Here is a 1,153,433-nt window from a genome sequence, read left to right on the forward strand (position 1 = left end):
ATGTTTTAGTCAAATTCTCATGTTTTGCGGTTTTTGAACACAAAAATAAGGTTTTTCGACAATTTTTCAGGTTAACTGACGATTATACACATAATTTCGGTTTTTCTACAATTTTTGAGGTTTTATGACGTTTTTACACACTAAGCATGGTTTTTCAAAGAATTTCTAAGTTTAACGACGTTTTACGATGTTTTATACAATTTCTCATGTTTTGCGGTATTTAAACACAAAAATAAGGTTTTTCGACAATTTTTCAGGTGAAATGACGATTGTAAACATAATGTCGGTTTTTCTACAATTTTTGAGGTAAAACGACGATTTAACACATTATTTCGGTTTTCATACAACTTTCGAGGTTTTATGACGTTTTTACACATTTAGCATGGTTATTCAATGAATTTCTGTGTTTATCGACGTTTTACGATGTTTTTGACAAATTCTCGAGTTTTGCGGCAGTTTGACACAAAGAGAAGATTTTTTGACAATTTTTCAGGTAAACCGACGATAATACACATAATTTCGGTTTTCATTCAACTTTTGAGGTTTAATGACGTTTTGACACAATTTGCATGTTTTTTCAATAAAATTCTGTGTTTTACGACGTTTTACGATGTTTTACACAATTTCTCATGTTTTGCGGTATTTTAACACAAAAATAAGGTTTTTCGACAATTTTTCAAGAAAAACGACGATCAAACACATTATTTCGGTTTTCATACAAATTTTGAGGTTTTATGACGTTTTTACACATTTTGCATGTTTTTTCAATGAATTTCTGTGTTTTACGACGTTTTACTATGTTTTACACAATTTCTCATGTTTTGAGGTATTTAAACACGAAAATTAGGCTTTTCGACAATTTTTCAGGTGAAACGACGATTAAACACATCATTTCGGTTTTCATACAACTTTTGAGGTTTTATGACGTTTTCACACATTTTGCATGGTTTTTCAATAAATTTCTGTGTTTTACGACGATTTACGATATTTCAGACAAATTCTCATGTTTTGCGGCAGTTTAACACAAAAATAAGGTTTTTTGGAAAATTTTTCAGAAAAAACGACGATTATACACATAATTACGGTTTTTCTACAATTTTTGAGGTTTTATGACGTTTTTACACATAAAGAATGGTTTTTCAAAGAATTTCTGTGTTTTACGACGTTTTACGATGTTTTATACAATATTTCATGTTTTGCGGTATTTGAACAAAAAAATAATGTTTTTCGACAATTTTTCAGGTTAAACGACGATTAAACACAAAATATCGGTTTTCATACAATTTTTGAGGCTTAATGACGTTTTCACACATTTTGCATGGTTTTTCAATGAATTTTTTGCTTTACGACGTTTTACGATGTTTGAGAAAATTTCTCACGTTTTGCGGTATTTCAAGACAAAAATTAGGTTTTTCGACAATTTTTGAGGTGAAACGACGATTAAACACATAATTTCGGTTTTTCTACAATTTTTGAGGATGAACGACGATTAAACACATTATTTCATCTTTCATACAACTTTTGAGGTTTTATGACGTTTTCACACATTTTTCATGGTTTTTCAATAAATTTCTGTGTTTTACGACGATTTATGTTTTAGACAAATTTTCATGTTTTGCGGTATTTTAACACAAAAATAAGTTTTTTCGACAATTTTTCAAGTAAATCGACGGTAAAACGAAAAATTTCTGTTTTCATACAATTTTTGAGGTTTTATGACGTTTTTACACATTAAGCTCTGTGTGTGAATTTTTGTGTTTTACGACGTTTTACGATGTTTTACACAATTTCTCATGTTTTGCGGTATTTTAACACAAAAATTAGGTTTTTCGACAATTTTTCAAGTAAAACGACGATCAAACACATTATTTCGGTTTTCATACAAATTTTGAGGTTTTATGGCGTGTTTACACATTTTGCATGTTTTTTCAATGAATTTCTGTGTTTTACGATGTTTTAAATAATTTCTCATGTTTTGGGGTATTTAAACACAAAAATGAGGTTTTTCGACAATTTTTCAGGTGAAACGACGATTGTACACATAATTTCGGTTTTTCTACAATTTTTGAGGTAAAACGACGAATAAACACATCATTTCGGTTTTCATACAACTTTTGAGGTTTTATGACGTTTTCACACATTTTGCATGGTTTTTCAATAAATTTCTGTGTTTTACGACGATTTACGATATTTAAGACAAATTCACATGTTTTGCGGTATTTAAACACAAAAAAAAGGTTTTTCGACAATTTTTCAGGTTAAACGACGATTAAACACAAAATTTCGGTTTTCATACAAATTTTGAGGTTTTATGACGTTTTCACACATTTTGCATGGTTTTTCAATAAATTTCTGTGTTTTACGACGATTTACGATGTTTGAGACAAATTCTCATGTTTTGCGGTATTTAAATACAAAAATAAGGTTTTTCGACAATTTTTCAAGTAAAACGACGATCAAACACATTATTTCATTTTTCATACAAATTTTGAGGTTTTATGACGTTTTTACACATTTTGCATGTTTTTTCAATGAATTTCTGTGTTTTACGACGTTTTACGATGTTTTTAACAATTTCTCATGTTTTGAGGTATTTAAACACAAAAATGAGGTTTTTCGACAATTTTTCAGGTGAAACGACGATTGTACACATAATTTCGGTTTTTCTACAATTTTTGAGGTAAAACGACGAATAAACACATCATTTCGGTTTTCATACAACTTTTGAGGTTTTATGACGTTTTCACACATTTTGCATGGTTTTTCAATAAATTTCTGTGTTTCACGACGATTTACGATATTTAAGACAAATTCTCATGTTTTGCGGCAGTTTAACACAAAATTAAGGTTTTTCGACAATTTTTCAGGTTAAACGACGATTATACACATCATTTCGTTTTTTTCTACAATTTTTGAGATAAAACGACGAATAAACACATAATTTCGGTTTTCATACAACTTTCGAGGTTTTATGACGTTTTTACACATTTAGCATGGTTATTCAATGAATTTCTGTGTTTATCGACGTTTTACGATGTTTTTGACAAATTCTCGAGTTTTGCGGCAGTTTGACACAAAAAGAAGATTTTTTGACAATTTTTCAGGTAAACCGACGATAATACACATAATTTCGGTTTTCATTCAATTTTTGAGGTTAAATGACGTTTTGACACAATTTGCATGTTTTTTCAATAAAATTCTGTGTTTTACGACGTTTTACGATGTTTTACACAATTTCTCATGTTTTGCGGTATTTTAACACAAAAATAAGGTTTTTCGACAATTTTTCAAGAAAAACGACGATCAAAAACATTATTTCGGTTTTCATACAAATTTTGAGGTTTTATGACGTTTTTACACATTTTGCATGTTTTTTCAATGAATTTCTGTGTTTTACGACGTTTTACTATGTTTTACACAATTTCTCATGTTTTGAGGTATTTAAACACGAAAATTAGGCTTTTCGACAATTTTTCAGGTGAAACGACGATTAAACACATCATTTCGGTTTTCATACAACTTTTGAGGTTTTATGACGTTTTCACACATTTTGCATGGTTTTTCAATAAATTTCTGTGTTTTACGACGATTTACGATATTTCAGACAAATTCTCATGTTTTGCGGCAGTTTAACACAAAAATAAGGTTTTTTGGAAAATTTTTCAGAAAAAACGACGATTATACACATAATTACGGTTTTTCTACAATTTTTGAGGTTTTATGACGTTTTTACACATAAAGCATGGTTTTTCAAAGAATTTCTGTGTTTTACGACGTTTTACGATGTTTTATACAATATTTCATGTTTTGCGGCAGTTTAACACAAAAATAAGGTTTTCCGACAAGTTTTCAGGTTAAACGACGATTATACAGATCATTTCGTTTTTTTCTACAATTTTTGAGGTTTAATGACGTTTTTACACATAAAGCATGGTTTTTCAATGAATTTCTGTGTTTTACGACGTTTTACGATGTTTTTGACAATTTCTCACGTTTTGCGGTATTTCAAGACAAAACTTAGGTTTTTCGACAATTTTTCAGGTGAAACGACGATTATACACATAATTTCGGTTTTCATACAACTTTTGAGGTTTTATGACGTTTTCACACATTTCGCATGATTTTTAAATAAATTTCTGTGTTTTACGACGATTTACGATGTTTTAGACAATTAATCATGTTTTGCGGTATTTAAACCCAAACATAAGGTTTTTCGACAATTTTTTAGGTAAAACGACGATAATACACATTATTTCGGTTTTTCTACAATTTTTGAGGTTAAACGACAATAAAACACATTATTTCGGTTTTCATACAACTTTTGAGGTTTTATGACGTTTTTACACATTTAGCATGGTTTTTCAATGAATTTCTGTGTTTTACGACGATTTACGATGTTTTAAACAATCTCATGTTTTGAGGTATTTAAACACAAAAATGAGGTTTTTCGACAATTTTTCAGGTGAAACGACGATTGTACACATAATTTCGGTTTTTCTACAATTTTTGAGGTAAAACGACGAATAAACACATCATTTCGGTTTTCATACAACTTTTGAGGTTTTATGACGTTTTCACAAATTTCGCATGATTTTTAAATAAATTTCTGTGTTTTACGACGATTTACGATGTTTTAGACAATTAATCATGTTTTGCGGTATTTAAACCCAAACATAAGGTTTTTCGACATTTTTTTAGGTAAAACGACGATAATACACATTATTTCGGTTTTTCTACAATTTTTGAGGTTAAACGACAATCAAACACATTATTTCGGTTTTCATACAACTTTTGAGGTTTTATGACGTTTTTACACATTTAGCATGGTTTTTCAATGAATTTCTGTGTTTTACGACGATTTACGATGTTTTAAACAATCTCATGTTTTGAGGTATTTAAACACAAAAATGAGGTTTTTCGACAATTTTTCAGGTGAAACGACGATTGTACACATAATTTCGGTTTTTTTATAATTTTTGAGGTGAAACGACGAATAAACACATCATTTCGGTTTTCATACAACTTTTGAGGTTTTATGACGTTTTTACACTTTGCATGGTTTATCTATGAATTTTTGTGTTTTACGACGATCTTCGATGTTTTAGTCAAATTCTCATGTTTTGCGGCAGTTTAACACTCAAATAAGGTTTTTCGACAATTTTTCAAGTAAAAAGACGATTAAACACATTATATCGGTTTTCATACAACTTTTGAGGTTTTATGAGGTTTTTACACATTTTGCATGTTTTTTCAATGAATTTCTGTGTTTTACGACGTTTTACGATGTTTTGAACAATTTCTCATGTTTTGAGGTATTTAAACACAAAAATGAGGTTTTTCGACAATTTTTCAGGTTAAACGACGAATAAACACATCATTTCGGTTTTCATACAACTTTTGAGGTTTTATGACGTTTGTACACTTTGCATTGTTTATCTATGAATTTTTGTGTTTTACGACGATCTTCGATGTTTTAGTCAAATTCTCATGTTTTGCGGTTTTTGAACACAAAAATAAGGTTTTTCGACAATTTTTCAGGTTAACTGACGATTATACACATAATTTCAGCTTTTCTACAATTTTTGAGGTTTTATGACGTTTTTACACACTAAGCATGGTTTTTCAAAGAATTTCTAAGTTTTACGACGTTTTACGATGTTTTATACAATTTCTCATGTTTTGCGGTATTTAAACACAAAAATAAGGTTTTTCGACAATTTTTCAGGTGAAATGACGATTGTAAACATAATGTCGGTTTTTCTACAATTTTTGAGGTAAAACGACGATTTAACACATTATTTCGGTTTTCATACAACTTTCGAGGTTTTATGACGTTTTTACACATTTAGCATGGTTATTCAATGAATTTCTGTGTTTATCGACGTTTTACGATGTTTTTGACAAATTCTCGAGTTTTGCGGCAGTTTGACACAAAAAGAAGATTTTTTGACAATTTTTCAGGTAAACCGACGATAATACACATAATTTCGGTTTCCATTCAACTTTTGAGGTTTAATGACGTTTTGACACAATTTGCATGTTTTTTCAATAAAATTCTGTGTTTTACGACGTTTTACGATGTTTTACACAATTTCTCATGTTTTGCGGTATTTTAACACAAAAATAAGGTTTTTCGACAATTTTTCAAGAAAAACGACGATCAAACACATTATTTCGGTTTTCATACAAATTTTGAGGTTTTATGACGTTTTTACACATTTTGCATGTTTTTTCAATGAATTTCTGTGTTTTACGACGTTTTACTATGTTTTACACAATTTCTCATGTTTTGAGGTATTTAAACACGAAAATTAGGCTTTTCGACAATTTTTCAGGTGAAACGACGATTAAACACATCATTTCGGTTTTCATACAACTTTTGAGGTTTTATGACGTTTTCACACATTTTGCATGGTTTTTCAATAAATTTCTGTGTTTTACGACGATTTACGATATTTCAGACAAATTCTCATGTTTTGCGGCAGTTTAACACAAAAATAAGGTTTTTTGGAAAATTTTTCAGAAAAAACGACGATTATACACATAATTACGGTTTTTCTACAATTTTTGAGGTTTTATGACGTTTTTACACATAAAGCATGGTTTTTCAAAGAATTTCTGTGTTTTACGACGTTTTACGATGTTTTATACAATATTTCATGTTTTGCGGTATTCGAACAAAAAAATAATGTTTTTCGACAATTTTTCAGGTTAAACGACGATTAAACACAAAATATCGGTTTTCATACAATTTTTGAGGTTTTATGACGTTTTTACACATTTTGCATGTTTTTTCAATGAATTTCTGTGTTTTACGACGTTTTACTATGTTTTACACAATTTCTCATGCTTTGAGGTATTTAAACACGAAAATTAGGCTTTTCGACAATTTTTCAGGTGAAACGACGATTAAACACATTATTTCGGTTTTCATACAACTTTCGAGGTTTTATGACGTTTTCACACATTTTGCATGGTTTTTCAATGAATTTTTTGCTTTACGACGTTTTACGATGTTTGAGAAAATTTCTCACGTTTTGCGGTATTTCAAGACAAAAATTAGGTTTTTCGACAATTTTTGAGGTGAAACGACGATTAAACACATAATTTCGGTTTTTCTACAATTTTTGAGGATGAACGACGATTAAACACATTATTTCATCTTTCATACAACTTTTGAGGTTTTATGACGTTTTCACACATTTTTCATGGTTTTTCAATAAATTTCTGTGTTTTACGACGATTTAAGATGTTTTAGACAAATTTTCATGTTTTGCGGTATTTTAACACAAAAATAAGTTTTTTCGACAATTTTTCAAGTAAATCGACGGTAAAACGAAAAATTTCTGTTTTCATACAATTTTTGAGGTTTTATGACGTTTTTACACATTAAGCTCTGTGTGTGAATTTTTGTGTTTTACGACGTTTTACGATGTTTTACACAATTTCTCATGTTTTGCGGTATTTTAACACAAAAATAAGGTTTTTCGACAATTTTTCAAGTAAAACGACGATCAAACACATTATTTCGGTTTTCATACAAATTTTGAGGTTTTATGGCGTGTTTACACATTTTGCATGTTTTTTCAATGAATTTCTGTGTTTTACGATGTTTTAAATAATTTCTCATGTTTTGGGGTATTAAAACACAAAAATGAGGTTTTTCGACAATTTTTCAGGTGAAACGACGATTGTACAGATAATTTCGGTTTTTCTACAATTTTTGAGGTAAAACGACGAATAAACACATCATTTCGGTTTTCATACAACTTTTGAGGTTTTATGACGTTTTCACACATTTTGCATGGTTTTTCAATAAATTTCTGTGTTTTACGACGATTTACGATATTTAAGACAAATTCACATGTTTTGCGGTATTTAAACACAAAAAAAAGGTTTTTCGACAATTTTTCAGGTTAAACGACGATTAAACACAAAATTTCGGTTTTCATACAAATTTTGAGGTTTTATGACGTTTTCACACATTTTGCATGGTTTTTCAATAAATTTCTGTGTTTTACGACGATTTACGATGTTTGAGACAAATTCTCATGTTTTGCGGTATTTAAATACAAAAATAAGGTTTTTCGACAATTTTTCAAGTAAAACGACGATCAAACACATTATTTCATTTTTCATACAAATTTTGAGGTTTTATGACGTTTTTACACATTTTGCATGTTTTTTCAATGAATTTCTGTGTTTTACGACGTTTTACGATGTTTTAAACGATTTCTCATGTTTTGAGGTATTTAAACACAAAAATGAGGTTTTTCGAAAATTTTTCAGGTGAAACGACGATTGTACACATAATTTCGGTTTTTCTACAATTTTTGAGGTAAAACGACGAATAAACACATCATTTCGGTTTTCATACAACTTTTGAGGTTTTATGACGTTTTCACACATTTTGCATGGTTTTTCAATAAATTTCTGTGTTTCACGACGATTTACGATATTTAAGACAAATTCTCATGTTTTGCGGCAGTTTAACACAAAATTAAGGTTTTTCGACAATTTTTCAGGTTAAACGACGATAAAACACAAAATTTCGGTTTTCGTACAACTTTTGAGTTTTGATGACGTTTTCACACATTTTGCATGGTTTTTCAATAAATTCCTGTGTTTTTACGATTTACGATGTTTAAGACAAATTCACATGTTTTGCGGTATTTAAACACAAATAAAAGGTTTTTCGACAATTTTTCAGGTTAAACGACGATTAAACACAAAATTTCGGTTTTCATACAACTTGTGAGGTTTTATGACGTTTTCACACATTTTGCATGGTTTTTCAATGAAATTTTGTGTTTTACGAAGTTTTACGATGTTTTAAACAAATTCTCATGTTTTGCGGTATTTAAACACAAAAATAAGGTTTTTCGACAATTTTTCAGGTGAAACCACGATTGTACACATAATTTCGGTATTTCTACAATTTTTGAGGTAAAACGACGAATAAACACATTATTTCGGTTTTCATACAACTTTTGAGGTTTTATGACGTTTTCACACATTTTGCATGGTTTTTCAATGAAATTTTGTGTTTTACGACGTTTTACGATGTTTTAAACAAATTCCCATCTTTTGCGGTATTTAAACACAAAAATAAGGTTTTTCGACAATTTTTCAGGTGAAACCACGATTGTACACATAATTTCGGTGTTTCTACAATTTTTGAGGTAAAACGACGAATAAGACATTATTTCGGTTTTCATACAACTTTTGAGGTTTTATGACGATTTCACACATTTTGCATGGTTTTTCAATAAATTTCTGTGTTTTACGACGTTTAACGATGTTTTAGACAATTTCTCATGTTTTGCGGTATTTAAACACAAAAAATAAGGTTTTCGAAAAATTTTTCAGGTAAAACGACGATTAAACACAAAATTTCGGTTTTCATACAACTTGTGAGGTTTTATGACGTTTTCACACATTTTGCATGGTTTTTCAATGAATTTTTGTGTTTTACGACGTTTTACGATGTTTTAAACAATTTCTCATGTTTTGCGGTATTTAAACACAAAAATAAGGTTTTTCGACAATTTTTCAGGTGAAACTACGATTATAAACAAAATTTCGGTTTTTTTACAATTTTTGAGGTAAAACGACGATTAAACACATAATTTCGGTTTTCATACAACTTTTGAGGTGTTATGACGTTTTCACACATTTTGCATGGTTTTTCAATAAATTCCTGTGTTTTTACGATTTACGATGTTTAAGACAAATTCACATGTTTTGCGGTATTTAAACACAAATAAAAGGTTTTTCGACAATTTTTCAGGTTAAACGACGATTAAACACATAATTTCGGTTTTCATACAACTTTTGAGGTTTTATGACTATTTCACACATTTTGCATGGTTTTTCAATAAATTTCTGTGTTTTACGACGTTTAACGATGTTTTAGACAATTTCTCATGTTTTGCGGTATTTAAACACAAAAAATAAGGTTTTCGAAAAATTTTTCAGGTAAAACGACGATTAAACACAAAATTTCGGTTTTCATACAACTTGTGAGGTTTTATGACGTTTTCACACATTTTACATGGTTTTTCAATGAATTTTTGTGTTTTACGACGTTTTACGATGTTTTAAACAATTTCTCATGTTTTGCGGTATTTAAACACAAAAATAAGGTTTTTCGACAATTTTTCAGGTGAAACCACGATTGTACACATAATTTCGGTATTTCTACAATTTTTGAGGTTAAACGACGAATAAACACATTATTTCGGTTTTCATACAACTTTTGAGGTTTTATGACGTTTTCACACATTTTGCATGGTTTTTCAATAAATTCCTGTGTTTTACGACGATTTACGATGTTTTAGACAATTTTTCATGTTTTGCGGCAATTGAACATAAAAATAAGGTTTTTCGACAATTTTTCAGGTGAAACGACGATTTTAAACATAATTTCGGTTTTTCTACAATTTTTTAGGTTTTATCACGTTTTTACACATGAAGCATTGTTTTTCAATGAATTTCTGTGTTTTACGACGTTTTACGATGTTTTTGACAATTTCTCATGTTTTGCGGTATTTTAACACAAAAATAAGGTTTTACGACAATTTTTCAGGTGAAACGACGATTATACACATAATTTCGGTTTTTCTACAATTTTTGAGGTAAACCGACGATTTAACACATAATTTCGGTTTGTATACAACTTTTGAGGTTTTATGACGTTTTCACACATTTTGCATGGTTTTTCTTTGAATTTCTGTGTTTAACGACGTTGTACGATGTCAGACAATTTTTCATGTTTTGTGGTATTTAAACACAAAAATTAGGTTTTTTGACAATGTTTCAGGTAAAATGACGATTAAACACATAATTTCGGTTTTTATACATTTTTTAGGTTTTATGACGTTTTCACACATTTTGCATGGTTTTTCGGTAAATTTCTGTGTTTTACGACGATTTACGATGTTTTAGACAAATTCTCATGTTTTGCGGCAGTTAAACACAAAAATAAGGTTTTTCGACAATTTTTCAGGTTAACCGACGATTAAACACATAATTTCGGTTTTTCTACAATTTTTGAGGTTTAATGACGTTTTTACACATTTAGCATGGATTTTCAATGAATTTCTGTGTGTTACGACGTTTTACGATGTTTTAGACAATTTCTCATGTTTTGCGGTATTTGAACACAAAAAATAGTTTTTTCGACAATTTTTCAGGTAAAACGACGATTAAACACATAATTTCGGTTTTCATAAATTTTTTGAGGTTTTATGACGTTTTCACACATTTTGCATGGTTTTTCAATAAATTTCTGTGTTTTACGACGATTTACGATGTTTTAGACAATTTTTCATATTTTACAACAATTCAACAAAAAAATTCGGTTTTGCAACCATTTTCATGTTTTACTACAATTGAACACATAAATAAGGTTTTTCTACAATTTTTCAGGTTTAACGACCATTATACACATTAATTCGGTTTTCCAACAATTTTTCAGGTTTATTGACGTTTTTACACAATTTGCAGGCTTTTTCAATAATTTTCAGTGTTTTCCGATGATTTACGATGTTTTCGACAATTTTTCATGTTTTACCACAATTTAACAGATAAATAAGGTTTTTGATCAATTTTTAATCGACGGTAATACACAAAAATTCTGTTTTGCAACAATTTTTGAGGTTTTATGACCTTTTTACACATTTTGAATAGTTTTTCAATAATTTTCAGTGTTTTACGACAATTTACGATGTTTTCGACAATTTAACACCAAAAATTCAGTTTTGCAACCTTTTTCATGTTTTACTACCATTGAACATATTAATAAGGTTTTTCTACATTTTTTCAGGTTTAACTACGATTATTCACATAAATTCGGTTTTTTAAATCGTCTTTCGGTTTTCGTTTTTTTTTTTAATCGGTCACACGTTGTGACCGATAACACAAAAATAAGATTTTTCGACAATTTTTTAAGTAAAACGACGATTAAACACCAAATTTCGGTTTTCATACAACTTTTGAGGTTTTATGACGTTTTCACACATTTTGCAAGGTTTTTCAATAAGCGCCTGTGTTTTACGACGATTAACGATGTTTTAGACAAATTCTCATGTTTTGCGGCAGTTTAACACAAAAATAATGTTTTTCGACAATTTTTCAGGTTAAACGCCGATTATACACATAATTTCGTTTTTTCTACAATTTTTGAGGTTTAATGACGTTTTTACACATTTTGCATGGTTTTTCAATAATCTTCAGTGTTTTACGACGATTAACGATATTTCATGTTTTACTACAATTTAACATAAAAATAAGGTTTTTCTAAAATAATTTTTAGTATTTCAATTCGATTTAACGCATTTATCTTGTTTTTCTATAATTTTTATTTTTTATTGACGATTTGACATATTTTGCATGGTTTGTTAATAATGTTTGGTGTTATACGACGATTAAACACATTTTTAATAGTTTTTCTATATTTTCCAGGGTTTAAAAATGATTTAACATTTTTATAATGTAACAATTTACAATTTAACACTTAATTTAATTATTTTTTTTTCTTTTTGTTATTTTCAGTGTTTTACAACGATTTGTCACATTTTTATGGTTTAATAATGATTTAAATTTTTAGTGTTAAACGCCGACTAGACAATATATTTATGGTTTTTCTGTAATTTTCAGTGTTTTACGACGATTTGACATTTTTTAAGTATTAAACGACGACTAAACAATTTTTTATGGTTTTCTGTATTTTTTAGTGTTTTACGACAATTTTGGACTTTTTTAAGGTTTTTCAGTAATTTTTGGTGTTATACGACGATTAAACACATTTTCAATGTTTTTTCCGTATTTTTAGCGTTTAAAGACGATTTTACCTATTTATAAGGTTTATACATAATTTTTAAGTCATACGACGATTAAAAAAATTTCATGGTTTTTCTGTAATTATCCTTGTTTTACGACGTTTTGACACATTTTAAGTGTTAAACGCCGACTCAACAATATTTTTATTGTTTTTCTGTAATTTTCCTTTTTTTACCACGTTTTGACACATTTTAAGTGTTAAACGCCGACTAAACAATATGTTTATTGTTTTTCTGTAATTTTTCTTGTTTTACGACGTTTTGACACATTTTAAGTGTTAAACGCCGACTAAACAATATGTTTATTGTTTTTCTGTAATTTTCAGTGTTTTACGACGATTTGAGACATTTGAAGCATTAAATGACGATTGTTGATGATTTTTTGTATTTTTCGGTGTTTTCTGACTATTTGAGACATTTTTAAGGATTTTCATGAGTCGTGTTTACCAGTTCTCTGTGTTTGACGGCTTACTTTGACGGCGGCGCGGCGTACAGATAAGATTTATTTATTGTTACCTTTTCGTATTCATTATTTTTGTTTGTGTTATTGGTTTGCGACGAAGTTGCGTGTTATTATTATTTCTATCATTTATTATTTCTAAAATAATAATTATTGTTTAATTTTTTTTTAATTTGTTGAAATGGAGGAAGATGAAAATCGACCTCCGGACCCTGAGCCCATTTCTAATATTGTAGACGACTACGATACTGATGATACCCAGACTTCTGTAACCATTCCTTCACGAAAACGACGTCCTCCGCTTTGTCTTAATGTACCTCCTAAAATTAAATCTCTTTCACAATCAAACGAAGCCCCAATCTCTCATGGAAGTTATAATGATACCATTCCTCCAGAAGCAAAAGCCATTGAGCTTATGTATTCTATTTCATCTTCAGCTCCATTTATTGTCAATGTCCAAAGGACTGAACAGGGGAAAATAATTCATCCCTGGATTTTGGTAAATTTATTTTTAGCTCAAAACTCAATAACCTCGGTATTATAAATGGATCAATAAAACCGGAAGGTCGATACAAACTATCCATAGAATTTAAATCAGCCACATTAGCTAATGATTTTGTTAAAGAAATAGGTTCTCTTTCAAATAATAAATTTAAATCTTTCATACCTACATTCAATTTAACCAGAATGGGCAGAGTAAGAGGTATCCCAACCGATCTATCAGAAACAGAAATAGTAGATGCTCTTAATGACTCTCAATTAACTCCAAAAGTTTTAAAAGCACGTCGTTTGAATTTCAAGGATACTTCCACCGGCACCACTATATGGAAACCTTCCCAATCCGTTGTTATTACTTTCGAAGGTCAAACATTACCATCCCGTGTATTTATTTATTATAACGCTCTTCCCGTTGAAACATACAGATTCCCGACTATTCAATGTTTCAACTGTTGCCGTTTTGGCCATTCAAAACCTATTTGTCGTTCCCCTCCTCGTTGCTTCCATTGCGGAGAGGATCATCCCTTTGAACAGTGTCAAAATACAACGAATAACCCTATTTGTATTAATTGTAAGGGCAACCATACTGCTGTTAGTGTGGCCTGTCCAGAGTTATCTAGACAGAGAAATATCAAACAGTCAATGGCTGCAGACAATATTTCCTACTTTCAGGCCTCTAAATTATTCCCTCCTACAAAAAAATCTTTTGCAGAGATAACGTCTAACGCTTCTCTCTTTCATTTTTCTTCCCCTAAATCCCCTCTATCATTTTCCCACAAAGAAACAATTTTCAAACCGATAAAATCTAATCCAAAATTTATTCCTTCTTTCGATAAAAAACAACATAATGAACTTTTACTTAACCCGAATGGGAATAATAAATCCCAGGCTCCCAATGGGACTGCCTTAAAAAACTGTTCCACTTCCGATATCTTCCCTAAAGTCACGATTGAAAATTCTTCTTTTATTCAAACTTTAATTACCCTATTAATTACGATCCTTTCAAATAACAATAAAGTACCGTCCAACGCTGCCGATTATATGAAATCTTTACTCTCTAGCCTTCCCGATGTATCCGCAAATGAGCAAAATACTTCAATGGAATAGTAGAAGTCTATTCGCCAACAAAATTGATCTTGTACAGTTACTTGATGAACATAATATTTCAGTTGCTGCCATCTCCGAAACGTGGTTAAAACCCTCATACCAATTTAATATTCCTGGATATCATTGTCTAAGACATGATAGACTGGATGGCAAAGGTGGCACTGCTCTTATTATACATAATTCTATCCCTTTTAAACAAATTATTTTCCACACTCTCTCCAATAATTTTCAGATATTAGCTGCTGTTATATCTGATATTACATTACTATCAATATATATCCCTCCCTCTACAATTTTTGTTGAAAACGAATGGTCAACATTTATATCCCAGATTCGTCCCCCGTATATGATACTTGGGGACTTCAATGCTCATTCTCCTTCTTGGGGCAGTGAGTTAACAAACCGTTCTGGCCATAATCTATTAGATTTTATGGATACCTATAATTTATGTATACTAAATGATGGATCTCCAACTCGTTTCACTGCCCCTCAACATCGGAAAAGTGCAGTCGATTTATCTCTTTGCTCATCTTCGGTGATTCCCATATGTTCTTGGAACATTCTTAAAGATCCCCTTTCCAGTGACCATTTTCCTATAATAATTACCTTCCACCATCTATCTTCCACGCATTCCTTTTCGATAAACAATAGTTTTAAATTTAAAACGAAAGACGCGAATTGGAGAATTTTTGAAGTGAAACTTCTTTAGCCGCGTAATGAATTTTCGGGGACGTAGTAAAACCGAGTCAGGATCGAAACGAAAATGCGAGTACCCCCACCACCGATTAAAGTTCATTTGATCTAGTCAAAGTTTTGAAGTAACATATAAATGCTTCTTAGCTCATCTTGACAACTGGCGTTGGTGGTGTAATGGTCAGCATAGTTCCCTTCCAAGCAGTTGATCCGAGTTCGATTCTCGGCCATCGCACATTATTTTTTTGTTTTTAACGCCTTTTTCATTCAATATCTTATTTTTTAGTAGGTCAGAACATTTTTTTTTATAAATCGTTATTTGATAATTAATATTTTTAAACGAGATTTGCAGATATTAATTAAAATTACATATTTGATAATTAATATTTTTAAACGAGATTTGCCGATATTAATTAAAATTACATTAATTAATTTTTAATCATTAAAAGTTATTTTGATTAATTGCCTTTTAAAAGAAAATAATATTGCAAAATAATAAAAACACTTATCTCACTGTGATAAAACATTACTCCGCTAGAGCGCGCTTTGCGTTATTGTGTTGGATTAAAATTATTATCTAATCCGTATATTATGATAATTGTATTACATTTATTTAATTAATTTATTTATTTTGATAATATGTAATAATTTACAGAAAAAAAAATTAAAACTATCTCAAAGTTTTGAAGTAACATATAAATGCTTCTTAGCTCATCCCGACAACTGGCGTTGGTGGTGTAATGGTCAGCATAGTTCCCTTCCAAGCAGTTGATCCGAGTTCGATTCTCGGCCATCGCACATTATTTTTTTGTTTTTAACGCCTTTTTCATTCAATATCTTATTTTTTAGTAGATCAGAACATTTTTTAAAAGAAAATAATATTGCAAAATAATAAAAACACTTATCTCACTGTGATAAAACATTACTCCGCTAGAGCGCGCTTTGCGTTATTGTGTTGGATTAAAATTATTATCTAATCCGTATATTATGATAATTGTATTACATTTATTTAATTAATTTATTTATTTTGATAATATGTAATAATTTACAGAAAAAAAAATTAAAACTATCTCCCTCTGATAAAATATCCGTTCGCTAGAGCGCACTACGCGATCTTGTGTGGGATTCTATTTCTGTACATTGTACATTATTTTTAAAAATATATTATATTTTGGGTGTGATGTAGGTAACATTATAAAACATAACAAGCTCTCATATTTTCAGAACCTACATAATATAATCAATTTATGCGGCTTTGCTTACAGTTGGTGCTCAGCGTGGTTGGCTTTCAATCAGTTAAGCGAGGTTCGATTCTCGGCTGTGGCATTTTTGAAGTGAAACCTTGTTGAGGTGGGGGAGCCGCTCACGAACGTTCTCTCTCTTTTCTTCTTTCCTCTCTCTCAGACACCAGCGAACTGCGCCACGCCAAGCATCAGCTGAAACTAGAAGTTTCACTTCTGTCTTGCGTAGGCTTGACACACCCACTTTTTTTTTCTTCAGAATTAGACTCCATTGTTCAAGCATCTAAGTCTTCCCTTGTCAACACTAGTTTACAATGTGAATTATTTCCTAACATGATAATAAAAGCTGCAGAAAAAACACTTAAAAAACGTAATGTTAACATTAAGATAAAACATTCCACCCCATGGTGGGATGAAGAATGCACTAGTGTCGTTAAATCCAGAAGAGAAGCAATTTCCATTTTCCGTAAATGTATGTCTTTCGAAAATTACCTTTCTGTGAAACGCGCCCAGGCAGAAGCGAAACGCGTTTTGAAAAACAAAAAGCGGTCTGGATGGCGAAAATTCTGTGAACGCTTGTCTCCTGAATCTCCCCAGTCATCCGTATGGTCCAATTTAAAAAAAATTCGGTTCGTCATATACTCCGCAGCGTTCTAAACATATTCCAGAAGAAATTATTATAGGTTTTGCTGATAAGATAGCTCCTCCGTCAGTTGCCAGATGTGAGGAAATGCCTTCCTTTATTTCTTATCCATCTCACTCTAGCTGGCTGGACTCTCCTTTCTCAAAAAGTGAATTAAATCGAGTAATCAATTCCCTTCCAGACTCTTCTCCTGGCCCTGATGGAATCTTATATAGTTTCATTAAAGCATTCTCAGACATGTCGGTTGAATATTTTTTATCCCTAATTAATTACATGTTCGAAACGGGATTTATTCCGGAAGTCTGGAAAGTTCAAAAAATCCTTCCGATTTTAAAACCTGGCAAAAATCCATCTGAAATCTTATCCTATCGTCCTATTGCTCTTTCGTCATGTTTAATGAAAGTAGCAGAACACTTGATAAAGAACAGATTGGAATGGTTTGTTGAAAATCACAGAATTATCTCTCCTAATCAATATGGCTTCCGGAAAAAGAAATCAACCATAGATAATTTAAGTGTGTTAACAACAGACATCCGTATATCTCAGTCCCTTAATTCTTGCACTCTGACCACATTTCTTGATCTTTCGTCAGCTTACGACGATGTATTAATTAACATTTTGAAAGAAAAATTAATTAAAATAAAAATTCCCTTAAAACTAGTTCAATTTATTATTAATTTACTAACAGACAGATCCATTATTATCCACTTTTCCTCAAAAACTATAAATCGCAAACTATGGAAGGGGTTGCCTCAGGGGTCCGTAATCAGTCCATTATTATTTAATATATATAAGTGATTTAGACAGTGTAATTCCTTCATCTATCAAGCGACTTTATTTTGCTGATGATTTCCTGATTTGAATCACACAAAAATCTATCGCGCGCTGCGAAGGAATTGAATTTGGCTTTACATAATATTAAAGTTTGGTTGTTGACAAATGGGATGAATTTAGCTACGTCTAAAACCAAAGTAGTAGCTTTTACGCGCAAAAGAAAAATACCCCCCTTTTCTGTCTGCTTTGATAATGTCCCTCTTCAAATCGTTAAGCAAATTAAATTTCTTGGACTACTTTTGGATCATAAACTTTCCTGGCTCCCACATATTCAGAACATTTCGGCTAAGTGTGAAAAGGGGCTAAATATTATGCGAGCTGTTTCCAGAGTGTGGTGGGGATCTCATCCTACTACTCTTAAATTAATGTATGGTGCTCTAGTGCGAAGCCATTTGGATTATGGAACATTTCTTTTTGATCCTCTTACTAAATATTTGGACAAAAAACTTGAAAGAATTCAGTCCAAAGCGCTCAGAATAATTATTGGAGCGATGAAATCTTCTCCAATTAATTCTCTCCAGGTAGAATGTGTTGATCCCCCCTTAATTTTAAGGAGACAATTCCTAGCTGATAAATATATTTTTAAATCTTTTTCTATATCGCGTCACCCTTTAGAACAAAGCCTTGATTATTTGTTCAATTACTTAAATAACGAAAAAAGATCGACAGATATAAATCGACTTCCTCTTCTTCTAAAAAGTTTTCTTTCATTCAAATCTCTGTCTTCTTCCCTCCAAAATCTACAAAAAGATCCTATCCTTCCTATTTTCACCATCCCATTTGATTCTATCAATTATATCCCCAACGTTATAACTTCAGACTTCCGAACTGATATTTTAACCTCATCTAATCAAAATGTTGAGGAAAAATTTAAAAACATTACATCTTCTAAGTTTCCAGAATTTTCACTCATTTACACAGATGGTTCTAAGTCTGATAACAAAGATTGTGGAGCTGCGGTACACATTCCCGAATTCGATTTAGATTTGTGTTATAAATTGCCTAAAGAAATTTGTATATTTACTGCAGAATGCTTCGCAATTGAACAAGCTTTGAGTCAAATCCAGCTTTTCAATATTCGACGAGCCTTACTGTGCACTGACTCACTAAGCGCAGTGTTGAAAATTTCCTCAAATATCCATAAACCAGAAGACTATATTATTTATAATATCAGAAAAACCCTTAAATCTTTAAATGAATTAAATTTCGAGACAATATTGGTTTGGGTCCCTGGCCATTTGGGAATTGAGGGTAACGAGAAAGCCGATTCTCTAGCTAAACTTGGAACAATTTCTGGCTCTAATCCTTTAGATTTTAGAATTCCTATCTCTGACGTCATCCCAATTCTTAAATCCAATATGATCCGCTCCTGGGAAGAAAATTGGACTAATACGAAAACCCGAACTGGTGCTTTTTATGCTGGAATACAAAATCATATTCCAAGTAAACCTTGGTTCCACGGCAAGAAAAAATCCAAAAGATTTATATCCTGTATCTCGAGAATGAGAATTGGTCATTGCTCCATTGCATCCCATTTGTTTAAAATCCGGGTCCTAGATAGTCCACTCTGCCAGTGCGGCATGGAAAATGAGACTCTTGATCACGTTTTCTTTAATTGTAAAAATCATTCATCCTTCAAAGGCATTTATCGTTTACTTATAAAAATCACCCACCAATCTCCCCTTAGTATTCCTTATTTACTTTCTCTCAACAATTCTCGCATTTTCTCAGTTCTATACAAGTTCATAGACTTGAATGACTTCAATATTTGAGATTTCCTATTCCCGTATAGATTTCCCATAAAATTATAACCATCTCCCTTAACTTTAATGGCACATAGCACTCTCTTTAGGGTGAATTGCCTAATACAAAAAAAAAAAGGATTTTCATTGGTTTTAAGTGTTATACGACGATTAAACACATTTTTCATGGTTTTTCTGTATTTTCCAGGGTTTAAAGATGATTTAACACATTTATAAGGTTTTAGATGTTTTTCTGTTATTGTCAGTATTTAAAGACGATTTGACACATTTTTATGGTTTTATAATGATTTTTAGTATTAAACGCCAACTAAACAGTATTTTTATGGTTTTTCTGTAATTTTCAGAGTTTTACGACGTTTTCACTGATTTTCATAATATTTTTTTGTGTTATACGATGTTTAAACAATTTTTTAAGGTTTTTCTGAAATTTTCAGTTTTTCACGACGATTTGACACTGAAAATAATTTACTCGTAAGTTATATAAAAAATAAATGTATTTATTATAATAGTATCATATATGATATACGTAATATAAAAAGATGTTTAAAAAAAAAATTGTTAAAAGTTGTATCTACAGAAAAAAACTAATACCAAAAATACCAATGCTGTGATTTTTTTTTTATTTGCTATAATATTTTACATTTCATAGTACAATCCAGTAATGTTGTAATTATCCATATCGAATTTAAATAATAGTAGGTACTCAATATTCACAAAATAACAACACTAAAATAAGAATAACTTTTAACTAATATTGTCAATAAACAACCCAACACGGAGAGCTCCGGTATACTTGTTATCGCAACAAAGATAAGTAAGTTGAGTAAGAAAGTACGGCTTTTGTGCGTGCGGCAAATGGTTTAGTTGCAAGTGATTTTTCAAATTGCGATATCTTCTGGATATTGGTTTGAATCAAATGTTGTAATGGGCAATTTCAATCAACTGGAGTTCAATTAAATGCTCGATATAACTAACATACTTAATTGGATAAGAATTAATATTTTATTGGTCCAAATAACACATAATATATGTAAAAGATAAAAATGATTATTTTTGGTTATCCTTAGGAGATAGAAATACACCATTGTCAACTTTTCTGTATGCCTATTTAAGACATACAATTTCTTATTACATTCTTTTGTTGTATCTTTTACGGTTTAGCCAGCGCTAGCAATGTAAGAGCCCGAAATATATATTTTTGGCTTGATTACAGAACATGTATTTTATACTATATTATAAAAAACAAATTTGAAACTTTTTTCCACTTTTTCATTATAATATATTATATTATAATGGAATTCCACCATGAATTGTCAGTTTCAAAAATAGAAATATCAAAATTTATTGTATACCATTTAGAGATTTGTAATCCAGTATTTTAATTATTTAATTGGAAGTGATTTTTATTGTCGCTTTTTAATATGTGAAGACAGAGATTTTTCAAACATTAAGGAACTTCGGTCAGCGCATTTACTTTTTAATATTTCTTCTGTTGTTGGTGATTTAGAAAAAAGTTATAATCTAGCTGTGGATATGAATAACTTAATGTACGTTTTAGGTTTAGTGTTTCTTTTGTCTCCTGTAATGCTACGTATACATGCGCGAGCCGAACTCAAACTCAAACTCAACTTATGGGAAAAGAACTAAGCGATCGCAAAAGGCGTTTGCAGTTGCTTTGTTCCTTTCCCGTAATTCGAGGCTCGGTTCGCAAATGTATACGTACCATAATATAAGACACGCGTGGTGGTCAGTTATATTTGTTTTCCATACAGTAGATTTTTAGTTTTTTTATGTCGTTTAGATGTACTCGTACATTGTACCAGATGTGGTCTAAGCATAATGGTGTTTGGTTATGTATTTCTCGAGTATAGTTAATACAGGATTTAAAGTTGAGGTGCGTCATCATGTTTATAAAGCTGTTTTCAATTGTGATTTGTTGATATATTGGTGTTAAAATCCCAACAGACAATAGTATTTTTATTTATTCATTTATTTAGGTATTGATTCATTTATAAATTGGTTATGTTTGATTTATGAGTTCGATATATTGTTATGATATCCATATAATTTACTTCTAAATTTAACGTCGATTTTTAAACAATTGATAGTTTGCATATAGATTTCTTCACTATAAATAACTTCACAATCGTATATGCGTAAATATAATAATACCACTGTTTTTCTAAATTGATGTTGTTGTTGCAATCTTTATAGTTTGGCAGTGCATTTGTACGTTGGTTGTTGTTACAATGAGTTTCTATTAAAACTATGTGGGCCATAAATGTAGACAATACATTTATAAGAAATTCTTAACTAACTTCATTATTTAATTTCCCTCGAAAACTTGGTACAATATCAATATTATGTGTCAACAGACTTCAATTCTTCCCTCTTCCCCTACCGCGGCTCCTTCTCCTACCCTTCATAACACAACACCCCGTCTAGTTCAGGCTTTCCGGGCCTTTGCACTTCTTTTGCTACTTTTACACTTACAAATACCAAAACTATGTTCTTAGTTCCTTCATATAATAAATATCACAGACAAACACACTTTAAGATTATTTCATTAATTTATTATATTATTTGCTTTGGCAGGTATTCGGTTAACACAAAATAATTCTGTGGTGATTTAGTAGTTGTACTGAAGTCTCCGGCTCTGCCATCGGATGAAGGTCGGGAAATCTTTCTTTTTGGCGAGTGGTGTCATGATAATAGTCTGTACAAAATTGGAAAGAATGAGGAAAGTAATTTTAATAAAATAACTCATATTTTAGTATAGTTTTGTTGTTATACTGATACAGTCTTTCAAATTGATCACAAAATGTCATGGACGAAATCCGTCAAGTAGGTATCGGCAAAACAGCTCGAGGGAGACTGAGGAAGATTAGCGAAAACGAACATTTATGATATATTTATAAAAATACTTAGTTACCTACCTATTGCTTCAGCATGAAAATTATTTTATTAATCCGATGAAAATGAATTAATTTCAACAATAATTTAAAATGAAGCATTGCGAATTGAATAATTTTTTAAACATAATTAAAACTCCTTTATCCCAAAAGCATTATTTATTGTCAAAAGTCACATATTATTTGGGTGAGGGTACCTTCCTTATACGGCAAATGCTGTAATTAAGTATAAAATATTTATGTTTTCATTATTTTATTGATTTTAGATTTCATCTCTCTCTCCCTGGGACGTTATCAACATGTTATTACATAGTAATAGTAAGTCATTTGAGATTCTCTGAAAATTATAGTATGTTCTATTTTCTATGGTCCGCTTCCAAAAGCGAAACAAAATAATATACTATTATTTATCACAATACGTATGTTAGAGGCGCGGCGTGTACTCATAATAAATGTAATTGTACATTTTGTGGTCAATTTTAATTCATTAATCGTTATATTAAACTATCACTCAAATCAAAAATAATGCAAAGATAATAATAGGAAACTATACTATATAAATAATGGTGTTGCCATATCTCACCGGTTTCGACCTAACATTTTCTCTCTCGGGTGGACTATTCGGAGACACCATTTCCCGGTTAGGGTGTTCAGAGTGTTCTGATCGTCCGGTATGTTCTCTCTGTAAATAATTTGTTCTATCCAAGATGGCGTTTTGATTATCAATTGGTTCCTCCACAGTTTCTAGTTTTTCAAAAAAATCCTTATCACGTGCGTCAGTTCGTCGCTTTAATGATTGTGATCCATCAACTAAATTATCTTGTGTAGAATCAGGTTTGCTTAAATCAATTGTTTCCTTATCATTAGATTCCTTTTGATCAAAAATATCTTTCTCGACATAATTTGCTGTTTCCATACTGACAGACATACTCCCAGATGAATCTGTTGAATCAATACTTAGAGACTGATCGGAATTTGAACTATCCGGCATATTGTTTTGCTCTTCAATGTGATGCGCCATTTCAAATGCACTGTTCTGACTTGAATCTGGAGAATAAACTTCGGTTGTTAGGTTGTTAAAAGTTTTTGATCCGAAGGTACGAGTATTATTGATTCTCTCAACAGATAGTGATGGATCAAATAATTGGTTTTCTTCTGCAGCAGTTACTTTGTCGTGATAAGGTAATGATTGAGTTTTCGATAATTCAGGTTGTCGAGCATTCATCCATTCTGCTTGCTTAGCGGGTTCATTTTGCGTTTGAGAAACAAGTGTTAGGTCATATATTAAATTAATTTCCTTAGCGCGATCATCTTGCTGTCGGTCAATCATCGATTCTGCTTGTTTAGCAGGTTCATCTTGCATTTGAGAAACTGGTGTAAGGTTGTGCATTAAATTAATTTCTTTAACTACGTCTTGTTTGTCATAATTATTTGGTTCACCTAATGCAGTGTTCTGCCGCCCAGATGCGTCGCGGTATTCAGAAGATAATTTATCCAAGTCGCCTACCTGCTTCAGAGTTTGCGGCGCTACGAATATGCTTGAGGTGCCAAGTATTTGCCGACCATTTATAAATCGTGCATTCTCCATATGGCCATCGTTTTGAATAATTTCATAATTCCCTGAATATTCCATCTGTGCGCCATATTGGCCATGGTCTTTGTAATCAATTAATTTAGTCTGAATTAGTTTTGGCTTCTTTCCAAATTGATTATATTGGGCTGGTTGAAGTTTTTGCGGTGATACAAAACTATTAAACAATTTTGACGGTCTTTTTCCGTTGTGTATTATTTCTGACTCGCCAATTTTCTGTGGCTTGTTAAATATGTAAGGCAATGCAGTCGGATTTTGTTCTTCGTAAATTTCTTTTGACTTGCCTGCATTTTGCGCCACAAAAAATTGGTCAGGCATTACAGTCGGTCGATTAATATAAACTTTTTTTGGTGGGCTAATATTTCCGGGGAACCATATCGAGTCATTAACCAGTGGTTTTTTGTGGAAATAGGTGGAGTTTTCAATCGGTTTTTTTTTAGAGGGTATATTTTTGAAATCTCTGGAAAAATATGGTCGTTCAAATCGGTTTGGCCTGTCAATTGGCTTTTGGGCACTATACATATATTTCGGCAGGTCAAGATTTTCAGAATTTTTGTTTTTATACTGACCATTCAGTGTTAGTAATTGGTCGGAAATTATATGTAACTCCCCAGAATTCTGTTGCAGGTTAAATGGTCTAGCAAATGGTCGGTTAAGAAGACTGGAGTCATCTCTCTGTGGCTGAATGAAATTGTAAGGATTTTTATTCAGCCTTTCAGGGTCACCAAATAAAATTCCTAACTGACCATGATCCTGTAACACTTGTGAGTTGGGCCATGGATTTTCTCCAACTACTGTTGATTGACCATAATCAACTGGTATGGCAAATTCATTATTTATCCCCAACTGACCAACATTTTGTGGGGTTTTATCATTTTCGCTTCTCACGGGAAACGAGAATGCAGAATATATTCCATAGTTATCATTAACAATGTCATAATTACCCATCGGTCTTTGACCACCAAATTCTTTTGCTGACTGGCTAAATTTCTGTGGTTTTTGGAAAGCATTGGGACTACCATTTGGTCTTTTTCCACCAAATTGTCTGTCTAGATGACCAAATTTTGAAAAATCGTTTTGTTCGTGGGGTCTAGGCCCTTTATTGCCCCATGTGCTCGATGGGTCAAGTTTTTCTTGCATAAAATATTGCTGAGGCTCTTCATTCGGAGTTTTAAATTGGCTTAATGGATAATTTTGAATCTGTAACTGGTCAACGATTTGTGTCTGATAAAACTCGTTAGGTGCGCTACTGGGTATTTCCCTGTTTTTCAACTCATCGGGGTTTTGTAATGGTTTATAATTTCCTCCAAAAAATAATGAATTCGAGAGTTCAGGATTCGAGGTTTCAGGAATATTAAGCATTTGAACCTCATGTTGGATTTGTGGCTGTTCCGGAAACTGTGGCGTATATATTGTTTGGTGTCCGCCAGAAGACATCATAGGCTGACCGTTTGGCTTTTGAAAACCGTGTGTTATTCCTGGCTGACCAAAGTATTTAGGCTCATAAAAAGAGTTGGATATTTCTGGGAGAATATTTTTCACCTCAGTCGGTTCACTTTGTTCATCTAAAAACATATCTGTGGGTGATGGTAGGTGGCCATATATTTCTGTTTCTAATTTGGGAAACGGCCTGCCAAATGCACCATACGGTCTTTCAGTACTGTATGGTACTTGCTCATAAAATGAGTTGTGCCCGATGGGAGCTTGCGGTCTGTTTTCATTATTTTCCAAGTCATACTGACTGTCGACACTTGATGTGACATAAACATTACTGGGTTTGTAAGGCTTATTTACTGACCCATTGAACGAGATTGGTCTTGCGGATTGTTTTTGTGGCCTTTTAGTCGGTCTGTACATATCAAGAATTTGTAACGTTAAATTTGGACTCCCCGGTTTATATATAAAATGGTTTTTTCCTTTTCCAGTAGATTCTTGGTATAATTTAGATTGCTTCTGTAAATCAGATGGGTGGTTTATAATTTCAGAATTTTCTGGAATGTACAAATCACTGTGCCCGCTAGGTCTTTTTTCTAGATTCAATGGACCTAAGGTAACGTCGTATTTGATAGAATTTTGTAAATCTGGGGGGAAATTGACAGTGGTTTCATCAATGTGTTGTGTATTATCGAGGTAATTTGGTCTACTTGGAGGTATATTTGTTTCTATAACATGTGTTTGTTTTACCCCTGTAGGTGAAATGAATGCAACATCTGGAGTACCAAATACCTTTAATTCACCAAGATTACCGGTACTACTAGATTGACCACCAATTGGTGGGGAACCGATGTCATAAAAACTATTTTCAAATCCAAGCATTTGTGGAAACGCTGAGAGGCTAGAAGTTTGCGAATTCTGTGGATGGATGATGATAACTTGAGGCGCGGCTGTACTTTTCGGTGATGAAGGATTTTCAAGACGTACAGGATTTAAAGCATCCAAAAATATGATAATTGGAGGCGGTAGTGTAGACTTTAACGCACATTCTCCATTGAGCAAATCGAGTTTTTCCTGCAACCAGGACAACCTGTTTGTCCTGTCAATGATCGTTGTCAAGGTGCTACTAAGTTGGAAAGGAGAGCAAACTTCATTGCAAGAAAAGTCCCGCATCGACCCATCAGAAGTCCAATACAGACATCTCTCGCATTCAGTAGATTCTTTTCTCTGATTTTTCGCTTTTTTTGAATCTCTCGCAATGTTTCCGCAAACCTGTTTGCAGTAATTAAGCCTTTCCGAGGATCTGAAGTCGCAAGATTCGCAAGAAGGGTTGTTCATATCTCTTTGGCTTATGCAATCGATGCATTTCTCACTTTTCCTAGAGTTTTCTAAAACGCAATTAGCGCATTCTATATTATCCATAGACGTCATCACTATGTTGCTTTCCTTTAGAGAAGGGCCTTTAAGTTGTTCTATTGACGCGTCATAAATCCTTTCGACCACACTTTCTTGTTGCTTGGTTAGGCGGGCATTATTTGAGTCAAAGACGGACTGAAATAATAAAAAACTAATTAAAATAATCACAGTATGTTTGAACTAAATTTTACTAAAAGTTTCCTTTTTATTTCCACACATTATTTATTATAATTATTAAGGCTTATGATAAGCAAGCTATTTATTATTTACGGTTCTACGCTCCCAAATCTGTTAGTTCCAAATTGATATTAGTTTTATTTCCGATTTAAATTCGCTTGTATTTATTATTATCTTTTACCCGTGGCTTCGCTCACGTGGTATTTACGGAGAAATTACTGTATAAAGAATTTTTCCACGGGACTGAAATGTTTTTTCTCAGTCCTGCAGCTATCCCTTTGCAAAAAATCACGTCAATCGTTGCCCCGTTGCGCGACGTGAAAGAATGACAAACAAACAAACACACTTTTCACTTGTATAATAGTAATAAGTATTAACTGTAACAGAACTAGAGAAGCCTTAAAATCACTGCGCCTTTATTGTATTTCTAATGTTGTACTATTAACTATAGCAGATTTGTTTTGTGGCACCTTTATGCTATATAGCGTTTATTGAAATTTGAAATAATAAAAAACACCACGTCAAATCAGCACGTACGTTTTTCTCACATTAAGCGCCCTCTATCTCTCAAGAAGCGCCCACCTGACACATTATTCATTTCCACTAAATAAAACTATCGGGTTTTTAAAGAACTTTCATTTTTAAAAGCTGGATTATTAGTTTCATAATTTATGTGACATATTTAACTTTTTAGTGTGTTTTTAAGCATAAAATCCTGAAATACCTCGCAATCCGAAGATGAAATAATAATGCAAAGGAAGTGTATTATGTGAAACAAATGCCACATTCTGAATAAAACGTAACCGCTTACTACCAATACTGTGGATTATTCCAACTAAAATGATATATTTCGAAGAACACGACGCACATCGTAAATAGTTATATTTTCAAGAGTGCCTATTGTTTTTATAAATGCGAATGCACTTAAATATGTTTATGGCCGATTTATTGTAAAAGTGGAGCGTTCCTAATAAATAATGCTTTGGAATATTATATCGACGGCGTTAAACTGGTTTCATCTAATACAGATTCAATAACAGTGAAAAAATATCTAAAGTCCGAAAAAATTATATCTGGAACTTTCGATGGTGGCAAAGATTATCTATAATTCTATATAATATACAATATTGGTCCCTATTCTTTTTTTAATCTTGCTAAAATAGTAATTATTGCTAATAGTCATTTTTAGGTGTTTAAATTTTTTTAAATAATAACTCTACTCATTTAGATTACTGTCCGGTGTTTATCACCCGTAACCATGTATAATTATGATAATTGAATAATGAATACACTTAAGTATCTTCACATGTTTAAGGCTTTGTGACAGCGAGAATAGTAAACACTATTTTAACGTTTACAACAGTCAGTGTATTAGAACGTAATCTCGGAGTAATAATAATCGGGGAGTACAATACTGGAAGATCCTCAAGTCATGGACGGTTGCATGTCATGGACGGTTGCCACACGCCCGACGCACGCCCATCTACGCAAGTGAACGTATGTCTGTCGGTATAAAAGAGACAGGCATATCTGAGTGAGACAGCATGACCGAGACGCATAAAAAGGCATGTATGTTGTAACTCGTACTCTTTTCAATATCAAGCTCTTATATTGTTCACTTGTACCAATACTTGTAGCTACCTGAATTAAAACGCATAGTAACGGAGAACCCACATGCTTTTATTAAGAAGAAATCTGGATGACCGGCACGGAAGAACATTACATTAGATACCTCTACCACATTTTTCTAGCGTCGTATTTGTGAAAAATCTAATATGTGCTTTCGCTAAGTCCGAGACGGTCAACTGAATGTTATTTATACTAGAGTCCTAAAGGCTTGTTTGCTTTCACTGGCCACAAACGATACAACCTGTGGTTGTGTCTTGTCTATTCGTTGTTGTCATCTTATTTCGATTCTCGGTATCTATCCTGTATCTATATGAAATGGGAATATGATGGGATCATTTTGATAACTGATTTTTATAACATTATTAATTTATTATTTCGTAGATTATTTTGTTGATGAAAACAGTATTTGGAGGAGACTTACAATCTTCTCCGTAATATAGTGGTGTAAACAATTTAATGGGGACTATAAATAAATAAAATAATGAATCGAAAACTGTCGAATCGATGAAAATTATTTTTGTAAATGTGGACTTAGAACACGCTAATTCTGACTGTAAAAGTGAACTTAGAACACGCTAATTCTGAATATAAAAGTGGACTTAGAACATGCTAATTCTGAATCGAAGAAGACGAATTTAGATTTTTTGTGTTTTTGAATACAAGTAATTTAGTTTATTTTAACGATTATATTATAAGTGGCTTTCATCCGTGGCGAATTCGGGAAAACCTTTAATCAGCGAACGTTAACAATGAAAATTAATCCCTGAAAAAAATGTTTTAAATGTATATCAATATTATAGTTAATAATGCGGGTAGGTAACGATAAAACAATATTGCAATAATAATAAAATAATTTATTAAAAAGGTATCGTGAGGTAAAATAATCTAAAAAATTATTCCCATGGTACAAACTTATATTTTTCATTATTATGGCAAAACCAAGCGCCTCACTTTGTCTTTTAAAATTTGTTATTCGCTTTCAAATCGGTGCACTTTCGAAGCTCGAAGAAAAAACGAAGTAACTCAATATTTACCTGTTTACATTTTTATCATCAAACATACTAATTTCAGCTGTTTGTGCTGTTCGTTAGGCCAGCGTGAAATTGGTTCAATTATCTCAAATTTCGTTTGTCGTTTTCAAATTGGAACAGATTTTGTGAACAATTCAGACGGGCTATAATTAAATAGGTGCCTACTTATAATATAATACTTTAACGGAAAATTATTTTAATTGTCATTTTCAAAGTTGGAGTTAGTTTAAAATCTTACTTTTAATTCTATTTTGTTTTGTTTTGATAATTATTAATAACTAGCGCAGACCCGAAAAATCACGGGATACATTAATTGTAGGATTTGTGAAGCTGAAAGTGTTTATAAAAATATATATTTGCCTCAAAATTATTGCCCAAAAGAATAAATTTACCTTAAAATGTTAGTAAACTTGAAAAATTACGACCTGTATCAAACTAATTATTAATTAATAAAACAATGTTGGTGGTACCTACTTATCTTACTTATCGCTTCTCTGATGTGATTTCTGTGAATTTAAGATTATTGAACTTGAATAATTTACGATTGCACCCATGCACCGACAACCTAAATTAGTATGTTTGATGATTAGGTATCCTAATAAATGGACAATTTCAGGAATACAAGAAACGCCTTTTTATGTAATTATCTTACTTGCAATAGTAAAAAAAGTTCAAAATTGATAAATTGACCTACGGCTTAAAAGGTTGTGCGTCACTGGTCTAGTTGAAAGAAAGACATTCACAATCAAAAATGTATTGACGAATTTTTTCACTTCGCTCCCCATTTTTTTAACATTGTCCGAGAATCTGCTTACCTTTTTCTAAAATTTTTTTATTATTGCAACGATATTTTTTGAAGTAATGTAGTGTACCAGAAGCCGAGGAATATAACCTAAAATATTATGAATAGTGTATCTGTTGCCAGCATTTACAGTCGATGTCACTGACTAAGTGTCCAGTACACGTAGATATATAAATCAAATACTTTTTTTTGTCAGTTATAGATCAAATATACACGGTGTCCGGAAACTCGTAGTACAAGCGGGAAACTGGTGAATCTACATCACATTTGGAGTCGATTTTGTGGTATAATTTTTTTTTATTTGAGCTTTTGTTTTCGATTAAACCGAGTCAGAAGTTGATGTTTTTTTGATCAAATTCTTATAAATTATTACTGAAGATCAGAGTACCCAACTAATTAAAACTATTTAAAAGTAAAACAAATAAAGAAACCCGGATTTTTAGCATTATTTTGAAATCACCCTTCATTTAATCCGGTGTAATCATAAAATATTTCTGCTCTGCAGGGTTAAAACATCTGTTTTTCTAATATTCATACCTATCTCTGACATATTCGCAAAATATAGCTTTCTCTAGTATGTTGGGTTCTACTAACATATGAAAGAAAGAGACGCACGATAGTTTTCAAAAAGTGAACAGTATTCTAAGCAGATGTCCTATTTCTGTTAAACCGTAAGTAGGTCAGTGTTGATTTATAGGTCGCCGCAGGTCGCCCTGTGCGGTTTATTTATGGGATTGTTTATACATTGTTTACATTGCATTTTGTTTTAAGAAGTTTTATATTGATACTTTAAAATTAATCATCGATGCCTTCGACGTGTTTGAAAACAGTTGTACGTTTTTAATGTTTTGATTTCGAGACTTATCATCGATGCCTTCGACGAGGTAAAAATTAACTCCGACATGATTCAAATAGTGCAATAATCAATCATCAGACGGACCCAACTGTGCTTGGAAGTTAACGGAGAACATTTAAAATATTTTTTGTGACGTGTTTGTGTTTTGAATTGCAGATCGGAACATCGCTACATATTGTGAGTACCTATGCTGATAATAATTCCTATCCGTTGCGTCGGCGTCTCAGATCGAATGATGAAAAAATTTTAACCCTGAAATAGTCGAAAAAAAAAATTTTTTTTTTTTTTTTGTTGGAAATGCTCAAATCAAAAAACTTTATGTTTATTTGGGTTCCCCATGTGGTGTAGATTCTCCAGTTTCCCGCTTGCACTATGAGTTTCCGGACACCGTGTATATGTGTATGGCTTCGACAAATTAATAATTACAAACCTAAATAAATATTTTATTTAATACTCGACAAAATTATATTTAATTTATCTATTTTAATTATAATTTAGAAAGAAAGAAAATATTTTAAATTAAATTAAGTTTTTTCTTATTCCAACAATTCTCAACGTCGCTTGAATAATAATTAGTTGTGTTCAAGTTTTACTAAAGTTTAAATGTAACGCAAGGTAATGTTTCAACATTATTATATACCCCGGGCCGTATTTAAGATATGTAGAGGCTGAACCTATCGTGCGGGCTTTACTGTGAGGGTAATCCATTAACCTCAGTATAACGTGGGGTTCACCAATTAAAAAAAATATTACCCTGCTATAATCACATTTCAGAGCAATTTTCTGAGTAAAGAACTAAAAAGAAACAGGCTTTATGTCGTCTTTGGGTATGCTGTGTAGAAGGAATTTTTAAGAAAAAAAAACAGAAGAAGTTCTGGGAACGAATGTAAAAAAGAAAAAGGTATGGGGGATGGTAGGAATCTAGTGATCACTGTGGACAGGAGTGATAGACGTATGATCTATCCTTCCCGCTGCGGCGCAAAAGAGATAGTCCATAGCAAAGCAGCCTTTCCCGAGTTAACCACCCAAGACGACCCTCACCTACAGGAAGACATCGCAGCACGCCCATTACAACCAGCACTTCATCTCGCCTAAAATAAACTATTAAACCTTAATAGTTTATGGATAGCAGTTGCATCCGGACAAGGACAATCACCGGGACGATATACTCTAATCACAATCCCTGAAACGACATATCAACACGTACCCTTCTACGGCTACTTGGAGAAGACCATTAATAAACAAACGAACATTTAGATGAACTTAAAACAACACGCGGCCACACGCACAGCAATCCCAAAACAAAGGATCGATTTAAGAAAGACCACGTGTTCCACGTGCACTGGTACAATAACCCCATTATCGGAATGACACATTGACACTTTGACACGCAGCCCGAAAATAGGAAGATGACGCCCCACTCCACCGCACCAGCATGGACTATATAAACCCCAACTCCAGCTTCCAGACCACTCTATTCCGTGTATCGAATCCAAGAACTTGCTTGTCGTATTGTTCACTTAATAGTTTCCTTTTGAAATTGTACTTACATATTTTAAGTTGTATTGTTTAAATTAATTAATAAAGGATAAATCATCCACAAGTTATATTCCTTTTTTTTAACACTAAGAAGACAACAAAAGTTAACTGGCGCCCAGTACGTGGGTCATTTCGAAGAAGCTGTTAAACTTGGCCGTAGCCAGGACTTCTTAGATATTCTTTAATATCTCGACGCGAAGAGGACCACACACCAAACAAATTCGTTAACTAGGCAATGAAGATCATCGCATCAATACTTCTGTGAGTACATTTTTCAATTGATCGTCTATCCCATACGTACGATAGATCCCTTCCCTTCCTTATCCAAAAGGTTAGAGAGAAAACTATTTTTTTTTTAATTAAAAGTCACTTCGTATATTTCTAATTTATTAAAATGGCACAGCCAAATGAGAGGCCCGCTCCCCAATACTCGGAATCGATATTGGAGTACAGTGGCTCTCCCCAAGATATTAATTTATTTATAAAATCAGCCAGGGGGTATATTACTCGAAACGGCAATACGCCAAATAATGTTGAGAAAATAATCTCAAGATTACGTGGGAAAGCACTTCACGTAATTCTCATGAGCGATCATGATAACAATATTGAAACAATATTAGAAACATTGAAAAATGAATGTGGGGACAATAAGTCTGTGACGTTATTACAAACAGAATTGATAAACTTCAACCGCGGTCAGAAGGATTTCTCCTCAACGATCCATGAGATCAACCAAATTCTCTTTTCGATTAAAATTAAAATTTCCGATCAATATGGAGGGCCTAGTGCCCACATATTGATGGAACCATACAAAGATACGGCTCGAAATACTTTATTAAACCTCATGCCAACGCACATTAAATGCGCAAACTTAACAAAAAATTATGATGCCCTGTGCACAGAAATAAGGATGTTGGAGGCCCATGGCGAGCTCCACCAGCGGTCTAAACAAAATCTTGTGTTTCCACAAGCAGGACCATCTAATTTTATGCGGCCAGGACAACAATCAAATAAACCTTTTACTCCGCAAACGCAAAGCTCGTTCAAACCACATAATAATTTTAATCACAATAACTATAATAATAAACCGTGGCATAATAATAACCAGACGCATAATAATAAGTTCGGACAAAACCGCCCGTGGCACGGAAATAACAACAACAATTTTAATACGCACCAGACACGTGCCGGTGATGTCAGTATGAGAACGGCCCCAATGTCCCGACCTCCTAAAGGCCCGGTCATCGACCTCGGCAACGGACGTACGGCGCAGGAGCTATTCTATACCGACAGCAATGATCAGGAACGGCCGGATTTTTGGGAAGACCAAGAATCTCCCCGAGAAACCTAATCCACCTGAATCATATCAATAATGGCCTACCATATATAGTAGCGCCATTAAATATGAAAATTCTGATTGATACGGGAAACTCCAAATCATTCATGACTAAAAATGTATATAATAGATTGTTTCGTGACTGTAGATATATAAATGAAGAGTTTACTGTACAAACAGCGCACTCTACGACCGCCCATAGAGGTACAGTCGTGACGCCATTTTGGAGAAAAGTATTCGGCAATAATAATGCTGAAATGCGTTTTTATATTTTTGACTTTTCCCATAAATACGATGTGTTAATGGGAATAGATATGTTAAAATTAATGAATGCAACATTAATTTTAAACAACTCAAATAATATTTTAAAAACTCCAACCAAACAAGTTCAGTTGTTCCATGTAATGGATATGAGTAAACTCGATGAGTTATTGGAGAAAAATAGGGATTTATTCTCTGAAGAACTGGTAGTTAATTGCTCACCTCATGTAAAACATGAAATAAAATTACTTAAAGAAGAGCCCGTGTATCAACGCGCTTATCGATTACCGTACGAACAGAGGCTTGAAGTTGAAAGACAAGTCGCTCAACTTCTGAAGGATGGAATCATCCGACCAAGCGATTCGCCTTGGGCAAGCCCTGTCCACATCGTCGAGAAAAAACTCGACCAATCGGGTATAAAAAAGTGGAGGATGGTCATAGACTATCGGAAACTCAACGAACAGACACGTAGTGACAAGTTTCCGCTCCCAAACATCGAAGACATTTTTTCACAGTTACATGGTAATAAATACTTTTCAACTTTAGATCTGACAAGTGGGTACCACCAGATCAAAATGTCCGATCAAGACATAGAAAAGACAGCATTCACTATTCCTAATCAACAATACGAATTTGTTAGAATGCCATTCGGATTAAAAAATGCTCCTGCTTCATTTCAGCGTATGATGAATAATGTATTACGTAAATACATAGGGAAAATATGTTTGGTATATTTAGATGACGTTATAGTATATGCCAACGACGAAGAAGAACACCTCAGGCGCTTAGAAATAGTTTTCAACGCCCTGCGGGAAGCAAATTTAAAAATAAATATCAATAAATGTGAATTTGTCAAGGAAGAAATTAAATTCTTAGGCCATATTCTTAATGGTGATGGACTGCAACCTGATCCCGCAAAACTTGATGCTATAAGAAAATTTCCCTTACCAAAGACAGTCAGGGATATAAAATCTTTTCTAGGACTAATCGGTTACTACCGTAAATTCGCCCCAAATTTAAGCAGAGTGACGAAACCACTCACAGAATGTACCCGAAAAAACGTAAAAATAAATAACCAAGACGAAAAGTTTTTAAATGCATTTAGGCTATGTAAAGAATTACTGATGAATGCCCCAATATTAAAATATCCCGACTTTAACGAAGAATTCACTGTAACCACAGATGCAAGTAACATTGCTCTGGGGGCTGTGTTGAGCCAAAAATCTCAACCTATTGCCTATATTTCTAGGACACTGTCGAAAACGGAAACCAAGTATAATACGACGGAAAAAGAATTGCTTGGTATACTATGGTCCCTCCAGCAATTCCGTCCGTATATTTATGGTAAACATTTTATTATAGAAACGGATCATCAACCGTTAGTATGGTTAACCAAATTGAAAGAACCCAATGCTAAACTTACTAGGTGGAGACTTAAACTCCAAGAATATGATTATACAATTAGACATAAGCGAGGTTGTAATAATCATGTAGCCGACGCACTTTCAAGGGTCGAAATTCATTATAGTGAGGACGGTGAGGAGCACGATTCATTACGAGTAGAAGCCACCTCGGGTGCCCAGAGTGTCACTGACACCGTGCATAGCAATGTGGATGACCATGAGGGTGGAATCCCAATTCGTAACGAACACCCACCCCCGCGTATGAATAGGATTTTTATCGAATTAAGCGATATTGAGAAGAATAGTTTAAGAGCTAAAGAAAAAGGTACGGACCTTGTATGGTGCATTCCTTTAGCAAATGCGGAAGCGGTATTTTTAAAATTGATTAAAACATGTTTAGATAAGGATAAATACGCAGTAATTATAAATAATGATAGACTATATGAGTGTTTAAGCGAATGCTATAGAAAAAATATTGATAAGAACTCGTTAAAATTAATACGTTTCACAAATGTTAAGATTGAACCCATAAATTTAGAAGAACAAAAAGAAGTAATTCGTTCGACGCATATCGAGAACCAACGTCATATGGGCCTAGATGCCTTACTTAGTAAAATAAAACGGACGCACTATTTCAATAACATGCGGACCAAAATAAAAGATTTTTTAAAAACATGTATAATATGTCAAAACTCTAAATACGAAAGACACCCAAAGTCTGCCCCATTAGAGGCTACCGTTACCCCCAATTGTCCAATGGAAATATGGCAGATTGATACTTACCATTTCGGACGTCAAAAATTCTTAACCATTGTAGATAGATTCTCTAAATGGGCATCTTGTACTTTAATCACTGTCGACAACAATGTCGCCATATGTGAAATACTTGTTAAAATATTTTCGTTAATCGGTATACCGAAAGAAATACATTTAGATCGTGAAACCACGTTCACGTCCACTACGACACGAGAGTTATTAGAAACGTACAATATTAAAACACATGTGACTACTACTGGTCATTCACAATCAAAAGCTGATATAGAACGCTTTCACTCCACTCTGACAGAAATATTGAGATTAATACGCACGGCAATACCGAACGTAACATCCGAAACCCAAATTAATTTAGCCTTGAATGCTTATAATAATAACATACATGGTGTAACTAAACATACACCAAACGAGGTACACTTTTGTCATGGGAACAGAGTACCACAACCTAATGGTGTGATTACCCAAAGCTACGTAGCCGACCACGCAAATCAATGTAAAGAACTCAAAAAATTGATACATGATTTACAGCATAAAACAAAAAATAAAACACGCGAACGAGTAAACAAAACACGTACGCAGCAAGAAATGTCCGTGGGACAACAGATACTTATAAAGGTTACCGCACGGGGTAAACATAAAAATAAATTTAAAGGACCGTTCACTATTACTAAAATACTACCACATAATGTACTTGAATATAAAAGTCTGAGAGGCCTAACAACAATTCACAAAGACAGTGTTAAATTGTTTCAGGCTGACGGCCATGACGCAAGCGCTACGGATCCGCCAATTAGCAGACAATGAGCACTTCATCGTCGCGCCCCTGGGAAATGCACGAGCCGTCGAAGGACAGTGGCACGTCATTCATACCCTAGATTTATCTAAACTAATTGAACAATCGCAACAACTAGGAATTAATTACGATAAACTTATAAAATGTAACAATGTAACCTTACCACACGTAGGATTAGAACGTTTGAAATATTTAATAGATCATAATAATCAGATAATTGATAATTTAGTTATAAATTGGAATAAAAGAGGCCTAATAAACGGACTCGGTTCAATAATTAAAGGAATTACGGGAAACTTAGATGATAATGATTTGGATAAATTAGTGCAACGAATTGAAACTAACCAAAATATAAATGAAAAGAGAATCTCGTTGAGTTCAAGAACATTGGAGGATTATTACGGCAAACTAAAACATAATCAATTGGTACTTTGGTCTCAAATGCCATTATGAAGATAAAACAGACTTGTTGATTGATTACACATTTGATTTATCAGACGGAAACTATTACCGAGTTAATAACTAGAATTACGGAAGCTATCACGTTTGCCTCTCATGGAATGTACCACCCTAGCATTATAAAACCGAAGGTATTTATGGAATCTATTTCACATGGAAATCCTGAACAACTACCTTCTAAACATTTTGATATTATTCAACGCTTTTTGCAAGTTAAATTCGTTAAAGTTAAACAAACTTTACACTTTATTCTCTCTCTAACTTTAGTAGAACGCACCGTTTATATGTATAACGAAATAATTCCCATCATTTCCAAAACTAACAATAAATGTTTCCAACCCCACCTCCTACCGAGACGATTATTGAGAGATAGAAAGCAGATGTATAATGCACACAAGTGCCAAGTTATTACAGACAGCCTCAGCATATGCAACAAGGAACTCAACTCTATTGATGACTGCACAACCACCGTACTAGAAAACCACAGCGAACAAAACTGTAGTCTACGCCAGATTATATGTCCAGAAGAATATACACATGTCATTGGAGATAATATGATGTACCTGTTTCGCAACGAACCAACAGCATTACAAGCACAATGCCCTCAACACCAACAAAATATAGTAATTTCCAAATCTGTACTTGTAACAAATGACGAGTGCAGTATACAAGGCAAAACCTTCACTATGGGAAGAATCGTTAACCAAGAAACATTACTCATCACATATTCAAAGGAAGAATTACATGTACTAAAACTACCCATCCTACATGTAGATGAAATACAAGAACCACGCAGAGAATTCGATATCCCTACCACCACGACGGGATTTGAAGGAACTATACACATCACACTTACCAGCTGCTTGATAATTACGGCCATCGGATATATCCTTTGGAGAAGATATAAACCCTTCACAGTGCGAAGGAGTTTCAATTTTAGGGGGGGAGAGTTAACCACCCAAGACGACCCTCACCTACAGGAAGACATCGCAGCACGCCCATTACAACCAGCACTTCATCTCGCCTAAAATAAACTATTAAACCTTAATAGTTTATGGATAGCAGTTGCATCCGGACAAGGACAATCACCGGGACGATATACTCTAATCACAATCCCTGAAACGACATATCAACACGTACCCTTCTACGGCTACTTGGAGAAGACCATTAATAAACAAACGAACATTTAGATGAACTTAAAACAACACGCGGCCACACGCGCAGCAATCCCAAAACAAAGGATCGATTTAAGAAAGACCACGTGTTCCACGTGCACTGGTACAATAACCCCATTATCGGAATGACACATTGACACTTTGACACGCAGCCCGAAAATAGGAAGATGACGCCCCACTCCACCGCACCAGCATGGACTATATAAACCCCAACTCCAGCTTCCAGACCACTCTATTCCGTGTATCGAATCCAAGCACTTGCTTGTCGTATTGTTCACTTAATAGTTTCCTTTTGAAATTGTACTTACATATTTTAAGTTGTATTGTTTAAATTAATTAATAAAGGATAAATCATCCACAAGTTATATTCCTTTTTTTTAACACTAAGAAGACAACAAAAGTTAACTCCCGATACGAAATACCAAGCAGCTGGCGGGCAGGCGCATCCGGAACACACATCACTCGATGAACCCGGGCACCCCTGCTAAATCACTAAACGTAGCTCACCACTAGGGGTGACCTGTGGCAGAGGTGTTTGTTATACAATAAATTGTTCCCAGGGAGGCGGTACCCAAACCCGCCTCTGAAATTTAATATATATAAGCAATCGATTTATGCCGCCGTTCTTAACTCCTCAGGCTTCGGCCATACTTTGACAGAAGGTTATATAGATACAGCGAGTTGTTCCCAAAAGCGAACAAATTAGCCTGAAGGGTTAATAGTTGGTTGTGTCATGGTAGCTCTCCAAGAAGTTGGTCGGTGTTCGACTTCAATATAAAGCGTGGTGTTATCTTTTTCTAGCACCGTTTAATCACATGGGATACGGCGACGGTAAGAGAGATACAGCGAGTTGTTCCAAAAGCGAAAAAATTAGCCTGAAGGGTAAATAGTTGGAGGTGTCACGGTAGTTCTCCAAGTAGTAGCTCTCCAAGCAATATATAATATGATTTTTTTTTATATATTATGTGCTACTTATAAAAAAATTATCAAAAACTTTTACCAATTATGAACTAATGTTACAATATAATATTATTCGCATGATTTGTTCACAGTCAAAAAAAAATCTGTCAAAACTAAAGCCTCTTGAAACCATAGATACAATAATTTACCGCTAACAAACAAAAGAAACTGATTCTACATAATATTACGTGTTTTTAAAATTCAAGTAATTCGAATTTTAGCTTGGCTTTTTTTAAATTTTAATTTTACTTATTACGAAGCTTACGAAGAAAATACTTGGTGGTGTGACAATATTATTTATTTTTTTCTTTCCTTTATTCGTAAAATATATTTGTATACAGTTTTTTACATCCTTTTCGACTACCACACTAGTCACACGTCCGTATTATGGTAGTCGAAAGTTCATTAAATGAAAACACACACTTTTAATGGTTTCGCTTAGCTCAAGCTTCGTCGGGGCGTACATTATATCTACTAATTATAATTAAATACAGACACATAATACAATTAAATTGATATACTCACAGAAAGAGATACAAATAGAAAAGAGGGAGACAACTTTATATAGGAAAGGCGAATCAGTTTCAGCGGGGGTAAAGGGAACAAATTTATTTATAAAAAAATTATATTATATTAACAGTTCATTTTCATAATTATCTATCAATATTACTTACGTGCGTTGCAAAAAGCTATGCTTGTGTGTATATGGGTAGAGGGGTGCTTTTTATTTAGTTTTTATTACTGTTGTTGTTTTCCACGTGTAATTTTTGAAAATAAATAAAAATATTTAATTTAAAGTTTTTTTTATATCGTCTCCATCTTTTCTATTTTTATCTCAGTCCGTTCACAAATAAGTTTTCTTCCGCATTTTTATTTGTATCTCTTTTAGTAATTTTATTTATTATCATATGTATATGTATATACTACAATATATAATATATTGTAGTATATTATATATGTATAACGTGTCTATAATCAGTTGATAATATTATATTGTATGCCTACGTATCTACCACTTCCTTTACTTTTTCAGTAACTTGTCGTCGTTCCCGAGCATGACTACAGATCGCCAATGGAAAAAACAGCAGTTAAAAATGACTAAGTTTTGTTAATTTATTCGATGTTTTTGTAATTTAGCGATCTGCAGTAGTGCTCGGCAACGATAACAAATTATCAGCAAATGCTATCGGTCGGTCGTGCTAGATACCTTTGTTGGTTGTACCGATTCATTCAAAATATTTATATTATATAATTTAAAAAATAATTTTTGGTTTTATTGATTTTTTGGAAAAAAAATCAGTGAATAAAAATTTTTACAACATTAAAAAATCTACAAACTTCACATAACAAAATCAAAAACACAAATCTACAATCTTCACATAACGAAATCAAAAAGACAAATCTACAATCTACAAACTTCACATAACGAAATTACAAAGATAAATGTTGTTATAAAAATTTTCCCCTACCATTTTCCAATCAATTTTCCTGGTATTAAAATTTCCAAGCTTTAGATAACATCATAAACATTTTTTAAAAAATTCCCGACTTATTTTTCGACCATTTTTGCCATAGGATTTTATTTCAGAAAAAAAAATCTAGGATCAAAAACCCAACGTGAAAACTTTTATACTTCGAATAACGAAAAAAATCTAAAGATCTAACCAATTGTCGCGTTTATTATAATTGAAAATAAAAACCTACCTTACGTGTGAACCCAACTTCTTGTGCGACGATATTCCTGTAACGGTTTTTTTCCCGGTTACTTTGCTGCCACTGGATCGCCCGATATTATTTTTTTTACAAGAAACAGGCAATTTTTTGTAAAAATTCTTTTTGTTTTTTTTTTAAATCGAAAATTTAAGCCAACGCTACGAAAAAAATATTTATCTTAAATGTTTTAGCTTTTATAAAATATGTAAATGGTAATATTGAAATTTTAAAGCTCTCGAACAGATTTGGTTAAAAATTGCTATAGGGGTGGTTAGGGGGCAGAAACTCGAATTTTCTGTCAATAATATAATAATAATAAATATCTTTATTGTGACAAATTTTCAAACTATAACTATAGAACTACATGAAAGACTGTTTTGTGTACATTGGTTTATAAATTAGATGAGTATATAATTTTATCAACGAAAAGTAATAAATAAACAGTAGGTAAAAGAAATGTAAATAATAGAAATGTTAATATACATTTTGAGTTCTGATTGGCAGTTAAGTTCTTAGAACGGGAGATTTTTCCTAATTAGAAATTAGTTTTCATTTTTCCAGTCAATTAATTACAAACGAACGAATTTATACGACTTTCACATATTACATAGGACTTCACAAATTTAATGTTTTTTATTTGGATATACAAATTAATAGGTACCTACGTAGGGTTGCCAGATGTCTGGTTTTGGACCGGACAGTACGGTTTTTTGAACGGCTGTCCGGTCTAAAAAATAGAATAACAATAGAATGTCCGGTTTTTTTGAAAACCCGCGACATATATACCTCACGAGATAATTTACAGAGCAAAAGCCGTGAGCGATCCTGGCGGGTGGTAGCAAGACTTGCTCAAATCTGTTAAAAATGGTACAATATGTGTTCAGTTTTCCCGTCTCTAATGCCTTCGTAGAAAGAGTTTTTAGTGTAAAGGGTAATGTATGGACTGACGAAAGACATCGACTAGGTGAGAATACCCTAAAAATTGAATTAAGTGTTGTCTTCAATTTAAATTTATTTATTTATTCATTTATTTTTTCATGTACTCCATAAAACGGTTATACACCAATATATCATGGAGAAGATAACAAATTAAAAGGTTTACACAGGCAGTTTTACTATTTTGTGACATGTGTTATAAGATAGTTACTGAATTGTCTGTAGGTGACATTGAAAATGTCAATGGCTAATGCAGAATCGTTAAGCAGTTGAGTCGCTCTGTTTATTGGCGCGTTCTGATAGGCAGAAGTCCTCGCTTTCGGAGCATATAAGAGTGCATGGGATCTCCCTCGAGTATAATTGTTAGGGACATAAAAATTAACCTCTTGCAACATAGGCGGATTGTGTATTGTACCAGAGATTAACTAAAAAAGTGTTTGCCTAAAAATATTTTTCTGCGGGCTTCTAATGTATTGAAATCGAGCATTCCTGTTAAGAACAAGGATGGATACAGGAATGGATAGTATGTATATTCCCTCATATACAGGTAACGCATAAACCTTTTTTGTACTTTTTCTATTTCTAAGATATGGTTTTGTTCAGAAGGGGCCCAAATAATGGAGCTGTATTCCAGGATGCTACGGACAAGTGCTTCATATGTTCTCCGTATTGCAATTCCATTAGTAAATGATCTCGCATTACGAAGAACAAATCCAAGCATTTTGTTGGCGCGGGAGACAATGTCAGATATGTGGGATTTGAAAGAGAGATTTGCTTCGAAGATCACCGAATCAACGAATCTCGTTTTTGCGTGTTAATATGTTTTTATTAATGTGATATGGGAATAGAAATGTATCTTTGGATCTTGTAAATGTAACTAAACTGCATTTCTGGATGCTGAAGGGTAATTTATTTAATTCCGACCATTTGACGAGAGAATCGAGATCATTCTGCAGAAGAATGGAATCGATACAACTTTTGATAGCTTTAAAAAGTTTGATATCGTCAGCAAAGAGGAGATATTTTGAGCGGTTAATGGTCTTGCCTATATCATTAATGAATAAAAGAAAGAGGAGGGGTCCTAGATTCGATCCCTGGGGAATCCCGGAGTTAGTTTTGTATTCGTAAGAGAACTGGTGTCCGTAACTGACATACTGACGACGATTGTGTAAGTAGCTAGCTACGAAAGCGAGAAAATCCTGAGGGAATCCGATGTCACTAAATTTAATCAGTAAAATATCATGGTCGACTGTATCAAATGCTTTTTCGAAGTCTGTATAAATCACATCGACATGTAAAAAAATTTCAAACGATTTATTTATATAGGTGGTGAGATTCATAAGGTTTGTTGAGGGTGATAGAGTGAGGCAAAATCCATGCTGATTCTCGGTGAGTGTATGTTTTGTTTTATTATATATTTGTGAGTAAATTATGGTTTCTAAAAGTTTTGCGGGTGCTGATAAGACAGCTACAGGTCTGTAATTATCGATTGCCGATTTTTTGCCTTTTTTGTGTATAGGCGTGACTTTTGTTAGTTTCCACATTTCAGGGAAGGTATTATTACGAAGTGAAAGGTTAAAAATGTGCTTTAGAGGTTGAATTAAATGTTTTGAGTGTCTTTTGACTATGATGGGTGGTATAAAATCTGGACCGACAGAGTATTTAGGTTTTAGCTTGTGAAAAGCGGCAACAATGTCATCATCGTTTATTTCGTGAATTTGAACAGGTAAAGCATTGTGTAACGAAGAAACTATAGAGGAAATATCAAGTTTGGGAATATTGTCGCTGAATACTGATTGAAAATAATCTGCGAAACCTTCTGCGATTTCAGAATATCCATTGTATTGATTTTCATTAAAGTTCATGTGATTAAGTTTGTCACAGCCGCGGCGTTTATCGTTCGTGTAAGACCAAAATCGAGAGGGGTCTGTTATAATACTATTCTCTGCTTCACGTGTAAAGTCAGTGTAGGCCTTACCAATTAACTGCTTGATTAATTTTCGTGATTATTTAAAGTTTGTTAAGGCATGTTCGGATTTTGTTTTTTTCCAAAGATGGTGCATTTTATTTTTCTTTCGTATGTGATGAATGATCTCTTCAGTAAACCATTTTGGATATTGTTCATCATCTCCGAGCATACGTGTGGATCTTTTCTTTAAGCATAAGTCAAAAATATTATTGAGCTGCTTATAAAACATTTCAGTAGCTAGGTTTACATCGAGGCAATCATAATGATTCCAGTTATGTTGTTCTAAGGCATTTCTAAGTGTTTGATCTGAGTTTTCGTTGAAAATCCAACCCATTTTTATGTCCGGGGGCAATATGTCTGATTTTTCTTGGGTTTTTGTTATGTACTCGAGTGTGAATGATGGTGAAGGGTGATTAAGGTTTTCTTTGACAAGTGGAGAATCATGGCGACGGACAACAGCATTTTTGGAATGTATGTTGCTTAATACTTAGTCTAACATGCGTGCATTTATGTTATAAACAGTGTTTACTTGTGTCAAATCATAAAAAGAACAAAAATAATCGTAAACATCACTCGGGTTCTTCGCTGACGAAAATTTAAAATCACCGAAGATAATAATATTTTTAGATTGTAGTTTTGCACTTTCACTAATGATTTTCTCGTAAAATAATTTATATTGTTCCGATTTTGTATTTGGAGGAAAGTATAATATATATATATATGATGACATTCCTGTGTGATACTTTCACCCACAAGTCTTCACCTTGGGTTTCCATGTATTCCAGTCTTTCAGCGTATGAGTGGCTGTCAGCTCGGAGGGCCAGGAGTCTCCCTCCTCCGCGACTGCCTTTATCCTTCCTATATACGTGGTATAGATTTCCGAATAGCTCGGCGGAATACGTGCCCGAAGTTAGCCACGTTTCAATAAGAGCAACCAAAAGTGGTTTCTGACACATTACATTGGTCATAAAATCTAAAATTTTATTATTTAAACTTCTGACGTTTTGGTAGATTCCACTAATATTGGTTTTCGTGCGTGTTGGTGTCCGCCATCTTGGTTTTGGGTCGTGGCCTCAGAAATGACCATTCGTTGAAGGCCACGTTTTCAGGCCGATCATGGGGTCCAGGAAAAAATGGAAACTATTTTCCGGAATTCCTATTTTGAAAGAGGCATACTTCTCATGTCTCGTAACGAGTTTCTCTACCGTAAATTCTAGATCGGGCTTCTTCTTTTTTTAGAAATGAGGTTGTTTGATCAACCGTAGTTGCCCGGTGGAACATGAATGCATGTAAGTGCAGATTTTTTGCGATGGCCACCAAGTTTTCATCCGCAAATCCTGTCTCTTTAGAAATTGGGCGAGGCCGTGTTCGTTTGCCGTCGACGACGGCATCACTGTATGATTTTACAGATGTGGTAGTCTGTTCAGACGTCGGGGAAAGTATCGATGATGGTTAATTACGAGATGGCGCTGCAGTAGACGTGGAGGTGTTATCTTCCTCGGATGCATGTTTTTTAGCGCTGGATCTTGTAGTCATTCTGCGCGCAAATAGTATCTGAGGGCCGCTTGTAGGCGCTACAGTGATTACTGGAGTACTGGATGGATAGGTGCGGCGGGCTAGACGGCACTGAATTTAAAGACACAATTTCAGGAATAAACGATTATTAAAAGCAGTAGTGTAGTAGTAGTAGCATCTAGTGCCAAATATGTTAAAAGGTGATTTTATGCTTACCAATAGTAATAATAAAGTTTTAAGTGTTTCATTGTGTTCACCCCCAGAAATTTTCGGTAATTTTCTCTGATTGTTTTGTCCAAAATCAAAGGGACTTATCTAAGGATCCTTCGATTTGAGATTTTTAAACCGTTTTAAACAATTTAAAAAGTTTTGCTAGATAAAACTGTTACAATCTCTAAATGGACAGCCTCAGTAGCAAGACAAACATAAATGCGATTTGATTAGAGGGGCTCTCTTCAGAGCTCCACTTTTAATTTGGAGAGGACCCGCGTAGTCTAAACCGGTTACAAAGAAAGGCCTGCTGGGGGTGATTCAGTCCATAGGCAAGTTACCCATAATTTGCTGGCTTACGACGCACAGTGGGGCCGAACCCCCAAAACGTGGCGGAAACCCCGAAACGACGTTTAATTCAAACAAAACTCATCACTCAGGGGTTTTTGAGGTCGCTGATTACGAATTTGAAGTTAAAAATTATCCAAACACAATGGTGGATCCAATATAGCAACGAGACGCATGAAAACCCGAAAATATATAGACAGTAGGAGATCAATAATTACAACAATTAACATACTGAAAACGTCATTGTTTATTAAACTAAATAACAGAATATCAGTAGAAAATATATCGAAGCATTGTTGTCTTAAAATTCAAAACTTAATCTGATTAACCCTATGCCCTATCCGAATCAGTATCGCTCTCGAAGTCCTCAGAGTCAGAATCCACATCAGAGTCTTCCGTGTTCAGTCGTGGTGCGATTTGAATTTCAGGAGAAAGTAATAATCCTATTGCCTCCTTTGATAAACTTTTCATTTTCTTCTGTGGCAGTTTTCTGATGCTGGAGATGTATGGATCGGAAGTTACCAGAAGCCGCTTGAAAACGTCTTCCATTGTTTTTACTCGCGAACACTTTCTGGAAAAGTCTTCGCGATATCTTTTAATATCCTTGTTCCTCGCTTCCTGTGCTTCTTCGGATAACTGACCGATTGGTAGCAATGCGTGAGCTACAATTTGTGGACCGTGAATCAATAACTTATGCACCGAAGTAGGCATATAATACCATGGATACAGCTCAACGAATTTCCTCGCAGTTGTCAGCGTATAATTATGGAACTTATCAGAATTGATTTCATGTCCACTCGAAATGACTTGTAAGATGACGTGAAACCGTTCTATCAAATCTATGTCCAATGATGTTATGAGAGCAGATGTCTTCGAATTTTCAAAAAAGCGTCGAGCTGTATTTCCATCATTGGTATTTCCGTAACCAGGTTTCGGACGATCGACAATAAGTCCCAGTTTTGATCTGAATCCCTTTTGAATGATTTTCTTGCGCGTGTCTACCATCTCTTTTTCTTCGGCACTGCGTGCTTGCCATTTTTTTAAGCCAAGTTTATACGACAAATGCAAGCAGCATTCAAAAAACCTTATCCAAGCATGTAATATTGAAAGTCCAAACTTCAGATTCTCTTCTTTGACTTCTTTTTGCAAAACAGCATCGATGTTATTGAAATCTTTGCTAGTACTTCCACATAAATAGCATCGTTGCGTAGAGTTTATGGATGCGACTGCGTTGCATACTTTGCCATCGATCATTGTGAACGCCATATTGTACGAAACCGAGATTTCTTTCCCATATATTATATTCTCAAAGGGAACAAGTGACTTTATCTGCTCTTCAATATATTGCACCTCACTGACCGTAGATTCTGCACTTTCGTGCAAAAATTGTAGTCTCAGTGGTCTACAAAATCGAGGAGACGATGGTCTAGGATTCTTCCAAATCACGACTACTGCCTCTGATTTTGGATCCACAGAAATGAGTTGTAAGGGTACTACCGATGTAAAAAATACATTCGCATCTGATACGCGTTCATCCTCAAATGTTTGTTTATATTCACTTTGTCCTGAACTTCCGTCACAACCCCATTTGAAAATGAATTTCATGTGGCTAACATTCGCTTGATCCAAACTGCGAATGATATCTTCTTGGCATAGTAAAATACGGTCGGTTGTATGATCCAATAAAGCTTGTAGCTGAACTTCAGCCATGCTTTCTGTAATGGTGATAGCAGTATTAGGTGGATAGCAACGTTTTTTCGCTTCTGCCAATTTCTTGTATGAAGGATACAGCTTGCAGTTATTCTCATTACTTGTTATTCTCAATCCCTGATATTGATTCTTTGTGAATTTGTACTCAATATATAACGAAAGTGCGGCTTCGGAGGACAAAGTTTTCTCGCTTGTCGCGGTCAATTGGAAAGCCTGTCGATACTTCAAAGCTCTCGATGGACTTGTCATTGTTATTTCATAAAGAACCTTTGAAGCATCCAATTTACCTGCAGAGCGCAGGCTCATTTGAGTAGCATAAGCTAACTCTTGTGGCGTCTGAGTTTCGCGAACTGATTGGGTTCTTTCGCGTTTCGACCTCTTGCTCAATAATTCAAAATCCCCAGAAGGACGACCACTGCACGTACTAGTCGATGGCAGATCACAGTCAGCTTGATAATTGCCACTAACAATAGGTGCCGGAAATGAAACGGATGCATTCAGCCATTCATTATTCCGTTTCAAAAGGGATTCTCTGTCCTGTTAGCTTTTTGCCACCTTGTTCTCATTTGATTAAACAATATAGAAAGCGAGACTCTCATGTCCTCAGGTACCTGCAACGGTCGATCAATTTTTCCGGAAAGTTGTTCCTCCAGAAAAGGGATTATTTCAGGTAGGCCATCATTCAACCGGTGTTTAACGATGTTGAATATTTCTTGCCGAGTGAATTTCACACACTCTTCATCCGAATCTGTATGAAAAATATTACTTTAGCATTAGCAACAAATTAATTACAGAAAAATAATCAAATATCGTAAGCGTGCTGCATGGGAAAAATAGTTCTGAAGCCTGCCGCACCGCGCGCTACATCGACCGCGGTGCACCGCCATGTTGTGATACGTTATTTGGGACGCACACGCTCGAAGAAAAATTCATTATACAAGAGAATAGGCAGATTTAGGCAGCTGATTTTTGTCAATTCCATCAGATAATTGCTTATTCTATAGTCTGGGAGTTGTAATTCCGCATGATATTGCAAAAAATGCTAATTTTGCTCTAGTTGAAAATACAAGTACAGAAAATCATGCTATTTTTGTACAAGCGTCGAAATATGTGTAATATAAATAGGATAACCATTAGATTTAAAACTTATTAGTATATGAATATTTTCTACATACCTGAGGCAATCGTTTCCATTTTGTAGAATTGTAATTCTTTACGTCACTACTTAATTATGAACTCACTAATCGAGGGTAAATTTGACTAGTTTCGACAGCGACACGTGTGCTCTTGACAAAGGTCAACTTCGAACTGAAATGGTTTGACAGATCCCGAAGGTAGGGACCTATCCGTTCGGAGTGAGATGCACGAACCCTTCCCCCACCCGCTTCATTCCTTGAAATACCCCGAATCGAACATTCATTTTTCGGGGTTTCCGCCACGTTTTGGCGATTTGGCCCCACTGTGCGACGGGGCGGTATCTAAAACATATTTTACAGTTATGTAATATTCGTTTTACTGTGTTTTTACCGAATATCGGCAAAAAAAATTACCTTATTTAGGCTAGTTTCGCTTGTGTTCCTGTCTATTTTCAAAGCCTGAACGAAAATGACAAGATAATAAAAAATAAATGCTATTTTCGGTAGAATTTTGTTTCATTTTGGAGGTAAACGAACTTTTGGAGATTTCATGATAATTTTTCACATCTCTTCATCTCTTGTGGGTATTTTAAAACATAGCATTGGCAACCCTGGTTAACTTCGACATGTGAATAGATGAAAATGTTTTAACACCGATAAATTGTTTATGGATGCATTTTTGCACTTTGGTTCAATACAAAAAAACATTTACAAAAGCTCTTAAAAGATATTTCCTTAGCAGTTTCATTAATGACTAACACAACCTTTCTCTGGTACTCCATAATAACATCTGCGTTTATTTATTTTAATGTGTTTTATTTATTTGCCTTGTCTTTTCTAATGTTGTCTTTCCTGAAATGAGTTTTATAAACTCATTGGGAATAATACATTATTACTTTGTTATCATTATGTAATGTATTATCTTGGCCACGGCCCGAAATTACCGGCCGAGCGGCGGTAAAAGGAGCGGCGGGGCGCCGCCATCGCGTCCCAACACGGCTCCCGATTACGAGAATCGAAGAGAAAGCGGTACCCGTGGGAGCGTGGGGCCACTGTCCGCGTCCTATAAAACGGGCACAAAGCCCTTAGAAAGACAGATGTCCAGAAACCATCACCAGCTCTACAAATCTCTCTCTGCTCTGCCTTCTACCGCGCTCCGACTTCTGCTTCTGCTCGCCTTCTTTTACTCTGATTCCCGCCTCATCCTGGACCACGGACTTGCCTACTCCTTCGGACCAGACCCAGGATCAGCAACAAGAACTAGCGACAAGCGATTGGACCAGCTCTACAGCGGCTTCAGAGACTGCCTCGTTCTCCTCCCCCACGCCACTGAAGGACGATATCTCACGCCTCCGCGGATTGGGACCTCCGGCCCTTTCACAGTCTTGTGTATCTTACTCTGTCTGATACATAACTCAATATATATTTATTTAAGTTAGAAGGTCATAATTTATAAAAAGTAGACTGGAGTTCCGTATTGCTCCACTGTTGGCGACATGATTCCTATTCCGTATTGTGCAACCTCGGCCTGGCTCTGGGAACTGAGGAGCTCGAGTACTGGGGAACTGCGGAAAATGGGAATCTAGAGAACTGGGGGAAACTAGAAAACTATGGAATTGGTCAAATGGATACAGGACGGGGCTATGGATGTGGTAATCCCGTTGCTAAAGAAACACTCGTGGTGTGAATTTTCAATGCCAGGTCGATACCTTTACCCCACGCGATGGAAATTTTCTTTACCGACACCGGTTTTGTCGATCCTCAGTCGACTTTCTGGGATTTCTGCAGTAAGAAAATGTAGTTTTATTTTATTTAGGAAACAAAAAGTCGTGCTATTTAGCATAAACAGTAATTATTCATATGTAGTAGACCAATAAAGTTCAATTAAGTTTAGTAATATAAGTTTAACGTAATGACAAAGTCCAATGAACGTCCGGCCGGTAACCAGACAAAATCCAACTGTGACAAAACAGAACACTTTTGAAAAATGATATGAAAAGTGATAATAGTGACAAAACTAGGTGAGGTTAAATTGGTTTTTTTATCAGTTTATATCATTTTCAAATGTGTTTTGTTTTGTCACTGTTCGGTTTTGTCATGGAACCGTCCAGTCAGTAGTTTTAAGAATGGTTCAACTTAGCCCGTCGTCCCATGGGTCGGTAAAAGTAAGGAGAGGGCAAGGAATTGACATAAACCTTAAGGCCCATTGCAGGAAAGTTCCACAATGGCTGTGCTGCAGACCGTAGCGAACTTTACTTTTTTTTTGCGTAGGGTCTTACAGCACTCGGTTTATGTCGATTCCTTTTCGTACTGTGGGACAGCGAGCTTACTGTTGTACCGTTTCACTCTCGGATTATGATAGCGGGAGACTAGCAACTGTTGCTCTGGCAAGAACTTTACCCAAGTAAGTCGTAATTTTACTGTTATACATTATGGTGTCAGGCTTTAGGCGGGTTTAACTGAGGATGCCAGTCCTGTCAGTCAGGGTTCTTGCGCGGTAGCTGTGAGTCTGCATCGCCCAGGCTCTCTAACACCCCGTGTGAAAGAAAAGGGGAAGAAGATGAACTACTTAAACATAATTAGTCATGTTTTTACACCTTCAAATTATCGTCTTATAACCAGAACTTCGATTTTAACGGCACCTAATAAATACTAATGCAGGAGAAACAAATTTAAACATGCGACTAAACTGAAATAGCAAAAAAAACTTCTTAAATACTTTAATAAAATTCTATTGAACTCGTTATGTTTTTCAATTGGTCGAAGAATAATAAAATTATTGGTAACCAGATCATTTCAATAAATTATAATTCGAGCGTGAAATAAACGCACGGTTTTCAATCAAATCAACTCCACAAGTTGAGATGGAAATCATTCTAACAAAAATATTGGGATTATGATAAAAAATATTTATAGTGACGTTATGGAATAAAATCTATCAAATATGTACACATAATATAATGATATCCACTGGGTATAATTAAACGAGATCATTACTAGTATTATTTACCCTACTAGTACTGGAATTCCATATATAATAAAGGAGCGATCCGCCCCGGCTTCGCACGGGTGCAATGTACTAATTTGGCGTCAGAAATGTCCGAGTGATTTATACACATGAACTATGTGTCGGTGCATCAATCTTGAGATTATTTGTATCAAAACGACGCTACACAAGTAATATTATATCGATTACAGTGTTCGCCTACAGGCGCCATTTCGCTCAGGGCCGGGCATGTTTGTTGATATATGCCAAAATTGCTGTATATAGTGTATTTAATATATATTATTACTAATAATTTCGCAGTAAACATTGTCATCATTTCATCAGCACGTGTACCTCTCGTCGCAACCGGTAAGATTTGAAAAAATTCACCTGAGAACAAAATTGTACATCTACCCATAGGTGAGTTTTGTACATCTACCCATAGGTAAGTTTTGTACATCTACCCATAGGTGAGTTTTGCTGCGCAAATCACGCATTGTTATGTCTAATGCTTCCACGGGAGTCTTGTTCGACATAGTAGCTTCATCCCAAACTATTAATTAGCAGTAGTCACGCATCAATTGTCCAGTATTGCTCAGTTTGGAAATACTAAAAACACTGTTAGTATCATCAATAGCATTTTTGGCATCCTTACAAAAGTGCCATTTTAACAGTAGATCTGACATTCAAATCAAATCAAAAATTATTTATTGTAAAATAAAAATTACAAAAGGTGTAGCTTATGGGTAGACCCCATTTCTTCTAGCTAACCACATTTATTTAATTACAATTTTTATATAATATTATTTGTTTTATTATAATAATGACAATGTTTATACAGATAAAATAACAATATACCAATGAAAAAATACAAATATATATTCCAATAAAAATAGGCGTTTCATTTACGTGAGGTATTCGAAAAAAGAGTCGATCGCCGCCACCGGCAGGTCAACAACAGTTTCCTCGTGGTTTGTGCCGCGTCCAACGTAGTACCAAAGTCTTTGTGCCCCGTCTCCATGTTCCGCAGGGCATGTGATTTAGTGTAAAACAATAAAGTGCCATACAAACAATTAACAAGTGAAACCAAACTAAATCGACCGCGCGGCCCACCGCGCGGCGGCCGTGCCACAAAACAGTTTTAAAGTGAAATTTTCAAAGGAATTATTATTGTTACATGTTTTTTATTATTTCCATAAGTGAGTCATCAGACAAAGTTTAAATTTCTAGTTGCTACATGAATCATTATTCTTCTTTAAAAGTGAAATAAACAACAATTCAATATAATGGAAGAGACAATGGCCGACCTGAGGAATCTCAACCCATCCAGGGAGACTCTCATCGAGTACCTCAATTCAATGCCAAATACAAGGGTTACACAAACTACTTACTCGCAAAAAGACCCCCGCTCCACCGCCAACTCGTCAATCTACCAAAATAATGCAGACGACTTCAACATCGGGGACGTAGCTTCCCTCTTCCCGTCCCAGGCCTCGCCCGTCACCACCCAGGAGGATTACGAACAGGATCCAAACTTCCCGCCGCCACCCTGGATCACTCCCTACGGGAAAACAAATAACAAAAGGAGGAAGGCAAACTCCCCTCGCCCCATCTCTCCCGTCGCATCCGTTTCTCAAAACCGTTTTGAGGCCCTCGCACCCCCAGCCTCAACGACTAGCGACACGATCACGACTGCAGGCTCAAAGACCACAGACTCAGACCCCACCGCCGCTGCCGCCCCGAAAGTTTTCAAGGCAAAAATCCCTCCAATCATCATCAGAACCACTACCAACTGGAACTCGATGCGCCAAAAACTTCAGGCAGCCGGTGTGAAAGTCGCCAACTCGAAGGCAATCCCTACAGGCTACGTTCTAAACACAGAAGACTCCACAAGCTTTCGCACAGCCACCCGCCTCCTCGAAGAATCCCAAGTGCCCTTCCACACTTTCCAACTCTATGAAGACAAGACGACGAAAGCAGTCCTGCGCGGGATACCCCCGTCTACCTCCACGGAGGAAATAAAAGAGGAGCTAGAAGAGCTCAACCTCCCTGTCATCAGCGTCACCCGCATGCGCTCAGGACCCAACAGAGTTGCGGCCCCCTTGGTCCTCGTTCAGTTAAACCACGGCGAAGCTGGACGAAAAATATTCGAGCTGGAAACACTCTTCCAGCTACGCATCAAGGTGGAATACCTAAACCCGAAAGCCGCCCCCTCCCAGTGCCACCGCTGCCAGCTTTTCGGGCACTCCGCGAGGGGCTGTCACCTGCCCCCCCGCTGCGTTAAGTGCCCCGAAAATCACCTTTCAGCCACCTGCTCCCACAAGCGGGAGGACGGTGACGCCACTTGCACAAACTGCGGCGGACCCCACCCCGCCAACTACCAGGGCTGCCCAAAGCGCCCCGCACCCTCCACCCGCCACGCTCGCCGACCTGAGGTAAACCCACAAGTCACCTTTACATCCAAGCCCACAAACCCCTCCATCTCCTACGCCCAGTCCATGAACCCGCCCCCCACCCGCAACCCATCAGGTTCTTCCAACACCCCCCCCCCCCAATAAACTCAGCACCCTTTTCATTTACAGATTTCCTTAAAAAATTAAACTTACAAAAAATCGGCGAACTCCTCGCCGACCTCTTACCAAAATTTCTCTCAGCTCAAAATCCATCAGATTATATCAGTATACTGCTCTCTGCAGCCCCCCAGATTATTGCCCTTTTTTCAAATTAAATTATGGCTAACACCACCACCCAGCCCCACGCGCTCCGTTTGGCATTCTGGAATGCCAATGGTTTCGACAAAAACCTGCTCGAAGCTCGCCTATTCACCAACACACACAAATTAGACATACTACTCATAAACGAAACACACTTCACAGCCGCACAAGCACCAAAAATCGCCAACTTCACACTGTACAAAAATGACCGGTTACACTCACGAGGTGGTGGCACAGCCATCTACGTGAACAATAAAATCACACACCAACACAATACTACACCTACCCTCTCTACACTAGAGAGCACCTCCATTACCATCTTCACAAAATCTTCCGGTCCATTAAGAATCAACTCAATATACAACCCTCCCCAAAAAGAAATTGATCCTAAAGACCTCGAGTTGCTTCTTGATGGCCCAACCCCTACTATTCTAGCCGGGGACTTCAACTCGAAGCACTCAGACTGGAATAGTAGGCGCACCAACAAAAACGGAAGAATCCTTCACAAATTCGCCGCTTCCCATCCCGATCTAGTAGTCGCCGGCCCCGTGACTCCCACACATTTCCCGTCACACGGCCACACCCCAGACGTACTAGATATCACCCTCATACACAAATCATCCTGGGCGTACAGCATACAAACCATTAACGAACTCTCCTCCGACCACAACCCCGTGCTGTTAACCCTACATAAATTCACCAACCCCCCCCCCCCCCCCTCAAAAGCCAAACAAAAAACTGATTGGACGGCCTTTATGCAGAAAGTGGACGAAAACATCACTATAAAATCAAACATTAATAGCACCGACGAACTTGACTCTGCGGTTGACAATCTAGCCCTCAAAATACGCACCGCCATAAATGACGCATCCAAACCTTTACCCGTACGCCTCCCCTACAGCCCGACCGACGACTTACCAAAAGACATAGCCAACCTTATCTCCAACAAAAACTTTCTCAAACGACGCTTCACTAGAACTCCAGACCCTAGAATAAAGACTGCCATTAATAGACTACAAAAACAAATTAGACAAAGACTCTCCGAAAACACAAACTTATCCTGGAACAAAAAAATACAAGAAATTAACCCAAAGGACGGCTCCCTCTGGCGCTTATCAAGACAACTCAAATCTACACCGACCCCAAACCACCCAATACACGGTGAAAACGGACTAGTTTTTGACGCACTCGACAAAGCCGAATCTTTCGCAGACAGTTTAGAAAAACAGTTTAGCCCCAGTTACAAACACGCAGATCCCGACCACATCGCCGACGTCAACCGCAACGTAAGCCACATTTTTGACACCCTCCCCCCTGACAACATCCACTTCACTACCCCGGCCGAGGTACGCAGCGCCATAAAAGGCCGCAAAAACAAAAAAGCCCCCGGCCCGGATGAAATCACAAACTTCGCTCTTAAAGCCCTCCCCCAAAAAGGCATCCTAGCCATAGTCAACCTTATTAATACAGCTTTCAGACTGCGCTATTTCCCCAAAAGTTGGAAACACGCGCACGTCATAGTACTCCCCAAACCGGGCAAAGATCCACTTTTCTGCGAAAACCACCGTCCAATCAGCCTCCTCTCCAACATTGGGAAAATTTATGAAAAAATCCTCCTCACTAGGCTCATCAAGCACATTAACGAAAAATCCACACTACCCGACGAACAGCACGGGTTCAGAGCCCAGCACTCAACCCTCCACCAACTACTACGGGTCACCGAGCAAGTCATCGGTGGCTTCAACTCCAATAGATCTACAGGCGCCATTTTCCTGGATATAGCCAAAGCCTTCGATAAAGTATGGATAAACGGCCTACTACTCAAACTCCACCAAACAGATATAGATCCCCAACTGCTTGGTGTATTAAAATCATTTCTTCGGCACCGCACTTTTCAAGTGCGATACCGCGATGCAATCTCATCCCCACGTTTCATGACAGCAGGAGTACCCCAAGGCTCCTTGCTGTCCCCCACCCTCTTCAACATTTACACTCATGATATCCCCCTCCCGGACAACCCAAACTCAAAAGTAATGCTCTACGCCGACGATTCAACCCTCATGGTTACCCACGGTTCGCCCAGGATGGTTACACATCGCCTTCAGCAAGACGTAAACAGACTCCAAGAGTGGTATGACCGCTGGCGCATAGACGTCAATCCCTCAAAGAGCGTAGCCGTCTACTTCTCCAGAAGTGGACGAACTACAGCTCAGCGAGGGACCATCACGATGTACGGCCAAGTCATACCATGGCAAAAGACCGCCAAATATCTTGGAGTCACACTAGACAGGAGATTAACTTGGTCACCCCACATCAAAAACACATTAACAAAAGCCCGGCAAACCGCCGGCGCTTTATCACCACTACTACACAAAAACTCAAAAACCTCACTATCCAATAAACTCCTCATATACAAATCCCAAATCCGCCCCATCATTACCTACGCTAGCCCTATATGGGCCAGCGGAAACACAAAGCGACTCGAGCAATTCCAGAATGCCTCACTCAGACGGTACACCAAAAGCCCTTGGTTCGTACGTAACAGCATAATTAATAAAGGCTCGAATATCCCCCCACTCCGCAAACACATGGTGGATTTAGCCATACCATTTTATAAAAAATTAACCTCCCATCCGAACCCTAGCATCTCGTGCCTAGGTAAACCTAGCCCTTACGAAAACCCTTCCTACCCCCACCCAGTATCCATCATCTACCCACCCTAATGCTGGCTCTAAAAAAAGAACATTCAAGTACAACCGATACAAAAAATATAGTATTCGATTAGTTAAATCCTAAACTAATACCGACAAAAAATTCAGTCGAAAATACAAAAAATATAGTATAAAATACAAAAAATCATAGTATTTTAAAGCCCCCAAGTTGTCAAGGCAGCCCAAGCATTAGGGCAGAAAAAAACCATCCCCCAGGTGACTTACCCTCAGGTCGCGAGACATAGTCCTTGATTGGACTGCACCTCGCAAAAGTGTGACAATATGATATAGACGTGAGGTATTCACTCAACGTGTAGTGACATTTATTAACAAGGAAAGTGTTTAGTAACGATTTGAATTTGTGTGTATCTTGTATTTGTTTAATGTTATGTGGAAGGTTGTTATATACTTTAATGGCCATGTAGTATGGTCCTTTTTGGAATATTGTTTTGTTTGCTTTTGGTATTAGGAAGTTTTCTGTGAGCCTTGTAGCATATTTATGTGTTGAGTTTTTTAGTGGGAACTTGTCTGTAGATGATCGCACTAACATGCATAACTCCATTATATATATGTCTGTGACTGTCAAAATTTTCAGATTTTTAAACATAGGTCTACATGAATCTAAACGATCAGAGTTTGTAATTTTTCTTATGCATCTCTTTTGTATGATGAAAACATCTTTAGCGTTTACCGAGTTTCCCCAAAAAATAATACCGTATTTTATTATTGAATATACATAACCATAGTATGCGGTTATTACTGATTCGGTGTTTAATATTTTTCTCAAGGTACCCAGAACATAAAAAAAACTACTGATTTTTGCTACAATTTTTGAGACATGTTCTTTCCAGTTTATGTTTATATCTAATTCTATTCCCAGTAGTGAACAGGTTTGGGAAGGTTCGATAATATTATTATTAATGTTTACATTTATATTTATAGGTGTAGCTTGCACTGGACAAAATTTTAAAATTTGGGTTTTGTTTGTGTTGAGTGATAGATGTTGCGATAACAGCCAGTTTGATATTAATTAGCAAGTCTCGTTAACTTGTTTGTTAAATTCGTCAGCGTCTCCATTACATTCAAACAACAAAGCGGTGTCATCAGCAAACATTGAACATTCTGTGCCAGCAATTATTGGAAGTTCGTTTATATAGATAGAGAAGAGGAGAGGCCCAAGAATGCTTCCTTGTGGCACACCCTTGTTTATTGTTCTCCATTTGGATTCTACCATGTACTGGACCATTTTTTCATTGATATTTGAAATTTGAACTTTCTGCTGACGATTTTTTAAGTACGATTCAAACCATTTTAATGCTAAACCTCTAATACCCACCTGTTCAAGTTTAATTAGAAGAAGCTCATGATCAACATTGTTGAATGCTTTTGAGAGGTCGAGAAAGATACCTACAGTTTTTTTACTAATATTAATATTTTCTCGAATTTTGTTCAAAAAATTAAATACTGCCTGTGTTGTTGAACGGCCTTTACGGAATCCAAATTGTTGTGGACATATTATCTCTAAGTTTTCGAGAAAGTTATAAATGCGATTGTACATGGCTCTTTCAAATATTTTTGAAAAGTTTGGTAATAAGGATATCGGTCTGTAGTTTGAGATTTCCTGTTTAGGACCCTTCTTATACAAAGGTACAATAATAGATTGTTTTAATTGTTCTGGGAAGGTTCCTGATTCAAAAGATTTGTTAATTAATATTTCCAACGGGTAACTTAACGCTTCTGCACATGCTTTTATAATTTTTATAGGGATTTTGTCAGTGCCGACACTGCTTTTATTTTTCAGTTTTACGATGATTTTAATAATTTCCTCCCTGTTTACAGGCTTTATAAAGAATGATCGCGACTGTTTGTTTTTGACTGTTTTGGCAGATTGTGGATGCAGAGATGTATTTTGTGGTGGTGCAAAGAAAATGTTAAATTCATTTGCAATGTAAATATCCGATGACTGAATGATCCGATGACGGTAAATAAGGCGCTTCCAACAGAAAAAAATAATCTGAAGAGCCCTGTTAATCAGACATCGGAAACCACGAATGATTGGAGACAAATTACCTACAAAAAAAGAAAAAACTCACGTATTTTAATAAAAGGAAAAAACGAGAGCTCCGGGTTAAAAGTGCTTCCAAAACAGAGGTACATAGTTGCCTCCCGATTCGATCCGGAAACAACTACCGATGAAATAAATGGTTTATTGATCTCCCACAATATAAATTGTAAAATAGATAAATTTCTGGCAAAATCAGGCGAGTTTGCAACTTTTAAAATTGGAATAAACAGCGAAAAATTCTCAGAAATTATCAAGGAGGAAATTTGGCCACCAGGTATCATAGTCCGAAACTTTATTTTTAAAAAACCGATCTCCACGCTGAACAGAGAAGATAAAACTTCTAAAAATGGATCCACATAAAAATGTAAATTTTCTACGGATCGCATCTCAGAACTGTAGGTCGATTCGACGGACAAAGCATTTTATACAAGATTTATGCGAAACTAATGATATAATACTACTCCAGGAAACATGGGTTCTACCAACAGAAACAAACATATTTTCAAAAATTCATCCCCAATTTTCAGGATATGGAACTTCAGCCGTAAATCTAGCTGATAGCCCTTTAATTGGACGACCTTATGGTGGGGTCGCAATCCTATGGCGGGATTCTCTTTCTGTCGACATAGTGGAATGCTCTGAGCCAAGACTGGCGGCAATACAACTAACTGTAAACAGTGGCAAAATATTAATTTTTTCAGTTTATATGCCGACAAATAAACCCGAAAATCTCGAGGAATTCACAAATTGCATGAGTAAGGTAAACGCAATAATCAATGAAAGAAATTCGACGAGTGCCATTATTTTAGGCGATTTCAATGCAGATCCCAAAAGTTTGTTTGGCCGAGAACTAGAAATTTTTTGCAAAGAGTTTTGCTACGTCTGTGCCGATATCAAGTTGATGAACTGTAATACTTTTACATATGTGAGTAATGCCCATAGTACCACAAGCTGGCTAGATCACTGTGTCGTCACAAAAGCTCTGGAAAACGCTATAGCTAGCGTAGATGTCCAATATGATGCAGTGTGGTCTGACCACTTGCCAATGCTAATAAATCTCAACCTTCAATTTTTACCAGCCTTTGTGGAATCGTGCAATGATAATATGATTGATCCTTCTAGATGGAATCCAAAATCGAATGTTGAAATAACAAAATATACTGAAACTATTAACAGCAAACTTCTAAACATAATTCAAGATTTCGACCAATCAGACCTTGATATAAAATCAGCGGCACAATCAAATGAAAATCAAATAAATTCCTTGTATAAAAATGTTGTAGATGCACTGCGAAGTGCTGCCTCTACCACATTTAATAACACGAGCCGAAAAAATAGAAACATTCCGGGATGGAATCATTTGGTTGCAGCCAAATATGCAGCATCGAGACGCGCCTTTCTTTCATGGCTCGAGGCCGGAAAACCACTCTCAGGGCCAGTTGCCGAAGACAGGAAGAAGTACCGAACGATTTTCAAAGTAGCTCTGAAAAAATGCCAACAAAGAGAAATCCAACAGCGAATGGATGGTATTGCCACCTCACTAATAAATAAAGATTTCTATAAATTTTGGCAAAAAACCTCTTCAGAATTGAAAACCAATATGAAAACTCCTCTTTGTGTGAATGGAGTAAGAGGAAAGGAAAATATTGCCAATGAATTTCGTAACTTCCTCTCCATGGCAGGTGAAGAAGTAGCGGAAAAATCTCTGAATGTAAATTTTACTTTGAAAACCGAAGGTAATATTACCACTAATAGCATTACTCCACATATGGTAGAAAGAGCTGTAAGAGAAATGGCTACAGGAAAAGCCACAGGACATGACTCAATAGCTCTTGAGCACATCAAGTATGCTGGGCCAGCGATTCATGTTATCCTAGCAAAACTATTTTCAAATATTATGCGTCATAGGTACATCCCGAACGAAATGACAAAAACGGTAATTATACCCATAATTAAATCAACAAAACTTGATCCATCCATTATCAATAACTACCGACCGATTTCACTCTCGACCGCCCTGGCAAGAATATTTGAAAAAATTTTATCGACGGTCGTAACAGAACATCTGACGACAGAGGATAACCAGTTCGGATTTAAATCTGCACTGTCAACATCTATGGCAATATATTCCTTAAAAGAAACCATTAGCTACTATAAACAAAGAAAAACGCCAATTTATACCTGTTTTCTAGATCTAAGCAAAGCGTTTGATCGTGTTTGTCACAATAAACTCTGGGAAAAACTCAGGAAAAGAGCAGTTTCAGAAGATATAATAGCGATTCTTTCAATTTGGCACACGCAGCAAGAAAATGTGGTGAAATGGTCCGGCGAGTTTTCCAACCCATTTTATCTGAAAAGTGGCGTAAGGCAAGGAGGAAGCATGTCTCCAGCACTGTTTAATATATATACTGATGAACTAATTCAAAGACTTAATAACAGTAAGACAGGTTGCCATGTTCAAGGAGTATGTGTAAACAATATTAACTACGCAGATGATATGGTTCTTCTAGCACCGTCACTTAGCGCATTGATAAAACTACTCCAAATATGTGAAGATTTTGCAAAAAATCATAACCTTGTATATAATACATCCAAATCAATAGTTATGGTTTTCAAATGCAAAAACGAAAACATGCTAACACCTTCAGTATGGCTAGATGGAAGGAAAATGGATGTTAGTCGTAGCGTCAAATACCTGGGACATATTATCACAGACGACCTGAAAGACATCGAGGATATGGAAAGGCAAAGAAGAGCGATATCCGTTAGAGCAGGTATGCTGTCAAGGCGTTTTTATCTCTGCAGTACAAATGTGAAAAAGATACTTTTCAATGTCTTTTGCACTTCGCTGTATACGTCAGAGCTGTGGGTGGATTACACTTCATCCCAATGGCATAAGATAAAAGTTGCTTACAATAATGCATATCGCCAGCTATTCTGCCTACCGAGATACTGCAGCGCCACGGAAATGTTCCTGGAGGGACGAGTACACTCTTTCAGAGCGCTTCTCCGCCATCACATGGGAAGCTTATGGCGCAGACTACGCCAATCTAATAACAAAATCATCGCTGCCATGGTTGCCTGGATGGAGTCCCCTCTGATGGCCCTCTGGAGACGGGAGATGGGCAAATATCCCCCATAAACGGCTGTTCACGATCATTTTTGTGTTTATATAATATCTTTTTTCACTTAAATTCCGCTTTTTTGTGCCTATCGGAATCACCTATGTTATTACCAACCTTAATATTATTTTTATTACTTATTATGTACCTATATTATTTCAAATATGGAATGTATTGCATTGCACTACCCCTGCATACATTCTGGAATAAATTCTTATTATTATTATTATTATTTAATGTTTTTTGGTTCTGATACCAGGTTATCATTTATTATTAAGACAGATTTTTGGTTTACTTTTAGAATTTGAATTATTTGAGTTCTCTTTTATTATGTTCCACGATGTTTTGGTTTTATTTTGCGCGTTTTGAATTCGTTTACTATTGTAAATCCGTTTAGCTACCTGTTTTACTTTACTGAGAATTTTTTTTATTGTTTGTAATTGTTTATAATTGTGAGGTCATTTGTGTTTTTTTGTTTCATGTACAGATGTCTTTTTTGTCTAATAGATATCTTAATACCAGTCGTTACCCAATTTATTTGCGTTTTTGGGGATATTTATACTGTTTAAAGGGGAAACAAAGCTTCATACCATTATTTATTTCATTAATGAAGTATTCGTAGCTGTCATTAATGGATTCAAAGGATTTCAGTGGTTACCAACATATACACGATAAGTAATTGTTAAAAATGTTAGTGTTTTCTGTGTTAAATAATTGTTTTTTTGTATACCATATATATATTTTGTATTTGGTTTATATTATATTCTGTTTTTACGTGCATTAACTATGCCATATGATCTGATACAACTAATTCTGTGACTTCCCATGTGTAAGAGCTTTTTGATATATTTGTACCTATATGATCAATTATACTTTTTTTATTTCCTTGTATAGAGTAGATTTATCAATAATCAAGCGTATGTTGTGAGATTTTAGTGTGTTTTTGAGTGAATCTGCGTTTTTGTTCTAGTAGCTTGTATCAATATTTAAGTCACCGCAGATTTGTTTTTTGTTGTTTTTGCAAATTTTGTTTAGTAAAAGTTCAATTTGTTCAAAAAAAATATTAATATCAGAGTCATTATAGTAAACTGTACAAATTATCATTTTAAGTTTTGGAATTTCAATACCAACACATTCAAATACAAATTCTTTAGTTATTTGTTTAACAAATTCTAGTTCTTTAAATACAATGTTTTCGTTTAAGTAAATGGAGTCACCTCCATGAATATGACTCTCTCGACAAAAAATTGAACCTAATTTATAACCATTAAAATTAATAGATGTCGTTTCATCCTTTTGTAACCAGTGTTCGCTAACACAAAGTACATACACACCGTATGGTGTAAACCATAGTGCGAACAATAAAACTTGTAAAAGTAAAATAAATAAACGGGTAGCGCTCAAAGTAATCAAAAATGGTGCAGTGAAAAAAATGCAAAAAATATCTCGCTAAAGACAGTGAATCAATCAAGTGCAACGTCTGTAGTGGAACATTCCATAAATTATGTACAAACAACGCCAGTGTCGGTAAGGAATTTATTTGCGAAATCTGTGATACACAACGAGCGATAAACGTGAACGCAGGTGATAACGCAGCCGTGAACATACGAGCCGAGGGCAGCGAGTCACAAGGTTCAAACCAAGAAAATATCCCAGAAATGAAGAATATTCTGAATGAAATAAATAAAAAAATTAGCATTATGTACAGTATGAAAAAAGATATGGAGACCCTCACACAGTCTACTGAATTTCTATCCAAAAAATACGACGAGCTAATATCGCTACACTTGGAATTGGGTAAAAAACTAAAAGAAAACGAAAACAAACTTAATGAAGTTATAAACAAAAATACATACCTAGAAAAATGTAACAAAGCACTGGAATATAGGATTCAAGAGATTGAACAAGCAGAAAAAAACTGTAATATTGAATTGTTTGGTCTGGAAATTAAAGAAAATGAAAACATTGAATTACCCATTAAAAAAATTGCGGAAAAACTAAACACCAATTACGACAACATTGAAAAAATTTGGAGACTGCCGAATAGAACAGACTCCAAACCGGCTAATGTAATAGTGAAGTTCTTACGTCAAAAATACCGAGACGAGTGGTAACAAAAAAAGAAAATCATACTGACAAACAATGATATATACGAAAATGGAAATAATGGCCGAATTTACATCAACGAAAATCTCACTAAAGAAAAAAAGACCTCCTGTACATCACAAAACAAAAAATGAAAACAAAATTTAAATATATATGGGTTCAAAATGCAAAAATATTAGTAAGAAGTGAAGGTGAAGGCAAAATCATCCACATAAAAAATGAGAGTGATATAAACAGATATATTTAACAATAAAATAAAAACACCTTTTGACTCGGAACACTTATTTTATCTGTTGTAAATTCACGTCATGGAAGATTCAACACTATTTCAAACTCATAAATTTATCAAATGCTATAATTTGGATAGCTGGATAAATGATACAAAGATCGAAATGAAGTTTGTGGCTATTCACCTAAATATAAGATCACTAAAAAATAATTTTAATTCATTTATTGCACAAATTAATGACGTTCTGCAGTTTATTGACGTAATCTTTCTAACGGAAATAAATACTAAAAACGAAACAATATCTATGTTCAATATTCCAAACTTCATCGCGATTGCAAATACTCGAGAAAAAAGAAGAGGAGGAGGACTTATCATGTATTTAAAAAACCATCATACTTTTAAGGAAACAAACATTTCTTTTAAAAGCTGCGAGACAATCTGCGGAGAAATAACCACCGTTTGTCAAGATATCATAAAAATACTTGCAGTATATCGTCCGCCGAGCAGCAACAAGAATATATATCTGAAGGAACTAAAGCAAATATTACAAATGACCTCATCTGATTCAAATTACTTGTACTGTGGTGACATTAACTTGAACTTATTGGATACCAAAAATAGTGTAATTACAGAATATCAAAATCTACTCAGTGAAAATGGTTTAGAAAGTGTAATATTAGATGTGACCCGGGATGAAATATTAAACGGTAAAAATGTTTATTCATGTATCGACCATATTGCAATACGTAACCGTTATAACACTGTATTTTCATGTATTGTAACTAACAAAATATCCGACCATTATATAACAGGAGTAGCAATCGGTAAAGAGGTACTTACAAAGGATTTAAATAAAAAAAGGGAAATCATTGATAGTAAATTGGTATATTCTAAATTAAAACTAGTAAATTGGGGAAAACTATTACAAACTGAATGTCCCTCAGAACTGTACTATACTTTGAAAAATATATTTGATAATATTTATTCGTCCTCGAAGAAAGAAATATCATTTGAAAATAATCTTAGGCACAGCGATCCGTGGGTTACTGAAGAAATTAAGAACATGATTAAAAAAAGAGATTATCTTTACCGAAAATGTAAGAATAGCCAAAATAACCCGGTATTTTTAGAATATACTCGATATAGAAACAAAACAAACAAACATATTAATATTACTAAAAACGCATTCCACAAAAATGTAATAAATAGCTTAAACGGAAACCCGAGGAAACTCTGGGACGAAATAAACAACCTAATAGGAAAACCTAAACAAAATTTAGATAAAATAATCCTTCAACATATGGGAAATCAAGGAGACACAAATTTTTTATGCGATAAATTTGCTACAACATTCGTAAATGAAATAAAAGACATAAGACACAATTTTACCACAAAATTCTTAGATCGTAACATGTATAAGTTGTATACACAACTCCTGCTATTATGTCAATGAGATTTAGACCTGTAACAGAAAAAGATATAAAAAAATAATCAATGATATGGATGTTAAAAAGTCAGAAGGCAACGACCAAATAAGAATTAAAGACCTGAAGTTAATTGCTGATAATATAATTCCAATCCTTACTAAATTAATTAACCTTTGTGTAAATAAAAGCATCATGCCTGACGAACTTAAAACATCCATCATCAGACCTATTTATAAATCAGGAAATCACAAAGATTTCACAAACTATCGACCAATTGCGATTCTCTCGTGTATTGGTAAAATTATTGAAAGAGCTATCTTAAACCAAATACAATTTTTTATAGAAAAAAACAGAATCATAAATCCCATACAGTACGGATTTCAAAAAGAAAAAAGTACTACACAATTACTTTCTAATTTCACTGACCATATAAATTGTCATTTAAATGAAAAATATTACGTTGGTATAATTTTTATAGACTTTAAAAAGGCCTTCGACACATTGGACCATCAAACATTACTAAAGGCAATGGAAGAATGTGGTATTAGAGGTCCTTTAAATAAAATGTTTAAAAATTATCTGTTAAATAGAAAAATTAAAGTTAAAATTGATGGAATTTTCAGTGATGAAATGTTAACAGACACTGGAGTAGCAACAGGGTCGATATCGTGACCTACGTGTTATATAATGCAAGTAAACAGTTTACCTAACGTAATAAAACGTTGTAAATGTTACATGTTTGCAGATGATACTTGCATCATATGTGCTGACAGAAATCTACAGAAAATTGAGGAATTTTTACAAACAGACCTAAATAACATAATTAAATGGTCCCACGACAATGGAATTATTATTAACGCAAAAAAAAAAACAAAATATATGCTTATACACTCTCCATATGCAAGTTGTCAGGATAAAGAACTGCATATAAAAAGTCATTCATACGATTGTTTTCACACAAAAACCAATCTCTGCCATGTAAATGCCCAAACATAGAAAAAGTTTACCAATATACGAGGCATATCCAGAAAGTAAGTGTACTGAATTTTTGTAGGTTACAATTTTCTTTATTGAAACATAAAAATTACATGGTTACCGAATTACATACGTAAGCTATTTTTCGACATAGTCGCCATTCCTCTCAATGCAGGTGGTGAAGCGGGGTATCAACTTTTTGATGCCTTCCTCGAAGTAGTTTCCCGCCAACCCCTTCGTCCACTTCTCCACCTCCCCCTTTACCTCCTCGTCTGTTGAAAACCTTTTTCCACCCATGTTAAGCTTCAGGGAGGTAAAGAGATAAAAATCTGAAGGTGCTAGGTCAGGGAAATGCGCGGGGTGGTTTAGGACATCCCATTTAAACGAAGCAAGCAGTTCCTTCGTTGCGTTGGCCGTGTGTGGTCTGGCATTGTCGTGCAGCATGCTGACTCCCTTTGTCAGATGGTCTGGTCAAATCACATTGAAAATGTATGTAATAGATTAAGATCCATATTAGGGAAAATTTATCACCTAAAAAACTTTGTTAATAAAAATATATTATACTGTATATATAATGCATTAGCGGAATCAATTATAGGATACGGAGTAAATAGTTCCGGATTAACGTATAAAACGTACTTAAATAAAATAGAACAATTACAAATCCGTTTCCTTAAATTGATATCAGGCAAAAAAAATACAATTATGTGAAGGCGATTATAAAAAAATGTTTTCTTTGTGTAATGTGCTCTCTATACATAGTAGGATAGATTACCAACTAACGCTAGATGATTCTGGAATACAGAATTCAAAAAACCTGTAAACCATAACTACCCTACTAGGTATAGAGAAGCACAAATGTTTATTATTAAAATATCGCAAAATGTATACGGAGATAGAACAAAAAGACATAAAATTCCGGAATTGTTTAACTCATTACCAGAAGATATTAAAAATGAGACATGTCATTCAAAAATAAAAACGAAAATTAGATCGTTCTACCTCCGTCAAACATAAAAACAATAATTAATATTGTGGTACCAAGATATCAAATTGAAATCAAATATTAGCTAATAAATAGAAAAAGTGAGAGATTTCTTACAATTAAACTGATTGATCAGTTTTGTAAGATCTAAGTAAGAGAAAATAATGTACAAATAAAAAAAACTGAATAAACACATAAAAAAACATCGATATTTTTTTCATATGGAATATTTTCTAATTCTAAGATTTTATTTCGAATGCATTGTACGTTTTGATGCATTATATTGAAGGTGGATTTGATGTCGTCAAGTTTAGGAGTACGAGTATTATTCATAAAAAAGTAGTTTGTTGTTCCGGGTAAGGTGAGTTCCTGTCATCTCGGGTTTGTGTAGGAATGGATGAATGAATATATTTTGGGTTTTTTTCTGATGGATGTGGGTGCTCAAAATTGTAGACTGATATTTTATTGATCTCATTTTTTATATGCGCCCTTGTTAAGCTCATAATTTTAATTATTGTATGATTATTCATTTTTTCATAAAAAAATGGGCCGGGTAAATTTACAAAAATTTTTCAATTCGAAGATGTGAGATGTAATCTCAGAATTCAGTTTATAGATGTTTAAATAGTTGTTTTTAGTAAGTGGATGTATTAGGACATTAGTATGGGCTAGTTGTCGTAGGGTGTAGTACAAGTTGCTTAGAAAGTTTTTAGGGGATATCTCATTTTCTCCGGCTATTAAAATTACAAAATCATTTTTGTTTAAATTCTTACTTTCTCTTATGATGTTTGCCGTGTACCAGTCTTGTGTTGCCCCAGGGTATATATAGCTGGAACAATCTATATCTTTAAAGTTTTTTTCCAGATTTCTTCTTATTTGGTGGCCTGCTTCTTCTCCAAAGATCCGTATTTTTATTTCTTTCCATTGAAGTTGTGCTGTTTTAATTCTGCGATGTGTGATGTCCTGTGCCGGAAGAGGTGTTTTAATTTCTTTAATTTGGCTATTAATATTGGTGAGAAGCAATTTGCTTTTAAATTCTTCACTTTTTTTTCTGCCATGTTTACGAGAAGCGACTTGTTTTCATTCATTACATTTTTTACTTCAATAATATTTTGGGTAAAGTTTTTTATTAGTGGTCGTTATATTTTTAATTCGCCCTTCATTTCATTATTTTCAGCCACTAAGTGGGCAATAATGTCGAATAGTTTATCCATGCTTTCGTTTATTTTTTCTTTTAGAATGATTTTTCCTTTCCCTTCCGTTATTATTTTTTTAATATTATTTATGGTAAGTCTTGAGTTTTTCAGGGCATTATTTACCTCGTTTGCTTCTATCATTGTGGACGTTTTCTTCATTTTCTCTTTTATGGTGCTGCCACACGCAAAGCTCACATCAACAGATAATATAAAGCACAATAGCGCTCGCCATACAATCCCATACAGACCCGACACACGTAAAAAGATAACGCGCTATAAGTGTGGTTCTGAACTTCGCTAACCGAATTTATTTTACGTAACCGCTCCCGACGCGATATTTGAAAAGTTATGCGTCCCCCTCTCCGCCGTAAAAAGGAGAGGGGGTCATTTTAATTGCGGAGCTACCGACTAGGTTCCGTGTTCCCTTTGACAGCCATGACATAAGCAGCCTAATAATGCATTTCTTATTTATTATGTTAGCTCATATCGTCATGTGTGCTAGTAAATTTAGAAACATAAAAAAAAAACTTTATTTGCCAAACATACTTAACATATATTTAAAATATAATCAATATTTGAATTTGAAGTAAACAAATTTTCGCCCTTTCAAAATTAATCATATTTTTAACTCAGCATGTTTATATGGTAATATCATTCGGTTTTTTGATAAAGTTGGACGGCCTGATACCTACATAGAGAAGCTTCTAGTTTGTTCGTTTGTTGATTGCTCTCGTCAGCTCTCGTGCTCTCTTCTCGTTCCCTGCCCTGGTGTTGGTCCTTGCCGCCTTTGCCTTCAACATTTTTGGAAATCGACTTGAGCTTATTTTACAATAATTTATTATATGTCGCTTTCGTCGATCGGCGTGCGAACTGCGAATTTCCTGATTCGACGTAGAGGTTATGTCAGGTTATGTGAAAATGCGCTATTTACGCGCAGATTGTTTAAAATCTAAAAAGTTTATAAATAGCATTTATAATTATATAGTTGGCGGCATCATCATCTGAGGATGAGCTGTCCAACAGATCCAGCAATAGGCGACAAGTATCATCCATTTCGAAAACGTGCTCAAGCTGTCAGTAAGTAAAGTTGTCACTTTGACAGATGAAATTATGTTCCTCGGCCGCTCTCGAATTCAACTGACCCCCTCTCCTACCATAGGAAGAAATATTTGATAGCGTCGTGTGTCGGTAGAAAAGATGATGCGCTGTACATTAACTTTTGATGTGAGCTTTGCGTGTGGCAGCAGCTTTATCCTCCGAATCTGAATAAGGATCCTCCTCGTGTTGATTTGGAGGATTTTGTAAACGGGTCCTCATTTTTCGATTTAGGTGTTTTATTACCTTTTTCCATTTTCAAAGATTATTCAACAGAATTTGATATTGTATGCACTTATTGCCCTCTATTGAACAATAGCGGTAAATGATATATTCTTAATTGATGATGAATAACATGAATATGAACATGAATATGAATAACATGTTGAATTGGATTGAATCATCGGTACAATATTGTATTTGTATAGGGTTGCCATCCGTCCGGGTTTCCCCGGATTTGTCCTAGTTTAGAAGGCGTCCGGGGAGCGTCCGGGCGGGGTTTCATTTGTTGTCCGGGTTTAAAAAAATAAAGTCTTGGGCCGCCCGCCACACACGGACTGTGCCGCGACGAACCAACTCGTTAAGGTGCCTGTAAAGGTGCCTGTAAACGATCAAATTTGTTTGTCAAATTTACGTGTTTGTCAAATTATTTGAACGTCTGCGGCCTTGTTTGATGTGCTTGTCAAACAAACTACGTGTTTCACGTGTTTGTCAGAAATTCTGATTGACGGAAAGTTTGAACGATATTTGACAACATGTTTGAACGTTTGCGGGGGTGTTTATCAAACAAACGTCAGTTTCGTGTTGCCATCACTATGGAGAGTGCTGCGTCATCGAATGTTATAAGTGAAAGAGACTTTTTATTACATTTTATATCCATATATCGCGATCTGCCGCAACTGTGGAAAGTAAAATGCAGGGACTATATGGACAAGAATAAAAGAAACATAGGAATAAAAACAATAACGGATTTATTAAAAGTATTTCGCGCCAATATTACGGAAGAAGACGTGAAAAAAAAAATCAGAACAATCAAAAACAATTCAGACCGGATACAATAAACGTCAAAAGACAATTCCCGGCGAAAGCTGTAAATAAATGAACTAATATTTGACAAACTTCATTTGAACGTTTGCGGCCTTGCCAGGCCTTGCTCATCAAACACGTGACGAGCAAACGTAAAATTTGACAAACAAATTTGATCGTTTACAGGCACCTTAAACGATCAAATTTGTTTGTCAAATTTACGTGTTTGTCAAATTATTTGAACGTCTGCGGCCTTGTTTGATGTGCTTGTCAAACAAACTACGTGTTTGACGTGTTTGTCAGAAATTCTGATTGACGGAAAGTTTGAACGATATTTGACAACATGTTTGAACGTTTGCGGGGGTGTTTATCAAACAAACGTCAGTTTCGTGTTGCCATCACTATGGAGAGTGCTGCGTCATCGAATGTTATAAGTGAAAGAGACTTTTTATTACATTTTATATCCATATATCGCGATCTGCCGCAACTGTGGAAAGTAAAATGCAGGGACTATATGGACAAGAATAAAAGAAACATAGGAATAAAAACAATAACGGATTTATTAAAAGTATTTCGCGCCAATATTACGGAAGAAGACGTGAAAAAAATATATATTGGTATATTTAGCTCTTAATTTTAGCCATTCTCTAGACCAGTGCTCCGCAACCTTTTCTCACCTAAGACACACTAAAATTGTTTCTAGAATTCCGCGGCACACCAAAAGCTAAAATATATAGGTATTAAATTGATACAATTTTTTGTTTGTTTTTTTATTTGAAAAATATACATACATATAACTATAACATATTTATTAATTTTTATAAAATAACAATAAATTAATGTGATACCTGCTTGTTTGAATGAACACAAAAGTTTTATATTCGGATCAATTTTTGACAACACGACTTTTAAGCATGACCGCTTATCATTTTTAATTAATACAAACGTTGAAAGACTTTGCTCACATAAATATGTCGTTGAAAATGGAAGTAGTGTTAAGATTGCTTTGTCAAAAATGCGAGGATATTCGTATAGGATAACGTAAATCTAGAAAACTTCTAATGGAACTTCGGAGAAGTGAAGTTTTAAAGTCATGTCATTATTTAAATCTGTAAATTCCTCTCGAATTATATAAAGGCAGTGCTTCCGTAAAATTTATTGCATTGGTTGCAAAAGGATTTCGAATGCAATCGTATTGTTCCGTATTAATGGAATAAAAATACAGATCAAATTTCCGCTGAAGCATTATTAAATGTTGTTGGGCCAGATCCACAATTGATTGTTTGTTTTCAATTGTACTTTGGTTGGTCTTTTGGTACATTTCAAAACATCCTTTTTGCAACTCTTTTTGGCAAAGATCGAGTTTTTTTTTCAACCCTTGTAATTTGTTGGAGCTCGTCAATAGTCAAATGTTCGAATATATCAGCGATGTATACAAATTTAATCAATCAGTAATCATCATAGAGGCGCTGATATAGTTCGTGCATATTTTGATTTAAAAGAAACTCACACACCTCGTGACGAAGCTCAAACAATCTAGCCAAAATTTTGCCTCGGGATAGCCAACGAATTGCAGTATAAAACAATAGGGATTCAAATTCGGCTCCCATTTCAGCATAGAATATTCCAAAGATTCTACATTTTGAAAAAAGAGAAAATATTATGAAAAATAATTTGTCATTGGGTATTAAATACATAATAAGATATTGTAAAATGTCAAATACATTGAATTTGACCGCGGCACACCTGTGTCCGGCTCGCGGCACACCAGTGTGCCACGGCACACCGGTTGCGGAGCACTGCTCTAGACCAACACCTTCTTTTTTTTCTTTTTAAGACACAGAGCTAATGTCAACGCAAGAAATGCTTTGTCCGCATCCGTCATTTTTAATAACACAAAATATTTCGCTATTCACCCCACTTCAGACCGGATACAATAAACGTCAAAAGACAATTCCCGGCGAAAGCTGTAAATAAATGAACTAATATTTGACAAACTTCATTTGAACGTTTGCGGCCTTGCTCATCAAACACGTGACGAGCAAACGTTAAATTTGACAAACAAATTTGATCGTTTACAGGCACCTTTAAATTCACCGTCCCCCCGCACCTCCCCATCGCAGTTGTACGGTGTTCACTTTGACTTCGCCGCCCGCGCAGTCGCACTTCGCACTCCGCAGTGACAGTGGCAGTGTACACGTGGTAAGTAAATGAGATTTTTATTACATATCGTGGTTTTAATTCTGTACAGTAGTGTGACACTGCTCATCTTAATATTCTGAATCCTATCCACACTTCAATTATAAATGTGAAAGTAACTCTGTCTGTTTGTAACCTTTTTACGCGAACATATTGGGCTGAAATTTGGCATAAATAATGTTTGTATCCCAGGGAAGGACATAGACTACTTTTTTCAAAAATAATCATGGAGGGGTGAAAATATGGTCAAAATGCGGTATCATTTTGCTTTTTGAAATGTTTACAGAGATTCTTGCTTAGAGTTTTCGATTATTTTTACAGATTTTCAAGTATGCTAAGTCGCGGGCACCAGCTAGTCTGTAGTAGTTATAATTTAACCCCATGTTTAGAAACTCTCTAGTAACTATATTTTTACTTTTTTTTCTTTTCAGATTAGATACCAAAATGCCTAAGCGAAAATGCTCATTTAACAGTGATTTGCAAACTAAGTTCCCAATGTTAAAAAAAGGAAAATATGACTGGGAAGCGTTTTGTACCATTTGTTCCACGATTATTTCAATCGCCAACAAAGGTGTTACAGACATAAATGAGCATTTAAATACCCAGAAACACAAAACAAATTTGAAAAATCAAGCAAGTACTTCAAATATACCAACATATTTTGTGAGATCGACATCGGCGGAGGACCTCCTTATTCCAGCAGCGGAAGGCGCACTCGTCTATCATACAGTAAGCCATCACATGTCTTTCAATTCATTAGACTGCACTTGTGCTCTTAACCGCGAAATATTTTCGGGGTCAGATACTGCAAAAAAAGTTACATGCAATCGAACAAAAGCAGCTGCTATAGCCACCGGAGTGCTAAGCCCTTTGTCTGTTGAAGAACGGAAGAGTGATTTACAAAATGTACCATTCATCAGCGTGGCTACTGATGCTAGTAATCACGGAAGCACAAAATTATTCCCGTTGATTATTCAATATTTTGATGTAAAAAAAACGGAATCACTACAAAGGTGCTCGAAATAGAAATCACGAAGAATGAGACATCTGACACAATCACTGAACTGATAATAACACAGCTTCGCCAGCATGACCTCTTGACTAAATGTATTGCTTTTGCTGGAGATAATTGCAATACAAACTTCGGTGGAATAGAACGAAATGGAACCAACAATGTTTTCCACAAGCTGAAAGAAAATCTAAACCCAAACATGGTTGGTGTGGGATGCTCTGCCCATGTCATTAACAACGCAGTGCACCATGGATGTGATTTACTGCCAGTAGACGTGGAATCCATCATCTTAAAAATTTATAATTTTTTCGCCACTTATACAGTACGAACCGAAGCTCTTAAAGAATTCTGTGAAACAGCTGAGGTCGAATATAAACAGCTTCTGTATCATTCCAAGACGCGTTGGCTAAGCCTGTTTCCAGCTGTCGAGCGACTCCTGAAGCTTTACCGTCCATTAAAAGATTATTTTGAAAGCATAGAAAGGCCACCTGTTTTAATTAAACAGTTTTTTGAAAATCCTCTCTCGGAGGCATACTTATTTCTCATACACTCAATTATGCACACCGTTCACTCAAAAATACAGAAATTAGAGAAAAGTGATAATTCAGTCCTTGAAACCAGAAGCATACTTGCATCCATAACAAAAAGCTTAGATGACCGAATTAAGGAAAGTTTCGTGCCGTTGAATGTTCAGAGTATTATAAATAAAGATGAAAACACGAAACAAGAGTTTATAAAATGCTTGCATGACTTCTACAAGGAAATCAAAACGTACATTGAAGAATGGATGCAACCGTTAAAACAATTTGAGAAATTTGACTGGATGTTTTTGCCAAAAATTAATAACAACACAGAATGGACTCTTATTCAAGACACTGTTCTTTATTTAAAAGACAAAAACATAGATATTGACGACGCAAAATTATTTGACGAGTGGGTGAATTTAAAGGCTTTTAGTCAAAACCTAACTGAACAAGATAAGCTTTTAAATTCAAATCAACTTTGGGTACAATTTTTTAAAACACCAAATGCGAATTTATATTCGGAATTGCTGAACATTGCACAGTATTTTTTTTGCATTCCGGCTCATAATGCCAACGTGGAGAGAATATTCTCATTAATTTCACAACAATGGACAAAAGAAAGAAATTTACTAAACGTAGAAACAATCTCGTCAGTAATTAAAATTAAATTCAATTTCCAAGAATACAGCTGTATTGATTTTTATAAATTCCTTTTAAAAAGGGAAGATATTCTAAAAGCTATCGGAAAGAGTGATAAATACAAAAAAACTGAAAAGTAAAAAGGCAAGAGGCTGAGGAAAAATCTTTAATAGCTAGATAATCAAATAATGTACTTACAAGTGCTATAATTTCTATTCATTTTTGTAGTTAAAGTTATGATTGTTTTTATTACGTTAAAATACGTATAATTTTTATTTTTATTTTTTACTATTTCATAGATTTCTTGAAATTACAATTGCTATGTTTTTTTTACAACCATACTAGGCTAATGCCCGTGTTAATGTAATATGGCTGTTGATTAAAATTTAAGGTGATATAAATGAGAATAGTTTTGGATATTTTATGTTTTAAAAAATTAATAATGTAACTTACATTCCAGTAAGTCTAAACTTTAAAAAGGGTCAGTTTTGTTGCTTAAGATTTAAGAAGACTGAATTTAGTTCATATTATGTTAAGAGGTATTTTGTTGTGTAAATGGCTGCTGATACAAATTTAAAGAAGATAATTATTATTCAGTTAAATGAGTTACCTCAAAAATTGTAAGACTGAATACTAAAATGGTCTCAGTATTTTTAAGATTTTTGTTTAAAAATTTAATTGAATTTTGTTAAGTTTAATATTTTAATAAGGTTTAGTTTTTATAACAGAGTATATTAATAATTTTTGTTTTATTTGAATGAAAAAATTCTAACTGATTATGAAAACAATGTGTAACAAACTGTAATAAGATTCTGTTTTGTTAGGTACATTTAAAATGATGATAAAAGATGACAAAATTCAATTTTAAGGTCTGAAAATAAATAAAAAAGTGATTTATGACATTTTAAACTGTTTTTATTACACTGACTGTGTTTAAAAAAACCTGTTGACATGTCCGGGTTATGGGCTCTAAAATCCGGGGTTTTCACGCCTCTTGTCCGGGTTGCCAAATTTTAGAGATGGCAACCCTATATTTGTATGCCTTTCTCGAAAGAATTAAGTCTTTAAACGAACAAAACTATTGATTCATATTCATATTGCGTATATACGGGCGCAAACAAATGATTTGTCTTAATATTGTAAAGCAATACCTTGCAAAAGCGTATTTAAACAAAATTAATTAATTAACGCCATCTGTGAACACGTAGAATACAACGAGCGTTGCGTTTAATCTTAAATGTCAAAAAATCACAGTGATTTCAATTTTTAAAGTTAATTAATTAATTTTGTTTAAATACGCTTTTGCAAGGTATTGCTTTACAGTATTAAGACAAATTATTTGTTTGCGCCTTACAAAATACCCTATTACCATAGACATATGAATATTAGTAGACCTGCCCTAAGTGATTAAAAGCGTATTATCCCCACTCCCCATACCGGTTCCATTGAGCCGGCTGGGCTCGCATATGGCCTCAAGTGAAATTTGAAAACGTGACGTCATCATTCTTGTGCGAACTATGGTCGAGGCATCATCGGTTCATTTTACGAAATAAAACGGCAAAATGTTGACTTGTGATATGAAAACTTGTAAAAATAGATGTGAAAAAGAGAATAAACCCAATTGTCGTATTACATTCCATAAGTAAGCATTATTTTACTTTATTTTAAGCTTATTCACACCGTATTATATGGATCAGTTTTAGAAACATATACTATCACATCTCAATGTAGCGATTCTCAAGTGTGCTCATCGTTGTTTACTGGGGTAAGTAAATTATGAGACATTTGTAAAAGTGTCTTAACTAAATACTCTGAAACTAACTACGACTCTGAAAATAGAAGCTGCCTTACTTTGCCGAATTTGGACTTCGCAAATTAGTTCATAACGTGGCGAGTAATTTGCGCTCCCATGTAGAAATGTCTATTCATTCAAAAGCAGATTTTACTTTTAAGAACTAAATGGTGATATTATAATGCGAGATGCCTATTTACTGTCAGATTGATTTATTGACGAATCACAGTCAGCCTTACTCCCTTCGTTCTTCAACAGTTGATTTTACCCCTCGCCATTAGCTTCTCGTCTATTAATTCCTATGTCTGTGCCTATTACGAATCAACAAAAATAATTGAATTTGTGGCCATCATATTACAAAATATCGTAATATTGTAGAAACAAAAAAAACTTTTAATGCCCGCTGAAGGGGTCATATATATATATGTATTAAACAAATAAATCCTATATTTTAAAAGAATAAAAAAATCAGTATGTACCACCTACTATGTAGGTACCTACCTAATACTGGAAGTATCATTATAATTATTTGTAATTGTCTTTCACCTATATTTCTAATGCCCTTTGAACCATCTTCATGCTTTGACTTATTATTATCTCCCATTCTTACTTTTATATTATTATTGTCTTCGCTCCTCATTTATATATGCTCTCCTTTCACTGTCATCTCTGTTTATAAAACTTATTCGTGTAATTAATATGTTGTTAATGGACTATTTGTCCGTAAATAAATAAATAAATAAATAAAACTAATGACACGAATAAAATACCGATGAGTAAATAACAAACAAAAAACTTTAAATGACCGGTTAAGGTAAAGAATGAATTTCGAAGTCAATATGCTAATATGCACAGAGTTGTGGATATTGCCACCATTTCACTGGAGTTGGACATAATATTATTAATATTATAGGGCATTTGATTATACCCTAAAGAAAGAAAACGGAAGTGGTGACATCTGGCGATCGATTCTTTTAACTAAATATATTTACTTTCAGGTTTATGTGTCTTAAAGCTTTTACTTTATAAACACAGATGGCGACGCTTGGCTTGAAACCTAAAATACATTACAGTTTTTATTATTTGGTGTCAGAATAAAAAAATATCAATAAAATTAGATGAAATTACGTACATTTTAAACTGCACTACAGGAATAAAAACCAACTCACGGTAAATGATATGTAAAAAATATTATTACGTTGTCAATAGAGTTTGAATTATAGTTATATTCATAAAAGAATTAACAAATAATATGAATATATAGTGTTTTTCTAAATTGAGTACAGATTTCTTTTGCTAACTATTTAATTTATTTGTGTACCCGCGACCTCCGCATTTTTAGTCGAGAGCCTTGCCCCTCGACAACGGAGGCCGTCAGATTGACCGACCGTTGTTATTGGTCGATAAAATAATGATCGGAAACAATCTATCAATATGTTTTGGAATGTTTTTTTAATATTAGTAAGGGGATGACAGATTACGCCACACGCATCAAATTGTTTTATATAACTGCATTTCGCCCTCCATATAATCCCATAGAGACCTATCACATCTGACAAATGATGTGTTATAATTAGTGTGAGCGTGGCAACGATGATGCGCCGTGATTTGCTGGCCACCATCTGGCGGCCACATTATGCTACAACCTATTCTGCCGGAGAGGGGGTCAGATCAATCATAATTATAATTATATGGTTTATTTTTATGTTGATAAATTTTCTTTAACGATTTATAATGTCCCATTTTCGATTTGCCGCCTAAACGACATGACCGTTTTTAATGCGTAGACTTGAGGCTTTAGGCTTTATACGATAATTTCAAAACATATTTTTTTCATTGGTGCTGCCGGCAGTTTCAAGTGATATTTTTAAAAACTGGTGGTGATGTCAAAACGTCGTGAAATAATTTTAAAATTCTCTGTAAAAAAATATTGTAAGATGCTTAATTATTTGATAACTTTATTCATCTAAATATTCTATTTTTCTGCATTCTTTATATATATAATAATATTAATTAGTTTTCGTTCTTACTCACTAAATTATTATTATGATGGCAACACTAACCGGAAATCGTGTTCTACGCTCTACCGAAAAACATAACCAACTTCTCTTTCCCGTCAGTTGTCGAGACGTGAACATTTATACGCCGGCATCTCCACACGTTTCGTGTCATCTACGACTTAAAAGTAAGTATTTCGAAGAAACAGTGACGCAAATAACCAAAATAGTTACTGCATTGTCGAGATACACAATATTTGCGACGGAATATTCTTAAATTCGCGGATTACTTGTTCAGTTCTCCCAGATGTCGTGAGATTGTGAAATCCAGTAATTTAATGTGATATGTATTTTTAATAGTGAAGTCAGAGTAACATATTTGAACCGCGCAGTTTATAATATTCACACAAATGACCAGTATCGCAATTCAACCATGAAATCTCGCTCCAAAGTTTTACCGCCACATTGTTGGCGGGAGTTGACGGTCAGCTAGAAGAGATGTCAGATTTTGACGGAAGTTTATGTTTACAGAATGCGTTACGTGGCCGCCTACTTGCTTGCCGTGCTGGGAGGGAAGGCAGCTCCTGCCTCCGGAGACATTGAGAAGATCCTCAGTTCCGTTGGTATCGAAGCCGATGCCGAGAAGCTGAAGAAGGTCATCGCTGAGCTCGCCGGCAAGGACGTCGAGGAACTCATCGTCAAGGGTACGTACACATGGAAGTTACATATAAAATTTTAGTCTTAATTATTTTCAAACATGCTTATAATGGATTTGTGTCAAAGTTGTATTGTTTTTCTATGGCTACATCATTATATAGGTAATGTCGATTGCAATCTTTTTAAAGTGTAACTCTAGCCAGTATGAGTCTTAAACCTACTTTAAATTGTCTGAAATCTTTGATTTTTCTTGTATAGTCGTTCTATATAGAACAGTAGTTTTCATGATGATCCACATTTATACCATCTTTCGGCTGAGTGACAGTGCTGAGAACATTTGTTTCTGATGATTTCCTTCCGCACAAGTCACTCATCGTTTACAAAATGACCACCACTAACTGTATGTCATGTTCTTTCAGGACGTGAGAAGCTGTCTTCCATGCCCACCGGTGGTGGAGCCGTGGCTGCGTCAGCAGCTGCCCCCGCAGCTGCCGCAGCCCCGAAGAAGGAAGGTAATTCTATCTGGGAATATTAATTTCATTCACATTGTTCTCACGACTTTGTTGATGTATTAGGACTTGCTAACTTTGCATCAGTTTGATTTTGGCTACAGTGCCAAAATAATAAAACCATGTGATTGTTTTATTTTCAATATACATATGTACTAATTTATGCCTTTTGTGGTGTTGAATCAACTCTTGATTTGTTTTTATATTATTCCAATCTGACTCAGAAATACATTTATTTGTCTTTGCTGAAAATAAGAAACGCATATTATCTCTGAAAATGTTATTTATTAAGTAACGTGATGATTTATCTTATACCATCTTTCGACTGAAATATCTTGATGATATACTATATTCTGAAGTTCTAAAAGTCACCAATAAACAAGTGAACGAACCTGTTGCCGTGTAACTAATATATGTTTGTTTCCACTTTCCAGAAGCCAAGAAGGAAGAGGAGAAGGATGAAGATGAGTCTGATGACGATATGGGCTTCGGTCTCTTCGATTAAAGATGTCGCCACATCCAAACCTGACATTCTAAACTATGGCATTTTGTTATGCAAACTATTTCTATGAAATAAATTTTGTATAATTTTTACCATACTTACTGTATTTGATTTTTTGATCCGCTCGTGTGATGATAATCCCTGTTAACCCATCGGAATGTGCGCATACTTGAAGGATTCTCACTTTGAACAAATTATAATTACTCGAGTACGTGGGAGGAATTTTAGCATCCTCAAAATAGTGATGATGTGTAAGAAATGCAGTTTTCCCAAATAAAAAAGCAACTAATAACAATATGAATTCACAATAATTGTATACTTTCACGTACATGCAGAAAAAGATTTGGAAAAATTACCAAATAAATTTAATAATACAGATTAGGACTTTAGTTAATTTATTGGCCCTACAGATGACTCAATTTGGTTGAACGGTTTTATCAATCTGGTAAAGTTGAACTGTGAGGAGATGCACAATAAAGGGGAGTGGCTATCAAGTTAAATCGTTTTACTGCCAGAGCATCCAACCAAATTAGATCGTCTACAGCAGTCATACTCAACCTGCGGCCCGCCGAGCTATTTTGTTCGGCCCTCAATACATTTAATATCAGGAACATTTACAAAATCTGGCATTCTATATCACGTTAATTTGAGATTAATTGCGACTTTGATGTACAGACATTGAAACCCGAAGAGGATAGTATAAGTATAATATACTATCTATATAATATTACTGCACACGCTAGATCTCTAAAAAACAAATATTTGACAGACAAATATGCGCGCAAATAATTTTCAAACAGTTCCAAAGCTAAATGGTTATCAGTGTTACTACCAAGGAAAATTTTTTGCGGCTAGAAATTTTCGACAATGGAATTCCGTAGCTACCCCCCCCCCCATGGATCTCGAAAAATTGTTGTGGGGAATTACACATGATGTTTTTGGCTGTGCGGAATTTTTTTTCAGCGAAGTTCTGAAACAACCCCCCCTCCCATGGATTTCAAATATTTTGTGGGGAGCACTCATTTTGAACTTTTATCGTGGGGAATTATTATTTTACAGAAATTCTCTAACAACCCCCCCCCCCATGGATTCGAATAATAAAATGGGGAATCAAGCTCACACCGTTTTGGCAACACTGACCAGTAGCGGCCCGCGTAGCTTTACAAACATATGAATGTGGCCCGCAGAAGAAAAAGGTTGAGTATCACTGGTCTACAGTGAGATGGAGTGGTTGAACCAACTTTGCTCCATCTTCCTAGGGAGCTGTTATGCATTGTTTATGAGTGTATATTTTACGAACAAAAACAAGATGTCACGGGCGTGACTAATGAACATGAAATTTCGACCTTAAATATGGATTTAACTTGCTTGTAGGATACTACAAGCACGTATTTGAGTGCTAGAGAGGCCAGTAACGCAGCTATTTATGGTAAGTATATATTTGCAAACGTGAACCGAGCCACGAATTACGGAAAAGAAACAAAGCAACTGCAAACGGCGTTTTGCGCGTTCCTTTCCCTTAAGTTGAGGTTCAGTTCGGCTCGCATATGTATATGTAGCATTATATCGTTTTGGAGCAGCTCACATGTATTTTAGGATGCAAACAATCGGTTAAAACTGAAAAGCTAAATTTTTTTAGTAGCATGATTGAATTATTTTTTTATTCTATTAACCAGTTTTCGCCCACATATAACTTTTTAATAGTTGACCCTACTATACATTTATTTTTCTTAACACACTTCAGTGGGGAAAGTTAGTTTTACCCGTTCGGTCGATTGATGCTCGGCGGGAAGGGTAGTTCTACCTTTGCGCCGGCCTCATTTCAATGGCAGAAAAGACAGAATTATTCTATCTTTTTATATGAATATTATATACCAATCTCTTTGTAAAGGTCCCAACTATATGTACATAATTATCGAATAGTAATGCAAGACTTCTTTTTATATTTCTTTCGTTTTCATCGGTATTTCTACAATAGGATAGTATATTATTTAGATAACATATTTCGTTATTGTAATAATTCAATTTCTGGAATGAGGGTTTTTATGACCGTGAAACCCGATTTGAATCTCTATCTCTGTTCCGCCCCACTCAACTCCTATATGTGCAAGCAAGCGAGGGATGTCATCTTATTTAAAGAAAGCAGGTATGGGTAAATACCGATAGGTGGACAGTAATAAAAATATTACAAGGTTAATTGAGTTGCATTTCAAATAAAATTCGATTTTCGTTTAGAACTTTTATAGCTTGGGTATGCTAGTTGAGTAGTATGAGATACTACATGGAAATTTAAAACAGATTAAAGAAATTCGCGCGGGACCTTTGTTAGCGCCAGCGCAAAAAATACCCGCCAAAAACATGTTAATAGTAACGCAATGCAAAAAATGTAATCCAAAATTTTAGTTTTTTTTATGTATAAATAATATTTTTATATACTGTAGTAGGAGGGTGCTGAGTGCGTTCCCCAGAGGAGCAACTGACAAATTGAACCAACCGTTGCCCGCAAACTCATCTGTACCCAACCATAGGCGGCCCGTGACTGAAATTGCCAGCAGTGCATGTCACTTTTAAAATGTAGGTGGGGTAAATTAATAAATGGGGGTACCTACTGCAATTCATTCTATCTACTAAGTATATTATCAATTATTTTACAAATATATTATATTTGTAAAATAATTGATTAAATAATACTGCTACGTCGGCGTTTCCAAAATCATCTTGAATGTAAAGGACACACAATTTATCATTGAAAATATAGGGCAACTGTTTAAATTCACCGCGCACTAGTTCTAACACTGCTGTACATTAGTATTTCTAAGCAAATACGTTCCAGACCCATTGGATTATGCACGATCAAAGTGATCCAAAATTCAAAACCTGTCAATCCACTTCGATAATGCACGGAATGAGATATATATCTGCACTGCTCTAACACGTGATTTGGGTTAAGAGTGTAATCTGTCTCGCTCATATCACCGTTTCAGCTAGGTCGGGCTGTCACGATACCGCCCGATGCTGTTTCAGTAGCATGATAAAACATGACTACGACTGGAGCGTACTTTTGTACATCGATGACTGGGGCACAGGTGTCTTTGTAAGTTGTTATATGAAGACAGAAGACAAGCAGTGCAATCCACAGATGTACGTACCAAGGAACCGACTTTGTACGCAACTCTCAACGGTTCAATCAAGCAAATTGAGTGGTCTGTAGGGGGTTTTACTGTATACAGTGTGGTCTGTTTCTGCGTAGCTTCAAAGTACTTCACATTATAAAAGTTAGGTAAGGAAGCGTAGTGCACTGTGTTGGATCCTCTTAATAACTCCATTGCATGCCAGGACACGGGTAGGTAATTTAATAACATTACATTGTTCTTAAAGCATTATTTTGAATTTCAAAAACAAAATAGGAAGATGTCACTTCTCTGACAACTGAATTGAATCATGTTTGGTTTTCAAAAATGTCTGCGAAAAAGAAAGAAACTCCAGCCGCCGCGGTCAAGCCAGCAACTGAAAATGCTAAAATCAAACAACCTTCTGTTGGAATTGTAATCGCCAAAGAAGACATGTTCCCAGAGGAACTAAATAAGCATTTGCTATACCAAATAACGGTTGGTTTATTAAATTTTTTTCATTTTTGGTTAGATAAAATAATGAAACATTCCCGGGTTACGAATAACCTGACAATATTTGTAAATATTCTACTACCACCACAATAAGCGGAAAATGTTGCTTGTGTTGTGATGGAGGACTTAGTCAGCCGAGGAATTGAACACACCACGCCTGAGTGGGACCCAAACGCAATGCCAACTCAGCCACCGACTGAATCATGAGGTTATACCTGCTTGTTCCCAATGACGTTATATATACAGGGTGTTATTGTCTTTAACAAGTGATTCCTGACATTATTTGAAGTAAAAAATATAAAAGAAATCTTGGTCTCCGGTGACGTTTTTCAGATTTTTTTTCAACAAAAAAAAAAAAATCAGTATTGAACAATTAGGGTCGGGCGGTTACTCGGAGAAGTGACCGTGACGACAAGTGGAAGAATTCTTTTTTGTTTACAAACAATCAAAATTTTGAAGAAAAAAAAGTTAAAGGGTTTATAAAAAGTATTTTAAAAAAAATCAGGTTTTTTTTTTAATATTTTATTCAAAGTTTATACATTTCTCAGTTAAAATATAAATAAGAACGAAATAAGCAGTTCAAAATCACGACCGATCTCAACTGCAGGCAAATTCAAACTGAGTAAAATACATGGCTAACTTTCACGAGCATTACTCGTGTTAGCTAAAAATAGAACGCTGCAAGTCGAAACCGGCAAGCGTCGATCGGGCTTGCAGAAATTGGAACGCATTTAGCGCGCGAGCGTGACTCGTTTAAAGCATCAAGCGGTTAAAGAAGTCACCGGAGACCAAAATTTAATTCACATTTTTTACTCCACGTAATGTCAGAAATCACTGGTTAAACTAAGCCAAGTACGTCCCTTAACACCGTGTATAGATGCGCTATAGAAATCTTTTTTTTTATTTTTTTTATATTTACTCCACACAGGAGGCCCTGAAGAAAATAATTTCCCTCAGGGCCTATGTCATCTTTGGGGATGCTGTGTGGAGGGTCTTTTTGTGGAGAGGAAGGAGTGAACATGGGTCTTGAAGAGTCCCATGTTGTACGAGGGAGGAAACACAGAGGCCGGCAGTTCGTTCCACAGCCGAGCTGTTGAACTTAAGAACGAATCGTAGAAGCGACCCGTTCTCATGTGACAAATGTCAACTGTGTACAAATGTTGGGCGCGCGTTTGGCGTGTATCCCGACTACGCACCGGTGCCGAAGGGATCAATGACGCTAGTTCCTCAGAGCATCTTCCATTGTAATACCGATAGAACAAGGACAGCATACCTACCTGACGCCTGTGCTCTAAAGATTGCAGTCCGTTTGTTAAGATTGGGGAATCTATCAAACGGACCGCCCGTTTCTGCACAGAGTCAAGGGTTTTTTTCAGGTATTTAGGGGCTCCGGACCAGAGATGGCTGCCAAATTCGACAGTAGGGCGCACTTGCGATTTGTACAAGGTCAGCAGTTGTGTACTATTAAAGTATCTGCGGGCCCTGTACAGTACGCCCAGCTTCTGAGAGGCCAAATTTACTCTGGCTTCGATGGAGCCCCCGTACCTGAGCTGGTCACTTATAGTTACACCAAGCATATCAATGGAAGGCCTGTTCGGAAGATTGCTTCCGTAGAAGGAGACTAGATTATCATTTGGATCCCTTTTAGACGTAATCAGACAGGATTGGGTTAACATTAAATTCAACGAGATTATTTTTACCCCAGGAGGAAATACTTTCGAGATAACCGTCCATTCTCTGCTTCAAAGCCCTCCGAGCCGTTGGAGTTTGTGTGCCCTTTGGGGGCTTGTCAAACAAAAAGCTATCATGAACTGTTCTGTCATCCGCGTAGCAATGAATCGGTGCACATGTCAAAAGGTCATTGATGTGCAACAAAAACAAAGTCGGAGACAGAACCGATCCCTGTGGGACGCCAGCATTTATGGAGTGCGAGGAAGAGGTGAAACCGTCAGCAACCGCCTGAATCGACCTATCCCTTAAAAAGTCAGCAATCCACGTACACAGGGATGCGGGAAGTCCGTAAGAAGGCAATTTGTTGACAAGTCCTCGGTGCCAGACCCGGTCAAAGGCCTTGGATATGTCTATTGCGACCGTTTGGGTCTCACCGTGACATTCCAGGCACCGCCCCCAAACATGCGTCACATACGCGAGAAGATCACCGCACCAGCGGTTCCGCCGGAATCCGTATTGACGGTCGTTGATAATTTTGTTCTTCTCGAGGTATGTGAGCAGTTTGTCGTTGATCACACGTTCCATCACTTTGGACAGAACTGATGTGATCGCTATGGGGCGGTAGTTGGCCGGGTTGAAATTGAAAATTGAAAAACTGAAATCTCAAAATAACAAGCAAAAAGTATGTCAATTGTAGTGCTTTCGATTTCGTTGTTTTAGTAATAAACTGTCATGCGTTGTGTGCTACCTTACACACAGTACTTAAATTGTCTTTAAAAAGTTCAAAATGCCCTTGTGTGTGATTAGAAAGTGTTTAATTACTCTGCAAACACTAGAAAATGCAATTGAATACTATTTCATTTGTAAATAGATGCAAATTACTTATGTTTTCCAATTATTATAAAGCATCAGTTGTTTCCGCCCAAAGATTTTATGCGTCATAGGAAATGCAAGGCCGACTAGAGTAGAGGTCTGGGCACGCAACAGTTACGACTGCTGAGTAACAACGAGTCTCAACAAGAATCGCCGTCATTTGCAAACTGTCATTGCTCTGTTATGGCACGGCACTGGCTTGATCACTTGACACCCCAAAATTCGTTTTAATACGAAACCGCCTCTCGGTCCTATTGATTATTTAGTTCATACACATATATTTTTTTAATGTGTCTTTGTCATACATGAAAAACGTTTGAATGAAGAATTTACTGGAAACTGGTTTTTCTTACTTACCACCAGAGATGTGCTTTATTTCAAATAAATCCATTTCAAATGGAAATGCAAAATGCAAAATGGGTATTTTGCACAGACATAGGAATTAATAGACAAGAAGATAATGGCGAGAGGTAAAATCAACTGTTGAAGAACGAAGGGGGTTAAGCTGACTGTGATTCGTCAATAAATCAATCTGACAGTAAATAAGAATCTCGCATTATAATATCACCATTTAGTTCTTAAAACTAAAATCTGCCTTTGAATGAATAGACATTTTTACATGGGAGCGCAAATTACTCGCCACGTTATGAACTAATTTGCGAAGTCCAAATTCGGCAAAGTAAATTTCTTCTGTTTGCAGAGTCGTAGTTAGTTTCAGAGTATTTAGTTAAGACACTTTTACAAATGTTTAATAATTTACTTACCCCAGTAAACAACGATGAGCACACTTGAGAATCGCTACATTGTGATGTGATAGTATATGTTTCTAAAACTGATCCATATAATACGGTGTGAATAAGCTTAAAATAAAGTAAAATAATGCTTACTTATGGAATGTAATACGACAATTGGGTTTATTCTCTTTTTCACATCTATTTTTACAAGTTTTCATATCACAAGTCAACATTTTGCCGTGTTATTTCGTAAAATGAACCGATGATGCCTCGACCATAGTTCGCACAAGAATGATGACGTCACGTTTTCAAATTTCACTTGGGGCCATACGCGAGCCCAGCCGGCTCCAATGGAACCGGTATGGGGAGTGGGGATAATACGCTTTTAATCACTTAGGGCAGGTCTACTAATATTCATATGTCTATGGTATTTTGCATTTTAAATTCTTTTCTAAAAACCATTTTGCATTTTAAATTCTTTTCTAAAAACCATTTTGCATTTTGCATTTTAAATGCTTTTCTCAATGCATTTTCCATTTTAAATGCTTTTTTGCAACATTCTTCCCACTATCTCCACTCATCTTTTTTTCATAAGCCCCAAATATAATAAAAATACAAAATATAATAAATATAAAATAATACCCCATAATACCCTTTTCTACATTGATAGATGCAATACCAATTCCAATCAAAATGAATTTATGCAAAGGACATGTAACTACTATAATAATAAATTTGCAAATATAGACACTCGTGCTGACATATTCACTGCTAGTTACTATCAATACAGAATTTCATTGTATCACATTCTAACTCATATTCACAACTGTTAAATTGATTGTACCTAATATTTTAATATTACTTGCGTGGCAACTTTTCCTTATCCCTCTCCTCCCCTTTCCCGTTCCAACCTAAGTATATTTAAGTATAGTTATAATCATTTTTATTTATTGCTGTTTATGGTAGGCATATTATAGGTTTATCGTTTGTTGAATTTACATTCGTATTATTATTTTTCTTATTTGCTGCTTTATTCTGTTTTTTTTTTTCTATTTTTATTAAATATTCTAGTTTACAGGTTATTTTTATGTTTCTGAATATCTATCTGTGAACATTAATAATTGGTCTGTTTTTTTGTTATCCTCTTATGTACGAGGCGTATCCAGAAAGTAAGTGTACTGAATTTTTGTAGGTTACAAATCTTTTTATTGAAACAAAAAAATTACATGGTTACCGTAGTACATATGTAAGCTATTTTTAGACATAGTCGCCATTCCTCTCAATGCAGGTGGTGAAGCGGGGTATCAATTTTTGATGGCTTCCTCGAAGAAGTTTCCCGCCAACCCCTTCGTCCACTTCTCCACCTCCTCCTTTACCTCCTCGTCGGTTGAAAACCTTTTTCCACCCATGTACAGCTTCACGGAGGTAAAGAGATAATAATCTGAAGGTGCTAGGTTAAGGGAATGCGCGGGGTGGTTCAGGATATCCCATTTAAACGAAGCAAGCAGTTCCTTCGTGGCGTTGGCCGTGTGTGGTCTGGCATTGTCGTGCAGCAGGCTGACTCCCCTTGTAAGCATGCCTCTCCTCTTGTTATGAATCGCCTTCCGCAATTCTTTTAGGGTCTCACAGTATCTTGCAGAGTTGATGGTCTCCACTTGAGGCAGATATTCAATCAAAATTATGCCTTGACAGTCCCAAATCACGGATGCCACGATTTTCTTGGCTGAAATTGTGATTTTGAACTTTTTGGTGGAGGGTGAAGAGGTGAGAACCGTTTTTAAACTCGCGATACCACTTGTACACACTCGTACAATTCATAGCTTTATCACCATATGCAGTTTTAACCTCATTATAAACCTCAAACGGAGGTTTTTCCTTCCAAACGAGATAACGGATGACGCCGCGTATTTCGCATTTGGCGGGAGATTGGATTGACATTTTTCACGAAACGTGTTGTCGCGTTGACACTTCTCAACGTACTGACCTTGAACAGGTCTCGTTGCGGAGGGGAAGAGTCAGGCTAAACGTAAGTGTAGCCAACATATCGAAAATAAAATTCATTCGGTCGTGAGAGCCTCAGTACACTTACTTTCTGGATATGCCTCGTATATTGTATTACTAAGACTGTTTATGTTCCTCAAATAAATAAATATCAGTCGGTCCTCAACCTCGCTAAGAGAGATAATTTACATTTGTCAAGATGCTCCCTCGTAGGAGCCCTGGCAATTGAGTGATACCATTACAAAAAATACTGATTCAAATACTGAACAAGGGGCCATGACGCTATAATATTAAATGTTAGATATCAGTTTCTATGTTTTTACGTTGGCAACATTAGTCCCGCGCAAATTTGTTGTGATTTCATAATCTGTAGTTGTGGTGTTTTTGGATTTACCATCATGTAATTAATATGTTTGTTTTACATTGATGTCCATTATTAAATGACAAAATTGTTTAAAAATTCTATAATTATTTTAATTGTTTGACCTGAGTAACCATTTTCATTTTCAATGCATTTTTATAATAGGTATTTTGCATTTTGCATTTGAAATGCTTTTCTAAAAACCATTTTGCATTTTCAAATGGAAAAGTTTGGACCCATTTCCATTTTGCATTTCAAATGGTTTTGGGTACCCATTTTGCACATCTCTGCTTACCACATTATTTTATTTTGTTAGAATACCAATTTTAGATGTGTTGTAATATCATTATTGCTAGTTCCTAATAATTTTGGTCTGGTTTTTCTGGTCGTAAAAGTAAGATTATTTAATTAATAAAATATTAAACATTTCAATTTATAGTCGCTAACATCAGAAAATGGGGATTTGAGGAATTTTATTAAACAAAGAGATGAGAAAATTGTGGAGCTTTCAAAAACAATTAGTGGACTACAGGACAACATAAAGGATGTAATATCTTCCGGCGGGCCGAGCGTTTCTGCCAAATCTGCGGGCATCATCAGCTCTAAAATAACTGAACTGTGTAAACATAATCGCCATCTGGTGGCAGAATTAGAATCAACCAAAACTAAATGCGCAATGTTAGAAAGAAAGATTATCGAACAAGAGAATAAAACATTGGAATCAACTGAAAGCAATATTCTGGAAGAAGATAAGATTGTAGTCATGCCGAGTTATGATGAACTGAAAGATTTGAAGGATAAATTAGCCAATGCAACAAAGAAGTTGTTTGATAGTCGCAATAAACAGGAACTGATGAAGGTTGAACTCTTGCTAGCTAATAAGTGTTTGCAGAATGAAATTGGACCAGGATTTACGAGCATACAAAAGTTAGCGGTAGAACCAATCGGTTTCAAAGGCAGAGCAGAAGACATAATAATAATGAAGAATAAAATATCAGAACTGGAAGAAAAATTATATGGAAAGAATAAGAATATACTTGCTGAAATAAAAAAAGAAAACACAATCCAGGTTTGTCTTGTATGTATTATTATTTCCATACATAAAACGGTAGCAGAAGTCTGGGATGCCGAGGAAGACATGGCACGATCAAGTGAATCAGATACTTGAGTGGGGCCATGTCAACAGTCAGAATAATAGAAGAGTATGAATGTGAATGAGGCAAGGAGTGTGTGCCAAGACCGAGTGGACCGGCATGATGGTTAGTTAGTTAGTTTTTAAAACACAAATCATAGTGGTAAAATAATCAGTACTCTGTTTTTGTATAAGGTAATTCGGGATATTGAAGCTAGGAGAAGACTCCAAATAGAAAAGACCGCCAAGGATTTGGAAGTATTACAAGCTGAACATGGAGAACTCAAAAAGAAGATGGAAGGAGGAATTGCACGCATCAGAAACCTGACCTGCGAGGGAGTGTCTTTGCGCCAAACTATTCAAAACCTCACCGACAAGAGTGCGCACGATGATAAGATTAAGGAAGAATTAATAGTAAGAACTTTCCATCTTTTTTAAATGGATTAAAAAACACACTTTTGTATCAGTTTCCATAACCATTGTTCTTTGCAGTTACAGCAAAAAGCCGTAGAAAAACAGTACCAAGAGCTTTTGAAAGAAGTAACAGTGGCTAACGAGGACCTCAGGACTTCACAATTTAATATTGCGGAAGATTTAAAGAATGAAAAGTTCAGAGTTAGCGCTCTGACTGACAAACTCGAAGACAGGAATAAAAAAATTGATCATTTGAATAGTCAACTCACCAACGTTATCGAGAGTTCTTTACAAAAAGTTTACTTTACACCTTTACAGATAGCGGCAGATAAAGAAATTAAAACATTAGCTGAGTTGCTGGATAAAACAAATAAAAGACTGGATGAAGAAAGGCGAAAGTTTATGGATCTAGAAAAAAGATTCCTAAAAATGAAGGGCAATAAAATGACAACTAAAAAACATGCAGAATTGGAAATAATGGAAATGAAAGAGTTAAAATTTTCCAGACGGAAAACCAGATCGGTGACATCCGTCGGAATTGAAAGAACCGCGACCATTCAATATACATTGAACACTGTGAAACCAGTTGTGAATAGTGAAAACGCTGGCAGTGTTTGCCCTGAAAACTGCAAACGTTATGAAATTGAAACTCTGAAAAACAAGCTAGAAATTGGCGAAGAGCAGGTAAAGTTCTTGGAGAGACAGCTGAAGATGATCGAAGACGAGAGAGCGGCAGATTTTGAGTCCATCGATGAGATGATAGTGAACTCTAAAAGAGTTTTTGCCGACGCTTTGAAGAAGTTCCAGGAATCTAGATAAGTTATTTTTTCAAAGTGTGATTCAATGTGCTGTAATAAATTCTTCTGAAAATTTATGGAGCATTTTGTTTATGAACATTCTTTATGTAGTTCTTATTAACATTCATGGTTGTGTAGTTCTTATTTGTCCATTTTTCGGGAAGGATGAAATTCCGTTTTGACAGCCTATTAAAAATAAATGGTGATTTTCTTCAGTCACTATTGATTTTGCTGCAATTACAGTTGAAACCACTGAGCTTATTATGTGATCAGTTTATTGTAGGAATAAACTGATCACAATTCATATAAGGTAAAATCTTACTGGACTTATATCATCAATAATTGGCACTCCGGATGATTTCTGCGCATGAATTTGCAGCAATGATATGCTTTTTTTATTTCATATTATCTATATCTGTCTGTTTGTGCAGATAGAGAAACGAGATGTGTGTTTTTGTAATTTTGACGAGTATAAATGCACATTCATTTAATGAACACAACATGATAATGTACATTAAAAAATGAAATGAAACAAAACAAATTAATGAAAAATATTAATTTTATAACAGTTTTCACACGTTCTAATACTGGCAAACTGCCGCCACCCTGGCATATTTATAAACAACATATTTTTAAATATAACAATAAATATTTATTAGTTATAGTCAAGCTTAAAATAATACTGCCAACAATACAAAAATACTATGAATTACACACCGGGCTTTTACACCTGCAATGCATTTAAAAAAAATACAACTAATAACAATAGATTTATTACAAACCCTTCAAAATCAAAATAGAAAATATCCATCTTTTTATTCTTTTATTCTAAATTTCCTTAAAAACCCATCAATACTGAATTGTTTAGGAATGGTTGATCGGATAACATTCATTATTAATTTTGTTCAACACAAAATTGCAATTCTTTTTCATTTACTGATATGAAGTTTTTTTTTTTTTAAATAAAAGTAAGTTATGAATCCTGAGATTTATAAAAGGGACCTTTTCTCTTAGCGTAAGTTAGGTTGAAAAGGGAGTAAGTCTGTCAGCCACTGTGAGCATCAAAACCAGCCGGTCTGAATGCTAGCCAAGCTTCCTACCCAGCGAGCTATCGACCACCTCTCATCAACCACCCAACCAAATGTTATGTAAGCAAATAATTTGTTTATAATATGTTTGAACAAATACATAAATAATTCTTATAATATTGTGAAAATAAAATATGTACATAATATAACCAATATGAAATATATATTTTTTTTAAAGTACCATGTACATAATTATTGTGATGTATTACGCCGTGTTGCGCTACTTCCTTCTTTAGCCAGCGTTTTGGACTGCGTTAGATTGTGTGCATCAGAGCTGATGTGTAATTCTTATTAATCACGATAATACTTTTGGCTGTGAAAATATCTACTATGTACACACTTTCTATTACTGGAATTTGTGATGCAAAAGTTATCGACGCTAAAATAAATTAATTCTAAATCATGGAATTCTACAAATAATTTTTTAAACACATAAATAGGTATTACATAATACATTATGTTAAAAACATTTTTTTTAACACAGAAAAAAAAACAGATTTTAACTTTTATAAATTTCACATTTTCGGCTTTCAAACGTAATTATTTGTGCCGACCAACAAGAACTATTATTTTATTTTATATACATAAAAATAACCAGCAATAACTGTTTAAAATTTTTAATAAAATTATGTTAAATTTAAATAAAAATAATATTAATACCTAGATAATACAATAGTACTAAGTTAGGGGTGTTTCACAAAAATTTATATGTAACATTGTCATCAAATGGTCAATCAGTGTCATTTTTGATTTTTTTAACATTCAAACGTTGATTCCAGGTCTGTTTCAGCTTTCGATCAAATTATTATCAGCTAACAATTATGATTGGCCATTTGATGATATTTTATAAGTTACATTTGTGTGAAACTCCCCAATCTAACTGTTGACCAACAGGTAGCCCCGGCCTGGTGTAGGAGTAGAGCAGATGGAGGTTAGGTTAGTTAAGTAGGGAGTCATCGTTCTCGGGTTTGACGGCCTCCATGGAGTGCACAGTGAGTTCGTGGCGGTTGCGGTGGTCGGACCGGAAGAAGTTTTTACTGCATATTTTACACGGATATTTTCTTATTTTCTCATGCACTTTCATATGTTGCCTAAGGTCACTGGAAAAAAGGAAACCTTATTAAAAACTAACAAATTGTATTCAGCTTTACAACAACATTTGTTAGTTATAATTAATTTAAAGACAGGGACTTTTATTCAGTAGTCAAAGTAAAAAATAACAATAATAAACAATAAACTGTTACTATATAAATAATACACTCGCTGGAAAGGCGACACAACGCATTATCTCCGACTATTTTCGAAGGGCAAACATTTTCTAGGTACTTTTCAACCTCGCTGAAAGGGACAACACATCTCGCAATCAGCATCAGGTATTGTGAGCCCAGGGTTTGATATGGATTGGATATGGTTCAAGGCCGTGCGTCCGCTTATATAGGCCATCTGTGATACATCATTCAGTAGGTAGCGGGGAGCTGATTAGTTGCGTAACCAATAGGAGATCTACCACGTCCTCCCTTCGTCGACAAGGATGCCTTATTAGGTGTGAGAGAGAAAGTAATCGGGCTCACGCGGTTTTGTCTTCTTACAGCTTTTTATTTTTACTTTATTATACATTGAAGTTTTTTAATGAGGCAAGGGTTCCCAACCAGTTAATCGCGAATCTAAATCATTACGATTGTGAACATTGAAAATAATACCTAATATATTCCATATTTCCATAGAATTTACAGTTTCTCATCACTTTTAAATATGAATGATAAAGATGTCTAAAAACTAATAATATCTAATAATAAACTATAAATTGCAAATTACGAAAGTATTTGGTTTTGTAAATATTTTGAGTATTTCTCAAAATAAATGTACGTTACGAAAATGTAGTTACGAAATAGTGTTACGAAATAGTCATAAGACGTAACTAAATAGTAAACATAAGGCTTGTTTACACAATGGCAAATTTTATTTTACTTTTTTTATTATTTATTCAATTTAATTAGTTGTCGTCTTTTTTAAATGTAAGTAATTATTCTTTACTTTTTTATTTATTGTACATACTACAAACATACATAAACTCACGACCCAAATATTTGTATTTTGTTATACCAAAGGGGTTTAAAAAAAACAAGGGAGTATAAATAAATGTTTTTTAATCAAATTATCAGCTCCCAAATTGAAGTACCTAACACAATATTCAACAAATCTTAAGAAATTAAAGAACAGGCACTGTTTAAACTATTAAAAATTTAATAACATACAATTATTTAGTTTGAATCACTATCCATTAGCGTTTTATAAATTTCTTCCTCATCTTTATAATAATTGAAATCTTTCCGAGACACATTTGGTCAGTTTTTCAGTCTTTGGTTTATCACTCCGCTTTGGCGCATGAATATAGTCATTTAGTGATAGAGATTTAGAGATAAGGCCCTTACAAACCACTTTCTTTTTTGTATGTATATTTTCCAGTTTTTCGTTTTTAAGATATTCACTACACATGGTTTATCTTTGATTTTGTTAGAATCTTCATTTTCACTATTCATATTTTCAATATCAGTGTTATTTTCTATGGCATTATTATTTCCTATTATAACATCTCCGATTTATTATATAATCCAGTTACGATGGGAATAGCATCATTATTAGTCTTAGTTTGTTTATGCAATAATATTTTCAGAATATTCACTTGCCTTTTCATCCGATTACAGCACTGTCTTAAATTCTTATTTCGACTTTTTAATCGAGTATTTTCTTCAGTCAGCTTTTGTAGTCTTTCCTTTAGGATTTTTTTATTATTTTTTCTACGTTCAAATGTATTATTGTCTTGTGTCGTAGGATTAGCCTTTTTCTTTCTTTCAGCTCTTTTATCATTGGCTTGTCTCCACTTTGCCCGTAGCTCTTCTTTTTCTTCTTCTGTAAGAATTTATTTTTTTATTTTTGATATTTTCTATAACTTTTGTTAAATGCTTAATTCGGATTTCCTTATATTTATTTGTATTTTCCTTTTTCAGTCTTTCTCTGTAAGCGTTTTGCTTTTTGGCATTGGTTTTTGGGGGCATTCCTAAAAAAAAATTATGCTGTAGTTATGGTTTTATCAGAGTAAATAAAAATAAATTTATATTTAAATAAGCTTTTATAAAAAACTTAAGGCACTTATAAATATTGTATAGAGCGCCTGTAGAACGGATAGTGTGTATGAGTGCCTCAAGCTTATTTAAAATAAAACCAGTATTGGACGGCTCAGCTTGATCTTCAAGTACTTGTCATTATGTATAATGCCATATAATCGCGATGATAAAACATACAAGTCCGACGACACCTGCTCTGCCATTGACCATCAGGAATTTCCAGTGCATCCTATGTATTACAACCTACCTACTTTCCAGCGCCATCAACAGATCTGCTCTATGGTATAATAATATTTATTTTTTTCCTATTATATCTAAATACATATGTATATTTGTGCATTGTGCATAATATATTACATTATTACTAAACTTACATAAGACTTTCATAAAAATGCTAGACACACTTACAATATACTTACTTTTCTTAATCACATTGTAACTGTGTACACTCAGCTTTACATTGAACTTTTTCGTTACGTTACGAAATTCATAACAAACGTTACGAAAATGTAATAAGAATTTATGTTATAAAAAGTCAATGGTTTGATAAAATTTAAAAGTGTTAATATGTAAGCTTAGCAATGTTCGTACCGCACATGTAATAAAAAGATGAGTAGAAAAAGACTTTTGAAAAAAGATTTTGTGAAAAAAAGCTAAAATATTTTCTGTTACGAAATAGTGGTCCCACTAAAGAAACACGTTATTACTGATTTTAACAATTAATGTTATGGCGGAGAAGTCAGACCAACAATTAATCAGAAAGAGGCTAGTGTTGCCCATGTTAAATTTTACAAATGGGTTAAAAAATTACGGTGGAAGTACTAATAAAACGTAACTAAAGAGTAGTTACTAAAAAGTAAATGGTGATGTCTCATTTTGTTTTTTGTGCATAAACAGGGTGGCCACAAAAAACGGATTTCAAAATTCCCTGATAATTCCAGGTTTTCCAGGGCAGTTTCTATATTTTTCCCTGATATGTTTTATTTGGTATAAGGACATATCGTTCAAAATGTTATTTTTGAAACACGATTTTCATCTACGCCAGAAAATTAGAACAGATACATAAATAAAGGGAATTCCGTCATCTAAAGCATTTATTATTTCCTTGCACCACAATGATCTATTCAAAACAAAATACACTTATTACAAATTTATGATATTTCGCCTGAAGACAATTTGTGTACAAATGAAAAGACCAGACAAAGATAGACAAATAAACAAAAGTAAGTACAGTAGAACCCCGATAATTCTAAAAAAAAACACGTAATTCGAAATTTTCGCCAAAAAAATTTCGGCAGAAATTTTTTTTTATACAAAATTTTTTTTAATTCGAAATTCGTTAATTCGTAATGGATAAAATATGGGAAAGGATAAAATATGGGATGTGCAAGGTGCTTTTATGAGTGGAAGGGGGTGCATGGACCAGATCTTCTCATTGCGTATGCTCACCGAGAAGTTTCTGGCAAAAAACCAGAAACTTTTCTGTGCCTTTGTAGATATACAAAAAGCATACGACCAAGTCGACAGGAAAAAGCTATGGAAGGTGTTGTCCGAGTATGGAGTGAATGCGAATCTGACTCAGGCAATTGCGTCTCTATATGAGCGAAGCGTTGCATGTGTTAAGGTAAACGGTGGTTTTACGGGGTGGTTTGATATCACAAAAGGTGTTAAACAAGGCTGCGTAATGTCACCGTGGTTATTCAATCTATGGATAATTGTATGCAAGAATTGAAAGAGGTGGGATTGGGCGCGAATTTGAGTAATCTGAAAGTATGTTGCCTGTTGTATGCTGATGATGCGGTGCTGATTGCTAATAGTATTGATGATCTGCAGTCTCTCGTGTCTAGGATGAACGAAGTATGCGTGAAGAATGAGTTAATGATGTAAGTAAGTTAGTCTAAAGTAGTGGTGTTTGAAAGAGAAAGTACGAAAACAGTGTGCGATATAGCTGTGAATGAGGAATACTTGGAGCAGGTGGATGAATTTGTGTATTTAGGAAGCATGTTTACGAGAGATGGGAAGGCTGACAGAGATATTGAAAGAAGAGTAAATGCAGGTAACTCCATTAATGGAGGACTGAACGCAGTTGGCGCTAACAAAAAATTGTCCAAAGAAGCGAAGTTAGCAGTCCACAATAGAGTGCTGGTACCTACCCTGATGTATGGAAGTGAGGCATGGAACTGGCAAAGAAAGGATGAAAGTAGATTGAATGCTGTTGAAATGAGATCACTGAGGCGTATGTGTGGTAAAACCATGTATGATTGTGTGAGGAATGTGGATATCCGCAAAGAGTGCAAGGCTGATGTAAGCGTAATGAGTAAGATTAAGAAAGGGACGCTTAGATGGTTTGGGCATGTAGAGCGAATGAGCGAAGAAAGGAGTGTAAGGAGAATATACGATGCAAGTGTGAATGGTAGCAGAAGTCGGGGACGCCCGAGGAAGACATGGCACGACCAAGTGAATCAGATACTTGAGTCGGGCCATGTCAAGAGTCAGAACAATAGAAGAGGATGTATGAGACGATGTATGAATGTGAATGAGGCAAGGAGTGTATGCCAAGACAGAGTTGTTTGGCGGTCCGTCCTCTCTGCCTACCCCTGCGGGGGAAAGGCGTGATGGTTAGTTAGTTAGTTAGAAATTTATTTTGGTCCGCGCACAAAAATTTGCGAAAATAAATCATTATATTTCGTAAATCTGAATCTAAAAGTCAGCCGTGGCGGTATAACGCCGAAAAATGTATTTTTACGTGGTTATACATCGTCCTAATTAGTATTATTATTTTGTAAATCTGAATCGATTTACACTGGAATGTTGTATTTTTTCAAATTTATTTCGAATATCCGAGTTTGAAGGGCCGAGAAAATACGTTTTACGCGGATATATGTCGTAGTTTTACGAGTTTACACCAAATATCTGTATTTAAAGGGTCGGCCGCGACGAAACTCGGCCACGAAATTTGGATTTACGCGTAAATGTATCGTATATTTACGAATTTATTTCGAATATTTGAATTTAAATTGCCCGCTGCGACTGAAATCGGCCGCGAAATCTCGATTTACGCGTAAATATATCGTATTTTTACGAATTTATTTCGAATATCTGAATTTTAAAGGGCCCGCCGCGACGGAAATCGGACGCGAAATTTCAATTTACGCCGAAATATATCGTATTTTTACTAACTTTACTTCGAATATCCGAGTTAAAAAATACGGCGCGACGGAAATCACTCCGAAATATGACATATTTTTACGAATTTACTTCAAATATCTGAACTAAAACGCCGGCCGCGACGAAAAACTGCCGAAAAAATTCGATTTACGCGGAAATATTTCATATTTTTACGAATTTACATCAAATATCTTAATTTAAAGGGTCGGCCGCGACGGAAATCGGCCCCGCATTCTCGATTTACACGGAAATATATCGTATTCGACGGAAATCGGCCGCGCATTCTCGATTTAGACGGAAATATATCGTATTTTTGCGAATTTATTTCGAATATCTGCATTTAAAGAGCCGGCCGCGACGGAATACGGCCGCGAATTCTCGTTTAACGCGGAAATATATCGTATTTTTACGAATTTAAATTCAGATATTTGAAATAAAGGGCCGGCCGCGACGGATATTACCACGAAATCTCGATTTACGCGGAAATATATCGTATGTTTACGAATATCTCAATTTAAAGGGTAGGCCGCGACCGAAATCGGCAGCGAAATCTCGATTTACGCGTAAATATCTAGCATTTTTACGAATTTATTGCGAATATCTGAATTTAAAGGGCCCGCCGCTACGGTAATCGGCCGCGAAAATAAAGAAATAATTGGTATTAATACGAATTTACAGCTAAAATACCACCCGGATTTGAAGAGGCGGCCGAGAAAATCGATTTTCGGCGTATTTTTTTTCATAAAAATATGAATTACGTGGGAATTCGTTAATTCGAAATTTGATTTTTGATGTCCCGTGGATTTCGAATTAACGAGGTTCTACTGTATTGACACTTTGTAAAAATGTTGGTAATGATGATCTTTAAATTTTAGTACGACCGTACTGGGTGTCCGACCCTTTTGACACTTTGTTGTAACTTTGCTAGCTTTTTCTTTACAGATTTCGCACCTACATAGTATGGGGGAAAAACCAAAGCGGGTGGTTTACGACATGATTGTATTGCAAGGGCTATTTACGAAAATAATAATAAAAAAATACCTACTTATCTAGTTTGTCTTTGTCGGCATATCTTTTGTTACACACGCCGCAAGTAAAAGTAATAAAACACAACTTTGGGACTTCACAAATCATAAATAACGAATTTCGTTTTATTTTTGGAATTCCCTGATATTTTAAGAATATTTTGAAATTCCCTGACATTTCCCTGATAATTCCCGGTTCGGTAAAATTCCCTGATAATTCCCGGTTTTCCCGGTTTTCCAGGTCTGTGGCCACCCTGATAAATTATTAATTTATTATGAAACCCCATAGAAAATTACCTTTTTACAGAAACTACATTTAATTAAGACCCTAAAACTTACAAAAAATCACATATTATAACGTTATTATCGCATTTTATGAAGTATAAACAAATGAGGTGGGTAGGGTGGCAATTTTATTTTGTATGGAAGGTAAAAATCGATATTTAATCTTTTGCACGCGGCCGTATCAACTGTTGTTACGGCAAAAAGTCTATACTCACACGCGGCCGTATCAACAGTTGATACGGAAACTTTGACGGCCGATATTCCAGCGCTCTTTCGTCATAAATGTATTTCTTGCTCGCTTGGACATTCGTAGAACTATCACGATGCTGACATCTACAAGTATTTCTCAAAAATAAAATTGTATTTCATAAAAAAAGATCCATAATCAAGTGCGCCTCTTCGCGCCTTTGAGTGCTTTAGTTCACAATTTTGTCACCGGATGGCGTTAGTACTAGTATGTTATCTGCGCTTGCGCGCGCCGAGTTGATTTGTGGAATCTGCGCCGATAACATTCTGTGTTCTGCTGTAATATTGAATTATTACGAAAAATTCAAATTAATTTGTTCACTTCAGAAATCAATTTTTTTTTTGATTTCTTGTGTTTCGTCTAGCAAATTCAATTTTACTGTATCCACGAGTGACCATATTGTGCCGATTGCGCGTATTTTTTAACATTTTACTGTGTTACAAAACTGAGTTATTGACTTTACTATATACTTTATTATTTTAAATATATTTTGTTATATATATATATTAGTTATATATTACTAAAGTGCGTGTTATTTTCGTGTTTTATATACTATTTCAAAATTTATTAGGAAACGTTCACAAGTTTTTAGTTTTTTTAATTCATTTGATTTTTCGGATAAAAAATGGCCCATAGTTTGGAAGATGATGAAATTGAAAATATATTGAACGTTTTGGATTCTGATTATGAAATGTCCGAAGATGAATTTGAACCTTCGGAACTTTCAGATACAGAAACTCAAGCGAATGAGTCTGTAAGTGAAGAAGTGCTACACTCCTGGGTGTCTGGACCTCATATTCCAATAGTACACGAATTTGATGATTTTCAATCCGGCGTTTCTGTACAACTTAAAGAAAATTCAACAATGGCGGTTATTATGCAACTAGTTGAGAAATATAAACAAGAGATTTCTCAAATACCAGAGCCTAATACATCAGCCCACCTCAACCCGTTTCGGGTTTTGCCTAAATATGCCGCTAAGCATATGGCCGAATTGATTCCATCAACTGGCAAAATAAAAAAACCGCGTAGACGATGTCGTGTATGCCGATTGAAAAATAAAAAAATGCAGTTAACGAGATACGTATGTAAAGAATGTGGTGTGTCTTTATGTATCGAACCCTGTTTTAAAGTTTACCATAGTTCCAAAAAATGTGACAGACAGAGATTCCTCTAAAGTGCTTAAAAAACAATATTTATTAAGTGATATAAAATTTATGTGTTATTTTTAAGTGTTGAGTTTAGAAAAGAGTTTGAGAAAAAGTTTTCAGAACTAAAAATGATAAGTGATCATGGTGTCCCACTTATGTCTATCAACGCAGTGGCCTAATTACACACACGGCGAGTGAATGGCGGGACCACATTCAAAAGATACGGTACGTCTTTGTATGAAATTTTATGTTTTTGTTTTTATAAACATCTAAGAGTGTTGACACACGAGGATTTGTTTTCATATTGTGGAGAATAATCTGTTCTGTATATATAGTCCAATAAATAATGCCAGAATGCTATAATTTGACATTTAATTGCGTGCATAGGTATTTGAAAATATGTACCGCGTACGGGTATAGATAAAACGGAGCAAATTAACGCGTTCAAAAGGTTAAAAAAAAATTAAAATATTTGCGAATTGATACGATTGTAATGTTTATTTTTCGATATTTTAAAGCCTAATATTTATTCTACAAAATGGTGCATATTTTTTTTGTATGATTAATTAAAAACATGTGAAATTTTTGAACTGTTTGTAGGCACACTTTATTTTTCCAAAATGTACACTTTTTTTGAGAAATACTCTAATAATATTTTGTCTTTTAAATGAAGAACTAAAAATCGACAGCAAAAAGTCTTAAAAGGTTTTTAATAGAAGTCAATCTCAATGAAAATGAAGATGCAAAGTTTGGGAAACCTTGACATATGTATAACATCTTCCACTCTGGGAAATCACCTGTGTTGGTTAAGTTTACGAATAGATGCGTATAATGATCAAAATAGCTTATTCAAACATCGCTGTTCTAGCCATAGCTAGTTAACAACTTTTCGATCGATTAATCTCAGGCTCCAATCAGCTAAGCGATTTGCTCAGTAACGCTCGATTCGCCTGTTTCCAAACATCTTTACCGTTGAAAATGTTAAGTGACCCCGCCTACTTTCACAGACAATAAAATGACGTCAAAGTAAAAACTTTCCAATATTGTTTTAAACAAATGTGTGTAATATGTTAAAAATAAAGCGTTAGCTTGACTTTAAGGCCCCGTAGTAAGCGTTCAAAGATGGTTTGAAAGGGAGATATGTAAATACGAATGTTAGAGGGAGCGCTCTAATAATAAAAAACAGTAATAATTAAGCAAAAGTATTTAATAAAACACAACTCGTTTGAAATAGAGCAAAAATCTCTCGACAAATGCTTTAATTGCATTTAACCCCTCCGACTTTTCGCGAACTTGAAGCTAAGATGTCTTTACCGAAATGTCAATTTCACGAAAACGTTGTGTTATTACCGCCTCACAATCAAAGCTCTATAAATGAAACATTACTGAACGGAGCCGAATAGTAAAAACTGTTTTAGAAAGGTTACAAAATAGGCTTTCAAATTGTTGTATCATAAATAAATATTAACATTTGTAAATATTTAAATTTAGAATGGAAACATGAAAAAATTGTAAAAATGACTCACCTGTAATGTTTTATGTAAAAACGATACTAAAATCACGGATAATGTAAAAAAAAAACACTTATTTCATCGTACAAATGTACAATAAACAATTCTGTCACTTCACTTTTTGACCATTTCATACAAAATATATTTTTAAAAAAATAATTAAACTTGCGAGGCGGGTCGGCACGTCAAACGGCTTTCTTGGCGTCGTTTTACGATTTGGCGGGTAAAATTTGCTTCCACTGAGTAGGTCTTTTTACGGGTTTCTATGGATAACGTTGAATAGAGATGTGAAGCTTCATTCAATACGAATATTCTACTTTTTGTTTTAGGGATGTCACTAGAAGAATAACGGAGTTATGACGATTTTTGTGGAAACACACGCGTTGACGTGTAAACACGCTTATTGTACTTGACTGCTATCGTTATTTTATCGTGTATATCTGCTTACGTTGCTGACCGGTTAAATATACACTGTGAATTTTTTCATTCCTATAACATATTAAATAACAGAACAAAACGGTTTGGCGGCAAATTTGAAGGAAGACTCGTGGAGCAAAATTTGGTTAGATATTAACGGTGGCAGTTCGTCTGAAAGGTACGTTATATAACTTATATAATATTGTGTCTTCTTCAAATTTAAATATGATTAACAACCTGATAATATTGATGGTTTGGGTACGTAGAAAGGAGTGTGAGGAGAATATATTTTGATGAGAATATGAATGGTAGAAGTCAGAGACGCCCGAGGAAGACATGGCACGATCAAGTAAACCAGATACTTGAGTCGGGCCATATCAAGAGTCACTATATGATATATGAATGTAAATGAGGCAAGTAGTGTGTGCCAAGACCGAGTTGTTTGGCGGTCCTTCATCTCTGCCTAACCTTGCGGTAAAAGGCGTGATGGTTAGTAAAAATCCTTATCTTTTTCACGGCATGAAACGATCATTGAAGTAATCAGCTTTCAGAAGAATTAATGAATGACTCTCTTGTTACGTAACGGGCTAACCCATTATCGAGTTATGTAACCCACATGTATAGTGAGTATATGTGAGGTATTTGTTTGTAATATTTATTTAAAGTAAACAAATCACAGCTGTCCTGTTACCAACTGTAAAGCGCGGGAAGGGGGGGTAGCGGGTTTTAGTTCTAGGATTGGCCGGTCGATTTCAAATGATCCAAAACCAATAATAATGCAGTACGCACACGCCGGCGCAATTTTTCGTTTGTAGCTGAAAAGTACATCTAAAAGTTGAAATTTCAAAAAACGTTAATTCTTTTTTTTTTTTTTTTTTTTTTTTTTTTTTTTTTTTATATATACAATAATATTATTATTGGGTTTATAAAAACAGTTTATTTTTAAACAAGTTCTGCTGTGTAATTATTATTACGCGTGACAGCTGTTTCGCCCTCTGAAGGCATTATCAAACTGTGGGTAGCCCACTTACAGACGATAAATTTATATTATTTCTAGGTAGGTATTTTAATTTCATTTACTGATTTCTTAATTGATTTCTAAGTAAAATATCAAAAATTATTAATGGTTATTACCCCAGCAAAGTTTCCCCAATTAGTGTAATGTTTAAATTTGACTGAATGTCTTTATGTTAGTTATTCCCAAACGATGACTCATAGGGTTATTTTAATAGCATAATTAAGTACTTCATAGTGCACTCATATTTGCATTAGGTTTGAAGATATCTAGTAGGGGTGAACGAATTATATTTGTTTGTTCATTAATTAGAATAGCTTTTGGATTATTAGAGTTTTTGTTAATTTCTAACTGCTCTAAAAGATTCAGTTTACGGCCTTTATTTTGTATGTGTAACGGAGTTGGTTTATTATTATCATTAAGTGAGTGATTTTCATCTAGGAGATGTTTGGCAAATTGAGATTGTATTTTATTATTATTTTTAAAAGATCTTATATGTTCTTTAAACCTAGTGTTAAAGGACCGGCCCGTTTGTCCAACATAAACAGCGTTGCAGAAATCAGTAAATGAAATTAAAATACCTACCTAGAAATAATATAAATTTATCGTCTGTAAGTGGGCTACCCACAGTTTGATAATGCCTTCAGAGGGCGAAACAGCTGTCACGCGTAATAATAATTACACAGCAGAACTTGTTTAAAAATAAACTGTTTTTATAAACCCAATAATAATATTATTGTATATATAAAAAATAAAAAAATAAAATGGAGTTCTACAAATTAAACTTAATAACAATAAATAAAAAAAAAAAAAAAAAAAAAAAAAAAAACGTTAATTCTCTTTTTTACTTCTACCATCATGTAGAATCGCCTCCCGAAGTTACTGCACTTTCACCCCGGACACCCTGTATATAGTAGTTGAGTCCCGACTTTTAGTATTACATTCTAAATCAGTTAGTCAGGTGAAAAGCATAATCTTAAAGAAATGAATAAACAAGTTTAAGCTTGAGAAGTTTACCTTTTAGTTTTGAATGTCTTCTCACACAGATCACACACCAGACCCTTGAAGTCGCTGTGCCTCAGCTTGTGTGTCTTCAGGAGATTTCCTGTCACAAACTTCAGCGGACAGACGTCGCATTCGTAGGGACGTTCTTTTGTATGTATCCTGAAACCAAACCATCAAGCAACGGTTCACTAAACACACTCAACAGATAATCCTTAAAAGTGTGGTCTATATTGCGTCGCCAGTTTACATAAGATCTTTCGACTCCCAGGAACCAGCCAGGCAGCCCAATAAAAAAAAATTATTTGTTCAAAAGAATAAAATTTGTATATACGTAATTGTTTTTTTTACATCAGTTCGACGGCCTCCGTGGTCTAGTAATCCGGAGGTCACAGATTCAAATCCCGGCGCGCGCAAGTAAATTTTATTTGTTTAAATTGTGTTATTTATTCTGAATGGTGGTCTTCACCAGGGAAATACTGAGAGCATCTTCCACTCTGGAACGTGCTACAAGTATAATATATATATTATTTATATACTCTCAATAGCACCCCGGTGTAAGACTCCCATTCAGAATTGAAACGTCGCTTGGAATGGCTTTAGCCATGTTTGGTGACCAGATCTGAATAGCCAGGTACTCCCCACTACCTTCAGCCTCACAACATACCCCAATTGGGGATGCCATAGTTTCGCAGGGAGCAATTGGGACTCTTGTACGGTATTCACATAAAAAAAAACACAGTATGCCCTGAGGAGAATATTTTCCCAGTGTCATCTTTGGGGATGATGTGTGGGGGGTCTTTTGAGGAAATGAAGGAGAGGATATTCTGGGAAGTAAAGAGGGTGTGTCCAGGAGTGACAGATATACATATGAATAATTACCTCATGTGAATTTCCAGCTTATATTTGGTAGAAAACAGCTTTGAGCAATAGTGACATATGAAATCCTTTTCCTTGTGAAGTGCTCTGAAAAACCAAAACGCATGTTTACATCATTTTCCAAGGAGCTCTGCAGCATCATCGGGTAAGGATAGAGAGGTATCGCCTGTTGTGCTAAGAGATATAAGTTATCTCACTTGTGCCTGTAAAGGGCGGCATTCTGCTTGAAGGAAGCTCCGCAGTGGCAGACGAAGGGCCGCGCGTCGTTGTGTATGCTGATGTGGTTCTTCAGCGACTGTTGGCTGGCAAAGGTCTTCAGGCAGATCTCACAGCGGCGGGACCTGTTCTTGCTGTGGATCCACTTGTGCTTGCGCTCCGATGTGCAATCTGCAAATACATGCAACAACTTACTAAAAGATATTCTGATTCTGGTGAGGCCAAGAATTGGCAAAACTGGACTATTTGAGGAAGGCCACAGAACACCGGAAGGGCCACGAAGAAGACAATTAACACCAGAAGAAGGGGAATGCATCTGCTTAGGAAACAAATAATGAATAGGAAGACTCACACTTTTGGCAGAGCTCACAGAAATAGGTCTTGATCCCGAGGTGCTTGTTGACGTGGTCTGTCAGGTCCGCCTTCCGCTTGAAAATCTTGCCGCAGTGTGGACACATCATGTTGGGTGTCTTGATCTTCTTGCCCGCACTCGATGCCCTGAAAACCACAAACAGATACTTTTGTAATATGCTTCGTTTCCACTTTATTATTCAAGCAAGCCTTACTTTGGCTAGATGGCTAAGATTCTCTTTTAAAATGTGAAATCATCATGTTTATTTATTTGAACCTATTTAAAAAATTAAAATCAGGAATGTCTTCTTTAGCTCTTTGCCAATCACTGTTTAATTACGGTATTATCTCTACATAGCTCTTTGCCAATCACTGTTTGATTACGGTATTATCTCTACATAGCTCTTTGCCAATCACTGTTTGATTACGGTATTATCTGTACATAGCTCTTTGCCAATCACTGTTTGATTACGGTATTATCTCTACATAGCTCTTTGCCAATCACTGTTTGATTACGGTATTATCTCTACATAGCTCTTTGCCAATCACTGTTTGATTACGGTATTATCATATCGGGCAGTGCAAATGACAATATCCTAAAAGCACTAATTTAAACCCAAAAAGCCAGAAAAAAAATTATTCAGAAAGTTGCAGTAAGAATTAACACATTTATATTCCATAAACACAAAACACAAGAATAACAACTAACACATGTATTAGATACACTAGAGATCTCATAGTCAAAATATTTGGGTCAAGTAACTACAAATACAAGATTTGGGCAAAAAAGCTTCCTGTACTATATATAGTCAACAATATCACACTCTCATTCAAAAATCACAACAATATTATAACACTTAAATCTCAACTAAAAAGCTGGATACAAAACACAGGGAGATCAGAAATAGAAAATATGTATACTGACACCAAAAACAGATTGAAACCGAAATCACTCAACGATTTTTGACATATTATGGCAAGTTTGCAAAACGACTTAAGCGATCGCTTGCCATAATGTGCCAAATTAACAGAACTCTTAAAAATATGGATCTTAGATGGGTATCTTTTATTGATTTTTCTATTTTTTTCTTTCATTTAAGAATCGTTAATATTGTCTTCAATAATTAAGAAATATGGGATTAACAGTGAAATCTTAGCGCAGGGAGTTTGGTGAACCCATCGCCCAAGGAGTGGAAATACAACCTGCAATAGCCATCCCAAGCTAAGGTGTGAGCTACCGTGCTCAGACTGAATGACCTGAGGAACAGTGTCATGAACGGTGCCTCCGAGAAACAGGGTCGCATCTCGGAGTATTTAGACCTTAACCCAGCACTCGGGGCTCTGCTGGAGTGGACCTTCTATTTCCCTAAATACTCGTGGGACGAAAGTTGGACCATTTGAATACACTCTCTTTCCTCGTGGGGCCTTCAGGGAACCAAGGGGGAGTGGACTCCTCCGTCGTGGGGCCTTCAGGGAACCAAGGAGTGGAGAGGAGAGATGAGGCTCTCTTCCCTCGTGGGGCCTTCAGGGAACCAAGGAGGAGTGGAGAGGAGAGATGAATCCCTCTTTCACGTGGGGCCCTCAGGGAACCAAGGGTGAGTGTACTCTTTCGTTGTGGGGCCTTCTGGGGACCAACATGGAGTGGACTCTTCCCCCATGTGGCCTTCGGGGAATCAAGGAGGATTGGAGAAGAGAGATGAGACCAGGGAAGACACGTTGTGGAACCAGAAGACATAACCACATATCCATGTTAAAAGGAAGAGGTAAAATGGGAGATAGCACAATGGGCCTATCGCCTGAGTGCTCACGGGAACTATACGTAAACCGTCTCCGCTCTATAAATAAATAACGATGAAATCTAGATGGATTCATTGGCTTGCACAATTGCAGTAAGCATTGCTATATTTTCGTATTAATATTTTGAGGAATGATATTGTGTAATTAAATTAAATGGCCAAATCAAAAAGCGAACACCCATCGCTCGAGTGGTTATCATTTTTCCAATACTTTAGTACCCATCTGCATGAAGAAAGTTTGAAAAAAAAAATTGTCATTCAGATAGTGACGTTTCTTTGGACAAATTGGTAAAATTTCTTATTTAAAATCAAAAAATGTTACATAAAATACCTGTGGTTTATAATTATTAAATTAGTATTAAAGTGCCCTCTTACAATTCTTATAATTCGTTTTGATTTATTAAATAAGTTAAAATCAGAAACATTATTTTTTGGATGCGAGGTCTACTGTTCACAGAACTACTAATATACGCTTGCGCAAGTTCAATGGTCCTGAAAGGGTTGTCGTTACAATTAGAGGGAATATTAGCTAAACATTATTTTAGTAATAAATACATAACTAGTTCTTACAGCTTAAGGTGCAGAAAAGCCGCCAGAGAGTCCTTGTCCATGTCATCCAGTGCTGTGTGCTTGTCGAGGTGCATATTCCTCATGTGCCCGGTACTGAAGGCTTCCTGGCACACCGGGCAGGTGAACGGCTTCTCGTTAGTGTGCATCCTGAAATATATTTATGTATTATGTATGCATATGTATATTATGCAAGAGAGTGACGTAAATGAAACACCAGATCAATGGTGTTTCACTGCAGGATCAATATTTAAGTCTAAGGGGCAGTTGTTTCACAGAATTTGATCAAATCATCGAATTTCAAAGTTAATTTTCAAGTGCTGTGAAAGTTCTATTCAAGTTCCGTTAATATTTTAGTTCTGTCCAACAACTGGCCCATAATCAAATAATAAAAAAAAATGAAAATTAACTTTGAAATTTGATGAATTATTGTTCATTTTCTGTTCATTCGTAAGATAAGAGTCCAAATTCAAATTATTGGGTTTTTGACTGACTTTTTTTGGTTACAAAACAAAGGAGGTTAAATAAAAATGAAAGTGAAAAGAAACAAACCTCAAATGAACAGTCAAATTGTATTTCAATTTGAATGTCTTTGAACAGAACTCACAGCTATATTTGTCCGCAGCGTGTTGGGTCCTGAAATAATAGGAGAAACCATAAGAGTCACAGCTCAATAATTATCGTTGATTGAGTAGTATTTATGAAATAAGAGATCACCAATATGTACCTATGTTTGTGCAGAGCCGCACCCTGCTTGAAGGTTGCTCCACACTCTTCACAAGAATACTTCCTCTCGTCCGAGTGTATCTTTATGTGTTGATTGAGGTGACTGGCATTTTGAAAGACTCGTTTACAAATCGGGCACTCCAGATTATTCTTCATTCCTTGATTGAGGGACTTTTTATGAAAGTACCGGTGCCTATATTCATTTTTATAATCTGAAAATTTTACATAATATAATATCATAATTAATAATGATTCGTTGGTAAGGTATAGTGGATAGCTGATATTAGATACACAGTTGACGTGGTGAGTTGTTTTTCTGATTAATTTGTATGTTAAATGGCTCAGTCCGTGGATCAAAGAGTTATTGAGTTTTTATCTAAGCTTTAGATAAGCTTTTTGGCTGTGGACACAGAGTTCAAATGATGGTGACGAGATAGCACCTCCGCCTTTAGGAATTACCAGCTGCATCAGCTGCGTGTCTTCTTTCTGGTATTCAATGATTAATAATTCCTAAATAAAATCCAGGTTACTCACATTTCTGGCAGATTTCACAAAAGTACTTTTCTTGTATATAATCGGGATGGGTCTTCATGTGTTCTTTTAGTTCCAGTTTACGTTTGAAGGTCAGACCGCACTCAGGGCAAATCTTTATTTTTATTTTCAACTTTGGATCTTTCTTTAATTTAAATTTCTTAATACGCAAGCCCATTTGGTTTACTATGTCTGAAACTACAAGACACGCAACATTAATACCATATTCATAAAAATGAAACATAAGATTTGTAGTAAAAATTACCAAGAAAATCAATATAACAACTAACAGAGATAAGTCACAAACTTACTTGGTTCTGCTTTTATTTTCTCCGTTATGGGCTCACTGTCGGCCAGTCTCTCCACCACAAATTCATCCTGATCAATGTCGCAATCAAAGTCTTCCAACGGCATATCAATAGAATGATCATCAAACTCCACCTTTATGAGCTTCTCATCTTTACATTCATCTTCCAAGAAGTCAACTTCACACTTATCCTCCGTTTCGTCCTCCATATTCACTAAGATTTGAGAGTTTATCTGAGCCTTGGGCAGTCCTAGTACCACCGACAAACTCTTGTCCACCGATCTCAGCGTGTTGTAGCTTCTATCACATTTATTGCGGAAGTTGTAAGCTGATTTCAACTCCAAAATGCAGCAGAGACATATTTTGTGAGGAAGACCATCTGACGGTTTAACCTGCAATATAAAATAGAGTTTTAAAATAAAAGAAAACGAATTATTGAGACTTTTAATAAGCTATTCATTTCTCCTTTCATTAGCAAATGTTCCAGCATTTAATAAATTATAATTGTCGGTTTATTTATTCCCCGGCGTAGGATTGAGTCTCCTTTCTGCAAACATTTGGGTATTCCCGTCGCACCCGTTAAGCATATTACAGGCTTTACGGACTGTGCTTTGTTGCACAGTTTATTATTTTTGTTTGTCTTTGGAAGTTGGAGTTGAGATTTAACAAATATAAACTTAGGCGTGGGTACATTGAACTATCAATATTTGTTTAGTTAGCATTTGCTGTATGGCGTACATCAGGACGTGTGACGAGCTAAAAGTGTCGGTGACAGTTGGCGCAAACAGTAATCCTTATATTATGAATTATTATTTTTCCTATCTCCTCTGACGTAAATATTTTTTTCTTGTAGTAATTATGTTGATAAAAAGCGCAACGGTTTCGTAAATATTTACCGTTGGGTCTTGTACTAATTAAGTTGGAACTGTGTTTAGAAGTAAGCGGGGTATGGAAATTTCAACATATTTTTTCTATCTCCCCCAACGTAAATAGTTATTTAGTATAATAATAGAACTAAAACAATAAAAAATAAAAATATTCTTTAAATAATTTGTGTGTATTGAAACAAGCAGAGTATGGAAATTTCACCAAAAGTGTACTAACCGCAAAAGAAGAGCAAGACGATATCATCTCGGAATAAGTGATGCTTTGGTAATTATTATCCATGTCTTCCATTTTACTGAAGATGTGTTCAACGCCTCCCGATCCCAAACAGCATCTACAAGTTCTCTCCATTTTGTTTTATCTACGATTATGTTACACCGTGCATAGTTTATTACTTCCACCGATTAGAATATTTCAACATTCCAAACCAAAACATAGCACCGACTGCATTTAGCAGCAGATTACTATTCCAATTTACAATAATATTTCAGTTGATATATTAACTTCACTAAACAAAATGACATTTTATCGAATATGATATTATTATTCTGTAATAAAACCGAATTAAGCATAAAAAATCATGATTGTGAACGAAATAACTTGGGAAATAATTGGAATCTGATCAACGTCAAATCTATCTGTCACAAATAATCATAGGCAATAATTGTAGTTTTTCTATGAATATTGAGAAACAAAATGTCTATGTTCAGCATAAAAGGGCCCATTCAAATCAAGAACCTAAATTGGCCCAATAAATCGATAACCTTACAATTTCGGACCGATAGGTGTAACCCAAGATTTGTAGAAAATATATTTAGCAATTTTTGTTGTTTGTTTTTGGGGTGTTATGCCGTGTTGCGCTAACTCCTTCTTTATTGGCTAAAGAAGGAGTGAGCGCAACACGGCATAACACCCCAAAAACAAACAACAAAAATGCTTTTGGCCGTGAGAATCTAAAAACTTACCTATATTTAGCAAGGTTGGCTCATACAGGCATTTTTCAGAAAAAAAACATCGGGCTGCTCGCAAGCTCGTGATAGTTGATTTATGCTCGTGACGCAGTAGACTAGTAGGAGTTCGAAAGGAACGATCTCCTTCTCTCTTCACTAGGTATATGATATTATTTTTGGTAAATCATATAATAAGTTAATTTCCTCGCACTTATGTTTGTACACGTGTCAAAATAAAGTCGATAGAATGTTATTTTTTGAGTAAAAATGTATAAAAAGTATATCAAAGGTAGAAAAAGTCGGGGACGCTCGAGGAAGACTGACGCATTATATCTGCACTGAAATGATATACGGAGTCGATTTAAGGTCGATATAGGACCCGTATATCAGTCAGTCCCTATCCTCGCTATGAGAGATATTTATTTATATCAAGTTGCTCCCTGGTAAGAACTCGGGCAAGTACCTACTGATATACGGGGCAATATGTTATTTTCCATGAAGTGGTGAATCATTTAAATTAACTGAATTCAAAGTTACTGTTCTTTATACAAATAAAATGGCGTCATTGCACCTATTATCTTAATTATGTTATGTATTTTTTAACACTAACAGTATGGACGCTCGAGGAAACACATTGCAAGATCAAGTGAAACAAATAATGAATTAATCTTAACAATAATATTATGTATTTCCACCTTTAAAAACTTTCATAACCTGAGCAACGCCGGGTACACGTCAGCTATTAAATATATATTTTTGTATATGTTGGTTTGTAGGTACATACCACTACATACTTTAAATACATCACCATTACATACTTCTAACCATTGTTGAATTTGACAGCATTCTGATCCGGAACCCCAAAATACTTGATTAACCTTGATTTTAGTTGATATTATTGGTTTAGTTGACCTTTTGATTAACTTTTTGACTTTTATTTATTTGATCGCTTTTACAACTAGTTCTCAAGTTTAACAGTTTTGCTATGGAAGGATTTTCGTGTTTGCTCCCTCCTACAACATGGACCTTTTCAAGACGCATTTTACTATTTCGGTATAATTTTGTTGTATTATAATTAAATTGCATTATTCCATTTAGCCGTGATGAAAAGAGTTCTGGCTATTTCGTATGGGGAGGAGAAGGAAATGGTGAAGTGGAAGGCGGAGAGGTACTTAACTCTTCACATATGGTCACCAAACACGGCTAAAGCCATTCAAGCAACGCTTCGATTCCGAATGTTGGTCCTTCACGTCTTTCACCAAGGCGATGTTGAGACTATCTAGATCAAGGCTGCCCAACCTTTTTAACAGTTGGGCCAATTTGACGATTTTGAATCACTGGCGGGCCACTGAATACCTGACGGTTCCTATTTCCATGGGGGGGGGGTTGTTAGAGAATTTCTATAAAACATAATTCCCCACAAAATATTTGAAATCCATGGGGGGGGGGTTGTTACGGAACTTCGCTGAGAAAAAATTCCGCGCACCCAAAAACATCATATGTGATTCCACACAACAATTTTTCGAATTCCATGGGGGGGGGGGGGGTGGCTACAAGATTCATTTCGGACGCAGAAAATATTATATAAAAAACCGGTGTATTTTTGTTTAAAAAGTAAGTTCAAGAGGTTAGATTTTTTCGGCGCTGATTCTTGTTCTGAGTAGCCTAAATAGCGATAAATCGCCTTCGTTGGCAACACTGGTGACCGCGCGCAAGCTGCATTGTTTGTTTTACCGCGGGCCCGCGACACTTTTTCAAATTGGCGGATTGGCGGGTTTTTTGAAAATGGTTCACGCGGGCCACTTATAATTCGTTTGCGGGCCACATTGTGGCCCGCGGGCCTGGGGTTGGGCAGCCTTGATCTAGATCTAGCATCATGTCCGACTCTTTGTATAAATACATTTATTCTAAACACTTTCCCTGTCATATCCTCGTCATGATAGATTGCTAAATGAGACTTACAATTTGAAAATTTGAATGTCTTCAAAGGCAATATGCACAAGGAGCTAATAAATAATCTAATAAATTCTGCACCATCAATGCAAATATTCATGGGAGCCTTTCTTTTTATTCGGAATACGGGTTTAAATAATATATAACATCACCAACGCATTATAAATCAATCATTTTGCAAATGCTTCCATAGTCGCTTGACGCCAGTGGTATTGCTATAAATTCGAACCTCCCAGTGGAAAATGGGATTCTATCTACGTCGCGGTTTTCTAGCCAATCACCCATAAATGAACCACTCACCAATCACCGCTCTACCCCCTCGATGAGCTAACCTTGTTAAGCAGGGTACTCATCTAGCCGTGTAACGTGTAACGTAACTGATACTGTATCAAGTGAGTACGTAGGCGCGAGCCTACTGCGAGCCGCTCGCGGGTGGAGCGCAGTGTGATCGCAGCGAGCCGCCGACGGCGGATTCACTGCGATCACACTGCGAGCACTAAAGGCGGATCCGGGAGCTCGTAGCTGGATACGCGGTTACCGTGGACGAGCCGTACCCACTTGCAGATTGATACAGTATCAGTTACGTTACACGGTGCTACACTCTTGGTGTGTACCCTGCTTTATACGTTTTCTACGAACGTTGGGTGTGACCGGTGGTTTTATACCGATCCATAAAGCCCTACGTTAATACGATATTGACGAAATCCGTCAAAATCGTATATCTCTATGGTCAGTTAGCGATGTTCGCAAACACGATAAAAATATTATGATTATGGTTTATTTATGATTCCGACCAATTCCGATAGTCGGCAGACAAAAGTCGCTGCTTTCAGCGAGTCCCCCGAGGTGAGTGGGTAGCGTGAGGGGGGTATAACTCCGAGAAAAAAGTAGTGATGGGAATGATCGAAATATTTATATAATCGATTTTTTTTAACCGAAACATCAAAAGAATCGAATGATCCATTCGAATGAATCGCTCGGAGTGCGGGAGCAATAGCTACGGACAGGGGCAAAAAATTTTCAGTCGGGGGGGGGGGGGGGGTTAGGATTCGAAAATAGAAACTCGAATATCAAGACTATTCCTATCGTAAAAAAAAAGGTTTGCATATTCCGGTTGTAATTTATTTTCATTAGTATGGCAATATTTTTGGTACGCAGGTACTAGCGAAATTTCAATCACTAATTTTCATTCCTGGCAATGATTCCCTTGTTGTCTGCTAGCAACATTAGTATTATTCCTGTTAGCCACGAATTTCAAATATGTTTTATATAATATTGTAAGCTCCTGCTGAATAGCTACTTAGTGTAGCCAGTAGGTACAAATTCCCATTAATAACATTTATAATGTACCTCTTAATAATAAGATAATAATTATATGCCGTTTTGTTAAAAATAACCTCTAAATCTCATATACGTTGTAGGCGCCTACTAGAATCCAAAACAAACCATTCATTCATTTGTAATTTGTATGCAATTCACAAATTATTATTAAGTAAATAAAGTTATTTTACTACAGAAAGCGTTTCATTTTAATTACTAACTAAGAGACACCGATGTTAATTTCATTCATGTTAATTTCAAATAAATTAAATATATTTGTTCGTAGCATAGGTAGCAGATATAATATGTTTATATGAACGAACACATGTCACTTGATGAGTTTAATATATACTGAATATTTTATACTGCCCGAAGAAGCTACGGTTGTAGTGAAACCCGATCAGCATTAAATATAAAAATAATGTTTGCTAAGTTATTTTATTTTAAATATACACTACCCGAATGTCCCGAATAGATGATACATAACCTAAAAATAACATAGGTAAGTATTAAACCTTCAATTGTGAAAAACTATCACCATGAAAATCTTTTACACATAAACTATACCTACTGGAAACGTAAATCGTCACCTAAAAGTATTAATTCATAATTTACAATTCACACACGAGGTTGATTATAACATCAACATGCTTCAGTAGGCAGCCAACAATGTACTTATAAAATATTTCGTTTGTGTCAAGCAATCTGAGATATTTTGACATCTCGAAATATAACCTCTCGAATGTGAGAATCGATTTGCGTTTTCGAACGAATTCTGACAGTTTGAAAACGATTGTCTCGGATTGAACATTCGAATGATTTCTGACATTTCAGAAGGATTGTCTCGATTCCACTTTCGATGACATTTGAAAACGATTATTTCTGACCGTGCATTCGAATTAATTCTGACCAATCACAACGCTTGGCTGGCATCGATTATTTCTGACCAATCACAGCGACGACTATCGATGACGTTTCAAAACGATTGTCTCGGAGTTGCATTCGAATTAATTCTGACAATGAATCGAGATATTTCGAATGATAAAAAAGATCGAGTAAACCATCGAATTTCATCGATTCCGCCCATCGCTAGAAAAAAGTGGGTCAGAAAAAAAGACACGGTAATCTCTATGGCTGACTTGTGACGTATATTTTCCACAAACCAGTGCGCACTTCATGCATGTTTATAGGCCGCTGTCATTGGCCGATTTTAGGCTAGCCAATGGGGTTGGCTCCGAATGAGAATTATATTGTCTATGGTTACGCCTTTTTTATAGTTTCTATCCTAGTCGATGGTGAGTATGTCGTGTAGTGACGTATATTTTTCAGTTACAGACTTTTATCTATGGCCAACTTTAGGACCCATGGGCTCAGTACGAAAAACCCGAAGATATTGATCTAGTGAGTGGTTCATTTATGGTGGGTGGTGAGTGGTTTATCTATGCCTCAAAGTTGGCGGACATTTATTTATGTTGTCGGATAAGCTGTCAATATGCACGACTTTTTTGGATGATGTCGTTCATTATGCAAAATACCTGGCTAAATAATGAATGGAGGTGAACTAACTAAGCTCTTAGAGTCGAAAGAATTCGTACCTAAGCACGATTCATGGACGATCGAGACGCGATCAATTGATTCCGTTCCGACTTGGAGGAACACAAGTTATTAGTCATAACTCATAAGTCATAACTAAAGACCTCATATACTAATTAATTCACTTTTTAATGTCAAAAAGTACATGCGGACTGTCAATTTAAGGCCAAATTCAAATTTTGCCAAAAGACGGTCTCTCGCGTTAAGACAATTTTAGAGCGAGATAGATATACCCATAGACATATGAATATTAGTAGACCTGCCCTAAGTGATTAAAAGCGTATTATCCCCACTCCCCATACCGGTTCCATTGGAACCGGCTGTGCTGGCGTATGGCCTCAAGTGAAATTTGAAAACGTGACGTCATCATTCTTGTGCGAACTATGGTCGAGGCATCATCGGTTCATTTTACGAAATAACACGGCAAAATGTTGACTTTTACTATGAAAACTTGTAAAAATAGATGTGAAAAAGAGAATAAACCCAATTGTCGTATTACATTCCATATATAAGCATTATTTTACTTTATTTTAAGCATATTCACATCGTATAATATAGATCAGTTTTAGAAACATATCGTCCCTTAGCTTACAACACCGCTCAAGTCGAAAATTGGCGGTTTTCACATTATAATGCCGATAGATAGAGCTGCTCATTGCGCGTCTAACCATTGGTCACATGATATAGATTTCAGTCAATTAGAAGCCTTCATTCAAAAAGTAGTGACAGCGCGCAAGTCGGTTAGCCTCTCAACACCGCACAAGTCGTTAGTCTGTCATACATTTCTCGTAAAAGTACTTCGCGCTCCGTGATTATTATATTTTTTATGTGAGTTTTATCGCTGAAAGGTCTTTGCAAGATGTTTTAATAGAAGATTAAGAGGTTAGCTATATAATACAGTAATGTTTATTGATTATCACATAATATTCATATAGAAAGAAATCATTATTGAATATCTTCATTTACTTAAGCGGTGTTTACTAACCAGCTTTTTTAACTTGGGCGGTGTTTCAAAATGTATTTTATTTCTTTGAGGAAGCTCAATAATTGAAATACACTATGGATGGAGAAGAAATTGATTCATGGAGTTCAGGTGATGATGATGTTTTGCAAGAAATCTAAACTCAGATCATGTGACAACATAACGAACAAAAGCGGCAATATTTATTTGAAAATTTCTGGAAGAACATGAACTGGGAGCAGCAAAGATCATTTATAACTTCTCATGTTAATAAAGTACCAAAGAAAATTACAAAAAATCCAGAAATCATCCAAAAGAACTGATAGTCGAACTTACGTTTTCACGATTGATAATGTACGTCACCAAGTCTGTAAAAAAATGTTCTTGGCCACTCTTGCCATTAAAGATTCGTTTATAAGATATTGGCTGACAAAAACAGACTGTACCATGCCTCCAGATTTGTCTACTTCAACCAGTAACCGCAGAAATCCAGAGAAAATTGAAGACCACAAATATGTTGAAAAGTTTTTAGCAGATCTTCCAAAGATGCCATCGCATTACTGTCGTGCTAAAACATCACGAGAATACTTAGAACCAATTTTCTCGAACATGACACAGCTCTACCACACATATCAAGAGAATTGTGAGTTAGAGGGTAGAGAATGCCTTGGTCGTAAATTATTTGACAAATTATTTTTGAAACTCAATCTGAGCCTATTCTACCCGAAGAAAGATCAATGTAACGATTGTTGCAGTCATAAAACTGGAAACATTACGGATGAAGAATACGCACAAAATTTTTTGAAGAAAGATCGAGCCAGGAGAGAGAAAGATACTGACAAAGATATTGCACAGTCCGGAGCTTGTCATGTATTCACACAGGATGTTGAATCGGTAAAATTGGCTCCGTATCTTCAAGCTAATGCAATTTATTATAAAACTAAATTATGCATCCATAATTTTACATTATACAATTTAACAACTAAAGAAGTAATGTGTTATTGGTTCGATGAGTCAAATAGCACACTTGAAGCCTTTGTTTTTGCTTCATGCTTAGTAGACTATCTAGAGAAAGTTATGAGCCAGAAATTATTGCCTGTGATTTTATATTCCTATGGCTGTTGTGCTCAAAATCGCTATGTTACCTTAAGCAATGCTTTATTACGTTTAGCGATTGAAAAAAATATTGTAATTACTCAAAAGTACCTGGTAAAAGGCCATACCCACATGGAATGTGATTCCGTACACAGTGCAATAGAGTGTAAATTAAAAGGTAAAGAAATTTACCTTCCACAACAATACATGGGTATTACTAAAACCGCTAGGAGTGATCCTATGCCTTACGAAGCTCGTTATTTGGACTATACCTTTTTTACCGACTTTTCGAAAGAATTAATTTATAAATCTATACGGCCTGGTAAAAAAGCAGGTGACCCAGCCGTCACAGATGTACGTATGCTAGAATACAGACCAAATGGCACAATTTGGTATAAAAATGGTTTTGATGACGAGCTTCAGCCGTTACCACATCGTCCCACGCCAATTAACAGCATTAAAAAAATAAATCACCTGCAGAAATTGTATGCAGCTAGAATACCAATTACAAATCGGAAGTATAAAGATTTGCAAGACCTAAAAAGTGTATTACCATCTAGTTGCCACTCTTTTTATGATGACCTTCCGCACAGCAATCGCTAAAGACTGGAGATTTCGAGTATATATTTTTTATTTTTATAATTTTATTACTATTATATCTTGTTTAGTTGGAGTTTATTAAAGACTATGTTTTAAATATTTTCCTGTTAGAATAAAAAATAGTAATAATAATTGCACTTAGGTACGCTGTAAACGTTCGTGTGTCACCAAATAATTTGCAATTGAGCAATTGATCTCAACAATGTTATTCTTAAGATTTAGGTTATAAACACCTATTTATAACGATTGTTAATTATTTTTGAAATATTTCTTGATAAAAACTTTTCTTTGTAAATCATCTTTTAATACCTTATTCCCTAACATTTCCGCAAGCAACACCGCCTAAATCTAATAAAATATCAGTCAACACAGCTCAAGTCATAAAATAAAAGTTAAAATAAAGTAAATTGTCAAAGTAAGTATAAATAATTATTTCTTAACCTCTAACTAGGGTATTTTTTAAGTAATAACAGAAAAAATCCACCGATTTTTTAAAATAAACAGTTTTTTTCGTCTCCTGTAAAGTTGGTAAAAATGACTTATGCGGTGTTGTTAGCTAAGGGACGATATTATACTATCACATCGAGAAACGTCTGGACGCGAAACACAAAGCCGGTTGGTTGCTGGGAAGTAAATTATGAACATTTATAAAAGTGTCTTAACTAAATACTTAAACGAAATATTCGACTCTGAAAATACAACCGAATTTTTTTGCCGAATTTGGACTTCGCAAATTTGTTCATAACGTGGCGAGTAATTTGCGCTCCCATGTAAAAATGTCTATTCATTCAAAAGCAGATTTTAATTTTAAGAAGTAAATGGTGATATTATAATGCGAGATGCCTATTTACTGTCAGATTGATTTATTGACGAATCACAGTCAGCCTTGATTTTACCCCTCGCCATTATCTTCTCGTCTATTAATTCCTATGTCTGTGGATATACCGTATTCATTCCGCTACAAGTCGCTCGCCCTGCACAGCTGGCCGCCATGTCTATAGTCATAATTCTCGGTTCCAGAATTTAACCGAATAAGTTGTTGTACAACGAAGTGAGTAAACATAAAAATGAAAATATATATTTAACATTTTTATTGATATATTTTTTGATGTATTTTATCATCAAAAACATAATTATAAATATACATTTTATTCAAGGTAACATTAGATGTATAAGAACAGTAATACCAAAAATGTATAATGGCAAAGTAATAAGGAGACAATAATAGTAGGTATATTTAAGTTGGATATAAGCTGCCTCACTAATCACCAGCACCAGTTACTAGGCGAACCTGTGTTGAGCCCGAATTTTGAGCTAAATTAATTCGTACGTCTATGGTTTACCAATGCGTACAGCAGGGGTCACCAATTACTTTCATTATGGGTCCGTTATTTTAAAATACATGACCGTTGCGGTCCGGAAGGGAAAAAAAGGGCGCGGCAGTCCGTCATTTGGTGACCCCTGGAATACAGAATGTCCGTTGGTAAAGTGCTCAGCTTCGGGAGGTTCTACATGATGATAGAAGTAAATAAGAAAAATGACATTTTTCGAAATTCCAATGTTTATTTTACGATACAAAAATATTTTTCCATAGAAGGATATTTATTTTACAATAAAAAAATTCAATTTTTTAACCTATCTTAAAACATTGGAAGTTATTTATCTTTTTTATTTGTAAAATCAAATAGAATCACCCCCCGAAGTTAGCACACTTTATAAGAAATGTGTTCTTATAAAACCATTTATTTACTAGTAGGTACCCACAATATGACTGATTGTCCACCGTACAACCGTGTATACTAGATCATGTTGTATGCTTGTACGCCGGCTGTTGATGACACTATTATTTACAACTACCACGCTATTTATGGTTGAATTATATGCTTTTATATATTATTTTACAGTCATAATTATTTTTTTTATTTTTCAATAATGTCTGGGTAAAATATGTTTATGTAAAAATTCTGAAGTTTATTGTTTTGTAAGTCCGTAAATGATTAGTCAAATTGAGGGTTTTTCGAAACGAAATGTGTGCTCGAATTCTTTTATTGATAATTTCGTTTGAAGTAAAATTGAAATTCTGAAAAGCGCTATAACTAGATAATGTATTGATTTATAGGTACTAATTTATAATTGTACGATATTAACTATGTGTGGTATAACACAAAATTTCGATTGAAATTTCTAAAAATCTGTGTATTATAATAATAATAAAATAATACGACATATTATGTTTTTATTATAATAAAAAATAAATACTTTTTCAAAATTTAAAACGTGACCTTAGATTAAACCTCCTGCTTTAGCCAACGTTTCGGACATTACACATCTGCCCTGATGATGGACACTGCATCGCTTTCAGAAACGTTGGCTAAAGAAGGAGGTAGCGCAACACGGCATAATACCCCAAAAACAAATTACTATCAGTCTAGAATTCGATTTAATATTACACATTTTCGGTTGTGTCTGGTAATAATACCCTCTTAATGTTATTACTTCAATTCGGCATTGTCAATTTATTAGTATTTTTAGCCGTCTGACGTTAATTCGCAGATAGATGCGCCAGTATTGACAGCATATTTCGATTTTCGATTGAATCGGTGCAACATCAAGCCCCGTTCTGACAGAGCGATTTTAGTTGAACGCCGTGGTTGAACGACTTTCATTGAACGACAAAAAATGAACAAGATGCTACCCCGTTCTCACAGGTCGAATTTAGTTGATTAAGTCGGACTTGAATGCGAACACTTGAAAGCGAATCGACAAGTGTGAACTGCCTTTCAGCTTTCAAGCGTCATTCAACTCCGACTTGATGAACTAAAATCGCTCTGTGTGAACGGGGTAGTAGTTCCGCCTCTCGATCCGATATTGTAAAGTGTTCGCGTTTTGATGGCCTACGTGGTGGAGGGGTAAGACTCTCGACTAGTAATCCGAAGGTCACGGGTTCTATTCCAGGGCGTGCACATTAAAATTTTATTTCATGAATTTGTGTTATTTCACAATTAATTAAAATCAATTTTTTTATTTTTTTTATTTTTATTAATTATACCCGCTAAACTGCTCAAGCAGTTTGTCAGCAGGTCAGTTTAACATAATATATTATCAAAGCATACAAAAAGCGAGAAATCACAATATTTAAAATATATACAGAAGAATTTAAATAAGAACTTAAATAATCACAAAAACAGAGCCATACATAAAAAAGAAACAATAAAAATAAACTTTTAACTTACTACAATACAAAATAATAAAATACAAAGACAGTCAGTTGTAACACAGGCAAATTACTCATATTCATATGTATATTTATATATATGCATAAGATTATAAACAATATCAGTATAAAAAAGCTTGATCTATTAACCATTTTTTAATTTTATTTTTTAATTCGGGGGTGCAATTTGATTGAATTTTTATGTCTATTGGAATCTTATTAAATATGGTAGGCACAAGATAAGAGAAAGTCCGTTGTCCGTATTTATTTATAATTTTCGGAATGGACATACCTTCATTTCTATTGAATCTTGTGTCATATGCATGATCTACTTTTTCTTTGTATATTGAATCTGACGTTATGTTTTGACATATAATTTTTAACCATAATATTCCTCGAACAGATAATACGTTAACTGACTCATATAATAATTTTATATCTCTTCTTTGTGCATAAATACGTTTGTTTACCAAAAGCTTAGTCATGGAGTTTTGAATTGATTGGATGTAACCTATATTTGTCTTGCAGGAGTTTCCCCATGAGGTTATTCCGTATCTGATTGTAGATTCCGCTAGTGACAAATAGATTATTTTTAACGTACTTATAGGCATAAAATATTTAATTTTGTAAATTCGCCCCGCAATAGCTCGTAGGCGTTTGCATATGTTGCTAACGTGTGTATCCCATTTCATATGCGCATCTACAGTTATCCCCAAATATACATAAGTTTGTACCAGTTCAATGGTTCCACATTTACAGGACTGTGAAGAATTGTGTATACACTCAGATGTATGCGACTTTATTATAGGCGTGATGGAGTATTTGGCATGTGGAGATCGTATATGCATCAATTTAGTCTTTTTGGAATTTATTATTAGGCCGGCATCATGTGACCATTTCTGTAAAGAAAAGAAATCATGCTGCATGAGTTTTATTGCAATAGATAAATCTTCATGCGAAATGACTAGCGCCGTATCATCAGCATAAACGTAATGCTTAACAAAGGTGAAAATTTTATTCATGAGTGAAACAAATATTATGTATAATGTTGGCCCGAGAATTGACCCCTGCGGGACTCCTGTTGACATATATTTAGCTTTGCTGTAAGTTTGAAAGAGTTTAACTTTAATTTGTCGATTGGTTAAATAGTTTTTGAGAAGTTTTAGTAATTTTCCCCTAATTCCTATCGCCTCCAATATCTGTAATAGGTTTTTCGGATCAATAGTATCAAACGCTTTAGAGTTGTCTATGAATAATACAAGAATATGTTTTTTATCATTGAGTTCTTGATTTACGTAATTGGAAAAGTCCTGTAGTAAAATTTCTGTGCTTTTATTTTTTTGAAATCCGTATTGGTTTCGATCAATAATGGAGAAACTTTCTAGGTATTTTATTAAATTTACGGAGATGTATTTTTCTAGAATTTTTTCAATTGCTGGCAATATACTGATAGGTCTATAATTTTCCATTTCAGTGTGCTTTCCCCCTTTGTATATTGGCCTAATAATGCTACATTTAAGCTCATTCGGTATAACTGCTTGAGATAAGATTTTATTAATTAAATGAGTAATTATCGGACATAGAATAGTTATATGTTTTTTAATGTCGAACATTCTAATATTATCAATCCCTGGCGACTTGGAATTATTTAGTTGACTGACTATCCTGCGTATATCTTCACAGGTCGCTCTGGGCAAGTACATGCTATTGGGCAAATCAGCGGGGGCTATGTTGGACGCTTTGTAGTCACATTTGTGTAACATCGAGCTGATACTATTGGTAAACTGCTCAGCGAATCTATTTACAATTATTTCCTCTGTTTGTCCGCTATTATTCAACATGTACTTTGAGATAATTTCATCGCAGTTTGTTTTTGTTTTACGTCCCAATAATTTATTAATTTGATCCCAAGTTTTTTTAGAATTGCTGAAATAGCTTTTAAATGTTTCATTAAAATACGTAGTTTTACTTTTTATGATTAATTTGGAAACAGTATTTCGGGTTGATTTGTATTGTTTTTCGTAGGTTTTATTAGTAGGTGAATTTTTCCATCTTCTGTACATGGAGTCTCTTATTTTAATTTTTTCCAAAATATCATCCGTTATCCATAATTTTATTGCATGTGGTCTTTTTTTGGGTTTTGGATAAAAAGTGATTTTACTTTTTTCATATAGGTCGTTAAAAATGTTTTTGAGTTTATTGTATATGTCAATGCAATTTTCTTCAGCAAGCAGGGCGTTCCAATTAAAACTACGTATGTTTTTATCAATTCGTTTTTGGGATATTATTGAAATACTTTCCCCGCGATGTTTGGTTTTTGTAATTGCGCTACTATACGTGATGTTAAGAGCTGTCGCGAAGTGATCCGCTATAGTAAAATCACAAATACAAGAAGAAAATACGTCAGCTTGTTGCTGCCTGCTGTTGAACCTTATAAAAATGTGATCTATGCATGTGCGTGTAACATTTCCGGCTACTAATGCTTCCCTTGTTACATCGTTGATACACTTTATTAAATGATGGCTAGATAATATGTTTTCGTAAGACATAATAACTGGGTGTAGAGGGTTTAATAAATCTAAATTAACATCTCCAAGAAACAACATATTTTCCATGGGGTTAATAATATTTGATAAGATGTATGAGATTTCATTCAGAAACAATGATTTACTATGATTTGGAGGGCGGTATATTGCTAAAATGTTCATTGTTATATTATTGGGTAAAGTTATGATGCCAAATATACTTTCAAAATATTTTGTTTCTAGTGATTTTTGTAGAAAAGTGATTTCATCTCTAACATAGAGCAGTATACCACCTCCTGTTTTTTTTGTTCTACAATAGTTATAAGCTTTGAAACCAGGAACTTCGTAGAGACAAGTAAGGTCATTTGTAATTGCTGTTTCACATAACATCAAAATATGTATATGTTTCCAGCAGGTATTAAGATAAATGTTAAGAGTGTCCCAGTATTTGTAAATGGACCTTAAGTTCAGTTGTACAATATTTAATTGTTCCTTGTTGCAATCTTTATTATAAATGTGTGTTTTGTCCTCAATCCATTTTTGAAGATCACTGGTTTTGCAAAAATTTACCTCATTGTCCTCCTCAAAATAATAATTATTGTACGCCATAGTCGATCGTAGCAAGGTCCTTTTTCAGTGCAGCTTTGTAGGCCGGGCAGTTGTCCTTGTCTCCAGTCGAGTGCATAGCGGGCTTTCCAAATCTAGTGCACGTAGCGCAGACTGGTTTGGAAGCGGCATTTGGGCAGGATTCGTTGGTGTGGTTCTCTTCAGCACAGTGTCCACATCTAAGAGTGTCTCTGCAGTACTTATATGAGTGTCCTATCATTTGGCACTTAGTACATACGGTTAGTCCAATAAAGTCTCTGACACGGCACACAGTCCAATTGACGAACACCTTCTCCTGTTCCACCAGCAGTTTTCGTATTGTAGCGGGCATCTCATAAACCCGATGACAGGTGGTTCCAGAGCGAGCGCCGGCCAGGTGACTCAGCTTGCAGGTTGATATTATTCCTTCGATGTCTTGTACATTGGGAATACCCGTGAGAGCGATCCTTAAGAATTCCACGTCCGTTAGGTCCCTCGGTACATTAAAAAATATTAGCCTCGGGAGTCGTTTGGTGGGAAGTCGAGCCTTAAGTGTGCCTGAGTTTTCAAAACACGGTGCGTTTAACAACTTTTCTTGTTCACTTGCGGTAGCTGTGTTAAGAAGGACACCTTTATTTCTGATCTTACGTACTCCGGTAATATAAAGTATAATTGCGGCTTGTTCCAGAGTGGAAGATACTCTCAGTATCACCCTGGTGTAAGGCCACCATTCAGAGCTGAGCTTGAAATGGCTTAGGCCATTTTTGGTGACCAGGTCTGAAAAGCCAGTTACTTCTCCACCTTCCTATTCCTCGTCTTCTTCCCCTCCCCACTACCTTAAGCCTTACAACATAACCCAATTGGGGATGACATAGTCTCACTGGCTCCAGACGGTTGGGAGCAGTTGGGGCTCTTGTGCTGTTTCACATATTATAAGTATATTATTATTCAATATTTACCACTGGTCGGGACAACACTCACAAACGCGATCTTTTTCTACAACTTCACTTAACGTTTCTGATTCTCAACTGAAAGCTGCATTTCCTTCACCCAGCCACCTGGACAACTGAATCGGTCCTCCCGCTGCTTGGCTACTCACTGTCGATACTCCAACAGCTGAGCTGAACGCATCTCTGTCAAGACTCAAGAAATAGTGGGGCGTCTCCGTGTGCCAGCCCATATAATCAAATTAACATTCCGCCGCTGATGTCCTGGAACTACCGACTGCCGGCCACCAGTGGCGGATCCAGGGGGGGGGTCGCGGTGGTCATGACTACCTAGGTCCTGGGCCCATCCAGGACCTAGGTGGACCACTAATTAAAATTGTTAAACATAATGTTTTTATATATTCTTTGTCACAATATAAATTTTATTTAAGTACTTTCAATATTTAAGACCCGGCATTTTCAATTTCTACCGATTTTATATCAAGTTTCTCGCTAACTCCTTAAGTCTTGGAGTTCCAAAAAAAATGTTGTTTTTGAAGATAATATCCATACATTTGTTTTGCCGAAACGTTAATTATTTGAAATTCCCTCGATAGAAAAAAATCGCAAAGTAAGCTCCGAAAATTATTAAAAATACGTTTTGTTCTGTTATTTAATATGTTATAAGCACGAAAAAATTCGAGTGTATGTTTAAATGCAACTAAAGACATTGGAGAGAGATTTTTGCTTTATTTCAAATGAGTCGTGTTTCATAAAATATTTTCACAGCAGTCGCTTACGTCTGTTCGTTCCAATCCTTTTAAATATTAGCGCGCTCTCTCTAACATTCTGATTTACATAAGTCCATTTCAAACATTCATCAGTCCCGCGCAGTCGGCAGGCATAGTGGACGTGTGTCAGAATTTTTGGCATCTAAAATTAAGTGATTTACTGTAAATAATATTTAATTTAAAATATTTGAATAGCTTATTTAACGTGAATATTGCATTTTTCGGTTAAATAATATTGTTTTTCAAAATTGAAAAATAATTAACAAACATAAATTAAATGTCCCAAGGCCGCGGCTTGTGTACAAAATTACTATTCGCCAAAAATTCGTTTGCCACAAGGCGATGTAAGCTGATTGTTCTAAAACTGTGAGATTATTTCTTGAATGAATTCCGCAGTCGTTTTTTGCCACTCTGGAAATATTAGAGTAAAACACGTCAGGTATTTAACAAATACTGGTTATTCAGACTTTGCCGAACATTTAATTAATACTAACCATACTTTTGATAAAAATACAGGAGTCAAAATTGTACATAAAAATAAAATAGGAATAGGCCTTAATAATATAGAAGCATTAGAAATAGTAGTAGATTGAGATCAAACGAAACCGGTCGACGTGTATAGCAAAATAAAGTGGTTTAAAACAACAACAAAAAATATTTTGAATAACATATTTAATTAAAATGTATCTATCACGTATACTTTTATAAAATTTACAAATATCTTTATGAAATTCAATTTTTATTTAAAAAAGAAAAAAGTGAAGTAAAGCAAAAAATAGAGTATTAGAAATTATCCTCAAGGGACAACTCTGTATTACAAAACATATTCAACTATTTCAAGTTGTTTTTATAATTTTATACTTTATATTATTTTTTAGATTGCGTCCATTTAGACATATTTAATGCATTGATAACTGTAAAAACCGAGTAAGTTTGTTTTGTATTGGCCATTAAATAATGATGATGTTTTTGTTACGTAACTCCACACAGGATTCAGGTAATTCTGCGTGATTATACAAGTTAAAAATAAAATGTTAATTTTTCGAAATTCCAACGCTTTAAGGTCGATTTCAGGTAAGTAAGTTAATAAACTAAAGGATAAATAAATATTTTTCTATGGAAAAATATTGTTCTATAGGAAAAAACACAATGGATTGTTGACCCTATACGAACTCTATGACAAGTAAAAGTGGTGGGCGTCGCCCATCTACAATTCGAAATGCAGAATGCCGCGTCTTAAGAGGAAGCTACAAGCCAAAAATATGTATATTCTTTGTTTGCCTTATTTCGTGACGAATACACAGGTAATAGGCATTAAAATCGCTTGGAAAAAAAATTAATCAAAGGAAACTGTCACAAATAATTTTACCCATAATATGTTATTTTTTAAAAGTTGATTCATTTGTGCATTCATACATTTTTATTGAATAAATACATTTTTTAGTAGGTTACATTTATATTTTATATGAAGTAAATAATTTTTTAGTTTGAATTCTCCTCAAGAGAAAAGATAAGAAAAGCATCAATTTATATAAAGCATTTTATTTGGTACTCATAATGTAAACAAATTCGTTATAAAGATTAATGGAAAATCACTATTTAGCACTAATTGAGCTTCGCCTTAAGTCTGAGTTCTGTTGATTTTATTTCCGAGTAGAGCCGATTTTCCGTCAGCACATATACGTCGTAATGGGGTAAAATATGGTAGATTGTAGTTCATAATGTTATAATGCAAACTTATTAGATAACTATTTAAAATTATTGTACTGTTTAAATGAATAAATATATAATTACAAAAAGTCTTCTGTTTTACAAGTCCTTAGGAGGAACCTAGAGTTCAAACCCTGTTGATATAAAAAAGCTTAAAACAATTAAAAGTATTTTTTAAATATTTAATTATTTACTTATGTATATACTTTTATAAAAGTATATAAATATGTAATTATTTACTTATGTATATAATTTTATAAAAGTATATACATAAGTTACATTTTAATTTAATGTAAAAAAGATTTAATTAATTAAATCTGTAATATCCTTAGTTTGAGAATTGTAGACGTTTTAAGTCCCGCGCGCGTCCAGTTCAAGTAACTTCGCTAGTATTTGTCCACCGAAATAAAAGTTTATTTATCAAGTACCAAATACCTAACGACCGGCGGACTCCTGTCGACCCTTAATACGTGTTGCCGTTAAATGCACGGCGAATTTGGAGAGTATGTCCAACTTTTGGTAAAATTAATTTTAGTTCTCAATAATATCAACAGATGTAGCAAACGCAAGAAGTGAAATATATAAAATTGCTATCTTAGCGACAATCAAAACCCTATGCGCAGTTGTGAAAACTAAAAAAAGGAGGGTGTTACCCAAATCGCAATTCCAAACAGCGTATGCTGAGGCTTAATTAATTTAATATAATACTTTGTTTGACGGCAAACGCATTATTCGGGAACGAACGCTGCGAAAATTCGAATGTTACCGCGTCACCGCGCACCGCCACCGGCGCGCGCTTCGGCCGCCACCTTTCATATTATTATGACACATTTCGTGTAACCACGTGTGACGCTTGCGCGCGCTTTGTTTCGACTAACGTCTAGCGTCTAGCAAAACCTAACCTCAATCGGAACGACAAAACTTTATTAATAAAGTGTTTACTTTTATTTGTTTACTAAGTTTAAAAAAATAAGTTCCAATATAAGTAATAGTGTTCTTAAAAATTGTTGCTGCAAATTCAATTCATTACAAGAAATGGTAAGTAATCTAATCAGTTTCTTCATTATGCCAGTGTATGTGTGTTTAAACTCAAATGTTATTTGTTAATGTTCTAAGGCTGGGGTTAGACTCGTAAGTTTTTTTCCTGTAAATCGCTCTTGAAGGCGAGTTTGGCCAAATTCCCAATGTAAACGACACCAAAAGTCACTTAACGTAATTTTTTATTCGTTTTAATTATACTCTTTTTGAAATAAATTCAGCATAGGTAGATGCAAGTTATTTATTTTCACCTTTTTTTTTTAAGTATATGTATCCATAAATTGATGTATCTAATGTAGAATATTTTCATTTGAGAAATTAAGGTTGACGAATATAATGCTTAAATTCAGTATTGGTAGATCAGAGTTAATATTTTATAAGAATAATTTTTAAATATATGTAGCTGTGAGCTGTTCCTTGAAAATGTCTAATACTGAGATTTGTTTGCCGGGGTTCGAACCCGCGATATCTATTGTATTTGTTTTAATTATGCTCTTTTAGGATAAATTCAGAATAGCTAGATGCAAGTTATTTATTTTAACCTTTTTTTTAAGTGTATGTATCCATAAATTGATGCATCTATTGTAGAATATATTTAAACCTAGCTGTGAGTTGTTCCATCATCATTTCTAATATTGAGATTGGTTTGTTTCCAAAAAATTTATTTGTAAATAAATTTTACAAAAATTTTAGATGTGGAAATTTGATAAAGTATATGTAAATTTGATAAAAGTACATATACATGTATTCAAAATGACCGACTTTTGCATCTTTATATATAAATTTTTTGATAGATCTAATACGCCTAAATTTTTAATGAGAGAGCTAGGTATAATGCCAGTAGCCGAAATAACGAATGGTAATATTTTTATAGTCTGAGAATGCCAAATTCTTTTTATTTCGTTTCCTAAATCTGTGTATTTTCTAATTTTTTCATTAACAGATTTTTGAATGTTACAGGAATTTGGAATAGCGACATCAATGATATAAGTTATTTTTTTAATTTTGTCATGTAAAACTATATCGGGTCTATTATGACTAATCGTTCGGTCTGTTAGTATAGTTTTATCATAATATATTTTATAAAATTCGTTTTCTAAAAATGAATTTGGTTCGTATTCATAGTATGGTACTATATTACGGCAGTCAATCAAGTTATGTTTAATTACCAAATTTTGGTGAATTATTTTTAAAACTTGATTGTGCCTAAATGTATACTCGGACGGTGCTAATATAGAACATCCAGATATAATATGTTCTATAGTTTCCGGAAATTAAAATGAAATAATAATAAATTAAAATTAATAATTAATAATAAATTAAAATTCAAGCATTAAAATGATTCATCAACAAAAAAAAGATTTTTTTTCAACTTTAGGATTTTTTAAAAAAAAGTCGCACCTTGCGCCACAATATGAAGTATGTCAAAAAAATACAAATAAATAGTAGTATTATCGGCCAACATTATGATTCCAGAGATAGCCTCATTTTTAATGTCAGCGCCATACAAATTTTTCTTAAAAAAAATTATAACTCCTTCATTTGTACACGCAATTGCTTCGTACGACATTTTATAGCATAGTAATGATCAGCAGAATCCATTTATAGCCAAAAAAAATACCCTTGAAAATTCAAGTCTCTATGTCTATGAAAGGCGATTTTCAGCCCACTGTGCGCCGCCCGGGCTTGCGGAGCAAAAGACAATCTTAATGATATACCTAGTGTTACCATATCCAACAATACCTACTTTTTACTTGTATATATTATTATCAAAATTAAATTATAACTTCTTGTAACTGTAACTGACCGGACCTAAGTCCTCCATCACAACACAAGCAAGCATTTTCGGCTTTCTGTGGTGGTGGTAGGAGTTATTGTTGGGTTATTCGTAACCCGGGAATGTTTGTCTTTCTTTAAAAAAAAAAAAAAAAAACTTGACCACGACTACGTGACCCCCCCCCCTGGCGCCAAAGCTGGATCCGCCCTTGCCGGCCACCGCTGCTGGCCACATAAGGCAGGCCAATTCCTGCCGGCTGCCGACTACTGGCAACCGCTGTTAGCCACCCAAGGCTAAGGCTAATTCCGGCTGGCTACTGACTGCTGGCCACCGCTGCTGGCCATCTAAGGCTCTCCAATTCCTGCTGGCCATCGCTGCTGGCCATATTTTTTTTTTTTTTTTTACAGTATTACCGCACAAGAGTCCCAACTGCTCCCGTCTGGAGCCAGTGAGACTATGGCATCCCCAATTGGGGTATGTTGTGAGGCTGAGGTTATTGGGGAGGGGAGGGAGATGGGGAAGAGGAAGGTGGGGAAGTACCTGGCTATTCAGATCTGGTCACCAAACACGGCTAAAGCCATTTCAAGCAACGTTTCAATTCTGAATGGTGGTCTTACACCAGGGCAATACTGAGAGTATCTTCCACTCTGGAACGTGCCGCAAATATACTATATATTATTTTAAATTAATTAATTGTGAAATAACACAAATTAATCAAATAAAATTTATTTGCGCACGCCGGGTTCGAACCCGCGACCTTCGGATCTGTAGTCAAAAGCGTATACCACTAGACCACGCCGGCCGTCAATATATGCTGTACCATCCCTGCTACATCTGCTGTATCATATTGCGCGCTGATCCAATCAACAGATGCACGATGTGCTCCAATTTGAAATCATCACTGAAAGCATTCCGATTGCCTCAGTTTATATTTGTGTATTAAAACACATTAATATTACCTGTAAGAAATAGGGAGTACCTATAAGCTATACCCCTTTGTACGTTCTGTTTACTAGTACAATACATGTTACTTTATATTAATACAATTAAAATGTGAATTTTGATTTGAATCGTCTTTAATTTTATGATGATTTGGATAGAACACCTCAGGGTATTTTACTTAAAACATTATACGGGTCGAGGACTAATGTGTGCCGGTGCTTATTATTTACAGTTTTTTTTTAATATCGGTAATTTCACTTGGGATGAGAACGGTTCTAATGAATATACGAATAATAAAAATGAAAAGGAAAAATATTGGTAGGTGAGAAGTAACAATAACCCTATTCAATTACATCTGACGCGAGGTCACACCCGACACGCCGTAGATTTGGTGCGCTTGGGCGAGCCTTGAAAAATTAAAACTTAAATTAAACTATAGTTGCTCCACATTTAGATTATTGCTCTACTATGTTATATTTGGCCAATGAAGAAAATTTGAACAAACTAGATGTTATACAGAATAGATCTATGAGATGTATACTGGGAAAAGGCAAATACGGAAGCATTAATCAAATGAGAGAGCAGCTAAATTGGCTTCCAATAAAAAAGAGACTGTTATTTAATGTTTTTTTTGTTATTTGTTTTTGGGGTATTATGCCGTGTTGCGCTAACTCCTTCTTTAGCCAACGTTTCGGACAGCATTGCAGTTTCCATCATCAGTTTCCTCTGGAAAAAGATGGAGTGTATAAACTCAGCTGTTCCGGATGTGACAAGGTCTATGTAGGCCAGACAGAGCGGACTATCTCCAAAAGGATTTCAGAACACTTCAGAGCTTGTTAACTCGGGCACCCTGACAAATCGGCAATTGCCGAGCATTTGATTGACACCGGGCATTACTTTGGATTTGTTCCTGAAATCCTGGGGAGACCGAAAACTTATAGAGCACGGCTGATTACGGAGGCCATTGAAATTTATAAAAATCCCGTAAACATTAATAGAGACGATGGAGCTAAGCTTAATAGTTCTTGGTATCCGGTAATTGACGGATACACCAGAGCTTAAACGAAGAAAACCACTTTAAATAAAAAATGATACGTTAATGTTAGCTCAGAGGGTTGGAGCTGGCAACACGGTATCACAACCTCATACATAAGCTCACATTTTAACACAACCTCAAATATCCCCGCTGACCACGAGGACTCCCCGGTCGTGGTACCGCCCGGCGCTCACCAAATTACGCATCGCACCAAGACCGGGACCGTGCGCCTTACGATCCCCGCACCACAGCCCCGCCCCGAGGACCCAAGGACCCGGAGACCATCCACCACCACGGCTTCCACGACGCGCGACGCCACCGAGATGACGGAGCCCGCAGCAGGCCCCTCTTGGGCAGCAGGACCCAGTTCTGCCCCCACGCGCCCCCCGATAGGCCCAGCGTCGGCCTACGAGGCGCCCCCGAGACCGCAGCAGCCGATGGAGACGGCTGCCCCCCAGGATGGAGGCTGGACGAGGCCGTCCAACCCCGTGAAGAGGCCCATGTCCCCACGGGGACCACAACCGCTCCAGTGTGGCAACCGTTTTGAAGAGTTGCCCGAGGTAAGCGAAGGCGCTGGCGCGCCGCGTATAAAGCGTGCCAATACTAATACATCTTTCTCTCTCGCAGGTACCGGCAGGAGAGACCGCGTTCCCCCGGTTGTGATGACCCTGGGGAACATGACACACGCGCAGATCACAGCTGCGGTGCAAGGACATCTGGGGGCTGGTAAGCTCTTCACTTTCAGATACAACAGGGGCGGCACGGCTAACATCTTCGTGCGCACGATGGAGGACCACCGCGCCCTTACCAACGGGCTGCGAGCGGCTTCCACACGTTCACGGCCGAAGCGGAAAAGATGAAAAAGGCCGTCATCAAGGGCCTGCCGCTCGTCGAAGTGGAAGAAATAAAGGCAGATCTGGAATCACAAGGATTCCCAGCAGTGAAGGTGGTCAAGATGACCGCCTCAATTGAGTATCCCCTATACTTAGCACACTTCAATAAGGAAGTCAACATGGGACAGCTGCGTGCGGCCGTCAAATATCTGTGCCACTGCCGCATTCGCCTCCAGAAGCACAGGAGCAACCATTTACAGCACGGCACCCAGTGCTACAGGTGCCAAGACTTCGGGCATGGGTCCCGAAACTGCTCGCACACAGCAAGGTGCGTAAAATGCTTACTGGAGCATGCTTCGGCAGAATGCCCCAAGAAGACAAAAGATGAGCCCGCCGCATGCTGCAACTGCTCAGGCCCGCATCCCGCCAACTACAGAGGCTGCCCCAAGCGGGTAGCGTACGTTGCCTCCATACAGCAGCGACCTGCCAGAAGGGCCCAACGCCCACCGGCAGAACAGAACCCGAGCAGGCCACCTCCTCAGCCGAGGACGGATGGACGCACATGGGCCAACGTAGCCGGAGGCACCGCCCCCGCCCAACAGCAGCGCGAGCCCGTGCCGCCCCCACAGCCCCGCCCCCAGCCCCGCCCACAGCAGGAGCACGTGCGCGCGCCCGACTCCTCAGAGGACAACCTGGATTTGATGGCCCTGCTCCAAGGACTCCTGAGGATGCGATCACAGCTCGCCCGCTGCACAACAAGAGCAGACAAGCTCGTCATCCTGATAGAGCTCCTAGACACCCTCGATGCCTAATACCGAGACGGTGAAAGTCCTCGTATGGAACGCATTTAGCGTGCGCAACAAGACAGACGAACTGCTCGCTTTGGCAGACGAATTACACACCGAGATTATTCTCCTATCAGAATCTCACTTGAATCCAAGCGTACCGCTGAGAGTGCAAGGTTTCGAGATTTATCGTGACGACCGACAAGGAAGATCAGGCGGAGGAACCGCAATATTCGTTCGGCAAATCTATGACGTCCACAAGAATCCCCACTCCGAAGTTGAAGTACGCCGAAGCCACGATTATCGAAGTCACCATAGAGGGTAGAGCGCACACCATCATCTCCGTATACTGCACCCAACGTAACCTAGTGAGAGAAGATCTCAATAAATTGCTCAATCTGGGACCGATTGTTGTGATGGGAGGCGACTTGAACGCCAAACTTAACTATTGGAATAACTACAGAGGAAATGCGAACGGAAATACGCTCTTTACACACATGCAGACAAATACCTATTCGATAATGGCGCCCGACAGACCTACGTACTACTCGCAACTATCTAGATATCCGAGTACACTGGACATAGTACTCGAGAAAAATGTCAAGACAATATCTCCACTGCGCACACTAGACGAACTGTCTTCGGACCACCTGCCCGTGAGCTTTACTATAGGCGGCACAACTTCAAGGACCCCCAAACAGCGCAATTACAAGGATGCGAACTGGGAAGGATTCAAAAAAGAAGTCAACGAACGAATTCATCTCACTTCGGGAACTCTGCGTTCGCCACAAGAAATCGACGCAGCTACAAGCACTCTCACAGAGATTCTTCAAACAGCACAAGATACACACATTCCTCTCAAAGAAATACACCCATACACGATCAAGCTTCCCGAGTACGTTCTATCGCTCATCAAGGAGAAAAATCGCCTGCGACGCATGTTTCACCGCACACGCGACGAATATTTCAAGACAGCGTACAACTGCATGCAGAGGGAAATCAAGACCGAAATCGCAGAACTCAAGCGCGAACTTTGGGACAAAAAAGTCGCATCACTCACGCCGAAGGATAATTCCCTATGGAAAATGGAAAGCGCGCTGCGACATAAAGACTTCACAATCCCCCCGCTACAGAAATTGAACGGCCCCGGGACGGCGCTTTCGCTACAAGAAAAAGCTGAAACACTCGCCGACGGGTTCGAGAGAGCCTACGCCGCTACAGACGGCCTTTCCGACCCGGCTACGGACCGGATCGTAGCTGACTCTCTACGAGACTTGAGGGAAGCAGAGCAGACAAACGCTGAAGATATTCACTTTGCTACGCCAAGCGAGATTGCTGTCACAATCAGGCGATTGAGAACAAACAAGGTGCCGGGAAGCGATCAAATTCACAACATTTTACTCAAACATCTCCCTCAAAAAGCCATCATCTACACAACAAAATTGTTCAATGCCTGCCTCATGACCGGGCATTTCCCCCAGATTTGGAAATCGGCGACCGTGCTGCCTTTCGCAAAGCCGTATAAAGATAGAACGCAGCCGACAAGTTACCGGCCGATTAGCCTATTATCTACGCTGACCAAGGTATTTGAACAAATTATACTCAACAGGCTTGTACCGCACCACGACGACAACAAAACGTTGCCAGACGAGCAGTTCGGCTTCAGAAAGAGGCACTCCACGACCCATCAACTCACCAGAGTAGCGGAATACATCGCAAGAAAATTTAACGAACATCGCTTCGCCGCCGCTGCGCTCATCGACCTAGAGAAGGCATTCGACACCGTATGGATAGACGGGCTCGTGCATAAACTGCACCGCACTAACACGCCCATATACCTAACGAGACTGATACAGGAATACCTAAAGAATAGATCGTTCAGAGTGTTCATAAGGAACGTGCTATCTTCAATGCGTGAGATTCCAAAAGGCGTGCCGCAAGGAAGTTTACTTGGACCATTTCTCTTCATTCTGTTTACCTTCGACATCCCCCGAGACGAGAGATGCAATCTGTCTATCTACGCAGATGACGTCAAACTATACGTTTCCTCGCTGAAAGCGAATATGGCCGCTATTTACCTACAGAGGGCGCTCGACGCGCTCGTAGAATACTACAAAAAATGGCGCCTGAAACTGAACGAGGCGAAAACTGAAGCCATCATGTTCACGAGAAAACGTGTAAACAGAACACCTGACTTTAACATCGAAATGGGAGGACACAGCATAGAATGGAAAGATGAAGTGACATATCTGGGCCTGACCATGGACTCCCGCCTCAACTGGAAATCTCACCAAGCGAAGATGCACACGCGCACGCGACAAGCGATCGGCATGATGAAGCCAATTTTCAATAGACGGAGTCCGCTACTTCCCAAAACCAAACTCCTCGTCTACTACTCGCTCATTCGTCCAGTACTCTCTTATGCGATTCCCGTATGGAGCAGCATCTCACACACAGACCACAAGAATCTACAGACACTTCAAAATCTCTGCATTAAAATCACATACAACACGAGACTCAGAACAAACTTGAAGAGATTACACGAACGAGAACAAATTCCAACTCTATACGAATTCACACACAGACTGACTGAACGCTTTTACAAATCACTCACACTTAGTAAAAATCAACTAATACGAGATATAGGACAATACAATGCTCCGAGCGACCTGACATTCAGATACACACATAGACTACCTAAACACATCCTCATGGACCATGACCACATATGGCACATACCAGAACTAGACGCGGACGAATAGCGAGCAGTAGGTATTTCCTAAACTCCCGACCTTCTTCCCAAATATATAATGTTTATATATCTATTTATATATTTATATAATATTTTATAATTTGTATGTTTATTTTCTATCTTCCCATAAGTATATATTAACATAAAAACAGACACACACACACACATCTCAAAATGCAGGACATCATATACCGATGTCACTGAAGGCCGCATACGTTTCAAGTTGACGTTCGGCCGCTCCTTCCTGGGTAAGGTTTTCTGCGATTTTCCTTACTCCCAACGGCAAATGCGGAAGGATTCCAACAATAGGGCGCAGCCAAAATTTCCCCTTCCCATTCCCAACACAACACAAACAGACACGTATGTAGTATATGGCCGCTGTAGGTCGCCGCTGGTGCTGATGCTGGATGACAATACATGCAATTTAAGTAGGGTTTTTAGGTAACAAATTTTTTCCCTACCGAGAAAATACAAGGCCTCTAAGTCTATAAAAGCCAGGTAATATTTAAATAAACCCATATGAGGTAAAAATTGTGAGGCACATATGACGCCGTTCTATTTGTATAAAGAACATTAACTTTAAATTCAGTAAATTTAAATGATTCACCACTTCATGGAATATAAGAATCTAGAAAATGAAAAAAAAAAAAAAAAACCTCAAATAACACATCTGCCCTGATGATGGACACTGCAATGCTGTCCGAAACGTTGGCTAAAGAAGGAGTTAGCGCAACACGGCATAATACCCCAAAAACAAATAACAAAAATACTTTTGGCCGTGAAAATCTTAAATCATATTTGTTATTTAATGTGTTAATTTTTGTGCATAAAGTCATGAACAACCAAATGCCAAAATATTTTATGGATGAAATTGTTTTTAATAGAGATGTTCATAATTACGAAACCAGAAATGTGAATAGAATTAGATTGCCGTATTTTTTATTTATTTTTTTTATTTTTTTTTATTTTTTTTATTTCATTTAAACGCCCATAGGGCTTTTACATATAATAATGTACATCTTTATTTTTTTAGTTATACATTTTATATAAAAAAAAATACATATAGATTACATATAAAAATGTCAGATTTAGCAAAATATAGGTTACATAAAATATAAGAGTTTAAAAAATTAGGTATGATAGAGTGCAAATAAGTGCGACAAAAAATATAAAATTTGCCAAAATCCTCCAAATCAACGATAATGTTAATAAGAAGGTATAAAATTAGTTGATAACAATAGTTTACAAAGTATGTAAAAATAGTTCGCACATACTCCGTTTAAAGTTGGCCAAGTTCAAATTATTGTCAAATACATTTATATTATTTAAGTATTTGTTACCAAGACTGTGTAAACGTTGTATTGGAGAGTGAAAACTATAGTTGGAATGAGATGTATGTATGTAAAATGTTGATATTTGCCTAGTTGTTCGTGTAGGTATGTGTAGATTTATTAAATGCAGGAGTTCACAACAATCGAATTTAGAGTTCAATAATTTTAATAAAAAGGTTAGGTCGTTTATTTTTCTTCTGTTTTCTAATGTCGGAATATTTAAATGATTCAATAATGACTGGTAATTTATGTGTTCTAAAGGGATGTTAAGTTTAAAATTGACGAAGCGTAGAAATTTTCTTTGAATTCTTTCAACATTATGAATATGTACATTGTAGAAGGGTGACCAAACTATGGAGTTATGTTCTATCAGGCTTCTAACAAGGGATATGTACAATAGTTTTATGATTTGTAAAGATTTAAAGTTTTTAATTGTTCTTAATATAAAACCTAATGTTTTCATACCCTTATTCACAGTTTGTTGAATGTGGGCCGTAAAGTCTAGTTTCTCATCCATTATTATGCCAAGATCTCGCATTTCCTTTACTCTTTCTAAATTTGTTTTATTTATTGAATAGCCAAAAAATTGTGATGTTTTTTTTCTGGAAAAGGTCAAAATTTTGCATTTTTCTACATTTAAATATAAATAGTTTTGTGAACACCACTTATTTAGCATGTCTATATTAGATTGAAGAACTTGACAGTCGTTTAATGAGGTTATTTCTTTATATAATTTAATATCGTCGGCGAATAGCAGTACATTGACATTTTCAAAGCAGTTGACTATGTCATTTATAAAAACAATAAATAAAATTGGGCCAAGATGACTACCTTGCGGTACGCCACTAGTGGCCAAAAATGGTTTAGATAAAAAAGATTTTATTTTAACAAGTAAAGTTCTACCAGATATGTAGCTACTTAACCAGCTTAACATATTTGCTCTGATTCCTATAGCATGAAGTTTTTGGATCAGTACTTTGTGAGACACTTTATCAAAGGCTTTCGAAAAATCAGTATATATACAGTCAACTTGTTTATTTTTAGAAAAAGACTCCAATATATAGTTTTGAAACAGTAGTAAATTTGTTGTAGTTGATCTACCTCTAATGAAGCCATGTTGTTTGTCATTTATTAATTTTGTTAGTGTAGGATATATTTCTTCCAAAACTAAAGATTCAAAGATTTTAGGTAATACAGATTATATGCATATTGGTCGATAGTTTGAAATGTCAGTCTCGTCACCTTTTTTAAATATTGGAATAATATAGGTATACTTTATATGCTTATGTTTTATTTTCTTTATATGCTTATGTTTTTTAATCTCTTTAAGCTCATGTTTTATTTTCTCTTTATGCTTATATTTTATATTATTTATATGCTTATGTTATGTATTATTTATATGCTCATGTTATACATTCGCAACAGATATAAGTACACTTTATTCACTAATAGACACGATACCGATATAATTATAATAACGGAGCGTAATTCTTTTAATTTAATTCTTCATAGTTTTGGCAAGCTTATGGATGTATGTGCTATCAATTGCTCTAAATGAATTAAAATTAATTTTAAATGGATGATTTTATAGCTAGCCAAATATAAAATTTCTACAAAATCCATGAATACGAATGTGCAAGCACAGAGACATGTAATGAATTTTTCCCACACAAATTTAACGGTCTATTCATATTACACCAAAATATTCGTAGTATGTTTCAAAATTTTGATGAATTTATTATTAAAATCAATAATCTAATATTACAACCAGACTGTATAATATTAACAGAGACATTTACAAATGATGAGTCACCAGCCTTTCAACTTCCTAACTATACATACATCCCAACTAAAATAAATATCAATAAAAATAGTGGAATCGCAATATTCGTTCACACCAAATTCAGTATTGTCACGACTTTAGAACACCCAATATTACTGACTAACTGTATTCAAATCGAAATTAAACTCGATAAATATATTTATCACATAATTGCCATTTACAGAACACACGAATCAAATATTTCACATTTTATAACTCAACTGATCTGAACTCAAATATATTACTACCGCTTAAAAATAAAACCTGTTTTATCGCGGGTGATTTTAATATTAACATTAACGAAAAATCAGAAAATATTTTCAAAAATGAGTTCCTAAATTGTATGACTGAATTAGATTTTAAATCATGCATAAACAAAAATACTAGAGAAATGCACGGACAAAAATCGTCTTGCTTAGATCATATTTGGATAAACATAAAATTACAAAACCTATATAAAATCAAAACAATGATTTGGCAAACGAATATTACTGACCACCACACTTGCTTATTATTGTATGATAATGAAATAAAATCACAAATTAAGGCTCCAATTACTATTAAAAAAACCACAAATATTGCCACTTTAGAGAAAAAATTGAAAGCAGAAACTTGGTGTACGATACTACAATCTAACGATGTCGAACAATGCTCAAATATGTTTGAAAAACAAATTATGGATCATATTGAAACCTCCACAACAGAGGTCTCATTATACACAAATTCAAAATTCAGACGTATAAAACCTTGGATCACTTGTGGCCTAATAAAATCTATCAGAGAAAAAGAAAGGCTATATAAAAATACAATTAAAAATCCACACGATGAAAATGCTAAGATAGTTCTCAAAAAATATAGAAATAAATTAACAGCTTTAATTAAAAAAAGTAAAGACGACTACTTTAAAAAAATAATCTCTACTTCAGAAAACAATCTAAAAGTTATTTGGAAAACGGTAAATTATGCAATTGAAAATAAGAAAAAAAATAATTCTATAAAATATTTAAAACATGAAAATAATATCATAGATGTATCCAAAGACCCAAAACTAACAGCAAACATTTTTAATTCTTACTTCTCTAAAGTAGGAAACAATCTCGCTGATAAAATCACTAAATCTGTACACACACCAAAAACTATAACAACTAATACCCAAAAACAAAATACACTATCCACTTTTAAAAAAACTACCGAAACTGAAATACAACTTGTAATAGAAAGCATGAAAGACGGATCCTCTCCAGGTTTTGACCACATTTCTGTGAAAATTCTTAAAGAAATGAAAATGTATCTACTGAAACCACTAAACCACCTTATCAATCTCAGTCTGACTAAAGGCATATTCCCAACAAATTAGAAAAAATCTATAATATCCCCTATCTTTAAAACCGGCGACCCGCAAAATGTTTCAAATTATCGACCGATATCACTAATATCGAATATAGCAAAAATATTTGAAAAGATTGTGAAAAAAAGGGTTGTTGATTTTCTAGAAAACAATAAAATATTACATTCCAATCAATTCGGATTCTTAAAAACAAAAAGCACACAAGATGCAATAGCAAATGTAACATCATTTATATACTCTGCACTTGATGAAGGAAATAAATGCGCAGGAATATTCATAGACCTAAGAAAAGCATTCGATAGTATCTCACACGCAAAGCTTATCAAAAAACTGAAATTAAATAACATCAATGATAAAGCCGTCCAATGGATAGAAAGTTATTTGAACAATCGTGCACAATTTGTTAAAATAAATGACCAAACTAGCGACCAAGAAACATCAAATTTTGGTATCCCACAGGGCACCGTGCTTGGACCAATATTGTTCATTTTGTATGTAAACGACATATTTATTCAACCATTGCATGGCCAAATTATCTCTTACGCTGATGATACAGTCCTTATAATAAAAGAAAAAACTTGGGAAAAAATTAATCTAAAAGCTACAGAAGACATAAATAATCTAAAAATATGGTTTGACAATAACCTCTTGTCGTTAAATAGTGATAAAACATATGTCATTCCTTTCGAAATTAACACTAACATTGTACCTCCAAATCTTCAAATATTCTTACATAATCATTCTCTCGCACAACACGATACTAATCACTGCCAACAAAAATGTTCACTTCTGAAAATAGCGGATAAAATTACATATCTTGGAATAATCATAGATAAAAACCTAAAATGGAAAGATCACATCGACCATACAATAAAAAGAGTTAGGAAGTTAATTCATATATTCTTACGGATACGAAACTTTTTATCAACGAAAAACCTATACTCAATATACTACGCATTAGTACAGTCTATTCTTCAGTATGCCATTATCAGTTGGGGAGCAGCTTACAAAACTAATCTGACCCCCATAGAAATTGTTCAAAAACTAATAATAAAAATTATACTAAAAAAACCTCCAGACTTCCCAACTGACAGCATATTCGAAGAATTCAAAGTTCCAACATTTAAAAACTTATTTATAAAAAATTCAATTATACAAATTATAAAAGAAAAAGATAAATACGCATTTATAACTGAAAATCGTACTAGACTTAAACATGTATTTGTGTGTCCCAAATTAAACACTTCTTTTGCACAACACCATTATACTCACCAAGGAAAATTCTTTTTCAATAACCTACCAATAGAAATCAGAAGCATTAGGAACAAAATTCAATTGTTGAACTCCATCAAAAAGTATTTTAGAGAATGTCACACTAAAAATCTTACTTGTTTTTCTTCTTACTGAATACATATATGTTTACATATTTTAGTTAACGGGTCTGATTGCCATGTGTCTATATTACCTACACATACATATATATTGAAATACATGATTATAGTAAATAGTAATTATAATTATATGAAATGTATTAACTGTATTAACTGCATTGTATTAACTGTACACGTGACTTTATTTGTACATAATATGTGAAATGTTAACTCTTCTTCCATCCACAAGCTAAGGCTTTTAATGGAAGACCAGTAAAATTATAATATAAAAAATGTAACTAACTAAAAAAAAAAATAAAAAAAAAAAAAAAAAAAAATAGCTGGATTTCCAGTAGACGGGAAAATATCCAGAGGATAGTAGGTGGTTAAATAAAATGGTTAGTGGTTTAGACAATACGGAGGAGCACTGTTTTAGGAAAATTGGCGGGATGGTGTCCGGGCCTGCAGACTTGTTTATGTCTAAGGAATTTAATTTTTTTTTGCAAGATTCTTCGGTGATGTAGCAGTCTGTTAAATGTGTGGTTTTTTTGAATGTGTATGAAGGAATATTTTCTTCTAGTGTTTCATCATCATAAACATTTTTAAAGAAGTCAGAAAAAAGATTTACAATGTCTTGCGTATTGTTGGCGTATTTGTCGTCCATGTGCATTTCTGGAGGATAGTCTGTGCTGTCGTTGTTTATTTTTTTAATAAATTTCCAGAGATTGTTCGAGTTTAAGGCTGTGTTCTCGATAGAATTTATATATGTTTTATAACAGATTTTAGAGAGATCTTTGCATTTTTTCCTACTTTCACTGAAATTTGTATAGTCGATTTTCTTCAGAGTTTTTTTGAATTTTTTATAAAGTATTTTTTTTTGTTGTAGTGAGGCATATATTTATATTAGTTCTGATGAGAAGTAAGTTGGATATGTATGTTTTTTAGGAGTAAATAGTGGTACATATGATTTGATAGTGGTGGAGAATATTGAATATAGATTTTCTAAGGAATCGTCAGTATTAACATCAGACAAAAAAGACCAGTCAACATGCGAAAGATGAGAATTTATAGATTCAAAATCTGCTTTTTTGTAGTTGAGAGTTTTTTCAACGGGTTTCGGCTCGACGCCACATATATTTAACTTAATATAAAGAGGGGGGTGATGGTTATCAACAGGTAACAGAGGATCATTACATTTCTCAATGAACAATTTAGGATAATTTGATATTGCTAGATCTAGTAAGCGATCATTTATGTTGTATATAAAGTTATGTTGTAAAAGATTTAAAAAATTTGTCATATCTAAAATCTCACGTGCACGATCATTTTGACTTTCATTAACAATGAAACCACTATCACTTGTTTTCCATTTTAGGTTAGGGAGGTTGTAATCCCCGAGAATAATAATTTTAGAGTTAGGATATTTGTAGAGTAGATTTTCAACGTCTTCGCTGTGGCTTCGATAGTTTCCGGCATCAGATAGTGGCGGTGTGTATAAAGTTGCAATTATTATCTTTTCTACAGTGGTATCAATTTGTACAAATAGTATATGAAGAAATCAAAATTACAGAACTGCCTAATATACAAAAGGACTCAAGATCTATGATGAAATACCTAAAAGTCTGAAGAATGAATGTATTTAAAAATAAATGTTATGTTTGTTGTAAAAATATTTAAAGTTGATATGAAATCAAATATTATCTTATTCATATTAGTTTATATTCAAATGTTGTATAAACTAACTCAATAAATAATTTTAAAAAAAATTTAAATGTCAACCAACTTTAAAAAAATACTAATTGAGTATGACTTCTTCATTGAGTTCCTCAATGTAGATTCATGTCCGATGAAAAGTAGCAAAACAAAATGTTTTCTTAAAAATTTCAACATTGCCTAAACATTTTCTCTGAACCAAGATTATAAAAACACAATTTAAAAATATCAGTTTGGTTAACACTCAAAGAGCCGTCATAAAACTATGAATATGAGCACCTTTTGGTTGGTGGTTTATTGTCACAAATACAACACTATTGTAATAATTGTCAATCTATTCTTTTGTCCAAACACAGGCAGGAAAGTAAACAAACTTGACAGCCGGTCAATATTTTGCTTAAAAATATTCTTTCAAAAATAATGTTGCCAAGGGACCGAACGAGTAGACAGTAATAATATTATTTGAAGATTTTATTACGCAGTTAGGAGACAAGGCCTAAATTAATATTTTAATTAATTTGAATACTTTTATATGTATATGTATATCGGGTAGGTACAGGTACAAACTGAATAAACAAGTTGGAAAACCAATGCCTGGAGTAAATTCATTGAATATATTGCTCACCAATGTCGAGTACTAAAACAATCTTAAAAAAAGATTTCACCTAAAAACCAAAATCTTAAGCAATGGATAACTCAAAACGTTATAAATTGCATTAGAACAATAGAAGAATTACACAGAAAAGTTAAACTAAATCCTAGTGATATTTTTTTACTACTATGTTACAAAAGATACAGAAATATCTGCAAAAATGTAATACGTAATGTGAAAGAAAACTATTATAAGAAGAAAATAGACGATGTAATAACGACTCGCGCAAATTATGGAAGATTTTTAATGAAATTAAAAATGCAAAATCTTCTCTTAATTACAGGACAATAGACAAATTAAAAATTGAAAATACTCAAATCTCATTCACAAAGCATCTGAACAAAGTTCTCAAATACATAAACGAATGTTTCATTAATTCACATTAAGTTACAATTAGCAAAAAAAATCTCACTAACAAATCTGAACAAAGTTATCAAATACATAAACGAATGATTCATTAATTCGCATTAAGTTACAATTAGGAAAGAAAATCTCACTAACAAATCTGAACAAAGTTATCAAATACATAAATGAATGTTTCATTAATGTAGGGTCAAAATTAGCAAAGAAAATCAAACAACAATTAACAAATAGCATTTTACCAGAAGAAAGTGAAAACATCCACCAGATAAAAAAAACTACAATTAACATTGAAATCAGAAACGTGACGATGCCAATAATTATCGGGAAATTATATAATCTCAAATAAAACAATTATAAAATAAACTGAACTTCCCATTGACATACTTGGTCAATCTTTCTATATCTAAAAATGTCTCCCCTTCTTGCCTTAGAAAATCCACAATCATACCCATCAATAAAAATAGAAAAAAATAAAATGATATGATTTCCGACCTAAAAGTCTCTACAGCTCCTTTTCAAAAATATTGGAAACTGTCATGAAAAAGCAAATTGTTAAATTACTGGAACAAAACAAAATATTATCACCATCGCAATATTGCTTTGGGGGAAATCTAAGTACCACTGATGCCATAGAAAATTTAACAAGCATAGGGGATTTTTGTTATTTGTTTTTGGGGTGTTATGCCGTGTTGCGCTAACTCCTTCTTTAGCCAACGTTTCGGACAACATTGCAGTGTCCATCATCAGGGCAGATGTGTTATTTGAGGTTGTGTTAAAATGTGAGCTTATGTATGAGGTTGTGATACCGTATTGCCAGCTCCAACCCTCGGAGCTAACATTAACGTATCATTTTTTTTATTTAAAGTGGTTTTCTTCGTTTAGCTCTGGTGTATCCGTCAATTACCGGATACCAAGAACTATTGAACTTAGCTCCATCGTCTCTATTAATGTTTACGGGATTTTTATGAATTTCAATGGCCTCCGTAATCAGCCGTGCTCTATAAGTTTTGGGTCTCCCCAGGATTTCAGGAACAAATCCAAAGTAATGCCCGGTGTCAATCAAGTGCTCGGCAATTGCCGATTTGTCAGGGTGGCCGAGTTTACAAGCTCTGAAGTATTCTGAAATCCTTTTGGAGATAGTCCGCTCTGTCTGGCCTACATAGACCTTGTCCGCGCCCACCAGCCGAAGACCAACGACTACTACGACTCTTGGGAAGAGTACTCGAGTCCAGCCCGTAATCATGACCATAGGGTCAATGACGCACGGCGACATCACGAAAGAAGTGCAGAGGCACATTGGGAACGCCAACTTCAACTTCCGGTATGCCAAAGGAGGCAAAATCAGCGTTGTGGTGAGCTCAGTAGAAGCCCACAAAAAACTGACAGCAGCCCTACGTGGAGAGGAGAAGCCGTTCCACACCTACACCACAGAAGCGGATAAATTGAAGAAGACCGTCATCAGGGGACTCCCGAAGTTGTCACCAGAGGAGATAATGGAAGACCTTGAGAATCAAGGCTTCCCGGCAAGGACTGTGGTCAAGATGACCACCCCGGGAACAGAATACCCGCTTTACCTGGCACACTTTGGCCAGGAAACAAACATGGGCCACCTGAGAGCCGCAGTGGTCTACCTGTGCCACTGCAGGATTACTTTGAGGAAGTATAGAAGCAACCACCTCCAACACGGAACACAGTGCCACAGATGCCAAAATTTCGGACATGGGTCCAGAAATTGCGCACACGTTGCCCGCTGCGTCAAATGCGAAGGCAGTCACGCCACACCGGAGTGCCCCAAAACCGATCGAGAAGAGCCGGCCGTCTGCTGCAATTGCGGCGGAGCCCATCCCGCAAACTACGGCAAATGCCCCAACAGGGTGGCATACGTAGCTGCTCTCCAGCGCAGACAGGAGAAATCCAACGCCCAGAGGCGCAAAGAGGCAGAGCCCCGGGCACAGAGACCCGCGGCCCGAGTTGACGTCCGGTCCTGGGCGGACGTAGCGGGCCGAAGCAACCACCAGCAACAGGCTCCTGAACAACAGGAACAACGAAGAACCACACCGGAACAACGCCAAGCGCCCAACACCGGATCCTCTGATGACGAGGACATAATGATCCTACTGCAAGGCCTCATCAGGGTACGCGAAAAACTGGCCTCCTGCTCATCCAAGACAGAGAAACTGATTATCCTAATGGAGCTTCTCAAGGAGATCTCACCGTGAAGCTCCATGAGAAAAATGACAGCGACGGCGGAGAAATAGTATCCTTTTTTAATATAACAAAATGTGTTTTTTCTCCCACAGGAATTCTCTCTCAAACTTTTTTGCAGGACCACCGATGCGAAAAGGACGTAGCCAAAACATGAAAAAATGAAATACTTAAATTCAGTAAATCACAAAGTCAAACAGCGTAAAAAGTTCAGAACTTATTGTTTTTCTTTTTCTTGTCATTTGTATGAGGTTTTTTATCCAGTTAAGAATTTTTCCTCATAAAACCTATTAATGTAACATAAATTCAGTCAATTAAATACAACCATCAGATGGTGATAGTAATAAGGCTAATCAGCCGCAGTACTAGTTAGTTAGAAACATGAAGGGTATTGTTATAAGCCCTAGCTAGTTAGAGGATTACGAAAGAATCCATAAAATCAAAAAAAAAAAAAACAACCTCAAATAACACATCTGCCAATGTTGTCCGAAACGTTGGCTAAAGAAGGAGTTAGCGCAACACGGCATAACACCCCAAAAACAAATAACAAAATACTTTTGGCCGTGAAAATCTTAAATCATATTTAAGCATAGGGGACGCCATAGTTTAATGGCAATAGTTTATCCATTCCTATTTTTTAGCTTAGACAGTAATATTTTATGGTCTATTGTGTCAATGGAGATCTATGAATTAAGCCAAACATTTTTTTCCGTCATCTACAAGTACATTTTTTTTTCTTAAGAGCAAACGGTTTTTTCTTAAATATATTCATTATATTTACTGATGTCAGGCAATTGGGAAGGAAATTGTATATGTGTACACCTCGAGGTCGATGTTTCTTATACCACTTTCAGCATTTGCTGAATGTGTGTATAGTTTATAATGTTGTCTTGTGTAGTGTTCATGTACTTGTGATGTTTTTTTTTATAAATATGGTATTTGTGTGTATAAATCCATTTATATTTTGTAGATTGATAAGCATATGTTATTTTCGTACAGTTTTCTGATTCTCTGTAATTTTGTTTCTTGGTATACATTTTTGGTGGTGGTTTCTCGGTTATAATTATCAAGTTTTTTTATAACTTTATTCTGTATTATTTGTAGGTCGTTTAAATATATAATGTATGTGTTTCCTCATATTTCAATTAAATAATTTATATGGGACTGGATTAAACTATTTGGCTTACCAAGGCTTAAGTGGCCGATTTATCCCGCTTAAATTTGCGCCAGGAATGTCGCACAAAGCGAGGATACGGACTGACTGATATACTGGGCCTAATGTTATATTGTGATCTAACTAAGCGCGCTGGCAGACTGGTGCCTGTCGGTTTTATATTATTTATTATTTCCATGCTTGCGTGGCTACTTTTACGAGTTGGTAGTGTGTTTGCGCTCAAATTCGAACACGTACGATGGAAATATTGAAAATTTATTTCGCATTAAGCTATTTGTTATTTCCAACAGAATTAAATTAAAAAAACTACCTCTATGAGAATTTCGGTCGTTTCCCAAAGAGAAACTACATACAAATAAATTAATGTAAGCTCCAAAGACTATCATATTACTGTCTCCGTACTGATAAAATTAAATGTTTATCTTTAAACGTAATATCAATTATTTTTTTATAAGCTTCTTAAAAAAATTAATTGCCCCCTCAAAGCTAAAGATTTTAAGAGAGGAATGAATTTTTATATTTTTTAGCAATAATCGTTTTTTTAATATTTTAATATTAATTTTATTTAAATACTTAATTAAAATTTTAAATATTTTAATTATTTATTTTAATATTTAATTAAATTTTTACATAATATTTTAATATTAATTTTATTTAAATATTTAATTGCATTTTTAAATTTAAAAAAAATTAATAATAACAATATTAGCGAATTTTAAACGAATTTCAAAAAATTGAAAAGGATACGGTCGCATCTGGGACTTGAATACAGGACCTTCGCTTTGCCAACTGCTCTACCAACTGAGCTCTGCCAACATTGCTTTTGTTTAAAATGTACAAGCTATTAGCTAAGTGCACAACCATTTATTTTACAGGCCACTGCCTAGCACCTAGCGGTCAGTAGTAAAACTAGGGCCTATAGATAAAACAGATGTTTTAATTACCAATTGGCTTTTCTTTGACAGTGTTTTGTTTTTTGATTATTAGTTTGTCAGTGTGTGTTGTTTGATTAGGCTATAAAAAGCTTCGCCGAGTGTATTTTTTCACTTCTTCTCTCCAAAAAATAGTAACAGTCAGGAATTATGGTCAACTGACCACCTGTAAAAGTGTTTTGCCCGGGTCGGGAATAAATTTAAACTCGTAACATTAAATAAAGTACAAATGCAGTTTTGTGCAACCAAAACCATGCGTCTGTTATTCTGAAGACTCCATCAAGCCCCAAACTATTCTCAACATGGTCCTTCGAGCCGGATGGATATAATCAGAGGATTTATCGGAAAAATGAACCAGCACCAAACAAAAGGCTTTTGATGGAAAAAAATTGATGCCAATTCCAGAAGAAATTCAGATGAGTAACCTTGTGCCTTCCTATCTTTTTAATCATTTCCAAGTTCAAACAAGCTATGTTTTACTGTGTATTTTGCTAATATAATAATTTGAAAAGAAAAAAACGGCTACCCACAGCATAGATGCAAGTCATTGTGTATTATTATTGCTGGTTTTTTAAGGTTAGGTAGCTCAAACATATTATTTGTAAGAATTTGTCAAGGTACGGCTGGATTTGGTTATTTCATTATTTGTGGTTTCAATTATAATACGATTGCGCAGAAAATATTTTAAAGGGAACATTTTTTTTTTGGTTTTTACGCAATTAAGATGGATAATATGAAATCGCTAATCGCCAAACGAGGAGTTTTAAAAGGGAAACTCACGAGTTTCGGGGATTCAATAAATAGTTTATCGTTAAATGAGATCCAAATTAGGTACGAAAAAATTGAAAACGTATTAAACCAGTTTGAATTAATTCAAGATCAAATAGAATCTCTACCAGATTCTGACGACATCGAGAATAATTCCCAAAGGGAAAGTTTTGAGAATCAATATTATTCGATTTTAGCGAAAGCAAAAGAAATGTTACAATCCGTTGAGCAAAACAAGGTAGCAATAAAACTTCCTAACCTCCAATTAAGGGAATTCAATGGTGATCAAAAAACATGGGTAAACTTCTTAGAGACATTCAAAACACTGGTGCATAATAATCAAACGTTAAATAATGTGCAAAAATTCTATTATCTGCAATCCTGCTTAAAGGGAAATGCAGCGAAAGTGATCGCCAATTTCGAAGTATCAGATTTAAATTACGTGTCAGCCTGGGAATTGTTGCAACAAAGATTTGCAAATTTGCGAACTACCGTTCATAAGCATATACAAGCTTTGTTTCAACTTAAAGAAATGAAACAAGAGGATCCGGTAGCCATGCGCTATTTAATTGATGAGACTAATGTGAACCTAAAGGCTCTGCAAAATTTAGGCTTAAAAATCGATCAATGGGATGCATTAATTATTTATATAGTTTCTAATAAATTAGACGCAATATCGCGAAAGCATTGGGAACAAACAAAATTACAGGAAGAATTACCAACGTTAGGAGAATTTCTCAAGTGTCTAACGTCAAGGGCGCAAGTTTTAGAATTAATGTTACATACAGAATCGAAAAAAAATGTTACCTACCCGAAAACAAATGGCGGCAACAATAACATTCCTAGAAAGGAATCAGTTTTCTTAGCAGCCGCCCACAATAATTGTATATGTTGTCACGATAAAGGACATAAAATTTATTATTGTAAAAAGTTTTTAAAGTTAACTTCAGGAGAGAGAAGCGAAATGATAAAGAGGTGTAGGGCCTGCTTCAAATGTTTGAGGTTAGGGCATACGGCCTCATATTGTAAAATTAATATGCAATGCAAACTATGTGGTAGCGATAGCCACAACACGTTATTGCATAAAGGGAATCACCGGAGTAATGATTCCGATAAAAATGGTGAAGCCCGCCCTGGAGGCGGCGACCATATGGAAACTGAACGAGTTTCAGTGTCCAACCACTCCGCCTTGGTGAAGGCGGAAAAAACTGTGTTATTGTCGACAGCAATCATAGGAGTGTTGGATCGCAATAATGAAATGCATAAAGCAAGGGTATTAATTGATTCAGGAGCCCAATCAAATTTTATGTGCGAAAAGTTCGCAATAAAATTGAATTTGAAGTGTGAAAACATAAACAAACCCGTGTCGGGTATACATAACAACGTGACCCATATAAAGAAACGGGTTGCAATTAAAATGAAATCTTTAAAAACAAATTATAAACAAGATATCACATGTCTAATATTGCAGGAAATAACTACAAATTTACCGCAAGCAACGGTGGCCAGGAAGGATTTCAAGCTTCCGCCGGGATTGGAATTGGCGGATCCAAACTTCAACATAGCAGCACCAATTGATATACTGTTGGGCGCTGAGAGTTTTTGGGAGATCTTGAAGAATGATCGGCTAAGATTGGATACCGGACCTACGCTCCAAAGGACAGAATTAGGATGGATCATCTCGGGCCCGATCAACGCTCACCATAAAAAAAGGCCAGTACCAGAAATCTGTAGTTTATCAATAAATACATTGTCAAATCAAGTTGAAAAATTTTGGAAAATGGAAGAGGTGATGCCTCCAAGTTTTTATAACCACGAGGAGAAGGCTTGTGAAGCCGACTTTGTAGCCACGCACACCCGAGAGAGCGATGGTAGATACGTAGTGAGTTTGCCGCGCCAGCCGTGTGTCAACCAACTTGGTGACTCATTAGGCACAGCGGAAAAAAGATTCAAAGGTTTGGAAAGAAAATTTTTAATGAATCCTGAACTGAAATCTCAGTATGCTCAATTTATGAAAGAATATGAGCAATTAAATCACATGGAGCTATGTGAGAAAACAAAGGACCATTCCTATTTTTTGCCGCATCATGCGGTAATAAAGGAAGCGAGCAGCACTACTAAAGTGCGTGTAGTATTTGACGGATCGGCTAAAACGTCGACCGGTATTTCCCTGAATGATGCATTAATGGTAGGAGCTGTTATTCAAAAAGATTTATACACTCATCTTTTACGTTTTAGGAAACATAGATACGTCATGACGGCGGACATAGAAAAAATGTACCGTCAAATCAACGTACGCCCAGAGGATCGCAGCCTGCAGAAGATTTTATGGCGCGACTCTCCAGAAGAGGAACTCAGGCATTATAAATTGAAGACAATCACCTACGGTTTGGGACCTTCCTCTTTCCTGGCAACTAGATGTCTACGGCAAATCGGTATGGACAATCGCATTAAATTTCCCGTAGCAAGCCAGGTCATAGAAAACGATTTCTACATGGACGATCTGTTGACCAGATAGGACGACTTGGACGCATGCGTCAGGTTGAAGCAACAGGTACATGATATTTTACTGTCCGCCGGAATGACCCTGCGGAAGTGAAGATCGAATATTTCGGAATTGTCATCTGGGTCGGGCCAGGGTGAAATTGCTGGGAAAAGCAATGGTGAACAAATGATCACTAACAATTCCAAAATTGAAAAGATCCTAGGTTTGATCTGGGATAATGAATCAGATTGTTTATCATATGAAATTAAAAGACCGTCAAGTAAGACGGAAAGTAAGCGTCAGATATTGTCGTGCATAGCTTCAACTTTTGACCCATTGGGTCTCCTAGGCCCCATAATAGTGGTGGCCAAATTAATTATGTAGAAATTATGGCAATCAAAAGCAGCATGGGACGACACACTACCTGATGAAATTTTACTACCCTGGAGGGCCTATCTAGGTGAACTATCACAACTAAATGTATTGAAAATCCCGAGGGGAATTAACCACGGAGCGCCAAGGAATATACAATTACACGGTTTCTGCGACGCTTCGGAAAAAGCATATGGAGCCTGCGTTTACGTCGTCTCAACTGATCAAGAGGGTAAGCGACATGCACATCTACTTACTTCTAAGTCTAGAGTAGCACCACTGAAATGTATTTCACTACCCAAGTTGGAACTATGCAGTGCTGTGCTACTAGCCAAACTGATTAGAAATATCAAGTTGGAGCTAAGTATAGAGGAATCGGCCACTCATTACTGGTGCGATTCAACTATAGCATTATGCTGGTTGAAGGGTCAACCAGCTCGGTGGAACACTTTTGTGGCTAACCGGGTAGCGGAAATACAGGATATCAGCGATCCAAACCAGTGGCGACACGTATCATCGGCCGAAAATGCAGCGGATATACTGTCCAGAGGTACCACAGCTGAAAAGTTAGTCAACGCTTCAATTTGGTGGAAGGGACCAAGCTGGTTGACAGAAGAGATCAGCGCTTGGCCACTATCCAAGGTGTCCTGTTTGAATCCCCCTGAGATTAAGAGTAAAAATGTATTACTGGCAGCTAATGTTCAAGAATGGGAGATTTTCGAAAAATTTTCATCGCTAACCAAATTGAAGAGAATTACCGCTTTGGCGTTGAGATTTATAAATAATTGTCGGAATCCTAAAGATAAAATCGGAGGCAATATAACTGTCACCGAACTAGAAGCAGCCTTAAAATGTCTGCTGAAATCATCTCAAGAACATTCCTTTAAAAGAGAATTAAAGGACTTGAAAAATCACAGGATGGTAAACAAAAATAGTAGATTGAAAGCCCTCAATCCTTGTTTATTAGATGGTTTAATTTGTGCAAATGGTAGACTAAAACTAGCTACGTACTTATCACATCAACAAAGGCAACCTGTAATATTATCGCCTACACACAAATTAACCGAATTAATCATAAGACATTATCATTATGTGCATTTACATGCCGGGCCACAAGCGCTGTTAGCAGAAATACGCTTGAAATACTGGCCCATACTAGGAAAAAATACTGTTAAACGAGTCTTACATAACTGTATTATATGTTTTAGATACCAACCTCGAGTTTGCCAGCAGATTATGGGAAACTTACCTGTTTTTTTTTTATTTATTTATTTTTTTTTATTTATTTGGGAAAATCAACAGATTATTTACATATATAAGAATAAACTAAATAATAAAGATAAAATCCAATAACAGATTTTCACTTAAAATTATAATAATAATAAAAAATATTAAAACAAGAAACTAAGGGTTCTGTACCCGTGGCCTGAGAAATTTACAAAAAATACAAAATTGTAAATAATAAATAAAAAATAATAACAGATCTAGGAACACAAATAATATACTAATAACCAGCTAAATTTCAAAAATTTAAATTTAACTGATATACTAATAACCAACTAAAATTCAAAACAAAATGTATTGTAAAATTTCAACACAGCAGCAATCAATAACACTACACAATAGCAATAATAACAATATAATAAATGTATACCTACAACTAAATTGAACACATGAGTATAAATTGGAAGGTAAGTAACTGGAAAGGATTCAAAGCAATAACATGATAACTTCAAGTAGAATATTTAAAATTATTTAATGTTAGTTATTACATATCTTTTAAAGGTTCCTAAATTACTTGAGAATATGTCCATATCATTAAAATTCTTATTAAATATACTACAGGCTCTGAATATAAACGCATTTTGTCTTATATTAGTAGAACATTTATGGAGATGAAAAAGTGATTTTTCTCTAGTTCTAACGCTCGGAACTCTAAAATTAATTTCAGACAGAAGGGGAGAACAATCAATAAAGCCATTGATAATTTTATGGAGATATATTATATCTGCGGAGTCTCTTCTAGTTTTTAATGGCTTAAGTCCATAAAGGTCCATCGAGCTGTTTACGTCAAGGTTTGAATTTAGTTTGATATTTAAATGATGGACAAATTTTCTTTGGATGGCTTCAATGCGATTTATGTAAATATTATATTGAGGATTCCATATGGGAGAAGCGAATTCAAGATGACTGCGAACATAAGAAAAATACAATATTTTAAGTGTTATGATATTATTAAATTCTTTTCCAATACGGAATAAAAATCCTAGCATTCTAAGGGCTTTCTTAACAATCATATCAATATGAGCCTCAAATGTAAGTTTACTGTCAAGTATAACACCTAGATCACGAATTTTTGTAACTTTTTTGAGTAGTTGGCAAGCTATATGATAATTATGGTCAAACTTAATTTTATTTCTAGTGAAGGTAATTACATAACATTTAGAAGTGTTCATGTTGAGACGATTGCGGATACAATAATCATTAAGCCTATTCAGATCTTCTTGTAGTTTAAAGCAGTCAATTATAGAATTAATAGGCAGGAATATTTTCATATCATCAGCGAAAAGTAGAACATTTTCATAATTAAAGCATTTTATAATGTCGTTGATGAAAATTGTAAACAGTAACGGTCCCAGGTGAGATCCTTGGGGCACACCTGAGGGTATATTAAAGAATCTGTTGAAAGAATCACTCCCAGTCGACCATTTACGGTGACGGGGCTTGATTATGCTGGACCTATTGACATGAAGAGTGGAGCGCTGAGGAAGTCTCCACTTATCAAATTGTATCTTTGCATATTTGTTTGTTTTTCTACTAAAGCTGTTCATTTAGAACTTGTAACGGATTTGTCAAGCGATACTTTTTTAAATTGCTTAAAGAGATTTATCGCCCGGCGGGGTCAACCTGAAAAAATATTTTCTGACAATGCAACTAGCTTCAGAGGAGCTTCCAACAAGCTTCAAGAGTTGTATGCCAGTCTAAAGCTGAACAATGACAAAATTCATAGGTTTTTAGCAGATAAAGGTATAGTTTGGAACTTCATTCCTCCTAGGGCGCCAAATCACGGCGGGTTGTGGGAAGCTGCAGTTAAATCTACCAAGTTTCATTTATATAGAATTACCAAGAATAATCCATTACAGTTTGAATTATTATATACCTTACTTTGTCAGATAGAGGCTTGTTTGAACTCCCGTCCTTTAACTTCCTTGTCTGATGACGTCAACGACCTACTCCCCCTCACCCCCAACCACTTCCTTATGGGCACTGAGGCTTTTATCATCCCTGAATTAGACGTCCGCGAGCTACCAGAGAACAGACTAAGCCAATATCAAAAATTAAATGCCTTAATTCAAACTTTCTGGTGTAGATGGAAACGAGATTACCTTGCTGAACTACAAAAACGGACCAAATGGCAAGCCAGCAGCCAAGAAGTCATAAAAAAGGACGATCTGGTCATCTTGAAGGAGGACAATCTGCCTCCTGCATTATGGAGAATGGCGCGCATAACAGCAACTCATCCAGGACCTGATGGCGTAGTGAGGGTGGTTACCCTCAAGACGTCCCAAGGCATTTTTGTGCGACCTATCACAAAAATATGTTTGATGCCAATAGAATCAAACCAGGATCTGCATCTCCAGACCCGGCAAACTACAGACCTTCCCAAGGTCACAGCCTAATGTAACCAGGGCTGAACCGATGCTACCACACAGGACTACTGACCATAGAGCATCGCTGTGGTTGACCAACCTATATCCAGAAGCCACTGGGGCTTCCAGTCAACCAGGACCAGGGGTATTCGCTGCCTACCAGGACAGGGCACCCTTAATATGAGACTCAACCCCCTGAGTTAACATGTACCACCCTTGACAGGATGATCACCACTGGACCGAATGCAGAGTGAACGGTCTACACAGTGCAGTGATTACAGTGTTTTGTGTTCTATTAAAAGAAAAGAGTCAAGTATGAACTCATATAAAAAAAAACAGACTTCAGTTTTTGAACTGCTCTATACGGGAGCTAGAATATTAGTTAATTAAGTGATCTATATGTGTAAATGTTATTAATTTTATGAATTTTTATCAATTTTATGATTTATCAGGTTATGGGTTTATTAATTTTATGGAATAATGTGATTAATTTTATGGATTATGTATTTGTATGAGGTTTATTATATTTTTTTGATTGTTTTAAATTATATTCCCGATCCCTTCAGGTTTAGGTAGTTTTAGTTATAATGAACTATTTTAATATTTGTTGAAAGTTTTTTGTATTGATATCAAAAAAAAACCACCAGTTTTTTTTTTCATCCCGGCGGTGGCAATATGTTTAAAATGTACAAGCTATTAGCTAAGTGCACAACCATTTATTTTACAGGCCACTGCCTAGCACCTAGCGGTCAGTAGTAAAACTAGGGCCTATAGATAAAACAGGTGTTTTAATTACCAATTGGCTTTTCTTTGACAGTGTTTTGTTTTTTGATTATTAGTTTGTCAGTGTGTGTTGTTTGATTAGGCTATAAAAAGTTTCGCCGAGTGTATTTTTTCACTTCTTCTCTCCAAAAAATAGTAACAGTCAGGAATTATGGTCAACTGACCACCTGTAAAAGTGTTTTGCCCGGGTCGGGAATAAATTTAAACTCGTAACATTAAATAAAGTACAAAATGCAGTTTTGTGCAACCAAAACCATGCGTCTGTTATTCTGAAGACTCCATCAAGCCCCAAACTATTCTCAACAGCTTTCATTAAAAAAATTATAAGCTACTTCATATAAACAATATAAAATGACAAGTACGTCGAGGATAAGCTGCAATACAGACGTAAATACATTATGGCCCAGTCAACATTAGTTTCTAACTAGGCAGGGCCTAGGTAGTGACATTAGTTTTTATTATTTTGTACGTAATTTCAAATTGTAAAGGAATCAAAATCATATTATATTGTATGGGTAATATATTAAAGGCGAATAGAGCGCTCGTATTAAATTATCATATGATTTTTAAAAAAAATATCTCCGAATCTGTCTTGCCTAAATCTAATAACCATTTTATCTAGCTATGCTGGCTATGCCCCCAGTTTGCATATCGGGGCCGGTATTATGTGGGTATGCCACCATGGTATTGCCATAAACACCGGCTGTGAAAAACCGCTCAACCACTTGCAGTCTGCCAACGCGCTAAGCGTATTTATTTTTTAGCCTTTTTACAATCAAGTGAATTTGCACGTGTGCAGACATTTTTTTTGGGAAGGTGTAACAATGGAAAATGGGTAAAATACCACGTAATTTTTGTGAGTTTATTTATGTTTCTATATCATGAGCACAGGATATCAACATTATACCTTATATTTATTTAGCCAAAATAATATCTACTAATATCAACGATATAAAGACATTATCTTTGACTAATTTAAATAAATATTATTTCGCCGGACGCCGGCCGGAAATATATCATGCATAAATAAACCATGATTTTGTGACATATAATAAGTTATCTGTGGGAAAGGATTTTGTTTTGTTCAAGTCAAGTCTTCTCGATGTTTTTAGCGACTGATTTTTACCAATAAATTATTGAGAGAGAAATCAAACACAAGTAGTACATAATAATATTATCACTCAATTACATTCAGAATTATCTACTTTTTCTTAATATGTAAAAATGAACACGTTTCACTGTGTTCGTACACGCCAATCTCCGAAACCGCCAAACTGATTTCAATTAAATTTTGTGAATGTGTATGGTTGGTTCCAGCTTTAAATATAGGATAGTTTTGGACCTGATAGGTAGCGCTGTTGTCGAAGTCTAAAACAAATAAAATTTCAACGAAATATTTTTCCAGATATCTCATCCAAAAATACATACAACAACAAAATTTTAACTTCCCTAATGTGAATGTGGTCTCTGGCAATACAACGTCTTATATTATAAAATGAATTCTAAAGGTTTGACTTAAATTCCAACTGGTTTCTAATATCAATATATAAAAAATCAGCCTGCGTATGTTTGTGCTCGCAAAACTCGAAAAGTAGTCAACCAATATCGCTGAAAATTTCAAAGTTTGTTGTTATTAGTTCCAGAAGTGTTTGGAGATGTTTAAGTGGTAGAAGAAGTAAGGGACGCCGGAGGAATACTTAACGCAAAGCTTAATACTAAATCACTATTTTGATTAATCTTTATAACGAATTGGTGTACATTATGAATACCAAAAAATAAGCTTTAGATAAATTGAAGGTTTTCCTATCGCTTCGCTTGAGTAGAATACAAATAAAAAATAAATGACTCAATAAAAAATATAAATGCAATAAACTAAAATTTATTTTTTTCAATAGAAACGTATGAACGCGTAAAGAAAAAACTTTAAAAAATACAGTATTATAATAGCTAAGATTGTCTGTGACAGTTTCAATTGATTAACTTTTTTGCTCTCTTATAAAATTATTTACAAAATAAATAAAAACCAGTTTTTTGCTTGAAATCGAAAGTTTCACAAGATTTTATGCCTATTACCTACGATATAAGGTATACCAAGAATATACGACTCGTTTTTGTGTAAGTCGGCTCGTATGTGGAACGAGCTACCGGCATCTGTTTTTCCTCCCTCCTATAATCCGAGCCTCTTCAAGGCCCGCATTAACAAATCCATTCCTACAGCCCCTACCTTATTCCGCCTCACAACGCCGCCCAACCGGGTGGTGACATAGTTCCCCTGTCTGTACACTGCACAGGCAGGGACACTCTTGTGAGGTGTCACATAAAAAAATAATAAAAAATACACATTTTTGGCTTGTAGCTTCCTCTTAACGCAATATCTCTGCACCTTTGTGAGTAACAACTATAATAATTGGATCATTTCTTTCGTGAAAAATAACATCCTTGACGTTTCATCGTTCATATCAACCTCGATGTCAATTCGGTCATGATTGCAGATTGTTAAATGATGCGATTCAGATTACAACGGTAAAAACCTACGACCTTATTTTTTCCCATTCTCCTTTGCAAGTTTCCGATAATCATTAATTATTAATTCACACACCAGTAAACCAACCAACTAAAGTTTTGTTTGGGTTAAAGTCGTTTGGGTTTAGAGGTTTCTATTATAATATGTCTACCTAGATGAAGTCACCCCTTATGGCCCGGCAGGATCCTCTATTCTCTATAGCAATATCCTCCATAATCGACTATTTGCATAATTTATAATTAGTATTTTTTTTCACTTCTTTTCTGTTTTCATCAAAAAATATTAATGTAGGTTGTCTGTAATGGCCGTTTTACACGACACCTTTTTGCATCCAGTTTGACTAATCGGGATGAAAAAGGGACTTGTTCTATTTTGGTAGTTGGTACCGTTAGAGACGTATTACCGATTTTCGTACATTTAAAGATGGCGGACATTATTTGACGTCTGTCACCGATCACTGTTTTACGAAACATATTCAGTGTTATATTTAAAATATTAGTAAAAATACTACAATATCTATTTATTACTGATTGTGAATGTGTATTACTGTTAAGTATTGTGAATTTCGCGTGTATGTTTGATGATTGACATTTTGTTTCTGCCATTTCTCATTGTTTTACGTCCTGTATTTTATTAATTTTACAATTACATTAAACAAATACATTTAAACGTATCCTCTTAAACGATTTATCTTACTTAGTGCGTACATTTAAATAAATGACTACAGTTTTATAGATTTGTACCACGTTGTTTATTGTATTATAAATATAATCCTGTCTTTGTTGATTGAATTTTGACAAATTCGTATTAGGGTTTTATTTTTGAGCACAGAATGAGTTGGATTAAGAAAGGGACGCTTAGATGGTTTGGGCATGTAGAGCGAATGAACGCGCAAATGTCAATAGTAGAAGAAGTCGAGGACGCCCGAGGTGACCGACTTGTTTGGCGGTCCGTCCTCTCTGCGTACCCCTGCGGGGAAACAGCGCGGTAATTAATAGGTTAGATTTTGAACACTCTGCTAGTTTTCAGAATACCTGTATTATTGTATTACTTACTTCAGTTCAGCAAATTTAATAATTATCTACCAATAAACCTCATTTATACTATATACTGGTTGCTACCATTTGTACTATATACTGGTTCCTACCATTTGTACTATATACTGGTTGCTACCATTTGTACTATATACTGGTTCCTACTATTTGTACTATATACTGGTTGCTACCATTTGTACTATACAGGGTGTATCGGGACGTACCCGACAAACTTTAACCAGCTATTCCTTAGCACATTTGGAGCAAAAAATGTTATGGGCACTTTGCTGTCAGGTAACATTTTTTTTTATAAAAAATGTATCATTCATATTTTCACCACATGTCACCACTGTTTTATCCTTTGTCACAATTTGAAAACCCATCTGGCAATATTTTATTCGAGTTTCGTTGAATAATATACGTACGTGCCTACATTCATCACAACGAAATGGCATGGCACCATTCGTCTCATTTTTAACTATTATTGTTTAGTGTGTATGAAAGAGCGAAGATGCTTTTTGACACACTTGCTAATAACAGCTGTTGAACACGAGAAACAATGCCAATGACAGTGAAGGAGTGTGGATTTTTTATAATTTTTTGTTTTAAATTGAAAAAAAATTTTACCGTACGGCAAAATGCCCATAACATTTTTTACTCCAAATGTGCTAAGGAAAAGCTGGTTAAAGTTTGTCGGGTACGTGCCGATACACCCTGTATACTGGTTGCTACCATTTGTACTATATACTTGTTTCTACCATTTGTACTATATACTGGTTTCTACCATTTGTACTGTATACTGGTTGCCATCATTTGTACTATATACTGGTTTCTACCATTTGTACTATATACTGGTTGCTACCATTTTAATTTCGCACGTTAGTTCCACTCTATGAAATCCCATTTACAATAACATTTCAAAAATTAAAAATAATTATAACAATCTGGTAAAAGTTCTTATTGTTTTACTGATATGATAAATTTTTTTTCGTGGCGCAAAGGAAATTATATTGTCTTACAATTCGTTTAATAATATGTATTGTTATTTTGAAAGTTTTATACACCACCCCTACTTACCTTCTGGAATAAACTATTATTATATTATACATTACCTACCTACCCATCGTGTGTGTAGCAGTGAAATACACTCCACATTAAATTTACTTAAAAACGAGCGATTTGCAAGCAAACTTTACAAAAAGTGTTTCAAAGTTTAATTAATCTGGTGTTTGACGTATCAAGACAATTAGAACTCTGCATCACAGTGAATACTGTATTATATTGTGAATCCTTAATCAAAAATATTCCAGATAAATTGTCCGTAATCAATGACAATCTAAACACGCAGGCGCAAGCATAAGTGTAATCGGTTCGATTCCCCATTGGTTGATAGTGTCGTCATCTCGTTTATCATTGGTTGAAAGTGTTGTCATCATTGCTTAGTGCTCAATTGGTTGTGGCAAACAGGCGCTACTGCAGAATAAAAACAAACCAACGATTTCAACTTGTCATCGCGCCTCTAAATTCGTAAATTAACCAAGTACAATATGAGTAAACAGCGAAAAGTGCAGAAAAAAACAGTGACATCGAGTGACACAGACGAAGATGATGTTTCTTCAAACAAATTAATCAAATATATAGATAAGAAATTTCAAGAAATGAGTGAACTCTTTATTAAATCAATTAAAGAACAATTAAAAAACGAATTAACCGACCTCAAAACATCGATTGACTTCTGCTGTACTAAAATTGACGATTATGAAGCTAAAGTCAAAACCCTTGATTGTGAAATAATAACCTTGAATGAACGTGTAAAGATGTTAGAATTCAAAAACAATCTAAGGGATCAATGGGACAGATCCTGTAACATTGAAATCAGTGGAGTCCCGACCTCAGAAAAAGAGAATCTAAACGATATTATTGGCAATATATCCCAAAAAGTAGGATTCCCCATAAAAAGAGAAGACGTTGATTTCATCCATAGAGTTCGCCAATGACCTAGGTCAAAGGCAACTCCCAAAGTCACACCCACACCTACATCTACGTCCAACATTATTCTACGTCTCCTTCGGCGAGATTACAAGGATGCTTTGCTGACAGCTGCTCAACGCCACCGGACCCTGACTTCAGCAGATAGTGGTCTTCCAGGAGCAGCCATGTGCATATTCCTCAACGACCACCTTCTAACAAGCTACTGATGAAGAAAGCTAGGGAAATTAAAGCTGAAAAATATTATCAATACCTGTGGACAAAAAATTGCAATATATTTATGAGAAAAAGTGACAGCTCTTGTGATATGATGCACTTTTACTGAGATAATACAGGCGGAGACCTCTAGCGGCAGAGTCGAAAAATAAGTAATTACAATCAAATGGATGGGTGGATGAAGCTTTACAGGGTCGAAGGCAGATGTCTCTGTGAGGTAGAGAGATGGACCAATCGTAGGCCTCGATTTAATCTCCCACCAATCAAGAGGATCCAGAGGATGCGGGGCGGCAAGTGGGAGTGGTTTACCGAAGCAGACAAAGGAATGGACTTTGAACCGGGAGGGGCTATCTCGATTTATTACAGGAAAAACGGGAACCTTGGTAGAGGGTAGTGCGATGACGTCATGGGTTTGGAATGCAAGGGTGTGGCGGAAACGGGATCGTAAACCATCGACGAACGAGGGGGACGTGTTTCAAGAAGGGTAAGGGACATAACGCGAAACGAACTGGGGACTGAGAGAAATTGGTAGAATCCTACGTTAAGACGTACCGGGAGTGGAAATCATTGGGGGAGAGGGCAGTTACACGCGTCACTTAAAAGAAAACAACAGAAATAAGGGAAAAACAGGCAAATTACGTAAGAAAAGTGGAAAAAAAAGCAAACATTGAACTTCTATCGTAAGCATGACGTGGAACCGCAAAGAAACAGCGTTGAGGTTACAGGAGAATGATGGCGCGAAGTTAGTTGCGAAAGGGATACCAAGGGAAAAAAGGTTGGCGATGTCAGACACTTGAAAGCGCTGATTTTGAAAAAAAATACGGACATGGTTTTGGGCCATTAGGACGCTAATAACGATCCAACGAGGTGATAAAATTAACCCGCGTCTTATGGAGACGAAAATACATTAAAATTAATGTATAAACAATTAGTGGGGAAATTATGAGAGAGTACGTTCGGGTTTGTTGTGACAGGTGATTAAGGCCTCTGATCAATGCGAGATGAAGTAGGAGAAAAAGACAGGAGATGGGCGTATAGAGGTACCAACCGAGGCGACGCCCAAAATTACAGGGAGGGGTCGCGAAAATCCAGTAATAATTCTTGAAAAAGAAAACTGACCGAAAGAATAGACAGGATATCAAACCGATGCGATCTAGGACGGGGGACAAAAACATAAACGACGATGTAAACTGGGACGTCTTAACTAAAAGCAAGTATCGATGGGAGCCTTAAATAGAAATAATCGAAAAAAAAATAGAATAGCTATATTAGACCGTTTGCAAGGGAAGAGAACTAAATGTTAGAAGTAGGAGACGATCGTACGCGGGAGATTTAACACACTGAGAGGGGGAAACGGACGTGTACACCGTTTGAATTGTCGGGAGGAATTGGTTTGGAAGGTAGAGGGGGAAACGGACGTGTACACCGTTTAAATTGTCGAAGGCATAGGGAAGAAGACTCCAACTCCAACTGGGGCCCTCGGGGAACCAGCGGAGAGGGGGGGACTTAAAGAAGAGACTCACTCCAACAACCACCGCTGAGGAAGACAAGGTAAAGTCCCTGTCAGACGATGTGAAGAAAATTCACATCAGTGGGAAGAAACTCAGTGGGGCTGCGAGGAGAAAACTCAAAAGAGAGAAGCAGGGGCGGCAGGAAGGAAACCGGGAACAACCAGGGACTGTAAAAGTCCGCTGGGGACAACCAGGGACCTCGAAGGCCGGAACCAGGCAAGGCAAACCAGGGACAGACCGGAAGCTAACGGGGACCGCAGAAGGTAACCGGGAGCAACCTGGAACGCCCGGGGAAAAGAAGGCTGGGAAGAGGAGAAGAACCTCACCAGAACCTAAACCCTTGGGGCTTTCACCGGGAAATTCCAGGAAAAAGCCCCGAGGAATTCTCACCTCTGCTACCTATACGGAAGCCGCTGGAAATAAAATTCGAGTGGCTGTAGTACATAGGAACAGAGAGGAAGAATTTACAAAAGAGCAGGAGGCCCTCGTGAGTGAGGCGGCCGCGGATCTGATTTTGAGCATCCCAAAGGGGCAGTTCAAACCCAGATTCGACGAATGCTTCACTCAGAGGGGCGTCCTGAAAATGACCTGCTCCGACAAGGAGTCAGAGACATGGCTGAGGGAGATGGTGCCGACCATACGGAAATGGCAGGGCTGCGACCTGGAGGTGGTGGGGTTGCAGGAACTGCCAAAGTACGTAAAGGTTATGGCAGTAATCCCCGAAAATGGAGCAGTAAGCACCGATAGGTTGCTACAACTGCTGGAGAACCAGACTCCCCGGCTACACACAAAAAAATGGATCGTCCACGACTCGATCAGGGATAAGAACATGTATCGCCTGATCATGAGTGTGGACGAGGAAAGTGTGAAGGTGCTGAGGGAGATGGGGATTACGGCGCATGTCGGGATAAGGAAGGCCACTTTCACGGTGCGCTCTCCTAACACCGAGGAGCGTAAATAGGAGGAATGACTTAAGGATTAGGCAGTAATGGCTAAAAACTTACAGTTCATTCAAATAAACTTGCACCGCAGTCCGGCAGCGACTGCAGTGCTTAGCAGTAGAGTCACTCGGGACAGTGTGGACGTCGCGCTGATCCAAGAACCCTGGACTTATAGGGGGAAGGTCAGAGGACTAAACATGAACCAAGGTCTAATCTATTATAACGAGTCGGGGGACAGACCCAGGGCCTGTATTCTCATCAGAGGGATACCTGGCACACTGCTACCCGAACACTGCAGTAGGGACTTAGTGGCTGTGAAGCTACAGGTCACGCTGGACCAAAGAAGCAGGGAAGTAGTTGTGGCATCAGCATACATGCCCTATGACTCTGTGGAACCACCACCCTCAAGGGAAATAACGAGACTCGTCCAAGACTGCAGGGAGAAGGGTAGGGAACTGATACTCGGAGCAGATGCTAACTCGCACCACACTGTGTGGGGGAGTACGGACATCAACAAACGAGGACAGGACCTCCTGGAATACCTGATGACAGTGAACCTTGAGATTCTTAATAGAGGTAGGGAACCCACCTTCGTTATAAGTAACAGACAGGAGGTGATAGACCTCACCCTAGGAACATTAAGAGTCTCAGGATGGAGAGTATCAGACGAACCATCCCTGTCGGACCACCGACACATACAATTTAAACTAGAGGGAGAAACAAGCAAAACGGGGACCGATACATATAGGAACCCAAAAGCAACTGACTGGACTAGATACTCGGAGGAACTAAATATAGGAATGACAAGATTCCCAGCTAAATACGGCTGCCCCGAAGAAATTGAGGACGCAGTAGAAGTACTGAGGGACTCAATGATAAGGGCATACGAAAATAGCTGCCCTCTGAAGACAAGTACCAGGGACAAAACACCGTGGTGGAGCAGAAGACTGCAGGAGCTACGGAAAATAGTAAGGCAAGCTTTCAACAAGGCCAAAAAGTCAGGAAACTGGGATGCCCACAAGCAATACCAGAAAGAGTACAAGGTGGCAATCCAGAAAGCCAAAACATGCTCCTGGGAGAAATACTGTGGGGAGGTGGAAACCATCCCACAGACTGCAAGAATCCAAAAAATTCTTGCAAAAGACCCAGGGGCAGCAAAAGGCCCATTCAAAAAAGCTGATGGAGGATATACCAACAGTTGGGAGGAGGAGTTGGAGGTACTGCTGGGGAAACATTTTCCCGGCTACAAAAAGTTAGAAGCAGATGATACCGGTCCACCACCAGCCCGAGTTACACGGGAAGGTAAGGACTGGGACACTGCGGCTAAAATAGTTACTCCCTCCAGAGTTAAATGGGCAATCAGAGGGTTTGACCCTTTTAAAAGCGCAGGAGAGGATGGAATCTTTCCGGCACTTCTACAGAGGGGCCTAGATACAATCCTACTTCCGGTGACGAAGATCCTGAGGGCATGCTGTGCCCTCGGATACATCCCCATACCATGGCGGAAGACAAGGGTAGTGTTCATACCCAAACCGGGGAGAGCTGACTACGACCAACCAGGTGCATTCCGCCCAATTAGCCTCACCTCATTTCTTCTGAAGACAATGGAGAGGCTAATGGACAGGCACATAAGGGACGGGGCACTGAAAGAGAAGCCCCTCCACGAGTTACAGTTTGCTTACCAAGCAGGTAAGTCAGTCGACGCGGCACTGCACAGGTTGGTGTACAAACTGGAGCAGGCACAAGCGACTGGGGAACTGGCGGTAGGGCTATTCCTGGATATAGAGGGAGCATTTAACTGCACCACTATTAAATCCATTGATGAAGCGGCAGAAAGACATGGACTCGACAAAACCACCAGAAGGTGGCTGAGGAACATGCTCTCAGGCCGGATACTTACGGTGACAAGGGGTGAGGTAAGCATCAAAGTGCTGGTGACACGAGGGTGTCCACAGGGAGGGGTCTTATCACCCTTGCTGTGGAGCCTGGTGGTGGACAACCTCATCCGGAAACTCAACAACAGGGGCCTATATACGCAAGGGTATGCGGATGACATTGCAACCATAATAAGGTGTTGGGATGCAGACACAACCCGAGGCCTTATACAGTCAACACTGGCAACAGTGGAAGAATGGTGTGAAGAAACAGGACTGTCAGTCAACCCAGACAAGACAGAACTAGTAATCTTTACGCGTAAAAGGAAACTAGAAGGATGGAGCAATCCAACCTTCTATGGAAAGGAATTAGAACCCTCTGACACGGTTAAGTACCTCGGAGTCATCATAGATGCCAAACTGAGCTGGAAAAACCAGGTGGAAACTGTAGGCAGAAAGGCCTGTGCTCTGATGTGGGCAACTAGGCGAATCTGCGGCAGAACGTGGGGTCTCAAACCTAAAATGATGCAATGGCTTTACACAGCCGTTGTAAAACCAAGGATCATGCACGCAGCCCTGGTCTGGTGGAGGAGAACAACACTGAAAACAGTGATGGTCACACTCAATCACATACAGGGACTTGCATGCAGAAGCATCACAGGAGCCATGAGAACCACTCCAATACTAGCCATGGGAGTGCTGCTGAACCTACCCCCACTAAACATAGAAATAGAGGGGACGGCGATGGCGGCAGCCTACAGGTTACATTGCAATGGCCAATGGAGAGGAGAGTTGCCCAGAAACAGTCACACGGAGATAGGAATAAGACTGAGGGCAATTAGTCCGACGGCTGGGATGAAGCAGGACGGCAAACAAGCCGAATACTTCTTCGGACAGCTGTTTAAAGTGACGTACCCCACAAGGGAGGAATGGGACACGGTCCCAGGTCCAAACTCCAAACAGGAACTAATCTGGTTCACAGACGGGTCCAAGATGGAGGAAGGAACAGGGGCCGGGGTCTATCTACAGGGATCTAAGAGGGAACTCAGTATACCTCTAGGAATGCACTGCACTGTGTTTCAAGCTGAGATGAAAGCCATCTTAGTCTGCGCACAGGAGAATATGAGTATCGGGTACAGAAATAAGAACATAAACATATGTTCTGATAGCCAGGCGGCCTTAATGGCACTGGAAAGTAACCGATGCGACTCCAGACTGGTGATGGAATGCAGGACTATCCTAATAGAACTGGCGACCATCAATAAAGTAACCCTGCTCTGGGTACCGGGACATAAAGGTATTGAGGGCAACGAGCGGGCTGACGAACTAGCAAGGAAAGGGGCGAAAGCACCACTTGTGGGATCTGAGCCGGCCGTAGGAGTAGCAGCTTGCCACACCAAACTACATATCAAGAGGTGGATCAAATCCCAACACTGGAAGGAATGGAAGAAGGCACCCGGAATGAGGCAATCTAAAGTACTCATAAACGGACCGGACCCTAACCGAACCAGGCAACTACTCGATATGGACAGAAACTCACTGAGGGAACTGGTAGGACTATTAACGGGACACTGCCATCTCAGGAGACACATGCAACTGTTGGGAGTGGAAAACACCAACATCTGTAGGAAATGTGAAGAGGAGGAAGAGACTCCAATTCACCTATGGTGCCAATGCCCCGCTCTGCTGGGAATAAGGCTCAGATACCTGGGAAGACACAGTGTGGAACCAGAAGACATCGCCACATATCCAATGACAGCCCTGGTGAACTTCATAAAAGGGACCGGGTTACTGGCAAGGGAATGAGGTAAAATGGGAGATAGTACAATGGGCCTATGGCCTAAGTGCTCGCGGGGAACGTAAGTAAACCGCCTCCGACTATAAAAAAAAAAAAAAAAAAAAAAAAACCCGCGTCTTATGGAGACGAAAATACATTAAAATTAATGTATAAACAATTAGTGGGGAAATTATGAGAGAGTACGTTCGGGTTTGTTGTGACAGGTGATTAAGGCCTCTGATCAATGCGAGATGAAGTAGGAGAAAAAGACAGGAGATGGGCGTATAGAGGTACCAACCGAGGCGACGCCCAAAATTACAGGGAGGGGTCGCGAAAATCCAGTAATAATTCTTGAAAAAGAAAACTGACCGAAAGAATAGACAGGATATCAAACCGATGCGATCTAGGACGGGGGACAAAAACATAAACGACGATGTAAACTGGGACGTCTTAACTAAAAGCAAGTATCGATGGGAGCCTTAAATAGAAATAATCGAAAAAAAAATAGAATAGCTATATTAGACCGTTTGCAAGGGAAGAGAACTAAATGTTAGAAGTAGGAGACGATCGTACGCGGGAGATTTAACACACTGAGAGGGGGAAACGGACGTGTACACCGTTTGAATTGTCGGGAGGAATTGGTTTGGAAGGTAGAGGGGGAAACGGACGTGTACACCGTTTAAATTGTCGAAGGCATAGGGAAGAAGATCAAAACTAAGTTCGTGAAAGCGTTAAGGACAAAGCGTATCACACCATGAACGACGGCCATTAAATAAATTGTGCGGACACGGTAGCATTTAAAAATAAAAGGCCGGAATTCACATTACAAAAAGACAGCTCGCACTAGAGCGTAATATAGAAAACGCCGTATGGGAATACGGGACCGCTTCCCAGTCCGCGTCTGATCTTTCTGTCACATGAGACGAATGCCAGGGTGTTAACTTTCTTGAAATGATCAGAATGGCCTAATTAGCATGATGCGACTATGGACTAAATAGAAAAGAACATACGAGTCGATAAAGGTTAGAATAGCATGTATTTGACGTGATTAATGAGGAAACGGGACTATAAAAGGGCTGATTTTAGAAAAAACGAGAAGTCTTTTCGTGAATTTTGACGGAGTTTGAAAATCGCCGGGAGCCGTTCAAACGCGTCGCGCCGCGCCCTAACGTCACTTGGTAACTATTTGTGGACTTAGGAAAATTCTCTAGTCAAAAACGTACAGTTAGATTCAGTGTTTGAAAAAAAATAATATTAGCATCGGACCTTAGAGGATTTTAGAATTTCAAAGAAATAGTTAAACACAGTATTTGGCGTAATAATAAATTAAGGTTGAAAAAATTTAATTAATTTAAATTCAGTGAAAAAAAAGATTAGAAACGACACTACGGTGTCGCGTTATAAGCCGAGTTGTTAATACGAAGCGTTGAAAGGGAGAGGGGAGACGGCTGAAATTCGAGGTTAACGCGATCTTTCGTTGCCAGAAATTTAAACTAGAAAAATGATAATAATAATAATTAAAGATAAAATAATATTAATATCGGATCCAGAGAATTTCGAACTTCGGAGAATTATTTAGATTCAGTGTTCATGACGATTTACGATTTTAAACTAGAAGAATGATAATAATAATAATTAAAGATAGAATAATATTAATATCGGAACCAGAGAATTTAGAACTTCGGGGAATTATTCAGATTCGGTGTTCATGACGATTTACGAATTTAAACTAGAAAAACGATAGAAATAATAATAATACATTTAATGCTGGTATGAAAAGGGAAAAATTTAAATCGCTTACTCGATTAACGTTCGATAAATAATAACCATACCTCGTTATAATGAAATAGTAAGAACCCAAAAATAGCTGAGATTAAAGAAATAAATTCAGGGGAATTATTGATAGGTGGATGAATGCATAAGAACAGGTTGTTTGCCGTCGCTATCCCGGTGGATTAGAGGAGAGGGGCTCAGGTAAGTAAATTGCACGAATATAATATATTTGCAGGACAAAGATGGAGGCTGCTAATCCGGCAGTTATTTTGAAGACGCCAGTTGGGACCGTAATTATGTACGTATTATCAAATAACATATGTATGTGTATGTACGAATGAATGCATAAGCTGATAAAATAAATATCATTTATTCCATGACAAAACAATTACCAATTATTCTATGGACTAGGGTCGTAACCGGAATTTGTCATTATAGTTCATTGTAGGTAAAGTACCTATTTATCGTGGGGACAATTCAAATAAGTGGGTCGACCGAACCGACTTTTGTAACACGATAATACAAAGGAGAAAAAAAAAAATATTCATTTCAAACCGGCTTTAAAATGGATAGGGCATTGACTCGAGTTGTGCTGAAAAACAGGTTGATTTATTAGGGTCTGAAGGGGCAGACGGCCTTGAAGATTAACTGAGACATTAGAAACAGCTGAGTCTGGAATGCGGAGTTGGTTTCGAAAAAAAGATACGGCGGTTGGATGAATGGCTACTTGGGTACTAAAGTCTTGCTTCGAAGTCTACGAACATAGTTAAATTCATTTAACGGGTGGAGCCAAAAATCAGCTAGTGTCTGAGAATAATTGAAGTAATTTTGAGCAGCAATCGAGGGTCTACGAACATAGCTAAATTCATTTAACGGGAGTATCCCAAAATCAGACAGTGCCTGAGGGATAATCGAAGTAAATTTTGAGTTGCGGTTGGAAGTCTACGAACATAGTTAAATTCATTTAACGGGTGGAGCCAAAAATCAGCTAGTGTCTGAGAATAATGGAAGTAATTTTGAGCAGCAATCGAGGGTCTACGAACATAGCTAAATTCATTTAACGGGAGTATCCCAAAATCAGACAGTGCCTGGGGGATAATCGAAGTAAATTTTGAGTTGCGGTTGGAAGTCTACGAACATAGCTAAATTCACTTAACGGGAGGATCCCAAGATCAGGTGGTGCCTGTGGGAAAATTTGAATAAGCAGGGTGGCAGCCAGGAGAAGGGGGAGACTGGGGACATGGCTAAAGGTCATATCTGAGTTGGTGATCTCTATAAATAAAATCATCAAACAAACAAAACCGTAATATATTATGTGTATCGTAATTATTAGCATTTATATTAGTATTTATGTATCAAGCGAACTGGTTGGAATTCACAACTCCTTCTCGGCGATGCTTGGTCTGGGATGTACTGTATAAATAGTACATTGCAGATTATAAAAACAAAACAAAGTAAATTTATATATATTTCTTGATATGTACTGTCTGCAGGGGGGATGTATGTGGTCTGGTAACTATCGGGATGATACACTACGGCTGCATACACGCCCTCTCAGAGGATGGGAACCAGCCTAGGAAACTGCTTTCCACGAAAACCGCAAGTATATTTTTGCATATAGAACGAAACCGGTTCGTACTAAGTAGACGTAATTCTCGGAGGAGTTGGAATCTGGGAGCGTGAGACTCTGTTTGAGATCTGGGCGTAGTATGTGACGACCACAGGAATGATCTACTAGGACACGGTGACTGAGGCACCAACTAGGAGATTGGGTCGAATGATCATGCAAAACTCAGATCGATACGGATCATTTTCACGTTTTGCAGGAGGAAGGAGCCAGATTTTTGCTAGCAAAGTAATATTCCGAGTTCGTCATATATGCAATAACCGAATCGTACTAACACGCTTGAAATTAGTCCCATGTTATCCCATCTAGTAGGAGAGGTCGGCGATCCAGAGGTCCCGGAGGACAAATTATGATTGTAATGTACTAACAAATTATGTTTGACTTTCGTTTTGTGTATTAAGGTTTTATGACAGGACGGGAGGACGGCTTAGATGAACTTCTAAGGAGATCAGATTAGGGAAGGTAGACAGTATGGAGAAAGCGGGGGGTTTAGGTATTTTGATCCAATTTCGATTCGTTAATTTTGAAATTAACAACTCTGACTTCATCCCTGTCCTAAAGAGAACTAGGGGTTACCAAACAAAGTAATTAAAAACCCGATACCATAAAGCAAAAAAAATCACACAACGTTTGGTGGGATTTAATTACAACTAAATACGAGGGAGTTACGTTGAAGGTCGTAACCGGCGTATTAATTAACTAAGTACATTTGTCTTTATATAAATGTATATATATTACTTGAGAACCATGAGTAGCCTTCGTAGCTACCGAAGGGAGAAAGAGTTCTGAGGATATTTTAGTGCCAGTGGCCTAAGGTCACTTAGGTATTACAAAAAAAATTAAATTCAAAGGGTGAAAGGAAGAGTCATCTCAACTGCGGCCAACATGACCAGGAGAATGGACAGGCATACCTAGTGTGGGGAAAGAGTTGTTAATGAAAAAAAAAATAACGAAAAGGAAGTTGGAAAAAATATTACGAAACAGAAAATAAATCACTGATAGCGGTACAAGTCTAGACAAAAGCGACCGGGCTGCGAAAAGTATAAACAAACCATAAATTAAGTTTAGGGCCCAAACATAACAACCATAAGCGTGCGTACCGCTTAAGAAAAAAAATAGGGTTTCGCAATACACAAGGAAAGAATGTTAGGACTTCTTACGAACACTGAAAAATAAATTTTGCAAATTCAAGATAGAAATCGCGCAAATATCATGATAGGGATACGCCTATTAAAAGAAAGACGTTAAAACGTAGATAAGGAATTGTTAGTGTTCAAACGGTAAATCACGGGATATTCGTTAGCATCGCGGCAACAACAATCATTAATAATAATAATAATAATTGGATAATTTGTGGAGCGTCGTTTTTGTGAAAAATCACCTCAAGGGCGCTGTACAATTTATTTCCTAGGATTGCGAGTCGTATCAAAAGAAGATTAGATACATTCATTCGGAATTTAAAATACCTAAATAGAGAGATGGACTATTTAAGAATACGGTCGAAATTCGGATTGATTAGGTATCGTTAAATAGAAATATAACGTGTTTATCGGGGAAGAGCTTCCCATACATATAACTGTGTAAAAATAATTATATATGTGTATAGATATATATGTGTATGTATACATACATATGTATGTCCTGTATACGAAATCTTAATATCACTTATCATCATTTGAAAAAAAGGGAATATATAAATAAATAAATAAGAAAGAAAAAAAAATAGTATTAGAAAGGCAACATACATAAAATAACTAAGTAAATTCATAACATCACTTTGGTTGTCGTATAATAAGGCGGAAGTGTATATCTACATAAACCGGCAACTCAAAAAAAAATAAAAATTTAAAAATGGCCGGAAAACGAAGGGGAACAGCAGAGGCTTTAGTGTCAGCGATCGGAGAAAATGCTGCAGCGGGGACTTCGACGGTGAACATCGAAGATGTGACAACAATAATCCAGGCAGCATTGGGACCGCTCGTTAGTAAGGTGCAAGAACTAGAGGAACAATTGGGAAGGTCGGCAACGGTAGCGGTAGCGGCAGAGGATAGTGCGCTGAAGAACGTTCTGCAGGTAGTGGAAATGCTACCGCAGCAAGAGAGGCCGTCATTTTCGGGAGGGACTCAAAACCCGATTGCCTTCCTAGAGGAGTTGAAAGACTACATGAGAAAGGTCAAACGTACGGATGCGTTGAATGTCGTGAAAGAAAATTTCAAAGGGGAGGCTAAAAGTTGGTTCAAACTGTATGCTAAGAGGTGGCAGACGTTGGAAGAATTCGAGCGGGATTTTCTCGCGAATTATTGGGGAGACATCAAGAAAAACGCCGTACGACGACGTCTTGCAGAAGGTTGCTATGACGCAAAAAGGGGAACGTCAATGCTCGCACATTTCGCTACGTATTGGGAGCTCGCGAAGGCGCTTAAGATCACGGATACGTCCGAGGGGATAGTAAATGAAATAATGCGGCATTTTCCAACGGAGACGCAATCTCTATGGTTTTCGGGTGAAATGGGCGATGAAATTGCGGCGGCCGAGCTACTACGACGATTAGATAACATGGTGTGCGATCCTGAAGAACGTCAACCGCGTAAAAGAGAATACGACGAGAGCAAAAAAATCAATAAATACCGAGAGCGCTATAATGCAATGAAGCGACGTATTCATAATATTGAAAGCGTTAGTGAGGGCGCCGGTTGCAGCAAGTGCATAGATACGCCGCCACCTACAAGGAAAGAATCGATTCCGGAAGCTAGCGGGAAGGAGGTATGCATTGTGAAGCGTCCGGGAAACTACAGCGAGTCGTCTCCGAGGTCCTGAGGAATTCGGCTCAACCAGACGGAGGAGGGACAACCACGCAGACACACAATATTGCGCTAAAAATAATGCTGAATTCAGGGTGGGACATCACTAAAGGACTTGGAAGAAATCAACAAGGAATAACTAAACCAATACAGGCAGAAGGGAGTGAGAGGAGATGTAAGAATGAAGGGTTGAGAAGTAATTCGAATACGTATGTAGGGGCGTGCGTAGATTTATTGCAGCAAACTAGCACAGAATGGGGCAAGTCGGAATTTGAGGCGTGGGAGGGAGACAGCGACGTAAAGAATTTTCATAACATTTTCGAAGACGAGGCTTACGATGAAACGGAAAGGGGTAGCACTTTGCCACAGCTACCGGAAGCCAGGGCATATGTAGGGGACACGGAGGTGCGATGTTTGATAGATACGGGCAGCCAGGTTACATGTATATCGCAGGAGTTTTACGACCACCACTTGTCAGATACAGAACAATACCCAGTTATGCCGGTAGCAGCGATTCAAATAAAGGGTGCTGTGGGCCACAAGAGTCAACGGATTTCTAGGTTAGTGCTGGTGCCTTTACAATTTGGGGACCTTCAAATAAACACGCCGTGTCTAATCATACCGAAATTAATCAGAACAGTCATTCTAGGAATAAATTGGCTAGACGAATATGCGGCGGAGTTTAAGTGTGGGGAAAATAGACATTTTAAAGTCACATCTGGAGGGATTGAAAGAACAATAGGGCTGTCAAACTCCACAATAACGCGGGTAAAGTCGAGCGAAGAGGCCGGCGGAAAACCGTTAAATCACGCAACAAAAAATGTAAACACGGTCGAAAGTGATTTGGGCCAGAATAGCCTTTCAAGTCTTGAAGAAAAAATAACTACATTTGTAGCCGAACTTAGTTTAGACACGCAGGGGAAAGAGGGTTTGCGACAAGTATTAAGCAAACATAAAAAAGTGTTTATCGACCGGCCGGGGCTGACGACATTATACACACATGATATAAAAATGATAGATGAATCACCGTTTGTAAAACGATCGTACCCTGTGCCTTTCGCGTATAGGGACAAAGTCGACAAAAAAATATCCGAATTAGAGGAGCTAGGTATCATTAGCCGTGAGGCGACGCAATTTGCAAGTCCTTTGACGTTCACGATGAAAAAGGATGGAGCCGTCCGGATTCTCCTGGATGCCAGAGAATTGAACAGTCGAATGGTGGGAGAGGTAGAGAAACCGCCGCTAACCTCCGAAATATTACAACGATTTCACGGTGTGAAATACATAACAACATTGGATCTTAATTCAGCGTACTTTCAAATACCGTTAAGTCAAGATAGCCGAAAGTACACCGGATTTGTGTACAACGGGAAATCATTCGTATATAAGGTACTACCACAAGGTCTGAAGACATCGGTAGGGAGCTTTTCGAGAGCTATGGATAAAATATTAGGCCATCAAATGCGGGACTTTTGCGCTAATTACCTAGACGATTTAGTAATATATACATGCGGGGACCGAGACGAGCATTTCGAGCACGTGGGTGCGGTGTTGGAGCGTCTAGAAGCGGCTAATATGACGTGTAAGTTGGAAAAGTGTCAGTTTTTATTTACTGAAGTGCACATGTTAGGGCATATTATTTCGCCATACGGAATTCAAATGGACCCAGGAAAGATAGCTGCCATAAAAAATTTTCCTGCGCCAAAGAAAGTGAAACAGGTTAGAGCATTTTTGGGTCTCTGTAATTACTACCGGAGGTTTGCAAGTAGATACGGAGAAACTACAAGCGTTCTGTGCGACCTACTACAGAAAAATCGAACTTGGAGGTGGACGGATATAGAACAAAGGGCGTTTGAAAACGTGAAGGCGTCTTTTCTAGCTTCAGTAATTTTGCACCACCACGACCCGAGCAGCACGTATTATTTACAGACGGATAGCTCTGGGTTCGCAATTGGAGGGGAACTCTATCAATTGGACCACGATGGAAATCATCACGTCATCGGTTTTATAAGTCGAGCGTTACGAGGCCCCGAGTTAAAATGGACTACTTCAGAGCAGGAGCTGTGGGCAATAATCTATGCACTACATAAATTCGAAACATACCTACGGGGGGTGCGACTAATAATTCGGACCGACCATCAAGCGCTGACCTTTTTAAAAAACTGGAAAATGTACAGCGGCAGAATAACGAGGTGGATCCTTTATTTAAATCAATTTGACTACAAAGTAGAGTACGTGAGAGGGAAGGAAAATATCGGACCTGATATTTTATCTCGGTATTCGCATGAAGCAGTGAACGTACAAGAAGAAAAAGCTGTTTATCCGGAGGTAGCGAGCTTCGCGGTGAAGGGAAAGCGACAGATACGGCGCCACTTCGAGAATATTGTAGAATTACAACATAAAGATGATTTTTTGGGTGAGGTGTTGGGACTCATAAAAGGAAAACAATTCGGGCCGCCAACACGGAGTGTCAGTAGATACCTGAAAAATTATAAGAAAATAGGACGGACTCTGTATTATGCGGCGAGAGGAGATAGAACACTTCTAGCCATACCTCAAGGATTAACCGAAGAATTAATTAGAATGGTGCATTTGGAAATTGGACACGGAGGTGTATTTAAAACGGGATCGGCGATCAAAGACAGGTACTTTTGGCCCGGTATGCACAAACAAATAAAACAAAATGTGCGGGTTTGTCACCTATGTCAAATGGCGAAGCGCGAAATTCGACCAACTGTAGGGCCGGGCAGGTCTATCATTACTCGAGAGGTGGGGGAATTAATCATGGCGGACTTATATGAGCCACTACCGAGAAGTCAAGGAGGGGTACGGTTCATATTGGTAATACAAGATACGTTCAGTAGGCTAATTAGATTATACCGTTTAAGAAAAACTACCACTAGAACCGTTTTAAACTGTGTAGAGAAATTCCATAAGGAAATAAAGATCGCCGCCATTTTAACTGATAACGGGTCAGTATTTTGCTCAAGACAATGGGATCGGACTTTAGAGAACATGGGAATCCGGATATTACATACTTCAGTGCGCAACCCGGGGCCCAACATCACAGAGCGGGTGAACAAAGAGCTAGGTCGCATTTTTCGTATATACTGCCACGAGAGTCACACGACGTGGGGGCACTTTATAAATGATATTGAACAGACATATAACAATACTGTACATTGCTCTACGGGTTTTTCTCCGAACGAGGTGGCCTTTGGGAAGGTTCCAAAATATAGTTTAGACAAATATACGAAGGGATGCAACCGGCCGGCGCGAACAAAGGAAGAGGTACGAGAAGCAGTCCGGAAGAATTTAGTGAAAAATGCGGAGAGACGGCAACATTATTATAATCTAAACAAACGATTAGTGACTTACGAGATAGGCACCTTGGTAAAACTCAAGAAGATTACACAATCAAGTCTACTGAAGAGGCAAATAAAGAAATTCGCATTGTTATATGAAGGGCCGTATGTGATAGCCGCGGTGAGGTATAGTAACACATACACATTGGCGGACCCGATAACCCGAGAGATAAGAGGAGATTACAATGCAATCCATCTGGCAAGATATTACATAGAGAAAGAGGCGCGTAGTCCGGGGGTGATAATCACCGAGATGCACGAATAAATGGAAAAAAAGGGGGAACACCCATCATTCAAGAAAAAAAAAAAATCTTTTGAAAATTTTCTGTTGAGGCCCCAAGCATGCTAGGTAAGGATGCGACAAATTAAGTTCAGTAAGAAAAAAGATTTTAACGTCGGGAGAAAAAAAAATAAAGAGATAAATAAATCCTTAGTTAAGAGAGTTTTAGAGCTATCTAGATGTAGGGAGTTTGTAGGGATACTGTTAAGAAGTTAGTGCGTTTCATTAGGATTAGAGATTATAGAAATTAGAAAAGAAAAATGTTACAATATAGGCAGATCCAGGGGGGAGGAGATGCTCAAGTAAAATTTAGAGGTGGATGGTTATCCGGCTAGGTTTAGAAAAAAAAAAAAAAAAAAAAAAAAAAAATGTGTTACCAATGTAGTGTTTAGAAAGTCTTTTTTTTAGTTTGTGGATTTCAAACGTAGGGTTAAGAAAAGCTGCTGCAACTAGGATTTAGGAGAATTTAACAAAAAAAAGCGGGGCATGATTGAGTGAATGAACGATTAGTTAAGAAAATGAAAAAAAAAAAAAAAAAAAAAAAAAAAAAAAAAAAAAAAAAAAAAAAACAAAGCTGGACTCAACCATGTACACCGATTGTGTGACGGGAGGGCGCGGTTTGTACGAACTAAACATTCATGACAAATTTAAATTCAAAGTAAATGTGTGTGGGAATACACTTATATACCATCAATAGGTTGTACACCAACGCCACCCGTCATCCAAATGGTCAGATAGGAACCGCGAGATTGAATATCAATCTTTTGATTTGAACCATTTGTAAGGGAGATCTCGGTTCAACCAGGTTGGAGATCACCACAACACGCGAGTCGAGGGGCGTGTTCTCAGAAAAAAAAAAAAAAATTTGATTTGCAATGGGAGGAGGGTGTCCCCTTTCATTCATGAGGTCATGAACAAGGTTGCATGGGCCAACAAATAAAATAACGTTAGAATCAACGCGAAAGAAAAAAAAAAAAAGGACATTAAGGTTCAAATTCAGAGATTGCGATCAGTCCAGAGGAATGAGGAGGGGGAACAGGGGAAGAGGGCGTAGGTGAGGACAGGAAAAGGGGATGAGGAGGGGGAACAGGGGAAGTAGGTGAGGACAGGAAAAGGGGATGAGGAGGGGGAACAGGGGAAGAGAGGTGAGAGGGTGTAGGTGAGGACAGGAAAAGGGGATGAGGAGGGGGAACAGGGGAAGTAGGTGAGGACAGGAAAAGGGGATGAGGAGGGGGAACAGGGGAAGAGAGGTGAGAGGGCGTAGATGAGGACAGGAAAGGGGATGAGGAGGGGGAGTTTAGTTTTCTCTAGATGTTGTCCCAGTTTCAGTGTCTACCACGAAAAAAAAAGGGGGAGAGGAGAAAGAAAAAAATAATAGAAAGAAAAAAAAAGAAATTTTTAAGAGAGAGGAAAAATGGTGAGAGGAAAGCGAAAGAAAAGTGGTATACACGGCAAACTGCGACAAGAGGAGGGTGTGATATGATGCACTTTTACTGAGATAATACAGGCGGAGACCTCTAGCGGCAGAGTCGAAAAATAAGTAATTACAATCAAATGGATGGGTGGATGAAGCTTTACAGGGTCGAAAGCAGATGTCTCTGTGAGGTAGAGAGATGGACCAATCGTAGGCCTCGATTTAATCTCCCACCAATCAAGAGGATCCAGAGGATGCGGGGCGGCAAGTGGGAGTGGTTTACCGAAGCAGACAAAGGAATGGACTTTGAACCGGGAGGGGCTATCTCGATTTATTACAGGAAAAACGGGAACCTTGGTAGAGGGTAGTGCGATGACGTCATGGGTTTGGAATGCAAGGGTGTGGCGGAAACGGGATCGTAAACCATCGACGAACGAGGGGGACGTGTTTCAAGAAGGGTAAGGGACATAACGCGAAACGAACTGGGGACTGAGAGAAATTGGTAGAATCCTACGTTAAGACGTACCGGGAGTGGAAATCATTGGGGGAGAGGGCAGTTACACGCGTCACTTAAAAGAAAACAACAGAAATAAGGGAAAAACAGGCAAATTACGTAAGAAAAGTGGAAAAAAAAGCAAACATTGAACTTCTATCGTAAGCATGACGTGGAACCGCAAAGAAACAGCGTTGAGGTTACAGGAGAATGATGGCGCGAAGTTAGTTGCGAAAGGGATACCAAGGGAAAAAAGGTTGGCGATGTCAGACACTTGAAAGCGCTGATTTTGAAAAAAAATACGGACATGGTTTTGGGCCATTAGGACGCTAATAACGATCCAACGAGGTGATAAAATTAACCCGCGTCTTATGGAGACGAAAATACATTAAAATTAATGTATAAACAATTAGTGGGGAAATTATGAGAGAGTACGTTCGGGTTTGTTGTGACAGGTGATTAAGGCCTCTGATCGATGCGAGATGAAGTAGGAGAAAAAGACAGGAGATGGGCGTATAGAGGTACCAACCGAGGCGACGCCCAAAATTACAGGGAGGGGTCGCGAAAATCCAGTAATAATTCTTGAAAAAGAAAACTGACCGAAAGAATAGACAGGATATCAAACCGATGCGATCTAGGACGGGGGACAAAAACATAAACGACGATGTAAACTGGGACGTCTTAACTAAAAGCAAGTATCGATGGGAGCCTTAAATAGAAATAATCGAAAAAAAAATAGAATAGCTATATTAGACCGTTTGCAAGGGAAGAGAACTAAATGTTAGAAGTAGGAGACGATCGTACGCGGGAGATTTAACACACTGAGAGGGGGAAACGGACGTGTACACCGTTTGAATTGTCGGGAGGAATTGGTTTGGAAGGTAGAGGGGGAAACGGACGTGTACACCGTTTAAATTGTCGAAGGCATAGGGAAGAAGATCAAAACTAAGTTCGTGAAAGCGTTAAGGACAAAGCGTATCACACCATGAACGACGGCCATTAAATAAATTGTGCGGACACGGTAGCATTTAAAAATAAAAGGCCGGAATTCACATTACAAAAAGACAGCTCGCACTAGAGCGTAATATAGAAAACGCCGTATGGGAATACGGGACCGCTTCCCAGTCCGCGTCTGATCTTTCTGTCACATGAGACGAATGCCAGGGTGTTAACTTTCTTGAAATGATCAGAATGGCCTAATTAGCATGATGCGACTATGGACTAAATAGAAAAGAACATACGAGTCGATAAAGGTTAGAATAGCATGTATTTGACGTGATTAATGAGGAAACGGGACTATAAAAGGGCTGATTTTAGAAAAAACGAGAAGTCTTTTCGTGAATTTTGACGGAGTTTGAAAATCGCCGGGAGCCGTTCAAACGCGTCGCGCCGCGCCCTAACGTCACTTGGTAACTATTTGTGGACTTAGGAAAATTCTCTAGTCAAAAACGTACAGTTAGATTCAGTGTTTGAAAAAAAATAATATTAGCATCGGACCTTAGAGGATTTTAGAATTTCAAAGAAATAGTTAAACACAGTATTTGGCGTAATAATAAATTAAGGTTGAAAAAATTTAATTAATTTAAATTCAGTGAAAAAAAAGATTAGAAACGACACTACGGTGTCGCGTTATAAGCCGAGTTGTTAATACGAAGCGTTGAAAGGGAGAGGGGAGACGGCTGAAATTCGAGGTTAACGCGATCTTTCGTTGCCAGAAATTTAAACTAGAAAAATGATAATAATAATAATTAAAGATAAAATAATATTAATATCGGATCCAGAGAATTTCGAACTTCGGAGAATTATTTAGATTCAGTGTTCATGACGATTTACGATTTTAAACTAGAAGAATGATAATAATAATAATTAAAGATAGAATAATATTAATATCGGAACCAGAGAATTTAGAACTTCGGGGAATTATTCAGATTCGGTGTTCATGACGATTTACGAATTTAAACTAGAAAAACGATAGAAATAATAATAATACATTTAATGCTGGTATGAAAAGGGAAAAATTTAAATCGCTTACTCGATTAACGTTCGATAAATAATAACCATACCTCGTTATAATGAAATAGTAAGAACCCAAAAATAGCTGAGATTAAAGAAATAAATTCAGGGGAATTATTGATAGGTGGATGAATGCATAAGAACAGGTTGTTTGCCGTCGCTATCCCGGTGGATTAGAGGAGAGGGGCTCAGGTAAGTAAATTGCACGAATATAATATATTTGCAGGACAAAGATGGAGGCTGCTAATCCGGCAGTTATTTTGAAGACGCCAGTTGGGACCGTAATTATGTACGTATTATCAAATAACATATGTATGTGTATGTACGAATGAATGCATAAGCTGATAAAATAAATATCATTTATTCCATGACAAAACAATTACCAATTATTCTATGGACTAGGGTCGTAACCGGAATTTGTCATTATAGTTCATTGTAGGTAAAGTACCTATTTATCGTGGGGACAATTCAAATAAGTGGGTCGACCGAACCGACTTTTGTAACACGATAATACAAAGGAGAAAAAAAAAAATATTCATTTCAAACCGGCTTTAAAATGGATAGGGCATTGACTCGAGTTGTGCTGAAAAACAGGTTGATTTATTAGGGTCTGAAGGGGCAGACGGCCTTGAAGATTAACTGAGACATTAGAAACAGCTGAGTCTGGAATGCGGAGTTGGTTTCGAAAAAAAGATACGGCGGTTGGATGAATGGCTACTTGGGTACTAAAGTCTTGCTTCGAAGTCTACGAACATAGTTAAATTCATTTAACGGGTGGAGCCAAAAATCAGCTAGTGTCTGAGAATAATTGAAGTAATTTTGAGCAGCAATCGAGGGTCTACGAACATAGCTAAATTCATTTAACGGGAGTATCCCAAAATCAGACAGTGCCTGAGGGATAATCGAAGTAAATTTTGAGTTGCGGTTGGAAGTCTACGAACATAGTTAAATTCATTTAACGGGTGGAGCCAAAAATCAGCTAGTGTCTGAGAATAATTGAAGTAATTTTGAGCAGCAATCGAGGGTCTACGAACATAGCTAAATTCATTTAACGGGAGTATCCCAAAATCAGACAGTGCCTGGGGGATAATCGAAGTAAATTTTGAGTTGCGGTTGGAAGTCTACGAACATAGCTAAATTCACTTAACGGGAGGATCCCAAGATCAGGTGGTGCCTGTGGGAAAATTTGAATAAGCAGGGTGGCAGCCAGGAGAAGGGGGAGACTGGGGACATGGCTAAAGGTCATATCTGAGTTGGTGATCTCTATAAATAAAATCATCAAACAAACAAAACCGTAATATATTATGTGTATCGTAATTATTAGCATTTATATTAGTATTTATGTATCAAGCGAACTGGTTGGAATTCACAACTCCTTCTCGGCGATGCTTGGTCTGGGATGTACTGTATAAATAGTACATTGCAGATTATAAAAACAAAACAAAGTAAATTTATATATATTTCTTGATATGTACTGTCTGCAGGGGGGATGTATGTGGTCTGGTAACTATCGGGATGATACACTACGGCTGCATACACGCCCTCTCAGAGGATGGGAACCAGCCTAGGAAACTGCTTTCCACGAAAACCGCAAGTATATTTTTGCATATAGAACGAAACCGGTTCGTACTAAGTAGACGTAATTCTCGGAGGAGTTGGAATCTGGGAGCGTGAGACTCTGTTTGAGATCTGGGCGTAGTATGTGACGACCACAGGAATGATCTACTAGGACACGGTGACTGAGGCACCAACTAGGAGATTGGGTCGAATGATCATGCAAAACTCAGATCGATACGGATCATTTTCACGTTTTGCAGGAGGAAGGAGCCAGATTTTTGCTAGCAAAGTAATATTCCGAGTTCGTCATATATGCAATAACCGAATCGTACTAACACGCTTGAAATTAGTCCCATGTTATCCCATCTAGTAGGAGAGGTCGGCGATCCAGAGGTCCCGGAGGACAAATTATGATTGTAATGTACTAACAAATTATGTTTGACTTTCGTTTTGTGTATTAAGGTTTTATGACAGGACGGGAGGACGGCTTAGATGAACTTCTAAGGAGATCAGATTAGGGAAGGTAGACAGTATGGAGAAAGCGGGGGGTTTAGGTATTTTGATCCAATTTCGATTCGTTAACTTTGAAATTAACAACTCTGACTTCATCCCTGTCCTAAAGAGAACTAGGGGTTACCAAACAAAGTAATTAAAAACCCGATACCATAAAGCAAAAAAAATCACACAACGTTTGGTGGGATTTAATTACAACTAAATACGAGGGAGTTACGTTGAAGGTCGTAACCGGCGTATTAATTAACTAAGTACATTTGTCTTTATATAAATGTATATATATTACTTGAGAACCATGAGTAGCCTTCGTAGCTACCGAAGGGAGAAAGAGTTCTGAGGATATTTTAGTGCCAGTGGCCTAAGGTCACTTAGGTATTACAAAAAAAATTAAATTCAAAGGGTGAAAGGAAGAGTCATCTCACTCTCCTGTCATTCGAATTTCCTCTGACGCAGATATAAGCAAAATAGCATGACTCTCTATAAATACCGTAATAATTTCACTTATATTATTTAAACATAATCTTTTTTCTTTTCATATAGTTTCGCATTTAATATTATTAAGTCACACACAGGACTTAAAACTACACTTCATTTTTTTATATACTAACTGTCAGTAAACAAACTACTTTCAATCAGATTATGGCATGCCATACATCTCGTGAGATATTGAATATGCATCGAACACTTTTTATCTATATGAATCGAATTCACATACTTACTTCATCATACCATTATTTTTATTTTTAGTATGAAAAATGTATTTTTCTGATATTTTATCTGTGTAATACAACATAGCTTCTTTAACTTTATATTATCAAAATGTACGAGGACTGCGCACAAAAACGCATGATTTTCTAAGGGCTGTTCTAAACAATGACTTTGATATTATCTGTATTTCAGAAACTTGGCTTCTCGATAATATTTGTGATCCGGAGATTTTTGACGACAGATATAATGTTTTTAGGCGTGACAGAAACTATAATCTCACAGGTCAAACATTGGGAAGGGGTGTTCTTATTGCTGTCCAGTCCAAATATAATGTTACTCATCAAACTAGCTGGTCCACACTAGAGGCTGAAGATATATGGGTAACTATTATTTCAACTACCTCTAATAAAAATATTAACATTTGCTGCTCTTACCATCCCCATGGTACGAATCATATTAGAAATCTTAAAGCTCACCAAAGTCAATCAAAAGTCCGCTAGTCAGCTAACATTTCTAGACTTATCTGGAATCTAAATTCTGAAAGACAGATGATACCACAAATACCTGTTGACGAAGCCAGCTTTACTGTTATAGACTTTTTATCTCTTTGTGACTTTTTTCAATATAATAACACCTTAATTGTAAATCAACGTATTCTTGACCTAGCCATTAGCAATATGAACTGCTTATTACAACCTTGCATTCCTCCCCTTTTAACCGAAGATTTGCATCACAAATCTTTCAAAATATAAATAAGACTAAAAAACGAACTTTGCTTAGTACATCAACCACGACAAGTCTTATTATTTAATTCAGCTGACTACGTCAAGATTAACGAGTTTTTTGAGCAATTTGACTGGTCGAATATTTTTAGTTCAAGGGGTATGGAAGAAGCAACTGATAAATTCTAAGAAATTATTAATGTAGCTATTGATCACTACGTACCATCAAAAACCATTTATCTGTCTCCCAAATATCCCCCATGGCACACTCCCTACCTAATCAAAATCATCAAAGAAAAGCTAAAGTATCACCGAAAGTTTAAAGATTATTCACACCCCTCAGATTATCATACCTTCCCATTACTCAGGACTCGCCAAAAAATAACAGAAAACGAGTGTTATACTAACTATATAAAGAAAGCCGAGTTAAATATAAGGAAAGATGTGAAATATTTTTGGACTTTCGTGAAATCAAAACATCATCTGAAGTACCTAATAACGTGTATCACAAAAACATTTCCTCAAGTGATGGTCAACGAATTTGCAATCTTTTTAACGATTACTTCCAATCTGTCTTTATCCCCGATAAAACTACTAATAATACTTCCACAAATATTGTTGATACAAGTAATGATGTTACCATAAATTCAATTAATTTTGATTCAATTGATATAACCGCACCATTAGTGTTAAAACATCTCAAAAATGTGGACACAAAAAAGAGTGCCGGTTGTGATAAGTTACACCCAATTTTTATTGTTAATTGTGCTGAAACACTAGTTACTCCTGTAACACTACTATTCCAAAAATCTTTTAAAGAAGGTGTATTTCCTACCATTTGGAAACAAGCTTTTGTTTCACCTGTTTTTAAAAAAGGGGACAAACACAACATTGAAAATTATAGACCTATCTCTAAACTATGTATCTTAATTAAAATTTTGGAAAAAATCGTGTGTAACCAACTTTTTGACTCATTCAAAAATACTATTATTAGCCCCATCAACATGGTTTTTTTCAAGGCAGATCTGTCGATTCGAACCTAGGACAGTTTACTGATTTTGTTCTTAACTCTACGGATAATGGGAAACAGGTAGATTCCATCTACACAGATTTTTCTAAGGCTTTTGACAAAGTAAATCATGACATACTGTTATACAAGCTCTCGAAGATTGGTATATGCGGAAATTTTCTGAGATGGTTCTCTTCATATGTTAAAAATAGAAGTCAAGCTGTTGCTTTAAAAGGTTACATGTCACAAATTATAATTTTTCCCTCAGGGGTACAGCGAGGCTCCCATCTAGGGTCTCTCTTGTTTATTTTATATATAAACGACATGAACCGTGTTATTAGTAATTTTTGTTTCCTATTTTACGCTGATGACATGAAATTATATAAATTACAAGAAGACCTTGGTAAAATTGAGGAATATTGCAAAAACAATCTACTATATCTTAACATAGATAAATGTAATGTTATTACATTTAGACGAAAAAAACATTCAATTTATTATACTTACAAACTAAACCACGTACCCCTACAACGAGTAGAAACAATAAGAGATCTTGGAGTAATACTAGATTCTAAAATGTTATTTAGGGATCATATTGAAAATATTCTAAAAAAAGCTTATAAGCAATTGGGTTTCACTATTCGCATTACAAAGCCTTTTACGGTAGCACACACCTTAATTCTGTTATTTATGTCATATGTACGGTCACAACTAGAATTCGCCTCAGTAATTTGGAATCCTCAATATCAAACATATATTGATCGCATTGAAAATATTCAGAACAAATTTATGAAACACCTATCGTATCGTTTTAGTGACCATCGATTTGTTCCTGTCACTTTATATACACTCAGAAAAATCTCTGATGCATTATTCTTACACAAAATCGTGAACTGTCTTGTTGATTCATCATATCTGTTAGAAAGGATTGCATTTCGTTGCCCCAAGCAAAACACCAGATCGAACGATTTATTTAGAATACCACATTGTAAATCCAAATACGCGCAAAACTCTGTAATAGTACGTATCTGTGAAACTCACAATGCCTCTAGAGATGTAGACATTTTCAACCATAACTTGATATCATATAAAATTCAGCTTAATAAATTAATAAATTAAAATAATTTTATTTTATTCGATTTTTTTGTTGTGAAAATTACATTACTATCACCCGTAGTGAATAGTATCTATAGCTATGCGAAAAGTTGTATTTTTTCTATTTGTTTTTAATTTTATGTATTTCTTTATTATGTTTATTTTTTTGTCGTTTAATATGTTGTGTAGGTAAAAAATACTAAATCAACATTGAACTCAATGGAACTTAATTAGTCTAGAACAGAGGTTCCCAAACTTTTTTGCCCCGTAGACCACTTGCCAAATTTTTTTTTCCGTAGACCCCCTTCCTGCCGAATTTTCCAAAAACTATTAACTCGTTTTAAATCATTTATTTTTTTCGTAAAAAGATTCCCTTCCCTTGCCTGCCCTACAACCGGGTGGCGGTATAGTTGCTCTGTCTTTGCATTGTGCAGACAGGGGCACCCTTGTGAGGTATTACACCAAATGAAAATGGAGTAAGATAAGCAACGGGAATTTCTTTCTGTAGCTGGCCCTTCAGAACTCTCCTTTAAGTTCTTTGTTAGCACTTATTCCGATCAGTTCTTCTTATCACATGATATCCGATTCTTCAACATTCCATTTCCACAGTCAAAATGTCCTCAAACTTAGTTTTGAAGTCTGTGTGAAGTACATTTAAATGTTGAACGTCATTATTACCCTGGACATTTTCAAAAACAAGTTGTGGAACTAGGAATATTCGCGGCTTCCACTGTGCAACTTTTTGCTTGAATATATTAATTCTGACGAGAAAAGGTACGTAGACTCTATTTATATACCCCAATTAACAACTTTACGAAAAAAAACTTCAGTCGATTACACATTTTGGGAAATGAACATGCTAACATCGGCGACATTTATTTCTTAAAATTAGCGCAATATAAATATGCACTCAAAAATTATTTTTCCATAATGTAACTTTATATACGCAATATGGACATGTTGAAATGAAATGATGATATTTCTCATTGTTCTTTTTTTGTTATTTTTGGTTGTGATACACAAAATAATTGTATGTTATTTTTAAGTTTAAAACTATTATTATGTAATGATATTATTTTTTTTACTTTTGTACTCTGTTATATGTTTATTTATAAAAGGCAGTATAGCCGTTTATGTATTTAAAATAAAAAAGTATATAAAAATACAAATATCAAATAAGTAATTTCTCAGTCTATTATATTTGTGTTAGGTGTATTGTGTCATTTATGGAACTCCTAAATGTTGACTTGAGGTAAATGGGGATCCGCTCGTATGTACCCCCATTTGAATCTCGTGGACCCCCAAATTTTTTTCTCGCTAACATAGACCCGCAGCAAGCCGATATGGACCCCTAGGGGTCCATATAGACCACTTTGGGAACCTCTGGTCTAGAACATATGAATGTTTATTATTATAATTTTTTACTGAACGACTGTTTGCTTCCTAAATAAAAAGAAATAAAAATAAAAAAATTATAAAATATATGTGAAAATACTTCTAATTCATTTGAGGGTAATACTAATTCAATTATTACACATTTACTGTAATGATAGTAGTAGATTTAATATTCATAACCCGAGAACGTTTGTCTTTATTAAATAAAAGTTTTTTTTAAATGGATGCAATAAAACATGTCAGTTTCACATAAATATGTACAATGAAATATAATCAGTTGGATTTAAATTCTGTCCGGCAGACCAGATACAGGGGCTACTTATTGCTTTATCAATAAGTACCGATTTAACATAGCGATTATAGCAGGGCTGGCACTCATCGAAAATAAATAAAAACAACATGTACAAAATATTCTGCTCCGGTCTCCACTGGGGGGATCAAAATAAGAAATATGTACTTGGTATTGTTGATTGGTATTTTTAATGTGTATTCACTTAAAACTCATTCACAACGGAGAAAAGGATGGAAGATAATAATCGCCATATCGCTAGCAAGTACCTAATATTGCTGCATAGCAATCTTAAATATTTTCCAATTATCTGGAACAATACTGAAATAATTTAAATCAGACTAAAAAAACTAAAATGTACCTATGCAGTATCCATGGGTTGGTTAAGGTAGGTGTTTAAAGTTAAACTGCATAAGAGTCCCAACTGCTCCCAACCGTCTGAAGCCAGTGAGACTATAGCATCCTTAATTGGGGTATCCTGTGAGGCTGGATGTAGTGGGGCGGGGAAGGAGATGGGGAAGAGTAAAGTGGGAAAATACCTGGCTATTCAGATCTGGTCACCACACACGGCCAAAGCCATTTCAAGCAACGTTTGAATTCTGAATGGTGGTCTTATACCACTCTGGAACGTGCCCCAAATATAATACATATTATTTTAAACTCAAAACATTTTAAGCACTCAGAAATGGGAAACTATAGTCCTATTAGTATCTTGCTTTTTTTAAATATATTTCTTCAAAATTAAACACATACTTCAATAATTTCTGCATAATAGACCAAAAACAATATGGCTTTCAAAAGAAAAAAAAACATAGAAAAATTACTACAGGACTTCTCGAATTATATAAATAATAATGTTATAATTACAAGCAGCCATGTGGCAGCTTCGCGGAACTACCTATCTATTGTCTAAATATATGTACATAAATATTATGCTTAAAAAAGGAATAAATAATGAATTAAACCATAAAGGGCTTGTGTAAGTATTATTTATCGATAATTCCAAAGCGCTTGACACAATTTATCCGCAAAAAGTATTAATAATTTTAGAAGCTAATGGAATCAAAGGAAATCTACTAAATGTGTGTCTAAAAATTGTAGAAAAATGTGTGCTGGTGTCCCTCAGGGGTCAATCTTGGGAAAAAAAAAATTCCTTGCAAAAATATGCAACATATTTATACATATTATATTTGAATCATTAACTTTTATCACATGTTAAACACTTTGTATATGCCATATTTAAAATTATTAAATGTATGCAACAAGACATGACGCAGGCCTAGTCATAAATACAAAAAAAAAACAAATTGGTGCCCATACGATCTCCACATGCCTCAGTTTCGATTACACCTGAAATAATCTCACAACTTTACATGTAATCAAATAATAAAATTGAAATGGGAGATGGATACGTTTATTTGGGAGTGACTGGTAATTTAAATGGGACATTCAAATAAAAAATATTTGTAACAGATTGAGAGCTATTGTGGATAGATTATATAAACTAAAGTGTTTCGTTCCTGTGAATATTTTAAAAATCATTTACCTATCACTCGCATAATCAACTCTACGGTATGGAATAACCACTAGGGTACATTCTTGCAAAACTAGTTTAAATTACCTTCAATCAGTACAACATTCTATGATAAATTACTAGTTCAAAAAATTGGTTGAAAAATATTAATTTACAAGACGTAACATTTCATTGTTGTATCGAAACTTAAATATCTTGCCTGTGCAGGCCTTACTATGGGACAAAATATTGATTCTGCATATATCTGATTCTGAATATAAAAATAAATTGTTACATGAACACAACACTAAGTTCACAAAGAATGAAGGTATTCTTGTTCCAAAATATAGCAATAAATACGGACAGCGAACCCTAGAATATAACGTGCCCAAAATGTTCAACATAAAATGTTGTAAATTCCCAAATATTTGCTGAAACATTTCTCATAAATAGAAATACTATATATTAGTCATCACTATCAATCAGTAGTTGTTATTTATTAGCTTGTAGATTTAGTGTTATTTTGGATTATGTGTACCAATAATAATAATCTCGACCACGGAGGCGAGAACATGACGTTTGTGATTGTGATGTTATTCTAGGGTTTTACGGGTGTGTAATTACAAATTACAACCAAAACAATCATTTATCAATTTTTTACACTAGTCTGTATTTTAGCCTGTCCTGGTTTTGTTTTAAAAGAATTTATTTTCTTTTTAGCGCAACCCTGTTTTAACAGTAGCGATTATTTATTGTCCCAAAGACCGACGGTGTTTATCAGTAATCAGTTTGCTAGTTGATCGGTGTGCTCCTTCCCTTGAGGTCGCGTCTCTTCAGGTCTAACTCTGAAAGCCTGATGAAAGGCTCTGCGATGAATAATTTCGCGATATTTTTGGTGGTCGCAGTATCCCTCGGGCGCATCGAGGGAGCCAACATTAAGAGGGAGGAACTCTTCAAGCTAGATTTAATCCACTTCAATGATTTCCACGCGAGGTCAGTTTACACGATTATAAAATGATATTATTAAAAATGATGAGAACTGTATTATAGTGTAGTAAAATTAAAACAAAATGTAATTTAGTATGAACATATCAATAGTGTTTCAGCGCGCTTTTCACGTGACGTGAAGATGCAAAAATTTGAAATAAGCAACATATTAGTTTTAAAATATTAACGAACACCATATTTTATGACATAATGATGTGGTTTTAAACAAAAATGATTAAGTTGGTAGTTCTTATTCGAAGTATATGATACAGTTAAATATGACCGTAGGGGATAGGGTCGGATTAGCTCAGTGGTGAGAGCAGACACGCGACGTCTCGATGCCTGTCTCTTAGTCGGTATTTTTGTGTGAACCGGAGCGCGAACCGAACCACGAATTATGGAAAAGGAACAAAGAAACGAATTATCATTATTATCCATCCTATGTTATTTTAATTTTATTTAATATTTACAACGGGGTACTGGACCCTTAGTTTGTTGTTATAATTTTTTTGTTTTAAGTAAAAATCTGTCATTAGATATTATTTGTATTGTTTATAAATTTATTATTTAAAGCTATAAAAAATCTGTTGGTTTTCCTAAATAAATAAATTATTATATTATTAATAATGGATAACGGGTCGGGTAATTATGAATATGCGCCCCGGCAAGGGGTTCTATGTTATATCTAGATGCGACCGAATGTTTTATGTTTTTCTGTCTCGCAGTTGTTGCTAATATTATCTTCAACGAATAAAATAGTTTAAGCTCAGAGCGTGGTTCAAATTAAAATTTAAAGTTGACTCTTCTTTAGCTGTGTCAATATTATTTTGACCTCGATGTGTAGGTAGATAGGTATCTACTCTGTCTACCTACTCTGTACGCAACACTAGGCAGATATTTGCTATCATTGCCGAATAGTTGAAATCTTGCGAATTATCAGTGCTCGAATCAAGTACTCGTGCATTCTTATGAATTATATATTTTTATGTATTTTTTAATTGTGATGTAATTAAAATCACAATTTATGACTTTGGAATTAATTATCATCAATCTTAATGGTATTGCTATTTGTTGAGATTGTGGGATAATCAGCTGATTTGTGTCAAATACGATAGCCTCCGTGTTCGCGGGACTCTCGACTAGCAAATCTCAACGTGCACTTGTAAATTTAATTATATTAATTTATGACATTTCATAATTCATTCAAAATAATATATAGTATATTTGCGACTCGTCCCTGAGTGGAAAATCCTCTCAGTATCGACCGCGTATAAATCCGACATTCAGAATTGAAACGTTGCTTGAAATGGCTTTAGCTGTGTTTGGTGACCGCGGGCTTACTCTGTATCTTTCGGGTTAACAAACCTGTAAATTCGTGGTTCAAACTTTCCTTGCCGGTACTGTCAACTGAGTGAACATCATCTTTAATCAATAAAATATCACTAATATACTAAACACAGAATTCAAATTTTAGGTATTTCTCCGCAATACATTTATGTATTAAGTAATAACAAAATATAAATATTTACCGAGTGTACAGCACCGGAGGACGAGAAATTTTTGAACACCGTAAGGGAAGAGTTAATACGCGTTTGTGACGTAGATAACAGGCGGCAGGAAAGTTGTGAAAGATACAGAGTAGGCCCCCATCTGGATAGCCAGGTACTTCCAGACTTTCCTCTCCCCCATCTCTTTCTCCTCCCCCCCCCCCCCCCCCCTACCTTCAGCCTCACAACACAACTCAATTGGAGATGTCATAGTCTCACTGGCTCCGGAGCAGCTTTGAATCGTATGCGGTATTCATATTAAAAAAAATGTATCTAAAAAGTAAATGCATTTGGTTAAATATGGTGTACTTACCCACCTATATTATTCTCGAGATGAACATATTTTCGCATCTATTCAATGGGTTTATTTTTCATTAATTCGAATAGATATTATTAATTGGCTGACGTTGATTTATTATTCAACGAATAAAAGATATAAAGTAATGTAGTGGTAGTGGTAGTACCTAGTTGTAGTGGTGAACCAGTTTCACATTGAACCCTTTCAGAAGTTTGTGAAATAATTTCTGCCGGATAATGTGGTAAGCAATGGCATTATTTAAGACATTCACGTAAGTGTGTATTTTATGCAAACTTACCGACTGTGCCTTTCACTTTACATAGCTGAATCGGATTTATTCTTATTTTGCTCAGGGGGAAAATAAGTGCGATGGTTTTTAATATTGGCAGATATTTTCAATGATATAATTATTGAAAACGCATATAAATGTTTCAAATCAGGATGATATCTAAAAATGCCGCTACCTAAAATGTGACTCCTTTATCAGAAAATCTCTGCAAATTGTAATGTTTAATAAAAATTGATTGAAATTCAAATAAAAGCAAGTCTCACGCAGTTTTCATAGAGGGAGACCTCTCAATAAGGAGAACTTTGAAGTTACACGTTTTCCTTTTAAATTCAATAAATTTATCGATTTTTTTTTAAATTTATCAGAAGCTAAATTTGAACCATCACCAGCATGACCTCATAGAAGGAGATATTACATTTGAACTAATTTTGAGAAAAGAACTATTAGTAATAAATTAAAAAGTAATATGTAGGTAATCCATTTCGAATGTGAGTTTGAGAAGTACAATTAACCGTTTCCCTCCAATAAGCATAAATTAAATGGACAAGTTGTACTGCCTAGACGCGAAATATGTGTTCCGGTTTGCTGGCTTCGTTTTATATTGACGAAAATCAATAAAAGATACAGTTTACTTTATTCGTAGTCCATTATTATATACTGTGTTGACATTATAGTATAATACAAAAGACCTAAACCGTCAGCCTAACTACTAACTACTCACATGACATGTCAGAAGATTTTAACTTAGGTTATTTGCTACTAAAGTTAGTCGTAACGCTTTAATAAAAATATCTACTGAATAATAGGTATGTATACTTGTATATTTAGTATACTTGCTGCACGGTCTGGAGTGGAAGAAACTGTCAGTATCGCCCTGGTGTAAGACCACCATTCAGAATTGAACCGTTGCTTAAAAAGGCTCTAGCGGTGGTTGGTGATCATACCAGAGTTTCCCCATCTCCTTCCCCTCCCAATACCTTCAGCCTCACTATATACCCGAATCATCGGAGGTACCATAATCTCACTGACTCCAGACGGTTTGGAGCTGTGCGGTATTCACATGAAAAAGGTACCTACTTACCTATGGCAAATAGAATTTATTGTAAACTACATGTTTAGTTCAAAGTTATCCATGATGATATATACAAAGAAGAGAATTAACCTGTGTGCCCGCATTCTACAAATTATCTCAAATAGATTACGAGAAGTTTGTTTACGTTGTGTGGGTTACTAGGTTATGTTGGTAGTGGATGTGTAGGTCAGATTGAGTAATGTAGGGGCTTTGAGGTACCGCGTACTTGCATATATGCATATCTTTTAACTTTCAAACTAAATAACTATTTATGAAATGATTTTTCTGATAATAATTAGACGATTTCTGTAGCGCCGTTTTTTGTGAAAAAAGCCCCAAGCGCGCTATTTAAACCATCGAAATATTGGTAAACGATGACTTACTTCTGATTTTTTACGGAGAAAAAGGTGTGAAATATGTGTCAGGATGAACTTCCACTATAACGAACCAGTCAAATAAAAAATATGTACGAGTAATTGTACCATAATTATGGATTGTATAGCGCCAATTCGATAAAGCGCGATGAAAACAAATATTTTCAAGGTAGATTACTCGTCCTAGAATAAGGTTTTTTGTAATAATTTCCATTTATCGTCGCACGTGATTGAAATTAGGTACAAGGTTCCTGCGCCACTACTTCAAGCTTCAAGTCACTGAACAGACAATCTATAGAAATGTGGTTTATACCAATTTTAAATAACACTGAATTCCAGTGTGCATTAAATCTCTAACTCCCGGGAGTCTCACAGGGCCACAGGAAAACCAGGCCAATGAAATTGCTTTTCAGTGCAAGAATACGGTGGGTAAAACTAGAGTCGATTGTGAATATTCCTGTGTACGATGGGTCTAAGCAAAAAATGAGCTTACTTCAACACACTTCTGTCTGTGCATCTCTCCAGTGTTTGTCATGTGGTTGTAGTCAACAAGGTAAGTTGGTATAAATTAGTTAGTGCTTCGTGCTTGGAATTGAAGAAATGGATGGCTGAAAGGAAGTGATAAATTATTGTTGGATTGACCCTAATTACGTAGTTTCTATTGACTTACAGTCAGTAAACAGCAGTGACAATCTGCCAACATAATAACAACATATCTTATGTTGTACAAAAAATATTACAAAAGAAAAGAGTTGTGTTTTAACTAACTAACTAACCTTCACGCCGTTTCCCCGCCAGGGGTAGACAGGACGGACCTCCAAACAACTCGGTCTCGACACACACTCCTTGCCTCATTCACATTCATACATCGTCTCATAAATACTCTTCTATTATTCTGGTTCTTGACATGACTATACTAATCTAACCTAGTCTACCTATAAGTTTTGCATGTACTTGTATCTCTAACTTTATATATCCATCTAGAGTTTATGTTAATTGTATATTTTCTGATGTCACTGTTTATAATTTACTGTATATGGTATATTTTATACCGTTGATATTAAAATAAATAAATGACCCGATTAAAGTATCTGATTCACTTGATCGTGCCATGTCTTCCTCGGGCGTCCCCGACTTCTGCTACCATTAGGGTTGCCAGATGGCCGAGATAAATAAAAACGAACATTTTTTATCAGAGGGTCCCCCCATCGATTTTTTTTGCACGATTTGTCGAAAATCAAAGGGTCCTTTGATAATCATAAACCCATTTGATTTTGGCCAAAACAAACGGAGAAAATTACCGAAAATTTCTGAGGGTGACCAAAATGAAACACTTAAAACTTATTAAATATTAAAACTTATATATATATTATTGCCATTGGTAAGCATAAAATCACTTTTTACGGTATTCACACCTAGTAGATTTCTTTCGTCAGTCCATACATTATCCATTACACTAAAAACTCTTTCCACGAAGGCATTGGAGACGGGAAAACTGCACACATATTGTACCATTTTTAACAGATTTGAGCAAGTCTTGCTACCAACCGCCAGAATCGCTTACGGCTTTTGCTCTGTAAATTATCTCGTGAATGATTTATATATGTAGCGTATTTTCAAAAAACCGGACATTCATTGTCCAGTTTTCCATAATTTGTAGACCGGACAGCCGTTCAAAAAACCGTACTTTCCGGTCCAAAACCGGACATCTGGCAACCCTAGCTACCATTCACATTTATATACCATCACACCTATTTACACCTACCATCACATATAATTAGTGCCACAATATTTTATCTTGTCAGTTTTAATTTTACATACGTAATTACTAACAACAATTGGTTTATCAATTGTATTAAAATATAATAAAAAAAAATTAAATCAGCTAATACGGATAACAAAATAGCATCGACCAAACATGACTACAATAGGTACATGTATGAATGTATAATATGTATAATGCAAAATAGAAACTAATGTAACACTAAAGGAATTAAAACATAAATCTTCAATATGAATCACCGATACATCAAACTATAGGTAACAGTAATAAGTTATAATCAATACAATGTAAGTAGGTACTCAGACGTTGTTCAATAGGAACGAGGTAAGCTAATATTGAACAATGAACAGTACCTACACACATTACAGGTAGGGTTGTCAGTACGTCGCTCTAGTTCGTTTTTGTCCAACAGACCATTTTTGGCGAAATTGAGTTAAGTATGCAGTTGCTCTCCGAAAGCATTTATTTATACAATACAAGTGAAAAAAAAATGTGTGTTTTTAAGATAAGTTTGTCTTAATTCCACCAAAATTAAATCAATATTCCGAACTTTTTTATCCAACACTGTGTCCTACATTCAAATTAAAAACGTGTTTTCTGGGTAATTTTAAAAATTTGGAACGAATTTTACTTAAAAATTATAAATTCACTATTTTAAATCATTTTAATAAGCTTAGAATGAGCTAATTTCATTGTTGTTGTTTGTTTTTGGGGTGTTATGCCGTGTTGCGCTAACTCCTTCTTTAGCCGACGTTTCGGACAGCGTTTCAGTGTCCATCATCAGGGCAGATCCGGTAGATCCGAAGATGACACATCTCGGCCTATGGCCGGGTTCCCACTACGCCAGACCGGCAGATCTGCCGGAAACCGGACAAGAGTGTTCACATTACACCGTAGCCGGAGAGATAATGGGAGGACATCGCTTCAGGATTCGAAAGAAAAGCCAACTTTCCTCACTGTGTTGGAGCAGTAGATGGCAAACATATTAGAATTTTTAAACCAGCCGAGAGTGGTTCTATGTTCTTTAATTACAAGGAATATTATTCTTTTGTATTAATGGAAGTTGTTGATTCAGAGTACCGATTTATTTTTATTAGTGTGGGCTCATATGGCAAGGAATGCGATTCTACTATATTAAAGGATAGTAAATTTAGGCAAAAGATCAATGATGGTACTTTAAATGTACCAAAGCCTAGACCGCTTCATGAAAACTTGCACGAGGAATTACCGTTTATACTAGTTGGCGATGAAGGCTTTGCTTTAACACCTAATCTCCTACGTCCGTATGGAGGTACACATTTGAATACTGATAAAAAGATTTAAATGAGCAGGGCGAACACGTCTACTTTCTTAAAAAAATGCGAGCCGATGACGAGAGGGGAGCCCGGAGCACGGGCGCGGCGAGCGGGGACAGCCGGATACCGGCACAAACTCGTTCACATTACTCCGGTCCGGTGGTTCTACCGGCACTTTCGCAGTGACAAAACGCTCGGTGAAAATGCCGGGCTCGACAAAAATGCCGGACCCGGGATAATGTGAATAGCTACATATAAATTGTACAGCCACTAGCCCTTCCGGCAGTTTTACCGGCCCGGCAGACCTGCCGGTCCGGTATATTGGGAACCAGGCCTATTTCTCCCGATTTTCATATTGGTCTGTTGGACAAAAACGAACTAGAGCGACGAGTAGTTACTATGCGTCCCGTATTTACTTCCCGTACACATCACTCTCATGTCCCGTGTTTATTTCCACAACTTTACTGTACTACAGGCTAAGCTAATATTTATAAAAGGCTGAAATAATGGTTCTTCCTATCCAAATAATATTATACGAGTAGATGAAGCCTGTGTCAGACGACATATTATATAAAGATTATATATAATATGTTGTAGTGTAACACCAAACAATAATTTTCCTCCTTCCTATATCACCTTGACAGCTGACAGCCGCGTGATCGCGGCAGCTCAAATATTTCCCGGTTAACAGATCATGGCACTTAATTTAGGCCACGCCCACACTTATAACATATCTGTCTGGAGAGACATGTATTTGTGGGATTGTAAGGCGAGCGATATCTCTAAATAGTATAAAACAATGTCTCTATCCGCGTATACCTGTTTGTGCGCGTAGTTCTTCTAAACTACGCAACGGATTTTAATAAAGTTTTCGTTATCATGTAGAGAATTTCTTCCGGAAGGTTTATATATAATACACGCATAATATATACTTGTAGAGAGTTCAGAAAAGTCAATGTTTTGAAATCATAAGTCATAAGTAATAGCCATTCATAAGTCCGCGAGCAGCGCCGTCACACGCCAGCTAGTCGTGATATAAACCACGCCTAAGAAAACGCTGTATAGTGTATAGCATCTTGTTTTTGCGCGCTGTTGCTGCGTTTCCTCGTACTTTAACCTCCTTTTAGATTTCATAAAACCTTGCAGTGTCTATTATCAGGACAAATGTCTTGATGGTGATGAAGAGTGTATTTATGTGTGATTTATTTTCCTTGTTGGCAGATCGGATGTTGATCGGGAAAAACAAAATTATCAACAGATTTCACTGATGTATTTGTATGAATTATTATACATTTATACATATATATAATTTTAAAGTGAGGTGTTTAAAGCGGAAAACCCCGCGAAGTCTGTCAAATAATCAACGGAAAATTGTGATTATGTAGCACAATTGTTAGTATTGTAGTTAGGTTTAGTAGTACATATTTCAATAATGTAATTTGGGTACCTAATTAAGACACTAGTATTGCCTACTCGATTCATTTAATTCGTGTGGGTATTCAATAACCCACTACACTTATTTAACCCCAGCAAGGACGAGAATAAATCATTCCCCATAGTCCAAAGTTTTGCTTATTTTTGCATTCGTTCATCACTAGGTTGGTAACAGGTTGGGAACATTATAGTGATTTGTTTTTGGGGTATTATTCCGTGTTGCGCTAACTCCTTCTTTAGCCAACGTTTCGGACAGCATTGCAGTGTTCATCATCAGGGCAGATGTGTCAATACCCCAAAAACAAATCACTATAATACTTTTGGCCGTGAAAAACTCAAATCATACAGGTTGGGAACTGGTTGGGAACAGTTTGGGAACCTTGTTGAACAAATTGCACATTATGTCATATCATATCTACTATTTGTCGCTTTTCGCTTAACGCCGGGAGCTTCAGCTAATATTTAAGTAAATAAGACCAGCATAATAGAAATACTTATTTTTTTGTATTAAAAAGAAAGACGAACATTCAGCGGTTACTAATAACCTGGCAATATTCGAAAATCTCCTACCAACACCACAGTAAGCGAAAAATGTTGCTTGTGTTGTGTTGTGATAATCTGTAAAAAATATTTGAAAATAATGGAATTTTTTTCAGTAAGTACTTAATCTTAATTATAAAAACATGTTTTTTAGTGCATCAATAAACTCAAACGTTCATAAAAAATTATAAAAACCTATAAAATATGATTTTATTATTAATAATACAACCATAAATCACTTAAATAACACCATTTCCGTGTTTCAGAAACATTTGTCTAGAGAAGGATTGTAAAAATTTTCATGATAAAATATCAAACAGTTTTCTCATAAACAGCCCATGTCCGCAAAAACAATTGCCCAACACGTGTAGATTGAGTATTGACCCGATCATTCACTATGTCATCGGCAATAGATAATTATTTACGTAATCGTAACATTATTCATATAGAATTTCACAAAACGATTAATAAATAAAGATAAAGTACGTGTTGTTATAAACGTAGGTAGCTATTGTTCGATGTTGCTTCCCTCGTAGACTTAGGCTGCCAGTACGTGCAAAAATGATAAGATACAAATAATACATTTTAATTCTCGGATAATGAGATAAATATTTGTATAGGAATTATCTACTTCCTAATTAATAATAAGTTTAATTGGTACTATCTAGGAATGTATCTTTCTTTGTTGATTAAAAATAACGAACACACTATTTCAAAGATAAGAAAGAGCTCCGCAATAAAAAATAAATTAAACAATCAACCTGTAATAAAACAAGTTTTTTTTACTATGATAAAACTATTAAAAATGGGTTGAAGTGGGTTAATTTCCGCTTCCAAGATTTGCATTCATTCTTACCGAAAACAAAAGTAAAATTCAAATAGATGTTCAAAAATTGAAAATCAATGTTATATTGAGGTATTAATTATAATGCGGAAATTATATTTGTACGTTCGTTTATTAGATCATGCCATGAAATGAGCGAACTCCGGATTAATAAATAAATAAATATAGGTAATTTACTGCGGAGAAGGGAAGCCAATATTTTATGATGGCTCAATAAGATTCATATCAACATAACACAATGAGGCAGCTGCATTAACTAAGGTATGGATACATCAATGGGCAGTGCCTAGTAGTACAAGTGCATAGGGTGGCAAACTTTATGTTGTGGCTTTTCTTTACGTTCTGGTTTTAAAGACTAGGTATTTGATTTCCATATTTTACAATACACCTAACTTGCTGGTCTTCTTGAATCGGGAGGTCACCTGTAATACTTGCTCAGTCTAATGGGTCAATCGTCTCCCTCTGCTTCTCCCACCTTCCACTTTGCCATTGAGTCCACTTTGAGCTTTTCCAGGATCAAGATCTCCGATTGACTGGCCTGATCCTCCACTCCTCACGATCCAGCATTGCATAGAGATAGATAGCCTCGGACACTGATGTTCCGGTCACCTGTTATACTTGCTAAATCTAATGTGTCAATCGGCTTCCTCTGCTTTTCCCACCTTCCACTCTGCCATTGAGTCCACTTTGAGCTTCTCCAGGATCAAGATCTCAGTTTGACGAGCAGCGTGTACAAATCCAAAGCATCTTAGGATACGATTTAGGCAAACTGTTTTCGATACCTACCTCTTCCAGAATGGATTAGTTTGTGCGCCTGGCTGACTATAGAGACTTAAACATCTTACTTCAGCACCACATTTCAAAGGCATCCTACCCGTTTATTGCTGGTAATAATAAACATAATTAAATCATTATAAATTTAGATTCGAGGAGACCAGCACTAGCTCGACGAAATGCAGCCCACCCGCACCATGCATCGGAGGCCTGCCTCGCCTCTTCACCGGCATCAAGCAGCTTCGGGCGCAGCACCCCGACTCCGTGGTGCTCAACGCGGGGGACTCCTTCCAGGGCACGCTGTGGTACAACCTGCTGCGCTGGAATGTCACTCAGTACTTCATGAACATGCTGCCCTTGGATGCTCACGTAAGATAAATCAAACAATATCCTATATTATAACTACATACACTGAAAGAAATGTTTAGGTCCGATTTACCAAATTTTCAGTAATTATCTACTAAACAGTTTAGTTGCTGTGGTGACTGCCGAACTTTTAGCTACTGTTTGCTAAACAGCAGTTTATTTATGACAGCTTAACGATTCAGATATTCTAGCTAAACTAATCGGTTGAGACAGCTTTCTGTGTTTAGCTGTGTTACCTAAACTGTATTTATGACAGCTTAACGATTCAGATATTCTAGCTAAACTAATCGGTTGAGACAGCTCTCTAACTTTCTGTGTTTAGTTGTGTTACCTAAACTGTATTTATGACAGCTTAACGATTCAGGTATTCTAGCTAAACTAATCGGTTGAGACAGCTTTGTGTTTATTTGTGTTACCTAAACTAAAAATTATATACCTAAACCATTTTGTAGTGTTCGGTTAGAAAAACTTAACTGTTTAGATGTAGTAACCTTATTATTTAGTTAATATTACAAAATGGTTAGGTTGATTAACTAAACTTCGGTTGGAATAGCCCTACCGATATAGGTGTCTTAGCTCTATACTGCTAGCTAGCTTTAGGTACTGTAGCTTAGCTTTTTGGTTAGATTATCTATATTAAATAGGAAATGCAGCTTTGCAGTTTAGCTGAAAACAATACAGGGTGTAAATGTAACCACCATCAACTCGAAGGATTATACCCATAATTCAGAATCATGGGTTAAATACTTTGAGTTGCAGGTAGTTTATTACAACCCTTTTGAGAGATGAAACCTAAATAAATAAATATTATGTTTTGTAAGACTAGAAAGTACTTATTAAAAACCTCATTCATATAAAAGTTATTTTGTTAAGAATCGTCTTTCAAAATATTGTTTCCAGCTACCAGCAAAGCCTCAAAAAAGAAAACACGTTTGATCATACACACATTTATATTATAATTTTTTATTATAATTTTTTTTAAATATAGTAAAAGATGTTTGTGTCCTGATTTGGCAAATTCTTTTCGGCGCTGCCTGTATGTGTCTAGTAATTTACCTTTAGCAGCAATTGTTTGGGCAGGCCCAAAACACACATACCTATGGGGTGAAATATACAGCTGCGCTTTCTTTATTAAAGATTTTGGTGATTTGAAAAGCAAATTCATAAAATCTCTTGCTTGTAATGGATCTATCTGGATTACCCTGCAATTCCTTACTTATAATAGTACTGCACAGTCTGGCAGAATTGTCCAACAGACCCTTTGACTCAAACTGCATTAAAAGTGCTTGCCCTTCATTGATTGATAGGAGATGATTGCGTAAGTCCTAGAAAACAAAATTAAATTGCATATTAGATTACATAACTAATAACCACTTCTATAATCATCATAATATCAGTCACAGGGCGGCTATTCTACGCTGCCACTACTAAAATACATATATCGGAATGTATAAAACAATTAACCTAAGTTACTTAGGTATCTGAAACTTACTAAAATTATTTAACTTACATTCGAAATTTGCTCTTCAAAAGCTTCTTGCGTTATTCTTTGTGATTTGTTTTTATTTTCCAACAAGGAAATGTCATTTTCAACGAAGTCATCGTGTTGATAATATATGGGCGTTGTTTGTTTGGAAGTGATGGTATATCTTCAATCTGAAACAAAAAGCGGGTATGTACACAAAGGGGAAAGAAAGGGTGAAGGGGTCAAGCTTTGTTTTTATCCCTTTGGAATTGCTTGACCCCCCCGGCAGTCGATTTATTCATTAATTACAGGAATTATTATTTTAAATACTATTATTTTTGTATCAAAATCGCGTCCGGTACAACTATTTCCAAATGGTTAGCCAAAAAAGGCCTAGGTATACAATATGTCATCATTACTGCTTTTAAAAACTTACACTTATGACAGGTGGATTAATAACATCCTTGAGCGCATTAATGTGTGCTGTAGGCAGTGCCCGGTGCCCTACAGTCGGAATCAATTCTTTAATATCATCTTGAGATATTATCAGGAGTGTTTTCGAGTCTATGGCTTGAGTCTGAAATAAAGAAAAAAAACGACGAGAAAATACAAAAATTTTCAAAACAAGAAAATAAAAATTTAATTTTCAAAGGAATGAAAATTATTCATTAAAAAAATGTTTATTTATACAACAGCAGATACCGAACACCCTGTAGCATGAATTAAGCGGAGATAAAATAGTTTTAATAATGAAATTATTTCATTTATATGAAAATTTCAAATGTAAACATTAGCAATGGGTGGTCACCCTGTATTTAAAAAAAACATATCCCTCCCAAAAAAAATCAACGGAATTCAATGTTCAAAATGTTATGTCCGAATTAATAATTTGCAATACACATTTATTAAAATTAAACATAACCTGCTATGATTGACACATCCATCGGTACGATTTCAAAGCTAGTTCTAATCTTGGTTGTAGCGTCCACACGCACTCTTCAAACTACATAATAAATACAAATCTTCTAAATCTATTGCGTAGGTACTTGAGTCATGGAATAATGAAGGTGCCAGTTTCTAAATCAAATAGAATGGATATTATCATAATATATAATATCATAGTTCCATGATCTAAATTCTAAATCAATAAAAAAATGAAAAAAGAAAACTCACCTTTAAATGTTTTTATGTAAGCCTCCAGATTCCAAGAAATTAAATAATCTTCCACGGTTTTGTCTGCCATTATCACTAGGAACTAGGAACAGCGGTTAACTTAAATTCAATTCAATTCAAAAATAAATTCGCAACGCGCGCAACGAACGTCAATTCACGTATGGTGCGAACGCCGAACTGTGGCGACATTGTGGCGATCTGAGAACTGCGTAAATAAACACCTGCGTTGACCGCTAGCGACAACAAAAAGATCAACCAAAGTTCGGCAGATTTAACTAAAGTTTTGTTGAACTTTGCTCAAGTTTGTGCAAAGCAACTAATTTTTATGTAAAAATACCAAATTTAGATATTCCAACCTCAGTTTTGCTAGTTGAAAAAAACATTTAACCAAACTAGATGTTTAGTTAAATTTAGCTAAATACTTTGGGAAGTAACACATAAACTTAAGTTACTAAAGTGAAATAGGTTTAGTAAATTACTTTAGCTTGATTAGTGCAGTGAGTTATTATCTCAAACACAAACGATTGTAATTAATCATAAAAACATTTTCAATTTCTTGCACTGTGTTGTTGCGCGACGCGACGTGAAGGTACGCCCTATATTGTCTTCAACCGGCGTCTAGCCGCTCGTTCACGACTAAACCCGCTACTCGCTACCTGATTCTCGCTACTCTCCACTAGGATAATTAATTATTAATTTGATCAATTTACAAACATTATGTCTTCAACAAGATCTGCAATGGAACATCAAAAAATCGTGGACTCGCTCACGGACTACATTGATCGAAAACTAGGTGAGTTGAAATCACAAATGTTTTCAAAATTCGAGACTGAATTAGCCGATTTAAAAAAAGCTATCCAATTTTTAAGCGAATAATACGATGAAATCATAGAAGAAAAAAAAAATATATATATTATAGGCAAAGAAGAAAAATTTCAAATACATCTGGTTCAAAAACGGAAAATTACTAGCTCGTAAATATGAAGACTCGCGCATAATTGAAATAAAAAATCACTATGACCTGCAACATGAAATGGTGTAAACAAAGCATCGTTTCTATACCCATCTACAATATAATATGTACAGCAAAATGGACGATTTCCTAAGCACGCAACTAGAAAACAGCATCAAAATCAACGAATTCAAGAGTCTAAGTGCAAAAGAGTGCAACGAAATCATCACTGATAGTTTCTGCGGTATAGAAATACTTCATCAATACACGGATCCTTCAAAAAAATTTAGAAGAATTTATTCTCAATTTAAATAATCACAAGTAAAGCCGGGCATTATAGTGTTAACGGAAACGTATACAAATATTGACTGTCCGCATAATAATTTATATGATTACACTTAAATACAAACAAACCTAAACATTAGTAAAAACAGCGTTATCGCAAAATTCACTAATAACAAATATAACAACATTGTATCAAATATTAGAACACATTGTAGATTTAACTAACTGCATAGAAATTCAACTCAACCACAATAAAATTAATTATTTTTTAATAGCAATCTATGGAACTCGTGGATCCAACGCCAAATTATTTATATAACAAATACGACAAATAATATCAAAATTCAAAAACAAAACTTGCTTAATCACCGGGGATTTCAATATCAACATTAACAAAAATATAGATAATACTCTTAAACATAATTATTTTGAATTGTGTGACAGAAAACAATTTTAAATCATGTATAAATGAAAATACGCGGGAAATTTAAGGTCAGAAACCATCTTGCATAGAATATTTTTGGACAAATATTAACATTAAAGATCTCCATAAAATAAAAACCGTTGTCTGGAAAAATAACATTACCGACCATCACACGTGTATATTTTTGTATGAGGATGAAAAAAACACAGGCAAAAAAACAAATCGTATACCAAATTAAATCTGCAGAAATTAATTGATAACTTGAAAACTGAAAATTGGCAGCCTGTAATCAATAGTGAAGAGGTTGAAATATGTTCAAAGAACTTTGAAAACATTTTATCCACTCATATAGAAAAATCTAAAACTGAAATTCCAAATCGTAATCTGGCAAAAAATAAATTCTTGAAACCGTGGATCACTCAGGGTCTATTAAATTCAATAAGAGAAAAAAAATAAACTTTTCTAACAAACAATTAATTTCCCAAACAACGTAGAATTAGATAGTAATTACAAAAGTATAAAAATAAATTGACGCGAATAATCAAAATCAGTAAAGACGACTACTACAAACATAAAATAATAAGCTGTGAAAACAACCCTAAAATAATCTGGCAAACAATCAACTGTGCAATAGAAAACAATAAACAAAAACAGTCAATTAATGAAAATAATGTAATAATAAATGCCAAAGAAAACCCAAAAAAATCTGCCAATGTTTTCAACTCATTTTTCGCAAAAGTGGGACAAAACCTAGCCAAAAAAATTAATGTTACAAAAAGGTCGAATAAACAACCAATTATAGAAAATATACAAAATCAAAACTCACTGCCCAAATTTAAAATGATCAGCGAAGTAGATATTTTAAACATCATTGAAAATATGAAAAGAGGCTCGTCTCCAGGTTATGACAATATAACAGTACAAATTTTAAAATCTATTAAAAACCATGTGATAAAACCATTAACTCACCTACTTAATATAAGTCTCAAAAATGGAATATTTCCGTCTAATTATAAGAAAACCATTATTTCACCTATATTTAAAAGTGAATACCCAAAATGTTACAAATTATCGACCAATTTCCCTCATTTCAAATATTTGAAAAAATTGTAAAATCTCAACCAATGGAATTTGTTGAAAACAACAAAATACTTCACAACAACCAATACGGATTCCGAAAAGCGCGAGGCACACATCTCGCATATACGAAAGCCTAGACGTGAGCAAAAAATATGCTGGTATTTTCATAGATCTGAGAAAAGCTTTCGATAGTATATCCCACACAAAACTTATGGAAAAAATATGATCTGAACATTAAAAATAATGTAGCAAATTGGATAAAAAGCTACCTAAATAATCGCCCTCAAGATGTCAAAATAAACAATGTATATAGCAATGAAGATACATCTAATTATGGAATACCACAAGGTACGGTACTGGGTACAATATTATTCATCTTATATGTAAACGGGATATTTTCTCAAACACTTCAAGGTAATATAACCTCATCATTGAAAGTGACAATACATGGGAATTAGTAAAACTAAAAGCAACAGAAGACATAAACACTATTAAATACTGGTTTGACATAAACTTACTATCTCTAAATAGCGAAAAAACTCACGTTATACCATTTGCAATAAAATCAAATGACGTTCCACAAAATTTTGACATAATTATACACGACAACTTTAAAAAAATTTCAAATAAAATTAAATACTTAGGAATAATAATAGACAAAAACCTAAACTGGAAAGATCAAATCAACCAAACCGTCAACAAAACAAGAAAATTATTTTATATATTTTTTAAAATTCGAAATTTTCTCTCATTGGAAATTCTAACATCAGTCTAACACGCTTTAGTACAATCAAATCTCCAATACGCTGTAACCAGCTGGGGAGCTGCATACAAACAAATCTACTCCCTGTTGAAATTGAACAACGTATGATTATAAAAATAATATTGAAAAAACCAAGAGATTAATTATCCAACACACCTAATTTTTGTAGAATTTAAAGTATTAAAATTTAATGATCTTGTTCAAAAAAACATAATAACTCAAATAATAAACATCATTACATATATCTAGGGAAAAAATACTTCAACAGCATACACGAAAATATCAGAACAATAGAAAACGATAAACACCTACTAAAAACAATTAAAGAGAAGTTCAATGTAAAAATGAAACTATCTTCAAGGACGGGTTGTTTCGGAGAACTTGAACAATTCTTCAAATTTCAAAGTTAATTTTCAAGTTCTGTGAAAGACATTTTTAAGTTCTGTTTTATTTCAGTTCTGTCAAGCAACTAGCCTATAATGATATAATAACAGAATTTGAATAGGACTTTCACAGAACCCGTTAATGAACATTGAAATTTGATGAATTGTTCAAATTCTCCGAAACAACCCGTCCTTAATTAATTATAAATTTTAATATTCATAATTAAAAACACTAAATATTCTTAATCTTGATGCTCACCACTCTTTTAGACACAAGCGCCAGCTTCTATAGAAGAGGAACATTAAAAAATCAAAAGCAGTGAAAACTAATTGTATGAATTATTTTAGAAAAAAAAAATAGAATCCGATCAAAATAAATAATCAGAATAGGTCGTTGTTAGATTTTCTCTATTATTCTATATAGCTACAAAAGTTAACACTGCAGATGAATCCTCTGAAATATGGGTAAATAGGTGTATCCTCAAAATATCCTTGATACTGCACAGGGTAACAGTTCAGTAGCTCTTTTTCAAATGGCTAAAAATTCTGATATTGTGCCAGATCTAAAAATAAGAAAAACTCGATGTTGTTCTAATGAGGAGCAACATAGATTGCCCAATTGATGATCTATTGGTAGTAGATTCAAAGAATATGTGGTCAATTTGATAAAATTCCATTGCTAATGGATACTAATAAAACTAATACTACTAGATGAATTCCCCGGCGTTGCTCGGGTTTCACTCATTCTTTCAAAGTTTTTCATAATTTCATGTAGACACCTTTCTCTTGTTGTGAAGGTCAAGTGCGCAAAATATCATCAACCTCGGAATAAAACTGTAGATTTGCAAACAAATCAATTCCACACTACCCGTATCAAAGGTATTGTTTAGAATAAACCGACTAAGTAAGTCTTAAATTTTGTATGTGAACAGACCCTTGGTAACCACGAGTTCGATAACGGCATCAGCGGCTTGGTGCCCTACTTGCAAAACCTGAAGGCCAAGATGCTGGACTGCAATATAGATGACTCGCTGGAGCCGACAATCCAGGGCCTGTACCAGGAGAGTCTTGTCATCGAGAGGAAGGGCAGGAAGATCGGCATCATCGGAGTTATACTTCAAACCACTAACGTGAGTCACACATTATCCTATTCACCATCCCTTGGGTTGCAGAATCTTGATTGCTTTCTTCGGTTAGACACCCTAGGTGCCCCCACCCCCTTAAATTGCAATACTTTGTTGGCCTTGGAACCACACGGAGAAAAATGGAGACGCTTAGTATGGAGGCGGCTTTAATCTGGTTTCTCCTAAAAATAATTCTATACCTCGGAGACATTGTATATCTTCATGATAATAGGAGAATAATTGAAATTAATGAAGACCACTATCCGTGTTTGGTTGTGTCTGAACGAATGTAGTCAAAATACCATTTCCTGCTCTTCTGCAATGATATAAGGCCTACATTTTCCGTTTTCAGCTGTTGGCAAATACTGAAAAGCTGAAGTTCACAGACGAGATAACGGCCGTAAAGCGGGTGGCGGAGAAACTGACTCAGGAAGGAGTGGACATCATCATTGTCTTATCTCACTGTGGAGTGGATGTTGACAGGTTAGCAATATTAAAAAAAAAATATTGAGATTTTGGGTTCTGATATTTGTCTGTGAATCTCGATGAACGCTTTATGTTTTTTTCTGTCTTTTTTCATGTTCATTCTTTTGCCAAAAACATCTAAAACTGGGAGGTGAGATGTGCATAGTACAGCTAGAAAATCTATTGATGTTTTGATGTATCATTTGATCGGTGAAATTCTGCCTTGTAATCATTAGATTTTTATTCTACCTAATCATTTGAAGGGCGAAACGGATGACTGGTAAAAAATATGAAAAAAGCAAACACCTTGAGGATTGTAGATACTAAAAATAGTAGGTATACATAATATGGATATGAACGAAAATACACATTTTAATATTAAAAATCGATTTTGCTTGCGTGATATTGAGTTGTCGTGTTGATTTAAAGTGTCGATCATTAACGAATAGAGTGCAAAATAATTTGAGTAAGAACGTTCTTGGATATAAACTGCCGAAATCAGATTTTTAAAAGGAGTGGCAGGAGTCACAAAAGGAGATTGAGTGAGAAAATCGATGATCCGAGATACCTAAGCCTAGCATCGAGCCCCTGCTACTATTCACAGAAAATTCGTAGATGAGGTGTCTTAGATATGTACTAAGGATGCTAGAAAACCGACTTCTGCACAGATTCCAGAAGAAATATATCCAATTAGTCGCCAACGATAAAGTTGGAGAAAGCATATCTGCAAGGAGAGAGCCTGCTGGGCCTACAATGAACGAGACCGCTGAAGTACCCCAGAAAAGGAACGCCTGGAGGCGCCTTGTTGAAGAGACAGTGGGAAGAGGATGCTGATGATATGGCATTGTGCAGGTGTACCTACATACCGTTGCCACAGGCTCTGGCCAATAATAAACGATTGGTCTGTTTGTAGGCTTATCGCTGCCGGTGCCGGACCCAACATCGATGTCATAGTCGGTGGACACACACACACACTGCTTTACCCTACAGGGGAGACGCCTCCTAATGGTGTAGCCTTAGACGACTATCCCATTGCGGTGAACCAGTCGTCTGGCACTACTGTAAGTACCCATTTTCTTCAGCCTGCTAGAGTATACACTAGAACAGATGTTTGGAACAGATATTGCAAAGTCTTGCGCGTCTTGCGCGTCTTCCGCGCCTTGCTCATCTCGCACGTCTTGCGCATCTTGCGTATACGTACCATGGGTGGAGGATATCTATGATACTGAATTTAGAACCAAATGTCTTGGTACTCTTTTACTTACTCGCCCACATAAAAGTGTTCTCTAATCCAAATACTTGGAACACCCGTAAAGTTTTCGACGTTCGAAGTACATACTAAGTACCTACGTCTATTTGGAAGATTCTGAGTGTTCAAATATCGCACAGACTAGAGTTATCGTAAAATTGTGTTTTTGAGTGCTTAATAATATTTTATTTAAATGTTAATTTTTTTAAATGGGATCATTTCGTAGTGTTGCGTTTAGTATGGCGTGGAATCATTTTCTTTACAAGGTTGAATATGGTGCTGAATATATTTATGTAACCACGAGGGTATTTCTTTTACTATCTTCACACCTGTATCCTTGATCCTGCGGAAAATAATTTCTCTCGTGAGGGGCCCTGGCCTATGTCATCTTTGGGGATGCTGTGTGGACTAATTAGTGTTATTTCACAATTTATTAATTGGAAATTTTATACAGCACGTTCCAGAGTGAGATACTCTAAGTATCTCCCTGGTGTAAGAACCCCATTCAGAATTGAAACGTTGCTTGAAATGGGTTTATCCGAGTTTAGTAACCAGATCTGAATAACCAGATACTTCCCCTCCCCACTACCTTTATAACGGGGATATTAGGTACAAGGCACTTTGTCGCCAATGAACCATGTTTTGAGGTAACAAAGTGTAGAAATAAAAAGAAAGGGAAAACGATTCCAAGATTACAATATTTATTCCTACAACTTTAGATAACATGAGAACTCTTTAAATCAATAGTTAATATCTCAGGGGTGTGCATCATCCGAAGGATTGAAATGCAACGGTTGGAAATTTTATAATTTACATTGAGAGTTTGACAATAAGGTTGATTACATTAAAATTTAACTGACCTGATAAACGTAAAAGGGCGCCAAGCAGTGCAATTCAGCATTGCTAAAATTTAATTAGTAGAGCGTTGGATGACCAAGGTGAAATTAACTAACTGCGACGTCATCGTAGCTCGTAAAATATGTCGACACATGTGGTGGTTCGAGTCTTCCCCGCGTCACAACGTCCCGGAACCGCAGCCTGTTGAATACTGAATTCGGCCGCGTTGGTGAGTTCGCGACCCAGTCTCTCGTTGTGCCGAAGTTGCCCTACGGCAAACAGCCGTAAATCAGTGATGGGAACTGATTGCTGTTATAGCTCTGTAGCGGGCTAGATATAACTGCTACACCTTCAGCCTTAGAAGATACCCCTATTGGGGATCCCATTGTCTCACAGTTTCCAGACTCAGATACAGGGAGCAGTTGGGACTCTTGGACTGTATTCACATAAAACATTAATAAACCTTCCAAAATCAAAATTTTCTTATCACTTATTTATCATTCCTATACCTATTCCCAAATATTTGTCCAGCCAGGCGCCTGTACACTGAGCACACGTCTGTTCGCAGTATTTGGTATGGGCGACGTGCACGCCAGGTAGGTAAGTAGGTACAAGCGCGAAATACTAAGGAACGGGTAATTGGAATAAGTATTTATTCTTACTTGTACTAGTTGTTCCAAGTATCGACGAGCTAGTACGACTCGCCTCTACAGCCTGCCTGTCCCTCCGGTCGAAGGGACCTATTGTTAAAACTAGTACATGGAAAAGCTTTGGCAAAACGAAGAATTCCACAACCACATATTATTAAAGGCAAAACAATTATATTAGCATTATTGGGTCAAATCCGTTTTAATCACATTGTAGTTTTTGCAGCTGCGAAATGTAAACAAATAGAGTTGAAGTCTGACCAAATTCTCAATACGCTATTATTCTTTTAACAAAATTAGTTTTCACTGCGGCAAATACCGAAATAAACCCTTTTGTCCATAAAAATATATCGGCTTTTGTTGGTGTTAATTTTTTTATGAAAAATAAAATCAAAGAATCGTCAAAAATGATCAATTTTTTTAATTACAAAATTCTTTTCGCTTTTGTTGAACTCGTTTGGTAAAACTATGACGTATAAAAGTTTAGTTTTAAAGGAAAAGCCTGAAATAATCTAATCTTTTTAAATCTTCTTTGCCCTTTTTATGCTAAAAATAGTTAACCCGAGTTGCGAGCTGCAGTTCCCCACTGGAAATAAGACATGGTAGGTAGTTTATCATTTTATGTAGCTGTTTACACAATGTTATTTTCGTCTATTTCTCTTCATGGAAAATACATGGAAGAGAAAAGATATTTCTTATCCAGATGTCTTCAATGAGAACAATAATTTAAAACCTACAGGGGATTTTGAAAGTCCAGTTTAGTCGCAAATTGACTAGTAATTCGAAGGTCGCGGGTTCAAATCCCGGCGTGAGTAAGTCAATTTTATTTGATGACTTGTGTTATTCATTTAAAATAATATACTCGCATAGTACTTCATATAGCGGCACGTTCCAGAGCGAAAGTTACTCTCATTATCGCCCCAGTGTAAGACCACCATTCGAAATTGAAACGTTGCTTGAAATGGCTTTAGCCGTGTTTGTTGACCAGACATGAATAGCCAAGTACTCACTCACTGGCTCCAGTCGGTTGGGATCAATTGGGACTCTTGTGCGGAATTCACAATAAAAATAAAAATAAACCAAAATAATTTTCCCTCTGGGCGTATGTGCACAAACGGGTGGTCCGTTTGATAGCTTTACTGATTTTGACAAATGGATTGCAGTCATTAGAACATTCGAAGGTTGAACATGGAAAATGCTGTTCATTTTCAGTGTAAAATGCTTTAGAACTTTATTTCTAATAACACGTTTTGAAGGCGATTTCATCATCTTTCAAAAACAGTTATTAGCTTTCGGATACGTTCAGAAATATCGCGTCTATTTGGATTTTATTGAGAAGCGGAAATACACAAATTCTCCGAATGAAATTGAACGGTCCATATAACGGGCTGAAGGGTTAAAAGTTGTGCGAATTTTGTTTTTAAAAATTATGATATTTTTCCCTAAAGTACGGCACTGGTTTTGTCCCAACTTTTCCGCCTCCTAGTTATAACATATGAAGGACTGGTTCTTTCACAGAATTTAAACAAATCAGAAAATTTTTAAAGTTAAAATTCAATTCGGTGAAAAATTTATTCAGGTTTTATTATTATTCCGTCATGGGCTGGTTGTTTCACAGTACTTGGATAATTTAATAACAGAACTTGAATGGTACTTTCATAGAACTTGAATATTAACTTTGAAATTTGATGAATTGTAATTCTGTGAAACAACCTGTCCTAAGAGAAGTATTAGAGAAGTGAATTTGGTCCAACTCGATTACGCGCTATCGCAACTTGTGAAAAATAAAATGCGACGACACAGGCCCTTTTGTTCAAAACTCATTTGTTGTTAACAATTCCCTCTTTCCTAGAAAATAAGGAAATATTACAGTGTTTGCATGTACAAGTAGTGATGAAATTATTTTTTAACGTTTTTAGGTTCTGATAGTCCAAGCATCAGCCTATACAATATACTTTTTTGATGTTTTTAGGTTCTGATAGTCCAAGCATCAGCCTATACAAAATACTTTTCTTGATGTTTTTAGGTTCTGATAGTCCAAGCATCAGCCTATACAATATACTTTTTTGATGTTTTTAGGTTCTGATAGTCCAAGCATCAGCCTATACAAAATACTTTTTTTGATGTTTTTAGGTTCTGATAGTCCAAGCATCAGCCTATACAAAATACTTTTTTTGATGTTTTTACGTTCTGATAGTCCAAGCATCAGCCTATACAAAATACTTTTTTGATGTTTTTAGGTTCTGATAGTCCAAGCATCAGCCTATACAAAATACTTTTCTTGATGTTTTTAGGTTCTGATAGTCCAAGCATCAGCCTATACAAAATACCTTGGATATCTAGAAATCTTCTTTGATTCGAATGGAAAAGTTGACAACTGGAACGGAAGACCTGTTTACCTCGACGCATCCATCGAGCAAGGTATGGCACTACGAGTATTAGTGCTAACAAATTATTAATGTAACAATTATTTTTAGAAAACGACATTTTATTTAAATACTGAAGACAATATTAGTGATTTTTTCAAACGAAAATCTGAAACAGAAAAATCAGAAAAGGAAACGGTCACATCTGGGACTCGAACCCAGGACCCTTGTCTTTCCGGGACAATGCTCTACCAACTGCGCTAATGGGACCCTATCCTATTCGGTCACTTTTAACTGTATCAAACTTCGAATAAGAACTACCAACGTTGTCTTCATTTTTTCACCGCACATTTTTATTGGCAACTATCTTTATATATGATCGCAAGATTCAACCCGAACTAAATGCAATCCTAGACAGCGTCTTATAGATAAACCTATCTTATTGTTTTTATTTTTAATGTGCGACATCTATTGACTTTTTCTGCAAGTCTAGAAAATGAATTATTATTTTTCGGAATAACTTATTGAGTAAAACCTCAAATTATAATATTTAAATACTGAAGACAATATAAGTGATTTTTTCAAACGAAAATCTGAAACAGAAAAATCAGAAAAGGAAACGGTCACATCTGGGACTCGAACCCAGGACCCTTGTCTTTCCGGGACAATGCTCTACCAACTGCAATAAGATAGGTTTATCTATAAGACGCTGTCTAGGATTGCATTTAGTTCGGGTTGAATCTTGCGATCATATATAAAGATAGTTGCCAATAAAAATGTGCGGTGAAAAAATGAAGACAACGTTGGTAGTTCTTATTCGAAGTTTGATACAGTTAAAAGTGACCGAATAGGATAGGGTCCCATTAGCGCAGTTGGTAGAGCATTGTCCCGGAAAGACAAGGGTCCTGGGTTCGAGTCCCAGATGTGACCGTTTCCTTTTCTGATTTTTCTGTTTCAGATTTTCGTTTGAAAAAATCACTAATATTGTCTTCAGTATTTAAATATTATAATTTGAGGTTTTACTCAATAAGTTATTCCGAAAAATAATAACGACATTTTAACTGAGTTTTACACATTCTAAAACTTGTTGAATCAATTGCATACATAATTATTTTGTCCTATACATTTTTGTTAAATTAAAATTATTCTTGTACCCATTTAATATGGTGTATCATAATAAGTAATTCTATTTTAGATAAAGAAATTGTGAATCTGATGGAACCATACAAGGCACAAGTGGACGCTTTGGGGAAAAGGGTTTTGGGAACAACCAACGTCTTACTGGACAAAGGCCAATGCTACTCGGGCGAGTGCAATATCGGAAACTTCATCACTGACGCATTCATCGATCATGTAACTTTAAATTTTTATACCAATTTAAAAACATAATTTTTATAAAATTAGATTTCGGTTCTTTCAGACTTTCAGCTACAGCAACAAGGGGGAGGGAATTTGAGACTTCATACGAGTAATAACCGAAAAGCATAATGCCAAATACTATTTTTTCTACCAAAAGGTCGAAGAAACCATCTCAACAATTTGTTTAATTCCAGCTCGTGAAGGATGCTGAAGCAGGTTATTGGGCATACGCAGCTGCCTGCGTCATCGGTCAAGGGGGAATCAGGACTAATATTGAGATTGGAAGTGAGTCTTTTGAATATAGGAGTACCCTATGACATTCACATGCTGACCTGGGACCTCTACTTACCACCAGTGGCGACTCGTGGCTTTTGGATTTTGTGTAATATTAGAGTGCTAATATTTCAAAAAATGGCATTATTTAAGTTGTTGTAGCTGAAACCGTCTTTGTATGAAGATTTTCAGGAAGACTGCTGTGAACGGCCAAACTGAAATTTCCTGAAAATCTTCATTCAAAAAATCGAATATTCGAAAAAAAATCTTTGCACTGAACAACATCAATAAAGTCGAATTTTTCAAACTTAGCACTCTATCACATTCAAAAGTCACGAGCCGCCACTGTTTACCACTTCTTATTATTTACATCACATGTTGGAAATGATATTGTTGTATGCTGTACGTAGGTACTATTTTCTTTTCATCCAACCCAATACTGAGGCCGACGGGGAGGGGGAGGTTTAAACTCCCTAAACCCCCCTTATATACGCCCTGGCGTGTACCTATTACTCGTAGTAGTTTAATAGTAATTTAATTTCGACTAAAAAGAGATATCTCACATCGTGACGTGTTTGTTTCAGCAATAACCTATGAAGACCTCGTTATCGCCCAACCGTTCAACAACATCTTGCAGACGTTTGACATTAAGGGGAAGCACATCCTGGAGGCCTTGGAGCATGGCACGAGCGACTCGCTCAGCAAGGACTTGTTCATGGGCCAGTACATGGTCCAGGTCTCAGGTACCTACCCTAAACCATATAATTACTATCGAAATAATTGAGATAATAGCCAGCTTGTAAAAATATACCGGAATATAATATACACATAGCACATAGCACACTATAGCAAATTGAAGATCTGTAATTCCCAAAACTCCCATACGTATATTTCGAAAATTCCGAAACTGCACACGAATTATACAGCTTTTGATGAACTTGTAAAGAGGACTGTAGACACAAAAATTTAACGATAATGATGTTTGGTGGAATTTGGTGAAAGTTAATGCAGGATACGAACAAAGGAATGGGAGGAAAAGAATAACCTACCCAGAGGACATTTGCTGGAGGAGTTTGGGCACACAAAACAATCTTAACAGTTACACCTTTAACTGGAACACTATTACTCAATGATAATCTAGAGCGCGGTAGTTACCTTGAGGTAATTGGCACGAAACTAGCTTCGAAGACAATCCCTTTCTTAAATAAAAGTGATGGTTAGGAAAGGTAGATACCTACTATAGAAAGGGCCATGACAGTAGGAACCAAACATATTCTGAATTCTAAGATATATTGATATTCTTTCAGGTCTGAAGGTCGTGTACAATGTGACGAGGCCCATCGGGAACAGGGTTGTGTCGGCAACCATCAGGTGCGACAAATGCGCCCTCCCAGCCACCTACTCCCCCATAGAGCCGGAAACCAAATACCGCCTAGCCGCCCCTGACTTCCTGGGCAATGGAGGAGATGGTTTCGATGTAAATACATTTCATAATATCATCCAACCATTAAATATAGAAAACACACACGAACTAAAGATTACTGGCGCAACTGGGACTCAAACTCAGGACCTCCAGTTATCCAGGAATCTGCTCAAACAACCTTCAGGCCAGCCGTGTTTCTACATTTGTTTTTTCTTTTAATTCAAAATGCTGTAATGTTTATACAGGGTATTAAGGGACGTACTTGACTTACTTTAACCAGAGATTCCGAACATTATTTGGAGTAAAAAATGTTTGTGAAATTTTGGTCTCCGCTGACTTTTTTTGAAAACTTCCGATTTTTTTTTTAAAAACAAATTTTCAAAAAATTCTTCTACATGTCGACACTGGTCACTTATCCGAGTTACCGCCTAACCCCTCACTTCGACCCTACATGTCCAATTGCTACTACTATTAATAAAACCAAATATTAATTTACAAATTTTACTCCGAATAATGTCAGGAGTCAGTGGTTAAAGTCAGTCAAGTTAGTAAGTCCCTTAACACCCTGTATAACTATACTATAGTGCAGGTAAATATTTCTAAACTTTCTGAGCCTAAACGAAAACTTTTATTAAATGTGATATTTTTGTTAAACAGATGTTTGCGGACAACCGTGAGAATATTAAAAACTGGGGAGTTGACATTGACATCCTTGAGGCATATATTGCGAAGGAATCTCCCATCAACGCGGGACTTGAAGACAGAATAACAGTTCTAACATAAACAATAAATTGTTTTACAATGTAGATATTATATAAAATAATTATCTAGGTATAGTCGTATATTTCTTCCAATGTCCTAAGGTTCACGTGTAAATATTGAATTCGAACAGAAGATTTAGACTAATGGTTTTTATGGATAATGTATTAATAACCCTTTTCTATCCCATCTCCTAATACCTTGTGATACAGTGGGAACCACCTATTTGAGTGTAACATTTAAATTTCGCATTTATACCAAATTGATATACAAATTCACGTTCGCTCTCTTTTTTAATTTGAAACGATGGCCTAGAACACCCTTAAAGGGTGAAAGCCAGAAACAATCAGGAAGCATAAACATATATATATATATTTTTTTTACCCTTTAAGGGTGATCTAGGCCATCGTTTCAACTTTAAAAAGAGAGGAAACGTGAATTAGTATATCAATTTGGTTTAAATGCGCAAATTTAAAAATTACGTGGAAGATTGGAGTCAAATTCAGACTTGAAGAGATGAGATGTTGAATGGAGGGGAGGCAATTTTATATAAGGCTTAATAGAAATATGTTTTCCTTCTCTAATATTTAGAGAAGGAAAACCAAAAAATATGTAATCTAACGTTCCCACGTCATACCACAGAATATGCAATCTGGGGAGTTAAGTATGTGAATTTAAAAAAAAAATTGATGAGAAGGAATGGAACAATATCCAATTCTCGTTCGAATAAGTGAGGAAATTTAGTTTTTGGAGTAATGGGGGAGTTGTTTAAAATGTGCCAATACTCTGACCAAACATTGCGGGATCTATCGTCGAGGATGGAAAAAATGCCGGATAGGGGAATGTGGTATACTAGGGTAACAATAGGGTTGGATGCTCCTTGTTGTACCAAGGAATCCTCAATATCATTACCCACAATCCCAACGTGTACAGGAAACCAAATCAGAGTTGACTGGAGGCTATCAGCACTCGAATAAGGCATACAAATTTATCATCGGGGTGAAGAAGAGGATTGGATTTACCTAAGTTTTTGGAGGAAGCTGAGATAGTCAGAGAGAACAAGTGAATGTTCAAAATTATTTTCGTTTATATTTTAGAGATTCAATTATTGCAATTCCCTCGGCTGAAAATATTGAAATTAGGTTTGAAATTGATTGAAATATTCGGTAAGACAAGAGATTCTTGGTTCAATTCCTAGTTGTGACCGTTATCTTTTTATTTATCAGTGGCTTGTACTGTTTAATGTTCCGTTTAGATTTATTAGTATTATCTTCTTCTTCAATTCTGTGATTAGAATTATTGTAGTAAACATTAATAACTATACCACGGTTATGAGAGTCTGGAGATTTGGAGCATCAGTATATGAAAAAGAGGAGTTGGGCGATTTAAATGAAATAATGTCATTGAACATATTATTGACAGTACAGGACGGAAGATTCGAACAGCTTTTAAGGATACCGATCCCTTCTAAAATTGTTGGGGATAGGGTGACAAGTAACTATATTTTAATTTGTGTAAGGGTAGAAGATCATTTTGAATAATTTGAATATCGGAGAGAGACCGAAATTTTTAAACTTTTATAAACTTAGTATTTGGCTTTTCCATCAGTCTGCCTATGGCGGATGATGTCGCTGATTTAAGAGTTCACTGCCTCAGACCAGTGTTTTCCGGGATACATGGTTCAGAGATGTAACGTAGGGGCATTTCATTGCTTGATTTAAACATCATCCAGCACAATTTGTACTGGATTCTTTCAGGGCACTTGAGTCAGTGAAGGTTACGAAGTGGGTTCTGAAATGTGCGAATATTCAGATACCCTGGTTATGAGCCATGCGCCTTCATTAAAATCTGATTGAAGTTTGTCAAATTGATATTTTGGAAGGCTGGCATAAATACCGTTGCAGTAATCGAGACGTGAGACTACGTAGAGTTGATTAGTAGTTGTTGCCTCTGTAGGAAGGTTTCTTCGGACTGACTTGAGTTGTCTTAGGTGAAAGAAACCGGTGCTTACAGTCCTATTTATTTGACTTTTACGAAAAGTCCGAATCTAAATTGAAACCGAGAAGTAGAAATAGAAATAGGTGAATCGTCTATGAAATGTTAACGTTTGTTTGTGGCCGCTCAGAGAAACTAAGTCTTAGATGGATTTAGCTTCAGTTTGTTTGAAGACATCCAACGAGTTATTGCTTCTAGACATTCAGTTATACGGATCTTGAGACTATTGATTTCGTTTGAAATAAAAATAAACTTGATGATAGTGAGCGTAGCAGTGAGACAAGAGACCAATTGACTAGATTATTTTGGCGACATCATTTTTAAAAAGGATGAAGAGCAGTGGAACCAAAACGAATCCCTTGGGTACCACTAAAGAAAGTGTTGCGAAGTTAGACAGCTTATTTCAAACCCTCACGGCTTGTAAGCGATTGGATAGATAGGATGCCAGCCAATTTTGATGTCAGAATTCAAACCAAATGATCTGATGATACTTTTTTTTCGCATTTATGAATATATTATAAATATTGGAATATCATTTAAGCTTCCAATCAAATGTTAAGCCCAATAATTTAACTTCAGAGGCGTTGGCCATTGGAGAGGTTTTAAATGAAATTTGAACGGGCGGATTTGAATTCTTATGACGGTTCATGATCCATGTGCACAAAGGGTATCTCTGGCTTCATTAAGATATTAGCTAGCGGGTGGGATGTTTTTGGATGAAAGGAAGAAAGTAGAACGAACTCAATAACTTTTACTTGCGGGGTACGTATTGTAAGTGTATATATTATAAAATAAGCATGGCCCTGATCCTGTGGAGCAATCCGCTCCGGGCGCCGAGTTACTAGGGCGGCAAAACGCTTATAAAAAATCTAACACCTAACAGTCCTAACACATGTTAATGTTAATGCCCATTGTCTGGAATTAAATATATCCAAATGCTTCATCGTACGCTTTACTAGAAACAAAAACATATTTATACACGAATACTCAATTAATCATCAACCTTTATCTACCAAATCAGAAATTAAGGACCTTGGGGTTATACTTGATAGAAAACTGAATTTCAATAAACATATTGACCACGTAGTCACTAACGCATCTTCTATGCTGGGTTTCATAATCCGTTCCTGTAAACAATTCAAAGACATTGCTACTTTCAAAACACTGTATTTCTCATACGCTCGTAGTATCCTTGAATACGCATCTCAAGTGTGGAACCCAGGCTATGCAATACATAAAAATAGAATTGAAAGTGTTCAAAATAGATTTTTAAGGTACCTTAATTTCCGCTCTTTTCGATCTCATATCAGTAATGAAGACTCTGCAAAGTTCTTCAATATACAGACGTTAACTTTCCGAAGAAATGTAGCAGATTCGGTAATGTTATTCAAAATTACACACAATTTAATCGATAGTCCTGATCTTCTTCAACGCCTATTATTCCATGTTCCCAATCGCAACAGCAGACAGTCGCTTACTTTTAATCTCCCTCATTGTAAGACAAATTCCAAACAAAACTCATTTATCTACAGATCCACACACTTTTTTAACTTAAATTATAATCATATTGACATATTTAACTCGACTTTACGCGACATAAAACAAAAACTCAATAATCAACAAAACTCAAACTAGAAGTTCAATTCCTATATATTCCCGTCCTTTGCCTCTTAATCCTTATCCTATATTTCCCCCTCCCCCCCCACCCTCCTTTATTTTAATATTTTTAATATTTCCTAACTAAACAAGAAATTAATTTAAGAGAACATCTCTATGCCATTGTACACCATTGTAACACCATTAACTATTCATCAGTGGAAAGTTCATAATTGGCATAATTCATAATATTATTATTGTATCATTATATAATTAAAGATTTGCTGTCAACTTTTCCAAATAAATAAATAAATAAACACATCGCCCTTGAGATTATTTTTCAAATAAACGGCGCTACCCAAAAATACAAATCATCCGAATATTATTGATTGCAATGGTCACCTCTACTTGTTTTGAGAAGGGGCGCCGAAATTTTACTCGCGCCAGGCGCCGTTTGGCTCAGGGCCGGCCCTGACAGTAAGGGAGATAATACATCGCCTTGGGGTAGACCCATCCAAATATATCTACTTTGAGTAGTAATATCTGGTAGCTCAATGATTTTTTTTCTATCAAGAAATACGTTAATAATAGATTGGACAAACATGGGGGCTAGGCCGAGGCCTAAAAGTTTAATTTTCAGGATTGGGATGGAAACATTGTCAAAGGCGCCTTCTATGTCTGTAAAGACTGCAAGACATACTTCCTGGTTAGAAATGGATTAATTAATTTGATGATGGCAAGGGTATCTTGAGTAGATTTTTTTTCTTAAATCAAAACTGAGATGGAGAGAGAAGCTGTTTACTCTCGACAAAAAATTCTGTGAATGAGGGTGGATGAAAGAGCGATTGGCGATTGGCCTGTAGATGGATCCAGAATTGGGTGATTTGTTTGATTTTAGGATTGGGATGATTATCAAAGAACTCCAGTCTTCGGGCATTAATGCCAGTCTGGAAGATTTTATTTAAGATGCTTAAAAAGTGGTTTAGAACATTATCTTTACTATTTTTAGGATTGGGATGATTATGGAGAACTCCAGTCTTCGGGCCAGTCTGGAAGATTTTATTTAAGATGCTTAAGAAGTGGTTTAGAACATTATCTCTACTATTTTTTTTTTATTATGCTGTAAGGCAGGGGTCACCAAATGGCGGACCGCAGTCCGGATCCGGACCGCCGACCTATTTTAAGAAAATTGAGAATGTCGTCGAAATCCTAAGTAAAATTTATTCACTGTCTCCCGGTGATGAATGGAGCAATGAAGCTGCAAATATTTTCGGGAGTTATTTCATCAAAATTAGGTAGAGAAGCTGGGGTAATTTTGTCCAATAAGAAAATATCTAGAAAAAGTGACTGAAGATCAGGGGGAGAAGAGTCATCAAGGCCCACTACACTTTTTATGAGCAGAAGACAGAAAAAATTTGGTTTTTGGATTAGTTTTGCAAGAAGCAAAATAATTTCTAGGCTAACATCATCTTCTACATCTTCATCCTCTTCCTCCATATTTTCTAGGCTAACGTCATCTTCTTCATCATTTAATGTAGAAGGCAAAGATGACGGTGCAATCGCGACCATCAGTTTAAGCGCTTCACTCGAAAATGCTTTTTTCTTGGTTTGACTCTTGGGTCTAATGGAGCTTAAATAAGGATCGGAGCTTAGCAACAATCTATTAATAATGTCTCTATTACAGGCTTCTCTAGAAAAAATTCTTGCAAAATTAAGCCTATATTGTCTAAAATGTTTATTTCGGGCCTCAGCCGCCTCTTCTGATAATTGACCAATTGGTAAAATTGCATGGCTTATAACTTGGGACCCATGAACTAAAACTTTGTGAATTGTAGGTGACATAGGGTGCCATCCATATAATTCTACATACAATTTTGCAGTTTTGTTGGCATAGGTAGCAAACTTTTCGGTATCTATGCTAATTCCACTAGAAATCACTTCAAGGATTGTTCTGAATCGCTTGATGAGTTCTAAATTGATACTGGTTATTTGAGAAGATGTATCAGGGTCAGCAAAAAATCTTCGTGCTGTATTGCCATCATTAGTATTTCCAAATCCTGCTTTAGGCACGTCTACGAGCAGTCCCATTCGTTCTCTGAAATCTTTTTGCACTCTTTCTTTCGTCTCTTTGACAGTTTTTTTTTGTTCTGGTGTACGTGCCTGCCATTTCTTTAGGGGGATTTTATAGGCGAGGTGGAGAAGGGACTCAAAAAATCGTTTTCTGGCGTGGAGAACAGATAGTCCAAACTGCAAAGCTTCGACATTTACTTCTTGTACTTCCTTCAGCTTATTAAAATCTTTTGAAGTCTGTCCACAAATATAGCATCGCATAGTTGAAGATGTGTCAGTAGTAGCATTGCATACCTTGCCATCAACCATTGTAAATAGTAGCTTATGATTTATTTTCACCAATCCACTGGAAGGTATATATATTTCTGTTTGTGACAATTTTTTTTAATTGGTGATTAACATAAGCTATCTCCTCCTTGGTGATATATTTGGATTCACTTATAAATCTTATCCGAATCGGTCTACAGAATCAAACTGAAGATGGCGTCGGATTTTGCCAAATTAATTTCGTTTCGCCATTTACATTTACATTCAGTCGCAGAGGTACGAGGGAACTTTGAAATATATTAGCTATCTGAGCTATTTTGAAATCTCTGCTTAAACTGCGACTGCTGTGATCCATCACATCCCCATTTTGATATAAGTTCCAAGTTTTCTTTTTCATCGTTTCTTAATAACTCTATTACCTCCGCAAGGTACTTATATAGGCGAGATGCCGTATGATCCAGTAAACCTTGAACATGAATTTCCATACACGTTTCAGTCACACGTATTGTTTCTTCCTTGGGGTAACTGTCCTTTTTTGCTTTTTGGATTAATGAGTAACATGGGTAGATACTCTTATTAGCATTATAAATTATTTCCCATTGCCTCCTCGTAAAGTCGCCTTCTACAAATATTGCCAATGCCTCTTGTGGTGTGTGCTTTTTCACATTTATTTGATTTTGGGATAGAGAATAAGATTTGAGAATTTTTGATGCTCTTGTTGGCGTTGCTACAAACTCTTTTATCAATACTGAGGCATCAGTATTTCCAATAATGCGTTGACTGACTCCAGCTGCATAAACAAATTCTTCAGGAGGTATTTGCTTCCGTATCTCACTGGTTTTTCGTCGCTTACTACGCTCACTTAAGTTTTCATAAGATTTTGTTGGCCGACCCGTTTTAGGTCTACTTTCCTCGTTGAACTTTTCCAACTGAATAGAAGATGTGAGCCATGTATCATTTTTACGTAAAAAGCGCTCTTTATTCCGACCTGCTGCTTCCCATCTTTGCTTAAATTCAGTCTTAAAATATCTCAGGCTGCGACTCAAAATAAATCTTTTATCCTCAGGGCACTGGGTTATTTCAACTAACTTTGTTTCCAAAAACACTAACATTTCTTTAATTTTATTTGCTTTGCAGGCACACATTATGTCAAGTAGAGCTCTTCTACTAAAATTAATGGTTGATCCAATATTATCTGAAAATAAAAAATAAAATTCATTAAAGCGAAATTTACCCAAATTCTACTTTACCACTTTCAAATGATCGAAAACAAAAATGGTGCAAATATAAGCAGAATTTTTTTTTGTATTCATTAGAGAATATCCTAGTAAACATATTAATCATAAAATAAAAGTTTGACAAGCCTCGACACATAATCAAAAACGTGATTATCTTAATATTTTAATACAATTCTTTTAATGTTTTCGGTTAATTTTGCTTAATTTTTTAAAACACTCTAATTCTACATAAAGTAGAAAATTGGCATGATAAAATATTCTACGTACCTTCTACTTCCATATTTGTAATACTTTTTTTCCACAATTTAGCACACCAAATCACAACTGCGACTACAAAATAATGAAAATAACGAATGCCGAGAACAAAGACGTGCAGTCTGCACAACGACTGGGTTCCGACTGACTGCGCGAGAAAGGACGGCTAACTGAGTAACTAATGTATCACTCATTCATTGACCCGGTTATTAAGCTACAAAAAAGAGCGACTAATCGGTTTTTATTTAACTTCGTAAAATCGACTTTTAACCGGAGTTTTAATGAAAATACTCCTATGTGCGACGTAAGTGAAGCAGCCGTGCACAAACATATGCGACGCGCGGCCCTGGTGTATTGGACAGATCTGTGGTTGAATTTGCCCTAGCAAATCTCTAAAATAAAGTGGGAATCTTAACGACATAAGTGATGAAGTCGTGTAATATTCTAGAAAATCGATATTTCGAAATGAAATTTCAAAATTTAAATATTTTAGGATAACGAATGGGGTAGGCCCCGAATGAGAATGATATTGTCTATGGTCGCGCCTTTTTTGAGTTTCCTCTATCCTCGTCGATGGTGTATGTGACGTAAACGCTTCACACGCAGGGGCGTATAACTCTCGCATAACCTTGTAACCCTGATGGGAGGAGTTATCCTCAACCCAAATTCTTATAGACAAAGCTGTTGTGGCTGAAAGCTCAGATCTCATTGGCTCAGAGCAAAAATTGTATCTTGATCTCTCGCTCTCTACCGTAGCGACTCGTGTAACAGAAAGAGAAGCTAATGGGACTGGGACACGGTCAAGCGGCTTGATCGCAAGCACGTAGTTTATTGTCTATGGCACTTTGTGACGAGCATTTTGACCGTGTACCGAAGCTGGCTTGCAAGCATTGCGCAATTCTACGTGCTTGCGGCGGGGCTTGATGCGAATTTATATTTTTGTGGGAATAGACAAACGACAATAGACAAATAAATATCACGTATCATAAACTATGATATAAATTGAATAAAATTGTTATAAAATAGGTACTTAGTTATTGTTTTTGTGTTCAATTTGTAGAAATCCATCTAATTTAAAAATTCTGGAAGTATTTTAGTATTTTTTAATAATTATGACAGCGGTTTTCAAGGTCATTAATAATCAAACTGTAGAATAAATAATTTTCTGAATTTTCAATGGAGAAAACATATTTTTTGTATGAATACCGCACAAGATATTCATACAAAAAATAGCTGTAGCCTGTAATACACTTTGCAAATGCTCATGGGTAAAGCGGTACCTTAACTTGTACCATTCTTGACACCAAATTCGTTTCTTTTTATTATTTTATTCAAACATAAAGCTAAAGTAAGAGCCAAGAACGCTTTGTCTTTGACAGATTCCATTTTGCCGCGAGTCACGAAATGACAGGAAGGCATAGAAGTACATATACATAGACCACCACGAAATCACAGGAAGGCGTGGCCATGCTTGACGGAGAGGCTTGATGCGGGCTGTCAAGCCGCTAAGCATAGACAATAATAGACAACAATAGACAACAATAGACAAAAAAACTACGTGCTTGCGATCAAGCCGCTTGACCGTGTCCCAGTCCCTTATGCATGTGTTAAGCTCCGATAAAAAAATAACGGTAATTTCCAAGACGCCATTTCGCAGATTGAAGTCAGTTGAAGGTTTTAGCGTAAATATTTTGAATTTTCTTTCACCCATCTAAAAATAATGTTGCGTGCTAGAATTCTTCAAGGTGATAAATTAATGCCGTGTTGTGTTAAAGGTTGCTCAAACGGATTCGATAATCCAGTGCTAGGAAGAAGCAGCAAGAAATACGTTTGTTTGTGTGTGCCATTTCGCGATTGAAATAAAAAATACGGTACTTTTGGGATTAAAAAATAATGCGTTGCCAACGCTTAATCTTCCAATCATCATAAAATATCCGGTCTATCTCCACCAATTGAAAGAAGGACCCGATCCCGTTGTTAAATACAATTACTAACCTCTCGTTCTTTGATACAATGTTCATAATTCCTGAATGTACTTCATTGGCTAATAATTTGATTAATTTTCCTTTTCAGACCTATTCGTATTCCGACGCGATCTTATACCACGTATTAGGAGACTAAAATTGCTAAACAAAGCCACGATTACATCAAACAAGTTCATTTAAACCTCTCCAGAATTACATCATGTAAGTACCAGTATTTTCAATGATGTTTGCTGACGACAAAGCTGTGAAAATTATATGAAACCCTTGCAGGAGAACTTGAATAACTTCTAGTGCTATTTTGTGTATATATTCTTGTATTTTTGTGCAAGGTCAAATTAAATCCTATTAAGTTGTTGCAGTAAGACAGAAATCCTGGGTTCGATTCCTAGTTGAGACTGTTACTTTGTATTTTTTGTGTCTTGTTCTGTTTCATGTTTTGTTTAGATATATTAGTTTTATCTTCTACTTCAAAGATAAATCAATGCTCAATACATCGGTTGTACTGACCCTGTTTTGTATTACTGTCCATTGTCTTTTTGAAAATAAAAAATATTTTGATGTGTGCATAGCTGTGGGTTTTTTTTATTTTCCTTTTCCTGCATTCCAGTATTTTTTATTATATAATTTTTTTGGGCTAGTGAATGAACGATGTTAGCTGGGTGCAGGTATATTGTCTATGTTTGCTCTTTTTTTAAATGACCTTGAGATTTCTTTATGGTCCACCATATATTTACCTGTCTGGACCAAACGACCGTTTTATCTGTGGTCGTCTGTGGTTAAGGGGGTGACAAAATGGCGCCATACAAAAAGCCCGAAGATATCGATCTAGAGAGTGGTTTATTTATGTTCACACGCATGCCAAATGTTGGCATATAAATATATGGTGATATAGTTGACCAGGAGCATATAACTCCGGTCTGGCTTTGAAACCAATTTGAAACCGACACTTTCTAATAGAGAAAATATTGTTGCTGAAAGTTCAGATCTCAGGCTTTACTCCGTTCACACAAAGCGATTTTAGTTGATCAAGTCGGAGTTGAATGACACTTAATGAAAGCCAATCGCAAGTGTGAACAGAGTTGATCAAGTTTTTAGTTGAACGATGAAAGTTGAAAGCCCGTCTACTTTTGTTGTTCAAGTATGAGTTATATGTTTCAAGTCGCTTGCTATTTTTAGTTCCCTGCAGTCGAAAGTAGACGTTAGACGTCCCTACTGAGTGATTTATTTATGCGTATCTACCTACCATCATGGCATCTACTTCAATGAAAAATGTATTAAGTGGTCGGATGATATGATGTTTAGATTTATGGATCTATACCAAAGCCATCCTTATCTTTGGGATCAGAAGCAAGAAGTTTACAAAAATAAGAATGCCCGTAACATATATTTTTTTTAAATGTTACTGTAACTTAGTAGTTATTATTATTATATTATACGTCTCTGAATGTTTTAAAAAATTATTATTTTTTATCTTCATAACAAATTTTAGGGCATCAATTATTGCAACGAACACTTCTTTTATAAACAATGTTATCGTATTTTTTGGAATTATCAGTGTTTATAAGCCAGACTTAAAAAACAATCCCCCGTTGCCAGGTATCTTAGCGTAATTTATAACTTAGTTTTTGCCGGGACAGCAAAATTTTAAGAACAGATAAAAATTTCAGAATTCATCTGTCGTATATAATCTTAAATCATATTTTATAATCATGTTTTGCAAATTTTTGTCAGTATTCTTTGTTTTTTTTTTTAATTTATTCAAATTTCTTGTTCCTTTCATAAAAAAATTCAAATTTCAAATCATTTTGGGTTTTTTCGTCTCAGATTAACAAGGTTCACTGACAAAGTTTCCTCTTGAGAAAATTAGCTGTATAAGTTCATTTTCTCAGTCAGATGAACTTTGCCTTTAATAACTTTTCGATATTGTTCTGCTTCAAGAACATTTTTATTTTAAAAATGGTTTTTTGGGGTAAATAATAAATTGCTGAACGCAATTTTAAATGGCCTTGAGTTTCTATACCTTGTCTGTCTTTACCGCTCCGTCAGCTATATCTCTGGTTTTACAAACTTTTTCCGTACAAAAACCCCAAATATATCGATCTATGACAGCAGCATGACAGCAGCTGTCAATGCAACATCAGGTTAAATTAGGATCTAACCAGATCTGACGATTTTGACGTTTGGTTTGAAATGGATTATTTTAACATTCAACTGATACTGCGCAGTAATATTTAAAAAAATAGCAAAAATGTTTTTTAATAAATATTTGCGTTCATCCACAAAACTTTCCACTAAAAACATATTTCCCTTTCTTTATAGTGAGAGGTTATATAATTTCTTATCATTTGTTCCAAAATATAAACCTGTAGATGATTCTGATTGCGAAAAATTGCAGGAGTTTCTATTGCAGTGTCGGAAAATTACAGTCGTAACTGGAGCTGGCATTTCCACTGAATCAGGTAAGGTTATTCTCATAGTGAACATTAAAACCAGTAAAAATAAACCGGAATTATTTCAATAATCCGCTAACAGAATTTGTATAATGTAGTAGGAATAGAGGGAAAGAGATACAGGGACGTTACTTATCTATTCAGGCGTCTCACGAAAAGTCTTCCGGATGATGTGTTTTTTTTTATGCTAAAACACAATAAAACTTCTCTTTTTCACCTTTGATTAAATTAATTTTCAATGCCATATTACTAGAATAGGTAATTTATGGAGAAACATTTATGCAATACGAAAATTTTGGGCCTTTGGCGTTAGTATGTTTTATTTTATTTTTTATGTGACACCTCACAAGAGCGCCTCTCACTATACAGTGTAAAGGCAGGGGAGCTATGTCGCCACCCGGTTGGGCAGCGTTGTGAGGTGCTTAAACGTACTGTAATTTTGTACAGTGCTAATTATTTAATGAACCACGGAGACGATCAATAGTTACGTCACTCCATGTTTTTGACAATTGCCAATTTATTGTTTACTGAGGCAATTGAGAATTGAGACCAGGGCCGGCTCTATGCAGGTGCAATCCGGGCGCCGAGTTTCCAAGGCACTGATAATATCTAACCTAACACATCGCTCTTAAGATTATTTTTTGTGAAACTGCCCTACACCAAAATACAAATATTATTGATTACAGTGATCACCTACGGATGGGGTGAATGATATATATTATGATTGAGCGCATACACGCCATAGACAAGTGACATTGTCGTAGCAGAATTATCATTTCGCTGTGCGATTGACAATCATTCGTTCAATTGGATTGTCTATGGAGCCCTTTGGAATTCAGTTTCATCGTGGAACGAGTTTATCTTACTTATAATTGTATTGTATCGTGGATTGTCCAGAGTGATGGAAACAAAAATCCCAAGATTATCACTGCATTCGCAGACTTTAGGTTATGTTTCCCTCAGACGTCCACAAAGCAACTTGTGCGAATGTATTGACAGGTCGATTGAAGTCCCGTCTATATTTATAAGATCTGGAAGGTCATATTGTAGTGCAAGTTTCCAGGTATCCCCGACTACAGGTCTGAGGACGTGGGACTGTACGCGCGCAGCAACCACAAGCCCACGCAGTATAATGAGTTCCTCCAGTCCAGCAGCATCAGGAAGAGGTACTGGGCCCGCAACTACGTCGGCTGGCCGCGCTTCTCGCAGTTCCAGCCCAACATTGTGCACCATTCGCTGACACATCTACAAAATGTAAGTATTCTTTACTCCATGGGGCTTTCCCATTGTTCTACTTCCATGGAACACAAGAAATGCCATTTGGGCGTGTTTCATGATTGCAAAGTCTGAGGATTCTCCACTGGAATTTCAACTGTTTTTATTTTATTTTATTAATGTCCACAACAGACAGAGGGTTAACAAAAGAAATTACAAAGAAATAAAAAAGAATGAATACCAACCGTCCAACAAAAAACCAAGAGATTCAAATTTTGTAACATTCTAAAAATGTCCAGAATCCTGCCAATACAGTTGAAGTTAATAATAATATTTTGATGATTTGAAAATCACCTCGAGTGTGTACATATGTTATTATTCTTATTTATTTATATTTTGTACAGGCAGATTATATGCTGTACCTTACTTACCTGGTAGGTCACTTGAGATTAACACTGTTTACTGTTTATTAAAGAAATTTAGACGGTTAGAAATGTGATTCCTCCCTCGGTATAAGACAGATTTCAAATAATGTAAATCCTATAAGAAAAGTGTGATTAGGATGTATTATAGGCAATACATACATAGTTAATACGTATAAGTTATATACATAGTTGACACATTTCCACAAGCGGTTAGAAGATGGTTAAGTTGGTTCTTTGGAAAGGAATATGGAAAGTTTCTTATTAGACAGTGATTCGTGTTTCATCATTACATATTATGAAAATTCAAATAAGATGGCGATATACAATTTCTGGCAATTGTAAGAGATACAGAGCGCATTCTAAATGGGCTAGAACCAAAGGGTACTAAAGTCAGTGGTGATGGTTTCCGTTCAATATACAAATATGGAAGACATTTCTAATGTTCTTTATTCTATGGGATAAATATATGGCAGATATTTCTGTCCCGATTCCTTTGCCGTCACTGGAACCGTTTCCACATCAGTCTCCGATAACTGGAACCGCAATAACAACCCATTTCAGGTATCAACCATCACCACGAAAACAGATATACATTATAACGCTATATTATTTGTTCCTTCGTAGATAGGTAAAGTGTCGGCCATCGTAACACAGAACGTGGACCACCTGCATTCCAAGGCGGGCTCCAGCAACGTGATAGAGCTGCACGGCACCTCCTACCGGGTGATGTGTCTCGGCTGCGATAATGTTTTCCCTCGCCATGACTTCCAGGCAGTCCTCAATGACCACAATCCTGCAATGGAGGCCATCACTAATTCTACGATCAGGCCTGATGGTGATGTGGAAATAACAGAGGTTCGTAATTTGAAAGTAAATTCAGAGACCCCTGAGTAAATTAGTAAGCTTTGAAGTATTTTTTAAAACTATGTACAATTGCTAAAATACATTTAGTGAGTAGATCTGAGATAAATGCCAGAAATTACTATTTCTCACTTCTAATTCAAGACTCTTGCGTATTTACTATGGAATAAAATTCTACAACAGATTAATTACCACTCTCCTAAAAAAATCTTACAAACAGGCATAATTAAATGGAAATCAAGGAGATTTACAATTGACAAAATATTACAAGCGAACAGTCTAAATAAAATAAAACAACTTTCTTTTAAATCCTAAACAATGTTAAATGCATTCTTCAGTTTGGGAAATCCCAGTGAGGAAGACATTACAATTCAAAAATTATATTTTATTCAAGGCATAATAAATAAAAAAATCTTTTTTTAATTAACTCCACACGGGAGGTTTCCTAAATAATTTCTAACTGGGCCTATATCATCTTTGGAAATGCTGTGTGGAGAGCCTTTTTGAGGAAAGAAAGGAGTGAACCTGGGTCTTGAAGAAACTCATGTTGTAGGAGGGGGAAACACAGAGACCAGCAAATCATTCCACATCCGAGTTGTTGAACTCAAGTCGTAGATATGACCTGTTTTCAAGGGACAACTGTATGCAAATGTTGGGTGTGCATTTGGCATGTTTCTCGATTGGGCACCGGTGCCGAAAGAATTTATGACGCTAGTTCCTTGGAGCATCTTCCATTGAAATACTGGTAGGACAAGTTTTACCCAATGAAAGGAGGCTGTTGTAGTAACTCAGGAAAACGCCTGAAGGCGTCTTGTCGAAGGAATGAATAGTAGTACAAGGGAAGTAGATGAGAATTGACACAAATTGTATTTTTGGTTCCAGGACCTGATTAGAAACTTCACAGTGCCCCCGTGTAAGGAATGTGGTGGTGCCCTAAAACCGGACATCATATTCTTCGGAGACAATGTCCCGAGGGACCGAGTGGCGCGGGTCCGTGAGGAAGTCTCCAACTCCGACGGACTCCTGGTGCTGGGCTCCAGCCTCTCCACCTTCTCCGGCTACCGAATAGTCCTACAGGCGCGCGACGAGGGGAAGAAGGTGGGCATCGTCAATATAGGCGCCACCAGAGCCGATAAAGAAACGGACTTCAGAATTTCGACCAAGTGCGGGGATATTTTGCCGAGGGTCTGTCGGAATTTGTGATGAAATGGCTAGAACCAATCAATTTGATAATAATAACAGGTACCTTAATAATATAATACTCATAAACTGAATATGCAATTAATAGAATGAAAGGCTACACTGGAGCTCTCAGCGGCAGGACTTTGTCGAGTCACATTGAATCAGTGATAATAATTTATTTATATATTAATTCCCTATTTTATTTTTACAATGCTTTCTTCCGAAAACTATAATGATATGAATATTTGAACTTGACCATTGCCATTAGTTTTTAAATTATGATTGTGATACTAATACCTACTTTGAAAAATATTATAATTTTATATCATGGATATAAATTATTATTTTTTTGATAAATTAATGTTTTAAAGACAAGATTTTATTTATGCATAGCACAAAGGATAACAATTATTTTTATAAGCAATAATTGTTCGCCTGAAATACTCATCCACATTGAAAAAATCTCCTGATAAAAAATACATGACGCCAACGGGACTCGAACCCAATGGAATCACAATCGAATGGACACGGGTTCGAGTCCCGTTGGCGTCATGTATTTTTTATCAGGAGATTTTTCAATGTGGATGAGTGTTTCAGGCGAACAATTATTGCTTATAAAAATAATCATGGATATAAATTATAATTTTATATCATGGATATAAATTATAATTTTATATCATGGATATAAATTAAACCAATTTCCAGTTGATCTTAGATTGATTGTGTTATGTATAATATGTATACATCATAATAATTTGTGTCCTGGACACGTATATCTGAAATCCAGATTATAGATGTTGGTGAATTCCAACTAAAACTAGTCATGTGGTATAGAAATAGGAGAGATATTATTTATGTAAATAAATAAAACACACATGGATGGAGAATGTATTTTAATCGTTCATTTCATTGATCAGAATAAATCTCCGATGTAAAGACCAAATGTTGGTGTTATGTCAAATAATGGTAAAATGATAACTTGATGGATACATACATACAAGTGTGGTGGAAATAGAGTGTAACACCCAATGTTTGCAGCACTTCACCATCATGTTGTTAAATAAAACTGAAAAGGGACATCATTCCAGAATAAGCTAAACATTTTTAATATGAAATTCAGTTACAGAATTTATTTCGGACGCCTGCAACCAAAAAAAAAATTTGAGTCCCTATAATAAACTCTTGCGTCATTTTTGCGAGCTAAATCAGAAAATAATAAGTAGACATTAAGTAATGTTGTTTTTAATCTGTATAAGCTACTGCCAATACAAGGGTCTTACAAAACAAACCATGGAACTGAGTTAAAAATATTGTTCATCGATATAAAAGGATTACCTAAACAAAAATTATCTAACCTTAAAAATAAAAGGGTCCTCGGCTCGCTCTCGCTCTAGGGACAACTCTTTCAACCTACAATACAAATAGACTCAAGTCTTGCATTCCCGAGAACATTACATGTAGGCGGATTCATGTATTGATTGACTGATATCTATACATACCACAGAAAGGGAAGATGAAATCATTGGTGACCTTGAAAAATAAATGTAATATGAATGATATGTCATTAAGGTTTGGGTTTTTCAAACTCACATATTCGATAACCATCAAATTGACATATGGAATTTTTGAGAGTCCTATTAAACTCGGATGTTTAATATATATGACAATTTTAGCTTTCGATCATTTTGCGATTAGCTGACAGCGTAACAGTCATGTTGCTTATGATTGTCTGCTGATCACAATTTGAATAAAACCTTAAACAGGCAGAGACTCGGCATTTAACAGAGACCGTTCAAAAATTCTAAACAGCGCTGAATGCCGATTTGATGGTCATCAAATAGTGTGATGTAGTTTAAAAACTTTTTCCTTATTTGGATGTTCTTATTCATTTAACGCGCTCTATCCGATTAATTACTAAAAGCGAGTCTTGAAGAGAGACTGAAGGTTGAAAAGGGTAGTCTCAGAAAAGGGTGGTCTCTAGAAAAAGGAATATCAATTACAGATAATTAAGAAATATTACAAAAAAGACGTGAAGACATGGGGTTTGTTGGAGAGCAGAACAGAAGTGTGTGGTATAAAAAAGGTGTCTGGTCCTGTGATCTGTCCCGACCTGTCCGGTGAGCAGAGCGCTCCGCACTATATTATAAGAAGTAATCAGCCTGTGGTTTCTTGGATGGAATGCCTCGGGACTCTTGGGGAGCCGCCTCGAATATGGTGAAGTCTCTCTGCAGGTGCTCATTTAGCTCCAGGATCGCCGCCACGTTTCCGCACCTATAAACAATACCAAATAATCAAACTAACATAGATACAAAGTAGTCATGGGTCCATCAATCATTTTACATGAGCCACTGGCAAAATGATCAGATTTAAAAAAAATAATTATTTGGATACCGCACAAGAGTCCCAACAGCTCCCAACCGTCTAGAGCCAGTAATAATAATAATATCTTTATTTAAGAAAGTTTACACATTACAACTATACATACATATTATGGTGTACATTGTTAACTCTTATATTTAAGGTTATAAAATTAACAGAAAAATACAAACATAATATTGTGAAGGTAAAAAGAAAATAAAAGTACAGTTGAGGTTTCTCAAATACCGCCTCACTAGGCTAGCCTGTGTTGAGGCAAAAATTTTCGTGTTAGTTCCTAATACCTTTGAACATACCTATACTTGTATTAAAATGTATTAGCTCAATAATGTGGTGACTTCAACAACTGCGAATTTGGGTGAATGCACCGGTGAAGTCCCTATTCTTATTTTTGATCCAAATTTTTACTCTATCTTTGAAATTTTTTTGTGAATAACATTGTTTTATGTTTGTTTTGTTGTTTGTTTTTTGGGGTGTTATGCCGTGTTGCGCTAACTCCTTCTTTAGCCGACGTTTCGGACAGCGTTGCAGTGTCCATCATTGTTTTATGTTGTCTGGAAGAATGTTGTAGAGTCTTGTCGCAAAGTATTTAAAGTTTCGTTGACCAAACGTAGTATGTGTTATCGGTATTTGTAGTAAGTTTTTGTTGTTGCTTCGAGTACATCGTGTATTTGAACTTTTTTCGCAGTAATTATGTATATTTGAGTATAGATGATAGTTTTTGCATATAGCTGACGAACATCAAACACATTCATAATATTAAAAATTAGATTCGAGTCTGTAATTATAGGTAGCCTTAGAATTATTTTTAAAATTGTTTTCTGAGCCTTTAAGATTGGGTCTAGAGCAGATGAAGTGCCGCCTCCCCATGCTATGATATCATACTCAATAATAGATGGGCAGACTGCAAAATAAATCATTTTCAGGTGTTGAAAGCCGAGAAAGTTTCGTATGATTCTGAAAAAGTGCATGGTTTTTCTTATATTGTTTGCAATTATTTGAGTATGAAGATTCCATTTGAGATATGGATCAATGGTGAGGCCGAGGTACTTCATCTGAGTAGAGCGCTCAATGTAGGGGCACTGACAACATTCATCGGAATTCAAACACGAGTGTATTCTGATGGAGGCATCATCAGGAGGTTGACCAGTAATATTAATGCTTGATGTGACATATTTAGTTTTCTCGGTGTTCAGTGTGAGCGTGTTTATATCCAACCACTTTTTTACCATGCTTATGTCCGTTTCAGCTTTTTTGTAGAAAAACTATAATTTGTAACTTTAGCCAAGCGTCAGCTTCAAACAGTAAGACGGTGTCATCGGCAAAACTAACAATTTTCCCCTGAATATTAATGTTGCATAAGTCGTTAATATACAACAGGAACAAAGACGGATCTAATACGCTACCTTGTGGTATACCGTAGTTGGATGAACAAGTGTTGCTAACTATGTTATTTATTTTAACTTGTTGCTTGCGCTCATTAAGGTAACTTTAAAAAAATTATGTTCGTTTCCCGTAATACCGATTTGTTCAAGTTTGTTTATTAATTTACTGTGTGATATTGTATCAAAGGCTTTGGAAAGATCTAAGAAGATTGAAATAAATTTTTTCCTTTTATCAAGGTGTTTGACAATGAAATCTATGACAGCGGCAATAGCGTCCGAGGTGCTCTTGTTTTCTTGAAACCCGTATTGGTTTTTACTGAGATCAGTTTATGGCTCACGAGGAATCATACTAGCTGTGAGTTGATGACTTTTTCAAATACTTTTGATAGGCTCGTTAGTAGGTTTATTGGTCGGTAATTATTGATATCTATCTTGTTTCCTGTTTTATGTATAGGAATAACGATACCTTGTTTAAGATTTGAGGGGAAGTGGCCCTGAGTGCCCCACAGTTACCCATTATAAATGACTCACTTGACGCACTGACACTATTTGCTAGTTTTTCACCCTGCATGTGTTGCCAACTTTCGGCCGATGACCGATGTGTCAGCATTATTGTGCCCTTTTAGAAAAATGTGGCAGATTTGGACTTCAAATATTTGAAATTTTGTATTAAGACTTGATATCCAGGTAATTCCCAACCTTCCTCTCCCCTCTCCACTACCTATACTACTCCAGATGGTTGGGAGGAGACGGGGACTCTAGTGCAGAATTCACATTTAAAAAAAAATGCACACACTTCATAGTCTCCTAGTTAAAAACAGATTAAGCAACACAATATATGATGCAAATTGTACAGTATCAAAACAATAATAGAATGTGATTGCACAAACCTGTAGCAGTAGTTGGGTGCCGACCAGACGGTAAGCACGGTCTCATCGAAGTGCCACTTGTAGCCCTCCATGACCAGCTGGTGGGCGCGGCAGATCATGTTGATGTCGTTGGCGGCGTTGAACTGCGACACCACATCCGAGCCAAACAGATAACCGGCGCCCCGCGGGGACACTCCCCAGCCCAGTGTATCTGCAATCAGAACATTACTGTCAGCATATTGCAATAGGTTATGTGCAACCAATCACATCAGAAGGGATAGATATGACCTAATGTAAAATCTGCATGTAGTTTTGACGAGCTAGTGGCAAACCACGTAACAATCTTTTTGGCACCAGGAAGGTTCGAGTACGTCTTGAGTAAACTACAACATCATTCATGCATTGACCGCCGGCGAGCGCACATCGAAATAACCAGACCCTGTGCACAGAAGTAAAGTTCACTTAAGTAAGGTAATGGTTTGCAGCACAGTTTATAGTGCGCAGGGTCTGAATGTTCATTTCTAAGAGGACCGCCAGCCGTTCACATTGTGTTTACTGTGGTGAGTAAATTATAAAACGTTTGTGTAAGTGGATTTTCTTAAACTATAGTGCACTAACTCACTTTTTACAGTTTTTGAGTTAGAGCTTGAAATGAAGGCACCACCAAATCATAATCTAGGTGTGCCAGAGAGAACTATGTTGCTTGACCAAACATAGAGTTTTTCAGCACAGTGAACGAATCGGAGACAAGCATTCGTCCGTTATTTCTCCAGCCACACTAAACTAACTCAGTATCCAAGATGGCTTTCATGGCTGTTGGCAGAAATGACAGCATTTCGGAGTGTTCCAAGTCAGATTTCAGTAAATTGTCAGATGACAGTGATAAAACTTATGTTCCTAGTGATTCAGAAATAAATCTTATCTTGAACGGAGATCGTTTTTGGTCACCGCAGTCTCAACCAAAGTAAAATATGTAGTAAAATTGTAACAATTTACAATATTTCCATAAATAATTAAGAAATATGTTTTTTGATGAGTGCAGCAGATTGGGTTTGTATCTTCCAGAATGCGACGTTTACATATTGCTCAATAAAATTTAGCCTTCAGGCGCATTCCCACAGTTCGTATTTTCAAAGTAAGTGCAGTTTCCCACATTTGCACATTCGCCCCTACAATAAAACAATTCATTGGCCTGGTATTTTTATAAACATATTGCCTTGTTTGTATCATTTATGATTTAAGAATTGGTGACATTTTACTGCAAGCGGCGGCAGCTTTCAAATAGAGCTGTTCGCCTTCGATTTTATGATGACCCTAGTTAAACCATTATGCCTAAAAATATTTGCCAATACCTTTCCCACCCCTGTCCCATAGTAATAAAAACCCCAAATAAAGTTTCATCTCCCTCAAAATAATTCCTTTAAAATATTTCTATTGTTTAAGTCACGTTTGTATCATTAAGAATAGTTAAGTGCATTTTATTTTATGTTAAGAATGTTGTTTGCCAACGAGCGGGTGGAACATCTTTATTTTGGTAAAATGTCCTTCAGAATTTAGTTTAAATACAGATACCTCCCAGAAAAAGGACAGTATTAGAGTGTTGCTATAACTGGTAGGTACAGACGTACCTAGGCAGTCAGTCGTGAGATAATTACTAGGTTTATGTAAACCTAGGGAAAACTGAAGAATAGAGGAAACTAGACCTTTATTTCTTTCAGTTTAAGTTTTAGCAGAGGAAAATAAGATCCTCTGCAATTATATTGTGAATTAATAAATTTATATGTCAAAAAGAAGAAGTGTTTTCCTGCATTCCATCTGACGGCGTGTTCTCGTACCACGATAGCAGAAACAGGGTTTAAGGGTTAATAAGTTATATAATATAAATAATTTTGGAATTATCAAGTGCAATAAAAGACACATTTTAAAATTTATCTAGACATATGTACCCACTCAAAGATGCAGTTGACTTATATGAAGTGGACTCTAAGCTAAATTAATAAGCGACTCCGGGCAAACCTTTCATTCTTAGTTAGGTTAAAACAGTTGATGGCATAGAACTTTCTTCAAATTTTTTCAAAGAATGCATTTAGTTCACTTTATTAATTCAATGGAACAAATTAGTTACATAATATAACCAGCCAGAGTGAACTAACTTTTTAAAATATTTTTGAATTGGTCTGTGAAATGTGCTGGAGTAATTAAATATATTTTCAAAGCTCAAGCTAAACCTTTATCTTAAATGTAGGTCACAATTTAGTTTCATAGTGATTGTTGTCTTTACACAACAAAACCATACGCAAAACTCTTGTTTTCTCGAATGTAAGTTTTTTTTACTTAGTTCCATATGGTTTAAGATGATCCAAGTGTCAAAGTAAAACACCATCACAACATATTCGATTTTGGAAAACAAGCTGAACGTCTCCCGATTTGGGATACGCAGTTACAGTTATTACTCAGCAAGGAATTCCCGCGCCATTAGAAAAAGGAATACTTATTCATTAGCAGACTTTCTTTTTGCACACTAAAATAGTGATACTACAACGCAGGCTACCTGTAGACCAATGATACTCAACCTTTTTCTTCTGCGGGTCACATTCATATGTTTGTAAAGCTAAGCGGGCCGCAACACTATACTGGTTTGACAAAAGATATTATGAAACCCACCACCCCCGTTTTTTTGGCAAGACTGTGACGCATTTAACTTTGGAGCTGTCAAAAATTTATTTGTTGCCACAAGCAAAATTATTTGCGCGCATATTTGTCTGTCAAATCTTTGTTTTTTGGAGATAGATCTAGCGTGTGCAGTAGCAACACTCTTATACCAAATCTGATGTTGACACGACAACGGCTATCCTCTTCGGGTGTCAATGTCTGTACGTCAAAGTCGCAATTAATCTCAAATTAATGTGATATAGAATGCCAGATTTTGTAAACCATGTTCCTGATATTAAATGTATTGAGGGCCGCACAAAATAGCTTGGCAGGCCGCAGGTTGAGTATGACTGCTGTAGACTGTCAGATTCATTAATTGACAAATCACTGAAAGGGACACACGCACCCCACATCCCCTCTCTACGAAATTGGTTTGTTCCCCTCGCCCTTGTGGGCAGGTCTGTCTTAATTATTTTGTGTGTGCAACTCTCCTGTGTGCACTCTAACAGAGTAAAACAGGCTGCTGAAGCTGGTGAGATGTAACAAGTACCTTCAGGGTCACTCCAGAGCAGGTCGCACATGGGCCCGTCGTGCGGCACCTCCTGCTTCCTGTCAATGGTGCGGATCTGGTCCAGGGTCTGGATGGAGGGGCTCAGGCCTCCGTGCACGCAGAAGATCTTGCCGTCGATGATGGCCGAAAGGGAGAGGTAGTCAAACAGTTCTGTGCAGTATCTGCAAAGTAGCCACAGTTATTATTCCTCCAATTAACCCTCAGGAACTACAAGAGCAGTTCAGTGAAATCATGACTACCTTCAGGTGCACTGCAAATGTGCAGTGTGTAGAGGAGCCAGGTTTTAGAACTTTTTAACATATTCCATACTGTCAATGAAAATTCCTAAGTAAAACGTTGATATTGTAGACGCCTGTCAATTATTTGGCTTTGAGATATTTACAAAATATTACCCGTCTTCTAAGGGTTAAGAAAATGGTAAAAAAAAACACAAAAAGCTAGTTTCATAGAAGATGCTTCACCTTCGTATGACAGGTACAATACAAGAAATACAGTCAAATCTGCACTGAAGTCACACTTTTTGTCACCGCTTATACCTCGATTTTATGGTATTTAAGGAAATAAAGTACCTTAATATTATTCTAACCTGTCATTTCGTCACTTGCAAACAATTTTTTTATTAGTGAAAAAGCGCATCACAAATTCCATGCCAATTGTCATAATTCCTATTTTCTTAATTTATAACTAAATAAATAAATACAGCACAATGGTACATTATATATTTACAGAAAAGCCTCACATATGACTTATTTTTATCGTGAACAATGCTTATTTAGCAGGAAAATATTTTCATATTTCTTTATTACATTTTATTTTTTTATAACTTTTCAACAACAAAAACATGTAAGTAGCTATCCTGGGGAAACTACACAGGAGAGATACATACAGTTTTTATAAATATGTAAACACATTATCTGGTAAGACGGTGCAATCTGCAAAAACATAATTTCGCATAAACAAGTAAATTAGAGCGCAGTGCGTCGCTCGGAATTTTAGCTTGGTAATTCCAAGGATTAAAAATTGAAATATAAAAATGGTCTAATTTGGAACCGAGTATGTAATGTGGTGTTTGGTCATTGGAGTTATTACCTCCATACTGTGATGGATCCGTATTTCCTGAGGCACTCGTCGTAGAAGCCATAGACCTGTGTGATTTGGCGGGACTCGTGGTTGCCTCGGATGAGTGTGATGCGGTCGGGGTAGCGGACCTGCCAACAAAACATGGTTGTAGCATTAGCAGCTGAAGAATGAGAGGTTATGACAAACAATAACTTATAAACTAACTATCTGGGCTGCAGTCTGCAGATTAACCTGGGTATAGCCAACCTCTGAAAGAAGAGAGCATAGTGTGGGAGGATAGTGATAAGGCATCTGCGTGTTGGGATAAGTCTAGTGAAGCTGATCACATTTAAAACATCATTCGCCTTTCCTAGTTTGGGCACCCTACATAACTGGAAGAACTTATTTACCTTTAATGCTAAGAGTAATAAGAATGTTTCGACGGAATAAAATCCTCGGTCAACGAAATCTCCCATAAATAGGTAACTGGTCTCTGGAACGTCTCCTCCCACTTTGAAGAGTTCTTTCAGGTCGTAGAATTGTCCATGAATGTCACCGCAGACCTGAAGCACAAAAACAAAATTAGTCAATAAAAATAATGCATCGGTGTTCTATTTCTCATTTGGGGTCTGTGGCAAATTAATTGCTTGGGCCACATTTCAGGATAGGTACCAGTTGAAGTATTGGTTCCATAATATTTCATCAAAATGACAATTAAACACACCTTTAAAAAGTGATATAGTCATTAAAGGTGATGAAAGAAAAAGCACTTTTCGTGACTTTATATCACTTTTTGTACATGTGTTGAACTGTCATTTTGACAAGATACCCAGTCACCAGAATTATTATACAGGGAATACTCGGTACGGCAAAGTTTTGCAAACTCAAATGATGGTAACATTACAAGTTTAAAAAAAAGGGATGATATTTTGCTAAGCTATCCAATTTAACCGGTAAAAGAGTAGAGTTATAAAACTGAGTACAGTGACTATATTCATTTCTTTGAACATCAGCACTAGGAATGACATGATTCTGATACAGGATTATGCAAAAACAGAAAAGATTCAAATGCAAACAGGTTTGTTAGAAACATACCCACAGACAGGGAAAATTGATAGTATGAAAAATAATAATCAAAGTAGTAAATATTTACTGTCAGTGGTTTGAACCATCGAAAGAGTAGTTGTAAAAGATTTTAATATTCTGCAGTTGTCATCGTACAGGGTTTTATTTAGAATATTCAAACAGCCATCTTAGAGAACAACCTTGTGTACAAACATTCAAAGGCCATGCATCTAAAAAACAAAGGCCAATTACTTACGGTAACTGGAGAGTCGACCCGCTGCACGTTGCTCTCTTCCACTAATATTTCTCTAGCTTTAGCGCATAATGCTTTCACCTCTGCTTCCATAATAATCTCGCATCTTTTCAATTGCTCGATTTGGCGGTCCAAATCGCTTGTGTCAGACATTGTGGGCCGAAATATTAACTTGAGATTAGAGCAGTTCGTCAATGGATAGATTATTCAAACAGCAATTTCAATTAAAATATCTTTAAATTATCTGAAAACACATAACATACTTCAATATTTGATGTAATCTTCAAATAGTAGCGGGTGAATCATGAAATAACATCATACAAAATAAATTGTAATAGCGTAGTTTGATATCTATTTTCAACGAAAAAGAAAATAAATAGTACTTACAATACTTGACTTGAGTAGAAACTAGATTAATAAAATGCTTAATGTATAATTTTATGATTAAACTCTTATGTTATTTACGTTTGCTTAAATTAACCTCCAAACTTCTACGCAACCAAACAACTTTCGTCCGCCATTGCGATGTGACGAATAATCAGCATGCGCGGAGCGTAAATATCGTAGCAGCGGGCAACATCATCGCGTGTCCCTCTCACACATCTAGTACAATCCATAGCTCACACGAGACGACATCTGTTTTACGCGAATTTAGTACTGTTTAATGTTGTATCAAGCACTATCCGCATTTTATTCGAATTTACCGAAACAATAAAATGATTGTAAACAACGAAGACAGCTTTCGAAACTGATGCTACAAAATATATATTTGATGAATGTTAATATTACAAGTATTTATTTATTCGTTCTATTGTATTTTACAGTTTAAAATTGATTAAATGGTCGCTTGTTGGACGCCGGTAGTGAATGCGCGCAAATAGCATATTTGATGGCATGAGAAGCTCTATAAAAAAAATAACGCTTTCTCTAAGAGCGATCCTTTTGACAAGCACTAGAACTAAGATAGTATCCGAGGCTACGAAATATACGGGTCGTTTTACATGTGGATAAATTGGCAGTGATAGTCTCGTATACAACGATCGTCTCTGACATTCGTATTTGGTTAAATGTATGGAAAGTGATTCGTGTTTCTCTGTGCGCGCGCCTCAATGTTTAGGAAGCGTTTTTCAGTATGGCTGAATTCTAAACACTATGAGAACTGTCAGTTCGTCGCTTTGATTTGAATAATATTATTTTATGTGTTATCAGTGAAATAGTTCACGTGATTTTGTGTTTTAGTGTTCACCAGTGTAGTGCAATTCGTGAGTGATTTTTGAAAATGGGCAATATCCACACAGTCGGACCGAACGAGGCGTTGATTGTTTCAGGTCAGTCAGAATTTAATTAACTGTGTATTATATTAGTGTGAATTTTAACTGAAAACTGTCCCTAAAAAGCGTAAATTTCATTCCATAATTCCCACCAGTCATTCCACAATTTCCTGCGAAGCTGGAGAATTATTTATATGGTAACAACTAATGTTTGAATAAATTACATGCATGCCTTTTATTTGCATTAATTTCTAAGGGGCGTGTTGTTTTTATATTAATAGTACATCGTTAAACACTATAACGTTTAAAAATACATCACATCGTTTTTGAAATGCCGCTGTTAAGCGGAATGTTAACTTTTGATTCAAATATTGATAACACGGATAAGGAAAATGCTTACACACGCTTTGATGTGTATTTCTATTATTTGTCATAGGTCAGAGCTATGAAAACCGAAATAAAACACCACTAACTAAGAACATTCGATCAATAATAATATGGTTTATTTATATCTAGCGGCGGCGGCGTCATGCAAAAATACAATAGAATATACTTAAATTGTAAATATTTAAAAATAAACATTCGTTATCTGGGTATTATGAATGGAATCATATGTTTTTCCTGCATTTCAAGGATATCAGCTCAATTATACTTTGTAGTCGAATGACAAAATAGTAACTCTGTTTATAAATAATGGCGGGCCATTAGCTGTCAAAATCTACCGGGCGGTTCCAAAATGGTTTCCAAAAAACTGCATTTTTTCCAAAATTGTGTAAGAAAAGTTTCTTCGCCACTTCGAATTCCTGCTCAAAGTTGTTGTTGAGCGACTGTTAAAAATCGATAAAAATAACACTGACTAATAATATTCTAACAAACATAAACACGTTTCACAGAAGTTTCGCTTTGTTTTTCTCGTGGCCATTATGGAAATAAACACGAAAAATACAGAGCATTTGTATGGACGTAGAACTATGCTGCAGTGTAGTTTCATTGCCCTATAATGATTTTTAAAAGTGATAAAAATAATTATTACTATACCGGTCAGGACCCATGCGTCGTGAGTTCAATTCCTCGGCTGACTAAGTCCTCCATCACGACACAAGGAACATTTTCCGCTTACTGTGGTGGTAGAGGGACTTTTCAAATATTGTCAGGTTATTTGTAACCCATGAATGTTTGCCTTTTTTTTTAAAGAAAAAATTAAATATTAGTATTCAAATCACACTTACTTAGCTCGTAATGCCAACCTATCGCCGGGAATCTATATTTGGCATCGTGTAAACACTTGAACACTTTTATATCTGACTATTTGTGATCGAATCTACGAAAACTTTTTTCGGTAGACAGAGACCACGCGTATGATGAAATTTCAATATGCTTGTCGAAAATAGTTCGGCTATATAGAAAAACTTAACCGAACACCAATAAAAAAACCCGCATTGCATTTTTAGACACCGAGGCGCTAGCAATAACAAAAATGAAATATGACGTACTGCAATTCCACCGAAATATACGTAAATTGCATAATTTTATCAGTATGGACTCTTAAATTCATAGAGGATAGTCTGGTAAAGTATTATATGAAGAATTTTTCAACGTCAAGGACATGGTCAGGATAGTGTTTTCAGCGGTTTGTTTGACATACTTTTATGAAGACAGCAAAACAAATACTATTTAAAATTAGTATCGTCGCATATAGCACCATGCTGATTGAAGTGGGGAACTTTATCAAAAATCAACTCTTAAATTAGCCCGCCTATAACATTTGATATTTGGAAAACTCTCGATCTCCCGATGACGTAGGAGAATAGATGTACCTTGCAGCATAGAAAATCAAGTATTTTCCTCTAGTAAAATCATAGACAATACGTGTAATGTTGCTGATATCTAGGCTTCCGACCTATATACGGATTATGTTCCAAGCGGCGCTAAGCTCCAGATTCCAACCAAGCCGAGCTTTAAATCAACCGATATACCGGGCTATGAAAAATAGAGCTATCATACTACTCTGACGAAGCCTTGGTTTAGATATCGTAAACCAGTGGATCTATATCCGTGACCGGATAACTCATCAACATGACAACTCAACACACCTTTAAAAAGTGATGAAACAAAAACTAGGTTAAATAGGTTAGGTTTACAGGTTGATTTTTTATCGCTTTTAACGACTTATTATCACCTTTAAGGATATGTTTAATTATCATGTTATGTCTGCCTTTACTATGCACACTTCGGTGTTGGGAACTCTTTGAAATTAGTAAAAGGTTCTTATTATAATTGTGTTTATTTATGTTACAACAAAAATGTCTGGATTAATCTACACTGTTCATTACCCGAGGAGGGTAATTCTCTGGCTGCCGAGGAACTTGCTCTCTGACTTTATAATCTCACAAGTACCTGTAACACCCTAGCGACATCTGACGGACTCTGGAGTAAGCTTTATGACTAGCGCCATCTATCGATTAAATACTCAACCTCATTACCATACATCACAGTTACCATGGAACCATTATGCCGTCATAAGTAAAAACAGCATCGTCCTTGAGATCCTCAAGGAGGATACTATGGTTCCACCCATGAAGGCAGCATTGTATACATATTATGTTAATTAGCACTTACATCATAATATTACATGGACACCATGTAGTAACAATTTAGTGAAAAGAAAAGAATAGGTACTACATGAAGTATACTTAATGATGCAGTTAAGACGAAAAGAGAATAAAACAAAACAAAAGTAGAGATACTTAATGCAAGTATTTAAAATGTAGGTATTAAAAAAAACATTACCAAGTATTTATACAACAATTATCTATTTAGTAGGACTAAAAACAATACATATACAAGCTAATTAAATGTTTAGTTTGGGGTGAATAGGTTTTGGAAAAAATATGCACCTTTAGCTTTTATCCATTGTATTTATTATTAGTAATTAATTAACTTATAAACCCAACCTCTAGACTAGATAGTAAAATCTCTGTCTTTTTTAGATACAATGTTACAATTATCTTTTATAACTTCGCGCAGATAAAAGTAATCAAATTTCCAAACCAGCTGATACTATTTTTTTTAGAACAAATTAGTGCATTTAGCATTGTGTTTGCCGAATATATGTATAAATAGCACACCTACTGGAACTCGCGAATCACATTACTTTGCCGAATATATACAAATAGCACATCTACTGGACCTCGTGAGTCACATTGTCTTGCAGAATATATACAATAGCACACCTACTGGAACTCGTGAGTCACATTGTCTTGCCGAGTATATACAATAGCACATCTACTGGACCTCGTGAGTCACATTGTCTTGCAGAATATATACAATAGCACATCTACAGGACCTCGTGAGTCACATTGTCTTGCCGAATATATACAATAGCACATCTACTGGACCTCGTGAGTCACATTGTCTTGCAGAATATATACAATAGCACATCTACTGGAACTCGTGAGTCACATTGTCTTGCAGAATATATACAATAGCACATCTACAGGACCTCGTGAGTCACATTGTCTTGCCGAATATATACAATAGCACATCTACTGGACCTCGTGAGTCACATTGTCTTGCAGAATATATACAATAGCACATCTACTGGAACTCGTGAGTCACATTGTCTTGCAGAATATATACAATAGCACATCTACAGGACCTCGTGAGTCACATTGTCTTGCCGAATATATACAATAGCACATCTACTGGACCTCGTGAGTCACATTGTCTTGCAGAATATATACAATAGCACATCTACTGGAACTCGTGAGTCACATTGTCTTGCCGAGTATATACAATAGCACACATACTCGTGAGTCGTGAATCTCACGTGTTTAGAGATACCTTTTACGTTTATAGTGTAATCTTCTATAAATTCTTTAAATGCTTTATTGATATCACCAGATAATAATATCTTATGATTGTGATGTACTTATTTATAACTTTTTAATATTATTTTCAACGATAACAAAATAAAATGTGCCATATTTAGTAGATTTTGTTATGTACACAAATAAATACAAACGTTAATATTGTAAACATACATGCTTGTTTTAAATAATATACTACGATGTCATTTTCCGTTTTACCACATAATATGTGAATACTGCACAAGAGTCCCAACTGCTCTCAACCGTCTGTAGCTAGTGAGTCTATGGCATCCCCAATTGGGGTATGTTGTGAGGCTAGAGGTAGTGGGGAGAGGAATGAGATAGGGAAGAGGAAGGTGGGGGAGTACCTGGCCATTCAGATCTGGTCACCTAACACGGCTAAAGCCATTTCAGGCATCGTTTCCATTCTGAATATTGGTCTTACACCAGGGCGATACTGAGAGTACCTTCCACTCTGGAACGTGCCGCAAGTATATACTATATATTGTTTTAAATAGATAAATTATATATACCATTTCAAACACATAACCATGTACAATGTGACCTTAGAACGGGGTACCCCAGTAAGGACACATTATCTTATATAAAAAAAATAGTTAAATAAAAAAAATAAAAATTGTGAAATAACACAAATTCATTAAATAAAATTTACTTTCACACGTCGGGATTTGAACCCGTTTCATCGTATTTTGTATTAATTGGCTCTATAAATCGACCGATTCTCTCGCAGATTAAATCAGTACCAAACCTTAGTAGACAATACCTGAAATGGTGAATCTTAAACTGAAATTCTTACATTTAATATTGACTGCTAACTGTTAACTATTGAAACGAAATTCGGTCACAGCTGGGAATTGAACCCGGGACCTCTGCCTTGCCGAACGTTGATCGATCAAATCAACAACCTCCGTCATTTTAACTGTATCCTACTTGGGTAAAACTACCAACATTATCTTAATTTTCTTGACGCCATTGATGTATTATAGTCTATGCTTGACGCATATTTTGCTATCTGGCGTGATGTTATCTAATTAATAATCACGCTATTTCCCCTTAGACCCTGGAGACTTGGGAGGTAGGCAGATAGGATGGACCGCACTTGATTGTGCCATGTCTTCCTCGTCTGGCGATAAAATACACTTTATAAACCCGCCAAAGTTACTACTTTTATATTGTTATTACTTACTACCTTATATATAAATGTAAATGTTTGATTGTTAAAAATCTTAAATCTCGGAAAGTTCTTCACTGACTGCTTTGAATTTTTCACAAAACGTTGCATTCAAATACGCGTGTGTTTTTATATAGATGTCACTTGTGACAGGTAAAAACATGCATCAACAGCGCCATCTGTTTGACAAACATGCTTTTTTTAAAAACACCTCCATGTGTTGGACATAAAAGCGACACGCTATATTGTTTCTCCATCTGCATAGATAGACTGAGCCACAGCAACGCATGGCGGGGAACAGTTAGTTAATAATAATTGACTAATTTGCTTGGCGATGTTTTAGCGGAACACCTCAACAATGGCACTAATTCAACAACAATTACCACAAAAAATTATAACCTGTGACGAATAGCTCTTTTTGCATGCTTATTATGTAACTCATATAAAATTATAACTAATAGCTATAACCAATTACAACTATCACAGACGTTAACGCGAACACAGTACTCACCCAGATGCATTGCTTGCATATAGTTAAATGTGTATCAAACTTGTCATTCGACTTCAGAAAAGCACTTCAATTGACATTGTAAAAAGATCATATACAATATTATATTATAAAAGAACACATTGTTAAAGTTTTCGGATATTTACATTTGAACAATGTACACATTTGTTGTCCCTTTTACGCTAAAAACAATACGTATCTAGGCGTAAGCAAGGCAAAATCCTATTTGTCGGTGACGTTTCTCAAATACATCACTGACAAAAGTATATGCATTCACCCATACACACAATCCAGTTGTTTGGGTCAACCTCAGATCATGGAGTTAAAGGGTCAACTCTTGCCGCGACCTGTAGATACTTCTGACAAGTAACTAGTTTACATGTTCGACTGTTTAAAGAATGCAAGACTGACGTAAGCCTAATGGTAATGAGTAATGAGTCAAATTAAGAAAGGGATGTTTGGATGGTTTGAACATACAGAACGAAGAAAGGAGTGTAAGAATAAGAGAATACACGACCCACAATGTGAATGGTAGAGAAAGTCGGGGACCCCAGAAGGGCAGAATCAAGAGAACTTGAGACCGGCCATGTCAAGAGTCAGAATAACAGAAAGGTATGTATGAGACGATGTAAGGAGGTCTAGGAGTTTGTGCCAAGATCGCGTTGTTTTGCTTTCCAATCCCTGCGGGGAAACGGCTAGGGCGTGATCTTTAGTTAGTTACGTGTTCAGATTTACACACTGGATGGGTTGTTTCACAGAATTTGAGGAGTTCATCAAAATTTAAAGTCCTTTTCAAATTCAGATTTTATCAAAGTACTGTGAAACAGAAAACAAGAACTTGAATAGAACTTTCACAAAACGAATTTTAACTTTGAAATTTGATGAATTGTTAAAATTCTGTGAAACAACCCGTTCTAATTGTGCAACAGTTGTAATAGTAACTGCAATAATTGACACACTGCTTGTATGTAGAATAGTGGATTGATTAACCCGCATTGTAATGTATGTGTTGATATAATCTGCCGTGTACTTTGTCAAGTAAGTAGGTATGAAAGTAAAGCCAGCGTCAACACTGTTATCGAATAATAGTCTCTCGAACACTTCATTTCCATATATTTTGGTGTTTGCCCATCAACTTATAAAATCTATTATCCGATGACGAATCGTAATTTTTTTACCTATTGAAAGCACCTTTACTTTTTGTATTCATTAGCAAGTAATTATCTTGTTTATAATTCCATTAATTTCTTCTATTTAGGTCATATAAAATTTCCCCGTTTAATTAGGTTAAGTTAATACAGTGTAATTGAAAGAGGCGTGTCGGTTTTTTTTCCCTCAAATTTGCGCGATTTTCTATTACAAATAACATTAACTAAAGACTGCGTGCGTGCTCTGGCGTCATAAAATGTGCACTTTTTTATGTGTGAAATTTCTGGACCAACTCAACTATTTATAGCTCCTTATGTCATTTCGATCATCATATCATATTCATATGTATCTTTGAGATATCAATTTTGACTGTCTCAAGACGCAAGCAAATCTTTATGCAGGTATTTTATTAAATTTATTGATAACTTATGCAAATACCGTAATTACGAATTTTCACACTTCTTGTGATAAATAATCTTATCGTGTTACAGAATTGTACAGTAGTTGGGCAATCTTATTATGTCGTTTCTATTTTTAACATGCTTCTTGTTTTTTGTTCAACGAAATAAGTTAACATCCTATTTAACTCAGTCACCTCACAATTGGCGATAAGAGGAGCTAAAAGCCGTTTAATAAAGTTGTAAGTGATACTAGATGCCTGATAGCGATAAATACCCTTAATTAGTATGCGCTTACACTCAAATTTTATCAGTAGTATTGTGTGTAGATTTATAACATATCTAAATATTTGATAAACATTTTATTTGAATTATTATTTTTGTTCTTAATATTCATGAAATTTATGCATCTCGTTTACGTTATTGAATTTGAGTAATTCATTGCTTAAGGTTAATTATTTTTAAATCTTGCGTGCGCTCAGTTTTCAAAAGTGACGTTGATGTTTAAAATGGACGATCATTCTCAAAATTCACAGGGTGAGGAAGTCAGTGGCAGATACCTACTCCCAGTATCGCCTTTGTGAAAGACCACCATTCAGTATCGAAACGGTGCTTGAAGCAATTAGCCGTGTTTGTTGACCAAATCTGAATAGCCAGGTTCTTCCCAGCCTTCCTATCCCCCTTTTCCTTCCACTTCGTGACTATTACTAATTTATTAAGAATCTCTTCAAGTTATTGGTAATTCTTGTTAAAAACGGGAATATTATGATATCGGAACACGTGTTCATGAAAATCCGAATATTTTTGATTTTCATATATTGTCATGATATTTTTATCAAGGCAAATCGATAAAACATACTTAAATCGATGTTATATTAATCAGCCATGTTATTTATCTTGTGTCGTTCATGTCGCGTATTCAAACGTCTCAAATGTGGGTACTCGTATGTTCTACATAATTACCTTTAGATTCGGGCACATTCGTGTCATCGGTATGGACCGACAGCGTTCATTTGAATGCAAATGTAATTTCCCTAATGGTGACACGGAATTCAGGTATTCAGAGTGGCGTGTCTAAAATTGGCCCGTACTTACCTACATCTACTTGGCGGAAATTTAAACCATGTGTGTCATTTTACTCTAGCGCAGGTCACCTTCCTAAATAGACGAGCACTGTCATGTATATTCAATTATATAATTATGGTCTATAAATAAAACTTGTTCACACCATTCGATTAGAACTAGAACTGTCTGTCCAATGACGGTTGAAGCAATGTTGATAAATGAGTTTATTTTAAAATTATTATTCAATCAAAAAAAAAAAACAGAGTTTTGATGACGCCTTCACAAGGCGAAACAGCTGTCACGCGTAATTATAATCACACAGCAGAACTTGCTTATAAATATAAGTTTAATAATATAATTATTGAATATGTTAAAGAAAAAAATAGAATCGAGTTCTACAAATTAAAGTCGGAAGCAATAAAACTTCTATCCATCTTCTTCTACTTCTAATATGTAAAGGAGAGATGTAGAGAGAGGCGTTGACTAGCAGAATCGCCGTACTTTCGTTTTTGTATGGCGTCTTCGATCAAAAATATTATGTTAAGGTTTTTATCGAACACATGTTGGAGATCAAAAAAGATTAATCTTAAAATAATAATTCAAAACCGTGACACACACACTTACAACCTGATCTACTCTTTATCAATGATTCCCAAACTGGGCTATATAACTGTTTTGAAGGGCCAGTACATCCTATGTGGTTGGAGAGCCGCGGCCGTGTCGTTTTCAGCCGTTACCACTTACCATGGTTTGGTCCGGACTACACTGGGGCTTCGCGTCCGCACTTCTAGAAAATGGCCGTTCTTTCGTCACCACCCAGCGGGCCTTCCGGTAGCAATTTGCGACTCCTTCCTGTGGGGCTACCAGAAGGAAAATGTTTTTAAACATCAGCCTCACACCTTTGAAGAACTCAAGGATCGACTTCGGGGGCAAATCGCCGCTATACCCGTCGAGATGTGCAAAAATGCCGACGAAAACTTCAGAAATCGCCTGAATCAATGTATCGCTGCTGGGGGCCGTCATATTCAGGACCTGATTCATAAAACGGAATGATGTTTCGAATAAAATAAAATATACCCCATTTCTGTAAGTTGCAGCTTTTTTGACAGTCCTTCAAAACTGCACTGTCTGATTTGCCGCACCCTGTATTAAGATGAATTATTTATTTACGCAAAATAAATAAATAGTTTTTTTTCCATATACAAAATCAATTCTGTCAAGAGAGGCATTCAAATACAATATTGTATTAAATCACCGATACAGTATTGTATTTATATGCCTTTCTTGAAAGAATTGAGTTTTATTGAATTCAAAACAATTTATTCATATTCATACTCCGTACGGACAGGCGCAAACAAAAAATTCATCTCAATATCTTAAAAAATACCTTGCGGAAAATGTTTTTCCTGAAATAATTAAATTAGCGTCATCTATAAACGCGTGGATTATAACGTATGTTCCGTTTATCCTTAAAGCAGCATAAGAATCAAATATCGGGCGTTTGCATTTTAATTATTTCTGATGAACACACAACACAACCGCTCAAGCACGTTACAGACGATCCAACTTGGTTGGTGGTTGGGTGGTTGGGTGGCTGGTCGGTGGTTGAATGCTCTTGATAGCCACGCCCCTTATCTCCACACGGTTCAACTTTACGTTCAACTCACCCAGACTTGTTGATACAACCGCTCAATCAAATTGTAACGGGTTCAGATTTTAGTTGATCAACTCAACACTTGTAAATAGCTATCTGCTCTTACATTAAAATGTTGCGTCCGTTATCAGTGGCAAATAATTCCAATTAATCACACTGCGGTGGTACTGAATCACTAGTATTATGAGGATCCCTTGACTTGGGCTTCCCCGTATGATAATGATAAAAACACAGTATGACAGCATGACAATTCACTGTTCTCTCAAACACAGTCATAGTTGTGCAAATGTCTATGTTTACTATGTATAAGAATAGATTACTATATAATATATATGAACTTAACAAAAAAATAAGCTTCGGTCATGCCTGCCTCAAACGTCTCCATGTGTGCCGCCGATTTCTAATGGCTCTCATCCATTCATCAATTTATAATAAATTAGAAGGGAAAAATAAAAAGATCCCCTTAAGGACAAAATATTTTATTTTTGTTTGTAACATAACTAACATCATTGATGTTATTTATGTTAGAAACAATCATAAATATTTGGGTTGCTTAGGAGAAATTCCCACCAGGCAACAAACCATGTGATGTGAAATATTCCTGCGTAAAACTCAATTTTAATTTTTCAAAATTGGAACGAATGTGTGAATAAAGTAGGTAGGTACCTACCCACAATTTTTTCTAATTACATTTAATTGATGATTCCTAATTTTTTAATGTGTTTTTCCTTTGTTTTAATGTTTGACAGATGATTGGTTAGAAAGGTAAATTTCTGACATTTCCCTGATTTGTCAACAAACAAAATATGTTTATACTATGAAGAAAATTGTCAATTTTTAAAAGGCGATGATTCCGAACACACATATTTTAAAAATATATTCAGCTTCACAATTTTTTTTTTTTTTTTTATAGTTAATACCTCACAAGAGTCCCAACTGCTCCCGTCTGGAGCCAGTGAGACTATGGCATCCCCAATTGGGGGATGTTGTGAGGCTGAAGGTAAGTGGAGAAAGGAAAGAGGAAGGTGGGGAAGTACCTGGCTATTCAGATCTAGTCACTAAACACGGCTAAAGCCATTTGGAGCAACGTTTCAATTCTGAATGGTGGTCTTACACCAGGGCGATACTGGTAGTATCTTCCACTCTGAAAATGCTACAATTACAACATTGAAATGCTACAATTACAACATTCTCTCATTTATCACGTGTCTGCGCTGGTGTGTATGTGTGTGTGTGTGTAGTGTGATCGTTAACTTTGTTGAACCCTACATGAATAGCCTTTCAGCTGACGTCAGGAACACATCAACACATCACCCAATATTGGGAGTGCCGTAGTCCGGTTACCCTTTGTGGTTATGGAATACCACATCGTTTAGGGATTGGCATTATTGACACATACGATTCCAAAACATCAAAATTATCGAATTATAATTTTTTTATTTCTTTCTAGAGAAATCCCGATGACTTACAAAACTCATTGTAGAATTAATCGGATACATAACACGACTACGCCGATTTTCCTTTAGTAAACAAGAGGAAAACCCCATTTTCCAATAATCATCTACCGCTAAAATATTATTTCACAGCAAAAACGACACAAGTCGACAATCCTTATTTTATATTTGGCATGAAACTGTCTCCACGAATATCGTTCGATTAATTTTTTAATTAAATTATTCTGATTTGTTCCGATTATGTGTTTGTATTTGCTGTGATTATTAATAAATTATTTTCAAGAATCGATATATTGAGCCATGTGAATGAATTGTATTTTTTAGAAGAATCGATATATTTCGTTTATTGAAATAATCGGTATTATTGAAAAGAATATCTCGATTATGCCCATCACTTTTAATGATTCTATATCTCTTTTTAAAGGTGTGTTTAGTTGTCATTTTGATGACAGGTGGTTGGATATCGTCAGGGCAACCTTCTCCCTGCAGCCTGCAGCGCGGAACTGCACTCGTACCAGTCACGTAGATTACGAAGCCATGGAAAATACCAAATAAGCAATAAAATTTTCTTATCATGATTAATATTTACGGTCATTAGGCCGTGTTGCATTTCCTTTTTATTTATCCAAAGTTTCTGACGGCGTTACGGTGTCCATCATCAGGGCAGATGCGTAGATTGTGGAGAAGTGTGTGTTTAAGAGTGATATTTTGCGCGCGTTAATCCTCTTAGGGCCGGTACACTACTATTATAATTAGTTAAATTAATGTGTTTTTTGCGTTTAGTCTTGGTATAATTTTGATACCAGAAACTATTGCGCCCTTGAGGTGTTTTTGCACAAAAACGGCGCTATACAAGTCATCCAAGTATTATTATTATTAAACTTTTCCCCGTCGGCGTGAGACTATTTATAATAATGGGGTTTTTGCGGATTTCAATTAATGTCTGGTGATAGACGCATGTAACGCTGTCCGAAACGTTGGCTAAAGGCGAAGGATATTGAACTCGGCATAATGACCCAAAAAATATCATGATAATAGATAGGCCTTCAAAACCTCAAATAAATGATTTTTTCTGTATTTTTGGGTTGGTAAAGGTTTTGTAATTCTTTTTGTTGCTAGGGGCATTTCACAGATTGACGTCGGTGGCGTCGACATGGCGTCATCGCTAGTAAAACAGGCGCCGCCGACCAGGGCGGAGAATCGTATGTCATTAACGGGTGTATGGAATATTGATCCTTAGGCCGAATGGCCAAGTACTTTTTTTTGCATAAATCGCAAATAGGATATGATATAATTTGTGCTATGTTTGCATTGAAAGGAATTTTCTTGTAGACTCAGTATTGGTTATGTCGGTATATTGAATTTGTGGACTAACGCATTTTCTTCTAGAAAGGGTACACGATTATTCAAAGGGAAGTGGCACCCTACCACTGTAATTTTGGTATTAGATTATTGTTTGCACTATTCCTTCCAACCTACTTCTAAAATCTAAATCATTATCGGAGCGGTAGGTACGTTAAATGGTTATAGATCACCATTCAATCGACAAGTTTTTTATTTTTATTTTTAATTGTCTTCTTTGGGGATGCTGTGTGGAGGGATCTGGGAAGAAAAAGGTATGAGGGGTGGGTAGGAGAATCTATGGGTCAATGTGTCCAGGAGTGACGGTCCTTTGAATTCATCCCTGCCACTGCAAGGTGATCGAGAAAGTCCTGCTGGGGAAAAAGATCTCCCTCAACGAGTCTCTCCAAATCCGGCCCGCCACACAGTAGGTGGGTAGACACATCCGCCGCCAAGACCTAGACAATCCTCAGTCTATGAACCCGGGCAACCTGCTAAGTCACCAAACGTAGCTAAACACTTGGAGTTACCTATGACAGATGTGTTGGTTTTTCAATGAATTGTTCCCGGGGAGGCGGTACCCATACCCTCCTCCCAAAATGGAGCGAAATTGGAAAAGTCAGCCGAGTTTAATGACCAGATCTGAATAGCCAGGTACTTTCCTACGTTTTTCTTCCCCGTCTCTTTCCTCTCCCCAAGTTCACCTAAATTAGGATAACATAGGTTATCCTGTTAGCTCTGGGCGGTTAGGACTTTTGTCTGGTTTTCACTTGAAAAAAAACACTTTAAGAAATAAAACAATTCTCCCTTTATGTTGATATGTGTATGTTTATTGATATGTAAAGTGTGGTCATAGGTCATTCAATTACTTTTGATAATATCTTTCGATTTAAAAATAAAGCTACCCCGTACCTGTTTAATAGTATAATTTATAGTTAGTCGCTACTAAACCATTATTTCATATTGAACCATTTGCCATCGACAATTTAGTGATTAGTTGTATAAATAATGTCTAGCATTACTACTCGACACCGCGAGTGCAACCCAATCCTTTTTTAAGTCCCCGGCGTTGCCCGGATTATAGAGATTTTTTCTAAATCAGATAGAGACAATAATTTTCCTCTGATAGTCAACGTAAAGTGTGCAAAATTTCATCAAGAAAATTGTATAAAATTTATATACTAGCTGAACTCTCTGAATTGCCCGGGCTTTACACAGAGTTTTTCGAAATCAGACCTTCGTCTTGATTTGAATGTCAAGTGTGCAAAATGTCACCAATCTCGGAATAAAACTGTATATGTGTGTGAAAATCAAATCCAGCCCGGTGTCCGCCACGCGGCTGCTCGCCCACCCGCCATAGATACTCTCCTTTATATTTGTATATAAAGCTTCAAATTTATAAGATTTGTATTTTGTTTTTTTTTTAAATAAATTTAACTTCTAGTGTAAAAGACACCTTGTTTAATTTCATTTACCCTGGTCGGATAAGTATTACAGCCGCCTGGTTTCTCATGCCCTCATTTACGTAGCATTTTCATGCCAATTCTATTCTTCATAACAACTGTTTGAAGAGGTTTGAAAGTTTGGCGATAGATGCTGCTTTTGATTAATGCCATTCTTGTTAACGAAACAAATCTTTATAAGAAATAATATACATACTTAGATAATATAATACAGCATATCAATCGAGAGGCTTTGTACGTATAGCCTAAACTTATGTGAATGATATATTTATTGTTATTAAGTTTAATTTGTAGAACTCCATTTTATTTTTTTATATATACAATAATATTATTATTGGGTTTATAATTGGGACAGTTTGATAATGCCTTTAGAGGGCGAAACAGCTGTCACGCGTAATAATAATTACACAGCAGAACTTGTTTAAAAATAAACTGTTTTTATAAACCCAATTATGTGAATGATTTAATTTTTTATTACTAAAATTGTGTATTCATAGTTTAATATGGCTAGGTACGTAAACAATAAATTATAATGTTATTATTTCACTCTAGTGAGATGAATAACATAATAATGTTATTCCATTTTCATTACTGACATCTTTGGAGGATTTTGCGTAAGTTAATATACAGATTTTACACGAGAAAAAACATAAGTTGTATTCATTGTTTAAAATGTCTACATGTAAACAATTTTTATTTTTGATTTACGACTATGTAATGTTATTTCGAATTCATTACCTAGGTGCTGACACCTTTTGATTATTTTACATAAGTTAATAAAGATTTTACATAAGAAACAGCAAAAGTTGTTGTTGACATTCAAATGTTTAATATCTACAGGAAAAATTATAACCTTGGGAAAAGTACTTTCGTATTTTGTAGTTTTCCGGGATTTTCCGATAAGTCGAGAGTTTCTGAGAAGAACCTTGGGAAGTTATTGGAATGTCTGGAGTCTAGACTTACATAGGCACTTATTTTTAAATTGTAGTCATTTTTCACTGGCAGATATTTAGGTTAAAATAGTACTTTATTTATTTACTAATGATTTTCTTTCTAATTAACACATTATACGAAGTTAATACTAGGAGAAATGTTTCAAATGACAATAAAAGGTGCCATGACAAAAATAGGCATGAAAACAATAGAGATATGTCAAGTCAAGACAGGATAGGGGTTGGATGGAGTTCACGACTTCAGCCATATCAATACAAAATATTACATGCGTAATGACTGACAAAAAATATTCCGGCTTACATAAAAAAAAATCACGGTCCTGACTTGAGTTGACAAGTGTTGCCATTCTGGACATTGGTGAATGGTATCCATAATTTGTGGAGTGTTGATTGAGGAAAAGCAAATCATTATTTATGAGTCTACGGGAAGGGATATTGAAAGGGAAGAGTTGCAACAAAGTAGGTGAGTCAATCATGCTGTTAATAATTTTGTAAATGCAGAGGAGATCAAAGTCATTTATACATTGTTGGATTTATAAATCATCTAATTATGTTTTTTTATGTGTGTATATTATATACACTTCCACCTTTCAAAGAAGCAACATTTTCATTTCTGTTTTAATTATTAACACGATTTAAATATATATATATATATATATTTCACCTTCCCTGTATTTAAAAAGAAAATCATCTGTCCCAAGCCAATGACACTATGACTTCCCCATTTGCGAATATTGTGAAACTGGTGAAAGGGATTGATGGGAAGTGTGGGTGAGTGAGGAGTATGGTAAGTATCCGACTATTCAGGTCTCATCATAAAACATAGTTAAAGCCATTTACAGTAACGAATTATGGTTTCACACCGCGACGAAAGAATCTAGAATCTTTCACTTATTTGTTAATCGTCTTTCCACGTTTTCTTAATCATATCCGACGCCTTTTCCGCTAACATGTAGACCGGAGCAGCCGTGTGCCCGGCTATGGGGAAAGGCAGCACTCCCCCATCCACCACCCTCAGTCCATTGACCCCTCTCACCTTCAGTTCCGGGTTCACCACGGCTCCAGCATCCCCATCAGGACCCATTCTGGTTGTCGCCACCTGGTGCCGGAAATTAAACCCGATGCTCCGCGCCGCGCACTTCCAATACTCATTTGAATCGTAATCAAACTGTTTACAAGTCGGCAAATGGCCTCTGTACAGTTTCGTGCCGAGTCTTTTAAACGGTTCCGTTTCGCTTAGTTGAATCGTGAATCGTATAGCAGCTACCAATGTGTCTAAATCTTCTTCATTTTTAAAAAGATTTCCGTAGAATTTTGGCCAGTGGAATGGATTCCTGTCTTTAAGTTTTAGATATCCCTGCGACTTTGGTGTCAGTAATATGGGCACCATTATGATTGTTCTCTTAGTCCTAATGGGCTCGAAGTATTCCTCGTAGAAATCGTCTCTGATGCGTAGCACAGTCCTGGCGATATCATTTGTGAAAGGTTGTGTCAGAAGGACAATTTCAACATCGCTTGAGTTTTCGTGGTCTTTTGTGATGTTTGTATTAATGAAGCCTAAAGCCTCGATTCCTCCTATACTGGCTAGTGGGCCGGATCCATCTCTGAACCATTGTGGTACTGTTGACCCAAATTTCACCGCTTCTCTGATTTCGCTTACATCAGGTCCGTCGACCAAAAAGACAAGTCCAGCAAAAGCCACATGTTCGAACAAAGTTTCTCCCACCTTCAAGTCTTGTACAAGCGGTATGTTGAGTTCTTCCAAGTGTTCTTTGGGACCTACTCCTGATAATATCAACAGTTTTGGAGACACTAATGCTCCCGCTGATAGAATTATCTCTTTCCTCGCTTTGACTTTGTATCGCTTCCTATTTCGAACGTACTCCAACCACTGAGCTGTTTTTGTGTCCTTATCGATTTGCACTCTTGTTCCTCTACTCCTGGGCAGGACATGCAGGTTTTTCCTGTACCTAATTGGGTATAAAAAAGCCTTGGCAGCGCTGTGTCGACGTCCACTACGCGTGTTTGTCTGAACATAGTCAAAACCTGGTTTCCCGTTGTTGAGATCCCAAATGTTTTGTTTTAACTCTCTGGCTCCTTCTAGAAAAGCGTCAGCATACTCGGACCTGCGGATGCATCCACAAATAACATTAGTTTTTAATAAAAGTATTCATTGTATCTGAATATCCATCATTATCGTCTATTCTACGGGATTCTCGTCTTTGAAAAAAAGCTAAATACGTTTCCGTTTACCTTTCTGCGAGGTATTCAACGCTCAATGGGCCACCCTTTCCATGGAATGGTGTTTCCTCAAGCCCTCCTAGATTTGCGTTTTCAGACTTGATGAAAAATGGCAGCACTTCGTCGAAAGACCTATAAATAAGGTATTAAAAGGTAATTACGACCAACGTCCAATTATCTGGACATAATAACTGCATGGTTCTAATTCTCTACGAAACTACAAAGAAACGTCAGTGAACAATTTGTTTAGTTGGATTAACAATCGGGAAAATATGAGAACTCATAGATAATGAGTTTGGTAATCTTTGATCGAAGATCAAGGAATTTAAATGCTCACCAGCCAGTGTTCCCAGCTTCAGCAAGCTTGTCGTAGTCTCTCTTCGTTCCTCTGGAGTATATCATGTAGTTGACTATGGTTCCTCCACCAACGCCTTTTCCAGCCGCGAAGAAGCATGTTTTGTTTTTCATCGCTATATTCAAATAAAAAGTCTTATTAAATAATTGGTTATTTGTAAAAATTTTATACCTACTAGAAAATTGCATAGATACGCTTAATTTTTCATAATTTTAATAGTTATGAATTAAAAAAAAAATTGAAAAGGCTATATCATTAAAACAACATCATTACGGAATGTTGTAAAAACATTGCATTAAACAACATCTTTATGGAATTTTGTAAAAACAGTGCATTAATAAAAAAGTGTATCTCTAACTGTTAAAATTAAAACTAAACTTTAAACTGTTTTGTTGGCAGCTTGAATTTTATCAGAGTATGTTTTTAAAGTTGGCACGAAGCCAACCATAATGTGGATTTGCCTAAAATTGTGGTTTAATGCTTCTGACCGAATTACAGTCGATGTGTTCATAGAATGTTGGATGGTAGGCCATTTGTTACACCTCTCAGTCCCTCAATCTTTATTTATTTATCCTGATAAAACCTAACTATAATGTATTGTTACAACGTGTTCCCACCAAAACCGTTTATTGGTAAACCCAGCTGCTCTTTAGGACGAAATTATTAAACCCCTTTAAGTTTGGCGACGATTTCTGGTTACTACTGATATTATTGTATGTATTCCGCTAATTGGGTAGTATCATTTAGTCGAACCAGTTTAAAAATAAATAATGGCGGTTGGCCAGCACGTACTTGCTGGCCAGGCGTAGTCCGTCTCCTCGAGGCCCGCCACCATAATGGGCTGGTTGAGCAGGGACTCTGGCTGGCCGGCCTCCAGCAGCAGCACGCTCCAGCGGCCGCTCTCTGTGAGGCGGTTGGCCAGCAAGCCGGCATGCAGCCGGCCGGCCCGGTGTTCACGATCACGAAAGCGTATTCTGTCAGAAGCTCTGCAATACTAGCTGTCTAGTGTCTCACCCAGGCAGGTATCCTCGTCCCTTTCCAGCGGGTACTTCCAGGCGTAGTCCGTCTCCTCGAGGCCCGCCACCATCATGGGCAGCTGGTTGAGCAGGGACTCGGGCTGACCAGCCTCCAGCAGCAGCACGCTCCAGCGGCCGCTCTCGGTGAGGCGGTTGGCCAGCACGCAGCCGGCCGGCCCGGCGCCCACGATCACGAAATCGTATTCTGTCAGAAGCTCTGAAATCAAAATTTTAATAGTTGATTACATCACCGGTACTACAACCCTTTGAGAGTCTTTGCTCCGGCTCCTAAAAATGATATCAACAACTACAGACCTATTACTCTACTAAATACTTTATCAAAAATCTTTGGAAAAGCTATTAAAGAACAGCTCTACCATTAACTAGAAACCAATTGTCTACTCTCGAAGAACTAGTATGGCTTTAGAAATAACAGAAATACAAAACACGGTATAACCACAGTAACAGACTTCATCAATTCTAACCTTGACTCAAAGAACAAAGTAATCTCAATATACCTAGACTTTTGTAAAGCTTTCGAAACAATATCTCACAATATACTATTTAAGAAACTTATAACTTATATTAAACTCTGTATCACGGGAAATTAACTAAACTTACTTAAAAGTTTTATGTCAGAGAGAACACAACAAGTTATTATCAACAATCTAAAGCGAACCCCTTTCAGTCAGATACGGAGTGCCCCAGGGAAATGTCCTTGGTCCCCTAATGTTTCTTATCTATATCAATGATCTTTGTGAACTAATTACAGAAGGCAACATTGTGAAATTCGCTGATGACACCGTAATACTTTCAATAGTGCCACCATGGGTGGAACTACGGTGGACACTCCCAAGGAGGATATTGTGTTTCCACCTATGACGGCAGAATAACACCCATGCGAACACCCCAGCACAGGTTCTCCTAGTGAGGTGTTCACAGAACATTACTACCTAAGCTTCAATCATACATACAGTTGCTTATCACATTTCATTCACAACATCTATCTGTATTACTTGCTCCCAATTTCAATATGCATACCTATAAACTATATGTATAAGTGAAAAGATAAATAAATCTAAAAACCTACCAGTACAATATTGTCACCTTTCAGTCTATATTATGTTATCTCAAGATTTTTATTTCATCGTCGTTATCATCGGCATCTTATTGTAGATCCTTTTTCGCGCACATGTTAAATTTTAACAACATTTTTGTACATGTGTAGTATAACCAGAATAAAACCAATTACGGATGTCCTCCTTGTGACTGTACCTCTACTAAGACAACATAATAAGAATATATATAGCAGGTAATATTAGTAATTAATATAAAAACAAAATGTTCCTTGAATAAACCTCTTCCGTTTTGTCAGGATAGCCAAGCACGTTGTTTTAATTGGAACCTAATTAATATCATTATATTAACACAGTTAATGATAGAACGTCCAGCGTCCTGCCAGCAGGACTTTACGTACTACCGGTAGGACGTAAGTTTTTTGTTTATATGCGGCTTTGTAGGCCTGCTAGCAGGATGCCGTTAACTGCATTGCATAGTGCGTCTCTTTCTGATTCAGCGAGTTTTTGAATCGTATTTCTGCGATCAGTCTGGCCAAAATGGCGGCGAGTATAAGACGTGGGGTCCGCGTTCGCGTCAAAGCCACGTATTTCGACGAAAATGATGGCCTAAACACATGGAGTCGCAAACATTTTGGTGATAATTACGACATTAGTTATTGTTGGGGCACTGTAAAAAAGTTAGAAAACAATTATGCAAGGGTATATTGGGAAATTGACAAAAAAATATCAACCGTGCCCGTTGGAGTTCTAATTGCTGAAACCGAAAATGACAATTTAGTGGAAGCAAATACAAATGAAGAACATTGTAAGTACAAACTTTCTTATTTTATTCATAGGCTTACGTTTATAGTAAGCCTAGTATATTCCCATAGAAAAAATAGTACTTGGAGGTTGCTTGTTCGTTTCCATTATTTACGTGATTGACAATTTTTTTTTGACAGGCACAACATAAATTAACTTTGCTAAGTTTGACTTGTATGGGTATGTATGCGTATGTATTTGCGTGTCTGTGTGTGTGGGCGCGTGCTTGCCTGTGTGTCTGTGCCTGGGTGTGTGTGTATTAAAAATATTTTTATTATTTTTTAACTGATAAACTTTATTAATGTTTATAAGACAAGGTTTTTATGCATATCACAAAGGATTACAAATTATTATAAGCAATAATTATTAGCCAGAAACACCCATACAAATTGAAAAAATCTTCCGAGAAGATATAATAACTGCCGACGACGAAAAATAATAATATTTGACAATTCTAAGTATTCACCAATAAAATGTAGACATAATTTGTCGCGACGCTATCTAGTGGGGAATTTAGCAAGTAAAATTGCCTTCCCTACTATAATAAAGTATGTTGTTCTTAGGTGAAATAATAAAATAAGCAATAGTTGTTGAACGAAATATTTCTAATACATATTGAATAATTTGACGGGACAGGAGATAGGCCGGCGTAGCTCAATGGATCGATCACCTGACCGGAAATCAGGAGGGTGTGAGTACCGTCGCGACGCGTCGGCGGTTATTATTTCTTCTCGGAAGATTTTTTCAATTTGTATGGGTGTTTCTGGCTAATAATTATTGCTTATATTTATTTGGAAAATAATTTTAAGTTTAAATATATTGAGTACCTACACCCCTTTGCGTCTGTTGATCACTAATAATGGATTTTTTTTCAGCATCGTCTGAATCGGGTTCTTCTTCTTCGAGCGAAGATGACGAGACAAGTATTTCAGTACATCCGAATTCAAGTACAAGCAACGTAAATTCTGCTCGAAATACAACAGTTGCAAAGGGTGTTACCTGGACTTTTCATGAAGCAATACGTGTCGATCAACGACAACAAGGCTATTTCAAAGCTACCTTGCTAGTACCATTGGGGCCCGCACGAAGTATCAAGGATGCATTTTTCATGATATTTCCGAGAGAGAAGCTTAGTTACATAGTCCATTGCACCAACTATTCGTTTCCAGCAAGACAAAAACTGTTGAACGAGAAGGAATTATTAACTGTTTTTGGCATATTATATGCTATGACTCTTCAAGAACTTCCAGATCGACGATCCTATTGGAATACCACCTCTGATGGAATATATCCCCCTGCAAATTTTGGACAAAGATTTGGTATGAGCCGCCAAAGATTTGAGATCATTCTCATGGCATTGCGCTTCACACAATCCTCAGACCTTGATTTTTCTGATAAATGGCGTAACACTAGAACATTAGTAACGATGGTGAATGATAAACTAAAAGATACCATCCATCCTGGGTCAAAAATAACTGTAGATGAATCCATGTTCGCCTGGTATGGAAGGGGTGCGTACTTCAAAAACGGAATGCCAGCAGTTATGAAGATTAAAAGAAAACCAAAAGGAGTCGGTTGTGAAGTAAAAACAGCGTGTGATAGTGACACAAACATTATGATCAGAATGGAAATTAATGAGGGCAAAGAAGCAATGAGTACGAAGAAATGGCAAAGAGAATTTGGCGCAGGAACTGCAACTACTTTGAGATTGACAGAGCCATGGTATGGTTCTGGCAGAGTTATAGTTGGTGACTCTTGGTTTGCTTCAGTCAAAACAGCTGTGGAGTTATTCAAAGTTGGATTGTATTTTATTGGACTGGTAAAGACAGCACATAGTTTCTATCCTGTGTCTGAGATGGCAGCTCAGTGTCCTACGCATAAGGGGGCATCTGTTGTGAGTACAGCAGAAAAAGACTCTGTGCAGCTCACTGCCTGTGCCTGGAGAGACAAAAAGATTCATACATTTGTAGCCACTTGCGAAACGACACTGCCTGGCCTGCCATCACGCAAAAGAAGGTGGGACGATGAAGGAAATTTATTTTACCGAGAAGTCGATCGGCCTAAATTAGTCCAGCAATATTTTGACGGGGCTGCGGCTATCGATATTCACAATCACATTAGGCAGGATGGATTGGCATTGGAGAAAGCTTGGGGCACACAAAAATGGGAACATAGAATATATGCCTCAGTTCTGGGCATTATAGAAACGAATGCGTATTTGGTTTTTAATAATTTCTTTCGCTCCGAACATGATCAGGTGTCTCACAGGTGGTTTACTACCAACCTGGTATTAGCTCTAACTATTAATGACGATGATAACCTACAAGAGAATGAGCCGCCACCACACGAGAACATCGCTCACAGCGGAGAACACATTCTTGAGGCCCTGTCAAAATCAGATGACAGAAAGAGAGTTCAACGCAAATGTATAGTTTGCTCCAGAGTCAACAAAAAACAGCAGAAGGCGAGCTTTTTTTGCAAGACATGTGGTCCGCGATGTGTTTTATGCTCTCCACAGACAGGAAGAAACTGCTTCACCTACCATATCGCGAATGGAATTCCAGCATAATCCTTTTTTTAATTTTCTCAAAGTAAATACAATTTTCACTTACGTTTTTTTTTCTTCATTTTCTTGTTTATTTTCTACCCTGTTATATTAATAAGCGCCCATGTCTTATTTTATTATACCTTTTTTTAATTTTCTCAAAATAAATACAATTTTCACTTTCGTTTTTTTTTTCATTTTCTTGTTTATTTTCTACCCTGTTATGTTAATAAGCGCCCATATCTAATTTTATTAAATAAAATACAGAAAGTTTGTCACCTCTGCCTATTTTTAACATGCATAAAAGTCGAGTACTGCTAGAAGGACAGCCTCTTATATTCATACAAAAACCGCAAAAAATTGCGTACTGCTGGCAGGACGCACACTCGTCGAATTGTCCTTCCGGAAGCTCCTTCCGGCAGGACAAGGGTTTGGACGTTCTATCATTAAGTCTCATTAACCAAGTTTCAATTTAGCGATACAATGTTCGCCATCCTGATTTAGTGATCTGATTGTGGTGTGCACACAGGGGTATATACAATATATACATACATTATACATTTCCCGAGCGACTTTTTTCCTGGGTTCATTTTTAGGTATGGGATCTTGTGTTCATACCTAAACATCTTTACTCTTTGGAGTCGTAATTTATCATCTATTTATTTATCTTTGACCTATGTTGATGTATATATTTTAAAATTATTTTCTTTTTAAAGGAATGCCATTCATGATGACGAACAGTGGTGCCAAGTTAGCATATTATATGCTAAATTTGGCATAATTACTCCATGTTTGGCATATTTTTTATGCTTTTAGCATATAGCATATTTATTTGGCTTATTTTTACAGAAACATGAAAATAATAAAAACCAATTTTTTAACTAACAAAAATAATATCAATTGAAAAACTGGTGTCTCAATGGAGAAACATAGTTCACATTAAATGGGAATCCTTGACTTCCACTGTAGAGTTTTGGAATGAAGTCATGCAATATAAAGATGCAGCTAATAATAACCCCTTCGGTGATTTATGTCAGTTTGCAATGCCTATTTTAACATTGCCGCATTCAAATGCGGACATTGAACGTGTATTTAGCCAAATGAGTCTGGTCAAAACAAAACTCCGAAATCGTTTGGCGGTGAGAATGAATGCCATTTTGTACGTGAGATTTGGCCTAAAGAGAGCAGGAAAGTGCTGTTATTCTTACACTGTTCCTGACGAATTACGCTGCATTGAGACCAAAGAATGTTACGACTCTGTCTCTCAGCCTTCCACTTCAGCTGCTGTTAATGAAGAAGAAGAATATGAAGATATTGAAATTTTATTTCTAAGTTAAATTTATGTTGGCTTTTTTTTTAGCGTTTTTCTGGCATAACACTCTATTTCTCAATACATACTAAGTTAAATTTATGTTGGCTTTTTTTTGGCATATTTTAAAGGAATTTAGCATATTTCTGGCATATTTTTCCCATCCCTTTAGCATATTTTGAAGTAGTTGAGTTGGCAACACTGATGACGAATGTCGAATTTTATCTTCTTGGCACTCTAATTTTTCATTTGCTCGAAAAAATGTCTTCATTTGAAAGGAAGCTAATATGGGCTTAATTTTGGAACTTGATTGTCTATTTGAAAACCCACCGTAAAAGTGTCAACTAACAGCCGGATTTTAGCGAGAAGTAACACTAAAGACATGCCGCTGACAGGACAATTATAACTTCTCTGTCTTTATAAAGGTATATTTATAAACGACGCACGTATAAGAAATAGAGGTTTCGTATGTGTACCTACATTCGTCGTTATCGAGAAAGGGGGTGGGGGTGGGGTAAGACAGATCTATCTGCGGCATAACTGAATGGCAAAGCGCCGACAACTCTCCCTTGTGAGTAAGGGTTCATATAAAGCACCTACTCGGTTTAAGGGCGGATTTGCGTGTCAGACATATTGCGTGTCAACCCAAATCCGAATGTTAGAATACGCGATATGTCTCATTTAAACCTAAATTGCTCCGTAATCACGTAGTAAAATGGTTGAAAATTTTACTTGTTTATTCAAGTACCCACGTGACATTTATTTACTGAAACAATATCTAATTCATCGGATTCCTAAATATTCCTCTTTGAGTCACAACCTATTGCCCGTTCTTCATGATTTACATGTGACGTTTGTGTTGACTTACTACCCATTGATATATCCATACATTTAGTCAATGTTATCACCGGAACATTTTGAAACTCTATTAGTTTTAGAGTATTTTATTACTGTAAGATTAGATGAAACAATGAATTGTAAAATGAAATGTTAATGCAACCAATGGCTTAGTATCGGAATGCGCTTTACAACTTTGTTCAACTGTTTGTAACAGGTTGAAATTCCCTCACAAACGCCGTTTAAAAAACCGACGTGTAAAAAAATTTTTTTTTACCATTATACATATATTTTCAATTTTTTACCTAGTTGCCCCATCTCTTGGGCCGGTTAGTAGCCAATTTCAATTTTATTTTTTTTGATTGGACTGCTTTTGCTCCTTCTCAGGGACTGTCTCTCAAATTACCGTGAATATTTAATTTATATCTTTTAACATTTTCTTATAATTTTAATTGGCTTAACTGAGGATTGCATCTTCCTCCCCAGGGACTGGAGTCGACCGCGCTAACAACTGCGCCAAATACCTAGTTACCGACATTAGGACAGGAGGAATGGGCAGAGGAAAGCTCCCATCTCCACAACAGAACAACCGGAGATGTTTGCTTCAATCCATTTGTTAGATAAACATACTGAACTGTATTGTCTGGACCAGTTATCTATGACCAACTCATTAGTCTAAGCGTCCAAATATCAGCAGTTTAATTTTTTTTTGATAGCCAAATTTCTGTGCAAAAAACCTTGTTTTCAGACGTCGGTTAAAATCTGGTAAAACTAAATAAGTATCATACTTTATAATAATGGATTATTGATAAAAAAAATATTAATTAAAAATTCAATTTTATTCTTATATATAGATGTATTTATAAAACAATAAATATACATTATTTTATATGTTACACAATTTTATAAAGGAAAATAATATGAGCGTTTTGTTTATTTTTACTTATCGACATTATTTTAAAAATAACATAAATTTGTCCAAATACAGCATAAACAATCGCAACTCGCTAATACATAAATGTCTGACCAGCAAGTATTAGATAAATACGATTAATTTTCTACAATGTTTAGAAAATCTCTTGACAGTAAAGAATGTAAAATTCCAAACGCCTACCCATAGATAAGGATAGATGCGAAAATTCGACGGTAAAAGGTGTAGCCTAGTGGTACGTTAACATTTGCGAACCGAAACGCGAGCCGAGTAACGAATTATTTACATTTACGGTTGCTTCGTTCATTTCCCATATCTTGAGGTTCGGTTCGCAAATGTATACGCAGCATTTGAGTAGGTATGCAGCAGAGTAACCGCTGACAGCGCATCCACTACCTGCTTTAGTTTTTATTTTCGGTAGAAAAATATTATTAAAAATTGATTAAATTAAATGAATTTTAAACACGTCATTCGTTGAAGTAGCCAAAGAGATGCATCTGGCTCTCTAATCACCGTTTGCGAACACTGAGATAGATGTTGGTGGTTTCCGTTAGCGGGTGAATTGAACCAACAAGGCGAGTGTTTAGTAATCTCTTACAATTATATTCTATGGACGAACGGTGACGTCATGAAATTGACAAATGGCTCGCTAGCCACCGTTTGCGACGTTGATGGTTTATGTTAGTTTGAGAATTTAACCAACAAGAAAAGTGTTTAGTAATCTCCTACAATTATATTCTATGGACGAATAGTGAACGGTGACGTCATGAAATTGACAAAGCTTTTTTCTATCTGGAATTTCTATTTTCAGCTCGCAAAGTCATTTCTATTCTGAAAAATAAGACGACAGGCGTCGTCAGTCGTTTCCTAAGTTAGCATTAGGCTTCGAACATAGGCACTTACGCAGATATATTCACCTTTACGCGCATCTCAGTATCTGCTTTACTGTTAATACCTTAAATCAGGGCTTCTCAAACTTTTTTCAACTGTGACGCCCTTGGGAAGTTGCCATATTTTTGCGACGCCCCCCCCCCCCGGTGACTAAAAATCTAAGCCCCCCCGCCGCTCATTTGTACCAAGCGTAGTATTTTGAAGCCCCCCCCTGAACGGGTGACGTAGTATGGGTACGTTACCTAATAACAATTTGTCAGAAAAACTCCAAATAGTATCTAATTTTTTTATTAGAAAATAAAGAACACAAAGTAAAAACAAAAATGGAAGCAAACAAAAAATGTGCTTGCTTTTCTGAGCATAGTTTTTCAAAACGAGGTTGAAGTTTCGAAATCGCCATTCTCGTCTCTGCCTCTAAATGCCTCTAAAATGCAAGTAGCTTATCCTTATTATATTGCAGCTTAAGGCTGGCGTCACAGGACAATTCTATTAACTGTTCGGTCGCGTCAACACAGATAGCCAACCTATTAGCGTCTCCCACACGCACACTTCAGAGCGACCGAGTCCCGCGCCACTTCAGGCGCAGAAAAGTAAAGAACGATAGGTTTACAGCACAGTTCACTGTGAGACTTTTCTGCGCGGCGGCCTGAAGTGGCGCGGGACTCAGTCGCTCCGAAGTGTGCGTGTGGAAGACGCTTTAAAGATTGCCTCACGACGCCCCTGGGATGATCCCGCGGCGCCCCGGGGCGTCGCGACTCACAGTTAGGGAAGCCCTGCTGTAAATGATTACGCATTTCTGCGTTTCTGCATTTTAACAATTATTAGTTGCACCGATTTCAAGGTAAACTGTTATTTTGGTTTTTAAAATAACTTTATTCAATGCCACATATTCCCCAGCCACAGATGTTCAATCGATGTTTTATTTATAGTCGCCAATGTAGGAGTAGGCATTTATTGATATTTTTTATGATTATTTTTAAACTTCTTTAACAAATAAGCGTGCTAATTCTTTTCGAAACGGTCTCCTATATCTGTAGTATTTTAAAATAATGTGACTCCATATATTCGAAGAAGAAAAGAAGCTGTTAAGGTTAAACGCAACGCTCGTTGTATTCTACGTGTTCACAGATGGCGTTAATTAATTAATTTTGTTTAAATACGCTTTTGCAAGGTATTGCTTTACAGTATTAAGACAAATTATTTGTTTGCGCCCTCATATACGCAATATGAATATGAATAAATAGTTTTGTCCATATAAAAACTCAATTCTATCGAGAAAGGCATACAAATACAATATTGGATTGAATCATCGGTAAAATGTTGTATTTGTGTGCCTTTCTCGAAAGAATTAAGTCTTTAAACGAACAAAACTATTCATTCATATTCATATTGCGTATATACGGGCGCAAACAAATGATTTGTCTTAATATTGTAAAGCAATACCTTGCAAAAGCGTATTTAAACAAAATTAATTAATCAACGCCATCTGTGAACACGTAGAATACAACGAGCGTTGCGTTTAACCTTAAAGAAAAGCAGATATTCTTCCTTTTTTAAATCGATTTAATGTTGAACTCCCACATGTTTAAAAAATTGATAATAAAGTAGTAGGTAAACCAGTCCTCTGTATCGGCCTTTAAATATAATCAAACATACCAATTTTGGTTGTCGATGCATCTATGCATGCGTGAAGTTATGTGAAATATTCCTGCGTAATGCGTACAATTGTTCACTTTAAATGAACTTTTAATTTTAAAATTGGAACTAATCCATATAAAAATATCAAACAAGTGATAAAGTAGACACCATTTTTTTTATTTCTGTAATATATCTATATTTTGAATATCTATATTAGACATATATTATTTTTGACAAGTTTACTAAGGACGGGTTGTTTAAGTGCCGAAAAATGAGAAACATTGCAACTTGAATGTGTCCACTTAGCCAGGGAAAATCGATGGCACTTTAATTGTATTGATTGATTCTATGTCATTGGAAATGTCAGCTCGTAAATTAATAAATATTCGTAAATTGGGGTGATGTACGATAACAGAGGTGAGGATTTTTCACTTGTCGTGAAAAAGTATTGATTTAGAACTAAAATATGGATGGAATCCTTTGGGCCATCTTGAGTATTTCTGTCTCACGGGGAGATTTCATCAATTACCAGGTGAACATAATTATTCCAATTTACATACACGAAATATCTGTCTTGAAATTAATCATATATATACTTGCAATCATAAATTATTTTCCAACTTGTGGACGATAATTCGGAATCTATGTTTAGTTGCCAGACCTGAATAGCCAGGCCGTTCCCCCTTCCCTTTTCCTTTCCTATTCCAATTTCCTTTAGCCTCAACATTTCGCTAATTGATTTCACGGGGAATTAGGTTAAAATTTATAGTATTTAAAGAGTTAATATAATAATTTACAGTGACTTCCCACGCTTTTCAGTCGCCGGCAATATTCATGTTTTAACGGCTTATTTTGTTAGTTAGTTGCTTACTTCTGTCCTCAACTCATTGATCTAATTCAAATGATACACAGGAGTACAGGAGACGACCTAATTGGAACACTTGCGCATTATCAATGTACACTAAAAACGATTATTTCAATATTAAAATCACCTGAACAATGTTTTTTTTACCTGGTGTTGGATATTGATCCATCACGAACTCCAAGTTTCCTTGCGAATTTAAAGGAAGATACACAGATGCTGGGCTTTGCTTCAGAACCTCAAACATGAAATTGTTTTGCATGCTAAAAATACTCCCTCCGCTCCTCCTTGCTTCACTTCCACCAAACTTTTTCACATCTCCTGTAGTGTATGAACTCTTGGCACTTTTCCCATTCAACACACACTGCGTTAGTGAAATTGATGCTAAAATGCACAATTTCACTATTATTATCTTTGATATCACATTAGAAGGGGCCATTTTAATATTAAACTTTTGGACTACTCTTGATTTAAAAAAGGCATATCAGCCTAAAACTTATGGTTTACACCGAATATTGGCAGAAGACTGACTTTGTTATTTTACTTAAAATAAATGAATACACTTATTTTTATTTCTACTCCTTTCGCAGTATTTATTTAAACTGTAGCCAGTATTCAAAGCGTCTCCCCGTGTGATTTTGGCGAAGGGACTAGTTATTTCGTTAACTTTGCAGGTTTATGTAACCTCCGCCTTACGTATTTTTAAATTCATTTCGCACTTGCTAACCTTGTCATACAATCCTTATTTCATCATCAGTAATTTACTTTTTGTGGAGAGTTGACCAACCAGTTTAAATACTTGTGGTTTTACTGGAAAATCGTTTTAACATTATTTTTTAAAATTTTTAGTCAAACAAATTCAATAAACTATAATTGTAGTTTCCTCCCAAGAATTTTATTTTGAGTAAATACAGATACAGACTTTACTATTTGGGAGGCGGGTATGGATAGGGAAAACCAAAACCAGCCATAGTTTGTCTAAGTCTTGGCGGCGGATGCGTTTGCCCACCTACTGCGTGGTGGGCCGGATCACATATGTCCAGCCGGACTCTCTCGACTCATCGCCTTGCACCGCAGTGGGAAATATGGATTCATTCATCCGTTACTCCTGGACACATTGACCCCGGAGGCCTACCCACCCTTCATACCCTTTTCTTTCTCAGAACTTCCTCCCCTTCTTTGAGTGTCTGTGATGGGATAATCACTTGTTTCCCATCACAATCTATTTCTTATAGATTAAGCAGTTGGAATTAGATGAACAATAATGTACAAAAAACGATAGGTAGCAATAAGTATACAATCTTATTGCTACCTAAGATTTAATTCGAAATTCTAACTTCAGTCTACCACGCTTTAGTACAATCAAATCTCCAATACGCTTTAATCAGCTGGGGAGCTACACACAAAACAAATCTACTCCCTGTTGAAATTGTACAACGTCTAATTATAAAAATAATATTGTAAAAAAACCGAGAGATTATCCAACACACCTAATTTTTGAAGATTTTAAAGTATTAAAATTTAATGATCTTGTCCAAAAAAACATAATAACTCATATAATAAAAGAAAAACAAAATCACAGCTTTTTAACTGAAATTCTTACTCCTTAAAAACATATATTGCCAACACAAAAATATAACACCACTTTTATTCAACATCATTACATATACCTATCTAGGGAATAAATACTTCAACAGCCTACCAGAAAATATCAGAACAATAGAAAACGATAAACACCTACTAAAAGCAATTAAAGAGAAGTTCAATGTAAAAATACCAAAATGATGAAACTATCTTTTTAATTAATTACAAATTTTAATATTCGTAATTACAAACACTAAATATTCTTAATCTTGATGCTCACCACTCTTCTGGACAAAAGCGCCAGCTTCTATAGAAGAGGAACATTAAAAAATCAAAAACCGTGAAAACTAACATTATGAATTATTTTAGTTAACATTTTGATTATATTGATTAATTATTTAATAAATTTTATTTATTCTCCTAAAAAAACAAAGTATCCACAAGAATTGTTCGACAAACTCATCTTTAGTCAAGTTTTACGTCGTCAAATCAAAAGTATAACTAATTACATATAATGTCAGATACTAAAAACCCTTCAGATCCGATACATACATCGACCTATCGATATATACACAGAATTAAAAACAATTTTTGAATAGCCATATTAAAACTACCCAAATACCTCTATTTTTTTTAAATGTTGTTTCGATGAACGCAATTCAAGGTCCACGAAAAAAGGTATTCCTCGTTATGTGATCTTTAACAACTGTGTCACTTAAACTGAACAATACATGTTAATAATAATAACCAAATGAAAATTGGTATTTTGTTCTTGTCAGCAAGTTCATATCTTGTTTAATGTATTTATAAAATGCCATGCGCAGGTCCGTGCTAAGTTACGAATTTTTCTGAATTATCGACAAATCTGTTCCTATTTTCAAAATGGTGATTAAAACAATTTTCAGTTAAAAATATTACATTATAGGTATGTACGCATGTACATTATCGCTTGTCTAAATTCTCCAAACAAACACTTCCAATTTTTAAAATTATATTTAAATACAAAGCTAATCCAAGTTCTAGAGTTCAACCGAAATTAATATTTTTAATTATCAGAAAATTTATTTTGGCTGAAAATAAATTCTCTGATACTAAAATAGCGTTAAACAATATAAGAACTTTTGTAATTTTCCAAGTTACTCAGCAAACTTAAAGTTTTACCCTTGTAGAAAGTATACTAACAAAATGTCACTTATTTAATTGGCGGTCTGGTTACTTCAGCAAGGTCCATACAAGTAGTTACCCTTCGTCAACTTTTCATTTCAGGTCTGATTCTCTTCCTCCCAATTTAAAACCGTGCGAATAAGTGAGATCGAACCGGATTTGTATAAAATATTATTAGTTTGAAATCAATTTTGTATTGATGTGTATTAATAATTAATTAGAATTGATTGAACTCCTAATTAAATATTAAAGATACCTGATTAAAGTTGGTAAGTTACATGCACAATTTGTAGTGCTCAACAGGTATATAACGAAATTTATTTTAATTAAATTTTTTACTGAATTGCACAAAAAATAAACATTTACCATTTGGCATAAATAAATCAAATCATTTGCGTTAATTTTGGTGATGTATCATGTATAGACCATCCTCTGATAGGATATATTAAATTAATTTTGTAATGTAACCAACCGTCTCCTTTTACCTATAAAATAATACGAGACGTAACTGTAAATTCCCTTTATTAAAGAATTATAAATTATTTCCTTATTCCTAGTTACTTAATTACTTACAAAACAAAATATTATGTAAGATCTTATCGAGATTTTGACATAAATGAAACTAAACAATATTTCATCGAAGAAAGCAAACACTTTGTAGCTTGACATTATATAAATGATTTTTTTTTAAACATGGTTTTAAATCACTTTATTGAGTTATATAGGTCGATCGGCTTCGGTTGCACTCAATCTTCTTCATGACAATGAAAATATAAACTTTTTATTTGCATTCTCCTGAAGAAGGTCGAGTGCAACCGAAACCGGTCGACATATATAACTCAATGAAGTGATTTAGAACAAAATTTAAAAAAAATCATCAATAAATTATATTTTATTATCGCTCCCACTTCGTCTTCAGCATGTCTGCCAGTTTCTCCCCAATCATGACGGCCGGCGCGTGTGTGTGCGCCGTTAGGGGCTTTGGTATCACTCCCGTATCTGCTACCCTCAGTCTCTTGATGCCGTGCACCCGCAGCTTGTGATCCACCACGGCCTCGGGGTCTGTCGCCGGCCCCATCTTGCAGGTCCCCACCTGGTGATGAAGGGTAGCTGATAGAGTCCTCACAGCGCAACCCCAATATTCATCCGTCCCGAACTTGAACTCTTTACAAGTTGGAAAATGCTTGCTGTGCAATCTGCTTCCGAATTTCTGGAATGCCTTAGTTTCCGATAGTCTGATGACGTACTTGATGGCTTCCACAAAGGTGGCCAGATCTCTTGGATCCGAGAAATAGTCGTAATAGAATTTCGGCCAGTGGAACGGATTCTTGCTCTTCAGCTTGATAAATCCTTTAGATTTGGGATGGACAATCATCGGTAAGATGCTCCATGTTTGTCTCTCTGTTATTTCTCCGAAGACATTCTGGTAGAAGTCTTCAGATATGCCCATACCCTTGTGGATTGCTCCTGATTGGTCCGAGGTAATTCCCCCAGAAACGAATATCAACTCCATATCAGGATAATTTCCCGGTTCATCCGATATTTTTGTTTTAATATAACCGAGACCTTCGACCCCACCCGGAAGGGTCAAAGGTCCTTGACCGAATTTTAGCCAGTTGATTGTCGTTCTTGCGTCGAGCACTGATGTTTCTGTTGACGCACAGTTGGTGCAGTTGACCAAGAACTGGAGGCCTACAAAGCTCATGTGATCGTACATATTTTGTCCAACTTGCAAATCTTGGATTACAGGGATGCTCAGTTTGTCCAAATCTTCTTTTGGTCCAATTCCCGAAAGCATCAGTAACTGTGGAGATAAAAGGGCTCCAGCCGATATGATAATTTCCTTCTTTGCCCTTACCTTGTGTCGAATTCTGTTTCGGACAAACTCGACGGATGTGGCTGTCTTTGTGGATTTTTTAATGTGTATTTTTGTAACTCTGCTGTAGGGCAGTATGTGCAGGTTGGTGCGGAACTTGAAGGGTTTAAGGAAGGCCTTGGCGGCACTGTGTCTCCAACCGTTCAAGGTGTTAGACTGGACTATATTAAATCCAGTACTGACGCCATCATTGTAGTCGACAATTTTTTCGCCAAGTTCAACAGATCCTCGAAGGAATGCGTCGATTGTCTTTGACCTGAAAATAAAAAAAAAAAACGCATTAAAGTTCTGCTTGATTTAGCGTTATAGAATATGTTTGCATTGGCCAGTTCCATCTTACGTTCTTAAAATGAAAACGGTTGTGTTTCTTACTTGTAGGGGGGATATTCGACAGCCAGCAAACCATCTTTGTTGTGTTTTTTTGTGTTTTCCAACCCACCCAACCTGTTTGCTCTTTCAGACTTTAAGAAATACGGCAACACTTCGTCGTAAGACCTGAAAAATAATAATAATAACGAGTTTGTTTCAGAATAAATGCTATTAATTTTTTAAAGCTTTAACACCAGAAGAACATCTTAGTACATAAATTAATAGTAACCACGTCTAGGCTCCTTTTAGTTGTACCTATATATTAAATTAACAAGCGATTAGATAACTATCTAAATGAACATGTATTTTCTGGTTACAAATTTGTTTACGATGAAATTACGTATTTGGTCATCTAAATAATATTTAGATATCATTAATAATTTTTTACACCATAATAATTTATATATTGATCAACACAGATTCTTTCTCAAAACAAATAATATTATATATAAATTACAACCAAAGTATTAATTAGGCCCCAATTTGTTTTTAGCAGGGCTATATCGTTTACTCTTATATGAATAGATTGGTTCGTTATTCCTTGTGACCGTATAGCCCAATAAACGCAATAAATTTTTTATTTTATAATTACAATTTACCGCTGCTAATTGTTTTCTGCTAGAATGTGATTTCTGTTTTACATATATGATTTAAGATTCTGACAGCCAAAAGTATTGTTTTTTTGGGTTGTCGAGCCATGTTACGCTTCCTCCTCTTTAAGCCAACATTTCAGACAGCCTTCCAATGTCCATCTGCCCTGATGATGACCACTGTGAGGTTGTTGAAAACTTTGGCTGAAGGAAGAGAGTGCGCCTTACGGCTTATTACACCATGTCAATGATTACCCCAACAATGATAAGTGATTTGTGTTGGCGATATTACATTAGATAATCAAGTTAATATCAGGAATTCCAAATCATTATTGTTTTTGGGACTCGAAGAGGAGAAAAGTTTCGATTTGTGTTAGTAGTACATAAGCTGCTCAATGGGTACAATGGTGTTTAGTAGTACATTAGCTGCTCAATGGGCACAATGGTGTTTAGTAGTACATTAGTTGCTCAATGGGCACAATGGTGTTTAGTAGTACATTAGCTGCTCAATGGGCACAATGGTGTTTAGTAGTACATTAGCTGCTCAATGGGCACAATGGTGTTTAGTAGTACATTAGCTGCTCAATGGGCACAATGGTGTTTAGTAGTACATTAGCTGCTCAATGGGCACAATGGTGTTTAGTAGTACATTAGCTGCTCAATGGGCACAATGGTGTTTAGTAGTACATTAGCTGCTCAATGGGCACAATGGTGTTTAGTAGTACATTAGCTGCTCAATGGGCACAATGGTGTTTAGTAGTACATTAGCTGCTCAATGGGCACAATGGTGTTTAGTAGTACATTAGCTGCTCAATGGACACATTTGCAATCCTGATGTTCTAAAACTTATGGTTTATGTCCCTTATAACTTCGCCAGAGCTAGGCAGCACTGACTTTTTATTTTTCCAAGAGACAGGACCAACCTACCAATGATAATGCCTTTGGGGTGACTACACTCTTAAACCACCTTTTTTCATAGGTAGACATTTTTCAGTTATACTTCAAGAAGGCAATAAATATTATTTTTTATCACAAGGGTGCGTCCCAAGTGATGTAATTATATTGTAACGTTATTGATTGTAATTGCAATTCACTGATTTTCACAATAAAAAATAAAATTAATAACCCATCTTTTCTTCATCAATTGAAAAATCACTTTGTGATGTTTTTTAATTATTTGAAAATAAAATACTTTATACACCACTATTTAATCAAAACTGATCGACATGTTTCGAAACCAACGGTTTCTTCGTCACGATAAACATGGTGATGTATACGAAGTATTTTATTTTCGTATCACCCATAAAGTGCAAATGCTATTTTCAAATCACTGTTAATTTGGTGTTCCATTAAATAATAATTTTTTTTATTAAAACACAAATAACTTAGTTTACATCACTTTATTTCGATACAAAATCTCAACATGTTTCGTGAACCAAGTTCACATCATCGGGAGCACAAGTATACTGATGATGTGAACTTGGTTCACGAAACATGTTGACATTTTGTATCGAAATAAAGTGATGTAAACTAAGTTATTTGTGTTTTAATAAAAAATAAATAATGCCATCACAAAGTGAAAAGCAGTTAGAAGAAGTTTTCTTCGAAAAAAAATTTTAATAAATGCTATTTTAAAAAGATTTGTTACCATCCAGGGTTGCCAGCCGCAGCCACTCTGTCCCAGTCGATCTTATTGCCTCTCGTATATATCATGTAGTTCAGGATGGAAGATCCTCCGATGCCTTTGCCCCTAGGCCACTTGCACAGCTGGTCCTCCATTCCTGAAAATTGCATTAATTTTATTTTATAGATCAAGTTAGGACTTTGGAAATCAAAAAGATTATATATTAATTGAAAAAACACACTTTGTAATACACCACTTTTTTTTATTTTGAAACAATAATGACAGCCAACCGAGTTTCGCTTATCTCAAGCTTCATCAGGGCTTATTATATTAACTTAGCTTAAATTATGAAACCCGGTTGGCTGTAATTATTGATTCAAAATAAAAAGTGGTGGATTACAAAGTGTATTTTTTCAATTAATTTATAATGTCACACCTCAAAGTGTTTGCTTCCTTCGAAAAAAAAAATTATACTTTAATACATCGTATTATATGGAACTGTTTCAAACAATTATCTACAATTCTTTCAACACGTTCTTTAAAAAAATTGTTTAAGGGTATACTTAACAAAATAATCAATGTGAAAATCTGCTCTCTCGTAAATGGTGCTAATTTAATTATTTCAGGAACAACACTTTTTGCAAGTTATGCTTTAAATGTTTAGATGGATTATTTGTTTGCTCCGGAAAATTTGCAATATGAATATGAATAAATAGTTTTGTCCGCATACAAACTCAATTCCTTCAAGAAAGACATACAAATGTTTAACGCATTACCTGAAAAGTCAGGTCTCTCTACTTCCGTAGAACATGAAAACAATCTATGTATCTATGAACGTATAGTAATATGAAATATGTATAATAACATACAGCGGAAAACAGTTGTGACAAATAAAACCTAATTTTAATACACTACATTACGCATGCCAGAAAAAATCAAATTTTAATTCGTACTGCAACATGTAGGGGAAGGGAGGGCAAGATGGAAGGCTTAACGTTAAGATGTAAAAAAAAATATAACAACATAATATCAATAATTTATTTTAATAAGTCTTCAGAGAGATCTTACATGCTTATAAAATTGAGTTATTAAAAATAATTGAAATTGAGTATAAAATCTGTTACGACCCATAAAACAAAAACAGAAAATATTCCATCTTGCCCTAACCCTGAGGGCAGGATGGAAAGCTTATAAGGGCAAGATGGAATTAATAGGATATCCTTACATTTTACAGTTGACACATAAAAGACAACCGTTTTCTATGTCTGAACATAGTTCATGTGCCCAACCACAACACTGTGGAAACTGTACCAAGTCCTCTGTGGGCGGTTCCACATAAATATGCTTCTCCACATAATACACACAACACATCGTCTTGTGTTGACTGCTCCGGATGTTGTAGTATGTTCTCATCTTTTTCTGTCATTTTCCCCTTTCTTTTACCCTTTCCTTTGCCCTTTCCTTTGTTTTCCTTGCCATTGATGACCGGATTAAGGACTAATTTTGGTTTCGCTTTCAGCTCCTTATTTTTTTCAATAGTTTCTTGGAATGTAGAACTAGTTAGGATTTCTGATTTTTTACATCTCAATTTTCGCTTCTTTACTGTAGGAGTAACTTTTGGTGATGGAAGTATTTTAATTGGAGAAATTTAGTACGAGGTGGATGGTTGTTCCAAACTCTTATCAATAACAAGTTTAGGTGTAACCATCAGGTGTAACATAACCATCATGGACAGTAGATGTTTCATTGGTAATATTGTCTACAATATTGACGTTTATTGACGAATAATCATTTGTGTCGGCATTTTAGTCTCCCTCATCAGTCACAATGAAATTTTGTTCGCCTTCAATTACTGGAGCGTTTTCATAAAAAGTGGCCGATGCAAAGTCTAAATCTGTAAACAAATGTCTATACACGGTGTCCGGAAACTCGTAGTACAAGCGGGAAACTGGAGAATCTACACCACATGGGGAACCCAAAAAAACATAAAGATTTTTGATTTGAGCATTTTCAAAAAAAAAAAAAAAACCAAAAAAATATATTTTTCGGCTATTTTAGGGTTAAAGTTTTTTCTGGTGTTTAGGGTTGAATAACAGATGTTTTAACCCTGCAGAGCAGAAATATTTTATGATTACACCGGGTTAAATGAAGGGTGATTTCAAAATAATGCTTCAAATCCGAGTTTCTTCATTTGTTTTACTTTCAAATAGTTTTAATTAGTTGGGTACTTTGATCTTCAGTAATAATTTATAAGAATTTGATTAAAAAAAAAAAAAAAAATCAACCTCAAACTCGATTTACTCGATAACGAAAGCTCAAATAAAAAAAAATATACTACAAAATCGACTCCAAATGTGATGTAGATTCACCAGTTTCCCGCTTGTACTACGAGTTTCCGGACACCCTGTATATGGGAAGATGACAGCCTTTCTGAACCCACTAGTGGCATTTTGCACAGTAGCACTTTTGTTCATAGGCGATGCATACTAGCCTAGCTATATCAAACTGATTTAATCTTCTTCCAGGATGATTCTTTTGAAAAGTGTCAGGGCTTGCTCAAAAGCCACTTCCAAGAGACGTTGCAGTTTGTGGCTTGGTGGGGGGAATACTGAGCATGAATATATATTTTTCTCGAGCTAAATTTAAAACTTCTAGATTTTGATGAGTAACATGATTATCTGGAATTAATTAAACAAGTCTATCTGCTGTTGGTCTTGTTTTCTCAATAAATATTTGTAGCTGTAAGCTGCGCGTATTGTAGTAGTTACAGCTTCGTCCATCACTATCTGCATTGTTTCTTCAGTTCAAGATCCTATGTTTCTCTTTGTAATATACTTGAACACGATCTATAAAGAGAATCATTCTCAATTAGTTAAAAAAAATTAAAACAGAAATCAAAATAATTGCACGCGGGCAAAATGGAAACTATTCCATCTTGCCCTAAAATGCAATTTTCCATCTTGCCCACAAGCTAACTTCCAATAATAATATCAATTTCTTAGAAAATCCTTTAATTTTTTTCCTCTTTAAATATCGATTCATAAATCTATTCCTTATAGTTAGTGTTTATAAAAACAAAATGGTAGTATTACTTACTTTCTATGCGTAATCACACTTTTAAAGTCCACTGATTTTTAAATATTGAAGACAATATTAGAGATTTTTTAAACGAAAATCTGAAACAGAAAAATCAGAAAAGGAAACGGTCACATCTGGGACTCGAACCCAGGACCCTTGTCTTTCCGGGACAATGCTCTACCAACTGCGCTAATGGGACCCTATTCCCCTCGGTCACTTTTAACTGTATCATACTTCGAATAAGAACTACCAACATTGTCTTCATTTTTTCACCGCACATTTTTTTATTGGCAACTATCTTTATGTATGATCGCAAGATTCCCAGATGTGACCGTTTCCTTTTCTGATTTTTCTGTTTCAGATTTTCGTTTAAAAAATCTCTAATATTGTCTTCAATATTTAAATATTACAATTTGAGGTTTTACTCAATAAAGTTATTCCGAAAAATAAATATTCATTCTAGACTTGCAGAAAAAGTCAACAGATGTCGCACATTAAAAATAAAAAATAAGATAGGTTTATCTAAAAAGACGCTGTCTGGATTGCATTTAGTTCGGGTTGAATCTTGCGATCATACATAAAGATAGTTGCCAATAAAAAAATGTGCGGTGAAAAAATGAAGACAATGTTGGTAGTTCTTATTCGAAGTATGATACAGTTAAAAGTGACAGAGGGGAATAGGGTCCCATTAGCGCAGTTGGTAGAGCATTGTCCCGGAAAGACAAGGGTCCTGGGTTCGAGTCCCAGATGTGACCGTTTCCTTTTCTGATTTTTCTGTTTCAGATTTTCGTTTAAAAATCTCTAATATTGTCTTCAATATTTAAATATTACAATTTGAGGTTTTACTCAATAAAGTTATTCCGAAAAATAAAAATCCACTGATTTTGTTAGAATTCGTCGCGAAAATACAAAACACGCGTGGAAGTTGCTTGGTGGCGCGAGCCGAACCGAGTCACCGGACATAAATACAACATGGCCGCTTATATCTGTGTGCGTAGAGACACGGGCACTTTGTCGCGTGGTTGGCGATAGGTAGATAGTTTCCAACTTGCCCGCTCCTTCCATCTTGCCCTCCCTTCCCCTACTAAGGAAAACTTTAAACCTAAGCATTAGAAACAAAACTTTCTGATAATATCTAATGTATAAAACATGTTAAAAATTAGAGATTTCTTACAATCAAACTGAATATTACTCAGTTTTGTAAGAATTGTGTAAAAAACAATTGAATAAAATATATTTTTTGTTTTTAAATACATAAATTAAAAATACAATATTTGATTGAATCACCGATAAAATATTGTATTTGTATGCGTTTCTTGAAAGAATTGAATTTGTATGCAAATTATGCTTCTAAATATTAATTTGAATTGTTTGTTTGCGCCTGTATATACAAGATATGAATATGAATAAATAGTTATATCCGTATTAAAACATAATTTTTTCAAATGCATAAAATACAATATTGGATTAAATCACCGATACAATGTCTTTCTTGAAAAATATAGTTTTTAAGCGGACAAAACTATTTATTCCCAATTTCGTGTGTCCGGGCGCAAACAAACAATGTTTTCGTTATTTTAAAGATTTTATGTAGAAAGCGGTGTTCCTAAATTAACTAAATCAGTATCATCTATGAAAGAGCAGATTATGAATAATTTATGTTTATCCTTCAAAACTTTCTAATCCTTCCGAAAATGGCAGCCTACAAAAACATATGAAAAAATAATTAATTAATAATAATCTATGAGATCGATAGAAATGACCGAATGTAATTAGGTCTCAGTTGCTCAATTGCTTGTGGGTGTGTTGGTGCCGATAAAAAGGAGAGGATTTAGGTTCTAGTCCCAGTAACGTTTTTTGTGTCTTATTCTATTTTCGTGAGAGTTGTTAAAAGTTGTTGGTCGGTGGAAATTGCCGTTCTTCTGTAACAAATTGATATATGTTTTTTAATAACTGCAGAAAACGGTAGTCTTGTTTTTCTTCGCATCTTTATGTGCATACTAAACAACTAAACAAACCACTTAACTCTACGCTTATCAAGTAATGCTCGGTATTCGGTTCCCGTTATAACATTCAAACTCGAACCGCGTGAATGACATTCATTAGATAGTTCTACTCGCCGGCAGAGGCCGCCAGTGACTAAACTTGACAGCAGTACATTGCACTAAAAATGATAATATGTAATACGTGTAAATTAAACCCTCAGGTTAATTTGTTCGCTTTTGAAAACAGCTTTTGGTCTCATAAAAATCGTATCTCCCTTGCCGTCGTAGAGAGAAATATGATAAATTAGAAGTTAACAACAGAAGAATTAAAATGCACACCTTTATGAAACCTAAGTTTCCGACCGAGATTTGAAAATATATATGAAACTTAATTTAAGCGATATTTTTATAATAATTAAAATAAAATAACTTTGTTTAAATACCACTATAAATTAATATTTTTATAAATTATTTTCGTATGAAACGACAAAAAAGTGAAATGATAATACATTTGTCTAATAAAATGTGGGTGTGTTTCTTTTCGTTATCAGTAATTGTAGTTACAAAAAACGGGAAATTTATCAAAAATGATATTTTTATTTCTAATAGGAGAATTTGAAATCGTTTTTCATCGCCTTTCAATAACAGTTTTTAGCTAACGTAAAAGTTTTAGAAATATTCAATTTATTTGGATTTTACTGCAAAGCGGAATTACTCCGACCTTCTGACAGAATATGCCTGAGGGTTAAATGATAACGGGAGCTGCACACTGTAACTCACAATTTCAGTAAAATGAGCCATATCCGTCACTTCACGATACATCGACTTCGAAAATTGTACTCGGCAAACTAACGATCACCTCAACAAAGCCATGATAATGTCGATTTAAGTTATTTTTTTAAATACCCTGTTCAAAGTTTTTGCCTTATCTTTAAAAATTCTAAATTCAAAATAAAATTATTGCACAAAAACCCATATTATATTCAACAATGGTCTTGGGCGTACATTATTATTCAAATAAATAATCGCAATAATTTTATTACTATCCAACTTTAAGAAGAGCAGCATAAATTAAGGTATTGGACAAACAATTCCAAAAATGACCTCATCGTGGAATCCCGCCATCGTGGAGTCCAGAGAGGTCCCGGCCTGGAGCCCCGACATCGAGCCCCCGATGGAAAAATAAGTTCCTTAAGGCTTACAGCGTCATCTTCGGGGATGATGTGAAAATAGTGCACATTAAGGACATCATAGAATAATGCTATCAAATTCTCCATAGGGCCCCAACGTGGGAGGGGTCCCAGCTAGGTTCTAAGGTGATACACGTTGAGGGTTTCACGTTTTTATGTAAGTAGAAAATATTGTTGGGATACTAATGACGAAAAATAAAAATCGAAAGCATTTTTTGGTTTGCGCTTCGACCCAGAAAATTACTTTGTGAATATAACAATTCGTATTCCATTCCCTTCACCCACACCACATACCTACCCCGAGGGGATACCATGGAATAAATTTCGCCTGCGGCGCTTTCCCCTGTATTTTTGGGAGTAACTAATTTTTCATTGCCGTCGCTCTCGCCACTTACTCCAGTTGGGGATGTCATAGTTCCACAGCGCTCCGAGATTATTTGATTATTATTGGGACTAATGTGCTGTGTTCGAAATTCTTTTTGGAGTCTATTTTTATATCTAGGAAATATTGTGCTGTTTTACGTTTTTCCTTTACCTATATAAAATCTTATGTTACCATGGATGTGCGGCAGTGCATTGCATAAATGCACTTTTTATTGACCACCTCGTAAATGTGAGTCCCACCGACCTATTATTGGTAGAAGATAGCAGGTGGAAAGGTGACCATCCTCATGCATCGAGTTTTAGGCTTATACCGCGATAAAATGGCTGATTTTAAATTAAAAAGGTATGAGGAGTGGGTTGGAATCTGGGGGTCAGCCAGTATTGACGCATGAATCCATACCTCTCACTGCGGTGCAAGGCGATAGGTCGAGATAGTCCGGCTGGAGAGATCAAAGTCTCACTCAATCAGACCCTCCACTGTCCAGGCCACTCCCAATCCCACCCAACACGCAGCTGGTGGGCAGACGCTTCCGCCGCCATGACCAGGACAAACCACTCCCAACACCAGGACATACATGAATCCGGGCACCCGTATCAAGTCACCAACTGTAGCTAACTACTTAATGAGTTCCCGGGGTGGCGGTACCCATTCCCCGCCTATCAAAATAAATCGTTAATTTTTACGTTTTTCAATTATTAAACAAGGGGTGGTTTCGACTTACCAGATACGGAATGAATTAAAATGTAAAGTTACCTAGACAAACGCCCGCTTGTTTCTCCATCTTGTACCCCCAGTTGTAGTCAGTGTTCTGGAAGTATGCGGCCAGTAGGGGAATCTCGGTGAGCAGCGACTCTGGCCCCCCGGCCTCCAGCAGCAAGACGCTCCACCGCCCGTTCTCCGATAGTCTGTTGGCCAGCACGCAGCCGCTGGATCCGGCGCCCACTATCACAAAGTCGTACTCTTTCTTGGGGGCGTAAACTCCTGGAAGAGAAACGGAGGAGCATGTACATTTATGTTTAACCCCTGTTTTCGGAGATATTTCTCCCAGACGTCAAACACCCGTAGAGTCTTTTTAGGATATATTTCTCTCAGCCAGGCTCGGGTTCATAAAGTCATGCAATCTCATTTTGTATTACGGCGAGATATATGATTTAAACAGTGAGAAAAAGAGAAAACAACGATTTGTATTTGCATTTACAGGGGGTGACAAATTAGTTAACTCCGTATTGCTCGCCATACAATCCCATACAGACCTGTCACACATAAAAATATGATGTGTTATAAGTGTGGGCGGGGCGACGATATGTGCTGTGATTTGCTAGCCAGGCTGTATTTATTATTTATTTTAAGGAACATAAACAGTCTTAATATCAATTAAAAATACAAAGGAGGAATGAAAAGAAACCAATTATATATATAAATATTTTTAAATTAGGTGACCCCCTCTCCCACCTACGGCAGGATAAGGAGTTAGAACAATTTACGGAGCACTTTATTACGCGGCTGTCATCTGTCAAAATGACAGATCCCATACAAAGAAAATAGATTCGACGGCAGTTCCCCACTCTCATCTCCTCTCCCGTGGAAGATTATAGCGTAGTGTGTCATCCCAACATATAATACGTATGTGCCACCCCCAAATTATGGTCACATAATATTGCGTAATGTGTCTAAGGCCACCATTAGGTTTACCATAGATACTCCCGAAATATTTGAAACAATCCTATTCAACAAATTCTACCAAATCTTTATTCTATTAATATACAAATATTATTCTGCGCCTGCTCGGAATGTCGTATCCCTGCTTTTGCCTGTTATTATTTCATATAGGTATTTATATTAATAATTTTATGGTCACCGAGGAGGCTGGTTATTAGTGACTGTGACCAGTTAGCTCTTTTTTCAATTAAGATTGATTAATAATTATGAAAAACAAAGTCATATATTATTTAATAATCTATACGAGTGCCACTTACCAACTCGTAATACGTAATACGTAATAATTATTCTACTTCATTGAATTTTTAATGAGGAGATATTGAATAGTGTAAGTTTTTTTTTATAAATCAGTACGAATCAAATTAAATTAAATATTTTTTGTAAATTCTGTTACTTATTTTTGTGTGTTTTTACTAATATATTTTTAGTCTGCTAATATACTCGTAAATTGCGCACTAAGACCATAAACAGGGAATTAATTATAATGGTATTACTTTAAATTTTTGAAAAATTACTTTTGTACTTTTGGACAAATTGATTTTTCAAATATCCATAACTCGTGATGGAAATCATGTTGTGAGCTGCAGACTGAGAAGCATTGCAAACTTCATTGCACCATCATAGTTGAGACGGGACAATACCCTAAAGTAAAGTCGGAATGTTAACGCCATAATATATTATAATAAAACAAATAAAAAACTTTATTCCACTTAATTTTATTTTGACCGTAACCGGTTTCAGCTCGTCAAAGCCATCTTCAGACTGGTACACAAAATTCTTAGTCTACGGTTTATATACACAACATATGGCGGAGGGGGGAGAGGGGTAGTTTATAGGGTTTTAATTCCACCACGAATTATCGGTCTCAAAAATAGAAATGTTAACGCCATAAGTGAAGAGACCCCCTACAAAAATATGCGATGCGTGGCCCCCTGGTGTATTGGACAGACCTTTATAAGCACGCATTCCCAATTTCTACTGATTTATAACAAGTTTCTCTTTAACTCTTTAAGGTTTTAATTTCCAAAAAATTGTTATTTTAGAAGATAATATCAATACATTTTTTATGCCGAAACGTTAATTATATGAAATTCCCTCGATAGATAAAAATCGCAAAGTAAGCTCCGAAAATTATTAAAAACACGTTTTGTTCTGTTATTTAACATGTTATAGGCATGGAAAATTCTCAGTTTATCTTTAAATGCAACTAAAGCATTTGTAGAGATTTTTGCTCTATTTCAAAAGATTCGTGTTTTATTAAATATTTTCACCATCTTAATTGTTATCGTTTTTTTTAATATTAGCGCGCTCCCTCTAACATTCGTATTTACATATTTCCCTTTCAAACCTTTTGAACGCTTATTTCGGGACCTTAAATAAAGTGGGAATCTTAAGGACATAAGTGAAGAAGTCGTGTACAAAAATATTCAGCGCGCGGCCCGGCGTAATGCACAGACCTACTGTCGAATTTGCCCTAGCAGGCCTAGATACATCTTTCCATGGGGTTAATTTAAATTAATTCTGATGAAAGTATTACTCAAATCTCAGACGTTTCCAGGCGAATACCTCGTGAATTTACTAATTCATCGTCTTGAAAAATAAAATCTGGTACTGACCGCTTATTTTATAGTTGTTTTACAAATTTTCAAACCGCTTTACGTAAAACATTTTCATGGTAAGGTACGGTTTTTATTAACTTGAATATAAATAACTTTCTCCCGCAGGGATCGGCAAACAAATTATATATGTTATCGTTACGAATTCGTCGGAATTAATTAAAATGTGAGCCTCCAGCAAACCCCATTATTAGAGTCTTGTGTCGCCAATACGAATGTGATATTTGTGTTTAGTTGGTATCTGTTTTTGATTGTTCCTTGCGCTTCCTTATCCTTCTAAAGGCGATAGCCGTAGCCTCGCAGTGTCCATCTTTAGAGATCACTTTATGGACAATGGACACTGCTACCGAAAAGATACCCAGCTAATAGATATTACATACCTGCTTTGGTAACTTTATATATTTATCTACAAAGGAAGAAGCTTTCCAGCGACACTAAAATCACTGTACATGAGACTGTTTTTATGAAAAAAACATTCAAAACGATTTGCTTACACGATTTAATTATGTCAATTTAGGATGGATTATTTCGCAGATTTTGAACAATTTATCAATTTTAAATGTGAAAAAGCAATTCTGTTATTATTTCAAATATGGAACGGTTGTTTTACAGTAGGTACTTATAGATACTAACAGAACTACTATATGATTTTCACGGAACTTACAATTTTTCTTCTAATTTCGATAAATTGTTTAAATTTTTTGAAATAACCCGTCCTTACTGTTTCTTTTGGAAGAACATTTTCAAACTAAAAACTTAAATTTGGTGCAGTTGTTTTAATTTCAATACCTAATTCATCGAATTATAACTTTTCTTCTGACACTTAATAAGATACTTGTGTAAAGTAATTTTAACTATTAAGGAAATTGATTAATAATGTCGAATCCCAGATTTGTTTTAATGCATTAAATTATATCTCGAGCCATAACATCTAATCTAAATCTCATCTTCCATCTAATTATTGAAGTTGGTTCAAGGGTTTCTATATATTTTCTTAACGTATTCTCTCCTTCTAACTCATTTCTTCCATCTGAATCTGAATCCAAGTGAATTAATATAATATCTATAATAAGGTACCACAGGTATAATAAGGTAGGTATGATCACCAGTACCACAGTAAGAATTGATTGATGGACAATATCAAATTATGAACATAGTCTCCTTCGAATGTAAACATTTGATTGATGGACAATATCAAATTATAAACATAGTCTCCTTCGAATGTAAACATTTGACTAACCTGCCGGTAGGGGGTAGTTATCCCTCAAGAAATCGAATATTTCGCCCCTCATCGGGGTGTAATTCGGGGCGGGACTCATCTTCATCGTGTTGAGGATCCCCAGAGATACGTGCGACAGGAGAAACCTCCCTTGCCTCGAGTCTGGGGCTCCAGGGTTTACTCCATCCGCATCATCTTCAAACGCAGACAGGTACCCTTGGCTTTGTTCTCCATCCTCACTCACAATTTCATCAGAATCCTCTCCAAATGAAGATTCAATGTTGTCATCGTCAGAAGTAACACTGTTCAAATGTAAACATAAAAACGTCACTAAAACCAACGATTTTAATAAATGACTCATTTTATAGGTGATCCAATTATTAGTTCATTACGCGATATTTTCAATCTTTAAAACTTTAGCACATCTACTCAAAGCGAGACGAGTGAACGTATTGAAGCTTCGGAAAGCTGGACTAACTGCGCTTTACAGTAATATAATAATATAACCCGTTTACTTCCTTCTTCCTTCAAGGCTAATAACGGCTACGTTGAAGGGTTTAAGGTTTCCACCTTTGTATCAATTAATACCATCGATGTATCTTATTATATTTCTTCTATGATTAAATACTGGTTTAAAAAATCTTTGCTCGCTTTTAAAACTTAACGTATTGGTCTTCCGGTGACACGTCCTAATAGCTAGACCCGCGCGCTTAAAATAACAGCGTTGATCATTACCATAATATTTTAAAGTCGAACAAAGGCACGAAAATTCACTATCAGTATCTTAATGACTCTAACGGCACTGTTCTCCTTAATACACAGTTTGGTTATCTGACAGTGGTTCTCAAATGTTTCATATAATTAATAATTAATGTTGATAATCTGTAGAATTTTTTCATCAATGTTTATGTTAAAATCGAATATTTGATAAGCTTTTTTATTAACCAACTATATCCCATTTCCCTGCAAAATAAAACAAAGCATTACTACAAATTTCCTTTATTATTAAAAAATATAAATTTTTTGCCTATTCCTAGTTACTTAATTACTTACGAAACAAAATATTGTCTAAGATCTCACGAGATTTTGACTTGAATGGAACTTAATAAAATATTTTATCGAAGAAAGCAAACACTTTGTGGCTTGAAATTATATAAATGATTTTTTTTAACATTGTTTCATACCACTTTATCGAGTTATATAGGTCGACCGGTTTCGGTTGCACTTAACATTCTTCAGGACAATGGAAATATAAACTTTTTATTTCTATTCTTCTGAAGAAGGTTGAGTGCAACCGAAACAAATCGACATATATAACTCAATGAAGTGATTTAAAACAAAATTTAAAAAAAATCATTAATAAATGATATTTTATTATCGCTCCCACTTCGTCTTCAGCATGTCTGCCAGTTTTTCCCCAATCATGACGGCCGGCGCGTGTGTGTGCGCCGTTAGGGGCTTTGGTATTACTCCCGTATCTGCTACCCTCAGTCTCTTGATGCCGTGCACCCGCAGCTTGTGATCCACCACGGCCTCGGGGTCTGTCGCCGGCCCCATCTTGCAGGTCCCCACCTGGTGATGAAGGGTAGCTGATAGAGTCCTCACAGCGCAACCCCAATATTCATCCGTCCCGAACTTGAACTCTTTACAAGTTGGAAAATGCTTGCTGTGCAATCTGCTTCCGAATTTCTGGAATGCCTTAGTTTTCGATAGTCTGAGGACGTATTTGACGGCTTCCACAAAGGTGGCCAGATCTCTTGGATCCGAAAAATAGTCATAATAGAATTTCGGCCAGTGGAACGGATTCTTGCTCTTCAGCTTGATAAATCCTTTAGATTTGGGATGGACAATCATCGGTAAGATGCTCCATGTTTGTCTCTCTGTTATTTCTCCGAAGACATTCTGGTAGAAGTCTTCAGATATGCCCATACCCTTGTGGATTGCTCCTGATTGGTCCGAGGTAATTCCTCCAGAAACGAATATCAACTCCATATCAGGATAATTTCCCGGTTCATCCGATATTTTTGTTTTAATATAACCGAGACCTTCGACCCCACCAGGAAGGGTCAAAGGTCCTTGACCGAATTTTAGCCAGTCGACTGTCGCTCCGTTTTGAAGCATTCCTGTTTCTGTTGATGCGCAATTGGTGCAGTTAACCAAAAACTGGAGGCCTACGAAGCTCATGTGATCGTACATATTTTGTCCTACTTGTAAATTTTTGATCACAGGTATGCTCAGTTTGTCCAGATCTTCTTTTGGACCAATTCCCGAAAGCATCAGTAACTGTGGAGATAAAAGAGCTCCAGCCGATATGATAATTTCCTTCTTCGCCCTTACCTTGTATTGAATTCTGTTTCTGACAAACTGGACAGATGTGGCTGTCTTTGTGGATTTTTTAATGTGTATTTTTGTAACTCTGCTGTAGGGCAGGATGTGCAGGTTGGTGCGGTACTTGAAGGGTTTAAGGAAGGCCTTGGCGGCACTGTGTCTCCAACCATTCAAGGTGTTTGACTGGACTCTATTAAATCCAGTACTGACGCCATCATTGTAGTCGACAATCTTTTCGCCAAGTTCAACAGATCCTCGAAGGAATGCGTCTATTGTTTTTGACCTGAAAATACAAAATCGCATTAAAGTTCTGTTAGATTTAACCCTATAGAATATTTTTGTAAAAACCGATTGCATCCAAGTATATTAAAATGACAACGGTTGTATTTCTTACTTGTAGGGGGGATATTCGACTGCCAGCAGACCATCTCTGTTGTGTTTGTTGGTGTTTTCCAACCCACCCAACCTGTTTGCTCGTTCAGACTTCAAGAAATACGGCAAAACCTCGTCGTAAGACCTGAAAATTAAATGTATTTTTTCCATGTTAAGATTCCAAAATTACATTTAAGTATTCAGTTTAATAAAAATCATGCTTTCACCCTTTCATGTTATGGATATTACTATAAACAAGTACGCACTTAATCTTTATTTCAAGATTATTTATTTATTTATTAATTAACGCCCTTTTTCGGGGCCTTTATAAATGAATATTAAGAAATATACATTATTCATCGTACATAACTGAATTGCTTCAAACAACATTTTATATTTGTTTAAAGATAAATTGAAGATGTCCACTGATTTGGTATAATTGTTTCCCTCCTTTAGTATTCTGATTCATTAGTTAATACATATAAGATTTGTTACCATCCAGGGTTGCCAGCCGCCGCCACTCTGTCCCAGTCGATCTTATTGCCCCTCGTATATATCATGTAGTTCAGGATGGAGGATCCTCCGATGCCTTTGCCCCTAGGCCACTTGCACAGCTGGTCTTCCATTCCTGGAAATATATAAAAAATATTAAGAAAGATTTGAGAACTTGTTTATTAGCTGGCAACCCCCTCCCAACCTCCCACATGAAAAAAAACATTAGGAACCTCGGCTGGAAACAAAAACATTGTGTACCTTTGGTTTAAAATATCACAACAAATCTTCTTTAGCTTCTTTACTCGAGTCTATGCAGAGTTCAATTCGGATAATATTTTGTCTGGTTTCAAACTGTTTAGTCTGGAGATGATAATTGTATAGTTTTGAATGTTTGTATGAAATCGGTTCCCGTTATTACATTCGAAATCGAACTGCATGAATGACAACCAACAATTCTATTTACCAGGTCGTAGATGTAGGTCACATCGACCGGTAGAAGACCGCAGGGGTAGAAGGGGACCCCATGATAGAGCATGAGCACCGAGTTTTACATACTGTGAAACTTCGGGGACTGATTATTAATAATTGTTTTGTATATATATGTAATAAAATATGTTTTTAGTCACTTATATGAAAATTCTCATTACGAAATTAACGACTACGCTTAAGACTGTTTTACATTTATTTTATGTAATAATACATTAATATTTTTTGCACGCGGATAGTTTTGGCGTTTCTTGCAGTGCAGGTGCGATTGTGGTGCCATTGTGTGACATCACCTGTGCTCTGAAGCTAGTCATAGGACAATGCCTCCGAATCGATATTAAACTCTTTTATTGTAGGTCGGGGCAGGGGCCCGGCGCTGAAAAATTGTTGATTGGTGTCCATTGTTAATTGGTGTATTACTGTTTTATACGAAATCTTCGTCAATCGGACGCACATAATATCGGAATAATTTTACTTTGGAAATGAAACAAAAAATAATGTTTCTCGTAGATTTTCATGAAACCCTTTTGATGAGGAACTAGCGTCATTGGTCCCTTCGGTTCCGATGTACAGACGGGAAACACGCCAAACGCCCGCCCAACATTTGTACCCGATTGACATTTGTGATCAACAATTCGGCTGAGAAATGATTTTGCGGCTTTTGTGTTTCCTCCCTTCCTATGTCTTGGGTCTCTTAAAAAACCTCTACACAACATCCCCAAAGATGACGGAGTGATGGAGTAAAGGCGATGCACCACCTCGTGTGACTTTCGGAATCGGGCCGCTGACAACAACACTCCTTGTGTAGATGGCGATAAGGTATGTAAGTTATTGTCGCTTAATACCAGCCGCCTGCTTGATTTGTACAAGAATAAAATATCTATAAAATATCTAAAAATATGTACAAAATGTTTTATTTTATTTTGCGAAGTTCAGGCCCAACTATTTCAATGTTTTACCATCATTTTGCAAAGAATTTTATTTGCCACATTATACAATTATAACCGAAAAAAGGTTCTTAAGTATGAGATTTTGAACTTTAAAGCAGTTTTTATAGCCCTTATACTTTATTTTTCTGTGGGCTTACAAAAATACTCCGTAATGCCAAGATGTGTTCTACTTGCAGTATTTAATTAAAGCGTGTAAAATATTTCTAAGGTCGCTCATTTGCTCTACATGCCCAAACCATCTAAGCGTCCCTTTTGTAATCTTACTCATTAAGCTTTCATCAGTCTTGCAATCTTCGCGGATCTCCACATTTCTCACACAATCACACATTGTTTTTCCACACATACACCTCGGGGATCTCATTTCAACAGTGTTCAGTCTACTTTCATCCTTTCTCTGCCAGTTCCATGCCTCACTTCCATACATCATGGTAGGTACCAGCACTCCATTGTGGATTGCTAGCTTCGCTTCTTCGGACATTTTTTTTAGCACCAACTGCGTTCATTCCTTCATTAATGGGGTTACCTACATTTACCTTCTTTCAATATCTCTGTCAGTTTTCCCATCTCTCGTAAACATACTTCCTAATTACACAAATTCATGCACCTGCTCCAAGTATTCCTCATTCACAACCATATTGCACACTGTTTTCGTACTCTCTCTTTCAAACTCCATTACGTTAGACTTCATCTTTAACTCATTCTTCATACATACTTCGTTCATCTTAGATACGAGAAACTATACATCTTCCATACTGTTAGTAATCAGCACGCATCATTAGCATACAACAGGCAACATATTTTCGAATTACTCAAATTCGTGCCCAATCCCACCTCTTTTTTCCAAACTCCAATTCAAACTCTACACTTTTTATAAGTAGTCATTTTCTGAGGCAAGCTTAATTCAAGTTAGTTTGGCTTTCTTAAATTGATTGATCGCTCAGTGGTCACTTTTGCGTTGGAAAGAGCGTAGTTGCGCATTTGAGCAGCGTTGAGCCAAAATTTAGGCTCAACAGTTGAAAAGTAAATGACGGGGCATGGTTTGATGATGTTGTTATTGTTTAGGAACACCTGTGTCCACCATATTTGTTCATTTGTCAACAGTCTTGAGGGCGACTTATTATACATAATCTCATCAGCTGCTAACTGTACGGTGCAGTAGTTAGTTACCCAAGCAAACACCAGCCTGTCGCTCCATAGTGTACCCCCAGTTATAATCAGTGCTCTGAAAGGAGGCGGCCAGCACAGGGATCTCGGTGAGCAGCGACTCTGGCCCCCCGGCCTCCAGCAGCAGGACGCTCCACCGCCCGCTCTCCGATAGTCTGTTGGCCAGCACGCAGCCGCTGGATCCGGCGCCTACTATCACAAAGTCGTACTCTTTCTTGGGGGCGTAAACACCTGCAAGTAGAAACATTTTCATGTTGGCAACCGGACTGACTAACCAGCGATTGCAAAGTATCTCGCAAAACTTTCATTGATTTCAAGTCCTCAGCTTGTATGAGCGCGCTCTATATTTCATTAGAGTGTAATTCACTTATTTGGTCTCCTTTGTATAACAATATAGAACGAGTTCAGCACATTTTTTTTAAGTACTTAAATTTTAAGCTCGATATTTCAATTGACAACATTAATTATGATGTATGTTTCATGAATCGATTGCATTTAATTGTGCTGCCTAAAAGGAGAATTCAGATCATGTATCAGAAATATTTACATTACTAATATTGCCTCATTGGTGTAGTTTTTTAAGTCTAAAAAAATTTTGTTTATCCCCCGGAGCTTGAGCTCTCGTGATAATTTTATGGAGGCCCGACTGGCAAGTTTCCTAAAAAGTTGCCCGTTTAATAGAGATTCTAAAATGTCACCACATAGCTATTTATTTTTCAGAAACAACCATTAATTTTATTAATTAATTTTTAATTTTTAAAAGAAATTCAAACATTCCCGGGTTACAAATAACCTGACAATATTTGAAAATCTCCTACTACCACCACAGTGAAAATGTTGCTTGTGTTGTGATGGAGGACTTAGCCGGCCGAGGAATTGAACACACTACGCCTGGGTCAGACGCAAGCGCGATGTCAACTCGGGCACCGACCGGTCAAAAAAAATATTACTATTATTTTGGACCGAAATTCTGAGACTAGTTTAACTAATATCTAGTACTCCTCATAACCTAGAATAGTAATGTCGAGTCAGTGGACATCTTCAATTAATAACTTACCGTACGCATTCTTCGGAAACCTGTATTATGTTATGTATTTTTTATTACGTCATCTATTTTTTTATTGTTTTATTTTTAAATGACTGCAAAATATATTCAACACGTCTTCTGTTACTGCCGTTTACGCTCGTCCATTACTACTATAATCCCATTCGCCATTCGTTTTTTACCGATTATATTTTGTACTTGCTACAATTGCCCACTTAACGCATTTCAATAAATAAATATATATGTTCCAATCGGGTCAATAGATTGTGGTGAGTGCATACATAGTAATTTTGCGTGATTGTTATGTTAGTAATAATAATATTTTTTATTTAAAAATCTATACGTAACAAACAAATTCAAAAAAATAAATGAATATGATGTAAAATTGGATTGATTTCAATTATAAAATAACTTAAAGATTTGGATGCATTTAACTATTATGTCGCGAACTTCATACTGGAAAAAGGTAGAATAAACCACCAAGAATAAAAATATAAGGTTCTGTAAATTAGCACTGTGGAATGAATAGATAACAATTTCTCAGGGAATGTGTAGGGATGGTTGATGGTGGAATTCCCATAAATTCTGATTACACAGCTATAAATTAAACTAATATGAAACAGAAGTAATTTATTGGAATGAGAATTTAATCCACCCCACTAGAATAATATAGCAGTTCGCGGAAACATAAAAAAGAAATGCAGTTGCTCACTTCTCCAGGAAGGGTGAAGACTTTTTCTTCGGTCGGTATGCAAGTTGCGACTAAGTACAAAATCACGTTTGTTCACGAGACACAAAATACTGATTTTATAACTAAAAAACGTTAAGTTTTTATATCCATAATCCATTTATAATATATGTTCCCAAATTATATAAAATACTCCTTTCCTATAAAATTGCATTATTTAGGCTTTGAATATCAGATAGGCGGTTTGGCACGGCAATATAGCATTCTTCTGGCATTTTGCCTGGAAAAATCTAATATTTTATTTAATTTCTTCGGACTTTATTATTTGCTGAATGTAATACATATTTTCTCCTTATTTATATATACTGAAAAACTAAATCACAAATATGTAATGCATATATTATTTTGACTAACCTGCTGGTAGTGGGTAGTTATCCCTCAAAAAGTCGAATATTTCCCCCCTCATCGGGGTGTAGTTTGGGGCGGGACTCATCTTCATCATGTTGAGGATCCCCAGAGACAAGTGCGACTGGAGAAACTTCCCCTGCCGGGAGTTTGGGCGTTCTGTGTTTACCGCATCCGGATATACACCTCTCCCGTCGCTTTGGGATTCATCGTCAACGTTTACCCCACCCGAAGATACACCACGCCAGTTGCTTTGGGATTTATCATCAACGTTTACCCCATCCGAATATACACCACGCCCGTCGCTTTGGGATTTATCGTCAACGTTTACCCCAACCGAATACACACCACGCCCGTCTTTTTGGGATTTATCGCCAACGTTTACCCCATATGAATATACACCACGCCCATCGCTTGGGGATTCATCGTCAACGTTTACTTCAACCTCATCATCTTCAAACGCAGACAGATAAGCGTTGTTTGGCCCTCCATCCTTATTCACAACCTCATCAGAATCATCCCTAAATGATGATTCAAAATAGTCATAGTCAGACGTAGCACTGTTTAAATTTAAAAATAAAAACGCCACAAAAAACAATGATTTTAATAATTGATTCATTTTTAGTTGATCAATTTTTTCTTCATTTCACGATATTTTCAACATGCATTCTTACATGTTTTTGCCCAAGTGCTCAATGCGAGACGAAGGAACGCATTGAAGATTCGGAAACTGAACTAACTGCACTTTACAGTAACATAGTAATATAACCTGTTTATTTCCTTCTTCCGTCAGTAGTCAAGTAAATAACGCGAAAGACCTGACTTTTAAATTGACATCTGTATGAATTAATATTCCTCTATAATTCCTCACTTTTTAAACAAGATATGTATTTTTTTTGTTCAGATAACGGTTCTAGTTGCTGGACGCGCACACTTCAAGTAACTGATTTGATCAATGTTCCATAGTATTTAAATCATCGAACAATGCCAAAAAATAATAATTACACAATTTCCTATCTAACGACATTGCTCTACGACTGGCGTTTAGTTGGCGTATGTGCTAATGATTCTCAAATATTTAATAATTACCATTTGTTACAAATCTGTTCTATTTATTCGTCAAGATGTATGTTTCACAGACCCACGTTCTTTTTTATGTAAATACTTTTATTGTAAAACTAAAGTTTTACTTACTAACTTTCGGTGTCCGTTGCGAGTGGCTTGATATGGAATGGCATGCTTTGACGTAAGTTTCACTACATAACAATATGGGACGTTCTACCGTTCCTAATATCATACCACCATATCCTGAAAGAGTAAAAAATGATATTTTTTAAACGAAAACAATTTTTTATGTGAAACGTTCAAAGCAAAAAAAATCAACAAACAAACCTCATTGGGTCAAAGGGACAAGTCTGTATAAAAAAATGTATTAAACTTATTCTAATAAAAATTATGTTTTTTATTATTTTATAGTTACACATACTTTATTTATTTAAGAATGCTTTCATTTGTTTCCAGGGTGTCCGGGGGTAAAGTATACTAACCTCGGAAGGTGATTCTACATGATGGTAGAAGTAAAAAAACAAAAAAAAAACTTTTTTCGAAATTCCAATGTGTATTTTCCCGTACAAAATATTTTTTTTTTTTTTCTAAAAACTACCTACTTTTTTACTTCAAACATTGGAATTTTGAAGAAAGATATTTGTCTTTTTTACTTGTACTATTGCGTAGAATGACCCCTGGAAGTAAACGCACTTTAACCCCTTACACCCTTTATAATAAATGTTTAAATTATTTATTTATTTTTCGGAATAACTTTATTGAGTAAAACCTCAAATTGTAATATTTAATTATTGAAGACAATATTAGCGATTTCTAAACGAAAATCTGAAACAGAAAAATCAGAAAAGGATACGGTCCTAGATGTGACCGTATCCTTTTCTGATTTTTCTGTTTCAGATTTTCGTTTAGAAATCGCTAATATTGTCTTCAATAATTAAATTATTTAATTTATTAAAACAGTAATTATCCAACAGGTTGAGATTTATCGGCATTTGGTATCGACCGTGCGTCGATTTCGTTAACAGAATATCACCCAGTGGAAAGGTTATTGGCCTATGTTATTATTAATGTTATTTTTGTATTTTTAATGCCAATATAACGACTTTTGATTTTATTTTTAAGTATTTTATGAGACAGGCAATGGGATATGTCATTAAATAATTTAAGGAGATTTTGGCATTTTTCATACATCTTCCCCCTCACCCCGCTGCTTTAAATTTTTCTCGAATATTTCCTTTAAATTAAAATATTCTGGCATAGATTTTCGAGCATATATATGTCAGTATCTCCTGTATAATACAGATATTCTCCTATGTAAACTGCATCATGTATCACTTTTATGTAAAAGCCTTTTTAGGCGTATATATGAATAAATACCTATATGCTCATTAAAACATTGTCTAGAGGTTTAAAAACAATGGCCTATCCCACTGCTACGCTTATGACCAGCATGTTTATTTTTACTGCTTACCAGAAGTAGAATAAGAAATAGACAGTCTGAAAATTCACATAAGTAAGTGTCTAGAAGTTATTATTCGCTGGATGACCTCTAACAGATTGAAGCTGAATCACAAGGGCTGACGGCCACATTCAGACTTCAGAATAACATTGATAACTCCCCAATAACCATTTCAGGAAGTGAGATCACTCCAAAGCCATGTTTCAAACTACTCGGTGTCAATCTGGACGCTGATTTTTACCTAAAACTCAAGTGAACAGAACTGTAAGCAAGTTCTTTCAATTAAGGCAACATAAAGCAGTGAGGAGAAATCTGCGCGACTAAACGAAACAGAGGCGACCAAATTGCTAGTCAATTCTTATGTTGTTTGACATCTAGATTATTGCAATGCAATATTTGCAAGTCTCCCCAGATACCAAATTAACAAATCGCAGTCCATTTTCAACGCTGCGGCAAGACTTATCACCGGCTTATCCTAATATTCCCACATTTCATAGCGTCTCAAAAATCTTCACTGGCAAAATAATGTCCTGAAAAAATCCAGCTGAAGCTCTGCTAGATGGTATTTAAATCAGTTAACGGAATGGTCCAGCTTACTTATTGGAAATGTGTTTTCCGGAAAATACCATTTAGTGACAGTTAACCCTTAGTTCGGCAGCGTCAACAGCTATCGGAGGGTTGAAGGAACCAAAGTGCACACCAGATACTAAATTCGGTGCTTTCGGAGTGCCTCATGATTTAAGAATGATCACAGACTCGACAGAATTCAGAGCTAAAATTAAAACTCACCTTTTTAGACGGTCATATCCATAACATCAGAAACCTTTGACCTAGACAGTCCGCGACTTTGTAAAGAACTAAATCTGTAAAAAATGTAAACAACTGAGAATTTGTAAACTTTTTAAGGTCATTTCATTAAAAATATCCTATCCCAAGAGTCCAAAATGCTCCAGTCTTTTAAAAGAAATATAAACCCTACTTTTGCCACTAATCTTCTAATATATATAATATCAATAGTAATGGAAGGTAAAATACCAAATGTAAAATTATTGTCCAGTGTTTTTACTAGTGTCCTCTGCTTGCAAAGTCGTAAACTGTGTGTTTGTTTGAAGTGACCTTCTAGTTGAGTATGTGTTTCTGTATCTGTTTTTAAATAAGAAGTATGTTTTTCTGAATCTGTTTATAAATAATAAAATTAGATAGAGCCTAGGGACTTGTAATAAATTGTACCTCGCCCTGGAGGTGATTTTTCACAAATAATCCGATTATTATTATTATTGGGACATTAGGTTTAGGAGATTCAATTTTTATACCCAAAAAATATAGTCTATCTTTAGTACAAATCAGTACTGCACTCATTTTCGACTAATATTGGAGATACAATATTTTATCTCTAAGCCATCGATATCAGTCGGAAAATTTCAACCTTGTAGAATTTAACTTTGGACAAATCATTCCGGCCGTGCACCGGTACCAACAGGATCAATGACGCTAGTTTTCTTAGGTACCTCACATTGAAATACCGGCGGCGAGTTAGATTAGAAGTAATGTTTTAAAATTAATTCCAAGGATTCGTCAAGATTCTACGATTTGGCGTTACGAAAATTTATGAAACTAACATCAACAAATTTTAAAATATTCCTAGCTCTTTTGCACTCTTAACAACACAGCATTCCCATCTGACATCTGAAGATGGGGAATATATCAAAAATATTGCACGGTTTTTCAGATACTTAAGTAGGTAAATAGGGGTTGCAGATCTTTAGAGGTGGCTGCCAAACTCAATAGTGGGGTTAGTAGAGGAATCGCTGTTTTTACTATTGTTGTTTCCGTGATTCTCTTCCGTAGGCCAAGACAGTTGGCTGCCAAACTCAATAGTGCAAACAATAAATATTTAGTAGAGGGGTCGCAGTTTGTACTATTATAGTTTTCGTGATTCTTTTAGCTTTTGACAGGCTAACACAACTTGGGTTTCGACGGAGCCCCTGTGCCCGAGTAATTTGTGTATTTTATGCACCGTTACATTTAGCAAACGAGCCTTTTCTGACACAGTAATATAATCGAATAGCAAACCAGTATTTTGCCAGGCTAATACACTCATTTCAATTTTCGGTTTGTTCTCATTTTTTTACGCTTCCCTCATAATTATTTGATCAAAATATGGAGTCACTAATCTTAAATAAAACCCCTTCACTTTTGTCCGGTCAAACATTTCTCCTTCCACGTTCAATTTAAAAAAATCGCCCCTGAAACAACGTCCCAAATACAACGGTTGTTAAGTTACCTACTGAAACAAATTAATTATGATACATTTTTTACGATTTTTATTATTGAGCCATATTTTTGTGTAACATCACCTCAATGGCGCTTAGCTGGACAATTAATTAAAATGTTACTTTCAAAATTATCGCACTTAAATATACAAAAAAAAACATATTCATTTCGGTTGTCTGTGATGTGCGTTACTTATTCCTGTGTGAAATCTGGTTCAACTGAACTCAAATTTTCTGTGAATTTAACTGTCTTTTTCAAAATTGGTGTAATGGGTGCTTTTCACGTCGAAAAGAAATAAAAACTTATTTTACAGATCACTGATTCTTTGAAGAATTCAGTCAAGAGTAATAAAGTAGGTACAAACATTATTTTATTTCAATTAATGAATTAATAATTCTGTATTTGAAATGTTTATTTCTTTTGTTTAAATTTTCACATTATTCCTGATTTTTCTAGGTTGCTAACGGTGTTCATTCGAAAGGTAAATTTCTTTCGTCTCTCTAATTTGTCAATACAAAATATTATTATGTTTAAAAGAAAGTTGTAGTGATTTATTTATATTATATAATACCTTATGCCGTGTTGCGCTACTTTCTTCTTTACCCAACGTTTTGGACAGCATTACAATCTCAATCATCAGGGCAGATGTGTAAAGATTGTGGTGAAGTGTGTGCTTCTGTATGTAGATGTGATACATATATAAGCACACTTCACCACAATCTTTACGCATCTGCCCTGATGATGGACGCCGTAATGCTATCCGAAACGTTGGTTAAAGAAGGAGGTTGCGCAACACGGCCCGGCGTAATACCCCAAAAATTAGTCACTATAATACTTTTGGCCGTGAAAATCGCAAATCACACTTGCTGATAAATAAATTATTGTTTTTGAAATTATAAAAATGTATTAATTTAAATATTTTCAGCTTTTCAAATCCCACAATTATAATATCCCGTGATTTTTCAAGTTTTATTCATTTTTTCAAGTGTTTTATAAAATATATTATGTATATATAATTTGTGAAGTATCCCACAAAAACGAACCACTTTTGATTTATTTATAATAAATCTGTTAAAATTATCGAAAAGTTTTATTCTAAATGTGCAGCACACCATTGCCAAAAAAAATATTGAACGTAGTACGTACTCTATAAGATTTTACTGATAATTGTATTATTTGCTTATTAATATGTCTTATGAAAAGTGCTTCTATTGAACTATTTTTTGTATTTTATTATTTCTCATTGTTAATCATCAAATAATACTTATGAGAACACATGAAAGTTTTTATGTACGTGACTGTGAAATCAAAGTTGTCCTTTGTCCGGATAAATTTGTGATGAATAAATTATTTATTTTTCATGTAAAGAACAACGAAATACCAATTGCTGTACTGACCTAGAAAGGATCGAAGTAATTTGTTGTATTAATATGTAATATCTTTCTTTCTACAATTGCCTTAGTTATGGGGTATTGTTAATTGCCAAAATAATGTTTTTTAATATCATTTGCAATTGCCTTTATGTAATATAATCGTGATCTGTTTTACAATTTAAGCCATTGGCCTCAACAAACTTAACATCCCCCCGACAGAGGGTTGGTTGGAAGGGTTCCATATTGGCTGCATGCCAATTCTACAATGGGTTTGTCTGTAATCCCAGACTACTAATAATTTAACCTTTAGTGCAATGGTTTATAAAAAACTTTGCCTTTAAAAAGTAGTATTTGTATTGGTTCTATTTGAAGATTTTGCTGACGCGTTCAGAAAGTCCTTTGTTGTGCAGGTTTTTAAATCGATTGTGTTGGATTAAACAGTTTTCTGAAACGTTTTAATTTTTATATTGATATTGCCAACAAGAATCCAAAGCATTTTCGTGGTTCAGTTAGAAATGATTTTTATAAAGATTAATGAAATTTATAATTCTGGGGCATAGCTAGCTAGCTTAATGGCTAGAAGTGCTTGTTGTCAAAATCGTTAATCGCTCAGGATTGAAAATTGTTAATCGATATCTTAGAGTAAAACTCCCTGAAACAATTCTATATTAGATGGACCACAGTTTCACTAAGCTAGATCACCTTACATAATACCTATGAATACATACACCTATGAAGCATTAAAATAAAGAACGTTTTAGAGTCCATTCTGGTATCCATCTATTTTTAGACAGGAATCTCCAGCATTAACTATCAGAATAATATCGATCGTATACGAATGCCAGCAAGCATTAAGATAATTTAAAATATGCCCTTCACCGAATCCTTAAGGTATCCTTTTTACAGTATCGCTACGGTCCCTCTGCCCTGTAAAAAACTTCATGAAGTAAACAATCTTGATTGGTATGTTTCCCCAAAAATATTTTAAAATAAACAACTCAAGCTAATAACTAATAAAGTAAGATGACATACGAGCAGATAAAGATATTTTAATATAATCCTAAGTGGAAAAGTTTCTATCGTTTCCACTAGTTTGCCAAAAGTAACGTTATGTAATAAATCATTATACTCAAATTACGACACAACCCGTTACAATAATTTGTGCAATAATGACGATATTGAACTTGTTTCTCGGTCACCGAGGCGTCAACTTGTTTGTGCCTTGGAGCGTTATCATGTAATAATCATTATGTAATAAAATTATTATATTATGGCCAGCTTTTTCAGTAATTCTGCAATAATTACATTGACTTCTCGCTAAGAATATCCATTAATATCTACCGTTTTACTGTGACAACTCCAACACGGAATCACAATGGTATACTACCGTTCGCCGTATACAGAATTTGGGTAATTAATGTCAGAATGGTGTTGATGTTTTTAAAGTATCAATCATTAAATATGAAAAGGTATTTGTAGAATGTTTCCATTTTATCTACCTGTTGACAAACACGTATTGCTTTTCTGCAAAAATGCAGTATTCGAATCTGGTATTTTGAGAGACAATCTTCTTTTAGGCTGCTTATGTATTTTAGCGAATGCTGTTATAGCTTTAAGTCGTTAGAATATTTTAAAATCAATATTTTGTATTAAATCCACTTTTTACCTGAACGCCATTTATTAAATCGTATTGCTTATGTTTTGTCAACATATTCATTTAACGTATTTTTCAATGCCAGCTGCTTGCTGATGTACTTGATACTTCGTGTCTTTAAGAAGAAGCTACAAGCTAAAAATGTTTATATTCTTGGTATGCCTTATATTGTCACGAATGTAGGTAATAGGCATTAAAATCGCTTGTCAAACGGAGTCTAGAAATGTTCGATTTCAAGCACCAAAGTGGTTTTCATTTATTTTGTAAATAATTTAAAAGAAAGCAAAAAAAAAATAATAAAGGGAAACTGTCACAGATAATCTTAGCTATAATACTGTGTTTTTTAAAAAGTATTTTACTTTACTCCTCAGTACATTTCTACTGAAAAAATATTTTTTTTTGTATTTTACAATTATATTTTTTATTGAGTAATTTATTTTTTATTTGTATTCTACTCAAATGAAACGGTAGGAAAACCTTCAATTTATCCAAAATATATTTTTTTTGTATTCATAATGTACACCAATTCGTTATAAAGATGAATAAAAATAGTGATTTAGCACAAAGCTTCGCCTTAATTATTTAATCTGCTCGTAAAAGTAAAAAAAGTATTTGCAAGTTCTTGTCTGATCATCCATTGCCGTTTAGATAAAGTTTAGAAATATTTTTGTGCGTGCAGCCAATATTAAAATTGTATCCAGATTCCTAAGACCTTGATTTCTAAATATATTTTCTCAAAGGTATACGAACAGTACCAAAGTTCGATAGTGTGAACAGAATTGAGATCTTTTCATATATGCTTTGCGTGTAGGAACATCTCAATTGCAACCTCCATTGGTACTGCTTTTTGTTTAGAAAGATTTTTTGTTTTATCGTTTTCGGTTGTTGACACTAGCTGTAGGTTTACCCAGAAGAAACCAGTACAATATCATGTTTTGTTCGATAACGATGCCAGTGACTATAATATTATACACCTATTTGTAGCCTCGGGCCCTTTCCTCCAAACGTGTCTAATTTATAACGAGATTTTAATTTTATTTCTTATCTGCAAATTCACCGTTAGGTTCAATCACTTGTATTGAACAGTTATTGATAATATTAACCTCTTTTGTAATTTATTATTATTAATCTCGAGCGGAAGTTGGAATTTCCTGATTCTTTGTATATTCAAATGACTGGAAATACACAGAAGCCGATAAATATTGCAGCATCCCATTTGATGTTTTTTGGGAACAGCTTAAGACAGGTTAGTTTTGCCAAGTAGTTAGTAGAATCAAAGGATGCGTAGACCCTCAAAGTTAGCAAGGTAGGTTATAATTTGCGTGTTCATAGATGGCGTAAATTTAATTATTTTACTATAGGAGCGTATTATTATAGCGTAAGAATCGGTTCTTCTATTTTCCCCATTGAGATTCGCGTTATAAATTTCCCTTATTATTTTCTCCCTTGCATACTATTCAAATTACTGGAACTCTATTAGCATCCATATTTTAAAACTCTCCACAATTCTACTGCCTTCCTCTAATCTTTCTATTAATCTCGACTTTACAATACTTTTTTTGATGTGGGAACTACTGATTACCCTGGTTTTCATGGGGATCGACTTTTAAAAGTTTTTTTTTACTTCCTTAAAACAATGAAAAATGGATTAAAGAACCAAATAGACAATATAACCAAAATTTCATAGCATAAAATAAAAATAAAACCTACACGTAACATACAAAACCAATATAAACACACATCACTCACAAACACACAAGATTATTTTCAATGTACTATTTTTTTTTTTTTTTTAATTTTAAATATATCATTATATATTTTTAATTTTAAATGTATAATTTTTCTCATAAAATGTATTATGTAGTTTATATTTCATATTATAAAATGAAGGCCTCAGCACGGGCAAGCCACCCAGTGAGGCCTACATTACTGGAAAACTTGAATTTAAAAAAATATTGTACCTAATAAAATAAAATAAATAAATAAATGACAGTTAAGTCTCTCCATTAACAGATAAGCACTAATTTAGCAAAACCAATTTGGCCTACGACCAGAATATACCTTGTGTCTTTCATGGTTGTAAATTTAAAATATGGAAAAATAATTATTATTTTCAAAAGTTACGCAATCGTAATTATTGGGATCGACCAAAATATCCCGTCCGCGATTGACCAGTCGATCCAATCTCATCGAAATATACGTAAATTGCATAATTATATCAGTATGGGCTTTTACATTCATCGAACGATGGAAGATGTTGATGTTATTAATTGATAATCAATCTAAAATAGACTAATAGCCTGGTAAGGTATTATACGAGGAATTGTTCAACGTCAGGACATGGTCAGGACAGTGGTTTGTTTGTCATAACTTCACGAATAGTTCATTGACTACAGCAAAACAAATACTATTTAAACTTAGTTTTCTCTCATATAGCAACATGCTTATTGAAGTAGGGAACTTTATAAAACAATCAACTCGTAAATTAGCCCGCCTAAAACATTTCACATTTTGAAAGCGGTGACGTAGGAGCCTAGATATATCGCTCACGCAGCATAGAAAATCGAGTACTTTCCTCTAATAAAGTGATAGAGACATACGTGTAATATTGCTGATGTTTAATTTTCCGACATAGGATTATGTTTCAAGCCGCGCTAAGCTCCACATTCCAACCAAGCCGAGCTTGAAATCAACCGATATACTGGGCCTAACTAACCAGAGGCAAACCCCTCTCACGATCATAAAACCAGAGCCAAGCAAACAGACATGCTAAATATTCCTAAATGTAATTCTACCTTTGGACAAAGAAACTCTGAATTTTTAGCAATTAAATTATATAATAAACTCCCTCTCAACATCAAACAAAGGAAAACGAAAAATAACTACATTAAGGACATCAAATCTTGGCTTAAGGAAATATCGGAAGAAGAACTAGCTAATATATTTAAAACATCATCTTAGTTGCTGAAAACGTATACTAACATATATAGTCCCCCTCAGCACAGGATCTCCTAGTGAGGAGGACTTCAATGATCTGTTTTAATTTTATATATATATTTTATTTCATGTGCCATACAAAAATGTACCTAATTATTTAAAAAAGTAACTAAATTAAAAAAAAAAATATATATATATAATAATAATTCCCTTTCTTGATATTAATTGTGGCCTGACTATCGTCAATCAGAATACAGTCATTAGGGTTGAGGATGAATATACTTTTGTATTTCTAATTAATAATTGCATTAAAATGTGACAACCCTATGATAAATGTTTATTGTGCACTATTGTTAGTCGATATTCCTCACCAAAATAAGTTTTTCACTGAGGCCCCCCCCCAAAACGATTATTTTCTCTTGTTTGTCTGTCCATCAGGCCTTTTTTGTCTTCGAATATCCCTGTCTTATTGTGGACCAAATTATTATTTTAAACCTTCCAGCTAAATAGCTGTCCGAAACGTTGGCTAAAGAAGGAGTTAGCGCAACACGGCATAACACCTCAAAAACAAATAAAAAAATACTTTTGGCCGTGAATATCTTAAATCATATCTTCAAAAATCTATATTCCTGGATATCTATGTTTATTTTAACAGCATATATAATATATTGTTCGTGTTAGCAACACCTGGATACGTCATATACAAGCTTGTTTCTTGACCACTTTTTCTTGTTTTTAATAGCATCAATGTGGTACTAAATTCGTATTGCATTTGCTCCAACATTAGTCCATGCAATGTCCGTAAAAATCATATCCGATTAGTAAAAAAATCGTTCGGCCAGATTTCTACTTGGAAGGAATCCTGGAATCGGACGAATTCCGGTATCATTTTTGTGTATTTAATATCCAACGTGCCACCTAAGTAACTAACAAAAGTTTGCGGCTAATTAGGTAAGAAAAAAATGCGTTCTGCCAACTTTAACATCGGGAAAAGTATTGACAGACGAACTGAAAGGTAACCTCCAGAAGTCATAAAATATCTCATCCGTCACCCGAATTTTCATTCGATGCCAAAAATTAGGTATAAGTTCCCTCTTTACGAATATGTTGTTCTACCGACATAATGTTGAGGAGAACACTGTGGCAGACGCGATTATTTGGGCGAAAAAATGCCTTTCTTCTCACTGACATTATCAAATCACCCGTTGAATAGTGAGTAATATGAAATTTGCATCTCATATTTATAATGTTCTTAATTATTACATGTAGATGGATTTTTACATCGATACGAGTGCTATGAGAACGTAAAAAGCAAATAAATCTAAGCTAAATCAAGGCTCAGCGTATTTTTCACATTTATTGGTGCAAGTGGCCTATCAGATATGATTTTTACGGTTATCTCATGGAGTATTGGTCTACATGTCATTGTGGCAACCCTGCACCCTCTAGCTGATGATACATTGAGTCATTGAACTTACCAACAGCAGTGTGTTGGTTGGTTGCTGGCTTGTTAATGACATCACGTACGCACTCCTCTTCGGGCGGTGTTTTACAGAACATGACCAACTGCCCAATCAATCAATAACAAAACAAACGAAGCATTACCTAGATTGAAAATTTAAATATTAAATTATTATTTAATTCGAAAAGTTGTCCTGTTTGAAGATAGATTGATCACGGAAAAAAATTTACCCACTTCATACTCGTTTTTTTCTAACATTTTTCTAAATAATCAAACAAGTTATGTGAATATATAAGTTTAATTTTTTTTTAAATAATTTGTATTATCTAAATTTTGAATTAATTTTAATTTAATTGATGCTATCCAGATACTTAGGTAAAAGCGGTGTCCGAAAACTAGTAGTACTAGTACAAGGGAACTTGTGAGTCTACATCATGTAGAAAACTATTAGTACAAGAAGGGAAACTGGTGAATCTACATCATGTAAAAAACTAGTAGTACAAGCGGGAAACTGGTGAATCTACATCATGTAGAAAACTAGTACTACAAGCAGGAGACTGGTGAGTCTACATCATGTAGAAAACTAGTAGTACAAGCGGGAAACTGGTGAATCTACATCATGTAGAAAACTAGTACTACAAGCAGGAGACTGGTGAGTCTACATCATGTAGAAAACTAGTAGTACAAGCGGGAAACTGGTGAATCTACATCATGTAGAAAACTAGTACTACAAGCAGGAGACTGGTGAGTTTACATCATGTAGAAAACTAGTAGTACAAGCGCGAAACTGGTGAATCTACATCATGTAGAAAACTAGTACTACAAGCAGGAGACTGGTGAGTCTACATCATGTAGAAAACTAGTAGTACAAGCGGGAAACTGGTGAATCTACATCATGTAGAAAACTAGTACTACAAGCAGGAGACTGGTGAGTCTACATCATGTAGAAAACTAGTAGTACAAGCGGGAAACTGGTGAATCTACATCATGTAGAAAACTAGTAGTACAAGCGGGAGACTGGTGAGTCTACATCATGTAGAAAACTAGTAGTACAAGCGGGAAACTGGTGAATCTACATCATGTAGAAAACTTGTACTACAAGCAGGAGACTGATGAGTCTACATCATGTAGAAAACTAGTAGTACAAGCGGGAAACTGGTAAATCTACATCATGTAGAAAACTAGTACTACAAGCAGGAGACTGGTGAGTCTACATCATGTAGAAAACTAGTAGTACAAGCGGGAAACTGGTGAATCTACATCATGTAGAAAACTAGTAGTACAAGCGGGAAACTGGTGAATCTACATCATGTAGAAAACTAGTAGTACAAGCGGGAAACTGGTGAATCTACATCAAATAGAGAAGAAAAAAGCATTTCGATCTGAGCATTTCTATTTTTTATTAACTTCTTTCCATTTTTTTCGGCAAATAAAGGGTTAAAATACTTAAATATTGATGACAATATTAGTGATTTCTAAACGAAAATCTGAAACAGAAAAATCAGAAAAGGAAACGGTCACATCTGGAACTCGAACCCAGGACCCTTGTTTTTCCGGGACAGTACTCTACCAACTGAGCTAATGGGACCCTATTCCCCTCGGTCACTTTTAACTGTATCATACTTCGAATAAGAACTACTAACATTGTCTTCATTTTTTTCAAATATTATTTTCTTCATTTTTGGTTAAAATACTTTTGAAGCTCGCTCAACGCTTCAAAACATTTTAAGAGACGTGGAATATATATTTTTTCAAATTTGAAACTTCGGACTTCATTTACTTAGGACCGGTTATTTCGGAGAATTTGAACAATTCTTCAAATTTCTAAGTTAATTTTCAAGATCTGTGAAAGATTTTTTCAAGTTCTGTTTTTATTTCAGTTCTGTCAAGCAACTAGCCTATAATGATATAATAACAGAACTTGAATAGGACATTCACAGAACCCGTCAATGAACGTTGAAGTTTGATGAATTGTTCAAATTCTCCGAAACAACCCGTCCTTAAACCAAATAAAGTTTTACCACAAAACCTACTCCATGATGTAGATTCACCAGTTTCCACTTATTCACTCGTTTGTACTACGAGTTTCCGGACACCGTCATCAGATTTATCTACATGATTTTTTCAAAAGTAGATGGCTAAGGTGGCAGGAATTTTTTTGTTCAAGCATTCTATAAAATATTTTTTGCCTATGAAATACATGACAATTATCTGAAACTGTTGCTCTAATTTATCTGCCAGTTTAACGTTTCAAGTTACTTTGACGCTTTTGTAGTGTGTACGTGTACCTACATAACTTCACGTGATTACACCGCACACCCAAGTACTCGCATTCTAAATAATTATCTTTAATGTACGAGGCCGCAATACCATAAGTAAAAAGTTCAATTTAATTATTGCATCACCTTATTCCAGTTTTATTTTAAGCCAACAAGTTTTACCAGGATCGCGCTCTCTTCAGGGCATAATATAATTACTTCATATACACAATAATAATATTTTGATGATTTGTATAGCGCCGTTTTTGTGCAAAATCACCTCAAGGGCGCATGTATGCTTTATATGCAAATATACTTCATAATGCGAAATGTAACCTGAATAAACAGCTGATAGGAATTTGTAATCTTTTCCGTGATGTAAAAAATTGGTGTAAAATGGTTTTATGGAGAACATGAAGAAATAAATACTAACCCCTAGCGACTGTTTTTTTTTAGTTTGTAGCGAAAAATTTCCACGTAAACGAAAGTTCAAATAAAAAAAAATTACACCTTAAATTCGACTTCAAATGTCATATAGATTCACAAGTTTTCTCTCTTGTTCCACTAGTTCCTGGACACCATGTAAAAATGTATAATAATGCATTTGCTTCTCTCCCTTCCTCTCAAATAAATTGTTGCAAAGGTACAGAGCGACTGTTTTTTTAGAATTTGTAGCGAAAAATTTCCACGTAAACGAAAGTTCAAATAAAAAAAATTACACCTTAAATTCGACTTCAAATGTCATATAGATTCACAAGTTTTCTCTCTTGTTCCACTAGTTCCTGGACACCATGTAAAAATGTATAATAATGCATTTGCTTCTCTCCCTTCCTCTCAAATAAATTGTTGCAAAGGTACAGAGCGACTGTTTTTTTAGAATTTGTAGCGAAAAATTTCCACGTAAACGAAAGTTCAAATAAAAAAAGTTACACCTTAAATTCGACTTCAAATGTCATAGATTCACAAGTTTTCTCTCTTGTTCCACTAGTTCCTGGACACCATGTAAAAATGTATAATAATGCATCTGCTTCTCTCCCTTCCTCTCAAATAAATTGTTGCAAAGGTACAGAGCGACTGTTTTTTTAGAATTTGTAGCGAAAAATTTTCACGTAAACGAAAGTTCAAATAAAAAAAGTTACACCTTAAATTCGACTTCAAATGTCATAGATTCACAAGTTTTCTCTCTTGTTCCACTAGTTCCTGGACACCATGTAAAAATGTATAATAATGCATTTGCTTCTCTCCCTTTCTCTCAAATAAATTGTTGCAAAGGTACAGAGCAAAAGTTTTTTTATAATTTCTGAAACAATATTTACCTACCCACCTGTTTACTTACTCCTGCATAGTGGATTTTCGCAATTTAGAAATTTTAACCATCTCATTTTAATAGTCTTTTGCGTCAGGTAATTATGTCAGTAGTATAGTTATCGTTTTTCCATTTTGAATTAATTTTTATCAAGGCTAGTTTTTTTTGGTTTATCGAATTAATTGGTATTGTTGCAGGAAATTATTGCAATTAATTATTTACCTTGCCCCAAAATCTACGCATTGTTTACTATACGACATAAGAATTGATTTGTAATATTATAACTCTGCGCTGTTTTTCACGAAGAATATCAATTCCTCTTCTGCTTTCATAAATTAAATGGTGGAAAGACTAGACATTAGACATCCCAGACATTTTCACCTTACGATATAAAAATACTCCAATAATGATACCGAAATATTTATAATGTTTAGTTACAAGATTTTCATTAAATCCTACAATTAAAATTCTCAAATAGGAATTGCAATGAGTCTAAACTTATTTACCCACTACAATTAATACCCTTCTATGATTTTACCTCAACATTGACCAATTAGCGGTATTTATCTGATCGTATATTCTACATCCAATATAAACCTATTAATAAAATCAAAAATAATATGAACGAACAGTTGTATCGATAGTTTGATTTCAATTTCTCTTTTAGATGTTTTCCTTTCCGAGCCATCTGTCGGTTAGCGAACAATGCTAATTAAATAAGGCTGTAGAAGTATCGAGTAGAACCGCTAGATGGCTTACGAATAAGTTTGGAGTCTCATTCTCAGATGACATTACCATGGCAGTTTTAGATACACCTTTAGCGGGTATCTCCACCAACATATTTATTATAAGTAAGTATTTTGTGTTTAATTTTGTAGAATCTCATAGTTTGATCACTAACGTCACTTGCAGTTTTAATGTTTCCGCAGCAGTATTTACATAATCGGCCTAATTTATATTTTTAATAGTATATTCATTGATGCATTATTCTCTAATAATTGCATCCTTGTTCATAAATATTCATCTCGATAGATACGATTTTCATAATATGTATTGTGTCATTGCCACGTTTAAATAATAACGTTATTACGTTCTTGTCTTACTTATGCGACATTCTAATTCAATTAAATATTCATTTGCGTCAATAATCACCGCAATCTGAATCGAATTACTTTTTCAATATATGTATATGTACCGCATCATTATCGATAATTGAATTATATCTTTGAATTTATAAAAATGCCTAAAATGTTCTCAAACATTCATTGACGGATTAACTCCCGTTTATTTTGTCCATTGTGCATTGTGCATTGTGCACTGAAATCTATCTGCTCAAAGCGGGTTTTTCTTTAATATCTGCAATTGTATAAAGAAAAGTTTCTAGTGCTAGTGTCTATGGCAGGTGGGCTGCCGGCCTGACTTTGTTTTTTTTATACAAATTTACAGTTTTATTCCGATGAAATTTTGCACACTTGGCCTTCAAAAGAAGAGGAAGGTCACATGATATTATTATATATACGAATAATTATCCCCATCCCTAAAAGCATAATTTTGGAACTTCGTGATGAAATTTTCCTTTTACTTATTGAAGACAATATTTCTCTTATAGACTCTCAAACGAAAGATGTGAAACAAAAAATTCAGAAGACGATTCTGTCGTTTCCAGGAATCGAACCCAGGACCTTAGCCTTTCGTTTGAGACTCTTCGTATTGTTTTGAATGATTAAATATATTACAAATTTAGGTTAAGTTATTCCAAAAATATTAAATTAAAATTACTATTCTGATGTCCAAAAATTCTGCGTCTAGCCCAGGAAATGCCGGGAACGTCAGCTAATCTTTATATTTACATCTAATGTAAAAAAATATAAGACACACAAATTAATTATTTACGAACTTTCACATGTATCAATCATTTTGTGGTTAGACATAATTATAATATGAATACAAAGTATTTTAAGTGTTTGTACACCGTTTTAATGACTAGCTACAAACCATCCGGTTTCTGTTCAGCCTGAACCGAATTCATTTTAGTCTGCATTTATACAGCCCTGGGGAAGGTTGGGTCAACCGAAACCGGTTGGTTTTTATGTACTCAATAAATTTTTGTTCAAACAAAGCAATTTTGATATAGTGACCAAAGTGAGTATAGAATAATTATTTAAGAAAATTATGTTTTTATCCAAATTATTATAAATAAATAAGCATTTGTAAATTTTACATAATAAGAAATGAACAGTTTTATCCCCACTGTCTTCGCTTGGTATTTCGTACAATAATTCATATTATATTATAATATTATGTGTTTCTGCCGTTGAGAGTTGTAACTTCTTTTTTTCATTTATGAAGTAACATCGGAGAAAAAAATCCCCTAATTACCCCTTCCCCTTTGCTCACCCCTACTCCAATACCTTTTTTTTAAAAGAAAGACAAACATTCCGGGGTTACGAATAACCTGACAATATTTGAAAATCTCCTACTACCACCACAGTAAGCTGCAAATGTTGCTTGTGTTGTGATGGAGGACTTACCAGCCGAGGAATTGAACACACTGCGCCTGGGTGGGACCCAAACGCGATGTCAACTCGGCCACCGACCGGTCACCGACCTATATATTTATCTGTCAGTAATTTTGAATATTCTCCTGATGAAGGAAGGTTACTTCTGAAACCGGTTGAGTGTAACTAAAATAAATTGGTAAAACATATATTTAAGTGTTTATATTGTAAAAATAATAATGGTTTAATTTTAAATAAACCAAAGGAATTATCCAAACGTCCAATTTTACAGCCATTTTACTTTTCTCCCCATGTAACATCTACCCTCCTCCCGCCCCTCTACCTATCACGCTCTGAGGTTCAGAACCCCTCTATATGTTTTCTATCCTCTCTTATTGTTAACTCTTTTAATATATAAATATATGTAAATATCTTTACTTAAGTTAGTTTACATGGTAATTCGGTCCTGTAGAAGGTTAGTTTAAAATTAAATGCTGTTGAAATGAGATCCCTGAGGCGTATGTGTGGTAAAACCATGTTTGATCGTGTGAGGAATGTGGAGATCCGCAAAGAGTGCAAGGCTGATGTAAGCGTAATGAGTAAGATTAAGAAAGGTATGCTTAGATGGTTTGGGCATGTAGAGCGAATGAGCGAAGATAGGAGTGTAAGGAGGATATATGATGCAAATGTGAATGGTAGCAGAAGTCGGGGACGCCCGAGGAAGACATGGCACGATCAAGTGAATCAGATACTCGAGTCGGGCCATGTCAAGAGTCAGAATAATAGAAGAGTATGTATGAGACGATGTATGAATGTGAATGAGGCAAGGAGTGTGTGCCAAGACCGAGTTGTTTGGCGGTCCGTCCTCTCTGCCTACCCCTGCGGGGAAACGGCGTGATGGTTAGTTAGTTAGTTAGTTAGTTAGAAGGTTAGTTATAACCGAAACTAGTTGGCTATTTGTAAAATTGTGCAATGAATTCACGAAGATATTAATTTCTTCGAATATGAAATGAACTATTTGCTGAAATGGTAGCATTCTGAATCTTAATTCTAACGCTACGAATCCTGTATAGGTATTTCCCGATTCCCCGGTAACTTTCCACATTTGACGCCTCCGCGTGACACTTGTCTTATTTATGCATTAAACTCACGGAAGGGTTTCTTGATTTTTTAATTATTGGAAATAATTATAATATATTTACACAAAGATTGTGAATCAACATGAATGCAGGTAATAATAACCTTGAGACATGGGTACCTAATCATTAACTATAATAACATTATTATTATTAATGATACCATTTAAATACATACCTACATTAAGACCTAGTTGTTTCGCAGAAATTCAGATGTAGCATTGTCGTCAAATCGCCAATCAGCGCCAATTTGTTATGTTGACATTTGGACGGTACACGATAACCCGTTTTACATGACACCTTTTTTCATCCAGTTTGTCCAATCGGTATGAAAAAAGGGACGTGTTATACTATTTTGGTAGATGGTACCGTGAGTGTGTTAGTATTACCGATTTTCGTACAGTTTAAGATGTCGGACATTATTTGACATCTGTCATCTCTCATTGATTTACGTACCTATATTTCGTGAACATGTTGCATTTTTATTCAGTTTTATATTTAAAATATTAATGAAAAGACTTCAATATCTATTTATGACTGATTGTGAATGCGCATTACTGATAGGTATTGTGAATTTCGCGTGTATATTTGAAGGTTTGACATTTAGTTTCTGTCATCTCTCATTGTTTTTCGTAACTATATTACATGATACACTATATTGCATTTTATTCAGTTTTGTGTTTAACATATTAATAAAAAGTGTAAGTATTAACTACAATATGTATGTATTACTGATTGTGAATGTGTATTACAATTACGTATTGAAAATTTCGCGTGTATATTTGATGATTTGCCATTTTGATTTGAGGAAATTATACACGAGATCTTTACAAACGTACTGTTAACTCATAGAATAAAGAATATCTATGTGTGTTAACTTCTTATCGTATCATACTTTTTAATTCATGAATAGAGTCTGGGTTGTGAGAGCTATTGCTTTGGCATCTGCACTACTGTGCTTTAGTAGTTCCACCTCAAATACTTTACGAATATCGTACCGATTAAGATCCAATGATCAGGTAGGCAGTTATCTATAAAAATCATTATGATAAAGGTTCAAAGACATTGATTGGATAATACCCAAGCACTTGACAAAGCTCGCAAATAACAGTGACAGATGCTTTCATAATTGTGATCTAGGGTTATTTTCAAGGTGTTGCCATTTTTTGACGATTTAGTACCGTCTCAAAATATTATTTCGCCTCTAATGGCAACTATCCGTATAAAAACGCAAGTATGAAAATAATGTATTATTTTATCTTTAAATGTATTATGTAGATTATATTTTCATATTATAAAATGAAGGCCTCAGCACGGGCAAGCCACACAGTGAGGCCAACATTACTGGAAAACTTTGAAATGTAAAAAAAAATTGTCCCAAAAAAAAAAAAATGATCGTGTACTGTAAAGCGAAAATTTTTCGTATGGGTCCCGATATGGGGATAGGTATAAAAGGAGTATCTCGTAAAGCAGTCATTAGATCTGAATGTAACCATTGATTTATTATATTTAGATAAGACATGAAACGAACAAATGTGTTCCGCTTTTTGACCTCCAACTCCTTCAACGCTCTAACTAAAACAACTGATTCCGGTCTACGCGCGTCGCTTATACCATTCTAATAGTGGAATAAGTTTCGACGAGATATTATTACGCGGTAGCACCTCTTATTATAGCTCTATAAATTTAACTGGAACCATTTAACTGTAAAAAAAACAAAATGCGGCAGAATGACAATTTGATGACTTTTTCACACGTGCATTTCTGCAAAACAACCAGGCCCAAATTTTAAAAAAATATTGTAAAATCGCAATTCATTCATTTCAATTGGAAAAAAATGTATGAAAAACTGTATGTACCTACATACACATGATCAATAACAAAAGTACACTTCGAGTTAGCATAATTGGTAATGAATTTTAAAGACATTATTTGCATGTCTCTTGAAACCTCCAAGCTTTATCTTAAAGTTATCAAGAGACATGTTGCTTAGCAGCACAATACCCCGTGCCATGGTCTGCTGAGCGAATACGTCCGTTCTGCCATGTGGACTGTGGTAGTACTATCAGTATCGTACCATTCGCGGTATCGCACCATTGCGGGAGAGCACCATTCAAAATTTTAAACATAGCTTGAAATGGCTCGAACCGTGTTTTGTGACCAGATCTGAATAGCCGTGTACTTCCCCACCTTCATCTTCCCATATCATTTAGCCTACCCACAACCTTCAGCCTCACAGCATACCCATGATTATTATATTATTATTAGGATGTCATTCCTCCACTTTCTACGCTCTCTTCGTGGTTCTTCTTCTTTCATTCTTCTCCAGGAGCAATTTTATATAATCAATTTAATCGCATCGCAAGCATAGCATCGAGTGGTTTATTCAGTATGCCACATTAACTACTCGCAAAATGCATTTACGAGATGTAAACATTTCCAACTGTACATTGAAAACATGTAAAATCAAACTGCCTGAATCTATCTCTTGATGCAAGAATTTTATACACTTATTATTATTGTTTTCACCATTTATTTGTTCTATTGTTTATTTATTTTATTTGTTTTTGTTTAAATTGTAGTATACTTACCTATAATTCTTTGTTTATATATTTAGATAATTAATTGAAATTATTTGGTTTATCGTGATAAAGTTAGTTTATTAGTTAGTTTGTTTTTTTATTTAGTTTTTTTGATTACTATTTGATTCCTGAACATGTTATAAATTAATACAACATATTTGCCACCCCTTTTTTATAATAGGCCATAAAACCTTAATTAGGTAGTCTTTCGTTTCTTATCCAGTAAGTCGACATTGATTGTGAAAGAAGAAAATTTTATTCCAAGAATTTTTTCACAAGACTAATCACTCGTAACATGCCTACGGAAAATGTGCAACAAAATATTTGTTGTAGGTTTCGTATTGATTTAACATTATAACATTAATATTATTAAATTCCTGTTCCAGATCTATCAATTCAAATCTTTTGGAATTTTGTAATTATGTGTGTAATTCTTTTAATCAAAGATTACAAGTAGATGGAATTTATACCGATTTCCAATAAGCTTTTGATAAAGTTAACCACTCCATCTTACTAAAAGAGCTTGATCAGATAGGAATACATGGAGATCAATTTCGCTGTGTGAAATCGTATTTATATAACAGAACACAAATAGTGGATATAAATCACCCCCATTTTGGTGTACCACAGGGGTCAAATCTTGGCCCCCTGCTTTTTCTAATATTAATAAATGACCTTGGTTCAATATTAAACTGTGATTATTCTTTTTTTGTCGATGATCTTAAAAATTTTCGTAAAATTAAGTCTGTTTCCGATCATCAGCTGCTTCAAAATAACCTCGTCACTCTTGTACACTGTTGTACTGTCAATGATATGATTCTAACTTAAATGTTGAAAATTTTAACTTCACTCAAAATAGAATTATAAAGGATTTTCCCTACCGAATTAATAATTCTATTCTTAAACAAGTGTCTTCCATAAGAAATATGGGAATCACTCTTGATTCTAAATTTATATTTGATGTACACATAAATGACATTAAATGCGAATCACTTAAAATAATGGGATTTATTTACAGAATATATAATCCTTTGAAAGTCCCTCAATTTATTTTATCTTTTTTATTTTAACCTTTTAAGCCTTAATTAGAAGTAAAATTGAATATGGAAACACCATTCTTCATTTACGTATTTACAGGAATCCACATTACTGTACATATGAAAACATTGTAGAATCGGTTAAAAAAAGACTATTATCTTTCAAATGTCTTCTACATAACCATCTTACATCCTACGACGTACGTCATGAATACTTCAAGATGAATACACTTAAAATTGGAAGGCGACTGACTGATCTACTAGTTTACATTAAGTAATTCACGGCCATCTTGATACTGCATTACTAATATTGAAATAAATGTTCCCAATTCCCATTGTTAAAGACGCCTTAGCATGTTTTATATGAATACAACAAAAATTAATATCGCCTATTTTAGCCCTCTGACCCAAATGTCTCTACTGTATAATAAGATGTGAGTGTGCTGAAGTAGAAATTTTCGTCGATAATTTATATGGATTCAGTAAAATTGTTCCGCTATTGCTAAAAAAATGTTGTACTGATTATGTTATGTATTACTTGCGTCTCTATTTGTGTCTCTTCTGTCTCTTAGTTTTCTGTACTATTTGTCTTTTATGCAATTTTATAATGTTGTACTTTTATTTTTATATTTCAATCTTTATTTAAATATATGAAAATTAATGTATCCTATGTCTGAGTACATTTTTGTAATTGTTGTACCTATTTGTATATTAACTGGGTTTTTGTAACTGAATTGTTCCCACCTAAGTGAGATCGTCTGTGAAAACCCAGTGTTCAATCCAACCGACATATCATTTAAAATAATATAATTATGCATTCATCGTACACTTTATTTAAATTATCTTAATAAAACGGTAATTATTTTTGCTAGTACATGTTTATAGGATTTTCTTACAAAATAAAATGTCTTATATTATTTACTGAGCAATTATTCGGTACATTTACAATTATTTAAATATATATATTTAATCTTTCTGAAGTTTATATATCCCGTCATACGATCAAGGCGATATCTACCCGTATTAGCAATTTCCCAATAAATTATAATTTCAATATATTTGCACATGTAATGTATCATTTTTGCGACTTAAATTAAACATCAATATTATTTTTAAACGTGAAAAGCATCAAATAAAGTGATCACAACATTAGTTTTCATTCACTGCTATATTCTAATTGCATAATGTTTTGCCCAATTTCACAGTGTATCACAATTTCGTAGATTTTTTAAATTGTTTGGGTTTTATCACTCGATCTACAAACTGAAATCTGCCGCCAATACTAAGCAGAATATCACTGTGTTTAGGTTTGTGTTTTGAATTACGCAAATCTTCGCACTCTTATTCCCCAGTCTTCCTTGATCAAATCAGCTGCTTTCTCCGCTATCATGTACACCGGAGAATTGGTATGTCCCGACGTGATCTCCGGCATAATGCTGGCGTCCGCAACTCTCAACCCTTGTACCCCATAAACCCTCAGTCTCGGGTCCACCACCGCATCCGGGTCGTTAGATGGACCCATCTTGCATGTCCCGGTGGGATGGTATATGGTGAAGGTGAAGTGTTGTGCTTGACAAGCCCAGTATGCGTCTGTGCCGAAACCGAGATGTACACAATTCGGTATTGGATTAGTATAAAGCGCGCCCCCTAACCTCTTCAGAGAAGGTTGCTCCGCTATCTTTACTGCCGCTTTCATCCCGGCCACCATGCTCTGCAGATCTTCCTCGTAAGCGTAGTAGTTAGGATAGATCAACGGATACGCTAATGGATCCTTGCTCTTTAGCATTATTCTTCCTCTTGATTTCGGTCGCATCAACATAGGCAACACCATGAACGATTGCGCATTACCCAACCTCCCGAAAGTCTTATCGAATATGTCATCTGCGATTCCAAAGTTTCTTCTTAACAGTGGGTCACTGTTTATAGATCCGCCTACAAACAGTAATTCCATATTTGCCCAGCCGTCCTTCGCCTGTGGATTTTTGAGATCTATAAATGTGACCGCTTCGCATCCTCCCGGGACGGAGAGCGGACCACTTCGCTGGGACATCCAGTCCAAAATATATTTTGGATTTTCAAGTATAAACGCAGTTGTTAATGAAGTGTTCTGTCTGTTAACTGTAAACATTAACCCCCCGGCAGCGACGTGATCCATTAAATTGTAACCCACCTTTAAATCTCTTACGACGGGAATGTTAAATTCTTGCAGATGGTCTCTTGGACCGATTCCCGAAACCATCAAGAGCTGTGGAGAGTTAACCGACCCACCTGATACGATTACTTCTTTCCTTACGTATATTTTAAATCTCTTGCCTCGCTTTCTTAACTCTACTCCTTTGACGACATTTTGGTTATTGATTATCAGTTTAGTAACCATGCTTTCTTTGGCGACATGTAGATTTGGTCTATTTCTAATGGGCAGCAAGTAAGCTCTGTTAGAACTGTGTCTGCTCCCATTGCTGAGTGATAGCTGAAGGAACGATGTTCCGGTTTGTGTTTCGCCGTTATGATCTCCGTACCTGTGTCCGGCTTCTTGAGCCGATTTGACCCAAGCCTCCGCTATATTAGTTCTGAACGGCGAGTAGTTTATATCCAAGGGTCCCCCGATATTGTGGTGCTCCGAGCCTTGAAATTCGTTAATTTGGTAGTTTTCTATCTTCTTGAAATAAGGGAGAACGTTTTTCCATCCCCATCCAGGATTGCCCAGTCTCTCCCAGAGATCAAAGTCTCTGCGGTTTCCTCTCGTGTAAATCATGTAGTTGAGGACGCTGGATCCGCCCATCACCTTTCCTCGGGGCCAGTTGCACTGCTTGTTGTTGTGGCCGAGGCAAACCCTATTGGATGGGACTGTCTTGTATTTCCAATTGGCTTTCGTGAACTGCAGATAGTTGGCCAGCACCGGAATATCCATTACGAAGTTTTCGTGCCCTCCGGCTTCTATCAGGAGCACTTTCCACTCGGGCACTTCAGTTAGTCTGTTGGCTAAAGTACACCCAGCTGTCCCAGCTCCCACTATTATGAAGTCATACTCCTTGAGCAGTCTGGTTTCGTCTGCCGGTTCTGTGTCGATCTGCCTCTGCCCGTCTCCCAGGAACTGTAGTAGTGGTCCCAATATTCCTTGTGCATCACATCTTGGTGCTAGTATTGTCAAAAACAGAAGTGACGCAACTAAAGTCCGGAACTGCATACTTTTGTGGCTGGACATGGTTGTACATCGGTGACCCTCCTGAAAAGATAGATATTATATTATTAGTAATGTATTGTAATTGAATTAAAATTTCATATTTATTTGTTTCAGGTATGCTTTTTAATGGTTTGGTTGTACCGCCGCCATACAAGTTGGCGGATACAGGTGAGTAATTTATATAATTTTAGATTTCGAACTTTTGTAAAAAGCTGTTATAGATATTTACTAAAGATAGATACTTGGCAGTATAAATACCTTGCTAATGTAAAATACACTGTTGTATGTTATAATTATAATAACCTTAGAACAATGTAATTATTGCAACTGGGGGCAGAAATTACCTTCGAACATTGATAATCATGATTGCACATGGTAATAGATTAATTTTAAAAATAGTATAATTATAGGGGTCTTTAAGGTTCAGACGTGATTCTTTGTTCAAGAAAATATTATATTATAATCGTTAAAGCTCGCTTAATATACTTCCTTGTATAATTTATAAGTACAATATTTTAATGTTGGTTACTGGTTGATTACAACTCTCCAGTTCCCAGTAACTAGTAAGTTGTGTTAAAATACCTATAATATTCCAAAAGGTAACTCAATTATTCTAAAAGGTTTAATAAAACACAGATAAGGCCATCTTCTTAATCCTTCAGGCCTCTGGCATATTGAGCGTTATATTTTTAAGGAATACTATCAGAAAGTCGGAAAAGTTGTGTATATTTCCTCGCTTCTCAATAAATGAGAAATTTATGAACCTATCCGAAAACTAATAACTTTTTTTTGAAATACGGTCAAATGCGCTTTCAAATTTTTCTATTCGAAATTGACAAATACATTTTTAATCTTAAATTTTGGAAATAAAACATGGCTCACCTTACATTTTTTTTTCTAAACACTGACCTAAAATTACTGATAACGAAAAACACATGTTTCGACACAACCTTCCTCTGTCTTCTTCGGGATATATATTATGCAAGTAAATCTGCAATACGTAATTTGTAAACAAAAGATGTGCTAGAAATATATATTCCTAGTAAAAAAATCATGTAAAAACGTGAAGTTCTACTATTGCAAAAAATGGATTAGAAAAAAATTAACTTAAAGAAGGTGAAACCGGTCTGGTCAGTAATAAAATAGTGGTAAAAAGATATAAACGGCGTCTTAATCCATAGAAAGTCACATTTAAATGGAATTCCACCACGAAATATAGGTTTTAAAATGACGAATAAAGGTGAAAATGCTTATTATCTATAACTATTTTTACAGTTTCATTCTCGATACTAGTATCACTACCGTTTATTTGGATAATGTCTTCACTCCACTCCACATTGACAACTAAATAACGACTTTGGTATTTCTTTATTAATTAATTTCGGTGTCGACGACGACGTGTTGCATACAGCGCGAATGTTCACTCGACTGACAAATATACGCACTATGTAATCGAACGATTAGTTGAACAAATTCTGTGGACGTTGATTTTCACCCTTACGGCAATTTCACAAAAGTCAGTATCACGGTAACTACCGATGCATTGAGGCATTCGATGATAACGACGTGTTCGAATGAGTGTTTTTAGATTGTATTTTTAGTTCAATTTACTTAACTATCTATATGCTTGTATACTGCCTGGAATCTTTTATTTGAGTATGTTGATGATACATTTTGTTGATCGAGTTATAATTCTAATAATCGGTCGATGTTTCCGCTGACGACTAGCAATACGAAGCAATATGACTAGCAATATCGCGGGTTCAAATCCCGGCCTGCGCAAGTAAATTTTATTGGATATTTTTTTTATTATTTCACCATTTATTAATTTAAAATTAATAATATATAGTATACTTGCGGCAAGTTTCATAGTGGAATATACTCTCAGTATCGCGCTAGTGTAAGACAACCATTCAGAATTGAAACGTTAATTGAAATGGATTTAGCCCTGTTTGATGACCAGATCTAAATAGTTAGGTACTCCCCCACCTTCCTCACAACATACTCCAATTGGGGATGCCGTAGTCTCACTGGTTCCAGACGGATGGGAGCAGTTGTACTTGTAGGAGTGAAAGAATATGGGCTGTTCCATCATATACCGTTTATACCTACTCTCTTGTAGTATTCTTGTAGGAGTGAAAGAATATGGGCTGTTCCATCATATACCGTTTATACCTACTCTTGTAGTATTCTTGTAGGAGTGAAAGAATATGGGCTGTTCCATCATCTACCGTTTATACCTACTGGATATATGACGATATTTTCCTACGTGATGATTTTATAATCTATAATAGAAGTACCATACTTGAGTTATGAGTTTATCGGGTTTTACGCGTATTATCATGTTTTCGTGTCTTTCTGACAACATTGCTCGTAACATCTCTGGGTACTGCATTTTGTGCATTTCCATTTACCACGAACTTATCACGGATACAAATTCTGTGACGGGAAGGTAAGATCCTCGGCTCTGATTCGAATGTTGAGGAACTTAAAACTAAAATAAAATTGAAAATAAAATTAGAATTGAGGCAGAAAAATAAACAAAAAAACTTTAAATGAACATTATTGAATTGAATCGCTTGTCTAAATTTAAACGGAATTGATAAACGTCGCAACGCACCCATTATCTTTGAGAAATTGCGGGGTAAGAGGGGACTGGTGTTCAAAACTAGTTCGGAAAGCTTTTTTGAAACTTCCGATACTATCGGTGTGCACTATTTAAAATTATTTACCTGTACTAAGGTTCTCGTACCTACCTACTTATTTTAGACTAACTTTTTTTTCCTCTCTCTAATATCCTGGAAATTGTTGAAACTTAAAAAAAATATTTAAAAACTTAAGACGACATTTTCTCCCTAAACACGACTTATTCTCAATTAGGGAGGTATTAATTAACAGCATGGAACATAATATACTATATTATATTACCCTTGTCATTTGAAAAAACATAATGTTCCAACAAATTACGTCATTGGACGGTTGGTATATATGCGAGACTTTATTAATTTGTAATTTTCTTAAATGTTAACTAACCCTCTGTCTGCTATACACTTACTGATGTTCTTACTTATTTCTATCAATGTGTATCATTTGTTATCACTCTGTCAATAAAAAATAAATTCATACCATCTTCGGTGGCTACAAACGGGGTTCAATTTCCACCACTTGCAAAATTTTATAATAATTTGTTGTATTTTAATTTTACGAATGTGTCGTAATCGTAGTCACTGTCACGTTCAGGGATCATGTCCCGCTATAATGAGCACCTCTGTTTACAGAGTGGGCAATATGTCGATTTATAATTTCATTTCCATAATAACGCGAATACTCAAATCAATGAATTGGGCACAGCACTTAGTGGGTAGGCCCGCATTCATAATGATACCAAACAGTTTCAAAATAAGGATAATAGTAGATTTAATGCAGGCAAGACGATTCTGATCACAAAGTAAAGAATACCCGCAGAGAAGCAATTATACTTTTATGGAATGCGCCAGGATGAAATGGACGAAAGGTTGAAAAGCCTTATATTACAATTAAAGCCTTGAATTGTTATACCTATGACATTTTATTTTACTTTTGTTCTTCTATATATAAATAAAAATGTTAATTATTTTTAATGATAAATTAATGTTTAAATGTAGATATAAATATAGGTTACAAATGTAGATATAATATGTCTCGACGCCATCTAGTGGGAAATTTAGCACTAACAAAGCCTTTCCTACAAAAATAAAGTTGGTTGTTTACAGGTGAAAAAATATTATATGCCGTAATTGTTGATTGAGGTGCTGGTAAATATTTTTTATTAATTATTTGACATTTTGGAAATAAGCCTACATAGCTCAGTGGTTCAGAGTACCTGACTGGACATCAGAAGGTACGGGTTCGTCTAATCTAATTGTTGCTTATAATTATTTGTTTAAAATGTAAATTGTATTTGTTCAAAATCTTAAATACGCTTGTGCTTTTATATACCTATATTATACAGATGTCAGGTGAATATTGTTTTTTTTTTAATAACGCTATCTGTTGGACGTAAAATTAACACGCGCTATTGTTTCTCTATCTGCACAGACAGATTGAGCCACAGCAACGTGAGCCGGGGTACAGCTAGTTATTGAATATAAATGTAAAATCTTTGGTTTTTGTTCTCACCATTACATAACAATGAAGTTTTACTTAATTTAAAATAAAATCAATTAATCTGTTTGTCCCAAACCTTTAAATACTCTCGAACGGTGCGCTGTGGCGTCGTTAAATTTGCCCGGAATTTCCAGGTCAACACATCTTTTATTGTTTTCAGCTGTCAACGCTTTCTACATAAAATAATATCGGTGTTTTCAGCAGGGTCTTTGTGAATGTTTCAATTGAACATAGTATACTGAAGTTGATTATTTTTTTTAATTCATTTTAAATCAATCCATCATATTTAGTTATTAACAATTACAATATGTTATTTATTGTATCTGCATCATCTCTATTGTAGATTAGTGCTTTTAATAAAATCAATCATAACTTATCTTATCAGGTGACAAAAATCTACTACTGTACAGACTTAATTAACTTTGATCGATTGTGCCTTAATTAAGTGGATATTACTGTGATAATATGGCGCTTTGCACTTTACTGTCGTAATCTAACTCTATTATAGCCGTAAACTTTTAGTTACATCAATATCGACTATAGTTTGGTAAAACCCTTCAAGCCACCAAATGCAAACTTTCCAGGAGAAAACAAAAAAGTGTTTTTTTTCAAATTCTTAAAACTAATTTAAAATCTTGAAGTGGTTATTTGTTTTTCAAATTTTTGATGTAAAATATTGCAATTATATTTATAAAAATGAGATATTTAAGGGTTAAGTAATTACATCTACGGTTCATCGAAATAACCTAAGAAAGGTATGATAAAATTAAATGCTCATAAATTTAGTCTTTAGTATTAAAAATGCCTTCATCGGCAAAAATTACTTCTCCAAGTTGTACCTATTCTTTGTGAAACCACTGAAAAGTTACATTCCCAAAAATGTGGCTTGAAAGGTTTTATCAAAACAAGTCGATATTTAATCTACAAAACATTGTGTCGGTCTGATTAGGTTGATTAAATTAACAACACGTTGAGTCATTTTAAAAGAGTACTTTAATATTGCTTTGTTAGAATCGATCCCTTCAATAGATTATCTAATTAATGTTCCTAAATATATCATTTATATGTAGGTTAAGTTCACAGGTAAAGCTATTAGTTAATTCTGATTAGTTAACTGTCCACCATTGAACGAATTATTTAAATTTCAATGTTACAAATTAACTGGTGATTGATCAATTATTATAATGAATCAATAGGCAGTTAGTGATAATATTCACAGTGATATATTATTGCATATCATCAAATAAAATGCATTGGGTGCTTTATGAGCCACTGTGGTCGTGCCGATTGACTCTTTGACTATATATGTTGATTCATACAATGATACCCAACAGCCCTTCGAATCTTTTAAATTTTACAATTTGGCATTGGGCCCGATGCGAAATCCCCAATGAACCGCAATACATTATCACCAAAGCCAGATTCCACAACCGGCTGCCCTTCGGGCCACGAGAAACCCCGAGAACTTTCAACAAAATGTGGGATTGATTCCAAAAATTGCAGTCAGCAAAGTTTCGGCAGATGTTGTAAATTTTATTTATGTTGTCGTAGCGGACTTCGAAGGTTATCAATATTAATGATCGTTTAAATATCAAAGAATACTTGTCGTTTTAAGGTCCATTTATTTAAGATGGTGTTGCACCACGTTTTGAAATTAAATAATTGTAATAATTTCCACTCCTTCATTAATCCTTCTGTCGATTTGGGTTTGCCTTCCCCCCTTCATCTCTAACCTCTATTCTAATGTAAGTTTATATTTAACTTTGATATACAAATCATCACAAAGTGAAAAATTACCTCTAGGAAAAATATTTAGAAAAAATAATTTGTAATTTTTTGTATTTATTGGTTGTCATCGTTGCAAAAATACTCGTTAAATAAAAGCTAATAAAAAAATTAAAATTGTTGCAATTAACATAAGCAAAATAATAATAATTGAAACAGAACAGAAGAATAATAAAATACACTTTAAATTAATCAACAGTAACCTTCAAAATGAAAATGCATGGGAGAAAACTGAACCTATTCGATCGACAGACGTTCTGAAAATTGATTTATTATTTATTGTTTTCGAGAATGTATGTAATTGTGGAATATGACTTATAAATGGTTTAGTTAAATTATTCCACACCGGTCCACGGTTTTGCTGTTTTACACGAGATCAACACGTGTCATTAGCAGCACGGATTAATCTCGTAGAAGGACATCAGGATATTACATTTATGCCAATAGTTCCCTACGCAAATTAGATCCTTCCGCAAGTTAGTAACATCATTGCCATGTTTTGCCACGCCTATTCAACTATCTACTTCATAAATAACGACGCACAATATTTTAAGCGACCATGTCGGAATTTAATCTTGCATTGTGCCGCCCTTGAGGTGTTTTTTTTATCGCAAAATGGCGCTATGAACTTGAGCCAATTATTAGTATTATTAATTCTCCAATGCTGAAAAATGGTTAAGTGTTTCCTCTATGGTTCTTGATGTGTTCGTAATTAGATAATATGCATCATGTGAGACGCTGCTTTGAGTGGGCCTCTGCCGAACCAATTACCTGCGCACGTTGACGTTTCAAGTTCAAACCGAGTTATGATCCTAAGAATTAGATATGTTCGTAATTAGATAATATGCATCATGTGTGTTTCCTCGATGGTTCTTGATGTGTTCGTAATTAGATAATATGCATCATGTGTGACGCTGCTTTGAGTGGGCCTCTGCCGAACCAATTACCTGCGCACGTTGACGTTTCAAGTTCAAACCGAGTTATGATCCTAAGAATTAGATATGTTCGTAATTAGATAATATGCATCATGTGTGTTTCCTCGATGGTTCTTGATGTGTTCGTAATTAGATAATATGCATCATGTGTGACGCTGCTTTGAGTGGGCCTCTGCCGAACCAATTACCTGCGCACGTTGACGTTTCAAGTTCAAACCGAGTTATGATCCTAAGAATTAGATATGTTCGTTCATAAAACTATTGACAATTATTTTTTGTCAGATTTTTCCTCATCCCGCCGAAAGTTTCTTATGTTATATTTGAGTTATGTTCCGATTAAAAATAAAAATACCATATTAAATATTAACATATTACACATTTGTGTGATTCTTGAAAGAAGTATTTGACTAATTCTGTTTTAAAATAATTTATGTGACGTAATTTCATTAATTTGAGATAACCAAGGCTCTACTAATATCTCATTACATAGTATTATATGCCTCCTGTTCTACCGCAAAACCTCTACCTGTCGATACAAGATACAAGATTATCGTTTACTAATTATAATGTTATCTTGTTACTGACGTATATTATTGTAATATAAGTATAGACTAAACACATTGTTTACCTTCAATTGGAATCACGACTTGTTTGCGACATCATTCACAATGCATTGGGTTTTTAATAATATCATTTGCATAATTGTATCTTCATATTATTTAATTTCTTGATCTCCGCCCATCATCAAAGTTTAAAAAAACATTCATTCCTGATTGTGCCATTTTTCGTTTGAAGGACTAGTGAGGTGAGGTTTGCCACATTCGGCGATGCATTTTATCGAACCATATTTGCTTGTAATTTGCTTGTATAAATTGTATTCTTTTAAAGTCTACCATAACAGATATCAATCAAAAATCCCCAGTTCCCAACAATATAATAATAATAGCAATAGACACCTGCCTAACAACTGGAATTAGGTGAAAACCATTCAAGTACGGTATTCCCAAAATGAATAGCAAATCAATCTATAAAACCGAGGTAATTATGCCTACTGGTAATGTAATAACCAAATGATTGCAAATTCAGCTGTGACACATCACAGCAACGTATCCATATAATTGTAATGGAATCATTGAACCCCCAGCCCAACCCCCAAATGTTGTGTGTGTAAACTAAAGTTTAAGGAATAATTGTACCAGTCTAAAGATAGTCTGGCTTTAATAAGCTGAAACCGCTAAGGGTAAAAAATAAAATAAATGGGAACAAATTTTAAATTCCACCACGAATTATCAGTATCAAAAAAACATATACATGAAACGAAATGTCTCATGTAATCCATTAGCTAAAATCGTTGGTCCATCTATATATTATTCTGTTTTTAGTGAGTCTATTTTTTTAGCTGCTTAGAAAACACACAAATTGTGTATATTCCAGATGTCCTGAAAACCGAAACTTAACTCCATACTTTCAAAACACACATAACTCTATGGATCCTTACATCTGCATTTCAGTCATAACTCTATGGATCCTTACATCTGCATTTCAGTCATAACTCTATGGATCCTTACATCTGCATTTCAGTCATAACTTTATGGATCTTTACATCTGCATTTCAGTCATAACTCTATGGATCCTTACATCTGCATTTCAGTCTTAACTCCCACATTCTACACTTTAAACCCCTGATCTCCCTTCACACATCTCTAAAATTCCTCAAATTTCTTAAATGACATTAAATATTATACTTATAAATGTTTAGTTAATTATTAACTTATTATCTGTCACATAAAATACGAACTAAATCGGAATTGTAAAGTTCACCCGCCATAACACGGGGCATCCCTACATCCCCAAATACCAATTTTTCTATTATTTTTAATAATTTCAAGCGGAAGCTGTTGTTCACTATTTTTTCAGTACTTATATGCCTGCAATGGACCACCGCGCCGTCAGTTCATCCCTGCTTTAAAACATCAATGCTTGACTTCTTTGCCCTCAAATGTGAACGAGTTTTTCTATAATAATATGAAATCACTTTTTTTAAAGTTGAGAGGTTATTTTATTTATTCGATGTATTTTTTGTCTCAAACTGCAAACATGTTGTTGTGGACTCTCAATCTTTATGCAGAGTTTTGTAAGTTTTGCAAAGATTGTTCTTTTTTATAAGTTTGTGATGTACGAGTAATCAAATATTTTGGACTCTGTATTCTACAATTTTAAACACTGCTATAAAAATATGCTGATTACTCAAACTTACATTTGACGCTTGTATGAGAATTATATAAATTACGAAGATTTCATTTTTTGTGAACATAATAATGATGGTTTCAAGATTTTCACATAAGAACACATTTTCTAGCCCTAGTGTATTAGGATGTAATGGCTTGTTTTTCTCAAATTTCATATTTGTTTGAATACTGGAACCATAAAGTGTGTTGGTATTAAACAGTTTGTAAACCTGGTTATTAAGGATACTAACCAATGTTTGTTCTTATCAATGCCAGGAATGGTTTGAATGGTAGAAGTCGGGGACGCCCGAGGAATACTTATCTCTGCACTGGAATGAGATAAGGAGTCGAATTAAAGACGATGTAATGTAGTTTTTTAACAGTAACATTAGTGAATGGTGAAAATAGCCGGAGAAGCGAAGCGAAACATTGCGGGGTCCACTAGTGATAATATTATTCATTTTTCAAAAATACAGTTTATTAAAAAAAGTTCTGCTATGTAATTATTTTTCGCTTTCTGAAGGCATTATCAAACTCTGAATAATAATATTATTGAAAGATAAACTTAAAATTAAAATGGCGTTCTACCGATTAAATAATAGACTTTTTCCGTTGTACATTAAATAAACTCCTTTCCATATTTTTCGTCTGAGAAGATTGCTCTAGTTCGGTGAGTATTGGGTCACGCACGGAACCTAACTTTTTAGATAATTATTATAATATAACAAAACAATTTCCAATTAAATGTTTTTAAGTTGAAACTTATTTTTTTTTAAGACTTATTATTTTTTTCTAAACGATAAAATAATTATGTTACCTGCTACTAATCCCAATATGACCCTTCTCCACTTGATTTAATGTCACGTCTGAAGTTGTAATCAATGATAGTAAACTTCAGAATAGGAATCATTACATCACTATGCAAAATCAATTGTTGTAAAGTATAGGTCTATCTCTGTATGTTTAGCATATTATATTATAAGCTCCGACAGATAACTTGCCAATCTGTTTTTTTTCATGATCAATCTTGATTGACGGTTTGCTATTTTGTCGACCACCTTCATGAATTTTTTGCCAGATAAATTGATCATCATTAGGCTATTTTTTAATGGATTCTTTTTTGTCGTATTGGTCTAGTTATGGTTGATTGATTTGTGTTAAATTATTCACATTTACATTGCAAAAACCTTTGACGGCAAAGCTACACTAAGTGTGTAGTCAGTTAGAGGCGGCCTTGACCGTCAAATTGACTAGTTTTGATCGATTTATTGGCCGACCGCGAGCGGGTCAAACCGTTGTCAAGCGCGAGTGTTTGTGGTTTCCGGTTGTGGGGCATGAAGTGCTTTTCAAACGACCGGTTTTGTTTCAGAATATTTCATGAGCTGAGGAGAAAAGCGCATCGAAAATTTATGGCTGTTATTATTGATTTATTTTTATGCATTATTCCATTTTTCACTTTGACCTCCAGTTTTCAGATTAGTCCAGTTTGACCTCCTACGCTCTGAGGCCGATCTACCGAATCTGAACCCCGCGCGCACTATTACAAGCGTGATAAGCGTGGAACACATTTCGACGAGATATTAGTCTGCGCTAGTATGATAATGATGGTAGTTGTTTTCCACGATGTATCACTGATCAAATTTTGGCATTTGTGGTAGGTACCTACATATGGTAGTGACATATCGAGTGGGAGCAAATTGATAAGGCAAAATAAGAATGAGCTTGCAATTGAATTCCGGTTGCATATTGCAGAGTGAACCTACTATCGCGTCGGATCATGTCGGTTTTAGGTTTATATTGCGGAGTGAACCTACTGTCGCGTCGGATCTTGTCGGTTTTCGGTTTATATTGCGGAGTGAACCTACTGTCGCGTCGGATCATGTCGGTTTTAGGTTTATATTGCGGAGTGAACCTACTGTCGCGTCGGATCATGTCGGTTTTAGGTTTATATTGCGGAGTGAACCTACTGTCGCGTCGGATCTTGTCGGTTTTAGGTTTATATTGCGGAGTGAACCTACTGTCGCGTCGTATCTTGTCGGTTATTGATTTCAACGGTTGTCGGCAACCTTTATTACCTACCTCTATCAAAATGTGCGAATGGATCGAAGCTAGAAACTGTGACTGTATTATAATTATAGATGTGGCCAGGTTAGGTTAGTTGAAGAGAAAAACCGTAAATATCACGCCACAAAACTCTTAAAAATTAAGAAAATCTTATTTGTTTTTCGTTTATAATAATAATTTTATACCTGAATATTTATTTCCAATAATTATTATTACATTTCCAATAATATTATTATTAATTCCTGTAAAATACGAATTAGTGGTGTGCATATGACTTATTAAAATTCCACTCTCTCGAATGTGTCGTCTGTACAAGGTAGGCGACAAATTACGCTATACGCGTCACAGGAAAACACAAAAAACAAACTCTCGCATATTTTAAAAATCAAATTAGCAGTCATGGAGATCGTTATGTTTTGATATGCATGGTTGTTATTTATTTTATTGATTATTATAATTTTATATCATATATATTCTCTTTATGTTTTATTTTTCTTATCTCTTATTGTTAGCATCTCTACGTAGTGAAAAACAAATCGTAAACTGTGCATTCTGTGATCATTTTTATGTGGATTATTAACATGTACGCTCTTACCAATGCTAATCTTATAACTTGTTAATACTTTGTATATGTTAAAAAAAACAATACATACATAAATCAAATGAAATCCCACCATGAATTATTAACGGTTTCAAAATTTGAAAAAAAAAACTTCAATCATCAAACGTTCTAATTTCGGTTGTTTGCCTGTCTGTTTGAGTGAATATAACTCTGGTTCTCGGATTTTCTTTGAATTTGTAATTTTCAAAATTGGAACTGATGTTTGAAGATTTCAGACAAGCGATAAAGAATACCTATATTATAATAATGAATAATATCACAGAAAATTATTTTAATTAACTGATTTGTCGGGAATTCGGACTATTCCGTGATTTTTAACGGATCTACGCTAGTATATCATAGTAATCATCATATTTTGTTATCATTGCCAATGAGTCTAGAAGTTTAAAATCACCGCAAATTAGCGAGCTTACTGTTCTTCGGGATTGCTGTCACATTCGAAACCGAATTGTGCTTTTAATTTAATTACTTTTTTTTTTTTAACTTCCGATTTAGTTGTCCGGGTTAAATCTTCCCCAAATACAAAACAATATACAAAACAATACAAGAACAACACGTCAATTCACCAGAGATCAAATGGGAAAATAATTCACCGACTCCAGATATTTTCATATCAGAGGGTTCGGCTCGGTAGAACTTGTTTTATTTTATTTTATTTTATTTTATTTATTTTATTATAAGTATTATTATTATTATTCAATTTCGCCACTGTTCGCCGTAGGGGTGGGCAGATAGATCTATTTTTTTGGTAGAATGTTATTCTGTGAGGTGCGAAACGTTTGTATGTTTTGATTATTTCTACTTCGGACATAAAAAAGTTTTTTTAAAGAGAAATTTGGAATTATAAATCATATTTTTTTTAAATATTGAAGACAATATTAGTGATTCTTAAACGCAAATCTGAAACAGAAAAATCAGAAAAGGAAACGGTCACATCTGGGACACGAACCCAGGACCCTTGTCTTTCCGGGACAATGCTCTACCAACTGCGCTAATGGGACCCTATCCTCATCGGTCACTTTTAACTGTATCATACTTCGAATAAGAACTACCAACGTTGTCTTCATTTTTTCACCGCACATTTTTAAACGGTCCCAGATGTGACCGTTTCCTTTTCTGATTTTTCTGTTTCAGATTTGCGTTTAAGAATCACTAATATTGTCTTCAATATTTAAATATTATAATTTGAGGTTTTACTCAATAAGTTATTCCGAAAAATAATAACATATTTTTTTTGCATACAGAGACAGAAGTTGTTTTTATCAGAATTTTTTAACAAAATCACACATAACCGTCTATTCACCAGTTTATTTTTTTCATTGGGATTTAGAGATACCTACAGCTTTTTATTTATGCATAAATTATTTTAAGGAGACCTTTGCTTGTGTAGTGGTATACCTACTGGATAGATACATTTTTTTAAACGCAATAATTATTTTAAGAAATAATATAAATAATTTTAGTTTTAGAAACAAAAACAAAAAAAAACAATAAAACGAATTGAATTGCTATTGAATATATTATTTGGAGTGCTTTATAATAATACAGAAGCATCCTCTTTATAATAATTATTCGTTATATCTTCAGCTTATCCCTTCAATGTAAAATAGTCCGAATCAATTTTTCTGGCAAATAATTCGAGTTTTGCACATTTTACACGCGATTTCATGTTACAAAAATTAAGAAACACAATTTACTAAATTGCATCGAAAACGTCGCGTAATGTAATTTTTTTTTAAATTATGATAATTTTCTGCTAAATACTAAAAAAATTACAAAACATCACTTTTGTTGCAATCCGAAATATGCGCCACTTTTCCCAAAAATTGAAAATACCCGAATTTCGCCGAAAAAAAAGTTTTTTAGGCTGCTAAATATAAAAAAAAATCAGCAGACCACAAACGTAAACCAACTCGATCGGTGAAATTTTGTATGTCGATTCAGACCAATAATTGTAATATTATTCTAATTATTTGTTTTTTTGCTTCCTTGTAAATATTTTGTATACTTATGTCATATGCATTTAATTAATTTATTGCTACTTTATGCAAACTGGGAAACCAAATGTTTGCCGTAAATAAATTAATTCCGCAAATTCCAAGAACTGTGGATAAGACAATACAGCAATAATTGATAATGATTGCAGTTGTCATATATATCATACATAATACTAAACTTGGTCGATTACATGACTACATTAATTATGTACTGTGCCTGTATCGCAAGGAAATCAAGAGAGGAAATTGAGAGGGTTTCGAAAAATACCGACTGACTCCTAAAACTCTCAAATGGTAAAATCCGGTGTCATGAAATTTACACAGTTTTTTTCCCTGTACTTATTGAGTTTTTAATGAAACTCTTTTCAGCTGGCAATATAATTTCGCACGAGATGCATGACGCTTTGAAATTTGCACTTAACTATCAACAAAAAATGTCATATTGTATAAAGGCAAAGGACCCTGACTGTGACTTGTGTATTTTCAGTGACGTGTCTATTATTCATCACAATTGCTGAAATTAACATAAATCTGTGAATTAAATTAATTGTCTATTCAGATTCAGCGCGCGTCTGTCCCGACTTGCTTGGCCCATGACGAATGTTGTGTTGCGACACATTAACAAGGCAATTGCGAGATTCCTTATGGCCGACTCGCTGCGCCGAATGGAAAGCACCTCATTGAACCGCCGTAAACATTGACAACAACTAAGTCGAATTATTCAAAGGGTTCAAAGATGTTCTACGTTAAAAAAATTACAAAAAATAACCCGCGGACTATTTTCAGATGATGTAAAATGTACGGACGGAACGACATGTCATAAATATCTAGGACGGGTTGTTTCGGAGAATTTGAACAAATATTCAAATTTCGAGTTCTGTTAGGACGGGTTGTTTCGGAGAATCTGAACAATTCATCAAATTTCAAAGTTCATTTTCTGGTTCTGTGAAAGACTTAGTCAAGTTCTGTTTTTATATCATTGTAGGCTAGTTGCTTGACAAAACTGAAATAAAAACAGAACTTGAAAAAATCTTTCACAGAACTTGAAAATGAACGTTGAAATTTGATGAATTTTTCAGATTCTCCGAAACAACCCGTCCTTATTATTTCAGTGTTGACAAGCAGCTAGACTATAATGATATTATAACATAACTCGAATGAGACTTTCACAGAACCCGAAAATGAACGTCGAAATTTAAAGAATTCTTCAAATTCTCCGAAACAGCCCGTCTATATTTAATTTAACCCATCTTTGGGTTTTAAAATATATCCCTTAGACTTACATTAGCTATAAGGGTTTGAATTGAGCTGCAAATCAGTGGTTAAAAATCTTATTCATTTCCATCTAAAATTAACTGCCCCACATTCGAATACATACAATTGTATGTAATTCTGAGTTATCAAAGAGCAAATAAATAAAACATTACGATCAATTTATCAAAGAGGTTAACATAATTATTTAAAGACAAGAAACAACAATATTTAAAAAAATAAGTAAATAAAGATGTTTATTAAGGCGAAGCTTAATGCTCTATCACTATTTTGATTAATCTTTATAACGAATTGGTGTACATTATGAATACCAAAAAATATGCTTTAGATAAGTTTAAGGTTTTCCTATCGGTTCGCTTGAGTAGAATACAAATAAATAAAAAATTACTCAATAAAATATATAAATGTAAACGAGTAAAAATATATTTTTTCAATACAAATGTATGAACGCGTAAATGAAACAACTTAAAAAAATACAGTATTATAACTAAGATTATCTGTGACAGTTTCACTTGATTAACTTTTTTGCTTTCTTATAAAATTATTAAAAAACTGTTTTGTGCTTAAAATCGAACGTTTCTAGACTCCGTTTGTAAAGCGATTTTAATGCCTATTACCTATAATATAAGGTAAACCAAGAATATACACATTTTTGGCTTGTAGCTTCCTCCTAATTTATTTTTGAGTAAAAGTAAAAAAAAGATATATTTATCCAAAAAACTATCTAGATTTTATTTAGTTCGAGATGAATCTTGTGATTATACACAAAGATAGCAGCCAGTAAAAAAGTGCGTTGAGAAAATTAAGATAATGTTGGTAGTTCTTATTCGAAGTATAGTACAGTTAAATTTGACCGAAGGAAATAGGATCCCATTAGCTCAGTGAGCAGCGCCCCGGTCAGACGAAGGTTCTTGGTTCAAGTCCTAGATGCGACCGTATCTTTTTCTGGTTTTTCTGTTTCAATTTTTGGTTTACATATCGCTAATATTGTCTTATTGGCTAATACAAGGGGGAGAAATCATATGAATCGGTAAGTTACAACCTCGTTGTGCTCCTGCAGAATTGTGCCGTGCCCTCGAAGGGCCAGCATACATTGCACTCGGTAATAATTGTAGGTTGACGTAAATGCAAATTATATAAGTATAAATGCACCTTCGGGTTCGATCGCATGATGCCAGTAACACCGATCGAATCAATTATTCTCAAGCGCATACAAAAAAGGTGAAGTAGAATGGGGTGAAGAGCTTGATTCTTGACCCAGAATGTTAATAAATACTGGTTTACAAAACTAACAATTAATTAAAATTTTAATGAATTACAAATTAAGGGCATTATGTTCTTAAAAGAATTCATAGTCTGCTCTACAATAGATGACGGTAATTTTATTATTTTATGAAAAAACACTTTGTGCATGTTATGCTTTCAAATATTAGGATTAATTATGTATTTGCTCCCGTACATACTCTATGTGAATATTATTAACTACTTCTGTGCGTAAACAAACACAATTCTTTCAAGAAAGGCATATAATTACAATATTGTATCGGTGATTCAAACAAATATTGTGTAATTCATTCACCTATGAATTCTTTTAAGTCTCTTAATATCTACCGTTTTATTGTGACAACTCTAACACGGCATCACAATTGTATACTTCCGTTATCCATATACAGGATTTGGTAATGATTATAAGGACGCTGTTGACATATTTCATGTATCGATCACTAAATATAAACATGTCTAATTAGAATTTATATCTAACAAACCTAATTCCTTTACTGCTTAGCACTCTGCTTCGACTTATTTTCAATTATTTTTTGTACTATCTATTCTCAATCTACTATTTGTCCATGTGGCATGGTGTATTAGTATTTGGTTTTTGTGATGTTATTTATTTAGATGTTCTTTGTGTGAAATTCAAAATAAATAAATATTATTTCTTTAGTTCCTAACTAGAGAGGCTACTCCGTACAATTCAGAATCTTTGCATTGTTTTAAATGGCTTTATATATGTTTTGTTGCTTAATACTTACTTACATTACATTTTATTTATTTTCGTCCAAAAACTTATCAATTAAGGTAACACAGAGAATTCGAGCGGTTTGTCGTTTGTTTGGATTTGAAAAGTATATTTTTGTATCTCAATTTTGAAAATGTCACTCGCCTACGTAAAAGGAAATTGGGGGGGTTTAATTATTTCCTGTTGCATACTACATATTAAGAATAATTATAAAATGTTTTTATGGTTTTTTAATTCAACGTTGTCAAAGTTAGATTGTGGCGAAAGGACTTTAACCGATGGAAGCGGTTATCGAGATACATTTTTTCGTTAAGCAAAAGGAGCTAAGAAAGAAATCGAAAAAAAAATATTTTTCATGTATTAAGTATTTATACTAACAAAATATCACGAGATGTTATAATTTTAGGAATTGTGAAGCTTCGTTCAGGATTCATGTTTCAAAAACAAATATTGTCAATATTCTGAATAATGAGTAATAACAATAATTGATGATTTGTATAACGTCGTTTTTGTGAAAAATCACAAAAACGACACTATAAAAATAAATAATTATAGTACTTTTGGCCGTGAAAATCTCTCATTATATCCTACATATTTCAAATGATTATTTCATAAAAAAAACATTTTCTGATTGCAGGTATGTATCTATTTTATCACTTGTCCAAATTATAGTTCACACAATCAATTTTGAAAATGACACTTAAATTCAGAGCAAATCCTAGACAACTGAACATAGTATGCTGATAAGAAAATTTGTCGCATTAATTTTCTCAATTATTTAAAATTTTCATATAAGAGAATGGGAAAATCTCTCGATTATAAAATCTTTTATTCTTAAATTCGGGTCTTCAGCGACAAAATGTTTTGCAAAACACCCACCCAAAACGTTGTGGCCCGACCTAAGCATCCACAAAATGTGTACTTGTTTTCGCTGAAGGAGATACGCCTTAACTTAATTCATTCATTTGCATAATGTAACACCAGCGTTCATTTTTATTAGTGATTCTTTTTTTTAATAAATTTTATGTTATTCTTCAAACTTAAAAAAAAAATTAAGCGCTTCTTTTATGTTCCGCAAAAACTTTTATTGTGGCTTATTCCCCTCTGCCTTTGCACACTTTATATTACCATTATATTATTTTAATACATTGCATCAGACATACGATATTTTTCTGCATTATTTGCATTACTCACCTTATTAATAAGAAGATATTATGCAGGACTGTTGTTTCTTCCTCGTCTGGACTAGTCTTTGAAACACCACATTCACTTATTAAACGTAATATATTTGAGAATCTTTAATTACCACGATTACTGTGGTATTTATTTCTGCCGATATAATTCAGTTCATCCCCACTACTGCACTAAAATAATGTCTAATGTAATTATAATGTGTGTATCATTGTCAACGGTATTTAATTATTTTGAAACTAGTTGTAGAGACCTCGGAGTCTTCGCGTCATGTGTCGAAGGTTGATGTATTGATCTGCGTACAAATTACACTTCATTATTGTCATTAAACTGCTTTTACGTAATACTGTAGACGCGTAATTTTCTTAGCTTTCTGTGAAAATCACTGAAAATTTCAACACCTTTTGCTTTTTACTTGATTTTTTTTTTATATTTCGAGGGATTTACACTGTGTGTTGCACTTGATCAAGTTGACTGGCCTGTTATAGCTTTCGAGGGGCACTTGCTTGAAGCTCCGCGGCGCTCGATGCCGTTGGGTGTCTTGTGGAATAGTGGCGCCCAGCGCACCCCGCCACAGTATAAATAGCTTGCGGCGTCCTTGACATTGACTTGATACGGCGTATCTCTTTCACGGAACAAGTGGAAGATCAGCGTGCGGTTGATACACTAGTCTTCGGAGTTTTTCTTTCTCACCGTTGTGTAATTTCTCGCGATGCGTGCGGTGTTTTTATTTACATTTCACTCGTGTTTTTTATTCATGTTTTGTTTTGGTTGGATTTCATTTTAAATATACTTATCGTTATAAAAATATCGATAAAACTCATTTATAATTTTCGTACGACGAGGAAAATGGCACTTCTCTTCTTGTTTTCTTTTACCTCCAGTGGCAGAACAGTAAGCTGTCGTGCTCTCGACCAAGGACGCATCTTGTTAATCGGGCAAATTAATTTTATGGTTTATTTCAAATAGTTAACGTAGTTATGAGTTATTCAAATTATTGTCAGGTTATTTGTAAACCGGAAATGATTGCCTTTCTTTAAAAACGAGAAAATTTAAGGGGAACGGTTGCGCGGCCTTCTCGTGCAAAACTTAAATTCTGATTTTAGGCCAAAATACTTGACCAAACTTATTTTTTTTAATCAAAGGGTGTATCAAAAATCTAGTACAGATATGAGCTACTTTATTTTTTTAATCAAAGGTGTATCAAAAATCTAGTACAGATATGAGCTACTTTATTTTTTTAATCAAAGGGTGTATCAAAAATCTAGTACAGATATGAGCTACTTTATTTTTTAATCAAAGGTGTATCCAAAATCTAGTACAGATATGAGCTACATTATTTTTTAATCAAAGGGTGTATCAAAAATCTAGTACAGATATGAGCTACTTTATTTTTTTAATCAAAGGGTGTATCAAAAATCTAGTACAGATATGAGCTACTTTATTTTTTTAATCAAAGGTGTATCAAAAATCTAGTACAGATATGAGCTACTTTATTTTTTTAATCAAAGGTGTATCAAAAATCTAGTACAGATATGAGCTACTTTATTTTTTTAATCAAAGGTGTATCAAAAATCTAGTACAGATATGAGCTACTTTATTTTTTTAATCAAAGGGTGTATCAAAAATCTAGTACAGATATGTGCTACATTATTTTTTTAATCAAAGGGTGTATCAAAAATCTAGTACAGATATGAGCTACTTTATTTTTTAATCAAAGGTGTATCCAAAATCTAGTACAGATATGAGCTACATTATTTTTTTAATCAAAGGGTGTATCAAAAATCTAGTACAGATATGAGCTACTTTATTTTTTTAATCAAAGGGTGTATCAAAAATCTAGTACAGATATGAGCTACTTTATTTTTTAATCAAAGGTGTATCCAAAATCTAGTACAGATATGAGCTACATTATTTTTTTAATCAAAGGGTGTATCAAAAATCTAGTACAGATATGAGCTACTTTATTTTTTTAATCAAAGGTGTATCAAAAATCTAGTACAGATATGAGCTACTTTATTTTTTTAATCAAAGGGTGTATCAAAAATCTAGTACAGATATGAGCTACTTTATTTTTTAATCAAAGGTGTATCCAAAATCTAGTACAGATATGAGCTACATTATTTTTTAATCAAAGGGTGTATCAAAAATCTAGTACAGATATGAGCTACTTTATTTTTTTAATCAAAGGGTGTATCAAAAATCTAGTACAGATATGAGCTACTTTATTTTTTTAATCAAAGGGTGTATCAAAAATCTAGTACAGATATGAGCTACTTTATTTTTTAATCAAAGGTGTATCCAAAATCTAGTACAGATATGAGCTACATTATTTTTTAATCAAAGGGTGTATCAAAAATCTAGTACAGATATGAGCTACTTTATTTTTTTAATCAAAGGGTGTATCAAAAATCTAGTAAAGATATGAGCTACTTTATTTTTTAATCAAAGGTGTATCCAAAATCTAGTACAGATATGAGCTACATTATTTTTTTAATCAAAGGGTGTATCAAAAATCTAGTACAGATATGAGCTACTTTATTTTTTAATCAAAGGTGTATCCAAAATCTAGTACAGATATGAGATACTTTATTTTTTTAATCAAAGGGTGTATCAAAAATCTAGAACAGATATGAGCTTCATTATTTTTTTTGTGTTTAAAATTATAAAATATGGGCAATTAAAGAAATCGATTTTTCACGATTTTAGGCAATTTTGGCAATTATTTGTGATTTGATGGTAATTACTTTAAAAATAATCTTACATTTTTACTACGCGAATATAATGAAATACATAATAATAAATATGAATTACCAAAAAAAACTATTTTGAAAGGTTTAAATTTCATTTACAAATAACCGATTTACGTTGGAACATACATTTGTCGTATTTAAATTTTGCAGTGGGAGGATTGGATTCATACGTCCGTCACTACTGGAAACATTGACCCCCAGATTACTAGCCACCCCTCTCCTCAGGACCTCCTGTGTGAAGACAACAAAATGGGGATGACTACTCAACACATTGACCCCCAGATTCCTACTCGCCCCTCATACCTTTTCTCCTGAAAAGTCCTGAGGTTTTTTTTCCTCCAGGCCTCCTGTGTGGATATTTAAAAAAAAAATAGGGATGGCGTACCCCCATTGGCCCCAAGGACTTATGTGCGGAATTTTAATTATAAAAAATGACTTATATAATAATCGTCTGTTTGCATGGTTTGACTTATCTACGGAAAAATCACGTTTTTCCTACCGGATCTTTTAGAAATGAATAAAGTTAAAGATGCAACGATGTATTTTTCTTCAAGTGCGTTTTCAAATGTGGTACAGTTGATTTAGTTCCGGTCCTGTGCGGGCGCCATTGGAGCAGTTTACTCCGGGGGCAGACCTTCAAGGCGCCAAGGTGCCAAGGCGCTGATAATACTTAACACGTAACACAGCGCCCTTAAGATTTCTACTGAAAAGAATGACAATAACACTATAATACGGAACAAAGAACGAGGACACTGACTAATATTAATTGAAAAAGTCTTCACAAAACACTGAAATATTATAATAAGGTACATACCAAAAATTAATCTTCCCGAATGATCCCACTTACTAATAATAATTCTAAAAGCATTTTTTTGTTTTTGTGTATCTATTATTCTCATGTATCTCATATGTGCGGTAGGTACTTATCACATTAAAACATGTTTCTTCTCTTATGAATAATTCATCTTGTGAACACTATATCCTTAAGACTCGAGGTTTTCAGCTCGGAGGGTTGGATCAATATTTATTATCAAATTATACGTTTTATCACTTGAGAAAAAACGTTAATGACTGCCGCGACCGGAGTTTGAACTCCATTGACCGTGCCGGTTTTTTGCTATTAGTGGAATTTTAAACTCGTTCTTTTGCACCACTTTATTATTTATTACCCCCGGTGGAATGAAGGGATTCATTACCCCCTGTGGAATTGGAAATTCGTTACTTTGCACCACTTTATTTATTACCCCCTGTCGAATTTGAAATTCGTTCCTTTGCACCACTTTGTTTATTACCCCCTGTGGAATTTTAATCCCGTTCCTTTGTACCACTTTATTTAGGAGGTACCATATTTTAATTAGTTGCCTTGAAAAAAATACTCTTGCATACTTAGTCATTTTATAATATTATTTAATCTAAAATCATAATGTGTAAATAAAATTTGCAAATGATTGAGATGCAACACCAAAAATACATTGAATAAATATAAAAACATCTGAACTAACAAAAAGTGAATTATTTAAAAAAAAAACTTGTTCATATTTTAGGTCAGAGGAAAATAACAAATAATTCTTCTTAATATTAGCATAACTAGAATTGTATTTTAATAAAATTATTAAATTAACGCAATCTATGAACGCATGGATTATAACGAACGTTACCTTTAACCTTAAAGCAGTAATTAATTGACGGGTGCGGCGGTCATAACTATAAATGAAGTCCATTTTAAACCTGCCTTATTTCCTTCTGCTCTCCATCCGTTTATTTGTTTATTATTTGCTATTAAATAATTGTTATTCGGAAGATGCGTACCTTTATTCTTCTTGAAGTTATAAATTTCATGTGCGAATCTACATAGAAGGTGAGCTTTCAGTTTTCAGTAGGTCCAAAAGTAGGTCCAAGAGTGGGTCCAACGTTCGTATAGACAGACTTATCCCTTTACAAAATTGTCGTGACCTTATAATGAATCTTTTTACCACACTGCAGTTCTTGTTTGAATTGAAATTGATTTTCACGGATTTCTGCACACTTTTATTATATTTTGCCTTCCATATATATGGCTTCCACGAGTCTTAAGAACTTCTTTCCTTGTTCAATGATGTTGCATTATACTATTTTTTTCACAGTGAGATTAACCCTTCAGGTTTATAAATATTTTTACCAAAAATTCCGAACGACGACAAGGTGAATTTTCTTCGAATTTAGGAATGCTCCCGAGGTATCTAAAATGTGCTACAAATTACTTACTTTTGAAGTTGTCGTTAAAATAAATACTATTTTAGAAACTAGATAAAATTTTCTTTGAAATATTATATATGAAAAAAAAACATAGATCTTTCTAAATGTTAAATTTTTAATATCAAGCATGAAAATGTTAACAAAAAAACTTACCAGGACATTTTGACTCGGAACGTCCATGATTTAAAAATAATTCCATATTTATAAAACATATTCCTTTGTACAATAAAAAATATAAATAATTTTTGACCTTTCAACTGTCAATGAAAAAAAGCCGAAATTCGTAATCGTGCACTTTGACAATTTAAAAAAAAAATTATTCATCAAATAATGTATGAATATTTGATACAAACTTTCGCTGCAGCAGCTGGGCCAGTTTCCTCGCCACCTGGGATTCTTGCTGCAGAGTCTCCATCTTCTATCTTCGTGTCACCTGTTTCTGTACTTCATGTACTTCATTTTACTTAACTTAAATTCAGTTTATTTTTGTAATATTTATATTTTTGTAATACCTGCATCAACTGTAAAGCGCCCCTGAGGTGATATCTCACAAAAGCGGCGCTATACAAATTGTCCAATAAATAAATAAATAAACTGTGAAGAATAATTATTTATCTTTCTAATGACGAAAATATTACATATCTACGCTTTACAGAAAAAAAAACAAAAATAATTTTATAATGTATTGACGCCCCGGTCAGATCTGTCCTTCAGAGGCTATAATGGATTATGATGTTTGTGGCTAGTTTTTATTTTTTTATTTTTTTATTTTTTTTTATTGTTTTTGTGTTTAATTCGTAGAACTCCATTTAATTTTTTTATAAATTTAATTTAGATTAAATTTGATAATATTATTATTAAGTTCTGCAAGTGTTTTAGTTTTTTATTATTGTGACAGCTGTTTCGGCTTACAAGGCCATTTTCAAACTGTGGTTAGTCCACATTGAGACGACGTTTTTATACTATTTCAAATTTAAATTTTGAAGGTGCATACATTGATTTATTACTGGTTACACCGATGACATGATCTATTGTTGGTTAAACCAATCTATGTTTTCCCCTCAGTAAATGGTAATGGGTTCTTAATTATTTACTAATGACTTTATTGCTATGAATTATTTGGGTGCATTATACTGCTTGGGTTTTGTGAAAATACTAAGAAGTGGTGAGTAAATTATTTTCCGTACTTTATTAATTAGTGTTAAATTTGGGTCATTCGTTCGTTTATTGATTTCTAATTGTTCAAGTAAATTTAATCTAATGCCCTTTTTTTCTATATGCAATGGTTTAGGACCCTTGTTGTTAAGTGGGGTATGATTATTCACCAAGAGATGTTCTGCGAATTTTGAGGATGTGTTTTTATTATTATAACATCGTATATGTTCTTGGAATCTAGTTGAGAATGCCCTCCCCGTTTGTCCGATGTAAGTGGCGTTACAATCGGCGTGGTCACATTTTAATTCATATATGCCACTGTTGTTGAGTATAGGGATTTTACTTTTAGAGTTTTTAAGGCTTGTTCCTAAATTATTGTTTGTTCGAAAAGCTATATTTAAACCACATTTTTTTTTTTTTTTTTTTTTTTTTTTTTTTTTTAATTTCTTTTGCAATTTTTTCAGATATTGGGCCGAGGAATTCGAGACATGCAAATTTTTCTATATTTTTGTTATTTACCGGATATATTAAATTGATTTTATTTTTATATTTCTTATTTTTTTTTTTTTTTTTTTTTTTTTTTTTTTTTTTTTTTTTTTTTTTCAATGTTATTTGCCTCATAGCCGTTATTAATCGCGATCGTTTTTATCGTTTCCTTTTCTTTTACATAAGCTTTATTGTCTAAGGGAATGTTAATGAGTCTATGTACCATTGAATGGTACGCTGATAATTTATGAGACCAAGGATGATTTGAATTTGAATTTATTGTTGTATCTGTAAAAGTTGGTTTTCTAAATATTTCAAAGGTGTGTTTATTATTACTTTTACCAATTGTCAGATCTAAAAAGTTTATTTTACCTTCAATCTCATGTTCAACTGTGAACTGTTTTGTTACCAGAAGATTTTAAAATTTTAACTAAGGATCCAACCAATAAAATTGTCAATAACGTCAACATCCTTATAAATAATTGCAATGCCATATTTCCCACCGAATGGTCAAAGAAAAACGTAAGGGTCATGAACCCAAGAGCCCCAGCTCTGTATGGCCAACCTAAGCTCCATAAAGCGAATAATCCAATAAGGCCCGTAGTATCTTTTATTAACGCCCCTACATCAAACCTGGCTAAAAGACTTAACTTCATCTTCAAAAAATTAACAAATTTTTCACCACGTTACAGTGTCAAAAACTCGATAGAACTAGTTAATAAAATAAAAAATTTTAATCTCCCGCATAACTGTAAATTCATTTCTCTAGACGTAAAATCCATCTATTTACCAACATCCCCATTAAAGAATGCCTAATAATAATTGAAAATATCTTGGAAAAATGCAATATCAATCCGGTAATAAGAAAAGAGTTATTCCAGCTCACAAAAATCTGCGTAGATACAAATTATTTCCTTTTCAATGATATATATTACCAACAACATGATGGTCTCCCCATGGGGTCACCATTAAGTCCACTTCTAGCGGAGATATTTATGGATTATATTGAAAATATAATTCTTAAATCTCCCTTAGCTAAACATATAGTATATTATGTCCGATACGTAGACGACATCCTTATATGTTGGAATGGTACCAACCGACAGTTAGATATCTTTACTAATTGGGCCAACACCGTTAATAATAAAATCTGCTTCACAGTTGAACATGAGATTGAAGGTAAAATAAACTTTTTAGATCTGACAATTGGTAAAAGTAATAATAAACACACCTTTGAAATATTTAGAAAACCAACTTTTACAGATACAACAATAAATTCAAATTCAAATCATCCTTGGTCTCATAAATTATCAGCGTACCATTCAATGGTACATAGACTCATTAACATTCCCTTAGACAATAAAGCTTATGTAAAAGAAAAGGAAACGATAAAAACGATCGCGATTAATAACGGCTATGAGGCAAATAACATTGAAAAAAAAAAAAAAAAAAAAAAAAAAAAAAAAAAAAAAAAAAAAAAAAAATAAGAAATATAAAAATAAAATCAATTTAATATATCCGGTAAATAACAAAAATATAGAAAAATTTGCATGTCTCGAATTCCTCGGCCCAATATCTGAAAAAATTGCAAAAGAAATTAAAAAAAAAAAAAAAAAAAAAAAAAAAAAAAATGTGGTTTAAATATAGCTTTTCGAACAAACAATAATTTAGGAACAAGCCTTAAAAACTCTAAAAGTAAAATCCCTATACTCAACAACAGTGGCATATATGAATTAAAATGTGACCACGCCGATTGTAACGCCACTTACATCGGACAAACGGGGAGGGCATTCTCAACTAGATTCCAAGAACATATACGATGTTATAATAATAAAAACACATCCTCAAAATTCGCAGAACATCTCTTGGTGAATAATCATACCCCACTTAACAACAAGGGTCCTAAACCATTGCATATAGAAAAAAAGGGCATTAGATTAAATTTACTTGAACAATTAGAAATCAATAAACGAACGAATGACCCAAATTTAACACTAATTAATAAAGTACGGAAAATAATTTACTCACCACTTCTTAGTATTTTCACAAAACCCAAGCAGTATAATGCACCCAAATAATTCATAGCAATAAAGTCATTAGTAAATAATTAAGAACCCATTACCATTTACTGAGGGGAAAACATAGATTGGTTTAACCAACAATAGATCATGTCATCGGTGTAACCAGTAATAAATCAATGTATGCACCTTCAAAATTTAAATTTGAAATAGTATAAAAACGTCGTCTCAATGTGGACTAACCACAGTTTGAAAATGGCCTTGTAAGCCGAAACAGCTGTCACAATAATAAAAAACTAAAACACTTGCAGAACTTAATAATAATATTATCAAATTTAATCTAAATTAAATTTATAAAAAAATTTGTGGCTAGTAATGTCCTTCCGAGGACTGAAGGGTTAATAAATCAAAGATCTTGAATAAACTGTTGTCGTGAGCTGATTTGTTTCTTGCGTTGCTTTTTGTCCCAGAACAGAAATGGCTGTACGAATTTCAAGACGCCAATGCTCAAAGTTGGCTAGCGGTGTTCGAATTATTAAGATAAATTTCTAATCTTCTCTAAATTGACAATGTTTTTTTTTAAATTCAATGATACTTAGACAAATACATATTTTGTAATACATGTATATACGTTCATCTTCACAAATCCTTCAATTATAATATCCCGTGATATTTCATGGGTCTGCGCTAGTGTATAATAATTTTGATAGTTTGTAGGTAGTATGTTATTGTGAATAATTTGAAACTAAATTCGTGTTATTAAATATTTTTTTCCTTGTACGTAATCCACGACGCGATGTAATCGATGTTTTTCGCCGGGCGTGTTTGGGATGGGTTTGATCCTTAATATGTTATTGGAATGTACTATTTTGAACATGGAGGCAATAAAATAGATTACTATTACTTTTAATTTGAATGTATTCGCAAGTATTACGAATAACGAGTATTAGAAAAAAATGGGCTTTAGTATAGGAATTTTCCTTATTTGCGCATACTAGATAATATTAAAAACAGTTTCATATTTGGATTATTTTAAAATAATTTATCAACGAAAACAAAACCTTTAAGTTGAATGTTTAATTTGTTATTATTTTGACAGTTGATAATAATGAATATTTTTTGTTTATATATAAATGAAACACTTTTAATTGATAATAATCTACATGTTTCAAAACCAATGGCTTCTTCGTCGGGATAATTAAAATTAACGAATTAATAAATAAATGTAAAAAGAATATATTTAAACCAGCGATCGTTAATTTTTTAATACATTTTTGTGTTTTTATACCTGTCTTGAGGAAGGTCATACTTACCAGAATTCCCCGTTTTTAACCCTTTTTGGTTATTTTAAATGCTCTCATGCATATATAGAAAAGTGGATGGGAATATCCAATTTGTTCTTCTTATTTTGTTAATCAATTTATAATTGGAAATGAATGTCCCCCTGACCCCTGAGCTTCTGCGATACGAGGATATTAGGCAGGGGGAGGGGGAGCCAATTAATTCATCAAGTTATATTAATTGTTGTTTAATCTTGAATTTACAGATATGATGTAACTGCAGTCCAATACTTGCACCACCGAGTGTCGTTATGTTTGTGAATTATGCACTGGATCTGAAAAGCCATTCTCTCTCGATCTACCGCCTTCTACTAAATCTTAATAAATAATGTCTCTCATTTATCACGTGTGATAAATCATGGAGCAAATTTAACTCATGTCTATGCTGTTAGAGGGGCGATGATTTCGACTCCTTGATTAATGAAATTATGAATAAAATGCTTTTAACAAAGATCAATGTATTTGGCATATAACACCAGGGAGGGAGAAAAATAAAGGAATTTTACAAACGCGTGTTCTGCTGGTTGAATGTAGCATTCTCTTCCGAGCGTGTTCTTACAGGACCCCCTCTGGAATGATGGCAACGATGTCCTTCCCTCATGTCCGGGAATCAAGCGGCCAAGTGTCTCCGATCCTCTCAGACAACTGCGTATATAGGAGCGGGACGATGAGAGCGGCGAGGCTCTCGGCACAATTTTTAGGGCTTGTATTCAACTGAAAACATAGAAAATCAGTAGGCATTGGACAGCTAGGGTCTATGCGAGGGGTCGGGCGGTTACTCGGCTGAGTGACCAATGATGGCATGTGAGAATTTTTTTCTTGAAATTTAGAAAAAATAAAAAAATACATCAAAAAGTCACCGGAAACCAAAATTTCACTTAAATTTCTTACTCCAAATAATGTCAGGAATCACTGGTTAGGTACGTCCCTTACCAACCTATATATCTAGAATATTATGAAGTGTATGTAAAAATATACCGTATTATTATAGTTATTATATCCTGTATCTAAATTTCTCTAATAAACAATTAGTTAATGTTAATTAAGTGTTAATCTCAAGTGATCTACCAGGTATGTATGGTACTGTATATTATCTCCATTTATAGTTAGTAGCTCATTTTAGAGGTGTATTATATATTTGAACGGCGCCCTTGAGGTGATTTTGCACAAAAACGGCGCTATATAAATCATGCAAATATTATTATTATTATACATTATTGTGTTTCGTGAACAACTCGCTATGCGAAACTATACTGAGGTCCTCACGTTTATTTGATACTCTTAGTATAATTGATTGTATTATTATATTAAGGAATATTATAAGAAAACCGGAAAAACATACAAATAAAATAAATAAATAACAGCGTGTTGTTCGATGTGGTGTTATTAAGTTTTGAAAAAATCTGTACCTTTTTTTATCCAGACCGAAACATTATGCTTGATTATAATATGACGTATTGTAGTATTCTGTGTGCACTGTTTCAATGCTGATGCATATGATATAAATGCATGGTACTTAAAATGTAATTGTCCGTTAGTGATTTTAATGTGATATTAAGGGTGTAGTTTATTGAAGATCTGGTTATTATAGTTGTTTGGGACTGTAAGGGAATAGGGAGTTTGGATTTTGAAGATTTTGAAAATCTATAACATATACATTGTTGAAGTGTGTACCAACGACATTTGCTCTGACGAAAAAGTATCAAATTTGCATTTAAAACCGGCAAGTAAAATATAAATTATATCGGAGGTGATTTCCTTGGTTATATTTAGTGTATCAACCTAATTATAATTAATTAATTACAATAATAAGTGACATATTTTGAATAAGTGACAGTTGTAAACTGTAAACAATAGTAATCCAGTGACACTTCGGTTGTAACTGCCTTGTGCAGACTTACATAGTTTTATTACAGTTTATAAGTGTTTCACGTACTAAATAACTACCTTCTGCAGTTTTACATAGTGTTAATATAGTTTATAAGGGATTTCACCGATAATAGTGAAAAATTGATTAAAAAAAATTTTACGTCTCTAATGTCAGTTCTTGAAACATACACACTATAATAGTGCCAAATATCGTCATATTTTACCCGAAAACATAACAAATTGTGTACAAAATTTGTGATTATTAACACTTATACCATCTGGTAAAGGATCTCAGGAAAAAAGAAACATTAAAACACTATAAAGCATTTATTTTGGTAAAGTTCATCGACCAAAAAAAATAACTAACCATAAACAATAAATTGCTATCCTAAATCCATAGAAATAAAAATCACAGATACCAAAAACGGCTTAGACTGGTGACTACTCAAGGTCATCTGAACTTAACCATAGAATGTCGGTAAATCTGAGTAAACCATAGACAAAATCTAAACAACCTCAAACAACAAACTTTCAATCTATGAATATTCTTTGAAGTGCGTGACGGTATTTACTGTCACGGGAAAAACAATTCATCATGTGCTCCTCTGAGTCTGATGATGATTCATCTAAAATATCACTCGTACTACAATCTCAACAAAATATAGCACAGCGACGGGAACTAGAGCATCTTCGAGCCGAGCTAGCGCGCACGAACATGGAGAACTCACTGCCTCGCGTAACTCACAAACGATCGGAATCTCCTTTTGGGAGCCTGCATAGTGAGCGCCTGTCCGAATCAGCAAACCAATTAAGTGTCACCAATGCGCAGGAGATGGAAAACCTTTCAAGTGTCAGGCCTGCACCGAGTCCCACAAACCAAACTGAAGTTATTTTAAACCCCACCAATGTTAGGATTGAAACTGAAATAGGGACAAACCATTCTAATGTTATGAATGTTCTGGATCCTATACTGCTTCAGATAGACAACATCAAGCTAATAATTAATGAGGGAAAAAACAAAATTAACAAAGAGGATCGATCTGCCATCAACAGTGCTGTAGAAAACATAAGGAAAATGGTTATAATAAATACGATGGATAATACTGCGGCGAGCGCTAGAGCTCAAACTTTCTCAGAGGTCCAAAAGGGAATTGAAGAAAAATTGGACAAGCTCATAGAAAAAACAGCCAATCTGTCAAACATTCCTACATTTGAGCAAAAACCTAATAGAAATACTTATGCTGGAGCAATTGCTGGTGCACCTGCATTTAAGTCAGTAGTTTCTGCTTCAAAATCGAAATCAATGAATGGTTATAAGAGAGAACTCCCTTCGCATATCGCATACGTACAATGAGGAGAGTATCGCTATTCGGCAAAAAAGACTCCGGCTCGATGAATATTATAATTACGTGTCGTCCAGAAGCAAGAAAGGTAATAATAGATAGCGGCTTATGCTTCCTTGGGTGGAATGCCTGCCGCGCCCGCGATTACATAGGAGCCACACGTTGTTTCAAGTGCCACCAGTACGGCCACACCAGAAAATTCTGCACACAGGAATTACAAACTTGTCCCCATTGCGCTCTGACCGGACATGATTTTATGGATTGCCCCAAGAAAACACAAGCTGCCATATGCGCGACCTGCACTCGCTTCAAGAAACCAGCAAACCATGCCACGGGAGATAGAGTCTGCCCTGCACAAAAAGCCGCAATTTATATGCAAGTTAGCATGACTGATTATGGCTTGTAATAACTTCCACAAAGTCTCCACATAATAATAAAAAACGTAGGCTGACTGTTGGTATTTTAAATGCACAGTCACTTGGTACAGGGTTTGATGATTTATGCATCTATATTAGAAAACATGAAATTGATGTATTAGCCTTAAACGAAACTTGGATTGATGCGAGCAGAGGTACTACAGATAGAGCAATTCCGGGCTATACCTTACATCTTTCCCCTCGCCCCAAACGAGGTGGTGGTGTAGGCTTTTACGTACGTCGTGATCTGTCTAGCAATATACTGCCACACGAAAACAAATACTTAGAACAAATGTGGCTTAAAATTAAGGCCCCGAATATTTATATTTGTTTAGGTACAGCGTACAGAACTAGTAAAAACAGCGTAAATGATACAATAGATTGTATAAGTGATAACTTATCTGACCTCATATTTCAGTGTGAAACGGTTTTTTAGCTTGGTGATTTAAATATAAACATAAATAATAAAGAAGAACCAGACGCCAAGAAATTAATAGACGAACTGCAAGTATTTAATATGTCGCCAACTGTAAACGAACCAACAAGAGTAACAGTTACTTCCTCGACACTTATAGATGTGGTATTCACTAATAAACCTGAAGTAGTTGAACATACTCAAATTTACCATTATAAATCTATCAGCGACCATGGTTTGGTTTTATGCGTCTAAAAATTTTCCAAACCAAAATATATCCCCAAAACGATAAAATATAGAAATATTAAAGATATAGACATGAATGAGTTAAACTCAGATCTGGCTAATGAGCCATGGCAACTCATAAACGCTTTGGATGACGTTGATAGTATGGTTACACATTTCAATGCATATGCTTTGAACAGACTATAACTATTAAAGACAAACACAAACCTTGGATAACAGATGTCATTAAATACACGATGAAAATTCGAGATCGCGCGTGTGCCAGGTATTTAAAATCAAAATTAGAATCGCACTACAAATATTATAAACAATTAAGAAATTTAGTAACCTCTTCTATGAAAAGAGAAAAAAAAGCATTTTTCGAACATAACATTAATAATAATATACATGACTCAAAAAAACTCTGGAAATCCTTAGAAAACTGCCTTCATGTTAAAGATAAAGGCGGAGATATACCAATGGAGTTGAATAACCCAGATGCAATAAATAATCATTTTATAAACCACAGTCAAAATCTAGAACACAGTCTAATTCTACTCAATCATTATAATTCACAAAATCACTCTGTGTCAAACTCATTCTCACTTAAAACGGTTGACGAAACTACAATAACAAAACACATTCATAATATTAAATCAAATGCCATCGGTTGCGATAACATAAGTATCACAATGATTAAACTAATCCTTCCTTTTGCACTCAGAACCATAACAGCAATTATTAACCAATCTTTACGGACAGGTACAGTCCCAGCAGTGTGGAAAAGTGGTTTAGTAACACCAATTCCTAAAAAGAAACCAATTTCTAGTCTTAGCGATCTCAGACCGATCAGTATATTACCGGCATTATCCAAGGTACTCGAAAAAGTTCTGTTTGACCAAACAGTAGTCTACACTGAAACATGCGGGATTATACCGCGTCATCAATCGGGGTTTCGTAAAGGCCACAGCACTACAACAGCTCTGCAATGCATTTCAGACGATATTCTTGCCTCCACTGACGCAGGCAAAGCCACGATATTAGTTCTTCTGGATTTCTCTAAAGCATTCGACTTACTGAGCATTCCATTGCTTGTTTCAAAGTTGCGATACTTCGGTTTCAATGATCAAGCAATAAAATGGTTTCAGAGTTATTTCAAAGATAGAACTCAGCGTACAGTCTGCAGGGATATCAATGGGGCTCTAAAATATTTATCTGATGTTAAAATAACGCGAGGGGTACCACAGGGATCGATACTAGGGCCATTGCTTTTTGCCATATATACGGCTGACATGATGCAATCTATTAGACACTGTATGTCGCACATGTATGCAGATGATACACAACTATATTTATCGTTTGAAGTATGTAACGCTCATCTAGCGGTGGAAATGATAAATAGTGATCTACGTAGAGTTTGTGCTTGGGCACAAGAGCATGCACTACTTCTCAATCCCCAAAAAACTGTTGCTATGTTAATGGGAACTAAACAAAAATATCATGTGTAGGGAATAGAGGACATGATGTAAAAATAGGTGTAACCACTATTCCCTTTGTTGAATCTGCGCGCAACCTTGGAATATTGGTGGACGGTAAATTGAGGTATGAGGAACATATTAAAAACAAGTCACAGTGGTGCTATTCGAGACTTCGTCTGCTGTATAATATAAGAGATCATATGTCAATGAAATTACGAAAGATTATTACTGACAGTCTTGTTCTCTCAATATTGGACTATGGAGACACAGTATATGGTCCCTCTTTACTGAAAAAAACCCAAAAACAAGTACAACGAGTCCAAAATGCATGTGTCCGATATTGTTATAATGTCCCGAGACGGGATCATATCTCGCCTTACGTCTATCGGCATCAGATTCTAAATATGTCGAACAGAAGGAAATTACACCAATTGTGTCAAATGTTCAATTTGATGAATTCAAAGGTTCTTGCCTATCTGTTTGACAGATTGCAGTGGTCCCGTGACTCTCATACACTTCGTACGTGTCAAAGAAACCACTTACTCGTTCTCCCCAAACATAAAACTACTGTGTTTGAGGGGAGTTATAGCTATTCTTCGTCAAAGCTTTGGAACGAAGTACCACTGTCAATTCGAATATCGACATCGTTGCATTGCTTCAAAAAGCTTTGCCGCGAATGGTTGCTATCAAAGATATTAGAAGAACGAGATGTGCTATGCGCAGTTCGTACTGAGTGGAATTGTTTTGCCGAGTGTCGCCGGTTTTGTTCACCAATACTACTGCACACCTTCGCTTGCGCTAAGGTATCCGCACTAATACATAGAACAGATTTCTGTGCGTACACGTCCCGATACCGTTCAAAGTACCCTAATTAGGTAGTACTCCGGCTACGGTCCGGCGGCCAACATAGCATATCTCGTTCTTCTAATATCTTTGGTTGCTATCGTTACAATGAAGGGGATACTTAGGTACATGTTGTTGCGATTATTGTTTATTTTGAATTTTTGTTGACTATATTATTAATTTGCACGGAGTTGTATACTAACTATTTCTATTTTTATTGTTATTTGTTTGTGTTGATTTGATTTTTTATTGTTAATATTATTTCATTGTTTATTATTATACCTAAATATGTATATATTTTTATTATTATTATATTGGAGGCACTGCTGAAAACCAGCTGCATTCCCGGAGAGATCCGGAATGCATAGCTGAGCAGTGACCTTTTTGTCAATAGAATTTATGTTAAAAAATATGTAAAATTTATCTATTGGCAAATAAATATTTTTATTATTATTATTATTATATATGAAGGATTGCGGATTAAGCGTAAAGTTGTCTAATTGCCATGCCGTATAAAAGTTTAAAAAATTCGGTAGAGTCTTGTATGTTTTGAAGTATACTTTAGGATAAACTTTAATTATTGTCTTTTGTGCACTAGTAGGTATATTTGTATAGACAAATAATATTAGTTGCACTTCCCAGTACACTAGTCAATGTTCTACAGTTTCTACACATTTGACTTTTGTGCTGTTAGTAGTGGGTATATTTGTGTAGACAAATAATATTAGTTGCACTTCCCCAGTACACTAGTCAATGTTCCACAGTTTCTATACATCTGCCTTCGAGCCGGGAATTTGCGGCTTACTTACATACTTCTGACTGTCATGGAGGTCTTTGTAGAGCTTTAACTTCCTTGATGGCCATTTCACTTCCGACGGTCCACTGCTTTTGCACCCAGTAACATTTAAATGCAAATGTATAACAGACGTACCTTCCAAATGGTTCCATGATAACTCAACATAGTGACAATTCAACACACTTTTAAAAAGTGATATAAAGTCATTAGAAACGATGAAAAAAAAATTAACCTAACCTAATCAACCCAGTTAATAAAGTTTTTGTTTCATCACTTTGAATGACTTTATATCACTTTTTAAAGATGTGATGATTTATCCGGTCACCCTTCCAAATACCCTGGACAGTTTTTCCTTGTAGTGGCTGCCAGTCAATAATTGAATAATTGGCTCTAACATATGCGTTAGGTGTAATAATTAATAGAAAACCAAATGTTGGCTGAACGCCTTTGGTGTAAATTTATTTGCGCCTCATTTTTGTCCAATTAAAATATTTATGATTTTTTCATATTTTCTTAAATTTAGCCAAATAATATTTTCCATAAATTATCATTTAATTGAGTGCCTCTCATAAAAGATGCCGCTAGTTACATTTTTATAAATATCCTTGGGATCTTTGGGTACGTTACAGTAAATGTATTTTCGGTCATAAAAGCACAAATGTACATTCAATTCAATGAAGAACGAATACCTAATTGTGTTGTCATAATATTACATTTCAGTAGGTACATTCTATTCAGTGAAAGACGAATAACTAATTGTGTTGTTATAATATTACATTTTGGTGTTCTAAACTCAATCGCATTTGAAGAACATTAAATCAACGATCTACTCTCCGTTGGTCCCCGTTGAGCGCCGATTCTCGGCCCATTTCAGCTTTTGATCAAATTGTGATTATCTGACAAGCATAACAAAATACGAGCTATAGGTTTTTGACGCACGCTAACCTTACTGTCTCTTCAACATGTTTGTATCGTTGCTCGCAGTCGAGGATTTTATTAACCTAAAGTAACATTCTTTAGTTATAATTAAATTTTCGGCGGTCGCTATGAAGCAATTTAAAATTTGACCAAGACCAGATCTAAATAACCACATTTATATAATACATTTCAAACTTCCTCTTCCCTATCACATTCCTCTCCTCGCTCTTTAAATCTCACAACATACTCGTACTTTAAATAGTTCCGTAGTCCCCCTGACCCTGGGAAGTTTAGTTGTGCAAAAAAATTTAAAACCGCCTACCATTTTCTAGAAAACCATTTGGTTGATCGTGAGTTTATTTTTTTGGTTTATAATTATTTAAGTACGTGTAATACTATGAAGTTTCGTAAGAGGTGGTAATTCAAGTTCACCCGCCTACCTCAATGGAAACACGTCGAACATGATTTTTAAAATGTGGATCGCACGTCACGTAATGCAATACAATTCGCTACCACAAGCTCACGGTGAGATTAAGAATTCGGGGAGTTACTTTTGTTTCGCGAAACTGTTAACCGGAATTTTCAAGGATTTGTTTGTTAACTCCGGGTAGGTGCATATGACGTGCATTTTGGTGCACTGTGTTCCCATTACATCTGGTTACGATGTACCTACAGCGGAAAGAAGTTATTTGTTAATTTGCAAAGAACTATTTATATTTTAAGACATTTAAAGACAATCGTACCATTTGTACCCATCATTGCACCAGCAATTAAATTGCGGAACACCCATCGATCAAGTAGTTATTATATCGATGGGAACACAGGTGTGCATAAGGGTGGAAGTCCACACAATAAGCATCGTTCCTTTGACTGGTTATTGTATTTGGAACGAGCTACCGTCATTCTCCGGTCCTTCTTAATGAAATCCTGGCCTTTTCAAGACCCGTATAAACAAGACCTTTTTAATGCTACGTTTACATACGCGAACCGAACTGCTGAACTGAACCTCAAATTACGCGAAAGGAATGATGCAACCGCAAATGGCGCGAAACGCCGATCTTCGTGTTTGGATTCTCTTCTATAAATCATCGACATCGCTAAAATAGGGTTTTACTATGTATCGGTCAAATCCGACTCAGCCGAAAAACCAGAAGACCTTCAGTATTCATTTTATTGTTTTATATATGCTAAATAAAATACATAATGAACGTTTTATAAGTAGAGAACCCAATCTTGTCTAATCTAACCTAACTCAACCTTGCGGTTAACTTTTACGAACTTTTTAGGTATCTAATGCTACGTATACACCCGCGAGCCGAATTGCTGAACCGAACCTCAACTTATGGGAAAGAAACGAAGCAACCGTAAATGGCGCGAAACTATTCCTTAAACGTACCCTTACGAAATGCTGAGACAACTGATTATTATGATTAGCCAAGGAAGTTTCCCTCCTCTTGACATTGAAATGTAGTCAAAATACAGGTAAGTAGGCATTAGGAAAAAATTAAATAAAATTCATAAAAAACACTTGAATCAATCTTTCTATTTCGGAGGAACCCTGTCGCCATCGACACGCGTTACTTTCCCCCTAACGAAGGAATGATTTTTACTGTGGAAGGAGTGGATTAAGATAACTTTATGATTTAATGACATGCTCTACAGCTATACATCATCATCATTTTTTAATTTAATTTTATTAACTATAATCCCATGCGAGTAACTGCTTGCCAACGAGAAATTCTGGATATGTCTTTATTTTTTTTTATTTAATCCAATTCATTAACGTATGTAATATTAACAATCGTGTACTTGATATAGTTTTCTCGAATGAGGTTGATATAATTGTTAATACATCATTGATCATCACAGATCATTGGAGTATATTTTTCCAATAGACAACCATCATCCCCCACTTACTATTCTCATCCCTCGCACTAGTCAATCAAAAACTCCTATATCTTTTAACGATATTAGTCGCATTGTTTGTAATAGAGAATCAGAATTAGTGTAATCCGTGGGAATCTCTAATTTAAAATGAATTGTTCTAAGAAATTTTCCTTGGATTTTCTCAGTGGAAATTGAATGATTGTTGTATGAAGGGTTCCTTATAGAGGAGTTGTATTCTAAGTGGCTTCTAACAAGAGTTTTATAAAGTATTTTGAATGAATGGATATTTTTTAAATTCTTAAATATCCTTAGAATGAAGCCCAACATTTTCATTGCTTTACTAGTAATGATATAAATGTGATCAGTAAATTTTAATTTAGTATTAAAGGTTATTGCTAGGTCCTCTTTTTCTATGGTTATTCACTATATTTGATAGGGTTTTTTATTCTGAAAAAAACTCACAAAAAATATTTACTGTATTTAATGATATTTATTATACACGTGTACTTAGGTTTTACATTTTTGCATTATTTTGTCTGTAAAATCCCTACGGATGTGTGTTCAGTAAATAAATATATAACAGTCGTAATAAGTATCCAAGCTACTCACCACCATAAAGAGTCAGGGTTCTTGTATCTGGTAACGGAATTTTAGCTCAAATAATAAAATAATGTCATAATGGTAACAAGAAAAATAACTATGGAAACGCAATATTTATGGAAACCAGACAAAATAATAATGGCAATAATGGACTCTAATAGTAGTTTAAGGTAATTTTTCAATAAATTCGTGAATATTTAAGATAATTTTAGTTTAAAATTAAGGTTGTCAAAGTAAGTTATTCCTTGACACAGGTAGGTATATTGACTATGCGTAGTGTTCACTTTTGGTATTTTAATGTTATTCTGATATCTTGCTGTTATACTGTTACAATACAAATACATTTCCTAATTCGTTTGGCAAGTTCACAAATATGTGTTTTCCATTTAAAATGTTCACTGGCCAGCTGACTCAATAATTAATAACTCTTTTTTTTATTTTTTTTATTTTTTATGTGACACCTTACAAGAGTGTCCCTGTCTGTGCAGTGTACAGACAGGGGAACTATGTCACCACCCGGTTGGGCGGCGTTGTGAGGCGGAATAAGGTAGGGGCTGTAGGAAGGGATTTGTTAATACGGGCCTTGAAGAGGCTCGGATTATAGGAGGGAGGAAAAACAGATGCCGGTAGCTCGCTCTTATACTAATTTTCCACCAATCTCCTTCTTGGTGATCATTCCTTGAAAATTCTTATTGGTCACCCCTCCGTACTCTGTAGGTGTCTGAAGAAAACAGTCTTCCGTTGCATGACGGGTCTCATCTCCCGTTAGCACTGTAAGCATAAAACAGTCTTCCGTTGCATGACGGGTCTCATCTCCCGTTAGCACTGTAAGCAGAAAACAGTCTTCCGTTGCATGACGGGTCTCATCTCCCGTTAGCACTGTAAGCAGAAAACAGTCTTCCGTTGCATGACGGGTCTCATCTCCCGTTAGCACTGTAAGCATAAAACAGTCTTCCGTTGCATGACGGGTCTCATCTCCCGTTAGCACTGTAAGCAGAAAACAGTCTTCCGTTGCATGACGGGTCTCATCTCCCGTTAGCACTGTAAGCAGAAAACAGTCTTCCGTTGCATGACGGGTCTCATCTCCCGTTAGCACTGTAAGCAGAAAACAGTCTTCCGTTGCATGACGGGTCTCATCTCCCGTTAGCACTGTAAGCAGAAAACCCCCTTTCCAGCATTTTACACAATTAAAGCAATTCTTCTTATATTTTGGGTACGCTTTTGTATATAATTTATAATTTGAATGGTTTTTATCTGTTTCTTTTGCATGAAATGCTCTTTCCTGAACTGAAGAACATCCTTATGTCATTCTCTTCGATATATTAAAATCATGCACAATAAATTACAAAGTAAACGATATCCGTGGTAAAGCTATAAGTTCTTTGGCTCTGGACTCGGAGGTCGCGTTATCGAAATTCGGCGAGGACAAATAAAAAATATTTAGCCCTGATTACTTTCCGTCATTTTTTGTCGATCTCATATCTCAATGTGAGAATGCCAATATTCTCCATAATTAATTCGCATATTGATAGCTTAGTGGTTGTAGCGTTGGCCCTGTAAGACAAAGTTTCTGGGTTCGATTCCCAATTGCGACCGTAACCTTTTCTGTTTTCTCTTTCTTGTTCGTTTCATATTTCGTTTAGATTTTTATTAATATTACCTTCAAAATTTATTCAAATATATTAAATAATAAATACATTTAATTATAAAAACGCCAGCATTAATTTCACGATGCATCTTTCCCTCAACCTACCGTCCTTAACACGATATGCGTTCGCTTACGACATTATTTACTATTCTAGAAACAATTCCCAGCGAACCACGTAGCTACGTATTAAGGTTGTCGGCTTACGATCTTCTTGTTTTGCTAAACAATTGCTACGAATCACTGATGAGCAGACAATAGTAAATCACTGCAAATGGTGTCAACATAGATTGACTTAGATCCCTGAGTCTGACAGACGCATCCTCCAATTGGCGTAACATTCGAAAATAGCCTTCATTCATTTCTGAAGATAAATTTTTACTAGGTTAATTTACGTTCACTTAATTTTTGGCTATTTTTCGTTTATTTATTGTGTGTGAGGTTTTATTATTAAAACGTTTACTTTTTATGACATAACGATCAAAGTTCTAACTACCCGGAAACAGTGGAACTATGACATCCCACTTTGGGGAGTGTTGCGAGGATGAAAGGAAAATTAAGGTTGGGAAGTACATGATTATTCAGACGTGGTTACTAAACATAGCCAAATCCATATCAAGCCTCATTCCGATTTTGAATGGTGGTCGTATTATTATAAACATTTTATTAACACTGTGGAATATGAAATAACCAATCGGGATTCAAAAGGTTTAATTATGTTTTTCTCAAATTTCCTTTCAGTAGGCGCGTACTAAAATTTTCAAGACTCCTTTTTACTTAACAGTGAATTCTCCATAAGTTTGGAAAATCTTTTCTGATACAAGGTGAAATTTTATCTTACGCCTCCCAATTTTTACTGATTAAAAACATATTATTTTTTGCACACAATAATAACAATTATCATTTTGATAATAACCTTGCCTTGGTAAATCAAATTATTTAAACCACTTAAAATTTTATGTGTCGGTTATATAATTACCTGCTGGTAAAAACGCTAATCAGTTGTCAACGTGTAATTGTTTAATACACACCAGTGTAAAATCACTATCAATTTGAATATATTTTTTTAGTTTCCGTGGTCGGGGGGTAAGGCCTCTCGCATAGCAAGGCGAAGGTCGCGGGTTCAAATCTCGGGGTGCTCAAGTTTATTTTCCTTAATAATTGAAGACAATATTAGCGAAGACCACTGAATCGATATGAAAACGAAAATTCAGGCGCGTGAAAAAAGTGATTCCTAAATCTTTCGTTAAAAATATTTTTCAACGAGGTGCCAGACAATTTATAGATAAACTAATATGTATGCTTTGCCCTTGTAAAGCACACAATTGTACACTTTCCGCTGTCAAATAAAGTTTATTTCGATTACTCCACTTATGCCGTCGATATCGAATAGTAAACGAATGGAGTCGTCTTCTGTCTTTATTCCGATATATAGTTTAATATCGTCAGCAAATAAAAAAATACGATTTTTATGAACAGAACTATGCCATTGAAAAACATAGAAAATAATAGAGGTCCTAAATTAAACCCTTGAGGGACCCGAGAATTTGAGAGGTAAGGTTTAGAAGCGACCTGCCCATAACAACGTATTGTTTTCTATTACATAAATAATTATGGAAGATTCGGTCGCATCTAGGAAATGAACCCAAGACCATACTCGATACTTAAAAGCATATTGATAAGTGTGAACCTTCTTCCAACGGAGTTGATTAAGTTTTTTGTTAGAAATCTTGTCGTTCAATTTTTGTTGACAATTAAAATTGAAAGATCTGACCCGGTATTAGCTTTGCCGGGGCTAGGGCTAGACTGGAGTGCTTTACCACTGAACTAATCCCTTACTTTGTGTTTCAAATTTTCGTTCGAGAATCGCTAATATTGTCGTCAATGATTAAAAAATATTACAATTTGAGGTTGATTACTTGTTAAGTTATTCCAAAAAAATAAATATTATTTCATTTGTGTTATTTCACAATTTACATATATATATTTGCGGCACGTTTCAGAGTGGAAGATACTTTTAGTATCGCCCTGGTATCGACCACTTATTCAGAATTGAAAAGTTGCTTGAAATGGCTTTAGGAATGGCCAAGTACTCACCCATCTTCCTCTACCCGATCTCTTTTCCCTCCCACTACCTTCAGTCTCACAACATATCCAATCGGTTATGCCATAGTTTCACTGGCTCCAGACGGTTGGGACCAGTAGGGACTCTCGAGGGGTTTTACATTTTAAAAAGGTGCAAGAACTTTTTTGTGCGTAGAAAATAAAACATCTTTAACTAATACGCCATTTTTTAAAATAATACTGGGGGACCTGAGTCCGTGGAAATGTAGTGTGTAAGTTATTTTTAAGGATTTGATTTGAAATAAGCTTTTTGTAGGAGAGAGAAAACCAAAAGGCAAATAATTCCACAACCGAGCTGCTAAGTACAAAACTACCCGTTGGCATCCATCGGTACCAAAAATATCAAATACCCTATTAATTATTGAAGTACTCAAGTTCTGAAGATTGTAATCTTTCCGTCAAGTTAAGATTTTTATAGATGCCTCGATTTTTTACGTTAGCTCCACTCTCCCTGAAGAAAAAAATCCCCCTCAGGTGTTTGGAGGGTCTTAGGTAAAAATAAAGGAGGTTCAGGGAAGGATGTAGGTATGAGGTTGGGTAGGAAACTGGGGCTCGGTCGGTCCAGGAGTGATAGACATATGAATCCATCCCTCCCAGTGCGGTGCAAGGCGATGAGTCCGGCTGGAGAGCGGTCTCTCCCGATCCGGTTCTCCACGCAGTTGGTGGGCATCCGCCGCCAAACCTGGACAAAACCCGGGCACCTCGGCTAAGCCACGTAAGTAACGTCGTGAACCACTTGAGGTGACCTATGACAAAGGTGATGGTTATCCAATTAAAGGTTCCCGGGCGGCGGTACCCACACCCGCCCCCCAAAATTAAATGATTAGTTGCCAGATTAAATGGATTTGCTGGGATACCATTACCACCTGGCTGAGATAGAGAATTAGATTGGGTTCGGTTAGCGGACAAAACATGAACCATAATGATAATTTTGAAGTTAATAAAAACTGTAGTCAATTCGTTGTGGAAAATTTTCCGTTCATGCAAACGTCACCACCCTTCGAGCTTTCGATTTTTGCAATAATAAACAAATAAGCACACTATCGGGATATCTGTTTCGAAACGATCGATTATTTGTATAATCGATATATAATTTCAGATTTTCGGTGCAATTTTGTCCCTACCAATAAAACATTATTTTAAGCAAAAATAACTATCTAAAATAGATGATAATTTTTTATGAAATTTTTCCTTGAACTGGAAAACAATCACCATTTTCTAATGTGTTACTTTTGTGACCATTAAAATGCAATTTTTTTTAAATTTTTATCTTGCACGATCATTGTCATTAGTGACATATTGATTTTGACGATTCTTTCGAATGAACTATGACTTTTCAATATTCCATGATTTAACGTGTTTTTTTTCTTGAGGTTACCTTCGGTTTATTTTCATTTGTCAGATAATCTTTGAATAGTTCGGTGGTTATTTTGCCTTCTTTATCAATAAAGAAGGCAAAATAACCAGATTCAAATCTGTTAATATGAATGCATTGTTGTTCACTTTTTTAACGTTTTGATATTTATGTTAAATGTTTTTCCCAAGAGTTGTGCATTGTGTTCATGATTACTTTATGACGTCAGGCTCCGTCTATAAATCAATCATTTAATTTATCTATCTGTCTGAAATTGGCATATAACAATGGCACGCAAAAAACTCTTATTAAATTCATTCCTAAATGTTTGTAGCGCGCGAATACACTAGTTCCGTTTCATAATAGATAATACGGGGGGATAAGAACGGGTTAGTAGACAACGTTACTCATATTCATGCGCACGCGTACTGCATAAATCGGCTGTACATACATTTTTAAACCGTCCAACCCCCAGGATAAGGAATCTTAATACGATCGTATTAAGACAGAAATCACGGACTTGTTAACAATCTGATTGATGTGATCAGTCGCGAAATTAAAATGTAAAAAGCAGTAATACCCATTTGCACCACTATCAGAGAAATATTTTAAATCAAAATATCGATTTTCCAAAACAAATGCGGAACGTATAATCGAATTGGCTGTATTTCGAATAAATCCAAAACAGATCGGGTCAGTGACATTACAAATGTGTTCTGAAAAAACGTGAGTTGAAACAAAAAAATGCGAAAATGACCGTGTTTTTGAGGTTTGGAACAAAGCGGTGCCAGTCTAAAAAATTCTTGCATGAGTATTATTATGATGAAAATTTTTAATCCGAGAAGTATACGGCCACCTACCTCGTATAGCTATACCAACGCTGCAGAGGCGTATTATAGAATCTTTATTATTGAAGAAAAATGATCCTGTTAAAAAGTGATATCATGCCAAATTCCCTATAAAATATTAGTCATTCAGAATAATATACCGAGAACAAAATATTCTAATAAATATCATTGCGGAAAGCGACGATTTCAGTATGTGAATATCAATATCGGTATTTGTATGGACACGTGTTCTCATATAACTTTCGCTTTTTACTGATACTTTGTTAGGAACTCTGTCAACTTATTCGTTGAAGGCCTACAATGCCGTTTTTAACAGAAAAACGAATAATTAGAACAGATTTTTAATAAATTAATAATATTTTATATCAGTATGTTTTCTTTGTGTAAGCAATACTGATAATGTTTAGTTTTTAGGTTATGTTTAACTTATTCATAAGAATAATAATCCTTCCGAATCCCATGTCTTCTAACCTCAAAATCTCTCCACTCTGAATCATTTACATCCCATTGAGAATTAAGTCTAAGACACATTAAGCTATATTATGTGCGCATAATTTGGGCGTGGCATATACGTATTATATGTTGGGGTGACACATATACGCTATAACCTTCCTCAGGAGAGGGGGTCAGATAAATTGGGGGACTGCCGCGGAATATCATTTCTTTGTATGGGATCTTTAACTTTGAAAGATGACCGCCGCTTAATTACGGCGCTCCGTAAATTGTTCTGACCACTCATTCGCATAATTTTCAAATATCGCCTGGCTAGCAGATCATAGCGCATATCGTCGCACTAACACTTGTAACACATCATTTCTTTAGGTGTTTGAGGTCTGTATGGGATTGTATGGAGAGCAATATGGAGTTATATAAAACGCTTTAAACTTAGAGCGAAATCTGTCACCCCTTAATTAAAGTTCATACATTTTACAGATGTTGGGCATGATTCTTTTTTGCAGACGGAACGAATCATTTGAAATTACTAGAATCCATTAACTTCAACTCTATCGATTATAATCTTTAATAGTGTGATAATTGTTTTCCTTGTCAGAATTAACATGGACAAATCAAATGGATATTTAAATTACGTGAACCGTTGCCTACCAATTTGACTACTAATCGCTCGTACAGTTAAATAAACACAAAACACCGAGTGTTAAAAACTATTTTTAATAAACCATTTGTGAATAATTAATTAATGAGCAAAATACGGCAACGAAATAATGTACAGTTTTATAATTTTTAATTTTGAAATTGTAATTTCATGGTGGATTTCCATTTTAATGTGAATAATATGATTAAATGACCTTTACAAGTTTTTCCTCTTATTGATGTTATAAATTGTTGGCGTGGTTATTAGAAAAATGTACAGATCCCTTGGGGTGATTTATTATAATGATTTCATTTTTTTATTAATTTACACAACAGACAGAGGGTTAGCTTAAAAAATCCAAGCAATTGATATGGATATAATAATGGTATACTAAATTATGTAAAAGAGATAATAAAGTTCAAACAAGTAGAGTCAAGTTAAAACAACACGTTCCAGAAATTTTGTAAAGTTTTTTTTCTCCCCACAAGAGGCCCCGAGGAAAATAATTTCCCCTCTGAGCCTTTGTCTTCTTTGGAGATGCTGTGGGGTGGATCATTCTCAAACGAAAGATGTGAACAGAAAAGACAGAAAACAGTCGCATCTAGGAATGATGGAATGGAAGAACTGAAGAATGCCAATGATTTTGATTGTGGCCGAGAGTACAGATTCAAGATGGTTATTTATAATTTACAATTAAATTTTATATCATTTTTGTCAGAACGCTTATCGAATGTTTCCAGTTAGAAATATAACAGGTATTTCTTATTTATTTATTTATTTACGACAAATTACCAATACAATATTATATACACGAATAAAAAACAGAGATGAAAGGAGAGCATATATAAATGATGAGCAATGACAATATACATATAATATAAAAAGTACAAATAGAAGACAATCAAAAGTGTTAAATGTGTTATAGTCAATAAGCAGTGTGGACAATCCGGTTCTATAGGATAATGCCCAGTTTGAACTGATTTGGTCCTTAAACTACTGAACCGAATTCATGAATGATGCGAATTATGTGTGTGTATCGTATTAAAGTATTTTGAGAGACGGTGGGTTTTTGAATGTATTTGTTTATTTTATTTTATTTTTAGTGGAACAATTTTTATTTTAATGACATATACTATGTTTGATATTTCCTTTAGACTTATTAGTATTATCTTTTTCACTGATTTTTTTTTTTTTGTGTGTGACCAGATAAGTGGCATACATACGTGAAGTTGTAGAGGTTTTTTTTTCATAATGGAGTATGTGTGTTGATTGGAAATTTCCTTAAATTCGAATAATAGCGACATTTAAATTATTGAGATAGATTTTTAAACTTCTTAGAAACCTGCCAAAAAAACTGGATAGACCTTCTGTCGTTGAGTTCGAGAATTTCGACAAAATGGTTATTTCTCGCGGTGCCCACCATTCGACCGGCAAGGGTTAGAAACGATGTTTAGCCTCCTTCGCTCTGTTTTCGCTGTACCGAGCAATTTCCGAAACCTGTTTTTCCTGCTCAGTTCAGTCTCTTACCACTTTTTTTAAAGTTATTTGTTTTATTTCAAGCAAAAAAGGTTTTCGTACTTTTTCGTTTTTTTTGTGTCCTTGCGTTCTGGTGGACGAAATTGATAAAAATGATTGACTTCCTCCTAATACGTCATTTGTTATTTCCATCAAAATGCCCAAAATGAGTTTTATAACTGATCGGCATTGCAATATAGCAAGAAATAAAAAGACGTCATTGCGGGTAAGTACCATATATGTATAATTGTCGTATTTTGATGTTACGTGACCCTTCACCGCGGGCATTCCCCTTATCCCGAACAATCATTTATGAAACATGATTTTCTTCAAATTAGCTTGTTATTATCATTGTATAGACGTTTCACCGGTACTGTGATACCTACTAACTAATGACAACACTGATCCGATCATTACATAGAAGTGCGTTCTACGCCGATTTCAAAGACTGAGGTGTCAATTTTTAAACATTTCTTTATTATTTAATTTAAATTACTGTAAGATGGATTAATCATCTATTAACAATACAAGATTTCTTATGTTAACATTCTTAACATTTGGGAAGATGGATATGCAAAAACGTTTTAAGGTTATTTAAAAAGTAATTAAATGTATCTACTGTTTTAGAAAATTCTTTCGATAGCACTGTCCCTCTTGTCATGCTATGCTGCGCTAGAACATTGTTCCTCTTGTCATGCTGTGCTGCTCTAGAACATTGTTCCTCTTGTCATGCTGTGCTGCTCTAGAACATTGTTCCTCTTGTCATGCTGTGCTGCTCTAGAACATTGTTCTTCTTGTCATGCTATGCTGCTCTAGAACATTGTTCCTCTTGTAATGCTATGCTGTGCTAGAATATCTGTTTTGTCGAATGGTATCTTGAACAAGTCGTGGAAACGACTATTAATTTACATAAGACCTTAAGACTCTTAAGTTACTTATAATTACTTAAGTGACATATTATTGCTTAAATTAAATATTATTACTCAAGTGACTTATGATTACATAAGTGATTTATTATGACTCTTAAGCCCTAGACAGGCCAATATAGGTTTTAGATATTTTTTATCAATTTCAGCGGATTTAAAAAAATGAGCTTATTTTGAGTTTGACAGATGATACTTCTATCGGCTTATGTCTTCATTGCTACCGACAATAATTTAAGTAATGATTATGTATTATACAATAATGTCGTCACCATTACCATTTATACAAGGTGTCCGGGGGTAAAGTGCACTAACTTCGGGAGATGATTGTTCACAAAGGTACAAATAAAATAGTAAAAAACCAAGTTTTTTACTATAATCTATATATTTGAAATAATTTTAAAATTTAACAAAAAAAATTGAGGATTGAACCTTATTTCACCTCCCAAAGTATTTGAACTTTACCCCCAGACGTCTCGTATATCTTTTTACGAAATTCCAATATTTGAAGGTAGTTTTCATTTATACAAGATGAACTATTTGTATGGAAAAAATATTTTTGTATGGGAAAAAACAATGTAATATCAAAAAATATATATTTGTACCATCATGTAGAATCACATTATTTTTAGTGCACTTTACCCCCGGACACCATGTGTAAATACAAACTGGTTAACAATCATGCACTTGGCTTATCTGTTTCAAGAATTAATTATTATTTATGAAATTAATTACATATTACACCTGTGTGATCACCATTCGCCGCTTATCTGCACGAGTACTGCACAAATGTAATTAGTAATAATGCAGAATGACTAAACCTTATATAGAATAATGTCATCGGCAATGCAAATGTATCCAATCTTATTTCACCTTTACATTACCTTTCTATTTTCTCGTAGAGATCTCCAATGGAATCATATTAAGAAAATCACTTTTCACGAATATGCCAGTTACAATTATAAATTGTAGCATAAAAAACTGTCTTCACGATGTGTGTTTTCTTAAAACTGAATAATTTGACTTACAGACCACCAACTATTTTATTTGTGCCGATGTAGGGGTCTCTAGTCGCTACTGTAAATTTTGTGTTACTGATTTGTTAATTCGTTCCTCATTTGGCTGTAATTATCACAAACTTGTTAAGGAAATAATCACTTAAATTATTATGAATGAAAGAGAATGTCAGCCCCTCCTATGAGATTTGTTTTTAAAATTAACTCCACACAGAAGGCGCTGAGGCAAATAATTTTTATCAGCGCCTATATCATCTTTGAGGATATCTTCAAATCGTTCTACAGCCGAGCTGTTGAACTCAAGAACGAGTCTTAGAAATAACCGTGTATAAATGTTGGCCACGCTTTGAGGATACCGGCAAATCGTTCTATAGCCGAGCTGTTGAACTCAATAACGTGTCGTAGAAACACCCGTATATAAACGTTGGGCACGCTTTGAGGATACCGGCCAATCGTTATACAACCAAGCTGTTGAACTCGAGAACGAGTCGTAGAAACAACTTTGGTGTTTTTCCCCAATATGTATCGGTGCTGAAGGGATCAATGGATCAATCAAGGGATCAGACACTGGCTCCTCGGAGTGCCAGTAGAACAAGGACAGCATTCCTCCCTGACGCCTGTCAATTAAAGATTGAAATCCGTTTCCAGGGGAATCTGTCAAATCGACCGCACTTTTTACACAGAGTTGGGTTTTTTCTAATATTATGGAGCTCCTGACCAGAATTGGTACAGAGAGGCCCCATTTCTGATTTATATAGGGTCATCAGTTTTGTACTAGTAGATAATTATAGTAAACGTTATTATAATATAAGGTTTTTTGTGACGGAATGTCGCGATCGATTACGTTGTAATAACTTCCGTATTTCCCAGCTAGTCGCACTATTCTGTACTTGAATTAAACCAACAGGACCACCTACAGACCACTACAGAGATAAACCCCAGAAGTGTGATCTGTGCCGATTTTAAAGAAAACGTTTATTACCGTTTTACATACTCCTTATACCTTTTATATACCCCCAATTAAATTGCGTATGTCTTTTGAGAAAGATTTTCGATACACAAGAATGTTCGATCAATTTCACTAGTAAAGAAAAATTTGACCTACTTCGGGCTAATAACAAAATATATCTACTTACACGGAGATTAATAGATTTTTGCTTCCACGATAAATTAACAAGCCTTATTAATAAAACATCAATTTAAGAATGTTTTTACGATTTGCCATGATAATATATCAAGACGATACAAAAAAATTTATTTTAATGCAAAAATATTCGGATTTTCATTATAACGTGTTCCGACATCATGATAGTATATTCGGAATTTACTAAGAGTTTATCAGAAAATCTGTTCATTCATTCATCAAGGCTGCAATCCCGTTTTTAACCGGAATTACCAATAATTTGAAGAGATTCTTAATAAATTAGCAGTAATTATTCTCCGTTTATCTATCTCTTCAGATCTACAGTCGGATTACGATGATTAAAAAAATCGATATTGTTTTATGAATCCTCTAATAATTCATTAACATTACAATTAGTAACGCCCAAAAACCGTAATTTAATCATTCACATACTGAATATGTTCACGTTCGTTCTGAAGGCTAAGAACCTTATATTATTCACTTCTTTATATTTGTGTTTGAATTCAGTATATAAAATTACGGATTTCCGGAAGATAATCGGCATTTTGAATTATTCGCAAAACAAAATTCAAGAATTGCGGATTCAATCGGTAGTTTTAATTCAATACTCACTCTCGGTCACGCGCATAGGCGCTCGTATGCCTATTCTTGTATATAGTCGTTTTTGTGAACTAGACATTATTATACTAACACTTATGCCTAGTTTATAGGGGTTTTATGATATTTCAAACTTAATAACTTGACCTAAGTTAACAGAAAATATATTTGTCAAATTGTTACGAAAGGTTTTGATATATTATTTCTGCATTTCTTTTTTTATTTATTCAACTTTATTTATTATATTATATTGGTGGAAGTACCTATGGTGCCTGTGTAGAGAGAACAGTTTATAACATAAGAAGTTTGTGACAAATATAACAACGTAATATTTTTAAGCTCCCTTGAGGTGACTTTCTCACGAAAACGGTGCTATGGAAATGATCTTATCATTTTTAATATTACATTAAAAATAACAACACCAAATTTCATTAATAATAAAAAATATATAGGAAATACATATTTTTAAACAGATTTTAATAAAGTTGATGTTTTAATTATTATTCAATTAATTAACAAATGAATCATTTTTTAATTAATACGACCATCATCACATTTTTTTAAAGTTAATTCTTTAAAAAATATTGTTACAGATTATTTAGTATTTGCATCCACTGGATTAAGAGGAAGCTACAAGCCAAAAATGTGTATATTCTTCTTATACCTTATATTGTAGGCAAAAGTCATTAAAATCGCTTGACAAACGGAGTCTAGAAACGTTCGATTTCAAGCACAAAACTGTTTTTTATTTATTTTCTAAATAATTTTAAAAGAAAGAAAAAATTTAATCATGTGAAACTGTCACAGATAATCTTAGCTATAATACTGTATTTTTTAAAAGTGTTTTACTTTACTCCTCCGTACATTTCTATTGAAAAAAATTTTTTTTTAGTAGTTTACATTTATATGTTTTATTGAGTAATCTATTTTTTTATTTGTATTCTACTCGAGCGAAGCGATAGGAAAACCTTCAATTTATCTAAAGCATAATTTTTGGTTTTCATAATGTACACCAATTCATTGTAAAGATTAATCAAAATAGTGATTTGGCATTAAGCTTCGCCTTAAGCGGATGTCAGTGTGCATGGTGGCTGTCTTCTTGACTTGTCAATATTATTATTTTTTTATTTGGATTTTGTCTAAGGTGCGTACAGTGATCACATCACATCTAGGGAAGTTTTCCTAGATCTAGGCGATAAAATATTTTTAGCGAAAATGAAAAAGCACAGAAATCTAGCGATGTTCTCAAATGTTGACAAAATGAAGTCAAATTCTTTGGACATTTTGAAAAATTATGATTTTTTTTAAAATACTCTGGAGGAATTCTAGGAGCCGATTTTGGATTGGATCTGCTTTCCGTCGAAATAAAAATTTAGCAATAAAATTTTCGGCATCACCTTCACTGTGTGTGAGAGACACTGAAGATAAGATTATCTGATGGATGTGTAATAAGAATACGTAAGTAATGCATGAAGTGGGATCCCATCATTGACCAATATTACATCTATGGATCCCATTTAATAAGTGGGATCCCATGTAATAAGTGATATACCCTGTAAATATTTACACTCACATTGGCATTTAACTCGTAAATTCATATTCATGTTTGGTATTTTAATGCAATTGTGTTTCCCCTTTTGAAAGTACAGTCTGAACACGGGTAAAATCCGCATTTGGTATTTAAATACTTGGAGTAAGTTTTTTTTATTTTTTTTATTCTAGATAAAAGAAAATTACATTTTTCACTTATTTAACTAGAAATAACATATATATTACACATAAATATATTACACACTGATATTATTCACTTTAGGTTAGGTTTGCGTTCGTAATGCGTATTAGTATATATTTTTTATTTAGATTTCTTTATCGCTTTACTTATCTCAAAATTTAATTGACAACGTTCCAAAGTTTATTTTGCAAATTTTGATATAATTTGTAAATAACGTGAAAAAAGCACTTTCATTAAATTTGTGTGCAAATAAAAATAACTAGAAGATTATCCTTAAATATTATCATTTTATTATCTTTAAATATTAATATTTTATTATCCTTAAATATTTACATTTTACCTACAATCAAATTTTACGGTATATTCCTAATTAAAATTATTTCTAATAATTTAATAAGTAGGTACCTTAATCTAAAGTGTATTTTGGGAGGTCCCCCCCCCCCTCTCCATCAACAAGCGATTTGGAATTCTAACAACTTGGATTATTAATTTATTCCTTTAAATTTTACACTCTATAAAAAGTAGTATGACTGCCTCCGTGGTCGAGGGGTAATGCTCTCGTCTCACAAGCTGGAGGTTGCGAGTTTAAATCCTGACATGTGCAAGTCAATTTTATTTGATTAATTTGTGTTATTTCACAATTCACTCATATAAAATAATATATAGTAGGTATATTTTGCGGCATGTTCCAGAGTGGATGAAACTTTCAGTATCGCCTGGTGTAAGACCATCACTCAGAATTGAAACATTGCTTGAAATGCCTCTGCTCATCTCCTTACCTTCCCTAATACCTTCAGCCTCACAACATACCCCAATCGGGAATGCCATAGTGTCACTTGCTCCAGACGGTTGGAAGCTGTTGAGATTCTTGTGCGGTTTCACATAAAAGTATTATTCCATCTTGGACTAAAAATTGATTCGAATCATTTTCTAAAATCTGTTTATTTGAAAGATTTAAAAAAAATTCAAATTCTCTTTCATTCGATTACACTGGTCAACACATTTTTTGTCCCTTTAACGAAAGTAGCCAAATCTGACAGGAAATTTCAGATATGTGATTAGTTTTTTTCTATCACGTCAGGTTTTTATGGGTTTTAAGTTTTACTAAAATGTGTATTAATTCATTTTTATTCGTGAGTTATCATTGATTTTTTGATTTTTGACCATCCATTCCATTTGGTCATGCTGCAAACATGAAAGAGAACTATGACAACATGAAGCTGCTGTTAACAAAAAATAAATTCGTAAAATACGAATGGAAAATATGTGGTGATCTAAAAATAATAGGGCTCCTACTAGGACTGCAAGCGGGATACACAAAGTATTGTTGTTTTCTGTGCGAGTGGGACAGCAGAGACAGGAAAAACCATTATGCCAAGAAGGACTGGTCTACTAGAAAGCACCTTAAACCTGGCACGAAGAATTTTCAACATGCTCCCTTACTAAAATCTAAAGATATCTTACTTACACCCTTACACGTTAAATTGGGATTGATGAAATTTTTTCAAAAGGCTTCTCTAAGGATGGAAATGGCATGATTTACATAAAGCAAAAGTTTCCTAAGGTCAGCGACGCAAAAATTAAAGAAGGAATATTTGTGGGGCCACAAATAAGGGAGGTCTTGACTGATCCGAATTTTATAACAGTGTTGAGACCAGTCGAGCTAGCCGCTTGGTCAGCCTTCAAGAATGTTGTCGAGAACTTTCTTGGAAGTCATAAAAGTGAAGACTATATCAGCATTGTGTCTGAAATGCTCATAGTCTATAAAAATATGGGATGTAACATGTCACTAAAAATACACTTCCTTCACTCTCATTTAAATTTTTTCCCCGAAAATATGGGAGATGTCAGTGACGAGCACGGCGAACGATTTCACCAGGACATTGCGGATATGGAAAAGTGATACCAAGGAAAGTGGAGTCCATCTATGCTAGCAGACTATTGCTGGACCCTGCAGAGAGACTCTCAAAATACTCACAAGCGCAAATCAGGAGCAAAAAAATGAAATTGAATTACAATTATTTTTATAAGCAATAATTGTTCGCCTGAAACACTCATCCACATTGAAAAAATCTCCTGATAAAAAATACATGACGCCAACGGGACACGAACCCGTGTCCATTCGATTTCCGGTCGAAAGCTCTGACCACTGAGCTATGGGGGCTTATTTCTTACCCGAGAAAATATTCAATATATGCTAGTGTTTCATTAAACAATTACTGCTTTTTACATTTTTTCACCTGAGAACAACCAACTTTATTTTTATATGAGAAAGGCATTGTAAGTGCTAAATCTCTCACTAGATGGCGTTGATACAAATTGTATACATTTTTTAGGTGAAATACTTGGACTTGTCAAATATTAATTATTATTTTTTTGATAAATTAATGTTTTTAAAGACAAGATTTTATTTATGCATAGCACAAAGGATAACAATTATTTTTATAAGCAATAATTGTTCGCCTGAAACACTCATCCACATTGAAAAAATCTCCTGATAAAAAATACATGACGCCAACGTCGAGATTTTTTCAATGTGGATGAGTGTTTCAGGCGAACAATTATTGCTTATAAAAATAATTGTTATCCTTTGTGCTATGCATAAATAAAATCTTGTCTTTAAAAACATTAATTTATCATAAAAATAATAATTGAAATTGAATTAGTTTTGAAATTTTGTTAAGTAAGTACCCGTCATACAATGGAAGAATTATGTAAAAAAACTTTGTTGAATAATAAAAAAACCTGACCTATTAAAAAAAAATTTGTTTCATTTCGTGTTTATGGATACTAAATACACATAAAAAAATTAACTATGCTTAAGGGACAGCACTTAAAAAAATAAATGTCGACCAGTGTTATTTTTATGTTTATGATAGTCGGTTTTTTCGACATCTTGGACCATGGTGTAAAAGACAAGACAAGCCAGAGTAAGGCGTAATCGGTATTTTTATGTGATTACCGCACAAGAGTCCCAACTTCTCCCAACTGTGAGACTAAGGCATCCTCAATTGGGTTATGTTGTGAGGCTGAGGGTAGTGGGGAAGTGAAAGGTGTGGAATAACCTAGCTATTATGGCATAGCAGATCTGGTCACCAAACACTACAACTACCACTAGTTTTAATTCTGACTGGTGGTCCTTCACAAGAACGATACTGAGAGTATCTTCCACTCCGGAACGTGCCGCAAAATATACTAGGTATATGTTATTTTGATTGATTGATTTTGATAACACAATCATCAAAAAACGGATTCGTAACCGCTCAACCGCGAAGGCCTTGGAGAGAAATTTAGTTTGGGGAAGTATTACTTAAAACAAGAATAAATCTTCACTAGCCTCCAATTCAGAATTTTCCTTGTTATACTTTATGTAGATTTTAATAAGTATTGCATCATGTTTCATTTAAATTAATTTCTTGTTTTTTTTTAAAATAAATTATGTTCTCTATGCACCTTAAGTAATGGCCTCCTGATACGCGATTCTTTCCGCGGGTTTTTTTTTAGCCACCCACCTGACTGAACGCCAGCATTCTTGTTTGAGAACGATAATAATTCTACATACATGTCATGTTCGCATATCCTGAATGTTTCGCAAATTCGAGTTGAAAAGGATCTATAAACATTATATAACTCTGGGATCAAGAACCTTTACCAACCTTTCTTTTTCAAACCCAAACCCAAACGAAATACTAATAATTATTACTATGTTATCTTTTGCTGACATATTTAAGATTGTGAGGTATCTTATAAATAAAAACCTGTATTGGATTTTAACGAACACTATTATTGTTAAGACGTTTCGATGAAATTAAGATTACGTTAGTAATTTATCTCAAAGAACTATTTTTAAATGAAGAGACGAGTCTATTAAAATGTGTCTCGTTAGTTGTATTACTTCGCTTTCTGCGCGTGTAATTTTTTTTAATGTAGTTATTTCTATAAAACTGAACAACTAACGAAATATTATATTCATTTTACACTCGTGAAAATATTTTGATTTTAGCCGTTGTGCGTTTACATGTATCTCATAACACGGGGGGGCTGGAGTGTCAGTTTGATTTGTATACAAATCTACAGTTTTATTCTGAGGCTGACGAAATTTTCTATTCTTGATCTTCAAAACAAGAGGAAGGTCACTGTACACATGAGATTTAAAAAAAGTATACGTAAAGCCCTGGCAACACCGGGGACTTCTCTTAGTAGATTATGAGAACAGAACAGAAAAAGTTTTCCAAAGCGTAGGTACAATGTAAAACTGATAAACTAAATATCGCTACCCCAAAGCAATAGTGTATATCTTAAAAAATACTTTCTTAGATACTATTTGATCAACAGCAGAATCTCAGTGTTGCTCTGAGTAACAAGAAACTTCAACACTGTGATTTCAATTGTAATATAGGCATATTTTTTTTAATGCAATATTACTGTGATGCACCATGTAGAAAATCATGATTTTACATGGAACAAAGCATACTCAAAAGCAATATTTTTTCAGAGATATGTCTTTGTTGCTCTGGGGTAGCGATATGTTGAACAATATTTTCAAGCGTACAGTAATGTAAAACTGATAAACGAAATATCTTACAATATCTTTAAAGCGTACAGTAATGTAAAACTGATAAAATAAATATGTTAAACAATATTTTTAAAGCGTACCTACAGTTATTTCAAACTGATAAACTAAATATGCTGAACAATATTTTCAAGAGTACAGTAATGTAAAACTGATAAACGAAATATGTTATACAATATCTTTAAAGCGTACAGTAATGTAAAACTGATAAACTAAATATGTTAAACAATATTTTTAAAGCGTACCGTAATATACAACTGATAAACTAAATATTTTGAACATTATTTTTAAATATTGAAGACAATATTAGTGATTTCTAAACGAAAATCTGAAACAGAAAAATCAGAAAAGGAAACGGTCACATTTGGCTCAGTTGGTAGAGCACTGTCACAGAAAGACAAGGGTCCTGGGTTCGTGTCCCAGATGTGACCGTTTCCTTTTCTGATTTTTCTGTTTCAGATTTTCGTTTAGAAATCACTAATATTGTCTTCAATATTTAAATATTACAATTTGAGGTTTTACTCAATAAAGTTATTCCGAAAAATAAATATTATTTTTAAAACATGTAACAGTAACCTCAAAAGAAAAGAAACTAAAACAATATTATATCTCAAATCGTTGAAACTACATTACCTACCCGACTACAATTTAATTCCATGAATGGAGCTAAATTTCGTGACAGTTCTGCATTATTTATTGCAATTTATTTATGTACAAATGCGGAATGTTGACATGATTTTAAACAATTAAAAAGTATAATCGATAAGAAATTTACATAAACAAGTCGAGAAATGAATGGAAAATTCATGAGATTACGTAGATACTAGAAAAAATAGCATAATCAATTTACTGCATCATCAACTTTACGTAAGTACCTTAGTTAACTTTATCATTACCTCTGTTAGAAATTAAAATGTGTAAGAAAATATATAAGCGATGAACAATATTTTGTGTACGTTATTAGATTTACATATGAAGGGTAAAAACGCACCGGTCTGAACATTTATACTAATTAGATTCTTACACGCCGGTTCAACATCGATGTAGTAAAGCCTGCCTTGGGTATGGGTAAGACCGTTCTAACCAAACATACTCATTTGTTTCACTGTTCTGAACTTACGCGCTACGTTATATTTACACCGCGTTTATAAGGAAGGGGGATAGTGATAACATTTTCAAAAATAATATAATTCTTACTTTAGTCGAGGGTTTTTGACCGGATCGTATTTATAACATCGTTACATGATGATTATTATATTATTTTTCTTTATTTGGGCATAATAATCTCTTAAATAAATTCTTAATATATATTAATTTCAGAATGGGTTGTTATAAGGGAATATTTCAATTATGTTTTTCTACTGTGTCAACTAAATTTATTCAAATTATTACGTAACTTATTACATGATGATTTAATTTGTTTATATAAAATCATAAATTTAATAATTGACAGCCCTGTGCTATTACACTTCATTTATTTGCATATATGTACCTCGCAAACCAACATCGAGGCAATATCTACCGTATTATTGTAACAACTCCAACATGGAATCACAGTTGTATACTCACAATCGCCGTATACAGAATTAGGGTAGTGATTATATGGATTTTTTTGACATATTTAACATAGCGATCACTAAATATAAATACGTCTTAGTAGAATTTATATCGAAAAGTAGAAAAATAAATGTAACTAATAGTAATTGTAAACAATCTGCCTAGCTCTGCTTAACTGCTGTGCTAATTTAGACGTTCTTTGTATTAAAAAATAATATACATGACTGGGCCTAAAATTCAAAATAAATAAATAATTTTAATAAACGAATATTGTGTATGGAATAAATACACCCCAGGTTGAATAAAATTCTACTATTTCTGCAAACGCAATTAAGAATGTAGTACAAGAGTTAGCATTCCCCTAAAGGTTTCTCGCATGCCGCAGGTTGTGCACATCTGAAATTTCCTGAAGATGCTATGTAAACTTACAACTTGATTTATAACTGTTGCAAATACATACTAAATTCTTTATTACTTATATAGCCACAAAATTTCCATTTTAATTACATAAATATCAACAACCGAGGACACACTTAGAGCGAATGCAAACTTTATTGATAAGACATTATTCTATTTTTAAAGATGAATTCGCCAAGATTGTTATTTATGATTCGTATAAAACTTACTAAAATGTCCGGGTTGAATCCCCTTTTACACGCTCGCAATGGTGGTATCCGACTTCGGCTTGGAGAAGCTGTATAATACTACTACTTTTTGCTTAACAAAATACGCAATTTATTTACTTGTTTGCAAATTTACTTTTTGGCATCATTTTAATTAAACGAAAATAATGACCTTGCGTACCTCTGTTAATTAAAAACGATCAACATGTTTCTAAACCAAAGGTTTCTTTATCAGGATACGAAATATACTATATTATATATTTCTTCGTTATTCAACTTTTTATCCCCATGAAGAAACCTTTGGCTTTGAAACATGTTGATCATTTTTAATCAATAATAGTTTAACCAAAGTTTATTATTTTCATTTCGTTATTATTTTATTTACATAATTTAATTATTAAACTGACCATACTTACCTTATTTGTATTTTTCGTGGCTGACTTTTTCATAAATCAAACATACTAATTTCGTATGTTAATTGTTTTTGTGTTTAATTAGTAGAACTCCATTTAATTTTTTTTAAAGTTAATATTATAAAATTAAAAAAAAATAAAATAATTTCGGCTGTCTGTGATGAGCGTTATTCCTGCGTGAAATTATTTACTCGAATTTGCTTTGAATTTAAGTTTCTTTTTCAAAATTGTGAAGAATAATTGACAAAGTAGGTACCTTTTTTACATTATCCCGACACAGGAGGCCCTGAGGAAAATATTTTACCTCGGGACATATGCCATCTTTGGATGCTGCGTGGAGGGTCTTTTTTAGGAGAGGAAGTTCTGGGAAGGAAAAAAGCATGATGGGTGGGTAGGAATCTAGGGATCAGTTTGTCCAGGAGTGAAGATATATATATCCCTTCCGCTGCAGCGCAAAGCGATTGGTCGAGAGAGCAGTTGAAGACGTCAAAGGGTCTCCCCAAAGCAGCCTCTCCCGATCTGGCACGCTATGCAGGTGGAGGGCAGGCGCATCCTGAACACACCTCCCTCAATGAAGCCGGGCACGCCTGCTATAAATCACCGACCACTTGGGGTGACCTATGGCAGAGGTGTTGGTTATCCAATCAAATTCCTGGGGCGGCGGTACCCAAACCCGCCTCCGAAATTGTCCCATCTGTAATATTATATTTTTACAGAAAATTATTTTCTTTTTCAAAATTGGAATTATAATGTCCCGTGATTTTTCACAGGTCATATTATATTCATAAGATTTATCTGAACCCTCTCTATTTTTATTTTTTCGTTTAACTCATATCACAAGTTAACAAACCAATGTTTATCTCCAACAAAATAAGAAGTCCAGAAAAATAAATGAGACACCTTGAACACATTTCCTACCCACGCATTTATTCCTGGCACCGACGGGAAGGGGTAACTGACCCATGAAAAGGTTCGTATAACGTTCATATAAAAGGGTACAAAAAACTCAAGGAGTTAGCGAAGGTATCTTCACAATATCCAGTTTGTTGGTACTTGTTTACCTCATCTTCAAGTGCGGTAAAATTTTCAAAATTTAAAAATAAAACACTCGCCGAATTCCTGTTTTCACACTTCGATTGTAATCGGTATTTGACCCCAGTGCGCAGTGCCTGTAAGGCGACCATATATTTTCCAGTGACGCGTGAATTGATGAGAAAACAATGCTTTGGAATTTGATCTGGCAGTGAGCCTTTATTACTTTATTAATTTAATTACATTATTTATTATCTGGTGTTTTTCAAATAGATACATTTTTATTTTTTATTATTATTTCTTGCTAAGGCAATCCCAATGAGTTACAAAACTCATTTTAGGACGGGAGGAAATTACAATACATAAGTCGGAACAGAATACAAAAGACGAATAAACACAGAAGTCAGTACATGGGTAATTTGTAGGATGATGCTGGTGATGTGATGCTTAGGAAGGATTGTGATTGGAAGGATACCGGAAACTAGATAGATGTCCCTGACATGAGTGTCCCGTGGAAGTCCAAGAACATTTCTGAGAGCTTTGTTTTGAACCACTTGTAGGTCAGCGATCAATTTCTTTGAGGCAAAGCCCCAGATACAGTAGAGATGGGAAATGTGTGAATGTATCATAACATAATATACTGAAGTTAGTAAAGGAATGTAATGAAAGTACGCCAGTTATGGGGGTAATTTTCTCCTTTACATGATTTATGTGGAGATCCCACGAAAGTTGAGAATCTAATAAAGCCCAAATATTTTGTGCTCGTTTTCTTTTCATAGTAACCTATAACCTAATATAGGTAACCTACATAAATATTGTAACCTAATACAATATTTATGCTAATTTTATTTTTAAAAACGTTTTTAGTATGAATCAATCACATATTTATACAATTATATTTCTTGTATTCATTATTTGACAGTGTCAAGTGATCACTTTTTACGATTTAAATAAATAAATTTTCTATTGGTATTTTTTTTAAATACCTACGCAACACTTATAAGTTTACGTGTATAGATTTTAGATTTAACTATTATTAATTTTTATTATATTCTTTTATTGTTGAATTCTGTATGCCAGACGCCTACAGTTTTAATAGCGGGGAACGAATATCCCAAATGTCTTAAGTTTTTATTATTTTATGACGTTTTTTATTATTTTATGACGTTTTTTATTATTTTATGGCGCCTACAAACAGCTTCCCGCACGGAGAAAACTTAATGATATAAAATATTGCTAATTTACTCAAAATCTGGTCAAATTTTTAGTATTTCTGTTAAAAACGGGACTGCAGACTTTTAACGAATGATGTGTTCATAAAAACTCTGATATTTTTTTCAGTGTCTTTATATTTATTACGATAAGCGCAGCTGCGTGAACACGTATTCAGGTATGTTCTGTATGCACTGATAGTTTGTTGGGAAATGGCACGTCGTAACGTTTTTAAAAGGATTTTAATAAATCACTCATTTTTCTTCGTTCGTATGTATTATTATTGACCGGTCAGTGGCTGAGTTGACTAAGTCCTCCATCACAACACAAGCGACATTTCCTGCATACTGTGGTGGTAAAAAGAGAGAATTTCAATTATTTGTCACATGGGAATGTCTATTTTAAACATATGTATTTATGTACGTCAGGGTAAAGTCTTAATGTATATGGCCTTTGATTTATTTTACTGGAATATCATACATTATTAACTAATTATTTAAATAATATGAATAACTCTTAATGAAACCAAGCACCGAAGATACGAGATTTACTTATTGTTTGCATTCCATAAAAAGTTGACCATTTATGTATTTTGCGACGATTTACGACATAAATCACAACCGTTTCATTCGATTCTAACCACTGCCTGTTTTCCAGTTTACCTTAATTAAAAAAAAAACCTCTTTATTCTATGTTATGGATAAACGTAACGGTACATCATAATATGCGCGTTCATAGATGGCGTTAATTTAATTTAATTACTTTATTAAAATACTCTTTTTGCAAGATATGATTTACATTATAACACACTTTGTCCGGGAAGGGAAGTTCTACCGTTTACGCGCGCCGGTCCTGCTTGAATAGCGGAAAAGGCATTGCTGTCCGATAACTTTACATCATTTTTTATACCAATCTCTTTATGCGGGTCCCAACTACATGTATATGTATTTAAAAATGTGAACCAAGTCTTTCCATATCTTTAAATCTTTGTCTTTTGTATGGAATAATATTTTAACAAAGGTAAACTATATTTAAACTCGTAGAACGGTAATACATCATTCCACTTATTGCACCGGGTTGTTTTTAATTGTAATGATTATAGAAAAAAAATAAAAATTGTAACGTAATAAAAAATACGTACATTTTTTACAATTAAAACATCACTAAATGGCCCAACACTGACTTCAACTTCAGATTGTGGAGTCGTGTTACAAAAGTAGGCCTAATTTCAGACAATAATTTTATAGTTGGGGTGAGTTAAGTAGGTACTATGTAAAAAAATCTTTAAAATAAATGTATTAATTTCAAAGATACAGCTGTTTAAAAACGAAATCCATTTTTTCCTTGTTTTCACCCGTATAAAGTGTGTGACAAATTATTTGTTTACGCCCGCCCGTACATACGCAATATGAATATGGATTTTTGAACGTCTTGAAAAATAATCTCCGATAGGAAAAGTTATGACGTGGTGTAATGACGAGTACTACCGTCCGGCAATCATTAGATTTGGATTCAAGTCTACCTGACCAATTGGATACTTGACATATTGTCTGTGTGCTTTTCTATTTCATTACATGAATGTAATGAACTTTTTTGTTTTTATTTTCACTGTCTACTTTTATTTTTTAAGTTTATTACTAATACACTCAAAAACCGTGACTTGCCGAAGCTTTTCAAACTGAATAAAAAAAATTCTATTGTGTTTTTGGTTCATCTTATTTCAAATGACACAAATGAATGTCTACTTCAAAAACCTGCTTTGGATTCTTTCTCACAAATGTGATTTCAGCATAAACTTCACAGATTTTTCTCCTTTTTTCAGGTAAGAATTCAAATCTCCATCTGCCGTATGAAGAGTAAAATAATAGCTGAACTTATCTTCCAAGTGCCACCAGACCTGCTAAAGGGGTAAGTCGGGATCCAAACCATATGTTGATAGTGCGGATTTTCGTTCATAGATGGTAGGTCCAATCACTAATATTAATGTTGCTTCACGTCTTTCTTACTGTGCCTGTGAAAATTTTGGTTCTCTGAATATTAATATTTTTTTTTTACTGGTTTCTTTTCAACACTAACAAAAAATGGTCAGCCTTTGAGGTTATAATGGCCTCCCAAGGATTCTTTAATTGTTTTGTAACCATTTTCCTGCCTATTTTCTTGTTTTGACGGGACAGTATATCAGTATAGCCTTTTAATCTCCACAAAAAACATCAAATTCTATATAAATAGATTTCTGTAAACTTTTTCTGAATGAATATGATTTGATATTTTCACGACGAAAAGTATTATCGTGATTCATTTAGTTAAACGCCAACGTTTCGGACAGCCTTACAGTGTCCATCATCAGGGCAGAATGTAAATTTATCTTCAGATTCAACATTTCTCAGATCGTCATTGGTAATGAAGTGACTAAGAATTTAAAGTTAGTACATACTAGGGTGTATCGATTTTTAACTTTTTTTTTGTTTTCAAATTCCAAGTTAAAAAAAAGTTGCTACTAGGTACCAAAACTTACCACAAAAAAATTTGGATTTTTAAAAAAATGTTTAGGTCTCCCGCACAATGCCTAAAGTTTTAATTTTTTTCAAAAAATATCAAATTTTTTTAAAATTTAAAAAAATTAAATCGTAACTTTTGTGTTTATTCCAAGTTAAAAAAACAGTAATATTAGGGCATAAAAATAAGTCAGAAACGAATTTTATTTATAAAAAATGGATTTTAGGTCTCCCGCACAAGCCCTAAAGTTTGTTAATTTTGATGAACTTTTGTAATTTTGTGTACATATATATGAACCATGTTTTTTTTAGTTTAAACCACGGGAATTAATTGTACTTTTCTTACAGAAGGCATAAAATGAGACAATATATAATACATAATTCATATATAGTAAAAATATAAACCACATATATAGTGTGTTATGGTTAAGGTTTTCACGGGTGTAAGATGTAGAATAATGTTCTCGGTTTACCCGCGTTCAGTTTGAGACGAAATTCAGGACATAAGGCCTCTGAAGATGGACAGTGAGATCTGTCCGAAACGTCAGAAATTAAAAAGTCCTTTTAAGGACTACTTTACGCGGGTAAACCGAGAACATTATTCTACACGTATATAGTATATATATAATATGTTTTATACCTGAAAAAAGATAGTTGGACGGTGTAAATTGTATGAGAAAGGTGTTGAAAGTAACTAAGTAATGTTATTTGCTATAACTGTTGTTTATTACAAAAGTATAAAAGGTTGTAAAATGTCATAAAATGTAGTATAATAACTAAGTACAACATGTTTCTGATTACTTTCCATACGACATGAGTGGCAGTTTTCTTGTTCTACTGCAAATTTACTGACTTGTTTGAGTATTCGTCCTTTCATCTTGGCTTCAAAACCTCAAATCAAAGTTATGTAAAGTATTTACATAGGCCTAGTGAAAATTTTATAAATGTTATTACAGTTCCCATATGAAATTTCAATTTAACATGGAAGACAGTATGATAAAGACGTTATTTATAAATCTTCCAAGTAATTGCTGAAAAGAATCATTTTAAAAAAATGAATGGAAGCTTGCGGGATTTGGGGATAGATGAGCTAAGAAAAGTCGTCCATGCAACGTTACAGAGAAATGCTTTCATGGCTCGCCCAGAGCATGTTTTGATAGCTATGTTGTTCAATGAACGAAAACATATCAGAGCCTTGGCTTATAAGAGAATCCAGAAAGCTCGCGCAACCGAAAGGAAAGGGTATTTAAACCCCCTCAGATCAATTTTGATGCCGAAGACTATATAGATATGATTGACTGGCAATCCACTTCAGTAACCGAACCCCCTCTTGTTACTGATATGAGCCTAGAAGAGTTGGAGTCAATTGCGGAAACTGAAAAAGGGGAAGGGTTGAATTTAGAATTCCTTCTCACACTCAAGCGGTGGAACGAATTGTCGAGGAAGTCACAGAAGCTTCGAAGCGAGTATGTGAGCTGATCGAAAGAGATGGTTTTATCCGTGCCAGACTGGAAGACCGTAAAGAGCTACCTACGTTCGAGACCAAGAGCCAGTACAAAACCTCTGCAAAGGATTAGAATTTAAGTAAGTTTTTTTCGACTATTTTGTAGTTATAATGTTTCTAAATAACGTCTTTATCATACTGTTTTCCATGTTAAATTGAAATTTCATTTGCGAACTGTAATAACATTTATAAAATTTTCACTAGGCCTATGTAAATACTTTACATAACTTCGATTTGAGGTTTTGAAGCCAAGATGAAAGGACGAATACTTAAACAAGTCAGTAAATTTGCAGTAGAACAAGAAAACTGCCACTCATGTCGTATGGAAAGTAATCAGAAACATTTTGTACTTAGTTATTATACTACATTTTATGACATGTTACAACCTTTTATACTTTTGTAATAAACAACAGTTATAGCAAATAACATTAGTTACTTTCAACACCTTTCTCATACAATTTACACCGTCCAACTATCTTTTTTCAGGTATAAAACATATTATATAAATATACTATATATGTGGTATATATTTTTACTATATGTATATATGAATTATGTATTATATATTGTCTCATTTTATGCCTTCTGTAAGAAAAGTACAATTTATTCCCGTGGTTTAAACTAAAAAAAACATGGTTCATATATGTACATAAAATTACAAAAGTTCATCAAAATTAACAAACTTTAGGGCTTGTGCGGGAGACCTAAAATCCATTTTTTATAAATAAAAATCGTTTCTTACTTATTTTTATGCCCTAATATTACTGTTTTTTAACTTGGAATAAACACAAAAGTTACGATTTAATTTTTTTAAATTTAAATTTTTTTTTATATTTTTTGAAAAAAATTAAAACTTTAGGCCTTGTGCGGGAGACCTAAACATTTTTTTAAAAATCCAAAATTTTTTGTGGTAAGTTTTGGTACCTAGAAGCAACTTTTTTTTAACTTGGAATTTGAAAACAAAAAAAAAGTTAAAAATCGATACACCCTAGTACATACTAATAAAACGGCGTCATTTGGGCCTTGCAGTATCCTTCATGTTTGGGTGTTTAAAATTTAACCTGAGCTGTGTGAAGTGTTTGTTTATTTACGAGAACGTACGTAGAACCGATTCCGTGTTGCGAGCGTCTATCCTCCTAGTGTCGATATTTCACTGCAATAATTAGTTTAATTCGTGTGCTTTTCGGCGTTTAGTTTTGATACAGCCATCGAGTGGATACCTAACCTTCCGGAACATTTTTTTTTGTAATCTTCTGATAGAATTATTTCGTAGTGAAATCTTTGTATTGTAATGTTTTGAGGCTTTGTTTTATACCATTAATTTTTTATTTAATAATTGTATACTCATTTAAATTAGTACCTTTCTTCAATAAAATCGAACATTTCCGAGTTACTAATTATATACTCTTCTTCTGGTGTCCCCTCCTCTTTGAGGTTTGCTAATCAGGCGACAGGCAATCTTTCACCCTGCAGGGGAAACAGACAAAGATCGTAGCATGTAAATAAAGAATTTCATTTTATTCAATCATTTTATTTAACGTAATAAAATTTACGCAATTACCTACATATCTATTTATAGCTTACATAATATTTACATAACATTTTTTACAATGCTTTATATTTATAAAAAATCCTTACCTTTAGGGGCTATTTCACGATTCTCTTGATAGCTTATCCATACGATAACGTCTAAATAATAAAAACATAAAATTTTCAAGTGAACTTATAAAGTGATAATTTTCAAAACGAAGTAAAGTGAACTTTTAAAGTGAAATGTTAAACATTTATATAAATACTCACAATAGCTAGAAAACTATGCTATATTATCCGACATATATTGTCTCTATTCTCATAATCGAATACCGAATAGTAAACTCGGACTTGATAAATATACGTAATCCTGTGGATAAGCTTTCAAGTGTATGGTGAAAAACCCCATTAAAATGATAGTTATTTTTTTTTACTATATTATAAAAGTTTAGATTTCTTCCGCTGTCAATTTCTATAAAAAATAACAAATATCGAGATTACCCAGAGCAATATATAAAAAAGGAACAACTTTTTCTTTATCTCATTTTCGTTAACATTTTTTTATTTAGTTAAGGAAAAAGTTTTTCCTGAATTTAGACTTTTTTTAAAAGTCAATAAGTATCCCATGTAAATAAAAATCGGATAGGTTTATCCGAGAGACTATCTAGATTCCAAACCAATTTTATTAGAAACTTTGATCATTTAAAGTGGAAGCTGCCAAAAATGGGAAAAATAATTGCAATATTAACTTATTTTGAAGATTATTTCCATCAGTATATCATTGAGGAAGACAATATTGATAAAATAATACAATGTATAGGAAAAAATAATTGTAATATGATATTTTTAATTCTGAATTTGAAATATGAGATCGACAAATATAATGTTTAATAAATAGGTCCCATGGTCGAATGTTTAAAACGCCTATCCTGGTAAGATAAGAGATCCTGGGTTCGATTCCAAGTTTTTACCGTTATATTTTTGTGTGTCTTGTTCTGTTTCATGTTTCATTTAGATTTATTAGTATTATCTTCTTCTTCAATAAAATATAAAATGTTCGCTTTTAACGCGGGTCTTGATCAAAGTAGATCTTTGAATTAAATATTATTAGTCTCCTTCCACACAAAATTCTCGGGGATTTTTATGTCGAGCTCCGCAAGGATTCTTATGTCGAGCTCCGCAAGGATTTTTATGTCGAGCTCCGCAAGGATTCTTGTGTCGAGCTCCGCAAGGATTTTTATGTCGAGCTCCGCAAGGATTTCTATGTCGAGCTCCGCAAGGATTTTTATGTTGAGCTCCGCAAGGATTTTTTTTACAGCTGAAACAGCTGTCACGCGTAATAATAATTACACAGCAGAACTTGTTTAAAAATAAACTGTTTTTATAAACCCAATAACAATATTATTGAATATATAAAAAATTAAAATTAAAATGGAGTTCTACAAATTAAACTTAATAACAATAAATAATTTTTTTTTACATTAACTGAAAATATCTCCCGAGTATGCCGCCGACGGGAATCGAACTCGCACCTTCTGATGTCCAGTCAGGTGCTCTGAGACCACTGAGCTACATCGGCTTATTTCCAATACGCCAAATAATTCAATACGTACTAGTACTTCAATCTTATTTTTTTCACCTCTAAACAACCAACTTTTTTTTGTACTTTTAGTAACTAACACATAATATGTTAAGCCTGGAATTCACACATTCAGAGTTTGATCTTCTTTTAGTTGTGTTGGTTTCTTCCCTTTTGTCTTTTCAAAGTGATATATATTTATTTTTATGAGTTCTATTGAATTCTCGCGACAGTTGTATACTTCTGATGATAACAAAAAATCTTTATTTTCGAGTATTCTTGTTCATTATGTGAAAGTGTTCACTAGCGCGGAAAACTATATGAAATGTACATTGTTCCCCTAGATGTCATAGCACAACTCACTATTGTATGTTACTCACCATTATCACTATTAGCCGTTGTCCAGCTACTACTACATGAAGGCTTCTATACCAAATATCTCAGATAAAGGCACGGAAGTTTCACTTTCTTTAACCTATACTTAATATTTACATAACAATAATTTATTAATATTTGACTAAACGATCACTCTTACTAATTTCACTTTTAGTCCTTTTTCCTTAAAATTTATTTAAAGACAAGAGTCACTCAGAGTTTTAGTCTTTCACCATTTTCCATACACTCGGTTTGCTTATTTCTTTTGATCCTATAATTTTCTCGATTCATATGACTTTTGTTCTAACCAATCTTCCTTTACCAAGTCTGCTCCCTTTTCTCCAATCATAATGACAGCAGCATTTGTGTTTCCACTGACTATTGTTGGCATAATACTGGCGTCTATCACCCTTAGGCCCTTTACTCCGTAAACCCTTAATCTTGGATCCACCACAGCTTCTGGATCATAAACGGGACCCATTTTGGCTGTTCCAACTGGATGGTAAATCGTCATAGAAATAGTTCTCATGTGGCACTCTAAATAAGCATCCGATAAGAATTTATCCTTTTTACAATTTGGTAATGGCCTATTATAAAGTCTTGAACCAAACTGCCGGAATGCTTTAGCTTCAGAAACTTTCAGGGCTATCTTCGCCCCGTCAACTAAAGTGGCGACGTCAAAGGGATCTTCGAAATATCTTGGATTAATAATTGGCTTTTGGTAAGGATTTGAAGACCGCAATCTAACATATCCTCTTGTTCTTGGTCGCAACAACAGAGGTATAATCGTCCAGGCATCTTTGTTCGTTATCGGTTTCCAATAGTCATTATACAACTTGTCTGTGAGTCCTAATACGTGTCTCACTTTGGCTCCAGCGTCCGAACTGTAGGCTGCAGGCGCCATGTGGAATTGGACATCTGGCCACAATCCTGATTTGTTAGCGTACTTCGTATTTACAAAAGCCACTCCTTCTAATCCTCCTAATGTGGTCATTGGACCTCTACCTCGTAACACGTACTGAGTTGTTACAGGGAAGGCCTGCAGTCTATCCTGCACTATGGCTACTGGTTGATCAACTAAAAATGTTAGTCCACCCATGGCCACATGGTCCTGTAAATTTTCACCCACACGCAAGTCTTTCATGACTGGGATACCAATATCCATCAGGTGTTCCTTGGGACCGATTCCTGAAAGCATCATGAGTGTCGGAGTGTTAATCGACCCAGCAGAAAGGATAACCTCTCTTTTAGCATAGACAGTGCGTTTTACGCCGTTTTTCACGTATTCTACTCCATAAGCTCTCATCGTCATCGGGTGTATCAAAACTCTGTGGGCAAAAGAATTCAAACTTATGTGAAGATTTCTTCTTGTCCTCACCGGTCTTAAGAATGCCTTCGCTGTACTACATCTCGTACCTCTTCTGATTGTTCCTTGTGCGAGCATGAAGCCCGTTTGTATTTCTCCATTTATATCTCTGTTGTCATAACCTATTTCAGTTCCTGCTTGTACAAACGCAGCCGCGAGAGGACTCCTCCAGGGTGCTTCTTGTATGGTCAAAAAGCCACCCTTCCCGTGGTATTTTGTACCGCTCAAATACGGATTTCTGTTGTCTTCTGATTTGATAAAGTAACGCAGAGCTTCTTTGTAGCCCCAGCCTGGATTTCCCAGTGACTCCCACAGATCGAAATCCCGCTGGTTCCCTCGGACGTAGATCATGTAGTTTAATACACTAGAGCCTCCGAGCACTTTCCCTCTGGGCCAATTGCACCTCCCGTTGTTCATCCCCAAGCACGCTTGTCCCGTTGGCTCCGTCTTGTACTGGAAGTCTAGCTTGGTGAGCTGCAGGTAGGTGGCGAGTGACGGTACATCGGAGATCTCATTCTCGTCCGGACCTGGAAACATTGTGTACTTTCATTAAATATTTTGCAATAAAGTTTCGGCGGAATATTTGTTATTAATCAAAACTTTCTTCTGCTTAACCCTATTTACAAAACAAATTCGCATAATAAGTTTATTGACAACTACTCAGAAATCAAAATCCATCTACTCCTCTAAAAAAGCTATCTAAATTCATATTTCACCGACAATTAATGCAAATTTTCTACTCAGATTGGCATTAAGCGGATTCCCAGCTGATGTTTGTAGATTCTCACGGCATTATGTATTGGTTACTAAAGGAATGATTTGTTATGAATATGTATTTGACACAATGTTACGATACTTACTTAGCCCATAGATGTGTTAATAGGCTGTTATTGTGTGTGGTTTTTCTAAGTACATTATTGACTGTTAATATGATTGAATAGTGGGTGGCCAAGTTTGACTTTGTTGGTCTTTGAAGGCCAACGCGCCAGAGTCCCTTCCAGTGGTTGAACTGGAAAAGAGCTCGCCAAACCGACCTACCGACGGTAGAGCATAATTCTCCATTCAGGGCGGGGAAAAATATATCCCATCTACATGATGTTTGAAAGGAAGTTGCAAGGTTGTAGAATGAAAGTAATCTGGATAAACTTTGGACTGGCCGTAACAAATTATATTTGATAAATTTCACAGAGAAATACAAAAAAAGGTGAAAACTTACCCCCATCGACCAGAACGTAGAATCTATCTACCCTGTCTAAAATAATAAGAACGTATTTAGTTATGAGGAACGAACACTGAGTGCCGCGAATGGCGGAGTAGATGAATCAGCCATGTAGCTAGAGGACGACGGCTTCAGATGTGACTGGTATCGGCCCAGTGAGTACCAGCCAAGAGGAGTGGACGACAGCTTCAAGATGTGGCTGGCCAACGGCCCAGTGAGGTCCAGCCAAGAGGAGTAGACGGCAGCATCAAGATGTGGCTGGCCAACGGCCTCGTGAGGTCCGGCCATGTAGGTAGTAGACGACGGCATCAGATGTGAGGTTCAGCCATGTAGGTAGTAGACGACGGCATCAGATGTGAGGTTCAGCCATGTAGGTAGTAGACGACGGCATCAGATGTGAGGTTCGATTTAAAAATGCTCCGAATCAAAATGCACTCGGCGAAAACAGTTTATCGGCAGAAATAATCACCGATCGCTTGGATAAACTCTGATTACCCCCAAGGCCACACATGGTGAAAAACGTTATCATTATTCACGCCATTCGGGGCGAATTCCACTCTCGGGAAATATTACTAGACTTCTAAGCTTGAAGCACAAACTGAACATTTCGGTATTAATCACAAATCCATGAAATAACTTTCGATTAGATCCTCCGACCTACAGAAAAATAATTGACCCCCCGACCGGACAGCCTGTCTCTCCTGTGCCCGGCCGGGAAGTGCCACCATCTTGAATTTTTTCTCACTTCCTGTTAAAGTTCTAAGTTGCCAGAGCATAAACAATAGACAAGATAAATCACAGATTTGACAGGTTCTTACTTAGAGTGAAAATCGTATGTTATTTTCATAACATTACCCCGGTCGCCCCCAACGTGTTTGCCCTCAAACACAAGGAGAACAAAATAAAAGCCTGAGCTAAGAGATACCCTAACTTGGTCTGATGGGTTCCTAAAACATACATGATATAATAACATAAAAAAACGAGTTATATAGCAGAAATGTACTAAAAGTAATAGTATGCTTGCAAAAGGGTGTGCCACAAAATCAGTCGCGCCCATCATGCGTAAGACATGATGGATGAGTCTGCGGCGCATCCAATTGAAGTTCAGAGTATTAGATATAACAAAATTAGAACTTAGAAATAAAGACCTTAAATTGTACACAATTAGCAGTAAGAAGATACGTGGACGGGGCCCGTAATCACCCGCAGCATGTACGACGCTGGGTGATGTATTCTGACTCTCGTCTGGGACTACCGTAGACGTAGCATCTATAACAGAATAGAACTTAAAATTAGTATACAAATATTATCACTAAAGCATGACATCAATATACATCAAAACATTAAATATGCACAAAGCATCACTGTTCAGATTCACTTTTTTAAATAAGCCAAAGTAGGCTACACTCGTAGATGGTGTACCATCTGCACTTTATCACTGATTCTAAATCAATTTTGGAAAAGAAGAGTTCCTCTATAGAAGAGTATTCCTATCTAACTCCCTAAACTGGTCTCGTGGGTTTAGTTTTTCTGACAGTTATACAATAGAAAACAATATATAAGTTTATTTTACCATTGGTATATGAAATACAGGATATAACCAACCATTGTAAATGAATGGTGTTATGAATAGTCTTACAATCATCGCAAAATGATGCCACATTATTTAGTAAACAACCATCGTTAAAAATGGTGCCAATAGAATTGTTAGCGACCATCGTAAATAAATGGTGCTATAAATAGTCTACAACCATCGTTAAAAATGGTGCCAATCAATTAAGTATTCGTCTTTTGTCCCCGAGGGTTCAATTTGTAAATTGTAGTATTAGTGTAACTAATTACCGAGGTTCTCACAGGAACCAATCAATCACTAATTTATTTTTAGGATTGATTTACATTTTTCAAATGATGAAGTTTTAATATTATATAAATTTATTAATATTAGTTCAGTAGTAACTTGTTTATAGAAACTTAACAAGAATTTTTTGTAATAGTAAAGATACTTACATAGACAAATGGGCAATGAGACCTATGCAAGCACAATATATTTAAACTCGGAACATCTTGAAATACTGGGCGAATAATTCCATATGTTTTTACTTAAAGTAATACAATATAAAGGTATATGAACACAGTTCATATGATATTAAGCTTAGAATACAAGAGGATATGCGGGTTCATATCGTCGTATAATCCAAGTTGACATAAAAATAAACTTAAAAATAAATATGAGCTAAGTTGAACTGATCGTGACCAGAAATATGTATGTATTTGTGTTTCGAAGCATCTCACATTTGTATATATATTTTATAATCTACCAAATTTTAACTTATTATTTTAATGAGAAATTATACTCGAGTAATCAACTGGAGTAAAATTAATTTTCCGTGAAGGACAAACTTAAAAATATGTATATTTTATAATCTACAAAATTTTAACTTATTATTCTAATGAGAAATTATACTCGAGTAATCAACTGGAGTAAAATTAATTTTCCGTAAAGGACGAACTTAAAAATATGTATATTTATTAACAAATACTGGTCATAGCAATCCGGATGATCAGGCCGAACTGAAATGAGCAGTATTCAGAAGATTTATTTAAAGATAGCACCTGTAAAGATGGCCAGTCTCCACACGATACTTTATGGTAGAAGACTAAACTGGTATGTTATCTGATTTTACTATATCTTTGACATGAAAGTCACCAGTTTCCTTACCATTTAAATCAGCCAGTGTATAGACTAGGTCTGATTTTTTTTTAACAACAATATTTTGAACAAAACGAGGTGCCAATTTTTGTGAAAAATAGTTCAAAGCATTGGATAATACAAAGTTTCTTCTCCAGACTACGTCTCCGACCTGAAAGGTAACGTTTCTTCTCCGTAAATTGTAGTGATTAGCGCCTTTTTTAAATGCTGCAAAAAGAGCGTTTGAGACTTGTTCATAAATTGTGGACAGTCCATTTAATCTGTCAGTGTAAATTTTGAGATGAGAGGAATCTTGCGGACTGGATACTTCATCTGCTAATGGATTACGGTGGAGATCCCCATCTAATATTTGTTCTCTACCGTGCATAACAAAGAAAGGAGTAAATCCTGTGGTACAATTTACGGTATTATTCATTGCCGATTGAATTTGTGGGAGAAATTTGGACCAATTTCGATGATCTGATTCCACTAATATTGATAGTGCCGTGCCTAAGGTTTGATTATACCTTTCAACAACATTGTTCTGAGGTGTGTACAGTGAATTGTAAAATGGAGGGCTTATATTGTAACTTTGTAATAGTTCTTTAAATTCTTTAGAAATGAACTGTCTCCCATTATCACATACAATGGTACGCGGTACTCCGTGTACAAGGAAAATATTTTCCTCTAAATTTTTAATAATACTTCTCGCGGTTCCTTGGCGTAGCGGGAATAACCAGGTATATTTAGAGAAAACATCCACGCATGATAATATAACTGTAAAACCTGAATAACTTCTAGGCAGAGGGCCTACTAGATCCACTGATAACATCTGCATAGGTCTCGTAACTTTTTTATAATTTGAAGAAATTCCATTAGGCGGGGCTGTACTAATTTTGTGTGCTTTACAGACGGCACATTGATTTACGAATTGTTTCACCTCTTTGTACATATTTGGCCAGAAATAACGGAGTTGTAATTTTTTATAAGTCTTAAAGACTCCTGGGTGACAAGCACGAGAGGATTCATGTGAGTCTGACAAAATTTCCCTTCTGTTTTCCAGAGGGACTACTTTTTTCCAAGAAGTATCTTCACACAGAGGTAAACGGGTTTTTGTGTGACGAAACAATTCATTTTCACGTATCTGAAAGTTTTGAAAACGCTGAGGACATTCTTTGCAGCCTCTCCAGATATCTGTATACCACTTATCGGTGGACAAATTAGATTCAATGACTGCTATTGTAGCTTGGTCCATTCTCGAAAGTACGTCCGGGACGATGTGTTGTGTGCCTTTACGATGTATAACATCGAAGGAGAATTGAGATAAGCGAGAACTCCAACGTGCAAGACGTCCACTAGGGTTCGATAAAGATCCTAACCATTTTAAACTAGAGTGGTCAGTGATAACAGAAAAATGTGCCCCTTCTATATATGGTCTAAAATGTGTGACCGAGTCTAATACTGCTAACAGTTCACGCTCTGTGATACCGTAATTACGTTCATGTGTATTAAGGCACCTAGAATAATAAGCGATAGGGTGTTCTATCCCTTCAATTGATTGTATAAGGACGCCACCTATACCCACAGAGCTTGCGTCACAATGAATAGCAAAAGGCTTAGTAAAGTCTGGACAACTAAGGACAGGAGCAGTCGTAAGTGCTTCCTTTAATTTATTAAACGCTGTTTCAGCTTCTTTCGACCATTTAAATAAACTTATTCCTTTTTTTGATCCAGTAAGTTTTGACAGGGGAGCAGCTATACTAGAGAATCCTTTTATGAAACGTCTAAAATAACCACATAGCCCGAGAAAAGCTCTTATTCCTTTAGCATTTTTAGGAATTGGAAAATTTTTTATACTTTCTATCTTAATTGGGTCGGTGCGAAGACCTTTGGAATCCACCATATATCCCAAGTATTTAAGTTCTGACTTACAGAATTCACATTTTTTAAATTAATCGTGAGACCCGCATCTCTTAACCGTTCAAAAACTTTAATTAACAGTTTAAAATGAGATTCTAAATCTTCAGACACTAAGATTAGGTCATCCAAATAACAAAATGCGTTCTCATCGAACTCTGGTCCAAACAGAGCGTCTGCTAGTCTTTGGAGTTCACTCGGAGCGTTTTTTAACCCGAAAGGCATCCGAGTGAATTCGAACAAACCGCGACCGGGCACGACAAAAGCTGTCTTTTCACACGAATCTTTGTCTAGGGCGATCTGCCAAAAAGCCTTTGACAAATCTATTGAGCTGATATATCTGGCTCCACCAAGCTTGTCCAGTATGCGAGAGATATACGGTAATGGATAACTGTCCCTAATTGTAAGATTATTGATCCTTCTGGAATCGAGGCAAAAACGACCCGTTCCATCTTTCTTTGTGACTATTAATACTGGGCTAGACCAAGGTGAGCGTGAAGGACGGATGACTCCTAATTTGAGCATTTCATCTACTTCATTATCTAATTGTTTCTGTCTAGCAGGAGAAAGAGGGTAATATCGTTGTTTAACCGGAGGACCCGTAGTAATAATTTTATGTTTGACTAAGTGTGTTAACCCTAAACCTTTCTTTTCAAAAGAAATGGATTCAAATTTCTTAATAATTTTGGTAAGAGTTTTATTTTCCTCCTTGGATAAGGAAGAGGCTGGCTGAATAGCTCTCAACTCATTGATATGACCCGTTCGTTGAGGATTGGGTTCTTTCGGAAAGAGTTCCGGCGCGACTTGAAACACTTTCCAAAAATTTACTCCTAAAATAAAATTGGGAGATAAAGAAGGGACGACGTAGAAAAGTACATTATGTGTTATAGACTTGTACGTAACTGGCAATGTCATTGTACCTAAAACACGCTGATTTGTTCCATCAGCTGTAGAAACATTGAAATCGATATTAACTAATTTATAACCTAATTTTAAGAAAACTAAATGAATATCTCCTCCTAAACAGGAGATTGAAGAACCACTGTCAAGTAGTGCTTTATAAAAATTATTTCCAATAAAGATATCCGCAAAAGGTCGATTATCCCTTTCAAGCTCGGAATCCTTCGGCGGCGGTACCTCCACCTCAGAACTCGAGCCCGAAAGAAACTGTCTAACCAAACGGAGCCAACTCTGCCACTCGCATTTCCTCTGCGCAAAGGAAGGCGCGTGAACAGAGCGACTCACATTTAGTTTTTTGATTCTCTATATTTTAAAGAAGCAACCCTAGGTTTAGAGTTGTTGTGACTCTTCTTCCTACATTCCGATAGTAGATGCCCCCTTAATTTACAAAAAGAACAATAAATATTGTTCCCTGAGGAATTTGATTCAGTATGACACATCTCCTTTTCTCTATTGTCATTGGAAGTTGGTTTTTTCGAATGATGGTTATAAAAAACCCGAGAATTATTATTGTTTTTATTATTGGCATTATGTTGTTTATTATTATTATTATTATTTTGTTTATAATTATAATCCGTTGAACGATTAGTGTGGGTACCACGATAAGAAGGGTTATGATTAAAATTGAAATTATTATTACCCCGTGAATTGGTATAATAATTTTTTGTATTATCTTTAAGTTGAGTATTGTAAAAAGAAGAAGAAGATTTATTTTCCCTTAAATTAGACGTTGAATAAGACTCCAACTTATTTGTAGCTTCGGTTAATTCTGAAAAAGAATTGAAGTCCCGAGACGCAAGAAGGTTGATATAAGTAGGTAATAATGCCGTCATACATAATTGTAATAGTTCAGAGGTAGGTAATTTGGCATCAAGCATGTTGTTATGCTTCTGCATTCTCAACGTAAATTCGAAAGCAGACATACCGGCAGGTTGTTTCATAGAGAAAAGTTGTGACTTTAATTCTATTTGTTTAATATTTGTTTCGAATTGTTTTATAAGTAATGTAGATAATTCAATCCAAGTTAATTCGGGAGTATAGATGGACCTAAACCATAATAAGGCCAAACCCTCTAAAATATCAGGAAAACATCTTACTAAGTCAACATGACTGACGTTCCTAGTTCTACATTTTTCTTCTATTTGAATTATAAAGTCCCTTACGCAACTATTTCCATCAAATTTAATCTTCCAATCATTAATAGTACTTAAGGATGAAGAAGAGGAAGGATGTGATTCGTTATATATTACTTTAGTATATTTTATATAATTTGTCCCAAATTCGTTGTCATTGTCTGGGTTAACATTCCCCTCGTGATGCTCTAAAACTCTTGAAATCTTAATATTTTTGTTATGCCTTCTGGCCTGAGTTCGCATTTCCTCTAATGTACTGTCCGGTGTAATATTTCTGGATAAAAGGTCCGAAGACAATTCCTCCTTCGTTTTACCATTGATGTTATCTATTAAGGTCGACATCTTGAAAAGTTTAATTATAAAACCGCAAGTATTGAATACAAAATGATTATAAATTAGCTAATGACGATAGCTATGAATATATTGTACTCCCGCGAGGCAAATATATAATTAAATGCACTTATAAGCACTGTATAGTATTGGTTGCATAACATAATTATCGAAACTTTCAAAGTGTATTATTATTTTGACAGTTGTTGTCAAAATCGCGATGTTTGTTTACGCTTGACATTCCTAGCTGTCAAGTTGACACATAGTATTGTGTTGCCCGTAAAATAAAATAATATTGCCCGTAAAATAAAAATAAATTATAATAATGCGTACAAATCGTTATTTATGTTGGTTGCACTGATGGCACTTTAATAAGTTCGCACTGTTGACTGACATTTATGTACCTAATAACATTTATAGGTTATGTTTTATGTGAGACACGTCGAAACAAAACAAATACACATGATTACTAAAATGCTTGCAACTTCGACTCAAAATCAAATAATAAGAACAAATACGAACCAACCACGTTGATGCGCCATGTTATGAATAAAAAATTCGGGGCGGGGAGAAATATATAATAGATGCATGACGTTTGAAAGGAAGTTGCAAGGTTGTAGAATGAAAGTAATCTGGATAAACTTTGGACTGGCCGTAACAAATTATATTTGATAAATTTCACAGAGAAATACAAAAAAAGGTGAAAACTTACCCCCATCGACCAGAACGTAGAATCTATCTACCCTGTCTAAAATAATAAGAACGTATTTAGTTATGAGGAACGAACACTGAGTGCCGCGAATGGCGGAGTAGATGAATCAGCCATGTAGCTAGAGGACGACGGCTTCAGATGTGACTGGTATCGGCCCAGTGAGTACCAGCCAAGAGGAGTGGACGACAGCTTCAAGATGTGGCTGGCCAACGGCCCAGTGAGGTCCAGCCAAGAGGAGTAGACGGCAGCATCAAGATGTGGCTGGCCAACGGCCTCGTGAGGTCCGGCCATGTAGGTAGTAGACGACGGCATCAGATGTGAGGTTCAGCCATGTAGGTAGTAGACGACGGCATCAGATGTGAGGTTCAGCCATGTAGGTAGTAGACGACGGCATCAGATGTGAGGTTCGATTTAAAAATGCTCCGAATCAAAATGCACTCGGCGAAAACAGTTTATCGGCAGAAATAATCACCGATCGCTTGGATAAACTCTGATTACCCCCAAGGCCACACATGGTGAAAAACGTTATCATTATTCACGCCATTCGGGGCGAATTCCACTCTCGGGAAATATTACTAGACTTCTAAGCTTGAAGCACAAACTGAACATTTCGGTATTAATCACAAATCCATGAAATAACTTTCGATTAGATCCTCCGACCTACAGAAAAATAATTGACCCCCCGACCGGACAGCCTGTCTCTCCTGTGCCCGGCCGGGAAGTGCCACCATCTTGAATTTTTTCTCACTTCCTATTAAAGTTCTAAGTTGCCAGAGCATAAACAATAGACAAGATAAATCACAGATTTGACAAGTTCTTACTTAGAGTGAAAATCGTATGTTATTTTCATAACAGATTCTTGGCAATGCAAGGCTGAGAAATATTGGCTCAATAAGTAGGGGAAAACCATAGCTTAAAGGTAAAATTACACAATAGGAGTCGGTTTACTTACCAGCTTCAAGAAGCAAAACATTCCAAGAAGGAATTTCAGTCAGTCTGTTGGCCACCACCGCCCCCGCGGATCCTCCTCCAATGACGATGAAGTCATAGTCTTGCGCCGGTTTAATGTCCCTGACTCTGCCTTCGGGATCGTGGCTGTCATAGTTCTTGAATGTTAGAGCTGTTAACAAAAGCGGGACTATCCAGAGGCTCGCTATGCCAACCGTCTTTATGGCAGTAGACGCCAACAAAATTCCAACAGCCATTTTTATGGTCTGTTATATTTCTTCTTTTGCTTTCTCAGATTTGATTTTGATTTCTTTCAGATTTATTCTATCTTCAATTTCGAATCTTCTTTGATTGCCTCTTGAAGTTCTTCTTCCTTGTTTATCTTTCACGAATATCTCTTATTTTATGTACTTATCTCTTATAGTCTATTTTTCTTCTATTTGTGTGTTTTAGGCAGATGATTTCTCAATATCATCTTTCGTATGATGTTTCTGGTGGTCTGGTCACTCCGTTGGTATTGATGGTTTTCTTTATTTGCTGCCTCGTGCGGTTTCGGCTCGTCCACACCATCCTACATCGAGGGTCCCTGGACGACTATCAGTGGTGATCCGCTCTCTGGCCTTTGGTCTTGCGCACCTGAAAAATATAAGGGCCTATTACAATCTTTCCGTTTTCTTTAAACCTTCCTTTAAACATTTGAATAATTCGTGTTCGTGAATACCAGAAAAATTCTGGCATTCCATAATTAAATTGAATGAAATAAACATCTTGTTTGTTTATTTAAGTGAAGACATGGCTCCATTAAATAAAAAAAAAAACAAGATTCGGGTCATGCAAAGAGTCTATACAGGGTGTCTGGGGGTAAAGTGCGATAACTTCGGGAGGTGATTCTACATGATGGTATAATTAAAAAAGATTAAAAACTCTTTTCGAATTTCCAGTGTTTATTTTCCCATACTCCCTTAAAATATTTTCCATAGAAGAATTTTTGTTTTCCCATACAATCAATTCAACTTTTTTTACCTAAAAACTTCCTTAAAACATTGGAATTTCGATAAAAGTTTTTTTTTTTTTTTTTTGTATTAGGCAATTCACCCTAAAGAGAGCTTTATTACTTCAAAAATCATGATGTGAAATCGGTGGACAGTGACATTAAAATTAACTGTACATAAATATTTCAAACCGCTACACAAAAGTTATTGATGGGAAGTAACTAATTTACAAGTCTATATTATTTTATGTACTTTTTATTCCTAATTTATTGAACGCCGGAAATTTTCAAAGAAGAATGCGGAGGTTACCAACAGGTTCGCTAAAAAATCTGCGTTTTATAATATAATACGAGTATATATTTACAAGAGAGGCAAACAGTTTTCACACTTCATACTACTTTATCTACCATCTATAATCTACAGATTTCCAGGAAGCCTCCGCAAAACCGGCAAAGTACACCACACCTCGTCACGTGTATCTCATGTAATAGTCGTTACTGTGTCCATGTGGTTTTTTTGCCACTATTCTCGACTATCCGGTATACGTAACGATGTGGCTGGCTTAGGAAACAGTGTCAATGCATTTGTTGCCCTGCCCTATGCGTCCGGCATTTCCGCACCCAAAGATGAATGCGTACGTCAACCAGACAGGTGAATACATGAATAGGTGAATAGATGAAGTTTGCAGTTTCTCGTTTCTGGGATGAAGGAACTGTGTATGCATAGTGATTTAACGATGAATTTAAGTTCAAAGTAGTTGAAGGAGAGAATACGTGAACACTGAAATTGCAATACGGTTAAGAAAGATGAATTCTCGGAGCAAGTGGGTATATTTATTCAGAGTGGAAAATACTCTCAGTATCGAACTGGTGTAAGACCTCCATTCAGTTGAAACGTATCTTGAAATTGCTGTGGCCGTGTTTGGTGACCTTATCTGAATAGCCAGGTACTTTCCCACCTTCTTCTTTCCCTCCTTAGATCTCCTCCCCCCTCACTACCTTCATCCTCACAGCATACCTAAACAGGCTTCAGACGGTTGGGAGCAGTTGGGCTCTCTGCGGTTTCATAAAAAGATGTTTGTGGGCTTAGGAAATGTGATCGCGGTAGATGGAAAGGCCGATAAGAATTTTCCGATAATAGTGAATGCAGTAAATTCAAATAATGGAGAGTTAAATGCAGATTTCATTAGTAAGCAAGGCTAGAGCAGTCCACAATAGATCATCACTCCAACCTTGATGCATGACAGTGAGGCTAGGAACTGGCGGAGGAAGGATGAATTAGACTGAATGTAGAAGAAATGAGATCCCTCAAGCATATTATGTGCAGTAAAACCACATACATGGCTATGTTACGGAAGATAATGTTCGTAACGCGGCGGGAAGACACGACTCGATCAAATTAATCAAATGCTTGAGTCAGGGTAACAAGAAGTCAGAATTACTGAAAAGCGTAGTTAAACAAGTTTGTGCCGAGACAGGGTTGTCTGGCATTCCATTACATCTGTATAGGTTTAAATGGCGTGAAAGTACTTAGTTAGTAATTGTTACTTTGTATTATTTGTGCAATAACACTTTTAACGGATATTCCATAATCTCAAAAGATTAATAAAGTGACACGTTTCACAATATCATTCGCGCCTGTGCATTGCTGGTATCGATAGACGTAACTAAGACGTACATATTTGACATAGAAATTTGATACTGACTTGTTATCGAACAGTGTATACAATATAATATTACTTGATGGTGCGTAAATGCATTTCGACACTACATTTATGCCAATTATGACAATTAAGATTAAGACAGGAACGCTTAGATGGTTTGGGCATGCAAAACGAATGAACGGAGAAAAGAGTGCGACGAGAATATTTGACGCGAATGTTAATGGTAGAAGTCGGGAACTCCCGATGAAGACATGACACGATCAAGTGAACCATATACTTGAGTCGGGCCATGTCAAGTGTTGTTATATCTGCATAGTATGTATGAATGTGAATGGGGCAAGGAGAGTAATCCAAGATCGAATTGTTTGGCGGTACGTCCTCTCTGCTGACCCCTGCGGGGAAACGGCGTTATAATTTGTTAGTTTTTTATTCATTGCAGTTTGAGTTCCACTTAAATTTCTATCCGGTAAATACATTTTAATTAACGTGGGTTCTTTAATTTTATTTTTGTGTTTCTAAAGGGCGAGAGTTGGAACAAAAGGAATGATTATAATTAGGTACCATGGACGAAGAAATGATTTAACATTTTTTTAGAGAGCGGAAATGACAATCATAATAATTGATTCCGTTGCTTCACCATAATGTAGGTAGGTTGTATGGAATTATAAACATTGATTGTAAATCTTTATTTACCTGCCCATTGAATTTTTAAGGAACTTTAGGAAATAAAATGATTTAAACTTCGCAATTCAAAAAATGTATTTCTTATCAAATGTGTACTTAGTTGCTGTGTCATTGAAATGGACTAAAACCGGATCAAAATACATATCCATGCAGTAATATTATTATTTATTTGTGTATTGTCTAAAATCTGTGAAGGATTACAAAAATAAAGCGCTTTTCATGCACCATATATAACCAGAGAATTCGATGACATAACTTCATAACCTCACAAAAAAGCATGATTTTCTAGGTAAGTACTGTCATACTTTACGCTCTTCAGTAACAAAGTTCAAAATCAGTTTCTGATACGATAACTATTTTCATTGTTTAATTTATATAATATGAGAAATTGGTTCTTGAAGTAAAACTAGAAAAAACTCCGATCACCACAACACACAATCGATGAAATGATTGGCCGAATCGCCCGCGGCTCTGAGAAATGGAACACAGTTTCGTGAAATTAACACATTGACCGCAAAGCAACAAAGCGATAAATCTTGGGAACATGTGAAATGGTAATTAATTACGCAACATCCGAAATTGGAGTCTACGCGTGATAGCGATAATCGGTGATCTATCGGCGACCTCAATGGCGCAATAGGCGGTCTTTCCACTTTTCTTTATTGTGTCCCAACACGCAATGCGATAAGATATCGATACATCTCTTGTGAGATGCCGTGATTTGTCTTTGGTTGTTAATGTGTATGTTGTTCTAATTGCTTTTGTAAAATTATGAATAGATATATAGATATATAGGTTTGTGATAAAACTATAAATAACTGTACCTACTACGAATGTGGGAACATTTGAAATAAAATGCACGGGGGATGTTGAGAGTAAAGAGATGAGATTAAGAATTAAATTAAGGGTATAAAAATATATGGATGTTACACGTAGAACGGATGGACAGATAACAATCATGAATTTGAGGACACCCCAGGAAGACTTGATGGTTTAGAAAAGTTAAGTTTATTTATTTATTTATTTATTTATTTATATATAATTTGTACATTTATTTATAACAATTACAGGTAATAAAGCCTAAGACTAAGTTAGTTGGTTATGTAACAGGCATAAAAGTGCCAGAGTTGTGGGGTTCTGTGTTCCTTGTCCCTAGCTCTGTATTGAAATGGCGGAGTGGTGAATTAGTATTAAGTCAGATTACCTGATAAGGAGCAAACAATATGATTTTCCCAGTTTTTTTCTCAGAGTGGAAGGTCTATGTAAGATGGATATCGGAAAGCCAAAATTGGGGGTGGTTGAATGGCCTCAAAGGATAAAAGAAATCAACATGCTGATGAACCCTCCGATATCTGTCGAAGATAACAGGAATTAGGTTCAAATTAGGTGAGTGTGTATCTTTTGCGTCAAATGACGTAATACATATGAAATTTTGTACGGTCCGGTGAGTCTGGTATGTAGGTACGTTATGCTGAGTATAAAGAAGAAAAAAAATCCGCGAGCCGAGCTGTTAATTATGCATAGAGAAAAATAAGTAGGTACGTTTTTTTAAATCAAAATACTGTTAAAAAAGTGACTGCAAACCCATTTTCTAATAAAATATTAGTCATTCAGAATATATCTGAACACGTGTTCACGCAGGTGGCCTTATCCTAATACATATAATGGACGAGATTCGAAAATATTATAATTTTTAATAACTTTGTAATTTAACAATTAATTGACAATATTTTATATCAGTAAGTTTTCTACGTGTGGGAAAGGAACGAAGCGACCACAAACGGCGCAAAACGCCGCTTGCGTTTGCTTCGTTCCTTTCCCGTAATTCGTGTTTCGGCTCGCGGAAATATTGTCCTGCTTATACGCACGCTTATACGCGACTATTGCATTAACGCCGTTAAAAAATCATCCTCCCGAACTGAACAGCGACTGGAAGCGGCTACCTCCGGATTCAAAATCAATTGTCAAATCGCCACGAAAAACCTTTCGTAAACATTTTAACCCGATACATCATTCAATAATGTGAAAGTAATAAACAATTAATGCAGGTGGCCCTACTAGATTGCGAACACAAAATAATTATTAATTCCTGATACTAATCTGCACCTCGTCTATAACTACTCGACTACTTTCAATATGGCCATGAAACGCCATAAAGAAGCCCATTATAATTTGAACTACAATATTAATTATAATCTCTTAGTTCTGGTGAAAGCTGTTTTGTATTTTCAAGCATCCTTGGCTCGCTTTTCTTTGCTTCGTATATTTTAATTATTTTCTTTTGTTCAATTTTTTATCATGATCAAATTCAACAGTTCCGTTGTTCTTACCTTTTTTATTTGTGTTTATTTCATGTACCATACAGTTACTAAAATGATCTAAATTAGCACGAATTGTGAATCCGCCAACTGCTCTTTTAAGACTTACACGCATAAAAGAGTGAGATTTGTTATTATTATCACCGTTTGTATGTTAAGTATTTTGAAAACATCTTTAAAAAAAATGTTAATATTTATTGTTTCTTAAAAATCTAACCAGAAAATCTTAAATGGTAATGGAAACGCTTTAATACCATGAAATTGAAAGTGAAGGGCGTTTAGATGGTGTGGAAGATTGTTAGTTTGAATAAAATTATTGCTGAGAACGATTCCGAATTTCTTTACCCGTCTAAATACTTATGTTAGCATACAGACATTTATTTATTTATTCATTTCTATTCTCTAACATTACAATAAGCACCAGTTATACAAAACTGTTAATATTCAGTATCTGTATGAGTTAGTAGAAGTGTTTCAAACATCTCACTTGGAGAACCTGTGCTGAGGTGTTTTAAGTTCTCAAGTTCCACCCATGTCGACAATTACGATTTAAAATAGTCTTTAAAAATGTTGATAGTCTAACAACTCTTAGATGGTATACCTATATAGGTACACTATAAGGTCCTTCTTCGACGTGGGATACTGATTACACCAGCAGGGATTTGCTACTGAAATGTTACGGTACATGTTACAATGCGGAAGCGCTATACTTTTAGATCATAGTTTTCACATTACGTGTGCTAGTTCTTCCATCAACAGAGCACAATGTCTCCAGAACAACGTGTGTACCCTCTGCGGCTTCCAAAAAATTATTGCAAACACTGTTTTGCATCACTAACCTAGATGGACAATAGGTCGCAATCTACATAAACTAGAGACCTGAAGTCCTCTTCCTACCCGAGAAGAACAAGTGCTTTCATCATACTCCACCTGTCAGAACATCTACCTTGGCGCCTCCGACCGTGGTCTGCATTCAGTCTGCAACAATGTCGAAGGAAGTAGAAAGTGAATCGATCGGCGTAACAGACCGAATGATTTGACGGATCTAATTCAATCACCACAATCATCATGATTGCCTGTGGCTTACTGCAATCACACCACCCCACTCCGCGCGATGATTCATCATCTTCACTGTCTTTGGGCCACGTGGCACGATACACGTATTCAGGTTTTAGCGGATTACAGACCGGTTGCATAATATCACTTTGCGCAATGTATTATATAATATTTGCAATTATTATCTGCCGCATTCCGTTAAAAAATGAATTCTTACTGTGAAATCATGTTTTATAACTATTATACGTATTCGTCGAGCGGTCCAGGAGGATCGTGTTTCCATCCTGACGTAGTATAATAATAATAAGTGTTTTTTTCTAACATTTAATGATATCCTCACTGGGATCTCCCGTGCTGAGTACGTTCGACCATTTTATAGCTGATTCCCCCTTAGTTGCACAAGCAACAATTTTCTGAATCATTAAAACGTCCACCACCTTGAAACTGAACCGGCACTTACGAAATGCAAAAACCTGTAATGTAAAAACGGTTGAGTTAAAAGAGAAGTGTCAAATTAATATAATCTATAGATTGTTTGCAAATTTTCATTAATCTCGGAATAAAACTGTAGATTTGTATTAAACTCCGATCCACGCCGACATACATTCTTCTTTATATAAATAGGTGGATAGATGTTTTTGAAGCAATTTACATGAATATACGAAAATTAGACCAATTTTCAGTGGTGAGTGATTACTTGACTGACCACATTAGCGCAGAGTTTAAATTGATTTTAAAAAGAGATATATTGCGTTTTAACCAATAAATTTAAATTACTAAAATTCTATTTATGTAAAAGTATCTTTTTGCAATCATTATTGAATACTAATAACTAATAACGTACGTGACATTCAAATATTCACGTTTCCATTAAAAGAGAAAGTTTTATTTTTATTATCTCAGTGTGTTAAATTAATATTTGATTTTGAAATTTGTATTATTTTGAAATTTTAATAAAAGATCTGATTAAAACACCGCTCAATCTTCTGTAATATTTTCATCTGCGGACAAACAACATAATTTAGTTTGACACTGCTTTCTCTGTTTTGACGATCCGGTGAAGAAATATTGTTATGATAAAGTCTAATGCAAAAGCTTACGTATGCAAGTCATTCGATACACGTAACAAGTAATAAGAATGCGAACTTTCAGCGTAATAAATGTGCTAGCCACTTATGATGGAATAGATTAGGTTTGTTTGAGTTACGTTATTGGAGTTTTATGGAAATTTCCGGTAACTTACTAAACTACTCTTTAATAACGGATTCTAGCAATTGTTCGTATTTTGGTGAGCAATTTATTGGTCTAAAATCTTCAATTATTTTTGCGTTCATTATTTGGGAATTGGCCTTATTATAGATGTATTCCATGAATTTGAGATAATTCCTTTCATCAGCGAATCGTTTATGATATCCGCCGTTATTCCGTCTGATCATTAGCAATATATTGATTATATACCAAAAGGTAGGAGACAAATAACATAATATAGTAAAGAACTTCTATAGTAAAGATAAAATGTATGTGGCAATGCATCAAATGAAATGGAGCATTAAAGACTTGGAAATTTAATAAGCTTTTCAAATTACTATGTTGATAAGGATTTTTACCTACTCTTGTATAATGTGTTGTTTTGTAACCATCTGTTTCCATGGCAATTAATTATTTAAGTATATAATTTAATTTTTATATTTTTCAGTCTTTTGCATTGTGTAGTTGGTTTCATCATATCAATATTAAAATCTCGGTTAAAATAAATCACTTTTTTGTGTTTTGTCTAATACACCATTCTTCATAGAAATCCAAAAAATTGGTATGGTTTTAGTTTGGAGAGATATACAAAATTGCATACGTTCCATGTTTAAATTGTTTTTTAATATTTCAAAAGCCAAGAGCACGTTATCCCTTTCATCTAAAACTTCGTTTTTGGAGATTTTGTATGAAATATTATTTTTAATTAAATTAATAACTACTCCTGTATGACCACTTAAAGAATCGTATCTAATAGTGGCATACCCGGGAAATGTAATCTCGGAGTGGATAATTTCACCGGTAATACACGTTTCACTTAGCATTACCATATGTGGTCCATAATCTTTAAGTAAAACTTCCACTTCTTCGTGGTGTGCTAATAGACGTGAAATCTTAAAATTTATTTGACATTTTATCGCTTGTATTGTACCTACTTCTAGCTGTGTTTAGTAAATAGATATGAGTTACCATTCCCAGCGTTCTCGATTTACTGTAAGTCTCGTCATTTCATTAATTGACTTCGGGCAGTGAAAATCTTTTGACGTGTCATGAAAAAAGCTAATATAGAATATAATTTACCAAAATACGTCAATTTTTCCAGTTTGTTGGTTGTCCTTCCAAACCTAATTAATTATTTTCTTTATCAAAACGGTATAACAAACATAATGTTTTTTTTTAAACTTTCTTCTGAGGCAACATTGTCAGTCGAATTTGAAAATAATTTCTATAAATTCAATCGGGGTGTTTGCTTCTTGTTAAATGACTTTCTGATATAGTTAAAAACATTGTTTGCTGCCTAATAATTGGCAGTTTTTGGTGCATTATGTGCACATGTTGAAATGCCAATCTCTCACAAATTAGCCATCACCTACATTGGAATAAGCTTCGTTGATGTTTTTTTGCCCCCATTCAGTGAGTGGTGAGGCGCTCGTTGTTGGGTAAGAATACCATCTGATTATCTGAACTTCGCTTTCAACGGCCAATGCACTTGGATTTGGTCTGAAATTTAACTGAGACCGCCGCCAGAATCTAAGATTGTTTCCCTTGCTGCTGCCGGGAATTGTGGAAAGTAGACTTAAGTGCCCTGAGAGAATCCAATTCAAACTCTGCTGGATGGTTTTTAAAACCGTACATGATATGGCGCCACCCTACTTGTCGGAACTCTGCATTCCAAACGATGTTAATGTTAGGCAAGCAACGCTTCGATCAACATCTTCAACAGCCATAGGTAGACTTTCAGTACCTATGCGCAATCACAATACCAATTTTGGAGACCGAGTTTTTGCAGTAGCAGGCCCAACAGCTTGGAACAAACTCCCTTCATATTTGCGAAAGATCGACAGCTCATCTGAGTTCAGAGCAAAACTAAAGACTCACCTTTTCAACTTATCGTATCCAGAATGATGACCTTTTTTATTTTTTATTCATCAGTAGCATTTCATTGCTCAATCCAGGGGATTTTTCTACTTGACTTTTTTTTCACCATTATTAACCGTTTATTACGCGTAAACAATTTTTTTAAATATTTTATAACTGACACCACGGGCAGAAATCATAATAATCAGTATTTGTAAATATAAATTAAATATGTATGTTAGTCGTAAATCTCTAGTTTAAGCCGTAGCTGTAAGTGTATTATAGCGGTATTGTTTAAATGCCCAATTGGTCATAAAAATATGTACCTACAGCCTAAGTCATTAGTTAAAAGTCTTAGTTGTAAATCACTCGACATTAATCTTAGTTATAAGTCTCTCTCTATCTATGAAACTTAGTTATAAACCAAAAGTAATTAAGTCTAAGTAATCAATGCATAAATTAAGTTGTTAAGCGCCCTTGAGGTGATTTTCTCACGAAAACGGCGCTATATAAATAATCCATCATTATTATTACTATAGACAAATAGATCTTGAGTTCAGTTCTTCATTTTAAATGTGGAGAGCGTATTGATGATCAAGGAGTGTTAAAATAATATTTGTAACGCGAATTGACAAAACATTATACGTGAGTTCATGAGATCATGTCAACAGCGGGTATAACAAGAGAATATGTTTAAGACGATCTATAAATTCACAGTTGTGTGGTGTGGTAGTAGGATAGTTTATACCCATTGTTTTACTATAGCATAGTAAATTCAAACTTTTCATCAAAATGCATATCAAGGATCGGGTTGTGATGCGTTCCATCACTTTTGCTTATGCCTGCTGCGATATGTCGTGATGTTATTAAAATTTGTATATCGTACTTAGGTTCCAACTTATTTTTCCAAAATGTTAGTGTTTATAACCGGATATTCAGTAAACAATACAAAATTTCTCAATATACCAACGATAGTCAACGAAAACCATAACATTCCGGTTTACCCCAATCTCCAATGTCAATATATAATCGCCGCCTCATTCCTTCTGTGTTCATCAGGCCCAGATCTACAAACCAGTATTCTGTTTGCAAACTACGCCCCAAAAGCTGGCCCATCATAAACTGTCAAACCGGCCTAAAGAGGCCGAAATTGAAAAATGGGCCTGTTCGAGTAGGGGCGAATTACATAACGCCGCCTCCGCCTCGTGCCTGAGAGGTTACATCACGTCTGTAGGTCGTCCCGTGTACCCGATCAGCCTGTACAGTACAGTGTACACGCACGCGAACGGTAAGCTACTTCAGCAGTTGCGAACTATTGGTCCGAGAATTGCGTTAAGTGCGTAAAGACGAGTTATTATTTTGAGTATTGTTTGTAAAGGTCCACATAATTATTTAGTGGTTAATACTAAACCATTATTGAAAAAATATGATTGTGAAATTTTGCTGCACAGCTTATACTATAGCTTTGTTTGTTGCAAGACAGCATTTTCGCCATTCGAAACGGCTATGAAAAGTTTGGTGGTGTCTTCTATAGTGAAACCTTTGTAAAAAAATGTTTGAAATTGTAATGTTTATTTAAATTCCACATAATCGCTCGAAGAAGAGTATAAAATAGATCAAAGATTGAATTAATTGTGATTGTTCAAATAGTCACGATGACTTTCAAAGACAATAATTAAAGACGACCTCGGAATATTTTTGTCAATTGTTTGAAAGTGAAACAATTCACAAAATATTCCATAAAATTGTGATAAAAAAATTGTAAAATACTAAACAGTTCTCAACTTCTACATGAATGAAGAAATAAATGCACGTAACTTGTACAGTATTACACGACAGCTTGCATAATGCACAGACTTCATGTTCATTGCAAACCGATTTGAAGCTTATCGTTTTGTAACATGCGCCCAGTATAGTCATGGCCTCGTTCTTGCTCTCTGGTTCAAGGGACCGTTTACAGTTACTGCGCAAGGTGTTACTTCAATGGCAAGAGAAAGGTCATGGTGTATCTTTGGAAAGGATTGTACCTAGAGTTGTTGGGAATATGGTGTTGCAGTTGGTTTAAAATTATAAGGAACCCGTGATGGTTCGGAAACTCACGAATAAGGTTATGGAGTATCTTAACGAAGGACAGTTCATGCCGTAATTGGGAATGCGATCTCACAATCGTATTGAAACCGTTAGAAACAATTAGTGAATCTTTATAAAGTTAAGTAGCAACTGCACAAAAAATTCCAAGTCCAAGGTCATCCCCACGGTGAATTTGAGTCTTGAGATTGTAAACTTTCCTGTCGTTCTTTGGATTTGTAGAGTCAAGGTCACGGCGTATCTTATGTCACCTCGCCGCTGGTAAAGATCAATTTAACTACGCTTTACCCATTGTGTGGTAAATAGCTGAAAAGACAAGGTCATGGCGTATTTAAAAAGAATAAGTTAAGTGAAACCGCGTTGAGGAGTCATGCTGTTACAACATGGCGTAATTTGCCACAGAAAGTCAACCATATACAACTTTTGTTTAGTTTCTCTGTCAACAAATTACAGTGAAGAATCGTGGTGTCGTTGTGAACTGATTGATACATTATAAAATTACTTTTTTCATTAATTTCTTGCCTGATATTTAAATATTTGTTGGTCAAGTTTCGAGATTTGATGGATGTTATACAGTTTTTACCAACTGGAAAAAGGTGTAATTTAAGCATCTCATAGCCGAATGACGAAGAGGAATAGCGATTAGAATTTTCTAATGACGTAATGTAAACATTAAAGAGTTTGCAATCTGTACAAACAATAGGAAATAACATTCTAGCTCTAAAATAAATCACTGTCAGAGCATTAAAAGATAGCGCGTCAGCCGCAATCTGACAATCTGAAGATCGGATGGTTGGCGACCCGTGACCGGTACACTCTCCAATAACACGTTTCGTAACGAAGCTGCGTTTTCGTTCCGTTCCTCAGCCGGCCTTTTAGGTGTCACACTTTCGCTGGCGTCCGAAATACGACGGTCGCTGTCTACGTGACGTAACGTCACTCACGTTAAGTCTTGTCCACTTCTCGCGTTGCGTCACGCCGGACGGAGGAATTTATTACTTCTTTTTGGAATACCATTAGCCTTAATACCGCTACTTTTTTCAAACTTCCAATGCACCGGAGATTTTTTATAACGTTTTGTGGATAACGTCATTAATTACTGTCTGCTGGATTTGTTATTACGACTTTTTAAAGGTTTTTTGGTGTTAGATTTAATCTTGTAAATGGAGAAACGCATATTATAAGAAACATAATAATAATAATTTAATCATTTGTATAGCGCCGTTATTATTAAGAAAATCACATCGTGAGCGCTGGACGCACCATTCGGAATCATTTTGATAAGTTTAGGTTAGGTTTAATGGTTTTGGTTTATGGTTAGGTACTTTAAACAAGACAGATTTTTAAGGTGCACTGACAACATAACGCTATAGAAGTGTGTTTAGGCGTGTCCGTATGCCCAAATTATTTAATTTCAAGCTCAATTATCATAACTTCTAGTGAAATTTATTGATATTTTCGAATATCGATAGTCTTTCTTGGACAGATAATCAAATTATTTGGTATTTTTTTTATTTTTTTTTTTATAGTGAATACCTCACAAGAGTCCCAACTGCTCCCGTCTGGAGCCAGTGAGACTATGGCATCCCCAATTGGGGGATGTTGTGAGGCTGAAGGTAAGTGGGGAAGGGAAAGAGGAAGGTGGGGAAGTACCTGGCTATTCAGATCTAGTCACTAAACACGGCTAAAGCCATTTGGAGCAACGTTTCAATTCTGAATGGTGGTCTTACACCAGGGCGATACTGGTAGTATCTTCCACTCTGGAACGTGCCGCAAATATACTATATATTATTTTAATTAATTAATTGTGAAATAACACAAATCAATCAAATAAAATTTATATGCGCACGCCGGGTTCGAACCCGCGACCTTGGTATGTCTGGGGCCTAGGAGTTGAAAGTGTTTACGTACTCTTGGGACATCAGTTTTCTTTCAAATCGATATATATATCGCACTTAAGATTATCTGTTCATTGTGAAAATAGTTTGCCATAAAACTAAATATATTACATACTTATCTGAAATACGATTAACGGTGTTTAGTAACTTAATACCTAAACCATTCAATAATACAATGCAACCTCGTGAAAAATATTATGGATCTTGGACTTGCGTTCATGATTTTTAAATAAACGCTATTCTGTTAGGTAATACGAGTTGTAGATTTTCTTTGAGGTTATTGACACCACTTTCATTCTAAAAGACTCAATATTAAAATAAATAAACTTATTTTACAAAATAAAAAGTTTGCATCTGTCGTTTATTTATATTTTATTGGTTTCTTATGAAAGTTTAAATATCGACGAAAACATATATTTTACGTCTGTTAATGCCTCTCGTATTATGCTGTTATTTTATTAGCACAATAAATTAGAACAATAAATAAAATTAGATTTCATTTCGAGCATCGAGATATGTAATGTAGTGGTTTACCGCCAAACTGAGAAAGTCACGACTATTGGATGCCTCTCACCTCAGAGATTCCTTATATAAATGATTTATCTTGGGCACTATATGGAATTTCAGAGACAAATACAATCGACATAGCTCCGGAAATCTTCTCCAAGTTTTTCCTTGACAAAATTGAGTCAATACGAGCCCTAACAACCTACGCTCCACCACCGTATTTTACTAAATGCAATAAAGAAAACCTTTCTGCCTTCAAACCTACATCCCTCGAAGAAGTAAGGAAATTAATTCTTACTTCACCGAACAAGCAGTGTTCGCTCGACCCTATTCCAACGTGGCTACTGAAAAAGTGTTGCAATGAAATTCCCTTTTTAGTTCATCTTTTCAATAAGTCACTTAGCACGGGTGACTTTCCAAAATCCCTTAAATCAGCTATCGTAACTCCATTATTAAAAAAACCACAACTGGACGCTGAAGATCTTTCAAATTACCGACCCGTTTCAAATCTGCCTTTTATATCAAAAATATTAGAAAAAATCGCTGCCTCACAGGTCATATGTCACTTAAATTCAAATGAATTATTAACTAAATACCAATCTGCATATAGACAGTTCCACTCCACAGAAACCGGGTTACTACGTGTTTTGTCGAACATAACTACTGCCATTGAGTCGGGTAAACTGGCACTTCTCTCAGTCTTGGACATGAGTGCTGCATTTGACACGATTGACCATGAATTTCTTATTAAACGATTAGATGAATCATTTGGTTTAAACTGTGATGTTAAGACCTGGCTGACATCGTACCTGGCCAACCGTTTACAAGCCGTAAAAGTGGGAAAAAAACCAATCAAATTATGCAACCCTTTCATCTGGAGTACCCCAAGGGTCCGTTCTGGGCCCACTACTCTTCATCCTCTTCACAAATGATGTCGCTAAAATAGTCGAATCATTTGGCCTTCTATCTCACTGCTACGCTGATGACCAGCAAGTTTATTTTTACTGCTTACCAGAAGAAATAAACAGTCTAAAAATTCGTATTGCTGAGTGTATAGAAGCAATTACTCGCTGGATGACCTCAAATAGATTGAAACTGAATCCTACAAAGACTGAGTTTCTGTGGACTGCTACAAGCAGACGTCAGCATAACATTGAAAACTCCCCAAAAACCATTTCAGGAAGTGACATCACTCCAAAAACGTGCATCAAATTACTGGGTGTCAATCTGGATGCTAATTTTTCCCTTAAAACTCAGGTGAACAGAACTGTAAGCACGGGGTTCTTTCAATTAAGGCAAATTAAAGCAGTGCGGAAAAACCTGCCAACAGAGGCGACTAAATTGCTAGTCAATTCCTATGTTGTTTCACGTCTAGATTATTGCAACGGAATATATGCAAGTCTCCCCAAATGTCAAATCAACAAATTACAATCCGTTTTCAACGCCGCGGCAAGGCTTATCACCGGAGTATCTAAATACTCCCACATTTCAGAGCATCTCAAAAATCTGCACTGGCTCAAATGTCCTGAAAGAATCCAGTTCAAGGTATGCTGGATGGTATTTAAGTCACTTAACGGAATGGCTCCGGCTTACTTATCAGAATTGTGTATTCCAGAAGATTCCAATTCCCGACAGTCAACCCTTAGGTCAGCAACGTCATCAGCTATCGGAAGGTTGAAGGAACCAAAGCGCACACCAGATACTAAGTTCGGTGAGCGTGCTTTCGCCGTGTCAGGACCTAAAGCCTGGAATGGACTGCCACATGATTTGAGAATGATCGCAGACTCGACAGAATTTAGGTCTAAACTTAAAACGCACCTTTTCAGACAGTCGTATCCATAATTTCAAAAAAACCTCCACTTCCACAGTCGACGGCAATTTATATTAACAAAATGTAAAAAATTTTAAAAATAAAATAAAATAAATAGAAATAATAATTAAATATAAATAAATAAAAATGATAACAACTAACAATTTGTAGGCTTTTTAAGACAGTTAAACTAAAATAAAAACTATAGCAGACTTAAGGTCATGCGATGACCAGTGTTTTTTGATATAGTGTCCTCTGCGTGCAGTTTTATCTTGTATAAGCATAAACTTTTTAATATAAGTGTGTTTGTCGGAAGTGACTTGCCAGGTAAGTATGTTTTGGTATCTTTTCTAAATAATAAATGTAGATCCTAGGAAATAAATTGTACAGCGCCCTTGAGGTGATTTTGCACAAAAACGGCGCTCTACAAATTATCCAATTATTATTATTATTATTATTACAAATGGCAAATATACTATCTAAAAGAGCTATGAGACACAACACTCTTTTATTAGCATACTATATCATACTGTCTCATTCATACTCATTCGTCCTTGGCTTTAGCTATGTTTAGTGACAGATACTTCCCAACCTCCTCTTTCATCTTCCTTCATCTTCTTGCTTCCGTCAATCTTACAATTTCTTCTTCTTCTTCAATGGCGCTACAGCCCATTTCGAGCCTTGGCCTCCTTTAACATGAGCCTCCACCGCCCTCTGTCCTCGGCCGTCGTCTTCCAATCTGCAACATGGAGTAGTCCTCTGGCATCTTTCCTGACATCGTCCTCCCATCTCAGCCTAGGTCTGCCCGCCTTTCGTTTGCCTCCCGGGTGTCCTGTTAGAACCTTCTTTGGTACACGTGTGCTTGGCATTCGGTGCACATGTCCCGCCCATCTTAGTCTTTGGAGCCGTAAATGAGTAGAGAATGAGTAGTAATCTTACAATTTAAGTATGCCTTAATAACACTGCTCCGGGCAGTAGGAATACAATAATCACATAAAATAAAAGCACTTCTTACCGTTACATCTAGTCATAAAGTCAGAAATTGTTCACCTTCTGAGTCCGCGACATTGTAAATAACTAAATGTTAATATTTTGTGTGAGCTTTTTAATGCCATTTCATCAAGATCCTCTAGTCCTAAAGTGTCCTATATTCTCCAGTATTCACTGGTCTTGGGGGCAATAGTGTGTTCTGTGTGCGAAGTCGTAAACTTTTTGATAAAAGTGTGCTTATCTTAAGTGACCAGCCAGATAAGTATGTTTTTCTGAATATTTTTGTTAATAATAAAATTAGATGGAGACTGTGAATTGAATGTAATGAATTGTACAGCGCCCTTTAAGTGATTTTTCACAAAAATGGCGCTATAAAAGTATCCAATTATTATCTAGGGAAGTTCGTAAAACGATACTACACTCTATATATTTGATATTTGATGATATGATATTTAAACAGTAGGTAGGTACGTCTTACTTATTGCGTGCATTTGTTGCGTCCTCGAGTGCATCAGGTACTACCGAAGTACCAATAATAATTCCCAAGTACTCTGGTCCCCCTGCAATACTGCCTTTCCGCCCTGCGCAGAGCGGGCCGCTTTCTTTTGTAATCTGCATCGCGCGCGCATCGGAGAGCGCATTCAGTTCCGCATTGCACCGTACCTTATATCGGTGGGAATGATTGCAGCTAAGTGCTCAGTGCTAATGGCGACTCCAGTCTTTCTGCTGTTATCCTGCAAGCCCTCGGAAGCACGATTACTCCCATACTCCCCCTTAGTATTAGCTTTCCCTTTCACTGCTGCAATAAAAGCCAATGAAATAATTATTTCCTAGTAACCTTCGTTTGCTATGTTCGGAACCACCTGCTTATTGTTTCTCGTATAGCAATCTACAACATGCATTTGTGCAAGTCAATTAGTAACTCGGTTTACTCTAAAGCTCGCGTATTTACTTTACCTCCTCTTTCACAGATTCGTATTATTTAAGTGCTAGCCTAAAGTATACTGTGTCCTCGCGCTTGATTTTTTTGTTCATTGTCTATATCTGACTATTGTCCACTAACTAGCTAACCTTACGCGGTTTCTCCGCAAGTTTAGGTTAGTTTAGGTTGATGTGGAAGATCTCTTCGCACACAATCCCATCTCCTTCCTTTGCCCTATACGTTAGTTTTAATATCATTTTAATAATAATCTTTATTCCTGGATGTGGGGAGGTTAGTGCAGTCCCACACGTCTCATATAGTGATACATATTGAAAATAATGTCCCGCTAGATTTAATTACTTTCGAATGTATTTTGTCTATTTTGGAAACACTTAAAAACTTAAAGTCTTGTAAGTGCGCATTACACTGCAGAACCTGACATATTTAGAGAATAACCGACATATTCATTTTACTCTCGATACTTAGTAGTACTTGCATTCCCTCTGAACGCGCTACATTTTATTGCTGACCACTTTAAACCAATTTGAGGCAATCTTTATTTATTTCATTCCAAGTCATTTCTATCGTTTGTATTCTACCATTAGGCACTATAATAACAAGCAATTACACAACAATTCTACACCGCATGGTGCTTTTTAAAAGTCAGATATGCACGCAAGCGTCGATTATGACTTCATCGCCTTTCTTTAGTTAGTCATTTCTTGTTTTACTTTTTCGGTATATAGAATACTATCACGTATACTTGAACCCATCTGACTGTTATTTATTTTTAGTCTCTCGGTCAATTTTGGATATTTTCTTTCATTGTGTCTTGTTAATAATTGTGGATTTTGTTTTCGCTGTCTTTGTTAATTATTGTGAATTGTCTTTTCATTCTCTTGGTGAATTGTATATTTTCTTCTCAGTGTATTTGTCCATTGAGTTATTTTTAGCTAATTTTGCTTTTGTATTTTTACTGTCAAAGCTTTTAGTGCTCTTTTTGTTCGTTCTTGCCTAAAACATTATGAGGTGAAAAAACTTACCAATTTAATTATATTTTAACAAACAACATTTTTGCACATATTTATTTTTGATCACAATTTATTCGAAACTTAAAAATTTAAATTTATTTATAATGGTCGAATTATTCGTATTACTTTTTTCAGGCCTTTAACGAGGACGGCGGAACACGTTTTCATAAAAGTTCTAATATTGTCGCATATCGTCAAAAAGCGAATGCGTGAACACGTGGTCCGGTATATTCTGAATGGACTAATATTTTATCAGGAAATGGATTGCCATCACGTTTTAACAGAACTTCAATAAATCAGCCATACTCATTTTTCTCCGTGTGAAAATATCGTGATTTTTTATGAAACACATACTTTTTCTTATAATTTAATCAAATACAAGATTGCCTAAGTAGTTCTATACAAACGTTTATACATGTTCATCGCATTTTCTCGTTTCCAATTGCCCTTTACACATGATTCATCTCAAGTGGTATGTGAAGCTAGTTTGTAGATGAAACATTATGCATAAAATATAAATAAGCGTTTATCCAGTTCTCATGGGAGAACTTCAGATCGGATGTGTGCCCGTGACTTTCTATTGCTATTTGTTGACAACACAATACAAATATTCTGTAACGACTGTAACATAAGGATAATTTTTGTACCGTATAGTATTATTATTATAACATGATGGGTGCCTGACTTGACTAGACTAGACTAGACTCCGATAGTGAAAGCCATTGCGTGGGAAGATTATTGTCTTCTCATTTGTCGCGTTTTATGCAATGCTTATAGTTTTATATCCTTTGTACTTTCCCCAACATGTAATGTTATGTTCTCATTGAGGCGTTTACCTCGGAATAATGTGTCTATTTCGACTTTCGTACTCTTTGGGTCTGGACAAAGTGTGCGTAGATAAGGAATATGTGCAAAGCAAAGTAGTGTGGCTTCACGTCCTCTATTGCCATCATGAATATGTCGTGATGGTTAGTTTGTTTTAATTACCATACCATCTTCTAACGTAGATTAGCGATAGGCTTACGGCTTGTATTAACTTGACAGTTTGGCATTTCATCTGTTTGTAAATTTATTTGTTTTCCGGTTTCGAAAATCTGTGCATCCGCCATATTATTCAAACTAGCCTCACTTTGACTAGGTGGCTAACTTTGACTGAGCTGTTCAATACTATGGTATCTGTCTCCTGCAGAAAGTTTTAAAAGAATTTTGATTGAGAGTGACATTTCTTTGCTCAAATTGTATAATTCATTATTGAAAATCTGTGCATCCGCCATATAATTCAAGCTAGCCTTACTTTGACTAGGTGGTTAACTTTGACTGAGCTAATAAATAATTATAAGCAATAATTATTCGCCTGTAATATCAATACAAATTGAAAATATCTCCCGAGTAAAAATAAAAGCCGCCGTCGGGAATTGAACCCGCGCCTTCCGATGTCCGGTCAGGTGCTCTGGACCACTGAATCACGTCGACTTATTTCCAACCCGCCAAATAATTCAATATGTACTATTACTTCAAACAACAATTACCGCTTATTATATTTTTCCCACCTGTAAACAACCAACCCGGGAGATATTTTCAATTTTTATTGATATTGCAGGCGACTAATTATTGCTTATAATAATTTATTATTTTCTATGCATCAAATCCTTGTCTTATAAACATTAGTTTATCATTAAAAAATAATTTTACTGAGCTGCTCAATACTATGGTACCTGTATCCTGCAGAAAGTTTAAAAAAGAATTGTGATTGAGAGAGTGACATTATTTGGTCAAATTGTATAATTCCTCATTGAAAAAAAATACGTAGAATATTATGTGATTTATAATCAAGTAGATAGATATTTAAGCACATACTTACAAATCTTATGAGATCGGGGGAAATTATGGTTTTGATTAGCATTAAGTAAATGCAATACATATATCGCATAAAAATAAAATAAAAAAGAACGGGCATCCTTCCCGGTTCCTTTCCTCAAGTTTCTCACGGTATTAATAAGTACAGTAAAAGCATTTAAATTACGTTGATGGGGAGATATTTTTTTTATTTATGAAGATTGGGCAAGGTTAACGGTTTTTCAATCATTCGTTGTGACAAGTTTATTCTTTAAATGCAGCATGAAATCTAACTTTTCTTGCTACACCCGAAAGTCAAATAAACGTACTTCCTAACTTGCCATTTATTCGTTTGTTATTTGTTATATCTCTGCTTTACTTGCAGATTTAGTGCTGGGAACTCTTGTGAAAAGTAAAACGTTCTTTACTATAATTGCATTTATTTACTTTACAATAAATAAGTCTGAGTTTTGCAACACTGATCATAGTGTTCATTACCCGAGGGTTGGTAATTCTCTGTTTCTAGAAGCTTGTTGTCTGGCAATAATATCCCACAGGCAATTGCTACACTCTAGCGACATCTGTCGGACTCTGGAGTAAGCTTTATGACTGGTGCCATCTATCGCTTGAAAACCCAACTTATTACCATACATCACAGTATTATTCTAAAGGTTCCCATTTCAAGAACCAAAAACCTGGACATTTCTCCTTATTTAATCATTCAAATCTTTACTTTTATAAGTTATTGTGAATTGATTGAAGAATTCGAATCAGTGTGAGGAAGGTATTTCCAACTTCCCACTAATTCTGGTGCATGCATTCTTACAAAGTGTTCACAGGCATTCGTAATGTTCCCTCAACGCACAGTGGGAAATGCGTTGAAATAATAGAGCATGCGTTCTGCATTGGCTCTAGTAACAATGCTAAGTATAATAATTAATAATTACGTGTTTAAAACTAGATTTTTTCCCTTTGTCTGTTACGTAATGTGGAATACTGATCGAAATGAAGATCACGTGATAGAGGCCTATTTTACTCGTCAACAAGTGATTTGTTGATTTAATCTCGTTTTCATCGGGGGATATGAAGCAACGTTTCAACATGACGATAGAAGTACGATGTTGACGACTAATTAACAAGAACGAATTGCTTCAATTGCACACACCGCTGAAAGTGTTTGCACTAATATTCTATTCAATTAACAAATTTCACATGGTAAGATGATAAAAGTTGTTTCATGTTCGAACTTTTGTATTTTTTAAACTATAGGTAATACTTTTCAGTGATCTGCGGTAATATATGCAGTATCCAGCAGTCAAATTGTTCTTTCCTTAAATTAATTAAAAATAGTCTTGTCCTAGTAGTTAACCTCCTAGTCCGGCTACATAAGATCGGAAATCTCATCGTACGTAACAACTTGTACTTTAAATTAAAAACACAATACGTGATACACCAAATAATACTTAGTCAGCCAACTGGGTTTCGCTTAGATCAAGCTATGACAGGGCTTTTATATCAACTAATTAAATTCTTGATCGCTGACACTATTTTTTTTAAATAACTTCCTTTTTTTTCTAAAATTATGCTTTCATAAACTTTACCGTCTTACAAGAAAATATTTTCGTATGTTTATAAAAATATTTCAAAATCTTCCATAAATAGTTTCCTCAGAATAGCTAATTATATTAATGAGAAATGCTTTTATAAATGTCTTAGGATATGTTTGTATATAATAGTTGGTGAACTAAATAAAGTTGTGCGTTTTTAGTGTGTTTTCATTTCGTATAACGACACACCCCAAGTATGTAGTGTCTTTTCATTTCGTATAATGACACACCCGAAGTTTTCTGCTGTTTTTGAAAAAAAAATTAAGATTTGCTTCGTATTATCCCACAAATATTGAAAACAACACCACAGTGTCGAACCTACTTCAAAAACACATTTATTTTTTGTTTTATTTTTATTGCTGAAACAAACAGTACATAATTACGTAGAGCAGTGCTCCGCAACCGGTGTGCCGTGGCACACTGGTGTGCCGTGAGCGGGACACAGGTGTGCCGCGGTCAAATTCAATGTATTTGACATTTTACAATATTTCATTATGCATTTAATACACAATGACAACATATTTTTCATAATTTTGTCTATTTTTCATTGTCTGCAGATACTGTTAAAAGACGTATTCACAATATATTAGAAACACTGATTAGAAAAGTGTTGAAAAATTGGCTGAAAAATTTGCACTTCAGATCAACGAAACAACCGATATTAAAAATAAAGCACAGTTGATAGCTATTGTACATTTCGTTGACGAGGACTTTATTAAAGAACATTATTTATTATGTAAGGAGGTTCCAGAGCGAACTACCGGTGAAGAATTTTTTCAAGTAACCGATGATTTCTTCAAAATATATAATATTAAATGGAGCAATTGCATTGCTGTTTGCACGGATGGCGATGCGGCAATGTCGGGTAGTAAAAGGGGTTTTGTCTCTTGTGTAAAACAAAAAATCCAACGTTACAATTTACACACTGCTGCATATATCGAGAAGCATTGATGGTCAAAAATTTACCGGATGAACTTTTGAACACGATGAATGAATGCATTAAAATCGTAAACATAATTAAATCAAGAGCCCTAAACTCGCCAATCTTTGGAATACTCTGTGCAGAAATGGGAGCCGAATATGAATCCTTATTGTTGTATACTGAAATTCGTTGGTTATCCCGAGACAAAGTTTTGGCTAGATTGTTTGAACTTCGTCACGAGGTGTGTGAGTTTCTTTTAAATCAAAATATGCCCAAAGTATATCAGCACCTCGATGATAATTACTGGATAGCCAAACTTGCATACATGGCTGATATATTCGAGTATTTGAATGAACTTAATTACGAACTTTGGCAGAAAGAGTTGCAAAAAGGATGTTTGCAAATGTACAAAAGGATCAATCATAGTACAATTGAAAACAAACAATTAACTGTGGATCTGGCCCAACAACATTTAAGAATGTTTCAGCAGAAATTTGGTCGGTATTTTTATTCCATTAATACGGAACAATACGATTGGATTCGAAATCCTTTTGCAACCAATGCAATAAATTCTACGAAAGCAATGCCTCTGCAAATTCGAGTGGAATTTACAGATTTAAATAATGACATGACATTAAAACTTCACTTCTCCGAAGATCAATTAGATGTTTTATGGATTTACGTTAAAAAAGAATATCCTCATATTTCCGTCAAAGCATTCTTAACACGGCCGGCATAGTCCAGTGGTAACGCATTGGACTGCCATTCCGAAGGTCGCGGGTTCGAACCCGGCGTGCGCAAATAAAATTTTATTTGATTAATTTGTGTTATTTCACAATTAATTAATTAAAATTAATTAATTAAAATAATATATAGTATATTTGCGGTACGTTCCAGAGTGGAAGATACTACTAGAATCGCCCTGGTGTAAGACCACCATTCAGAATTGAAACGTTGCTCCAAATGGCTTTAGCCGTGTTTAGTGACTAGATCTGAATAGCCAGGTACTTCCCCACCTTCCTCTTTCCCTTCCCCACTTACCTTCAGCCTCACAACATCCCCCAATTGGGGATGCCATAGTCTCACTGGCTCCAGACGGGAGCAGTTGGGACTCTTGTGAGGTATTCACTATAAAAAATTTTTTTTTTTTAAAAACTACTTCCATTTTCAACGACATATTTATGTGAGCAAAGTTTTTCAACGCTTGTATTAATTAAAAAATGTTAACGGTCATGCTTAAAAGGTCTTGACCGGGAACTTTGGGTTGCGCTGTCAAAAATCGAGCCGAATATAAAACTTTTGTGTTCATTGAAACAAGCGCAGGTTAATTTAACAATTAATCGCTCATTAATTTATATTTATTTTATAATAATTATTAAGATTGCGTAAAAATAAATATGTTATAGTTATATGTATGTATGTATACTTTTGAAATAAAAAACAAGAAATTATTGTAAAATTTGTGTATCAATCTCATATCTATATATTTTAGCTTTTGGTGTGCCGCGGAATTCTAGGAAGAAATTTGGTGTGTCGTAGGTGAGAAAAGGTTGCGGAGCACTGACGTAGAGGACAATAGTTATACAAGTTAATACAATAATTGGTACCAATGACATATCGCCGACATATATACATATGTGTTATAAGTTAAGTTAGTTAGTTATTTTTACATATTTATATAGTTTATAAATTGATTTAAATTCTTATAGCGCAAAACTAATTGTAAATACTAATCATCATCTCTCTGGAAGATTCGTCACAGACGTGGAACTAATGGATAACTCAGCCGTGTTCTTTCAAACAATGTAATATATATTTAATATAATATCCGCAGTATCAAGCAGTCAAAAAAACTGTCCTTTCCTTAATTTATAATTTATATAAAATATAGTTTTATTTATAAGTACGCTATTGTGCCTCTATTATGTATGTATTATTTGAATAATTTTATTAGCTATATAATTATTTAACATTGTTGTCGAAAATGTTATGCAAATTATCATTACCTAATATTATTTAAGTTTTTCACGGCCAAAAGTATGTTTTTTTTGGGATATTATGCCGTGTTCCGCTACCTTCTTCTTTAGCCAACTTTTCGGGCTGCATTGCAGTGTTCATCATCAGGGCAGATGTGGACACTGTAGATGGTATAATGTTGCCCGAAACGTTGGCAAGGGTGTAGCGCAACGCGAAATAATATTCCAAACAATAAATCACTATTTTATCTAAGTATCGTATTTAAACGTTTACAATATTTTATGTTTTTCACAGATACTATAAATATAACTATAGACTGAACGAATAAAATCGGTGGTAACTTTCCGTAAAAAGGGTAAATGAACAGTCTCAAATTGTGATAAATTTGGGAAAAACGAAAGTAAAACATTTTACTGCCATTTAATCTTGTGAAATTCTTTCTCGATTTGTGACAGTATCGTTTACAAAACAAAGAAACCACCGTCATTAGGTAGTATTAGGTACTTGGGAATAGTAACTGTTTTTCTTTGTCCCTGACTCTAACCTTGCAAACAAACAGCATTTTGGCATTACAAATCACAAGCACATTGACAAACTTCTTTCTTGAACCGGGCAGTAAAATTTCATTGCAAAATGCCTTTAACCATAAGAAATTCGTTTACTTTTACGCATTTTTTCCTTTTGCAAAACAAATAATAATAAATGACAAATCAATTAAATTAAATAAATTATTTTTCAAAATTTCAGTAAGAATGAGCAAAATTAATGAAGGTAAGTTTTCAGATTTTCACGGCCAAAAGCATTTTTGTTGTTTGTTTTTGGGGTGTTATGCCGTGTTGCGCTAACTCCTTCTTTAGCCGACGTTTCGGACAGCGTTGCAGTGTCCATCATCAGGTGTCCATCATCACATCTTCGGACCTACCGGATCTGCCCTGATGATGGACACTGCAACGCTGTCCGAAACGTCGGCTAAAGAATGAGTTAGCGCAACACGGCATAACACCCCAAAAACAAAAACAAAAAAAAAACAAAAAATTAATGAAAGTTGATTGTTGAACGGATATTTATTTGAAAATCGATAGGTCAACCTTTCAAAAAAATTTAATGCTATTTTATGGCCTAAATTTGCATAGTATTATTATACTTAGATATTAAAAACAAATTTGGAATTTTAATCTTTAAAATAATTGAGGATAAATAAAAAATATTATTATACTATATTGTTGTTAATCTTCAACACTAGACATAAACAACGACTACCGGAAAAACCACTTTGACTTTTAACAATTTTTTTTTCTTCTTCAACGGTGTTTTACAGTTAAAACTATCAACCGGTTTCTGGCCACTGTTAGACTGGTTTAAAGTTATTGCATTCTTCTTTCACTTGGAGTGAAGATGGGCATTTTGGACATTGGGTTTTTTTTATTTTTTTATTTTTTATTACTAGATAATACATTACAAAATGATAACAAAGTAATAATGTATTATTCCCAATGAGTTTATAAAATTCATTTCGGGAAAGACAACATTAGAAAGGACAACGCAAATAAATAAAATACATTAAAATAAATAAACGCAGATGTTATTATGGAGTACCAGAGAAAGATTGTGTTAGTCATTAATGAAACTGCTAAGGAAATATCTTTTAAGAGCTTTTGTCAATGTTTTTTTGTTAGTTGATTGACATCGATATATCCTTTCATTACAAAACAAATATTCTAATGCACTCCCGTGAAAAGCCTCAGTTAAAAACTGCACCCGAGAAGCATACGGATGCAACTCCAAAACACGAAATGTTTAGGACAGCCAAAAACCTATGTGTGTTTAGCAAATCATAAGTTATTTCCACAAATATTTTTATTGATTTGAAAGAAATAACGCTTTTTATAGGTTTTCGGCTCTCCTAAACATTTCGTGTTTTGCAGTTGCATCAGTATGCTTCTCGAGAACAGAATTAATCGAAAGAAATATTACTTTTTATAGGCTTTTTTAAACATTTCATGTTTTGGAGTTGCATCGGTATGCTTCTCGAGTACAGAATTAATTGAAAGAAATATGTATTTTTATAGGTTTTCGCCCCTTCTAAACATTTCGTGTTTTGGAGTTGCATCAGTATGCTTCTTGAGTACAGAATTCATTTTGTTAAGTTTTAAAATATGCTATTACTTTTCAGCTGCTTTTATTTTTAATTAAAGCAAATTTGTGCAAATCACAGGATATTATTTTAATTATTGTAGTATTTATGAAGCTCAAATTATTTATTGTTATTAAGTTTAATTTGTAGAACTCCATTTTATTTTTTTATTTTTTATATATACAATAATATTATTATTGGGTTTATAAAAACAGTTTATTTTTAAACAAGTTCTGCTGTGTAATTATTATTACGCGTGACAGCTGTTTCGCCCTCTGAAGGCATTATCAAACTGTGGGTAGCCCACTTACAGACGATAAATTTATATTATTTCTAGGTAGGTATTTTAATTTCATTTACTGATTTCTTAATTGATTTCTAAGTAAAATATCAAAAATTATTAATGGTTATTACCCCAGCAAAGTTTCCCCAATTAGTGTAATGTTTAAATTTGACTGAATGTCTTTATGTTAGTTATTCCCAAACGATGACTCATAGGGTTATTTTAATAGCATAATTAAGTACTTCATAGTGCACTCATATTTGCATTAGGTTTGAAGATATCTAGTAGGGGTGAACGAATTATATTTGTTTGTTCATTAATTAGAATAGCTTTTGGATTATTAGAGTTTTTGTTAATTTCTAACTGCTCTAAAAGATTCTTTTAATCTTAGAATCTTTTAGAGCAGTTAGAAATTAACAAAAACTCTAATAATCCAAAAGCTATTCTAATTAATGAACAAACAAATATAATTCGTTCACCCCTACTAGATATCTTCAAACCTAATGCAAATATGAGTGCACTATGAAGTACTTAATTATGCTATTAAAATAACCCTATGAGTCATCGTTTGGGAATAACTAACATAAAGACATTCAGTCAAATTTAAACATTACACTAATTGGGGAAACTTTGCTGGGGTAATAACCATTAATAATTTTTGATATTTTACTTAGAAATCAATTAAGAAATCAGTAAATGAAATTAAAATACCTACCTAGAAATAATATAAATTTATCGTCTGTAAGTGGGCTACCCACAGTTTGATGATGCCTTCAGAGGGCGAAACAGCTGTCACGCGTAATAATAATTACACAGCAGAACTTGTTTAAAAATAAACTGTTTTTATAAACCCAATAATAATATTATTGTATATATAAAAAAAAAAAAAAAAAAAAAAAAAAAAAAAAAAAAAAAAAAAAACTCAAATTATTTAATAATAATAATAATGTTTGGATGATACGTGTTGCGCCATTTTTGTGCAAAATCACCTCAAGGACGCTGTAATATTTGACTCGGAATCCATGCCATTCGAAAACATAAATTGTCAATTTTCTTTTATATGTAAGGTTATAATTATATTTTGGTTGAAAATTAGAGAAATATTGAAAACCTGCAGCACGAGCATATGCATGAGAAGAGGAAAAGCAATCAAAAAGGCTCCCCGTTAGGAAAAAACCCAGAGACAAAATTCTGAGATGGACGGACCAATGGTATTTACTCTGGTATTTGGCGAATTACCAGAGTAAATTAAATTAGAAGAAAATTTAAACAAAAATTTACGAAAATATGTGATTGATTTGTACATAAAAAGGTCATATTAAAATGTATACGTATAATGTTATTAGGATTGTATTAGGACATAAGCAACAATGCATCTATTAAATAATCAAAAAATAAGTTACATTATTTATAATGTTTATTTTATTTTATCAATAAATGCGGTGTACACAAAGTAAGTTATTTTCATTTAATTAATAACCTCCGTCATTTGAAAGGGAGAGCTTCATACGTTAAATATATAAGTGTACCAACCTTCTAAATAACTGGAGTCACTCTTCTCACAATGATCACAACACTCTTCTCCTTTTCCTCTGCCTTCTTCTTCTGGTGTAAAGATGTGTGACGCGAAATAGTCGGTATCACTTATAACTATTATTTGTATCCACTGTTTTGCACCGTCAATAAGTTATGCAACTCTGACAGAATTAAATGACTATTGACATTTATTTGACAGCGTCGACACCAAATTGGAAAGTGCGCTAAAAAACAAGGCGATAATAAGAAATAAATTTGGCAGTTTGTGCTCAATTATTTTTTTCACATTTAATTTTACTGCACGGATTTTTCCGGTTGCATAAGTTGTGTACCGCTTGAAAGTTGATTAAATTCAAATTTTAATGCACAACGAAACTTTTGGGTTATCCTTCTCTAAACATATATCCTCTCTTCTATCAAGCCTTATGTAAAATTACCTCCGATACCCCTCTCCGATCGTGAACTCGACTCGAATGTATTCATTCACCTCCCCTCTTTACGGCAACAATATGCATTAAAAAAAACTTTAGTTAATTTTTTAATTTATTTTGTTATGTATTTATTAATTTATACGTTATTACGTAAAAAAATACATACAATGATCATTTTTACTTCCCGTCACGTGCTCTTTTATATAATCTTGTGTAGGTTATGAATTTTTGTATAAATAATATAATTTATTCCGATCGTATTATATATGAGGATTATGTGGATATGTCATAATTTGTTTGCCAATTTAAAGAAACGCATCGCCCGGTGATGCTTTCGCTCGTCATTTAATGAAAGAGATATGCTAATTTGTTTGCCTAATTTGAAAGTTTTTTTTGCAATTAAACTGAGTTGATCTTAACTAGGCTCGCGAAAGGTTTCAGCGTAGGTAGGTAGGTACATTGTTTATATTTGATTAAAGAAAAAAACCCGTACAGCTTCAAGCATTTTACTTCATGGAGTGGTTAAGCAAGAAACCTGAAATTTATTTTTTACTGTACCTACTTCCGTATGTATGCTAACGAAATATTATGTTTTTCCGAAACACATATTTCTTAAAATAATTACTTAGGAGGGGTTGTTTCACAGAATTTAAACAATTCATCAAATCTTAAAGTTAATGATGTTATAAGTATTTATTTTTAATGCGATGCTGATTGTCTTTTATTTTAAACTAGCTGCCATGTAACTGGCGTTGCTTGACTTTACTCTACTTTCTATAAATATAATATGCATGTTTTAAATATATATGTAAACCTTTCGGAAGAAATTCTATAAATGATAGTGAAAACCCTATCAAAATCCGATGCATAATTTAGAAGAACTAAGCGCACGAACAAACTGCGCCTGCTCTCAACACAAAATTTCCTTGTGAGACAGGCACAGTACATCACGAATGTTCTGCAATTGATAAAGTTAAAAATTACGAAAGAAAAAATTATGTACATTTCCGCTTTATTTTTATTCGGGTTATTGCATTTCTCTAAAGGAAATTGCAGTAATTAATTCAGCAAATCATTGGCAATTGAGTACAAAAGCTGCGATTTGCAAGTGAAAACCTTTTTCCATTAAACGTGCTACGAATTAGGTACCCACTTAATACGCGTATAATCCACGGCTATTATTCTATTCGACAAAAGTCATTTCCTCCTGCTCTCGAACACATCAAAGAATTGTTATTCTCTTGAACAACTCAGAGTAAGTATTGTTATTCTCTTCGTCGACTCAAAGCTCTTGTACTTGTGACGTATCGGAAACGAAAGTTTCCTTTTATTGTCGCAGTTAAAAGCTTTCGCAAAGCTGTATTGTTTGTCTTTATATCTTCATGAATGGTTTTTTGTTGAGCGGTAATTCACGGATCGTTTGTATTGTGTGAATTACATGGTAATTTATTTAATTACACGGTAATCGGTTAAATAACCACAACGGAAATATTAGCTCGTTAATTATGCTAGGCCTTTCGTTTGACAATAATTGCTGTTCTTCTATTATGTTTACTTCATAATTAAAAATGTATTGACGGTGTGCAAATACTTTCAAATCTATAGGGTTTAATTAAGTATTAAATATATGAATTAATACGCAATATTTCTAGTTCCCAGCCAACCTATTGATATAACAGGGATGTGCATTGTGCAATTACTTTTATTTAGACTACTTTATGATCCGGTCTTTTGAGCAATGGGGATGGGACCCTAATCCGATGAAAGCGCCTAATATATTATTTTAATACAACCGACTTTACCCGCGCAATGCTCACCACATCAAGGTTTACTTAAAACACGGTAAGCATTGCTCACGAGACATGTCGGTTATATCGAAACAATAAAAGTGGTTAAAGCTAAGTGATTACTATTTTTAATTAAAATGGTGCCACGAAATAAGTTATGTTTAATTTTTTTTAAGAACAGTTACTTATAATAAGCTCAATTATATAGGCTCTAGGGGAAATCAACAAGGAAAGATTTTCTGACAAAAAATCCTGACTCGGACACTTCCTAAGGAGCAACATCACCACTTTACAAAATTGGTCATGAAAGGACATAGGAGATTTTCATTTCTGAGTACAGATAGAAGTTTTGCAGGATGGTGGCGAAAAATAAAAGATGAATATATATTGAACATTAATTTACAGAAGAAGATTTTAATTACATCTGATATAAATCTCAATTATTTTATTACTATTCATTATGTCTTATGAATAAGGTAAACCGACGCCCAACGGCACTATCAACTGTAATAATTTAATTACCATTGCGTGTTGCTGCTTGTTTAGGTCTCAGAAACCGCCTTCAAATTAAAAGTAAAGGTTTTACATAACCGAAGCTCTTACTTATTATTTACATTACGAACAGGTTGGAGGAAAGCGGTCAAATTGCGGCATTACATCATCTCAAAACCGGTTGTTATGTACAAACACTTTGTAAGAAAGGTTATTTTATTATCAAACATTTCGTAATCTTGTATACATTTGTTGGTACTTTTTTGTGAGGTGTCCTCTTTCAAAACCGGCAATTTCTCACGCGTTGGCGTTATTGAGACCTTCGGAATCGGGTTATTTTTATGACAGTTGATTGAATTTTTATTTATTAAATCACGTGATGGGTTTATTGCATTATTTATTCTTTTTAAAGGTTTGGTTGGGTCTTTGACATTATTTAGATTCTGGATTGGAGCTTTTTGATAACATGCTAAAATGCCGAGAAAATGAAATTGTTCACGAAAGTACGTTAAATGGTCTTAATATTTGTAATAGATGAGGTTTGTTCGTGAGTTACAAAAGGAGACGTAACACTTTTGCTTATTGTCAAACGATCGTTTTACGTTGATGAGTTGTTGAGGATTAGCACACCTGATTAAAATACTGGCACCAATTATTGAAAAATTTTCGAGTTAAAAATAACACAGTTATTCTAGGATATTGATTACTTCATAGATAATAAGACTGATCGGATTTATATCCGGTGATTTTAATTCTTCTATCTTAAAGTTTTTATAAATTAAGGTTCGTGAAAGTACTTTTTGGTATGATTCCGAAGTGCGTTTTTTTTATTTTTATTATTAATATTTAAATCCTTTTTTACCTAATGTAATCCTTAACAATACTTAGAGTTTATTAAAAACAAATTTAATAAAATAATAACTTCCGCTGAGCATTTTATAACCTTATAATTTGAAATAAATAATTAGTTCATTTGTCAAATTAACTTCTTTATTTGTTTTTATAACAAGTGTTGGATTAAATCTTTTGTAGAGCCTTCAAATTATTTTATTCTTGCATGATTCAAATTAGACGTTAAACTTCGAAGCCAAAGCATTTCATCGGGTTATAATGGCGGATAAATTACGCAAAAAAGTTTGTTTTAAATTTATCCGCTGTAAAAATGTCAACCTCTGCAAACCAATGTTATGGGAATTTGCGGAGATCGGTAACAAAATGGTGGCACACCACTGCATAAAGCTTTTTGTGTTTCTCCAACTAAATATTTTTTTCTATTATTCTCTTGTTTTTTGGTCCTATATTAAAATTCTACACACTCGCGGGAAGTAGACTCAAGTAAACGCGGGAAAAACTTAGTGCGCGCGAGGTTTTGTCTGAACTTACGATTTTCCCCTGACGAGTTCGTTTAGCCGTTTGACGGACGGTGGTACGGTACTACCGCGGCGGACGGGAGACGCGCGGAAACTAAAGCGGCGCCGAGACGCCTCCGGTATTTATGCACTCGCCGAAATCGGAGGTGGGGTGGCTCTGAAATCTCATTTTTGGAATTATGATGAACCGTTTTATATTTATTTAATAGTACATAAACAATATTGCAAAACAAGACCCTAACCAATAAAAAAGTTGTGCTTTCAAAACATCTTGCTACACACAGTTCCCTTTGTGCGAATTGAGAAGAACCCGCCAGATTTAATAAACCGATCTCGATTATCGTGCTAAGTCCCAAACCACGTAGAGCATCCGATTTTAGGTTACCCTAACAGGTAAATGGGCGCAAATGGATTTATCATGTAGGCATGTAATTGGCTCTTAGCTCACAGGCATTGACATTTTTAACGATGTTTTTTTGTTTATAATGAGAATAATTTGATTAAAATACTGTCCTTTCTTATTAGGTTGCTTTTCTTTACTGAGGGTTTCTTGTAGTTAGGTATCTATCTGGTTTTTTTCTATGTAATAATATTTGTATCCATGTAATTATCTGGGTTAGCTGTAAGAAATAAGTCCAAAGGCAGTTCTAATTGTACCAAGGCCTCCAGAGTGGCGCTTATGTAAAAACGCAAAATAAATAATAAGGTGAACGTAACGTACGTTATAATGCACGTGTTCATAGACGGCGCTAATTTAATTATTTTATTAAAATACAATTTTTGCAAATTATGTTTTTAAATTTTGAGACGAATTATTTGTTTGCGCCCGTAAATACTCAATATGAATATTTATAATAGTTTTGTCCGTATAAAAACTCAATTCTTTCAAGAAATGCATACAAATACAAGATTGTATCGATGATTCGATCCAAGAATTTTATATGAATAAAACTATCACATTCATATTGGGTATGTCTTAATATTTTGAAGTATAATCTGTACTTTTATAAAATAATTAAATGAGCGCCGTCTATGTAATACAAACCTTACAATATTTGCTCCGCTTAACCTGAATCTATTTACCTGTTACTCCTTCCACTACAAATCTTCAAATATACGTTATATAACGTACGTGTCGCAAACGGCGTCCGACATTTTTTCTAATAAAGAATACACGTATCGGCTGCACCAACAAATACTGCTGAAGAATCGTCTTCTCTAAATGATTAGTTGAGTGGGTGACATTATTAGTTAACAGTTATATTGCTTAATGTTCCACGGCCGGTTACCGTAGATTAAGAACTTAGCACCGACGACTTCAACAAAGGTACTCCTATTACCAAAATTATTTGATTATATTAGCGGTCAGAATGCTGACTTTCTGTCGGGAAGTTTTGTGCTCGATTCCCTCGGAGTAAAATAATTATCTCGAAATGCGATACACTCCGTGAGAAAAATAAATTTTGTAAGAAGGTTGGGGTAATTTTTTTCCAATTTGAATAAGATTTTTTTGGACTTGTTTTGACATCATCTGTATTATTGGGAGAAAACGTAAACGTAAACTAAACTGTTACATATGTTTGTATTATGAGTGTTTCTTAATGTTTTACCTTAGTCTATTTGACAAGTTTTTTATTGTTAACGTTGAATAAGCAATGAAGAATTACAATAACCGACATGAGAAAGAAATTTGTTGCGTAAAATCTTATCCAAAATATCAACGTCACGAGATTAACAAAATATCTGGAACATCCGATCTTAGGGTCCACCTCTTTATTCATCTCGTATTTAAACTCACGATATTTAGGTTGTAGATACAAGCATGTACCTCCACTGTGATTAAAATTACAGTTTCAATTGTTACACTCTTAATATATACATCTGCGCCTGTACATAACATTTAATTAATACGAGTATGTACATCTCCGCCTACAGGTTGTGATACATAACATTTAATTAATACGAGTATGTACATCTGCGCCTACAGGTTGTGATACATAACATTTAATTAATACGAGTATGTACATCTGCGCCTACAGGTTGTGATACATAACATTTAATTAATACGAGTATGTACATCTGCGCCTACAGGTTGTGATACATAACATTTAATTAATATGTACATATGCGCCTGTAGGTTGTGATACATAACATTTAATTAATATGTACATATGCGCCTGTAGGTTGTGATACATAACATTTAATTAATATGTATATCTCACATTTCAACAACGTATAGTGTATATTTATTGTATAATTTAAATATTAGAATATGAAAAAATATTTTTATGGAATGAATTCGTCTGGGCGTTTAAAATTGTTTTAACTTTCTTGAAAATTTCATAATTTTTTTTCTGTTCGTAGGTCCATAGAAAGATTATTTAATAATTTTATTCCTATATGCACAATAGTTTCACAGTAATTGAAAGTATTTTGTACATATGGACACAGAGATTAAATTAGTATTAAACCCTTGCGCATTTGTTAAAATACTGTTTGGTGCAAACCAAAAGTTCAATTACTGTAAAAACAAATTGTTGATAATTTTTAATATTGATGTTGAAGACATTTAGATTACGACTAATTTCGTTTTTTCTTCTTATTTCAGGTATGCGGTGACTATCATTCGTGATGAGATGAATTTTCCCACAGATTTCAGTTCCCACTTCTTTAGTGGACGAAATTAACTACTGACATCGAAAAACAAGTAAACAAATTGTGAATACTGCTAAATCCTTGTGCTTGTAATATTGATTACTTATTGATAACTGTCACTCAAAAGGATTATTTGATTCTTATTATCAGGTGCCCGATAAAAAAAATTATTAAAATATAAAAATGTATTTTGGCCCAGTATTTCGCAGAAATTTACATGTAACAAAGTCATCATATGGTCATTCAGCGCCATTTAAAAAAATATTTGAACGGTCTCCGTTAAAAGCCGATTCTAGATGCGTTTCTGCTTTCTATCAAATATTGAATAAGCTGACAAGCTTAACAACATGATAGTTGGTCCACTTCTGCTGATGATTTGTTCAAAAGCTAAACGGATTGGCGTTTAACAGAATCCTTTATATTTATTTCTTATATTTGAATTTCTGTGAAGCAACCCGTCCTTGATCTTGTTCTGAATAGTAATAAAAAATTTAGAATTCCAATATTATGAGAGAATATTTTCTGTTGTATATGTTCCAAGAATAAACACCCGTGTAAAATATCCTTCTCTTCGGTTCTTTCACTCTCATTCGTCCTCTATTGGTCTACCGCTGCAGTTTGGATGACACTGCGCGGGCCCTGTGACAAAAGTTATCCTTCATTCGGATTAAGTTAAGATTAACGAAGGTGATGTGAAAAGCGCCGCTGAATAAGTGGAGCGGTTTAGATCTGAATACTATTTTAAGAAGAAGACATAACTTTCTCCCATGAAATCATCAAACGCCGAATACAATAATTCTGTTCAGAGTTTTTTTTAAATTTGTTATTGTTTTTATTTTTTTGTAAATTTATGGCATTTTAGTTATAATAAACTGATTGCATTATTATTATTATTTCTGAAATCCTACTATAGTAAGACTCAAATGATTTTGTACGTATCGTAATTTATTTTTGGGTTTCTATGTGTTGTTGCTCGTCCTGTTTTTTTAGCCAACTTTTCGGACAGCGTTACAGTTACACATCTACCCTGATGATGGATGATGGAACGCTGTCCGAAACGTTGGACATAACTCAAGAATAAATTACGGTAATTCTTTTGGCCGCGAAAATCTCAAATTCGATTTTTTAAACTATTTCTGGAAAATCAAAGTAAAATTCAATCAGTCCTGCTCACCTCATATTTATGCTATTCAAGAAAAGGTCTGCTTCTTCCGATTTCCTTTTATTTAGAATAAACGCCTTCACCATTGCACTATAAATATGTGCTATTTTTCATAGGTGCAGAACATGAACTGACAGAAGTAAATACGTTAATTCGAGTCTTTTTCGGAGATAAACGTGATATGATGTTACAACAAAACCGCTAACTGAACTAACTAGTTAAGTATTTTCATGTTCTACAAAGATCAATTGCACAAGCGTGACTTATTCATGTAAGAACAACTTTGCTGTGAAGTAAGATAACTTTTACAATTCTAACAAAATAATTTAGGTTAAAAATTTCCAAAGAAGCATAATCATCGTAACCCATTTTCTTCTTGAACTTTAAATATTTGTTGAACTGTTATTACATAATTGAATTTGATTATTGTTTATGCTAATGTGTCCGCGATATATTACCGGTTGAACATCCCAATTGTTACCAAATACTATGGTAATGTCTACCTGAATTTTAACAACTGAATTCGATGAATATTTTAGTTCGTGCTGAACGTAATACGTTTGCTGAACTAAGCTGAAAGTGAAATTGGAGTTTTTCCGGATACTAGCGTGCGATACTAGTGCACTAGCCTTGGCTGCCAATAGAACATGCAGTTGTAGTGTATTAAATATCTTTATCTATCGATAAAACGTGTTTTTTATATTGTGCGAAAATGCCAGAAGGAATTTTGGTTTCGTGCGATAAGCAACATTCTAGTTTTAAAACATCGACGCGCGGTTATTAACGAAACCTTAAATTAGAACCCTGAGGAACGGTTTCGCACCATTATTCATACAAAACTTAAATTGATTTATGGTGAAGAACTTTAAAGCATATTAAATTTAATAAACTTAACAAGTTCTAACATTACATTAATAAAATCAGTTGAGACGCAGCCTTCTTTAAAAAAAAATTATTGCAATTTTGAAGTCACTGAAGTTTAACTGAAAAATGTCTACCTAAAAAAAATATGGTTTAAGAGTTTAGTCATTTTTCCCACAGGCATGATAAAAAAATTTATGTGAAGACTGCACAAGAGTCCCAACTGCTTCCAACCATGCCAACGAGACTGTCATTCTCAATTGGGGTATGTTGTGAGGCTGAAGGTAACGGCGATTGAAAGCAAATGGGGAAGAGGAATGTATGGAAGTACCTGGATGCTGGTAAAGCCATTCAATGCAACATTTCGATTCGGAATGGTAGTCATTCACTAGGGTGATACTGAAATTATATTCCGCTCTAAATCAAATAAAATATAACTGCGAACACCGGAATTTGAACCCGTGAGATTCGGATTCGTAGCCAAGGATAGTATCTATCTACCCAACTACGGAGATGCATATAGTATTTTTCTGTTATTTCTCTTCAGGTAAACTTAGCGCTTAAACTTAAAATAATGATTTAATAACCCCATTTAGTTGTCATGTTCTAAAATTACACGCACACTGCTCCTTTCATATTGATAAAATAAAATGAATAGTGAGAGAACCAAATAACAAAAATGGCGCTATTATAGCATAAGACTAAATAACAACATTCTGAGTGTTGCGTACGACGACTGCCTACCCTGCAAAAATGACTTTCAAGCTGTTATGGTTAACTTTTATAAATAAACAAACAAGAACCGGTTTCTGCGTACACCGCAAGAAATGGATCACAAGAGAAAGAGAGTTAATTTTCATCACAAAAAAATAAATTCCACCAAGTTGGCTCCATCTTATTCAATCGTGTGTATGTAATATCAAATTATTAACGGTGGACGATTAAAGCATTCTAGAACAACAACAGGCAGACTATAATAATTAGTTTCGTATGTTAGAGAGAGTTGGAAATGTTTCTGCGAAGGAGTTTAATGGGGAGAATGTTGCAGTTAAAGCGTTATATTTATATGGACATATAAAACTTTACTTAGCCATCGTAGCTATTAAAAATTGCAACAATGTAATACTAATGGTAGGACTTGGGTGAAATTTCTCTGGGTGTTGAAACTAATTATATTATATTGAAACAATTTTAAACTTTTTTCACTTATCGTTCATTCAAATGAAATTTGGATTTCAACTGTTTCAATATATCATTGTAATGGAATTCCACCACGAATTGCCAGTTAAATAATTTAATTTTCTCATCTACAGCTTTTAGAAAGGTGTTCATATTGTATGATATTGATTGAGACAAAACTGTTTTTTTTTGTTTTACCTATCTACATATAGTCAAGCTACAATTTAAGGCTATATTTTTTACATTAACCCCATATTTGACGGCCGGCATAGTCCAGTGGTAACGCATTGGACTGCCATTCCGAAGGTCGCGGGTTCGAACCCGGCGTGCGCAAATAAATTTTATTTGATTAATTTGTGTTATTTCACAATTAATTAATTAAAATAATATATAGTATATTTGCGGCACGTTCCAGAGTGGAAGATACTACCAGTATCGCCCTGGTGTAAGACCACCATTCAGAATTGAAACGTTGCTCCAAATGGCTTTAGCCGTGTTTAGTGACTAGATCTGAATAGCCAGGTACTTCCCCACCTTCCTCTTTCCCTTCCCCACTTAACTTCAGCCTCACAACATCCCCCAATTGGGGATGCCATAGTCTCACTGGCTCCAGACGGGAGCAGTTGGGACTCTTGTGAGGTATTCACTATACAGGAGGCCCTGAGGAAAATGAGTTCCCTCAGGGCCTATGTCATCTTTGCGCATGCTGTGTGGAGGGTCTTTAAGGAAAGGAAGGAGAGGAAGTTCTGGGAAGGAAAAGGGTATGAGGGGTACATAGGAATCTAGGGGGTAGTGTGTCTAGGAGTGACAGACGTACGAATCCATCTCTCCCGCTGCGTTGATGGGTTCAGAGAGACCAGCTGTGGAGATCAAAGGGCTTCCCCAATTCACCGACAAGATCTGAACACACCTCACCCGATGAACCCGGGCACCCCTGTTAAGTCACCAAATGTAGCCACTTGGGGTTTCATATGGCAGAGGTGTTGGTTTTCCAATAAATGGTTCCCTGGGCGGCGGTACCCATACCCGCGTATCAAATTAAAAGCCTCTCGGGTGCTTTTTAAATCAACTCTCATGAATGCTGTTATTAAATAAACATGACATTGAAGAAAAAATGAATTGGCGTATGGGAAGATATTTCGAAAATTTCGGAAATCCCAAAAAATGTTTGGTTATAAAAATGTTTGGTTATGAATTGCGTACACACGTATATATAATATACATATGCGTGATATTTGCAATATTACGAATGTAGACAGGAAAAGCTACTGACTGTCTACGTGTTGTTCCAGAAACTGCTGGCAACTTGTTTCCGAAACATTGTATCGTGGACATTTGGCTTAATAATGTACAGTTGCGCTAACAATTGGAAGTTCATTATGTATATATATTCTTTCACTGAAAATTATACTTAATATAGTTGTGTTTTAATAATTTTTTAATACCCCTCATCTGATATACCCTGGTTGGTATATTTCCAAATACCCTCATCTGACATACGCCGGTTAGTACCTATATTTTTGAATATATACCCTGACATACCCTGGTTGGTATATTTTTCAATTCCCTCATCTTTCATACCCCGGTAGGTATATTTTTAAATATCCTCATCTGACATACCCTGGTTGGTATATTTTTAAATACCGTCATCTGTCATACCCCGGTAGGTATATTTTTAAATACCCTCATCTGACATACCCTGGTTGGTATATTTTTCAATTCCCTCATCTTTCATACCCCGGTAGGTATATTTTTAAATATCCTCATCTGACATACCCTGGTTGGTATATTTTTAAATACCGTCATCTGTCATACCCCGGTAGGTATATTTTTAAATATCCTCATCTGACATACCCTGGTTGGTATATTTTTAAATACCGTCATCTGTCATACCCCGGTTGGTATATTTTTAATGCCCTCATCTGACATATCCTGGTTGGTATATGTTTTTCTGCTCCGAAAATCATGGTCGCATAATTTTGTAAAGATGTCAAGATTAATGAATCGGAAAGTTTTCATTATCGATTCACCTGTTTCCGAAACATTTCATTAATAGAATCATATTTCTAATTAACCACTGGCACACATTTTCCATTGCGCCATTTTCCATTATAGCTGACCCTTTGAACACCATAAAACTGCAAACGGTAATATTATTCATTATCTACTTGTATTTCAACCTTTCCAACGTCCACACCCGTCATCTGCATGAAATAACTTCCGTTTCATTACATCACTTTTTCTACGTCTGTAAAATAACATGAATGTTTTTCTTCTGCGTACACTTCTTACACCTCTTTCCTCAAACACATCTTCAATTGTAAAACGCTTCCGATTCGTCACGCTCCACAGCCTCAGGTGATTAATCATGGTTTATTGTTGCGTGATGTGAAGTGGTATAAAAGTTGATGGATTTGTTGTTATTGCACCGATCTCAAGACGGACAAATCAGTTACAACATCGGAAATGCTTTAACATTTCGAAACGCGCTAAATTCCGAACATGACTTTACAATAAAAAAATATGACCTGCCTTGTGTTAGCGAGGTAATTAGGCTTTTTTGGTAAATCTTTTGATCTCAATTCGGTATTTGGGTTCGTATGTGAATATTTTCTCACTTCTTATGTGGTCTCTAGTCTCTATATTCGAAACTCTAAATATATAATATTGTAATAATTGTGATGGACATGAATCTCTTATGTTCTAATATTAATAAAATCCTAAAAATAGCCAAAATGCATAATTCATATTTCGCTTCGCTATCGTAACAATCGGTTTAACTTCAACAATTATCTCTTATTTTTTATTATATAAACGAGATAAAAGTGAAGTTACAGTTTTCTTACAAATTCCTCAAACATAACGAATGCGTTTTCAAAATATCGAGTTCTCTCAATTTTTCTACGATTGGGGTAAAACATTAATTTAAAATGTGGGTAACGTTTCACGTTTGATATTATTTTTTTATTATTTAGAAAAAGTAATGTTTATTTTAAATGCGTACACCGGAAAGATAATTTTATCCAGTTTCTCAAACAGTATTTTTTTTACGGAAAATTAAAAAATAAGATGTATCTAACGCATTTGAAATACACAGAAAACATTGCAAACTGAACAAAAGTGATGAAGGGTTAATTTAGATAATGATGTTTGTTTATTACTTGGAATTTCTCTGTATTTATTTAATCGAGTGCACAAGGCTAAGTTAATCAGACAGTGGCGAAAAACAGCCTGCTGAACTATGAAGAACGGACGTAAAATTTCATGATTTCCAAATTAGACCGTGTGTCGTGGCATTAAATCTACTCCTATCATTGCAAATTCGCGAAAAACCTCGTGATGGAAAGTTCGTTTGATTTGTTTGTTTATGGTGAAATTCTATTGACCGTGGAATTCTGGTATTTTGAATTCCTTTCAGCCGGAAACGTGAGAAGAACTGGAAGCGTGAAGAAAACGTCGCACGATTTTTCACACTAAACTTTACTGTATTTCTGTACAACTTTAACGACGTTTCATGGCGAATCGAATACGGGAGTAGTTCTTTCGAGAGAACAGAAACATCAGGAGGCTGTCTCTTCTGGTTGAACAGGGCGTGCCGTTAATTTTACTGGGGCAAATGTTTTTGGTAGGTTTTTATTTAAATAGAAAAAAGTTCTACAGACTTTTTAAATTAGCAATAAAACTATATAGTCTATGAGAACATTGCTCCCCCCTAATCTATATCGCATTGAAAGGAAGAAAACTCTCTTGATCTCTCTCTCGATATCTGTTAGCTGCCTGGCTGATAGCTGATGTTATCATATTATGTTTTTGTTCCCGAGTTAAGCGACTCATGTAGGCCTGCACATTTCTTAAAAAAATTGCATAAATCAATCTCCGGTCCGGTTCAAAATGGTGAAAATTGGTGTTGGATACAGTAACCGCACGCCTCTGTGATCTGGTCACTTATACGGGTATTGTTACCTCTGTCTTTTTACTGTCTCCTTTTCTTCTCGTATTTGTTCCTTGCATTCGGATAACAATGGCACATTTAGTCATGAAGATGTGTATGAATTATTGCATTTACTTTTATTTTCAGTCTAACCACATTCGAAATGTTGGTCAGATGCTCGAAAGTGTATTTCCTTTCTCCCCCACGCGTTACTCGCCCCGGGTTGCTCGCATCGATATCTAGGTATTTTGCATTCTTTAAAAGTTAATACATATTACGCTGACCGCCTTACACCAAAAAACCACTTCGACTACGTTATATACCTACGGACGTAGGTACCCAATCATTACGGATGTAAAAAATACTATTGAACTATTTAGATTTATGGCCAAACACGCGTTTATGCAACGCGAGACACAAGCAAAAGTCTTTCCTTGCATTCCATACATTGGAGCTTTAATTTGGCGATCCGAAAACACTTGCAAGGCGTTTATGCAAAGGAGGATCTAAAAATTTGGGGACGTCCCAGAAAGATTAGGCCAGTTCGAGCAAATCAAGTTTTTGGATCACGAGATTCGTCCGCTGACAGCACTTCTGTTTCTGCTCACCGATGCGTGAAATTGACAGTAAGCGTCGCAACATTTATTACCCCTTTCTAAACATTAAGTGTCTTTATAAAACGTAATAATATATATTTTTTAAATTCAATGCACATTTCCGTCATGTTTGCACTACCGCCGAGAAACAACTAACAATCATGAACCCGTAATAATTAACTCGCCAAAAATAACTTCGCCGAATAGACTCTTTGACAATACGCATCAATTTTAGATTTCATTGTTTGTTGGTTTATAATGAAATACTCGTATATTTTTTAAAGATCTCCGAATCAAAGTTAAATCATTGTTTTCTTTTAAAGAAAATTTCGAAGGCCATCAATTGTTGGTACATTTTTTCAGCTTGTATTTTTTTTCACCGTCTTTATTGACTGAGCGTCGCGAAGTCCTGTTTTAACTCGACCGTTTTGCATTTCGTTTGTTTGTACGTGTCGTTTTGGTTTCAAGATGGTGACCGTTTTAATAGTTCAGAAAAGAATTTTTTTCATATGTGAAATCGTCATGTTTCTTATGGTACACACCTGCACGAAGAAAGTTTGAAAAAATTTGTAATTGAGATGGTGAATTTTCTTTGGACAAATTGTGTAATTCCTTATTTGAAATCGTTACCTAATATATCGTTTAGGTACTTAAATACCTACCCACCTACCATGTAGGACGGCTTGTTTCACAGAATTTAACAATTCATCAAATTTAAAAGTATATATTCAAGATATGTGAAGGTTCTGTTATTATTTCAATTTGTGGAGCAACTGTCCTATAATGATATAATAATAGAACTTGATTAGAACCTCTACAGAACTTGTAAATCAACTTTGAAATTTGATGGATTGTTCAAATTCTGTGAAACAACCCGTCCTAAGTTTAGATTTATTTTGATTGAGAAAATTAGAATTATTGTATGTTGGACGCGAGGTCTACTGTTCACTGAACCAATAGTAATAATTTATCACTTTTGTTGTACCTATGGTAAATATTTGTATGGCCACTGATGCAAGACCATTGATAATTGCACTAATTGTTACACAACGGCCAAGGTGGCCGCCGGTGGTTGGTGCCTTGCAAAATATCAACAATCCAGACACCATGGCGAATTAATGAATCGTGGCTTCAATGGTAAATAGCGGAGACACTGCTGACTGCACTGTCATTGCCATGATGATTGCTGCCTACAGCTTATAGCTTTGAACGTGCGTCGCCCGTTGGCAGTGTCGCCGGTGCACTTCCGTCTCTGCCCTTCGAGCCGCTTCCGGTAGCATTCTGCAGGTAGCAACTTTAATTTGTTGCGTCGTGATCCTTTCGCTAAACGATGATTGCGATTTGTGAAAGCCTTCTTGCCTGCCTGTAATGACGCCCATTGGCGTGACTCATGATGCTTGCTTTTATCCCTTGCTTCATGTTATGCGACAAAGAAAGTGTTCCGTATTTATATGGGTGTGTTAATTTAGTTTATACATCACCATCATCATCGGTTACCTCTGAATGAATGCCTCCCGATTTGTTTCTTAATGCAATCCTGCCATGTTGTGCATTCTGATTACACGAATATCGAGTTTTGCCGCTATTTTTAATTTACAATATAAATAAAAGTGTTTAATGTAAGTAACTGATATAATAAAAATAGTAATAGGTAAGTAATAATACAAAACCGTTCGAAAATATCCAAAATTTCATAAAGTCTAGACATTTAAAGTATTGCCGTGAAATATCTACGCTGTGCGCTTTTCACTTCGGTTTCGGAGGTTCCGCGTTCGATATCTGCCACAATCTAGTTCAAGTTTATATTGAATTATTGCATTTCATGCTAAGCTGGGTGAAGCGATATTTAGCTAAATTTGATGAACCTTGCCAATATATATTCTAACCAAGTCCTGTTTTAGACATATTTCCGATATATCTTCTTTTTTTATTTTCTCCCGTTGAAGAAAGGGCACTTCCGAAACCGGTAGCGGTAGCTTATGCGTTAAAAATAAAGTGGTTTAATTTATGTGTTTATTTTGCATGTATTTTTCCGAGCGTTTCAAGCTTCGCCTATATTGTTTATTAATAATAATAAATAAAAAGAACCCCAGCAATAAATACTGAAGGAATAAATGAATATTGGAATGGACGCCACCTGTGTGGGCTATACAAAAACAATGTTCTCGTAGTCTCTTCATTTTTACAGAATAGTTTGCTTCTAAAACCAGTTTTGTTCAAGAACTTGTTTGAATAGAGCTCTCAAAACCATCGTTAAGTTCCAATAATCTAACTTTAGTATTTATACAATCTCTTTATACTGTTTTACTCTGTCTTTACGTAAAGTCGCAAGAATAAAGCGTAAAGTTTAGTATTTATACAAGCTCTTTATACTGTTGTCTCTATATTTATTTTAAAAATGGTTTGAATCTTAGATGATTTATTCATAGCACTATCCTGCAAAAGATGTCGCACTCACGCCATGATTTTTTCCTGACAAAATGATGATCACCATAATTATGAAATGAATATTGATAAACAACAAACACTCAGACCGTTTAATACTTTCTTTTTTTTTATGATTTTTGGAACGGCTAAATAAATACCAATTATTTTTTACTTGGTCAGCAATGTCGACTATAAATATTTATCAAGACTAATATAATTTTTCAGGCTGTTTTCCACTCACTGCTGAGTGTTTAGGTTGTTTAAATGAATGCCATTAGCCTTTGTGGATAGCCTACATGTTCATTAGGGTGAGCCAACCATCGTCACGTCCATCTGTGGTAATAAAATGAGTACATATTGAAAAGACAAATTTATTTTTAAACTTCGTTATTATTTATTTACATCGATATTTTATTCTACAACAAGTCTTAAAAATAATTTATTTACAAAACTGGATGTACTAAAGAGAAAGAAGAATACCTACAAATTAAAATGATTAGATATAATTTTATTATTCGATAACGATATTGATTGATGTTTGTGTGTTGCCCTGATATGGCACTGATGTTTGTGATCAAAATATTATGCAGATGTCAAAAACAAACAATTCAAGCAACAAATTACTTTCATTTTATATTTCAATTTTTGTTTATTACAATTTTTATGACTCTTCCATTTTATGAGTTGCCTAATATTATGATGCCAAATTTGAGCAAGAATTATCTAAACGTCACTTTTATACCGATTTTTTAAAAATGTATAGTAAATTTATTTTTTAATGTGTACAGTTAAATTATTAAGAGACCCTTGCTTGTATAGTGATGTATTGAATGTATAATATACATATTTTAATAATATTATTATTTTTGCTAGGAAGATGAAAAATGAAAGAAACAAAACGAACTTGTCGAATTGCATCGCAAGTCTATACGAAATTGGTAAATATCGCTTCGCACCCGGTATCTTTGGGAATTTGCGGGGTAAGAGGGGACTGCGGGCGGTTGTTCCAAACTATTTCGAAAAACTTTTTAGAAACTTTCGATACTAAGCATTCACACGTATCCTCTATTTAAATTATACTATGTTAGAACAAACATCCATATTTCTACAAAGAAAAAGGTGCCATCTTAAAGACTGCTTTTGAAATATCGGTTTAACCCCCGTTCAAAGTTGATATTATCAAATTTTTCAATTTACTATTCTGGAGAAAATCACAAAACAAACTAGATTGATTACAAAATAAGACATTAACCGGCCTAACCCATTAAAATAAGTATTCAATGTCATTATGTTAAACCTTCAACATTTCAATCACATCTATCTCGGTTGTGTAAATTTTGGATTAGACAACTCTTAGCTCTTACACTAATACTATGGAACAATGTTAATTTTACAAACAAGTATTACTCCAAACAATTCTAATTAAATAATATTTTCACTGTTTTATTTCCCTCCATTATTTAATTACCAAATTAACTGATTCATTTATTTGTTGGGATTTTATAGTTGCCATGTGTGGCAAATAATTAAAAAATGTACGTAAGAAAACGAAACTACGTGATGAAATATTTTGGGTATAGATCTCGATTACATCCAATACTTTGATTGTTCCATGGACGAAATAGTTTCTCACGCATCTGTCGATCTAGATTCTAGATATTGAGCGTTCAAATCCATCAAACTCAAATTCCACTCGTCAAGATCAACAAGATGAACCACTATGATGAATACTAAAACGTTCTCCACGGAACAATGTAATCAATATTATAATCATTAAGGTGTGTTTATATTAGATTCCCTGTTAGAAACCAGTTTTAAAATATTTGGTTTTGAATTAAACTTTTTTAAACGAAGAATGTAAAATAAGCAATCCAATTGAAGTACACATATTATATAAAGTCACGAACCGATACTATTGGTACACACGTGGTTCTGGCTTTATTTAATTTCTATTATATGTTACAATAATTCTTGCGAACAATTAAAAGGTAGAATTGATAATTTTATAATATTTTCAGATATTAAAAACTATAAAATTGCATGTGACTGAACCCATTCCTAAAAACGGACTGAATCATGTTAATACATTTTGTCTGCACAACCACATGCCCCATTAACCACCCGATGCTAATATTTATAAATTAAAATACATATTCCTAATTACTTTCACAGTTTTTTCATACAATATTTAGTTCAGTCTTGTTTCTTACTTATAATTTTACAGAAAAAAAGTAAGTAACAATAAAACTATTTTATTTTTTTAGATTAAATATGAATCAAATTTAATAATATTATTTTTAAGTTCTCCTATTATTTTGGTTTTTATTATTGTTTCGGCTTTCAAGGCCATTTTCAAACTGACAGTTTGAACAGTTTTGACTATCAAAATTCTTGCAGAACTTAAAAATGATATTATTAAATTTGATTTATATTAAATCTTTTAAAAAATTAAATGGAGTTCTACGAATTAAACACAAAAAACAATGAATAAGACATTTTTAAATATCGACTGTATGAACACTCTTACACTATCATTAAACACCACTTTTTAAAATGTCTAACGTCTATCTTTTAATTCTAATTTGGTTAATTAAAGATATATAAATTACTATCTGCAATTATTTTTATCAACAATTTTGTGTGTTCATTACTTTATTTTATTATAATGATTATTTATAATAAAGTTACGTTGGTAATACGGAGTAACACCTAAATTTGTTTCCACTCAAAGTCAATTTTTGGACTAATTTTTACGGTTTATGATAACCAATCCTCTTTTATTAAATCACTAGCTTTTTCTCCTATCATGATAACTGGAGCATTTGGATTGCCGCTGACAATAGTCGGCATTATACTTGCGTCGACTACTCTCAGGTTACTGACTCCGTATACTCTCAGCCTCGGATCCACTACAGCATCAGGGTCATCCGTCGGGCCCATCTTGCAAGTCCCGCAGGGGTGGTATATGGTGAAAGTGAACTGTCTCATGCTGCACTCCCAATATTCGTCGCTGAACAGTTCCAGATGCTTGCATCCTGGTAGAGGTATCGTCAAAGGTCTAGAGTTATATTTCTGGAATGCACTAGTGTTGGATATAGCCATGGCTATTTTAATTCCTTCCGTTAGAACTTGGATATCTTCTTTATACGCAAAATAGTTTGGTTCTATTACAGGATAATGTAAAGGATTTCGGCTCTTCAATCTCACCCAACCTGTGCTTCTTGGTCGTAGAAGCAATGGTAATATGGTCCACGTTTCTGCTTTTAGGAGTGGTTTGTATACCGTGTTATATACTCTATCTCTTAAGTTTGTAACTTTTCGAATTTGGTCTCCTCCGTCAGAATTGACTGAGGCTGGGCCGAAATGGAATTGGATGTCTGGCCAAAGCCCAGATTTAGGGGCGTATTTTGTATTCACGAATGCTAGACCTTCAATTCCTGGTGAGGTCATGGGACCTCTTTCGTTGATTATATAATCGAGTAGAACCTCTGGCTTTTGAAATCTGTCTTTAGTGTACGTAATCGGATCATCTATGATAAATGTCAGCCCGCCCAACCCAACGTGATCTTGTAAATTGTGGCCAACTTTCAAGTCTGCTACAACGGGAATGTTGTGTTCGGCCAAATGCTGCGCTGGCCCTATTCCACTCAACATTAACAATTGCGGAGAATTTAGTGACCCGGCTGAAAGGATCACTTCTTTCTGTGCTCTCACTACGTATTTTCTATTGTTTCTTATAAATTGAACACCGTACGCTCTTCTATTTTTGTCGATCAGAATTTTTGTTACTTGCGCGTTTACAGCCACATGTAGATTTCTTCGGAGCCTGACAGGTCTAAGGAAAGCCTTGGAAGTGCTGCACCTGCTGCCCCTCCTGATGGTTGCTTGCGATAACATGAATCCCGTTTGGTGTTCTCCATTAATGTCCCTGTTTTGGTATCCCAGTTCCATGCCAGCTTTTAAGAACGCAATTGAAAGAGGGGTCCTCCACGGTGACTCTTGAACCGTCAAATATCCCCCGGAAGAGTGGTAGGGAGTTTTGGCCAGATACGGGTTCCTGTTGTCTTCGGATTTCATGAAGTATTTAAGGACATTGTCGAAGGACCAGCCGACATTTCCGAGGGATTCCCAAAGATCGTAATCGTTTCTGTTTCCTCGCACATAGATCATAGCGTTCAGTACGCTGGAGCCTCCGAGGACTTTCCCTCGTGGCCAGTTGCAGCGGTCTCCCACCATGGCTTGGCAATACGCCCTATTAGCGGGAGGCGCCGTTTGGTATTTCCAGTCCAACTCCGAGAGTTGCGTGTACCCCGCCAGGGCTGGTATGTCGCTTATCTCGTTCTCATGTCCCCCGGCTTCCAGAAGTAACACGGTCCAGTTGCGGACTTCCGAAAGTCGTGAAGCCACCACGGCTCCCGCTGACCCTCCTCCAACCACTATGAAGTCATATCTCGACAGTATCTGAAAAAAAAATTGAGATTTCTTATTACTTTTTGATTGAAACAGAAAAAATTAATTTATTGTTATTAATTTTAGTTTGTAGAACTCCATTTTAATTTTTATTTTTTATATATTCAATAATATTGTTATTGGGTTTATAAAAACAGTTTATTTTTACACAGCAGAACTTGTTTAAAAATAAACTGTTTTTATAAACCCAATAACAATATTATTGAATATATATAAAAAAAAAAAAAAAAAAAAAAAAAATTAACTTCTGTCGAATCTTTTTTATTTACACATACAGCCGTGTGGTGGAATGTGAAATTGGTCTCGTTTTTAGTCGGTATTCCCATTCCAGTAAAAAAAAATCTGAATTAATTAACAATTTCTTTGATGGTTCATGCCTTTATTTTGAATTTTGGTCATAATTTTTTTGCTAAAACTAACGGTTCTTCAGAAAGTTTTTCTAGTGGTATTTCAACTTATGTAATCACTCTTGTCAACTTTTTTAGTGGGTATATTTCATAGTTTTAGTACAACTATCTTTCATCAGCGTTATGTCCTATTCTGAACAACCACATTTTTGAAACAATGATAATACTATTTTACTATAATATTTGGGGTTAGTTTGTTAGTTAGTTTTCGTTATTGTTTAAAAAATAAACAGTTAAACTTACATTCACGACGTTTAAGGGATGCGATTCAGGGTCTACTGTCTGGTAGCGGAACAGGGTGATGCCGACAGCTAGAAGGGGCAGCAGGCTGATGATGGTCACGGGGGAGGGGGCTAACCCGCCCAGCGTTATCAAGGGCCCCAGAATAGGCATGCTGGCCCTGGAGATATACTCGTTGCAGTGTATATGATATAGATCTCTATCTTCACGAATTCGTGACAAGATTCACAACACCAAGTCTTTTAGACCAATTTCTTAATGAACGCTTTCGAATTTCTTATCAATGAACCCGTTGAATCACTTATGACGGTATCAGATGTTATCACGCGAGAAGACGCACGGCCATATGTAAAATATTATAATGCGGCAACAGGTAGTCAAGGCGTGCAATCGGAAGAACGTTTAAAAACAAATGTTACCCGCTGCTATTCATCAAGTGTTCAGTACTATTATGTTATCGAATAATTCTACATGTGAACTTATGCAAATCAACGTTAAAACTTTCTTGTTTTATGTATTGAAATCACTATATTTTAATCAACACTTTTATATAACATTTGAATATTACTTTAATGTTTAATTTCTTCTCATTTTTAAATGTTACGAATTATGTTTTGTTATTATTAGTATGATTGCTTTGTTTTTACAAAATTTCATCATTTAAACTATCTTATTAATTTTATATGGGTAACTTGTTTAATTTATCACTGCTGCTTTCGACTGGTTATATCATATCCAATGTTCCAAGTCTTTTTGCATCTTCTTTTCGCTGAGTATTTTTGGCGTATAGTTCCTGATGCCCGACTTTTTGGGCTCAGGTTCCGGTAACTGCGGTCCCTTGTTGATCTTCTTGTCCTTGTCCAGGTAGGACTTGATGGACAGGTGCTTCTCCAAGTAGATGGCCGTGTCCTTTTCTGCGTCGAGTATTTTTAACCGATGTATCTTGTTCTTGCCGATCTTAAGCGGCTTGTATATGTCGTTATTGTTCACGTCCCTGAAAGCAAATAGCGTTATATTGTAATAGAGTAGTTTCCAAGTGTTCAAAAACTAGAAATCTGGTTCAATATTCTTTGTTGGACAGACAAAACTGAGAAGTCATTAGTGACTGCATTCATATTTTTTTTTAATGTTTTAAGATCAATAAACATTTTATGCCCAATGAGCTTAGCGAAATAAAATGAAATAAATTAAAAATTCTTAACTCTCCTCGGAAACTAAGGAAAATTTCCGGCCCCAAATTGGATTAAAAATATTAATCGCCATTTAGGGAACTGGGTGTTTTTAATGTTTTGCTTATTTCAAAAACATGGCAGAAATATTAATAAATAGATCATTTTAGAAATAGAACCGAACTTGGGTACTTGCGAATCTCTTTCAAAACCGTCGAGATAAAGTTTTCGTAACAAACCAGTTGTTGTGATATTTGCTTGTAAAATATGCGTGCGATTGCAATAATTTATTCCGTCGTTGGCACAACAGACCTTTGCGTTTGACCAATTTATGGCAAATGCTCATTTCTCGTTATGTGACTCGATTTTATAACTTTCAAGTGGTTTTCTTTCACGTGCCTATTCAAATAATTATTTAAGCATAATATTATCGATGTGCTTAACCCACTTCACTCTGTCTCCAATATCTATAATTTCAAGAAATGTGTCGTAATTTGTCTCGTCTTAGTCTCTGAGCAATTAAACAGCCGTTTGATTCCACACCGAAAACAGTAAAAACCCAAAATAAATTTAGAATCTTCTTTACCTGTAGTGGACGTTTGTGTAAATCGGCAAACGCGGATTCCGGCTTTCAGCTGATGCGTTTGAGTCTGTCCTTGAAATGGAAGACTTACACCCGCTGGATAAGGATCCTTTAGAGCGCTTCAGACCAGGATCCGGATGGTGACTGTAGTCGCTACAGTTCCTGCTGTATTTGCTGCTGCCAGTTCCACAGCTGTCTGTTCCACTGGGGCTGTAGTTGCTGGTCTTGTCGCAGTAGTGGGTCTTGTTGGTAGCGCTGCTCTTGTCACTGTTACCCGTGCAGTATTGCAATTTGCTCTTGCTTTCGCTGGAGCCGTACCGTGTGGCCTTGCTCTTGTGACTGTAACCGTCCTCAGCGCCGCTACTACAGCTGTGGCCGGAATAGCCGTGTCCGCTGTGACTACCGTGGCTGTGACCGTTGTAGCCTGCTTGCTGCGGGTTCGGGTGTGAGTGTGTTTGCTGGCGGAGTTCGCACGGCGCGGATTGCTCCTGTCCCATCGCAGAGTGGGGGCGCGGGGCTGAAACGCCGCTCTTTCTAGTCTGAAAAATACAAGAAAAACATATCAAAAACGTGCTCAATTTTTGAGAGTAATTAAAACACTACAACAAACTTTTACTCCTATCGCGGACAGGAGAGGGACTGCTCAACCTGTCCGTGGCTGCTGACATATTTGTTCTGAAACTTTGCTACCATTGCCCTAAACGGCGCGTCTCTTCGAAACTTTGATCCAATGGTAGCGACCCCTAAAATGTGTTTAAATGAAAGAAAAATTACGTGTATGTTTTTTTGGCCGCTGAAAGGGGAGGGGTGGGGGGGGCTGCCTTTAACAAAGTAAAAAATGTAACCTGTGATCAATAACGATAGTGAATGAATAACATATCTTCCGTTTGATTAATGACACCTTGAGATAATCACAAATCATTTTAATTTTTTTTTGTTGATAAAACAATTTTACATAACGTAATAATTAGTTTAACAATGGGTTCGTTTGTATGTTATGTTCTACACTGCTGTTCCATTAAAAGCATTTGCTTGTGTATGGAAGTAGGCGAGTTTTTTATTATCAATAGAGAAAGTGCATCTTTCTAGAAAGAGAAACATCTGATAATAAGTATTTCAAGTAATTTCGTAAGGGATAACCATTACATCGATTTCAAATTGATTTAAAAACAATCAGCCTGTGGTTCCGGGGCTAATGATTGGCGTGTCCAATGCTCCGTGCATTCCTTTCAGCTCTACTGCGGGGGTCTTCTGCAACCAATGGACCATCTCCTCCGTTTAATTACCTCACCATCTGTAGTCTTATCTTAGGACTCTCTTGTGGAATATTCATCTCACGGTGAAAGGTGATCGATAATAATTCTGGATCATTAGTCTCGCAGTTTGACTTTAAGAGCGGTCCATTCCGATTGATATATTTATTTTCTGAACGTGTTGATTTTATTTAACTCAATATTCTCACTGTCCCTCTTGTATAAATGCAAAGTTTTCATTAATAACAAGCTATTTTAAACAATAAAATGGCGCGAAAAGGTTAATTTGTTTAATAGTTCGGTAATACAAGGACATTCGTCCGATTAAATTTTATTTTACTTTTTGGAAAAAAAGCGTACTCATTATCAGAGATGTGCTTTATTTCAAATAAATCCATTTCAAATGGAAATGCAAAATTCAAAATGGGTATTTTCCATTTTAAATGCTTTTTGCAACATTCTTCCTACTATCTCCACTCATCTTTTTTTCATAAGTCCCAAATATCAGTCGGTCCTCAACCTCGCTATGAGAGATAATTTACATTTGTCAAGTTGCTCCTTGGTAGGAGCCCTGGCAATTGAGTGATACCATTACAAAAAATACTGATTCAAATACTGAACATGGCCACGATGCTGTAATATTAAATGTTAGATAGCAGTTTCTATGTTTTTACGTTGGCAACATTAGTCCCGCGCAAATTTTTTGTGGTTTCATAATCTGTAGTCGTGGTGTTTTTGGGTTTACCATCATGTAATATGTTTGTTCTACATTGATGTCCATTATTAAATGACAAAATTGTTTTAAAATCCTATAATTATTTTAATTGTTTGACCTGAGAAACCATTTTGCATTTTTAATGCAATTTGAAAATAGGTATTTTGCATTTTGCATTTGAAATGCTTTTCTAAAAACCATTTTGCATTTTGCATTTTCAAATGGAAAAGTTTTGACCCATTTCCATTTTGCATTTCAAATGGTTTTGGGTACCCATTTTGCACATCTCTGCTCATTATATAGTGAGAACAATTTTCAGATATTAAATATCACGTTACAGTGGTCAGGTTCGAATGCTGTTCCTGTTCCACTGGTATTCCAACGGAAGTTGTTCCGAGGGACTAGCGTCATTTATGCCTTCGGCACCGGTGCATAGTCGGGAAAACACAATTAAAACGCGCGCCCATACACGGTTGAAATTTTTCATTCGAGAACGTATATATAATGTATGTTTCCTCTTAATGTTTTATATGTGAGTTAAATTGAGTAATTACCGGGTATAGTGTATATGTGTGTGTGTGTGTTTGTAGGTTTGAGAAGTGTTATTATCTAAAGTGCAATAAAACCACATGTGCGCATTGAGCACTTTTTATCATCCACTTGATAAATCAATTTAAATGTTAAATATTATTGAAGGGTACAATTAATTGAAAAAGTTGCTGCCGCATTTGTTTTCTTCTCACGTTTCCTTATTAGTAGTAGTTATTTTTGTTGTGAGAATCTACCAATTAAAGATTAATGTCTTGAATCTTATTGATTTACTCATTCATTTATACATCTCGGAAAACAAATAATAACATTAACTCAGATCAGGAATTATTCTAGATTTTCTATTTTTATCGTCTCTTCTGTTGTATATTTTGTGTAAAATGGCTGTAATTTTGTCGACGATCGACAAAAAAATAGGTTTTCACGGAGGACACTTATTTTCCTTCATAACAATAATATTTTTTTAATATTTTGTAACAAATAAATATAATGATATTTTCACTGGAATCTCTCGTAATGAGGGTTTCATTTACGTATGATTAAAATGTAGTAGTATGGTTAATATTATTATGTTGAAGTAATTATGTATACATACTCGTACATGTGTTTTTTTTTAATAATTATAAATATATTACATGGCGTTTTTTAGTAGGTTTATTTTTTTATTTAATATAAGCGTAACTAAATTTATTATTATGACTAGCGCTAACCAGTGTAGGATGAAGGGATATATTAATTGTAGGATTTGTGAAGCTGAATGTATATATATAAAATATTTGTCTCATGATCCATGCTTTTCAAAAACAAATATTGTGAATTTTCTTTATACCTAACATTATTATATTTTTATAAGCGAAAACCCTTGAAAAATAACTAATTCTGTAAAATAATCTAACTAATGAAATACGCATTTCACGTACAGAATTATTAAATGAATTGGAATAAGATAATTTTCTGATGATTGGTAAGTACCTTCTTTATCGCTTGTCTGAATTCTTCATACAGCGGTTCCACTTTAAAAAATGACACTATTCAAAGCAAATTTGAGTTCATTGAACCAGATTTCACACAGGAATAACTAATGCACATCACAGAAAACCTTTTGGTTTTACTTTTTATCTTCTTAATTCGAAATCTATAACTTAATTTTTAAACCTAACCTAACCCAAATGCACCTGTTCTCCACACAGAATTTCCTAATGAGACAGGCACATAACATATTTCCCAAAAATGCAATTGAAACCAATTGTTATGTTTGACGATTGTGTTTGTTAATAAACCCGTGTAACTTATCTTTCTTTCTCCTTGGTTTATAAACCAGTTACATAGTGCATTTTAATGCAATCATTCGAATGCATCTTCTAATTTAATTATTCAAATCACCCAAGTCCAGTGTGTGGAAGATACTTTATTATACAATCCGAAACAAGATGTGAAACCCACTCCATCCCACTCCCACGGCTCATAGCTGTTATACTTATTTCAATATTTCTAACACTTCATTGTTCGGTGTTTCTTTCAGCAACCCGATGCACCATTTTAATTATTCGTTATTATATACAGCTGCATCATTTATCAGCAGTTTCCACAAAGCCTATTGATAAAATGACGTTGTTCGTCAAAAATACTACTTTCGAGTGTGATTGTAACTCTGGTTCAATGAACTCGGATTTGTTGTGAAATTAAGTGCCATTAGTACCTTTAATAATATTTTAACAGAAAATTATTTTAATTCTGCATTTGAAACGTGCGTTTCTTTTGTTTATATTTCGTAAGGTTAATCTTTACATTTTCGTAAAGTTAAAATTCTCTCTCCTATTTAGTTAACACGCAATTCTACATCATTATAATATCCCGTGATTTTTTACGGGTCTGCGCTTTTATTTATAAATGAAAATGATATCAATAACTACTTAGACTTCTGCGTTAAAAAAAACTCTCTAATAGTGACATGGCGTAGCAAATTACTCTATTATCTTCTCAACAGCTTAACAGATACTAATGGTGTAATGATCGTCTAATTCGGCCATTGTTTTCAAAGGAAATGTTGGAAATCTTAACCCCTCTTGTATTACTCGTTGATATTATTTAGATGAGACATGAAGCGAAAATATAGATTCATTTGTTTTACCTCCAAGTGACCTCCAACGCTCCCAACGCTCTAACCAAAACTATCGAATGCGGTCTACACGCACCGCTCATTGCGTTCTAATAGTCGAACACGTTTCGACAAGATATTAATATGGAATAGCGTCTCTAATTGTATAGATCTATGGTATTACTAAAATATACCAATGCGCAACATTGTTTCGAACTTTTTTTTATTTCGCACGCGATTCAGCGTTACAACAATCTACGTGCTTTATTTAGTAGTCAACAATTATAACTATCGCACCACGGAGGCAGATTAAAAGGAAGCTACAAGCTAAAAATGTGTGTATTCTTGGTATACCTTATATCGTAAGTAATAGGCATTAAAATCGCTTTTCAAACGGAGTCTAGAAACGTTCGATTTCAAGCAAATAACTGGTTTTTATTTATTTTGTAAATAATTTTATAAGAAAGCAAAAAAGATAATCAAATGAAACTGTCACAGATAATCTTAGCTATAATACTGTATTTTAAAAAAGTTGTTTCCTTTATGCGTTCATACATTTGTATTGAAAAAAAAATTGTAGTTTTCATTTATACTTTTTATTGAGTAATTTACATATTTATTTGTATTCTACTCAAGCGAAGCGATAGGAAAATCTTCAATTTATCTAAAGCATATTTTTTTGTATTCGTAATGTTCACCATTTCGTTATAAAGGTGAATCAAAATAGTGATTTTGCATTATGCTTCGCCTTAACTGTAAAATGATGACATTTATATCTCTACGAAGCTTTTTGTATTTGTTAATTTTACTTTTAGAACTAAACTATTCAAGTGTACTAATTTCACATAAGGACAGTTGTTTCACAGAATTTGAATAATAATCAAATTTCAATTTTAATTTTAAAGTTCTATTCTAGTTCAAGTTCTGTTATTATTCCATTATGGATCAGTGGTTTCATAAAACTGAACTATAACTGAATTTGAATAGAACTTTCCCAGAACTTGACATTTAACTTTGAAATTTGACGAATTATTCAAATTCTGCTAAACAACCCGTCCTTACTCTTAGTAGTTACGTACATCATATGAGAAACGTAACCTAAATATTAATATTTAACCAAGACATGGGTTTTATTAATTTATGATAGATATTAGACACGGTTTAAAATTCCTAAACCAGACTGAAGTAATAAATTAACCAAAAACCACAAGTTATGGAGGATTATAAATCAATTAAATGCGGTGCAGAGTTTTTTTTATTATATTGATATATATCTGATAAATAAATTTAGATTCTTAATGGAAAATTACTTCAGCTTTTACAGTTATTGAAGAAAGTAATTCATGTACATTGTACATAATATGGACATTATGTACAATATACTTGTCAGAGTGGTTCTCCGAAGACATTAGCAACGGTTACGATAAATATCAGTTAGTGGCTGAGTTGGCATTTCGTCCGGTTCCCGACCAGACGTTTGAGTTCAATTCCTCGGCTAGTTCAAGTTCTCCATCACAACACAACATGTGTGTTGGCAGTACGAGATTTTCAAATACTGTCAGAAAGAAGTTTTGAATCGTACATATTCAATATAAATAATTATAATTATTAGGATGTTAATTTTAACAGAAATAGACCGTAGTTTCGATAATGGAAATTACTTCAATAAAAAGACAGTTATTTAAATGAACGTCTAATGCACGTAATAATAACAAATTAAATTTTTAAGAGGAAGTTCTAAAAAAAACACAGAACAAAAAGAGTTTAAAATCAAACTTACTTTTGGTATAATACAAGAGTTGTGGAAAGGTAAAAATTCCTTTGGTATAATACAAGAGTTGTGGAAAGGTAAACATCGAAGGAGATAACAAGACTGTACTTATTCTCCAAAGTTTAAAACATGGCTCATGTAATTTATCAAAAATAGTTACTTAAGTTAGTTATGTACTGCTCGACGGTGTGTCTCTTTTTAGTCTTTTTTAAAACATGACGTTGCGCCTTGAAAATATCTGCAGTGGCATTACAGAAAAAAATGCTATACATATTTCAATGTGCCAGAGATTCGGTTTTTGATGAGACAAACAAAACAGAATTTCTGCATAAAAAAAGTTTTACAAATTTAAATATATTGCACTTTGACAATGAAAGAGTTCTCATTACCCATTCAATTGTAAGCCAAGTGAGATTTTTCTTTAACATTTGTATAGATAACGCATTACAAAGCTAATCCTCTCTCTCTAAATGCATAGCTCGTCATTATGGACGTCTGCAGATGTTGAGCTTCTTTTATTACCTTGTGGGGACGCTTCTTACGCTATAGAAGATTTGGAGAATATTAACACACAAATGTACGGTAATCACTTGGTTGTGAAAGAGCGCATTACAGCTGCGGTGATCAAGATGTTTATCATGTGTATTAACAAATATGTGCGTTAATATATGCAGTATATAAGCTTGATTTGAATCTGTCAATTATTAAAAGCAGCAGAAGTAAATGTTGTACAACATGTAGCACGTCGGTCGTGGTTTTAGTACCAGAATAGGCTTTTTTAAAATTAAATAATGTTACCAGAAAACCCTTTTTTAGCTTTTCTTTTCTATTCCTTTTAACTCCTTTTTTCCTTTCCACAACGCCCTTGGGTAATTTGGCCACATTAAAAATGATTCGAATTTAAAAAAAAATTGAAACAAAACAATTGCGAAACAAAAGGGTTGACTAAAGTAGATATTAGTTACTAGCACACTTCAATTTTTGCGAAAATGCTCGGATGCCCGAAAATAGCAAAAATATCAAATGAAACCATATCGATTACTACGAATGAAAAATGCAAGTACCTGAACATTTGTATTTTTACATTTGAAAATATTAAAAAATATGTTCATGAATAGTTGTACGCGACACAATGCTGATGGAATATCGCGATAGAGGCGCAGTAGAATTTAGATGTCGATAAGACCAAGCGGTTATTATTAAAGATATAAAAAGTTATATGTAATCCCACCCATTAATTTTCTAAATTCAGGTGCATTTAGGCGCGTGATTATAAAATAATATGAAACGAGAATTGCCGTAACGGTAACGGCTGGCAAGAATAAAACCGACCGAATTATTGTTTCACTGCTTCATATTTGGAAGCATGATCGCGAACAATAGTAACTCAAATGAACGAAAGCATAATGATACAATTACTTTTTATACCACGCCACTTGTGTATTTGAATGGCCCACATTAACAAATTACGTTATTTGTATGAATGGCCACTTCTAAAAACCAAAGATAGACTAAGTTGCTTTTGTAAGGTGTCACATTACAAAATAAATCAATTCGTTGTTAAAACATACATAATGAAACCAATAAACCCGCCTTGAACCTTACACAACTGAATAACAACCATTAATGTATCGAAAACGGCCGTCTATCAGCCGTGCAAAATCCAAAATACACATACGTAAGGGGGTAAATTTATAAAAGCAGATTTTATGCTAACTTGCTGTCTAAATTCTGCTTCGTTAATGTTAAATATATCATTATCCGAAGTGATGCTATTTAACTACAAGATAGCTCTCCCCACCAGCCTGACCTGCTTTCTGATGACCTGTTAGTCCTGCTGGACGGGAGATAAAAGACTTATGCTGTTGGTGACAGAGATAACCATCTGGAATATAGAAATGAATGCTCTCCATGATAGTCGAGTTTTCGAATCATATAAAAATCAGTCTGAAGAAATGTGATGCAAAATGCACATCCTTTTTGACCCGTAGATGGTTCATTTCGGGCAAACCCAAGACATAGTCAGTAGGACGGAGCCACGGGTTGCGGGTAGCGGGTAGCGGGTACTAGCCATATTACCTCAGTTGGAGAAATCTATGAAATTATCTAAGAAATTATGTTAGTCTTAATTTTATTCTCCTGATGAAGAAAGTCACGTTTGAAAGTGGTAGAGAAGTGTTCAAATAAAGAGATTAAACAAATTTATGTGCTTATATAAAAATGTATGTTTCTTTGTTTCTCCCATATAGACTCAATACTGCTGGACTTTCACTAAAAATTTCAAAGGTTGTTCTTATTAGTGTCAGGAGTGTTTAGAGAGTGTTGTGAATGATAGAAGAAGTCGGAGATGCCCGGGGAAGACTTAACTTGTTATCTGTGCACCGGTATGAGATACGGAGTCAAATAAAACTCGAAATAAATTAATTTTTTTAATAGTAACAATGTGGTATACAGTAGTGAATAGTGAAAGTCGGGGAAGCCCGAGGAAGACATGGCACGATCAAGTGAAACAAAAACTTACAAAAGGTAAACATTTTCAATTACTTAGAATAATATTGTTTCCACCTTAAAACTTCACCCAGTTTTAAGGTACACAAGAATTCTCAACTTCAAACATTACTCGAAACCATTCACAACCCCGAGCAACACCGGGTACCTACACGTTAGCTATTTGTAAATACAAAACTTTACTCGAAACCATTCACAACCCCGAGCAACACCGGGTACCTACACGTTAGCTATTTGTAAATACAAAATTGATCTGTATCGTCATATCTTCTTCAGGTTCAATATATTCAATAATTTTTAATACATTTTTTCACTGGACTTTCAATTTAACTATAAATTTATTTAATTTCATCAATTCCCCAAACTAAAATTCAGCGTCTAATAACACTGCCCACGTTGATTTAAAAATAATATTTCCATATTTTTTGTTATTATAAATCGTGAAAATAAAATAAAATATTATTTTCATACATTTAGCGCCAGCCAGTACAGCAATATCCCTGCCCTTGCCCTTCCGGAGCTTTCACCTTCCGCCTCCATCGAAAGCGGCCGTTACGAAATACAAGGGAAAATTTTGATTCGTTGCGCACCTGCTAATGCGCATTGCCATTGATAAAATCTGCGAGGTACCAGCCCGTTACAGATTAAGATTGTATATACGTAATGGACGCGTGCTCGGAAGCCGCATACTATATTATACTCGTATTTATGTCGGATCAGAGTTCGCCAATCCGCTCTCTTCTTTCATAGCTAACAAACAACCTTTAAAATATTGAAAACGAAAGTGACACTTCTTCTGCTAAAATAGCTGTGGCGCGTTCGTGCATACAATATCTCCGATTGGAAAATATCGTATTATTGTATATTTATTATTCTTATAAACAATTTTTTGAATTATTTTTTTTTTTGGTAAACTAATGTTTAAGACAAGATTTTTTATGCATAGCACAAAGGGTAACAATTACGGGACCCGTTGGCGTCATGTATCTTTTATCAGGAGATTTTTCAATGTGGATGAGTGTTTCAGGCTAATAATTATTGCTTAGAAAAATAATTGTAACTTTTTAAACTTAATACTCTGTGTTAGATTCTCATCAGACTGAAGCCACTGGAATTTAACTTAATACTGTGTGTTAGATTCTCATCAGACTGAAGCCACTGGAATTTAACTTAATACTGTGTGTTAGATTCTTATCAGACTGAAGCCACTGGAATTTAACTTAATACTGTGTGTTAGATTCTCATCAGACTGAAGCCACTGGAATTTAACTTAATACTGTGGTATATTTTTTTAATGATAAACTAATGTTTATAAGACAAGGTTTTATGCATAGCATAAAGGATAATAAATAACAAAAATATAATAATATTTGACAAGTCAAAAAAATATTTCACCAATAAATGAAAATATCATATGTCTCGACGCCATCTAGTGAGAAATTTAGCACCAACAAAGCCTTTCCTACAAAAATAATGTTGGTTGTTTACAGGTGGAATAAATATAATAAGCAGTAATTGTTGATTGAGGTACTAGTACATATTGAATCATTTGGCGGGTTGGAAATAAGCCGACATAGCTCAGTGGTTGCAGAGCACCTGACTGGACATCAGAAGGCACGGGTTCGTCGGCATTTATTTTTACTCTGGAGATATTTTCAATTTGTATTAGTATTTCGGGCCACTAATTATTGCTTATAATTATTTAATACTGTGTGTCATCAGACTGAAGCCACTGGAATCAAAATTAATACTCTGTGTCATCAGACTGAAGCCACTAGAATCAAACTTAATACTGTGTGTCATCAGACTGAAACCACTGGAATGATGAAAAACTAATGTTTGGAAGTGTTGCACGGAGAAAACCTACTGATAAAAAATACTTTTAATTTTTTTATTATTCTGGGAATTTATTCGTTTTCCTGTTGAAAACGTAACTGCAGGCCTTTAACGATTGAATTGACAAAGTTTCAGTTAAAGGCGAATGTTTTATGAGGACGGCGGAACACGTGTTCATAAAGATATTTACATTTTCATACTGATATTGGCGCATTCCGTCATGATATTTATTAGGAAAAGAACACATATTCTGAATGACTGAGATTTTATTAGAAAATTGGCATGCTATCATTTTTTTAACATTATTATTTTATGTAACAAAAACTAGGTTTAATGTACCCCATTTAACCTAGTATTTGTTTCATCACTTTTCTTGACTTTATTTCACTTTTTGGGGGTGTGTTGAATTGATTGAATGTCATTGTACGAAACAATATACCGTCCGTACAATAACTGTAGATACGAAGGTAGCTGGGTACACCTTTTGGCGTTTTCAGTCTTGGTAGATGTTGTAGAGGTTTTGTGGTAGAGTTTAAAGCCACGATCAGAGAGGAATTTATTTCCAGATCCGAACTGACGAAAAGAATTTAATACTGGCAAAAACTGAATTTACTACTGAATAAAACACTTGAAAATATTTCTTGAGACTTTTGGAGACTTGGAGATGGTTTTTCAGGAGAGAGGATTCCCTCTCAGAGGTAGATGTTGAACTGACTTTGTATGGAATTCGGTTCTCTATTTATAGAACGTTTTCAAATCGAACCCTCTCGGAGGCGTTCTATCCTCTTTCGTGAGGAGTAAAGTGGTTAGGTATTTTTCCTCTCTGCAATTATCTTGTTGAGAGGAAAGTTATATTTTAATATGATACCTTTCACCAAGTCAGTTCAATTTACCAAAACCATCTCCCGCAGTCCCGTTTATTTATTTTATAAATAAGTATACAAATTTTCATATTGGGTTTGAAGTTAAATATCTTTGGTTTGAACATTTCCCAAAGGGTAACAAATATAGTTAGATATAATTATTCATGTTATTGTATTAGTATATAATCATTTCTTGATGTTGGTATTTATTTCGTAGTTATATCTTGCATCTTTTTCCCGTAAATCCAGTCTGATGATATCACAATTAATCACATTTGAATCTGTTATCAGTGTTTGATAAGAAAGTCAAGGTGATATGCCGGGCTGTGATTGGTTGGAGACGGCGGCCATCGTGGAATTCCATCCGGGGAGTAGTGGAGGGGGTCCTACGTAAATACTGAGTAGCCTTCCTAGCCGTGGTCACTTCGTGGGTTGGTGTGTCCGAGGGAGGTGCTGGATGATTATTTTCAGATGTGTTTCAGGTTCTGCTATTATATGGCTATGTAATTATCTTGATTAATCACATATAACACATCATTTGATTGAGTTATTTTGATGTAAAGCTTTCCAAATGTGTCGGCGACACGGTATCAAGCGGTTTCGGGGTTCGAGTGTTCTTGTGGTTTTTGCGTAAAGAGAGGAGGGGAGATATGGAGAGAGGAGGAGATAGATTGATTGCGTAGTTTGTGGATTTTGCGCAGTTTGAGGATTTTTCGTGGCTTGTAATATAGCCACAAAACTGCTTCCGTCTGGCTTGTGTTCACACAGCCAGGCCCCAACACCTTACAGCCGGCCGGAGAAATTCAGCCGGCCTGGAGCAGGCGCACGCGCCCCAACTGCCCTTTTCAAGGCAATCTTCGCAATACACATACGTCGTCCCAACTGCCTTTCTCAAGGCATTCAGCAAATTACGCAACTAAAACAAATTTTTCTCGTTTCAGAATAATTCAACCCAAAAATGCCGTACCACCGCACGCCAAGAGGAATAGCGACTTTTAAGCGCAACAAGCCCCTGTCCATGGATTTCCCGGAGGGTGCCACAGGCTGGAGATTCAATCCAGATACACACGAGCAGGAATTCGTGTTTGGATCCTCGCAGATCGGCTCCGGCTCGGCAACCGGATCACCAAGAGCCACATCACCCATGGTAGAGGAATGGACGAGGGCTACGGCTTCAAAGCGCCCCCATTCCCCCCCAAAGCCCATTTTTCGTCTGGTTCACGAAAACAAATATGAACCCTTACATAAAGTAAGCGAACCAGCCCAGGATATCCCGTCGCCACCGATGAAGAAACGCCCGACGCCACCAAGACCAGTGGCGTCCACCAGCAGAGACCAGGCGCCCACCAGCCGAACGACTGCACCGACTCTTGGGAAGAGCACACGAGTCCCGCCCGTAATCATGACCATAGGGTCAATGACGCACGGAGACATCACGAAGGAAGTTCAGAGGCACATTGGAAGTGCCCACTTCAACTTCCGGTATGCCAAAGGAGGCAAAATCAGCGTTGTGGTGAGCTCGGTAGAAGCCCACAAAAAACTGACAGCAGCCCTACGTGGAGAGGAGAAGCCTTTCCACACCTTCACCACAGAAGCAGAGAAACTCAAGAAGACCGTCATCAGGGGACTCCCGAAGTTGTCACCAGGTGACATAATGGAAGACCTTGAGAATCAAGGCTTCCCGGCAAGGACTGTGGTCATGATGACCACCCCGGGAACAGAATACCCGCTTTACCTGGCACACTTTGGCCAGGAAACAAACATGGGCCACCTGAGAGCCGCGGTGATCTACCTGTGCCACTGCAGGATTACATTAAGAAAGTACCGAAGCAACCATCTACAACACGGAACACAGTGCCACAGGTGCCAAAATTTCGGACATGGGTCCAGAAATTGCGCACACGTCGCTCGCTGCGTCAAATGCGAAGGAAGTCACGCCACACCGGAGTGCCCGAAAACAAATCGAGAAGAGCCGGCCGTCTGCTGCAACTGCGGCGGAGCCCATCCCGCAAACTACGGCAAATGCCCCAACAGGGTTGCATACGTAGCTGCTCTCCAGCACAGACAGGAGCAATCCAACGCCCAGAGGCGCAAAGAGGCAGAGCCCCGGGCACAGAGACCCGCGGCCAGAGTTGACGGCCGATCCTGGGCGGACGTAGCGGGCCGAAGCAACCACCAGCAACAGGCTCCTGAACAACAGGAACCACCAAGAACCACACCAGAACAACGCCAAGCGCCAAACACCGGATCCTCTGATGACGAGGACATAATGATCCTACTGCGAGGCCTCATCAGGGTACGCGAAAAATTGGCCTCCTGCTCATCAAAGACAGAGAAACTGATTATCCTAATGGAGCTCCTCAAGGAGATCACACCGTGAAGCTCCATGAGAAAAATAACAGCGATGACGAAGAAATAGTATCCTTTTTTAATATAACAAAATATGTTTTTTCTTCCACAGGAATTCTCTAACAAACTTTTTTGCAGGACCACCGAAGCGAAAAGGACGCAGCCAAAACATGAAAAAAATGAAATACTTAAATTCAGTAAATCACAAAGTCAAACAGCGTAAAAAGTTCAGAACTTATTGTTTTCTTTTTCTTGTCATTTGTATGAGGTTTTTTATCCAGTTAAGAATTTTTCCTCATAAAACTTATTAATGTAACATAAATTCAGTCAATTAAATACAACCATCAGATGGTGATAGTAATAAGGCTAATCAGCCGCAGTACTAGTTAGTTAGAAACATGAAGGGTATTGTTATAAGCCCTAGCTAGTTAGAGGATTACGAAAGAATCCATAAAATCAAAAAAAAAAAAAAAGTTTTTGCGTAAATATGAATTCTCTTGCAAAATTCTGGAGGTCGGGATACGTATGATACAGTCATTTTGATTGATACCCGGTCACCCTTATCTGTCTATATAAATAAAAATGTTCGTTTGTTCAAAATCTTAAATCTGCAAAAGTTCTCCACCGATTTCTTTGAAACTTTGACACAACGCTGCATTCGAATACACGGTGACCGGATAAATCATCACATCTTAAAAGAGTTATATAAAGTCATGGAAAGTAATGAAACAAAAACTTTATTAACTAGTTTAAGTAGGTTGGGTTAGGTTAGGTTAAAAAAAAATTCATCGTCTCTAATGACTTTATATCACTTTTTAAAAGTGTTTTGAATTGTCACTGTGTTGAATTATCATGGAACCGAATACACGTATGTTTTTATATATTATATAAATGTCAACTGTTTCCGGTAAAAATATGTTTTTTTTAAAACACCGCCGATACACGTTCGATAAACTTTTTTAATACAACACCGTCTGTTGGACGTAAAAGCAAGACGCGCTATTGTTTATCTATCTGCACTGACAGACTGAGTCACAGCAACATGTGGTGGGGTACAGCTAGTAAATAAAAAATTGGTTTCCGAACAAAGTAATTTTATTCAAATATTAATAATAATATAATACTTCAAATTACCGATTATCGTAAAATAAAATTGGATTCTATTTTTAATGCATGAATTTTTTTAAATCTTGTGCTCATAATAAAATATTTACTCTTAATTTATTTAGCATTTCTACATACGAAGCGTTAAAAAACGACATTTTATTTTCACTACCGTTAAACCGTTGTGAAATACGATGCTGTCTAATTTTCTCCAAAATCCGTTAACTAACTATATTGTGGCTACTATTATTTATAGTTGGGTAATTTAGAATATAAATAATAATATTGAATATCACACTTAAGATATCAGATACAGCTGCATAATGGCTGGAGTTTTGTAATATAAATGCATTAAAGCGGTTTACATGAATATTTTAAATTCCTCCGTGCATCTCAAATCAATCAAACGTAACTTATTTTTCTTTTTAACTGGTATCTATCTCCGTATAATAATGTTCAGGTAATTGTGTGGATTTTTCAGATGTCATAACACATATGTAACATCGTAATATAATAATGCATGAGGTAATCTCTACCGGCACGTTATTTTTACTCAATATATATCTACATTTTTTTCTGTATTGTATCTCTACTATACCCATTAACTTCTAACCACAATTTTTGTTTTCTATATGGCTGCATTGAATAAATGACCCTAAGAAAAAATAATTTCCTATGGGTCTATGTCATCTCTGGTGATGCTATGTATGAGTCACGAGACCCAGGTTGTAGGAGGGAGGAAACAATGGCCGGCAAATCGTTCCACAGCCGAGCTGTTTGACTCGATAACGAATCGTAAAAGCGACCCGTTCTCATTTGATAAATGTGAATCGTGTACATAAGTTGGGCGCGCGTTTGGCGGTTTCCCGATTATGCACCGGTGCCGAAGGGATCAATGACGCCAGTTCCTCAGAGCATCTTCCATTGGAATACGAGCAACAAGGACAGCATCAAGACAGAGTCAAGGGTTTTTTTCAGGTAATATAATATATTTAGTAAATAAATGAGTACACCTGTACATAATACATGCATACATTGTGTGTATATTTGTGACAATATCTCTTCTTGTGACATCGCTGTGGGTGAAGTTCTGGTTCTTTGGAGCCAAGTTGTTAAACCCCAAATAGTATAAACCAATTTGTGAGGTTGGTATAGGTACCGCCGCCCAGGGTACCATTCATCGGATAGCCAAAACGTCTACGATAGATCGCCCATGATTCGCCACGCTTGGTGACTTAGCAGGGGAGCCCATATTCATGGGTGAAGTTTGTTCAGGTCTTGGTGGTAGATGCATCTGGCCGATAGCTGCGTGGCGGGCCGAATAGGAAGAGGCCGGTTAAGGGAGACCTTTTGACCCCTCCAGCCGGGCTCTCTCGACCCAACACCTTGCATCGCAGCAGGGATGGATTCATACGTCACTCTGACCCCCCCCCCCCAGATTCCGACCCATCCCTCAAACATTTTTTTTCCAGAACTTCCTCTCATTCTTTTACTGAAAATGATCCTCCACACAGTATTCCCAAAGATGACATAGGCCCTAAGGAAAATTATTCCTCGAAAATTATACTAAATTAAGTCCTCGTGCGTGTGTTAACCCTTAAATGCATTATTTATTAGATTTTTTAGTTTATGTATGGTTTCGTTTGACAGGAAAATGCTTAAAAATTTTACTCATTTTCATTTTCCATTTTATATAAAAATCATGTTGTCCAGGAAAATATAATAATTAAATAAATAAGCCATATTTTTTTCATTAGTGTGGCATTTATAATTTATGAATCATTTGTATTGTTTTTTTTTCAAAGATGGAAAGATTTAAATTCTCGCTGGCACAACAATATAATCTCAAAAAAGTTTGGAAAATTGTGTAATGTGCAACATTCGGCAAATTACAGAAAAGGTAATTAACTTTTTTTTAAATACGTCATATTATTTAAAACGTGCAAAAATACACAATCTGATGATAGTTTGCATACAAACAAATTCAATAAAAAATTAAAAAATAGTTTATCAAATTGGTACATTATGGATAATTATCGAACTATGCATATCTTCGAAAAATATTATAAAGGGTTATTTGCAGATCCCTGATTTGATGTTGGGATCTTTCGCTCTCGGGCGAGTGCTTCAGATACGTTATTCTTACTCTGTTGCAGACTACCCTATTTTACCACATGATTTTTTATATAATTATGTTTTTGGATGATTAATATAGTCTATTATTTTTCACTCTTCAACAATATTTTCTTTAACCATTTTCATTCGCACCTTTGGGATAGCCACTGCAGTTTCTGCCAGTCACATTATCGTGCATTAATATACAAGATAATTATTTCTACCGCGTCCTTCTGGTCTTTTGAATGTGGAACCGAATAAAGCCCGCTAAAGTGCTTGGAATACTAAACGCAAATGAATTTTCTATTTTCTGTTTTTCTCTATAGGAACCGTATACCGTTGTATTTTATTTATTCCCAACGCAACAATTGCAAATTTGGCGACGGATTTTCAACAGTTTTAGCAAAATCGGCTAGAATTTGTGTGTTCTTGGTAAAAATATGATTTTTCAGTTTAAAATTGTTAAATATGGATTATATATGCTTGCCGGAAAGCATAATCCGATGACAACGATGGTATTTTAAACCCATGACGGAATAGAATTTTCTGTATTCATGTTTAATTGAGTCTTATCTATATGGAGCGTCAATTAGTGTCTGTAAAGTGCTTTCTTGTATAGGTATGTGGATGGGATGTAGTTTCTTATTAGCCATTGAGAATTTGCGTTTTACTGAAGCTATATAAGCAATGATTGTGACCATCGTCAAACACTGAATAATGTGCGTTTATCACGCCAAAGGATTTTCATAAAAATTATTCGTGCCTTATTTAATGTTATGTATTCTTTAAAGGTATTAAACAAAACAATTTAACATTTTCAACCCATCAATTTTTGTTGCGATATGCCTTCTTAAACGTGCTGATCACATCATAAAAAATAATCCTAACATGCCTTTTTATACCACGTGGTTCAGACATCCACGTTTACCTACTATCTACCCACAAAATAATTTGATTCCAAATCTGGAGATTTTCTCAGGCGATAAGATTTGAGTGTTATTCCCCCTGACTAATCGTGCAAGATGGGCGAGATCTCTTTATTTCCCATTGCATTGTATTTATTGTACCTAACCGACATGTGTAATGAAATAACTTTAACTTTTGACCATACGCATGCTGTATATAACTTTGATTGGTCAATCAAAATAATCCAGAAAAATCTCTTTGTAGCTGTCATGTTGTTTTATATTGATTATTAGATGTAATTTTCTTATTCTGAGCGTGTAAATATTGACTCTTTCTCCGGTCAATGCCGATTTTGTTTCGTGCCTTGAATAGTTAATGTCCAGCTTAGAAGCTGAGAAAGTCAACATTCCGATCATTAAGGTCATCGTAATTTACTAAGCACGTCGATGAGTTAGGTTTTGACAAAATTATCTTATGACAGTTTTCGTATGTAACACATTGTGAACTAATGCAGAGGTGGTATGATAATTAATTCAAACGTATTTCAATAAAGATTCTGGATGATTTTGGCTTACCTCAAGGATTTCAACTAGGTCCTTTTAAGATTCACAAATTTCTAAATTTTCTTATTATCAAAAAATGATTCGAACTGCCAATTACGCATTGAACTTAATATTGAATCTTGCTCAACGGTTCTTCCCCACCAACAGGACCAACACCGTCCCCACCAAATGCCCTCTTGCCCAAGGGTAGTGAAAAGGATAAGTTTTTTTTTTTTATAGTGAATACCTCACAAGAGTCCCAACTGCTCCCGTCTGGAGCCAGTGAGACTATGGCATCCCCAATTGGGGGATGTTGTGAGGCTGAAGGTAAGTGGGGAAGGGAAAGAGGAAGGTGGGGAAGTACCTGGCTATTCAGATCTAGTCACTAAACACGGCTAAAGCCATTTGGAGCAACGTTTCAATTCTGAATGGTGGTCTTACACCAGGGCGATACTGGTAGTATCTTCCACTCTGGAACGTGCCGCAAATATACTATATATTATTTTAATTCATTAATTGTGAAATAACACAAATTAATCAAATAAAATTTATTTGCGCACGCCGGGTTCGAACCCGCGACCTTCGGAATGGCAGTCCAATGCGTTACCACTGGACTATGCCGGCCGTCAAAGTAATATAAACATTGCACTTCGTAAAGCAGTTTACCCATTAAATGGCAATAATGAGTAAAAAAATATTAGGCAAAATAGTAGAATTACTTTCCGGCATAAACCAATTATACTTTTCTATAATATACGCCGATTTAACAGTGCATAAATTAGCTAAAGTTTGCACGTACGCCAAATTTCTCCGTTGGTTATAGATTGAGTCATGTTGTCAGTTTTCGAAATTCCTGTGCGTACCAGCACAAATTATTGTGCATTTCGTCTGAGCCTGATCCTAGTCCGAGTAAATCTGGCTTCTTGAATAGGGCTAACAGATTCTTCCATACTGACCGGCTGCTAATCCTATACAATTCTCATGAAGCCCAACAATTGAATTTAGGTACTTAGGTAGAATTAAGGAACGCGGTACTTCTGATTGACAATCCATGGTTAACATACCGATTGCCATTTCTAATGCACAGCGCAATGTGGGTATGCTGAGCCTGTTCTGCGAGTATTTTAATGGAGCCTGCTCTAAGGATCTAGCATCATTGATCTCCGATGCACTGGTGCATGTGCGTGACGTACACGAGCGTATCACCCGTTCACAGTTGATGTTGGCTTTATGTAAGCGGGCCGATTCTTCGAGTCTTGAAAACTAGAAACTCTTCGAGTTTTTTTGTGTAAGACGGCTCGTATGTGGAACGATCTACGGGCATCTGTTTTTCCTACTTAATATAATCCGGGCCTCTTCAAGACCGCATTATTAAATCCCTTCCTACAGCCCCTACCTTAACCCGCCTCACAACGCTGCCCAATTGGGTGGCGACAAAGCTCCCCTACCTTTACACTGTACAGACAGGGGCGCTATTATGAGGTGTCCCATAAAAAAGTTAATTACTAATCTCTAACAGTTTTAAGACAGTGTCCAAATTTCGATAACATAATTATGACGAGACTTGTGCCTTTTTATTTCACTAATTTACCTCCTTTTCCGCGGAAGACACGAATTCTATGACATAAATAGTTACCTTCACGTTCCGGAAGCAGTGGCCTGGGATATGTAATCAAAACTATGTGTGTTGGTTGAGTGTAACGGCCGTGAATTATGGTTCTGCATTGTCTTCATAATCACCATTGTTAGAAGCGCCCTACTGCAAGTCATTTGCAGAATGTATCGATTTGCAAGACTAACGACTTTGCATAACAAATAATGGTAATTCTGCAAATGGTTGTAATTCCAGATGCGCTTGAGTTTTGTTTTTGTCTGCGCATTCTGTTCTAAGTAATTGCAAACAATGCTCAAACTATTAGCGTTGACTAGTAACAATATATTTCAGGTAGTTTTTTTCAAACTTTGGTTTATTTTCTTTCAAAGTTATGTCTTAAATTTTCTAGAATGTTTGATTGTTCGCATTTTACCACTTTAATATTTTTTTATATATATATAAATGTACTTATTGCTTTTATGATATGCATTCTGGAAAATATGGAACTAATTGGCGGATGTACCATCACTTCGCGGCCATAGAAATAAGCTATTAATGTACTTGATGGTCATTTCTCTATCTTTCTTTGATCATTCTTTTTAATAGCATTTTATGTAATTCCGCAGGTTTCCCACCCTTTTCTTAGATTGTTAATATACTATTGATAACTTCTTTCTGGTTTTGAATATCATCTTTTCAATTGAATGCTATATTTAATAATAGCGTTAATGTAATATTAACACCGATTGAAGACTTCCTGCCTCGGGAACGTGTTAAATTGGTTTAATGCTTGTACTTGTTCTCCAAAGATCGTAATAATAGTAAACCTCCTATAGTAGAAGACCCTTAAATGAGAATAAGAAACGCAAATCACCAAAGAAGACCAAACCATAACATGAAGTTATTGCATTTCCGAATCGGATTCCACTAGCACGCTTCATGAATCTAAAACTGCATGCACCTTCCTGCCTCTCTCGATTGCTCGCTACTTCCGCATACGTGCATCTTTTAGCTAACACCGGTCATTGTGATTACGTCACTGGTTGATCGAAAAGCGCCTACTAACCGCTAACCACGTAGAGGTGAAAGTCGACGTCTGCGGACTCTTGCTTCTTCCGATTCTCAGTACCTACCTATATGTGTCTACATATTTGCACAATTAATTGCACAAGACGAATTGGCACACCTATGCAGTTATTGATATTTAGGTAAGAGATACACGCAATATAGGTGTTTCGGCGTGTCCCAGATTTGCACGTTCTCTGCACGTTCGTATCTATTTTTTGCTAAATATTATCGACAGATCTAAGATTCTCTTTATTATTACACAACTGAACGAACTCTGTGACATGTCATTGTGGCAGTCTAACAATCGACGTTTTTTGTCCACTTCGTTATTATTTTGCACTTGTCACGTCAACTCTACGTGATATCCCTATTAAATGTCAGATATTTTAAATACCGACAATCAGAATTGCACATAGTTAATTTTAAACTTTATTTGATGCGTATAGCAGTTTCAACGTGCCACATTAAAGCACTTAAGACTCTCTCAAAACATGTACCTAATTTTTCAGAATATTCCTAACAAACCGTTTTATTCGAATCTCTGCGAGATGTCTACGTGACAGTACTTTTGTACATTGCTTTTCTATTTGCATTTTCTCTCTCATATCATCGATAGATTTATTATTTAACCACGACTAATTCTTCTGAAGGGCAATAATAATTAATTGATTCCTTGTTTTTAGATTCTCACGGCCAAAAGCATTTTTGTTGTTTGTTTTTGGGGTGTTAACGTCGGCTAAAGAAGGAGTTAGCGCAACACGGCATAACACCCCAAAAACAAACAACAAAAATTGATTCCTTGTCTGTGGAAGTGTTGATACAAGCACCTGTCTTATTTTCTCTAATTTACCTAATGTATTCAAATAATGCGAGTATGTATAAATTTTTGAACCCAAGACAGTGTCCATCATTGGATTAACTTCCAACCGGATTCCATCTACGCCCAAATCAGTTGGGAAGATTGACCAAATCTGGTTTCGGCTTATTACTGACATTTTTATTTAAGTTTGTGACGTCTTCATCTTATGTCCTCTGCTGGTTACATTGATTATATTATTAGTAATGATATTATCGAGGCATTTCCCTATTTCCAGTTCTTCCGGATTGTCTGGCCTAATACCAATTCCTACATCTTTGGAAACTTTAAATATCTTGTTGTTGGCGATTAAGCGATTATGAATTCAGATGAACTATTCTACACTTTTAGCTTAATAATATGCTATAATGTATTTAGTAAAAAAAGTTAAATATCCCTAGTTACTTTATACCTTAACATACGTCTGTTGCAGCAATCATTTTGTATCCGTAAATATATTAATAATCGATATTAAAGACAATTTAAGTGTCTTTAAGTTTTTTAATTTTACAAATTTTAAAAGATTAAAATTTTGGTGATTTTCTCAACTACCATACTAGGCTCACGCCCGTTTTATGTAAGAATAACAAAAAAATATTTTGTAGAACAAATAATAAAACGTGAGTGAAAAGGACATGTTATTGTAAAACAAACATTAAATAAAAATACATATTATTATGAAATATTAAAGAAATAAAAAAAAACATTAAACTGATTGATAAAAAAATATTTTAAAGAAATTATAAATAAAAATATGAAAAGGAAGATAAGATATATGCAAAATTATACCAAATTATTTTACAACATAATTTTTTCCTTTAACACAGGTTAATCATGGTACGTACGCATCTATAAATTTAACTATTAATCGTCACAATGTCACATTTGAAATTAGCGATTTAAAAAAATAAAACTTTTTTTATAAACAGTCTTAGGAACTCGTGTATTATTTAAATAAAGCTCGTCCCCTTTTAAATGTACATATTACATATTAGCCGTTTCACAAGCATCTTAAAAAATCATAATTCCAATTGAGTTGGCAGACTAACGTAAATTACTGTAAAACAAACACGAATTATCTAACCCGCGCCTCCTACGCCGCTAATTGTCTCCGTAGAGAAACACAGCAGCAGCAGTGCTCAATACTTGACACTCGAACGCCAGAGAAAGCAGACAAACAGATCGTTAGTTTGCCAACAAACTTAATCACATTGGTTCCACAACGGTCTATTCAGGAGGATGTGACTCATTAGGAAGCTAATTGATGTCAGGCGTATCGAGCAAATAGATCAGTGCGAATTTTCACGCACTGGAGCAAAATACTTGAACTAAACATCACAACAAATCTCTTAATATGACTTTGTTTGAAAGTGAAACACAATTTCGTGTTCTTGAAAGTTACGAAAAGTGGTTCTTGAAACCTCGCTTGCTTACTGTGAGATAAAATCGCCAAGGCTCAATATTTGGTTCATTTACTAGATTTTCATAAGATCCTAAAACTATGAATGTTTTATGTATCCAATCTTATTATTAATAATGAGAACTGTTTGATTGGTATACAAATAAAACAAGAGGTTGGATTTTATTTATCTGGTCATTGCGGATATCTGCGCGGTGTTATGCTATATAGTGATTCAAGGCGCCTAACACTTCACAGTACACGTAATACGAATTGATAATCGGCACTGCGTTGTATCATATCACTGAAGAATTCTCCGGCGGTGAAAGCAGTTGGCGATGGTCACCGGCGCAATTTCTCCACTTGTTGCGAGTTGCGGGGAGCGAGCGTGCTCGGAGTCCGAAATAATCGTGAAATTCCCGCGGCCCAGGGCTATCGGCCTAACCACCTCACCACTCTACATTCAGCACAGCACTCGTACTCCGCACTCCGCACTCCGCACTGGCCATACAACGGCCCATGCGTTATGAATTTATTTGCGGAGAAAACGTCACACTACTCGTACCACAGGTACCTGAGACTGCCTACTCGATCAGCTGTTGTAGATAAACAATAAATTAACCCCACTTATTTGGACATTCACTGTGCCTTTTTGGTGGTAGGACGATGTAATAGAACACCACACTTTTCTATTTCGACACCCGTTCAATCACGTCTACTTTCATACCTCACACAGTATCACGGTGTTAAGAATGTACTTAAGATTCAAGATTAATTATTGCTTTCGTCCCTCGCCCAGACTTATGTCTTCTCCAATTTCCAAATCTCGTCGGCTTTTTGTGATAAACTCTGTGTTCTTTTCTCTCTCCCATATGTCGCTCTACCATAAATCTGTTTCACCTTCTTGTTTTCATTTAACATGCCATCTTTATGACCGAAGTATTTTATGATACTGCTTTTATCCATACATATTTTCAGTTTCTTGTTTCTCGCACTGTTTGAACCCTGATTTTTATCACTTTGCCCCCTTTTCAGCAGTAAAGGCTTTTTTAATTTAATTGCCTTTGTACCAGTAGTAAGTACCATTTGAAATTTGCGTTTCACTGTCTTGCACTTGACTCAATCCTTACTGTCTGATCCATGTTTTTCACGGTCACAAATTTTATTTTAACGCATTTAATTCTTCAGACTTTGCGTGTGTCATTATTTTTACATATTATAATTCGTTATATCTTTAAGACACTGCCTTCATAATAAATTATGAACGCATGTTCAAATACTTTCTACCGGTGGAGTGGTACATAAGCTAGAGTTTTTCTACTGAATTATACTGAGCCGTGTCGAATGCCGATCATGTAATCAGTATTATAATGGATGTAATGTTTATGATTATGTGAACTGTTGCACGTAGATATGAACAATTTAGTTGGATCTGGCACAAATTTGGGACCAATCAGTTAAAAGTCATCTGAAGGTAAAATCAAAAGACTTCCAGAAAAAGCACGTATGGTTGGTTATTGTTGAATGGTTCTAGAGCAGTAAAATCTCGTCAGTGGCAATATTATAGTTTGTGATCGGCTTACTGTTCTTCTAAAGAACACCGTTCTCGTTGTTTTATGGCATGGGGATTGGATTTGGTTCTTCATGGTGACAGATACAAGGCAAATCAATTTGTTGTGTGACTTGTGTCAACACGGCAAGAACATAAATTATCAAACCAATAAAACACGCATCACGCAAAACCTTCTTTGTAAATTTAGAATTTTGCATGACTTAACATGCTGCAACATTCTAAATACGTTATTTAATTTGCGTGAGTAGTCTATTTGGCACCTAAGACCTCGTAACGATTCCCCTGTTGATTAGCACCAGCCTCTCAGAAGATATCAACAGATTCTACTTTCGATTTCCCCCACTACACATCACGATTTTTTATGATCGATTGTGTTGTAACACCGGCGTGTTAGGTCAGTTGAATATTTGACAATACGATATGGTAGTAACGTAATGCATGCTACGGAATGTATTTTTTCGTCCGATTGGGCTTTTGGCTGTCTGTATTATTAGATCACTGCTCATTCATTTCGCTCTATTAAATAATATTTTTTACCTACACAGAAGCCTGTGTCTTTTTTTAGTTTTTATGTTCGCTCGTGTCGCAAATGAGTGGTTATTAATTTGACCGGGATGACTTATTGCATTTTTTTGTTTTCTTAATAATGATAGCACTTTTGCGTTACTGATGTTTACGTCTTATTCTATAATTAAATCACTTGTACATTTCATGTATTATTCCCAGGCCTACTTCTCAAAAATCTGCAACATGTTTTTGCAATGTTAATTTTCAATTCCCATCGGATTTTTTCTCAAATGCCTTAGTTTTGCCCATATCCGTAATGAGTAATGACAATATTATTATGCTAATGTTAATTTTTTCTCTACTATGGTTCATCCTTGACAAAAGTAAATAGAACATTATAAATCTTGTTGATTTGATTCATATTTTGTACTCTTCTTTGTACTTCTGTTTCACATGTTGTTCAGCTCAGTGCAGTGCCAGTGCCAGTGACCTGACCGACCCGTGTTTGCAATGCAACCTAACCTAACCATATTCCTCTAACTATGTAGGTCACGCTTTGGCAAAAAACACGCAACGTATTACCGGGCATTAACAACTATGAGGCAATTCTAGGATTTGACATTTTATGGCAAATTATTAGTGTTTAAACACAGGAAGTTAAGTCATAGGGTGATGTCGCGGTTTTGCACGTAGTGTCTCTAACACCAGAGATAATTATGAGTACCTATTTTGATTATCTTCTGAGATTTTATGGCTCTGTTATAACTAAGCATAGATATTTTATAACTTGATGGTTTTTTATATGGCTTCGTCGGAGATTTAGATTGTAAAATGTGGAACGAACAATATCACATATTGTCCTTTCTTTTGATTGTTGAATGATTTTATCAAAGCTCTTTTGTGATGGATATGAAATTTTAAGCGCAAAACAGTAGCCTTGTGATGGACACCGCAACTCCGTCCTAAACATTGCCTAAAGGAGGAAGCGCAACACAGCATAATAATCCAAAAATCAATCACAATGACTGGAATTGTTACATACTGAATGTACATCTTCCTAAACTGTTGGCTCATTGAATGCAATTGCCAATAGGGACACATTTACTGTAAATTTAGTTAACCCGTAGAATTGCTGCTAGAATTTGGCAAAAACGCTTGTCAAAGTGGATAGGCCATATCCACTCCTATCTTAGCAAATTCTTATGAACATTCTCATTTTTGGTTGTGGCTTTATCACTCTTCTCCATCTCTATTTGTTTTTGATATACAGCATTAAAATGTCGGCATTATTGTATAAATTAGACAATGATGGATGATTATTCTCGTTTTAATTATAATTGTATTTTATGCAGGCAATAAAAATCGATTAAAACATCATAGCGCTTACGGTAATAATGAATACCGTAACATGATATTTTAAATTTGATAATTCATAGTTTTGGTCGAAGAACATCTTGCATAACATACGGCCATAGCCCAACTTTAACAGCCTTATTTATATTCGATTATTTGTTGCGGAACAATGTCAGATTTTACTTTTTTAAATAAAATTCCTCTTCAGTCTTTCTCTTTGTGATGTAATATTATTCGAGAATCGCAGACATATTGTAATTGTGTTCTATCATATTCACAATATGTTTTATCAAAGTGTGGGTAGAGATTGTAATAAATATTATTTAATTTTGGCATAAATCTGTTGCATAATGTTTCTATTTTGGTAGTGCCATATGCAGCTAACTTCAATATTTAGTGGATATCTACGATTTTCGTAATGTTTATTGTTCGTTAAAAGTGGATATTTTTTGTAAATTGACTTTCTTAGAAGTATATTATTTGCACAAACTTTATTTTTCCATAAATTGCATTTATAATTGTCGGAAAGGCGACACTTTTCGAAAGCCAATTTCCGTAAATTAAGAATTCAACACTTCCGAGAAAACTTCCCAATCTGCGCCTTCTCTTTCTCTTAACTTCACAAGATAAATAAAAGTTCTTAATATTTATCATAAATATTTAATAACGATTAGAGTCATAAATTATTTATAGGTTAAATTATTCATATCTATATTTCAATTTGGGAGGGAGGTTTGGGTACCGCCGCCCCACGAACCATTTATTAGATTACCAACACCTTTGCCATAGGTTGCCTCTACTGGTTCGCTACATTTGGTGATTTAGCAGGAGTTCCCGGGTTCATCGGGTGAGGTGTGTTCAAGATGCGTTTGCCTGCCAGCTGCGTGGCTTGCCAGATCGGGAGACCCTTTTGATCTCCCCAAATGGTCTCTTGACCCATCGCCTTCCGCCGCAGTGGGAGGGATGTATTCATTCACTCATGGACACACTGCTCCCTAGATTCTTACCCACCCCTCATACCCCTTTCTCTCCAAGAATTTCCTCTACTTTCTTTCATTAAAAAGACGATGGCGCAGCATCCCCAAAGATGACATAAGCCCTGTCAGAAATTATTTTCATCAGACCCTCCGGTGTGGGGTTAATGTATAAAAAAATGTGTCGAATATGAAGCGACTAGCGTGACCCGCGTTAACGAGGATTGACTTTTGCAATACAAATAAATATGCATAACACTTTATACACTCTGATGATGGACACTGCAGTTCGAAATGTTGGCTCAATAAAGAAGAAAAGCAATGCGCCGAAAAACTAAATAATGTTTTTTTTTTATTCGCGTCTTAAAAGTAAGTTTAATTGAATCTCTCTCAAATTTGTACTTTTGTTGTAGGTATTAAACTTAATTAAAAATTAGCGGATAAACCTGTCCCGCCTCAAATGTCTTCAATTATGAGAAAATGCGTGACGGAGAGTCGTTAATTACCTTTAGTTTTTTTACAGAAAAATTAAAAGAGTACTTGCAAATGACCGTATTTCGGACACAGGTTACGTGGAAGAACGAACTGTTTCTTGTCAGTCATTAAATTACCAATATTATTGTTATTACTTAATTATTTAAAATATGTTTTCGAAATTTTGCCACTATCTGTTATTAGTAGATATTACGCCATTAGTCTAATCACGTGGGTAGAGTTTAACCTTTCTGTTGTGTAATGAAAAATGAGGTCAATCGTTACGCACAAATTTTCTGTGTTCATATTTTCTTATTAGATAAAACCATTTGGTTTTATTGAATTTTGATTATTATGCCGATAGTGACCTTTTATTTTGTCGTAAATATAAAGTAAAATTAACATAAAGTCGCTAGAAAGCAAATGTGATTTATCCTACTCATCTCTGGAGTAATAGTTGCAAATATAAACTTCGCACTGTGAGATGAACATGAACCATGATGTTATTAAATTATTTTAAGCATTAATTAGTCGCCTGAAATATCCATACTACTTGAAAATATCTCCCGATTAAAAATAAATGCCGCCCACGGGAATTGAACCCGATTGAATTATCAATCATGCTTTCAGAAAACGGTGTCTGAAGATTGTTTGACGAATTAAAAAATAATTTTCAATGATCGAACAACTGCTATATACAGGTGTTTTTTAACTAACTGGCCATCACGCCGTTTCCCCGCAGGGGTAGGCAGAGGCAAACAACTCGGTCACACCACACACTTCTTGCCTCATCCACATTCATACATCGTCTCATACATACTCTTCTATTATTCTGACTCTTGACATGGCCCGACTGTAGTGTCTGATTCAATCGATCGTGCCATGTCTTCCTCGGGCGTCCCCGACTCGCATTTGCATAATATATCCTCCTTATACTCCTTTCTTCGCTCATTCGCTCTACATGCCCAAACCATCTAAGCGTCCCTTTCTTAATCTTACTCATTACGCTTACATCAGCCTTGCACTATTTGCAGATCTCCACATTTCTCCCACGGTCGTACATAGTTTTACACACATACGCCTCAGGGAACTCATTTCAACATTCAATCTACTTTCATCCTTTCTTTGCCAATTCCATGCCTCACTTCCATACATCAGGGTAGGTACCAGCACTCCATTGTTGACTGCTAGCTTCGCTTCTTTGGACAATTTTTAGTTAGCGCCAACTGCGTTCAGTCCTCCATTAACGGAATTACCTGCATTTACCCTTATTTCAATGTCTCTGTCAGCCTTCCCATCTCTCGTAAACAAACTATAAGGTATTTTTTAATGTGTATAAAGATTTTATTTTTTATAAAATAATTTTCTCATTGAAAATATATGAAATTTGTTACAATTGCGAAGAAACATCTGGTGAAATTAGATAAATAGCAGATGTGATCTTGATTTTAAGTGAATTTCAATTGAATTAAAAAGTAAAACACGTTATGAAGGTTGTATTTCATACAGAGCCATTACAAAATGGTTGAATCCATTTCTTTGAGTGATTATTTGTTTTTAATGGATAGAAAAATATTTATTTTGCTGTTGAATACAAACGTAGCCGTATAAATCTGTTGTGTTAATTGATGTGAAAGCCAATTGAAAGATCGTCGTTATATTTGTTTAACACAATTATAACTTATTACCGGAAGATCCGGCTTCGATGCCTGTCAGTTTTATTGACACGCATTTTACTTTGCATTCATTTCGTTGAAGTTTTGAGAAGATGAGCCTCGAAAAACTGTTTTCTTTTATATTTAACAATGAATATACATTTATTATTAACGTCATTTCATGCAATTGCCTCAGCTTAATTCTCTTTCAAATTCTTGTCTAGTTTCTCGACTGCAGTATACATATAGTTAAAATGCGGTTTGATTTGCTCTAATGATGTTAACCAGTATTTATCTCTAGTGTTATAATGCCTACCTACGGAAGCGAGCAAGTATGGATATGCCTTCCTTCTTGGAAATCAGATATGTCTTTATATTAATAATTTGTCGTCGCACAAGTTCTACTTGTTGCATAAACTTTGCCGCAATACGATATTTTCCAGTTGTTTATTCTCTAAAACTATTTCTTCGGCTTCCACTAACTATGTATGTTATTAATTTATATTTTTTGGAATAACTTAATCAGCGAAATTGTAATATTTCATTATTAAAAACCATATTATCTGGTAGAGTGGCGTCCCGGCAAGACAATGGTCCTATTTCGTTAATGATCGCTAATATTTTCTTCAATAATTACAAATTATTAATTGTTGTTATTACATAATATAAGTCATTCATTAAAAATATTGAACAATGAAATAAATGATACGAGAAATATTAACCCAAATATTGGTATCAAATGTTTTTAGATTAATAATTAAATAAACCCGCAGAATTAGTAACCTTCTTAACTTTTTCTTGGAAACATTTTTTCTTTGTTATATTTGTTGAACAAATTTATGTCAAGGTCTTGTGTCTCGTGGACAATAATTTATAGTTTAAACAAAAGATATTTCGAGATGGTTTGGGCATGTAGAGCGAATGAGCGAAGATAGGAGTGTAAGGAGGATATATGATGCAAATGTGAATGGTAGCAGAAGTCGGGGACGCCCGAGGAAGACATGGCACGATCAAGTGAATCAGATACTCGAGTCGGGCCATGTTAAGAGTCAGAATAATAGAAGAGTATGTATGAGACGATGTATGAATGTGAATGAGGCAAGGAGTGTGTGCCAAGACCGAGTTGTTTGGCGGTCCGTCCTCTCTGCCTACCCCTGCGGGGAAACGGCGTGATGGTTAGTTAGTTAGTTAATATTTCGACTATAATAACACATGCACATATTTACTTGCGTAAACCAATCTTATGACTGCGGTTGTTATGTTACTAATTTTAGCCGTACGCATTCCAAGCGTTATACAATATTGAACTATAATATTATGGACTTTTAGAGGAAACGTCAAAAATTGTCGCACTGATTTTTTTGGGAATCGTAAAGGAAGTGCGTGCCGCAGTTCACACGTGTTTCATCTCATTTGATTATCCGATGGCCAATATAAAAATATTTATCGTAAATATGGTAATGTGATTTTTGCTGCAGCGCAGCGCCTCGAAGTAAGTTTTTCACGGTCGGGATGTATTTCAGTCTTCAACTTTTTTTCGCTGTTATTATCATCCTCTACGGTTCTTTGCTCAGGAAGTACGCATTACGTAAGGCTATAATTAATTTTGTCAATGTGAACTCTGAAAGCGACCAAGGTTAACTTTTGATGGATGCGCGCGGGTACACGGACCTATGTACCAATTGTAGTGATTATGTGTACCAACACACTTTGGGTAAACAAGGGTCAGTGAGGCCCCATATGTCGGCAAAGTTAAAAAAAATTAACCTGTCAACAGTGAGGCAGATTTCGGAAACAGCGCGAAAATTACCTTGATGAGCTTTTTCTCAAATTTCGGAAAAAAAACTAAGTATTTGCGATTAAGTTATTCCAAAAAATATAAATTAATAACATACATAGTTAGTGGAAGCCGAAGAAATAGTTATATTGGCCATCGGATAATCAAATGACACGTGTGAACTGCGGCACGCAAATTCTAAGAATGTTTCGACCACCATTCTATGGACGCCGATGATAAAATAAAACGATTCATTCGGTCGTCATCCAACAAAAAACCAACAAAACAAATGTCACTGGTTTGAATGAACTTCCTTTACGATTCCCACACTTTGGGTAAACAAGGGTCAGTGAGGCCCCATATGTCGGCAAAGTTGAAAAAATATAACACGTTAATGTTCAAGCTAAAAGGTGAGGATTCTTAATTTGTATAGTGCGCAAGAACCTTCGTACAGGGATATCGCTGTTTGTTTTGCGAGTGGACCAAACGCACATCATCGATTTACAGAATAATTCTCAAATATGCCCAAGGCCTCCTCTCGGAATTTCATTGAAAGCGTATATTTTCGTTTATTTAAAATATCAACACTGCCCCGATTAGTATTGACCTATTTTTTTAACACTCTGCTTTTGATAGATGTATCTTTTTTGTTACATGTATCAGTGGTATTTTTTGTGGTTTCTTGGTTGTTCCTTTTATCACGTCAGATACAATCCTAGCTTTAGTCGTTTTCTTGTTGCTGAGGTTCGTGACCCGTTATGACCCGTTTCTCTATGAACTGTGTCCCCTTCTACTCCTCTTTGCTTGTAGAGATTATTAGAAATTATTTGTTTATTTACTACATTAACTTTTTCATACAAAACTCAATTTTTGATTCGAGGCCAAAATGCCCAACCTAACCTAACCTAACCGAATAATTAAAAAATATCAAATATCTTATCTATTACGGATGCGAGCTATTTTATTTATTTGTGTTTTAAATTATAAAATATAGGCCATTAAATTTTTCCATTTTTCATGACTTTACATTCAATTTTAGCATTTATTTGTGAGTTAATAAAGTAAAGCCGCACAGTCTTTTTATGTTCCAAGAAGGTAAGTTTCAGGTAGGATGGTAGGTACTTCAGTTTTCCATGCTTGATGGTGTTAAAGCGAGATAGTGGATACAACTTGTCCGCATTATTGTTACGTAAATCCGGAAAATCTTATTCAGGAAATCTTACGGAGTGCTAACCTGGGTATCAGGGGGGTTTGTGTCAAACTGAAATGAGTATTTTTTTAAATTATTCTTCTTCACATGCGAACAATGTACGGATATCATCGGATTTTTTCACGAACATTAGAGCACTAGAAGTATTAACATCAAACAACCTTTAAAGATAAACATGCTTTTTGACGATAAAAAATGCTTGTCGTGTGTTAACATTACCATTTTGCGGTGAAGCAAAAAACTACCCATTGTTAATTTATTATTCAAGCTTAATCAACGTATTAGCTATGTTAATTATTAGACATTCTAATCCTTATTACTACTTCATTCCTTCCCATCTGATTAGCATATCGAAGATAATTGAATCCCTAATTGACCCTATTCCTGGGACAATACCTAGGACCGCAAATCGCAACAAACTATCAATTATTGTATATTTTTGCCTATTGAATCTGATACAACAACGTTTTGAATAATTTATGAGTAATTTAATAAGTATTCGCAGACATATGGAAGGCGGAGAAAACTGAGTGCTAAAAATTAACGTTCGAGAGAAAATGCTTATTATAGCTGTGTTTAATACGTTCGCTTTTCTAAAATACGTTCTTTACGTTATAATTAAATGTACCATTGTATTATAACTAGATTCGGTTGCACAGCAAAGGCGAATTCAGAACCTAATACTGATACCCACTCCCTTTATATGCAAACATTCTCAATTATATCTAATTCAGTTGGGACTTTAAACAAAGTTTTCGGTTCATTGTGTTATCAATAATCTACCTACAATATAACCTATCTGACAACATAAGACCATTAAAAAAACTTGACAAAGCATTGGATCATCAACAAATGTTGGGCAATAATTAGTCAACTCACCCAAATTTTGTTAAACATTCTCTAATCCCGTTATTGTTACCAAAACCAACTTGATTTAATTCTGTCAAATATTTTTGTTTCCAACTTGTACAAAATTTACCTACTGAAATACTTATCGAAAATTGTTTCTGTTGTTAAAATATAATATTTGTAAACTAGTCTAATATCGCCGTCTAATTTCGTGAACACAATCGCCTCAAGTCACCGGTTAATGTTGTCATTTTGTTGAACTGAGTTTGTCTACTGTACTATTAAGGCAGTCTGTTTTAATTATTAATTTACTTTATTCATATTGAGGATTAATGAAATTTTAACAAATTCAATGAGTGAACCAGAGATTCGCACGTTTGTCGGAAAACGGCGACTGAATACCGCCCCAAAAGCCAACAATACGAAAAAGATGTATTTATTGTTTATGTCGAATTCCACGAACAATACGTGTTGGTAAAGAAGTTTTATTTTGGAACCCAAGTACACAGTACTTACCTCCAAGAAAATAACCTATTCTTTGAGTTTTTCAGAACGTCACTGTGCACTGGTTAGATATTAGTTAATTCTTCTAACACTAAACTTGTCACCTCATTTCATTTACTTGTGTATTTATTCGTATAACAATGGTAATTGCAGATATTCATTGCATACATCCCAATTTTATTGGCGTCTGTGTTTATCTTTAATGCATGTCATTAATACTTGTCTGCAGAACAATAGAAAGAGCGTGTGAGCTGGTGGCGCATTATGCAGATGATATGTGACTGATTTGGCCACCTCGACCTGTACCTAGTATATGGGACGATCTATGTTGGGTTAAATACTATCGTGATGCGTGGCTCTTGCGTAGACAGTATATTGTATGCAGAATCAGATGTCTAGTGGAATATAGTGAAGTGTGACCTCGTTTATAAAATGATTGGGTTTATAGTCATCTTAACACACAGCAACCTATTTAATTTGATTTGTGGTGAAGATAAACATCAAGGTAGACCTTTATTATCCAGGGTGGTTAAGGTCATATTTAAGATTTACCTTCTTTACTTTAATGGAATTTTATGTATTACCTTAACTAGTTTCGGATATATTCTAACTTTCTTCAGGTCAGTATTATTGTAAACTAACCTACAGACATTTACTATGAGATTAAAAAAAGATAATTTTAAATTTTAGTTGATTGCTTTAATCGTCATTTAAAAAGAAAACGCATTTTCAGTTGCCGGTGCTTTCGCGACAATTTCTTATCAAAACTGAGTCTGTTCATTTGAAAGTCGACTTTCTGCTCATCTCACGAGATGCTCGGAGCCCGACACGCTCGCTGACTCCTTATTGCTGTTAATTGTCTCACCGAAGGCATCCACCATCAACCAACAAACATACCAACCAAACAACTCACTCACTTAGTTCAAGTTAAAGTTCCTGCATTGCTTTCTGAAGTGGTGCATCCTAAAAGTGCAGATAACGCCAACACAAGGCCGGACATTTTGCAATCACTTTACGCTCTAAATCCGAAAGTCTTTGGGTGCACGATCAAAACCAGTATTATGTTTGTGAACGAGATATGGAGGAATTGGTACAAATCTGCGCCCGGGGCTCGGCGTATTTCAATTTATCCATGCTTCGAATTCTGAAACGTTTGTTTATTTCCTACAAAAGGAGGCCAACCAAGAATGATGTTGTTTGATATTAGTTCCGTAAATCAACGTGATAGTAACGTTGACTTGAAAAAACGCTTTTTGCTTTTCACGGTGATTATTATCATAAATTACTATAATATCAATATTCTTCAAAAACTGCACTAGGAAACACTCGATTTTTTTTATTGCTCGTATAAAGTTTCTGTTATCAAATCCCTAAGCTATTCCCTTTTTATAGTGTGTTTTAATAATGCGTACGTTAATTTCGTCATAAAGCGCCATAAGTTTAAAATATTGTCTAAGCTTTATTTGAAAGTGGATAATTGGTTTAGCAAAACAAGTGTTCTGGAATCGTTGCTTTATTGCAACACAATTCTATTAATTTTGGAAAATTGGTAAAAATTAACGTTCAAATTATTCAAACGTCAAATATTCTTACTCAAATTGAACATTCAGTAAATTAATATTTTCGTAACTCATTTACATTTTATAATTTCCATTATTTGTAACTTCTTCTCTTTTTCTCACGTGAATTGAGAATATATTTTATGACGTAACAAACAGATTTAATTAATCAATTCGCATCGTCCTTACATAATATGTTTACTTCGTAAAATTTAAACCCGTCAAAAAACAAAAATTTTAATTTTCTTGAAATATCGTAAATATTTTTTATTTTTCCTTAATATTATATGAGAATTTTAATAAATTGACCTTTACCAATATGACAAATTGTCAATAAACTTTAATCTCACTTTAATACTTAACTTAATAATCTAACCTTAATTCAGCTTTTTTAATAAACATATTTCAAAAATGTCACTGGCCTTGTTTTTATGGACGTTTACATGAATATTTTCTATTACGTAATTTTTTCAAGATATAATATTCTGTATTAATTCAAGTTGTCTATTAAAATTTCATTGAATTAATAACGATAACATAACTTGTTTTTTTTTCACCTACTGATTTCCCAATGTCAAAATCAAGTTTATTTAGTACTATTTGACACGCATTTCATCAGACTAAAGATAGCTATAACCATTTCAGGCAACGTTTTGAGTCTAATTTCGATTTGTTATGGTCCCTCCAGCAAGATACTGAGTATTTTTCACTGTGGAACGAAGAAAAGTTCTAATGTAGGTAGGTAAATACTATTTCAGGCAACGTTTTGAGTCTAATTTCGATTCGTTATGGTCCCTCCAGCCAAATACTTATTGAGTATTTTTCACTGTGGAACGAAGAACATATATCTAATGTAGGTAGGTACATGCTCCTGAAAGAACCTGTATAAATTTGTATTAGAGTTTTTTTTATTATTTTTGCGGTGCGTCTGGTTTTGAGACCGCAACTTCTATGTCCGGAGGCAAGGACCTCACCACTCTACTAAGGAGTTCATCGACTCTGACCGTCACATTTTCAGCTTTATTTTTTAAAGACGTAAAAGTCTTTGAAGCAATTTTGATCAGCTCTTCTCAGATGGTCGAAAAGCTCTTTTTAAAGTCAATGAAATATTTAAAGAAATTTTGATCAGAACTTTTTAGATGGTTGTAAAGGGCTTTTGGTTGTGAGTGCCTCAATTGTACCTACTATCTTTTTATATTCCTAAACAATAAAATTGATATTAAAAAACGAAAATGAAACCAAATTAACAACAGTGCTGTTTTACGGGCATACCAAATGTTTTACGACATAAAAGGTATAACCGTTAAACCCGAAGTAAAAATAAAAATCTGTGAAGAAATTTCTACATTTTCATCTGATCTTGTGCCATGAACTTCGGAGACCGGAGATTATTCGTCATTGAATATGAATAATTTACTGAAAGTGTGACATTTTTTAATGAAAGAAAGTTAAGTGATGTTAACTTTGTTGGCCTTGTAAACTGTGCCACGGACTTACCTCTGACAGTTCAGTTTATTCCCAATTAAATTCAAGGTTGAGCATTGTTATTAATTTTTTTTGTACATTAAATTAACACACTTTAATCGGGAAGAGTAGTTCTACCCGTTCGGTCGATTGATGCTTAACGTCGGGAAGGGTAGTTCTACCTTCTGCGCCCGCCTCATTTCAATGGCAGAAAAGAAGAAATTATCCGATGTCTTTATATGAATATTATATACCAATCTCTTTGTAAAGGTCCCAACTATACGTACATAATTATCAAATTGTAATGCAAGTCTTTTTTTAATATTTATCTTGGAGTCTTTTGTGTACATCGATATTTCAACTAAAATGACCTATATTATTTAAAACTTGACACTTGATAGGTATTTCATTTGAAGATCAACGAAATAAGTAATTTAGATGACATATTCTGTTATTCTAATAATTCAATTCTTGGAATGAGGGTTTTTATGACCATGAAACCCGAAACAAATCTCTCTATCTCTGTTCCGCACCCACTCAACTCCTAGGTGCGAGCGAGCGCACAGTGTCTGACGCGACTAACAAAAGCAGGTATCGGCAAACACAGTTAGGCGGACCCTAATAAATATTTACAAGACAAGTGCATGTCAGTTTTTAAAACGCAAATTGTCGTACGGTTGTGTTCTGAGGAGATAATATTTATATTAGCTTTTTCAAACCTTTCAAAATGGATTCTGAAAATTACGAAAGTGATGACGAAATCGTTGCAGATAATTTATCTGCCTGTTCTAGTAATTATTTGCCTGAATTCGATAGTGAAAGTGAAGAATCTAGTGGAAGTGAAGAAATTCCTTGTAGGAGAAGAATGTCAGTGATGCCATTACAGTTTAGTGATTCTGAAGAAAGTGATATGGAGCAAGAAGGAGAAGAGTGGTCTCGAATAGATAATCCGCCAAATATCGAATCATTTTTAGGTCATCCTGGTGTTTGCGTAACACCAGCTGATTCCAAAAGTATTATGCAAGTAGTAGAACTATTTATTGGAAATGATTTGTTTGAAATGATGGTAGAAGAAAGCAATCGTTACCATGCTCAAAATGAATCAAGATTCAAACAAACGAACAAATCCATCAAGTGGAAGCCCATAAACATTCCAGATATGAAAAAAATGTTAGGATTGATTCTGCTTATGGGTCAAGTGCAAAAAACTACGAGACAAGATTATTGGTCTTCAGACCAATGTATCGAGACGCCCATATTTTCAAAAACAATGAGCCGTGATCGTTTCAATCAAATTTGGAGATCTTGGCACTTTTCAAATAACCAAAACATTACCGATTCCAGCGACCGCCTTGAAAAAATTCGACCCGTTTTGACATATCTCATCCCAAAATTTAATTCTGTTTACAAGCCTCAAAGGGAGCTTTCTCTAGATGAAAGCATCATACCGTGGCGGGGAAGGCTAGCATTTAAAGTATACAATGCGTCAAAAATAATTAGATATGGTATTCTCGTGCGAATGGTTAGTGAAGCCCCTACGGGATATATTTGCAATTTGGAAATATACTGTGGGCAAGGAAAGCGACTAATAGATACAGTTGAAACATTGCTTAATCCATACCTAAATTTGTGGCATCATGTATATATGGACAATTACTATAATAGCGTTAAAACTAGTGAAGTGTTGTTGAAACATAAAATAAGAACGTGCGGAACAATGCGAATTAATCGAGGTTTTCCCGAATGCCTTAAAAACGTAAAACTCAATCCAGGCCAAAGTATTTTCCGTCGAAAAAATGATGTGTTATTGCAAATTTGGAAATCTAAGAGGGACGTCAGAATGATTTCAACTATACATTCTTCGATCATACTTGAAAGCGGCAATATCGATTGGAAGACGAAACTACGAATCTGGAAACCACAGAGTGTTATTGAGTATAACAAATATATGAAAGGAGTTGATCGTGCAGATCAGTATCTTTCGTATTACTCAATAATAAGAAGAACCAAAAAATGGACTAAGAGAGCTGTGATGTATTTATTGAATTGTGCTCTGTTTAATTCCTACAAAGTTTACAAGGCCTTGAATGCAACCAAAAGACTGACTTATAAACAATTTTTACTTAATGTTGCCAAATATTGGATAATGACCGAGATTTCTGAAACTGATGCAAATTTTGAGGAACCGAGACCATCCACTTCACAATTACAAAGGAAAGTCTTGAAAAAAGATCCTCCAGGGAGATTATCAATGGACACGAAAAAACATAAAGCGATAAAAATTGTCACCGGCGGTAAAAAGAAATATCCCCAGAGACAATGTCGCGTGTGTTCTGCGCACAAAACGAAAGGTCTGACGAGTTATATGTGTCAATTTTGCGACGTCCCTCTTCATAGGGGGGAATGTTTCACTAAGTATCACACCGTATCCAAATATTAGATGAACAATTTTTAGACGTGAACTGAAACTGATTAGATAAAAGTGGTTAGAAACTAAAACCTAATAGTGTATGGTGAAAAACAATAAACAATATTACGTGAGCAATACGAGAAGCATTCTACCGTAAGTGATTATTTTAAATTTCATTTGAAAAAATAACCAATATTATTAGCATGTTCCGATGGTTTTGGTCCGCTGTACCGTGCGAGGAGCAATTGTACACGTGGTATTTCAATGGGTAATAATGTGTTACTTTGACGATACTAGAGAAGTGGCAATTGTTTTTGTTTTTATAATGATTTGGGCTTGGTGAAAATATAATAATTTGTAATTTTATTAAATTGAAACCTAGTTTATACTTAAAAAATTGAGCCCTAATGACACAACAATGACTTTGTTTTCGATTTATTATGTTGCATTAGAAATAATACTTGGTTTTCGGCTAGAAATTTTATAGCTTGGGTATGCTGAGTTAGTATGTAGAAAATTTTATTGAAATATTTCCATTATTTAAGAAGATATAGCGATTTAAAACAAATTACACAAATTCGCGCGGGACCTTTATTTTCGCCCGTTTTCAGCGGTCAGCCGGCGAAAAAATAACCCGATCAAAGTGTGTTAATAAGGTGTACTGTTTTTGGAATTTTGTGTCGTGTTTTTCGGCTTGGTTGCACGTGCGCCAATGCACCGGGGATAAATGCTGCTATCTACTTAGAGCAGGCTCCATAAAAATACCCGTAGAACAGACTCAGAATTCCCACATAGCGTCTGTACACTAGAGATGGCAAACGGTTTGTTAACAACCAGACGGCCCGTCTGATTATCAATCAGACGGGCCGCTTTAAATCATGTGTTAATTCAAACAATGGTATTAGAAATATTCGCAAAATTTTATTTTTTATTATGATTTAAATTCTGATCGAATTTTTCGAGGGCAATGCCCTACTATGTAATTTTTATAAAATATTTAATGGATATATGCATATATGTACATTAATTATCGTGTGATTGTAACGCCTATTAACGTATTAATATTAGCATTCATCGCTGTACGTGGCTGAAACTACCAGGGATCGCTTTTAGGAAAAGATTAATAAAATAATTCGGAAACGAGAATGGTAAACCTCAAAGTGAACAACGACAAAAAAATTACAAGCTGAACTGGATGGAGCCTCTTCTGTTGAATTCATTGTTTTTGTTTCAAAATAGCTGATGAGTGCCCTTCTAGCGAACCGTTTCGAAGGACCGAACAAAATCTGCGACAATAGGAACAGTGACGTTTATTTCAATATTATCTCTCCAAGAAAGTTACCAGCTGTCACCCCCATTATTGATGTCAACCGATAAAATCCCTGCACCCAAAGATGATGCAACAGAATCCCTCAGGACCTCCTGTGTGGGGCAAATATAATTGACTAGCGCCCTAGCAAAGTCCTGTTTTGACTCGACCTCTTTACATTTCGTCTATCTGTAAATTCGTTTGTGTATTCCGCGTCCGGTTAATCCCGTCAACATGGTAGCCGTGTTTGATTGTACATCTTTATTCCACCAGAGCGCATGAGCGTTGCGACTGTTGCAAGTTGTCAATTCGGAATTATCAAAAAATACGCGAAGTCTGTTGTTCACAGAATTACTCGTATGTACCTACATGTTTAAAAATCCTAACGCCCTCTCAATAGTGGGTCAAGCACGAAACCTTTGATGGGTGAAAGTTTAAAAAAATCATAACAATGAAAAGTTGCGCGTTAAAACAGTGATGCCTTCACAGCTTCACATAATACACTTGACTAGTTCAACTCTTATTTTCAATGTTTTTTCCTTTGCTCTCACGTTACTTTCACAATAGAAATAACTTAGCGATAATTCCCGTAATTTTCCCACACTAAACAATATGCCCCTGAAATAACACGATTTCAATACAACTCGCAATAATAATTTCGCAGAAAATTCACTTTTCCTAATATTGTTTACATTTTGTATCTTCGCAAACTTGTTGGTTAATGTTGCGTTATTTGCTGTTATGATTTTGTTAATCAACGTGTATTTTGAATTATTTGGCGCAAGGTGCAAATTTGATGAAACGTAACGTTTCCTTAAATGAACGTTAATTGAATCGATTCACGCTATAATGCTAATTTATACATATAATATGACCACGTTTTCATTATCCTTGGCATTATTTTTCACAATTGAATAATCGAAATGACCAAATATGATAAATGAGTTTGTTTACCTTACCTTTACCAGCTGTTATTTTATAATGCTGATGGGCGAATATAGTACGATTATAGGTAATATTAATACTAGTATAATATAGTGGAGTTATTATTCATTCTTTTTTTTAAATTGTTAGCTCATTGATTGTCATATTTTTGTTTACCAAAAGGTGCTAGATAGTCTTGTCGATGACAATGCAATCTATAGTTTTTTGGTGGCAATCACGCATACCCGCGCGGATATATACGAATTTCTTGGAATTGGTTGGAATTACAACAGGTAATGTACCAAATAAATTTCGGTCCTGCTGGGGATGAAGTTTCAATCCTCAATCATACAAAGTCAACCACCACATCATGGGCATGTGCCTAGTTTGGTGGTAAAAAACCAAAAAACCAAAAAAACACTCAATAAAGAAAAAATTTAAAAAAGTCCCCCGATAGGAAGGTTCAATCCTAAGTAAATTTAAAAAAAATAAATACATCCATTACAAAAAAAAAAGATTATGTTCTTCTTAAATGAATGCATGTTCGTGTACATTCATAAGAAAACGTGCCGACAATTATTACCATTTTACACGAAGAACTACCAGAATACACCAATTACGAAATAATAACTTCATCGTGGATATCAATATTCTAATCCGGGCAATGAACACAAAATCTCCAAGTGAATAATTACCCCATTAAAAATCTACATAATATATCTCGGCCATTAGGTCTCCGACAAACCAATGTAATTGATGTTCAGAACAGAATTTAGATATGTCTATAAATATTTTTTTTCTGAAAAGAAATAATCATTCCCGGGTTACAAATAACTTGACAATATATTAAAATGTGCTACTACCACCACATTAAGCCAAAATTTTTGCTCGTGTAATGGATGACTTAGCTAGGCGAGGAAATGAATTGTTTAAAAAACTTATTAGACGTGTTTATATAAATAGATTATTTACCTTTGCTTCGTATCCACATTAATTCCATATTGATGATATCTTGTCGGGAAACCTGAATGATGATAAACTCACTTACTTCCGGATTGCTTCCGGAAGTAATGATTTTCTTCCGCGGAAATATCACTTCTTACGAATCACGCTTCCAACATTAATATTGGCGATGCTTAATCAAACAATTAACAAATGCAACGTTTTTTGTCGATTCAAATCAATCACTTTTTTACAGACAAAAGTGATTCAATCACACAAATTAATTCAACAAAGTAAAGTTTTTTATATCACAGCCTTTCTTAATTTATCAAAAATGATTTATTCGTTAATTTAAAAATCGAACATTTGTAATTAATTATTCAAAATTTATGTTCGCTTTCGGTTGTTTTAGGAATATTCAAATCACTTTTTATTCTAAATTCAACGGCGTAGTTTGCGACCGTTTTTGCACATACAATAATCCTATAGCCTTGCGTTTCGATGGATATTAAATTTTAGTTTGCGCGGGCTAATTTTCAAATTCGAATTTCGAAACGAATCATGCTTTTGTCTTTTACCGACAGAGGTTCGCGCGCTACTATCGCCATCCACTTGTGATAACTTTCGTTTTCGCGGTATCCGAAGTACGGAGCTGAGACACGCCAGTTTCTTCCTCCATTTCCAATTCCACGCGACAGAGAGAGAGATTTACAACTTGCATGATTACTACCAGCATCCGCTCATGAAATTTTACGCGGCAATTTTTTCCACCGAGTAGAAAGGTTTAGTAATTTGTAAAATTTTAATAAATGCTTCGAGTGTAAGGTTGTATTCTTTTGCAACTGGTTCTCTGGGCTAGCTACTTGATTATACGTTGTTTTAAATTTAAAGTAAAAGCTCCACTAGAAGCGTTGTGGGAGTGGAATAGAAGACCACGCTGGTGGATATCAGGGCAGCTCAACTGCTGGCAGTATTTCTTACAATAGTGAGTTATAATAATTATGTACCTTAGAAAGAATTATCACGTTACCAGCATAATACAGGTTCCATACAATCGTCGCGTTCATCATATCACGATTTGTTGGATTTAAAAAAATAACCTTATGTATCATTTTAAAGACAAAGCAACTTGTTCTGAAACAGTTCTTATCTAATATACCATCTAAAACATCTGCCTACCTCCGTAATGAAAGGTTTTAGGATTTTTACTTTCATTTGACCTCCGACCGCCGACCGCCGTAGAGCACAAAATATTTTAGTTTTTACACCTGTGCTGTTTAATTATTTTTTTATTACTACGCAACGCATATTTTTTGGCTGCTATCTTTATGTATGATTGCAAGATTCTATCCGAACTTTATGCAATCTAGTTAGTGTCTTGGATTTTTCCTCTAGTCTGGGTTGAATATTTCTATATTGGAATAACTTAATGAGTAAAACCTCAAATTGCAATATTTAATCATCGAAGACATTATTAACGACTCTTAAACGAAAGACGTGAAACATTGGGTTCAATTAATAAAATAAAAAAAAATAATTCCTAGATGCGACTGAATCTTTTTCTATCTCACATATTTCGTATGAGAGTCGTTAATATTGTCTTCAATGATTAAAAATTATTATATTATTGTGCAATTCTATTTAATGTTTTGTTTGGAAGGAACGGTTTTCTTTATTTTCGAATAATTTCTTTTAGATTTACTTTCAGCTAAGTTTAAACGGACAAAAGGCCAATTTCTCTTTCATAATTGAATTTGAATTGGTTCATAATTTCAATTGAATTGGTTGTTGGAAAAATATGTATCTTAGGTTGATTTTATTAAATTATTATTAAAAATATTTGCAAGGGAACATGGCTGCAATATGGGGAGATTAATCTTTACGAAGGATCTGTTTAGGTTTCTTGTGTTTGGTACGTATGTTATCATCGTATCTGGCTAGGCAATTTATACACGCGTTTTCATGGATTGCCAAATAAAATGTTTCCGCGAGACTTGTTATGATATGTTTTTTAAGGAGGGGATTTCAGAGTTTGAAACTGGAGTTGGGAAACCCTAATCCATTTGGGGCTCCCAGGGCTATGCGCATAGCTTTATTTTGAAATGTTTGGAGTTTTTTAAAATTGGGCTTGCATATAGTTTTGACCTTATCATTGATTTGTTAATTAGAGGTTTGTTTTTTGCTGATAGTTTATTCAGTCTTTTGCATAGCATCGGATAGAGAGCTTCTAGGATTTTATTTGCTATTTGAGTTTAGGGTTTCATTTAGTCGCTTTTGCCAGGTGATTCTACTGTCAAGGGTTACTCTTAGGTAGTTGATGCAAGTTTAAACGGGTTTTAAGGGACTGGCAAACGCTTATTAAATCATTGCATATAACTGGAAATGACATAAAAATTCAAGCGGTACAATGTATATTTACGACCGGAGATCCGTATTTAAATCTCCCTGCATCAAAGCGAGACAGAAACACTGATAAGTCACCTTTCCCTTTCACTCCACTTTCATGCACATGACATTTAATCCAAGGGGTGGGGCGCTCTTGAAAAGTGACTGAAAGGCCCCAGTGACGTCACGTTACAAACCTCACGTAGCGCATTCGCAAGTGTTCCACCTCACCCGGGAGTGGAGCCACTCTCGTTACATTTCAATTCTCGTTGTTTCTTGTAAGCTTTGGAATCGGGCTAAATCGTGCTCTTCTTACGCAGTCAAATACCCGCCTAACATCACTTACTAGTTTTTATTATGTAAACAACAACAAAACATCGGCAAATTTCATGTTTTATTTTATTTTTGTTCAGGCAAAAATATTTGAAAAAATTCCTTATCATAATCTAAAGAATTTAATTAGCCAATTTTTACAATAAAACCTAAGCCGAAAAGGGGTTCTAAGTACGAGACTTTGCACTTCAAAGCATTTTTTATAAACCAGATACTTTTATATATATATATATTTTTTTTTTTTCTAGGTTTATAAAAAGACTAAAAAATGGTCGATTATTGCCAAGGCGTGTACTACTTGAATTATCTTATCAAAGCATCTATAATATTTCGAAGCGATCAAGTTTTCGAACAAAAAACACCCGATTTATAATTATTTATAATAATATTTTGATAAATTTGTATAGCGCCGTTTTGTGTTAAATTACCTCAAGGGCGCTGTACAAATGTATATATTTCTACAATGATCTACCTTATTACTAACTACAGACTTGACAAACTCTGATTAACTTATGGCTAACGGTTTGCATCCACTGGTTCGTCGATCATTAAGGGTGCCGCGAGCTAAGCCACAAATTACGGGGAAGGAACGTCTCGGCTCGCGAGAATATTGTCCAGTTTATACGCAGCACTATACAAAACTATATGTACAATGCATTTGACCAATGAACGTGATGCTGCGTATTATGTAGGTACATTCATTATAATTTACTTATATTCTGCTCAGGCAGATAATGTACAGGACCATACTTACCTGGGAGGGGAGGTCACTTGAGATTAACTAGCTCAATCCCAAAGGTCATGATTAAATCAAAAAGGTTCGTGCCCAAAAAATAATGAATCAACAGTGAATGCTTTTCAAAATACTTATTTGTATTAGAAAACGATTTTGAAGTTCTGATAACTGCCGATGTTATTATTGCGCATAATAGCTGCTTCGCCTTTCGTAGGCGTTGTCAAAGAGGAGAAACAATTGTTACATTATATTTAAATAATAATATTAGAGCTTGATAATTTCTTCCAAAAAAACCTAGATTTTCAATGAAAATAAGTTTTTTTTAACGTACGTTATAATCTACGCGTTTATAAATGACGTTAAGCCTTAGCCTTTTAAAAATGGTTATATTGGCAAAGTTTTTAATTGTTTGCAAATTAAATATATTTACAATTTGATTTCCTCATCAGGAGGTGGTACGTTACGTTAGACGACACTTTAGCAATATAACCTTAGGTGCCTTCAACAACATTTAAACCCTACTCCAATTTTTTTTCAATGTAATTCATGTGTGACGAAGTCATAAAATGACTATTGAAAATTGAAAAGTTCCCATTAAATGCCGATTCTAATTCCTTTTCAGCTTTTTAACAAATTTTGATCAGCAGAAGAGGACAAATATCTGTTGTTAGACTTGTCAGTTTATTACAATTTGATGAAGATGAAACTCAACTAAAATCACCTGGGACTTTTCAAATGACAATGTTACATTGCGAAACAACTGTGCCTTACTCTTTTAGAAACATTCAAATTTCATGACGTTGCCTCCTATCTAATATTTATAGAAGCTTTTAAATCTATTCTACCATATACAGACATGGTAGACATCTACTGTTGTTCTCTCGAAGTGGCGACACCACCTTGCGGCGAATAGCTAGGATAGAGCTCGGTTATATACTCGCTAACGGTTCGGAGCTAAGATAGAGCTTCATCGTCTGAATAAGAGGTGGTGCTAATCATTTTTTTCATCGTATTTCTTTTGAAGTGAATGTTTCTACAAAAATATAGCTTGATAAACTTTACCTCGCAGTCGACGGCGTCGCTAATGTAGATCTTGTTGATACAAAAAATCTATGAATTGAATGAAAAGGCAAATTTGATAGATACAGAGTTTGATAATGGTCTCGAACGACGAAACACCTACACACTGTCACAAAAATAAAAACTAAAATACTTGCAAGAATGTAGTAACAATTTTACATTTGTATTACTTATTTTTTTGAATAATATAATATGCTTCTACGAATTAAACACAATCCGTCTTACTAATTAGATTCTCATACGCTGGTTCAATGTTTGTGTGGTAAAGCCGGCTCTAAACCTGGTTTAATGCCGTTTTAACCATACAAACGCCGTCGTAATAAGTCAAGTTATTCATTGTACCTACCTTACGCGTCGCGTTATATTTACATCGCGTTTATAAGTAAAGTGGTTGACAATAAATATTTTAAATGAAAAACACCTCTGTAATGTATAATGTCACACCCCATTTACTACAACATTAAATATACAGGGTATTAAGGAACGTGATTCCTGACATTATTTGGAGTAAAAAATGTTAACGAAATTTTTGTCTCGGGTGACCTTTTATAAAATATATTTTTTTTAAATTCTTCCCATATTGGTCACTCGCTGAGTAACTGCCCAACCTCTCACATCGACTCTAGCTGTCCAATTCCTATTAAAAATTTTATGTTTTTGTCGAAAAAAAAAAACATAAAAAAGTCACCGGAGACCAAAAGTTAATTCACATTTTTTACTCCAAATAACGTCAGTAATCATTATAATTATATGTAGGATTCGTGCCAAAGGATTTTGACCAGTGAATCCTGGACTTATGTGGAGTAAAAAACGTAGATGTCATTTTTCTGCCCGATTAATTTTTTAAAAATTAAATACAAAAAAACTCTCTTTCTCTCACACATCGCCACTGATTACACCGCTACATGCGCGACAGGATCACTTGGTACGCGCTCTCTCTCTCGTTACCATGCTGTTGTAACGGGACGAAGTGCGTATCACGTGACTATAACTACTCAGTTGCGACGGTGATGGATACATATAGTTTAATTAGATAAAAATATCATCGGAAAGTAAAATGACATCTACATTTTTACTCCGATATGCTCAGGAATCACTGGTTAAAATCCTTCGGGTACGTGCTGTTACAACCTGTATAACGTCCCCCCACATTTTATATAATCTAATGTCACACCCCCAAGTACCTATTTGCTTCAGGGTGTAACAGCAGGGTGTATGCAGGATGTTTATTTTACCTCTTCTTGTATTCTTTTTCCTTTTATTGCATATAGCGGTCATTGAACATTATCAAAGCATTATCTAAACAGTTATGATTTATATTACCTATTTAGCACTTTCGTTCGATGAATTAGAGGAGGTAATGGCTCAGCTCTGGGCCATTACTTTTAGTTTCCATCGTTAACTACTAATGCATCGTTGCTTATTATTTGCTTACCTATATCCTATCTCCATATAGATTTACCTACCCATGCAGTTATTTCCTACTCGTAATAATGCACGTATTATATTATACGTAAACGTAACCAGTCTTTACCGACAATGTTACCTTTATGGCGTCATTTATTATCAGGTGTGATTCATTAGTTCAACGTGTTTTTATTAAAAGTACTGAAGAGATAAACAGACCCATAGAAGTGCATTCACTGTGGACGACGGGCGTGTTCATGTTACTTAGGTGACATCGGTCGTAATTAATGGTGGACGACGGGCGTGTCCATGTTACTTAGGTGATATCGGTCGTAATTAGTTGTGGACGACGGGCGTGTCCATGTTACTTAGGTGACATCGGTCGTAATTAATGGTGGACGACGGGCGTGTCCATGTTACTTAGGTGACATCGGTCGTAATTAATGGTGGACGACGGGCGTGTCCATGTTACTTAGGTGATATCGGTCGTAATTAGTTGTGGACGACGGGCGTGTCCATGTTACTTAGGTGACGTCGGTCGTAATTAGTTGTGGACGACGGGCGACGTCAACGTTACTTTTGGTGACATCGGTCGTATTTTTCTAATATCGAAACTCTTTATTCAACGCATCAAGTTCATTGGTCTATCTGAGATCTAAGAGTAGAAATGTCAAATTTCCATTGGCGACATCAGTTTTCTTTCAAATCGGTATGGATTATACTTCTTAAAATTGTCTGTTCGACGATTAAAAATTGCTTACGTATCTAATCATCAAAATACTAATTCCGGTTTTGCATGGCCTGCGTAACTCTGGTTCAATGAACTCAAATTTGCTTTGAATTTCAGTTTCATTTTCAAAATTTGAACTCTTTTTTATGCGAATCCGCACAAGAGTCCCAACTGCTCCCAACCGTCTGGAGCCAGTGAGACTATGGCATCCCCAATTTGTGAGGTTGAAGGTAGTAGGGAGGGGAAGGATATAGGGTAGAACAAGGTGTGGGAGTACCTGGCTATTCAGATCTGGTCACCAAATACGGCCAGAACCATTTCAAGCAACGTTTCAATTCTGAATGGTGGTCTTACACCAGGTCTATACTGAGAGTATGAAGAATTCAAATAAGCGATAAAGTATCTACCTAGTGTAGGTATACAGAAAATGATTGAAAATAACGAAAACTGTTTTTTCGAAAATTCAGTTTACTATCTTCATCTAAGGTCTGCGCTAGCACTATATAATTTTGTCTTACGTGTTTTAGCAATTAAAAAGTCAATTTATTGAAAAACAAGAAGAGAATTTTATATTTTGGCTTTTTGTGAGACAAGCTCAGATAGAAAGCTTTGCTTAATATCTTTAAATTGTTGAGTAATTAAATTTATAATTACTAGGTTCTTTGGAATTCATAATAATATGCCAACGATTACCGACCGTATTTTCATAAACCGGATTTCGCGCACGTGTATGGAAATAGAAAATGAAAAAAAAAGAATAATTTATTTTAATTAATAAATAAATATCTCTCTAAATTTTAAATACGCGCTGGAAAAAAAAGTTGATCTTTTATTTTGCAAATATTGTTATCGCTTTGTTTTCTTTTAATGTATAACTCTCTTTCCTCTGCAATTGGTGGCGCAAAAGTTCTTACTCGATTTGCTAAAGCAGTAACTTATGAACTTATAGACTCCATTTGCAAAAATGAAAGATGATTTTTGTCGCACCTTTTCTACGGGGGTGTCCGGGGGTGAAATGCACTAATTGATTGTGATTCTACATTAATATGGGAGTAAAAAAGATAAATAACTTATCATGTAGATTCACCTCCCGGGGACAAATTATGTAATGTGTTCATATTCAATAATATAACCATGTAGAATCTACTAGCTTCGTTGATGGATACCCATTGCTTCGTTAATAAAGCGTAAGATGAATTAGAAATTATTACACTTCCCAGTGATAGCATCCTTAAAAGCACAGACAATAAAAGCGACGAAGTGTTGTAACTCATGAACCTCGTTAAATACGTAACTGTGCTCTCATCGTTAAAGCATTTTTTGTGTCAACCTATCTATGTGAACGTGCTTTTTCTCAACTAAAAGTAATTAAAACCAAATACAGAAGTATGTTAACTAACGAACACGTCAAAAATTGTATGATTTTGGGTTGCACAGAAGATTTTAAGTAGCTTTCTGAAAATATGGACAGCCAAGTATCGCACTAGTTTTTTGCTGTTCCGGTCTATTCTGTTTGAAGTGTAGTAAGTGTTAACATAATAAATAAAAAAGTGGAGTAATTCTATAATGTAGTTTCCTTTCATCACTTATGTTTTTTTAAAAATTAAACAATAACTTTGTAAACATTACTTTTAGGTAAATGCTTAATGCCGACCGGGTTTCGCTACAACCGTAGCTTCATCAGGGCAGTATTATACCCGGTTGGCATTAAGTATTTACCTATAAGTGATGTTTACAAAGTTATTGTTAATTTTAAATTATTATGTCACATCACAAAGTAACCGCTTATTATGAAGAAACTTATGTTTTTATTAAGTTTGCGGTGCCCGCGTAGCGTATCGGGATTTTCAAAATAGCCCTTGGAGCAATCTGATGTAGATGGATTTTATGGTTATTAATGACTGTAACTTTTTCTCTCTGAGTTCAAAAATTAACACACTTTACGAGTAGGCAGGCCGAGTTCCCTTGGTATGGCCACGTCTACTCCGATGAAGGACACTGCAAGGCTGTCGGAAACGTTACCAAAGCAGGAGCATGTTGGAGAGAGCGCAGAAGAAATTTGTGAGATTCCTCTACCTGAGGGAGTATGGCTACTACCCGTGGCTCTATCCTACTGACTTTCTCTTGGGCATGCTCAGTATGAACCATCGACGGGTCAGAAGAGATGTGCATATTGTATCATACTTCTTCAAACTGATTCGTGGATGGTTTGAAAATCAGACTATCATGGAAAGTATTAGTCTCTATGTTCCTGATGGTTATCTCCGTCACCGACAGCATAGACTGTTTTATCTCCCGGCCTGCAGGACTAACTTGCCTGCAGGTCATGCCGGTGGGGAGAGCAGTCTTGCTGTTGAACAGAATCAATTCGGATATCGACATATTTAGCTGAAGGTGAAGCTGCCTTAAGGCAAGCTCTATTGATGCTGGTATAGTTGATACACCGCTTATTTATTATGTAATACCATTTTACAAATGTACTTAAAAACGAATTAAAATGTATTTATTGTTTTTGTGTTTAGTTCGTAAAACTCCATTTATTTAAAAAAAAAATCTAATTTAATAATATAATTATTAAGTTCTGCAAGTATTTTTTTGGTTTGGACAGTTCGAAAATGGCCTTGAAATACGAAACAGCTGTACCAATAACAAAAACCAAATAATACTTGCAGAACTTAATAATTATATTATTAAATTTGATTTTAATTAAATAAAAAAATAAAAAACAATTTAAGTGTAATTTTGTAATGTTTTTAAAGGAATAAACAAATTGAAATGAAAATTGAATTGAAGCTTATCCCAAAAATCAATCATCATATATATATCAAAAATCTTTTGAATGGCACCTCGTACCATTGAAATCGATTTTGCTGACTAAACTGCAGAGAAAACATCTTATACTACTCCCGGCTAGCTAATTCTCACGTGCGAACAATAATACCCACGTAGAGCATTGGACAGTAGATTATTATCTGCGTTACTGGGCAGGAGTAGGTGCAGCCAGCTAATGCGTACATATAATAGCTACTATCAGGAATAGGTGCCGTCAGCTAATGCGCACATATAATATTTTCTCTTTTATTCCAAAGTCTAACTGAAAGGTATATTGAGTTTTCTAGAAAATGTAATGATTATAATGGTAAACTACTAGGCTTCCTCTTGGCCACGTTTTTTGTCGTTTCTTGTTTAACACGCATGTTATGATTATGTGTGGGTGTGCCTACAGGATAACAAGTTAAATTAGCTGTAATGAAAAGGGTTAAAGAAACAGATATCCCTCAGATAGAAAATAATTGACTTTCTGAGGTCTTTAAGTAGAACTGGGTATTATTGAAAAAAATAAATATGTGTTCTACAGCAAAAAATGTATATTTATATATATATATACATAAATATACATTTTTTGCGGTAGAACACATCACGGTGATGTGTGGTGTGATAATGAAATTTTCCTACTTTTAAGAAGTAGAATCCAAGTCCAATCAATCTTCATCTGTTTTTATTAAACTTATTTATATTGCATCCATACAACACAGCATAGTCCGGTTAAAAAGTAGGTATTTTTATTATTTTGACATATTTTCATTATTTTATATGTACCTTTGTTTGCATTATAATAAATATATTACACTGCGCGAAATTTAGTTCGGGATTTGCACCCAAACGTCGCGCATTCATAAATCTGCAAGTCCTCCATCATTATACAAACTACAATAATTATTACAGCTTTTTGCGTTGTAAAATGCTACGTGAAAATTGTTTTTATAAATAACTACACGAGTACAAATATTTCATGTGACTCGAAAACCATAATTTATCAGACTTAGAGGAAATTTAATTACGGTTTAGACGGTTTTTTATAATATTTAATGGCGCCGTTTTTGTGAAATATCATCTCAGTGGTGCTGTACAAATATATCTTATAACTAACTATAGACTAGACAACCTATCACCAGATTGCATCCACCGGTTCATCGATCACTAATACAAAGCTATATGTCCATTAGATCAATGAACGTGATGCAGCGTTAGAATCTATGTATTATTATTTATTTTTATTCTGTAAAGATAATATAGAGGACCTTGCTTACGTTACAACATAAATATTTGTCAATTTCTCGGTTTCATGTATAGGTATCAAAAATGTATGCATTTACTCTTCCTATCCTAAATTTATAAATTGGAAAAGTTAACCGAACCATTTACCCAATTTCCGTATTTACTAAGCCAGATAAAGCTCTGCCAAAGATAGACCTCGTCTCTCACTTCCCAAACACGGATTAAATCACCTATCAATGTAGTATATACGCATTTTCTCTCGCTGGGGGTATTATACCAACAATTACCCACTGATAAAATGCATTAACATTACGCACTACAAGAAAGTAATAGGTACTTTCTCTTTCTAATCAGTCTGATAACATGAATTTCCAGTTGTGCTCAGTTGCGTTGCTTTTGAAATGGTAAAACGCGTTTTTTTACCTTACGAAGGTTGCTTATGGTTCTATCACTATTACGGCTCTGATGTTGGCGAATTTTTGCGTTTTTTCTTTGATTTTTTTAAAACTATATTCAGACTGAAGTACAATTTTAGTCGAAGATATTTTTTGGTGCGAGATTTGGTGCTCTGCTATTGACATTAATAATTATTGCTAGAAGGGGCTTTTTTGCTATAACCACTCTGTCAGTCGTCACTTTGACGTTTAGGCTTTGGGTCTTGACTACGTTATCATAGATTTATGAGCTAATTATAATATGTGTATGGGGCAACCATTAATTGCAACAACATGATGAACAAGTTTTGTAACAAGTGTGACATGTACAGATTCAGTCTCAATGCGACTTAGCTCCAAATAACATCCGTTCTAATTATCTACCACACTAAACTTTTATTTTTTTAACAATCTTTCAATGTGTACAAATTTAGGGAAATTAATTTAAAATAGTCCAAATCACTACCCTTTCCTTTCTTTTTAACAACAGTCGTTAAAGTGGAAATTAGCTGCAAGCTCTTCTCCAAAAGTTTTAGTAGATGCTACAGGAAAAAAATGCATTGCTGGGCATATATATAGACTCGAACATAATCTTTAATATTATGAATGTGTATTATGTTCGCCAGATATTAGAATAATCCTCACTCAAACACAAACATATATTCACGTATACATAAATACTACACAAAAGTTTAAAACACTCGCTGTACCCGAAACAATAAAAAAGATTTACTCCAAATTCCTGTAATGCATACTACTTTCGGTCAAATAAGTTTCAGGTACATTGCAACAAAATTGTACACTACTCTTCCAGAAAACATAAAAAATGTGATACACAAACAAATTTAAAAATAACATTATAATTTGTATCAAAAGTAATAATAGGGCCTTTACCAGTGCCCTCACCCAAATTATAATTTATTGATCTAACAAAACTATTGTAATATAAGTGTAGGTACATCCACATGTATTTAAATTAACTTTTAAAATGACTGCCTGAACACGGGCCACCCGCTAGCCTAGTGAGGCAGGTTATGAGAAACCTCAACTTCTTCTGTTTGTTATACCTATACTACCTATTGTTTTTATATTATTATTTTCTGCTGTTAATTTTATTTACTACCTAATTTTTAAACAAATGTACATTATGAACACTTAAAATGTATTCCTATTCCACTTATGAAGGCGTCTTACACATACAGGTCTCGTATACAGGAACACAGATAGGTACACATTATGGTGATTGATTTTGGTACGGTGTTGCTTGCTGCGCTTTCTCCTCCTTTAGCCAACGAATGAGATAAATCCCTTAAAGTACATCATCATAAGGACATACACATTTTTACCCGGCTAGACACTGAAAGGTTGCCAAACGTTGACTAAGGAGAAGGACACGCAGCATGACTCATTGCCTCATGGTTACTGCCTTAAACTGGTGTATACATAGTTTATAATATGATTTATAATTACTTATTGACATCAATGATTTCACTTAATCTTTTTTTTTCTTTTGTTTACAGGTTTGGATTTCTTTTATTCTGAATTTACTCAACAGAAGTTCTCCCTGGCATCTCTATCTTATATCGTGTCGCATATATAATTAACGTCCTCACCCAGTAAGTAGATTAAATAAACATAAAACGTGTTTTCGTTTCAGCCTTCTCATGTCACATATAATAATTCAGGTTAAAACAACAAACATAACTCACTAGTTTTGTGTAAAACGAATTCTAGAACATTCGATTTCCACGACTTCTCATATTACAAGAAAACTATCGCTAGGTTCTACGTTCCTTTAACCAACTCTCTTACATTGGCAGGTGATCAATGAAGGCAGAAAACCTGTGATTACCATAAAAAAACAACCAACCACAAAATTAAATTAAAAGATAGAGAAAAATTAAAATAAATTTCTTAGAAATCGGTAAGAAATTGTACGCTCATTTATTCACTTGGCCACAACAATAAGTGGAAGATGACAATAAAATGGAAAATTTCTCAAGGACTCAATGCTGAACATGAAAAACTGCGCAGCTTTCCTTTGGCCATAGAGGAATGCACGCCACTGCTCTCTTACATACGTCACTCTAGTTACTCTCATGTTATGTACTTATTACGCTTTTTTCTACACAATGTTTTTTCGCTTTTTTTGAAAACGACTGTCAGCAAAAAAGTTCGCAATAACCTAAGAAAATCAGGAAAATCTTATTTAGAAATCGCATATCTTCAGTGGGATTCATAAATGTTCAATTTTTATTGTTAAAACTTATTTTCTTTTGTCTGGTTGTGTTCTGCAGAACAACGCTTAATAATTGATTGCCTTGTCACATGTATTCTTAAATCAATACATCTTATTCTGTGCACAAAAAATGTGAAATTAATTGTTTGTGTTTTTTTTTCTTATTGTATCGGACTTACATTTTGTGAAATTATCACGAACTTATAAGTAGATACTCACTAGGTACCCACCGTTTCAGTTTCTCTTATTAATATTCTGAATATTTTGAATGATTTACCATTACTTTTTTCAAAAACCGTTTCTGTTTGGACAGGAAATAATGTAACTTTTATGAGACTTTTTAGGAAGTGTTTCTGAATTTCATGGGAACCAGTTACACAGTTAACAATACCATTTCAAAGGAACTTGAATCAACTTGATTTGAGGCCAAAATAATTTTTTTGAGGACCAAATTTTTTTTTAACCATAGGGTGTACCAAACATCTAGTACGGATATATGCTAATTTATTGTATTTTTATTTGTATGCCTCTATTGAAATACACAAAAAAAACTTTGCGAACTGGACAAAAGTGATGAAAGTACTGAATGGCTAATATTGTAACGCATAACTTGCAAAAATTGTATTTTTACAAAATAATTAAATTAACGCCAAATATGAACACTTAGATTATAAACGAATTTCGCGTTTAACCTTAAGGCGGCTTAACCAGCAGTCGGTCAAAAAGACGGTCTTGCGATCGGACGTTTTTTAGACCGAGACAGAAATACCGAATTCATTCCGCTGCGAGCCGTATACTCGCGCGGCTGATGAAAACTACAGCATGGTTCCGATGAAATAACAATTATTGTTGTTGAAGTTGTAGCTTTCTTCCTAATAAGTAGTTACATACATATTTGTAAATTATACGTCGGAGTGCGTAAACATAAATAAATACAAATGCAGTTTGTTGACATGGTAGATATAAAATATGTAGGTATATGAATATACATTTTTTAAAAATTTCAAATATTTGTTTAATTTGTTTTTTTTTTTTAATAATTTACATGAGTTTTCCAAAGGTGAGTATAGTATATTAAAGTATAAGTGGATAAACAGGTCTTTAAAACACGCGCGATTTTTCGAGCACGACGGCGTAGCCGAGTGCTCGAAATAAAGCAAGTGTTTTAAAGACCAGTTATCCACGAATACTTTACGCTATTTTTTTTATTGGTACACTTTGAAAACATAAATATTGATATTATTATTAAAAATTTGGAAATAAGAACTATTAATGAATTCGTGATGTGACATCACAATATCTTGTTGTCATGGAAATGAAAAACACAAACATTATTTTGCAATCTGTCACATAAGATTAATAGTTGGATTTATAGTAAAAAGTTGACATTTAGACTTCACATTTTGTTGATTTGTTGATGTTGCCATGGTAACTTTAAAAAACGCGCGTTCCATAAAGTGCGATTTAAACACGCTAGAGCGTACTTTAAATGAGTAAAAAAGGGCACCAATAAAAAAAAATCTTTTGTTTTACTTATTTATTCGTTTGTCCGAAAGGTATTACCGTTAAGTTTTATTTCTAATACCTATCTTATCTTACTTATTACTTGATTTGATATGTATGACATTGAAAAGAGGGTTTATTCCTTACAACTGAAGTAGTATATACATTAAAACTAGGTTTTATTTCCTACTATTTTCTACGGTACCTACCTACATATGTAGTTATGCGATTGCATAATATTGTATCGCTTTCATGTATTTGTTTTCATAATTAACGGAGCGACCTGACTCGTCTAATGTCGAAATGTTATTAAATTCACGAGGTAAATTTCGATTGAAAAATCGTAGGTTAGTATGTCAAAAATAACCTCATGTTTTTTCCTAAAACAACAAGCTCAATTCACAATATGACAAAAAGTAACACAAAAAATATTAAATAAGTTGAATTATACCAATGTAATAGTGAATTGGACAATAAAATAGAAATTATGAACAAAAAAATGATTTGAATCGCACATCATGAATCGAAATTCATTTGGTTCGTTGCACTTTTTGACCACCAATCACAAAAAGTTTCACCTACTTTGGCATAAGTTTCAACATTTATACATGAAACATCGATGTCAGACATAAACTCCTGATAGTCCATAGTTGATTCTTTTCCCTGGAAATTGAACAACACAAAATTATCGCCAAATGTTATAAAAAATATATGCTTATTATGACTGATTTTTTCGAACGACCCTGTAGCATATAAGTACGTACAATGTACACGGATAATTAAATATCACTAACCTTTGTTTTTTTTTTTTAATATATCTCCCACGTACGTTTTTGATTTCGTAATTTGTGTTTTCTAATAAAACTTTTGTTCCAAGGATATTTTCCTTCCCATTTTTAAGCGAGGAATTTATTTAAAATGTTATTAACTAGACCGGCGTAGACTACACGTCCGCTTGCCGCCCCGTCGCGGCGTGAATGACAAAATTTGGTCTTGTGCCGAGTTAATAAAAATGCACAAACGCGAATCGAAATTAATTACTATTATATACCTTAAGAATATATTTTTTTGTCATAAATTATTTCTAATGTTTCAATAATGTCTTGGTTAATTATTTTTGTAAAAAAATCTGAACTATACCAATTTGTAAGACCATAAATAAATAGTCCAATTGAGGGATTTTCGTCACAAAACGCGTGCTCGGATTTATTTATTAGTAATTTTATTTGAAATAAAAACAAAATTCTTATAACTACTTCTAATAGATAATTTATAGATTGTTTATACTGTATTATTATATGATTTGAAATATTTGTTGTATAATACAAATTCACCTTTGAAAATGCAACAAATCTGCGCATCGTCCAACGGTAACATTTTATTATGATATGAAAATAATATTATTTTACAAAATTTAACAACTTACTTTACAAGATAAAATAACGATCTTTCGAAATCAATTTGTGTTTTTTTCTAGAAAAGTGTCCATACGTCTAAAAGTGGCCTCAAAAATGCCAAATTTCAGGTCAAGTCTACCTATTTCGCCTTAAACCACGATTTACACGACTCTATCAAATTTAATAATATGTATTTTTTATGTATAGGTAACTTACTCACAATAAAGTAAATTATGATGACCTTAATGAATCCAACTTTCTCAGCTTGGACATTAACTATTCAAGACACGAACCATAATCGACATTGACCGGAGAAAAAGTCAATGTTGACACGCTCAGAATATAAATAGACCATCGTTCTTACATGAGTACCGCACACGATTCCCATTTGCTGTCAACTGTCTGGAGCCAGTGAGACTATGGCATCCTCAATTGGGGTATGTTATGCGGCTGGTTGTATTGGGGAAGGGTGGGAAATGGGATGAGAATTACCTGGCTACGTTTCAATTCTGAATGGTGGTCTTTCACCAGGGGAATACTGAGAGCTTGTTCCACTAAGGTAGTGCAAATATACTTTATATTATATTTAAAATTGTGAAACTACACAAATGAATTAAATCAAATTTACTTGCGCACGTCGGGCTTTGAACACGTGACCTCCCGATTCGTAGTCGAGAGCCTTATACCTCAACGAACGCAGGCACTAATTTCACAACCACTAAAAATATCCAAACTATTGAGCGAGGAGTGAAGAGAGTAGCACTCGGGAATAGTCTCCGAAAGTGTACCTGTTCACCGTATAATACGTATAGCATCGGTACATTTAAGTTATTTTCGGTTTTCAATTAGTACAAAATGAACCATTTTTTTCCAGCTAAGCTTTGGTTTTTTCCCAGGTGGACAATGAATGTCCACGGGTATCTTGGCGAACACTCGACGCGTAGATACATTTCTCCGCCCATAAACAAGTCTCTTGCAACCAGAGTTCTATTGTCTGTAATTACGTTTGTCCATGGCTGCTGTTCTTGCAATCATTTGTAATATACCCTCATTATAATTTTTATTTAGCATTCAATTTCCTTATTGCACGATGCACAAATTAATGTACACTCGGTGGGTTTCTAGATTTAGAAAACGCACCAACGTAGCAAAGAACAAATCGTTGATCATTGATTGTGCTTTTTAAATCCACCTTTTGTAATGAACTTTTCGTAATCAACGCAGAGTGTAGTAATTAAATACCCATGTAAATAACATAAGTTCTCGTCTAAGTAATTTATGCCTAACCTAATTTAGATTCGGCAATAATGTAATAAATTGATGGTATTATTCATTCAGATGTTCTTTGATATCTTAGTATGTAACTTCCTCTGTTTAAAAATAGGAAAGTAAAATAATAATTGTATTTGGCTCAATGTTTGCGAAATATTCTCAAAGCCTTAATTTTTTTCCAAATGTTTCTGACTTTCTGGTGTTTTTATTTTATTTATTTTACATTAGATACATTTAAAGCAGATATAACAGTAATAACATAGCATTATGAGAGCATATATTTAAAATGAGTAGGTACAAGTGTTATTACGTTTGGTAGGTCGAATTTAGTTCCTAGCTAGGCAGATTGCCTGTTCTAAGGAACCAAATGTTTGTGAAATGCCAAATGTAATTTAATTTTTACTCTTTTTTTTAAATTAAGTATACTTTATATTAAGTTTTTACTAAATTTAACATTAAAGGTAAATATGTATAGTTTTAAGTGACATTATATAATAGTTTTTCAGTCTTATATTAAGCTTTTACTAAAAGTGACATTAGTAGTTAAACATGTATAGTTTTAAGTGACATTATATAATAGTTTTTCAGTCTTATATTAAGTTTTTACTAAATGTGACATTAATAGGTAAACATGTATAGTTTTAAGTGACATTATACAATAGTTTTTCAGTCTTATATTAAGTTTTTACTAAAAGTGACATTAATAGTTAAACATGTATAGTTTTAAGTGACATTATATAATAGTTTTTCAGTCTTATATTAAGTTTTTACTAAATATGACATAGGTAAACAAGTATAGTTTTAAGTGACATTATAAAATAGTTTTTCAGACTCCTCCCTACCTAAGCCAATCAACCATTTAGTATGTGCGTTATGCGTTTAGTATATGTGTTTTAGTATATGCGTTTAAAACCATTTTATTTGATATTTATTATGTATCTTAAGATCATTGAGTACTAGGCATATAGTTACAATTGCAAAGAGGAAGATTAAACAATAATAATATGGTAATTTATGTTGTTTGATGGAAGTAGATGGAGATAATGCTTGTGTTTGGTTCATATTGCCCAATGTTAATAATAAGAATATTGCAATAATTGATTCGTGTGTTCTGTAAATGGCAATAATGTGATAAATATATTTATCGAGTTTTATTTCGGTTTGAATACAGTTAGTGTGTAATATTGAGTGTTCTAAAATCGTAACAATACTGAATTTCCTGTGGACGAATACTGAAATTCCACTATTTTTATTTATTTTTGTCGGAATGTATGTATAGTTAGGAAGGTGATAAGCTGGTGACTCATCATTTGTGAATGTCTCTGTTGATATTATGCAGTCTGGTTGAAATATTAAGTTATTGATTTTAATAATAATAATAATAAATTCTAGTATCAAAGTTCCGGAAAATACTTCGAATATTTTGGTGTAGTTTGAATAAATCGTTAAATTTGTTCGATATAGTATTTGGTAGATAAATGGTTTGAAGATTTTTTAGTTTTTTTTTGTTAGAATTCGAGTGGTTTGTACATTCAGGGGGGAACGTACGGTCCAGGGATTTACATTTCCAATATTCAATACATATTCTCAAATATCCGATGTTGATCTGTTGTTGAATTATAGTTATTACACATAGTAAAAGTATAACAATATAAATAATTTTAATATAAGAAGAACCTAAGAAATAAAATTTTTGTTTATGAGATATTTTATCTGTTCGTATTTCGTTTAGTTGATGTTCAGGATGTGACAGCAGTTCGGTTGAAAGTGGTAATATCGAACGAAAGAATAATAAAAATGACAGATAGTCATATTTTTTATAGAGCTAATTCGGAATCTATTAGGAACGGTCGTGAATTGTCATCCTTCTTAATGAATATTTGACCGGCTTTAGACCAAATGTATTTGAAGTTACATTCTGCTGTGAACTGTCGCGTTAGGTATAGCGTCGTAATCGTTTAGCGCGTAAGGTAAGGAGTTCAGAAACATAGATTGGCGAGCGGGGACCCGATAATCCAATTATAACATTATTTAGTTTATCACTGTTTTGTTCACAAGATCTGTTATATGTTTTGATATCGTTATGTAGTTGTTCTTTTAAAGCCGTTGAGTTACAACGAATTATCACGGTTCTGGGTTTCACTGTTGGAGGTATATTTATATTTCGCGGAGTGACTCTGTATATATTCTCTATGTACACGAACACTTTCAATGGAAAACACTATTACGTTAAAAAATATTTGTTTCTTGTTAATACTTGGTGATACTTATGTGTAATGATTCACTTTAAATAGGTTAAATTTTTAATTTTGACGGGAGTAGATCAAAACATATTAACACTGTCAAAAGAGTATTGTTGCAATGTGTTTTAGGCCATCATTTCAAATTGTGGAGAGAGGGATGGTGAATTTGTGTATTAATTTTGTTTAAACTGACAAGTTTTCAAACTATATGGAAGATTAATTAATTATTATAAGCAATAATTAGTCGGTACCCAAACCCGCCTCCCAAATTATCAATTAATCTATCCTAAACATATCAATTCCGATCTCGTTTTTAACCGGATTACGAATAATTTTAAGATATTCTTTATAAATTATCTAAATTTTATATCAGTAAGTTTTCTCCGTACAATAAGTTGGGTATGAAGTAAAATGGGTATGAAACATTCTGTTCGGATTGTTTACTGTTAGGTTTACCTCCTCTCTGTTTAGCCTTTTGCTGTAGTTGCCTATAAAATATTGATTAAAACGTAAATATTTATTCAGGTTATTTTTTTTACTAAAGTTATTTTCAGGTACATACAAATTAGGTTTTGTAATTCAGTTTGTTTTACATTTATATTTTTATACTACTCTTCTTAGAGCATTTGCTTGAAGATGTATTTTAAATATTAGCCAAACTTTTAATTTTATTTCACCAACCGCCTCTGCTTTAAAGTACATAAACACAATTTGATGTTGTTTATGTGTTTAAACGAATAATTAAATGGTCAATTTTGGTCAGCCATAATTAATTCTCCGGTTAACGAATTCCCATTGCGTGAGCCGTATGTCTTATCACCCATTTACCCGAATTACTCGAATAATCACAGCTATTTTAAACGTAAGTTGCGAGAAATTTGTTTCCGTTTTCTATTTAATTTCGTAATAAGCTGCGAGCGGCATACTATTATTATCTTGATTGTGATATTTAAACTTTTGCCAGCATTCATTTACTGCGTTGTTCACATTGACAGGTGGAAATAAAAAACGTGGAAGATTGAAATATTACATAAGAACACAACTTTAAATGATTGTAGTAATTTAATTGAAAATCAAAAATTTAATCAAATAATGCGGTTGTATTGAGTTGTAACTCATTAATTCGCGTATCTCGTTTTAATCTACCGATTTCAATATTTGAATCCATTGCTTTTTAACATATATGTCGATTACAAGATGTTGTTGTATTCTCTATTATTTCATTTAAATAATTAGGTAATTAGAATATGTATTATTTATTATTGCAGTGGTGGAAAGGGCACTGGTTGAAAAATGTGTTTATGTTTATTATTTGATCAGTAAAATAATTTTTGTATTGTTATTATTATTATTATTATTTGTTCAATGACGTGCGCTAATGTACACGTACGCGAAAGTAAACGGGCACGAGCGGAACCCCCGTTTACAGTTGATGTTCGCTTTATGAGAACTGGTCGTTTCTTCGACTCGTTTTTGTGTAAGTCGGCTTGTGTGTGGAACAAGCTACCGGTATCTGTTTTCTTCCTTCATATAATCCGGACCTCTTCAAGACCCGTACTGTGTGTATACTTAAAATAATTATTAATTTATTTAATTATTTTAGGAAGAAACAAGTTGTCCTTTAAAACATTAATTTGAATTATATTCATACGCAATATGAATAAATAGTTTGGTCCAAATATAAACTCAATTCTTTCAAGAAAGACATACCAATACAATATTGCCTCTCTTTAGTATTTGTACAAAACTATTTATTCTTACTCATTTTGGTACGGGCGCAAACAAATAATTCATCTTAATATTATAAAGCGTAAAGTATATTTCCTTAAAATAATTAAATTAACGCCATCTATAAAAAGGCAGATTATGAATTATTTTAAGTTTGTCTAATATTTAATATAAATAAAATAATGTTTTTACCTGAAATATTTGATCCAACTGATCCTCTCTCCTCTCCTCTCCTCTTCTCGGCTTTCACTTTTTGTTTTCAAGAACAGTCCATAATGTCACAAGACGAATTTTGATTGTTTCAAAACTGCTCGACACTCACAAGTTCACTTGGCGGTGTTCAATGTTCACTCCAGTTTGTTTCTATTCACTTTATTTTATCGATTTCGTAGTTATGTTTATAATTCTCGACTCTGCACCCTGATAAAGACTTTCGGTCAGTGATCTATGAATTTCACAAAGGAGTAATAATAATTTTTGTTCAAAAAGAAAATCACAAATCTAGTCGGATTTTTCCAACGAGTTTTCTTTTTTTTGTATATCTCCGTATATATTATAACGGGGAATATTTTGTATATCTCCGTATATATTATAACGGAGAATATTTTGCTCTAACTAATTTATCGATTTTTACTTTAAACCGGGGACTCTTCAAATAGTCAAATCTAGTCGGATTTTTCCAACGAGTTTTCTTTTTTTTGTATATCTCCGTATATATTATAACGGGGAATATTTTGTATATCTCCGTATATATTATAACGGAGAATATTTTGCTCTAACTAATTTATCGATTTTTACTTTAAACCGGGGACTCTTCAAATATTGATTAACATTGAGAAACTTTAATGGTTGTTAAAAAATGATTTTTTAGTACTTACTACTTTTGTTATAATGTAAATGATATTGTTATGAATTATTATCTTGTACTAAATATATAATTACTTAAAAAATTCTAAAAATTGATTCCATGAAAATTGATACAAATTAATTATTAGTGTCAATTTATAATACCTTTCTATATATATTTATAATAATTTTAAAAATATATACATAGATAAGAGTGTCTGTGGAGGCGGCGCACAGTGGGCTGAAAATCGCCTTTCATAGACATAGAGACTTGAATTTTCAAGGGTATTTTTTTTTGCTAGAAATGGATTCTGCTGATCATTACTATGCTATAAAATGTCGTACGAAGCAATTGCGTGTACAAATGAAGGAGTTATAATTTTTTTAAGAAAAATTTGTATGGCGCCGACATTAAAAATGAGGCTATCTCTGGAATCGTAAGGTTGGCCGTTCTATCCTTACACACAGATAATACTACTATTTATTCGTATTTTTTTGACATACTTCATATTGTGGCGCAAGGTGCGATTTTTTTTTTTAAAATCCTCAAAGTTGAAAAAACCCTTTTTAATGTTGATGATTCATTTGAATGCTTAAATGCTTTTAGGCTTACAGTGTAAATAAAATATTGTAAACTAGACAAAGCATACTCATATGTAAAGCATTTAAGCATTAAAATGAATCTTCAACATAAAAAAGCTTTTTTTTTAACTTTGAGGATTTTTTTTTTAAAAATAACAAGTTTCGCCACAATACGAAGTATGTCAAAAAAATACAAATAAATAGTAGTATATTTGTGTGTAAGGATAGAACGGCCAACCTTATGATTCCAGAGATAGCCTCTTTTTTAATGTCAGTTCCATACAAATTTTTCTTAAAAAAATGATGACTCCTTCATTTGTACACGCAATTGCTTCATACAAAATTTTATAGCATATTAATGATCAGCAGAATCCATTTCTAGCAAAAAAAAATACACTTGAAAATTCAAGTCTCTATGTCTATGAAAGGCGATTTTCAGCCCACTGTGCACAGTGTTTTGGCTTGCAATGTAAATAAAATATTGTAAACTAGATAAAGCATACTCATATGTAAAGCATTTAAGCATTAAAATGAATCATCAACAAAAAAAAGATTTTTTTTCCACTTTAGGATTTAAAAAAAAAAAATCGCACCTTGCGCCACAATATGAAGTATGTCAAAAAAATACAAATAAATAGTAGTATTATCTATGTGTAAGGATAGAACGGCCAACCTTATGATTCCAGAGATAGCCTCATTTTTAATGACAGCGCCATACAAATTTTTCTTAAAAAAATTATAACTCCTTCATTTGTACACGCAATTGCTTCGTACGACATTTGATATCATAGTAATGATCAGCAGAATCCATTTCTAGCCAAAAAAAATACCCTTGAAAATTCAAGTCTCTATGTCTATGAAAGGCGATTTTCAGCCCACTGTGCGGCGGGCGTTTGTTTTTTGTACAAATCTTAAAAATGTTTAAATCCGAGATTGATGAAATTTGCACACTTGAAGTTCAAAATAAGAGGAAATTACTAACAAAAAACGTGCATAGTTGCACCAAACATGGTCAATGATATAATAAATTCCTAATACTGAAAAATATGCAACTATAGACTGTTTATAAGGAAAATCAATTAAATAAAATCAAATATAAATAATACAGAATCACCAGCGAACGAAAAAAACTATTTAATAATTATTAAGCGTGTTAAAAAATATGTATTTTTATTTATTTGAAGTGTGCATAAAACCGGCATGATATTTCGTGCACGTTTTATGCAAAAAAATTAACAATTCTCAACTAGCCATCGCATTACTGCAACGGCATTTATGCCAGCCTTCCAAAATATCAAATTGACAAACTTCAATCAGTGTTTAATGCAGCAGCACGGCTCATAACCGGGGTTTCAAAATATTCGCACATTTGAAAACACCTTCGTAACCTTCAATGGCTCAAGAGTTCTGAAAGAATCCAGTACAAATTGTGCTGTATGGTGTTTAAATCCATCAATGAAATGGCCCCACCCTACATCTCTGAACTATGCTTCCCGGAAAACACTGGTCTGAGGCAGTCAACTCTTAGATCAGCAACATCATCAGCTGTAGGCAGACTGATAGAACCTAAGTGCAAGCCAAATATTAAGTTTGATGATCGCTCGATCAATTTCGCTAATAAACAATTAGTTTATGTTAATTAAGTGTTAATCTCAAGTGACCTACCAGGTACATATGGTACTGTATATTATCTCCATAAATAGTTATTAGATCATTGTAGAAGAGTAATATATTTGTACAGTGCCCTTGAGGTGATTTTGCACTAAAACGGCGCTATATAAATCATCCAAATATTATTATTATTATGATGACGAACAATGAAATTAATGCAATAACTTAGCTGCATTTTTTTATAAATAAATCATAAATGCACTATAAAATAATATTATCTGTATAGCAGCGATTGCTATAAAACGTATATCGGGAAGTGGTTGAGCGTGGTCAACTGGTCAGGGTTATTGGTGTCATAAAACTAATACGTGAAGTGCATGTATGTCTTATTATCTTAATAATAAATTTATTGTCTATGTTTTGAAGGAGTGTAACTCCTAATAATTTATGGACATGTAATCTATTCGTATATTGAATAATATACCTAATCTATAAAGAGAATAAAACAAAGTCGCTATCTGTTTGTGCGCTTAGTTCTTCTAAACTAAGAAATGGATTTAGATAGGGAGAATATCTTCCGGAAAGTTTATATAATCCTTGCATATTTTTTTTTTTTTTTTTTTTTTTTTTACTTTATTTATTTTCATTTCTTTACACATATTATACATATTAATAGATAGTATAAAATAACATAATATATAATACCAAATAGTTTACAAAAGAAATGAAAACCCACTAAGGCACTGACTGCCTGAGTGTGGGTAATATAAAACGATTACTATATTTCAAGTACCTAAAGTATAATATACATTAGTAGAAAAAGTTTTTTTTGTTTATAGTTATTATAAAAAGTAAAGAGAAAAACATCATGTACAATAATTTATAAAGTTTCAGCAAGTGAGTTGTAGAAAGGATAAATAAATTTATAGTAAAAGCGTTTCAATATCTGCGTCAATCAGCCATAATTTTACCTCTTTAATATATTCTATCTTTTTATTTATCATTTGAGTTTGTAGTGGTAGAAGGTTAAATGTACGAGGACCAATGAAACTGCTATGCGTCTGCATTAATTTAGTATTGGTTTGGGGGGTGTAAAATATATTATTTGTTCTTTTGCTCATTCTGTTTTCATTTAATTTGAAATTGTTTTTGTTTTTAAATAGATATTTCATAGTTTGTAATATAAATAATTTACGAATGTTAAATAATTTAGATTCCTTGTATAATAGGTCGGTCGAAAATGTTTTATTTTTGTTATATATGACTTTAATTATGTGCTTTTGAATTATTTGTAGAGGCTTAATAAATGTATCAGGTGCACCACCCCATCCTATTATGCCATAAGTGATTGCAGATTGCACCAGGGAGAAGTAGATCATTTTCAATTTTTCAGCGTTTAAAATTTCCTTGAGTCTATAAAATATGTAGGTTAGATATCTTAGTTTTGAAGTGGTTTGATTAATATGAGATTTCCAATTAAGATTAATATCTATTGATACTCCTAAATATTTTATATTTTTGACATTAGCGAGTTCGTTGCACAGGAAGCACATTTCTTGATTGCAAGTTGTATTATGGATTCTAATTTTAAGGTTGTCTTTTGGTTTGTTTTTGATGTTTTTATAAAAAGGTAAGTAAAATGTTTTGCTGTAGTTTAAGACAAGTTTGTTGTATTTTAACCATTTTGAAACAAGTGAAATACATACAGTTGCATTCGAAAAAGTTTCTGTCCAATTATTACCATCCACTATTATTGCCGTGTCATCGGCGTAAGAAACAATTTTACCAGGGATTACAAAATTACATAAATCATTAATATAAATTAAGAATAAAATCGGGCCAAGAACAGTTCCCTGCGGAACTCCGTTTTTTATCTGTGTTTCTGAACTATAATTATTCCCAATTTTTGTTTTTTGTGTTCTGTCTTTAAGATAGTTTGATAGTAATTTTAGTGTGTGTTTTTTGAAGCCCAGTTGAGTTATTTTTTTAATGAGTAAATTATGATTAACGGTGTCGAAAGCTTTTCTTAAATCTAGGAATATGGCAAGACATTTCTTTTTTTTATCGATAGATGTATAAATATTTTTTGTCAATTCATATATGGCATCCTCAGTGCTTAGATCTTTACGAAAGCCGTATTGGTTTTTCGATAGAATTTTATATTTTTCTAAGTGTTCAATGACTCTAAATTTGATGCATTTTTCGAATATTTTTGATAGGTTTGAAACAAGGGATATTGGTCTGTAATTGTCTAATTTATGCGTATCCCCAGATTTATGAATAGGTATTATAGTGGAGATTTTAAACTGTTCTGGAAAATGACCATCTTTGAGGCATATATTAAAGATATGTTGTAATGGCGTTAATACATGTTGTTTTATTTTTTTTAATGTATCACATGATAGGCCATCATTTCCCTTAGAGTTGGATGGTTTTAGGTTATCAATATATTTTTCAATTTCATTAAATGTAATAGGAGAAAAATATTCTATTGAGTTAATTGAATCGTTATTAGAGTCTAATAGAGGAGATGTCTCCATATAATCATGATTAACATTAATGCCGGAAGATTGAAGTACCTCGTCTACTATATTTGTAAAGAAGTTATTAAAACATTCTGCAATGGTCGATTTGTTAGTTATTATTTCATTATTTATTTTAACCTCATTTACAATATTTGAAGACATAATTTTTTTGTTGGCAATTTCATTTATAATATTCCAAGTTTTTTTAGTATTATTTTTAGCATTTTCAATTTGTTCACAATAGTATTTCTTTTTGCAGTTTCGTATCAGTCTATTTAGTAAGTTTCGGTACATTAGATATTTTGTTTTCAGGTAAGGCATTGTTCTGAGATTATTATTTTGGCAATCCATTTGATATTTTATCATTTCTCTATATAATTTATCCCTTTGTTTAATTGATATAATTAATCCAACTGTAATCCAAGGTTTAATTTTTTTATATTTTCTGTTAGTGACAACTATTTTACTTTCACTTTTTAGAATATACTCTCTAAGAGTATTATAGAAATTCTCTAATGCTAAATGTGGATTTTCTATTGATATTACATTTTCCCAGTTTTCTGACTGAAGTAAAGAGTTTAGAGTTTTATAATCAATGTCTACTTTTTCTAGAGTTACAGAATTTTGGTTTAGAGGTGTATTTTTGAAATGGTGTCCATAAAAGGTCGGGTAATGATCTGTGATATTAGTTTCAAGAATTGAAGAGATAATATTGGTCGCCTTGTGCGACTTGACAAATATGTGGTCTAAACATGCAGAGTTACTTAAGGTTACTCTAGTTGGTGAGCTAATATATGACGTATATCCAGAGCTTGATAAACAATCTAGATACTCATTTTGACAATTTACATTTATATTGTTATCATTAATATTTATATTAATGTCACCTGTCAAAATGGAAAAAGTAAAATTGTTTCTGTCAAGATTTCTAACAAAAGATTTTAGTTCTTTTACAAATAAAAAATCATTTAATGATGGGGATCTGTATATGGCTAGTACGTGATATTTATAGTTGTTTTGAAAAAAGGTTAATTTTATTGCATTGGCTGACTTAAATTCAATAAATTCAGTGGCAACATTTTTCAGAGTATTATGAAAGAAGACAGTGACTCCATCATGACCAGTATGCTTACAGGCAGAGGAAATTGTGGTATATTCTGATAAGTTATATGGAATAACATCTTTTATTTGTGTTTCAGTCAAAACAATTACGCTTGGAGAAAAATCTAGGTTATTAATAAGGATACAGAGCTCATCGAAGTGTTTCCTTAAACTTCTAATATTCATATTTAAAATAGAGAAATTAACATTTTTAAAAAGTAGATTTAGTTCATTTGGGTTTGTACATTTATAATTTTCATGTATATGGTTTTCTTCAGCCATGTTAAAGGTTGATTGGTGTTTGCTATGTGGTGTTATTATATTACATTTACGGAAATGAGCGAAAAGTCGATGCTTTGTAATCAAGTATACAAGTACTATTATATTTTCGGGCGCTTACATTGCCAACGCTGACTAAACCTTATGAGATACATTTAAATAGGAATTGTATATCTTAAAAAGTCTTACAGAATGTGTGCGATGGTATATATCTACCTCCTAAGGATAACCCCCAGCAGCGCCGGGTACACGTCAGCTAGTTAATAATAATTATTTAAATAATGTACTACGGAATTGTATATCTTAAAAAGTCTTACAGAATGTGTGCGATGGTATATATCTACCTCCTAAGGATAACCCCCAGCAGCGCCGGGTACACGTCAGCTAGTTAATAATAATTATTTAAATAATGTACTACGGAATTGTATATCTTAAAAAGTCTTACAGAATGTGTGCGATGGTATATATCTACCTCCTAAGGATAACCCCCAGCAGCGCCGGGTACACGTCAGCTAGTTAATAATAATTATTTAAATAATGTACTACGGAATTGTATATCTTAAAAAGTCTTACAGAATGTGTGCGATGGTATATATCTACCTCCTAAGGATAACCCCCAGCAGCGCCGGGTACACGTCAGCTAGTTAATAATAATTATTTAAATAATGTACTACGGAATTGTATATCTTAAAAAGTCTTACAGAATGTGTGCGATGGTATATATCTACCTCCTAAGGATAACCCCCAGCAGCGCCGGGTACACGTCAGCTAGTTAATAATAATTATTTAAATAATGTACTACGGAATTGTATATCTTAAAAAGTCTTACAGAATGTGTGCGATGGTATATATCTACCTCCTAAGGATAACCCCCAGCAGCGCCGGGTACACGTCAGCTAGTTAATAATAATTATTTAAATAATGTACTACGGAATTGTATATCTTAAAAAGTCTTACAGAATGTGTGCGATGGTATATATCTACCTCCTAAGGATAACCCCCAGCAGCGCCGGGTACACGTCAGCTAGTTAATAATAATTATTTAAATAATGTACTACGGAATTGTATATCTTAAAAAGTCTTACAGAATGTGTGCGATGGTATATATCTACCTCCTAAGGATAACCCCCAGCAGCGCCGGGTACACGTCAGCTAGTTAATAATAATTATTTAAATAATGTACTACGGAATTGTATATCTTAAAAAGTCTTACAGAATGTGTGCGATGGTATATATCTACCTCCTAAGGATAACCCCCAGCAGCGCCGGGTACACGTCAGCTAGTTAATAATAATTATTTAAATAATGTACTACGGAATTGTATATCTTAAAAAGTCTTACAGAATGTGTGCGATGGTATATATCTACCTCCTAAGGATAACCCCCAGCAGCGCCGGGTACACGTCAGCTAGTTAATAATAATTATTTAAATAATGTACTACGGAATTGTATATCTTAAAAAGTCTTACAGAATGTGTGCGATGGTATATATCTACCTCCTAAGGATAACCCCCAGCAGCGCCGGGTACACGTCAGCTAGTTAATAATAATTATTTAAATAATGTACTACGGAATTGTATATCTTAAAAAGTCTTACAGAATGTGTGCGATGGTATATATCTACCTCCTAAGGATAACCCCCAGCAGCGCCGGGTACACGTCAGCTAGTTAATAATAATTATTTAAATAATGTACTACGGAATTGTATATCTTAAAAAGTCTTACAGAATGTGTGCGATGGTATATATCTACCTCCTAAGGATAACCCCCAGCAGCGCCGGGTACACGTCAGCTAGTTAATAATAATTATTTAAATAATGTACTACGGAATTGTATATCTTAAAAAGTCTTACAGAATGTGTGCGATGGTATATATCTACCTCCTAAGGATAACCCCCAGCAGCGCCGGGTACACGTCAGCTAGTTAATAATAATTATTTAAATAATGTACTACGGAATTGTATATCTTAAAAAGTCTTACAGAATGTGTGCGATGGTCTATATATACCTCCTAAGGATAACCCCCAGCAGCGCCGGGTACACGTCAGCTAGTTAATAATAATTATTTAAATAATGTACTACGGAATTGTATATCTTAAAAAGTCTTACAGAATGTGTGCGATGGTATATATCTACCTCCTAAGGATAACCCCCAGCAGCGCCGGGTACACGTCAGCTAGTTAATAATAATTATTTAAATAATGTACTACGGAATTGTATATCTTAAAAAGTCTTACAGAATGTGTGCGATGGTATATATCTACCTCCTAAGGATAACCCCCAGCAGCGCCGGGTACACGTCAGCTAGTTAATAATAATTATTTAAATAATGTACTACGGAATTGTATATCTTAAAAAGTCTTACAGAATGTGTGCGATGGTATATATCTACCTCCTAAGGATAACCCCCAGCAGCGCCGGGTACACGTCAGCTAGTTAATAATAATTATTTAAATAATGTACTACGGAATTGTATATCTTAAAAAGTCTTACAGAATGTGTGCGATGGTATATATCTACCTCCTAAGGATAACCCCCAGCAGCGCCGGGTACACGTCAGCTAGTTAATAATAATTATTTAAATAATGTACTACGGAATTGTATATCTTAAAAAGTCTTACAGAATGTGTGCGATGGTATATATCTACCTCCTAAGGATAACCCCCAGCAGCGCCGGGTACACGTCAGCTAGTTAATAATAATTATTTAAATAATGTACTACGGAATTGTATATCTTAAAAAGTCTTACAGAATGTGTGCGATGGTATATATCTACCTCCTAAGGATAACCCCCAGCAGCGCCGGGTACACGTCAGCTAGTTAATAATAATTATTTAAATAATGTACTACGGAATTGTATATCTTAAAAAGTCTTACAGAATGTGTGCGATGGTATATATCTACCACCTAAGGATAACCCCCAGCAGCGCCGGGTACACGTCAGCTAGTTAATAATAATTATTTAAATAATGTACTACGGAATTGTATATCTTAAAAAGTCTTACAGAATGTGTGCGATGGTATATATCTACCTCCTAAGGATAACCCCCAGCAGCGCCGGGTACACGTCAGCTAGTTAATAATAATTATTTAAATAATGTACTACGGAATTGTATATCTTAAAAAGTCTTACAGAATGTGTGCGATGGTATATATCTACCTCCTAAGGATAACCCCCAGCAGCGCCGGGTACACGTCAGCTAGTTAATAATAATTATTTAAATAATGTACTACGGAATTGTATATCTTAAAAAGTCTTACAGAATGTGTGCGATGGTATATATCTACCTCCTAAGGATAACCCCCAGCAGCGCCGGGTACACGTCAGCTAGTTAATAATAATTATTTAAATAATGTACTACGGAATTGTATATCTTAAAAAGTCTTACAGAATGTGTGCGATGGTATATATCTACCTCCTAAGGATAACCCCCAGCAGCGCCGGGTACACGTCAGCTAGTTAATAATAATTATTTAAATAATGTACTACGGAATTGTATATCTTAAAAAGTCTTACAGAATGTGTGCGATGGTATATATCTACCTCCTAAGGATAACCCCCAGCAGCGCCGGGTACACGTCAGCTAGTTAATAATAATTATTTAAATAATGTACTACGGAATTGTATATCTTAAAAAGTCTTACAGAATGTGTGCGATGGTATATATCTACCTCCTAAGGATAACCCCCAGCAGCGCCGGGTACACGTCAGCTAGTTAATAATAATTATTTAAATAATGTACTACGGAATTGTATATCTTAAAAAGTCTTACAGAATGTGTGCGATGGTATATATCTACCTCCTAAGGATAACCCCCAGCAGCGCCGGGTACACGTCAGCTAGTTAATAATAATTATTTAAATAATGTACTACGGAATTGTATATCTTAAAAAGTCTTACAGAATGTGTGCGATGGTATATATCTACCTCCTAAGGATAACCCCCAGCAGCGCCGGGTACACGTCAGCTAGTTAATAATAATTATTTAAATAATGTACTACGGAATTGTATATCTTAAAAAGTCTTACAGAATGTGTGCGATGGTATATATCTACCTCCTAAGGATAACCCCCAGCAGCGCCGGGTACACGTCAGCTAGTTAATAATAATTATTTAAATAATGTACTACGGAATTGTATATCTTAAAAAGTCTTACAGAATGTGTGCGATGGTATATATCTACCTCCTAAGGATAACCCCCAGCAGCGCCGGGTACACGTCAGCTAGTTAATAATAATTATTTAAATAATGTACTACGGAATTGTATATCTTAAAAAGTCTTACAGAATGTGTGCGATGGTATATATCTACCTCCTAAGGATAACCCCCAGCAGCGCCGGGTACACGTCAGCTAGTTAATAATAATTATTTAAATAATGTACTACGGAATTGTATATCTTAAAAAGTCTTACAGAATGTGTGCGATGGTATATATCTACCTCCTAAGGATAACCCCCAGCAGCGCCGGGTACACGTCAGCTAGTTAATAATAATTATTTAAATAATGTACTACGGAATTGTATATCTTAAAAAGTCTTACAGAATGTGTGCGATGGTATATATCTACCTCCTAAGGATAACCCCCAGCAGCGCCGGGTACACGTCAGCTAGTTAATAATAATTATTACTTCATTGTTTTTAATGATAAACTAATGTTCACCAACAAATGTAGATATAATATATCTCGACGCCATCTAGTGGGAAATTCAGCACTAACAAAGCCTTTCCTACAAATATAAATTTGGTTGTTTACAGGTGAAAAAATATAATACGCAGTAATTTTCGATTGAAGTACTTGTACATATTGAATTATTTGACAGGTTGGGAATAAGCCGACGTAGCTCAGTGGTCCAGAGAACCTGACCGGACATCAGAAGGTGCGGGTTCAATTCCAGTCGGCGGCATTTATTTTTACTCTGGAGATATTTTCAATTTGTATGGATATTTCAGGCGAGTAATTTTTGCTTGTTATTACTTCTTCAGTAAATTGCAAAAATTACTTTGTGGGGTCATTTTATTTGAATGAAAATAAATTATATTTTGTACCCCCTATTTAATCAAAAGGATAAAATTATCCTTTTAATTATTAAATCCCTTTTTTTCTTGGTAGAGCATTATAATATCATTATTTAAATTATGATCAAATAAATAGTGGTGTATACAAAGAATTTCATTTTCACAAAATAATTATGAATATGCGAGAAAGGCTGATTGGTTAATGACTGTCGCGTGTATATGGCACCTAAGTTACTCTTGAAGTTTATTACTATAGTAGGCTATTGACCAAGTGGAAGTTGTTTAGTTTCTAGTTGAGAATGATTAGTCTGAAGGTGCGTAAACTTTCCGCTTTGGTAATTTAAGATTAATTTTATGACTACCGATACATTTAGGTACTTTCAATAAAACTCACCTTTTTGTGATTCATCTTAAGCCCAAAAAACCCAATTTCTACCGATTTATAACAAGTTTCTCGTTAACTCTTTAAGAGGAAGCTACAAGCTAAAAATGTGTATATTCTTGGTATACCTTATATTGTAGGTAATAGGCATTAAAATCGCTTGACGAACGTAGTCTAGAAACGTTCGATTTCAAGCACTTGTTTTTATTTATTTTGTAAATAATTTTATAAGACAGCAAAAAAGTTAATCAAATGAAACTGTCACAGAAAACCTTAGCTATAATACTGTATTTTTTAAGTTGCTTACTTTATGCGTTCCTACATTTCTATTGAAAAAAAAATAGTAGTTTAAATTTATATTTTTGAAGTGAAACTTCTTTAGGCGCGTAATTCGGGGACGGAGTAAAACCGAGTCAGGATCGACACGAAAATGCGGGTACCCCCACCACCGCTCACCGTTCACTGTCCCTCTCTCACCATATGCGCTTGTTGAGGTGGGGGAGCCGCTCACGAACGTTCTCTCTCTTCTCTTCTTTCCTCTCTCTCAGACACCAGCGAACTGCGCCACGCCAAGCATCAGCTGCTTGGTTAGTATACTGCGTCGTGAGTGTAATACGAGTGAAATACGTAATTGATTGTGGTTCATACGGTTTAACAAAAGAAGTTTCACTTCTGTCTTGCGTAGGCTTGACACACCCACTTTTTTTTGTTGAGTATTTTATTTTTTTATTTGTATTCTACTCAAGCGAAACGATAGGAAAACCTTCAATTTATCTAAAGCATATTTTTTGGAAATCATAATGTACCTACACCAATTCGTCATAAAGATTAATCAAAATGGTGATTTAGCATTAAGCTTCGCCTTAAGTTTGGAAGGTAGAAAAAAATATATGTTATTTTTAAGATAATATCTGTACATTTGTTATGCCAAAACGTTAATTATATGAAATTTCCTCGATAGAAAAAAATCGCAAAGTAAGCTCCGAATTTTTTTATAAACACGTTTTGTTTTGTTATTTAATGTGTTATAGGCATAAAAATTCACAGTATATCTTTAAATGCAACTAAAGCATTTGTCGAGAGATTTTTGCTCCATTTCAAAAGAGTACTCTTTTATTAAATATTTCACAATTTTCGCTTAATTATTATCGTTTTTTTTAATATTAAACTCCCTCTAACATTCGTATTTACATATCACCCTTTCAAACCAACTTTGAACGCTTTGAACTACGGGCCTTAAGAAATGTAAGTTATTATATTTTAATTATTGACCACACTCATATTATTGATTGCTCATTTGACGACCTCCATAGCACAACTGTAAGATCCTTGTACATGTGTCCAGATGTCGCTGGTTTAGCTGCCCTCCATTCTAATGATCAAATTCTTGTAGCATCTGGAATTGATTCAAAGATCTAAGCTAGATATGAATCAAAAAACAAATCGATTGTAACTATTGCGCAATATCTTATTTTTTATTGCGTCTGTGTTCATTGAATGGTCGTGTCATGAAAAATCTACCATAATTATCACTACTTTAGTTTGATTAGGTACGTAGATATAAAGAGAAATACAAATAAATGAATGTAAACTAGTCCCAGCAAAATATTGTACATGACAACATCATTCTAGTATTTTCTGCAAGACGCGTGAGAAGGAAGAGGACGAACGTCGATGACGTCCATACAAGCTCTCGCTGGGACTAGTTTAATATTATAATAATTGTGCAATATTTGAAAATGAGCGTGTAATGTTGAAGATAATGCAGATTTTGTCGCCATTAAAACCTTGCACTGAGTGTTTTGATTGTATCTCGTGAGTAATAATTGTTGAATAAAGCTGTAAAACAGACGATGGTACGGGATCGGTTATAGATTAGCTACCAGATAAAACATGGTATTATAGAAGAGGAAATTATGTGAAAGGGATAGTCGGATATTAACACATGAATGTGAAAGCTGGAAACGTTCACATTGACTGATTCGATACACCGCTTTAGTTTTCTAAATGCAGCGAATGATTGCTTATATTCATCACAATCGTAATCATACATGGCAAGCTTCTGTTCAGTCGGGTCAGTGGCCGAGGGGTCTAGAGCGTCGGGCTCCCAGTAGTAGTCCTAGGCAGTAGGCTCCTAGTAGCTGATGGTATTAGGTAATTCAAATAATACTGTTAGGTTGGTGGTTCGAAACATAGAACTGTTTTCATTTCTTTCTTTTAAAAATGAAAGATAATGAAATGAACACTGATTTTACTGAAGATTTTAAGACACTGTCGTAATATTTCGAAGAAGTAGGTATTTATTATTTTTGTGAAACGCCCTTGAGTTGGTTATGCGCAAAACAGCACCATGGAAATGAACCATGTATGCATTAACATCAGAGTTACCTACTATGTCTTGGCATTTTCCTTTCTTCATATTTTCTTATGTTTCTCGTACATGTTTGTCAGTAACACGACTCGAGTATTTGGTTCACTTTGGGGTGCCATGTATTAATGTTGTGCCATGTTTCTTAATTTTTTAGCGGAATACTTAATTGCTTACATCAAGCTATCGTGCTAAATCCAATTTGTTTCTTACTGTCTCAATGGCGGTGCCTTTTGCAGATGTGTTTTATTGCAAATTGTATCGTGGTTGAGTGTGAATTAGTGATCTAACTACGACTGAAACACGCACAACATGACCCAGCACTGTCACTTTCTGATTGACGGTAAAGTAGTAAGACTAGTTGTAAGATATGTAGGATTTTGTAAATACTGTTGATTTGTTCTGTTTCTTTCTCAACAAAAGTTAGCTGAACGAGGGCACAAATCTACCCTGGCAGATGACCTGTGCAATGTGCATCATGCAACTGTATTTTAGAGCTTGTAAAATCATCTACCTATAGTTTGAGATTAATACAAAGGTCCGAATTACGGTCACAAGCCACAATATTGATTTCGTTTGCCTTTTTGATTTATGAAATTTATTTTTCGCGTTGGTTAGGAACTGCCTCATACAGTAGGAGCGCAGTTGTGTAGTCAGGACTATTTATATTTATAAATCTATTCGCATACTTCATAGTAACTAGTCTATTTTTCCTTCCCCTATTTCCTTTGGTCATATTTAACATATCATAATTCGAATAAGAAATACCAACATATTACGCTGCAATGATGTCCGAAACGTTGGCTAAAGAAGGAGGTAGCCAACACGGCATAGTACCCCAAAAACAAATCACTATAGTTACTCTTCAATTTATCTTTAAACAAATATGAAATGTTGTTAATGAAGCAATTCAATTATGTACAATAAATAATGTATGTTTCTTAATATTTATATGTAAAAGCCCCGAAAAAGGGCGTTAATCAATAAATAAATAAATAATAAATAAAAATGTTACTAAAGATTTTTTAAATTATTTATGCTTATCTTCTGCTAGTTAATATTAGTGATAGTAAGATAGATATTTAACGTGAATGGAAACACGATACCTACAGTATACTGCAAGTATTCATCAGAGGCCGCTGTACTTTTGTCCAGTAACCATTCATTAGGCTGGCGTGTCCAGAGTACTTATGGTTGATGGTAACCAGCATACATAACACTTCATTTTCACAGCGTATAATTTGCGTATGCACTCACAGCCAGCTTCAGTCGATGGCTTAACTTTAACATTGAACCTAACATACTGAAGAGATAAAGCCGATAGAAGTGTATTGTGGACGTGTAAGACTGCCAGAAGTAAAATCATTCTCAGGTGAAATTGACCAACAATTTTTAAACTTTGAAATTCTTTCTCTAATAGACGATCAATTTCATTGGCGTGTCAAAGGCCTTGTAGTCGAAAGGTCTTATACGTAATTTGGCGACATTTCCTTCAAATCGGTATAGATTTTACTTCTATCGATTTTCTGTTCAGTGATTCAGTGAAACATCTCCTAACACTTTCTTCCTTTTTAGTAGTTTTTGTTATTATTACTCATTAGTTAGGATTCAGAACAATAATTTACATACCGACGAAATTACCAATACATTTAAAAAACGTGCGTAATAGCTACATCAACTATGTATAATTTAATATTTAGTACCGTATTTCTTGTAGTAAAATGTACTGTGAATGTCCAAATAAAACTACATACCGGATGTTCCGATACTACGTACGTAGGAAACCCGCTCGCACAGCTGGTTACGCGGTGCAAACTGTGCTCACTAAAGTTTAAGCTTAGGCTCACGGAATTCAACAACTGGGCTGTTCACAAATTTATGAATACAGCTGCACAATCAATCTTACCGAAAATTATTACCTATCTATAATAACATTTTGCTTTAGGTATCTTCGTATTATGAATGTATACGACTATTATTATGGCTTTATTAGTTTAACCGAGGAAAACATGCCTTTGCCGGGTATTATTTACTGCTCGCAGATACTATAATATACTGCGCACTATACCTACATAGGCAAATGGCTTCGTAAATAAAGTTGAAACGGCTTTCAGTTTAACTAGCCGCCTTCACGCTTTTCATCCGAAGGTGGAACGGATTATAGACTGACTTGGGATTGATTTTAATTGGCAATCGTTACTGCTGACTTAAACTTCGAAGAGGATGGATTTAAAGCTCTTTTGATGCGATTCGAGATAGCTTTAATTAAATTTAATGAATTATCGGGTTCCAACTGCGCATAGCCAGCAAAATGAGTGCGAGGGGGATGCGGCAATTACCAGGCTATTCAGATCTTGTCATTCAAAATAGCTAAAGCCAATTCAAGCGAAGTTTTTAAGATGAGACAATACCCTTGAATACAACCAGAATTTTAAATATGTCAATGAAGCAGCCGTGCACAAAAATTTGCGACGCGCGGCCCTGGTGTATTGGACGGACCTCCGGTTAAATTTGCCCCATCAAATCACTAAAATAAAGTGGAAATATTAACGACATAACTGATGAAGTCGTTTAAAAACAATATTCGGAGTCCGACCCGGCCTAACGAACGGACCTACGCCTACGGTCGACTTTGTCCCAGCAGGCCTATGTCGCCTTAATCTTAGTGGCGCTCTCTCGCCAGGTACAAAGGTACTCGCGATACAAAGTAAACTCCAGAACGAATTTCCACGAATTATCAATATGAAAAATAGATATCTACATACTATCTTCTATCTGTATACATGTATGAAGAGTGTCTGTAGCGGCCTGGCTTTGTTTTATACTAATCTACGCTTTATTCCGAGATTGGTAAAACTTTTCACACATGACCTTCAAAATAAGACGAATGAGAAAATCACTTCTTCCGCTTCTCCCACCCCTTAAAGTAGATTTTTTTTAATTGCGCATTTGACGTTCGAAATAAGAGGAAAATTACTGCGTATCTCTGATTTCGAAAAACCCTGTGTAAAACCCGGGCAACGCCGGGGACTTCAGCTAGTCACAAAATAAAATTCGAAAAAAGTGCAACAGAAGATTCACGGACTGGTTAGTTACTTGTTGTATGCTGTAAGCTGTATTACAAAGTTGATTTAGTGGGGAAGCTACAAGCCAAAAATGTGTATATTCTTGATATACCTTATATTGTAGGTAATAGGCATTAAAATCGCTGGACAAACGGAGTCTAAAAACGTTCGATTTCAAGCACAAAATTGGTTTTTATTTATTTTGTAAATAATTTTATAAGAAAACAAAAAAGTTAATCAAGTAAAACTTTCACAAATAATCTTAGCTATAATACTGTATTTTTTAAAAGTTATTTCCTTTACGCGTTCATACATTACATAGTAGTTTACATTTTTATTGAGTAATTTATTATTTTATTTGTATTCTACTCAAGCGAAACGATAGGAAATCCTTCAATTTATCTAAAGCATATTTTTTGGTATTCATAATGTACACAAATTCTTTATAAAGATTAATCAAAATAGTGATTTAGCATTAAGCTTCCTTGCTAATAACATTTCGCATGGTCAGTGTTCGTTTTTTACGGTCAGTTTTAATCGAATCATGATTTCGTAAGTTCACTTTTACTTTAATTATTTAACTTGAAATGTAACCATTAAAATACTTTGAAAACATTGCAGAATTTCGCATAGCGTTTTACTAAATTACGTATAACACACTCATCAAGCATTTCTCAACCAATTAAACGAAAATAACTGGGTTATAGTTTTGCATATGAATTTAACTTCTTGTAGGATAAATAAATAATTAGCTTAATTTTACAAATGAGAATAAATTTAAATATTAAATATTTCTGATTTCATATTGAATTAATTACTAAGTAATTTACACAAATAATAAACAAACCTTTTCAAGTGTACTTGAATGTCTTTACTGCCGGTTTATTAGTACTGTAAGTACTACCTCTGCTACTGATTTGTGTCTTGTAATTTTATTATTTGCTCTGTTTTCATTATATTTATTGAAATTGGATTTATTTTTTATAATATAATATTGATTACATTTTATGATTTTGACTGTCCAACTAGGAAGGATTCCCGTTTCAGGACAGTCAAAATTGCAGGTTTCAAGTTATCCTAGACGAATACAGGATTTAAGACTAGCTAAAATAAGTATGTTAAAACGAATATACATAAAATAGATACATAAAAAAGATACATAAAGATACAAAAGGGCGTTCGTGATTTGATTTCATCTACTTTTTTAATAATTTGACCTATCAACGCAAATTAAAATTTGATTCATATCGTGGGTTTACTGCCATAGTTTGTTTACTACATTTTTTGGTTTTGGAGTTTGTGATGATTTTAATGTTTGGAATTTTAATCTATGTCTGGAATAAGTTTCGATCTCCTCTTATGTTGGTAAGTAGGTTTTTATACTACCGCTTTTTTTCATAAATCTTTGTAACTTAATTTTTTTATAATTAACAGACATTTTTTTTATAAAAAGTTGCAAAATTAAGCATGTTTGTTTAATAAAAATTAAGATTAACTTTATTCCCAAACCCCTGATTTTATAATGAAGACAACACTTTAAAATTAAATTTACTCCAAAACATGTTATTGTAAGTTACTAACTTTTAGCAGTAACCCTACGATATATGTTTAATGATAAGCTTTCTAATCCTTTATATCTAATAATGTAATCTCGTGTGTTGATGTTTTTTAAAAGTGAATAACGCACAAGATTCCCAGCCGTCTGGAGCCAGTGAGACTATAGCATCTTCAATTGGGGTAGGTTTGTTGTGAGACTGAATGTAGTGGTGAGGGGAGGGATGAGAGAGGAATTTTGGAAAGTATCTGGCTGTTCTAATCTGGTCACCAAACACGGCTAAAGTCATTTCAAGGAACGTTTCAATTCTGAATGGTAGTCTTACACTTGAACAATACTGATAGTATATTCCACTCTGGAATGTGCAGCAAATATACCATATATTATTATAAATTGTGAAATAACACAAATAATCAAATAAAATTTACTTGCGCACGCCGGGATTTGAACCTCCGAATTTCTAATCGAGAGCTTTACCCATCGACCACGGAGGCCGTCGTTGACAATATCTTTCTAATTATACATAATTCTGATATTATCTGAATAGCTATATACCTAATACCCATCATTTCTTTTACCCTTCTTTAGTTGCTGTCAAATTTTTGTTCAGTCTCATAATGGTCTCTGATTTCAGTAGCCATACTCCCGCTTGCTCCAGATATTGTTTAGTATTCACATAACAAAATAATAAAAAATATCTTCCATCTAGTCATCGTAGACTAGAACATTTGAGAACTCTTCGTAATTTCTAAATAACCGAACATTATAGCGCTCACCTGTGTATAAATACAACAAAACATCACAACAGCTGTGCTTTTCAATAAATCCTTCACTTCCACTCGTTATTAACTTTTCACTTACAACATGTAATCATTTTACATATCAATATCTTCTTCAGCAATTATTATGATTTAACAAACAGGTAAATGTGATAACTGTTATTAAGTTCGTTGATGCGAATAAATCACACGTTTTTTACAATAAATCCGTTTAATAAGCTCACTCTTAATAAACAGGTTGTTATATTTTATTAATAATGCGATTGAATCTGAGCTTATCTAACGGTGGTTGAGTTTAGACAAATTAAAATTATAACATTTAATAATTGAACACAATATTAGCGATTCCTAAACGAACGAAAATCTGAAACAGAAAAATCAGAAAAAGATACGGTCACATCTAGGACTCGAACCCAGGACCCGATGTAAATGCCTCGAAGTTGATTTAAATCTGAAATGCTTCAGTGTATAGAACGTTATAGTTTTATTTGTCACCACAAAGTTACCGATTTTCAACATACATATTCTTCTAGTTTACTTCTGAACATAAGAATTCCTGACATGCTAATAATGTAGAAAACTGTCTCAAAGCCTAGCACGATTAAGTTATCTTATTATTATTATAACGCGTGACAGCTGTGTCGCCTGACGGAGGTATTAACATCAGGCTGCAATTTCTGACGGATAAAAAATTGGCACATCTTTTCAACAACGACGATAGATACAAAAATGAGCAACTGTCGGAAGTATCACTATTCGCGTAGTGTGTGATACACGAGTATGTAACTGACCGTTTGTTTTGGTGGCTTTACCGCGCACTGACACTCCTGCACTGAGCGGTGTTGGTGACCGCGTCCGCGCTCGCCGGGTTTGTAAAGAAAGTGCTAGCGCCAGCGGGCTGGGTGACGCTTTTATTGTAATATAATCTTAGATTTGCGCTTTATTACGGAGAAGCGATCGCTTAGGTAGGCAATAATACTCGTATTATAGGCATAGAGCGTGCAGCGTGTAGCGTGGAGTGACCACGCGTTACCAAAATCTTATTAAATACATCATAGAATGCACACTGAGCTTTTTCTAAGCCTATGCACCTTGGACGGATACTGTTCGGACCCACAGAGAGAAACATTTTATATTACAGGATAGAAAACAAATTATATTGCTCTTTACCTGGGTACACAACACTATTAAATATACTAGTATTGCTTATTTATTAAAAATCTTAATTAATTAATCTATATTAATTGTTCGTAATCAGGTTAAAAATGGAATTGCAGGCCATTTCCTGTTAAACTTTTAGTACATTCCTGATATATCGGACCACGTGTTCATGCACCTGCACCATACCTTGATTAAATATTATGATTTCCAACATCGCGAGAGTACATTTATCTTTATTAAAGTTTAACATGAAAACTATCAATTCATTCGCTAAGGGCCCGCAGTCCCGTTTTTAACAGGATTACGAATAATTTGAAGAGATTCTTAATAAACTGTGTGGCGTACCGTTATCAGTAAGTTTTCTCCGTGCGCAATGAGTCTCCCTTTCTCTCTCATTTAATACGTGCCTCTTCAAGACCTCTTGTACTTTTTATTGAAGAGAAGTCCCTCTTCCTACTACCCCTGTCTCAAGACTTCGCTGTTACAGAGTTGCGTTAAATCGATAGTTCTCGTAGCGTCCTCCCAGCCTTCCATTGTACATCATTTTGAATATTTTCTATTTCAGCAGTCCCACTGTTCAAGTTCTAAACTGTCACCTAACACCTTTACCGTTTACCCGTCCTCCCCTCCCCGCGCTCTGGCTCTAACCGCGTCACTCAACACCCCTCCCGCTACCGGCTGAGCTTGAACTTTCCTTCAACACACTGCAGACAGTCCGGTTCTGTCCCACAACCATTGCCGCCTGTGGAAGTGCGGACATTGGCCGAGGTTAGGGAACTACCAGATAGCGGAAAGCAGATAGTAGGCAAGCAGGTAGGTACCACTTTCACTGAGGGCGACAGAAGAGTCTCTGGTCTCTAAATCTGGCTGGTCGTGGACGAGTCCGAAGCGGCGCGCGGCAGTTTCCTAAACGGTATAAACGGCTAAGTGTGAAGATGACTGGACAACATTGACCGTTGACTCGTGATGCGACAGTTTTTTGATATTATTTTTAACACACTGTCAAAAAGAATCAGAATGGTAGAAGTTCGTAGGATATTATAGAAATCATGTATGATAGAGCGTGCATTATCCGAACTAACAAGAATTCAGATAATCGAACATATATAAAAGTAGTAACAGCGTATAATTTGATGAATAGTCCATATCTCCTGGTTGTTTTAAAAGTTTTTTACCGAACGACTACTGTTAGGGGTGGCACCACGATCTGCTATGTATACCACATGTCAGAACAGACGTATTGTCTCACAGCACAATATGACACGGGGAATAGTGCTGCTAAACAACACGTCTCTTGATATCTTCAACATTAACCTTGAAGTTCCCAAGAGACTTGCGAACCCGACATGACGTGATTGGTCAGTGGCTGAGATGACATCACGTCTGGGTCTCACCCTGGCATCGTGAGTTCAATTCATCGGCTGGCTAAGTTCTCCATAACGACACAAGCAACCAATGGTTCCTTCGTCAGGATAAACGTATTGTGAAAATTACATATAAGAATAGACTAATTAATTCTGTTGTATTATTTTGTAATCTGTAAAGTTTTTGAAATAATATATATATGCTTAAATGCAATAATTACCTTCTTCATAATAATTTTATTCATCATAGGTAAGGTTAATTAATCACCGATCATTGTAATAGTTCTCTATTGGTCCTTATTTGTCAATACTTTTTTGTCTATATCTAAATTTGTTAATTTTCATTAAACGTTTATCCTGATGAACAAATCATCGGTTTTGAAACATGTCGATCATTTTTACAATAAAACTTAATAGTGATGTATGCAAAGTTATTTATTTTCATTAAAATAAAAATTATTTGTAACGCGCGGAAATGTTTCTTTATTCAAAATATATTTTTTTATTTATTTTTGTAGAGAGACAAACAGCTTTAACAGAGCAAATATAAATATACATATGTTAATTATAGTTAAGCCAAAAAAGTCTCGTATATTAGAATTGATTGGAGATGGAGTTTTATGCAGTCTATAATTGATGCAGTCTATTACAATACACCTGAAGGGTAAACGTAACTTACGTTATAATCCACGCGTTTATAGATGGTGTTATGTTTTAAAATATAATGACGAATTGTGTGTTTGTGCCCGTACATACGCAATATGGATATTCATAAATAATTTTGTTCATATTAAAACTGAATACTTTCAAGAAAGGCACACAAACAGAATATTTGGAGTGAATATTGTATTTGTGTGCTTTTTAAAGATTTAAGTTTGTACACGGACAAAAGTAGATATTACTATTCCTTTAGCGTATGAACGGGCGCAAACAAATAATTCATCTTAATATTAGCGTTACTTGAAAAAGTATTCTTCCCCAAAATAATTCAACTATCGCACATCTATGAAAGAGCGGATTATAATTTTTTTGAAGCTTACCTTTAATGCTAAAGCACTATTATAAATACCGAAAAATTGCTTTGGACAAATTTAAGCTTTTCCTACTGTTTCCCTTGAGTAGAATTGAAATAAAATAAATGTATTTTTTCATTAAAAATGTATAAACGCGTATAAGAAACCACTTTTTAAAAAACAATGGCTAAAATTATTTGTAATTGTTTTCCTTGAATACATTTTCTTTCTTATAAAATTATTCACAAAATAAATAAAAACCACTTGAAAAAGCGCTTGAAATCGCAACTTCTTGACTCCGTTTGCCAAGCGATTTTTGTGCCTATTACCTGTATTCATGGCGATATAAGGCACACTAGGAATACATACATTTTCGGCTTGTGACTTCCTCTTAAAAATATTCGTTTAATAACGTTTTTTTGTTCCATCCAAATCGTTTTTATTTTATTTCTACTAATCAAACTTAACTTTCGATGCAATCCCATTTATTATGAAATATTTTTATTAAAAAATTTGTTCCACTTATTTATAATATACATATAGCCAGACCGGTTTCGCCATACGTACTTACTACACGTTACACGCTGGCATAATCTTCAAACTGGAGAAACCTGTCGGGTTCCAAATAAATGAAATAAACAAGTAGATCAATTTATACAGGTTTTTCAACATAAATCACCCAGTTTTAAAAAAATGGTATACTATCATTTATACAAAAACTATTTTAATCAGCTTGTAAAACGTAGGGACAAAAAAATGTTAAACCCATTAACAAATATAACGCCTCTAAAATCAATATTATTACACTCTCAACAGTAATCGGACATGGCTGTTGGATATTCAAATGCGGTTTAATGTTGCAAAAAAGCACTTGAGTGCCTAATAATTATTTTACTACCCGTTTTATTCTGTGTTCATCTATATAAAAACAGCATAGAGTAATTATTAACTTGTAACTTGTCGATAAACTAGTAATCACCTGTAAATCACTGCTCGTTGTTGGGTGTGATTGACGATCAGGGGGTTATGGGTTGTATTCCCGATTGACGTCTTATTAATTAGCAGGTTAATCGAGATGCACAATAATTAATCTTTACATATCACTTAAACAACACGACGTATCAGAAATACCGAAGTATATACACGTTGAATCGAATGACCTTGAAATAACAGTGACTTTGTTTACACCCGCTATTTTATTTAGACATTGAACATTCTTTGTTTGTGTGTTGGTACTAAAGTTGCACAATGGCTGTGTAATTTTAATAACTGGGTACAAAAGAAGCCTGTTGTGCATCTAATTTAATTTATTTCTTTGCAAAAATTATTTTCAGCATCCCAAGTTATAGGTAGGCGTGGACTATCTTTTTTAGTACACCGAGAAATCTTACTGTAAAATCGTCGCAACTTCTCTTATGCAGGGATCACACGAGGATGATACTATACTGTTTTGTCCCAGCTCCGGACCCACTGTCCTAGTCTAGTTTGGAAGACAATAATGAACCAATACACTGTCCAAGAGATAGACGGACAATCTATCTTGTAAGCATAGACATATGAATATTAGTAGACCTGCCCTAAGTGATTAAAAGCGTACTATCCCCACTCCCCATACCGGTTCCATTGGAGCCGGCTGGGCTCGCGTATGGCCTCAAGTGAAATTTGAAAACGTGACGTTATCATTCTTGTGCGAACTATGGTCGAGGCAAATCGGTTCATTTTACGAAATAACACGGCAAAATGTTGACTTGTACTATGAAAACTTGTAAAAATAGATGTGAAAAAGAGAATAAACCCAATTGTCGTATTACATTCCATATATAAGCATTATTTTACTTTATTTTAAGCATATTCACATCGTATAATATAGATCAGTTTTAGAAACATATACTATCACATCGAGAAACGTCTGGACGCGAAACACAAAGCTGGTTGGTTGCTGGGAAGTAAATTATGAACATTTATAAAAGTGTCTTAACTAAATAAGTACTTAAACGAAATATTCGACTCTGAAAATAGAATCAAATTTTTTTGCCGAATTTGGACTTCGCAAATTTGTCCATAACGTGGCGAGTAATTTGCGCTCCCATGTAAAAATGTCTATTCATTCAAAAGCAGATTTTACTTTTAAGAAGTAAATGGTGATATTATAATGCGAGATGCCTATTTACTGTCAGATTGATTTATTGACGAATCACAGTCAGCCTTACGCCCTTCGTTCTTCAACAGTTGATTTTACCCCTCGCCATTATCTTCTCGTCTATTAATTCCTATGTCTGTGCTTGTAAGGATAAGGATCGTGTTTTATCCTCACCACCGCGCCCGGCCGCGTTGTCTGCTGGAAGACAGTAGGACAATAGCTAGTCCTCTCCGCGCGTACGTATCTCGGCTCTCGGCGCTCGGATCTCGTATTTCGGCTTAAAAATTTCGCGTAAATTGAACATTAAAAATTACACATCTGGCCTGATGATGGACACTGTAACGCTGTCCGAAACGTTGGCTAAAGAAGGAGGTAACGCAACACGGCATAATACCCCAAACACAAATCACTATAATACTTTTGGCCGTGAAAATCTCAAATCATACATTACAATAACATCTTGGTAGAAAAGACCGATAGAAAGGCAATATTTTTCGCGAACTCGCTCATTTCGACAGCGTTCCGCGTTTTAACTACAATAGAATTGTTGTATTGTCCCATTGTTCTGCTCCTGCTTCTGCGCTCGAGGTTGTTCACGGAGCAGGGACGGGACACTATTGTATTGTCTTCTGTATTGTCCTCGTGTGATCCAGGCATTAAGGTAGCCATGAACAGCATTTCTAATTCAACACTTTTTTGCGCATAACCGAGCAGAGAAGAAAATTATCTAGGTACAACTTTATGATGCTGTGCGAAATGACGTTGCAATACGTCTAGACCCGTTATTGTCTCACTCAATTAAAAGAAAATGTGGCGAATTACAAACACTCCCATATACAGTAAATTATTAATTGAAACGTTGTTTATGTATAAAAAAGATATACATTAAAAAAATATGTTTGTGTGAACGAAATATAAATAGGACCGGGCGGATATACAGTAAATTCTTAATTGAAACGTTGTTTATGTATGAAAAAGATATCCATTAAAAAATATGTTTGTATGAACGAAATAGATATAGGACCGGGCGGCGTTTTCGTATTTGAAAGTTGCGGCTACTAAATACATACTACATTCGACATCACGGATGTGATGGAGTTCTACAAGATTCGCTTACACCAAGACGAATACGGAACGCTGTATGCGACGATCTACTGCCAGTAGGTTGTCCTTCTTATACTTATGTGTTGCTGCGTTTGCTATCTCCCTTTCTCTAATTGCGCATTAAATCTTCGGGAGACAATAATTGTATTACTTATAATAATACGTAGTTTGTGTGTACGAATGAAATGTTATTTCATGGATTTTACTAGGGTTTGCCGTTTAATGAAAACAAATTATTATAAGCTATAATTACTCGCCTGAAATATCCTACTATTTTTACTCTGGAGATATTTTCACTTTGTATGGATATTTCAAGCGAGTAATCAATGCTTATAATAATTTATTTTATTTTATTTTATTTTATTTTATTAGGATCATTAACAGGTTTATAACATAACATGCATAGAGAGATTTGTTTGAGATTTGTTATCCTTTGTGCTATGCATAAAAACCTTGTCTGATAAACATTAGTTTATCATTAAAAATAAAAATAGTTTAATGAAAACACCACAATTTTGCACTCTTTTACGCAATTTGGTTAAAGATAGCCATACGCTAGCACACGACTTCAAGCGACACTTGACAGTTTAATGCCTGTGACAGACAACGCTATAATTTGTGGCAAGCTATATGCTGAGATAGGCCGAACCATGAGAGTTTAGCACAATTGTGTCAGCCCCATAATGCTAAAACCACCAAATCAAAAGTACGAAAATTACCATATCTTTCGGTTACCACCTTTGAGATCTTTTTACAGTTTATAATAGCATTACATTGGCTGTGCGAGTATTGGCCAATTAATCCTGAAAATTCCCTGAACAGTGAAGGGAAAATTGCCACCGATAAACGTACATATTTATACAACTTGTCCAGCATAACGACTGTTTCAATTTTATAATCCGTAAACTGGCTGGCTTTTATATAATTATCTATTATTGTCCTAATGGAGATTTTTATGGTATGCATGATGGCCTTTTCCTTTCTATCACTTCAGATCGTCACAGCAGCTATGCAGATCCACAGCAGTCACTTAAATTATTTGAATACACACTTAATTAAGGTTATTAAACCCGGATCGTTAAGAAAATCTGTCCGTCTTGGCATATCTAATCCTTCCAAATCTTTTCACTTTTATAAAAAAAAATATTCACTGGAACGTATTAAGAAATTTGTCAAATTTCTTGAACATTAAGCATAAACCCGATTCACAAATGATAGTATTCATAACATTATTACTGAAAAAATAGTTGAAAAATTCCCAATAATTTAAAAAAATAAAGCTCCGTAAAATATATATATATATATTTTACAGAGCTTATATATATATATTTATTTTTTTTGTTGGTAGAACTTTTGTTTACCTTTAAAGGTTATATACATATATTTTTCGACCAAATTACTTAGAACCATTATTCTTTTGAAAATAATAATCCACAATAAATGATTTTACATATGCCCTCCACACAGCATCCCCAAAGATGACATAAGCCCTGAGGGAAATTATTTTCTTCAGGGCCTCCTGTGTGGAGTTAATATAAAGAAAAAAAAAATACTGTGTCTGATGGCAGTCATTGAATATATTTTATCATACGCGGCGGTTCTCCTTGATCATTGCACCGAGCTTTTAACCTCCTCGTGATATTTTTATTCCTTCTTTAGCCAACTTTTCAGACAGCTTTGCAGTGGCAATCTTCAGGGCAGATGTAGACACTGTAACGCTGTTCTAAACGTTGACTAAAATGGGAAGAAGCGCGACATAGCTTAATACCCCAATAATAAATCACGATAATACTTTTGGCCGTGAAAATCACATCTTCATATAGTTTGTTTGAGAAATATAATATACATACCTATGTTTTTGAAATAATATGGAGTCTAGGTACCTATTTTCTTTCTACGATCATACTGATAAATACAAATTACGTGACTTTAAAACAGTGAATTATAAAATGTTTACATTAGGTTCATTGGGTTAGGTATATAATCATAAACTCTGTCATATACTCGTATATTAGTACTTATAAGGTACCCCAAGGCCACAGTAAAACAAGAATGCCTAGTAAATTTTAATATGCGATCATTTATTTATCGGCAATTGTGAATTAATGTACAACTTATGAAAGTGCCAAGACAATGTAGGTATTAGTTATACATAATAATAATATTTGGCTAATTTATATAGCACCGTTTTCGTGAGAAATCACCTCAAGGGCGCTGTGTACATGTGTAATTAATACATGTGTAATTAAGACATCAATATGAGCATCAACCAACACTATCATTTCACTTCTAGCTTTTTTAAGAAAATTTGCCTTTTTCCCATAATAAACTATTTTATAACATTGAAGAGTCTCTCAGTAATATTGGAGTTTTAAAAGTAATTGAAAAATGTCAATATGTTTTTTTTCAGTAATATACATCGTTTTATTACAGTGAAGTTCGGAAGAATACATTTAATTTTAATTTTAACTTCACTTGTAAATGTTTTATGAATCTACTTATATTATTATTTTACATTTTTTTTCTTTCTATTTCTATATATTTACCTTTTCTTATATATTATATATATATTTAAATGCAACGTTATATTTACCAGGTACTTCTTCTTCTTTCGTATGGTGGGGGGTCAGAGGGGGACATTTATTTATTTATTTATTTATTGTTTATTTGCAAAAACAGTATGAACCAGAACATTGCAATATCGATAATTAACATTTACAAAAAAGTGAATAACAAATAGGTACATTTACAAGTGGGACAAAGAAAAAAGTTTCAAATTTAGATTTACAATTTTAAGTATTGAATAATAATATTTCACGTTTAAATACGTTGTAGGACATGTGGAAAATATCCACATTTCCTGCGAGGCAGTTAATTAACCTAGTGATTCTTCCCAAGGGCATCACCATTGGTAAGTTAGTTCTGCACCTAGGAAGAATCAAAAGCCTGTGTTGGCGGCCTCGCGCGAAATTATCCGGGACATAAAATCCTATTTTAGCCAGAATGTCTGGTATTGATACTAAACCGTTTAGTAGCTTATACGCCATCAGGAGTAATGCAACATCCCTTCTGGAACTAAGGCTGCATATACCCAGCATTCCCGAGATAAATGCTGTTGGAAACAGCCATGGGTAATAACCAAACTCTCTCATGTAGAGGTATCGTAAAAACTTTTTTTGTATCTTCTCGACCATTAGTACATAGACAGTGTCCTCTGGCCCCCATACCTGAGATCCATTCTCGAGAATGCTACGCACTAAGCTAAAGTAAAGCAGCCTTATTACTCTAGACATCTAGATCTGCGAGCCATATTAGGGCCCCAGGCGTCGCCATGTGAACCTCATCAATCCCGCCGGGGAATGAATGGAGCGGGCATTCGTTGACCACATGTTCGGTAGTCTGCACCGCACCACATTCACACATCGCCGACTCTTTAAGGCCCCATCTGTGCATCATGTGGGCACAGCGGCTATGGGAGCACCTTAACCTATTGATGGCGGACCAGGTTTTGCGAGGCAGTGAGAACCCAGGCTGTCTCTCGGTGGGGTCCTGTATGAGATGGGCATTTCCCACGTTGGCCGTTTGCCACTCAAGTTTCCACCTATCTTCTGGGGTGAGAGGTAGTCGGAGGAGCCTCTCTCCTTCCGCCCAGAAGGGCTTTCGGGACTTCAAGCGGCATGCCGGGTGGGAGACGACATCTTCGTGTAGAGGTATTGCGCTTTTTTGCAGCGCCTTCTTGTATTCCCTCAGTGTTGCAATTTCTCGCCTGATGTTTGGCGGGGTTATGTTTGCAAGTACGGGGAGCCAAGGGAGAGGAGTAGATTTTAAAGTCCCGCTGATGATTCGCATTGTGGCATTAAGCTGAACGTCTACCATGGAAGTGTGGGCGCTTCTAGCCCATACTGGAGCACAGTATTCAGCCGTTGAGAAAACCAGGGCAATGGATGCTGTTCTGAGCGTGTTGGCGTCGCATCCCCAGCTAGTTCCAGCTAGCTTATTAACTAAGTTAAGCCTTGTCCTGGTTTTTTTTACCCACTGTTTCCATGTGTTGCCGGTATTTCAAGCTCCTGTCCAAAGTAACTCCGAGATAGCGGGGGTGGGGTTCATGGTAAATATTTTTTCCATCAAACTGAACACAGAGTTTGGCATCCGCTTGTGAATTGCTAAGATGAAAAGCTGTCGCAACTGTTTTCGACCCATTTGGCTTTAGTCGCCAATTGAGGAAATATTCTTCCAAAGCCTTTAGGTCAGAATTGAGGATATCTTCTGCTGCTTTAAGGGTTTTGGCTTGAGCTGTGACGGCGATGTCATCTGCGTAAGCAAATTTTCTGCCTTCAGTGTGAGGGAGGTCTCGAGTGTAGATGTTAAATAGCGATGGGGCCAGCACTGAGCCCTGGGCAAGGCCATTATTGAGGGGTATTTTTTTGCTTTTTCGCCCTCCTAGAAAAACCCTGAAGGTACGGCCAGTTAGCAGTTGCTCAATGAGTCGTACTGTGTTGCCATCCTCTATGGTGTCGTACAGTTTAACAAGGAGGCCTTTGTGCCACACCGTGTCGTAGGCCGCAGAGAGATCAATGAACGCTGCCGCAGTCTTCAGCCGTTTCTGGAAACCAGATTCAATGTGTGTTGTCAGTGCTAACACCTGATCGCAGCAGTTACGGCCTGGTCTGAAGCCAGCTTGCTCTTGTGGGATCACTTTCTCCAAAATTGGAGTAAGTCTGCGGAGCACAACTCGCTCAAGAAGTTTGTACATGGTACTTAAAAGTGAAATTGGCCGGTAGCTGTTCGGATCCTCTGCTGGCTTGTTGGGTTTGAGGATCGCAATAACTTTAGACTTTCTCCAGGTATTTGGTATTTCTCCAGTTTTGAAAATTTCAGTAAATAGTTTTGCGATCCATATTTTTGTCCGTGGTCCAGCATGTTTCAGAAAGTCTGGTAGAACTCCATCACATCCAGCTGCTTTCCCAGCTTTTGTTGAAGTGAGGGCGATATCTACATCGTCAGCTGTAACGGCGACCACAGTGTTGGGGTTCACCGGCCATTTTAGCCGCGCCGCCTTCAGAGATTTTTGGACCTGCTGGTTTATGTTAGACCTTGTTGTCGTTTTTGAACTACGGAGTAGTTGCTGAGCAACAGCATTTGGTGACACTTTGGGCATTGTTTTAGTTGGCTGATCTGCAGCTCCAAGTCGCCTTAGTGTTTGCCATGCTTTTCTGCTCTAGTGCTCAAAATTCATTTCCTCCATTAATTCATTCCACCGTTTCATACGCCCGTCGTCCAGAGACTGGAGAAGGTCAGAGGCAGTGTCTGGGTCATTCGTCCTCTCAAATTCTGCTAGAAGCTGTTCACTTTCTGAGCTCCATGTTGGAATATACACTTTTCTGTAGCCTCTAGGTATAAATTTCTTTGCGGCTATAAATAAAAGGTTTGAAAAACGGTCGTAGGAATTCGGCTTTGGTGGTATGTTATCCACAACCCTGTCAACATATTCCGAGAAGTCTCGCCATTCTGCCTTTCTTAGATTCCATCGCGGCAACGGATTGCTTGAAATACACGGAATCTGTATGCCTATGCTTAGCATGACTGGCCTGTGTTGGCTATGTGGGAAACTGTTCAATATAGTTCTCGAAGCCCTCATAGGTTTTCCGTCCGGCGCTGTAGAGACAAAACACAAGTCTGGCGTATATTCACGTCGCCATCGCGCAGAGAAAAATGTTCCCTTTTGCTTAGCATCGTAAATAAGTTGGCAATCCTGTGCTGACGCCCAATCCGTGATCTGCTCTCCAGCTTTATCGGTCGTCGAGTAGCCCCATAGGAAGTGGTGGCTGTTGAAATCTCCCACATACACCGCCGGGTGATTGTATGCAGGAAGAGCTGGTGACTGCCATAGTTCATTGGGAGGTTTGTAGATATTAAATACTGCGAGTTTTCCAACCTGAATTCCGATCGCGTGATATCCATCAGTGATTTTTCGGGTGATATTCTGCAACTCCGGCTTGATGTAGGTTGCAAGCCCATGTTTTGGGTGTTCCCGCACTGCCGCTAGAAGGTAGCCGGGAATATCCAAGCGTGGTGAGTCGGTTTCTACGATATGAGTTTCCTGGAGTAGCAAAATATCGATATTTCTGTCAGTGAGTATTTTTAATAAGAAATCCACCTTTGATCGAGAGGTTCCCTCAATATTCAGGAACAATATTTTTAATTGTTCCCCGATATTTTTTGACTCCCCTTGGCCGGGAGACCTATCGGTCTTCGGCCCCTTAAATAGCGGCATAGTTTGTAGTTGGAAGCCCACTTAATTTGGTATCCGCTTCACTCACTGCACTACCTGCACGCGCGGTAACAATAACGTGCCGGTGGCATCGCGAACATCGCGGCGTACACAACCGTTGCGTGCGGTAGTTGGTACTGTTTACCATGTATTTTTTGAAAACTAAACATCAAAAACTCTTGTATCTGTATCATGCAGTGCAGTACACAAGTCATGGAAAACATAAAACCAAGTAAAAGCCCGTCAACATAGACTAAAGTATAATACATCAATGCCCGTCAATGAATAAATAAATAACTTTGTATACGCAATAATTAAATGATAAAGGATCGACGTGCTTCAAAACCAATGTTTTCTTCGCCACGATAAATGTATAAACACCACAAAATCGTTTTAAAATTATGAATTATGAGAGGAAAACCCGGTATCGTCTGCTCATAGAAAGTTACATGTTCTGAATATACCGGAAAGGATTTGAATTTATAATGCACATGCGTGCAATATATTATTCATAGTATGTTTTATGTTACTACACTAAAAATAATGTATTTTCATAATCATAAGATGGTGAGATACGATGGTTCTTACTCATAATGTAAGCCTTGTTTTAAATGCAGTATAATGAACGTTTAGGTGAGTAGGAAGTGTAGTTAGACGTGTGTGTTTGAATAAGTATACCTCCGGGAGAAGAGAAAGGATAAAGGAAAGTGACACCCATTGTATAATAACTGTAGAAACTTACACTTAATACGCTGCCATGTCTCTGTAAGGAATGATTGTTATTTGGTGAGGAGAACAATGCGAGGAAGTATCAGTACGATGTTTTATTGGCTATCGATTGAAACGATCACCTTGAATGATGAAGATGATTCAAAGGTCAAAATCCCGCTCATGGAAGTATAAAATACGTGGCATTGACCATGAATAATACTAGGCCAACTTAATTAATAATATAAAGAAAGCATGTGTGCACGGAGAACAACTTCGTATTTCATACCGAGAATTTATGTTATTTTCCTAATACATATCAATATCAGTATTTGTATGAACACGTGTTCCGCCTTCCTCATAAAACATTCGCTTTTGACTGATACTTTGTTGAGGACTCTTTCAATTCATTCGTTATAGGCCTGCGGTCCCATTTTTAACAGCAAAACTAATATATATTTTTTTTAAATTAACATTTTTTGATATCGGTATGTTTTCTCCGTGTGGGATGCCGATAGATAAATTTGGGAAATCTTATAACCGAAATTAAAATAAATTATCTAAAGGTGGCCAAAAACCGGTACTATTATATACATGAGCATCAATATTGACATCATTATTAGAAATTCACTCACAACAAATGTGTTCATAAATAACCCGATACGTGGAACTTATTTGTGAGTTCAGTACATACAAAGATTTAATGTTTTATCAAAAAAATCAAAAATCATTAAATATCATCAAATATTCTAATTTCGGAGTAAAATGTTATGTCTGGTTCAATGAACTCAAATTTTTGTTTTGAGTTTAAGTTTCGTTTTTTTTTAAATTGGACCTCTTTGTATGGATAATGATTTAGACGAGCGATAAAGTAGGTACCTACCTATAATATAATATTTTGAACATAAATTTATTTATATTATAATAATTTGTGTGCGCTGTGTAGAGGTAAGTCAGACGCGCTCCTCATAATACTTCATTTTATGTTTGTAATCTAAATTTCTAATAAGAATTCACTATTACTAAGTCATCGCAATATAAGTATACTCCGTTCGCTAAGAATACGAACATTTCGTAAATAAATAATCTAATATATAAATATTATACTAGTTGATGTGTACCCGGCGTTACTGGGAGTTAGTCTTAGGAGGTAGACATATACAATAGGGCGGAGTGAAAAAACTTTTTTTCAAATTTCGTGTTTCCTATATTACCAATGGGTGCCTTGGTAGTACCCTATAAAGTACACAAAATATCATCAAATTCCAACTTCATCTTCAGGTGGCGCACTGACCCTAAAGTTCTACAAAAAATTGTGTTTTTCAGATTTTGTTAGTAAACAAGCACATCATCTAATCCAGCTTAAACGTCACAAAATGTATTTGAGTTTAAGCCATCTAACTTACCCCTCTTCCCCCCACCCTTCGACACTATTTTGCGTAACAACAGCTGCAGTCAATCAGTAATTAACAGACATTAGCGCGGAGTGCACTTTCGTTGGAACTGCTGCGAAAACTTGATTGTGATTTCTTTGTAATATGCCTAAAACAAGAAAAAAATCAATGTGTTCTATGTTTGGTGGCCCAGAAAAATGAAAAGACAATGTGTTGCCAACTTATTCGGATGTAATAAAGTATTATTTGTTTATTAGAAATGACTTGCAGTGGTTATCAAATGGTAAAGATCCTTCTGTGGAAGATATATGTGAAATAATTGCAATTGATCTAATTACGTTGTGGAATAAAGCGTCTATTCCTATTGTAACTGAACCTCAAATTGTAACTAAACTAACCCAGTATTATCACAAGTACGAATGCTTAAAGAAATGTCGAGTACCTAAAAAGAAAACTGAATTTTATGAAGATGCAACAAAAAAACTCTTTGATATTGTTGTTCGCAAGTGCATTTGTGTCGATTTTTGTAAATGTTTAGTGAAAATACCCAAGAAGGAGCTAGAATTCCTGCAAGATCAGAGAAGTAGCCGCAAAATGTATATCGGCTCAAAAGATATAGTGGCAACCAAGGCTTTGGAGCGTAGGCAATTACGACTGATGAGGCAAAATAAATTCCTTCAAAAACAGACTGTTGAGAAACCTCTGAGCACCTCGCCAGAGACTTCAGAGACCTCGGATGATAGTGTAAGATTATCAGACAGCAATCAAGATACAGAATTTTATACACTTTTTCCGGCATACTCCACGCCATCCACATCTAAATCACAAACAAATCAGATGAGGCATCGATTAAAAAATCTTGCCACTGCCTGTGACAGGACTGGTGTCTCCGACAGATCAGCATCAACCATCGCAGGTGCAGTTCTTCAAGATATTGGTTTTATTTCTAAACAAGATTTCTCAAAAGTAATAGATAGAAGTAAATTACGACACGAGTGCCGAAAAGTTCGAGAAGAGTTGCAAAGAAGGCAGATTTCGAGCTTCGGGAGTTCTGACGGTAAAATAAGTGGTTATATTTTGATGGTCGGAAAGACAAGACGATGGAACGGCTGTAAACACGGGCTTCAAGAATGGAGCAATTGCATTGATTGAAAGACATTTAAATAGACCATTACACTGGTTTATATGTTTGTTGCATGCCAACGAATTACCACTGCGTCATCTTTTTAATACTTCGGATGGCAGTACTTCAGGTCCCAATACGTTCGCAGGAGTCATTGGCAAGATGTTACAGCACTGTGAAGACCTCTCTGTGGTGAAATTTGATAAAATTACGACAGTCTTACCCGATATTGACGTGAAAATTCTAAGCAATGATCAAAAATGTCTGTATGAAATTTGTCAAGCTGTAACACAAGGCAGCGTAAAAACTGATTTGGCTAATAAGCAACCAGGAAAGCTGGTAAACTCTCGTTGGCTAACCTGTGCAAATAGAATATTGATGTAGCAACAAAGTTTCCAACTCATAGTCTGGTTGAGTTTGTGATAAAAGTGTATGCGCCAATATGGTTCACCATAAAAACAAAACCTTCATGTAAAGATGGTCCGAAACATGTCCTTAGTATGATAAAAAGATGTTCCTATTTAAAATATGAGCTGAAAACAATTGTTTTTCGAATAATCGAGCGGAACTCTTTCTTCGCTCATTCTGAAAATATTTTATTAGCGATGCTACAAGACGAAAGACAGCATATAAAAGAATTCGTAAAGGCCGACAAAATGAAAAGGAGAAAAAAGTAAGGACATTCTTGACTCAAAAACTAAACTTCGAAGCCAACGATTATTATGATTTGATAAACTGGAAGACCGAAAAAATATTCGAGCCACCATTCACAAAAAAATACGGTGACAGTGAATTATGGGACAAAATTATGAGCGAAGATATAAATATCCGGATTGAAAATTTACCCTGTCACACACAGGCTGTGGAGAGAGGTGTGAAGCTGGTCACTGAAGCTAGCTTGGCTGTTTGCGGAAGTACAGCACGCGATAGATATATTCGAACAAGAATAAACTCGAGAAAAGAAATGCCGAAATTCTAAACAAAATTACGCTTTTCCTCTGGAATTCAGGGAGCTACCCCATACGCATATGACACGACTGAAGGCTGAAATGATTAAAAAATATATATATTCTTAATGTTCCTTATATTTTAATGCAAATAATAAAGTTAAATATGATAATAATTTTGATTTAAATTTTTAAAAAATTTCTAGAATCGATCATTTTTTCAAAATTTCAGGTCCTCTGCGCCACCTGAAGATCATATGTCAAAAAAAATAAAAAATATTTTTCAACAGCTATTTATCTACAGCAACATTAAATGATATAGGGTTTTTGAAATTCGAAGAAATTTTTTTTTCGACCTCTTTCACTCCGGGCTAATATACAATCCCGGACTTTTCTCAAGGCCCTTTAGTTTATATTAGTTTTTAAGTACATTAATTTGATGAATCTTATCAGATTTAGCCAGCGTTAACAATGTAAGCGCCCGAAAATATTTATTTTTACGACTTGATTACAAAACGTCAACTTTTCTCTATTTTCTATAAATATAATATGCATTTTTTTCTTCCCAACTAGCCACTGCCACCCACCGGTGGTTATGGTGGTAGATAGCCCTTAGTGTCACATCGAAAGTAAGAGATTTTGGTGGGAGTAGCTGAGCGTGAGTGGGAGTGGGTGACGAAAATGTCCTTTCTAGCACATTGCTTTGTTATGGGAAGGCTGCAAATTCTTCAGATTATTTCAGAATGGGCCCGTCGATTGTATCGGTGAGTCTGGAAGATTACAGAAAGTTCATGCAGGTTCTCGAATGCTCTAGAAGGTTCTGGAAGAAGAAAGTTCAAGAAGGTTCTCAAAGGTTCCAAACTGAGTGGCGGAGTGTGCCGGTGAGTCCAGAAGGTTCCGGAAAGTTCGAGAATTCGAACGGCGCGGTACAGCTAGTCTTCACTACAAAACGAAAAATCTATTATTCTGTAGCAGCAAAACTCTCGACCGTCAGGGTCGGTATTTTTTTTCAAAGTCATAGGAATTATTTCAAAAACCCTACTTCACTTTAATCATGAGCTATGGAAGAGATTTATATTTACAACTTTAGGTACCTACCGGGTTTAGTTAGTTTATTTAAATGGTTTGGTCTCGGCGAACAGAGTGTAAACGTACGCAAGCATTCTATGAGCACACTTGAATTCATTATAATGCACCAACAATTCTATCTTATTACTTTCCTTACATATTATTTCTGTTCTGGTTTTTACGATTATGACTTTGATTAATGAACGCACGATTCTCGGTTACTTTATTTAATGACCTATGTACCTACATCTTTCAATTAGAAAAAAAAAATCGTTTTTTTTTGGCTTTCCCAAAGCACGCGTACCTAGTTAATAAAACAATTGTAGCTGACTGCCATTTTGGTAATTAATCATTACCAAAATGGCAGTCAGATTAATTAACTAGTAATTAATCCCTACCGCAAAAGTCTATTCATATCAGCGATCATATCAACGTTTTAAAGAGCGTAGCGAAGACCTGTTTTGATTTTCATCTGTAAATTTGTTTGTACGTTCCGTTTCCATTTAAATGCCATGACTTCAACATCCCACTGTTTACCTACACCAACAAGCTATTCACTGTTTTTGTTTCTCATTTTATCACAGAATCACTATTTCGTTCGTCATACGCTGAAGGTAGTTAGTTCGGCGTTCATGACTTCAGTTAGAAGATACCTACTTTCAGTTTCTACGCACTTAAAGGTACCTTCATTTCTATAGCACGGTATTACCATCAATATGCAATTGTTGGTTTATTAGGAGCGCTGATGGTAGGACTGGATAGCGGACATGTGTCGTTGTTAGCGCAGTAAATGCGATTAAACGGACCGATTTAATCAATGTTGTAACATTCCACTGATAAATCACTCGGTTCCGGCGAGAAAGTACGGATGGCATTTACTCTAAATAAATGCATAGTATTAATGCGGTGATGCCTGCAACTATATAAGATAGTTAAATTAGAATGCAAGCTAATATAATGACATTCGCCAAACGTCCACGGAAGTTAAGCAACAATGGTTAATGCATGAATAGATGTTTTCTTAATATAAACGTGTACGTAAATGTTTTGATTTTCTTTGGTTTTATCAAATCTGTGTGTTTTTGTGACTAGAAAATGCTAAAAATTATCATTTTTGGAAGGTATCTAGTACTTTTTTTTATTCCAGTCTAAGGATGGAGCCCATTGACTAATGTCTTATTACATAAATGCTGGAGCCTTATCTGAAATCGACTACCATCAGGCTAATCTTCTCCTGCGTTCTCCAGTCCTAGTTCTAGTATTTGACTGTAATCTTCCATAAAATCATTAACATTGTTTAAATATCAAGAAATATCTGATAACTACTAAAAACCGACAATGTGTAAAAGGTGTTAGATATTTTTGCCAACTCTCTTTCTTTGTATTATTTCAAAAAGTTTTGTATTAATACAAATATTTTGTATCACTATAAAAAGTTACAAATATTAGTTAAAATAATTAAATAGTTGTTACAAATTTTTAGTATTACTACAATTTTTTTTACGGTGGTGGTGTTTGTGTATTGGCCCTCACCACTTTACTATATTTAGAATATGCGACATTTTTGTATAGCCGTATCCCAAGATATGAAATTATTCTGGGGAACTTCATTCTCTTTTCAGTATGTTATTCTAATCAAATAGCTTTAAGGTTGATAGGTTAATAATGTTTGTATATTTAATATCACAGTGAAGGGTGAAGTTTTTTACCTCCTTCAAATGACTAGTTCACATTGTCCAATGACCTCACCGATTTTGCATTTATCACATTTTCTAATTTGACCAAACTCACTAAGCAGGTACACAGGTACAAGTATCATGTAAACGAACGGCGCTCAAAGGGCTGGACTGCTTTTCTCCGATTATTTGACCACTTTCATTTTTCCCCAGCCATAAACCATATAAGTAACTAGCTACGATTATTTCATTGCGTACAATTAGGTACTATTATTAAATTGAACAGAACTACTCTTACCGCAATCTCCACCTACAAATTAATGGTTATGCTAACGTGTTAACATCCATGCACACTTATTAATATTATGCCCTTGATCCGAGATTTAAAAAAATTAACTTTCGTTTTCACGGTCGCTTTTAATTTTAACTTCCGATAAACAGGGATGGCGATGAAGATAGTTGAAGTATTGATTTTGAACACGTAATTAAAAATAAATTGAATATAATAATTTTATTATTATTAGCAAATTATTATTTTTTATTTTTATAACAACTGTTTCGGCGTTCAAAGCCATTTTAAAAGAGTTGTCACAGTAATAAATAAAATATGTATTTGTAGAATTTATGTGACAATAAATTATGAAATCTGATTTATTTTATTAATATTAATTATTAACGCCCCGGCGGACTTTTACATGGTTTGATATTTTACAAGATTTACTGCATTATACGGAGACAACAAGAGTTATCTCGTTTTTAGCTAACAAAAATAAATTAAAATCTTTAAATGAACATAGTACATGGTATATATAAAGTTGCATCTAAAAATGAAAAGAGAGAATATATGTATAAGAAAAGAGAGAAAAGTGATTGAAAAAAATCAGAAACCATTTGTTAAATTGCAAATGGCATAAAAATCATAATAATTTAGGTTCATAATACTTAATTTACAAGTGAAGAATAAGAAGAATCTAAATTTGTTCGATGTTACACAATGCTCCCAAATAATAATATCGGACTCCAGAATCATATAATTCAGATATCTCTTAAATTTATATCAAAGATGTCGTTATTTGACGTGAATATATTTATTTTATTTTATTTGAATTTGGCAGTCGACTAAAGTATAGCAATGTCTTCATCCCGTTTAGGTTTCCATTTGTTGACAAATTTCGAAGGAATTCAAAATTTTTGCCATTTTAATTTTTTATGTATCTATCAATTTTCGTTGCAACTGATTTACATGGGTTGTCAAACTTAAAAAAAAATTACAAACATCCCCAGACCGACGCCAATTAGAGAACGTGCGAAGTACAAATACATTTTTTCCTTGGAGTTGACCAGTTGGCATCCCTGGCTTTTCTAATAACTAGTCAATGATCTTTAAATGACCGCCTAAAGGCTTCGGGTGCGTGTAGTCTAATGCTACGTATACATACGCGAGCCGAACTGCTGAACTGAGCCTCAACCCATGGGAAAGGAACGAAGCAACTGCAAGCGGCGTTTAAGTTCGCTAATGTATATGTACCATAACAATCAACAAATTGGCGTTCTAAATACATTTTTTTACTATAAATCTCTATCAATACAAAACAAGGAGGCACGTCTTGTGAAACAAGTATTTTGTTGGACTTTTTAAGCATTTTGCTGCATATACGTGAAAACCGTTTTTGTTTCTTTAAAGCGTAGATTGGCCTTGTAGAGAAACGAACCAGTTTTAACAGTATGACTATAAGTTACGGGGGTTCCTTGTTTATATTAATTCAAACAGCATTTCTGTCCGTGGTTATTGTATTGTAATTCACGAACTCGTTGCACAAGACGGGATTAGTGGAAATGTCGGCCGCATAGTGCGCATTATTTCAAGTGTCGCTGTCTCTCGAATACAACTCTCTTTATTATTGAATAAACGGACAGTAATAAGAAACACCACGTTAATACGTGAAGTTTCTTATTACTGCTGTTTTCCACAAAATCCAAGATTTGCGTGGGAACACCAAATATTATTCCGATTCTAGTATAGGTTTAAAGTTTAAATAGACGTCCGTCATTATAATACCGTGGGCCTCTTCTTAATAGAAATCATTGATTATTATTTTTACAATCGAGGATTTTAGATTCTTTAAATAACTTATCGAATTTCAGGATTTCTTTCTCGTACAAGGCCAATGTTTGTACATTGTGATTTTGTCATGTCCCACGATTTTCATTGGCTTTTTCATGGTTTCAGGGTAAATGCAGGTAATTCCGTTAATGGAGGACTGAACGCCGTTGGTGCTAACAAAAATTGTCCAAAGAAGCGAAGTTAGCAGTCCACAACGGAGTGCTGGTACCTACCTTGATGTATGGAAGTGAGGCATGGAACTGGCAAAGAAAGGATGAAAGTAGATTGAATGCTGTTGAAATGAGATCCCTGAGGCGTATGTGTGGTAAAACCATGTTTGATCGTGTGAGGAATGTGGAGATCCTCAAAGAGTGCAAGGCTGATGTAAGCGTAATGAGTAAGATTAAGAATGGGACGCTTAGATGGTTTGGGCATGTAAAGCGAATGAGCGAAGATAGGAGTGTAAGGAGGATATATGATGCAAATGTGAATGGTAGCAGAAGTCGGGGACGCCCGAGGAAGACATGGCACGATCAAGTGAATCAGATACTAGAGTCGGGCCATGTCAAGAGTCAGAATAATAGAAGAGTATGTATGAGACGGTGTATGAATGTGAATGAGGCAAGGAGTGTGTGCCAAGACCGAGTTGTTTGGCGGTCCGTCCTCTCTGCCTATCCCTGTGGGGAAACGGCGTGATGGTTAGTTAGTTAGTTAGTTAGACTATTAGAAAATCGCATATTTTTAACTTGCAAATTTATTAATTTACTTTATTTAGTCAGTTGAACTTTCGAACCTGTATATATTTTAAATGAATTATTTAGATCAAAAGGTAGCGTGTTTTCACCACGTCCCATAGAAATGTAGAATACATACATACAAACAAGGTCTGCTTTTGTAATTCATATTTGATGTGTATGTGCATTTGATGATTTTTTTAAAAATATCTTGCATAATGCATTTTAGGTGTAGGTATATGAATCATTTGATGGTTTCATAGATATATTGTAAATGTATTTCTTGAAAATATACAGTTCTTACGTAAATAACAAAAAAACATTGAAACAAATCACGTTTAACATTTCTTGTACGGAATCCGTTAGTTCCATTCCGTGAAATTTCGAAAAAACTGTGGTAAATTTCGGTTTGTTTATTCACTAGAGCTATTTGCATTATGATAAACTTGTGTTAAATGTCAGTTTGTTTATTCACTAGAGCTATTTGCTTTTTTTTTAAATTTAATTAAAATCAAATTTAATAATACAATTATTAAGTTCTGCAAGTATTTTTTGGTTTTTGTTATTGTTAAAGCTGTTTCGGCTTTCAAGGCCATTTTCAAACAGTTTGAAAATAACCTTAAAAGCCGAAACAGCTGTGTAACAATAACAAAAACCAAAAAATACTTGCAGAACTTAATAATTATATTATTAAATTTGATTTTAATTAAATTTAAAAAATAAATAAATGGAGTTCTACGAATTAAACACAAAAACGATAAATAAAAAAAAATAAAAAAGAGCTATTTGCATTATGATAAATTTGTGGTAAATGTCAGTTTGTTTATTCACTAGAGCTATTTGCATTATGATAAATTTGTGGTAAACTTCAGTTTGTTTATTCATTAGAGCTATTTGCGATATGATAAATTTTATTTAAAAAAATCTTCGTACGCCAATATTAAGAATCAGTGATTGTTAGATGTGTCACTATTGCAATAGGACATCGATGTACTTTCCAATACTGTTATTTTGAATTTGACTTTTTTGATTTGAGATTCACTTGATCTCCTCCCTTCTACATAAGTATATAAAATCATTTGTTGATATATATGATTAATAATGTTCGTCAATCAATCGACTCATGCATCTTCCTCAATGTATCATCTTCCAAACGCTTGACTTTTGACTCGGAAGTCGCTTACTTGATTCCCACTTAAGAAGTTTAAAAGCCATAAATTATTGTACATATTGCGCTGGTTCTATATTTTCTGCCGTACGATGGTGTGGGAAGGCTGATGACACATTCTGAATATTCTATGTCAATCTGGCGTCAGAGGGAGACGTCTAGGTCTGCGAACCAGTCTAGGGCCACCTCAATACGTCGCATTGTGGACCTCATCAATCCCGACGGGGAATGAATGTAGCTGGCATTCGTTGATCATTCATGATCGGTTGTCTGTACCGCAACTTATTCACACATCACCACCTTTTTAAAGCCTCTCTTATGCATCATGTATAATTTAATAATTATTAAATTTTAATGATAATTATAAATTTAATTTGTAATTTTAATCAAAATGTAGGTACGATTAGTTTTGGCCTCCTTGCATATTAAGCACATTTGTAATTCCTAATATAAAGATTGAAGGGAAACACAACACTACAGCGGGGTATTGAACGAGTGTTTACAGGAAATGGCATTTATGATGTAGACTTGTTAGAGGTAGTTTTAACACATACACCACTTTCATGAAATGCTTAGTATCGGAAAGAGGTGCAAAACTGTTTTTATTGGCTACTAATAATTAATGTAAAACATTTCTTTTTCTTTTTTATCTCGAAAGATACAATTTTTTATTGAATATACCATACCTATAATAAACAATTGTACAATTAGGAAGTACACGGATACGGGACGGGAATTGCATTAGATTACCTACAAAACAAGGTTTAAATATTACTCAAAATTATTCATAGTAGTTGCTTAATCATTTATTTAAAATATGTGTAATGAAAATCTGTAAGCCATGAAAATTATTTTTTGTATCTACATAATGTAAGATTGTAAATTAGAGACATACCTAATCATAGTTTTTTGATGTGACATAACGTAGAAGAATTTCAACTTCCCGAAGACAGTTGGAGTTATGGACTTTCTCGTTTAGGTAAATTTGTGAGGCTGAGAGAAGTGAAGAGGGAAGGAGAAGGCGTAGAGTACGGTTGGGAAGTACATACTTGGCATTTCAAATCTGGTCACTTAACACAGCTAAAGTCAATTCAAGGAACGTTTCGCTTTTAATATTGCATTATCACCAGGGCGACATTGAGAGTATATTCTCTACGCTCTGGGATGAGATATGTGGTATCTGTACTTCTCTTTTTCCTCAGAAAAGACCCTTCGCATATCATCCCCAAAGGTAATATACGCCTTGAGAGAAATAATTTCATAATAATTTGTTAACGTAGATATCAATAGAGTAGTGCGCAATGTGCCCACCCCTGCATATGCCCAGAGAAAGTGGTTTGCACTGCACAGCCTGCGGATTAGACGTGCTGCACTTACAAAGTTGTGCAGCCGCACTCCGGGGATATCCTATCAAGATGCACCTATACCGCAATGCACTTGCACTTCCGCCGCCGGCCATAAACCAACCAACTGACTTGAACTTGGTTTGACCCCGCACTAACTCTTGTAATGTCGTCTATTTGCTGCACCATTATGACTTGCCAACTGTTTTGAAAGATGTGCTGTAGCTAAATGCATTTAATACCCGTAACGGCGTGTGCATAATGTTATGTGTTAGTTTTATTTTCTTTTAAATAAACAAGTTATAATAAGAGAGATCTCAAATATTTAAGTTGAAAAGGACTGCCTCAAGATAACTGTTCTATGGGTTATCCTACGAAACTCGGGAAAGTTTCTGTATTTAAGTTGAAAAGGACTGCCTCAAGATAACTGTTCTATGGGTTATCCTACGAAACTCGGGAAAGTTTCTGTATTTAAGTTGAAAAGGACTGCCTCAAGATAACTGTTCTATGGGTTATCCTACGAAACTCGGGAAAGTTTCTGTATTTAAGTTGAAAAGGACTGCCTCAAGATAACTGTTCTATGGGTTATCCTACGAAACTCGGGAAAGTTTCTGCGTATTTTCAGTTTCATAATTGAATGTCTCTTAGTTTCTTGTTCCAAATTTACTCTTTGTTGAGATCTCAATTATATTATGTTAGGTGATTATGAAATAACCCTTACTTCAACCCTTGACTCACCTAAAACGAGAACTGTTGTTGTGTTATCTGATAACAACATGTTCGAAGACAGTTCATGTGCACCTACATTGATCACGAATTTCATCAAGACAACATTCGATGTGTAAGTTAGTAAATTGACTTATGTTACCCCAACTTATGAGAATTGACTAAGAAACTGCAAATGGCGCGAAACGCGGCGCCGCACAGTGGGCTGAAAATCGCCTTTCATAGACATAGAGACTTGAATTTTCAAGGGTATTTTTTTTGCTAGAAATGTATTCTGCTGATCATTACTATGCTATAAAATGTCGTACGAAGAAATTGCGTGTACAAATGAAGGAGTTATAATTTTTTTAAGAAAAATTTGTATGGCGCTGACATTAAAAATGAGGCTATCTCTGGAATCATAAGGTTGGCCGTTCTATCTTTACACACAGATAATACTACTATTTATTTGTATTTTTTGACATACTTCATATTGTGGCGCAAGGTGCGATTATTTTTTTAAAAATCCTCAAAGTTGAAAAAAACCCTTTTTAATGTTGATGATTCATTTAAATGCTTAAATGCTTTTAGGCTTGCAGTGTAAATAAAATATTGTAAACTAGACAAAGCATACTCATATGTAAAGCATTTAAGCATTAAAATGAATCTCCAACATAAAAAAGTTTTTTTTTCAACTTTGAGGATTTAAAAAAAAAAAATCACAAGTTTCGCCACAATACAAAGTATGTCAAAAAATACAAATAAATTGTAGTATATTTGTATGTAAGGATATAATGGTCAACCTTATGATTCCAGAGATAGCCTCATTTTTAATGTCAGCTCCATACAAATTTTTCTTAAAAAAATGATGACTCCTTCATTTGTACACGCAATTCCTTCATACAAAATTTTATAGCATATTAATGACCAGCAGAATCCATTTCTAGCAAAAAAAAATACACTTGAAAATTCAAGTCTCTATGTCTCTGAAAGGCGATTTTCAGCCCACTGTGCACAGTGTTTTGGCTTGCAGTGTAAATAAAATATTGTAAACTAGACAAAGCATACTCATATGTAAAGCATTTAAGCATTAAAATGATTCATCAACAAAAAAAAGATTTTTTTTCAACTTTAGGACTTTAAAAAAAAAAATCGCACCTTGCGCCACAATATGAAGTATGTCAAAAAAATACAAATAAATAGTAGTATTATCTGTGTGTAAAGATAGAACGGCCAACCTTATGATTCCAGAGATAGCCTCATTTTTAATGTCAGCGCCATACAAATTTTTCTTTAAAAAATTATAACTCCTTCATTTGTACACGCAATTGCTTCGTACGACATTTTATAGCATAGTAATGATCAGCAGAATCCATTTCTAGCCAAAAAAAATACCCTTGAAAATTCAAGTCTCTATGTCTATGAAAGGCGATTTTCAGCCCACTGTGCGCCGCTTGCTGTTGCTTCGTTCCGTTCCAGTAATTCGTGGCTCGGTTCGCGTTTTGGTTCCCAAATGTACCATACGTACCATAATATGCTCGGGAAGCTGCGTTTACGTGTTTTCGGTTATAAAGCGAATGAGATTCACTATTTATTCGCACATTCCTCTTCAGTTCATTTTCATGCTTTGTATAAATATGTATTTATTATTTGAAATATGAAAATTTGGCAAAAATTGCTACCTCAGACGACCGTCTCGATTTTCAGATTTAAGTTTAAGTGGTTAATTGCCAGAGGTAGATAGACTAGCTGATAGCCGTTACCGTTAGCTTCTAACTCTTGGGTGATTGGATGAGAGAAAATGACGAGACGCTTTAGATAATGATTTGACTGATTTAGAAACTGCACTGATTTACGCAGTAACTAGTATCAACGATGAAACAGAAGAATATGCACATTTTATAGCCACTCTCACAGTACTATAGTACCAAAATGTGTAAGAAAAATCACCTCAAGTGCATTTTACAATGATAGCAATAAAATAGAGACCTTATATACAAATGATTGTAACACGGATATTAAATTATTTGACACCTACGTTTATTGAAAACCCGTTTAACATCAACTCATGACTCTGACTAATTACTACTAACAAATTATTGCAACCACCAATTCATCAATCAATAATGGAAAACTGTAATACACGCCATGCAGTTGATTAATGGTTGTGACATTGTGTGCAACGTGATAAATTATACATAATTATAATTACACAGATAATTTGTCAACGCTTATTATCACTTTAAATAGTAAATCTCTCAAGTCCATTTCGTCTACTTCACCTGGGAATCAAATACTTGAGTCGGTCATATCTAGAGTCAGAATAAGAGAAGAATATGTATGTGGCGATGTATGAATGTGAATAAAGCAAGGAGTGTGTGCCGAGACAGATTTATGGTGGCGACTAAGCTTCTTTGCCTAAGGAATGGCCTGATAAAATAAAATTTAACACCCAGAGGGATTTTACATAATACAGTACATCTTTAACATGAGACATAATATGTTTGAACATGAGAAAATATAATACTAAAAATGGAATTACAATACTTAAAAAAATACTAGAAATAAAAATAGAACAAAATAATAATAAATAATACTGTAACACTTTATACACCATTCATTCATGTAATAGCAAACAGCAGGGATAAAGGGTTCGTAATCAACCTATTGATTTATTTTTTTCTAATATGCATTGTAATAAATTGATCCGAAAACAAATTAAAATATTAGCGCCTGTTAATATGTTAATGTATTTTCTACACGTCTTTCTGAAAAAAATAGAAGTTATTATATCTGCAAGATATCAGAATAACAATAAAAACCCAAAATTGAACACCAAGCATGTTTAAAATACCTAAATTATACCTGTGTATAGGAATAATTTACTTTGACAACCTTCCTTTAAATCTAAAAAATATCCAAAATATTTATGTATTTCAGCTTTAATTGAAAAATAGCCTCAAACTACTATGAGTGGTTTTATATAAAATGCGCAACACGGCATAACACCCCAAAAACAAATACTTTACTAACATTATAAATATACAAGTACCTACCTATGTAATGTCTGCTCGTCACAGGAACTTTCCAGTGAGACGGTCATTGGAAAATCATTTGTATTATATTTAAGATAAATAAAAACTTTTTTCTTATAAAATAAAATTTTAAATATATTTTTGGACTATTTTTGTGTAAAACATTTACATAGGTTGAGGTTTTCGTAGTAGGTAAAAAATGCAATCAAATCACCTTTATCTATGCCCTTTCGAGTTTTACAAAGTAAGTGACACTACAATACTATGTTTGAGGTCATCAGCAGAATCATCGCCTAGTGCCATCATCAGCCACTTTATCCACTGCTTTTTTTTTACATTAACTCCATCCAGGAGGCTCTGAGGACAATGATTTCCGTTAGGGCCTATGTCATCTCTGGGGATGCTGTGTATGGTATTTTTTAGGAGATGAAGGAGTGAACATGTTATGAAGCGGTGTTAAGTCTTATTTAAAAGTAATTATTTAAAACACCTCTTCAGAACAAGTACCATTCATAGCATTAATTTTGATTAAAATTATAGAGAGCACGGTCTGGCAACAAATAGACCGCCGGGCAGTCTATTGTTGGTTTCCGTTTCCTTTCGCTGGGTACTCTGGAATTGTGACACGAGCGGGACGACCGTGTAATGATCGCACAGTCAATTAGATTATAATTCATTTTTACCCTGGATGGGCGATCGTATTAAAAAAGTGTACATCAGTATTCCTGATGCGGGTTATTCGGTTCTTTTTTACAAAAACCAAGTCGGTGCAGGCTCTATTAAATAAACGTCCGTATAATGGATGACCGTGTGTGTGTTCGTGAAGATCACAAATAATGTTCTACTGAAGTTTATATACGCGATCCCTTGCAAATCGTTATTCCGCGGACTCCGGGAAATGAAGCATTCACCTCAAGTGGCGCGATACAAGCCGTATTTTTCTTAATAAGATACGGATAATAAAATCACAAGCCCGGACGGCACCCGCTCAAGTAATCTGCCGATCAGCTCAATGGATGGATTCGCTCCATTAATGTTACATAAACGATAGACCCGATACGCTCCAGAACCGCTTATCAGCCACCTTGTCGGAGACGCTGGACCCGTCTCCTGGACCAAAGCCCTGATGGTGCCAGCTCGATCTGTCTGGGACAGACCACCGCCGGCCGTATGGAAGCTCCCCGCTCACTTTCCGTAATTAAGTGGTTAATCAGTTTTAGATAGAATTAAGAACCAATTTTTGATCCCTGGGGGTAAGTGCCGAGTCATAATATGTAACATGTTTACTTAAATATATTCTCCATGTTTTATAATGTGCAAAAACAAAACTACTGCTTTCATTTCACTACAATCAGTAGAACCTGTAATCCTTTGTGTGCCCATGCCTTGGCGACAGTTTCATGCTCTGCCCATCCCGAACATTACTCGAGGACCGAGTATTGGCGCGCAGAAAATCTGCAAAGTTCGGGATGGCATTTAATATAAAATATGGCCGGTAACAATTGGCGCCTCAACGTGTTTTGGCTCGTGGTGATTGCATGTTGTGCTGATTTTGGTGAAATGTTTCATGATTAATTGACATAATATTGTATCACATATGTCAAGTGATTTGAATATTGTTTCATAACCTCAAATACACTCAGTATTCTTGTAACGATAATTCATAATTTGCGTTATTCTATGGTAAAATCTTGCGTAAACTTTCATCTTTCATGAAATCTATGATTTATCTATGCTTTTGTAGCTGTCAAATTTTATGTCAACACTAATTGATAAACAAGATGATTATATGGGAGGTTATGTCAAACTGTCTAATTCATAATTATTTACGATTATTTTACGATGTCATTCACTTGTTTGATCAAGGCATATTTGCGTTTTATAATATTATTAGATTTTTACGCTAATATACATAATATTAAAAACATTTATGTCGGCGTTCTACAATACAAATTGTAAGTCCACATTACAATCGATATGCGTTTTAATTACTCGTAAGTCAACAAACACTCAATATTATTTATATACATACCTACGTCATTTTTTTTCGCCCAAATTAAATGATATCTTTGATTGACAATTACATTAGGCCGACGTTTAATAACGTTTCACAATATAATAGGGTGGTCCATTTTTCGCAATTCTCATTAGGGTGGAGCATATTTTTTTTAACAATTTTTTTTTTGTTTTTTTTCACAATTGTACAATAGAAGTTGAGCTAATATTACGTCTAATGATACTACAGCCGTCAATGAAGAGTTTCTTTTGTTTTATAAACAAAAAAAATTAAATATTTATTTTTCTCTTCTTTTACTTCTTTCTTTCTATCTGAACATCAAAGAACGTAATCATGTCTTCACCAATACCAATACCAAATATCAATGGGGCTTCGAAGGAGGTTCTCATTAAAGAACTTAAAGACAGGAATATTGATCCATCGTCGACTTCTCATGAGTTACGTTTACAGGCGCGCGCTTATAATAAAGAGATTAAAATACCTGCTATAAGTGAAGTGAATTCTGAATCATCGGATTCTGAATTAGACGACACAACCATTAAGAAAGCCCACATAATTAAACAAACGAAGATTATTTACAGGGACTCACACTCAAATAACGTAGACGGTTGGAAACTGAAATATGACGGAAAAAGTAGTGTAAGGGAATTCTTACTATTAATTGAGGAGAAATGTAGGACAAAAAATTTTAACCAGGATCATCTTGTACGCGTTTTTCCTGATCTTTTAGAAGGTTTAGCACTCCTGTGGTTCAGGTCTATTTACACTCAGGATTTGAAATGGGACGATCTTTCAAAACTTTTGATAAGACAATTTGAAGCAAACGACCTTCAAACAGATCTTAAGGTAAAACTATTTAACATGACACAACCTAAAGGTATGTCAGTGCTAGAATTCACTCTCAGAATGAAGTCATTAAACAATATGCTTGAAGCTAAACTACCGGAATTAGAACTTTTGCGGTTGGCAAAAAAAGCTTTATTGCCTATGTATACAAATTTACTAGTCTCAAGAGATATATCGACATTCGAGCAATTGACTACTCATGCAGGCAACTTGGAATCTTATGCATCACTGTCGGATGATTTCGTATCTTTCAACGTTTCTCAACCAAAAGTAGACTTACCTGTCACTAATAAACCGGAGAAATTTGATAGTACTGCTAGACAAACACCTAATTTTAATAATAATAATATGCATAGACACCAAGGTTATAACCAAAATCAGTACAGAAAACCAAATAACAACAATTATTCCAACAACTATACTAAAGTTAGTCTTGGAAACAGAGATAATAATTATAAATACAATAAACCGTCTTCTTCTACTTCTAACACATATATAAAAACTGAACACGAAAATTCTAGAACGTTTTACAATAAACCATTCTGTTCATATTGTAAACTATCGGGACACGTTATAGAAGATTGCAGGAAGAAAAATTCAAGGTCTAACAATCCTAAAGTGGGAGCTATCAATGACAAAGCTCATAAAAAGTCAAAAAACTAGGTCGGAGTCTCTCTTGCTACAAGCCGTCCTTGGCGCAGAGGAAAAGCGAGTGGGAGAGTTGGCTCCGAATAGTTGATAAATTTCTTTCATCCCCATCAACCGGAACAGTGGGCCCGCTGCCACGGGAGATGGCTATTGAAAATGATAACCGTCCTTATACTTATGTACATATTATAAATAATTTCTACAGTGGAATGCTAGACAGCGGCGCTTCATTGTCATGTCTAGGAGGCAATAGTTATAAAATTTTTAAGGAATTAGGTATTAAGTTAGTTAAAGTTAAGTTTAGTGTTTATACAGCGGACGGTTCAAACCAACCAGTCTTAGGGACAATGTCATTGCCGGTCACGTATAAATCATCCACAAAGGAAATTCTTTTCTACGTCATCCCGACATTGTCGCCTTCAATTATTCTAGGAGTTAACTTTTGGAAGGAGTTCCACATCGCACCGGAACTGTTTTCGAAAGCTACTCTTCCTGTTTCGGAAGGAAATATTAGTGGGTTGCGGGCTATTCGGCCAGCCTCATCCCTAACTATTGAAGAGAACAGGGAACTCTCTAAAATAGTTAAAAAATTCGAGTCAATTTCTTTTGAAAAAAAGGGGTTAGGTCTAACACACTTAGTTAAACACAAAATAATTACAACAGGACCACCCATCAAACAGCGGTATTACCCTCTTTCACCCGCACGGCAGAAACAATTAGAAACAGAAGTTGATGAAATGCTAAAATTAGGGGTTATTCAACCTTCTCGTTCACCATGGTCCAGTCCAGTAATAATTGTAACAAAAAAAGACGGAACAGCTAGATTCTGCCTTGATTCTCGAAAAATTAATAACGTCACGGTACGTGATAGTTACCCTCTTCCCTATATTGCGCGTATCCTAGATAAACTGGGCGGTGCCAGATATGTTTCCTCGATTGACCTCTCCAAGGCATTTTGGCAAATAGCCTTGGACAAAAAATCATGTGAAAAGACAGCATTTGTTGTTCCTGGGCGGGGCCTCTTTGAGTTCACTCGCATGCCGTTTGGTTTGAAAAATGCTCCTAGCGAATTACAAAGACTAGCGGATGCATTGTTTGGACCTGATTTCGATGATAATGTTTTTTGCTATTTAGATGACCTTATATTAGTATCGGAAGACTTGAAGTCACATTTAAACTTGTTAAATCGGGTGTACGAACGTCTACGAGACGCGGGTCTCACCATTAACTTAAAAAAGTCAGAATTTTGTAAAGCCGAGCTTAAATACTTGGGCTATATGGTGGATTCCCAGGGACTTCGCACTGATCCAAGTAAGATAGATAGTATTAAAGATTTTCCTATACCGAAAAATGCTAAACAAATTCGGGCATTTGTTGGCCTGTGCGGTTACTTTAGACGGTTTATCAAGGGATTTTCAAGCATTGCAGCTCCTTTAACAAGTATTACTGGTTCAAATAAGGGAATTAGTAATTTTAAATGGTCACCGGAAGCTGAATCCGCATTTATTGCACTAAAGCAAGCACTTACTTCTGCCCCAGTCTTAAGTTGTCCAGATTTTTCGAAACCCTTCGCTATACACTGTGACGCAAGCTCCGTAGGCATTGGGGGGGTATTAATTCAAACTATAGATGGACAGGAGCACCCTATTGCTTATTTTTCGAGATGCTTAAACGTTCACGAACGTAATTATGGAATAACTGAGCGCGAACTTTTAGCCGTACTAGACTCCGTTACACACTTTAGACCATACATTGAAGGAACTCATTTTACAGTTGTAACCGACCACTCAAGCCTAAAATGGTTAGGTTCTCTGTCCAACCCCAGCGGTCGTCTCGCGCGTTGGAGTTCACGCCTATCCCAATTCTCGTTTGACGTAATCCATCGTAAAGGTACTCAACACATAGTCCCAGATGTCCTTTCGCGAATGGATCTTGCCGAAATCTCCATTATAGATTCAGGAAATATTCAAGATGAGTGGTATCAAAATATTTGGAAGGGTTGTCAAGAATTTCCCCAACGTTTTCAGAACTTCCAAATTCGGGAAAACGAACTATTTCGTCACACGAAAACTCGTTTAGCACTGTGTGAAGACACTGCGTGGAAAAAAGTAATTCCTCAAGAAAAAAGATTAGACATTTTAAGTAGTGTTCACGAGTCTATTCGATCTTGTCACCCCGGCGTTTTTAAAACTTATAAAAAAGCACAATTACGGTATTTTTGGCCAAATATGTACAGAGACATTAAACAATTTGTAAATCGCTGTACGGTCTGTAAGGCCCACAAAATCAGTACGGCCTCACCTAACGGTATTTCATCACATCCAAAAAAAGTTACACGTCCAATGCAAATGTTATCGTTGGATTTGGTAGGTCCATTACCGAGAAGTTACTCTGGTTTTACCGTTATTTTATCCTGTGTCGATGTTTTTTCAAAGTTTACCTGGCTGTTCCCGTTGCGCAAAGGTACCGCGCGAAGCATTGTGAAGAGTTTAGAAGAAAGTATCTTTCTTGTACATGGCGTACCGCGCACCATTGTTTGTGATAACGGCCGTCAGTTTGTATCCAAAGAATTTAAGGACTTATTAAATAATTATAATATACCACCTCCGTTTTATAACTCTTATTATACCCCTCAAAATAATGTGGTAGAGAGATATAACCAAACTTTGGGCACCGCATTATCGATATTAGTTGAATCAGACCACCGTAATTGGTCAAAATTTTTACCACAAATACAATCAGCTATGAACAATTCCGTAAATTGCGCTACGGGTTTTACACCTTATTTTCTAATGCATGGTCGGGAGCAAATATTAGACGGTGATTTGCATCGTAACCCTATAGCTGATACGGAATCTAATTCACAAAATTGTACTAGTCAGAGAATCTACGCACAAAAATTAGAAGAACTGTCATCAGTTTATGAGCAAGTCTCAGATGCTTTACTAAAAGCTTATCAAAAAGGAGCAAACCATTATAACCTGCGGAGAAAACATGTTAGTTTTCAAGTCGGAGACAGGGTTTGGCGTAGAAATTTCGTCCAATCAAACGCTTTAAATTACTTTGCACAGAAACTAGCTCCACGCTTTGTGCAAAATATAGTCGTGAAGAAAAAATCAGACTTAATCTATACATTAGCAGACCTCAAAGGTAAGGAAACTGGTAACTTTCACGTGAAAGACATCGTCAAGTCAGAAAATATACCGGATTAATATGTTTCTGATAGTGCTTTGGTGGGTCTGGCCACCCTACCAAGTACTCTCAATTAATTAATATTTCAAATATTTTTCAATGCACGGGAGCACAAAGCGGCTTGATCACCCGAGTTGGAGCGACCCAGCATTATGACAGTCCTTAGTCCTGTCCTAGTTAATTTTCTTTTAGAAAATATAGAAATTTCGTAAAATGGTTAGTATAATCGGTAAATAATAGAAAGAAACATAATAAATTTAGTATAACACTCTAGTATCCTACTCGAGTTTGTTACACGACAATGATGTTGTTCAGATAAGCTTATAAGACAATAATTAAAAAAAAAAAAAAAAAAACGACGTGAAATATGGCTTTGACTAAACAAGTGAAAGTTAGGTAGCATGGGATATATAAACTGCCCAAATCTTGGAATGCACGGTGATACTTTCCCACTATCCCCGTATATTCTAGGTTTCTTAATATATACTTATGTGCATATTGTATACGTTCGCCCGTTACTTAGAAAGTGAAGATGTACCGGTCCAGTACATCTTTGTTTTCTAAGCAGTTTTAAAAATTTTATTATTAAGAATTGAATTTTACCAAATATATTTTTGTTTACTTTATTATAATTATCTTGTCATGTTTGGAAATGGTATACTTATGTTAGTACTCTTGATATTTTGTTTAATAATTTCATAGTAATTAATGATACAATTATAAGAGCTGGTTCAGCATATGTCTTTTCCTTAAATTCCTTCTATAACTTTAGTTATATTTAGTAAAAGTAAGTTTTATCTATAAATTAGTACAATAATACAATTTTCGACCAATGGCTCCATTTACAACAATGGATGTATACAATCTTCGACCAATGACTCCATTTACAACAATGGATGTATACTACTACTAATTGCACCACATCTATAAGATTGGTTGTTGACAGTTTCACTCGATTAAACCACCTTACACACCTGCGTGTGTGTAAAGGTTAAAAGTTTTTTCTACTATTACGAAATAATGCTTTCCAAGGATGATTATTTTGTCTTATTGTATAAATTCTCTTCGAAAGACTTACCCAATAACCAGGTCAGGTAGAGTAGATAGAATTTCTTCGAAGTGTGTTTTATCTCCAACGGAGAAGTAGACTCAGTGAAAAGTGAGGGTTGGTTTACCTCCCTAAAAAAAAAAGTGTTGCCTGAGTGGCTTATCGCCCTATTAAAGGGCCAGTGAAGCTTTAACGCTTAAGTTGTTTAGATGTGTTGAGAAGAACAATAATATTTTTTTATATACCTACAGGTTTACCTACAATTTTGTTTAAGAATATTTTCCGTCACAGATGTAACGCTAACGGCAGTCTTCGACAATCGTCAATTTATCATCACCCGGTATTCCGATACTGTGGGTGCTTGCAGACTCCGTTCACGTAATATCTTCTAAAATTTGTAATTAAGTTACATTAATCTTAAGTTATCTTTAAGTTCTAGAATGGATGAATCGCAGGCTCAACCATCCGGCTGCACGCTCGATGGGTGCGATTGAAGCTGCGGCACACCCATTCATCATAAGTTTTGCTATCCAAATCGTAGATTTTGTCTTATTCCTTACTTATCTTACAAATTATGATGCTCATGTATAATTGTTGATTGTTTTTTTTAGAAACCCAGAGGATCTTTTCAAGCTTAGTTATTGCAGTTGTAGTTTTTTTTAGAGTTGTATTAATGTTTGGGGACAAACATTTGTGTGGCGCGGGGGGTAATGTTATGAAGCGGTGTTAAGTCTTATTTAAAAGTAATTATTTAAAACACCTCTTCAGAACAAGTACCATTCATAGCATTAATTTTGATTAAAATTATAGAGAGCACGGTCTGGCAACAAATAGACCGCCGGGCAGTCTATTGTTGGTTTCCGTTTCCTTTCGCTGGGTACTCTGGAATTGTGACACGAGCGGGACGACCGTGTAATGATCGCACAGTCAATTAGATTATAATTCATTTTTACCCTGGATGGGCGATCGTATTAAAAAAGTGTACATCAGTATTCCTGATGCGGGTTATTCGGTTCTTTTTTACAAAAACCAAGTCGGTGCAGGCTCTATTAAATAAACGTCCGTATAATGGATGACCGTGTGTGTGTTCGTGAAGATCACAAATAATGTTCTACTGAAGTTTATATACGCGATCCCTTGCAAATCGTTATTCCGCGGACTCCGGGAAATGAAGCATTCACCTCAAGTGGCGCGATACAAGCCGTATTTTTCTTAATAAGATACGGATAATAAAATCACAAGCCCGGACGGCACCCGCTCAAGTAATCTGCCGATCAGCTCAATGGATGGATTCGCTCCATTAATGTTACATAAACGATAGACCCGATACGCTCCAGAACCGCTTATCAGCCACCTTGTCGGAGACGCTGGACCCGTCTCCTGGACCAAAGCCCTGATGGTGCCAGCTCGATCTGTCTGGGACAGACCACCGCCGGCCGTATGGAAGCTCCCCGCTCACTTTCCGTAATTAAGTGGTTAATCAGTTTTAGATAGAATTAAGAACCAATTTTTGATCCCTGGGGGTAAGTGCCGAGTCATAATATGTAACATGTTTACTTAAATATATTCTCCATGTTTTATAATGTGCAAAAACAAAACTACTGCTTTCATTTCACTACAATCAGTAGAACCTGTAATCCTTTGTGTGCCCATGCCTTGGCGACAGTTTCATGCTCTGCCCATCCCGAACATTACTCGAGGACCGAGTATTGGCGCGCAGAAAATCTGCAAAGTTCGGGATGGCATTTAATATAAAATATGGCCGGTAACAAACATGGAGCTTGAAGAGACCATGTTGTAGGAGGGAGGAAACACAGAGGCCGGCAAATCGTTCCACAGCCGAGCTATTGAACCAAAGAACGAGTCGTAGAAACGACCCGTTCTCACGTGACAAATGTTAACAAAATTTGGGCGTGTTTCCCGATTTGCACCGCCGTATGAATGATTCCCAATCGCAGTTCCTTGCTTGCCCAGTGCTTCCGACTATCGTATCACTTAAATCCAACAGTTTTAGAGCGGTTGTGAGACCTCTTGGTTTCTCTTAGACGATTGATTGATGAGATTTGCCTATTACCTGTCCAGTTTCCATCCTGCGAGTAATTTATCTGATCATTGGCATTTATTTTATTACGTTGTCATTTCCTATCTCTTCTATGAAATGTTGACTTATCCGTAATGCTGAACTTATGTTTCTCCTTGAGTTTCTCTCCGAAATCGGATTTAAAACCACCGTTGTTCATTAAGCTTTAGATACCATTGATTTGGCAATAATTCTCACTAGATTAGTAGGTCCTAGTACCCACACCAACTTCTAAGTTAGTCATTTTGGCCTGGGAGTAAAGTATATGTACATAGGTATGAAGTATGAATATCAAGCACCCCTGGAGATTAGCTAACTTAATCCATTTATATACACCATTATTTAATGAAAATAATCGACATGTTTCGGAATAAATAATGCAAATTAATAAGAAAATACAAATGAGTACATATCTACATATAGACAAAAACGATTAATTAGTTAGTAATAATAATATTTGGATGATTTGTATAGCACCGTTTTTGTGAAAACTTACTTCAAGGGCGCTGTACAAATATATAATACATTTCTATAATGATCTATGTTATTACTAACTATATATATACAGTACTATATTTACCTGGTAGGTCATTTAAGATTAACACAGTTTATTAGCGAAATTTAGTAACAGGATTTAGGACGTCATTGGAAAATTGGATTTTCACTTATTTCTCGTTATCGTTATAAAAAAATTTCGTGAAATAAATGAAATTTTTATGAATTATGTAATTATTATATTTATGCAACAAAAACTTTTATAAATGAACACAACCAAATCAGGGACGTAAGCTGTACTAAGGTGTCTAAATAACAATAAAATTAATTTAAAAAATATTATTATTTATAAAGGTATTGTAACGTATTGATGTTTACAGGATATAATACTGGGCCCTTTATCTCCAGTATTATAACGAGGATAGGGATCTGGATATATATATTATTAATAGTCGTAGATTCTGATATACGGAGGTTGTTTAATTCGGAATATAATAAACTGACAATACAAGTAACAAGTTGCCTAAAGGCCGTCTAGCGACAGAATGGCTTCCCGCCACCCGACGATGCAACCCGAGGCCTTTAGTAGCGTTCGGTTATGTTCGGTAGAACCCGAAGCTACCCGAACGCAAACACCAAACACTACAGGTATTAATATGAACACAAATTTAAGAAATAGCTATTTAAAAAATATTTGGTTATATAAACAAATGTCTCACATTATACATGAATGATTTGTTAACAAATTGTCATAAGGAATAATTAGTCGCCTGAAATATCAACACAAATTGAAAATAGGTGCTCTGGACACTGAGCTACGTCGGCTTATTTCCAACACGCCAAATAATTCAATATTTGTACTTCAATCAACAATTATTGCTTATTATATAATTGACCGGACATCAGAAGGTGCGGGTTCAATTCCGGAAGATATTTTCAATTTGTATTGATATTTCACCCGACTAATTATTGCTTATAATAATTTGTTATCCTTTGTGCTGTGCATAAAAATCTTGTCTTGTAAACATTAGTTTTTCATTAAAAAAATAATAAAGATTTGTTGTTTTTATTTTATGACCAGTTTCAAGTATATATTCGTTCTTAATGTCAACAATATCTCACGCTCCTAATCAGGATCTCTTTCGTCTTCCCACCATATTTCAACTTTCTTCGTCGTAATTTGTTGTAGCAATAATCAATCACGGCTGTTTTATCGAAAGACTTTAAAAAGTTAAGCCGTTAGCCAATGTCACCCAATTTAACGGACACCTTCGCTTAGTGATATAACGTGACCCACCCAGTGAAAGGATCGCTTCTGCGTCCGGGCTTTATCATTCATCATTATTTCTTTTAATTTATCATATTTACGAATCACACAGTTATTTATAAGATAATTACATTGCAAATTACTTTCCATTAATTATCTAGGTAGGAAGTTTGGTACATAAACAATTATAATACATTTTTTTATTGTTCTTCAAAATACAATCCCATTAAACCGCAATTAAGCAATTTGTCAACAGGATGTTCATGTGCAATTACAATATAACATATTTTCATAATATTATTACTTATTACAATACAAATTATACATCATATTTATCACCAACCACTGCCATAATCAAAAGTATTACTAATACAGAGTATCTCTGCTTAGTAGCCATGTTTTCAGCATATATCTGAATTTCTGAGGTAATTCGCATTTTTTTATATTGCTTGGTAACATGTTGAATATTTTGGGCACGTTGTATTCCAGGGTTCGCTGTCCGTATTTATTGTTATGTTTTGGTACAAGCATTCCTTCATTTTTTGTGAATCTAGTATTATGTTCATGTTCGACTTTCCTCTTATATTCAGAGTCAGATATATGCTGAATCAATATTTTGTGCCATAATAAGGCCTGTACCGGTAAGACAGTCAAGTTCCGATACAATAATGATATGTTTCGCCTAATTACAAACGTCGAAAAATTGTACAGATTACGAAATTTTGAAAACCCATCATACCTTTTACTCAGTGAATCTGCAAGAAAACTGTAACCTTACTTTTTATTTCGGTTATACAATAAAAATATAACCAATCTAGTTAGGCTAGTTTTGTGCTCTTATTTTTAGCAACTGAATCAAGCAATATATTCTAAAGTAAAATCGGGCTGACAATGTATTAATGTATTGATTTTTAATATTTTTAGATATATCACTGATTCAATAGTATTTTGTTTTTAACCCCTCCAGCATTTGAGGGTCATATATAACCGGGCGTCCATATTTTATAAGAGTATTTTTATTTTTATCTATCATGCGGAAATACATCATTTTTTGACTTTAGAAATAGAAATAATAATTCTTTCCAGTTTGCCTAAATATTTATTATTTTTTATTCCAGTATAAATATTTATACTGGAATCCATTCATAAAATCCTGAAAATATCCATAATGAATAATTCATATTTTGCGCCGCTATCGTAACAATCGGCTTAATTTTGAAAAATATTTCTTATTTTTTATTATATGAACGAGATAAAAGTGAAGGTAGAGTTTTCTTTCAAATTCTCCAAACAAAACGAACGTGTTTTCGAAATATCGAGTTCTCTTAATTTTTCTATGATTGGAATAAAAAATGGGGTTAGCGTTTTTGACAAAATTTTACACGCATGATATTAAAATTTTACTATTTAAAAATAGTAATGTTTATTTTAAATGCATACACCGAAAATATTATTTTATCTAGTTTCTAAAATAGTATTTGTTTTTACGGAAAATTAAGAAATAAGATTTTATATAGCGCATTTGAAATACACAGAAAACATTGCAAACTGAACAAAAGTAATGAATGTACTGTAGGGAATGTAGACGCGTATTTAAGGATTTTAATATTAATAATATTTATTTATTAATTTCTTACACAATTACAAATTAGAGTTTAATGCATATAAGAAATTAGGTTATATAATTTTTTTACAAAAGATTGTTTTCAAATATTTATACATAATAAAGAAATTTCAAGAAACGTGGAATTTCCAAAAAAATTTCAGGCAGTGGTAATTAGTTTTTATGCCTCCTTTTTCGCTATAGTAATGTTCAAATGCATTTACGTTTTCAATGTGAAAGGAAGAGCTAATTTGGATCGTATCATAGCATAATATGAGCATTATAACTCTTACATTAAGATTACATTTACCGCCTTACTAATAAAGTGGTGTAAATTTTATACAATTGATAAAATAAATAACCATGTGTGTGAAAACCTTATTTATAAACTTAAATTGTCCATACTGATATTTAACAGCCCTAAAAAGTTATTCACATTTATTAAATAGCGAAAGAGGGTAATTTATTCGCTGTACGAGTATATACATGTAATTTATTCGCTGTACGAGTATATACATGTCATTTATTCGCTGTACGAGTATATACATGTAATTTATTCACTGTACGAGTATATACATGTAATTTATTTGCTATACGAGTATATACATGTAATTTATTCGCTGTACGAGTATATACATGTAATTTATTCGCTGTACGAGTATATACATGTAATTTCGGGATTTTTCCAACGTATATTAAATGTGCCATTTATTTCTTCTTTTTGAAGATATCAAAAACATGAATACCATTTTTAGAAAGTAGATTGGTTTACCTATTCAATTTTTGTATTTTAAATTGACTTGAATATTTATAAATTGGAATATTTTGATTTCATACATGAAAAAGATAAAAAAAACCTTACATATTTTTACTCCAAACGTCGAAAAATTGTAGACATTACGAATTTTTAAAAACATATTTTTTTGTTTAGGCAATCTGCAAGAAAACTTAACTTTTTATCTCAATAAAAATATATTAAGAAATATTTTAATAATTCCTAGAGACCAAAAAAAAATCACGTTTTGCATTCTTTGTAAACTAAATATAATAGTAGATTTCTTGGATTTATATTAACCTACACATTCATAAGGCATATATGTTATTAAAAAAACATCACTTTCACAGGAATTCTTGTTAAATTCACGCAGTAAAGGTCAATTAAAAAATAGTATGTAAAAAATAACCTAACTTTTTAGACGATAACCTCGTGTGTCACTCAGCCAAAATGCAATGTTGCCAGGTCTTTTGCAGCCAGTTAAAGACATTTTTCAGAGTTCGAAACAGAAATTGTACAGTCTTAATTCGATCTGCAGTTCTTCTAATATCTTTGGATCTGCAACTAAAACACCGTTTAACTGTTGGAAAGTGTTTTTTTATTAGTAAGACTGTTAGTATATTAGAAAACGATAAACGATATAGATAAATTAAATTTGGCGATGACAGACTCATTAATCAATCATATATTTAGTAAATTGATTTGTGATCGTTTGTTTGCTATAATATTCGTCGATTAAAAAATTATCATCATTTTGTGAAATTTATGCGTCAATTATTTAAATTGTTTAACTTTCTATCCCAAGCTGTTGATTAATTTGAAGCTTGTGGTAAATCAATTAAGTCGATTGATGTTTTGATAAGGTGAACTGAAGTATCAATTTGGTAAGGTGTAACTAGCTTTTAAATTATTTTTGTGTTGTTATTTTATGTTGTTTGAAACTATATGTCGGTACTAGGTATATAATGTCATGTTTTCATATTTATGATTATGTGCAATTGCTAATTTTCATAACAGAGTACACCTGTTATAGGTACTTCTGTACTTCCGTTCTTCTCCAATTCCGTATCCAATTCACCTTCTATAAATTAACGTCCAGGTGGTTGTGCATTTAAAAATTTGTACACGCTGATATTGTTGTTTGTAAACATTTATTTAATTTTGTTTCAGGTATGAAAATGACAATGTACGGTGACAGCATTAATATGGCTGTACTATAATGAGTCTCTTGTCTGGCGATTCCAGAAAACACAACGATACGGTAAACCAATTAACCACAATATTATTACATACCATTTTATTTTACACCGTTTTATTTTATTTTTTGTGGAAAACCACCGGTTACAATCTTTTACAATGTAATAGTGGACTCCGCTATGCTTTGCTACGTCTATCTCGGGCGTCTCTGACTTCACTACCACCACCATTCACTACTGTACGAGTATACCACAATGTTACTGATAAAACAATACATTACATCGACTTTCATTCGACTCTGTATCTCATCCCGGTTCAGAAATATTGCGTTATTACGTATTCCTCGGGCGTCCCTGACTCTTTTTAGCATTCAAATCACTCTCTAAACTCTCCTGGCACTAATAAGAACACACTTTGAAATTTTCAACATTATCGGTCCACTTCTTTTCTAGTTTTGCGAGCACAAACAAAGGCAGGCTGAATTTTTATATATTAAGTCTAGCCGACATACACGTCGGCAAAGGATAAGGCTAAGGCTAAGAATATCCCAGAACAACACCAGCGTTGCTAGAAGATAGACATATACTGTCGGGCCTTTTTAAGACATTCAATTCCGTAGTACATTAGTTTGATGTACACATCTCGTAAGTTTTAGCCAGTGTTAACAATGTAAGCGCCCGAAAATATTTGTTTACGACTTGATTACAAACACCGACTTTCTGTAAATATAATATGCGTATTTTATGTATATAAACCTTCCGGAAGAAATACTCTAAATGATAGTAAAAACCCAGAATCTAATGATAGTACGGAATCTAAAGGCAGACGCGGATAGCGACTTTATTTTATACTATTTAGAGATTAATAATAATCGAGCCAGTAATAGGTTTTCAGCGATGTTCCAATTATTAGTTAGTATAAAATAGAAAAGAGTTGGGAGGGGTGGATGGGGATTTGGTCTGGTCTTTGTAGAGTAATGTGTATTTTGTGAATGTTATTTATTGATTTCTGGTTTAAAGACGTGAGGTGCTGACTTAAATAAGTTGATTTTGACAAGAATAGCTACAGAAACAATATGTTGACAATGATAAACGTGTATTTTACCAGACACCTGCATTAATAACTCACTGTGTGTGTCAGATAGCAGTTATTTCACTTTGGAGCTCGAATGTTCCGTGTTCTGTCACCTACATAATATTCTCTTCGAAGCAGCCAAGAGTGTCCAGATACAATACGCAATCTTTTTAACAATGCGCATTATTAATTCGAAAGTCATGAATCGTCCGCATATTTTTTGACTTCAATCAAAATTCGGCGGGTTTTCGTATTATCGTCGGCAAAATCTTTACGGCTCGTTCGCGCTCGCAGTCCCGTTACAAAAAACCATTGTGTCTAGAGTAACCCATGTTTGATTTACCCTAAGTTTATACCTCGTAACGTTTGGTACTTCATCTGTCAATATAATTATTTACGCAATTAATAGTGTCTGTAGCGGCCGGCCGCGTGGCGGACACCGGGCAGGCGGCGTAGATTTTATTTATACAAATATACAGTTTTATTCTGAGTTTGATGAAATATTGCACACTTTACCTTCAAAACTATAGAAAGGTGTCGAGCACTGATTTCGAAAAACTGTGTGTAAAAAAGCCCGTATTTCGTATATTGAAACAAAGCGAAGTACTTAATTTAATTACAGGAATTCATAAGAGAGATTGCAAAAGGACACTGAGCCTCAGAAATTTGAGAGTAGGTGCTACGATCATAGAGCATAGGACCATAATTATTGTCTTTATGGTCCTGTGCTCTAAATGGTAAATTGAAACAGACAAAGGATATCCTTGCCTATTTTCCTCAGCGGAAGATTGACTGCGGGTTTGCTTTGAAATTCTTTAATTTTGCAACACGTGAGTGGCTCTTATTTTCAATTCCTGCCTTTAAAAGAAGATCAGATTGGATATGTCGTAGTTACCTAATGCTATTTATTACCTTCTTTTATTACCATCACCTCGCGGTCTCTAATTAAAATGATCGCGTAATAGAAGGCGATGACTGACTTAGTATACAAGGGCCTGTTGTTTACTGGAAAATTTTCTGAAAGAGTTGCTTTTACTCTCCTTTTTAATTCTACGTTTTTTGTTTCTTTTAAAGTGTTTTTTTCGATGCTATGTTACGCTATCTCATTCTTAAGCTAACGTTTCGGACAGCATTACGGTGTCCATCATCAGGGCTGATGTGTAATTTGTTTGGCACTTGAATTATACGTAATGGAGAATTCATAGAACTTTGTCCTTTATTTTATTTTGATGGCTTTTGTTATTACAACTTCATCAATTAAAACATTTCAAGTTCTTGCACCCTTTCATTTTAGCATTATCCAAAGAACTCGAGGTGCACATTTTTGTGCCAGCGGCTTTTGTTTGCCAAGCTATAGTTGTAGACCTCCACAACTTCATATTTTGATAGGGAGAGGAAGAATAACGTGCAAATCTTTTGGATCTTGTGCAAAGTATTTTTTTTTAAATAACTATCGAAACACCATCACCTCGGGGGCGATTCACAATAATTAAAAAATGTCGTAGTCAATTAGTCGTTTTAGAGTAAATCGAGTCCGACATTGGAAATTTTTAAGGTCAAATCATCAGTCGCTATGGAGTTAGGACGGGTTGTTTCGGAGAATCTGAACAATTCATCAAATTTCAACGTTCATTTTCAAGTTCTGTGAAAGATTTTTTCAAGTTCTGTTTTTATTTCAGTTTTGTCAAGCAACTAGCCTACAATGATATAAAAACAGAACTTGAATAAGTCTTTCACAGAACCCGAAAATGAACGTTGAAATTTGATGAATTGTTCAAATTCTCCGAAACAACCCGTCCTTAATATCATCTGTTTAAATTGCTATGAAGCGTAGACCCGACCCAAAAGATTTTTAATCGAAATGCTCGAAAAACAAAACGTTTTTTCTATTCTTCTATATGTGATGTTCACTTATAGAAGAATCCAAAAGTTTCCGGACACTGTATAGATATTTTCAGGACCATGTTTCCTAAATATTAATTCCTACAAATTTGAATAAGAATGATGAGAAGAAGCAACTAATGTATGCAAAAAGTAACAGGGCTAAGAATAAGAAGTGTGTCCTTCAATCCTCTGCACATTTGTTAGACGACACTTTTATGACGACGAATTAGTAAATAATTTGTTTAATCCATCTTTTCTATACAAAATTTAGTATAAGAAAGTAATTTTTGTGGTCATCATATTATGTATGTAATTATTTAATAACTCGTCTTCTTTTGACCGTTGTTTATTTAGTGATGGCATCTGCTTTAATTTAATAATAACTTTCTTTCAGTCGCACTCTTCACAGCGGCGGGTTCATTAGCATTAACTCGCGGTGTTAAAGATTTCATTAGTCGTGAATAAACATTTCAAACGGCAAATCTGTGACAATTATTTTAATTAATTAATGTTTTGATTAGACGCCTGATAGTTTAATTTCGGAGGTGAAAATTGCTTAATAATTTACAATATTTTTTTAATTACTCGTATTTTTTATTACATAATACCTGTCTAATTATGTATAAATGGTGGAAAATTGTAATTACGAAGCAGATTTCAAGCATTTTATTAATTTTAATGATGTCATCATTTTAATATAAAGTTAGCGTTTTCATTTTGTGTATTCTTGTAAATGACAGTGACTTATTCAATTTGCGAGAAGTAATTATATCACTGAAAAAGAAGATAATACTAACAAATCAAAACTAAACATGAAATAGAATAAATAATAGATAACGAGATCTTTTTATTTTCCTGTGTCTTGTTCTATTTCATGTTTCGTTTAGATTTATTAGTGTTCTCTTCTTCTTCATTACATTGATGGGTATAACCTTTAAAAGTTATTAAAAAAGTTGTTAAAAACAATATATACATATATATTCTATAGTCTCCGGTAATTTATCGTAAACAGTTATTATTTATGTAATGTTATTAAGCCACCGGGCATCGAAAATTCGACAATTTTTACATTTTATGTTTTGGCTTTTCAATATTCGCCAAAAATTGAAATTCATGTCCGGAATAATCTGTCTGCGGAATGTATCTGTGTTCTAAATTTGGGGAATATTTTATCTAAAATAAAACAATAACTTCGTAAGATACGTGCTTAGTGAATCGGTTTAGTGAAAAAAACGGCAAATATTCTTATAAGATTCTTATTACAACTCGATTCCCGTTAAAATTAAGGTAAAAGGTATCTCCCAAACTCATAAAAGTTGGGAACCCTCCTTCTGGAATATAATTCTTAAATTTACCGGTGAACGCTTGAGGCGAAATCGTTAACATCAAAGTGTTCGACATGAAGGCGTTTAAGGTTAAACGCAACGCTCGTTGTATTCTACGTGTTCACAGATGGCGTTAATTAATTAATTTTGTTTAAATACGCTTTTGCAAGGTATTGCTTTACAATATTAAGACAAATCATTTGTTTGCGCCCGTATATACGCAATATGAATATGAATCAATAGTTTTGTTCGTTTAAAGACTTAGTTCTTTCGAGAAAGGCACACAAATACAATATTTTACCGATGATTCAATCCAATAAACCTTGCAAAAGCGTATTTAAACAAAATTAATTAATTAACGCCATCTGTGAACACGTAGAATACAACGAGCGTTGCGTTTAACCTTAAACAAGCGTTTCGTTGCATCGGTTTACAGGCAGCCAATCATGGACGGGTGGAAGCGTTTCGGCAACGGTTTATGGGGCTCCAATCGCGGACAGGATCGAGAAAGCATTAAGCGTTTCTTTGCATCGGTTTACGTGCGGCCAATCACGAGCGGGTGGAAGCGTTTCTTTGAACGGTTTACGGGCGGCGAATAGAGGACGGGCGTTCAACCGTTTAGTGAGAAAGCGTTTCTTTACATTGGTTTGCTGGCAGAGTATTGGACGGATACGAACGGATGGATAAGCGTTTAGGTGGACGCGTTTAGCGAGTAAGCGTTTCTTTTCAATCATATTGTGCTCCATTGGAATAATTTCGTGCGGATTTATTGCAGTTACACGTTTTTTTAAACGCTTATCCCAAAATCCACAAAACTGTTGCAACCGTTTTTGAACTTAAACCCTTACGAAAAAATGTTTCACTTTATTTTACTCACCCCCATTATGGAATAGCTTCAATTTTACCACTTTGAATTTAACAAAACTTTATGAAATGTCACGAGATACTACGATGTAAGTTAAAACAATCGATAAAACTAAAAAGTCAAACACAAATCATCTCAAAAACTTGGATCGACATACCTAACTACACAACTCAAAACTGAATAGCGACCTCTCCCTCTTATTATCAAAGTAAGCATCTAACACAAAGAGATATTTCATTATTACTTTGTACAAACTTACCGCGGAGTACATATGACATCAGATTTCGTTCGACCAATCATGGAGCGTATACACAGTACATCTTTTAAATAATTTTCAAGAACGATTTAGTTTCAATTCTGAGAGTAAAAATATAGAAATATATAAGTTTATTCAGAATCGGTGTTTTTTGATTTACATGAATATATTTTTTAAAGTGTAAATATATTTTACTCCAATTCCTTATTACTGTTCTGACCCCTTCTCCTGCCGTAGGTAGGAGAGGGGGACACCTAATTTTCAAATACAGCCTGGCTAGCAGATCACAGCGCATATTGTCGCCACGCCAACGCTTAAAACATAATACACATAATCTCTTTAGGTGTGACAGGTCTGTATGGGATTGTATGGCGAGCAATATGGAGTTATATAAAACGCTTTGAACTTAGAGCGTCATCAGTCTTTATACTGCCCTGAAGAAGCTTTGGTTGTGTCGAAACCTGTTCGGCATTAGGTATAAAAATAAAGGAGGTAGGTATTTACTAAGTTATTTTTTTATTTTAAATTATAATGTCACATCGCAAAGTATCTGCTGCGTATGGACCCACCAACAAAATAAGCGAATGTCTGTGTTATGGTGATAGAACATGATGATGAAATAATAAAAATATGAATTATGTAATAATTAATATTTTCTACGACAACAATATAGTTTGTGCACAGGTAATCGGGGACGGAATAACCGAACCAACTCGTGCAAGCACATGTGTGACATCTTTGATTCAGGTGAGTCACTGAGTGATGTCTGAAGAAAATCCATGACGCGAACCACAGATTGTGTGTGAACGAGGTTTATTCCTTCGGTCGCTAGGTGGTGTCGAGTTCTATTACAAGATAACCGGTTCGCAGTGAGCGCACTTTATATATTATATATTATTTTAAAAAGGAAGGTGCTCTACTTAGTGGGGAAATAAATGAAGAACCGAGGTGAAATGTGTACCAATTCGCCATGTGGTCTTGCAAATGAATGTTTGTAGTAATAATTGTAGTTTTGCATTTCGTGCATCACCTATCGTCATGCCAAATTTAGTAAACAATACCTTTTTAGACAGGTACGGGGATTTCCACGTGCAAAAACTCGCGATAAATACGGTGAAAGAACCTTCAAGTATATTGTACCCAAATATTAAATAAACCACCAACAACAACACTTATACCGCTAAAGTGAAAATATAATCAAAGTGGCTATTAGGTAGGTACAGTAGATTTATATTGATGCCCTTGTGTTGCTCAAATACTCCTACACATTACCAATTTTAATTTTGTTTTTCCTCATGTACCTACCTATATATCTTTATGTAAAACCGTGTAAGCGCGAATTGCTCCCGACTGTCTGTAGCCAGTGAGACTATGGCTTCCCCAATTTGGGTATGTTGTGAGGTTGAAGGTAGTGGGGAGGGGAAGTATATGGGGAAGAGGATAAAATACCTAGTTATTCGGATCTGGTCACCAAACATGGCCAAAAGACATTTCAAGTAATGGTGGTCTTACACCAGGGCGATACTGAGAGTATCCTCCACTCCGGACCGTGCCACAAATATACTATAATTATGAATTGTGAAATAACACAAATGAATGAAATAAAATTAACTTGCGCGAGCCGGGATATGAACCCGCGACCTCCGTTTTGCTAGTCGAGAGCCTTACCCCTCGACCGCGGAGGCCGTCGGTATTATATATATACGGTAGCAATCTTTGTTTTTTGTTGATTAAATAGTCCAATTTAAGCATTCAAAAAGACCATTGTCCAATCTAATCAATCAATCTAATAATAGGTTATCTAATCATCTTCTTCACATTGTCCTGGTTCTTCTTCTGGTCTATGAATGAAATGACTATGAATCTCTTCAAATTATTGGTAATTGCGGCTAAAACGGGATTGCAGGCCTTTACGAATAAATTAACAGGTTTCCTGATAAACTTTTAGTAAATTACGAATATGTTATCATGATGTCGGAACACGTGTTCATGAAGATCCGAATATTTCTGCAATATATCGAAAATTATTTGTATCGTTGTGATACGTTATCAAGACAAATCGATAAAACATTCTTAAATCGAGGTTGGGCTGTTAATTTATCGTGCAGGGCAAAAGACGATTGTCTCCGGGCATCGCATCGATAGGACGTCTCCAGTGGTCTCTGTCCTGCGATATTTATCTCATCCATACTTGTTACTTTTTGAAGCACCCGGCGTTGCCCGTGCTTTATTCTGATTTATGGGGAGGGAAAGCGATGGAGGTGGCTTTTCGAAATATCGTGTAGACCGTAACCTTCCTCTTGTTTTGACGGTCAAGTGTGCGAAATTTCACCAATCTCGGAACACCCAGAAACTCTTTAATTAGTAAAGCAATTTTTTCTGTGTACAAAATATTTATTTTATTTTATTTCAAAAATTAGATTACAAAATACAATAATAAATCTACATATATATAAAATTACAAATAAACTTAAAATTATTACATAAATACATTATGTACTTTTATTTACAAACAAAAATTATTCTTGTTATATAAATATGTTATTAGGAATGTTTAAACAAACATTTGAGCAATGATTTCTTTGAAAAAGGTAACTCTCTAAATACGCATTACTCATTTAATTACTAACTTAATTTACGTAAATTGCGATAATAATTTACTATTGATACAAATCTATCGTGCACACAGACATAGGAATTAATAGACGAGAAGATAAAGGCGAGGGGTAAAATCAACTGTTGAAGAACGAAGGGAGTGAAGATGACTGTGATTCGTCAATAAATCAATCTGACAGTAAATAGGCATCTCGCATTATAATATCACCATTTACTTCTTAAAAGTAAAATCTGCTTTGAATGAATAGACATTTTTACATGGGAGCGCAAATTACTCGCCACGTTATGAACAAATTTGCGAAGTCCAAATTCGGCAAAGTAAGGCAGCTTCTATATTCAGATTCGTAGTTAGTTTCAGAGTATTTAGTTAAGACACTTTTATAAATGTTCATAATTTACTTCCCAGCAACCAACCAGCTTTGTGTTACGCATCCAGACGTTTCTCGATGTGATAGTAACAACTGATTCATATTATACGATGTGAATATGCTTAAAATAAAATAAAATAATGCTTATATATGGAATGTAATACGACAATTGGGTTTATTCTCTTTTTTCGCATCTATTTTTACCAGTTTTCATAGTACAAGTCAACATTTTGCCGTGTTATTTCGTAAAATGAACCGATGATGCCTCGACTATAGTTCGCACAAGAATGATGACGTCACGTTTTCAAATATCACTTGAGGCCGTACGCGAGCCCAGCCGGCTCAATGGAACCGGTATGGGGAGTGGGGATAATACGCTTTTAATCACTTAGGGCAGGTCTACTAATATTCATATGTCTATGATCGTGCATATAATTCTTAATCCTTTGATACCCAGCGTTGTTTTAAAACAAAATATTTACTAAATTAGCAAATCTGAAAAGATAATCAGAAAAGGTTCTTGGTAATTTATTGATTTATTTTGGATTGATAATTTTTTTCAGTAGGTGCTTTCTTTAGTTATATTTTTTAACAACACTTTGTTCGGTAAGTTTTTAGATTTTCACGGCCAAAAGCATTTTTGTTGTTTGTTTTTGGAGTGTTATGCCGTGTTGCGCTCCTCCTTCTTTAGCCGACGTTTCGGACAGCGTTGCAGTGTCCATCATCAGGGCAGATAACAACAAAACAACAAAAACACTTTGTTCGTTTTCATCGCAGAAATTATTACGAATTTCTGGGGGTTAAAGCTTAATTTCTTCAATAAAACTATAATTATAAATTTTTTCCTGAATAAATCAACCCCACGACCATTATGGAATACGACTACATTTCCACACATTACACTTTTTTGTCTCTAACCACCAGGTCGTCATGTCTCTAACCTAAAACACAAACAACTATCCTATAAGAATTGCATTTTATTTATGATATTGAAATTTAAATTAAAATATTACTTCCCTTCAACTAAACCCAAAAATGACCCGCTTAAAACTTCGGATATTTAAAAAAACATATTGTATATAGATAGACGTCCGGAAAAACGTTTGTCCAAAAGCATGTTTTTGCGTTGGTTTTAATATGCTCTATGAAATGATATAAAAATATGATGAAAATTTCCGATATTCCGTTAAAAAAAGAAAAATGAGTATTGCTAATTTATTAAGAATCTCTTTAAATAATTGAATGAATTCACAGGTTTCCTTATAAACTTTTAGTAAATGACGAAGATATTATCGCGATGTCCAAACAAGTGTTCATGAAAATCCTAATACTTTCGCATTTCGTCATTATATATTATCATGGCAAATGAAAGTGCTTGAAAACGTGTTCCGGTATATTACTTAAAGTTTATCAGGAAACGGCCTGAAATCCTTTTTTTAACCAGATTACCAATAATTTTAAGAGATTTTGAATAAATTAATTTTTTAAATAGATTTTTAGTAAATGGCATTTATGAAGTTTTTCTATTAATTTAATTTGTCGACCTTAAATTGTGTAAGTATCTACCTACCTAGTTTATATAAATTTATTATGGGTGCAATTTCACAACAGATACTGTTTTTTATTGCAACTGGCTTACCTTGACTCAATAGGCTGGTGTAACCCACTAACATACTGCTACCAAAATTAATCACAAACAGGTTTTTTTTTTAAATGTCCTTGTCATTAATATCAACGCAACAACACAAAAGAAATAACTGTAAATATGTATGTACAAAATTGCGATGAAATTTAATAAATTTTATTTTAGTCTAATTAAAAAAACTTGTTATCTTTTGTCCTTCGTATGCGTGAGATATTTTGCGTAGATTTTCTTTGCACTTATAAATGGATGGTCTGACTCGCAATCACTTGTTGCGTTACGTGCTTGGTTGAGACTTCGCCTCTTCCGTTTATTAGCGCTTCTTCTCCACAAATCTTTTACCATGTCTGACCCCTTCTCTGCTATCATCATGACTGGAGCGTTGATGTTCCCACTTGTGATGGTAGGCATTATACTGGCGTCGATTACTCTCAACCCCTGAATTCCATACACTCTCAGTTGGGGATCAACAACGGCCATGGAATCAGAAGACGGGCCCATCTTGCAAGTACCAGACATATGGTAAATGGTCATCGTATACTGCCGGATGACGCAGTCCCAATACTCGTCAGTGAAGTGAGGAAGATGCTTGCAGTTTGGTAACTGTTTGCTGTGGAACCTGGCTCCAAAACGTTTCATCGCTGCTGTTTCTCCTACAGCGAGTGCCGCCTTTACACCTTCTCTCAGCACTCCAACATCGTCAGGATGCGTGAGGTAGTTGTGATATAACAATGGGTATCTCAATGGATTTTTTGAGGCTAGCTTTATGAATCCTCGGCTCTTCGGACGCAGCATCATAGGGAACACTCCAAAAACATCTTTAAAGTCGATCTCTCTGAATACTTCATTGTAGAAATCGTCAGTAAGTCCGTGAGCGTTCTTCACCTGCGTTCCTCCATCAGAATTCGTCGACGAAGAAGTTAACATGAATTCTATGTCTGGCCAGTCATCTGTCTGATTGGCGTACTTGGTAGATATGAAAGCTACCGCTTCCAAGCCAACACTCGACGTCAAGGGCCCGTTCTCGAGTACGGCGTATCTAATAGCAGAGTTAACATTGACAAGCCGAGACTGTGTCGTACTGACTGGGTGATCGATCAAGAAAGCCAACCCGCCCACGGCTATGTGATCTTGTAAATTTTGTCCAACACCAGGAGAATCGTGAATGACGTCAATTCCCATTTCGGTCAAGTGTTTCTTTGGGCCTACTCCCGACAACATCAGTAGCTGAGGGGTGTTGATGGATCCAGCGGAGAGGATGACTTCTCTCTTTGCGTAGACAACGTGTTTCACTCCTCCCCTGATGAATTCGACTCCGTAGGCTCTCTTGGTGGACTTGTCGATGAGGATTTTAGTGACGTGGCACAAGATGGCTACGTGCAGTTGCTGCCTGTTCCTGATAGGGCGAAGGAAGGCCTTGGATGCGGAGCAGCGAGCCCCCCTGCGCATGGTGTACTGGAAGAAGGCGTAACCGGTCTGCTGGGCGCCGTTGATATCGACGATGTCGTACCCCATCTCCTCGCCGGCCTGGAGGAAGGCAGCTCCGATGGGAGTGTTGTAAGGAGCATCCTGTACTGACAAGTAGCCACCTGGAATAAAAAAATCAATTATTTTCCACTGTCTTTACTATAAAGCTGAACATATTTTTTTGTGTCTCTACCTCTGTCGTAATGAAATTGGCTGAAATTTGTAGGTGAACGTTATTTTCAAATTGAAACGTATTTTCATTAACCAATCATGATTTCTTTAAGAAAATTTTAAAATATCAATGACAGGATGCAATAAATGGATGTGTTTTTCTTAATTTTTTATTGCTCGATTAGATTTAAAAAATCTGAATACAGGAATTGAATCTCGGGCAAAGTTGGGTGTAGTAACTACTAGACGACCACTAATCTTATTATTATTAGTGTGAACTTTACAAAATAATAGGTACCATAACGCAAGTCTTTTGTTGGGTTTATCGCGCATTAATTCAAATTTATTACTTTTCTATTTTCACAATGTATTAATTGGTTTCACGGGTCACGATTTTATGGTCAGAATTACTCAATCATGTGTTGAAGATGTAGCATTAGTAATTTTTGGTGTTCCATTATTGCCTCGACGATTGATATCGTAATACCAAAACCGGATCTGTAAAATATGGTTTGTGGATGATTCAAATTGAATGCAGCTTGTGATGCATCTCATTGGTAGTTTATTATTCGTGTCTAAATGACGACTACTTGCATAATTCTGTGAGAAATATGCATTTATAAATGTAGCACGAGGCTTGATTATTTTTCGGCTAGCTTTATGTTATTTATGTTATTAATGTGATTCGTCTCTCCCACCTGGTGATCTCAGGTGGCCCGCTGTGTAACGGATATTGCGTAATAATAAAATATTTATGTCAATTTGTATAATGCTTCCTTTAATTTTGGCTCCCATTTTTATTTTAACAGATTATCACGGTTCTCGTTTGGAAGAGGAGCAGTTTAAACATGGCAAAGTTGTTATGTTATGTCAACAATTAAAGAAATTGGTGGTTCACTGTCGTGATTCATTTTGGAAGTTAATACCAATAATAGGCCAGATGATGGATACTGTAACGCTGTCCGAAATGTTGGCTAAGGAAGCGTAACGCGGCATAATACCTACCCCAAAAGTAAATCACGATAATTATTTTTTGGACGTGATAATATCAAATTATAATTTGCCTGTTAATTGAATTTTTCCATAACGCGTATTCTTCCAGATTTAAACAACTCTTTTTGTGGGGTTATCAGGAACGCCAACAAGCTAAAATCGATTGAATAACTAACCTACAAAATTCGAAATTAAATAGTTCAACCATTCCAAATTTGTATATATGTGTTAGGAGAAGTTCTCTTCAAAAAGCTACCATTTGCATTTGTAAAGCAGCAAAGTATTCAGCGATCTAATCCTCTTCAATCTGCTGAAGGGTGGTCATTTAAAAAGACGAGATTTTAGTACTGTAAGCATTTTAAAATGTCATTTATCAGAGGGACTCAACGCCATATTCTCTAGAATTCTTTCATAATGTGATGAACTTCAACGGCTTATCGGCAAATCCCGCCTCTAAATCTGGCTAGTGGAAATTATTAGATTAATAATTATTTAAGTATTCTAAACGTTAATTTTTGGAAAGTACTAAGTGGAGTTACTAACCTTACAGTAGATATAGTTTCTATAATTGTTTTGTCTTTCTCCTGTTGCCTTATGCAACTACAGCATTGTCTTGAGAACGATTCCTTTTGTGTCTCCGAGAATGTTTCCAAGTCCTATTTAGTTTCCAGTAATATTTTGTGTGGATATATTTACCTGTTGCGTGGTATTTATTCTTGGCCAAATAGGGGTTCCTCTGGTCCTCTGACTTCTTAAAGTAGCGCACGGCCTCCTCGGCGCCCCAGCCCGGGTTGCCGGCCGCCTCCCACTGCTGGTAGTCGCGGTGGTTGCCGCGGACGTACAGCATCGTGTTCAGCACGCTGGAGCCGCCGAGCACCTTGCCGCGGGTCCAGCAGCATCGCTTGTCTTCCATGGCCTGGCACGCAGACGACTGTGGCTGGGTCCTGGAATATTCAGAATAAACATTTGACAATTAGTAACCTCACAAGTGTTTCACAACTCTCAGAAGCCACTATCTTCTTCTTGGGTTGTGACCCCTACTCCAATTGCCTTGGTGAACCAAGCTCCTCCACGCTTTCACGGCCCTGCGTAGCATTACAGGGAAAGGAGAGATTATTGAGGAGACTTGGCTATTTAGTTTCAGTAAACTAATTCAAGCCCATTGCGTAGAGACTATTCCACAACTAGGCGGTACTGAAAATGGTAGTTGAAAGCTCAAAACAATGCAGGAGTCAATATAAGTGTTAAAATAAACAGTAAACATGCCTAACTGTGAGGGAAACGTGACACTACACGAAATACGTGTACGTGAGAGCTTACAATCACACGTTGATTATTAAAACGTCGCTTGAAATCGTAAGCTGAAATTATGTATGATCATTGAAATCTTTAAATCGTTGAACGCTGCCTAACCCCCGCATAAATACCATAAATGATAATGTGCTTACATTTTTATGAATTATGAAATCAAAGTGTTTCACTTAAATCCTCATTGCTTCTATTTCAAGGAATTCCTCAAGGTCTTGCGTTTGTTTCACATGATATTGTCCAGCCAACCAAATCCAATAAAACAACCGATTATTTCATCATTATTAGGCCTACGTGAGTTCGTCTTTTTCAATACCGATATTCTAGTTGTGTCGGGTTAATCCCACGTCTTACGAAACCCGGCATTCTTCAGGCGGTGTTCGGACAGGCAATACAGGCATGCACCACCGATCAAATACACGCTTGTTTCAGTATTTTATTTGTAAATTAAAGTAAACGTGGCCGGATTGAACTTGAGTTGTGTTTTGTGTGCGTGCCGCCATGCAGGGATGGACCAATAATTTGATCTTACGTAAGAAAGGCAGATTAGCTTTTGATTCATGTCGATATTTAGACGTAAGTGCATCGAAGTACGGTTTTTGTATTGTGGTTGCAATTGTTTTGTTCATGTTTATATAAATTTTCATTGGAAGGAGGGATGGATGTCCATTTCCAAAAATACAACACATTTGAATTGATGTATCTTTTAAAAACCTGCACATACAAAATTAGTTTAAATCTTCTGTAGATACTTCAGAAACATCTTTATTATCACCTTACCATACATCATCTTATTCTCTTACTTAAATTTAAAAAAAACACTTATCTCACATGCGGTTGGACTAATGTTATGCTGATAGTTTCTAGTCTTCCTTAAATACTTATCCCACCATCTATTTAAATGCTCTTTTGAGCGTGAAGGCATGGCAATAGAACAAACTAGAAGTTGCTTTGCAAGTGAAGTAGTTCAATAGTATCATCACGATCAATGCAAGGTAAATGAAAGCGATCTATACTTATAATGATTTAAGAATTTAGAGATAGTTCGTGACATTATGATTCAGAGCAACGTTTCCATAATTATTAAAACAACTTCTGTTAGTTTCTGTAATGTTTGATATTGAATATATAGCCGATTAATGTGTATTCTTTCCCAATAAGAAATACAATATGAAAGGTTAGGGAAAAAGTGCAAGTGCGCTGCACTGTGTACGATTTTTTGTACTATAAACGTTGTTATACGTACTTATTATTTTTTTCTTAATATTTTTTTTCTCCTACTGCGTGATAGTTGGTTTGTCAGTTGATTAGCCAGTGTGCTTTTAAACTGAAACCTTTGAAACTTTTAAAAACCGGGCTGTATTGTTCAGACGCTTCTCTAAATTGAATATTTGAGATTTATTTAATATACGCTCTGCACGTCCTATGGGTTCGTGTTTCTAAATATCTACGGGTCGCGGGCTCTATCCCAACTAATAGTGGCTTTTAAATTATAGCGAGAGAGCAATTTAAATAATACCGAATATCGATAAAAACGTATTCGGCAATCTAATAGGCTAATAGTAATAGGCTCTGAATTTATGGCGCCGTCGATTTCGTCATAAACTTTATGACGAGTTGTTGAATCATCATTCCGTATCATTAATATACATATTTATGGGAAAAGAAAATTGACGATTTTATTTAAAGGAAAAAACAAAAGTGTGTATGGAATCTCCTGTTTTTTTGCGAATACATAATATACAGATTTCCACTGTTCGGATACAAACTGATGGAGACTGCAATATATCGAAATTGTACTAGTGAATTGTTAATTGAAAATGGTAGGTACTTAAAATAGGATTTGAAATATGTAGTAATAGGCAAAGTATCCCAAAAATAAATCACAATACTATTTTTGGCTTGTAAAAATCTCAAATCATATCGGGTTCGAAATATTTAATGACACCTGCACTTAGACCCCTATTGCCCCGCAGTCTACTGTAGTTTACTGTACTGTGGTTGGATAATTTAAATTTATACACGGAATCATAACATGGCTTTTTGACACTTTTTGTTACATGTCATGACAGTGACAGCCAAACCATGGGATTTCTGTGTGTAGTTTGTTGATATATTATGCATATTGCCATTTGATCGTTGAAGTGCTTCAAGTCTTGGCATTTGATAATGTTCCCACAAAGTTGAATCGAGGTTTTACTATATTTTACAACCGGAAGCGTATGAGCCTCAGATATTTTGCCTAATGTTGCCGTATATCAATTAAACAACAAATATGATGCCTTTGTGACATAATCGTGTCATCACAGACAAGCGATTCTTGGCGACACGGTTCAGGAAATTCCCACGTGGTGAAAAATCTATCAACGTTAGTTTGTGACATGCAAATGAAAATTGCACTATGAATCATCTTCAACCAATTGTGCTTATAAATTGTGAAAGCTAAAAAATTTGCTACTTACTCTGCGAAATGGAATTCAATTTAAAGACAGACTTTGATTTATTTAGTATACTCCGAAGCTAATCTATGCCTGAATCTAAATTATACGAAGTTTTCATTATGGGTTTCACCATTGTTTTATTAGAAAAAATAAAGAAATTCCTATAATATTTTCCACTTATGCAATTCGTAAACTCTAACAACTTGTATTACTATAGCTAAAATGATACTTGTTAACGGTTACGTAAAAAGAAAAGGGGTTTTAGATATCTTAACTCACCTGTACTTCCAATCCACTTTGCTCTTGTGCAGGTAAAGCGATAGGATCGGCACGTCAGCTATCTCCGGCTCATGTCCCCCCGCCTCCAGTAGTAGCACCCTGTACCCCTCCACCTCCGTCAGTCTATTGGCTATGATGGACCCCGCCGACCCAGCGCCTATGACGATGAAATCATAGTCTTCCCTCAAGTTCATCTGGTTGAAGGGTCTGTTCTCCGGGTCGAACATGTCGTAGTGGAAGTACGCCAGAGCCGCCAAGAGCACAGGGACTATCGCCAATTTGCTCAAGCCGACTATCCCCGCCGCCCCTTTCACAGCAGCTGCTAAAGCTGGAACCACTCCCATTTTATTTAATTGTGGCGATGCACCTCACTCCAAATGATTACTAGATTTAATTGTATGTCTTCTTTAGTCTTATTTCCACAATTAACTTATGTATTACTACGCAATTAACGTTTTTCAATTAATTAATTTCGGTTTTTAACTTGTTTGCTTCATTTACTTTTTAAATTTAGATGAATCTTTAATAGCGTTTTAGTAGTAAAATGGACACTATCGCACTCTGTAGCGGGTTGAACGTGACTGACTTCATCTGAAAATGAAATAGGATGTATTATAAACTTTTATCTTTTACCTTGTAGAATTATGTACACAATGTAGCTACACATTATAATGCGTGTGAAAAAATATGCATATATTTTACTTCGTCTTCAATGTATTCCAACATCGAGACATTATTGAATCCAAATAATGTGGTTTTAAGCCTTTTTTAAAGTTATATAAGAACTTACGCAATAAGTGCCACTTTGATAGACGCAATTGTACTGTCATTCTAATACGGGTCTTTTATTAATATTTCTTAGGTTTTTTTAACTGCTTGGTAGGTAGATACTTTGGACCCGATCCGTGTATGGCATTTTGAGGTTATATTTATTTATTCAATTGTAACAATGGAGAAGACAATCAGTTGACTTATGAAATAGAAAAGCTTTGCGGTTTGGATAAGAATAAAGTCATCGTTAGTTCAAAATATTACTGTGTTGTAATTTTATGGACTTAGAATTTGATTCTTACGAAATGCAACACATCGTGATATTATGTGATTTATCTACCATCACGTATCTAATGATCAAAGACCAAATATTATGACATAATTTTCCGATTTAGGGGATGTATTATTGCTTCTGGCATATGAGTAGGCACAAAATAAGAAGTAAAGAAAACTAAAACACAGTTAAATAGATTTGTTTTCTTTAGACTTATATCTGTGGTGTATGGAGTCGTGAAGAAAATCACACATAAATGAATTATTTTTTAGTCTTTTTAAAAGAAAGTTAAACATTCTTGGGTTACGAATAAGCTGAAAATGTTGCTTGTATCGTGATGGAGGACTTAGCCGAGGAATTGAACTCACGACGCCTTAGTATTTACCAGCCGCGATGCCGACTCAGCAACTGACCGGTCGCAGATGATTGTATCGTACCTGCTTCATTTTATTCTAACCCTAACTTTTTCATACACGGAAATTGGGCACAGTATTAATTAATTGTAAATGTTATTTATTAAGTATATATTATTTCACTTACTTTATAATTGACTCTCAAATCCTCACGACTTCCTTGACCAAGTTGCCCAGTACCCCGTATCTGGAAGAGCTGAAGAAAGAAGCGCACATGGAACGCAGCCTCACCACACTATCTCTCACTTGTCTCATATTTATCTACTATTTTTCTTTAGTATTCCTGCAAGTGTTCTTCTAATATCACTTCTATTTTAATTTCGCTCCCATATCTGTAACAAACGAAAGTAAAATTATAGTTCATTACATTCTCAATTGCGGAAAACAATTCCAAATTATTGGGTTGGCTGTTCTACAGCTAGCTGCTTGACTCACCACATAAGCTCGATGCCGAATGTAAGGTTATGTACAAATTTCAGATGCATGGAATTAATTTAATTTTGTGTATCTTATTTTTGAATGTGATTAAATTTTTATTTTGCCATTACATCGTTCGGTATTTGTGTTTTCCGACTTTAGGATGTGACTTACGAACGGCAAAAAATTATTTACATATTATATTTGTTAGCGGGTTAAGTTGTATGGTGCAAGTGATGTGTGTACGTGGAAGTTGAACGGCACTCCTCAACAAATAACATTTCAGACGCTTGACTTTACAAAAAATAAGCAAATATCATTTTCTTCCTATCCAATGCTTGTTTAAACATTGCTTAATTGAGAAAGCTCTGTTTTTAAAAATGGCTTTATGAATAAATACTATATTTGCTTTATATTAATAGATACAAGTATTTATATGCTGTGTGGATACGGGTATAGCAGATATCAGATCCCAAATTGGTATTCTAGGGTAAACCCAAATCGCTTAATGAACAGATTCTGTTTAAGATACCTGCTTAAGTAGAATCTATTGTTAAGGTATTTTGCTTGTCTAATCATACATTTTGCATTAATAATGATTGTCCTGTTTTCTTTTTTTCAAATCACGATTATCTTGGGAAAACATTGCGAAGGGAAGACTTACTTATCTGTGCGAATTCATGTGAAAACTCAAGCAGTTTGTCAATAAATTAATCATTACTTTCACAATAATACCTATTTCTAATTGCAGCGCACAGCAGAACTATTGTTGGGATTTGTGATAGAGTATAGTTTATATTGTCATTAAGTTTGACTAGGTTGAAATAGTGTGCTGTGTTTTTATTACTATTTTGACCTCTTCACCATCATACTTGTAAATATATCTTTGCAATTTAATTTTTAAAGTGAAACCGCACAAGAGTTCCAACTGCTCCCAACCATCTAAAGCCAGTGAGACTGGCATTTCCAATTGGGGTATTTTGTGAGGCTAAAGGTAGTGGAGGGGAAACGGAGATGGGGAAGAGGAAGGTCTGGAAGTTCCTGGCTATTCAGATCTGGTCACCAAACACGTCCAAATTCATTTTAAGCAATGCTTCAATTCAGAATGGTGGTCTTGCACCAGGGTGATGCTGGTTGTATCTTACAATCTGGAACGTGCCGCAAGTATATATTATTTTTTAGTGAGTAATTTTTGAAATAACTCAAATTAATCATATAAAATTTAATTGCGTACGCTGGGATTTGAACCCGCAACCTCCAGCTTTAAGACTCACGCCTCGACCACAAAAAATTATTACTCAAAAAAATATTTTACATTTGTTCAGTTCGTAGGTAATAATGTGAATCATCATATTATAGACCTTGTCAACAAATTAACGCTCAATCTAACGAACCTAACCTAAACCGAGGTAGTTTAGCCATCAAAAAGAGTCTTTCTTTGATTATTTTTTTTGTAGATTATAATATAAAAAGAGCTGCCACCTCGAAGTGTAAAAAAAACTTCTTTTTTTTGATGATTTGACTTATCTTTTCAGACAGTCATATCCATAAAGTCCGAAACCTTGACGTTCATAGTAAATAAGTGAATATGAAAACAATATAAATAACTGAATATGGAAACAATATAAATAACTGGATATGAAACCAATATAAATAAATGAATTTGGAAACAATAGAAATAACTGAATGTGAAAACAATATGAATACCTAACTTTAGGTGGAAACAATATAAATAACTAAGAATTTGTTAGCTTTTTTAGGTCATTTCATAAAAATTATCCCTTCCTAAAGAGTCCTAAATTCTCCAGTCCTTTAAAAATTTCTACTTTTGCCACGAATCTCAACATGAACTAAACTAAATAAATAATGTGGTGTCAATTGTAATGTAGGGTAAAATAGCAAATAATGCATAATCATATAATGTCTAATGTCTTATAATGATATATAAGCATGTAATGTCCAGTGTTTTAATAATGTATAAGTATGTAATGTCCAATTTTTTGAATAATGTGTCTTCTCTATCTTCTCCATGTTTTAACATTCTAATTAAAGTGTGTTGCAATGTTGTGAGCATAATACATTATACTGCGCCCTTCAGGTGTTTTTCCACCAAAACGGCGCTATATAAATTGCCTACTATGTTCCTTAGGTTCTGGTAACCTGTGGTTACGAAGCTTTGTAATCATTGCGTAACCAGCTTCAACGTAAAAAGCATTATTTCTCCTTGCAATTTTTCCATATAAATAAATAAGTGGTTCTATTTGACTTTTCATTGATTACGTCACTTTCGATTTCAATGCTTGCAATATTTACATATGATATTTATGCAGTTACATCCGATACTGTAATAAAGAAGTGTTAATTATGTATCCGAAACGAGTTGTTAATTATTTTATCTTCATTTCGAAACTTGTATTTTCTTGATTTTCGTAACTTACTTATCTACGTAATATTATACCAATGCCATTGATTTGTCAATATCATTTTTAAAGCTTGGCGAGGTTTTTCTGTTCCATTGAATGGCGCTAAATTCAATTGTACATTATTAATCGGTAGTCAGGCTAAGCTGAGACAAGTTCATTCATCTGTCAAAACACATAAACGTGTTACACGCAAGTAACACTTTAGAATATTTTCATTTTCCACGGCGTTATCTTCATACTGATCACCATCACCATACATCATCGACTACTGTTCAATAGTTTCAAACAAATTACTTGAATACTAAACAGATGTTTTTAGTTGCTTCAAAATTCAGTGTTTTCGGAGCGCAGAGCAAAATGGAGGTCGCAAATTACGATTCGAAAATATTTGTTTCTCCGGATTTAAAACAACAATCGATGTGCGAGTGCTAACAGTTTGTAAGAAATACACTTTAAATGAACAGCGTGTATTTTTAAGCTAGGCCCTGTCGGCGGAGAGGGTTATAAAAGAATGTATGATATACATCGTAATACCATGAGTGGCCTGAACTGACTCTAAAAAAACAACCTTTTCTAATACCTACCTATATAACTTATCAAAAAGTATTTTTACGCGCTACTTAAAATTGTTGTATTTTATTATTAAAAAAGTTTATATTTATGACCGTAACTGTACATTGAAGTGTTACATTATTGGGTAAGGCGCACTGTAGGAATAATTTTAAGAACATGACCACTAATACTAAATTACTATTTTTAAGTTTATTATAGTAAGGCGCACTTGAAGTGAAATAACACTAAACATCTGTTATTATTATTACCGGTTTCACCTATTGAAATTTTTCCTTAAACTATGGTAAATATATACACAGTTTTTTTGAATATCAAAGGTGGAATTGATCGATTGATTTTATTTTATTTACATATTATTGACAGTACCTATTGTTTGTAACATAAAATCAAGCAATTTGAATATGTAAACACATTTTCAAATTGCCTCTTTGCGTTGAATGTAAAACCTATGTTTGGCAAAATATCACTATCAAACAACATGCGCCTTTTTTGCACAAATCTTATAGTATAATATTAATATGTATATAAAAATGATGACACCCGAAATTTTTCACAAAACACTTTACCATGAATGTAACTAAGGATTGGTTGTTTCACAGTATTTTAACAATTCATCAAATTTCGAAGTTAGTTTGCAGGTTCTTTGAAAGTTCTGTTATTATATATGGGCCAGTTGCTTCACAAAACTGTAATAATAATACAAACTGTATATAACATTCACGGAACCTCAAAAAAAACTACAAAATTTGATGAATTGTTCAAGTTCTGTGAAAGTACCAATCCTTAGACTGTCCATTTTATCTTTAGTATTGATTTCGTTTTTTTTGTATTTGTAAATTGTTTTTACTGACCTAAGACAATTATATTAATGTCCACCACATTAGTCATGTGTCATGTCTCTCCTCAAATCTTATCAATTAATCATTCAACTTATTAACAGTTTGCCTTTTCATGGTTTAGGTTATTCATCGATTAGGTTATTCATAATTAAGGTTATTCATAGCTTAGGCTATTCATAGTTTAGGCTTTTCATAGTTTAGGTTACGCATATTTTAGGAAATTCATAGTATCTATAGGTTATCTTATTACATCTTAGATGTTTCTTTATTAAATCGAAGACCTTATGTTGACCTTATTAACGGCCTCCGTGGTCGAGGGGTAAGGTTCTCAACTATCAGTTCAAATCCCGGCGTGCGTAAGTAAATTTTATTTGATGTTTTGTAATTTGTAAGTGTTATTATTTTAAATGAGTGCTTTCACAAATTAATCATTTATAATAAAATGTAGGATATTTGCGACACGTTTCAATTCTAGGTATCGCCCTGATGTACTTTTTGGCTTTTTTGATATAGTGGTACAGAGCTCCGGGCCAAAAATGCCATTTCTCTTTCATCGTGAATTAAATTATGGTTGTTGGAAAATATTTGATTTAGTTTTTGTGAAAAATTATTTTGCAATGGTACATGGCTGCAGTTAGGGGGATATTTAAATTTTAAGTAGGATTTGTTTCGGTTTTTTATGATTAGTTTTGATATTTACATCGTACAAGGCGAGACAATTGATAGACGCGTTTTAATGGTTGGAATGCCCGAATAAAAAGATTCCGCGAGACTTGGGATGTGATTTTTAAGAAGAGTGACTTCCGGATGGAATGCCTGTGGTGTTGGGGAACCCTCATCCACTTGGGGGTTCCCAGGACTGTGCGAATGGCGTATGTAATACAGAAATACCTTGCTCACAGTTCTCATCTGAACAAGACAACTTCTAGTACCTGCCATCTATAGTTACATAAGTAAGTAGCTAGAAACTAGTTAGTTAGTTACTTGGATAGTATTTTTTGCTTTCTACAATGACATCATTCATTATTTCATTCTTGACAGTAAAGTTCATTCCGCAGATCTGAACAATTGGACAGCATGAAATTCCGCGAAATTTTCTGTAAATATTTGAGTACAAGTTTACGTTTAATATTTATGAAGATTTATTTTTAGGCAAACTATAGTTTCTACCACATAGCTACGTAAACTATAGTTTTTACCTTATAGCTACGTAAGAAGCCTTCCCGGAAATCCCTGGCATTGACCGGGCTTTAAGCTAAAATAATCGAAATTAAATTAAGACAGTAATTTTTCTCTGATTCTTCACGTCAGGTGTGCAAAATTTCATCAAAATGTATCAGATTCTGCTTGGGGAGGAATGGGATGGGTGCGGCTTATCGAAATCACATGTGGGTAGTGACCTTCCTCATGTTTTGAATAAATATTTAAGTATGCAAAATTTCTCAATCTAGGAATAAAACTGTAGATTTATATAAAAATAACATCTGCACCACCCGCCACATTATATAAATCTCGGAAAGTTCTTTACCGATTTATTTAAAATGTTGACACAACATTGCATTCTTATACACGTGTGTTTTTATATACCTATATTAAATATACGACACCTGTGACAGGTAAAAACATGTTTTTTGAAAAACAGCGCCATCTGTTGGACGTAAACGCAACACACGCCATTGTTTCTCTATTTGCACAGACAGACAGATCCACGGCAACGCGTGGCGGGGTAGAGGTAGTAGATAATAAATTTGGGTATAAATCAGTTTTTCCTTATTTTTACATACCTGCAGAGATAAAGTCTATCACGATTACGACACTGCGTCTGCCCACAATGATGTGGAAAATGTTTCCATTATGCAAAAGCCCGCTCATATTGCATCCATCTTTTGAATATATAATCGTGATGTTAAAAATACGTAAAGAATCAGGTTAATGGTTTTTTTTTTATTATTGTCGTAAAAACTGATATGTCATTGTTGGGCAACTGGATAAAAACACCGAAATGCCACAGTAAAGCAGTGCCGTTTTCCTTATTGTCACCGGTATTTGAAAAACCGAATGTCAACCATTAACCTCCTTTTAAATAATCAAAAATGAACACTATATTTGGACAGAGGAATTTACCAGATTACACTCTCACAAATGAATATCTTGAAAGTATTCAAAAACATTAAAATCATCTATAAATATAGTTGTGAGAAACTGGGAGATATAATGTAGTGAAATATTTACAAAAGAACACAGACTTATACAAAAAAATAGTCAACGTATTTCTAATGATTTATTTTTCGGTTATTATGCCGTGTTGTGCTAACTTCTTCTTTAGCCAACGTTTCGGACAGCGTTACAGTGTCCATCATCAGGGCAGATGTGTCAAGACGGCATCATACACCAAAAATAAATCACTATAATACTTGTAGCCGTGAAAATCTCAAATCATTTTCAACAATCCAACCAACATTACTTTAAAACAATCCAAGGAAAACAAGACATTACCATTGTACGAGAATAATAGTGTAATGTTATAAATATATTGTTAAATGTGTTCTTTTTCACGGCAAATCCCAGTTAGGAAGTAATTACGATAAATTATATTATTTTAAAAGCATCATAAATTACCAACAAGTTGTAATAATATAGCCCCTTTATTAGCAATAATTGGGAAAGATTTCATTTTACTTTTGCTTTTGTCTCTAGGTTACATTATTTAAAGCATTTTCTAAAAATGTGTCGAATTTCATTGTGTGCATCTGCTATTATTATTAATTGGTCTGGGTTAATTTTATGCAAACGTTATGTAAATTAACGTTGGTAAAGTTTATTTTATATGTCAAATAAATACCTCACACAAAGGCCAGACAATCCTTATAACTCTTAAGTAATTATTGCATTCATAATGCTTTCTTTTTTTCTATAGTGAACGGTTCAACAATATTCATTGATTGGATTTAATTCATCTATTGGTTATATGTCAAATAAATACTGCACACAACGGCCAGACAATCCTTATAATTCCTAAGTAATTATTGCATTCGTAATGTTTTCTTTTTTTCTATAGTGAACGTTCAACAATATTCATTGATCTTAATCTATTGGTGTTGTCCAATCTTCAGTAACATTGGCATACCCCAATATTGGTGATGCCATAATGTGGTCAAAGAATGTCCGCTGCATCCATTCCCCGGCGGGATTGAGGAAGTCCAAAGGGCGACGCCTGAAGCCGTAGACTGGCCCACTGACCAAGATGTTCCCCTCTTACTCCCCCGCCATACAAAAAAAGAAGAAAAGGGTTATGCCATAGTTCTACTGACTCCGGGTATTTTCATAAAAAGGCAAAGCACACAATACTGTGTGATAGTTACATTTAGAACTGCATACTAAATTGGCGTCTATCCTTGGTGCCAAAATTAAAAAAATGCATGTAGGTATGTAAGTCTACTGTGACACAAGTTCACAGTTTCATAATGAATTTATAGACGTCAATAATATATTAAGCAGAGGAAAATATTATTTTATGTTAATGCCTATTAAACTTGATTTAATGTTAATTTATGAAAAAATAAAAGCTTTGCGTAAGTAGGTAACCTTGTTGATTATAATGCAAATAAATAGATTTGTACATGCTATTTTACTGTTATAAATTCTTGCACAAAAACTCTGTTGGCCATAGACTAATAATACATCAATGCTGTTGGCCCATTTCTATAGAGTGATAAGTGAAAAATACCGACTTTTAGTTAATCATCTAATTTCGTTATGTTCTGCTCCTATTTCTTTTTTTTTTCTTTTTTTTATTTTATTTTTTTATTATTTATTTAACGCCCAGAGGGCTTTTACATGGTTGGTAGTATAATTTTAATTTGACAAATACTTTCAAACATAAAAAATGAGAATAAAATTACATTTGATAAAAGCTATGCAACAAGTCATACAAACACAAGAAACAAAAACAGAAAATTACAGCTATTTGTTGGTTTACATGATTTGTTTAGGAGTATTGTTGAAATAAATGTTTTAAATGATCCACAAAACTTGCCAAGTTGGTATTGAATATGTCAACATCACCCAAGTAATGATTTCCCATGGTGTGAAGTCGTTGTATCGGAGAGTGGGCAATGTAGTTACGCTTATGTGTGCTGCTGTAGAATATTGTATTTTGTCGTGTTGTTACTGTGGGTGTATGTATGTTTATAAGTTGCAGGAGTTCACAACAGTCGAATTTAGATCAATAGAGAAACAACTCAAATATTGTCTTATTTGGTAGGGAAAGCATATAACGCACATGAACAAAAATGTGGGGAAATAGTGTTCATTGTTTATTTTTATTAAATTGATTACATGATTTCTTTAATTATGAAATTTAATTAAAAAAATAAATTTAAGTAGAGCTATTTGCAGTGTCGTAAATTTTAGTTCATCTTCAAACGTCATTATTAGGAATCAGTTTTATTTTGAGATGTCTCAAAACAATTAATTATTTTATATACGTTGGAGACGTAGGTTATAAATAAACCATATGGATATTACGAAATAGCTAAAGTTTTTAAAGTCTGCTCGGAAAAAGGTTATGATCATTTTGTGAAGAAAAATATAATTATTGCTTTTGTCTCCAATTCCTATAAAATAAAATAAGCCTTTTCCTACATTTGACATGCTATTAAAAAATCTTTTTTAAATATTGAAAATAATCTTCGTAATATTTTGTTTCCATTTCTTACTTATTCGAAAAATGAACGCATTACCCGTGTGATTAAAAATAAGAATTATGTAACACCTCACAAGAGCGCTCCTTAATGTAAAGGCAGGGGAGCTATATCGCCACACGGTTGGGCAGCGTTGTGAGGCGGGTTAAGATAGTGGCTGTATGGAGGGATTTATTAATGCGGGTCTTGAAGAGGCCCGGATTGTATGAAGGAGGAAGAATAGATACCGGTAACTCGTTCCACATACGAGCCGTCTTGCATAAAAAGGAGTCGAAGAAGCGGCCCGTTCTTATGAAACCAACATCCACTGTGAACGAGTGCTCCGCTCGAGTACGTCGAGTTTCCCGCACGTGCACCGGTGCACCGGAGATCATTGCTGCTATCTCCTTAGAACAGGATCCATTTAAATACCTGCAGAACAGACTCAGCATGCCAATTGCGTCTGTGCATTAGAGATGGCAATCGGTCAATGGATGGCAATGGATTATCAATCAGACGGACTGCCCTCCTTTGCACAGAATCAAGTAGGTTTATCAAGTATTGTGGGCTCCAACCCAGAGGTGGCTCCCAAATTCAATTGTTGGGCGTACTTGAGATTAGTATAGTCTTGGAAACCAGATTTAGTCAGGCTTCTACAGAGCCGCGATACTTGAGCCGGTCTGATATACTTAATCCAATCATTTAAATGGAGTCTTTATTGGGGAGGGTGGTCTCCCTCTTTACCGAAACCAAACACGCTTGAGTTTTTGAGACGTTGAAACTGACCAAATTGGCCCTACCCCAGGCACGAACCTTTTCGAGGTGCTGGTCAATTTTTTGTCTCAAAACTTCCCGAGCTGTACGGTTATCAAGAGTGGAAGAGAGCTTGTCAAAAAAATAACCCTCGTGAACGGTGCTGTCGTCGGCGCAGCAATGAATCGGTGCACATTCAACGAGATCGTTGATGTGCAACAAAAACAGAGTCGGCGTCGGCACAGATCCTTGTGGCACCCCCGCATTGATTTGGTGCGGGGAGGAAGAAGACTACGTCGAGGAACTTCCATTAACTTGGATATTGCGGGCGACTAATTATTGCTTATAATAATTTATTGTTTTTTTTTTACGTCGAGGGCTTCTAAATTGTTTAATCTAATTGTTTAGTCCATTTTTATGTAATATTTTAGAGATTTTATCAAATGAGCGATCAGTTACTATTAAATGGTTCGTGAAGCGAAGCGTTCTCATTTAAGGTTAAACGCAACGCTCGTTGTATTCTACGTGTTCACAGATGGCGTTGATTAATTAATTTTGTTTAAATACGCTTTTGCAAGGTATTGCTTTACAGTATTAAGACAAATCATTTGTTTGCGCCCGTATATACGCAATATGAATATGAATCAATAGTTTTGTTCGTTTAAAGACTTAATTCTTTCGAGAAAGGCACACAAATACAATATTTTACCGATGATTCAATCCAATATTGTATTTGTATGCCTTTCTCGGTAGAATTGAGTTTTTATATGGACAAAACTATTTATTCATATTCATATTGCGTATATGAGGGCGCAAACAAATAATTTGTCTTAATACTGTAAAGCAATACCTTGCAAAAGCGTATTTAAACAAAATTAATTAATTAACGCCATCTGTGAACACGTAGAATACAACGAGCGTTGCGTTTAACCTTAAGGTTAAACGCAACGCTCGTTGTATTCTACGTGTTCACAGATGGCGTTGATTAATTAATTTTGTTTAAATACGCTTTTGCAAGGTATTGCTTTACAGTATTAAGACAAATCATTTGTTTGCGCCCGTATATACGCAATATGAATATGAATCAATAGTTTTGTTCGTTTAAAGACTTAATTCTTTCGAGAAAGGCACACAAATACAATATTTTACCGATGATTCAATCCAATATTGTATTTGTATGCCTTTCTCGGTAGAATTGAGTTTTTATATGGACAAAACTATTTATTCATATTCATATTGCGTATATGAGGGCGCAAACAAATAATTTGTCTTAATACTGTAAAGCAATACCTTGCAAAAGCGTATTTAAACAAAATTAATTAATTAACGCCATCTGTGAACACGTAGAATACAACGAGCGTTGCGTTTAACCTTAAAAACATGAAAGATTTGAAAGGACTTTTGAACTTGTTATATATCTCTAAAGCGAATAACCCCACCCTGGTTGGAATTGACCGTGTCGTTCATCGATTCCAATTTTTATTTACATATGTTTTGCTCTAAAATTGTCACTTTTTGTACTACATTTCTTAAAATACCTTTAAGGAAAAAATATCAATGATGGTACTATTTCGTCATCTAATTTCATGTCAGGTTATAAATTCGCATCTTGCAAACTGTTATTAATAATATTACGAGAAGGCTGGCGGTAAATTCAATTTCCCCGAAGTCGTCGTAGATTTGCGCATAATTATTTAAGAATTTGTGAACTACCTACGCGTGAAAGTATGAATTACTCAACTGGGAGGTGAATTATTGAGTGTGCCGTCGTCTTCAACCAAAAAAAATTTCGAAACATCTGGCTGATTTTTTGTGATTGATATAACATCGAACGTAGATGATATTAAAGGTCAGTTTTTATTTGCAAGAGATTCACCTTTGTCGAACAAACTCTAAATAGTATAAAATAAAGTCGCTATACGCGTCTGTTTGTGCGCTTAGTTCTTGTAAACTACACAAAGGTTTTCATTATCATTTAGTGAATATCTTCGAAAGGTTTATACATGCATATTATGTTTATATAAAGTAGAGAAAAGTCGATGTTTATCCTAGATTTCACAACCTCAAAACTTTCCTCCAAATCATTCACAACCCCTAGCTACGCCGGGTACACGTCAGCTACTGACATATAGTACGAGCATGTGCCTAGTGTGGTAGTTGAAAAGCATTGAAAAATAATGTACAATAACTTTATTATGAATATTAAAATTAAAATCAAAAACGATAAAAAAACGAAAAAATTGTCTGTAGGTATTTATTTGTCTATGGTTATTTATTAATTTTCGGTTTACTTTGTATTCTGGTGAAGAAACCATTGGTTTTGAAACAAATTGTTGTTGTTTTTTTTTAAATATCGGTTTAAACAATGTTTGTTATTTTCATTTAATAATTTATTTAATAACTTTCCGAAAGTTGTGGTCAGTTTAATTTTTTAGCAGACGAACACTTGTGTAATTTATTTATTACCAGCGAAGTTCCGGGCGTTGACCGGGCTTTACGCAGATTTTTTTGTAATCAGCTGTAGACGGTGACCTTTCTCTTGTTTTGAAGGTCAAGTGTACAAAATTTCAAAACCCCTTATTCGAATTTATTTTCTATCCTGATTTTAAGTTGATTTCAAGGTGTAGTAAATGACAGAAGATTTTCAGCATTCGCAGAGCTGAACTATCAATATCGCGTTGGTGAATCGCCGTTAAAGATTGAAAGCGCAATGTGTTTAGTAACCTTACATACCCCTTCTCCTTTTCTCATTCTGACTTAAGTATTTGGTGCACTTGATCGTGTTAGATTTTACACAAGCGCCCTCGACTTTTTTAGTGAAATAGGTGTTTAAAATCAAGAACACCAGCAAAAATAACAACAAAGCAATAAAGCGTTAGCTCACTTCAACGAGTGACGCGAGACGAGGTTTTTAATAGTTTTCCAGCACCGATTCGTGAAGGAAAACGTGTTATACATATAACTAAACATCGTATACCGATTCGTGAAGGAAAACGTGTTATACATATAACTAAACATCGTATACCGATTCGTGAAGGAAAACGTGTTATACATATAACTAAACATCGTATACCGATTCGTGAAGGAAAACGTGTTATACATATAACTAAACATCGTATCTAACCAACGGGCAAACTAAATTGTTATTTAAAGAAATCCAAGCCCATACAAAATAAATTTAAGCTTGTAACCTATTTAATAATAATAATGTTTGGATCATTTCTACAGCGCCGTTTTTGTTAGAAAATCACCTCAAGGGCGCTTAACAACTTCATTTATACGTTTAAGCTATACCCTATTATTTCTTCATATGAAGTGGTTACTTTGTGATGTGACATTATAATTTAAAATTAAACAATAACTTTGTAAACATCACTTATAGGTAAATACTTAATGTCGACCGGGTTTCGCTACAACCGTAGCTTCATCGGGACAGTATAATACTATTTGTTACTGTTTATTGTTATTGTTTAATTTTAAATTATACCCTATTACTTAGACAAATAACTTATAACTAACTATAACGAAGATTAATAGCTAGTGACTCCGGCAGTATTCATAATTCATTAATGATTAAATCAATAATATTTTATGAAAGTAAGTGAATACCTATTGCAAATCACATCAACTTTGTTAGTAGCTCTATATATTAGATTCATTGGGAAGTTATGAAATAATACGTGTAAATAATATTAATTAGCATCAAACTTTCACTGCACATCGCAATGTTAATTCAGTAATACTTATTATTTCGTATTTAATTAACCATTTTTGCAATAGTACCTACTTAATGAAATAGCACTCATTATTATGGTTTAATTAAAAGACAGCTCATTTACGGGTCGCTATAGCTAGCCGAGTGAATTGGGTCAAACTCTAATTCATAAGTAATGATTATTTAGTACCGAGTACTATGTTTATTTGCTTTACGATTTTTCTTGACCGAATAGCTTTTGTTGTTTTTCTTATAGGCCCCCTTAAAATTTTATTTTTCTTGTTTGCAAAAATTGTTATTAAAAATATTTGGATGATTTGAAATCAAAATCACCTCAAGGGCGCTTTAAAAATATATAATACTTATTTCCATCCTGATAATAAATAGCTTTTTATGATTTTCTCAAACGAAAGTTTGGAAAAATTTTCGATTATAAAATTAAATTTATTTATTTTTCTGGCTAATAAGCGTGTTATAAATTTGCATACACCTGATAAACAACTATTTCCCCTACACTAATGTTTTTTTATCAGTTGTGTATATTTTGAAACACGATTATTAGTAAGGTTTCTAGTAGTTATATGTACACATAATAAAGGTAAAAGAGGAATTTTGTTTTTACTGTTAAGCACAGAGCCGCCACATAGTCCATAATATAGTAGAGCAAGCCGCACTAATTTATTAATGAACTCACCTGTGGGGAGAGCTACGTGCTTTTTGAATGCGGTAGATAAGAAATTAGATTTATTTTTTGTGTCCTATAGCGCATTTGCGAGATTTTTGGCATTGCATATACACTGCATAAATGGTACAATTATAACGTCTTAGGCTTTATTACCTGTAATTGTTATAAATAAATGTACAAATTATATATAAATAAATAAATATAAATATAAATAATCCACAATTCATTCGCCCTTGAGGTGATTTTGCACAAAAACGGCGCTATACAAATCATCCAAATATTACTAATATTCTTGTTATGAAACTTTTTACATTTCGTATTTCTCCACTCAGCATACAATTTAATGTAGGTAGATATTTGTAAAAACGACAACCAGTAAGGCAATTGCACGTACCTACATATGGTGGCGGTCAAATTTTTAAATAACGTTTAAAATATTTGAATAAAAAACTTTATTCTAGCATACTCGTACTATGCTTCTATTATATTATATTATATCCCTCTATGCTAAGGCCCAGACAATGCTAATTTCCGAATGCCTCAGTTATGCAAGTTACGTTTCGCTCGGTTTAGTTTTTTTTAGAGCGAAGCATCGTACGGCGTATTAATAAATCACTGTACCAACTTCCTATTGCTGGAGGAAATACAATTATTATTTTGAATAATGGTTCATTTAATTGATAAGCGAAAGTCAATAATTTATTGTTGTCTGGCCCAATTTTGCGTCTTTGAAAAGTCGCATCTAAAACTTTTGGTTTTTTCCAATATTGCAATCTTGCATTTATATATTAATTTAAAACTGTGTATTTGTATACTTGACTGTATTCTTATAGCTTATTGGAATACTTTCATAAAATTATGTTTAACTGCATTGTATGTTTTGGGGTAATGAGCCATGTTGCGCTTCGCAAAATACACTGCACAGTATCTCAAAAGTCAGACAATATTTCACCGTGAGAATTCATGCTCATCAACTCTTAATCCCAGAAAGTCTTCTTTCGTGGACATTCCTTGCCGTTGTTTTCCGACTCAAGAAAGTTTATCCACTTTTTACAAAAACAAACAAACATGACCACTGAGCACCTGTTGAATACCTTACGAATAAACCGACATAGGATTATTAAGTCACTTAAAGCTTCTGAGTATTTTCTGCCTTCCGATATTCCGTCTTAAAAGCACGTCGCGATTTGTCGATATCACGTCTACAAGACCGTTCCACTCAGTACCTTATTATTATCCAACCTCAAATACAAACACAAGTGTATATCTACAGTCAACAGCGTACATAACATTATTATCACATCTCTGTACGTATACATAGCGCATTAAAAGGTAAAGCTTTCACTTTCAAGCAGACGTGCTGGGGTACACGACGCGTGTGACGCGAAGTCTGACTCCTTGTGACGTAGGATTTTCTTTTTCCAACTGCACACGAGCTGCATACCGTGGATGTGTTCCGTGGAATTACTCAACCGGTGTAGGTGCATGTGTGCACCTGATTGTGCTCATTAACGCAGTCATCTTGATGGTGACCAGCAAATATGTAACTTTAGTGACCTAGTTATATAGCAATAGCGTGAGCATCTTGAGTAGCCTAGATAGAGAAGATAGAGGCGAACATCATACATCATGTTTATTATTATTATTTGTTTCGTACAACCTTTTGGAGTGTAGTTACCATGCTTTCTACTTAATTGTGCTTCATCTTCTACGAAGTTGATTGATCAATCGGGTTCTCAAAATCAAACGATGAATGTATAGGTATATGTTTTTGATTTTATTAATCTTCTTTCTATCGAAAACAGATTTGCATGCATTCGGTCTCCTGTAGATAGTCCTTTGTACCAGATAATAAACTTGACAGTACTCACACCGTGTTCCACAGTCATACCTCGAAACATTGTGAAGGAGGCGTGTGGGGAGTTTTTTAAACAAAGCATTTCCAATAACCAAAAAAAAAATGGATTAAAAATTGTCTAGTGTAATCGTGGCTCTACTTTTGCGAGTCGTAATGCGCGTGTTCGGATAAAAAATGGCCACCCTCACATTTCAAATACCTACAACAAGTGAATTTGTGAACAAGTGAACAGCTGACCGAGGGCGAATAAATAATAAAAGGGCTTTGTAAATCGCACAAAAATAAGAAATTTATTATCTTTTTTTTATTGGGTACCAATGAAAGTTTTTCATGTATAATCAATCACCCCCCAAATTTTCTCGGTACGAGAGTGAAACGCGGTATATACAGGGTGTCCGGAGGTAAGTAAAAAAGACGAATAACTTTTTTCGAAATTTCAACTTTTTTTCCCATATTAAATTTTTTTACCGTAGAAGAATATTTATTTTCCCATACAATTAATTCAAATTTTTACCTTAAAACGTTTAAATTTCTAAAAAGTTATCTGTCTCTTCTACTTCTAAAATCATGTAGAATCAACCCCTGAGGTTAGTGCACTTTACCCCCTGGACACCCTGTATTATTATCGTTACGAATTCGTGACTTTTCTTTAATTATACGACGCTAATTTCTACGTTTCAAATCATTTGCAAACCGTAATGGTAATCACGAGACAGCTTTTTCCACGCAAAAAGCTTTGGACTTGGTAAAAGGGTCACGCCGCACCTCCAGCTAGCTATTCAATAAGAGATAGTTGTGCGGGACAAGCTGCGCTTACTACAAGTCCGTGGCCGTACTGTGTTCACTTATCTGATATTGGCATCCACCCGTCCAGTTCTTACTCAAGAGTCTTCCATTGTCGTCTTTTAAACGATTTTAATTTGCATGGGGGCACTTTTATCCTTGTCTTTGGCTTCTGGTAACAAACATTGTTACTTAAAGTAAGCGATTGTAAGCATTGAGATAATGGCTTTATAAATACTTTTTACGTGTGGGTATTGAGTTTCGCAAAACCTATTGCCTCATTCTCCGATACTTGCCAAGGTAATTAGTACGTTTTATCAAAGTAATGACTAGGTTTTATCGTGTTTCCCTAAACAGCATTTAAATATCACAGTTTTTCTTAATGACGTATAATTTTAAGTTTCTGTGTTGTTGCGCTGCCCATAATATCAACACTCAATGTCCCAAAAATCACCTCAAGCGCCCTTGAGGTGATTTTTCACAAAAACGGCGCTCTACAAATTATCCAATTATTATTATTATTATTATCAATGGGTTTAATGTACCATTTTATTTGTAAATTGTAATAATGACTTAATTTACCGCTAGAAATAATTTATAGTCGCGTGTCTCCACAGTATCTATTAAAATGTTATTTATGTGATACGTTATTATTAACATTTCCATTTAAATGACTAAATTGTCATATCCGAAGAATTTGTGCTCCTTAAAATTGCTTTGTTTTCATATTTTTCAACATGCCACAGTTTTTGCCTTACAGAAAATAAATTTCGTTTTATTCTTACTTTTACTTCAGCTTCCCGCAAGCAGCATCTACTTTTGATTGCATTTAATTGTAATAGCAACATTTAAATTAATTTTATTCCTACCTCCCACCGTAATCCCAGGTGTCTAGACTTGTAGACGATGACTTTCCGCAATTGAGTTTCATAACTATTCATTTTATTTCCCTTATTTCTTACGAACGGTTTTATTTAAAACCGAGTGGTATTTAAGAACATTTCTCTTTTTTTATAACCAGTGTTTTGTCATGTGCGTGACCAAATGTAGGTCGTTACACGAGCCCTTGTGGGAAGCCTTTGTGACCATTGCGTCATAATGGTTTCTTTACTCGTGGTACAAATTTTTTGCTTCCTCTTTCTGAATGAACAAAATCAGATAATTTCGGATAAGAGAGGTGTATAGAGAGATATAGAAGAGGGTATTTTTAAGGAAGGGAAGGAGAGAAAGTTCTGGAAAGGAAAAATGTATGAGGGGTGTGTAGAAATCTGGGGGTCAGTGTGTCCAAGAGTGACGGAGGTACGAATCTATCCCTCCCACTGCTATCTAGTTGGTGGGCAGACGCTTCGGCTGCGAATACCCGGACAAACCCATGAACCTCTGCTAAGTCACCAAACGTAGCGAAACACTTAGGGTGAACTATAACATAGTTGATCATCCAATTAATGGTTCCTGATCTGTACCATAACAACAACAGATTTTTTTTTTGAATCACCGAAATTTAGTTGAAAATATTTTGTGGTTAAAGACCACTTTTCACGATTGAAGTCTATCAACGTAATTTTCCATATCTTTTTTCTTCTTCCTCTTTGCCATTCTTTATTCTTTCCACCACATTACAAAGATTGTAGGTGAAATAGAACCCTTAGTTCCATTCAGTGGTTCTCTTTCATTGTTTACTGATAATAGGTTTACCGATTGAAAATCTCTCATTTAACATGAATGCGAGTATTTTTTATTTTGCTTTAAACGGCTTGATTTGTTTTTATTCTTTTCTTATGTCCAAATTTTGAATATTCACTTTGTCCAATAATGAATACAACCTAGATTAAACTTCAACAAATGCATTATATTATTAACGTGCGCGACGCACGTACGTTTCTAATGCAATCATTAATAATTTCATTCTCCGGCATTCCATAATTATTTTTTTTAAGAAAGTGTTCAACAACTTTATAATAGCCTGTCAAAAGTGATTTAAGTCAATTTACCTGCAGACACGTGACAGCAAGATGGTACAAAACACGCACGGAACACGAAGCACGTTACCTAATGTTTTACTGTCCGAACTAAAACACCTTCAACTCCGAGTTTAAATAAATTAATGATCAAGGGTCTGGATAGAAACTAGTTTTTTCGTCGTTGTATTTTACGTTAGCTGTACCCCGCCACGCGTTTTTGTGGCTCAGTCTGTCTGTGCAGATAGAGAAACAATTACGTGTGTTGCTTTTACGTCAAACAGATGGCGCTGTTTATAAAAAAAAACATGTTTTTACCTATCACTGGTGACATCTTTATAATATAGGTATATAAAAAACACACGCGTGTTTAAATGCAACGTTGTGTTAAAATTTCAAGTAATCGGTGAAGAATTTTCGGAGATTTAAGAATGTGAACCCCAGACATATGAATATATAGACTAGAAATTAAAGGTGAGGGGTAAAATCAACTGTTGAAGAACGAAGGGGGTAAAGCTGACTGTGATTCGTCAATAAATCAATCTGACAGTATATAGGCATCTCGCATTATAATATCACCATTTACTTCTTAAAAGTAAAATCTGCTTTTGAATGAATAGACATTTTTACATGGGAGCGCAAATTACTCGCCACGTTATGAACAAATATGCGAAGTCCAAATTCGGCAAAAAAAATTTCTTCTATTTTCATAGTTGAATATTTTGTTTACGTATTTAGTTAAGAGACTTTTATAAGTGTTCATAATTTACTTCCCAGTAACAACGATGCGCACACTTGAGAATCGCTACATTCGACCAGATGTATCTCGATGTGATAGTATATATGTTTCTACAACTGATTCATATTATACGATGTGAATAAGCTTAAAATGATGCTTACATATGGAATGTAATACGACAATTGGGTTTATTCTCTTTTTCACATCTATTTTTACAAGTTTTCATATCACAAGCCACTATTTTGCCGTGTTATTTCGTAAAATGCCTCGACCATAGATCGACGCTAGTTCGAACAAGAATGATGACGTCACATTCTCAAGATTCACGGGAAGCCATACGCGAGCCCAGCCGGCTCCAATGGAACCGGTATGGGGAGTGGGGAATAATACGCTTTTAATCACTTAGGGCAGGTCTACTAATATTCATATATCTATGATGTGAACAAACGAATATTTACATTTTTATTTATATAGAAGAAAAGATAAATAGACAGATATGATTCTCTATGATTCCTCGTCCTTTTAAGTCCCTTTTCCTTGGGTGACAATCAACCTAAAAATATACGTTACCTCCTCTAGGTTTTTATTTGTCATATACGTTTAATTTTTTTTGATTTCAAAAGTTATATATGTTTTTAAAGGATAACAAACATTTAAAATCGTCTAAATAATTTTAGTTTCCTGGTGATAACTAGATAGACGTGTAAAAAAATCTGCTTATTTAATCCAATTAAGAAAATGGTAGATAATTAATTGTAAAGTGCCGCCATATTTTCTTTTTATAAAACCTTGTCAGTCAAGGTGTTAAGAATGCAGGAATGCGTATTAAATTATGAAGTTTATTAGTTTCGGTAATTTAAAGCATTCCAAGTCATCGGATAAGCTTATCTAGAATGTACTGTTGTCGAATATACTCCACGCCTTTAAAAAAAGTTATGAACATTAGATTGTGTAACTAAAATTGATATTACTATTAAATATAGCCTTTTGCTTCGTAGCCCCTGTTTGCCAAGCATTTTTAATGTGGTGTAGCTATGATCAAGAGACCCGACACTTTATTTGGACATAGATAAATGTCATCAAGATTATGTAAATTAGAAAATCTCTCACCGGAAAGTAATGCCCTGAACAACGCTATCAGAAATTATCGTTTCTATGGAATGAAGAGCTATCATTATTGTATGCGATCGAGTGGCTTGCTAAGACGTTAGGTAAAAAATGATGTGATGATAAGGAAAGAAACGGATTTGGTCATGTGCATTTGATTGATTGTGTTGACAAATGATGACTTTAAAAATAGACCCCCCACGACTAAAAAAAAATCTAATTAAAAATAATAGCCGCGTTTGAACCAGTGGCGGCCAGCTAATATGTGCTCCCGAGCGCCGAACAACCAAGAAGATTTCCGACATGACTAATCACAATACGAAACTCGGTTCGGTTATAATATCTCATTCAAAAGGTACCTACTTATTAAGCGCGCTTAACTTGCAGACCGACTTTGACTTGTGCCTATGTTCGTAGCAGTTCGTTTTCGATTGCGATCCAAAATTTAACTGCTTTGTCGCATATTCTGTGGAACAGTCGAAAGCGTGGGTACATACCAGTTCATACTATTCTTTGCAAATAATACCATATCATGGACGGCGTTCGGGGTTTTACCACCACATCAGAAGGAACGGTTTATTCAGTAGAAAGTTAAACTAAAACGCGTATGTTTAATGTTATTGTCGATATCGTGGTTTCAATTTACCATCTGCTATTTTCAGCGAATGTTTCGCTTCTTCGATACAAGCATTTAAGATAAAATTTGTCATTAAGAGATGAGTGATGGTCAGATTACTTATTATCAGTTTAGTCAGTAGGTACTCGCCGTTGCCGGGCGCGGTCTGTTGAATTAAAAAATGTTCTTACTCTGCGAAAGTTTTTAAGTTTAATTGCCGGTTATATCGATCTTGTATATCAATTATTAATAAGGTATATCAATTGCAGGTTATACTAATTTATGATTACTTTTGTGTTTGTTCAAAGTATAAATTAAGAATGAGTTTGAATGTGGAATACATTAAGAAAAATAGGTCGAGTTTTGAAAACAAAGTGATAATAAAAAATGCCGGTCCACCTAAAATCTGAACTGATAATAAAACAAGAGTGAAAATCTGGATCGAAGAAGTTTACTCGATCATTTAACAAAACAATGTATAACAAAGCTTCGTAGCTCTGTGCATGTGATCAATTGAATAGTTTATTTTGTTTTACGTGTTTAATTTACGATGTTGATTCAGTTTGGACAGTCAGCGGTGTTACTGATGTAACTCACCTTTCTTAAAAAATCAAAAAACATAATTCTTGTCATTTACATTTCCAAAAAGTTTTGAGCTTACAGGTTTTAGGAAAAGTTGACACCAGAATGCAATTGGATTCAGGCTACCGTGCCTAAGTTAAACACCATAATGAGTTATTTAATAAAAATCGATACAGGTCAAATTTCCCAGAACATGATTTCAATGAGACGTTTAAAACGTATGACTTCCTAAATAAAGTTCAGTAAAAGTGAAAGATTTTTCAAAAGCTAACGGCGCTTTATCAATTTTACAAATTTTTTATAGTACTTGTTTATTAGAAGACTTTCCCGAGACTGTGAAATTACTAAAACTTTTGTGCACCATTCATGACCTTTGGAATGACCTCAGTTGAAAGCTAAAGATGTTTCTCAACGTTAAAAATAATAAATCTTTTTTAAACACGTTGAGCCAGGACAGACTGAACGCATTATCAGTGTTAAGCATTGATAGAGGTCTTCGCTAAACAAAAGGAGCAGAGAATTGAACTTCTTTATAAATAGGTACGTACCTTTATTTAATTTATTTTATGACTTAATGTTGTAATCCGGTGAACCCCCATATATTTTGACCACCGGCCGCCACTGGTTTGAACCATTTATTCCACACACCAGAGGTCGTGAGTTCGTATTGGTCTTACGAAAGAAATGGTTTTGTTATACCACACACCGATTCAGGCAAACTAAATTACCCAGTGCCTTGTGCAATAATTATTTAAGGTCTACGAGGCGAAATACTAAAGGTGGCTAAATCGTGGTGAGGGAAGTGGCTTCATTCTTCTTCTTGAACTAAATTACTAATGTCCAAAACAATGTCAATTTCGAAGATAGCAACTAGCTAAGGTACAAGGGAGTGAGTTTTGTATAAACTGGGTCATTCGTTATTTAGTTATCAGCAATCACACGGAGAAAAATTATCCTGTTAAAAAATTGACAGTTTGCCAACTTCATAATAAAATATTAGTCATTAAGAATATATCGAGAACACTTGTTATTTTGCTAATACAGATCATGACGGAATGCGACAATATCCGTATTTGTACGAACACGTGTTCCGCCGTTCTCATTAAACATTCGCTTTAGGAACTCTTTCAATTCATTCATTATATTATTATTATTATTATTATCAGTAAGTTTTATCCTATCCGTGCAGACACATAAATCCAGGGTCGAAAGTTCAACATCGAGAAAATTTATTACATTTTTGGGATCAAGGGAAATAATTTAATTCTGTTATTCTAAATCCTAATGTCCATTGCCCACTACCGCAAATCAATCGAAATAACCAAATAAAAATATGGCTTACCGGTTATGTTTCGCCGCATATTCTTATGGAGAAGACAAACTGATTTTCTGCACAATACGGATATGTACACTGCTATAAATACTGAGATATAATAATTATTGCAACATTAATCTCTCTAGGCTTTGTTCGTTTGTCAAAGTAGGCCAATAGTCCGGTTGTGAATCATCCAGCAGGTTAATCAAACAAAGGTGTACCGCGCTAATTGACTTATGCAAGTGCAGATCTGCAAATAGCACCGAAGTTAAGTCACCCATGTCGCTTCCTTCCGAGTTACAAAACCTGATGATGGGTAAATACAAGTACGTGGTGAGTACGCGGGCATGTGGTGTACGTGACAAACTTGGTATTGAAAAGCAACATTCAGGGGATTGGACACCGGCACGTGAACATAAGATATCTTCTATGATTTATTTCCTATTTGGATGATACGCTATCAAACGATGTAATATTCTAAACCGAAGCGACATTGCTGAATAAAGCAACCAAACTCAGTTCTCGACCCCCGACGACAATAATAGCTGAAGAAATAATTGCCTTGAACGATGGCGCCAAAGCCAAAACCTTTTCATATTCTCATAAATGCATAGAAACTGAAATCCCAGGTCATCCCACCCTTTTCACACATATTTTTTTAGCTAAATTTAAACCTATTCCTTATAACAGTAATAACTTAGCGGCCAAATATATACGAATATGCAATATGGCGAATTCCTTTTAAATTCATTCGAAAAGATGCCAATCATCTACCCTTAGAAGTGCTGTCAGTGTTTGGAATTTATCAAGCTTTCTCGAACATAGTTTCACCAGAACAAGCAATTAGTTTTGTCCAAGTATTATTATTTTTAGTAACCGAGCCTGATGTATTCTAGTTGCAATGGTCAATGTAATGTACCGGTTATCGTTGGATGCAGTCATAATAAACATATCGTCGGATTCTTGGAATACTGGAACTGGTGGCATTCCTACTAACTCTAGCAACCCACGGCTTGTGGTCTGACGTAACAAATGTGTTTACCTTCCGTTTCGATCGAAATTATTATAATGCTACGTATAAAATTATGGGAAACAACCGAAATTTTCTCCCGTTTATACATTTGATTATTTGTACGCAGCATAATATGTTACAATTCTCTGTGTTTGCCAGCCACCTGATTTTTAAACCGACCCCTTGGTACCTGGTGCCACACTGTCTCTTTTGACTGTCAAACGTTCTTGATGTCTTGGTGTGCGTTTTCTCCCATTCGTTATTCATACATTATACATCGGTTCGTATTATACTGCAACTGTCATTTGGTATAAATGTCACTAATTCATAAAATAAAATGTTAAAGCTTCGACATTTAAAATAAAACCTTTTCGAAATAATCAGCAGTATCAACGATTAACATTGTACGAAAACTGCATTATAACTTCCTCAAGGATTTGATTTGGGTACTCAACTCCATATCATTTAATTAATCCTTTTTCCATCATGTTCTGAAAAAGTTTCCGCACAATGCAAACCATTGCTACTTTCTTTTGTGTATTGGTTGTTTCGTTCTGTTTGACAACCTTTTATTATGTTGTTATGCTTCGTGTTCATTAATATTCCAACTGACTTCCGATATTTCGCCTTCTTTCTTTCAACACTAGTGTTTCGAATTTTACGGATATTATGTTGACAAACGGTGTTTAGTGTAACAAAAAGTGTGCCTGGCAAGGCCACTCGTGATGAGACGGTTTAAGTAACACATTTAGTTGAATGATTTCTTGAAATTTCCACCGCAACATGAAACTGTGAGAATATTTTGTTTTTTTTTTAGTTTTGCTTTTGTTTTCTTCATTTTAAAGTTTAGGACAGTTTTTTAATCTTCGTGATAAGTAGTAAGGACTAAGTGTGTTGTTCGTGTGTGTATCGGTCCTTGAAAGGGTCTAAATTGGATATAAAAATGATACAGAAAAAAATCACATGATCAATATAAAATGATATTATATTATTGTATATTTGCGGCACTTTTCGGATTAGAAGATAATACCAACAATTGGACATGCCAGTTCCACCGGCTGCGGTAACTTGGGACTCGGTATTTACATAAAAACTAATGATGTCAAAGAAATTTAAAAGATAAATAAAAGACGACGATGCGACGTGCAACTTCACACACTGAACTTTAAAAGCATTCTAAGTTATGCGATTATTATCGAGTTCATATTTAATTAGTGTTTTTAATATGCCACTTAAACCAATCAAGGTGATTTCACCTGGCAACATTACTACATATTATGTGTGTTTATACAACCACACCGCCATCAGATTTGGCCCATTAATTGCACAAGAATGTATTAATCGTTTTTATGAGTTCGTATGTATTAATCATTTTAATATCCACGGAATCATCATTTCGAAATCTTGTCCAGTTTTGTAATTACCTTACTGAAATGATTCGACGTTTAAATGGGATTTAGCTGGGCATTATATTTTAGTTTTATTTTTAAATGACTAGATTTTGTGATTTATAGATTGCATAGCGCATCGTGTTCATATTCAATATAGAAATGAATATTTCAGGGAAGCCCATTTGCACATTTCTTGTGTGATTAATTTGCATAATTTGGTAAATGTTATTGTTTAAATATTTAGCTGCTTATTATGTTTCGACAATCAGCGTCGTTTGTTGGTATTCAAGTGGTTAAGGATGCAATGATTAATGTTCCTAGGAAATCACAGGTTAATGATTGAAAGTAACCAAACCGGATTATGTAAAACGTGTTAAAATACATGTAGCATCGAATTTCAGAATTACATACTTTGTTTTGGTTCTACCTTCTTACAAGTTAATTTTTTTATGTATTTTTATAATTCTTGAATATTGAAGCAACAATTTTACGACCATTATTTAGCTACCTTCCTCTGCAAACATTATTATTCGATTTTTTGTTACTACCAATAAAAGAGGCATATGTTGTTTAGGTTGGCTCAAAAAAGGTGGAGCTCAAATGAATTACTATAATCATTACAAAGCTAGGACAGCCAAACAACTCCATCCTAGCATACATTCATTACTTTGTCCACCTTCACCATTTTATTATGTTATTTTGACTCTGGAGATGACCTCACATTGTCTTCGGATCTCTTCATTCGTAATTCTAGCCAACATGGTTTTAACGCACATACGCCTACACAATCCTACGTTAATCCTACTTTAGTCCTTCCTCTGTCGGTTCCACGCCTCACTACCATACATCAGCCCTCGGGGTTGGTACCAGAACTCAACTGTGAATGTGTCTGTCAGCCTCGATTCCTTCATTTTATCTTTAGCTACTACCGCATTCAGCTATCAAATAATCGAATTTCCTACGTGCATGGTTCTTTCGATGCCCTTGTCTGCCCTCCTTTTTCTTTCGATAGTACTTATACATTAAGTTCCCACACCTCATCCAGTTTTTGGGGTGTGTTGTATAATCCACTTCATACCCCTGTTATGTGACCCTCAATAATAGGTCAGCTAGTTGGTCAGGTGTTCACAATGTTGAAACACTTACCACAAACCTCAATAACCTGTTTGATTTTAAAGGGCTCGCACTTTGCAGTACCTATCGGCTAATCAAATCGGATATTAAAAATTCGGCGATGTTGATATTCCCGCCTCGTGATGATTCGAAATCGTCATCGGTTCATCAGTATACACTTTGCGCCGCAGAGAAAGTAGTTTCTGAAGAGTCCGAGCCGCAGCGCGTTTTGCAATAGGAGAAATGGCTAATTTAAGAGGTTATAGTGCCATTACTAGACAAGTTCGGTTCCTTTGGATTCCATTGGCACAAAATGCATTCATGGCTCAAGGGCAATCGCTGAACTGACATTGATCACTGATGAAGCAGTTGTGACTATTTCTGCATGCCGTATATTTTGTGTTGATATTTATTTACCCGAGAGTGTACTTCTGTTGAACACTTCGTTAATGCATTATTCACCCATAATATAGGTAACATCAAACTGTGCATTCTAGGCGACGTGCCACGCAACGTTTACGACACAACTATATGCATTCAATTATAAATGTCTCTTTGTATTCCTGTTTATGTAAATATTCAATGTTTGACTAACGGTTTAAAGCAAACTTCTTCTTATTGAAGGTCGTTAAGTAGAATGAAACAGACAGAATTCCTGTTAAGGAATAATTGAAAATTTCCACAAACCCATGAAAATCAACAAAATCATCCAAACCTTCGATTCGTTTATCACTAATGCACAGTTTTTCGCATATCAAGAACGTAATATGGGCTGACAGCTAGCACAACAATTCACTTCCACGTAACGCACTCCGAGGTAAATTTCAACAATACTCGCGCGCGCTCAGCGTAGCCGATATATTATATGCCGTTACCATTGCTGCCAACGAGAGACTGACACCCGTATTCAGAGTCGATCCTTTAGTTCAAGAAACCTTCCTTTCCTTTAAAAAACACCGTTTTATATTCAGAGACACGCCTAAAGTCGGTGTGACGTCACTTAGTAAGGAAGCTACCTTTCTCAAGATTTCAAAAAATTTTGTATTCAGAGACGTCACTATGGAAGTCTCTACGACACTGCGCACGCGCATACTTGCTTACTTTGACTTTTAGCTGTCAAAACTCGAGGTTGGTGGGTAGGGTACCTTTGCCTTGCTAAGTCGGTGATTTGTTCCCAGTTGTTGCGGTTGTTGCTGTTGAAAACATAAAACAATGGAGATGCAGATTATGGAAATGGAGATCATGGAAATGGATAACGAGTTTTTGGATTACATCGTTGATCCATACAATACACGTGACGACGTTGGCACGGACAATATGGGCAGCGTGCGGCGTTATTTACGCGATTTTGAAAATCCCGTGGAGTTTTACAGTGACCGGCAATTTAAGGATCGTTATCGGTTGGAGAAAACAACTGTAATGCATATATTAATTCCTCTATTATTTCCGAATTACGCTTTAGTTAATAATAGAGGCTTGCCCATACCTCCTGTTATTCAGGTAGCTATCGCGCTGCGATTCTACGCTACTGGTAATTATCAGGTAAATGCGTCTTTTTTACTAGATATCTATTGTCAAATTATGTTCTACTTTTGTGAAACGAAAATATTACATTTTGTGATGCTGAAACTTGTTATTTACATTATGTCTGTACTGATTTGAAATCGACAAAGAATGAAAGAATGCATATATTATTTAATGAAAACATGATGTCAACCTAAAATTAACCAGATGCCCTTAGATGTACAAAATATCTAGATGGAGTGTTCATCTTGTATTATTTTCAATGTTCATTAACTACCTACATATTTTTATATGATTCCAGATTGTTGCGGGAGATCTACACAAACTGAGCCAACCAACCTCCAGCAGAGTAGTGCAAAAGATTTCCTCCAGATTGGCGCAACGGATAACTGAATTTATTCATTTTCCTCAACGGCCCCAGGACTACGCTGAAAATCGGAAACTCTTCTATTCAAGAGCCCAATTTCCAGGAGTCGTCGGATGTATTGACTGTACACACATTGCCATCAAGAGCCCAAGCCGAACAATAGGGGAATCTTTTCGCAACAGGAAAGGATGGTTCTCCTTGAATGTGCAAGCTGTGTCAGGTCCACGTTTGGAATTTTTGGACATAGTTGCCAGGTGGCCTGGTTCTACCCACGATTCCAGGATATTTCAAAACAGCGCGTGCCGCCTAAAGTTTGAGGAGAAAAGGATTACAGGCATTCTTCTCGGGGACAGCGGATATGGCCAGACAAATTATATGTTCACACCAGTATTAAATCCTGCAAATGAAGGGCAAGAAAAATATAATAAGGCGCAAATTTCCACACGGAATGTAGTCGAAAGATTATTTGGTGTATGGAAGAGGAGATTTCCTTGTCTGAGGAGGAAATTAGAAAATAAACTAAGTAATACTACAAACATTATCGTTGCGTGTGCCATTTTGCATAATTTATGTATATCGTCAAACGACCAGCATTTTGGGCGGTTTGAGGGTATAAATATACCTGTCAATTCGGTGGTGCAGTCTGCTTCAGGCAGAACGATAAGAGATGCATTTATCCAAAGACATTTTACGTGATGTGTAATGAACTGTGAAAGGACACCATATATGTAATGAATAGTGACGTCAGTAATTGTGCCGTGTAATGAACTGTGAAAGGACACCATATCTAATGTATAATAATTGTGCTGTGTAATTAACTGTGAAAGGACACCATATATAATGTATAGTAATTGTGCTGTGTATTGAACTGTGAAAGGACACCATATCTAATGTTATGACTAATGAAGTCATATTTTTTAATGCATAGTAATTGTGCTGTGTAATGTCATGCTGTGAAAGGACACCTTATCTAATGTAATGAGTAGTGAAGTCATATTTTTTATAATATGTTATAATTATGCTGTGTATTGAATTATGAAAGAGCACAAGGGTTTATCTTAAATATATACCTATGTATGTATTAATAATGTCCATTATCAAAAAAATTGAAACAGAATGGAAAATAAATAAAACATTTATTGGAGATTAATATATTTTTTATTCATATTTATTTATTGGCGAGCTCTTTTTCCAATTCTGCCTTCGCTCTTCTTATTTGTAGTTCTATAAGTTCGTTCTGCAGACGAGCTCCTTTCGACTGCTCCCGAGCAGTCTCGATCTGCTCCCGGGCAATCTGCTGGGCAGTCTCCCTCTGCTCCCGGGCAGTCTCGATCTGCTCCCGGGCAATCTCCTGGGCAGTCTCCCTCTGCTTCCGGGCAGTCTCCTTCTGCTCCCGGGCAGTCTCTCTCTGCTCCCGGGCAGTCTCCATCCTTACTACGTGCATTTCTTCATCGTACTTTGTTAGATTGGTGCTTCTGAGGCAACGCACTTGGCCCTCGTCCCGAACCACCTGCCCACTAGATGGTATCAAGTCTGAAACAACACAAAATTACAAGCTGATTAGTGAAACAACACAAAATTGCAAGCTGATTAGTCATCAATGTAAATAACAGGTTTATTTGTGTAAATAACACTCTGTGCCCCATGACATAGTGCACAGTCGGGAAACACGCCAAACACGCGCCCAACATATTTATTTATTTACACAGTAAAGTAAGTAAGTGTAAAGTAAATATAAAGTGCAAACTATAAATTACAAGTAAAAATTAAAATTTAAAGTAAGAAAAAAAACAGTAAAAATGTAGAAATATAAATTATCTCTAAAAGGTACCCACAAAGATTTAAATATAAAAAGTAAGAAATCCTGGATTATGTCATCCGATTTGATAAATTTTTCAAGTACCTATGATTTCTAGTACATTAAATAGTTTTGGAGTGCAGTACTGGTAGGAATATTATGTTTACATGATGTATTATCGTGGTACCTACTAGCAAACAAATTAAGTTTAATGCATCTTTTGTATGAGGCCAGATTACCGACGAAGTGATCGATATTAGCATATTCATTGCATGTACACGGATGACATTTGTCATCAACAGCTCGGCTGTGGAACGATTTGCTGGCCTCTGTTTTTCCTCCCTCCTACAACATTGGTCTCTTCAAGACCCATTTTCACTCCTTCCTCAAAAACATTCCCCACACAGCATCTTCAACAGGGCCCCTCTTTCTTTATGGTGGAAAACGAGAGGTTAAAGTAAAGCTCTCCGAACTCCGAGCATTATTTGAACCTTTGTACGAAAATGCAAGTAATCACAGCAAATAGAGAGGTAAATATAGTCACCTTTCTTGGCTATAATGCGACGTGTCTTCGTCTTGAGCTGGGGCGTTGAACTTTCCTCCGGTGTTTTTGTTATATCTGAAAATTAAAAACACTTTTGCAATATTTCTATCTCGAAAATTATTTAAGATTTAGCATGACAACTGATAAAATTATGTAATAAGTTCCTACAGAGAAATGCGAACACTACCATCTAACAACAAATCACATTTTGAATTGATAAGAATCAATTATATTATCAAAAATTGACTTACCAAACACCGGCACTTCCGTCGACTGGTCAGTCCATGGCATGCTGAATAAAGCAGACGTGCTGGTGCTGGGCACAGCGGTATCTGAAACTTAAAAAATACTTTATAAGAAATAAGGTCAAAGTTAAATAAACAAGTAGCCAAAATATTTCACATAACTTTCTTAAACTAACCGCGATCGCTGTCGTTGCTAAAGCTCAGTTCAACGTTGGTGGCCAAGTCCAGCACGCTGTCAACGGGATGATGCTCATCAGAGACAGTTGGCGACAGCCTGCCCCCTCCCGTCTTCATCCTGCTCCTCTTTTCCTCGCAGAGCTCCATCTTCCTTTTTGACTTAATGTTGTCCCAGCATTTCTTAAGCTGCGCTTGGGTCCGCTAAGAAGGAATTCAATAATACAGTATTATAATAGTATTACGGAATCGGAACAATAGAAGAGTATGTATATGAATGAAAAAAGAGTATCCCTGTGGGGAAACGGCGTGATGGCTAGTTAGTATTTCAATTACAAAAGATACAAACCTTTTGATTGCCGGCGATTGAGTTGAAATCATCTGTCAACTTGGCCCACGCATTTTTCTTCTCGCCAAGTTGCAGATGATTAGTCGAAATGCTGGCAACGGCAGGATATGTGTTTATTAAATCTAATAAACATTGCCTTTCACTCGGCGTGATTATAATACGAGAATTCATTGTTTAAAAAGGAAACTTTCGAGACACTCAACTGAAGATGTAACAGAGACTTTTGACAGGCCGATGTTATTTACTTATTTACGACAGACGCTTGAACTAAATCCATAGACAACAGCATAGATAAACACACAGATTGTCCCAAAACGGGGCATGTTGTTTCCGTAGAAGCAGGACATCGACAAGTTTCGGATGACGTCACACCTTTCTTTCGGCGTAGACAAAAGGTCTCTACCTGAGGAAAGGAAGCTCAAAGTGTGGACTCTGTATAGAAGCGTTAAAGGTAAGGACGGTTCTTACCTTTGCTTAGGTAAGGCTGACACTTGACTTAGACAACTTTAAGGATCGACTCTGAATACGGGTATCACTCTATGTTTGAGTTTTTTTTAAGTTTCACTTATTTTGATTGTCTATTTGGCAATTAAACCGTGACCTGCGGCTCAGCTGTTCGTGTTATTATCTCATCAGGCAATGTCAATTATTGAAGAATCGTAAAAGTCGTAAGAAACCAGGTGAAACGGTATAATATGGACTTTGAATGCCATCACCATAGGGTAACGTTTAATCGATTCGTTCGTCAAATATCCTTTTTTTAAATTATATTTATTCAAGAGAATTTTTTACAATGTGTGATATACATATATATTTACTAGTTATAAGATAAAAGATATTATGATATGATTAATATTTATTATTTTTCAATGTTCTCCCATAATAAGCAATTGCTTGTGTGTATGGGATGAGGTATTATTTGTTTAGTTTCTTAGATTTATTTTATTTTTTAAATGTTTGTTGTTGTTGTTTTTTTTATTATTTTTTTTATTTAGTTTAGGTTTTCAGTATATTTTTTTAATTGTGTTTTGAATTCTTTGAAACTATCATTTAGTGATCTTATATTTTCTGGCAATTTATTGAAGAAATTTGTTCCTAAGTATTTGTAGTTTTGCTGACTCAATGTTTTTTTACAAATCGGAATTGGTAACATGTATTTTTGCCTGAGATTTGCTGTGTTTTTGAATGGTACGGTTTTGTTTAGGATATCATCTTTGTAAACTTGTAAGGTTGAGTGATACAGGAAAAGAGTATTTAATTTGCTGACTTTAAATTCTTTGAAAATGAGTTCAGATGAATATAAAAATGATTTCTTTAATATTATTTTAATTATTAGTTTTTGCGCAATGTAAAGAGGTTGTGTGTGAGTTTTATAAGCGCCCCCCCCATCCTATTATACCATATTGGATTATGGATTAACAGAATGCGAAGTACGTCATTCTCAGTAGTTCTTTATTTAGAATATGTCTCAAGCAGCTAAAAATAAAGGTTAATTTTCGTACTCTGTTTTTGAGAATGGTTATATGTGGTATCCATTTTAGTTTAGCATTGGTCAATAGTGATCCCTAGATATTTGTTTGAAGTTTTAATTTCAATATTAGTACATAGTAAGTTACAGTGGTGTTGTTGAGTGTTTGGTGCAGAGTGAATTCGAATGTTTCTCGTCCACTTTTGCTCCTTTACGCTATTAATCTGGGCCGTACGATTATTATATTAAAAAGTATTACAAATTAAATAAAACATCAAAAAACTTTATCTTAAAGAAAGTCCTTGTAGTTTGTAACTGACGAAGAATAATTTGGAAACTTAACAACCAGCTGACTTAGTTCTCGGTCTATACATGATGTCCGGAAACTAGTAGTGCAAGCTGGAAACAGGTGAATCTGGTAACCGGATAAATCATCACATCTTTAAAAACTTATATAAAGTCATGGAAAGTGATGAAACAAAAACATTATTAACTATGTTATGTAGGTTAGGTTAGGTTAAAAAAAAAAAATTTCATCGTTTCTAATCACTTTATATCACTTTTTAAAAGTGTGTTGAATTATCACTGTGTTGAGTTATCATGGAACCGGTGAATCTATATCACATTTGAAGTCGATTTCATAGTGTATTTTTTTTAACACATACTCCACACATGAGGCTCCGAGGAAAATGATTTCCCTCGGGGCCTGTGTCATCTTTGGGGATGCTGTATGGAGGGTCTTCTTTTAAAGGAAAGTAAGAAGAGAAGTTCTAGGAAGGAAAAAGGTATGAAGGAATCTAGGGATCAGTGTATCCAGAAGTGACAGACGAATGAATGAAAGTTGCTGCGAAAGGCGATGGGTCGAGACCAGTTGGAGAGGTCAAAGGGTCTCCCCAAACCAGCCTCTCCCGATCTGGCACGCCACGCAGCTGGTGGGAAGGCCCAACATTTATGATTTCAGCTTTCGTTTTCGATCAAATCGAGTTTGAAGTTTTTTGGTCAAATTTAATGAAAATCAGTCTCTACGGGGTTGATATCAGCTGTATAATATCTTTTAAAATGCGTCGAATCGTAGACTCATCTTTAAAAGTTTTTTTTTAACTATTTAGTTGCCGGAAAAATGTTAAAATAAAAAAAAAACGTTTTTTTGGGTTCGCTATGTAGACATTGCAGTTCCCGCTTTGTACTACCAGTTTCCCTACATCATGTATATTTTTTTAAATTTGACCAATTAATCTAAATCCAATATTTGCACGCTAATAATGAATGGCTCGACCTTGCATTCATTCTTTATATTTTTTCTAATGAAGTGGCGATCCAATGCACCAATTCTGTTCACCCTTGACTTCAAAAGCATACCTAATAGAGATTCGATTTCTCCAATTTGCGTGTTGGACTAACATTACTTAGGTACCTTTATTTGTACCGGCGAAAGTAAAAGTTTTCGCTTCTTCAAGATTCAGTGTTATTATTAATAGAAAAGGCGTGACTTATTCCAGTTAATAGCTAATTATGTTGTTGTATTTGAATAATGCAGTTTATTCGATAATATATTGAAAATCAGCAATCGAATTTTATTATCATTTCTTTACCAAATATGCAATCACTTATAGATTTCCTCCTTTTAAAAATCTTTACTATAAAACCCAACATTTTCATTACCCTGTTATATGAACAACAACATTAAATATTAGTGATTTATTTTTGGGGTGTTATGTCGTGTTGCGCTACCTCCTTTAGCCAACGTTTCGGACAGCATTTTTAGGGCACATCTGCCCTGATGATGGACACTGTAATGCTACCGGAAACGTTGGCTGAAAAAAGACGTAGCTCCACACGAGGTAATACCCCAAAAATAAATCACTAAAATTATTACTTTTGGCCGTGAAATCTCAACCCATCGAATAACCGAATATTTCCTCTTTTATGAATTTTTTTATATTTAATCACCTCGCCATTGAAAGTATCCACCTTCAATATTGTAATTATTACGTAGTCTGTCCAAGCGAGATTTATTTTTACACTTTGTATTGCATTGATCCACTTTGAGTGGGACAGAAGAGCGCGTGGATCGCGCAGGTACATTAAACTGAATCTTATTTACCAACTCCGGGCATTGAATATTATTCGTAACTAATTTATTCAGGAATAATGAAGCTAACCCCTTCGTACACAAAAGTAATCAATTATTAAGAAATAATGAATCTAACGCCTTCTTACACACACTGAATCAATTATTCAGGAATAATGAGTATTTTTTTATAGTGAATACCTCACAAGAGTCCCAACTGCTCCCGTCTGGAGCCAGTGAGACTATGGCATCCCCAATTGGGGGATGTTGTGAGGCTGAAGGTAAGTGGGGAAGGGAAAGAGGAAGGTGTGGAAGTACCTGGCTATTCAGATCTAGTCACTAAACACGGCTAAAGCCATTTGGAGCAACGTTTCAATTCTGAATGGTGGTCTTACACCAGGGCGACACTGGTAGTATCTTCCACTCTGGAACGTGCCGCAAATATACTATATATTATTTTAATTAATTAATTGTGAAATAACACAAATTAATCAAATAAAATTTATTTGCGCACGCCGGGTTCGAACCCGCGACCTTCGGAATGGCAGTCCAATGCGTTACCACTGGACTATGCCGGCCGTCAATTCCGTCAGTATAACGCTTTCGTACACACAATGAATCAATTATTCAGAAATAATGAATCTGACGCCTTCGTACACACAATGAATGAATTATTCAGGAATAATGAGTATAACGCCTTCGTACACACAATGAATCAATTATTTAGGAATAATGAATCTGACGCCTTCGTACACATAATGAATGAATTATTCAGGAATAATGAATCTAACGCCTTCGTACACACAATGAATCAATTATTCAGGAATAATGAATCTGATACCTTCGTACACACAATGAAGCTGCATCTACATAGTTTTTGAATCTTACAAATGATGTCCTGTATCAAATATAAGAATTTGTTTTGAATTGATTTTGTGTTTTGGGATTGTCTTGTCGATAATAATTCATAATCGAAAGCGTTGCTGTAAGGTTGTTTCTACTTATTGACCGTGACTTTAGACTTAGCGAGTAGTAAACAGAGAATGAACGTTACGGTGGTTATGATCACCACGCTTCACTAATTGCGTAAAAACGAAAGTATATCAAGTAGTCTGAAAAAACAACCTTCCAATCTTGGATATTTTATTATAATTGATATCGAAGCTATTCAAAACCGTTTAAAATAAAAGTAACCACTGTTGTAAAGCTGGCGTTCACCCGAGTCTCGGGTTATTAACTTTTACCATTGGTACATTGGTCCATTGGCGGTACCCCTGCAGGCCTGTCACTGGTTTATAGTATAGATACTCCTGTCCCACTCGACCACAAACTATTGGTGCGTTCAGGTATTTCTCCACTCACGCAATATGTATTGCACCGTCTTAGTAATAATACAGGTTGGATGCTTAGATTTAGATGTCATTGTTATGTGTGAAATGCAAAACACAAAACAGTTCTGTACAGATGGGAGAACTATATAACGGAGAACCAAACATAATCAACTTTACATACGAACTATGTGAATATCTTAGCAAATTACCGAGAATACTTACTTTTGTTTGTGGTGAATTCAATATAAATATTTCTGCAAACCATCACTCAATTGAAAAAAATAATTTCATAAACATGATGACACACCTCAATTTTAAATCTTTTATTAATAATAACACTAGACAAATTAAAAACCAAACGCCATCATGCATAGACCACATCTGGTGTAATATACATTTGAATGAAATAAAAAATATTAAATCTACTGTGTGGAAAACTAATATAACTGATCACTACGCGTGTCTTATACTACATGATACAAATAGAAAACTAAATACAAAACCCAAATTAAATCTTCCATATTCTCAAATAGACTACAAATTATTAGAAAAATCACTAAAAACTGAAAAATGGGAAGAAATTTTAATAAATAAATGCGCCAACCAAAGTGCATTACTGTTTGAAAACACTTTAAATAAACACGTTTTAGAATCAACAAAAAAAAAAAACAAATCGTCCCCAACTCAAAAACAAGAAAAATTAAACCTTGGATTACTCTAGGATTAATAAAAGCCACTAGGAAAAAAATAAACTTTATAAAATAACACAAAGGCCACTAGTTAACAATAAAATTTTATTATACTATAAAAAGTATAAAAATATACTAACTACACTAATAAGGAAAACGAAAAACGACTACTACTCAAAAATTATAACAGAAGCTAAAGACAATAATAAAAAAATATGGTCAACAATAAATGAAATAATAAATAAAAAGAAAAATATAAGCACATATCAGAAATCTCAGATGGGGAAAAAATATATAACGTACAAAATGACACAAAAAAATGTTGTAATATTTTAAATAACTATTTTAATAACGTGGGAAAAAACCTAGCAAAATCCATAAATAAGACCAATATATCTAATCCACAACAAATAACACAATGTCAAATTAATAAATTTCACCCAGTCACAGAAATCGACATTGACAGAACTATTTCGAAACTAAAAGGAGATTCTGCCCCCGGCTTTGATAACATAGATACTAAAACAATAAAATCGATGAAAGAATACTTAATTCACCCCATAACACATATAATAAACCTAAGTCTAGCAAATGGCGAATTTCCCAATAACTATAAAAGAGCAATTATAACCCCCATTTATAAAACAGACTGTCGTAAAGATCCACAAAATTATCGCCCGATTTCACTTCTCTCGAATATATCAAAAATATATGAAAAAATTGTAAAAAAACAAATTTGGACATTCTTAGAAGAAAATAAAATAATTAATTATAACCAATTCGGATTCAAAAAAAATACAAGTACTCACGACGCGATAGCAAAAGTAACCAACTATTTATATACGGCCCTAGATTCCGATAAAAAATGTCTTGGCATATTTATAGACCTCAAAAAAGCTTTCGACAGCATATCACATAAAAAATTAATAAGTAAATTAAAATCAGTAGGGATTAGTGGAAAAGTCTTAGCATGGATAACTAGTTATTTATATAAAAGACCTCAACAAGTAAAATTACTCAATCAAGTCAGCGATTCAAAATATAGCGACTTTTCAATACCCCAAGGCACGGTTTTGGGACCATTGTTATTTATTATATATGTCAATGATATATTCAATATTTCCAAATATGGAGACATTGTCTCTTACGCTGACGATACAGTCCTACTACTAAAAGCAAACACCTGGTCAGAACTAAATAACATGGCAAATACAGATATCAATGAACTAAAATTATGGTTTGATGAAAACCTGTTGACTTTAAACTCTAAAAAAACTTATTATTTACCATTTTTCATTAAAAAACAAGAAACACCTAAAGAAATAAACATAATTATCCACTCTGTGAAAAATACAGAAAACCACAAATGCAATATGTTATGCACAAACATAGAAAGCAAGACCGATATTAAGTACCTAGGCATAACAATAGACCAGCGTTTAAAATGGTCCCCACATATAAATATTCTGAACAACAGAATAAGGAAACTAACATATATATTTAGATGTTTAAGAGATATTTTAAACGAAAAATTACTTAGAACCACATACTTCGCTTTCTGTCAATCAATTATACAATACGGCATTATAGGCTGGGGCGGTACATATAAAAATCAAACTCAAACAATTTACATATCACAAAAACTAATAATAAAAACCATATTAAAAAAACCCTATTCATATTCGTCCGAACTTTTATTCAAACAATTTAAGGTCAGAAAATTAAGTGCATTATACTTCTACCATGCAACATTACAAATTTATAAAAACAATATTCAAAATAAAATTGCACCCTTTAAAAATAACAGAAATCTTAGACAAACGTCAATACTTCCTACTCCTAAATGTAAAAAAACAATAGGACAGTTCAACCATGAATATCTCGGAGTTAAATTTTTTATCTCATTACCAGAAAAAATTAGAAACATGAATGCAAATATAAACGAATTCAAAAGCCACCTTAAAAAGTATTCCGAACAGTTGAACTGAATCGTACCAAATGTAAACAAATATAACAACACCCCCATACACACAAGCCCTGCTTATCTATGGGGGTACATCGAATACTTATATTATGTAATTAATAACCTACTATATTGTGTAATTATATTATGTAATTGTTATATTATGTAATTCGTGTATCTTTTTTTTTACTAATAAAAAAAAACTTTAAAAAAAAAATAAAAAAATAAATATATCGTCGTCCGGTTGGGCAAGTTGTGAGGCTGGTTAAGACGATTATTTTTTAAGTTTTTGGGCTCTTAAAAATATACTATTGTTTGATAATCTCTATTCACAAAGTAATTGTATCGAATTTCCTCGATTTAACAAAATCGCAAAGTGCTCTCCTAAAATTGTACAAAAAGCATCTTATTATGCTGTTTAACATGTTGCGGGTATGAAAAAAATAACATTTTGAATTTAAAAATAAATTCACAGCTTTCTTTAAATGCTGAGTTCAAATCCAAGAGTTGCAGCAATAACCATTTTTCTCTTGTCGTTTATTTCTATCAATATAATAAATGTGTATGTTTTAAAAGGATTACGCAGAGTTGATGGAGTAACCGGCGGTTACCCATGGTTGTTTCGATAGCTGTATATTAATTATTATTTATATTTGTATTTGTATTTATTTTGTAGTATTTGTATTTGTACGTAGTTTCTGTTATTTGTTTCCACGACACAATGATGTACCCATCTTATATAGTTATATGCGGCAGCGGTGCATTCCATTATAACCTTTGCTAATAATGGCATTCTTGTTTTATAATACCAATAACGTTACGTCAATTTTTACATTGTCTTCAGCGGATCATAATACTTTTTTTTAACTTCCAAGACAACGGTAAACCAGTTCACAGCGCAAACTTTATAATTCCCGCAAGGTCACGCGTTTTAAAATGCTTTTCTATAGTTATTAGATTCTTAAAAAATATGCATTCATGAGATTTTCACGGCCAAAAGTATTAACGTGATTATTTTTTGAGTTATTATGTCGTGTTGCGCTTCCTCCTTTACAGTGTTAAAGTATCCGTAAAACTGCCCTAACGATGGTCACCCTGAGGTCGTTTTCCAAATGTGAGGTGTGTTTTCCAAATGCATGTGATTAAAGGAATGTTAATGCTTATAATAATAATAATAATATCTTTATTTAGGAAAGTTTACACATTTCAACTATACTTACATATTATGGTGTACATTGATTTGTAACTTTTATATTTAAGCGCTTGTTATATGATAGCGAAATTTCGCAAACTGTCAAAATGTCTTCATTTTTATGTCACTAGAGGGCGGTAGTTGTACATTAATGAACTTGTTAAAATATAACGTCACACGTGCGTTTGTCGCAAAGCAATGAACGTATAATATGAATGTGAAATATTAAGTAAAACAAACAACTTAGTAAAAAAGTATGACTTATTTGCAGAACCTACTATTTTGGTAAAGCATTTAATTTGACATTTTTTATAAATGTTTCATCATTCACTTGCTGTTGTCATTAGTGTTGAGGAACATTTCCGATACATATAGTTTGTTTTACACGGTGTTCGGAAACTCGTGGTATAAACGGTAAAACCCTTTATAGGTCATAAGCTAAAAACGGATAGTTTTGAAACCTGCAACATTAAGGTTTATATTTCTTTATGTTTACAAGTTATAAGCCCTTGGGTTGTAATCATTCTGAGGTAACGCACAGAGGTCTTGAATCGAACCAACCGCCCAAAGTTCTCACATGTTGAGTAAATTTACGAAAATCGCGTCCTGGTCAGTTTCTCTATAAAATTATCAAAGCAGTTATTCATTTATTGTCAATTTTGGGTTATGACTTTTTTTATTTGAGCTTTCGTTTTCGAGAAAATCGAAGGTGGATTTATTTGGTAAATTTCTTAATTTTATATTTGATAGAATATCTATACATATTAATACCATCATTAATAAATTGACCTCGAGAAATGAAAGAAATTTTATTTTTTTATTTATATATTTGTTAAATTATTCTGTGTTATTTAGTACAACTAAACAATAATCTTTTTTCATTTATTCGTTACTTGAAGCATACCTTGTTTGGAGTATTTTTTCCGGCTGCCATGGATAAATCATAATATTGATCTACAAAGAGAAAAATAATATTGGTAATTTTTGGTTCAATTACCAAACGTGCCCTATGATAAAACGTTCACTCTCCCACTTGGTCAGAGCGCGTAAAGACAATGAATTCTCTCACACACACTTGCATAAAGATGCCGCCAGTAAACAACATGACGTTAGTGCTAACCGTTAGGAAAAGGAACGCATATTAAATGTTGAGTTTTAAAATATGACACTTGAAAAAATACAATACGTCAAATTTACATGAAAAAAGAGAATTTGTGAGTAATTACTGTTTTTGTAGCTTCATTAGATTATTGCAATGCTTCAAGTGAGTCGGTATTCTACTTTTAGACCCATTAATGAAACATTTTGATGGCATTTTCGAAATATATACGCCGTGAAACAGGGAGCGATAGCTTCAGTACCGTTCACGGGGGCTTCTCACCCGTAATAAGTAAAATACTGTGAAATGTCTTGAAAATTTGGTGCAAGATGAAGTATTTATTTAATTGTTAATATCCACAGATATCATAACGATAATAAGAGGCCGTACTTCTACAGATGTGTGTATTATATACATATTTTAAATTAAAAATATTGTGTAAAAGCGTTTTTAATGCGATAATCATGGATCGAAGTTTTAAAAGTGGGTTGTATGGTGTATCAATGTTTTTATTTTTTATAGTCGAATGCCTACAACAACTACAAAAAAAATAGGCAGACTGAAAAATAATAGTCCATTAATTGGTATAAAAAAATATGAAGTCTGAGAATGACATACGAAAGGTAGTATTAAGCCGTTTTAGGGAGCTGTTTTCCAGCAAATCACCATTATGCCCTATAACCCACTCTTAAGGTTATAAAATTATCAGAAAAATACAAACATAATATTGTGAAGGTAAAAAGAAAATAAAAGTACAGTTAAGGTTTCTCAAATACCGCCTCACTAGGCTAGCCTGTGTTGAGGCAGAATTTTTCGTGTTAGTTCCTAATACCTTTGAACATACCTATACTTGTATTAAGATGTATTCGTCATATTTATTATTTATTATTTGTTTCAATATTTCTTAAAACGACAAATATTTACTCTATTTTAGTATTTAATTTAGTCGAGGTTTCAACATGATATGTTTTCTCATGTAAAATTTTATATTTATTCCCTTATGATGTTTCTATTTGGGGAAACCGATCGGTCATAATAACTTGAACAAATTTTGTGGTTACAAACAAAGTTATTGTTTTATTTCATTTTATATTGCAACCGACACAGTTGTTGTAGCGTTGATTTGTGAAATAAAAATATAAATGAAAAATTCAATTTACCTTATTTTAAAATCCGGTTCATTTCCCAAATGAAATAAGAATCACAACAACATCCTATGAAATTATAAATACATAATATTTTCACTTTCTGTATTGGCACGCACTAGAGGTACGAGTATTTTACATTGGCTCATCGAACGCACTTTGCGAAAAATATTACCAAGACATGAAATTTGCGAAATAACAACCGCTTTATCGCGAAACACATTTTTTTTAATACAGAAAGTAAAGCTTAATTTTTATTTTCAATTTGTTTATCAAGTTGATTGGAATGAAAATTTGGCGGGCTGTCACCGGAAAAACGCGGCAAACGTTTCGATTGGTCGTATCGCGTACTGACAATAGAGTCCGTCCCGTTCCGCTCACCTCTCGGAGGAAACTGAAGCTAAACCTCGACCAAAGGCGACCACCAGCGACCAGTGCGCAGTATGTCTTGTGATACTAGGCCAGGCGGTTTACCCACTTCTGCTTTTACCTCTTTCTCAATACAGGTGAAAGAATTGCTTTAAAAGTTTTTATTGTTTGAGGATATGTATAAGTAATTTTCTGTTGTTTTTTAATGTACCACGACGGCCTCCGTGGGTGTGTGGTTACGATCCTTGACTATGAATCCGGAGGTCCAGTTTTAAATCCCGGCATGCCAAATGCTTTTTTGTTGATTCATTAGTGGTATTTCGCAGTTTATTTCTATGTATGTTTGCGGCACGTTCCATAGTGATAGATAAACATACAGAGCGACTCGGCTGCTTAACGATTCTGAATTGACCATCGACATCTTCAACGAGACGGTTCTTTTGACGCATGTCACGAAATACTAAAACTGCCCCCATGACCTCTTTTTAACTTACATGTACCTCAAATGTTCAATCTTCTCCGTTATATTTTTTTCTTCACTAATTAAAATAATTTAAACACGATAACTTAACACGATAATCATAGTATCATAGAAAAAGTCTATTGATTCTTGCAATATACCGTAAAAAATGGTGTTACATTATACAAGTAAAAATACAGCTAACACATTCCTCAGGTTTACCGCTGAAGCGTCATGAGTATGTTTTTTATCAAAGAATTTCTTAGAACAAAAAGTCCCATAGTCGCTGAATTTATAACGCACGTATGGGATTCATTTCGGACTTGCACTTGGGCAATATGGGTTTTTTTTAGCATGGAATTCGAATAGCGCACGGTGTGGTTAAAAATTATAATTCAAGTTTTTTCATATTATTTTACAGAGTTTATTGAGTTTACCGCAGAAAATCGCCACTGTTCCCAATATATTGGTGAATAACCGTTTTATGGAAAAAAATCAATGAATACTTTCTGAATCACCCTGGTGAAAGACCACAATTCAGAATCGAAACATTGCTTGAAATAGCTTTGGCCGTATTTGGTGACCAGATCTGAACAGCCAGGTACTTCCCACCTGCCTCTTCCCTATCTCCTTCCCTTTCCCGCCATCTTCAGTCTCACAACATAACCCAATAGGGGATATTACCATATTCTCAATGTCTCCAAACGGTTATGGAGCAGGAGCTGTTATGACGCTTGTGCGTACTAACATAATTATGACTTTTTCTTCATATTTGCGGTGCTTTCTCTACAGTTAGACGATCAAAGAGGCGGTATAGGTATGGGTGCTGTGGGTATATAATCATAATATATCAATAACCAACATACATAATATCGACATAATATAAAGTAGTAACCGTATCGGGAATCGACATCATTCAACTGTATAGGTGCGATCGAACTGGACGGAGAAAGTTCTAACATTGAGCGCTTAGGCAAAAGGGTATAGTAAACACCTTTCTGCTGCATTCACCATGCATACAGAGATTAGCATTTTTGATGCGGTTCCTAAGACACGCAGAGTTAGTAGATGTACGTGCCTTGTGACAGCTGTCACGACGTTTTTGTAAGATACATCAAACTATACAATTAACATCACAACACCTAGAATCGCATGACCCATATCTCATCACATCTTCTTCCCCCTGTCCTAGTGGCCCCCATCCACTGCAGGTCAATGTCTCTCCTCGCGCAGTCTCTGGGTATCTATCACGGTCGATCGATAAACGTTTTGTAAGATACATCAAACTATACAATTAACATCACAACACCTAGAATCGCATGACCCATATCTCATCACATCTTCTTCCCCCTGTCCTAGTGGCCCCCATCCACTGCAGGTCAATGTCTCTCCTCGCGCAGTCTCTGGGTATCTATCACGGTCGATCGATAAACGTTTTGTAAGATACATCAAACTATACAATTAACATCACAACACCTAGAATCGCATGACCCATATCTCATCACATCTTCTTCCCCCTGTCCTAGTGGCCCCCATCCACTGCAGGTCAGTGTCTCTCCTCGCGCAGTCTCTGGGTATCTATCACGGTCGATCGATAAACGTTTTGTAAGATACATCAAACTATACAATTAACATCACAACACCTAGAATCGCATGACCCATATCTCATCACATCTTCTTCCCCCTGTCCTAGTGGCCCCCATCCACTGCAGGTCAGTGTCTCTCCTCGCGCAGTCTCTGGGTATCTATCACGGTCGATCGATAAACGTTTTGTAAGATACATCAAACTATACAATTAACATCACAACACCTAGAATCGCATGACCCATATCTCATCACATCTTCTTCCCCCTGTCCTAGTGGCCCCCATCCACTGCAGGTCAATGTCTCTCCTCGCGCAGTCTCTGGGTATCTATCACGGTCGATCGATAAACGTTTTGTAAGATACATCAAACTATACAATTAACATCACAACACCTAGAATCGCATGACCCATATCTCATCACATCTTCTTCCCCCTGTCCTAGTGGCCCCCATCCACTGCAGGTCAGTGTCTCTCCTCGCGCAGTCTCTGGGTATCTATCACGGTCGATCGATAAACGTTTTGTAAGATACATCAAACTATACAATTAACATCACAACACCTAGAATCGCATGACCCATATCTCATCACATCTTCTTCCCCCTGTCCTAGTGGCCCCCATCCACTGCAGGTCAATGTCTCTCCTCGCGCAGTCTCTGGGTATCTATCACGGTCGATCGATAAACGTTTTGTAAGATACATCAAACTATACAATTAACATCACAACACCTAGAATCGCATGACCCATATCTCATCACATCTTCTTCCCCCTGTCCTAGTGGCCCCCATCCACTGCAGGTCAGTGTCTCTCCTCGCGCAGTCTCTGGGTATCTATCACGGTCGATCGATAAACGTTTTGTAAGATACATCAAACTATACAATTAACATCACAACACCTAGAATCGCATGACCCATATCTCATCACATCTTCTTCCCCCTGTCCTAGTGACCCCCATCCACTGCAGGTCAATGTCTCTCCTCGCGCAGTCTCTGGGTATCTATCACGGTCGATCGATAAACGTTTTGTAAGATACATCAAACTATACAATTAACATCACAACACCTAGAATCGCATGACCCATATCTCATCACATCTTCTTCCCCCTGTCCTAGTGGCCCCCATCCACTGCAGGTCAATGTCTCTCCTCGCGCAGTCTCTGGGTATCTATCACGGTCGATCGATAAACGTTTTGTAAGATACATCAAACTATACAATTAACATCACAACACCTAGAATCGCATGACCCATATCTCATCACATCTTCTTCCCCCTGTCCTAGTGGCCCCCATCCACTGCAGGTCAGTGTCTCTCCTCGCGCAGTCTCTGGGTATCTATCACGGTCGATCGATAAACGTTTTGTAAAATACATCAAACTATACAATTAACATCACAACACCTAGAATCGCATGACCCATATCTCATCACATCTTCTTCCCCCTGTCCTAGTGACCCCCATCCACTGCAGGTCAGTGTCTCTCCTCGCGCAGTCTCTGGGTATCTATCACGGTCGATCGATAAACGTTTTGTAAGATACATCAAACTATACAATTAACATCACAACACCTAGAATCGCATGACCCATATCTCATATCACATCTTCTTCCCCCTGTCCTAGTGGCCCCCATCCACTGCAGGTCAGTGTCTCTCCTCGCGCAGTCTCTGGGTATCTATCACGGTCGATCGATAAACGTTTTGTAAGATACATCAAACTATACAATTAACATCACAACACCTAGAATCGCATGACCCATATCTCATCACATCTTCTTCCCCCTGTCCTAGTGGCCCCCATCCACTGCAGGTCAGTGTCTCCCCCTCTCCTCGCCCAGCCTCTGTCATTCTAGCACGGTCGATCGATAAACGTTTTGTCTAAAATGTCGGTAAATTGTCTTCGTTCCCGAGCACAACTGCAGATCACTAACGTACAAAAAACAGTTTACGTCGAATAAATTAAGAACACTCATTTTGAGCTGTTGTTTGTTCGTTGGCGATCTGCAGTCATGCTCGGGAACAATGACAAGTTAGCGATCATATTAGATCAACCAATACATACGCAACAACTGTCATTGTAGCTCTCTTGGAATATAAACTGTAATCTTTACCTACAGTGTTGTGTTCATCAATGTGTTTGTCTGTAATTAGTGATAGTATCAACCAAGTTTAATTAATGTAATTGTATTTCGAGAGCTTTGATATGAATCACTGTTGACAAACCTAAGAAGAAAAAAAAAAAAATTATCGATAATTTTTTCATCGATCGGCTGTGCTAGAAATCGTTGCTTATCCATAGTAAGCCTGGTGCGGCCCACTGGACGTCTTCCCGCTGGAATTGTCTCCAGTATTTCATACGGAGGTCGATCTTCTGGCATTCTAAGTAGGTCATACATGGTCCAGGTCACTTCATATGCGACTTTATTATGAAGATTAGCAGATATAATTCACAATATTTATATATAGTTATCGACTGTAATTTAGTTTCTGCCAATAAACGATTTTCGTCCGCGGTTTCGCTCAAATTTGCCGTAATCGAAACTGCTTTTGTGGTATGTCGGATCACGTTCGGCTTAACTCTGGCACGTGTCAAGAATAATTAATGTTCCCGTTTTGGTGAAGTTTTATGGTCTGAAGCTATAATCTAAGTTCTATGGACATTTTCTTGTGGGGTTATTTTAATAACATTGTTTACCCCGAAATTTCCCTGATAGATTCAGCGTGCTTTGGATGGAGGACGACATACGCACGTGTAAAACAATATTTTCTTCATGTTTTGGTGTATAAATAGTTTACCTATAGTATACACTTAGTTATTTCATTTTAAAATCACGGACCCCTTTTTCGATGAACCTTTGCATATAAGAACGAACCAAAAAGCGCTGAAAGTAAACCGATTCATCCTTTCAACTGATGTCTTTTAAATTATTTTACACTAACTAATCAACATGTTTACCAAAACAATGCCCAATTTTGTGGCATGTGTATAGCGAATAGAGGCCCAAATTCGGTTTCAGCTGAAAATGTAGTTTCGGTCGGTCATTATTTATACGTAATAAAAAGATACGTGTCTTTATTATTATAGATTTTCACCGCGGCGGGAATCGAACCTCTCGACTGGTCTAATTTATAACTGTTTTTACTTTTTTTATCGTGTAATCGAACCTGTTCTTGTCAATTTATTAATATAGGTTAGTGACTTCACTCCAGTTATTGCAACTAAATGGAATATTCGCACAACGGTGCAGGTACCAGTTCTCGTATACGTGCCTTTTCCAGCGTATACAAAGACCCATAAACCTGTTCATTCATTGCGTGGTCATTCGTTCGGTCTTTGCTGAAAGAGATTAACCTGTTTGTTCCGAATAAATATTATATAGTCGTGCAGGCATCACAGGATGTTTTCTCATGAGTCCAATAATCGGAAATGCTCCTGTCAAAATAAACCCATAAATAAGGCGAATCATCTACTATGCATATGATCTGTATCTTGTTTAGATATTTGTAGGTAACACGTATACCTAAATAGTTTCATGAACACTTTCGGTAAAAAGCGAATCGAGATCACTCTTTTGTGCCTACGCATATGTATGAATGAACTATTACCATGGATGCATTTATCTGTTTTCTTCTCATTCAATATACCAGTCATATGTTATGTACGAGTCATTGACTAAATACAACTTAATACATATAATACCTACATCAATGGAATGAGTAGATATTATATTATTTACGACTATTTTGTCTCAGCATCAATTTAGGCTTCAGATTATAATCAACGGTCCCGAAGAACAATGTCGGATGTGCAAATTTGTAGCTTTGCAGTAGAGCTGTTTAGAGGATCGTTTCTAACGTTGTTTCTTGTTCGTCGTTTCTTACATTGTTCTTCGGGACCGTCGGCGTCTGTGCATTTGCATATTCGCATATGCATATTGCAGTTTGGTCTTTTTGATCGTTACTGCATATTTTGAGCATTTTTATCATCTTTTATATGAGTTATTAATTCTACAAATTGTTTCTTTGTTCAGATGGTTGATGGTTGATAGATAATCCGTTGAAAAATGAGATTTTAGGAGGGTTGGTCGCCGATAAATTAACGATTTCCGTAGAAATGTGAATAATTCGAACCCTGAATTCGCAAATTCAAAATTAGCGAATATTTAACACAACTTGTTTTAAAGTTTTAAATTATCGGAGCTTGTTGGTGTAGGCATTCGCCACTCTTAATTGGGAATCGATACGTGATTTGGTAATAAGCTGGAAGTGGATTGAAATTATGGAGGAAAGTGGTTGTTGGGACATATTTAGAGGTTTGTACAATTCTAACTGCCGACATTTTAAATTCTCGGGCTTAGTTCCAAATACCGATCGAAGCTCGTCATACTTAACTTTTTGATTTTTAATAGAACTCACGAACAATCAAAGGTTGTGTTGGTTTTAACTAAATATTTATGTCAAAGATTTCACGTTGACTTTTGATTTTGACACCTTACCTTTTTATAGCTTTGCTAATGCATATTATAAAAATATATTGTCTGTAACCAGCTAGATTAATTGCAATTCTACATTTTACGATTGTTCTAAATTTGTCCTTCATGAACAAACAAAAGAGATAAATTTTCAATAAAATAATAATAAAGTGAATCAAGCTAAATGTTTTATAATAAAACCATTATTGTAATCTCGACACCCTTTCAATCGTTTTCTTTAAATGGAATATTCTCGTGAGCTTTTTGGTGGTAATTTTTTTTTTGCGTAAACGAACGCTATGGATTTTAGAATATTAGATTTTTTTTCATTTCATTTCTATATCGATGTTTATAAACATATTTTCTCATTTCGACATCGCAAACATTATATTTTAGGTATACTGTACGTACACAAAGAGGTACAGTTCAATCCCATTGAACCATAATTATTATTTTTTCTGAATATCGATTAAGGGCAAATGATTTTGAAAACATTATGATTAAAATCACTTTTGATAAACAATAATGAAAATACTTGGTTTTAAGTCACTTTAATGATAAATTTTATTGCCTACCGGTTTCGGTACCGCTGTACCATCATCAGGATAGTTATAAAAATTATCAATAAAAATTAAATTAATTAAAGATAAAATTTATCCATAAAGTGACTTAAAACCAAGTATTTTCATTTCATTTATTTTAAAATGTCAAGTCACATTATATAAATCAAATATCAAACTGTTATTATTACATTATTATTACCTTTAGAGGGCGAAACAGCTGTCACGCGTAATAATAATTACACAGCAGAACTTGTTTAAAAATTAACTGTTTTTATAAACCCAATAATAATATTATTGTATAAAAATATAAAAAAATAAAATGGAGTTCTACAAATTAAACTTAATAACAATAAATAAGATACATTATGTTCTTGCCAAGGGAATAAAAACCATTTTTCTATGCGGGGAGCATTTTTTAAGGTTCAAAATAATATAAAATCGTGGCAATTGCAGTGAGCTACTAGGAAATCCTCGGTGGATGTTTTGGCACACTAGTACAGGGGTTTTAAGTCGAAGCTTAATGCCAAGTCACTACTTTGATCAATCTTTATAACGAATTGGTGTACATTATGAATACCAAAAATATGCTTTCGATAAATTGAAGGTAACTATCGTTTCGCTTGAGTAGAATACAAATAAAAAAATAATAATTCTCAATAAAAAATATAAATTTAAAATACAATTTTTTTTTTAATAGAAATGTATGAACGCATAAAGGAGACAACTTTTTAAAAATACAGTATTATAGCTAAGATTATCTGTGACAGTTTCACTTGATTAACTTGTTGTCTTGTTGTTTTTGCTGTCTTATAAAATTATTTAATAAAAACCAGTTTTGTGCTTGAAATCGAGGTTTCTAGACTCCGTTTGTCAAGCGATTTTAATGCCTATTACAATATAAGGTATACCAAGAATATACAAATTTTTGGCTTATAGCTTCCTCTTAAGAAGATCGCCCATTTATTTTCAAAATCACTTCTAAAAGTCTCAATAAAGCCCTACGAAAAGCAATCTCTACCTGACACCATATATAGTCGTTACAGTCTATGAGTCATGGGTATTTTGTGTTCTTGTGTCAAACTTTCGCACGAGGCCATTAACAACGCACTGAGGACCCTTTCACTCACCACTCGATCATTCAGATGTCAATTTATCTGGCGGTGATAGCATTCATCATCGTCATCAGAAATCGGTTCCTTTTTCTTGTTATTTTATTTGAATTATTTTCAAAAAGTAATAGTTACCTTACATGTAATGAGGTTTTGTTATATTTTAAAATGTTCTCTTAAATTGTTCTGCTTATTAGTAACTGAATAATATACCTATGTATGAATAACTTGTGGAATTTCTTTAATAATGCGGATATTATTACTTGTGCTTCGAACTTACGTAATTTATTTCGTTCAGCTATAAGAGTAGGTCAATTTCTCACTGTGGCCAATGAATTCTTTAAAACTAATTATTGATGTTTGTTCAAGGGATGATGGAAACAATCGTACGTTATATAGCGATATCATCCCAAAAATAACACTCAAACTTCTCGGTGTTAATTTAGATTCGAACTTTTCGTTTAAAAGTTAAATAAATAGGACAGTAAGCACCGGATAAGATAACTCAAGTCTGTCCGAAGAAACCTTCCTACAGAAGCAACAAAACTACTTATCAACTTTTACGTAGTCTCGCGTCTCGATTACTGCAACGGCATTTATGCCAGCCTTCCAAAATATCAAATTGGTAATCTTTAATCAGTGTTTAATGCAGCAGCATGGCTCATAACCGGGCTTTCTAAATATTCGCACATTTCAAAACACATTCGTAACCTTCACTGGCTCAAGTGCCCTGAAAGAATCCAGTACAAATGGTGTTGGATGGTGTTAAAATCCATCAATGAAATGGACACATCTTACATCTCTGAACTATGCGTCCCGGAAAACACTGGACTGAGGCAGTCAACTCAGATCGGCAACATCAGCAGACTGATGGAACCCAATCGGAAGCCAAATACTTAGTTTGATGATCACGCTTTCGGAGCATCTGGGCCAAAGGCTTGTAATAAACTTCCTCCGGAACTAAAATCCATAACAAGTCCAACAGAATTCAGGTCTAAACTAAAAACATACCTTTTTAAGCTGTCACACCCTTAAATTAAAAATACCATTCCTAAGAGAAAGTCCAATTATATCCAATTTTCCAATTACGACTATGTCCTAAATCCTGTAACTAAATTTAGGCAGAACAGCTAGTCTAAAGTATACCTGCTCACTCAAGTAAATGCATGCCGGAAAGCGCCTTCAAATAAACTAGAAAAAATAATAATTAGTACTTGAACTTGATGAAAATTATACAAAATATTTCTGAAGTGGTCTGTTTTCGAAATCCTTAAAACAATCTTTTTGGAGTTGATAAAGTGGGATGATACCTAAATTAAGTTAAGTCAAGTTCTTTAACAGCCTGTTCACTTTCCCGACTAGGTACACTTTGATACAATACCCATATCTAATATTAATACTTTAAAATATCTGTTTTAGTAGATATTTATAGGGTATTGTAGTCACAGGCAAGAGGATATTATTTTTTGAGAACATGCCACTGGTTCGTAGGTTCTCATCACTTTGCAATTTAAGCAATTAACATAATATTACTTAACTAGTAAATGTTGTGTAAGAACTTGCATGGGAATTTCAAGTAGAAAAAACATGGAATTGATTAACCATCGTGTTATTTAAGAACCAACGTTATGGCGATATATTTCTATGGCTAAAGTTTATAATTGCCCAGTCGATTTTCACAGCATTATTTGTGGAGAAGAATTATAAGAAATTATAGCTTGTACAAACTTATGAATATGAGATTATGTAATTAATTATGCATTCTTTGTTTCAGGTATGGATTTTCTCACTAATCGCTGACAATTGCCGAGGTTTTCTAATCCTCACGGAACATATTAAAGGGTAGGGGGAAAATAATTGTACGACTAAATATTTTTTATTGCTTTTATTCATGTTTTATCTCTTATTGAATGTACCTAAATATGAAAACTGGTATCCACTTGTTTTATCTTAAGGCTATTCTTGCTTAGGGTTTGAACATAATGTGTTTATTATAGTTATTTATGTGTAAATTGAAATGATAATAAATAATATCGAATCCTTATTCAAATAAGGTTATATACAGTAACACCTCGAGTTACATCACGCGCCTTACGTAAATTCGCAGGTACGCAAAAAAATAATCTCGCTAATTAAAGATAACGTCCAATATATAATTATTCTATTTCAAACATCTAATATCTAAGGGAGTTTGCTTTTGCGCATTTCATTAATTCAAATGGTACGTATACATTTGCGAACCGAAACGCGAAACGGCCCACGAATTAGGGATAGGAACGAAGCAAGCGGCGTCTTGCGCCATTTGCTGTTGCTTCATTTCTTCCGCATAAGTTGTCGTTCAGCTCGGCAGTTCAACTCGGGTGTGTATACGTGGCATTACACTTGGTATGAATAAATGGCATCTTCTATCTATTTATACAAAGAAGAGTGTCTGCGGGGGGCGGGGATGTGATTGTAATACGAATCTACAGTTTTATTCCGGGATTGATGAAATTTTGCACACTTTACCTTCAAAACAACAGGAAGGCCACTGTCTAGATGAGATTTTGAAAAGCCATCCCCATCATATTCTCCCACCCCTTGAAGCAGATTTTTTGATCCTTCTTGATGAAAATTTGTACACTTGACGTTCAAAATAAGAGGAAAATTCAAGGAAGGTCAATTTTGCAACATATCTTCTATCTCGGAATAAAACTGTCGATTTGTATAAAAATCAAATTCACACCGCTCGACTACCACAGACACTCGTCTTTATATAAATAGATATAAATTGCCATTTTATTAGTCCAGTAACCATGTATATGTATATCAGACCTTGCGTCAGATCTGCTAGTTTGATTTCTTGCCGAGTTGTTTGTGATGTTGGCCCGATGATTAATACAAGTTCCTCAACCTTGAGCGTCGAACGCAACATTATCAAAAAAAAACCCGAAATTTTCTACCTTTCTTCAGTTTTTGGCGATTTTAACTCTGAAGGACTAGTTTTCGATCATAACCATCTACTACGATTTCAAAGATGACTAAATGTACTGCAATTTAATTTGCCTGCGGTTTAAATCACGCGTTGTTCTTTAATAACACCACTACATTTATTATTAAATAAGGTGGCAATTATTGATATAATAATAACCCACTCGTAAAATGTGTGAAATGATGTTCTTCATTGTCTTCGCTGACATCATATTATGTGTTAACGATACTCATTTCGGATTCACTGAACTCGAGCGGGTGTAATAAAGTTTAATGGTACCTATTAGCAATTAATTTATATAGCGCCATTAAGTTCTAATTCACCCCGAGTAAAAATAATCAAATAGCTTAACCTATAAACTTGACACATTAACATAAATAGATCTGATATGATTTGATATTTTCACGGCCAGAGTATGAGTATAAGTAGCAAGCAGGCAGTAAATCTGTCCGCATCGTTGGATAAACGAGGAATCGCAAAAACGGCATACAAATCTCTATCCATTATGACATAAGTTATTTACTAGTTATCGCCATGCAATTATTTAACCAATCATAACCAAGCAATCTGGCAATAATAGTGATCAAGTATCGAACTCCATGTATTCCCAGTTAAACCCCCTTTTCCATTTTTCCCTTTATTTTATTTTTTTTAATTTTATTTTTATTTTTATTTTTTAAAGAAAGACCTAAATTCCAGAATTACGAATAAATTGACAATATTTCCTACTACCATCATGTAAGCGTAAAATGTTACTTGTGTCGTGATAGAGTAATAAGCCAGCCAAGTAATTGAATTCGCGGCCCCCGGGTGGGATCCAGACGCGATGCCAGCTCAGCCATTGACCGTTCGAATGCTGTTTTTATTTTATCTATCTCGAATGTTTTTGTTGTTTTTTTTTCAACAAATTATAATGTTCTATTTTATTGGAATAACTTTTGAAGTTTATCTAAACGAAACGTGAAACAGAACAAGACACAGAAAACTAAAAAAGGTAACGTTCTCAACTAATGACGTAAAATAATTAGAACCCAATGGCCGAGTAATTAGAGGCGTTGTCCCGGTAAAACAGAGACCTTTTTATTTGTCTATATCTTGTTCTGTTTCATCAGTTGACCGATCAGTTGGCATCGCATTCAATTTCTCGGCTGGCGAAGTCCTTCATCACGACCCAAGCAACATTTTCCGCTCATTTATTCATGTAGTCATGTTATTCGTAACCTGGGAATGTTTGTTTTTTTTTTAAATATTTCATTTAGATTTATTAGTATTAACTTCTTTTATGATAATAATGTAATTGTGGAGGTAAGACGGAATCTTTCGTTAAAAACCTGTCAACAGAGGAATTAATTGAGTTGTTTTAAACTATTTGTTTAACATATAGGTATATACATACTGAATATTCCAATTCAAAATATTAACTTCCCTTTTGATGAAACAACTTAACTTAATAACGCTGTCAGATAGATGGATCATCTCTGACGTTGTACTTTTAAATAAAATTATTAATAATTGCATTGACAACCCTGAAATTCTCGCCAAAATAAAATTTTACGTACCGACTAGAAATACGAGGCAAAGTATGCATTTTGGCAATAAATTTGGGAATATTGTAGACATGTTTAAAGATTCCGTATTAGCTATAAAACGAAATCTTTTTAATCACTTTACTGAGATGTATGAATTCACAACTCCGTAGTGAATACACTTTTGTTTTTATATTTATATGTTCCTTAATACATATTAAGCTTTCCGTAATCCACACTATTAATTTGAATTTACCTTAATTTAATCAAAAATCATTATTTATTGTAAACCATGTAACACAACTGTATTACTTGTTTACTACTTTTGTAAAAGCCCATTAGGGCGTAAATAAATAGATAAGTAATCATAAATATTCCTGTCAATGCTGTTACCGATATTTCAGTGGAAGAGTCATTAAATCTAAGTCAATGTTTCATCAAAATATAAGCAATAGAAAAAGGCATAAAATAATTAGATACCATTAAATATGTTGGACCGGATGGTTTTCCTCCAATATTTTTCACAACCTGTGTTAGTAGTCTGATATATCCTCTAAATAAACTCTTTAACAGGTCCTTATGTTCTGGGTCTTTTCCAGCTCAGTGGAAAAATAGTTATTTAAAATAAATCATACAAAGGCAATAAAAGCGATATATCAAACTACATACCAATTTGCATGATGTCTCTACTTTACCGAAACTTTTTGAGAAATTAGTGATAGATATCAATGTAAAACCTATCAACAACATTATTGTTCCTAACTAACATGGCTTCATCACAGGTCGCTTTACCTTAAGTAATTTAATGATTTATGAAAATTAAATATCTGAATCTCTTGGTCTCAAACAACAAGTAGACAGTACATATACTGATTTCAGTAAAGCTTTTGACGAGGTTCAACATCACATACCTATATTTAAACTCCGATTTTTGGGCATCAAAGATGAATTATTCAGTTGGATTGTTAGTTATCTTAGCAATAGGGTGTTTAGTGTAAACTTTTGATGGCCTGTTAGTTGTCCGAAGGCAGTAAATTATGGATTTTTTATTAACTGTTTTCTACAAGTAGGCCAAGGGGAAATTAAAAAACCGGTAGAGGTCCACTTGTGATTTAAATGTCACTTACAATTAAAATAAAATTAGGTAAGATATTTCGTGACCGTAACGCCATACCTACCTACTTCCTTACACCATTGTTGTTTTCTCTAACATTAAATAATACAGAGAAAGGCTGAATGCTGTAGAAATGACATCTCTGAGGCGTATGTGTGGTGAAACAATGTATGATCGTTTGAGAAATGTGGAGATCCGCAAAGAGTGCGAGGTTGATGTAAGCGTAATGAGTAAGATTAAGAAAGGGACACTTAGGGCGAGTTGTTTCGGAAAAGCTGAACAATTATTCAGATTCCCGAGTTCTATTCAAATGTAATAAAATCTTCACGTCGATTTTATTCAAATACAAATTGGGTTGTTTCAACTCCGAAAAAGCTTCCGTTATATTTGAATAATCCGTTCCAGTGTTCCCCGCCGAATCGGGCAATTATTGCAGAGAATAATTTTTTTGCGAGACAGGAATTATTTTTACGCTGGCAACACCTCGTATTTTTATCAATCTGTCAAAACTTTTTCCCGCCGTCGCGTTGTTAGACTGCCTGTATTTTGTGATTGTTTATTGTCTCAAATGTTGAAAACTTAAAATGGATCCAAACTTACTGTAAGTATTGTAAATTATACCCTTTTTCCATAATAAATATGAACTTTATGAATAAATAATACACATGTTTGTAACCGTATGGGTACGTGAGGCATTTTGTTTTCCTAAATCCCAATGTAAAGCTTGATAATATTATGTAGAGTTTCGTCTTCTAAACAACATAAACGATCATAATGAAAACATTTGCGATACCTCTATATAATTATCGCTTGTAATATTACCCGGTGTTTCTGTGCAATGAGACAGGTTTCAGCAATTACAGGAGATCAGCAATTCCTTGTACGATCTTGTTACTTATAAATATGAAATGTGTTTTCAGGAAACAATGCAATGTTGGTGAGGAAGTATAGCCATATTCTCACCAATAAAAAGACCGACGCAGTCATCTTCAAACAACGAGAGGCGACATGGCCTACTCTTATATCCGATTTCAATGGCGATGGATTCTGTCAAACAGCTCCGAGCTCGGTTTGAAAATATGAAGCGTCGGGCAAGGCAGGTTGGAATATATATCTTAATTGGTATTAATCTTAACGCCATAATGCTGTTAAATGAACTGTTATATTTAGTAATTCGTTGCCCTGATGCTTTGTTTAATTCATGCAGGTATATATGTTTATTAATTGACTTTTAATAATGCTTCAAGGACGGTAGCAGAGAAATTCAGGAGAGGACTAGCGGTGGACACAAATTTTATGCGGAGCATAGTGGCTACTTCGATTGACGGACTCCCTAGCGTGTTTGACGATGACATCAGCACTTTGGTGCTGCAGGAGCTAGCTGGTGGTGGAAGAAGGTGGGAGTTTGGTTAGCGCCATAGCTGAGGTTTATTATGGTGTTGACTGCAGTTTACTAACTATTACTACAATGTTTCCTAGTTTTATATTAGTTCTTCATTTAAGATAATCTGGTTAATTAATGCATTTTCACATTTTTTTAAGCTTCCAACTCCTACCCCTTTGACAGCAGCGCCCCAGAACCAACGATCTAAAAACCTATTTCCTCTCCTTTTAAATGTAAGCGAATTTGTCGAATGATTTTATATAAGATGTTAGTCGAGTGTAGTGTAAAGCAATTATTTTACATTATCGTTGCTTTATTTAAGAAATTAATCTGATTAATTAATGTATTCTTATGTTGTTAATGCATCCAAATCCAACCGTTTTGATAGCAGCGCCCCAGAAACCTCAATCCTAAGGGCAATTTCATCTCCTTTAAATGTAAACGAATTTGTTGACTGACTTAATACAAGTTTTCAAACAAACTATTAGTAGATTTTAGTACAAAATATTTGTATTTCACTATCGTTGCTTTATTTAAGATAATAATCTGATTAGTTAATGTATTCTCATGTTGTTGAAGCATCCAAATCCAACCCTTTTGACAGAAGCGCCCCCTATTATACATACCGATTTCCGGTTTAAAAAAAAATTGGATTATTGAGACAAGAACGAGTAATATCGGAGTCATGCTAAAACTAAACTGAGATGAAAGCAGTTTATTCCCCTCTGTTCACTATCTACTGGGTGAATTCTTTAATGTACTAATATTAATTTTAATAATTTTTCTCTTTTTTATGTACACAATTCTTATGAAGTATTTTCTGGCTTCACAATTACCTACATTATATTACATGATAATACTAACAAATGTACATTGTGTACTTACGACGGGGTACTCCAGTAAGACCGCATTTTTCTTTTCTTTCCTTTTAAAACTGTAAATTTAAAAAAATGCATTTTATGCAATATTATGCACGGCATGTCCAGGTTTTTATATTATGCATATTTTTAATGCTGTGTGACCTTTACTTTATGGGCCGTATAATCTTTTGTGTTCTTTCTAATGTTTTTCAATTATTGTCAATTATTGTTAGAAAAAGATGAATGAATGCATTCGCACACAATTAACTAGTCCATTATACTATGTTCTTAAATGTTTCTTTCCCATTGTATAAGTATGTATTTTTGCTGTAAATTATTCTTTCTTCCGAGAGAGTATTCTGGTATAATTTTACTTTTTTCAGGGCATTAATAAAAAATAAATAATCACAATCGCTAATCAAGTCGCTACAGCGACCTTGATGTGATTTACTATGTAATACATTTCTAGAATGATCTATGTTATTACTAACTATATATGGAGATAATATACAGTACCATAGTTACCTGGTAGATAAGTATGGTACTGTAGACGGTATGGTACGGTACACTTAAGATTAATACTTAATTAACATTAACTAATTGTTAATACAGGATTTAGAACATAATTGGAAAATACCATAAATATTATTTTAAACCTTTATTTTCTTATTTTTTACTGAATTTATATTAACAAATTATTATAATCAGTAAATATTAGTCTGAAACACCCATACATATTTAAAAATAAATAAACTCTGAGAAAAAATAAATGCCGCTGATGGAAATTGAACCCGCAACCTTCCGATTTATTCATTTTTTTTCAATTTCTACAGTGTAGGTAGGTGCCTTACTTATTTTCTCTTTTATTTTAATTTGTTATATTATTTTGATATATTTTGTTCCTCACTTATGTAAAATACAAATAAAAGAATATACTACATCTTGGTACTCTATTTATTTTATGAAATTTTGTAGGAGTACCTATGCAGTTACACTTAAGCTATTCACATTCAATAACGATCCAATGCATATTACATAATATATGTATATGTGAGATAGTTGTTCAAAACATTTCTAATAGTAGGTATGTATTCTCTATTAATAAACAAAGTAATTTACTAAGTTTATAAACATTAAAGTATAAAATAAATAGAAGATTTATCATTACATTAATTATTTTGTACATGTTAACTATCTATCTCTGAATATATGTAAATGGTCGTTTGTTGAAAATCTCTGAAAGTTCTTCATTGATTGCTTTGAAATTTAGACACAATGTTGCATTCAAATATGCGTGTGTTTTTATATACCTACATTATTTAGATGACACCTGTTACAGGTAAAACAGACTGAGCCACAGCAACACGGTACAGCTATTTTTGAATAAAGACATTATTGTTTTGAAATTCAAAAGACTTTTATTATCTTCGCTCATGTACCAAGAGATTGTACACATGTGTTCGAGTCTCCAGGCGGAAGATGTTGCAGAAAGTGTTGCCCCATGGGTTGGTAAAGAATCAATATAAACCGAGTTTTGCACAGAGAAGTAAAGTAAGAAAACAGTTTATAAGGCGGTCTACTGTGGAACCTCTCTTGCAATGCAGGGTTTTACAGCACTCGGCTTATGTGGATTCCTTACCGACACGTGGGACGACAGGCTTAATGGTACAGAAGGAGGTAAGATAGGGCTTTTTGTGCTGGGTAGTATTTTACTATTTATTAGTCCATCAATCTGGCAAAATATGAGTTAATGAGGGTTTGACGAACGTGGTCATCTCCCCTGTTAAAGATTGGTGCTTGCACCAGTACATCGTTAACCTCGTCCAAGGGGTCTATGAATACAGGTGGTTGATCTTGTTACAATGATCCCTTGTACCTACCTGCATTTTAATTTATGAAGAAAGGACTGGAAGCCATCTTTTAACAACTCCAAAAGTTCTTTCAACAACATTTCTGGTCCTGATCTGACTTTCTTTATATAAATGTTGTTCTCGAGAAACGGAATTCCTTAAGGGTGTTAGTAAATATGGCTTTATTCCATAACCACCATCTCCAACAATCACTTCATCTCCAAACTCACCGCATTCCAACCTTACTTTGATTCTGCTACTATTAAAAAGATGGGTATCTCCAGGCCTCCTGGCTACTATGTTAGTCATAATTTGTGATATATTGGTCGACAAAAGAAACAAACTTGTAGTTTTTCAATATTTTTACCAGTTTTTTCGTCATTTTAAATCACGGAAACCAACGATATAAAAACGAATTTCGACAATATTTTATGTAGAAAAGGTATCTAAACTTCTTCCCACAAAACCTTTAACTTCATAAATTTTAATCGTTGGGTTTTCTTTGCGTTATTTGCCAAAATAGTGAGGGTCGTTATCACCAGTAATTGGCACATACGATATGTCAGACCGCAATTGTGACGTTCGCGCATGCGTCAATCTTTTTCAAAATGGCGGATCGCGTTAACCGGCCGATTTCGGCTGATCACATTTTCATGAATATTTCGTTGAATTTTCTCTTGACGGACGATGAAACAACCCAATTTATGGAAAATTGAGTGGATTGACGTTGTGATGACTTTCTCACGCGTGATTTTTTCCGAAACAACTCGCCCTTAGATGGTTTGGGCATGTAGAGCGAATTAGCGAAGAAAGGAGTGTAAAGAGAATATATGATGCAAACGTGAATTGTAGAAGAAGTCGGGGACACCCGAGGAAGACATGGCACGATCAAGTGAATAAGATACTTGAGTCGGGCCATGTGAAGAGTCAGAATAATAGAAGAGTATGTTTAAGACGATGTATGGATGTGAATTAGGTAAGGAGTATGTGCCAAGACCAAGTTGTTTGGCGGTCCGTCCTCTGACCACCCTTGCGGGGGTTTATACTTACTTACAAAAAATAAAAACAAACGTGTTTATTAGCATAATCTATTTCAAATCTTCATGCAAATATATAACAACAGTAAATCGACGTCTTATCCTTAGGACGGGTTGTTTCACAGAATTTAAACAATTCATAAAATTTATGTTATTGCCCAACGTTCTGTATAACAAAACATCGAGAGAACTTGAATTTTAACTTTAAACTTTGATGAATTGTTAAAATTCTGTGGAACAAACCCTCTTTAGAGTAATAATATTGTTACTCTAATGTCATGTCGTATCAACCCAAGGCCGACTAGAATACTGGCCGGGCGCGACTTCGAATTGTTACGTGAGTAAGTCAACGCCTTCGTGCAGCGACAGTTTACAAATGGCGGCGATTGTTGTTACTACTGATTTGTGTGTTGTTTTACCGCAAAAAATATGAAATAAACAGTGTGATTAAACTATTTAAAACAGTGAAGTTTACTTCGCGACAGCACCGACTTCGTAATTTGGTTTAGGCGGTCGCGCGCCTGTACTCTAGGTGGCCTTACTATTATCGTTCGTAATCGGTATAAAACTGAAGTAAAATGTACATTAAATAGGTATTGATGATTTAAAAAAATTGATTAAATTAAATTATTATGAAACCCGTCGCATCTACACTCTTTCGAGTGTCTACTTTCCCAACACGCTTGCATCTTCTGTTTATGCTAAACAAATTAGGTAATCATTATAAATCACTTTTCCACTGTTCTTCATAATTATCCAGGTACTCTGCTTTTATCATAGCAGCTACCTTTTCCCCGATCATCATAATGGGAGCATTTGTATTTCCACTGACGATATCTGGCATGATGCTCGCGTCTGCCACGCGGAGTCCTTTAATTCCTCTGACCTTGAGCCTGGGACACACCACAGCTTCGGGGTCGGAGGAAGGACCCACCTTCACAGTGCCGACGGGGTGGTAGAGCGTGCTGCCCAGGTGGCGAATCATACATTCCCAGTACTCGTCACTGTCAAATACTAATTGACCCTGGCACGGGGAGTAGTTGAAGTTCGCAAGTTTCGCACCTGCTTTTTTAAAAACCGATGTATTTTCTAATCTCTGTGCCTCGCGAATTCCCCGGATTAATGTAGCAATATCTTCTCTTTCTCCGAAATAATTGGCATATATCAAAGGTTTATCTCCAGCAAACTTACTCTTTAAAAGTATTTCTCCTTTTGATTTTGGTTTTAGCAGAGTTACGAATATGTGCAGGAAATCTGCATCATCGTTAAATTTCTTATATGATTGGACGAATTCCTTGTTGTATCCATTCCTCACTACAAAATCCGCTGGATCTGGAGTATTAGCGGGTACAGTGTGGAAATGATATTGGATATCGGGATATTTCGAGTCACCTTTGGTATTTACAAAACCAAGAACGTCCATGGTCCCTATGGAACTCAGGAATCCTCTACGATTGGTGAGATATTGAACAATTCCGTCAATAAAGTCTACTCCAGGTTTGTTAGGTCTTTCCATATTGAAAAACACGGGCGCCAATATGTGATCCTGTAAATTTTTACCAACTGCTAAGTCTGCAATAACTTCAATGTCGAGAGAATTCAAATGATCCTTTGGACCGATTCCCGATAACATCAGAATTTGTGGAGAATTTATTGCTCCTGCAGAAATGATTACTTCCTTGTTGGATTTTACAACATATTGTGTTCCTTCAATTAGTAGTTTAACGCCTGTAACTATTTTTGATTTATCTATAAGGATTTTTGTGACGTATGCAATCTTCACCACATGCAAATTGCTCCTATCTTTTGCTGGACTGAGGTACGCAGCAGCACTTGAATGTCTCTCTCCGTTTTTTATTGTGCCTTGGGCGTGGGAAAACCCTAAATAAGTGTCAGCATTCATGTTGGGTAGAATATTGTGTCCCAATTCGGCCTGGGCTTCCAGTATATTTTGCGCGAAAGGTCCGGAATCGTTGTAAGGTCCAACATTTAGGTAACCTTCTGTTCCGTGGTAGATTTTATAATCCTCCATGTTTTTCACCCTTTCGTCATCGATGTGTTCGCCCTTCTTGAAGTATTTTAATACTTCTTCATACCCCCATCCAGTGTTACCTTTGTCCTCCCAATCATCGTAGTCTTTATGGTTTCCTCGTATGTATATCATTGCGTTGACTGCGCCTGTGCCCCTTATTTAGTATTTTACCTCTCGGCCAACAGCACCTAGAATTTTCCATTCCTAAACAACTTTTTCCGTCGAATTCAGTTTTGTACTGCCAATCAGCATCAGTTTTCAAATTTGCGAAGAACAAGTTGGGTATCTGAAAACAGAAAGGAAAGATATACTAAAAGCAGTTCAAAAGATTTGATGAAAGCTGGATTGATTTGAAGATATGATTATGCTTAACCTGGCTTTCTACTGGCGGATCTCCTCCTGCCTCCAGCAGTAGAACCTTCCATCCCTGTATCTCTGACAGCCTGCTGGCCACTACGGCTCCCGCTGACCCTGCCCCCACCACTATGAAGTCGTACGTTTGAATATCTGGAATTTATTGGTTAGGTACCTTATTCGGTTGAACAATGATGGCTTAAAATATTATTTTTTTTAAACGTTTTTAAGAGAAACGAGGTTTTTTATATCTTAGGGTTTTAAATCATCAATTTCAGGACCCATTTTAATGTCAAATAGATTGCTGCACGGTGTTTTTTTAATATAGGGATATCTTGAAGAGTTTATGAATGGTAAGCATTTATATAAGTATACAACTTTTTTGTGATTCACTCACTAAACGGCGTAAATATTGAAACTTAACACGTTTAACCATCTTAGTTATAGGTATAAACCTTATGGTATTTTGTATGGAGGGTTTAAGTCAGTTTATGTCACTTACTGATATGGATACAAAACACCAACGAATTGTAAGTAACATATTGATAATATTTGAAGAATTGATAGAATTGGTTCTTGATAATCTCATAAGTTCTTGATAATCTATGACGGCCGGCATAGTCCAGTGGTAACGCATTGGACTGCCATTCCGAAGGTCGCGGGTTCGAACCCGGCGTGCGCAAATAAATTTTATTTGATTAATTTGTGTTATTTCACAATTAATTAATTAAAATAATATATAGTATATTTGCGGCACGTTCCAGAGTGGAAGATACTACCAGTATCGCCCTGGTGTAAGACCACCATTCAGAATTGAAACGTTGCTCCAAATGGCTTTAGCCGTGTTTAGTGACTAGATCTGAATAGCCAGGTACTTCCCCACCTTCCTCTTTCCCTTCCCCACTTACCTTCAGCCTCACAACATCCCCCAATTGGGGATGCCATAGTCTCACTGGCTCCAGACGGGAGCAGTTGGGACTCTTGTGGGGTATTCACTATAAAAAAAATATAAATAAATAAGATTTATGTTGTAGACTGGATTTTATGATGAAGTCATCTTTGTGTCACAAGTTATTCAATTGATTAAAACGCTTTTACGTGATTAACCGCAATGGGTACTATGTATATTACCCACTTATAATTAAATTAATTTGTGAAAAACTGTTACTAACAATGGTTTTTTTTATTGAGTACCCAAGAAACCTGTTAATCAACGAAAATTAGTTGATTCATTGATTAGGACCGTTTGTTGTTTTATATGGTTCGTAATTACTCGTTATTTGTAGTAATTAGTTAATACTTACAATTTTTATTTATTTGAATGCTTGTACAATTTTATTTAATTTTTTTAATTTTTATTTATCAATATAAAGTTTTATTACATAATTTTTTCTACATCTGTCTCACTAGGGTCGAGACAGACGTATTCAGGTACTTATAGATTATTAATTTACAAAGGGGCTATTGTAAAATTATTGAATCTATTATTTTATTTTGTATAGCTTCTAAATAGCTTTTGCTCAATTGATCAATAAATAATTAAAAAATAATTTATATCTTTATTTTGGTTGACGTAATGCAGAAAGCGTTGCATTTAGCTTCAGAAGAGATCCTGGCTCACCCTTATCAGTGAGCAGCTTCGCCCTATCGGGGGGCCACTGCCCGGTCCCCCCCAGCAAGAAGCTGGCGGCCATCAGGGTGCCCAGGGATCCGCTGACTAGCTGCCCGAAGGGGGCTGACGCGCCCTCTGTTATGTTGCCCAAACATTCCATGTCTCTAGTTCTTCACTTAACCTGAATAAATAAACATTCATGTTTGATTAACATTCCCGAAAATTCGCGAAATGTTTACAAAAATGTTGTGGGCATTCTCAAATCTTGAATATCTTGATAATCTGAAAAATGATTTCAAAATTTATTGTGTAAATCATGTGGTAAAATGTATTATGATGTATGTACAGAGTTGACCAACTTAACATCAGCAAGAAATATGGTTCCACCCACTAAAGTGAAGAGCTGATAGATGATTCGTAGTGAGGATGTCAGGATAAACTGACAGATTCGTTGTGTGCTTGTTTGGATGAACTGACAGATGCATATGTCTGATGTCTAGTGCCCGGAGTAAGTAATTTTCTCGCTCTTCGGACGAAATCGATCAATAATTTGCAACAATCGGTATCCTTCCTTAAACGAATTATGAAATTCACTGGCTTATCTGGGGCCAAGGAATCAATAAGTCTCATGCGAATTGGCGACATCAGTTTTTATTTCAAATTGGTACAGATCTCACACCTACTAGAGATTATCACTGGTAACTGGTTTCACATTACATTGCCTCTTAAAATGCCTTCAATCTAATCATTAAAGAAAATACATACCTACCCAATGTTTAATTCTGATTTTTTTTCACTTTTCCGCGTCACAAAACGGAGTTACGAAACAATTAATTAATGAGTTTAAAAAACTTTCCAAACATCTATATTTTGTGAATATGTACACCTTCCGATGTAAAAGTAATTTTATTTAACAAATAGTTACAACTTGATGATACTGTTGTGCGATCTCAACACATTATCAAAACGTACTGAATATAAATGTTGAAATGAATAATAATTTAAAGATAAAACGAAGAGTTTTATTCTTATCACATTATTACATAAGCATATTATTTATTTAAAATATATATGTATCCACTGGAGTGATATATCTTGCCATACTGCAAAAACGTTTTGAGAGATCACTTGTCATAATTTGCCATATTATAATGCCTAAAAATATGGGATGAACGGCGAAATATAGGTGGATGCAAGCAATTTCATATGAATATTTTGAGGAATGGTATTAATGAAATAATTTGGTAAATCGTTCCAGTGGGTATTACTATTTATAAACATAATTCAGAAAAACAGATAATTCTTAAATTTAATTAGTAAATATTTACAAAATATTATGATAATGAAACATTTTTTGGATGAATACAATCCGTTAAAAATCTTAAATGATTGGCTTTTGATAAGGAGAATGAAGAATGTTCGTGTACGCAATATGTCGTAATTATTTTTTTAGTAAGGAATAACATAGTTTCACCAGAGCTTTATTTATATCCATGATTATTTGGGTAAAGGTCGATACTATTGTGCAGCCGGCGGTTCCCTTATAAGAAAACCGTTGTTCTCCGAGAACCAACATTTTTCTAGGTTCAATCACTTTTCCATTGTTCTTCATAATTATCGATATGCTCTGCTTTTATCATAGCGGCTGCCTTTTCCCCGATCATCATAGTGGGAGCATTTGTATTTCCACTGACGACATCTGGCATGATGCTCGCGTCTGCCACGCGGAGTCCTTTAATTCCTCTGACCTTGAGTCTGGGACACACCACAGCTTCGGGGTCGGAGGAATGGCCCATCTTCACAGTGCCGGCGGGGTGGTAAAGTGTGCTGCCCAGGTGGCGAATAATACATTCCCAGTACTCGTCACTGTCAAATACTAATTCACCTTGACACGGGGAGTAGTTGAAGTTCGCAATTTTTGCGCCTGCTTGTTTAAAAACCGATGTATTTTCTAACCTCTGTGCCTCACGGATTCCCCGGATTAATGTAGCAATATCTTCTCTTTCTCCGAAATAATTAGCACGTATCAAAGGTTTATCTCCAGCGCACTTACTCTTTAAAAGTATTTCTCCTTTTGATTTTGGTTTTAGCAGAGTTACGAATATGTGCAGGAAATCTGCGTCATTGTTAAAATTCTTATACGATTGGACGAATTCCTTGTTGTATCCATTTCTCTCTGCAAATTCCCCTGGATCTGGAGTATTAGCGGGGACGGTGTGGAAATGGTATTGAATATCAGGATATTTGGAGTCGTGTTTGGTATTTACGAAGCCTAGGACGTCCAGGGTTCCTATGGAACCCAAGAATCCTGTGCGCTTGGTGAGATATTGAACAACTCCGCTAGTGAAGTCTATGCCAGGCTGATTTGGCCTTTCCATCTTGAAAAACAAGGGACTCATCACATGATCCTGTAAATTTTTACCTACTGGTAAATCAGTAATAACCTCAATGTCAAGAGAAATCAGGTGATCTTTTGGACCGATCCCGGATAACATTAGAAGTTGTGGGGAATTTATTGCTCCTGCAGAAATGATCACTTCTTTATTACATTTTATAATATACTTTATTCCTCTTATTTGTACCTCAACGCCACTAACTTCTTTCGTTTTCTCTATAAGGATTCTTGTGACGTATGCATTCTTCACTACGTGCAAATTGCTCCTATCTTTTGCTGGACTGAGGTACGCAGCAGCACTTGAATGTCTTTCTCCATTTTTTAATGTGCCTTGGGCGTGGGAAAACCCTAAATAAGTGTCAGCATTCATGTCGGTAAGAATTTTGTGCCCCAATTCGCCCTGTGCTTTCAGTATATTTTTTCCGAACGGTGCAGAATCATTGTAACGTCCAACATTCAGGTAACCTTCAGTTCCGTGGTAGATTTTATAATCATCCATATTTTTTACTTCTTCATCATCAATGTGTTCGCACTTCTTGAAGTATTTCAATACATCTTTGTACCCCCATCCAGTGTTACCTTTCTCTTCCCAATCGTCATAGTCTTTATGGTGTCCCCGTATGTATATCATTCCATTGACTGCGCTCGAACCGCCAAGAGTTTTACCTCTCGGCCAACGGCACCTAGAATTTTCCATTCCTAAACAACTTTTTCCGTCGAACTCAGTTTTGTACTGCCAATCAGCGTCGGTTCTTAAATTTGAGAAGAACAAGTTGGGTATCTGAAAACAGATAATAACCACTTAGTAGAAGCAAGTAAAAGGAAGTCTGTTCGGCACTGAGACTTGAAGATATGATTATACTTTACCTGACTTTCCACTGGCGGATCTCCCCCTGCCTCCAGTAGTAGAACCTTCCATGCTTGTATCTCTGACAGCCTGCTGGCTACCACCGCTCCTGCTGACCCTGCACCCACCACTATGAAGTCGTACTCTTGGATATCTAAAATTTTAAAGTTATGCTCTTATTATTAGATTTTCATTATTAGAATTAATATTAAACGTGAGTTGGCAGCAACACCACACGCTTATCATTTATGTACTTATTAGTGTATCGGTCTACACTTCCAGCGATGTTTCCTTGCGGTGCGTCACCTGTGTCTCGTTTACGCCCACTTGCGGAAAAGGGACAGTTAGTTTTTATTGTCTCCGTGATATATCTCCGAGTGTCTTCTACTGCGGAACTTGCCGCAAGTACACTGTATGTTATTTTTAATGAATAAATTGTGAAATAACACAAATCAATAAAATAAAATTTACTTGCAACGTCGGGATTTGAACCCGCGACCTTCGGCTTGCTAGTCGAGGTTTTGAAAAAAAATCGGCAATATTTTTTTTACATTGTCATTATTTTACCAGTTTGTCCTGAAGATTATCATATTTAGTTGAACAAACAGTATTTTTAAAATGTTCAATATTTTAATTGCAATGAAATAAATGCTCAAATAAGTATTGTATAACCGACTTCTGTGCGCTTTGGCTTCAAACTCTGGCGAACGGCTGTGTGGAAGCCAACTAAGGAGGCGAGACTTATTTTGGAAAAGGTACAGATCTTGCCTCACCCTTATTAGTGAATAGCTCCGCCCTGTCTGGGGGCCACTGCCCGGTCCCCCCCAGCAGGCAGCTGGCAGCCATCAGTGTACCCAGCGCTCCGCTGAGCAACTGCCCGAAGGGGGCTGCAGACGCGCCCCCTGTTACGTTGCCTAAACATTCCATGTTTCACGTCCTTTACTTTACATGAAACAATAGAAATTTGACAAATGTAATTATTTACAATTATTATTAAAATGTAATAAAAATATATACATATAAGTATATATAATAATTATAATATTTATTCCGGAATGTGGGGAGGTTAGTGCAATCTCACACATCCTATATATAAGAATACATAAAGGATTCATGTAAGAACATATTTATAATAAGATTAAAATTAAATAAATAAATGACTAGTTTCATAAGAGAATAAATACACAATGTAAATATAAATCAAATTAAATCATTTGCATGCGGTCTTATCGGATCGAAGATTGTTGGAGCCAATATATATCTCTCGTGTTCTTCGATACTCGACCTGAGATCAGGCGGATCAGGAGATCAGGCAATTCTGAAAAACATATACCTATGTGTATGTTTTTCAGAATTTACTAGATGATCACCAAATTACACGGTCACTCATGATGCTTTCAAATCTTTGAAGAAATTGTTGATTTTGGTACAAGTTTCTTCTTTACACAATGTGGAGTTCAGACCAACAATTTTCACTTTCAGGACTCCTACATGTGATAGGTACATATGTATAGGTATTACGTTTAAACTCACCTCTGTATTAAATAATTAATTTTATGTATATACGAAAAATATTTTGGCATAAATTTTATCACTTTTAAAATGTCAATATCCCTGAACCGTGTCGCGCACACAACTGTGTCATCTCCACCTTTTATCAAAACGAACTGAACGAACATATTGATAGGAATAATATAATTATCTAAACATTCACCATAGGTCACTGCCCAGTAAATGAGTAAACACAATCCCAACATAGATAATTAATGATATTATTATGTTAGGCTATCTAATAAGTTATTGATAAATTTTGTCATTTAATGATAGAGAACTTCTACATTCGCAAGAACTCCAATTCAGTAACATCTCTAACAAAAAATCAGGTTTTCTTAGTAGTGCAATAACCATATACATCAGGCCTTACGTCAGATCCGCTTCAAACGAGAAATGTGCAACAGATTCGGTCGCATATGGGAATTGAATTATTACAAATATCATTGGTCTCATAAAAAAATATTTATAATTAATTTTTTGACTTCCATTTTTACCTAAGACTCGCTGGTAATATATCAACTTCTTTTCCTTGTCACTTGACAGTATTTTTGTTATAGATGGCCTTGAATTATACTTTGCGAGTTCTGCGGGTGCGTTAGTTTTGTTTCGTGCATTTCTCCACGCTCTACTTGTTTTCTAGTTGCAATTCTGATGCTTTCGACCTTGATCTATACTTTGCGAGTGTTATCTGCGGGTGCATTAGTTTTGTTTCGTGCATTTCTCCACGCTCTACTTGTTTTCTAGTTGCAATTCTGATGCTTTTGACTTTGATCTATACTTTGCGAGTGTTATCTGCGGGTGCATTAGTTTTGTTTCGTGCATTTCTCCACGCTCTACTTGTTTTCTAGTTGCAATTCTGATGCTTTTGACTTTGATCTATACTTTGCGAGTGTTATCTGCGGGTGAATTAGTTTTGTTTCGTGCATTTCTCCACGCTCTACTTGTTTTCTAGTTGCAATTCTGATGCTTTTGACTTTGATCTATACTTTGCGAGTGTTATCTGCAGGTGCATTAGTTTTGTTTCGTGCATTTCTCCACGCTCTACTTGTTTTCTAGTTGCAATTCTGATGCTTTTGACTTTGATCTATACTTTGCGAGTGTTATCTGCGGGTGCATTAGTTTTGTTTCGTGCATTTCTCCACGCTCCACTTGTTTTCTAGTTGCAATTCTGATGCTTTTGACCTTGATCTATACTTTACGAGTGTTATCTGCGGGTGCATTAGTTTTGTTTCGTGCATTTCTCCACGCTCTACTTGTTTTCTAGTTGCAATTCTGATGCTTTTGACCTTGATCTATACTTTGCGAGTGTTATCTGCGGGTGCATTAGTTTTGTTTTGTGCATATCTACACGCCCTAATAATTTTCTAGTTGAAATTCTGATGCTTTTTGAATCCTGATTAAAAACTCACGTGTTGATAACCCCAATTCCCATATATTTAAATTGGTTTTCTCACTCGGTATGTTTCGTTAAAAAAATATTCTCGACATTCCCTGCTGACGGCGAATATAAGAATACCAGACAATTGTTCGTTATTCCAGACTCACAGAGAGAGTGTGTGAATTTTGGCCTCACATTGCATGCGCGTTGAATTTGTCAGTGAAATAACATAATTTCAATATATATCATAAGCATCACATACAAATGAACTATAGAATGATGTAAATATAAATATGTCGCTTTCTTTTTACCGTTTTGAGTGAAGCGCGGAGCATTTTTATGATACCTGCATAACGATTGGAATTATGTTTAAATCAATGTTAGTGTTATTACTTTTTTTATTTCCATTTTTATATCTTTTTTTTCTGCTAGCCACCCCCCTTGTTCATAAATCTAATCAACCGATACGTCTATAATTTAGTCCATCTTAAGTTAATTATAATTTTATATCTGTTTTTCTGCTAGCCATCCCCCTTGTTCATAGATCTAATCACCGATGCGTCTATAATTTCATTATAAGTTAATTATAATTTTATATCTGTTTTTCTGCTAGCCATCTCCTTGTTCGTAGATCTAATCAACCGATGCGTCTATAAATTAGTCCATCTTAAGTTAATTATAATTTTATATCTGTTTTTCTGCTAGCCATATCCTTGTTCGTAGATCTAATCAACCGATGCGTCTATAAATTAGTCCATCTTAAGTTTATTATAATTTTATATCTGTTTTTCTGCTAGCCATCTCCTTGTTCATAGATCTAATTAACCGATGCGTCTATAATTTAGTCCATCTTAATTTCATTATAATTTTTCAGCAATTCCTATTACTATTTCCCCACATTCGCAGTATGAAACATAAGCTATACCGATGTTGACCGTATCAGATGCAATAAAACTAGTTTCAATCGCAGTAATATGGTGTAAATAATGCGTAAGCATTCCATTGACCGGGTGCATTGCAAAAAAATGGTTCTAAATAAATCCTGGGGGTTTTTTTTTTTATAGTGAATACCTCACAAGAGTCCCAACTGCTCCCGTCTGGAGCCAGTGAGACTATGGCATCCCCAATTGGGGGATGTTGTGAGGCTGAAGGTAAGTGGGGAAGGGAAAGAGGAAGGTGGGGAAGTACCTGGCTATTCAGATCTAGTCACTAAACCCGGTTAAAGCCATTTGGAGCAACGTTTCAATTCTGAATGGTGGTCTTACACCAGGGCGATACTGGTAGTATCTTCCACTCTGGAACGTGCCGCAAATATACTATATATTATTTTAATTAATTAATTGTGAAATAACACAAATTAATCAAATAAAATTTATTTGCGCACGCCGGGTTCGAACCTGCGACCTTTAGCCCAGTCAATGAAGGGAAAAAAAGACCCAATGTCGGAACTAATTCCCCGGAAGCTGAATTTCTCACAGATGTTAGAAGACCTTTAAACATGTATTTTTACAAAAGTCCCCGACTTTCCCCCTTGTGCTTCCTTCCCCACCCCCTCTTGAATATATTTTTCAAAGCCTTTCGGAATACGCTAATATCTCCTTAATGGTTTTATTAAATCAGATTATTTATTTTTTGTTTAGTTTTTAATTAGTTGTTCTATAAAATTGTATTCTTTCATTTTTGCGAGAAAAGCTATACAATCTCTACAATTTATTAGTAAAGGAAAAATATCAGTTTTTAAAATAGTATTTCAGAATTTACTAGATGATCACCAAATTACACGGTCACTCATGATGCTTTCAAATCTTTGAAGAAATTGTTGATTTTGGTACAAGTTTCTTCTTTACACAATGTGGAGTTCAGACCAACAATTTTCACTTTCAGGACTCCTACATGTGATAGGTACATATGTATAGGTATTACGTTTAAACTCACCTCTGTATTAAATAATTAATTTTATGTATATACGAAAAATATTTTGGCATAAATTTTATCACTTTTAAAATGTCAATATCCCTGAACCGTGTCGCGCACACAACTGTGTCATCTCCACCTTTTATCAAAACGAACTGAACGAACATATTGATAGGAATAATATAATTATCTAAACATTCACCATAGGTCACTGCCCAGTAAATGAGTAAACACAATCCCAACATAGATAATTAATGATATTATTATGTTAGGCTATCTAATAAGTTATTATCACATAACTTTTTTCTGAGCTTGTTAACGAAAAAAAATAAATCAACAAAACTTGTAGACAATATTTTTAGCTATAAAATAATGTATATAATGATGGGTTTTAATTTATAATAAGGCACGTAGGCTGAATAAGGAGCACGGCGCGCGGCAGCGGCTCGAACGCGCAGCGGTTCGCGGCGCAGCGAGAAATTACAAAAACCTAAGGAAAGTAATGATTAATTCATGTGTTTGCTTTATTTTTATAACAAATTCATCTAACGTTGAAGAGTTTTATTGTTATTTACCAGTTTTAGTTCGGAGGGGGGGGGGGGAATATAAATATTTTCCCCTACCCAATGAAGCGCTTTCATTATCCACCAACCGCCGTGCCCTGGTCTGGCTAAACAGTCGTATTATGTTGTATGATTGTTTGTAACTTATTATTTAAATAAAAGTATGTGGGAAATTTTTGAGAATCAGTTTACGCGTCCTCACAAGTCCTACATGCTCCAGGGTCATGAATATTCTCGGGCAAACAGAGCCTACACTTAAACAGCAGCGTCTCTTTTCCACGTAATGAGAGAAGAATAGCAAGATATTGATGGTAAATTAAGACAAATAGAAATATGTATCAAGATTTAGTTACGCGGAAAAAAGATATGGAGGAGTTTAATAATGATGACAATCTAAAAGAGACGATTCCATATACTGAAGCAAGTGAAGACAGGATTAAGGAATCATCGAGTAGGACTGCCAAGTTGTGGCTTTACCTTCTACATTGCATCGACCTCATGCTTAGATTTATATTTGCAGAGAAGTCCGGGAATCGGAAAATGCACCTAAATACTATTGTTGATATGCTTCCATTTTTCAACTCGGCAGGACATTTACCATACGCAAAATCAGCACATATGTACGTTCAAGGTATGTTGCAACTCGAATCAAGAATAACCAAAGAATAATATAAACTATTCACTAAAAATGGGTACTTTATAATAAGAAGAAGCGACAGATATTGGTCCGGTACGTGGACGGACATCATCATCGAGCAGTGTCTCATGCGACCAATGAAGTCAGTTGGCGGTTTGACACATGGGCGCGGAATCACTGACGGCGCTTTTTCAAAGTGGAAACTTGGAATCACTTACTGCGTGAAAGTGCAAGAGAGCATTGAAGAATTCATAGGTATAGAATTTGATTTTAGTGAACAGTATGTTGAGCTGCGCGAATCACGGAAGAAAAGGGGTGAGCTAGATATAGGAAAATATACATCATGGCTAAGACAGCACAGCCCGTTCGCCAAGCTCTCAGGGGAGTTGATGTCTTTATCTTTAGGGTTTGTTTCAGATAATAGTGTCAATTGTGATAATGCTTATGAGGTGGGCCTGGCAGCTGTTCAAAAAATGAAAGGATGTAATTTTGGATATATAAGACTGAAAAGGAAAGACATGGTGACTACCTAGCAAGATTCAAATCCGCAAGTGTTAGGACGAGACAAGTTGCAGTAAACCCCCAGCAGTTATTTAACAGAATACTGTGCATTAGTGATAGTCCTAGCAAGCTTTAGACCTACTTAGGATATGAATTGGCTTCAAGACCCCCGTCTATTTTTGATGAAGTCTTCCTTCGTAAAGGAACAAAATCATGTATGGCGAAAGTATTTAGCGAAAGTATTCATGACGAAGTTAATTTGGAAAATGCTGCAATAGTCATCGATGGGGGATACCTCCTACACTCTGTTGTTTGGGAAACTGAAACTTCTTACGGAGACATCATTAAATCATACTCACGTTTCGTCCATATTATATTTGGCAAATATTCTATTGTCGTTTTCGATGGATACCCTGAAGAACCAACTGTAAAATATGAAGAGCAAAGACGAAGTTCGGCTAACAACTCATCGTGCGATATTGGATTAAACTTCACTACACGTTGTTTGACTAAGAAGGAAGCTTTCTTATCTAATAACAACAAAAATAATGATTGAAATACTGTGTCATGAATTTAGTGAATCTGTTTTGAAAACAGTCACGGCCGCAGGTGATGCCGATATTGACACTGTACTAACCGGCATCGAAAAACTCAACATCTTCTCAAAAGTGATTGTTGTTGGCACGGATAGTGATCTTTTGGTATTATTTTTAAGTCTTGCTCCTGAAGGAAAATCTATTTTTTTCTGTAAAGATGTTGGTGGAAAGGCCCCTTCAAGAACTTTCTACATCATAAAGAAACCTTTAATGATACATAAATATATTCTAAATCACATGCTATTTACGCACTATTACGGGCTGTGATACGACCTCACCTTTATATGGGTTAGGAAAGCTAAAAGCTATTGACATGATGAAAAACAATCCCGAAGCAAAACGCGCAGCTGAGGCATTTCTGGAAAAAAGATGCAACTGAAGAGAACTTGTTGCAAAATGGAGAAAAATTCGCTCTCGCCATGTATGGTCTTGGTAGCTTCTCTAATTTAAACGAAGCTCGATACTATAAGTTTACCAGACTAACGACAAAATCAGCTTTTAAATCTAAATTTGACTTGGCAAAACTACCAACGACTTCAGAATAGTGTCATCAAAATTTGTTGAGAGTTTATTTGCAAGTACAGTTTTGGTTAGGAAACAAACTAAACCCTATAAACTGGGGATGGAGGTATGAAAATGTAAATGAAAATGGTGGAAAGAAGAAATTTATGAAACCATTTGCTCCTGATGACCTTCTTTCTTTGGTGTCCTGTTCCTGCAAGTCTGGATGTGGAAATTACTGTGGCTGCAGAAAATCTGGATTTACCTACTCTGCCATGTGCGACAACTGTAACGGATTATCATGTCTGAACACACCCCAGTATGACGAAGAAATGGAAGACTCCCTTGACTAGAAAATTATTTGAATATTTGCCTAATTTTGTCATAGATAATATTGATAAGTATATAATTTACAAACCGTTTTGTCATTATAATATTTTAAGAAGCTTGTTTGAAAGTAAACCATTTTAGATCTATGCACTATTTTAAGTGATTTGTTGTTTCGGTATTTTATTGTTGATAAGTGCACATAATAAAACAAGTGAGAATTTCCACAAAAGATTTTTTAGAACTTCGCCATAACATAAGTCTGCAATATTTTAATGTGATGAAAGGGTAATCCCACGCTGTCTTAGGTATTTTTGGCTTCTTTCACATAACTTTATTTAAATAATAAGTTACAATCATACAACATAATACGACTGTTTATCCAGACCGGGGCACGGCGGTTGGTGGATAATGAAAGCGCTTCATTGGGTAGGGGAAAATATTTATATTCCCCCCCCCCTCCGAACTAAAACTGGTAAATAACAATAAAACTCTTCAACTTTAGATGAATTTGTTACAAAAATAAAGCAAACACATGAATTAATCATTACTTTCCATAGGTTTTTGTAATTTATCGCTGCGCCGCGAACCGCTGCGCGTTCGAGCCGCTGCCGCGCGCCGTGCTCCTTATTAAGCCTACGTGCCTTATTATAAATTAAAACCCATCATTATATACATTATTTTATAGCTAAAAATATTGTCTACAAGTTTTGTTGATTTATTTTTTTTCGTTAACAGGCTCAGAAAAAAGTTATGTGCAAATATATTCTGAAATACTATTTTAAAAACTGATATTTTTTCTTTACTAATAAATTGTAGAGATTGTATAGCTTTTCTCGCAAAAATGAAAGAATACAATTTTATAGAACAACTAATTAAAAACTAAACAAAAAATAAATAGTCTGATTTAATAAAACCATTAAGGAGATATTAGCGTATTCCGAAAGGCTTTGAAAAATATATTCAAGAGGGGGTGGGGAAGGAAGCACAAGGGGGAAAGTCGGGGACTTTTGTAAAAATACATGTTTAAAGGTCTTCTAACATCTGTGAGAAATTCAGCTTCCGGGGAATTAGTTCCGACACAAAACCTTCATTGACTGGGCTACTTCGGAATGGCAGTCCAATGCGTTACCACTGGACTAGCCGGCCGTCAAAATAAATGCTAATTAATAATGACCACTTATATATATTTTCTAAAAATATAAAGCTGTATTAAATGGTCAATGCTCTCTACCCAAAATACTAGATATACTTTGGTTGACTCCAATAATTTAGTGAAACTTTATAGATTGCTGTTTTGAAATGGCAAATAATTCACAAAATTTTCTAGCTTTTCTCTAAAACAATAGATTTCGAACGTCTTTAGATTCCTTTGCTTCCACCAATTTTCACGGCTTTAATCTTATGAACAAGTCTATATTCATTATTTATTAAGTCTATTGCTATAATAGGTCTTTCTTTGTATAGAACTGTCTTGGTCTTCCATATTTTTAAAGACCTATAAACCATAGGATTTCATTACCTTACGTGTTTGCCCTTATCCTGTTAAGTGGCTTTCTGGGCGTTTCGGCTTTACGTTCGTAAATACATTTCCTTTACCAGATCTGCCATAAATATCTATGATGATAAATTACCAACGCCACCGGTGGCATCTTTTGAGCGACAACAGAATATCCATGACTTAAACTTAATTTCGCTAACCGATAAAGCCGGACTTGGTCTGTTATTATCGAAACTTTCTTCATAATAATAATAACAGAGAAGGGCATTTTAAATGACTAAAATGAAAGAATTGATGATATCACGCGTTCTTATTCTGTTGTGGTTTGAAAATCTCGACACTCTACCAATCAATGAAGATTGTTTAACCTCAACATAGTGGCTTTATTATGTTTCTCAATTCTGTTGATAATATGGCATTTATTACATATATTATATTTTATAATAAAACACGCATAGTTTACGGATTACCGGAAGGATAAATAGCACCAGCGTTCTCTGCCTGTATTTATTATACCTACATATTATATTGCACAACAAAACACGCATGGTTTATGGATTACTGAAAGGGTAAATGGCACCAACGTTTTCTGCCTGTATTTATTCAGGTCGACTGTTTCAGCGACCTCCGATTATGCCTAACAAATTATGATTTTTTTCATGAAATACTATTTTTTCCTATTATCTTATTGTACTGAGAGTTCTGTTTCGCATTTTATTTTATAATTTCTAATCACATACATATTTGGGGGACTTGAATTGTAAAAATATTGAAATTTTGAGTAGAGATTAGTTCGAGAGCGACATCTGCACTAGTCTTTTAGAACTTGAATTTGTGCTATTTCTGCTTCATGCTAGTCTTACTTGATTTTCATAGGTGGCGCTATTTTAATCTTGTTGACTATTTTTGGTCAATTGCCGTCATGTTTTTTTCCATTTATTTTATTATTTTCGTTGGTGTTTCGTTTTCTGGCAGATTTTTGTAAATATCTTGACTTCATAGTTTTATACTTCTCTACAATTTACAGCCACTAGAGGGAGTAACCTCCGTGTGCGGCTCGCGTATGAACAGTTGTAACACGTGAATATTTACCCTGGGAATCATTGCTTTCGGTAGGACTGTACTTCACAGGATCATTTCTGCAGTACTTCCTCCCTCGTTACGTGTACACTCTACCAGAGTTACACTCCGTGATGAGGAGACAGGAGACGTGGCGCGGTTCCTTGAGCGTGAGGCAGGTCTGGAGTTAGCCGCAAAGCAAACTCGTGACCATCGATGATCGTTCGCCGTCTGAGTTTTCTTAGACGGTTAGGGAACAGTCGCTTTCTGAGCGGTCGTTTTAAATTTTATTATTACTATTAATCTATTATGGAGTATCGCCAGTATGGACAATAGAGGTGGGTCCTATGAGTACTTTTCGTTACTGGGTACAATGAGTACTAGAGGTGAGTCCTGTGAGTACTTTCCGATATTGGGTACAATGAGTACACGTACAAAAAAATACCCGGTACAAAACACTTCCAAATATTTTATACCTACTTTGTGTATCTGGGTACTGGGGACCGGGAGTGACGGGGACCTGAGGCGTGCTGAGGTACAAAACTACAAAATATTCTTAACCCTTAAATGCATGATTTATTTATTTTTCTGGAAAAAAATATATTTTGTAGATATTTACATGCATATGCAAGGAAATATAAAGAATTTTATTTTTTTTGTAATTTTTTAATGATATTTGATTAAAAAAAATGTTGCAGGTTTACAACACCATGTATTTAATAAAAATTAATATGAACAATTTACGTATGAAAAAAAATAAAAAACCTAAAAAAATTTCTCAAAACTAATTATTGTACCGGAAAAATACGAGTTATTACATATAAGTATTGTATTATTGTATCTACTTACCTAAGAAAATTAAAATAATAACAGCAAAACAAAACTGTAATTCTAACCTCCAACCAATTTTCGAGAATCTTCACTTTGTTAAAGAAAAAGTGACATTTGACATTCGCGAAAGAAAAAAAAGGTGATGCCACTCGATAAAATATATTACCGTGAACTTGATAATTCTAAAACGGCATTCATTAAGTATACACCAAAGAGTTAAAGGTGGTTAGAACGGTATGTTGCAGTTTTGCAACAGTATGCATTTAAGGGTTAAATATTTTATACCTACCATGGGTATCTGTAGACGGCGAGTCGCGGGGACCTTAGGCGTGCTGGGCACTGAGAAGGGAAGTTGAGGGGAAGGGAGGGGAAGAACGAGAAGGAATAATATTACTTACAGGTGTTCAAAATAAATAATGTTTGAGAGTTTTTTTATATGATTTTTATTTTTTGTACATTCGTAGCGTAATGTTGTAAGGCGTATTACACTGCCTAGAAATTATTTATTAAGCGTGAAACAGTTACATCATTTTAACAAAACATATATAATATGGTCATGAAATTAAATTAACGCGTTTTCCTACATTGCTGTCTGTAATATTATCTCTACAGGTAACTTACTGTTAACTCCAAACCTTTTTAAAACGCCTCGACATCGGCAGCAGAATTTGGATTTTCTGGTTCATTCCAATCAACGCTAATAATTATTCCTATTTTCCGTGAAAGCATTAAAGCATATTTATTGGTTTTGCTAATGTTTTCGTTTCAATTCATTGATCGACATGAATATAACACTTTTTCAACACAGTCATTTCGCCGGTGACATTGTTGATGAATTACATGTAAAATAACAAGTCTTTTCTTCTACTAACCATTTTACGTTGCCCTGAATACATCTTCGTAAAGATGGTAGACCCTGGTGTGGGATTTGATCAGAGTAAGTGCGCACAAGTAGTCAGCAATACCTAGGAAATTACCAGAATTTTTTAACACATCATAACCTCACAAAGATCTGTATTTTATTTTCAAGACATAAGATTATTGTTATTGAATGTTTATGTTGATTTTTTACCTGATAAATTCAATGCAGGAGCCTTTCCGTCACCTCTACCGCCGTATTATTTATTCCTGGAATACTACGGAAGGTTCATTCAGTCAACTATTTCGTGACTTTATCTTCGAATGCGCTGAAAGCAAACCGTAATCTGCGAAGTATTTTTCAATAGTGGAGTTCGGCCGCCCTCCACTATCTTGTAGCGGATGTGGAAGATCCCAGTGGTACAAAGCCATCTCGCTAATATCGGATAAACAATTTATTAAAATCTGCCAATAAAATCTCCACAACGGCGCAGTAACTACACAAAGTTCAGGATGTGAAGATGTCAAACACCATAAATAAAATATTCTATCAAACACCATGCCATAGACACTCAGCTGTCAACAGTTTTACCATAGACATTCACCATCAGACAATGGAGATTACCGTGGCTAAATACTCATAACTGTCCTTTTTCCTCGTACACCTTTCTAATAGGAAAGAGCAAAAAGGCATCTGTATTTTACAGTGACGAAAGCAAAAATATTTCTTTGTCCCTTTTCCTCATATAACTTTCTAACCGACGAGAGTGAGAAGTCAGTAATATTTTAAAGTACGAAGTACTTCAAGACCTGTGATACAAATACTAAACCAAGTATTTTGGAACCAGGTATTTTGGAGATTTGTCACAAGTACAGAGTACGGCATGAATATACCCGGTACTTTTACTGGGTACGATAAATACGCCTCTCCTCTAATGAGTACAGGTACAAAAAAATACCGGTGACAAAATACCCAAAAGTATTGATTCAGAATAAGTAATTCTAATGAACTCGCATAAATTCTACCCACATATCCCACAAATATTCTACGGGAGCTTGATTCCCCGTTTTACTATTCGAAATCCGTGGGGGGGTGGGGTTGTTACAGAATTTCTGAAAAACATTATTCCCCACAATTTTTTTTTCAAAATGAAACATCCTCACGAAATATTTGAAATCCATGGGAGGGGGGTTGTTAAAGTATTTCTGTAAACCATAATTCCCCACAAAAAATTTCAAAATAAGTACTCCCCACAAAATTTTGGAATCCATGGGGGGGAGGTTGTTACAGAAGTTCGTTGAAAAAAAATTCCGCACAGGCAAAATCATCATATGTGATTCCCCATAATAATTTTTCTAAATCCATGGGGGGGGGGGGGGGTTGCTACGGGATTCCATTTCGAAAAAATTCCACACATTTTTCCCGTCGCTAAATATCAGATCAAATACCGGTCACAAATACTACCCTTCAAGAAAATACCTATCATAAATACCGGTCAAAAATACCCATCAAAAATATCCATCCAAAATACCTATCAAAAATACCTACTGAAAATACCCATCAAAAATACCTACTAAAAATACCTACTAAAAATACCCATCAAAAATATATATTAAAAATACCTACCAAATATACCTGGTAAAAGTACCTATTAAAAATATTTAGTCCCGGTATAAAATATTTAAGTATTTTGGAACCAGGTATTTTAGAGATCTGTCACAAGTACAAAGTATCGCATGGAAATACCCGGTACTTTTACTGGGTACGATAAATAGGTACGTTCTACAATAATAACATCAGTTCAATTCACTGTCCATAGTTATTTGCCAGAATATTGTAAATTAATTTCAATGTTCATTCAAATTAATACTGGTAGTGACGGACATGTTTTCGACTAGTATGTCGAATTTTTAAAGATTTATTATCCCAGATTAAAATGTTATTTGTTTGTACCTTACAGATTATCACTACATTGTAAATGTGCATTTTTGTCATGAAACAGTTATTTGTACTACTTTAGTGTTATGTTTATTATAACCTACTATTTAAAAAATATCCTCTGACGTCCAATGTCAAGCCAAATTAACATAGACTAATTTCTAAAAATAAAAATATTATGTAAACTCTTAAAAAGATATCAAAAATCATAAATTACGGAGATACCTCGATACCTTTACAATCTGAAATCAATAAAATGTACAGACTAGGACCAAAACTGTCCGAAAAAAATCCCAGGTCTGTAATAGTGTCGTTCAATAGTATTAAATCTCGAGATGACTTCCTACTCAAAATCAAAGACTATAAAAAATCCTCTACCTCCAGTTCAAGCAAACTCAATACAGCAGATCTAGGGCTATCTCAAGAAGCAAAACGGATTTACGTGTCAGATCATCTAACTCAAAAAGGAAAATTCTTACTCTCCCAAACTAAAAAATTCGCCAGAGAAAATAACTATAAATACTCTTGGTCATCTTTGGGGCGCATTCTACTAAGACATACGGATACATCCAAAATTATTACGATTAAAAACATCACTGATCTTGATCGAGAAAAACGCCAACAACTATGACAGATGATAAAAAGTACCTCAACATTTACTGCACTGCTAAACAAAAATAATCCGGATAATATCATATTCATCGCAAGTTTTCTCATGAGTTATTTCTTTGTCTTTATAAATAATAATGTTTTAATTGAAAATAATGCATTCCTACTCTTTTTAGGAGTTCTTTCATGTAGCAACATTATCAGTGTGAAAATTGTTTATATCAGCATTCACTATTTTTATTATACTTTACCTCCTTTGACTGTATCTCACGTTTCGTTAGCTCTCTCTAAAAAAAAATTATATATCTCCATAAATAATACTTTCACTACAAGTTTTTATTTGAATATTACCGCTATATACTTTTCACACACCCTAAGCATAATACCTAATTTTTATCAAAATAATTCTTTCTTACTTTCATTAGTAGCTTTCCCTAGTAACATCAAAATTATTATAAAAATTGCGAATCTTACAATTAAAAATTCTAACCATACTCTTCCTCTAAGCAACAAAAACCACGCTGTTTTAGTATTCTTTAAAATATCTGTTTACTGGGTAAATATTATTCTTCCTTCATGTTCTCGTAGGAATCAGAGTAGTAATATCTTATTTACTCACTATATGATGCTCTTATTTTCTTCAATAATCTTTTTATTTTGGCTAACTTTTATTATATTCACTTGTATTTACAGAATTTACATTAACTACAAATGCTCGAGCTCTGTCAAAATAATGTTTTTGTATTTCTCAAAAACCTTTACTACTGTTTTATTTACATATTTTATTCGCACATTTTTAATCATACTTTTGCATTTTTCACATGTTACTAAATTTAATTATTGTCCTTTATCACACCTAACAATTATAATCAGAAGCATTATACACTATAGTATGCACTTTACAGTTAAAATATATTTTAAGTGGGAATACTATGTATCAACATTATCATTCATGTTATATAATGTTCTCTCATTATCTCATAATAATGCACTCTCTCTATTTCCTCTCTCTGTGCTTCAATCAAACTCATATGTACGTATCACAAGCAGCGAGAGTCTTTGTAAGATTATGTTCCCAACAAATCTATGTAAATCTGGAAAAAATCTTAATTTACATAAATATGTCCTAGTATTGGTTCTTCTTTGCATTTTTCGCATGTTATGGTATTTAATTATTGTTTTTTGGCATTTTTTTTCGCATCAACTCCTCTACAGAATCAGCACATACTTTGCATTTGGCCATTTTATTGATTTTATTGTTTTCATATTTTTTGTATTTGCAGCCTTCATGACAGATATCTACATAATCATCAACTGCTTAGATTGCTCTATACGAAACATACCAACACCATCATCTTTTATAACATCTTTTACATCTAATATAATTAGTGGATTCAACTTTCATCTCGAAGTAAAATACGCATCATACTCGAATAATCAGAACTCACATTCTACTATACAATATATTAATAAAACACCGATTAACAACACAGTAATTTACACTTTCGTTTTTAACTTTTTGTTTGCAGACTTTTCGCAAAAGAACTACGGGTTCACCACCACACATCATAGTAAATTTAATCATAATTATGTTTCAGTTACCTTCGGATAATTACAATGATTCTGTAATTAGCATTAATATGAATATAATTCGAGATCTGGAGAATTTAAACAACTATAACTGGGACTCATATAGTCTAAAAATCATACACCAGAATATTAGAAGCATTTCAAATCTAGATGACTTTACAATTTTTCTTGATCAATTTAATTCATCTTTCGATGTTATAATATTAACCGAATGCTGGTTAAATAAATACTACACCGTAAAATCAATCCACAATTACTCTGAATATCACACCACAACCAACCTCAACAAATCCAGTGGAATTGTTATCTACATCAAGGACGGAATTAAAGCTCATGTAGAGGAAATTACTTTAGCACAATCAAACTGTATGAAAATAGTATTGAATAATAACATATGCATATTTGCCATTTACAGATCTCCTTCCTTCATCAATATTGACCCCTTCCTTTCTTCATTGCAAGAAATTTTAAACAATGCGAAAAAATTTGAACAGCAAATTATAATGGGAGATTTAAACATTAACACTATCCCTGACTACCACCGTCAATCAATCGATTATCTATGTCTACTCGCGGAAAATGGTTTCACACAGACTATTAACAGCTTTACTCGTGAACAGGGCTCGAGTAAATCCTGTCTTGATCACATCAATGTAAAAAATATTAACTTTATTGACACTTTTGTTATACACTCAACTATTTCAGACCACTATACAACATCTCTTTGTCTTAAAAACAAGCCTCCCACTTCTTCGAAAATTAAATACGTTGCTAAAACTAATTTCAACAAGTTAATTGAGGACTTGAGCGCAGAAAACTGGCTAAATGTTCTAGATAAATCAGATACTGACTTAGCAATGAAAGAATTTATTATCAAACTACACGAGTATATATCAAAACACACAAGTAATATAACCGTATCTAATAAACAAATTAAATTCACACCATGGATCACCCTGGGGCTAGTTAAATCGATTCACAGAAGAAATCATCTTCATGAAAAGGCAAAAATATATCCTGAGAATTTGGTATTACAATGTTATTATAAAAAATATAGGAATTTTGTGTAAGAAATTAATTACATCGGCGAAAGAAAATTATTATAAAAAACTCATTTACGAAAACAACTGCAATCCAAAACGTTTTTGGGATACCTTTCGCAACATAACCAAATCCAAAATCAATAAATCTTCTGAAATAAAATCGCTATACATTAACACATCAAACTCTGAAGTCCCCAAAGATATGGCAAACTTTGCAAATAGTTACTTTTCATCTGTGGGTGACACACTTGCGAAAAAAATTCTCGATAAGTGTAAGAAATCAGAAACCGCTCTCGCCAATTTAACTATCCCTAGGATCGGTCACAAAATAGACTCAATCACAACTTCAACTTACGAAGTCATGAAGATAATTGACGACCTTAAATCATCAAAAGCATGTGGTCCCGATAAGATTTCATCAAATCTTCTAAAAATCATTAAAGTATACATAGCCATACCGATTGCGTTCATTGCGAATCTAAGCTTTAATTCAGGGAAATTCCCTAACCATTTAAAACAGTCAATCGTCATTTTACTACATAAAAGTGGGGACAAATCACTGATACATAATTACCGGCCTGTTTCCTTGCTCAACTCTGTCTCTAAAATTATGGAGAAAATTGTAAAGAACCGTCTCATCCTTTATCTCGAAAATAACAACATCCTTTCTAGTAGACAATTCGGCTTTCGCAAAGGTTTAAGCACTGAAAACGCCATCGCTAATTTGACAAAAATCATCTCTAACAATCTAGATAAAGGTAGTAAATGCATTGCACTTTTTTTAGATCTAGCTAAAGCGTTCGACACTATCTCGCACAAAATTCTGCTGAATAAACTACAGCGAATTGGGATACAGGGTCAAATTTTCAAGTGGTTTGTTAGTTACCTAGAAAACAGGAGCCAAAGAGTGGATATTAACGGTACTCTAAGTGATCCTGCCAATATTAAATATGGCGTACCGCAAGGAAGTACACTAGGTCCCATATTGTTTAATGTTTATATAAATGACTTATGTAATACTTCATTTGCAGACCACATTATTACATTTGCTGACGATACAGTACTTTTATTCGAAGGCAAAACCTGGAATGAGTCTTGCATTAAAGCTGAATTTGGCATAAACAAAGTTAAACAGTGGCTAGATAGTAATCTCCTCACTCTAAACTCGGATAAAACGAAATTCATCTGCTTCAGTTCAACTCAAGCGGGTCAACCACAAGAAATTATTAACATTAGAATACACCATTGTTACGACACTATTACATGTAAATGCAATACCTTAGAATGTGTGGACAATATAAGATACCTAGGAATTATCATTGATAAATTTCTGAGATGGGACAAACACATAGCCTTTACTTCCACAAAGGTCAGGAAACTTACACATCTGTTTATAGCAATAAGAAATATTCTATGTCTAAATGATTTGAAACGAATTTACTTTGCAATGTGCAATTCCATACTAGACTATGCTTCCTTAGGTTGGGGAGGTTGTGCCAAAACCATACTCGATCCCTTAGCTAAATCCCAGAAATCGCTTATAAGAGTCATACTGAAAAAACCTTTCAGGTACCCCAGCGATTCATTGTTCGCAGAGTTTCGTGTTCTTGATGTAAGACAATTATACATGAGGAAAATCATTTTACATACTCAAAAACAGAGGCACTACTTAGCTTCCGTAAACCACTGTCATAATACAAGACATGCAAAAAAAAACCCAACAGTTCCGCCCACCACTTCCTCATCTTTAGCACAGAGACAATTCCCATACTTAGGCCCTAAACTGCTCAATCTCATACCTGATGCATGGAAGGCAAAGAGTACTAATATTCTGCGTATGCAGGTAAACAATTGGCTTCTGGTCTTGGGGAGAGTTGAATGCGAGAATATGCTAAAAAACAGTAATTAAATTGTAAATTTTGTTTTTCTTTACATTCTTCTTTACATTTTAACTTATATTGGTATTATATTAGCATTACAGGAACTGTATTTTTACATAAAGAAAGTTCGAAAATTGTTCAATTCTTCGTGATATTTTTCCTTAAAGGAAAAGTTCCTTCTTTACTTTCATTTTTAATTTTTTGTTATTTTTCATTTCCTTGTTTTATATATTAATATTTCTTTAGTTTAATATATCAGCTAAACAATAGTAAAAAAAAAAAAAATGAATATAGGTACATTTGAATTACCTTACCAACAGAATTTCTTCAATTCAGTTTCATTTTCTTGTTTTTATCTATTAATTCAGCTTATGTTATGTTAATTCAGTTATTATGTCAGCTAAATAATAGTAAAATATGTCGTGATATAACTGGAAGTATTCTAGAGTATGAATATACATATGTATTTTTTTTTTAACAACAGAATAGTCAACACTATAATGTACCATATATTACATGTAAAAACTTTATCATACTGGAATGTCCTAAAACGGGCAATCGCCTAGTTGGACATTTTAAGTTCATTAATTGTATTATGTAATATTTACAAACAAACAATAAATAAATAAATAAATAAAAAAAAAAAACATTTTTTTTTTAATAATTTTCTGATTATCAAGCATTACAAATAAATGTGGAAACAATAATGCGGGTGTGAAAGGGTTAAGGATAACTCACAGCAACGCCGGCTACACGTCAGCTAGTAGCTTATATTCTTTTCAGAATTAGAGGTGGGTCCTGTGAATACGTTTCGTTACTGGGTACAGAGTGAGTGCAGGTACAAACTAATACCGGGTACAAAATAGTCTCAAGTCAGAACCTTCTTCAATATCTTCTTCTCTTCAAAACGGTGGGCCGCACTGACCTATCCTCCTATCACTGCTTCACGGGAATTTAGGGCTGAGTGCTAGTAATGTTGTGAGTTCTGTGCTTGACCTCCTTGACGGTTCGCTTGTTCGTCCGTGTAGTGTAAGGCTAGCGCCACACTTGACGGAAATTCCGTCGCGTAACTTCCGCGACGGAACGCCAATACATGTAATTGCATATAAATTACAAATAGCGGGCACACTACGCGGAAGATCGGTCGTTCCGTCGCGGACAATCGGTCGCTCCGTGGCGGACCGCCGACACTCGCGTCTGTTCCGTCCTCCGCGCACCGATCTTCCGTCGGCGGAAGATCGGCAAAGTCGTATTCCAAGTATTTGTATGCATCGCGCCACATTCGGCGGATAACACGCGGCGACGACGAACGCACAGGATGTTCGACACTGAAAGATTTATTATCTAAGTGCAAAATAGAGTTTGCCTTTGGGAGAGATATAGCCGTTCTAAGTTTTGTATTTTGCTTGGTAATATAGTCCTTCATTAAATTCAGCAATACATCAAATGATTGTATGGACATTCGATAATATTCGAATACTTTATCTGGATAATTTCTTAGTTGCATATACAAGGTATGAAATTGCCCAATTTCTAGTCGAAGAGTATTTATGGGATGAACCCAATATTTACGCTTTATTTTTCTTTCTTCTTCTAATGCCTCATAAATAGCTATCACTTCTATCGGATCCATTACGACCACGCTGTATAAGCGTTGGCAGTCGACTGATAATCCGCCACTGAATATTCAGTGTGGCTGCAACGTAACCAACGGATTGACTCCAGCGGAATTTCCGCGACGGAACGCCAATACATGTAATTGCATATAAATTACAAATAGCGGGCACACTACGCGGAAGATCGGTCGTTCCGTCGCGGACGATCGGTCGCTCCGTGGCGGACCGCCGACACTCGCGTCTGTTCCGTCCTCCGCGCACCGATCTTCCGTCGGCGGAAGATCGGCAAAGTCGCATTCCAAGTATTTGTATGCATCGCGCCACATTCGGCGGATAACACGCGGCGACGACGAACGCACAGGATGTTCGACACTGAAAGATTTATTATCGAAGTGCAAAATAGAGTTTGCCTTTGGGAGAGATATAGCCGTTCTAAGTTTTGTATTTTGCTTGGTAATATAGTCCTTCGTTAAATTCAGCAATACATCAAATGATTGTATGGACATTCGATAATATTCGAATACTTTATCTGGATAATTTCTTAGTTGCATATACAACGTATGAAATTGCCCAATTTCTAGTCGAAGAGTATTTATGGGATGAACCCAATATTTACGCTTTCTTTTTCTTTCTTCTTCTAATGCCTCATAAATAGCTATCACTTCTATCGGATCCATTACGACCACGCTGTATAAGCGTTGGCAGTCGACTGATAATCCGCCACTGAATATTCAGTGTGGCTGCAACGTATGGTAACGGATTGACTCCAGCGGAAGATCCGCGACGGAATTTCCGTCAAGTGTGGCGCTAGCCTTAGGATGCTTATAAACAGACAAAATTTCCGCGACCCTAGCCACAAATTAGGAGAAACCGGCGTTTCGCCCCGTTTACGGTTGCTTCGTTTCTTCTTAATAATTCGCGGCTCGGCTCGCGGATTTTTTTTCTTCATGTTTATACGTAGCATAAGGATGATAAACTTGAGAGAGTACAACATAAATTTGTGAAATTCGTCAACTTCGAACAGATTAAGTATGTTTATTATCTTTTTAATTTTCTTTATTTAAAAATTATCCCCTAGAAAATTGTTACTGGGTTGCGACTTACTCTGCTTTCATACAATAATATTTTTTTTTATTTTTTTTATTTTTTTATTTATTTATTACATTTATTATATAAGTACATTTTTGTTTATTTGTTACAATATAAGATAAAATATTTCAGGACTCCTCTTCCATAGAAGCATTAGCTTGTGGCTGGAAGAGGAGTATACATTGTTTTATTGCAATAAGTATGTAATTAAAAATAAAATGATTTTAAACTCATTTAAATGAAGTGAGTTATATTTCATGAAGTGAGTTATTCTTAAGATTAATTCAATTGGAAACATTTTTATTTTTTGTGAGTTTGTCTTTAAAATATTTTTTTACAGTGTTTATTATTTTGATGTTATCATTAATGTTTCTAATTTCTTCAGGTAGTCGATTGAAAAAAATTCTTGCCCGGTAAGTGTAATAATTTTGTGCAAAGGAAGTGTTTAATTTTGGGCATGGAAAAATATATTTAAGTCTAGTACGGTTTTCAGTTAGAAATTGATACTTGTCTTTTTCTTTTATGATTTGAATTAGTGCATTTTTAATATAAAGATCTTTAAATGAAGGCACTTGAAATTCTTCGAATAATCGATCCGTTGGGTAATCGGAAGGTTTTCGTAATATTATTTTAATTATTAACCTTTGTACCACTTCTATTGGAGTAAGGTTAGTTTTGTATGTGGATCCCCAACTAATGATACCATATTGTAGCGTTGATTGGACCAAGGCATAATATATTAAATATAGGTTTTTTAAAGATAAAAAATTTCTGATTCTTAAAAATACATATATCAGTTTTCTGATTTTTTTTACAATTTGACATATTTGTTCCTTCCAATTCAAATTTTTATCGATAATTACTCCTAGATATTTGATTGTGTTTGTGTTTTTTAGTATTGTGCAGTTTTGGAGACAGTAATTTTTATTATGTATTTTGGAATTGTCATGAATGATGATGTTAAAATTTTTAGGGATGTCTTTTGTGTGTATTGCAAATGGAATTACATATGTTTTATCGCTATTTAGTGATAGCAAATTAATGTCGAAGAAATTCTTAAGAGTATTTATGTCTTCAGTGGCTTTAAGTATTACGTTTTCCCAAGTTTTTTCGCTTATTATTAGAACTGTGTCGTCGGCATACGAAGTAATTTGGCCATGTAGTGGTTGAAAGAAAATGTCGTTAACATATATGTTGAAAAGAATTGGTCCAAGCACTGTACCTTGCGGGATTCCAAAGTCAGAATGTTCTTTATCGCTATTAACATTATTTATTTTTACGACTTGTGGTCGATTTTTTAGGTAGTTTGAAATCCATTTAATCGCGTTGTCTTTTATGCCTATATTATTCATTTTTTTTAGTAGAATCTTATGCGATATGCTATCAAAGGCTTTCCTTAGATCAATAAATATACCTGCACATTTTTTACCTTTATCTAAAGATTCGTAAATGTATGAAGTTAACGTTAGCAATAGCATCTTGTGTGCTGAGAGATTTTATAAATCCAAACTGGTTTTTGTGTAGTATTTTATTATTATCTAGGAAATTGACTAATTGTTTTTTTACTATTTTTTCAAAGATTTTTCCTATATTTGAAATTAAACAGATTGGTCGATAATTTGTTACTATACATTCTCAAATTGACTCTACGGAGTCCATGTTGTCCCTGGAACATACAGGTAGGTACCTGGAAATGGTTATGTTAGTACCTAGTATAAATTTATACTAAAGTGTGATTCCGTTTCACGAAGAACCATTTCGTACCAACTTTGCCTCTAACACCCATACAATACAGAGAATTCATAGCTAGATATTTTAATAAAAGAATTGCTGAGAAAAGTTGAACTTAATGGTGATGGGTGCGCTATTAGTTTATGTACTTTTGAAAACTCAAGAAAAGAAAAACCTACGATGAAAATGAATGTTGATGAAAGTAGACAGAAGTTTATTTCTTATAAATTAATATTATGTTAATATCCACCATCGCTGGCATTTCTCGAAGCTGGCACCAAATTTTGAAAAACACTTTTTCAAAGCCCGCGGAATTTCGGATTTTCTCTTGGCGAATATTCGCCTTTATTTGGGGTATTGGACAATTGTATCAATCAGTCCGTACCCTCGCAATGTGCGACATTCCTTAGTCAAATTTGAGCTGGCTAAACGGCCGCTAAAGCCTTGGTGAGCTGCAGAATATTTCCCTTTTTAGACGTTTACGTGAATAATTACGCACTTCCATCTCATCTAAATTTACGTAAATTGCATAATGTTATCAATATGGACTGTTTTGTTCGTCGATCGATGGGGGATGTTGACATTATTAATTTTTTTTATTTTTGTTATAGTGAATACCTCACAAGAGTCCCAACTGCTCCCGTCTGGAGCCAGTGAGACTATGGCATCCCCAATTGGGGGATGTTGTGAGGCTGAAGGTAAGTGGGGAAGGGAAAGAGGAAGGTGGGGAAGTACCTGGCTATTCAGATCTAGTCACTAAACACGGCTAAAGCCATTTGGAGCAACGTTTCAATTCTGAATGGTGGTCTTACACCAGGGCGATAATGGTAGTATCTTCCACTCTGGAACGTGCCGCAAATATACTGTATATTATTTTAATTAATTAATTGTGAAATAACACAAATCAATCAAATAAAATTTTTTTGCGCACGCCGGGTTCGAACCCGCGACCTTCGGAATGGCAGTCCAATGCGTTACCACTGGACTATGCCGGCCGTCAAATTGATAATCAATCTAAAATAGACTAATTGTCTGCTAAGGTATTATAAGAGAATTTTTTCAACGCCATGACAGTGATATGCTTTCAGCGGTTTGTTTGTCATAATTTCATGAATACTGTATTGACTCCAGCTCCCGAAAAAAATACCATTTAAAATTAGTATCCTCCCATATAGCACCATGCTGAAGTGGAGAACTTCAACTCGTAAATTAGCCCGCCTAAAACATATTACATTTTTAAAGCTCTCGGTCTCCCGATGACAGTAGAGAGCATAAATATAACACTCACATAGACAGTAATTTTATTTTTACATAGGAAATGAAGCATATTTCTCTATTAAAATCATAGACAATACGTGTAAAATTGCTGATATCTAGGCTTCCGACCTATATACGGATTATGTTCTAATCAACTGATATACCGAGCCATAGAGGCTGATGTATTTATGTATACCGACTTTCGACATAACCCCTTTTTAAATCAGTGAGTTTCGAGTTACCTATATCAAGTTCTTGCATTACACGTATTTTGGTCATGGATTTTACATTTATTGTTATATGGGCGCTGTAGCAAGAATATAATCATAACAATCAGGTCTCAACAAAACCAGTTGATTCAAATTCAGCAATCTTATTAAAAACCAAAATAAAATGTATTATTTACTACACCGATGATTTATTATAAAAATTATTTTATTTATTCTGGAATGTGGGGAGGTTTATTCAATCCCGCATATTTATACTTAGGTACATAGGTGCAAATAAAAATGTAATATATGAAAGGACAAAATAAAGCCGAACATTAATATATGATATATCTTCTTAAATTGATAATTTGCTATCTTAAAAACAGAAAACTTACATTTGAAATGAAATCTACCCTATCATATATATTGTCCCAATATATACACTATTGCTACGAGTGCTATCCCACGAGGATTACACCTTTGCCCAATTTTATTTAATGTATTTATTAATGAAATATAAGAAAAATATAAAAACATATATAAGAAAATATAATACAATGTTGTACATATATCGTAATACAAATGGTAAAACAAAAACAAAAATAATAAATATATGTATATACGATAATAAGGATTAAGTCGGAATGAATTCACTTAAGGGTCTTTCTATATTATTAAGAACAAAGCAATGAAAATGCTCGGTTTCATCATAAGAATTGCCAAAGACTTTTGTAATATACCAACTTTAAAATTGTTGTATACTTCATTAGTCCGGAGCCAAATAGAGTATAATTCACCTATTTGGTCACCGCCAGTCACCGCATTATAATGTTCACTCAGATTCTATTGAAAAAATAGAGCATAATTTTTAAGACTTAAATTATAAACTTGATACTCTATTGTAAATATAATCTATAACTGTCTGATGGTCCAAATTTAATTATTTTTGGAACTTTTTGCTTTAAAATATTAAGATCAGTTGTGTGTTTGCGCCGGTACATACGCAATATGAATATGAATAAATAGTTTTATCCGTATAAAGATTAAATTCTTTCAAGAAAAGCGTACAAATATATTATTGGATTTAATCGCTGAAACAATATTGTACTCCTATTTCAATGCATTTCTTTAAAGAATTGAGTTTTTATATGGATAAAACCATATATTCGTATTCACAATTTACTGTATGAAAAAGAGCAAACAAACGATCCATGTTCATATTTTGGAGCGTTTTTTCCTAAAAAAATTAAATTATCGCCATCTATGAACGAGTACTTTATGAAAAAATTTAAGTTTACACAGAACAGCACCAGTTTTTAAGTTCTTGGCCTTGTATTTATTTTAACATAACTTACGACTCTAATTACTGTACTTGTTCTACACAATTGTTTTCTCTCGGTAACATTTTGATGTATAACATAATATGTTGTATAGTTCCTTGCAATCTTCACATTATCATTACAAGATTTGAATGCCTTTATGTTATTTATTCTTAAAAAGGCATTATTCTTCATTTCCTTACAATTCACTGTGAACTTTGTTAATGTAAATGGCCCAGTCTTCTTTTATCATGTCGGCTCCCTTTTCCCCTATCATTACGGTAGGAGCGTTCGTGTTACCTCTGACTATTTCTGGCATGACACTTGCATCTATGACTCTGAGTCCCTTAATTCCGTGAACTTTCAATCTTGAATCCACAACAGCTTCCTCATCTCCTGCTGGTCCCATTTTGGCTGTACCAACTGGGTGGTAAACCGTAGTAGCCGTGTTTCTCAACAGGCATCGCCAATAATCTTCCGATTTGAATTTAAATGTTTTGCAGTTTGTGAATGGGACTGGCTCCATTTTAAGTCCCAACTGTTTAAATATTTTGGTTTCTTCCATCTTCTCTAGGAAATGAATTCCTCTCAGCAATGTTTTAACATCATCGTCTTCTCTGAGGTATTCCGGATATATCGCTGGCCCTTCCAGAGGATTTTTACTTTTCAATTCTATTCTTCCGATCGATTTTGGTTTAAGAAGGGTGGGTACAAACGTTATACTTTCTTGTACTTTATTAATTTCACTTATGAAGTTAACGTATTCTTCGGCATATCCAATCGCTTTGAGGTATTGTGGCAAAACCATTAAATCGTTTATTGGGTGGTATATATGATGAAACTGGATATCTGGGGTGCTACTTCCATTACCAGTTGAATCGATGAATCCTATCAAGTCTGTGATGCCTATTGTTGAAAGAATACCGGAGCGCTTATTTAAATAATCAGAAATTATCTTGAAGACAACTTCTTTCGGGATTGCTTGGCTGTGAGATTCATCCACGGAAAACAGTAAGGGAAAAATAACATGATCCTGCATATGCTTTCCTACCGGTAGTTCTGCAATGACTTTGATGTCATGTTTATTGAGTTGTTCCTTTGTTCCTATTCCTGACAGCATTAAAATTTGTGGTGAGTTAATAGCTCCTGCGGATAAAATAACTTCTTTTCTAGCATTGATTGTTAATTCTCTGTCCTTGATTTTGACCACTGCTCCTATGACGGATTTTGTCTTTTCATCTACAAGTACTTTCAAAACATGGGCGTTCTTGACAACGTGTAAGTTTGGTTTATCTGTAATATCACTGAGATAGGCTTTAGCGACACTGCATCTTTGTCCTCCGCGTAGTGTCCCGAAGCCATCCGTAATTCCATTTTGACCTTTCACATTGATATCTGCAAGAACCTTTTCACCCAATTCTTTCCAGGCCGATTTGATTACATCCTTCCAGGGAATTTCAGATTTGTAAGATTCTACGTTTAGCGGGCCACCACTTCCGTAGAGTTCTTTAATGTCACCGTCATCTTCAGAAAAAACATGTTGCAAATTTTCCGCTTTCTTGAAATACTTTGTGAGCGAAGCGTAATCCCATCCTGGATTTCCCATCCTCTCCCAATGGTCGTAGTCTTCTTTGTTACCTCTGACGTAAATCATAGCATTGATTGCGCTGCTCCCCCCGAGCACCTTACCTCTGGGCCAGTTGCAGACTTGTCCAATCATTCCTTGGCAGATTCGTGGATCCTTCTCCGTTTGGTAACTCCAGTCCCAGCTGGTCTTTTGGTTTGCGAATAGGAATGCTGGCACCTGCGGACATATTCGTTAACGTTTACAAAACTACTTGATTCTTCTTATCTACATTATTATTATTAGTAGTTCTGTGAACATTAGACCTCGCGTCAAAAACGCATGTTTCTAATTTTATGTTATTTAATAAATCAAAACTGAGTAGTAAGTAGGTACCTACTTAATTGTAAACCATATATTTTAGGTAAAATTCTTAAAAAAATCATATGAAGAATTATACAATTTGTTCAAAACGTCACTATCTCCGTAACAATTCTTTTTTAAAACTTTCTTCACCAGTATGTAGGTACCATAATGTTGAAAAATTATGAATAAGGCGCGAATACAGCGCCCTTGAGGTGATTTTTCACCAAAACGACGCTAAATAAATCAGCCAAATAAAAAATATTAAAGGAAGTCCAAATAAACACTACGATTTCACCATATTGAAACGGAATGTAAAGATGAATTTATAAAATAAAACGTTCGGGTTAAAACGGGAAGCTATGCTCAGTCAATTATTATTATCGCTTGGAATTCTATTAAATGTTACATAATTTAAGGCAAGCTTTAAGGTTTTCTAGTAGGTGTATTATTGCTGTCATTTATGTAAACGTTTTGTTATGGGTTTTAATAAGATTTACAATAGTAGGAATAAATGAAGGTTCTCTTAACCTCCGAGTCAGCTGTGGGGTCTCCACCTGCTTCTAAAAGAAGAACCTTCCAATTCTCCTCCTCCGACAGTCTCCTGGCCACGACAGATCCTGCTGACCCTGCGCCTATCACTATGAAGTCATATTCTGGAACATCTGAAATGTAACCATTTTAAACAAATATTATCATTTTTGTAATATTTATAACTAAACTCAATTTAACCATCGAAATTCAGTTTTAGTTCTCTTAGCTGAAGTCCCGGCGATGCCGCCCGGGCTTTTTGCAGAGTTTTTTTCCAAATCAGATGTAGACATTCACCTTCCTCTTGTTTGAAAGTCAATTGTGGAAATCTCGAAATAAAACTGTACATTTGTATGCATTTGTATTGTAAAAAAGCCGCGCCGCCAAAGTACTCTTCTTTATGGGTATTCGATTAATTGTATTGATATAATACAAATGTGGATTAATTAATATTTAGGGACTGAATATTTTAGATTTTTTAACATTGATTAACTTTAGGTAAACAGAAGATTCTCGTTTTTTGCACCCTTTCTTGCACCATATTTTCACACCAGTGTGTATGATCTGTTGAGCTAGTTTGGAGTTGGAAGCCAGCTATTGCCATATTAAGGGTCAGTACAGTATGATCTGTAAGCCACGTGGAATATAGAATTCACCTTGTGCTAGTAGGGTGGACGCCTTGTCCTCCGGCCATACGGAGGGGTCTCCCAGGCCGCAGTATGAAGCCAGAATGAGCTGAAGTACCCCCGCGAACACGGCCTGCGTCTGTCCCCCGGCGGCCAGCGGACACGTGCTCTGAATCAGCTGCTCCATTTGCAGGCGAGTATTTCTGCCACTCCTGAAATCAAAACAAACTGGCTGATATTAGATCACTATTTTTCTCTGACTTCTGACGTCTGAGATAACAAACAGAAGTAAGAATGTATGTACACATTCAACATATCATAACAAACCTTATAAAATTATTTGGGTGGTGTAGCGATAACCTTCTCTATCTTAGTGTTAATAAATGCATAACTAAGAGATTTTGTTAAATAAAAAATAAATAATTTTCTTTAATTACATAATAAATAACATCAATCTCGAATATGTTTCCGAAATCAATGACTTAGGTGAAACTTTTGACACCAATCTTAGCTTCATACCACCCATTGAAAACATTTCGAAAAAATACTTTAAAATGTTAAGTTTTGTACAGTGGCCAAAGATTTTACCGACATTAAAGCAGTAAAACTTCTGTAGACATCACTAGTGAGGAGTCAGCTTGAATATAACTCAACTGTATGGTCTCCTCAGTACAACGTACATTCTCAAACAAAAGAAAGAGTACAAAAAATAAGCGGTCACTGAAGGTTTTGAAAATAAACCTTCAGTGACCGGACACGAAAATTTCATTGACACATTTGTCGTCAAATAATGACAGAAATCACCAGTTAAAGTAAGTCAAGTACGTCCCTTAACACCGTGTATTATGTACAGAAGATGATGACAAAAACTCATCAATTATTAACGTTCACAGATAGGTTGATTTATAAATATAAAACTAAGTTTATAGTGAATATGGACTGAAACATTAATAAAAAAACGCAACGGAGTACCAATTATAAAAAAAGAAAAGAATGAAAGTATAAGTATAGTATATAGTATCATCGACAAACAAGTATGTCGTCATAGAAAATGTTAGCTATGCTATATATAATAAAATACCACTAGTTATTTTTCTTTAATCAAGACTTAACTTAATCCTCTGTGTGCAAAGTGTGTTTATCTGAATTGACCAGCCAAGTAAGTATGTTTCTCTGTATCTGTTTGTAAATAAGAAGTATGTTTCTCTTTTCTGAATCTGTAAATAATAAAATTGGATAAACTAGGAATTCGTAATAAATTGTCCAAGTTGTAATTATTATTATAGCGTTTTCTAATGAATTCATTTTTTATTGGTATCAAAATATTTTGATGAGTTGTAACGTTTCTTATTTTAGTCATTATTATTTTATTTTATTTATTGTCCACTGGTTTCTGAAATTGTACTTAGTGTGAAAAAAAAACGAAAATTTTATAACTAAGAATAGAGAAGTTAACAAGTTGTTTAGTATTTTTTGCCAAAAGGATAACAAATCACATTTTTCTTACCTCGGGGGAGAGTTTGTTGTATATTTATGATCCGAGATAGTAGTGTATCTTTTTGATCTCACTGGGATTATCAACTGATGAAAGCGACATTCTTTTACGTCTACTGTGTGTTCTCTTCTTTGAATTTGTACAAATTAACACAATTCAGATTTTTTTTGGGCCCTAAATACCTACGCACAGTTACTGGCTGAACACGTATTAATCAACGTTTTAAATAATTAACGTTAGTCTTTTTTTTATTTTTTTTTTTTATAGTGAATACCTCACAAGAGTCCCAACTGCTCCCGTCTGGAGCCAGTGAGACTATGGCATCCCCAATTGGGGGGGGGGATGTTGTGAGGCTGAAGGTAAGTGGGGAAGGGAAAGAGGAAGGTGGGGAAGTACCTGGCTATTCAGATCTAGTCACTAAACACGGCTAAAGTCATTTGGAGCAACGTTTCAATTCTGAATGGTGGTCTTACACCAGGGCGATACTGGTAGTATCTTCCACTCTGGAACGTGCCGCAAATATACTATATATTATTTTAATTAATTAATTGTGAAATAACACAAATTAATCAAATAAAATTTATTTGCGCACGCCGGGTTCGAACCCGCGACCTTCGGAATGGCAGTCCAATGCGTTACCACTGGACTATGCCGGCCGTCAAAGCCGTCTGCTTCTGACGTCCAGCTATTAGACACACGCTTTCCTCTGATTTATCTATAACCCGTTGACTTATTATTAAAAATATATCGTTATTTTTGAAAAGACGGAAGAAATGATTCATCTTAGCCTATTTTTATTTAATCGAAAACCTTGATTCCGATATTACGAATTTATTTAACAAATAATCAATAGCTTTGTATAATAGGGTCACAAAACGCCCGCGAGTCGCTCAACAAATTGTTTTCGTTATTTATAATAAATAAGATATGCTAGGAACATTCCGTCGTATAAATCATAACAAGATCATTCATATGACATATTTGACTATAAGAGTACTTCTCTATTATATTAGAGGACAAATGAAAGACTTAAAAAGGTGATTTATATTTATGCCTATCTGTATATTTACAATTTCGTCGGGACACCCTATGAAAACATGGCACGCTCAAGTAAATCAAATACAGGGTCCTAATAATATGAAACAGACTTATTTGGCATTCCATCCTCTCTGCACAGTGCACACCCCTCCATAGAAACAAAGTGATTGCTAGTTAGTAAGTTACTTTAATACGGATATAGTTGACTGAGCATGGCCTAGTACTATCTGAACTCAACCGTTTGGCATTTCATCTGCTGTAATTTTAATTTTGTGTTCCGGTTTAAGATGGTGGCCGTGTTCAATGCTACCATTTTATCCGCCACAGTTCGCATTAGCGTGGATTCTACTTCGAGCTGTGAAATCGAAATAATCATTTTGTATTAAGGTACATACCTTCCTTAAAAAAAGTTTAAAAAAGAATTGTAATTGAGTTTGGACAAATATAAATATGTACATATATTTTTTTCATAGGAAATTATTGTTTTAATTTATTAAAAAGGACATAATCAAAAACATCATTTTTTGAACGCGAGTTCTACTGTTCACAAAACTACTAAATGCTATATGCGAAAATAATGTGTATTTTTAACCATTAAATGTTGACGTGGGTTAGTAGGTACTCTATTCACGAGAACCCGCCCGATTGACCAGTTTTATTGTGTACCACTTACTTCAACATTTTGTACAAACATGAATAAATCTGTTCAACATGTTTATCTGGATATTTTTATTAATTTTAGAAATGAAAAAGATCAATTAAACCAAACTTCTGAATAAGAGGAACTTTATTAACTTATACGACTAAAATAATGAAATTTAACAAACTTTTGTTTTATATTTATTAAAAAAAATGTATTTAAATTTTAAAAAGATTTCTTCATTTTGTTCATGTGCAAATACATAGTTAATAAAACTAAACACCAACTAGGTCCATAATTTTAAACAAAAAAAATCGTGCAGATTTCAAATTAGGTGACATGTAATATTGTTTCAACCGAGGCATATGGGGTTCTTACATGACCAACAGGCGAAACGCGTGCGTCTTTTGAGTTGATACGTACATGTACATTAGGGTGGATCGATTTTTTGTTTTTATGTTTTTCTTAGCAGCGGGGTGTGGAATGGATGCTCTATGGGGATACTTTTAAAAGTCATTATGACAGCATTAAGATATTTCGAGTGCAAGTACTGCCACTCGTGCAGCGTGAAACTAGAAAAAGAAGGGTTTAATCTTTGCTTAACAAAAGTAGTTAAAATATAAAAAAATAACTTTTCAGTTACTAATAATATTATCTACTAATCATAAAACAATAAAAGTACCATTGCTATACAAAAAATCACAAACACTGTTAAAAAATATAGTCAAAAATCATAAAAGTTATTGTATTTTATAGTCCTTCTTCGCATTCGATACTGGCATTATACGACAAGATTCTAGCTTGTTTTGTATCCACCCTTCACGTCTTTCAGGGCCGCAAACAGCAGAGCATGATGCCGTTACCACTTTGATGCATCTTTCCGTGGCTTGCGTATGACAGGGCATCAATCGGAACTTACACAAAATGTTGGAATCGATAATTTCGTGGTCTGCAATGGCATAAATTATTGTCTCGCTAGATATCAGTTTTGTAAGAGGCGCTTCTGATGGTTTTTCCCGGTAGATCAAGTCAATATAGTCTTCTGCGTTGAAATTAAAAGTAGGTAGCTTAAATACTCTTATTGGAGAGAACCCCAACGTAAGTTCTCGGATACTTAGGACGAGTTGTTTCGGAGAATTTGAACAATTCATCAAATTTCAACGTTCATTTCCGGGTTCTGTGAAAGTCTTATTCAAGTTCTGTTATTATATCATTATAGGCTAGTTGCTTGACAAAACTGAAATTAAAACAGAACTTGAAAAAATTTCTCACAGAACTAGAAAATGAATGTTGAAATTTGATGAATTGTTCAAATTCTCCGAAACAACTCGTCCTTAGAATCCGTCTGAGAGCCAACTCTCTAATTTGTCTTCGTTCGTAGTTTAACATAGTAATAAGTATATTTTCGCTTGGCCAAAATACCCGTTGCGTTGAATTACGGGATCTACCACCTTTTTCAAATGCTCTGGAAGGTAACGAGACAATTTTATGGTTTCGTGGAGGTGTCTCGCCGGTTGAAGTCTGCTCTTGGTTGTCTCGAAGGTTGTGTTTTTATTTTAAACCACATCGGAGCATACACTCTTAGCACAAATTCAGTCAACATCACCTGATTTCTGTCGGATTCTTGGTTGATGTGTAAAGTCGGAGAATAGTATTGGCTGTTGTTAACCAACGCGAATGACAGATTTTACCCAGGTTTCTTTTCGCTAAGTTTTCATTACATTGTCCTTCGGCGATTGCTCGGCACATTTCCAATAAATAAAGCTGGTCTGTGCTAAGGTCGTCACGGGATTTTGTAATTTCATAAGTAAGGTTCATAGTTAAGTTGCATTCTATTGCTTGAAATTCTATCACAGGAAGATTTTAACAATTCTTGAGTAACTTTCCTACTTGGCCGCTATAGCTTCTAGGACCTGTTGTCAATCCATCAAGGTATTCGAAAAGGTGTCTCAAACTTAACTCTTTAGCATGTAACTGTCAAACCAACCACTGAAGTGGATGATGGAGCTTTCCTTCAAGAAGTCGAATAATGCCAGACTTAGTTCCAGTATTGACTGCTGTTCCGTCACATCCAATAGCCACGAAGCACGCTTAATCAATAGATTTGGCCACAAAATATGCAAACAATTTGTGAGCTATTGTTTTAGCATCGCCGAACTTAACGCCCATGTGGCAAATGTATTGTGAGGTAAGTTCTTTCAAAAGACTGATATGTTCTTCTATCACAACTTTTCTGCGTCCATCCTCCATGATTAATGTTATATCCTTTGACCGTCAAACGATATGCAAATGCACAAATCCAAATGGGGCTGGTTGATGGCAGTCAGTGTGGTCCTAGTTTTGGCACGAGCACATCGAATCTTATTACGATCGATCACGTTTGTTAGATTGTCTGTTGTCACTACAATATCTTGCAATGTAGCGCAGACGATGGCAGCACCTGCCTGATCAGAAATACTGTATCGATCCAATGTTCCGGATACAACAGATAGTCCACTGTCTGTTGGATTTATTACATAAGAAAGAGTAGATGAAGCAAAGTAATTTTGGTTAGTTGGAAGATCAACGTTAGTAAAACTTGAAACTGTACTGCGAGATATGGACGGTTGATCTAAAGATGAGCGGTGCGCGAGCGAGGCGCGAGAAAGTGGACTCGGCAATTTGTCAAATTTTCGCGGGAAAATAAATATTATCACATTTTTTTAATATTATTATTTAAGGCGAGGCAATTTTTATTCATTATGAAATGTAAACGTAAAAATTAAAGTATTAATATTGACACAAAACTGTTTTATAAAGGGACAATTTTTTACCAGATTTTAAATAATTCAACTGCTTTGGGGCAGTACTTGCTATTAAAATTTTAAATTGATATTCTGTATGCTTAATTGTATGTACCTAGAGCACCTATTCCGCACCCCGCGAAAACTAATTTATTTAAAAAAAAAATTCCATACAATTGCGATCCACCCTAATGTACATACCGAACAGTTCTTCTTGTCAGTCACAGCAGGTTCGTTATATACTGCTTCTGGTTGAGGTGGTGGAGGTTTGTATTGATCGACTCTATGTTTCAATTGAGGTAAACAAGTTCCCTTGCCAGCTGTTTTATAAAAAAAAGACCTTTGCACACTTTCAGTGCACACTGATCGGTAGAGCGAGAGATCCTGGGAAGGTATTTGGAGGGATGGAATGATAGGACGGAAGAAGAGGGAAATATATCAACAAATGACAGACGCCCACTTCAGCAATTAAAGGTTAATCAGTTATCTATAGTATACTAATAAACAGCATCTAACAATTAATATCATCATTATTGTTTGTGTAATATTGATTTTTGCAATTTTTAAACAACTGTATTATCATTCGAGGGGAAGATGATACTATAAAATATAACAAAACACGAAGCAGAACAAGACACACAAAAATAAAAAGGTTACGTTCTCAACTGGGAATCGAACCAAGGATCTCTGTCTCTGTTATATATTTCATTGATGGGTATAACTTTAAACGTTATTAAAATTAACTATATTATCAATTACCTACTCAATACCTGGTACATTCTGATCTGTTGCGTGTAAATTAAATAATAATAATGTATTGTGTCATCCTTATCTTATAAGTCTATTCATATGTTTATTTAACTACAAACTAATCTGATATATCGTATTCATAATTATAATGAGATCATTTTTATGGCGCCTTTTTGTAAAATATCACCTCATGGGCGCTGTACAAATATTGCTTTTGTGGGTGTATATAATTGTTGTACACCTTTACAAGGGTCACTTGAGATAAACACAATTTTATTAGAAAGCTTCAGGTTGTAGAAGGTACGGTTTTGCACTTATGAATTTTATTACTATTACTCTATTGCAATGCTATCCTTCTTTCTGTTGATATTATATTTATTGAAAGATTAGTGACGAAAGGAGAGTTGGTATATAATTACATAATAATTAAATACATCCATATTCCTCCCTACATCCAAACACCACTTATTATGTATTATCATAGTTGAATTTTCTTTCTTCCAGGTAGTCTTGATTCTTTTGACCTAGAGAATCTTATTACAAAAATATACCCTCGAATGCTTATACTCGTACTGTTCACCAATAAACTAATTGACTATGATAAATACCAGAAATACCCATAAACTAAGAATGTCTACTTACAGTAAGCTGTTATTTTATTCCAGATTTTGAAGTGCACTTATTTTCATATCAATAACAGCTACTAACTGCGTTCCACCGTGTCTGTCGATTTATCCTTGTTGACAACTGAAAACCTTCTTCAAAGGACGCGCGATCGCGAACTAAACTGGCCGGCCAACTGCAAACAAGCGACAGCGACTGTCCAGCCAGCCGGTTAACCAGGGTTGTCAAATATCACTTTTAATGTTATTTTATAACTGAACTGTTTATTATCTGCTCTCAGTATCCCCCTTTTTATGTGAATACTGCGGAAGGGTCCCAACTGTTCGGAGTCAGTGAGTGTTGTGAAGGTGAAGGGAGTGTTGTGAAGGTGAAGGGAGTGTTGTGAAGGTGAAGGGAGTGTTGTGAAGGTGAAGGGAGTGTTGTGAAGGTGAAGGGAGTGGAGATGGGAAAGAGATGGAAAAGAAGAAGTTTGGTCAGTAGTTTCCCATTTATTTGTTTACTAAAAGTATCGCAAGCAACGTTTGGATTATGTATGGTTATGACCCGGGCGACAATGAGGGTATCTACCACTCTGGTCTACCACGAAAGCCGGAAAGTTCAAACGATTCCAGGTTTTTATGAACCATATCGATAATTAGTCGACATTCACTAGCATGATCTGAAATCGCCAATGTCATGACAAATAACGTCGACTAAAATGTGATTAGTTTGTCGAGTTAGTATTGTCATAGTGAGAGAACCGCTTTCAGGATGGATACACAGTTTTACCGAAATGACTTTAGCTATTTTTAGTGAATAATGGCACTCTAGCGACCGGAAAAGTAGCCTAATTTCAACATTTATTTAGGGTAAGGGTTTATATTCATGTTCTTAATCAATATAGACCATACGGCGAATGTAATACAAGGCTGATTTTAAACGTTTATTATACATACTTCAAGTAAATTAACATTTTTTACAAATTGGCGGCGGCATGCATTCACCAAAGTAAGTTCACTTTCATTTCGCGCCCAGAAAGTTTTTTCCCTAATTTTTTTACTTGGAACAAAAAACCAAAAAGTTTTCAGCTCTACGTAAAATTATCTCGAGAAGTAGGCACTAACGTAAACTATAATTTTTTGTAAATTGGCGTAAGTTTAAAGAAATTTATTTTTTGTCATATGTTTCCTGAATATTATTTTTTTTAAATGCAACGAAATGTGAACCTACTAGGTACTTTCCGAGGTAATTTAAATTACCCAAAGTTAATCAAATTTAGTCAAATTCATAAACCTGTATAAATAATATTTCTCTAGGATATAAATGCGTAAATTAAAATAATATATGAAATCGCAGGGTAACCCTACAAGTTGCATAACCGCATCGAGAAATGATAATTTAACCGTTGCATCAGCTTGTTTTCTTGCCGTGCATTCAGAAGTGTAAATAATAGTATGCACGCACCGTGCACCGTGCACCGTGCACTAAGCAGTGAATCAGCGAGGTGCATTGTACGTGGGTACACTTACCATGACACGAGCTGCTTGACCTTGTGACCTTGTGAAATAAAAAAACCTATTTTGTGTCCTTCAAATTATTATATTGTAGTGCACTTTATTTAACTACTCGTTTTTAAGTTTCGTTTTTACTCTTGTTTAAGACTAGTTTTACGTCAAAGATATCTTTACGCATAAGTAGCAGGTCCAAGCAACACTTTACAGGGGTTTAATTTATGTTACTTTTTTAATACCAACTTTAGATGAACAGAACAATTATTTCTAGATTCAGTTATGAAAGCTGCTATTCAGAATTACATTTTTTAGGTTTAGGATGACAGTATTTCCATTTTGTTTTTTATGTGATAATACATCAATGAACGAATGATTAAAATGGAATCTTGGAGTTCGGTGGCACTCACGCATACACACGAACAGACACGGCTTACAATATTTTATTTTTACAACGAGCATAACAATTTTTTTAATTCATCCCTAAAAGTTCAGGCATCTATCTCATTATACATTTTAGTCCTCTATACATTTATCAGTTCTTTGACCATGTTTTCCTCATATGTGGCAATATAATCCTCTTTACATTTCTGGTTTCATAATTATGTGTATTTGTATTCAAAACAATTTCATCCATGAAGTTTTTTGACATATGCTATTCATAATTACACATTAGCGGTCTGTTTTTTATTGGAATCCAATTTAGGCTGACGTAAGCCATAGTTTAGTTGGTCTCTCAGAAGCTGCATGAAGAAAACTTACTGATATGAAATATTGTTCATTTATTAAAAATCTGGTCAAATTATTAGTTTCCCTGTTAAATATAGGTCTGGAGGCCTATGACTAATGAATTGACAAATTTCATAAAAAAATATCAGTAAAACACGTATGTGTTATGAGGAAGTCGGAACACGTGTTCTTGAAAATAATAGTATTTTCGCATCTCGTCCATTATATTTATTCGGACAAGGCCACCTGTGTGAACACGTGTTCAGATATATTCTGAATGACTAATATTTTACTAGGAAACGATCATGCACACACATTTTAACCGTATAGTTGTAGTTAAAAAAGCCGTATTATTTTTTCTACGTACACCGTAGATACTTTAATAGACAACAACTGTTAGCTCTATACAAATCTAACAAAAAAGATTTATTTGGCAGCCCTCTTGTCTGGAGCCCCAAAAATAACTGAAAACCCCTTGAATTTGTGCGGAAACATCAATTTTTTTAGCGTTGGCGAGCATTTTAATTCAATCAATCGTCATTGATCCCTTCGGCACCGGTCCACAGTCGGGAAACACGCCATGAGCGCGCCCAACATTCGTAAACGATTGAAATTATCTCTCACATGAGAACGGGTCGTTTCTATCTTCATCATCTCCAAAGTTGACATAGTCCCTTAGGAAAATTATTCTCCTTCGGGCCACCTGTGTTGATGTAAAAAAAGCGTGATGTATTAGTCGGTAATCGGAGGTGCTGCTGGAATAAGCTCCACGCAACACACCCGATGGACCAGTCCCAGAACTATGTTTATTTTTATTTTTTTTATTGTTGATACATTATTTTACAATTATTTCATATTTTAATTCAGTAATGTTAATTGCAATGTTACAATTATCTTTTTATGCATCCGCCAAGCTTGATAGACAGTATTCCTCGATGTTTTAAACCTGGACTTCTGGACTTAAGGCGAAGCTTAGTGCTAAATCACTATTTTGATTAATCTTTATAACGACTTGGTGTACATTATGAATACCAAAAAATATGCTTTAGATAAATTGAAGGTTTTCCTATCGTTTCGCTTGAGTAGAATACAAATATAAAAATAAATTACTCAATAAAAAATATAAATGTAAACTACAATTTTTTTTTTCAATAGAAATGTATGAACGCGTAAAGGAAACAACTTTTAAAAAATACAGTATAATAGCTAATATTATCTGTGACAGTTTCACTTGATTAACTTTTTTTCTTTCTTATAAAATTATTTACAAAATAAATAAAAAACAGTTTTGTGCTTGAAATCGAACGTTTCTAGACTCCGTTTGTCAAGCGATTTAATGCCTATTACCTAGAATATAAGGTATACTAAGAATATAAGTACACATTTTTGGCAAAAATTAATGACCTTCGCATCATTTGCGACTCTAAATTAAACTTTATATCTCACATTAACTTAATTAATAATAAGGGAATGAAAATGTTTGGGTTCATTATTTGAAACTCCGGAGGCGTCAGGAATATTTCAACCTTGAAAATTTTGTAAACATCTTTAGTTCGAAGTCAAGTCGAATATAACTCCTCGATCTGGCCAATTTTAAAATACACTCAGATTCAACCAAAAAAAATCAACACAAATTCCTAAGACACATTAATTTTAAACTCGGTATTCCCGTTGAAAGCATAAACTAAAATTATATAATGACAAAATTTAATTTACTATAACTCTCAGTTCGTAGAATTATATCCGACTATATATTTATGTTCAAAATTGTAAATGTTAGTGTAGACAGCCTTGATTTAATTAACCTCATAGAAATTCATATACCTACAAGAGCCGCTCGTTATAAAATCCTGTTTAAATGTAACAATTCCAGCACTGAGCATTTCAAACACTCGCATTTACCTAGATTACATGAAGTTAGTAATAGGTACGCAGATGTAGCGGATCTGTTTAACTGCACAGAAGCTAGGTACAAAAAGGCTATACTATCATATCTTTGAAATCATTATTAATTAAACCTTAGTCTACTCATACTTGTTTATAATATGTTGTATGTACTTAATCTCCTTCTAGAGCGTGTATTAATTTTATACTTTCTGTCGTCATTTTATGATCAAATGCCACAGTTAATTGTTATTTTTGTTTAAAATATTACTAGCGTTTGATGATGCTTGTATTCTGTGACATGTAGGTAATTATTGTGTATGGTATATTTATACCGTGAATATCAAATCAATAAATCTTGCAACAACTATGCCGGTCCTCGTGACCTTATGGATGTAGGGTAGGTAGGACAATTGCAGGATTTGATATTGGTATTTCCTATCCACCAAGTTTTTGCGAATGCTTACCAATAATTCCATACATATTGCGTGAACAAGACGCTTAGATGGTTTGTGCATGTATAGCGGATGTACGAAAAGAGTGCATGGAGATAATGAGGAGAGTAAGTAATATATAGAAATTGTTTGGAGGTTAGGACTTGAAAGAGGCGAGTACTCAAATGATGAAATTGAACAAACTTTAAACATTTCTTCTTTAGAAAAACGTAGAAAAGACTAATCTAATTTGCATATTCAAAATTATCAACAGTAACACTGACACACCTGCTTTGTTGCAACTTATCCAGTTCAACATCCTTTCCCGTAGACTCAGAAATAATGAATTACTGTTCCTCAATCAACATTCCACTAATTCCCATTTTCCTTTGTCCAGAATGTCGGGACTTGTCAACTCACCGTCAAGTCAAAGCATTGAATTTTTTGGTGTAAGCCTGAATGAATTTCGACAGTCGATACGTAATTTTTAAAGACGTTTAAACCTTCTTCGTGCATTGTAATTGTAATTGTCTTGTAACACTTGTAATTGTCTTCTATCTGTACTTTTTATATTATATGTATATTGACATTGCTCATCATTTATATATGCTCTCCTTCCACTGCAATCTCTGTTTCTTATTCGTGTAAAAATATATTATATGTTAATGGACTATTTATCCGTAAATAAATAAATAATGATTCTTAGAAGAAGTCTTATTCCACATTAGCAGGACGCGTACAAATGCTGGTGTCAGGGATCCAATCAGAAGAATGTGCGAATCACTTAATCAGAATCAAAACCTCAAGGACTCTGACTTATTTTTTGATACACGCACTACTTTTAGTAGAAAAATGAAGACTGTTTTCCTACAAAGTTCAAAGTAAACAACTTAGACATACTTCGTTTAAATATATTTATATATTTTTTACTTTCTGTTTAACATTGTTTATCTATTTATATATATATATATTTTTTTGTTTTACCCTCTAAATTTTTTCAAAAATAATTTGTAAATTCTTAAAAGGATATTGCACATTTCTTTCATATCTCTATTTGTAAAATAATATTCTTATGTATATATTTTTCCCCTATTTATAAGTGAAAATATTTGTAAATGTTTTCTGCTGTTTAAGTTAATTCGTGAGAAATAGTTTGGATGCAGGTGAATTCTCTAGTTGATGTTTCGTATATATTTTTGTCAATTGATATCTGTATCTGTTTTTTCTCCTTAATAAAAAAAAAAAAAAATAAAATAAAATAAAAAAAAAGTCGGGGACGCCCGCGTAAGACATGGCGTGATTAATTGAACCAAATACTTGAATGATGTCTAGGGTCAGAATAAAGGAAGGGTATCTATGAATGTGAATAAAGCAAATAGTGTGTGCCAAGAAAGTGCCAAGCTATGACATTATAAAAGAAAATTCAAGTAAGGTGCTAATACCGCGTTGTTTAGCGGTCCATCCTCTCTGCCTGACCCTGCAAGAAACGGTGTGATTTTCTGTCTTTTTCATTTTCATACAAGACTCCTGAGAAGGAAGAGGACGAACGTCAAATTACGTCCATACGAACTCTCGCTGGGAATAATTTACTGAAAGTCTTTCGCCCACCAAACATGTTATCATTTCAGTTTTGATTGGTGAAAACTTCCGCAAGTGTTTACTATTATCTACCTTTAAACATTACAATTATTTACACAACCATGTTTGCGAATGGTTTGTTTATAACAAGATTGTGTGTTGTGTAAATATCGTTTACAGATAACGTGTTATTCGTGCTGAATTTTCGTTGCCAGATTTGTTCACGGGTAGGTAAGTCTTTTTTTTAAGTTTTACAAGCATGACAGACAAATAATTTATTTAGATAAGTCCTCTTCATGGCAAAAATATTTTCCATTTTTTATGATGGTAGTAAACGAGTAGAAATTTTAATATGTAATAGGTTTATGTATTACAAAACTGTTGCTGTCACTGTCCGTCCAACTGTTGCTTTTAACCCCCGAATACTGAGCGAATGGGACAACTGCACCTCAGGCTGATTGATATCTATCTATGTATTTCATTGATGTGTTGAATTTAGTCAATGATCTATCTTCTATCTATGTAAATTCTAAAAATTTAAATGTTCGTTCGTTCAAAATCTTCTCCGAACGTTCGTCACCGATTGCTTTGAAATATTGACACAACGTCATATTCGAATATGCGTGTGTTTTATATACCTATATTATATAGATGTCACCTGTGACTGGTAAAAACATGCTTTTTAGCCGACTGTGACAGGTAAAAACATGATTTTTTTAAACAACGCCATCTGTTTGACGTAAAAGCAACACGCCCTGTTGTTTCTCTATCGGCACAGACTGACTGAGCAACAGCAACGCGTGGCGGGGTACAGTTAGTCTTAAAATAAAAAATTAAATGTTCATTTGTTCAAAATCTTAAATTTCCGAAAGTTCTTTTTTTGACATAACGTTGCATACGCGTGTGTTTTTACATACCTATATACCTATAATATATATGTATGTCACCTGTGACAGGTAAAACCATGATTTAAAAAAAAATAGTGTCTTCTGTTGGACAAAAATTCTTTTTTTAAACGGACGTAGCAACGCGCGCTATTGTTTCTCTATCTGCACAGAAAGACTGAGCCACAGCAATGCTTGGCGGGGTACAGCTAGTACCTATATCAAAATAACTAACGTTTAGTATTCCCCTGTTTTCTCCTCCAAAACTGGACTGATATTAATTTTTATTCAACAAATATATTAAGTTTTGCTTTTTTTAAAATACATTGACGAATTTGTATACCGAACGACTATTGATTGCGTTCAAAGTAGGTAATTAAGGATTTTGGAGATCCTCAACTCCTATAAAAAGCAACTAATAAAAAAAGCAAAATGTAGCGATATGGCAGTGATCGATATGTGTATTAAAAACTATTTATTATTTTAGTGTCGAAATCCATTCAAATTCAGTTAAATTGGGTAATATGTTTGTAAGGACAAAACGGAGACGTTCACAAATATGTAGCAATCCTTGCTTACACTGATAGTCACAAATGATTTCATACACTTTAAGTTACAGCTAAATACCAAAAATCTCTTAATTATTTATTTCGTATTTGGGTGTATGTGTATTGTGCATTGTTTGGGCGGTCTGGACAGAAGTATTGACAATAACCAATTTATTGATATTGATCGTCTCGGGGGCGCGTTATAAGTGTGTTCTTTATCGATTTGAAAGAAAACTAATGTCGCCACATCAGACGTTTTGACTCCTAGGCCCCAGATATGCCAATGAAATTGAATATCTGTTTGAGAAATTAATTCAATTTGGGAGGCGGGCATGGGTACAGTCGCTCCGGAAACTATTTATTGGATAACACATATGCCACGTGATTCGCTACGTTTGATGACTTAGCAGGGGTGCCCGGGATCTTGGGGTGAGGTTTGTCTAGGTCCTGGCGGCGGATGCGTTTGACCACCTACTGCGTGTCGGATCGGATCGGGAGAGGCTGGTTGGGGGAGACCTTTTGACCTCTCCAGCTGAGCTCTCTCTCGACCCATCACTTTGCACCGCAGTGCGACGGATGAATTGATCACTCCTGGATACATTTACCCCCAGATTCCTACTCAGCATCTTACTTTTTTCCTTCCTTTCCCGAAAAGACCCTCCACACATCATTCCCAAAGATGCCATAGTTTGCATATTTCATCAATTTGACATGAAGTTGATAAATATGAGGTAAATTCAGACACCACACAGACATGCCCTAATCACACTTCTATCAATTTATCTTATCAATTAAATTTACTAATAATAGTAGTATATAATCATAATTTTTAGTACATTTAATATCAACAACTCTCTATTGAAATATTAAAGAGATAAAAACACAGAAAATAAAGGTAATAAAGGACAAGTCTTACCGGGCTTGGCATTTCCACAAATTAGCTAATATATGGGAAATAATTAAATATAACATTAGTAATTATAAATGGGAGTTAAATACAGGGTGTTGTCCAGGGGTTTATTAAGGGATATTATGTCCCATATTATATAAAATACCTCGATAGAACGCTTGGTTCCCAGAATCAACTTCACACCATCTAACTATCCCAAATGGATATTATATCCCATATTATATAAAATACCTAGATAGAACGCTTTGTTCCCAGAGTCAACTTCATACCATCTAACTATCCCAAATGAATATTATATCCCATATTATATAAAATACCTCGATAGAACGCTTTGTTCACAGGGTCAACTTCACACCATCTGACAATACCAAATGGATATTATATAAAATACCTCGATAGAACGCTTTCTTCCCAGAGTCAACTTCATACCATCTAAACATCCCAAATGGATATTATGTCCCATATTATATAAAATACCTCGATAGAACGCTTGGTTCCCAGAGTCAACTTCACACAATCTAACTATTCCAAATGGATATTATATCCCATATTATATAAAATAACTCGATAGCACGCTTTGTTCCCAGGGTCAACTTCACACCATCTAACCATCCCAAATGGATATTACGATTATATCCCATATTATGTAAAATACCTCAATAGAACGCTTTGTTCCCAGGGTCAACTTCACACCATCTAATTGTCCCAAATGGATATTATATCACAAAATCCCGAGAGAAATTGCTGTGATAGAAAATATTAATAAGTTCAAAAATGAATTAAGAAAATATGTCTATCTCAATTATTAATGTTTCTTTTTTTGTGACTTTATTGAAATATTTAAAGAAAGATTATGTTTGCCAAACAATGTACATGTTTATATGTTTATAAAACTATTAGCACACACGAAGATGTGAGCTAACTTAAGATTAATAAATAAATAAATAAATATTATTTAAAAATAAAACTGATAAGAACAGCCGAAGAAAAAGTTTTCCTGCCTACCATTGGGTGTTTTCGTGCCAAGATAATAGAAAAACTAATTAATCACAAAAATACTATCTTTTATTTTTTTAATGTAATATAAGGAATACATAAATATTTAACAATATTACATTTTAGATCATCATTGGTTATGTATACCTTATCAAAAAAGGGAATTTCTTGTGTCTGATAAGGGAGTCACGATTCTTACATAGGATTTATGTTGTAATTATATTTTTGTATAGAATATAGATTTTTCAATGTAATGTTTAATTTGAGATTTTTTTGAAAAAAAAGTTTTTTTTTTCTGATTGCTTGATAATACATCCATATTAACATACCAGAAATCCTAACGATTACATAAATTTTAATAAATTACGAAAACAGCGTGAAGAATTATTAATAAAATGCTATATCTAGTGATTATGTTAACCTAAAAGAAAAAAAGGTACAGCAAAATTTAAAAAAATCATGTAGTTATGCATGTTTTATTTATATGTACATATATATAAACCTTCCGGAATGAATTCTCTAAATGATAACGACTTAAAAATATTTAAAGAATACGAAATGTATACGATTGCCAAATTTTACAGACTAACTTAGATCAACTTCATCAATGGTGTGAACTAAATGCTTTTTTTAACATTCATAAATGTTACAAGAAAATCTTACAAGAATATACACTAAATGATATTAAATTAATACCAGCGTGACAAATTCGTGACTTGGGTGTAATATTCGATGAAAACTTGACATTCATTGCACACATTAACTATATAACTAATAAGACTTTTAAGACTTCGTTTTTTAAAGAGTTCAGCACAAATTTTTTAGGTACGTAAATTTTAAGGTCAAAATTCAAATTGAATACATTAATTATGTCAGTTTGATGAATCAATTTCATCTAATAACACTGTCTGACAGGAGAATTAACAACTTAATTATCCTGCCATCACTACCACTATTGAATTCCATATGTCGACTAGGAACACAGGACAAAATGTAACATTCTTCTGCAATACATAAACAACAAACTATCAGACACGCTCACTAACCAATAGGATGCATGATCTGGGCAAGAAGTCTGGGGGTACGATTGATATATGTATTGAATATATTTATAGAACTAAGCGTAATCTCTACCTGCACTTTGTTGAATTATAGTTGCATTGGTTGTGTGGTTTTAGTGATTTGTCTTATATGTAGTACTGTTCTGGTTTATATATTATTCGATGTTACTGTTAAATGTTTTACCAATATTGTTTCATATTCAGTTTACAGTTATATTATACTTTAAAAAAATTGGATGATTTTCGATAGCTCACTAGGTATATTCTGTTCTTAAAATCCACGTAATAATTCACAGTCGGTCACTTAACATGGCTAAAGCCATTTCAGTGATACTTTGTTTTTTGAATGCTGGTTTTCACCAAGGCGATACTGTGAATATTATATTTACCACTACCGCAAATGTAAATCATTTATTGCATTATAATTAATAACTTATAATTTATAATAATTCACTCTAAATACATTTCTGTATTTTTATCTAACTAACTAACCATCACGCCGTTTCCCCGCAGGGGTAGGCAGAGAGGATAGACCGCCAAACAACTCGGTCTTGGCACACACTTCTTGCCGCATTCACATTCATACATACTCTTTCATTATTCTAACTCTTGACATGGCCCGACTCAAGTTTCTATATATCTATCAAGTATGCCATGTCTTCCTCGGGCGTCCCCGACTTCTGCTACCATTCATATTTGCATCGTATATATATATATATATATATATATATATATATATGCCCAAGCCATCTAAACGTCCCTTTCTTGATCTTACTCACTACGCCTACATCAGCCTTGCACTATTTGCGGATCTCCACATTTCTCACACGATCATGCATGGTTTTACCACAGATAAGCCTCAGGAATCTCATTTCTACAGCATTCAGTCCACTTTCATCCTTTCTCAGCCATTTCCATGCCTCACTTCCGTACATCAGGGTAGGTACCAGCACTCCCTCTATATTTTTACATAATCACAAATCAGAAAAAATAAATTTGTATTATTTAAAAGGTTAAAATAATTACACAAAGCCCAAAAATATAATCCTACGAAATAAATGTAATAATGCTAGGTTTCTCCTGTAATACAGATATTGCAGGAGACACCTACCTCTGTAGGTACATACTGACTGGGTACAGACCCAAATAGCGGAATGAGAATAAGAAAGTAAATATATAAATTCCTATTTAGTCATCAAATGTTAATTAATTTCATAGTCCTCATATTGTGTTCCCCTACATGTGATTCGACCAGTCTTCTTTGATCATGTCGGCTGCTTTCTCACCGATCATGATGCATGCTGCATTGGTGTTGGCACTGACTATGTCAGGCATGATGCTGGCGTCAGCCACTCGAAGTCCTTCAACTCCGATGACCTTCAATCTTGGGTCGACGACTGCAGAGCTGTCTGAAGGAACACCCATCTTCACGGTGCCTACGGGATGGTACAAGCTGATGGTGGAATATTTGATGATACATCTCCAATACTCGTCAGTCTTGAATTCAAACTGAGCACATGCCTCCACCTCTAACCTTTCCACTTTAGCGTTCATCTTGCGGAACACATCAGTATTCTCAAAACTCGAAGCTTCTTTCATTCCTCGTATCATAGTCTCTATATCTTCTTCTTCTTTATAGTAATTGGCGTATATTAAAGGTTTATCAAGCTGATTTTTACTGTTGAGTAAGATCTCGCCCTTTGACTTGGGTTTTAGCAGTGCTACTGTAGTCGTTAACACATCTTTATCAATTTTATGAAACGCTGTTAAAAATTCATCACTCATTCCATTACTCTTCCAAAATAGGTCACTTCCTCCCGCGGGCGTCACTATAAAGTGATTTTGAATATCACGATCGGGGGAACAATCTTTTTTGTATTAATAAATGCTACTTTAGTCACTTCAAATGACCTAAGGGAGCCCTCTCTCGTTGTCAAGTACTGCGTCATCGAAATATTCCTGTTTGTCTGTTGTGTACTATTTATTGGCAATGAGAACATCACGTGGGAGGTCACGTGATCTTGCAAATTTTGGCCTACGGGTAAGTCAGCTATAACATCTATTCCGACATCTTGTAAGTGGTTCCTTGGTCCTACCCCCGATAACATCAACAGTTGAGGAGAGTTTATGGCCCCAGCTGAGAGTATGACCTCCTTCGTTGCTTTGACGGAGATCTCTTCCCCATTTCGAAATTGAAATTGGATTCCTTCTACTTTCTTCCCATTTGTATCGAATAATATTTTTGTGACCTGAGCATTTTTAACTACGTGCAAATTATTTCTGCCTTTCGCTGGTGTCAAAAATGCGGCTGCTGGAGAATTACTCACTCCATCCTTTACCGTGGCTTGTGTTCCGAAGATTCCCAAAGTCTTGTCAGCATTTATATCAGACACAACTGAATATCCAATTTCTATTGCCGCAGTCAATATTTTATCTCCGATGTCCGAAAGTGCTCGATTTTCCTCAAGGTTTAAGTATCCCCCTGTTCCGTGGTACTTATTGAAGCTTGGTGTTTTCTTTATATTTTCATCTTCCATATTCTCACTCTTTATAAAATATTTCAAAACGCTATCGTAACCCCAGCCCGTGTTCCCATTACTTTCCCAGTCATCGTAATCTTTACGAGTTCCCCTGATGTGGAACATACCGTTTATCGCGCCCGATCCTCCTAGAACTTTTCCTCTGGGCCAGTAACACCGTTGATCTTTGGAGCCGAGGCAAGAATTGGGTTCCTTATTTGTTTTGTATTGCCAATCAATATCCGTATTAAAGGTCGTGATATATAAACGAGGAACCTGAAATTATTAGTCCAAATTACACTTTTGCAATGAAGAGGAAGTGTATTCATAATTTTGTGATAATTTTACATCGCTACAGTAATACTTCGTGACTCCCGATATACACATGCAACCTTTCAAAAACTCCCTCTTTTGCATATCGAAAAAAATAGACTTTGAAAGATTTGTAGTATATAGTATGGGAGAAACTGCGTAATGGTTATCAGCACTAAGAAACAGAAACACATTTCATTAAATTTATACTAATTCTGCCTTTATTACCTGACTTTCTGCTGGTGGATCATCACCAGCTTCCAAAAGTAACACTTTCCAGTTTTCAATTTCAGACAGCCTGTTGGCTATAACAGAACCAGCGGATCCTGCTCCCACCACTATGAAATCATACTCCTGTATATCTGGAAAGAAAGAAAACAGGTACATTGTTGGATATGATGTAGGTTTCCCTCTTCCAACATGTTGTTTGAGTTATTGTGCCGGGTAACCCTTCCGCCTCTTTCTTGAGCCAACGTTTCGGATTCCTTACAGTAGCAATAGGTAGCCCAGTCACTGGAAAGAAAAGATAATCTCCTAATTTATCAACCTTTAACCACAGTTAACTCATGAAAAGGGAGAATTTTTACATGGCACTGTTTACAAATATATTGTATTGTAAAGTAAAATTGTAACTTTCCGGATAGCCTTGCGGGTCTACCACCCATCTTTACAGATGGACACTGTAAAAGTATCTGCCTGGTCACTTGCACATGTGAATCCCCCCGTTGAGTTGCCAGGAATATCCGGTACCGTAAAATGTACGTAACGTGTGTTAATGATGCAGAAATTGGGACTAAGCTGTGCTGTAGACTAATTCAAATCAAAGGACACACTATTTAAGTGTGTTCACTCTAAGAGCTCTCCGCGGACGAATGGCGCGTTACTAGGAATATTTCTCCTTCAGATTGTAGATAAGCTTAACTAGCATCCAGTAACGTTACAGCCTCTGTGAGTAAATGATGCAGAAATTGGGACTATTCTGTGCTGTAGACTAATTCAAATGAATGGACACACTATTGAAGTGTGTTCACTTTAAGAGCTGTCCGCGGACGAATTGATGATGAATGGCGCGTTGCTAGGAATATTTCTCCTTCAGATTGTAGATAACTAGCATCCGGTAACGTTTCAGCCTCTGTCTGTAAATGATGCAGAAATTGGGACTATGCTGTGCTTTAGACTAATTAAAAACCAAGGGATACATTCTTGATAAGTGTTTACTTTTAGAGCTCTTCGTGGACGACCTGATGCTGAATGACGCGAAATCCGCCCAGAAAAAAAAGATGAAACACCTATCAAGGGGGAAGGTGAAGTTTATGATGTGAGATATCTGAATCAAATGGGACCAGTCCCAAGTATCAATATTTGGTGGGATAAGACAAGTTTTTCGTACTAATAAACATGAACAGAACAGAGGTTTACCCCTACAAGTGTCTTCCGCCCCTTTATTTAGGGGGAATCTACAGATCATATCAAACCATATTTTACTTGTATTATTGAGGAATAACTCCGCCCTGTCGGGGGGCCACTGGGGGGGATCCACCAGAAGACAGCTGGCCACCATGAGACTGCTCAGGGCTCCACTTAAAATGTTTGCGAAGACTCCCGAGCTGGTTCCGGTCGCGTTCAGACACTCCATCTCATAAAGACACTGGAAATAATCCACCATGAATCAATCTAATATCCGGGTTAAATCTTCTCCACAGGTAAAACTAAACCCTTCCACACACTTTTCCACAAATGATCATCTAGTCAATCCACATTATGCAAGTGCATTATATAAGCATAATAAATACGAGAACAGCACGTCAATTATTAATAATTTATTAAATATTATTATTTAATTTTATATTTCTTCTACGAGTATGTCTGATAAAATCGCAAAGATACCCTTTTGCACCATTTTTCACATTACAGCTCCTTCTTACCCCTTATATGTTAAAAATGTTTAATGTAAGAAGTAGATGTTATTAGAGGCGGTAAAGAGAAACATCAATATTACGAAGCATTCTGTTTTTGACTGAGCTTAGTTAAATCCCGTTTTAACTCGACCGCTTGGCATTTAATCTGTCTGTAAATTTATTTGTACGTTCTTATATTGACTAGATGGCTAACTTTGACTAGTTGGCTAATTTTGTTTGAACTTTTCAATATTATGGTACCTGCCTGCCTGAAAAATGTTTGAAAAAAGAATTTTCATTGTGAGGTCACTTCTTTGGACAAATTGTATAATTCATTATTTGATATTAAAAAAAACGGTTACGTAAAATATTATATGGTTTATAATTACATAAATAAGTGATTAGTTATCCCTCGTAACATTCAACAAAAGCAATTTTTTCGATGAATTTGTGAAAAAAGCTGTGAATTGCAATGCCCCAATATTATATATATTCTAATGCTAGCGGTCTATTAAAACATTTTAAAATTATTACTTCTTCTTACTATTAGATTCTTCCGCGCCCCTTAGACGTTTGTGTGGTAAAACCGGTCTAGAGTCTAGTCTAAGACCGTTTTAACCAAACAAAAGCCACTGTAATAAGTTTTTCACCGTTCTTTTTTTTATATATTAACTCCACACAGGAGGCCCTGAAGAAAATAATTTCCCTCAGGGCCTATGTCATCTTTGGAGATGCTGTGTGGAGGGTCTTTTTGTGGAGAGGAAGGAGTGAACATGGGTCTTGAAGAGTCCCAAGTTGTAGGAGGGAGGAAACACAGAGGCCGGCAGTTCGTTCCACAGCCGAGCTGCTGATACAAATCATCCAATAAATAAATAAATAAATCTCGATAGAACGCTTTGTTCCCAGGGTCATCTTCACACCATCTAACTATCCCAAATGGATATTATATCCCATATTATATAAAAATAAAACCGAAGTGAAGAAAAACCGAAGAAAGGTTTTTCCTGCCTGCCATTGGGTGTTTACGAAAACGTGTCACGAGCCAAGATAGTACAAACAATTATTAATCACAATAAATACATCCACAGAATATATAAACATTCCAGAAATCCTAATGATTATATAACTTTTACTAAATTACGAAAACAGTGTAAAGAATTATCAATAATGTTTTTTTTTTTTATGTGACACCTCACAAGAGTGTCCCTGCCTGTGTAGTGTACAGACAGGGAAACTATGTCACCACCCAGTTGGGCGGCGTTGTGAGGCGGAATAAGGTAGGGGCTGTACGAAGGGATTTGTTAAAGCGGGCCTTGAAGAGGCTCGGATTATAGGAGGGAGGAAAAACAGATGCCGGTAGCTCGTTCCACATACGAGCCGACTTACACAAAAACGAGTCGTAAAAACGGCCCGTTCTCATGAAGCCAACGTCAACCGTGAACGGGTGTTCAGTTCGTGTCCGTCGAGTTTCGAGCACGTGCACTGGTGCATCAGAAATCAATGCTGCTAGCTCCTTGGAGCAGGCTCCATTGAAATACCTGTAGAACAGACACAGCATGCCTACATTGCGTCTATGTATTAGAGAAGGCAATCGGTCTGTTAACAACGGATTGTCAATCAGACGGATCGCTCTCCTTTGCACAGATTCAAGCAGGTTTATTAAGTATTTTGGGGCACCAGCCCAAAGGTGGCTCCCAAATTCAATAGTTGGGCGGACTTGAGACTTGTACAGGGTCAGCAGCTGGTCACTGTTGAAGAATCTCCTAACCCTTGTTACGTAATACAGTCTCCCTACTAATTAAAAGGATGGTCACCCTACTTTAAAAAGAGCTTTGGTCACCCTACCCCTTGCCAGATGGTCGCGGCGTACGTGACAGACCACCCACACAGCGACCGCTCGGTAGCTTGGTCGCAACACGCCGCGCCAGCAGTCAAGATCCGACCTTGGTTGGAACAACAGTGTCTCTCGCGGAGCAAACTGCTAAGCTCGCCAACATGGCGTGCATAATTACGCGATATTAGACGCGATCTTGTTCCAGTTTTAAACTAAATGCATTGCGCTACCAAATCGAAAACATGTTTCATACCTCAACTCAAACTGTACTCAATGGAGTCTCGCTTCCGGTAAATTCCTCGCGCGTGACGATACCAAAACTACCGCTGCTTCTCCCGGAAGCGCGGGTATCTCCAGCTCGACACGTCAGGCCAACCCCTCATCAGAACCCTGGATACCCGTAAGTTTTTTCGGCATACCCTTTCTTGTGTTCAATTGTTAACTTCATGTAAAATCCTCGTTTCATCCGGTCGTCACAGAGAGAGAAGAGAGTAGAGATCCAATTTAACCCTGTGTTTCTTTAGAAGATGATTAATATACCTTGTGCCTGTTACTCCTGTGTTATCATTTTGTGTTGGCCCTTCCAAACTCCTGACCGATGGACGAAGTAATGAATAAAGAAGTTCCTCACCCCTGATTGTATCCGAGTCTCATCTGCTTACCCTTTCACTGAGCTAGCCATTTTATAACCCTGGTTCGACTCCAGGTGTTGGGTACCGTAACATAGCACCCTGTACAAGACACCCAACTTTTTGGAGGCCTGATTTACTCGGGCTTCTATGGATCCCCGATACTTGAGCTGGTCTGATATAGTAACTCCAAGCATTTCAATGGAGTCTTTATTGGGGAGAGTGCTCCCATCAAATTGCACCAGACAGTCATTGATCTCCCTCTTTGCTGAAATCAGACGCGCTTGGGTTTTTGAGACGTTGAAACTGACCAAGTTAGCCTTACCCCAGGCACGAACCATCTCGAGGTGGTGGTCAATTTTTTGCTTCAAAACTTCCCGAGCTGTTCGGACATCATAGGTGGAAGGGGGCCTATCAAAAAGATAACCCTCGTGAACGGTGCTGTCATCAGCGTAGCAGTGAATTGGTGCACATTCAACGAGATCGTTGATGTGCAATAAAAACAGCGTCGGAGACAGCACAGATCCTTGTGGCACCCCCGCATTGATTTGGTGCGGTGAGGAAGAAGAGCCGTCAACCACGGTTTGAATTGTTCTTCCCCTCAGAAAGTCCGCAATCCAACTATGAAGGGTTGGGTGGATCCCATACGATGGTAACTTCCCGATAAGCGCCCGGTGCCAGACTCTGTCAAAGGCTTTGGAGATATCCAACCCAACGGTTTGAGTTTCACCAAAACGTTCCATGTACCGCCCCCAAATATGCGTCACTTATCCGAGTAGATCGCCACACGATCGATTTCGACGAAATCCATATTGCCGATCGCTTAGGATATTGTTATTCTCGAGATATGTGAGCAATTTGTTGCTAACCACCCTTTCTAATACCTTCGAGAGTATGGAAGTGATGGCTATGGGGCGGTAGTTAGAAGGGTCGGAGCGGTCCTCCTTTTTTGGGATTGGGTGGACGATTGCCTTTTTCCAAAGATCTGGCACCTTTCCACCTTTGAGAGAAAGCCTAAATAATTTCGCGAGCACTGGTGTCATTTCTGCAGAACACCTCTTGAGGACCAAGGCAGGTATTCCGTCCAGCCCACTGGCTTTGTCGACTTTCAGCTCGTTCAAGACTCGGAAAACCTCTCTGTTCCGGATCTTCGGTTCCTCCATTTGAAAACCGCAGTGCGGAATGGAAGGGGGAGTCTCTTCGTTATCTTGAAGAGTTGAGTTTTCCGCGAAAATTTTGCCTAATAATTCAGCTTTCTCGCGGGCCGAGTTAGCCAGCCGACCATCAGACTTGGTCAGAGGTGGTAAAGTGGTTCTGCAGAAATTTCTTCCGATCGAGCTAGCGAGTGACCAGAAAGCACGGCTACCTGTGGGGCAGTCAGCCAGCTTTTTCGCAATTCTCTTTTGTCTTATATGTAGTGTTGTTGTAATTTCTTTTTTACTTTATGTTACTCTTACGTTTTTCTAATATTGCTTCATATTTATTTATTTTTTTATTTAGTTTTCTTTTTTAAATTATTACTTAATATTTTCTCATTATACTTGTAATCACAATTTTACAAATGTGTATTTTGTACCTACTTTTAAATGGATTACATCTATTAAATATTCATCAAATACATTGGGAGCTATGGTTGAATGTAAAAAAAAAAATAAAAAAAAATAAAATGCTATAGTGATTATGTTAGCCTAATCGAAAAAGATGTTCACAGATATTTATAAAAAAGTATCTTCCGGAATAAATTCTCTATATGAGAGTGAAAACCCTGTCAAAATTTGTTGCGTAGTTGAGAAGAACTAAGCGCACAAACAGACAGATGCAGAATGTAACTTTGTTTTATACTATGTAGAGATGACATTCTTGACCATTGTAATGATGAAGGAGTCCTGCTATTTGCTGACGACTTAAAAATATTTAAAGAATACGAATTTTTTAGGTACGATTGCCAAATTTTACAGACTAACTTCATTTACTTCATCAAAGGTGTGAACAAAATGCTTTTTTTTAAAACATTCATAAATGTCAAGTAATTTATTTATTTATTTGTTTGTACACGCCCAATTAGGGCTTTTACATATGATACAATTATAATACATTTGATATAATCAGAGAGTAGAAGAGATAAAACAATTAAAAATGTACCGAGTATAAAAATATTAAGTTAAAAACAACAAACAGAGTAAACTATAGGATGCACATTTCTATAACTTTAGATACATTGAAAATTATAAACATTACAAAGCTCAAGATAGACATACAGATTTAATAACAATGAATCTCAAAAAAATCAAGATAGACATACAGATTTAATAACAATGTTTTTATAGGCTGACAGACATTCAGTACCGTTGGTGTTCATGTTATATTTATTCCCTGCACTGTGCAGTCGGTTCATTACTGAATTTAATTCTGCTTTCGTACCTGCAATGTTACAATGGTAAGGTACCTTCTGACGAACCGTTCTACTAGGCACATGAAAGTCAATCAGCCTAAGGAGTTCAGGGGAGTCAAACATGTTATTAACAATTTTATAAAGAAAAAAGAGATCAGAACATATTCTTCTTTCTTTTAAAGTGGCAAGGCCCATGACTTTCAATAGTGAGGTGTAGTTAATGTTTTCAATGGGAATACCTAATCTATAATTTATGTTTCGTAAAAATTTATGTTGGACTCGCTCGATAGATTTTTCATGAACATTGTAAAATGAATTCCAAATGGTTGAGTTAAATTCTAAATGGCTTCTGACAATGGATGAATACAATATTTTTAAAGTTTTTAAATTTTTGAAATCTTTTGATGTTCTTAATATGAAACCCAACATTTGCATCGCTTTAGTGGTTATATTGTTAATGTGGGAGATAAATGTTAATTTGGTGTCAAATATTATCCCCAGGTCTTTTATTTCGGGAACAGATACTAAGACTTGATTATTCATACAGTATGTGAAAATCAATGGGTTTTTCTTCCTATAAAATTTCATGACTTGACACTTTTTTACATTAAGGGTTAATTTATTTCGGATACACCATTCAGAAAAGCTAATGAGATTTGATTGTAATAATAAGCAGTCATTAATATTGTCAATAATTCGGTAAATTTTCATATCATCTGCGAACATCAAATTAAATACACGTTTAAATACATTTGTAACGTCATTTATAAATATGTTGAAAAGAATGGGTCCTAGATGTGATCCCTGGGGCACGCCGCTTGTAGCTTTAAAGGTGTAGGACAGTTGACCTTTAATGCAGACAGTAAGCTCTCGATTAAACAGATAATTCTTAAACCAGGATAGTACGTTACCGGTTATGCCAATTTTCGCCAGCTTGTTAACAAGAATTTTATGGCAAACCTTATCAAACGCTTTGCTGAAATCAGTATATATAGAATCTACTTGTTGTCTATTAGCAAGTGCATTTGTTATATAATTTTCGTACAGGGATAGATTGGTTAAGGTTGATCTGTTTGAAACAAAACCATTTTGGCAAGTTGTAATGATGGATTTCACGCTGGGGTTTATCTCTAGAAGAATTAATTTTTCAAAAATCTTGGGTATTGATGATTGGATACAAATTGGACGATAATTTTCAATTGCAGATTTATCCCCGCATTTAAATATTGGAGTTAAGTAACTTTTTTTCCAAAGTTTTGGGAAATTTCCCGTTGACAGAGACTTATTAAATAATATGAACAACGGAATGGATAAGCTGTCTGCACAGTTTTTAATCAAGATGGGTGGAATTTGATCCGGCCCGAAACTTAATTTTGGTTCAAGTGTTTTAAGGTAATTTGTAATGTCGGTGATGTTAATATTAATATTTGATAATTGCAAGTTTATATCAGAATTAAATTCAGGAATTTGTTCATCTGAAATGTCAGGTTCAAACGCATCTTTAAAGAAATCGGCAAACATGTCAACAATTTCTTTTATGTTGCTAGAACTCCTTTGTTTATGATTCATAGTTCCGGGGATCCCGACTTCATTTTTTTTTCATAGACTTTACGTGTTTCCAGAAATGTTTTACATCATGATTTATAGTATTTTCCACTTCCATTATATAATTTTTATAACAATTTTTAGACAAATTTTTGCAAACTTTCCTGACACTTTTAAATTTAATATAATTAGGTACAGATCTATGTTCTTTATAGATTTTATGAGATTCTTTTTTACAATTTATCAAGTGAATTAATTCCTTAGTGAACCATATTGGATACGTTGATTCTTTATGTTGGGTAAGAGGAATATTATTTGAAATTACATTATTGAGTTGCGAGTAAAAATAGTCAGTATTGAAATCAATATCACCGTCATTTAGACTTGTCCAGTCAATGTTAGACAGTACCTCATTAACTTTATTGTAATCTGCGTTTTTAAAATTATAACAAATTCTTGAGATTTTAAGATTATCATTTCCAGTGTAGGGTATAGAAACTATAAGTGTAGGATGGTGTTTATCTATAGGGACAATGAACTCAGGAGATTCGTAAACATTTACATTATCTTCATTTGAGAATATCAAGTCGAGAATGCGATTGTTAACATTAGGTACATTATTAAATTGAGAAAGATTTAAATAAGAACACATATCCAGAATATCCCTTTCACAATCAGAAATTGGCGAGTAATTAGGATCATTAAACTTACAATTCGGTAGGTTGTAATCACCACAGACAATTATTTTGTGTGTTGGATATTTTGTTTTTACATACTCGACGTCCTCACAGTGATTTTTGTATATCGACAGGTCCGAGTTGGGAGGAATATATACACTGCCAATAATAGTTTTACATGATTTTCCGCTTAATAGTACAAATATTTGCTCGACATCATAATTTTTATGTTTAATTAATTTAGAGTTAGTGCTTTTATTTACTGCTATTAAGACGCCCCCTCCTCTTGATTTGGCACTAGTATTATGACTCCGGTCCATTCGGTATATGTTTTGATTCGGTAATCCGAGCTCTGCTGAATGAATGGAAGGTTCCAACCAGGTTTCGGTGAGTACGATGACGTCTTGTGTGATGGTAGGAGCTGTAACTCTGAATTTGCCGAGTTTTGATTTGATACCCCTGATATTTTGGTAGTAGATGCTGCATGATCCCAGTTTATGTTTATTAGCTGGCCTCTGTAATTTCACATCAACCACCTTCGTGCGTAATTCTAAAACATTTTGATAATTCACAATAAAGTTATTTACTGGGTTATTATTCATGTGTGAAATTAACCGTTTTTTGTAACTAGTGGAACACCATTAAGCTGCATCTCGACAATTTTAGGGCTGGAGTTCACATACTTTATTGTTAAGTTTGTTTCGCCATTTTTTTTTCTGGACTCCAGTTCTTCACGAAGCATTATCAATTGCCGCCGTTGTTGGAAAGTTTGATCATTACTGGCTTTAACACCGTCCTTTAATTTTTTATTGTTAATTAGAATCGTCCGGGCTAATTGATGATCTTTAAGTTCCAATTTAATATCATGAGTATTAATTGAAATATCTATGTTTTTAAGAGCTGTAGATACCTTGCTAATATCCTCTGAGATGTTAATTGCGGTGAGATCTGACACACTCTCCGGGATATTGAAGAGAATGATATTATTTGCTCGCATCTTTCTCTCTTCGATTTCTGTCAGTACATCACACATATTAGATGGAGGAATTTGGGAGTTAACTTCTGATGACAAAGTTTGAGGAATGCTTTTAAAGGCTGATAATTCGCCTTCAAGGATCCCCATTTGCACCGCCATCAATCCAGTGGTACCCAGAAGTTCTGAAGTTATCGGCGTAATTTTTCCCATTTGCTCCTTAGTAAATTTGTTAACTGGGTCATTGATAATTTTTATTAGTGTACTTAAAATGTCTTTTGCCTTGGTCATGTAAATCAGAGAGTTTTCGTGTAGATTGATTGAGTTCATGATTGATTGATAATTTGGCAAAAGGATATTACTCCGAGATAATATTCAAAGAGAAATAATAATAAACTGAAATTTCTCAATAGCGCCTATGTACCGCAATCAGTTGAACACAAGCCGATTATGACAACACTATCGACCAATAGCGATGCAGATGACGACACTTTATACCAATGGTGACAGAATGACAACACTTTTCTAGCGCCTGCGTGTTTATGATGTTTATGGTTGCACGTTTATTTTTAAAGATTATTTTGAGATTTAAAACACCTCACAAGCACAGCAAACACTATTTTAAGGAAATCTAACTGACTGGAGATCAAATTCACTAGTTGATTTCAACTTTAGAACACTTTCTAGTTTGTTTACTTGCAAAAATACACTTGTTTTGGTAATTTTAATGTGGAGGTTATTTCACTGTAGACTTCTTCTTCTTCTTTCGTATGGTGGGGGGTCAGAGGGGGACATCTAGATCTGCGAGCCATTTTAGGGCCTCAGGCGTCGCCATGTGGACCTCATCAATCCCGCCGGGGAATGAATGGAGCGGGCATTCGTTGACCACATGTTCGGTAGTCTGCACCGCACCACATTCACACATCGCCGACTCTTTAAGGCCCCATCTGTGCATCATGTGGGCACAGCGGCTATGGGAGCACCTTAACCTATTGATGGCGGACCAGGTTTTGCGAGGCAGTGAGAACCCAGGCTGTCTCTCGGTGGGGTCCTGTATGAGATGGGCATTTCCCACGTTGGCCGTTTGCCACTCAAGTTTCCACCTATCTTCTGGGGTGAGAGGTAGTCGGAGGAGCCTCTCTCCTTCCGCCCAGAAGGGCTTTCGGGACTTCAAGCGGCATGCCGGGTGGGAGACGACATCTTCGTGTAGAGGTATTGCGCTTTTTTGCAGCGCCTTCTTGTATTCCCTCAGTGTTGCAATTTCTCGCCTGATGTTTGGCGGGGTTATGTTTGCAAGTACGGGGAGCCAAGGGAGAGGAGTAGATTTTAAAGTCCCGCTGATGGTTCGCATTGTGGCATTAAGCTGAACGTCTACCATGGAAGTGTGGGCGCTTCTAGCCCATACTGGAGCACAGTATTCAGCCGTTGAGAAAACCAGGGCAATGGATGCTGTTCTGAGCGTGTTGGCGTCGCATCCCCAGCTAGTTCCAGCTAGCTTATTAACTAAGTTAAGCCTTGTCCTGGTTTTTTTACCCACTGTTTCCATGTGTTGCCGGTAGTTCAAGCTCCTGTCCAAAGTAACTCCGAGATAGCGGGGGTGGGGGTCATGGTAAATATTTTTTCCATCAAACTGAACACAGAGTTTGGCATCCGCTTGTGAATTGCTAAGATGAAAAGCTGTCGCAACTGTTTTCGACCCATTTGGCTTTAGTCGCCAATTGAGGAAATATTCTTCCAAAGCCTTTAGGTCAGAATTGAGGATATCTTCTGCTGCTTTAAGGGTTTTGGCTTGAGCTGTGACGGCGATGTCATCTGCGTAAGCAAATTTTCTGCCTTCAGTGTGAGGGAGGTCTCGAGTGTAGATGTTAAATAGCGATGGGGCCAGCACTGAGCCCTGGGCAAGGCCATTATTGAGGGGTATTTTTTTGCTTTTTCGCCCTCCTAGAAAAACCCTGAAGGTACGGCCAGTTAGCAGTTGCTCAATGAGTCGTACTGTGTTGCCATCCTCTATGGTGTCGTACAGTTTAACAAGGAGGCCTTTGTGCCACACCGTGTCGTAGGCCGCAGAGAGATCAATGAACGCTGCCGCAGTCTTCAGCCGTTTCTGGAAACCAGATTCAATGTGTGTTGTCAGTGCCAACACCTGATCGCAGCAGTTACGGCCTGGTCTGAAGCCAGCTTGCTCTTGTGGGACCACTTTCTCCAAAATTGGAGTAAGTCTGCGGAGCACAACTCGCTCAAGAAGTTTGTACATGGTACTTAAAAGTGAAATTGGCCGGTAGCTGTTCGGATCCTCTGCTGGCTTGTTGGGTTTGAGGATCGCAATAACTTTAGACTTTCTCCAGGTATTTGGTATTTCTCCAGTTTTGAAAATTTCAGTAAATAGTTTTGCGATCCATATTTTTGTCCGTGGTCCAGCATGTTTCAGAAAGTCTGGAAGAACTCCATCACATCCAGCTGCTTTCCCAGCTTTTGTTGAAGTGAGGGCGATATCTACATCGTCAGCTGTAACGGCGACCACAGTGTTGGGGTTCACCGGCCATTTTAGCCGCGCCGCCTTCAGAGATTTTTGGACCTGGTGGTTTATGTTAGACCTTGTTGTCGTTTTTGAACTACGGAGTAGTTGCTGAGCAACAGCATTTGGTGACACTTTGGGCATTGTTTTAGTTGGCTGATCTGCAGCTCCAAGTCGCCTTAGTGTTTGCCATGCTTTTCTGCTCGAGTGCTCGAAATTCATTTCCTCCATTAATTCATTCCACCGTTTCATACGCCCGTCGTCCAGAGACTGGAGAAGGTCAGAGGCAGTGTCTGGGTCATTCGTCCTCTCGAATTCGGCTAGAAGCTGTTCACTTTCTGAGCTCCATGTTGGAATATACACTTTTCTGTAGCCTCTAGGTATAAATTTCTTTGCGGCTAGAAATAAAAGGTTTGAAAAACGGTCGTAGGAATTCGGCTTTGGTGGTATGTTATCCACAACCCTGTCAACATATTCCGAGAAGTCTCGCCATTCTGCCTTTCTTAGATTCCATCGCGGCAACGGTAGACTGTAGACTGATTCGGTACGGTACATGTATATATGTAGTAATACGATTTTCCAAAACTCATTAAAATATCTTACAAGAATATACATTAAATAATATTAAATTTATACCAGTATCACAAATTCGTAACTTGTGTGTAATATTCGATGAAAAGATGACATTCATTGCACACATTTACTATATAATTGATAAGACTTTAAAGATGTTTGGCTTCCTTCGCATAACTTTAACTGATTTTAAGTTCTTTGATTGTATGAGAACCCTCTATATTTCATTAGTCAGAAATCAAATGCAATATAATTCACCTATTTGGTCCCCTATGTATAATGTTCACTCTAAAAATATAGAAAGAGTTCAGCACAAATTTCTTAGTTACGTAAATTTTAAGCTCAAAATTCAAATTGATTCAGTTTGTCAGTTTGATTAATCAATTTCATCTAATAACACTGTCTGACAGGAGAATTAACAACTTAATTGACAGTCCTGCCATCACTACCACTATTAAATTCCATGTGTCGACTAGGAACACAAGACAAAATGTAACATTCTTCTGCAATACATAAACAACAAACTATCAGACACGCTCACTAACCAATAGGATGCATGATCTGGGCAAGAAGTCTGGGGGTACGATTGATATATGTATTGAATATATTTATAGAACTAAGCGTAATCTCTACCTGCACTTTGTTGAATTATAGTTGCATTGGTTGTGTGGTTTTAGTGATTTGTCTTATATGTAGTACTCTTCTGGTCTTTATATTATTTGATGTTTCTGTTACATGTTTTACTCATATTGTCTGTCTTATGAATTTGAAGCTACTAGCGGCGTACCTCAGGGTTCGGTCCAATTGACAACAACAACAATACGGAGAGTGCACACGCATTATTTTTATCCTAACAAAATCATCTAAAGCAGTCATAAAAAGTATTAAATTTAAAGTGTTTCACCTAATTATATTAAATTAACACTGGCTTAAAGTTTACTAATTGTCAGAAAAGTATATAGTGCATTAAAAGTGTTTAAAACAAGGATTAGTGTAATCAAGTGACAGTTGCTATAAACCCCCCGCGCCCGCATCTACACCGCCCGCGCCGCCAGCGGTAGTACTTACACGCCCTACCAAAAATCCAGGGGTTCACAACTGTTTAAAAAAAAAAAAAAAATAACAATGGCTCTGAGTGATAAAGCTTCGCAGTACATTACCAAAGTAAATGCGATAATCAGTGGATTGATCTCAATCGTTCATGAGCCTAGCAATAAATTCTCTAAGGAAAATATCGTAAAAATAATACCAAAAACAACCGAACTTATGGCTACGATTGCAGAATTGGTAGTCGATTTTGGAGTAATGCAAGGAGAATTAAATTCAATGAAAAATAATACGCAACTCAGCAGGACCAACCCGATTGACATTAACACGTAATACCCGGAGGTTGAAAATGAAACACATGCGGCGGTGGTGGGTCCAGATTGACCCGGCTGAAATGATGAAATTAAATGGCTTTTTATGCATTTTTCGTTCATATTCTTACTTTTATATGATATTATTGTAGTTCCTCATTAACTCATAACATATCCTTTGTGTTTCTTGTATGAAGATGGAAGTTTTAGAAATTAGTATTCCGTAAATTTTGCGGTTCGTCGATATACAGCGGCGCGGACATCCCGCGCAACAGCTAATCAACGACTGAATCGACGACGGCCCTGACACGGCCGAGCAGGTGCCGGGTGACGGTCAGGGGAATGAGGAGGACAGTGCGGGAGAGGGGGACAGGAAGCGTTCGTCAGCGGAAACAAACATTTTTATTTCTATAATTATTAAAATTTTCGATGGTGTGCATTTACAAGAATATCGTGTATTATTTAAAATACCAGAAATAAATCACTTATTAGATAATTTACTTGTGGCTGTACCTCTAATAGAAAGATGTGTAAAGAGAAAATAAATTCAATTTATAGCCATATTAAACGATGATTGCTTATGCAAATATTAGAAAATATTATATAATGGCATTCAAATTCAAGTTGAGTATTTACTTTCCTCACACATTTATTTGTCACTATTAAAACCATTGAATGACACACATTAAAAAATACCAAAACTTTTATTTTTCAACAAAACAAATTTAAATTAACAATTTTCATTTAAAAAAACGGAATAAAAGCAATATTCTAAATACAAAAATACAAAAATGATTCGACGATTAATAAAATTTATATACATACACAAAACACCAAATGGATTTATTATTACAAATTCAGCAGCAAAATAATTATATAGCACTATCAATTATAAAAAGTTTAACAGTTTTTTATTAGTTAAAATATATTAAAAATGCTAAAATTCACAAAAATAATTCATCGATATATTATATCATTCAATAAATGTTATCGAAACGTATATTGCTAAGAATATAGCGGAAGCGATCTCTAGATAAAGCGGAGGGGAAAAAATGCTGCCGGAATAAATCCTCGGTAGTCCAAAGTTCGCTTAGTTCTAACTTTCGGTCGCGATTTCTTCCTGAAGCCAAAAGAACTCCAAAAAATGCATACATTTCTGTCATCGTAATGTTAGGAAAGCTAGAATTTTTCGGATTGAGCTGACAGAATTTATTCGTATTTTCAATAATTTCCTCCACCATTTCATTTGAAATAAACAAATCAAAAGCATCTCTGATGGATACTATGTTCTGGCTACCGTTTTTCAATCCAGTGGTAGAAGAAATAATGTTATGGCTTCTGGTACGTGAGCTGGCTGGTGGCGCAGAATTCCATTGGAATCCGGAATTCGACACGTACAAATGTTGATCTGCAACGGATTCATTCGAATTTCCTACACTAACTTCATTATCACTTCTTTTTCCACTTTCAGATATTTCCTCTAGTAATATTTCTTCCGGATCACTTTCGAATTATGGATCTAATGTTTCGAATTCCAAGTCGCCATCATCACTGATCTCACTGTTCGAACTGAAGTAGCTTTTCGATCTCATTATCAGATAAATAATTTTGCTTTGCCATTGCGTTCGTACGCTACGAAAAAAAAAATTAAAACAAAGTCACAAACAAAAATCACAATACTAGGAATGTGCCCGAATGGTTGACAACATCTGCGCTGACTGTGAGAGACAAAGACGGAAGGACAGAGCGAGAGATATGCTGTTTCGTCGGCTGCTCGAATTCAACTAAGAAGAAATGGAGTTTTTGCGTGTTTTTATACACAATTATTCTTATAACTTTTTTAAAACGTGTCCGATTTTAATCATTTTTGAGTCGAAATGTGGGTAAATATTTGATGAAAGAATAGACAAAAGGAAATTAGCCTAAACGAGATATTTGCGGCAAAATCTTTTTTTTTTAAAACACTGGGTCAAACCAGACCCATCACCGGGTTCCCGAGAGCTTTTCTGATGAAAAGGCAGTCATCATTACGGAAGATAGAGACAAAGTTTCTTCGGCTATAAAAGCTATCGACCCGTCATTAGATCTAATCAACGTCAAAGTATTCCGACTGGGTGCCAAGAAAATTGCCAACAAAAATCGTCCAATTAAATTGGAATTTACAAACAATATCGCACCGAGAACTCTCCTACGTAATAGCACCAAATTTAAAGACGGAATCAAAGCAAGTAATGACTTAACCATCCTCCAAAGGAATCAATTGGTGGAGCTTAGAAAGCAGTTATTGTTCCGTCAAGAGAATGGTGAACCAAACCTTACCATAAAGTACATAAACTCCAAACCAACTATTGTTACAACCCTTCCAAAAAACGACACAATGTAAACAAACTGAAGTGCTATTACCAAAATGTCAGAGGCATGAAAACTAAACTTAAGGACTTTAAAATACATGCCCCAACACTGCCACATGACATCCTCATTCTTACGGAAACCTGGCTGGAACCATCCATCAACTCTGCTGAGCTTGGTCTACCCCACCATCATATTTACCGGTCTGACAGAAGTCAACAAACCAGCGCTAAATCTAGAGGCGGTGGCGTCATGATAGCTGTCAACAAGATACATCCTTCAAAACTTCTTAAAACCAAAAATTCTAATGTGGAACAAGTTTACATTTTACTAAACGGCAAAAATCAAAAAAATATCATAGGCAGTGTTTATATTCCGCCATCATCAGATATAAGTGTATACAAAAGTCATTTCAAGGATATTGAACAACTGTCGTTTAAATTTCCAAATAGTAAAATCACTATCATCGGTGATTACAATTTACCAAAAATCAACTGGGGTACCCGCGACAATTCTACATTATCTCAAAACTCTAGCTTAACTGACACAGAAAAAGAAATAGTTGAATTATGTGATTTCCTTAACCTAGTTCAATTAAACAATGTAAAAAATGACAATAATAGATTACTAGATCTTGTTCTTTGTACCGACTTGTCTACTGCGGTTGGAAAGTCACTCGATTCAGTTCTTCCCCCTGATTCTCATCACCCACCTTTAGATATTACTGTATTATGTAACCCTATAAAATGCCAAATTAAAAACCAGACACAATATCCTAACTTTAATAAAGCCAATTATGTTGCAATACGCGATTATCTTTATAACACTGACTGGTCTATACTAGAAGGAGGTAATCTCGATGAGAATATTAAAGCCTTTTACGATCATCTATATAAAACCATAGAAAACTTTGTCCCAATTAGTTATAAACTATCTTCAAATTTCCCTCGCTGGTTTAGCAAGGACCTCATTAACATAGTAATTGAGAAGAAAAAAGCGCATAAAATTTACAAAGAAACAACAAATCTTTCTGATTTTATAATTTTCAGCAAGCTGCGAAAAGATTGTAATAAATTATCAAACATTTGTTATAATAATTACATCAAGAATGTGGAATTTTCGATTGGTAACAATGTAAAATATTTTTTCAACTATTGTAAAGCTCAAAATAACAACAACCTTGGCATACCTGAAACTATGCACTATAAACTGAAAACTTCCTGTAAAATCAAAGATATTGTCAATTTGTTTGCAGATTTTTTCAAGGATGTATATGAAACAGATATCCCTGATGAAGACATTCCAAACTTTGAGTCCGATATAAATTTACAACTATCTCAGATACATATTGAGATTAAAGAAATTGCAGCATGTATCAAACTACTGGAACCTAAATCGTGCTCAGGGCCAGATAAAATTCCCCCCGTATTTCTAAAAAACTGTGGGAGTAGTGTCTCTTACCCTCTGTACCTACTATTTAATCAATCACTTTTAACAGGCAAGTTCCCACAAATATGGAAAAATAGCTTTCTCAATCCTATATTCAAAAGCGGAGACAAGTCTTTAGTTGAAAATTACAGACCAATATGCATACAATCGTCAATACCAAAAATTTTTGAAAAGTTAATTCTCCAAAAAATATGTTCTTGCATAAAATTTAATATCTCATCATTTCAACATGGTTTTATCTCTGGACGATCTACCTTAACTAACCTTACACTGTATGAACATTTTATCTCTGGTGCTCTTGCTAATAGAGAACAAGTTGATTCAATTTACACGGATTTTAGTAAAGCCTTTGATAAGGTTTGCATTAAAATTCTTATAAATAAATTGTCTAAATTAGGAATAAGTGGTAATTTATTATGTTGGATTAAGAATTATTTATCAAAACGTGTACTAACTGTCTGTATTAAAGAACACTTATCTTACGAATTTGAAGCCACTAGTGGTGTGCCTCAGGGTTCGCACCTTGGTCCAATATTGTTTATACTATTCATAACGATGTCACTTCCATATTCACTGATGTTAACATATTATTATTTGCCGATGACATGAAAATATATAAAATCATAAAAAATATATACGACTGCTTGTCCCTCCAATCCAATTTTATAAAATTCGTAGAATGGTGTACCATTAACAAACTTACACTTAATATAAAAAAATGTCAAATCATGAGTTTCTTTAGAATTAAAAACCCTATCAAATATAGTTACTCTTTTAACAATCACAGTTTATTGTCAGTACCTGTAATAAGGGACCTTGGAATAACCTTCGACTCTAAACTACTATTTACCAATCACATTGATATAATAACGGGTAAAGCAATGAAAATTCTGGGCTTCATTGTAAGAATTTGTAAAGATTTTAAAAATATCCAAACATTTAAAATACTATATACAACTCTGGTTAGGAGTCATTTAGAATACAATTCCCCCATATGGAACCCTTTCTACAAAAGCCATGCAAACTCCATTGAAAGAATCCAACGCAAATTTCTCAGATCAATTAATTTCAAATTAGGTATTCCTGCGGTTGACATAAACTATGAATCTTTATTACAAAAAATGAGACTCTTATCGTTAAAAGATAGAAGAATACTCAATGATCTTATTTTCTTATTTAAAATAAACAATAACTGGTTTGACTCCCCTGAATTGGTCTCATTAATAAATTACCATGTACCTAGTAGACCGACTCGACTCAAAACACCTTTTCACTGTGACAATACTATGACGAACGCAGAACAAAACTCAACCATCAATCGCTTGCATATTTTAGGCAATGAATATGCTAATATTGATCACGCTGCCGGTAATCTGTCTTCATACAAAAGATGCGTTAAACTAAATTTGTTTGCTAGTACCACGTAAATACATCATGTAAACATAATATGCCTACCAGTACTTCTAAAACTATTAATGCACTTGAAATCATAAGTACTTGTAAAATTTATCATATCGGTTAACATAATCCAGGATTTATTACTTTTTATATTTAAATCATTGTCGGTACCTTGAGATAGGTATCTTATTGGTACATTTTATTGTTTTATTTCAATCTTTAAATTTTTATTTTTATTTATACTTTTTCCTAATAAATTATGGTTTGTACTTTAATACTTTATATTTTAAACTATTCACTTTACAATTTACTTTTATACATTATAGTTTTTATACACTACTTATTACCTTACTTTTTACCTATTTTCTTAAATTTTACTAACATTATACTGTTATTCTTCATGTTGTTGTACTATTATAAGTATGTCAATTATGTTAATGGCACGTGTTGTGCCGTATATGTGTAAATAAATAAATAAATAAATAAATATTATTTATATTATTCATAAACGATGTCACTTCCATATTCTCTGATGTTAACATATTATTTTTTGCTGATGACATGAAAATATATAAAATCGTAAAAAATGTCAATGACGGTTTGTCCCTACAATCGAATTTTGTAAAAGTTGCAGAGTGGTGTAGCATTAACAAACTCACACTTAATATTTAATAATGTCTAATCATGAGTTTTCCAGACTAAAAAACCCTATCAAATATAGTTATACACTGAAATAGCTTATTGTCTGTACCTGAAATAAGGGTCCTTGGAATAACCTTTGATATTAAATTAACATTTACTAATCACAATAATATTATTACTAGTAAAATGTTGAGCTTCATCCTAAGAATATCTAAAGATTTCAAATGCATCCAAAATACTTTATACAACTTAGAATACAACTCATCTATATGAAACCCTTCCTACAACAGCCATATAAATTCCATTGAGAGGATCGAACAAAAATTTCTCCGTTCAATTAATTTTAAATAAGAAATTCCCGCATTACAAACATTACGACTCTTATGGTTAAAAGAAAGACCAATACTTAATGATTTTATTTTAAGTACACAGTAACTGGTCAGACTCTCCTGAACTAGTCTCGCTGATAAGTTATCATGTACCTAGTAGACCAACTCGACTCATATCGCCATATTATTGTTACAGTACTGCCACTAATGCAGAAAAAAATTCTTTAATATATTGCCTGCATAGATATGGGAATGGATACTTTGATATCAATGATGAAGGAAGCCTGTTATCATATAAAATTATTTACGTATGTAAGAATCAAATACTCATACTCAATACTCTTTCAAAAGTAATAGAGAGATTGGCAGAAACTTATATCCTCTCTAGCAATCAGTTCGGTTTTAGAAAGAATATAGGACCGAGTGATGCAGTGTTGAGGGTATTGTCCAAAGTCACTAGTGCATTGGACTACGGAAACAAAGATTTAGCTTTGTTTTTCGATCTATCAAAGGCATTTGAGACGGTTTCCCATGGATTACTCCTCAAAAAATTATTTTCTCTTGGCATTAACAGTACAGCACTTGGCTGTTTCACATCCTATCTAAGTGATAGAACGTAACAACTAGATATAAATAATCATTTAAGCAATAGCAAACCAATCTCTTTTGAGATTCCGCAAGGTAGTGTGCTTGGACCATTATTATTTTTAATCTACACTAATGATTTGTGTCATTTACATATTCTAGGTAAAATTGTTAGTTTCGCAGACGATACTGCTTTAATATTTGATGGTACAACCTGGAGAGATGCTTTTAACAAATGTGACTAAGGATTAAGAGTAGTAAAGAGTTGTCTGAATACTAACATCTTAAATTTGAATACAATAAAAATTAAATATGTGACATTTAATATAACATTAAAAAGTCAGCTTTCTGATACTCATAATCTAATTATACATAATTTTCTGCAGAATTTTAATTGCAACCCCTTTGAAAGTGTAGACTGTATCATGTATCTATGTGTAAAAATTGATAAAATTTTTAAGATGGGATGACCATTTCGATATGTTAACGATGAATATCAGAAGACTTACATTTATGTTTAAAGAACTTCGACACATACTGGACAAAGAGAAATTGAAAATGAAATTGAAATTTTTTGCCTTATTCCAATCTCCACTTTATTATAACACAGTATGCTGGGAATCATGTCTAAAGTTCAATGTTGAACCACTAAATATTACTCCAAAATTGATCCTTAAAGTTATGTGCAAAAAATATCTGTTATCTATCCAACGTTCTTTATAAGGAATGTAAATTTATGTGTATAAAACCGCTATACTCGTATATCACTGAAATACTTTGTCGATTTTTTATCAATATTAAATTTGCTGTAAGAACACATAACAGGCACCACTTATGTTTAATAATCTTCCAAATTATATTAAGTCTACCAATTCCTTAGTTAAATTAAAAAAAAGTTAAGATGTTTGCAATGACAGACGATTGTCTTAATATTTTTTTCATCCTTGTCCTTTCATAAATAATAAGATTTTATATAAGTCCCATTTTCTAAAAACTGAATTTCACCCGGTTGTCTTTATTATCTACTTGTTTCTTCTTGGGAATAATGATTAATAAGTAGTTATGGCTCAGATATTGTTACAATATACTGTCAAATTACCCGTCTGGTAACTCATCAATTTTTTTTCTTTCTTTTTGAAATATTTTGTGTTTGTACTTTATGTTTGTGATTACTCTATGTTTGCTTCACTCAAATGTAAATTTAAACAGGCTTAGTTCTAGTGAGGTCGATTTTTATGAGAACGTGATGCAATAAATAAAGAAACGGTATGTAACTAAGCACACTATATTTACTAACTCTATTTTATTATAGTGTTGATTAAATCACCGTAACCTTTTTTAGTTGGAAATCCACAATTTATAATATTATTGGTTTATAGATGTACATGTGTAATTTACCTGAAAAATTAATTATTGATTTCTTTACAATACTGTAGGATAAATTATAGGGAGTTTACATCTCCCGAAAATAATGACAACATTACTTTTACCCACATTCATGTGAGGCTGGTATCACTGTGAACCTGCTTGCGATACCTCGCGCGGCAAATAATTTATTCTCTCTCCAGCGCGAGCGGTCTAGCTGCCGGTTTAGCCCTAAATATCCTCTAATGTACGCGATCTGTTTTGTTCATGAAATTATTGTAATGTGGGTTTTGTTAAAATAAAAACTAAATTGAAAATATCCGAATTCTCATTTTTGCACACTGAGAGTAATCACGCAACCTTGGATTCTGCGGATTGGAGAACTAAAGAATCATTATTGCACACCGAGAGTTATCACGCAACCTTGGATTCTGCGGATTGGAGAACTAAAGAATCATTATTGCACACCGAGAGTAATCACGCAACTTTGGATTCTGCGGATTGGAGAACTAAAGAATCATTATTGCACACCGAGAGTAATCACGCAACCTTGGATTCTGCGGATTGGAGAACTAAAGAATCATTATTGCACACCGAGAGTAATCACGCAACCTTGGATTCTGCGGATTGGAGAACTAAAGAATCATTATTGCACACCGAGAGTTATCACGCAACCTTGGATTCTGCGGATTGGAGAACTAAAGAATCATTATTGCACACCGAGAGTAATCAGGCAACCTTGGATTCTGCGGATTGGAGAACTATAGAATCATTATTGCACACCGAGAGTAATCACGCAACCTTGGATTCTGCGGATTGGAGAACCAAAGAATCATTCAGCCAACAACCCATTTAAATTGACGATAATCACAATCCTCCTAACTACTAACACATTAAGTATTTTATAATTATACAGAACAGCTACTACATTTCATTTAAAATTATAACAAGAGTTACTCTATAATGTATGTACTTTGGTTTATTTGGGATAAGAATACATTTTTTCAGAGATTTTATTTTATTTTCGTTGTAATTAACTCATTAAAGATATCTACTCAGAGAATATGTTATTGTATATTTTTTATTTTTTATTATTATTTATTCAGTGAATTTTATGAATTACAATTTTAGTGTACTTAATAACTCCCACACTAGGCTTATGCCCGTGTTGTGGTAGTCATAATTCTATAAATTACAATAAAACCATATGTTGTAGTAATAAAAAATAAAACATAATATAGAAGGAAAAAAAAATAAACATATTTAAGGAAAATATAAAACAAAATATATGTTTTTTATACATGCGAACATACATACATACACATATATAGATGCTCAGATATATATATACATATACATACATACATAGACATACATACATGCATACATAAATACATTCATATACAAAAAAAAATATATATATATACACATACATACATATACATACATACATGCATGCATATATAAATACATTCATACACATCTATATATGAACACACACAAACGTAATGTGTATTCACATATTATATACATAAATATACAGATACATGGTTAATTTTATTATAATGGTTTAAAAGTTAGGAACTCATGTATTCTTTAAAAAAGGCTCGTCCCCTTTCAAATATCCAGTTATTATGTTGAATACAATCTAAGCATTTTGATTCGAATTCGTCTACAATTTTTTTTATTAAAAATAAATCACAAGTTCGTGTGCCGCGTGGGTATTTTCAATTCAATTCCATTTAATAATTCAGTAAGGTAAAATTATTTACGATTTTTATATAATAATATTACGTGCACTCAATGAATCTAATTTTGAAAAACAGATTTGCAGCAAGTTAATTAATCATATGATCGATTGTGCGATTTATAAGAAATGTATTTCAAGATTTATTTTCTAATTAGATTATATTTTTTTAATTATAAATTTATTATAATAATATGTAATGCATAAATTAAACCCACATAGTCGAGTCGATGCAAATTCTTAAGAGGAAGCTACAAGCCAAAAATGTGTATATTGTTGGTATACCTTATATTGTAGGTAATAGGCATCAAAATCGCTTGACAAACGGAGGCTATAAACATTCGATTTCAAGCACAAAACTGGTTTTTATTTATTTTGTTAATATGTTTATAAGAAAGCAAAAAAGTTAATCAAGTGAAATTATCACAGATAATCTTAGCTATAATACTGTTTTTTTATGTTGTTTCCTTTACGCGTTCATACATTTCTATTGATATAATGTTTTTTTTAGTATTTTACATTTATATTTTTTATTGAGTAATTTTATTTCTTTATTTGTATTCTACTCAAGCGAAACGATAGGAAAACCTTCAATTTATCTAAAGCATATTTGTTGGTATTCATAATGTACACTAATTCGTTACAAAGATTAATCAAATTAGTGATTTAGCACTAAGCTTCGCCTTAATTCATGAATATACAAACTATAGTAAGTTGTTTGATATGACAACGTTTGTAAAGCCTTTCGTATTTCTTGTTTTTGATCCAGTTATTTTAACTGCCTTGTTTATTATCTGATAGTGTTACATTTATATTGTCCCTTACTAAAATTCTCACCTAAGAGATTTTTGATTTTCTTACAATTGATTTTTTTTCCTTTTTGTTTTTTCTTGAACCATAATGTGGTTATTTTGACAACCAACAGATAGCTACGCTACTTAAGTCACCTGTAATTTGATAATATCGGTTATTTATGGGTTTGTGCAGATTGACATCAATGGAATATAGTTTATTATATTTTATTAATACCTCATTTATTCTCTCTTACCTTTTGTTTATTTATATTTTCATATACTTTATACTTGAAACTTTATACATATATGTTAATGGCACATGTTGTGCCGTATGTTTTTTATAAATAAATTAATATTCAGGCTACTGTTATATCATACTTGAAAGAGATTGTGTATAATTTTCGCTTGCTCACTAGGTATATTCTGTTCTATTCTGTAAGTCCACCTAAAAAGCCCGTCTGGGCGTAATACCAAACAAAATAAAAATCGTGTAGAATCACCTCCCGAAGATTGTGCACTTTATCCCCGGACACCTTGTATAAGATAAGATGTAATAAGTTGGCACGGGAAGACTAGCTAGACTCTAGAGGATCTGGATCTTACATTGGAATGCTATAGCTACGCCCCTGATCATCTTAACTCCTAAACACACGTCTCACATGTCAGTAGTCTCTTCAGAAGTGCCCTGATAAATTGAAGTATGTTTCTTCATAATATTATTATGTACCTACTATATCCGAATTTCTCTACGTTCCACAATCTATCTATACGTTTTAGGTAATAATTATTGTTATCTATAAGTTGCACTTTACACCGCTATTGTTGTAATTATAATGTAATGTATTATCGGCTTTACGGCTGTATTTATATATAAGGACACCGCTTAAGGCGATGCACTACGTAGTAACGTAAAATCATGTGTTTTTGGTTTGAAAAGTTGGTCGCCTAGAAATGTTTCAGATGCTTTAGTTAAATACTGCGAGTAGAATACATCTTGGCCTTTGAAATAATCAAGTATTTTGAAGATAAGTCTTTTTATAAGCCCAGAAAAAAATAATGTATAAGGCCTATGAAAATTGCTTTAAAGTTCAAAATATCCTACTTTCACAAACAAAACCTAGTCTATTTCAGCTATCACCACAAAATCTGGCGTCAGTGGTCATCACCGTTACTGAAATGGTATGGGCTTTGTAAATGCGCTGTCCGGCTATTTGCAGCTAGTGCCTCCAGAGACGATATGCATAGGTATTATGTTCGATTTTTTTAAAAGCATATGTAAATTCAATATGATATGGAGCCCAGAGCCGTGGGTCTATAGGGTAAGCTGTGAGGCAGTGGGAACAGTAAGGAGATGGGTAATAAGAGGAAGGTTGGGAAGTGTCTGCCTATTCACAGTCGGTCACTAAACTTGGCTTAAGCCATTTCAGTCGTAGTTTGTTACAGAATGGTGGTTTTCACCAAGGCGTTACTGTGAATATTATATTTACTACTACCCCAAATGTAAATCATGTGATTTTATATAATTGTACTTAAAAAAACACATAAATTAATTTATTTTTATTGCATCTCATTAATAAAGCAAAATTTATAATAATTCATTCTAAATACATTCCTGGATTTTTTTAAACAATCATCAATCATAATTAAAAAAAAAAAACAGAACATTACTCGTATTATTTAAAAGATTAAAATAATTACACTGTGCCCAAAATCTAATCCTACGTAATAAATGTAATTACGCTAGGTGTCTCCTGTAATAGCTGTACCCAGAAAGAGGAATGAAAATAAATATATAAATTTCTATTTAGTCATGAAACATTATGTGTCATTGTCATCATTCATAGTCCTCATATTGTGTTCCTCTACATGTGATTCGACCAGTCTTCTTTGATCATGTCGGCTGCTTTCTCACCGATCATGATGCATGCTGCATTGGTGTTGGCACTGACTATGTCAGGCATGATGCTGGCGTCAGCCACTCGAAGTCCTTCAACTCCGATGACCTTCAATCTTGGGTCGACGACTGCAGAGCTGTCTGAAGGAACACCCATCTTCACGGTGCCTACGGGATGGTACAAGGTGATGGTGGAATATTTGATGATACATCTCCAATACTCGTCAGTCTTGAATTCAAACTGAGCACATGCCTCCACCTCTAACCTTTCCACTTTAGCGTTCATCTTGCGGAACACATCAGTATTCTCAAAACTCGAAGCTTCTTTCATTCCTCGTATCATAGTCTCTATATCTTCTTCTTCTTTAAAGTAATTGGCGTATATCAAAGGTTTATCAAGCTGATTTTTACTGTTGAGTAAGATCTCGCCTTTTGACTTGGGTTTTAGCTGTACTACTATAATCGATAACACATCTTTATCAATTTTATGAAACGCTGTTAAAAATTCATCACTCATTCCATTACTCCGCCAAAATAGTTCCCCTCCTGCGGGCGTCACTATAAAGTGATTTTGAATATCACGATCCGGGGAACCATTTTTTTTTGTATTAATAAATGCTGCTTTAGTCACCGTGTACGACCTAAGGGGGCCCTCTCTCGTTGTCAAGTACTGCGTCATCGATATATTCATGTTTGTCTGTTGTGTACTATTTATTGGCAATGAGAACATCACGTGGGAGGTCACGTGATCTTGTAAATTTTGGCCTACGGGTAAGTCAGCTATAACATCTATTCCAACATCTTGTAGGTGGTTCCTTGGTCCTATCCCCGATAACATCAACAGTTGAGGAGAGTTTATGGCCCCAGCTGAAAGTATGACCTCCTTCGTTGCTTTGACGCAGATCTCTTTCCCATTTCGAAATTGAAATTGGATTCCTTCTACTTTCTGTCCATTTGTATCGAATAATATTTTTGTGACCTGAGCATTTTTAACTACGTGCAAATTATTTCTGCCTTTCGCTGGTGTCAAAAATGCGGCTGCTGGAGAATTCCTCACTCCGTCCTTTACCGTGGTTTGTGTTCCGAAGATTCCCAAAGTCTCGTCGGAATTTATATCAGACACAACTGAATATCCAATTTCTATTGCCGCAGTCAATATTTTATCTCCGATGTCCGAAAATGCTCGATTTTCCGCAACGTTTAAGTATCCCCCTGTTCCGTGGTACACATCGAAACTTGGTGTTTTTTTTATATTTTCATCTTCCATATTCTCACTCTTTATAAAATATTTCAAAACGCTATCGTAACCCCAGCCCGTGTTCCCATTGCTTTCCCAGTCATCGTAATCTTTACGAGTTCCCCTGACGTAGTACATACCATTTATCGCGCCCGATCCTCCTAGAACTTTTCCTCTGGGCCAGTAACACCGTTGATCTTTGGAGCCGAGGCAAGAATTGGGATCCTTATTCGTTTTGTATTGCCAATCAATATCCGTATTTAAGGTGGTGAGATATAAACCAGGAACCTGAAATTAATAGTCTAAATTACACTTCTGCAATGAAGAGGAAGTGTATTCATAATTTTACATCGCTACAGTAATGCTTTGTGACTTCCGATATTTATTTATTTTATTTTATTTTAATATTACATTTAGTTACAATATTGACGTATTGCCCATCTCACTAGGTGTGGAACGCCTGTGTTGAGATGGCAATTTACATAGTGGTTGTTAACTAGGTTTTAGCATATTTTGAAAATGCCAGATAAAAAAAAAACAGTATTTTTTGGTTTTTTTTTTTAATTATACAATTCAAGATATACACAGACAACCTTTTAAAGACTCACTATTTTGCATATATAACAAATTTGACTTTGAACAATCTGTAGTAGATAGTATCGAAGAAACTTCGTAATGGTTATCAGCACTTAGAAACAGAAACACCTTTCATTCAATTTAAACAAATTCTGCATTTATTACCTGACTTTCTGCTGGTGGATCACCACCAGCTTCCAAAAGTAATACTTTCCAGTTTTCAATTTCAGACAGCCTGTTGGCTATAACAGAACCAGCGGATCCTGCTCCCACCACTATGAAATCATACTCCTGTATATCTGGAATGAAAGAAAACAGGTGCATTGTTGGATAGTAGGTTTAGGTAAGTAGGTTTTAGGTACGTAGGTTTCCCTCTTCCAACATGTTGTTTGAGTTATTGTGTCGGGTAACCCTCCCTCCTCTTTCTTGAGCCAACGTTTCGGATTCCTTACAGTAGCAATAGGCAGCCCGGTCACCAGAAAGAAAAGATAATCTCCTAATAAATCCACCTTTAACCACAGTTGACGCATGAAAAGTGACAATTTTTTCACGGCACTGTTTAAAAATATATTGTACCTATTGTAAAGTTAAACTTGTTTGTAATTTTCGGATAGCCTTGCGATGTCTACCACACATCTAATAACGAAATAAATTGTACAGCGCCCTTGAGGTGATTTTTCACATAAACGGCGCTCTACAAATTATCCAATTATTATTATTGTTATTATCTTTACTGATGGACATGTACGTAAGGTGTGTAAATGATTCCGAAATTGGGACTATGCTGTGCTGTAGACTAATTCAATTCAATGGATACATTCTTGATGAATGTTTACTCTCAAAGCTCTTCGTGGACGATCTGATGCTGAATGGCGTGAAATCCGCCCAAAATAAAGTGGCGAAACTCCCATCAAGGGGGAAGGTGAGGTTTATTATGTGAATATCTGAATAGGTACCAGTTCCAAGTCGATAGTATCAATATTTGGTGGGATAGGACAAGTTTTATTACTAAGAAATATGTACACAATAGAGGTTTACCACTCCTACAAGTGTCTTCCGCCACTTTATTTAGGGGGAATCTACAGATCTTATCAAACCATATTTTACTTGTACTATTGAGGAATAACTCCGCCCTGTCGGGGGGCCACTGGGCGGGATCCACCAGGAGACAGCTGGCCACCATGAGACTGCTCAGGGCTCCACTTAAAATGTTTGCGAAGACCCCCGAACTGGTTCCGGTCGCGTTCAGACACTCCATCTCATACAGTCACTGGAAATAAGCCACCATGAATTAATCTAATAACTAGCCAACCAGTTGAGTATTTGTTCTGACGAATGGCGGCTTCTGCTAAAACAGTCGATAATTTAAATATTATTATTCAAACTTATATTTCTTCTATAGCATGTAAAATCGTAAAGTTACCCTTTTGTACCATTTTTCACATAACAGCTCCTTCTTACCCCTTATATGTTAAATAAGTATAATGTTAGAAGTAAACGTTATTAGAGGCGATAAAGGGAAACATCAATATTACAAAGCATTCTGTTTTTGTCTGAGCGTAGTGAAATCCCGTCTTAACTCGACCGCTTGGCATTTCATCTGTCTGTAAATTTGTTTGTACGTTCAATTTCCGGTTTAGAAAATCTGCTGCATATTATTCAAGCAAGCCTTATATTGACTAGATAGCTAACTTTGACTAGTTGGTTAGTTTTGATTGAAGTTTTCAATATTATGATACCTACCTGCCTGAAAAAAGTTTGGTAAAAGAATTTTCAATGTGATGTCACTTCTTTGTACAAATTGTATAATTCCTAATTTGATATTGAAAAAACGATTACGTTAAATATTATATGGTTTATAATTACATAAGTAGGTAGTTATTTTTTTAAATAATGAGTGATTAGTTATCACTCGTAAAATTCAACAAATGCAATTTTTTTGATGAATTTGTGAAAAAAATGTGAATGCCCCAATATTACCTATATTTTAACGCTAGTTTAAGACCGTTTTAACCAAACAAAAGCCATGGTAATAAGTCACGTTTTTCACTGTTCCGACCTTACGCGCCGCGAAATATTTACAACACATTTTTTTAGTAAAGCTGTTTGTTAGTGGTTTTTTAAGTAACTCTATCACTTTGGGGGCATTAAGTGATTTTTTGAAGACTGTTTTCCAAAAACATGCACTTTTAATCAATGCTTTCATTTGAATATTGTTTGATAAGCTTGTAACGTAAATGGATTTTCAAGAAAAAGACATTTCAAATTTTAAAATGATGTTAAATAAAATGGTCCAAATAAACTAACAAATAAATAAGATTATTTTATTACTACATTAGGAATTTATGTTCCTACTCAGAAGTTTTATGATATTTTGTTTTGATATAAGAGAAAATTAGATCTAAAACTTAGATTGTAGGTGAACTTACCTAATATGTATTATTAAGGTTTACTTTCCAAACTAAGTATGTAGCTACTCTTGTATTATCTGAAATGCCTGACGTTTAACTTATCACTTTCAACTGAACAACAGACTACGGTAAGGGAGATGTTTGATTTGAATGCACATGTTTGCACATTGTGATTTAAATATATTTTTTCACGTACGGTCGCTTACAAAATTACTTGAATATAATCATACCCGTCACTATTGTTCACATAGACGTGAGAGTCAGTAGACAGGAACCTTAAGGTGAGGAAACAATCCATGTTGCGATGTGCGAGAGGTGACGTGGCGTCACCCTTTCAATGAGTGGTCATATTACTAGGGGCCGGGTCGAGAGAAACTGGTTGAGGGAGGCATTTTGACTTCACCGATCGGACTCTCTCGACTCATCGCCTTGCACCGCAGTTAGGAATGGTCCGACTCATCAGCGCTACGTCTTCGGTCGACCGATGCGCGACGGTACGCGTGGCACTATTTACAGCCTTAAACCATCCCTGTCAAAGTCGAATGAAATGAATAAATAAGTTCATACTGTAAAATTCCAAAACCTATCACTGCTCAGCGGAATCTAATTCGAAAGATGAAAAACAAATTCCGGGAACTTTGTTACTCTCTTCCTACCGCTCATTAGGAATATTAATATGAACGAGCGCATCACGGCGTTACATCTATTCAATACAAATCTACCATACAATAATTGTTTCGCGCCACGATCATTTTATAATTATCATTGCTTTATTGTTAATAACTTGTGTTGTTTAAAATTAGTCACGGCTGGTTTATCCCCGTTGACAAAATAAACCTTATAAAAGATTACATCTTTAATGCAAAATGTATGATTAGCCAAGCAAAATAACTAAACAATAGATTGTACTTAAGCAGGTATCTTAAACATAATCTGTTCAAGCAATTTGGATTTACCCTAGAATACAGACAAATTTTACAGACTAACTTAGAACAGCTTCATCAATGGTGTGAAAAAATGCTATATTTTTGAAAATTCAGAAATGTCAAGTAATACGATTTTCCAAAACTCGTTATAATTTCTTACACGAATATACATTAAATAATATTAAATTAATACCAGTGTCACAAATTCGTGACTTGGGTGTAATATTCGATGAAAACTTGTCATTCATTGCACACATCAACTATATAACTAATAAGGCTTTAAAGATGCTTGACTTCCTTTGCAGAACTTTAACTGATTTTAATTCCATAGATAGTATGAGAACCCTCTATATTTCATTACTCAGTCAAGTCAATTGGAGTATAATTCACCTATTTGGTCCCCTTTATATAAAGTTCACTCCAATATTCATTACAAAAGTACCTTACACAGTATATACGCATCTTAATCGCTCCGAACTAACATTAAAAATATATGATTTTTAACCCATGAAATAGAAAGTAAAAAGTTTTTGCGGTGTTTTGAAGTGTTTACAGTGAAGGATTTCAATTCAATTTAACTCAAACGTGACTTGTGTACTGAGAAACATTAAAAAACATTTGTGATCCAATGATAAAGTGAAGTAACAATCAAAAAGTGACAGCTCAATGTATTTTACCAGCTACGATTAAAATTTGTCTAGCGAAATACATCAAATTCTATTGATATAAAATTAGCTAACAATAATTAAATTATCATACGAAGTGTTTTTGAATCAGTGAAATAGGACTCATCTCTCTAAAAAAAATTAATTAAAAAATTAACAGCAATCAATGAACACAACAATAAACAACTATTTTTATTTTCTTTGCTGCTCGGTTCCTATTATAATCTGATAAATCCACGCATCGCCTTGCGCCGTTCATGGGTCAGTGGTATAAACAGCCGGACGAGTTTATGCAGACATTCCGGTGAAGTCGGATCGAATCCTACTGAAGCCCAAAGAAAAAGTTATTTTATAAATAAATTCGTACATTTTTATTTTTAAATTTAAAATATCCGATCATCGAACCTTTCTTCAAAATGAATAAGCAAAAGAAACCTCAAAAAAAGGCGCCATCTAGCGACTCAGAAGAAGAAGACACAATGACTAATAAAATGATCAAATGCATTGAAAAAAAATTTAATGAATTAACCAGTCAACTTATGAAATCTTTTAATGAACAAATAAAAGAACTTAAGAAGTCCGTCGAATTTTGTTGTGAGAAACTAGACGAATATGAAGAAAAAAACAAAAGCAAAGAATTATTGATTAAACAACTTCAAGCAGAAAATAAAGAAATAAAACTACATATTAATAAAATGGAGCAAAATGAAAAACAAAATAACGTCGAAATACAGGGTGTTCCTTTGAAGGAAAATGAAAATATCACAAAAGTATTTAATAATATATTGGATACACTCAAATGTGATAAAGAAACTATTAAAGTGGCAAATATTTTCAGAAGCAAAAATAAAAACCCGAACAAAAATCCTCCCATAGTAGTTTGTCTACAAAACAAAGATAGTAAAGACGTAATCATAACACATAAAAAGAAATATGGTATTTTATGTGCAAAAAACATAAATTTTGAAGAAAACAACACAATATATATTAACGAACAACTGACCCAATACAATAAACATCTACTTTACCTTGCTAAATCTTCAAGGCTTGGGTACAAATTTATTTGGGCAAAGAACGGAAAAATTTGGATGAGAAAAAATGAAAAATCTCCCATCATACAAATAAACAGCTCAGAAGACATCCCCTCCGAATAAATAATAATAACACCACATAGCAAACACCAATCAACCTTTAACATGGCTGAAGAAAACCATATACATGAAAATTATAAATGTACAAACCCAAATGAACTAAATCTACTTTTTAAAAATGTTAATTTCTCTATTTTAAATATGAATATTAGAAGTTTAAGGAAACACTTCGATGAGCTCTGTATCCTTATTAATAACCTAGATTTTTCTCCAAGCGTAATTTTTTTGACTGAAACACAAATGAAAGATGTTATTCCATATAACTTATCAGAATATACCACAATTTCCTCTGCCTGTAAGCATACTGGTCATGATGGAGTCACTGTCTTCTTTCATAATACTCTGAAAAATGTTGCCACTGAATTTATTGAATTTAAGTCAGCCAATGCAATAAAATTAACCTTTTTTCAAAACAACTATAAATATCACGTACTAGCCATATACAGATCCCCATCATTAAATGGTTTTTTATTTGTAAAAGAACTAAAATCTTTTGTTAGAAATCTTGACAGAAACAATTTTACTTTTTCCATTTTGACAGGTGACATTAATATAAATATTAATGATAACAATATAAATGTAAATTGTCAAAATGAGTATCTAGATTGTTTATCAAGCTCTGGATATACGTCATATATTAGCTCACCAACTAGAGTAACCTTAAGTAACTCTGCATGTTTAGACCACATATTTGTCAAGTCGCACAAGGCGACCAATATTATCTCTTCAATTCTTGAAACTAATATCACAGATCATTATCCGACCTTTTATGGACACCATTTCAAAAATACACCTCTAAACCAAATATCTGTAACTCGAGAAAAAGTAGACATTGATTATAAAACTCTAAACTCTTTACTTCAGTCAGAAAACTGGGAAAATGTAATATCAATAGAAAATCCACATTTAGCATTAGAGAATTTCTATAATACTCTTAGAGAGTATATTCTAAAAAGTGAAAGTAAAATAGTTGTCACTAACAGAAAATATAAAAAAATTAAACCTTGGATTACAGTTGGATTAATTATATCAATTAAACAAAGGGATAAATTATATAGAGAAATGATAAAATATCAAATGGATTGCCAAAATAATAATCTCAGAACAATGCCTTATCTGAAAACAAAATATCTAATGTACCGAAACTTACTAAATAGACTGATACGAAACTGCAAAAAGAAATACTATTGTGAACAAATTGAAAATGCTAAAAATAATACTAAAAAAACTTGGAATATTATAAATGAAATTGCCAACAAAAAAATTATGTCTTCAAATATTGTAAATGAGGTTAAAATAAATAATGTAATAATAACTAACAAATCGACCATTGCAGAATGTTTTAATAACTTCTTTACAAATATAGTAGACGAGGTACTTCAATCTTCCGGCATTAATGTTAATCATGATTATATGGAGACATCTCCTCAATTAGACTCTAATAACGATTCAATTAACTCAATAGAATATTTTTCTCCTATTACATTTAATGAAATTGAAAAATATATTGATAACCTAAAACCATCCAACTCTAAGGGAAATGATGGCCTATCATGTGATACATTAAAAAAATAAAACAACATGTATTAACGCCATTACAACATATCTTTAATATATGCCTCAAAGATGGTCATTTTCCAGAACAGTTTAAAATCTCCACTATAATACCTATTCATAAATCTGGGGATACGCATAAATTATACAATTACAGACCAATATCCCTTGTTTCAAACCTATCAAAAATATTCGAAAAATGCATCAAATTTAGAGTCATTGAACACTTAGAAAAATATAAAATTCTATCGAAAAACCAATACGGCTTTCGTAAAGATCTAAGCACTGAGGATGCCATATATGAATTGACAAAAAATATTTATACATCTATCGATAAAAAAAAGAAATGTCTTGCAATATTCCTAGATTTAAGAAAAGCTTTCGACACCGTTAATCATAATTTACTCAAAATAACTCAACTGGGCTTCAAAAAACACACACTAAAATTACTATCAAACTATCTTAAAGACAGAACACAAAAAACAAAAATTGGGAATAATTATAGTTCAGAAACACAGATAAAAAACGGAGTTCCGCAGGGAACTGTTCTTGGCCCGATTTTATTCTTAATTTATATTAATGATTTATGTAATTTTGTAATCCCTGGTAAAATTGTTTCTTACGCCGATGACACGGCAATAATAGTGGATGGTAATAATTGGACAGAAACTTTTTCGAATGCAACTGTATGTATTTCACTTGTTTCAAAATGGTTAAAATACAACAAACTTGTCTTAAGCTACAGCAAAACATTTTACTTACCTTTTTATAAAAACATCAAAAACAAACCAAAAGACAACCTTAAAATTATAATCCATAATACAACTTGCAATCAAGAAATGTGCTTCCTGTGCAACGAACTCTCTAATGTCAAAAATATAAAATATTTAGGAGTATCAATAGATATTAATCTTAATTGGAAATCTCATATTAATCAAACCACTTCTAAACTAAGATATCTAACCTACATATTTTATAGACTCAAGGAAATTTTAAACGCTGAAAAATTGAAAATGATCTACTTCTCTCTGGTGCAATCTGCAATCACTTATGGCATAATAGGATGGGGTGGTGCACCTGATACTTTTATTAAGCCTCTACAAATAATTCAAAAGCACATAATTAAAGTCATATATAACAAAAATAAAACCTTTTCGACCGACGAATTATACAAGGAATCTAAATTATTTAACATTCGTAAATTATTTATATTACAAACTATGAAATATCTATTTAAAAACAAAAACAATTTCAAAATAAATGAAAACAGAATGAGCAAAAGAACAAATAATATATTTTACACCCCCCAAACCAATACTAAATTAATGCAGACGCATAGCAGTTTCATTGGTCCTCGTACATTTAACCTTCTACCACTACAAACTCAAATGATAAACAAAAAGATAGAATATATTAAAGAGGTAAAATTATGGCTGATTGACGCAGATATTGAAACGCTTTTACTATAAATTTATTTATCCTTTCTACAACTCACTTGCTGAAACTTTATAAATTATTGTACATAATGTTTTTCTCTTTACTTTTTATAATAACTATAAACAAAAAAAAAACTTTTTCTACTAATGTATATTATACTTTAGGTACTTGAAATATAGTAATCGTTTTATATTACCCACACTCAGGCAGTCAGTGCCTTAGTGGGTTTTCATTTCTTTTGTAAACTATTTGGTATTATATATTATGTTATTTTATATTATCTATTAATATGTATAATATGTGTAAAGAAATGAAAATAAATAAAGTTAAAAAAAAAAAAAAAATAATATGGAAAGAGTTCAGCACAAATTACGTAAATTTACTTAAGTACGTAAATTTTAAGCTCAGGATTCCTATTGTTTACATTAATTTTGTCAGTTTGATGAATTAATTGCATCTAATAACACTGTCTGACAGGAGAATTATTTCAGACCTGGTTGTGTTACACAGAGTCATCAACAACTTAATTGATAGTCCTGCCATCCTTTCCACTATTAAACTCCATGTGCCGACAAGGAATACAAGACAAAATATGACATTCTTCTGCAATACATACACGACCAACTATCCGACACACTCACTGACCAATAGGATGCATGATCTGGGCAACAAGTATGGGGGTGCTATTGATTTATTTATTGACTCCATTTATAGAATTAAGCATAATCTATACCAACACTTTGTCGAATCCTACAAATTAGAGTAGCGTTGGTAAATTAGTTTTAATGATTTGTCTTATGTGTAGTGTTGTTGTAATTTCTTTTGTACTCTATGTTACTCTTATGTTTTACTAATATTGCTTCATATTTAGTTTTTTTTTTAGTTTTATTAAAATTATTTCTTAATATTTTCTCATTATACTTGTAATCACAATTTTATGATTGTGTATTTTATACTTTCTTTACAATGGATTACATCTATTTACTGTCAATATCTCCTGTATAATATAGATATTCTCCTATGTACACTGCATCATGTATCACTTCTATGAGGCCCCTTTTTAGGCGTATATATAAATAAATAAATACCAATTTGAAATCTGATATCTGCTATACCCGTATCCACACAGCACATATCTGATAGATTATATATAATAGCAATTACAGTATTCTCTTCCCCATCTCCTTCCCCCCCCATTGATAAGATCTTGATTGATCATTGAGAAGATTTGGCAGATCTCCAAACCTAACCTGGTATCTTACCTCGGTAGATTGGTCATTTTAAGATGAAGACAATAATTGAAATGATCAAGTGGAACAATTTTAAATACCTGGATAGAATTCTTTGTTCTTAGAGTCAATTTCACACTATCTAACTTGCCCAAATGGTTTACAAGGGAATTTAAAAAATATATTAATCACAAAAATATATCCACAGAATATGTAATCATACCAGAAATTCTAATGATTACATTACTTTTTCTAAATGACGAAAATAGTGTAAATAATTATCAATAAAATGCCAGTGATTATGTTAGCCTATCAGAAAAAGTGGTACACCAAAATGTTAAAAAATTATGGAGTTTTTCTAAATCTCAACAAAAAAACGATTGTGGATTCCCAATAGAAAAATGTGTCGACAGTATCGAGTGTAGTCTCTTTGCTGATTTATTTAAAAATGTTTACGACGTTGTTCCTGTCAATACTGTTCCCGATATTTCAGTGGAAGAGCCATTCAATCTAAGACAACGTTTCATGCAAGTAGAAGCCATATAAAAAAGCATAAAATAATTAGATAGCAATAAATCTGCTGATCTGGATGGTATTGTTGTAGAATAACATAATTTCGTACTTAATTTACGATAAGATGCAGAAGTTCACTCCAGTCTAGTTTGGAATGAATAATTTTATACAAAAAAAATAAGTAATTTATTTTTTCTATTTTCTAGCGTTCTAGGGTATGCATTTAAGCGTATTTAGTAAGAATGTGTAGTTTATGTGTTGAATAGGAATATGAAGTTAATAAATCGTAAAAACTTGTGCGGCACACGTTCAATATTTATATATATTTCTTATATGAATTTGATAGTATTGAGACAACACTATTGAATTGTATTATAACAAGCTGCATAATAGCGACAAATATACGATTTTTAACTTCAAATTAATATAAGTCGTTGATAGTTTAATAAAATGGTAGAAAATAATATACTTTATTTGAATAGAATTGCGTATTTGAAAAAATAATATTTACCTGTCGGCTTCTCTCCTGTGAGTTGACAGAATGGTTTTCGTATTTGACATCAATAGACGTTGTACAACGATAAGGTACTATTAATTTATTATTTACTGTAAATTATGTAAACTTTCGTCTAGTTGCTAGTAAAATTGCGTCTAGTTCAAAAGAGACAATGTTCAGTTAAGTGTGCATATCTGCTAATTTGCAGGTTTATTTAAATGGGATAAGTTACACGTACATTCAATGCGTTTTCAAATTTTTAAATTTAAATGGATAGTTACCTCACTTGCATACATACATTCAAATGTAAATGGATAGTTACCTCACTTGCATACACACATTCGTTATTTTCAAATTTAAATGGATAGTTACCTCTCTTGCATACATACATTCAAATGTAAATGGATAGTTACCTCACTTGCATAGACACATTCGTTATTTTCAAATGTAAATGGATAGTTACCTCACTTGCATACACACATTCGTTATTTTCAAATGTAAATGGATAGTTACCTCACTTGCATACATACATTCAAATGTAAATGGATAGTTACCTCACTTGCATACACACATTCGTTATTTTCAAATGTAAATGGATAGTTACATCACTTGCATACATACATTCAAATGTAAATGGATAGTTACCTCACTTGCATACACACATTTGTTATTTTCAAATGTAAATGGATAGTTACCTCACTTGCATACACACATTCGTTATTTTACAAACAACTGTTATTTTTTCACAGTCAGATCATAATTACATAGTTTTGTTTAGTGACCTAAACTATTGAAACACATTCTAGTTTTATTTTCAAAGTTCTCCTGAAAATTGAACATTTTGTGACAATCACCTTACTTCAACCGTGCCCTTCAAATACTTGTAGTTATGTAAAATACTTATCGCATATATGGCTTGCATTCTTAACCTTGTTTTTACGAATACATTATAATGACAGTGACGTTGCGTTGCCAGAATCACCGCCACATGATAATGCGAGTATAGCACCTTTCAATGAGAAACTACAGTCCATTTTTATTTTATTATAATCATAATAATGACCTTCTAACTTAAATACCTGCATATATTCTTTAATTGTTATAGTTGACCGGCGCTGTATTTTGAATGTGTTTTTAGATGTATTTTTACTATGAAGATTACCCGCTTCTAACATCGAAGAAGACTAAAATGTTAGCATCTCTCTAATGTTGTCGTATTGAATCAAAATGCATCCATCATAGCGACTGATGTACAATTTACCGGTGTTCATATATGAATGTGGAACATAGTTGCCAATGCACATGTTCTGAAATACCCCCAAGAGATGAAAAGATTTTCAAATTCCCCACAAGTTCCTTTACCTCCAAAATGAAACGAAATTCTATAGCAATTATCATTTTTTTTTATTATTTAGTCATTTTCGGATGTTCTCCTTCGGGCTTTCAAAATAACTTTTTTTTAAATTTACTAAGAACGAAAACGAAATATAGTGCGTTCTTACAATTTTTGTAAATATTATTTTTTTGAATATTGTTGTATAATCAAGAAATGCCCAGAATCCCCACAAAAAATTATTCTTGCAAAAAACACAATTCTGAAAAATCTTAAAAATTCCCTGCAATTTTAGGAATTCTCCACAAACTGGTAACCCTGATGCATAAAATTTACACCATAGATATTTACTGACGTAAACTGGTTGTTATTAATTAGCAGTAATCTAACTAACAGCCAACCAAACTATGTGTGTGACTTCGTGTTTTTTAATGACGATTTATAAATAATATACAATAAAATTTATGTATTAAGAATCAGCGTTTGTTGATCTATACGATTTTTTTATTTTTAAACCATAACATTTTTCACTGCAGCTCCTTATTTGCTGTCAACATTATATAATAAACTAGGCTAATTTACAATATGATACCATGATACGGACATGACCCTAGTATGGTAGTCTAGAGACAAATAAATTGTAATATGTGAAAAATATACATATATATATATATATAATTTATCGAATACTGATATGACAAAATACTTTTTTATTTGATTAATATTTCTCCAACTACGGCAACTACGTAGGTACTACGATTTTATAGGTTATCTATAACTCTTCGCGCATTCCATTTGTAACCCATTCCTCCTTTATGAAATCGGCCGCCTTCTCCCCGATCATAATACAAGCAGCATTGATGTTACCGCTGATGGTTCCCGGCATGATGCTGGAGTCTGCCACTCTCAATCCCTCTACTCCTTTTACCTTGAGCGTTGGACCGACCACTGAGCTCACATCTTCCACTGGCCCCATCTTTACTGTCCCAATCTGTTGGTTTGCTGAAGACCCCATATGGCGAATGGTACACCTCCAATATTCGTCACTTCTGAATGTTAAATGATCACATGCCTCGTAGTCTAGTTTGCTCACAAACAAACCCTCCTTCTTGAATGTATTTGTCGTTTCTAGTCTTTCAGCTTCTCGTATGCCTTTAATTAATGTATCGATATCGGCCTCATTTTGAAAATAATTTGCATTAATTAATGGTTTATCGTTAACGTTTTTGCTTTTCAACATTATCTTTCCTTTGGATATAGGTTTGATCAAAGTCACAAAAATATGAACCACATCATAATCAATATTGAAGGAATCGTATGAATTTTTTAATTCGTCGTTAAAGCCAATTTTATCAATAAATTTCGATGGTTTTTGACTGTTTGCGGGCAATGTGTAAAATTGGTATTGGATATCTGGATAAGATGTGTTATTTTCATTTGTTTTTACAAAGCCCGTAACATCCAAAGTGCCGATCGAACCAAACATTCCTTTTTGTTTTGCTAGGAATTTTAGGATCCCCCAGGTTAAATCTGTTTTTGTCTTGTTAAATCTTTTAGCTCTATAAAATACCGGAGTCACAACATGATCCTGTAAATTTTCACCGACCGGTAAATCCATTATAGTTTCGATGCCTACATCATTTAAGTGTTGTTTAGGCCCGATTCCAGATAGCATCAACATTTTTGGGGAATTGGTTGCTCCGGCTGATAAGATAACCTCCTTTCTTGCCAAAACTTCAATGGTTTTCCCTTTTAATATAAATTCCACAGCTGTAACTTTTTTTGTTTCTTTGTTTATCAATATTCTTGTGGCTTCTGCAAATTTGACCACATCTAGATTGTCTCTGTCTTTTGCTGGTTTTAAAAAAGCTGAGGCACTTGAGTGACGCAATCCGTTTAAAATTGTACCGTGTGCATAACCAAATCCCAAATGAATATCAGCGTTAAAATCGGTCAGTATCGCATGTCCCAGTTCTTCTTCCGCTTCTAAAATAATTTCTCCCAAGTCTAAAGAATCTTTAAATCTATCCACATTAAGAAAGCCATTTGTTTTGTGAAAAATTTCAAATTTTTGATTTTTTAAGATTTTCCTATCCTTCATGTCCTCACTTTTCTTGAAATATCGTACAGAATCCTCGTATCCCCAGTCCAAACTATCATTTGCCTTCCAACTGCTATAGTCGTGCTGATTTCCTCTGGTGTATAGCATTGTGTTCGTGGCACTGGATCCCCCCAGTACCTTTCCATTACTCCAACGGCATCTTTTTCCCGCCATTCCCAAACAAGAATTGGGATCTATTTCAGTTTCGTGCTGCCAGTCAATATTGCTCTTCATGGTTTCAATAAACAGAGCAGGTATCTGCAACAATTAAACATTATTTGAATCTAAAACTGTATATTATTAAATTTTTGAATGTAGCAATCACTCTGTGTAAATACATAATTATAATTGGTACACAATAACTTTGTTTGAGTACCACTTTATTGAGTATAGTATAATATACGAGTAAGTATCTTCATATATAAACCACCCGGTTGCGATTCCACCGGAACCTTCATCAGGATTTCATAAACAGCATACTAAATTAATTACAGAGTTTCAATGTACAGGAAACATATTAGAGGGAGAGAAAACATCAATTTTGGTGGTCGGCGAGGGGGAGGTAGGTAAGAGAGAGTTGATAAAAGTGGGTGTAGGAAGGAAAACGTGTTTAAAATGGGGCTATTTGAAAAACCTTATTGTTTAATAAAATGATTTTATTTATTTTAAACGATTTGTTTCTTTCTCGAGGTTCTAGATTATTTAAACGGGACCTTTCCTTATATTATTTACCTGACATTATATTATTACTTATTATTTTACTACCCGCCACCACTTGTTTATGTGTGTCTACTTCAAAAATAAAATATTGACAATGATACAAATAAGTAAAGAAACACACTATGCAGTTCTCTTGATTACATATTTATTAAACACAAAAATAGTACAATAAGATGAACCTTATAACACTTAAATATTGGAATGCATTTGTTTTGGATTAAAGCTCGCTGTGAGCTTCCGCTTCCACTTCCACTTTCACATTCATCCAATCTTCTTTAATCATGTCTGCAGCCTTTTCGCCTATCATGATGCAGGCTGCATTGGTGTTGGCGCTCACTATATCCGGCATGATGCTTCCATCAGCCACTCGGAGTCCTTCCACCCCATGTACTTTTAGCCTCGGACAGACCACAGCCGTTGGATCTCCAGAAGGTCCCATTTTCACGGTTCCCACCGGATGGTACATTGTGTTAGCCGTGTATTTCATCATGCATTTCCAATAATTTTGACTTCTGAACAGAAATTCTTCGCATGCTTTGTAGGGAACTCTACGAAGTTCAACCGCCTCTTTCTTAAAGCTATTAGTTTTCTCCAATTTCAGCGCTTCATTGATCCCTCTCAACATGGTTTCTACGTCTATTTCCTCTTTTAAGTAGTTTGGATATATCAATGGTTTTCCTAGAGGATCCTTATTTTTCAGCAAGATTTTACCTCTTGATTTGGGTTTCAGGCCAATAGCAAATACGTTTATTAAGTCAGAATTTACATTTAAGTCTGTAAATGCCTGTACATACTCTTCATCAAAGCCGATATTTTGCAATATCAATGTTACCGATGAATCGTTTGCAGGAAGAGCACTGTAGTGATACTGTATGTCGGGATACTGAGATCCGTCTCTTTTGGTGTTTATAAATCCTACAGTATCCAAGCTCCCGATTGAAGAGAGCACGCCTCTCTTTTGACTCAAGTATTGAAGAACTGGCGAATTAAAATCGTATTTATTTTTCCACGTTGTGTTCCTGCTTGCAGTGTAAATAACTGACATTGCGATGTGATCTTGTAAATTCTCTCCTACTGGTAGATCTGCGATTAAATCTATGTTCATATCTGCCAAGTGGTTTTTAGGCCCGATCCCGGAAAGCATTAATATTTGAGGAGAATTTACAGCGCCAGCTGATAGGACAACCTCTTTAGTAGCTGTGACTGTGATTTCTTCCCCGTCTTTAATTTTTAGAATGACACCAACAGCTTTTTTTCCATTCTCTTGGAAGATTATTTTCGTAACACGGGCATTTTTCACTACGTCCAGGTTACTTCTTTCTTTCGCTGGTGTTAAAAATGCCTTTGCGCTGGACTGTCTTACTCCATCTTTAATGGCTCCTTGTGCGTTAGTGAATCCTAAAAATACATCAGCGTTCATGTCGTGAACGGTTGCGTGGCCAAGCTCAACTTGAGCTTTTAATATCTTCTTTCCCCAGGAAGAAGAATCGTTGAATCTGGCAATGTTCAAATTGCCATCTAACCCACGAAAGTTGATGCGCTCCTCTACCGGTGGATATCGTTCTTTCTTGGTCTTATTAGATTTTTCGTTTGTTTTCTCGTTCTTCTTTTTTTCGGGTTTATTTTCAGATTTGTCGCCTTTCTTAGGTTTTTGCTCCGCGTGTTCGCTCTTTTTGAAGTATTCCAAGACCCCATTGTACCCCCATCCAGTGTTGCCATAGCTTTCCCAATCGTCGTAGTCTTTTCTGTTCCCTCGAAGGTGGATCATCCCGTTGATGGCGCCGCTCCCCCCGAGCACCTTCCCCCTCGGCCAGGCACATCTCTTATCGACCATCCCTTGACAACTGTTTGCGTCCGGTTCAGTCGAGTATTGCCAATCGATATCCGTCTTTTGGTTAAGGAGGAACAAACTTGGCACCTAAAATTAAAATAAAATGCTTTATGAATATCCCATTTAAACCAAATCATAAGTAAATCGACATACCGAAATATAAAATTTAAAAAATCAACGATCGTTTTGTTCCAATTTTGGTAGGACTGGTGAAATGCGACGAGATTAAATATAAGTAGACGATCTCGATGGCAGAGCTGTAGATGTGTAGACTATAATATAGTAAAATAGACTAAAACGCATTCACACAATGAAGGTGTACCTACTAAAATTAAATTTAAAAAAAGACAAATAACTTCGTTTACATTACTTTATTTTTGATGACATATACCTGAGGGAAATTATTTTCCTCAGGACCTCCTGTATTGGGTTAAAGTATAAAAATGAGCTTTAAAAAATCTTTAATGTTCGATCTGTGTAGACTGGTGATCTTTGTAAATGGCCAGTGGAGGAGTGCATTGTTTAAACTTTGTTGCAAAAGTATCTAAAATTTCTTTGGCCAAATTTTTTTTTAGCGAAAAGTATAAAAAATCTTTAATTAAGAGATTTTTTATGGGTTATTTAGATTATGGTTTGTTATAGTCGGTTATGTTTAGGTTGTCAGGTTTTGTAGTTTTTGCTGATTGTGAATGTTGTGCATTAGGGACGTGTTGATTACGTAAGGTGTTTAGGTTTAGCAGGTGGTAACGATCAGATGGTGTAATTACCTGGCTCTCTGCTGGCGGGTCCCCTCCAGCCTCCAGCAGTAGAACCTTCCATTCCTGTACCTCTGACAGCCTACTGGCCACCACGGCTCCCGCTGAACCTGCCCCCACCACTATGAAGTCATACTCTTGAATATCTGGAATAATACAAAATACCATTTCAAACCTTCGAGATCTTATAAAGTTCCATTTTTATAGCAGTTGATATTGCTAATCGTTTCATAAATTATTAATACAATCAGGGCGAAGTATCGATTTCCCATTTCAGACCACAATTCAAAATTGAGACGTCGCTTGAAATGGCCGTGTCCGTGTTTGGTGACCAGATCTGAATAGCCAGATTCTTCCCCACATTCCTCTACCCCGTCTCCTTCCCCTCGCACTACCTTCAGTCTCACAAAATATCCCAAATTTAAAAAAAAAAACGTTCAGCTTGATTTTATTCTTGCAGTGGACGTTATTGAATTTTGCATTACGCGCTGCGTTTATCTTAATATCAAATACTTTTTTATTGAGAGACATCTGCAGAAATATTTGTCAACATTATATTTCATTTAGCCAAGACATCAATCATTCACCGACACCGACTTTAGTTCTGCACATAGATGGCGTTAATCGCTTAAAACTATATTTTAATATAATATCCTCACCATTATTGAGCAGGCGCTCCGCCCTATCGGGGGGCCACTGGGCGGGGTCCACCAGGAGGCAGCTAGCGGCCATGAGGCTGGTCAGGGCTCCACCGAGCAGCTGAGCAAAGACCCCCGGGGCTGCGGCCCCCGTTATATTCAAACAATCCATCTGGAAATGAAATTACACGCGATAAATTTATTTTAATTTTTTTTTTATTGTTTAACTTATAACATTGTTACATTGTACATAAAATTAGGTAAAAATAAGTAATAGTGTAAAACATATGTTGTTGAAATTCTACTCCAATGAAGAGTGCTAGCTCTTGAGCTTGGCGTAGGAGTTATTTGACAATTATTTCATGTTTATATCAGTAATTAACATTATTACAGTACAATAAATATAAACTTAAAAGAGGATTGTGACGTTAATTTTGGTTGTAACATGAATTGAAGTTATAACATTTGATAGGTGATATTAATTTTTTTTAAAGATAAATTTGACCTTCTTTTTGAATAAAATAAAATCTGGTATTTTTTTCACTTCTTCGGGAAGACTATTAAAATATCTTATGCCTTTGTAAATGTAGTTATTGTGCATTTGTTGTGTTGAAAATAGAGGAATTTGGATGTTAAAATTATGCCTTAAGGATGAGTTAAATTTAAGTTTTTTTACTACAGTTTCTTTATATATTTGTAATATTGCATCTTTTTTATAGAGGTCTTCAATTTTTGGTACTTCGAAAATTTTGAACAATGATGCTGAAGAGAAAGTTGGTTTTTTTTTCAAAATTACTTTGATAATTAGTTTTTGTACCACTTTAACAGAGCTTAAAAATTTTTCATATGCACCTCCCCACCCAATGATTCGAAATTGGTTTCGCTTCCTTTTTAGTTTTTGTTAATGAGTCCCAGTAGGACTTGGGACTACGCCTTCTCCAATGGAGAACACCAGTGATAAATATTATGGCTCTACGCGGGTTAATATTACAAACGGACAAATGCGATCACTAATATAAAAATTTGATTTCGAAGGTGGGATTAGGATTTTTTCCAATTTTTTTTGTCGCTTTCCTATTGTTTTTTTCCTGTAAACTGTAGTAATACCACTTTATATGAAAGTGAAAACATATTTAATTTCAATAATAAATGTTATTATTATTCACTTTTTTTCGTTTTATATAAAAATTAATTAACCCCCAAGTACCGCAATTTTATTTCTACATATAAACCATATTTTAAGCTTGGGAGGAAGCTACAAGCAAAAAATGTGTATATTCTTAGTATACCTTATATTGTAGGTAATACGCATTAAAATCGCTTGACAAACGGATTCTAGAAACGTTCGATTCTATGCACAAAACTGGTTTTTATTTATTTTGTAAATACTTTTATAAGAAAGTAAAAAAGTTAATCAACTGTCACAGATAATCTTAGCTATAATACTGTATTTTTTAAAAGTTGTTTACGTGTTCATACACTTCTATTGTAAAAAAAAATTTTTTTAGTAGTTTACATTTATATATTTTTTTGGGGTAATTTATTTTTTTATTTGTATTCTACTCAAGCGAAACGTTAGGAAAACCTTCAATTTATCTAAAGCATGTTTTTTGGTTTCATAATATACACCAATTCGTTATAAAGATTAATCATAATAGTGATTTAGCATTAAGCTTCATCTTTCACAATTATTTGAAACATTTTTGTGTATAATTTTTTTTTGCTCACTAATGAAGATTTTTTTTCAATTTTTATTTTAATTTTTTTTAGGTCTCAAGTGCATTTTTTGTGAGCAAGGAAAAAAACAAATCGCATAAACAAATGTTTATTTTAAAAGTATATTAATTCCCAGTGTAACATCCATAAATAAACAGAAACATTAAAAAAAAAACAGAAAAAATAATCATGGATTAATCATAATCTTGAACCCAGTACAAGCAAAACTGCCAAAACAGGATTTGTTATTTTACTTACAATATTTTGTTCTGTAATAAAGGTTTCAACCAAGCACAAAAAATATACGCCATGAGGAATATCCTTCACAAGTGATACGCAACATTATTTGTTGTTGTTTATTTTCCTCAGGAGGAACTCTGGCATTGAAAGGGTTAATAAAAATTCACAAACTTTGGAAAATCTTTCGCAAACATGTAAAGTTTTACGTTCGATGACTTTTAGGAATATATTATTTGGAAGTGTATGGTAAGTTTTTAGATGTAAATACAAAGCGCGGTTTTATTTCTTTCTAACATTGCTCTAAGCTTTAATCATATAATATCTCACCGTAATGTAAAAGGGATTATAAAACTATATTCTATAATAATATGAGTCCGTCCCAGTTTAGTACTGAGTTTACTCTGTTGACACAAAAAGTAAGCTTCTTGTGACCCCAAATGTATCCTTGTGACGTCACGGCCGTTTTGGCGGATATTGGAAAATTAATACTTTGATAATTATTTTAAATATTAAAACTAACTATTAAAATATATATACAGGTATTTAAGAAAAAAGTTTATTTTTTATTTTAAAAAAAATGGACTGCAGTTCCTCTTTGGGGTTATGTTGTAAGAGTGAATGCAGTGGAGAAAGGAAGGAGATGGGAAATAAGAAGGTTGGGAAGTTTCGTCCTCATTGATCGAACGTCTCGGGCAGCCTTGCCGTGACCATCATCAGGGCAGGTGCAGTAAATAATTTTAGCTTATTTGTGTAAGAAGTTATAATAGTACCTACCTAGCGATCATTTCTAAAAATAGACGACGAATTAACACGTTTTGTGTTATAATTGTTCTTAGTGGAGTCATGTTGCGTTCTCTTCTATCTGAGTCAACGCTTCGATCAATTTTTGCAACGTTCATCATCAGAGCAGATTCTCACGTATGTGTGGGGAGGGTGGGAGGGGAGGAACAATGCCCCCGAAAATTTTAGACCCCATCGTCAAACTTCCCTGAGATATTACATTAAAAGGAAATGCAACAATTTTACCCTGTGATTTGTGCAATACAAATTTCGCTAAACGAAATTGAAGAGTGCCAACAGCAAAACACTGATACGAAAAACGGCTTGAAAATTATATTACTTCTCATACTTATTAATTCCAAGGTCACTAAAGATACTATTATTAGTAATATTGTTATTTCCAACTTATCATTTTATCAACAATGATAGTTTATTAAATATATGTATATATTTTTTGTGAAAATTCAACGTTTATTTATGTATTAATAATATTATGCATTCCACGTGATACGTATGCTTTTATTTAACAAATAATTCTCAGATAAAGTCATCCCTTGAGACACCTGTGAATCTATTTTTACCGATAGCATTCGGTTAGCAGTGACGTGCTGCGCCTGTTTTCTAGAACAATTTTAAGTTAAAACCGTTCCTTAAAATTCTCAGTAATTTTACATGAGATAAGATATTTTATATACAAATAAATAATTTGCTATTATATATTATACTCACCCAAAAAACTAAATCGTTCTATAAATTGGAAACATACATATTTGTCATTTAAATATATATTACATGTAGGTAATGTGTCCGGATTTAATTATGGTACACAACAGAACATCGTATTTTAGGAAATTCTGGAGGATGCCGACGTGACGTTAAATTTAATGTTTTATTGTGCGTTTTTTGTGCTTTAGTTTATGTATAATTAAATTTTACGTACGTCTACGGTGTTTTCGGTTGACTTTGTTGAACAGCAATAATAATTATTATTTTGTATGCTTTATTCTTTCATAATAATATGAAATTACTTATCTTATCTTCTGCAAACCTATTTTATCATTTTGTGTTCTGGAAAACGAAAGTTTAAAAAAGCTACGGCACGCCATTGCGCTTCCATAATAATTAGGTTAGGTTAAGTTAACATTTCCATCCAACAATGAGTATAATTTCGTCCCTATTCAAATCAAGTGATATTTTAATATATTGACAAAATATAATCTACAAAAACTTACAAAACCTACAAAAATTCATCACACCTCGTGAGGTAGGTAATGTAAAGAATGCAATAAAATTAATGATGGTGCTTACATTATTATTTTTTTGTATGTATCCATAAAAATAACATTTTAGTAAACGTCGATTTTTCGGCACTGAAGCTAAAATACCAAAACAAAACAAAAAATTAATAATCATAATTCTAACCTTTTCTTTTTACCGATGGCACACCGCTGCAATTGCCACCAGTGTAATAATGCGACGTAAACAAAATAACATACGGTAGAAAAAAATCTGTACCCGAACCAATCGGAATGATTTTTTGGTCTCACTAATATAATTGGGTCGGTTGCAGTGAGCAGTGAGCAATGAGCACTAGAACTACCGCCTATCGCAGCAATGAGATAACTGACCAACTGAAGTGGCCGAACTGCTTAACGCACTTCACACACGGGACGATATGGTTATTGCTACCAGATCCTTCCCATATTTATAAGATACCTCGACTACGAAGCAGGGTTCTGCGAACATTTTAATAATTCAGTAAATAATGATTTTTTCAATTTTATTTTCTAATCTTCTACAAAGATAATGTATGTATGTGAGTAAAATTTTAACTGTTAATAAACACAAGTATACCCACGAATGGCGATGCCTATGTGGGATTTTTTGGTTAATCTGCCAAATGTATTATTCTTTAATTTTTAACTGTTTATAAAAAAAAAATTGTTTCCTTTATTATAAAATTATACCAATGTATGCACAAGTAAAATTATTAATAAAAATAAATTGACTGATAATTAAAGATAAAATAAGATTGATAATTAAAGTAATATTGAAAAACCATCCAAAGAGAATCTCATTCTACTGAGATTCTCTTTTCAATATTCAATATACCCAAAATAGACAATATATATAAAAAATATTCAATTCTACAAATTTATAAAGAAATACAGTTAAATAACTTCAATTCAATTCATCAGCAAGATATCAAAAAACTATCAAAATCCCAAAACTTAATACAAAGCACACACAAAATACTTATCTCTATCTAGGTATAACATATTTTAACATCCTTCCATCATATCTAAAAAATATTGAAGATATTCAGGAATTTAAAATTAAATTAAAAAATTACCTAAAACTACTATAAAAGTCCATATCTTACTCTTATTATTATTTCCTTAAAATCTTGAAACTGTATTATTGATAAATCTTGCCTATTTCTTACTTATACCTTTGGTTTTGCAAATATATTATTTACTTACTTACATGATTCCATATAATTGAGCTAGGATTCACTCACCAAACACAACAGCCTCGTCTCTTTATGGTGAGGAAAAGCTATTATTATTTACCTTGATAACACTGTATAAATTGTATATTTATTGTAAAAAACATACAAATATTAAATAAATAAATATAATAAAAATTAAAAAATTGTGTAGCTCGGCTCTTTTTAAGAGCAGCATTAACGGGACGCTTTAAAAGTTATAAATAATATTCTTACTTACAGCTTTTCTCTTCCCCACTCCTTTCAGCCCCCTATTTAGGAATTCCATAACTCCATTATTGGCTTCGTGTAAATAAACATCCATTTAAGTAGGTATGGCGTATTGTTGTGGTTTTTTATTTGGGTTCCGCCGCACAACACCACTGCCATAGGTCACCCCAAGTGGTTTGCTGTGTTTGGTGATTTAGCAGGAGTGCCCGGGTTCATGGGGTGAACGTTTCTAGGTCTTGGCGGCGGATGCTTCTGACCACCTTAGAGATTTAATAGGGCAAATGGCGGGCCGGATTTGGCGCTAGACTGGTTGAGGAAGACCCTTTGAATTCTCCAGACGGACTCCCTCGACCCATCCCCTTGCACCGCAGTGAGAGGGATGGATTCATACGTCCGTCACACCTGGATCCCCAGATTCCTACCCAGCCCTCATACCTTTTCCTTCCCAGAACTTCCTCACCTTCTTTTCCTTAAAAAGACCCTCCACAGAGCATCCCCAAAGATGACATTCGCCCCAAGGGATGATTTTTTTCCTTAGGGTCTTCTGTGTGGAGCTAATGTAAAAAAAATATTATTTAACCTTTTGTGATAAAGCTTTGCCTATCGGTATCATCTTTCTAGTGTGTGATTTTTGTACCTGAAAAAAAATGCTCAGAATAAAGAAGAAAACTAAAAGTGCCTTCCTTCGAAATTTAAATGAAAACAAATGTTCCAATAGCCCAGCGCTCCTTCTTGCTTACACTCGCATGACATCGTATAATCTCCATCCCGAATTTCGTGAACACAGTTTTGTGTTGGAAATTTAAGAAACACGCCCACAAGGCACTTCTTGTGTTATTCTTTAAGGAACATACTAAAACAAAACATATTCGATTGGCAAGTAATGTCACGCCATGTCAGAAACCACAGATATGTACAAGCATTTACCGAAAAATGTATAAAACATTAAATGGAGAATTCGCATCCTAAGTATTTCTCACAGATTAACACGAGCAGCCGATAGGTAAACGTTTGCAAAAAAATTTAGACAAAAAAAAAAAATTAATTTTTGAAAATCACTAAAAAATGAGAAAAGTGCACTATATTTTCTATTCGAAGTAGCAACTGATAAATGAGGAAAAGTACAAATGTTTAAACAAATTACGTAAAAGTAGTTGTTTGTGCATTAAGACTAAACTTAAGGCGATGCCATACGTAGCAATGCAAAATCATTTGTTTTTTGGTATGAAAATTTGGTCGCCTAGAAATGTTTCAGATGCTTTGATTAAATACTGCGAGTAGAATACATCTTGGCCTTTGAAATAATCGAGTATTTTTTAGCACAGAAAAAAATAATGTATAAGTCCTATGAAAACTGCTTTAATGTTCAAAATCTCCTACTTATGAACCCATTTTCGGTTATGATTTTATTGTATAATGTGGCAAATTAAGTTATTTCTAAAATGATCGAAAAAAAAAATATATTTATGTCTGAACATCCACAAAATAAAATAAAAGGCACTTTTTGGACATGTTTTTTTCATGCATAAATCAAAACAGGCGGATAGTGTTAAGCGGGAATTTAAACCTTATCGCCATCTACGTAAGGGTTGTTATTGATAGAAGCTCAATTTAAAATATTACATGACGTAGTGCATCGCCTTAACGTACGTTATAATCTGCGTCAATTTAGTTATTACAAGTTATGTTTTAAAATATTAAGACGAATTATTTGTTTGCGTCCGTACATAAGCAATATGAATATAAATAAATAGTTTTGTCCGTATACAAACTCAATTCTTTCAAGAAAGTCATAGAATCCAATATTGTTTAGCTAATTCAATCCTTTATGCCTTTCTTGAAATAATTGAGAATATACTAAGAAAAAACTATTTATTTATATTCATATTGCTTACGTACGGGCGCAAACAAATAATTCGTCTCAATATTTGAAAGCATAACCTGAAAAAATTGTATTTTCTTAAAATATTTAATTTAACTCAATCTATGAACGTGTTATAACGTACCTTACGTTAAAACTTAAATATTCCCAAATAATATAATCTTTTTCAAAATTTGCAACATGTTATGATTTTTTGTAGATTTAGTATTTTGATATAATTATATATCTAATATATATTTCCTTTGGGCCGCGATTTGCAAATAATTGCTGGGGCAGTCCGTTGGTCGTATTTTTCTCATCCCTGTCGTAATGCAACGTTTATTTTACGCGCACGTGTGTATGTGTGTATGCCGAAGTGAAGGCAATATTGGGTTCCTCAAACTGTGCCGTAAATACAGTACCTACTAAGACTTTAGTTCTACCTTTCGTTCCATGTAATAATTATTATTTGTGATGAGGAACGGCAGCGCGGCCTTTTTTAGAGTTAGTCTAATGACTAATGTTATTTATTTATTCACTGTGAAGATTTGTATTAAGCTTGTTGTTTTTTGGTTTTAATTTTTGATTATTAATTGGTTATAGTTATTAATTTTGTATTCTTTATATTTTTTCATATGAAAGTTAAATATAAAAGAGATGTAGAAATAGGTATTGTTAGTCCTCAAATTATTATAAGCAATAATTAGTCGCCTGAAATATCCATACAAATTGAATATATCTCCCAAGTAAAAATAAATGGCGCCGATGGGAATTGAACCCGCACCTTCCGATGTCCGGTCAGGTGCTCTGGACCACTGAGCTACGTCGGCTTATTTCCAACACGCCAAATAATTCAATATGTACTAGTACTAGTACTTCACCTGTAAACAACCTACTTTATTTTGTAGGAAAGGCTTTGTTAGTGCTAAATTCCCCACTAGATGGCGTCGAGACATATTATATCTACATTTGTTGGTGAAATATTTTGACATGTCAAATATTATTATTTTTTTAATGATGAACTAATGTTTATAAGACAAGGTTTTTTATGCATAGCACAAAGGATAACAAATTATCATAAGCAATAATTAGTGGCTTGAAATATCCAGAATTTGGAATATTCATGACTATTAATTGTGATATTAATTTTTAAAATTTTAAGAATTATTTAATAATTTAAATGTAATCTTATAAAATTTCAAAAATCTAGAAGGTTTTCAGCAGCCTCAATGCAGCAACTTGTTGGTTTGTTTCAGTAAATTCTATGGTGATGTTTTTAAAATACTATGTATGTTATGTTATAAAATGTTATGTGTACTATGTTTGAGACTCTTTGGAAATGCATTGTCTCATCACTCTACGTAAAAGGAAACGTTTTGCACTGTATTAGTGAACTGATCCTCGTGTTATGCAAATTCATATGCAGTATTTTAAGGCAGTCTATCTGTGCACATAATATGTCCAGTTCGCAGAGCAAGGGCACCTTATTCCTTTGTGAAATGCTCAACAATAAGAACCAGATTGCATGGAGATTGTATAAGAAATATAATCTTTTAGTCTGAATTGTTAACTGCCTACTTGCAAACATTAAGGTACCGTAAACTAGCTTAACTAGACTTTTTTAACATTTGTATTTTACATAATTTTTTTAGGAGACCTATCATTTCTTTCTTTAATGGCCTACAATCCCGCTTTTAACAGGAACGCGAATAATTTGAAGAGATTTTTTAATAAATTAGCAATATTTTTAGTCAGGAACTTTCCTCCGTGTAATCTCATAGTTCACGTCTCCTGTGCAATTGCGCGTCGTTCAATTGTTTCGACTCTTTGAGCCGTACGAGAATGTTGAGCTGGTACTGAGACGCAATTCCGGTTTGTGAGATGCGTCCACCCTGACATTCCTGTTATTAAATAGGTTTGTGAGATGCGTCAACCCTGTCATTCCTGTTATTAAATAGGTTTGTGAAATGCGTCAACCCTGTCATTCCTGTTATTAAATAGGTTTGTGAAATGCGTCAACCCTGTCATTCCTGTTATTAAATAGGTTTGTGAAATGCGTCAACCCTGTCATTCCTGTTATTAAATAGGTTTGTGAAATGCGTCAACCCTGTCATTCCTGTTATTAAATAGGTTTGTGAAATGCGTCAACCCTGTCATTCCTGTTATTAAATAGGTTTGTGAAATGCGTCAACCCTGTCATTCCTGTTATTAAATAGGTTTGTGAAATGCGTCAACCCTGTCATTCCTGTTATTAAATAAGTTTGTGAGATGCGTCAACCCTGTCATTCCTCTTATTAAATATTTTTAAAGATTCCGATTCGATACATACACGGATTGCCTGGTGTGTACATGTTGCAGATACATACATGAATTGCCTGGTTGTGTACGTGTTGCAGAAAAATGTTACATTTTGTCTTGTGCCTAGAAGGTACATGAAATTTACTAATAGTGACGATGGCAGGGCTGTCAATTAAGTGGTTAATGTTTCTATGTAATAGAACCAGGTCTGAAATAATTCTCCTGTTAGACAGCGCAGTTAGATGCAATTGATATATCAAACTTTATGTTTTCCAATGGAATTTTTAACTTGATATTTATGTACCGTAAAATGGAGTGACTTTTGAATCGGGGGGCAACTTTGATCATCGCGGTTATTTGCAATAATTCTCGCTAGCACGCAAATTACAATTATCTTCTTCTAATGATTTTTTTGAGCAACGTGGATACTATGATGCTTTGAAAATAAGTGTCAAATTTGTTGGTTTCTACTATATTCAAACATAATTGTAGGTTGAATTGTGAAGCTGTTTTTTTAGACAATTTCAGATATATAATAATATATACATTTTGAAAATTCCTCAACGATTTAAATAGTTTCATGTCATTTATATTATAAATTATACCGGTGGCTTTAATAGGGAATCTATCGATTTTGTATAATTATTGAATAGTATTTTTTTACATTTTTTGGGATTAGCCTAAGTTGTAATAAGCTTATAAAATAGGTATATCAAAGTCGGCCCACTCTAATAGCTGACTTTGGTCTCCGGGTTTTTATTTATTTTTATATACTTAACCAAAACTCTCCATACATATTCACTTTAAAAAAAATCGTGCTTAAAAAAACTTTAAACATCAGTGCAATAAACATGACCAAATTTTCCGACATAAATGTTTTTATAAAAAATATTTATTCTGAAAGTTGAAAATTGATAGTTAGTAAATTCACCCCATTTTATGGTACCTAAGAAAAGTGTGTTGAACCCTTTCTATATAATAAACACTGTTACCCCCTTACTAATAAACTTGTACATAATGGTTGTTTGACATTTGTGTTAAATTTAAAACACGTTTATTACTAAGGCCCTTAGAGTGTACACAAAAGGAACCAACTAGGTAAATAATACTCCACTTGACTTGGTTCCAACTAATGAAATTATCATACAATCTAAGGACTTGAAATCAAGGAAGCCAAACATCTAATTTGACTGATGGTAGCTTATCCTGTTTTAATTCAACCACTTGGCATTTCGCCCGTCTGTAAATTTGGTTTTTACGTCCCAGTTCCGGTTCAAGATGGTGGGCTGTTGTATACTACCTTTTATCCCACAAGAGTGCGCATGATCGTGGTTCTTACTACGAGCTCTCAAATCGGAATAATTAATATTATGGCGCATAGAAAGTTTGACATGTTATTGTCATTGAGATGGTGACATTTCTTTGGACAAATAGTATAATTCGTTATTTGATTTTTTTTTTAATTTTACTTTTAATGCATATTTATTGTTTGTAGTTAAGTACGTACTAACAAATCTTATGATTTCATATGGAATTTTGATTTATTAAATAAAATAAACTTATAAACGTTTTTGAACGCGAGGTCTACAACTGTTCACAGAACTACTAGATGCCAAGTTTTATTATTACATCATACTTTAAACAATAGATTGTGGTTCCGTGGAGTTATCCGTTGAATGTGCTTGAATGCCAGAATACTTCATTTTGACTTTCAGGTTCCACGGTAAACGATGTAAAGAAATAATGCTTCTATTGCAAATATATTAGGCTAATGTCCTCTTGGTGTCAACATGAATGCTTGCTTAGAGAGTTGACTGTCTGACCTTCATTGAAATTTCTACGAATTAGTTGAAATATAACTAATCGTGTAGAAAGTGCATTTAATTTATTACGCTGTCCGAAGACTAATGGCTTTGCACATAATACACTTTGTTGCAATCATCATTTATTACAATGTTATTAGGACTATGTTATCAAAAGTATTTTCGGAATATTAATTGCGAAGTTAGGAATTGTTTTTTATTCGTTTTTTCGACATTTTATTAATGTTTTTTTCTTACTTGTTTCAGGTATATTCATCTCCATCTTCTGATTCTGAAGATCTGAAAACTTATGCCCAGCGTGTTTACTATTGTACTCTTCAATGGTGAGAATGTCAGAATAACTAAATAAATAAATAAATAAATAAATAAATAAATAAAATGTAAAATTGTTGAATATTGTTAGAAAAGTGGGCGGTGAGCCAGATAAGGTTGGGAACCTCTGCTCTAGAATAACTTGAATATTTTTTTAAGAAAACGACAAAGCTCCTAGTACACGTTGGCCCAACGTTGGCGCCAACCCGCCAACGTGTGCACGCTGTTGGCGGGTTTGCGCCAAGATCCTTTGATGTGTGCACGAAAACCGACAACAATCGGATTGGCCGGCTAACGATGGCGACCAACGCCTGCAGCAGCCATTATACGCCAAAATTTCCCAACGCATTAGCCCAATGCGTCGGGCATTACATAAAAGTTGTCTTTAGTTCAAATTTGTTATTTTAAAATATTATTTGATTTTGTCAGATTTCTGTAAAAAACTATAAGTTTTTGTATGTCTATTGTCAGACTAGAGCAATTTGGTTATTCGGTAATTCTAAGATCTTTTTTATTTTTGTATTTACTTTAATGATAAAGTACCTACTGAAGAACTGTAAACTAACCAAATAATGTCAAAGTAATCCAATTTACTCCTACGGGTTTACTCAGTTTCAGGGTTTCAGTTTTGCCGCTATAAATAATTAAAAGAGTTTCGAGTAAATTATTCGTGCGTGATCGTACTTTGTTATCATTGAAATACACTCCAGTCATCCCGGTGCAATGAATTAATATTATTCTGCAGTCATTTTGACGAATTTATAGCTGTGTGTGCGGAGTGCTCCAAGGTATTTGTTTGTTAATTTCAAGTTGTCTGATTAAATTATTGCTGAAAAATCATAATACAATGTAAGCTCCTGCTTTTTTTATATGATTCATTTCAGAAATACCTTTGTTATCATTATCACTGTTGTCTCTAGGAATAATAGCGTTTCAAGTTTCACGAATAACAACGAAATTGTTACCACAATTAAATTAAACACAATGTGTTTGAAAGGGTTAAAAAAATAATTAAAATCCCCTGAAAATATTGTCATTATTTATTAAGAATTGTCTGGTTTATTTTGATGAAACCGCATAAAGTGTTGGTGAATTTAATTGATTACCTTCATGTGAATATGTTGGCACTTTATGAAAAAAAAAAATCTTCCGGCATTAGTCGATTGTCTGGATCAAATCTATAGTCATGTGAATGTTTTGGAGGACTGTGTTCCCGTCTCATATTTTCCAGTGCAATTATTCTACTCCAGAATTCTCTTTCAGCTTGCAGGTTCGATTTATGTTGACTCTCAGATCTTTCTATGTTTCCTTGATTCCAAATTCTGTCATCTGATACTCTTGGACTTTGATCAGCACCATCATGTTCGTTGTGGAATTCCATTTCTTTTGATCTCGTTTGTTTGCTGTAAAATGGAGAATATCTATCTATTTCCCAACCGTTTTCGTGATCAAGAATTATCCTAGTGGGTTGATCTTCCGGTTGAAGGTTTTGGTGCATCACCAAATATTTTTCAATTTCTCTGTAATCAGTGTTAGTTCCTGTGCCATAATCTACGGGATCTAAAAGGTTTCCGATGCTGATTTTTTCGCTCTCAAACGTAGCTTTAGGATACATTTTATCTAGGGTTATTGGCTTTTCTGTGTACAAGAACAGTTCATTACTTCTTCTCTGGCTATCCGTTGGAGTTCGATCGTAGTAAAACATTTCAGGTTTCCTGTTATGGTGATTCTCGAAATTATTGAAGGCTGATGTGTGTTTTGATTGTGGAAAATTTTTATATCTCTCGTCACTATTGCCAAAGCGTTGTGATAAGTCAAATGATTTTCTTCGGGGGAATAAAAAAAGTCGCTGTGAGGGATGTGCAAATTCATTTTTACTGTAGTTTATCCGCTTTCTTGTTATATTTTCCTTGTTTTTGTAAACTGGTGTTACATGATATATATTGAAATTGTGGTCATCTCTCTGAATTATTTCTGGATGTGGATTTTTACTAGCAAATTGTATTTCTGAATTTTGATATATGCCTTCATTTTCTATATAAAATTGTGGATTGTCTATGTTCCTGTTAATTCCGGTTTCCTGTACCACGTTGTCCTTATTTACTTTTGTGTTTTGAAATTTATCTTGACAACTATAAACGTTTATTTCATGTGGATTGTTGTCGTTATTATTGATGAAAGTCTTTTCTAGACGACAATTTGACTCATCTTTCCGGTTTGAACCATCCTTACAATTATTAGAACCATCTTTCCGATTAGAACCAAACATAAAATGTGGGCGACTTTTTAAATTCATACTATCAAAATTACCTGAATTCTTGAAGAGTGATTGAAAATTTTGTAATTTTTCATAGTTTTCATATAAGTTCGAAGGAGGTCGTATTACATCACCTGGAACTGTATCTTCAAGTTGTTCAGCACCGTTTAGCAAACTATAATAGTTTTTAGTTTTTTCATCCTCGATATAAAAATTATCGAATTCATTTTGATCCAATGACGTTTCAGGGAACTTTTCATGGAATTTGTCTTCACCTTCATTACCAGTCATTGAATTCGTCCTAGAAGATGTAGTCTGATGATTATTTTGAATTGAGTCATCATTATTATGAGATATTTCATCCCCTGTCTGTCTAGTATTACTACCGACTATTGTTTCGTCATAAATGGGTACGAAATCATTTTGATCCAATGTCTTTTCAACACTTTCCTCGTATTCTTCACTATTATAGCAAGGTTCGGTGACAAACTTCATACACTTTCGTAGAAGTTTAATCTCTGATCTTGAAAGATCTTCAATTTTTCTTTCTTTTGTAAAGTTCTGTTGAGGTTCCGTTCTTAAAAAGTTTTTTGGATAACTCAATTCAGGAGTTTCTTCGAAATTTTCTTTGTTATGGATATGTTTATATTTTGAAATCTTATCTCTCAATATATGAATCCGATCGTTTCGCCTATGTGATTTTGACCTTAACAGATTAATTGGCGAATGTTTCGTGTTCACGTACCTGCCTTTCGGGGTAACCAACGTGTCCTTGAACCAGGATAGCCTAGATTGAGGACGCAGAGATTCCACCAGCCGTATGCCTATCTGCCAGTCTTCTTTAACCATGTCCGCTGCCTTTTCTGCTATCATGATGATAGGAGCATTTGTATTTCCGCTGACTATATGAGGCATGATGCTGCCATCCACCACACGTAATCCGTGTACTCCATACACCTTTGAACAAAAAATAAATCATCTTTAATTTTAAAATAATACTCTTATTATAATAGTTAATACCTACGCTAGTCTTTTAAAAAAATTTAATCATTTTTATATCCTCATTTTATATAAAAAAACCCCTCAAGGCCAATGTACAACTATGACTTCTTAGACTCTTTCTTATTATTATATGATGCATTCACATAGGTTTAAATATGAATTTATCAATAGCCCCTTCAATCATTGGAAATTAATTTTGTGGCGTCATTTTAATTTAAAGAAAACAAATAACTTTAAATATACCACTATGTAATCAAATTAATGAACATGTTTGCAACCAGTGGTTATAATATTATATTTTTATCGTGACGAAGAAACCACAGATTACGAAACACGTCGATTATTTTGATTAAATAGTGGTGTATACCAAGTTAATTATTTTCTTTAAGTAATCAATAGTTAATTACATTTTTTTTAACATTTAGATATTTACAATGTCGCTGACTTTGAAGGTGAAAGGTTCCTGACTTTATAGATATGACTGTCTGAGAAGATCAGTTTTAAGTTTTATCTCTTAATTCTGTCGACTAGTGGTTTAGTAGATAAAAGTAGTATGATACATCGGGACTTACTTTATAGTACTTAAGATGCTAACTATAATATTTTGAATGTTTTTTAGTGTTGATGAATAATTCTGCAACGCTTTTTTTAAATTTGAGTAGATAAAATGAATTTTCGAACAAAAATATTTACAATTTAGTGTAATTTGTATTGAATACCTTCAATCTATTGTCTACGACAGCCATCGAATCTGATTCCGGTCCCATCTTGCAAGTGCCAACGGGGTGGTAGATGGTCAAAGTGTGATGGCGAGCCTGACACTCTAAGAAAGCGTCGCTCAGGAATGCATCGTCATCATATGCTTCAAAATCTTCTTCATAGTGTTCTTCGTGACTTCTGGCCTCTTCTTCTTTCCTGTAGTTTCCATATTCCGGGTTTTGTTGAATGCCGCTGATGGCAGCTTCTTCGCATCCTGGGAAAGGCTTCTTCAAAATGCTAGCTTTTATGCGCTGCATGGTTGGAGTTTTGGTCAGGGCATGAGCGATGCGAGCTCCTTCAATCTGAAGCAATTGAACAATAAAATAGTATTTGAATTCATACTAATGAATCGACGCGATTTCACATCCACTTTCAAACAAGGAAGAGAAGGTTTATTAAATTCATAGTGCCATTTAATTTAATGGAATATTCTAAGTTTTTGTTTTATGGGGGTAGCTTATTTGTCGTAAATTCAAAGTAAAGTGTTTTTAACATTATGCTCTTACCATAACTTTGATGTCATCGGGATGAGAGTAGTAGTTTGGGTATATCAGCGGCTTGGAGAAGGGATCATTATCTTTTAACCTTAAGTAGCCGCGACTCTTCGGCCGGAGCAGTAAAGGCACCGCAGAGAAAGCTGGCTTGAAGATGACTTCTTCATACACAACTTGGTAGCTTTCGTCGCTCAGTCTCGTTCCTCTCTTGCTAAATATCCCTCCATCAGAATTGTCTCCAAAAGCTGTCATAAACAATTGCACATCCGGCCAATCATCAGAAATATTTGCGTATTTGGTTTTGACGAAGCCTATTACTTCACATTCTGGTAAATTGTATAAAATTCCTTTATGGTGTTCTGTGAAATCTATTACTGTTTCATCCGTAATTGATTCATTGTAATTAAGTCCTAGATCTTTTCCGTCGTGTGTTTCATACAAATACGGTCTTCCACCCATGGCTACATGATCCTGTAAATTTTGACCCACACCCGGAAGATCCACTAACGGTTTAATGTCGAGATGTTTTAAATATTCGAATTCTCCTACACCAGACAACATTAGTATCTGAGGACTCTGTATTGCTCCCGCTGAAAGGATCACTTCTTTTTTTGCAAAAATTTTCCGAGATCCGTATAGTTCTTTTTTGAATTTAACACCGAACGCTTTTCTCGAATATTTTTCAATTAGAATTTTTTCAACATGAGAACTTAGACTAATATGTAAATTTTCACGACGAGAGGCTGATCTCAAGAATGCTTTTGCTGTACTGCAACGTAACCCTTCGCGAATAGTTGCTTGAGGGTTCATGAACCCTGTTTGCTTTTCTCCGTTGAAATCCACCCAACTGTAACCTAATTCCTTTGCAGCCAGCATAAAGTATTCCCAAATCGGTTGTTTATAACGAAAGTTCTCCACTGTTAAATATCCCCCAGTTCCGTGATATGGGCTGTCTTTGTATTCTTCTATCCTCATGTCTTCAGATTTTTTAAAATATGGTAAAACATCATTATAAGACCATCCGTGATTTCCCATCGTCTCCCAGAGATCGTAATCTCTTTTATTTCCTCTGACGTACAGCATGGCATTCATGGAACTTGATCCTCCCAAGGCCTTTCCTCTGGGCCAGTTACACTTCCTTTCAGTCATGGCTAAACAAAATCCTTCGTCCGGCTCTGTTGTGAATTGCCAATCCATAGCAGTCATAAAGAGAGTTGGCATCAGGAATGGCGGATCCACCATGACTTCTTCATCCTTACCTGCTTCCAGAAGTAAAACAGTCCACTTGGGGTTTTCTGATAGTCTGTTTGCCATAACTGCTCCGGCACTTCCTCCCCCTATCACTATAAAATCGTAAGCTGCATAAAGTCCATAATAATCCACATCGCGCACTCGGTACTCCACGTCTACTATATCAGGTCTGCTTTCTAAAATTCCTCTATGGAGGGTCATTAAAAAACCTACTCCTTGAAGCAAAGAGAACAGAATTCGTGCACTCGAAAGATAAGTCTTTAAATCCACCAGTGTCACCATTTTTTAAATTAATTAGCTACGAGTAATTTTCTAACTGCGTTAACACTTATTTCACTATTAAGGTATTTATATCAAATGACTATTTTAATTAAATTAACTATTATCAAAGATTTTTTATTGTGTGATGCAAGACTTTGTTAAATTATTGATCTCTGCCGTAATTATGACATTCCGATTTAGAATATTCACCGATCTCCTCACTATTCAAAAGCGTACTAATCTTTTTGAAATGGTATTTTCATTCGGTCCAAGCAAAAATTCACCATTCAGCACTTTACTATTTTTCTACGTACAATCGCGTAGGCAAAAAACACTGCGTCCTGCATTTCATCTATTGGTTTTATAATTCTTAGAAATTTTGACTAAAAATTAGGTATATTTTCTGGATTTATTTTAATTGTTTGGGTTGCACAAAGATATATAAGTATGGCGGTATCTACCTACAATAAAATTCTTACCTATTTCTTAGTTTGATGATACACATACAAATACCTACATCATTTTTTTTGTGATGTGATCTCTCAATTCCATTTTGTCCCTTTTGATCGTGGAATCAAATTAAATTATTAATAACCAGCTTTACCCTGCCACGCGTTGTTGTGGCTCAATCTAGTGCAGTTAGAGAAACAATAGCGCATTTTGCTGTTACGTCCAACAGATGGCGGGGTTTAAAAAAAAATGTATGGTAACAGGTGGCACTGTTTTGTATCTATCTATCTAAAAACACACGTATTCTTACTTTTCGCAAAGCACTTTCGGAAATTTAAGATTTTGAATAAACGAACATTTACATTTTTATTGTTTATATTGTTATTATTATTAATAATCATACTCGCGACAGTAATATTTTTTGCAGCGCAGATTTTTGTGATGGTTTCCCTCAAGTGCGCTATTAACATTAAATAATTATTTATTTTGTGAAATTATTTATACCCACATTTCATAGATGACACGCTTACTTACAAACTACGATAACTAATTATTTAAAAATATTTTTTCAAGTTTATAATGCTACCATTTTCCCAGTTTCAGTCCAAACTAGTATTTGTGATGTAAGTATGATTAATTAAGTAACTATTTCTTAAAATCATGTTTAATCGGTGAGAATGTTTTTCTACTTAAAATCAGCTTCAAATTTTAAAAGTCATCTCATATTGTTTAACAATTTTATTATCTCATTCAAATCATACAAACTTAACATATAAAAATTTCCTTAATTAATATGTCACACATTCATTAAAGTTATATCATCCAACTACGGATCTTTAAAACTAAATAATGTTGGGTTCATCTAAAATGTCTAATTGGTTAATTATTGTCTTTTAATAGTTGGATGGTACAGTTTCCACTTATTCAGGAACATTCATTTTCACTTCGAAAGCGCCTGCGGTCAAAGCTTTCATCGCACTGATCACATTTTCACAAATTGTTTTACTAACACTGTACTCTACTATTATAATTAGATTCACGGGCTCATTGAGTCTTTCTAATCCAATACTCTTTAATCATATCACTCGCTTTTTCTGCAATCATGATGACTGGTGCATTAGTATTTCCGCTGACGAGGTTCGGCATTATACTTGCGTCAACTACCCTCAGCCCTCTCACTCCATATACCTTCAGCTGAGGGTCTACAACAGCTGTTTTATCCCAATATGGACCCATCTTACAGGTTCCTACAGGATGGTACACAGTAGCCGAGTACTGCCTTATCATACACTCAAAATACTCATTGGTGTATAGGGAAAGATGTGAACAAGCCGGGAACTTGATCTGGGACATTTGTGATCCAAATCTCTGAAAAGCCTTAGTTCTTGATAAGGCGATGGCAATTTTTACTCCTTCTCTTAAAGTTTCCAAATCTCTATTGTCCTTGAAGTAGTTCGGATAGATATAAGGATAATCAAAAGGACTGCTGCTGCGAAGCTTGATCGATCCTTTGCTCTTAGGCCTCAACAACATGGGCAGAATGCTCCAAGTATCCAAATTGTTGATGGGGCCAAATACCGTGTTGTAAAACTTGTCTGTTAGGCCGTGAGCTTTCTTTACCTGGTTGCCGCCATCTGAGTTTGTCGAACCCGATATAAAGTGAAACTCGATGTCAGGGAAATCGTCCGTTACATTCGCAAACTTCGTATTGACAAATGCGAGACCTTCTACTCCCCCCATTATAGTCAAGGGTCCTTCTCCAAACACCGCATATTGCATTAGATTGGACACGGTATGAAGGCGAGATTCAACAATTGACACGGGTTGATTTACCATGAAAGTCAAACCACCGAGAGCAATATGATCTTGCAGATTTTCTCCGACTTGCAAATCATTGATGAGAGGTATCCCATTCTTAGCCAGTTCAGCCTTAGGTCCTATCCCCGACAGCATCAAAAGCTGCGGAGAATTAACGGAACCTCCGGATACAATAACTTCATTCACTGCCCTCACTCGATGTATCATTTTGTCCTTGACAAACTCCACACCGAAGGCAATTTTACTCACTGGATCGATCATGATCTTCGTGACCATTGAATTCATCGAGATGTGCAAGTTCTTCCTCAGTCTGGCAGGTCGGATAAAAGCTTTGGCAGTGGAGCAGCGGCTTCCTCTTCTGATTGTGCCTTGAGCTATCATGAATCCGGTTTGTTTCTCTCCGTTGATGTCTCTGTTGTCGTATCCCATTTCTACTCCGGCTTGCACAAAGGTGGCGGCCAGCGGAGTGTGGTAAGGCGCTTCTCCGATTGTCAGAAGACCTCCTTCGGAGTGATAGGGAGTTTCAGAGAGGTATGGATTCTGATTGTCTTCGGATTTTTTGAAGTAGTACAGAGCCTCCTTGGAACCCCAACCCGGGTTGCCTAGAGCCTCCCACATGTCGTAATCCTTACGGTTTCCTCTTAAGTACAACATATAGTTCAGCACTGATGAACCGCCGAGCACTTTTCCTCTGGGCCAATTGCATCGTCCACCTTCCATAGCTGAAATTAGACATATCATTTTTACTATATTATATTTGGAGATGAAAAACAAATATTATTACTATTCTATATTCATGAAATATCACCAATTTAGGAAAGGGAAAATGCAACCTGAGGTTTAGGGTGATACTAGTAGTAGTGTGAACGGTAGACCTCGCTCGTTTCTAATTGTCTATTATTTAATAAATCGAAACCTAAATTTTCTCCGAATACATAAGATTTTTTTTATAAGTAGATAGGTACTGAATATCCACTAAATTATCAACCATAGATACATTTCGTGCAACTTTTTTAATGTCAAATCAGGAGTTATACAATTTCGCCAAAGAAACATCACTATCTCAATAACAATTATTTTTTTAAACTTTACATTAAACGGCCATCACCTTAAAAATGGAAACAAAACGTACAAACCAATTTACGTAAAAGAAATGCAAAACGGTCGAGTTAAAACAGAACTCCGCTACGCACAGTCAATTAATTTGTTTTATGAATCGATCCTCCATCCTGGGACGTAGTTGTAGTTTTCTCAAACTAGTTTTGATTAAAAAATATTATACCTGATTTGCATGGTGACATTAAAATCTCCCTAACCATAATAGGATATCACTATATAACTCACCCAATCACGCCGTCCCTTGCGGTACGCTCTTATATTTCCAATCATAATAGGATATCACTATATAACTCACTCAAGCACGCCGTCCCTTGCGGTTCGCTCTTATATTTCCAATCATAATAGGATATCACTATATAACTCACCCAAGCACGCCGTCCCTTGCGGTACGCTCTTATATTTCCAATCATAAAAGGATATCACTATATAACTCACTCAAGCACGCCGTCCCTTGCTGTTCGCTCTTATATTTCCAATCATAATAGGATATCACTATATAACTCACCCAAGCACGCCGTCCCTTGCGGTACGCTCTTATATTTCCAATCATAAAAGGATATCACTATATAACTCACTCAAGCACGCCGTCCCTTGCTGTTCGCTCTTATATTTCCAATCATAATAGAATATCACTATATAACTCACCCAAGCACGCCGTCCCTTGCGGTTCGCTCTTATATTTCCAATCATAATAGGATATCACTATATAACTCACCCAAGCACGCCGTCCCTTGCGGTTCGCTCTTATATTTCCAATCATAATAGGATATCACTATATAACTCACCCAAGCACGCCGTCCCTTGCGGTTCGCTCTTATATTTCCAATCAAGTTGACTCAGTTGAAGGTACGCGGACAGAAGTGGTACATCGCTGATTTCGGTTTCATCTCCCCCAGCTTCCAATAAAAGAACTCTCCACCCCTCCACCTCAGATAGACGATTCGCCACCACTGCGCCTGGAATTCCCAACATAATATTTTATAGTCAATGTATTTAAAAAAAAAATCGTTTTTTTGTTTTATATATTTATTGTTTGTCTATTGTAATATTTTTTTAATTTTTATTATTTCTTTCTCATGTCCAAAATTATTTCTCATTTCTCATAGGGGCATAAAATGAATTAATAAAAAAATAAACTATTCACTCGAAGCACCCAGCACACAAGATATTTAATAAATTGAAGATAGGTACTTTTAAAATCGGAATTTTCAAAACTAGTAGTTCGTAAGTTCTCTTAATGCATATAAACCAATGACGTTATATCTAGACTGTTATTGTCCCACAAAATTAAAACAAAATGTGGCAATTGAGAAACAGTCTTATATGTTTCAAGTAAACTATTAATTCAAAAGCAATTCTATAGGTAGAAGATAAATTTTATATTGAAGTGACTATTTTTTTAAAAATTTGTATTTATTCCAATGTTTTAGTGTTTGTAAAAAAGTTTTTTAAAACGTTAGGCGATTGTGAAATTTTGTTTAAACATCGAATATTTTACCTGCCGATCCACTTCCCACTATGATAAAATCATACTCTGACATTAGTTCATCCGTCTCGGTGTCTGCGGCCCTGCTCTCTGGGTCCATCATCTCGTATTGGAAGAAGGCGATGGCTCCCACCAGCATCGGGATGAACCACGCCACTTGGGAGGTGGCCGTCACAGCCGCCCCGCCCAGCGCAGTTGCTGCCCCAATCAATTCACTCATCCTTACTTCTTCTGCTACCCTGGTAGAATCTTTATTTCAATTCCTCAAAACTACTAATTTCTTCAATTATGTGTTTGTGATTTCTTTTATTGTGTTTTTCTTGTATTCGTCACTTCAGCGTCCTCATTTTATAAGCGTCTTGTCTCGCTCGATTATGTTGTTACCTATATTTGTTTTTATTAGATACATAGATTTCAATGACGCCTTCTTGATTTGTCTTTTGGTTTTCAAACGAGAGGATTGAGTCTTGTGGTAACTACCTTTCTGTTACGCATAGTTATTCTTATAGGCTTATTCGTGAAAAATTGTGTCTCCGTGTAGATCGTTCGTGCTTTTTCTGTAACAAAGGCCATAATGTGATTAATAACAATCCAATTTTTACGTATTTTCCTATTTTTGATGTCTCGTTATATTCTTAAATCAAATTCAATTACTGTGACAATTATTTGCAGGTTTGCAAGAATCGGCACAACGCGAATTCTTTCAGAATAACTAATACATAAATCGTGTCGAAATTCTCAGAATAGTCAGCTTTCTTACATCCGCTGAAGAAAGTGCTGTTTCGACCTGATGCAGACAAAAGATAGAATAAACATGGAGATACCGGTTTTCCGAAACGTAAAGTTAAATAAAGTTTGTGGTTTTTCGTCATTCAATACTAATTGTGTAATCTTTGAGGTGCTATGAATTTCTCGAAACAAAGCAACTTTGTTTATTCATTCATTGTTGACCGGTTTATTTTTCGACTCTCATAACGATGTGTCATTCAAAATTATTTCCCTTTAGTATATCAACACGTCAATGTTAAAGCTCTATAAAAGTAATTTAAATCGCATAAATAACCACTGCAATATAAAAGCGTTTATCGTAAACAGTTTTAAAGCAATTAGACAAAAAGCCTGGCAAATGGCCTCACTAAAAGCAAAAAAACCACCATTAACTTGGTAATTTAAGCACAAAACTGATTCGAGTGTATTAATTTAATTTACCAGATTAATTTCAAATTATTATTTGTTTATCCGAAATGGAGCTATCCGGAACTTTGCTAATCTACCGTTTAATTTAAGCACACACCAACGTTAAAGAAAGCATTTTCTTCACATTAAAAAACACTTAACATTTTCATTGATTGCCTCACTATACTAAGCATTGCCTGAAATACCTGAATAACGCGACGATATTCTCGAAAGACAGTTGGAACAATTGTGTTGTTCATCGGGTCATATATTTTCGGCACCAGAGTGGTAGTAAGTAGTGGCACTGGTGGTATTTCGATAATGCACGACGCAATCGTGTTCTAGTGGCGGCCAGGGGTGGCGTAAGTGCACCTGGTCAGGTATGCTCATCCTTATAGTTTTGTAAGTGCTTCCTGGGGAACTCCAAATAACTACGCAATCTTAACGCTTATACGGATTCCCCGTCTTATGAATTATAGTTCCACAGAAGGTTGCAACATAATTCTAAAAGTCTAAAAGAGTGCTGTGGCGTGGTACGCAAGATTTAAAAAAAAATTACCTTTCGATGAGTTTTAAACTCTTCTAGACTATCCCTTATTATTTGCCTTTCTTAAATCATAGGTTTCCACTACGTTCGGAATTTGACTGTAACAAATACTATACCTACTTCCTCATAATTGCTGAGAGAGACTTCAGTTACTTTATCAGTTCAAAGCCCAGTTTAATTTACTTCTCATATTTTTGAAATTTTTTCTTCAAAGTATTTTTCACTTGCCGCCTTTGAATTGCACAGAAAACCGATCCGTTTAATAACAATATTAATCAATATTCAGAGGGCGTTCTTTTTGCTTAACTTTCTATCGTCTCATACTCTGTGCTGGGCGACACGTGCTACCACTATGGTTTTGTAATTTTAATTTACACTATTGGATTGCTAATTACGATTTCCACACAAATTTTGGCATTTTGGACAGAACATGACATTATCTTAATCTAACGTAATTTTATATTTATCGCTTTCTTCCCAATGCGGCAAAATGCAAACAACTAAACGAGATAGACAATAATTTACTTACTTGTTTTTTGACGGTCAATATGAATGACTTTAAACGTTCTCACATAATGTATTCGAAGTGTTTACCATTTTAGTGATCCTTTTAAAATTACGAAAGTTACTTTAACTACACATTCTTTAGAGTTAATTCGTTTGTTTTTTACACGTGAGTCTCGCTACTTACAACTCAAATATCTGACTCGATTTATTTTGTACCTGCGAGTTTTTTTGTATGGTAAATGATACTTTTGTAACGCAGTCTTATAACTGTTTTTGTTGGTTTACTGGCCTTAATAACAGAATAGAAATGGCTCAAAGATCTACCTGTTGATGGAAGGAATCTAACGTGTTTTTTCCGACTTGTTTCTACGATGTTTGATTGAAATGAAGATGAACATTTCTGACTGTCGATAAATACCCCAAAACTCAATATAGGATCAGTGCTGAGATCGGGATATCCTCAGGCCTACTCGAATGGGTAGGTAGGTCAACAGGTATATTAAAGGATGGATACTTGAACCCACCTGGACTCTGGACTCTGAACACGAATACATTAAAAAATACTTCAAAACAACTCTAAAAAACGCCTACTATCTGGAATCAGTTATCAGTTTACATCCATTTGTGTAAGGGACGTCGGAGTTCGAAAACCCTAAATCGACACATAACTACAGTCAATGGGTACTCACGGTTGTAAGACGTAGTGTGAATAAAAAAAAATACATAATGAGTTATGAACTAACAACTCGATAATTTGGCTCAGCGTGACACCACTATGTTCGTAAGATTATGTTGGCTCGAAAGACTGCGACGGGCTAACTATTTTGCATGACTGCCAGGTGGCAGAAAGACGAAAATTATGTCAAGTGGAACCCTTTTGGAAACGTGTTGGAGGTTGACGAAGAAAATGGTGGAAGCTTTGGAGAAGACTGGACAGAATGGGATAAGCCTGGAAGTAAATAATAATAATAATAATACTTGGATGACTTGTTTTTGTGCAAAAACACCTCAAGGGCGCTGTACAAACTTATAATACATGTCTACAGTGATCTATGTTATTACTTAACTATTTATGGAGAAAATATACAGTACAATACTTACCTGGTAGGTCACTTGAGATTAACACTTAATTAACATTTTCTAATTGTTTATTGGCAAAATTTAGATACAAGATTTAGGACTTGAAAATTTGAATATAACTGGACTTTCTCTTAGGAATGGTATATTTAATTTAAGGGTACGACAGCTTAAAAAGGTAAGTTTTTAGTTTAGACCTGAATTCTGTTTGACTTGTTATGGATCTTAATTCCGGAGGGAGTTTATTCCAAGCCTTCGGCCCAGATACTCCGAAAGCGCGATCACCAAACTTAGTATTTGGCTTGCGCGTAGGTTCTATCAGTCTGCCTACAGCTGATGATGTTGCTGATCTAAGAGTTGACTGCCTCAGACCAGTGTTCTCCGGGACGCATAGTTCAGAGATGTAGGGTGGGGCCATTTCATTGATGGATTTAAACACCATCCAGCACAGTTTGTACTGGATTCTTTCAGGGCACTTGAGCTAGTGAAGGTTACGAAGGTTTACGGTTCTGAAATGTGCGAATATTTTGAAACCCCGGTTATGAGCCGTGCTGCTGCATTAAACACTGATTGAAGTTTGTCAATTTGATATTTTGGAAGGCTGGCATAAATGCCGTTGCAGTAATCGAGACGTGAGACTACGTAAGAGTTGATAAGTAGTTTTGTTGCTTCTGTAGGAAGGTTTCTTCGGACAGACTTGAGTTGTCTTAGGTGAAAAAAACCGGTGCTTACAGTCCTATTTATTTGACTTTTAAACGAAAAGTCTGAATCTAAATTGACACCGAGAAGTTTGACTGTTGTTTTTGGGATGATATCGCTGCCGGAAATAGTAATAGGTGAATTGTCTATGAAATGTTGACGTTTGTTTGTGGCTGCCCACAGAAACTCAGTCTTAGATGGATTGAGCTTCAGCTTGTTTGAAGACATCCAACGAGTTATTGCTTCTAGACATTCAGCTATACGGATCTTGAGACTATTGATTTAATTTGGAGCGCAGTAAAAATAAACTTGCTGATCGTCAGCGTAGCAGTATAGCGTAAAGTATCTAAAATAACTGGGGACAGGAGACGGTAGAGAGCGCGAAGAGTTAAATGATCGTTCTGGAATATATGACCGTGATGTAGAAGAAGTTTGAATAAAATTGCTGCTGAGCCAAGGAAAACATTTTATCTGTGTGATCTAGATCTACACAAAGCCATCACTTCTATAGCACAGTGACTCGTAATCAGACTATTGATCTCCACTAATGGTAACATATGTGGTTTCTTATTGCACTGCATTATTATTTCTCAATTCTTTATTAAATATGATCTTCTTTGATAACTTTTCAGTCCAATTGTCTTTATTGAAGATCTCCCAATGTCTAGTCTACGTGACTGTAACTTCGTCAGCCAGTTCCTTCCAAGGAAAGTGGAACACTGATTCACACAGTCACACTTATGGAGACATAGAAGACATGATATCAAGCAGTGTTTATTGGCAACCATTGAGTATGTTGTCTTTGTCCTTACCAAGGTGAATTCCACGAAGAAGTTTATGTATTTGTCCTTCCATCCTTTTGTTTGAAAAATCTCGGGATAGAGTTAACTAAACCAATATGAGTTTATTGGCGACGGGCTTTCGCCATTTAAAGTTTTTCTTTCTTTTTACGCTTATACATTTATGTATAGTATTTCGATTGGGCATTATTATTATTGCATAATAAATATGCGCATATTCTGATAGTTCGATGGGCACTGGACAATTAGATATTGTGTGATAACTGTCGAGATTAGAACGGTGTTTAAAAAAAAAATTTGAATGGTGGACAATAAAGCGGATAATCCAATTCAAGTAATAAGAGTATTTATTCTTTACCGACAATTGTCGTTTTTTCCATAGGTGTGTTTAAATTTTTTCAAAACTTAACTAACTAACTAACCATTACGCCGTTTCTCCGCAGGGGTAAGCAAAGAGGACGGACTGCCAAACAACTCGGTCTTGGCACACATTCATTGCCTCATTCACATTCATACATCGTCTCATACATACTCTTCTGTTATTCTAACTCTTGACATGGCCCGACTCAAGAGTCTATCTATCTATCAAGTATTCACTTGGTCGTGCCATGTCTTCCTCGGGCGTCCCCGACTTCTGCTACCATTCACATTTGCATCGTATATTCTCATTACACTCCTTTCTTCTCTCATTCGCTCTACATGCCCAAGCCATCTAAACGAGTCCTGACATGGCCCGACTCAAGTATCTGATTCACTTAGACGTGCCATGTCTTCCTCGGGCTTCCCCGAATTCTTTTACCATTCACATTTGCATCGTATATTCTCCTTACACTCCTTTCTTCTCTCATTCGCTCTACATGCCCAAACCACCTAAACGAGTCCTGACATGGCCCGACTCAAGTATCTGATTCACTTAGACGTGCCATGTCTTCCTCGAGCTTCCCCGAATTCTTTTACCATTCACATTTGCATCGTATATTCTCCTTACACTCCTTTCTTCTCTCATTCGCTCTACGTGCCCAAACCATCTAAACGAGTCCTGACATGGCCCGACTCAAGTATCTGATTCACTTAGACGTGCCATGTCTTCCTCGGGCTTCCCCGAATTCTTTTACCATTTACATTTGCATCGTATATTCTCCTTACACTCCTTTCTTCTCTCATTCGCTCTACATGCCCAAACCATCTAAACGAGTCCTGACATGGCCCGACTCAAGTGTCTGATTCACTTAGACGTGCCATGTCTTCCTCGAGCTTCCCCGAATTCTTTTTCCATTCACATTTGCATCGTATATTCTCCTTACACTCCTTTCTTCTCTCATTCTCTCTACGTGCCCAAACCATCTAAACGAGTCCTGACATGGCCCGACTCAAGTATCTGATTCACTTAGACGTGCCATGTCTTCCTCGGGCGTCCCCGACTTCTGCTACAATTCACATTTGCATCGTATATTCTCCTTAAACTCCTTTCTTCTCTCATTCGCTCTACATGCCCAAACCATCTAAACGAGTCCTGACATGGCCCGACTCGAGTATCTGATTCACTAAGACGTGCAATGTCTTCCTCGGGCGTCCCCGACTTCTGCTACCATTCACATTTGCATCGTATATTCTTCTTACACTCCTTTCTTCTCTCATTCGCTCTACATGCCCAAACCATCTAAACGAGTCCTGACATGGCCCGACTCAAGTATCTGATTCACTTAGACGTGCCATGTCTTCCTCGGGCTTCCCCGAATTCTTTTACCATTCACATTTGCATCGTATATTCTCCTTACATTCCTTTCTTCTCTCATTCGCTCTACATGCTCAAACCATCTAAACGAGTCTTGACATGGCCCGACTCAAGTATCTGATTCACTTAGACGTGCCATGTCTTCCTCGGGCTTCCCCGAATTCTTTTACCATTCACATTTGCATCGTATATTCTCCTTACACTCCTTTCTTCTCTCATTCGCTCTATATGACCAAACCATCTAAACGAGTTCTGACATGGCCCGACTCAAGTATCTGATTCACTTAGACGTGCCATGTCTTCCTCGGGCTTCCCCGAATTCTTTTACCATTCACATTTGCATCGTATATTCTCCTTACATTCCTTTCTTCTCTCATTCGCTCTACATGCCCAAACCATCTAAACGAGTCTTGACATGGCCCGACTCAAGTATCTGATTTACTTAGACGTGCCATGTCTTCCTCGGGCTTCCCCGAATTCTTTTACCATTCACATTTGCATCGTATATTCTCCTTACACTCCTTTCTTCTCTCATTCGCTCTATATGCCCAAACCATCTAAACGAGTCCTGACATGGCCCGACTCAAGTATCTGATTCACTTAGACGTGCCATGTCTTCCTCGGGCTTCCCCGAATTCTTTTACCATTCACATTTGCATCGTATATTCTCCCTACACTCCTTTCTTCTCTCATTCGCTCTACATGCCCAAACCATCTAAACGAGTCCTGACATGGCCCGACTCAAGTATCTGATTCACTTAGACGTGCCATGTCTTCCTCGGGCTTCCCCGAATTCTTTTACCATTCACATTTGCATCGTATATTCTCCTTACACTCCTTTCTTCGCTCATTTGCTCTACGTGCCCAAACCATCTAAGCGTCCCTTTCTTGATCTTACTCATTACGCTTACATCAGCCTTGCACTTTTTGCGGATCTCCACATTTGTCACACGATCATACATGGTTTTAACACACACGCCTCAGGGATCTCATTTCTACAGCATTCAGTCTACTTTCACCTTTCTCTGCTATTTCCATGCCTCACTTCCGTACATCAGGGTAGGTACCAGCACTCAATTGTGGACTGCTTCGCTTCTTTGAACATTTTTTTTAGCTAGCATCAACTGCTTTTAGTTCTCCATTAATGTTACCTGCATTTACCCTTATTACAATATCTCTGTCAGCCTTCCCATCTCTCATAAACATATTTTATTTTTATTTTCTAGATTCTTATATTCCATGAAGTGGTGAATCATTTTAATTTACTGAATTTAAAGTTAATGCTATATACTCCCTAAATACACAAACTCATCCTCCTATATTGCACACTGTTTTCGTACTCTCTCTTTCAAACACCATTACTTTAGACTTTGTTCATCCTAGATACGAGAGACAAAAATACAGATATAAAAATAATTGTCACAAAAATAATTAAAGTTCAGAATTAACAAAAAAATGTTCTTCGTTTCGGCTACCTACATTTGTTACTTAGTTCAACATAACGCTTAATTATTTTGCATAAATTCCTTAACCCCGCATAATGTCAAATTCACTGTTAACTGTGCCGGATACAATAAGTTGTCGCGATGTTTACAGTTAAGTGTTTAAGGAGAACGAGTCATCTTTCATTAGACAGTCAACGATAGTAAAAGTGATTTACTATTTGGAGTCAATTTTCACTCGTCCCTCAAACACATAATTGAAATGTAAGGTTATTTAGTAAATTATGAATCCTATTCATATTATATATATCTAAACTGTGACTGAAAATTCTAACGTCTTCAATTGTCTAAATATGTTCATATATTATATAATACATACTCGAATTTGCCAAACACAGTCAGCTTTTCACCGCCGTCAATAATACAATCAAAAGACTTTCTTAATGACAATGCACATTAATTAAATCTAAGTAAATTAAATCACGCGTCGAAACAATCGTTGATTTCAAAGAACATATATTCAGTATCTACTTATAACTGAAAAAGTACATTTGTGTTACACCGCACGGTACCTACTTCAATTTTACACATGTACCCGGTACCTACAGCACTGTTAGATAAACGTAAGTCTTTGTGGTGAAACTTTTTATCTTAACTAGAAATTAAAGAAGATGAACTCTTATTAAACTCTCATTTGCACTGAATATGATATGTAAAACATGATAGAACCATGAATGAACACTATAATATGAATTGATACCAAAAAGGTTTTGGTTAAGTCCTTCGGAGACCTTAAAAGGACTTGTTCCAGGTATCATCACTTGCACACTGCTTTAACTCACCGGCGCTAACGGTAGAACAGGTTACGGGTTCATTCTTGTTTCAGGTAAGGTAAGGTAGGGAGCGTGCTTCGGGGACGCTGTTTGCGGTGCCACTGGCGGACCGGCTGATGGCTGTTACTGCTTGCTGCTTGACCCACTTCTTGGGCCTTGACCGCCGCAAGAACAGTTTTCACTCCGCATGGTGTGCTCGGTGCTCTGGGCTCTACTGAAGAAAGAACTACATAATAATACTATTTTCGTGAATTTCAATTACATTTTTACAAGCATTATCCAATACACATTAGAAATGATTACAAATACTGTCGTTATGGAGTTCTGCAGGCAGCGATGAACGTGACGTCGTCAATGAGAAGAAGATTCTTTCAAGAATCACAATTTTTGTCCTTTTCTCTCCTCACAGACGTGAAATACACCAATGTCTGAAGCGATTCAATTCAGCAAGAATATGCCCATCTGCACTAGGATTTTTCTTACTTTTCAAGTTGTTTTATGGGCACCTCCTTCGGTCCTGTTGTCCTGCATCCTTAAGATTAATCAATTTATTTTGGAGCTCTTTTAGATAATCAACAAGAATAGCAAATTTCTCGAAACAATGGCGCAGCAGTCTGAAGATCATCTATGTCGTCTTCGGAAATTTTGTGTCAAGATTATCTACTTTTATCTGTTTTTAGACAATTGTGTGTTTTCAGTAATAAAACCTGACATAATGTCGAAAAATAAATGTATCAAATAATCTACGTATATAAAAAAGGACTCAGTTTCCAGGAACCTGTGGTGGAAGTTATGTGGATAAGGAGTAAGGGCAAGATACGAATTTAACCTGGGAAGTTTATAGTTCTAGAAGCTTAGTGAGTGAAACCTTTTTTTCTAGCCGTTTTGCAATTAATTTTCTCGGTTTTTTTTTAATACCACTTTTCTCGCTCTGCGGTTTTATGATCCCAACCTCTCCTTTACTTCCCCCACCCCTTTCTCTAACGGTGATGAAGATCGCTCCTCCTGCTTCGCACTCTCAGCTGATAAAACTAGCCCATACAACTAGATGCATTTGGAGGACTTCTTGGTAATTGTCTTCTCGTTCGACACTTTCAATTATTACTATTGAGACGGACGTGTTAAAGCACGTATCATTAATGGATTCACCCATAGACACAATATTCATATGTCTATGGATTCACCACTTTTTAATACCTACACTAATACATACTTGTTTTTTTACCGCCAATTTGGTCTGCCATATTATTTAGATTTCTCATTTGTTCTGTTATAATGTATTTTTATAGAATATTATTCTGAATACCTGTGAAATGAATGTTCGAGTCTCATTTTTGTTTACGCCATTCGGCTTTGCCTTTATTTTATTTTCACTTTTGATTCTCTTTACTCTCGTTTTATAATGACGTCTGAATTCTTTGCAACGTTCCTCTTTGTTAAAAAAATATTCTCGATGACTTTAGAATTTACTCATAAATGAATCGATTTAATACTAATCTACCTTGAAAGAAATCGACTTCCGAGAAATTTGCACGATTCGTGGCTCTCAAATAGCTCATTATCCGACTTTTTAACACAAGAAAACAGCGTGACAATAACAAACAACAATAACTGCTATACACTAACGTCTCAGGCCCCAAAAAATCGAGCTCTTCATTTACACTCATTCGCACTCGTTTCTTGAGATATTTTCGATGGAGCAATTATTATACTATTTTATTATCTACGGCTTTCTTTATTTTATTTGATTTTTGCACAATTATGAGAACTGCAGATCGCTATCCAGTCACTGCTTGAAGTTATCGTTATCGTCTGCTTATGGCAGTCCATATATTCCCAGCCTAAAAGAGATAATTGAATATTAAACTAAAAAGCTTACCGGCTACGACGGAAGTTTTAAATATGTTTTTCGGACCGTTTACGGAGGCAACTAGAGCTGAAAATGACTTAATATTATGGAACCCGAATAACTGCACCGTTATCGAGTTTCAAGTTATCAAATTATGATTATTTTTCCCTTCTGCTTGTTTGGTGTGCATTACAATATTTGTAGTGTTATTATTATTATTTTACCATAGTGAATTGTCTCTCTTATACCACGGACCATAGTCTACCTCAACAATGCAGGCGGAGTAGAATCCACCGTAAAATTATAAGGTTCAACTAAACCAACCTGCAATGGTCCGATAAATAATGCGGCAAACCTACTGACACACTGTAAAACGAATCGAATCGTTCTCTAATGGCAGACTCGATTCCGTGAATATAAATGACTTCATCAGATGCGTATGTTTTGCCGGTCTAAACTAGACCAGTTTTTATTTCACCGGCTTTTTTGTTTGTATTTTTTTTACATTAATGTAATTTCGGAATTTTCTTTGTGTTACCGGCTGACTTTACATTTTTCAATTGCGTTTATTTTTTTTATTCCATCTCCACATAGGAGACACGAACATTGCCTCGAGGTCAACGTCATACTTTGAGATTTGAAGAGACCCATGTTCTAGGGTGGAGGAAACACAAAAGCCGACACGTCCACAGCTAATCTGTAAAAATAACCCGCTCTCGTACTGTATACAAAACTTTGAAAGCGAAGAGATCAATGGCCATAGATTTTCAGAGCGACTTCCATAAAAATAATGATGAAACATAATATACAGTATGCTCACCTAACGTTTATATTCCAAAGAATGCAATCCTTCCGTGAAGGAATGGGAATTTAGATTATTAGTATTGTTTAGAATATATGCTTTTAAACAGTCAAAGGTATCTTTTTATGTATCTGGGGCCTCTAGTCAACAGTAGGCTGTACACTGGAGGTTATCCATCGCTCAACCACCCTGTTTTTTATTGAGGTTTTGAACCTCGTTGCGTTGTTTATACCAACACTTCGTATACGTACACTTATACGTACACTTCGTCAAATGTAGATGCGACATCAAGCCTGATAATGAACCGCATTTTATACTTGTAGACCCAGATTTCAAACTTCCCACCACCATAATTTTTTTGAAAATCAAATCAATTAATCATACAAACATACGCCAGTAGCTCGTGTCTGTCGGTAGTCTAACGGTGGTCTTTGTATAGGTGACTATAGACATGACATGTTATTGGGTGGGTAACGGAAGCGATGAACCGGTTCAATAATTGGACAAGAAGTATCTATGTATCGTCGTTGATTGAACGGCAATCAGCCGCTGCAAATACAAACCATCAATTGCGAATTGGACCAATAAAAATGTATCGCTCTCTTGTTTCAGAAATTTGGACTCAATGACTTTCCTAACCCGTGTTTTGTATTCGGTTACCATTTTTTTTAAATGTTTACATTTCCTTAGCCAATTTAGCGATTTTTGATTTTAATTTTGATGAAAGGGGATTTACAGAACCAATTTTTTTTTCATAATCGTTAATCCAAAGGAACTTCCAAAATACACGCATGAACCTAGTATGGTAGTTTGTAATTTAATTGTAATTTATAATTTATTAATGAATAATAAACTAATAATATTGTTGGAAATCAAATCAATTATTCATACAAACATACGCCAGTAGCTCGTGTCTGTCGGTAGTCTAACGGTGTTTCAAAGCAAACCACTGAAACTTTGTTTGTCGTTAATCATTAGTCATTGATTATTTATGGAACAGGAGACATTAAGATCTCTTTTCTTTACTTTACAATGCCCCGGGGAAGGTTCCGAAAGTTTCGCGTAAGGTTCTTGGTCGAGACTACGTGCGATGATTAACGTGCCAATAATATTAACTTTTTATGTAAACAATTAGTACCTACATATTTGTTCAGATCATTCTCAAGTCAATAGGCAGTTTGAGTTGTTTTTTCGATGCTTCTCTTCTCTGGTGGCTTAAACATAAATACTTTAGGTTTTATTACGTTTCCTTGTTATTCTGGTGTCACTTTTTGTCGATCTAAATTGTGTGCATGCATCAGTTCATTTGTATTTTACATAAATCATTTCGTGCTCGGCGACGTCTAATTTACTTTCTACCCACATCACTTCTTGTTTGCATGCTACTGCATCTACAATCTGTCGTCTCGTCTGGTCTACGTGCAGATTTGTGGTGAAAACTTGCGGGAAGTTTCTACGACTTGTAACGATTGTCTTATTGGACCTGTCGTTATCATTACCATTTCAATTTTACTATTTCCTACACTCACTTAAAGGAAACTACTTGGCATTTATCGCGATTTATTTTTGTGGTATTTTTTGGCCAACGTTTCGGATAGCGTTACAGTGTCCGGGCAGATGCGATTGTAATGGACGTGATTGAAACTGTAACGCTGTCCGAAACGTTGACTAAGCAACGAGGAAGCGCCACATGGCATAAAACCCCAAAAATAAATCACGATAAATACCAATTAGTTTCCTTTAAGTGAGTGTAGGAAATAGTAAATAAAATAATTCTTGTTGCCATAATCTCAAATCATATCTAATTGTTTTACCGGAGTATATGCTTTTAGACTGTTCAATTTTAATTTTGGATATTTTTCCTTTTTGATATCACAAATCACAAGTAATAATTTAGTAAGTAGGTACTTCTTCTTCTTCTTTATTAGTCTGTGGCGTCACGTTTTACTCAAAGACCTTCCTCAAATTTACCCATCACTTTTAGACAAAGACCTCCCTAAAACTTACCCGTGACTTTGAACCCTTCAGAGGGTTTTAAAGAGATATGTAAAGAAAATTTCTCAAATTGCTGATTTTTAGACCATTAGTGTCACCAATATTATTATTGTTTTTGTAATAATGTATCTGTTTGGTTTCCAGGTGGTTGCTGTGGCTCAACCAAGAAGGAGACAATCGTAGGAGGATGGGCTTGGGCGTGGTGGCTCGTCACAGACGTACAGAGGCTGTCACTAGAGGTATCAATCTTCAACTAGCTTTTCATTGTGTTCTTCTTATATGAATAACTCCAGTTTGTTAATTTGAATTGACTCTATGAAATTTGTTAACACTTGTTAAAAAGGGCTGAAAAATGTCATGATTACGAAAGCGCGAAGGATATGGAACGTGTCGCCGCAAAACAAGGCTGCGTAATGTCGCCGTGGTTATTCAATCTATACATGGATAATTGTATGCAAGAATTGAAAGAGGTGGGATTGGGCGCGAATTTGAATAATTTGAAAGTATGTTGCCTGTTGTATGCTGATGATGCGGTGCTGATTGCTAATAGTATAGATGATCTACAGTCTCTCGTGTCTAGGATGAACGAAGTATGCATGAAGAATGAGTTAATGATGAATGTAAGTAAGTCTAAAGTAATGGTGTTTGAAAGAGAGAGTACGAAAACAGTGTGCAATATAATTGTGAATGGGGAATACTTGGAGCAGGTGGATGAGTTTGTGTATTTAGGAAGTATGTTTACGAGAGATGGGAAGGCTGACAGAGATATCGAAAGAAGGGTAAATGCAGGTAATTCCGTTAATGGAGGACTAAACGCCGTAGGCGCTAACAAAAAATTGTCCAAAAAAGCGAAGTTAGCAGTCCACAACGGAGTGCTGGTACCTACCTTGATGTATGGAAGTGAGGCATGGAACTGGCAAAGAAAGGATGAAAGTAGATTAAATGCTGTTGAAATGAGATCCCTGAGGCGTATGTGTGGTAAAACCATGTTTGATCGTGTGAGGAATGTGGAGATCCGCAAAGAGTGCAAGGCTGATGTAAGCGTAATGAGTAAGATTAAGAAAGGGACGCTTAGATGGTTTGGGCATGTAGAGCGAATGAGCGAAGATAGGAGTGTAAGGAGGATATATGATGCAAATGTGAATGGTAGCAGAAGTCGGGGACGCCCGAGGAAGACATGGCACGATCAAGTGAATCAGATACTCGAGTCGGGCCATGTATGAATGTGAATGAGGCAAGGAGTGTGTGCCAAGACCGAGTTGTTTGGCGGTCCGTCCTCTCTGCCTACCCCTGCGGGGAAACGGCGTGATGGTTAGTTAGTTAGTTAGTTAGTCGCCGCATCAGATGTTTATGGTGGAGACTACGCCAATATATGAGGAGGATGCTATTGGAACTTAATAGTATTAGGCATAACTTTGGTATGAATTACTGTTCACTGACTACATAATTTAAAAGGAGCATCATGTTAATCTTTACAATGCGCATACATATCGCTTCTCTTCTGTAGATCACCACTTATTACATAACTCACACTATAAACTCACTCGCACATTCACACACGCACTTATTCAGTACACACACCCCTCGCCGGTAATTAATGTACCCACTACAAATAAGATATTACAACGAAGATCACAGATCACCCGTTATGAAATAATATTTAATATGTGTAAATTGTTTCGTCACTATAACTGATTGTTACTATGACGAAACAGTTGCACTGTTTTGTTTCTGTAATATAAATAAAATAAAATAAATGTATCAGTGTAGGTAGATACTACTTTAAAATAATAAATAAACAAATTGTTGATGCCATGGTTGATTTGGATGGATTCATCCCTGTTGTTTATTTTCGTCTCATTATCTGCATCTTGCTCATTTTTTGAAATGACCACCACCTTACCACCTTACAAGAAATTATTTTATTTGAGTATAATATGGAAAAGTGTCCTGTGTGTTTTTTTTGGAGTCAAATGAAGTTCTATAATATACCTATGTGTCCATTTGGTGATCTTTAACCACACCTGTCAGGAAGTGAATACGGATCAGAGAGTTCCCTTGTTACTGATTCCTAAAAATGTGTCATTTTATTCCTTTTGTGTCTTCCAGGTGATGACTCTGAACCCCATGTGCGAGAGCGTGGAGACGGCCCAGGGTGTACCGCTCACGGTGACTGGAGTGGCCCAGTGCAAGATCATGAAGGCCGACGAGCTGCTTGGTACCGCTTCCGAGCAGTTCCTCGGCAAGACCGTCAAGGAGATTAAGATGACCGTCCTGCAGACCCTCGAGGGACACCTGAGAGCGATTCTGGGTGAGTCCTGTTTTACTTATTCATACTTGGGTTGACGATATTAACCAAAGTTCAACTCCACACAAGAGATCTTGAGGGTTCTAGGTCTCATTTGAAAATGCTGTGGAGAGTATTTTTAGCATTTCAGGCCTCTTGCGTATTTTGTCAGAAGGTATTTCCGTCTTGAAATAAAATCTAAATAAACAGAAAATATCGAGAGAAGTTTCGCGCCATTTTGCTGTTACTTTGTTCCTTTCCCATAAGTTGAGGTTCAGTTAGGCAGTTCGGCCCCTGTATGTATAATGTATACGTAGCATTAGATGTTTTTCGTGTTCTGTGGCGTAAATTAAAGCGACATCTACCGCATATTCTTCTGTAGTTCTGCTTCTCAGCCTAGCTTTGCAGTAGTTACCTAACGTATGCATGTGCTCGTCTGTGTTTTGGTTTCAGACGCCAGATGGCGCTAGTAACAAAATTAAATTGTTCGATCCTAGACTGGTGAGGTAGGTCAGGATTCGGATTTTCATTATTCGTGCTACCATTTTTGTCAATTTAGCTTTCACGCTTTTGATATTACGTCAGCATCGTTTTTTTCGAATGTACCAAGGTACTTGGCATCAACCAACAATCATAATGATATACAAATACCTAGTGTTTCTTTATTCATCAAATTTAAATGATTACAATTTTTTGTGTTCTTAACAATCACCATACTAGGCTCATGCCCGTATTATGGTAGTCATAATGCTTTAAATTACAATGTTAAGATGTACAGAAATAGCATGTTGAAAAACAAAAATTAATAAAATAATTACAAAATAAAATATACAAAATTACTTACAATATTAAGATGAGAAAGATAGCAAGTTGTAAAATAAAATATAATAGGTGTAACAAAACATAAGAAATAAAGAGAGAGAAAAAGAGAGATGAAAAAAAACATATTTAAAGAAAAATAAGTATAGATACATATTTAGATATATATAATACAGAATTGAATATAAACTAAGAGATACAAATATTTTAAAGAAAGATATATTATTATTCACCAATTTTACTATAGATTCTTGTTTGAATTATTATTTTAAATATTAGAGTGAACAATTATTTCCACAATATTTTGTCAACAAATTCTAGAGCGACTCTTTAAGTACAAGACACATATCAGTGGTGTCAAACACTTTTTTGTAATTAATATGAATAGTTTTTAATCTTTCTGATATTTTTTTGAGTTTTTCTTTATTCATTATACAAGTTTTTTTTCACAAAATAGAATTAGAATCGTATAAAAGAGCAGTCAATTTAATTTAATGACCCGAGACATTTTTTTGAAATAGTTCCTTCCCTTTATCAATAGCCAATTCTGAATACTTTTTATAAAAAGATTATCAGTTTCCGATTTTCTGGTATCTATATTGAGTGAATTGAATATCTTGGGAGCAATATAAGAGAATTGTCGCTGGGTGAATGCTGTTTTTGCTGGAGGAATTGTACATTTTAGGTGTGACCAGCAACGAGTGTGAATATTTTGTTGTTTTTTTTCCATATATATGAATAGTTCCATATTAAGAATTATTTACATGTCACTCGCGGAATCAACTTTAAGATATGGAATAACCACTTGGGGACATTCTAGCAAAACAAATTTAAATTACGCACAATCAATACAAAATTCTATCGTTAAATTACTAGTTAAAAAAAATATTTTTTCGCAGAGACGAAACATTTCACTTTTGTATCAAAATTTAACAGTTTTGCCGGTGCAGGCCTTATTGTGGTATAAAATATTGATTCAGCACATATCTGACTCTGAGTATAAGAGGAAAGTTGAACATGGGCACAATACTAGGTTCACAAAGAATGAAGGCATGCTTGTACCTAAACATAATAATAAATACGGACAGAGAACCCTTGAGTATAATGTGCCTAAAATATATAATATGCTACCCGGTAATATTAAGAAATGCGAATTTCCAAATAGAGTCAGATATTTGCTGAAAACATGGCTACTAGGTAGAAATAATTTGTATTAGGCGATTTAATGTGTAAGTTTATTGTTATTGTATAAATTAAGGTCTAAGTTGTATTCTGTAAAAAGTTGTAATAAAAATCCTGTTTGACAAACTACTTAACTGTAGTTTAACGGGATATATATGAAATAAATAATAATAGTCTTAATGTATAATTTACGAATATCTAGGAATTTAAATTTTTTGAAAAGTCGCTCTGACGGGTGTGACAGGTGACATTTGAATATTATCCCTAGCAATAGTTTTTTGTGTTAAAATCATGGGACGGATAATTGATGATGCACAACCTCCCCATCCCACAACCCCACATTTAGCAATTGCTTGAAAGAGTGCAAAGTAGACACATTTTAATGTTTTTAGGTTAAGGATAAAGGATAAAAAATGTAGCATAATCTCCGAAGTCTTTTTGTTGTACTCGTATAATTGATATATGCCTCTCAGCGCAGTTGAAGTTGAAGTCACATATAAGGTGCACTTATATGTGACTACGCATAAAGGTATGAAGCAAATACACCAAAAATATTTAAATGTGTTTTTCATAGAAAAATATGAATTATTTTATTTATTTCTCTCTTTTATCCTAATTCCGCACAATAGTCCCAAATGACCAGAGCCTGTGGGACTATGGCATCCCCAATCGGAATATGTTGTGAGGCTGAAGGAAATGGACAGGAAAGCAGAGAGGACAAGGAAGATTACAAACATGTAAGTTATTGTCTAGATCTGGGCACTAAACACGGCTAAAGCCATTTTACGTGCCCAAAATTTTTATTCTGAATGGTCTCCTTCAGGATTTTTCACTAAAAAGGCGCTTTACAATTTATCAACTTGATAAACAATCGATACAGATGGTTGGCAGGCATATAGCTTACACATGAATTTGCAATCTGTATATTTTATATATTTTTCTTCTCAGATAAATTGCTCATTTACGATGAAATGTGTATTTGTAAATATCTTTGAATTACCCGAAAAACTTCAATATTCGTATTGGCTATTTACGTGCAGTGTGCACCTCGTGCACCGGTCATTGACTCCGACCAAATCAATACATAAAAGTCCTTCGTCTGCCATACGAATAGTGTTGTTTTACTGACAGCAACCGGTTCAAGTACTCGTACCTGTCGCCTGTCGCCTGTCAGTCCTATCACGAATCACTACAGTGCAGTGGTAGGCAGTAAGCTACTGCTGAGAAATCTATTATTCAAATATCGAACTGTCTGCTCCACTACACACGCTACACCTCATATCCGGTCAGTCACTTGTACCTACTTCCGGATTATAAATTACCTTTGAGCTATTATTAGTTCTGGAGACATTCACTATTATTTTATAAGCAAATACGAGTATGTTTTGATCAGTTGTTTTTTTACGATAATATCAGATTAGATATTACCGACACTAATAGAAATTGTATGTAACTATCAACTTGTTTTACTATCAGGCGTCGCTCAAGTATTTGACACAATTTTAGTTTATATTTTTTTATTTGAAATTCCCAACTGCTCCCAACCGTCTGGAGCCAGTCAGACTATGGCATCCCCGATTGAGCTATGTTGTGAGGCTGAAGGTAGTGGGGAGGGGAGGAGATGAGGCGGAGGAAGGTGGGAAAGTATCTGGCTCTTCAGATCAGGTCACCAAACACGGCCAAAGCCATTTCAAGTAACGTTTCAATTATGAATGGTGTTCTTATACCAGGGCGGTACTGAAAGTTTCTTCCACTCTGGAACGTGCCGCAAATATACTTTATGTTATTTTAAATGAGTAATTTGTGAAATAACAAACATCAATTTTTGAAGTGAAACTTCTTTACGCGCGTTATGCAATTTCGAGGACCGGAGTAAAACCAACTCATGACCGTCATCAAAAACCGTGATCATTTCGCTATAGGAGTCTAGCCAATATTATATACCTACTTTCGGTCGCTCTCCAAACTCAGCTTCGCGGTCTAGAGGCAAAGCGCCCGATTGTCGTCGTGAAGAACCGAGGTTCGATCCCCGCTTTAACTAATTTTTTTAATAATAATATTTTTTAAAGTGATAAAATGCTCTCGTGCTGCGACTTTTAGATATTTTGACTATATGATATTTTGGTCCAATACGTAATAACCGCGGTCTAGAGGCAGAGCGTTCGACACTCGTTATGCAGGACCCGGGTTCGAATCCCATATTTTTATAACTTTTAATTTTTGTTTATGAACGATTTGTAATAATGTAGTAAAAAATTAGATAAATTTGTTAATTTAAATTTAATTTACTTTTCGGTACCTATATGATATTTTGGTCGAAATATAGCTTACAAATCGTGCCGGTAGAGTCGCTCGGTATTTTGATTAATTATTTTTATTTTGAATCATTAAAATTACTAATCAACGCCGATAACGCCGCGTTGCGCGAAATATCTCTCCTCGCGGTTTAGAGGCAGAGCGTTCGACACTCGTTATGCAGGACCCGGGTTCGAATCCCATATTTGTATAACTTTTAATTTTTTTATCAACGATTTGTTTTTTTTACTTATAAATATGTCAATAGACAGAAAAAAAGAGAGAATGAAATGAAAAGAGAGAGAGAAGAATACTAAAAGTTTCACTTCCGTCGTGCGTAGGCTTGCCACACACTGCATTTTTTTTGTTATTTGTTTTTGTGGTGTTATGCCTTGTTGCGCTAACTCCTTCTTTAGCCAACGTTTCGGACAGCATTGCCGTGTCCATCATCAGGGTAGATGTGTTATATACAGATAACACATCTGCCCTGATGATCGACACTACAATGCTGTCCGAAACGTTGGCTAAAGAAGGAGTTAGCGCAACACGGCGTAACACCCCAAAAGCAAATAACAAAAATACTTTTGGCCGTGAAAATCTTAAATCATATCAAATTAATTAATTAATTTACTTGCGCACGCCGGGATTCGAACCCGCGACCTCGGAGGCCGTAATTTATTTATTTACTTATAATTTTTTTATAATGTGGAACATACATTTTGGATTTTTTTTTACTAAATTATATTTCATAATTGCAAGTAGAAATTTGTTCTGGCGATTTATAAATTCCGGACCGAAAGATCTTAGCGAAATTTCGTGACGCCAGAACTCACTGTTCGTTTTGATTACTTGGCCTATTCACGAAAAATGTTTCAGCTTTCAAGTAGTGGGAATACGAGAAAAAGCCTAATATCGGAGTTTTTCTTATAATTATTAGTTCTCCTTAGAAGGTACGTCCTTTTAAGTTACATGTTTGTTTTTCATTTTCTTTTCCGCATTCTACAAAATGTGGATATCTTATTCCTGTAATTTAAAACCAATTTTATATTAATGCAATTATCTCCTTCAAAGTCATCACAAAACAATTCAAACCAAGGTATTCTAAGTAATTAAAACAAACTCAATAACAGTTTCGATAACACACAATATTAACAACTTAAGGAGGTAGTAATAAAGCGCCTTCAATCCTTCGACTTTTCTGATAAGTATCCTTAAAAGTCACTTCATTTTTCAGAAAGCTTTTATGCTTATCTTCTCCTTCAGTAGATTTTTTTACAATAAAGCAATTATCTCCTTCAAATCAATCCAATCCAAGGTATTCTATGTAAGTAATTAAAAGTTTACACATTGAAAGGTGGGTCAAATCTTAGTAATGAAAGAAATGGGAGAGGGCCCCAAAAATGAGACAATTCAAAGTAGGTACTCATAAACGGAACAGACCCTCGACGAGCCAGGCAAATACTCAATATGGGCAGTGCCTCAGTGAGAGAACTGGTAGGACTACTAACGGGACACTGCTACCTCAGGAGACAGTTGCAGCTATTGGGAGTGAAACGTCAATGGATGCAGGAAATAGGAAGAGGATTAAGACATTCCATTCATTCACCTATGGTGAATTGTGGAACATTTGTGGAACACATTGTGGAACCAGAATACTGAGTAAAAAATAAACAATCTCAATAGTAATTTCATCACTCAAAAGCTATAAAACGGCATCAATACATTGTATTTGCTCATAATTATCCATAGAAGTCAAGTCCTATTAATTTTCAGTTGCTTTTTACTATTCCGCATTTCACAAAAATATGATTCACAACGCTATTATAATTTCCCTATCAAACACATTACAAAAGAAACCAAGGTATTAAGGGCGGTTATTTTACAAAAATTTAACAATTCAGCTAATTCTCATGCTCTGTGAAAGTTCTATTCAAGTTCTGATATAATATCACTATGGGTCAGTCGTTTCACAGATCTGAAATAATAACAAAACTTGAACAGAAAATTCACAGAACTTGAAAATTATCTTTAAATTTGATGAACTGTTCATATTCTGTAAAACAACTGGACCTAAGTAATTATACCAAAATCGATAACAACACACAGCAAGGAACAACAACTCAAAGAGGTAGGTGATAATAAAAAGCCTTCAATACATTATGACAGAAATTTCTAGATAAATGATCGTGATAGGTAACTTACTGTGGTGGGATCGAACCTAACCTCGCCAGGGGCATTTGTTGTGTGAACCCGTGTCTCGTCTTGGGGGGACCTTGCCAGTCTCTAATTGTATGATATCAGTGCTTTGGTCCTACCGTCATTGTTCCATCTGTCACGCATACACTAATGAACAGGTCCACATTCAGTTCCTGATTGTCGAATACCATAAAATAAGGCGACTTTGAACACGATGGATAGCTTTGTAATTCTCGCTACCACTCAGAAATTACTAGATTATTTTTTTTTCAAGTAACGTGGATACGATGACGCTTCTAAAATGAGTGTAAAATTAGTTGTCTTCTAGTTATGTTCAAACATATTGATGGTTGAATTATGATACTGTTTCGTTCGATATTTTCAGAAAGAGAAAAATGTAAATACATTACACAAATTTCTCGACGATTATAATAGGTTCGTGTCATTTTTATTGTGAAGAATATCATTGTATATCGGTACCATGACTGAATATTCGAACTCGCATTATTTTAAAAAGCATTTGAACAGAGTTTTTTCATTTTCATTTTTCGACCTAATCGAAATCGACAACGAGTCTATTTGCAGAGTTTCAGCTCAATTGGATGTCGGAAAGTAGGTTAATTTCTGCTTCCAAGATTTGAATTGATTCATTCCGGAAAGTAAAAATTAAATTCAAATAGATATATTATTAAAAAACGGGATTGGCATATCGTTGTAATGTGAAAAATGGTATTTTAAATTGTTGACTGTCCTAAAACGGGAATCCTCCTAGTTGTCAAAACATTTCTTAAATAATGTATATAAATGTATAATCTTTTACTAAATAAAAAAATAATAATTTAAAATAACGTTTCAATTCTGAACGAGATTTATCATGAATTTTATTTTTATCAAGGAATATATTATTTAACATTTATGTTCTGACTTATAATAAACATTTACAAAGCGTTAACAAAAACATTCTAAACCAGTAGTCCACAATGGGGGTCCTGTATGTACCCTGATGGACTACTAAAAACTGGAGAGTTTGTTAAGGGCTGTTTATTAATTTGTCTTGTAAGGGGTCTTGTAATTTGTCCGGGGTGAGGTTCGTTCGGGTCTTGGCCGTGGACGGCGCTACCCACCAACTGTGTGGCGGGCACTGGATGAGGGAGATCTTTTGACCTCTCCAACAGGTATTTTTTCCGAAATTCGCCTTGCATAGTGAGAGTGAGAGTGATGAATTCATACGTCTGCACTCCTGGACACACTAACCCCCAGATTCCTACACCCACCTCTCATACCTTCCCAGAACTTCCTCCCGGGTTGTTTGGCGGTCCATGCTCTCTGCGGAGAAATGGCGGCGAGGTCATTATTTGGTTATTTTACAAGATTATATTGCATGTCTTTAATATAACAGGTTGGGTATGGGGGTATATGGCGCACCCCCACAACCATGCCGGTATGAAAACCTTATTATTATTACTTATTTTTTATTAAAAGTAGATGTTTTATGGTGTGAAGACTTATCAACTCCTGTTTATTTTTTGTGTTGGGGATGATAAAATTAAAAACATAACTGCCTTTATTCCGTCCACAACTCCCTCAACTCTGGAGGTTATGCTGCTCATCATTATTTGTAATTTTTTCTTTGTTCCCCAGTTTCCCCTTTTCTACTTTCTACTATAAAATTCTTTATAATCAGGATTAAATGGTTCATTCGAGATCAGAAACCGAAGAGATAAACATATTAATTAGAAGTGTGTTGTGGACGTTTCCTTGTCTCCGAAGTAAGCTCCATTTTCCTTATTTCTGGTGAAATAGATAAAACATTTTCAAATATCTAATTTCTGTCTTGAACAGACGGCCTACGTGGTTGAGTGGATACGATACTTTGAATACTACTGGCTACGAATCAACGGGTTCAAATCCCGGCGTGCGCAAGTAAATTTACTTGAAGAATTTGTGTTATTTAACAATTCATTCATTTAAAATAATATATAGTATACTTTCGGCACGTTTCAGAGTGGTATATGCTTTTTGGTGAAAGACTTGTTGGACATGTGGTACGTCAAAACTATTGAAAGTTTCAATCGAAGGCGTTCTTATGGGTACTTTGTGTAGGTCTTTATGATTCCTCTTTGAATTGTATTCAGTTTATGTAGCAGATCCTCATCCTATAATTCCATACTCGATTCGAGAATGACATAACACGTAGTAGACCTTTTTATATACTGCATTTGCTAGATTTTTAAAGAAATTTATAAGACTTGTGAGTTTTTTCCGTGATACATTTGATGTGTAGGTCCCATCTAAGATTTTCATCAATTACTACACTGAGATATTCGAGTGTCTCATTTGAGAATTCACTGTATGCTGTAAAAATATTGGCAGTCGTGCGGAAAATATTATCTTGTTTTGGCATTAGGTGGTGCCAATATTTATTTCGCATATCGATTTATCCTTAAAATATTTACTTTACACAAATACCGGGTTTGACGCAAATTCCGAGAAACTCTGGTGTTAATTGATTTTTCTCTTTTATTTGCCTCCAGTTGAGCATTTCGTTGAAGTACTCCTTTACATAATATACTATGGTATATTGCATGTATATATTATGTTTTTGCCTTTATTTGAACTCACGGCATAACATTATTTTTATTAAATTTACAAGTGGACCCCGGAATCCTTCGTTATTGCTAATGTCTTTCTCGGGCGTCACCGACTCATTCCGCCATTTACTACTGTATACTACAATATTATTTATTATATATTATTATACCTGATGTCTGAAGAAAGTTTGAAAAAGAATTTCGATACTGACCTTTCGTTAGACAATTTGTATGACACCGGGTATTTAAGTGTACACTTACCTTAAGGCGGTGCACCACATCATCTGCAATCAGGCCGCTAACAATAACACTCCGTACGTAGATGGCGATAAGGTGTAAATTCCCGCTTAACACCAGTCCCCTGGTTTTATTTTCGCAAGAAAAAAACATCGCCAGAAGTGTGTTTTATTTTATTTTGCGAAGTTCAAGCAGAAATATTTTAATGTATTACGATAATTTTCTAAAGAACTTAATTGTGGCCTTAAAGTGTCTAAAATATTTCTAAGCAAACAAATTTTCAAACCAAAATCACATGATTATGCATTACATCGTAGTGCTTCGCCTTTAAATGTCAGAGAAAATTTTGGTTCTGATTTATTAAATAAGTATTTTTTGGGCGCCAGGTCTGCTGCTGTTCATACAATTACTAGCATTTATATGTAAAAAAAATATTATGATTATTTTTTATTTTCTTCTATTATCAGTTTGTTTAGTTTCCCGGTACAAATTAAAGAAATTATATTTCTTATATGTAACTAGCTGACATTTCACTTGATCGTGCCATGTCCTTGACTTCTACCCTTCATTTCACGTCATACATTCTCCTTACGTCCTTTTCTTCATTCATCACATACGCCACTTTTTACCACACTAAGGACGGGTTGTTTCGGAGAATTTGAACAATTCATCAAATTTCAACGTTCATTTTCGGGTTCTGTGAAAGTCCTATTCAAGTTCTGTTATTATATCATTGTAGGCTAGTTGCTTGACAAAACTGAAATAAAAACAGAACTTGAAAAAATCTTTCACAGAACTTGAAAATGAACGTTGAAATTTGATGAATTGTTCAAATTCTCCGAAACAACCCGTCCTTAAGTATTTGATTCATTGGATTTGATTGGACTTGTTATACCATTCACTACTGTATACTCCATTGTTACTATTAAAAAACTACAGTATATCGACTCCGTATTCATTCCAGTGCAAATATATTGCATTAATACCAATCAAACCAATACATTCTAAACACTACTAACAGTAATAAGAACAAAATATTCAGAAATATCTGTCCGATAGTTTTGAGTCAACACGGACATTGCCTATTATTTATATGGAAGATGTAGTCATATATTATGTTTTTACAAAGTGTAAATAAATAATTTTAAATGTATATAGACACCTCAGATAACAGAATATAATAGTATTCTATTTATACCTATAGTATGAGAGTGTGAAATAGGGAGACCAATAAATATTGTTTTTTTTTTCAATAACCAATGCCATGTAATTTGCATCCAATGCAAGTGTTGCGAAATATTGTAAATGTGTTTTAATTTATTACTCTGTTGATTTAGTAATGAAGGTAGGACACAGTACTAACCTTCAGTTCAGTTGCCGAATAGTTTCTCGCTCGTAAAACTTCCAAATTATACTCTTACCTTAGCGAGTTCAACACTCCCTACAACATTACCCGTTGGGAGTTTTTTGACTTGTCATCCGCAGAATCGATAAATAGATAGAAGTATGCCGTGGGCGTGTCTATGTGCCGGAATTAAGTTCAAATTTCCTATGGAGTGAAATTGATCACACTTTTGCAAGTATCGAATTATCTCTCTAGCTGATAATCAACAATTATTCATTTGCCTTTCAGTCGAAAATTATTATTTGGCGATTTATGTTTTTTTGATATCGGTGGAGGTCAACTTCTATGTTGTGGGCGTATATATATGAATGTAAAATTTACTCTACTGCGAGTAAAATAGACATTTTTTTCTCGAACAGGTAATTAACTACACTTGTCTAACTGTGACCTAATTTTCTTTCAAATCATTATAGAGTTTATTTTCTCGAACATGTTAATAATTGCACTGGTCTATCTGTGACCTAATTTTCTTACAAGTCATTAATTAGTTATTTATTTCATTTTATCATCAAGATCATTCTCAAATGGAACGATAATGTTATATTTATTATTATGAGGTCAATGTCACCTTGGAGATGCTGTGTGAAGGGTATTTTAAAGGAAATGAAGTTCTGAGAAAGGGTCATTCGTCCAGGAGTGACGGACGTGTGATGAATCCACCCCTCCCTTTGCGGTGCAAGGCGATGGGTTGAGAGAGTCGGGCTTGCTATCCGCCCGCCTCTTATTAGGGGAGGACAAACCTCACTAAATGAAAAGGCATCTCTGCTTTCCGGAGCGGCGATACCCATAGTCGCCTCCCAAAACTGAATCCAACACTCGAGTGGCATCAAGGCTAGAGTCTCAATAACAGAGTATGTACGTTTGAGACGATTCATGAAAGTGAATGAAGCAAAGAGCATGTGTCAACATGAAGATTGTGCCAAGACAGAATTGTATGGCGGTCTATCCCTCCTGGGAAACGGCTTGATGGCACTTCTAGTGACTATGTGTTCGGTGGGTACAATGTATATGAACAATGCACGGTACTCTGTCTCTGTACTCGTTAGTCGGCTGGCATTGAGAAGTCGTGCGATCTTTAATGATTGATCGTTGGAGTGACTGGATGTGGATTAGAGGTTTTCTTATTCATCTTCGTGATGTTTGATTTGGAATGCTGCAGACCTTGCCGGAAGTTATGACGGGAAGGCGAGTCAACGAACTCGGGCATGATTAATCAACTGATAATGGTTAAACGGCCTTGCTAGCTTGCTTGCTTACGACTACATGCTTCGCCCCAGTTTGGTTGATAATGCAAATTGTTGTGGTAGTATTATTATTGTTGAGAATGAGATTGTTTAACTTTGTAAACCAGCATATTTTCATTATTTTTAAGAATGAAATTGTTTAATGTTGTAAACCAGCATATTTCCATTATTGTTGAGAATGAGATTGTTTACTATTGTAAACCAGCATATTTCCATTTTTGTTGAGAATGAGATTGTTTAATTTTGTAAACCAGCATATTTCCATTTTTGTTGAGAATGAGATTGTTTAATTTTGTAAACCAGCATATATCCATTATTTAAGACTGGTTTTGCTACCCGAGGTTGCCCGAGTTTATTTATATTTTTTCTCAATCGGTTTTGTTATTGAACAAACAATATACATATGACGACATCTCTTTGTTAATTCACAAAACAAAGAGATGTTTGAAACAGTTTTATTTATCTATATGTATATCTATTCTAAGATTAATATAATGGTATTCTATTTCATACGTACTTAAATTTTGATGTTATTACATTGAGAAAAACTGACTTTTAGTTTTCTTAGATTAGGGAGTTCACTGAACATTTCACAAAATGTTTATAACAAATAATATTGTTTTGTGTTTCCGATAAATTCTCGTAGGATAGCCAAGAACTGTACTATTAATACTAACACTTTTAACATATAATCTTGTTAAATTTTATTTTTCAACTTACAAATAAGTACTAGGGTATTATAGACTAAACGTATCCGCACACATAGAATATGAATGAATAGAATGTGCGTTGCATTGTTTTTATCGTATTATATCTGCTAAAGCATAATATAGACCTCTTGCCTCTGTTCTGAATTATTTACATTTTTTAACTTGTGTTTTATTGCTCAGAAAAATCACACTCGTGCAGTAATTAAAAACATGTCATTCAAAAAAATTTTTTAAAGATAGCTTAAAAATTTGGATCAAAAGTAATGATAGGGCCTTTACCGGTGCACTCATCCAAATTCGCAGTTATTGATGCAACCTAATTATTGTATGTATTTTCATATAATTAATTTTAGGTATATTATTAGGACTATAAACGAACTTGGTAAATGATGTATTGATATTGATGCTACCTAACTATTGAGTGTTCGTATTTTTATATAATTGATGTAGGTACCTTATAGTACTATAAATAAACTTGGTAGATAGCTGCCTCAACACAGGCTAAGCCTAGTGAGGCGGGCTATGATAAACCTTAATACATAACTACATTAACATTTCTATTATTTACATTAATTTTACCTACTGTTTATATATTACTTTCCGTTGATAAAATTATATACTTATCTAATTTATAAACCAATGTACACAAAACAGTCTTTCATGTATTTTTATAGTTATAGTTTGAAAATTTGTCACAATAAAGATATTATATTATTATTATTTGTTTTTAATGAGTTTTATTAATTCACAATGTACATTTGTTACGTATAAATTTTTATAAAATTAGCGACCGGTTTCGACACGTCCGTGTCATTAACTAGCTATTTTAAAACTAAATTTTTAAGTGCAGAAATATGGGGTTTTATTTAGTTTGGTTCTTTGGTGGGAGGGGATTTGAGGGAGGGGGAGGGGGTTGAGAGGGAAGTGGAGGGAGGAGTCAAAATAACGGGGAACATTGTCAATAGAGGTGATTTGCAAGGTGCTATTATTTTATTTACTATATTAATGCTTGAATTAATTTTTTTGTTGATTTCTAATGTTTCTAATGCGCACAAATTAAAATATTTATTAACGTTAGAATGTTTAAACTTAGTTTTATCCCGGTTGAAGCTATGGCCTGTCTCTATCAAATGATTAGCGAACTCGGAGAAATTATTATTTTTTAAACATAGTTCGTGTTCCCTAATTCTGGTTTTGAAATTTCTTGTAGTCATACCTACAAGAAATTTACTACAAGAGTAGAAGTAGTCATACTACAAGAAATTTCAAAACCAGAATTAGGGAACACGAACTATGTTTAAAAAATAATAATTTCTCCGAGTTCGCTAATCATTTGATAGAGACAGGCCATAGCTTCAACCGGGATAAAACTAAGTTTAAACATTCTAACGTTAATAAATATTTTAATTTGTGCGCATTAGAAACATTAGAAATCAACAAAAAAATTAATTCAAGCATTAATATAGTAAATAAAATAATAGCACCTTGCAAATCACCTCTATTGACAATGTTCCCCGTTATTTTGACTCCTCCCTCCACTTCCCTCTCAACCCCCTCCCCCTCCCTCAAATCCCCTCCCACCAAAGAACCAAACTAAATAAAACCCCATATTTCTGCACTTAAAAATTTAGCTTTAAAATAGCTAGTTAATGACACGGACGTGTCGAAACCGGTCGCTAATTTTATAAAAATTTATACGTAACAAATGTACATTGTGAATTAATAAAACTCATTAAAAACAAAAAATGTCTAGAAATTGTTACATAGTGAATGCCAAAGAAATACAAAAAATTATTATTATTAATTCAGAAGGGATGACCTAGAAAGACTAAACCTGAAAATCCCAGACAAAACATTGTGCATATTCCATGGCTGCTAAACTGACTGTATTTGCCGGCAGAAAACATTACAACCTCCTTATAATGCCGGCCATTTAAATGATAACCCTTTTATATTTACCAACAAAATACTAATTCTAGCCACTGTTCACTGCAGTGCAGCTCGAGACAATCTCGCTATCATAAATACATCATTTATTCACTAATTAAATCCGCTAACGTAGTTTTGTACATTTCCTCTTTTAATTAATTATTTGACCCTCGGCTGAACAACGAATGCACTAATTCATTTGTGCGACACCGTTACCTGATACCGCTCCTAGTGTAATATAGCTGCATTTGTGTTCTATTGTTTATTTATGTTGGAATATGAGTTCGGCCTATTTAGCTTGATAAGCCGAAGCCGGCACGTGCAATGTGCATGGGCCGCTTGACTGCACTCCGATGCACTTCAGTCATATTGCACATTCACTTTAGTGCATATTGCACATTGAAATAGGATTCGTGAGAATAGTCTTTTTGCGATATCATCAATTCCCAGAGTTGGAAGGAAGGTATTGTTGCGTCGCAGAATCCTTGGAATAATATCTAGCGATGCGACATAATAATAGTGAAATTGGCAAACTGTTGCCGTCAATTTTGGACGAATATCACTTATTGGCGTTTGTAGTGTAATCATTAAAAAATGTAATATTGTTAGTTTAGTTAAGGACTTCAGTAAATTATAAGAGTATATTTGAAACGATGTATGAATGTGAATGAAGCAAGAAGTGTGTGCTTATATAAAATTTTGATTCGGTTTCGCATATTAGCGTGTTTTCTATTTATACAAGGTGTCCGGAAACTCATAGCACAAGCGGGAAACTGGTGAATCTACATCATGTTTGGAGTCTATTTTGTGGTATATATTACTTATTTTGATTTAAACTTTCGTTTTCTAGTAAATCTAGTCCGAATTTGGAAGTTTTTTAGGAGAAATTTTTTCGGAATTTAAAATTTATTTCGAAGCATAGACCCGGCTTCAAAAGTTTGCGAACCCTTCAGTTACCGGAAAATAGAAAACAAGGCAAAGAGGATGGACCTCCATACAACTCGGTCTTTGCAAGCACTATTCAAGTATCTTATTCACTTGATCATGCCGTGTCTTTCTCGGGGAACTCTTTTCTATAGCATTCATCTACTTTCATGTTTCCTCTGCCAGTGCCATATATCAGAGCAGGTATCAACCCTCCATTATGAACTGCTAGTCTAATTATGACCGATATTTAAATCTTCCCTTTTAGCCGATATTTTCTTGGAAACACCTTTACATTTTTATTTATTTATGTTTAGTTATTAACAAGGTCAATTTATTTAGTTGATTTGGGTTTGGGTTAATTTATTGGATAACCAACACCTTTGCCATAGGTCACCCCAAATGGTTTGCTACGTTTGGCGATTTAGCAGTGGTGCCCGGGTTCATCGGATGAGGTATGTTCAGGATGTTCCTGCCTACCAGCTGCGTGGCGTCGGTTTGGGAGAGGCTTATTTGGGAAGACCCTTTGACATCTTCAACTGGTATCTCGACCCATCGCCTTTCGTCGCAGTGGGGGGATATATTCATATATCCGTCACTTCTGGACACACCGATCCCTAGATTCATACCCAACCCTCATACCTTTTACCTTCCCAGAATATCCACTCCTTCCTCTCCTTAAAAATACCCTATTTTCCTTATAGTCTCCTGTATGGGGTTAATGTAAAAAAATGTTGCGGGCTTTCTGTACGACCAGTAGCAGTAGCATCATCAGCAGTAAATCGACGCATTTTATCACTAGATCATGAAATAATATATTCTGTAAATGACTTGCGAAATACTAACCGGCTGGCTTATCTATGTAAATTAAGTTTGTGACTGTATCATTTATGGGCATGATTTTCTGAACATATGAATTTTATGTTTTCCTCTAGTCCTTTGTACGTCAATGATTGGCACTATATCATTCATATTGCATTCACGTATCGCCCACATTACTGGATTGTGTTATGATGTGTTGCTAACAGCAATATAACTTAAGTAGTTGCTTATTTGCTGTGGAATAGTACTGTATGTAATGAATGGTCGGTAGTTTTCCAGCTCTATAATACGAATCCGATGTTATTATTCAAACAGGTTTGTCCTTGGCATTGACATGTGTTCAGCTGATGCCTCCAGACTTGGCATTTACCAGTGCCAATGTTTGTTTAGCAATAACGTTTGTTGAATTTTTCATACCATTTTATGTGCTGAAAATACAAGCGTCCAGCTGTCTGGAGCTACTGATATTTTGGATAACTTTGTGAGACAGAAAGTTAAAGTGGTTTTTGCATGTGATACCACACACGAGTTCTGCCGGGAGTCAGTACATGGAGAAGAAATAATGATAAAAAATATTGCTAATTTATGAATCTAAAAAGTTAAAAGCGGGATTGTAGGCCTTTAACGGATGGATTGATAGGTTTCCTGATACAATTGTCACGATGTAGGAACATGTGTTTATAAAAATCATTTTTTTGCATTTTCTCAATATATACTATCAAGACAAATGCAGGTGCATGAACACGTGTTCCGATATTATTAAAAGTTTATCAGGAAACGGCCTGCAATCCCGTTTTTAACCGGATAACCAATAATTTGAAGAGATTCTTAATAAATTAGCAAAACCTACCCATTTTTCTCCGTGTAGAACTGTCACACTCCTATTTCTTGGAGAATGGAATTGAATGAGGGGGTAAGGAATGGACAGAGGTAGGTTGGAACGTATCTGGCTATTCAGATATAGCAAATACTACTTACATAAAGTACAACACCTTCGTCAAAATATTGGCAACATGCATAGACATATGAATATTAGTAGACCTGACCTAAGTGATTAAAAGCGTATTATTCCCCACTCCCCATACCGGTTCCATTGGAGCCGGCTGGGCTCGCGTATGGCTTCCCGTGAATCTTGAGAATGTGACGTCATCATTCTTGTTCGAACTAGCGTCGAGCTATGGTCGAGGCATTTTACGAAATAACACGGCAAAATGGTGGCTTAGCTATGAAAACTTGTAAAAATAGATGTGAAAAAGAGAATAAACCCAATTGTCAGGTAAGTTTTTAGATTCTCACGGCCAAAAGCATTTTTGTTGTTTGTTTTTGGGGTGTTATGCCGTGTTGCGCTAACTCCTTCTTTAGCCGACGTTTCGGACAGCGTTGCAGTGTCCATCATCAGGGCAGATCCGGTAGATCCGAAGATGTGTCACATCTTCGGATCTACCGGATCTGCCCTGATGATGGACACTGCAACGCTGTCCGAAACGTCGGCTAAAGAAGGAGTTAGCGCAACACGGCATAACACCCCAAAAACAAACAACAACAAAACCCAATTGTCGTTTTACATTCCATATGTAAGCATTATTTTAAGCGTAATTAGGTACATCGTATAATATGGATCAGTTTGTAGAAACATATACTATCACATCGAGATATATCTGTACGCATCGTTGGTTACTGGGAACTAAATTATGAACACTTTATAAAAGTGTCTTAACTAAATACGTAAACAAAATATTCGACTCTGAAAATAGAAGAAATTTTTTTTTTGCCGAATTTGGACTTCGCAAATTTGTTCATAACGTGGCGAGTAATTTGCGCTCCCATGTAAAAATGTCTATTCATTCAAAAGCAGATTTTACTTTTAAGAACTAAATGGTGATATTATAATGCGAGATGCCTATATACTGTCAGATTGATTTATTGACGAATCACAGTCAGCTTTACCCTCTTCGTTCTTCAACAGTTGATTTTACCCCTCACCTTTAATTTCTGGTCTATATATTCATATGGCTGTGGCAACATGCAACAACGCGGGCCGCTAGTTAACTGAATTTAAGTAGTAATTTGCACAAAAATTTTAGCTATCGAAGAAAGCAATCGCTTTGTGGCTTGACATAAACGAATTAACTAAGCATAACCCCGTTTCCCCGCAGGGGTAGGCAGAGAGGGCGGACCGCCAAACTACTCACATTCATACATCCTCTCATACATACTCTTCTATTATTCTGGGACAGTATAATTATTTTTTTTTGTGTTTATTCATAAAAATTTAAATTATTACAGTTTTTTGTTTTCTACAGCCACCATACTAGGCACATGTCCGAATGTCCGTATTATGGAAGCCATATTTCTTTAGATTACAATGTTAAGATGTTAGGATTTACAGAAATAAGAGAAAAAAATATATAAAAATAAGAAAAAAAACATATGAATATAATGTAATAAAAGAGCAGTTAATTTAATTTAATGACACGAGACATTCTTTGCAATAGTTCCTACCCTTTACCAATAGCCAATTCTGAATACTTTTTATATAAAGATGATCAGTTTCCGATTTTCTGGTATCTATATTGAGTGAATTGAATATCTTGTGAGCAATATAGAAAAATTGTCGCTGGTCAAATGCTGTTTTTGTTGGAGGAATTACACATTTTAAAAGTTACTGTATTTTTACCCACTTTTATATAATTGAAACATTATGTCTCGGTAAGTTTCTGCTGTACCCTATAACCTAAACTGACCTAACCACCTTCTTCAGGATATTATTACTATAAACTAACCTAAGTAACTACATTTATATTCTATACACTTTGTCTGGAAACTCATAGTACAAGCGGAAAACTGGCGAATCATCCTGTTTGGAGTCGATTTTGTGGTATAACTTTTTGTCATTTTTCTTTCGAGTAAATCAACTCCGAAGCTGGAATTTTAATATTTAATTTTGTTATTATAGTAATAAAAATAATTTTTTTCACATAATATCCCTTAGAAATAAAACCAACCGCTAGTGTAACGGTGACCGGATAAATCATCAATACGTTCATCACGTCTTTAAAAAGTTATATAAATTCGTGGAAAGTGATGAAACAAAAACTTGATTAACTGTTTTAAGTAGGTTAGGTTAGGTTAGGTTAAAAAAATCGTTTTTAATGACTTTATATCTCTTTTTAAAAGTGTGTTGAATAGTCACTGTGTTGAGTTAGCATGGAACCAGTGTAACATGTTGCCAACTTAAGGTAAGGAAAATGTAAGAAGTCGGACGTATTATTATCATTGTAGAGTATTTGGATTGCTTATGACGCGATAGCAAAGTTTATGCAATCGGCCAATTGGTTAGCGACAGCTGTACTGAGTGCGTCTAATTATTAATGTATAATATATGAAATAGAAGGCGACCTCCGTGGCAGTGAGATAAGTTCTTACACCCAGAGGTCACAGGTTCAAAGCCCAGCTCGGGCAAATAAAAGCACATGGCGCAGAGTAATTCTGACGTCAGTGGCATATGACATTTAAATTATTGGAAATGAATACATTTCCAATAATTTGCATTATAAATATTTGCACCTCGTTCTGTCGCCCCGAGGGGACCACCTTTAAGAATCGAAACTTTGCGTTGGTTGAAATGGCTTTAGCTTTGTTTAGATTTTTTAGTTACCAGATCTGATTAGCCAGGTACTTCTCATTCTTATGCTTCCACTGTTACTTCCTCTCACAAACTCAAAATACCGAATGCAGGATCAGTTTTGCTAGCTGACTGGCCTACATAGTCGAGTTGTAATTCTCTCCACGATGAATATGTCACGGGTTCAGAGTGATATATACTTTCAGTATCGCCCTGGTGAAGGCCAATTCAGAATGAATACTTTGCTCGAAATGGCTATAGCCGTATTTGGTGAGCAGATCTGAATAGCCAAGTACTTCCCTTCCTTCCTTCAGCCTCACAACATCCCCTACAATTGGGGATACCATAGTCTCACTGGCTCCAGATGGTTCGGAGCAGTAGGTAGGTGGAACTCCTGATATTTAACGATGAATATCGAGCTTTCCTAATAAGTATCTAACAGACATACATTACATTCACATCATGATCAATGATGAGCTCTTTTGACCAGGGCCAATATCAATGTCGGTATTCCGGGTTTCATATTTAGTGGCATCCTCATTTCATTTAGTCAATGGGTAATGGCGTAATACAATTACTAATAATATATATAGGTACATTTGAACTCAGTGCGTGACCTTCCATTCGACCCTTTTGTCCCTTACAGTTGGATTGGTTTAATATCTAATCCCTTCCGGCTTCCCTATGGCAGAACCAATCAAATGAATGCCAAATCATTTATTATTTTTTATTAAAGGTAAAATTACGTTTGTTCAAGACAAGGTTTTTATGCAAAGCACAAAGAATAACATATTATTATAAGCAATAATTATTTGTCTGAAATGTAAATTGAAAAAAATCTTCCGAGAAAAAATAAATGCCGCCAGCGGGAATTGAACCCGCACCTTCTGATTGCCGGTCAGGTGCACGGAACCACTTCTTCAATTCGTCGAGTCATAACTATGTAATATTCATAGTTAAGTTATATATATATTATTCAGCAGCCACTATTTCATCTTTTGCTCGGTACTAGATAAATTCAACAAGTTAAGTCACAATAAATAAATTCAATAAGTTTAGTCACAATAAATAAATTCAACAACTTAAGTCAAAATAAATAAATTCAACAAGCATGCTAGAGAAAATTCGACCGTAGGTCCGTCGATGACGCCGGGCCGCACTCCAAATATTGTTTTTACACGACTTCATCACTTATGTCGTTTATATTCCCACTTTATTTTAGAGATTTGCTAGGCCAAATTCAACCGTAGATCTGTCCAACACACCAGAGCCGCGTGTCGCATATTTCGGTGCTATATTTTATGGTATTGTCTCGTCTTAACATTTGTTAACAAGGATTAAACAGGTTTGCTGTCATTAAACATAATTTGGTCAGCAGCTTTGGATTAACAGCCTGACTTTATATCTAAATTAATTACGATATCAGCTTACTGGTATTAATTTATCGTTAAGCCTAATGAAAATCGGCAACAAAGTTTTATAGGGTTGATCAAACTTACCCAGTATTGATAAACCCATCAAAATAACCTGACTAAACTGTCAATATTTTGTCTGTGAAGCGTGTGTAACCTAACTCATACAAAACTTGTGAAGTTATTCCTGGAAACAGACTATTCTTCAAATCACAACGAGTGTACCTACATAGCCGTCAAAGTTAGCACGAATAGAGTAATGATGAATTCTCTGTGATTCCCACCACTGACAAAATAAATTACCACAAGTACCATTTTATAAATGAGATTTTTGCTATAAGACAAAACAGAACACTTTTTAAAAAGGGACAAAGTTACCCCTTAAGGGACAAAATAAAGATATTTTACTGTATCTAACATTTCATTATTTTCCTTCAAGAAACGTGAAAATAACGTGTGGATAGCTAATGTTTCATCACTATTCATCGTGTGTACATAAAGCCTACCTATAAATTAATCTTTACGAAGTAAATATATCGCAAACCAAAACATAGTGTTTGTAGAAAATTATAGCCAACCTTACGCAAATCTTGAGTGATAATAATATAATGATTCATATTGTATTGTCTAGTTCAGTTATTACGTTTTATGTACAACAGCATTGTGTTGATTGCATTGCCTTGCAATACGATCTGCTAATTAATTGACATAATGCGTAGGAAATCTCAGTTGCATATATTATAGTATTATTTACATTATTATATGCTTCGTCTTTATACTTACATAACTAATTAATGTAATTGTCACACTGCGCGAAATGATTGAGCCACTGTCAACATTTAAAGCGCCAATAAATATATTTTTTAAATATGTTTCTTTGGTTGTATGAAGTTTTTTCTATCATTTTCTACTTTTTATCAGAATCTATTATCTACTATTAATTCTTACTATTTGATGGTGTCGGACGATTTAATGTACACTTTTTGTATGTGTCCTTGCCTATTTTTTTGTTATTAAAAAAATAATTACTTGATAAAACACTGTTGAATGTGGTAAAAATATTTGTACCTACTTAAATTAATAAATAATTTTTTAGTGGGATCTATTTTTGAGGTCAATCATCCGATCGCTTTTCAGCTTCTTATATATTCTTATAGTACACCATGCTCCTATAAAGAATTCTATTAAATAATTCATAAGTCTGTACCTAATATTTAGTGTTCTTGTTGTTTATCTGACCTTTCCAAACCTTCAAAGTAACCGTTACCGTAGTTTAAACCGGTAGAACGTTGATCGCATGCAGCACCGATGCAGAATGCAACGATTGGTGTATAAAACCCATTTGCAGGCCAAGTTCTGTAGTTCTGTAGTCCAAGGTTAGCCTACTAATTATTTCTGTGCATCCATGTATACAGTAGATTATTTATAGATACTGCAACTATTTGATAGTTGCGAAACGTTTTCTTCTACACAGAAAAATAAGTATTGCTGATATTAAAATCCTGTTGAAACAGGATTGATTCAATTGACTTGATAATATACAATGACGAAATGCGAAAATGTTAAGATTTTTATAAAAAAAGTTTATTAGGAAACCTATCAATACATTCGTTAAGGGCCTGCAATCCCGTTTTTACCGGATTACTAATAATTTGATGAGATTCAAAATTGGTATTTTTCTTCGTGCTCCCATTAACTCCGGAGAGTTGAGAGCTATTGGGGCTAGTGTGCGGTATTCGCGTAACATCACTACCTAATTACCTAATTTTTTACCAAATTTCCTAATTTTTCTGCTCAGTTTAGTTACAATCAACATGTTTTATGTCTTTACGTAATAGTTAAATGATATCGTACCCCAAATCTCTATGGTAAAAAAATTAGATATGGTATACAAGGCCTGATGAAAATCTTAATTGATGAAAATCATTCAAGTAAATCGCGTAATAAAGCTTTTAGATTGTCTATGATACCATAACTTCGGACTATAATTCAGTAATAGTTTTGTCACTTAAATTTTCCAAGCTTAGCGAGCCATTTGAGTAGGTACTATAATGCTTTAATAGTTATTACGAATGACCACACTTAAACAGTCCCGGTCTATTTTATTGCTGCTCCAGCACGTTTAATCCAACGATTTTAAATCGCGACAAAGCCAATTGTGGCTCTCTATCAAATTGCTTTCGATTACTTCGACATATTTATAATGAAATTCTGCAGTGAAACCATTTCGCCATTTCTGATCAAAGTATTAATTACATTTTCAAAAATGGGGTTTTTAAAAAAATACTGTTTTTACTGAAGGTGACTTGCGTATATACTGTTTAAAATGTGTATATTCTTGCCTTGTATTGCCACGAATGTAGGTAATAGGCATTAAAATCGCTTGACAAACGGAGTCTAGAAACGTTCGATTTCAAGCACAAAAGTGGTATTTATTTATTTTGTAAATAATTTTATAAGAAAGCAAAAAAGTTAATCAAGGGAAATTGTCACAGAAAATCTTAGCTATAATACTGTATTATTTTTAAAGTTATTTCCTTTACGCGTTCATATATTCCTATAGAAAAAAAAATTTTAGTAGATAATATATTTATATTTTTTAGTGAGTAATTTATTTTTTTATCTGTGTTCTACTCAAAGGAAACAATAGGAAAACCTTCAATTTATCTAAAGCATATTTTTGGTATTCATAATGTACATCAATTCGTTATAACGATTAATGATTTAGCATTAAGCTTCGCCTTAACACAAAACTTCGTTTGTATACGCCCAGTTATTTCGTAGAAATTCAAATGTAACATTTTCGTCAAATGATCATCAATCAGTTGGAAGGTTGCCGTTAAATGCCGATTCTCAGTCCGTTACAGCTTTTGAACAAATTACAAAGAGTAAAATGAGTATTGCTAATTTATTAAAAATCTTTTCAAATTATTGGTAACCTGGTTAAAAATGAGATTGCGGGCCGTTTCCTGATAAACTTTTAGCAAAAAAACCGGAACACGTGTTTATGAACCTGCGTTTGTCTTGATAACATATAATGACAGAATGCGAACTTGTTACGATGTTGAAGAACACGTGCTCCGACATCGTACAATACATTGGTATTTTACTAAAAATTTATCAGGAAACCTATCAATTCATTCGTTAAGGACCTGCAATCCAGTTTTTAACCGGATTACGAATAATTTGAAGAGGTTTTTAAGAAATTAGCGACATTTTTTATCAGTGATTTTTCTCCGTGTGTGATCAGCAGAAGAGGACTTGTCAGCTCATTCCAATTTGATACAAAGCCTGAATGCACCTAGAATCAACGTTTAACGGGGAACTTTCAAATGGCGCTGATTGGTCATTTAATGACAATTTACTTTTGAATTTCTGCGAAACAACTGGACCTGAATACATATATTTAGGTTGGGATGTTTCAAACTCCCTTAAATTTGATGGCCGTCACATGATCAGCGCCATTTAGAATATTTGACATAAACGCCCGTTTCAGCTTTTGATCAACTAACACGCATAACAATTGTGACTCTTATGCTTGACAGTTGATCACAGTTTAATCGAAAGTTAAAACGGGTCGAGAATCAACGTTTAACTGAACCATTCTAATGTAAATTCAAAATTTTGCTTTTCGTTGATTTGATTTATTCAAATAATGTCACAGAACTTGAACCACCGCGACTCTAAAATAACGTTTTTACAAATTATAGAGCGTTACCTTAGAAATGAGTCAGTAGGCATATGTATATTATTTCAGTCAGTTGGCGGTTCCAATTAACTGATAAAGCTGTTATTTCAGCCGTAAGATTATCGGAGAGTGCTGTTAGTATTAGCTGCATGTATAATTAATTATCTATTTATTAATTTATTAACGCCCTTTTTAGGGACTTTTACACAGTAAAAAGTATATATTAATGCAGTACATAATTACTATACATAACTAAACTGCCTCAGTAACCATCTGTTGTATTTGTTAAGTGATAAATTAATTTGTTAACCCCCCTTTGTTAACCTCCCACTCAAACACCTAAATTATATTTTTCGTGTATATCTGTCAATATTTTGTATCATAGATTAGTTTTAATACTCTCCTGACGAAGGAAGGGTGCTTCCGAAACCGGTAGAGTGTAATTAAAATTAAAGTGATTTAAAACAAACTTATATATTTTTTATTGTAGATAAATTAAAAATTTACACTGACGCGGTATAATTATTTCCCTCCATAAGTATTCTGGGCAATGAGGAATACATATGGTAGTTATTTCCAGAATTTCTGCAATTATATTAATCCTGACTTGTAGTATTACGTAGTGGAATCCGAAAGATTATCAATGCAAGCAATTCTGGACCATCAAATGCATCATTTACACTTTTATATAGAAATAGTGTTGGTGGAATACTCATACCTCATATCTCATACATGAATATTATATTATATTCCACTATCGCAATATTACAATCAGAGTTATTTTTAGCGTTTTTCTGCATATTTCACCGTTCCACAAACGTTGGCGGGTTCGAATCTAGTCGATTTTTACAAAGAATTGTAATGCACTGATTTGTTCAAACTCTAACAATACTTGTGGATAGAAATGACTTATATGTGTATGCCCGTTGGCTTGCTAGCCCTTGGAAAAGCCAAACCTTAGATGGTCTGTCGCAACGCCTCGGAGGGCCGTGTACCTCTTTTCTCTCAATCCAAACAAAGTAGCGCCATTATGTTAACATCCGTTTCGAATTATCGTGATTACGTGCTGTATTCAGCGTTCTGTCGTATTGTGATAATAAGTATATTGTTTTGTGCATACCAACATTACTTACAATTTCCTCAAATTCTTGCAATTAACCAGCGTGTCGCATTGCAGAATGTCTGTACCTGTATCTACGCTCCGAGCAATCCATCGTGTCGCATTGCCAATACCACAAATAATTAATCGTACTACCGTAAAGTAAAAATAAAGAAATCTTATTTGAAACTCTGAATTTGTTTTATATATAGATATTATTTACATTTATTTTCGTTAAAGACCTCTCATTATTGGGTACTTATTGCTAATTTGACCCTTGGCGCCTTATTTAAGTGCTACTTTAAATTATGAAAATCTAAAGGAAAGTTTTTATTTTCAAAACATATTAATGGTTTTTTAAAAATTGTTGAATAAAATTATATTACCCAATCTTTTTACTGTGGAAAATCGTTATTTGCCACTGGTATGGTACGCTATGATACCAAACATAACCTAACCTAACCTAAATCAAAACTAGATATTATTATCCTAATCTAGGCATAAATTAACATTATATTATTATTGGTGACCCAAATATTTTAGATTCGAGAATTATTTAATCGGATTTGCTCATCCATGTTTTGAATCAGTTTTTCGGTTGCAGAATTTAGTCCTTTCATTCAAATAGATTATTCCTATCTAATCTTACACCCTTCTTCTGTTTCACCCACCGATGGTATTGACTATTGACAAAGGTGACTGGCAAATGGAGCACCGTCTCTGTCTCTTGTTACGGTGGAAAGCCTTCGACGCGCAGTAATTAAACCTATCAATAATGGCATCCTACGTGAATTATTTAATCAATCGAGCGTGAATAGATAACCCAGTCCCTTTGTGATAAATCATTGAAAGTCTTGAATCTTTTGCTTGGTTTCACAATAATGGTTTCTGCTGGATTAAGGGGTGCTAGTTTTTATCATCCAGCTTCACGAATATTTTAATACTCTCAGTCATGATCGATTTTTTGAGCCAGCGACAAAGGCTGAAAATGGACGAACACCTCGGGCTGTCGACAAGTAAAGAAAATATACGAACAGCTTGAGCTGACCATCTATGATTTTTAAGGTTTTATTATTTATTTATGGTTTTTCAATAGATGCTAATAAGCAATGGTAACTAAGTAATAACTTAGTTACCATTGTCCTAATACAATTCTTCAAATTTAATTTCCTCTGTAAATACCTTCATTGCTCTGTACATCAACGATTTTTGATAGTGGGATGTTTCTCCTTTCTTTTTCGCGTAAGTGCTTGTTCTGCAGGTTTTAAATTTTTCTCACAAATTCAGTTGATGTGTGGTTATTAATTATTTTGTAGATTAAGAGTAGTAAAATTGCTATAAATATATTTATTGAGCTGATATATTTGCGTCTATGTTACCTTGTATTGTTGTGTACTGTGCCAGCCTTTATTTTAATATTATTAAGTAATATTCAATTTTACTGTCCTATATCGGCAATTTCCTAGTTGGACCGCCGAAGCTCATATAATTTTGAAATTTTACTTACTTTAAGAAATAAATAAAAATACATCTTTCAAATTACATGATCTACTGGGTGACCGGATAATTCATCACATCTTTAAAAAGTTATATAAAGTCATGGAAAGTGATGAAACAAAAACTTTATTAACTGGGTTAAGTAGGTTAGGTAAGGTTAGTTTAGTTTTTTTTTCATCGTTTCTAATGACTTTATATCACTTTTTAAAAGTGTGTTGAATTGTCACTGTGTTGAGTTATCATGGAACCGATTAACTGATCTACTTTGGATCTACTCGGCAGATTTGAGCTGCGAGCATCTCATATTACAGTGTTGTGTCTATTGAAATTTCCCTAGATCTATGGAAAAAAGCTTTTCAGAGAAAAGGGAAAAAGCACAAGATCAAGAGAAATATTTTTATTTAGCTTTTGTAGTCAAAATTCTCTAGCCAGTTTTGGGAAATTGTAAAATATTCTGGGGAATTCAGGAAACTTTGAAATTCACCTCATACAAACTCATTACACATATCTGAAATATAGGGAAAAAATATTTTGGCCGATCGATTGTGCACATCCACACACGGATCTTCTCGTGGTGGACAGCGGACTGATGGACCCGAGCCGATCTGACCTTCGCAGGAATACACTGACATACTCGTATCTGAATTCTGCACATAAGAATAGAATATTGCTACAGTAATTAACGTGTGGTACACTGATTGCATTACATGCATTTTTACTGGAAACTGTGTTTTTACTAGAAATTATGAATTCCGACGACGAATCGACTGCTTTAGTGGTTGGGTCTAATTGTGGCAGAGCAAAAAATTTTTTTCGATGAAAATTGCAGAGCGCTATTCCCAACTCCACTTTAGGCGACTGGTGATCTCAGTGGTTGATATTTTTAATAAATTATTATTAAAATGCACGAGCAATCGTTAATTAATAAAACAGGAATGTCTTCAAAGCCGGAACTGAATAGCCACCATACCCTCGAGCCTGGTTGCATTCTGATCATATTAAATTTATTATCTACTTTAACATCATTACCGGGTATGGAGTATGAACCAGGTTCCTCCTACGAAATATATTTTCTATAATCAACTTGTTGACTCAATATAATTACTCCACAGTTGTGTGGTATTTTCTAATTGAATTTCTCAATCAATTCGGTGTACGTGGTCAAACGTGTACCGGATCTAGAGATTCCCGCGAGGTCAGCTGTTGGATTTCACACGTTGGGGGTCCTTGCCCTACAGTCTACAGTGGAAGTCCGCAATGTGGAGTGAATTATCTAATAGTTAGGCGTCGTTGAAAAGACTTCTAATTGCGGCCTTACTTACATCGCTAATCGGCTTAAATTGGGGACAGGTGGCAGAAGTATACATAGGACTTTGTTCTGTTGGCAAAAATTTGACTTGACTGTTCTTGTTATTATAGTTATAAATGTTTTATGTGATAATTTAACCAAGGAAATTGGATAAGGAATGTAAGAGATGTATGAAGGGAGATTAGGTGGTTAGGGTCTACTATGTATGACATGTATGTATTACATCTATTTCCTTTTATGATTCACATTTTTTTTTGATATTTTATGTTCTTACAACCATTATAGTATGATACATCAATGACATAGACACATGCCCGTATTACGCTGGTCGAACTTTGTATGTAATGTGGATTACAGTAACAACAGAAATGCTTTTAGCATTATATTTTGCAATTCAAATAAGTCAATATGATTTTTATATCCTTTTTAAAACAGTGTATTTGGTGTAAAACTACCTAAAACCACATTTTAGTTATTGATCTCTGGCATCCCAATCTTAAAAGAAGATATGCAGGATTATAATATTTTAGAAGGCATTAAAATCACGTCTTACCAACAAGATTATCATTAAATCTGCGAATCTTAAAGTGATTACTTCTTTATACGGGGAATATATGTAATTATTGTAGTTAAAAAAATCATATGACTGTAAAGGTGACTTTCAGGTATTGATAAGGTTAAACCATAATTATTAAAGCAAGCATGTTTCGCACTAGACCTGAATTAAAGAGACCTAGAACAAATACTATTAGTATATAGTATTGTGGAGTAATTCCGTATATCTGATGCACGTTGCGGAGTACGGAAATACTGCTGGGGTGTCCGTGTGTCGCAAATAATACCGAAGGTGAAACCACGTTGCAAACTTTGAAGGTGAAAGTTTTAGCTTCCTTCCGTTACAAATGATTAGCTGCAATGCGAAATCATTCAATATATATTTTACAAATTTGGGGTCAACGTTTCGACTTGGAATTGAGGTGTTCATCATCAGGGCAATCCAAAAACTAATCAATGAGACCATAAACCATCACTTCATCTGTGATGGCAGTGGCTGGCAGAGCGGTTTGAGTGGGAGATGCAGTCGGAAATATACATCAGGAAGATATGGTGCGATAACGTGAATCAAATTAGAAACAACAATATCAGAACTGAGTAATTTAGATAGATACTCTCTTATACCATTGCAGTTGGCAATGTTTTCTCAGAAGTAGTAGATGTATTCAACTGCATGGAATATAGTTATAAGAAGGCTATAATAACATACCTCAATCACAATAATCAATGTTAGGCATGATCAAATTCTTCTGCGTGGGGTCCTTTATCAGATTTGACTACATCTAAACTATTTACTCCAGATATATTACAGTGTTAGCTATCATATGTTTTATTTTATTAAAAAAATATTATTTCTTATCCAAAAGTATAATTAAATCGCTGGAAGCCCTGAATTATTAAAGCCAAATTTCGATACTTGCCCAGCTATTCCAAGTAGAATTAATTTTGAAGGTAACAATAAACTCACTACTAATTACTCTATTATAATATTTTGCTAGATTATATATATTAACAAGTCACTTTTTATACATATTAATATTCTGTTCAAATAGAATATTCTCGGTTATTATAACATTCTATACCTTATTAGAATTTATTTTATATTAATTACTATCTATTATCATAAACACCTCATACCTCGATGTCAGGTCTTATACAAACCTAGTATTCATTCAACTATCATTACACTAGTAGATATTTATTTTAATTATGTATTGTCTCACTGCACTTCTATTAACAACTGTATCACTTGCAATAATATTTTTGTGTACACATTACTTGTTCTGTAATTTATTACTAATGTTCTCCTGTGTACCACTGTATGCTAATAATCCGATGTATCATTATATTGTAAAAGCCATTTTATTGCGTTTAAATAAATAAATTCATAACTCTTTACATAATCTTGATATGATAATAATGTATTTTCATCTTCTGAATAAATTGTAACCAGAAGAAGGGGAGATTTCATGTTGTTAAGCTTAATGTTTAACGGAGACCTTTCGAATGTCAAAAAAAAAAATTGCGCTGAATGGCTATTTGATGACAATGTCACACGTGAATGTCTGCGAAACAACTGGCCCTAAGTGCTGTATCATATATATACAAATGATTCAGATTAATCTTATTTAAAAAAATGTTAATCGCTTTTTATGGTCGTGAATTTATCGCGGTGTTACACTTTTTATCCTCCCTAAAGTGGAGTTTTGGCGCATTGCTTGACCTCCACCAAGTGAGATATTACAAGACATGAGGTGCAAAGTAATAAAGTTTAATGTCCCGGTGTTGCTGTTGCGTGCATTTGAAACTTTGAAACACTTCCAGCGAATAATTGGGTCGAGGCGATCTGCTTTCGCGGTTTAGTTAAGGACGGGTTGTTTCGGAGAATTTGAACAATTCATCAAATTTCAACGTTCATTTTCAAGTTCTGTGAAAGACTTATTCAAGTTCTGTTTTTATATCATTGTAGGCTAGTTGCTTGACAAAACTGAAATAAAAACAGACCTTGAAAAAATCTTTCACAGAACTTGAAAATGAACGTTGAAATTTGATGAATTGTTCAGATTCTCCGAAACAACCCGTCCTTAGTGTCCTTTACCTCGGTACTCAGTTCTCACCTCCCCGCCCTGCTGTGTAAGTTAGCTATCAAAGACAATGGCAGCCTTCAGCCTTGACCTTCACCTGCTCCAATGCACAATTAAGGCAATCTTCGCAACATGATCCACTGGTATTCCAATGCAGTGGGTACATAACTACTGATTACGATATTCGACTCACGAGAAATTTATATGCAAATTACAAACGAAAGCTTCTTGCACCGAATATGTTATAAATAGTTTTTTACTTTTATTTTGTTTAAACGCCCTGATTGCTTCTGCATACAATCTATATATTCAGCAGTACATCTTTTTGAAAAATTCACAATAGTTAACAAGGAAACAGAAAATATTAATAACTAGCAGTACCCTGAAACTCGTTGCTGTGGCTCAGTCTCTGTGTGCAGATAGAAAAAACAATAGCGCGTTTTGTTTTTACATCCAACAGATGACGCTGTTTTTTAAAAAAAACATGTTTATTATATAAAACACACCTTTATTCAAATGTAACGAATCGGTTAAGATCTTTCATATTAACAAACAAACATTAATATTGCATATTTATATAGATAAAATGTAATATAAAAATAGATAATCTGACAATATCCTCCAAATCAACGATTATTTAAAAAAAAGCATTCAATTATTTACAATTTATAAACAAGCTATAAATAGTTATCATATACCTAAAAGTTCAAATTATTGTCAAATACATCGGTATCGTTTAAATATTTGTTACCTAGACTGTGTAAACGTTGTATTGGGGAATGCAAACTATGTTTGGAATGAGATAATACTTACGTAAATAGTTAATGTTTGTCTAGTTGTTCGTTTAGGTTGATCAATGCAGGAGTTCACAAGAATCGAATTAAGAGTTTAACAATTTTAATAAAAAAGGTTAGATCGTTTATTCTTCGTCATTGGAATGTTTATAATATTCGTAAACAAGTAATTTATCTCTTCTAAAGGGATGTAAAGTTTAAAATTTACGAAGCGTACAATTTTTCTACTGAAGAGTTATTTGTTAAAGAAGTTTTGTCGTAATTAGCTTTATACTAATAAATTGGGAAAACTGCGTCTTCTAGAAAAAGCTACAAAACGATGAAAACTCTTAACAGCTAGGATGAATGGATGCCGCGCACTGCTAGACACATCGATACTTTTGAAATGTGGATGAATTCGCGATAAAAGTTTGGTTATAAGTTAGTTTGGTGGCGTTTATCCTAAGATATTATCTCGTGGTTTCACATAAAACTAACCCGAAGTTCTATAATCTGTGTTTCCGCAAGGCTCCCGTCCCCAGTAGGAATGTGGAAATTAAATGGAATGCTACATGAATAGAACTTTTGGATCGATAGGTAGTGAACTCTTCGAACAAATTAATACGTTAAAAACTGAACGTTACTTTACGTAAAAAGATGCATGTTAGGGATAATTCGTAAATATCCAAAAAGGAACGAATCAATACGGAAGCAACCTAATGTTGACAAAATCAATTGGCATTGGGCAGAACACACCGTTAGGAGATTGATAAAATCGTCACTCAGGGACACCAGAGGAATCAAGACGTTGAGGCGTCTGAAATGACTGACCGTCCTGAAATCGACGAGATAAGTAAAAATCGTCACTCCAAAAAGAACGAATCAATACGGAAGCAACCTAATGTAATTGATTATGATAAAATCAAATGTCATCGGGCAGGACACACTGTTAAAAAAAATCGTAACTCGGGGACACCAGAGGAACCAAGACGCCTCAAGGCCGTCCTGAAATCGACGAGATAACCAAACAATTGCAGACTGGACACAGTTTAAAAAGGTATTTATCCAACATTACATACTATCGATTGAGTGTTCGATATGACATTAACAGATTTAAGAGACGAAAACTAGAGTAGTCACAGGCAGCATGATGAATATACCCGAGAATTAATTAGAGTAGTCACAGGCAGCATGATGAATATACCCGAGAATTAATTGGAGTAGCCACAGGCAGCATGATGAATATACCCGAGAATCAACGATGTCCTATGCTCGAAAATAGTTGACAAAATTAGGGAAGAAGTAGATCATTAGTATGGAGATGTCCTTGTTGAGGTATCTTTGGCTATTTTGAAGAAGTGTTCTACAGAGGCCGGGATCTGGCGAGGTACCAGAAGAGAAGTAAAATGGTGGTAATCGTCATATGACACATGTGACTACATGTGTCAAGGATGGTTAGATCCTCGTCCCTATACTAACATAGGACTTTATGTACTATTAAAATATTGTTTTTTTTTATATTCTGAGAATACTGATGTTTTTGACCTTTCGTTTATATTGTCCAATTTATGATGCTGTTATAAAAAAAAGTTATTTGGGTGTTAAATGAATGTCGCTTTAGCTTGTTGATAAATTATTATTGCAAACTTATCAGTCAGATTTTGATTATTGTTACGAGTATGGTTGATTGATGGAAAAAAAAAACAATTTTGTTTACTGGTTCCAGAGTGTTATTTCAGTATCCAGTAATAGAGGAAAATCAACAAAGTTGTTTTTTTCCGTTTCCAGGAATCAAAGCCCAATTAAAATGGCCCGTTTCGTCTCGAATGGAATAAAAAGGCTCTTATTCACCAGTATTGTGTATAAATAAAATTGACACACCGGCCAACGTAAATTGGGCTTACCCTTTTTACATATTTTGGAGTTACGTGTTAGAATTCTTCCTTTATCTTATCATTATTCTTATTCTTATCACAGCGTTATTAGAAATCTAATGTAAATAGCGACCTTCCTTTTGTTTTGAAGGTCAAGTGTGCAAAATTTCACTAGTCTCGGAAAAAAACTGTAGATTTGTATAAAAATCAAACAAACGCAGCCCGCCACAAACTCTTTTCCTTATACATTTTTTTTGATTTTATGGATTCTTTTGTTATCCTGTAACTAGCTAGGGCTTATAACAATTCCCTTTCATATTTCTAACTAACTAGTACTGCGGCTCATTTTGCCTTATTACTATTACCATCTGATGGTTGGATTTACAAGACTGATTTTACGTTACATTAATGTGTTTTATGAGGAACAATTCTTAACTAGATAAAAAACCTCACACTTCTTTATACAAATAATTAGATAGAACTGATGAATTCCACTTAAAATGGCATTACTATGTGCGATAAAATCGAGTGAGGTTTGCAGTCTCACCATAGGTTATCAGAGAAATGTGTTCAGCTATAAAAGATCAGTTCATTTGTAACATATCGTATAATAACTATTTTATTGATATGTTTTCAGTTATTATCATAAAGAAAAAATATTTAAAAAGGATCTGCAACAAATTTTTTACATAAAAAAATTACTGAAGATAAAAATTTATTCAATAATCTTAAATATCAGAATTTTTTTTCCATCCTCACTTTTTATTAATTATACAACATGTACATAGTATACAGAATATTATATATAAAACTCAGCTTGTTTTTAATTTACTTGGCTATGTATATCAAAATAATATGCCGAGGGTCATAGTGGCAAGGACCTGTAAACACTTTAAAAAGTTTTTTTTTCGTTTTATATTTAACGAGATTAAATTGATGTTATGTTTGTTCATTTTTAAAATAATATAAAATTTTTGCTTTTGACACAAATGGTCATTTATTTCGTGAAGCCTATCCCTGCAATAATATAATAATATTATCTATAAAATCGTAAATGAAAGGTTGTTTTTTTGAGAACAGTAGATAATCCAAACATTTAACGATTAGTAAAATAGAAATTATTGTTTTCAATTAATGTGAAATTTAGTTATATTTAAGTTTTAACAAATGAAATCTTGCACCCATCAAAAATATATTATGCTGCATATGAATTGAGAGTATAGGTGTAATCTGTTAAATTCTTCTATATATTTTTTTTAATTTATGCGTCATTTTTCTTCTTTGAATAACTGTCAGATTTTGCTGCCTACGAAGGTTGTTTTAGGATGATTCCCGCTCATTCGATACCTTTCTCCAAACAGGGTCAAGCTGCCAATAATCTAAAATTCTTTAAACCTTTAACTTTTAACTTTTTGGCCAAAAAGACCGGGTTTTCTTTTTTCGCTGACCTGATTTTATGTCTAATACATAGGCTTATTAAATTCACTCTTATAGTAATTTATTTTTAGGGTATTATGCCGTGTTGCGCTACCTCCTCGTTTAGGAAAAGGAGGTTCGCTCAACGGTATAATAACGGCAGAATACAATACGGCATAATACAATATAATAAATCACTAATTATTTTAGCCGTGAATATCTCAAATTCACTATGTTTTTTTTTATTCTGGGCGGGCAACTCCAAGGGGTCTCTGTTATTGTAATTACGCAATAGCAAATAATGATACGGAATAGTTGATATCATCCACGCATGAACACAATTATCTTGTTTTCAACCGAGTACAGAGGTCAAAAAGTCAAATGAAATTCGGCCGCAAGTCACGCGGAACACAACATTCATCATCAATGTGCCATTTGACCACGTGACGTCATGAATCAACCCACCAATGGGAAGCCGCGTCTCTGCCCAGCCTCTGTCAACAATCAACAGGCCGAGATAAATCTATATAATGTATTTTCATCTGTTGAGGAAAAAAACAACTTGATTAGCGAAACAATTGTCGAAGGTCAAAAAAGGGACAAATTTTAATTTCATACCCACCCGACTGCTCTGTATTATTTTTCAAGCTATAGATAAGTCGAACAAATTAATATTACATTATACTCCTACGCGTTATTTACTTGCTTTTGTTCGATAGAGATTAGATTTTATATTTAAAATATATAAAGCTTTTCAATAATCAATTATTGAGAGTCTTTTATCTTTTAACGACTTTTTAATTTTTGTTAACCTTGCATTTCTGGATAGACATTGATCCATTTGTTAAAAATGATTTGAATTCTTAATAATGATAAATCAATTCATGACATTTACTATTTTTTTAAACATATTTTTTTGTTGTTTTTTGTTTAAGTTGGCGCTATTTTTTTTTTTTTTGTGAAACCGCACAAGAGTCCCTACTACTCCCAACCGTCTGGAGCCAACGAGACTATGGCATCCCCAATCGGGGTATGTTGTGAGGCTGAAGGTTGTGGGGAGGGGGTGGAGATGGGGAAGAGGAAGGTGGGGAAGAACGTGGCTATTCAGATTTTGTCACCAAACATGGCCAAACCATTTCAAGCAACGCTTCAATTCTGAATGGTGGTCGTAACACCATGATTTGTGAAATAACACAAATTACTCAAATAAAATTTATATGCGCACGTCGGGACTTGAACTCGCGACCTCCAGCTTTCTAGTCGAACTTTGTGCATTATTTAGTCTTCTTCATAAATAAATCGATGTTGTCGACTGTTCGATTAGTTCGAAACACTCGATCATTTTATGTTTCATAATGTTTCAATTATGAATATCGATTAGTTCGAAACACTCGATCATTTTATGTTTCATAATGTTTCAATTATGAATATCGCTGTTAGCACTTCTCGTTTGATATTTTTGTCCGTTTGTTTTTCTATTCCAAGCTTTTTCCACCTTAACGATGTTGCCCAAATCCTCTTGCCCTTTGTTATTTATTTTATGATGAGTATACTGGGATAATAAAACTTTACCCATCCGGGTTATTTTCGTTGTTTCTACCGCAAATTTTGTTTTGCTTATTTTCTGCACCTGATGTTTGGTAAGATTTTCTTCCACTGCCTTAACGACGTAATCCTATTTTTTGTAGTGAAGGCTAGAGGCCAAGAATTCGGCCTTCTTGGCATTTTACATTAAAAAAACTCTTTACAAACAAAACTCTCTTACAACCAGAGATGTGCTTTATTTCAAATAAATCCATTTCAAATGGAAATGCAAAATGCAAAATGGGTATTTTCCATTTTGCATTTTAAATGCTTTTCTAAAAACCATTTTGCATTTTGCATTTTGCTTTTCTCAATGCATTTTCCATTTTAAATGCTTTTTTTGCAACATTCTTCCTACTATCTCCACTCATCTTTTTTCATAAGCCCCAAATATCAGTCGGTCCTCAACCTCGCTATGAGAGGTAATTTTCATTTGTCAAGTTGCTCCCTGGTAGGAGCCCTGGCAATTGAGTGATACCATTACAAAAAATACTGATTCAAATGCTGAACATGGGGCCATGACGCTGTAATATTAAATGTAAGATTTCTATGTTTTTATGTTGGCAACATTAGTCCCGCGCAAATTTTTTGTGGTTTCATAATCTGTAGTCGTGGTGTTTTTGGATTTACCATCATGTAATATGTTTGTTCTACATTGATTTCCATTATTAAATGACAAAATTGTTTAAAAATTCTATAATTACCTTTTTTAATTGTTTGACCTGAGAAACCATTTTGCATTTTCAATGCATTTTAAAAATAGGTATTTTGCATTTTGCATTAGAAATGCTTTTCTAAAAACTATTTTGCATTTTGCATTTTCAAATGGAAAAGTTTTGACCCATTTCCATTTTGCATTTCAAATGGTTTTGGGTACCCATTTTGCACATCTCTGCTTACAACACAACTACACCACCAGAACAATAACCAACGGTCACTACAAAGTACCTTCACTACATACCACGTCAGCTCAAAGACAATTCTTCTTCCTAGCTTCTAAAATCTTTAACCCTATCCCTGAAAACGTAAAAACCGTGAGTCAACCCCATTCCTTTAAAAAACAAATTACGAAATGGATCCTTACACACGGAATACATTACAACTAAATTACCCATTCATTCTACACTCTATCAACTTAATCACCTTTCAGACAAAACATAATATATCCTTATTCCCTTACTTAGCGGTATAGTTTGTACATAATTAATTAGTGGGATCTATTTACTAATAATTTCTCAAATTTTTCATCTTCTTATAATTCTCTAACTTCTCCATCCTCTGGTGAAATATCACAAAAACCCACATGTACTCTCTAAATCATGTATCAATAAAATAAATAAATAACATTGATTCGAAGTATTGCTGGTTTGATTCTGACGTATAAATTTTAAATAAGATCATAAAATTGCGAACTTATAACAACCAGTGACTTATAATAATCGGTGACTTACAACTAATGTTTAACCGAAAAAATGTTCCAAGCGTCGCCGTTCGAGTACCTAATAATACTTTCATTTGAACAATTGAAAAAAATGGAGCAAGCAATATATGACCTCTTGTCTTGTTTTATAACATTTATAGGAAGCTTTAGGGCTCATATGGACGTTGGTTGAATTGAGTTACTTGTAATGCATTCGCATTTTTGTGTTCCTGCGTATAACCTGCACAGATAAAATTCAGTGAAATTAATGTAATTAGCCTTTACTTGTGTGGTTTACTTTACCGAAGGTCGTCTGAATTTGAACATTAAAGTTCACAATGTAACCTCGCGCCACTGCACCCGGTCGCAAAACAATTTAGCAATGTTTATTGTCGAATATGTGCAGAGGACGCCGATGATATAAAGTGTAATAAAGCGATCCACGTTTCGTTGCACGTAACTGCATTACAAATAGACTTTCCCTAACGTGAAATCCGGGTATCATTTCGATGAGCTAGACGCAAACCTCGTGACCATATTTTCGGAACCAGGAGGGATCGATAACTCTTTGAATAATCTACGATATCAGTTGTACGTTGAACACCGAAGAGCGCACACTGAAATAACCAGGCTCTGCGCAGAAAGTAAAATTTTCTTAACTAAACCATTTGCAGCGCAGTCCATTGTGGGAATTTTATGCGCAGGATCAGAATGTTCGTAAAAACGGTTAAAAACCAAACTAGAATTTAAATCAGGTTGCGTAGCGATGCTAAAAATGAGTGAGGTGGGTAAATTGTAACACATTTGTAAAATTCTCCAGCTAAATAGTGTAATAAAATATTCAATTTTGGAAACAAGCCCAAACTCTCATTCACCCGATTTGGGATTTGTAGTTAAGCTTCTTACGCAGTCAGCAATTTGGGCACCATTGTAAAAAGGACTAATAATTCATTAGCAGATTTAATTTTCGCGGACTAAATGTGGATATTACAATGTGAGTTGCTTGCGTACTGTCAGATTAATTACAGATAACCTCCGCGCGTTCGTTCCCCTTTCCCTGATGGGCTAGTCTATCAATTTCGATGTCTGTGGGTAACCCCGACTTTGCCACGTTGCATTTACGCCGCTGGACAATGACAAGTAATTTCCATGGGTCACGAGTGTTTATTTCGGGTACCGTAATTTTGAAACACTTCGCCTCCAAATCAAGTGTGTCTTCATGCGATATCGAAAAACTACCCCATCCACTTTTCCCACCCTTAAAGCAGAATTTAGATATTTCTTGATGAAAATTTTCATAACGTTCAAAATAAGATGAAACTTCTGTCTCCATCTGATTTCGACAAACTCTGTAAAGTTCGGGAAATGCCGGGGACTTTAGCTGGTAATTAATATATCTCCACAATATAAACAAAACAAACCTTTAAACGTCGAATGTTCTATTTGTCTACCTGTATTACCGATAGAAATAGTATCACCGACGCACATCCGGGAGATACGCCAAACGCGCACTCACCATTTTTACACCCTTGAATTTTTTGTCGTGCGAGAATGTGTTGGTTAAACTTTAAATGACCCGTCCTTGTGTTCAACAGCTCAGACATGAAATTACTTGCTGGCTTTTATTTTTCCTCCCTCCTACAAATTGGGTTCAAGGTTTTATTCTTACTTTCTTAAAAAGACCTACCGAACCGCATCTCTCAAAGATGCGCCTTGAGGGAAACCGTTTGGACTCCTGGATGGAGTTTAATATAAACACAATTTAAAATCACATAAGGATGCTTAAGTGTTTATCCTTTCCCAAAAACACCATTCTTATCAACTTTTAAATTTATTTATTTTAATCTTAGAACTTTTTCATAATACTCACTACTTCCCAATTGTGAACTGGTTTCCATTGTTCTATCGTAGTATCATTACCTACAATATACGTCATCAGGTATCAGTAGGTTAGTCACTGATCTGATTCATTAAATTACCACACTGCGCAGTCTGGTGCACTGGTGATGGTGAAATCATTGCATCATCCTGGTTTGGGCAAGGTTTGGGATTTCCCAGAGGTATTTTACTGATTCCTCTTCAAAAGGTATTTTGTTGTTGTCTACTGTTGGCCATCTTTTTTATCAATGTTTATGGGACCTCTTTAATTGCGGTTACCAAGAAGTTGTTATCGGCATTCCTTTCCTTATTTATCAGGCTATTTTGAAGGATTAGATAGTTGTGGTTGGTTTGTTTCTTGGATATGATTTTAGATTCCTTATAATCATGCGGTTAATTCGATGTGAAAAGCCATCAACTTTCATAAGCTATCGATTAATTCACTGAAATATCTATTCACCCTCTGGTCTTTCACATCGGTGATATGAGTTGACTCGTTTTCTCGTCTCGTTATTTTTAAGTGAAGACTATTTTGACATATCCATAGATTTATTGAGCCGTCTCGCTTGTTTCGAAACTTTCTTCAAATAGTAGTGTTAGGAAATCAGAATTTCGAAGACTCCCCCGTTCTGGAATCTGGCTTCTATTGCTATCTTGTTGATATGGAAGTCCCATAAATATGTATGAATTATATTTATGATTCCCGTTTGTCTTCTTTCTTGTATTGTGCAAGTTGAGAGCTTTGTAAAATCATGACATTTCAATGTTTTGAGGAGACCTCCGCATTATAAGTTGGCTTTGTTCCCATGTCTTTTAAACTTTAGCAATGGCTATATTGTTTCCCCTCAAAGAAAATAAACCGAGTAGATTCTTGTTCATCAATTCAGGACCGTGATAAATGGAATGTTGGCTACGCATTTGAAGTAGTTTCCGCATATTTGTGCATGACTCAAAATACCTGCAACTTTTTATGTGATTAAATGCAACTTTGTGCACATTTGTAATTTCAACACCTCGTTAATTCTGTTTATTCTCTCCAACATTATTAACTTCCTTTGATTTAATTTCATATTTATCAAAGCAACCTCTTTCGACATGTCGATTGTTTTTTTTATAATCATTTTGAATTTAATATTATAATATGTCTCTCTTTTCGAGTTTTTTGTTGTTATTGTACATCACTTCTCGTGAACCCGACAAAAAAGTGTTATTAATTTTTTTTAAAGCGTCATCTGATAATCGTAATTATCATAACACTTATCACAAATAACAATTTTATACGTTCAGGTTTTTAAGACAAATAGAAGAAAGGCGTCCACTTTAGTACAAGTATAATTAGTAGTGGACCCCACAATGCTTCCTTATTGCTACTTTCTTTCTCGGGCGTCTCCGACCTCTTCCGCCATTCACTACTGTATACCACAATGTTACTGTTCAAGAACTACATTACATAGACTTTACTTCGACTCCGTATTCCTAGGGCGTTTTCACTCTACCCACTTCTTTTACCATTCAACCCACTCTGAGGATTCAAGACCGATTGGTTTGGCGGTCCGTCCTCTCTGCCTACCCCTGCCGGAAACGGCGTAATGGTTAGTTAGTTAGTTAATACAGCTTGAGACGGTTAGATAGTCTTAAATACAGTTTGACTAGACATTTCAATTACATTCTACTAGACAAAAAATGTCCAAGTATCTATTTTTATTTTTAATCTTATTTAAATGGTTGTTGTTTTGTACTACTATGTTATCGCCAGTTTTTAAGTAAAGTTAAATAGTTTGATCCTTAAAATATACTGGCGTTTAGGCTGTTCAACTCGTAACAAAGGTTAATTAATTTATGCGAACAGACGATTTGTCTTTTAATTGCCTTTTTAATAATTTTAGTGTAGGTGCCCTTGAGCGAAAATTACGCTCAGTTGGACGTGTATATCGAAATTGTTTCAAAATTTAACTTATTAAATTAGATTAGATTAGAAAGTGGCCGTTAATGTTCGACCATTTGAGATTTTTCCGGAATAATTATGACAGTTCAGTTCCGGTGTCTTAATCGTCTTCATTCTTTGTATTTTACTTTCTATGAACCTTTTTAACTGTCTAAACTTTCTTTCACAGCGCGGTTCAACGTTTCTTATTACACGTTCAGGTTTAACCCAAATAGACGAAAGGGCCAGAAGCTATTGGATGGAGAAGACATAATGGAAGGCGCGTGTCAAAGGCAATGTCAACGAAATAAAGTAAAAAGGTTCTTTGGACAATATCAATTTCACGGGGTTGGACTTCGGAAAACGGAAGCAAATATTTGAAGGCGAAAAACTGTCTCCATTTGACAAAATAAATTGAAAGGTGTCCTGCCAAAAGTTTCGTATTCGGTCAACTGAATAACATCTCTTTGCCAAAAACAGAAGATTTACCATTTCGTAAAATGGTAATTTAAAAACAGTTTATTTAGCGCACCGAATAGATCTGTTCTGTAGAATAACACAATACATTGCCTAGATTACAAGCGAAACTGATTGAAAAATTATATTGGCGATAAAGTTTTAAAGATTTTCTTTTTCTTTTCTTAACATTTGTTATTCCAAGGAGATGCAAAATGCAAGGAACGTTAATGTAATCGGAGTATAAGAAAGGTGACACTTAGACGATTCGTACGCGTAGAGCGGAGATAAGAGTGACAAGAATAATTTGATGCCCAAGTTGATAAAATATGTCGGGGAACTCCAAGGAAGACGTTCAGTAATTGGTGAGAAGTTTATAATGACTGTCCAGTTTGGGTCCTTTAAAATAACAATTAACTTTCTAAAATACACGTTTTGTAAATCTGTAATACAAGTAATTTGTTAATTCCTTAAAGGTTGTTGGGAAAATGTCAGTTTTCAGTGAATTAAATAATGTGATCTTTTAAATTTTATCTTCTGAGATGATTTCTGGAATTTAGGTTAATGATTTGAAAATACCGTCGATATGTTATAATATTTTGGGGATATTTCACTTTAAATGATTGAGTCAGGTCATGTTTAATGTCGGTATAACAGACTTATGAATTATGGAGCATTGCTTGATGGTCAATAATTAACAATTAACGTTGCTTATCCAATTTGTTTGGACATTTAAAAAATTTCAAATCAGTCATATACAAACTATCTCGCTAAAATACATCAATTTTCCTAATGTCCTATTACATGAGGCCAGCGTTTAGTGAGTGATTTAGTAAATCTTTTAGTTAATTCGAAGGCGCTGTCCGTGTGTGGACTGTGGACAGTGCTTTTTTTTCGGAAAGTAGTAAGTTATTTATTGTTATTGTGTTTGATTCGTATAACTTCATTTATTTATTTTTAATTCCAGATAAATCAAATTTTATTATTAAGTATTTTAGTTTTTTGTTATTTTGACGACAGTTTTGCCGGTAAATGCCAGTTTGTCCTAAGTCTAAAAATACTAATTTTACTATGAAGACAGGGATATAAAGATTGCGTACGCTCTACTGAAATCATTTGATCGATCTATCCAATGACACTTTCGAAATTATTTAAAAATTTAAATGCTCAAAACTAACACTTAAGAATGCAATTTATGTTTACACTTCATTTATCTCACTTAATGAGACAGGTTGTTCGTAAACACGAATGCTTGGCCACTAGCCAATTTCTGTAGCGAACTAGGTATGTACTTTTTAAATTGATCTACGAAAATAAGCATTTTTTTATAAAAGTATTATAGAATAAATATAAAAACAAATCTTTTGGGCCTTGATGTTGTAAACAATATTATTAAAGTTATTCAGCGGCTAATGAATTTAATATTTAAACCGGATCTTAATTCCCAGAAGTAAACCTGTTTACAATAATTTTGATAATGTTTCCATCAAATTGTTTTTAGCTGTTATAATATTGATCTTAATTTTAAGAATGCTTCTAATTTCTTCAAGGTAAGTGATAACTCGTTTAGTCTGTTTTCTTTTCTTCACAACTTTTCTTTTTGTTTCTCTCTTGGGTTCCACTTTTGTTCGTTTAAATTTTAAAGCGTTTAGTGAACACTGTATAATGTGACAGGTAATCCCTCATTTTTATTTTAGATTTCTTCGAAATACTTGAAACTATTTAGAAAAATAAAATATATAATTTCTGAATTTAACATCTGCTTCCGTAAGTTTGTAAAGTGATACATCCACATATCGGAGGAAGTGTGCTGTGGGAGTGTACTTGTAAAGTTAACAACTTTTTTTTTTACTTTTGGCGAAATTCTTTCTTGAACATGTAATTGTTTTCAAAGTCCTGTGTGGGGCTCAACAGTCGAAAGTTCTTATCTAAACTGGCGACATCAATTTTAATTTTTCAAAAAATAGTTCTTATTATTTGTAATCGTGTTCACAAAAGTCTAATTTAAAAAGTCACATACTGACTCACAGTGAAGAAAACCATTCTCGTGTCCCGACTGTAGCAATTCATATTCAGAAAAGTCTAGTTTAAAGAGGCACCTGCTGACTCACAGTGGAGAATAACCACTCTCTTGTTCCAACTGTAACTATTCATGTTCACAGAGTTCTAATTTCAATAGTCACACACTGACGCTCAGTGGAGTAAAGTACAGTTCTCGTGTCCTTTATTTGCAATTTGCGAGCAACAGAATATCGAAATTCATTTCTCAGCTGTGACTACATACTACAAACGTAAACAAAAAATCTGTAAGTATTTAACGCGACCCTTGAAAAAATGTAGGTCGTCAATGCGGCCCGCGGTGCTATTTGGGTTGGCCAGGCCTGTTCTAAAGGTAGATTTTACTTATGTTATGAGTGTTGACATTAATTAATGAAAGTCAAATTACTTTATTTAAACAACTTTATAAGTTGTTTGCTTTATAAAGTTGTTTAAACAAAGTAATTTGACTTTCATACAACACACTATCTACTATGTAACTACACGTTACGATAACAATGTTTTCTTTATTAGGCTGAATCGTATACTACAGTTAAATATTGATTAATATTTGGGAAGTGGTGAGAGGGCGGGGGGAAGGTCGAACCCAAATCGGCAGAAGAATAATAGTAAATTAATAAAGGAATGGAAGGGGTGAATTATGACCATGACCATTAGAAGGGGAAAATTGTTAAGTGGAAAAATGTTCAAAAAGTTTTTTTTTCTGATTTTATTTTACTTTGTTGACACTTTTTCTAATCTCTAATATTTCTAAATTATTTATCAACGAAACTGTACAACCTGTTTGTAATACTTTTCACTGTTTTTTAACCGTACATTTAGTATACGAATCGTCCATTGTTCTCGAAAAGTGTGGATTCTGATCTAAAATGAAGTGCTGTAAACAAAGTAATTAATTAATTCTGTTTCAGATTTTCGTTTAGAAATCACTAATATTGTCTTCAATATTTAAAGTAATTAGACTTTAATACACCAATTTTATTTATAGTTATTATAGATTACGCTACTCGGTTCAGTGGTTTATTTAGCTACCTTACTAAAAGTAAACAAGACTATGAAATATACACAAATCCGTATTATTTTCAAATATTCTGATTTCGGGTAAGATAAATCAACTTTAAAGATTGCACAACAGTTCAAAAGGCAAATTTTGTTTCCCAATATCTTCCACCTTGTGATTCAATCGACACCAGTCGTTTATAATGACAATCACTTCAACAAAAGCACCCTTTGTCTGGTATCTGAACAAATCACGATCGAACAGGTGTATTCCAGTAAGTACTGTATCTACAGTACTGTACACTGTACATTAGGGTGTCCCAGGACATAAGGAAGAATTTTTTTTTCACGAATTTAAATATGCATACCCTCTTATTTTATTACATTTGATCCCAATAACTCGTGTAATAAATATTATTTTGATTAAATACCGGCAACCCGTGCCGACTTGATGCCAAACATATGGTACAGATTTAATATGGAAGGATTTTCAACTTTCATTTTTGTCGGATAAATAAAATTTAAAAATGCACAAATGTTCAATTATGTAGCATTGTATATTTAAAAATGGTTTATTTTTAAATTTTTTCTTCATACTTTGTTTTTTACAGTCAGGATAAATCTTCCGGTGTTCCTGAACGCATCGTAACAAAAATTATTTTTGTTAATCTTCGACCGTGAGATTAAGCCATGAAAATCTTGCATTAACTTGACAGTTCTTTCAGCTGTATCATTTACTACCCTCAACGGCGACACCTTCTTTCTGACTTCTTGATACGAAGCATTATTTGACCACATCGTAGGGAATTCGTTAAGAAAACTGGCATCCGTTTTCAAACGATCAAACAAATACTTGCTCTTGACTGAAATGAAGTCGTAAATATTTTTCTCTGGAAAAAAAGTCACTAAATTATGATATGAACAAAAACCTCAATACAACACATAATTTAAACTACTTAATAAACTTACCATACAATTTACCATCAAGATCTTCCTTCGGTAGGATGTAACGTTTGTCATGGGTTGATAAATTTTTTTTTTTGATATTTCGAGCATTTTTATTTTAGTTGTTTGATCCACAGCGTCGTCAAACAGCGATAAAAATAGATCCTTCATCGGTCAAATACCATAACTACTTACTGAACAGAAATAAAGCTGCCATTGAGATGTTTTCATCAGTTTTTTCCTAAGCCTTCATCGATTTCAAAAATCACAAGTCCTGGTAAGGTGCTTTAACTACTATAATACATTGTAACCATGGCTTGACATAGGATGTTACTATGAACAGGCAAACGTCTTAAAGTGCCGCCTTTTCCTTACCGGTAATTTTAAATTGCGCACAAATTAATGATATTTTCAAGGAATAAAGCGCCTTTGCCATCCATCGAGCACCTGGAGGCCGAATCTTAAATTTTCTCGCTGTATCTCCTCCTAAAACTATCACACAGAGTTCTAAAAACTCTCAATAGTCATCTACAAGTATTTTTGTTGTCAGTGCAGTACGGTAAACGTCAAGCAAATCATCGATTTCGGAAGCGGTTCTCTGTAGCACTGAATTTTATCGGGATCAACATTTTTACAGTTATCTCGAAACTTTTTGAATAGTGGTATGTCAGGGCTTGTAGTCACTTGACTGATTTTTACTTCAAACACAGCTTTTAATACCAACTATGGCTATATTTGGTATATATTGACAGTTAAATTCACTTTCCGGATATTGTAGAACAAAACTTCAAGAACTTGTCCATTAGATGGCAGTTTAGAACCCGATATTTGGTGTTTTACGACTCCTATTAAAAATATACTATTTTTAGAAGTGCGTAAATCTAACAACATCTTGCCTGAACGAGTGATTTTCGTTTACTAACAAAATAGCAAGTTACTACAAGCTCATCAACACGTTTGCTCGCTGGCGTCTTAATGTACAAGTACTGACATCTTTCGATGCAAGTCGGCACGGGTTGCAGTTGTCCAAAGTAAACGAAATTTTTTTTAGAAGTGTTTTGTCATTATTAAAACAAAATTAGAGGGTATGCGTTCAAAAATAACAACTTTAATTTTTTTGGGACACCCTACTGTACATACATCAGAGTACAGGCATTCTTTCATTGACACAGTTCCCCAGTTTCAGCGTTAGGAACTGCTTACTTAGCAGTTGGACCAAGCAGCCATGGCCTGGTAATGAATTTCTAGAATATTTCATTGGTGTTGCATCACGCGCTTGTAAAAGTGAGTCTGCTACTAGATACTAGCTACTTGCAATGCAGATATTCTGGATTCGTACTGAACTACTTTTGCAAGTAGGCAATTCGGCTCTGAGCTCTTAATCTCTGAATAAATATTTATCTGTTAAATAATCTATCGTGATTTTTAATGGCTTCATCAAAATATTAAAAAAAATAGTTAAAATAATGGTGTGGATTATTAAACTTTTAGTATGCCCTAAGAATTTTCGGAGTCATAATGTTAATTTTATATTAGGTACTTTATTTGGCATTTCAACGGAAAATAATATCTCACTCTAACATTTAATCATTCTAATTTGTATACAAATGAAGGGTTAGGTTAGGTTAGATTATCTTAGGTTAGGTCAGGTTAACCGCAGTCCTGGGTTTACTTAGAAAGCACATAATAATAATAATTTGTTTATTTAAGCTGTACAAACGGTGAGTGCAATACTCTGTTGCCATATAAAAACATGCACCTAAATAATTAAACATGATAATATTAAGTGGCTATAAAATGTAATAAAACATATTTAGCACTTGTACTACTGTGGCTTGTGGGAAATCCTTCATGTATGGTGTGGAAGCGCACCCTGCCACTAGGCGACGGCTTGAGTCTACTTTAGTTTAGCTGCTTCGGATAGGCTATCATTCCATCTGACAATGTTTTTCCGCTAGTTGTACCATGTAGGTACTCAATATATTGACAATTTGCGGTGGTACTTGTCGTTTGTTCCGTGTTTTCCATAACTTATTATGATTAACTCCTTCGAAAGATTTGCTTAAATCTAGAAAGCATGCGTAAACCGTTGTTTTCCTGGCTTTATTTTATTCGATTGTCTGTTTCATGGCTGTATCAGTAAAGCATCCAGTTTTGAAGTCCATTTGGGATTCCTCTGTACTGAGTTCGTCTTAAGTTAAATTTAAGTTTACCTTTTCGAAGATTATTGCAATAATTTCCATAATAATTGCATTAATCATTTTTCCATGTCAGAATGGTCTTTATGTATCTTTGTCAAATGTCTAAGATTGTGAAGTGTGACGTTCAAATATTTTTCTTAGCAGTAGTTTTTTAATTAAAACCATTATGATATGAAAATCTATAATTTCCTTCAAGGTCTATTTTATAATTATCTACATTTATCAAATTTTCTAAACCATTCTGAGGCTTTGTTAGCTGCCGCGAAAATTCCGCGAAATAAATTAGAAATTCCGCGGTTAATTTTATTTAATTCGTGTTTCCAAGAAATATGCCACCTCACTTCGATGTTAATACATCCGTTTGCTTTTCAATTGTGCCTACAAAGACAGTGCTAGACAGAATGTTGAGATTTCCTTTATATTACTACTCGAAAGTGAATTCCGAATGATGTTGAACTTCTAGTTAATGTAAAGGATAATCTTCAGCAATTCGACGAAGACAGGTATCTCTATACGTGTGGTATTTTCTCGTGCCATAAAACAGTGTATTCGCATTGTTCCCTAAATAATTGGTTATCCCGAGAATTGTGAAGGTTTGAATGTAGGGTTTTTGCACGCACCACATAGTAGACGGCTCCATTCATTCAAAGGAGCTGATTGATTAATGGTCTGACACGAGCAGCCAGCAGGCTTTTTGTAGGTTACTTAATTAACCTCATGAAGGGTATCTGCTGAAAATGTATAAGTTATGTCAGCCACGTGATACTATAAAGATATAATAAGCAATTAGATGCCTATTTTCGCCTACGCGACAATTTCTTCAAATTATTTTGTTCGTAACCGCATTTGCTTTATCGGCCTTATATTTTGAATGTTTTCTTTTACCATTTACAAAAGAAATTAAAGAAAAATTTAGGATTGTATAAAAAAGTGAATAGTCGCTAATATTATTTCAAATCTGACCGACCGACGAAATATTTTGATGGTTTAACCGATTATGAACAATTAAATGTGTGAAAATAAAAAGGGAAATTTTTTATTTAAGCATATCAGAACGCAATATACCAGGTGTAAAAATTTAATCGGTTTGAAATCCAAAATTCTACAGCTGTTGTGCCATGCAGAATCAACATTAATTTATCACGTAATAGGGAAATCTCTTCACACCAAAAAATCACTTATTATTTATTATTCACATGTAGAAACACTTCAGACACAAGAATACATAGTTTTTATAATTTTCAAAAATCATTTATTAAAGTTATAATGACTTTAAAAACAGGCGCGAACGAAATATTTCAATGCAGCTAAAAACGCCCGGTGATTGATCAAGCGTTCAAGGGCGAACGATGACGTTACTGTTGACCGGCCCGAGTAGATCCTGCAAACCGATGGCGGCAGCGGCGGCAAAGGTGTGACGTAGCACTTGTGACGTAGCGGTCAGAATGGCGCATGACCGTTTTCAGAGCCGAAATAGCACGCAATTTTTAAAACAACTACAAAAAATTGAAAATGCATTTGAAAAAAAGAAAAAAAAGAGGCACATAATAAAATAATTATCTTTATTGAAATAAATTATTTACAAAATGCACGAGAATTCCCTATTGTAAATAGTGTAAATATCTCATTAATCTATTTTTAACTGATGTTTTTCTAAACAAATCTAACTTTATGGCGAGGTTGCCAAGGTTTTCGATTTGGTAGTTTTAAACGAGTCACCCCACCGAGGCTCCGTGAATCCAATTCCTCAGCTGTCCTCCTTCACGACACAAGCAACATTATCCGCTTACTGTGGTGATCAGGTTATTGGTAACCCGGGAATGATCTTCTTCCTTTAAAAAAAAATATCTAATTAATATATGTATACACGAGTCGTCCTTCACGTGCTGTGTAATTCGCCTCATCTTATTTCACCCTCATTATTCCTTCGGGGATTTTTTCTTTCTTTTACTTCTTACGTTACTTTCTTTATTTCTATCATAAAAAAAAGATTTTTGATGTTTGTGCTTGAAATGATAGTCCTTTGTGAAATCTGATAACAATGAACTCAAATTTCCTTTGAATTTACTTTCAGATAGAGTAGGTATAATTTTTATGTAGTTATATTCTTTACTACCCATGACATAATATTTGAACAGAAAATTATTTTAATTGGCGTTTTGAAAATTGGAGCTAACCAACTGTATTATCTGATGTTCTTGGCATTTCCTTTTCATCTTTTAAAATAAGAAGAATGTTTCGATAGAAGGTTAAAGATCGACTAATTTCGATATCTTTATTTTTGTTTGTTGTCCCCCTCTGTGTACCTGCTACTTGTCCTTTGAACTATGCGCCAGTTGATGTGTCATGTCATTTATGTGTAACGATCATTTATCAAATACATGTTGCAATAGATTGTTTATTCCTTTCAATCCGAACTCCAATGAATAAATTAGTCAATATTTTATTTTTGATTCATTTGTTACTTCAATAATAAACAGTTTGGTCAGATTTCATTGAGGTTCGCCATTAAGTACCTACCTACCTTCCAACATCTCAGTTCAATGATCTTGTCTTATCTTTAATCTATAAGTGTGTTAAATTCACTTCCGTAACCTATTATTGCTCTTACTCGATTAAATAACTTATTCAATTAAGTAAGTTACTCGATTAAGTAACTTACTCGATCAAGTAACTTACTCGACTGAGTTACTTACTCGATTAAGTAACTTACTCGACTGAGTTACTTACTCGATTAAGTAATTTACGCGATTAAGTAACTTATTCGATTAATTAAGTTACTTGAATAAGTAACTTACTCGATTAAGTAAGTTATTCGATTAAGTAACGTACTCTAATAAGTAACTTATTCGTTTAAGTAACTTACTCCATGTAACTTTTTCGATTTAGTAACTTAGTCGATTAAGTAAGTTACTCGATTTGACATTAGAAGCATTCAAATGGTTAAATGTTTTGATTAAAAAAATCTTCCTGAGTTGGTTATGTACAATGTACATGGCCAGGCTACCGCAAAGTAAAATCCGTATATTCGAGAAGAACTCAAAACCAAAGTTGTGGAAGTGTGCACTAAATGTTATCAGGACGACCACCGTATAAAGTATTTTATCCTAAATTAAAAAAAAAACAAAGGGAAAACCTTCAGTCGGTCGCCCAAGCAATAAGCATGTCCTTCCGCTGGCTCGGAAACTGTGAATTGACAAAACCGGAGACCCTACGCAAAAAAAGTTGAACGATGGCTGCACTGCAAAGTCTTCAAACCGTACTGACTATAATTTTAAATTTAAAAATTAACCAGTTAAAAACAAAGTTTATTTATTCGTTTTTTTTTTGTTTAGACTGAAGATTAAACCTTCCTCCCCAACGACTGCTGTGAACTTTAACATAGTTTATCTATATTTATTTAATGATGTATTTTCAAAATATATACATAATATTTTTTTGGTTTAACTGAGCATTGAACCTTCCTTCCCAGGGAATGCTGTGAACTTTAAAGACCTATAAAACTTAAAAAAATATATATTTTGGTTTGAATCAGGATTAAACCATATTCCCCGGAGACAGGAGTCAACCTCGTTAACAACTGAACCAAATTCCAATTGGGTACGATCGACATTTATTTCATATATTAAGTGCTGTAATGTCATCCAATTTCAGAGAAATGCTTATGAGTCCGCGTGTGTATGTGTGATTGCCACCAAAAGTTGATTGAATTGATTGTCATCGATAACGAGTCATTCAGTCGAGTTTCAGCTCGAACGGACATCGAGAAGTGGATCAATTTTTGTTTAAAAGATTTGCATCCATTCATTCATTCGCGAAAACAAAGGTTAAATTCAATTAGATGCATTTAAAAATTGTACATGACCAGTAACTTCTCAATCATCTTGCCGTTATATTTCTCCTCCCTCCGATTGAGATGGTTATCGTCAACCTCTGACAAGAAAAGGCACCGCGAGTAGAAATAAAAAAAGACGTGATTTGTTATGACTGTATTTGTTATTCGACTAACTACGAGTATGTATTGTACGCAATGAATAGCATGTTTTAATGACAGTAAAATTCCGATATCCAGTATTTGATTGGCGACATCAAATTATATTATTGTTGTATTGATGAAAATAATCGTAGCCAACTCTCAATGTTAACGAAGTCATCAACTCAATTGATTATCGTCTAACCAATCTAACCAAACAATAGACGCATTATTGATACTAATAACAACTCAATACATCGCACATCACCTACCAAAAATATGCTGTAATCATAGAGATTATATAACATCAATGGCTGTAATAAGTATATCATATTTCATCATAAAAGCATATCCCTCTAACCTTATTTATATTTTATCCAATGTCCGAATAAATTTATAAATAAATAATTTTATCGAAATAATAAAGAGTCAAAACATTTTACAAAATGTACAATATGTATTTTCTGTACTAAATATATAAAATAAATTTAGTTTAGACCAGAGGTTCCCAACCTTAATTGGCTCACCGACCACTTTTCAAGAATATTTATCTTCCCCCATTAAAAGTATGAAAGTATGTAGGTACGGAAAAATCGCCGCAGGTGAAATGTTTTGAAGAAACGTGAATTACATGTTTGCATTGGAAGGTCACCATCCGTTTTGCAATAAGACCTTTAGTAGCTTTAGAAGAAGTTTAGTAGCTTGTCAGTTTTTGAAACTTTTTTCAACCCGGGCGTTGTGGGTTCGATCCTCTACTAGTTTAGTCACAAGCAACATTCGAGTATACCGCTTATAATGATGGGAAGTGGTTGGATTTTCAATATTCTGAGATTATTTGTAACCCGGAAGTGCAGTATTTCTGAAATTAAAAAATATATATAAACTTAATAAATATAACGGATATAATCTTTAATTACTTATTTTACTAAAATCTCTTTTTCTGATTGATTTTATATTGTGTTAGTTATTTTCTGGTTCATTCTATATTGTGTTACTTTATTTTGTGGCTCATTCTATAATGTGTTACTTTATTTTCTGGTTCATTCTATATTGTGTTACTTTATTTTTTGGTTCATTCTGTATTGTGTTACTTTTTTTCTGGTTCATTCTATATTGTGTTGCTTTGTTTTCTTTGTGATTCATTATTCAGTGATCTAGATGGTCGATATCAATTATTGCTATTGTTTTCTTGACGGACTTAACAAACAAAAAATTCTGGATCATTCTGTCCAAACGATAGAATGACACATGTCAAACATTAACATTGACTGTGTGTTGATAACATTATCTAAGGGTTTTCCGGCCACAAAAACAAGTATTTGGTGTTTTGATGATTATTGGACTTTGGACTGTGTCCAATATGTGCATTGCTTCGATTATTTCCGGTCCGCGACTCGTGGAATTATTCATCTTTTGTTGTAGCATGTTGTTATTAAGCTTTAAAACTAGTACAAGTACTTTATTACAAAATTATGGTTGACCATTGAACATAAAACGACTTATTGTAAAAATTTCAAGTCTTTTTTCTTTCACAGCTACACTGATCTTTCTCCACGGAGAAAAATGAGTATTACTGACTTATTAAAAATCTCTTCCTCGCCGTTTCCTGTTTAAATTTTAGTTCAAAATATATTTATATATATAGTGACGAAATGCGAAAATATGATGATTTTACTGAAAACGTGTTTCGACATCGCGACAATAAATTCGTTTTTTACTAAAAGTATAACAGGAAACGGTTCAGGGCCTGGAGTCCCGTTTTTAACCAGATTACGAATAATTGAATAGATTCTCCGTGTACTTCATCGCTTTGTTTACATGTAAATGTTTCAATGCAATATTATTATATATCATAGCGAAGTCAAAAGTACTTAGAAGTACTAGGTAAGTAATAAGTACATAGTCCATATGGTTAAAATATACCGTTAGCTTCGTATTATTCTTTATTTTAAAAAATTCTCTCCATCTCTCCACACACTTTCTTCCAATTTACTATTTTTTGTTATCATTACTCGTACCTACGTATATTATTAATATTTTTTTTTTTTAAATTTAATATAAATCAAATTTATTATTATTACGTTCTGCAAGTATTTTGGTTTTTTATTATTGTTACAGCTGTTTCGGCTTTCAAGGCCATTTTCAAACTTGAACAGTTTGAAATTTGACAGTTTGACAGTTCTACGAATTAAACACAAAAACAATCAAATATCATTAATGAGGATTATGAACAATTTTCTTACCAAACGAGATTACCAAGAAATTGTGTTGGACACACGTGTATTTTATTTATGTATAATTTAATATTTAGTACCTTATCCTTTGTAGTAAAATTTACTGCGTGTAAAACAATACCTAGTATTTTAGGTTATAGACTTAGTTTTTTATTATTTTTTCGCCTTGTTAAACGCCCCTGGGGTGTTATCAAAAATAGCCCTATAATAAATAATTACTCTCACTATTTTTATTCATCTTATATTTCGTAGTTTCTTTTTGCGCTGTTGTGCAAATTTGGGTCTTGTGAAGAGAAGTCCCACATTTTTTAAACATTTTTTCTGGTATTATTATTATGAGAACAGGTTTTTTACTGTTAGGTATCGTAATGTTGTGCACCTCCTGCATGTGTGCTGCTGAGTGTTGGGAAAATATTGATTCAGTTCATCGAATACAAATAGAAAATTCCGTTTCGTGAATCATAACCTTAAATATTCAAGCAGGGTAACCTCCTTTGTTTTAAATCTTCTTCTTTGAAAATTCCGTTATTATGAATCATAACCTTAAATATTACAAGCAGGGCAACCTCCTTTGTTTTGAACCTTCTTCTTATCATTAGCTCACTAGCTGTTGTCCAGCTTTAATAATAATAATATTAAAATTATTTGTATAACGCCGCTTTTGTGAAAAATCACCCCATATACAAATATGTTTGATATAAACGCTAGATCCTACTATTAACTATAGACTTAATGCTAGTCTCACACACGAACTATACTCTCGTAGCTTGGCCTATTTCACCAAATCGCTCGACGTTATTCCCAGTTGGAGCAAATAAGATAAAACTCTATGTACACAATGTATCATCAATGAGTTTGATGCTGCGTAAAAATGTACATTTGATTTTTTATATGAATATACAGGACCATATTTACATGGCAGGTGTTTATTATTTTCACTGTTTATTTTATAGGGAATTTTATACACCTTGCACACAAATGACAATATTGACATGTTATCGGAGATGCAGTTTTTTTGAATTTTGGTATTTATTTTAGCTATTCATTTCTTCAGCGTTCCTTTTAAGGAAATGAAATGCAGTTATTCCACTCGAACAACGAGTGGTTCCACCCACTCGAGTGAAATGACTTTTGACGTTTGGTATAATAATATGTAAGTATGTACCTTCGACGAGACTCAAAAATAAGAACGTCGACCAATGTATTTACTTTCGACGGTGATTGCAAGCGGCCTGGATTAGAGAATCGATACCCAGGGATTTGATTAGAATGTATCTTCCTAAAAGTGATTCGTCGCTCAATTAGAAACATAATTCAGGTGAAAAGCGTAATACTTTTTATTTGTTTTTTATTAATTAAACTTTTGAACATAATATAATTCAGGTTTTTTCATAGCTTCTGTTTACTCTCCATTAAAAGCATTTGCTTGTGGGTGGAAGAGGAGTGTACATTTGCGAAAAAAATAATTAACATATTTTAAATTAATAATTTATGTTACATTAAGGTTATGGTTACAAAGTAAAAAATAATTTTGATATTAACATCAATACGAATTTTTGTATTAGGAAAGAAGAAAAAATATATTATTGAGGATAAATAGAGTATTGTAGGATAATTTGTGGGATTTTCAAGTGATACTAGGGGAATCAGTTTTTTTTTGTATTTCCCTAAAATATATTTTATAGAGTTCAATTTGTTTTTTTATCATTAATGCTTCTGATTTCTTCTGGTAATTTATTAATCATGTTTTCCTTGTTGAGTATAATGCTGCTGGGCAAAAGAAGTATGTATTTTAGGGCATGCAAATATATATCTTTTTCTTTTATAATTTGAATTTTTCATAAATAATTTAAGTGTAGGAACTTATTCTTCGAATACGCGTTCAGTGGAGAAGTCTGGAGGTATTTTTATTATGAGTTTTTGAACAATCTATGGGGATTTTATGGGAGTTTTGTAAGCTGCTCCCTAACTGATAATGGCATATTGTAGAACAGACTGTACTAATGTATACTATATTGATAAGATAGAATGTAATTAGGTTATGTGAACAATACAAGAAATAAAGAAAGGAAAGAGGGGCTTTAAACAAGGTGTATGCTGTAGGTAGACTTTCTTTCTTTTTTTCTCCAGTTTTGCATAAATTTGACGGCAGTTCTATTCGCATCTGTGGTGATCATCTATATGTATAACATTTATTGTTTTTGTGTTTAATTCGTAGAACTCCATTTCATTTTTTAAAAAAATTAATTTAAATCAAATTTAATAATATAATTATTATGTTCTGCGAGTATTTTTTGGTTTTTGTTATTGTTACAGCTGTTTCGGCTTTCAAGGCCATTTTCAAACTGTCCTTGTCCCTTGTCCAAGATATTTATATCGATGGTTATATATATTTATCGATATTTATATCGATCGCGCAATGACTGCTCTGTAGTGGCAATCATTGTTTATCTTCCCAGCTATACATTAAAAAAAATTGTATATTTTATTTTCGTCAGAGGCCCTTTTCAGCAAAGTTTGCCAATATTTTAGTAGATAATGTAAAATAAATGAGATTTTAATGTCGTAACCGCGATACTAGTAAATAATTGCCGTAATGTATCATACTTAGTGTGGAAATATGTTTCACGGTGGCTTCTGGCTCATTAAATTACCTAACGTTGAAGTGATTAGGCAGAAAATGTAACTGTGTAGATAATGGGCACTTCTGCGAGCGCGTGCTATGATTGATAACGTCATTATTCAATATGTTATTAATTATATTATCTAGTAATGTGTTTACACATTAAATATATATAACACGGCATCGGTACGTTGTTGGTTCAATATACCATAAGTGAAGACATTTCCCTATATGATAAGATTGATGAGTAATATATATTATTCCATTAAGGCAATAGAGATACCTACTAATGGTATAAAATTTAGTTCATGTCGGAACATTTTTCAACAAATGATCTTATTGACTACCTTTTGTTAATGTAGTGAGGTATGTAATGTAAAGGATAATTACAATTAAATTATGTAGCAAAAACTAACAATGAAACTTTATGATTCGCCTACATTGTTACATCTACAAAGTTATATGTTATATAATTTGTTTAACATCTAAATTCTATTTCCTCTCTTAGATATCAGTTTATCAGCATAGAGACTAAAAAACCACCTCCAATAATTAGATATCCGGTCGACTGTTCTACTGTATTTCCCTTCCCAAACGCTGGCGTAAAGCCGAATACAGACGGAAGTAAAAAAGCCGGGAGTTTTTTTCTAGCCAACGACATCCACTATCCACTATTGTGTTTGGTTCTACTAATTGCTATCAGGGTAACAATGCCAAGACTGCCTAACGCGCCTATCTCCCTTTCCTTCATGATACCTTTTTCGCTTTACCAGCTTCTTTATCTTTTTTATCTTATTTAAACCCTTTTCTTTTTTATGGTAAAAACATCAGGGAAACTTTTAATCACTGTAATTTGAATTATTTTATAGCCAGCCACTTAGTTAATAAGTACCTACCTATATCCTAAATTCAAGTTTTCAAATTTAGGTTTCATTTTCAAAATTGGTAGTGTTTGTTTGGAGAATTCAGACAAGCGATAAAGTACCTACATGTTACATTATATTTTTGCCACAATTATTTTAATTGCCATTTTCAAAATTGGAACTAATTCCATTTAGGTGAGAAACGAAGTGAAGAAATTGGTTCCAGTTTTTACCTCCAGTTGGTCCAAATTGATTTCCAACGTTCTCTCTCTATCTCTCTCAACGCCTCTACAACTATCCCGTGGCTTTTCGGGGCTCTGCGCTGGTATATTACTATTATTTAAGTGAGTTTATTACAATGTTAAGGCAACATAAGACATTTTAATTATTTGTGATGAATCCGTTACTAAAATTTCAAATGTTTTTAAAGGGATCCCTTAGTTATTTATTTTTAAGATAAATAAATACAGGACCTTACCATTAAAATATTTTATGTTAAATGGTTTGAAAATTTTATGAATCGGTTTTCAACTATAAAATTAATGGTAAGCACCAGATTTTTTTCTAGACGATGAATTAGTAACTTCCCGGGGGATCCCTCTAGAAACATTTGAGATTTTAGCAATACGTTCATCATAAATAATTAAAATAAACGCCACGGAAAAATCGATTTAATCTAATCGATCTCGGCCTGCTAGGGCGAAGTCGACCGTAGGTGCGTCCATTACGCACGACCGCGCGTCGAATATCGTTTTTACGCGACTTCGCCACTTACGTCATTATGATTCGCACTTTATTTTAGAGATTTGACAGAACAAATTCAACCTTGGGTCTGTCTAATACACCAGGGCCGCGCGTCGCATATTTTTGTGCACGACTACTTTACTTACGTTAGATTCTGGCTATATTTTAGGGGGTTTTATGCTAAATATTTAACCTAGTTTTTGTTTCATCACTTTTCATAACACTTTTTATAGGTGTGTTGAATTGTTATTTTGATGAGTTATCCGGTTACCATTTTAGGGTATTAGCTATTTTGTAGCTTTGTACCGCTCCCTTGAGGCGATATAAAAAGAGTTAATATTTTATTTTATTTGAGAGATATAATATTGTTAAAAGATTTAAAGATTTTAAAATTTTGCTCCTATCACTAACTGCTGGGCTATGTAGATTATGTAGGTATATGTTTTCAATAACCAGACTACTATAACTGTGGAGATAAATTTAACAAGGCTTTTGAATAGGTCCCTTTTAACTATGCTATTTGTAAAACAAAAGGAAAATTGGACAAATATAATTTTTACCCTAAGGGATGTGCGCAGCACTCTAACAAAAGGGTTTTTACCCATTTTTTCGGTCGCTTTTTGCGTTTCTTTCAATTTTCTAAAACTTGATCTTTTGAACAGAGTGCTTTCCTTGGCGTAGTATTTTACTTAGCGTACGGAAAACGTAGCAAAGTAAGTATTTTATTCTCACGTTTTCTTTAAAGTTTTCAGTAGATATTCGAGTGATTTGAAAGTTCAATCGTTTTGGGCGTATACATGCAATGCTACTTGGCTCCTAAATCCGGTTGTAGCTCGCGAACTATTTTTCATTTTATTCACATAAAATGATGTACCCAAGGTACATTTTTCGCACCTTGTTCCTTGTTTAGAAGAAAATTTTACTTGAAACCTTGGGCGATGTGCCCAAAATGGTTGGGAACCTGTGGCTTAGATCAATTAATTAGATTTAAATTTACGAGCACTTGGTTTCGAGGCCATTAATAAAATCAATTTATGTAATTTAAATCCTCGATTTACTGATAATGTTTAAAATTTTTAAGTTTTAATGTTTTCTACCGACTTCGTTAATCTCACGTTCTTTTAATAATAATAATTATATTTAACCCCTTAAACGCCAGCGTATATAATCTATATACTGGGGAAACAAGATATGGTAGATCATATTCAATTCTTATTTTTTTGTTTTTTACATTAACCCCACTCAGGAAGCCCTGGGGAAAATAATTTCCCTCATTGCCTACGACATCTTTGTGGATGTTGTGTGGAGGGTCTTTTTAAGGGAAGGAAGGAGATGAAGTTATGGGAAGGAAAAAGGTGTGAGGGGTGGGTAGGGATCTACTGATTATTGTGTCCAGGAGTGATTATAAATCCATCCCTCAAGACGATGGGCCGAGAGAGACCATCTGGAGTCAAAGGGTCTCTCTCAATCCGGCCACGCAGCAGTGAGCCAGGTGCATCTGCCGCTAAGATCTGAACAGACCTCACCCGATGAACCCGATCACCCATTTTAAGTCACCAAACGTAGCAAACCATGTGGGGTGACCTATGACAGAGGTTTTCCAATAATGGTTCCCGGGGCGGCGGTAGATATATTATTGTATAATATTCATAATTAAACATGTCATCAGGTAAGACGGTACAATTTACAAAATCATTTTTTTTTTAAAAACCCAGTCAGTTATGACGAAAATAGAATCACTTGGCGAACAGTGAAAATTTAGCTGCGGCACACCAAGAGTTAATGCTTCCTTTAATAAAACATTCCGATTTCATTAAAATATAATTAAATAAAATTATAATATTTAAATATTGAAGACAATATTAGTGATTTCTAAACGAAAATCTGAAACAGAAAAATCAGAAAAGGAAAATATTTTATTATTAAAATATTATTTTATTGTTTTACTCAATAAAGTTATTCCGAAAAATAAATAAAATTATACTTCGCTCACCTTCCAAGAGTCGTAAAGTTCTGAATGGTTTTCCATTGTGATACCCGCGGTGGATTTAATTTCTTGGGGAATTATTCCGCCGCAGTCAAGGGGAGTCGTATAGAAATGCCACGGATATAGGCAGAGATATCGAGCTCAAAGTTGTCTTCAACAATATTTAGCGAAGTAATAAACGCGATCATAAGATCCTTTTGGAACCTCTTTATGTCTTGTGTGGTATTTACATCCTTACGTGAGAATTATGGGTCTTTTGTTTATATGTTATTTTTCCAATATGCTATAAAGCTTAGCTATAAAACATTAACACCCTAATAAACGTTGCTGTAGATTTTGTGACAAATATCTCAGTTGGTGTGAAATATTCAATCTTGTTTAGTCTGTTCAACGATATGTTTCGGCGTCCATGAAATATGTAAGTACACTATTTTCAGCTCAAAATCTTGTTTCCATCATGAGCTATGAAGAAGCTAAATATTTTTTCTTAGTGTGAATATCGCACATGAATCTGCAGCCAATGAGACTATGGCATCTTCAATTAGGATGTGTTGTGAGGCTGAAGGTAGTGGGAGGTGCAGGAGATAAGGATAAGGAAGGTGGAGAAATAGTTGTGTGTTATATATTTTCATTTGATGTAAGTTGCGTAAGAGTATTTTTGTTTTCTATTTTCAATATGTAAGACGTATTCTTAAAATGTATTCTTTTACAAGTAATCGTGGCACGTTGTTGACAGGTCTGCGTAACTCCATTTATTTAAATTCCACATATTTCATTATTCACAGTTCCCTGGAAGCAGGCGCAAATACACAGAATAAATGAATTAATCATTATTTAAATGGTCTGCATAATATAGAGGTTTCTGTCAGTTTCGAAAGGCCCCTGTGGTGGATGGGTTAGACTAGTCTTTCAAAGATGACATAGGAACTGAAAGAAATTATTTTTCTCAGGGCCTCCTGTGTGGAGCTAGTGTTAAAAATAACAAGATTGATCAGTAAATAACGTCAACCCCTGACCTAACCTAACCTAACAAAAACATAGTATGATGTTCTCGTCATTTAAATATAGTTTTTCACGCCACTTGACTAGAAGTGATTGTTATTTATTCTTATCTCGGTACGAAGAACCAACAGTCTTCACCTGTTTCCATGAAGATTAGCATAACAACGTAATCTGCTGTTATCTGTGAGGTCGTCAGTTGGGGGGCATTTAGTATTTGGTAGTTTTCAGTTTTTGCTATCGACTGTATAGACTACCGACTATCCCGTATAATATCTGCTGTGGCTTTTGAACCCTATACATTTGCATCCTTGAATCATTATTCCGGTGTTAAATGTTCTACTTCAATGATGTTTCTTGTATTTACGTCATACCTAACTTCTACCTGTGCTTAATAGTGGATTAACACTGCAAAGTGATGTATTATTTGTTAGGAAAGGAGGGAGAGGAAGTTTTGGCAAGGAAAAGGATATGAGGGATGGGAAGGAATCTAGGGATCAGTGTGTCCAGGAATATTGGACGTATGATCTATCCCTCGCGCTGTGGGTATGGCGATGCATCAAGAGAGACGCATTGGAGATGTTAAAAAGTCTCCCCAATCTTTTCCTCCCAATCTGGCACGCCACGCAGCTGGTGGATAGGCGCATCCTGAACACCTCACCCGATGAACCCGGGCACCCCTGCTAAGTCACCAAACGTAGCGAACCACTTGGGGTGACCTATGGCAGAGGTGTTGGTTTTCCAATAAATGGTTCCAGGGTGGCGGTACCCAAATCCGCCTCCCAAATTGAAAACTGGTTTTGAGGAATCTATAGATCAATTTTCTAAAGCACTGAAAAAATCTCTCTTGGACAAAAATGTCACCGGCCGCCACTACCCAACCAAATAATCACTCGAGCGATTTTTGGCATATGATGCCAAGTGTGCAAAAACGTTTTGAGCGATCGATTGCTATAATGTGTCATATTTATAGAACCTAAAAATATGGGATAAACGATGCAATCTGAGTGGATTCATTGGCTTTAAACCGCAATAAGTAGTTTCACGCGTTTCAATATTAATATTTCGAGGAATGGTATTAATGAAATAAAATGGTAAAATATTGTGCTACTTTAAATCTTCTTTATTTGTATTTGACATAATTCGAAATCAGATGTGGACAGTAATGGTTACCGCACACATAATATCAGCTCGGCATCGGATCGGCACCGCCTCGCCTCATTTCACTATCTTATCCCGAGGCGAGGCGATGCCGTTACGATGGTGATTAGTGTGCATTTCAGTATGGAGTTTCATGCGAAGAATTCTGAGCGGCTTGAGCCGAGGCGATGCTGATCTGATACCGTAGTGATATGTATGCGACAACCTTCATTTTCATCAGGTGTTCAAAGTTTCATCAAGAAGTATAACAACATCTACTGTAAGGTTTCGATAAGTGTGGTTTTTCAAAATCTCATGTAAACAGTGACCTTTTTCATGTCTTGTAATTTACGGAATAAAACTGTAGAGTTTGTCAAAAACAAAACCACAGACTCTTATCGTAGATTTTTCACATCTATGTCCACGTCACTTGAACATATGTAAATAATATTTATACCTTTGAGTAAAATATTACATTCTGTCACTTTGGTGACACTGAAATTATTGTTAATTTGAGCATAGCGATCGCTCAGTTGAATTGACGAAAGCGATCGTGAAGTACAGTCCTGATTTACTAGAGGTTAGATGTTTTAGACTGCCTACAGACGCCTTCTCGCAAGATATCTACTCTATATATAGTAGGTACATTCATTTCCTCCAATCCGTCTCCCCATTCGCCTGTTTCCGGATCCTAATTGATATTAAGCACCCAATCTGACCGTAGTCTCTCCGTAGATTGCAAATAATCGGGTCATCTTTCCTTTCCTGCCTTTCCTTGTTCCCGAGAGTGTTTCTAATAATATCCGCCCCGGACATTCGTCTGAATTGTCGGAACTCGGAACCCATTCATGTTTTATCTTCTACCCAGCCTACAGCCCATCTGAGATCCATCTATCTGTCGTAAGGACAATAAGTTAGAACAATTTTACTTTTTTCATTCAAGCTATTAATGTCCTTATTATTTATACGGACAAATTATTTATATTTACCTAACTTACAGCCTGGGTAACTTCTTATCTGAATCTCCAATGTCTGATGCATTATAATAATCTAACTTTGAAACAGAAATCAACATTTTTTATTAATATTTTTTTTTTTTATATTCAATAATATTGTTATTGGTTTTATAAAAACAGTTTATTTTTAAACAAGTTCTGCTGTGTAATTATTATTACGCGTGACAGCTGTTTCGCCCTCTGAAGGCATTATCAAACTGTCGCGTATTATCAAACGCGTAATAATAACTACACATCAGAACTTGTTTAAAAATAAACTGTTTTTATAAACCCAATAACAATATTATTGAATATATAAAAAAATAAAATGGAGTTCTATAAATTAAACTTAATAACAATAAATAAATCAACATCTAGAAAAAATATATTTTCCAGTAAAATCGGAATATCTGAACAAGTAATATTTATTTATAACTAGCTGTACCACGCTACGTGTTGCTGTGGCTCAGTCTGTGTGTGTAAATATATAAACATTAGCCCGTTTTGCTTTTACGTCCAACAGATGGCGCTGTTTCAAAAAAAGTATTTTTACCTGTCACAATTCCATGATAACTCTTCAAAATGACAATTCAACACACCATTAAAAAGTGATATAAAGTCATGAAAAGTGATGAAACAAAAACAAGATTTAATAGGTTACATAAGTAAGGTTTAGACGTTAGTTATTTTTCATCGTTTTTAATTATCCGCTCACCGTGTATCTCATGGTATTCATTTTTTAAATTAACAACTAGCTGAAGTCCCCGGCATTGCCTGCGCTTTACGTGGTGTTTTTCAAAATTTAATGTAAGCAGTGCCCTTCTTCTTGTTTTGAAGTTCAAGTGTGCAAAATCCGTCTAGGAATAAAACTGTGAATTTTTATACAATTCATATCTACGCCGTCCGCCCAGTGCCCGCCACGTACACTCTCATTTTTATAAATAGATAAATTTGCGAAGTAGTTTTGATACTTACCATAACCGTAACAAATAATTGTTTGCCTTTATGTAGAAGGAACGTATTTCTGTTGAGCTTTATATTTTGTTTTCGGTAACTATTACTGGTAGTCAAAACACGCAGTCGTGTCCAGGTTATCTGTTGACCTTTGATCTTCTCATCTAACTTGTTAATGGGTGGTCTTTATTATTATTTGATGCCTATATATCCTGACGTAGCCACATTCCTACATAAGTCAAAATCATTATATTATTTATCTGTGGCAAATCGCAGGCCGCGGTTTCTGCTTTATCGTCTTTTCTTATAGGTACCATTTTGATAATAGCATAAGAAAGGTTAGCCCGTCCTAATACGTTGTCGGAAATCAGAACCATAAGGCAGCGTATAGGAATAAATATATATATTATTTATTTTTATTTTGATGTGAGTACCTACCGCGTAAGAATGCCAATTGTGCCAGTCTAATTATACTATATTTGTGAGGCTGAAGGCAGTGGAGAGGGGAAGGAGATGAGGAAAAATAAGGTAGCGTACTACCTAGCTATTCAGATCAGGTCATCAAACACGGCTAAAGCAATCAATGGATCAATTAATCAATTTTGAGTGGTGGTCTTAAACCAGGGCGATAATGAGTGCTTATTCCACTTTCGAACGTTTCAAAAATTTATTATATATTATTTTAAATTATGAAATTGTGAATAACACAAATTAATCGAACGCACGCAAGGATTTGAACTCGCGACCTCGGATTGCTAGTCGAGAGTCTTACCTCTGATCTTTCTCGTGAAGTACAATGTACAATACTACTGTTTCTAGGAGAATGAAACCATTGCAATTCTTAACATTATTTCTCATTATTTAGTCTACGTTTTGAAGTTGATTTGCTCTCTGGCAGCAATATTGTCAACCATGTATATTCTTATTATTACTTATTACGTTTTGCTTTCAAAACATGTAATGCTTAATTTTTACTTTTCAAACAACGTGTCGTATATTTTGAATTAGAAATAAAGCACATTGCGCGAGTGAACTGTTTATCTCACGTTAAAAAATATTCTAATTTATTTATGTATCCCGGTTTTTGAATTTAGAAAGCAGGATTGAAATAATTACAGCGAGACCATTTGTTATTTTGAAACACAGCAATAATTTAGTATCTGGTACAATATTTAAATCGGATTTTTGACAAGAGGTGCACGTAAACAAAGCTTGCTAACGATTTATTTAAGTCGAATAAAGATTAGTTTAGGTTTCTAAGACGTGGCTGACCAACCTTTTGTTCGTCCATATTAAAAAATGTTAAAATATATATACAGGATATTAAGGGACGTACTTGACAATTTAACCCATGATTCCTGGCTTTATTTGGACTAAAAAATATTAATTAAATTTTGGTCTTAATTTTCTTACCGAAAATAGTGTCAAGAATCATAAGTTTAATTAAATTGAATACGTGCCTTAACACCCTGTATATATATTTAGAAATTCACAAAATAATTCCGATAAACTACTTCCAAGTAGTACTATGGCTAACGGTGTTTGTCTTTCAAAATCTTGTTATTACTTAAGTTTGCGGTTTAGGGATTTGTACAGGGTATCCGGGGGTAAAAAGCGCTAACTTTGGGCGGTGATTCTACATGATCGTAGAAGTAAAAAAGATAAATAACTTCCAACTTTATTTCCCATACAAAAATGTTTTTCCATAGAAGAATATTTATTTTCCCATATAAGATAATTCATATCTTAAAAATCCCTTAAAACTTGGAATTCCGAAAAAGTTAATTATCTTTTTTACTTGTGTAGAATCATCCCCCGAAGTTAGCGCACTTAAAACCGGACACCCTGTATATCTGTATACAATGAAATGTATTTATATAACTCATAATAATCTAAAACAAACTATTTCTACTTGTATCTGTTCGAAAAAAGACCTAATAACAAGAATATAAAATGTTATTTTATAATAGAAGGTGAGGTTTTTTTTCCAGTGAGGCCAACATTACTGGAAAACTTTGAAATGTAAAAAAATATAATAAAAAAAATAATAATCTAATACATACAAACAATTGCTTTCAGTTGCCAAGTCTTCAATAAATGCACCAACTGTTTTGTTTTGATACAAATTTTGTTTTCATCTGGTAACTTAATTATTAAAACAAGTGCATTTATATTTGCATTAAAGAATTGCATTTACTGAAAGTTTATATAAATTAATTAAACTTTATTGTTGTCTTTTAAAATAAATAAATTAGTATTGCCGATTTATTAAGAGCCGGTTAAAAAGGGATTGCATGCCGTTTCCTAATAAATTTTCAGTACATTCCTAATATATCGGAACACGTGTTCATGCACCTGCATTTGCCTTAGTAATTAACAATGACGAAATACGGATATATTCGGATTTTTATGAACACGACATCGTGATTATACATTCGTGTCTTAATAAAAGTTTATTATGAAACCTATCAATTCATTCGTTAAGGACCTACAGTCTCGTTTTTAACCGGATTACGAATAATTGAAAGATAATATTTTATATGTTTTATCCGTGTGTCTTCTACTATCGGGGTTGTCTATCATCAGGCTATCTTCACTTTGAAGGCTGCAACCCGAAATATAAAACTAGTACAATATTTTACCTCGTTTTTGTGAAACTGATGCATCAAGTCTGATGTTGATGGTAGCAGTTGCAATTTTTCATCTAGTTTTCACGTTGCTCGTTGGAAAGTTTAACTAAAATTTACATTACTAAATTAAATTTCAATTCCTTTTTAGAAGATACGAGTACATAAGAAAAATTAGGCCTTGCCAATAAACGCGTTTTAAATCATACACAACTGGCAAACAACCATTAATGTATCATAAATGACCGTTTAACAAATAGGTGCTAAATCTTTTAAAGCAAATTTTATACTAACAGCAACTAAGCTTGCAGTCTCGTTTTTGTTGAATACTAATAATATCATTTTATCCCAAGTAATTCTATTCAACAACAGGAACAATTATACATAGAACTGAATGCTCTCCGTGATAGTCGAGTTTTCGACCCATCCACAAATCAGTCTGAAGAAATGTGATGCAATGTGCTCATCCCTTCTGACGTGTAGATGGTTCATACCGAGCTTACCCGAGAGACAGTCAGTAGGATAGAGCCAGCGAGCGAGTAGTAGCTATACTTCCTTGGGTAGACAAATATATTTTCAACCTTCTTCAACATGAGGGAATACTTCACCTGGTGTGAGTGCGAGCACCCCACACAGGAAGCCCTTAGGAAAATAATTTCTGAGCTGTGTGAAGGGTGTTTTTTAAGAAAAGGAAGGAGAAGAAGTTCTTGAAAGGATAAAAGTATGAGGGCTAGTGATCAGTGTGTCCAGGAGTGACAGCGATGGGTCAGAAACCAGCCTCTCCCGATCTGGAACGCCACGCAGTTCACCGAATCAACCCCGGCAACCCTGCTAAATCACCAAACGTAGCGAACCACTTTAGGTGTCCTATGGCAGAGGTGTTGATTAAATTAATGGTTTCCAAACCACCTCCCAAATTAAAATGAATTTAACAATCTTTAAACCTTAAGGTAAGTACCACGTTAACTTTACTAGGACTACTACTAAGATACTACGTAGGTACTATGATCACAGGTTGTGCACACCTACTCTGTGGGTTATTTTCGTATTAAAATGTTATAAGCTGATCAAAACAATATAACTTTTCATTTAAGTTTGGTTTAAATTAATTTTAGAAAATATTGTTTCGCAAAATGGTACATTTGCACCGAAGGTTTGCGCAATTGTAAATGATGTTAAAGTCACCTTGTGGCTTCTAGTTTTTTTTAGCGAGTACATACCTTGTATTTTAAAATAAAAAATATTTTTATGATTAATAGTGTTTTTCTTGGCGAACCCTGTAGAATTGCGGAATCATTTTTAACGTGCTGCATTTTCACCTAGACAAGAACACAAGTAATTTATTATTTTAACTACTTTACATAAAATGTGACGTTATGCTAATTTGCATAAAGACAACACAAACTACATACATATATTTTGTTTGTCACAAACTATATACATATTAAGTTGCTTCGGTAAAAAACCACAATCTTGGTTGCATTAACGTGGACGTTATGGATTATCTAAACGCACTCTTGAGACTACACTAAATTGTCCAATCAGCAATGACGGGTTTTTTGGTACGTCACAGTTCACTAAATTGGAATCGTGGTTCAAATGCAACAAACATTGCCATTTGTCTATATACGTTTATTAATATTTTAATCATTTTACTTCTGGTAAGTTGCTGTTGAAGAAATGAACAATCCGAATTATGCTAGGAATTTTGAAAAAAACATACATAAATACACAGGATGTCCGGAAAGTCGTAGAATAAGCGGGAAATTAGTAATTACATATAAAATTTGCAGCCGATGTTTTGGTTCAACTTATGTTGTTTGAGTTTTCGAGTAAATCGATTCCTGCGGAATTTTTTAAAGGCAAATTTTACGACAAAAATCGGTCGCCGGGGGAGGTTAATATCAGCTGTTTAATGTATTTTAAAATGCATCGGAGGTGAGACCCGGCACCAAAACTTTTGTCAACACTTGCTGAAATAATTGTTTTAAATTAAAAAGAAATGCTCAGATCGAACGAAAAAAATGGTTTCTCATGTGATGTAGATTCACCAGTTTCACGTTTGTATTACGAATTTCCTTGCAAAACACCAAAGACGAGACAATACCCTAAAATAAAGCCAGAATCTTAACGACGTAAGTGATGAAGTCGTGTAAAAACAATAATCGCCGGATAATGGAAGCTAATTTTATAGTAAAAAATGTCTTTTTTCAAACCGTTTTATATTCAATATTTTAATGGTAGGGTCCTGTTTTTACACCGCAGGGATCCCTCTAGAAACTTTTTAGATTTTAGTAATACGTTCATCAGAACTACTTAACATGTGAGAGTCGAGCAACCCCACCATTATTAGTGTCTTATGTAGCCATTTTTTAATTTTTTTTGGCCGTAGTACTCGCCGATATTACGAATGAAAGACACACATTACAAGGTTACGAATAAGCTGACTTTATTTGATTTTCTCCTACTACCATCATGACAAGCGTGAAATGTTGCTTGCGAATGATGGAGACCTAGCAGAGGATTGAACCCGACCCCTTCAGACCTGTCGACCAACAAACAAACGAAATACGTACAGAATATAATATGCACAATTAGCATGTAGCCGGTAGCTACCCAATGTGCGAAAAAACACCTTTTATTTTATTTTCAATTACAAGCGTCAATGTGTGAATTAACATTTGTATTATTTTTAATGTTTACGAAACAAGGTTTTTATGCATAGCACAAAGGATAACATATTATACTGAATACATAATCTTTGTGTTATGTTGTAAAATTATTAACCTCAACACAGACTTGTTCTTGTGAGGAAAAATTCTTGCGTAAAAAAAGAAACCAATTACGCTGCGTCGGATTATTATTTAAAACCCGCCAAATTATTCAAAATGTACTGGTATTTTTATTCAACAATTATTAATTATTAGAGTTTTTCGGTATTTTTTCTCGAAAGATATTTTCAATTTATATTAGTTGTTTCAGTTTAATAATTATTGCCTAAAAATAATATTAAATTTTTATATTAATCTATTTGAATTTCACTTTTGTTTTTGGCTGTGAAAGATTAAAAGTCTTGCAAGCGGAAATTAACCTAATTCACGATGTACTATCGAGCTGACAATCGTCAGATAGATTCGTTGTCGATTAGGAAAAAGCAATCTTTTGATGGCAATCACGTGCACACACGCGGACATATACCTACGCATTTCTCTTAAATTTTGTATATTCATTTCTGTAATGACATTAAAGCAGCTAATATACAAAATAAATGTCGGTCTTACCCGATCGACATTTGGTGATGTTGTCGACTGCAATCCCTAGGTAAGAAGTTTCAATCCTTAGTCAAACCAAAATGGATTTATTTTTAAGTTATAAAAAAGCATTTTAAAAATGATTTGTTATAGTGGAAAATATTATATGTATAAACTAATGTAGGTAGAACACATTTCATTTTGTGAGAAATTTCTACATAATAATATCGTCATGATTTAACCTTACGCGCGTACTAAAACTGATGTATTTAATTAAATAATATCATATTTTTTGCAAAAATAAAACGCATGTATATACTTTATGACTGACGTCACACAGTCGGTTTCAAGTTTAGGTTCGAGTCACTGCAGTAAGTACCTAGTACAATAATTTGTTATGTCACTAATTTTGCCATTGACTGAATGTTTGTAGTTGACGTTGACACTAGTTGTAATATGAATGACGTCACACTTTGTGGATTGATATCTCGGCGCCCGCCTGTGTATTATTATTTGTCAACTCAGCAGTTATTAATCGAGTATAATCAAATAGCAATTATCTTCAATTGCGGCATCCCGACCCCGACTGCACTAGACAAGTTGTAACAGTTGAATCGTTCCTCGATTGGCGAAACTTCTGGAATTTCTAGTAAGAGATATGAGGCAAGACAGAAATTAATCTTGAGGCAATTCAACAGTGACGTAATTGGTTCTTGACATTCAGTTCTATCAATAAAATGAAACAATTGTTAGCAATTTACCCATTGATATTAATTGCACAAATAATTTTGGTAATTATTGTAAGAAGTCTAGCATTGATATCTGTAATGATTTTCTTATGGATTGACGTATGATCTTTGTTAAAAATCAGTTCCACTGTTGCTTTGCGTGATCAAATTAAGTTTTTTTTTGTAAATTTATTTAGATATAAGCAAAAAAAAATATAAGAAAGCGGCCCAAGATGTGTGGCTTTATGAATGTTATTAAATGTTTTGTTATGTTTTGAGAAGCTTAAAATCTTGACGATTTCCCGTAGGATAATTGTGAATATTTACATCGTGCAAAATATTATTTTGTAAATCAGTGTTCGTTTTATTTATAATATGTTTAGTTATCATCGTATTTAAATTGTATCCAAACATAATTTTAACTCTGGTTAAATTTCAAAATCATCCTCATCCACATATTTTATATAACCAGTAGTTTATTATTTTGAGTAACTTATAGTTTATTATTTTATATATCCAGTAGTTTATTATTTTGCATAACCTGTAGTTTATTATTTTACAAAACGTCTAATTTATTATTTTGCATAACCTGTAATTTATTATTTAATATCTATTATATTGCATATTTTGCTGTTATCTATTATTTTGCATAACCTGTAGTTTTATTATTTTACAAAACGTGTAATTTATTATTTTGCATAACCTGTAATTTATTATTTCATATCTATTATTTTGCATAACCTGTAGTTTATTATTTCACATAACGTGTAATTTATTATTTTGCATAACCTGTAGCTGTACTTTGTATAACCTGTAGTTTATTATTTTGTTTAACCTGTACTTTATTTTATTTAGGACTTCTTTGGATAAGAATAAAACACAAGTAACTAACACTTTCGTGTAAACCACTCAATGATTTCAATAGTTCAAATGAAATTATAAATGTGTTTATATTTTGTTTTACTTGTCTAACTTTCAGCAGTATTTTGATAAATTTAGTTAGTATAGATACGTAGATACCTAAATCACGATAAACCGACTTCGAGGACAACTGTTAGTTCAATTAAGTGGGTTAGATTTAGATAGTTTGTGTTTGTTAGAAAGGGTTTCATTATGTTGGCTGGGTGCTTATGTACATAGAATCTTCGGTCAGCTGCCCAACTTGGTAAAACAGCGTGAAGCTTGTTCAAACAATGCCGATGATATCTAATATCGTACCCCTCAAGTCCTGAAAACGACCTGACAAGATTCTCCATGTGCGGTTTGATGAAAAATTAGATACAGGGAGTAAACTGTGATAACTTGCTATAGTACCTTATTTGGCGATATCTAGTTTATTGTCCGAGTAACCTGTATTCCATTTTGCTTTCAACGCCATATACTTCATGTGAGAAGGTTAATTGTTTTTTCTCGATAGGTATAATTATACCTTATCATCACCGGAGTGCTCTAAACCTAACAACCTTCGCTTCTTTACCGACATATAGGTTGCTGGTTTGTATTCTTGCCACTTGTCTTAAATTCCATAATCGTGCCGTGAAATGCAGCAGTTTATTTGTGCTAACATTATTTAGTAAGTGTATGATATTTTATTGACAAATAATCGTAAAATGTTATCAGTGACGTCTGTGAAAACTTAGAAATGTGGCCTATTTCCTTAGTGTAATAATTGACGTCATTTTTTTATCTATAGAATAAGTATATCACCAAGTCTTATTTTCCTGTTATTATTTGTGAAACAATAGCTCATAGACTTCAGGTCATATGCATAAAAACTGATGTTTGTAATAATTTCCTGAAATAAAAGTCATTCACTAAGTTAGTAAGTTATTGTGTACAAAAACGTTTGTGCCTTTTTAAAAAAAGGATGGATTTTTTCGCAGAATTTGAACAATTCATCAAATTTCTTAGTTAAAATTCAAGTTTTGTGAAAGTTCTGTTTTTATTTCATCTCTGGCCGGATGTTTCAATACTTGGATAATAACAAAACTTGAATATTAACTTTGAAATTTGATGAATTTTTCAATTTCTGTGAAACAACCTGTCCCTAGTATCACAAGTAATCTTAGTTTATCTTACAGAATAAGGTCAGACATCTGGTCCATATATTCAAGACGAACGAGATTACTAGACGAGAATGCTGTTCCTCTGTGCAAATACATCCTAGATGCAGAAGTGCTTTATTGCATTCCGCATGAACACGTATACGTTGGGTATTAGTGTTCTAAATCCAATTAAACTACGGAGAACCCACTGCGAGTCTAGAGTATTGATTGGGCTCCCTCGCTATTGCATCGCTTCAGCGATGTTTGCTGACGACCACATTCACAGCTTTGTGTCCCTCTTAGGTACCAATAGTCTAATGCAACAACTTCAATTATGTAGTATGAAGGGATGAATGTATATATGGATGGAATAATTCTATTTTTGCTTCCTCGCCGGCTGACAATATTAATGTTTTATTACCTGCACTACCTTCATCAATTTTCGCATTTTGCACGTTTCTGTGATTAGAACGTGTTATCATACTGATATGTTCGTAATGTTAAATCAAAAGTGGGTGTGTCAAGCCTACGCAAGACAGAAGTGAAACTTCTAGTTTCAGCTGATGCTTGGCGTGGCGCAGTTCGCTGGTGTCTGAGAGAGAGGAAAGAAGAGAAGAGAGAGAACGTTCGTGAGCGGCTCCCCCACCTCAACAAGGTTTCACTTCAAAAATGCCACAGCCGAGAATCGAACCTCGCTTAACTGATTGATAGCCAACCACGCTGAGCACCAACTGTAAGCAAAGCCGCATAAATTGATTATATTATGTAGGTTCTGAAAATATGAGAGCTTGTTATGTTTTATAATGTTACCTACATCACACCCAAAATATAATATATTTTTAAAAATAATGTACAATGTACAGAAATAGAATCCCACACAAGATCGCGTAGTGCGCTCTAGCGAACGGATATTTTATCAGAGGGAGATAGTTTTAATTTTTTTTTCTGTAAATTATTACATATTATCAAAATAAATAAATTAATTAAATAAATGTAATACAATTATCATAATATACGGATTAGATAATAATTTTAATCCAACACAATAACGCAAAGCGCGCTCTAGCGGAGTAATGTTTTATCACAGTGAGATAAGTGTTTTTATTATTTTGCAATATTATTTTCTTTTAAAAAATGTTCTGACCTACTAAAAAATAAGATATTGAATGAAAAAGGCGTTAAAAACAAAAAAATAATGTGCGATGGCCGAGAATCGAACTCGGATCAACTGCTTGGAAGGCAACTATGCTGACCATTACACCACCAACGCCAGTTGTCGGGATGAGCTAAGAAGCATTTATATGTTACTTCAAAACTTTGACTAGATCAAATGAACTTTAATCGGTGGTGGGGGTACCCGCATTTTCGTTTCGGTCATGAGTCGGTTTTACTCCGGTCCTCGAAATTGCATGACGCGCGTAAAGAAGTTTCACTTCAATAATTATAATATCCTTCTATTGGAGTATTATAAAATATCTGCATTATCACTCACGGTGCAGAATGCAATAAATATATGATAATTATTACTATCGACAACTGACGTATCTTTGTGACTTTGACATGATTTAATCGTCATCTGCTGACATGTGTAACTTTTCAATTATTGTCTGGAGCCTGCCAGGGTACTTTCAGTATTTGCATATATGTTGTTTTTTGTACCCAAGACAGTCTCAATTACCCGGAATCGGTGGTGTTTTATAAAAACAACGGTAAATCGTTATCTCATCTCTGTAAAATTTCCTTATCCCTAGACAGCTGAACTTTCTGCATATTTTTTTTTGCTTTGTGATCAGTTTGATATATTGCTCCTCCTAGAATGTTGACATCGTGATGACTGTGACATTTACACATAGACAGCAGTGGCGGAGGGACTTCCTGGGCAGACTGGGCATTTACTAGCATATATTAGGAAGGCAGGGACTTTGTTGGGGAATGCATGAAAATTTACATGTATGAATTATGGGTAAAATTTTTGCCGATAGGATGATCGAATGTTCTCCCACCTTTTTTCTTCTGCGTGGATAATTTTTGATAATTCACTGAGATTACAATAATTTTCATTTGAATTTGAATTGTTGGAAAAAAACTACGTTTTTATGTAGTTTTGCATACCATTCCTCCAATATATAGCGTAGGTAACTCAACATGTTTGAACCTATGTGTAGAGTATATGTATTTTATTTATCAATCTGTGTTCGCTAAACGAAACGTTATCAGTGACAGCTGATCACAATTTGATTAAAAACTGAAACGGGCCGAGTAAGACATCTAACGCCAACCGTTGAAATGTAAACATTTCAAAATGGCGCTGATCGTCAATTTGATACTCATCAAATTTAATGTGATAGAGTTTAAAATACTTTTATTCCTTATGACAAAGTAAAGTTTATTTTCGTTATTTGAAATGTAAATACCATTGTAATACGGCTTACTTTTGCAGACCATTATTCCAAGTATTCTAACGATTTAACGACCGAATAAAGAAAATTTTACGGTTTTAGGATTTGTATTCTCATTTGAAAACCCGGTTTACGAGTTTACCCCGGGCGCAATTTTGTTGCAAAGCCACTGGCTACCGGTAGCGTTATATATGTTACTTCCTCTTAGTCAAAGTTCACCTCGTCGGATGCAAATAGTACAGCCGCGGGGAAGTTGCAAGGGAATGTATTTTTTTTTACCTCGCACTCGGCAAGACTGAATTATATTAGTTCATTTTCTATAGTTTTACTCGATTGTTTAAAACATGAACGTACCGAAACAACCTTTTTACATATTTATGAACATAGTAGCAACGCAAAAGAGAATATTAAAATGTATCCACCCAGTAAGATATCAAAATGTATCCACGTAGGAAGATATTAAAATATATCCACGCAGGAAGATATTAAAATGTATCCACGCAGTAAGAGTTTTTTTTCTAATCAGCTTTGGATTGTTGACGTAAACTATTGAACCCCGCAGAAAACAATTTTTCAAATATCAACACGTTGTTGAATTGTATAATTTACAACGTATTTTCTTTACTTTTTTATCTCACATAATCTGTGCATATAAAGAAGATAGTCCCGGTGTGGGTTTGTTTTTTAAACCTATCTACATTTTTATACATTTATTAATTGAATTTAAATTAAAACTACTCAAAATAAAATTTTGTATCTGTTATATAAAATAAACGTAACATAAAATAAACTAAGCAATAAGTAAATGTTTTTAGTGGGAAGGATGAACCTGATGCTTTAATAATAAATTATCAACATTTGGCGTCAATTTTGTAAGGTTTAATCTTAAGTCTCCTCGGCTAATGATGTCCAGTCTGTTTCTTTTTTTCGTTAGGAGATTGGTAACAGCGCTGAACCCCCTTTCCACTAGGTATGACGATGGAAAGGAAATTAAAAATTTCCTCGCTATATTCCATAATACGGGATAAGTAACGGGTATGTTTTTTTGCAGCCAGAAGTGCTGATATCCGTACTTAAACTGAACCTTAAGTTCTTTGTTTGTACTTATTTCAGTCAGTTCCTCTTGTTTTATGACATTCGTTTCTTATATGTCACCATATAGGTTAATTATCCACGGTGGTATTACCATAGTCAAAACATCCTCAAACCTAGTTTCAAAATCTGAATAGAGGGCATTTAAATGTTGAACGTAGGTTGAAACGTCGTCTTCCTGGCAGTTTGTCTGTGACGAATTGGGGAACTGGGAAAATTCGCCCCGTCCAATATTTTGCTTCATTAGTTTAACTCTGGCAAGAAACGCTGATAAGATGGACTTTTTTTAAATCAAATTTAGACTGTCGCCTTGTAACTGCAAATTAACCATATTAAATTTTGTAAACAAATCTGTTAAATAGGCGATGTCTGTTTTCCACTTCATTAAATTGTCTTTTAAAATTTTATCTTTAGTATCCAGAAATTCTAAAATAGTCTCAAAAAGTGCAAAAAATCTTGTCAAACATAAGCCTTTCGACAGCCAGCGTACTTCAGTGTGAAGGAGTAATTGATGAAAGTGTTCGTCATTTTCTTCACACAACTGCGCAAATAACCGCGTATTCAACGCGTTGCTTCGGATTCGGTTTACTGCATCAATGACTAATTGAAGAGATTCATGTAATCTAACACTCAAATTTTTAGCAACTAAATGTTGTCGATGGATGACACAATGTATTGCTAACACCCCTGGCACATTTTGTTTTAAATAGCTTATAAATCCACGATAACGTCCAACCATGGGAGGTGCTCCATCTGTAGCTACTGACATTATATTTGATAAAGGGATTGCTTTTTCAATGAAGTAATCCTTCAAAACATGAAATATTGATTCACCTTTAGTGTCGGTTAAGTGTAAGTAAATAGGTACTATCAGTGTATGTTGAGATCCACTATCGTGGACCCCCATTTTCATTTCATGGACCCCCAATTTTTTTTTTCGCTGACGTAGACCCCTTGCAGGTTGTCATAGACCCCTGGGGGTCGATATAGACCACTTTGGGAATCACTGGTCTATATGAAATATCAAGAACCACCCCATTCCCTTTCCCCACCGCTTAAAGCACATTTTGCATGCTTCATGATGAAAGTTTGCACTCTAGACATTAAAAATAAGAGGGAAATTATCGTGTATATCTGATTTCTAAAAACTCTGTAATTCCTGTTACACCAAAACCTCCTAGATCTAGGAGGTTTTGGTTACACCCGGCACACGACGGTCTACGCCCGGGACTACACCTGCACCGAGAAAAAAGAGTATTGCTGATTTAAAAAGGGATAGCATACCATTTCCTAATATACTTTTTGTACATTCATAATATATCGGAACACTTGTTCATGCACCTGCGTTTGTACCGATAGTACACAATGACGAAATGCAAAAATATTAGAAGTTTTATTAACACATATTCCGATATCGCCATAACACATTCGTATTGTACTATAGTTTATTAGGAAACCTGTCTATTCATTTTTTAAAAGCCTGCAATCCAACTTTTAACCGGAATACGAATAATTTGAAGAGATTTTTAATACATTAGCAATATGTTATATCAGTAAGTTTTCTCCGTGTGGTGTAATATATACTCGTAATAATATATTAGAATTCCCTGAACGAGGACGAAGCGCCAGGAAGGAGCCAAGTTTTCATAATACACAAACAAAACTATTGTTTTATCCATATAGAAAGTCTCCCGATGCGTGCACTTCCCTATCACATCATATATTCTTCCCCATCGAACCCAATTCCCTAGATATGTTACAAACTTAAACCACCAGGCCACAAACACTTTGGAAAACAAAACTCCGATGTTAACAATTTATTAGTATTGACTTCCATCTAATCCTTTTAGTTCATTCCCGGAACTTATCCACGATGCTTACTCAGCCTTGTTATTTAAATATTAGGACTTGAAGTCTATGCAACTGTTTAAGTTTAAAAAAAAATCTTATTTTTGAAGATAATATCTATACATTTATTATGCCGAAACGTTAATTATATGAAATTCCCTCGATAGAAAAAAATTGCAAAGCTCCGAAAATTATTCTTAAATTATAAAATATTATGAAAAAAAATTACTCTGTATCTTTAAATGCAACTAGCATTTGTCGAGAAATGTTTGCTCTATTTTAAACGAGCCGTGTTTTATTAAATATTGTTATTTTTTTTTTAAATATTAACGCGCTTCCTCGAACATTCGTATTTACATATCTCCCTTTCAGGCCATCTTTGAACGCTTACTACGGGGCCTTAAAAACATCTTCACTCTTCTGCTGATTCTATGGTTACCTATTCATTTCTCAGTATTAACACTTAACAGGTATTGAAGAAAAATATAACTTTTCTGTTTTTTTAAACGTGCGATTTTTGATACCCCTGGGGCCTTAGCATGAGAATCGATCGAACTTAACGATATCGGATTGCTAAGCGTATCTACCGACCATTTTATAACGACTTCCCTAGCATGAGAACTCCATTGATATCTCTAACGACATCGATAAGGCAATAAATACAAATCGATATACGCTGGCAATACTGGGACGGAATTGTCTATGAATTGGATAGACGTCAGACGTCAAACGTCAGATTTCAAGCTTGATCATTGTAACCGCCTTGTTTTTTAAATATTTTACGATGTCGCAAGCAATGGTAGCTGGGTAAGTTATTTATTTATCTTTTTATGTGAAAGAATTTCCATTATTATCAAAGAGATATACTTACATTCTATTGTGTCAAAATTTTGAAGTTATTTTTACTAATATTTCAATCATACGCAGTATTTTAAGATATTCAAAATGCTGATATTATGATTTCAGGAAGAGAGTAAGGTCGACGACCAGTCAAATGGATCTGCTAACCAGCTATATGGCTGTCCATTCGGAGTTCGCCGCTGGAAGGTTTGTGGGACCTCGGGGTTCGGAATTTGGCGGAACAACTGGCAGAATTGGGTCCTGCTAAGTCAGCCGAGCAGTGGAAAACAGTGAGTATTTGTACCTACCTATACAAACTGGTTGCAGCAAACTTTGCTGACCTTCTAATATAATCTATCATCGAGACACTTGATATAAGACCGTAAATCACTTTTAACCTGACATTATTTTTACATTTTACAGACATGGCGTGACATAGCTTCCCCTTCTCGCCCGAGCAAGAAGAGGAAGCTAACTGACAAGCCAGATGTGGGGGTTCGGATGGTGATGGCGCAGGAGGCTAATAACCAATCATCCAAGGAGCTTGTGGGAGCTATTCATAAATTCTCCAATATTTTTAAGGTATTTCCTATTTCTCTTCGAATCACTCCCAAATACAGCGCTACACGTGTAAGTTGCCAGATTAAAATATAAAGAAATAGCGTCAATTCATGTTTAGGCCAGCGCCAACTTATAAGTGTGGCACTGTACTTTTAAATTAGAATTAAATCTTAGTAGAACAAAATAAAATGCCCAGCTTTGACTTATTTCATTTATTTATTGTACTATTCCCAATGTACTATTTTTCCATTTTGCGCGGTGGAGTTTTTATTGTTCTGTTTGTTTAGATATTCTTTGTGTTAAAAAAAATTAATAAACATGTAAAATCCAGCTTGGCGAGAAATTCAAAATGAATAAATTAATTTATAATCTTCCTTTTAGTATGTCGACTACCTATTGTTATTTAAAATAAATTAATGAGTTGTTATTTATCATTTCAGAGTTCAATGGATCGATTTGCTGACATTTTTGAGGTATTTCCTGTTCCTTTTTGTAATTATTTGTCAAGGCACCCCGAGACCGGGCAAGATACAGTGTCTACATAGACATGGTGCTTTTCTGGTCTCGTCTCACTGGCACTAATAACTAATTTACTATAGAAGGTAAATTAAGTTAGTAAATTAATGAATTATCATCTCTTGTTTCAGAGATACACGGCAGTGGAACGTGAAAGGGTTTGTTTACTCCAACGACAGTTGGCGAGGTATTTATTTGCTATACATCTATACAGGCTTTTAAAAACATTTAATGTACAAAACTGAACAAATTAAATTAAATATTGCATTATTTAATATGTCACTTGAGAGATTGCGAAGTATGTTCACAAAGGATGGAACACGATTATTAACAATTGTCCTTGGAGAGGCAAGCAGTCCAGCTAGGAGGTACGATGAAAGTAGAATGAATGAGATCTCTAATAAAACATTTCTAATTCTAGACAAACTCAACCGTCAACATCATTTGCTAACTCGCCCAACTATACGTTGAAGTTGGAGTCGGAGGATGAATACGATTAGTTTTTAAGTTTTTTTTATAATTTTCAAGATAATAAGTTTTTTGTATACTTTGTGTGTTAAATTTTTATTTTTATTAACGTTTTGTATGTTCATAATTTTTATGTTTCTTGTGAAAAAGTGAAACTCAACAACAAATGTCATTTTTTTTACAATTTAGATACATACAATACACTATTTTAAAGTACTTGTTGTGTAATATTGCATGCAGCACTTTGCATATACATATACTTGATTAGTAGCAGTTCTTCAAACTCTTGCAATGTCTCTGTGAGGCGTGAATTGTTTTTACAATGTAGGTACATACAATACAATGTTTTAAAGTACTTGTTGTGAAATATTGCATGCAGCGCTCTGCATATATGAATATGTACTTGATTAGTAGCAGTTCTTCAAACTCTTGCAATGTCTCTGTGAGGCGTGAATTGTTTTTACAGTGTTGGTACATACAATACAATGTTTTAAAGTACTATTGAAGTTCTTTTTGAGAAATATTGCATGCAGCGCTTTGTATATATGTATACTTGATTAGTAGCAGTTCTTCAAACTCTTGCAATGTCTCTGTGAGGCGTGAATTATTTTTACAATGTAGGTACATACGATACAATGTTTTAAAGTACTATTAAAGTTCTTTTTGAGAAATATTGCACGCAGCGCTTTGCATATATGTATATTTGATTAGTAGCATTTCTTCAAACTCTCGCAATGTCTCTGTGAGGCGTGAATTGTTTTTACAATGTAGGTACATACAATACAATGTTTTAAACTACTATTGAAGTTCTTTTTGTGAAAAATTGCATGCAGCGCTTTGCATATATGTATACTTGATTAGTAGCAGTTCTTCAAACTCTTGCAATGTCTCTGTGAGGCGTGAATTGTTTTTACAATGTAGGTACATACGATACAATGTTTGAACATGATGAAGCACTATAAGTCAGTTTCCTTGTTTAATATATTATCATTCGTGGGAGAAGTACTTTCGCACTAGTTCGTCTCTCACTCTGCGGGCTGCAACAACCCTGCTGACATCTTCAGGCTGGTGCAGCAGCTCAACCTCTCTTAACTCTACATTATCATTATAATCGTCTGTTAATCTGAAAATAGAGAACAATTTATTAATATTTTGTACTGTTGCCTTACTTTTTTAAATGCATATAGTTCAACAAGGAAACTGATTTATAGTGCTTCATCATGTTGTATAGTATAGCACAAGTAATAATTATTTGACCAGCAGCATCGGGCTCATAATGGAGAACTCTGTCTTTCCTGAGGCAACGGAATATAGCCTTCCATGCCCCAAATAGGCGTTCTACGGAACATCTCGCCTCACAGTGCGCCTTTGTGTATCTGTATTGGGCACTCCCCTCGACTGCATTCAATATTGGTGTCATCAGATAAGGCTCGAGTGTATATCCAGAATCGCCTGATTGAAACAAAACACCCATTATAATAGGTACATACAACTACTAAATTATGATTTTTTTGCCTTTTTTTAAAATGAGTTGTTGAAATACATACCTAGCAAGAAATATGTCCCAATTCTCTGATTGTATAGTCTGTTCATTTCAGTTTTGACTAAACTATTATTCCAAATGAATTGGTCATGGACAGTACCCGGGAAGCGTGTGTTGATGCTCAATATTTTCAACGTAGCATCGCAGACCTGTTTCTCAAACATAAAAAACCTTCAATAAAATTTGAAAACAACAATCCGGCTGTTTTATTTCTGAAAAAATATTTACCACTTGACCATTCAGCGAATAAAATCCTTTGTGGTTTTTGTACTGCTCCTCGTGTCTGGAAGGGGTGACGATGGCGATGTGGGTGCAATCAATGCATCCCAGAACATGTGGAAAGTTTAATTTTTCCCTAAAACTACTCTCTACTTGCTTGCGGGCTTCATTTGTAGCCGGAAAATGTATCCATCTTCTGTACAGATGTTCTAAAACTGCCTTCATAAAGAGTTTTATGCACTTGCTAACGGTAGTTTGCCCTATCGCCAAGAAGTGATCTTGGCCTACTCCACGTTGGTAGCTCCCTGTAGCAAAGAAGCTGATGGGTGCGAGTACCTGTCAACATCATAAATAATACAACTAATTAATAAACTTCACTTTTGATCATTTTAATCACTTTATTGTGAAAAATTATCATCAGCAATCGAAGCAAATTTATTTTTTTCACGTGGTCGTTCCAGTGGTGGATAGATTTATATTGTGTTTTTGTTTTACTAAGATATCAATAATATTTAATACTCTCACTTTAATGTATACTGGAAGTCCTAATGTATTTTTTGACACTAGAAAAGGAGTTAATTGATCAATGAGATCTCTAGCCATAATACGCGATATTCGAAACAATTGTCTGAATTCCGTCTCTGCAAGTTCGAACGGATTCAATTGATCGCGTAAACGACGCCTTTCAATCCTACGATCTTCCCTAACCTGCCTCCTTTCATTGAACCAGAAATTTTGCATAATGAACGACATTATTAAAAAAATACGTATATCGACAGCCAACCAAAGTTTTAACTGACACTCAAGACCCCACGTTATATTCGGCGGGCTTTTAGCAACCGTCGGTCGGAAGTTATCCTATCGATACATTCTCATGCTCGCAATTTTAACGATACCGTCGCTACTTTGACCATAGACAAGGAATTTTAACAATCGTCGGTTGTTATATTTTGATCGTGCTAGCATATGTCGTTAAGTGCTCATTGATGACGTATTTTAACGATATCGTATTGCTATAGGGCTATATCGACTTCTCATGCTAAGGCCCCAGAGCGTCTCTTGTGACGCACGTTGTAAGATAAGTCTAGCTATTTATATTCTGAAATTTAGGCAAATAAAAACCAATAACCGGTTTATTCTAAAATTGGTTTGGAAATTCAATCTCTTGGTATTTTTTAAATAGTTTTTTACAGCGTTTATTCACCGCGCAATAAATAATATGATGTTGACGCTGAAAATACCTTCAGTAGTTAGGTACTGTCTTTAAAAAATATGTTTTTTCTTCGTTAATTTCATACTTTTTTCTCTTGTTTCAGGTAAGGCATTATTTCTTCTGTAATTTGTCACTTGGGAAGATTTTGGCGTTGCTGGTTCCAAAGGTAAGTAATGTTTAAGTGTTCAATAAATAAGATACGTTTGTTTTGATGTCGAATCGTGACATCAATTGAATCATCAAATGCATACTTACATACTTTCAAAAGTAGGTAAATATTTTGACGTTAATGTTGTCTCAGAAGTCTGATTTGAAAAGAAGTATTTATATTGATAGCGACATTTTCGGTAATAGGGTATTTTCACTGTTTTTTTTCTCGAAATCTATACGGTATTGAACGTATTTTAATTTTATTTTTGTGTTGGTGAATACATTTTCTATACCGATTTAAAATATGCCATTTTCGATTTGCCGCCAAAACGACATGTTCGTTTTTATTCGTTGATTCGGCGGCGTTGACGTCACGCTTGTGTAGATTACATTTGCACGGTACGTTTAGAGTAATGTCGGTTAAAACGGAAATTGGTAATACAAATAATCGATTTACCACAGCCTCATATTTCATTATTTATTTACTATACACGTAGATAACTTGGTAACCGTAGCTTGGACATAGTTTTTCATAGTCTTACCACACGCTCATCGCTCTACTTCTGTGTAAGCATTCACAGATCTGAAATAGTTAAATGTAACAATAAAACCTATTTAGAAAAAGGACAAACTAAAAGAATTGCGTTTTAGGTTTTACGAAATATGTCTACTGATCATTTGATGGACTTTATTATATTACTCTTTAAGTATTAAAATAGCCTAATTTAATCAATTATTCAACTGAAAATAATGTTTCATTAAGATAATACAAAGTTCGAAATAGTAAGACAACACGATGCCCCTATCGGAATCAACAATGTATGTTTGAATAGTTTAAATGACCAGCACAAAGGTTTGTTTGGTATCTAGCGTATGAAGCGATATCTGACTATTTTTTTTATTTTTGTGGGATTTAGTGAACATATTTTATGGCGTCCAGCTTTAGACATTGTCCAAAAAATGCCCCCAAAAGTATTCAGTTTTTATTTATTTATTTATAACTTACTCTACAAGTTTAGACATAAAACAAATCATTTTTCTTAAAAAAATTACAATACAATAATGCAGTGTAAACATACTAATATTGAGGTGACTGCCCTTGAGGTGTTTTTTCACGAAAACGGCGCTATATAAATTAGCCAAATATTATTATTATTATAATGATTCAAATTAGCTCAAATTTAAACTAATAACAATTTAAACAAATATGTGTTAAATTTCTTTTAGTTCTTTCGGTACTATTAAAAATATCTGCTACTTCTGCATTTTGGTTGGTATGGTTGGTTGGGAGGTACTGGGGAATTTATAAACAAATTGGCATTGAAATTATTGTTGGTGTGAAAGATATTTTTAGTTTCTATGCCTCCAGTAGGAACATAAAAATATAATAGCATTAATTAATCATTAATTTAATTAACACAATTACGAAACGACACATAGGTATCATCACATGACTCTGAAGACAAATAACAATATTTTTATCAAGACAAGATTAAAATTTTAACTTAAACCACAAACTTCACACATGGATAGGCTAACAAAGTTATTATAAATATACCGCGGACAGATAACTTCTACAATAACAAACTTCACGCCTATATCTTTCTCTTTTCTTCTCCATTATTTTCAGTTATTTATTTTCTATATCTCTCGTTTCTTTTCTTTTTTTTAATAATTTTTTTATTTGTTAATTTGAATTTTCTTTTTTATTACCTTTGAAATATTTAAATATATAAAATGTCTGCCACCTCGGAACAAGCTCAACCTATTTATTTATTTATTGGATAATTTGTATAGCGCCGCTTTTGTGAGATATCACCTCAAGGGCGCTTTACAGTTGATGCAGGTATTACAAAAAATATAAATATTACAAAAATAGAGTGAAGTTAAGTTAAGTAAAATGAAGTATAGGAACCTAATTAGATGGGAACCTAATTTATTCAAAAATATCAGTTTATTCAAAATATCTATGTTCATTTTTTTTTTAATTAAAAGTAATACGGGGCTTGCAATAAGGTAATTAATGATTTTAAAAAGAAAAATATCAGATACCAATCTTCCGTCGGACAGCTTTATTAATTTTTGATTTTTCATTAGACAGTTATCGTTCGTATTTTCGATAGGAGTGTTAAATCTGTTTTTGCATCTTCTTGGTAGTTCCCACCCATCTGAGCCTGCAGTTCTGTGTAAACTGTCATTAATATCGTATTTTCCTGTGGACGACCTCTGTTTTGTTTAAGAGCTTCTAAGAACAAAGAAGAGGAAAGATTGTGAAGGCCTGTCGCACTTATAAAAACAGCCTGGATTGTATTATGTGCAGTCACAGTGTCGTAAAAACCGATTGCTTCCTTAATTATGAGTTGCCACCTTTTTGTAGAACGCCCTTGCAGTATTGTTTCACAAAAAACACCAATTTAAATATTTTCCGCTTCGTATCCAGTCATAGCTATTTCATGATTAATTTCATAATTATTTTGAGATTTTCACGGTCAAAATTATTTCGATTATTTATTTTTTGGGTATTATGCCATGTTCCTTCCTCCTTCTTCAGACAATGTTTCGGCAAATGTGTTCATCATTGGCTAAAGAAGGAGGAAGCGCAATACGGCATAACATTCCAAAATACACCTAGTAAATAATAAAGAATCGAGATAAATTATTATTGGGAGTTTCGTAATATTTCCTGTTGTGTTTTTCCCGTAGTGGAAGATACTTTCAGTATCGCCCAGGTGTAAGACCACCATTAAGAATTGAAACTTTGCTTGAAATGGCTTTGGCAGTGTGTTCTTTCCCACCTTCATCTTCACCATCTCCTTCCCCTTCCAACTACCTTCAGCATCACAAAATATGAGGAGATGCCATAGTCTCACTGGCCCCTGACGGTTGGGAGCAATTGGGACTCTTGTCGGTTTTACATTTAAAAAAAAAATTAAATCTAAAATAATCATTGAATTGACTGAGGGACGCTTTCATCCCGTGTGATAAAACAAACGATGACGACCTTAAAAGCATTAAACGTAATATTTTTTAATAAGTACAGCCACAATTATTATTTTATAAATATATCCTAAATAACTGAAATTCCTTGTGAATATTGTGCAATGCATGCAAGATTACTTATGCAGGTGGGATTATTGCTTTGAATGCCATACGTTTACGACCCACACAAAACATAATGAGTTTGTTCGTTTCGTCAATTTGCCAATGTACCGGGAAAGGTTTTTGTGCCGATGCATTACGTCAACGAACCGCGTGAAGGAGTTCTGAGAAAATCACGCTCTAAAAAGCTACATGTCTTTTAGCGGAGAAACCCGCAAAGGCTTTGGTGAGGCTTGTTTCTCCAAATTTTAGTTTTGTAATTAAATTTATCATTAATAAAAAAAATCATAATTGAGATATCATAGACTTTAAAGAAATGTACATCACAATAATGTTATAAAACCCGCGGACAGCTTTGCCTTTGAGGGATGTTTTGCTATACTGTAATTTTATTTGCGTAACTATTTATGTACACACAGTCACACATGTGTATCAAAACTTTCAATAAAAAAATAATAATGTCAATTTTTAATAAATAGATGTAAATGAATTCGCAATCGAAATAAAATTAATTAATTAATGGTTCTTAAAATTTCAGGGTGAGTGGACTTGAATGAGAAATTCATATTTTGGCAAAGTTAGACTAATATTTTGGATAAAAATGTTTTGTTCTTTTTGAGCGTTGACTTCGTGGCGTTCATTTCTTACACTAACGACTTATACGCGGGATTCACACGTTGACAAATTATTTGAAATCGTTATCCTCAATAAAACTTATTTTAATTTGACCACTGGATAGACCCATATTTGCTTTATTCAATTTACCTATGCACGCCACTGCTGTTATACTTACTCTAGATTGGAAATCGGTCCCGGAAAACATGGTGCAATTAAAGAAATCAATTTTGTAGTTAGGTCATGTCGAGAGGATGTACAATACCTTTATCGGAACTTTCTAGGTCGAATTGAGCCGTTTTTCGCTCTTTTGTAAAAGGCCCGCTCATCTGGAATAGACTTCCCTCGGCTTTTTCTAATCTCCAGAATTTGGCTGAATTTAAACGAGCTTTAAAAACAAAATTATTCAAAAAATCTTACCATTTATAAATCTTAACTTCTTTTCAATATTTTATAATAAGCCATATTCTAAAACTTCCGGTAATTGTTTGGTTTCGGTTGCCTCCTTATTGTACCCTTTAAAATGTCTGCTCAGAGGATTCTCATTTCTGAGCACAAACTGCCTCTGTTTTATATATATATATATATTTCTATTATTGATACATTATTTTACAGTATTTCATATTTTAATTCAGTAATGTTGGCCTCACTGGGTTGTTTACCCGTCCTGAGGCCCCCATTTCATATTATAAGAATTTATACATTTAAACAAAAAACAACATAAAAATAAAGATAAATTTAAACTAAAAATAAAGATTAGAAATTAATATCTAATTATCACACTAAAAGAAAAAAATTAAAAGAGAATGGAAATCGGCATTTATAATGATTTATGTGTTTGTGCGTGTTGCGTGTTTTATATATTTTTTTTGTGTTGCGTGTATATGTTTTATTCTTTTATGTTATAGAATTCTGGAAATATTTTCTTTTTTGTTCTTTAATCCATTTTTTTTATTTTGTGTTTGAATTTATTTTTACTTTCCTCAATTTTTGTTTCAAGTGGAAGCGTGGTATTTATGGTGCCTTTGTCCAAAGGTAGTGTTTACCGTCGGAGTTTTTGTGTTTTTTTTATACGCTTTTCTGACCGGTCTATTAGTGATATTTTGTGTTTGTTGGGGTTTGTTTTTTTGGTCGAAAATGTAGTTTAGTAGTGTTTTTACATATAATTGGCGTATATCAAGTATGTCACAGCTTTTAAATATTTGGTCTGTGTCGGTTAGTTTATGTTTTTTGAGTATTACCTTTAATATCGTTTTCTGTGCGATTTCTATTTGAGCGGTAGCTGCGTTTGTTGCTCCTCCCATATTATGTTTTAAGTTTTAATATTCTTATTTTTTCCTGTCCTGCTGTTATTGTTATTCTACGTTTTGTTATCACTTTGTATAAACAGTATATTTAGTGTTATAATATTAGATCTGTATTGGGTAAGTCACCCTGTAGGAATAATTTAAAGAAAATGACCACTAATACTAAATTACCGTTTTTAAGTTTATTATAAGCGCACTTGAAGTGAAATGTCTCTAAACTGCGTTATATAAATACCATGTTATTATTATTATCGGACGGATTTGTTTGAGAAGAGGTACAGTTTCAGATGTGAGAAAGAAGTATGAGGTAGGATAGATTAAATCTATTTCCCTTATAAGAATGAATAATCTTATCATCAGTCTAGTTTCCGGGAAACCAAACAATGGTAAATAATTATTTGTATACTTGCACATACCGCTATGTTTGTTCAGTGCATCTCCAGAGTGGAATGTCCTCTTGGTGAATTATTTTAGACATACTTTATTTTGAAATCAATGTCTGCCGGTTTGGGATATACATTTCCTTCAAGGACGAGATAACTCTCGTATAACAACAATGATGTGTCGACGAAATAAAGTTTTTTAAAACGATGTTGGTATTTGTTGCATCTATTTATAGCAATCCAAAATGTGCCTAAATGCTGTTAAATAATTTTCCTCAACAGCAATAAGTTTCTCTAACCTTTCAACAGTTATAGGCATTAGGCACACGCGGGGAAACCCCAGCTAATCTAATCTCAAATCTAATTCTTGATATGTAGTACCAGGTTACCAGGCAGGCAGAAATGTGACGCAGGTCGCGACGTCAGCAACGGCTTCCCCGACTCGAGAGCCGGCAGAATCAGTTATTATTATTAAATAGTAAGTCCAAACAGTTGAGCAGTATTGGCTGGCAAATGGTCCTTGGACTTTCCAACCGTTTCTGTACCCAGCAGCGCTGACGCTCCTCCGTAACGCCCGCCGGGTGGGAGTTGATAAAACAAGCGACCAAGCCCGCCGGACAGCCAGTGTCACACTGAATCCGTTCAAGACAGATACGATATTATACGATCAATCCCGCGCTATATTCTAATTCAAAAAACGAACGCCGAAATCGAAATCCAAAACTAATCAAATCAAGTAACGTGAAATTGATGATTTAAAAACAATTCTACTCAAAAAGCTGATTGATTTAACGATTCCAAAGCTCCGAATTGTGGACTTTTGTGCAATCTCAATCAAAATTTAACCCACTCTTGAACATTGCCAATTTGATAAAGAGTCTTATCATATTAATGATTCCAAAACTCAGAAACGAGAACTTTTAATGTGTAAAAATAGCTGTGATTTGTGGGGACTGAAATCTTCTTCATCGTGAAAAGTATAGTGACTTGAGGAAAAACTTGTGCAAAATATTAACTAGCACCGTTTAACGTCGGTGTATTTAAATTTTAAACTAGACTCAGTTTTCTACCTGCTACCGTGAACAGGAGAACGTTCTTGCAACGATACGAGACAGTATTCCCAAGGACCCAGGACTAAAAGCGTGCTTCTATCTCGTTTATTTTTTCATCTGCGCTCTTCTAAGGGTGTTTGAACCTTGGATATACCCTCGAACCTAACAAGACCCAGGAACAGTTAGTTGCGCTCGGTACAAGGACGAAGGACATTATTCGTGTCCTGCACCGGGACTATTCGGGACTATTATTAAAACTATAAAGCGAAGTTTTGTTATTATATACAAGTGTAAGTAGTTAAGACGATGTCTTTCCTGTGGATGGGCGCATTGAATCTGGGGCTTACACTCGGTGCTACATTGGCTGTTATAAAAGCGTGAGTATTAAATAATTTATTATGTATTTTTACTACATATGCGCACTAATTATCTAATTCGCCCACCAAAGCAATATTTCATTCTGAAATTTAAGATACAGTAAATTATTAAGCATCTAATTCTATTTAACTATTTAGTATGTTTAAATCTCGAATAATGCTTTCTTTTTATAATGATCCACGCATGTTTTGTTTGAGATTGACCTTGTGATAATGCATTTACTTTCTCCTCGTATGTTAGTAACCGCAGATAATCTTTAGCTATCGTAGTATTCTGCATGTAGTGGGCAATTAACTAACCTCAATTATGCGTCGTACTTGCGCCCACGTATTTCTAGAATAATAATAATAATACTTGGCTTACTTACAGAGCGCAATTTTTGTTAAATATCTCCTCAAGGACGCTTAACATAGCTAGAGAATAACTGAAAAATATAACTAGAAATAATGTGTAAACTTAGAGTCTCTCTACTCTTCTCTCTAAGCGAAATCAATAAGTGTACAATCATCTTTAAAACGTGGTTTCTGTGAAAAATTACCTGAGTTTTACAGTATGTCGATCAAGTAATTATTACACTGTTAGATATTGTGAAGATGAAGGTTAGATGACTTTTATACAATCTTATTAATAATTGATGATTTATTCGTTCTCTACCCCCTGAAGGGTCGATAAACTGGAGGTAGGTGGGTACGTGGTACATCTCCCCCGTTTCGGGAAGTTTGCTAGACTGTTTGTGGCTGAAACGGTAGGATAAGGGGGAGTGGGAAGGGGAAGGGATGGCTTTGGAATGAGGGGGGAGGGTTGGCCGTTCCCCTATTCCAGAAATGTATCCACACCTGCGTTCTAGGTTCTATACTTCTAGCAGTGGCGTAGCGAGCTGACGCTAAAGGTACGAAAAAAATATTTTTTGCACAATACAAGGAGAAAAATAATTATTGCTAATTTATTAAGAATCTCTTAAAATTGCTAATTCCGGTTAAAAACTGGATTGCAAGCTTACTAATGAATCAATAGGTTTTAATAAATTACAGATATGTAATAATAATAATAACATGATAATCCGATTATAACATGTTTACACCGATGTACTGGCTTTATATCGCTTTTTAAAGTCGTGTTGAATAGTCACTGTGTTGAGTTATCTGGTCACCCCTATAACCAATGCCGAAATGTTCACAAACAGGGAATGGCATTATTTCTATTTTGCTTCTGTTTTCCTCTTCCCAAGTTTCGTATTTTCTGACTGTTGCGTTCAGATCATAGTCGACCAATACAGATCTAATTCCCATGAAAATACGAGTATATTGACATCTGCCTCTAAAAAAGTATTCACATCCGTTCTGAAGCGGGGTTTGCCTGTGGGCGGGGTTTATAGTGAGTCACGCCACTGTTTCGTGACGTACACAGAATACGGATGAAGTATTCAACTTTGAGAACCTGTTCGTCGTTTTTTTTGATTTTGGTTTTATTTGGAGGTTTTTGACTTCAGAGTGGAGATAACAATCCTTATTATTATAGCGTTACTAGGCCGAGTTTACACAATGAAATCTTTTTATTTCATATTTAAACTGATTAACTAAGTTCCAGGCTGAAAATACTTAGCCCTAGAAATTTCAAGATAGAAAAAAACACTGTACAATTTTTGTGATACCAGAACTCACCTTTCTAGAGTTTTTGATTATTGATTACACATTCTTCTTTCATTTTCTCTTAGTGATATAGTAGCGCAGACACGTGAAAAATCACGGAATGTACTGATTCCTTGAAACTCCAATTTCGATAATGTCGAATAATTAGTCGCCTGAAATATCAATACAAATTGAAAATATCTCCCTAGTAAAAATAAATGCCGCCAACGCGAATTGAACCCGTGCCTTCTGATGTTCGGTCAGGTTCTCTGAAACCACTGAGCTATGTCGGCTTAGTTCCAACCCGCCAAATGATTCAATATGTACTAGTACTCCAATCAACAATTACTGCTTATTATATTTTTTCCACCTGTAAACAACCAACTTTATTTTTGTAGGAAAGACTTTGTTAGTGCTAAATTTCTCACTAGATGGCGTCGAGACACATAATATCTTCATTTAAATGTATGTGTACAAACTATATGCAAACATGTAAAAAATTATTGTCAAATAAACGTTTTTATTATTATTATTATTATTTATTATTTATTGGTGAAATATTTTTGACTTGTCAAACATAATTATTTTTAATGATAAATTAATGTTTATAAGACAAGGTTTTATGCATAGCATAAAGGATAACAAATAATTATAAGCAATAATTAGTCGCCTGAAATATCAATACAAATTGAAAATATCTCCCGAGTAAAAATAAATGCCGCCAACGTTTGGCGGCATCGCATGGTTTTACACACACACGCCTCAGGGACCTCATTTCTTCACCATTCAGTCGACTTGTATTTTTCCTCTGTCAGTTTCATGCTTACCTGCCATACATCAGGGTAGGTACCAGCACCCCATTGTGGACTGCTAGCTTCTCTCCATTGACGGAGTTACCCGCATTTACCTTTCTTATCTCGCACTGTAATTTCAATATTACACATTATAATTGTTGTATTTGTTTTTTAAGGGAAATCAACCTTACACACCAGTGTAATATCAGATTCCATCCATATTTGATTTTGAAGAAACGCTGGACGCACAACCCTTAACCTTTGTTTAGGTATTAATGCATAATGAATACGCCCTTGAGGTTTTTCACTAAAGCTGCGTCATAAAAAATGTTAAAATAATATTTGTTTTAATTATAAACTACGAAAATACTTTTTGCTTATAAAAAAAAGCAAAAAGTGTGTTTCATCTTTCGTTGGAGCATTGTTTATCAGCCGCTTGGTCCGTTTGAACGTAATAACATAACGATAACCCCATCAGCCCACACACAAACACACTCGTAACTCATAGAATATTCTTATTATTATTTTTAACTATATATATTTATTATAATTTACTTATTTACGTATCAATTTAACCTACCAATGTGAAACACGTGGTCGAGTGAAAGATACTCTCAGTATGGCCAATAACATTTCTGTCATTTAAATTATTATTGAGATAGCTCCAAATAGATTTGACTATGTTTAATTTTTTTTTAATTATCTCTAAATAGTATAAAATAAAGTCCTATCCGCGTGTCTGATTGTGCGCTTAGTTCTTCTAAACTCCGCAACGGATTTTGATAGTTTTTCACTATCATTTAGAGAATTTCTTACGGAACGTTTACATGTATAATACATGCATATTATATTTATAGAAAGTAGAGGAAAGTCAATGTTTTATAATCAAGTCGTTAAAATATATTTTCGGGCACTACATTGCTAATGCTGGCTAAACCTTATGAGATACATCAAAATAATGAACTACGGAATTGTATATCTTAAAAAGGCCTACAGGAAAGTCAGTAAAGGAATATGTCTTTCTCTTAAGGATAACCCCCAGTAACGCCGGTTACACGTCAGCTAGTTATAAATAATTCCGATAAAATCCTTGCTCAATTAATTTTGATCTTGATTTAATATTGTCAAATATTTTTAATTCCAATTTACCAAGAAATTTACTTAAAAAAATTAATAACCTTATCAAAAAATGCACCTAAAAAGTTACAAAAAAATATTTGTAAATTAACCTGGCTCGACACAGTGAAGAATCTTCTCTCTATCAAAATGACAATTCAACAAACCTTGATAAAAAGTGATATAATCTATGGATTATATCACTTTTTAAAGTTACGAAACAAAACTATGCTAAATAGGTTACGTAGATAATGTTTGTAGGATAATTTTTTCATTGATTTTAATGACTTTAGATCACTTTTTAAGTCAAATTATCGTGATTATGTATTTTGGTGATTTGTCTGAAAAACGGTGATTATTCGTAGTAAATATTATAATTTTATAAAACATTTGTTTTTCCTTTCGGTTCGGGCAGATTATTTTGATTGGAAGAATTTATTTTAGTCCATAAATGTGATAAAAATTAATTAAAACCAGGAAGTTAATTAAGTCAGAAAATAATGTCAGTATTGTTTATATTCCCAAATAATAATATTATTTTCAGTTTAGTGTTTAATTCGTAGAAATACTCGTATCTAGTTATTATTATTATTATAACAAATCAGTACGAAAACAGTGTACAATATAGTCGTGAATGATGAATACTTGGAGCAGGTGGATGAGTTTGTGTATTTTGGTATTTAGTATGTTTACGAGAGATAGGAAGGCTGACAGAGATATTGAAAGAAGGCTTGATGCAGGTAACTCCATTAATGGTGGACTGAACACGGTTGGCGTTAGCAAAAAAAAACAAATGAAGAATTAAAATAGACTGAATACTGTGAAAATAACATCCTTGAGGCGTATGTGCGTAAAACCATTTATGATCGTCTGAGAAATATGAATTAAAATTAAGCAAATACTTGAGTGCCATGTCAAAGTCTGAATAATAGAAGAGTATGTATAAGACGATGTATGAATGTGAATGAGTCAAGGGGCGTGTGTGCCAAGACCGATTTGTTTCGCGGTCCGTCCTCTCTGCCTACCCCTGCGGAAACGACGTGATGACTAGTTAGTTAGTTAGTTAGCAGTAGTTTTCCTAGGTTTTTATATTTGAGTTGACTATGTCTATAATTGCCACACGTGATGCGCGAAAACACTTACAACCTTATAGACATGGAAGAGAATTTAATCAATTTTAATGTCGGTATCGTGACATAATGCGTTCTACCCTCCCTATATAATATCTTAAGTGAATCGTAAATTTGGCTCACTTAATGTCATAACAATATGTAAATTCAATCTATATGCCTGTATTATAACGACCTTCGTAGTCCACCTAACGGTGTACCCATTTGACTTTAAATTACGCGGTTGCTGGTTAAAGCAAAAAATATAACGGAGTTTTGAAATACCCCAACTAATAGTATTTGGTGCGGATTATTAATTTTGGCGAAACTGGCTTCAATGAGTTTGGCTGCATTGAAAAGCGTTGATTAATACGAGCGGCGGTTCGTTGTCTTTTTCACTGGGGGTTCAGATTATCAAGAGAAGTTATTATATTTGTAAATATGTAAGAACAACTGCGTCAAAAACATTGAATGTAACTGATTTCTAGTCGAAAGCCGAAACAACTAGAGAAAGCGTAACACAATATGGCTTCAATAGCGACATAGACAATTAAGACAAAATCTATTTTACTAGTAGATTTACAAATGCAAACGGTTGGATAAATGCAAGAAAAAATAGGAACATAAATTTACTGTAAGGTACTAAAGCAAAATAATATTTAACTTGCATCCATGTAGTGCAAAGTTCACCTGCCGGCGCGGGCGGTAAAGGTGTCGGTGGCTCGGCCAATCTCGGTGACACTCGTCAAATTCCGGAGGTCCGCGACGCACTATGATTATCTTGTTTTGGCGTAGGTTATAAGATTTCACCGACAGGTGGATTAAATATATATATCCTTTTTTGTGCTGATTCTATAACGCACGACATGAGTATACCGGATTTTAAAGGCAGAATTTTAATTGCGCGCTGTTTATAATTTGCTAATATTATCATAATGCAAGTTCGTTTCATAATTTATTATTTTTCGTGGGAGTTCACTCCACAAACGCACTTTAGAGAAAATCGCCACTGATTAATACGTTAATTATACGTTCACATTAAATGCACCTCGATCTTGGCACTATTTTCTTGGCACTTGGCACCAATATGTTATAATATCTGCTTTATGAATTAATAAATGGTTCAGCGTAGCCACATCGTCAACGTTATGCTAATTAAGTAGGTGCTAATTATTTTAATGCGCGATTATTCATATTAGTTGGTCAGTTTCGATTGTGCGCGGTTGACATTCATAAATTCACACTAAACATTATATATGTTTCGTAACTCATCATAAGTCGTAGATGATTTTAGTCACAGACACGTATAAACTTAATTAATCCGAACTTACAGTAGACAAACAAAAGCACGTCATATTTTCGCTGTTTTGTAGAAAGGGCGAATAAACACGTTCAGTACGAAATCATGTTGTTTAAAAGTTAAAGTTAAAAACATCCCTAGGTGCAAAACTTTTATGGACAATAAGTATATAGGTTATTTGTTAACACTCCCGATTAATCGCCAAGTCGACATCTCCATTCGTGCTCTGGAAAGTTGACAAATGACCGAACTTGTCAATACGTCCTTCATTGACGTGCTTTTGCAGGGGTCCATAAAAACAAATTGGTGTGAATTAGGGAATTGGTGGGGAATGGGGCAAAATGAGAGTGACACCAGAACAGGCGGAACATGATTCCGATATTCTAGGAACACATTTGTGTAATAAAAGTGTTAAAATATAATTCTGCTATGTCCTTAAAACTAAATCATTTCCCTTTGCAGTTTTTTTTCATCCATGATCGAAATTGAGGCAACTAACACTGAACGGTATCGTTAGAGCACAATTCGCTATCAAATCATTTGAAAGGCACAATTAGATTCTATTTTTTATTATTTCTTAGGTTTCTTCCATTGTTTGCGATCGTTGTCATTAAAGCTTTTTCTTGTAAAATTAGTTGTTTTCGCCCTTTCTACAAAACATCGCCTTTCTGTTCTCTGCAGAGAAAGTGGTGCAACGAACTCCGTGGGTTACATCAATGTCGTTAGTCACTCTTGTATATGTATCGAATCGTGTCTAAGCTTCAGACACTAGACAGTATGAATCATGTACAATATATACATAATGTAAGGCGATTCTTCCGTTGCAACCTTCTGTTGAAATCTTGCTACCGGATAAGTCGACGACTTACTGATTACTAAGTCAAGAATCGCGACGTCTGCCATTCACAACTAAGTTTCTTCTCACTACATCAGCTTTTCAGCAGGCTTTAAGAGATTGCAGGGAAATTATAAAAAATATATACATTTCACATTTTCATCTTTCTATAGCATTTTATAGCAACTTGTTCTGGGTCGATTGCGAATGATCCGCTGATTGATGAAGCCCGCTCACGAGCCACCAAAGAGCGAACGGGTTATTTTTTCGACAGCACCCGGGTCTTGCGACCCACTCTCGCGACCCGGGTGCAGGGTACCGGTGTGGCTACGACCGACCATATATAGATGTATGAGTGAGCGAGCCACCATAGAAGATGTATTTTGTAGACTGTCTTTTCATCTTAATTTTATTATCTTCTGATATTTACTTTCCTGTGTAGTCTTTGATTTTGTTTTAAATCTTCTCTGCATTATGTCTGTAAAAGTTATTTTCTTTAATATGGTTAAGATCTTCTCACTAAAGTGTAAACACTGCGATCAAAATATAAATGTAACCTTCATAAAATATCATGTAACCTAAGAGTAAAAATGATGAAACCGTAAAATAAAATAAAACCCGCTCAAAGAGCGAATTGTCACGATGCCGGTGGGTTGTCGGCGACCCGGTTCGATTGACCCAGCTCTAATAGCAACGCCCCAAGTCCAAAAGAAGCATTTTTTCAGACATAATAAATTGAGTTCCATTAAAAACAGCGTCTTAGCCAATTTAGATGGGAAGTAAAAATAGAACTCATCATTTTGACAGCTAATAAACAACTATGACAATCATTGGCATCACTTTTTATTGGCTCTTTATTTTAGCGTCATAAGATAGCGATGTACATACATTTTACACTAAGGACATATGCTCATAAGTTAAAGCAGAGTGGTAGATACTCTCAGTATCGCCCAGGTTAAACATCACCATTCAAAATATGTGTTTAGTGACCAGATCTGAATAGCCTGGTACTTCACAACCTCCTTGTCTCCTCACTCCCTTCTGCTTCATAACAAACTCATTTGAGGATACCATAGTCCCTCTGGATTCGGACATTTGGAATTCTTTTGCGTTATTCACGTGATTTTTAAAAAGGCAGAAGGGAGACTTCGAATTAATAATTGATTTTAAAAAATGGACTGGATTTCCTTATTACGTTTTTAATAAACGTGGACAGCATAAATACTTCAACCTCGAATATAATTTTTGTTACCGAGTAACATTTTTTGTTTGTTATTAATTATTTAATGTTCTCCTCTGTTTTTTCCCAGCCGTTATTTTCTGTTCAGGCAACTACCTGAAATACAGAATTATTTTACTATTTAAGTGTTCATTGTGACACCACTAAAACATTGATTTTCCTTTCGTTTAAATAGTCACTTTAATTAGTGATTCTGTGTTCGTGTTTGCTACTAAAACTAACCCACGACCCACTGACCGAGATGTGAGCGCTATAATATTCCAACACGATGCAAAGCAACGAGACCAAAGATACTATTCAGTTATTAATATGACTCTCGACACAACCCGGCTTAAGCATAATCCACTTGATCGTGTCATATCTTCCTGAGACGTCCCCTACTTCTTCTACTATTCTCTTTAACGTTATCCGAGTTGGTCCGCTCTACGCGTCCAAAATATATAAGCTTCCTTTTCCTAATTCAATTCATTACGCTTATTGCATTCTTTCTGGATCTTCACATTTGCAATACACACAGCGCTAACAGATTCTTTAATAGTGACCTTCACTCTATACAGATCTCTCTCTGGGCTGCAGCCAGTGGCGGCTGAGTGACTTTTGATTGTGATTGGGTGCTAAGTTTGACAAAATTCCACATTATTGGTGTTGTTTAGTCTAAAAGGATATTTTTTTCACGAAAATTCGATTTTTTGCATGAAAATTTTCAGGAAATTTCAGTTTGGCCGTGCGTCGCACAGATATCCTGAAAATCTTCTTACAAAAAACCGAATTTTCTAAAAAAAGTTAAAATTATTTTCGGAAATAACATTATCAATAATGCCATTTTTTTGTAATATTAGCACTCTAGTACACCCAAAAGTACGAGTTATAAAAGAGAAGTTACAGCCCCACCATACTTGATAAACTTCCTTGATTCTGTGCAAAGAAGGGCGGTCCGTCCGATTGACAATACATTTTTATCAGACCAATTGCCATCTCTCATGCAAATACGCAATGTAGGCATCTGGAGTCTGTTTTACATGTATTTTGATGGAGCCTGCTCTAAGGAGCTAGCAACATTTATCTCCGGTGCACTGGTGCACGTGCTTGAAACTCTAAGGTCAAGAGCGGAACTCCCATTTACAGTTAATGTTGGCTTCATAAGAACGGACCGTTTCTTGTACTCGTCTTTGTGTAGACGGCTCGTATGTGGAACGAGCTACCGGCACCTGTTTTCCCTCCTTCATATAATCTTTCCTACATCTCCTAACGCTGCTCAACCGTGTGGTGAGATTGATCCCCTGCTTTTACGATGTACAGACTGGAGTCGAGAAAAAGTAAAACCTCATTATCCCATCCCATCAATATACTCATTATATAACATCAGTTTTACTATCAACGGTTATTAATCATTAATTAGTATTAAACGCGTTTTATTGACTACTAGAGCACTCTGTCGGCAAATCAAAAAACTATCACGTAATAAGGCTGACACAAAGTTTGATATGATATCACGATGTCTGTGTGTGTAGTTTTATTTCGCATGTGATACTGTGACCATACAATACGTTTAGTGTGCGGGTACCTAGGTAATCGCCGTGTACAGTTGACGGTACAGTGTGTAGGCCACGCTATTGAAAGCGCCTGTGTGTGGGTGAGGGCGGGCACTCTAACGAGGTCGCAACACGGATGTAAGATTTTCCGTTCTTTTTTCAAAGTTGAATGCCAGGAGCATTCCGGAAACGGATGTGCCAACTGGCCGGTGCCGGAGTGAACTCGCGGGCCCCAGGGCAAATTTGTTTGGTATCTCTTCAACTATTGCACGTTGCACATTTTTTTAATAAATTTTCTAATAGGTAAATCGTTATAATGACGACGCCAGGATTTACATAGAGTTTTTCGAAATCAGGTATAGACAGTAATTTTTCTCTTATTTTGAACGACAAATATGCAAAATTTCACCAAGTATCAAAATTCTGCTTTAAGAGGTGTAAAAAGTGTAGAATTTTGTAGGCAGTGACCTTCCTCTAGTTTTGAAGCGTGCAAAATTTCATCTATCTCGGAATAAAACTGCAGATTTGTATAAAAATCAAATCTACGCCGCCCGTCAAAGACACTATTTATATAAATAGATAGATATCACTAGAAATAGGTATTATATTGATTGGGTATGTTAGCGGTCAGGTTAGGTTAGGTTGGTAGTTGTATATAGTAGTTCCTCATACAGCGAGATGAATTATTCTTTTTCCGTGTGAAGGATTGAACTCTGACCTTCTAGAATAAAGAAATCACTTAATAATGCATGACTCGGCCAGGTTGCCAATTAGACCAGATGAAAAAAATATTTTACCAAATTACGTGATCTGAAAATAAATTGAAACATGTTTCCAAAATAGTCAAAGATTGGCTGAATATATAACATCCTAAAACAAATATCAATTAACTATTTCTCACGTCTCTTCTCTTATCTCATAAGAAAACCCTTCCGCCGATTTTCCTACCATTTTCTTTTCTATCGCGCAGCTTCCTGGAGGCTCCCTCCCTTTAACCTTTAAGTTTTATGGTGGTATTCGCGATAGACGCCTTATGATTTTATAACTTGAAGTTGTTTGTTCGAAATGCCAAGTGATTTATTGAGTGGCCTCAAGCATAAACACTGTTAATCCGATTTTTCAATCAAATTATTTTGAAAATACATTCAGAAGCGGTGAAACGTCAGGCGAAGTAATAAGCATGAAATCCACGTTTGTAATTTAAAATGGCATACTTTGAACGCAGAAACTTGCTGAATAAACGAGAACTCCATTTAAAGGGATTCTCTATATTTGCAATTTAGAAGATTTTATATTTGTTTTCCCAACATTTTAACATAATCTCACATCTAAATTGAATGAACGAGAAAATTATATAAAACTAGCTAACGTTGCCTGATCTATGAGAAGGGTTTTTATAAATTAGATATAGAACGTCAAGTGTGCAAAATTTCATCAAGAAGTACCAAAATTCTGCTTCAAGTGTTGGGAAAAGGGGATGGGGGGTTATTTTCAAAATCTCATTTAGACTCTAACCTTCCTTTTGTTTTCAAGGTAAAGTGTGCAAAATTTCATCAAACTCGAAATAAAACTTTAGATTTGTATAAAAATCAAATCCTCTCCGCCTTCCACACCACTCTTAAGTAAATAGATAGACTAGCGCAGACCCGTGAAAAATCACGGGATATTATAATTCCAATTTTTAAAAAGAAAATTTATATAATTTTCTGTTTTAATATTATATTATGTACTATATCCTACTTTATCGCTTGTCTGAAATATTCTTCACACAATTTTACACAGCAATAACGCGCATCACCGAAAACCGAAATTATTATGTTTGATAATATACTCCCTATACTTGAACCACTCACTTTTAACTAGTGGTCAACACGTTAAACGACTGCTTTCTACGAAGATAGAATATTTCTCTGAAAATAGAAATTTAGCAATTATGTCGAAGTGGGACACATTTCTTAAGACTCTCATTTTTCTTCTTGGTAAGATGGGAAGGAAGACTCTCAAACTCAACTCAACGAGTCAATATCGCTAATGCCCCCTAGCGGAAGTTCTCAAAATCGGGTCAAGAGACTTGGGGGTGAACTACAAAACCACTCTCACCATAGACTACACGACCAAAGCACATTTTGTCCACAACGCACTATGCAGTATATTAATCCTACTGAGCGTCGAGCTAACTGTGGAACGTCATATTGTAATTTAAAACCATTGAGATTCGTACAGCAGCTCTACTTGGCCAGTTGGGGCTTTTGGCTCAGAAAACATCTTATATCGTGGAAAGACGACGTGAAATAAGGAGAAAAAAAAATTTCACGAAAGTTTGCTATCTTGTTGTGCTTCTGCAAGGAATCCAGATGTCGTTAGATAAACCCTCTTGAGTTTGATTTTACTACATTTGTGGACATTTAAAATATAGTTTTAATCAAACTGTACCTTATCGTAAATTGTACGGAAGGAGTATAAGGGAGGTGGAAAAACGATATGGATTCAGGTTAGAATGATTTGCAGTTAATGTTTGTGAGGGTTTCGCGATAACCCAATTTTCTTTATCTTTCAAAACTTTGTTCCCTCTTTCACTCCTGTGACTTGGCGATAAAATTCACAAAATGAATTGAAAGATTTCAGTCGATATTGTTACCTTGAATTTCGGCTAAAAGTACGATAAAAGTTGATAAAATATGATACGAGTACCTTCCAAGATGTTGAAGAAATTTGCTAAATCTTAGGTTTAGATCCCATTGAATTTGAAAAGCTAAAAGGTCAGAAAGCTATTGGTATTGGCTCCTGTGATGTTATTCTCTTTCGTGATTCTACAGTATCAATGTTGACCTCAGTGGCAATATTCTATTTATGAGTTCAAAATTGTAACCTTTAGAATTGGGAAGAGAATTCATCGCTTGAATATGAGGTATGATTGAATAATTCCTTCTGGCTTTCGAGTTCATAACGATGACCTTTGCCAAAATAGTAAGTTATTCCTATGGGTTATCTTGTTTCAATTGGGTACCTATTTTGACCATTGTTATTTCGACCTAGATGTTAGTAATCGTCTAATTGAACTTTCTAGGTCAAATCGAGCCGTTTACTATGATCGCTCTTTTAGTGTAAGAGGCCCGCTCATCTGGAATAGACTACCCTCAGCTCTTACTAATCTCCAGAATTTGGCTGAATTTAAACGGGATTTAAAAACAAAATCTTACCATTCAAAAATCTTAACTTCTTTTCAATATTTTATAATAAGTCAGATTCTAAAACTCCCGGTAACTGTTTGGTTTCGGTTGCCTCCTTATTGTACCTTTTTAAAATGTCTGCTCAAAAGATTCTCATTTCTGAGCACAAATTGACCCCTGTTTTATATTATGTTTTTAGTTTTAATATTCTTGTTTTGTCCTGTCCTGCTGTTATTGTTATTCTAAGTTTTGTCATCACTTTGTATACACAGTATATTTAGTGTTATAATATTAGATCTGTATTGGGTAAGGCACACTGTAGGAATAATTTTAACAACATGCCACTAATACTGAATTGCCGTTCTTAAGTTTGTTATAGTTAAGCGCACTTGAAGTGAAATGACACTAAACTGCGCTATATAAATGTTATTATTATTTTTATTATTCGAACGGTATAAATAATGTATCATTTTACCTAAAAGTGGAAATACGCCTGGTATTTCACATTAACGTAACAATAATTTGTTAATATAAAACATACAACTTATAAAAGTGTTACTAAATGATGAAAATGTTCTGCACACCTGTATTATTGACACTGCAAATGAAATGACCGGAATTGATTGACATTTCCGCATGACAACGTTTATTTAACGTGCGTTATCATTACCGTTCAGCCGCCGTTCAATGGTGGGTTGTTGATTGTTCAAATACCACCGACACCAAACACAAAGTTCTAATTGGATATCGCTATGAATATATTAACCGCGAAAGTGAGGGGTTCCACGAGAACCTATCTTTAATTTTTTAAATTAGCTTTTTCGTTAGTCAAACCTACTAATAGGTATTATTTATTACTTGCTCAAAATTTCAAATTTTCCCATCGCAAGTACCTCATATTTTATGGTTTTCTTATAAATCGTATTTCTACGGTAAAATGCGTATTTCTGGTTGTAGGTAGATACTGCTACGCCCGAGATTCAACACTTTTGTCTTTTATTTTAACATGGGATAAGCAATATGGCGTTTTGACTTTTTTTGAAACGTTTAATGGTTTTTTGTAACTCTACATGATCATGATCCTACGTAACAACACTGCGATTTGAGAATATTTGCTTTGACTCCATTTACACAGACAAATAAATCAGTGCAAATTATGAATTTGTTTGAGATTTTTTGGTGTTCTTTTTTCTGCTTTACTAAGAATCGTACTTATGAGTAAAATTACATGTTACTAATATGATATCCCCGAGTAAAAATGCTAACCCTTATTTACTGTCTGTTTCTTATTGTTCTTCGTGCGTTTCTGACTTGAATTACCACGCATGATTAATATAACTTAAATCCAATTTAGTGGATGAATGAGTTTGCGCTGTTTTGACTATGAGACCTTCAAATGTAATTATTATCCAAACGCAGTTAGTTAGCAAATGAGTGCAGCGGCTGCATAACCTTGCTAATTTAGTAACCGCGTTCATTTATATCATCGAGCCATATCCACGCAGTACAGTACAGTACAGTACAGTACAGTACAGTACAGTACAGTACAGAGCCGGGCGATCATACTATATTCGTATATTCATTACTTGACATTGATTCTTGATATTGTTTATTGTTTTTATCAGTAGCACGATCTAACCTATGTTACTTTGAAAATAGGCTGGAGTTTTCATGCATTCCAATTATTTTATTTTATATACGATGCTATGTTGCGTTTTGTTCATTACTTGTCACTTGGAAAATATTTAGTGAGAAATGATAAATGGTAAATAGATTTTCTCAGTATTTAGTCCTGCACGGAGGAAACTTACTGATATAAAGTATTGCTAATTCATTAAAAATATCTTCAAATTATTAGTATTCCCGTTAAAAACGGGACTGCAGACCTTTAACAAATGAATTCACAGATTTCCTCGTGTGAGAAATGTGGATCCGCAAAAATAGGAAGGCTGATGTTGTAAGCGTAAAGAGAAATGGACGCTTAGATGGTTGGGGCGTGTAGAGCGAATAAACGAAGAAAGGAGTGTAAGGAGAATATATGACGCAAATGTAAATGGTAGTCGGTCGCGGTAGTAAGTCGCGGACGCCCGAGGAAGACATGGCACAATCAAGTGAATCAGATACTTGAGTCGGGCCATGTCAAGAGTCAGAATAGAACAATAATAGAAAATAATGTATGAGATGATGAGCTGATGTAAGCGTAGTGAGTAAGATTAAGAAAGGGAACTTAGATGGTTTGGGCATGTAGAGCGAATGAGCGAAGAAAGGAGTGTAAGGATAATATATATAAGTCGAATGCGAATGGTAGCAGAAGTCTGGGACGCCAAAGGAAGACATGGCACGATCAAGTGAATCAGATACTCAAGTCGGGCCATGTCAAGAGTCAGAATAATAGAAGAGTATGTATGAATGTGAATGATGCAAGAAGTGTGTGCGAAGACCGAGTTGTTTGGCTGTCCGTCCTCTCTGCTTAACCCTGCGGGGAAACGGCGTGATGGTTAGTTAGTTAATCCTAATAAACTATTAGTAAAACGCGAATGTGTTATGGCGACGTCGGAACAAAAAATTCAATAATATTTTCGAATTTCGTCATTATATAATAACAGGAAAAACGCAGCTGCATGAACACTTTTTCATATTTATTATGAATAAATAAATAATAATAAATATTGGACAATTTTTATAGCGCCGCTTTTTGAGTTATCACCTCAGGGGGCTTACACTAAAGGTTTAACAGGAAACGGTCTGCAATCCCATTTTTAATTTTATCCGCGTGGTTCATGACCACCCTTAAAAATCGAAACACTCCTTGAAATGAAATCAACCTTTTTAGGTGACCAGATCTAAATAACCACGTACTTCTCCACATTCCTCGTTTCCATCTTCTTCCCTTCCCCACTCCTGTCAGCCTCAAATCATGCTTACACCGTAGTCCCACTGGCTCTTCTGCGGTATTACATTAAAAAAAAATTACTGTGTCTTAATCATTTTACTCGTACATCCATTTGCGATTTATCTTATGGCTTCTTCAAATAGCGCCATCTTTGTTAATTTTTTATAATTTAAAATTCAAGAAGTTAGCAGACTTGTACTAGCTAACAGGGAGAAAGACAAACTTGGGTAAAGGGTCGGGAACTTTTAGTTTTGAAAATTATCCAATTTCACAGAAGACAAATGGCCACGAACACGAGAGGGAGGCGTGGCCAAGGAAAGAAAACATAATAATGTCAGGTCTGGAGTGGCGTACCTAATGGTCCATTTAAAAATAAGAAATAAACAGCAGTGGCTTCCCTCAAGAACACAAACGCCAATCATAAATCATAATCCCTTCATCCTAATCCTATGTTCCGTTCCACCCTCACCGCCCCTTCACTTACAAGGGCACACTTTACTTACAGCATAAGTTACTATTGTTATCATTATATTATACGTATATATTAATTATAAGATTAGCTGTTTTTTTCGAAACAAATAAAAATAATAATACTCGTACCATCTGAAAAAGAGCGTATTTTTTTTGCCCGCGGCGAATGTTATTTCGGTTTCTTCTCTGTGCTGAATTATTGTTTTATTTTCAAGACATTTGACAACTAAGCTACCGTCATCTTTAACTTTAACCTTCAAACGATCCCCGTTTAACTCCGATTCTCGGCCCTTTATAGCTTTTGAACAAAACGTGATCAGCTGATCTAGCTACCGATGCGTGTTTGAAATTTTGAACCCTAACCTATTTTTCCCTTTTCTTATTAATTTGGTCGATAGTAGAATACCTATATCTAAATAGGGATAAAATATAGTATTCTTTATTTAAATTAATGTTTTCTTGGTATGCGATTGATAAAATCACCCCCCCTAAAAAGAGTGTCTTTATAAAAAGAGATTCTTTGGTATATAAAGATAAAAAAGGCTCTTAATATAATGATACATTATCTCTAAGTATATTCTACTAATACGCAGATTATCTACGCTTCTCTACACGTTATCTACACTTAACATAAGAACAACTTAAGAACAAAGACAGCAATGCGGCCTAGACAATAAAAACTTCGTGTATTATTCTCGCTGACCCCTTCCAGAATAAAGCATAATGATGAAAATATCTGTAGAGAGAAAAATAACTAATACTGTTAAAAATATGACTGTATGATCATTTCCTAATAATTCAGAATATATCTGAATTTCTATGACACAGTGTGTATGTGGCCTTGTCCAAATAAATATATGGAGGAGATGCGAAATTATTATTATTTTTAACAACACGTTCCGACTTACCATATTCGTGCTGTACTGTTATTTTGTTATGAAATTAATCAATTCATTCGTTAAAAGCCTGCATTCCCGTTTCTAACAGAAAAACGAATAATTTGACCAGATTTTGAATAAATTAACAATATTTCATATCAGTAAGTGTTCTCCGTGCAGGTTTTTAAAATTGAAAAAATAATAACCGGAGGTCCCGAGGGCTTTGTAACCGTCTGTTTTTTTATTAATCCCGCCTCCGCCCTTCACACTGCACAGCCAACCGGTGATTAATCTACCAGGTCCAGGGGATTTTATTAAACGGATCGGGGAAAACATTTTCAGACTGAAATGCTTTTCAGTCGGCTGAAATATTTTCAGTTTCGGCTGTAATTTCAATATGGCGTTTTATGGAAATCATATTTTGATTTCGCAACACTTTAGTATCATAGCTTACAGCTGACACTCACCGTTGACGATATAAACGATTATAATATTTTCCAGATTTTGTTGATTTAATTATTGACTGAACGTAGCGAAGTCTCCTGTTTAACACGACCGTTTTGGCGTTTAGCGTTTCGACCATTAACAGCGCGGTTGACTCCAGTCCCTGGGGAGGAAGGTTGAATCCTCAGTCAAACCAAAAAAATCTTTGAAATTGGCTACTAGCCGGCCCAAGAGATGATGAAACTAGGTCGTAAATTGAAAATAGATTTAATATAGTAGTTTGTTACGGGTTGATTATAAGTAAGTTCTTTCCATACTATTAAACACATCTGCTACTTCTGTTTCCTAAACTGTGTATGCGTGATATAAAGATATCTGCTACTTCTGTTTCTTAAGCTGTGTATGCGTGATATAAACATATCTGCTACTTCTGTTTCCTAAGCTGTGTATGCGTGGTATAAACATATCTGCTACTTCTGTTTCCTAAGCTGTGTATGCGTGATATAAACATATCTGCTACTTCTGTTTCCTAAGCTGTGTATGCGTGGTATAAACATATCTGCTACTTCTGTTTCCTAAGCTGTGTATGCGTGATATAAACATATCTGCTACTTCTGTTTCCTAAGCTGTGTATGCTTGGTATAAACATATCTGCTACTTCTGTTTCCTAAGCTGTATATGCATGATATAAACATATCTGCTACTTCTGTTTCCTAAGCTGTGCATCCGTGGTATAAACATATCTGCTACTTCTGTTTCCTAAGCTGTATATGCGTGGTATAAACATATCTGCTACTTCTGTTTCCTAAGTTGTGCATCCGTGGTATAAACATATCTGCTACTTCTGTTTCTTAAGTTGTGTATGCGTGGTATAAACATATCAGCTACTTCTGTTTCCTAAGCTGTGTATGCGTGGTATAAACATATCTGCTACTTCTGTTTCCTAAGCTGTGTATGCGTGATATAAACATATCTGCTACTTCTGTTTCCTAAGCTGTGTATGCTTGGTATAAACATATCTGCTACTACCATATACAGATCCCCATCATTAAATGATTTTTTATTTGTAAAAGAACTAAAATCTTTTGTTAGAAATCTTGACAGAAACAATTTTACTTTTTCCATTTTGACAGGTGACATTAATATAAATATTAATGATAACAATATAAATGTAAATTGTCAAAATGAGTATCTAGATTGTTTATCAAGCTCTGGATATACGTCATATATTAGCTCACCAACTAGAGTAACCTTAAGTAACTCTGCATGTTTAGACCACATATTTGTCAAGTCGCACAAGGCGACCAATATTATCTCTTCAATTCTTGAAACTAATATCACAGATCATTACCCGACCTTTTATGGACACCATTTCAAAAATACACCTCTAAACCAAAATTCTGTAACTCTAGAAAAAGTAGACATTGATTATAAAACTCTAAACTCTTTACTTCAGTCAGAAAACTGGGAAAATGTAATATCAATAGAAAATCCACATTTAGCATTAGAGAATTTCTATAATACTCTTAGAGAGTATATTCTAAAAAGTGAAAGTAAAATAGCTGTCACTAACAGAAAATATAAAAAAATTAAACCTTGGATTACAGTTGGATTAATCATATCAATTAAACAAAGGGATAAATTATATAGAGAAATGATAAAATATCAAATGGATTGCCAAAATAATAATCTCAGAACAATGCCTTACCTGAAAACAAAATATCTAATGTACCGAAACTTACTAAATAGACTGATACGAAACTGCAAAAAGAAATACTATTGTGAACAAATTGAAAATGCTAAAAATAATACTAAAAAAACTTGGAATATTATAAATGAAATTGCCAACAAAAAAATTATGTCTTCAAATATTGTAAATGAGGTTAAAATAAATAATGAAATAATAACTAACAAATCGACCATTGCAGAATGTTTTAATAACTTCTTTACAAATATAGTAGACGAGGTACTTCAATCTTCCGGCATTAATGTTAATCATGATTATATGGAGACATCTCCTCTATTAGACTCTAATAACGATTCAATTAACTCTATAGAATATTTTCTCCTATTACATTTAATGAAATTGAAAAATATATTGATAACCTAAAACCATCCAACTCTAAGGGAAATGATGGCCTATCATGTGATACATTAAAAAAAATAAAACAACATGTATTAACGCCATTACAACATATCTTTAATATATGCCTCAAAGATGGTCATTTTCCAGAACAGTTTAAAATCTCCACTATAATACCTATTCATAAATCTGGGGATACGCATAAATTAGACAATTACAGACCAATATCCCTTGTTTCAAACCTATCAAAAATATTCGAAAAATGCATCAAATTTAGAGTCATTGAACACTTAGAAAAATATAAAATTCTATCGAAAAACCAATACGGCTTTCGTAAAGATCTAAGCACTGAGGATGCCATATATGAATTGACAAAAAATATTTATACATCTATCGATAAAAAAAAGAAATGTCTTGCCATATTCCTAGATTTAAGAAAAGCTTTCGACACCGTTAATCATAATTTACTCATTAAAAAAATAACTCAACTGGGCTTCAAAAAACACACACTAAAATTACTATCAAACTATCTTAAAGAGAGGAACACAAAAAAAAAAATTGGGAATAATTATAGTTCAGAAACACAGATAAAAAACGGAGTTCCGCAGGGAACTGTTCTTGGCCCGATTTTATTCTTAATTTATATTAATGATTTATGTAATTTTGTAATCCCTGGTAAAATTGTTTCTTACGCCGATGACACGGCAATAATAGTGGATGGTAATAATTGGACAGAAACTTTTTCGAATGCAACTGTATGTATTTCACTTGTTTCAAAATGGTTAAAATACAACAAACTTGTCTTAAACTACAGCAAAACATTTTACTTACCTTTTTATAAAAACATCAAAAACAAACCAAAAGACAACCTTAAAATTAGAATCCATAATACAACTTGCAATCAAGAAATGTGCTTCCTGTGCAACGAACTCGCTAATGTCAAAAATATAAAATATTTAGGAGTATCAATAGATATTAATCTTAATTGGAAATCTCATATTAATCAAACCACTTCAAAACTAAGATATCTAACCTACATATTTTATAGACTCAAGGAAATTTTAAACGCTGAAAAATTGAAAATGATCTACTTCTCCCTGGTGCAATCTGCAATCACTTATGGCATAATAGGATGGGGTGGTGCACCTGATACATTTATTAAGCCTCTACAAATAATTCAAAAGCACATAATTAAAGTCATATATAACAAAAATAAAACATTTTCGACCGACCTATTATACAAGGAATCTAAATTATTTAACATTCGTAAATTATTTATATTACAAACTATGAAATATCTATTTAAAAACAAAAACAATTTCAAAATAAATGAAAACAGAATGAGCAAAAGAACAAATAATATATTTTACACCCCCCAAACCAATACTAAATTAATGCAGACGCATAGCAGTTTCATTGGTCCTCGTACATTTAACCTTCTACCACTACAAACTCAAATGATAAATAAAAAGATAGAATATATTAAAGAGGTAAAATTATGGCTGATTGACGCAGATATTGAAACGCTTTTACTATAAATTTATTTATCCTTTCTACAACTCACTTGCTGAAACTTTATAAATTATTGTACATAATGTTTTTCTCTTTACTTTTTATAATAACTATAAACAAAAAAAACTTTTTCTACTAATGTATATTATACTTTAGGTACTTGAAATATAGTAATCGTTTTATATTACCCACACTCAGGCAGTCAGTGCCTTAGTGGGTTTTCATTTCTTTTGTAAACTATTTGGTATTATATATTATGTTATTTTATACTATCTATTAATATGTATAATATGTGTAAAGAAATGAAAATAAATAAAGTAAAAAAAAAAAAAAAAAAAAAAAAAAAAAAACTTCTGTTTCCTAAGCTGTATATGCATGATATAAACATATTTGCTACTTCTGTTTCCTAAGCTGTGCATCCGTGGTATAAACATATCTGCTACTTCTGTTTCCTAAGCTGTATATGCGTGGTATAAACATATCTGCTACTTCTGTTTCCTAAGTTGTGCATCCGTGGTATAAACATATCTGCTACTTCTGTTTCTTAAGTTGTGTATGCGTGGTATAAACATATCTGCTACTTCTGTTTCCTAAGCTGTGTATGCGTGATATAAACATATCTGCTACTTCTGTTTCCTAAGCTGTGTATGCGTGGTATAAACATATCTGCTACTTCTGTTTCCTAAGCTGTATATGCATGATATAAACATATCTGCTACTTCTGTTTCCTAAGCTGTGCATCCGTGGTATAAACATATTTGCTACTTCTGTTTCCTAAGCTGTATATGCGTGGTATAAACATATCTGCTACTTCTGTTTCCTAAGTTGTGCATCCGTGGTATAAACATATCTGCTACTTCTGTTTCTTAAGTTGTGTATGCGTGGTATAAACATATCAGCTACTTCTGTTTCCTTAGCTGTATATGCGTGATATAAACATATCTGCTACTTCTGTTTCCTAAGCTGTGCATCCGTGGTATAAACATATCTGCTACTTCTGTTTCCTAAGCTGTGCATCCGTGGTATAAACATATTTGCTACTTCTGTTTCCTAAGCTGTGCATCCGTGGTATAAACATATCTGCTATTTCTATTTCCTAAGCTGTTTGTGCGTGGTATAAGAAAGTTTAAATCACGTAGAAATTGTTGTAGAACGACTTCCACATCCTGAATTATTTCTTGTCATAAATGGAATACCTGCATGTTGGATAAAGTGTGATTCCAAAGATATTATAATCTAATATTACGTTACGTTATTACATGTTACTGACATTATTAACCACACTTTTATTGAGATGCGATAATTTTCCGCTGCATTTTTCGTCACTTTATGGAGCGAACCGGTTTTATCCAAGTGTCATTAAATTGCTACTAGCTACAGTAGCTACCAGCTTTTTCCAGAAACATAATGTTTCGATGGATAAATCTCTTTCTTTCGTTTCCATTTAACCGCAGGCGATAATGATATTATACTTTATAAAAGGCACCGGGTGTTTTCTACCCCCATCTGAACAGGACCAAATGTCAAATTGCTCATTTCTAACAGGATATTCGCCCATTTCAGCGGCAAAAAAAACAACCCAAAAACTTTAAATAATAATCAATTGAACATCTTTAAAATATATTTTTAACTTAAAAATCCAAAAAATTTTTTTTGTTTAACTGATGTTTGAAATTTACTACTCGAGAACTGGAATCGTCAACTCTACCGACCTCGCTAAATGCCGATCGGGTAAGACTGACATTTCGTATGTGAACTGTCATAATATTTCAGAAATATGCGTATATTTCCGCTTGTGTGTACGTGATTGCCACCAAATACATGCATATAATGCATTGTCATCGACAACGATTCTATCTGACGAGTTTCAGCTTGATCGGGTGTCGGGAAGTGAATTCATTCATTCGCAACTTTAATTCGCTGAAGAGGTAAATCGTGTAGGTACGCGTGTTTGAAGTGAGGTAATTTTTTCCTTACTTCGGGTGAAATCGACCAACATATTGAAAAATATATAGAACCTCAAAATAGGTTTGTCTTGGTACTAGCAATCGAAAGGCCTTCGTCAAAAGATCAGACTTCTAGATATTTTTCAATGAAAAATACGCTAAATAGAACTTTTTTGAAGCTTTATTCCAACTCTCTAAGAAAATATTATTTTTGAACTTAACATCTTAATCCCCCCATCAAAACGACTGCAGTTCAACGTCACTCTAATAATGGAGGCCAATCATAATTAAAATCAATAATAATAATTGACTATAATATCCCAATCTATGCACCGCCATTATCATTACTAAAACCCCCGTAAACAAGTTTAACCGATTGATTTTCGAGTTGAGGCGTCGCGCATCCGCCCCGCGTTTGACTGCTCCTCGATATAATTATTGTTGCTTGAGGTTTCAGCACTTCAGTCAGTTTCAGTCTTGCCCGATCGCTCGCGCGGTGCATATCTGCCACAGCTCGCTATATGGCCACTCTAACTCGGTTCAGTCAAACGTAAATGTAACCTTACAGAACTACTTGCTACCTTGCTAATAATAAAAGTCAAGTGAATTTAAATGTAAAACTTGCATTTTTTAATCGATTGTGTTTCGATACTGTATATTTATATAATAATAATAATATTTATTTTAATCATTATTAATTAATTATAGTGGAGGTAGTGTAATGTTAAACATTAAATATTATAACATAATACAAATGCAATTGTTCAGTTAAACATAACATCATAATATGAATAGTAATAATATTATCATTGAATTGTGCCAATTATTCCAATATTCTTGGAGTTAAATCTGGAAGACTTGATAACCTCCTTACTAATGAACATATATTTACAATTTTATAGAATATTTAACAGTTTTTAAAACATGTAGGTACATTTAACTAGTTTTCCTTTTTTGGTAAATATTTCCCTAACCGTCACACTTTTAATAGGTACATATTATGGAAATTACACTTCGTTCAATTTAATAAGTAAAATAAACAAAGATTTATGTCAGGATGGATGGTAAAACATGCATTATAATTCCATTTTTATTCAATCAAAGTTCAAATTTTACCTTATAACACGATCTCTTTACCGCCACTTTTGTATGGAGTGACACTTACGAAAGTTTCGCTTCAATCTAAATATGTATATATTAACAATTAACTCAAACTAATAACCTTATAACCTATTTTGTGAATGTAAATAGTTGTTTCTTGTTGTGAAAAAAATGTAATTTCCATCATTTTTGCCTAAAAGTGCGACGGTTAGGGAAATAATTACCGTACATTTTAATCTGGCCTTTCTTTGTATTATTTGTCATTTGAGTGAGTTGTTGTATAATTATGTAATGTTATGTAGATATTATGTATCCTTTGACTGAGAAGGTTTTTTAATACTTTATTGTATCTGTAAGTACAATAATTAAGTCTTTTATGACTGGATTGTCCTCACGTCAGTGAGAACATCTGTAAGAACCCGATATAAAAAAGTAGAATGGATTGAGAAGGTTTGAAAGAACCTGCCTAATCAATTATTGTCACTAAACAATATATTATACAAAGCTAAAGCGAATTAAAATAACGTTTTATTTTTGAATTACGGTCATAGTATTTAAAAATATTGTAGTCACTTATTCAAACACCGACGAAAATATTTACTAATGCAAGTTTGTTTTATATTTATGTGGAATTTCTCAGTAATAATCTTTTTTGTGCCAACAATAGGTCCCCATGTGATAAGGGTTGATACCAGGGGCAACATAATGGTTCTACTGCCATGCCTCAGTAGATTTGTGCTGACTTATCAGCTAGGCCAACTGCCGACTCAATAGCGCTAGAACACTAGATGATTGATGCTGGAGATAATCTAAATCTTCCGTATACTAAACGTAGGTACTGAAATTCTCTTCATAAAATCTATCATAATCCAAATGTAATTATTGTAACAGAAATATTTTGAAATCCTTATCGAATTTTCTGCTTACAATCCCTGTGAGAGTATTGTTTGTAGTCGTGGGGTTTTATTTTATCTTATTTTCCCTTGCGACAGGAATGTAACCATTTTTATAAAGATGCAGAATTTAACTGTACGCTTTTTTAAATAACCCTTGGTTTCACCTTGATTACTACAAGAGACGACTATTTATGTCAGGGAGACGAAAAAATGTGCGCTCATTAGGTTATTAGTTTAGGATATTTAATTAATTTATGCGTATTTCCTAACCTTCAAACTCAACCTGCGATAAACAAACGTTTAGTTAAAAAACGTGGTGGATCTGATAAAACACGTGTAATTTTAAACTTTGATTGAAAATTGGAAGTTCAGTGATATGTTATCACCCCCCTGACTTAAATAGTCGTGTATTTGAGTAATAAAGCTGACACTAGGTGTTATTCTTTAAAAATACTTACTGTGGAATTCTCCAATTTTACCATAATTTTTATTGTAAAACTTTGCAATGAAATATTACCCTCCCAGCGTCATGAAATTACAAAGTTAGCGACGTAACGATTCTTTTTAATCTATTTCGTTTGATTACACGTAATTAATATAATTTGTGGTAAAAATATTCAAGAAATCATTTAATAATCGATTTTATTTACATATATATCGTTTAACGTCTATAACAGACCACACTATAAGCGCGCTGTATTCTCTTGGCTTGGCCTATTTCAGCATATCGCGATACATTCCTATTGGTAGTGTATTTGTTTTTAAAATTTTATGTTATGCGTATATAATGTTGGGTAATATGCATATAATATATGTGTATGTGTAGCTCAAACAGAAGGGCATTTTTTATCGCAAAATATTTCTAAATTCCACCGCACAACCGGTTTAATTGTCACAATTTAGAAAAGTATTTTTTATTTATTATTATTTAAAAGTCAGACTCTTGCACAACTTACGATGCGTAATTATAAGTCAAGCGCCCCTGGGATGATGTCTCACACAGATCGTCCGTCGCATAAATTAAGCGCCCTTAGGATGATGTCTCACACAAATGGCGCTATAAAAATAAGTCAAATATTACTAACTGTAAAAAATCTTTATCACTTAAATATTGAATCATTGCGGTTTTTTCAAGTAAAGCTTGAAAGTCGTGAACTTATGGACGTTTCTACATTTATCATATATTACTAGCATTCATTAACCCCTCAGGCTAATTTGTTCGCTTTTGGGAACAGCTCTCATAGGTCTTATAGAAATGGTCGTCTCTCCCTCACTGCCATGGTTAGAAATATGATCTAAACGGTGTTAGAAAGAGAAAATACCACGTTTTATATTCAAATCTAGAATTTAATCACACAGGAATTAAAATGTACACTTCTATGAAACCAAAGGTTCCGACCGCAGTTTGAGAAAAAAATATGAAATTTTGTGATTTATTTTTTATGAAATGACAAAAATGATAGCAATGTGTATTTAGGCGAAATAATATTAAGCATAAAATAATGTTTATTTGTGATAATAAAATTTGAACGTGTATTTCATCAACTTTCAAAAACAGTTTTTAGTTTTCAGATACATTCAGAAATATTCCATTTATTTGAATTTTATTGCAAAGCGGAAATTTTCTGACCTTCTGACAGAATGACAGAATACGTCCGAAGCCTGAGGGGTTAAATTTGGAAAGTAAGACAGATTATACTGTAATGAGATTGAAACGGGTTTTTCGCCATCAAAGTGGGAAGCCCCTTAGTTATTAGATAAGTATTGATAATAATAGGTATAAACCAAGACAGGATTTTATTTCACCTTTCGCGGGGTCATTCTAATTATTTTCTCTTTCAGAGACTGTCATATTGTCTGTTACATATTATTGTCTTTGATTGTTCTGCGATGTTATTTTTTTCTGAATTCGTCGATATTAATCGCAGTGGTAAATATTATTATATTACGATATTCATGGTGGTGGATTCGATTCTCTGTCAATTATTATATGCTAGTAACAATGAATTTATTTTCTATTGGAAAATAAACTTGCCATTTACATAACTTGTTTAAAAAATAACATTATGAATAAGTCAAATACATAAAATCAAAAAAATATAGAATCATTTTGAGGAAAAGAGATAACAAACGTGTAAGTACAAATTATAATATAAAAAGAAAACATATTAAGGTACATAAATGAAAGCCATAAAAACTCAAATTGAAAGCAAAAGCGTAAATAGAAATTAACAATAAAGCGAAAGAATTATATTACTCGTATCACAAAGGGTGGTAATATGTACCCATATAATACGTACCAAAACAAGATTTATTGGTGCCTGACTAATACTGAGAGTTGTATTGTATACATTCTTTTGCGCATTTAATTTCACGTAAATATTATATCTCCTAGACAATAATATTCTATTTATTCCCGAGATTGTGTCTTGGAATGTGTGCATTTTTATATGGTTTTGTTAAAATAAGGTTGTTAACAGTTTTTGGTAAAATCTCTCAGGAATCTCGGATACAATTGATTAATTAACAAAATCTCTCAGGAATCTCGGATACAAATGATTCATTAACAAAATCTCTCAGGAATCTCGGATACAAATAATTCATTAACAAAATCTCTCAGGAATCTAGGATGCAAATGATTCATTAACAAAATCTCTCAGGAAACTCGGATACAAATAATTCATTTAAAAAATCTCTCAGGAATCTCGGATACAAATGATTCATTAACAAAATCTCTCAGGAATCTCGGATACAAATAATTCATTAACAAAATCTCTCAGGAATCTAGGATACAAATGATTCATTAACAAAATCTCTCAGGAAACTCGGATACAAATAATTCATTTAAAAAATCTCTCAAGAATCTCGAATATAAATGATTCATTGACAGTATATCGTGTAATAAAGAAATTAATAGGTGTTCGTTAATATATATTTCATTGTATTTTAACTATTGGTGATAATATTTAGCACACAAAGAAAAGTGATTTTGTTACAAAAGTGACAGCATGCTAACTCCTGATAAAATATTAGTCATTCAGAATATATCGAGAACACGTGTTCTTTTTCTAATAGATATCATGACGGAGTGCTACGATATAAGTATGTCATTATCAACATCAGTGTTTGTATGAACACGTGTTCCGCCGTCCTCATAAAACATTTTCTTTCAACTATCATTTTCTTTCATCGTTATAGGCCCGCAGTCCCATTTTCAACGGGAAAATGAATAATTTGAACAGATTTTTAATAATGAACATTATTTCATATCAGTAAGTTTTCTCCATGTTAATAACCTGATAATATGTACATATGTTTGTGAACGCCCAAATGCATTGATTGTGTTTTAACGATTTCTGAACAAACACAACGGTTAATCTTATCTAAACATGACAAGCAAACTTGCACTGGAATTCTCTATTTGGCATTATCTGGTTATTCCTAAATACCGTATATTATATTACAATATATATTACAATGTCGACATTTTTGTTTCGTTACTTTGTTAAGTTATGTTAACGAAGAGAAGATACTTGGATCCATAGATATCAACGTGCTAGATATATTGATTACTTTAGTGAATATATTTAATATATATACATAGTTACTGTCATGAATTTTAATGGTTTACCTTAATTGTATTTGGTTCTTAGGGCATAGGGCGAAGATAATAATAATGTAATGTAATTTTCCTTTCAATGTAATCTAATCTGATCAGTGCTAAAATTTCTGGCAATCCATCAAGTGGAGTAGCGACAAACTGTCGGGCCCCGGGCGAGTTTTTAATTGCTCCCATGCCTTCAAATCGAATGCCAAAGTACTAACAATTATGACACTTTATCATTTTGACGATGGTGACACAGAAAAGGTGTAACATTTTGATGATTTATTGCCAAATAATTAAAGTACTGCGGCTCTTGCAAACATTTATCTATACCTTTAGCACAACATTATGAACATTAGTATGAAAACATTAGGATTTTTTATGGGAACCATTTAACTTTAATTCGCTTCCCGTTATGGATTTTTTTTTCTTTCATTAGTTCGTAGCTAAGTAGATTAATAATTCCTTTCTTTGGTTACCTCACCTTACCTCCTCGCCACATCTTATAACTTTTTTTTTGTTTGGGGGTCTAACAGGGCAAATCACCAAGCTACTGACTCCTTTGTAATTGATTTGACTTTGTTAAAAAATGATAACTGATGACTAAAAATAAAAATAAATCATATTTTACTTCTTCTTTAGCTTATTCTTTAATGAGAGCCTCCGTGGTTAAGGGGTAAGGCTATCGACTAGCAATTCAGGTGTGCGCAAATAAATTTTATTTGATTAATTTGTGTTATTTCTAAATTTATTAATTTAAAATGTGGTATGCTTGCGGCACGTTCCAGAGTGGAAAATGCTCACAGTATCGCTCTGGTGTAAGACCACCATTCAGAATTTGAAACGTTGCTTGAAATTGCTTTAGTCTTATTTGGTGACTGAATAGTCAAGGGTAGTATTCCACCTTCCTCTTCCCCATCTCCTTTCTCTCCCAACTACCTTCAGTCTCGCAACATACCCCAATTGGAGATGTCATAGTCTCACTGGCTCCCGACCGTTGGGACCAGTTTGGATGTGCGGTATTTACAATAAATAAAAATGATGGTCGATTCATACACTCGTGACATTCCGTACATTCTCTTACATTCCACAAGTCTTTCTTCCCGTTTCCCGTCAATTTTCTCCCTCAAAATTCTCCATGGCATCTGGAATTTTGTGTAATAAGTCTGGAGATATCCCACATTTTATAATGTCGATATAAATTATTTCGTCTCTTCTCCATGGTTTTTTTCTGATTTTCGAAACTGTATATGGAAACCATATTCCCATAATCTTGTTAAAATTTGCATTTCTTTCTCTCTGTCCCAAAGAATCTTAATATATAAATAATGTGTTTTGTAATACCAATAATTCACGCAATTTTTGCTTAATACGTATTGTGGTTTTTTTCCTAATGAAAATTACCAAATTACACGCTTGACTGGCTTTACAGCAATTTACAACTGAAATAAGTCTCGGTTATTGGAGTTTTTGCCTTCATAATATTATAACTTTAGCAAGAATTCGTCAGGCTTTCGTGGAATACGAAATACCTCTGCTTGGTAAAATTCAACCAGCTTGCAGACACACACGGTGCGCGGTGTGCCTTCTGCGAATGATATTATGCCTTTGAGAGGCAATGAATTAGACACAGTCCTTGCAACCAGCTTGCAGACACAGACTGTGCGTGGTGTGCCTTCTATGTAATGATATTATGCCTGTGAGAGGCAATGAATTAGACACAGTCCTTGCAACCAGCTTGCAGACACAGACTGTGCGCGGTGTGCCTTCTATGTAATGATATTATGCCTGTGAGAGGCAATGAATTAGACACAGTCCTTGCAACCAGCTTGCAGACACAGACTGTGCGCGGTGTGCCTTCTATGTAATGATATTATGCCTGTGAGAGGCAATACATTAGACACAATCCTTGAAACCAGCTTGCAGACACAGACGGTGCGCGGTGTGCCTTCTATGTACCTAATGATATTATGCCTGTGAGAGGCAATGAATTAGATACAGTCCTCGCCACCAGCTTGCAGACACAGACTGTGCGCGGTGTGCCTTCTACGTAATGATATTTTTCCTGTGAGAGGCAATGAATTAGACACAATCCTTGCAACCAGGCAGACTTGCAGACAGAGACAGTGCGCGGTGTGCCTTCTACGTAATGATATTTTGCCTGTGAGAGGCAATGAATTAGACACAATCCTTGCAACCAGGCAGACTTGCAGACAGAGACAGTGCGCGGTGTGCCTTCTACGTAATGATATTTTGCCTGTGAGAGGCAATGAATTAGACACAATCCTTGCAACCAGGCAGACTTGCAGACAGAGACAGTGCGCGGTGTGCCTTCTACGTAATGATATTTTGCCTGTGAGAGGCAATGAATTAGACACAATCCTTGCAACCAGGCAGACTTGCAGACAGAGACAGTGCGCGGTGTGCCTTCTACGTAATGATATTTTGCCTGTGAGAGGCAATGAATTAGACACAATCCTTGCAACCAAGCAGACTTGCAGACAGAGACAGTGCACGGTGTGCCTTCTACGTAATGATATTTTGCCTGTGAGAGGCAATGAATTAGACACAATCCTTGCAACCAGACAGACTTGCAGATAGAGACAGTGCGCGGTGTGCCTTCTACGTAATGATATTTTGCCTGTAAGAGGCAATGAATTAGACACAATCATCGCAACGCGCACTTTTACGATTTATTTTTGATCCGATGGAGTATGTTTTGTCTCTTAGATCACTTTTGTGTCCTGTTATTTATCATGACTAGTTAAAATCTATTACAGTTTTACTTATAATTACTTCATTAAATGTTATGTTCATGATTAAATTAATTAAAAATCGTAAAATTTTCATCAATCGTTAATATTTCATAGCCTCTTGCAATTTAAGATACTAGATGACGTGACGTCCCTTTCTCTGGAACTCTTTCCCTTTCTTATATAATAATCATTTTGCCCGTTTTTTGTGATTAAAGAAACATATGTCATGATAAAATGATATAAAAGATAGAAAAGTATTATTTTATCTTCTAATAGTTAGTTAAAATTAGATTTATATTATTTTATATTAGATGATATTATTAGATCTAAAAATGAATTTTCACGAAATTTATCAATTTGCCAAAAATATGTATTTAAGTTTATTTATCAAGCCAAACCCTTCTCAAATGATATGTTTTTTCTTTACATCGTTTGCCGATATTTGTTATCGCGCCTAATCGTCAATACCCTTATCAATTTGCTTCAATAAAAACGATTTTTTAATTATTTACAAATCGTGTTAAAACTTGCCACAATATTAAAACCTTCTATGTTGTTGGCGACCAACAGAATTTTTTATTTTTAGCTTATCTAGTACGAAATAATTTTCAGGGCTATATTGACATAACCCAAAGCTTTGTAAATACTGTTTTTTTAGCCTCTAGATAAGGATTTTCTCCCCATTTTGGCAATATCAAAAGATTAACTCGATACCAAAAGCCCCTTCGTTTGAGAATATTATACCATTCAAGTTTCAGCTTTCAAATAATATTTCAGTTCCGTTTCGAAGTTATACCGGGGTGGTCGCTTTTTCAGCGTTGCCTACCGCGTCCTCAGATCAGTGTAAAGTGTAAAGTTTGTTCAGCGACATAAATTCCGTTTCATATTGAACAAGTTTCAGTCCCCGGTTCAACACTCGTGTTTTGTAAACTTTCCGATGTTAAATTGTTTGTAAAGGAGTTCGTCTGTTTGCGTTCTTTATTAAAATATTACGATTTAATATTTACATTTCGCATTTATTTAAACAATCCGTTTTATGTAATATTTATTATAATTCAGCAACGTTTTTCAGAATATTGTTATTATAGAATATTATCGATTGACATCAAATCACCCGAGTAAAAATCACTATGCACGGAAAGAACTTCTTTGAAATAGGAAGATTTCATATATTATTATTTTCATCATATTTATGTATTTTTTAAGTTTAAATATCCTGGCTTTTGCATTTTCAGTTGTAAACTTCTCGGGCTACTGTGGCAGTATTTACCGACAAATCTCGATAAGTAAATTCCTCCTAGCGGACGCCTCGGGATCCAGTGAATTTAAATAACTCCGTTTTCGCATTTTCTGTACCGAATTCAGACTCTGATGGCGCATTTACGGAAAATTTCCAATAAGCAAATTCTCACTAGTCAATATTTCCGACTTTACCAAGCGTTTGACACTTGGAATCGGCACTTTCGAGAAGTGTAAATTCCATAAAGTTACTTTTATTCTAATATCAAGTAAGTTACTATGAGACTATTTCCCTCCAGGGTAAGTTTGCTGCGCCCGTCTCACTGAGAGGTGTTCCACAACCATATAATATGTGACCCTATTACAGGTCTTTTCGTGTCTGCGGTTAATTGGTGTTGACCGGGTATTTCAGGTGGGCACCTATTAGCTACCAAGGCAACAAGTAGCCGTTCTGTAGCTCTGTAGGCGTCTAGAACATACCACACTAGTCATCGCTTTGTTTGTTTGATCACAAAATTGGGTCCAATTGTTGGAATTGGTGTTTGAAGCAATCATTATTTTCATAACAATCATCCGCGCGAGTATCTTCACGTGGGTATTTACCAGTTGAAGCAATTGTCGTGCGTTCGTTTTCCGCTAGAGTGGTAAAATACAGTGTTTATTGTATATTGTTAATGTAACTGCCTCTGGATAGAATAAGTTGTTACGTTCAGTGCGTTTACGTTCACTTTTTTGTGAGTAGAGTAATGATTGTGATCGCTCCTGACATTTATGATAGGTATCAATCTGGCATTATCAGTTGCCTGAAAAGCTGAAATTCGAATCGTATAATATTCTCGAATAGGACGACGATACCCCCCACTTGGTTATGTTGTGAGAAGGGTGTGGGAAGGGAAGGTTGAGTAGTACTTACCTATCTATTTAGGTGGTTTATTTATGTGAAACCGCACAAGAGTCCCAACTGCTCCCAACCGTCTAGAGCCAGTGAAACTATGGCATCCCCAATTTGGGTATGTAGTGAGGCGGAATGTGGCGGGGAGGGGAAGGAGATGGGGAAGTGGAAGATGGGAAAGTACCTGGCTATTCAGATCTGGTCACCAAACACGGCCAAAGCCATTTCAAGAAACGTTTTCTCCAGCCCGATTCTGAGAGTATATACCTATCAATGGCGGTGATATTATATTTTAATCTGTGGGCGACACAATTTTGAAAATATTCATAATTAGTGATTTTCAATATCAAACAAATTGTATTTTGTTTAATAAAAGTTAGATAGGTATTATTACACATCAAATTATATGGAGATATGATCTCTGATATCAGAATGTCACTTGTATTTTCCTCAACCATTATGTCGACTTATTCCTCAGTAACTTAATACGTTATTATTTTTCCGCAATATATTTTGCTTTTACCGTTATATCTTCTGCTTAAAATGTTTTTTTAGAGAGAACAAGGCCTAGTGACACATACGAGCTAAGAACGGAGCTCATTTCAAGAATGAAATAAATCAAATTGTTAAGTAATTTACAGTTCACTGAAATAAGGTTTCCGGGGAAAGGTAATCGAATTCTGACGACATTTTTATTGAACTTTGCCACCAATGTGAACATTTTCCTTTTTTTCTACTCTGCTGGTTCTTTAAGCGGTTATATTGGTGGCTTGATTGCCAATCAGATTAGAGTGCTTCCGTTTCTGTATATTCTCTTGTCGGAACTTTGCTAAAGGCTAAACGCTAAAAAGGCTCTGAAGCCGAAAGCGACGAAGTTGTTAAAGCTTTTTTTAGATTTTATGTAACCCATGTACATAACACAATTTGTAAAATTGTCATTTACCAACACAAAATGAGCACTTACCACACGGAGAAAAATGAGTATTGCTCATTTATTAAAAATCTCTTCAAATTATTCGTAATCCGGTTAAAAACTTTTAGTATATTCCTAATATATCGGAACATATGTTCATGCACCTGCACCATGTCTTAATAATAATGACGAATTTTAAGAACACGTGTTCCAATATCGCGATAATATATTACTCTTTTACTAAAAGTCCCGTTTTTAACCGGACTTTTTTTAAATACATAAATTATTTAATGTTAATGATAATTCTATATGTTAAATTTAATTTTTTTGTTTTTATTTCTTTACCCCAAACAAACACATCTGCCCTGATGATGGACACTGTGATGCCGTTCGAAACGTTGGCTAAAGAAGGAGGTAGCGCAACACGGCATAATACCCTAAAAATAAATCACTATTGACAATGATATCTTGAGGCAAATATTTTTATAAATACTTTCGGCTTCACAAATCCTACAATTATAATATACCGTGAATTTTGACGCGTCTGCGCTATTACCTACTTACACAATTTAGTGAAGCAGATCACGTTTGTAGCTTATTTATTATATCAGTTCCAATAACTGGATGTTAGATTTGAAAAACTGATTTATTTCCAATCAATCATAATCCCTGAGTTCAGCTAAATCCATACTTATTAATTGTAATTTTATTAATGCCATTTTAGATTTATAATCTTATCTCTAATTGTTATTTTTTATCTATAGTTAATGCGGAATTTTATCTGTTTTGCGTTATTAATTCGAGATTTTATCTTTACTGTGGAGGTTTGCGAGCCGATCTCTTTGATTTATGACGTCGGAATCTCAACGGGTCCAGCCTTTATCTCAGTGTAAACTGCGGCAGCTTAGAGTTATCTATTCCGTACCGTGAATGGTTTTTTTTCCGCAGTCTATATACGTCATAAGAATACGCATATTCAGGTGCGCACGTCACACCTTCGCGAACAAGGATTAAAAATATTATGTTTAAACACCAAAGTCCATTAATTTACCAAATTATTGACTTAAGGTAGGTATTTTGTTGTTTCTTAAAACAAACTCCACAAATCTATTGACTGGTCTGGAATCATAGCGGTGCTCAAAATTGGTTTCAGATTTCTCTCTTATACTAAATTCTACATACCCTCTTTAACATCATTTAATGACATATAAGACTCCAATAACGGGGGTTTGCTCAACGCTCACATTTTAATTATTTCTGATGAATGTATTAATAAAATCCCAAATGTTTCTAGAGGGATCCCTGCAGATGTAAGTTATTTATATTTAAGATTACTAAAAACATGACCCTACCATTAATTTGTTTTATGTAAAACGGTTTGAAAATTTTATAAAACGTTTTTCAATTATAAAATTAGCGGTAAGTACCAGATTTTATTTTTCTAAACGATGAATTAGTAACTTCCCGAGGGATCCTTCTAGAAACGTTTGAGATTTTAGCAATACGTTCATCATAAATGATGAAAATAAACCCCACGGAAAGATCGATTTTCTAGGCCTGCTAAGGCAAAGTCGACCGTAGGTCCGTCCATAACGTCGCCGAATATTGTTTTTACATGACTTCATCACTTATGTCGTTAAGATTTTCACTTTATTTTAGAGATTTGCTAGGGCAAATTCAACTTTGGGTCTGTCCAATACATTAGAGCCGCGCGTCGCATATTTTTGTGCACGGCTGCTTCACTTACGTCGTTAAGATGCTGGTTTTATTTTCGGATATTGTATCGTCTTTTTCGGTTGTACCTCTTTCTGTATGTTGTACCTCTTAATGACATTAAATATTATATGAAACGACGGATCACTTGAAAGGTTCAATGAACTAGACCTTTCGCTTTCATTTTCAAAATTGGTCTGTCCTAAAACGGGAATTACTCCTAGTTGGACATTTTACAAAATATATAAATATGTATATAGCCATACATAACACAAGTGAAATATCACAAAACTTCGCTACGTAAAATAGCATTATTGTTATTACACTGTTTTGTACATACACTGTCTAAATTAGTGTAAGGTATTTTAAAGTACGTTGCTCCGTATAATGACATTAAATATTATATGAAACGACGGATCACCCGAAAAGCTCCTTTGATACGAACTTTATTATTTCAACATAACATGAGCTACGTTGCTATTTACTTTGCACTAAGAAGTTTGTATAACCCATAAGCTACCTGGGAATTGTAAGATTGTAATTTACCATAATTCTATTACCTCCTTCATCATTTTCTTTATTAGATTTTGAGCGCAAAGGTGTACAAAACTCTTAACAAAATATTATTTCATAACTCATAACTCGATCAATAAAATTAAACCTGGGAGGTACAGTTAACTTACTTTACGCATTCAACTCTAATTAAAATATCTCCAAGTCAACAATTAGAGTACAATTTCTTTGACAGTTTTAATTCTACCCCCTTTTTCAAACAAAGGGCTTGAATTTGAATAATATATTTTAATCAGTGTGAATTTTCTCATAAATCTTATTTAGTTTAACACAATGGTTCGTGTAGGTTCTTACTGGTAATGGAATTGGTTTATATTGACGCAATTAATATATCATGTGCCCTTGATATTAAGTGTTATTAATATTATTATCGAGAGCGTGATCTATGTGGATTGCATCTTTCAGTAAATCTTCGTAAATGGATATCGCTCTGTCAAAATTATGAATAAAAAAAATAAAAACGTTTTTAATCGGACCTAAAAACCTAATTATTTTTTTTTTTTCATAAAAATATATTTTGTGTATTATACAAAACCTTGCATCTCTAATTGACCTCCGCCACAGGCGGAATTTTTCACGTACCGTTCGTTTATAAAATAATTTAATCCATCGAGAATCTTTGTACGACCGTAAGCACGCAGAGAATAAGCGCCGCAGGCATTTTTTCGCCTAATTAGTAATCCATTATCTAGATTCTACGTAATGTGTTTACTAACTAAAGTGATAAAGATAGTGCGCCACAGGCTAAAATCTTCAACATTATAACATTTTTTTTACCTTTCGTTACCTAACTGTTAAGACCTCGTAAGCGTAAGTCTGTTTGAAATAACATTACTAAAAAAAATTTCCTTATATATATTTTTACGCTAAAAAACTAAAAAACTATGGGTTTCGTATGTTAATTGCATACCACCAAAATGAGAAACTTACTAATTTTGTAGTTTTATCTTTTAAAATTATGGCTATTTATTATTATTTTGTATGGTCCCTACTTCACTATTACATTACGCCATTATTAAAAAATTGCTAACGGAATCTTGCGATCTCCACCAATGTACTTCTATCTCCCAAGAATGGACCTCGCAAAACCTACAATGATAGCAATTATATGTAAACCAGCCTCCTGGAAGTAATCACGCATTGCGCTGTCACCATTTGCGGGTCGTAGACGTGTTGTCGGTTGTCGCTCAGTTCACTGCTTCATTTCACCCCTCACCTAGCCGCTAACAATAGCAATTGACCTTTAAATTTTTAAAACAAAGGTGACTTGGATATTATCTTTGATCGGATTTTTTCCCACCAATCATAAATTTTATCGCTAGTTGAACGGGTATTTATCAAATTTTCCATTTCACATAAATTTTAACGATTTGCTGCAATCTGTTTTTCATCTGTGCACAGTGCATTATTCGCTTTTATTAAGTGCTGCTTTACTTAAAAAGAAACAAGCTTATTCTTTGGCAGTGTAAATTGTAAATAAAATAATTACAGCAAAATACTGTTTTTATAGAAATTGTGTGATTTTGTTTTTGGTTCGCTGATTCAATACCAATATAATAATGTACACACCTTTAAATTGAATTTTTGTGCAATTATATGTTTAAAACAAAAAATCGGAGGTTTTTTTCGTGCAATTGTATATTTAAAAGAAAAAATTGGGTGATTTTTTCGTGCAATTGAATTTCGCACATTCGAATTAAAATAAATTATCGTAATTTAATTTGTACATTTAATTTAATGTGTTTGTTGTAATTTTAGATAAAATTTTTATCAGACAATACTATTTTAAAAGAACAAAAGACTGATAAGGATAAGATATTAAAAAATATATTTTTTAACTCTATTCATAATTTATAATAATAATATACAGTGTTTAAAAAGTGGTTGTGTTGTGAGATTTAGTGATGAGTTTACTAGCGATGTACACGCTGCCTGTCGGCCTAATGATAGGCCTGACGTTCTTTAATATCACAAGGTAATTATTAATTGGTTTATTCTAAGGTGTTTAGTAATTGCTAATTATACGGGAGTGTTGATTTTCCGCCTATGGACATAATGTTAGTGTACCAAATTACATGTCAATATGTGCACAATGACCCATCCAAACACTATCTGTCCTAACCTAGCCTAACTTAATTGGTGGATTAACATTGATGATGCTCTCGTGAGGTTAGCAAGTTAATTTTTGGTTTATTTGCAGGGAACATTTTTATATTTACTATTTACTTAATCGAATTAGTTTCAATAGCAAAGTTTGTACATAATGTGGTTATAAAGTTTGTACATACTGTGGCTATATAGTATAATATAAGTATAAATTCTTAATCGAATTAGATTCAATGGCAAAGTTTGTACATGATGTGGGTATAAAGAATAATATAAGTATAAATTCTTAATCGAATTAGTTTCAATGGCAAAGTTTGTACATGATGTGGGTATAAAGTATAATATAAGTATAAATTCCTAATCGAATTAGTTTCAATGGCAAAGTTTGTACATTTAGTTTCAAGTTGTCTTTACATCGTCTTCATAATGTTTGCAAGTTGATTATCACTTTGTTCTCTCAGCCATGTTTTTACTTTTATTTTAAATATATTAATTTCTGTTATTTTTGATTTGGTAGAGCATTGTATAGTTTCGTAGTATAGAATTTAATATTTCTCTGTCTTAAAGACGTTTTCAAACTGGGAGTATTTATGTATATTTTGGCTTATTGCTCTGGTTGAGTATTTATGTTTGGCAGTGGAGTATTCAGATATGTTTTTTTTTTTGTTTAAATAAAATATTTTTTTAATAAAGTTTTTGTACACTTGGAAGTTTGTTGTTTGACATTGCGTAAAAATAATTATTAAATTTATCTATTTGAATTTCCCTTTTGTTTTCGGTAAAGCATGTCTTGGAAGCGGAAATCATCCCACTTCCCGACATCCGATCGAGCTGAAACTCGGCAGATAGGCTGGTTGTCGCTGACAATATATTATATGCATGCATTCAGTGGCAATCACGTACACATACACGGTCATATACGCAAATCTCTGAGATGTTATCACATTACAGCAGTTCTCATAAGAAAAAATGTCGGTCCTACCCGATCGGTAGGGTTGTCGATTCCAGTTCCTGGGTAGGAAGGTTCAAACATCAGTTAAACAAAACAAAATATAATACATGATTTTACGAAGGAATGTGAATAGAAAATTACACACATAATAATTCGGTTACGTTATGTTCAGAAGCAAATTTTATGTGAATGTATTTAATATGTCATTAACATTTGAAAGTTAATTATTATTGTGGGTAGAGTAAACTGTTCTGATTTCATGCATTTATGTCGTTAGAGAGATCCTAAACTAGAAAATATCATTATTTGACAACACAAAATAATGAATATAATGATTTCGTGATTACAATTTGCGTAAATAATTTACAAAATTCCAAAAACGAGATAATTTAATTGAAACGCTAGCCTTCAAAGCATACACCAATCCTTTCTCATCCGTCGGGGGAGATGGAAAAACGTGCATTTAAATTCATATTTGGTAAAAACTTTTATAAGCGGAGTTTGTCGTTGGAGTTGACGCCATGTTAAATCTTGTTTAGTATAATGTGACATTTGCCGAAATTGGTGTTCCTTAGAGTACGTATACATTTGCGAACCGAAACGCGAACCGTACCTCGAATTACGGGAAAGGAACGAATCAACTGCAAGCGGCGTTTCGCGCTATTTGCGGTTGCTTCAGTCCTTTCCCATAAGTTAAGGTTCAGTTCGTCAGTTCGGCTCGCGTATGTGTACGTGGCATTATACAACAACATAGCGTGAACTAAGCACGAGAAATATCGCTTAAACTGGTCCCAGCGAGAGCTCCTATGGACTTTCGGAACGTCGACGTTCGTCATCTTCCTTCTTACGCGTCTTGTTTTAAAACGAAAAAACGGAAGATGCTTGAATGATGACGTCACGTACGGTCTCTCTCCTGGACTAGCACAGGTGTATGTATTAATTTTAACTAAAATAGAACATTAATGCATCTTTTTGCGACTCTCCCGACAAAAATGTTATTTCTTTGAAACAAAGCGTTATTTCGAAAAATTGTAAGCATTGAGAAGAGGAATGCGAGAATTGTGAGCATTGAGATTGAAGAGGAATTCGAAATTTTGAGCATTGAGATTGAAGAGGAGTGCAAGAATAGTGAGCATTGAGATTGAAGAGGAGTGCAAGAATAGTGAGCATTGAGATTGAAGAGGAATGCGAGAATTGTGAGCATTGAGATTGAAGAGGAATTCGAAATTTTGAGCATTGAGATTGAAGAGGAGTGCAAGAATAGTGTGCATTGAGATTGAAGAGGAGTGCAAGAATAGTGAGCATTGAGATTGAAGAGGAATGCGAGAATTGTGAGCATTGAGATTGAATAGGAATTCGTAATTTTGAGCATTGAGATTGAAGAGGAGTGCAAGAATAGTGAGCATTGAGATTGAAGAGGAATGCGAGAATTGTGAGCATCGAGATTGAAGAGGAATGCGATAATTTCACATTTTTTTCTTTAGCCGATAATGAAGTTATTTTATTGATTTCATTGGTCTGTCTTTTGAAAAATCTTTTGTAAATTGGAAAAATCGATTGTATTTTAAATACGTAAAGTTCACAATTCTAGGGGTTATATGATCAGTGATTCTAGTTGTGTACTTGGACAATGTACGGTACGATATGTTCGTAAATTAACAGTATTAGTTATGTCGACGCGCCTCACATAAGTTCAATTATACGTGTTCGCAAATCTATAAATTTACCAGAAAACTTTAATTTTTTTTAATTAAATTTGACGTCACATGCGAACATATCGTGCATCAGTATTTTTTTAATTTTTTTTTTATAGTGAAACCTCACAAGAGTCCCAACTGCTCCCGTCTGGAGCCAGTGAGACTATGGCATCCCCAATTGGGGGGTGTTGTGAGGCTGAAGGTAAGTGGGGAAGGGAAAGAGGAAGGTGGGGAAGTACCTGGCTATTCAGATCTAGTCACTAAACACGGCTAAAGCCATTTGGAGCAACGTTTCAATTCTGAATGGTGGTCTTACACCAGGGCGATACTGGTAGTATCTTCCACTCTGGAACGTGCCGCAAATATACTATATATTATTTTAATTAATTAATTGTGAAATAACACAAATTAATCAAATAAAATTTATTTGCGCACGCCGGGTTCGAACCCGCGACCTTCGGAATGGCAGTCCAATGCGTTACCACTGGACTATGCCGGCCGTCGAATATAGACAAATATGCATATTTTAGAGTATTTGTATATGGGTTTCGTGTCGATGTAAACCATTTTATTTTAATTTTATAAAATGATGAATGTAAACCTACCATGATGAATCATCTTAGCTCTTGCATATTTAACAACACACGTTCTTTTGTCTTATTTTGTGTTGGAACTTTATTTACTGGCGTAAACGAATGTATTTTTCCCAAAAGCGGTATATTTTCTTAGAAAAACGTGCGGGCATTTGTCTGTAAAATTCTACTTGATTGGTGGGCAAACAGACGAACATTTTAGGTCTGATACTGTGTCGTTATTCTTCGCGGGATATTTCCCCGGGGGCTCGATAGTACCTAATGTGAGGAAAAAAACGCCATAAATAGATATTTTTTCAATGTTAATTTGTTTTGATATATGTATTTACTTAATACCTCAAAGTTATCAATACTTTGATAATTTTCACATTTTAAATCTCGTTGCTCTGTGAGAAATAGTCAAACATTTGGATTTTTCCCCGGGGGGGCTCGGTGGCAATATTAAATTTATCACTAGGATTCATTAATGGCTTGTTAAATTATTAATTTTTCATTTATGGGCTAACGCTGATTTCCAGTCAGTGTTGTAACTATTCCTGGGTTTGAAACCAAACATTATATAGCTTCGATTGAGTTATTTTTCTATTCTTTTTTACATAAAGTCTACAGAAAAGTTCCAAACGTTTGGAACACAGTGGAACTGTACTCTATACTTGAGTTAATTATAGTTGTGGTGGGAAGTGGATAATTTAAAATAAATTATGTCGGACTTTGAAATAGAAACAACCAAAAAAACCTCTTCACGATTGTTAAAAAAGGTTATTATCATTAAATGTTTGATCAGTCGTTTTTCCACGAATTACAGTGAATCGCCATGTCATTATTTATATATACTCATTTACATTCATAAGTACAAAACCCAAGAAATAACAACAAACACGTACAATAGAAACACTAGATCTCATGGTCATAAACTTATCCAACAAATAACTACCAATACAACTTTTGGGCAAAAAAGCTTCTTATATCATAGTATTAAACTCTACAGCAAAATACCACTCTCACTCAAAAACCTCAACACTTTAACATTTAAATCTGAAATAAAAATCTGGATACTTAACATAGGGAGATCTGAAATAGAAAATTTACTGAGATCAAACACAGACTAAAACAGAATCAACTGAACTATACCAAAAAACACTTCATATATATAACTATACCAAAAAACACTTCATATATATATATCAAAAAACATCTTACTTATTTTAAAATTATTAAAAAAAAAAAAAAATTATACTGCATGATATGTGTTCATAATTAAATCCATATTATGTAACCTTGATGTAATATTAATGTTCTTATAATTAAATTATACATAATATGTAAATGAAATCCTTAGCACGGGAGATCCCAGTGAGGGTATCATTATATCTATTTGTTACACAAAAAAAAAAAAAAAACACTTATTATTATTATTATTATTTGTTTATTTATTTATTAGTCATTACTTTTTGCTTTGCCTAATAAAAAGTTAAGGTTGTACCTAACTTTTTGTTAAAATCTGTAAAACATTTTAGTATGAATGAATTCGTTCAGTCAAGTGTAAACTTAACTCTTAGGTCAATCAAAACAGAAACCTAGCCGCACTAATTACGTTATTTATTTTGACTAGTTTACTAGAAAAGGGGACCTCCTGAATCAGACCACCTATTACCATTACCTATTTCATTACCAGTTAGGCCCTCCTTAACAAATAGTAATCGGATACACAGCAAGTATCCGATAACTATTTGTTAATTTGATTCAAACGTCTTGGCGATCAACGCCGTACAGCTGTGTGAAGGTTCGTAACAAGCATACGGTTCCTACATTTTGTTAACTTGTCGGTGACGCCAGTCTCCCACAAACAGCCGGTCGATATTTCGAGAAGTGGTGGTGTCGTCATTTCAGTAACAACATGTAAGGACTGTGCGCTACAAGTTGTTTGTGACGTGAATACACAACATCAGTATCGGATACTTTCATTTTCCCGTGGAAGAGTGTCCTTATGTATGTTCCCATTTGATGTAATAGTCTATTGGCAGTGTTTAATGTGATGTTGTCTGTCTGTGTGTTGCAGGAACTCTTACAGTAGAAGAGGTTTACAAGGACAGGGACCAGTTCGCCGCCCTAGTCCGCGAGGTGGCCGCACCGGACGTCGGCCGTATGGGCATCGAGATCCTCTCGTTCACCATCAAGGACGTGAACGATGAGGTGCAGTACCTCGCGTCTCTGGGCAAGGCGCAGACGGCCGTCGTCAAGAGGGACGCCGACGCCGGCGTCGCGGAGGCGAACAGGGATGCCGGCATTAGGGTGAGCATTAAGCAACCTACTCCGCATTACGCCGTATTTACATATACGGCACAACTACTACAACTCTACAATCGTTATAATAACTTACTAAACCCTAAAATATCATTTACCTCCTCTCTGTGTCAATGTCCACCTCCGGCTCCGGCTTCTAGTAATTCACGCCACCGGTTTTCAGATGTGTTCTGTTCTGTTATCTATGCCTCAGACCTTTCCCATCCTGCTCAATCTTCTTTCTCGAAGTCAATTCACCTCTTCCTCGTTTTGCCTAGAGAGCAAGAAGTTTGTTTTCACTGGAGGGCGTGATTCTCGGTGTCTCATCATTTGGAATTCTTTTCATATCTTCACGTTAATATTTCGCTTTGCTTTCACTTATGTAGTTTTTTCTCGCTTAACGACGGGTTAGCCGCTGCACTAAGCCTTTACCACAATTTTCTCTGACGTTATTATAATTATTGCGTCAATATTCTAACCCTATTTAAATGATTATTTTCAACAAATATCTTCCTCTGTTGAGTAAATACTACCTCTGCAATTCCGAATTCACAATACACCCCTTCTAATAAATCACTAAACCCCAATGGGGCTGCCCCAAAAAACAGGGCTTTGTGTTTTATGCCTCACTTTCTAAATAACTTAATGTTTTATAGCCCATAAGCTGATGGGGCTCAGAATAACCACCGTGTCTTCAGGTACACGGGGCTTTATAGTGAGTTATTGCTTATTACTTATTACCTCTGGTGTAAAATCATTAGCCATGTTAATTTGTGGGTTCTCCTGGAAATCTTGTTTTTCATCATAATTTAAAGATCGATTTCGGAAAATTTCACAGTCGGCAACTTTATTATAACAAGTTTAGAGTATTCTATTGTTAGTACATGTTATTGATTCATTCATCATCATTTGGTGTCATACACTACACCTTGTCTTTGCTGATTGTCTGATGGTTTCAGACCAGTGGGTCTTTCGTCTACTGGGATTTCCGCGGCCTGTTCCTTACTGCTTCCACCCGTTATCCTGGAGTCGATCATAGTGTGTAATGGTGATCTTATTTTAAATGTGTTTTTGTTTTTATTTGCAGGAGGCAGAGTGTGAGAAATCAGCCATGGACGTGAAATATTCGACAGATACGAAGATAGAAGATAACTCGAGAATGTTCAAGTTGCAGAAGGCACACTTTGACCAAGAAGTCAATACCGCGGTAAGTTATCTCTACAAATTATGACTCAACATAGCTGGTACAATAACAGTTTCTTTTTCTGGTCTATAGTTTATTCTATTTTGTGTGTAACTTCTTTGTTCTTGATACTTTTGTCCCTAGTTTTGTAGGGCATAATAAATTGAGGTTTGCCTATTTAATTTATTCTGCATCCAAGAGGTCATTTCAGTCGAATCAATTCTGTTCCATATTTAAGATTTCAGGTTTTCAAATGTCAACGTAATACTCCCTCAAATGTCTCCAGTTGAACCTAATCTCAATCTTCTTCAGTTTGTCACACGACAAAGCTGTTCTTCCTAAATGGCCAAATGTCTTTGAGCACTTTTTGAACTCTCCATGTTTGTTGAATTGCAGAAAGCCGAGGCGCAGCTAGCCTACGAGCTTCAGGCGGCCAAGGTGCGCCAGCGCATCAGGAACGAGGAGATCCAGATCGAGGTGGTGGAGCGGCGCAAGCGCATCGAGGTGGAGCAGCAGGAAGTGCAGCGCAAGGCCGCCGAGCTGATGGCCATGGTGCGTCTGCCCGCTGAGGCGGAGGCTTTCAAGATGCACTGCCTGGCCGACGGCAAGAAGTGAGCTCAATCCTCTTCTAATATTTACAGATAATTAATAAGTTATGTGCAACGAGGCCCATGTACTAAACACGGGACCTACCAATGTCATATTTGTCATACATGTTGTATGCTGTTGTGGTAGGGAGGAAATACACAGGTCGGCAAATCGTTCCACAGTCGAGCTCAACAGCTCATGAGACAAATGTCAACCGAAGTGATCAGTGACACTAGTTCCTCGGAGCATCTTCCATTGAAATGCCAGTAGAATAAGGATAGCATTCCCACCTGTTGCTTTTGCTCTAAAGATTGTATTCATTTTGGGGCTGCAGACCAGAGTTGTGCGATTTGTTGTTATCTGCGGGCCCTGTACAGTGCGCATAGCTTTTGAGAGGATACCTTAATTCTGACTTTGATAGAGTTTAGCGCCTGCTCTGGTCGGTTAGAGTAACACCAAGCGTATGAATGAAAGCCTTGTTGGAAAGATTATTATTATAATTTATTAACGTCTGTCTGTTTTCCTTCCAGGACCCAGACCATCGAGGCCGCCAAGGCTGACGCGGATCGCATCAAGCTGATGGGAAAAGCAGAGGCCGACGCCATCGCGGCCGTGGGTAACGCCGAAGCCAAGCGCATGGTCATGAAGGCCACGGTCTTCAAGCAGTATGGGGACGCCGCCATCATGGCCATGGTCATGGAGGCACTTCCAAAGGTAAGCAACCAACCAACCAATTACACTCAACACATTGAGTCAGATCTCAATTTTAAATATGTGGACTTGGGCGCGAAAATGAGCAATCTGAAAGTATGTTGCCTGTTGTATGCTGATGATGCATTGCTGATTTATAACAGAATGGAAGATCAGCAGTCTCTCGTGTCTAGGATAAACAAAGTACTATGCAGAATGAGACATTGATGAATGTAATTCCTAAATCACAGTTTTTTAAAGAGAGAGAGTACAAAAAAAGTGTGTAAAATAGTTATGATTGATGAATACTTGGAGCAAGTTGATGAGTTTGTGTATTTTTTAAGTACAGTATAGTCTCTATAATCCAAACTATTAAAAACCGAGCCTGTTTACGAATCTTCTGGAATCTTTAAGAAACAGCTGGATTTTCAGAGTTTGACGGTTTACGGGACTTTAATGTAGATGCTACATCTCGAATCAGATACTGTGGATTTATCAATTCCCTCGCTAGTTTCGTACAACTCTCTCCACTTTCAAGTCTCTTTAAAATTACACTTTTTTCTTTAATGGTTAACATCTTGTGTTTTCCAACCACCCATCCAGCACCCGTGTTACCCGGTCTTTGGGATTATTAGGGTTTCGGATTATAGTGACTATACTGTATTCGTGAGAGATAGAAAGAATGATAAGAACTTTAAAAGAATGGTGAATGTAGGAAACTCTATTAATGAAGTCTGGAAAAGAAGCCAGGTTAGCAGTCCACAGTGGAGTGCTGATACAAACCCATGTTTCGGACATCCTTGCAGTGGCAGATGTGGTTACTAATTTAGCATTTGCTTTATTCCAGATTGCCGCCGAAGTGTCAGCGCCCCTGGCCAAGGTGGACGAGATAGTTCTGATCGGCTCTGATGCCAACGGCGGTGCAGCCGGAGAGATCACCAAACTGGTCGGACAGCTGCCGCCCGCCATCAACGCTCTGACCGGCGTCGACATCTCCAAGATCCTGGGCAAGCTGCCTGGAGCCAAAGTCACTCCCACTCACCAGCCGCCCACCGTTAGCGCCAACTAACCCACCAACTCACACTCCGAGGGACTGGACGAGATTTCTATCATCCTGATTTGATGTGCTACGCCTTTGTTTGATCTTCTTAACTGCATCGCAATTGGTTGACTCTACTGTATTTCTGAACTCATTTGACCGAAGCAGTGTATTAGGTATTTGTGACCTGTTTAAATTATTTTAACACTTTTGCCCGGTTTAACTGGTCACAATTCACAAGCCATTTGTTATTTAAACCGAACAGTATTGGAGAATGATTGGCTAAATATAATCAACCTAAACCAGTCGTTTCCAGGAGACCTTTCATCTGTGTAAAGACATGACACTATTGTCAGTGTTAAAATTGGTTTGAACAAAGAACCTTGCGGCCTTTTTGGTTAAATATTAGCAAATAGTTAACTATTTTTGTCTGAATTTTAAAATGCTGCCGCCATCCGATGCTCTAACCAAACCTCGATTACGAGCAAATTAATTTCTCGTCTCTTCTGTTTTACTTATACTTACGGTGTTTGAACTTTTCACGTGTGTATAAATTCATGTTGTTTAACTCTGTAATCTGCTGATTTCTTCACAACATCTGATATCCACTTTTTTAAACGTCTGTTAGCCTTGCCCGCTAGAAATAACTATATAATTCAATATAAACTAAAGCCGTGTTGCGGTAAACTCAATTAATTTTAAATATTAGGAACTCGTTGTCCATGCTACAAATTGGCCACTATTTTTTATACTTAGGCTTTGATGGAAAATTATTTGTCACATGTTTTCGTAACCCATCTTTACAAAAATCTTGCTCATTGATTCTTTGTGATTGTGCTCTGAAATTTATCTGTAATATTTTATTGATACAAAATAACAAAAATGTAATCTATGTGCTATTCCTGTTGATGATAGAAATCGGAAATCTGATTGACCTGGAAACGATTTGACCTGGATAAAATGAAACCCATTCCTGACTGTTTTCTATATAAAACTATTTAACATGAACCACAATTAGAGTGTTCCTTTAAACAGTGTTTAATATACCACATTTCTATAGTGTTTATGTTTCAAGTAAATCCTATAAGATACCAATTAAAGTGTTTTAGATTTAAGCACTATTTTTAATGACAAAGTTGTGTTCATGAGTTCTTGTCGAATGTGTCTATCGTAACGTCTTCTAAAGCTGTTAGCAATATCAGGATGGGTTTTAATGACAAAATTGTGTTCACGAGTTCTTGTCGAAGGTGTCTATCGTAATGTCTTACAAAGCTGTTGGTAATATTAGTATGGGTTTTAATGACAAAGTTGTGTTCACGAGTTCTTGTCGAACGTGTCTTTCGTAACGTCTTATAAAGCTGTTGGCAATATCAGGATGGGTTTTGCATTATTCAGAAAGGTTTTGAAATAATATGATATTTTTGTGTCGATTGAGATTGTAGGAAATAATTATATTAGATCACGGGAGAAGGTAAATTGTGTGTAAAAAAGTTTATTTTGTCATTGTATAGAAATCCCATTGAGGCCTTTACAGAATCATGTTTTTTCGGTACCTCATCTATTATTTGACTTTTTAACAACAATAATTTTAAGCATTTCATTTTCTAATTCATAATATTTAAGAGTTTTCATTCCGGTTGTTGTAAATACATACTAAAGCGGTGTTTGTCTTCTTTACTTAGAGCCATTTCTACTAGCTTAACTGTGGTACCATAAATATATTGAAAGTGTTCACTAGAATTTTCTAAGAAATACAAAATCGAAAAAAATTGCAGGCTGACTGTATTTATTCCATTTAAAATACTTAATTATATTTTTAATACGGGTGTCTGACATAGTCCAATTTTAGAAATACAACAAACTATGAGGATTAAAAAAAATTACAATAATACATTTAAAAAATTAATTATTAAATTCCCTGTTCCATGGGAATTTACCAACATTTTACAATATTTTAGGCACCGACTTCGGCCACCAGGGCTGAAAAATGTTCTTTGGGTCTAAAATATATTTTTTAAAATTATTTATATTTATAATTTTACACCACAAGGTTTTTAAGAAAATAAAATAATATTTAATAATCCTCATAGAATATCATCCATTCTTTGTTTACATAATATAATATTGAACACTTTTCTACTTGTCTCAAAGAAAAATATTAAGCAACAAATTTAGAAGCTCAAAATTTTTTATCATGATTAATTTTTGGTTACTCCTTCCTTAACCAACGTTTCAGACAGCCTTATGACAATGTCCATCATCAGGGCAGATGTCGAAACGTTGGATAAAGTAGGCATAATAACCCTAAAATTATTCATGGTGAGGCCGTGAAATCTAAACTCAAACTTTTTCGTTTGTATTTAAAATAAACTATCTTTAATATTGATGGAAAATATGCTAAATATATACATTATACATACCTAGATAAAGATAATATACTCTCGTTTGGCATAAACTATTTTCATAACTAAATATAACTGATTTTCGTAACTTTAAATAATTTGTTTTGTGTGAATTCTTTATCGGATTAGAGTTATTAGCATAAATACAACAATTGTCTTACATATTTACTTTTAATTTTATGTACCATTTAATGTTTTATGTGTATCCGTAATATGTTTGTGTTTTGTGAAAATTTTGGAACCTTTGTAGCAATTTGATTTAATTCAATATTTTTAATTTGAAAGATGTATTTCTGGCCATGCATTTAGCATTTTATGTAAAATATGCGTATATATTTGCGTAGTTATTGTTACTATTTTTTTAATGATGCTTTTAATTTGTTAAATAATTACCTTAATTTCTGTACCTTTCTTATTCTTGGGTGTAAAGATATATGTTTAATGTGCATATTTTTTTTAATTATTAGTATATTTTACCATACAAATAATAATTCTCTGCCATATTAGTTTTTTATTTCTTAGTTTTTTTACGAAAATTTATCCATACCTGTCTGATTTCCAATAATTTGTAAAAATATGACTCAATAAAGATTTTTTCCCTGTATAATTTACTTTTTTTTATTTCTTTCCCACCTTTTCTTTCTGTCCGCATCCACATTAAAAGTTTATTTACTTTGAATTAATTTAGTAACTGAGGTGACTGGTGCGACTTTCCCTTACATTAAATAAAGTACTACCTAGCCGGTATATCAGTTGCTCTTTATGCTCACTAAGAGAGATATTATTTAAGTTCTCTGGAGCCTCGAACCATGACAAGATAAGCCCAGTGAATTTCTAAAAATTACTGATATACCGGCCCATAGTAAATAATCTACTGTCTTATTCGAATTTTCCATATTTTTAAGGATTTATTCTTTTATTATATTCTTCTGGTTCTGTTCTAGCCACATTCCAAATGTAACTGGATAAAGAACCACATCAGTCTTTTATAACTGGAACCGTACTGACAGCACATTTCAGGTACCAACCATCTTTAGTTGACACTCGAATTAGACCAGATCGAAGAGCCTAGTAATTCCCAACCTTTCTCTTCCCATCTTCTTCTCCTTCTCACTCCCTTTAGCCTCACAACATATCCAATTGGGGGCGCCATAGTCCTACTGGCAAAGTCAGGGCAACCGAATGATATGGTTGACTGAAATATGTGACCACAAAGTATCTAAACCAAACGCAGTCTATCCCAACCCAAAAAAAGTATTTTCACACAATGCAGTATACATGGTGTATGCTGCACGTAACTACAGCATGTATACATGGTGTATGCTGCACGTAACCGAAGGATTTCCCAGCGATTCTTGAGCATATCACACTGCCACAGGTCGCCAGGGCCTGCCCTGAGCCAAATGGCACATGGCACTAGTCAAAACCTCAAGGTTGCTGTATTAGGTATTATCAGCGCCTTAGCAAGTCGGCGCCCGAAGCAGACTGTTCCAATTGCGGCTGCACAGGGCCGGCCCAGTAGTTCGCAACGCATCACGTGGTACTCACCTGCCTCGTCTGTACGGTTCTGTTGGAACGAGACGGATTGCATCACTTGTGCCGCTAGGCTGTACCCAGTGAAGATGTGTAATAATTTTTATTTTTTTATTGTAAAAATATCGAGCAGTAAAACATGTACATTTTTTACTCCAAAAGTGCTCAGGACTTAAAACTGTATAGTCTTTCGGGTACGAGTTGATACAGTCTGTATTTGTAAATTTTTTGTCTTAAGAGAGTTAGAGTGCCTGCAGACCAGAGACTTTAGTCGTGGAGTTGTTGCTGACATGAAAATCCATTGCGGTATAGTGTGCACACTAGAAGCGCGACACTGGACAGAGTTTTCAATTGTCAGCGTGACTAAAGGCTCTCATGTGCGGGCGCCCTCAGTATAATATCACCTCATTTCTATTACCTAACTTCCAATAATCTTATCTATCAATGGTTCACATAAACTATATTTATTTTGCACCAACACCATCTCTTGTCCATTAATAAAAGCTGAAAAGTATCATAGTCAATAAACAAACACATATTATATCACGTACAAGCTTATACTTGATAATAATTTTTTTTAAATTTGATAGCGAAAAATTTATGATTATAAATCAACACATTTGGACCATTATCACACTAGGTGTCTCAAATAATATTATTACAGCCTAATTTAGTCATATGTGTGGATTTTGAAATCTTTCATCTGTATCTCTTTTGGTACAACCTATAAAGCATATTTCTTTGGTATAAAACCATATTAGTACGTTTTTGTGGTACCATTTAATGTTTTATGTGTATCCGTAATATGTTTGTGTTTTGTGAAAATTTTGGAACCTTTGTAGCAATTTGATTTAATTCAATATTTTTAATTTGAAAGATGTATTTCTGGCCATGCATTTAGCATTTTATGTAAAATATGCGTATATATTTGCGTAGTTATTGTTACTATTTTTTTAATGATGCTTTTAATTTGTTAAATAATTACCTTAATTTCTGTACCTTTCTTATTCTTGGGTGTAAAGATATATGTTTAATGTGCATATTTTTTTTAATTATTAGTATATTTTACCATACAAATAATAATTCTCTGCCATATTAGTTTTTTATTTCTTAGTTTTTTTACGAAAATTTATCCATACCTGTCTGATTTCCAATAATTTGTAAAAATATGACTCAATAAAGATTTTTTCCCTGTATAATTTACTTTTTTTTATTTCTTTCCCACCTTTTCTTTCTGTCCGCATCCACATTAAAAGTTTATTTACTTTGAATTAATTTAGTAACTGAGGTGACTGGTGCGACTTTCCCTTACATTAAATAAAGTACTACCTAGCCGGTATATCAGTTGCTCTTTATGCTCACTAAGAGAGATATTATTTAAGTTCTCTGGAGCCTCGAACCATGACAAGATAAGCCCAGTGAATTTCTAAAAATTACTGATATACCGGCCCATAGTAAATAATCTACTGTCTTATTCGAATTTTCCATATTTTTAAGGATTTATTCTTTTATTATATTCTTCTGGTTCTGTTCTAGCCACATTCCAAATGTAACTGGATAAAGAACCACATCAGTCTTTTATAACTGGAACCGTACTGACAGCACATTTCAGGTACCAACCATCTTTAGTTGACACTCGAATTAGACCAGATCGAAGAGCCTAGTAATTCCCAACCTTTCTCTTCCCATCTTCTTCTCCTTCTCACTCCCTTTAGCCTCACAACATATCCAATTGGGGGCGCCATAGTCCTACTGGCAAAGTCAGGGCAACCGAATGATATGGTTGACTGAAATATGTGACCACAAAGTATCTAAACCAAACGCAGTCTATCCCAACCCAAAAAAAGTATTTTCACACAATGCAGTATACATGGTGTATGCTGCACGTAACTACAGCATGTATACATGGTGTATGCTGCACGTAACCGAAGGATTTCCCAGCGATTCTTGAGCATATCACACTGCCACAGGTCGCCAGGGCCTGCCCTGAGCCAAATGGCACATGGCACTAGTCAAAACCTCAAGGTTGCTGTATTAGGTATTATCAGCGCCTTAGCAAGTCGGCGCCCGAAGCAGACTGTTCCAATTGCGGCTGCACAGGGCCGGCCCAGTAGTTCGCAACGCATCACGTGGTACTCACCTGCCTCGTCTGTACGGTTCTGTTGGAACGAGACGGATTGCATCACTTGTGCCGCTAGGCTGTACCCAGTGAAGATGTGTAATAATTTTTATTTTTTTATTGTAAAAATATCGAGCAGTAAAACATGTACATTTTTTACTCCAAAAGTGCTCAGGACTTAAAACTGTATAGTCTTTCGGGTACGAGTTGATACAGTCTGTATTTGTAAATTTTTTGTCTTAAGAGAGTTAGAGTGCCTGCAGACCAGAGACTTTAGTCGTGGAGTTGTTGCTGACATGAAAATCCATTGCGGTATAGTGTGCACACTAGAAGCGCGACACTGGACAGAGTTTTCAATTGTCAGCGTGACTAAAGGCTCTCATGTGCGGGCGCCCTCAGTATAATATCACCTCATTTCTATTACCTAACTTCCAATAATCTTATCTATCAATGGTTCACATAAACTATATTTATTTTGCACCAACACCATCTCTTGTCCATTAATAAAAGCTGAAAAGTATCATAGTCAATAAACAAACACATATTATATCACGTACAAGCTTATACTTGATAATAATTTTTTTTAAATTTGATAGCGAAAAATTTATGATTATAAATCAACACATTTGGACCATTATCACACTAGGTGTCTCAAATAATATTATTACAGCCTAATTTAGTCATATGTGTGGATTTTGAAATCTTTCATCTGTATCTCTTTTGGTACAACCTATAAAGCATATTTCTTTGGTATAAAACCATATTAGTACGTTTTTGTGGTACTTATATAGGTATACCTAAGTATGTTTAATTGTGAGCTGAATTTTACAGCTAAAATTTTATTGACTTCTTTGTGTGAATGTTCATCAATTCACTCCCCACAATGCACGTGAGCCATTCCAGTGAGCAAATAAATAATTAAGCAATCAAAAGGGCAAAATGATATTAATAAATGTGATTTGCCATCAATGTTCAGTATTTATTAAGTTAGTTGTTGGCCGAGAATGGCTCACGTACTTTGTGGGTATTGAACGGACGAAGCTATTCAGAACTGTAGAATACTTAACAATATGTATAAATAATTTAATGTAGGTATTGTATTTAATATAATCACACTTTTGCCAAGAAATTGTTTCATGATATATATCCCCTCTATTGATTGTATTTTTTTATTGTAGCCTACTACCAAATATTAAAGTGACGTATTATGATAATTTGAGTTTTATTTATTGAGGCTTTAAGTCGATAATTAACCTATGTATTATTTATAATATAAAATGTATATTTATACTATACTAAGTATATTATCTCTTATTAATATTCTATTCAATCTCTTCCATCCTACCATGGGTGTCGCCAACCTCCCAGCTAGGGGGGCCAGGTTAAAGTTTGTTATAGTGCTTACTGGGAAGGAACTCAGGGTTATGAGCAGGGTTGTCTTAAGCCATGAAGAGACCCACGGGTATACTGCATTTGGGGGTCCCTTTTGAAAGTCTAAAGAAAAACAAGGAATCACTTTTTTCTATAATTTTATTGAAGGGGTTCGTGCAGTACAGTACTATGCCGCCTAATCGTGATTTATTTATTTATTTATTATTTATTAACGCCCTATCGGGCTTTTACATAGTAAGTTGACAGTATATGTATGTAAGTGTAACATGTACATGGATAAAATAGCTAAATATAATTTACTCATAAGGTAATAATAGCTTATTTATTTTCACCAGGACCGGTTTCATCCTACTATGGACATTTTCAGAATTTCAACTACCAGTCTGAAAATGTCCGTAGTAGGATAAAACCGGTTCTGGTGAAAATATATAAGTGGAACAAAGTGCAAAAGTTGTTTAAATTTCAATATAATAGAGTGTGTACAAAATAACACAGTGTATAGTGGAGAGTGAAGAAGATTATTCTTGGTTCCAGCTAGCGAGAATGTTGCTAGATTTTGTTTTGATTTCATGGGAAAAACGACAATAATTTTTGAGTCGCCCAGTAACTGATAGGTGTGACTAACAGAAATGGTATAGGGGAAGGGAGGGCAAGATGGAAGGCTTAACGTTAAGATGTAAAAAAAAATATAACAACATAATATCAATAATTTATTTTAATAAGTCTTCAGAGAGATCTTACATGCTTATAAAATTGAGTTATTAAAAATAATTAAAATTGATTATAAAATCTGTTACGACCCATAAAACAAAAACAGAAAATATTCCATCTTGCCCTAACCCTGAGGGCAGGATGGAAAGCTTATAAGGGCAAGATGGAATGAATAGGATATCCTTACATTTTACAGTTGACACATAAAAGACAACCGTTTTCTATGTCTGAACATAGTTCATGTGCCCAACCACAACACTGTGGAAACTGTACCAAGTCCTCTGTGGGCGGTTCCACATAAATATGCTTCTCCACATAATACACACAACACATCGTCTTGTGTTGACTGCTCCGGATGTTGTAGTATGTTCTCATCTTTTTCTGTCATTTTCCCCTTTCTTTTACCCTTTCCTTTGCCCTTTCCTTTGTTTTCCTTGCCATTGATGACCGGATTAAGGACTTATTTTGGTTTCGCTTTCAGCTCCTATTTTTTTCAATAGTTTCTTGGAATGAAGAACTAGTTAGGATTTCTGATTTTTTACATCTCAATTTTCGCTTCTTTACTGTAGGAGTAACTTTTGGTGATGGAAGTATTTTAATTGGAGAAATTTAGTACGAGGTGGATGGTTGTTCCAAACTCTTATCAATAACACCTAAACTTGTTTTAAATATACTGTCTTCTCACATCGTATTCTGTGTATTATCAAAATTAAGTTGCACTTCTTCATCCTGTTTTTTTTCATAACCATCATGGACAGTAGATGTTTCATTGGTAATATTGTCTACAATATTGACGTTTATTGACGAATAATCATTTGTGTCGGCATTTTAGTCTCCCTCATCAGTCACAATGAAATTTTGTTCGCCTTCAATTACTGGAGCGTTTTCATAAAAAGTGGCCGATGCAAAGTCTAAATCTGTAAACAAATGTCTATATATGGGAAGATGACAGCCTTTCTGAACCCACTAGTGGCATTTTGCACAGTAGCACTTTTGTTCATAGGCGATGCATACTAGCCTAGCTATATCAAACTGATTTAATCTTCTTCCAGGATGATTCTTTTGAAAAGTGTCAGGGCTTGCTCAAAAGCCACTTCCAAGAGACGTTGCAGTTTGTGGCTTGGTGGGGGGGAATACTGAGCATGAATATTTATTTTTCTCGAGCTAAATTTAAAACTTCTAGATTTTGATGAGTAACATGATTATCTGGAATTAATTAAACAAGTCTATCTGCTGTTGGTCTTGTTTTCTCAATAAATATTTGTAGCTGTAAGCTGCGCGTATTGTAGTAGTTACAGCTTCGTCCATCACTATCTGCATTGTTTCTTCAGTTCAAGATCCTATGTTTCTCTTTGTAATATACTTGAACACGATCTATAAAGAGAATCATTCTCAATTAGTTAAAAAAAATTAAAACAGAAATAAAAATAATTGCACGCGGGCAAAATGGAAACTATTCCATCTTGCCCTAAAATGCAATTTTCCATCTTGCCCACAAGCTAACTTCCAATAATAATATCAATTTCTTAGAAAATCCTTTAATTTTTTTCCTCTTTAAATATCGATTCATAAATCTATTCCTTATAGTTAGTGTTTATAAAAACAAAATGGTAGTATTACTTACTTTCTATGCGTAATCACACTTTTAAAGTCCACTGATTTTGTAAGAATTCATCGCGAAAATACAAAACACGCGTGGAAGTTGCTTGGTGGCGCGAGCCGAACCGAGTCACCGGACATAAATACAACATGGCCGCTTATATCTGTGTGCGTAGAGACACGGGCACTTTGTCGCGTGGTTGGCGATAGGTAGATAGTTTCCAACTTGCCCGCTCCTTCCATCTTGCCCTCCCTTCCCCTATATGGTAATCTAATTCAGGTGACTTATCAAATGTCTGGGCCCTGATTAGCATCAGAGCTTTGATAAATAAAGTCCGATACAGTCATTACCATCACAATCCTCAATGATACTGTATCATCATGTCACACATCTAATGTATCTAAGTATATGTACTACATAATCCATGTTTGTACATTAGGGTGGGTCAGAGCTTTTTTTAGCTTCGATCTGTTAGGGGTGCAAAAGTTGCTCATTCGAATGCTGATTACTCTTAAAATATCCTACACTACCTTTTGTTTTAACCCATTTTTGATCTACGTGTAATGGCGGAGAGTTGGTGGAGGTTAAAGGGGAATGCCGAGGTTATTCAGCCAGGTGACGTCACTTGGTTCAGCACAGTTCACAACGGGATGTTCTTCTACGACTTGTTTTGATGTTTGAATTTGTTAAAAGCGTTATTTACAAACAAATTACGTTTTTACCAATAACGTCCTCCACAAACACCAGCTTGTACCTACCTAAAATCCATTATTAATTTTTTTTTTGTATATTCAGGTAGGACGTAGATTTTTAAGCGTGACTTCTGATAGCAGCCGATGAAGAGAGATTTTGAGCAAAATCGTTTAAAATATATGGACCCTAACAATATCCTAAAGGAGAACGGCTGAGCCGCCCTTTTCATACAAAACTTAACTTTGGATTTGAGGCCAAAATACCCAAACAAACTAAAAAATATATTGGTTTTTAATTCAAAGGAAAAGCAAATATTTAGTACGAATATGTGCTACTTTATTTATGTATTATATAGGTCATTAATTCTTTAATTTTTAATTCTTTTATGCTTTTAGAGACAAATTTGGCAATTATTTGGGAGTTGATGATAATTATTAAAAAAAAAAAAAAAATTGTTCGATTTTACTATACAAATGTGACGATAAAAATAAAAAGGGTAAAAAAATCATTTCTAAGTAAATAAAAATTTATACCGTTTTTATAGGATGTTATTTTATTTTTCATTATATTTAGATGTAATGTGGATGAAGATTATTTTTTAATAGACGATGTATGAATGTAAATGAGGCAAGGAGTGTGTGGCAAGATCGAGTTGTTTGGTGGTCCATCCTCTCTGCATACCCCTGCGAGGAAACAGCTTGATGGTTAGTTAGTTAGTTAGTCAATTTAACTCACAAAAAATGTCAAAGCTGCCTCTAAAATCATGCAAAATTTAATTATTTATTGACCTGTATATCATATAAAAATTAGATTAAAATACAAATAATGACATTAAAATACAAATAATTACATCAAAATACAAATAATTACATTAAAATACAAATAAATAAAATAGAACATTTCCGTACTAGATATTTTCCCTTTGAGAAAAAAGAGTTATGTAGCTTGGGTGGGTATTTTGGAAGGACTATTTTGATTAATCGTTATAACGAATTGGTGTACATTATGAATACCAAAAAATATGCTTTAGATAAATTGAAGGTTTTCCTATTGTTTCACTTGAGTAGAATACAAATAAAAAAATTAAAAAAACATTTTTCAATAGAAATATATGAACGCGTGAAGGAAATAACTATAAAAAAATACAATATTATAGCTATGATTATCTGTGACAGTTTCACTTGATTTTTTGCTTTTTATAAAATTTTAAAATTTAAACTTTTTTGCTTTCTATAAAATTATTTCCAAAATAAATAAAAGCAAGTTTTTGCTTGAAATCGAACGTTTCTAGACTCCTTTGTCAAGCTATTTTAATGGCTATTACCTACAATATAAGGTATACCTAGAATAAACACATTTTTGGCTTGTAGTTTTCTCTTAAGTTTTGTATGAAAAGGCCGTGCGGCCTCCCTGTTAACGGAAAACCTCCGTACATTGTCGCCCCGTCCTAACGATCTCTAAAAAAACCTCCGTTCATTGATGACCCACCCTAATGTATGTGTCACAATGAACTCGCATCACAAAGAGACCGAATTTCCCAGTACAGTATATGTAGTATATAGTGGCTGTATAAAAATATCAAAATTCATCAATAGTACCTACAGATAAGCACAGATGGCGGCCACTATCGACTTGTTAGACACATAATTCTGAATATTATCTTCTTTCATCGCTGCTCAGCATTTTTAGTACATCATATGTTATCTATGATAGTATCAAGTAGTAAACAAGGCTAATGTACTTTGCATGTCATTCCACTCTCTAGTGCTCAACAAATAGACTGTAGTGTGATGGATCATTTGAAAAACTTTAAGTGTATTCGGTAAAGATAGTATTTTTGATCTGACTAACCACCACACCATTAAGGGACATATTATAAAAAGAAATATCTAGACGAAATTACACAGGCATATTACAATATTACACTGCCAGAATTACACACAGATGGAATTACACGTCGATGATATTACAACGCTACTGGAATTACACACACATCAAAAAACTGTTTTTAATAGGTCGTGTCTAATTTGTTGAGTGTTTTAAGGCCCCGTAGTTAGCGTTCGAAGATGGTTTGAAAGGGAAATGTGTAAATACGAATGTTAGAGGGAGTACGCTCATATTAAAAAAAACTATCATAATTAAGCGAAAATGGTGAAAATATTTAATTTAACACGAATCGTCTGAAATAGAGCAAAAATCTCTCGACAGATGCTTTAGTTGTATTTAAAGGTACACTGTGAATTTTTCATGCCTATGACATAGTAAATAACAGAACAAAACATGTTTTTAATAATTTTCCGAGCTTACTTTGTGATTTTTTTCTATCAAAAGAATTTCATATAATTAACGTTATAACTGTTTCAATCCAAAAGACTCAGTGTGTCACCTTCTCGAACCGCCATAAAAACCCCCCCGTTCAAATTTTATTTAAAAATTCTCCAATCTCCAACGCTTCTGAAGTAAAATTTTTGGGAGTAACATTTGATAGGAAACTTAAATGGTCTTCCCATATTAATAATTTAGTTACTAAATGCGAAAAAAATTTAAATATCATCAGATCATTATCTGGCGTTTGGTGGGGAGCTCACCCTACTTGCATTAAGTTGCTTTACAATGCACTTATTCGAAGCCATCTCGACTATGCCTGCCCACTCTTTAGTACTGCCTCAAAAAATGTACTTAATAAATTAGACAAAATTCAATCTAAATCTTTGCGAATAATAACTGGAGCGATGCAATCGTCACCCATCAATTCCCTTCAAGTAGAATGTTCTGATCCTCCTCTTTATTTAAGGCGTCAACTATTTGCTGACAAATTTGTTCTTAAATGTTTAAATTCTAAATGTCATCAGGTTATCCCCAGCGTCTCGTTGTTCATTGACTCAAACCATTCATCTACAATCAGAGCTTCAACTAAACCTATTCCTGACATCTGTAAAAATTTTAAGTCTCTCTCAGAGCTCCACATCATCCAAAATGATCTACTTCCCTTATACAAACTAAAATATAGTCACGTCACCCTATCCCCAACAATATTAGAAGGGATCGGAATCTTTAAAAGTCATTCCAATCTCCCGGCCCGAACTGTCAATAATATGTTCAATGACATTATTTTATCTAAATGGCCCAACTTTTCTCTTTTATTTACTGATGGATCCAAATCTCCCGACTCTCCTAACTGTGGTATAGGTATTAACGTTTACCACAATAATTCTAATGATAGAATATTTCATTCAATTTCAAATCAATTTTCAATATTTTCAGCTGAGTGCATTGCAATAATAGAATCTCTCAAATATATAATCAAAAATAATTTTGAACATTCCCTCGTTCTCTCTGACTCTCTCAGTTCCCTCCAAAAACTTAAATCCAGTCCTCTTCTTCATCCTGATGATCATTTTGTATGCCTTATTCGAGTGATGATAGCATCCATTCAAAGCTCTGGTAAATCTGTAACTCTGATTTGGATTCCTGGACATGTTGGTATCATGGGTAATGATATTGCGGATGCCTTGGCAAAACAAGGAGCGTCCAACCCTGTTGTTACCCTCGTAAACCACATTCCCTTATCTGACATTTTTTCCATCATCAAAGAAAGATCCCGCAATGTTTGGTCAGAGTATTGGCACATTGCTAGTCAATCCAAGGGAGCCTGCTATGCCTCAATACAAAGGACTATACCATCAAAACCGTGGTTTCAGCAATTCCCTCATTTTTCCAAAAAAGAAATTTCTTCACTCATTCGAATGAGGATCGGTCATTGTTCCGTTCCTTCCCATCTTTTTAAAATTCACGTCCTTGACTCCCCAGATTGTACATTCTGTGGTCTAGAAGTGGGAACTTTAGATCACATATTTTTTGGTTGTCCCTCTCTAAACAAATATCCTCTCTTCTATCAAGCCTTAACTAAAATTGCCTCCCCTCCATTCAACATTTCATCTCTTTTAAGTCTGAACTCGACTCCAATTTTCATTATAATTTTGAAATTTGCCTATTTAAATAAAATTAATATTTAAATTCACCTTTCAATACACCTTTCTCAATAATTTTAAATGATGGCCAAGAACACCCTTGAAGGGTGAAAGCCAGAAATAATAGAAAAAAAAAAAAACGTTATAACTGGGTAATTTCGGCAAAACAAATGAACAGATATTATCTTCAAAAATAACACTTCTTTGCAACTTAAAAACTAAAAGAGTTAACGAGAAAATTAGGTATGCGGGGGCTTGTGCGCGCAAAATAAATTTCACTGTGACAACTCCACACTTGTATACTCCCGTTCGCCACATAAAGAATTTGGAGGATGTTGTTGGCGTATTTATCGTATCAATCACTAAATATAAACAGGTCTTAGTAGAATTTATATTGGAACACAGAAAAACAAATTTAATTAAACAAACTGTCTAGACTTCGGTTTTATTTAATTTACTTATTGTACTATTCCCATCATACTATTTTTCCATCTTGCTGTGGAGTATTTTGATTTTGGGATGTTTTAGATATTATTTCTGTAATAAAATCAATTGTAAAATAGTAAACAAGTAAAAGCCCAGCTGGATGTGAAATTCAAAGATTTTGACAGTACCTATCTAGGTGTAATTATCTCCATGCATAATGTCGTCCGTGTGTAATTTCATCCGCGTGTTATTCTGGTAGTGTAATGTAATTGGTTTTTACGCGAAATTCGAGTCCTTGTAATTTCGTCATTTACCTTACAATAAAATGGTGACTATTGGATTATTTCCCAGGGTTGGATTTAGCCGAGAGGCTAGAAGGAGTTCCGGGATAATTCAAATAATATATTATGTAACCCACAACTTAATCACGATAAAGTCTAAGTCACATTACGCTGTACGCATCAACGCTTATTTGAGCGTGACATACACATATTGAGGTATGACACTACGCTATAATCTTCCACTCCGTAGGGCAGGAGAGGGGCTCATATCAATTTAGAAGCTGCCGCGGAATATCATTACTTTGTACGGGATCTGTCACCTTGGCAGCTGCCAGCCACGTAATCAGGACGCTCCGTAGATTAATCTACCGTAGGCAGGAGAAGGGGTCGCATCATTTTAAAATATCGCCTGGCTAGCAGATCACGGCATAACATCGTCACCACGCCCACACTTACAACACATCATCTGTCAGCTATTGTATGGCGAGCGATAAGGTGTTATAAAAAACGCGTTGATGCGAATAGCGTGATGTGTTGTCACCCTAATACTTTTAGTCACTAAAATTTCAAATCATATTCGCACATTAGTTTTGTCTAATAAAAGGTTCAATAAAGTGTACCAGCCCAATCGGCGTCATATTAAATATTGTCTTACCGAAGATAATAATGAATAGATTTTTTTATTTATTTTTATCGTGTTTATTTCTTGCTAGAGCAATCCCGATGAGTTACAGAACTCATTTTAGGGCAGGAGGAACTTACAATTCATATGTAGGAGGTAGTAGGTACAATTTTACAACGGTATTTTGATATCAAATATAAGTTTCACATTCAATACAGCATAAAAATTAAAATAATGACACGTTAAGTAGAACAAACAACAATAGAAAACAAGTACAGAAAGAAAAAAGAAAAACATGGATAAGATACAACAAGAAATGACAACACAGTTACATATTTTCATTTTTAAATGTAGTTAAAAAATATTCTTTTAAAGCATTGCTTTGCAATTTTTTATTATGATGGATGTGTTTGTACAAATCTAAGATTAGATAATAAAAGATTAATAAAAGATATTGATTTAATAAAATATATAATATATATTAGATTAATAATAAACTAATAGAGATATCGGAAGTTCTAAAAAAGAAAGAAGACACCTGACTCCAGTACATGGATATCTATCACGTTAGATCGATACAAGTTTTTTATTTATTTTTTATTTATTAAAAGTATACAATACAGAATATAGTATATTATATAAAGCATTGTACTCCCAGGAGTTAATAAACTCATTGCGGGAGTGATACGCATTACATGAAACATATAGCTGTATGTATTAAATGGACATATGATGGGAATTACACAACATTATTATTTCAGATAGTCATTAATAAGATGAAGTTTGAGCATGTTAGTTTGGGTCTTTTTACATTGACTTGCACATTTGATCTCGTTGGGTAGTTGATTATATTTTGTGTGAGCTATGTATTCTAGGGATCTTAGTCCATATTTTGTTGATTTGATTTTTGGTATATGTAGTTTGTTGTGATTTCTTGTGTTGTGTTGGTGTACGTCGTAATTGTAATAGAGTGTAGTGTTGGAATGTGCCGAGTGTTGAATTACTTGTAATATAGTTTTCGTTATTTCAAAAGTGGGAATGGTATTAAAAGGAAGTATTTGGGTGTTTCTGTAGATGTCTTTGACATGTGTGTCCCAAGGTAAACTGAAAATATTTCGCAGGGCTCTATTTTGGACGACTTGGACTTCTGAAATCATTTTTTTTGTAGCAAATCCCCAGATTCCGGCGAGATATATTAGATGTGAGTGAGTCATAGCATGGTAAATCGATTTTAATAGAGAGGGAGGAAGTAACCCGCGAAGTCTATATAAAACACCAGTTATAGGAGTAATTTTGGATAGAACATGTTTAAATTGGTGATTCCATGTGAGTTGTGAATCAATGAAAAGGCCAAGATATTTTGTAACATCAGCCCTTTCAAGGCGGTTATTATCAAGACTTATATTAAGACTTACATTTTTTTTATTTGCAAACAGTATGTAATGTGTTTTTTTATGTTTAGGCTAAGTTTGTTTAATCGCAGCCAGTTTGCCAGGCAAGCTACATCCCTTTCCATTTCCTTTTCAAGTTCGTTTAAATCATTATTGTGATAAAGAATCACTGTGTCATCTGCATAGAGTTGTATTGTACCTTTAAGTCCCCATTTAGCAATATCATTTATATATATTAAAAATAGTAATGGTCCAAGTACGGATAATAAGTTTTATAATAATTTTAATAAGTTTTATCGAAAATGTCGGTAACTTGTGATTGTTCCTGATCATGACTGCAGATCGCCGACGAACAAACAACAGTCCACACATTCTAAGTACTCATAATTTATTCGACTTGAATTATTGTTTGTACTTTAGCGATCTGCAGTCGTGCTCTGTAAATCTAAACGAAACAAGAAAACATAACAGACAAAAAATTAAAAAAGGTAACGGTCTCAACTAGGAATCGAACCCAGGATCTCTGACTCAACCTGACAACGCCCCTAATGGTTTTTTTTTCGGTTTCGTTTCGTTTCGATTAATTAGTTATCATCTTCCTCTCTAATGATGTTACTTAACATTGATGGATATATCCTTAAAAAAACATTACAATAAAATAAAATTGATTATATTCTGTGAAAGACTTCAAAAGAAAAACAATAACGCCCTTTTGAATTCTTCTATATAGGTATTATTATTGTAGGTGGCGACTAAAAAAGGTTACTTAATGAAATAAGTTTAAAATAATAAATGAATTTTGATTAATATTTTTATCCAATAATTCTAATAATATAGTTTATATTGTTTGCTTATCTTCAATAACTCCCCACCGAGGGGTAATTCATCTCGGTTTTACGCTGGGTTCCTACCGAATAATTGGTTGATAGTTTCGAGAAAGCGTGATTTTAATTACTTAAATTAAAATTGTAAAATCTGTAGGTAGAACCTTATTTATAATGTGTAGAACCTACCGCTATGTTTAACGACAGAAATTACGATTACCAGAAATTCGGTTGACGATAAAAATATAATTTAACTTGTCGATGGTGCGGTCCAAGGAAGTGAAGCTAGCAGTACGTAATGGAGTGCTGGTACTGACTGACAGAGGAAGTGTGAAAGTAGATTGAATGCTGTAGAATTGAGAAGTAACCTGTATGTGTGGCAAAAACATTCGTGATCGTATGGGTAATGTAAGGATTCGCAAATAATGCAAGGCTTAGGTAAGCGTACTGAGTAAGATTAAACAAGAGATGCTTAGATTGTTTTAACGTGAATGGGAGATGAAGGAATAAAGAGAATATATGACACGAATGTGAATGGTAAAAGAAGTCGGGGACGCAGAATAAGACACGGCACGATCTGTGAACCAAATGCTCCAGTCGGGCCATGCCAAGAGTTAAAATAACTAAAGGTGATGAGACGATGTATAATTGTGAACGAAGCAAGAAGTGTGTGAGACCGAGTTGTTTGGCAATCAATCCTCAGTTAGTTAGTCAGTTATGGTCCGGTACTAACAGAACTATCGTTGAGCACTCCAAAGCGCCGGGATGCCACCCAGGCGTGGTAGATTCAAACTTTTATCAGTGTGTCCTCCCTAATTGTGGAGCAATCGCAAAAACAACATTTTCCGGTTATCATAATGGTAGTAGGAGAAAATAAATTATTTTCCAGGTAATTCTTAATCCGAACGGTACTGTTTAATGTTGAAACACTTTTATGGTTATTCCAACAATCCGGTTCCTACCTAAATTACCATCTCCCTTGTTTATGTTCAATTTCCTAAAGGTCTTACTTCGGAAAAAGCAAGCAAGAAGATTAGAAAATTAGAAGCCAAAATAAAGCAAGAGTCATTTGTTCTTTGATGTTATTTTCGTCGTTGTAACATACAGTTGCATATTTGTCGCCCCCTCGTAATAATGATCGTTTTACAGTACCGGCTCCAATTATCATACATTTAATAAATACTAAGCAATTGTCGTGTGTGATACAAAAACCGTTCATGTTGTGCAAGATTACAAGATGGACATCTATAAACTATAGTGCCCACAGAACATTCAAGACCAACATCAGAACTTCTATATATATTTTAAATTAAACAATTTTTTGCGGGATAGGTTTATTTTTCTTGCTAATAAAAATAACGCTTTGAGGCCTAAAAGTAATAAATATCACATTATTTTTTTTCCAATTAGTAAGCCAAAATCAAAATTATACACCAACATTTTTCAAATAAATATTAAAGGTGTTGTTATCAAGCATAAAATATGGTTTAAACGTGAAACGAAAAGTGCGATGCTGATAGACGGTAAAAGGGAAAGGAGAATTTATATTTTTATACGATTTAAATTTTAAATGAAGAAATTTCAAAACAACATGCAAAATGGAATCGAGTTCAGACTTGGAAGAGAAGAAATGTTGAATGAAGAGGAGGCATTTTTAGATATGATTATGGAATGATAGAAAAAAATACATGGGTCAACCAATAAAATATGATCTAGATCAGAGAAAGTAAAAAATAGGAGGGTCAAGCACGTAAATAATGTAATTCAATCTTACCTTACATTCGAAAAAAGCAAGCAAGAAGATTTTAAAAAAATAAGCCAAAAGCAAGACTCATTTGTTCTTTAAAGTTATTTTCGTCTTTGTAGCGTATAGTTGCATATGTGTTGCCCCCTCGTAATAATTATCGAAAAATAGTACCGGCCCCAATCATCATACATTGAATAAATATTAAACTATTGTCGTGTATGATACAAAAACAGTTAATTTTGTGAAACGAAACAAGATGTACATCTGTAAACTATAGTGCCCACAGAACATTCAAGACCAACATCAGAACTTCTAAGTGTATATATATACAGGGTAATACGCATAAATATAAAGTTAACATAAAAAATATTTATTAGTCCTGAAATATTTGATCATATATTGTAACAAATAAACAAAAATGTACTTATATAATAAATAAATAAATAAAAGGATCCCAGCCCAAGCCAAACAGCCAAAACGGGGTCTGTCATCAACTATTATAATGAATTGTTATTATAATGAATTAATTGCTGCGAAGCTATTTGTTTCACAAAATCAAGAGATATTTATTTTTTCTTTATGTTTCTGAGGAAGAACACTGGTATTGAAAGTGTTAAGGGTAAACTTAAAGTACTTTATAATCTACGCGTTCATCGATGGTGTTAATTTAATTATTCGTATTGTTATTAGTTTGGTTCCTATAAAAACTCATTTCTTTCAAGAAAGGCACACAAATATAGTATTGGATTCAATCATCGATATAATATTATATTTATATGCATTATATTTGGTTAAAAATAAATCGAAATCACTTTATTTGCAAGCAAGAATTTTGTAAAAGAAAACAATAAGAATCTTGAAATTCTTAATCTTGAACAAGGAGCATCTACCAAACCAAACTTTGGAAATTCGCTACATATATATATATATATATATATATGTAGCGAATTTCCAAAGTTTGGTTTGGTAGATGCTCCTTGTTCAAGATTAAGAATTTCAAGATTCTTATTGTTTTCTTTTACAAAATTCTTGCTTGCAAATAAAGTGATTTCGATATATATATACAGGGTGTATCGGCACTAACCCGACAAACTTTAACCAGCTATTCCTTAGCACATTTGGAGTAAAAAATGTTATGTACACTTTGCTGTCCGGTAACATTTTTTTTCTTTTAAAAACAAAAAATAAATAAAATTTCCACACTCCGCTACTGCCCACAGTATAGGGGTAAAATAATTGGCAACGCCGCGCTACTGTCATCTCTTTCACACATATTCTGTCTCAAGTCCCGTGTGGTTCCCGCCACCCCGTCTCGTATCAGTGGTCAGTGCTGTTTTGGGAGTTCGCATGTCATCAAGTTTCTAGTTTCGTTTTTGTTTTGTTATCTAAGTTTTTACTGTTGAAATATGCCCCTCAATTATCCACCTGCCGAGCAAGCAGATATTGTTTTTGTTTATGGATTTTGCAATGGAAATTCACGAGCAGCCGTAAGGGAGTATCGCATGAGGTTTCCTGGAAGACGCGTCCCACACCATGCTACCTTTGTCCAGGTTTGTACCCTATCAATTGTTTATTGAAACTATTTACATTCATTGATAATGCCAAAAAGCGCTTTTGAAATTTAAACTGGGAACATTAAAAACATAACAAGGGGCCACCAACTTTAAAAATGTAAATTGTACTTTAGGTGATTTGTGTTCAGTGGTCACTAAACGGCGTTTTAAAAAGTTAATTAATTTTAATCTCTAATAAATGCATCATTCACTGCAATTGAATTCACTCCCTTTCTCACCATGGGATTATTTAAATTACTTGAATTCAATTTCACCCCTGTGAATCCAAGATATCAACCGTACCTAGTTAAGAAAATTATAATTTAAAACACTTTGTTATACATTTTACTATAAAAAAATGAAATAAATGAAGAGAAAACGTAAGTTTTCTGATATGTGCCTAAAATAAGTGTTCTTTAAAAATAAAATGAGTGAAAAAGCCCGCGATTGTTTATTTGACATTATTACTGAGCTGAATAATAAAAGCAGTTGTTATTTGTTGTTTTGTTTCAGATGTATCAACAATTGCGTGACTGTGGCATCGGACGGATTGAAGGCGCCGGCGGAGGACACAACATCGTTCCTGTGGCAGTTGAGGAGAGAATCCTGAACTTAATTACCGAAGACCCCACGCTGTCCGTGCGTCGGGTCGCTCTGATGATAGGACACAGGGAACACATGGCGGTATGGAGAGTTCTGAAGAAGCACGGGCTCAAACCTTTTCACTATAGGCGCTGCCAAGGCCTCATGGAGAATGACCACTTTTCCAGAGTCGTGTACTGCAGAAGAATGCTGCATAATGTCATAAGAGATGCAGACTTCATGAAAAACATATTGTTTACCGACGAAGCACAGTTCACTAAAACAGGAGTTCTAAATGTGCACAACTTGCACCATTGGGCTGAACAAAACCCCAAGCTTGTTCGGGAGTCGTCGAGCCAGGACAGATTTTCCATCAACATGTGGGCAGGAATCCTGGGAAATCAAATACTCGGTCCAATCGAGTTGCCTCCCAGACTAAATGGACCGATGTATTTGGAGTTCTTACAAGTGCAACTGGGCGAGATTCTGGAAGATGTGAACCTCGAATTACTACGGAGAATGTGGTTCCAGCACGATGGAGCCCCACCACACTATTCGATTGCCGTGCGGAACTACTTGGATGTCGAGTTTCCTGGTCGTTGGATAGGCCGTGGAAGTCCGGCCATTGCTTGGCCACCAAGATCACCCGACCTGACCCCCCTGGATTACTACCTGTGGGGGGCTCTCAAGGAAAAAGTGTATGCTAAGCCAATAGCCTCAAGAGAGCAACTGCTCGAACGAGTGATGGAAGCCGCTGCAGAAATTAAAGCAAATCCTGCAAACTTAAATAATCAAAATATAACAAGACTACACGCTTGCATCGAAAATAATGGTAGTCACTTCGAACAAATGCTCCAATAAAAAAATTAACATAAACTACATGTCCGCATTTTCATTTATTATTTATTGGTAAAATTCTCACAATGTCATTCATTTACACATCAATATTACCTACATATCAATATTTAATAAAATCTGTAGAAGAGTATGCCCGTCGGCATTCAACAAGTTTTTCGACAAGTGTGTCGAAAAGCGTCTTCTCTCTTTCCTACACACTAAATATTAATGGTTAAAAATGAGACGACTGATGCTTGTAAGCGCGCCAATACGTAAAAACAACGAAACTCGAATAAGAATTGCCAGGTGGGTTTTTTAATCGCTTTAATCTGACTTTAAACAATAATTAAACACGTAAAAATTATTTAATATAATATTACAGTACAGTACTTTGAACCTTCGCAATAAATTTATTTGATTTTAAGTTTAGTTTGTAGAACTCCATTTCAATTTAGAGATTTTTTTTATTTTAACAGTCTTATTAAAAAATTTATAAAAACAGTGTGTTTATAAACAAGTTCTGCTAGTTGTAATTATTATTACGCGTGACAGCTGTTTCACCTTCTGACGGCATTATCAAACTTTGGTAAAGCCACTTACAGACGACGTAAGTGATAACTTTCTTTTTTTATTATTCTGGCTTTATTGATTTCCGAGTAAATTGTCGTAAATTATTATTTGCTAATCCCAATATTATTTGCTAATGCTAATAATTAAGTGAAATTTTAAACAATGCAATAATAGGATTATTGCATTGTTAATTTCACTTAATGTCGTTGGTATTTCCAACTGATGACTCAGGGGTTTATTTCCCTGAATAATTAAGTATTTTGGGGTCTAATTATTATGCATTTCATTACATCCGATAATTTGAACAATTTTTATGTTGAATTGGGGTAAGTTTTATGGCTAAGGGAAGGAGTGGAAGGTGAGGAAGTACCTGGATATTCAGATCTGGTCACCAAATACGGCTAGTCATTTCAAGCAACGTTTAAATTCTAAACCTGGATATTCAGATCTGGTCACCAAATACGGCTAGTCATTTCAAGCAACGTTTAAATTCTGAACCTGGATATTCAGATCTGGTCACCAAATACGGCTAGTCATTTCAAGTAACGTTTAAATTCTAAACCTGGATATTCAGATCTGGTCACCAAATACGGCTAGTCATTTCAAGCAACGTTTAAATTCTGAACCTGGATATTCAGATCTGGTCACCAAATACGGCTAGTCATTTCAAGCAACGTTTAAATTCTAAACCTGGATATTCAGATCTGGTCACCAAATACGGCTAGTCATTTCAAGCAACGTTTAAATTCTGAACCTGGATATTCAGATCTGGTCACCAAATACGGCTAGTCATTTCAAGCAACGTTTAAATTCTAAACCTGGATATTCAGATCTGGTCACCAAATACGGCTAGTCATTTCAAGCAACGTTTAAATTCTGAACCTGGATATTCAGATCTGGTCACCAAATACGGCTAGTCATTTCAAGCAACGTTTAAATTCTGAATTAATTAATCAATTACGAAAAAGCGTGGGGTTAAGAATATTTTTTTTAAATTATAGTTGTAATTTATTGTCGATTTTTTAAAAAAATTGCGATATTTTAAATAAAATTTAATAATTATTGTTTAAATAAATTAGCAATCTGGCAGCATTCATTTGCAGGTGGTCAATCCAATGCAGTCATGACGTTTGTGTGAGTGCTTTCCTTTGTCTCAGTGTGTTGCGCAGCAGTTTTATATGAACCGTTTTTTGATTCATCGGGATTGTTTTTAAAACTATACATTCTTTGTACCTTCAAATTAGTGGAAATAAACTTAAGTGTGTCAAGCTGCTCGTTATATTCCGGTAATTCTGGAAGGCTTTTAACATAAGCAATAATATTCATAAATCACATTCCGCGAAGTTGTAAATAACTAAATTTATTAAAAAATATACGTTGTAGGATAGCCTAGCAAGTAACATTTTGACAGAGCACTTACGGTGATTTAAAAAACAACGGCGCTGTTCAAATAATCCAATTATTATTATTGATAAGTACCTAAGTGAGGAAAATTGTTTTTAAAAGTGCTCAGAATTATTGGACTTCGATTATAAATTCAGGAAATCTACTAATTAGTTTCTTAGTTTCAAAATTAGACTATTTAATACGTGAAACGCGTAAGAGGTGAAACCAAAGCATTCCAGAGGTGAAACAATTTAGATACAAAAATAAAACTGATGTGTACAATACAAGAAGACAATCAGTGATTCGCATACGAAAAATGTGAATAATCATTATTGTTAAATAAAATATTTCTTTTCTGGTACTGGATTATGTAATACGGGCTTCGTTCGCAGCAACACGCGAGAGTTGCGATGTTGCTTTCAAATTTTGACAAAGGATAAAACAGTGGTGACATGTGGTGAAAATATGTTTAATTAATTTTTTATTAAAAAAAAACGTTACCGGACAGCAAAGTGCACATAACATTTTTTACTCCAAATGTGCTAAGGAATAGCTGGTTAAAGTTTGTCGGGTTAGTGCCGATACACCCTGTATACATATTTGCATGATGAAGCAAATAGGGCAATAACTGCATTGTTTTCTTATCGAACTCGCGAAACAATAATTATTAGTGAATCGGGCCCCGGTTCCTTTGTTGCCAATACGGCCGAGATACATTTTATTTTGTCATTATTCGATATATTTCTGCTATCAATATGTATTATTTAAGGCCGACTCTGTGATTGAAGCCCCGACCAGCCACTCACCTTCAGATCGGTTCAAGTATCAGTCGAAGCAAAGTGCTCCGAAGTGCTCCGACAACAAATTTATTTATTTGCAACAATTTTTTAACAGTAATTTTTTATTGCGTTGTGCAATAATAATTTTGAAATCAACATGGATTTGTTTATATTTCTTTGCGTTGTTCTCTGTGTTTCTTCGTCTCAAGCTTACCTTAGACAGGTAAGAAGAAATTAATTATATTGGTGCCCGATTTTAGGTCATTTGACCTATTAGTGGGTGTCGTGAGTCTGTGTGTCACGATGTTTTATTGCCCTTAAAAAACCCGATAAATAAACAAAAAAACAGGAACACACTTGAAAAAATACTTAGATAATATTAAGAAGTAAGTATTTCGGTTTTCGTAAATAGAAAATAATGCATTTTAAGAGTTATTTCTTTAAAATTTAAACCGATTGTTACTTTTACGGCCATTGTAATAAAATTTATTATTTAATTTATTATTTGGCCATTGATTTCAAAGATGTAAGCTTTGTTTTTTTCTTCTTATTTAAACCAAAATATGAACCGACGACCAAAAAATAGGTATTTAGGTTGTCAGTTTGGGTTTAATTAAAACATAAATGAAAAACTATTCAAAATTATCAAATCAAAACATGACGAAAATACGTCAAATATCCATTTTTTATACGAAATAGCTATAAAAATGCATTAATTTCCATTTTTTGAAACTGAAATACTTATTTCTCATTGTTATCTAACTTGTACACAGTGATTTTTCTTTTAAAAGTACAAATTAAGCGAGTCCCTATTTTCTGTACATTTACCTTTATGCCTAAAAAATCGCTTAAATTAGCAATGAAAAGTTAGTTTACAAAAGTGAATCAAAGTTAGAAATGAATATTATTCTTGCACAACATTATTATCGTCTGCAGTGTGAGTGTGACATTGTAAAATGAGATTAGATAATGTAATTTATGCAAATAATTCATTAATACATAATGTATATATTTTATGGCAATAACAATTCTACTGCATTAAAGCAAGTCTAAAAGCAAATAAAACGTTTGTAAGTAGGTAGTAGGTATCATAAAGACGAATGTATTAAACATGTTTAGTTTCTTTGAGACACAAACAAGACATTATGAAACATGCTTGTAGGTAATACAAACATAATAAATGTCTCTAGACTAAAACATATTCACAAAAACAAACACATAAGTATAACATTTGAGAGTGTTGTAGCGGCAGGCCCATACACAGTAGAAATAAATAGGTTCTGTGTTTTGCCGGAGGCCCCGAGGAGTGCTTCCTTTTGAAAGAACTCGAGGTCTACGAGTTTCGACTTCTTGGGTACGAACTTTATGACGCACGGTTCCAGTCCCGAACTCGTTCCCGGACCCGGACCAGGACTCGCACCAGCGCGGTTCTGGTGCGGGTCTGGACCGTACTCTCGGTGGGTGGTGAGTCACCACCCACATACGAAGAGGCATTCGGTTCGAGTCCGGGGGTAGTTGATTTGAAAAAAGAGTATGAGTGTATTCCGTCTCCCGCAAAGGAGTCGGGTTCAAGAACTCATTCCGGCTGAACCTACACACACAGCGTTTATTATTATAATTTCTTCGAAGGTGTAAAGGTACTAACCTTAAAATGCACCCAGTTTTCACGAATAGAATGTCCAACCTCAAAACTTTACTCCAAAACATTAATAATTCCGGATACATGTCAGCTGATATTAAAATATTGGTGTTCTTAAAGTAATTTAAAATTATAAATTACTGTTTCTCAGGTAAAAAAATCATTGAAATATCTCTTGAAACACACTATACTATTACGTTTTAGTAGGACTATTGAATGACCGTTTAACACAGTTGTTATACATAAAATTGCTTATTTTTTTTTTGTGATTATTGCATAAGACTCCCGACTGCCCGGAGACAGTTGGAACATGGCTTCCCCAACTTGATTGTAAAGCGGAGCGGAAGAAGGTGGGAAAAAGACAGGTTGGGAAGAAAAAAACATTATTTTTGTCGACAATACGAGTCAGACATGTAACTAACTAATTAACCATCAGTCCTCCTCCGTCGGGGTAGGCAGAGAGGATGGAACGCAACTTACCTGTGTATTTAGCTTCTAGCTTTATCATTTTATTTATTTATTTGTTCATCTGATCTATGCGTCAACATCAAGTGTTAGGAATTATTTTATTGTTATCAATAACGCTTACTTGACTTGACCTATTTGCTGATCTCAGTTTATGGTTTTACATTCTGCTGTCGACTTTCATCCAGTCCTCCATTGATCGAATTACCTGCATTCATCGGTTAATTGTTTATCTCGAAAGCTGTTATTCGTACCGGACTGTAGATAAGTTAAGAGTCATATTATCAAATTGTAAAAATCTATTTCGTATATAAAAGTATATTTTGATAAAATCTGATTAAACGTATTATTAAAATCTCAGATGTTTCTGACCTCGGGAAGTTATTAATTCATCGTCAATAAAAATTAAATCTGGTGCTTACCGGTAATTTTATAGTTACAAAACGTTTTACGAAATTTTCAAACAGTTTAATTATAATATTTAAATGGTACCGTTTTTTTTATCTTGAATATAAATAACTTCCATCCCGAATTAATTAAAAGCCTTGAGGAAAACCTCGTTATAAGAGTCTTTATTATTTATCTTTATTTGAAAAATCATGGGGTAGTCTGTTCACTTCACAGTCTTAAAAACAGCGCAATTAAAACAATTTTCTAATAAAATAGTATGTTATAAGTAGGTACCTATTTTATCGATCGTCTGAATTATTTACACAATCAGTTCATTTTCAATATGGCACTTAAATTCAAATCAAATGTGAGTTCATTGAACCAAAGTTACGCACGACGCACAGACAACCGAAATAAGTAGGAATATTTTTGGTAATCCGTTATCTACGTACATTATAATATTATCTAGGATATGTGTGTGAATTCGTCGTTAATTAGCCGTTGTGAACTTAATCGAAAAGAATGCTTCAACCATAATTTATTTTACTAGCATATTGTTCTATCGTACCTTTGAGTAGGTGTTTTACCCACAATGTCTTTGTTTCAAATGATTTAGCATTATCGCTTTTAACTTCTAACGTTGGACGGCTTTATTGAGATGATTAATATTCAGTAGTAAAAACTGGGAATAATCGAAACGTGTCATCGGAAAATCCATCCAAAACAATTTGAAAATCGAACGTTGTTTTGATTTTTTTAAATTGCGTTAAGAGGAAACCGGGTGGTGTTTTTTTCCATACAAACGTATTCCTCATTTCCCTCAGTGGATTTTGACACTAGAGAATTTTTTTTTTACATAATATGAATATTGACCGCAAGCGTGTCGGTACGTTTTGATTTTTTTGATAAGTTACTTTTTATAGGAGTTATAACCCTTCAAAAATTGTTAAAATTGCCTTTTTTTAACGCCATCAACAAACGTTCAGTATACAAATAAGACGATGTATTTTTAAAAAAAGCAAAACGTACAGACATAGAATGTTTTCTTCCAATACATTTGGTAAAAAAAATCTTGGAAATCGGTTCAGTTTTGGAGTAGAAAAATGAGGACTACAAAACCTCGATTTTGACAATTTTATTTAGGTATTATCAGGCTGAGGTGCATGTGTCCCTTTCTCTCAGTATTCGGGGGTGAGGGGGGGCGGAGAGGGTTTTGTTGAATACGTATACAGTCAACGAAGTGATGTGACATTCTCAATAATTATATCGATACACTAGTCCACTAGTGTTGTCATGTCCCGAGTTATCGATGTTTTTTTTAAATTATTTTTCTGTTTGGTGACTTATCTTGAGTGTGCCAATACTTACCGAGCTTATTTACTAAATTTATTGTGACAAATTTAATTTGTTTACGTCAAATAAATTAATGGAAAAAATTGAAAAATAAAACACCTGTTACAGACAGACCCCGAGATGATTCCGTTCCGTATTGCCGAGTTGGATATGGAACACAAAAATTAATTAAAATATTTTTTGATAGCTTTTGAAGGTTGTACTCAACATAATATTATCCCTTTATAGGACACTTTTTTTAAGATACAACTACCGAACCAAAAAAAAACTTTTATATTTGACTAAATATATTGTTCTAGATTTAAAAAAATATATTTTACAAGAAAATGTGTAATGGTAAGTACATACACCACTGATCGTTTGATGGAATGCTGGTACAGCGTATGTTCAGTGGTACATGCATCTACCACATGTTGTTGAATCGATTATGTTATTATAATATCATATTATACAAATGAATATTGAAATCTATGTATAAGAGGCACCATATTGTTTATTGTGCTACATATTAGGTACATACACATAACTAGTTTAGTTTTTATTTAACTTTTTTAATACGTTATATTATTACAGAAAAATGCACTTTTGGGAATACCTCCTACATCACTTGACATTTTCAATCTTCTTCAATGATCTAATATTTTTTGTTTTTAAACGCTTTATTGTAAAAAAAATTACTGTTTAACATCTACACAATGAAATTAAAACAATTTATGGTCCAGACCTTTCCCTCGCCGGTAAATTTCTTGGTATGCGACCGTCAATTATTTCTGGTAAAAGGCATTGGTGGTAGAAATTTTCTAACAGTGGAACGATTTTTCGCCAGATTTCATCGTCCCTCTCAATTTTTTCATACAGCAAACCTTTTGGACTCCACACAACAAAATAACAATAATTACGACGAGTAATATGTAACTGGCCTTGTACTTGGTAGAAGTAATTATGATTCCGTTTTAGGCTGGCCGCATACATACGTTTTCCGTATTCGATTTACGAATTCGTTTTCCGTATTCGGAATTCCGTGAGACTAGCGCAAACGTTCGTTTTTCTTCATTCGGAATGTATAAACGTCAGAACCAGTGTTGCCATTTTAAACATGTCCCGAAATTCTCTAGCCACCCCCCCCCCCCCCCATGAAATTTTCGGCTACTTTACGCTACCTTATGTATGAGAAACGGCGATATTAGGTCAAGATCCGTTGGCAACACTGAATTACGAATGGAAATTTCCGTACGTTTGCGTCGGCACAAACAAACTGTATGCAATAGCTGCGTTCCACATGACGTCATTAGGTTTTATCCATTCGTTTTCTCCGAACGCGCCGGCTGGCATTCGGAACGTGCGTAAGGAATTTGTTCCGTTCGGAACTAAAACGAACGTGTGCGGCAGTTAATGTATTTTCTACTGATTCCGTGCATTCGGATGTCCGAATACGGAAAACGAATTCGGAAATCGAATACGAAAAACGTATGTATGCGGCCAGCCTTAATGTTAAAGAATGGTCTTCCAATTTACAGTAATCAATTATCTTTTGTGCAATTCCCTCTTCTGGTGACATATTTGCTATACTATAAGGGCATTTAATTTAAATTATAGAATCCTCACCGATAAGGCCATCCGGACTTGCCGCTAAAAAGTTTTTGGTTTTATCGATAAATAGCCCACAAGCGGATACCTGCAAACTTGTTTTTTTTTTAAATTGCTCTATTGCTAGGCTTTCATTTTCTTTTCCATAATTTGTGGCCATAGTTCCTTTGAATTGTGAGTACAGTAAAGAGTTTAATACTCCCGTAACTGAAGTTTTTTGCCGAAGCTTATATATTTTTCCAAAGTTAGACGCCGTTATCCGCTTACGTCTTTCAATTGCCCACAGATTGTTATTGCTTTGGCCTACCGTATTCCGTTCGAGCTCTTCCTTATTCGTTGAAGATAATTCTTTGAGAAATTCCTCTTTTTTCGTTTCAAATATTTCAGGTGGCATATCTGGTTCTAATTCCAATTGACCACAATTTTCATCGGGCCCTGTAACTTTTTTTCTTTTTTCTGTCGTATTTTCATTATACTTTAGTTTTTTTTTCGACACATTTGTGTATTCTCCTTCAAACGTCGTTTTCTCTCTATAAAGTGCTTCGTGTATTTGCCGGGACTGTGGCCTTGGATTTTCTTTTGTATTCTTGAATGGGTTGCCAATTCACTATTCCACGAAGCTACTGCTCCAAAACATCTTGCTTGGTAAGATCCTCTTGTAGTAAAATTTACCCTTTTTCCACCTATAAATTTGGCGATAACGTTGTTGAATTGCTCCACAGTGTTATTTGTCACGTCAATAATAAGACTTTCTGCATTTGCTATTAGAGACAATAAGAATTGTTGGATATCAGTCCATATTCCACAATCTCGAAGATCGCTTACTAAATTTGGATCATCAGTATACTTCTCCGGCTTGCAATAGTACGATGCACAATTTTTATGATCACCAAACACATGATTTGCGGTATTTTTTATGTCAATTTTCAATTTTTTATTTATTTTATCACTTTGTACTGTGTTTTCTTGCTCTTTCCTGTAATTTACTGCTCCAACTACAGCTCTTCTCATGCGTAAAACGTTTGCTTCAACCTTTTTCCTTATATGAACTGGTACAAAGCCTTTAGCGTTGTTGGTTTTTTTTCTAAGTGCTTTCATTTTGTTGCAAAAATTGCGGAGTAAGTGATTTTTGCACTCTATTTTTTGTACTATAAGGTTAGGACCATATGGCATTTGTTGCATTATTTTTTTCATGATGCTGGAGTCGCCATCACCAACTAGTTTGTTAAATTTCAATCCATGCATTTCCATGCTTCTCGAGAACCCTTCTGCTATAATGTGGGCTTCCATGGCATTAGCACTGTCACGCCAGTTTATGAAGCACCTGTGCTCAGAAGCAACTATGTGTAGTTTAGTAGCTCTAGCACATATGCAGCAGTATGAGTTTCGCACTCCCAGAAATAAAACCTTTTTAGTTCGTAGTCCAACTATGCACCCTGCGCCAGATGAGGAGCTAAATCCACTTTTGTACGACCTCTTTGTTCAGGAGCCATCTGCAACCACCGTTACCAAAGGATAGCCACCCTCGTCTACGTCACCGTTTAAAATGGCTAGCCTTTTTTCTTCTCCACCAGCTGCGATCATTTCTTCTAAGGCACATTCTTCAATTGTTGGCGCTAAACATTGTTCTATGTTCGTGTAAGTCTTACAATCCATATTTGGCATATTTAAAACACCACAAATTTCATTCCATTGTGAATACCCATTTCCTGTACACATCACTCCTTCGACGACAGCAGTATTTATAGACATTTTCCGTTTCGGGTCTTCGGAGTGTACGTATTCTATTTTCTTGCACATTTCGCACTCGAAAACATACTGGCTTAGAAGACCATTTCGTCGTTCCTTCACAAATTTTAAATCGGAAAATGTGCAGTTGGTGTGTTTGTGCTTTATATTTGATATCTCCTTTTTTATGTGTGCAGCAACCTGTATACACGCACCCACAAGTCTCATTTACTTGTGCGTGTGCAGAAGATGAGCTCGGAGCAGGCAGTCACATGTATATAACTACGCACAAGTCGCGATGTGACTGAGGTGATGAGCGAACAGCAGGCGCTCTAGTTGCGAGTTGCGACGTGACTTTTTTATGTGAATACCGCACAAGAGTCCGAACTGCTCCCGTCTGGAGCCAGTGAGACTGTGGATTCCCCAATTGGCGACTTAATTGGACTAGTATTACAAAATCCTGTAAGCTGATAGCTGATTTGGCCGTTACTAAGTCGCCGCGTGTATCATTATTTCTGCAGACAATTATTTTATATTATATTTAATTAATATTCTTTTTAATGAATATTATTTTCAATATTGTGAAACAACATAAATTAATTAAAATCAATTTACTTGCGCACGCCGTGATTTGAATCCGAGACCTCCGGACTCGAAGTCGAGAGCCTTACCCCTCAACCACGGAGGCAAAATAAATGTATCTACGTACATATTTGTAGTAAGTAATAATAATAATAAAGTTAAGTACAATACAATATTAAATAATGTAGACCTCGCTATTTTATTACGAATATGTACCTAGGCACCTACTTAATTTTTGGAATAAATGAATAACAGTAAATGAAATAATAAGAACTGATCGCGATAATATGACGCAAAGTCGCTATCGGGCGCGGCGCGACGATTCGTGCTTGCACCTGCAGCCACGCACACACACGCATTGGGGTTCACCAATACACCGATAGCGCTTTTGCTGTCCCCGCTGAGATGAACGAAATAGAAATAATTTTTACAAATACCTATCGTTAAAATTTCTCGGCGCTCCTGCGCGCCCGTATCGATTCTCTTTATCATGATTACAATCCAATCATTTATCATTTATGAATCGATATGGAGTTTTACAGAATCATTACGATAGAATCAAAATTAATCGTTTAATTTGATTAGATTATTTGATTCCGTAATTTTAGTTTTTTTTCGATAATGACTAGTCTGTAGTAGTCAAATATCTTATTTTATCAGAGATTCAAATCAACAAGATAGTTTCAGAAATTTATTACAAAAGCAAGGTGCAAAACATAAGTACATTTATAAACGTTTGTCACGTATGAGGTGTGTGGTAGAGAATTCATAATTCATTCCAACCAAAGAACTAAACTTTGCTTTAAATGGTTTTAGCTATGTTTAGTAACAACACAAAATCTTTTTAGTATCTAGACTACATACAACATAGTATGGTGAATTTAAGTATAGTAATGATATTTCTTAGTCCTCCTCACTAGGGTGTCTGTGTCCTCACGCTGTGTTCTCACGCTGTGTCCTCACGCTGTGTCCTTACGCTGAGGCGAATTCAATTTTTATTTGTCTTCTACGTCGTTTTTAGTAGTTTTTTTGCCGTTTGTTTTTACATCTTTCTGTTTCATATTTTTGTTCTTGATTTCTACTCATTAAACATTTCGCTTTTATATCTGGAGGAAGGATGTTGTGGAGTTTTGTTGCAAAATAAATATACTTTCTTTGTTCGAATGTGGTTTTATAGGTGACCGGATAACTCGTCAAAATGACAATTCAACACACCTATAAAATGTGCTATAAAGTTATGAAAAGTGATGTTAAACAGGTTACATTTGTTAAAACTAGGTTAAATAAGTTACATATGTAACTATTGGACCTAGTTTTTGTTTCATCACTTTTCATAACTTTATAGCACATTTTATAGGTGTGTTGAATTGTCATTTTGATGAGATATCATGGAACCGTTACGTAGGGAAGGTTTACATGTTATATTTATTTCACCATTTTTAATGACTTTATGGTCCCAGTATATCAGTCAGTCCGTATCCTCGCTATGTGCGACATTCCTGGCGAAAATTTAAGCGGGCTAAATCGGCCGCTTAAACCTTGGTAAGCCGCAAAGTAGTTCCTTCATTGGACATCAAGGCATTAGAAGTAACAAACGGTAAATATGACCTTTACGTAAGTAATTAATCTCACGGAAATATACATAAATTGCTTAATTTTATCAGTATGGACATATTCATCGATCCATGGGGGGTGTTGATGTTATTAATTGATAATCAATATAAAATAGACTAATGGTCTGGAAAGGTATTATACGTATATTTTAAAAGCTCTCGATCTCCCGATGACGTAAGAGCATAGATACACTACACGCAGCATAGAAAATCAAGTACTTTCCTCTAATAAAATCAAAGACAATAAGTGTAATATTGCTGATATCTAGGATTCCTATATACGGATTATGTTTTAAGCCGCGCTAAGCTCGACATTCGAACCAAGCCGAGCCTTAAATCAACCGATATACCGGGCCTTTATCACTTTTTAAAGATGTGTTGAATTGTCATTGTATTGAGTTTTCATGGAACCAAAAATTTCAATCGAAGGTGTTCTTACGGTTACCTACATTCAATTATGTATTTCATATATTATATCTAACTAGATCTATAACTTCTGTCTAGGATAAAAGAACGGTAATTTTTCTGTTGAAGCTGTATAAAAAAATATAACTTTAAATTTCAATGATTATGCTGGACCAAAATACTTGCATTAGGTATTTTTAATCTTATAATAACTAAATGGGGTTCAGGAGAACATTCGACCCCCTAATCAATAATTTGATGGTTCAATACACAAATAAAATAGAATGTTTTTAAAACACAATTAATTATGGAGCCATAAAAACTGCATTCGGAGCTCTCTCGAGATATCGCGAACCATAGAACATTAATGAATTTCGGTACGGTTGATTGATATTTTTATTTTAAATTTATTTTTTACTGTGAATACGCCACAAGAGTACCAACTGCTACTATGGTATGTTTTGAAGCTGAAGGTAGCGGTAAAGGGAAGTAGATGGGGATGAGGAAGGTGGGTAAGTACCTGGCTGTTCAGATCGGGTCACAGAACACGGCTAAAGAGGACGTTTCAATACTAATTTAATAATAATAAATAAGTTCATCAAATTTAAGAGTATTTTTTCTAATAGGGAAATTTTCCGACATCCGATGGAGCTGAAACTCGACAGATAAACTCGAAGATAAAGACGATCACAATGAATTCTATCAATATATATATTTGGTGGCAATCACGTACACACATGCGAGCATATACGCATTTCTCTGAAATTGGTTGATAATAATAATAATTAATGAATGAGAATTGACGAGAATCCCAACATTTTTATAAATTATTAAATTTCTAGTCAAATAAAATTATTCACGCAAAACATTTCAATTAGCTCAACCAAACGTATGTTGACAAATTTTCGTCAAACAAATGGTTGAGTATTGGAGAGTTGAGCGCAAAAATAGAAGGATTTATGCTTGCCATTCACGATAGTCATTAATACTAAAAATTATAGGAAGCATATAATCAAAGATACAAATCAAATTGATGATTTATGTAGAAAATGTTTGGCTTTTCCGGAAACTATAGAACATATTATATCGGGATGTTCTATATTAGCACCGTCCGAGTATACATTTAGGCACAATCAATTTTTAAAAATAATTCACCAAAGTTTGGTAATTAAACATAACTTGATTGAATGACGTAATATAATACCATATTATGAATACGAACCAAATTAATTTTTAGAAAACGAATTTTATAAAATATATTGTGATAAAACAGATATAGTTTTAGATGACAAAATTTAAAAAAATAACTTATATTATTGATGTCGCTATTCCAAATTCCTGTAATATTTCAAAAAATAAGAAAATACACAGATTTAGGAAATGAGATAGAAAGAATTTGGCATTCTCAGACTATAAAAATATTATCATTTGTTATTTCGGCTACTGGCATTATACCTAGCTCTCTCATTCAAAATTTATGCGTATTAGATCTACCAAAAAATATACATACACAAATGCAAACATCAGTCATTTTAAATACATGTAGGATAACGAAAGATTTTTTAAATATTTATGTTGAGGGATCAGTAGGATTTATAGGCCCTGTTAGAAGTTCTACCGAGCCGAACCCTCTGATATAAAAATATCTGGAGTCGGTGAATTATTTTCCCATTTGATCTCTTGTGAGTTGACTTGTTGTTCTTGTATTGTTTTGTATTTATTATGCTTATATAATGCACTTGCATAATGTGGATTGACTAGCAAGGCTGCCCAACCTTTTTAACAGTTGGGCCAAATTGACGATTTTGAATCACTGGCGGGCCACTGAATACCTGACGGTTCCTATTTCCATGGGGGGGGGGTTGTTAGAGAATTTCTATAAAACATAATTCCTCACAAAAAAAAATCGATTTTTTCGTCGCTGATTCTCGGTCTGAGTAGACCAAATAGCGATAAATCGCCTTCGTTGGCAACACTGGTGCCCGCGCGCAAGCGGCATTGTTTGTTTTACAGCAGGCCCGCGACACTTTTTCAAATTGGCGGATTGGCGGGTTTTTTGAAAATGGTTCACGCGGGCCACTTATAATTCGTTCGCGGGCCACATTATGGCCCGCGGGCCTGGGGTTGGGCAGCCTTGGACTAGAATCTAGTCCAAGGCTGAAAAAATGATCATCTAGTCACTAGATGATCATTTGTGGAAAAGTGTGTGGAAGGGTTTAGTGTTTCCTATGGGGAAGATTTAACCCGGACATAAAGTCGGAAAATATAGCGCAGTTTAGTGTCATTTCACTTCAAGTGCGCTTAACTATAACAGGTAGATTGTTTGTTCCATTAGTATGAATATCGCGTGTCTACAACATCTTTATAATGTGATTGAATACACGCTGAAAGTTTACTAACATTTGTTAGGTAAATTAAATTATTCACGAATCACTGCCAGTTAACAATATAATTCTGTACGTGCCTACGTAAATCAATGTGAAACAGTTGGCAGTGTCTGATAGTAGGGTCGCGGGTTAATCGTATGAGATATAGATATCTAAATGCATTACATTCGAATAACATCAGTACAGAAGACCAAATTTAATTTATGTTCTACAAATTAAATGCATTTTATAATATAATTAAAGACGTGTTTTCATTACTGACCTATGAACGTACACACACACACCTATAAGAAAAGTGTTATTACTTATAAAATAAATACCCTTGTGTGTGTTAGCTGTTAAATCGTAAATAACACTGATAAATGTTCCAGTTCATCATTGGAAAATAACATTGCCTATTCGTATTCATAAATCAAAGGCCTAACGCTTTTTACATTCATTTTAAAACATTTGTATTATAAAACCCGTGTATTCTTATGGGTAAACGATAACTCAACATACCTTTAAATAGTTATGAAACATACGTTACGTGGGATCTTCATATGTCTGTGCGTGGGATAGATTTATAGGTTAGTTTTGTTCATCGCTTTTAATGTATAAAGTTATTAAAAGCGATACGTTACGTGGGATAGTTTACAGGTTAGTTTTGTTACGTGGGATAGGTTTATAGGTTAGTTTTGTTACGTGGGATAGGTGTATAGGTTAGTTTTTTTTACGTGGGATAGGTTTATAGGTTAATTTTGTTACGTGTTATAGGTTTATTGGTTAGTTTTGTTTCATTGCTTTTAATGACGTTACATTACACCTTTTAAAGGTGTGTTGAATTGTCTTTGTGTTGAGTTATCATGGAACCGTTTTAATGTATTTTTTCGTCATCAGTAATATTAGTTACAAAACATGAGCCATTTTAATTTTATTTTTTATGTTCGCATTCAAAATTTAAATATTTAAAACATTATATGTTTATTTCTAACAATCCAATTTGAATACTTATTTCATCACCTTTCAAAGATATTTTTTAGTTTTCGGATACGTTCAGAAATATTCCATTTATTTTGATGTTATTGAAATGCGGAAATGCTTCGACCGTCTGTCAGAATATGCCAGAGGCCTGAGGTTTCAAATGGACTATTGAGTGAAAGACAAGAAAGATAAACAGTTACAAATGATCAATACCTACCGACTAGAATTAAAACTGATGTCGCTAATTTACAGAGACATTTCAACTCCTAGACCCTACACAGTTCATTGAAATTAATTACATTTATCTTTAATATCACCCGAAATAAGGTCAAATAATAGAATAAAGAAGAATACTAGATATGCTTTCAGTGTAGATTTGAATGGAAACCAATGTGGCCAATAGCTTTGAGTTTTACCCCATTTCGCACGCGCTCAATCTCTTTTACATTTGCCTGACTTCGTATATCGCCATCCCGTTTAAATTTCATAATGATGATGACGTTTAGCATTGTAAATTTAAGTAAAGAATAGTCTGATTCGGATCACGGTTGCACTCATCATGTTATTCTTTATTTTATGGGTCCAATTGACCTTACTTCGGACACAAGACACGTTCACAACACACCTATATCGGTTTATCTACCCTGCGACTCAGAGTGCAGAGCAGGCATTAGATGAATTCTCTGCCTATCAACGCAATGTACACGAAATATTGAAACATATTTTTTTACAAGCGGGAAAGTGGTGAATCTCTATCACATTTGAGTCGATTTTGTGATAATATATTATTTGATTTTAGCTTTCGTTTTAAAGTAAATCGAGCCCGAAGTTGAAATTTTTACTCTCCAGGGGGTTAAATTGAATCATTTAAAATACGTCGAGGCGCATACCCGTCTGTGAAAGGTTTGTAACCCTTTAGTTGTTGAAAAATTAAAAAATAAACCTATCATGCTTTTTTAAGTTATCTATGTGATGTTGATTCACCAGTTTTCTGCTTGTATTGATACAAATATAATAAATGAAATAATAATATAACATGAAGAATGCATATAACTAAGTCACCATCACGCAGTTTCCGAGGTGGAGGTGAGCAGAGAGAATGGACCTCAACACAACTCTCATCTTAGCCAACGCTCTTTGCTTCATTTACATTCATACTTCGTCATATAATATTGATAATATAATATTGTGATCATTGTTATTATTGTTGATTTTCAGTCTACAAAGGAATCTGACACGTACACCGCGGCTGTAGTGGAGTTCAATCGTTCTCAGAAGAGCTTGTTCGATGCGATTAATGAAAATCTAGAGGCCTATTCAGAATTCATCTCAGATGCCAAAAAACAGGTAAGTTTTAAAAATCACGCAATATACAATGGACAATAAGGTTTGGTAGTTTAAAACGTCATCAAATTTCGATCAGCCAACCAGCAAATAGCGATCATCTGTTGTAATCTGTTATCAGATATCATTAAGAGGTATGGAGTTTGGAACACCTCTTAACTAACAATTTTAAATACAACCCGCAAATCACAATATTTATAAGCACGTACATTTGCTTGCATAATTCATTATTGCTCTGCCGGTTACCGGAAGGGACAATTTTCTCATTATGAGAAAAACTAACATATAATACTAAATACTGACATATATACAAAATATATGTGTTGGAGTGGGAGGTAAATAAATGGAAGAGCAGGGAAATTACGAGGAATGCTGAATGAATGAATATGCTGAATTGGTAATTGGTAAGGACTGCACATGCAACATATTTTAATTATTCATAATAATAAACTAATGTTTAAGGTTTTTTTATGCATAGCACAAAGGATAACAAATTATTATAATCAATAATTATCTGCCTTCTTCTTCTTCTTTCGTATGGTGGGGAGGTCAAAGGGGGACATCTAGGTCTGCGAGCCATTCTAGGGCCTCAGGCGTCGCCATGTGAACCTCATCAATCCGGCCGGGGAATGAATAGAGCTGGCATTCGTTGACCACATGTTCGGTGGTCTGCACTGCACCACATTCACACATCATTATTTGCCTGGAATGCCCATTCAATTTTATAATGTCTCCCGAGTAAAAATAAATGACGCCGACGTGATGAAAAATTTAATAAGCAATCATTTTTGTAAGAAATACTAATAAATATTGAATTATTTGGAGGGTTTGAAATAATCCGCCGTAGCTTAGTGTTTTAGAGCAGCTGTCCGGCAGTCAGAAGGCTGCGGGATCAATTCCCGTCGACCGCATCGATTTACTCGGGAGATATTTTCAAATTGTATGGGTATTTAAAGTGAATAATTATTGCTTATAAAAGTACGACATTTAAATTCCGATACAACGATGAAATGTTTGCTCTGTGAAAAAATTTTTTTTTGAACGTGACTAATTTAATTCGTATTTTTGTACTGATATTAGATTTGCGAGAATGTCCTCGAGTGGTTATTAAAGTTGATTCAACGCAGGTCCGGCCCTGAGCCAAATGGCGCGAGTAAAATTTTAACGCCCCTTGTCAAAACCAAAGGCGATGTGTTAGGTGTTATCAGCGCCTAGATAATTCGGCGCCTGGAGCGGACTACTCCGATTGCGCCTGCACAGGGCCGGTCCTGATTCCGCGAGTGATACAACACTTCACTTAATACAGTCTACCTCAGACTTTAAGTCCCATTTAAAGTTGCAATCGACAGTCACTCCCAAATAAACGTGATCATTTACAAGTTCAATAACGCATGTGAAGGGCTGCAAAGTGTTTTGATGAATACATTTAAGATTAAATTATTTAAATTATTTCAGGCGTATTCGGAACTGAAACATGTGGAAATCGTATGTGCATCAATTTGTTTTTTTGGTATTCATGATTAGGCCTGCTCCATTTATATCAGGGAATTTTATCAGGGACGTAAAGTCTTATTGCATACATTTAATAGCAATGAATAATTGTTCATTAGATATGACAATAGCCGTGTCGTCAGCATATACAATTTTTTTAATATGTAAAAAAGGTTTATTCATTAATGAGACAAATATAATATAAAGCGTGGGTCCCTAAATTGATCCCTGAGGGACACCAACACATATTTTTTCCTCCCACCCAATTTTATATATATTAATAATATGTTTACACATATGTCTATATATTAATGGAAACAACTTCTTCACAATAAAAAAAGACTTTTTCTTTATTTAGACTAGATAAACATGAACGAATGTGTATAGTCAGGAAGCTAATTCTCAAAATATCTCTGTCGGCAAAACCGAATTGTTGTTAGTTCACCTGAAGGGACCAGCTGGAGAGCCGAGCCAGAGGAGCGAACTGGAGAGATGAACCTGTATACTAGAGACATCTCTTTGAGAACTACATATATAATTTTTACGATCTACTAGTACTACAGTCATTTACGCTACAATTGCAATTTCCCCGGAGCCTATGCCTAATTAATTGAAAATATTTAAATACTACAAATATTAACATAATTGTGTTATAATTGTCTCTGCAGCTTGCTGACATCGTGATATTCCCGGAAGGCACCCTCAACTCGTACGGCAGCACGGATGCCCCAACCATCAGAGTGCCCCCTGGAGGTCAGAATATCAACCCTTGCAACGACAACGCCAATCACTCCAGGGTAAAATACTATTACACGTATTCATATCTCAGATACCAAATCATGGTATCGACGGTCTGTCGATTTTTTGGAGTGGTTTTATTGTGCGCCGAATGGTAACCAATTTTTCTTAGTTAACCGCATTATTTTAATTTCTGAATTATATGCACTGAACTGCCTTTTTTGGTGACTCAACGCCTTTCGTTTATAAATTTCTCAATCTACATAGCTCCAAATGATAGCAGGTTGTAGATCGTATTTAGATGTTCTATGAAGGCGCCAGCACTGCGTTGAACATCTGTTGCATTCGATAAATAAATAGAGCTTTGAACATAGACTAAATATAATACATCAATGGCTTTGAATAATGATTTATCTAGGTAAAACATAGTTTTCTGAACAGATACACAAAAATTAGTATTAAAAATATTCTTGAAGTACTTATAAGAACTCCTACGAAAGGTTTTTTTTTAATCCTTAATGTTTTCACGACATATCTACACAACAAGGAAAAAACCTCATATCTATAAAATACGTATTTTGGCTAAATAAATCATAAATTTCATAATAAAAAATAAAAAAAATGATTTTCCAAATTAAATTAAAAATACTATAGAGATCAGCAAGTTTAAAAAAATATATATATGGCTAAGTAAAAAATGAGGAAATCGCAAAAATTAGACGGGATAAATACAAAAATACCTCGGAGATAACCCGTTTTAAATTACAAAATAAGGTTAAGGGTAAGCGTAAAGATGAGAAATTATTTTTAAAAATACGAATACAGCATAAGTACCAATAACACCGACACAATAACTTACAGTCCGCCACAGAACAGGAATCCTTAATAAGGAGGACTGTGAATATAAATAACTTCTACTATACAATACTCAACAATAATTTAACAGATGATAAATGTTTCTTAAATATTCATTATTGTTGGGGACACAATACACAATACTTCATATTTTGTATATTTATCTGTTATTGCAATAAACGCCCGGGTTTCCGGCAACTAAAAAAAATAAAAATAAATACTAAGCTGCGCACAGCTTCCACAATGTTCTCAGAAGGGAGGGTGCACTAATTTCACTGGGCCAGCTTCTGGGGCAGGAAGTCAACCAACTCAGCTCTCCACTCAATGGGCAATGGACGCAGATAATGCGGCGACCTCGCTGAAAGACGATCATTTAATTTAATTTGTTTATGTTATGTTTTTATTTTACGTTAACATTTCACTTTCACAGGCTTTCACTTTTTTTATTTCCTTTATTTTTTCTCAATTTATACATTTGACATTACAGTTTTATTGTAATAAGAAAGGGAACCCACTAAGGCGCAGCCTGTGCGTGGGTAATATAAGTGTATACATTATATTTTTGTACCTAAAAATAACAGTACGCATATAAAGAAAAACGGTAGGATTATAATTAAAGTTAGTTTAAAAGATTGTGCATATTAAAAATAAATCAAAGTAAAAATAAATATTGTAAGATAATATATATGAAGTAAAAGAACACAAAATCAAATAAAAATAAATATACAGAAACAAATTTAAAAGAGAAAAAAGTATAAATTAAATTAATAATGCTTCAACATTAGCACTGTACAGTAAGGTGGAGCGGTCTAGTATGGAGAATTTTTTTTTTCGTAATATAGAATTCGACATACGCGGGATTGGTGCTCCGTTATGTACTTATCTTAAATAAAAAATATAAAAAATATTTATTTATAATTACGACATCGCCACCACTTTGAATTTTTGATAAAAACACTGAAAACACCAATAATGTTCTCCCGATTCTTAAAAATGCTTATAAATATGTAAAAAAAAAAAATTGAGTGTTTAATTATTACCTATGATATAATTACATTATTATTTTATACTATAATTATAAAGTATGACTGTAGGAACAGTTAAAATATTCCCACACAACAACGAATCCTTCTACCCCAAACGCGTAGTGTATCGCGTATCATCTTGGCGAAGTTTCCGATCCGCTAGACATTATCTAGTAGATCGGGGTACTGACGCTATTCCTTCTCGTAGTTTAAACTTTAGACTCTCAAAAAAATGTGCTTCGTCTTCAATTTCTCAAGAAATAATGCAAAGTGAAGCACAACCAAATAATTCTCACCATGAGGTGAAAGACTTCCCTGTTGTGGCCAGAACACTAGACAGATATTGTATTTCTGATCCAGCAGGAGCTGCAATTGTTTTCGCTGTATTACAAGATGTTGGCTTAATTTCACAGAACGATACATCTCGCATTGTGGATAGGAGTAAAATTCGTCGAGCTCGAATGAAGAAAAGAACTGCCCTTACTAGTAAGCCGTTAGTAATCGATTCCAATCAATTTGGTTTATACTTCGACGGACGGAAGGACAAAACTTTAAGCATGGAGGACAACCGGTGAAAAATATTAACTGAAGAACACGTTAGTTTAATAAAAGAACCAGGTAGCGAGTACATGGGACACATTTCATTAAAAACCGGAAAATCTGAAGCAATAAGTAATGGAATTATTTCATTACTGTCTTCGAAAGATATTGCTTTGTAAAAAAATGTTGCAATTGGATGCGACGGAACTGCAGTTAATACGGGGTACAAAGGAGGTGTTATTTGGTGCCTTGAATCACATCTCAAACGGCCTTTACAGTGGATTGTCTGTCAATTACAAGCAAACGAACTCATTTTGCGACATCTCTTTGAGAACATCGACGGAACCACGACTGGACCGCAAAGTTTCACTGGAATTATTGGTAAATCTTTAAATAAGTGTGAACAACTTCCTGTCGTGATATTTAAAATCATTCAATGTTCATTACCAAGTATGACAAATACACAGGATTTAAGTACAGATCAGCTGTATCTACTGAAAATGTGTAAAACTATTGACTCCGGATTCTGCAATGAAAATTTATCAAAAACAAATCCCGGTAAAATTGTAAAATCCAGGTGGCTACACTACAGAGAATCGGATTCTTCGGCTTTACATTTCTACCCTAAAACCATAAAAAAATATGGTAACTTTAACGACATTTGTATTAACAGTTTACGCACCTATGTGGTTCAACATTAAGACCAAACCATTATGTCTTTCCAGTGCAAGGCATTTACACGAAACAATAGTGCTTTCACGGTATTCGCCCAGTGATTTAAAAGATATTATTGATCCAGTAATCCAGCGTAATGGCTTTTTTGTGAATCACGAAAATATATTGTTAGCCATGTTAAACGACAACCGAAAATACGTAAGAGAATTGGCGTTTAGAAGAATGTTGAAAGCTCAGCAAATGAAAATGCAATCAGACTTTATTCGTACCTTCAAAGTGCCTGTTTTTGATTTTTCAGCAGATGATTATATTGATGTTATAAAGTGGGAAAATATAACCGAGCCACCACGAACCAAATTTGTAAGTGACGAGACAATTTTAAAAGCCATTACAGATCAAACGATAATTTAGGATGTCATACTACCAATGATTGATAAAGAATTTTCGTGTGAAAATTGTAACAGAAGCCTCAGCCGTTGCTTGTGGACCCTTGAGGCGAGATGGATTAATAAAAACAAGGTTAGAGTCACGACACCTTATGCCTATTTTTAACACCAAAATGCAGTAGCTTCATAGAAACTTTTGTAATTTTCAAGTTTTTCAATGCGGTAAATAATATATGTACATTTTTTATTTCCACTATTTGTGCCATTCTAACAATCTACAAATGTATTATCTGTAAAATAAATGGTAAAATACAAATTTTATGTGTGTTTTATTTCGCGTATATGAGCTATAAATACTTAGGTAAAATCGTGAAAATGATAAAATATAAAGCTTTGGCGATGTCCAGGTATTGTGAATATATTTTTTTAATTATTTTTGTTGTAATTTTTAATATATGGAGCATCTTTCCCAACTATGTCAATTTCGAAATTCTCAAAAAAAAAATTTCACTCCACCTTACTGTACAGTCACAACTTTAATTATTTTTGGTATTGCGCTAGTTTAGTTGTTACTTGATTTTTTTTTTGGTAATAGATTAAAATTGCGAGGTCCAATAAAGCTACTGTGAGTTTTCATTAGTTTGGTATTGGTTTGTGGGGTATGGGGATTTGCTGTCAACTTTTCCAAATAAATAAATAAATAAATAAATAAAATACATGATTTCTTCTAAAGTTGATTTTGGGTTCATATTTTTGAAATTTGTTTTGGTTTTTCAAGACATATTTCAGGCTTTGAAGTAAATATAGTTTACGGAGATTGAATAGTTGAGATTCCTTGTACAATTGATCACTCGAAAATGTTCTATTTTTATTATATATAACCTTGATAATATGATTTTGTACTATTTGTAGTTGTTTTATAAATGTATCTAGTGCGCCACCCCATCCTAGTATACCGTACATAAATTGAGGATTGCACTAGAGAAAAATAAAGCATTTTCAATTTGTCAACATTAAGTACTTCCAATATGTACGTCAGATATCTTAATTTAGAAACGGTGTTATTAATTTGTGGTTGCCAGTTTAAATTTGTGTCAATATATATATACCCAAATATTTGATCTTTTCAATTTTTCCAATTTCAAAGCAAAAGGTGCATGTTACTTTATTACAGTTAGCATTATGTAATCTAATTTTTATTATTTTTTTAACTTTCTCTATGTTTTTAAAGAAAGTGAAAACCCGTGAAAGTGAAATATTATTTTATGTTAACATTTCACTTTAACAGGTTTTCACTTTCTTTAAAACATAAATAAATTAATTAGTAGTTATATTAACAGTATACTCGCGTCCAAAAAAGTATGTTTCCAATTTTGTCTTATTTAATAAATTAAAATTAAAATTTCCTACGAAATCAAAAAAATTGTAAGTAGCTACCCACCTAAATACCTACCTACTCAATTATAAACCATTTATTTCATTTAACATTTTTTGAATTTCAAATCCACTTCTCTATCTCAATGGCGATTATTATTTTTTCAAACTTTCTTCAGGCAGGTAGATAAGAATCAATATACAATAAAATATGAGTGTCTATAATACTGTTAATATAATTTGAAGATCTTGATCAACCTGTCCTGCGCCGCCAAAGTGGAGCAGATCTACGTGGTGGTGAACTTGGCGGAGAAGGCGGACTGCGACTCCAGCCTTCAGGGGACGGAGTGCCCCCACGAGGATTACCATCTCTTCAACACCAACCTCGTGTTTGACAGGAATGGAACCGTCATTTCAAGGTCAGTACGGGCTTCTTTATACCGTAAAACAAGACATACCTAATCGTTATTGCTATCCTAGAACATAGCAACTTCGATAGGCATAATTCTCGTTAACTATAAAGTAGAAATCTAGTAGCAACGACAATCCCGAACCGTGTTTTGATGCTTTGAGATATACCTTACAATTGTAATCGAAAGGAAACTAAGATAAGGAACTAATTATTAATTCCGTACTTTTCAATTTATTCGAACGAATATCCGGGTAGTACCTAACTACTTGCAGTATAAAATTTAAACTGGCCGGTGTACCAACAGTTGGACATTGGTACACCGGCTAGGTATAATATCTAATATTGTAAATATTATGTTTTTTTATTGTTTTTGCGTACAAGTAATTTTAATTCAAACATGACTTTATTATTTCAATTTTTAAGTAACTGTATTATTGCACTGTAAATATTTTAGTTTTATTTTATTATTGTAACTTTTTCGGCGTTCAAAGCCATTTTCAAATCTGTAGAACTTATTAATAATTAAATTTGATTAATTTATATATATAAAACACCGTATGTAACTTTTAAACTTAACTTAACATCCCTTTAGAGCACATCAATAACTTGTGGTTAAAAATAAATGTCGACGTAAAATAAACGACATAACTTTTAATTAAATTTATTAAACTCAAAATTCGATTGCTGTGAATTCCTGGATTTAATCAATCTAAAGGAACGACTAGACAGACAAGTGATATAAATATCCGTGCCTGTGTAACATTCTTAAAAATATGACTATGTACTTAGTATGTAAAAGCCCCCTGGGCGTTTGAAATAAAATAAACTTCTTCTAAGGGCCATCCGTAAGGGCGTATATTAGTTGTTTTGCTTAGTTACCTCACTAGAAGAATCTGTAAAAGTGTCCATACCAGACTTTTTCTTCTTCCTCGTATGTTGTATGTATGTCGGAGAAGGTTATTCTGCCAGTCACTTGATTCAGCTATACTAGAATGATATATTGTTTGGTGTGTCATTCAGGTACCGCAAGATGAACCTGTTTGGCGAGGACGGCTTCTCACCCTCCGTGGACCAGGAGTTGGGAGTGTTCGACACGGACTTCGGGGTGCGCTTCGGTCACTTCATCTGCTTTGACCTCATGTTCCAGAATCCCTCTCTCACCGTCATCGGCCAGCACAACATTTCCAACATCATCTTCCCCACCATGTGGTTCTCCGAGATGCCATTCTTGACTGGTGACATTTTTATTTTGATTACTTCATTAAATGTACATATTAACCGAATTTTCTTAAGCATTGGTTGTTGCATCTCCGAAAGCGATACACCTCTGCGTGTAAACAATCTAGAAGCTCTTAAAATTAATAAATACCTAAAAATAAATAAAACCAATTTGTAAAATAAATTTACATTTGGATTTACCGAATGACCCCATTTTAAACATATTCCCTTACACTACACTTACTTTTACCCCCTCTCTCTTACCTGTGTTTTTTTACTGTTCATTTCAGCCGTTGAAATCCACGAGGGTTACGCCTTCGTCAATAATGTCAACCTGCTGGCGGCTGGGGCCAACACTCCCGAAGTAGGAAGCTCAGGTAAATTACTTCTTTCTACTTCTAAAACTATTGGCAGGTGGAAACTACAAAGAAACCCCAAAAAACCCAAAAGTTTTTCACGGTCAAAAGCATATTTGATAATTTACATATTGTGTTATTGTTGAATTTTGGGGTTAATAAGCCGTGTTGCGTTTCTTCCTTCTTTATCCAGCGTTTCCGACACTGTCCATTATCAGAGCAGGAAACATATTCCAATAATTTATTTGTGTTCTCTCGAGTACCTACGAATCTTGGCTCATTCCCATGATACGTAGGCCTACATGGGTTATATTATAATTTAATAACTAGAATAATAATATAATTATTAAGTTCTGCAAGTATTTTTTGGTTTTTGTTATTGTTACAGCTGTTTTGGCTTTCAAGGCCATTTTCAAATTAATAATTATATTATTAAATTTGATTTTAATTAAATTTAAAAAAAAAATTAGAATAATAATATCTACTATGTAAGAACAAAAAAAAGTTTTATAGATGTATTTAAAAATTAAACTCAATGAATAAAATAGATATTTAAGGAAAATAGAAAACAAACAGTTTTAAATAATATTACAAAAGAAAAATTAAAATACCTACCTGCGTAAGATGAAAATGATCACAACAAATTATGAAATTATAAGCAGGTATATATATAACCTATCTAGAAGAGTACGCGTTTGTAGTCACTTTTAAATTTAGTGATATGAAAGAAATTTTATAAAGATAAAATGACTGAGATTTTTTTATGACGGTATAAGGAACCCATGGAATCTTTAAACAGTATTAGGAACGCATGTAATCTTTAAAATGTATTAGGAACCCATGTAATCTTTAAACGGTATTAGGAACCCGTGCAAGCTTTAAACAGAATTAGGAACCCATATAATCTTTAAACAGTTTGTTTGTACGTACATTGTCTTTACTACATGCACGGAGAAAAATTAGTATCGCTAATTTATTAAAAATCTCTTCAAATTAATAATTAGGTTAAAAATGGGTTTGCAGACCGTTTTCCCATAAACTTTAGTAAATTCCTAATATATCGGAACACGTGTTCATGCACCAGTATTTGCGTAAATGCGGAAATATTAGGATTTTTATAAACACGTGTTCCGACAACGTGATAAAACATTCGTATTTTACTAAAAGTTTATTAGGAAACCTATCAATTCATTCGTTAAAGGCCTACAGTCCCGTTTTTAACCGGATTTCGAATAATTTAAAGAGATTCTTAATAAGTTAGGAATATTCAATATTAGTAAATTTTTGTCCGTGTGCCCACAATATCCACTCTGTCACCAGGAACTGGGATATATTCCGGAAAGAAGGGTATCCTAGCGGCCACCATGAACGGAGCCCCCATCAGCAGATTGCTGGTGTCCATCGTGTCCAAGGACCCCTCCATCCTGCTGCCGGACTCGGGGCTGATCTCGAACAGTGCGAGGGACCAGCATCGGATGAACAGCCCCGCCTCGGCCATGGACAGCCTCTTCCTTAAGAAGGACAATCTGCTTGTCTATGAGACCCAGCTGCTGGAGATCACCCCGGTCCAGCAGATCAACCTCACCTACGGGGAGGTGGACTGCCAGTTTAACGTCAAGATGAAAATGGACATGGATACGTCAAGAGTGGTGAGCACATTCCTAGTTTTATTCCCATCGATTAAGGCCTAGTTGCTTCGCAGAAATTAAAATGTTACATTGTTATCAAACGGCCATTCAGCGCCATTAAAAATATAAATTTTATTTTTACATTTATTAGGTCCCCTTTAGACGCCAATTCTAGGTATGTTTCAATACGCTGAAAAGCTTAACAACTTGACAGTTATCCTCGTCTGCTGATCGCCATTTGTTCAAAAGCTGAAACGGACTTAGAATCGGCATTTAATGGGAACCTTTCAACTATCAAAAAACAATGCCCCTGCGAGTGATTATTTACTGACTTTGTCACACGTGGATTTGTGCGAAACAACTGGGCCTAAGTGTAGTTCATTCAGGTTAGGCCTGCATTAGATGGAGGTCGTTAAATCAATCAAGGACAAAGACATCTGGAAGCTTTATCGAAGCGATGGGTACCCGACCCGAATAGGACAATGAGAAGACGACTATGACGAGGATGGTTTCCAAGGTTTTCATTTAGAAAAGATTTCAGTTGTTGATTTCTGGTAATTCTTAAATGATTGCTTCTAATTAAGGTTTATATTTTTTTGTGTAAAAGGACTTACACCATTGTGGGTTTCAACTGCTCACATCCATTGGAAACGAGATATTTCTAGTAGAGTAACCTGAAATAGAGGGAAATGTGTGGCAAGAGAAATGAGATAACCTCAAATAATATATATGGGAATGTTGGGCCGCAAGATTAATATTGTAACCTCAAATATAGGGGGAATGTTGGGCCGCAAGAGTAATATTGCAACCTCGAACAAAGGGGATGTTGTGCGTCAATAGGAATAGGATAAACTCAAACAAAGGGGAATGTTGTGCGGCAATAGGAATAGAGTAACCACAAACAAACGGTGATGTTGTTCGACCATATGAATAGGGTAACCTTAAACAAAGGGAAATGTTGTGCATCAAGAGGAATTGGTACAAGCTAATGGAGGAATGCAAAGAAGGCGGAGATTATATGAAAACCAATGATTTTTCTAATTTCAGGAGGGTGATGATCAATACATGTACAGGGCTGTAGCGTTCGATGGAGTCAAGTTATTCGATGTCACAACTGGCGGTGTAACCAGCTGCGCTATAGTCGCCTGCACAAACGATACCCTCGAGTCCTGTGGCGAAAGGTAATTCATACAGCTATTATATTACTGCAACTTTTATAGAATAACAAATTAGAAAACCCTCGTAACTAAACCTAGCGTTCAAAATAGTCTGGCCTTCAAAATATATATACTTTTACATAGTATGTTTCACTTTTGCGCTCCGTAACACCACGGTGCATAACTGTTTACAGAGATGCCTTTTTGAATCGATCTGTGTTTGAAAAATTACTAAATATGCGGGACTCAGGGGCGGCTGTTTCATTAGGTCAATGGGTCAGTGACCCCCAATATACTACAATAATAAAGAGTACATATAAAACATTATGCAAATCAGATAAAAATTAGTCACACATATTTTTTTTAATGACCTTTCACATCTGAACCCGTGGAGCCGCATCTGCTTAGACCCGTGAAGTACAAAAAATATTCAACGTTTTATTTCGCGTCCAGTCATTCCATAATTTCCTTTTCAAGATAGATATATTTCTCATCTGTGAAAAACATTTTAAATATTTCCAGATTCCCAGATCACGATAACGTACGACAGTCTTACGGAATCACCAAGATCGTCCTGAAGGCGTCAGTACCTTCCCCAAAACTCAACGATACGCTCAAGGCCTTCAACAGGGTGTACTACCCCGTGACCCTGGATACCACCATCATGCCCCTGGGAGTCCAAAACTACCAGTTCCTTCGCAGCGAATCTGGCGTCAAACCAGACGGTCAAATTCTAAACCTGGACCTGACCGAAGCCGAGTATCCCAATTTGCTAACTTTTGGTTTCTTCGGGAGGGCGTTTGATAAAGATGGTCTTCCTGCGACAGGAGGAAGTAGTGTTGTCTATGGTTCTTTCCTGGCAACACTGTTCTCAATTTTGGTTGTTTTTGTTAATAGGGCTTAATTTTTTTTAGTTTACAGAAAATCCCTAGAATCCTGAGTTTTTTTATTTAAGAAGTAAACACAAATACAAACAACAATTACATACCAAAACAATGTAAAAACATTAACTGAATAATTCGTATGCTAACTATTATTGCTCACATATAATGATGCGAATACATTTGCGAACCAACTGCAAGCGGCGTTTCGCACCATTTGCGATGTCTTCGTTCCTTTCCCATAAGGCGAGGTTCAGCTCTCCAGTTCGGCTGGCGTTTGTATACGTAGCATTAAGTGAGCAGCAGCTAAATAAACACTTACAAAAAAAAATTAAGACTAATTTCAATGGAGATAAAATTTAAAGATGTGTTACACAGAAAAATGCATAAAAAATTAAATTATTCTTAATATGAGATACCTACGATTTATATGACTACCTACCTAGGAAGATTGTTCGACGAATTTTTATTCGTAGAAAAATTATATTTTATTTATTGACTGAAACCAAACATTTAAATTGTATTTACTGAGTGGAATGCATAATTATTTTATCACTGTATTATATTTTTGAATTATCAGGAACCAAAATGTTTAACACTTACAATTTATTTTTCTACAAGATGTACTACTTTGTGATGCAGATCTGATTTCCGTGTGTCATCTCCTTCTTATTAATATGTTTATTCAGATAATTTCTAATGTTATATTTTTCTGGAAAAAATACGCTACATTAAGTATAACTGTAAAACCTACTTGCCTACTGTTTTAACTCGTATATTGCACACTAAATTAAATTAAAATGTTATATGTTTTGTCTATTGTCTTTTTAATGTCGCAATAAATAATTTATATCACTTGCCTTTTTTTCTAGGTAGATAATACATAGTTCATAGATTTGAAAGTGGGATTTTTTAGCATATTATGACAAGTTTGCGAACGTTTTAGCGATCGCTTGTCATAACGTGCACACATTTATAGAATCTAAAAATCTGAGATAAACGGTGAAATCTAGGTGGAAATCTTTACGCCACATGTTTCCATAATATTTGAGGAATGCTATTAACTAAACATAAAACACATGTTAAATGCATAAATATATGCAAATATATTTGCACACCCATCACTCGTGGTTAGGTTAGGTTATGTCATGTTATATATTATGTTCAGTGAATTTACTATTTTCAGTATTTACTACGAATCTAAGGTTTGGATAATTTTAAGCTTTCCTGTAGTTTCGCTTAAGTATTAAACCCATAATTAAAATAAATTTGTTAATTACGATATTTCTTCGATCTATTATGCAGTGTGTGCAGCTTAGATATGATTTTTATACAAATCTACAGTTTTATTGTGAGAATTTTGCACACTTGACCTACAAAACAAAAGGAAGGTCACTATCTACGTGAGATTTGAAAAACCACCCACCACCCCCGCGTAAGTAAAAAGTAAAAGTTCTGAAATTGACAGGTAACAGGAATAGGCAGTAAAAGTGTATTTTGGGCGTGTTCGGGTGTCCAAAGTTTCTGGTTAAATTGATGAAACATTTCCAAATATCGATGTTCTTTCTTAAACAGACCATTGGCTTGTCTGACGCCTGGACGGAGAGAACTTTTTTTCCCATTATTTATTATTAGGGGTGCCCGGGTTGATGGGGTGAGGTTTGTCTAGGTCTCTGCGGCGAATGCGTTTGCCCACCTGCTGCAGGGCGGGCCTCCTGTTTGGAGCCAATGTTACAAAAATAAGTAAATTATCAATGTTCATTTTTGTGTCGACAGATCTTTTGAAAGGTTCACTTCTTTTGATTTTTTGTTTAGTGGACACGCTGAGCTGCAGAAAAAAGCGAAAGTTTGTTAGCCATCGATATATTGACTCTTCAGCATCACGTGGTCCGGTGCATTGGGTGGTTACACAACCTTTCAGATAACTGATTATTATGGTGCGTATAAACACGCGAGCCGAACTACCCAGTTGAACAACGACTTAAGTATCACCCTGGTGAAAGATCACCATTCAAAATCGAAACGTTGCTTGAAATAGCTTATCAGATTTAAATTCAATAGCCAGGTAGGTACTTCTCCTTCCCTTCCATGCACCCATTCCATTGCATTGCCTTACACCATATTATTATCCCACTAATTGGGGATGCCGTAGTCCCCCACCGGATCGGACAATTGGGGGCTCTTGTGTATTCATTGGTAAAACAAAAAAAAAAACCGTGTTTAGTGACTAGCTCTGAATAGCCAATTTTCCAAACCTTCCTCTTTCGCATATCCTTCTCTTCCCCATTCCCTTCAGCCTGACAACGTATAATCTCCTGTGCGGCCTCCGTAGTTGAGGTGTTTCAATCCACATTTCTTTCTCCACAACCAAAGCATTGCTCGAAATGGCTTTGGCCGTGTTTATTGACCAGATCTGAATAACCAGGTAACTCCCCACCTTCCTTTTTTCCATCTCATTCCCCATATCAGTCTACCTATGTTTTGTATCCAACCTTTTATTTGAGATTTAAATGTTATAGTAAAATTTTTGTGAGATTTGAATGAGAGTGGGATTTTTCGTAGAGTTTTGTACCATAGCATAGGAAGCATTTTTGTCAAATTATTATTATTTAGGTTTATATATATATGTGTAAAACATGCATGTTATATTTCTAGAAAGTGGACAAAAGTACATATTTTGTAATCAAGTCGCGAAGAATATATTTTCGGGTAAGTACATTGCTTACGCTGGCTAAACCTTATGAGATACATACATCAAAATAATGAACTACGGAATTATAAATCTTAAAAAGGCCTACAAAAAAGTCCGCGATGGTATATATCTGGGTACACATCAGCTAGTATAATGAATAAAAGAGTATTTTTTTAGAATAAAAAAAAAAAAATGACATGATATTAATTTTGTTGAAAATAGCCTGAATTGCTACGGAAGCGACAGCTGGAAGCAGTTGGAACTCTTGTGCGGTATTTACTTTAAATATTAGGTAGGTAGGAACTACACGTGTATTTTTTTTTAGTAAAAGCCCTTGAAATTATTTTTTAGTATGACCGTGGAAATAATGACTCAACTGTAAAATGAAGGAAGTGAAAATAAGTTAATTTTATAGGAAAACCGGTTCAAGAAATGAATTAGTAGTAACGAACGTTGATGTAAATAATAACACAAGGTGGAAACTAGTTTGCTAGTCTCACAGTACCAGTTTAAACCAGCTCGCAAGGAAAAATACTAAACCAAGTCTAAAATAATCATTTATAGCATGGCAACATGTTTATACTTTTACACGGTGTCCGGAAACTCGTAGTATAAGTGTCAACTGGAGAATCTCCTTCACATAGAGAACAGAAAAAAATTTATTTCTTTTTTCGGCAACTAAAATATTTAAATAAATTTTGGAGACGCTTTCGCACACTATAAAATATGTTAAACAGCTGATATTAAGGCCCCGTAGTAAGCGTTCAAAAATGGTTTGAAAGGGTGATATGTAAATACGATTGTCAAAGGGAGCGCGCCACTATGCTTTATGCCACTCCAAATTGGAATATGGAATAATAGGATGGGGCTCAGCAGTATCAAAACATATAAAACAGCTGAAGGTAACTCAGAATTGCATCATAAAGACCATACTAAAGGTTCCCATAAGGACGTCAACAACAGAAATTTTTAAACAATTTGACGTTCCAAGCATACAGAAAATCTATGCCAAAAACATTTTGGTACAACACCTCAAAAATAATTCTCAGGAAAACACCTCACATACTCATAAAACCAGAGCCAAACAAACAGAGATACTAACTATACCAAAGTGTAACTCTACCTTTGGACAAAGAAGCTCTGAATTTTTAGCAGTAAAGGTATATAACAAACTCCCACTTAGTATCAAACAAATCATAACAAAAAACAACTGCATTAAGAACATTAAATCTTGGCTTAAGGAATTACCGGAAAAAGAACTTACTAGCATATTTAAAACATCGTCGTAGAAGTTTCTGGAAACCCTTACCCAAAACATGGAGTCATACCATAGAAGTCGCTGAATAACTTATCCAAAACCTAGTCCCCCTCAGCACAGGATCTCCTAGTGAGGAGGACTATGAATATAATCAACATCTATTTTTTATATATATATTCTTATAAAAATGTTAAAAAAATGTATAATAGGTATAGCTACTAAATAAAAAAATAAAAAAATAAAATAAAAAATATTAGAAAACGATAATAATTAAGCGAAAATGGTGAAAATATTTAATTAAACACGATTCGTTTGAAATAGAGCAAAAATCTCTCGACAAATGCTTTAGTTGCATTTAAAGATACACTGTGAATTTTTCATGCCTATAACACATTAAATAAGAGAACAAAACGCGTTTTCAATAATTTTCGGAGCTTACTTTGCGATTTTTTTAAGGGAATTTCATATAGTTAACGTTTAGGCATAACAAATGTGTAGATATTATCTTAAAAAATAACACATATTTGTTTAGGAACTTAAAGAGTTAAAGAGAGATTTGTTATAAATCGGAAGAAATTGGGTTTGCGGGGGTTTAACCCCCTAGGGACCGATTTTTTTGGAGTGCTGGTACCTACCCTGATGTATGGAAGTGAGGCATGGAACTGGCAAAGAAAGGATGAAAGTAGATTGAATGCTGTTGAAATGAGATCCCTGAGGCGTATGTGTGGTAAAACCATGTATGATCGTGTGAGGAATGTGGATATCCGCAAAGAGTGCAAGGCTGATGTAAGCGTAATGAGTAAGATCAAGAAAGGGACGCTTAGATGGTTTGGGCATGTAGAGCGAATGAGCGAAGAAAGAAGTGTAAGGAGAATATACGATGCAAATGTGAATGGTAGCAGAAGTCGGGGACGCCCGAGGAAGACGTGGCACGACCAAGTGAATCAGATACTTGAGTCGGGCCATGTCAAGAGTCAGAACAATAGAAGAGTATGTATGAGACGATGTATGAATGTGAATGAGGCAAGGAGTGTGTGCCAAAACCGAGTTGTTTGGCGGTCCGTCCTCTCTGCCTACCCCTGCGGGGAAACGGCGTGATGGTTAGTTAGTTAGTTAGTTAGTTAATTAAATTTGAAATAAAAATTCCGGTGACCGATAACTTATCAAAATGACAATTCAACACATCTTTAAAAAGTGTCATAAAGTCATGAAAAGTGATGAAACAAAAACTAGGTTACTTGGGTTAGTACAGTTTAGTTTTTTTTCATTGATTTTAATGGCTTTATATCACTTTTTAAAGGTGTGTGGAATTGTCACTGTGTATTATTATTTTGGATAATTTGAAATATATTTGGGATATCATGGAACCAATATTTAATTTGAATCAATTTTATCAAAACGAAAGCTCAAATGAAACCAAAAATTGGATACCACAAAATCCATTCCAAATATTTTATTATTTTACGTCCAGCTGTGCTTTTAGAACAGAATATATCTAATGAACTATTGAAAATTACATAAAAAGATTTTCAATCCTTGAATTCACGTTAAACTGATATATTATTTATTTTTAGAGCGGAGACGGTTGACGTAAGGTTCCCGTGAGCACTTGGGCCATAGGCCCATTGTACTATCTCCCATTTTACCTCAATCCTTTAACAGTAATCCGGTCCCTTTAATGAAGTTCACCAGGGTTGTCATTGGATATGTGGCTATGTCTTCTGGTTCTACTTCTACAATGTGTCTCCCCAGGTACCTGAGCCTTGCTCCAGGGCGGGACATTGGCACCAAAGGTGAATTGGAGTCTCTTCATCCTCTTCACATTTCCTGCATCTGTTGGTGTTTTCCACTCCAAATAACTGCATGTGTCTCCTGAGATGGCAGTGTCCCGTTAGTAGTCCTACCAGTTCCCTCAGTGAGTTCTGTCCATATTGAGTAGTTTCCTGGTGACTGAACCTAGATATAATATACCTACCGTTTCCATAGAGTGGAAATATGTAACAGAGACAAAAAATAAAATAGAAAGTAAAGCATGAGGTACTATAAGACAAATCACTAAAACTACATTTCCTACGCTACTATAAATTGTACCCGGAGAAAAATGAGTACTGCTAATTTAGAATCTCGTCAAATTTTAGATAATCCGGTTAAAAACGGGATTACAGGAATCACCAATGAGCTTACAGGTTTCCTGATAAACTTTTAGTAAATTACGAATATACGAGTATAATGCAAATGCACGTGGATTTGGTTTGCAATTTATCGTGACGAAATGCGAAAATATTCGGATTTGCGTAAACACGTGTTCCGACGTGATAATATATTCGTATTTACTAAAAGTTTATCAGGAAACTTGTTTATTATTTATTCGTAATTCCTACAATCCTGTTTTTAACCGGACTACGAATAGTTTGTAGAGATTCTTAATAAATTAGCAATACTATTTTTCACCGTGTTGGATTCAGGAAAGTGCTAGTATAGATTACGCTGGAGTTGGTAAATATATCAATAGTACCCCCAAACTTCTTTGCCAGATCGTGCATCCTATTGGTTAATGAATGTGTCTGATACTTGGTTGTGTATGCATTGCAAAAGAATGTTACATTTTGTCTTGTGTTCCTAGTCGGTAAATGGATTTAAATAGTGCAAATTAATAATTTAATAATATACCAGTTTCCCGATATCACTACAAGTTTTTGGACACTGTGTATAATTATTTTATTAAAGAAACATTTGTGGTTAATAAATAAATGTGAATGTAAATAATAGCACAAAGTTGAAACTAGTTTGCCAGTCCCGCAAATCCGGTTTGAACCAGTTCGCAAGGAAAAACACTAAATCAAGTCAACATTGCTTGCATATAACCTCAATGTGTTTTCCATAATGCTCCGTTATTGCAAAAATATTGGTTCTTGCAATTATTTATCGCTAGCATGTCAATATTTATATATTATAAATTAACGTCACGATTAAATTCCATAATAATTGATTTCTTATATTGTATCAGCATTGCGATGAATGATTTATTTCTATAATTATTTAATCGTGTTTTCCGCTCGTTATAAAATACTGAAATATGTTTTCCTTTACATGAGTCGTTGAACCAGAGAAACTAGGTAAAGCCAAAAAATACTAAGTTTGGAGATAGCGTTTTCGGAATACCAGAGCCTTAGGTTTGGAATAAACTCCCTTTGAAACTAAGATTCATACCAATCATAATTATAGTCTTATAAACTTACCATTTCAGACTATTCAATGTACCTACCTGCGAGTGCCATTGTATTGCCAGGGCCGACCCTGTGCAGGTACAATTAGAGCAGTCCGATCTGACAATGCGCTGATAATACCTAACACAGACAGTCATTATTCACTATAAAAGATTGAATATATTTAGTAATTCGATGGGGAAAATACAATATATTTATACAGTGCCCTAAAGGGGATCTTTTTAAAAAACGGAAATACAAAATTGAGAGAAGAAGCATGTTTGGATAGGCCAGCAAACTTAGAAATTTCGTATTTTTTCTATAGCATCCCCTTAGGATGGGTATGTAGTGTGGGTGAAGGGACTGGAAGATGAATTATAACATTCATAAATACACAAAAAACTGTTAGTCGAAGCGCATTTATTTTGTAAATAAATGCTTACGATTTTTATTTACCCCAACAATATTTAGACGAAAATTCTTTAGTATTTTCTTAAACTGAAATATTTTATTATTGCTTAAAACGGAACCTTTAAAATACTTCAACTTAACCGGCTAGTAGCCGAGTGGACAAATGCATTGAATTCCCACCCAGGCGTCGCGACTTCAAATCACAGCTAGCTAAGTCCTCCAGCATTACACAAAGTGAAATTTTTCTTCTCTTTCTTGTCTTCCTTCAATGTGTATCATTTTGGAACCTAGCCGGGGCCCTCTCCGACGTGGGGCTCTACGGAATAATTGATATATTATTTTCCGAGTCCTGTGTCCTCAGTGTGTGCCAACCAATCAATGGTACCAACAATTTTCACAGCATCCCCACAGACGAAATTTGTATTATGTCTTAAGGAACTTTTTTCCCATCCGGGCCTCCTGTGTGGAGTTAATATTAAAAATAAATAATAAAAAATTTAATTATTGAAGACAATATTAGCAATTCTTAAACGAAAATTTGAAACAGAAAAATCTGAAAAAGATACATATTTAGGACGTGAACCCAGGACCCTTTCCTTGCCCTTGCACACAAGAAACAGTCCTATGGAAAACCTTAAATGTCGGACTATGATAAAATAATGTAAATATATCACTAGAAACAACGTCGGCGTTGTTTTCAAAGGTAATTTTCAACAGTTGAAAGAAAATCTCCAACGATATCAGCATTGACGTTGGATGGAACTATCTTCAACACACAGTACCTACTAATACATACACAGTCCAAAAGAAAGTGAGCTTTAATGTGAAGGCATCGGTTTCTTTGTGCAGTGTGCGTGAATATTATACAGCGCACGTATATAATTATTATCAAAGCTGAACCAATTTGTCTAGTCAATATTTCTGGTTCATACTAGTTTCAGTTTCGCGGCAGCAGTTTAATAACTCCGGAAGAGGAAATGCGGGTAAAGTGGAACTATTTTTATTCGTGAATTATTTAGGTAACTGTTATTTTTTGTCTTGGAAAGATATTTCATAAACAAGTTGTATTATAAAGTGACATAAGCAAAAATAATCTTGGGGTATTTGAAAAGAAAATTACGTTGTCTAAATACAGAGCAAAAGAATATGATTGTTTTAGAATGTAGGTATTATGGTGTCTGTTAAGTGAAAGGTAGAATGTCTAGGTCAGAAAACAACATTCATCTTCTTCACTTGAATCTCCACTACCAATACACTGAAATGGCTTTAGCCCTGTTTGGTGACAATATCTGAATAGCCAGGTACTTCCCCATCTCCTTCCCATGACCACTACCTTCAGCCGCAAATTGGGGATATCAAATTGGCTCCAGGCGGTTGGGAGCAGTTGAAACTCTTATGCGGTAATTACTTAAAGAGTAGTTAAGTTTTCTCATATTCCCCAAAATAAAAAAAAATAAAAAATTGTGAACTCTATTCGTTTAAATTTTAGAATCGCTTTACACGCTTATATGATACGTCAAACGAGAAACAAACATGGCCGAAACTGTCAAAACACATGAAATTTTGAAACTCTGACCAAATAATAGAATTATAATGCATATTTTACCATCTCCTCGACGTAAAAAGTTGTATTTTATATTGTAATATTTATTTAAAAAATTTAGGTACATTGCAACAAGATTGTACAATATTCTTCAAGAGAACATAATGTGATTAAATAAAGATATATACTGGCATTATATTATGTAATGCATCTTGATCGACGAGCGCTTCCCCGCAAGATCAGTTTCACACTGCGGTAGGGGCAGGTGTGTAGAGAAGACGCTTATTTTACCAACATCAACACTTTCCCCAAATCGCCTCCGATTGCAGAAAGGTGTGTAAGGCCCTTTCGGCCAAATACAAATTTATTCCATTCTAACACACTTATAATCTTGCCAACAACATTACCTGACTCTGACCGCACCAAGGATGTGTATGTACATTTCATGTTTCTTATAGGATTTATTTATTTTTCGTGTAAAAATACCCATTCGATAATAATCCACCTAGTAGCCCGAACTTCCCCAAATTCACAAATAAGGAATTTTGTTCGTTTACTTGGCAACACCAATATACCCAGTGTTTTGATAAACCGGAAAAACCTATAATCACAATTTATTGCCCAATCGTGTTCAAAAGTCGTGAAACCGAGTGCTGAGACCGAGTTCATTCAATCATTTGTGAATATTCCATCTGCGGAGATAGTTGCTTCCACGATTAATCTTTTCATACATAAATTTACATGATTTTTTAACTTTCAAACCGTTCGATATTGTTGACATCCGTTCGTAACATTTCATTTCAAAATGCCGCCAATATCGATCTCCGAGGAGGTGAATCAATAGTTTATTATACTAATTTGAATAAGTTTTATTATATTTTGTGTTTATTTTAATTTTATTTTAATGATTTAAGACTTAAAATTGTTTTCACATTTATGTAATAAGATTCTGACAGCTGCTGTCATTTTTAGGCGCCAAAACGTTCCTTGCGGATCGCTCTGATTGGTCAGAGCACTTTCGCGGCGGAAGTTTTCAAACTCCTTAAGAAAGATGGACACAAAATTGTGGGAGTTTTTACCGTTTTGGACAAAGGAAACAGAGAAGATCCTCTGGGTAAGTCTTTATTTTTTATTAAATATTCTTATAATAATCGTATTGGATTATTTAATTTATTAGTAAATAAAATTGCGCAAATTGATAATTTTAATTAAAAATATCGTTTTTTCCAAGAGCCACAGGTAGGTACCCACTCATAAAAAAGTACTTTTTTTTTTTTAGTAAAAAAATTACATTTCATTTTTTTAAAGAAATCAAATTCATTGCAAGTGTTCAAGTTTTCATTTAAGTGACAGCTGTTTCGGCTTTCAAGTACACTATCAAATTGTGTTGTGTTTTCACAAAAAAATGTGTTTTCTAAATGTTAAAGTTAAAACACAAATGAATAAATATATAAATAAATAAGTCTCGATGTGGCATAACTACAGATTGATAATGGCCTCGAACACCAAAACAGCTGTAACTTGATAATAATATTAAAGTTTGATTTACTTAAACACAATTACAATAAATAAATTAACAATTTGATTAGGTATATTTTTGGATATTATAATATACTTTGTATGAAGAGTATGCATTTAAAAAGCTGGTACATTTATTTATTTATGTACAGTCAAAGAGCCATCGTTCCGTATTTGAAATTGGAAAAACAAACTTTTGCAATAAGTTAATCTTTTCATTATTCGATGTATTACAATGTAAAGGTAGAAAAGCAGTTGACCGATATCACTGAAAATTTCAAACATTGTTCTTATTAGTGCTAGGAGTGATTAGAAAGTGGTTTGAATGGTAGAATAAGTCGGAGACGCCCCAGAAAGACATTAGCAAAAGCAAAGCATTGCAGGGTCCACTCATTATTGTAATAATTGGAAATAATGAATGGTGTACCTAATAATTACCAATTATAATTATTTTATAGTTGTAATAATAAAAAACTTGGTTAAAAAACCAGGTATGTAGCCTTTGAGACTGCCTTTCACTTTAATTGTATATTATTTCAAATCTGTTACTTCTGATCAAAATTTACCATTTTGCTTTCAATATGTTGCGTTTTTATAATTTATACTAGCTCAGACCTGTGAAAAATCACGGGATAGTCTAAGTCTAGGGAATTCCCGAAAAATGTGTTCCAATTTATAAAAATTACAGTTAAAATAATATTCAATTAACAATCATTTAATATAGGCAGGTACTTTATTGCTTGTTCGAATTCTTCACACAAATAACAATTTTGAAAATGACACATAAATTCAAAGCAAATCTCTACAGTTCATTGAACCAGAGTTACTCAGGACAGACACATAACCGAGATTAGTATTTTTGGCCTGTGCAGACCCTTGAAAATCACTTATTGTCAGTTCCAATTTTCAAAATTACACTTAAATTCAATGCAAGTTTGAAAAGGCTTTCTCTGTAAAATTATTTCGTGAATTGAAGTTTTCAAAATATTTTTTATTATTAAACTTCCTGTATAGCGTCATTATAAAAGTATTTGGGATTCCAACCCTGGCATTACAGGCAGTGGCGGCCAGCTAATATGTGCTCCCGAGCGCCGAACAACCAACAAGATTTCCGACATGGCTAATCACAATACGAAACTCGGTTCGGTTATAATATCTCATTCAAAAGGTACCTACTTATTAAGCGCGCTCTTGCAGACCGACTTTGACTTGTGCCTATGTTCGTAGCAGTTCGTTTTCGATTGCGATCCAAAATTTAACTGCTTTGTCGCATATTCTGTGGAACAGTCGAAAGCGTGGGTCCATACCATTACATACTATTCTTTGCAAATAATACCATATCAAGAACGGCGTTCGGAGTTTTACCACCACATCAGAAGGAACGGTTTATTCAGTAGAAAGTTAAACTAAAACGCGTATGTTTGATATTATTGTCGATATCGTTGTTTCAATTTACCATCTGCTATTTTTCAGCGAATGTTACGCTTCTTCGATACAAGCATACAGGATAAAACTTGTCATTAAGAGATGAGTGATGGTCAGATTACTTATTATCAGTTCAGTCAGTACTCGCCGTTGCCAGGCATTGTCTCTTGAATTTAAAACTTTTCTTACTCTGAGAAAGTTTTGAAGTTTAATTGCAGGTTATATCGATCTTGTATATCAATTATTAATAAGGCATATCAATTGCATGTTATACTAATTTATGATTACTTTTGTGTTTGTTCAACGTATAAATTAAGAATGAGTTTGAATGTGGAATACATTAAGAATAATAGGTCGAGTTTTGAAAACAAAGTGATAATAAAAAATGCCGGTCCACCTAAAACCTGAACTGATAATAAAATAAGAGTGCAAATCTGGATCGAAGAAGTTTACTCGATCATTTAACAAAACAATGTATAACAAAGCTTGTAGCTCTGTGCATGTGATCAATTGAATAGTTTATTTTGTTTTACGTGTTTAATTTACGATGTTGATTCAGTTTGGACAATCAGCGGTGTTACTGATGTAACTCACCTTTCTGAAAAAATCAAAAAACATAATTCTTATCATTTACATTTACAAAAAGTTTTGAGCTTAAAGGTTTTAGGAAAAGTTGACATCAGAATGCAATTGGATTCAGGCTACCGTGCCTAAGGTAAACACCATAATGAGCCATTTAATAAAAATCGATACAGGTCAAATTTCCCAGAACATGATTTCAATGTGACGCTTAAAACGTATGACTTCCTAAATAAAGTTCAGTACCTAAAAGGTAAACTCTATGCAATTTACGCCCGCGACGATTTTTCAAAAGCTAACGGCGCTTTATCAATTTTACAACTTTTTTATAGTACTTGTTTATTAGAAGACTTTCCCGAGACTGTGAAATTACTAAAACTTTTGTGCACCATTCGTGACCTTTGGAATGACCTCAGTTGAAAGCTAAAGATGTTTCTCAACGTTAAAAAGAATAAAATCTTTGAACACGTTGAGCCAGGACAGACTGAACGCACTATCAGTGTTAAGCATTGATAGAGGTCTTTGCTAAACAAAATGAACAGAGAATAGAACTTCTTTATAAATAGGTATGTACCTTTATTTAATTTATTTTATGACTTAATGTTGTAATCCGGTGAACCCCCACATATTTTGACCACCGGCCGCCACTGATTACAGGTTCAATCCTCTGCTAGCTGAGACCTCCATCAATGCACAAGCAACCTTTTCTGCTTATAAAAGTATTTATTATGTGGTTTTTTTTTAAATATTGAAATAACTTTTAACCTTTTTTGTTGTTATTTTTAAGCTACCATCGCTGCAGCTAACGGGACCCCTGTTTTCAAAATAAAAGCCTGGAGAATCAAGGGACAAGCCATCCCACAGGTTGTAGCAGACTACAAATCTGTAAGTTTCTTTTTATTTTCTAATTAGAGTGCTATATACTCTCAGTATCACCCTGGTGATCCCAAAAGCATTCAGAAGTATTTAGTATGAGAGTATTCTGAAGAATCGAAACGTTACTCGAAATGGCACTAGCCGTGTTTGGTTACTAGATTTGTTACCCTTCTCTTTCTCCTCCCTTCAGCCTCACAATATACCCTATTTGGGGATGCCGTATTAACTGGCTTTGGGCATTGGGGACTCTTGTGCGGTAATATAAAAAGAAAAAATTTACTTTCGAATGCTTAAACCCGCTTAACACCACAAAATTCAACCTACGTTTGAATATCCAATTTTATTACCATTATTAAAATTTGTTTAATTTACGCTGCGTATGCCGGGGTTTTTATCTGTAGTTGATTTTAGGCGGTGAACTTATTAAAGAATGTAAACAATATTTCTCATTCAATATTAGTCTACACGAATTTGCAAAATCACATGACCTTGATAACACTTTCGATAACGGTTTTCTCCAAAGTGCCTTTATGCAGTGAACTTCTATTAAATAATATAAGGAAATAAGACAAACTTGCATTATAATTTTACTAAATTTTAAGCAAGTACACCTTTCAATTCCTGTGCTAATAAATCCAACTGTCCGAACGATACTCATACTGCCCGCGAGCAAGTAAAATGAATCCCAAATCCCATAGGTGCATTATGAATATCAGCACATATGGGACCTTACGTCGTGTTTATTAGGTTCATACAAAACATACTAGTGGCGCCAGAGTGGTAGACCTGCAAACCTTGGGAATTTATTGGCTGCCTGATTGTGCAGCACCAAATTTGTTAACACCAAATTTGTATGGAATAGTATTTTTTAAGAATCAACTTTCTTCTGTGATTCTTTTCTGTGATTCTTGTTGTGGTTTAAATTATTATTAAAAAATAAATTAATTAGGTGATTCTCCTTTTATCTCCAATTGAACTCCCATGGGATAAGGTCACAAACTGCCACTGCTTGTACATAATACTCATAGAACTAAAATTGGCTCTGGTCATAAATATATTATAGAAAACAAGTAGATTTATCAGTGGAAAACTATTTATGGTTTAGTATCTATTGATAAACAAACTACGCTAGTATATTGCAGTTGACCTGATCTCTATAAAATATAATATTATCACATTTGAACCTCTTGTACAGATCACTTTGAAATCTTTAGGCCGACTCTCTACAGGGTAAAGTGATTAGTTTGAAATCTTTAAGCCGACTCTCTACAGGGTATAGTGATTACTTTGATCCGGAGGTTATACTTTTGATAAATGTTTGTACCTACATAAAATATAAAATATTTTTTGTTGTTTAATATCTGGTAAAAATATTAAGGCGATGCCATACGTAGTAATGCAAAATCATGTGTTTTTGGTTTGAAAATTTGGTCGTCTGGAAATGTTTCAGATGCTTTAATTAAATACTGCGAGTAGAATAGATCTTGGCCTTTGAAATAATCTAGTATTCTTTAGGTAAGTCTTTTTATAAGCCCAGAAAAAAATAATGTAAATGCCTATGAAAACTGTTTTAAAGTTCAAAATCTCCTACTTACGAACCCATTTTCGGTTATGATTTTATTGTATAATGTGGCAAATTAAGTTATTTATAAAATGATCGAAAAAAAATTAAATATTTATGCCTGAACATCCACAAAATAAAATAAAAGGCACTTTTTGGCCATGTTTTTTTCTTGCATAAATCAAAACAGGAGGATGGTGTTAAGTGGGAATTTAAACCTTACCGCCATCTACGTAAGGGTTGTTATTGATAGCGGCTCAATTTAAAATATTATACGACGTAGTGCATCATCGCCTTAAACATTTTTATCAAATATTTTTGGGTAATACCAAAAAATATTTGGTAAATGTTTTTTCATATTATGTTACATAATGTGTTTTTTATCATTGACTAACTAAATGAAGGTGTTTTTGTCCCCAAACATTTAACCTTTATATCTCTAAATAGTATAAAATAAAGTCGCTTTCCGCGTCTGTCTGTTTGTGCTCTTATTTCTTCTAAACTACGCAACGGATGTCGATAGGGTTTTCACTATCATTTAGAGAATTTCTTCGGGAAGGTTTATATATATAATACACGCATATTACATTTATAGAAAGTAGAGAAAGGTCGATGTTTTGAAATCATTATTAACGCTGGCTAAACCTTAAGAGATACATCAAAATAATATACTACGAAATTGTATATCTTAAAAAGACATACAGAAAAGTCTGCGACGGTATATGTCTATCTCAGAATAACTCCCAGCAACTCCGGGCACACGTCAGCTAGTATTATCATACAATGATAACAAGAAAATACTTTTCAGAAATATCTGGAACACTGTTATGAAATGCATGTAAGCGCACATCATGCTCATCTTGTCAAACAAATCACTCGCAACAAATCTATTGTCGGCTGTTACTATTATTTTCAACTTTTATGGATGTACCTGGTAATTTCTTGGTTATAGCTCCCTGTGAAATATCACCTCAAAGGTGCTTCAAGACTAGAAACTTTTTTTTAATGTGAAACTGCACAACTGCTCCCAACTATCTGGAGCCAGTGAGAGAATCCCCAATTAGGGTATGTTGTGAGGCTGGTAGTGTTGGGGAGAGGAAGGAGATGGGGAAGAGGAATGTTGGGAAGTACTTGGCTATTCAGATCTTGTCACCAAACACGGCCAAAGCCATTTCAAGCCACGTTTCAATTCTGAATGGTGGTCTTTCACCAAGGCCATAGTATCGTTTTACTCTGGAATGTGCCGCAAATATAATAAATTTTATTTTAAATGATTAAATTGTCAAATAACACAAATTAATCAAATAAAATTTACTTGCGCACGCCGGGATTCGAACCCGCAACCTCCAGCTTGCTAGTCGAGAGCCTTACCTCTCGACCATGAAGGCCATCAAATAAACACACAACTTCTTGAACACAGTGTAGTAGATTTAAATATGACAGAGCCAAAGTCATTATGAGATAACAAGATCTCAAGTTTTTACTATGTCCTTAATATTTTTGATAAAATCATTAACCTCTCAGAAAAGGACTTTTATTTACTTTGTGTTCCTTTGCGAACTGTCAAAACGCGAAAATTTTTGTGTTATTCACGAGTTTTGTTAAAAGCTTCATAACTCACGTTTTGGGAAACGTAGCCTCATTCTAAAAAATGTTTTGGAAAGATTATGAAATTCACTATCGTATTGTTTTGTTATACGTAAATATTTGCGTGTCTAAATATGCATTTTCTGAAAATGTCAAAAATATGTAAAAATCGCTGACCATTATTTCAAAGCTGTGAAAAATGTACTTTTTTCTGAGTATCATAAAGAAATAACACTTTATATATTGAAGAAATGTAATTAAAAACTATTAGTCACCTCAAAATATTAACCGTCCAAGCTAAAATATTTTTAATAAATTATTTAAAAACGCAATAAATTATGAACGAACAAGATGACAGATTCAATCGACTCAGATAATGCACTTCTAGATTCCATAGATATTCTTGAATGCAGACGCGTAGCGTTATTCATTATCGATACTCTGTTTTTTAAATCATGGCAATCCGTATACTAGTGATGGAAATAAATCGATTTTTGTAAAATCTCGCGCGTTTACGTGAAAAGACGTACTAATGTCTTGACCGCTATTATCATATTTACGTCTTTTGACGTTCTAATGTTCCGAGTGGTTAAGATATCTGTGTCAAAATAAATATGATACTATAATATTATTCCATGCCTCAATGCTTATCCCACATCCTTAATGTGCGACTGCTATAGTTAATATTAATGGATTTTCGGTGCCACAATACATTTAAAAACTAATGTTTTGTTTTGTTCAACACAGTAAAGAGATAAGGGTGATCGCTAATTACTCTCATTGAACATGTGTGAAATTTAATGTATAGTTTTGTCCAATAAATAGAGAAGTTCATTTTATAAATAACTTAATTTGCCACATTATACATATCATTTAGTCCCATTCTAGATATATTTCCAGTAAACCACTCTGTTATTGCTGGAATTCCCCCAATTACTGTGATAGATTGTGAGGTCGTATTTTTTTTTAAATTTGGATATTTCTTTTCGTGTAGTTTTTTGGCAATACAACATCAAAAAAAGACCAAACTTCCGAAATTGGAGTGTTCGTAACTGGTACAAACAGTCACTTCTCATCCGAGAGTACTCGGGAAAGTAATACTTGTTTAATTTAATGTTTTCCTACTGCCCCTGCAAAGACTCTCAGATCAAGGTGTCAATGTGTGCCGGTGCCCTATTGAATTTGCAGTATTTGTGCGGGCTTCACTAACTTGGTCCCGTACAAGTAGTTTTAAATATGAGATGTTCAACATTACAATGGTTAAATTACAAATGTAGTTTTAAATATGAGATGTTTAACATTACAATGGTTAAATTACAAAGTTAGTAGTTTTAAATATGAGATGTTCAACAATTCATTGGTTAAATTATTAGCTGAAAAAAATTTATACAAAGAAAGGCATAATATTCCATACTTTTATCAGAGTCTCAAAATTCTTTCAGTGAGAGCAATTCTGTGGTACAAAATTATATTTCAGCACATAAATAACCCTTTATATATAAACAGGCTAGAACATAATCATAATACTCGTTTTAACTTTAATGAAGGACTTATTGTACCTAAGCATACAAATAAATATGGACAAAGAACGTTAAACTATATGCCAGTTGTTTTAATATGTTACCTGCTAAAATTAAAAACTGTGCCCAAAACAAACAATTGGTGAACTTACTGAACTTGGTGACAAATTGGTGACTTGGCTAACTGAAAGAATTACATAATTTGTATTAGCTTACAATGATATATTATTCTAAAGACTTTAAAATTGTTATTTATGTTTTTCATAATTTTCTTTTACTATATTTCTGTAAAATTTTTAATTTTTTGTTTTATATAATTGTAAAAATGTAACTGTAAACTCACAAAAATAAGATTTAAAATGTAAAGAACCCGTTAGACAAACTGCTAAAAAGCAGTTTATCGGCAATTTTTTGCCTTATATTTGTAAAGTGTGTAAAATAAAATAAAAAATAATTAAATTACAAATGAAAATAATTAAGTTACCAGTAGTACAGTGGACAGAATTTGAGTCTCTATAAATCTGACCTCAATATATTTTATACGATAGTAATGATGCTTTGGAAGTTACCAAAAAAGTACAATCAATGACTTTAATTTTAATTTTATTTTTTTAAATTTTAAATACATAAACGGCTATACTGCCTTTGACGTTACAATACATCTTGACTCACTGCTATTGTCTCACAAACTCAATATGAAAAGTGGCAAGTAAGAGTTTCCAGTAAATTTTTAATTCAAACGTTGTTTATGTATGGCAATGGTAAACATTCTAAGAAAAGTAAAACTCAGATAGATGTATTTAAAAATGTCCCCTAACACCACTTGTCTTTACAAAGTTTTGGTTACTCCAAACCTTCTTATATCAATCTTTCACCATTCGTCTACAGCAATATTTGTAAAGTAATACAAATATTTACAGCTATTATATACAGCTAATTTTCTTTTATTGAATAACTCCATTCTACTGGAGTTATCCAGTTTTGTGCTCACACTTTTTTGTAATCAATTTAATAACAAACGCAAGCAATAAAACAATTAAATATTATTCCACAATATTATTCTTGATAAATCAAATCTTGTTTACAATAAAACACAATTTGAAATACGTAATTATCACCAAAACTGGTTTTATATCCAAGGAAGATAATATGTTTTTATTTATAAATATTCCTCGAGGGTCAAATTAACTTGACTTTTTAAATTTTATCTAAAGTTTTGGGCATTGTGTCAATACAACAAGTGTAATTTGTATTACTGATTATCTATATATATTTTATGTATCGATTTGAAACAAAAGTGAGTTTTTTCAATTTTTTATGTGACAACTCACAAGAGTGCCCCTGTCCGTACAGAGTAAAGATGGGGAACTATGTCGCTACCCAGTTGAGCAGCGTTATAAGGCGGGTTAAGGTAGGAGCTGTATGAAGAGATTTATGAATTCGGTCTTGAAGAGGCCCAGATTATATGAAGGAGAAATAAACCGATTCCGGTAGCTAATTCTACATAAGAGCCGACATTCACAAAAACAAGTTGAAGAAAAAAAAATTTTCTCATGAAGCAAATATCATCTGTGAATAGGTGTTCAGTGTACCGGGGATTAATGCTGCTCTCTTTCTATTCTATTATCTGCTCTACTTTCCTTAGAGCAGGGTCCATTAAAATGCCTGTAGAACAGACTCAGCATGCTTACATTGCATCTGTGCATTAGAGATGGCAATCGGTCTGTTAAAATGGATTGTCAATCAGATGGACCATCCTCCTTTGTATAGAATCAAGTAGGTTTATCATATTGTGGGGCTCCAGCCCAGAGGTGGCTCTCAAATTCAATTTTAGTGGTGTCACTAATTTACATAAGACTCCTAGGCCCCAGACAGGTCATTGAGAGTGCTAGTTACTCTCAGTATCACCCTGGTAAAAGAGCATCATCCAGAATCGAAATGTTGCTTGAAACGGCTTCAGTCGTGTTAGTGACTAGATCTGAATAGCCTACAACCTTCCAACCTTCCTCTTGCCAATCTTCTTCCCTTTCGCACTACCAGTCTCACTACTTACCCCGATTGGGGATGCCTTAATCCCACTAGCTCCGGACAGTTGGAAAAATTTTGTCTGCTCGATTGGATGTCAGAAAGTTGGATAATTTCCATTTCCAAGATTTGCATTCATTCTTTACCGAAAACAAAAGAGAACACATTCATATAGATGTATTTAAAGTTAATATGTTTGTAATGTTAATTGTTGATGATTTTAGGTTGGAGCAGAACTCAATGTCCTTCCTTTCTGCAGCCAATTCATCCCCATGGAGGTCATCAACTTCCCCACCTATGAGAGCATCATCTACCACCCCTCGCTGCTGCCCCGACACAGGGGGGCTTCTTCCATCTCGTGGTGAGAATACAAACTAGCAAGACCATTATTAGTTTCCCCAGAATAACATTCAGACAAATGATTTTTTAACAGTGTCCTTGGATACGCTGACGAACGAGGTTAAACAACAAATCGACAATAATTATTGTCTCTATTTAAAAAGGTGTAATATGATGAAAATTATTCAAGCGTTGTTCACGTAATCGCTGCTTACCACTTTAGAGATACGGTGTGATTACATCAGTCACGTGTGTTTTATTTTTATTATATTTAATATATTCATATTAATATTTGATATATTCTCAGAATTCTACAAAAATATATAATAGTGCATGAATATAAAAGTGATTTATCATTTCATAAACAAAGTGGTGTATCTGCAAGTGAAATAACTATCTCCCAAAGGTGACTTGGATGGTCAAATGGCGTTGATAAAAAATTGTTGTTGATTATTAAAATATTTATTATCTCAGAAAATGAATATGAATAATAAAGCAACCCATTTTGGTATTTCATAATGCTGGTGGAAAAATACTGACATATTTATAATTTGTCAACATTATCAATTCTTCAATAAGTAACAACTGACGAGTTGGGCTGTATGATTTAAAAGATGGGTATGAACATTTTGATGGCCCTTGCAATATTGATGCATATTGCAAGCCACCTAAGGCTCCGAAGTAAGCATTCAAAAAGAAGAAAAAGATGTTTTGAAAGGGAAATAATATGTAAATACAAATGTTAGAGGGAACACGCTGATATTAAAAAACGATAATAACTATGCAACACAATTAATAAAACATGACTCATTTAAAATAGTGCAAAAATCTCTTGACAAATGCCTAAGTTTGATTTAAAAATTTACTGTTAGTGTTTTCATGCCTGTAACATGTTAAAATAACAGAACAAATTGTGTTTTTAATAATTTAATTAATCCGGGCCTCTTAAAGACCCGCATTAATAAATCCCTTCAAACATAAATAAAATAAAAATTGCGATTTTTTTTAAGGGAATTTTATATAAGTACCGTTCCGGCTCTTCAAATGTGTGGATATTATCTTCAAAAGCAACATATATCTGTTAAGGAACTTGAAACAGCATAAAAATATGTTATAAATCTGTAGAAACTTGGAATGCGGGTCCTTAACACATTGTTTCATTCCATATAAACAGTATTTAAACTAATGTTACAATAGAAATGCCTCTATATATATTTGAATGTAAACCAATGTCAACATACTGACATAGTACTTGTTATTTCATGTAGATTCAAATGGAAAACAATGTTCCCTCCCTTCTCGCTTGCCCCCCACCAGGGTCACTCCTTCCACAAAAAGACCTTCCACATAACATCCCCAAAGATGACATAGGTCCTGAGGGATATTATTTTATTTATTAAATAAGAAATCTGCCATGCCTATTGTACGTTTGCGCCAACATTTGAACACTGTTGGTGGGTTGGCGCCAAAATCCTTTGATGTGTAATCTTTGATGAATAATTGGGTTGGCTGGCGCCCAACGTCCAAGTGGTCCTGTACACTTTCGGCCAGTAAATTGCCCTAGGGACATACAAAGACAAGAGTAGCAGGGGTTGGATGATTAGCACATCTCGGTTCATCCATTCAGCAACTAATTAAAGTAATCTGTTATCAGGACACTCATCGAGGGCGACACTGTGGCCGGGTTGACCATCTTTTGGGCGGACGATGGTTTGGACACCGGACCAATCCTCCTGCAGAAATCCTTCAACGTCGAACCTGATGATACAGTGGACACTCTCTACAACAAGTTCTTATATCCTGAAGGTAATTAGACGGAAGATTATAGGTGCCATTTTGTCCGTAAACTTTAATTTCTTTTTAAACCTAATTTTGTTTGTGTTTTCAGGTATCAAAGCCTTATCCCAGTCAGTGAACATGATAGCCAACGGCACAGCTCCTCGGATAACTCAACCTGAGGAAGGAGCTTCTTACGATGCCGCTCTTTTCAAACCAGAAACACACATGGTTAGTTTTTTCGCGGATTACTACATTCTGTGTATTTAACTGCAGGGTAAAAAAATACATGTTTTAATAATATCTAATATCTTTCCCTCCTGGCTATTTATCCCGGGGAGGGGTGAAATTTGGCCTGCAGGAGACTATGAGCATGGCTCGGTACTTTGCTGACATCAGTAGCCGGCTCGCTACCGAGTCAGCCTTTCAGAGACATGACAATGCATTGATTACGTAGAGTGATTTGTTGATTGAATAAAATCAACTGAAAGACACAAACTAAAGCTTAGTAAAAATACATCATCCCACTACTATAGCTGGTGAGGTCGGCCTCCGTTACTTCCATCGCCCTGTGTTGAACTCGACTGCTTTGTCAGCGATCTTGGGAAATACCTCCATCCAGGTGTTGGCAGCATTCGGTTGTCAACCCAGTAAATTCCAGTAGATACTATTTTATTGACCTTTTGGGGCCTCCTCCATAACTATTGTTCTCCACTGACAGCTCCAATCTTCTTCCATGTGATCAGTCTACTTCTTCCTCAGTCTAACTAGGTCCTTTCCACTTGGGTAACATACCTGGTCATGATGTTCAGTGTCCTGTCATTTGGCATTCTTTCCATTTGCATTCCAAGCAATGCACTTTTGTGAACCTTGGAAACATGCATTGGTTGCAAATATTTGATTATTGAGTTTATTATTTTTAAATCTGGTGGTGTCATTTTCTGCTACAGGGTCAAATTTGTTTCAAAATTTAGTTTTTATTTATTTTATTACCCTATGGGCTTTACATTTGATAATACAATGCATACAAAAATTACCTACATATAATGGTTTACAATTTGCTTTAAAAAAATATAATGTAGACATTCACTTTATTATTTTTTTTTTTAGATTTGTTTGCTTTATCGCATGATTGAAAAATTATGGTTGAAACAATTTATGAAATCGGACATCAAGAGCAAAATATAGCTTAAATTATAGAAAATATATTTCACTGTAAACATAAAAATAATCTTATTCACTGTAAACATAAAAAACATTATTGTAACCAGTTACGTAAGTAGTCACCTAACTTCGGGATCAAGACATTAAATGGTGCTACAAATCGTTGTATTATTAAAATTAAAAACAAAACCTAAAAAACTTGTAGTAGGATTGGTTTCTGATGTTTTTTTTCATCCTGATTTAATAATATATTTATGTTTATAAAATATTATTATTATCGGAAGTACTTCCATGTTACTGACAAAAACGCAATATCGTGTATCTTAATTTTGTAGCAAAATCTTTAATTTTAGATTGACTGGTCAAAAAGCGGAGAAGATCTTCACAACTTCATCCGCGGCATGGACTCAGCCCCCGGAGCCTGCTCCTTCATCCGCCCCGACCCCGACAACCTGACGCAGGAGCCCTCGGAGGAGCAGAAGCTGCAGGAGGTGCGACTCTACGGTTCTAGTGTCTGGCGAGAGGAGCCTGTTGGTGGAGAACCATTGTACTTCGTGGGACTGAAGAAACCGGCGATAGTTCACGAAGGGGGTCTGTTGATTACTGCTAATGATGGAGTGTCGGTGAGTTGTATATTTATACTTAGTAATTTACCATTACCTCCACACAGGAGGCCCTGAGGCAAGTAATTTCCTGTAGGGCCCATATCATCTTTGGATGTGCTGGAGAGTATTTTTAAGGAAAGAAATGAGAGGAAGATCTAGGAAGGGAAAGGTACGAGGGATGGGTAGAAATCTGGGGGTCAGTGTGTCCAGGAGTGGCTGACATTTGATTTCATCCCTCCCACTGCGGTGCAAGGAGATAGGTCGAGAGAGTCCTGCTGGAGAGGTAAAAAGATCTCCCTCGATCAGTCTCCAAAGCAGGTGGGAGGAGATGCATCCACCGCCAAGACCTAGACAATCCTAATCCCAGGCACCCCTGCTAAGTCGCCAAACGTAGCGGGTGACCTACTGCAGAGGTGATGGTTATCCAATGCATGCTTCCCAGGATGGTGGTACCCATACCCGCCTCCCAAATTACCTACAAGTACCAACGTCACGGTGTAATTTCATGGAATTTCGTATTGCTTCCGAGGTATTTTAAATGTGCTATATATATATATCCTATTTTTGAAATTCTTATAAAAAGAAATATTTTTTTACAAACTAGATGAAATTTTCTTTGAGATGTTTATATTTGAAATAAACATTGATGTTTCTAAATTTTAATATCAAACATGAAAATGTTAACAACAAAAACAAACACACCTCAACAGAAAAACTTACCAAAATATTTGAATTTGAAACGTTCATAATTTTGAAAGAATTGGATATTTAGAAAACAATTTCATTTTGTGTAGGGAATTAGCAATGAAACTGTCACCTCATTTCTTTATGCCGTTTACCTTGACTTATTAAAATGTTACCAATATAAAATACTTGGGAGTTATAATAGATTCCAAACTGAACTTTAACAAACATGCGGAATATACCCAAAAGAAAATTGGTAAAAAAATATCTTTTTCGGGAAGAATTCGCCAAAAACTGTCCGAAAAAACTGCAATCACCATTTATAACTCCATTATTGCTCCACATTTTAATTACTGCTCAACTATCCTTTTCCTGTGTAACGACTGAGAGCAAAATAAATTTCAAATTCTCCAAAATAGGGCAATGAGAACAATACTCAGACGAAATAGGTATTCAAAAGTAAATAAAATGTTAAACGAACTAAATTGGCTAACGGTGAAACAGATGTTGACCTTGAACACGATGATATTTTTACACAAAATTGTAAACAACCTGCTACCCAAATATTTTTCGAATAAAATTGTATACAACAAGGACATACACAAACATAAAACTAGGACGTACAATCAAATTAGGCTACCAAAGAAGGACAAAGCGAATACCCAGAATACTATATTATATAAAGGGATGAAATACTATAACGCGCTGCCGGAAAACCTTAAGTCTGCCCCAATTGAAAAGTTCAAGATGTTGTGTAGGAGCCACATCAAGAAAAAAAAAAAAAAAACATAGTATATCTGTATGTAATAATTAATTAGTCATTTGTAAACTTAAATGTACAAATTACTAAAATAAAAACAATAAATAAAAAAATAAATTATGTAAGATACTTCCCGCCGTCTATTTCTTCAAACATAGCAATATTATTTGTTGGCACTTCAGGTTTTCAACTGAGTAAGTTTTAGGTAAACCCTGAAGAGGCGACCATTGCTAGTGAAACATGTTGGTTTTTCATACAATAAAAGTGGCTAAAACTATGTCTTTCAAAGCTCTTGGTATTTTTGTGAATCATCTCTGCACCCTCTCTATTATCGAGTCTGAGAAGAACATCTATGAGACTATGCCTGCATGTGGAAGAAGCCAGGAGCATGAGCCACGACAGAGTTGTGTGGCGGTCTATCCATTCTATATACCCTTTCTTTTTAACAGACCATGCAAAGCTATTAAAGTATTATTTTACTTTTTTTTTCAGATTAATATCCAAAGAATGAAAGTTGACGGAAAGATGTTGGCTGCTAAAAACTACTTCAAAGGGCAGAGCTCCGAATCCACCATAGACCTTACCGAGGCAGAACTAGAACTGATGGAGAATATCCGAAACATTTGGCTGGCCATCTTGAGGATGGAGATCGAGGAAGCCACCGACTTCTTCGAATCAGGAGGCGGTTCCATGGATGTAGTCCGTCTGATTGAAGAAATCAAAGACCTCATTGACCTCGAACTCCAAAACGAAGACGTCTTCATGAACACGTCTTTCATAGAATTTGTTAACTGCGCCATCATCAAATCCCGCGGAGATAGCAATAAAAAAGAGATTGTTTACACCGCCTGCGAATTATTCACCAATAAAATGGATATTAGATTCCCCACGCAGCTTTTGATTAACGGGGAGTTTGTGGATTCGGATAATGGCAAGACCTTGTCGATTGTAAATCCAACCGACGAGACGGAGATCTGCAAAGTGCAGTCGGCTTCGGTTAACGATGTGGACCGAGCGGTGAAAGCAGCCACCAAGGCGTTTGAAGAGGGAGAATGGTCCAAGATCAGCCCGAGGGAAAGAGGACAAATTCTATTTAGGTAAGAGATATTTTTTAAATGGTATTGTATATCAAAATGAATTTGAATGGTCTCTCCAAAGTTTTCTGCTTACGTCAGAATTTTTTTCCATTTCAAGTATATGCGAGCATCATTTTATTGCTCACATAATTTTTTTTTAACAAGTTAGTTTAAGCTGTATTGTGAATTTCTTACAAAACTGCCTGTGATAATAACCTCTTGAACGATAACTACCCAAATTTGGGTAGCTGTAGGTAGGTGATTTTTATGAATGAAAATGATTTTACTTTCAACTTCCCGCAATCAGCAAATATGTTTAGTCGGCAAGCTTCTATCAAATACCAACAGATGTCACTTGAAACTTGCAGATTAGCTGATCTGATGGAGCAGCACAAACAAGAACTGGCCACCATCGAGTCAATAGATTCTGGCGCAGTCTACACCCTGGCGCTGAAAACCCACATTGGAATGTCCATCGACACGTGGCGCTACTTTGCGGGCTGGGCGGACAAGATCCACGGCTCCACCATCCCCGTGAACCACGCGCGCCCCAACCGCAACCTGTCCTTCACGCGCAAGGAGCCCATGGGGGTGTGCGCGCTCATCACGCCGTGGAATTACCCGCTCATGATGCTCAGTTGGAAGATGGCGGCGTGCTTGGCTGCCGGGAATACAGTAGTCATGAAACCTGCACAAGTCAGTTTAACTATTTATTTTGTATTAACACCAAAGGCGCGGGTCGTTTCTACTTGAGTACAACAACTCGGCTGTGGAACGATTTGGCAATCTCTGCGTTTCCTACCTCCCTCCTCTCCTTACAAAGACCCTCCACACAGCATCCCCAAAGATGACATAGACCTTAAGGGAAATAATTTTCGTCTAAGCCTCCTGTGTGAAGTTAATTTTTTTTTTTCTTACTCCTATGTAATTTTGGGAGATGAGTGTGGAGTGAGGCAAGCTACTTTCTTAATTAGGGGAAAAATTTATTTTTATCAAGCTTGATTCATACCCAACTACATATTATTAGAGATGTGCCGATTATGACTTTCGCCGACTAGCCGACTAGCCGATTAGTCGGTTGTAATAAGACCGACTAGTCGGCCGACTAGTCGGCTAAGCCGATTACGGTTTCGGGGATAGTTCTAGGTACCCTGAAATGTCGCGCATGGCCAAAGTGTACCTCTGCTGTCCCGCAAGTTCTGTTTACAGTGAGAAGCTGTTCTCAGAGGCCGGAAACATATATGAAACAAAAAGAAATCGATTACTACCAGAAAGGGCAGAAGCTTTAGTCTTCTTACATCATAATTTACCCTTAATTAAAAAATATAAGTAAGTTATAAAAAATATAAGGAGATTATGATATTTTTGGTTGTCACAATTGTGACTTTGATTTGATTAGATTATGTAGGTATGGTTATAAGAAATATGTTTTTTTCATTTTTTTTTGTTTTTATCAAACAGTTCATGTTTAGAATTTTTGGATATATATATATATATAATATATACATATATTTCTGTGCATCTTGTACATACAATCTTGATTTAATACATATAACTGAGTTTGTTAATTTAAAAAATCTACTTTTTATTTTAATAATAAGAAATACTTATAAATGTTCATTGAAGATAAGAAGATATTATGTTGTTTTTTATGTTAATTAGGATAGATACTAATTTTGTTCAATAAATGTCATAATTATGTTTTCTTTACAAGCAAGTAATTTTAAAAACTGATTACCAAAGGAAAGATTGCTTTACATTTTTTAATGTATAATACTGATTATAAAAAAAAATATATATTTAATCAAGGTTTTTATTTCTTGTAGTTCCCCCACATTCATATTATTGAGAAATACATACAACGTAAGAAGCCGGATAGTCGGCGCTCTTTGCCGATTAGTCGCCGACTAATCGCCGACTACAATAGTGGCCGGATAGTCGGAACATCTCTACATATTATGTAGTTGATTATCTTGATTGCCCTTATAATATGGATTTTTTAATGCGGATCTTGAAGATCTTTTCTACAGCCTCTTCCTTAACCCTCCGCACAATGTTGTCCAACTGGGTGCTGTTCTTGTGTGGTGTTACTTAATTTTTTTTTCAAAAATCAATCTCAAACCTTTTTTTCTACCAAGTGGTAAGGGAAAGGAAGTGGGATAGAGAAGAAGATGGTGAAGAGGAAGGTTCTAAAGTACATATCGGGCTATTTAGATCAAAGCCATTTCAAGCAACGCTTCCATTCCAAATTATCTTCTTCTACAGGGTATAGGCGTACATTAAAAAAAATGGATTAAACATTACCTTTCTCAATTTTGTTACAGTATATATTACTGTTAATAAGACGAATTAAATTTTCCCAATCAGGTGTCCCCCCTCACAGCTCTGAAGTTTGCGGAGTTGACCATCAAGGCGGGCTTCCCCCCAGGGGTGGTGAACATCCTCCCAGGAAGTGGCTCCGTGTGCGGTCAGGCCATGGCGGAGCACCCCATGGTCAGGAAACTCGGATTTACCGGAAGCACGGAAATTGGTGATAATAAAATATACTCATAGAAATGTCTACAATTTTGTTTTGGTCCTGCTAAGGCCCATTCAGTTAAAATGAGTCTCTTTTAATTACCTTCACTGTTTATCTATCTATGGTTATCGATCCCTGAATATTAATTACATTTGGAAACATATTCTGGCAGCAAAATAATAATATATTTATTTATTTATTTTTTCATCTTCTCCATGAAACGGTTATACACCAATATATCATGGAGAAGATTAAATATTAAAAGGTTTACACAAGCAGTTTTACTATTTTGTCACATGTGTTACAAGACAGTTACTGAATTGTCTGTAGGTGACATTGAAAATGTCGATGGCTAATGCAGAATCGTTAGCAGTTAAGTCGCTCTGTTTATTGGCGCGTTCTGATGGGCAGAAGTCCTCGCTTTCGGAGCATATAAGAGTGCATGGGATCTTCCTCGAGTATAATTGTTAGGGACATAAATGTTAACCTCTATATATATGATAAATGTTAACCTCTATATATAAGCACTGTCGTTGAAGTTATTGGTGATGATAGAAGAGAGTGTATTAAATGTGTATCGTTTGATTTCAGGTCAAGTGATAATGAAGACCTGTGCTGAATCAAACATGAAGAAGGTTTCTCTGGAGCTCGGAGGCAAATCTCCGCTGGTTATCTTCAGCGATTGCGACATGGACAAGGCTGTCAGAGTTGTAAGTTAACTTAAGATATCTAAGCACTCTCCCTGGGTATCTAAACCTTCTCCCCAGATATGTAAGCTTTCTCCCTGGGTATCTGAACCTTCTCCCCAGATATCTAAGCTTTCTCCCTGGGTATCTGAACCTTCTCCCCAGATATCTAAGCACTCTACCTCGGTATCTAAACCTTCTACCCAGATATCCAGCTTCTCCACAGATGCATAAGCATTCTTCCCTCGTATCTAAGCCTTCTCCTCAGATATCTAAGCACTCTCCCTGGGTATGTAAACCTTCTACCCAGATATCCAGCTTCTCCACAGATGCATAAGCATTCTTCTCTGGTATCTAAGCCTTCTCCTCAGATATCTAAGCACTCTCCCTAGGTATCTAAACCTTCTATCCAGATATCCAGCTTCTCCACAGATGCATAAGCATTCTTCTCTGGTATCTAAGCCTTCTCCTCAGATATCTAAGCACTCTCCCTGGGTATGTAAACCTTCTACCCAGATATCCAGCTTCTCCACAGATGCATAAGCATTCTTCTCTGGTATCTAAGCCTTCTCCTCAGATATCTAAGCACTCTCCCTAGGTATCTAAATCTTCTATCCAGATATCCAGCTTCTCCACAGATGCATAAGCATTCTTCTCTGGTATCTAAGCCTTCTCCTCAGATATCTAAGCACTCTCCCTGGGTATGTAAGCCTTCTACCCAGATATCCAGCTTCTCCACAGATGCATAAGCATTCTTCTCGGGTATCTAAGTCTTCTCCTCAGATATCTAAACCTTCTCCCCAGATATCTAAAGCATTACCCTTAGGTATCTAAACCTTCTACCCAGATATCCAGCTTCTCCACAGATGCATAAGCATTCTTCTCTGGTATCTAAGCCTTATACCTCAATAATCAACTGTACATATTATGTTCTAGGGAATGGGCTCAGTGTTCTTCAATAAGGGAGAGAATTGCATAGCGGCAGGGCGCCTGTTTGTGGCGGCCTCCATCCACGACGAGTTCATCAGGCGGGTCAAGGAGGAGACCAAGAAGATAGTCATCGGAGACCCGCTGAGCCGGAGCACTGCGCATGGGCCGCAGAACCACAAGGCACATATGCTGAAGCTCCTTGAGGTTAGTTCGAACGTGCAATCCTCTAGTATTTTTATATTGAATAGCTCAAGTCCCCGGTGTTGCCTAAACTTTGCACAGAGTTTTTTTGAAATCTAATGTAGACAGTGATCTTCCTTTTGTTTGAAGGTCTCTGAATAAAACTATAAATTTGTATACAAATCAAATCCACGTCGTCTGCCTGCCACAGACACTCTCATTTATTTAAATGAATGTATGGTATACTCCCTTTAATTAGTGACTCTTTTCGAACAATATGGCATTTTTTGACAGTTAGATATTTTAAAGCTCACGATGAAAATGATGTTGCGAGTCGAATACGGTTGAGTTGAACTAGAAATTCCTGACAAAAGTTGTGCATTTGCATTGTGATGCCAGAAATCACCGTTTTTGGTGCTTCAGAAAACTAATTTTCGGCTTTATGGTTATGGTCCAGTACTAGAAGTACGAAATTGAAAGCATGCCACTTTGAGAGCTTTACAACGTGTCTATTACAACGTATTGTAACATCATTGATCACTGTCCTCTGTTCTGACTTCTTCAATAATTTACATCAATCACCAGTCACCATTTTGTATTATATATTATTTGTTATGCTTACCTTATAACACGGATACTTAATTATTTTTGTAGTACTGCGAAATCGGAGTAAAGGAGGGAGCGAAATTAGAGTTGGGAGGCAAGCGATTGGACCGGCCGGGATACTTCTTCGAGCCGACCATCTTCTCCGGAGTGGAGGACCACATGTTTGTGGCTAAGGAGGAGTCCTTTGGACCCATCATGATCATCTCCAAGTTCGAGGACAAGTGAGTTAACCGCTCTTTTTCACCACCCGATGTGGTCACCATTCAGAATCAAAACATTGATTTCACAGGTTCACTGCCAACTCTGCAATTTGGCGAAATTCGAATGTTTCGAGAAACAAGAAATTGGCATGTGCGCCAATATAACTTTCAGTACTCAATAAAAAACCGGCAACTATCTCAACGATTATTGTTATTATATATTAATAACTTGTTGTTACTTTCCTAATCTCACACTTTCTTTTGTGCAGTGATTTCGACGGTGTGGTGAAACGCGCCAACAACACTGAATTCGGGCTGGCTTCAGGAGTGTTCACCAAGGACATATCGAAGGCCATGAACTTTGCAGAGAAGATAGACGCCGGTACAGTCTTCATCAACACTTACAACAAAACTGACGTGGCTGCACCTTTCGGGGGCTTCAAACAATCTGGATTTGGAAAGGACTTGGGTAATAGATCTTTAATCATTGACAATAACATTAACAACTCTCAAATGAAAAATGTGAAATAGAAAATCAGAAAAATTCGGTTTCGGTCCCATCTAGGAGTTGAACCCAAGACTTCAGCCTTGCTGGGGCTTTGCTCTACCACTGAGCTAATCCGACCCTCTCACCTTCAGTCATATTTAACTGCATCATACTTCAACTAAGAACTACCAACATTTTCTTAACGCATATGCTTTTCTCTTGTTTTGAAGGTCAAGTGTGCAAAATTTTATCAATCTGCGAATAACACTGTAGATTTGTATTTAAAACAAACTCACAGACACTCTTCTTTATATAAATATATATAAATGATAATAGATATGCACGATAGTCTTTGTGACATTTGTACATTTTCTTTAGAAAACAAAACCTCATTACTAGCCGATTGGTCCAAAGCTACGGGTCCTAACCCAAGCGTGGTAGGTTGAACCCTCTGCTTGCTAAGTTCTCCATCACTGCCCAAGCAACATTTTCCCCTTATAATGATGGGAGAATTAAAATGCATAATATTGTAGGTTATTTATATATTATGTGTTCTATATATTTTTAATTTTTTTCAGGTCAAGAAGCGCTTAACGAATACCTCAGAACAAAATGCGTGACACTCGAATATTAATAACAAAATATACATATGATAGTTTGACACTATCACCACCTCACCATAGACATAAGCAGAGAAGAGATATTATTCAACATAAACCACTAGAAACCTTTATTTAATTCTTGTATGTTGATCAGAAACTTAACTTGATCTATTCGGCTGTCACATCATGTGTGATCAATCGGGGCTATCCCCGCGGAATACAATGAAAATTTTGTTAAAACATACCATGTGACAAGATAGATTGCAAAGGCCTGCATTGTAAAGGTTAAATCAAATTTGCAAGATTAACTACTTTTTATTGTTTTGACGGATATCTCAGTTACAATTTTATTTGATATCATCATTGATGTGTTAGTAATAAATGCACGCAGTGCACAGAGTAAGGAAGAGTTGCCCATTAGGGCGAGAGGAACAAACCAAGTTATGCGGAGCAGAGGGAACGTGGGCCTGCCCCTTTCAGTGATTTGTCAATAAATGAATCTGACAGTATACAAGAACCTCACGTAATATCACCATTTAATGCGAAAAATAAAATCTGCTTACGAATTACTAGTCCCTTTTACGTAAAAACTACAAATCAGGTGAACAAAAGTTCGGTCCTCTTTCCAAAAGTGAATATTTTGTTACGCTATTAAGTTATAATTTATTAACCTCGCTCATTTTCAGCATCAGCGAGGCGATTAGGTTTTTTAACCTTTTTTACGAATATTCCGATCGTGCGCAGAAAAGTCCCACAATGGACTGCGCTGCAAACTGTTGCGTTACTTTAGCAAACTCTACTTTTCTGCGCAGGGTCTGATTATTTTAATGTAAAAATGATGAAGTAGATTATTCGAAGCATTTTCGAACCCTCCTGGTTCCAAAAATATGGTCACATGGTTTGTCTCCAGTTCGTCGAAAGGATTACGAGGGTCTCATGTTAGGGCAGGTCACATAGTGGCACTTTTCTACAACATTCTCAATAAACTCTAGATTTAAGGAAAACACACGTTACCAGTTATCACGAACTATGCAAACTTAGTCACTTAAAAAGTCTTAATATAATTAAAATCATAATTCATGAATATTGTGCTTTGTACCATAGATTTAATGTGTTTAAAATATAATACTGTTCTTAATTATAAAAATTAACATTATATTTATTGGTTTTTACTTTATGACTCACCAAGTACTGTTTGTGAAATGTTATCTAATTTTGTTTATTAATAATATGTAAAAAAATACAAATATTGTGTGATAATTTTTTTTGCAATAAAAAATTAAAGCATGTTTTATGTTTGTGTATGTACATAATTGTTAACTATTTGTTTATATGTATTTTCTGTTACAAAAATTACACATTGTTTTTTTATGTACCTACCTATAAAATAAATAAAAATGTTTTTATAATATAATTTCTTTTTTTAATGTGAATAATGTGTTTGGAGCCAGAGGCTTCAAGGTAGTGGGCAGGGGAAGGGGAAGAAGTACCTGGCTGTTCAGATCCTGTCACCAAACATAGCTAAAGCTAAAGCTATTTCAAGAAACGTTTCCATTCTGAATAGTGGTCACACACCAGAGCAATACTGATAGTATCTTCCACTCTGGAACTCTTTTTTATGTAAACACCGCACAAAAGTGCACAGACTGCTCAGAGTCAGCAGGACTAATGCATCCCCAATAGCAGGTAATCTGGATTGCTCAAATCAGCCATTGGCGCCAGTGAACTGGCGATCACGCGTCGTGCTAGCTGTCAATCTTTGTTTATACACAATTCCTACCAGTGATTAATAACCTCAATGTTGTATCGTGCCTTTGTGCCCCTTGCAAACGTCTGGACATAGATTTCCAAGTAATCAACAGTTAAGAAAATTGTGAATTATGCCTTGAAAATGGATATATATAAAACAATAAATTCTCATATTCGCGATAAACATTTTATCAGATTATGTGATACCTCTAAAATCTGTTCTAAACTACAATAAACATTTTTATCAGAATATGTGATACCTCTAGAATCAATTCTAGTCTACAATAAATATTTTTATCAGACTATGTGATACCTCTAGAATCTGTTTTAATCTGCAATAAACATTTTATCAGACTATGTGTACTAGAATCTGTTGTAATCGTAAGTACAGTAGAATTTGAGCAAAACGAGGTAAATATTTCCCTAACTGCCACACTCTTCATATGCACAGACTGTGGAAATTACACTTTGTTTCAACTTAATGACTAGAAGAAATAACGATTTACGTCGGGATAAATGGTAAAAGATGCATTATAATTCCATTTTTATTCAATCAAAGTTCTGAATTTACCTTATAAAACGATCCCTTTGCCGCCATTTTGGACTTTTTTTATATGGAGTGACATTTGCTAAGGTTTCGTTTTAATCTATATACTCATAAATTACTTAATTAACCGAAATAATAAGTATATTGGAGCTCTTCGTGTTGGGTTATTTAGTGACAATATTATTGTAATTCTTATTTTTGTGTTATTTTGTGAATATTGCGAATGTTAGTTCTTTTGATATTTGTTGTTTATTTTCCTCATAACAGTTTTGTATTTAAATTATGTCTCAAAAACGTAGTAGTTTGAATACAGGTTGTAGTACAAGGAATGCAAAAAATGCGTTTGGTACGTCTTAATGACGAAAACGAAGAAGAAAGTGAAATCCGGCAGTCAAATAGCAGAGACAGAACTTCTTCGCGAAGAGATAGATAATCGTCTGTTGAACGTGAGGCTCGCCTTAGTCTTGATCGGGATAGGCATAGGTCCATGAGGGTTACTATTTGTGTTCAAATAAAGTTAATGCTGCTATGAATTACGATTCTTCAATTGAATACAAGAATAATGATACTGTAGTTTCAATAGGTACAATGTCTGTTGTCTGTGACAATGTTGTGCTCTGAAATGGAAGGATGAATCTGAAAGTATCTGTTGCTTACAGGGAAAAGTAAAATTAGAGGAAATTCTTCCTCCACCCAAGCCACTACACTCTCTTCTGGCGGGTGATCATTCTAAATCTAAACAATTCAAGCGCAATATACACCGATATAACAACGCGCTTCAAATGTCCTCTTTTAAGAGTACCAAAGATAATAGAATATATACGAGTATATTATAACGCCCTACATAGTTGTCCTTAGTTGCTAATTGATTTTTCTTTCTATTATGATCTATTTTCGCATATCTGGGGGCCTACTCTGTATCTTTTGGGTTAACAAACCAATAAGTTCGTGGTTTAACCTTTCCTTGCCGGTGCTGTCAACTGAGTGAACATCGTATCTAATTAATAAAATATCTCTCTTAATATACTAAACACCGAGTTCAATTTTGTTGGTCTTCCTCCACAATACATTTATATATTGCATTATGTAATTACAATATATAAATATTTACAGAGTGTATAGCACCGAAGGACGAGGAATATTTGAATACCGTAAGGGAAGGGTTAATACAATACAGCTTTGTGACGTGTCAAAACCGGCAGTAGGAATGTTTCGAAAGATACAGAGTAGGCCCCCTGTTGTACAAAAATATGTATATCTATATATTTTTTTAATTTTTTTTTTTTTTTTTTATTATTTAACATTATAAATGATAACAATATGCAGACTTATAAATAATTTGTTCATTATTATTCTATTTCTCCATAAGTTGAGCTCCAGGAGCTCGTGTTTATGGGAGGAGTCTTTACATTTAGTTCTAATGATTTTTTAAACAATAATCAAAAACTTTTGAAATAAATACAAACATAATATTAACATAGGGGATGTATTGGATTTATATTTTATTTTATACATATATGGGATGTATTGGATTGCACTAACCTCCCCACATCCTGGAATAAAAATTATTATTATTATATCTTTGAAGAGTACGCAGGTTGTTGAGCGGTGTTTTAGGCCTACATTTAAAATTCAGGGGCAAGTTTATCATTTAGCAGGGAGCTTGCTTCCATATCAGCCTGATGATCATAAATTTCTGCAAATCTATTTTATCTCTGATCCAGAAACACAATCATCTACGCGGAGTAACAGTGTCGCACAACTAATAGTGGTTTGGTAAGATCTCTACAAAATGTGTTACATTCCTGTAACAACTACATGCAGTCTTTCAAAACTGCTATTGAGAGCGTTCCACCAGGCACACTCGACTTCAATGTCGTAATCCATGCAAATAAAGTACCTTTCGAAGAACACAACAGCCGTTATAGAGCCCCATCCATAAGTGAAGTAGCAGTATTGATAGCTGGACAACAATTTGATAAAAAATTATATTGTATTGCACAACCGTGATGACAATTTGCCAAAAATATCAGAGTTCAACAGATCTTATGACAGCTTACAGTATCCTTTGATGCTATGTCGGGGAGAAGACGGATACGCCATTAATGTTTCTCAAGTTCACCCGGTTAGTGGAGCACCTCTAAGTAGAACAGTTTCATGCATGTACTACTATTGCTATCGTATGATGACAAGACATAACAATTTTAGCCCCTTACTTAAATATGGGATGTTAACGAACCAATACTTGGTTGATCAATATGCAGAAATTGAATCAGAGCGATTAGCGTACATCCATAACTACCAAAATAAATTGAGAGCAGGAAAATACATTCTTCTTCAAGATGCTTTACGGTCGAATGAACACAGCAGCGACATTGGATAATTGGTTATACTACCTTCATCGTTCACGGGTAGGCCTCGATATTTGCATGAAAAATCGCAGGACGCAATGACTTATGCCAGGCATCACGGTAAATCTGATCTATTTATTACAGCAACATGTTATCCGACAGAAATCAAGGAAAATATAAACATCAATTTAACTCCACAAGACAGATACGATATAGTGAATAGAGTATTCCATTTAAAAGTACAGAAACTCCTATACCTCATAAACAAGGCTAATATGAGTAAATAAATTGGTTATTATTTTTTTTGGTAAACTAATGTTTAAGACAAGATTTTTTATGCATAGCACAAAGGGTAACAATTATTTTACAAGCAATAATTATTCGCCTGATTGGGTAAACTGATAAATCGAAGGGACACGGATTCGAGTCCTGTTGGCCTCATGTATCTTTTATCAGGAGATTTTTCAATGTGGATGAGTGTTTCAGGCGAATAATTATTGCTTGTAAAATAAATAAATTGGAACTTAAAACCAACATGAAAGTCTCATTGTCTACACATGAAAACGGCTTTTTGCAGAGTTGTTGCTCTAAATTGGGAATGAGCAGCTACCACAATACAATGGGAGAATTAATATCGACAGTGGAAACCTTTGCGTTTTCGTTAATGACCTTCAAGAACAGGTCGACCCGAACCCGAGGTATCCCGAAATTAATGACTTAAGTTGTAAGACTATACCTTGGTTTAAGGAGAGAGCAATTCTGTCACCTACTAACGAACAAGTAGAGAAAGTTAAATAACTTGATTCTCTCGAAGATTGATGCACCGACGCAAGCATGCTACTATGTCGACACTGTGCTCGATATTGAAGGGGCTGTTCATTTTCTCGCAGAATTTCTCAATTCCTTGCAGCCCTCTGGACTCCCCCCCACATAAATTAGTGTTAAAAGTAAGGTGTCCTATTATTTTATTACGAAACCTTAATCCAACCAAATTGTGCAATGGTACACGTTTGCAGGTAAAATCTTTTATTTTTAAAAACATTTATAATACAGTGTACAATACTGACTGGATGTGGAACCGAAGAAATTCTTTTAATTCCCCGGATTCCTTTAATACCGACGGATTTAGTGTTTCAATTTAAACAACTGTAATTTCCAGTAAAACTGTCTTTTTCAATGACCATTAACAAGTCACAGGGCTCAAACATTCAATGTTGCAGGTTTAGATTTGAGCGTTGAGTGTTTTTCACATGGACAACTATATGTAGTCCTTTCGCGTGTAACTTCTAAGCAAAATCTGTTTGTGCTGTCTAATGAAAGAACAACTGTAAACATTGTACATAAAAACATTAAGTAGTTACTGGCAATATGGTCTGATTTCAAGATAAAAATCGATATTTACAGCTAATATAATCTAAAAAAGCTGTGCAAAAAATGTATGTTTCCAATAAAATGTTAATAAAAAATAAAGCACATTATGTTAAGTAAAATTATTATCTAATCGCAGTTTTTGGAACTATAAACTGTCAATGTCAAAGCGCTAAAAATGGATCGGATTGTACATGTGTCTCTTTGACTTTTATGATGCCACATTAGTGCATTGCACCCGTGCGTAGCCGGGGCGGGTCGCTAGTTCTGAAATAAGTTCAGGTAACAATCAACTTATCAAGTCTTCCCTTTTTCACAATTCATGTTTTAACTCCTTGACACTCCATCCATTATCTTCATAAACCATTTTTTTAATGCCTTTCTCCTAAGCACTACTCCTAAGGACTGCATATTAACCTTATATTTCTTAGAGACGCTGTCAAAAAATTTTGAAATCAAACATAAAAAAGGCTCACTTTAGTAGCTATATTATACATTTTTTTTACATTTTTATAAGAATATATATATAAAAAATAGATGTTGATTATATTCATAGTCCTCCTCACTAGGAGATCCTGTGCTGAGGGGGACTAGGTTTTGGATAAGTTATTCAGCGACTTCTATGGTATGACTCCATGTTTTGGGTAAGGGTTTCCAGAAACTTCTACGACGATGTTTTAAATATGCTAGTAAGTTCTTTTTCCGGTAATTCCTTAAGCCAAGATTTAATGTTCTTAATGCAGTTGTTTTTTGTTTTGATTTGTTTGATACTAAGTGGGAGTTTGTTATATACCTTTACTGCTAAAAATTCAGAGCTTCTTTGTCCAAAGGTAGAGTTACACTTTGGTATAGTTAGTATCTCTGTTTGTTTGGCTCTGGTTTTATGAGTATGTGAGGTGTTTTCCTGAGAATTATTTTTGAGGTGTTGTACCAAAATGTTTTTGGCATAGATTTTCTGTATGCTTGGAACGTCAAATTGTTTAAAAATTTCTGTTGTTGACGTCCTTATGGGAACCTTTAGTATGGTCTTTATGATGGAATTCTGAGTTACCTTCAGCTGTTTTATATGTTTTGATACTGCTGAGCCCCATCCTATTATTCCATATTCCAATTTGGAGTGGCATAAAGCAAGTTGGAACCTTAGGTTTCATAGAGGTGTTCCTTTTAATTATTCTGTGGTTAACTTATATATAAAACAACTATAACTCTACGGGTTATAGCTGTTTGTTCCCAAAAACGAACAAATTAGGCTGAGGAGTAAAAACAATATATCTTTTATCAGACCACGCCAGCGCCACTTGCTTCCAGCTTTCCAGATTACCTGCCATTGGGTTATGTGGTGAGTCTGGAGGGAGTAGAGGTCACCAAACATGGCTAAAGAGTTTCTACTACTCTGGATAGTGAATTTCACACATACACTATTGAATTTTGAAATAGACTGGATCTGAATAGGCAGGTACTCGCAACTTTCCTCCATCCTTTGTCCTTTTGCCTCCCTCTTCTTAAATCCAAACTTTTAATAAATTAAACGACACTACGGCGTTTTTCAAATGCAATTATATTTTTGTTTATATACATTTTCTATGCATCCCAATGTGGAGAGTATAAGTTAAGTTAAATGACTTCAATTCTAATCTTCTAGTAGCGATGATCATCCCATCGGAAGGTGGGGCCTGGAGTGCGTGCCTTGTTGACTACCCCTGTCGGCTGTTCTCTGAGGAAATAGATTTTCAAAAACTTTTAGAGACAAATCATGTATAAAGATACTTTTGTGTATGGCTATTGAAATAAACAATGCATTTTTCACAACAAAACACTTTGTATTTATTTAGGCTAGAAACTCATAATTGGGAATGGGGGTGTAGGATGGCCTGTAGGCCAGAGACCTCTTTGTTATGTTCTAATAATCTCTCTCTTGCTATAAATCTAAGTGCTAGCCCACCTCGGGTCTGAACACTGAGAAGAAAACCTGTACATTAGAGATATCTCTTGGATAACTATATAAACTCTTTGGGCAACTAGCACTAGAGCCATCAATGCTCCATAGCTTTAACTACCCATTTGAAAGCACTAAACAGAAGATAATCCGAAGATTTTACTGAAAACAAGACTTTTCGACTCAGATAAGCTTATTTTATTTTATTTTTTTACTTTTTTTAAAAGAAAGACAAACATTCCCGGGTTACGAATAACTTAACAATATTTGAAAATCTCCTACTACCACCACAGAAAATGTTGCTTGTGTTGTGATGGAGGACTTAGCCAGCCGAGGAATTGAAGACACTACGCCCGGGTGGGACCCAAATGCGATGTCAACTCAGCCACAGGCCAGTTTATCATAAATTATGTCAAATTTTATCATCAAACTTGCAAAATGTTACAAAAATACATGCTTTACCCTAAGAATCCAGAACAGTTTAGTGAAATCTCTGCACACATTTTCTGGCCTTAAATTCGAGTTGCACGCTAACTACGGAGTAAATAAATAAAGTATGGTGTTATATGATTTGTAATTACCCCTTCTTGGAGCTCTCTAGCAGTGGTTGGAAACCCACAGTGACGGGCGGAGTTACTTCCCTGCGGGCGTCACGCACGTAATAGTAGTTGGCAGACAAACTGAAACAATACAAAGGGGTCCAATATAATTAATGTGTAAGTTTACACAAAGGCCTTTCTTCCACAGGGATTGTTATGATGCAGGGCTAGACTCCTTTTGTTTTAATATTTTATTCATTAATTTGTTCTGCATCATCACATTTATCCTCGCCGATTCTCTAACCTAGTTAGGAACTGGGCGATTGTCGCTGGTATTGGTTTTGGTAAAATTTCGAATCATAATTTAAAATTTAACATCTGAACCGGGCGGAAACAGAAAATCACTTCTTGGCTGGACAGTCAACGTGTGGGTTCGTGGACTGTACAGACGATGGTCGCAGTGCTTTTCATTTTTTGAATAATTAATTGTACGGAATGTAATTCCCTTTTTTGTCGCCGATGAGTGCGATTTTGCTTACGGGCACGGCGGTAAACGTTTTTGTGACCGAAAAATAACCATTCCCGAAGTGGGTAATAGTGATTTCGCTGGACGGAAGTTGTTACGGACGGACCACGCGACCGCCGTTATACGATTGAACGGGAATCCGTAAAGTAACGGTCAATCCTGCGTAGGATTGGATCATATGCGATTTATATTTTGTGCCATGCATGGCTGTCAAGCGGGAACTTCGTTCTTTTTGATTTCTGGAGTTTGAATCCCGACATCGCACGTGTTCGACGGGCCGAGAAAGAGCCCTATGTATGGGTTGCAGCATCCCCAGGAACGGCTACGCGCTTATAGATAGCTGGAGTTTATGGATGTGGCCAGGAGGAGTATATCCACCTTTCCAGAAGACGGAACACGCTTCTACGGAGTTACGTCAGCCGCCGAATGGGTGTGCGGGACGTGCCGTTGCTTCTCCCATCAAGAAAAGCAGTGTTCGGCATTAGAAAACGCGACGTTCGGCACCCGTAGTTTAGATACAGATAGCTAAAAACTGGTCGGTCTTTGGGGTAAGTCAAAATTATATAATTCTGTTAATCTGTTGAGCTAGGGCTCATCAGCAAAATGTCCAAAAGGTTTCCAATACATGTAATATAAATCCATGACCGCCTTTTATTTATGTACATTGAGATACCTTCCTAAAAAAAGAAACTATCATGATACTGACACGCGACCTTGGTTGCGAACTTTCACACCTGAGATTATTGAGTATAAACATTCTAGATGATTAATTCTAACCTAGATTGGCGCGTTCTACCGAACAAAGTTTATACAATTATTATTATTTGTACCCTGGGTCAAACCCACTTATTAACAACTTGTCACACACTCCGTACACACCACTACTGGAATCACGAGACCTGCGTCACCACCAATCATTGCTGAATTCTGAAAACGTCCAAACTAGAATGCTTTCATAACCTGACTGCCATCCAACACAAGAGTCCCAACTGCTCCCAACCTTCTGGAACCAGTGAAACTACGGCATCCCCAATGGGTATTTTCACAAACTACCGTCCAAAATGTGTGGAAGGTTTAAAGTTTATTTTCTGAAAATATGTAATTTCATTCATAATTACTGGTTTCAAAAACATTCTAAAACGGCATATTCCAAAATGGTTACAACTGACTAAACTGAAGTCATTATGACATAGAAACCGCCAATGTCTGCTAAGACGGCTGTTACCAACGTCGTCCGGCGTAACGTCAACGCCGCCGAATTTACAAATAAACATGAACACGTCATTTTGGAGGCAAATCAAAAATGCCGCAAAATTGAAATTCACGCCAAGTTCGGCTTTTACGTGGTTATTTTTTAATACAACGAACATCTAATTGAGCAAAACATCACAAAAAGAAAATACATACTACACAATACAAGATGGAAAAATAGTTTATTGGGAATAGTACAATAAATTAACGAAATTAGTCGAAGGAGAGCTATACTAGGGCAGTTTCTTTAATAAGATTTGTTGTTCCGCTTGATATGGCATAAATTCTACTAAGCCATGTTTATATTTAATGATTAATGCGTTAAATATGTTTACAGCATCCTTATAATCATTATCAAAATTCTATTTACGGTGAACAGGATATACAATTGTGATTCCGTATTGGAGTTGTCGCAATATATTGGTTTTGTGAGGTATATAAAATCAAGTATAATATTCGTAGTTCAGGGCTATCAATTATTGAATTTATATAAAGAAGTTAGTAACTATTCTACGTTTAGATAATTTTAAGGCAACGTAAGGTAATTTTAGGGTAAGTACCAAAGACAGCTAAAGTCATTTCAAGCAACGTTTCAATTCTGAACGGTGGTCCAGGACACCAGGGCGATAGTGAGATAGCTTCCACTCTGGAACGTGCCGCAAATGTCATTCCTAGTATAGATCTAAAGCACACCCTATAAAGTGTCTGACATAAGTGAAGCAATGTTTAGACTCTCTCTTTAGACGTGAGCGAGACTGGCGTCGCCAACGAGTTTGCAATTGTTTGCATCCTCCGCGCAGATACTTGAATCTTCAAGTATCGGATGCCTGCGTATACTTGACGGAGAAGGGCCTTACCTTTATAATAATAATCAAATGTATGTTTTTATGGTATTTTCCCTTAAAGTTTTAGCTAGACTCATTTTTATCTTCGGTTTCGTTTATCATCCAATTTTTACTTGTTATTATTATTATTTTTAATTATTATTTTAGTAATTATTTACCTACGACTACCGTTTGAGAAAATATTCCGTACATATTAGGTTAGGTTGGATTAGGTAGAATTAAATCACAAACCAGTCTATGCAAACCTAGCGTAGCCCACAAACTACTTGAAAACTGGGATATAACTCTAAAGGGGACGCGAGCAGGCGTTATTAAAGGGGCAATTTTTTGTAGTAGTAAAAACGGTAGTCGTAGGTAAATATTTACCATTATTTTAATTGGTAATTATTAATTGTTTAATAATTAACAAAGAAGAATTCTCAATAGTTTAATAATAATTCATACATAAATTATTAGGAAAAAAATTGTGATTTCTTTTTTCATACCCATGAGCAGGTCCGTCCGGCAACACAGGCTGGGGCTGAGTCCTTGGAGACATTTCATCCTCGTGCCTCACAGCCAGAGTGTGTTTCCTCTGAAATAGTTCAAAACTGATGTCAGAATGTCAAAAAGATAACCTATAAAATTACGTAATTGTGGAAATACCACAACAGAGCAAAGGAATTTTCTTACGCCGAGCAGAAAGTTTCGTAGGATCTGAAACGAAGCGTTGACGTCCCTGTAGGGTACCTTGGGCGGCATCTTGAACACGGTAAATTTAATTTACTCTTTAAAACAACAAGAAAATTTTCTGAGATCAGTTGTCAAAGTCAAAAATTGTTTTCTTGCGGTGTTGCTAGTTGGTAAATTGCAGCAGCTGTTCCGCTGGTTCCGCCTAATAAATATATTATATTTGGGCTCCTATAATATATTATAATGTAGCGACATGCTACTTAAAGCACGGACCGCAAGCATAATATGGGTGGTTTATTTATGCATTACATACTTGAAATAATTTACGACGAGAACGCGCCAGCTTTCCCACAACTTCTAGAACCGACAATTCTCAACACTAACTCTAAACTCAACACATTCATTCACCACGCTTCATACATTTTTAACACTTCATACCGTTATTTCGACTCGCTTCGTAACACCCTACATTTTCAAACCTAAAATCAATAAATAACATTGACACAAAACTCAACGCAGACTAGATCCACCCACTTCTCCGGGATGGGAGGGATCCCACCATCCCATCCCCACAGTTTTTTTTTATATTCACTAAATTAAAATAAGTCAGTGAAAACCTTCCATTGGTTAAAAATGAAAAAATATGTTACTATTCATTATAAAATATTATAACGTTTTTTCCAAAATGACAATTAATACTTGAATAATTTTAATGGTGCTATTTTTCTATAATATCAGTGTTTTTGTATGTTAGCACGATTACGATTTATACACAATAATATCATTTTACTGATAGTATTGATAAATAAAAACAAATAATATTATTTTTGGGTCTAAAAGAATTTTCGATATTATTTTTCAAAGTATGTAATTTTATTTTCTTGCTAGCAACACTATAACTTTTGTGTCAAATCTGACAGTTTTCAAAACATACTTTAGTGAAGCGCAGTTTCAATAACAAGAATTGAGAGACTAGATTATTGTACAATTGTAAAAAGTTTCCCAGTAATTTGTTGTGATAAATTGTTATGGAAGTGTTGTTCTGGATTTTTAAAGGTTTCGAAGTGAACTAAATTTGTTTGGCGCCTTTAGTGGTTGTTTCTGTCGAATTATCAAAGAAGATTCAAACTTTGGATAACGTTTTACACACGGTATGTGTTGCTATTAATAAATTACATTCTTCAGTGCGCATTTTTATATTCTTATTTTCCTTATCCATTTTATACTTCAAATTCGTGTCTGTAAACCAACAGCGTCATATTTTCTTTGCATCTACGAGTTTCTGAAAAATTAAATAAAAATGCATGTTGTTTCTTTTTTAAATTATTTATTTCAAAAGTCATCTCATAATATTATTAAATTAGTTTTCATCACAGGTGATTTGTGTTAAACTTCACCACTTCCAAAATAACACGAAACATAATGTATTAAATTACGAATAATGAATTTGAATGGAGTAATCTCTAGCTTCGTGTTTTGTAATTATTGTTATAAAAGTGATAAAGTTGCTGAATTCCGCCTCACATACTATGCAAAAAATAAAAAATAGGACTCGTTTTCAACTTCATTACCTACTTACATGACAAGAAACAAATATTTATGTCGGGAGAGATGGTAAAAGATGCATTAAAGTTCCATTTTTTTCTCAAAGTAAAGTTTGAAGGTTAGAAAATAGCATATTATTAAAATAACCCACAGCAACCACCTAAAAACCTATTTTGTACATGTTTTATATCTACCCTGACGTAAATAATTGTTTCCAGTCGTAATTTTGCTGAAATCAAGTGTTATTGCGGAATTCAATGTTTTTTAAACAAGTTAATTCCGTAACACTTGATAATTAATTGCTTACAAAGGTGTTTTTTTTCTTCCGAACAATCCATCATTCATCCAATTCAAAAAATGATTGCTAAGCTCAAAATGAATATTACCTTTATACTGAAATGAAGCGAATACTTTCTGTTTTATTTTATGCCATACAAACGAATTTCGGTTCCTTGGCTTGCCTGCTTGAATACCTTTATAAAAGCCTAATTTGTTGTGTTATCGATAGTCGTCATGAAGATTTTTTTGGGTTCTTGTGTGCTATACCTGCACCCTCCACACAGCATCCCCAAATATGACAAAGGCCCTGAGATGCGTTGTAAACATAAAACATGAACAATATATGCAATATTTGCCAGTTAGAATCTAGATGGCCTCGGGCATATTCTGTCAGAAAATTTCCGCTTTTCAATAAAATCCAAATAAATGGAATATTTCTGAAAACTGAAAACTGTTTTTGAAAGGTGATAAAATAATCTTACAAATGTTATTATTAGAAATAAACATAATTTTTGAAAAATTAAAATTTTGATTCAAAAAAAGTTAAAAAAATGTCTCACTTTACGTTTTTCCTATATAAAATTACTGATAACGAAGAAAACAAACACATACATATTTTATTAGACAAATGTATTATAAACGTTATTATCCCCTCACTTTTTAGTCATTTCATATTAAAAAATATAAATAAAAAATTCACAAAGTCTTATAAATTTTCTTATATTTTTCTCAAATTTGTGGTTGGTAACTTTCGTTTCGCAGAGGCACAAATTTTTAATTTTCTGCGGTTTACTTCTAGATTCAAATATAAAGCATGGTGTTTTCTCTTTCTAACACAATTTTGATCATATTTCTCACCGTGACAGTAAGGGAGATACAACTCTGTGAGGTGTTATGAAAAGCGAATAAATTAGCCTGAGGTGTTAAGTAGGCACTATCAATATATTTAAAAAAATATGTACTTTATGCCATTTTAAAATAAATAAATTATCATTCCTTTCAATAAAATTTGTAAATTTCTGAACATTTTTATAGCTAACACTGGAGCAATAAATTAATTAGAAACTAACAAATATTTTGTGTAGCTCACAGATCAGATAACGGATAATAATGATTTAAAACAAATCGTCTCATTTCACACGGCTTGTGAAATCATCTGCCAAGTGAAAAAATCATGCCATTATTACCATTTTCGATAAACATCCAGAATTACTGGACACGGTTAATATGCACAAAGTAAAGGCCTATTAGAAACGATTATTAAAGGCCTATTCACTTGTAGGCTATATTCGCGGCAGCTGTGGGTAGCAAAGCCGACTGGGTATGTGGTATTCTCACTGTCCACACCTAGGCGTATTTCGCTTCGTTTGTTAAAAAGCCTGCTCTGTTTGTTTACTCAGTCACGGTCGTGCCGTCAGTGAATAAATACATACACTGTTATCATGCGTGACCAGTGAAAAAAGCATCTTATTATTGAAATGGATATAGATAAATGAATATGGATATCTTTTTCCCAAAACAAGTGAATAGATACCGCATACCCAGGCGGTATGGTGGAATTGGCGGGGTCCTAGTCTCTAGCTTTCATACAAATACCTGACAGAATCCCGTTTGATTCTTTTCGCAAACTACAGCGACAGCAAATATCATTTATATCTGAATAGTCACTGGAAATTTAAAAAATGCATTTTAATTGCGATTTCGTTCAAATTGAAATTGATTGTTCGCTTGGCGGCCATTATTGAACTGGTGACCCACCCTGTCCTGCGCTTGTTCGGTGTCCTCCGTCCATTGCAGACCAACAGGACGCCTCTCTTCTGTTGGCCCACACCCTATTCTTAATTCCCACATTTTCACCTCTGGAGATACTTTTGGCAGTGTATGTAGAACAAAAATTTAAATGGTGCCTTTTTCACTGGTACAAGTCATTTTTGATAAATTTAACACAATTTTGCAGGATTCATTGTTTCAGTGAAATTGTCCAAACACACAAATGCAAAATTACACTCATCATTCGGTTTTATTTATTATATTTTTATGAATAACAGATTTATGAGATGACAGTTGATTAATTGGTATGCTATTATTATTATTTTTTGATCACAGATGTCATTAGTGGTATTAGTTAGTGTTATTATTTCTAAAAATATTGCACTTTTTAATTGGCTCTACCATGAGGTTCAATAAATCTGCCTTTATGCAAATTGATTCTCCACAACTTTTATTCTTAATTTTTTCATTGTTTCTTAAGAAGTTAGTGTCAATATTGCCAATGTTTTATGAACAGGTGAAAGGGACATGTTCCCCGCTGTAACCAAGTTTGTAAGATATTTTCTGTGGTCCAGCATATATATCGGCACACTGCACCTAAAGTGTTTACAGTACTGCATTCACAAAGCATTAACTATGCCTTCAAAAAAACTCTTAATTCCTGACCATTGTATGTTGCATATGACTTGCCATGAAAATGGTGATTGATTTAAGACCATCTATACATCACAATAAGAATTAAACCCTTAACTGACGAAATAAGCAAACACATGTCCACTCTTCATCAAATCAATCAATGATCAACTTCCTTCTTTCATCGCACCGTTATGTTTTGAATCCAAAATTTTATTGGGTTTTAATCTGATCTACACGGCTGTTGCATATGGATCCATGAAGTTTCAATAAAACACATTTTGTGTACACTATGTCAATACGTGCCGCATGATGGGATAGATTGTGTTGTAACGACCAGCGTTGTAAAGGTTAAACTTGTCTAAATACTTCATTTCTCATCAAATTCAATATTCATCATTTTTTGTTGAGTTTTAAATTTAATCATTGGCTTTTTTATTGTCATCGTTGATTTATGCATTCTGCTATCAACTTTTTTTATTTTTCCTCACTGTGGTAATATTCCATAAATTCCATTGGTTGCTGGTTATTTCCGTGGAGGCGGTTGTGGTCAGACTGGAGAATTGGCCGAGATGGAGGTGGCGGAGTCGAGGTTCCGCTTCATGTCCTCGAGCTTCTCCATGTCCTCGTCGGAAGCCTCGCACTTGTGGACCACCAGTGAATGGTAGAAGTGAACAGCGAATGCGACAAACACGATCAGAACTGCAAAAAGGAAAAAAAATTAGCTCTTAGAATAATATACTTACGAGTAATCTTGAAGAGTGGTAAATACTCTCAGTAAAAAACCACCTTTCAGAATTTAAACATTGCATTTGATAATTTGATTGACATGAATATTAATTTATGTTGACATACTTTGAATAAAGTCTGTTTTTTTGAGTTTGTTTAAGAAATAATATTATTATTGACAAACCGTTATCAGATTTCTTAGCTAATGATGACAGAAATGCTCTACAGCTATAACTAATTATGATTACTCGTAATTACATTTACTGTTTCTTTTTTAAATTTCACCTCCAGTTTATGAATGTTCAGGTGGCAAAACTGCCCGATATCTTTATTTACTTAATAACCTGTACATCAGAGAGTCTGTATGTCTGTCTGAAGCAGTAAAACTCTCAAACGTCATGAAATTTGCACAGCTTTTTCTGAAAAAAATTTCTAGGTTAATTTTTTCTGGAAATTGTTATGAAGCTGAAGAAAATGAGGAAGGGGAAATAGAGGCCTCTGAAACTGTTCACTAAACGTTGCTAAAGCCATTTCAAGCAACGTTTCGTTGCTGAATGGTGGTGTTCTCATTTTCGTTTATTTTTTATTTATTTGAAAAGTGCCTACATTTTATAAATAATATTAAATACAAAAAGTTAAAAAAAAATTATGCCGAGAGGCTCTTAGTCAGGCTTTCAGTAGGAGCCAAGGAATCTATCGCTTTACAGACCTCGTCATTTCTTTATAGTGGTCATCCACTCTGGCAAGCTAATTATATAAAATAGCGTCCTGTTGACATTAAGATTAAGTTTATTTCTCATAAATATGTTTAAGCATTAGTCTATTTGAATTAATTGACAGTTTGACTAATTAATTAATTAAATCAATCGATAACAAATTGAATAATAATTGTTTTATTAAATATATTATAACATTCTAGCAATAAGAAGGAAAATCACACTGAAAAGAAAAAAATGTGTCATCTGAATTTAAACCCGGATGTATCGGTTTTCCAACAATAAAACTTAATTGAATGTTTTTTTTTTTAAATTAACGCTCCTTAGTAAGCGGTCAAAAGAAGAAGATGGTTTGAAAGGGAGATATGATATTACGAATATTAGAAAGAATGCGCTAATATTAAAAAAAGATATTAAGCGAAAACTGTGAAAATATTTAATAAAACACGACTCGTTTAAAATAGAGGAAAAGTCTCTCGACAAATACCTTTAAAAGTTGCTCTTAAAGATACACTGTGAATTTTTGCATACCTATAGCATATTAAATAACAAAACAAAATCTGTTTTTAATCATTTTTTAAGCATTCTTTGATATTTTTTTCTATTGGGGGAATTTAATTTAATTACCGTTTTGGCTCTACAAAAGTATCGATATTATTTTCAAAATATTTAATAACCATTTTTTTTAGGAATTTAAAAACTTAAGGTGTTCAAGAGATACTCGTATACCTATGTTATAAATCTGTAAAAAATCGTATGAATTCTCTTATGAAATCAGTTTCAATTTAGAATACGGCCATTAACATAATTTTACTTTATCGCTTGTCTGAATTTTTCAAACAACAATTAGTCGCAATTATGAAAATGACACTTAAATGCAAAGCAAATTTGAGTTCATTGAACCAGAGTTACACAGGACGCACAGACAACCGAAATTAGTATGTTTGATTACCTGGTATAACAATGACTGTGGCCGCAGTTGCAGCCACGAAGGAGTAGTCCCAAAACTTGACCCAACAGAGTATCGCTATCTCTATGAGGAATAAGAATAAACCTGGAAGAGAAAGAGACAAACAAACTTCATGAAAACATATAGTAGTAATAATTACACGGAAGTTTTACATAATTTATTATAATACGACCGTACATTTGATATTAATACAGGTTTAAATTTTACGTACGGGTTGTAAGGTTTTGCAGATAATAATTTAGAAATATTAGGGATTAGAAAAAGTGTTAACGTCCAATATGAATTGTAAACAATCCTCTTTTGAAAGACCTCATCTTTGGGCGAAATAAGATGTCATCTTTGTAACGAATTGGTGTACATTATGAAACCAAAAAATATGCTTTAGACAAATTGAAGGTTTTCCTATCGTTTCGCTTGTGTAGAATGCAAATAAAAAAATAAATTACTCAATAAAAAATATAAATGTAAACTACTAAAAAATATTTTTTTTCAATAGAAATGTATGAACGCGTAAAGGAAACAACTTTAAAAAAATACAGTATTATAGCTAAGATTATCTGTGACAGTTTTACTTGATTAACTTTTTTGCTATAGTAATATTATTTACAATATAATATTATTTACAAAATAAATTAAAACCAGTTTTGTGCTTGAAATCGAACGTTTCTAGACTCCGTTTGTCAAGCGATTTTAATGCCTATTACCTACAATATAAGGTATACCAAGAATATACACATTTGGCTTGTAGCTACTCTTAACCTTTTCCCCTTCTAACGGCCATGTAATTCCTCAATTACTCCCCCCCCCACTTCTACCCCTTCCACTCCGTCATCAATTATTCTTCTGCCGATTTGGGTTTTCCCCTGCTTCAACCGCTCTCAAACCCCTCTCACAATGTTAAACTATATTTAAATGTAGTATACGACTCATCCTGTTGGAGAGAACATTGTTTTCGAAACAGTTAGATTCGAAATAGTAATTCTGTGAACAGTATACGTCTCTAAGGACGGGTTGTTTCGGAGAATTTGAACAATTCATCAAATTTCAACGTTCATTTTCGGGTTCTGTGAAAGACTTATTAAAGTTCTGTTTTTATATCATTGTAGGCTAGTTGCTTGACAAAACTGAAATAAAAACAGAATTTGAAAAAATCTTTCACAGAACTTGAAAATGAACGTTGAAATTTGTTGAATTATTCAGATTCTCCGAAACAACCCGTCCTTAATGTAGATTTGTATTTAACTAGTAGTTCTGTGAACAGTAGACCTATCTTGATGTAGATTTGTGTTTAACTAGTAGTTCTGTGAACAGTAGACCTCTCTTGATGCAGATTTGTATTTAACTAATAGTTCTGTGAACAGTAGACCTATCTTGATGTAGATTTGTATTTAACTAGTAGTTCTGTGAACAGTTGACCTCTCTTGAAATTGATTATTTCGATTAACAGCTCGTAATGCTCATGCGAACTCTGGCGGAGTAAAAAGGTACTATCCAACACGGCTACCATTTCAACAGAATTGACTGAACACACAAACAAATTTAGAGACAAACAAAATGCAAAGCGCTCGAGTTAAAACATGAAGTTGTGTAAATAAAGTAAATTGACTTTAATTCAATTGGCTTAGAAAATGTCGATGAATCTAATCTAGCGATTTGGTTATTTATTTGAGCAGCACTACTTGAGGGGCTGAAGATCAAGAGATGTATGTTATTACCTAGTACCGTGCTAAATGCCCAAGCCAGCTCGATGAAGCCACGCATGCGCTCGTGCGGGGACTCTCTCAGCACGTCTCCGGCGCTCATCTTGCTGACGGCGTCGATGGTCGGCAGCAAGTAGGTGGAGATCATAAGCGCGAAGATGTGCACGGCCACCAGCACGGTGGTGCACACGGCGAACATGACGAACAGCCACTCGGGCACGTTGGTCGGCTCGTTGATCTGCAGCTCCACCATGGCTATCATAGCGAACCCTGCAACAACATGGACACATTCAATACTAATTATATAATAATAATAATAGTCAACAAAAATTCAAAATAAACAATACACAAAATCGCAACCACATGTAGCTAAGTATCCCCTTTATTGTAACGATAGCAACCATTCGCAGCAAAGCTTTTTGCGGCAATGCAACGATGTCGATATTCGAATTGACAGTGGTACTTCGTTCCAAAGCTTTGACAAAGAATAGCTATAACTACCCTCAAACACAGTAGTTTTCTGTTTGGGGAGAGCGAGTAAGTGGTTTATTTGACGCGTACTATGTGTATGAGAGTCACGGGACACTGCAATCTGTCAAACAGATAGGCAGGAACCTTTGAATTCATCAAATTGAACATTTGACACAATTTGGCTTAATTTCCTTCTGTTCGACATATTTAGAATCTGATGCCGATAGAGGTAAGGCGAGATATGATCCCGTCTCGGAATATTATAACAATATCGGACACATGCATTTTGGACTCGTTGTACTTGTTTTTGGGTTTTTTTCAGTAAAGAGAGACCATATACTGTGTCTCCATAGTCCAATATTGAGAGAACAAGACTATCAGTAATAATCTTTCGTAATTTCATTGATATATGATATCTTATATTATACAGCAGACGAAGTCTCGAATAGCACCACTGTGACTTGTTTTTAATATGTTCCTCATACCTCAATTTACCGTCCACCACTATTACAAGGTTGCGCGCAGATTCAACAAAGGGAATAGTGGTTTCACCTATTTTTACATCATGTCCTCTATTCCTTACACATGATATTTTTTGTTTAGTTCCCATTAACAAAGCAACAGTTTTTTGGGGATTGAGAAGTAATGAATGCTCTTGTGCCCAAGCGCAAACTCTACGTTGGTCACTATTTATCATTTCCACCGCTAGATGAGCGATACATACTTCAAACGATAAATATATGAATAAGAGAGAGCAACCCTCAGGGAATAATGTTAAGTTCACACAGGAGGCCCTGATTGTGGAGGCAATTTCCCTCGGATCTTTAAAGTAAAGGAAGTTCTGGGAAGGAAAAAGGTATGAGAGGTGCTAGGAGAAAAATAAGTAATATAATGACGAAATGCGAAAATATATCTATTTTTATGAACACGAAATGTTCCGAAATCCTCATAACACATTTGTGTTTTACTGATAGTTTTATAGGAAATCTGTGAAATCATTCGTTAGGCCTGCAGTCATGTTTTTAATAGTAATACGAATATTTTGACTAGAGTTTTTAATAAATTAGAAATATTTTATATCAGTAAGTTTTCTTCGGGTGGTTATGAATCTGTGAGTCAGTGTGTCCAGGATTGATGGTCGTTTGAATCCATCCCTCCCACTGCAGTGCAAGGCGATGGGTCGAGATAGTCCGGCTAGAGAAGTCAAAGATTCTCCCTCGACCGGCATGTCCTGATCCGACCCGCCACGAGCTGGTGGATAGACGCGTCCGACGCCAAAGCCAGGAAAAACCTCACCCCATGATCCCGGGCACCACTGCTAAATGAACAAACGTAGCGAGCCAGTTGGGGTGACTTATGGCAGAGGTGTTGGATATCCAAGGATCGGTTCCCCTGGAGGCGGTACCCATTCCCGCCTCCCGAATAACTTAAAAAATTGAAAAGCTGTGAATAGTGACCCCAGAAATTTCAGCCAGTTCAGAACACCCTTTTGGACTGAAGCATGTACGTGAAAGTCTATTGACGATGTTGTTTGATACCCGATTGGTATTTAAATTGGACTATATTTAATTGGAAGAAAAGATTGTTAATATCACAATAAAATACGAGGAGAGAGGAAAGGAAGCCTTTACTTGCTGATAATGTTGGTTTCTTTTCTGGTTGCCAGAAGATTCCGTGGGTCACCGTGGTAGTAGATGTACCCTTATACAATAGGGTGTATCGATTTTTAACTTTTTTTTTGTTTTCAAATTCCAAGTTGAAATAAAGTTGCTACTAGGTACCACAACTTACCACAATTTTTTTTGGATTTTTAAAAAAATGTTTAGGTCTCCCGCACAAGGCCTAAAGTTTTAATTTTTTTCAAAAAATATCAATTTTTTTTTTAATTTAAAAAAATAAATTCATAACTTTTTTGTTTATTCCAAGTTAAAAAACAGTAATATTAGGGCATAAAAATAAGTACGAAACGGTTTTTTTTAATAAAATATGGTATTTTGGTCTCCCGCACAAGCCCTAAAGTTTGTTAATTTTGATGAAATTTTGTAATTTTGTGTACATATATGAACCATGTTTTTTTTAAGTTTAAGCCACCGGAATTAATTGTACTTTTCTTACAGAAGGCATAAAATGAGACAATATATATATACATAATTCTTATATACATACAGTAAAAATATATACCACATATATACTATATATATATATATATACTATGTTTTATACCTGAAAAAAGATAGTTGGACGGTGTAAATTGTATGAGAAAGGTGTTGAAAGAAACTAATGTTATTTGCTATTACTGTTGTTTTTTACAAAAGTATAAAAGGTTATAACATGTCATAAAATGTAGTATAAAAACTAAGTACAAAATGTTGCTGATTACTTTCCATACGACATGAGTGGCAGTTTTCTTGTTCTACTGCAAATTTACTGACTTGTTTAAGTATTCGTCCTTTCATCTTGGCTTCAAAACCTTAAATCAAAATTATGTATAGTTTTTACATAGGCCTAGTGAAAATTTTATAAATGTTATTACAGTTCCCAAATGAAATTTCAATTTAATATAGAAGACAGTATGATAAAGACGTTATTTAGAAACATTATAACTACAAAATAGTCGAAAAAACTTACTTAAATTCTAATCCTTTGCAGAGGTTTTGTACTGGCTCTTGGTCTCGAACGTTGGTAGCTCTTTACGGTCTTCCAGTCTGGCACGGATAAAACCATCTCTTTCGATCAGCCCACATACTCGCTTTAAAGCTTCTGTGACTTTCTTGACAATTCGTTCCACCGCTTGAGTGTGAGAAGGAATTCTAAATTCAACCCTTCCACTTTTGCCAGTTTCCGCAATTGACTCCAACTCTTCTAGGCTCATATCAGTAACAAGAAGGGGTTCGGTTACTGAAGTGGATCGCCAGTCAATCATATCTATATAGTCTTCGGCATCAAAATTGATCTGAGGGGGTTTAAATACCCTTACCCTTTCCTTTCGGTTGCGCGAGCTTTCTGGATTCCCTTATAAGCCAAGGCTCTGATATGTTTTCGTTCATCGAACAGCATAGCTATCAAAACATGCTCTGGGTGAGCCAGCATTGAAAGCATTTCTCTGTAACGTTGCATGGGCGACTTTTCTTAGCTCATCTTCCAAGTAATTGCGGAAAAGAATCCTTTTTAAAAAATGAATGGAAGCTTGCGGGATTTGGGGATTGCACTTAATTGAGAACCATGATGGTATGTAGACCTTCATTATGAACTCTGCAAGCTTTCTTAGCTGAGGGGTCGGATCATCGGTGGCTACATACAAACGAAGGACTCGATTTGCCAGAGTAAGCCACCTGGCGTGCGAGATGTTGCCGGGGTTTCGTTTGGCCAACTCTTCAGCAATAGAATTGTCTTCCATATTAAATTGAAATTTCATTTGGGAACTGTAATAACATTTATAAAATTTTCACTAGGCCTATGTAAATACTATACATAACTTTGATTTAAGGTTTTGAAGCCAAGATGAAAGGACGAATACTTAAACAAGTCAGTAAATTTGCAGTAGAACAAGAAAACTGCCACTCATGTCGTATGGAAAGTAATCAGCAACATTTTGTACTTAGTTTTTATACTACATTTTATGACACGTTATAACCTTTTATACTTTTGTAATAAACAACAGTAATAGCAAATAACATTAGTTTCTTTCAACACCTTTCTCATACAATTTACACCGTCCAACTATCTTTTTTCAGGTATAAAACATATTATATATATATAGTATATATGTGGTATATATTTTTACTGTATGTATATAAGAATTATGTATATATATATTGTCTCATTTTATGCCTTCTGTAAGAAAAGTACAATTAATTCCGGTGGCTTAAACTAAAAAAAAACATGGTTCATATATGTACACAAAATTACAAAATTTCATCAAAATTAACAAACTTTAGGGCTTGTGCGGGAGACCAAAATACCATATTTTATTAAAAAAAACCGTTTCGTACTTATTTTTATGCCCTAATATTACTGTTTTTTAACTTGGAATAAACAAAAAAGTTATGAATTTATTTTTTTAAATTAAAAAAAAAATTGATATTTTTTGAAAAAAATTAAAACTTTAGGCCTTGTGCGGGAGACCTAAACATTTTTTTAAAAATCCAAAAAAAATTGTGGTAAGTTGTGGTACCTAGTAGCAACTTTATTTCAACTTGGAATTTGAAAACAAAAAAAAAGTTAAAAATCGATACACCCTATTATACAAGCACCATTAATGTTAGATTTTCACAGCACGAAATCTGTTACCAATCATCACACGAGACTATGTAACTTGGAATGATATTTGCACCATTTAATGGACTTTTCACGAGATTATTGATACGAGCAGCGAAATAACATGCACTCTCAATTACAACGAAAATTCGAATAAAAAAACAAATGGTTTATAGACTCATTTGAGTGCTCCCCTCCACGAAAATGAGACTGACAATTATTGTTTCTTCCAAATTAAGACTTTTAGGAAAGGAAGAAGAGGAAAATACAATTTGAATATGAATTGGGATGTGTAATAATCACAAAACTGTTTCAATATGCAAAGGCTACGAAGAGTGTCGGTTTGAGTGTGGCAGGATACCGACCTGAAAGCAGTTCGCTGGTGGTGGCCGTGGCCTTGAGCTTGGCCCGACTCATGTGCAGGCGGCGCCACGATAGGCCCTCGGCAGACTGGGGCCCGGGAGGCTCGGGCTCCTTGGTGCCCCCGCAGCGGCAGCAGCACTGGCAGGAGCGCGAAGAAGCGCCTGATGAGGGACCCAACCGCTCGTTCATCTGGAATTTTGATTGCAACTTTAGACCACGCATTTCGAATTTCTACCGACATAACATACTACCCTTGAACACTAACCCCCTACTAATAAACGTGTTTTAAATTTTACACGCGTACATTCATGGTTGTTTATCAGTGAAAATTTTAAAATACGTTTATTATTAAGGCCTTATGTTTTTAAGTTCTAAAAATATTATATGTTTTAAAGATGGTTTCTATACATTTAGTTGAAAAAGTATTTATATGAAATTCGCAAAGTATGCTCCGAAAATTATAAAAAAAAACATATAGGTCTGTTATTCTTTAAATTTATCTATTAAAAAAATCAGTGTTTCTTTAAATGCTACTTAATACATTTGCCGGGAGATTCAGATTCAAACCACTCTCCAAACACTCCTAGCACTATATAGTAAGAATAAAATTTTAAATTTTCATAGAAATAGTATGACTGGTATAGGAACGCGTACGAGACAAACAAAGTAACCTACTAACAAAGTAATCTAAAATTCTAACATTCGTGGGTTTTATATAATAATTTTCGGAGCATACTTTGAAATTTTTTCAATCAGAGGAATTTTATAAAATTACTTTTCAGCTCGGCAAATATACAGAGATTATCTTGAAAAATAACACCGTTTTTAAGAGTTTAAAAAAATAAACTGTTCTAGGAAATTATGTTATTATTCGGATTGCGGGGTCTTAATTAATAACTTGATATTTATTCTTTATATGGTGGAAGGACTGCGGTGGTTTGGGGTACAACTTCGTACTCAAATATTTGCAGTAGGTACCTAATGTCAGCAATTTGTTAGAAGCCAACTTGAGTACAATTCTCAAGTCTGAAACCCACATTAAAATATTCACATATCACCTTTGTAACTTACTTCTACTCGCGTTATTAATAAGTTTTCGCATTCAAATACACTAGAAGTCTTGATCTATTTCAGTGTAGAAATTCTGGGACTAACTACCATATATGTACTAATCATTGTCCAGAATACTAAAGGAAATATAAATAAATACACCAAAAATTTACAGAGACAGCGATGTAATGAGCTCAAAACGAGATTCCCAACTGTCCAGAGCCAGCGATGAAATGAACTCAAAACGAGATTCCCAACTGTCCAGAGCCAGCGATGTAATGAACTCAAAACGAGATTCCCAACTGTCCAGAGCCAGCGATGTAATGAACTCAAAACGAGATTCCCAACTGTCCAGAGCCAGCGATGTAATAAACTCAAAACGAGATTCCCAACTGTCCAGAGCCAGCGATGTAATGAACTCAAAACGAGATTCCCAACTGTCCAGAGCCAGCGATGTAATTAACTCAAAACAAGATTCCCAACTGTCCAGAGCCGGCGATTTCATGAACTCAAAACACGGATTTATAAAAATTGTGATTAAAAAATCTCATTCAAACTAAATTGACTTTGTCTAACGACCGTTTAAAGAAGATACATAATAATAAAAACTATGCACGGGTTATTTCGAATTGCGTTTCGGAGTTTGCTGTAATTTATTTGTTTAATTCTATGAAAACAAATTAGAACGTCAGAATAATCACGGTTATTAAATACTTTTGAAGCACCTAGATAAACAAGCCGTAATACCTTCATCTCCATTATCACATAAATCATTAACTGTGCACAACTCATCGTTTAACTGAAGGTACGTCTTCGATGTGCAAACAATGATATCGTTAGGCAGCCATTAGCGGGAAATCAAAAACACGAATGCATGGGAAGATTATCAAGACATGTGGTTTTGTTTTCATGACATATAACGTTAATATTAATGAGATGATTATCAAGACACGGGGTTTTGTTTTCATGACATATAACGTTAATAAATAAATATCAACGATAAAAACCCATTTATACGTTTTGGCCCTGTTTATTTATTTATCACTAGTGGACCCCACAATGCTTCGCTATTGCTAATGTCTTTCTCGGGCGTCTCCGACTTCTTCCACCATCCACTGCTGTATACCACAATGTTACTGTTGAAATACTACATTATATGGACTTTAATTCCACTCCGTATCCTCATTCTGGTGCAGAGATATTGCTTTAAGTATTCCTCGGGCGTCCCAGACTTCTTCTACGATTCAAACTACTCTCTAAACACTCCTGGCACTAATAAAACAATTTAAAAAAAAATCATACATATCGGTTGACTACTTTTAGAGTTTTGCGAGCGCAAACATACGCAAGCTGATTTAAAAAAAATATTATATATATAAGATAAGATTACTTTATTTATGTAGTTATTGCATTAAAACCGAATTCAAAAAAGGGAAATAATGTATTAATAATTGAGAAAAAAGAATTAAAAACGAAGATACAACAAGTAGGATCTCGTAATTAATTATCAGATGAAATTTTTTAATGATATTTCTTAAACATTCAAAAAAGGTTTTGCAGCAAAATTCAATTATTATTGACGGCGAAAATTTTCTTTGATTATGTCTTTTTTTATTTATTTTTAATTTTTTTTTATTAGGAACATTAACAGGTTTATAACATAACATGCATAGAGAGAGAGAAAAAATAAGTAAAAGAATTAGGTTACAACCCAATAACCAATGTTCACATCATGCAATAAAGATAAAGAAGGTTAAAAAGCAATAAACAAACAAAGAAAACAAAGAAAGGTTAAAAACAAAGAAATGTTAAAAACAAGGAAATAATAAGAGAAAATGTATATATATATATATACCTATACACGTATAAACACATACATACATATATATATACATACACATGCATATACACATATAAATACATACGTACACACATACATATATATAGTTGCATACATACATACGCATGAATACATGCATACATACATACATACACATACGTACATTTGATATTAAATACAAATAATAGGTAAGAGTGATAATGAATAAATGATGAATGTAATGTATTAAATTTAGAAAAGGGTTAATTATTACAATACTCTGTTAACAATTTTTTTAAAAGCTCCTAAGGTACACGACAGGATATCAGCATCAAAATAAGTTTTATTATAATGATTACAAGTTCTTAGTAAGAAAGAATTTTGCCTGAGACTCGTTGAAGCAATTTTATTTTTTTCAATTTTCTTTTTTTCAATCTTCAGATACAACATACAAGTAGTTCTGTGAACGTAGACCTCGCGTAATGTTGATTATTCGATTCGACAGCTCGTAACAAAATAGACAAAATGCAAAGCGCTCGAGTTAAATCAGAACTTCGCTACGCTCAGTCAATTATTTTATGAAAGGCCGACTTAAGTACAAACCTAGGTGCGTGAACGTCAAATTACGAAGTTAGTGCTGTCGCTAAGTAAACTTCATTGTTTAAAATAGTCTTATCACAGTGTTCATTTAATTTGCTTGCGGTAAAACAACACAACACAAATCAGCAGTAATAACGAATATCAACAACAATCGCCGCCATTTGCAAACTGTCGTTGCTCGATGGCATTGACCCGATCACGTGACACTTCGAAATCCGTCGCCCCAAGGCCTATACTGTCAACGATCTTGATTTTATGCATCGGATAGCATTGGGGGTGCGGGAAAGGGGGTTTCTTCCTTACTTCCCTCGGCGCTTTGCGATTTCCTACAATTTTCTTATACTAATTTCTATAACCTACTGAATACAAATTTAGTTCCCAATCATTGAAAAAAAGGCTTCATTAATGAATTATCTTTACATCCGTGCCAGGAGGCAAAGAAGTAAAGAGATAATGTAATAACACGTAAAAAATTGATGAATCCAAAAGCACAAAACTTAAAATGAATAAATCACTGGTACAAGTCACGGGTCCAAAAAGGGAAACTTTTTAAATTATCGATTGGATCAATGAAATCACACAAGTCCAAAAACGGGTACAATCAAAAGCTCAATCTAATGTAGGCACTTTGAAAAGAATAGTAGTAATGATTTATATTGACGAGAAAAATCAAAACGCTTTAGTTTACAATGCGAGAAAGACGCGCCGTAAACGAAGTGTTGGCAAAAAGTGCACCTCAGTGAGCTCAGGAATTTCTTTGAGGAGTTTTTGGCCTCAGCACAACTCTATTCCGGGTTACAGTGTCAAGGACAGAAGATAGGAAGATGTACTAGTTTAGTCACCCATTCAGACATAAATATAATCATATGAATGCAATTAGTTCCCGATGAATGATTCATTAATTAGATATAAAAATATATTACAATGAATCTATCTATTAAAAGCTAACTGCCTTATTAATCAGTGAGCAGGAGCGAATTTACAGTGCAGATGGCCTGTTTTACTGGTTTTTTTGGGGGTCCGTTGACTTGGAAAATAACCCCTCAGAAGAGACAGTTTCATACCGTATGATTTGTCTCAGTTCACATATACCGTGTGTCGTCGTGAATCGTGAACCTATTGTTGGAGCCAAAACAGTATTTCTAAGCCTTTCTCTTTTGCTGTTGCTTCTGGTTTTGAATTAACGAATGGTAATTCAAATACCGTCTTCTCCTGTAACTTGTCGTATCAAGGAATACATGGTTAAAATACTTCGTTAATTATTACCTTTCCTTGATACACCGCTTCTGTGCTAATATTATCCTTCATCGTCAAGCAATCCAGACTGCTCGTCGGACTATCCGAAGGGTAATTCAGATACGGCCTTCTCCTGGACCGTGTAGTGGTAGTCAAATATCCGGTATAGGGCTGAGGGTCAGGAAACAAGTAAGGCTGTCCGCTGCGGCTGGTGTAGAATGCCTTCTGGCTCTGGTGGCGCGCTGGTTGTAGGGGCTGGGTCCTGGACAGGATGTATTCCGAGGAGTGGTGGAGCAAGGGGCGGGGGCGTCTGGATGGGATCCCGGCCTGCGTACCCTGGGAGACTTGTGAGGTCTGGACTGGCCGCAGGATGCTGTCTAGAGACTCGGCAGGCAACCGGGAGTCCGGGACCCCATTACCTTCGAACATCTAGGGGAGAAAGAATATTGATGGTTAATTCAATAATTTAATGGCAAACGGTTTTCTGTAAGATAATACAATAGAAAAAGTCAGATATTCTGAAGACAACAATAATAATTGGATTTTTAGGTGATTGGTAGCACAACTGTTGTTTAATTTATTATTTTCCTGGAGAATAACAGATATCGCTGTTAAGATAATGGACATCTCAAATCAAAATGTTTTATAGTCGGTTCCTATGTGCAACATGTGTGATAGATTGGTGTGTACAAGCGAGAAAGAATTCTTGCATAAGAAAGAGAAAGAGTTCTATAAATGAGTGTGCATATTTGATTAGGGTCTCTTTTGTCATTTGGCTTTCACCCACATTAAACGTTTTAATAGTTATACACTTTCGTTATTTTTAAGAACCTAAGAACACCATTGGCGCAGCCGGTATGATGTCAAAAACATTTTAAATTTGTTTTACTTTAATTTTTTTTATAAGATTTTGGTTTTTTGTTATGTTATATTACTTAGGGTTAAGAGATTAAATAACGTGAACTTTGGCGATACATTACTTTATGTGACAACAGTTTGACTCTAAATCCTAGCACTATGCAGTACGCACAGCGTATGTGCCTATTAATTGCAATGCAGCGTGAGGTGGTCATTTCCTTGAACCATACGTAACGGCTGGTCGCAGTCTAGTAGGAATCAAGGATTTTTTAATGCATTTATTTTCATATGTTTAAATCTATACTATGTTTGCGTACAAGACCTAACTAAGGCAATTTAGGTAGTTTAATTACCTAGTTTCAATTCGTAACTTTACAATAGACATATACTTCTAAAAAATCTCAAACGGTAATAAAATTTGTTTTATTTTATTTTATTATTTAGCATTTATATCAACAGCAATAAAACTTGAGGTAAATAATAATACATACAAAATATTCCAGGTGTGGGGAGGTTAGTGCAATCCCCACGTCCCATATAGATACACAGAAAATAAGAACACTCTTATTACGCGTTTTTTTCTAAAAAAAACAACCACTTTGTAGTAGTTAGGTAATAATGAGAATAAGTATTTCAGTTTCCGAAAATCTAAAATAATTTATTTTAATATTTATTTCGTTAAAATTAAAAGCGATTTGTCATTTGGCGGCCATTATTATTGATGTCAAAGTTTTAAGGTGAATTTTTTTCTTCTTTTATTTAAACAAAAATATGAATCTATGATTCTAAAATAGGTTGTTAGGTTCTTAGTTTGGGTGTGATTAAAACTACTTTTTTATATTATTATGTCAAAACATGGCGTGAAGAAAAGACGTCGTTTTGACCGTGTCCCTATTTTCAGTATATTTACCAACTTTGAAATAACTGTCGGGCCTCACTATAATGTCTCACTGTTTGTTCCATACTCTTCAAGTTTTAGTAAGTAGTCGCTCAATAAGATATCAAGCGATAAAACTTACTACTATTAGTAAAAAAAATAAACACGAATTTAAGTAAAAAGATTCAAATTATGCATGGCATTTCATGCAAGAACGCGCGTGTGTATAAAATACTTCAACTACATTTCAAGCGTTGACAGATTTGATAATAGCCTTGTTGGTTCATTGGGTTTGTTTACTGACTCGAAAGTTCAACATCTTGCTTCAGCGAACTTAATCACTCAATCCTGAGTTATGGAAGCTCAGATACTCTCAGTATCGCCCCGGTGATAGACCACTATTCAGAATCGAATCTTCGCTTGAAATGGCACTGGCCGCGTTTGGTTACAAGAAATTTATGATCAGATAAGTCCCAACCTTTATATTCCTAATTTTCTTCCCGTCCCTAATCCATTCAGCCTAACAAACGTACACAATACAGGGGTGTACGTTAGAGGTGGGTTCTATGAGTATTTTTCGTTACTCTGTACAGTGAGTACAAGTACAAAAAGATACCGGTTACAAAATACTAGTATTTCAGATAATTTCTGCCCACAACGATTCCCCACAAATTTTCTACGTAAAATTGATTCCCCAAAATTATTCTAAACCATGAGGGGGGGGGGTTGTTAGAGGATTTCTGTAAAAGATAATTCCCCACAAAAATTGCTGATACCCATATTATTCCTCACACTCACAGCAATTTTTCAATGGGGGGGGGACCAAAGGAAGCGAACGTGAATATTAAAAAATAAATACAATTAAAGGTCAACTTAAAATTATTCATAAACTGCGCGTTCATAGATGGCGCTAATTTAATTATTTTAAGAAAAAACACTTTTGCAAGTTATGCTTCAAAATATTAAGATGAATTATTTGTTTGCGCCTCTACATATATTTTGCAATATGAATATATAATTTTGTCCATATAAAAACTCATTTTTATATGTACAAAAGAAAGGCATACAAATTAAATATTGGATTGATCACCAGTACAAATTGTATGTGTAAGCTTTTCTTGAAAGAATTGAGTTTTTATACAGACAAACGATTTTTTTTTTAAGGATAAAGTAATGTTTATCAGACAAGGTTTTATGCATAGCACAAAGGATAGCAAATTATTATACGCAATAATTAGTCGCTTAAATATTAATTAATGAAATAATCTGAAATAATTAATTAATATAATAACCAGTAATTCTTGATTGAAGTGCTAGTACATATTGAATTATTTGGCGGGTTGGAAATAAGCCGACTTGGCTCAGTGGTCCGGAGCATCTGACCGGACATCAAAAGGTGCGGGTTCAATTCCCGTCGGCGGCATTTATTTTTACTCCGGAGATATTTTCAATTTGTATTAATATATCAGGCGACTAATTTTTGCTTATAATAATAAACTATTTATTCGTTTTCATATTTCATACTGTATGTACAGGCGCAAACAAACAATTAATCTTAATGTATAACTTGTAAAAAGTATTTTTTTCGAAAATATTTAAATTAGCGCCATCTATGAAAGAGCAGATTATGAATTATTTTAAGTATGCCCTTAACTCGAACTCATCAATTCGCGGATTGCTAATTCTTTAAAACTGATTGTGAATATTATAAATATATTTAAAAACATGGATTATTGAAAGAGGAAGAAGCCATGCTAAAGTCAAGGAGAGGTACTCTTCTTTTTATACATAATTTCTCAATTTTTTATGTACTCAATTCTTGCTCACAATTGATATTATGTACAAAACATATTTATATATTACATCTATATACTAACTAAAGTCATGTTTACATTATAACATCACTGCGGTGGCATTAGGATGGGGTAATGCAACTTTTTTTTCTTTCTGTTTGGTCTTGAAGTGAAAATATGTCATTTATCCAGTTCCTACCTCTCCGTAACCATCACCTTACTGGAAAACTATTTGAAATATGGAACATGACAATTGAAAATAGTGCAAATTCGAGTGCGATTGTTTTTGAAAACGGAAGAAGGATTATGACTTATTTATGATTGTGACTATTGATTTATTTATGTTGACTACCCTGCAACCTTGGAAGCAAGTTGATCTTGTTTTTCGTGTAAAATCTCCTTTTTTAATTAAAAAAGAAATAACTTTACTATTTTTGAATTAAATAATTTAGTTTTGAGTACTCATTCGTTTTTGTTGCGATAATGACCTCGAGGTATCGCGGTGGAACTCACTATATTGTGATTGTGTTGTGTGCTCCTTCGCAGAGATAGAGTGGTAAGTGATTGCACATCCCATTTTCCTTCCTTCCATACTTTGTTCTTTCCTACACATACTATCACCCAATTCCAGCCAACGCCGAGTGTTTATTTAGAAGTGCATCTGAAGCTGTAATTCGAAAGCAGTTAAGGATGCACTTTCCTTTTGCTATGCTAATAAAAAATTACCACAGCAGACACTCACTGGGTCAGGGCGTCGGGATTTTATAAAGATACTCATATTATTAGGAAGGAGTAAACACAGTTTGTGAACCACTGATCCAATTTAAGTGTCTGGAAACAAGTATATTTTTTATGCTTATAAAAGCTTATAGTTCTAAGTGGATCGCTATTCTCAATGTTTCGGAAACCCTGACATTATAAATATACTAGAAAAGCGGATGTGATTACGAATAGCGTAATGGTTGTTAACATCATTACACGATATTAAATTATTACAAAAAAAATTTTAAGCTATTCAAATAATCCACTACAATTAAATAATTTGCCCTCTGAGTTCTGAGATTTTATGAGAATGGACGCATTATTATTCCATTATATTTAAATCCGTGTATAAATCTTTGTTTGTTATTTATTTATAAATTAATTGTTAGTACTTAAAATGCATTAGCCGAATTTCTTGGAAATTACCAATAATAGCTGTTAGAAGCTGTGTGTTTTCTTTGTTCATTGGTGCAAATGAAAATAGGTAAATTGATTATTTAGGGTTCTATGTCAGTGAAGCTTGTTGTTCTCAGTAGTTTGTAACATATTGTTTATTTTATTTTAATTGGTTTTACGCCCAACCGAGCTTTTACATAGGTTTATATAGAATAGATTGTACCTAGTGAGCTACCGATAATTTTACACATTTTTTTAAAGCATGAAATAACAATAAACTGAATATGAAACAATATTAGTAAAACATTAAACAGTAACATAAAATAATATAGAAACTAAAACAATACTACATATAAGACAAATCACTAAAACTACATTACCGACGCTACTTATATACAGGGTGTATCGGCACGTACCCGACAAACTTTAACCAGCTATTCCTTAGCATATTTGGAGTAAAAAATCTTATGTGCACTTTGCTGTTCGGTAACGTTTTTTTAAATAAAAAAATTACTATTCATATTTTCACCACATGTTTTATCCTTTGTCAAAGTTTGAAAACCCATCTGGCAATATTTTATTCGAATTCCGTTGAATAATGTACGTGTATACCTATATTGGCGCACTTTTACAATCACAACGAAATGGCACGGCACCATTCGTCTCATTTTTAACTATTATTATTTAGTGTGTGCGAAAGAGCGAAGACGCTTTTCGACATACTTGCTTATAACAGCTGTTGAACACGAAAAGCAATGCCAATGACAGTGATGTAGTGTGGAAATTTTTATTTTTTTTGTTTTTAATTGAAAAATAATGCTACCGGACAGCAAAGTGCCCATAACATTTTTTACTCCAAATGTGCTAAGGAATAGCTGGTTAAAGTTTGTCGGGTTAGTGCCGATACACCCTGTATATATTTCGCTTACTCAAGTCATATCGACTTCAGTAAGCGAAATAACCGCAGCACGACGCGTCACGCCTCAGAACTAGAATCATTTAAAAAAAATGGCGAATCAGTATAAATCCCTCCAAAAGCACCGCTTGTGTTTTCTCCCGTAAACGCCCCATAAGACCTCCCAACATTCACCTATTCGGAGAAAACGTTCCCTGGCAAAAAAACATTAAATATCTCGGAATCACCCTTGAAAGTAAATTAACCTGTGCAAAGCACATCGCCGAAACATTAAACTCAGCCAACAAAACCTTTACATCCCTTTGAAATGTAAAAAAAACAATAAATTATCTCCAAGAGATAAACTTTTAATATTCAAATCCACAATAAGACCAAAATTAACCTACGCAAGCCCAATCTGGCCCACGCTTCAAAATCACAATTAAATAGATTACAATAATTCCAAAATAAAGTCATTTGCACAGCCCTGGGGCCTTCACGTCGATGAGGGTCTCCTAAATCCACCGTGACTCCGAAATCCCCCTCGTAAGTCTCGCGGAATCTTTTTATTCGGGCATTCCAACCCATACAAACTCTTCCATTAATTGTCACGCCCAGTAAGACGCAAATGCCAAAACCCAGTATAAAAAACTTAAAAAACCTACGTAAATTACCCCCTAATTGCAGCCATGTTTTATTTGCAAAAATTTTTTCACAAAAAACTAAAAATTATCTTCCTACAACCAATTTAAACTCATGATGTAAAAGAAAGAGGCCTTTTTGGCCCGGAGCTCTGTATGCCATTATTTCAAAAAGTAAAAAAAGACATTATTGTGCTTGTGGTAGGTACAATTATTTGTTTTAATATTTTTGAAATCACTCTCATAATCTCTGTCACAGAATCCATGTACAAGGTTGCTAAAAGCGGTTTAAAAACACCTGCCATAGACGAGAAATAGCCCAAAACTGCGCTACACAAATGTTACGCTTGCACGACAACTCACCACAGTGATATAAAGTCCTTAAAACAGATTAAAAACACTAACTCAAAGACGGAGAAAACTTGCTAATATAAAATATTGCTAATTTAAAATAATATAAAATATTGCTAATATCTGTGCAATTTATTTGCAATCCGGATAAAACGGGATTTCAAGCCTTTAACGAATGAATTGATAGCTTTCCTAATAAACTTTCAGTAAAACACGAATGTGTTATCGCGATTTCGGAACACGTATTCATAAAAATTGTAATATTTTCGCATTTCGTCATTGTATATTATCAGGACAAATGGAGGTACATAAAAACGTGTTCCGATTTGTTAGGAATGTACAAAAAGTTTAACAGGAAACAGCCTAAAATCCCGTTTTAAGAAATAATCATTAATAAATCCAAACGAAATATGAAACAGAACAAGACACAAAAAAAAGGTAACGGTCGCGTCGGTAAAGGTGGGTCCCCAGTTGCGACTTTTATTACCTTTTTTGTGACTTGTTTTGTGTCATCAAGCGTTTAGATTTAATAACATTATCTTCTTCTATTACAAAATTAATCATTCGATGTCTTTTACGTCTCGTCTCGGTATGTATCAAAATATTTTAACTTCTCAGGCCTCAGGCATATTCTATCAGAAGGTATAGGAGTAAAATAAAATCCATTTTTTTTAAATATTATATTTAAAAAACCGCTTTGCAATAAAATCCAAATAAATGTAATATTTCTGAACGTTTCCGAAAACTGTTTTAAAATGTGATTAAATAAATTGTTTGAAAGGTGATTAAAGTGATACGCTTGCAAATATTATTATTAGAAATAAACATATAGTTTATTTAAAAATTCAAAATTTAAATGAAAACATAAAAAAAAATTTAAAAACCTTCATCTTAAAATATATAGCTTTCGGATGAAAATTTTATCTTTTTTGTTACTAAAATTACTAATAAAGAAAAAAAGAAGACAAATTTACAACCATTAAACTCACCTCACTTTATAGTCGTTTCATATAAAAATAATTAACGAAAAAATCAAATAACAAGTTTTTTTCAAATCGCGGTCGGAACCGTTGGGTTCATAAAGGTGCACATTTTGATTGTTATGTTGTTAATTTCTAGATTTGAATATAAAGCGTGGTGTTTTCTCTTTCTGATACCGTTTATATCATATTTCTCATCACAACAGCAAGGGAGACAACGATTTCTGTGAGACCATATGAGTTGTTCCCAAAAGCGAACAAATTAGCCTGAAGTGTTTAAATTAGTAGTTCTGTGAACAAGTAAACCTCGCGTCCAAAAAAATAGATATGTTTCTAATTCTGTAAGATTTGTAAGTAGGTACTTTTGAATACCTACCTACTTAATTAATAAACTAATTTTTACTGAACAATTGCAACGGCCACCATCTTTTGAAAACGGAACCGTAACATAACAAACAAATTTATAGGCAGATGCAATGCCAAATGGTTAGAGTTAAAACAGGAGTTCGCTACGCTCAGTCAATAAGAAGATATTATTTAAAACCTTGGTGAAACAGCGTAAAATGTTCTTAAACTTTCGTAATAATATTTACCTTAGCTTTTTGATTATTGTCCAAGTGGCACATGTATCCGAATCCATTTTTAAAATCCAAAGTTATGGGACCACTGGTTTTACTATTATTTTTTGTCATTTTAATACGAAATATTTAATTAATTCACTCCGTCCACCTGCCGTACATTTACTTTAAAATAAGTACTTAATAAGTACACAGTACCTGCATTCATAATTTTCAAAGAATCTAATGTTTTATTTTATCGGTTTTCATTGTTGTGTGTATTTATGATTTATTTGTTTATGTCGCTAACAAATAATTTATTTTACTCATTGATGCGACGGAAAGCTGATTAATTTGTCACACTTTTGGCTTTAATTAAACGTATTTAACACTGATCACACATTTTTTACAACATTCAAATTTAACAAAGTTCTTGTTTACACTTTTATACATCGTTTTTATGGTTCAAATTTAAAAAATCAAAACACGACTCTGTTTATTTACCGTCTATTAAAAATGCATTATTTATGCCGAGAAAAATAATTGATTTCGCGTACATTTTTAAAAACTTCATAAATTATAATTACACAGGTGACGAGTGACGAGCAATGGCAAAGTCAAAACAGTAATTAGGTACAATTTAACACTTTAAACACGACACTGAATTATAATTATATTGTGTGCGCTGTATCCACGTACATTATGTGCTCTCAGTGTGGTGATAACTGATGGACTGATATTTCTTTCGGAAACTGAGCAAGTGATTGCACAGCTGTGCTTTCAGCGGTGTGTTCGGGAATGTTCAGGCCGTTTCATGTTTTCAGGGCCGGGTTTGGGAATCAGCAAAAATTACATATTGTTCATATGGAAAAATGACACATTGTTTCAATGTGTAAATGAAAAATTGTTTCAATTTCATTGAATACGTCACAAATTAGCTTTCGATGGTGTGTTTCAAGTTTTCAGGGCCGGGTTTGGGAATCAATAAAAATGACATATTGTTTATATGGGAAAATGGGTAAATTACACATATATCGATGGGTAAATAAACGACATATTGTTGCAATTTCAATGATTACGTCACAAATTAGATGTCACAGTGGTGTTTTTGGGAATGATCAGGTGGTTTCAGGTTTTGAGGTCCAGGTTTGGAAATCGGAAGAATTGGGTAAACGCCATATTGTTTTTTATAGGAAAATGGGTAAATTACATATCATTACAATTTCAGTGATTACTGCACAAATCAGCACAGCTGTGCTTTCAGTGGTGTGTTTGAGAATGTTTAGGCGGTTTCATGTTTTCAGAGCAGATATTTGGTATTCCACAAAAATGGGTAAATGACATTTTGTTCATATGGGATTTTTTGCACTAACTCCACATAGGAGGCCCTGAGGAAAATAATTTCCCTCAGGGCCTATGTCATCTTTGGGGATGCTGTGTGGGGGAGGAGGGGGAGTTGTGAACATGGGTCTTGAAGATACTAAAATTGTGGGAGGGAGGAAACACGGAGGTTGGCAAATCCTTCCTCTGCCAAGCTGTTGAACTCCAGAACGAGCCGTAGAAGCGACCCGTTCTCATGTGACAAATATCAATCTTGTATATGAAAATGGGCAATTGACACATTGTTTCAATGGGAAAATAGGTAAATGACACGTTGTTTCAATTTAAGTGACTCCGTACCCCTCAAATTAGTACAGCTGTGCTTTGTTTGTATGGTGTGCTTGGGAATGTTCATGCGATTTTAGGTTTTGGGGGCCGGCTTTGGTAATTTTTGGGAATCAGTAAGGTGGGCAAATAGTGCATTGCTCCGATCCAGGATCCAAACAGAAATCTGTAAAGTGTCGCTGAATTGCCTGCAATGGTCCAGGATTCAAACAGCAACCTGTAAAGTATCGCTGAATTTCCTGCACCGGTCCAGGATCCAAACCGCAATCTGTAAAATGTCGGTAAATTGCCTGCACCGGTCCAGGATCCTAACAGCAATCTGTAAAGTGTCGGTAAATTGCCTGAACCGGTCCAGGATCCAAACCGCAATCTGTAAAATGTCGGTAAATTGCCTGCACCGGTCCAGGATCCTAACAGCAATCTGTAAAGTGTCGGTAAATTGCCTGAACCGGTCCAGGATCAAAACAGCAATCTGTAAAATGTCTCTGAATTGCCTGCACCGGTCCAGGATCTTAACAGCAATCTGTAAAGTGTCGCAGAATTGCCTGCACCGGTCCAGGATCCTAACAGCAATCTGTAAAGTGTCGCAGAATTGCCTGCACCGGTCAAGGATCAAAACGGCAATCTGTAAAATGTCGCAGAATTGCCTGCACCGGTCCAGGATCCAAACAGCAATCTGTAAAATGTCGCAGAATTGCCTGCACCGGTCCAGGATCCAAACAGCAATCTGTAAAGTGTCGCAGAATTGCCTGCACCGGTCAAGGATCAAAACGGCAATCTGTAAAATGTCGCAGAATTGCCTGCACCGGTCCAGGATCCAAACAGCAATCTGTAAAATGTCTCTGAATTGCCTGCACCGGTCCAGGATCCTAACAGCAATCTGTAAAGTGTCGCAGAATTGCCTGCACCGGTCCAGGATCCTAACAGCAATCTGTAAAGTGTCGCAGAATTGCCTGCACCAGTCCAGGATCCAAACGGCAATCTGTAAAATGTCGCAGAATTGCCTGCACCGGTCCAGGATCCTAACAGCAATCTGTAAAGTGTCGCAGAATTGCCTGCACCGGTCCAGGATCCAAACGGCAATCTGTAAAATGTCGCTGAATGCATAAATAATTAGTTCCCTTCATATTAACACGCATTTTGTTAAGACTTTTCGCCAGCGCACTCAATTTTCTTACTAAATTTGACATCATTCGTGAATCAGATTTTTAATTGTTCCTCATCATTTGTACAGCTGGCTAGTATTCTTATTTACTTAGAAAAAAAACAGCAGACCCTCTATTCTGTTGAATTGAATATTTATAGGATTGGGTATTTTCATTTTATTCGGAAAAAAGGCTTTCTTAACATTTCGTTTTGTCGATATGGTAATATTGTTCGAAAACCTTCTATTAGATTTTTTATTGTTAAATGAAAAAAATTACACGGGCGTGAATTTCACGTATCAATATGACACTTCCAGAATTACGTACGGACGAAATTACGCATGGACAAAAGTACACATGAAGAGATTTACAAAAATATTCCACTAATTTTCTTTTAGACTTTTATAAAAATTCAATAGGTGTCCCATATAAATAAAAAAAAGGATATTTTTATCCAAGACGCTATCTAAATAACAAACAAATTCTTTGGAACTCATTCAAAAAGATAGCAGCTAAAATATAGGAAAAATTAGTCGAGTTTAATATTAATTATGAATTTGAAATATAAAATCGAAAAAATTGACGTATAATGATTAGATCCCAATGGTCGAGTGGTTAAAGACGTTGATCCGGTAAGACAGAGATGCTGGGTTCGATTTTCAGTTGAAACCGTTACATTTTTTTCTGTGTCTTGTTCTGTTTCATCTTTCGTTTGGATTTGGTAGTATTATCATCTTCTTCAATGACAGAATTACACCAACTTAAATACCACTAAATTACGGACTTCAATACTTCGTTTGTGAGAAAGCACTAGGAAACAATTAGTTACCAGATGAAGTCCCGGCGTTACCCGGACTTTACACATTTTTTTAGATATAATTAAATTAAATAAACAATTTCTATAAATACTAATTTTCAAGTCTTCTTTTTAAGTGTGAACATTCTTATCAAAGTTCTGCAAAGGGTGGAACAGAGGGATAGGGGTGGTTATTCGAAATCTCATGAAGACAGGGATAAAACTGTAGATTTGTATAAAACTGTAGATTTGTATAAAACTGTAGATTTGTATAAAACTGTAGATTTGTATAAAACAGTAGATTTATATAAAACTGTAGATTTGTATAAATCTGTAGATTTGTATAAAATTGTAGATTTGTATAAAACTGTATATTTGTATAAAACTGTAGATTTGTATAAAACTGTAGATTTGTATAAAACGGCGCTATAGAAATAATCCGTTTATTATTACCACCTATGTATCACCATCGAGATTAAAACTTAGAAAGCTATTTATTAAGTATTTTTAATTAACTTATTATATTCCTTGATTTTAATTACAAAGGGAATGGTGAAATATGTCAAAAATTATTTTCATTGTGTTTCACCAAAAAATAAAAAAATATTAGCCTCCTTACTAATAAACATGTTTGGACCATTAAAGGCTGTACAACTAACTATTGTATAAAATTTAAAACACGTTTATTCGACAGCCTCCGTGGCCGAGGAGTGAAGCTCTCGACTAGCAATCTAGAGGTCGCCAATCAAATCCCGGCGGGAGCACGTAAAGCGTTTAATTTGTGTTATTTCCATGGACATACAAATCAGCACAATCAATCCATTAAAAACAACATAATATAGTATATATGTTGTTTTAATGGATTGCCACGTGTCACGACACCGTGGAAGACCACCATTCAGAATTAAAATGTTCCTTGAAATGGCTTTAGCCGTCTTTGGTGACCAGATCTGGATAGCCAGGTACTTTCCCACCTTCCTCTTCTCCATCTTCTTCTCTTCCCGACTACCTGAAGCCTCACAACATTCCCCAATTGGGATGCCATAATCTATTCATTTTTTTGTGTTTAATTCGTAGAAGTCATATTATTATTAACTTCTACAAATATTTTTATTTTTTTTATTTTTGTGGCAACTGTTTCGGCGTTCAAGGCATTTTCAAACTGTGGTTAGGCCAAGTTGAGAGGTCTTATTTAATGATTTCTGATTGTTCAAGTAAATTTAATCTAAGACCCTTTCTTTCCATTGATAGGAAGATAGATATAGAAAGAATGGGTCTTAGATTTAATTTACTCGAACAATTAGAAATCAGTAAACGAACGAATGATCCTAATAAAACTTTATTTAATAAAGTAAGGAAAACTACCTTCTCAGTTTGTTCACAAGACCTAAACAATATAACACTTTTAAAAAAGCAGCCACGTCATTATTAAACAATTAAGGAAACATTACCATTTCATATGGGGTAAACAGATTTCAAAATACCCCGCAGACTGGAATCTTCACACCTTTTTTAATAAAACGGTTTAACCGGTAATAAATCTTTTTAGATATCACAAAAATGTTAATTGAAATAGAATAATACAGATAAGCCGTCCCAACGTGGCCTCACCACAGTTTGAAAATGGCCTCGACCGCCGAAACAGCTGACCTAATATAAAAACTAAAAATACTGGCAGAACTTAATAATAACATTATTAAATTTGATTTACTTATTTTTTTAAATGCCATATTCTCACTATCTCCAGACGGTTGGGAGCAGTTGGGACTCTTGTTCGGTATTCACTTTAAAAAAAGGACCTTAGTGCCTTATGATTAGGTAGGCGACACATGGCTTGGTCTATTTCAGCGTATCTCTCGCCATACACTACCGATGCGAATGTATGCGAGCGATACGCTGAAATAATGAAGGCCAAGCCACGAAAACTTATGGCGTGGTATGTCAAAGGCTTTGCGATCTGCCGTGCTGTCTTTGACTCCGTTTATTCAGATTTTCCGTGCGCTTATTTTACAAATCGTACATATTGTTGATACAAAACAAATCTGTGACGAATTTTATACAACACAATCAGCAAATAAAAAATTGTGTTGCAAATACAATAAAAATTAACGGTTTATAGGGATAGCAGATTGCAGTAAATTAAACATAAGACCTTCAAGGTGGTATGTACAATGTACAGTGTACTCGTACATGCTGAGCAAAGAAATGATTGAAAAAATCATTTGCGAGTTGGCTTCTGGCAAACATTCAATGAAGGTGAAGGTTCTATTCAAGTTCTATTATTATATCATTATTGGCCAGGGGCTTCATAAAACTGAACCTTCACCGAACTTAAAAAGCAACTTTGACATTTGATGAATTGTTCAAATTCTATGAAACATCCCGTCCTAACTGTATGTTAGTTTTGACTAATTTAGTCATGTATTTCAATTTTGTGACGGCGTCCGTTGGGTAATTTTGGATTTTTGATTGTTTCAAAAAATAAAAAAAGGTTTGTTTGAAAGTTTGTGTAACAGCGACCCCGGGAACCATTATCAAATAACCAGCACCTCTGCCATAGGTCACCCCAAGTGGTTCGCTACGTTTGATGATTAAGCAGGGGTGCCCGGGTTCATCGTGTGAGGTGTATTCAGAATGCAACTGCCCACCAGCTGCGTGGCGTGCCAGATCGATATGTCCGTCACTCCTGGACTCACTGATTCCTACAATCCTACTCAGAACATCCCCTCATTCCTTTCCTTAAAAAATATCCTCCACACAGCATCCCAAAAAATAACATATGACAAAATGCCTCCTGTTTGGGGTTAATTAAAAACATTTAAAATTAAATTAAGAAAATATGTGATTGATTCATTTTAAATGTGTTACCATAATTATATGTATATTTATATGTATATAAGGATTGTATTAGGACATAGATAACTATGTACCTACTTAAAATACCACAATAAACAATATAATGCACTGTGATGCTGTATTTAGGAAATTGAATTTGAAAGCGAAATACTGAAGAACATTATGAAGGTTCTATAAATAATTGTCAACCCAAGTTCAGAGAGTTCATGAGATGAAAAAATTTATTTGTTTTATTTTTTATTGATGATTTTACGATTATGAAGATACGATTGCTTCGAAACTATTCGGGGTTTAAATTGAAATTTGTTTTACATAGAGATGATCTATTTATTGTGTTCGTAGATTCGTAAGTTAAAGTATATCACATTTAATGTTTTATGTTTTTGTTAATTAATTTATTAAGATATTAAATATTTTTAAATTTCATCAAAATTTTTATTTTTATTTTATACAAAAATACTTTCAGTTTCATTAAATTTTAAAATATTTACGTATTTCTTATTCTAGCGGGTCGCTAATTTAACATATTACTTATTCTGACGGGTTGCTAATTTAACCACCAAAATAATTTATATAAAAGCGATATTTGCAAAAAGTTATGCTTAGTCCGCCCTAATCTAAGACGGTAATTAAAATGTTTATCAATTCGCTTTGAGCAAGTTTGGAGTATTTGTTTATTGTTATGAAATTTCACTCCTTATCAGTAATGGGACTTGTAGTTTGTATTTGGTAGATTGACGAGCTCTTGGCAAACAATAATTTAAAAACCTTGCTCATTTATGTATTACCATTTATGTCTTTCTCGGGCGTCTCCGACTTCTTCCGCCATTCACTACTGTTTACCAAAATGTTACTGTTCAAAAACTACATTACATCGACTTTCATTCAACTCCGTAACTCATTCACGTGCAGAGATATTCCTCGGGCGTTCCCGTCTTCTAACATTCGAATTTTCAGTGATATCGGTCTACTACTTTTCGAGTTTTGCGAGCGCAAACATACGCAGGGTGTATTTTTATATATTAACTTATTTAGTATAAACAATAATTGTTAGCCTGAAACACAAATATAAATTGAAAAAATCTTCCGAAAAAAACAAACATAACTTTACCTTCAATAAAAATAGACATAACTTATTATAACAACAAGATTATTTATCTGTGTTTTTTCTGGAAACCGGACTTAAATGCACTTCATTTCACAGACTTTATTATACTGTTATTTTTTTTTTAAAGTTATTTTTTCATTAATCTATTTCAGCAAGATTTTTATTCTTGATTATAATATTATAACATTGAATCTAAGTAAGAATCGTGGCTCCCTTATCAGGCACAAGAGCTCCTCTTTTCTGATAAGGTATACATGACCAATTATGAACCTAAATATTATATTTTGCAAAATATGTATGTATTAATGTAACCCATATGATCTACATTATCTATCTATATTAAAATAATTAAAATATATTTTTTATTAATGTACTATTTCACATAATTTTGTGAAATAGTAGATATACATTTCTGTTCGAATTAAGTTTTTTTTTTAAAACATACATAATGTTAACATAACACGTTAATGTGGTGATTATGAAATTAAATGACATATATTTATGTATTTAGAGAAAAAAGACAAATAAAACCTTAAAGGATCATTCGTACGATTTTCACAATATACCCAACACGAAGAAAACTTTAGCGACTATTCAAACATTGTAATGATAGTGAATTTATGTATATTAATTGTATTTCTTAGTCCTCCTCAATAGGGTGACCTGTGCTGCGGCGGACTAAAGTTATTAATTTCTGTTTTATTTGTTTTCCATGTCGTTCTTAATGTTTTTTCATTAATCTATTTCAGCAAGATTTTTATTCTTGATTTGTAATTCATATTATATAAACACGTGTGCCGATATTATTATGAATTTACTAAATGTTTACCAGGCAGAGGCCTGCAGTCCCGTTTTAACCGGATTAAGATAAACGCAGGTACATGAACACGTGTTTCGATATTATAACGAATTAACCAATACTAAAGCAGCGGCTGCAATCAGTTTTTAACTGGATTACCAATAAGAGATTTTTAATAAATCAGCCATACTCATTTTCCTCCGTGCAATTGAGGATGCAAACATCTTCACTGGTTTTGGACAGTTGGAACTCTTGTGCGGTATTGACATAAAAATAATTATTTTTAAAATAACGCGATGAACGCATACACGATGGAAAAAATAAATTGATCGACGAATTATGCTGACATGGACACATTTATAGATATATGTAGGTACTGCAGACACGCAGATGACATTTCCTGGTTAGATAGATGAATGAATCATCACCGTGTGAATTACTACGACCGGTCATTGATCATATTGATCATCGTACAGCTTCCGAAAGCACTCAATAAGGTAATTATTGCTCCAACAATCATTAGCCAAATAACTCCGCGATGCGCAACATAGGAAGCGCTACTGAATAGATAATCCTCTAGAAGTTTTCTCTATAATTCTATACCGATTCGACCAGACCTCAGGCAGGACAAATAAATTATTTTCTATCCAGGAAAGAAATTCGCTATTTAGGTAGGGTTGTTACAAATTCCCGTCACTATTTTAATGACCATCAAATCCACCATCGGCGCCATTAATTTGTGGGATAAGTAGAAAAGGATTAAAAAAAACACCGAGAATCGACGTTTAACGGGGGCTATTTTTTATTTTTATTTTTATATATTTTAATGTAAAACCGCACAAGAGTCCCAACTGTTCCCAACCGTCTGGAGACAGTGAGACTATGACATCCCTAATTGGGATATGTTCTGAGGCTGAAGGTATTGGGGAAGGGAAGGAAAATTGGGTAGAGGAAGGTGGTTAAGTACCTGGCTATTCAGATCTGGTCTCCAAACACTGCGAAAGCCATTTCAAGCAACGTTTCAATTTCGAATGGTGGTGTAACACCAGGGCGATACTGAGCGTATTTTCCACTCTAGAACGTGCCGAAATTATACTATGTATTATTTAAAATCAGTGATTTGTGAAACAATACAAATTAATCACGTCAGGATTTGAACCCGCGACCTCCAGCTTGCTAGTCGAGAACCTTACCGCTTGAAAAAAATACAACAATGAAGGGATTTTTATTTCATTTTTGCGTTAAGGAATTAATTTTCTAAAACGATTTAAAATGTGCCATTTGTGATAGTAGCGTTTTCGACGTCATAATGTCGATGTGCCAATTAAAATCATTTCGGAATTCGTAGTTTTATATAGTTTACAAATCAATAATAGTTGACAAAAATAACTTTAAATCTTCCGCACATTTATAACGGTTTTCATAGTTTGTAAAAATTCCCCATTCGTTGATTTAATGGTCGTGTTGACGACAGTTTTAAAAATGTACGTATACATTTGCGAACTGAAACGCGAACCGAGCTACGAATTACGGAATGAAGTAACTGCAAGGCGTTTCGCGCCGGTTACTTCGTTCTTCTGCCATAAGTTGAGCTTCATCTCGGCAGTTCGGCTCACGCACTCGTATATTATGCTTAGCAAAATGTTTCATCTACTCCTCCAGAAGTAAGGATAAATTAAAAAATCTTCGGGGAAACGGACACGAATACTCCCACCGCACACTTCTTTTTCAGTTTGTCTTCAGTGGCTAGCACGTATTGTGGCCTCCCTGGCGAATTATTTCAAAAGATCAAAATCATAAGCACTTATTAATGGTTCTGCGTACGTCATATAAATAACTCTACAGAATAGATTATGTTTAGTTACTGACGTCCTGAACCTGCTCTACGTAGATACTTTATTATAAAAAAATTAGCCGCCATGGATCGTGATTTCGGGTATTTTGATTAGAGATAATGAGGCTAGTTAATATTGCCATGGACCAATGAATTGACGCAATGAATCAATGTAAATAATACAAATTATTTTTTATTCGGCAAGTCTTCCGCTAAGGGTAAATTATAACTCCACTTAGCGGTCGCCGAGTTTAATATGGTCGAAATCGGCATATCAGCAATATCCTAATCACACAGCAATTTATTATAATCTACCTCAATATTAATTATGATTATCGGCGTTTCAAGTGATAATAATTATGTATGTCATTTGATAGCGGGAGGTACTTTAAAAGGCTCTTGTCATTTCACAATGCATGTCGGTCTATCCTTTCTATAAATACCCACCCTTACGCGGACTATTTTTGTAACATTTACTTATGTACGAACGCAACCATATTGCGATTTGGTATCTTTTATGACATGGTTGGAGTAACTCCAACATTAGGGACGGGCTCATCAAAGCCAGAGTCAAGTTAACCTCTCGGAAGCTGGGCGTACTGCTCAGGACCCGCAGATAGTGCAGATAGAGGAAGCCACAAGGCAAAAATGTGCATATTCATGGTATACCTTATATTGTAGGTAATAGGCATTAAAATCGCTTGATAAACGGGGTCCAGAAATGTTCGATTTCAAACACAAAACTGATTTTTATTTATTTTGTAAATAATTTTATAAGAAAGCAATAAAGTTAATCAAGTGATACTGTCACAGATAATCTTAGCTATAATAGTGTTTTTTAAAAAGTTGTTTCCTTTATGCGTTCATACATTTCTATTGAATAATTTTTTTTAGTAGTTTACATTTATATTTTTATTGAGTTATTTATTTATTTTATTTGTATTCTACTCAAGAGAAAAGATAGGAAAACCTTCAATTTATCTAAAGCATATTTTTTGGTATTCATAATGTACACCAATTCGTTATTTTTTTTTATTTGTATTTTTATTTATTTTTTTTATTTTTTACATAACGCCCAGAGGGCTTTTACATGGTTGGTAGTATAATTTTAATTTGACAAATACTTTCAAACATAAAAAATAAGAATAAAATTACATTTGATAAAAGCTATGCAACAAGTCATACAAACACAAGAAACAAAAACAGAAAATTACAGCTATTTGTTGGTTTACATGATGTGTTTAGGAGTATTGTTGAAATAAATGTTTTAAATGATCCACAAAACTTGCCAAGTTGGTATTGAATATGTCAACATCACCCAAGTAATGATTTCCCATGTTGTGAAGTCGTTGTATCGGAGAGTGGGCAATGTAGTTACGCTTATGTGTGCTGCTGTAGAATATTGTATTTTGTCGTGTTGTTACTGTGGGTGTATGTATGTTTATAAGTTGCAGGAGTTCACAACAGTCGAATTTAGAGTTAAGTATTTTGAATAAGAACGTTAAATCGTTTATTTTACGTCTATCTTCTAATGTATGTATTTTTAGAGTATTTAATAAGAAATTGCATTTTAAGTCTTCGACAGGGATATTTAATTTAAAATTTATAAAACGTAGAAATTTTTTTTGTATTCGCTCAATGTTGTTAATGTGAATTTTATAAGATGGAGACCAAACTACTGAGTTATATTCAATTAGACTTCTTACTAGAGATACGTATAATAGTTTATGGCTTGTAAAGAATTAAAGTTTTTAGTTGTTCTTAATACGAAGCCTAGTGTTTTCATACCTTTGTTCACAATTTGATGGATATGATTGGTGAAACTTAGTTTTTGTCCAAAATAATTCCAAGATCTCTCATTTCCGTGACTCTTTCTAAAGCTATGTTATTGATGGAATATTCGAATAAAACAGGATTTTTGTTTCTGAAGAAAGTCAAGGTTTTGCACTTTACTACATTTAAAAATAAATTATTTTGAACGCACCAATCTCTAAACTTACTAATATTTGACTGTAGTATATGGCAATGATTTATATCAGTTATTTTCTTGTATAGTTTGACGTCATCTGCAAAGAGCAATACCTCGACATCGTTGAAGTAATTGGTTATATCATTGATGAAAATGAGGAACAAAACCGGGCCAAGGTGACTACCTTGCGGTAGGCCACTGGTAGCCCGGAAAGCTTTCGACATCCAAGATTTTATTTTAACGAACAGTTTACGATTTGACAAATAGCTACTAAACCATTTTAGCATGTTATCCCTTATTCCTAGAGCAAATAGTTTTTGGATTAGTAGTTTATGGGATACTTTGTCGAATGCCTTCGAGAAGTCTGTATATATACAGTCGACTTGTTTATTTTCTGCAAATGATTGTATCATGAAGTTTTGAAATACCGTTAAGTTAGTTGCGGTGGATCTTCCTTTGATAAAACCGTGCTGTTTTTGATTAATTAATTTTATTAATTTGGGATAGATTTCATCAAGGACCAATGATTCAAAAAGCTTTGGCAGTACTGACTGTATACAAATGGGGCGATAATTAGCTATGTCAGTATCGTCTCCTTTTTTGTAGATCGGTGTAATGAAGCTAGATTTCCAGCGGTCTGGAAAATGTCCAAGGGACAAGAGACGGTTAAATAGTAATGTAAGTGGTTTAGATAATGTATTAGAGCATGTTTTGAGGAATATTGGTGTAATGTTGTCTGGGCCAGCGGATTTGTCAGTGTCTAAGGAAAGTAATTTTTGTTCGCAACACTTTTGTGTGATTTGGCAGTTTGTTAAGTTTGTGGTCATATTAAATTTGTATTCGGGTATTTTATCATCTGGAGTGTCTTCATCATATACATTTTTGAAGAAGTCCGAAAAAAGGTTTACAATATCCTGTGTATTGTTTGCACTGATTCCATTCATATGCATTATTGGCGGGTAGTCTGTGTTTTCATTGTTCATTTTTTTAAGAAATTTCCAAAGGTTTTTGGATTTAAAGACAGTGTCCTCGACAGAGGTTATGTACATTTTGTAACATTGTTTGGAAAGATCTTTACATTTTTTCCTAGTTTCGCTAAAGATTATATAATCATTTATGGATTTACTTTGTTTGAATTTTTTGTGTTGACTCTTTTTTTGCTGAAGAGAGGCTGTAAGCTCTGATGAAAACCAAACCGGGTAGGTATAGCTTCTTGGTGTGTAAAAAGGTACATAGGATTCAATAGTATTAGAAAAATATAAATAAAGTTTATCTAACGATTCATCAACGCTTTCATTGGATAAAAAAGACCAGTCTGTATTTGAGAAATGGGAGTTAATTGAGTCGAAGTCGGCTCGTTTAAAGTTTAGGACGCTTTGTGAAGGTTTCCTTTCATTATCACATGTCATATTTAATTTAATGTATAGGGGAGGATGATGATTATCTATAGGTAGAAGTGGATCATTTGAGAGTTCAACAGACATTTTAGGATAGTTTGATAAAGCTAAGTCTAATAAGCGATTGTTACTGTTATATATAAAATTATGTTGATGAAAGTTTAGAAAGTTTACCATGTCCAAAATTTCACGTGCACGATCGTTTTCACTTTCGTTTATGATGAGACCACAGATATTTGCTTTCCATATTAAGTTTGGTAAGTTATAATCCCCAAGAATAACAATTTTCGAGTGAGGATATTTTGATGAAATTGTTTCGATGTCTTGACAGTGGTTTCTATATGACTGAGGGTCAGAAAGTGGTGGTAGATAGGCCGTTCCAAATATAATTTTCTCGAGAGGAGTCGTTATTTGCACAAAAATATGTTCGATGTTATTGTGTTTCGTGGTTAATTTTCTTGCTGACAACTTCTGTTTTATTGCAATTAAAACTCCTCCACCTCTTGACTTGGAACTTGATCTGACGTTTCTGTCGCAACGAAATACTTTGTAGTTAGTAAGACCGAGTTCAGTCGATTTGATTTCCGAGTTTAGCCAGGTTTCCGTAAGTATAATGATGTCATGATGATGAGAAGGTAGAGCTGCTTGTAGGTCATCGAGTTTTGATCGCAGTCCGCGGATGTTTTGATAATAGATTTTTATGGTTCTGGTTCGGTTAGGTGGGATTTCTTGAATATTTTTGTAACTTCCTAGTTTTTTGGTCGATTCGGCACGATTCGGGGGGTGGAGTTAATGTATTTTATGGTGACATCTTCACCATTTTCTTTCCTTTTTTTCCAGCTGAACCCTCAGATCCCTCAGAAATTTTTGTTGCGCCGGTGTTGAGTCGGGGTAAATTCTGACATTGTTTTTGAGAAGACTTCGTTTACTTAGAATATTTCTGGATTATGTTGAATTTCGTAGTTCTATTTTTATTGGTCTAGGCTTGTCATTTAATAATTTTCCAACCCTGTAAAATTTTGAAATATTTTCATTTGCTGAATTGTCGATTACACCGATTATACTGGTGACAGCTGCCTGGTCATCCGAGATCCTGCCAGCTTCTGTCGCTTTAATGCTTTCGGGCACATTGCAAATAATAATATTTTTGAATCGCACTTGTTGTTCATTCATTTCCGAAATTGCCTCGCAAATATTAAAGTTGTTTTGCTTGGATTTGCTCTAATATCCTTGTATGCGCAGTTCACCTTCTAAATTAGCAGTTTTGGATGCTACAGCTGAAGACATGGTACTTATGGCACTTAAAATTTCACATGCAATTGGGGAAATTTTAGAGATTTGATCCTTGTTAAATTTGTTGGCCGGATCAAAAAGTACTTTATTTAAGGCATTGACAGCTATTTCTGCTTTGGAGATGAAATTTTGCACATCCATTGTGAAACGTTTAAAAAATCACTGTTCACTGCTTATCACTGTTGGGAGTCGATGATTTATTTTTGCTTTTGTTGACACAGTACACAAGTTCTTCCAATGCTAAATACTGCTATGTTAGTAAATAAGTGCTGCTTGTTAATATTCGATAATATTTATGTGTAATAATTCACTGTAATTAGTTTAAATGTTTAATTTTGACAGGAGTAGATCAAAATATGTTTGTACTGTCAAAAGAGTATTGTTGTAATAATGTTATAAAGCTTAATCAAAATATAGTGATTAAGCATTAAGCTTCGCCTTAAGTTTGGCAGCCAGCTCTGGTTTAGAGCACTAAAATACTTGAAAAACCCGTTAACTATGTGCATAAACCGGCTGTCCGTTTGCTAGTTCCCCTATCTCAGATCGCGTGGAGGGCCTAAGAAACATATTGCAATTTATTTATTTATTTATTTATTTGGAAAAGTTGACAGCAAATCTGTAATTATATAATGATACAATAATAATATTATTAATTATGCCAATTATGAACTTTCCACTGATGAATAGTTAATGGTGTTACAATGGTGTACAATGGCATAGAGATGTTCTCTTAAATTAATTTCTTGTTTAGTTAGGAAATATTAAAAATATTAAAATAAAGGAGGGTGGGGGGGAGGAGGGGGAAATATAGGATAAGGATTAAGAGGCAAAGGACGGGAATATATAGGAATTGAACTAGTTTGAGTTTTGTTGATTATTGAGTTTTTGTTTTATGTCGCGTAAAGTCGAGTTAAATATGTCAATATGGTTATAATTTAAGTTAAAAAAGTGTGTGGATCTGTAGATAAATGAGTTTTGTTTGGAATTTGTCTTACAATGAGGGAGATTAAATTAAGATCAATCTTTACATCACAGTCGTCAGGTGGGAACGCTGTCCTTGTTCTACCGGTATTTCAATTGAAGATGCTCCGTGGAACTAGATTCATTGATCCCTTCGGCGCCGGTGCATAGGAAACACGCCAAACGCGCGCTCAATATTTACACTCGGTTCACATTTGTCACAAAACAACTCGAGTTCAGCAGTTCGGCTCCCTCGTACAACACGGGTCTCTCCAAGACCCGCAACCACAACGACGACAGGCCCCGATGGAAATTATGTCCCTTGTACTTTTTAGGTCAATCTTATTTTTCTTGAAAATCTTCATTCGAGTCTTTTCAACATGCGCCTATATTAACGTCGTTATCTCGAGAAATTAAAATGAATTAAATAACAATAGATAATAATCCTTGCACACGATCTTTGACAGTAGTCGGCCTTTCCTAAAACAATAGCATCTGAACATTATGGTTTATTTACACTAACTACGTGTATAATCGATTACCGTAATATGGGGTAATTTTTAAATCGGAGATCAAGACATCTGCATAATGCACACACTCGTAAATTACTCGATTCTTAAAAAAAAAAAAACGGGCAATGTGGATCCAATCACCAATTTCTTAGATAAATTGTAAAACTTAATTAAGATGTTTTTATTGACATTTGACATTGACGATTGTCCTAATATTTTTTCATCTTGTCCTTTCTTAAATAATAGATCTTATATAAGTCACATTTTCTAAAAACTGAATGTCACCCTAACTGTCTTTATTGTTTACTTGTTTCTTCTCGGGGATAATGGATTAATAAGTAGTTATGGTTCAGATATTGTTACAATATACTGTCAAATTACCCATCTGGTAACTCATCAAATACATATTTTTTTTCTTTCTTTTTGAAATATTTTGTGTTTGTATATAGTATTACTTTATGTTTGTGATTACTCTATGTTTACTTCACTCGAATGTATATTGTTAACCTCGATACAGGCTTATTCCTAGTGAGGTCGATTTATATGAGAAAAAACGTGATTTATTTATAGTGAGATGCAATAAATAAATGACACTTCGAAAATAGTGTCAAATTAGTTGGTTTCTAGTTATATTCAAACATATTGATGGTAGAATTTAAATTCTATTAAAAAAATGAAATAGATTATATAAATTCCTCAACGATTATACCAATAGTGTATTTTATATTGTAAAGTGTATCAGTGTCTGTCGATAAATGTAGTTGAATATTTGAACTCTAATTTTTTTGCAATATATTTTTTTAGAATTTTATTTTATTTTGGAAAACCAACAGTTATTTTATTTTATTAAAACACAAATAACTTTGTTTACATCACTTTATAATATACATCCTCTACATGTTTTGTGAACAAAGTTCACCTCATCAGGAGTAAGTATACACTGAAGTCAAAAATTAAATTATTATTTTTTGGTAAACTAATGTTTAAGACAAGATTTTTTATGCATAGCACAAAGGGTAACAATTATTTTTATAAGCAATAATTATTAGCCTGAAACACTCATCCACATTGAAAAATCTCCTGATAAAAGATACATGACGCCAACGGGACATGTATTTTTATCAGGAGATTTTTCAATGTGGATGAGTGTTTCAGGCTAATAATTATTGCTTATCAAAAATTAAATATAGATTACAATTGGAAAGAAGCGAAAGGAGGGGGAATATGTAAGAGTGGGCGGAGTTTATCAGAATTAGAGGTTGTATATAATAAAGTGATGTAAACAAAGTTATTTGTGTTTTAATAAAATAAATAATGCCATCACAAAGTGATAAGCTTTCAGAAGAAATATTCTTCGAAAAATTAATTTAGTTATTTTATAATGCATAATATTATAATAGTATAAGTATTAAACTAATAAGAGGTTTTCTCTGATGTATCTTGTTTTTTTAGTGAATATAAAAGAAAAAGAGTTACACTAGCGTATGGGGATGGGATACTGGTAGGGTAAGCCACCCCATTTTACGGTACTATATTTATTAGTACTAATTAAATAAATAATGTATACAACACATAAATACAGGTGCCAGCTATGGTTGTATCATTACATTACTGATAGAGATCTTCTTTTAATTATATTAACAACCATGTTCACAGTAATATTTATTTATAATCATTCACATTCTTGAGGTGACATAGAGAACAGTAGAATTATTCTAATTGACTCATGACTTATGAGAAAACTGTTGGGCTTTTATGCCGTGTCGTCTTTTCTTAGTGTGAACACCGCAGTCCCAAATACACGGAGCCAGCGGGACTATGGCATCCCCGATCTGGGTATATCGTGAGAATGCCTGGAGTGTTAGAGAAGGTTGTGGAGTTCTTGGCTGTACAAATCTAGTAACTAAATGGTGGTCTTTCACCAGAACAATACTGCCAGTAGGTATCTATGATATTATTACGCTAACGTCTGCCGTACGCACTCGCTCCACGTACAGCTACAAACAGAAGTGCTGCCATCTAGTCAACTTTATCTATTTTTTAAATAAATGTGTAATTTCACAAGGTAATTAAATAAAATTTACTTGAATGTAGAGATAGATTATTATTAGAATTTTTCTAGTTAATTTATTTAGGTGTTTACCTGTATGGCGGATGCGGTAAAGACTTGAAAATGCATGCTAATCATAGATATAATATTCAAATAAAGTAAACACGCCAAGTGCGTATCGGTAATTTGAAGTTTTTTTTCTAACGATTTCGGAAACTCCCCACCTATTTTCGGAACATTTATTATGCATGTAAATATTGCACATGTATGTTGCTTGAATATATAATATATCACGTTTTGGGATATCAGCTTTTAGATAGAAAGTTCAGGTTAGTTTAAAAGATATTTACTAAAAATTTTAAAGATTTATTGACTATGCAAAACTGTTTTATTAACCCCCTGGGAGCCTACTCTGTAACTTTCGAAACTTTCCTGCTCTCGGTTTAGCACGTCACAAACCCGTATTAACCCTTCCCTTGCGGTATTCAAAAATTCCTTCGTCCTCCGGTGCTATACACTCGCTAAATATTTCTGTATTGTAATTATTTAATGCAATACATAAATATATTGCGGAGGAATACCTAAAATTTTAACTCTGTGTTTAGTATATTAAGAGAGATTTTTTTTTTATTTTTTTTTTTATTTATTGAAACATATAAACAAGGTTACATTTTTTTTAACAATATAAACACCAATATATCAATCACTCTCCTAATAAAGCAGCTGCTTGTGTTTAGGAGAGGACAACAAAAATATTTTTACATTTGTTTAAATTAAACAAAAAATATTAGTAATAAAACAAAAAATAACACAAAAAATAACAATAAAAGTAATAAAAATATAGGTTAGTTAATAAATGATTCAAAGAATTTAAAAGGCAAAAACATATTTCTAAACAATAAGTAAAGTTATGAGGTGGTACAAGAGTATTTTAATTTAATTTTTTTTTATATTTTTCGTAGTTTTCTTCCGATCGTATATCAAGGGGTAATTTATTAAATAATTTTACACCCTTGAATATATAGTGATGTTGTGCTGTTGTGGTTCGTGCTAGTGGCACGGTTAGTCCTCCAACAGATATTATTCTTTTGCTAATATTCAATTGTGGTAAATTATTTTTACTAAAGAAATCTTTATGTATTTGTAGAAGTGCAATTTTGTCATAAATTTTTGTAAGTGGGGGAACCGGGAAATCTTGAAAAACATTTATAGTTGGGTAGTAATATGGCTTTTTTAAGATGATTTTTATTAGTATTTTTTGAATAGTTTCCAGTGGGAGTAGGGATGATTTATATGCACCCCCCCAAGCCACGGATTGATATATAATTGATATATAAAGATATTTTATTAATTAGAGACGATGTTCACTCAGTTAACGGCACCGACAAGGAAAGGTTAAACCACAAACTTGCTGATTTGTTAACCCGAAAGATACAGAGTAGGCCCCCCTGTTGTTTGTTTAACCTCTCGGGCAATGGGAGATATTCTTCACAAACAACAAACTCACGTAGAGTCTTTTTGGGAGATATATCTCCCAGCCTAACACGGTCTCGTAAAAGTTAATTATGGTGAGATGACTTAAACAGTGTTAGAACAATACCAAGCTTTCAGTTTGCCTACAAAAAATTACCATAAACCCTTCCGATACATTTGAAATCATTCTATGAAACAACATTTAGCGTTCGAAAAATATAAATTTTTTATAAATATTTTAAAATGAGTGGATAAAAAAGTGAAGCAATGACAAATGTTTTTATCCTTTTGTCCAATTAAATATTTTTTTAGTTTCCTGTAAAGTGGTAATTACAATTTACACAAAAAACTAGTGGTAAGCGACTTTAAAAACTTTTTATCTATGTTTGCGTTAAAAATTTTAACGTTTTAATTTAATATTAAAATCTAAAAGAGTCTTTCGTCTGCTTTCAAGAACTGTATTTTATTTTGAAATACGTTCAAAAGCAGCTAATTTATCTGGAATCTAACTTAATGCGAAAATATTTAATGCCCACACTTCGATCAATATTTTCGAATCCTCTAATTCCCACACAGTATTTTCAAATCCACAAATTCCCCACACAATATTTTCAATTCCACTAATTCCCTAAACAATATTTTAAAATACGTTAGGGGGGGGGACACCCAGGGAATTTCGTAATAATTTATTCCCCACAAATATTTCGCCAGATAATTTGAATATTTCGAGATTTTAACTAGGTGACATTCCCAAAAATGTGGCTTCAAGGGCTCTCGTAGACCCCCATTTACATGTCATGCTCCCCATTTTTTTTATTGACATGGACCCCCTGCCGGTGGAAATCGCCCCCTGGGGGTCGATATAGACCACTTTGGGAATGACTGATTTAGGGGTTAACTTATCATTTATACATGCAGGCTGTCAAAAGATAATCCACCGGAACAACGAAATTTAAAGTATATACTAGTTGACGTGTGCACGGCGTTTCTCGAAAACTTTTCTATACTTTCTATGAATATAATGGTGACCGGATAAATCATCAAAATGATAATTCATCACATCTTTAAAAAGTTATATAAAGTCATGGAAAGTGATGAAACAAAAACTTTATTAACCGGGTTAAGTAGGTTAGGTTAGGTTAGGTTTAAATTTTTTTTCATCGTTTCTAATGACTTTTTAAAGGTGTGTTGAATTGTCACTGTGTTGAGTTATCATGGAACCGAATATAATATGCATGTGAAAACCATGGTTTTAACATTTAATGAAAACCCTATCAAAATCTGTTGCGTAGTTTAGAAGAACTAAGCGCACAAACAGACAGACGCGGAATGTGACTTTGTTTAATATACTATTTGTTGATACGTATATATATAGGAACAGAAACATCATAAATAATAAATTTAACCCCTTTGACTCGTCTTCATGGTCACTTCTTACCTCTGTAACATTTATGCATATTAATAGAACTAAAGAGAGAAGGTCAATGTCATTTATTAATAATGTAATTTTAAATCTGTATATCTAGTCTTAATTTAATTAATTGACATATTGACCGCAAGCCAAATAAATTTACTCATACTCATCGAACTAATTCGTAATTTATGCATTAATTTGTTGCATTTTTTATTCCCGTTTTACATGGGCTAGTTAGTAATTCCCGGTAGAATCTTCTACAATCCGTACTATTATAAATTATTGTGGGTCGAATACAAAAACAATGTGTATAAAAAAGGTTTATGGCGCTTATTTCATCACTGCCATTAATTTGACAATTTTCTCAAAAACAATAGTTTAAAAAAATCTGTTTTAAATAAAAGCAGCAGGGTTACAAGCGCGGCAGTTTACAGTTCAATATCATACATCAGTATGTAGAAATTGAAATAGGTAGGTATTTTTTTATGTGAATACCGCACTAGAGTCTCAACTGCTCCCAACCGTATGGAGCCAGTAAGACTACAGCATCCTCAATTGGGGTATGTTAAGAGGCTGAACGTAGTGAGGAAGGGAAGGACACGGGGAAGAGGAAGGTGGGGAAGTATCTGGTCTGGTAAAGCCGTTTCAAGCAACGTTTCAATTCGGAATGCTGTTTTTACACCAGGGCGATACTGAGAGTATCTTACACTCTACTAAATATTATTTTAAATAAATAAATTGTGAAAGAACACAAATTCACTGAATAAAATTTACTTGCGCACGCCGAGATTTGAACCTTACCACTCGACCACGTAGGCTGTCAAATGCACATATCCGTTGATTTTTATAACCGCAATAGTACCACTCCCCACTATATTGTTATAGCATGACACTTAACTTTGCAGACGGTCAAAAGGAGGAACTAAGGAACGAACACTTTAAAATCCACAGCTTTTTAGTATCACAAAATCTACACTAGTGTTAAGTACACAGCACTAGGACACCGACTGCAAATTTAACTGTAAAATTAACTGCAAAGTTAACTGCAAATTTAACTGAAAAGTTAACTGCTACAAGGTTACAGGGATATAATCTAAAATACTAAAAATGTAGGCAAGTACTCACCCAAAATATAATAACTCTTATAATCGAAAAAACAAAAAAAATTTTAAAAGCACTCAATCAAAAATGTGGCCCACCAAACACGTAAATAAAAATGTCACTTAACTTTTGTGCCATAATATTATCTAATAGCACAATAAAATACACATCATTATAATTAGAAATACGACCGATAGAACTTAATGTAAAGTCGTTAATTGTAATAAAATTATAAATGGTTTCATTTGATGTTAATTAGCTCGTTATAACCTCAAAAATGTAATGGGATTTATAATATACCGCCAATAAATATGTTAATAGAACGTTTTAAGCCATCGACCAATCAAACGAGCGCTGTGTTACCTGAGACAGAAATATTATAAATTATTTATTTTAGCGGTTTTATTGTGTAGGCACAGTAGACAAGTACCTACCTACTTGAGAACAATGGTCTTACCGTAGCAATTTCTCATATCGCTTTTCTCTGGAAAACAGTTATAATGTATGTAGTATTTTATCAAAAGGATTGTTATTCTGATAACATTGTACAAGAGTATACTATAAAAATACATTATATTTTCCTTATCCATTTCTACGAATGATTCGACGTGTTAGTGTTAGCTATCAATTGATACAGAGTCAAAGCTGTGGTCATCGTCTTATTCTTAATCATTAAAGACAATATTAGCGAGTCACAAACGATAATTTAAAACAGAATAAGATTCGATGCATCTAGGAATTGAACCTAGTACCTCGGCCTTGCCGGGGCTTTGCCCTACCACTGAGCTAAGTCGAGCCAATCCCTTCGGTTATATTTAACTGTATCATACTTCAACTAAGAACTACCAACCTTATTATTCAACTAAGAACTACCAACCAAGATTATTCCTGAACTAAATGCAACCTAGATGGTGTCTTGGATAAATAAATCCATTTTTATTTTAATGTGCGACATCTATTGACTTTTCTACAAGTATCCAGTTTATACAGCTTGGCGATGAAATGCAGAAATTTACTACATTTTTTTACTAAGCTCATGTTAATGTGCAACGTTTTATATCGATGTTAACCAGTAGGCATACAACATAACGATAATTATTTTAACAAACTCTAACCTAACCTACATAGCAGGCCTACTAGATGTTGATTACGTGTTGTCCATGCCTAAATTTAGCATAATTTTCAGATCTATAGTGCTTTTTACGGACTCCCCATACTATTAGAAGCAGCACTTACATTTCGAACACACCTAGCGTTTTATTTATTTGAAGATTGAATTTCTTATTAAAAAATAAGGGGATTTTCCAATCAAAATGACGGGTTATACCCATCTGAACACTGGTGACGTTCTTCGACAGTGTATGATTTTGTATTTTCCGAAAATATACAGATAAAAGAGCACTTGAAACAAATATTCTGAGTGATTGTTTGTCATTATTTCTAGAAATATGATTTCCAGACACAGCGCTACTGTAATAATTACCAGACATAGTGCAACTGTAATAATTACCAGACATAGTGCAACTGTAATAATTACCAGACACAGTGCAACTGTAATAATTACCAGACATAGTGCAACTGTTATAATTACCAGACATAGTGCAACTGTAATAATTACCAGACACAGTGCAACTGTAATAATTACCAGACACAGTGCAACTGTAATAATTACCAGACATAGTGCAACTGTAATAATTACCAGACATAGTGCAACTGTAATAATTACCAGACACAGTGCAACTGTAATAATTACCAGACATAGTGCAACTGTAATAATTACCAGACATAGTGCAACTGTAATAATTACCAGACACAGTGCAACTGTAATAATTACCAGACATAGTGCAACTGTAATAATTACCAGACATAGTGCAACTGTAATAATTACCAGACACAGTGCAACTGTAATAATTACCAGACATAGTGCAACTGTAATAATTACCAGACATAGTGCAACTGTAATAATTACCAGACACAGTGCAACTGTAATAATTACCAGACATAGTGCAACTGTTATAATTACCAGACATAGTGCAACTGTTATAATTACCAGACATAGTGCAACTGTTATAATTAACAACGACTACTTCGTTAAGATTTCTGAAAAATAATTATGTAAGTTTTTGAGTAAGTTTGCATAATATATTTAATATAGCCAATTTTAACAGTTTCAACGTGAAAATTATTAACATTAATTTCGTGGTCTCATATGGAAATTATTTTAGAAACTTTTATTTTTATTTTACGGTTTTTAAAAATATATGGAAACTTCAATTGATGGAATGTATGCATAATATATAACAAGTGCTGTAGTCCCCGGCGTTGCCAGGGATTTACAGGGTTTTCGAAATCAAATGTACATAGTAATTATTTTATTTATTTTTTTACTAAGTAAAATAATTGCATTAAATGCAATTACAACATATTACATACTACACGAAGTTAATACAAGGAGAAATGTTACAATATAGGATAATTATAAAAATACAGATTATACAATGCAGTTATTTTTCCTATCAGATTTTATAATGCAGTTATTTTATTTTATAAAGTTTCAGCAAGTGATTTGTAGAAAGGATCAATAAATTTATAGAAAAATCGTTTCAATATCTGCGTCATTCAGCCATAATTTTACCTCTTTTATTTATCATTTGAGTTTGTAGTGGTAGAAGGTTAAATGTACGAAGACCAATGAAACTGCTATGTGTCTGCATTAATTTAGTATTTGTTTGGGTGGTGTAAAATATATTATTTGTTCTTTTGCTCATTCTGTTTTCATTTATTTTTGTTTTTAAATAAATATTTCATAGTTTATAATATAAATAATTTACGAATGTTAAATAATTTAGATTCTTTGTTTAATAGGTCGGTCGAGAATGTTTATTTTTGTTATATATGACTTTAATTATGTGTTTTTGAATTATTTGTAGGGGCTTAATAAATGTATCAGGTGCACCACCCCATCCTATTATGCCATAAGTGATTGCAGATTGCACCAGGGAGAAGTAGATCATTTTCAATTTTTCAGCCTTTCCCTGAGTCTATAAAATATGTAGGTAAGATATCTTAGTTTAGAAGTGGTTTGATTAATATGTGATTTCCAATTAAGATTAACATCTATTGATACTCCTAAATATTTTATATTTTTGACATTAACGAGTTCGTTGCACAGGAAGCACATTTGATTGACATCTTAATTGCAAGTTGTATTATGGATTCTAATTTTAAGGTTGTCTTTTTGTTTGTTTTTTATGTTTTTATAAAAAGGTAAGTAAAATGTTTCGCTGTAGTTTAAGACAAGTTTGTTGTATTTTAACCATTTTGAAACAAGTGAAATACATACAGTTGCTTTCGAAAAAGTTTCTGTCCAATTATTACCATACACTATTATTGCCGTGTCATCGGCGTAAGAAACAATTTTACCGGGGATTACAAAATTAGATAAATCATTTATATAAATTAAGAATAAAATCAGGCCAAGCACAGTTCCCTGCGGAACTCCGTTTTTTCTCTGTGTTTCTGAACTATAATTATTCCCAATTTTTGTTTTTTGTGTTCTGTCTTTAAGATAGTTTGATAGTAGTTTTAGTGTGTCTTTTTTGAAGCCCAGTCGAGTTATTTTTTTAATTAGTTAATTATGATTAACGGTGTCGAAAGCTTTTCTTAAATCTAGGAATATGGCAAGACATTTCTTTTTTTATCGATAGATGTGTTAATATTTTTTTGTCAATTCATATATGGCATCCTCAGTGCTTAGATCTTTACGAAAGCCGTATTGGTTTTTCGATAGAATTTTATATTTTTCTAAGTGTTCAATGACTTTAAATTTGATGCATTTTTCGAATATTTTTGATAGGTTTGAAACAAGGGATATTGGTCTGTAATTGTCTAATTTATGCGTATCCCCAGATTTATGAATAGGTATTAAAGTGAAGATTTTAAATTGTTCTGGAAAATGACAATCTTTCAGGCATATATTAAAAATATGCTGTAATGGAGTTAAGACGTGTTGTTGTTTTTTTTAATGTATCACATGATTGTCCATCATTTTCCTTAGAGTTGGATGGTTTTAGGCTATCAATATATTTGTCAAATTCATTAAATGTAATAGGAGAAAAATATTCTATAGAGTTAATTGAATCGTTATTAGCATCTAATTGAGGAGGTGTCTCCATATAATCATCATTAACATTAATGCCGAAAGATTCAAGTACCTCGTCTACTATATTTGTAAAGAAGTTATTAAAACATTCTGCAATGGTCCATTTGTTAGTTACTATTTCATTATTTATTTTATCCTCATTTACAATATTTGAAGACATAATTTTTTTGTTGGCAATTTCATTTATAATATTCCAAGTTTTTTTAGTATTATTTTTAGCATTTTCAATTTGTTCACAATAGTATTTCTTTTTGCAGTTTCGTATTAGTCTATTTAGTAAGTTTCGGTACATTAGATATTTTGTTTTCAGATAAGGCATTGTTCTAAGATTATTATTTTGGCAATCCATTTGATATTTTAACATTTCTCTATACAATTTATCCCTTTGTTTAATTGATATAATTAATCCAACAATAATCCAAGGTTTAATTTTTTTATATTTTCTGTTAGTGACAACTATTTTACTTTCACTTTTTAGAATATAATCTCTAAGAGTATTATAGAAATTCTATAATGCTAAATGTGGATTTTCTATTGATATTACATTTCCCAGTTTTCTGACTAAAGAGTTTAGAGTTTTATAATCAATGTCTACTTTTTCTAGAGTTACGGAATTTCGGTGTATTTTTGAAATGGTGTCCATAAAAGGTCGAGTAATGATCTGTAATATTAGTTTCGAGAATTGAAGAGATAATATTGGCCGCCTTGTGCGACTTGACAAATATGTGGTCTAAACATGCAGAGTTACTTAAAGTTACTCTTGTTGGTGAGCTAATGTATGACTGCAGTTATTTTGCCCCTCAAATTTTACAATGCAGTTATTTTTCCTATCAGATTTTATAATGCAGTTATTTTGCCTCTCAGATTACACAATGAAGTTATTTTGATTCTCAGATTTTATAATGCAGAATTTGTCCTATCAAATTTTATAATGCAGTTATTTTTCTTAGTCACATTGTCAATACATTTAAAATTTCTGTCTCGTCGTCTCTCGACTTCTCGACATCTGATTGAGCTGAAACTCGGCTGATAGACTCGTTGTCGATGACAATGCATTCCATCAACTATTGGTGGCAATCCGCTCACATTTCTCCGATATCGGATGACATTACTGCAGTTAATATACGAAATAAATTACGCTCCTAACCGATCGGCATTTGGCGAGATAGGTAGAGTTGTTGACTCCAATTCATGGGTAGGAATGTTAAATCCTCAGTCAAACCAAATATATATGTATATACGAGTATATACAATAACTGTATTTGTTCATAAGTTTGTCTATTTCATAGTCCTGTTAAAAAAATGGTACTAATTTTGGAAAAATCTATTTAGTTAAATAACGAAAAACGCCCACTATTATTGTAGACAGGTTCCTATTATTATATTTTCATTCATTTTATAATTACATATTGTTACCAGCTCTGTACCGTTTGTGTTATGTTTATGTTGTATAATCATCTGTAAATTTATATTCTGTTATTTGCTGTATTTGTTTATAAGATAAAATGTAAAGTGTGTATGGCAAAGATTACCCTTTATGGGTGAAAGCTAAAATGAATAATAATAAAAAAATTAGTTTTAAAAACATTGAAATATATATTACACTAAAAAAATACTTTTTTACGGGCTGATTGGTTTAGAACTTCACTACTCTTGTTTTCAAAATTCATATTGAACCCAATAGACAAACTTCGTCATGAGATGTGATGGTTTTGATTTATTTGTCTAATTATTTATAATCGCTTCTATTGTATATCCTCCGATAACTATGATTGAACTAAACCTCGTACTGCACATTAGTCAGATTTGCGTGGCTATAAATGTTTGGGCCGGGAACTACAGTCAATATAATAGCCTGATGTTTCGCTAGAGATTATGGCGTAACTATAGCATTCACATAGGGGGGGGGGGGTAAAGGAAGAAGGGGAGAGGTGAAAAGTTTACTAAGAAGTTTCAATACCGCACCCAACTGCAACCGTCTGGAGCCAGTGAGACCATGGCCACCCCAATTGGGGTATGTTGTGAGGCTAAATGTATCGGGGAGGGGATGGATATGGGGAAGAGTAAGGCGGGGAAGTATCTGGTTATTCAGATCTGGTTACCAAACGCGGTTAAAGCCATTTCAAGCAACGTTTCAATTCTGAAAGGCGGTCTTACACCAGGGCGATACTAAGAGTATCGTTCACTCTGGAACGTGTCGCAACTATACTATATTTATTTATTTATTTTATATTATTGAAACAAACAGTACATAATTTACAGAGATGAAACAATATACAGGAATAAGATACTTCATGTTGTGTACCTATGATATGTTTCCTTGAAATGTCTGCTAAGTGGTATGTTTATTCCTTAATTACCAGGTGACTTGTGTAGTTTATAGGTATGTGTGTAATGTGTGTGTGAGTGTTTTTGTGTGTGTGTGTCTGTATGTATGCGCATTGAATTATTTAAATTATTGACATGATGCCACGTTTGAATTTGGGCAGTGAATCCGAAAAAATGTCAATGTTAGAGTTAATACAAATATTATTTAGAGTGTGAAGAGCTCGGTTAATTGTCGAATTAGATGCTGCATTTGTTTTATAATTTAGCGTGTGGAATAGCACTGTATGTCGTATACGTCTCAAAGGTATATTAAAGTTAATAAGGGACAAAAGTTCAGAACAGTCAATCTCATTGTTTAAAATTCTGTGTATAAATATTGAGTCAGCTACTGCTCGTCTTCGCTGCAAAGTTTCAAATGTACACTCAAAATTATTGTTGAATCTGTGGGTAATATATTTTATAAATTTGTTTTGGATTCGTTCTATTCTATCTATGTAAAGTTTATATTGCGGATTCCAAATAGGCGATGCATATTCCAGTGTACTTCTGACTAATGCGAAATATAACATTACAACTGTACGCGGATTACTGAATATTTTACTTACACGTAGCACGAAACCAAGCATTTTATATGACCTATTAACGATTGAGTCAATGTGCTTATTAAATATAAGTTTGCTATCAAGGTAAACGCCGAGGTCTTTACATTCCGTTTTAGAGATGACAGGTTCATTGTTGAGTGAATATGAGTACTTACTTACGAGTATATTTCTGGTGAATGTCATAGTGTGACATTTAGAAACGTTTATATCTAGACAGTTAACTTTACAATACTTGCAAAGCCTATCTAGGTCACTCTGTAACGCTTCGCAGTCAGAAAGAGAACGAATAACTTTGAATATTTTCATGTCATCGGCATAAAGTACATATTTGGAATTTTGAAAACATGATCCAATGTCATTTATATAAATGTTGAACATTAGCGGACCTAGGTGGGATATACGAGGCATATCCAGAAAGTAAGTGTACTGAGGCTCTCACGACCAAATGAATTATATTTTCGATATGTTGGCTACACTTACGTGTAGCCTGACTCTTCCCGTCCGCAACGAGACCTGTTCAAGGTCAGTACGTTGAGAAGTGTCAACGCGACAACACGTTTTGTGATAAATGTCAATCCAATCTCCCGCCAAATGCGAAATACGCGGCTCATCCGTTATCTCGTTTGGAAGGAAAAACCTCCGTTTGAGGTTTATAATGAGGTTAAAACTGCATATGGTGATAAAGCTATGAATTGTACGAGTGTGTACAAGTGGTATCGCGAGTTTAAAAACGGTTCTCAACTCTTCACCCTCCACCAAAAAGTTCAAAACCACAATTTCAGCCAAGAAAATCGTGGCATCCGTGTTTTGGGACTGTCAAGGCATAATTTTGATTGAATATCCGCCTCAAGTGGAGACCATCAACTCTGCAAGATACTGTGAGACCCTAAAAAAATTGCGGAAGGCGATTCATAACAAGAGGAGAGGCATGCTGACAAAGGGAGTCAGCCTGCTGCACGACAATGCCAGACCACACACGGCCAACGCCACGAAGGAACTGCTTGCTTCGTTTAAATGGGATATCCTGAACCACCCCGCGCATTCCCTTAACCTAGCACCTTCAGATTTTTTTTTATTTTTTATTTTTTTATTATTTTAATATACATCATATGGGTTACATTAATACATACATATTTTGCAAAATATAATATTAAGGTTCATATATGGTCATGTATACCTTATCAGAAAAGAGGAGCTCTTGTGCCTGATAAGGGAGCCACGATTCTTACTTAGATTCATAATTCATAATGAGATATAATAATAAAAATATAATAATATATATTATAATAATAATATATATATATTTTTATTTTTGTTTAATATAAGTTTTTTTGGAAAAAAAGTTTGATTTTATTTATTTGTTCTTGTTGGTTCGTAATACAGCGCAATTCGGAAGGGAGATTATTGTAGTTTTTTATGGCTTGGTAAATATAATGGTTTTGCATTTGAGTTGTTTTAAAGATTGGCGTAATAAATTGATTTCCATTTCTCATGAGTTTATAAAATTCTTGATATTCTGTGTTATTTTTTTCTTTACACATTTTTATAATGGAAGTTTGCTTAAATATATCATCAATATTTGGTACTGGAAACAATTTAAAAAGCAATTTTGTTGGGAAAGTAGAGTTTTTTTTAAGTATTACTTTTATAATAATTTTTTGCGAGACTTTTACTGAGTTTAGGTTGTTTTTATAAGATCCTCCCCAACCTATGATTCCGTAAATAAGCAGGGAGTGGACAAGAGCATAATATACATTTTTTAGTATTTTCACATTTAAAATATTTCTTAACCTAACAAATATATATATACATTTCCTTATTCTCTTTACTAACTCCCTAATATGGCTTTTCCATTTCAGATTTTCATCGATGATCACACCAAGATATTTGATTTCAGAAGAAGAGTTGATTACAGTACACATAGGATTAAGTAGTTGACAGTTGATATTGTCACAATTTTCATCATGGATTATGATATTTACTTCGTGTTTAGGTATTTTTTGTAGTGAAAATAATACATATGTTGTTTTTTTAGCATTAAGTGTGAGTAGGTTATTATCAAACCATGATTTTAAGATATTAATACATTCATTTGCAAGTTTGTTAACTAGTTCCCATGTTTGACCTTTTATTAATAAAACAGTATCATCAGCATAAGAGATTAATTCACCTTTGATTTTCTGTTGGAAAATGTCATTTACATACATTAAAAATAGTAATGGTCCGAGGACCGTGCCTTGAGGAATGCCAAATGTACTTGTTAGTGGTGTACTAAAAGTTTGGTTTAATTTTACAATTTGAGGTCTCTCTGTTAAGTAGCTTTCTATCCATTTAAGGGCTAAGTGGTCAATGCCATTTTGTTTTAATTTTAATATAAGTTTTTCATGGGAAATGCTGTCAAATGCTTTCTTTAAGTCAATAAAAATTCCTATACATTTATTTGATTTGTCCAGGGTACTCTGAATACTAGATGAAATTTTTGCAATGGCATCTTGGGTACTTTTTCCCTCTGTGAAACCGAATTGATTTTCATTTATAATTTTGTTTTTATTTAAGAATGCAGTTAGTCTTTTTTTAGCAATTTTTTAAAAAATTTTCGATATATTAGATAAGAGTGAAATGGGTCTATAATTAGAAATGTCCTCCGGGCTACCGGACTTAAATATTGGAGAGATTATGGTTTTCTTATACGTGCTCGGGAAAACTCCTGTCTTAAAGCTATTGTTTATAATATGAGAGATTGGTGTAGAAACATAATTTTTAATGATTTTTAGTGTTTTTACGGTGAGACCGTCAAATCCCGGAGCAGAACCACCTCGCATTTTTGATATAATTTGTACAATTTCAGACGGATTGGTTGGTTCGAAGAGTTCAAGTTTAGTTTCTATATTCGGAATATTTTCAATATACATATTATTTATTTTTTTCACGGTAATTTTTTCTGCTAGACTCTTTCCTATATTTGCAAAGAAATCATTAAAAGCGTTTGCTCCTTTTTTAGGTTCTTCAATACAGTTAATTATGTTATTGTTTTGTATTACACTCTTAATAGTATTACTTTTGGTTTTTTGTTTATTTTCCATGATTTCATTGATTATATTCCAAACTTTCTTACTGTCATTTTCAGAATCATCAAGTTTGTTTTTATAATAAATTTCTTTCGTGTTTTTTATGAGCGTGGTTAATTTATTTTTGTATTCTCTAAAATGAACATTTAATTTAATGTCTAGTGGTTTTTTTTTTGTTTCTTTATAAAGCCATTCTTTGTGTCTTATGGACACAACAAGCCCATGTGTTATCCACGGTTTGATTTTACGAAATTTTGCTGTATTTCCTTTTGGAATAATTTGTTTTGAATCATTTATAAAGTTTGTTAATCTATTTTCAAATATTTTACAGCACTCGTTGACGTTTTCACTTCGGAGAATATCTAACCATAATTCAGATGACAATTTATTTTTCAAAGATTCGATATTAACAATAGATATTTCTTTCTTATTATTAGCAGTTTGTCCGCAATGTTGGTTTATCGCCTGAGGTATTATTGGATTGTAATGTAGCAAAGTCATGTAATGGTCGGTAATTGAGGTTTTTATAATTCCCGAGTTTAAATTATTTATATCCTTGATATTTGTGAAAATGTGATCAATGCATGATGGACGTTGCCCATTGACGTTTCTGGTGTAAGAGTTAATACACGACACATAATTCAATTCCGCCATCATATTTAAGTAATTATCTTTATCGTTCGATGTATAATCGTGCGATATATTTAAATTAATGTCACCTAAAACTATTGTATTCGCGTTTCTGTAGTTTAATAACACATGTCTTAATTCTTCTATAAACAAACCTACAGTAGACGAGTGCGTTCTGTATAGAGAGATAATATCAATTTTTTGTTATAACACTTCATTTGTACGTGTAAGCAGTTTGTTCCATTCACATTAATTTCTTCCTCGCACAATATGTCACAATTATTTTGTAGGAACATAACGATTCCACTGTTTTTGTTAATTCGGTTTGTAGTAGATACACAGGTATATCCCGGTATATAGTACGCCACTTCGCCACTTGAATGTGTTTCACACAATGCAAGCGGGCTTCCTGAGATCATTATTTACTGTTGTCAAAAATTCATCCATGTTTCGTTCCAAACTTCTTATATTCATGTGTAGAATTAAAGGACTGAGATTGAGATCGTTTTGGTGGGTACGATATTCTTGATAGCTGCTATATGTTTTTTCGTCAATATTATTTTTTTCGTCTAGTGCGTTATATAAAAATTCTGTCATTTTTCTTCGAAGTCTATTCTGTCTCTTGCTACTTTCAGCATTTTATTTTTGTACGGACATAAGTTACTGAAAGCTGTGTGGTCTGTTTTATTTTTCTCGCCATATTTCTTATTTTGCGATGTGCAATTTGCACAAACCGGTGTTTTTTCTCTTTCAGGGCATTTAGCAAAAGTATGATCACCCGTGCAATGCGGGCACACCGATGGATTCATTCGATTTAGGCATCTGGCGGCTGTGTGCATGAATTTGCAGCAGTGGTAGCACTGGGTTAAAGGATCACAATCCACTATGTTAACCCTTTGGTACTGGATATTTATCTTTTCTAAGGATAGCAAATTTTTTCGTGTTGTACCGCTGGTTTCCACGATATAGTTCGAGAATTTGTTTTGTTCTTCATCTTCTTGATCCCGAGTACCACGTTGGTATTTCTTAGAATGTTTGTATTTTATTTCAGTAATCAAATTTATTTTATTTTCTTCGTTTTTCGTTACAATGTCTTGAATCCCTTCGTTTTGTGTGAGTATCCCATTCACTATTTCCTCTTCCGTCAAGTTCGATTTGAGTCCTTTCAAAATTAATTTGGGTTTTTTCTTTTTTATTTCATTTATTTCTAAGTTATAATTGAGTTTTTTAATTTCCTCCGTAAGAGTGTTGGTATATTCTTTTTTTGGGCAGGATATGATTACTTGCTCTTTATTTGTTTTTCTTAATCCATTTATTCCAATTTTAAGTTGGTCTAGTTTGATGTCTTTCTGTATCTTATCACATATTTCTGCAGCTTTTGTTGTTTTTTTAGTTGATGATATTATTATTGAGAACCTCTCTTCTTTTGAAATTTCTTTTTTATTTGCTGTTAGAACTTGCGCGTAAGATGGTATTTTATTGTTTTTTTCTACGACTTTTTCAATTTTCTTCGTAAGTTCTTCGTAATTTTCGATAATTTTGTTTTGTAGTTTGATTATTTCATTTTGGTGTTTAATTTTTTCAGTTTTCCAAAGCTCTTCTAATATATAAACATTTTGTTCTAGGTTCGTTTTTGCTTTCGAATCTTTCACTGTTGTAATTTTTTGTATTTCAGTTTTTATATTAACAATGGCCGTGTCCATAATGTGTTAAATCGCTGTGCTCGGCGCAAATCGCTCGGCGCTCGGCAGCGCTTGCAATTTTTGCGACAATACTTTACTTCGCTGCGCGCGACCGTTCACGTTGATTATAGAACTAATACTGAGATTATTATCTCTTTACCTCCCTGAAGCTGTACATGGGTGGGAAAAGGTTTTTAACCGACGAGGAGGTAAAGGAGGAGGTGGAAAAGTGGACGAAGGTGTTGGCGGGAAACTACTTCGAGGAAGGCATCAAAAAGTTGATCCCCCGCTTCACCACCTGCATTGAGAGGAATGGCGACTATGTCGAAAAATAGCTTACATATGTACTACGGTAACCATGTAATTTTTTTGTTTCAATAAAAAGATTTGTAACCTACACTTCAAAATTATAAATAATATCAAATTCAGTACACTTACTTTCTGGATACGCCTCGTATTATTTGAATGAATAAATTGTGAAATAACACAAATTTATCAAATAATATTTACTTGCGCGCGCCGGGATTTGAAGCCACGACCTTCGGATTGCTAGTCGAGAGCCTTACCCCTCGACCACTGAGGCCGTACCACAATTTACTATTTACATCACATAAAATGATAAAACAGATCGTGCAAATGAAAAATAAAAAAACCACATGTAAACACTCTCTAAATCATTTATCAATAAAATAAAAATAAAAAAATAATATTGTTGTATTTTTCTGAAATGTAATCTACCAGTAGGCACTATTCTGTTTTTTCCTATTGCAACCCCCTAACCCCCCCCCCCCTATATACCCCCTTATTTAGAGACTCCACGAATGAGGACCTTGTTCAGTTAACCATACATTTTATGTTATCGATCGGTTAATTTGTTGAATGGTTCATATTGTCCGCTAGCTAAGTCCCCCGTCACGAGTAACGAAAACGCTTATAATGATGGTAGTAGAATTAATTAAAATATTTTGAGGTTAATTACGGTTAATAATTATGTAGTATTATTGAATTCCATCACCTAAGAGGGCCGAAGATTGCTGAATCTCCCGGAAGACTTCGTGGAGCTTGTATTCTTAGTTCTAGACCCCAGTATCCGCCAGTAGGTAACCCATGACTTTCCATATCATTAAACTTACTAATTTCGGTTGTCGGTGCACGAGTGCATGCGTGATTTGTAGACACCAACATTATTTTTTTTTTCATGTGCATTAGGGTGTAACGATTTTTAACTTTTTTTTTACTTTAAAATTCCAAGTTGAAAAAAAGTTGCTACTAGGTACCACAACTTACCACAAAAAGTTTTGGATTTTTAAAAAAAATGTTTAAGTCTCCCGCACAAGGCCTAAGGTTTTAATTTTTTTCAAATAATATCAAATTATAAAATATAAAAAAAATAAAATCGTAACTTTTTTGTTTATTCCAAGTTAAAAAACAGTAATATTGGGGCATAAAAATAAATAGGTAAGTAGTTTAAACTTTAAAAAAAACATGGTTTTTATATGTACACAAAATTACAAAATTTCATCAAAATTAACAAACTTTAGGGCTTGTGCGGGAGACCTAAAATCCATTTTTTATAAAAAAAAATCGTTTCTTACTTATTTTTATGCCCTAATATTACTGTTTTTTAACTTGGAATAAACACAAAAATTACGATTTTATTTATTTTTAATTTTAAAAAAATTGATATTTTTTGAAAAAAATTAAAACTTTAGGCCTTGTGCGGGAGACCAAAACATTTTTTTAAAAATCCAAAACTTTTTGTGGTAAGTTGTGGTACCTAGTAGCAACTTTTTTTCAACTTGGAATTTGAAAACAAAAAAAAAGTTAAAAATCGATATACCCTAATGTGCATTACTGCATCTGTCTATGCTTGACAGATATCTACCTACCTATGCCAGAATCCATAGATATTCTATAAAAACCGTTCATATAGTTCTCATGAACCACGTTTGAGAACCTCCGGCATTATGTGAATGTTGCCATCATTATGCAGATTTATTGCATCGATCACGCGCATCAGTTCGCAGAATTAAAATGATTAATTTGACAAGATTTAATATTCAACGTAGAAAACCCCCCTTTTATTAGTTACCTTGATTTTTTATGACGCGAATGTGTATGGAAGAAAAGTCGGGTAGTTGTATTTAAATGAACTTGAGTTTGGTCATGTCAAGAGCCAGAATAGCCGAAGATGATTGTATGAAGGTTTATTAATCAATCAGTCATTGCCTATCTCCTTCCCCTCCCTCCTGCCATCAACCTCACGACATTTCCCAATAATCGCAATAATTAATGGAATCGCAATACGAAGAACGAAGAAAACAGAAAAACATTTTATTATCAAGCCCTTGTTCGCAGTATCCTAGAATATAACTTCATTAAATAGCCTCAACACAGGCTAGCCGCTAGCCGCTAGCCTAGTGAGGCAAGTTATGAGAATCCTCAACTGTATCTAATTGTTATGTATTCTATCTATTTACATGTTTATAGTTGCAAATTTATGAAATAAATATATTATATTATTATTGGCCCCTTCTGAACAAAACCATATCCTAGAAATAGAAAAAGTACAAAAGAGGTTTATGGGTTACCTAAATATGAGAGAATATATTATGTACTATCCATTATTTTATCCACCCTTGTTCACAGGAACACTCGATTTCATCACATTTTTCAAAAAATAGCAAGCATTTTATTTAAATAATCTCTGGAACTATACGTAATCCACTTAAATTGAAAAAGATTAACTTATAAGTATACTCGTGGGAGATTTCATGCACTTTTTATACTCCGAAAGCGAAGACTTTTGCCTATCAGAACTCGCCTATCAACAGAGCGACTCAACTGCGTAACATGACATTTTTAAGGCGATGCACTACGTAATAATGCAAAATCATGTGTTTTTGGTTTGAAAATTTGGTCGCCTAGAAATGTTTCAGATGCTTCAAATAAATACCGCGAGTAGAATACATCTTGGCCTTTGAAATAATCGACTATTTTTTAGATAAGTCTTTTTATAAGCTCAGAAAAAAATAATGTATAAGGCCCATGAAAACTGCTTTAAAGTTAAAAATCTCCTACTTACGAACCCATTTTCAGCTATAATTTTATTGTATAATGTGGCAATTTAAGTTATTTATAAAATGATCGGAAAAAAAATATTTATACCTTAACATCCACCAAATAAAATAAAAGGCACTTGTTGGCCATGTTTTTTTCTTGCATAAATCAAAACAGGCGGATGGTGTTAAGCGGGAATTTAAACCTTATCGCCATCTACGTAAGGGGTGTTATTGATAACGGCTCGATTTAAAATATTACACGACGTAGTAAGTAAGGAAAATAAATGCAGGTGCATGGTGTTCAGATATATTAGGAATTTACTAAAAGTTTTTCAGGAAACGGCCGTTAAAAATAACAAAAAAAATCCACACCTCGCCGTCATTTGATAACTGAGTTGACTCGCAGTCGTTTCTTATTGTTTGCATGTTTCGGTATTCGGCCGTCTTTCGTTTTCTGTCAAATTACAATTTATATGATTACATTAAATTACCTGATATAATAATACCCGTGAGTCAATTTGGCAGATGAGAAGATTATGGCATTCAGTGTGAATATAATCCCGCATCCTTACAGCACTCGGTTTATAATGATTCCTCACCGACCCGTGGGACTACGGTCTAATTCTAAAAATTATCATTCTCGTTGTCTTAAGTTCCCTTAGCCCTACAAGCCTTGATTCTCGCGTCTAAAAAAATAGTAATGATACATTTTTGGTGTGATATGCCGTGTTGCGCTTTCTCCTCCTTTAGCCAACATCATAACAGCAATGATGAGGGACACTGCGAGGCTATCTGAAATTAGCTAGAGGAAAAGGAAAAAAAAAGAATCAAGAAGCCCTCTTTTCCAAATTAGGAATCAAATTAAATTTAAATTAAACAATATGTTGTAAGTCCCACCTTAGTATCTACCTGGTTATTAGCAGAGTACCTGTATTATTTAACTGGTGCGTTTTAATGATTTTCCAAACGTGTGCACATGTCGATAACAGCTTCATTGTATTATTTACTTTATGACATGTCTATTGTGCAGCGTCTTAGGAATTCTTGAATGATTACACTATTACACAGTGCAATCATCATTCTGAAACGGTGGAGTAGGTACCTAATAACAATATAAGAGGTTTGGATTTAAGCTCGGACTTGTCAAAATGTAGCTCTTAATAATTCAGTTAAGCCCCGCATTCCCCAATTTCTACCGATTTATAACAAGTTTCTCGTTTACTCGAGTTTTTCAATTAAGGCGATGCATATTTTAAATTGAGCCGCTATCAATAACAACCCTTACGTAGATGGCGATAAGGTTTAAAGTAACGATTAACACCATCCGCCTGTTTTGATTTATGCAAGAAAAAAACATGGCCAAAAAGTGCCTTTTATTTTATTTTGTGGATGTTCAGGCATAAATATTTAATTTTTTTTCGATCATTTTATAAATAACTTAATTTGCCACATTATACAAGCAGTTTTCATAGCCCATTATTTTTTTCTGGGCTTATAAAAAGACTTATCTAAAAAATAGTCGATTATTTCAAAGGCCAAGATGTATTCTACTCGCAGTATGTAATTAAAGCATCTAAAACTTTTCTCGGCGACCAAATTTTCAAACCAAAAACACATGATTTTGAATTACTACGTATGGCATCGCCCTAAAAAATGTATGTAATTTTTGAAGATAATATCTATACTTTTGTTATGCCGGACACCGTGCATAAATACATATACAATAATAGTTTATGGAATGTTAGACTAAATGACTAGATACACATCAGACGCGTGAAGACATGACCGTGACACCAGGAACAATGGCGGTCGTTATCAGGACCACTTCAACAAAACACATAACCGCCGTACTAATTGCCCAATAATATAATCAATGTCCCCGTGAGCTCACCTGCGCCTGCTGTGCTTTATAATGCTCGTGAGATTTTCCGTATACGTCCGCCGCCATTTATGACATAATTTGGTATTTTTTTCCAATCTGTGACAAGTGTGTTAATTCAAAATATGAATAAAGTTTACAAGGAAAAACCGTCAGCAAGCGATTTGTAAAGCATATTAGTAAAAAGCATTAACTTTGTGGCTTGCCATAATTTACAAAAATATACATATACATTTATTTTTGACCATTTTATTTTAATTACACTCAACCGGTTTCAGGATTCTCCTGATGAAGGAAGGATACTTCTGAAACCGGTTGAATGTAATTCAAATAAATAAGTGGTCAAAAACGAAGTTATGTGTTTATTTTGTAGAATTTAAAAGCTTTTACTATGCTTGCGTTAAACATTTAAAAATTTTGTCTGTTTAATATTAAAATCTGATGAAGCCTTTCATCTGCTTTCAAAAACAGTAAGTATTTCATTTTGGGATTCGTTCAAAAACATCGAACCTATTTAAATTTGAATGCTATTTTTTATCTAGACGCGAGGGGTTAAGAGGAAGCTACAAGCCAAAAATGTGTATATTCTTGGAATACCTTATATTGTAGGTAATAGGCATTAAAATCGCTTGACAAACGGAGTCTAGAAACGTTCGATTTCAAGCACAAAACTGGATTTTATTTATTTTGTAAATAATTTTATAAGAAAGCAAAAAAGTTAATCAAGTGAAACTTTCACAGATAATCTTAGCTATATAATATAATACTGTATATTTTTTAAGTTGTTTCCTTTATGCATTCATACATTTCTATTGAAAAAAATATTTTTTAGTAGTTTATATTTATATTTTTTATTTAGTAATTTATTTTTTTAATTTGTATTCTACTAAAGCATTGTATTCTACTAAAATTTCATAGAGCGGATCTAACATTGCAAATTATTAAACAGTGGTTGGATGATAATCTACTCACCCTAAACATAACTAAAACGAAATATATAACGTTTAGTCTTAATATTCCGAGTCAGCCTTCAATCAATCGTACACTAAAAATACATTCTTGTAGATATAACTCTAGTTGTCTGTGCAATCCACTAGAACGAGTAGATTCCATTAAATATTTGGGTGTAATAATTGACAATAAACTACGATGGGAAGATCACGTAATAAATGTTACAAACCGTATACGGAAACTGGCATATATCTTCAGGTCATTACGAAATATTCTAAATAAAAATACACTAAAAACGGTATACTTTTCTTTATGCCAATCAATTATATCTTACGGTATAGTAGTCTGGGGAGGATGCTCTAACACGATATTAGATCCATTAATTAAAGCTCAAAAATTGATAATGCGGACTATTTACAAAGTACACTATATTCACCCCACGAAGGACTTATTTAACGACTTCAAAGTACTCAACATAAAATCCTTATACGTCAAAAACATATCCTCCTACTATAAATTCAAACATACGAAAAAAAATATTTTTGAATCGACCCATAATACAAGATATTCCAACAAATCCAATTTTACTATTCCCCCAATAAAAACCTCAATGGCACAAAGACAATTTAACTTTCTTGCTCCAAAAATATTCAATAATTTAACGTTAGAAATAAAATCAATAGCCAAATACGACAGTTTCAGGAAAGCGCTCGGGGATTTTTTGATGTGTGATTGTTATAGTGTTAGTAGGCTATTCCAAGTACTCAGATAGAGGTGTATATATTGTTTATATGCGTGAGGATGCGTCATATGGGTGTATGTATACATGTGTTGTTATAGGTATGTCTGCTGCTATATACACATGTGTGCTTGCATGCACACATATTAAAAATTATATATATAATTATGTACATTATTACAATCTAATGCTAATTTACTTCTTTCTCCTTTCTAATTTCTATCTTCTACTTTTTATTACAATTTTTCCAAAATTTTAGCTTCATATATAGTTACTAATTTAATATGTTTACACTAGATTTCATATTTCATACAAAGTAATTAGACTCAATTGGTCACCATGAAACAGGCAGCCGCCTAGTATGGTGATTCATTATATCTACTTTATGTACATTTCAAAACAATGTAACATGTAAAAAAAAAAAAAAAAAAAAAAGCGAAACGATAGGAAAACCTTCAATTTATCTAAAGAATATTTTTTGGTATTCATAATGTACACCAATTCGTTATAAAGATTAATCAAAATAGTGATTTGGCATAAAGCTTCGCCTTAATGAGTTTATAAATATGTATCTATGGCTGTGGGGCATGAATATGGCAGAAGCAGGTTGAAAATAGAATGCTGCAGACATGAGATCCCTGAGACATATGTGTGTAAAACCAATAAAACAATGTTGGACTGTAATTGAAAATGTGGATATCCGGAAAGAATGCCAGGAATGTTTGCGCAATGGACGACATTTAAAAAGGGACATGTAGAGCGGATGAACGGAGAAAGGTGTATGAGGGGATTATATGCCACGAAAGTGAATGCTAGAAGAAACGAACAACATATGGCACGAACAAGTTTAGTGAATTAAATACTTGAGTTAGCCTCAAACGTGATGCTATATTGTCATAAAGCTGTAACTATACGTTCCTTTTCACATAAATATTAGCATATTATTATTTGACATTAAATAATATGCTTTATTAATTTTTTTCTTGGAATATGTTTATCCATATACCTACTAACTTTTTGCACGTAATTGAAATGAAACAGAATCAATAAACTTTAACAAATTACTCTTTTCTTGTGATTTCTTGTCACTTCTCATCACATAACTATCGCAAATAACCCACATATCTTGGTGCAACTGACACGTGCATTGTTGCAATATCACACGTGCATGACGTCGTGTTTGTCTACTTCTAAGTAGATAATTTACAACTGGGTATCTCTACATAACTGAGAAATAATTACTCAAATTACATAAAACACCAAACCGGCACTACGCGGCCTCAATTATTATATATTTACGAAATGTACCTAACACCTTCGTGTTGCGAAATAAAAAATTCGTCGTTGACATTAATTAAAACACGGTAGGTAAGTTTTTTTCCTTATTTTAAGGGTGTAGTCTTTCCCAACTAATTTTAATTCGTATTTTTCCTGCTGATCTGTCACGGATTTCATTTATTTGGTAAACAACTGGTTTATTTTGCGTTAGGAAACCAAATGGCCATCTGTTCATCTACTAGGACTTTTTTCTTAAGATCGTATGGTTTTTTCCCTGTCGTATCCCTGGTAAATATATGCACTAGTAGTTCTGTGAACACGTGAACAAGTATGTTTCTAATTTTTTCTGTAATAATAAAAACCAAAATTTCCTCTGAAATCCTAAAGCGGCCGCTACACTACTCGCTTCGACGCTTCGACGAAGTCCTCGACGAAGTTCGAAGTGCGTGCCCACACACTTCGCAACTTCGCGAGTAACTCAGTCCAACCAGTCAGTGAATGGTTTATTTATGCCGTGACGCATCGAGTCCTTTGACTCGGGCGCATTTACCGACAACAATCGGAAGTCTTGCGAAGCGAAGCGAAGATGCCCGAAGCGAAGCGAAGTTCGTGCCCACACTATCGTATTCGGTCAACTTCGCGAGTAGTGTAGCTGGGCTTTTAGATTTGTTTGGTACTTAAACATGTACCATAAACAGTTTACGTAACATTTTTGATTTTGGCGCGTCCAAAAGATGGGGTAAAACGGACTCTAGCGTAGCAAGCACGGCAAGATGCTCTCGCACGGAACGTCGCTTCATTCGGCCAGCCTCGTGACACTTCGGCTCTACCCGCACGGCCGCCAAAACTCTGTGCGGGGAAGGCTCATCGAAGAGTAAATTAAGTGGGATGTTTTGTTGTCCTGTAGCTAATCTCAAATACGGTGCAGTAAGGCTTTCTTCAATATCAGTATATTTACTAAAATCATCAATATTTTCTTGAGTTATTAATTTGGTATTTTTTTTATTGAAAATGATTTGTTTACGATATAACTTCAACGCATTGTATAAAAGTGTATATTGTTAATTTGAAATAATTTGTAATATATTTCTCTGTACGTATTTTAATAACAGTAAAAGAACTGTTGTACTATCGATAATATAAAGACTTGTTTACTTACATTTTCACTTCCTTCAATAAAAATAAATTTCGATGTTTCACATCCGCTGGTCCCGTGACGGCATAGAGAATATAATACATCAATGCGTGACGGCTATATTGTTTTTATTTCAAGTAAGGATTTACACAATTTGTTCAAATAAATATCACTTTCTTTATTAATATTCTTATTTCAAAATTTCTTCAGGTTGATAGGTACAATAATATTGATTATTCGGATTTGACAGTTTGTAATATGAACCATGATCATGCGAACCTTAGCAAGATAAAAGGTTTTATCCAACATGGCCACCAGAACGTAACAAGCAAATTCACAGACAGATAAAAAGCCAAATTTTCGAGTGAAATCAATAATTAGGTGTTACTGAACTCGGTTTAGTAATAAATATGTGGATATCACCGAAGGATATTACCTGCATAGCGGAAAGTGACATAGACACTAGACACTGAAGAGTTAAACCAAAGAAGTGTATTGTTGGCGCGACCGCATGCTTAAAGTAAGCTCGTTTTTCCTTCCTTCTTGTGAAATTGAATAAAGTATTTTTAAATATGGAAATTCTTTCTTGAACAGATATTCAATTTCAGTGGCCTGTCTGGGACGTGAAAAAAGTCGATGGTCAATGCAGATGGTTACGCAATTGAGTCGCTCTGTTGATGGGCTAGTTCTCATAGGCAAGTAAGTCCTCGCTTTCGGAATATAAAAAGTGCATGGGATCTCCCACAATTATACTTGTTAGCCACACATAAATTAACATCTTTCAATATGAGTGGATTAAGTTTAGTTGCAGATATCAGTTCGACGTGTTTCTAAAGCAGGGTACTCATCTAGCCGTGTAACGTGTAACGTAACTGATACTGTATCAAGTGTGAGGCTACTGCGAGCCGCTCGCGGGTGGAGCGCAGTGTGATCGCATCGAGCCGCCGACGGCGGATTCACTGCGATCACACTGCGAGCACAAGGCGGATCCGGGAGCTCGTAGCTGGATACGCGGTTACCGTGGACGAGCCGTACCCACTTGCAGATTGATACAGTATCAGTTACGTTACACGTTACACGGTGCTACACTCTTGGTGAGTACCCTGCTTAAGGTGTTGAAATCGAGCATTCCTGTTCAGATACAGGAATAGACAGTACACATATTGCGCATAGTACGATAGGACTCTCATATACAGGGTGTATCAGCACTCACCCGACAAACTTTAACCAGCTATTCCTTAGCATATTTGGAGTAAAAAAATCTTATTTGCACTTTGCTGTCCGGTAATGTTTGTTTTTTAATAAAAAATTTACTATTCATATTTTCACCACATGTCACCACTGTTTTATCCTTTGTCAAAGTTTGAAAACCCATCTGGCAATATTTTATTCGAATTCCGTTGAATAATGCACGTGTGTACCTATATTGGCGCACTTTTACAATCACAACGAAATGGCACGGCACCATTCGTCTCATTTTTAACTATTATTATTTAGTGTGTTCGAAAGAGCGAAGACGCTTTTCGACATACTTGCTTATAACAGCGGTTGAACACGAATACGCAATGCCAATGACAGTGATGTAGTGTGGAAATTTTTAAATTTTTTGTGTTTAATTGAAAAAAAATGCTACCGGACAGCAAAGTGCCCATAACATTTTTTACTCCAAATGTGCTAAGGAATAGCTGGTTAAAGTTTGTCGGGTTAGTGCCGATACACCCTGTATAGGTATCTTTTGGATATGGTTTCGTTCAGAAGGGGCCCAGGTAACGTATGATATTCCCGGATACTGCGAACAAGGGCTTCAACATATCACACTTCTGGGTTTTATCTGTTCAGTGACGTAAACAATAGACTCGCAAAACAATTTATTATTATAGTGTATAGATTTTCTGCATAATCTAAAATGAGCCTTGCGATATTTTTGTTGACAGTGCCAAACATTGTTATATAACAATAATTCCTATATTTCCTATTCATTCTTCTCCATCAAAATCTATTGTAATATATGATAATAACAATACTATATTTCTGTAGGTATGCGGGGTATTGCAAAGCAATACATTCCATAATTTAGAGTAACTACAATAAAATAACGACACATAAAATGAAAACAAAAAAGAAGTGAAAAAATATTAATTATTCACTGTGCAGATAATACTTCAATAGTCGTTTATGGAGGATATTTGGCCGTCTCTTGTCAGGCCATCATGGCGGGGTTGAAGGTATTCTTGGATTTTATTTGAATTTTTGTAATGTACTGTTTTTGTAACAAGAGCACAAATGATCCGAATCTAATGGAGATGTGTTGTGAGCAATTGGGGTGTATTGTGAGGCTGAAGGTTGTGGGGAGGGCAAGGAAATGGGGAGGGGAAGTTGGAGAAGTACCTGACTTTTCAGATCTGGTCATCAAACACGGCCAATGCCATTTCAAGTAACGTTTCAATTCTGAATGGTGGTCTTACACCAGGGTGATACTGGGAGTATCTTCCACTCTGGAACGTGCCGCAAATTTAATTTATATTATTTTCAATGAGTAAATTGTCAAATAACACAAATTTATTAATTGGCAGTCCTTATAAAATAATGGTGGATCATGTACACAATACACGTTTCATACAAAATAAAGGAATGAAAATACCTGTGTTCCAAAACAAATATGGTCAAAGAACTCTCGAATACATAATACCTTTAATTTTTAACAAATTGTCATATGAATTAAAAGAAAATTGCTCCATTATTAAATTCTCTTTAATATTAAAATCATGGCTACTAAGGAGTAATCTCATGTATTAAGACTGTGATACACTGATTTTCCCCATAACACTGTTTCTGTATTTTCAACTTTAAAGTATAACACAATTTATATTTTTTTGGTTTTTGTAGATATGTATGTATTACTACGCTAAAGCGTTGATGATTATTTCATTTTATTGTACTATTATTATATCTGCAACTTATCTGCTGACAAGCTACTTGCAGTAGCTTAGAGGGTATAAATAACATTGTATGTAATTTTTATACAAATAAAAATAAAATTATCAAATAAAATTTACTTGTGCACGCTGGGATTTGAACCCTCAACCTCCGACTTGCTAGTCGGGAGCCTTACTCCTCGACCACGGAGGCTGTCAGATTGGCGTAGCCTGAAAATCTGAAGGCCCCATAAGTAGCGGAGAAATGCTCCGAAAGAATGAACTCGGCACTCCATGAAAAATTTTGTGACGCTGCAATTTCTTGGTAGGCGGAATAGTTAATAATAATAATAATAGGCGAAATACATTATTATTGGTTCTGGGTGGCCTTTAGTTTATGCCTTTGGGATGCAGGGTAATGTGTAATCTAGCCACAGCCTGATGTATACATTGGGATGCAGGGTAATTTGTAATCTACCCACAGTCTTTATGTATACATTGGGATGCATGGTAATGTGTAATCTACCCACAGTCTTTATGTATACATTGGAATGCAGGGTAATGTGTAATCTACCCCCAGTCCTGATGTGTACTGCGATGTGCTTGAAAAGTATTCTTTTGACGAAACATATGTTTTGTGCAACGTTGTAAATATTAAAAAAACAGTAAAATGACCAATTTATTATTAAAAAACTTCAATAGGTATGTGGCTACATTGTTTCATAATTGATCCAATAATTTGTGCAGTGGAGGCATAAGTCATAATGATAGTGACAATAGTTATCTCCGTTTAGCATACGGAGTCATGAAGGAAGCATACCTTCCGAGTAATTAAAAATTAGTCCAATAATTCACCTTGCATTCTCTGTCAATCCGGAGCCATCTATTTCATGCATTGCTGTAATGGTGTGCAGCGTAGATTACATATAATTATAACTATGCCTCGTTCAATGTTCATACTCTAACATGAATCTATCCGTCGTTATTTGTTAAACTGTCAAATAGGCTTACATTATGATAAATGCATGAATTCTGTTCCTTTTCTGTTCGTAAATGAAAAACGCAAACGCGGAACGATACCTTCGAAAACATTAAAATTTTAATATAATATGCATGCAAACTCAATATATATACACGCGTATTCAATTTCAAAGCAATCGTTGAAGAACTTTCGGAGATTTAAGATTTTGAACAAACGAATATTAACATTTTTATTTATATAGATAATTTGTGTTCTGTCTAATGGCCGGTGGAACTGCATTGCACAGCTTTGTTGCAAAACGAATACAATTTTTGGCCAAAAGTTGTTTTAGCGAAATGGCTAAAAATATATAATGCAAAGTTGTGTCAAAATTTCAAAGCAATCGGTGAAAAACTTTCAGAGATTTAAGATTTTGAACAAACGAACATTAACATTTTTATTTATATAGAAGAATTTAATTATTTCTATAGCCCTCCACCCTTTAGTCTGATGACACAAAACACTAGTCAATCTGTGATAAAGGCAATATTTAGAGAAGCAACTCTTTAATATACTAGTCCCAGCGAGAGATCGTACGTGACATCATCGTTCTAGTATCTTCTGTCTTTTTTGTTTCAAACAAGACGCGTGAGAAGGAAGAGGACAAACGTCGATGATATACGTACGTGCTCTCGCTGGGACTAATTTAACAACGTTTTTCGTGTATATGCTGAGACGGACTGTAGTTATTTAATTTCATTTAATAATTGACACGGTCAAGTGAATCAAATACTTGAGTCGCAAGTTAACGATGTATAAGGCAAGGAATGTGTGCCAAGACCGAGTTGTTTCTCGGTCCGTCCTCTCTGCCTACCCCTGCGGGGAAACGGCGCGATGGTTAGTTAGTAAAGCACATGAATTGGAGAACTCGCCTGCATCCTAATTATTTCTCACAGATTAACATAACAGATGTTAAATAATAACAGCTGTACCTCATTAAACTTCTCTATACGTTTTATATCTGGGGGAAGGATGTTATCGAGTTTTGTTGCAAAATAAATGTTGTGTCTTTCCCCGAATGTGGTTTTATAACTTGGAAGGTTTTTGTGTCATTTTGCGGTAGTGCAGAATTCGTATTTTGAATAGTTTCAATATAATATTTTCAATTGTAATCCATCCTCTATGCCTTGAGACCCATTAATAACATTTATTTTACCTGTTTTGTTTCCTTTGTTACAGGTTGCACGTGACACGAATACCAATGACGCAGATTATCTTTTGTTTGTTTGTTTATACCAGAAGATTACACTTGACAAAAATAATATTTCACCTAACCTTCAATCAATAACAACGGATACACACTAACATGTGATAGAATACAATCATGCCACTAATGATGCTAAAGTCAACAGCTTAGCAGTCACCATGCCGAACTGCACCGATGATTGCGCAACCAAAGCTAAAAGTACTAATAAATCTGTTAATACATGTATTAAAGGTGGCGAGGTAAGTGTTAATGAGGTCTCCAAGTGCAAAGTACCTTTAGAAAGTGAAATTGACAACACAGAAGAAACGTGGGACATAAACAAACGTTCAGAATCTATACTTGAAGGCGATGTTAAAGATTCTAAGTACTTTGACGTCCCAACTATTAAAGTAACTACCGCTTGTGGAAATGATATTAATAACTGCTATGGTGCTTCTCCGAATACAAAGGTGTCATTTGTGAGCAAATATTTCAAAAGAAAGTGTTTGAATTCAGGTGATACACATATGAAAACTATGGAAGATGTATTGACTGATGACGAAGAATTTGATCACTACTATCACGGCAGTGAAATAATACAAAGTCTCATATTAGATGATGAGAATGGATTGAATCGTGTTTTTGATAGTTCGCAAGAATCTGAACAATTTGATACATCACAGACATCAAGAGACGAAGATTTTGAAAGAGATTTCCGTCTTTCTCAATTAAATTGTTGTTCAGAAAAAATAATTGTGGAGAGTTTCTTCAACATAACGCCGCGTGCGATGCCGGAATCTCCTCACAAAGTCATTGAAGAGGAATTTAAAAGTAATCCATGGGTCATGCTGGTAGCTACTATATTCCTTACAAAGACAACTGGTTTAGCAGCACGTCCTTTTATGAGGAAATTCTTCGCGGATTTTCCAACACCATACGCTGTTGTTGAATCTAATCCCTCGTCTTTGAAGAAATACTTCGACACCTTGGGCATGTACAAACGCGCTGCAATGATATGGAAGATGTCATATCAGTTTGTTTCTGCCAAATGGAGAAGAGCCAGTGATCTTTATGGCATAGGTAAGTACGGAGAAGACGCTTACAGGCTGTTTTGTCTCGGTCATACAGATGTTGAACCAACCGACAGATATTTGAGGTTATACTTGGATTGGTTGCTGTCACAAACGGACCACGGTGAAGACTGGAGCATTTCAGATTGCGAGGGAGTTATTTTTGATCCAGTTTCTAAATACTACACTTTATCTTTGAGATAACAGCGTAGATAAATAATGGTATAATTATTAAAAGGCAGCATTTGTATTTTTTAAGTGGAGCATTGTTGATAAGTGTTTGTTTGTGAATTATTAAGTATCATTTGGAAAATCACTAATGAGTACTTTACATATTAATTCTGCTTGTTTGCTTGTTTTTTGTAAATACCCTGTTATTACTAATTACTCAGCTCGTCAATGAAGATAAAGAGTATTTGAATTTTGTTTAAAATTTTATTAAAAGTTCATTGATTTTCAAGATTTTCATTTTCTTCCACACCCTTTAACATCTTCCGATTATCGTCTAATTTTATCAAGTTCTCCTTTTAACCACAATACTTCATTTGTTGCGTATTTATACACAATTCATGAACAAGAGCACGTGGGCACTAGGATTTGCTAAACTAAGTACAAACCCGTAAAAACATATTTTTTTTACTATAATACACATTATTTTATTAAAATTAACATTATTTTATTTTAAAAATACCTTTTTTGGGTTTTCCTGAGAATTTAACCTTTCTCCCCAGGGACTGGAGTCAACCGCACTAAAAACTGAGCCAAATCCCAATTGGGTAAGACCGATATTTTTATGACTGCTGTAATGTCATTTTAATCACAATTTTAGAGAAATTCGTGTATGTCCGCGTGTGTATGCATGATTGCCACCAAATTGATATAATGCTTTGTCATCGACATCGAGTCTATCTGTCGAGTTTCAGCTCGATTGGATATCGGAAAGTAGGTTAATCCCCAATTCCAAGATTTCACCTGATTCATATATTCATTAAAGAAAACAAAAGTGAAATTCAAAAAGATTTCAAAATGAGACATTTTTATTCGTAATTTGCCCAAGGTACCTACTGGTAATATTACACTACCGCCATTGATGATTGTAACTCAATGACAACTGTAGACATCAAATTGATGATTGTAGCTAAATGACTACCGCAGACATCAAATTGATAATGGTAGCTAAATGACTACCGAAGACATCGAATTGATGATTGTAGCTAAATGACTACCGCAGACATCAAATTGATAATGGTAGCTAAATGACTACCGCAGAAATCAAATTGATGATTGTAGCTAAATGACTACCGCAGACATCAAATTGATGATTGTAGCTAAATGACTACCACAGACATCAAATTGATGATTGTAGCTAAATGACTACCGCAGACATCAAATTGATGATTGTAGCTAAATGACTACCGCAGACATCAAATTGATAATGGTAGCTAAATGACTACCGCAGACATCGAATTGATGATTGTAGCTCAAAGACTACTGCAGACATCATATTGACGTTCTTACGATCAATAGACTAGGGGCACTGAAGAAATAAATCGATAGAGGTTTGTTATGGACGTAACGTATGACAGAAGTAAACGCAAAATTTTCCTTACTTCTGGTGAAGTTCATCTAACATTTTAAATATCGAAATTCTTTCTGGAGCAGATTCAATTTCATTATCCTGTCAGAGGCGTAGGATTTGGAAAGCAGGAAAGAAAAAACAAATCGAAAGAAATTTTAGATTTCTGATTTCTTTCAATTCAGTATAGATTAACGGCCTCCGTGGTCGACGGTTCTTGTCTAAGGCTTTCAACTAGCAAATCCGGAGGTTTAAATCCCGGCGTGCGCAAGTAAATTTTATTTTATTTGTCAATTTATTAATTAAAAATAATATATAGCATATTTGCGGCCCTGGTGTAAGTTAAACGTAAACGTTGCTTCAAATTGCTTTAGCCGTGTTTAGTGACCAGATCTGAATCTGAACTCGTGGGTACTTCTCCACCTTCCTCTCTCTCATCTCCTTCAGCTTCACAACATACCCCAATTGGAGATGCCATAAAACCACTGGCTCCAGAGGGTTGGGAGCAGTTGGGACTCTTGTGCGGTATTCACATTAAAATATCACATTTCTAGAGATCGTTTATTTGTTCAGTGACTATGGGATTTGGGATGAGATTTACATGTGATCAAATTCAGTTAGTTAAAGAGTGTCATTTAACACACGGAGAAAACTTACTAATATAAAATATTGCTCATTTATTAAGAATCTCTTCAAATTATTCGTAATCCGGTTAAAAACGAGACTGCGGGACTTTAACGAATGAATAGATAGGTTTCCTAATAAACTTTCAGTAAACACGAATGTGTTATCGCTACGTCGGAAAATTCTAGTATTTTCGCATTTCATCGTTTTATATTAGTAGGACAAATGCTGGTGCATGAACACGTGTTCTGATATATTAGAGATGTACTAAAAGTTTAATATAAACGGCCTGCAATCCCGGTTTTAACCGCATTTTAATAAATCGGCAATACTAATTTTTCTCCGTGCAGTAACAAGTGATTTTGTCACGTTTTGTATGTTTATTAATTATAAATCATTATGTGTCTGAATGGTTTCTGTACGATATCATTAAGTCTTGATTTATTGGAAAATGCAACACGTCCAATGTGTACCGCGAATAAATTGTAATTCCGCGGTATTTGTACTTTGTAAAGAATTATTTTTTACTAGAAATAATTTAACCTCTCAGGCTAATTTGTTCGTACAAACGGATATTACTCGTTGAGTCAATTTGTTCGCTTTTGGGAACAGCTCATATAGTCTCATAGAAATCGTTGTTTCTCCCTTACTTTCATGGTTAGAAATATGATCTAAGCTGTGTAAGAAAGAGAAAACACTACGCTATATTCAAATACGTTAATTGCAGAATAATTAAGATGAACACCTCTATGAAACCAAAGGTTCCGACCGTAATTTTAGAAAAAAATTATGAAACTTAATGTTTTTTTTAAATTGGAATCGACAAAAAAGTGAGGTGGCAGTAATCTTTATAATACATTTGTGTAACAAAATGTGTATTTATTTTGTTATCTGTAATTTTAGTTCCGTGTTTAAAACTCTTTATGTTTCCTTTAATTTCAAAAATTATATTATATTTCCAAAAATAAAATTTTAATGGATATTTCATCACCTTTAAAAAACGGTTTTTAGTTTTCGGATACGTTCAGAAATATTCCATTAATTTGGATTTTATTGCAAAGCTGAAATACACACATGTCCTTTTGACAGCGTATTTTAATGAAATATAACGGTCAGCATACCAGAGGACTGAGGGGTTTATATTCACGATTCACTTTTTTATGAATATTCAAAACACAAATGATAACTCAATATTGCAGGAAGTCAGTGTATACACAACTGATGTCGAGTATAGTCACATATAACATCACTTTGCAACCGATTGCAAAGGTTAAGCAGGAGTTTAATGAAATGCTAATGCCAAACTACTCTCAGGGATTTCTCTGCCCTGAAATTCCTTCTGCATTACAACATTATTGATTTCCTTTATTTCTTTGTCTTGTGACTGTTTGTATATTTTCTGGCTCTAGGGCTGATCCTTCATTTGATTAATAGTAATTACATATAGTGTGGCTTGTTTCTAAAAGGGCCAGCGTCAGTTATCAAACGTCACGAGACCTATGCAGAATTTGTTCTTTTTAGTAAGCTTTAATTGAAATAATGAAAGAACAACGATTTTCTAATGTAACTTTGGACCCCGAAAATAGAAAAAACCTTTTTGTAAATTGAATGGTTCTAAATTGGGAAGCTAACTCAATTTTAAGACAAAATCGCAAAAGAATAAGTATCGAAAAATTGACATTTGCCCTTTTAGAAGCCACAAATATAATTTTATTATTTTTTTATACTGTGTTTTTGCAGACCGTTCGTTCATACGTGAATGAGAACAATTCTTTTCGTAAGACTCAGAAGATACGTAGGTATTATAAAAGAGATGCAAAATAGATGAGCAATAAAACAATGAAATAGATAAAAGCAAACAGAACAGAAGAGAAAAAATACATAGTTAAAGTGCAACCAGTGTTAGTATTTGATACATACAATTCAATTATAATTAGTTATGAAAAGTATTTCAAAGTTGATTGATGCCCTATTCTCACGTGTTCTTTATCTGACCCTCTCCTTATCATCGGGACCAGGGCAATCTTCACGTGAAAAAATATACATATTTAAGCATCCGCCCTTATCCCTGATGATGGACACAGCAAGGCTGCCCGAAACACTCGCTCAAGAAAGAGGAGGAAGCGCTACACGGCCGTGAAAATCTTTAATCATATATTCTCAACATATAAGTCAGTTTGCTACTAACACGTATAGCCACGCAACCTTAACATATAAGTCGATGACCGCGCGATGATAAAAAGCAACCTGACTCGACCTTCTGAAAATTGACCACGAATTTCATATAGCGGTTAGGGCGTTGTTGTTTATAGATGAACCTACTAACACAATTTGGTAAAATAAATTAATGCAAGAGTGAAATGATCCCTACCCCTTTAAAATGTAATTTGCAAAACGATTTCTACAATAACTGACGACTATAATACAGGCATTGGCGCGACGGATTTTGAAGTGTCACGTGATCAAGTCAGTGCCATCTAGCAACCACAGTTTTGCAAATTGCGGCGATTGATATTGATACTTGTTGTTACTGCTGATTTGTGTTGTTTTACCGTAAAAATATTAAATAAACAGAGTGATTAGACCATTTTTTGGAATATTGAAGTTAACTTAGCGATAGCACTGACCTTGTAATTTGTACCCTTGTATATGTGTATGGAAATAATTGATGGCACGAATATTATACTTGGTAATTTGAATGCATTTGATAAACCTGCTCTTTGGACCGCTCTAATACAAGCTGTTCAGTTATTGTACGCTGGTTCTTGTAACTACGACATGTTGTATCGTTAGGAATATGGGACCATTGAACTAATAATTTCACTCAGTTGGAGCTCAACTTTACTTGGACTTATAAATATTTGAAGCCTACCGAAGATGGTCACGTCATTACCAAGGTAAAGGTCATTATACACGCTGGACACGTGTCTAAGGGCCTTCATTGGGTACCTATCTAAACCTGTCCGCAAGTCAAACAAATTTCACAAGTGATAACTATAGACTTGTAACACAGAGTCAAGAACGCAAAGTGAATTGTGGTGGGGAAATTGCTTGGTGGGAGGACGGATAAAGTTAGTGTATGTTATGATAAACAATAAAGTAAAATTTACATAGGTACTAAGAAAAAACTTCATAGATTATTTATTTCATTATTTATTTATTCACGCCTTGAAGGCTTTTGCATGTATACGTTGTTATAGGTAAGTAGTTCGGGAGTACAATAATAAGATTAAAAGTGTACATAATATAATAAACTGAACATGAACGAAGCAGGTAAAGTATTAGTTATCATAGAGAGTTCTGTTGTACAAAGGAGTTCAATAATTGTACATAATATCAAGAGTACCAAACGTCGCCCTACTGTCGAATTTGGCAGCCATCTCTGGTCCGGAGCCCCAAAATACCTGAAAAAAAACCTTGACTCTGTGCAGAAACGGGCGGTCCGTTTGATAGATTCCCCAATCTTAGCAAACGGACTGCAATCTTTAGAGCACAGGCGTCAGGTAGGTATGCTGTCCTTGTTCTATCGGTATTACAATGGAAGATGCTCTGAGGAACTAGCGTCATTGATCCCTTCGGCACCGGTGCGTAGTCGGGATACACGCCAAACGCGTGCCCAACATTTGTACACGGTTGACATTTGTCACATGAGAACGGGTCGCTTCTACGATTCGTTCTTAAGTTCAACAGCTCGGCTGTGGAATGAACTGCCGGCCTCTGTGTTTCCTCCCTCCTACAACATGGGACTCTTCAAGACCCATGTTCACTCCTTCCTCTCCACAAAAGGACCCTCCACACAGCATCCCCAAAGATGACATAGGCCCTGAGGGAAATTATTTTCTTCAGGGCCTCCTGTGTGGAGTTAATATTAAAAAAAAGTACTTAAGATACTATGAAAGTAGTTATAGAGCAATGTGTAGTAACTTTGTTGATATTTATGAAAATAATCATGAACAGTTAGTTGTAAAGCATGTTTGTATATAGAAAACCTTTATTACGCCAGATTGGGTGTTTTACTGAACATAGATAAATTAATACAGCGATAAAATGTGCACATTAATAAGTATGGAAGATTTAATTCAAATATTACTACCCATTCAATTACTAACTTCGGTGTATTATGCCACGGTACATTCACATCTATCCTATCTCTGCTGTATCTGGGGTTTTGCCTCAAAGAAACTGATAGCTGATGTGCAGGCGGACCAAAACCGAGCTCTCAGAAATGTTCTTGGTCTTCCATGGGACACAGATGTCAAGGATATCTATTCAATTGGGGTATCCTTCCAATCACAGTCCTTCCCAAACTTGAAATCACGACCACAATCCTACAAATTATCCAACAATCAACCCCCACTAACATCAAGCTCTACTTTAAAATCAAGACATCCACAACCACAATACTCCGAATAACAATAAAATCGGCATTCCTCGAACACACACTACGAAATATACACTTGAAGTGAAATGACACTAATCTGCACTAAATAAATGCCATGTTATTACTAGTACTATAAAATCTCTTAAATATATTGCCTACACACTCTATAACTCTCTTCTAGATATGTAAAAACGCAGCCAGTATGTACAAAAAAATCAAAGTAAGGCTTTAAAAGAATATATATATTTTTTTATCAACTCCGCACAGGAGGCCCTGAAGAAAATAATTTCCCTCAGGGCCTATGTTATCTTTGGGGATGCTGTGTGGGGGGTCTTTTTGTGGAGAGGAGGGAGTGAACATGGGTCTTGAAGAGTCCCAAGTTGTAGGAGGGAGGAAACACAGAGGCCGGCAGTTCGTTCCACAGCCGAGCTGTTGAACTTAAGAACGAATCGTAGAAGCGACCCGTTCTCTTGTGACAAATGTCAACCGTGTACAAATGTTGGGCGCGCGTTTGGCGTGTATCCCGACTACGCATCGGTGCCGAAGGGATCAATGACGCTAGTTCCTCAGAGCATCTTCCATTGTAATACCGATAGAACAAGGACAGCATACCTACCTGACGCCTGTGCTCTAAAGATTGCACGATTGCAGTCCGTTTGTTAAGATTGGGGAATCTATCAAACGGACCGCCCGTTTCTGCACAGGGTCAAGGGTTTTTTTCAGGTATAAATATTTAAACATAAAACTAAATACGTAAACTTGTCGTGTTGTATTTTGGCTTGCTTCTTTCTCTCTCCTGTATTTGTAATCGAGCATAATCTATGTTTACCAAAGTATTGGTTGGTAAGTACCTTCTTGTAAATTCCTACCTTGGCTTTGTGCTTATGTGTATAAGTCAGTTTGTCAGTTTCTTTTTTTGTTTCTTCTTGTTTGTTCTACCTAACCTCCCTTTTTCTATTGTTGCATTATTTTGTATGTGAAACTTATAATTATGATTATTTTTCTTATTTTTGTACTGTTCTGTATCGGAAACTTATAATTTTGATATCAAAATACCATAGTAAAATTGTACCTTTTAAATCCCACCTATGTATTGTAAGTTCCTCTCGTCCTACAATGAGTTTTGTAACTCATCGGGATTGATCTAGCAAGAAATAATAAAAAAATAATAATAAATAATGATATATTGAAAGTTGTAAAGTGGAGTTTGATAAGGGTGTTATAGTAATATAATAACGTAGTTAAAGTAAGTTTGTTTACATAATTATGCAAATAAACACAGTTTGTTATTGTTTTTTATTATTTCCACGCAATAACCATGCTCAAATACACATTTAAGGCTGTCCACTTCGTCGTGTAACATTCGGAAACGGGCGAAATCACAACGTTCTTACGCAGATGGCGATAAGGCTGATATTTGAAATAACTGTTTTGAATTTTTCAAAAACATCACCAATATGCATGTTTTATTTTATTTTGTGAAGTTCAGGCAGAAATATTAAAATGTTTTCCGATCATCATCTAAATAACTTAATTTTTCAAATTAAACAATAAAACCATATCCGATAAAAGAGGTTCGTAAGAAGGAGATTTTCACTTCAAACCTTTTGTTATAGGTTGCCTGATACTTTGTTTTTTTCTAGGCGTATAAAAGGTCGCTATGTTTTAAAAAGCAAAAATAATCAATCAAAAATAGATGATTTGATGCATTTCTTTGCTTCGTCCTTGCTCAGGATTGAATCTGAACTGCTTATCGGTCAAATATATTTTTTACGTTGCATTATATGTTTTACCGCCACGCGTATTTAATTCCAGTACGCGTGGTATATTATTCCGTTAATACGTGTTTAGTTAGATTTTCATCTGCTCTCTTTACGATCGTGCATAGTAAGTTAATAAGTAACTATTAACGTAAATTCTCTACTATACTCCCCCAGTGCATGTCAGCTACTGGATTTGTTTTCAGTTAGGCATATAATTAAATTAATATTTCATGATGCTTTATCAATCTGCGCATCGTTTGTGCATTGTGCACTGTTCAGGTAGGGCAGATGCATTTTCATAGCTGATGCGCAATGTCACTCCGATCTCTGGTAAATACTAGGTGACCTTGATATTGTACAAATTTGTCTAGGCTTTGTGCACAAACTCTAACTGTTGAGGTTATAGAGACATGGATACTCAGACAGGGACCGCGGAAGTACTCTATGACGGGGGGGCAAACTTGTTTAGTCATCCTCTTCCTTCAGTCTCCTCTCGAGTCAATCAACTAGTTATAAATAAGACAAAACGGAGATGACTAGGTCAAACAAATAACAGGTTCAGTGAATAAAAAACTTTTTTTTTTAAATATTGCTTTATTGCATTCATTGAACGATACCAAAAATGTTGTGTCTCTCAGCCGTCTTTGAAGCAAATTCCCTAAGAATTTCATTTAAATCTAAACTAAATGTTTCCGCTTTATGCACGTGCAGTATTGCTAGATAAGTAAGTCTTCTCTGCTTCATTGGTAGTCGGAGGAACGTTCCGATGCGTCGGAGGGCACTCAGAGACCTTTCACACGACGTAGACGTAGCTGGCACGGTGAGGAGCAAGACTACTAACTTTTCCACTTCATTAATCATTGCTCTTGAAACATTAGGTAGATTAGCCAGTTCTCTTGCGTACTCTCGGACAGTCTTCGCGTGAGGTATTGCTTTCTTAGCTATCTTCTTTTGCAGTGCTAGTGAGTCAATATCAAAATCAGTTTCGTGAACGCCTAATTCGACACTTTTTTCATTTATGAAAAAAAGCACTGTGAAGGATACAGATAATCTTTACACGCACAGATAATCCTTCTTTACCCAGGTACTAAAATTGGCGCCCCCCCCATTTGATTTTAGGAGGGCATTTGGCCCCCTCTGCCCCCCACTTCCGCGGTCGCTGTACTCAGAATAGTATTTGTTTCAATTATATTACAATAAATACATTTGTATACACGTCTATTTAATCGGCTAAACTGGAGTATGCTAGTGGTGTGTGGACTCCACACCAAACTAAATATATAAATATGATGAAACAAATCCAGAAAATATCCTCAGGTACGTCTATATGCGGACGCATGGAACTTATCCGAGGTTCATGCACCATAAAGACTTACTTGAGACAACAAATAAATTAAGCCTAGAAACTAGAAGTTATCTTGCAATACTTAGTTTTAGTATTATTCACAACTCCATTGACAGCCCGAATTTCAGAAACAGTAGATGTATTTAATTTCTCTGTAAATAGCCTTTTAAGAATTTTTTTGTATAATTATTTTCCCAGATATTAATAGTGTCAAAATTAGAAGATTGAACGATAAACTAATGGTAACTATTACTAGCAGGTGGCAGGCTGATAGACAATTAGCAAGGAAGACTTCAACAGTTGTCTTTAAATATTACAGATTTTTTGTACATGGTGCGAGTGCGTACGACAGACTTTAACGTAATAATACATATAATAATAATAGATATTAGATTCGCCATCCTGGCAAATAAACGCTTGATTTTGAAACATGTCGATTATTTTGATTAAGTAGTGGTGTACACAAAGTTATTTATTCAATTTAAATGACGCCACAAAGTGAATTTGCGATAGTTGAGGAAGTATTTGTTTTAATTTTAATCTCCTGTTAACCCCAAATAAAATATGTATTACTGTATTTAATGACCACCTATTGCCCATTATTTATGTACCTCCTGCGTCTGTCTCGACGCAGGAATTTCCAAGTGACTGGTATTGAAAATCAATTATATTTTATCATTATAATTAAATAAATGATTTCGTATATTTCTGTTTTTCCAGAAAATTTGATTTGCATACATTAAATTAATAATTACATAGCTGCATATTTATTTTGTGGTCTTAGGCAGGCAACTCTTACATCAGCAACATCATCAGTTAGTTATAGGCAGACTGGTGGATCCTAAAGCAGGAGTCAGACGGTTCACGGTTTTAGTTTATTTATGCCTTTCATTTTGCTTCTTGAAGTAAAACGTCTGAACACAAAAAAGAGAAAAGTGCATAATAAATTCATTAGTGAACCGATCCGTCGATGTTGGATTTCGGCATTCGGCATCTTTCACTGGCTCTTTGAATGAAAGAAAAATGAAACGTCTAAACACGGAATGAAGGCTCGTTCATTTCTCTAAGTAAAATTTGTAGTTTTATTCGTACACAGTGGGAAAGGACGGATGAATGTTTACTCGAGTGATCGTAAGCATTGATTGTAAACAAGATTGTCACTGCTGATTTGTGTGATGTTTTACCGCAAGCGTACTTAATAAACATAGTGGTTAAACTATTTTAAACAGTGAAGTTTACTTAGCGACAGTACTGACCGTAATTTGGCCCGTACAATCACGAAGTCCGTCTTGGTGATTGACCTTTTGATTTATAAAGGTGAAAAGTTTGAGAAGCACTGCGGAATGGAACTCTATGAAATAGTTATTGAATAGCATAACATAAAAGCCGTACATAACACAGACAAAAATGTATGCCACTGTTCACTTGTAACTGGAATCGGTACGAAATGTGGGATCGTTTCTAATGTTTTATTCAGGTATATAATTAATGATTAATTGCAAGAATATTATTATGTAAAGTTTAAAAATCCGTTAGATTCCTGAGAAATCGTGCATTTCGAGAACAAATATAACAAACTTAGAATAGACATAAGTTTTTGTGTTGGGTAGAGGAAGGGCGCAAGTGCTCAAACATGGCTTTGAAAAAAACAGATTTTGTAAATAAATTTAATGCTGATACCTAAACAATGTTTAAATGTTGTAGTGTAAATATTTATAGTTTCAATACCGCTCAACAGATGTCGTTAGAGCGTGTAGATTTATGTTAGGATATTTAATTTAAGTAGTTTTAAGATAGGTGGCAGTAGTAATACCACACGACGGAGATAACATGTCGGCCGTTTGGGTCTAATACCCGAATTGTTACCAGTACATCCGATGCTAGCCGATCTACAAGCGGGCATCTTAGTTCCCTTCATATAATAAAGAAACATCCAGAGTCATATGCATTAGACATGGTGCAAGTACATGAACATATGTTCTGATATATTAGGAATAAACTAAAAGTTTATCAGGAAATGGCCTGCAATCCCATTTTTGACCGGATGACGATAATTTGAAGATATTTTAATAAATCAGCAATACCCATTTTTCTCCGTGTAGCGTCCATCATCAGGGAAATCAACTAGGAGAACAGAAAGGATTGAACACCAAACAACTTGATTTTGGCACACACTCCTTGCTTCATTGACAATCATACATACCCTTTCGTTATTCTGATTCTTAACATGACCGTACTCAAGTATTTGATTCACTTGATCGTGCCATGTCTTCCTGGGACGTCCCCAACTTCTTATGTATTTATTTATTCACGCCTTGGAGGCTTTTCCATGTACATATTGTTTTAGGCAAGTTGTTCAGGAGTACAATAATAAGTGTATAGTACATAACATAATAAACAGACTATGAACGATATAAGCAGGTACAATAGAAGTTATCGTAGAGAGTTCTGTTGTACAAAGGAGTTCAATAATTGTATATAATAACAGTACATAATAAGTACTCAAGGTACTATGAAAGTTGTTGATATTTATAAAAATATACATAAACAGTTTTCTGTAAAGCATGTTTTAATCAACAAACCTTTATTATGTCCGATTGGTTGTTTCAGAACATAGATAAATTATTATAAAGATAAAAATAAATTAATACGAAGATGAAAAGTATGAAAGACATATGGAAAGTTTTACAATAGAGTTTGATAAGTGTTGATATTATAGTAATGTAATGACGTAGTTAAAGTAAGTTTGTTATCATAATTATAAAAATAAAAATGAATAGTTTGTTGTGAAGCAATTTTTTAACTTACTAATCTTTATTTTTTTATTTTTTTATTTATTTATTAAAAGTATACAATACAGAATATAGTATATTATACAGGGTGTATCGGCACTAACCCGACAAACTTTAACCAGCTATTCCTTAGCACATTTGGAGTAAAAAATGTTATGTACACTTTGCTGTCCGGTAACATTTTTTTTCTTTTAAAAACAAAAAATAAATAAAATTTCCACACTCCGCTACTGCCCACAGTATAGGGGTAAAATAATTGGCAACGCCGCGCTACTGTCATCTCTTTCACACATATTCTGTCTCAAGTCCCGTGTGGTTCCCGCCACCCCGTCTCGTATCAGTGGTCAGTGCTGTTTTGGGAGTTCGCATGTCATCAAGTTTCTAGTTTCGTTTTTGTTTTGTTATCTAAGTTTTTACTGTTGAAATATGCCCCTCAATTATCCACCTGCCGAGCAAGCAGATATTGTTTTTGTTTATGGATTTTGCAATGGAAATTCACGAGCAGCCGTAAGGGAGTATCGCATGAGGTTTCCTGGAAGACGCGTCCCACACCATGCTACCTTTGTCCAGGTTTGTACCCTATCAATTGTTTATTGAAACTATTTACATTCATTGATAATGCCAAAAAGCGCTTTTGAAATTTAAACTGGGAACATTAAAAACATAACAAGGGGCCACCAACTTTAAAAATGTAAATTGTACTTTAGGTGATTTGTGTTCAGTGGTCACTAAACGGCGTTTTAAAAAGTTAATTAATTTTAATCTCTAATAAATGCATCATTCACTGCAATTGAATTCACTCCCTTTCTCACCATGGGATTATTTAAATTACTTGAATTCAATTTCACCCCTGTGAATCCAAGATATCAACCGTACCTAGTTAAGAAAATTATAATTTAAAACACTTTGTTATACATTTTACTATAAAAAAATGAAATAAATGAAGAGAAAACGTAAGTTTTCTGATATGTGCCTAAAATAAGTGTTCTTTAAAAATAAAATGAGTGAAAAAGCCCGCGATTGTTTATTTGACATTATTACTGAGCTGAATAATAAAAGCAGTTGTTATTTGTTGTTTTGTTTCAGATGTATCAACAATTGCGTGACTGTGGCATCGGACGGATTGAAGGCGCCGGCGGAGGACACAACATCGTTCCTGTGGCAGTTGAGGAGAGAATCCTGAACTTAATTACCGAAGACCCCACGCTGTCCGTGCGTCGGGTCGCTCTGATGATAGGACACAGGGAACACATGGCGGTATGGAGAGTTCTGAAGAAGCACGGGCTCAAACCTTTTCACTATAGGCGCTGCCAAGGCCTCATGGAGAATGACCACTTTTCCAGAGTCGTGTACTGCAGAAGAATGCTGCATAATGTCATAAGAGATGCAGACTTCATGAAAAACATATTGTTTACCGACGAAGCACAGTTCACTAAAACAGGAGTGCTAAATGTGCACAACTTGCACCATTGGGCTGAACAAAACCCCAAGCTTGTTCGGGAGTCGTCGAGCCAGGACAGATTTTCCATCAACATGTGGGCAGGAATCCTGGGAAATCAAATACTCGGTCCAATCGAGTTGCCTCCCAGACTAAATGGACCGATGTATTTGGAGTTCTTACAAGTGCAACTGGGCGAGATTCTGGAAGATGTGAACCTCGAATTACTACGGAGAATGTGGTTCCAGCACGATGGAGCCCCACCACACTATTCGATTGCCGTGCGGAACTACTTGGATGTCGAGTTTCCTGGTCGTTGGATAGGCCGTGGAAGTCCGGCCATTGCTTGGCCACCAAGATCACCCGACCTGACCCCCCTGGATTACTACCTGTGGGGGGCTCTCAAGGAAAAAGTGTATGCTAAGCCAATAGCCTCAAGAGAGCAACTGCTCGAACGAGTGATGGAAGCCGCTGCAGAAATTAAAGCAAATCCTGCAAACTTAAATAATCAAAATATAACAAGACTACACGCTTGCATCGAAAATAATGGTAGTCACTTCGAACAAATGCTCCAATAAAAAAATTAACATAAACTACATGTCCGCATTTTCATTTATTATTTATTGGTAAAATTCTCACAATGTCATTCATTTACACATCAATATTACCTACATATCAATATTTAATAAAATCTGTAGAAGAGTATGCCCGTCGGCATTCAACAAGTTTTTCGACAAGTGTGTCGAAAAGCGTCTTCTCTCTTTCCTACACACTAAATATTAATGGTTAAAAATGAGACGACTGATGCTTGTAAGCGCGCCAATACGTAAAAACAACGAAACTCGAATAAGAATTGCCAGGTGGGTTTTTTAATCGCTTTAATCTGACTTTAAACAATAATTAAACACGTAAAAATTATTTAATATAATATTACAGTACAGTACTTTGAACCTTCGCAATAAATTTATTTGATTTTAAGTTTAGTTTGTAGAACTCCATTTCAATTTAGAGATTTTTTTTATTTTAACAGTCTTATTAAAAAATTTATAAAAACAGTGTGTTTATAAACAAGTTCTGCTAGTTGTAATTATTATTACGCGTGACAGCTGTTTCACCTTCTGACGGCATTATCAAACTTTGGTAAAGCCACTTACAGACGACGTAAGTGATAACTTTCTTTTTTTATTATTCTGGCTTTATTGATTTCCGAGTAAATTGTCGTAAATTATTATTTGCTAATCCCAATATTATTTGCTAATGCTAATAATTAAGTGAAATTTTAAACAATGCAATAATAGGATTATTGCATTGTTAATTTCACTTAATGTCGTTGGTATTTCCAACTGATGACTCAGGGGTTTATTTCCCTGAATAATTAAGTATTTTGGGGTCTAATTATTATGCATTTCATTACATCCGATAATTTAAACAATTTTTATGTTGAATTGGGGTAAGTTTTATGGCTAAGGGAAGGAGTGGAAGGTGAGGAAGTACCTGGATATTCAGATCTGGTCACCAAATACGGCTAGTCATTTCAAGCAACGTTTAAATTCTAAACCTGGATATTCAGATCTGGTCACCAAATACGGCTAGTCATTTCAAGCAACGTTTAAATTCTGAACCTGGATATTCAGATCTGGTCACCAAATACGGCTAGTCATTTCAAGTAACGTTTAAATTCTAAACCTGGATATTCAGATCTGGTCACCAAATACGGCTAGTCATTTCAAGCAACGTTTAAATTCTGAACCTGGATATTCAGATCTGGTCACCAAATACGGCTAGTCATTTCAAGCAACGTTTAAATTCTAAACCTGGATATTCAGATCTGGTCACCAAATACGGCTAGTCATTTCAAGCAACGTTTAAATTCTGAACCTGGATATTCAGATCTGGTCACCAAATACGGCTAGTCATTTCAAGCAACGTTTAAATTCTAAACCTGGATATTCAGATCTGGTCACCAAATACGGCTAGTCATTTCAAGCAACGTTTAAATTCTGAACCTGGATATTCAGATCTGGTCACCAAATACGGCTAGTCATTTCAAGCAACGTTTAAATTCTGAATTAATTAATCAATTACGAAAAAGCGTGGGGTTAAGAATATTTTTTTTAAATTATAGTTGTAATTTATTGTCGATTTTTTAAAAAAATTGCGATATTTTAAATAAAATTTAATAATTATTGTTTAAATAAATTAGCAATCTGGCAGCATTCATTTGCAGGTGGTCAATCCAATGCAGTCATGACGTTTGTGTGAGTGCTTTCCTTTGTCTCAGTGTGTTGCGCAGCAGTTTTATATGAACCGTTTTTTGATTCATCGGGATTGTTTTTAAAACTATACATTCTTTGTACCTTCAAATTAGTGGAAATAAACTTAAGTGTGTCAAGCTGCTCGTTATATTCCGGTAATTCTGGAAGGCTTTTAACATAAGCAATAATATTCATAAATCACATTCCGCGAAGTTGTAAATAACTAAATTTATTAAAAAATATACGTTGTAGGATAGCCTAGCAAGTAACATTTTGACAGAGCACTTACGGTGATTTAAAAAACAACGGCGCTGTTCAAATAATCCAATTATTATTATTGATAAGTACCTAAGTGAGGAAAATTGTTTTTAAAAGTGCTCAGAATTATTGGACTTCGATTATAAATTCAGGAAATCTACTAATTAGTTTCTTAGTTTCAAAATTAGACTATTTAATACGTGAAACGCGTAAGAGGTGAAACCAAAGCATTCCAGAGGTGAAACAATTTAGATACAAAAATAAAACTGATGTGTACAATACAAGAAGACAATCAGTGATTCGCATACGAAAAATGTGAATAATCATTATTGTTAAATAAAATATTTCTTTTCTGGTACTGGATTATGTAATACGGGCTTCGTTCGCAGCAACACGCGAGAGTTGCGATGTTGCTTTCAAATTTTGACAAAGGATAAAACAGTGGTGACATGTGGTGAAAATATGTTTAATTAATTTTTTATTAAAAAAAAACGTTACCGGACAGCAAAGTGCACATAACATTTTTTACTCCAAATGTGCTAAGGAATAGCTGGTTAAAGTTTGTCGGGTTAGTGCCGATACACCCTGTATAAAGCATCGTACTCCCAGGAGTTAATAAACTCATTGCGGGAATGATACGCATTACATGAAACATATAGTTGTATGTATTAAATGGACATATGATGGGACATACACAACATTATTATTTCAGATAGTCATTAATAAGTTGAAGTTTGAGCATGTTAGTTTGGATTTTTTTACATTGACTTGCACATTTGATCTCGTTGGGTAGTTGATTATATTTTGTGTGAGCTATGTATTCTAGGGATCTTAGTCCATATTTTGTTGATTTGATTTTTGGTATATGAAGTTTGTTGTGATTTCTTGTGTTGTGTTGGTGTACGTCGCAATTGTAATAGAGTGTAGTGTTGGAATGTGCCGAGTGTTGAATTACTTGTAATATAGTTTTCGTTATTTCAAAAGTGGGAATGGTATTAAAAGGAAGTATTTGGGTGTTTCTGTAGATGTCTTTGACATGTGTGTCCCAAGGTAGACTGAAAATATTTCGCAGGGCTCTATTTTGGACGACTTGGATTTCTGAAATCATTTTTTTTGTAGCAAATCCCCAGATTCCGGCGAGATATATTAGATGTGAGTGAATCATAGCATGGTAAATCGATTTTAATAGAGAGGGAGGAAGTAACCCGCGAAGTCTATATAAAACACCAGTTATAGGAGTAATTTTGGATAGAACATGTTTAAATTGGTGATTCCATGTGAGTTGTGAATCAATGAAAAGGCCAAGATATTTTGTAACATCAACCCTTTCAAGGCGGTTATTATCAAGACTTATATTAAGACTTACATTTTTTTTATTTGCAAACAGTATGTAATGTGTTTTTTTTTATGTTTAGGCTAAGTTTGTTTAATCGCAGCCAGTTTGCCAGGCAAGCTATATCCCTTTCCATTTCCTTTTCAAGTTCGTTTAAATCATTATTGTGATAAAGAATCACTGTGTCATCTGCATAGAGTTGTATTGTACCCTTAAGTCCCCATTTAGCAATATCATTAATGTATATTAAAAATAGCAATGGTCCAAGTACGGAGCCCTGAGGCACGCCACATTTTATCGTTCCCATGTTGCTTGTCCCTTTTCCAACAAAGGTCTGACAGTGTCGATTAGAGAGGTAGCTACACAGTAACTTCAGGGGAGTGCCTACTATGCCTAGGTGTTCTAGCTTCTTTAGTAGTATCCCATGGTCAACCGTATCGAATGCCTTTTTTAAATCTATAAATAAGCCTGCAGCATGCTTACCCTGGTCTATATGCTTTTGGAGGGCGTATACAAAATCGAAGGCAGCACATTTTGTGTTAGATTGGTTTCTGAATCCATACTGTTGGGATGCGAGTAAATTGTTTGATAAGAGATATTTAGTGAGCCTAAGCTTAATAACCTTTTCAAAAACTTTAGAGACGACAGATAGGATGGATATAGGACGATAATTAGAAGGATTTTTTTTGCAATCATCTTTGTAAATCGGAATTATTTTTGCTATCTTTAGTTGATCTGGGAAGATTCCACTATCCAGGGATTGATTAATAAGAAAAACAAGGTGGTCAGCTAATATATCTTTGCAAAAGTTCAGGTACACTGGTGTAATTCCATCTAAACCTGGAGATGCATTAGACTTTAGTTGAGAGATGATACTGAGAACTTCTGTTTTATTTGTTTTGGCCATGTATAAGGACTGGATTGCTTTTTGATCCGTGTTTATAGTGATAGAATCATCTGGATATGATGCAATTGTGGCTGCTAAGTTTTCCCCAACTGATATAAAGAAGTTGTTAAAAGTTGAAGCTATCTGTGTTGGGCATGTTATTTCTTCATTCTTAATGAGAAGACATTCAATTTCATCTTTCTGGGGTGTCGAGCTATTTGTTAGAATTGCATTTATTATTTTCCATGTCTGTCGCGGATTACGCAGGTTTTCTTTAAATATAGTCGTGTAGTATTTGGTTTTAGCATATCTTCTATAGTTGGTAACTTGATTTCTTGTTTTATTTCTCAGTGCTGTGAATATATCACTTTGCTGATTTTTTTTCCAGAGTTTAAACGCATTGTTGCGCTGTTTGATAAGTGCATTTAATTTTGCATCAAACCATGGAGTATTACCCCTCCGTTGGTCTCCTATGCGTAACTCAGATTTATGTTGGGATGATTTTATTGCTGTTTTGATGTATTCATTAAAATTATTATAGTTTTCATTGGCATTACTGGTGGTTTCGTGTGGAAAGTTGTGGGATTCTAAATATGTTTTTAACATGTTTTTATCGGTTTTGGTGTTGTTTGAAAAAGAATGTATTCTATTATTAGTGTGATGTTTCAAGCTGTTTTGGTAATCTAATATCAAAATGTTATGATCACTTAGGTAGGCATCTATATTTGCAGTAGTTGAGGAAATATTTTGTCTGTTTGAGATGATATGGTCTATTAGAGAAGTAGAGGTATCTGTTACTCGTGTAGGA

General features: G+C 34.8%; 29 protein-coding genes, 1 long non-coding RNA gene, 2 other non-coding genes and 3 pseudogenes across 38 annotated transcripts; 13 read left to right on the top strand and 22 right to left on the bottom strand.

The window, feature by feature from the left end:
- Window positions 1-81,022: 81,022 nt before the first annotated feature.
- RpLP2 (ribosomal protein LP2) lies at window positions 81,023-82,731 on the top strand. The gene is made up of 4 exons (XM_089645281.1): window positions 81,023-81,154; window positions 81,498-81,670; window positions 82,043-82,135; window positions 82,567-82,731. The coding sequence occupies exons 2-4, from the start codon at window positions 81,499-81,501 to the stop codon at window positions 82,635-82,637; spliced, it is 336 nt and encodes a 111-aa protein (XP_089501407.1). The 5' UTR covers window positions 81,023-81,154; window position 81,498; the 3' UTR covers window positions 82,638-82,731.
- LOC149412570 (small nucleolar RNA Me28S-Am982) lies at window positions 82,424-82,497 on the top strand. The gene has a single exon (XR_016304536.1). It is a non-coding gene; the product is annotated as a small nucleolar RNA Me28S-Am982 (small nucleolar RNA).
- Window positions 82,732-86,092: 3,361 nt separating the features above from the next.
- Window positions 86,093-94,262, top strand: LOC149412571 (coiled-coil domain-containing protein 13-like). The gene is made up of 4 exons (XM_089645372.1): window positions 86,093-86,242; window positions 92,337-92,966; window positions 93,225-93,443; window positions 93,522-94,262. The coding sequence occupies exons 1-4, from the start codon at window positions 86,093-86,095 to the stop codon at window positions 94,260-94,262; spliced, it is 1,740 nt and encodes a 579-aa protein (XP_089501498.1).
- A 642-nt stretch (window positions 94,263-94,904) lies between these two features.
- On the bottom strand, window positions 94,905-115,164 carry LOC149412572 (zinc finger Y-chromosomal protein-like). The gene is made up of 11 exons (XM_089645030.1): window positions 114,752-115,164; window positions 113,652-114,039; window positions 113,344-113,538; window positions 112,811-113,021; window positions 112,636-112,719; window positions 112,087-112,233; window positions 109,722-109,867; window positions 109,351-109,540; window positions 109,157-109,240; window positions 108,290-108,436; window positions 94,905-96,428 (listed from the first exon to the last, which is right to left on the bottom strand). Exons 1-11 carry the CDS (start codon window positions 114,881-114,883, stop codon window positions 96,266-96,268), a joined length of 1,887 nt encoding a protein of 628 aa, XP_089501156.1. The 5' UTR covers window positions 114,884-115,164; the 3' UTR covers window positions 94,905-96,265.
- Window positions 115,165-171,148: 55,984 nt separating this feature from the next.
- On the top strand, window positions 171,149-176,781 carry LOC149412573 (uncharacterized). The gene is made up of 2 exons (XM_089645373.1): window positions 171,149-172,318; window positions 176,761-176,781. The coding sequence occupies exons 1-2, from the start codon at window positions 171,149-171,151 to the stop codon at window positions 176,779-176,781; spliced, it is 1,191 nt and encodes a 396-aa protein (XP_089501499.1).
- A 21,409-nt stretch (window positions 176,782-198,190) lies between these two features.
- LOC149412574 (apyrase) lies at window positions 198,191-226,092 on the top strand. Its single transcript, XM_089645374.1, has 11 exons — window positions 198,191-198,312; window positions 208,706-208,925; window positions 216,380-216,577; window positions 216,924-217,054; window positions 217,950-218,097; window positions 222,064-222,190; window positions 223,331-223,488; window positions 223,689-223,779; window positions 224,352-224,510; window positions 225,075-225,244; window positions 225,848-226,092. Exons 1-11 carry the CDS (start codon window positions 198,191-198,193, stop codon window positions 225,971-225,973), a joined length of 1,650 nt encoding a protein of 549 aa, XP_089501500.1. The 3' UTR covers window positions 225,974-226,092.
- LOC149412575 (uncharacterized) lies at window positions 210,031-211,660 on the bottom strand. The gene is made up of 4 exons (XR_016304280.1): window positions 211,561-211,660; window positions 210,824-210,964; window positions 210,433-210,578; window positions 210,031-210,247 (listed from the first exon to the last, which is right to left on the bottom strand). It is a non-coding gene; the product is annotated as an uncharacterized LOC149412575 (long non-coding RNA).
- An 11,388-nt stretch (window positions 226,093-237,480) lies between the features above and the next one.
- LOC149412576 (NAD-dependent protein deacylase Sirt4-like) lies at window positions 237,481-242,367 on the top strand. The gene is made up of 4 exons (XM_089645287.1): window positions 237,481-237,814; window positions 238,869-239,059; window positions 240,070-240,300; window positions 241,189-242,367. Exons 1-4 carry the CDS (start codon window positions 237,604-237,606, stop codon window positions 241,507-241,509), a joined length of 954 nt encoding a protein of 317 aa, XP_089501413.1. The 5' UTR covers window positions 237,481-237,603; the 3' UTR covers window positions 241,510-242,367.
- Window positions 242,367-252,239, bottom strand: Pp4-19C (protein phosphatase 19C). Of its 2 annotated transcripts, none has more exons than XM_089645288.1 (7): window positions 252,106-252,239; window positions 251,722-251,962; window positions 250,811-250,963; window positions 250,431-250,549; window positions 249,321-249,502; window positions 246,140-246,329; window positions 242,367-243,759 (listed from the first exon to the last, which is right to left on the bottom strand). In XM_089645288.1, exons 2-7 carry the CDS (start codon window positions 251,869-251,871, stop codon window positions 243,630-243,632), a joined length of 924 nt encoding a protein of 307 aa, XP_089501414.1. In that variant the 5' UTR covers window positions 251,872-251,962; window positions 252,106-252,239; the 3' UTR covers window positions 242,367-243,629. The 2 variants fall into 2 exon arrangements, with proteins under 2 accessions (XP_089501414.1, XP_089501415.1); XM_089645289.1 differs by having other exon boundaries at window positions 251,722-251,980.
- Window positions 252,240-252,716: 477 nt separating this feature from the next.
- Window positions 252,717-963,446, top strand: Flo2 (flotillin-2). Its single transcript, XM_089644844.1, has 8 exons — window positions 252,717-253,046; window positions 818,529-818,623; window positions 820,494-820,695; window positions 956,714-956,946; window positions 958,025-958,144; window positions 958,517-958,731; window positions 959,239-959,422; window positions 960,246-963,446. Exons 1-8 carry the CDS (start codon window positions 252,998-253,000, stop codon window positions 960,465-960,467), a joined length of 1,320 nt encoding a protein of 439 aa, XP_089500970.1. The 5' UTR covers window positions 252,717-252,997; the 3' UTR covers window positions 960,468-963,446.
- Window positions 268,934-282,405, bottom strand: LOC149412579 (glucose dehydrogenase [FAD, quinone]-like). The gene is made up of 6 exons (XM_089645119.1): window positions 282,300-282,405; window positions 271,646-271,864; window positions 271,424-271,534; window positions 270,614-270,746; window positions 270,289-270,408; window positions 268,934-270,161 (listed from the first exon to the last, which is right to left on the bottom strand). The coding sequence occupies exons 1-6, from the start codon at window positions 282,403-282,405 to the stop codon at window positions 268,934-268,936; spliced, it is 1,917 nt and encodes a 638-aa protein (XP_089501245.1).
- Window positions 286,184-299,070, bottom strand: LOC149412580 (glucose dehydrogenase [FAD, quinone]-like). The gene is made up of 5 exons (XM_089645344.1): window positions 299,055-299,070; window positions 297,139-297,366; window positions 289,772-289,904; window positions 287,537-287,659; window positions 286,184-287,420 (listed from the first exon to the last, which is right to left on the bottom strand). The coding sequence occupies exons 1-5, from the start codon at window positions 299,068-299,070 to the stop codon at window positions 286,184-286,186; spliced, it is 1,737 nt and encodes a 578-aa protein (XP_089501470.1).
- On the bottom strand, window positions 299,951-308,969 carry LOC149412581 (glucose dehydrogenase [FAD, quinone]-like). The gene is made up of 7 exons (XM_089645345.1): window positions 308,882-308,969; window positions 306,738-306,965; window positions 304,135-304,267; window positions 303,662-303,784; window positions 302,327-303,550; window positions 300,961-301,241; window positions 299,951-300,060 (listed from the first exon to the last, which is right to left on the bottom strand). Exons 1-7 carry the CDS (start codon window positions 308,967-308,969, stop codon window positions 299,951-299,953), a joined length of 2,187 nt encoding a protein of 728 aa, XP_089501471.1.
- LOC149412582 (glucose dehydrogenase [FAD, quinone]) lies at window positions 331,897-353,894 on the bottom strand. The gene is made up of 2 exons (XM_089645620.1): window positions 353,361-353,894; window positions 331,897-335,139 (listed from the first exon to the last, which is right to left on the bottom strand). Exon 2 carries the CDS (start codon window positions 335,116-335,118, stop codon window positions 333,235-333,237), a length of 1,884 nt encoding a protein of 627 aa, XP_089501746.1. The 5' UTR covers window positions 335,119-335,139; window positions 353,361-353,894; the 3' UTR covers window positions 331,897-333,234.
- LOC149412583 (glucose dehydrogenase [FAD, quinone]) lies at window positions 405,290-416,549 on the bottom strand. The gene is made up of 2 exons (XM_089645346.1): window positions 416,297-416,549; window positions 405,290-406,911 (listed from the first exon to the last, which is right to left on the bottom strand). Exons 1-2 carry the CDS (start codon window positions 416,547-416,549, stop codon window positions 405,290-405,292), a joined length of 1,875 nt encoding a protein of 624 aa, XP_089501472.1.
- Window positions 465,264-468,065, bottom strand: LOC149412584 (glucose dehydrogenase [FAD, quinone]-like). Its single transcript, XM_089645275.1, has 2 exons — window positions 467,663-468,065; window positions 465,264-467,003 (listed from the first exon to the last, which is right to left on the bottom strand). The coding sequence occupies exons 1-2, from the start codon at window positions 467,810-467,812 to the stop codon at window positions 465,300-465,302; spliced, it is 1,854 nt and encodes a 617-aa protein (XP_089501401.1). The 5' UTR covers window positions 467,813-468,065; the 3' UTR covers window positions 465,264-465,299.
- LOC149412585 (uncharacterized) lies at window positions 468,323-470,744 on the bottom strand. The gene is made up of 3 exons (XM_089645347.1): window positions 470,703-470,744; window positions 469,415-469,950; window positions 468,323-468,653 (listed from the first exon to the last, which is right to left on the bottom strand). Exons 1-3 carry the CDS (start codon window positions 470,742-470,744, stop codon window positions 468,389-468,391), a joined length of 843 nt encoding a protein of 280 aa, XP_089501473.1. The 3' UTR covers window positions 468,323-468,388.
- LOC149412586 (glucose dehydrogenase [FAD, quinone]) lies at window positions 607,223-616,626 on the bottom strand. The gene is made up of 4 exons (XM_089645639.1): window positions 616,578-616,626; window positions 614,993-615,583; window positions 611,661-611,908; window positions 607,223-609,922 (listed from the first exon to the last, which is right to left on the bottom strand). The coding sequence occupies exons 2-4, from the start codon at window positions 615,334-615,336 to the stop codon at window positions 608,520-608,522; spliced, it is 1,995 nt and encodes a 664-aa protein (XP_089501765.1). The 5' UTR covers window positions 615,337-615,583; window positions 616,578-616,626; the 3' UTR covers window positions 607,223-608,519.
- On the bottom strand, window positions 646,055-648,536 carry LOC149412587 (uncharacterized). Of its 2 annotated transcripts, none has more exons than XM_089645641.1 (5): window positions 648,013-648,536; window positions 647,666-647,867; window positions 647,496-647,576; window positions 647,245-647,319; window positions 646,055-646,435 (listed from the first exon to the last, which is right to left on the bottom strand). In XM_089645641.1, exons 1-5 carry the CDS (start codon window positions 648,181-648,183, stop codon window positions 646,071-646,073), a joined length of 894 nt encoding a protein of 297 aa, XP_089501767.1. In that variant the 5' UTR covers window positions 648,184-648,536; the 3' UTR covers window positions 646,055-646,070. The 2 variants fall into 2 exon arrangements, with proteins under 2 accessions (XP_089501767.1, XP_089501766.1); XM_089645640.1 differs by having other exon boundaries at window positions 647,496-647,582.
- Window positions 678,519-683,158, bottom strand: LOC149412588 (glucose dehydrogenase [FAD, quinone]-like; annotated as a pseudogene). The gene is made up of 4 exons (XR_016304250.1): window positions 683,023-683,158; window positions 682,267-682,438; window positions 680,665-680,798; window positions 678,519-680,577 (listed from the first exon to the last, which is right to left on the bottom strand). The product of XR_016304250.1 is annotated as a glucose dehydrogenase [FAD, quinone]-like (transcript).
- On the bottom strand, window positions 682,736-687,163 carry LOC149412589 (glucose dehydrogenase [FAD, quinone]-like). 2 transcript variants are annotated; one of them, XM_089644980.1, is made up of 4 exons: window positions 687,033-687,163; window positions 686,273-686,436; window positions 685,520-685,653; window positions 682,736-685,433 (listed from the first exon to the last, which is right to left on the bottom strand). In XM_089644980.1, the coding sequence occupies exons 2-4, from the start codon at window positions 686,424-686,426 to the stop codon at window positions 683,844-683,846; spliced, it is 1,878 nt and encodes a 625-aa protein (XP_089501106.1). In that variant the 5' UTR covers window positions 686,427-686,436; window positions 687,033-687,163; the 3' UTR covers window positions 682,736-683,843. The 2 variants fall into 2 exon arrangements, with proteins under 2 accessions (XP_089501106.1, XP_089501105.1); XM_089644979.1 differs by having other exon boundaries at window positions 686,273-686,441; window positions 687,033-687,158.
- On the top strand, window positions 696,086-696,306 carry LOC149412590 (small nucleolar RNA U3). Its single transcript, XR_016304533.1, has one exon. It is a non-coding gene; the product is annotated as a small nucleolar RNA U3 (small nucleolar RNA).
- On the bottom strand, window positions 712,201-722,567 carry LOC149412591 (glucose dehydrogenase [FAD, quinone]-like). The gene is made up of 4 exons (XM_089644918.1): window positions 722,434-722,567; window positions 715,116-715,297; window positions 714,460-714,593; window positions 712,201-713,805 (listed from the first exon to the last, which is right to left on the bottom strand). The coding sequence occupies exons 2-4, from the start codon at window positions 715,270-715,272 to the stop codon at window positions 712,201-712,203; spliced, it is 1,896 nt and encodes a 631-aa protein (XP_089501044.1). The 5' UTR covers window positions 715,273-715,297; window positions 722,434-722,567.
- LOC149412592 (glucose dehydrogenase [FAD, quinone]-like) lies at window positions 734,163-748,442 on the bottom strand. The gene is made up of 5 exons (XM_089645348.1): window positions 747,699-748,442; window positions 737,243-737,405; window positions 735,986-736,119; window positions 734,905-735,721; window positions 734,163-734,689 (listed from the first exon to the last, which is right to left on the bottom strand). Exons 1-5 carry the CDS (start codon window positions 748,440-748,442, stop codon window positions 734,163-734,165), a joined length of 2,385 nt encoding a protein of 794 aa, XP_089501474.1.
- Window positions 762,672-765,774, bottom strand: LOC149412593 (glucose dehydrogenase [FAD, quinone] pseudogene; annotated as a pseudogene).
- Window positions 776,573-786,671, bottom strand: LOC149412594 (glucose dehydrogenase [FAD, quinone]-like). Of its 3 annotated transcripts, none has more exons than XM_089645371.1 (4): window positions 786,435-786,671; window positions 782,298-782,448; window positions 781,651-781,784; window positions 776,573-778,590 (listed from the first exon to the last, which is right to left on the bottom strand). In XM_089645371.1, the coding sequence occupies exons 2-4, from the start codon at window positions 782,446-782,448 to the stop codon at window positions 777,004-777,006; spliced, it is 1,872 nt and encodes a 623-aa protein (XP_089501497.1). In that variant the 5' UTR covers window positions 786,435-786,671; the 3' UTR covers window positions 776,573-777,003. The 3 variants fall into 3 exon arrangements, with proteins under 3 accessions (XP_089501497.1, XP_089501495.1, XP_089501496.1); XM_089645369.1 differs by lacking the exon at window positions 776,573-778,590 and adding an exon at window positions 779,181-780,970; XM_089645370.1 differs by lacking the exon at window positions 776,573-778,590 and adding an exon at window positions 779,181-780,970 and having other exon boundaries at window positions 786,528-786,669.
- Window positions 795,642-800,070, bottom strand: LOC149412595 (glucose dehydrogenase [FAD, quinone]-like). The gene is made up of 5 exons (XM_089645350.1): window positions 798,550-800,070; window positions 798,224-798,345; window positions 798,004-798,112; window positions 797,028-797,239; window positions 795,642-795,663 (listed from the first exon to the last, which is right to left on the bottom strand). The coding sequence occupies exons 1-5, from the start codon at window positions 800,068-800,070 to the stop codon at window positions 795,642-795,644; spliced, it is 1,986 nt and encodes a 661-aa protein (XP_089501476.1).
- On the bottom strand, window positions 801,370-805,154 carry LOC149412596 (glucose dehydrogenase [FAD, quinone]-like). The gene is made up of 3 exons (XM_089645570.1): window positions 804,935-805,154; window positions 804,222-804,392; window positions 801,370-803,039 (listed from the first exon to the last, which is right to left on the bottom strand). Exons 1-3 carry the CDS (start codon window positions 805,140-805,142, stop codon window positions 801,544-801,546), a joined length of 1,875 nt encoding a protein of 624 aa, XP_089501696.1. The 5' UTR covers window positions 805,143-805,154; the 3' UTR covers window positions 801,370-801,543.
- LOC149412597 (uncharacterized) lies at window positions 901,109-903,324 on the top strand. Its single transcript, XM_089645351.1, has 6 exons — window positions 901,109-901,131; window positions 901,358-901,454; window positions 901,588-901,746; window positions 902,166-902,198; window positions 902,373-902,428; window positions 902,663-903,324. The coding sequence occupies exons 1-6, from the start codon at window positions 901,109-901,111 to the stop codon at window positions 902,739-902,741; spliced, it is 447 nt and encodes a 148-aa protein (XP_089501477.1). The 3' UTR covers window positions 902,742-903,324.
- Window positions 963,447-985,838: 22,392 nt separating the features above from the next.
- LOC149412598 (vanin-like protein 1) lies at window positions 985,839-1,013,901 on the top strand. The gene is made up of 9 exons (XM_089645622.1): window positions 985,839-986,079; window positions 1,000,187-1,000,315; window positions 1,002,472-1,002,600; window positions 1,007,643-1,007,815; window positions 1,008,829-1,009,043; window positions 1,009,317-1,009,403; window positions 1,010,703-1,011,031; window positions 1,012,058-1,012,191; window positions 1,012,690-1,013,901. Exons 1-9 carry the CDS (start codon window positions 986,014-986,016, stop codon window positions 1,013,069-1,013,071), a joined length of 1,644 nt encoding a protein of 547 aa, XP_089501748.1. The 5' UTR covers window positions 985,839-986,013; the 3' UTR covers window positions 1,013,072-1,013,901.
- An 8,870-nt stretch (window positions 1,013,902-1,022,771) lies between these two features.
- On the top strand, window positions 1,022,772-1,047,250 carry LOC149412599 (cytosolic 10-formyltetrahydrofolate dehydrogenase). Its single transcript, XM_089644912.1, has 15 exons — window positions 1,022,772-1,022,990; window positions 1,023,131-1,023,272; window positions 1,026,468-1,026,565; window positions 1,033,474-1,033,610; window positions 1,035,243-1,035,394; window positions 1,035,477-1,035,595; window positions 1,036,882-1,037,151; window positions 1,039,070-1,039,674; window positions 1,040,022-1,040,349; window positions 1,042,021-1,042,183; window positions 1,042,763-1,042,881; window positions 1,043,794-1,043,991; window positions 1,044,622-1,044,794; window positions 1,045,043-1,045,242; window positions 1,045,839-1,047,250. Exons 1-15 carry the CDS (start codon window positions 1,022,964-1,022,966, stop codon window positions 1,045,892-1,045,894), a joined length of 2,787 nt encoding a protein of 928 aa, XP_089501038.1. The 5' UTR covers window positions 1,022,772-1,022,963; the 3' UTR covers window positions 1,045,895-1,047,250.
- Window positions 1,047,251-1,048,686: 1,436 nt separating this feature from the next.
- Window positions 1,048,687-1,049,938, top strand: LOC149412600 (uncharacterized; annotated as a pseudogene).
- A 3,474-nt stretch (window positions 1,049,939-1,053,412) lies between these two features.
- Window positions 1,053,413-1,057,825, bottom strand: LOC149412601 (NADH dehydrogenase [ubiquinone] 1 alpha subcomplex subunit 7-like). The gene is made up of 4 exons (XM_089645100.1): window positions 1,057,647-1,057,825; window positions 1,057,460-1,057,548; window positions 1,054,395-1,054,493; window positions 1,053,413-1,053,591 (listed from the first exon to the last, which is right to left on the bottom strand). The coding sequence occupies exons 1-4, from the start codon at window positions 1,057,713-1,057,715 to the stop codon at window positions 1,053,516-1,053,518; spliced, it is 333 nt and encodes a 110-aa protein (XP_089501226.1). The 5' UTR covers window positions 1,057,716-1,057,825; the 3' UTR covers window positions 1,053,413-1,053,515.
- Window positions 1,057,826-1,058,571: 746 nt separating this feature from the next.
- Window positions 1,058,572-1,134,399, top strand: LOC149412602 (uncharacterized). The gene is made up of 2 exons (XM_089645056.1): window positions 1,058,572-1,058,797; window positions 1,132,898-1,134,399. The coding sequence occupies exon 2, from the start codon at window positions 1,133,084-1,133,086 to the stop codon at window positions 1,134,176-1,134,178; it is 1,095 nt and encodes a 364-aa protein (XP_089501182.1). The 5' UTR covers window positions 1,058,572-1,058,797; window positions 1,132,898-1,133,083; the 3' UTR covers window positions 1,134,179-1,134,399.
- Window positions 1,059,028-1,084,614, bottom strand: LOC149412603 (uncharacterized). Its single transcript, XM_089645468.1, has 6 exons — window positions 1,083,931-1,084,614; window positions 1,075,815-1,076,213; window positions 1,071,082-1,071,268; window positions 1,066,004-1,066,258; window positions 1,064,271-1,064,372; window positions 1,059,028-1,062,575 (listed from the first exon to the last, which is right to left on the bottom strand). Exons 1-6 carry the CDS (start codon window positions 1,084,027-1,084,029, stop codon window positions 1,062,424-1,062,426), a joined length of 1,194 nt encoding a protein of 397 aa, XP_089501594.1. The 5' UTR covers window positions 1,084,030-1,084,614; the 3' UTR covers window positions 1,059,028-1,062,423.
- Window positions 1,134,400-1,153,433: the final 19,034 nt, after the last annotated feature.

Source organism: Hesperophylax consimilis, chromosome 22, assembly GCF_061612785.1.
Source record: "Hesperophylax consimilis isolate HC1 chromosome 22, BYU_Hcon_1.0, whole genome shotgun sequence".
Classification (NCBI taxonomy): Eukaryota; Metazoa; Arthropoda; class Insecta; order Trichoptera; family Limnephilidae; genus Hesperophylax; species Hesperophylax consimilis.

Excerpts from the sequence above, each read along its gene's own strand:
- RpLP2 (XM_089645281.1), top strand. The coding sequence starts at position 81,499 with ATGCGTTACGTGGCCGCCTACTTGCTTGCCGTGCTGGGAGGGAAGGCA. Across the intron at positions 81,671-82,042 it reads CGAGGAACTCATCGTCAAGG|GACGTGAGAAGCTGTCTTCC; the intron begins GTACGTACACAT and ends ATGTTCTTTCAG. Across the intron at positions 82,136-82,566 it reads CGCAGCCCCGAAGAAGGAAG|AAGCCAAGAAGGAAGAGGAG; the intron begins GTAATTCTATCT and ends TCCACTTTCCAG.
- LOC149412571 (XM_089645372.1), top strand. The coding sequence starts at position 86,093 with ATGTCTGCGAAAAAGAAAGAAACTCCAGCCGCCGCGGTCAAGCCAGCA. Across the intron at positions 86,243-92,336 it reads ATTTGCTATACCAAATAACG|TCGCTAACATCAGAAAATGG; the intron begins GTTGGTTTATTA and ends TTCAATTTATAG. Across the intron at positions 92,967-93,224 it reads AAAAAGAAAACACAATCCAG|GTAATTCGGGATATTGAAGC; the intron begins GTTTGTCTTGTA and ends TTTTTGTATAAG.
- LOC149412572 (XM_089645030.1), bottom strand. The coding sequence starts at position 114,883 with ATGGAGAGAACTTGTAGATGCTGTTTGGGATCGGGAGGCGTTGAACAC. Across the intron at positions 113,539-113,651 it reads GAAAATAAAAGCAGAACCAA|TTTCAGACATAGTAAACCAA; the intron begins GTAAGTTTGTGA and ends CGTGTCTTGTAG. Across the intron at positions 109,541-109,721 it reads CTGTGAGCTCTGCCAAAAGT|ATTGCACATCGGAGCGCAAG; the intron begins GTGAGTCTTCCT and ends ATGTATTTGCAG.
- LOC149412573 (XM_089645373.1), top strand. The coding sequence starts at position 171,149 with ATGGCTAAAAACTTACAGTTCATTCAAATAAACTTGCACCGCAGTCCG. Across the intron at positions 172,319-176,760 it reads GTTGGGAGGAGGAGTTGGAG|GACAAAGATGGAGGCTGCTA; the intron begins GTACTGCTGGGG and ends ATATATTTGCAG.
- LOC149412574 (XM_089645374.1), top strand. The coding sequence starts at position 198,191 with ATGAATAATTTCGCGATATTTTTGGTGGTCGCAGTATCCCTCGGGCGC. Across the intron at positions 218,098-222,063 it reads ACCAGTCGTCTGGCACTACT|GTTCTGATAGTCCAAGCATC; the intron begins GTAAGTACCCAT and ends TGATGTTTTTAG. Across the intron at positions 225,245-225,847 it reads ATGGAGGAGATGGTTTCGAT|ATGTTTGCGGACAACCGTGA; the intron begins GTAAATACATTT and ends TTTGTTAAACAG.
- LOC149412576 (XM_089645287.1), top strand. The coding sequence starts at position 237,604 with ATGTTTTTTAATAAATATTTGCGTTCATCCACAAAACTTTCCACTAAA. Across the intron at positions 237,815-238,868 it reads TGGCATTTCCACTGAATCAG|GTATCCCCGACTACAGGTCT; the intron begins GTAAGGTTATTC and ends GCAAGTTTCCAG. Across the intron at positions 239,060-240,069 it reads CGCTGACACATCTACAAAAT|ATAGGTAAAGTGTCGGCCAT; the intron begins GTAAGTATTCTT and ends GTTCCTTCGTAG.
- Pp4-19C (XM_089645288.1), bottom strand. The coding sequence starts at position 251,871 with ATGTCTGACACAAGCGATTTGGACCGCCAAATCGAGCAATTGAAAAGA. Across the intron at positions 249,503-250,430 it reads GGATCCATCACAGTATGGAG|ATACTGCACAGAACTGTTTG; the intron begins GTAATAACTCCA and ends GCTACTTTGCAG. Across the intron at positions 243,760-246,139 it reads GCACCCAACTACTGCTACAG|GTGCGGAAACGTGGCGGCGA; the intron begins GTTTGTGCAATC and ends TATTGTTTATAG.
- Flo2 (XM_089644844.1), top strand. The coding sequence starts at position 252,998 with ATGGGCAATATCCACACAGTCGGACCGAACGAGGCGTTGATTGTTTCA. Across the intron at positions 820,696-956,713 it reads ACACCTGAGAGCGATTCTGG|GAACTCTTACAGTAGAAGAG; the intron begins GTGAGTCCTGTT and ends TGTGTGTTGCAG. Across the intron at positions 959,423-960,245 it reads TCATGGAGGCACTTCCAAAG|ATTGCCGCCGAAGTGTCAGC; the intron begins GTAAGCAACCAA and ends GCTTTATTCCAG.
- LOC149412579 (XM_089645119.1), bottom strand. The coding sequence starts at position 282,405 with ATGTTGAGGCTAAAGGAAATTGGAATAGGAAAGGAAAAGGGAAGGGGG. Across the intron at positions 271,865-282,299 it reads TTCCGAATTATCGTCCACAA|AGCTTCTGACAGAATACGAT; the intron begins GTTGGAAAATAA and ends TTTTGATTTCAG. Across the intron at positions 270,162-270,288 it reads GTTGAATACCTCGCAGAAAG|GTCCGAGTATGCTGACGCTT; the intron begins GTAAACGGAAAC and ends ATGCATCCGCAG.
- LOC149412580 (XM_089645344.1), bottom strand. Across the intron at positions 289,905-297,138 it reads ACAAGCGGGCGTTTGTCTAG|GAATGGAGGACCAGCTGTGC; the intron begins GTAACTTTACAT and ends TGCAATTTTCAG. Across the intron at positions 287,421-287,536 it reads GTCGAATATCCCCCCTACAA|GTCAAAGACAATCGACGCAT; the intron begins GTAAGAAACACA and ends TTTTATTTTCAG.
- LOC149412581 (XM_089645345.1), bottom strand. The coding sequence starts at position 308,969 with ATGATGAAGATGAGTCCCGCCCCAAACTACACCCCGATGAGGGGGGAA. Across the intron at positions 303,551-303,661 it reads GTCGAATATCCCCCCTACAA|GTCAAAAACAATAGACGCAT; the intron begins GTAAGAAATACA and ends TTGTATTTTCAG. Across the intron at positions 300,061-300,960 it reads TAACTACCCCCTACCGGCAG|TGTCCATTGTCCATAAAGTG; the intron begins GTTAGTCAAATG and ends TTTCGGTAGCAG.
- LOC149412582 (XM_089645620.1), bottom strand. The coding sequence starts at position 335,118 with ATGTCCAGCCACAAAAGTATGCAGTTCCGGACTTTAGTTGCGTCACTT.
- LOC149412583 (XM_089645346.1), bottom strand. The coding sequence starts at position 416,549 with ATGGCTGTTGGAATTTTGTTGGCGTCTACTGCCATAAAGACGGTTGGC. Across the intron at positions 406,912-416,296 it reads TGTTTTGCTTCTTGAAGCTG|GTCCGGACGAGAATGAGATC; the intron begins GTAAGTAAACCG and ends CAATGTTTCCAG.
- LOC149412584 (XM_089645275.1), bottom strand. The coding sequence starts at position 467,812 with ATGCCTATTCTGGGGCCCTTGATAACGCTGGGCGGGTTAGCCCCCTCC. Across the intron at positions 467,004-467,662 it reads ATCCCTTAAACGTCGTGAAT|ATACTGTCGAGATATGACTT; the intron begins GTAAGTTTAACT and ends TTTTTTTTTCAG.
- LOC149412585 (XM_089645347.1), bottom strand. The coding sequence starts at position 470,744 with ATGAATATTCCACAAGAGAGTCCTAAGATAAGACTACAGATG. Across the intron at positions 469,951-470,702 it reads CTAAGATAAGACTACAGATG|ACTAGAAAGAGCGGCGTTTC; the intron begins GTGAGGTAATTA and ends TGTATTTTTCAG. Across the intron at positions 468,654-469,414 it reads TACACAAACGTCCACTACAG|GGACGTGAACAATAACGACA; the intron begins GTAAAGAAGATT and ends ATTTGCTTTCAG.
- LOC149412586 (XM_089645639.1), bottom strand. The coding sequence starts at position 615,336 with ATGGGAGTGGTTCCAGCTTTAGCAGCTGCTGTGAAAGGGGCGGCGGGG. Across the intron at positions 611,909-614,992 it reads AAAGTGGATTGGAAGTACAG|GACCCAGCCACAGTCGTCTG; the intron begins GTGAGTTAAGAT and ends TGAATATTCCAG. Across the intron at positions 609,923-611,660 it reads GAATAAATACCACGCAACAG|GTGGCTACTTGTCAGTACAG; the intron begins GTAAATATATCC and ends TTTTTATTCCAG.
- LOC149412587 (XM_089645640.1), bottom strand. The coding sequence starts at position 648,183 with ATGAATTCTCGTATTATAATCACGCCGAGTGAAAGGCAATGTTTATTA. Across the intron at positions 647,320-647,495 it reads GACGGAAGTGCCGGTGTTTG|ATATAACAAAAACACCGGAG; the intron begins GTAAGTCAATTT and ends TTTAATTTTCAG. Across the intron at positions 646,436-647,244 it reads TCGCATTATAGCCAAGAAAG|ACTTGATACCATCTAGTGGG; the intron begins GTGACTATATTT and ends GTGTTGTTTCAG.
- LOC149412589 (XM_089644980.1), bottom strand. The coding sequence starts at position 686,426 with ATGGAATGTTTAGGCAACGTAACAGGGGGCGCGTCTGCAGCCCCCTTC. Across the intron at positions 685,654-686,272 it reads GGAGCTATTCACTAATAAGG|ATATCCAAGAGTACGACTTC; the intron begins GTGAGGCAAGAT and ends TTAAAATTTTAG. Across the intron at positions 685,434-685,519 it reads ATCCGCCAGTGGAAAGTCAG|ATACCCAACTTGTTCTTCTC; the intron begins GTAAAGTATAAT and ends ATCTGTTTTCAG.
- LOC149412591 (XM_089644918.1), bottom strand. The coding sequence starts at position 715,272 with ATGGAGCAGCTGATTCAGAGCACGTGTCCGCTGGCCGCCGGGGGACAG. Across the intron at positions 714,594-715,115 it reads GTCCACCCTACTAGCACAAG|ATGTTCCAGAATATGACTTC; the intron begins GTGAATTCTATA and ends GTTACATTTCAG. Across the intron at positions 713,806-714,459 it reads ACCCCACAGCTGACTCGGAG|GTGCCAGCATTCCTATTCGC; the intron begins GTTAAGAGAACC and ends ATATGTCCGCAG.
- LOC149412592 (XM_089645348.1), bottom strand. The coding sequence starts at position 748,442 with ATGAATTTCGAGCACTCGAGCAGAAAAGCATGGCAAACACTAAGGCGA. Across the intron at positions 736,120-737,242 it reads GTTATTCCTCAATAATACAA|ATATACAGGAGTATGATTTC; the intron begins GTAAAATATGGT and ends CTTTCTTTCCAG. Across the intron at positions 734,690-734,904 it reads GTTCTCATTGCCAATAAATA|CGTTTCATAAAATTGATAAA; the intron begins GTACACAACAGA and ends AATTTTTAACAG.
- LOC149412594 (XM_089645369.1), bottom strand. The coding sequence starts at position 782,448 with ATGGATTGTTTGAATATAACGGGGGCCGCAGCCCCGGGGGTCTTTGCT. Across the intron at positions 781,785-782,297 it reads GGAGCGCCTGCTCAATAATG|ATATTCAAGAGTATGACTTC; the intron begins GTGAGGATATTA and ends GTATTATTCCAG. Across the intron at positions 780,971-781,650 it reads ACCCGCCAGCAGAGAGCCAG|GTGCCAAGTTTGTTCCTCCT; the intron begins GTAATTACACCA and ends TTTTAATTTTAG.
- LOC149412595 (XM_089645350.1), bottom strand. The coding sequence starts at position 800,070 with ATGGTGACACTGGTGGATTTAAAGACTTATCTTTCGAGTGCACGAATT. Across the intron at positions 798,346-798,549 it reads CCGATGACATCAAAGTTATG|ATTGAAGGAGCTCGCATCGC; the intron begins GTAAGAGCATAA and ends CAATTGCTTCAG. Across the intron at positions 795,664-797,027 it reads TTGGTTACCCCGAAAGGCAG|AAAAGCCAATAACCCTAGAT; the intron begins GTACGTGAACAC and ends TCTTGTACACAG.
- LOC149412596 (XM_089645570.1), bottom strand. The coding sequence starts at position 805,142 with ATGAGTGAATTGATTGGGGCAGCAACTGCGCTGGGCGGGGCGGCTGTG. Across the intron at positions 804,393-804,934 it reads AGTGGGAAGTGGATCGGCAG|GCGCAGTGGTGGCGAATCGT; the intron begins GTAAAATATTCG and ends TGGGAATTCCAG. Across the intron at positions 803,040-804,221 it reads GCAAGGGACGGCGTGCTTGG|CTATGGAAGGTGGACGATGC; the intron begins GTGAGTTATATA and ends GTCTAATTTCAG.
- LOC149412597 (XM_089645351.1), top strand. The coding sequence starts at position 901,109 with ATGTCGCAAGCAATGGTAGCTGG. Across the intron at positions 901,132-901,357 it reads TCGCAAGCAATGGTAGCTGG|TTCGCCGCTGGAAGGTTTGT; the intron begins GTAAGTTATTTA and ends GTCCATTCGGAG. Across the intron at positions 902,429-902,662 it reads CTCCAACGACAGTTGGCGAG|ACAAACTCAACCGTCAACAT; the intron begins GTATTTATTTGC and ends TTCTAATTCTAG.
- LOC149412598 (XM_089645622.1), top strand. The coding sequence starts at position 986,014 with ATGGATTTGTTTATATTTCTTTGCGTTGTTCTCTGTGTTTCTTCGTCT. Across the intron at positions 1,009,044-1,009,316 it reads CGAGATGCCATTCTTGACTG|CCGTTGAAATCCACGAGGGT; the intron begins GTGACATTTTTA and ends TGTTCATTTCAG. Across the intron at positions 1,009,404-1,010,702 it reads TCCCGAAGTAGGAAGCTCAG|GAACTGGGATATATTCCGGA; the intron begins GTAAATTACTTC and ends CTCTGTCACCAG.
- LOC149412599 (XM_089644912.1), top strand. The coding sequence starts at position 1,022,964 with ATGCCGCCAATATCGATCTCCGAGGAG. Across the intron at positions 1,033,611-1,035,242 it reads GGGGCTTCTTCCATCTCGTG|GACACTCATCGAGGGCGACA; the intron begins GTGAGAATACAA and ends ATCTGTTATCAG. Across the intron at positions 1,035,596-1,036,881 it reads TCAAACCAGAAACACACATG|ATTGACTGGTCAAAAAGCGG; the intron begins GTTAGTTTTTTC and ends CTTTAATTTTAG.
- LOC149412601 (XM_089645100.1), bottom strand. The coding sequence starts at position 1,057,715 with ATGCCGCCCAAGGTACCCTACAGGGACGTCAACGCTTCGTTTCAGATC. Across the intron at positions 1,057,549-1,057,646 it reads TACGAAACTTTCTGCTCGGC|AGGAAACACACTCTGGCTGT; the intron begins GTAAGAAAATTC and ends GAACTATTTCAG. Across the intron at positions 1,053,592-1,054,394 it reads CTAGAGAGCTCCAAGAAGGG|AGAACAGCCGACAGGGGTAG; the intron begins GTAATTACAAAT and ends CTATTTCCTCAG.
- LOC149412603 (XM_089645468.1), bottom strand. The coding sequence starts at position 1,084,029 with ATGACAAAAAATAATAGTAAAACCAGTGGTCCCATAACTTTGGATTTT. Across the intron at positions 1,076,214-1,083,930 it reads ACAATAATCAAAAAGCTAAG|ATGTTCGAAGGTAATGGGGT; the intron begins GTAAATATTATT and ends TTTCTCCCCTAG. Across the intron at positions 1,062,576-1,064,270 it reads CACAGTCATTGTTATACCAG|TTCTGATCGTGTTTGTCGCA; the intron begins GTAATCAAACAT and ends TCCTTTTTGCAG.
- LOC149412602 (XM_089645056.1), top strand. The coding sequence starts at position 1,133,084 with ATGCCGAACTGCACCGATGATTGCGCAACCAAAGCTAAAAGTACTAAT.